At 45.4% G+C, this 1,153,433-nt stretch overlaps 2 protein-coding genes, 1 long non-coding RNA gene, 1 other non-coding gene and 2 pseudogenes across 10 annotated transcripts; 2 read left to right on the forward strand and 4 right to left on the reverse strand.

Moving 5' to 3' along the window:
• Positions 1-161,420: 161,420 nt before the first annotated feature.
• PLXNA4 (plexin A4) lies at positions 161,421-750,297 on the reverse strand. Of its 5 annotated transcripts, none has more exons than XM_042924932.1 (33): positions 750,154-750,297; positions 747,812-747,883; positions 524,728-525,992; positions 507,923-508,105; positions 319,316-319,447; positions 267,726-267,826; positions 255,088-255,211; positions 254,230-254,383; positions 252,891-252,990; positions 250,303-250,417; positions 239,494-239,694; positions 232,188-232,284; positions 231,581-231,771; positions 227,564-227,715; positions 223,232-223,349; positions 217,227-217,363; positions 215,887-216,051; positions 212,994-213,087; positions 212,302-212,541; positions 211,483-211,629; positions 210,591-210,825; positions 207,868-208,010; positions 200,223-200,491; positions 197,477-197,543; positions 196,579-196,725; positions 192,692-192,851; positions 180,761-180,864; positions 180,101-180,200; positions 178,776-178,966; positions 177,491-177,660; positions 173,440-173,652; positions 166,727-166,877; positions 161,421-164,665 (listed from the first exon to the last, which is right to left on the reverse strand). In XM_042924932.1, the coding sequence occupies exons 2-33, from the start codon at positions 747,879-747,881 to the stop codon at positions 164,570-164,572; spliced, it is 5,832 nt and encodes a 1,943-aa protein (XP_042780866.1). In that variant the 5' UTR covers positions 747,882-747,883; positions 750,154-750,297; the 3' UTR covers positions 161,421-164,569. The 5 variants fall into 5 exon arrangements, with proteins under 5 accessions (XP_042780866.1, XP_042780884.1, XP_042780893.1 ...); XM_042924950.1 differs by lacking the exons at positions 747,812-747,883; positions 750,154-750,297 and adding exons at positions 596,969-597,076; positions 664,140-664,192; XM_042924959.1 differs by lacking the exons at positions 747,812-747,883; positions 750,154-750,297 and adding an exon at positions 602,213-602,475.
• TRNAR-UCG lies at positions 598,458-598,542 on the reverse strand. Its single transcript has one exon. It is a non-coding gene; the product is annotated as a tRNA-Arg (tRNA).
• Positions 750,298-772,489: 22,192 nt separating the features above from the next.
• Positions 772,490-1,052,836, reverse strand: CHCHD3 (coiled-coil-helix-coiled-coil-helix domain containing 3). 3 transcript variants are annotated; one of them, XM_042925058.1, is made up of 9 exons: positions 1,052,591-1,052,836; positions 1,041,306-1,041,393; positions 992,440-992,521; positions 949,103-949,220; positions 870,231-870,314; positions 827,314-827,384; positions 784,068-784,203; positions 777,227-777,325; positions 772,490-772,775 (listed from the first exon to the last, which is right to left on the reverse strand). In XM_042925058.1, the coding sequence occupies exons 1-8, from the start codon at positions 1,052,669-1,052,671 to the stop codon at positions 777,272-777,274; spliced, it is 714 nt and encodes a 237-aa protein (XP_042780992.1). In that variant the 5' UTR covers positions 1,052,672-1,052,836; the 3' UTR covers positions 772,490-772,775; positions 777,227-777,271. The 3 variants fall into 3 exon arrangements, with proteins under 3 accessions (XP_042780992.1, XP_042780982.1, XP_042781001.1); XM_042925048.1 differs by lacking the exon at positions 1,052,591-1,052,836 and adding an exon at positions 1,048,361-1,048,516; XM_042925067.1 differs by lacking the exons at positions 772,490-772,775; positions 777,227-777,325; positions 784,068-784,203; positions 1,052,591-1,052,836 and adding exons at positions 809,236-809,371; positions 1,048,361-1,048,545.
• Positions 914,101-914,700, forward strand: LOC122213634 (annotated as a pseudogene).
• LOC122211707 lies at positions 994,351-1,004,342 on the reverse strand (annotated as a pseudogene).
• On the forward strand, positions 1,048,635-1,050,927 carry LOC122211712. The gene is made up of 3 exons (XR_006198780.1): positions 1,048,635-1,049,165; positions 1,049,909-1,050,045; positions 1,050,774-1,050,927. It is a non-coding gene; the product is annotated as an uncharacterized LOC122211712 (long non-coding RNA).
• Positions 1,052,837-1,153,433: the final 100,597 nt, after the last annotated feature.

Here is a 1,153,433-nt window from a genome sequence, read left to right on the forward strand (position 1 = left end):
CCATTCTGGGCCTCTGCACCTCCCCTCCGCCCTGGCCCAGGTGCCTACGTTTCTCCCCATCCCCATGGGTGCGTGGACTGAATAGTTCAAGAAGAGAAAGAACAGGAAGAAGAAGCAGAGAGAATGCATCTAGGGTTCTTCATCTCTATCGCCAGGGCGTCCTTCTTGCTCTGTGCAATTGAGGAGGCCGGGACTGCTGCCCGGCAAATGCTAGGGTCTGCAAAGGCCTGTTAGCAGGGCAACCTGTACGTTGGCACATTAAGGTAAAGTGCAGTGGGGACCGAGGCCGCCTTTGGGTAATATGTAGATTATCCCATTTTGAGGCACATTAACGAAGTGCTAATTGTGCTTTCTGAATGCAATTTGGTGCCAGTTGCAGGAATAACTCTGGCACCTGCTTGGACTTTAGACTTGCAGATTAACTCAAATGGAAAGAGTGGCAAAACAGGGAATAATTTGTTCTCTAATAAGCCACTTGGAAGCCAACTCATTTCTACAGTTGGTGTCAGAAAAGTGCAGCTCACTGATTGGAATAGGAAGCTGTGTATCTGGTACACAGAGTTCTATGCCTTTTCTGCCACGACTTCCTGAACAGCTCACCTCACTTTGCATTGGCCTCAATTTACCTTCCCACTATTGGAGATAGGCATAATATTATTCTGATTGCACAGATTGGTCCTGAAGAACCCAGTTGTCTGCTTCTGTCACTTGTATTCACACAGACAGCTCCGACTAGAAGACAGAGGGTCAGGAGAAGAGTGTCTGCATTTATGGCCAGTTCTCTCAGGGTGTGATCCTTGAAGTGGGGCCCCTGGACGAGCAGCACCGCATCCACCTGGGAGCTGGTTGGAAACATGAACACAGACCCTCCCACCCTACCTAGACCTACTGAATTGGAACCTGGGGGCAGGACCAGTGGTCACTGGTTGAACCAACCTTCCAGGTAGTTCTGATGCGTGCTGAAGTTCTAGACGTGCTGATGACTCTAGGAAATGTGGCTCAACTCACCGGAGCAGGGTTTTCTGAGCATTTACTATGAGGTTACTCCGCAAATGGTTCCTGAGCGCCTACCTGTGTGCCAGGCAATGTAGTGGGCCCTGCAAGTTGAATTGTGAACAAGACAGCATGGTTCCCACCCTCACTGGGCATGGTGTCTCATGAGCGATGCACTGAGCAAGCAAACAGGTGGGAAGCCAGGAATGGAAATGCAGGGGCTTGGAGGGAGAATCGTGGAGGGGACCTGGTTTAGATGGGGAGGTTGGGAAGGCGACTCTGAGCACGTGACATTTATGTAGCAGCCATGCTCTCATGGAAGCCATGGAAAGTTGGCTGGAAGGAGGTACCAGATAGGGAAGTTTGTGAACCCTCTCTTCCCTGCAAGGCAGTCAGAAGAGGGCAGGCACCAAGTGTGAGATGCGGGAACACACATATAGGCAGTCTCTCCCTCTTCCTTTCCTTGCATTTGCTCAGAGTTGGCTCTGGGGGAGGGGTCGTGCCTCCCTGCTTATCATACAACTGGGGGGAGTTGGCATCCTCATCATTTTCCAGGGACCAGATATGTACAATATTAAAAAAGAAATCATGTGATTTGCTGACAGCACTTAATGCGGAATTCAAGGGGGCCTTATTATTCCTATACATCATGTCTGGCTTGCAACAGGCAGTGGGATTTCTGGGACACAGGGGAAGCTCGCATGCCTTCCTTTGGGGGATGACAACTGTCGGCTAACTCCCTCCTTGGATGGGTGGTCCTTGAGGCTTCACCAGGGGCCATGTGGTGCAGAGGCGGGCATTAGGATGTAGTGGGGGAGACTCTGAAGGTTGGGGCTGGCGTGCTGCTCTCTTGATGGTTGAACAATGCTGATCAGCCCAAGGTCTCTGACTGAGAGCAGACGGAGGTGGCGCTCCCAAACCCGCTGACTTGCTGACGCCATGTGTGCAGAGGGCGATGTGTGCTTATGTTTCTGGACTCGGGCCAGAGGCTCTGATTGAGTTTTGAGATGAGAGCAGATCTTCATCACTGAGCCACATTTCTCATCGTGTGTGTGGGGTTCCTCTCACCCACTTGGGCAGGCATTCTCACCTTTGCCTCCTCCACATGGTGCCTGGCAGATGAAAACACAACTATGAAATGACTGCATGGATGACTAGATGGGGCAAGGAATCGGGGAGTGCCCTGAAGTCAAGGAACATAGGTCCGTGGTGCAGGGATAGTCTATCCCCCCAGAGAGGACACATACTAGGGCATTTATCCTGTGCCTGGTTGGGCTATACACCCTATTCTATTTGGAGACCTAGGTAGTGGGTTCCCCAGCTCGTGGAATGGTGGTCTCAGTGGCAACGTTGCATATGCCTGGCACTGTACCTGGAGCCCATCAGGCATTCCCAACTATTTTTGGATTAAGGCATTCAGTCATTTTTTCCCCTTAGGTCAGGGATTATTATGTTGAATATATCAATCTTCCTTGGTCTCCCCTGGGCTGTGTGGATGGGGATGCTGGGCAAGGCAAACTACAGAGTGGGGAGCCCCTTGTCCACCTCCTGTCACCTCTGCAGGGAATGTCACAGGCAGTGTTCTAGGGGGGAACATGGCCCAGAAAGGACTGAGGACGTGAGCCCTTCCTTTCTGAGCTGCTGCTTTTCTGTCATTCCTCACGTCTACACCTTGTATACTTTTTGCACCTTGGAGAACAAATATTGCATTGTCCATTTGTCCACAGTTCCCAAGAACTGCCAGCTAACCATCCTTGAGGTGGTGGGGGACTGGAGCATTCACCCCCTTTTGCCTCGTGATTAGGACATTGTGAAGATGCCTGCCATTCCTCTTACCTCTTGGTCACCCTCAAAGGGGCTAGGCAGACCCATTTGTATATGGGTGAGCTGGTGTGAGATAAAAGCATATATGCACAGAATTATTCACAGTAGCTAAAAGTGGAAGCCACCCAAGTATCCATCGACAGATGAACGGATGAACAAAATGTGGTACGTCCATACAATGGAATATCATCCAGCCTTAAAAAGCAAGGGTTTTCTGACACACGCTATGGCATGGATGAATCTTGGAGACTCATCCATTGCACTAAGTGCCATAAGCCAGACACAAGATGACAAATACTATATGATTCCACTTAACAAGAGTCACCTAGTATAGTCAAATTCATAGAGACAAAGTAGAATGGTGGTTTCTGGGGGAGGAGAAGTGGGGAGTTGGTGTTTAATGGGTACAGAGTTTCAGTTGCAGAGGATGAAAACGTCCTGGAGACGGATGGCGGTCATAGTTGCACGTTATGAATGTACTTGCTGCCCCTGAACTGTGCACTTAAAACTGATTAAAATGGTAAATTTTATGTTATGCGTATTTTGCCACAATTTTAAAAAAGGAGCAAGTTGGTTTACAGTGTGGGCCATCTGGGCACAGATGCTGGGGTGGAGTTTGGGCGGCAAGATGATTTTTAGGGATTAGCGCCTGTGGAGGAAGGGGGAGGAATTAGGGCTGGGAAGAGGTGCAAGTTGAACTAAATCTGCGATGTGGGTCCCCAAACACCTGGAGGCTCTGAAGTGAGAAACGACAGTAAGGGAGACAATGACCCATCCTTCAATGCCCATGCCTCACTCAACGCCCTTAGCTGAGGCTGACCTTGGAGGAGCTGTTGGCTACAGGGGCTTCTGCTGACCACAGAAGAAGGGGCTGGGTGATGCTTTCCTGTGTCTACGACAGCTGAGAGATTGAAGGCCAAAGACTCATATGCAGAGGGCACTTGTTGGGATGAGCACTGGGTGTTGTATGGAAATCAATTTGACAATACATTATATTTAAAAAAAAAAAAAAAAAGAATGCCAAAGGTGCAAATGCCTTCATTTACCAGGCTGGTGACACGTATACTCAGGCAGGGGAAGTGAAAGGGTCTAGAACCATCTTTTCCCAATGCTTGATTGCGTGCACGTCAGCTTCTTCAGTGGTCTGGTGCTTGGATCCCATGTTTGTCTCTGTCTCTGACCTCAGGGCTGATCACACCCACTAGACCTGCCTCACTGAATTCCATCCAGTGTGAACATACCTTGAATTAGTTAAAAGAAAAAAAATACAATTATTTTCACATCGAATGGGGTACTGATAATAAAGCAGTGATAAGAGTTCAGAAATGAATGGGTTCAGGGACTAATTACATTGGTGACTGACTAGGAGTCTTTGTGCCGATCGTGATTTTTATGTTTGTGTGCCCCATGCATCAGTTTGCCATGCACAGCACCCTGTGGGATCCAGTGAAGGATACAGCGTGGTGTCAGCCCTGGAAGATGCTCACTGTCCTGGAGAAGCAGGACAAGCTAAATGACAGGACTGGCTGACATCTGAGGAGTGCTCAGTGAGGGGGACAGACAGGTCTGAGGAAGACAAGGGCAAGGGCTCCTGGCCCTCCACCAGCCTTAGCACTCTGGAAAGCACTGCCCCCTGACAGTATGCTCAAAGTCCACAGATCATCTACGGAATGGACGTTTAATGAAAAAATAACAATTTAGCCAAAAAGTCATCATCCATGTCTCTGGCCCATGTCACAGAGATTTTCAAGCCCTCAAGCTCCATGCCAGCATCTGCATTCAGAAGGCCTGAGCTCTGTCCTGTGTGCAGACTCATTCCTGTTTCACACTATGCTGTCACTGTCGGGGCCTTTCTGGTCCCTTTCAACAGAATAATGAAATGCAAATTGTATTATTTGCTGTAAACGAGGTGGCTGAAAACAATAGAACTGTGTCGTCTCACAGTTCTGGAGACTAGAAGTCCAAAATCAAGGTATTGGCAGGGTCATGCTCCCTCTGAAACCTGTAGGGGAGAATCCTTCCTTCCTCTTCCTGTCTCTTGATGGTGGCCATCCATCCTTGACATTCCTTGGCTTACAGCTACATCACTCCAGTCTCTGCCTTTATCTTCTCGTGGCCTTGTCCCTGTGTCTCTGTGTCTTCGTGTAGCCATCCTTTCTTCTTAGAAGTACACCAGTCATATTGGATGCCTTATCCCAATATGATCTCATTTTAACTAATTACATCTGTGATGACCCTCTTTCTAAGTAAAGTCGTGTTCTGAGGTACTGGAGGGTTAGGACTTCAGCATCTCTCTCTCTTTTTTTGAGGGGGTGCAAATTCAACCCATGATAGGAAGCCGGTAAATATGTTAGCTGTCTCCTGGACACAGGCTAGAGGGGGGTGTCCGATGTGACATTGTCTTTCCACGAGTATGTGCGGAGGGTACGTTATGCCTCAAAGCTGGTGGAACACCGGTATATGCACACTTGGCCAAACAGACACATTGGGCTACTCTTTACATTTTATTCTCCAAGCTGGTTGTTTAAGTAAAAGCATATGCCTTGATGACAATCTTAAGCACATTCGTGTGTCCTTTCCTTTCAGACTAGGATGCTAAAGTTCAGCTAACGCTTTACTGAGTCAACACTGACTCTGATCACGGTCAAAAGCCATAATCACACACATTCCATCCTGGAGAAGTGAGATCCAAATGGAAGCAAATATAATGGGTTTGCTCCTCCTTTAACCTGCTCTGGGTATTTGCTGGTGGTTTGTTCTTCAGCAGCGTAAGCACCTGCCTATCTATGTGTGTGACTGTGTGTATGTATGTGTGTTGTGTGAGTGTTAGTGTCTTGGCATTATCCGTTCCCATCTCTCTCCACTCACTGTTGGTGTGCGAGGGGTGAAGACCACCTAGAGAAGAAGGGAGTCATCTTTGGTTTTAAAACGATCTCTCGAACAATGGAATGTCAAAAACCATGCGGAGACCAGTGGGAATTCTGTGTCAAAGATGGGTACACTAATGATGGTGGCTGGGGGGAGCCATGCTGGTTGGTTCCCTGGTTGCATTCCTTGACCCCGTTGTGACATGAGCAGACCTCTTACCTGGTTGTGTCCCCTCTCTGGAAACTCCCTCTTTTCCCATGAGGTGCCTTGGGTCAAGGGCACTTTCCAGAGTGGAACTTTCTGCTGCTTCATAAAGTTCTCCCCAGCCTGGTTGCTAGGCAATGATGGTGCGCACCAGTGGGGCTGCTCCTGTACAAGGCGGCTGGCTCACCGTCCCATCTGCAATTTAAATTCCCTGACAGGCAGAAGCAGCCAAGCTGTTCACTTGAGATTGCAAAAAGTTAGATTGAAATACAAGGAATATCCAATGCCTCGAGCCCTTCATAAATTTTGCTTTGATAGTAACTGGAAGAGAGACGGGGAGAGAGAAAGCTTGGTCATGTAGACCTACACAGTTGATTTGCCTTTGACCGGTGTGCCGTTCCTGCCTCTGCCCCCATGCGTGCTTGCTGTCAGTCCCCTCTCTTGTCTTGCTGGTGTTCATCATGTCTGTCTCTGTGCATCTCCCTTATCCTGCCCTGGGGTGAGTGAGCTTCTGAGCATCTCTTCGGCCTTTTGCATGGGTGTCCAGACAAGAAGAAGCAGGGCGTAGCCATTGACTACTTAACTGGACTGCACAGGTCCCTCTGCAGCCGTGTTTCTAGGCCCTCCCACTCCGGAGCAGTCTGCATCCCCAAAGGGCCTGCAGTGACACTGACAACAGCCATATTCTCCAGTTTGCTGGGGCCTGAGCTGGAGCTCTTGGGGGCACCTGAGGAGGAGCCCAGGGGCTACTTCACCCCCCTCAATTTATGGTAGCTGGTTTGGGGCTAGGGTGGTAGGGGGTCCAGCAGCAGCATCTCTGCAATTTTCCAGCTCAGATCTGTGAGGCATAAGAATCAGGTGCTCAGAAGGAGCCTACAGAATCTGCCTCTCTGGAGAATTGATTGTGTGACTAGTTCCCTCCGTCAATCTCTCTTCTCTCCCCATTTGCAGTCTCGGGGCCTGCCCTTTCAGCCTCAATGTTGTCCAACTTTTTTTAAAATCCTCTTTTCGTCCTTTTCCTCTCTATTCATGGAAAACTGTTTTTGAGTCTTCTGGCATTGCAGCCTCTGTCGGTGGGAAGGGCTGAGACATCTGGACTCTGGGACCTAAGGCTGTCAGCCATGAGGAAAACAGTCATGCCCACTGCATGCCACCCTTGGGCGCTGCCTAGCGGTGTGTGGAAACCAAGATGGCGACCTTGGGAGAATCATACACAGTTCCTGCCTGCTGGGAGCTTCCAGTCAAACTGCATTATTTATATTAATGTGCTATAAGATTAGGCTGCTTATCAGGTCCTACAAAACTGTTGTACAAAATTACGATATCTTGGGTGTTGAGGGGAGTTACGAGTGAAATGAAATAGCTGAATGCCTACTGGGATAGTTAGAATAAAAAGATGAAAATAGCAAGTGTTGGTGAGGATGTGGAGAAATTGGAACCCTTGTGCATTGCTGGTGGGAATGCAAGATGGTTCAGCTCCTGGGAAAAACAGTTTGGCAGCTTTTCAAAAAGTTGACCAGAGAATCACCATGTGACCCAGCACTTCTGCGCCTAGATACTCCAGAGAATGGGAAACAGATATTTGTATACCCATGTTTGTAGCAGCACTGCTCACAAAGGCCAAGAGATAGAAACGACCCAATATCCACTGACAGACAAATGGATAAGGAAAGTGTGGTGTATACATATAATGAATATTATTCAGCCATAAAAAGGAATGAAATTTTGATACATACCATAACATGGGTGGACCTTGAAAATATTATGCTAAGTGGAACAAGCCTGCCACAGAAGGACAGATATTGTATGATTCCACTTACATGACACATCGAGAATAGAAAATTCATAGAAATGGAAAGTATAACAGTGGTTACAGTAGATGGGGATAAGGGGAGTGGGTACAGAGTTTATGCTGGGGATGACAAACTTTTGAATATAGGTAGCAGTTCTCATATAAAACACTGTGAATGTACTTAATTTTTTTTTAATGTTTATTTATTCAGAGAGAGGAGGGACAGAGATAGAGGGAGAGAGAATCTTTTTAAAAATTTTTTTTAAATGTTTATTTTTGAGAGAGAGAGAGAACAGGGGAGGAGCAGAGAGGGAGACACAGAATCAGAAGCAGGCTCCAAGCTCTCAGCATAGAGCCCAATGCGGGGCTCGAACCCACGAACTTCAAGATCATAACCTGAGCTGAAGTCAGATGCTTAACCAACTGAGCCACCCAGGCGCCCCAAGGGAGAGAGAGAGAATCTTAAGCAGGCTGTGCACCGCCAGCATGGAGCCCAATGTGGGGCTCGAATTCGTGAACCATGAGGTCATGACCTGAGGAATTCTAGAGTTAGATGCTTAGCCAACTTAGCCATCCAGGAGCCCCACTGTGAATGCACCTAATGGCACCAAATTATATGCCTACAAATAGTTAAAATGATAAGTATCACGTCCTGTATGTTTTGCCACAAGAAAAGAAGGGAGTGAAATGAAGCAGCAAGTGTGGTGGGGATGGGTGAGGAGGCAGTTCATAGTGTGATAGGGTGTGAGGGAGGGGAGAAGGAGGTGACCATCAGATTGTCATCACTGAAGGGCCTTGCTAGCCTGGAGGGCAGAGGGACACTAAGTTGAGAGAGAAGGTTGGGAAATGAAGCCCAGTGCCCTGAGTGCGATTGGGATTGGGCACCGCGCATGGGGTTGGAAGAGAGGGTGTGGCTGAGAAGGTTAGAACATCAGGGGTGAGTGGGGTCCTTGGAGCACATTGACAGCTGCTCTTGTTTTACAGATGACAAAACTAAGGTGAGCCTGGTCATCCCGCGGGGACTTAGATTTAGGCGAGATGATGTCCCTCCCAGCCCCCTCTCAATAGTGGAGACAGTTTCAAGTGAACATCAAGGGAGGTGTTGATAGGGAAAGCTGGAGGACCCAGCAGACCACGAAGGGACTAGCTGGTGGGAGAGGGCTCAGTGTAACTACAAGGCAGCCTTAACCTTCAGGGGACATTTGGGAGGGTCTCGACATGTTTCTATCCTGCCTATCTTGTTTCCACCTCCTGTCCAGGGCATCACCCCCACTATCATCCCACCCTGGCTGAACCTTGGGGACCGGCTTCCTAGGGGTTTTCTGTCCTCTGGATGAGAGAGCAGGGAGCAACATAGCCTGGGGCTGCTCACTGAACAGCTTGAATCCAAGGATGAGGCGCTCTATCCAGATCTGAGGGGGTCTGGGAAGCTTTGTGGAGGGCAGATGGTGTTCTCAGAGCAACAGGTGTAAGACAGGACTTTCAGTATCCATTATGGCACTGGAGTTGGAATTATAACTGGATTCTCTCTGTCTCTCTCTGTCTCTCTCTGTCTCTCTCTCCCCCTCCCCCTCCTGGTGTCCGACCAAGAGGCATGTCTGCTTGCCTTCATCCTCTCTCCTTGCCCCCGCCTTGTCTCTCTTGCCCTCCCTACGGGCAGCCCTGGGCAGTGCTGTCGGAGGCAGGTGGCCATGGATCAATTCTAGTCGTGTTCAAAGCAAATAGCCCTGTTTTCTCAGGTGAGCCAGATGAGCTTCCCTCCACCATTTGATCTTCATGCTGCTCATGTGTCTCGTGGTTACAAATAGCTCAACCTTCCCGTGCTGACTGCAGCACTGGGACATTACAGTAATGTGCCCATTCAAATCAAGTGGATGCAAAGATTGCTACAGCAGCTTTTCGCCACGGAACATTTAGCCTTCAATAATAGCATTTTGGGTCCCTCTGGAACCTTCCTCCGCAGATGCACCTGGGATGCCTCTCTCTCCCTCTCCCCGCCACAACCCTGGGTGCTAAGAAGGGACAAAGATCATTCTCGCTTTTGTTGATGAGAAAACAGAAATTCAAATAAAAGAAAATCATGCAGAAAATAAGATATGTCATAATAAGATATGACAATGATGGTCACACCAATAATGATGACAGTAATCATTTGTGTGCACTTACTAGATGCTGCCTACTGATGAAACAGTTTCCGGGTGTCAAGGCAGGTGTAATGGCTCTAGTGTATGGATGAGGTCAGTGAAGGTTCAGCAACCGTTCTAGGCATAAGAGAGAAGAAATGCCACCTTGCAACTAGTTCTTGCTGAAGCCCATGCTCTTGACCTCTGTGCCAGGTGAAGTCAACTCGGGTCTGGCCCCAGGAAAATTCTAAACTTCGAAAAATCTGTCTTTTCCCTCCTTCCTCCCCCCGTGTCCCTGTTCTGTGGCCCTTGTGCTGTCCCCAGGACTTCAGCCCTGTTCCTTCCTGCCTTTCTTGAGCAGCATCCCCCTCCCCCAGTCCTTCTAGATTCTCTGGACCAGCTCGGGACAGTGTCCCTGGCTCCCAGCCCTGCTTGCCAGGAGGCCAGTGCCTAAGGGGATCATCTGATTTTCACTGAAAGTGTTGCTCTCCACCCCGCAAAAGCATTTTTATTTATCCAACCTTGAGAATGCCTTGCCTTAAGGTGGGAAACTGGTGACGTTGTCAGGAGCTAAGATGGATTCATCCATTGACATTTCAAAGTCAGAATCCAGGCAGGGAAGAAGCACAGGGTAGATGGCCGTGGCTCTGTCCACACCTTCCTACCATGGCTACCCATTCTTGGGAAGGAAAAATGCACAGGGTGGCACAATACCCATTAGTTAATGCTGCACCATACCTGTTATGTAACTGAATTTTGCAGAACATAGCTCTGACTTGTAAGGCAGGGATTATAAGGGCCATTTGACAAGTGAGGAAACTGAGGCATAAAGGTGAGTAATAAGTAGCACATAACAGATCTCATGTTTCCTAGTCCTGTACTCTTTCTGCTGATACATTCTGCTGTGACCTAGGCTCAGAGTTGCCAAAGTGAACATTTTTCGAACTTTTAGGCTGATAAGGCGATAGTAAAATTTTCACAGATGCCGTGGTTCCTTGGGCCTCCTTATTGGGCCATTCTCTCCATTGGTGCAGTTCAGTCTTTGAACTGAGAGGAGCTTCTGGAAATACATGGACATAGGGGAGAGGGAGCTAGAGCTTTGACCTTTGCCCTAAATCCCAAACGAAAGGATTTCCCCCCAAAGACTTAAGGTAGGCCCTATTCTTTCTCCTTCCGGATTCCTACACCCTCCCTGAGTCCTCAGAGAATAGACTCAGCTTAGACACCTAGGAAAAGGAAGGGCTTCTGGTTCCATGTCTATTTACCCTTTTCTCCTTTCTCTGGCAAGATGTAGGCCAGGTGCTTGATTTTCAAAGGACAGTCTCTGAACCCCAAGTGGGGCCATGCAATTCTCCGTGCTAACAGCAGAGGGCGCTCCTGACTTTGGAGAAGAATCCTATTCTCACAGCAGCCCCTTGGTCAGTCTGGCTTTTTACAGGCTGGGTGCAGGAGGCAGGGGAGATCAGTGCTTCGTGGGGCGGAGTCCCAGGCATACGGAAAATCCTGGGCACACCCGTGTGTCCCTGCTTCTTCCCTTTGTGTGTCTCTGACGTGTGCTCTATCTCCAGTGAAGCAGAGGAATGGTAGGGTGTGGTAGAAAGAGGAAAGACAACTGAGCTAGGCTTGTGGGGACACTATCGGCCATGTAGGTGAGTGATCTCGAATAGTGTCTTTATCTGCAGGCAGGTCCAACCTGTGGCCTTGCCCAGCATTGCTCTCACGGAAGTGTCATAAGGACCAGTTCTAAATGGGAGAAGGGATGGGAAGGGTCTGCAAACAGAAGGATGTTCTAGAAATGTACACTGAACCTGTGTTCAGTGTGGGACCCTGGGCAAGTCGTTGAACCTCTTTGTGCTGAGTTCCTGCCCAACATGAGGAATTGAATTAGAGGGTCATGTCTTCAGTCCTTTTTCGGGCTAAAAGCTGGGATTCTGTGCTTGCATTTTCTCCTCAGTTCTTTCTGTGGGTTTTGCTGGCTGGCACTCTGACAGAGCTGGGGGCATGTGGGGACCAAGGTTGCCTCTGTTAAGTCGCATAAGAGGTCTGATGGCAGCAGGATCATTGCTCCTGTATTTTAGCTCCCACTCCTTCCTGCTCACTGGAGAAAGAATCCTACTAAGTCCTTACATCCTGGAAAGCAGCTGATGGGCTGTTAGCCGGGGTCAGATGCTAGACTCATTTTACTCATTGGTGACACTCACGGGCCACACTCCCATTATCCAGATGTTATCCAGACGCTCTGACATGGGTGGGGCTTGAGTTGGGGGTGAGGAAGAGCCTGTGAAATGGTTTTCCTCTCCCTCACCCCCCAGGGCAGAGTGGTGAAGAAGTTGGGAAAACCCAGGCTCTGGTTGTGGCTCTCTATTACCTCCTTGGGCACATGGGAGAAATCTATCAGCATCTCCGAGCCTCAGTCTGCTCATCCATGAAATGAAAGGCTGGAGACAGTTTCTGTGGCCCTCTTGTACGTTCATGTCTGTGCTGTGTGGATCCTTGTCAAGCATGTCTAACATCTGGCTCTTTGGAGAAGGGAGAACCAAGAAGGAAGGAGGAGGCTGGGAAGGAAGAGACAGTTTAGGAAGAGGGCAGAAGAGGGAGGTGAAAGGAAAGAAGGAAGGGTATGTTTCCTTCCTTGCCCCCGCTTGGAAGTGGGGGGCTGGCCTTTAAAGACTTGACTTCCCCATGCTGCAAGCCCTGCGGCTGTGGGAGGGGGTGGGAGGAGGTTCTTTACTTTTAAGAAAGTACATCTTGGTAGCAATCCGAGTGTCCTCTCTGTGCATCTATTTGGACAGAATAGCGTGTCTCGAGACATTCAGAAACTGAAAATAGAGCATATGTAGCCTCGGAGGCCAAGTTGTGTGTGATGCGCAAAAATACACCCAACAAAAACACAAGCGCGGTGACTTGCGCAAGATCAATGAACATTCGTTCAGCACCTGCACACACAAGGTCACACTCATAGAGTCATGCACAAGCACGAGCCAACACACCCGCTATAAGCAAAAGATCACACTGGCCCCTAAAGGGAAAGAACCATTTACTTGAAGAAGCATCTCTGACAAGATATTAATAAAATACTTAGGCAGATTTTAACTTTAGAAACTCTGGAGAAGGGGAGGTGGCGGGGGAAGCGAAGGGGCTGACGGGGAATGGGTAAAGGCAGCCCTAATCACAAAGCACTTAGCCCACCCGTCTGAGCTTCGGTGTAAGCACCATATTTCATGATACATTCAACCTGATTTTCCAACTCATTGAAAACATTCGCCAGCTGCTGCTGAGTGACTCCGTTTATTGTATACATGAGCTTGCTCTAACAGAGCCTCTGGAAAGAAGTCCCCAGAGCCCCTGGAAGGAAGTCCCCAGCAGGGGCTACAGATGAAAAGTGAGCTGGAGAGCTTAGGCCTGGACGTTTTGATGGAGGGTGGGGGTGGGGAGAACACAGAGTGGGGGTGTGCCTGGGAGTGTGAGGCAGGCCAGGTGGGAAGGTTGGGGTTCTGGAAACTTCTATGGGCATATCTTGTATATAGGAACTCTTGTAGTGGTCCACGTGAACTTTCTTCTTTTTGCATCACACACAGGCACATATATGCAATCGTGTGAAATGACACACAAGGGCTTAATATCATCTCTTAGGAAGGCTCTCAGGAGCTAGGTTCTTGGGCAGATACCCGAACCGTCTGACTCGGCATCTATGAAGAACAGGTATCACCTTGCAAAGGTCCCCATCTGTCGTAAGCACCACCTCCCCAGGTCTGCCAGGAATTCCTCTCCTCTCTTCTCCCAACCACCCCAGCGCTGGCTGCCTGGTCATGCAAGCTTCCCCTCCTGTTCTCTCCTTGTCCTGCTCTGCCTCTGATGGAAGCTTCCGGAAGGGAGAGGAGGCTCTCCTGTTGGCACATCCATATAAATGGACGGGTGACTGGCATGTTGGAAGCTTAGAAAGCACTCTTCAGAGAAACCGCTACTCAGCAGTGAAGGTAGGACAGAGAGTAGGGAAGAATTTTCGGGCAGGTGGAGATAGCTCTGGGTAAGGCAGGAGGAGAACCTGATCAGCCATGGGCCATGGACACTGACCCCCTCGGCCAGTCAGTGTGGCCTGTTAATACTGTAGCCAATAATCAGCCCTCGGTCTGGGATGGAAGTTTAGCAAGTCTTCCAAATCGCCTAGAGACGGATGGGACCTGAGAGCTCCCACCTCCCTAGGAGAGACCCCTTTCACCTCTGCCTTTAAGAAGCCAAAGCCAGGTCCACCTCTGCAAGGACCAGAGCAAGCCCTTTCTGTTAAGATGGGGATCTGGCCCTTCCACAGCTTGTGGGGACCCACTCCTCAGAACTCATCTGAGTTAACCAGATTATGTGACTGTGGATCAGCCAGAAGGAGTGGAGGAGGCCTGGCCCCCCACGGGGCGCCTGCCACCAGCGTCTCCCGCTCCAGGCACCCAGAGCTCACTTCATCCGTTGGTCTCTGGCATGTCTCCATCAGGTGGGAGGTGGGGATGATGGGTTCCTCTCACGGGCCTGGGCTGGGGACGAGACTTGGCCCACAGCCCCATGGTGAGTCAGAGAAGGCCAAGCTTGGACCTCTGTGTCCCCACTCCAAGGACCCTCGGGTGACCTCCCGGGATGCTCAATTCCAGTGGCTGCTGTGAATTATTGTTAACATTTACATAGTGCTTGCACACTCGGTTTGAATGTTCTCAAAGATTCTAATAAATGACTGTGGAGGACAGTGTCTGTAGAATTGCAAAGATTTGACCCTCCAAACTATAGAGGACAGCTAACAGAGAGACCCGTTAGATGTTGACATAAAGGCCAAGGTCCGGAAGTGAAATTGAAGCTTGGTCATCCTGCCAATTAACAGTCGAGTCATTTTCTATAACATATGCCTTCTAGAAAGTCCCTGATCTCTGTGGTTTAGTACTTCCCTAGTTTTTATATCTACTTCACTAGGTAGCCTCGATGCCAATTTCCTTTAGGAAAAAGAAATATCAAACGTCCCCACAGCGTTGTGCCCACCTCTGAAGGTCAGTTTCCACGTTGCTGATTGTCTGAACTCTAGGTTGGGGAGGAGGCTGGCTGGGCTTAGCAAGACCCTTACCACGCCTGGACCTGACCCTACAGAATGACAATCAAAAGATGTAGAGAGGTTTTTCTGCCCCCTCAGGGGATAGTCTTCCAGAACTACAGTGTACTGTGTTCTTGCTGTGTAGTTATTGTGCTGGACAGTTAGCTTCGGGTGACACACAGCAGGAAGACTTAAGTTAGATCTAAGGAAGGACTTACATCTCTCAGTACTGATAGAGTAAGAACTGAGCTTTCTTTTCATCATCATCATCTTGTTGTTATTATTATTATTATTACTACTGTATTTTAGAGAGAGAGAGTGTGCATGAGTGGGGGACAGGGACAGGGGGACAGAGGGACAGCCAGGGTCCGGGAGGGCTGAAGGCTGTGCTTGGCCCTCAGCGAGAGACAGAGAGAATCCCAAGCAAACTCCATGCTCAGTGCGGACACTGATATAGGGCTCAATCTCATGACCCTGGAATCATGACCTGAGCCCAAATCAAGAGACACTCAACCCACTGAGCCACCCAGGCACCCCCGACTTATAACTGTTTTTAAAACTTCACTTGAATGCTTGTCGTGTGAGGGAAGCATGAAACCATTTTGGTGCATATTTTAAATAAAGGCTTAGAGTTGCTGAATATTTTATTGTCCTGTTAACACTTTTTAGCAGCCCTTCTTCTGCTTTCCAGAATGGTAGTGATGTATGATTTCTATGTAAAGCTCCCCACTGCACACACTCCCCACACTTCCCACCACACACACCTGGAGCCTGGTAGACCTGGGCATTGGCAGTGGGAAGAGCTTGGTGACCTTGGTGACCTTGGGACTGCCCCTGGGTGCAGGGACCGAGATTCTGTGAATCCTCACTGAGACCCTGTCCCTGGCAGGGCCCTCTTGCTGCCATGACAAGGCAGGTTTGTTTCCCAGTGCAAGTAAATTCTAGAGGGATTGACCTAATTTCCGGAATCTGAAGGGCGACAGAGGCCCCAGCCAGAACTCCTGTAAGTGGGTAATAAACAGTGTCTATTAGGGAAAATAAATAACATCTCCCTTGGAGAGCAGGCTCCCTGAGCCCCTCCCACCGATCCAGGAGACAGATCTCTCCCAGGAGGGGGACTCCTGAAGGGATGTCTGTCTTTCCATCTCCCTGCAGTTCTGACTGTGTAGCTGGACTCCTGCTGTCTCCTGACGGACCTCATGGCAGAAGGGAGACTTGGGGGGAAGTCTGGGCCAAGCCAGGGTCCGGGAGGGCTGAAGGCTGTGCTTGGCCCTCAGAGTTGAACTTTTAAGGGCTGCCAGCTGTGGGAGTCACAGTCACAGCCACACACACACACACACACGCACACACACACACACACACACACACACACAGAACTCCCCGTCTGAGGTAGCCATGATACCCAGTTATTAGGAAAACTGAAGGTTAGAGAGCTAAATAATTTGCCAGAGTTTGCCCAGCTAATAAATGGACAAAACCAGAACTGAAACCTATTTGCCTGCGTTTTTAAAATCGAGTTCTTTCCCCTATTCTGGTGCTGTTGGTGCTGTTCCAACTGTTAAGAAGCCTTAGAATCACTTAGGGATCTTGTTAAAACGCAGGTTCTGATTCCATACGTGTAGGGTGTGGTGAGAGATTCTAGTAAGTTCCCAGGTAACGGCAGTGCTGCTCTCCTTGGAACACACTTGTAGCAGCAAGGATACTCTGCAAATATGTCAAAGGGGCTGACCCTGGGGAGCAGCGCCTATAGATTGGGAGGCTGAGATTATGGTGGAAAATAGGGAGATGTAAATACCAGACTAGCTCAGGCCTTGGAGGAAGCAGAGGGGTCAAGGGTGGGAGGAAAGGGCAGGCGTGCAGTCTCCCCCGCCCACCCCGGACACATCCTGCTTTGAACTTCGTGCGGGCCAGGTTCCCTGATACGGGTACAAGCTGTGTTTGTCACAATGGACACCTGGAGTCAGGAGGGTACAACATCTGTCAGGTGTCACTTCTGGTCCCAAATTCTAACTTGCCAGCTTGTTCATTCATCTAGTGACTTAGACCTTCTACTACATGGACTTTTCCAAAAATGGCTGCAGCAATATCTCCCATCCCACATGCTATTCCTGCAGTGGGACTTTCTGGCTAGAGGTGGAGGCCTGTATTCCTTCCCTGGGAATCTGAGCCGACGTGTGATCACAGCTGAGGTGATGCTCTGTGACTCTTGAGGCCAGGACATAAAAGGCAACACGTCTTCCATCTGGCTCCCTTGGGCCACTTGCTGTGGGAAGTCAGCCGCCATACTGTAAGGGGCCCAAGCAGTCCCGTGGAGAGGCCATGGAGGGGGGTGTTCTGGCCATTGCAGGCGAGGCCCAGCCAATAGCCAGACGTGTGAGTGAACAGGTCCTCAGTGACCGGACGCTGAGCCCCTCCAGTCTTAGACGCTTTCTGGCTGAGGCCTCGACATTCTTCCTGCACCCTTTTCGAATTCCTTGACCAACAGAATCTTTGAACATGAGAAAGTGGTTGTTTTTTTATTTATTTTTTTAAGTTTATTTATTTATTTGGAAAGAGAGGGAGGGAAGGGAAGAGAGAGAGAATCCCAAGCAGGCTCTGTGATGTCAGTGCAGAGCCCAATGTGGGGCTCAAACTCACAAACTGTGAGATCATGACCTGAGCGGAAATCACTCAGAGTTGGACGCTTAACCGACTGGGCCACCCAGGTGCCCCAGAAAGTGGTTGTTTTTATCACGGGTGCATTCGTGATGGCATCTACACAGCAACAATGGCTGGAACAGGCCCCCAAGTAGGGGCTGCCTGAGGCCAGGTGGGTAACAAAACTCAGAGGGATTGGGGACAGTGGCAAAGTGGGTCCATGCAGCACTCGACACTGTAAAGCTGCTTTTCCATTCTATTGACTTCTCAACAATTCTCATTTTATAGGTAGAAAAACCATGATTTCAGATGGTGTTCAGGTCGGAGCTCATGGAGGTTATATACTTGCTCAAGACCACATAGAGTTCAAGGCAGCTCCAAGATGACCCTTGGATCTGACTCTAGAGCTAGAACTCTTTCCATGAAAGTTGTACTGCCTCAGTCAGCCCTTGACAAATAAAATGTCTCTGCCTGGCGCAAAGCCATGGGTGGCTGGGGACCTCTCCTCCCTGTGATCAGTTTTGAATTTTGTGCCTTTAGTACCCATCACGGGAGAAGAAAAATCTTGAATGTTCTTAATAAACAGAGTCAGAGAAAAGCACTAGAAGAGGGCAGGTGTTATTTGTCAAATGTGAGGAATAAGTGAATCAAGAAAATCGATCCTGGGTGGGATTTTTACAGGAGGGGGAGTGAAAGTGTGGAGCCCTAGCTCACCGGTGCTCCAGGATTTGAAGGAAATGAGACAGTGAGCAGATTTGGGGGTCTGGGAGCCTATTTGCAGCAGGTGTTTTTTCCCATCTTCTCTGTACCTGCCCCAAGGCAAGCAGCTGCCAAGGGAGGGTGTGGTGGCGGTGCCACAAGAGGGGAGTTTTATCCAGACCGCCCTGCCTGACAGGATGGGACGGAAGTAGTCCCCCTCCCCTTGAGTCACAGAAAGGGAGATTCTTCTTTTGTATTCCATCTCGGTTTCTGGTGAGAAGAGGCACTTTTGTCTTCCCAAAACTCTTCTAGCTCAGACCTTCCAGATGTCAGAGACAGCACTGTAGGTCACATGAGAGTCGTATGGCTCATCTTGTTGAGGCTATAGTGCCCAGTTATTCAACAAAATACGAACCAGGGCATTGCTGCGAAGGCATTTTGTAAATGCGTTTACTGTCTGCACTCAACTAAATAGATTACCCTCAATAATGTGGGTGGGCCTCGTGCAATCAGTTGAAGACATTAAGAGTAAAAACAGGTTTCCCCCAGAAGAAGAAATTATGCCTCAAGATGGCAGCATCATATTCCGCCTGAGTTTGCAGCTTGCTTTATTGATATTTCTGCTTACTTGCCCCACAATGACACAGGCCAATTCCTTAAACATGCACACGTGCACACACACACACACACACACACACACACACACACCCCTCTTCTATTGGTTCTCTTTCTCTGGAGAACATTGCCTGATACAGATGCTGTCCTGACTACATCATGTTGTCCCAACGTTTTTTATTCTCCATGACAACAATTTTGATGCACGGGTTCAAGCAGGTGTGATGACCATGGTGGCAGAGTGGGTGGAAGGGGAGGCTTGACACGCAGAACCACGTGCACGTTCTATGCGCCATGTTGTGTGTGCGCTGTGTCTCCTGTGGGTGAGCAGGAGGGCGTGGTCTATGGAAAGAGCACCTGGCAGAGAGTTGGGCCAGTGTTGAGGCCTTGGTTCAATGACTGATCGCTGCTCTTCTGGAACATGGACAGAACTCTAAGAAGGATTCAGGTAGTCAAATAAGGTCACGGAGAGACAAAGACAAATCCTGTATGATGCCGCCTGTATGTGGAATCTTTAAAACACAAAAAAAGCCAATTTCATGAGACAGAGAATGGAATGGTGATTGCCAAGGGCCGGTGGGAGGGGACATGGGTGATGTCGGTCAAAGGGTACAAATTTTCAGTTCAAAGTAGAAGTTCTGTGGGCGAATGTAGAGCGTGGTGGCGATAGTGAATAGCGTGGTGTCGTAGACTTGAAAGTTGCTGAGGGTAGATCTTAAGTGCTGTCACCACACACGTGCACACACACGTTAACTCTGTGAGGTGATGGATGTGTTATAATGATCTTGACCTTGGTAATCATTCCACAATGCATATGTATATCAAATCATCACATTGTATGTTTTGAATAGATATATTTGTCAATTACTCTTTAATAAAATTAAAACAGTTTTTTTTATTTTTTAGAATTTACATCCAAATTAGCATATAGTGCAACAATGATTTCAGGAGTAGATTCCTTAGTGCCCCTTTACCCATTTAGCCCATCCCCCCTCCCACAACCCCTCCGATAACTCTCAGTTTGTTCTCCATATTTGAGTCTCTTATGCTTTGTCCCCCTCCCTGTTTTTATATTATTTTTGTTTCCCTTCCCTCATGTTCATCTGTTTTGTCTCTTAAAATCCTCATATGAGTGAAATCATATGATATTTGTCTTTCTCTGACTAATTTAATTTAGCATAATACCCTCCAGTTCCATCCACCTAGTTGCAAATGGCAAGATTTCGTTCCTTTTTATTGCTGAGTAATACTCCATTGTGCATACACCACATTTTCTAGTTAAAACATTTTTAAAAGAAAAAGGAAGAAAACAGGGAATGGAGTGAAAGGGATTTTGTAAAATGAGATGCATGTAATCTGGTATCTCTTAGTTTTTTAAAATCCAGATGCAGTCCACAAATTGTCTAAGGTAATTATTGTTCGGAGAGAGTACGATCAAGGGTGGAGATGGGCTTGTTTCTCCTTCCTCTGAATGACAGTGCAACGCAGTTCAAACCAGAGGAGAAACAAATGGGGGCTGTTCGTCAAAACCAGTTAAATACTTTCAATGAGGTCTAGCAGGGATGCGAATGTGAGGCTCCTGAACTTGTCCCAGGCAACACTGGGAAGAACACTGGGGAGGGGCTTTGCTCAGCCATTCAGGCTGGGCGAGCTACAGGGAGGAGGGGCAGAGCTAGCTTAGTGGTGTTCCTGTCTCTGCTTGCTTCCTCACCTTGACTTTGTAGAGTCAGTGATCCTGATTTGGAGTCATGGTAGGACTCAGGAGAATGCCCTTGGACAGGGACCTGTTTGCATGCTAAGTAGGGGGTGGGAGCTGTAGGCAGGGCTGAGGATTATACTGGGAGGAAGGGGAAGGGTCCACATCGTGAGCTGGAATGCTTATGTAGGATGTTTCAGTTGACAAACAGAGTGGTCTGCAGAGTGCCCTGGGCCTTAACTCCCTTATATGCAGGCCTTTAGGACTGTATGACATACCTTCCTGTTTTTTAACTGCTTACTTGCCTGTCTCTTGGACTAGGCTATGAGTTTTGTGTGGTCAGAGGCCATCATGATCTGTATCCTGGCACATAATGTTTATGAATAAATAAACGAAGTCCTAAAGATGCCCAATCCATTGGCCATCATTTACTCTGGTTATATTCCTGTATGCATCGTTTCAGGGGCCCTGCAATAGAGGAAGAGAGGGACCGGGAGGGGAGGGAAAGAATGGGGAGATAATTAAAGAAATAAGAAAATAAATCCCATCCTTCAGGGATTTGCAACTTCCATCGAGGAAGTCAAATATACTCATACAGTGCTAACAGTTTGCTCCTCTAAAACCTAATGAGCTTCATCCTGCAGCATCTCATTGCGGAGGAATCCACAGCCAGCCCTTGAGCAAGCCCGAGGCAGTCTTCTGAAGAACAAACCTGGAGGTGCAAGGGCATTGGGAGACCAGGTCCACTCTGGATGGGGTTGAGTTGGGTCACTCAGCACTAAATCTGGAGGGAGTGCGATTGGAGAGGGCCTCCAAGTGGGCACTGGCCCTTCTCTGAGCTCCGGGTATGCTGGCATCCTGGGAAAATGCCATCTCTGCATCCAGCTAAGATCGATGTCTCTTCCTGCCCATCTCAGGCTGTCAGGGACCCTCTTCCTTAGAGCACATTTGGGCGGCACAGTCTTGCATTAATTTAGAGCTAATTGTCAGGTAATGAATTCGATTTGGCTCACCATATTGAAATCCCTTCTGCTCCCAGCTGAACACCAGTAAATCATTTGCATCACAAATCTCTTTGCTGGATGCTCAGCTTGGCCAAGCTGTTGCTCAGACCCTCTCCTGGCTCCCCACATTCCTAGATATTTGAGAGCAGCTGAAAATCATTACGCTTCCATGTTCGAGATGCAAAGCTGAGACCCACCCAAACTGAATTTGGGTTTGTGTTTTTGAAAAGTCTAGAACAATGGTTCTCAGAGTGTGGTCCACTGAACCAGCAACATCAGCATCCTAGTAACTCATTAGACATGCAAGTTTCAGACTCTATCTCCCGAAAAAATGGAATCAGAAACTGGGAGTGGGGCCCAGCAGTCTGTGGTTTAAGAAGCTCTCCAAATGATTCTGATGCACAATCAAATTTGAGAAGCACTGGTCTATCTAGAACATTCTCTAGGTCCACCAGAATGTCCGCGCCAGAATTCTCAATTCACTTTAACTCTCTACAGGGCCAGCTTCCTTTTTCTAGATCTCTGGATTTTATTGGGGCCTTTTGAATTTATCCCTCTTCCACTTCTGTTTTAGTTAGAATTAGATTCAAGTGGGGAGGAAAAAAAAGAGACAAATATAAGTGACTTAACCAAGTTAGAAGCTCTAATGTAAGGAAGTTGAGGATAGTTGTAGCTGAGCACAGTGGACTCTAAGCCGAGGGTGGGTGATGGTCTAGTGAAACCAAAGAAAAGGTCCAGAGACAGGAATCAAGATACAGGTTTATTGGGGCAGCTTTTGTGCGGGGAGTCCAGGAGTGGCTGACTGGATAAAGCATCCACTGCTGGGGTCTACATGCAGCAAGCTTTTGTAGCTTAGCAACTTAGCCCTCCCCTCTGTGCACGGCCAGCGTTCCAAGGAGATCAAGGCATGCCAACTTGACATTCTTCATTACAAGGGAGACGCTGTGGGTTGGCCATATCCGGAGCTCCTGACCTTGAATGCTGAACGACACATTCTTCTGCACATTATGCTTGATGGGAATATAAGGGAGGACAGGATCCCTACCTTCTCAAGATAGTTATTATCAGGGGTGTTTAGGGTATGGTTGTACAAACTAGCTATCCAGCACGTACCATGCAGATAGGCAGTCCAAAACTGGTTGCTCATGCCATCTCATGGTCCAGGATGTCTGTTCAGGATCCAACAAGCATCACGTCTGCACTAGAAGACGGCCGAAAGAGAAGAGAGAAAGGCATGATCATTCCCTGACAGACACTTCCTGGAAGTTGTACACAGCACTTCTGTCTTATCTCTCATTGGCCAAAACTTAGTCACTTTGGCCATAACTGCCTACAAGGGAGCCTGGGAAATGTAGTTTTTCTTGTGGGTGTTCATGTGCCCTGTGGAAAAATATCAGGAAATCTATTTCTGAGGAAGTGGAGATTAGATATTGGCAGAGACGACTAGCTACAAATGACGGTCTGTGCTGTAGCCTTTGAGACATAGTTCTGTTTCAGAGTCTTCGGGCAAGTTCTTTCCCGTGTTTGTTACACCCTTCAACGGCCTGCTTCACAACATGTGTATTTCAGGAAGAAATACCTTGATCGCCTTGAGCATTTCTTTCCTGACAGCCCCCATGCCTGTAGCCTACTACCTTCAATTCCCACTGCCTATTGGTCTGGCTAATTTCTGTGAAATCATGATCCGCGGTTAGTCTTCAAATGCCTAGGAGCCAGTGTTTGGGCACGGTTTTTGCTGGTGGAGCCGTGGTGAGTCCCTCAACTCCTCTGGGGCCCCGACTCCTCGCCTGTAAAATGAGGGGATTGTAGATGGTCCCTGAGGTGCCTCCCGGCTCTAACATGCCACGGTGCTCTTTTTTGTTTCCTTTCCTGACATTTATGACCATCCTCGGGGTGAGAAGGCAGTGAGTCCTGACCAGCTAACTACCAGGTGAGCTTGACAGCATTGGTTATAAATGAAGGCGTGGACTGCAAAGCTGGGAAATACAGCCCGGGGCCTGATTTGGTTGATGGCTTTTGAGAAACTGGTTCTGGAAATGAAAAATGTGATTTGTGTAAAAATTAGGGGAAGTCTTGCAGGGAACCCTGTAAGGTGGTTGCTGGTGGGGGGCTCATTTATCTGATGTTGCCCCTCCTTGCTCCAAGCTTCACCCCTACTTACTTCCACCTCCATTTTGCTGGTTTGAAAAACGAACAAACGCACAAGCAAAAAATAACTCTGAGATCCACAGAGAGGGGAGATAATTAAAGTCTTCCAAGCAACCAGTGATAGGACAGGCTTGGTGGTGACTTCCTGTTTGTGACCTAGTATACACATATACACGTGTGTGTACTCTCTCTCTTTATCCTAAATGAACCTGGCTGCAAGTAGTTACTAAAATGAGCTACACTTGACCTCTGTAAACCTCAGTTCTCTCATCTGTTAGATGGGATTAAAAACTCCGTTCACAATTCTTAGGAGGATTAGCCAAAAAAATGTCCAAAAAGTCCTTGACACTTTTGCAAGTGTGTAAAACATTCCAGAAATGTTCCCTCTTTTCTTCAGATATGTATTTAAGTGGATTCTTAGGCATGATAGTCCCTAAGCAGACATATCTCAGTTTACTTGAACATCTGCTTAGCTGGGCAGTTTCTCTGAGGACCCTGCACTGAACAAATGTTGAATACACACCCCAGGTAAACTGAACTTTAAGGCTGTGATCTGAGTGGGGGAGGACAAAGGGACCAGTAATGATTGACACTTCTGTGCCCTGAGTGTGGCAGGTGCTGTATATGGCTTACTCATCACATAATTCTGATGATCATGCATCACTCTGTCACAAATGAGGTCATAAAGGCCTGGAGACATAAGCAACTTGCCCACAGGTTTTTGGGGGGTGAGAGCTGTGGGCACCTAGGGCATGGCCGAGTGGGACCAAGAAAGAGGAGTTTTGAGGTGGGTTTGGGAGGGAGGGTGAGATGGGGGGTGAGATGGGGGTGTGTGTGGTGAGGGGGTCCAGAGGTTCCATGAAAGGGCAGGTGGCCATTTCCCACTCTGGTAGGGGCCACTCTTAGTATTAAGTCTTAGTATTCTTAGTAATCTGTAAAAACGAATTGTCTTTCATAAAGCTTGTTTCTTGAGATTAGAAGTTAGTCTTTAAAAAAAAATTTTTTTTTAATGTTTATTTTTTGAGGAGGAGGGGAGGGGCTGAGAGAGAGGGAGACACAGAATCCGAAGCAGGCTCCAGGCTCTGAGCTGTCAGCACAGAGCCCGACACGGGGCTCGAACTCACCAACCATGAGATCATGACCTGAGCTGAAGTCAGAGACTTAACTGACTGAGCCACCCATGCACCCCAAAAGTCAGTCTTAAGTAGAGAGGGGAAATCCTTTCTTTCAGCACATAATGCTCCGAGACACTTTCCTGAATATTCTTCCACAAGCCTGTTACTTACTCTGCTAACCCTAAGAGATGGTATATTCCCATTAAAGGGGTGGGTAAATCAAGCATCCACCAGTGGGTTCATTTCCCTTATTAATATCCCGTAAGCTTCAGAACCCTGAGGTGGGACCCATGAGGCTCTTGACTACTTCATCAGCTGACCACCTGCTCCGTTTGCAGTCTCTGACCCCATTCCCATCCTTTATATGAGCAGTGACCTCTGCGTGTAGACAGACATCCTGCCCTGCTAATTCCCGCTCAGTCCCTCTGCCCTTCACCTACTTAGGGACAGCAGCCTCTTTCAGCTCTGTTGAGTGGGCTGGTGCCTCATCTTCGTGCACACCTCCACCTGAGCCCTGACCACTGTGTCAGAATTGGCTGTCGGTGTCCTTTGTCCTTCCCCAGGGAGCCTGTCTGCAAATTCCCAGTACCTGGAGACCAGTAGGTGCTTACATTGAGTTTAATGGATTATGTTGCTATCTTAGACATTATTGTCAGTCATTTGCAGACTGAATACTGTGGGGAGGGATACAGAAAACGTGTGACAAGTTTTCCCTTTCTCTGGGAATCTAGTCTCTGAGGTGGGACTGACTCAGAGAACAGGGCCCGCAACCTGCCCCTCGTGTGGCGCAGACACCTGGAGGTTTCCGAGGCGAGGCCGGTTCCCGGCAGCTGGAGCCATCAGACAAGCAGAGTTCTTGGAGACAGTTTGGGTTGGGTCCGAGGTGATGGGGGAGGCACAGGAGTGATGGTGGCCAGGGGGAGAGCTGGCTGAGATGAGTGGCCAGTGGGACGGCGCCACGGGGTGGGAGAGTGCAAAGGCCTAAAAGCCAGAACGGGATTTTGATGTCATGAGAAATAGCGAGCCATGGAAGGTTCTCCAGCAGGGAGAAACAGGATGAAGTTGTGTTTTAGGCCAGTGAGTGCTGACAAGTGCTGAGGAGAAGAGTCTGGGAGGAGGGGAAGAGGCGAGAAGGGCTGCTGCCATCTGACCTCCCCCATGTTTGCTCCGCTTCAGGCCTCTTCCATGTGGGTGTTGACTGGACCCAACCCATACGTGGGCTGGAGAAGCTGCTTCCGTGTTCACTCATTCTTTCAGAACGTTTTCTGGGGACACCTGGGAGGCTCAGTTGGTCAAGCATCCAACACTTGATTTCTGCGCCGGTCATGGTCTTGCGGTTCATGGGTTCGAGCCCCACGTTGGACTCTGCACTGACAGCGTGGAGCCTGCTTGGGTTTCTCTCTCCCCCTCTCCCTCTGCCTCTCCCCCAGGCACATTTTCTCTCCCTCCCTCTCTCTCTCTCCATAAATAAATAAACATTAAAAAAAAAACCCAAGCAAAACATTTCCTGTTGCCACCTACTATGCTCCAGTTCCCATGTGCTGGGAACTGTGCTGGGATTATAGATGCTTGTGCCCGTCCCCAGACACCCTGTGGCCGAGAACAGACATCACATAAACACACATCACATATCCACCTGATGACCTCTTTTACCTGTGCCCTGTCATTTAAGGAAATCATTGTGTTACGCATATAAGCTCTAGAGCTCTGCCCCCCACCCCCCCCCCCCCCCACCGCGCACTCTCTGGGCTCCCCACTCCCATTGATTTGCCAGTTTTCTTGAAGGGGCGACCTTCTAAACAGTGTACACAGTGCTGTGGGAATAGGAGGTGGTCTGAGATGTGGTGGGGAGGACGCTTGAAATGCTGTCTCCCTTCCCTGCCCTTGAGTGCTTGCCCACTAGCTCCCCGCCACTACCCCCAGCTGGGGATGTGTGCACACTTAGGGCCTCAGGGCAGACTCTGCTGAGAGGCCCTTGAGATCTCAGCCCCCATAGGCTTGACGCTAATCTCTGTTGCTCCCAGAGCCCACCTACTCCTTACCCTCCGTGTCCTTCTTCATTTGTCCTTCGGGCCTCATTCCTGAGACTAAGGGAGTCGGGCACAGAGAAAGATGCTCAGGGATTCCTGGGCTCAGTTGCCTACATGCCCACCCACCCTGCAACACTCCCTTGAGGTTGAGACCCTCCAAAGAAGCTAGGGTTGAAGGACGCCCGCCTCCCTCCAGGGTGTCTCGACCTCCTTAGACTCAGCCTGTCAGTTACTGGTTGGAAACTGTCTCTGGTAGAACTGATTAGTCTGGGCAGAGACAGACACAGGTACCAAGGAGGACTGAGCATATCCTACGAACTAGGCTGTAGCACACGCATCACCCCACTGAACTACAATGTAACCCAGATAACTGTTCCTTATCCAGCCCAGAGGAACCGGGTTGGAATCTGGGTTAGGGTCAGGACTAGGTTTATTATATTAATTTCACACACGAGGCAATGAAGGCTCAGAGAGGGGAAGTTCCTTTGCTGTGTTCTCATAGATCTTGGTGGTCTGAGGGCACCCACCTTGCTCTGCTGAGGGCACCCACATTCCTGCAGCAACACAGGCTCCCGATGCCCTGCAAGGCTGGGGATGCTCCCACAGCTCTGCCAGGGTTCACTAGCTTCACCTACCTTACCATGCCTCAGAGCACCTCTTTCTGTCCACCTCCCTTGCAGGTGCTTGCTGACTTAAGCCTGCACTGATGAGGCACTGGAACATTCTCTTTTCTATGCATAGTAATGGGAAATATTGCAGAGCAAACATGGACCCCTGCAGAGCCACAAAGGAGATTCATTGAAGTTGGCATCAATTTTGCTTAGCTTCCTGCTGAAATATTTGCCAATCTGGCCAAGATTCTGAACTGCCTGGGGCCCAGGAACACCTCTTCTATTTAATGTTGTCCTTGAATGAGATCAAATTGCCAGAGGCTGCAGAGACTCCATTATGTGTTCCAGCTCCTTTGACTTTGGAGTCCAGGCAAGGTGATCTTCTGCGCATACCATGCTTTGCTTATGTGGTCCTCCTTTATTCTGTCTTTTCAAGCTTAAACGTTGCTAGCTAACTTGAAGTCTGACCTGGCAGAAATGCTGTGTGCCAGGGTCCAGCCACTGGGGCCCAGTGCCTCTCTCGTGGTTGGTGTCTTCGCTGGGGCTCTCTGATGCTGTTTACAAAGTACGTTGTCATGGTGGTTGCTCATGGCCACTGTGCCTGGCGAGCCAGTCTGGGGATTGTTATCTCTAGTTTGTAGTTCAGTGATGCACCCGACATACCAAGGCCATCCACAGACACCAACCCAGGCCTTCTGCCCATGACTGAGGCTCTCCCCTTTGTGCTTTCCACAGAGCCTTCCACAACCCCATGTACACATGCCAACCCCTCTTGTTAGGGCTTCTCTGTGCTCTCTACCACCTCTTGTTAGGGGAATCCTGTAGATATGACAGAGACAGGACCCCGACAGGGACACAGGTTGTCTCAGCCTCTTGCTCTGTCCACTGCTGTCCCCTGAAGTCATCTTATTTCACACAGGCTGTCTCCAAAGCTGCCCACCGACATGCCTGTTCTTACAAGGATGGTGGCGTGGGCCTCTCAGTAGACTGTCTTTTCTTTGCCTGCCCACCCTGATCAACTCTTACAGACCCATCCATCCTCTCAGATTCTGTTGGTGACCAGAAAAAAGGATCTAAGAATGAGACATAAATTGTCCCGAAGACCGTCCCTCTTCCAGGGCTGATGGTGGATTGGGGGTAGTGAGCAGCCCTGGGCTCCCATATATACTTGCCAACCCAATGCCTATTTCTGTCCTGCACCCCAACAGTTTATTCACACAAGTCCCTCCTGCTCTCTCGCCATCTTGGTTACTCCTAGTGAAAACTGGCCATTCTTGTAACCGTCACTGCGTAAGAACACCTTTGTGATGCCCCAAGGGGATGCCTGACCCTGTGGTTGAAAAGCATAGGGCTAGCGAACTGGGCCAGTGTGTTCAGGCCTGTGGGCCAGTTGTCACTTACAGCCCAGACAGGCAGTGGTGTGGACTCTAGATCCAGGTGTCTGGGTTTGAACTCGGCTCTGCCACTCCCTAGCTCTGTGATGTTGGGCAAATTACTCACGCTGTCTTTAGCTGATGAGTAAAATGTGGGCACACTAGTACCTATGTCAGAGGGTGGAATAAGTTAATGCTTATAAAGCACTTAGACCCATGCCAAGCACATGATAAATCCTCAAAGTGTTCAGAAAAATGAGAGCCACTGTTATAATTCTGATTATGCTGCTATCTTGCTATTCCCATTCTTGGCCATCTTAATAACAACATAGAGTATGTATAATTTATCTCAGTTTAAAAAGTGCTAATATGCTATCTCACTTTTTCAACATGGGTGAAGGTTATGGGCAATGGCCAAGGTCACAAAATCAGGGAGGTGGCAGTGCCTCGTCTTAACCTTGGTTCCAAGTTTTTTTTTTTTCAAATATCTTTATATTATTCAATGCCACCTCCTGTAGAATGAGAGGGAAAGCTGGGAATGACTCAGTAAGACCATTCCTAATTGCCGGGGAAGAAAAATGCCTCTGAATATATCTCATTTTGAGGATAGCATGTTTGGAAAAAAAAATAATTACAAACGAAATCCAAAGCCCATCCCAGAGCCAGCTGTAATTCTTTGCCAGCCATTGGAGTTCAAAGAGGGAGACTTAAGGAAGGTCTTGAGGAGAATTACTTAATTTAGAGCATTGGAAACCCAACAATTATTTGCTTAAAAATAGAATTTGCTGAAACAACTTACAGCTTCTTATTCTTCTCACTGCATAATAAAGTAATTAGTAATTTGTGTCACTCCGGTAATTTTTCTCCGTCTTACAATCGCCAACAGTGATACTGTTGCCATGCTGGGGTTCCAGTACATAGACACACACACACACACACACACACACACACACACACACTGATACACACACACACACACTCACTCACTTGTATCCAATCCCTGGAACGAGGTGGAAGTGAGAGTTTGTATTGTTGTTTTGTTGTGGTTGTTGGAGTGAAAATTCTGTGATCCCTATAATTTACTCATTACCATATGTGTAAGACACTCTGAGTGTGGTTTTCATAGGAAGTAGAAATAAGAGCAGAGAACTTTCAGAATATCTCCAAATATCATACAGAAATTATTAAGGAGTGTGGTGAGCAGCTAAAAACCAGGACCTTCCTGTGACAAAAGATTTTGTCCTGAACTACTGGTCTTATGAAGCTACCAAAAAAACCCCCTACATTTGTTTATATATTTGTTAGATTGAAAAGGATGAAACTATATAAAAATGTGGACAGTCTGAGAAAGTTCGGAGTGTAATTATAAGAGAAACTTACATGCCTTTTAATACCTAATATGGGCTAAATGTATAATCGGCGGTTAGAAACCAAGCAAGTTCTCAACAATTTGAAACAAAGCAATGGTAATGGGGATTTTATCCCTAAGTTTGTCTGACTGAGTTTATAATTGGCTTCAGGTGACTGTGGGAAAGTAGAGAAAGGAAGTTCGAAGGATTGTTCCTTTCCGTGTTTATCACGAGATAATCTATACTTGTATTCAAGCTACTATACTATATAAATAGTACTGTTGCTAACACTTACTCACTGTTCACCATTTACCAGGCTCTGTGTGAAGACATTTACCTGCATTTTATATATATCCTTTAATCAATTTTATAAGTTAGGTATAAATATTATTCCCATTTTATGGATGAGGAATGCGGCAGAGACCATGTTGCTCACCCAAAATCCATTCTTTGCTTTTTTTTCCCATTATAACAAAACCCAGATTTCGTTTAGGGTGGCAACATAAGTGATGTGAATGGCCTATATTTTCGGCCCTCCCGTTGAAGCCAGATGCAGCCCGTGACTAACTTCTGGCTGATGGGATAGAGGCAGGACTGTGTGTGGACCATCTGAGAAGTGTCACTTAATGTATCTGACTCAGCTGGGAGGTGCACCCTTCCTGTCATCTCTCCTGCTTTATACACTTCCTGCAGCAATGACAGCCAACACTGTGCCGTTTCCCCTAGTAGCTGGATTGGCAGTTCAGCCCCATTCTCCTGTTGAGAATTACTAGAAAAGCTAGGCAAAATAGATCTTTAGAAATCTGTAAGAATCTGAGAACTCACAAGGCACTGAAGATTTCTTGGGCCGAGTTCTTTGAGAAGAGAGAAGCCCAGTAAGGTGAGCCTGGATCTTCTGGCCAGTTTTCTCCTTTCTCCTAAGAATGTCTGGCAAAGTCCATTTGACATGGCTGAGGGGCCAAGATGCTGAGCAGAACTTTTGGCAGACTTAGGGAATTAGGAGCCTGGCAGGGGCGGGAGGCTCTGGTAAAACCCCACGAGCTGGGTTAAGACCATGAGTGGTCACATCACTGGAATAACATGAAGCAGGAATAGTCTGTCCCTGGCAGGGACTGAAGCCAGCTTCGAGTCACCTCAATCCCTGTTGGCATTGATACGATCGGGGATTGACGGTGCCCCGTGTCTCCTGCCAGAGGCAAATGTAAATTCTGTCCGAAGGAAACGTATTAGCAGAAACCTCAAGTTATCTCGATGGAACAAAGCAGGGGAGAGGATGAAGAAAATTTTGACTTCTAAAATGGCAGAGGAAGAAACTCCAAAAATCCGTTTCTGCTGAAAAGCGATAAGAACGCTGGCGAAAACCGTCAGGAATTGTACCTGTTGAGGGCCATAGCCCCCACAGCACCCCCATAGCACCTCAGAGCCCCACATAGCGATGAGGCATATGTTGTGCCCTGAAGGGTGGGATGATACACCATCCTTGCAGGTAATGTCTTCAGGCCGGGTCTCAGCCGAACACTAAACAGACCATCCTTCTATGACATCTTGCGGCTCTTGTGAGATATAGTTCCTTTCTTTCTGCCCCTCTCCTGCTAACACACTCTCTCTCTTTTTCTCAAAATAAATAAACATTTTAAAATGTCATGTAAAATCCACATAATCTATACAGTGTTTTGAGCGGTGTTAACCTGTTTCTTCTGACTTTGACTATTGTTGTTAATGTGTAAAAAGCATATATCCTTATTGTATCTCTGAGGGCTACTGCTCAGAAGGAAGCCCTGGGTACTCAGGAACCCAGGACAAGGAAAAACCATATGCTTACTCCCCCGATGCTCTGTTCAAGGGTTCTTATTGATCTAGCAGTCCATTGCTCTCTCTGTTCTTGTCATTTCCTCAGAGCTGAGGCCATCCATCCATTACTTAGAATAATGTTAGAATAATGTTAGTTAATAACTTAACCTAAGATTCTTGGGACACTTGCTCTCTCACATTTATTCCTGTCGTTCTGCCTTCCTTTCTAGGATGGGCACCGAAGTGGAGGAATATGGACGGACTTAAATGATACCATACTTTGGTGGGAGGGGGCCTTCCTAGCCTTTTCCTCTTCTCTGGGGCTGTGCTGACAACATAAAAAATATATATACATATACATATATATATATGTGTATATATATATATATATGTATATATATGTATATATATGTATATATATATGGCATTAGCTCATAGAAAAAACATCAATAAATAATAAAGGCAGACATTTTCATACCATAATGAAATCATCTCAGAGGGCACATAAATAGTTCAAGCACCTGAAAATTTAAAATATTCCCCTAAAAATTACTAAGAGAGGACATTTTCAGTATTCAACAATTCAAAAATAAAAACAGTATCTTAAATTTGTGGGATACAACCAATGCTGTTAATTCAAGGCATATGCATAGCTTTGAAATGCTTTTAAAAAATTAAACAAAAAATAAAATAAATTAGTTAAGTAATAACCTCAAGAAACTGGAAAAATAATCCATCAAACATAAGGAACTCAGTATTTAGAAAATATTTTAAAAATTCTTTTTTAAACAATAATAGTAGACAAATAAATCTAAGAACGAATATAAGTAAATCACAGACTAGACAATTTATGGCTGATACTATGATGGCAAGAGAAAATGCATAGATAAAAACATATGAGAAAGGAAATGTGTTAACAGATACAATAATTTCAAATGATAATTAAAAACAGCTTTATGCTAATATATTAATCTACCTGAAATGAATAAGTCTGATCCAGTTAAAAAAAAAAAAACAACACATAACTGATTAGATTAACAAGAAGAGAAAGAATTGACCCCTAAACACACTCCACTTTTAGTTGATTTTGCTTTTAATTTTTTTAAATTAAATTTGTTTTAACACTTATTTTTGAGAGACAGAGCGAGACAGAGCATGAGTGGGGGTGGGGTGCAGAGAGAGGTGGGTACACAGAATTCAAAGCAGGCTCCAGGCTCTGAGCTGTCAGCACAGAGCCCGACGCGGGGCTTGAACCCACGAACCATGAGATCATGACCTGAGCTGAAGTCAGATGCTCAACTGACTAAGCCACCCAGGCGCCCCAATTTTTTTTTTAATTTTAGAAAGAGAACATGAGTAGGGGAGAGGGGCAGAGGAAGAGAGAGAAAAATCTTAAGCAGACTCCATGCTCAGCGCAGAGCCCAAAGCAGGGCTTGATCTCACGACCCTGGGATCACGACCTGAGCCAAAATCAAGAGTTGGAGGCTCAACTGACTTTGCCACCTACGTGCCCCATTGTTTTGCTTTTAATTTTTAAAGGATCAAATAATTCCAGTGCCATTTAAACTGTTCCAGAGTAGAGAAAATATTAAAATCTTCCCATTCCCTCACAAAAGAAATATATTTCTATAACAGACCTTGAGAAAGATACCATAAAATAGAAAGTTACAAACCATTCTCATTGTATATAGACACAGAATTTCTAAAGTGCTCACCAATCAATTTCAAGAATATATAAGGAGAGCAATCTATGATGAATCCGTTGGGTTATTCTGGGAATACAAAAATCATTTAATATTAGGAAACAGAAGAGTATATCAGTAAGTCTAAAGAGAAAATCTCCATCATCTCAGTAGATGTCTAGAAGGCATTTCAGAAACTTCTGTACCAATTGTGAATAAACAGATATAGTAAACTAGAAATAGAGGCGTTTTTAAATGATAAAGACTATTTATATTAAACAATAGCATATACCATAATTAAGGGGAAAACACCAGATGTAGTCTATTTAAAATCAAGAATAAGAGAAAAATGTCTTGACTCAGTGTATTAATTAATACTGTCCTGGATATGTTAGCTAACACAAAAAGATAGGAAACAAGCTGGGTGGCTGCAAAGGAGATCACAGGTGCCCCTACTTGTAGTTAAGACAGTTATCTACCCAGAAAACCTAAGAGAAGCAGTTCACCAGTTACTGGAACCAATAACAAATTAGAAAGACGGATGACTATGAATAGATATTCAAAATAATCACTGTCCCAATTTAACATTGATAATCAGTTTAAACTTTTCTTTTTAAAGTTTATTTTATTGCCATTTTGAGAGAGAGAGTGCGCACGCATGCGAGTGAGCAGGGGAGGGGCAGAGAGAGAGGGAGAGAGAGAATCCCAAGCAGTCTCTCTGCTGTCAGCACAGAGCCTGACATGGGGCTCGAATTCACCAACCGTGAGATCATGACCTGAGCTGAAACCAAGAGTCGGGCACTTAACCGATTGAGCCGCCAGGAGCCTCCAGTTTTATCCTATCTAAAACAATTACAAAGATGTAATGTGCTAGGGACGATTCAATAATGAGTAAGTTTCCACTGATGAATACAAAGGAAGAGCAGAACACGAAACTTCCAGAAGACCGAATACTGAAGAAAGACCAGTTTATCCCAGGTTCATTTATAGGTTTAATTAATCTTCAGTAAAAATTTCAGGTATCTCGTAAAATAACAGATGAAAATAGCCAACTGTATTTCCAAAGAAAAGTGTTGATGGGACTATTTTTCTTTCAGAGAGCAAAATATTTTCAAGTGAAGTGTATCTAAATTAGGTTTTTTCTGGAAATTAATTTGGCCATTTATATCAAGCAGCTTTAACTCTATCACTCAGTAACTCCACCTTGAATAATTTATCCTAATAAAAATTTCAGAGATGCAGATAAAGTTTTATGTACAGGAATGTTCATCATGGAGGTGTTTACCATACTGTTTCTAAATTTTGCAAAGATTGAAATTCATTAAATCAATGAGGAACACATTTAAAAATACATACTATTCTGCTATTCCAGTTACAAAGAAGAATCTTTAACAACACGCAGCATGTTGTATTTTCCAAAGATGGCTACCTCCCATCCTACCTGCTCTTCTGCTGTATGACCTTGGAAGGATGAAGACTATTTCTCTGTCTCCTGGAATGTGGTTGGGCCCTGATCCACAAAACCATGAGCAAAATTAAATTATCCTTTTAAATCACGAAGTTTTGATGTACTTTGTTACACGGCAACAGATGAATGAGAAAATATGTAAAGGTGTTGTAGGTACATTAAATGAAAAACATGTTACCAAACGCTATATGCCGTGTAATTCTTTGCATAGTACAAGGAATGATTTATGCCAGAATGCTAGCAGTAGTTATATGGGATCATGGGATTAACTATGCTTCTCATTTTCTTCTAGGAGCTTGCCTTATTTCTCAAACTTCTACAATGACTTTGTATTGTTTTATAATAAGAAAAATTCCAAAAGTATGAAGTCATGTTTTTGAAGATATTTTGATGACAGATAAGCTCACAGTATAGCACTACCTGAAAAAAATGTGATTCAAATACTGTCTGTGAGGGGTTTCCTATTCCTTGGACCTTGTGTTGCCAAGAGGGAGCTTTGGCAAGAAAATACATTCAGCTTTTCTCTCTGTGTTTGTCCTCACTCGCTTTGCTTCTCTGTGGAGAGAAGGGATGATTTACTTAGCAGGTGAGATAAATGCTGTCAGACTCCACTGCTCCTAATTCCTCCTTTGGGGGGGGTTTGAGTGCTCCCCAGGGGACAGACCTGGATGCTGGGGAGAAGTCTGCCCCCACTGGTGGCAGGTGCTCTGTTCCTGCCTCCCAGTGTGTGTGCAGAAGGTGGGGCCAGGCCTGCCCTCTGAGGTTGGCTCTGCCCCTGCTTTGGGGATCGGAGAGTCCAAAGCAGCAAAATCATCCCATGTGCAGCTGACCAGGGAAGGGTCTGCCTTGAGAACCCCATTCTGAAGACTGGGCTGGGCATGGGATGAGAATTGTAAGTCCGTCTGCCAACTCCAGCCGTGTTCTCTCAGCTTGCCCTGAAAGCCTAAAGCCTATATTTATTCATCAAAGTGAAAAAGAGTGGTTGATAATTATCTTCAAAATGTAACAGTATCTATAAATGAACCCAATCTCATTTTACATATTTAAAAGCTCCATATTTAGGGGCTCCTGGGTGGCTCAGTTGGTTAAGCATCCAACTCTTGCTTTTGGTTCAGGTCATGATCTCACAGTGAGATCAAGCCTTGCACTGGGCTCTGAGCTGTGAGCATGGAGCCTGCTTGGGATTCTGTCTTTCCCTCTCTCTCTGGTCCACAGCCCACCTCTCACACGTACATGCTCCCCCCCCCCCCCCCCGTCTGTCTCTCAAAATAAACAAATTAAAAAAAATAGGGGCATCTGGGTGGCTCAGTGGGTTAAGCGTCCAACTTTGGCTCAGGTCATGATTTCATGGTTCGTGGGTTCAAACCCCGCATCAGATTCTGTGATGATAGCTCAGAGCCTGGAGCCTGCTTCAGGTTCTGTGTCTGCCTTTCTCTCTGCCCCTCCCTTGCTCGTGCTCTTTCTCTCAAAAATAAAACTTTAAAAAAATAAAAATAAATAAAAGCTACACATTTAGACAGATACAAATTGTTTATATTACGTATCACAAGAATTATGGAAGAAAGCACATAAAATAAATACTAAAGGTTATCTCTCTCTGGATGTTGGTATTGTGTCTTTATACTCTACTGTACAAGGCAGCATGGATTACCTTTATAATCAGAAAGAAAATCGTTATTAATTTTTAAAACAAAGTAGTATTCTCCGATTGCTTTATAATCTTATGTATCTGGGCTATTGGGACAGCTATTGCTGTGGTGCTTTTGAGGTCATGCAAGCTCTGTTCCCAGCATCCTTTGGGAATGCCAATTTTCCAGAATGAAATCCTAGTATAATCAGAAGAGGCATGTAGACTGGGCCTCTGGTAGTTTTGGGAAATGAAAATGCTTTATCTTCTACCATCATAGGAGCCATTTGCATCATTTGGAGAACATTTGTGTTGACTGGTTTATCAGTCAGAACAACAAACATAATTAACAGAGAATTTAATATAAGGATTTACTTAACGCAGGTAATAGGGAACAGAAGGCAAAAGGGAACACTGAGGCAGCACAGAGATAGACGACTGTGGGAAACAGCTGTCATCTCTGTGGCTGGGGGCAACAAGGGAAGAAGTTGGAAGCCGGGAAGAAGGCATCTGCAGAACTGGGACCTCAGAGCACAGACGACAGCAAAATGCAAATATTTAGGAAGTAATGAGTTTGGGATATCAGTTACCATTGTTGGTTTTTTTTAAGATTTTACTTATTTTTTATTGAAGTATAGTTAACACACAACGTTATAGTAGTTTCAGGTGCACGACGTAGTGATTCAGCAACTCTGTAAATTATGCTACGTTCACAAGTGTAGCTACTGTCTGTCACTGTACAACGGTATAGTGTCACAGTATCATTGACTGTATTCCCTATGCTGTTCCTTTTATTCTCATGACATATTCATTCCATGACTGGAAGCCTGTATCTCTCTCTCCCCCTTCACCCATTTTTCTCATCCCTCTACCCCCTCTGGCAATCACCAGTTTGGGGTTTTTTTTTTTGGTCTGTATTTATTGGTCTGTTTCTGCTTTGTTCATTTTTTTTTTTTTTTTTTAGATTCCACATATAAATGAAATCATATATTTTTCCTTCACTGTCTGACTTATTTCACATTAGCAGAATACCCTCTGTGTCCATCCATGTTGTCTCAAGTGGCATGGGCTCACTCTTTTTATGGCTGAGTAGTACTCCGTCGTGTATGTGAACAGATAAAGAAGATATATATCGTCTTTTGATGGACATTTAGATTGCCTTTATATCTTGCTAATGTAAATAATGCTGGGACAAATAAACATAGGGGTGCGTATGTCTTTTTGAATTAGTGTTTTTTGTTTTCTTTGGGTAAATACCCAGTACTGGAATTAATGGATCATATGGTATTTTAGTCTCTCTCTCTCTCTCTCTCTTTTTTTTTTTTTGTGGAACCTCCATTCTGTTTTCCACAGCGGCTGCCCCAGTTCTCATTCTCACCGACAGTGCGTGAGGATTCATTTTTCTCCACATTCTCACTAACACTTGTTATTTCTTGTCTTTTTGACGCTAGCCATTCTGACAGGTAGAGGGGATATCTCATTGTGGTTTTGATTTGCATTTCCCTGATGATTAGTGATGTTGAGCATCTTTTCATGTGTCTGTTGGCCATCTGTATGTCTGCTTTGGAGACATGTCTATGCAGGTCTTCTGCTCAGTTTTAATTGGATTATTTGTGTGTGTGTGTGTGTGTGTGTGTGTGTGTGTGTGTGTGTGTTTGGGGGGGTCTGTTATTTCTTTAAAAAGGCTTTTTCATTTTGAAATAATTATAGAGTTACAGGAGTTTCAAAAACAGTACCCCTGTACCAATTGCGATATCCTCCCCCTTTCCCCAATAGTGACATCTGTACATCATTAAAACCAGGAAATACGTTGGCAAAATATGATTGGTTTGAGTATAGACCTGGGCCAGTTTTTGCATTTACTCATTTTTTTATGTCTTTGTGTTCAATTTTAGGACATTTTATCACCTAGAGAGATTTGTATAACCACAACCACCACAATCTAGATATAAAACCATCCCATCATCACAAAGAAACTCCCTTTTGCTGCCCCTTAATAGACACACCTTCATTTCCCTTCTGTAACCCTGGCAATCGTTGTCTGTTCTTCCTCTCTGTAATTTGTTTGGGTTATGGAGTGAATCATGTCCCCCCAAAAGTCATGTTGGAGTTCTTACCTCCAGGATCTCAGAATGTGACCTTATTTGGAGGCAGGATCTCTACAGAGGTAATCAAGTCAAAACGAGGTCAGTAGGATGGGCCCTAGGACACATGACTAGTGTCCTTCTAAAGGGAGGTTTGGAGACATACGGGACAACGGGGAAAACACCACATGAACATAAGGGCAGAGATAGGAGTGATTCTTCCATGAGCCAACAGAGGCCAAAGATCGCCAACAAACCACCAGCAGCTAGGGGAGAGGCATGGAACAGATTCTTCTTCATAGGCCTCAGAAAGAACCAGTCCTGAAGACACCTTGATCTTGGACTTCTGGGCTCCAGAACTGTGAGAAAATAAACTTCTGCTATTTAAGCCACCTGATTTGGAGTGCTTTGTTACCACAGCTCTGACAGTACAGCTCTAACTAATACACTGAGTTTATGTAATTTAATTAAAAAAATTTTTTTTTAATGTTTATTTATTTTTGACAGAGAGAGAGAGAGAGAGAGAGAGAGAGAGAGAGAGAGAGAGCATGAGTCGGGGAGGGGCAGAGAGAGGGAGACACAGAATCTGAAAGAGGCTCCAGGCTCTGAGCTGTCAGCACAGAGCCCGACGTGGGGCTTGAACTCACGGACAGCGAGATCATGACCTGAGCTGAAGTTGGACGCTCAACTGACTGAGCCACCCAGGTGCCCCTGTAATTTAATTTTTAATAGCAATTTTGCTTAAAGTTAGCTTACAAAATCCCTGAAATTCTCTTGAGCAAGCTTGTTCCAACACATCATTGCAAGTAAGGGAGCACAATGAGGCTCGTTCTGGGAGCATGGAGAAAACTGGAAATTGGAACCAAGCTGCTGCTTCCAGAATTCAGAGGCACTGCTGGTGAGGCAAACATGGAGGGTCACGTGCCCCTATCACCTAGTCTATGGGGAATCCAGCTGGCTAAGCAGGGAACGTGGCTTTTGGAGCTGCAAGCACCCCTATCACAAAGCTCAGAGACAGTAGCTTAATATCCAAACACCCTGGATCTTTTTTTTTTTTTTTTTAAAGACTGTTCTAGAGACTAAAAGACTAGAGAATAGTCTCTTTTATTTAGCTCGGCTATCGTTATGGGTTTTCCTTTGGACCATGAAGCTGTTGGCCAAGGAGACAGCTATTTCTGGCTACTTACATTCGTAGTTTATAACTTATTTTGAGAAACTTATCACATGTAACTTATTTTGAGAGTTTTATTTAAAAAATACTCCTGTTTTTTTGTTTTTTGTTTTTTTTTAATGTGCTGCCTTTCGCCTTGTGTTGTATTCCCAAGAGTGGGTTGACCGTATTCTCTCAAGAATGTTACTTGATTTGATAATAAAAAGAGGTATGGGAAAGTAGGATTTGGTATATGAAAATTTAATTTGCAGAAAGCAAATTTTTGAGAACACGTATGTTCTTTAAGTACAGTGAGATTGCCTTGTGATGCCTGGAAATCCATCACTCCCCTTGAAAGGAAAAGCAACTTAGCAGGGCTTTGAGGGCGAGGAAAAGGACTGGCTCACTCATTGCTAGGCGGGCTCCCTGTGTGGGTTAATTCTCTCCTTACTAAGTAGCCTGAGATGAGTGGAATTGCTCTTCCCGGCTCCCTAAGACCAGCCCAATATCTTTCCTGCCAGCTTTGAGCATAGTGCGGTCCCCCAGCACATCCCACTAATGATCCAAATTGCTACCACGGCATCTGTGCTTATGGCTTTTAGACACACCAGCTAGAGGGATTCCAACCTGGGAGAGGCATTTCTGCTAGAGCCGACATCTTTCCTACTGCACACCCACCGCTTCATTACCTTCTCGGGCATCTTATTTCCAGCTTGTCCCTGCAAAACAAATGAAAGCTTCATACCTGTCTCCATTATAAGCGTAATGCCAGGGTTATTGCAGAAATCTTCAGAAATATAGCAAGTCGTGGGAAGTAAAATGCAATTTGAGGTCATGTGGCTTAAGTTTAATAGGAAAAGGAATCACATGTCTGTATTTACTCAGAAGATGATGTAATCTCCTCCCTGCTGCCCACGGAAATGTATATCTTGAGGAGCAGTAAGCAAAATGTGATGTCCATAGCCCTTTGCTCCCTGCCTTGGTGCCTGGGAGAGCCTAGAACTGCCTCATGGACCCCGCAGGGAATCTCCAGGCAAGCCTGTGAGGCTTACCTCTGTTTCCTCATTCAGTCAGCGCTCCGCTCTTTGGCAGTTCAGTTTTGGATTGTGGCATATTGTGAAAAGAACACCATGTCAGGGTAAGACCAGTTGGAGAAAGCAGAATACTTTGTCATAATGCTCACGACTAAGGTCTCGGCTGGGATGGCAAGCTGTAGGTACGGTACTATAATGGGTAGCAAATACTATACATTTGGGGAAGTACAGCGATGCGGAACTCATTAGAGAAAGACGGTGGGAGTGTCCATCCTTCCCAGTGCCCCACCTCCCTCACCAGGGTCCTGGACAGAGCACCTGGACTACTGTGGTGGTCCCTAACTTCCTCTCCTCTCTCTCTCTCTCTCTCTCTCTCTCTCTCTCTCTCTCTCTCTCTCTCTCTCTCTCTCTCTCTTCCCCCTAGTGGCAGGAAGTAGCTGTTTAACTGTTTATCTCCAGCCACGACCTGCCATTCATATGTACATCTGTTCCCCAGTCAAGCCTGTGGTGAGATGTCACCTTAGAGAAAACTGGCTCTGCAGTAAGGGTAGGGGAGGAGGCAATAATTAACATGAAAAATTTAACTGAGGTTGCTTCTGTTTCTTGCTCTTCAGCAAGAAATGGAGAGACGGTATAATGGCAGTTAAAGCAAGGACATTGGGTTCAGACTTGAGTTCCAGTCTCAGCCCTGCCAATGAATTGCTGTGGGACCTTGGCAAGTTATGACCTCCTTCTGCATTAGTTTCCTTATGTGGGAAAGTGGGGCAAGAATCCTCTTTTTTTGTAGTGTTTTCAGTGTAAAAGAATAAACGTTCTAATACACATGGTATTTAACAGAGCACCCACACACAGTGATCACACAGTAAGTGGTAACAAGTATTTAGCATGGGATTCCAGGAAAGAAATAGATGTCAGCAACCACCCAGACCCTTGGTAGGGATGGGGTGTTGGGGCAAAGCGACAAAGGGTGCAAGCCCAGGAGCTCCACTCCTTGTAAAGAACCTTAGTTGTGACGGACTGGATTTGGGCCTGCTGAATCGGCGTATGGACACATACCCTGCCAATTTGTCTTCATCTGTGTCCCTGAGATCTGGATTTTCCAACCCGCATTCCCAAATCTGAGATGTATCCCTGGGAGGGAGGCTGGAAACAGGAGAAAAAGAGATTGTGAGGGCAGGTACTCGAAAGAGATCAGAAATTCAAAGGGCAATGGGGTCACATGAAGCAGTAAAATCACGAGAACTTTCAAGGTGAACAGCCTGTGCAGCGCCGGGGTGGGGGTTGAGCAGATTTTCCTCCTGCTCTGCCCCTAACTGGCCATGTGTCCAGGAAAAGCACTTTCCTCCATTCTCTTGCCTGTCAAATGGGGATGATGCCGTCCCTGCACCTGCCTCTTGGGATTTTTCTGAAGATGAGAGGTAATGATAGTTGTCAACATGCTTTAATCCAGAAGGTCCTATAAAAAGTTTTGTGTTATCATAAAATAAGTGACTGGTATGAATAAATGGCCTCTTTCCTAACTTTACATATAAGCTCGGTCCTTGGGTTTCTTCTCCAAGAAACTGCTGTAATCATCCATAAATATGGATGTGTTTAAAATTTTTTTTTAATGTTTATTTATTTTTGAGAGAGACAGAGACAGAATGCGAGTGGGTTAGGGGCAGAGAGAGAGGGAGACACAGAAGCAGAAGCAGGCTCCAGGCTCTGAGCTGTCAGCACAGAGCCCAATGCGGGGCTTGAACTCACAAACCGTGAGATCGTGACCTGAGCAGAAGTCAGACGCTCAACCGACCGAGCCACCCAGGTGCCCCAATATGGATGTGTTTTAAATGTGACGTTGAATTCATAAGTAACCTTTAAGAGTCAGTGTGGAAGACGAAGAACAGGGGTGTGGGGAGGAGGAGAGAGCAGAATGTAATATGGGAAATGTTTTGTAATTTGTAAAATGTTTGTATTTTATCCAGTGTTTATTGAGCACCTCCTTTGAGACAGGTACTCAGGGTAGTGGGCACTGAGTGGTAAAGGAGGGGCATAGTTCCTGCCCGGAGATGAGCCAATGAGCAGAACCATAATACCAAATACCCTCTTTCGTTCCATCTCAATCACTCATGTCTGCAAGTATAACCTGGCATCACCTGAATCTGTTCCACCTTCAAGATCAATAATTTAAAACCCCTCATCTTCGAGCACTGGGTGTTGTATGGAAACCAATTTGACAATAAATTTCATATTATAAATAAATAAATAAATAAATAAATAAATAAATAAACCCCCTAATCTTCAAGGTCACGGTAAATATTTGATCACTAACCTTATGTGCAGCCATAACATTGCCCAGCAATTATCCTGTACCTCCTGCTCTGTTTGTCCTTCCCTCTCCTAGACGACCCTTGTGTCTCCCTCTCTCTTCTCAGCCCCCCTCCTCTCCATCCCTCTCTTCACTTTCCACTGATGCTCTTTTCCCCCAATTTACTGAGAAAATTAACACCACTGGCAGAGAACTTGCAAAAGCTCCCACCCGCATATGGATCCACCTACCCACGTGGCTGTCCTGTTTCCTGCCAGTAGCGATGAAGTGGGGCTCTGCCTCAGCCTTCCACCGGCCCCTCCACCTGAGGACTTGCTCCCTTCCCCTCTCCTACTCGAGAGCATTGCGAGAGCAGTTCCCACCATTCTGTCCTGAATTTTTCATTTGTATTCACGATTCACTTTGCTCCTGTATTATGCCAGCCATTCCCATCAGCGTGCATGTATGTTGCTATTTCTTCCATTTAAAAAAATCTCCAGTCTATTTTGAGCCTCACTCTCCCTTCCAGCTACCACTCCATTCATCTCCTTTGCTTCATGGCGAAACTCCTAGAAAAGTTGTCTGGACCCACTGGCCCTAGTCTTTCTCCTCTGGGGGTTACTGCGGAAACAAATCTTTTCAAGGTCAACAGTGATGTCCACACTGCTATTCAAGTGACCATATTCCTTGGTTCTCATCTATTTGGACTTATCAGCTGTACTTAATTCAGTGGTTCCATCTCCTCATCTTGAAGGGTTTTCTTCTCTTGGCTTCTGAGACAACCCCTTTCTTCTGGCTCTCCTCCTCTCTGGTCTCTCCTTCTCAGTCTCCTTGCTGGCTTCGCTCATCTTCCTGCCCTCTAAATCTGGGGATGTCCCAGGGCCTCATGCTCAGACCTCTTCTCTTTTTCACCCTTACTCTCAGGGCTGGAGGCAGAAAATGTTGAGCCATCAGCACATAGATGGCACTTAAATAGATGGTATTTAAAACCAATGGGATCGGATGAGGTCACCTCGACTCTTTGGAACTCCTTACCTCAATAGCCACGCGACAGCTCTCTTAGGCGCCTCCAACTTAACAGGCTAGAACCGAGCTAGTGATCTTCACTCAAAACTCCTCCTACAGACTCCTACAGTCTCCTCCTACAGACTCTCTCATCTCAGCTAAAGATAAACTCCACCTTCTCAGCTCCTCTGACTCAAAACCATGGGGTTCACCTTGATTATGAGGGCACTAATCGTATTCACGAGGGCTCCATGCTACGAACTAATCGCCTCCCAAGGGCCCCACTGGGATTTAAGATTTCAAATATGACTTTTGGCGGAGGCGGGGGGGGGGGGGGAGGCACAGATTTTCAGTCCCTTGCATATACATCTGTGAACCCCTAAGTTAGAGCTTCAGCTCACACCTCTGTGCGGGGCTGCTGACTCAAGTCTGCTGTACCACTGCTTCTCAATCCTACGTTATCTCCATTTGCATTTCCCAAAGGTACCTCAGACTCAACTCATGATCACCTCCCTCTGAGAACCCCTGCCCAGTTCATGTCTAATTTTCTGTTTCTCATTTTCAGTGTTCCCTATTTCAGTGAGTGGTCGTGCAGTCCATTAAGTCAGAAATCTACAAGTTTTCGTTGAACCTTTCTTCTCTTTCTATCAAGTCTATCGAGTCCAGCTTCAATCCCTATTGATTTGATTTCTGAATATCCTCCCACGGTGTCTGTCCTCTTCTCCCTGCCTCTGCTGCCACCATCCTGCCACCAGGATGCCTGCCACCATCACGGCTCCCCAAGCCAGCCCAAAAGCTACCCTCTGGTGTCTCAGCTCTCCTACAGCCTCCCCAAGCTGCTTCCCACATTGTAGCTGGAGTGATCTTCTGCAAAAGCAGATGCCATCATGTGAGTCCAGACCTCTAACCTACCTCATACCTACAACCCTTGAACAGCTCCCTTTTGCTTCCTGAGATTGACCCATGCTCCTCGCTGGGGCGTACGAATCCCAGCGTGGTGTTTCCAGGCTAGCTCCCCAGTTATGTCACACACCTTTCTCTGCTTCATTCTCCGCAGCTGCCACCCTGACCTTCCTAGCATTTTGCTCCATCTTCCTGAAAGATCTTTGCATAAGTTCTTCCTTCTGCCTGGAAAGCCACTCTCCTCCCTCTTGCCTGGTTAACCCCTGCTAATCCTTCAGATGCCGGCTGAAGCCTGTCACTTCTCTGGGGAAGCCTACCCACATCATAGTCCATGGCTAGCTTCTTAATTATGCTCTGAAGTAGAAATTTCTTTGTAGTGCTAAGGCCCTTTGTATTACACACTCACAGTGGTGATTTTTTACAGAAATTAGTATATTTCTTCTTTACGACAGTTAAAGCTCTATTAGAGTATGGGCTATATCAGATTTTGTTTACAGTTGTATCCCCTGGGCCTAGCTTAGTGTCTGACACTAAGGAGGTGTAAAAAATATATTCAAATGATCAACTGAACATAAATTGTAATACATGCCAGTAAAGAAATGACCAGAATGCAGAGGTAGAAGATGTAGCTAATGAGGGTGGTCAGGGAAACCTCTCTCAAGCCATAACATGCAACTGAGTTCTGAAGGAGGAGAAAGCGGCAACCAGGGGGAGAGCAGGTGAATGTATCTCTCGGGAAACAGATGAGTATATGCAAACCCAGATAGGGGTATGGATCCAGAGAGGCAACTTGTGTTTTAGAAAGGAGCCAGGAAGTGGGTACAAGCTTCTTCACTAATTCTACACGTATTTACTGAAGGCTTGCTCCATACTGAAACGGACAGGCACTGGGCAAGAGTCCACGAAGTGGAGAGTCCTGTATGTTCAAGGGAAAAAGGAGGCTGGAGTGGCTGGAGTGTAGGGGGAGAGGAGACAGCTACAGAATGAGCTTAGAGCATTGGGCAAGGCCCAGATCACTTAGGATTTATTGGCCATGATGAGACATTTGTGTTTATTTGCAGTATAATGAGAAACCATTAAAGGTTTTAGGGAGGAGGCATGTCCCATGACCTAATTTCTGCAGAGATAATAGGTTGTGCATGTGCAAGACCAGAAGTGAGAACATCTGGGGAGGAGGCCATCCAGGTGAAAGCTGGTGATGGGTTGAATCACGTATTTGGAAGCGACTGGAAGAGAGGTGGATGGAGTCAAGAAATACTTTGGAGGGAGAAACAAAACCAACAGGACTTGGTAGTGGATTGAACTGAAGGCAGAGAGACAGATTATAATTCAGGAGGTGGCCTCATTTCCTTAGTTAAGCAATTATGTGGATATTGGTGCCATTTATAGAGTTGGAGGAGCATGAAGATTTGAGGGGGACAAATTGAGGATTGAGTGTTGGCTTTGTTAACTAGGAGATGCCCATGAGGCATCCAAGTGGGCATTTCAAGGAGGTAGTTGTGTGTATGAGTCTGGAACTCAAGAGGAGGGATGTGAGTTGCAGATCTAAATTTGCGGGCCATCAAATTACGGACGGTACTTAGAGCAGCGAGAATGTGTATAATCATCCAAGAGAGGGTGTAGAGAAGATCAGTAGGCTAAGCCCCGGGAAATGCTAACATCTGGTGGGCAGGTAATGAGGAGATGCTTGCAAAGAAGACGGAGAAGTGACCAGGGTGGAAGAAGGACCCTCAGGGGAAGGCAGACTTGTGTCAATAAGGAAGGTGTTATACCTGAGTCAAATGAGGCCGAAGGATCAAGTTCTCAAATGTACTTAATGCCACTTACCTGTACACTTAAAATGGCTAATGTGATAAACCTTATGTATATTTTACCACCCACACGCACACGCAGAGGTAGCAATTTGTGTATGCTGGCTGAGAGCGTGTTGTGTTAGTAGCTCAAAATGGAAAAGATGAAGGGCCTGAATGGGCCAGGAGTTAAGGCCACATTCCCGGGCACTTGAAGACAATCTCCCGCAAGTCTGTGTGCAGGCGCAGGGCGGAGGGGCCCCTGGGCACGCTGCTCTTGAGCCCAGAGAGGTACCAGGCCATTTTGTCAAGGCTCCACTCTTTTTACGGCAGTCTGCAACCTTGACTCCAGGGAAGGGATGCTGGCCTGTGGCTGCCGTCTCCTCAGAGGCCCCTCTGAGACACTGCGTGTCCACACGGCTGGCCCTGTGTCTGATGACCATGAACCCAGAGCACTGAACAAGCAGTGAATTTTCTCACCAGCTGCTCCAACATGGCCTGTGTCGACTTGAAATAAATCTGCATTGCTGGTGCCCAGAGATTAGAGAGGCCTTCCGAACCAGCGATGAGCCAGCCTCCCACACGGGGAGAACTGGGATGTGGAGGATAGGGGTATGGATCCAGAGAGGCAACTTGTGTTTTAGAAAGGAGACAGGAAGTGGGTGCAAGTTTCTTCACTAATTCAACACATACTTACTGAAGGCCTGCTCCATACTGAGCACGGATAGGCACTGGGCAAGAGTCCTGCCCTTAGGGAGACTGCGTTCTAATGAGACAGACTGTAAGTAAGAAAAAGGCAGAAATGAGTAACACGTGGATGGTGATAAATGCTTTTCAGATGAATAAAGCACCATAAAGAGACAGGAACCATTAGGAGGGTGTTAGTCTATGCGTTAAATCGATATCGCACAAAATAAATACTGTGCATTAAATAAATGCACAGTTGGTATGATTTTATATAGTGATAAGTACTTTCTTAGTCTGTTCGAGCTGCCATAACAAAATGCCATAGACTGGATGGCATATAAACAACAGAAACGTGTTTCTCACGGTTCAAGAGGCTGCACGTCCAAGATCACGGTACCAGCGTGGTAGGGTTCTGGCGAAGGCCTTCTTCTGGGTTGTGGACTGCTGACTTCTTGCTGCGTCCTCACGTGACGGAAAGCGTGAGGGACTCTTGGGGGTCCTCTTGGAAGAACACTAATTCCATCTGTGAGGGTTCCATCCTCATGACCAAGCAGCCCCCCAAAGGCCCCACTTTCTGATACTATCACATTGGGCATTGGGATTTCAGCGTTAAGAGTCTGTTGGGGAGACAAACATTCAGACCGTAACCAGTACAATGAAGAACTTAAAGCAGGGCAAGGGAACGGAGAGTGCCCCTGGGGGAAGGGCACGTAGTGTAGATAAGGTGGACGAGGAAGGACAAAGTGGAACATTTGAGCGGAGACTGAAGGGACATGGGGGACCAGTCCCAGCAGCTGGAACAGCAAGGAATAGGCCACAAGACAGTGGGCCTGGGAAAAGCAAGGTGGCCTCGGAGGCTGGGCAGAGGGTGGGGAGGGGAGGGAGGAGGAACAGGCAGGGGCAGAGAGGGCGGGTTGGCTTTATCTTAAGGTGACAGGAGTTTTATGTGGAGGGTGCGCGTAACCTGACTTAATTTGGAAAGGTGCATTCCATCTGCTGTGTGCAAGCTCACCGTGGGGAAGCAGGAGCAAACGTAAGCAGGCTCTTAGAGCAATCCGGCAAGAGATGGTGGGGACTTAGTCCGAGATATTAATGGCGGAGGGGTGAGAATTGGTTGGATTTAGTCACGGAGCAACTGCAAGAAAAAATATATATAAAAATAAAGTTACTTAACGTTGACCGAGCCACGCCACGTGCCGGCTGCTACCCTAAACCCTTAATTCTCATACCAACTCTGAAAGAAGGTCTCCTTGTTCCTGGTTAGCGTCTGGGGGAACAGAGGCTTATGGAGGTAAGCCCCAAGGCCAAGGCTGCAGTGTGCTAACAGTGCAATTTCACTGAAACCCTGGTTGTCTTGACTCCAGAACACGTGACCTTGGCTTCTGTACTGCACTGTGCTATCCCTGACTGGTCCGTACAGAATGGAGGTGAGGCAGGAGCCACACCAGGGACAGGAGAATGGGCATGGGGTGAGAAGCCAGAGAAGGAGGGAGATGGAGTATAGACAGCTTGGGGTCTGCTCCTCCTGACTCACAGACTGGGGTCTGCAGCTTGTGGTGTGGACGGAAGTCCTCGGGGTCATTCTTTCCAAGGGGTGTGTGAGGTCGGGGCACTTCCCCAGGTATCCAGAGTGGAGGAGAGAGACATTCTCCCCATTTTTGACTTCAGTCAGAGCCCCATGAGGGCTCTGGGGCATGGGATGCCCGGTGGGATAATTCTTGTGGGCCTGAATTTCTAGAAACACTTTGCCTAGGGGCATCTGATGGTGTTCTGAGCTTCTGATTAAGCTCTAGCCAGTGACATTTGAATCATTGGTGTTTGTATGACCTCACAAGCCAGAATATAAAATTCTTCTCAGGTCACATGGTCACAGTGTCGGGTTGGTATTGGTGGTATAAGGTCATGTAAAATTGCAAGGTCAAATCTACACATAAATGTGCCTGGAAAAAAATTTCAAAATCTTTCTCAGACCTTATTCCATTCTGTAGCACCAGAACAGCAGCTAAGGGAGAGGGTTGACATTCAGGCCGGGAGCCCCTGTAAACATCTGGAAACACGTGCAAGAGGGTGTTATCAGAACTTAGCCTTCAGCAGTTGAGGATGTGGGAGTGGCTCGGGCTGCCCAGTGAGAACGAGACACCTGTCCTCTCTTACTGCCCTCATGCACTGCACAGTTCTGCTTTTGTTCCAAAGCACCCAAACCTCGAGGAAAAGTCACACATCAGTGCCTCGTGTGGCAGCGTCATCTTATTAGTAACTTGCATTGAGTGTTGCAAAGTGCATTCACCTCCCTGGTGTCGTGTGCCGCTGTCCCCAAATCCTGCAGTAAGCAGCACAGATATTTGTTATTGTTTTGTAGATGAAATCCAGGGCTTTGCAAAGATGCCCAATATCATTAGTCATCAGGGAACCGCAAATCAAAACCACAGTGAGATCCCGCTCACACCCACTGGGCTGGCTGTAAAAACAGCAGCAGCTACAGCAGCAAATAACAAGTGTTGGTGAGAATGTGGGGTAAATTGGATCCCTTATGCATCGGTGGTGGGGTATCAAATTGTGCAGCCACTTTGCGAAACGTTCTGGCACTTTCTCAAAAGGTCACTACAACTACTGTATGCTTCAGTATTTCCACCTCTAGGTATGTCTCCAAAGGAATTGAAAGCAGGGACTCACACAGATCCTTGTACGCCCGTATTCGTAGCAGCCAAAACGTGGAAACAGTCCATGTGTCCATCAACAGATGAATGGATAAACAGAGTGAGGCATACACACATAATGGAATAACATTCAGCCATAAAAAGCAATAAAATCGTAATACATGCTACAACATGGATGGACTTGGAAAGACATTATGCTAAGTGAAACAGTCCAGACATAGAAGGACAAATATTGTACGATTCTATTTATATGAGGTACCTAGTGTAGGCAAATTCACAGAGACAGGAAATTAAATAGATGTTACCAGGGACTGGGGAGAGAGGAAGGGAGAGTTACAGTTTCACAGGCACAAAGGTTTTGTTCGTGATGCAAATGTTTTGGGTATAGGTAATGGTGTTGGCTATACAACATTGTGCATGTATGGAATGCCACTGAATTATCCACTTATGATTGGTTAAATTAATAAATATTACGTGTATTTTGCTCAATTAAAAAAAAATCAAGAAAAAGCCCCACACTCTGAGAGTTAAGTATGGGCTGAAAGTCACACGAGTAGTAATGGTGGAGGCTGGCCTCCACCAGCCACGAGGTGGGTCTTTTTTAGAGGCCAGCCGTCTGCACAATGCACTGTACCTCATCAGCTTGAAGGGACCCTCCCTGGTATCCAAACTGTGTGACCACAAAGAGTGGAAGTCTCAGTAATGAGCTCCCTTGGTGGCCTCAGCAGTTAAGTCCCTGGTCGGATGGATCCAGGATGACAGGATCTCATATTGAAACTCGTGTCATGATGAGATTTCGGTTTATAAGTTAATTCTCCTTACAGTCACAGGAGGTACAATTTAAAAATGAGTTCACCTAACTTTCAATGATCCAGAACTCGTATTTTTAAAGAGAAAGCGGGAAATTGGTCAGAAATAAGATCAAGCCCCAGCTTCCCCATCACTTCTTCAAAAAATCGCTATCTTGCTTGTTCTTCCTTGATGGCCCATCTCCAGACACACAGAGCACATCACTTAAAGGCCAGCAGCTTTTGCATGATGCCAAATATATACATGGATGGGAAGCCGGGAAGGGCAAAAAAATTAATCAGACATAGACAGCCTACTAATTAAAACAATCAGAAACACCAATTTAGAATTAGAAGCTTTGTTTCCTGCCACCTGGAAATGGTTTGGGATGCAGTTTAGGACAATCAGCCAAGGGGATTCTAAGTGTCCTCAAACTCTCTTCTCTCTCTGAACGCCCTTCGTGCGCCACCGCCCACGCCCCCTCCAGTGGTATTTGATGTCGTCATGCTGAAGCAGGACCAACCACTGGACCGGGACGTCTAGTCTTCTGTTACCTGGTGGTGCCTCAGTTTCCAGGTTGTCCCTCCCAGCTCTCCACTTCATCCCACTCCATGGAAAAATCCAATTGATAAGGGACAGTCCACCTTAGCTGGTTGTCAAAAGTGTCCAAGGAAACTGCTCCATACTTCAGCGTGAGGAACTGCTTGCACAGAGGTGTTAGATGTCACAGGGATGTTTTGTTTTTGAGAAGTGTAGCTTAGTATCTCACATAGGTGACTGTTACGGAGGAGTTTTTTTTTTTTTTTATTTTTTTTTTAATGTTTATTTATTTTTGAGACAGAGAGAGACAGGGCGTGAATGAGGGAGGGTCAGAGAGAGAGGGAGACACAGAATCTGAAGCAGGCTCCAGGCTCTGAGCTGTCAGCACAGAGCCCGACGCGGGGCTCGAATTCACGGACTGTGAGATCATGACCTGAGCCGAAGATGGCCGCTCAACCGACTGAGCCACCCAGGCGCCCCAACGGAGGAGTTTTAAAAGAGGATTTCCCCTCATCTCTCAGGTTTTTCACGTATTCATTCAACAAGCATTTCACAAGTTCCTTGCCTGTGTCGGAAACAGTGTTAGGTGCTGGAGTGATAAATATTACGCCTTTAAAGAAAACTGCTGTCAGTGGAGGGGACAGAGAATGGTGATACATTTTGATTGAAGCTATAATAACGACATAATGTGAACATTTATCGGGACTTTTATTATAGGAGATACTAAATGTCCTTGTCTTTTGCATCCAAGCATCCCCCGCTAGCAGGTAACCTACAGGAGAGCAGAGACCATTGCCCCTGTCTGTGCGGTGCCTCCCTAGTGCCTAGCACCCGACCAGGCAGGTAGAGGGGAATGAATGAATGAATGAATGAATGAACCAAGTCCCTAACATGGTGAATATGGACGGAGCTACGGTTCCATGGGGAGTGAGGACTCTCCATGGCCTGTGCACACGTGCACGTGTTCTGTCAGCCTCCTCTGCTCTAGCAAAAGTCCCCCTTGTCCTGTGGCATCGGCGCTTTGCATTCTATTAGATTATTTTCATTGGCATGCCTTTCCTCTCCAGTTCGTGTCCCTTTGCTTTGCTCCCTTTTGCAGCAACCTCAAAAGTTGTCTACACCCACTGTCTCCAAATTCTCATTTCCCCACTCTCTGTCAAGTTCACTTCGGTCAGCTCTCACTCCCGTCCCCCCACCAAACCTGCTCTTGCAAAGCCCTCCTATGCCCTCTGTGTTGCTGAATCAGTGACTCCTAGTGTCCATTCTGTTTCCATGGTGGCAGTGTTAGACGGGGACGATCTCTCCTTCCTCCTCGACCTGGCTCTGCACGTGGTTTCCACTTTGGCTTCGTTTCTAGCTGCTTATTGGACACTCCTTGTAGTGTGCTGTCCTCTGCTGCTTCCCTCTTTCCTTCTCTGAGTTCTTTTTTTTTTTAAATTTTAATGTTTATTTATTTTTGAGAGAGAGAGAGAGAGAGCGAGCAGGGGAAGGGCAGAGAGGAAGGGAGACACAGAATCCGAAGCAGGTTCCATCCAGCCTGTGAGCTGTCAGCACAGAGCCCGACACGAGGCTCGAACTCACAAACCGCAAAACCATGACCTGAGCTGAAGTCGGACACTTAACTGACTGAGCCACACAGGTGCCCACCTTCTCTGAGTTTTTGAAGATGGCCTGTCCAGAAAACCCCATTCAGCCCTGCCCTAGCCTCTCTCCTGCCGCCTTCAACTCTCTCCATCCCCTTTATCCTTCTCTTCTTTTTCCTTTTTGCACACACTTATCAACCTCTAACATGTTACTTAGTTTACTTGTCATTGTGTTTATTTTGCATGGATATCCTGTCCCTCTGCCCCTTGTGGGAGTGTGAGCCCACAAGGGTGGGGGTATTTGTTTCCTTCACTGCTGTATTCCAAGTGTGGGGATCAGTGCCTGGCACGTAATGGGCTCTCAGTAAATAGTTGTTAAGTAGTATTTATTATGAGTAGCCGTTTATTAGTGAATGTTTTCAGATATGGTGATTTTTGCATTTCTAGGTCTCAGATAACATATACTAGGAAAACAAGGATGCCCTGAATCTATTAGAGGCATCAGGGAAGGCTTCACAGGGGACCTGCAATCTGTGCTGAGTCTAAAGGAGCAGAGGAGGAATTCATGGGATGGAGAAGGACTAAGGGAAGGGCACTCCAGGCTGAAGAAACTGTTTCATGCAGGGAAGAGTTTGAGGCATGCGGGTTAGGGCTGGCATTAGTTTGGCGTGGGCTGGAGGGCAGTGACAGGGGAGGGGCTGAAAGACTGCGTAGCCATTGGCAGGATTCAGATTGGCAGAGCCCCACCCCAGCAACACCAGTGCCCTCCTGACCCTGCCAGCCTCCAAGACCTTCCTTCCCTATGCCGCCTGGGGGGATACCTGAGACCTGGGGGGCACAGAGGAGCCTTTACATTTTTCACTGTCTGGTGTATTCACAGCCTTATGGGCCCCGAGTAATGATGTGTGTAAGAAGCTTCAGGTCCAGGAGGAGAAGGCACAGGCAAGTGGAGTTCCCACACAAAACAGCATGGTGATAACACCTTCAGAGATGGGGAGAGAGACAGAGAGAGAGAGAGAGAGAGAGAGAGAGAGAGAGAGAGAATCCCAAGGGGACATGGGGCTTGATCCCATGACCCTGGGATCGTGACCTGAGCTGAAATCAAGAGTCGGCGCTCAACCACCTGACCAACCAGGTGCCCCAAGAGTGTCCACTTCTAAGTGGAGAGACCAGGGATGACTTCATGGAGGCAGTGTCATTTTGTGTCATTCTTCGTCAAAAAGCGGGGGGTGGGGGTAGGGAAGGAAACTCCACCAAAGGATTGTGTAGACACTGCTAGTTGACAGCCTCGAGATGAGCGTCGATCAATGCAAGCAATCTATTAATTGCATAAATAACAATGGTTTCTCAGCCAAAAAACCCAGCCCTAGCAGATGTTGTGAAATGTATCCATTTTGTCCTATAATCTTTAAGTAATCTTTTCATAAAGTACCATCTCAAGTAGAGACCTAATCCGTCCTCCCCCAGTAGGAGGGGAATTATCTTTCTGATGGTATAAGATAATCCTTTTAGGTGACATGAAACCAACTCTCAGCCTAAATCCCTTCTTTTTCCTCCCCCACAGGTGCCATCATTACTGTTAAGAACTGCATTTAGAAATAAGCAGGAAGACTGGAGGGGTTATTTTGAGCCTCAAATAGTATTAAGTTGGAACCTGAATCTTCTGAAATGACAGCCTGACTTCTGAGCGGCCGTGCTGAGGATCTTGCTGCTCTCCGTCGGAGGGGAGCCTCCGTTTCCTGGGTGAGGAGCCAGGGGTCCTGGCCCACTCCCCAGAGGCTGGACCCTAATAGGCGCTTGGGGCAGTGAGAGGTTAGGTGGGGAAAGCAATTCAAGACAGCCTCAGGGAAGAAAGTATTGGCATTAAGGCTTCTTAGAGGTGATGGCAAGAGAGATAATCCACTTACTGGTGTTCTTGGAGGAGAAGGTGGCCCAGGTGGGTGAGGAGGACACACAGCTTACAGAGACCCATAGTTCAAGTTCTAACTTTGCTGCTTTCCAATTGTGCGGTTTGGGGACATCACTGTATTCCCCTTTTAGAATCTGTAAAATGGGAGCAAGTTAGGAAAGCCCTTTCTTGCAATCCACACGTGGGAGAAAGCTATAGCAGCCGTAAACGAGGACACCCAGGACAGAGAGCTTAAGAGCCACAGACGGTCAGCGTGCTGGTGAGGCCGGGAGCTGAGGGCTCCTAAAACCTGGGGCCCTCTTCCTGTTATACTAAGCAAGTATCCATTTTGCGGGATAGCTTTCTCAGGACAGAACTGACACGAAGAGTTGACTCAACTGTCATTTGCGTTCTCTTCCTGGTCATGTCACGCAGACGAGTGCTCCGTAGTGTAATTAGTCCATCTATCATTCTCTCTCTATGCATCCGTCTAGTCACCGGAACAAGATTTACTGAGCACGTGCTATGTGTCTGTCGGGAGTGTGAAGCACTGGGGAGTCAAACAAGAAAGGCTGCTTGTTCAGCCCTCGAGCAACTCACACACCTGTTCCGGAAGCGCACACGGTGCCACGTGATCTTACAAGAGAGGTTCGCATCCAGCTCATCATGAGAGCTATTTTCTTGTTTTCGGGAGGAGGGTACGGAGGAGTTGGGAGGGGCTACACGGGGTGGGGGGGGGAGTGAAGGGAGGGAGTGATGATAACCGAGAGGGATGGCTCTCAGTAGGTGGGCGCTGATGGGAGTGTGTGCACACGTGTGTGTTCGTGCGTATGTGTGTTTGGGGAGGCAAGGGGCAAAGGAGGGAAGGGCATCCCAGGGGAGCGGTGAGCGCAAACGTACATGGGATCTGCTGCCCTGGTCAGCGTGGCCGGATGGGGTGAGGGCTCCGGCCGTGGGTGGCAGACACACTGGGAAGTTGGCAGGTGCCAGAACGCAGAGGTATCTCATGGCCTCTAAGGGGTTAAACTTTCTCCCGGAGCTCCTTTTAAATCCTTCTAAACAGGGGAGTGACATTATCAGATTTTAGAAAGATAATTCTGGTGGCAGTGTGCGGCACAGATGGGAGGGGGGAGAATTGGAAACAGGGAACCCTGTTCTGCAGAGACTGTGATAATCCAGGCAACGGATGATGAGGGCCCGAGTGAGGGCAGGTGCGTCGGAATGAGGATGAAGTGGATGAGAGAGAGGCTGAAAAAAGAGAGTCAGCCTGGTGACTGATTGGGAGTCGGGGGGGGGGGGGGGGGGGGAAGGGAGTGAGGGGGAGGGGCGGGAAAGCACCCGAGGTGTGTAATTTGGCGGCAGGGTGAACGATGGGGTCATTAATCGGGAACTAGGATGAGGAGGAGATTGGAGTGCGCGAAGAGGGGACAGCATCATGAATCCTGCTTTGGGTCTGTTGAGTCAGGAACTCAGGGAAGAGGTGTGCAGTTGGCAGTTGAAAATGGGTTTAAAGTTTAGGAGAGGAGAGACGTGTATTTTTCATGACACAGATACTTACAAGTGTCTTTTATGTGTCAGGTGGCCTTCCAGTGTCTGGGGATACAGCAGTGATTGTGACAGACAAGATCTCTACTTTCATGGAGCGTTCGTTCCCAAGGAGGGAAAACAAGTAAGAAACTAGTGGGCAGATGCAAAATAAGACAGGGTAACGTGACAAAGAATGCCTGGAGGGGGGGTACATCAGATGGGGTTCAGGGCAGGCATTTCTTAAGAGGTTAGTATTTGAACCAAGATCTGAATAATGAAGAAGGGCCAGCTGTGTGAAGACCTTGGAGGAAAAGCAGTCCAGGCAGAGGGAACAGCACATGCAAAGGCTTTGAGGTGAGAACAAACATGGCATGTTCAAGGAAGAGAAAGAAGGCCAGGGTGTTTGGAATGTAGTGGGTGAGGGAATGGAAGGTAAGGCACGAGTTTGGAGAAGTGGTTGGGGGTCAGATCGCACCGTAGAATGAATGTGTCGGTCAGATGAGACTAATCTGCATGGTAACAGATCACCCTCAAATCCCAATAGTATATAATAGAGAAGTTGACTTATCACTCACACTATATGTCCACTGTGGATTGGCTGCAAATTTTCTTCACTCGAGGACCCAGGTAGATATGACAGCTCCTACCTGGGACACTGCCCGTTTCCTAGCAGAGGGAAAAGAGAAGGTGGAGGTGTGATGGCCTTCCAGCTTCTGCATGGAAGTGGATGTGCCACTTCTATTGGCCCAAGAAAGTTACATGGTTAAAAGTGATGTCGTCGGGGGTTGGGGATGCATAATCCTTCCACAAGAGGAACAGCAGGAGTTGAGATCAACAATGCAGCCTACCATGTAGGCTATGGTAAGGAGATTAGATTTCATTCCAAGGACTAGAGAAAGCCACTAGGGTATTTTTTTTTGTTTTGTTTTGTTTTTTTTAAACAGAGGGTATTGTAGGTTGCCAAGGTAGGCTAAAAAGTAGATCAAGGATGAAAATAGGAGATTTGAGAAGCAGGGCAATCTGGGAAAGTGCGTGTCAGCTACGAGCACATGGCAAGGGAGCTCCTTTAGGGTAGAGCCCTGAAAAGACTATCAGGACAGGACCCTATGACTTGGTCTTGTAGGCTCTCCATGCATATCAGGCACTCGTGGATGGTCTTTGGACAAGGCACCCTGGAATAGCCATATTCTGCCCACGATCACAGCATTCCTCTCTAGGAGTCTCCTGGAGAAAGATGTAGATGAAGGAAACAGTAAAAGGAAAATAGCACCTAAATGCTAGTGAGAGTGGACCCTGAACCATAATAGAGAGGGCTTTATAAATTAGGCTGGAGGAAACCTACAATGATGGCTTTAGTTCTCTCCTCCTCCCCACGCCACATGCCACAGGAAAAGATTCAATCCCTGGTCATGAATCTTTTTTCTATATGGAAAGGAGAGAGAAGAAGAGGGCAGGATGGGTGGGATGCTCCAGGACGGTGGGCCCCCGGGGCGGGATGCCACTTCTGCCACTGGGGAGAAAAGAGAAAGACAACACAAGACGACAAAGAGCTCCCAGTACAGTGTAGACCAGGAGCGGAGCCCCAGCCCATCTGTAGGGCGGAGCCTCTCCATCCACAGGTAGTCCAGTCCAAACTACCAAAGCGGTGAGTTCGGATCAACCTTCCTCTTCTGCGGGGCGGGCTGAGGAGGGAGTGAATGGGGAGCTTCCCTTCCCTCACATGCTGTCTGTTGCCTGCTCCCTAATCCCTCCACTCCAGGAGGGAGAATGGAGAAAGCGAGTCTGAACAAGAGAACTTTGAGTTTTCAAGGGCTCCTGCCAAAGCTCCCCGTGCTGGTGGCTCCATTGCAGTTACTCAGCGCATGTTTGAAACACGCCAGGAGGTCGCAGAAGTGGCGGGTGGGGGTGGGGGTGGCGGGAGACACATGGCCAAAATATCCAGGACAATTGACTTTGCTGCCTGGGGGTTTTCTTTGAACATCAAATCTTGGCTTCTGTTTTTATAAGAGAATGTCACAGCTCTTCAACTAAAATTATAAACGTCTCGTGGGCAGAGCCCATAATTTATACTTCTTTGGGCCTCCACCCTTCCCGGCAAGTCCAGCACAGGCCATTCAGAAGCAAGTTAAATACTTCTATGAGTAAACGAGGGAGTGACTGAATGATTTCCCAGAAGGCTTACCCAGAAACAACACTTGTGATCCGTCTCTCCCACTGGCCACGGTGTCGGTGATGAACTTCGTGCCCATATGAGAATGCAGATGGAGAGAAGGAAATTTATTATGCTGCCGGAGAGGGAAAGCAACAATCTAGGCCTCCTGATTCTCTTCCTGCTGGCTGGGCCCTGTGGCCAACGGTTAGAGAATGACAATGTGTCTCTGCTTCTTCTAGGGCTCAAGGGACCACGACAGGCTCAGGCCATTACCCATGGAACTGGCCAGGGAGAGCCTACCTGTCAAATTGGCTGGAACGTGGCAAGATAAACTCCTGGTGAGTCCTTCTGTGACACCCTAGGGCTTTGGTGACAGAGTTAATTAATCAAGACACCAATGTCAAAATTAAAGTGAGGAGGAAAAGTCAATTAGTGATTGAATAGCTATGAGGAGACAGATTTTAATGAGGTTCCCTCTAATTTGAGCTGTTCCTTAACCCCTCCTCATTAGGCGTGGTCATGCTTCCTTTTTCTGAGTACTTTGGGGGTCAGGAAGAGGGAGGGATGAGGGGTGTCTCTCTAATTTACACTCCGGGGTGCATGGGGAGAGAGTTCTGTGCTGTCTGCAATATGCCAGGGCCCTATACAGACGTCTATCACCACCCTGAATTCTTTTCAGCAGGATGATTCATTCTGATTTGCAGTTTACCCCTTCAGCTCCCCTTCATCAGGCTTGGCCAGACTCCTGAGAGGAGATCTGAGCCGAGAGCGGGAGACATGGGTAGGCCAGGAAGGCTGGAGCTGGGCTCTCCAGGGAGACATCTGCCACCAGTCCACCCTCCACAGCCTCCTTCAACTCTATTTGCTTCTACAGGGAGACGGGGAGATTATGATGTTGCACAGGCGTTCCAAACCCTTGTCATGGTTAATAAAGGTCTGGCAGGAACCAGAGCTAGGATGGCTTTGCAGGCTCTGGTGTTGGTGACTCGGGGAGGGAAAGTAGGTGTAGCTATTTTTCCGGCTGCCTAGGTGACACTAACGAGCCTGGGGACCAACAGAGAGACCAGACTGAGGGTCTCTGCTTCCTGCACTTACTTAACAGGTTTACTGATCTGGGGCATGTGGACAGTGTGACAGGTAGTGCAAGGTCAAGGGACAGGAAGTGGAGCATGAATAGCTAGATGAAATGCTGTGGGGGAAGCTTCTGGCCAGGGGCACCACTGCATTTCCCTGATCTTGACTTGGGGCAGAACTGGGCCCAGAGCTTTAGGAGGGCTTGAGCCTGAAATTGGGATCTAAGTTTATCATTTCTTTTTATCAGAAAATAATACATGTTCACTGTAGGGACAGCAGACAAAGAAAAAGAAGTTTGACCTTGTCTCACTACCCAGAGACTAACCACTGCTATCTTTTCAGATGTTTTCCGAGTAAATGTATTTAATGTTTTACATTAATTGACATAATGTTTAGCTGTATATCATGATTCCGTCTGGCAGGCATAAATATTTAGGTCATTGGAAAGGCCTATCCCATTTGTTCTTTTCACAAATCAAAATCCAGTCACATTTGCTTTCTAGAAATCAAAAACTATCAGGTAAGACTGAGGTCCTTTTATATACAGGAAAAATTATGAAAATGTAATCATGGGTTTGTTGTGCAATAAAAAAATTTAAACAAAGAAAATGGTGGAAAGATGTAAATGATAAGAGAATAACTGGAGAAAACTAGTTTTTAGAAAAATGCAATATTGCAAAAATATCAAGAAAGAAATGAAAGCTAAAAAATTGAAAACATATTATTTTTTTTGAGGGAGAGAGAAGGGACAAGGGAGGGGTAGAGGGAGAGAGAGAGAATTTTAAGCAGGCTCCACGCCTAGTTCGGAGCCCAACATGGGGTTCGATCTCATGACCGTGAGATCATGAAAAACTGAAATCAAGAGTCGGATGTTTAACCAACTGAGCCACCCAGGCACCCCATGCAAACATTTTAGTTTTTTACTCAAAACAGATTTTTTAATGTTTATTTTTGCGTGAGAGAGAGACAGCATGTGTGCAGGACGAGCAGAGAGAGAGAGGGAGACAGAGAATCCAAAACAGGCTCTACAATGTCAGTGCAGAGTATGATGTGGGTCTTGAATCCACAAACCATGAGATCATGACCTGAGCCAAAGTCAGGTGCTCAACCAACTGAGCCACCCAAGTAGCTCATCCATGCAAACATTTTAAAGGAAAGAAAAATATCAGGATGCAGATAACCAAGCTGAAAAGAGAAAATACTTCTACAGGCCCAACATAAGAATGACTTATCATTATAGTTTTTTTCTTTCTAGTGCTTGTGTCATACGTGTTTTTTCAAGGATGTGAAGGCTTATAGCATAAACATGTCTTCAGCCTGTTATGTAGTCATAATAATATAACTTTAATGGCTAAAATACATTCTATTAAGTATATTTATTGCACATTATTTAATTATCCAGCTTTGGATTTTGAAGCACTTCAGATTACCCTATTACAAAAATACAATGGTTAACGTTTTTGTGCATGTTACTTTTTGTTATTTTGAATTTTCTTATGAGTGTTTGCCTAAATGAAATTGTTGAGTTAAGACGTTTGGACTTTTGGGGCACCTGGGTGGCTCAGTTGGTTAAGCATCTGACTTCGGCTCAGGTCATGATCTCACAGTTCGTGAGTTCGAGTCCCACGTTGGGCTTTGTGCTGACAGCTCAGAGCCTGGAGCCTGCTTCGGATTCTGTGTCTCCCTCTCCTTCACCCCTCCCCCACTCGCACTCTGTCTCTCTCTCTCTCTCAAAAATAAATAAACATTAAAAAAAAGTTTAAAACATTTGGACTTTTTTTTTAAATTTTTTTTTTAACGTTTATTTTTGAGACAGAGAGAGACAGAGCATGAACGGGGGAGGGTCAGAGAGAGGGAGACACAGAATCCGAAACAGGCTCCAGGCTCTGAGCTGGCAGCACAGAGCCCGACGCGGGGCTCGAACTCACGGACCATGAGATCATGACCTGAGCCGAAGTCGGCCGCTTAACCGACTGAGCCACCCAGGCGCCCCAAAACATTTGGACTTTTAATAGTTCTTGATTAATATTCCAAAATTTGCTGTCGAAAATGATCGTCCAATTTACAGGAGTATTGCTTTCATTGCTCCCTCAGCAGCCTAAGATATTATTAAAAAATTTTTTTTATTGAGGTGTAAGTTGTATGAAATGTCCATATTTTAATAGATCAGTTTGGTGAGTTTTGACAATTGTAGACACTTTTAAAACCACCTCTGCCCAGTTATAGAATATTTTCATTACTCAAGAAAATTCTCTTGCCTATTTTGCACTTCATAAAAACAAAAATGATAACAAAGAATTATATATGCTCTAAACTCTATTAATCTGCTGTTACAATTTTTTATATTAAACAGAATTAGTGGTCTTTCAAAGAATTAATTACATGTCCATTTGGCTCTTTTTTTATAGTGTTTCTCTCTCTCCAAATTCCCCATTTGTTCGTATGTACTTACTCTGTTTGTTTCACTGTCACTGTCTAGACAATTCTAACATCTGAGCCATCTCCGGGTCTCATTCTATTTACTCTTCATCCCTTGACCCTATCACGTTTGCTTGTGTCTTATGGTCTCTTAATTCCTTATTTATGTTGGGCACTGTGTGTAAGAAATCACTAGAGACTGAAGTGAAGAATATTTACGCACAGGAAAGGTTGTGTGCCTTCCATGAGACTGCTAATGTGAGAGAAGGAGACATAAGAAGGCTCTGTCTGAACAGGGTATGGATTGGTTGCAGCTTTAGTTTGATCTAGTTCACCACTGGCTTCCGATGTTTTGAGGATGGTACCAAGGCTCTCTTCGTTAGGGCTTGGGCTCTGAGCACCAGTGAGACTCAAGAGATCTTTCTGTGCTGCCCAGTTCTGTTGGAGCTCTCTGAACCATGGAAAGCTTTCTGTCTTTCTGCTTTGCAGCCAGCTGTGGGCTTGAGTTTTAGGGCCTTCCCCCAGATTTTTGCAACTTGAGAGACCTCTCTTCATCCTCTGCCCTGCCTGCTCCATGTCTTGGGAAGGCCACTATGCTGCACTTGGTGGAGACCCTGGCTCCCTTGAAGGGATTTCTCAGCCTTCTGTCTTACCCCCAGTCTACAGCAGGTTGTGTAGTTGGGGAAGATCCTGCATGCCTCAAAGGGAATTCTCTCGGTTCTATCTTGCCCTTTGCCTTTGGTCTATTACCTGTGTACTTGATGGAGACGTCTATGAAAGCTTTGACATGCAGGTGGGCATACACTTGCTCTATGACCGGGGCTGTTGGAATGCTGATCTGTCACACGAGCTCACACCTGCCCGTTAAATGTTGTTACAAGTTGGGCTGATACTTCTTTACCCGAGTTTACGACCGATTCCTCTCCTACCTGTCACTTCATAGATAGAAGCAGCCATGCGTCTCTTCTATCTTAGGAAGAGCTTGTCATTTCTGGAATCTGGTTTATTTAGTTTTTTGTTGTTTTTTGTTTTTTGTGTTTTTTTTGCATCCTGAGCACTCTGATGATTTTTACAACCACGACTATGAGGCTTGCTTGGCTGGTTCTCAGTGCTAGAGCAGGTTCAACAGTCACTTCAGGCTTTCCACGTCCTAACCAGAAACAGAAGCCCCAGAGGGATTATTTTTCAGTTCGAGATAATTTAAGAGAGGGAAATGGGAACTCAGTGCTTTAATTTATATTTTTTATTCTCTGGCAACTGAACATCTCAAATCCTTGTTTGCTTGTTATATCACTTCTTTTGTGAGTGTCTTTTGCCCTTTTAGTGTCTTAATGTGTTTCTGACCCATATACAGAGGTCTTAAATACTAAATATAGTGCCTCTTTGTTACATTTGTTGCGGTATTTTTTGTCTGCCATTTACTTTTATGGGTTGCATTCTATTTTGTAGTCAAATTTATAGGTCTTCCTCTTTTTTCTTTTTTATTCCTTGTATTGCTTGTGAGCCTATAAAGTTATCTTTCCTATAGACATTTGGAAAATAGTCAATTCTATTTTTCTGAGATTTTGATGTTTAAAAAAAACCCACATTTGACTCTTCCACTCAACTGGAATTTATTTTAGTGCATAATATAAAGCGAGATTCTGAAATTACTGTTTCTCCAAATTGCTAGTTAATTGTCCCGACACCATTTATTGGGTAATCCTTTCTTTCCATCATTGAGCTGTAATGAATCTTACATCTTTGTACATAATCGGGTCCATTTCAGTGCCATCTGTTCTATTACAGTGATCTCTCAGTCTGGTCTTGGGCAAATCCAGATGAGTTTTTGAATCTGCACAGCTAAGGAGCTAACTGTGGTCTTGATATAGCTTCCTCAGGGGCTGGGAGAACCAATTCTCTCTGAAAGCGTCTGATGACAATTATATAACTTGTATTTATTTACTTATTTCATTGCTTAATTATTAAATTCCCGAGAATTAAAGCTCTTTAAAGGCTGTGATTATCTTTGACAAGGTTAAATACTACCTGAGCCCTGTTTTCCTGGAAAACAGCAATGGTCAAGAAGTCCCCCGCTCCTTTGTGTTCCTGGAAATGCTGATTGCAAAGCAGCAGACTGCCCAGTGTGAGCTGTCTAAGACTCAGGGGTAAACTCCTATTAACTTAAGACAAGGCCAGACACAGACCCTCCAAATTCCCATTCTTTGTCTCATAAATGTTTAGTTCTACTCTTTGTTTCTGATGAATGTGGACAAGATACCCATTCAGTTGCCTTGGCCAAACTTTAGTTAGGTTTTTTTCTCCACCCCACCCTCCACAACCCTGAACCTTGCATTTCAACCCATGCTCAGGCTGAGCCATTAATGGAATATGGAGTCCCTCCTTCACAACGCCTCCTGAAAATAGGCTGACCACAAAGAAAAACAGTCCCTCCTCAACTATCTGATCACACTCCTTGCACATTCTGTCCCCCACCCCCAATTCTGGTTTACTCCTCTCTCTAGAAATTCTGCCTGAGGGGCACCTGGGTGGCTCAAACAGTTGGGTGTCTGACTTTAGTTCAGGTCATGATCTCGGTGGTTCGTGGGTTTGAGCTCCACCTTGGGCTTTGTGTTGACAGCATGGAACCTGCTTCGGGTTCTCTCTGTCTCTTTCTGCCCCTTTCCTGCTCATGCTCTCTCTCTCTCTCAAAAATGAATGGATGTTAAAAATATTTTAAATAAAAACAACAACAACAACAAAATAAAAATTCTGCTTGAATTCAGGTGGGAGCACTCTTTCTAGTGCTGTCGTCTCCCTTCCCCTATGGCAATAGTCTATTTCATCTCACGTTATTATTTCCGACTTGAGAAGTCATGTCTATCCATTCACCACTGTATCCCACCCAGTCTCCAAAAAATTCCAGTAACAGAGTAGCTTCTTAATAATGGTTCAAGTTGTTTTTTATTATAAGAATAATACATAATCCTTGAAAGAAAAAAATCAAATGTTCCAGAATGATGTAAAATAAAGTATAAAATCCCCCTTCCCCTCAAGTGTTAGCCTTTGCCACCATTTATATTTCTTTCATATCTTTCAAGACATTTTCTGTTTTTTCTATTTTTTTTAAAGTTTATTTTGTGCAAGAGAGAGAGCACGTGTGCACGGGAGGGGCAGAGAGAGGGAGAGAAAGAGAAAGAGAGAATCCCAAGGAGGCTCTGCACTGTTAGCACGGAGCCCCACGCAGGGCTTGAACTCGTGAACTGTGAGATCATGACCTGAGCAGAAATCGGGAGTCGGACACTCAACCGACTGACCCACCCAGGTGTTCAAGACATTTTCTGTCCTTATGTGAAAAATAGACGTATACATCACAAATGAGACTATTCATAATTAATATTCTTCAGTTTTCTGTATTCATTCAGCAGTCAGTATGCCAGGATATCTTGGGCATCGTTTTACATATGATTATATGTAGAGCTACCCCATTCTGCCTAAGAGCAGCACAGTGTTCCTTTGTGTGGTACATTGCAGAAATGCCATCATTTATTTGTTATTTTGTTCCAGGTTTTTGATATTTCAAACAGCACTGCTGTAAATACCCTGTGTATCTATTTTTTACAGACCTGTACAAGTATATATACAAGGACAAATTCCTAAAGTGGAAATATTCAAGAATTTAGAATGTGGGTAGATTATCAGATTGCCCTTCAGCTTTACACTAACACCAAAGATGAATGAAAACAATTTTTAAAAATTCTGGTTATCATTGGACTTTGCCTATATTATAGATGAAAAATTGAATCTAGATACTGGTACAGTTTACATTTCTTTGTGTGAGATTGAACATCTTGTCACATGGTTATAGGCCTTTTTAAAAAAATTTTTATAAAAAATTTTTTTTAAACTTTTTTTTGTTTGTTTGTTTGAGAGACAAAGAGAGACAGAGCATGAGCTGGGGAGGAGCAGAGAGAGAGGGAGACATAGAATCCGAAGCAGGCCCTGGGCTCTGAGCTGTCAGTACAGAACCAGATGCGGGGCTCAAACCCATGAACAGTGAGATCATGACCTGAGCCGAAGTTGGATGCTCACCCGACTGAATCACCCAGGTGCCCCTGGCCTTTTTTTTTTTTTTTTAAACTGGGTTGTTCTCTCCTTATTGATTTTAGTAAGTTCTTTTTTTATGTTATTTTTTTAAATTTACATCCAAATTAGCATATAGTGCAACAGTGATTTCAGGAGTAGATTCCTTAATGCCCCTTACCCATTTAGCCCATCCCCCCTCCCACAACCCCTCCAGTAACCTTCTGTTTGTTCTCCATATTTAAGAGTCTCTTATGTTTTGTCCCCCTCCCTGTTTTTATATTATTTTTGTTTCCCTTCCCTTATGTTCATCTGTTTTGTATCTTAAAAGTCCCCATATGAGTGAAGTCATATGATACTTGTCTTTCTCTGACTAATTTTGCTTAGCATAATAATACTCTCTAGTTCCATCCACGTAGTTGCAAATGACAAGATTTCACTCTTTTTGACTGCCAAGTAATACTCCATTGTGTTTGTGTCTGTGTGTGTGTGTGTGTGTGTGTGTGTGTTTATCACATATTCTTTATCCATTCATCTATCGATGGACACTTGGGCTCTTTCCATACTTTGGCTATTGTCGATAGTGCTGCTGTAAACATTGTGGTGCATGTGCCCCTTCAAAACAGTATACCCGTATCCCTTGAATAAATACCCAATAGTCCAATTGCTGGGTCATAGGGTAGTTCTATTTTTAATTCTTTGAGGAACCTCCATACTGTTTTCCAGAGTGGCTGCACCAGCTTGCATTCCCACCAACAATGCAAAAGAGATCCTCTTTCTCTGCATCCTGGCCAATATCTGTTGTTGCCTGAGTTGTTAATGTTAGCCATTCTGACAGGTGTGAGGTGGTATCTCATTGTGGTTTTGATTTGTATTTCCCTGATGATGAGTGATGTTGAGCATTTTTTCATGTGTCGTTTGGCCATCCAGATGTCTTCTTTGGAAAAGTGTCTATTCATGTCTTCTGCCCATTTCTTCACTGGATTATTTGTTTTTCATGTGTTGAGTTAGATAAGCTCTTTCTAGATTTTGGATACTAATCCTTTATCTGATATGTCATTTACAAATATCTTCTCCCATTCCGTCGGTTGCCTTTTAGTTTTGCTGATTGTTTCCTTCACTGTGTAGAAAGAAGCTTTTTATTTTGATGAGGTCCCCGTAGTTCATTTTTGCTTTTGTTTCCCTTGCCTCCGGAGACGTGTTGAGTAAGAAGTTGCTGCGGCCAAGGTCAAAGAGGTTTTTGCCTGCTTTCTCCTCAAGGATTTTGATGGCTTCCTGTCTTATGTTTAGGTCTTTCATCCATTTTGAATTTATTTTTGTGTCTGGTGTAAGAAAGTGGTCCGTGTTCATTCTTCTGCATGTCGCTGTCCAGTTTTCCCAGCACCACTTGCTGAAGAGACGGTCTTTATGTCATTGGATATTCTTTCCTGCTTTGTCAAAGATTAGTTGGCCATATGTTTGTGGGTCCATTTCTGGGTTCTCTGTTCTGTTCCATTGATCTGAGTGTCTGTTTTTGTGCCATCCTTATTGATTTTAAAGAATTATTTTTATATCAGATAAATTAGCTTTCCTGTCATATATGCTGCAAATAATTTACCCTTTTGTCTTTGACATTGTAAATGTTATTTTTGCCATAGAAAATGTTCATATTTTTATATAGTCAAAACTGTTCATCTTTTCTTCTATAGCTTCTATGCTACTTTCAGTTCTATGTACAGGCATATCATAGTTTACTTAATGCCAATATTTATTATTTTTTTATTAAAAAAATTTTTTTTAACATTTATTTATTTTTGAGAGAGAGAGACAGAGTGTGAGCTGAGAAGGGGCAGGGAGAGAGAGGGAGACACAGAATCTGAGGCAGGCTCCAGGCTCTGAGCTCTCAGCCCAGAGTCTGATGCGGGGCTTGAACCCATGAACCGTGAAATCATTCCTGAGCCGAAGCCTGGCGCTTAACTGACTGAGCCACCCAGGCACCCCAAAGCCAACATTTATGAAGATTTAAGTTGCTTTTCATTTTTAAATTATTTTAAACAATATTTGCAGATACAAATTTATACTCATTGTTGACTATTTCCTGTTAGTTCCTAAACATTGATTAAGTCCTGCCAGATCAAGGCCACTGATTTTCACCCCCTTCTGGATCCATTGATCTATCCTCTCAGTAAGAATGCCTCTTTTTGCTCAGAAACGTTAGATGCTGGAGAGGAGAAGGCATGAGGAGCAGAAAGATGGGGAGGGGGGTGGCAGGCAGGAGAGAAGAGCATTTTAAGAATATGTAAGGGACGACATCACAGGTGCACATCCCAGTTAGCATCGTTATCTCTTAGTTTCTGCTCCTGACAGTTTGCTGGAGGGGTTGATCTGCCATTCTTGTAGTTTTGGGGTGAGAACGAGGACTAATTAGAACCTTGCCTTGTAGTTGGGTTTGTACACAGTGATGGTGACTTTTGTATCAGCAGGCAGGGAGGGACCCTTTTCTCTACAGTTATCTGCAACATGTGATCTCATGGTCAGGATAGTTTACATATCTCCTCTACGATTTCCTATAACCTTTAAAACTAGATTGGAGCAAGGGGCAAATCCTGTCTATTTGTGGATAATGAATATGGAGTAAGTTGGATTTCTCTCTCTTAAATATAAACGAAAGGAGAATTCACAAATCCCAACCGTTTCTGCTAATTCCACCAAAGGTAAATTGCACACTGCCTCGCATACTCCTCGAAAAGCATGAAGCTAGAATTTCTCTATTCTTTCTTTTTTTAACTTTATTCATTTTTTGAGAGACAGAGAGAGACAGCACTAGAAAGGGAGGGGGCTGAGAGAGAGGGAGACACAGAATCCCAAGCAGGCGCCAGGCTCTGAGCAGTCAGCACAAAGCCAGATGCGGGGCTCGAACCCACCCACTGTGAGATCGTGACCTGAGACCAAGTCGGACGCTTAACCGACCGAGCCACCCAGGTGCTGCCAGAATTTCTCTATTTTCAGAACTGAAACTTGTTCAGGCACTTGAGTGAAAATGGCAAGGTGGCCGATTTGTCTGATCGTTTCTTTTTATGGACTCCAGAGGGTTATATAATCTCATACCTAGAAATTTGGTTTAACTGATCAATCTTCTACATTAATGTTAAGGTTCACACTTCTGTTTACGCCTCTGCCATCTCCCCCACGGGACCGTAAGCTTCTTGAGAGCAGGCTTGCCTTGTGAGTGAGCATGCGCATGGTGCGCTGCCCAGACAGGTGCCGAGGACTTTTCAGATCGCTAGGGGGAGCCACACGAGGTTTCCTCTGGAATTCTTACAGGCGCCAATTGCTGAAAGCAGGGAGTTCTGATCTGGACTGACATGGCAGCGTCCTCTGCCCCAAATAAGAACGTACATTTTGCAGGAACTGTCTGCAGGGTGATGCAGCAGAGGCCGTGGACTGTGTGTATAAAACCATTTGCTGTCTGCGCAAAACCTGGGCCTGGTGGCTCCTCTGCACAGTTCCTGTGTGCCTTTGGGCCAGAATCCCTTGAACAGCTTATCATGCGTTTTTTCTTGATTCCCCTGAAGTTCCTGGGAGGTTCTGAGTCCCATGCAGGAGCAGTAGGTGGTTTTTCTTTCTCAACAGACACATGCCAGTCTTGCTTTTTGGAGCTTGTGTGAGGTGTGAATGGTCTCTTGCCAAGAGAGCAGGGCAGGAGATTGACGGGGACTAGGACTGGGGAGAAGGAGGTATTGATGATGAAACGGGGTTCTCGGATCAGCCCAGAAGCGGAAGTACTCCCTGTCAGGCACAGACTGTTGGGCGTCCCCCGGTGGAAGTGGACACGATCTTACCAAACATAGGATGGGTGAGTGCCAGCTTCTCTGCCCATCCTGACCTCTTTACTGTGCTCTGCGCCCTCGTTGCTGGTGGTCAGAACTCCTCGCCGAAGAATTGGCTTTTAAAAATCTCTGATGCTCCTGCGCCATGAGGTGTCGTCTGGGGTGGAGGGTTGGCAGACTGGGGTTCAGGACTTCTCCCGTCTGGTCTCTGTTCTCACAGTTGCTCCGGACTTCCCTCATGATGCAGCCGAGCCCCTGGGCAAGGCTGGCCTGAGTTTCCCTGAGATGAGCAGGTGGGAAGGTGGAGATCCATGGTGAATCAACGTTTGGTGAAGGGTCAGAGATGGCAGATTAAAAATAAGCACTGGGGGCGGGGGGTAGGAATCCAGAAAGCACACAATTAGAGTTGGCACATGAGAGAAAGAGATTAAATGGAAAAAAAAAATCGCCGGCAGCTTTGGATTTACCCAGCCAGCGTTTCTCCGGTGGGCAAGAAAGGCTTAAGTGATCCAAATTAATTTCTAGTTAAAGGCAGAGCTCAAAGAGCGATCAAACAGGTGACCACAGCTGGCACCAAATTTCACAGGGAGATAAACTACAAATGCTGAAAAGCAGCCGTGTGTGCTGAGACTCAGGCTGCAAACGGCCGACCCTAGGCACAAGGCAGAGGCTAGAATGTTCCAGCCGTTCATTCTGTCCTTTGTGCTAGGCACTGGGCTTCCAGTGTGTGTCTGAAACATGGTCACTGCCTCGGAGCGGCTCCCGGTCTAAGGAGGGAGATGCCTAAAGAGAGCGTTGCAGGACAAGCGTTACAGCAGAAGCAATTCTATGACAGTATCCAAAGAGGGTAAAAGAAGGAAGCAGGGCAAGTGAAGAGGGAGTGGGGAATGAGGAAAGACTTTCTGTAGGATCAGATGCCTCACCGGAGCCCCAGGACCAACAGACCATAACAGGCCCTATCATGCTGATGAGGAGGTCGGGAAGGGACCCTGGAGGCGGTTGGAATAGCAGGTGTGGTGACGTGGACGCACGAGGGAGCCCGGGCATCCCCAGGCAGTCCCGTAAGGCTGCGGCATGGGGTGCACCATGGCCAGATCTGATTTAGCCTTTTGCTCTGGCAGCATGGTGGGGTTAGATCTGGGGCGAGAAAGGAGGAAGAGGGGTCATCTGAACAGCGAGGGCAGTCATCTGGGGAAAGGGACCGTGGCCTGAACTAAGGCTCTGGGCGTGAGGATGGAGAAAAGGAGATAGATTTGGGAAGTCCTGAGGGATGGAATTTGTCGTCTTGGGGACTGGGTGACTATTTCAATGCATCTTGTTAAGAGTCAGCCTTGGTGACTAGGCGGGGTGCCATCCTCGGAGATGGGAAGGAGAGGGGAAAAGGGGGGACTTCGGATGCTCAAAGGGGACAAATCAGGACCTGCAGGGCTTTGGGTAACTGTAGGACATCTGGATATCAGGCAGTTTGGAGCCTCACCCCTTTCCCTCTTGCTCTTTCTTGCTTCTTTTTCTTTTGAGAGACAGAGAGAGACAGAGCACGAATGGGGGGAGGGGCAGAAAGAGAGGGAGACACAGAATCCCAAGCAGTCTCCAGGCTCTGAGCCCCGACGCGGGGCTCAAAGTCACAAACTGTGAGATCACGACCTGAGCCAAAGTCGGGTGCTTAACCGACTGAGCCACCCAGGGGCTCCCCGCAACCCCTTTGCTGCGAACTCCTGCCTCCTGAAGTGGGCAGTGTCTGGGTGCTGCCCGCGCCTTCCATCCGAGGCTCTCCCCCGCCCCCATTCCCGGCAGTAGTCCCCCAGTAGTGGGTTTGGAGGATGACTGGTGGTGGCATTTGAGGCTCTCCAGTTTCGTGGTGTGAGTGCTCTCAATTCTACCAGCTTGGTCTTTGCGAGCTAATTTTCACTGTTAATCTTTGGGGGGTGAACTGGACAACAGTTTTCAAACTGTGTTCCTTCAAGCCCTAGCTTTCTGGCCTCGGGAGCTGCTAAGACTTGGAGGACAGGGTGGAGGCGGAGGAGAAAGGAGGAGAGGGGGCGAGGCCAAGTGGAGATCCAGGGTGGGCTCGGCCCTTCTGAGCACCCCCACAGAGAAAGACTCTTTTAAAAAGTTGTCTTGAAAACAAAGACATTTGTGGGTACATGGTTGGCCTAGGTCCAGAGATGTTCATGCTCTGGGGAGGAGGCTTGAATGAAATTTAGTGGGGGGGGGGGGGGGGGAGGGGGAGGGCCAAATCAGGGAGCATCCGCTGAGGACTGAGGTAAGGAGCTTAGCGCAGTGCTAACCAGACGGCAGAGCAGGTCTGTTTTATGCCAAGCCCTTGGAGGGGTGCAGGAGGAATTCATTACGAGGCCGTGTCGGGCTGGGGCTGGGAACACAGGGAAATCGCTGGTGCAGAGGTGGCAATCTGGAGTCGGCCTGCAGAAACCTGAGCACAGATATGTTTTATTTGGCTCCTAAATTGTTTTTGTAATTTCTGAATTAGTTGCCAGCATTCGAAAGGCAGGAGGCTGCATAGAAAATTTTGATTTCGGACTTTTCTCGAAAGACAAGGCTCGAGCACTGGGGCTGGAGCTGCTCTCTGAGGGGTCATGCTTTCTGGTCTGTAGCCACCCCACCCTTCTCTTGTCACCCCAGCCGGCTTGGCTCATTGATGGGACCTGGCTGGGTGCTGTGAGCATTTAAATTTGCAACTGCTGAGTCAGAGTCACTTCCCAAGCGGGCCAGGGGCCAGGGGCTCACTCCCTTCTTAGCCCTAAAAGCTTCTGCAGCACAAAATGACTGTTTTCTCCCTCCCTCTCTTCATAAGGCTTTTGCTTAAACTGAACCCCTACTATGGGAACTGTCTTTCCTCTACCGTTCCGCCTGTTCCCGGGTGCATGAATATAGTTGGCCTGTGGACAGTGAGCATAAAGAGAATTGCAACTGTGACAAATATTATGAGAGAGGAGTGTGTTAGAGATCAATGCAAGAGGGCTTTGTCCTAGTCCAGGAGAGGACAGGTCTGAGGTCTGACGGATGAGAAGGGGTTAACCAGGTGCAGATGGGAAGAGAGGGTGTTGCAGGTAGAGGGGGAGCGAGATGGAGGGGTGCTAGGGACGGCAGATGTGGACGGATGAGCCAGGGGGCAACTCTAAGTTCCAGAGAAGGATGCCGGCTTGGATTAGAGGAATGGCAGGGGATGACTTTGAGGGAATTTAAGGAAGTAACTAGAATGCGCTGGGGGATGGATGGGTGATAAGGCGCGAGGAGAGCGCTGTGCAATGCTGTGTCCTTAGTTTCTGGCATATGTGACGAGACAGAGTGGTAACACACGCTGAGATACGGAGCCGTAGGGAAGTACGTGCAAGGAAGGATGACAGGTTCATCCCCCGTGTGAGGTGACTTCGAGACATCTCAGACGAGATGACAGAGACGGTTGGATGGACACACAGGTCCGGAACTCAGAGACGTTCGGACTTTGAAAAGGTCTGTTTGCTACCGACCCACTGGCCTGATGGTGAGCTGCCTCCTGGGCACTTTGCATTCTCTCCTCTGGACAGATGCATCATTCAGTCATTCAATGGGCATTGATTAGACACCAGTGACTGTGCAGAGACGCTCTGCTAGGCGCTGGCTAGATAGCAGCGAGCAGATGCTAATCCGCGCCTCAAGGAACCAAGCTGTGAGTCTGCAGAGTGTGGATGTGATTGGATTCCCTCCAAACCCTCTGCCTCCTCCCACTATTGGGGTTATTAAAGGTGGGTTGGCATTCTCTCTGTTTCCCCTTGCCTTGCATTGTGGTTAACTGTTTAGAACAGATTTACGTGTGCTTTCACACTCCACAGAAATAAGATGCAAGTTTAGATTAAAGAGTTTCAAAACTTTCTGCCGTTGCTACTTTGATCGTGGTCTACTTGGCATATTTCCCTCTAGACTCTGAGTCTGAAGCGCTACACCCTCTGAGACAGGAAACCAGACCTCAGATGCCTTCCTTACATATTAGGGCTGATCTCCTAGTCTCTGAATGAAGTATTTTGAATATTGTGAAACTTCACCTTTTTCAGTACGTGTAGCCAGAAGAAAGTAAATTAATCACGAACGTTGATTTGCTCATTGTATTTGCTGATCTGTCTCCTTTTGTGGCCTTTAAATATCTTGAGGCAGGGACTGTATTATTCAGCCTTTTTTCTACGGATTCTAGTATAGTCTACGGCACGTGATCGGCAATTCACGAATACATACACTGAATGAATAAACCAACAGGGAGCATCTTTCGATGACTGTTTTGTTCTTTTAGTTCATTCTTATTTTACTTGTGCCTGTATGTTTTTACCTCATCTCCTCGAGTAAAATCTGAGTTGTGGTGGCTAAGAACAGTGGTTGCCCTGCACTGTTAGACTCACAGCAGGTGTTCACCATGTATTTGTGGGTTGACTGCTTAGAGTTAGAAAGAGTTTGGCCCTCTAGTCACTGTCCTTCACCTGTAATGATCTCTTCGGTGAGTTTCCTCAATTTCCCCTGGTTTGTGAGAGCAAAATCCATCGGGTGTCTGACCTTTGCCGTGTGAATACTTACCACGTCTGGGCACTGTGTTCAAGGTGGGGTGGTGGGACTGAAGCGGACAACCTTAGAGGGGCTCCTTAGCTGTCACGAACGAAGCCCTTTCTCTCCGTCTCGTCCCGATGCCTGAGGAGGCAGACGTTACGGCTCTTCTTGCTTTACAATAGGGGAGAACTGAAGCTTAAGGAGGTTAGGCAACTTGCCCCAAGTCAGGACCTGAATCCAGATGGTTCTGCTTCGGAAACCCGGCTCTAAGTCAAAGATCGTACAATTTCTGGGAGCGCCCGGGTGGCTCAGTTGGTTAAGCATCTGACTCTTGATGTTGGCTCAGGTTGTGGTTCGTGGGGAGCAAGGCCTGCATCAGGCTCTGTGCTGACAGTGAAGGGCCTGCCTGGGATTCTCTCTCTCCCTCTCTTTCTCTCCCCCCCGCCCCTGCTCACGCTCTTTCTTGCACTCTCTCTCTCTCTCAACATAAATAAATAAACTTAAAAAAAAACCCAAAGATTGTACAGCTTCTGTAAATGTCAGAATCACCTGGAAGCCTGGGAATATTCCTGGACTCCATTGCAGATGGCATTATTATGCAAGAATTTATGTTTTAACAAGCCAGCACCCAAGGGGATTCTGGTATTGGTGGCACTGTGAGCACTATGCCATCACTGACATGGGACGTAGTCACTCAGAGGCTTAGCCTGTGTCTCTGACATACTCATCACTGCCCTTTGGGGGACAAGGGATATGACATTTTCCTGCTCTGTGTTTCCAGAAACCCATAAGCCTGGAACAAAGCTGTGCTGAGGGTATCTCCAGTAGAGGCTTTGACATGAGTCCCTCCTGTAAATTGGGAGGCGGTTAAGCACCAATGAGCAAGGGCTGCAGACACTCTGCATCAACCCAATAAATGAGACTATCTTTTCCTCTCGGTAGCACAACCTTGGAAGTAAAACAAATGAGACTCGAAGAGGGACAGGTGAAGAGCCCACACATCCACCTCCTGGCAGGGTGATGTGGAAGCTAGAATTCATGAGGGATCATTTGGGATGTTGATGGTGCAGTGAAGTCCTTCCAGGAGCTCAGGGAAGGGGGAGGAAGGGGGAGGAAACTAGAACCTAGTAGGGATCCAGGATCCTGTCCCAGGAGGAGGGCACAGAGAGCCTCTGGGAGGGGGACAGGTTCGGACACAAGTACTCATCAGAGCTGGGTCGTATTCTGGCTCCACCTGTTGGCTGTTTCGCCTTAGGCCAGCTACGTATCTTCTCTAACCTCAGTTTCCTGATCTGTAAAGTGGGAATACTAATACCTATACCGCAGTGTGTTGTACGGGTTAGAAATGCCAGGGACACCTTGCCTGACACAGAATTGACCCTCAACAGGATGCACCAGTAGCATGGGTCTGAGGTTTCCAAGGGCACGGCAGGGAAAGGAGCTGGTATTCGGCTTTCCCTAATCGTGCACTAAAAGTCCTCCACGGAAAGCCCCAGCGAGAGTCCTGGCTCCAACATGGACTCGTCAAAAGGGCATAAATATTTATGGACACTCAGGCAACCTCCCCAAGTGTCTTCCATACCCTTTGGTCCTACTCCCCTTTTTTATAGTCGGTATCTCTGGTCTTCTGCAGAGAGGGGCTCAGCATTTAGAAAGATGTAGTGGATGGATCCCGGAGCTGGGAACATGGGAGAGCTTGGATGTGAGGTGCAGGGCTGGAAATGCTTCAGAGCCTGAAATTGAGTAACTATTGAGATTTGCTTCGGAGCCTTTGATTTGCTGTTGGCATATTTCTAGGAGACCCTGGACTGTGAAAGGATGTGCAGGCTGGGCCACCTGCCAGGGAAACCCTGGCTTGGTTCCTTCTGGAACTCACCAAGCTTTTGCTGCCCTAGGTGGTAGCCTTGAAGCCAGGGGACATTCAGAGGCCCGGAGGAACCTTCGGAAAACCATGCCAGAAGCAATAGCAACTCGTACGTGGAAAAGTACTGTGATAAGTGCATCACTCCATCTTTACCGCAGTCCCGTGAGGCAGGTAGTGAAGCTACGACAACATCCCACAATAATCAAACACAAGAACTCTGGGAAGAGGGTCACAGGACGCGGAGTCCTGACTTTCACTTGCCGTGGAAACGTGGCAAGTTCTCAGCTGCTCTAAACCTGTTTCCTCACCTGCAGGAATAGACGTGCTTATCTCCTACGGTTGAGATTTTCCAGCTAAAGCAAATAGCCAGTATGTAGCATATAGTACAGCCATTCATTCAGTAGGTGTTAGGTATTGTTATGTCCATTCCGTAGATGCAGACACTGAGGCCCCAGTAGAGTAAGCGGAGGGCCCAAGTCACACGGGTAGGGGGTGGAGGAGTCGGAACTCAAGCACAAGTATGTGTGTGACCACAGTGCTTTCGTTTTCTAGTCACTAGGTATTCTGCTCGAGCTGGAAAATGTTCTCTGGAAGCCTTACTCTGCCTAAGCAATAGGTGGGGGTGCGGGTCCTGATCTGCCTGTATTCTTCAAAAGGCGAGAACCTCCCGACTGGAAAGGAAGTGTTGAGGGGCATCGAGGCAGCCAGGCCGTGCGAGGAGAGTGGCCGTGGCTGAGAGTGAATGTTTTCAGGGCTGGTGTGCTGACGGCCTTGCTTTGGGCTTTCTGGGTAGCCGCCCAGAGGGGCCTCGCCTGCAGTGTTTCAGCAGAGTTGCTTTTGTTTTGACTTGCCCCATAGTCATCAACTCAGGAAAGGGTTCCAGAAAGGACTGGATTTGCTGTGCCTCTTTATTGGAATACGGGCTCTCTGGTTTCAGGTGGAGCCTGCTCTAACTGGAAGGAAGTATTTCCCGTCGGACAGCCTGCCTGTCTCTTTCCTCTTCTCTCGTTCTCTGCTCTCGCACTCTCAGAATTGCTAAGAAAGAGGACAAGTAGGCAGTGGCCTGGAGGCTTCGGTGCCATATACTTGGAGCAGTGGACTATATCTAGACTCGTGCTTCTCGAACCATCTGGGATGAAGGAACAGGGTTTTTCTTTGACAATTTCTTGCAGAATGGTATTTTTATAAAATCTATATTTTTCTTAAAAATGTATTTTTTAGAATACGTTTCTGGGAAAGTGAAATAAAAAGATAGGAAAATACAACTCCCCTTTGTGTTACTAGAATAAACCTACTAAATTACTCTTCTGCATTGCTGTAACAGTCTCAAAATGCTAGCTCAGTTTCTGTGCTTACCTCACTGTGGACCAGCAATAAATAATTTTCAGCGTGACCCTGATAGGCACTTCGAGTTGCCCTAGGTGACCTGGGGTGTCAGTGTGGACTTTTGCTTGGGGGCTTACTGGCCTCCACGCATAGGGGAGGGTCTGTCCCACAGCCAGAGTTTCAGCGGCGGGTATGCTCTCCCAGTGGTTGTCGCTGTCGAGTTATGGGGACCAGCGTGACGCACAGGGGATGCGGGAGAGCTCCCTCCTGTCCCTGCTGAATGCAGTCCCCGCTGCTGTGACAGCTTCCACGTGGTGCTGCCACAGTGCCACGTGGACAGGAGGCCCCAGGCTTGAGGCTGATCGACACTGCGGAGCTCCCATAAATAATTGCCTCAAGGTTTAGGCTCTGGGAGCAGGACTCAGAGTCAGCTTCTTATCTTCTTCTCTGATTGGCACACCGGAGGGTTATTTGGGGAGGGGAGCAGAGGAAAGCCATGGGCCCACTCCACACAAGCCTGCCTGTCATGGACCGGAGAAGCATGATAGCATATCAGATCTTCTCTCCCCTTAACCTTGTCAGCCCGCCTTCCGGCGCTCGAAGTGCCAGCAGTTGACAAGAGGAAGGGAGCATGATGGGAAATTCCACTCCTGGCAACAGGGAGCCTGTTATGGGGTCCCAGAGGGAGGGGAGCTTGCTCTAGAATCGTATTTGCCAAAACCTTGAAGCAAACATGCCCAAAAACAGGTCCCCACCCATCTACCCGTCCTGCCCTCACCCCAAGCTGCATCAACTCATGTGCACCGTATTGCCTTATCGCAGTGTTTACGGTAGTGCGGTCTGATGTGTGAAAACAGCTCCCGCAAGGAGAGAGAAGGACTCTTGCGGCGATGGGTGGGTGTGTTTGCCTTCTGGAGGTCCCACAGACACCTGCCACTCTGCCTGCAGCCTCTCTTCTGTTTTCCTATCTGACAAGTTTCCTCCAGCTTCCTGTGTATTTCTAGCCTAACTGGTGCCTGACAGGTCCTAACTCATTTAGGCAAACACAGCTTCTGACCCGGTCCTGCGGGGCCCCAGGTGGGGCCCCTCAGAGTCCAGCTCTTACCATTTGGCATTCCAAGATGCCATACGCTCTCAGAAACAAAAGACACAGCTCCTGCCCAAACGGAGGGGTCTTTAATAAGTCAACGGTGGGACGAAATCCCGTCTGCCGTGCCCTGCAGCCAATGCCACAGGGAGGTGGGGCCAGCAGGAGAGAACAAGGGCTTTTGACACCAAGGGAATGGCTGCCACTTGCCTCCGCCTGGCTGTGCTCACCGTGCCTTCTCTCTTTTCCGCCTTTATCCCCAGATGGCATCCCTTGCCACTTTCCTCCTGAAATTAAAAAATGACAAGGATGAGGCAGGTGGGAGTCAAAGTTGTCAGGTAGGGACAGTCCAGAAAGGGACACTTTGGCCTTTGAAGGTACTGAAGGCTGAGAGGTTAAGGCTGCTGCTGTAACGTGGTCGTTCCAATCAGGGTTCCCTGGAACGTAGCTCAGTCTGCAAGCCACGTTTATTCCCAAGGTGGTGGAATGTAGGAGTTAAGAACAGGGCTTTGCAGTCAGACAGAACTGGGCCTCAGACCTCTCTCTCTGTTAAAATACCTCTTCTCCAGGGGACTTTCTAGTCTCTCTGGGACAATCCCATTCGTTCGCCACCAATAGTCCTGTGGTTTTGGCAAGTCAGCAGATACTGCTGTCGTTTTTACTTTATAGACAGGGGAGAAAAGCTTTCTCTTACCCTAAACGTCTGGTTAGGTGCAGCCAGTCAGGAGTTAACGATCTAAAAAACAAACCTCCTCAGAAAGCCATTCCAAAGTGTGCAAATACCCAGGAGAGAGCTGGAGAGTAATTGCAGGTAGCTCGAAAGTCACTGTGGCTCCATGAATACCTTCCAAAGGTGATGGGAGGGGCGCTCTGTGGGTGGAGCCGTGCAGTATAAATGCTAAGTAAGGATGATGGAGCCCCTGGAAATGAGCAGGACTCTCCGCCCACCCATGGCTTCCAGCCTGAAAAAAACAAAACCCCAAAAGCCACTTCTGTGTGCCACCCATATCCACTGGCCTCCACCTCTCTGTGCTCTTGGGAAAACATTGTTAACTTGGGGGTTTGGGGTTAATTTGGCGGGAGGTGTGAAGGTGACTTTTCTCAGGCCTCGAACTCACCTTCTCCCTCCTTTGCCCAAAGGAAAGGATGTGCTCGTCACTCCTTGCCTTTTGTTCTTTCTTCCTGTCCTCCTGGCTCTGGCCTGACCTGGAGGGAACATGGCCAGGAAATAGCCAGTCTTGCCCTGGACTGTATACTGGGGCCGAGTTAGATATGGGGGGAATTCTGGGGTCTTTGCTTTGCCCTGAAAGATCCAGTGGTCAAGAAAAACACATAAAAGCTTTACATAGTGGGAAAATAGTGGCCCCTGGGCAGGCTGAATCAAACAGCAACAAAGAAGATGGCAAGTTCCAGGGTGAAGGGGGAGGGAGGGGTGTGCAGACTGAAGGAAGATACCTCCCCTCTGCCTCACCTGTTTTCCGTGAGGGGACTAAGGGTGGGTGCTCAGTAGCATCACAGACTCAGGTGAGGCCCCTCGGGTCCTACAGGCTGGGGAACCTGCCGTCCTCTGGGTGAGGGGATTTCTTAGGCTATTTCGTCCCCAAAAGGGCTGGGACAGGAACAGTTTGTTAGGAATTTGGTAGGACGCCATCCTCTACCCCTATTTTCTAGACTGTCTTTACAGGTAAAATCAACTATTGTCCATCACCACCATAAAAAATAAATAGGAGGCAGTGTCACATTGCTGATGGTGCCCTCTTTCTACCTCCCTTTTGAGGAAAAGTTGGCAAATATAGGAAAGCCCAAATAAGAAAACAAAAATCTCCTATCCTTCCATCACTCAGAAGTAACTATGGTTAGCATTTTGCTGTAAATTGTTTTGCTCTTTTCCTTCTGCAAAAAAAATATTTTAGCAAAACCAGATATCACACAGTAAATAACCTGCTTCTTACACCTAACAATATCCATAAACATTTCCTAGCATCATTGGATAGTTTTCTACAACATCTTTTTTATGGGTGCAGTGAATTTCATCATATGGTTATAGTGTAATTTATTTAATGATAGCAAATATTTATAAAGTGCTTCCTATGGGCTGTGCTTTACAGGCACCATCTAATTCATTCCTTACTGAGATCTACGAGGTAAATCCCATTACTATGCACCTTTCATCAATGAGAAAACAAGTTTTTAGGCAATATTTTGCCCAAGGTTGCATAGGGAATGAGCAGAAGAGCTGGAGTTTGAACCCCAGTGCATTCCTCCTGGCTCCCGAGTCTAGGAGCTAGCAGGCTGCACTACCACCTTGGCTGAGTGCCCATTGCCCCCACTTAGAGATTTCTAGCTTTTAAATATTACTCACAAAGCTGTGAGGAACATCTTTATAGCTGTACGTTTTGTATATGCCGTTGTTACGTGCAAGGATACGTTTCTAGAAATGAGGCAGAGAGGTCAAAGGAAATACACATTTTCCTGGAGTTAGAGCATATGTTTGGGGCAGCACCGCACACAGACGGATCCCATCTGGAGGTGTTGTGGTGGGGGGCACCTGCTCTACAGCTGCCTCACCCCCTACCTCTCTTCCTGTCCGATGGGAAGGTTACCTCAAATTGGATTCCCAGAAGCACTCTTGAGAGTGACCGTTTCTTGCACCCTTATAAACATGAGGATTTCACGTTTTAAAACCATTGCCACAGGTTAGGTGGAAAAAGTGGTATGATTTTTATTTATAAATTTTAAGTTGTCAACAAAGCCAAGTAAACCTTTAAAGTTTGTTACCAGACCATCTGCGTTTCGTCTTTATTGACTTCCCTGTCCATATCCTTTGGGGTGGGACATGTTTTTGACATCCAGGGACTCGTGGCATTTGAGTGTTCTTGCTCCCATTTCCTTCCTGGGATGGATGGATGGATGGATGGATGGATGGATGGATGGATGGTGGGTGGATGGATGGATGGATGGATGGATAGGTGAATGGTGGATGGATGGATAGTTAGATGAATGGTAGATGCATGGATGGATGGATAGATGAATGGTGGATAGATGGATGATAGATGCATAGATGAATGGATGGATGGATGGTGGGTGGATGCATTAGCTGCATTTCCTGGAATTTCCCCTTAGAGTCCTTTAATATGGAAACCGATGCTGACTTCCTCACTCTGCCTTATTGACCTGGCAAGTCTTCCGTTAACTGAATTCCATTTTCATTTTCTCTGGAATGTCATCCTTACTAGGTATGGTCTGGGCTACAGCTCTGGCTTAGAAATTATTCTTAGAAATGGTAGACACAGGGGCGCCTGGGTGGCTCAGTCAGTTGAGCATCCGACTTCGGCTCGGGTCACGATCTCGCGGTTCGTGAGTTCGAGCCCCGCGTGGGGCTCTGGGCTGATGGCTCAGAGCCTGGAGCCTGCTTCCGAATCTGTGTCTCCCTCTCTCTCTGCCCCTCCCCCATTCATGCTCTGTCTCTCTCTGTCTCAAAAATAAATAAACATTAAAAAAAATTTAAAAAAAAAGAAAAAAAAAAAAGAAATGGTAGACACAGGAGCTATCTTCCTGCTCCTGAGCTCGTAGGAATAATAGTACTAGCTCCCATTTATCAAGCACCTGCCAAATGCACATTGTTTTCATTCTTACCACAATCATGCATGGTATATATCCTTGTCCTCATTTTACAAATGAGTAGAAGGCTCAGGGAGGTTAGGTGGCTTGTACCAGGTCACACAGCTAGCAAGTGACAGGAGAAGAATGCCCTTTGTATCATGCTGCCCATTGGGGTAAATTATTAAAGGGTTTAGGCATTCTATTTTTTCTCTGTTCATCATTGACAATCTTTCTTTATTTCATGACTATCAAAAAATTGGACAGTTTAAACTGAGGAAATTATTATGGCAGATTTTATATCAAAGTATTGGAATAATGCTTTCTAAAACGTCTACCAGTTGCTTGCAACTGTGATTCGAATGTTTATCCTTTGGCAACCAAAAGGAGCCCATATTGGACTCAGAATCCACCTGCAGCCAGTTCTCCATTGCTGAGCCAGCCAGCCAGGTTTGCACTTACCCCCTTTGCCCCTAGCGCGGGCATCTTTGGTAGTATCTTAATGTTCCCTCCCCCTGGTTCCTCAGATGCTTTCTGACTGAAGGGTGGAGTCCAGATCCTCAGTCTGATTGGGGCAGAAGTCTTCCTGAGAAGCAGGAAAAAGTGGGAATGGGTGAGCTGTGGAGTGGGTGCTCCCCACACACAGTGTCTGCCGGGATGGGCTGTACCTGCCTGCCCACTCCCCAGACAAGCCTCAGACAGAGGGAGCAGCAACCCTCTCTGTGAAGCCTTCCCAGCCCTCCCCCCCGCCCCCCGCCGCCCCTTGGTGATGGTCATTCCCTTCTGTTGATGTTCCATGTACCGCCGCTGGGGCCCCGGGAACCCTCTCCTGGAATCATGTTCCTGTATTTCTCCCCAGCTGACTGGGAAGCACTCGAGCATGGGAACTGGATTATTCACCTTTGAACACAAAGTGGATACTCAAGAAATGTTGGAATGTGTGAATAACAGCACGAGTGAGGGAGCTTAAGTGCCCTGAGACTAGGAAGGCTCCTGGTTTACATGTACTGGTTAGGTTGGGCAGACTGGACAAAATGACTCCACAAGGCTCCCGGTGAATTCCCAGGTCCCAAGGTGGAGCTGGCTGCTTTGGCTTTCCTTTTCGAAGGGGAAGGCAATGAAGTCGGTCCTCTGGACAGAACTTTGTCCTCGTACCCCTGCCATGACCTCTGTTCCCCTCCTCTCACCCCCTCCTTGGCCCAGAGCCTCCATGTCCCCAAATGCAGTGGTTTGGGAAGTAAGGCTGTACGGTAAGGACTCACCTTCGCACCAGTTCTTCCCAAGGGGCTGCAGGTTGATCCCTCGACACCCACAAAAGGTCAGGCTTGAGGAAGCCTGGGCAGAGCCCTCTTTGAGTAGCACCGAGTTGGCACTTGGTGTGTGTGCCCGAGGTAGGGAGAGAGCGTGGGGCAGTTGGATGCTCTGCTCTTACTGGAGGGCTCGTGGCTAAGTGAGGGGGGGCACCGAATGCAAGGGGGCACCTCTGTCTCTTCAACCTTGAGAAGTCACTTTGTTTGCTCTCTTACTGCTGAGATCCACTGCATCTGAGAAGTGTGACTGGCAGGACTGGTTGGTATCAGGTCAGGCATGACTCTCTAGAGAAGAGCGAGTGTGAGAAGAGATGGGTCTTTAGAATTATTTACAGTGAGGGAAAATAGGGATCCCCGGAAGGACTGCTTAGGGCAGGAGCAAAAGTAAATTAGAAGGAATCCAAACAATTCAACACCTCTTTAGCGAGGGTTGGGGGCACAGGAGTGGAACTTTCACAGCAGGGAGGAGTCAAAACCCGCTCTAAAGTGAATCGGAAGGAAGAACTTGGTAACTCAGGGTTAGGATGAGCCCTGCAGGTCGGGACAACTCTGGGTCCTTGCGGTGTCCAAGTTACATGTTGGCACCTCTGCTGACCTTTGTAAATATGTAGGGACAGTGTTTGATTTCCATATGACTTAGAGGGTGCATCCTGCTTCTAATGAGTGAAGGCCAGGTTTGCTAGCCCTCCTGTAATATGTAGTACAATCCTGAACAGCACGAGTTTCCCCAGCCCTGCGTGCCACGGTCCCACTGAGAACACTGGATGATATCTCAGGAAGCTTCCAGTTCTGATAATCAGATACTCTGATTCTATCCTGGCTGCAGCCATCAGTTTGTTTTCTTCAAAGATGAAATGAGGGGAAAAAATCGATCATCTTAATAGATGTAGAAAAAGGATTTGATAAAACTCAATACTCATTTGTGATTAAAATATGATCCCTTAGCAAATTAAGAGTAGTGTCTTAATCTAATAATAATGTCTACTGCTTATAGCAAATACTATAATTAATTACAAAAGATTAGAAACATTCCCATTTATTTTTATTTTACTTGAAAAAAATTTTTTAATGTTTATTCAGTTTTGAGAGACAGAGAGACAAAGGGCAAACTGGGGAGGGGCAGAGAGAGAGGGAGACACAGAATATGAAGCAGGCTCTTGTCTCCGAGCTGTCAGCACAAAGCCCCGTGCGGAGCTCAAACCCACAAACTGTGAGATGATGACCTGAGCCGAAGTCGGACGCTTAACCGACTGAGCCACCCAGCTGCCCCAGAAACATTCCTATTTAAAGGAAGAAGGCAAGAACGTCCACTTATCCATCATCGCTAGTGTGAACATTGTGCTTAAGTTTGTAACAAATGCAATTAAACACAAAAATAAAATGAGAGAGTAAGAACTGGAAAGTTAAAGATGTAATTGTTATTTACACATTATTTGATAGTTTCTACAAAGAACCCAAATGGCTGATGGAAAAGGTATCAATATTTTTTTTAAGTCAGATCTGCCGGGTAGAGGATCAGCTTATCCAGGGGGGCCTGGGTGGCTCAGTCGGTTAAGTGTCTGACTCACGATTTCAGCTCAGGTTGTGATCTCATGGTTCGTGGGATCGAGCCCCACATCGGGCTCCCTGCTGACAGTGCACGTCCTGCTTGGGATTCTCTCTCTCTCTCTCTCTCTCTCTCTCTCTCTCTCTCTCTCTCTCTCCCCCTCTGCTCCTCTCCAGCTTGTGCCTGCTTGTGTATGGGTGCACACACTCTCTCTCTCCCTCAAAAACAATTATAATAATAAAAAGTTTTTTTTTTAAAAAAAGGATAAGCTTATCTAGACTTGTTGCATTCTGCACAACAGTAATGACCAAATTAGAACATTTAATTTGAAAAAGATGCAGTTTATAATAGTAAAAAAAAAAACAAAAAAAACACTAGAAAATACATGTGAAGACTTATAATAAGGTAAGTATTATAAAAGTTCAAGTAATGTAGGAGGAATTGAATAAATTGAGATACAGTATGTTTGTAGATGGGAAGTCTTTATTATAGAGATATCGATTCTCCCAAAATTAGGCTATCAATTCAACACACATATAATAAAAATTTCAACATGATTTATCTTCAGACTTGACAAGTAGCAGCTCCAACTGGAACCTGAAACCTGGTTGATCTCCTGAGCGGTGAGCTTCTGGCGTGGCTCCCCTGGGACTATGTGCAAGTGTTGTTTATGTAGAGTAAGAGGGAAACATATTAGGGGGAAAAAGGGAAAGATGTGGAGATGGGAAGGGCTTTACGGTATCTCGTCTCTGGCCTCTCTCCAACTTTTTGGCCAAGTCTTAGAGGTCCCAGCAAGGCTAAAGGAACTTTGTGTTAGCTTGGGCTAAATTGTGCTATGGGGGAAAACCTTAGTGGCTTTACACGTAAAGGTGTATTTCTCACTAAGTCGGTGCTGGCAGCATGTCTCCAAGGCTGCTGCCTCTATAAAATGACTCGGGAACCCAGGACAGTTGCATGTACTATGCCCCTGGAACATGTGGCACCCACATCCCTGGGAAAGGGACGTGGGGCATGGGGAACTCACAGCCCCTCTTCGGTGGTTTGACCCAGAAGTTACACACACATTTCCCCCCTATAAACCAATGGCAGACTGGTCGCATGGCTCCGACTTCGCTGGAAGAGAGGCTTGGCATTCCAGTCATGTGAAATGAAAGAGGCATGTTCTCTGCAGTGAAATATATCCATGAAGGGCACAAATGTGCTACGTTAGGGCTCAGTGCTAAGGATGGTCGGGTGGAAGAGAGCCATTCTCGCTTTTCTGTGAGGAAATGACATCTCTGGGGGTGCTGAAGGGAAGGTAGCTGTGTTTGGCACCTTCAGGGTTTTGAAGCCGCAGCATTGTGGGGAGACAGCTCCTGGCGAGGAAAGCAACATCTTCTAGAATATACCAGCAGGAATAGCTGTGACAAAGGACCGCTGCTGAGTGGTTTGGAGGGCAGGGGAGGAGCAACATCAATAAGGAGAGAACCTTGTAGAAGAACATGAGACCATGCATAGACATATGAAGAGTCCCCCAGATATCTGGTCCTGAACTTGTAGTCCAGAGCTAGGAGACCGTAAATTTGGTTATCAATGCTAGTAATGTCCCAATAGAACCTATAGGCTGATGGAGCCGGGGGACACTTGGTTTACACCCCAACTGCCTGTCGGATAAGAACATGAGTCATCCGTATGGTTGTATTTTAGCACTGAGGAACCAGTTCCTATTTGGATTGAGTCAAAACATGTTAGATTCCTACTCTGTTAGGAGCTTCTCAATATACTAACTCAGGGGTCTTCAAAGGATGACCCTGGGACCAGAAGCATCAGCATCACCTGGAAACATGACAGAAATGCAACTTCCTGGCCTCCACTCCAGGCCTGATAAGTCAAAGGTACTGGGAGGAAGGCCCAGCAGGGGGTTTTAATAAGCCCCCTGCCCCCACAGTGTGATTCTGTAGCAAGGTCAAGTTTGAGAATCACTCATTAACTCATTGAATCTTAGCAACAATCTCTAAGAGTGTTCATCTTCCCTTATTACAGAACAGGAAACTGAGACTCCAAGAAATTGCAAAGTACTGCATTTTGAGTCAAGACTTAAACTCAATCTCATAGTCCTGTGCTCAAATCTGGGGTTAGAATATTTTTTTCCTGGTAGAAATTTAAATCCCGGTAATTTAGATCCTACGTCTGGGCTGAAAGGGATGTAAGGAAAATATCTTTTAAATTTCTTATTTTACAGATGAAGAAAACGGAGCCCAGAGAGGTTAGAGCAGATACTTAATGGCAGAGCCAGTAACTGGAACAGTTTCCTGAAGCCTGGGGCAATGAACTTTCCACTAGGGCATGAAGAAGCCATAATTTAATTTTGTCTGAGGCCATGTTTCTGCTTAACTGATCTGATTAAGCGTCTGAATCGGGGCAGGCCACCTGCATTTTCTGTATGTCTTTCCTCTTCCCCCCACTACTCTGACCTGGGAGGAGTCTGTGAAGTAGCTCCAGCCCTTAAGTGGAGGGATCCCTACGGTCTGGTGATAGAGAACCCCCAAAACGAGTTTCCAGTGTTGCACAGAGCCTACGAGGGATCAGTCTCTGAATAACGCGGGCCTCACTGGGCCCCTGGGAGCATTCGGACTCTTCCCCGATTTGCAAGGTCTCCTTGGGGTCATGGATTCCGGTTTCTAAGTCTGAAGAGGGTCTAAAGCCTAGTTCTCCTCCCCTCCTTGGTTTTTTGGGGTATTACTTTGCTCTCTACATGGTAAATATTTAGTGAAAACTTGAGCCTAGGATTCAGGTCTGGAAGACCGAGATTTGATCTGACTTGCCAGCCAGGTGAGTCCACTCCGACCCATCCTCCGTGCTTCCGCACCCTTCACTGGAGAGAGGAAGAAAGCATCACCTACTTCACACACAGATGCTGGCGGAATTAAATGGCATAAACCCGTGGGAGCCCTCGAAACAGGGCCGAGAAGGGCCAAGTTACCACCTTCCTCTTGGTTGGAATGTTTTATTGAAGTGTAACATATAAAGAAGAGTGCATAAATCATAAAGGCACAGCTCAATGAAGTTTCACAAACTGAGTTGGTTTCAGCAACAGAACGTGACCAGCAGCCCAGAAGCCCCCAGGCACCCCCTTCCAGACACCTGTCAGCACCCCTCCCAAGATAACTGTTACCTTGACTTCGACACCATGTGTTTGTTTTAAATGTTATATAAATGGATTAATACAAAACTTCTGTGTTTGGCTTTTTTTTTCCCTATTCAACATTATGTTTATAAAGCCCATAAGCTTTTCTCTTTCTGTTCTAATGCCTAATCGTGTCCATCTTAATAGTCTGTGGCACCTTTTACTGCCCACTTCCTGCCACCTTGTGCCCAGGAAGTGTTTATCTTTACCCTGCAGGCTGGACAGCTGATGGCATATGGTGCTTTATCCTCTACCAGTGCCTTTAATGAAGTCAGAAGCATGGGTCTTCAGAAGACTATAACCAGAGTGCTCAGGTGACTGGACACTTGCTGAGCCAACGTCCTCCGCTATGAGAAGTCCTACACAGGGGCGCCAGCCCCAGAGGGATGACACTTCTGCCCTCCTGTTCTGGGCTACCGCTTTCTTCCCAAGGAAACCAGCGCAAAGAAGGCGGCTTCAAAGCTCCGTCTCTCAGCATGGCTGAGACACCTCCTCTCCCCAAGCTGTGGGTTAAATAATAGATGAAATCACTGTATTTGAATAGGACAGCTCTCAGGACCTCGGAATATTTCACTGAGGAATTAAAAGGAGAGTTCTCTTCTTCAGACCTCATGGAGGTGAAGAGGGGACAGAATCTACCTCGCTCAGTGCCTTGGTGTCTACAGAAGATGGAAATGAGATCCGAAGATTCTGGGGCCACTTTTCTTCTTCTGGTTCGGGGAACTACCCCTTTGTAACCTGGGCACCCAGAGTCACGCCTACAACTGTAAACAAAAAAGAGGGCTCTGTGGGGACCTATTAAATTTCTATGTGTTTTATATCCTGCAGCCCAGCCCCAGCCCTGCACCCACCACCTCCTAGACAAAGAAATAACAAAGCAGAGCTTCTCAAGTTTTGGAAAACAGTGGTTCAGCCCTATTGCCTTATGGATCACTCGCTGTTGGTTTCTCAGTTGTTGAAGCTTGATGTCAGTTGAGGTTATGACACTGGTCTTTTTAGGAAATAAGATCATAGACACCAGGGCTTTAGAGTATGAATGTCCTTCAAGTAACCCAGGCCCTTATTTGTTGTAAATGCTGCTTTTATTGCATCCTGGAAAAATTAGTTACCTGGTTTTTTAACTTTTTCTGTGAACGGGACCTCTGACCCCACCCCACTCCGAGACAGCCTGTTCTCTTGCTGAACAACCCAGTTGTCAGGAAAGGCCCTTGTTGAACCAGAATTTTCCTCTCTTAATGTCCACGCATTTGCCTTGGTTCCTTCCGCTAGAGTCATCCATATCCGTTCCAATCCATATAACAGATCTTTACCTCTCTGAAAAATAACTACGCCGTAACCGCCTTAGGTTACTTACTGAATTCCAACTTTTTGACAGGCATTGAATCCTCTCTTCTCAAAGTAAAACATTCCTAGTTTTTAAAATATTTATTACACGAAGTAGTTTTCGAACTCTGCATGTCATTCTTGGAATGTAATGCCCCATGTTAAAAATGCATCATTTAGCCAAAAGAAAAAAAAAAAAAATTAGAGGATGATAATACCAACATATTAGTAGTTCAATGGATTGTTGGATTTCAACAAAAAAATCCAGAAACAGCCCCAAATATATGTACAAGACTTTAGGGTATGATAAGATTTTTTGCCTTGCATAATTTCTCATAATAAATTCCAGATGGATTAAAGATTTCAGTGTGAACTGAATGTCCTAAGAGAAAATATTGATATGATTATATACTCGAAGGGTGTAGAATGACTTTGTAAGTATAATTCTAAAGACAGAAACCATGAAGAAAATGACTAATAAATTTGGTGACATAAAAGTATTGTGCATGTGCAAATGTCATCAACAGATAACGAGGGAAATGATAAACTGAAAAACATTTTTGTAACATTCGTATCAAACAAAGGATAGAGATACTATAAAAAGATCCCTTAAAATTCATTTTTAAATAAAAGATGAATCATCTTAATAGAAAAAGCAAAGGAAATAAACAGGCAATTTAAAAAGACATTTAATATGGTAAATGTATGAAAAATGTTCATCTCTATGAGTAAAGGAAGATATGCTCATTAAACCTAAATATTGTTATTCATCAATAAAACCTTTTTAAAGATGGAAAAAGACCACCAACTGTAGTCAGTGTTAGCAGGCTACAGGAGAAAGTATACTTTCATATTCTTCAGCTTCAGGGTGAATTGATACAATCCTTTTAGAGGACTACCGGGTGATACTGACAGAATGAGTCAAAAATTTTAAAAAAATGTATGTGCACAACATTTGACTCAGCAATTCCCCTTCTGGGTAACTGTCTTATGTAAGTATTATGCCCAAAGTGTATGTATGTATCTGTGTATGTATACATATACACACATATATATACATATATATGGATATATGCATATATTATGAATGTAGGTACATATACATTCAGTAAAGCATCATTTATAATTGTACCATCTAAGCTTTTAAATCATATACTCCATCTGTAAAACAGAATTAAGTAAAATTGAGGAGATACCCCAAAGATCTATACATCTTTTATGAATTACCTTCTTATACTACTGTAATAATATATTATATACAGTATAAAACATATGAGATAGATATATTAAAAGATTAGGTAAATGGAAACAAAAGGAAGTACTAAGACATATTTCTCCCTGTGAAATTAATGACCGTGTGCAGCTCTGTGGTGGGAGCCTCTGACTTTATTACATCAAAAGTTGAAAATATCCTAAGTGTCTACAGTAGTTAAGTGTACATAAATTTCGTTTAACACAATGGTCAATAAGAATAATGTACAGCATTTTAAATAACAGTGTAGAATAAGCAGGTTACTGAAACAGTTTATGTGTGGTTCTACTTCCCCTTAATGGTAAAGTAGCTTATAGTAGACCAACTTTCCCAGAGATTATTATTATAAATTCTGAACAAAGTAGAAAACACAATAATTTGAAGGCACTAGAGAGTGACCAAAGAGGCAGACATTGCTAGAGGGAGGCTGATCCTTGAAAGTAGGGAACTGCACTTGGTAGAGATTCATATTCCTGTATTTTTGTTTCAGGGGCACTCCCAAGCACTCCACCTGGGATGGCTGGAACTCCAGCAGAAAGCTGGGGAACCACTGGCTGGCAGAGTAGGGAGACAAGTTTAGGGTAGCCACAGTAACTGAATGAGGGTGGAAATCTCAGAAAGAAAGGGGCCAGCAAGAAAGTAGTCTCAAGTCTACATGTAAGCTTTGACCAAAGCCTTAGAGGACAATTAGGCATGTGTAGGGAGACTCCAGGGAGTCAGCAAAAAGAAAGCAAAGCTGGAAGATTGATGAACTGAGGAGAGATTTCAGGTGCTTCCTGCCACAAGGAGAGACAGACTTTGGAGTTTGAGTCCAGTCAAATTTAACTGCCTGCTAGAATGAAAATGAGCACTCCTCTGAGGAAGAAAGAGAATCCAGAGTCTCTACAACACATCATTTACAATTCCCAGTGTAGAACAAAAAATTATTAGATGTGGAAGAAGCAGGAAATTATGACCCACAGTCAAGAGAAAAAGCAGTCCAAAGAAATATAACCAAAGATGACCCAGATACTGGAATTAGCCACAAGATTTTTATTTTTTTTTTTATTTTTTTTTGTATAATTCATTTAGCAACATTTATGAAGTTTAAATGTATACCAGAAAAATTCTGAGCCAAGGAAAAATCATGGTAGGAATTGCTTCATGAGTAAATGATGGTTCAAGAAATCACCCTTAGGGTAGATCTTAAATGTTCTCACCATAAAAAGAAAGAAATGGCAATTATATGACATTATGGAGGTGTTAGTAAATGCTATGATAACAATCATTTTGCAATATATGTATATGAAATCAAATCAACACCTTATACATCTTAAATTTATACAATACTATATGTTAATTATATCTCAATAAATGTGAGCCACAAGATTTTTAACATTGCTATTACAAATACGTGTAAGAACTTGAAGTAAAATATGGTTAAAATGAACAGATGGGGGGGTCTTAGAAGAGAAATGAAAAAGAAAAGAAGAAAACTAACTAAATAGAAACATTAGAACTACAAAGCATAATGTGTAATTTAGATTGGAGTCAGAGAAGAAAGGGTTATTGAACTTGAAGAGAAATCAACAGAAATAATGCAATCTGAAGAATAGAGAGAGAGAAATGAATAAAGCCTCACTGTGGGACCACATCAAGTGATCTAGGGTATACAACGTTTTAGTCAAATGTAAGCCTTGAAAGGTTTATCTGACCCATCCTTACTGATGTTCGTAATTGTTATGCGCTGCCTGATTATCAGACACAAATGGTAAATACTACACCTGTAGGTCAATGTTTTATTGTTTTATATTCACATACCTGGATTACACTTTAGCTTCTATCTGTTCTGTCAGGTCCCCCATATTATTTATTGACATCACTGGTAACCATTTTCTCTGAAACTGGGCACTGTGTAATCATTATTCAGAGAGAGTTCTCAACAGGTCTCTTGTGTTTCTGAACATCTTGTGAGTAGAAGCACTGACTGCTTTTGTTCTGGGCTGTTTAATGATTTTTGTATAGCAAACTTCTTTGGAAGATAGAGATAATTTTTCCTTCTATGGCAGAAGGCAGTTCTGTTTACCCTCCAGTCAATAAAGAGTACTTCTCTCTCTGGGAGGAAGAGCCAGCAGGCTTACCACTTGTTATAACAGATTTGAGTTCCCTAAGCTTCCAAGTTCTTCTCTTGTAACTCAAGCCACTGAGTTGCAGGTATCAATCACATAGTCCTCTTTAGGTTGCCCTGTGAAAACTATGGCCTGAGGACTTGGTATAAATGCCAAATCTCTGGCTACTGTTATTGCTGCGAGCCAATAGTCCTTTGTCTCTGACCCAGGAGTCTCCTGTCTTCTGACAGAATCCATGAAACTCTGACAGGCTGACTCGTTAGCTGTGAGTGGGGTAACGCCTCACACCCTCCACAGTTCTTGACAACACCTCCTCATGATCAAAACCCCAATGGATTGGCAAAACAAGAAATCAGACTCCTACTGCCCAACAACTAGGCACCCCCTTCCCCATCCTCAGTGAAAGGGTTTCTCTGTATTCCAGTATCATTTCATGTTATCCCACCAATGCACTGCACTCAAAGGTCTGTCCTATCGTGTGGGAAGCTGCCCCCTCCCACTCCTTATTCTATAACCGTTCCTCATTCAGCAGCTGGGAATTCGAATTCTGGGCTTGATTCTAAGAGGCCAATGAGGAGAGAGCAGTGGGTTGGCTGTGCAGTGGGTTAGGTACAGGGCCACGGTGAAGGGGGAATGAGCTGTGCACCACAAGTAGTATGCAAACAGATGTGGGACTGAGCTGGGGTCACTTCATATTGCTTCGCATCCCCGTGATTATTAGCCTCAGGTCTAAGGGAGGGAGAAAGTGGGGAAAGGGAGAAAGCAGCAACAGAGACATTGGCTCTTGTATAAGAAAGAGGAATACTGCTTCTGAGATTTGCAACGTGAACTTGATCTTCCTGACACTAGGAAACTAAGATCTGGTAAAGCCCAGAGTGGCAAGTGGTAGATTTTCAGTCTGCTGGAGAGAGGACCAGGACAGCCCAGTGTGGGGGCTCCAGGGAGGGGAGAAAACAGACAGAGTGACTACCCTGCTGCAGACCCACTCTACTGTCTTTCTGTGGTGTCTGTGGGGCTCAGGATCGGGATGCCTTACCCCGGGCCTGGGGCCAGGGATGGCTGAAATGACTTCGTCTGGGCCACAACCTTCACTGGCCCCTTGCTCTAGGCTTGGAGCCTGTGTGTTGTTTTCAGCCTGTGGAGGCTTCTGAGGCTCAGTTGGCCTGAGAGACAAGTGGCTATGCCATGTCCCAGCTGAGAAGATTCAGATGGGAACTCAGTGCCAGAGTTCATGAAAGCTTTTCCTGATGTTTAGAAAGTCATTGTGTGCTACGTGAGGAAACTTAGACACAAAGTTGTCAAGACAGCAGGTGATGAGAAGCAGAAAAATTTCTTTTTTGGAGAGACTTAGCGAACCTTGATTCTGAATCTTTCACTTCCAGAAAGGTGTGTTTTCCTCCTTATCGTAATTTTAGGTAGATCCAAAAATGCAGATATTTTCTCCTTGCCTATTCCTATCCATCATTAGGATCTAACTACCCATGTGTACAGAAGACTTTCTGCCCCTTTCTCGTGTCTCACCAAGTGAGTAATGTCAAGGGACAACAGCAGAATGAGGGACGAAGGAGGTGCTTTCTCCCCTTGACTTGATTCTGTCTCTGAATTGACTGCCTGGTTCCCATTAACAACCCAAGTCCCATTCAGAGTTTCTCTTCATAGGATGTCTGTCACTGTCTGACTACCCAGATCCTGGCCAAGGTCAGGGCAGCTGGCCTACTGCAACCCCCTGGTTAAGGGCACAAAATCCTCACCTAATGAAGCCCACCCAGGCTGGGCTCAGCCAACTAGATTCCCACTCTTGGGAATTTGAACTAAAAGAAGCAGAAGAAATTTCTAGTTGTTGGCTATTTGTGTTGAAAGGCCATGAAAACCCAGGGGCTCAGGCAACCATGCTCAGCCATGGGCATATTTGCAGGAGCATAAACTATGAGTTTTTCCAGAACTCTTTCTGAGGCCCATTCAGCCCTATAGGATCCAGCCCACCACTCCCTACCTCTGTTTACGCTCCCCACCTCACTCTTTGCTCCCTCTGTTCCAGCTGGCCTGAGGCTCTTTTTCAAACACACCAGGCATATTCCCACTCAGAGCCTGGGCACTTTGATTCCTTACCCTGGCCTTTTTAACATGAAGATATGTGTACCTGAAGAAACACTTGGCAGGAAGGCATGAAGTACTCTGTCCACCACTCCCATAAACAGCAAGTGGTCAGACAGACCTGGGTTGAAATCTCACTTTGCTAATTGCCACTATGTCACTTTGGACAATCTACTTAACGCCCCCAGTCTCAGTTTCCTCATCTGTACGAAGGCTACAGTCAGTATCACAGGATGCTTGTGATGGTCAAATCAAATAACAGACTTAAAAACCAGGCCCAGATTCTGCCACATGGTAGGTTCTGGAAACAGCAGTCCATTGGTGTTCTTCTTTTCTGTAATTGGTGTTGCTTTTGTCTATGTTTTAAAATAGCTTTTTAAAAGTCGTAAAACAACACATGCACATCATAAAAACATGAAAAGTATGGAAGAGAACAGGAAGGAGGAAAAATCACCCATAATCCCATTACCTAGAGGCAACTGCTATTAACACTCTGGTATACTTCCTTCTGAGCTTCTTTTAAAACCCCCCAAACACCTCCATTTCCTGTATGTTGATCTGTGTTTAAGTTCAGCCATAGTGCTACCTAAAGCTCAGAAATAATTGAAATGTGAGTGTGAGGAACTTTGTCCTCTGCGGAGGGCGAAGACATGTGTTGATGGTTTTCTATTGTCTTCGGCTTTGTGAGTTGGGAAAAGCAAAAGCTTCCTACAGAGAATAGCATTTTATTTTTAAAAGAACATAAACAGAGATATCACTGTGCAGAGATGGGCTACCGAGTCCCTCAGCCTCCCTTCCCATGCTCCCCCACTGGCTGCCTTCCCTTATTTCTTATCGCTGGAAAGTTCCCTGGCTGAAATTACCAACCCTGTTGCTTAGCAGTTCATCTGCTCCTGCCTGTTCCCCTCCTGTCCCCAGGAAGTCGGGGCCATGTGTTCCCTTGGCCCGTATGCTGACAAGCATCTTCCTGCCCAACCTGCCATTGACTCAGACACCAGCCAAGGCCACCTGCTCAGTGTCTGCCCCTCCCTGACTTCCAGAGGCAAGAGTGAGGAGTGGAGGGAGAGTGAAATGGAGAGAGGTAGGGGGAAAAAATGATTCTTCAGACAAAGGAACTCCAGGGCTTCCCATAGACCTCTTTTCTCGGTCCTTCCTGTGGTCCTTACCCCTACTTTTAATTGATCTCTGCCTGGAGGATGTTTCAGGGAACAAAAACAGCCCAAAATGGAGCTAGGAAAAGAAGGACCTTGCCACAGGGAGAATCTAAACTGCTAATATCTACATAGCTCGTTAGCCTCCACTAAATAGGTGGGTGATACCGATGACTGGGCCGGGTTGAGATTCCAAGGTGGAACCTCAGCACCACCTGGCTTCTCTCCTGGGTCATGGGTCATGGGTAATACATTCTGCAACCCCACCCTCATCTGCAAGACACGGTACAAATCCTTACGCTGGTTAGTCAAGTTACAGTACTTTATTGTTTTAATAACATTATATATACAAGAAATGCTGGCGTTTATCCAGCCTAGGGTTACCCGAGTTGCCTTCTAATTGGGCAATTGTATGGATGGTAGGAAGCCCCCTTTCTGCAGTCACGGCATAAAAACACTCTTGTGACCCAAGCAAGGATACCTCTACTGGAATTGAAAAAGCTGGTCACTGGAGAAGTTGACTTAGTTTTCCAAAGGAGCCCAGAGGACCTTCTGGGTAAGGAGGACAGATACTCCAGTCCCTGCTTCCTACAGTTCAAAGCCATGGAGATCTGTTAAGGATAGAATAGAGAGCTTCCCATCGAAGTCTAGTGGAAGGGGAGGGCAGGGAGGTCCAGAACAAAACTTGAAGAAGGAAAGACCGTGGGTTAATGAGGAAGAGCCCAGGGTGGTGAAGGAGGGCAGGTTTGTGTACAGCATGGGACGCTGTCAGAAGCCCCACCAGAACCACCAGCCTAGCGCAGCACTCGTCAGGGGTACAATCAGGGTAAGAGTAGGAACTGAAGAGGGGTGCTGGGCATGGAGTGTCCTTGGCCCATTCTCCCTTAAGGGCTACCATGGGAACATGGGCCAAAGAGGCATCATGAAAAGAACCAATGGGCAACTGCCAGTCTGGGGAGGCCCAGTGCTCAATGCTCAAAAAACCCCTCCAGAGTCAGGGAGAAGTAAGGCAGTTGTGAACAGCTCAGAAAGAAACAACACCTGGGTGTGGATGTCAAATAGACACTCCTTTGAGACATTGTAAGCCCACAAATGTTCTGGAGAGGGAGGAACCCAAGAGAGCATCTATTTTCTATTTCTTTGGCATTTGTGGTTTTACCAGGTTTTACCCTAAGTTCATATTCATTGCACTTATTATTTAAGAAATAAATGTTAACTATGGGAAATATAAATCAAAAGAATAAAACCCAGATGGCCCATATTCTCACTGCCTAGGGACCAAACTGGTGCTAGCATTTTGGTGTATTTTCTTCCAGTCTATTTTTTATACAATAGAACAGTGCATATTATTATCTAACCTACCTTTTATACTTACAAATGATGTGGAAAATATTTTTCCATATCACTTACAAATTTTCCTTATCTTTTAAAACGGCAGCACCACATCCATCGCACGGTTGTACGATAGTCCAGTTAACGAAGCCCCTGGGTCGGACCCCGAGATTGTTACAAACCTTTGAGTTCTGACTTTGTGTGTGAGTCTGGGCCTGCTCTGTGGTTGAGGCATACGCAGAAAGAAGAGACATGGTTCCTGCTGTTAGTTACAATTTAACTGAGGCCTTCCAATCAATGTGGCAGACTTAGTGGACATGGAAAGGTGTTCCATCCACCCACCCATATATAAATTTGCATATAACAAAAATAAGTTCAATTACAGAACTTCCTGGTGTCATTTATGAGGCAGGAACTCAAAGCCCAAGTGTTGGGTGTGAGCTGGGACCACGATAGTCCAAAGGGAGTTTAAGACCCGGACATAAACCTTAGGGGTTCAGATTGGGTTTTAATATCCATTGAAGGATAGGAGTTAAAGTCTCAAATCTCAGTGAGTTGGGAGAAAGTGATGGAGGACTTCAGGCATAAATTTAGAACTTCTGAAGGTAGTTGGAAAACTAAGCAGACCTTTTTGGGAAAGTTTCAAGAAAGTTTGTCATCTATCAATGTCTTGGGTGGAAGAGAGTCAGTTGGAAACCTAAGCCTTCACTATGTGTACAAATTTACGCCACATAAGTAATGCCTAGAAACTAACATAAATGCAGGTTCAGAACTGCTAAAACCAGTGGGGGTGCTAGCAAAGGTAAACATATAGTATTATATAGACAGATGATGCTACCATTTATGTACCATGGACATGAGATTACCTAAGTAAGCAAATGCCATTTGTGAAGAACTCACAATAAAAAGTAGAATCTGTGAAAAGCTACAAGCTATGAAGAGGGACACTTAGGAGCAGCAGCAGCCTGAATAATTAGCATTCCAAGATCTAGGGGGAAATAATCTTAAATAGACTGTGACTTGAGTATATTTAAATTATTTAAAAAGGAGGAATAAAAATTATAAGACCAGGACAGAGCATTACAGAAACAGTTTTAAAAAGGAGACAGATGGTTTCTAGCAATAAAAGCTATCACATTACGATAAAAAATTATTAGATGTGTAAATTAGTGTATTAGACATTAGTAGTGTGTGTGTGTGTGTGTGTGTGTGTGTGTGTGTGTGTGTGTGGTATAGTAGTATATATTTGGCCAAAGAGAGAATTAGTGATCTGGAAGATACATTGAGACTATCATCTAGGATTTGAAATGGAAAATATGAAAGGGAGTTAATAGATATGTAGTCGAAATGCATCTAGTCAAGTGACAGAAGGAGAAAACAGAGAATATTTGAGGGAGGTAATATTTGAAAAGGTATCATAAGAGAATTTTCCAGAATGAAAGAAACATTTAAATTTTAAAATGGAAGAATATTAGGTCCCATGAATAATAAGTAAAAACAAATGCACATCTAGACACATTGTAGATATGCTACAGAAATAAGAAATAGAAAAATTAAAAAAAAACTTCCAGCCAAAAGTCAGATGACACAAAAGAATGACAATTTAAGTAAAAGCAGACTTACTACCAGCAAAAATAGATAAAAATAGGAGAAGGACCTTTGCACTGCTGTTGGACAGCAACTAGCACCCTAAAATTCGGGTCCTAACCAAACCATCATTTAAAAATGAAGAAAAGGAGTTTTTAACACAAACAAAGCCCAAGAGAATTTTTTATTCACAGATTTCAGTGGAAAGAACAACTGAAGAATGTAACTCAGTGAAATGGAAACCAAACCAGGTGGGAGGAGTAGGAAGGCAGAAGCAAAGGTGAGAAAAACAACAACAACAACAACAACAACAACGAAAAAATAAACTTTTTGGTAAATGTAAGTAAGTGCTGACTGCAAGAGCAACAATAAGAAAAAGTGGTTATAAACAAGGTGACAGTGAAATCTTGGATAACAATAAAGAGCATGGAAGACAGGAGTGGCAGCGGGGTGGGAAAGCGTCTTATTGTCCTGAAGGGAGATGGAGACAGTGATTGACTTTAAACATTGTTACACATAATTTTTTAAAAAAGGAGTTATTTAGGATTAGCCACTAAAAGAAGACAAATACAATGCACAACTTTCAAAGCAATAGAGGCTAAAAAAGAAAGAAAGAAGAATCACTCCCATAGGAGGCATGATATGAGGAAGTAAGGAGAAAATAACTGTGCTAATTATTACTAGGTCTGTAAAGAGTCTGGGATTTGATTTATTCAACTTCAAGCAACTAAGCTAGCCTGTTACTGTTTTATGGATGCTGTTGGAAGACATGAGACTCCTGGGTCAGAGACAAAGGACTTTAAGACTCACACGCAGCAACCACCATGAGTATCCTGTGGGCTTCATCTCATCTTTGCCCCCACGTCCCCTGGAAGATGAAGCAGGGGGACCATTGCATGTGCAATGAGTGTGTGTGCAGCTAAAGAGCACTGTGCTTGGAGAATCCATCTCTGAGCAGACAGTGAGCATGTGCTATGTTCAAAAGGGAGAGATCACCTGTAAGATTTCTTTATGTGAACACAACTGTGAGAAGTGAACCAGGTAACGAGCTCAGAGCCTTACATTCGTGGCATACGCAGTAGACGTGGAGAAGCATGAGTGACTCATTGAGCTTCTCTTCAAACAATGATCACACCCAAAACAAGGTGATAGAAATGAATTAAAACACATTAGCAATTACAATAAATAGAAATCAATTAACTTTGCCTTTTTAAGGACAGAATTTCTGCCTTTGGGTCTAAAACTATACAATTTATAAGAAACACCTAAAACGCAATTTGCTCTTTTTGCCTTGGTGGTTTGGCCATATTCTATTTTGGCAGATATCTGGCTGCCTGTGTAATACAAGTATTTGTGTGTGTGCCTGTGCATGCACGTGTGTGTTGGTGGTGATGGTGATGTGTTAGTGGGAGGAGTGCAGGTAATTTCTCTCCTTTTCCGCTCCTTCCTCATCCTTTGTCAAATCCACTCACACCTCTGCAACACAGATACAGAAAGCTTGAAAGTAGCAGGAACGAAGAAGGGCATACTGTGAAAATACTAACCAAAACAAAATTAATAGCATTAAAATAAATAGCGGATAAAGTATATTTAAGGGGAAAAAAACGCCTTCAAACCAGTTCAGAACCACACACATCATTACCTTGCAACAGACAGAGCAATCTAGCTGAGAGGAAACATTCGAAGTCAAATCCCATATAAGGCAGAGTAAGATGGGTGAGAAGTCCAAACAGCAAACATTTGGAATCCAGACGAAGGAGAGTTGGATCTGGGTGAACTGATCCAGAAATGGGTTCTGGATAAGGAACATATGGCTTTAGATCGGTCCCACCTGAGGGTGGCTGATGAAGCATGTAAAAAGTGAACCGCAGCTTGTCTGAGACACAGAAATGCATATTTAGGGACTTTATACACAAAGGGAGGAAATACACACAGCATGGACCCCAGGGTTTGGGCAGCTGGAGGTCTTGGTGCTGGCGGGCTAAGGTCAGCCGTCCTATCGCTATAAAGGCCTGTGTGTTTTCCTCTGCTCCTCAAATCTGTGACAGATTCTGAGGCTGTTGTGCCTTCTGTGGATAGAGGTGGTTCTGGGTGTGCCTGGCTGTTAACTTACAGGTGGCATGGTACGATCCTGGTGCTTTCTAGAAGAGTAGAGATGACTAACAGTGGGGAGAAGGACACTGAGGTCCAGAGAGAAGAAGTGACTGGCCTAAGGTCAGCTAGCTCATGACAGAGCTGGGATGTGAATCCAAATCTCCTTACCCTCTGTGGACACTACACCGCATGGTGGGAAAGCTTTGTCCACTTGCCGTTTGGGACTTAGTGCTTTGGCCAGCACCTACTTTTGCAGATGTCTGGCTGCCTTTGTATGAGTGTGTGTGTGTGTGTGTGTGTGTGTGTGCACACGTGCGCACATGCACCCACATGTGTGGTGATGGTGATGTGCTAATAGGGGGGTACGGTTAATTTCTCCCTTTTTCCTCTCCTTCCTCATCCTTTGTCAAACCCATTCACACCTTTGCAAGACAGATGGGAAAAGAAACTTTGGTGGGGGATGGGCTTTAAGATGTGGCTCCTGGACGTGAGGCCTGGGGTTTCCTGGTGTCCGTGTGGCCGTGGCTGCTGGGGAGGCTCTGGAGCATCTGTCTGGGGACAGTGCAGACAAATGTCCTGAATACTCCCGCACGGGCTGGGGCAGGGCATCACATCATCTAAAGCCTTCTCACTCACCAGAGCCATGTGCTAACAAGCTGTTGGCAGAGCGCTAGGGAAAGACATATTCAAAACAACAGCAACAAAAATTGCGAGCCACTCCACCAGGCCTGCAGACCCCTCCGTGCATCTCATTAGCGCCCAGGGTGGGTTTCGGGGAGGGGGGCTGGCGGCTTCCACCTACTCCCCTAAGCCAGTGCGGGCCAGCAGAGGTAGGTGGGACAGGAGGCGCCCCCCTCCCTGCTTACGAAAGGCCTTTCAGATGCTGTGCTTGTTCATCTGTTCCCTTGTGCATCTTCACGGAACGTATCGGGTACCTAAATCCTATTGTGTCGGACACATGTTGGTCTCACGTTCCTCAAAGCAGCCAGTGCTTGAAAATCTCTTTCACATGTACGGACCTTGGGGGTTTTAATACGATTTCCACGAAGAAAGGTGGGTCGCCACAGAGTCATGGTGTATCTTCAGTTGACCTCACTGCCGGCTGGAAGTCAGGGCGCTCTCCACAGTCACCTCCACGCAGCGCCAAAGTCAGGAGCCTCTCACCCCTAGAAGGCGCCCCGTTTTCCATGCTGGAAACTAGCCCAACTCCTCAGCAGTTTCCCCATTTCTCCCCAGCTCTTATTTCTTCATTCCTTCGTGCTTGTCTTCCCAAGTTCCCAGCTTCTGAGAAAGCGCAGCTGGGCCTGGCAGTTGGAAGGGGATCTGTCACTCAGGAGGAGCTGGGGCCGGTGACGAGGTAGCCCCTCTAGCCCCCAGTACTGGGGGTTACTACCTTCTCACATTCCCCAGATTTTCCCACCCAGGTTGTTCTAGGCTACAAGTGAAAGGCACATGGTTCTACTCGGTTTGAGCCAGATTACTCTCAAGCAGTGCTCTCTCTATAAAATAGGGATGGGGAAGGAGGACTTTCACAGAGAGGGACTGCCAGCGCACCGGAAAGAGCTGGGGGTGGCTTCTCTCAATGGCTCTTTTTCCCAGCAGAGAGACAAGTGGAGAGGCCAGCATTTTCGGCCTGATTCTTCGGCCTCTTCGGGATGCAGGGTGAGCCGATCAGCAACCTCGGTACAGCAAATAGTTCCCTTTTATAATGACCTTTTAGACCTAGGTTCCTGGAGGTGACTGTGAACCCACATGCGACTGTTGTCAAACTGTAAGGTGCTTTGTTACCGTTGCTAGCCCAAGATGGGGGGATCACAGTTCCCAAAGCCAATTCAAGTGGAGTGGTGAGGGGGCCCATGGAGAGCTTGTAGCTTGGGGCTCCAGACCCTCTCCAGAGGCCCTGGCAGGCTGGACAGAGTCATTCTGAACTCTCAACGCCTTCGAGGCGCGTCAGAAGGCATTCAAGTCTGTAGAGTTTCCAGACCCAGAGTGCTCAGGCCATCTTCCCCAGCATCAGGCAGGGCTCTCACTGCCCGGAACTGGGGGAAAGAAGAAAGGCTGACTGCCCCCTGAAGGAAGGAAGATAAGGGGCTGGCTCCTGACCCTCCTTCCGCCCACTGTGCCCGCTTCTGTCCACGGTGACATGATGCAAGCCGTCTCCCACTCGTAGATGGGAAGGCAGGTCTGTGAAAACCAAACACAAAGGAAGAGCCAGGGAACTTCCCCATTTCTGTCTTAATATCCCCATCTGGGACTCCTGAGTAAACTGAGCATGCCCTGCAGGACGTGGTCAGGTTTCCCTTTGAGTGAGGCTCCAGAAAGCTCAGTTCAGCTGCAGAGACCAGCTCAGCAAAGTGTTTTCTCCTGGGCGTCCTAGAGGAGAGGGGCCCATACCTTCTCTGCATCCGCCCCCACCGGCCGCTCTATCTCCTGGCACTCTGCCTTCTTATTTCTGTCCTCCCGCGCAGAACCTGGGGAGGAGGGATGAATAAATGGTTCTGTTCCACGGACGCCCTGCGACACTTCCGTCAGAATTGACTCCTTGAGGAAGCCTTTCCTGCTGGGTGGGGCTTCTGCCTCTTCCCCTGGGTTCACCCCAACCATCCCCCGCCATCGGAATAAAGGAACGTAAGGCCGTCTAAACAGACTTCTCCTTTGCTTCTGTTAGGATACCAGCTTCATAAAGTCAGGGTGAGATTTTGTGCTCTGGGGTCTGAAGACAAGGATTTGAGTCATGGCTCTGGCACCCCCTGGGCGTGGTTTTGAGCCATCACTTAACTTTTCCAAGCCTCTGCTTCCTTGGTCATCAAATGGGGGAATGATAGAATCTGCCTCGCAGGGTGACTGTGGGAATCAACTGAAATAATGTGAGTTGTCATTGTAACAGTGGTGCCCGCAATGTGCAGGGCACGGTGCTGCTCAGACTTGAATTTGCTCCATTGTGGAACGGGCAGGCCTGGTGACACACGCAGGGGAGTGGCATAAGCCAGCCTGCGTGCCATTGAAGGAACACCCAGCCCCTGCGTCCCTTCCCCTTGCCCCCTACAAAGCAAATGGATAATAGCGTGTAGCATTGGCCAGGGGACAGATGTCTTCATGTGGAAGAGCCAGATCTCCTGGTAGCCAGGGACCAGGCCACGCTGGGAGGCACAATTGAATTTTTCCTTTCCATCTGACAGTTCAGGACTGGATGTTACTTTCCAAATGAAAGCAGTTCTGGAAGGTCGTTGGGAACAGTGAATTGTGATTATACTGGCACATTTTTAATTCTGTCTCATTACGGCTGCTGTTAGGGCTGCATTATAATAATTGCTTTACTTCTGCTTTGGTATTTTCAGGCTTCTTTAATGTAGCTGTAATCTATGTGTGTATTAAAGTAAGCAGAGCCAAAGAGCAGGGGCAGTGGTATTAGTCCAGCAAAAGGAACGTTTGTGAAGGATATAGAGCAGACAGGCAGGCAGAGAGAGGAGCCATGGCCGCGAGACCTGGCGACAGCAGAGGGGGAGCAGGGGATGCTGGCCCCGGGCCCGACACACGCTCATGCTGTGACTCCAGGCAAGCCGAAGCCACCCGTCTCAGTTCCCCCAAAGTCTATCGTGGAGGCGCTTAAAAGTTCTTAGGAGAAAAACCACTGCTGGCGAGAAGCCCCGGGGGATGACTGCACGGGGGGCCGGGAGGAGTCTGGCTGCTGGAGGAGGCCTCCCGGGTAGCCCCTGGCAGAATGGCCACGTGGCCTCCAGAGCAAGGACAGCAGTCAAAGACATGGTATGCAGACAGTCCCCCAGTCCCCGGGGAACATTCCGCTCTGGGCTTCCTTCTATCATTCCCTGGTTTGTTTTGTTTTCCTTTGAAATTTGCTGTTGGAACCATCTCCACTCTTGGCACAGCTCTTTACACACGCCCTCTTGGCCGCTTGAGGGAGGCCTTCCTGTAACCCAAGACCACTGTGGCCTCTCTCTTTGATCCCTCAAAGGACAGTGGTGACAGTTTGGAGGGCAGAGTGCCAAGTGCCCCTGCAAACCCGGCCGCTCACGTAGCGCTTCCTGGGTGTCACGTGCGTTCTTGGCATTCATCCGCCACGCAGATTCACAATCCCCACAACGATCCCATGAACTAAGTAATGCGATCACCCCTTTTTAAGAGCAAGAGGGGGCCAGAAAGGTCAAGAAATTTGCCCATGTAACTGATGAGTGGCAGAGGCAGAATTTGAAGGCAGTTTAGGGTGGGGCCCACCTTTTGTCTGGTGCCTCCCCCTGAAGCAAGGTCAGTTCTCTGTGCCGCTCAGTGCGGACCTCATTGGAAGTCACTGTGGGGCTGAGGCCGCAGGCCAGGCGAGGCGGCCGTGTGGCAGAAGTGTGGAAAGGCCACTGTTGGCGCGACTGGGGGACTGAGCACCTGCTGAACGAAATGTGTCTTCCTGGTCCTCGGCCCCCCCCTCCTCCTCCCTGCCTGGCCTTGTAAGTCTGGGTGCTGCGGGGTGCTTCTTCTAGCCGTGTCCCTATGCACCTGTTCCCCCACCTTCTGCCTGGACCACGGCCACACCCTGACATTTCCAGAAGGATTCCTGTTTATCCCCCTCAAGTTGTTAAAGGCTTCCCAGCAAAGAGGGTTTCAAAGACTTTCTCAGGGAAAATCATCTTGGTGGCATGGAGCTGACACTCAGCCTGTTGTGGACGCACAACAGACTCATGGAAGCTCACATTTAGGGAACTTTAGCGTCAAAGCCCTCCTGCAGGAATCTCTCCCGAACGGCTCTTTTTTTTTTTTTTTTTTTTTAATGTTTACTTACTTTTGACAGAGACAGAGTGTGAGCATGGGAGGGGCAGAGAAAGAGAGGGAGACACAGAATCCAGAGCAGACTCCAGGTTCTGAGCTGTCAGCACAGCCTGATGCGGAGCTTGAACCCATGAACCGTGAGATCATGGCCTGAGCTGGAGTCAGATGCTTAACCGACTGAGCCACCCAGGCGCCCCCCCCCCCCCCCCCCCCCCCCCGAACAGCTCTGATCAATGCTGGGCAGCTCGGCTCAAATGCCGAGGAGCTCGGGAGCTGCCTCCGGCCCACAGCGAACTGCTCCATTTCTGGAACAGTCCTAATCATTACTTAGGATCAAAGTCTTCCTCCTGATATCTTCTACCAGTGAGTCCTAGTTTGATCTCCTGGAATTAATCCATTCCCTTTATCACATGATACTATTTTGAATTTATGAGGGCAGCTAGAAGTTCCACCTGTCTTCTTCTGACTCAACAGCCTCACGTTCTCTTTTCCGTTGCTTCTATTTAGATATTCCTCTATGAGAAAAGATATCAAAGGATCTTAGTTTGTCTCCAGCACAAACTAGGCCCATACAAACATTTCCTCTTCTTCCTCTATTGTATTCCAGTCAAAAATTTGGGGTAACTACGGATGTCATATATTGTGCTGAGAGTTGTATGATATAAAGAAACTAAGATCAGTTTCCTTGTCTTGGTTGTGTCAGAGCAGCAGTGACAACTGCTAAGTACTAACCCGGATAGACTACCTCCTCCTTCCTATGGATATTTTTCATTGGTGCGGTGAGTGTGCTTACGCTTGTGTGCAAACGGTGTCCTCTTTTGACTGTACGAAGAACTATGAAACGGGCTGCCCCCAAGGCTAACTCAGTCCTGTTTGTCTCTCCCACACCACCTTCCCGGTCACCCAGCTGTCACTGTGCCCTTTATCTCCATTCTTGGCCCATCCAAGAACCCTCTCTAGTCGTCCCATCCCTCTTTCCCACAGGGACATGACATTCTCCCCTAAAAACTGTCCTTAATTAGTTAACAAAATTTCCCTCCACGACACAGCCTGCTCTCCCCCAGAAAAACCAGTGACAGATACGAACACCATTTGGTCTAATTAGTTCTGATATTTCACACAACATATTTGTGAGGTTTTTTGGAGGGAAGGGAGAAAGGCAGGGAAAATGCTTCTATTAAAAGGAGAGCAGGGAGGCTTGCATGATGGGAGGGGCAGAGTTTGGGGTCTTCCTCTGTCACTGCAAACAGACCCTTTGTTAAATCAGTACCATCTGGCCTGGAGACACTCTTAGCTTCATGAACCTCTCTTCTTGCACCTCCATCTGCCTGCAGTGGGCCTCCCCAAGGACGAGACCCATGTGTGTGCTTTATTCCGGTGGCTTATGAAGTTTCTGCTTGCATGACCTTTTCTCCTCTGCTGACAGACATCTGTGCAAGGTGAGGTAGTGTTGAGAGGAGGTTCAGCACTGGAGACCTGGAAAGTCAAGACGTGATGTTCTCTATCTGTCCTGCCCTTGGCTTGCTCTGTGACCTTGGGAAGACTATTGAACTCTTGCAGTCCAAGGGCTGTGTGTTAGGGAGAGGTGAGTGGGGGGAAGAGGGAGTTAAGGTTGTACCTTGAGCTGCTAGAATAGATGTCTTTCAAGGTATGGAATATTGGCAATTATAGAGTGGATAAATTAGGAGTAGCTCTCAACATAGAAAATCAATCTTGTGTTTCTCTGTCACATTTGTTGTCATCTTTACAATTGACAAGGTTTAAGAGCTAGTCCAAAGAGCTGAATGTATGCTTGGGGTATCCCACAACATGGCTACAATCTCATGAATCACACTGGAAGTCTAGAGCTGGGCTTTTCCCAAGTTCAGGTTTATCACAGTGCCCCACCTAAAGTAGATGTTTCATAATAGTAGGACCAGACATGTGGCAGAATCCCAAGCCTTGAGGTGGTACCATGGAAAGAGCACTGGAAGGGGAGTCAGAACTCCTGGGTTTCCCTCCCTACTTCGCGTTGTGACCTCTGGCAATTCATTCAACCTTCCTAGGCCCATTTACTGATCCCTAGAACCAGGGAGTTGAAGGACTCTCTAAGGTTCCCTGAAGTTCCAATGTCCATGATCTTGTGGCCAAGCCTGCAAAAAAAAGGAACGAGGGTATTTTAATAACCGTGGTGTTGGGCCAACAGGTGAGCCTAAACTTCAAGCCTGAGGGATTTCTGCAGACCTTCCTCTCCAGAGGCTGCTTCTGTGTAGCTCTCTTGGGGATCATGGCCCAGACCTGTCTTGCTCCCCAGACTGCCTCAGTCGTCACCCCCAGTCATTTGGCTGGTGCACATGTGTCCTGGTCCTCATTTATCCTGTCCTTGGCCCTTTGCACCTTTTACTGCTTATTTGAGCAGCAAATCCCCACCTGTACTAGCTCTCTGTCCCACCAGCCTGGGAAGCAGACTGACTTCCCTCTCATAAGGAAAAGGTGAAATCACCCACTATCATGGGTGATGCTTAAGAAGGGGGCCTGTAGGGCATCTGGGTGGCTCAGTTGGTTGAGCATCTGACTCTTGATTTTGGCTCAGGTCATGATCCCAGGGTCTCAGGATCTAGCCCCAAGTCGCACTCTGTGCTGCGTGTAGAGGCTGCATGAGATTCTCTTTCCCTCTCCCTCTGCCCCTCCCCCATGCTCGTGCGTGCATGTGTGCACTCTCTAAAATTAAAAAGAAGAAGGTGGCCTGAGAAGTCAGCTTAGGTGTGAATATCTGCTCTGCCATAAAGATCCTCACCCTGGTATCTATCAGTCTCAGTTTCCTCTTTTGGAGAGTTGTGATAACAATTTAAAACACACACACACACACACACACACACACACACACACACACACCATGTAAAGTGCTTAGCACAGTGTCTGGCTTCTGGTAAACACTCAATAAACAAATGTTCTGATCACCGATTCTGATGTGTGTGGGTTTTTGCTCATACCAAACAATTCTCTGACACCAGTTGAGCGTCCGACAGTTCGACTCAATTCTGATACTACCCGGAGACAGCATCAGATCCCACAGGGAAAGGTCTCAGTCCCCCAAGACTGAGATGTCCATTGAAGGTCCAGGTTGTCACCTGTGCTTCTTACCCCCTGGCTATAAATCAGAGGTTCCCAAGAGTCCTTCCTTGGGTTTGATTAATTTGCTAGAATAGCTCACAGAAGTCATAACATTTTATTTACGAGATTACTGGTTTATTATGAAAGGATATAATTCAGGGACAGCCAGGCGGAAGAGATACATAGGGTAGGGTGTAGGGAGGGGCTCAGGGCTTCCACGCCCTCCCCAGACACACCCCTTTCCCCAGGTCTCCATGTGGTCACCAGCCCAGAAGCTCTCCAGACCCCTCCTTTTGGCTTTTTATGGAGACTTAATTACTTAGGCATGATCGATTAAATCCTTGAACTCAATCTTCAGCCCTTCAGCCCTCCCTGGAGGGTGGGTAGGACTGAAAGTTCCAGGGCTCTCATCACATGGTTGGTTCCCCTGGCAACCAGCTCCCATCCTTTGGTTATCTAGAGGCTTTCCAAAAGTCACCTCATTAACATAACAAAAGATATCGTGATCTCTCTCATCACTTAGGAAATTCCAAGGGTTTTAGGAGCTCTGTGCCAAAGACAGTGTATGAAGACCAAAATATATATTACTTATCACAATATCACAGTTGGTTGTTACATTGATGTTATTTGTGGTAATTCCTGACACTTTTCCTCCAATCAGAAGCTTTCTCTGCCAATCTGCTTTAATGATAATTGTGGGTTTTTTGTTTTTGTTTTTGAGGGACTAGAAATATGACGTTTAATCACATCCCTCCATGAGTTCTGAATCCTTTCAGAAATAGACCAGAGGTCAGATAAAAATTTTAAAAACTTCAGCCTCATTGCTGGTAAAGCTGGGTTAAGGAAAGACAAGGGGACCTCAAAAAACCCCTCTTCAAATATTTCCCCCAACTCTGGGCCAGGAGTTGCTCTGGGGGGAGTCCAGTAGGCAAGGGCAAAGATACTGCACGGGTTAGAGAGGTCAAGGTCAAGGTGCATGCCATTTTTGACACATGAGCTCTGCTGGGTGCAGAAAAGCAGCTCCCTGGGGTTTGAAGCCTGCTAATCTGATCATAGATTCTTCTTTCAGAGTGGGAGAGGCTGACTCTAGGGGCAGAATGGAATGGGCAAAAGGTTTCTTCCTTCCTTTCCTCAGCAAGGGTGCAAATTCCTAATTCCTGAGGTAAGATGAGAAACCAGGGACAGGGAGAGTGTGGTCCCCACTCTGACCTCCTAGTAAGAATTCCTTGTTTCTGGGGGTGGCTGGGTGGTTCAGTCGGTTGAACATTCCACTCTTAATTTTAACTCAGGTCATGATCCCAGGGTGGTGGGATTGAGTCCTACATCGAGCTCTGCGCTGAGCATGGAACCTTCTTAAGATTCTCTCTCTTTCTCTCTGCTCCTCTCCCCAGCTCATGCTCTCCCTCTCTCTTTCTCTTTCTTTCTCTAAAAAAATAAAAATAAAAATAATGGGGTGCCTGTGTGGCTTACTCGGTTGAGCAGCTGACTTTGGCTCGGGTCATGATTTCATGGTTTGTGAGTCTGAGCTCTGCATCAGGCTCTCTGCTGTCAGCGCAGAGCCTGCTTTGGACCCTTTGTCCCCTTCTCTCTGCCCCTCCCCAACTCTTGTGTGCACTCTCTCTCTCTCTCTCTCAAAAATAAAGAACTTAAAAAAAAATTCCCTTGTTTCTGCACCCCACAGCTACTGCATTGATGTCTAGCCACCAGAAACCCTTATGAACTGACTCTTACACAAGCTTTCCAGAAGTTATTTCAAAAAGTCCTATATGTCTTCCCATAACGCATTCTGTTTTAATATTGCCTTTTATTATGAAAGAAACATGGTTATTGTGAAAAATTAGAACATGAAAGAAATATATACCAGGTGATGGTCCCCTGCAGTCTGTAATCAATGTCCCTTGTCTCTCCTCCAGCCAAAAGTCCATTAACAAGTTTTGTGTCCACAGAACATTTTTAAACAGTTTGTATAAACAAGATTTACTGACCAAGGGTTCTGCTGATTAGTCGTGCCCTCTTGCTAAGTCAGTGAGATACAGACAAGCCGTTTCCAGGTGCTCTGGGCCATCCGTCCGGGTTGGACACTGCATACCTGCTTAGTTTTGTTCTCCCAGCAAGTCCCAGTATCTGTGCACCTCTACCCGTTTCCTTCCTGTCATGTCAGGAATGTTTGCCTTAGGCTGGCTTTCTGCATCTCCGGGTTACCGACTCATTTCTAACACACAGATGCTTCTGGGGCATCCTTTTTCATAGCTGAAGATGGGCTTTAAGCTATGACCATGACTCTATATCAGCTTACTATGAAAATTTGGTAGAAGCTCCAAGAGTCAAGGGTTCCATCACTGTAGTGGACAGTCTTTCTCTGTCCCCAACCACCCCAGCCCTGTTCATTCTGCCCCTGCTCCACTGCCTGAAGGGGTTTGGAATCCTCCTGCTGTTCCCTGCCCCTGCCTTTCCCTCCCCTCCCACCTCCGCCATGTCCCTCGGGCTAGGCGTAGACCTTGAAAATGGCAGCCTCCTTACCCAAGCCCCATTGGTCTCCCATTTGGGTCTCTTGTGCCCAGCCTCCCCCTCTATTCCTTTTTCTCCCTTCCCTGTCTCCATGGCAGAGATTGGGCTCTACCCCCATGCCCCAGCCTCCTGACCTTGGCTAGTTTTCCTAGGGCCCAGCCCTAGTTTCTGGGTCTTTCCCACATCAGCCCCACTAAGTGGCCTGAATGTCTCCCTGATGCAAACAACGTCAACCCTACGGGTGTTAAATTGTGCCCTGCCTGCCTCCCCACTCAGATCAGCTTCTAGCACATTGACACAAGGCTAGGAAGGCCTAGATCTGTCCCCATGACTCTCAGCCCTGGACCTTGCCCTCTGTCCCCTCCTGGCCACAGAGCTCTGGACTAGAGGCTGTCCCACAGTGGACAGCCCACCTTTACCTCCTGGCTTTCCCTCGCCTTGGCTGTCATTGGCCCTGGCTTTCCCCTGTCTCCCGGAAGGAGTCCCTCATATACTCTTCAATTGAGGCCGTGCCATTGGTGACATGTTCAGCTGTCACTGCTATTTCCCATGAGATGTTAACTGTCACTCAAATATTGAGCAGTCCTGCTAGTTTGCAGCCCTATTTGGCAATTTATTTATTGTTACTAATACTCTGTCAGAAAAATATTGATGTCTCTTTAAATATGTGATTTAAACAGGCTTTCTCTAGGGAGCCTCTTGTTTTGAGGGGGGGCACATCTTCTCCCTAAGGGACACAACCCTAATTTTATCTTGAAATTGAATAAGAAAATAAGATGCATGTCTTAGGAACTCATTTCACAGGCAACACATGACAGGAACCAAGGCAAATGAGGACATCATGTCAGTCATTGTGTGTGTGGTTGCAGTGTCCCCTTCAGTCACTCCCAGTTTTACCTGCAGAGAAGTTCTTGACTGAGAACCATTTCTGCCTTTTGTTTCAGGGCTCAGTGTTCTTGGTTCACAGCAGACTCATTTATATCACCTAAGACTTCTCTAGCACTGATCACATGCCAGCTACTGTTCCAGACCCTTGCAAGTAGGAATCTGTTAAATCCTTAGATAGCCTTAAAAGGCAAGTGCTATTATTCTGCCCATTTTTACAGATGGGAGAATTGAGGCAGAGAGAGGTTAATGAAATTGCACCAGGCCACACATCCGGTAAGTGGCAGAACTGGGATTAGAACCCAGGCCTCCTGGTGCCAGACTTTGCGTGCCTGCCGCTAGCCTGGGCTGCCTCCCAGACACTGGGATCCTGTACCTCTTCTGTGAACCATCCACTCTTGGTCTCAGGGCCTTGGGAGACTCCTGGCTCACTCTCGCGCTGCAGGAAATTGCATGTGTCAGGACTGGACACACAACATCTTTGCTACCCACCTGACATGTGGGATTGTTTTTTCTTCTGGCATCCATTTCCTTCGCCTCGAAGGATGAATTGAACAGCCGAGTCGATTCTGTGAAAATGCGGCATCTGATTTGTCCTCCGATGAACTTGTAGCGAAAACCAGCATCCCGCCAGTCCACGTGGCGGCCGCACGCTGTTTCCAGGTGTGGTCAAGGACCATCGGTGGCTGTTTTCTCCATCTTGTGCTCGGTCTGCCTCGTGGCTGTTGGAGGTTCTGGGTCCGGGCAGCCATCTCAACAGCGTATCTCCTCACCTGGCATCTAGTGACATCCTGCCCTTCTCCTTCAGGCACCGGGAACTGCTTGTCCATTGCCTACAGCTTGTGTCCTTATTTCTCAGTGTGGTGGTGCCCGGGGACGATGTATTATGACAAGGGAAAGTGAGGTGGTAGATCAGGAGGCTGGGATGAGAACGTCTTGCATTCTGGCAAATGCCCTGGCTGCTTGTGTCGTGGGTTGTACCTTGGGCGGTCAGGGAAGATGGCTATTAGTGATTTGGGGCTCCCTTGCGTTTGCAAGCTTGGCCCGGGGGCCACAGCAGGGTGTGGGAATGGGGGGGGGGGGAGGTGCTGGGAATTAGGAGAACAGAGTTCTAGTACTAGCCTGGGTTTCTTACCTGGATAACAAGAGGCTCCACTCAGACATTCTCTTGGCCTGTCTAGCTCTGGGATCCGAGGGTCACACATAACAGAGGGTCAGTGGTATGCTGGGGAGGCCAGGAAGGCCCCCAATTCCTGACCCTTTTGCTAAAGCCAGACACTGCTCAGAGGCAAGGGGAGAGAGGTACAGGTGGATGATTAAAGTCAGAATTGACGTTTCAGGTGGCTGGCCTTGGCATTCATTAACAGAGCTCCTGATTAAATGCAGCCACGCGAATGACATTTCTGCACTCCCCTCCTGCCGAGTTCTGCTCCCGGGATATCTGCTCCCCAACTTGCGAGGGCCTTCTCAGTCACTTCTTTCTCTAACCACAAGTGTGGTGATTTGGTCATGGCTCAAAGGATGGAGGGGAAGGGTCCTGATGGGTGACGCGGGTGACAGGGTCCCCCGCCTAGCACATAGGAATTTAATTAAAAGTCACTCACTGAATTGGAAGTGGCACATGAGTGCATCCCCAGAAACAGCCGAGAGGGACTGGGGTAGAGGGAACCTCTGGGCTTCCTGTTTAGGAAGAATAGTAACTACAGAGTTGGTGGGGGCTTCACCGGGCCCTCCGACGTGAACCCCAGTGATTTGGGACAGTGCATGGACCTGAGTCCCCCCAGACACCAGTATCTATCCCTTCCCATTTCTCCTCTTCTGCCCAGCCCCCCCATCCCCCAACTCCCCTCCCGTGACCAGGCCACTGTCAGGCTCCCTGCCCATGATGGATTTTTCAGGCTTCGTTTAGTGACATAACCATCCCAGTAAAACATACAAATGGCCCAACCGTGGATCCTAACGTGCAGTAAACGGTTTTTCACCTCATATCATTTTTTATGGGAAGAAATAGTCTTTGTGCTTCCCCTACAGCGCCACCCCCCCCCCCCTTGCAGGTGGATGCGGCCAGGGGAGGCACTGCCTCCCCTCCATCTGCCGGGCTGCCCACTCCCCTCCGAGCACCGCTCGCTCACAGGGGCAGGGGGCGGTTCAGCTTTGATTAACTGTCCCATGCGATATTCATTTCTGACAAGAGGCGCACTCACTCTGCTGTCCCTACAGGAAAAGGGGGCGTGGGGGGTGGCGGGGGTGGACCGAGGGTCCAAGGTTCCTGGTTGGATTCAGTTCTTTGTCTGTTCTGGTCGCTTTCGGAAGGCACCACCTTCTGCAGTAATCCTTTCTTCCTGCACCATTCGTCCCTGGCTCTGTGCCCTCTGCCCTTTCCTTGGTCTTCCCTGTGTTCTCTCACCCATCAAATGGGGGCCTCAGTGACTCTCTCTCTCTGACGCATGGTGACACTGAAGAGGGTCTCTGAGATGTCCAGCTAAGGAGAAGAAATACCCTCTGAACTGTTGGGGGGACTCTCCTAACCCCAGGAGGGAGGGTTCTGTGTTGCTAAACTCAGTATCTTCCAAGGCGAGCTCAACCGCTCCACCCTGGCCAGGTCAGTTAACTTACATCTCTGGGCTGACTACTCCTCAACACCTCAAAACAGTTCTCCTTCTACCCCTGGGCCCGGTCCTGCCCAGGCTCCACCAATGGCTTCATTTCCTCCCCTCCATCCTGAACCGGGGCATCTCCTAAGACTCCAGCTTGAGCCATCTGCTGTTTTCTGTGAGCCTTCACCGTGGACACTTCTAGAAGCACATCCAAGGTACAAGTGGTTTGGGGGAGGGCAGGCTGTCTGCTGAAAACGGGTTGGGTGATGACTCAAAGTCCCATCCACAGCTGTGGAATCGCCCTGCTCTCTCAGGCAGCAAATCCTTTGCCTCTCCTCCTGCCTGCCTTCCTGCCAGCTGCCTTCCGCGTGCCCAGGAAGGCATGGGGTGCAGGCCCATGATGCTACGGCAACTTGCTTTCTCTTCTTGCCACTACTACTGGCTCTGTCTCTGTGGCCAAAAGGCAGCTGGTCCCTGCCGCTGCACCACAGGCGTTGCTGGGGGAACGCGTCTCTGCTTGTGCATCTTCCAGTCCGTGGATGAAGCCACCTCCACAGGGTCCTGGATTTCTTTGTGCCCTTTCGTGGGGGGCTCACTGCCCACCTCTCCACCTGGCCAGCAGTGGGGCAGGCCTTGGAAAGGAGGACAAAGGGCAAGAGAGCTCAGTTGAGGCTTCCAGCCACCTTGGACACTGAGATGGGTCCATCCTGGAGCAGACATTTCCAGGTGCATCACGACCAGCCGGCAAGCGCTGGGGGAGCGTGGCCAGGACGGAGGGGGGCTAGGCACTGCAAGCAGTGCTCGGGGACCGTGAAGTTTGGCCTGTGGACGAGATGGTGGCTGTCGACAAGGTCAGAAAGTTTTTCATTTGGAAAAGTGGCTAGCCAGCCCCAAGTTGTTCCCCAGGGCAAGACAGGGCAGATACAGCTCAGGGTCAGAAGGCAGTTTCCTCCCAGCGTTTGACCCTCCCCACGGTGGTACAGGTGGCTTCATTCCTTCTGCTGAGACGGATCACTTGGTGGCCTGACACCGGCTGTCAGCGAGGCTGAAGGATTCTTGCCTTGGGACAGTAGCTCAGCAAGGCGACACATTAGATTCTTTCAGGAGCCTTGGGTTCTAACCAGTTATCCTCCAAAGAGGAAATTGGAACCCCCAACCACAGACACAAGGAATTGAGATAACCTCTAGAAGGTGAGACTCCTCAAATCTGCACTGCCTCCAGGCCCATGACCTCTGGGACCCCAGAAAACCAAAGCTAGGTGCACTATTTCCTTGAAGACTCAGTCACCTACTGGCTGCTCTTCGGGGGACAATCCAATTGGAGACGTGGAATCTAAACACAAGAATTAAGATACAGAGGCTCTTTGAGGGGCTTCCTGAAGTTTGGAAGTTAAGGTGAGTACTCCCCGCCTCCTCACTCCATGCAACACCCCCACTCTTCCTGCCTCTGCAGGAAGGCCCGGCCTCCCTCTCCACCTGCCCCACAGGGGACAGGGCCAAAATGTCCATGGGGCACCAAGGGGTCGGAGGGCCACTAACCCCCTGATTTAGGAGACAGAAAGCACGGCAGTGAAAACAAATCTATTTAGAAGCCTCCAGCAGATTTTAGACACCTTGATTAATCATAACTTGCTACACATTATTTCCCTATAAACAAACTACAATGTTACTCATATAAACAGCTTTATCTTGACAGCTGCAAAATGTCAGGATTTAATGTAGAATGAGCAGAGATACACCATATGTTACCACTCCAGGCCTGGAACACACTAATTCACAGCATATTGCCTCATACCGAAGAGGTGATTACAAAAGAGGGGCTAGGTTTTTGCCTTGCCGTGACTCTACACGCTGTCTCCAAGTCCCCAGTGCCTTCTCTTTGGCTGAGCCGGAATGGCTGAGATGCGATACGGAGGAAGATTCTCGGGCTTGCCAGCCGTGAGCAAGATGGCAACCCGGAAAGTGTGGATGTGGTTGTGTTGTGTTTTTGAGATTGGCCTCAAATAAATACAGGTGTCCCACACTGGGAAACCCACAGTTCCGTACAATAAGAAGGGTGGGGGGGGGGTAGTCAATACGCTGCTGGCATCCTGCTGAGGAAGGTTGCTGCTGCCTTTGCGGGAATTGAAAAGCCTACGAAAGATAGCAAACAAATAGAACCCCCTACAGGAACAAACAATTAAGAAACAAGTTAAATGCGAGAGGAAACCGAACTTAATGTTCATGAAAATAAAATGTATAAAGGGACTCTTTACCGAGGGGTAGTTTTATCCCAAAGAGAGAGAAACAGGGAATTTTCCCCAAGAGGCTGCACTCTGCTAGAAAACCCACAGGGCATATTTTCATGGAGAGAATGGTTTTGTATTTGTTCTCTTTGCTTTCTTTCTCTCCCCTCCTGTACCTCGCTTCTACCCCAGTGTGGCATGAATCATACACAGAGAGCACCCAGTCTGGCCCACTGCTTCTTTTTATAAATACAGCTTTACTGGAACCCAGCCACGCCCATTCGTATATATACTGTCTGTCTCCTCTTGTGCTATAGCAGCAGCATTGAGTAGATGCAACAGAGACCATATGGCCCACAAGGCGGAAAATGTTTACTCTCTGGCCCTCTCCAGAGAATGTTTGCTGACCCTCTGCTCTAAACCGTACATGTGTTTATGTCACACTGCAGCCTAAACACTCAAGGCATGCTCTCAATTAATTTTGGCCACCCAAGAGTCAATCCCCTCCTTTTGACTCTAGAACCCTGATCGTCTTTGGGGGAAAGTGCCACTCACAGTACCTGGTGTTTAGTGGGACCGCCAACCAAGGGGCGGGCATGTGGCCACAGGTTGGCAGTGGACTTTCTCCCTGGGACTATGACTTGCCAGTGGAGGGAGGGTGTGGCTGATTTGTCCTGTTGGTAGCTCCCTAAATCTCTGGAGTCCCAGAGATGCCCTGGATTGAATCTGTCTCCTAGACTCCTGGTTGGGCTTCAGGTAAGTGAGCCACCTTTATCCTTCCACATGGGTTTTCTTTCTTTGAAAAAAAAATTTGTTTAATGTTTATATATCTTTGAGAATGACAGAAAGAGAGAGAGAAAGAGAGAGAGAGAGAGACAGAGCTCAAGTGGGGCAGAGAGAGAGGGAGACACATAATCTGAAGCAGGCTCCAGGCTCCGAGCTGTCAGCATAGAGCCCAACGCAGGGCTCGAACTAATGAACTGTGAGATCGTGACCTGAGCCGAAGTCGGACGCTTAACCGACTGAGCCCCCCCAGGCACCCCCAACGTGGGTTTTCTTACTTAAGTGAGAGCTGGTTTCTGTTACATATGACCTGAATGGATGCCAACGGCCACCCAATGGCCCCTTGCCATCTGTAGGTCAGGTCTAGGGTGAGATGGACTATAGGGACCCCCCCTGACCTGGTCCTGGCTCACCTTGAGAGCCTACCCACCCTCCACTTCCCTCTTCAGTTCCGATGTTCATACCCTGTGGATGTGCCCCACACTCCAGCTACTCTGTCATGATTACCAGTTCACAGAGGTGTCTTTCTCCACCCTGCTGTGAGCTCCTTGGTGGGCAGAGAATGGTCTCATTTATCTGTCTCCCCACAAGCATAACCAGATTATTGGATGTTAGAAGAATGAACCCCTATTTTCACCATTGGTGCTGTATTTGGCTATTAAGTTATAATCTTGATCTTAGGCCGAGAGTTCCCCAACCCAACTGAGCACCAAGTAGCTCTTTCTGCTCTCACGCTGACTTTATTCCCTGGTCCCATTACTGGCCTCCTAGTACTGATCCATTCAAGCCCTGAACTTGTACCTTACTCCTGGGATGGACCTTCCCGTTTCTCCACCCCCGGGTGTATTTCTCTGCTCTCAGTCGCTGAAGTCCTGTCTTGCTCTTCTTTGTGCTGCTGTGGCTGACAGTTCTGCATCAGGTCCTTGGAACTCATGGCTGGAGCTTTGTTGTCTGAGACCAGACAGGATGACCTCCATCCCCTGAAGCCTTGAGGGAGGCATGGATCTTCCAGATGCTTCCCGCCCTGCTGGATTGCCTTTCCTGGCCTTCACACCTACATCTGGATCCTGATAATCCTGGTCTGGCTCATTTGTTGCTGACCTCTTGCCAGGCACCCTCTGACAGGAGGGTGGGATTGCCTCAGTGGCACGGATAGCCGGGGAAGAGTATGTGCTAAATGCCTCCATGATATTTGTGCGGAAAAGGGAGTCTTTAATTCTTTCCCCTTGCAAAGAGTAAAATAGTCCTTGGGGAGCACGGAGAGCACATGGCTGGCAGGCTTTAGCAGGACAGTTAATGTTCAAACCCCAGGCTTCTGGCACAGCTCCTTTCTCCTGGGCCAGAGGCATGGGACCATCTTGGAATCTGGAACTCTTAGTGTCCCAGGTCCACCTAGAAGAGATAAGCATTGTGATGCTTTGCAGGCTTCTTGGGGGAGGGAGATAAAGCACTCTCTGACATACTTCTTCCTTGCTGTCTTTCATGGTGGGCCACTTTCATGGTGGGCCAGAACTTTCTGAGTGCAAGATCCTGTCTGGATGTCAGAATCTTAAACTTTAATTCTAGTAATTCTCCCTCTCTAGTGTTCTTATGCCAAAAGGGCTCCGGGGATGCGCAAAACATCCTATATCCCAATCCTGCTGCCTGGGGTCAGGAAGGGTACTTGGTTTCTCTCCAGTTGGCGTAGTCATCCAAAGAAGCAGATTGTCCCACATCCAGCCCTGCAAGTCCAAACACAGGAACCCAATTATGCCCAAAGAAGGCATAATTCGCAAGAGGAAGGCTCCTTCTGGGCTTCTGAGCTCACTTCTGAAGGTAATTGGCAGATGCTGGTCCCTGCTACCAGGAACTCCTCTGGGAACCATGAGGTAAAAGACAAATCTGGTGAGTGAGAAGTGAATTTGGTGTATAGGATGAATAAACATTCTGAAGTGTCCAGGCAGGCTGGCTGTGTCACACGGGCTGCTTGTTTCCACAAACTTCAGAATGTCCCTCAAGTGCTGGAATTTCTGGCTTACAAACTGTATCTCAAAGGCTGTCTTTCACACTCAGAATGCATGAAATTTTGCCTGACAACAAGCTATGTACTTGACTTGTTGGAGTCTGGTCCTGGTGCCTGGAAAGACAGCAAAGGGCAGCTGGGCATCAGCTTTCTGTCTTCTCCTTCTCTGGCCCCAGCTGGCCCAGGACCAGGGCCAGCTCACTTGCCTTGTGAGGCCGCCATGATGGGATTAGAAAATGGAGCCGATGACTTACATGCTGGCTCCAGTTTAGCTCTTGGTTCCCAGCTCTGAGCTCCTGGCAGAACCGATGCATAGATTGCCTTCTCTGTCACTGACCTTTTCTCCTGTTTTAAGGACTTGCGTCTAGAGCTCAAAAGAGTCTGGACACCCAAAATAGAAATGTCTAAAGGAGCAAAGAGCAGCATTCAATCATTACCAAGCAAAGTGGCTTCCCTTTCATGATGCTCTAATATATAGATTTGGATTTCGAGAGAGTAATTCCATCATTAACATCAGTACCCAGCAAGCAGATTAATGTGGGTTTCTCCACACTTGTAGTGTGTGTATGTATATGTGTGTGTGCGTGTGCGTGTGCGTGTGCGTGTGTGTGTGTGTGTGTGTGTGTGTGTGTAGAGGGAAGAAAATGAGTTTCAAAACAGAATATTCTGGGATTCTGATTACTTGTTGGCAAGTGCTAATTTGAACATTCTCTGCTTTGAGTTCGTATACAATTGATTGCAGTCTAAATCAGTGCTGTGGGGGAAAAGCGAAACTAGGCAATAGATGGGAGTTTTGCATTTGCTTTAAAGGCTTTTATGGATCCCAGTCACCTCATGGTTAGCAGTGCTGATGGAGGTGAGCAATAGCACGGGTAATCCAAAGCCAGTGGATAATCTTTAAATCATTACCATCTGGTTTTGAAATGTACCATTTGATCATTCGTCGGAGCTGATTTGCCTTCCTAATCATGCTCTTCTTGGACTAGTGTTAAAACCAACATTTCTTCCCAATGAAAAATAAAACCAGTTCTCAATACAGCACTGAATCCACTGCGTGTGATGCAAATACCTGGGGAGAAAACGCACAGGAGAGAAAAAGGGCTAAAAGACAAAAGAAGAAGGTGGTGGAGGAGGAGCCTCGTCTTTGCCTCTGATTGATTTTTCTTGCCACAACTAGTGAGGGAATGCAAAGTGGAGTCAGTTCTCAGAACCTAAGCCCACTGCACATTTTCTGCTCAGGGGAGAGATCTGCTTTCCCATATATAACTTCAGAGCCCCTGATTCTAGCTTGATGCAGCATCGCGGGGAAGAGTGATGGTCTCACCTGTTTGCCCAGTTCAGATGAGCAATAATTGTACATGGTATGAAATTCAACATATGCGGTATGGTGGCAGCTGAGTCTCCCTCCCACTACGTTCCCACCCCTTCTCTCCAGAGGTGGCCTGTCTCCCCTGCAGTGCTTACCACCTAACGTGCCTCAGGTGTCTCTTCTTGACTCACCTGCTCAGAAATGGCTCTCCTCGCAGTCACTTGAGCTTTGGTGCTGGCATCCCTTGGCATCTGAACAACAGCTTTGAGGAAATCTATCCTCCTGGGTCTTCGATGCCAGAGAAAAGTCATGTTCTTCCTGTGCTTCGAGCATCCCCAGACACCGCTCTCTGCTCCCAAGCCATCCGCATCTCCGTTCTCTCCCTTCTGGATGTTTTGCAGGTCATACTAAAGGACTCCAGAGACCCTTTCCTGGTCGTGTTGCCTCTGGTCTCTCGGTGGGGTAGCATCTGACAGTCTTATCTCGATCTTCTTGTCGAAGCCCACTTAGTCCTGGACTCCAGCTTCCCTGCCATAGTGATGATCTTCTCACTCTCCTGCGTCTGCTGAATTGTCCTCCTTCCTCCGTGCATGGTCCAATCATTTCCTCTTTCCTCCCTCTCTCCACCCTTCACTCTAATCACTGTTACAAAGGCGACTTTCAAATCTGTGACTCTGCACCTGACCCTTTCACTCAACTCCAGACTTGATTTCCATGTCTCTGCTGGACAGTTCCATCCTGATGGAATCATAACCATGGCTGTGATCCAAGCTCCCCTTCTCTAACCTTTAGTGTTTTTGAAAATAGTTCCAGCATTAACTCTTTCAGACATTTCCCTCATCCCCCAGACTGGTCAATTCTCTTGACATTCTTTTTTTGCCATAACCATCCTTTTATTTTGATTCATACAACCACCGTTTCATGTCCAAACCTTTCTGGCTCACCACCTGAATGATGTTCAGTAAACTTTTAACTGATTCTCCTTCAGCTTTCTTTCTCCCCAATCTACTTGACATACCATCTTCAGGATAAATAACATCCGCAAATATGACTTTATCATGTCATTCTCCTAAATAGAGGGTTTTTTTTAAGCCTATATAAGCTGTTGTAAAGCAGACAAGATTCTGTAGATTCATACTTATCCTTTTCCCCCATGGTTTCAACTACCAAAAGGAAATACTAGTATATACTTTTCTTGAAAATTATATTGCTGAAAGAAAACAACTTTTCAGCCTGACCTCCAAGTCCATCTCAAATGGTCCCCAATTTTACCTTTTCCATTTTATCTGCTCTGTTCTGTTTTGTTCTGGAGGCATTATGGTGCAGTGACTGAGTCAAAAGGCTCTGGACTCATTCAGCCTAAGTTTGTACTTCAGATGCTCCAGATATCTACTGTGTCGCTTCAGAGAAGTTTTTAAAAATGCTTCTAAGCTTTGGGGCACCCGGGTGGCTCAGTTGGTTAAGTGTCCAACTTCGGCTCAGGTCACGATCTCATGGCACGTGGGTTCGAGCCCCGCATCGGACTCTGTGCTGACAGCTCAGAGCCTGGAGCCTGCTTCGGATTCTGTGCCTTCCTCTCTCTCTGCCCCTCCCCTGCTCACACTCTGCCTCTCTCACTCTCAAAAATGAATAAATGTTAAAAAAAATGCTTCTAAGCTTTAACTTGCACACCTTTCATTAAATATGGTAACAGTGCATCTGTATTATAAATCGTTTTGTGGATCACTTAATCCATGTAAAATGTTTAGCAATTGCCTGGTGTCAAATAAGTGTGTCAAATAAGCATTCATTCTTATCTCCCAAGTGTGAGCCCCATGCTTAAGACAAACTGAAACCCACTACCTCTTGAATAACGCCTTGTGCATTTCCTTCCCTTTGGCTTTGTTCATGGTTCTTGATCCATCTAAAAAACCTATCCTTTATTTATTTATTTATTTATTTATTTATTTATTTAACATTTATTCATTTTTTGAGAGACAGAGGGTGAGAGGGGAAGCAGCAGAGAGCGAGGGAGATACAGAATCCAAGGCAGGCTCCAAGCTCTGAGCTGTCAGCAGAGTCCGATGTGGGGCTCAGACCCATGAACCATGAGATCATGACCCGAGCCGAAGTTGGACACTTAACCAACTGAGCCACCCGGGTGCCCCAAATCCTATCCATTCTTTTATTTTTTCTTTAAAAATTTTTTTTAATGTTTATTTGTTTTTGAGAGAGAGAGAGAGAGAGAGCTAGGGAGGGGCAGAAAGTGAGGGAGACACAGAATCTAAAGAGGCTCCAGGCTGTGAGCTGTCAGCACAGAGCCCAACGTGGGGCTCAAACTCATGAACTGTGAGATCATGACCTAAGCTAAAGTCAGATGCTTAACCGACTGAGCCACCCAGGTGCCCTTATCCATTTTTGAAAGTCCAACCTGTATTCACATTTTCCATGAAATCCTTCCCTGATTTTCGCTCCAGTGAAACTCTTCTGTGTGAGACTGTTATGGTGGGTACAAATCATTATACATTTGTGAAAACCCATAGACTGTACAACACAAAGTGTGAACCCTGAGGTGAACTATGGACTTCAGATAATAATAATATATCAATATTGGCTCATCAATTGTAACAAATATACCACAATTATAGAAGATAGCAATAATAGGGTGGGAAAGAGAGGGTATATGGAAACTTTGTGTGCTTTCCATTGACTTTCCCTGCTAAAAAATAAAGCCTATTAATTAAAAAAAAAAAATCTGACCTATCTGCATGTGTGTGAATTCCTTCAAGGCTCATTCCTTTATCTTCAGCCTCAGGTTTCTCTGGCTTAAAGATATACAAAGGGGACCCTTCATCATACCATGTTGGCAATTCTACCTTATTTGAATATAATAGAGTCAAGAGACAATGTGGCTTAAGAAAAACAAGTTCATGAAACAAGGAAGATCTAAGTTTATATCCTGGATCCTCTGTCTCTCTCTCTCTGTCTCTCTCTTTCTCTCTCTCTCTTTTAAGTAGGCTTCATGCCCAGTATAGAACCCACCTCAGGGCTTGAACTCATGACCCTGAGATCATGACCTGAGCTGAGATCAAGAGTTGGACGCTTAACCAACTAACTGAGCCACCTGGGTGCCCCTTGGCTCCTCTTTTGACGTGGCGATGTCGCTTGGACAAGTTGTTTAGGTTTTTGAGCCTCAATGTCCTTATCTGTAGAATGGGGATAATGATATTTATCCGCCAGGTTGTTGTATTAGAATAAACCAGCAGTTGCTATCTCGTTACTCTATGAGGTAAGAGCTTTCTTTATTGCCAAGTAATCTGCCAGAGGCATACGTTCTTTATAAAAACAAAAACCTTCTTGCTTTCTTGATCGAAAAGTGATCAGAATTAGATCAGATTATTTGGTGATGAGGATAGACACAAAGGGCTTCTCATACTCAGATACGTTATTACCCACACCATGGAGGAAGCTGTCTGTACGTGTGAGCTGGAACTGAAATAGTGCATCCTCGTTGTGTTAGTCAGTCATGAGCATTTACTGCAGCCAAGATTTTCACTTAGGTCTTCATCTTGCAGATACAACACCCGGGACACATGACCTCCAAGGTCGCCGTAGTAGAGGATCAGACCTAGAAGTGGCTTACATCATCTCCATTCACATCCACTTGGCCGGGACTCATTCACGTAGCCGCTGCCTGATTGCAGGGGAGCCTGGGAGAGACAGCCTTCCTGCTGTTTACAAAGAGGAAGCAGAGAGGTGAGCACAGAGCATAGTCTCTGAACAGTCATCTTAGCAAAAGTTTGTGGGTTCAGAAATAATTTTTCCAATGCGATCCAATTCTGTGCTGGTGAAAATGGAACTGTCCACGTGCTTTTGTGTAAAAATCAAATATCGATTATTTCAAGTAGTGGTTGAATTGAAAAGACTAAGGAGAGAGAGGGTGATCTCCCAGTAATGGAAAGAGAGACCGATTTCTTCTGTAAGGAACTACTTGAAGTAGGGCTTCAACATTTTCATGAGGATAAATAAAATCGTCTCGTTCACTCCAGCCAATCCCAACAGAAAACGTTGTTCTCTCAAACTATGGATAAAAATGTCAAAAATGAAATCCGTTTCCATCTGCAAATTGAAAGTAGAGAATGGTGTAATCTTGCCAGAGAACGAAGGCCTGAAGTCACTTGGCAGTGTGGCACAGTGGGACAGCTTCTCCTGTGTACATGCTTGTGCACATTATACATGTAGATTCACTTCGTTCCTGGGAGAATTTCATTCAGACAACAGCCCTGACAGATGACTGGATCAATTTTTGTCTTCAGCCCACATGGTCCAAAGCGGATACACAAATCAACAAGAGCATCTTGAGGAACCGAGTGGGCTGATTTATTCTCATTTTTTCAGTTACTCTTATTATTTGTTTGATTTCGCAAAGGTGGCCTAATCTAATTTGTAATATTTATGATAATACTGTTTTGGTGCTAGATAACGGCCTTGTAGCTCATTAGGTGATTTCCGGAACAAACAGCCCTCATCAAACATGCTTAATCACAGCCCGGCTCCTGGAAGGACAGAGGTGACCAGAGCGAGCCTCACTGTCCCCCACCTCACACGCAGGACTAGATGCACCAAGCAGCCCGAATCCTCTTCCGAATGCTCCGCTCTCTCCTTGTGCACGGTTTCTTCACCACGGTCCTCCTCTTACTAATGGTTGACCACAGAGACAGCTCCGCCATTTACAAGCTGTGTCCACAGAGTTGTGGGAGATCCTTATAAACCACTGAGCATGGCGTCTAGCTTGTAAACTTTACATAAATGTTATTGTTTGCTGCCTCCCCCCTTCCTCACTACATCTGAGGCTGGGAAAGGGGCTCCTGAGAGGAGTACCAAGCCCTCCAGGGGTCATGGAAGGAAGCAGAAAGGCAAGGAAGCCCTCACTGAGCACTTTTCAGGGGCCAGAGCTCACCTGCACATGTGTTCTGCTGGTTCCCTTCATCCCCACAAGGAGCCCGAGAGAGGAGGTGTTATCTTCCTTGTACAGATAGAGATAGATACCGGGAGGTGTAAGGAGTTTAGGGTCCTTGCCCAAGGCCACCCAGGTGGTAGGGGGTAGAGCTGGAATTGGAAGTCGCATCCACAGACTTTCAAGTTCTGCGATGTGTCTACCACACTTAGCTGCATCCTGTGAGAGCAGGAGGGGAGGTGGAAGGGCGAGAAAGCCGCCGCCACACCTGGCCCCTGCTGATCCTGTGATCACAGACAGGTGAGGTGTCCTGACAATGTCTAACCCACCTCACGGGCCCCTCCACTTGGAGTGCCATCTGTTCCCTTGCCTGGGAAGCTCTGGGGAACGTGTAGCTGGTCGGGCCCTTCGGCCCTCGGTGGACGCTCTTGTTGCCCACTGTGATCCCGGAGTTCAGCAGGTGTGGACAGAGCCACATGGACCAGAGTGGGGGGTCGGTGGCCGTATCTGAAGGAAGGTGGTGCTGCATGTCCCCTGACCCGCCACCCTGCCCCTGGGGGCCATACCCTGTGGAAGAACACCCGTCCCCCTCTTGAGGTGGGACGGGAGGAGGGAGCAGGAGTGAGGTGCCTTGACGGCTAAGTTTCCAGTGTAAGGCCTCTGTCTTGTTCTCCCCACTGTACCCTCAGTCCTTGACACAGCACTGGCAACCCTTGCTGCTGGAATAGCCTCTTTGGAAGGAGCTCTTGCTTTGTCCCGTGCCACCTGCTTGCTCAGTCTGTCCCTGTGCTTGTGTGTTTTCCTCTCTGCTCTTCCTCTGGCTCGATGAGTGGGGAGCATGGCCATGAGTTGGAGGAATCCAGGAGGAGGCAGTGGGGAGAAAAGAAGGATCTGGGCCTTTCGGGTGCCCTCTGGTGTCTTCTGAGGTCTGGCTTGGATTCTGTTGTTTAACTACTCAAGTTCTGTGGGGTTGTGAAGGGCCATTCGGCTCTGGCCCCGGGGAGTCTCCGCAGCTCTGTCCCCGAGCCCTGGGTTCTGGAGGTCAGTGGTGTCCTCCCGCTGCAGCAGAGTAGAGTGGGGAAGCAGCCGCCGAGGCCGGAGGCAAGAGACGGGGCTCCCGCCCATGGGTGACTCACTCCATGCCTGCCTCCCTTCTCCAGCCAACGGCCTCCTCATCTGAAGGGGCCCGGCCCGACCGCAAGACTCCCCGGGTCCCTGTGACCCCAGTATTTCTCAGTTTTTGTGCTTCCTCAAGACCTGCATTGTTGGCCTTGCATTTAGTTGGCTTAGGCCACGTCACTCTCCAACCAAGGCTTTCGTCTCGTTTTGGAAATCCCGCTTCTAAACTACATGTGGGCAAAGAGGCGTCCTGTAAACTCCTGTGCGCAATTTAAAGGGCATTTCCTCTGAACTGACACTGTTCCTCAAGTGAGGCCACAGCCCCACCGTTAAGTCAGCTCTCTGACCTGTTTCTCGGTCCTTGCAGCCTGGCGAGGGGCCTGCCCCTCCTCTTCGAGGTCCCGCTGCTGTCCCTGATGTGTCCAAGTCACCGCAAAGCCAGCTACCGTTGACCGGCTAATCCAGTCCAGTTTGATTTAATTTATGCCCCGCATCTGCGTGTAGAATTCTCCAGTTGGGTGCTGGAGTTAGCACAGAGTTTGCACGGTCCCTGCCCTTGAGGAGCACACGGTCGGGCAGGGAGTGGGTAGTGGCAGCAGCGGTGTGTGGGGGCGGGGGAGGCCCGCGTGCAGAGGACTGGGTTCCAGGTAGTCAGGGACTCTGTCTCCCTGCTTTCTTATGGGTCACTCCCACTGGCTGTCCTGGCTATGGAGATAGATTTCCCGGCGACCCACAGGATGTGCAGAAGAGACCGTCAGGACCCTGTGTCCAGAGGGGAGCAGAGGAGCCTATCCGTTGTCCTGGGGTTGGAGATACAACTAATCTGCCTTTTCCACTTGTCAAGCTGAGGGAGGCTTCTGTCACATGTGTTTCGCTGGGGCAGAGATGTACCGTGCCGTACCTGTGTGCTGCGGGGGACGCAGGACCAGTAGGGAGTCTGAGGCCGGTCCTGGTCCCATCCCTTATACTAGGTGGCTCATATCCTTCCTCAGATTCTCACCTCTCAGGCTTGGGCATCTTCCTCTGTATGTGGGTTGGTTGGAAGAACTTATTTCTGAGGGTCCCTCTGGGTCTGCTGCTGTGGTTCCCCAAACTGTTGGCCCCCCGGAAATCCTGTCTTCACCTGCAGGAAGAAAAGCCCTTAGCGACCTCCTAGAGCACCTTCCTGTCCCAGGACGGCTTCCCCCCACACCTCCCAGCACACTCGCTCCCTCCCACCATATCCCAGAGCCAATGTGTACTCAGGGGTTTGAAACCGCTCTTATATGAAGTAAAGCACTCTCCACAAAATCCAATCGCTCCCTTAAACTCCAATTAGCGTGATTTAGGGGATACTCTTTTTAGAAATGGATTCATGTTTGTTTTATTAGAACAATTGCGAGGTGGTTTGCACAGGCACTGAGCTCCCCAGTGACAAGCACTGTCAGGGCCCTTCAGGTGCACCCTCTGTCAGACCGATGACAGTGACATGCATGAGCTAATAGACATAGTCCGTATAACTCAGACATGGTCACACGCTGCAAAATTGTTATTTTTGTAGTTTTTTTTTTTTTTTTTTTATCAGGCAATTGTTTCATTTTGAACTGTCTCAGGTAGGAAAGCATGACTGAGGGTAATCGCGCCTGCTTGGATAGTGGAGACTCGTGTGTGTGTGTGTATGTGTGTGTGTGTGTGTGTGTGTGTGTGTGTAGGTGCAAGCCACCTTGCATTTGTGTGCATCCCTGTGGTGCACATGTGTGTGCACATATGTGCTTGGGTGTGTGTACGTGTGTATGGTCAGGAAGGAGGTGGTTGGTTAGGCGTTCAAATGTCTGGAAGAAGGGGAAGTTTTACATTAGCCCAGGCTTCTAGAAAGGAAGCCCAGGCTTCCAAGAGGAAGCATCAGCTTGTTCGGCACCCCTTCTTCGGAGCTGGCCCCTCAGCACCCCCAGTGGGGGCCCCTTGTTTCCAGCCCTGGAGACTCAGCCCTCTTGTGAGTGGCTCCCCAAAGATGCAGTCTCCCTGGAGACTTAATTGGCAATGCTTCACTGAGCACAGAAACTTGGGATATGACAGTTCTTGCTCTTTAAATTGTCAAAGAAGAAAAGGTGCTTTGAACTGCAGCTGCCGGGAGGGCAGGGGGACCTTGCTTAGAGTCGCCCCTGCCTCTGTGAATGCTCAGGGAGCATGAAATAGCGACAGGGAGACAAACAGGTAGACGGGGTGGGTGACAGTATAAGCACAACAGGCCATTTAATGGTCAGGCCGTGAGGCTCCCGAGAAGGCAGGCCTGGCTGCGCCATCTGGGACTGGCACTCGCGAGCTGATGCAGCAGACCCTGTGTGGGCACAGTGGGGCCGAGCCCTGCCTTGGCCCCTGGCCCGTGACTCTGCCCTTGAGTCATGTGGCTGTGCCCCCTGGTGACCCACGCATGGATGGTCAGGACGCCACCAGGATAATCAGACAGCTGGCCCAGGGCTGGGAAGGCCAGAAGTCAGGAGCTATATAAATAGAACCATCTGGAAGCACAAGTGTGGGGAGTTCTCCACGCTCTCCCCGGTCCTGGTGAAGAGGTCGCCTGGGAGGGAGGAGAGCCTGGCCAACCCTGGGGAAGGGAAAGAGTGTGCGAGAGGGGCAGGTGGACCCAGACTGGGTCTCAGGAGAACAAAGGTGTTAACAGGTGGGCTAATAGTGGGCAGTCCTCAAGGCGGTTTCTTCTAGAGGGTTTTTAATTTCAGTGTAGACTGTGGAATGCTGGAATCAGTTCTTGGCTGTGGTCTTTGGCACTGGAACTTGGAACTGTCCCTTAGTCCCCGCGTCAGATGCCTCATCTGCAACTTTTGAGTCATCCAGTTTGTCTCTTAGCCTGCCACTTGATAAGAAGGTCCTGAGGATAGTAACCGTGTGTGTGCTTTTATTATACATCTAGACAGTAGGAGGCAGGGTAATGCTCACTCACTTCTCTCCTTCCTTTGCCTTAGTTTTTATGTTTATTTATTTATTGTTTGAGAGAGAGAGAGAGAGAGAGAGAGCAAGCCGGAGAGGGCAGAGAGAGGGAGAGAGGAATCTCAAGCAGGCTTTGGGCTGTCAGCGCAGAGCCTGATGCAGGGCTCGAACTCACGAACTGTGAGATCATGACCTGAGCCAAAACCAAGAGTCGGACGCTCACCCGACTGAGCCACCCGGGGGCCCCGCCTTTGCTTCAGTTTTTAAATACTCAGGCCCCTTCTCTTTCCTGCACTGGTGTCAAAAAAGGGAGGAGAAGTAAAGCTGACAGGGAAGCAGAAAGGGGGTAAAGGATTGTCCCTGAGTTAGATTATGAGCTCCAAGGACAGGGTCCTTTCTGGTACAAGGTACAGGGTCATTACATAGTTTTTGAATGAAGCATCCAAGGAGAACTAAGGCTCGACATTGGGAACTTATAGTCAGGAGGACATAGGAAAAAACTCTTTCATGCTTTCCTACTGGCTGGCCCTCGGCTTCCCGGTAAAGTTGTTGGTCCTTCCTCAATGGCCACCTGCTGCAGATTGGTTTCCCTTGCTGGCTGGGTGTGCAGAACTCCGAGCCTCACCACCCCATCCTGAGAAGCTGGGGATTGCACAATCTGGTTCATGCTTCCAGAACACATGGTCCTCAAGCTTTCATGTATACCAACCTATGACACTTCTCAATTCATCCTTGATAATTGATTGGTCTCTAATTACCACCATTATCATTCTTATTAAGTCCAAACCAGAAACTCTGAACCTGTGGACTCCTCTCTTTAGCAGTCTCTGCAGCTGCGGCCCTGTCAAGGCAGGATCTGGGTCTTAACGTTTATGAACATCAGGCTAGTTTCAATTAGCCTTGGGAAGGAGAGGCAACCCCTCTTCCTCCCCCATTCCATTGACCATGTGGACTAACATTGACTGTTCTCTCGGTCGGCTCTGCAGAATTCTGTTAGTGCCCAGTCTCACCCACCCCTGAGATATGGGCATAGGAGCTTCCAAAGAATCCTCCCTTTACATCACCACCACCACCACCACCACCGTGATTCCCATTTGCGCCACCCCTGGGTTCAGCACTAGGCACGTAGGAGCACAGTGCCTACACTCAGGGCAGTAGTGATGAGGGAAAACCTCCCATGTGCAGGGAAGCAATGTGACTGTCTAAAGCAGATAGCCCACTGCACTGGAGGCACAGCATCCCGCCCTGCTGAGTCTGGGGGAGGGGGTGATACTGCAGTCTGGATGCCTCTCCTCCCCTCCTTAATGCTGTCATTGAGGCCAGCTGATTAGGTCCTTCCGCTTGGTTGCGTCTCAACCATCCCTCGATGCAAAAGCGTTCAGAGGACAGATTGCACTGATGAACGCATTTCAGAATTCGGTTTGTTTACTTCCCTCGGCTTCCTATTCTGTGCTGGTGGGTGGTCTTACACCACAGGCAATGCAGACAGCTCCTTCCTTTGGCTGCTCCCTCCTGTAGAGAGCACAAGGAAAACAAGACGTTTCTCCCCTGTGGCAAGGTCCGCAGGGCCCTCGCAGTGCTGATTCCAGGACCAAGAACCCAAGATGTGATGCCTGCAACCCTCTGGGTCAAAGGGATGAAGCAAATGAGGACCCAGGCTGGGTTTATATGATGCCAAGTGTTTTGTGCACCCTGACTTCCAACCTTGAGCAAGACCACGTAGTCCCTTGAAGCTCGGGAAGATCTCGATGCTAATGAAGCTTCCTGAAATATTTCCTACAAATGAGTGGAAGGCTACAGGAACCCATCACAGAGCCCATTAAAACCACAGATATCCTATGTTTTCACTGGCTTTGCCTGTTCTGGACGGTTCAGCTAACCCACTCGAGCCTATAGGTAGCATGCATCCAACATGAGGACTGATGACCCACAGAACTCTGGTCTTTATGGGGAACAAGCAGACTCCCCTGTTTTCTAAAACCATGTGAGGAGAAAATGCCCGAGTATTTGCTCTACTGCAGGGGGCTAGAGGTTACTTTATTTTGCAAGTAAAATGGGATGGAGTATACTGTATGGTTCCATTTCTATGAAGTAGAATAGACTAACTAAGTTGATCTATGGCAGCAAAAATTCATAATGGCTGTTGCTCTGGAGAGCAGGAGTGATGGAATTGATGAGCAAGGGCATTGGAAAATTTTCTGGGGAGATGGCAAAATTCTACTATGTATTGATTAGGATTTAAGTTACAACAAATAATGCACTCACTTATCCCAGCTTAGCAGAAGTACACCTGAGATTTGTGCATTTCATTGTGTATAAATTTTATCTAAAAGTAAAAGAAATCTGTAACAAATCCTTACATCTAGTTAATGACACCCATGTTGAAGTATTTAGGGAGAATTGTACTGACATGTGCAATGCACCACAAATAAGGTAACTTAGAGAATTTATTCTATGGTTCCTCGTGCAAAATAAGATTTATAGCATCAGGTCTTATGTTTAAGTTTTTAATTGATTTCAAGTTAATTTTTGGGAGTGGTCTGAGCTAGGGGTCCAACTTCATCTTTCTGCATGTGGCTCTCCAGTTTTCCCGTCAGACCCTCCTTTCTCCCTTGGGCATTCTTGGCTCCTCGGATCTCCGTTGGTGGAAGGTACGTTAGTTTAACCACTATGGAAAACAGTATGGAATTTCCTCAAAAAATTAAAAAACGGAATTAGTGTATGATCCAACAATTCTACCAGTGGGTATTGATCCAAAGGAAATGAAACCGGGATATCAAACCGATATCTGTATTCCCATGTTCAATGTACCATTATTGACAACAGTCAAGATATGGAAACAAGCCAACTGCCTATCACCGGATGGATAAAGAGGATGTGATGTGTACATGCCACAGAATATTATTCAACCATGGGAAGGAAGGAAATTCCTGAGGACATTATGTTGAGATAAGTCAAAGACCAATACTATAGGATGTCACTTATACGTGGAATACGAAAAAGCTGAAGTCATAGAAACAGCAAGTAGAATGATGGCTACCAGAGGCTGGGCACGGAGGAGCTGGGCATCTGTTGTTCGAAGGGGTACACTGGGAACCGGTAGATAAACCAGTCCTGGAGATTTAAGTGATGACCGTCAACGATACTGTGTTATAAACTTCAAAGTTGCTAAGAGATAGGTCTTAACTGTTCTCACCGCAAAAAAGAAATGATAATTATGTGAAGTGATAGCAGTGGCTAGCTAATGCCAGTGGGGTAATCAGGTTGTACTATATAGATGCATCAATATGTTCTACACCTTAAACTTACACATTCTTACATGTCAATTATACTTCAATAAAAAATAAAGATAAATGGTAAAATAAAAAAAATAAGATGGGTTGAGGGATGGATAGATGGACAGAGAAACACGACAGTGCAAGTCTAGTAAAACGTTAATGGACGAATTTAGTTAGTGGGTGTATTGTGTTCACTGTAAAAATGTATCATCTTTGCATTAGGGGTGACTATTTTCCATAAAAAATGGTGCGACAAAATAAGATGGGGCAACGTGAGGTAAAAGAGAAGTTCTTTTCTTTTCTTTCATTTTGTATAAAATAGCTAGAATTGTTTTAAATTCACAATTATCTTGGCTTTCCTGGATTCAAAAGAGTCGGATGCGGGGCGCCTGGGTGGCGCAGTCGGTTAAGCGTCCGACTTCAGCCAGGTCACGATCTCGCGGTCCGTGAGTTCGAGCCCCGCGTCAGGCTCTGGGCTGATGGCTCGGAGCCTGGAGCCTGTTTCCGATTCTGTGTCTCCCTCTCTCTCTGCCCCTCCCCCGTTCATGCTCTGTCTCTCTCTGTCCCCAAAATAAATAAAAAAACATTGAAAAAAAAAAAATTCAAAAGAGTCAGATGCTACAATTTTATTTTAAAGAATTAGGTACCAAGAGTAGACTCGAAAGACAATACTGTGTCTTCATCTCCTTAAGGGATAACGGTATCTGCACCCAAGATAAATCCTAAGGCCCCATATGGCTCATTCACTGCAACCTCAACGTCAGAGAAATCAGGGAGGTGATGAGCAAGCCAGCATTGCAATTTGCAGGAGAATGGAGGATTTGGAAAAGGATGTTTCATGTGGCATTATGTGAGATCACTAAATCAAAATGCCAAAAAAAAGCGGGGGGGGGGGGGGGAGAAAGAAAAAAGAGAGAGAGAAAAAAAAGGTCTTACAAAGCTGAGACATTCCTCTTTATCCCAACCCTAATAAACCGACTTTCCTAAGATACTCAAATCATTTTTGAGCAGTGAGAGAATGTCAGTGCCCGATCGGTCTAGACCCATTCAAGGCAATACTCTGCCGCTCTAATACTCGACCCGCTCCCTCCCTTTTCAGGGTGACTCCAGTAACTGAGTAGCCTGGGAGAAGTTGTCCTCGCCGCTCTTGTTTTGAGTCTGAGATACAGTTTGTGATTTGAGGTGCAGTGAAATTTTGTGCCATAGGTTCAAAAGGGGTCTTGATATGTAACCTGAATAAATCTTGTGAACCCTCAGAGCCCAGTCTTTGTATAGAATTGCATTTAAAGAAGTATAGACAAACATTAGCCAAAGGGCAGTTTAAAAGGAATTCCAAACTTCACAGGCACCCCTTGAGGAACGTTAAAGAGAATACAAGCCCAAGCCCATAGTAACTCTTGAGAGCTCTTCCTCATTTGCCTCTTCTCTTCTATCTGTACTTTTCCAGAGGCTACATGCTAATCTCCCAAATCTTCTTTTCTTTAAATTTTTTTTTTTAGTGTTTATTTATTTTTGAGAGTGAGAGAGAGACAGAGTGGGAGCCAGGGGAGGGGTAGAGAGAGAGGGAGACACAGAATCCAAAGCCTGATGTGGGGCTTGAACTTGTGAACCACAAGATCATGACCTGAGCTGACATCAGACACTTAACTGGCTGAGCCACCCAGGCACCCCCCCAAACCTTCTCTTAAGCCATGTACCTTTTGACTTTTTTCGCTCTGGCTTTCTTAGTCTGTTTTAGTTGTTGTTTTTAAAGTTATGTGTATGGTCTTAGCCTTTCTGGCCAAACCCTCCTGTTACTCCCTGCCTCTAGCCTCTTTTTTTTTCTACTTACCCACTCTCCCAATTACATCAGAAGACCCCCGAATCTTGCTGGAAATGTCTCCGCTTATGAGTATACAGAGGGCTAGGGCTGGGGGCATAAGCAGAAGCAAGTCTGGATGGCCAGGGGCGGTGGGGCAAGAGGTGGTAAGCTGACATGTTAATAAACGATATTCCTATTATATGTTAATTGCCTCCCCCAATGCTTTGCACGTGCTACACACTTAGTTAACGTTTCTTCTCTCCAGTTCCTTTCTTTGCCTGCATTGTTTTAAGGTGAATCTCACGGAGCATATTAACTGTTCAGTTTCTAGAGATCTTTTTGTTAGTGGCTTCTCTGGGACCAGACCAGCGGAAATCCTGAAGCCAAGACAGAATGACCACAAGCAGTTAGGGTCCTCTCCTCCTTTTCCTAAGAAACGCAAATTAAGAGTGTGGAAGTGGCCTTAGGAGAAAAGCATCTCTCTCCACCAGCTGTGAGCTGATCAGAGTGAGAACAAAAACTGTTGCAAAAAAAAAAAAAAGGAGGATTGATTTGGCTGTCAAATAGTGAACAAGATAAAAAGCTACTGGTTTGGGAGCCCGACGTTCTTTTGATCGGGGCTGAAGTTCCCTCCGTGGGAATTCCCCCGACTCCCGTTCAGCATCTTATAGCTGATGGAATCGGAAAGGGGTAGATAGATGGTGGGCGATGGGCCAGGCCTCTCCTTGCTTGTTCTATGAGTCGAACTGTGGGCCTTAGTCGGAGTGACAGTTTTCAATCTTTTGGTGAGAAGACAAAAGTCCCTGGCAGCCTGGAAAAAGACAAGGCGTTGAACGGGAATCATCAGAGCCCCGCGTTCATTATATTGCATTTCTTGTTCATTTTTCTTTTGGGGCCAGTCTCCACTCGCGATTTGCCACTCGGAGCAGAGATGGTCTGTAGCTAGTTGCTGCAATGAGACAGCTTGGTGCTGGAGAGGCTGAGGTGATAAGGGTGGCAAAAATCCTTCTGCCCACTGATCGTTCCTAAGTCAAGGAAACCTGAGTCTGTGTAGGGCAAAGCACCCGAACCCCTGTGGTTTGCTTCCAGAACACTATCCGAGCTGGAAAGCTGGGCAAGGCCAAAAAAGGCTGCAGATGTACTTTAGAAAATACAAAGGCCTCGAGAATGACAGATCAGGCTAACTCAGAGCCAGTCTGTAGGCACAATCCAGAGACGGCACCATATTGGATCAGATGGGTGGGAAAAGAAGATTTCTGGCCAGCTGGGGTAGACCCAGAGGGCCTGGAGTCCAGACAGAAAGGGTTTCTCTCCCCGTGGAAACAGAAGACTTTCCAGAGAGAGGTTCACTAGGGCAGAAGGAAGTAGAAAAGGTAAATTAGGAAGGGGAAACTGGAAATGGCAGTAAAATCCAATTTATATGGTAATCCATGCTAAGCTAATGTGGGCACAAGCCTTGGCCGGGCCCCCTGATTTATTAGTGTACAGAACATCTCCTGACAGCCCCACACCTGCCCTCAAAGGATGCGCTACCGTCCGGAGGGCCCACAGCCAGGCTTGGGAGCACCCCAGGAGAGGGCCTGGGAAGGGTATTGTGTGTTTGGAGCAGGAAATCCTGGCTGCAAGAATGAAGGACTGGGAAGTTCTGTCAACTGGAGAGAGGCATGTGGGGGCTGCCTGGGTCTCGCTTCCAGGAGCCTGCTCACCCCCATCCCTTCTCTACTAGCAGGGTCCCTCCTTCTCTGGCCTCCCTGTCGGGGTCTATGAATAAGGCAGGTGGGAGCCCCCATTACTGGGTGTTCCAGAACTCACCAGCACCTCCTGAGTCCTGCCTCTCAGCTCAGGATCTGGCCTAGGAGCCCGTTGGAGGGGTGGGTGCCTTTGAGTGAGTTTTGTTTTGTTCTTTCTACCAGGGCCGTTTGATTTTAGTAACCTGTTTCCCAGCGTCCTCTGGAGAACCCCAGCTCCCTGACCCTGTCCTCGTCTTCTCTGCAGCCTTTCTCCACCACTCCTCCTCCAGGCTCGCAGCTGCCCCAGTAGGAGGAGACCTTCGGGCCCCCATGTGTAGAGTGGGTCCCTCCCGTCCCTCCTCCACCTCCCAGGAGGGTTGCCCTGGGAGACGAGGAGGGGGAGGGAACAGCCACCAGACAATGGTACTCACAGGGGTTGGCGGAGCTTAGCTCTTCAATATTTATAAGCGCTAACTCTAATGGAGGGAGAGGAGGGAACATTAGTGGCAATTTTCTTCTGTGTCTTTAGCTCTTTCTTTCTCCCTGAAAGTGAGGGGACACAAGAAGGGGAAAAAAAAGGAGCAGCAAAAGCAGTTTGTGCCACTTAGCTGCCGGCAAGTGAGAAGATGCGGGGCTGAGGTGCCAGCAGAAGGCAGAGAGGAGTAGACACTCATAGTAGGGCTTTGCTGACACTCTCTCCTGCCACCGCCTCCAGGATGGCGGCCTGCCTGCCACTGTTTCTCGGGCTCCTGCAGAGCGTACGTGACAGGGCGTAACGTGTGAAAGGGAGAGAGAAAGGCTCTGGGAGGCGTAATTGGGGCCAACACAAGAACTGGAAGTCGTACAACCTGACTTGCCTCGGCTGTTGACCTTGGGCAGGGTCTTGACTTCTCCCGGGTATCAGGGCCTGAGTGTCCGTGGGTGGACAGGGAACAGGTCCCCTGAGCTCAGGGGTGACTTCTGACTCTCTCTGACGGGGCTGAATCACTTTCTCTCTCCTGTTTGCAACTTACCACCCTCCGAGGCGCAGCTCAAGTCCCAACTCCTCTGGAAACCCTGTGCTCTTTGCTCCGTCCATGGAGCCCCTGTGGCAGTTACACTTTTACTGCCCCATTGAGCAATGAATCATGGACTGTCTTGTAGCATTTCTTTCTGCTGCCATCAAAGTGTGGGTAAGTCATCTGTTTGACTCTCACCCCGTTTGTGGTCTGGTCAAGTTATACTGGGACCTCTGAAGGGCAGGGACCGGCCTCCTATGGTCTGGACTCCTGCTCCGTGCCCAGAACGGTGAAGCTCTTGCATTTAGTGTGAAGGCCCAGGAGACCCGGACTCTGTGGCGTGGCCTCCTCCTAAAACTCTCGTTCCTCCCTGGGGAGCCCTTGGGAAATAGAGTTGGGAGCAAGACTGCCTTTTGTGGCTGCCTCTAGGTGTTTGCTAGGAGGCTACCCGGGGCTGACAGCAGGGCAGGGCTGGTCTGAAGCAGCCCACCCACCACGTGCGCCTCTCGTGCCCCGTCTTGCAAGCCCATCCTTCCCGTGACAAGGGCCAGGCAGCTGCCTCTCCCACTGACCTTGTCCCCCAAACGTCCCCTTGCTCTCACAAATCCATGATTGGAAAGTTGGCTTCATTTTGTATCTCCCTTCCACCTCCAGCCTGCCCATGCACGCTGTCATCTTGGTTCCAGAAGGCAGAGTGAGCCTTTCAATGTAACTGTGTGGGAAGAGAGTCTAGTCTATACAATAATTTTTTTTTTTTTTTAAAGAAAAAGAGGTAACTTGCAGGCAATCCCAAGGTTTCCAGGAGCGTGGTGGAAACTAGTGAGCGCTCCGGCCCCGTGGTGGGAGAGCCCTGGATGCGGGAGAGGAGGTCCCGGTCTGAGCCCACGGAAGGATGGCTTCCAGGAACCACTAGCCAAGTCGAGGCAGAGCCCCGAGGAGCAGCAGAGTGCTTATAACTTGGACCTCGGACTGGGAAGAGTGGGGAGATGTGCACTCTGATACAGGACAGCCTCTCTTCCTTTCCTTCCTGCTCTTGCTTATCTCTCTTCTCACGTGGCACTGTCTTTCCTTTGAGAAAATACCCCCCGTTGCCCTCAAAACCCCTGCTTCTGGAGCTCTGACACGTACCCAAACCAGCTTTGGATCCTTACAGCCCTGTTTCCTGAGTTCGAGCCAGTGTCTCCTGAAAACATCAAACTGCATAAGTGCAGCACAAAGTACATGTGGGCTGTTTCTGGACAAGGACGAGATAGACAGGGGCGGTGTCTGCCTCCGGGGAAGGGAGCTGATGGTCGGGAACGTGAATAGGGTGGAGGCCCTTTTGTGCTTCTTGACTTGAGTCTCATGTACATGTCTTCCCTGTGACAACAATAACAATAATTAATAATCAGTTTTATCACCCCCGAAGTGTGGCAAAGGTCAGGGGCAGGAGGGAGGTGCTGTCCTATCTCAGCAGAACATGGGGATCTCCTCTCAGGTCATACCCCCAGCTCCCCTAAGCTCATCCCTGTGGGCTTACCAGACCTATGTGAGGCCAGGTCATTTCTGCCAGAAACAGAGGTTCTGTTTTCCCATTGCTGAGAGAGCCTCTGAGTGCAAGCAGGCAACGTCCCATTTGTGAAAACATGAAAACCAACAGCAATAACATAATGGCCCCGAATTGTCTGAGAGAAAGGGAAAAAAAAAACCCATCACCTTGCTCTGTCTCTCACTCTCTCTCACTCTCGTTTCCCATCTTTGTTCAGAGCCCCGTCTGTGTGTTTCTGGTAGTATTATTGGCTTGGGGGTTGGGGGGAACTCCCAGGGAGGTCAGGGGGCAAGTTTTTTTCTGATTCACACTGCATGGCCCTGAAGCTCCTTTGCACAGACTAAGTACTCTTTGATGAGGATATCAAAACTCAACTCCTGTTCAGGGCTGCATTTGGTTGGAAAGAATCCATAAAGCAGATGCCAGTGTGAGAGCGTTTTCAGAAACACAAAAGAGATCCCAAGAATCAGTAGCCCTCAAGAGGATCCTGGGGAACAGTGACCAGGTGACTTCCAGCCCAGCAAGCCCTGCACCAGCTCTGTCCTTGAGGAGGACGGGCAGGGGCTGGGGAGCACATTGCCTCATTGATAGTGCTCATTTGATTAAGAACTAATTTCTTAGATCTAAACATGGGACTAAAAGCATCTTCTCTGTTCTCTATATGGCTGGGCTTTAGACCGTGTGATTAACCTGGTGCGAGTCAAACGAAAGCAAGCTTTAATGTTCCCACCCATCCTCCCTAGACCAAGAAGGAAGACAATGAAGATTCCTAGCTCAGATGGAGTGTGAAGGTTTGAAGCTTCTCACCACTCCAAGGGGAGGCTGGATTAGTGTGGCCAGGCATCCTGGTCCCCTAGGAAATCCAGGACATGAGACTTTCAGTGCTATCACCCGGAAAGCCACAGGCAGACCAGGACAGGTTGGTCCCCTAGACTGCACCTTGATGGTGGAAAGGTAATCCGTCATGGAAGTCCACAGTCCTCATGGAGGCTTTGGCCTCTTGTGACCAGAGGAGAAAGAGCACTCCCATGAGGGGTCTTGGTGAGTGCATCGAAAGGAACCTACACTAGCTCTGGGTCCTGCTGCCTCTCCAGGGGACCACTGGGACTTCTGGATGGTGCTGTCTTGGCTAAGTTTATGTGTCACCTTGACTGGGCCACAGGGTGCCCAGACATTTGGTCAAGCCTTATGCCAGGAGTGTTTGTGAGGATGAGGGTATTTCTGAGTGAGACTGACTTTGGAATCCATTGGCTGAGTCAAGCAGACTGCCCTCCCTCCTGTAGGGGGCCCCATCCAATCACCTGAAGACCTGAATAGAACATAAAGGCTAAGAAGGAACTCTTGCTTGTCTGACTGATTGAGCTAAGACACTGGTCTTTTCCTGCCTTCAGAATTACACGGAACACTGTCTTTCTTGGGTCTCAAGCCTGCTGGCTTTTGGACTTGAACTTACACCATCAGTTCTCCTGGGTCTCCAGCTTGCCCACTATGTTCTTGGAACTTCTTAGCCTCTATACTCATGTGAGTCAATTCCTTGTAATCAGTCTTTATATATCCTATTCTGTTTGGAGAACCCCGACTAATCCAGGGGCCAAGTGAGGGTTGTCTCATAGGCAACAACTAAAGGGGACTGTCAAACTGGTAGCATCTACCAGCATTTAAGGGCATGAGACACTCACCAAACCTTTTAAAATACATTAATAGGGGCGCCTTGGAGGCTCAGTTGGTTAAGCGTCCAACTTTGGCTCAGGTCATGATCTCACAGCTCATGGGTTTGAGCCCTGCGTCAGGCTCTCTGCCGTCAGCACAGATCCCACTCTAGTCCTCTGTCTCCCTCTCTCTGCCCCTCCCCCACTAGCTCTCTCTCTCTCTCTCTCTCTCTCTCTCTCTCTCAAAAATAAAGAAACATTTAAAAATATATTAATAGAAGTCAGTCATGCTCTTCCATTTCAGACATAGCACTCATATCTAAATCCTAATGCCTAGATTATAATCAACCTTTCTTTATATCAAGAGTACTTTGAAAGTGACCCCAGGCCCCCAAAGCAATCTGATGTTCCACATCATGGGCACGGGGATCAGAGACCCCAGTATGGGTTTTCCTGACATTTTATATCAAAGAGCGGACCACTATATGCTTGGAATTTCTTTGAAGGCATATGCTTTGTTTTGAGAGACCCAGTGAATTTTGTGTTCAACTCCGTAAGATGCACGATTGTTTCAATATAAAAACATTTTATGTATTCGTTAGTAAAATTATGTAATCTATCTCAAAAAAATGTTAAGTGAAATTTCTGTTCGAGATTTCCATTTTTAGCCTGTGGCCTTCCCTGTCCCTAAAATGCAGCTTCTACTTCTCACCCCACGTGTGCTTACTGCACTGAGTTCTACTGGAGGTATCTCAGCGCATGTCCAGCCTAGGCTGGGATCATGGGGAGTACTCAGGAAATATTTGTTGACTGAATCAGGTGCTAGATTGTGACGCTTTTAAGATCTTTTAGGCGTGGAGATAAGTTGCCATCACTGGGACGTGCTTCAGCGAGGTTCTTAGCTGCCACTAAGTTAATTCTGGCTAGCTTAGACAGAAGAGGAAGTTGTTGAACAGATATTAGGCAGCTCACAGAATTGTCGCGGCAGATGTCTCAGCTTGCCTCAGTGACACTGCATCCCTGCTTCTGGACTCTGCTGCTATCCCTCTTGCTACCCTGTGTTTCTTAGCATCACCAGCTTCTGATTCATGGCCTGGGAAGGATGCATCTGATTGGGTCAGCTTAGGCCATACGTTCCTGCCTGTGTCAGCTATTGTCATCACCCTTCTTCCCACCCCATTTATACTCCACCCTTTTCTGGAAGTTTCTTGTCCCAGGGTTGAATATCCAGGGACTGCTCCACTGCTCCTGATAGACTCCCTTGCTATCAGGTTTCCATTTGGTTAGACCAATGGCAGCCGCCAGTAGGAGACTGAAGGACGAGCAGAAAGAGAAGTCTGGGCATTTCTACCCCTAGTTACTCCCTCTGATTTGAGCACAGCAGTTGTGGCTGTAGGCGCTCGGATTTAGCTCTGCCCGCGTGGCAGCCTCAGGCAGCATTCCACCACCTCCTCACCTTGCCCCTTCCAGGCCAGTTTCCTGCTGTTGTGGGTCTCTGATTGCCTGGACCCTTTATGGGCTCCTTAGCTCCGCCCACATTACTACAGGCTGTCCCTTTGGTAGCCTCTCTCCTGAACCCTATCTGAGTGCGCCTTCTGTTCCTTATGCCCTGGTTGCAAAAGAAGCTGAGAGAGGAAGCATCTGGCATTGTGGCTTCTAGAGGGGAGGTGGACTCTGCTTCCCAGCAAGGCTCATGAGGTGGGAGACTCCTTAAACTTAGGGAGGGATAATGATGTACACTATCACCTGCTCAATACTGTGCAGGAGGTTTTCATTAGCTCCATAAGGCAAGGCAAAGAAACAAAAGACATAAATGTTGAAAATGAGCAAGCAAAACTCTTCATTCACAGATGTAATAATTGTATGCATAAACAATCCGAAAGAACCTACAAACTATTGAAATTAGCAACTGAATTTAGCAAGGATCAGTGTATACAAGGTCAGTATACAAAAATATCAGTTGCATTTCTTGATGCTATAGCAACAAACAATTGGACAATAAGATTTTTTCAATGCTACTTACAAAGAATGTAAAACGGTACAGCTGTTATGGAAGTCAGTATGGAGGTTCCTCAAAAAATTAAAAATAGATTTGCCATGTGATCCAGCAATCCCACTTCTCGGTATATATATCCAAAAGAACTGGAAACAGGATATCAGAGATATTTTCACACCCAAGTTCATTGCAGCAGTGTTCACAATAGGCAAGATGTGGAAGTACCTAAATGTCTATTGATGGATGAATGGGTAAAGAAAATGAGGTATATACATGCATTTGAATATTATTGTATTGTTATGCAATTATATATATTGTTAATATTATTGTAATGTTATACACCACAGTATGGATGAACTTGGGGGCATTATACCAAGCAAAATAAGCTAGTCACAAAAGGACAAATACTATGATTCCACTGGTGAGGAACCCAGGGTAGTCAAATATATAGAAACAGAAAGTAGCAAGTGGGGGGCGCTGGGGAGAGGGGGAAACGGGGTGCTGTTCAATGAGTTTACAGGTTCAGTTGTGTGAGATGAAAAAGTCCTAGAGATCTGTTGCACGATCTGCACGGAGTTAACATACAAGGGTATGTCCTGTACCCTTGAAGATGTTTAAGGTAGTAGATTTTGTTACATGTTTCTTACCACACACACACAAAAAGCTATTTACAGTAGCATCAAAAATATCAAATAGCAAGTAATAAACTCAACAAAAGACGTGTGAGACTGCTACACTAGAGATTGTAAAACCCTGATGGAGAGGTGGAAGAAGAGCTTTTGAGAGTTACCATAGTGCTGTAACAATTAAGACAGTGTGCTCTTGGTGCAGGAGAGACAAATAGATCAATGGGACAGAATAGAGAATCCAGAAATAGACCCACACATATTCAGTCACAAGATTTACAGCAAAGGCTCCACTGAAAATCAGTGGGGAAAAGACGCCTTTTCTCAATAAGTGGTACTGGAACAATTAGATATCTGTAGAGAAAAAATGAGCTTTGTCCTCTGCCTTAGCACCATACACAAAAATTAATAGTTGGTAGATCATAGATCAAAATGTGAAAAATGAAACAGCAAAGTTTCTAGGAGAAAACAAAGGGCGACAAACAACTGTTCATGACCTCGGGGGATGTGCAAAACTTTCTCAAACAGCACACGGGAATACTAACCATAAAACAGCAGAGTGATACAGTGGGCTACATTAAAATAAGACCTTGTTTTTTGCCATCAAAAAAAATCTCTTAGAAAGTGAATAGGTAAGCCATGAAGCCATGGACTAAAAGAAGATATTCAGCGTATCTCCAATAAAGAATCTGATTTTGGGTTCTGGGTGGCTCAGTTGGTTAAGCATCCGATTTTTGGTTTCGGCTCAGGTCATGATCTCACGGTTCATGGGACTGAGCCCTGAGTTGGGCTCTTTGCTGACAGTGAGGAGCCTGCTTGATGTTCTCTCTCTCTCTCTCTCTCTCTCTCTGCCCCTCCTCTGCTAACACTCTCTTTCAAAAATAAACATTACAAAAAATGACTCTGATTTTTTTAAATGTTGATTTATTTTTGAAAGAGAGCAGAAGCAGGGGAACGGCAGAGAGAGAGAGGGGGAAAAGGATCCAAAGCAGGCTCTGTGCTGATAACGGCGAGCTGGATGTGGGGTTTGAACTCACGAACCCTGAGATTATGACCTGAGCCAAAGTCAGACACTCAACCGACTGAACCACCCAGGTGCCCCAAGAATCTGATTTTTTTTTTTAAGGGCAAAAGAATTAACAGCTACTTTACAAAAGAGGATATCCTGATGGCCAATGATCATATGAAAAGGTCATCAACATTATTATTCGTCCGGGGAGTGCAGTTAGAACCACATTGAGACACCATTATTACCCACCAGGATGGCAAACATGAAAAGAACAGCAGAATCAAGTCTTGTGAATGGGTAGAGGGACCTGAATTCTCAGACACTTCTGACGGAAGTATGAATTTCCTCAATTACTTTGGAAAACAATTTGGCGGTATCTGCTTAAAACCTAAACATAGCCTGTTCTGTGGTCCAGCAATGCAGATATTCATCTGAAAGCAATGAAATATGTATGCCCCACAAAAGTCATACAAGAGCATTCACAGCAGCGATGGAATACAATACTGGAATAAGAAAGAACCAGATACCAGGCCACAGCATGGATGAATTCACAGACGTTATACTGAGTGAAAGAAGTTAAAAAAAAAAATAGTATACACTGTTTGACCTCATTTATATGAAGTTAATGTAAAACTAGTTTATGATGATAAAGATCAGAATAGTAATTAATTAGGGGATGGAGAAAGTTAGTATCTACTAGGAACAAGCATGAGGGCACGTTCTGGATGTGTTCTCTATCTTCATCTGGTTGGTATACGTGTGCAAAAATTCATAGAGCTATACTCAATATTTGCATAATTACTTACAAAGAGTGTACCTTAATTTTTTAAAAGAGGAAAGGGGCTCAGGGGCCAGGCAGAAAAATGTTGGATGCTCACCCAGGTCATGCAAACAGCAATCGTTGTACCTGTAGAAGGCGTGGGGAAAGTGGTGGGGTATCTGGTGTATCCCAGGGCAGGGCAAACTCGGTCAGAGCCCCTCTGAGTGACCCCTGGCCTGTGCCATCAGATCCCCTGCTGGAATCCAGGGATTCAGGGTGACTGGATGATCAAGCCCAGGATTCTGGGCACCTCCTGGCACGGCAGCTGCTTCCGTCTTGCATTTGCTCAAGTTCAGGTGCAGAGGTTTCCATGGTGCTCCCCTGCGAAGCCCCACCCTCCACCCTCCAGCCTGAGGCATGCCTGAGGGCAGGCCAAAGCAGGACTGGGTCAGCAGGCTCTTGGATTAGGGGAGACCCTGGGTGGCATCCTTCGTCTCCCTGGGGTTCCAGGCCAGGGCTATTCGAAGTGTGGTCCGTTACTGAGTCTCGCCACAAACTGATACTCACCCCTGGTAATATAGCATGGAAATTGAGAGCAGGCACTGAGAAGCTTCTATAGCTATTCCAGTACTCTCGGGCCTATTGAATTTATGTTATATTATTGGGGCTTGTTTGTTGTACGTCTTTTTTGGGTTTAAATTTCATTTTTCTGATTTGTTCTCGTCGTATTTTAGAGAAGCATAGGACGGTGATGAATTGGAAATGTTTACAAAGAGAAACTGGCCTTCCGTCACAGGTAGCTTGAGGAGTATTTTCTTAAATGCTCAGAGGGCGTGTCCTAACAAAACATATGGAAGAGCTCAGGTTGGGTCCCTGGTAAGTCAGGGGCTGCTGCTGCCTGCACTTGGCAATTTTTAGAGACACTGAGCAAAACAGCCTAATTGAAGTTTCCATAGTTACCAGCCACCACCGTGGAGAACACGAGCAGATCTTAAAGGGGAAAAGCAGGCACAGGCAGAAGGAAGTCAGAAGGTGGGGAGGAGGGGTCTGGGCCGGAGAGCGTGGCCACCGTTCGGCACAGCTGCAGCTGTTAGCTCTTGTCTCCATCCCAGGGGCAGATGCCTGGGGATCCGGTGACAGCACATCACCCACTGCAGCTTTCTGTGAAGGACACTGAGGCAGCTAAGAGGCGTTCAGCACAGCTGGCAGGATGGATTGCTACCTTTCAGGTGTCCCACTCTGGCCCTGAACCTGTGCCAGCTCCAGGAGAGTCACCCTCTGCCCTCTACGATGCCACCCACTGTGGGGCTCCACACCCCAAGCAGAACTGGCAATAAGGGAAAGATGGCAGGAAGGTTCCTGTACCAGCTACTGCTCAGGCTTGGGGTTAGGACTTGAGGCAAGCCTCAGTTTCACCATCGCTGATCGGGGTCGGTGCTGCCGACCAGACAGCCACCTCGCGGATTCTTTCACTTGCTCATGCCTTCATTCATTCACTCGACAAACATGTTTCGAGTGCTTGCTCGGGGCCAGGCACTGTTCCAGATGCTGAAGATAGAGCAGAAGCCAACCCGAGAAAGTGCTTGCCTTCGTGAAGCTAGTATTCTAATGGGAGAGGCAGACGATAAAGGCACAAGCATAAACTATGACGTCAGGTAATGGTACCTTCCATTGGCCCGAGGGTGTGCTTGGGGCCAGGAAGGCCTGGGGCCAGGGTAGAAAATTGACACACAGTCTTTAGTACTTGAAGGCATCTGAAGGGCCAAGACCCAGCCACAGAGAGAAGGCCGGGCTTGGCGACGCGACTCACTGGATCGCTAGCAAGCGCCACATAAACTAGGGCTCACTAGATGCTTGTCAACGGAGTCTGTGGAACCATGGAAATTAACGCTTGGTAAGTCCCTCCGGGCTACATCTGCACGTCTCTGAACCCCCTGGTGAGGCCCTTCATACCCATTCGGGGTTTCAGGTGTGATGTGGGTTTCCACATGCCATCTCAGAGCATGCCAGCTCAAAGCAGCACTTACACAAAGTGGCAGAAAGGGTGCGGCTTGGGATTCCACCCAGGAGCACCCCCCACAAGGTCTCCGGCCACTAGACGGCGCTGTTGCCACTCTTGAGCACTGAGGTAGGAAGTTCAAAGCCAAGAGAAGGAAGGACCCGTATTGCCTTAGGACAATATTTGGATTATATGAAATAGGAAGCAGTCCTGCCTCATAATTATAGGGTCATAAATCACTCTGGGGGAAAAAAAGGGGCCAGGGGGACGGGAGACGTAGGACATGAGTTTACGATTTCTCCAGAAGCCCTTGGTGGAATTACAGCCTCATAACTCACTGGGGCCTGTGCTTTCGTCCAGCCTGGCCGAGCTCTTACTCCGGGCCCCAGTCAGGGTGTCAGCGATAGGAGGTTCCCTTGGCGGAGGCCTCACGCAGGCCCCTTAGGCCCCCTGAGGAATATGAGGGGCTGGCTGCACTGGGTGCTGGCAGCTGGGCCTCAGTGTTCGAGATGCTGTCAAAGTGAGTTCCAAGGAACAGAGACCAAAGAGGCCAACTGCAGCACTACAAGGCCCAACACCAGATGGAAGGGGTTCTGGGGGGTGGGCAGTGACATTCCGCAAGGGGCTTAGGGACCACAGAGCAAGGACTCTGGATCTCTCACTGGATGAGGCGGAGCGGCATGAGGGTGCCCCGCTTCTCCCTTGTCTGGGCCACGTCTGCAGTTGGCCCTTTTACAAGATGGCGACCACCAGCCTCTCATCAGGGAGCAAACACACAGCAGGGCTGCTGAAGAGCTCACAGACGAGAGCGGGTCATTTGCTGAGGGAGGCGGCAGTGACCCTCCTCCAGCTGAGAAGATGTGTTGTGGGAGGAGGAGGGGGTGGCTGTCAATATGCCTACCCTGCCCTGGCTTTAGCTGCAGCCTCTGTCACATTCAGGGTAAAACAAAAAGGTTGAGAGAGTTCCGGAAGCAGCCTTCAATGGCAAGTCAGTGATGCATGTTAAACAACAGCTACTTTTCCTGGGTGGGGTTACTACGTTTCAGACATTGTGCACATAATCACTCTTAATTCTCACAACTTGCTCACAAGTGACTTCCATTTCACCAATGAAAGGAGTAAGGCATAGGGACAGATGTAAATCAACTTGTCGAAAGTCACACACACACACACACACACACACACACACACACACACACGGTTGAGTATGGTGTTGGAGAGTTAGGCCCGATTCCTCTGTAATTATTGTGCATCCTGCCAGGAGGCCTGCCGGTGTCTCATCCCTGTGAATGGCAGTCCCTAAATCTGTCAGTTAAATTCCCATTCAAGTTCTATTCTTCCCGCCCTGCTTTATTTCACAATTGCAATCCAATACCCATCTTTGCTCATTTTCTCACAACGTCCTCTGTATTTCCGATGCTGTGGTGAAAATCAGTCAACCCACTGATGGGAGAGAGACTTCAATGTTTGCTATAACACAGCACAATAGCTAAAAGCATAAGCTTTAGACGCAGAGAAACCTAGGCTCACATGTCAGCTCTGTTACTCACTGTTTTAGGGACTGAAGTGGCTATTGCTGTGAACCTCAGTGTACTCATCTATAAAATGGGCATAGTAATGGCAGCTACTACATATGGCTGGATCCTGAGAATTGAGTGAATAATTTCACTTTTTAAAAAATCATTTCATTTTATGAAATCACCTCTCTGAGTAGGTCTTTGTGGCCTGGAAAGGGGTGACCCTTTGTCATCGGGCATTGAATCAGGGTTACAGCCCCAACCAACTCTTGTATTCTCTTCTCTACTCCAAGCATCTTATCAGTACTACCTTTCTTTCTGTTTTTAAAATATTTTATTTTTTTAACTTGTTTTATTTTTTATTTTTTTTTCAATTTACATCCAAATTAGCATATAGTGGAACAATGATTTCAGGAGTAGATTCCTAAGTGCCCCTTACCCATTTAACCCCTCCCCCCTCCCCCAACCCCTCCAATAACCCCCAGTTTGTTCTCCATATTTAAGAGTCTCTTGTGTTTTGCCCCCTCCTTGGTTTTATATTATTTTTGTTTCCCTTCCCTTATGTTCATCTGTTTTGTCTCTCAAAGTCCTCGTATGAGGGAAGTCATATGATTTTCGTCTTTCTCTGACTAATTTCACTTAGCCTAACACCCTCCAGTTCCATCCACGTAGTTGCAAATGGCAAGATTTCATTCTTTTTGATTGCCGAGTAATACTCCATTGTGTGTGTGTGTGTGTGTGTGTGTGTGTGTGTGTACCACATCTTCTTTATCCATTCAGCAATCGATGGACATTTGGGCTCTTTCAATACTTTAGCTATTGTTGATAGTGCTGCTATAAACATGGGGGTGCATGTGCCCCTTCAAAACAGCACACCTGTATCTCTTGGATAAATACCTAGTAGTGCAATTGCTGGGTTGTAGGGTAGTTCTATTTTTAGCTTTTTGAGGAACCTCTATACTGTTTTCCAGAGTGGCTGCACCAGCTTGCATTCCCATAAAATATTTTATTTTTGAGAGAGAGAGAGCACGTGCGCACAAGTGGGGGAGGGACAGAAAGAGGGGAGAGAGGATCTGAGGTAGGCTCAGTGCTGACAGCAGAGAGCCTGAGGTGGGGCTTGAACCCACGAACTACGAGACCATGACCTGAGCCGAAGTTGTCATCCAACTGAGCCACCCAGGCACCCCTTAGCACTACCTTTCTTAAAGTCGTTATATTTTATTTTATTTTTATTATTTTTAATGTTTATTTATTTTTGAGAGAGAGAGACAGAGCATGAGGGAGGGAGGGGCAGAGAGAGAGGAAGACACAGAATTGGAAGCAGGTTACAGGCTCTGAGCTGTCAGCACAGAGCCCAACGCGGGGCTCGAACTCACGAACCATGAGATCATGACCTGAGCGCAAGTTGGACGCTCAACCAACTGAGCCACACAGGCGCCCCAAGTCAATTTTTTTTTATAGAATACAGAAGGCTTTGGTCATTTTGAACCCTCATCTTCAGGATCAGTTTGGTTTCATTACATGTGCTTCTTGACGTACTCAATCCTGCGGCTTTTTTTTTTTTTTTTTTTTTTAGAGAAAACAGTGGGCACTTATCTTATTGCTATGTATCCAGTGTTCAACTCAGAATAAAAGAAATGTAACACCTGGTCTATGCATTGAGATGAGGAAGTAGAAAAGAAGGTAAAATTTTTAGGGAATAAAATTATCAGGTACGTATCAGCATTGATCTGTGAAAATAAGGTGCTGAGTGTCACATTACAGGCAATTAGAGCTGCAGCCATCGGGGATAAGGTGCTAATTGTGTAACACACAGGAGCAAGGCGGAAGGTGCCGGAAGGTTAAATTAGCAACAAGTCCCTCTGAAAAGTCACCTGCGAGTTTGATGAGTCACAGAGCCAGCGGGCGAGTCCAACCCTCACATCCCACATCCCATCGGGTCTCCTGTTGCTTGGAGGCTCTTTCCCTGTCTCACACATGTGACAACTTTTGAGGTGGAATAAAACTTGGTTTTGTGGTGAATAATGGAAAGGAGGCACAAAGGCAAGGCCTGTAGCTGGTGATGGAAGTAATAGAAAAGCGAAGAGGTAGAAGAAAAGCGAGGGCCCTTACGGAGAAAATACTTTTCGAAATGACTTTAATCTTGCCTTTATAGAATTATTAAGGGCTTTAAAGGGCTCTGTATGGTGCTGGAGACTTCCTCGAGCTCCACCTTGTACGCTCTTGACCCACCTTTCAACCCCAGCTGTTGCCACAGCAACGAGGTGGCTTGCACGGTAGCCAGACCGCACCTGCGTTAGGGACGGACGCTGCATCCACCCAGCATTCTTCGTGAGCGCCCCTCTGCTCCCGTCCCTGGGGTCACTGGGGGGACCCGCGTAGCCATTCTTCCAGATGTAGACCTAGGAGTCCGCGGGGATAAACGGCCCCTCTGGCGGCCTCTGAGCAGCAGGGAATGGGAGCCAGTGAACACGTTCTGTTCTGAAGGCACCCAGCGAGACAGAGTCTTGCTGCCCACGGCGGGGACGGGCTTGGTGACACAGCGTTGCCCTGGCTTGTCCTCCTCCCCCGACCTCCACTTCTGTTTTTCAGGACCACTTTCCCCAAATAAGCCAACTGCTCACAAGCCCTCGTCTCAAGCTCTGCTTTTGTGGGAACCACAGGCACTTACCAGTTTTAATTATTCATGTCTATACTTTATTGCGAAGCTTTTATCTCGGCTTGCATTTCAGGATTTGGGCATTTGCAACATCCTGGCGCTGACTGGACCCTCTCTGTTCATTTATTTCACAAACGTTTTTAGAGTGACCACCATATGCTGTCCCACAAGCTGGGGCCAGAGGGAGAACATGTGGGCTTTTCCTCAAGAAGGCTGTTGCTCGGTACCAGAAAAACTACCATCCACTAAAAACTTGCGAGATGTCAGGGCTTGCTCTGAGAGCTTTGTAATCCTTGCCTCACTTGATCTTCTGGGAGGAAGGTGTTATTTTTTTTCTCGTCCTTACGGATGAGACCAGGACGTGGAGCCGGTTAGGAATTCACGCAGGGTAACACGGCTGGACACGGGTGGGCAGTGTCTCACCATTACTCTAGGTAGAGATGGTGTGCAGGCTGCAAAAGGGGGGATTAGGAAGGGGATTGACGTCACAGCAGTGTGGACGGGTGTGCTCACCCAGTTCTGAGTTCGTGGCCTATTAGCCCGTGTCACCCGCAGAGGCAAACTACAGAAGAAGAAAGAATGAGAATCAGTGTAGAGTTAGGGGCAATGGAGGCTGGCACTCAAGGTCGGGGCCGGGGGTGGGGGCGGTTCTGGTCCTTTTAGTGCAGGCAACAGGATGTGCTCCAGGTAAATGGGGTGGAGGCAACCCTGGTGACTGGCCAGCTTCCCCTCCATGATCCCCTGCTTCCTGTCCCCCCAGGTCCTGCCCTTGCCCATTGGAGTTAGGCAGGCTTAGTCAGGAAATGGCTGGGGACTTGGGAGATGGGGAAGCAGTGGTCCAGGTGTGTGCTCCAATGTGGGGCAAGGGCAAGAAGGGCCCTCTTCGGTTGGGGGCACGAGTTGCTCCCCTGCCTGCATTTTAGAGGGGCCACCAGGCCTTAGTACCAGGCAGCGGTAGGTGCTGCTGAGGAAAGCCAGCATCTGTGTGTGGATGGGCCTTTCTGGGCATCGTGAGACATTGTTCTTTGTGGCCTCCTAAGGGTGGCTTGCCATCTTGAGTGGGACTTGCGTTGAGAACATGGTCTGTGCCTCGTAGTGAGGACAAGTTCCCTGCTTTCCTGGAAGTGGACCATTGTTGAAAATCCAAGTACAGTAAAACCTTGGTTTCTGAGCATAATTCATTCCGGAAACATGCTTGTGATCCAAAGCACTTGTATTTCAAAGCGAATTTCCAGAACCATTGGCTCAGTTGTGATCACGTGGCGTTTGACGTCATGTACTACTCCTATGGCAAGACTTCACTTGTTCATCAAGTTAAAATTGATCAGAAAGGCTTGCTCCTGTTGCGGGACACTCGCAGAACAAGTTACTTGCGGTGCAAGGTTTTACTGTATATAGAAAACTATACGTTATGCTTTAAAACGACCTTGGTTGGATTCATCCCTAGATGGCAAATACAGCTTCGTAGGGCAGTGTGGGGTGTGAGTGCTGTGACCTCTACCTGAGGCTGAAAACCCCTCACCACTGCAGGCGGCTGGGTGAGCACCAGGCAGTTTCTGGCACAGAGCTGGCCGAAGGCTATCCTTCCGGATCGTCTTAATCCTCCGCATTTCTCTCTCCCGATAGCCTCCCTCCCCTCCACTGCCTTTTCTGCTGTTCTCTATAGATTTGCTCTTTCATTTTCTGAGTCTTCCCCTTCTTCTCCCGCCTGCTCAAAAATCCAGCTCGGGAAAATCAGGAATTTCCACACAGTAAGTCACATTGAGTATAAATAGCTAACAACGTCTTGAAAAAAAAAAAACAAAAACAGACTTAGGTCAAAAGAATAATTCTCTATAGGTGGATGGTGAGATTTCATATATCAGCTATTAACTAAGGGGCTACCTACTGGTCAGGTTAAATTTCTGGTACCCTGTGGCAGTCAGGATCATCTGTCATGCTGCGGTAACAAATATCCTTCCCACCTCAATGACTTAAAACAACAAATGTGTATTTTCCACTCGTGCTACATGGCCAGCACAGTCATCGAGTATCTCGGCTCTATGTTGTCATCGTCCTCACGGTCCAGGCTGATGGAGCACCGCAGGTAGCATATCACGAGTGCTCATGTGCCATGGCCCAGAGCAAGTGACTTGGCCAGCCTGCCGTGAAGGGGGTGGGAGGCCGTCATGCTCACTCAGGGAGGGAGGGCGGCTGTTGCCGAACAGTGACACAATCCTATCGCCTATGCACGGCCCAGCCTCGTACACCTGCCTCACCTTTAGCACATACTCCCTGTAGCCCTGCAGGCTTGGGGGCAGTGTTCAGGGTATGAGTTTTGTTATAAGGAAAGCAGGACAGGTTTGGAGAAAGTGATTGGTGTGCAAGTGACCTGCCCCTGCCTCCACTTATTCTGCTCGGGCCAACAGCAGCCCGACCAACCCCGGGAGAGTGCTTGACCACAGCGCCTGGCTCTCTACACCTGCAAAAGATAAGCCGCTGGCTGCAAGGCAAGGAATTCGTTTCCTAGAGAGAAAATATTCATGGGAGAGGATGTGGCCTGATGTGGAAAATAATAGCGGCATAGTAGTTGGGTGGGGAGACGACCAAGTGACCGACTTTGTGGCCGACTGCTTTCTGCCAGTCCCACTGCCCGCGTGCCTCCCGCCACCCATTCGTGATTTACTGAACACTCGCTCTGTGCTGGACGCTTGCTAAGCTTGGGTAACATACATTCGGCTGATATGGTCTCTGCCTTCAACAGTCTTACAGTCTAACAATCAAAGTACATACATGTCCCTTTTCATAAGATGTTAGATACTTACTTTTTGGCAATGAATCAATAAGGCACTGTTACAGAATGAATTGCGTCCCCCCTCCCCCCAATTCAGCCCTAACCCTCAATGTGACTGAATTTTGGGGTAGGGCCTCTAGGGAGGTAATTAAGGTTAAGGGAGGCCACAGAGTGGGGCCCTAACCTGATGAAAAGAGACAGCCGTGATCTCTCTCCATGCACACACGACGAAAGGCTATGTGAGGACACAGAGGGTAGTTGTGTGCAAGCCTGAGAGACAGGTCTCACTAGAAACCAATCCCGGCACGTTAATCTTGGACTTCCAGCCTTCAGAACTGTGAGGAAATAAATGCCTGTGGTTTAAGCCCCCCAGTCTGGTACTCTGTTACAGCAGCCTGAGCCGAGGAATACGGCATCTATTCTCAATTTGCTATTGAGGCCCCAGGCTGGATCCACTCTTTTGTTTGTACAGCATCATTTTTATGACTAATAACAATACCGCATGCACGTGTGACCCTTCGTGGCGCTCAGGGTCTTTTTTCACTTTTGTTATCTAAATCGGCCTTCCCCCCCCTCCCCCCCCCCCCCCCCCCCCCCCCCCCCCATCTCCTGGGTCTCATAGAACAGCTAGAAGTGTCTTCAGGTCATGGATAAGGAAACCACATCACGGAGAAGCGGTCTGCTCAAGGTCATGGTGGTTGCCTGTGATCAAGTATGAGATCATACAGGTAAAGGAGTCTGCGGACGTGGCAGGAACTCGATCGTGTGTGGAATCTGATTGGAACTTTCACACTAAACCATCGTCCCTGCCACAGCCTGCCTCATGATGTAGGAAAAGGGAGAAATACACTTTCCTCGTCAGTTGGACCTACTGAAAGAGACAAAAACCACCACTCCGATCTCAATCCGTGCAGTCTGGGCTGGTCTTGGGGTCGCTAATTCCCGCTCTCCCTCCTAGCTGTCATCTGTTCCCTCATGGTCCCCAGGTTGAAGGTGCCCGTCATTGGTCGCCGGCTATAGGAGGTGTCTTCCAGAGGTGATAGTGTTTTGGTCTCACTGTGGAGCTGTGCTGGCCCCTTAGCAGCTCCCTCTTACCTCAGGAGGGGGTCTCTTCTGGAAGGTGGGAGAGTTCTGTGAGGCAAGCCAGGACTTGCGGACTTGGCACCAAGTCAGAGGTCCCATGTTGGTGAACTTCCCGCCCTCACACTCTGGGGGCTCTGCTTTGAAGGCTGGAGGAGCCGAGGGGCTGCTGGGGTGCAGGGGCGCAGGGGCAGCAGGGAGACGGGGGAGGGCAGGATTTGCTGTTGAGTGCTTAGGGTCTGTCTTACTTCTCCCACCTCTCCTCCTCACTTACTCTCCCCCCTTCCATGTTTCCTTTCCTTCCTCATCCTCTTCCTGTTCTCTTCTCTGGTTTTCACCTTGAATGATAAGAATGGTGGAGAGGTGGGGGCGCCTGAGTGGCGCAGTCGGTTAAGCGTCCGACTTCAGCCAGGTCACGATCTCACGGTCCGTGAGTTCGAGCCGCGCGTCAGGCTCTGAGCCCCGCGTCAGGCTCTGAGCCCCGCGTCAGGCGCTGGGCTGATGGCTCGGAGCCTGGAGCCTGTTTCCGATTCTGTGTCTCCGTCTCTCTCTCTGCCCCTCCCCCGTTCATGCTCTGTCTCTCTCTGTCCCAAAAATAAATAAAAAACGTTGGAAAAAAAAATTAAAAAAAAAAAAAAAGAATGGTGGAGAGGTGGAGCTCAACCTTCTCTGTCTGCTGACCTGGGTGAGGCTCAGAGAGGCAAAAGCATCTGCTCGAGGGCGGCCAGTTGAACATACAGCAGAGGACACAGAGTCCCCGGGCCCAGACTGGGGCCCACACCGCCCCGTCTGCTTGCGCTTCCCTTTCCCCCTCGCGCTGCCACCTGGACGCCAGCCTGGACCACAGAGGGACGTGGGTGGGGGGCAGACGGCCGCCTCTTCCCTGCTCCCTGCCCCCACCGCCACGCCTCCCATTCTCTTTCTCCCCCTGTCCTACTTCTACACTAGGGGCACAACTGGGGTCAAGATTCCTACCCTCTATCAGAACGCTCGGGGACAGAGAGACTGATACAATCACGTATGCTAAGGTGTAGTTGGCTAAGACTTAAAGCAGGGATGGCAACTCGTGTTCTCTCCGGCACCAACTCTATCTAGCGGGTCAGTCGTGTGTGCCTGGAGGGCTGTGTTGGGAAGCATTCAGAGGCTGATCCGGCTTCGTGTGGAAGTGATGTGTGCGGACAGCACTGGCCGGAAGTATGCTCGCTCTCCCTTGCTGGGAGGACTATCACCTCCAGAGACAGCTGCTTTGTAACCGAAGCCAGAGCCTTAAGTGAAAGACTTGACCTCTGGTGGTTGAGTTTAGACATCATGGAGCTGGAGAGGGACGCTTCCATATCTGTGCACCATGGAGGCCTATTTATGGCCAGCTTTCCCCTCTCCCCCTTCCAGCCAGACACATGAAGAAAGACCCAAATCCCAAACTGCATTTTTATTATTTTTTAATAAACTTTATTCTATATTACAAATAGGTTTTTTTTTTTTTTGTTCTGAACTGCAAAATAGGAATGCCTTATATTTACATACACAGGTATACAATTAATTATAACAAAGGTACAGAAGCTTGCCTTTACCAAGTTACAACTGGGCTCCAATTTAAATAGCATAGGTTTCCTTTTTAAAAACTTTACTTTTTAAATCTTTTTTTTTTAAATCTTGCTAGGATACTCTTTTTTTTTTTTTTAAATCAAAACCAGAAGACCCTCTTCCTCTAAAAGATTTCATCCACCTATCTTTGAGGCTCATTGTAACACTGTTGTCTAAAGATATGTTTTGCTTTGTTCTAACAAAGGGTCAGTGTTCAAGGTGGGAGCTTTATGGAAACAGAGGTGGGGCGGGGCTGGAAGGGGGTGACTGGAGCAGGAATGACCCGCCCTGCCTCCTTCAGCAGCCTCTCTCTGAGACTCAAAGGCCTCTGCCTGTTCCTCAAACCACCCATTCATTCTTTCCTGTTCTCCTCTTCCCTCTAGTATTTGACTTGACTCTGGGTTGTGTGACCAGGCCAGACTCCGCTTCCCCTGCACCTCGGCTCATGGAGCCGTTCTTGTTGGTGGTACCCTGGAGTTGCTGGTTACAATGGTGACTTGGCAGGACCCTGCTGGCAGAGATAGGCTGGTCCTTACCAGCTAAGGTGGGGAGGAGGCCAGCTGCACCCAATCCTTCCTATCTCAGGGCCTGGGGCTCTTGTTCTTGGTCAACGTAGCCATCACATGACTAAGCAAGGACCTCAGGCCTCAAGCACACCAGACCCAGGCAAGGAGCGATGGAGGGGAGGGTCATCTACTCTAGAACACAAAGTCATTGGTTTCCAAATGGAAACAAGATTCTTTGAGGTAAACTAGCTTTTCTTTTTAAAGAACGGAAGGTTGAACGAGCCAACAGCTGGGGAGAACATCAGGGAAGGGAGAAGGAAGGAGAACACACGAGACACGTATCCCATCTTGGTCGTGGGCCTGACTTGCATCCAGCAGTCCTGTTTGGTACGTGGTCTCACTTTATTAAGCGTCCTTTGTGTTGCTCTTTAGCCATATCCTCTGTTTTGAATTCCACTCTTGGAAGGGAGCCCTTCCAAAATGTGCTTGAGTCATAAGATCAAAGATACTAACAAAAGATGTTCTAATTCCAGATTAAAAAAAAAAAATGGTGGAAGATGAGCTTCATAGACCGTGCCTATTTGCCATGGGCATTTGCATTCTCAGGGGAGGGGACTTCATCCCTCCATGACCGATCCTTAGAAGGGTGTCCCTACGGTTTGAGGGAAGCAGATGGGAACCGCACGGGACTCAGCCACACCAGGGGCAGCCCAGAGAGCCAAGATTGGACAAAGCGAAAGGGGGTGAGGAGAAGGGAAGGTGGGCTGCACCCAGCTGAGGGCACAGAGCCCCCCACCCACCTCACTATCTCTGCCAATACAGACACCTCTTTTCATTTATTAGGGCTTTTGTTTCATTTAGCTTTGCTTTGGGGGTTGTCACCAGTCTACCCAAGGAATTTGAGACTCTAATGAGTATGATTACTTCTACAACCAAAAAAATCCCATTTATAAAGTTGGATACTCCCCCCTACTAAACACAAACCCCACAATTTTTATCGGGGAGCAAAGATTTGTAGTTAAAAAAAAAGGTCGCTTTTGAAAGTCTGAAATTTTTACTACAGAGACTCCTTTCTGAATGGGAGGAATGTTCTTTGTAAGTTTTCCAGCGGAGGGCCCCCTACTCTCGGAGGCTCATGGTGTCCCAGCCTCTGGAGCTGCCTCTCCAATGTCACCTGTGGCCATACCTCAGCTTCCTGCTCCGTAAAGGCTCTCGTTTGCCACACCTGTAGGGGTGAGGTGGCAGGAGGCAGGCGGAGGAGGGGTAGCATTGCAGGCCCCAGCTATCAGAGGTGCAGGGGAAGCACCAAGAGTATCAGCTTCCCCAGGACTGGCGTGTCCACATCTGGGAACTATTTGGACCCATTTTCTAACAACAGGGGGAGCCCCTCCCACCCCCAGCCCTGTGGCTCTCTTCATCCCTGCAAGTCACAGGTGAAGAGTCTTGTTTCTTCCTTCCAGCAATTTGGACTTTACACCCACACCTGGGCTCCCTCCTTAATCTCAAACGCTTAACATATACAGACGAAAAATAAACAACCTCAGACCCCAAATAAACAGCCCACATACAGAATAAAGAAACAAGGAGGGGCTGAGGGGTCAAGGGCCCTCCGTCACCTGTCCTGGGAGCTGACTGGAGGCATGGGGGGCTGACGGGAGGGCCTTGATGTGAACTAGGAGCGAGGAGAAAGGCCACGAAGGAGCCAGGATCTGCCCAGGGCAGGGTCTTCTCTTGGGGACTCTGGTGCCTGGGGGTTAGTCCTTCCCAGGAATGCCTTTCGGAGGCCTTTCAGACTCTCGCTGGGACTGCCTGTTGGGGTGGCCCATTCCTGGAAGGGCCGGGGAAGGGGTGTCTCTGGGCCTCCCTGCCTCTTCCCCTCCCTCCTTGCTCTGTGAGAGGTGGGAAAGTTTGTTCTTGATGAGTAATTAAGCTTAACCTTCGCTAGGTTAAGTATTTGACTTTACATCCTATGAAGCCAAAGGCAGTGTCCCCTTATTCCTAAGAACGGAGACAGATGGAAAATGGGGTTTTGCCTATTAGGTCAAAGCGAGCCCCATCTTAACAGGTTGTTGAGGGCTCTGGAAACATCAGCAGGACTTGCCTCTTGGACTGGAGGGTGCTTGGGAAATCATTGCTTGTGGCTCCTCTGCTGGGGGGTCCCCAGGGCCAGACCCCCAACTACTCATGGAGGCATTGTCAAAAGGGTGTGAGGGGCCTAGGGCCTCCCCAGGGTGGTGCAGGGGAAGGGGTGCTGGGCTGTGAGGTCGGAGGCTCTGGGTAAGAGTGGATGCATGGCCTTGGGGCAGAGACTGCAGGTGAGGGGGATGAGGGGACACACTCCCCTCTGCAGAGGAGGGACACCCTCAGAAGCCAGACATGCAAGAGGGACATGAGCACAAGGACCTCAGGCAGGGGGAAGTGGGGTGCTGGGACAGTACCTTGACATTAGCCCAGGGCTGGCAGGGGGCGGGGTGAGACGGGGACCCGAGCGGACCAGGTCAGCGACCTTACCTGTCGGCGACTCCCGCTTCTGCCTGGCACAGTCCTGGACAGTCTGCTTCACTTTGGGATTACTGAAAATGACTTCTCTCTCGACCGTAGCCCTGCTCAAGCATCCGGGGCCTGACCCGCCAGCCCACCGGCTCCCGAGAGGGAGGGTCTAGGGCGCCCTGGGGGTGTGAGCCTACTTTGGCCTGTGAACACTCAGGTTGTCCTTGGTCCCCAAATTCAGACCACATTGAAAGAAGGCAAGAAAAAAATATTTTCCTGAGGAATTAACTGACACCATAGCCAACTTCACTTAGTGGTACTGCCTGCAGTTACCGAGAGATGGGGGGTCTCTCCTTCCGTGGAAGGACAAAGGACGGCAAAGCCCACACGTGGGGAGACTCATGCCCCGCGAGAGGAGTGACCTGCCTGCAGCTGTCTTTTTCAGCTTCTATTCATCCATCCTTTTCAGTTCGGGACCCCACCAAGCTCCCCACCTCCTACCACTACCAGCCTTCAGCCCATCTCCCTTCTACATTCAAAATCCCCACCTAACCCATGTCAGTCATTCTGACTGTGGGATCTCCCAGCACCATCTCAGGGGTGGAAGGTGCAGGAGGTGGTTGAAGGGAGAGGTGAGAGGAGATGGGCCTTGTCTCCCTTCCTGTCTGCCTGGGACTCAAGGAGTTAGATAAAGATTCCACCTTAAACAGAGTTATGACCCTGGAAATTCACTGTCACGGGGGGGGGGGGGGGGAGGCCTCGAGGGGGCTCCCTTCCACCGGACCAGTCTGCCCAGCTCCCTTCTCTGCGGTGTGCTGGCCCACATGTCCCCCCGGGGCAGCTCTCGGGGTCTCTGGCCTGCCAGGAGGAGATCGGGGATCCCAAGGGAAGTTCTGGAAAGAACATGGGGGAGGCAAGGACAGCTTTTTGACAATGCTGCCTTGCCTGTACTTTGAAACGTATCACACATGCACCATGAATCCAAACGGAAGAAATGGAAAACAAACAGCGAAAGGAAAGAGAATTTTTGTGGGCAAGACAGGTTGCAGCCCTGGATGAGTCTGTCCTCTCTCTCCAGCCCGAGCAGGCTGCAGAGGCTTCGGCAAACAAAACACCAGCAGCGACCCACACCTGCCCCCCCGCCAACAATTAAGGTAAAATCTGTCCTCAAACCCTCTTCTAGGAGAAAGGAGGAGAGCCAGGAGACTGTCCTCTCCTCTTTCTTCCTGACACTGAGGTTTCTCTGAGGGTTTTGAAGTTTCTCTTGTGACAAAACATGGCGGGGGTCAGGGGGGAAGTTCTGTACCGACAAAGGAACGATAACAACAATAATAATCCGGTAAAAAATAAAAGCTTCAGCAGAACCATGATAACAGTCTTCTTGTCTGCCTGTTCATTTTTTTCTAACTGTGCAAAACTTAAAAAATAAATCAAACACACTCACTCATACACGCGCTCACACATACACTCGCTTGCATTCAGCAAATCTGTTAAATATGTTTGTGTCTCTCACCTCCCCAACCCCTCATGTGTGCAAATACATCTCAGTGGCCGTGGAGCCTCCTCCGCCTGCCTCCCACGTGCTTGCTTTCTGGCCAAGGCCCGTGGCTTCTTGGGAGGAAATAAAATGGTCAAGGGTAGAAATCCCATGCTCCTCACCTGGCACTTTATCTGCCAAACCTTTGGTTATTTTTCTCCCTTGGCGTGTGTCTCATCCCCATCCTCCCCTTCCTGTTGTTAGGCTACTTGTGTTTTGTCCCCATTTGTCCTCCTTGGCGCCACATAATGCCCTGCTGTGGGTCACCTCCACCCAGCCTCTAGTCCAGTCCAGGCCGCTTTCGGCCAGTGACCACCCTGGTTTCCTACAGACAGGTGGCTCTCCTTCCATCCACCCGTGCTCAGCATGGAAAGCTAGCGTTGAAATGTCCTGAAGCTGCGATGAATGAGCAAGGGTGGAGAAGGGAAACGCTTCACAGTCCCCTACATAGGACAAGGAATCCTTCTGAGCTCTCTGCCTACTTCTGGGGCAGACACACCCACGTACGCACACGCGTGCACACACACACACACACACACTCACTCACACGTGCACACATATTCAGACCCGAAGGGGCTAGCGTTCTTAAAAGTACAGGGTGCTCCATAGACTTTGCTGGAAATGGAGCGGTTCCTTCCTCTTTCCAATGGGGGCTCATTTTGAGTGGATTGCAGGGAATAACGTCTGATGCTCGGGGAGTGAAGGCAAGACTGGAACCCTCACCCATAACCACACCTTAGATGATGCTTCTCCTCGTCTCCCAGAGTGGTGTACAACTAGCCACCAAGGCTGCCAGGAGAGAATCTTGTTTATGGTGGGAAACTGGGTCAGATGGCATCTAAGGTCCCTTCAGGATTAAGGTTTCCATGACCCTCTGTTAGACCGTCTCTTACCACAGCCCCTGCTCACCCATGTCTCAGCACACATTTGCCTGACAAGCTGAGATGATCCATCCAGAGATGGAGGGACAGATGGAGAAACAGACGCCAGGGCTGAGGTCCATTGTATATCTCTTCTGTCGCTGCTGGCCACGTCCTTCAGCTAGAGTTCTCGGTCCGTCCCGGACATGGCAAGCTGGGGGCTGAGTTTGGCTGGCATTTTGGTTTGGCTCCATGAGGCTGTGCTTGAGTGTGATTCTTTCCATAATGACTGGGGAGGAGGTGAGGAAGGGCAGTGACTGAGGAGACAGAGGATGTTGAAGGAGTCATCGCCAAGGAGGTCTGGACAGTGGAATGACAAAGTCATCTGCGTAGCAATGGCACCAGGCTCTGCAGGGGGGGGCGGGGGCTCAGCTCTCTGCCCCAGCATTCTCTAGAGTTCTCAGGAAGGGTGGTGAGGACGGAGCCATAAAGGCGGCTGGAGGTAGAATCTCCTGGATGTACTCTGCATTTTACATTGACCCTTGATGAGCGCCAACCAAGGAGGATGCAGGTGCTTTCTCTGGACAGCATCGAAGATCTGGCAATCGATCAGACCCATGACCATGGGCGTGCTTCACTTGCACTTGGGGGGGGGGGGCGTGAATGAAAAACAAATTCTGCTTCCAGGATGGATGCAACTCTCTTTCCCTTTCTCCCCCTCCATGTTATGTTTCTGCCCCTTTGAGCCAGACCAGAAGGTCTGGAGGCTCTCCATCGTGGAAGGTAACTGCTGTTTCTCCTGTCTGGCTTTCCACAGACAGGGGAGGAGAGGGGACAGGCAGGTCCCTAGGAGCACTTGGAAGGGCTCCAAGAAGACCGGAAGGGGACCAGGAAGCCTCGGGACACCAACACAACAAGTGAGAGGCAGCTTGAAAAGCACCTCCCAGCTCCTCACCCCTGCCCCCACTCTGGCCATGCAGGAGCTGTGGCCTTTCTCACAGTTACAACAGAGCCACACACGGACAGACCCCCTGGAGGTGGAAATGTGAGAAGGGAGAGAGCCAGGTGATGTCTTCCCAGTGAAGATAATACTGAGCTCATTGCCTCTTCCCTAGACCAAGGTCCGGCCCAGCGTGCGAGGGGAGAGCAGCAGCACAGGAACGTCCTCTCTCTGCGGCTCCTTGGCCATCTTTCGGGCCCCGCTGCTGACGCCTGGGCTCACCCGGTAAAGAGAGCCCCTCTGGTATCTTCTGGCTGGGCCCCTCGCCTGAGCCTGGCCATCCTGGACTAACTGAGGGGTGGCGGTGTGGTTCGGTCATGTTGGCAGAGCAACTGAGAGAGAAGGGATGCAGGGAGAAGGGAGAGACGCAAAGAGGCGGAGAGAGAGACAGCGCTGCTCAGGGGATGCTGCTGACGCCAGTCGGAACTTGCACTTGGTAAAGATGATAATCTAGACTGAGGCACGGCTTGGTGTGTCCCTCCCCCCAGGGGCCCTGGAAGGACGGTTCTCAGCTGTCTAAGCTCATGAGGGTTATGACTTGTTCTAGTTTGTAGGCCAGTTTCTGCTTCCCACACTGGTCGTCATGGTCCAGAGGTCCGAGGATCTGTTGAAGGGCCAAGAACAGGGGGGTTACGAGTCTGTGCGTTCACGTTCGCGTTCTTGGGGCGGGTGCGGTCAGGCTTGGGAAGCCATGTGTATGTGCAGATGCACGCGGAACGTTGCTGGGTCAGCAGGCAGCCTGGCTAACTGGCTAACGCGGGCGCGGGGTGCAGTGTGTGGGTAGCCCTGTGTCAGTGAGCTCAGGGTGTCAGCACCTACATCAGCATGTCTGAATAAATGTGTGCACTTCACTGTCCACGGAAGACAGCTGGCAGTGGGCCGAAGACACCTGTGCAAAGATGTGCCAGTGACCTGCAGGTTAACAAGTGACCCCTGTAAAGTCCGGTGCCCTGTGTCTCTGGGGAATGGGACCTCACAGATATTAAGAAATCCCACCCTTCATCCAAAAAAAGGAATATCTTCCTTATCAGCATCACGAAGCCCCACGTCCCACATTTAGAAAGTCGTTTGGCTTCACTGTGCATTATCAAACAAATATCCTTCAAAGAGCCCTATCTCAAGCTTTCCTGGTCATCAGCACCTCATGACAAAGTCTGCCAAAGCCTTTTCTGAGATCAGATGGTTGGTTGAGGACAGTGACGGTGAGCAACTGTGGAACACGATGGAAAATGTGTTAGAATATGACTCAGACTCAGGAGATACGGGATTGAATAACCAGTTTCTAGCGAGGTGATCTGGGGCAAAACATGTCACCTCTCTGAACCCTCACTGCCTCGTCTGTAAAATGGGGGAACTATTGGTCCCCGCGTGGGCTGCTCCAGTGCAGAGGACAGAGTCACAGAACACACGTGTGTGCCCTTCCCACAAAGTCTGCTCCACAAGGGGTGCGTGAGACAAACAGGCATGCTCGTGCCGGTGCTGGGGCTGAGGGGCAGGGAGGCGGAGGAGGGTGAAGGCTCGAAGGGAGGCTCCTAGAGCCTTGGATTTCTTGGCCCACTTAGTGCAGTTTTAATGGGGGAGACCAAGATGGGATTGCCAACTTCTTAGCTGGCCAAGAACTGCCGGTTACTGGCACCAGCATTTCACGAGGATGGGACATTTTCATACCACGAGCAGATGAGTGTCCTTGTAGACTAAAGGGCAGTCCTTCCAAGATGAGGCCGTTACACTCCCACCCTAACACACTCCGCATCGTCCTTACTTCTCTCACGTGGCCACAGACAGGTGAAAACTTTGCCCCAGACCAGCAATGGCCTGCAGTCTCCGTCCCTCCCCTGAGGGACTCACGGCTGGCTTCCCCTGCACTTGGCGTTCATAGCACTATGCTGCTCGTGGCCTGCTGGGACTCCCTCCTTAGCCTGGGGTTCCTAGACCCTCTCTCAGTGACAAGATAGAGAGGAGGCAGAGAAGGGGGGCACTGGCTTTAGCTCCTGTTACCACCTTCTGCTCAAGGAGAAGGTGGTTATGCTGCTGCTCAGACAGAGGGAGCCTGGATTCTGAACCCACTTGGGCTAAGCCTGCATGACTAAGAAATCTGGAAGCACCTCTGTACTGGCCAGGAAGAAGGCAGTGTCTGCAGTGGCAATGACCCCAGGTGAGATTTTCCACCTGGGGAACACAGCAAGTAAAATAGATGCCATTCCACTCTGCTCTGTATCTGTTCTGTTCTGATCCTGTCCCATCCTGTCCTGTCCTATCCCGTCCTGTCCTGTTCTATCCCACCATACCATACCATACCATTCAGCCTGCCATGAGAGTGGGAAACTGCTTGTTTAAAGAGGATTAGATCAGAGAGTGAAAAGGGAAAAATAAAAGGAGGGACAAGCAGGGAAGAAATAAGAATTTTAAAAAGAAAAGGAAAGAAACAGACACTTTATCTAAATATCTGAGAACGGGATTAATGCGGAATTTACAGAATGGGGCATTCCTACGATCCCCATCTGTGGCACAGAGCCCCCAAATCCAGGGCGACAGACAGCTTCCCCAGCAGACACAGAGCGTGGTCTGGGGTTCCCGTGCTCTTGTGCACAGAGATTGCCACAGGCGGGGATTTTTCCATAGCTTCCCTGTCCTTCCCAGCAGGCGCCGGGCAGGGTGGGCTCACCTCCTCGCTGTACTTGCCCACGTAGGAGAAGATCTCCGAGAGTGCGCTCATGGCGTTGAACTCATTCATGTGCATCCGGGACTGCTCGGCCAGGTATGCGTTCATGTCCTGGTCGCTGATGGCCGGCATCTTCCCGATGTCCGAGTAATACCTACCAGGGAAGGGAGTGCGGAAGAAAGGAGCTGGAGCCGTGCACGCACGAGTCGAGGACAGATGGATCCTCCCAGCACTGGGGCCAGTGGATGCCTGTGCGTGATCCCCTGGGGACCTGGTGGGCTCTCTCCCGCGTGTGCTTCAGGGTCTGGCCCCGGAGAGCCCCTCTACAGCTCTGGATGCAGGGGGCGCAGAGGGAAGGGATGTGGCCCAGACCTGGGCAGAGGGTGAACTGGGCTGGAAGCAGGACTACGGAAGAGCCCTCTCCTGCATGGGCCTTGCTCCCGGCCACCAAAGTGTGGTCCAGTATGTCTCTGGTGTCCTTCTGACCCCTTCTCCCACAGACGCAAGGGCTGTCCCCCCCCCCCCCCGCCCCCAGTGCCCAAAGGCTCTTCGAAGCAGTTGCTCTGCCTCGATGCCCTCCCCTCTCTGGGGGGTTACCCGGGAGAAGGGCGGGGCCGGGGGCTGCTTGGGGAGAGAGGCTGGCAGAAGGCAATCAGTCACTGTCACTTGCAGCTGTGTGCTGCTGTCAATGGGCTAATTAGATGCCAGCATTTACATTTTTAATTTCTGCAATTTGACATTTTGTGCGGCAAACCCCAACCTCTCCGCCAGAGGGGAGTGGCGCGGCTTCCTAATGAGGAAGAGAAGGGCCCCGGTGCCCCCCAGAGACAGCTATACCCCCCTCCCCAGCTGCCTGCTCACTGTGGGCCACATAAAAGGGGCCAGGGACCTACAAAAGCAGGGAGCCATCAGGGCAGCGGGGGAGCACCCAGGAGTCTCGGTCATCCCAGCTCGGCCTGCAGCTGAATGCTTACGGCTTCGGAGCCGGTGAAAGCAAGCCTGAGCATCTAGAACAGAGGAGGGTGATGGGATCACCGGGGTGGGGGGTGGGGGTTGCAGGGACCAGGCTGAGGCACGTGGGGCACTGGCGAGCTGTGTAGGCGCAGGTACCAGTGACAGGCCCTGGGCAGTCTCAGAACTGGGCTTGACCAGGCGAGTGTAGTGGCATCTTCGGGGGCTCTGGAACAGTCTCACCCTGGCCCGAATCCCTCAGTGCACCGAGACCATGAATCCATAGATCCTCTGCCATGCCCACACCTCCACCTCCCCCAGTCCAGGCCGAGGAGTTCGGGGACAGCCCGGCACACGTGGCACTCTTGTGTTCCTCGAGCCATCACGCTCAGAGGCTCGCAGTGGGATGCCAGTTCAATCTGCTGCCAGAGCATTCCTGGGCCAGTGAGGGCGGTGATGGCCACCCTGCCCCAAGCCACGGCCTTGCTGTGACCGCAGACCGTCGTTCATTCTGGAAACCTTCCGAGGGAGGCAGAGGGAGGGAGATGAAAGCAGAGAGCGCTGGCAAGGGAGGGAGCCGGTCGGAGGGGGCCTCCTCTGACCTCAGAAAGCCAGCCACACACAGACACGCTCGCCAACTGCTTTGTTGAGCTGATTGCATTTTGGCGGGAGGTCTGGGCCTGGGGACAAGAGTGTAATGGAATGACCTTTCTCAGAGGAGCCTGCGGCCTCAGAGGAGGCCGGCCTGCCCCCTGCCTCACCTGGACTTCATCCTTCACAACCTTCGTCTAGTGTGGGTGCCCCCCACCCCCACCGCTTCTCACATTCAGTGCCCTCCGTTCCCTGTCCTGGTGCAATTTGGTTCCTTCACTCCATCCCAGATGGGCCCACTCTCTTCCAGACCTGCGGTCCACCCCCTAAACATCCTCAGATTCCTCAGGGTTCTGGGTGATTTAATGACATTCCAGGTATAAACGTTCCAGCGAGAGACTCGATTCATTGACACTATTTCTGGAAGGCAATAAATGCCAATGCTCCATTTTATAGTGGAGACCTAGGGCTTTCCGTGATGGTCCCACCCCCACCCCTCCTAAGGAGCTATGCACCATTGTCTCTTCACACTTGCCGAGGTACATGTGTTTGTGGGGTCAAGTGCTATGTCATCAGGTCATTTTGGGGAAAACCACGAACAGAGGACCTCCCTGGCTTCTCCACGGCCAGCAACCAGGCACATCTCTGCTAACATGCCTGGGTCCAGACCTTCCTCCCGACAGTTATACTCTGTCACCAGTAGATGGTCAGAGAGACTGGGGTGAAAAACCCAGGTCCTCACTGACAGGACATGACTGTCTTCAGAAGCAAAGACTCCTGCCATTTCTGACAGGAAACTACCTGTGAAACTTCTCACAGGTAGATGGATGGTCTGTCCTGCACCCTGCACCCTGAGATGCCTCCTGTGGGTCCAAGTTAGGGACCACTGTCTCCACCGCAAACAGCAGACGCCCAACACTCTGTCCCTTTAACATGGCTTGCCTTGGTGTGTGCCAGAAGCCAGTCCATTTCTCCAAAGAGAGAATTTACAAATGTGTCTGTGTGTGAGAAAGAGAGGGAGGGAGGGGTTGGGAGCGGAGTGGGGCGAGGGCAGGGGCTCCAACCTTCTCACCTGAAGAAATGGGTGGTGAGCCACCCGGATGGCTTTGCGTTATTCTAACAGTGAGGTCCTTTCTGCACAGAGTGGCCCAGTCTCTCCTCTGTTGCCTACCTGCGGAGGGCACTGGATTGGACCAATGCACACCTGAGGCCACACAGTAGCCCCTGAATGGACCAACCACATGTCTTCATCTTGAGCAAGTACTGAACAGCTGAGCTGAGTGGCCCCGGACAGCTCGATTTCCCAGATGAGTGTGGCGTTTGTGGTCCAGCTAACACTCTGCCTGGGTCTTGACCCCAGCCTTGCCTGGTGCTAGCCGGGACCATCCACCCAACAAGGCATGTGACCCTGCCTTGACCTCTCTTCGCTTCCATCCAGGGCTGTGCCCCACCTCTCTCCCTGGCCTTGTCAGCACCCCTTGAGCCCAGTAATGACCTTGCCCTGGATTCCCCGGCTGTGTGGGCAATTGCTTCCTTCTCAGCTCCCGCTGGGCTGGTCTTTGCGCCGGGCTCCGCCACTGAGAAGGCTTATTGATTGTGAAGAATGCAATTATGCCCCATATTCATGAGCTTCAAACAAGTATTCTTATCAGCAGGTTGTGCAGTGAGGAAGGGAGAGGTCAGCTTGGGCTCCTGTACTTGAACTTCCTCCCATGGGATTTCTGCCTGCAGGTGAGCCCCTTCAAAAGGGACTGACGCTTGGAAAGTCCCCCAAGACCACCCCCCGCTCCCAGCTGGCCAAGGTCCGGCCTGCTGACGAGGTCTGGGTCCCACCACCGGCCCTACTCAGCTTTCTTTGCTGAGTTTGTTCACATCAGATGGGATGCCAGTACCCTTGTGGGTCGTTGGGGAGCTGTTATAAAGGACAGGGCCCTGGAATGCTGAATGTCTCGCTGTCGGCCCGTCTGTAGCGGTCTGTCTGTGGGTTTCTAGGGGATGGGCCCAGTGAGTGATGGTGGGTGTCTCATCTCTGCCTTTGGATGGCTCCAGTGATCAAGAAGGTGGTCTCTAATGCCCTGAACTCTTAGAAGAACAAAGTTTTGTCATCCCTCCAAACACCTCGAGGATGAAGGTGTAGATATGAGAAGCATCTAGAGCCTGAAGGCCCCGCACAGAAATCTTTATCTCTGAGAACCTCTCACGGACCTCTCCAGGCCCAGCAGAATCAGGCTCTCACTCCCCCAGCCGCATGATCACAGCTCCACGGGGTTTGCTGAGGGCCTGTCTGTGTGTCCTCCTTGACCACGAGAGCCACAAGGGAAGGATCAAGTGTAATATATCCCGAGTGCCCCATACGCTTCTGATGGAGACCGTAAATGTTTGACCCATGGACTGATGAATAAGTTAATGAAATGTCTATACTTCACCTCTGGTATTGCTCCCAGGGTGAACTGTCACCATTTTATGTTTTGAATGGATGGCTTCCTAAGAGGCATTTTTAAATATTCAAAATTCTTAACCTTTTTCACACTGTGACACATGTGACAGATGGCCCTGAAATGTGTGGCACACCCCAGTCCGGTTCTGAGCGGGTCGGCTGCGATTCCGCTCCGCTCAGCCCTACCTGCAAAGCCCTGAGGGCAGGTGAGAAAGGCTAACGCGGCCACAGGAATAACCTTGAGCCTCCTCCAATTTAAGCAGAGAGGAAATCACCCCCCCCCCCCGACGTGCAAATTTTACTGCTATTGCTAATGAAATAGGAACTATAACTGGTCACGACACACTGTTCTCGGTGACTCTGTAAGAGGAGTGTAGCGGTTTAAGATGGCTACCGGGGGCCAGGAGGGCCTTTGCCCTTTCTCTAGATGTGGCCATAAGCAAAAGCCCGCATACTTGGACGGAGGCGGCAAGGACTGGGAGTGTGCAGTGGGAGATGCCAGCCAATAGCATTGTGGGTAAGCGCCGGCCATGAGAGGCTGGGTTCTACCGTCGTTCCTCTGAACTGCATGCTGCCGGTGCCTGTGGTGGGCCAAGGTGGGGGACCAGGCTTGCTGCGCACCCCGAGCGAGTTCTGTGCTGCTCGACTTCACCTTCCGGCAGGCAGACAACCTCGGAGGCCAGGCAACTCGCGAGTGACAGTGGAGTTCATCCATCCGTCACCAAGGGAAGAAGCACTCTAGACTTGATCTCCAGACCTGCTCACGCTGTGTCTCCCGATCCCTCCGTCCCTGTACTTCATCCCAGAATGAGAGGAGAAAGGGTTTGGGTGGGATCTCAAGCTAGTGAGAGATGACTCTCCCTAGAGTACCACCGGTTGCTAAGAAACTGGCGGGATAAGGAATGGAAACCATCAAGCCACTCCTAAAAATAACCAAATGGACTGGGGTTACTCATGACCTGTAGCAGCTGCGTGGCACAAATTTCATTTAGCACCAGGCGGAAGGAAGACCGTTAGCCCCGCGCACGCGTTATTCTCACCTCTGACTAGCTAGCCGTGTCCTGGGGAGGGTCCTCTCTGCAGGTGTTTCATAAACGCCTCCAGCCCTCCACACCCCTGCTTCCTCGCTCCCTGCCTGAGGTCCTAGTGCCGTGACCCGTGCTGGGATAACCAGAGCCCTGCTGTTGCCTTTCTCCTCTCTATCTTTGCTGAAGGGCCGGTGACCACAGGGGAGGGCTCGTTCCTGGCAGCTCTGCCTTCAGAAGAATGGGCCACCATCTATGTGGAGGGAGCTGAGAGCCTCTCCTAGTGACTCAGACATCAAGAGATACAAGGACACGAGAGCTCTCTCTCTCTGACGGCCAAGACTGATGCCCAGCACATGCATCAGCAGGAAGGGGTAGGGAGGATATCAAAGAACAGAGGGGAGAGGAAAAACAAAACTCAATGCTTTCTAGCAGAACTATGTTACTGAGGTGGCCAAGACTCCACTCTCTCTTAGTCCCTCTTTATAAGGGAAAGCAATTTTCAAGTAGGAAGATGGAGACTGTCTCTTTCCCATGGGTGAAATGATACTGTTCATTTTGTCTTCAGTTACTAAGTCAAGAACAATTTCTGGCATCTTTTACTCTTAATAAAGGCACCAAATCTGAGCTTCATGGTAACAAGAGAAAGGGACTCTAAAATCAGGACTGCCCTGTGGAGTTGTGCAGGCTGTTCACTGCACAGAGGTGCTTGGGCTGACAACCAGTCCATCATTCAACAAACCATGCACCTGGCTTGGAGTTACATCCTCCGCTAGGAAAGGGCACCTTCTTGAATTCACACAGAGGCACCACAGAGGTTGGCATAGGCCCCGACTAGAAGCATCACTGATGGTACAAAAGTAGGAGTTAGTTGAGTTTGGGGATCACCTCTCATCTTGGCCTTTCTGAATGTATATTTCTTCGCTTTCATGGGCAGAAAATGAGGTTCTAATCCTGTCCTCTTGGACACAGGACTACGGTGATGAATAAATAAATAAGGCTTTGGCTTGTTGCCTAGCTCAGGTGTTTGCTACCTGGAGCCGATTGGCCCAGACACACCATTAACGTTCTTTACCATGAGTTAGCTTTGCATGAAGACGGGCTCCCCAGCTTACAACTGGCCCTCCAGTCACAGGACAATGTGTGAGACCATGACTAAGGTCATGGCTACAATGGCTGAGAAAGCACTGCAGGGCACAGGGCATCAAGAGCTCATCTTGTGAGGGTCAAGGGTCTGGGGCAGTCAGAAGTGTCAGAATGAGAACGACATCCCCACAGAATGTGGAGAGAGGCTTACTGGATAGACAGCGACAGATGGGTAGAGGACTCCAGACTTCCTGTGCCAAGATGTTATTTGGTTCCTTGAGCGTTTGTTTGTTTGTTTGTTTGTTCTGTTTTGTTTTGGTGGGGGTTAGAGCAGGAACTGGATTTCCTTCCTGGGCCTGAAGGCGTTTCGGCCATTAAGATCTGGGACCCTCCATGCAGGGAAGCCGAGCACAGAGGCTATGTCCAGCCAGGTTCCCTGGGGTCTTGTTTCAGCTGACAATACCACTGGGGACGTGCGGGTGTGGGTATTGCCAATTGCAGGATCGGGCTCTGTGAATGACCCGTCCGTAAGCACCAGCCCATTTTGGAGGCGAGGGGACCCCAAATCAAGGGCAGTTGCCTGCTCAGCAAGGGGTCCTACCTTGGCTCCCGGGCCCAGCACTCACCTCTCCACCCAGTTCTTGTAGCTGGGGATGTCCTTGGCATAGAGCAGCTTGTTGGAAGGGGAGTCCTTGCCCAGTCGGTGCTCTGATGTGGAGCAGGAGTCCATGAAGGTCTGGGCCACCACGGAGAGGCAGGCGTCCGTGATGCTGTTCTTATGGATGTCAAACACAAACTGAGGGTTCTTGATCATGTTGACCCAAAACCGCAGGGGTAGGCTGTGTGGAGGGAAGAGGCAGATGGTCAGGAAGAGAGGGCAGGGGGTGTGGCGTGGCCTGGAGAGTTCTCTGGGGAAAGAGAAAAGGCTGAGAACCGATTGTTCTTAAAAGCAAAGCCTATGCCACTAATACCTGCCAGGAAACTGAGGATCAGCAAGGCTGACTACTCCACCCACAGCTCAAATGTTGATGGGCACTGGGGAGGGCTTGATGCCCAGCCTGAAGACTGCAGGACTACAACCTTCCCTGGCAGCACAAGGCTTGGGCTCAGAGGCAGCCAGTGTGGGTGCTATAAAGTGGAGTTTCTGACTCTATTCCACTGTCCACCCCCTATGCCGGATATAATGCACATCCAATCGGCAAACCTTAAAGAATAGCCTGGAATACAGGCTTTGTATCTTATTCTCTGCCATCCACGGTATGACCCGGAAGAGAGCACATCCTTCCTCCCTGCCTGACAGCACAGTTTGACCCTACGTGGTGAAGGCACTGGGGCTGAGCAGTTGAAGTGTAGCTAATTTCTCCTCCCTGAGCCGGCGTGCTTAGAAACCCACATTCACAGACCTTCATCTGTCCCCTTGTGTTTCCCTCCCTCTTTCTTGCACTGAGCGCCTACTGCATACCAGGCAGCACGCTAACAACTGGGGATACAGTGGGAACGGGACACATCCTCTGCCCTCAAGAAGCCAGCTTTCTGGTGGGTTCGTGGGGGAGTCAGGCCTGCCACCAAGTATGTGCTCTGAGAGCTATCAGTGCTGGAACCCAAGGACAGGCAGGGTCTGATGTGGGACACAGGGAGGCGTCACCGAGTCTATGCAGAGGGAAGTGTTCAGAAAGTCTTCACGGAGGGAAAGACACTAGATGGTCTGAGTTTTAAAGACACAGATGCATTCCTTAGCTGGAGTAACCTGGAGGAAGCAGGAGAGGAGTCACCTCAACCAAGCCAAAGAGGAGAAAAACTGCAGTGTGGTCTGATAAACACAAGTCACGCTCTCTGTTGCCAGAAAGGGAGGTTGGGAGAGACCTGTCCCCTGTCCCCTTTGGCCACACTCTGCCGGCTCTCGCATCCTGTGGCTTCCATCCGGCCTACTGAGATGCAGGTAAGGAAGCGGGATGGCACCAAGCAAGGGATCGCTTTCTTCCCTCCCTCTGCCCCCCACCTCCTCCTCACCTCCTGCCTTCTGCCCTGAAGTTTTATTGCTTTGGTAGCTGTTCTCACTGTTGGTAATAGTTACAGCGTTCCTATGTGTTTGACTCGCCTCTTGAAACTTCAGCGCTTTGAATTACTTACTTCAATCTGGCGAGTACAATACATTTCTATTTGTTGCATCTCCCAGTGGCTGGTACCTCCATACAACAGATGCTGAACTACAGTAAGACCTCATATTCAAGACTGCCGATCGACCAGCAAGTATTACGTTCCTACAAAATGTGCAGCACAGGACTGTCAGATCTCGGGCAGCACTGAGATCTGACAACGTTAAGTGGCACTTGTTTCGTCCTTTGAAATAGGGACTAGGAAATAAGGGGGTGACACAGAACGTTGCAACACACGGTGAAAGTCAGGGTCATCATAGCTGCCCAGGGGAGACCGTGACAGCTGGGGTCAGAGCCCTGCACGGACTCCAGGCTGCTCCGCCCATGGGGTCTGTCCACACCTTCCTGTTTCTGGGCGTCTCATCCAGAAGACGGTCTCGGGGAGTCTAATGTCTGCTACACAGTCGTTTCCCTTGCTTACGCCACTTGTGCTGACAGGCAAATCAAACGGGGGCACCGGGGCACCACACCGAGGCTCCTGCCTAATGAAATATTAGCATATTATTAACATTGGTGGTGGCACTAATCTCTGGTTGATTGCAGCCACTCAGGCTAAATGAGCAGGAGGTTTATTTCAAAGAGAAAAGGTAGGGGAACGTGGAGGAAGCGGGTGGGGAGAAGGTGAGTTACAACTCTGGCCAGGAATCGAGCAATCATCTTTTTGTTTACTCAGGGACGATGAACTCTAAGTCATGATGCAGATCTCATAATTCCCAGACGAACTGCTTCTTGCCTGGGCAGTGAGCAGGGTCAGGGGGCACATGTCCTTGGGTGAGAGAACTCGAGCCGGGTACTGCGGACGACCGCCCTGGGGTTCCTTGTGATGACACCAGAGTACTGGGAGGAGCTGGTGTGAAGGGAAGGTTGGCCCCACGCCAAGGGCATTATGGCATCCTTGGAGGGCGGCAGGGGGCGGGGTGCTCACCCCAGCCAAAGTATGGGCTGAAGACGAATGATTTAGATACCATTTCAGGTGGTCTGCTGGTAAGGGGCTACGAGGGCATGTAGGGGTGTTTGAGTGTTTTGGAAATACCAGCCCTCCACAGCCAGGCCCAAGAGCTGGGCTGGGCAGAGCATTCTTTGTGTTGTGGAGTCTGCTAACATTCAGATGAGGTGGGGAGTAGGAAGACTGACTGGCAGGGAGAAGCAGACTGGGTAGGTCAGGGACATGGCCCACGGAACGGCTTTGCAGAGCCGCGCTAAGAGGATGGGCAGAACTCACAGCACTCTTACCCAGACCAGGCTGGCAGGCCTTCAGCAGGGAAGAGCCTTCACCCCGTGCCCCTGAGGAATCCGGAGTCTAACCGTCTTATTTCAGAAAGGGTGCAGGAACTCGGCAGTGCAAGATCTCTCACCCAGAATTAATGGGGGCGTAAACCCAACTCTTTAGTGCTATGGTCCAAACCTCTGTTCCTGCCCGCATTTCCAGTTTCAGCAGAGATCGCACTACTCTTCAGGCGAAAGAGAGGAGAAGCCAGAGCAGATGACGTTAAGTGAGGTTTTAGTGCCACTTCTGACTCCTGCCGTGATCCGTGTTTGGTCTGGGGCTCCAGGCTGGCTGCCGGGGTGCCTGGCCGAGCCCTAGAGCCGGGCCCGTCCCGGCTGTCGGCCGCAGGTGCTGGGCAGCAGGCTTGTGCTGCCTTGGAAGAACGTTCTGGGGAAGAACAACCTGGGACAGGGACTGTCGAAAAGCTCCAGGGAGGCAATTCTGGAACTGATGGGACCAAATACAAGCCGGCCTGGCCTGAGACAGAGCCCTCAGATAGAGACCACCTTGGTCCTACATCTTCATCAATATTTATCGAGCCACGGCTTTGTGCGAGGTTCCACACCAAGTGCTGAATACTGATGTCTGACCTTGCAGCCGCAAATGGAAACACAGAGTATACACCCACGAAGGGAAAGGAGGGCCTCTGTTCAAGGACACAGGAACCACAGTGGAGACATCTAGGGTGTCAGGGCTCAGAGAGTCCTGCTTCCTCAAAGCAGGACAAAGCAGGTATGGGAAGGTCTCTTCCCCAAGGGGAGTTGGGGAGACGAGTCTGGCAGAAGGGAAGACCCTTGCTTCTCGAATAGAACGGAAACACACCTTTTGTTCGCCTAGACGACTCTCAGGTCACAACCGTGCTTGAGGTGCTGCCTCTAGAATTGGTTGCATGCGTGCATCTTCGGCCTCCCTGTCCCAACAGCCACCTGCCTGTCTCTTACCCACGCCTGTCAGCCCACCGAGGGCGGTGGCCGTGCCTGACCGTGTGTGCACACACCAGGCACAGTGTCGGGCATACTCTGGGTGTGACAGGGGTCTGGTGGCAACATTTGGCGCGTTAAGTTTTCGCTCACTTACTTGGTTCAATAAGTGTCTGCAACCTGCCCGACTGATGGATAGGAAACAAGGATGCTTTGGGTGGAGGGAAGTGAGAGAGGAAGCCAGCGCGGACGCAGTAGGAGAGGGCAGGGAGGCCCAGACGCAGGGCCTGCTCCGGGTCCCTGCGGAGGAAGCGGGGGCGGCGGCCTCCCTCACCAGTTGCTCTTCCAGGTGTGGCGGACGTGCGGGTCGTGGATGCCGTGTTTGTCGGCCTGTTCGTCCAGGAAGTCGAACATGTACTTGATGGCCAGGGGCAGGGCCGAGCCCCGGTGCGCCGTGCTGAAGATGGTCTCGAACAGGTCGTCCACAAACTTCTGCAGCGTGCCCTGCGGAGGGGGACTGGTTCAGAACACAGCTCCACCCAGGGAGCTCTCAGGACAGGGTCTCGGATCTGCCCGGCAGACCAGGAGAGGGGCAGGGAGGGCAGGGGGCGTGGCCTGCTGGGGAGGGGGAGAGCGGGGAGGCCGGGCAAGTGCCTGCATCAAGTCTCCCACCGTCTTCACCTTCCTCCAACAGCTTTAAATTTCCCGTGCACGTGGAAAATAGACATAATGCTGATGACTGGACCTAAGCGAGCCTTCCTCTGCCAACAACATGGGTTGGTTTAACACCCTTTGGTGGTGTTATTTTAGCACTTTTCACAAATGCTAACGAACAACTCACTCGGTCAGAGCAGACAAACACAATCTGCTGGTTTTGTTTGGGCATCATTCACGCTGGCTGATGAGCAGTTACACAGTCAGCTCTGCAGAGCTCAGAGCGGAGGCCAGCCTCACAAGCGAAGGGCTGAGCGCAGGCACACAATGTTCCCAGAACCGGGATCAGAAATGGTGCCTGGAAGGGCGCCTGGGTGGCTCGGTCGGTTGAGCGTCCGACTTCGGCTCAGGTCACGATCTCGCGGTCCGTGAGTTCGAGCCCCGCGTCGGGCTCTGGGCTGACCGCTCGGAGCCTGGAGCCTGCTTCGGATTCTGTGTCTCCCTCTCTCTCTCTGCCCCTCCCCCGCTCATGCTCTGTCTCTCTCTGTCTCAAAAATAAATAAAAACATTAAAAAAAAGAAGAAATGGTGCCTGGAAAGTCACTGATGGAGCCCCACTTTGCCTCATTGGGGTTGTATGTGACACCCTTGAGAAGGAGGCATTCTCTCACAGGCATGACAGAAGAACACGAACAGATGTGGCTAGTGTCTCCATATTTGGGAACGGGGCACAGAGCAGGATGGAAGCAGTGCTTTGGGCTGCACACCGATGCACGCGTGGGGCTTGCCTGAAGCGCGAGGTTGAGGATTCTGAGTTTCGGTGCTGGGAAAGAGCACTGGGGCTGAGTGGATAACGGGTGGGGCGAGCACAGATGCTAGGCATCCGCCAGCTTGGCATTTCTGTGGGCTGACGACGTTCCTTCCCACACCCCACACGTGCCCCGAAGCCCGTCTGAAGCCCCATACCTTCGTGGCCAGCAGACGCGTCAGATAGATTTCAGACACCATCTTGCTCCCCCGGTCGCCCTCCTTCTGGTCCCCGTGCTCGTGGTTCTTCACCAGATGCCACATCTTGACTCCGCTCTCCAGGTCGGGGGTGATCATGGGTGTGCGCGAGCGGAGGCTGTCAGGACTGCCGGTGTATCGGATCATGTTTTCTGCCAAGGCAATGACCCCGCGTGTGTGAGGCCCTTCCGTGACCCATCACACGCCCCCCATTCCGGCCGTGGCCAATACCGTCTGATCCTGCCTGCAATCTGCGGGTGCTGCTGGCTGCCTGCCTTGCGTCGGTCCATTCCCTGCGAGTGGGATGCTTTTCCCGCCACGTCCGGGAAGCCCTCCGCGGCTACTTGGCCCGCTGAGATTCCTCCCCCTCCTGTACCTGCATCTCTCCAGCCCTTAATTCTTCAATTTGTAAGACTATCAGCCTGTCCGTCATTACACTTTTCCTGGTAAGGGTTCTGAGGTGATGTCTCAGGACGTGTGCTGTGTTTCCCTTAATGCCGTGGAGCAGCCGAGTGATCACCTTGTCACCTGCTTACCTGCATCCTCCCGTCTGGCCTGGGCCAGATCTTCCCACTGGCTTGCTGTGGGCTGTGGCGAAATGGGTGTGGAGCAGAAAAGGTCCTACTGTGTGCGGGCACCACTGTATGTTTACTACTGACTTTTCACAGTGATCCTGGGGAATTGGTCATTTTTTCCTCTCCAGTTTTGTTGGTAAGAGAACCAGGTCTTACGGCGGTCAGGCAGCTGGCCCCAAAGCACACAGGTGGAGGCAGAACAGGGCTGCACCGGGGGACCCCGGCCCGGACCCAGCATCCTCTCCCCACCCCACACCCCGGAGCTGGAGCCCTGGGTCTGCACCTTCCCTCAGCCGCTTCATAACCGTGTGACCTTTACGTGTTGTGTAGCTTCTGAGCATCTGAGTTATAATTTGCTAATCTGCATAATAGGGGGAAATAATAATTATTTAATTCGCTGATTGTCACGAACATGACGTGCGATAATGAAGACCACAAAAAATGAAAGCACCGCGTCGTAGACTGTGGGGTGCTCGTGAAGGTTAGATTTTCTTCTTGTTTTCAAGGCTGAAGGTCCTGTTCCTGCGCCAGAGTTCCAGAACGAGGAGACTCCTCCCCATTTGGGCTCTCCCCAGCCGTGGTCAGCCTGCCCGCCTCCCTCTCCCCCTCCCTGTGCGGGGGTCCAGTGTTGTTCAGCGGTGCTGTTAATGTGACGATCCTCACAACAAGCTCGGGCATCCTCTCCTCCCCAGGACGATTGGCAGAACTCACCATATTTACTTGCCGAGGTCCTGGAGACTGTGGAGTTGTTCACGGCATTGTAGGCTGTCACCTGCTTGGACACTAAAGCCACCACAGAACCATCTGGCACCTACAAGGAAAAGGCTTACAAGAGACTGGGCACAGAAACTCTGCCCCCTGAGGAAATAAGGACAACAGGAATTTACTTGGATCTCGGGGGCAATCAGTGCCTCACCAAGAACAGGGGGGCTTTGGAGGCGGTCAGCTTTCTTCGATGAAACAAGACAGACCTGAACGCTGAATAGCATCCTACGCCGTGGCTAACTCTTAGAGCAACTCTGGCAAGAGCGTCTCACCAGCACCCTCCATCCCGATGCTTCCCTGGGAGAGCACCCGGCCTTACGCCCCAGGGATCATGCAAGAAAGGCCTTTTCTTGCAGACTTGCCCATACCCCGCCGGAAGCACACCCTGCCAGAAGTGCGCATATTGGCATCCCATTTCCAAAGAGGTCAAGGTTTCCTGGCTGACGGACACCAAGTTTCCCTGGGTCGCTAAGGGATCAGAAGTGCCGGTGGAGAGGTGGCTGCAGGGCTTGGTGTCCGGCCTCAGGGTGACCCTCTCCTTCAAGGACTGAGACTCTGAGGGAACGGCAGGTTACCAGCCCCATCCCTCCTGTGCAGTCACCCCACCTGGTAATGAGCCAGCGTGTTCAGTCTCTTCCAGTCATTCTCAATCTTGGTGGTGATGTCTTCATCCTGTAGGATCATCCTCGCCCCGCTTCCTTGTCGCCACTCTGTAGGGAGAGCAGATGCATCTCAGAGAGGCCCTCGGGCCCCTGTGCTCCCAAGGACAGCTCCCTGCGGTGCTCCCAAGGACCCCTGTGCAGGCAGCTACAATGCATGATCTCCAGGGTGCATCCGTGGACCAACAGGTGTTACGAGACACTCCCTGAAGAGGGGTGCAGAAGCTCTCAGTGCAGAGGCGCCCTGGGTTCCAGCCCCGGTTCTCATCCCAACGCACTGTGTGCCACAAGTGGGATAACATCCCCTGTCCTCCCCTGCTCACCTGTCCGCTGCGAGCGGCCACATCCGTGAGCAGTGCTTATAAAAACTGGCTGAGTGAATGAGGCAGGTCAAAGCATTTAAGAACGCTAAGTAAATGCCAGGCGGCATCATCACCGCCACAGGCTCATTTGCTCGATTGCAAGGTCTCAGAGCTAAGGAGAGGCTGCAGGTTCAGTCTCTGTGCACCCTGGTCCTGTTGCAGGGCTGTGTCCTGCACCTGAAAGCTGGGAGGTAGGTCGCACCCTTGGCAGGGAGTCCGGGTAAATGCACGTGGAGGGATCAGCAAAACCCATTCTCGTGCCCGGGACCAGCCCCATCCCCACGGACTTAATGTGAATAGCTGTGTCTTGGTGATCTATCCAACACCTCATTATTTGATGCTTTAGGTATATACTTCTATCCATACGTTCTCCTCGGGGGCCCAGACACCACCGACACACAGGCTCTCTGATGGCTCCCGCACGGGGAAGCAGGGGACTGTTTCCCATCAACCAAACTGCCATCACCACCCATGGTACAAATCACATGCAGACGAAGAAGTGCACATTCCAGTCTTGAGATGTGTGCACACGGAGACCCAGGTGCACGCCAGCTCTCGTGTGCAGGGGCACGTGCACACCCACACACGCACGTATGTTCACATACACACACCAGAGAGGAAAAAACGGCCTTTTAAATTCAAATGCAACATGTGTTCCAGCCAGGAAGCCACGAATCTGGCTTCCAGGCAATCACGACCCCGCTCAACGCCGCACAGACGCCAGTACTTCTGAAACGTGCAAGAGTCCTGGGATTCACGGAGCACAGTCGGGGGCTGGAGTCACCTGACATCCCTGCCTGACCCCGCTGTGGATTCTCCTATGGCTTACAGAGACCCGATTCAGACCCCACCCCCAGCCCCGCTGTTCCCTCCGGTCAAGGCTGAGCTGTGGGCCCATGACTGGCCACATCTGCGGTGCAGAGGGCACCAATTCCTCCCTGCCTTGTGCACTTGGCATGACCAGTGCTGTGGATGAAAGACAGGCCCAGAAAGAGAGCTGCCTGCCCTGAGGGGCAGCAGAGATGCTCATAATACCCCAGTCCCTGCTCGAGGTCGTGGGCTTGTCTGCTGCCTGGTTTAAAGCTTCATGTAGCATCAGGCCGCCCGAGGAATAAGAGCATGAGGCTAATGGTGCCTGTTCACTGGAGTGAAGGTCCCTGGGCACTGCCTATCACTTAGTGCCGTTGAAGGCATGGCTGGAGTTGAGCGCAAGGATTAGAGCCTCGGGGCAGGTAGGGTAATAGACTAAAGGGAAATGCCCCACTGAGGCACCTCGAGGGCAGTGTGTTGTTGGTTGTGTTTTTTTTTTTGTTTTTGTTTTTCATTTTATGTGGGTATGTGCGGATGCACGCATTTTTGAGTGGTGGGGAACACGAAGTAGGATATCTGGCAGCTGGTCAGCCAGTTGATACAGCCTGGGGCTAAGAAATATGGCAGTTGGCATGCTCTACCCCAGTCCCAAAAGACAAAGCCTCCTGGGTCTCTCCTGCTTGCCTGGTGAATAGCACCAGGGCCATTAAGTCAGAGGCTGCATGGCGGGAACAGTACAGAGACAGCTTGGGGGCACGGAAGACAGTGTTCTACATTCTCCCACACAGGGATTGGGGGAGAAGGAGGGGAGGACTCTGGATATTAGGCCCACTGGCTGGGATATTAGGTCCACTGGCTTCTCCTAAGGGAGAAGAAGGTCTCTTCCACTGAAGTGGCTGTGGGCTTGCCAGGACTAGATGGGGACCAGCTTTCCGGTTTAGCAGCTACACTGGCATTGTTTGCTGATGGAGCTGTAGCACATCTCAGTAGGATCTGAACAAGCCACACAGCCTGATGGACTAAGCCATGAGAGCTGGTGACTGATTCTGGAGCCCGATGGAACGCTTCCCGGTTGCACAACTCCCCTTGAAATTGTGCAGTGCGCAGCCTGTGCAGCTGTACTCAGCAGCCTTGTTTCTGAGTCATGTCCAATAATTATGTAAGCAAATGAAAATCAGTCTGTATCTGTGTCCCCAACTGAAAAAAAAGTAGGGCAGAGTATGGCTATGCTTCCCCCAGGGCAGTCAAGGAATGATGGCTTGTCCTTGGGAGTACAAAAATTTGATGTTGCTAAATGTCTACCAGCAGTGCTGGCCCAGCACCAGGGACACAGTACGTACTTGATGAGTATTTATTAAAAGAGTAATGAATAAGTGAATGAATGAAGGAAGGAAGGAGAAGAATGAGCGAGTGAGTGATGATGGCCTATTTTCTAGGCAGTACAAAAGAATTTTCTGCCTCTGTGTTGGTGCTCACAGTGGGCAGTGAGTTGCAGTTAAAGGGGAACTATGAACTACTCTCTTAGCAACCTGGGTCAAAGGTTGATCTGAACTCTTCAGAAACACAGCCAGGCATAGCCAGTGCCAGAAGGAAAGTTGTCTCAAATTATTGTCACTCATTCTTCCAGTGTTATGACCAGGAAATTAGAGAAACAGGTTGGGAAGACAGATGCAGAAGTCCTTATCCGCAGGCCACTGCTCCTTCTGATAACCAGCGGAGTTCTCTTCCACGGGCACTAACTGGGCTCCTTCTCTGGGCAGGACGCTGGACTAGGTCATCTGGATACAGTGACATGAGAGGAGCCCTCGTGCGTGCCCTGCGTGTTCTCTAGACGTGGGAGCTCTACGAACCCGAGAAGGCAGTGTCCCTCAGGCCCCAGCAGCTTCCTTTCCATAAAGCCACGTCTTTTCGCAGTTATCTCAAAAAGTTATGAATATTCCCCCAAGTGCCAACATGAGGTTGGTGAGCTGGAATCAAGGGGAGCACTTCGCCCTGCTTTTTAGATCTCTTGAACCTGTTTCTTCTCGTTACCTCTTACACCGAAAAACCGGGGGAGGTGGGCCACCTGAGTGGCTCAATCGGTTAAGCGTCCAACTCAGGTTGTGATCTCACGGTTTGTGAGTTCGAACCCCGCATCGGGCTCTGGGCTGTCAGAGCTTGGGATTCTGTCTCCTCGCTCTCTGCCCCTGCCCCACTCACTCTCTATTTCTCTCTCAAAGATAAATAAAAATAAACTTAAAAAAAAAAAAAAGAGAGAAAACTTGGATTTGCTTTCCATCCCGCTGAAATAGAAGGAAGATAAAACAGTGAACTTCTCTGTCCCGCCCCCAAATCAGTCCTAATGGATGGAAACCCAGGGAGGAGGGAGCCTGGTTTTGGCAACGCCAGCCCTGGGCTACAAGAAAGAACCAGGCCATGGGGAGCCGGCCAAGCTGACCCCCAGCGGAGGCGGGGGCTCGGAGTGCAGCAGGAAGGCAGGGGATTGCCCCGTGCCGAGTAATTTAACCTGGGCTAACCTGGGAACTCATTCCTAAAACTCACTCTTCTTGGCCGGAGTCCTTAGTTTTACCTGCTGGCCTGAACACATTTCTGCTTCTGTGTTACACTTTCCTTCCTTTCCTGAAATCCCTCATCCACATCAGCCATGGTCTCTCTTTTCTTCCCAGACTCATCACGGAAAGTCTCCAGGAAATCAGGAGAGCAGACATGGGCTCGGCTTTCTGGAGTCCTCTTGCATAGCTTCGTGACCTTGTCTCAACAGAGGCAGGAGCTGGAGCTCTCCGGAGTCATGCCAGAACCAGGAAGGGACAAGGTCAAAGGCCAAAGCAGCTGGCTTCTCCCCATCTCAGAGTGTCCACCCTTCGCAGGCCATAGCTGGCTTCCGGAAATACCCTCCCTGCCCAGCAGTGAGGAACCCAAGGGCCGGATGCACTGGTTAAGGGTAAGGCAGGCCTGCCACCTTCAGATCTGAAGGACAGCGGCCTCGTGCCCTTGGCAGCGTGTGGCTGGCTAGGTCATCCTCAGGAAGCCCCTGAGCGAGGACGTATCTCATTTTGCGCCCTGTGTATTGTTGTATATTCGACACACGCTCAGTGTTAATGACAGTAATGCAAATCAATAGAACCAGGCCTCTCAATCCCAAGTCCAGCACTCTCTTCACCAGATAGGCTCCTTCTGTCTTGCCTATAAAAACGGTGCTAAAAATATCTCTCTTTTGTGTCCACACCTTGCTATGTATGTATGAGGTGGCCCTGTTAGAATAGCTGAGGGGTGATGGGACAGCTGGGCTGATGGCCAGCATCCTCCGGGTGAGGATGTAGCCTCCACACAGCTTTGCCTGCCCTTGGGGCACAGGGAGGGACCAGAAAACACCTCCAGACACCAAATGATAGGAGACACTGAGCTCAGGGATGGCCCCAGAGAATCTTGAGACAGGGCACGCTCTGGACCAGCACATCTGGGAAGACGCATCTCCTGCGGCCCCCGTGTTGAAAATCCAGATCCAGGAAACCTCAGAGCCCCATTCATACTCACCCACTCCAGCACCGTCTGCTCAGTGCCCACAGCGTGCCAGGCCCTGTGCTAGCACAACATGACGCTTCATCAGACTGAAGCCCTGGCTCCTGAAGGGCTCTCTAGGGGAAGGCCGTGGGGAAGCAGGATGAACCGGGGGCCCTGGGATCGGCTGGGGGGTAGGGGGGAGAATGAGCAGCGTCTGGGGGGGGGGGTGGGTCCAGGGATGGCTGTTGGGCTGAGGGCTGGGCGGCCAGGAGGACGGGTGCTCTGGTCCGAAGATGCCACTTATGTGATGCTTCTGGGGACCCGTAGATGTGTGTCAGTGTGGGAGGCAGTGGAAAGGAGAGGCTGGGAGGCCGGAGAGCCATGTGCAAGGCAGAAGTGGGGTAAGAAAGATCTGGCAAGCCAGGCTAAGGCATCTGGGGGTGAGCTCCAGGGCAGGGAGACGGGGTGGATGAGAAGGGGGGAGCTCTTGAAGGACACGGAGGTAGGAAGCCCCACCAAGAATGGCTGCCCTTGGCCAAGGCGGATGGTGAGGGCCCGAGCTAAGCAGTAGGGACTGGGGTACAGACGTAGGGGGTGTTCAGGAGATAGACCACACAGTGCTTGGAAATTCTCAGGGAAGAGGAGATGGGAGCACCACGGTATGTCCCCCAAGTTTTGAGAAGGTGGCTGAGGGAATAGCTGGAAGCTGAGGCATAGACGAGGGAGGGATTCGGGTGCAGGAAATCCCTGGAAGGAGGCAGTGGCCCCAAGCACACCACTGGCCTGGCTCCTGGAGGTTCCCCTGCCTCCCAGCAGGTGCTATGTTGAGGGACACACCCTACGTAGAGCACAAACCTGCACAAGCTCTTTCCCTTGTGTGTGTGTGTGCACGTGTGTGCACGGGCACACATACACATGCGTGCACACACTCATAGATGTATGCACACACACATTCATGCATGCACTTCATTTTACCTTAGGGTGGGGCCTCAAGGCTTGCAACCCCCCCCCCCCCCTTTCCATTCTTCCTATCAGCACCTCTCCTCAGATCTATCAGAGAAGCTTTGAGAAAGGCTGACCCAGATGGGCAGGGGAAGAGGCAGACTCATCAGAACTGGCTGAGCCAGCCCTCCTGATCCACAGGGGACCTTCCCAGTGGATGCCTGAGCTGCCACCCCAGGCCACCTTGTCTCACCTTGGGGGCACGGGGAGCAGGCTCTCACCAGGAGCACAGCCAACCTGCACAGCGCCTGCTCTGCCCCCAAAGACAGGACCCTGAGCAGAGGGCTGGAGGAGACGTGGGTTCTGCTGCACACCTGTTGACCGGTGAACCCCAAGGAGACACCTGGCAGGGGACCCTGGGACCCTCAACTCCCAGCAACTCAGCAGGGTAGGGAACGTGAGTCAAAGCAGAACGGGGAGGGGCCATGACAGGATCAGAGTGTCACTGCAAACAAGGTTGGGAAATTGACTCAGGAACGGGAGGGGGTACTGTCTAACTATGTTTTGTTTAAAAAAAGAAAAAAAGGAAGTATTTTATTTATTGTGAGAGCAAGTTCTAAATATAAAATAACCGAACTACAACAAGAGGTGCTTAAAAGAAGAAATTCCCAGGGCGCCTGGGTGGCTCAGTCGGTTGAGCACCCCACTCTTGATTTCAACTCAGATCCTGATCTCACGGTTCGTGAGATCGGGTCTCATTTTGGGCTCTGCGCTGATAGCATGGAGCCTGCTTGGGATTCTCTCTCTCCCTTTCTCTCTGCCCCTACACTGCTTGCATGCGCGTGCTCTCTCTCTGTCTCAAAATAAATAAACAAACATTAAAAAAAAAAATAAGAAGTAGACGAAATTCTCAGGTAGAACTTGCCGTCTGCATTTAAGGTACTAGGTCTCTGTAAACTGTAAAGTGCCCTGCACTGGTGAGTTGTTGCTATCTGGGAGAAGTCTGGAGAGCTGAAGGCAGAAGGAGGCTGTGCTCTGCTACTCAGTCTAGGACACAGGAGCTAGGGCTTAATGGACATTCTTGAGTATGGGACACAGAGGCTCCGGTGGCCGTCCAGCGGGGCTGTGGTGTGCAAGGTCAGAGAAGAGTGGAGAAGGCAGGTGGTGGGCACTGGGGAGGAGGAGAAGGGGCCCGGGGTTCATATGCACGGCGCACGGCACCAAGACAGAGCTGGTGGCTCTGACCTCTCCCTCGCAGCTCCTGCCTGGCAGCCCGGTGCCCTGGTCCCGGCTCCAAGCACAAAGGACAGACACACTCACAATCCAATTTGTTACACTTCCACCTTCCAGGGAGAGAGGGAGGTGAAAAGAAGAAAGGGAAAAAAAAATCCCATTATCTTTATCTGTCCTTCCTATCAGCTGCAGCGGAAAATGCAAACTGGGGAGACAGCTGCTGTGAACTCTTTATATTTCACTCAGAAGATAGTGTATCTTTTTATTGCATGCAGGAATTACTCGTTTGAAAAAATATATATATCCTTACAGCATGACTTGAACCTTGAACGGCAAGACGGGGGGGGGGGGGGGGGGGGGGGGGGTGGCAGAGCATTCCAGAGTTCCGGGGGCTATGAGAGAGTATTTGCATGAAACCAGAGGAATCTCTGGAGGTCAAGGTCCACGGGGCGAGTGTACAGGGAGGAAATGGGTGGTCTCTCCACCTTCCTGCTGTGTGACCAGGGCCCAGGCATTGTGCCTCTGAGTGGCGGACTGTCCCGTGCCGTGGAACAGAACGGCACCAACGATTTCCATTTTACTGAGACAAAGTCCCACGGCTCAGAGGGAGGGGTGTCCTGTGTGAAGAAATGAGGAAATCATCCTGCTCACACTGGTACATCCCATGCCTGGCACAGAGCTTGCCCCAAGTTAGGCTCTTCTGATACATTTGTGGAAGAGTTTAGTGCCCCAGGGGTGGAAAGGGACATAAACGTGGTGAGGACAGCCTCGTGTGTAACACAGTGGGGTACCGTTGCCACTGTGCTTTGAGAGCTCCGGAAGTTGTAGCTGCCCAGCACAGCCCCAGACCCCTGCCCTGTGGTATCTTTCCTTCCTTCCTTCCCTAGATTCCAACAGACGGAAATGAAAGCAGGCCTTCCTGTCCTTCATTTTGGCTCCTGTGATGGTTAATTTTATGTGTCAAGCTGGCTGGGCCTAGGCATCCAGTTATGTGGTCAGACGTTACTCTGGAAGTTTCTGTGAATTGTTTTAGATGAGATTAACAGTTGAATCGGTGGGCTTTGAGTAAAATGAATTGCCCTCCATAAGGTAGGTGGGCCTCATCCACTGGGCTGAAGGCCTGAAGACAAGAAAGGACTGACCTCCTGTGAGCAAAAAGGAATGCTGCCAGCAGAAGGCCTTTGGACTTGAACTGCAGGGTGGGTTCTTCACCGCGTCTCCAGCCTGCCAGCCGGACTTGCAGACATTGGACTTGCCGGCCCCCTTGCTATAGACTGAATGGTTGAGTCCCACCAAAATTACCATGTTGAAATCCTAACCCCCAATGCGATGGGATTTGGAGGTGGGTTCTATGTCAAATAAAAGGCCATGAAGGTGGAGACCCATGAATGGAATCAGTGCCCTTGTCAAAGGGACCCCAGAGAGCTCTCTTGTTCCTTCTGCCATGTGACGACACACTAAGAAGGCATCACCGATGAACCGGGAAGTGATCTTCACCAGACACCAAACCTGTCAGCACTTTGATCTTGGACTTCCCAGACTCCAGGACTGTGAGAAAGAAATCTCTGCTCTTCATAAGCCATGCAGTCTATGGTATCACGTGATAGCAGGCCAAACGGACTAAGACTCCATAATCACACGAGCCATTCCCTAAAACAAACCTCTCTCTCTGTGCACATTCTATTGGTTCTCTTTCTCTGGAGAACCCTGACTTATACATTCCCCATCTTGGTTGCTTAACACCTGGAAAGGTCTAGGGAAAGGGTGGATGGGGGTGGGGTGGGGAGGTGAGAGAACTTCAGTCTGAGGAGCAGTGGATGGAAGTGTCTGGAATGAGGGGCCAGGCCAGGGGTGATGATGAAAGGCAGGAGGAGGTGTTTGGGGCTGGATTTACTTAGGACAGTGACAGGGGTGGCTTAAAATGTCTTTGTCCCCTTCTGAGCTGTTCTTAGACAGGTGTCCCTGCTTTGCCAGGGGCTGGCTGGCATCGGGAGGGGGAAGGAAGTCTTGGCCCAATGCCCTCCTATGGGGGCTGTGGGGGCAGGGGTGGGAGTGGAGGATGAAGGGGGAATGCTTGGCTATCTTGCCTCTGTCCAGAGCGTGGGTCTGAGTCCTCTCCGTGCCTATGTGTTATGTCCCTTTGGCATAAATTAATTTTTGATAGTAATCACACCTTACATTTGTAAATTGCTTTTAGGCGTTTCAAGCACCATCACCTACATGATGCGGAAAAACTCTCCTTGGGGGCACAAGGCTGAGGTGAATCATGTGGAAAAAGCATCCGGATCTCTGAGGAGGCCCCATTTCCTTGTGATGCAATGTGGCTTTGGGAGAAAGAAGGCCAGAGCTTTGGGGGTGGCTCCAAGCCCTGGATCTCATAGAAAAAAGGACCTTCCTCAGAAAAGCACCCACCACAGGGGGCCTTTATGAGGAGTCCAGCAAGAGGCTCCTCCCCCAGGGAGATGGGGCCCTGAGGCTCGAACCGCCTGAGGTCCCTACTTCTTTGGCTTTCCCCCTTGTCTGTCCCTGCTGTCGGAGGCCTCATCCCTCCAGGGTAGCTCCTGGGTCCCTTCCCAGCAGCAGCTCCCATGGGAGGTGCCCTCTTTGCTGTCTTGGGACCTGAAACGTGGGCAGCCGTGGTGGGCGGTGAGTCACAGGAGACCCCGCCCCTCCTGGGAAGCAGCCTGTTGCTTGAGAATGTGCACCCCGGGGGGCAGTCTTGGCTGCTTTGCTGCAAGGTCCTTCCGCCTTGGGGGGGTGGGAGGAGCCACAGGTGCTCTGAGGCTGCCACTTTCGCTCCAAATGGTTCACCGCGATGGTTGCCGGATGCTTTACATCTTTTCGTTAATGCTCTGCTTTGCCCGGCATTTGCATCTCCAGGCCTTTTAGGGGAGCAATTTTCTAAGGCTAAGAAGCGGCCCCTTCCCCTCCCAAGCTGGGGCGGGGGGCAGTGCAGATTCCAGGGAGGGAGAGAGATCCTGAACTGTGAAACTGGATTTCTCCCTCCAGGAAATCAAGCAGGTGCAGAAGGTGTGGCCCCTGAATCTGCTTCCAGCCGCTGCCCCCTGAGCTTGGGGTGGAGAGGACACTGGAGAACGTTGGCTCCCGCCCTTCCTGAAATCTACTAAGTGTTTGAACCACCACAGGAGGTAGTGTTCTTTACCACCCATCTGCCCTGTTCTGGTAAGGAAGAGAGGAGTTCCGGAGCAAATACTCTGTCTCGGTGCTTCAGGTGGAGGCTTACGAAGCCACCTGCTGCTCTCCCTCCCGGGGAGTCACCCCTTCCCAAGCGTGAGAAGCAACAGTCCTACATGCACCTGCTCACAGGAGCTCTTCCTGTGTTCTAACACCACCTTTCCGAACTCACCTTCTGGCGTGAAGGTTCTTACAACAGCTCCTGCTCTTGGCCCCATGATGTCAGGGTCACCCTCCCGCCCACTGTGCAGATAAGGACACCGAGAAGCACAGATAAGCTCTCTGACGCGGCTTCCGTAAATCAACAAAAGGAGTGGTGGGTGCTACCTGGCATCCCGGGTGAATGCAACTCTCCCCAAGAAACCCATTATGGAGCCACCCACTTAGGTGTTTGGGGGTGGGGAACACGGGAGTCGGTTTCCCTCCCACTGGTCCCGTAGCAGGCCCCTTCCCTACATCAGGCTGTGGGATCTTCACGGCAGCAGAGTCACCCGCACGCAGACACACATGTTCTCTCCGACTGGAGTGCCCAGTGCCCTGGGACGCACGCGTGGACACGCTTGCACACACGTCACCACCACCGACTCTCTCCCGTGAGAGCAGCACGCACAGAGACACCTCTCAAGGGAAGGGGACCACAAGCTCGCCCAATGTCTCTCCCTGGGTGTCAGAGCCCTGGGCGTGGGGCAGAACACATCCCGCCAAGAGCCAAGCAAGAGGAGGTGGGGTTAAACGAAGCAGAAAGGGTTGAGGTGAGTGAGCGGAACTTCCTGACCCTAAGTCTTCAGGCACAGCAGGAGGAGATGAAAATTCCCTTTGGATTTTAGAAAATAGCATAGATGCCCATCTGTGTTGGATGGCTTAACGGAAGGCAGCTTAGAGGCCAGATGGATGGAATAGGGGCCCCTGGAGGCCTTCCTACCCCCACGTTGCCACAAGTCTCCAGACATAAGCACATACACATAAACGCCTTTCTCTCCATGCCCGGGATCAACAGACACACAGCACTTCCTTACTGGTGTTATTCTCATGATCCGCAGTAACAACAGCCAGTACTAACTGAGTGGGTTCCACGGGCCAGGCACTGCATTAAGAGGCTTTTACAAGCACCATCTAATTTCTTTCTTACAGTGAGGCGGGCACCGTTATTATCTCCATTTTACAGGTAAAGACACTAAGATACAGAAAGGTTAAGTGACTTGACCAAGGTCACACAGCTACAACTTAGCAGCGTCAGGACTCCAATCCGGGTGTGAGAATGAGCCACGAGGCCAAACTGCCTCTCTTCAGCCCTGGCCCCTTTGGAGCCTGGAGCTCCCCACTAGGGTCTCCCCAGGACAATATCTCATTCAACACCCAGGCGAGCCATAACTGGATCTCAGTACAGCTGGCCCTAACTGGCATGCCCTTGTTTATGTAGGCTATGCGATCTATTCATGGAACATTCAAATAAAATGTCATCCGGCTCCCCAGCAGGCTGTCACCTCTCATTTTCCTCTCTTCTTTTTCTCCATCCTCCATCACTGACCCAGATCCCTCCTGCCTTAGGTAGTCAGCAAAAACAACACGCACAGAACAGAGGGGAAGGGAAGGGCCCGGGGGGCTAATGACGGTGCTGGCAGGAGCTTGGACCACACAGACTCAGCTTGCGTCCCCTTCACTGCCGATGGGACACCAGAGGCAGTGGGACTGCCAGCAGGTGGCAGTCCCCTGTGTGCCTATTACTCACTGAGCAGACACGGAGGGGTGCCTGCCCCCTGCCCCCTGGCCCCCCTGGTCTGTAGGAGGTGCTTCTGACCAGTCCCAGGACAGTCCTGGGCGGGCAGCCTACTCACCCAGGTCCATGTCTGCAGCCTTGGGCCGGTGGGAGCAGGGCACATTCTTGAAGATGGCATCCAGAATCTTCTCCTTGACCTGAGTAATGGTGTCGCAGTTGAGGATCTTTACTGGGACCTCGGGGCTGTTGGCATTGTCTGGGTTGACACAGCTCAGCACCTGGGGAAGGGGGAGCAGAGGCGCGTGGGGGAGGGCAGCAGGCAGAGCTGAGTCCCAGGGGCACCCTCAGACCACCACACACACCCCCACTCGCTCTCTCTCCCACGTACACGGCACTGTGTCAGCAGCACACCCAGCCCGCTGCCCTCTGAACCCTCCCCTTCCACGTGTGTGGGTCCATCCTCCCGGTCACTCCCCCTCAATGTACACGCACTCATGCGAATCTGGCTCCTTGCTCAAGAGATTTCATAAGCTTCGATTTTTGTGACGGTCTCGGGCTGACTGGAGGTTGGAGAATCTCTAAGAAGCTTAAGGGGCTCTTTAAAAATAAAAAGGTGCAGGTTCAAACCACTTGAGATCCCTTCCTGGCTCTGAACCCACAAACTTGTGTTAAGGGAAAGTGGTCACCCTGGCCCAGGGCCTCAAAGTCTCCTTCTGGAACTAGTCAGAAAAATTCAGGCTCTTCTTAAAGCACCAAGCTGTATTTTTTTTCCTTTAAAAAGTTCTGGGCTCTTTCCCAAGGCTTCTCTTTCCTTGCTGTTCTCAGAGAGGACTCTGTCTACGTGGATGGGGCTGTGCAGGATGCTGGGCAGGGGGCGCGGCCACAGTGGGGTGGGGTGGGGTGGGTGACCTGGGGCGCGGGTCGGCTAGGCGGCCTGGCACGCCGGGTCCCATACCCTCCCTCTGCCCCTGCCGCCTGAGCCCCCTATGCCCCCTCCCTGATGTTTCCCTGCACCCCTGCCACCTCGGATCTCAGATGTCACATGTCTGCAGACTCAGACGACAGCTTCCTCCCCCACCCCCTTCTGCTCCATGTGGCTGCAATCAGAACCCTGGCCCCTGGACGCCTGCCTTTTATTAGCAGCCAGACTGCTGTGAGCTCAAACAGGAACATGCTTCTTCCATTAAGAAGGAAAAAAAACCCTCCTAAATCTATAAATCCAGATTCTCACCCTCAACGTGTCCTAAAATGAAAACAATGGTGGAAGGAATTCTGGACCATGGGTCCCTTCTGAGCCCTCTCCCAGCCCCTCCCTCTAAAGCTTTCCCGGACCCTCACTGTCCCCTCCATGGCTGGGCACAGCCTGCCACTTGGTGCTGCCCTGGCTGCCCCTGGGGTCCTGTGCTCTGGACTCAGTCTCCTCCTCCAGGAGCAACGCAACCTTTTCTGGGTTTCCTCCCACTAGAACCTCGAGGCAGAGGCTGCCCCACCCCAGAGTATGCCCTTCTGACGTTTCTACTTGCCCCAGGGGTTCATGGTGGCCCTAGGAGAACCCCGAGGGATGCATCAGGGCATCTAGAGAAGAGTAAGTACTGAGGGACAGGGTTGCCTGGCCACCGGCCAAGCCACAGCTCCACCCAGAACACCGATTCCTTATGCCCCTTGGCTAGTTTCTGAGCAAACTGCCTGAGGTTTTTTCCCTGCTAACTCAGTACTTCTGGTGTTTTAATGTGAATAGGATCACTCAGGGGTTTTGTTAGAATGCAGATTCTGACTCAGGAGGTCTGGGGTGGGGCCTGCGATTCTGCACTGTGGCAGGGAAGCATCCAGTGGTCTAGCACCTAGCAAGCTCCCGGGTGATGCCAATAGCCACTCCCAGCAGCAGGGCCCTAGAACACGCAAGCCCAAGTTCTAGTATCCAGCTAATTAATCACTCAATACCTCTGAGGGCACCTAACTAGAACGTGATGCAGCCCTGAGCCTCTCAGCTCCTGTCTCCTTTGTGGTACCCCTCCTGCCCAGGACAAGGACAGCAGCAGTTGGCCCAAACTGCCCAGGGCTCTTCTGGCACTGCTGAATCCCATGACTTCCCCTCTTTTTATCTGACCCCTTCATCTCGGTGGCTCCGGCCTGGCCTGGCCCGGGGCAGCCCTGTCTGCGGCTGTCTTGTCTCGTAGGCTTGCTTCCTTTTCCTTCTTGCCAGCCAGGGGCTGTTCCCCTTCTGCCTGTTGGGAGTTCCTTTCATAGGCCTGCGGTAGCAGCCTGTCTCCCTGCAGCCCTTTCTTCCCCGGCAAAACAATTGCAATTTCCTCCCCCTTTCCACACGGCACCTCTTCCCCAGGTCTCTCCACTTGATGGCTGCGCTCCCCTGACCCACTCCTAGTTCCTGACATCGTCTGAAACCAGGCTGGCGTGTGAACAGTAGCCAGGGCCTCTGGAAGGAAGGATGCTGCGATCTGGGGACAGAGCATCACGGCAGCTCACGGTGCTGGATTCAGTATTGGGGAACCATGGATGGGACGGGAAAGGAAGGGGTCGGGGGAGATCAGGCAGGAGACATTTCAATGGTACTTCTAGCTCATTAAAAAATCTATTGGGGTCTCTATTTTGGGAAGGTTCCCCCCCCCCCCCCCCCTTCTCATTTTAATCAGAGCCTCTAACTCTCTCCTCTGAAGCAGAATGTGACTCAAGGAAGCCAAGCCTTCGGTCACACGCTGCTCCTCTGAAGTTTCCCCAGTGGAGCCCATCCCAGCAGGTCTGTCAAGATGCCCACTGGGTGCCTCCCCGCCTTGCTGGCCCTCTGAAGATGGAGGGGGACAGGTGCATCATTCCCAGCCAGAAGGGACTGTCTCCCCACTGGCCATGGGGTCTGGGATTCGCCCTGGGCTCACTGCTCCTGCCCGACTCTGCCCTGTGCTAGCCCAGCCTGCATGGGTCTCATCTCCCCGTAAGTGCATTTAAATCCTTTTGTCTGTCCACCGGTCTTGAGGCCATCCATGCTTCACCTGCAGCGCTTATCTGTGATCTTACGTTCTACCTCCTTCCTTTCACACCCCTCCCCTTTCCTAGAGGAGGCCGGGTGGGAGATCACACCTCCATACAGAAGATCCCAGAGCTGTGTGAGTGCCCGCCCTGCTGGGAGGGACAGTGGCAGCCTGCGGGACAGGCATGGCAGGAAAGAGTGGGCTCCCTGCCCTGTGCTCCTCACCACACCCCATCCTCTGGACAACTTTGGGAGGTATGCACGGTTGTTATCCCTGGGTAAATCAGTTCTAGTGTTATCCTCCATTTTTTTTTTCCAGATAAAGAAACCCAAACTCAGAGAGATTGAGGGATCTGCCCCAAATCAGCCAGCTGGTCAGAAGCAGAGTCAGGGCTCTCATCCAGACCTCATGCTCCTACATGCTGAGCTCGGCTGCCTCCTAGGGTGACAGCTGCTATTAGAAGAAGGGGTCTAACCTTGACAGAGGGAATCCCTACATTCCCTGGACAAGCGCCTTAACCACTAGGCTATCCCGGCCTTGTGGTCTATAGCTCGGGTCATGGGCGTATTTGCACTTAGACTGTAGGCAGAGCTGGGCTTCTGAAACATAAGGAACTCTTTCCGGTTTCCTCTCCTTTGGCCTGTACCTGCTCTGCATGGAACCTTCACTCTCCACGCTGGGATTCCTGATGAGGAGTTTGTTTTGGGGAATCAGCCAGCCAGCTGTTGGCAAGGGCTTGGGACCCCACGTTCAGTGCACTGGCCCGGAACCACACTAGTCTTTGCTGAGTGTTGCTGAGCTGTGCCTGAGCGACTGGCCCCCAAATCCAGCTGCCCTGGTGTGGCGGTAACTGAGGGAGTCTGGGGGTGACGGGCACAGGTGGGACGCTTGGCTGGGCCCGTGCGGCAGGTAAGGACAGATGGCTCGCCAGCACCTCAGCCATCCCCTCTGCTGGGCAGGGGCTGTGCGGGACCAGAGCCCCCTGTCCAGGGGCATGGGCAGCGCCGTGAGGCCGGCTTACCAGGGTTTTGTAGTCGATCTGTTGGCGGATGAGCTTGTCCTCACTCAGGGAGTAGCGGGCCTCTCCTGTGATGGCATCGATGGGCCCCTTCTCCATCTGCTGCTTGATGGCACAGAATAGCGAGAAGAGGGGCTCCCCGGCGCACTCCTGGACACAGAGAAGAGCCGTGCTGGGCGGACGCCAGACCAGCCCCCCGGAGCCCGTTTCTCTGGACAGGGCCGCTCTCCACTCCTCCGTCTCGTTTCTCTCCTGCTCCCCGCCCTCCTCTCTGGTGCCAACTCCCCCTTCAGACGGGAGTTACTCTCAGCTCTCTCGACCACCTGTCTTCTCCTGTCCGCCCCCTCCTCTTCACCTCCCCTGCCTCCTGTCCCTTCTCTGTTCCTCCTCCCCACCCCACCCCACCGCTGCCCATCATGAGACGGAGGTCAGTCCCTGGTGGTGCCAAAGCCTTAGAAAACAGGGAATAATTGGAGGGGAACGGATTTTCTACCTCCCAGCCACACGGGCAGCGTGCCTTGCAAGGTACCAGCCTGGAACCCTTATGGGCCTGGGGGCTGGGAGAGGTAGGACGGGAGGAAGAGGGAAAGCAAGGAAATAAGGGGTGAAATGTTTTGGGCTCACAAGGGGAACTTGGCTTTAGGGCTCACGCAGGATGCTCTCCCGGCTCTGGAGAAAGCGGCCTGGGGGACAGGGGATGGTATCTCTCATGCAAGGGCTGACAGATGCTCTGTCTCCTGAGATAGTCAGGAGTCTGCCGCCTCGGGGCCAGTGACGGTGCTGAGGGGGACCGCATTTCTTGGTGGGGTTCTACGAGCCAGGCCGTGGGGAATGTGGGCTTGGGGGCATGCAGGCTCTGGTAGGGCGGTACCCCCAGAGATACCCCCACATCCAATCATACCTTGAGGAACTTGTAGAGCAGAAAAGTGAACCAATTGGTCAACATCTTCTCAGCCACCGACTCAGTCCTGTCACCAGTCACCAAGGGAACCGATGGAGCGAGACAAAGACAGAAGCAGCTGGTCAGACCCCCAAGGACTGGGAAGGCAAGGGAACAACTCCTCACTGATTCTGCTGCTTGCGGCTTTTGGGCCCCATCTTGAGGTGCTAAAGAACGTTTGGATTCCATAGCCTCCTAGACACCCCGTAATGATAGGACAAGCTTTGCCCGCGAAGCCAGGAGATGACATTCTGGTGCCAGGCTCCCTGGTGCACGTTTGGAGGGAACGCGCTAGACCAGCTGCCCGTCGGCACTTTCCGCGAGGAGGAAAACACTGTCCTGTCCGGCGTGGTAGCCCCCTGCCTGCCACACGTGTCCACTGAGCACTCGAAATGCAGCTAGTGCATCTGAAGAGCCGAATTTTACATTTTCTTGACCTGTGATCAATTTACATTTGAACGGTCACGTGTAGCTTGTAGCTGCAACCTGTCAGACAGTGCAAGCCTAGAGAACTTTATAATTTCCTATGGGTGGGGAAGAGAAGAATAAGAAACCCGGGGAGATACTAGTTTGGCAGGGGACAGAAAGGAAGGCAGCGGGAGAAGCGGGTCGTGGGACAAAAACCAGATGGATTACACGGACCCCATCCCCTAAAGCTAAAGACTCCTAGAGCTAATACCTAGCTCATCCCAAGAGATGCCAAAATTGTCCTGTTTCAAATTACTTTGGAACTTCCCCTGGAACCTCGCTAGTGTTTCATTTGCAACGGCAGGAAGTGCCTTCTTGAGTCTAGCTCGCACCCTTTGTGCTGTTACCCAAGTTCCCTTCTTTTACTTTGGAAGGGAAGGACACTGCGGCCTTGTTATGGCCCCAAGACACTTCTGGTTGCACCCGTTTGGAGGAAACAAACTTCATTCGAACTTGCGCTAAGCTTGTGGCCTCCTCCATGGAGACATGGGCCCGTTCGGGTATGTGTGGCTAGGCTTTGAAAGTTGTACTTGGCAGAAGATACGGATAAGTACGATCCTGAGGCAGCTGCCAGCACACAAATGAAACTAAGAAGAGAAGCGCAAGACTGTTGAAATGAGGGGCCCGGCCAAGGGCAAGGAAAAGAAAGGGAGACGGAGGAGGGCAGAAGGAGAGAGGGCATCTGGGGGAGAGCGGGTGGAAAACAAGAGGTGGAGACGCACGGATACAGAGCGAGGCCACGCGGGGAAATTGTCGGTGGGAGCTCTGGCAGGCAGTGGCAACCCTAGAATTATGCCGGTGGGTGGCTGCGTGGTGGAAGTAAAACAAAAATCAAAATGATCTACCTTGCTGTTTCCAAAGCTGTCTGATTGCTCCGAAATGTAGCAACCTTTTGCAGCTGTGCAGGCGAATGCCCACGGCCCCAGGAAAAAGCCTGAAGGAGACACTTCTGGAAGCCAAATGTAGCCACTGGACCAAGCAGGGGGCCCTGCCTCAGACCCAGACACCCAGGACGGAGGCAGAGGACAGGCAGAGGCAGACGGCCCCTAGGGCGGTCCAGGCAGAGGGCTGGACGCAAAGGCCTGATGTGGGAGTTTTCCAGCTTTGTCCACAGAAAGGCTAAAGACACCGCACTAACAGCCTAGAGGGGAAATGGCCTTCCAGCAGGAGGAAAACGTGAAAGGCGGCATGGATGGAATCAGAGAACCTCTATTTGCCATAAAGCCGAAGCCACAGGATATGGCTTCTGCGGTCACATGTGACCGTTCAGGTCTCCACAGTGTCAAGGATGAGGCGTCCAGCAGTGTGCCGTGGTGCACCTGGACCCGTGCAGAGTCCCCAGCAGGTGCCAGGAAACACCCGGTGCATTGCATCAGGCAAGGGGCCACTGAAGGGCTTTCATTCGAACACAGGCCAGACCGGTGCTTCTCAGGTTTCGCTGTGCCTTCAGATCACCTAGGGTTCTCGTTACAATACAGATTTTGATCCAGCCGGCTGTGGGCTGGGCCCTGAGAGTCTGTGTTACCGAGAAGCTCCCAGTGGCTTCGCTGCTGTGGTGCTCACAGCAGTGAGAGGGGCCAGGGCCAAAGTTTCCAACCTTTTTTAACATCTACTTATTTATTTTGAGAGAGACAGAGAGAGAGAGAGAGAGCAGGGGAGACACAGAGAGAGAAGGAGAGAAAATCCCAAGCAGGCTCCGCACTGCTCTCGCTGAGCCCGACGCAGGGCTCCAACTCATGAGCCATGAGCTCATGACCTGAACCAAAATCAAGAGTCGGACACTTGGCCGACTGAGCCACCCAGGCGCCCCTAAAGTTTCCAGTCTTAAGAGGGTGAGGATGGTCCCCAGAGAGGCCCTGGGGTATCTCTCCTAGCTCATGTTCTGATTTAGATAAGGCTGGGGCTGGGCAAGTGACCTCTGAAGATTCCACGAGAGAAGAACTCCGGTAGAAAGGGCTGTAACCAGGGAAGGGTAAGGACGGAGAGAGAAGAAGGCAGAGCGGAATTAGAGGGTGAAAGAGAAGCAGCAGGGCAAGTGGACGGGTTCTTCCAAAAGGGTATGGGGTGCGCCCTGGTCTCTGGGCAGGTTGGTTCCTAAGCTTGGCAGGACTTGGCTGCTCCTCCTGGGAGCTCTGCCCCCGTCTCCCCAGAAGGCACGAGATCCAGGCCAAGCGGGCTGGGCTGGGCAGGGGCCCTCTCCGACCTCCGTCCCCTGCCGCCCGCCCGGCCCGGCCCTCACCTCCTGAGCAGCAGCTTGGGGTGGTTCTTGCTCTCCAGGTTCTTGTCGATGAGGTCGGCCAGCAGCTGCTTCAGCACGTCGGTCGCGTACTCCAGCTTGCTCTGCAGCACCGTCATGATGAGCGAGGCCACGTTGCCGCGGTCGCGCATGGAAAAGCTTCGCTGGGACTCCAGGGTGCGGATGAAGGACAGCAGGAACACCTTGTTGTTGATGAGCTGGGCAAAGAGCTTCAGGCCCTTCTCCACACGCTCCTGCCGGTAGCCCGGGACCTGCGGAGGAGCCCCCGGGGGAGTCCTGACTGCCGACCGCCAACGTGAGGCGGAGGCCAGCCGGGCCCAGGGGCCTCCCCACGGGGTGGGTGCCGCACACTGTGGACCCTGCCCTCATCTGGCCCCAGGCACCGTGCCAGCTATTTCCTTAACCCACGTGCGGCTCACTGCCTCTTGTTTGGAGGTGAATCAGTGAGGCACAGAGAGAAGGCACCCTGAGTGATTATCATTATCATGGCCATGCTGGGATCTGAGTCCGCTGCTGAGCGCGAGCTCGTCCCTGACGGCAGCACAGGGCTGGTGGGGGGCCCTGCGCCAGGGCGCATGAGCATTACGGACAGCCCCCGGGGGCCTCCCGGAGGGGTCGTCACACCTGAGCCTCCACCTGTCCTCATGCTGACCCTTCTCTGGCCACGGGGATCCCGTTAACAGACCAGTGGCCTCAGAGTCAGGACTTCCAGGGTCCACACAGGCTCTGACTCCGCCACCCCGTGGGACCTCTGGCAGGTCCCACAACTTCTCTGGGGCCCCAAGGTGATTCACCTAAAGAAAGAAGATTAAGCCTCACAGACCCTAGCATCTGATGTTTTCTCAGAGACTCCTCTGAGACCCTGCCGCACCCAGGGAAACGGGAGGAAGACAGGGAAGGAGGTTTCATCTTCCTGCCCGCGTCCTCTGTCCACCGGCAGAGGCCGGCGGGGGGGGCAGGGTCTACCCAGCTCACACCAGCCAGCCACTGGGCGAGGAGGCATGGAGAACGCATCTCTGAGATGCACCAGGCGGGCCCCACAGCTCTGCGTGTCAGGGCCCCAGACTGGAATCCGCCGGGTGCCCGGCAACAGCGAGCGGCTCAGGAAGCGCGGGTATTCGCCCAGCGGGAAGCCACACAGCCACGGCAGTGAAGGGCTTTCTAGCACTCACAGTAGCATGGATGCATCTTGCAGACAATGGAATGAAAAAAAATCAGGAAGAAGAGGGCATACCGTGTAGTACCATTTACATAAAGATTCATAAGAAAACAACGGTGGCAGGAAAATGGTTATTCTCGGGGGTGGCGGTGACTGCAAGGGGGCACTCGGGGACGTTTGTGGAGGGCTGGTAGGGTTCAGCTTCCCGATCTGCGTGCTGGCCTGCTGGCCGTGTTCACTCAGGGAAAATGCACTGGGCTGTGTCCCGACAACGTGTGCCTTGCTCTGTAGGTGTTCTTTCATTATCGCAACAAGGTTGCTTAACAAATAAAGCGCAGCCTCTGCCCTCAAGGTGAAGCCCTCGGAGAACAGAGCAGGGCACCCGTGTCGTGGAGTGGGGTGCGGGAGGAGCAGGGACATTCAAACGAGGTGCCGTGTGGAGGGTTGTGCCCTCCCCCGCAGGGGTCTTGGAGAAGGAGCGTCCTGTGGGCAGCAGTGAAGCCAGCAGTTTCGGGGAGGGTCAAGCTTGGATTCACTGTCACAGCCATAGACTAGTCGGGGACCCTGAGAAGGCTCCATTCCTCCAACAGCGAAACGAACGTACCCCAGCTAATGCGTCTGTAGACCGTACTTTGCTGAGCACGGCTCTACATGCTTGAGAAATGGTGACCCATTTTTCCACATGACACCCTATGAGCTGGGTACCGTTACTATCCCAGGGCCTCGTGACAGTGAGGAACTTTCCCGGGATCCCAAGACACAGGAGTGTCAGAGCCTGGACGGCACCCAGGCAGCCAGCACTGCATCCTGCCATCTCGGGGGGCTGGCGTGAGCCCTGAAGAAGAAGGTGCGTGAAAACCTTGGCAGTGCAGGGCCTGACACACAGTCACCTTTCCTGAATGGTAGCAAGTGCATCCCACTCTAGTCCAGAAGTTTTAAACTGGGGAAGATGCAGGCAGTGGAGAAACCCTGTGTGTCCAAGGTCCAAGGAGGTGGTAGGCACAGAGCCGGAATGTTCACGCCACTCACTTCCTGAGCTCCCCTGTGTGCCAGGCTCGAGGCAAGGCCCTGGAGAAGGCAGAGACTGGGCAGGCCCCTGCCTGCCCTTGGATGGTCAGCAGGAGGCCCCTCCGGAAGGCCATGTGGGAAGGCGGTACTCAGGAGAGGGATGGGAACTCGCCAGAGCCGGGGCCCCGCTTGTCCCGGCTCTTGGCCCAGCTGCCCTTGGCAAACTCCTCATTCCCCAAGGTGGGCCCGATCTCAGCTGGCATCCTGCCCGGATCCCCGGTTCCCCTCTCCACAGGGGCTGACAAGGGAAAAAGACAAGGGTATGAGACAGCCTCACCTTGCCGTCAGCCTGGCCTCAATCTACCCAGCCGTCTGTGTCCCGCCGACCTCCCTCCTCTCCCTGTGACGGCCTCCAACACACGTGTGCATGTTTTACCTCCTCTGTCCTTCAATCCCCACCCACCGCTCCCCCGTCCCACCCCGCCGGAGCAACATGCCCACAACTCGTTATACTGCTGATAGATAATGCCACTTCCGAGGCACCCAGCACGTGCAATGCACGGTGTTGACACACTGCGATCGTGGCTCCATCTAAGCCTTTAAGGACCTCGCAAGGGTGAGGGTGTCCTCTTAACCGCCTCTCAGAGAAGGTACCGCAGGCTTCCTAAGGCCAGCCAGCTGGTGCGGGATGGTGCTGGACTTCCAAACCCAAGCTTGTTTGGCTCCCGAGTCCCCATCCATCTGCCCGTCCTTCACCACACCTAGTCCTCCCCCTGGGCCTAGGAGGTGACCAAGAGACAGCCCCGAGTCTCCCCTGCAGCCTCCCACGCAGGGCCTCCTGGCAACTCAGGTTGGCCATCGAGGGCAGGGGAGCCACGTCCGGGTCTGGCACCAGGAGGAAGAGGGCACAGGGCTGGCCAGAGGGCAGGTCTGGGGAGAGGGCGTGCTTCGGACTTCTTGCCTTGGCTGCACACGCCTCCGGGGCACCAAGGACAGAGGCCCTGGGGAGGAAGGGTTAGCAAAGCCAGCTGTGGGGTGAACCCCATCAGCAGCATGGGTTTTGGAATCAGAAAGACTCACTGACTCACACATGGAGGAAAGCCCTGTCACCTCTGGGCTCTATTGCCTCGTCTGTAAAATGAGAATATGAGTGCCCATGTCATAATGTTTTATGAGCATTAAATAAGATAATGTATGTAAAGTGCTTGGCACACACAGTGTGCACTTAATGGCAGTTTTATTACCTGCCTCTCCTCTTCCACTGGCTGCTTTTCACCCATCCCTCTTGCCCAGGAGTTTCTAAGACATCGAATACATCAGCCCAGTGTCTGGGGGGTGGAGAAGGTAGGAATTTTCTCCCCACTTGACGAAGGGGGCGATAGAGGTGAAGTGTCTCGGTGAAGAGTATTCAGCACAATTCCCCTTTGTAACTTGCCACCTCCCCCCAACCAGCTCCCTAAGCAAATGTCACTCTGAAACAAGACTTTCTTTATTCACCAGATGGTTCGATAGTTTAGTTGAAGCTTGTGAGTACAAAACCAGATAGTAAATTTTAATTGTAACCCAACAGGTTAGAGTTTAGGAGACAAGGATAGGTTGAAAACGGGGCGTGTGGTTACTGTTTGCTCTCTGTCTTTAAAGGATTGGTGTGTCCCCGGTGCCTGGGCAGCCCCCTAACCACATGCCAGCCCTTCACCCAGGGCTAAGTCCAGGACAGATAGAGCCGGAGGAAACATCGCTTTAGATTATCCGTGGCTTCCCTGGGAATATTTCCATACTAGGAAAGCCAACAGGGAGAAACTATCTCGGTGGCAAGGCGGGGCTGGAAGCAAATCAGAATGATCCGGGCAAGATCCCAGGGTCTTGCCTAGGATGCTGGATCTCATATGGCCCCAGGCTAATGTGGGATGGTAAAAGTTGACTTCTGTCAATTAATTAGTGAGTTTAACAGAAACGAAGGGTCGAAGGGTCGTACATTCTGAGCATATACCCAAAAGACCAGGGGCGGGAGCTCTAGCAGGTACTTGTACACCCACGTTCTTAGCTGCATTATTCACAACAGAAAAAAAGGTGGAAGTGACCCTTGTGCCTACTGACAGATGGCCGGATAAACAAAATGTGGTCTATACACATAACGGACGATTGTTCAGCCTTAAAAAGAAAAGAAATTCTACCACATGCTACAATATGGATGAACCTTGAAAACATTCTGCTAAATGAAATAAACCGGTCCCCAAAGGACAAATCCTGTGTGTTTCCACTTACACGAGGGACGCTGAGCAGTCAAGTTCATAGAGACAGAAAATCGAACGGGGGTTTCTGAGGGAGGGCAAATGGGAAGTTAGTGTTTAGTGGGGAAGATGAAAACATCCTGGAGATGGATGGTGGGGATGGCTGGACCACAGTGGGAACGTACTTAATGGCCCCGAACATGTAAAAAATGGTTGAAATAGCAAACTTCAGGTTATGCTTATTTTACCACCACTCAAACAAAGAAGAGCCACGTGCCCTGTGTGAAGCCGAGTGTACGTGACAGTGAGCTGTCCTGTGTGGGCTCCCACTCAGGAAGTTGGTGCAGGTGGCTGTAACTCCTTCGTGAGCAGGAGGGTGGGAGCTGCGAGTCTGTCCTCATGCTAAAGGCAAAGAAGAGAGAAGACTCAGGTTGGAGGGGAAACTTTAATGTGCCAGATGAGGAATAAGGCCGTGGTAGGGTGTGATGTGATTTATACTGGGGCCGTTGGAACCGCCCGGGCCGGGGGGCGGGCTATCTACCCAGAGAGCATCTCAGATGGTTACAGCCTGGCAGGGCAGCTAGGGACTCCAACAGCTTTCAGCGAGAGGCTTGGTACAGTTAGGAAGGGCAATGAGAGGGAATCATTTGTAGTCTGGTCCTAGGTAAACAGGGCTGCTGTAGACAGTGAAGCAGGTTGTGCACTGAACAACCCCAAAGGTGCTGCATATGAATGATGCCATCTGGAGCACTACAGTGTTCAACCTGCACAACTGCCCATGCGTTCCTGTAGGAGAAGGAGTCCTATAACTCTCCTGCCACCACCTTGGGCAGTCCTTGGGAATATACTGCCCTAGTCTGTGTGTTAAACTCGTGCCAAGCCAGGCTTGAGAGTCTGAGAATCCTTGGAGATGCAAATGCATGTGGAAAGTGCGTACTCTTCCATGGACTAATACCCTAGTAGTTTGAAGCAGGTGAAAAATGAGGCTGGAAAGAGTATAAATGTAAGAGAAAAGTGAATGAGAATGAGAGAGGGGCATAGCATGAAGAGTGAGACCAAGGCAGAGAAGGACAGATATCGTATGATTTCACTCATATGCAGAATTTAAGAAACACAATAGATGAACATAAGGGAAGGGAAGCAAAAATAAGATAAACACAGAGAGGGAGACAAACAATAAGAAATACAGAGAACACACTGAGGGCGGCTGGTGGGGTGTTGGGTGGGGGGAGGGCTCAATGGCAATGGGCATTAAGGAGGGCGCTTGTTGGGATGAGCACTGAGTGTTATATATAAGTAATGAATCACTAAATTCTATTCCTGAAATCATCATTATACTACATGTTAACTAACTTGGATAAAAAAAAAAAAAAAAGAATCAGATGCTCAACCAACTAAGCCACCCAGGCGCCCCCAAATGATATTTTTAAACAATTATTTGTTAACTTACCAGAGCCATATGTCAACTATAATACTTTATTTTGCTAGATCTAAGACCTACATCCTTTCAAAATGTCAACTCATAGGCATGGTGCTTTAATTTCATAAACAATTGTGGGTTTTATATGTCTTAGGCTATAGAGCGACTTCTTTCATTCACCAAATTGGTGCCACCTGGTGTTCTGGTATTAACGTCTATAAAATAAACACGGTTATTGCTCGAATGCAGCCTGTCTGGGGGGAGGGGGTTACAGAGATATGAACTGTAAACAAGTAAACACATTAATAAGCAAGATAATATTCATTCAGAAAAAAGAGTGAGACCAAGAAAAGGAAGAGCGTATCATAATATAGCCGATGTTTTCATTTGTTTATACGACACACCCGTATACCTTATACGTGTCCACACAAGAGCAGACGTGTACACGGAGCAGAGGTGCGTTATCAGTGAGGACACAGAGCCTACCACCTACGGCCTTTGGAAGTGCCTCTTGGTATCTATCCACTGAGGAGCCGAGGGGACCCTCCTCCAGACAGAAGTGACTGTGCCCTCGTTATAGAAGTGTGCACACGTGCACACACACACACACACTGGCACACAATTTATTCAACAATTATGGAGAAATAAATGCATATGGGCCCCAAAGTCCCTGGGGACTTGCTGTGTTTTCTGTCGAGATGCACAGCGTCTCCACCCCCTTGAACAACCGTGTAGACGTTCCCGCAGGGGTCGGTACCTGCAAACCCGTGCAACCCCCCAAGCGAGGCGTCTGTTGTTATGTTATGCACGACATAAGTCTTGGAATTAGCCTTAATCTCTACTGTTGCTTTGCCTGGAGAGTTTTGATCCGTCCTAATAAGTATCCAGAGCCCGAAGGCACGACAGTGACGTGCAAAGACTCATCATTGGGAGCACAGACCCTGAAGTCTAACTGCAGGACTCAAATCCTGGTGCCACCCCCTCCCAGCTGCGTGGCCCCGGAGTTCTCTGTGCCTTTAGTTTTGCTGCCTCTCAAAGAAGCGCGACTTCTTCAGACTGCTTGTGAGACAGTAAATCCGCACACACGTATAAAGTACTTACAACTGGACCGGGAGCTTAGTCGGCAGCCCGCTAACAGCGATTATGCCTTACGATTATTACTTTGCCCTGGTTTCCTCATTTATATTTTTCACTTTTCTCTGGTATTTATCTTGATAAGTCATCCGAAATCCCTTTCGGAACAAAGCACAGTATGAATATATGCATAAGCCAGATACTATGCTAGACAGGAAGTGATAAAATGTTCAAAAGATGAGGTCCTGCTGGTACAAAAGACAGTTATATTCTTATCGTTCACGCTTCCACCCCCCCTTCCCAGCACATCACTTATTTTTTCCACATGTATTTATTGAGCACCAACTATGTGGTGAAATCCCTTACATCATGGGAGTTTCCTAAACAGGAGTCCGTGAGCGCGTTACATTAGCTGCCAGATGTGTTGTTTTTGTGTGTATGTACAGTTTTTCTTCAACTTCCATTCAATTCTCAAGGGCTCCATGACCCCTAGAACCCAAATCTACTCCCATCTCTGCTCAGATGGCTCCCTGGCTCGGCCCCATTTCCTCCCGAGGGACGGGCTGGCTGCCGTTGACAAGCGGGGGCAGGGGGAAGCCTTGGGCAAGTCACATCCCCTCCCTGGCCTCAGCTTTCTCACCTCCCGATGAGGTGGCTGCATTTGCAGGTCACCGACACCTTTCTCTGCACTAGCACCTTGATGGGGAAGGCTTGGTTACGGGTCCTACTTCTCACCTCGAGGTCTCGGAGCACAGGATGGTCTTCAATCCCTGGGAACAGCACCCGCATGGTGTACGTTCTGTAATCCAGGAAGGGGATCCCAGCTCCGTCCAGGTCACTGGTCAGCTCATGGATGTCCGTCTGCAGCTCAGCAAAAGCTGGTACAAAGGGAAGCCCATGAGACTGCTGGCTGGGGTGGGCCTCGAGTCTGAGGCTCAGAACCCTCACCCAGGCCTTTAGGAGACACGGGCAATAGGCTGCAGGTGTGCAGGAATAACGTGGGATGTTTTAAGTAGCTGGGGAGAATGATATAGGAAGGAGAGATAGAATGTGTCACAAGGAGGCTTGTCTTGGGCCAAATCCCTTCCAAAGCATGGGTGGGGGTGGCTGTCCATAGATTTGTCCTGCTGCTGGGGCCTGAATGGTTTTGGTTTACAGAATATGCTGGGGGGGTAGGGGGGACGTCAAAGGACGGGGGAGGGAGGGGAGAGGTTCCAGTGGTGGAGGGTCTATTCCTAATTCTGCGTTTTATAGTGGGCTAAGTGAAAAACAATTTCTTCTGCAGTCCTAGTTCTGGGCCACGCAGCTCACTGGAGCCTTCAAACCACAAACCATCCAATGGGGCCAAGACGAAGGCTCTGCCACATTACTGTATTCCTTCTGGATAGATATGCAGGGCGTATCTTTGTCTTTCCTTCCTCAAGGTGATGCCACTCCACGGTGAATTATGGTCTGCATGTGGGCACTGCTGTCTGTGGAGGCAGCTCAGGCCTCCAGATGGTCATGGAGCTGCAAGACGCCCTTCCTTCCTGCCCCCAAGGAAGTCTAGCACACGGCCCAGGTGGTCACACAGCGCCAAAGCTGCGGCCACACTCTGTCCTGAGCACAGCCCTCCTCCCAGGCCACCCTCTGCCCCGGAAGGCCGTCAGAAATGACGTGCCGGACCTTCCCCCGCTCCGTCTTCCTCCAGGGCACACGCACACGTACTCGCGTGCATGCATGCGTGAGACACACGCACGTTCACACACAACCAGCGTGGATTAACACAGCCAGTGGGCACCGATGAAACGATACTTCTTACGATTTCCATAAACACAAGAATGGGAAAACAGTATTCTGTGGGCTCTACGGATCACACGACACAAACACAACACGGCTGCCCCAGGCACTGTGGACGGGGGCCCCACTGCACCCCACAGTGCCAACTTGGGCCCACGGACCTTGGGTCTCCAGGCCTCGAGGCTTCTCATTTGCTTCTCACTTGACGGAATCGTGAGGACCCCACCCGGGCCCCTGGAGAGGCTGCTCCAGACCTCCCCTGCACTGCTCTCCGTCCGCACCCCTGGTCACACTGACACGGGGGGGGGGGGGGGGGGCCCTGCCAGTGAATTGCTGTGGCCGTGTAAGCACGTGTGTGTGTGTTTATGTCTCAAGAGGCCAGGCCAGCGCAGGGCCTGGGTTTGCGTGTGGGTGACGTCCCGGCTTACTCTCAAGTCTTTGGGGAGTCACCTTCCCCGAACCCAAGCTGCCCCTTACATGTTCGAGAGCCAGCTCTGGGCACCCCCGACGAATACTTCCGTGGCGAATCTCCACGTACTTTGCTCTACACCTCTCTCGTCTCACTCACGCAGGAGAGCTCTCTCCCGAGCCAGAAGCCAAGGCCCTCTCCTGGCGCCTCCGCTGACCCTCTTCGGCTGGACTCCCTGACTGCTAATTCCTCCTTCTCCAGAACTTTCCGAGAGGAACCTGGCTTCACATTCCCCTCTCTGCCCGCTCCCCGTTGGGGGTGCTCAGCTGGCGGAGAGGAGAAGGAGGGGGGTGGTTTTTTAATCTGTCTGCAGCTTTCCTTCAAGTCACTAAGCGCCTCCAACATTCAAAGCCTCGTGCCTGCCACACATAAAAGAGATTCTAATCACTACACCTAATTAGAGGGAAGAGTACATTGCGGAGAAAAAAATTAAGCAGCGTAAATATAATAAAAGGCAGTAATTAACAGTCCCACAAGGCAGATGCCAGTGTTGACAGCTAAGGATGTACTGAAGGGACGGGATGAACCCACTTCCCCATCAGAGGGAGCTGCGGCTTCCCTAGTGGGGATGGGAGAGCCCCAGGTACAGGCCGGATTGGCTCAGAGAATAAATCCACGGCAAAGAATCCACTCAGACCCTCCCAGGGTGACTCATGAAATGATATCATGATATCTGGCAGGCGACAAGAGTCTGACTCCTAAATTTCCTTCTTGGATTTAGTGCAGCTGATTTCACATCATGGCGGTGTTGGTAATTTTTAAACATACAGGCTGGGAAACCCTCTTCCTTCTACATCTCAAATCAGCCCTACAGCCGTACCTTCCTCCTCAAGGAAGGGAGCTGCGGGTTGCTGAATGTGTCATGTCAAGACACCCCAAGGTGTCCCCAAGAGAAGAGCATAAAACCCCGGCGGCCAGGATTCTGGGCTGGAAACTGCTCTCACGGAGCTTAGGATGATCCCAGCCTGACCTGGGGAAAGAGGGGAAGGGGGCACCTGGAGGGAGGGGAGAGGGGCCTCGCCCGGGAAGGGGTGGGTCTGCTGGGATAAGGGATCTGTCTGGATACAGGCTTGGAGAGCAGAGTTAGAGGTTAGACACCCGGCCCCCAGTGCAGCCTGCAGGTGCCCAGCCCGCTGCCCTGTGTGAGGCGCACGCGCACAGACTCCGGCCGGGGGGTGGGGGGCGGGGCATGGTCCCGGTCCTCCAGTACCTTCTTTGCACTCCAGGGCCACACGCGACTCCAGGTTGTCCATTTGCATCTGCAGCCGCTTCAGCGTGAGGTCACTTTCGCGGGACTTGCGTTTGTAGGCGATGAGGACGGCTACGATGAAGATGACCAGGAGGCCGCCTGCCACGGCGATGCTGACGATGGCGGGCAGGCTGAGCGGGCTGTCCGGGGCCACGTACACCATCCCCGGGGAGTACTCCATGCCACCGACTCGGGCCTGGGGGCACAGCACGCGAGAGGAAGCTGGGAGCGGGCTCAGAGCACCCCGGGGAAGCAGCCCCGGGGCAGGATGAAGGAAAGGGCTCGAGGGAGGAAAACCGTCGCAGGTCGGAACAGAGGAGAGGGTGTGTGGGGGCCTGGGGATGGGTCCGGATGGCTCAGAGCAGGCCACCCCCACAGACGGGAAGCTGCAAATTCCCTCAGCCGGGACTAACGTCCATCTTCATAAGGAAACAGCCCACGACTGGGACCTAAAGAAGTCTGACACGTCTTCAATGACCGCTCCCTGAGATTCTTCCCATCATAAGGATTGGAAGACTGAGGCAGAGCATATTATGGCCCTCCTGGGGCCAACAACAGTGCTCTCCTGGAAGGGTCTCTAGCCTGTAACAGGCCATGCAGCACATCCCTAGAGCTGTTTTGCATGGCCTTTATTGTAGCACCAGCGTCAGGAAAGAATGACAATGCACAAGAAGGAGGTGGGAAGCATGACAGAGAGAAGGAACAAGGGGTGATGGCTGGCCACAAGGTAAGTTCCGAGCGGGCCAGAATCGCCTCCCGGAAAGCCCTGGCAGCCCAGCACGGAGCCGGTCCGCTCACACTCTCGCATCCGTAAGTGCCCGCCCCATCCAGATCGGGGCCCCGCCGGCCTCACCATCACTTTGTGCCTGCCGATGAGGTTGGGGGACTCGCAGAGCAGCTGCACATCCGACACCGTCACCGTGCACGGCTTCTCCCCAACCAGCACGGTGTAGTTCAGCTTCACATTACCCCCAGCCACCGGTGGGATCAGGTTCTTGCCCTGGAGGGACAGGAGAGCCTCGGTTCCCACCCCAGAGTCAGCATCATAGCTCCTGGCTGGCTGCCACGTCTCCCACCCAGGGGTCCCATCCTGCTGGCGAGCTGGTGGAGAGGCCACCTTCCACAACAAGTCCGAAAGCTTTGTGACACATACACTGCCATTCCCCTTTCCTCGGTGGGGAGTCAGTGATCGGGGCACTCTTTTGAGCTCATCCGAGTGCAGCCTCAGAATCCCTCTCAACACAGAGCTACAGTCAATCGGTACCAATTGATTGAAATTGTCACAGGAGTTAAAATTAAGTTGCTACCCATGCTCCAAAGAAACCCTATGCTGTGGTTTGCAAAGGGCTACACGGGAGGAAGCAGTGTGCGCCTTTGACCTCCCAGGTCCTGGACTCGGGGGACACAGGAAGCCTGGGAGGCAGATGGCCAGGATGGGTCCAGCTGCCCCGATCGGGTCTCTACGGCCTGTAAAGAGAGTTTGCCTCCCAATACAAACTCGGAGGCAGTGTTTTCCACGCTCTGGACTATGACACAACCTCTGCTAGGGACGGCGGTCATGAAATTGGGCCAGAGCCCATGACTTCTGGCCTTTCTCTGGGACTTGAAAAGCATCCCCATTCCATGCAGCAGCCTCCCGGCTTCCCACCTCCCGCCCACCACCTCACTCTACCTTCAGGATGATGGGAGTGCCAGGCTTGAGCTCCAGGACTCCTGAGGGCCCGAAGGCCTCAAACACGGGGTTGGGATAGTAGGTGAAGTTGGTCTTGTTGAGGATTAGCAGGGACTGGACGTTGTCCAGGATGAAGCCAAACTCCTCAGGCCTCTCGGTCAGGTCAGACTGGTGGTCGGGCCCCAGAGCGAGGGCCGGAGCCTGGCAGGTCATCTCAGTGGCGTTCAGGACCTCACAGAGCTGGAGGAGCCAGAAAGGGGGACTTATGCAGCGCCTGAACCCATAGAGCCCCAACGCACCCACCAGGGTCCCCCCAGTGCCATCAAACAGCATGGCGCTGACCTGGGCCGCCACCCCTCCGCAGCCACGACCACATAACCTGGGCACTCAAGCAGCAGACTCTGCAGTGGCATCTAGATCTGCTTTGTCCACAGCGGGTGTGGCAGTGACTAGGGGATCTCTAAGCTAAGGGGCAGCACCGGAGGTCTGAAAGGTGGAGGAATGAGGATATGAAACCCCAGAACCCCCAGAAGTGACTGCTCTTCCGTGCCTGTACCCCAAGGTGTGAAAATGCCCTCATGTCTGCTCCCTCATCCCATCGTCCCAGTGCTCCAGGGTGTCTGGGTCCCGTCAGGACATGTTGAGTGGTGCTCATGCTCCCTGCCCGTGTTCCCTGCCCACCCTGGACTCACATTGATGTGCTCCTTCCCTCCATGCTTGGCACGGATCTGGGGATTCTGTATGAGGTCCAGGTGAGTCCCCCATACGGCGATGGGTGTGTTTCCACTGCCCGGGGAAGAAAGGAGGAGGCGTGTCAACACGGGGATAGGAATAGCAAAGGCACTTGAAGATGATGATGATGATCAATCAGGCTGAGCTCTGACATTAAAGACAATGATAGCCAGGAGGCGTGATAATGTTCACAGGGACAATGATGACAAACCGACTGAATAATGATAAGGATGAGCTCTCAGCGGCCAAGGGGACGACAGTGATAACCAGATGTCTGCGGCTGTCCAGCACTGGGCTCATCGAGAGCTTGGACACCCGTGGAGGCTCTGAAGCCTCCTGACTGGAGCCAGATGTTTCTCTGCAGCCCCTGGTGTCTCTGCCCCAGCCCTCACCGATCTCAGGGAGATTTTCACACTAGCCTTGGCCTAATGAGAGCCTTGCTCCAAGACGCCCCCCACCAGACCCTCCAGGGTCTGAGCACTGTCTCCTCCCCAGAAATTACTACAATTTCATCTGCAACAGTTACAAGCTTGGCGAATAAAGAATCTCTGTCACCCACATTCATTTCTACCTCCCTATGCATGTGCTCATCTCTGCACTCCCAGTTATTCCCTGGCTTCCTCTCGCCCTCCACCTGCCCCTCCCGCTCCCTCTCCCTCCCCCCCAACACGTGCACACACACACACACACACACACGAGCATGGGCCTACACACACGTGCACATGCATGCTGGGAGATTCCTGTAAAACCCAGACAGGCTCTTCTGCCCATGGCGGTGTTCCACAATGGTATTCTGCTATCTGGCCATCTCCCAATCTTCTCCATCACCAATTCAACACGCGTTTACCAACGGACCCGCCCCCCCATCACTGATCCTTAGCAGCCCAGACTCTTGGGAGCAGTCTGAAGCCTCACTCTGCAGAGCCCCACCCCATCGGAGAATTTGTTCACTGCAGCAAAAACTCTAGGGCCGGCTGGCAGGCCCCAAACCTCCAACCTCCCTCTTGTTATGAACGTGACTCAGGGTCCACTAATGAGTGCCAGGAAGGACAACACCTCTACTTCTGTGACAATGACATGAGGAAGAGCTGAATTAACCCAGACTGTGAATTCCTTAGGGAGCTGTAGAGTTTGTCTAGGCAAAGGGCTACACCAACTTCCTAGATTCCCGGGGCCTCAGGGGGCAAATCCCAGAATAGCTTTCTACAGACTATTTTCCCCCTCTTTGTGCCTCATATTCATCTACTTTAAAATCACAGCTAAAGCTTATAAACTTTGGGTCTTAGGAGGTAACTGCTGAGGACAACCAAATCTGATCTCAGCAAAGGCTGCCTTTCGTGGCTGTAAGGCGGGGGGTGGCAAACTTTTCTGGAAAGGGCCAGAGAGTAAATATTTTAGGCTTCCCAGGCCATATGGTCTGTTGCAATTACTCATCTCTGCTGTTGTGTTGAGAAAGCAGCTACAGACAAAACATATATGAATGAGCATGGCTGTGTTCCAATAAAACTTTATTTATAAAAGGAGGCAGATGGCCAGATCTGGCCCCCAGGTTGGAGTCTGCTCAACCCCAGTTTAAAAGATTGTTCTCTGTACTGGACTTGTCCTTGACCCCCGCTTCAGCCAGGGAGACCACATCTCTATGCGTTCCCCCTTTCCCTGATGCCAGATGTCCTCTAGAACTGAAGCCCACGGTGGGGAGGGTGGGTGAGGGGCAGTGGGAGAGAGCTGGGCCAGGCACTGCACTGTGCGTATGCGTTCTGCTTACCCCTCCCAGTGCCCCAGGAGGGAGCTGATGGAGGAGAAACCATGAGCCCAGAGAAGTCAAGTAACCTTTAAGGTGATTGGTTACTTTGGCTGGTTAGAAGTAGAGCTGGGCTGAGCCCACTCCTTCTGACCCCAAGGCCTGTTCCATTCCACCTCAGCCCCTGATCCAGCAGTTTCCCAAAGGTCAGCAGGGCCCTTGGTGTCAGGATGCCCTTAGCATCGCCTTCCCATTACAATGCATCCCCCAGGGACTGGAACAGCGCTCCCTCCCTGAAGGGAGATGCCACACTCCACAGCCCCACCAAGCAGGGACTGGGAGGGTCCCTAGGGATCCTGGAGTTTCTAAAGCCCCCTGTGAACCTCTCCAGAGGGGAGGCCGGGAAGTTACGCAGCTGGTACAAGTCAGCTTGCGAATGGCTGAGTGAGAGGTGGCCTTAGAGGGCGTTGCTGTAACAGCACATACCTGGCTCCCTCCTAGGACATGCGCTCTCTATACTTGTTTTGGGCCCCCGGGAAAAGAGCAGGGAACAAGATCTACTCCCTGCCCTTGAGGAGTTTGCAATAGAGGGAAGGTCGAAGCAAGCAGACAACTCGGGGTCATGACAGAGCAGGACAGAGGAACGGCAGGATGCTACAGAAGCCCAGAGGACAGACATCTGAACTGCACCCTGGTGGTCAGGGCACGTTTTTGTTCAAGAGCAGGCCAAGAAGAAGTTGGATCTGATCTCTTTCTCCTGCATCCCTCAGCAGGATTGGAATTATCGCCCATATTTGCCAGAAGGGAGGTTCAGGGGAAGAGGACTGGCACCCCCTCAGCAGTCACTATGGCGGGATCATTTCCTCCGGGTGTACCCACCAATGCTCAGATTAGGGGTCACGGGCTCTTGCCGGTCAGAGCTTGGCCCCAGGGGCCGGGTCCCATTCAGAGGTGTTCTCGGTGGAAGGAGGGCACCCTGGAAGGAAGGTCTGATTTGGGGGGTGCTCTGAGTCAACCCCGATTCATCAGTCCTCAAAGCAGAACTGGGCCCCAGAACTGTCCTTGGCTCTTGAGAGTTGAGGAAGGAAAACTGAGGTCAGGGCTGCCCCTACCTGACTATGCTCCACTCTGGCTCGATCCGCACGATGGTGGGGTCCTCCACATACTGGAAGAACAGGTCCTGGTGGATGCTGGCCTTGTCCACTTGCACCATCACCTTCATTTCTAGCACCTCATCTGAGGACGTGGTGTTGCAGACGATGTAGGACGGAGAGCGTCTGCAGGGAGGGCAGACATGGAGCTGGGCTCCGGGTGTTGATGGGGACAGGGGTCCGGGTCAGGGCCCTCCCACCCCTCCCTGTTCGTCAGGCTCCTCAGAGGCAATAAGTCAGCGCTGCCTCAGATATAAAGCTCCAGGCACTACTGCAGAGACTTGACCCAACGGTAGACAGGTTCCTCTGAGCCCTCTTTTCAACAAGGCCTTATCCTGGGGCCCTGTCCTGGGCCTGTCAAGCCCCATTTGTAGCAAGAATCCTGCTAAGTCAAAACTCCCGACCCCCCTCCAGTTGATACCTGAGTCCCCTGGGCTGCCTTCGGCAAGAATCCTGTTAAGTCCCTTTAGCAAGAATCTCCCTATTCCTATTCATCTTAGTAATTTGCCATCACTGACCCCCTCACTATGCTGCTTGGCTATAAATCCCCCCATGTCTTTGCCGTATTTGGAGTCAAACCTGATTTCTTTCCTTCCCCCTTGTGATACTCTTGGCGCCTATTGCAATAATCCTGAGTGAACTCTTCCTTACCATTTTAGCAAGTGTCAGAACAGTTTTTTCTTGATCACTGGCCTGACTTCAGATCTGTCACAGCCCTCAGCATAGTTCTGTCCCAGGAAAACCTCTCCTGCAGAATGTCGCGTCCCCACCAAATCTGAGTCCTGCATCAGACGAACCTCCCACCTCCCTCCTATACCCCAGGCTCCTGGCTTACAGAAGGTGTGCCCTTTTGGGCCTGGATGGTGGAATCAGTGGGGAGAAAGTCGGCTGCCCTTGGAGGTTGAACCTCAGCCAGCTGGGGTAGGGGCCCCTAGCAGATTTCAGCAGGCCTGGCTGGCTCTGCAGCAGCTGGAGAGAGGCTAGCCTGCAGGCAGGGGCTCTAGATTCCCCAGGGAGTCCTGCGGAACCCGAGGGTTCTGTACAGCGGTTGGTATAGGGGCACAAAGGCTAAATGGTGGGCAGCAGCATGAATGGGGTGCCTGGCAGTTCTCCAGACTGAGGCAAAAACATCCACAGCCAGTTCTGCCCATCAAATCCTCCCTCAAAGAGAAAGGCCACTTTCTCAGGGAAGAGAAGGCACTTCTATGAGGTTAGCCCTGGTCGTCTGCTGCCCTGAGGCTGCCCCACCGGCCCCACCCACTGGGCTGTGGGCCCCGGAGGCCTGCCTTGAGCTGAGTTACCTGTGGAAGAGGCAAGGCTGCTTCCCGAACATCACCACCACATTGCTGCCCGCGTTCAGGTTGGTGCCCGTGATGGTCACTTGGGTGCCCCCCGACATGGGCCCCCGTTTGGGCTTCAGGTCCGAGAGAGTCAGCGTCTGTGCAGGAAAGGATCTGGCCTGAGACACAACTGGGGCAGGGTCTGAAGAGAGGCAGCACCCCGCTCCCCGGAGCTGCCTTCTGGAATCCTCAGTAACGGTGGCCTCCCAAAGAGCCCATGAAGATTTTATTGAGCTTGTGTGGGAAAGCGACGTTCTGGACCCTGAGAGCTTACACCTCTATATTCATAACAGTAGTAATAGCTGCTATGTGCTGACGTTTTAACTGGCACGCTTTATACCTTCATCCATCTCTATATAATTTATTTGCTCAGTCAATTCTACAAGGTAGGTATTATTACCTATCTTACAGAAAAAATTCAGAGATGTTAAGTAAAGTTCCCGAGGTCACACAGCTAAAAAGTGGCACATCTGAGATCTGACTCCAGAGCTCTGGTTCTCCATCACCTCTCCAGTCTCAGGTGCTTTTGGGAAGGTGACCTGTTCCTTCCATGGGCCTGTTAAGAGAACTGTCCAAACGCTCAGAGGCCTGAGCGATGGGTGGTGAGGGCCCCAGGGAAACCCAGGGGGAGGAGTGAAGAAGGGTCAGGGATGGAGTGAGGATGGGGAGGGGGCACCTGTGAGCTGAGGATTTGGAGTTGTGCTTTGCTCTTTCATTAGCATTTTAATGGAAAAAAACTTTCCTCAGTCCCAGGTGAGAAGCCCGTATCTGCATTTAAATGAAGATTTCGCTCTCCCCTGCCCCTTAAAGAATTCTGCACCAAAAGTTGAACCTACTGGGCTCCCAGCCCGCAGGCGACCTCCCCAGGAGAGGCCTCAATAACACCTCGGGAGGAGGGGAGAAGCCCCAGTGAGGCTGGCAGGTATGCGGGGTGGTGGGGGGCCCGCGGGGACACTTGCCCACCGCCCAGTGTCTGCCCCACACGTGGGGCCCATCTGCCCACCGGGTCCCTGCAGATCCCGAGCACCTGGCACCCACAATGCTAAGGAACCCCTCATTCTGGAGCTGCTGCTGGCTCAAATGGAGACTGGGACACAGGTGGGGTGAGGCTGTGGAAAGAGTGGAGAACAGCTCTGCCCAGATCATGCTGTGGGACTCTGGACAAACCATGTAACCTCTCTGATCACAAAATCAGGGAGCTGGATCAAAACACAGTTATCTCAAAGGGGCCTGCCGGTTTTCCGATTCTGTAACTTGCAGTCACCTCCCCCACATGGTGCCTTTGTCCCACTGTCTGGAAGGGAAAGAGGGCGCTGTCTGTGCGAGGCAAGGGGGGACCTAGAGATAAAGTAAAAAAAACAGGCAGGTTAAGACAGATGGGGGTGGCAGCAACGTGGGAAGAAGAGGCTCTCTGGCAGCCTGTGGGTGGGGTTCTAGAAGGGGTGGAAGGGAGTAATCCTTGTTGGCCCTGCAGTGGCGGGCTGGGGGCGGGGGTGAGGAGTGGATGATACTGAGACATGTTTTAAAGTTGTGAGAAACTATTAATTATTCAAGTCATGCTTCATAAATATTTCACGGCGGGTTTGCACGGGAAATCAAATTCTGTATTACTTGCCACCCCTTCACTTGGTTCCTGGCTGGAGGTAGGGAAGGGAAAGATTCCCTCTGTGGAGATCTCTAGGGACAGAACGGGTGACAAGACCAAGGATGCTGATCCCTTGGCCTTGGCGGTCGGGTTCTGGCTTTTGGGTGAATAAACCCACACATCAGAGTCTGGCCTGATTTGTGGAGGGAAACTGAATCAGACTCAAACCTTACTCCCAATCTCAGCACAGGGAAGGGGGCTCCCCAGCATGCCCCAGGTCCTGAGAGGCATCCCTGAAGAAGAGGCTCCCCCGCGTGCCCCATGTCTCCGGAGGACCCCTGGGAAGGGGTTCCTGAGCTGTCCCATGACCCCAGAGGAGTCACGGGCTTCTCTGTGGGGCCCAAGTAGGGCCACCTGCAAGCTGCCTAGCTGTGTGGGGAGGCTATGAGGGCTCCGAGATGCTGGAGAGAGGGTCACTCTGTCTCTTCCCACCTCTCAGGTGAGACTCATGGGAACCTCTGCCCCTCATTCCCTCCCTGGACCCTGAGGAGCTCTGGGGTAGCCTCAATAACTGGGCCCTTAAATGCACAGGAGGGACGGGGGAGGACCCGAGCTCCCCAGCATCATTCCCCTCCCTGAATGTCTTCCCCAGTGGACACGGGGCATCAGCACAGTCCCTCACAAACCGCCAAGTCCCAGGGCCCCACTGGGCCGGTGCATTTTTTGCCTTGTGGCAACAGCTCTTTTGTTTACTGACTTCTCTTTCTGTCCCAACCTCTTCCCTTGCCATCAACCCCCTTCCTTCTCCCTCCCTTCTTTTCCCATCTTTAGGTGCACTCCTATCTTATGCCAGGAACAGCCTCCCACTACTCCAGATCCATACGGAACATCCTATCCTGCCTTTCCACCCAGTTTCTTCCATGAAGCCTCACCTTGATGCCCTGCATCTAACCACATCCTGCTCTGGGGCAGAAACCGTCATGCAGGCAAGACTGACCTTACCTGAGAGCCGAAGGGGCTTTTGAATGTTGACAACATAGGCTCCTTGTAAGAATTAAGCCTGGAACCGGATATCAATGGGCACACAGCAGCTGTTCTACAAACATTGTTTCTCCTAGGCCAGTGGCCCTCAGGCTGGGCTGAGTTGGAATCTCCCGGAGAGTTTTGTGCCCCACCTGTAGTGTGTGATTTAGCTCAGGGGGACTCTGGAGCATTTTGTTTGAAGCTCCTTGGGAGAGTCCAACATGCAGGAAGGTTTAGAACTGTCTAAGCACCATGGGGGCTAACAAAGAAATAAACAGCCAGGGCTTCATCTCCAAAGACTTACTGGTCTGATGGAGCAGGGGCTCCAAGAGGCAACACGGAGTGCCATGCAGGCAGATGCCATGGAATCCCCAGTAAGCCAGGTTCCATGGGTGCTGTGGGCTGGGTATTCGGAGAAGGTGTGGAGTGGCTCATAAGCAGGGCTTGGAGGATTGAGGAGGACAGGGCTTGGGGAAACGTGGGGAAGGAGATGGAGAAAGGAAAGGGGTCAGGCCATGCAAAGCCTCGGGAACAGAATTGGGTAGACAAGGCGGGCCAGACCGAGGAGACTGGACCACAGCTAGAGGCAGTGGGGCCCTGGGTCCTTCTTGAGGTGGACCCAACATTCTACAGGGTAGATGGATTAGGATTAGAATGGGTTCCAACCTTCAAAGTCAGGGATTGAAAGAGGCCATTGTAGCAGCCATGAAAATGGGAAAAGTAAGACTCTAGGACCCAGTGATGGAGTGGTTGAAATCAGAATTAAGGGAAGCCGAGCCATTGTCCACGATAACTGTGGCATGGTGATGAGTCCCTGACAGAAATGGGCAAGTGAGGGGGGAATGACACGCTGTGTGTGGGAGTTGACAGCCTGGGTGGGTCACAGAGGTGACGGCAGGACAGGGGGCCCCGGTGGCCTTTGAGTGAGTCACGAAGGGGAGAGCCGCAGCTGGAGACCTGGCAGAGATCTCTAACACCCAAAGCAAACTCCGGCTTCCTGAGGTAGTGGTCGTTCCTATCACCATCCAATCTGTCGCTGCCACATGACCCCAGGATAAAAACTGTTTGGGGCAGGGGCGCCTGGGTGGCTCAGTCAGTTAAGCATCTGACTTTGGCTCAGGTCATGATCTCACGATTTGTGAATTCGAGTCCTTCTTCCAGTGAGCCCCGCTTCTCTCTCTCTCCTCCCCCTTCCCTCCCCACCCAGGCCCCTCCTGGGATTCTCTCCCCCTCTCTGTCTCTCTCTTTCCTCTCTCTCTGCCCCTCGCTCACTTGCACCCTCTCTCTCGCTCCCTCTAAAAACTAAACAATACATAAAACAAACTGCAGGGCAGGTGACTGGCTGGCCAGCGCTTGTTTGGCCAGGTAATTTCCGAGCTGGATTTTGTGCCCAAGTTTGGCATCCATGCCACACCTCTAAACACTTGGGGAGCGCTGGCTCCGCCTCTGTCTCAGTCTGTCTGCGTCTCCCTCTCAGTATCTCAACTCTGCTGGATTAACAACTTCTGGGTATATACATACAGATAACGTACGGTATACATGCCCTCTCTCCATACACACACACACACACACACACACACACACACACATTTATCGCTGATTGCCTTCACGTGTGTTGGGTTTCCCTTGGCAACTTCCTCAAATCCTTTCAGAAGAAGGTGGGGGTACAGATCCTAAAGAGCCAGGTAAACCTACCTATCCATTAAACCCATTACACATGCGTGTTCTTCTACGTGAGCTCCTGCGTGTGCAGTGAGAGCCAACTGTGTCTAGAAGGAGGGGAGGTTTTCAGGAGTAGAGGGGGAGCAGAGAGCGCGGGCGCCGGCTGGAGGGGCGTCTGATGCACCCGTCTCCATTCCCGTCTGCACGTATGCCATACCTCTCCTTCTAGACCTCAGGCCCCCGAGGGATGGGCTGTGCCCGGTCTGGGTCATCACTGTAACCCCCACAAGCCGGGGCCACCGAATTAAATTATGAAATTCAACCAATTAAGCAAATATTTATCAAACAATTTCATGAGAAGGATCCTGCCAGGTGGTGCTAAAGAGTTGTCAGCTGAATGGAGAAAGAAGGAGGAGGAGGAGGGAGGCAGATGAAAGAGGAGGGAGGAAGGGGCAGAGGGTGGAAAGTGGGCTCCCCTGGACTGTTCTGGAGCATTTGATGCCCATCCATCACTTCAGGCTTCCAGCTTCCAAAAGCAGCTTAGAATCATGAGGAAACTACCCCATCACAGCCATCATTAATCTGAGAAATCAACTGGATGGCAAAACTTTGAAAATGAGGCAGCGTGAGAGGCAACAGAGACGCCCATGCCTCCCGCACACCTGCCGGACATGACAAGGCTGAGAGGTCCCGAGAGCCCCAACCCCGCAGAGCCCCTCACCAGGGGCCGCCTCTGCAGGGCCAGGGAGGGTCCTGGCTGGAGGGGATGTGGAGGTCAGGGTGAGGTCTGGAGACAAGCCCTGGGAGGGGAAGGTGGGGTAGGGGTGCAGGTGAGGTGGGGATTGAGGTGGGGTTAAGGAGGTCATGGGACGGGGTGTTGGTGAAGTGGGGGTTGGGTAAAGAAGGTCATGAGATGGGGTGCTGGTGAGGTGGGGGTTGGGTTAAGGAGGTCATGGGACAGGGTGCTGGTGAGGTGGGGGTTGGGTAAAGAAGGTCATGAGATGGGGTGCTGGTGAGGTGGGGGTTGGGTTAAGGAGGTCATGGGAAGGGGTGCTGGTGAGGTAGGGGTTGGGGTGGGATTAAGGAGGTCATGAGAAGGGGTGCTGGTGAGGTGGGGGTTGGGGTGGGGTTAAGGAGGTCATGGGAAGGGGTGCTGGTGAGGGGGAAGGCAGAATGAATGTGGGTTCTGGGATAGAAATGACAGGGTGCCCGTGTACAAGGAGAGGGCAGGCCATAGTAGAAACACCGGCTGCCACAGAACCTGTACAAGAAATGAGAGAGGTGACACAGCCATTTTGTGTAATTGTCACAACAATACCATGGGGTAGATGTAAGTATTATCACCCCCATTTTAGAAATGAAGACACTGAGGCACAGGAAGGTTAAGGAACTCACCCAAGTTTGCCCAGTGAGTAGGCAGCAGAGCCAGGGCTCCAACCCCAGCCTGGTCACGCTGCCACTGGGCCAGCTGGGGGCCCTGGGCCTGGGAACCACAGCAGCTTCCCTGGGGCCGGGCCAGCCACCGCAGGTTTGGATTGGGACCCAGCCTTTCAGATTTAGAGGGCTGTGCTCTCACACTGAAGGACAGACTCCCACAAGCGGCCTGGAGTCTGCCCACAGAGGTCTAGCCGGGCAACAACCATGGTCACGAGGTCTGTAGCCCGCGCCGGTCAGGTCGCCGACGGCTGGGACTCACCATGAAGTAATAGAGTTGTGAGGACCGGGCCATGAACTCGGGCCGACACACGGCCACACAGATCTCCACGAAGCCTGCGTGCTGGCTCGGCTTGGCCTCCCCCATCTCACACACGATCCTGCAGAGAGGAGAGGACAGACCCTGTGGTCACAGGACTCCCAGATGTGACCCCTGGGCCCCATACCTACCCAGGCCTTTTCTCTGCAGTAGGGTCTCAGGGGTGGGCAGGGGAGGAGGAGGGGAAAGACACCCGATTCTTCCCTGCAAGGCTCCCCTTTGGTTCTCAGGAAATGAGGAAATACAACCTACAGGGGTCTCCTTGGAGACCCTTGGAAAGTGAGGAGCCTAGGGGAGGGTCCCTGTGTCCTGACCCTAGACACCCACTCCCTCGTTCAGGAATTGTCCACTGAATTGTGAATCAGAGGGTGGGAAATGTTTCAGCCAAATAGCACAGGGAACACCGCTGGCGTGGCCCAGAGAGGTAGTGACCTTCCCAAGGGCCCACAGCATGTCAGACAGGGACCCTGGAGCAGACTTAATTAAGGTTTTCAGACCCTCACTCAGGGGCACTTCATTCCCACTGCATGGACTGCCTCAGTGGAGTATTTTCTGCCCCCACCCTGGTGCCAGCTGGCCACTTGGCTGGATGGAGAGACTCGTGCTTGGGGAGAGGGGGAAGGATGGAGGAGAGTCACACATTTGTCCCTTTTAAAAATGCTCATTGTTTTAATTACAAAATTTGTTCATACCCCTCAAAAACAGAAGTGCGACAGTAAAATTAAGTGTCCCTTTTTCACTCCTAATCTCTCACAAAAGCTTGGTGTATATGTATATATCCTCATAGACCTTTCTCTAGACCTATGCAAACACATGTAGTGTGTGTGTGTGCGTGTGTATACACACACACACACACACAAGATCAATATATAATTAAGATCTCTATTTTACAAATGAAGAAACTGAGACACAGAAAAAGTTAGGCAACTTGCCCGAATATATATATTTGCAAATATACACACACACGTTCTACTCAGAGACACAGCGTGGATTTGCCTCGTGTCAGGCACAGCCCTCCTGTATTCTTCCTGACAGCTTCATTGCAGTTCATACTATGGCTGCACCATTATTTATTTAACTATCCTCCTCCTGATGTACATTTAACTTATCCTGATTTTTCTCCTACTCCACATAACCCTGCAAAATGAACCAACTTTTTACACATACGTCCCGAAGCATTGCATATTTATTAGAATAAATCTCTGAGGAGGGAGCTTGCGGGGTTGTTGTTTAGGCATTTAATGTTTGATAGGTAGAAGAAAATAATGGTCCAAAAGGGTTGTTACCAATTTGCACTTCCGTCAAAAGCAACAGAGGGAGATTCTTTCACTCTTTTTCCAAAGCTAGATATTATCAATCCTTTGACAGTTTTTCCAATGTAATAGGGAAAAAAGATCTCCTTTTTGTTTTCATTGTTATTTCCCTGATTACCAGTCACGTAGATAGTTTCAAGCATGTGTGTGTGGCTGTAAAAAATCTTAGATAGCCTTTCCTTTGATTTGTCTGAAGCTGTCTCCTTATATTGCTAATGGATTGTCTTTTTGTGGGAGCTTCTGAATGAGCAGTATTAACTTTTGTCTGTAGTAAGTATTGCAATTATTCTCTCTTAGCCTGTCATCTGTCTTTCAACTTTGTAATGTCTTTTGCTCCACTAACATTTAAAAGTATCTGTGGTAAAACTGCTCCTTCTTTTACTTTGTGGCTTCCAGGTTCTGTGTCTGTCTTAGAAAGAACTTCTGGGTGAGAGTCCAGTAAAAAGATATGCCTTTCTGTCCAGATAGCATATCTGGCACACGTCCAGTGTAAAGAAAAAATAGAAAGTATATGAAAACACTTGCCGTACATATACCTCCTCCCACCCCATTTCAACCATCCAGAAGTATCTGTTGTCAGCATTTTGATGTACATGGTTTCAGACTTCTTTATCTTTTATAGAATTAATTAGAAACTCTAGTCTGCTTGGTAAATGATGTTCTCACTAATACACCTTTAGTATACACCTGGTCACGATTCTTCTGTAATATCAGATCTCATGGCTATATAGTTACCTGCCTGTGGATGTACAATAATTGATGGGATTGATTAATTCCCTATTTTAAAATACACAAATTGCTTCTAAATTTCCACTGTTAAAAATAAGGCCGGGGCGCCTGGGTGGCGCAGTAGGTTAGGCGTCCGACTTCGGCTCAGGTCACGATCTCGCGGTCCGTGAGTTCGAGCCCCGCGTCGGGCTCTGGGCTGATGGCTCAGAGCCTGGAACCTGCTTCCGATTCTGTGTCTCCTTCTCTCTCTGCCCCTCCCCCCTTCATGCTCTGTCTCTCTCTGTCTCAAAAGTAAATAAAAAAACGTTAAAAAAAATTAAAAAAAAAATAAGGCCCAAATAAGTATTCTTGCAAATAAATATTTGTGCATTCTGGTTATTTAAGTAAAGTTCTAGAAATATTATGACCAGACTGAAGACTTTCAATCCACACTTCTAAATTTCTTTCCACAAAATTTGTCCCAATTTACATTCTCAATATGAATGTATGAATATGTTGTTTCTCCTGCTTCTCATCTGCACTGGACATTGATTTTTAAAAATTGTTCCCCATTATTTTAATTTTCATTTCATTGATTACTAATGATTTTAACTTTTTTACATGGCTTTTGGTTCTTTGTCTACTTTGTGAATTGCACAGTCATGCTCTTTGCTCATTTTCTGATATTTACTTTTTTTTTTTAATGGAACCTCTTTGTATGTTAAGAAAAAGCATGTATTAACTCTAATTGGTTATAACAATAGTCCCAGTTTATCATTCATATTTTTCTTTGATTTTTGATGAACAAATTTTAAGTTTTATATACTCCAATCCCCTGATCTTTTTCTTTATAATTTTTTTCTTTTGCTGTTATGCTTAGCACAGTTATACTTCCCTTATTTGAAATCAAATAAATTCTCACCTGCATTTTCTTCTAGTCATTCCACAGATTTATTTTTGTCACTTAATTCATTAATCCATCTGGAATTTATTTTGGCATATAATGTGAAATAAGAGTCTGGTGTATATTTTTTTCAGGGAGTTAATGAGGACCACTTATTGAATGATCTTTGCTTCCCTTGCTGATTTGAAATGTCACCTTTATCACATCGCTGACTTTTTATGTATCAGGATTCTTTTCCTGGGTATTCTATCTTATTCCACTGATCTAACTAGTACCACAATATTTCAATCATGTGACTTTATAGTAATATATTTTCTATCTGGCTTTGCAGGTCCAGAGTAGGGCATTTTGAAGTTCCCCAAATCACAATATATCAGTAGCAGCTTGCTTTTGGTTTTGTTCTAGGAAGGACTCAGAAAGTTGAAGGAGCCACAGAAAGATCTTTGGGCAAATAAGCAGTGACAGACCATGAGGTGAGTTCTATCAAGAATAGATCCTTCTATCATAGCATCTACTAAGAGCACTTTAGGAAGATCTGGAGGGAAATCAGGAGGAAGTGAGGATGGTGGTACTGATGGTTCCAGAATCACGAAACCTGCGCAAGACCAGCAAGCTGACAGGTAAACCGCACTGACATACCCATGGGAGACCTGCAAAGAGTCAGTAACTCACGCACACAGGACAGGTGGTAAGGTGTCACTCTGGGAGGGGCAGCAAGATGGTATAGAAGATAGATTCTATCGTGCTGGTAAACATTTCATGGGAGAGTCTGCTGGGCTGGAGAATTGTGCTTACTTATTTCCAAGGCAATGATACATGACTCACAAACGTCCTCTAACAGGTGGATTGGGAGGTAAAGGTCAATCATGGAATGACCCACTCCAGGCACCAGCAAACTGCACGGAGAAAAAAACAATCCAAAATTCCCACAGGCCAGAGAGTGGGTGTGGGGTTTCATTTTCAGTCTCCACAGAAAGGACCAGAGGTTTAGCTTCTTTCATAATTGGAGGACATGAGTGGGGTTGGGGACTGCAGGGGGTCGGGAACTGAACTCACACTTCTCTTGCAGAGTTTCATTTTGCTTTGTCTCACCACTACCCACAGTCACACCCCAAGGAGGTAGTGATCACTTTTCTCTTCCCTCCCAGCCCCATGTCCCCCTCCCCTTTCTACACTTGCCAATATGGTAGCTAGCTAGTTCAGGGGTGGGGAGTACACTAGAATATTAGGGGCATTCTACTCCCCCCACCCCAAGGGTCTCTAACACCTTTTGCCATTGGCTGTCAATTGTTGGCCAGGGAAGGGGGGGTCAACAACAAGAGAGAGCCGTCTCGTGTGGCTTCCACTTACTGTTCTGCAGGGATGTAGCCATCCACTAAAGGGCTGCACTCCACACCGGCCACCTTCACATGGGAGGCGATGTCCCGGAATTCCAGACCCAGGTTCTCCCCTCGGATGGTGACCTTGGTGCCCCCTTCCCGAGGACCCGTGACTGGGATTATCTGGAGGGAGGAAGCGCGGTAATTTGACAGGCACCGAGAGAGAGCCATTATTCACTTGCTGGTGGGGCAAGGAGAGGTTTCTGGCTCTTCCCCCTCTCTGCCCCATTCCCTGAGTTGGGCCCCTGTCCACAAGGGCACCCAGGTCTGGGACGCTTAATGGCAGGAACTTCGGGTAGAGAAGTCCGTGTTTGGGTGTGGTATTAGGAGCAGTGTTCAAATCCCCTCATTCACCTTCCTAGTTTGTGGAAGAGATGAGGGGATGGAACATGATATACACCGTTCTCGGGTGATTCATAGAAAATCACGGAATAAAGCCTCCCGGCATTTGCTTGTGTTGTTTCATTCGGAAGGAAAATGAACAACCCTCTTGATGCCCACCGCCCTCCGCGCTATGGCAAACCACCAAGTTTTCAAGATCCTTCTCAAATGTCACTTCCCCATAACCAGTTGTCCCCTCTCTCTCCACTGACATGTAATGCTCCTGTCATGGTAACAATCACTGGTGTCTGATTCCTCATCCTTCGGATCCTGTGTCTCTGAGCTCAGGGATGGTGTCTTACTTCCCATGGACTCCTCAGTGATGGCACTATATTTATCTCTCAAGTTGCCATTGGGCTGAAAACCACAACTACCCAAGCATCTTCCTGGATTTAGAAGAGCATTTGTCACAAGCCCTTTGCCTTCATTGTCTGGCTTGGTTTCTACCAGAGATGGGATTAATTTAGACTTTACCCTCATATACTGGCCAAAATGACTGGCTTTTCCTTCCAAGATGTCACCATTGGTGTTAAAAACCCATGACTGAGACGCTGGGAACCAACAACCAAGGGCCTGCTTTGAGGTAGGTGCCCCATACAGTTCATGCGATCTAATTATGACATCCCGCAGCAGTGACCCTAGTGGCAGAAGACATTCTGTGCCAGCCTCTCCTGGCATTTGAAAGACCAGAGAAGGGCACATTTCCCATTCCTGGTGTCTCTGAACACCAGCAACTGGATATTGGCCAACACCAATGGGATCGCAACTGAAGGAGCCCAGACGGCCCACCTCTTAATGTTTCCTACTCTCTCCACCGCCAAGGGCCACAACTGGGGGCTCCACCCTGGAGGAGGGTGAGAGAAACCAGGCTGGAGGGGCGGCTTTGCCGGGGAAGTCTGTTCACCTACGAGTTAAGATATTTCCTGCTTCTTACCCATGCGTGCACATGTGCACGAGTGAGCGTGCACATGAGTGTGAGGGTTTTCAAATGCATGTTCCCACTGTAGTGGAAAGACAGATCCCTCGGAGGCAGGGGCCCTTTCTGTGAGAGGGAGGCAGGCAGATATAGGGAGGGCTGGAAGGCGGAGGGTATGTTCTCAAATGCCTGTCCAGCCAGTCCCCAAAGCCCCACTGGCACCTGGCAGGAGTGGCTTCATGATATCCCAGCCCTGGCGTGTTGTCCTGAAAAAGGAGCTTTATCTCTGGCCCAGTCCTTGGTTCCCCGGGCTCCCCGGAGGGCTGACGCCAGTATGGAGCCAGTAAATAGCCTCCGTCACAGGGAGATTTGTTTAATTTGCCATCTCCTCCCTGTGATTTTCTTGGTCTCAGGCCAAGAAGGAAGCAAGTCGTACTGTTTGCTGCAGACACACGGTTAGCAGTCACGCGTGGCGGCCCCCGGGGGTGGTTCTGCATTAAAGGCTCTGCGGGTGGGGGAAGTTGTAAAGGAGGGGGACTGGGGCACGTAGGGCTCAGGTGCCCTCCTTCCCCAGGTTAAATGCATGTCTTTTGCCCCAACTCGAGAGCTGCTGTTGAGATTCCTACCCATGTAGGAGACTGAAGTAGAGTCTGAGGGAGACTCCCCGTGTCTGGAAAACCAGGAACGCGGAGGACAAAGGGACTGAAGTGGGGGGGGGGGGGTTGGGCACATACAGAGGGCCACCACCGTGGGGCCACTATGCTGGAGGAGGTTGTGCACCCGCAAAGGTCAAGCTCCCTCCCTGCCTTTCTCCATCCCTTGTAGGCGTGCACAGCTTGTGAGTGGAGGGGTAAGGGAGTATCTCTATGGGTGTCTTGCCTTTGTGGTGAGAGAGAGCGCTAATCTAGGAATCCAGAGACCAGGGATTCAGGGACCCTTTGATTTATGCTTTGGTGTGAGGGCATTAGCATCTCTGGGCATTACTCTTTGTATCTGGGAAAGGGGGCTGATAACCCTGGCTTTGGCAAGCATTATAACTTGAAATGTGTCCTCTCCCAAATCCACCTGTGGAAGTCCAAATGCTCAGTACCTCCAAACGTGGCCTTATTCGGAGAAAAGGTCTTTCTAGAGGTAATCAAGTTGAAATGAGGTCATTAGGGTGGGTTCTCATCCAGCATGACTGGTGGGTGTCCCCATATGAAGAGGGAATTTGGACAGAGACACACAGAAAGACAATGAGAAAAATTCAGGGAGAAAAGCCAGGAGAGAGGCTGGGGCAGGTCCTCCCGCACAGCCCTCCGAAGGACCGGTCCTGCCCAAATCTGGGTCTCAACTTCCAGCCTCTGGAACTGAGAGATAGCAAATTTCTGTCTCTGAAGCCCCTCCGTCTGCGGTACTGTGTGGTGATAGCCCCAGGAACCATGTGGGGGGGTTGCTGTGAGCACGGACAAAGCAAGGGACAGGAAACTGCTTCGCAAACTGTGAAGGACCACACCAACATCTGGCCTATTATGGTAACTGCCACGGTCAGGTTATTGGATACGTGTGTGTTTGTGAAACTCTGCACAGAGCCACATACCTGTCTATCCTTACTATGTATGCAGGCGAGACAGAACTCCCTTTCCTGTGTTTTTCTCTGCCCCTCCCTGCTTTGTTATTAAAATCAGCAGCCACTAGAGCAAGGGGGCGTTGAGTACCTATAATGTACAAATGCTGTGCTAGAGGCCCAGAGGGTCGTGCTGTTGAGACATACACGCCCCTTCTTTATTGTACCAGGGGAACACGGTGGGAGGTGAGGCCTGAGGGGTCTCTCTGCCAGGAGTGGAGAGTGGGGAGATGAAGACACCAGTGGCTAAATAAACCCCAGGGGCAGTGAACCCCTCGGTGTAGACATGGATGGCAACAGCTTTAACAACGTTGATGATGGACGAAGAGGAGGATGGTGAGATCCCTGTGGGCTGGGCACAGAGCCAGCATTTTGCATAGTTCGGATCTCAGACAATCCTTGTGACTCCTCTGTGAGATGGAACCTTAGACCCCTTGCACACGTGAGGAAGCTGAGGCACGAAGGTAGTGATAAATTAGCCCCGGGATACCCAGCAACTGGCTGGCAGAGCTGGGATTCAAGCCCTGTTCTCGGCACGTTTAGCTCTTCCCTGCCTCTCACTGGTCTTTGCTCCATGACCCATGTCCCCTGAAGTGTGCTCCAAATCCATTTCTGCCATCTACCGGCTTAGGTCTTGCTTTGAGTGAGTCCCAAGGTCTCACCGTTTCCACCTTCTCCACCTCCCGAGGGCTGGGCTCTGTGCCCTGGAACCCCATGCACCCTCTGCTCATGGCTGAATGATCGGTGAGGTTGTCCCCGATGGAGCTTAACAGCCTCATCACCCAGATTCTGAGAGACAAAGGGAGAGTGGCCAGGACTTAGAGTCATTTTTGATACTGTTAACATGGAGACTCCAACAGGACAGTGGAGCCCTTCTCTGTTTTCAACCTTCCTTGATAAGGGAGACACCCCTGGACCAAACCCACAGCTTCTGCAGAAGCCGGGCAGGAAAACAAGGATGCCCCCAGCCTGCCCTGGTAATCACTGGGGTGGCTGACACGACGGCGGGGCATGGCTGGTGAGGCCCCAGGCCATGGCAGGGCACGGCTCGGCCACCCGGAGCGGCCCAGAGGCCCATGGCTTACCTCTGTGATGCGGGGGTTGGTGCACCTGCTGTTTGCACCCGACAGCTCCAACCACGGGCTCTCGTGAACGGGGCAGTGCTGCCTCAGGGTGCACTGGCCCTGGCTCTGGCACCAGCCGCACTGGAAGTCCGGGTCCGCCTTCAGGCACAGCCCGCAGCTCTCCCGCATGGCTCCGCACTTATAGAGGTGAACTGCGGGTGAAGGGCAGAGGGGAAGCGGGAGGGGATGGGACTGTGGACAAGGAGTGCAGTCCCAGCCTCGGATGATGAGACCCAAGCAGCCGTGTCCCTTTAGCCATTCTGACACAGAGAAGAGCAAAAGAGAACTTGGGCCCCAGGCAGCGAAACTTAATCAGAAGTGGGTCTCCCTCCAGAATCATCAGGGCTCTTGTGGCCAGTCCTGCTCACTCCGCCACACCCAGGACCACTGCCCACGGTGGCCCTGCACCCGAGAGGTCACGGAGCAGTGCACAGGCATAGAGGGCAGGCTCCGAGCCAGAGGGAGAGGGTCACCACTGGGGCAGGGATGGAATAATGTGTGCCCTCGAATGCAGGGCCTCCCCCTCCCTCTGCCCTACCTCCCTGCCACCGGGTTCCACCTTCCACACCTTTGTTCTGAGCTGGGTTGTCGATGTTGAAGTGCCCGTTCCACACAACTGTCAACTCCACAGGCAGATTGTTGATCTCCATCCCTTCATAGGAATACTGTAGGCAGGTTGGGAGTAGGAGAGAAAAAAGTTGGGTTACAGAAATTTCTAGGGAGAGCTAGCTCTTTGGCCTGGAGCCCGCGAGGTGCTTGGGGCTAAGGACCTGCTGTGACTGTGCCTGTGTTTGAGGGCATGTGTGGGGAAGCATGGTTCGGGGAACAGGGTAGGGCGGAGGGGGGCAGGATACTAAGGCAGGGGAGGGGCCAGGCCTGGATGGGGCCCATTTGGAATATGGATTCACAGAGCAGATTAGAGCGGAGCTACCCAACCCCCTTCCACGGATGCTGGCTCACACCAGCTGTCGCTTCCCATCTTCCTCCCTCGCTGTCCAGGGGAACCTTGTCGTTAGGCCCCACCAGGCCCTTGATTCAACTTGGGAATGTTAATTCCTAGGACAAGGTCAGAGGGGGTGGGTGCTTTATCAAAGACCTAGAGAGGGCTGATCAATTTCCAGGCAGGGGTAGTGGGTGAAGGCACTAGAAATGAAGGGGCCGTACTCTTCAGGGGCTGAGCTGATGGAGGTTAGGAGTCAGGAGAGCTGGATGTGGCTTAGAGGTGAGGTGGGAAATCCTGTGGACACCCTAGGGACCAAACCTGGGAATTTGGGTCAAGACTCCAAAGGCATGCACTGGCTCAGAGAGGCCAGGCCCCAGCTTTGTGGCTGCCCATGCGGGAGCTACCTCTAGGCCTGGACAGGGTCCCTGCCCAGCTCTCTTCGGAATCAGTGCCCCACCTGGCTGGGTCTCATCCTTGGGACTGAGTGCTGGGGCAGGGCAGGGAGGGAACAGGGAGTGCCAGCCCCCCCCACATCTGCCTTCTGAGAGCAGACACTTCTCAATCCCCAGAGAAGGAGGCAGGTGGCAGGGAATCGGAGCCTGCCCAGGGCAGCATTTCCAATCCGTACCTGGTGATTTTCTCATCATTCCACCAGACTCTGCTCTCCACAGGGGGTGAATGGAGGAATGGAACAGAGACAGGTTTTCTGCAGAGGAGGGGCTGAGAGCTGGCAATTTGCTAGAGGGGTTCAGTCCAAGAGACCTGGCCTGAAGTGATGTTTGCAGAGCCAAAGGCTCTTTCAACTCAGTTGAAGTTTGGAGGGGCTGGGGCGTGGGGGTGTTGATGGATATTATGGAGGTAGCTGGTGCCCCCTCCCCAGAGCAAGCGAGCTGCTAGCTTCTCACTAAGAGGCTACAGAACCTTGGGAACGCACAGCCTGTGGAGGGTCTCAGGGCTCGAGACGGTGCCTCTGCCTCTGGAGCCTATCCATAGAGACTTCTAGAGGAGATGTTACAATCCTAACCTGGGAAATCGCCCTAAACTCCTGAGTTATTGCTGAGAATGTGCTCCAGTGTGAATACATCATGACACTATCCTCATACACAACATCAGTGGGATGGTTGTCTAGCCTTCTTCAGGCTCTACCCTAGCACTCCCAAATTTTTCACTAACTCCCTGGAGACACGTGCCCAGACCAGGGAGCCACATTCAGTGTTTGCCCCACAGGGGTGGTGGTTTGCTCTGTACCATCCACTCTCTCATAGAATCTCCCCTGTGACCCGCGACACCAGGGTCTGGGCTCAAGCCATAGAATAAAGCAAAGCTCCCCAGCCCTGAAGAAACAACCACAGGGACTTTCATGATCGCTCAGCTCAGCTGGTGACTCATAAGCCCTTTGCTATGTAGTGCAGTTGATCAACTCCCCAGAGATGATGTTCTTTGCTTCTGGGTCAGACGGAGTCCTTCTAAGGCATCCTGAGCTTTCTCACAAAACCTCTTCCTCTCTAGACTGGTGGTTCTCAGGGTGGTCTGTGGGCCACAGTCTTCAGAACCACTCAGGGGGCCTAACCACGGATCCCAGGGCCTCTCCCTACACCTGCCGGGTTGGAAGACGGGAATGCATTTCAAACAGGCAACTCTGTGACTCCAGTACTCTGGGGAGTTAGAGACTCACCACTCACACTCCCTGTGGTCTGCTAGAAGCAGGGGACAGCGGCCTGCAGGAGCAAGAGACAGGGCGGGGGAGAGGAGGGCGGGAAGGGGAGAGGGACAGACTTTTCCAGATCTGCCTCCCACTCCCTCCCCTAGCCAAGCTCCACTTCCTCTCCTTCCCATCCCTGTTTCCATCTCCCTCCTCCAAGGCCCCAGTGCAGGAAGACTGCTAAGGGAAGGTGCTAAGGGCTGGCTTGAGGCTGTCCTGCCTCTATCTCCAGGAGGGATGCTGGTGGTGCCTAAGTCAGGATCCAAGCCTGGCTCCTGCTTCTCAGGCCTGGGTCTGGCCAGGATTCAATGTGGAAGCAGCAGGTGGTGACCAGGGGCCCCATCAACCAAAGATCAATAGAACCTTCAGGCCTCTCTCAGAAAGGCCCGGAAATCCCCCAGAGATTCTGCATACATATGCATGTGTGTCTGTGTGCACAGACGTATTCACATGCAGCTGACCTGAGAAGAGCTCACAGCACAAATCTATGTTACCTGCGTGTTCACACACGCGTGCACACACATACGGGCACATACCGCAACAGAGGGGTTCCGCAGTGACCGCCTGTGTGAATGTGAGCAAATGATGTAAGTCTCGGTTTCCCCATCTGTGACGTGGGAATTATGAACACTGCAGACCCAACAGGACTCTTTTGAGGGTTCAAGATAACCATCCAATGCGCTGAGCACAGTGCCTGTCACAAGGAATGAGCACTCAAATATGACTGTGTGTTTAGTCTACGCGTATACATTTGGGGATGCCGTCCAAAAATATGCTTGTGTTCCCTGTGTTTGTGTTTATGTGAAGTAATAATAGCAGGCATTTATTGAGTGTTTATGCACCAGACTCTTGGTACATATGGGATGAACGCACACGAGCATGCTTACGTGTTTTGGAGTGCATGTCTGTGTTTGCATGCATTTAATTTTCAAAGAAAATTGAAAATAAAAGACTTCAAGGATCAAATATGCTTGGCATCGCTTTATCTTTTTATCGCCCATTCCTGGGATCTTGACTATGAAATATTATAGAAGCCATTAACCCCTGGCGCTCCCCACCACCTCCTCCCTCTCTAGGGAGGTCACTGTCATTCCTGGAAGTTTTTTCCCCCCCGTGACCTGCGTCCTGCAGCAGGAGGGGGCCAACAGCTGGGGAGCCTGGACCACTGGCTCCCATCCCCCAGGAACCCCCACCTCTGCTTCATTTAGCATTTATATAGCTCTCCGCAATCAGCGGGCAGTTAATCTGCACAAAACCCAGAACTAAGGGGAGAATGTTTCAGGCTCTCAGGGGCCAGGAGGTTAAGTGTCTCAATCAAGGTCTGGCACATCACAGCCCAGCTAGGGGATGATGTTGTTCATTACCTCGGGAAAGGGTGAGCCTCTACCTTGTCAAGCAAAGACAAGACCTATTTAATTTGGACATTCTTTCCACTAACCATTCCCTGTTCTGAGCTCTGAGATGTTGTGCTGGAAAATTCTACCATTCAGGCGGACAGATCTGAACAATGGAAGAAGCTTGTGTAATCTCCGAGACCATCCCCAGGACCCCCGATGGCTCAGCAGACCCCTTCCCAGCTGTGTTCCAGTAAAGCAGGGAGGGGGCCAAGTTACCTCCCCATCCTTGTTCTGCACCTGGTAAACCGGGACACGGAGAGGAGATGGGCCGCTGCTGTGGGTTGGTGGAGGCTGGGGGGATGGAGCTGGCTGCCCCCTGCGGCCCCCTTGCTCCTGTGATTGCTGGTGCCTGAGAGGCGGGGACTGGGCACTATTATTAGAAGCACTTGTCATTTCCCTGGAGCCTTGGTCTAAAGGAGGCCAAGAATACCCACAGTTGTTCCTCCCTCCAATTGCTGCCTGTGAGCTGCCCTGTTTTCCTCCTACAACCACTGCTGCACCCCCCCCCACCCCCGCACCGAGGGCTCCAGCGATGGCCCAGGGCCTGTCCCCAAAATGTGGCCTGGAGACAAACTGCCTGCCCACCCAGCCTAGTATCCCACCCACGTGGAGTTTTCCTATGTCTCTTTTCCTTCTCTGCTTTCCTCTGAGATCTCTGTCACCCCTCTTCCTCTGTCATCACAAACTCGGGGGTTTTGTTGGATTTCCCCAGTGGCCCCCCTCCATTCCAGAAAGCTCAGGGATTGAAGAAGTGAAACAACAAAACTCCTCCCGCAGTCCTGTCTGAGGCACATCAGACCTTGTTCCCAAGGATAGCACCAAGGCTGGGTATAAAGCGCTCAGTTGCTATTTTTTGCCCAACCTTTGATTGGGGGGGGGGGGGCGGTGTTATGAAGCTGGGTTGAATTTCTGAATTTGATATTTACTTGCTGTGTGACCTGGGGTTGGTCACATGCCCTCTCTGGGCTGCAGAGATTCCCCTCTGTTACAGATCACAAGCAGACACTCTCTCAAGTCTATTCCTGCTCTGGTAATATGTTGTCCTCTATAACTATGGTAACAGAGGCTTGCGGCTGATTATGACCCCAAAGTTTTTTAAGGACGTCACTTGATGGCAAGTGGTATCCTGGCCAAGAACAGCATTTAAACTGAGATCCTTGAAAAAGAGAGGCTCCTGGGAAGAGCCAGGGCTGAGCCCTCCTGAAGTGCATGATATTCCAGCAGGTTCTGGTAGATACAGGGAACTTTTCCTGGAATCTACCCTTTGTGGGGTACACCTCCTGTCTCCTCACATTCTAAGACTTTAAAATGGTACAGAAACAAACTTCCCCATCACCTTCCTCGTGAGGGTGTTGAAATAAGAGAGGCTGAGCTGTTTTGGGAGCAGCAACCTTAGTAAGATACTGTAAACCGGCCCATAGCAGGTGGGAGACCTCAGACAGATTCCTAGCTCCAAGGGCCAGAGTTCAGGGTCCTGCAGGGATGGCAGGGGGATGTGCAGGGAGCCTGGGAGTCATGTCCTCTCATTGGTGGTCAGAGCCTGGGGCCACAGGCCTCCAGCCCCAATGTCATGTTTCTTCTGTGGTCCTGCTGACACGAGAAGTCTCCTGGAAGTGGATCTGAACTTGCCTGAGCTCCTGCGCTCAGGAAGCCAGCCAGCTGGGCAAGACCCCTATGGGGGGCCTGGGGCCTCTCAGGGCTGAAAGCAGATTTGACCGCTGTGTCCTGGGGCATCAGGCTTCCAGATCATGAAATCCCCAAGTAAGGAGCTGTGTGTGACCAGCAGATTTTGTCAATCCCCAGGATTCAATGTCAGACAAGCAGATGTCCAGCAGCACCTCCCCCTTGTCCCTATGGTACTGACCAGGATGTCGGGAGAAGCACCCTGCGGAGACACCCCAGACGAGGGACCCACCCCACCTGTCAGGGATGCTGGGCTCCATTCTGAGTTCTCAGGAGGCTCCAACTTTGCCCCCACAGTCAGGGCAATGTGACCCCTAGGGGGCTCGTTCATTGAGTCAGGTCTGGCTCAGGAGTGCTGAGGGCCATTCGTAGAAAGGCATTGGGTCCCGAGGCACTGAGTTCTGACCAAGGAGTTTATAGGATGAACTCAGGCTGCTATATGGGGTGCCCTCGTCTGTTTGAGCCGGATGAAGCCCGGGCCCATGAGGCCCAGTCTTGTGTCTGGGGAACAAGGGCTCTCCATCATCAGAGGCCACAGACTCTGTCCTCCCTCTTGGGCCAGGTTCCCTGGGGCAGTGTCTCTGATGAAACAGACTTTTCTACGTCGTTTAAACCCCTACCTGCCTTCTGCTGACTCACATGTGGAGCTCAGGCTTTTTCTTCCCACAGGAACTTGCTTATTTAGGGGAGAATCACTTGAGCCAAACCCTTGGGGCTGGTCTAGTTGGCTTCAGGATTTATGAGGAAACAGGAGGTGTTTAATATCCCATTTGCTTGTGGGTTTAATCTGGAATGCTGCAGAAATCTGCCAAACAGCCTGGCCACCAGGACAGGAGGGAGATGTACCTGTGGGAGCTGTGGGGACACATCTGGGGTTTCAGGGGTTGGGACATTAATTGCCAGTTCAGTCCCTGTAATGCTGAGCGACCTTGGGCAAGCATGTGGGCCTCTCTGACCTCCACTTACGCTTAGAGTTTTTCCGTGAGCTGCTTTGTTCAGGACTCTCCTGGTCCCATATCACATCCCTAAATACAGTCACCACATATAAGCACCCCGCAGCAACAGGAAGGATGAATGGGAGGCAGTGTGACATAGGAGACCCTGAATCCAGGCCCAGCCCCGCCCCTCCCTAGCCATGTGACCTTAGACATTTCGATCTTTTTCTGGGCCGGGGTGGGTTACCCTGAGGCGCATGGAACTTCAGCCCCTTCTCAGGCCTGCCTATATATCACATTTTGTATTGATTACGTTTTATTCATAAAAGAGGGTCCCCCAGATTGTATAAGTTTCCGCCCCACGAATCTAGGACCTGCCCCTGCTTCTGGGCCTCCAGGTTTTCATTCGCACGGTGAGGAAGAATATTAAGGTTTCCTACAGTTTGAACATGTTATGAGTCTATAAGCCTCATGTTTGTCTCTGAGCGGTCTGGGTGCATAGAGGTGGCCGAGAAAGAGAATGAGAGAGAGAACAGAGCAGTGGCTGGGGAGACCACACGGTCGGCAGGGGAGCAGCCACGCAGGAAAGGTGATGCAGGGGCTGCTGACCTGTCTTTCGTCGGGCATGGGCTTGATGTGGATGTTCTAAGCCCCGGGCAGGTTTGTGCTGATCCAAGCAGCACCCCTCTGGCTAGCTCCATCCTGTTCCACTGCTCCCTTTGCAGGTGTTTGGTCTGTCTTGCTGGGAAATGGCCTCTGTGCAGATACGAAGGGAGCAGCGGGCCTCTGCCGGCTCACATGAGGCCCCCGGGTCAGCCCCGGTGGGAAGACAGGGCCCAGGGACTCCAGAGCTGGTCTCTGGAAGGAGGATGGACATGGATGTTCCCGGAGCCGAACACACCCTGCAAACACCTCTCTCTGTCCACGGACAGCACTCAGCAGCCCCATGGCTGGTCCATCATCCCCTGCCACCGCGGCCCCTGCCTTTGACAGAGGACCCTCTTTGCCATAACCATGGGCAGACAGACCTCAGAGCCTAGCACTCTGCCGGGGTGGGCGTAAGAGGCTGAGCCGGGCAAGCAAGGTCGGGGGAAGCAGTGAGGCAGGGAGCTCGTTTTGTGGGTGTGTGGGGAAGCCCTGCAGAGCTGAGCTGATTTGGGGGTGCAGGAGGGGGGCTCAGGCGGCCCGGGAGCGGCAGGGCTAGGGGCACTCACAGAGGTGTTCTGGCACTGCACGCTGGAGCTGTTGAAGCGTAGGGCAGGCACCCTCTGCTCGCTGCCCTGGATGTTGAGGATGCATTCATACCCGCGCTGCCCAGACTGTGGCTGGGGAAGGTTCTTGGCCTTGAGAGTGATTGGCTTGATCACCTCCACGGGTACCAGGATCTTGTCCACTCGCAGCAGCTGGGGGCAGTCCTGGAACAGACAGCACAGCTCAGGCTGGGGAGCGGGAAGCCAAAGGTGCAGGGGTCTCTCCGGACCCAGCCCCGATGTTTGCCCTGCTCCACCCTCCCTCAGACACACCCACAGAAGGTTCAAGGCACTGGGGCCCATCCTCAGCCTCTGTGTGGGAGGGAAGGGTCCGAGAAATCCCAGACTCTACAGTCACCTCCTGGAGGCCACTTCTCACTGAGGTTGTCTCCTGCCCTCTTCAGTTTTCAGTTTAATGCCCTCCAGACTGACACTCCTGGTTGCCTCTTCCCAGCACCCCTCCGACCCTAGCGGAGACACACTCAGCTGCTGGGTGTCCCGGGTCGCACTTCGGGCTTCAGTCCTAGGCTGCCAAGAGTTGGGACAGAGAGACCCACCAGAAGTGAGCTGTGGGCCCCAGCTCTGGAATGTGAGTCTGGACCACAGCAGGGGGGGGTGGGCAGGAGGGTCTTCCATACGTGGCTGAGTTTGGCAATTGGGAATGTTCTGGAATGAGGCCCAGAGGCCTTTTAAGATCCAGAAGCTTCTGACTGCCCTCTGAGGTTGGCCTGACCCCAAGGAAATGCCCCTCAGAGAAGACACACAGGGAGAACCCCTGGGATGCTAGCAATGAACACACTCATTCCTCAGGCTGAGTGGGGTCCGTTGGGCCTTGGGGGAGGGAGGAAATGACTGGGCCCTTTTCCCTGAGGCAATCAGCTCTGTCCAGGAAGGGCTGGGAGGCGGGGAATGGGTCAAATACGGAGTGTGGGTGTTCTGTCCTCTTTGCAGAGGTAGGGGCTGGCGTGTGGCTGGATTCTGAGAAGCCGAGTAGAAGAGAGTCAGTATGCCAGCCCTGATCGGCATGGGCAGGAGTGAGGACACAAGCAGGGCCTGGGTCCCCCCAGACAGACCATGCCCCAGACTACTGCTGTGGCACTGTTCGGGGCATGCTGAGACAGATGGCTTAAAAGCACGGTATACACATCCTTCCTGAGGATGCTGCCCTCAGCAGAGGCTGCTGGCTCCTGACCCCAGCACTCCTCCTCAGCAGACTGAGGCAGAAAGGAGGTTGAGGCAGAACAGCAGACTGGAGGGGTTGCAGGCAATCAGGCAACTGGCAGCTGTCCCTCCTGGGTCTGAAGGCAAACATGAACCCCTTCTGTCACTGAAAACTAGGAGGGAGAAGACCCACACTCTAGTGCCTCCTGAGCTTCTGGACAGCTACGGAACCCTGAATACATCACATCCCCACTTGGAGACTCAACTTCCTTATCTCTCGATCCGATGGGCTCCAACCACCCGTTCAGCTCTTACCAGTCCTGATTCCATGATTTGGGGTGGTCTCACCTCTGTCCTTCTGGATTACCATGGAGCCTGACCAGAGAGGAGCAAGTGTCCCAGGCCCATGAAACTAACCCCCCTCTCTCCTTCAGGCTGCCCATACCTTTATTTTAAAAGGCAGGTAGGAGAGGAGCAGCAGATCAGGCAAGCCCACTTCTGGATATATACCCAAAAGAGTTGAGAGCAGAGACTAGAACAGATGCTCGCTCACTCATGTTTGTAGTAACATTATTCACAACAGCCAAAAGGTGGAAGTAGCTCAAGTGTCCACGAGTGGATGAATGGATAAACAACATGTGATATATACTTACAATGGAATAGGATTCCATCTTAAAAGGAAGAAAAAATTTTCTTATTATTATTATTTGGGAGAGAGAGAGAGAGCACTTGCTAGGAGGGGAGAGGGGCAGAGGGAGAAAGAGAATCTTAAGCAGGTTCCACAATCAGCGTGGAGCCCGACACGGGGCTCGATCCCATGACCCTGGGATCATGACCTGAGTCGAAATCAAGAGTCAGATGCTCACCGAACTGAGCCACCCAGGCACCCCCCCCAAAGGGAAGCAAATTTTAACACACAACAGGTGTGAATCTTGAAAATGTTATACTAAGTGAAATAAACCAGTCATTCCACTCATATGAAGCACCTAGAATAATCAAATTCATAAGGACAGAATGGTGCTTTCTGGGGGAGGGGAAATGGGGAGATAGTGTTTCAGGGGGACAGGGTTTCGTTCGGTTGGGGAAGGTGAAAATGTTCCAGAGACGGATGGTGGGGGTGGTTGCACAACAGTGTGAATGTACTTAAAACTGGCTAAGATGGTAAGTTTCATGTGTGTATTTTTCCATGATTAAAAATCAGTGAAAACACAGAGGAGCAGCAGGAGGCAGGCCAGCAGGAGGGGAGAAGGAGCAGAGCGGTGAACCTGGCATGTGGTCCTAAGGCTCTAAAGTGCACGGTCTCCAGGGACCTGGAGGTCCCACATGGAGAGAGTCTTAGAAGCTCCATTCTGTGTCCCCCGCCCCAGCACGATGAGAACACAGGACACGTAGAAGACAGGAATGATATCGTGACTAGGATGAAGCTCAGGACTGGGGCAGGAGGTGTGTGATAGCGGAGGATCAAGAGAGAAGATCCACGAAAAGCAGGGAGTTTCTAGCCAGAGGGTCCTGGCTCCGCTCCTCCCTTTACCTGAGGCCCTGGGCAGCTCTCCTCTCCCTAAAGCAAGCACAAGCCTGGCCTTCCCTCCTGCTGCATCCATGTCTGCATACGGTTGCATTTGGAGTAAGGGAAGTCCTGGATCTCTCACTTCCATCTCCTACAGCAAAATGTTGCTGCCCTTGAACGATGTTCAGAAAGTGTCTCGAATCTGAGAGTCCTCTGGACCAACCTAACGGATCCCTTCTACTTTGCAAAGGGGAAATCAAGGCAGGGAGAGGAAAAATAATGGCTCAGTATCAGCAGACATGCTGGCAGCTGAAGTTGAATGCCAACCCACTATCTTTCCTCCCCTTAATGAAAGAGGCAAGTTCCTACTGGTGGGCCGGGACCCCTCAGGATGGGGTGGCGGGTCCGGAAGGATCTCCCCGAGCATAGCAGGACAGGGGAGCTGCAACACCCTCCTGTGGGGGCTGGGACTTGGCCTCCGGCTGGGCTGCTTCTAGTGGGTGTGATAGGATGTGGGTAGAAGCATAAGCCTCTCTTCCTCTGGAAGATTCTCTCTGAGGCTTGGCACACGTTCTTTAATGAGTCCTGATTGCCAGTGGCCCCATAAAGGCCTAGTTTGCATATAAAAAGGTTGGCAGGTCTGAGAGTAAGTTCATTAATAATAATTGGAGAGGCCCAGGGCTGGGCTGGGCCCATTTTCCTCTGGTGGTACTGCCGATTGACCCCGGTGTCCCTCCTAATTGAGATGTAAAATGGCAATTTTTCCTTAGGCAGCAAGGCATGAAGGGACCATGGCCACCACACTGTCCCTTCCTCCCATCCCAGCTCCTCAGATCCTGACCTGCCTCACGCTGAGATCTCAGGTACAAAACCACCTCTTGCTCGTGGGAAGGTGCAGGGAAACCTCCCTGTTTCTCTGACCGTGTCTCCAGACCTGACTTCCCAGCACCTCCACGGCAGCCTGGGGCTCAGACAATCACCTCTGAGAGTCCTTAACCGGAAGAACCTGGCTGGGGAGCCACTGATCTCTGAATGCAAGGCTATCTTCTTCCTGCTAGTTTCAGAATCTTGCAAGGGCTCTAGTCATTGCTTGGCTTAACTGAAAGTGGGGATTAAAAGCTCCTCCTCCAAAGGGTTTTTGGTGGGGAGGTGTTCCATGAACTACCACATATAAAGTGCCTGACACAGGGAGAGCAAACATTCCACAAATGTTTGTTCTTTCCTCATCTACTGCCTGACCAGCTCAGGTCGCACCTTGTCCCTCATCTACTCCCTTTTCCTACCTCACTTCCAAAGGATCCATCTCCCCTGCTACTACCTCTGTGTGCTTTTCCATAAACACCCCATCAGCTCCCACTGTCCAGCTCTTCCCACCCCTTATGAGCTTCAGAGCCTGACAACTCCAACAGCTCTAAGTGCCCCAAACACAGGGGGACAGGTACAGAGGCCCCGGGTCCACCCACTGCTCTCTAACAGCAGTTCCCTCTTCTGGAAGGTGACATCCGATAGCTGCATGTTCCATATGCTCTGTGATGGGACCTCTGCCAACCAATTACGTGGCCTTGGACAAGTCCCCCTCAAACCCTCTGGGTCTCCTCGGCCACGGAATAGAGAAGCTGGTTTGGATCCAATGAATTTTATGGTCCTAGTTCTATTATTAGCCCAATAGATGAACTATGACATGTCATTTTATAGCCTTGCTGAAGCTCAGTTTTCCCATCTCTAGACTGGGATAACAATGCCTGCTCAACCAGGTGGAAGTGTGGTATTCAAAGTATCGAACAGCGGAATGAACACTGGAGGGGCTGGAGGGGGAGCCTTCTGGAAGTGGCCATTTACTTATTAGTAGGGAAGTATTTTAATATTTTAATAACTGGCGCATTGCAACCTGGTACAGTCATACAGGCGGTGTGGCTCTGGTAGGCATTGTGTGATGCTGTTATGATTCTAGTCAACACGGTACAAGGGATTCAAGGATTCAATCCAGTGCACGTTTCGCCACCTCCATTACCTTCCACGCGCTTTCCTGTTTGCTGTCTTGTTTCACAGCCAACACATACGATCACGGCCACATTCATGGTAAAAGAAGCAAGGGCACCCATGACCTCATTCAGTTCCCACAATGACAAGGAACAAAATATTTTCACCAGATCATCTTACTGATTTTTGTCCCCAGATGATTATCTAGCCCCCATACAGAATTCCTCAAAAACATAGTATTTTTCTTCTTCTTCTTCTTCTTCTTCTTCTTCTTCTTCTTCTTTTTTCAAGGAAGAGATTTCTCTGAACTATAAATGGAAAGGGCGAGCTCTTGGAGGTGGAGAGCACCTGCATTTAACAAGATTATTTGGAGACAAATGCATACATTCAAGAACCAGATTCTCCTGGAGGCTGTTTTGCTTGTGGCTACATTCTGCAGTTGTAAGAACAGGGCTGAGAGTGGCCGTGGCGTGAAGTGAAAGAAAATCTTCAGTGTCTTGGCTTTTAGGAGGTGGCTCTGGTGGGCTCCAGGTCGACTGTCCAGCCCCACGCACGTTTTGGTTTTCAGGGAAATGCACACGGAAGTAAAGATAGCAATGCTAATGGCAGGGAGCAGGAACATCAAGCCAAAGTATGAAAGCACAAAGATGCCTTTCTATCTACCATGTCCAGCATGTCAGTGGCTGCTTTATACAGAGGTTTCATTGCATATTTAAATAATTGAACAAGGACATAAAGCACGCTGCTGAGCTGAGAGAGAAAAGAAAGACTGCCCTTAGGGCTGGTGCTGCCTGGGGAGGCAGGTGGTAGGCTTGTGGATTTACAGCCCCCCGTGTGTGTACAAGATGAGGGCTCTAATTCTCCTAGTTGTTACGGCAAGATTGGGGAAATGTGAAGCTCTGGGGGGAGTGCAGGGCAGGGGCAGCTAAGGAATAAGTGATTTGCGGGGCACCACTCGCCACAACTGTCGCCTCAGCCCCCATCAATTCCAAAGAAGCCAGCCCTAGCCCCAGCCAACCCCCCAAATTTACACTCACCTTCTCAGACCCATGATGCCCAATACAAAAATGTAACGCGCCATATATTTTCTTGCTGTTCCCCAAGTTTATAATGCCATTAGCGTGATCTACGATGGGCTGGTTTATGGAGAGAGCAAAGTAATAATACAGAAAGGAAATACCCATAACCTCAAGGGGGGTGGTGGGGCAGACGAGATTGATGGAAAGTGCAATTGTCTGGAGAAACGGCAACCCAGTAATGGAATACCTGGGGTGGGGGTGGTGCATGGATTGGAAGCAAGTTCTTTAGCTGGCTTTGGCTTTGTTTTCTCAAAGGAAGGTGAAGGGCATGGCAAGGATGGTTTTGATCCCTTGGGTTGGGCCCCAGGAATGGCTCCTCTTGCCAGAATCACCTACAAGGTAGATGGCCCAATTTCTCTCCAGAGTCCAACAGCAGGTAAATGCCCTTGGCCTGCCCTGTCTCAGGGGTTTATTTCAGCACGAGGGGCAAACAGCAGTCCAGGGGCTAGGACCGTCCTCACCCTGCCAACACTTCGGTCTTGGAGAGGACTGACAATTGGGTTCAGCAGATTTTTACAATACCCATCTGTCCACAGCTTCATGTTCGGGGTGTCGGTAGGGGATGTTAGAAGAACCTTACGAGCACTGCTTCAGAAATCAGACAGAATTCATTTTGCCTCTTCTGATCTTACACCTGCTCTCTGGAGTAAATGCTGGTTGAACTTCAAGAAGAGGGAGGGCCTACAGGAACTTTCTCTCTGAGCCTGTGCACCGTGGGCCTTCCTAGCAAAGCCCATCTGGTCTGGCTCCTAGGGAACAGCTTCAGCTGCAGCTGACTTTGCATTCCAGTTTAGATGAGAAATAACAGTACAATAGTCTATGGAGGATAAATTCTTGTCAGTGGATTTGTTTTTCCATGGAAGTTCACCTTTGTTTCCTATGGATCACTGTTATTAAGTGTGTGGGCCTGACGGGGGTTCAGGGGAGGCTATGGCAGAGCCTGGGGATTCCAGAACCACTCAGGGACCAGAGGCCCTTCCTGCCTAGTAGACATGGGGTCACGGCCAGGTTAATGGCTGCCCTTGGGAAAGGCCATTCCATTGGGAAGCAAGAAGTCTGTCCCGACTTTGGGAGAAGGGCTGAGCACAGGAAGACTCACCCTACTTCTGCTTTCCTTGACTTCCTGTCTCTTTTCTTTTTGGTATGTAGGATCTGGCAGTTGATCTAAAGACCCAGCCTTGTTATCCCAATGCCATCATTAGTTGAAACAAAATCATTCCTTGTAACCGGAATATAGTTACTGTAAACAACATACGTTTATTGGGCATTCTGTTTCTAATAATTGTAATTATGCTAGAATACTTGCCATTAATATAATAACAACAATGACAGACCAGTTCTCTGTTCCAGACCAATAACTTCACCTGAATGCACTCTTTGTTCAGGGGGAAAAAAAAGAGGTAATTCAACATCCCTGGTGACAGTCAACAAAGCCAGTGTTGAAACTGGAAGACGCATGGATGAAAGCCTTCCTGGGGATAAAAGATGGTGCTGGAGAGCCGAAGAGCCACCTGGCAGTCTCCCTCTTGGCTAACAAAAAGGCCCTGTCTGTGTCCCCATACTCAAAGGTTGAAAGGAAATGAAAACCCAGGGACTTCCAGAAGAATCTCTGGGCCTGGGCCTCACTCTCATCCTGTGGGGATGGGTCTGGGCCTGGATGTCCCCTGAGGCTGAGGGGGAGTCCCCTGGTAGGTACAACAAGGAGACCACAGCCTGGACTTAACTTCATCCTGTAAGACCACTTCTTAGGCATGGACTCCTCCTTGGTGCTTTCCGGCTTATTTCCACTTACAATTAAAGAACCTAAAAGATCATGTAGACCAATGGTCCCATTTTACTAATCTCTTAATGTAGACTACAGGTCTCTAACACACCTCGAAACCTCTCACAATGCCCTGCATATGGGAAATGCTCAGGAACTGGGTAATGTAGGACAAACGTTGACCCGCAGCGAAGCTTCAGGTACCATGCTATGAATAAGCTCTTCCCCTGGCAGGGAGAGGGGACACTTGTGTCTGGAAGCTTCTATAACATCACCTTTCAAATGTGTAATTTTCTTTGTTACCTCTTATTCTTGCTATAGCTCTTCCCAGGGACGAAAACATAGAAAACAAAACAACGACATAAAAAAAAAAAAAAAATCACCTTATTTCCATTAGAAGCCAGGGGCTTTCCTTTTAAGCTCTGAGCACAATGACCTCCTTCCACTGACCCAAATAGCTGGATCAGTCAATAGTCCACAAATATTTATCACTTCTTTTCCCTTTGGTACATTTCCCAGGATGCTGCTGCTACAACGCCCATCGTGAAGTGGTCAACTCCAGCTTCTCCACTACATTATACTCAAAACGGCCCTCATATTGAGGTGGGTAGAAGGCAGCCTCCAAACTTGGACCAGAAACACGGCCTTAGAGCTTCCTTTTCTTAGGATAAAGAAACATCCAAAAGAGGGGGCCTCTGGCTGCAGTGGTCTGCCAGGCTCACCATAACACAGCTTGGGTGAAACGGAGAGTGTCTGAGGGTGGCTGTGGTAGGTTACTTTATCACCACGCTCCATTGGCCATGCCCCTTCAGGCCTTTTCCTTTCTTAGGGGCTCTGGAACCACATCCTATGAGGTGCTGTGACTCTCTGGCAGGCTTCGCAGCCCCAGAGGTAGATGGGGGGTTGTGCCTGGCTGGCAATCTGGGCGCTTAAAGACAGCGTTCTTCTGTAGGGATCTCTGAACTGCCCTGGGAAACATGGTGGGCTCTTGTTTAATTCTCTTCTAGTTCTTTTTTCCTCCTTCTGAGCGGCAGATGCAAGCTGCTTTTATGTATTTAAAGACAGAAACTTGGGACAAGAGGAGCACACAAGAAAGAAAAAGCAGAAATTTGAAAACCTCCTTCAAGGTAATTAAATGATTAGGCGTCTTTGAAATCCACCAGATCGCTCAATTGTTTCTGCTTTCATCTATTTTATCCTTGGGCCTCTCCCCACATGAAACCTCTGCCAGATACACCGGTCCGGGAAGCCGGAGAGATGCTGCAAACCTCTTTGTTTCTGTTCCCATCAAGTCATTTGTAGGTTCCCGAACAAAGTAAGAGATTTCTTCCTGTGCCCTCAGCCCCTGGTCTTGGTGGGCGAAGCAGACCTTCTTCTCCTGACTGCATGCCCCAAGATAAAGGCTCAGGGTTGAGGAAACTGTATAGCCTTTTATCAGGGTCTTCATGTCAGTGGTGCGCCCCTCGGCTGTCAAACCCATGTCTGTCCTACGAGCTTTAGATCCATTTTCTCTTAAAGAACAGAACTGACACATACACATTAGCTTCACGTTCCTTTTGAAAGCCAACATGTATTCTCTTTCCTCCTTCTCCCCATAAAAGGGCAATCTAAGTGTGGGTCTCTTCTCGAGTATGATCCAGAGTAGCCATTGCTAGCCAGAGACAGACCCCATCGTCGAGGGAGAGAGATTTATGTTCGGAGACTGCCACAGCCTCTTCTCTCTCTTCTTTGTTCCTCTCTTGTTTCTTTCTTGTTTGCTCTTCGTGTCTTCCCTCTCAACTGGGATCATCCCCTCCCCCTGACAACCTCACCATTCCTTGCCTTTACCTCTAAAATGAATTGGTCTGTTCACTCTCTACCTGTAGAACTCCTGCTCAGTCATCAGGGCCTGGGAAAATAGGATTTGGAGCTCGGATTTTCTCAATGCCAGGCAGAGTCCAGTCATTTTCCCTTTAGCAGAGCCCCGTGCCACAGGTGTTGATAGTAGACCATACATCATCCTGACCTGTCAGTCTCAGAGACAAGACAGCTTCCCTCCTGCCATTAAAGGTTTGGCCAAACCCCTGGGGGTAGAAGTCTGGGACAAGGGCACCGGGATGAGCCTCTGTGCTCACCATTCCCCTCCTGTACCCTAAACAGCTTTTATGCTTCCTGTCCCAGGACAATGCTCTCAAAGCCGTGGGGTTTGCCACATGGTCATAGCACATGTGTGGGTATGCGAAGGGGGCTGGAAGGTACACCCAAGGCTGGAGAAGGGGGTGAAGATGTTGGAAACTGTCCGAGTCCAGTGTTGGCCGAGAGAGCATGGGCCAGGCTGGCAGCTCTACATTGAGTGGGGTCTAACCAACACCGTATATACATAAATATCTTTCTAGTCTAAATAACAACATTCTAAGGCAATCACTGTGTTCAGTCCTACTGGCCTGAAAGTTGGAGTCACACAAGCACCATAATGGTTGGACAATAGCAGGACTTCTCCAAAGTAATTTTACACCCATTATCTTTAAGGTGCTTGCCCACAAACTTACAGCCTAAGAAAGGCAACGGCAGAGGCATAGAGTGTTTCTATTAGAGTGATGAATAATGTTCAAGGATGAGGATAAAGATTAGGAGAGAATAAAAACACAGCTTCTTCACCATGAAGCCAACTTTAGTGATGCCCAAATGGGACTGTGCAGCAGAATCACCAAGTACTGAGCCGACCCCCAGACTTTCTCGTCCGGTTGGTCTGGGGTGGAGTGCTTGACTCTGAGTTTCCAACAAATTCACAGGTGATGCTGATGCCACTAGTTTGGGCATCACACTTTGAGAACCACGACTCTGGTTGGTAAGTTGACCATTCTTTCTTTCTTGTTTCTCTCTCCCTTTGACCCAACTTGTCCTATTTGATCTCAGATATGCTCTGTGGACGGTGCTCCGAGGGACAGCCAAGGAGTCTATAGAGAGTCTTGCTGTGGACTTACAATTATTTCAATCACATACACACATCTGTCTGGAACTGTTCTAGAACTCACCTGGCATGTGGAGGGTCTTCATGGTTGGAGTGACCTGGAATGTACCTTTGCCTGTAGCTCAGCCTCCAGGACTGACTCAGAGCCCACCGGCCCCAGCACAGAGCTTTGCTTGTTTCCTGCTTTCATGAAGTGGTCCCTTAAGAGGTGCGGTTGGGGCAGAAGCAGGTGTCCCGTGGGATTTGCCTGTTTTCTCTTCTTAAGGGAAGGCCTGCCCTCTGTGCCCCATGCTCAGAGCAAGCAGCACTCACCACTCTAGCTGCCAGGACCTACCTCAGGCAGCTTCACTCGGCCTTCCTGGAAGGAACAAGTCTTGGGGTCATGGGTACAGACGTGCCGGTATTTACACCAGTGGCAGCGGTATGGGCTCTCAACACAGGACAGGCACCTGGGCACAGAGGAGGAAGAGGCACAAATCACAGAACCTGGGTGAACCCAAAGCAGAGGGCCTACGATTCCTGGGTCTAGTAAAATATCTTTTAATACTAAGAGAAATCACCTTCAAACCCTCATGAAGGGCAAATCTGATACAAATCTGACCCTTTTTGCACCAACTTCTCAGGATGCCCAGAATTTGTGTTCTCCCCCCACCCCCAACTCAGGTGGTTGAAAACCTTAATTCTTAAGGGCCTAATCAACCACTCTCCATCTCCACAGGATGCTGACCTCTTCTGTTGAACTGGGGGGCAACGAGGTCTGAAGTAGGGGGTTTCATTCAGAGGGCCCATATAAGTTAGTGAAAAGAAAGAAACTGACTTTTAATTCAAATTGACTCTAGGGTCTCACTGTCAGGGACTCACATGGTCCCACCTGGGCAGAGGAAGGTCCTGAGGCTTCCCTCTCAGTGCAGTGGGTCCCTGTACAGTTAGCGACCCCGCTTCTACACTTCACCCCCAAGACACAAAGACAACTTAGAAGAACTCCTTCCTGCCTAAAAACCCAGCATGGTTCCCATCTTCCAGAGGGCGAAACCCAAATGCCTTGCCATGCAGTCTAAGCCCCTCAGGATGTCCAGGTCCACTGTCTCCACATGTATTTGGCATTTCTGCCACGAACAGGCTATGCTCTCCCCACGCTGTCCTCCTACCTGGAGTACCGCTTTCCCTTCGTTCACCTGGCCATCTCCTCTTCCTTCTTTGACCAACAGAGAGTTGGTCACACTGGGCCCTTTTCCCATTAATCACTTTGTTTATGTCTCTGGGGCAGTACTGGCCTTGTTGTACCATATTTTACTTATTCACTGTCCAGTTCATTCACCAGTCCACAAGGTCAGGACTCTGGGAAGCAGAGACTGAGTCTTTGAGTCTTATTAATTGTTGATCCTTCCTGTCTAATGAGTGACACATTGCCCTGCACAAAGTAGATGCTTAAAATTACTTTGTGGACTGCATGGGAACTTCACACATGATTTCATCTGCCTACACTCTGCTTTCCTAGAGGGGCAAAAGGGGAGCGAGGGATCAGGCCACCAAGTGGTAAAGCCACGGGCAGCTCCATGACAAGAAGCGGGAAGAGAATTCTGGCATTGAGGCAACTTGTTTTTGGCTGGGAGGCCTGACTGCCTCTTATTGGGAGCCCCATAGAGAGCCAAGCTCTGGATTCACAGCTGCCATAACCAGATAGGTAGACCAACATTCCATCGGCCTAAAGTCCCAAAATGTCTTGGGTTATGTTAACTAGCTTGTCCTACAGGGAGAGGAAAACAGGATAGCATTTTAAAACAAGCAGGGCTTTATGGTTTTCAAACTGTGCTCTATGGAACCCTGGGGCTTCCATGCAGCTTCTTTGGAGACGAGGAGATGTATGGGATTCCAAGACAGAGGGGTTCCAGAAGCCCTCAACCCTCAACCAGAGTAGCTCCTACTTTCATCTGCCTTGAATATTGGGCTTCTAATTCTGGTTGGAGAAAGGTTTCTATGATAAAACAAAAAGAAGGCTTGTACTTTCTCAGTCTGGTCCAACTCCATCATTTTACAGAGGAAATAATAATAAAATAACAGCAAAAACATGAGCAGCGCCTGGACAGTGGCTCTAACTGCTGTGCTTGTAATGGCTCTTCTAGTCTTCACAGGTGTCTTGTGGGCCAAGCTGGGTTGATGTGCAGGGGCAGCAACCAGGGGTGTCCCAGCCAACCACAGCTCTGCCTGGAAGTGCCCTTGCCACGTCACAGGTGGAATATGTGGGTGACAGTCCTGGAAGGAGGACTATTATTTCCCCACTGACAGAGGACACTGGGACACAGAATGGTTTAAGTTTCCGGCTGGTCTGACTCGAGAGCCCGAGACTCTGTCCTCTGTGCCTTCCCTTGGGAAATGGACTATTCAGTCAAACACAGGGCCAGGGCCAGGGCTAGAGCCGGAGTAAGACTTCCCAGGCCAGAGCCCGCCAGCATGGACCTTTCTGCCCTGCTCTGACTCTCCACAGCCTGAGTCCTGACCCAGCAGCCCTCAGGGCACTGGGGAGAGCTGAGCATTCAGGGTTTTGTTGGACCACCTGCCCTGGCCTGGACATACGTGGGGGCTTCTCTCCCTCCTGACACCCCTCCTCTCACCCAGGGTGCTAGCTGCTCTGTTGTTCAGGTGAGGGACGCCCTCCTCCTCAACAGATGGTGGGAACTGAATCAGGTGAGGCAGAGTGATGCCAGAGATGTATAGGTCAGGGATTTGGAGATCCCCACCCTACAAGTTCTTACTCTCCTCATTCCAGCTCTGCTTTTCCTATGAACCCTGTGGGTGCCACGGAAGGGGTCTGTTTCATCCTCCTCCTTATAGGGCTTCTTGCAAACAGTGCCAGCATCTTCTATCGCTGGATGATCACGGACCCCAGGAACAGGGAGTTGAGTGAGGCTGGGAGGCACTTACGAATTGTGGACGCTGCAGTTGTAGAAGACAAAGCTGGTGCTGGCAAAGGTCATGCCCGTCTCCTTCGACTTGAGCTGCAGCTGGACGACATGGTGGTCCCCTGGGGGGCAGAGCCAACCACGAGGTCAGGGAAAAGGCCAGGATCCCATGTGAGGGTCCTACTGAGAGTGATGTGCACTGGGAAAGGGGTGCCGCTCCCCTAAACAGGACTCTGATTCAGGGGGGCCCAGTCCCAGGACAGCCCTGAGAACATCTGCAGAGGGTGCTTCTGGTCTATTCTTCCTTCCACACTGTGTTCCCGGCACCCACCCCTCATCTGCTCACCAGCTCTCATGTGCACATACCCTGACAGGCTTGCATGCACGGTGTCCACGCCAGACTCACAGAATTATAAACATACACATTGATTAGCCACCAGGACAAACATGTAGACGCTTTGGAATACTGCCACAAGCCACGCAAGAGATTTTGCATGTATGTGCATGTATGTGCACACACGACTTCCTTCCCCATCTCGGTAAGGAGACACCCTGGTCTTACACCCCCTCCTCTGGTGGGCTCAGGGCTCCGTTCAGGCGGGTGTCCCTGGAACCCTCAGCTGGCGCCAGCGAGGAGCTGGAAGCCCATGTTTAATTCACAGCCCTGACCCCAGGCCCCCACTTCCAGCCTTGTTCTGTGCCTTCCCCGAGAGCCTCATTCATCAATCAGCTCGGAACAAATGTGACAAGCCCAAATGGGAGGGCCAACATGGAATCAATCTGCCCAGGCTGGGCCTGTCCCTCACCGGCGTTGGGCCTCTGTCCACCCCTGTTCCTCCCAGTGCAGCTGGCCATGAACGTGCAGCTCTGGGAAGGCAGGGCAGGGTGGGGATGGGAGGCAGTGGTTCGAGATCAGTGACCCAGCAGTTCAGGCAGGGGACAGAGCCATAGGAGCCCTGACATAGGCACCCCCCTGCCCCATGCTCCTGACCAGCTGCCCCTCCCGCATTGCCCCTCCACACCACCCTCTCCTGCTCCAGGACAATCTCTAAACTCAGCTGGCACATTCTGATGCTGTGGCCTTGCCTCTCTCCGTGCACTCTGCAGCTGCTCCTACCTAGGATGAGGCCGACTCTGGGATGCTCACCTGGTTTCAACAGTCATTTCTGAGAGCAGCAAAAAGACACTTCATCCTCCTGTTCTGTATCATACCCACCAAAGCACCCCCTTCCTCTGACTCTCCCCTGCCAGTGGGCTTCCTCCGCGCTGCCCCCCCCCACCCCCCCCAACGCCTGTCTTGAGTTCTCATCAGGCCAGGAGGAAAGACATGCCACCCAGCTTTGCCTCTGGGGAACACTCACCATTCTCTGTGATTATTCGGGGCACCTCCTTGGCTGCTGGGGAGTAGCACTGGATCTGATTGCCTACCACCAGCCCATCCATCTCTGACAGGTCCTCAAAGGTGCAGTTGACTCCAGCTGACAGCTCCGGGACATTGTATGTCTCTAGGACCAGCTGCGAACAGCCCCGGCAAGGGGAGAGAGAGGAAGAGAGTGAAGTGGGGCACGGAAGGGTATGTAATAAAAGGAGAAGGAGGGATAGCAAGAGAGATCAGAGAGAAAGAAAAGAGAGAAAACTGGAGGTGATATTAACATAAAGAAAGCCGCGATTGATCACAAGACCAGAGGTGGTGGGAGGTAAAGAGACAGACACAGAGGAGACTTCGTTACATATGAATGGATTTGGCCCAGCAAATGGGAGGCCTTAGGGGATTTGTTTGTAGAAAGAAAGGCGGGCAGGACTGAGGTACTGCGGGCCAAGCTCCTCTTCCATCATTCCCTGTTTTGGAAAAACGGCAAACCAACCGCCAAGTGCCCAGTGCATGTACATGGGCGATATCCTGCCCCTTTCTTCCTCTGCACATGAATCCTTCCCATCTTGCAGACAAAGATATAGTTCTCATCATCCTCCCTCTCTTGGTCACCCATTCAATCATCTTTGCTGTCACACTTTCCCCCATCTTTCCATCCATTATGCAGAGGGCCTTGCCCCGTTATTCCTGTGCGTGTCCCCCTCTTCCATCTCCAGGGACACATTCTTTAAGGGTGCTCTCGAGCAGCTTTGTTGGTCAGGCTTGGCCCAGTTCTTAAGGACACTGGGGGGCTTTGGTGGGGAGAGGGTTCTCCCATGACCCTGGACCCGGATCCCACTGCCCTTACCAGGACATTGTACTGGGACACAGAGATGTTGCTGGGATGGACAGTCAGCCGGACACACTGCTTCATCTCAGAGGCAAACCTGCGGGGCTCTCTGGACCTCTCACAGCGCTCCTTCCGGGTGCACCTGGGAGGGACGAACAACGAGTGACTTAGGAGAAGGCCACTTGCTCCAGTGAGGGGCTGGCACGGAGGTCAGGCACTGCCAGTGGCTCCCAGGACATGTTCAAACTCGATGTGTCCAGAACTGCCCTCTTTGCCTCCTTCCTCCAGCCTGTTCCTCCCCCACCGTGCCTGAATGTGAAAAAGATGGTTATTCTAATCACTTGTTGCCAAATGCAGAAACTTGGGGGTCACCCTAAAGACCCCTCACCTACTCCTCATTAACATAAAGAGCTGCAAAGTCCTGCTATTCTACCTCCCCATCCATCCTCAGCCCTGTAACTCTCCTCCCCTCTTAGGCAAACTGAGACTTATTCTCACCCGATATACAAAATACTCTTCCCGATTTCCTTGCCTTGTGCTGGCCACTTCTCTCTGGACCACCTTCTTCCCACACTTCCCCTGTCCAGCTTCTACCTACCCTCCAGATGTGGTTCAACCATTGTGCATCTGCAATCTCTCCTTGCTACCACCTGAGGCAGAGTTCAGAGCATTTGGGGGTTTCCTATAGTCTACAAAGTCTTTGATTATATTATAATTATTGGGTTAAGTGCAGCCTCTCCTACCAGGCGTGAGCTCAAAAGAAGAAATGATGCCTGACTTATTTTGGAATCCCCTGTATACCTCATGTCCAGCAGCCAGAGGACAAATGTAGGTGGGTGGGAGGGAGGGAAGGAAGGATCAAAAGAAAAGAGTGTAGCAGTTCAAAGCATGCTTTGGAGCCAGACCGCCTTGGAGGGGAATCCCAGCTCCCTGGCCCAGGGTTACTGTTAGAGAAGGTTTGCTATTATTGCTTAGCGTCCTGTGTTGTTCAAAGTACACTGCGTCACGGGTAGACTACATCCAGGGTGATCTGGGATCTTACAGTCTTCACTGATGGAGCTTGTGAAACATGCACATAAGAATCATGTACCTTCACCCAAATGTGCACACCACACATGGGGGAAGGTGCTTAAACTCTCCGCCAGGGCCAGGGCATCCTTGCCTTACAGTGGGAGTTCACCGCATGGAGGTATCTGAGCTTTGGGGAACAGGCTTTTAATGCAGATCCGATAAGCCATGTGAATGTGGACCTTTGCTAAGCGGCCGTGATCTGGAAGCTGAGGACTCCTGATTCTGCTGCGGGGTAAGGGAAAGCAGGGTCCTTAGAGGGACAAGCTGAGGTAAGCTGGGGCAGCAGGGAGATCGCGCCTGAGTCATCAGGAAGAATGCCACAGGGAAGGAAGACAGCTTTGGCTTCTGTGGGAGGGACGGCCTAACAGTGGCGAGTCTGGGGGGAGAATTTAGCAAATGAAGAAGTCACTGAAGGCACGGACTAAAGGAAGAAGGGGAGACGCAGGGACAAAAATGATGAGTGCAGAGTAAATTGGACATGTAACGTGAAAGTGAAAAACAATTTTAAGTAATACAATCATGGCTACTAGTCACTGAGCGTTTCTTGGGCTCCCTGGTAAGAGGCTTGCGGTTTACGTCAAAGTCTCCCAACAATGCGCAAGGCAGGTACCATTTAAAAACCCATTTTATAGACCAGGAAACTGCAGGAAGGGTAGGTAATTTGCCCGAGGTCACCAGCTCAACAGAGAGAGCCAGTATTTGAATACAGATGAACCCTGGAGCCTCTGCCGTGCTGTACCTCCCTGAAGCTTCGAGACTGAGGAGGGAAGGACAGACCCCCTCTTGCTGCAGACGAAACCCATTTCCCTGCCATCTTGATGTTCGATTCATGTTGCTTAAGGCAATTTCAAAATTTCCCTTCAAGCTTTGTCTCTAAGCTAATCACTGTTTTTTTTTTCTTCTTGCCTGCCACTGGGAAGCACTTTGAATATTATTGCAACTTGTGAATTCTCCAGGATCCTTCTAGGAAACCCAAGAGTGAAGGGTCAGACATGAATGTGGTCACCTCCCTGGCACTCCCTGCCTGCTCTAGCCGACCATGGCAACAAGGGCGTCTGCCTAAAAGTCTTGGAAGTTAATTTACCAGGCTAGCTCCTCTGTGAGGACTTCATTACCTCCAGCCATTAAGCTAATGTTATGGACTTTTCCAGGGTGTCTGCACTGACATCGCTATTAATAGTGTTATTACTCCCATTAACAGCAGACCCAGAGAGCTGGTACAGGCTTAAATTATTCACTGACTCCCCAACTTTGAAGTTCGTATTTCCAACAGCAATCAGTAGGTCTGAAAAATGTCTTTGATCAAATTATGAAGGGAGAAAAATGAACCTGCACCCAGGCCAAACCTTACCTGGAGTTACTAAATACAGCCTCAGATGGAGAAGAGAGGACTCTACTTCTCTTGCAGGTGTACAAAGGTACTTGGTTGGGGGGGGGGGTCTCAAGATGAGGCACACCTGCACGGTTTGCTGCTTCCAAAGTTGGTGTGGCTGCATCCTGCCATGGCTCCCCAAATTTGAGAGCCCCCAAACCACATACTCGTTATCCCCCTGACCCCCAATTTAGGTCTTACCAGGGAAGCCACCTGTAGCTTATAATTTCAAACATCCCATCTAACTGTGTAATCTTGGGGAAATAACTTAACCTCTTCGTGCCTCAATGTTCTCTTCTACAAAATGGGGACAAAACAGTGTCTAACAAATAGGGTTATTATGGAGAATTCAGTGAAGTTATGCATGTAAAACATTTAGAACAGGGCATAGCTCGTACGCGATAAGCCATCAGTACACGTCCACTAGCACTGTGACCCCATCCCTGCTCCGCCTTCCTCATGCAAGCTCTCTAAACCACAGCTGACACAGAAGCACAGATTTTCCAGACTGGCCCATGGGGCAAACCAGAGACAAAAAGACAGAGATGGCTCCAGCAGTTTTCCTCCTAATGAGGGACGGGGAGCCCCAGAGACCAGGAGGGAGGAAAGAGGGAAAGAGTGGTCTGGCTCGCTTGGAGTTCTGCTTTCTCAGTAGCTGTCAAAGGGTATTGAGTACTCAGCTCTGTTAGTGGAAAGTCAAGTTTAAGGTCAGTGCCAGGGATGTTTTGACATTTCTACTACCCCTCAGGGCCCATGAGGGCCGAGGCTGCAAATGCCCCAAAACCCAGACAGCTGACCTTAGATGTGAGAGGGTAATGGAGGGGGAAGGATGGATTCCTTCGGAGTCCTTATGGGGAATGTCAGGGTAATGGCCTCCTACTCTTCTAGGACTGTGATTTCTCATTAGCCCAGGCAAGAGTTGGGAAGTGTGCAAAGGATTAAGGCATGACTTTTGGGGGTAGCGGGGTGGTGGCTTGTTTCTTTCAAAAGGGCTCCAGGTACTTCCTATGGCATTTCCTTCAACTCCACTGTGGGAGGACCCTGGAGCTGGAGGAAGGACCTGCTTCATCCGTTTGCCAGGCAGGACTCAAAAAGCGCATGCTAGGTGACTTGGAGTCCTCAGACAGTCATCCATGGGGCTGCCATCACCACGCCCTTTCACAACACAGATCTGCATGTGGCCAGTAGGAAGCGGGCCCCCGAGAAGACAGCTCAGGCCCCCAGAATTGGAGTCTGGCTCTACTAACTTCGTCTTACGCCCCTTCCGCATTCCGCTTTGTCTGCAGTTGGGCCCTCCAGCCCCAGTTCAGAGGTGCTGAAAGGCCATGGGGACAGAGGCCTGGCCCTTGGAGGGGTTATTATTCAAGCCAGTGGTTCCAATGAGATTATCCTCTCTAATGAAGCAGCCACCTCCGCCCTCCCCTAAGCCTGAACTTTCGCTGCTGGAGAATTCCCAGCCAAGTGGAAAATTGGAAAAGAGAAGAACAGAGAAAGGAAGGGGGTGAGGGAGAGGGAAGAGGTGGTGATTAAGTTCTTTAGAAATTAATTCCTAAGGACAGCGATAGAAATATTAACGTCCAGTGCCACCAACTGGGTGAGCAAATTTCAATTTGGAACTGGGGCTGGTGTGAGCCCACCTCTGGGTGAGGTGGGGTCTGGGTGAGTCTTCAGTTTTGGGGGGTAGGTGCTGGTCTGTCCCCTGGCCCTCCAGCAGGGGCCCACCCGCTTTGCCTCGCAGAATGTCTCCTGACTTCTCTCCACAGCTGACCCCCTCCCCCATCCTTAAACATCTCGCATTGGTCATGGCCTGGGCTTAAGTGCACCCTTGAGGGGAGCTGGGTTTAGAACATGAGGAGGTTGAAAAAAATGAGATGGGGTTAGAGTTTCCCAAATGAGCTTTCCAGAAAAGTTAAGAGGAATGCTTACTAGCAGGGGCTCTTAGGTCACTGTATCCACATCTGGGAACCCTGATGAGGGAAGAAACTGGGTTTGCCAATACCGTTGGCCTCGCCCTCTTTAGGAAAGCCCACAGAAGTGGGAAGACACATCTGTGCAGCCTAGAGGAAGGTGAGTTACAGAATGAAGGGACCCTTTCCAGGCAGATGAGTGTGCAAGAGGTTTCTTACACAAAGGGTGTGGATCAGGTGATCCCTGCAGTGTCACAATTCTAGGATCTGGTGACTAACGCCATGGTCTTGACCTAAGGATTTAGGCTGTTCTTAGAGATGTCCCCTTTGCCATCAGCTGCTGAACTGGCAACTGTACTCACCGCCCTTTGCCTTCTCTAAGGCTCCAAAGCCAACCTAAGCAGCAGATGTGGGGTACCACGCCTCCTGGGTCTCACTCGCCAAAACAGGAGGAAGGCACAGGACTTAACGGCACCAGCAGGTTCAGAGCCCAGAGGAGGCCCAAGAGCCGTTGTGGGCTTATGTGGCCCACATGGTCCTGGCCCAACACCATAGGCTGCACAGAGGGGCTGAGCTCTGCCCTGGGTCCCAGTTGGGAGTCTTATCTCGCCTTCCTTTCAACCCGTCTTCAAACAAATGATATATTGAACGCACAAAAAAGGGGATGTCCCTTTTCTAAGAAAAGAATTTATGTTTCTGAGAAGAGAATTATATTTAGCAGGTGTCCAACTGGAGGGGGAAGCAGGGATGGTCTCTCTCTTCATCAGTACTGTTGGGACCTATTTATTTCTATTGAGGGTGAGGGGAGGTTAGGAAAGTTGAGGTGGAGAGAAGAGTAGGATTGGAGGGAGGGAGAGGGACAGAGGGCAGGAGAAGGAGAGAGAGAGAGAGAAGAAGGAGGAGGAGGAGGAGGAGGAGGAGGAGAAAGAGGAGAAGGAGAAGAAGGAGGAGGAGGAAGAGGAGGAGGAGGAGGAAGAGGAGGGGGAGGAAAAAGCAAAGGCAAGGTGTAGCAGCCTGGTCCACTGTCCCCTCAATCCAGTCAGTAACAAGGGGGCTGCTGTATGTTACTTGAGACACACTGACTAGTTACTCTGGTTGATTTGATCAGCTTGCACACCACACATTACCCAACAGCCTGGAGCTTTCTTTAATGTCACCAAGTCAGGTGCTGGGCAGCACTCTGCTCTGTGTGAGCTGGGCCACTCTCCACACCATGAGGCCAGGGTGGCATGGCTGGACACACGTGGCTAGAATGTGTGAATGCTGGTATATGGCTGTGCACATCTGCACTTCAACCTCCGAGGCAGCCCAGCCCCTCAGGCTGTCCCCAGAAAGTCAAGTCATTAGACTGGGAGGGACATGCCGAGATCATATGGACCACAGGACTTTCCTAATTCCTATGAGCTGATGGCAGTGCTGACTGAACATCCTTTGGTCATGAAAGCATGTGTTATACACATGTATGTGGGCGGGGGTGGGGAGGCGGTAGCTGGGAGAGGAAAAAGCAAGATTCCTTAACTCATACTATGTATCTGCTGGGCCACAGATGGAAAAACTCGACTGTACCAAAATCTAGTCTGGGATTCTTCCCTCTGGACCAGGGGCTGAAAGCTTTTTGGCAAAGAGGGAAGGCCAGAGTATAGACTGGAAAGGTTGCTGGGCAGAAGTGATTCTAACAATGCCTCACGAGTGGGTGGGCATCCTGCAAACGGCTCTCAGAGACACCGGTGCCTTAGCAGGTTGGTATTAGGTAGTCCTTCGATACAGCTTAAGGAGAAAATGAAACCAGGCTATGGGATATACCAAAAGGCAGCAGGGAAGGACTTACATGTTTAGAATCCATTTATGCTCCATTAAGGGGACACTTGGCCATGGCTATGGGACAAACTGTGCATTTTCTCAGGGACCAGTGAAGACCGAGGTCCCTGAACACTGCCTACATGGTGTAGCTGGTTGGAGTTGCTCAAGGCAGGGTAACTTTCCAGTGGTGGGTTTGTTCTGGCTGCTCAGCCAGAGCTTTCTGGTCTTGGAGAGGACAGGAAGGGCCAGGGACCATGGAGGAGGCCGTGGGGTCTGACCCACTGCCTCTGCTTCCGCAGTCAGTGCAATCAGGGTGACCTCCAGGCACAGTGAGGGCACGTCAGGCTCATCCCCTCCCTTCATTTCCACGGTGTGGTGGCAAGATGGCTCTTTCATTGCTGCTTTACAGTTGAGGAAAGTGAGCCCACCCTGACTCTGACCACTGACAGGTTCTTAGCTCTAACCCCTCCCTTCCGCTCTGGGTGCCAGTACTTTTCCTCTCCTTCCCTTTCCCTTTCTCCATCTAGGCAGAAATGATATAGAGAAGAAAAGGAGTGGATACTGAGCAGTAATCTGGGCCAAGCATCAAAGGGTGGGCATTCTTCCAACAGAAGAAATCTGCAAAGAGGTGGGGACACCAGGGGGCAAGAGAGACTTGGGCAAAGCTGGTCTTATCTTTCCCCTGTTGATGTCTTGGGTTACATGAGCCTCCCAGGAGTGACGCTGATGAACCTTCTTCAGAAAGGTAACGTCTGGGCCAATCGATGTGGCTGGGTCTGCCATGGGATCCCGTTACCCGCTGAGACTGAGATCGGCTTCTCAGCCTGGGCCTGGTCGGGGGAAGATGGGAGGGAGGCCTGGGGACATGCCAAGCCTGGTTGGAGGGAATGTTCTAGGCCCAAGACAGGTGAGGCTGGGCTGGAGGCTTTCCTTTACCTTCCCCCAAGTCGGAATAGGTAGGGTCAGGCCCAAGGTAAAGGCCCTGGGAATACAAGCTCAAGATTCACAGACAAACAAAAACCCAGCTTGTTGAAACTGTCGTTGCCATTGGAAACCAGCAAGCCTGCAGGCTGGGTCAGGGACCGTATGAGAGGACAAAGGGGCGATGCTCTGTGCTACTGGGTTGGCAGGCCCGTGCTCTGAGACAATCAAGAGTAAGTAACAGGAGGGAGGCTTCAATTACACAAGCGTTTCTTAAGCCTGTTCAGTCTGCACCCCACCTGTGCCCTTGCTGGTAGAAAGGACCCTTTCAGCCACCTGAGCCACCTGTTAGTAGGGGCCCTGCCCTTAGACTATTCACTCTCTCTCTTATGCTCTCTCCTTCTGTTCCTTGTTTCTTCCCCTCCATTTCTCTCTCTCTCTCTCTGTCTCACACACACACACACACACACACACACACACACACACACACACACAGCTTCGGCTGCTCGCTTGCTACCAAGTTCCCACCCTCCTACTTCTTACAACCATAAAAAGTTGGCAAAAGTGACAGAAAAATGGCATGTCTTGATACTCAAAGGAACCTTCTTCCTGATGGTCTTTTGCCCTGGTTTCCTTAGGGTCAGTCTTGCTGGGCCCTGGAGCACTTAGCACAGGGGCTTGCCCATGATGCGGCCCTACCAAATGCACTGATTCCAGTGCAGTCTGCAGCCCCACCCCTTCCCTGGCCCAAGGGCCCCAGTTCCCATGAAGCTTCAGGGCAGAGCCAGTCTAACGTAGTCCCCCTGGATCCCCTGAGCCTAGCACAGTGCCTGGCACCAAGGGAGCAGGGCCAGTGTGAAAGGTGTGTGGACAAGGGCTACGGGGGCATGGCACCCCCATGCATGATAAAACCCCCTGCATTTGTCACCACGCTCCCTGCCTGGCAAACAGAGGGGCCCCAGGGGAAGCATCTGCGGGCTCCCTCTGGTCCTCTGCCACTTTCTGCTCTGATCTGCCTGCTCCAGCTTTCTCTGGCCACGTCCTCATGCATCTCTCCCAACCATGAATGTCTGGCTGGCATCTATTTAAAATGAAAGGAAGGAAATAAGATAAAAAATAAAAATAAAAATAAAATATAAATAAAATTAATAAAATTAAAATTAAATTAAATACATAAAAATAAAATAAAATGGAGAGTGTATCAGAAGAAATAGTGTCTGGCTTCAACCTGAACTTAAGCAACTCGGAAGAAAAGTCCACTGGAAAGAATGGGAAGGAGCATGAGAGAACTTTCTGGATGAAGGACATTTTGTGTATCTTGATGGGAGTGTGGATTACCTGGGCCTTCCCACTTGTCAAAACTGTTCAAACTGTACACTTACGATCTGCTTATCTCACTCTCTCTATATTTAACATTATATTCTGATTTATAGCATCTTAGAAGATCCAGGAACCTTCTCTTCTTCATCCAGCCATGTGGACCAGAGCTTCTCCTTGGTCATTGACCCTGGGAGGGAGTGTCATGGTGGGCAGGCTGGAAGGCAGTCTTGACCTGGGGGTGCTCATGAGCTGTATCCTCCCAGAGGAGCTGAGATTTACCATGCACTGGCATAGACCCCAACATCAGGAGGCTCAAGATTTCAGAGAACATCACCTTGACCTACAACGTCCTTTATTACCTAATTTCATCCACTTGCCACGACCACGAGAAGCTATTGTTTCCTCTTCATAAACAAGGATGCCAAGTTTCTGATGTACAGAGTTACGGCTGAGCCTCATTAGTTGTGGATTCCAGTTTTGTAAATTCACCTACTTGCTGACATTTCTTTAAAATCTCCACACTGATACTTATGGCACCTTTGTGGTCATTCCTGGACATGAGCAGAGTGGAGAAAAACTGGAGTGGTCACATGCACACATTTCCATCAGAGGCTGGACAAGGTAGTGATACTCTGCCTTCTTGTTTCAGCTCATACTATAAACAAATGTCCTTTTCATGGTCTATTTAGTGCCACATTTTGTTTCGCATTTTTGTGCATTTTCTTGGTGACTTCACCCTTTAAAATGGCCCCCAAGTGTTGTGCTGAAGTGCTGTCTAGGGCTCTTAAGCATGAGAAGACCGTGATATGCCTTATGGGGAAAACACGTGTGCTAGATAAGCTGTGTTCAGGCAAGAGATGTGGTGCTGTTGGCTGTGAATTCCGTGTTAATGAAACAATTTCTATTAAATAAGGTGGCTTTACACAGAGACGCACTGGGGCACCTGGGTGGCTCAGTCGGCTAAGCATCCAACTTTGGCTTAGGTCATGATCTCGTGGTTCACGAGTTCAAGCCCCATGGTTCTGTGTTGGATTCTGTGTCTCCCTCTCTCTCTGCTCCTCCCCCAATCATACTCTGTCTCTGTCTCTCTCTCTCTCAAAAATAAAGAAATAAACATTGTTTATACAGAGTACAGACGGGGGAGGAGCAGAGAGAGAGGGAAACAGAATCCCAAGCAGGTTCTGTGCCGTCAGCACAGAGCCCCATGCGGGGCTCGAACCCATGAACCGTGAGATCGTGACCTGAGCTGAAACCAAGAGTCAGATGCTTAACCCACTGAGCCACCCAGGTGCCCCCCACCGCCCCCCGCCGCAAATGTTTTTAAAACAGAGACCCACATAGAGCACAGTTATGCACTGACTGGTTGACAGACATGCTGTGACCAGAGGCTCATAGGAACCCAGCCCCGGGAACCACCCCAGGAGCTATGGATCGGTATTCTCTGATTTGGTGTTTGTGGTGACTTACAGAACAGAACCACCATGAGTAATGGGAGCTGCCTATACTTTCCAACCCCCCATAGCACTTTTGCAAAGAGTGAGAAGTAGACTTCAGTGATTTCCATCCCCGTCGTCCTTCTAGGTCCCTCCTGGCTCTCCCACGCCTGTTCTCACCGTGGCATTTTGGGCAAAAGGAAGAGCTGCCAGCAGCTCCAGCAGCAGCAGCAGCAGCTGCCGCCGCCGCTCAGTGCTGAGCAGCACAGAGAAAGCCCTTCCCCTGCTTTCTGAGAACGTGTGCCTAGTAAGGGCTGTTCCCACACGACACATACGAATAAGATATGTAAACTTCAAAGGAAGATGGGATGCCAGGTTAACAGAGGTGAGGGGGATCCAGCAGGAGCATCTAGCACTCAGAGGAAGGCAGTTTGAGGCTGGGATGCCCATGGGAAGGGAAGGATGCAATTTAAGTGGAGCCATCTGGACGATCAAGGGGGGCTGACCGAAATCATAAGCGGCAGGGCGCCCACACCCAGGGGCTCTCAGTCCTTTCCCAGCTGCGTCACGATTCCTGCCCCAACCCCCGCCTTACATTGCATAGCATTCCACAGTGCGTGGCATGCTTTCGCCAACGGGATCTCATTTCATTCTCCAGTGACCTGGTGAGGTGGGTGAGACCGGCACTGCCATCTCTAATTCACAGATGAGCTGGGCTGCCCCAGATTGCTGCACAGCTGGGCGATGTGGAATTTGGCCTTGGTGGCAGATTCCCAAAGTTCATGCCCATGGCTGTTTTCTTTAGGCCACATCCACTGAGCATAGAGCTGCTGGCTTCCCAGTGCAGACTGATGGGCTCCTTCATGAACTGTCCAGATTTCTCCTTGGCCCCAGTTCACCCCTGTTTTCTGCCACTTGACAGGAGGCAGGTACTATGTTTCTGAAGGAGAAACTGAGGCCATGCAGGAAGTAATTTCTGGTCCCTCCTCTTCTTCTTCCTGTTTGGCTCAGCTCTGGGGATGGGATACAGGGGTACTCACAGTCTCTCTGCTTCCTTCTCAGAGCCTCCGGGTCCCTCTTCCTCATAGGGCTTAGCGCTATGTGGGGTGTGTCAGTCTCTCTAGGCAGGATCAAAGCTGACATGGAGACCTGTCTTTGGCTCCCCCAGGCATAGAGTGTCCAAGAGGGGCCGGCTTTCCTGATTTGTCCTTGAAGGAAGCCAGGTGTGAGCACCCCACGCCAGGAGCAGCTGAGCCACCCTTGGCTGAGAAGAAAGCCAGCTGGCCTAGGCCCCAAGGGAAGCAATGGGTCTGGAACACGGTCCCTTTCTGAGAGGACTCATTGTGGGGGAAAAAGGAAATGACTTCCCTTCTGCCTTGCAAAGTACCATTTCGGCCACTCCTCTGTGCTGATCAGAGCTGATCTGAATTCTGAATGCAATCTCCCCCGTTCTGTTATGCCGGCCCCTCTTGGACTCTGCTACTCTCTGTTACCATACACACATTTGAGTACGTCCCCACCCCCAGTTTCCAGTCATCTCTCAGTTATGTGGGTCAATGGGTCTCCGTTTTTTCCCACCATAATACACATGAGGGATTTCAGACCTTCCCTCAAAGAGCACAAGGACTCATTATGCATGAGCCTGTTCCCCAGGGATGGGAGGGTGACCACTCCCTTGGAGAGGATGTACACCTAAGAGGACATTTCTCACTTTCAGAAGCATTCCTAAATTCTGAGCCAGCATTCCTGCAAACAAGATCCTGCCCACCCCCCACCTTCTCACAGTTGAAAATGACCAGAAATGGTCGTTGGTCACACATAGTTCAGAGTCTTCGCAGGAAGACTAAAGCCTTTCTCCTTAACGTGTAACACTTGTGTCCAACACGAACATGTCTGTTTCAAGTGTTGACTAGAAGTCTGGGGTTCCAGCAACAGTAGTTTAACTGGGATCAAATTCCCTCCGAGTGGGGCCCAACTATTTTTGGCTTCTCCAGTCAGCAATGCTAAGGGTCTTTGGATCTCCAAAGAAGTGCCTTTAGTTCCCTCCATGTGTCTGGGTTGGTTGTCTATACCCTGTATCCCAGTCCTTAGATCACTTATCATTTACCTCCATTGTATATACTACTGCCTTCTCCCGGCTTCTAGAGAATACCGTGGAACCAGCACTAAGGGGAACATAGGGAGAGCACCCAGCGCTTGGGACGGGGCTTCACTGGCCTAGTGACCCCAGGCCCAGGGTCCCCTGACAGCCAGATGAGTGCATGGAGAGCAGAGGGAGGGTCTTTGGGTGCTACACACTCAAAATATACCCCTCAAATACCAGAAGTTTTTTGGGGGGGTGGATATTGAAGAGTGTTATGTGGATGTTGAATCACTAAATGGAGAGTATGTATCTCGCACATGATTTTGTGGCTTACATGAGCCTTGAGAAAAAAGTCCAATCAATGCCTTTTTCCTGGTGTTCAGTCCTGGAACATCAGTCCACAGCCACAGTCAGAAATATCCAGGAACCTCCCTCCAGCCCTCTAGAATGTTACTACCCTTGTGATCCCATATCCTAACTCATCATCATTCCCAAGCTGATATTTGCATATATTTCTTATGGGAATTTGGCAATTTAAAGTGAAGTCAGAACAGAAGAAGGGGATAGGATTTGCAAAGGATACAAAAAAGGCAGAGTAAGAAAAGGCAGGGAGAGAAGAGAGATCAAAGGGAAGGAGATTGGTGACAGGGAAGGCGAGGAGGAAGAGGATTATGGGAGGGCAAGGGTGGGGGGTGGGGTGGGGAAGTAGGAGGCAGGAGGAAGCTGCCCAGTGGTACTCAGGTACTCACATGTTGTGGAGCACACACCAGCCGCAGTGGGGATCACCAGAGCCAAGGCACTCACTGCAGCTCCGATACTGACCACAGGACTCCACAGGGACTCTAGTGAGCTAGGACAGGAGGACAAGAAAAGGGTGATTAGGATTTTGCAGAACACCCAGCGTTCACCAGGAAGAGACACTATTCTATGAGATATATCACCTAAATCATTGCAGGAATGTGAAGAGGTCCAGAGCTCCAGAACCGGAAGGGATCTTAAAAAAAAAAAAAGAAAGTTTATTTATTTATTTTGAGAGAGAGAGAGAGAGAAAGAGGACACACAAGTGGAAGAGGGGCAGAGAGAGAGAGAGAAAGAGAGAGGGAGAGAGAGAGAATCCCAAGCAGGGTCCTCACTGTCAGTGTAGAGCCTGATGTGGGGCTTGAACTCACAAACTGCCAGATCGTGACCTGAGCTAACGTCAGATGCTTAACTGACTGAGCCACCCAGGAACCCCCAAATAGTATTTGAGCAGGTGGCCACATAAGCATCCAGGGGAGACAGCCACCTGTGATTCTCTTGGGAGTCTTTGAAAACAACCTCCTTAGAGTTCATATAAATTGTTATGAAAGATATTTATATAGACGTATTTAAACTTTCCCACTGTCAAAACCCCAAAATATCTCTACAAACATCCAATCTATGACCTACTGACTTATAATATTAATATTATTATTAATATAATAAACCCAAATGTTTATTCTTTCTTCATTCTTGTTTTCCTTCCTTCCTCTTTCTTTCTTTCTTTCTTTCTTTCCCTCTCTCTCTCTTTCTTTCTCTCTCTTTCTTTCTTTCTTTTTCTTTTTCTCTTTCTTTCTTTCTTTTTCTTTTTCCCTTTCTTTCCTTCCTTCCTTCCTCCCTCCCTCCCACTCTTTCTTTCTTTCTTTCTTTCTTTCTTTCTTTCTTTCCCTCTCTCTCTCTTTCTTTCTCTCTCTTTCTTTCTTTCTTTTTCTTTTTCCCTTTCTTTCCTTCCTTCCTCCCTCCCTCCCTCTCTTTTTTCTTTCTTTCTTTCTCTCTCTTTTCTTTCTTTCTTTCTTTCTTTCTTTCTTTCTTTCTTTCTTTCTTTCTTTCTTTCTTTCTTTCTTTCTTTTTCTTTTTCTTTCTTTCCATACAGTGTTCTGCCTTCTTCTTGGTTCCCCTCCTTTTGTTTCATCATCTGTGCGGTCCCAGAGAGCACACAAGCCAAATCCAAGACTCTTCTCGTTCTTGTTCTCCATGCCTGTGACCTCACCTTGTAGCTGTTAACCTGCCCTCTCTCTTTCTCATGCTGTTGCCCAACTGGCTCTAAAGGTGTTTCATTCTGGTGCCTTCATAGAACAGCCTTTGCTACCTCTCCTCCTGCGCACACCCTTTTCATGACTGGAGGCTTCCTCTCCAACCCCAGAACCTTCCACTCGCTTTTGCCAGCCACTTATTAATGTAAAATGCTCCACGCGACGTTCCTGCCTAGCCCAATTGCTTCCATAGCCTGCACACTTGGAAAGATCTTTTGCATTTCTTTGTTCTCCAATGTAGCTTCGCCTGGATGTCTTTTTTTTTTAATTTTTTTTTTTTCAACATTTTTTATTTATTTTTGGGACAGAGAGAGACAGAGCATGAACGGGGGAGGGGCAGAGAGAGAGGGAGACACAGAATCGGAAACAGGCTCCAGGCTCCGAGCCATCAGCCCAGAGCCTGACGCGGGGCTCGAACTCACAGACCGCGAGATCGTGACCTGGCTGAAGTCGGACGCTTAACCGACTGCGCCACCCAACGCCTGGATGTCTTTTTACATGACTTCTCAGGGCCTGGTACATAGGAGGTACTTAACCACGATACCCAGGATCAAATGAATTTTAATTTTCTTTCAATAGCCTTGGTCTTTATTCTCTAGTTTGCCAGTTTCTTCCTCACAAAAAGGTTTTTTTTAATCATCCTTTTCTATTTGGGGCACCTTTTTATCTCAGCGGAAGACTTCTTACCTAATTTTTCAGCTTGTGCTAAGAGAATTTGATGTGGCCGCCCCTTTTTAATTTTTCGCCATCAGACAACAGGCACCAAGAAGTACAAACCACACCGACCTGACCGAGCCTCCGTGTTTCGTAGGCAAATGCACAGGCTGCGTCCCCTGCTGCTGCACGGGCATCTGACTCCCTAAAATGATGTACACTTGGCAGGGGCTACTTGTAGCTCACGCACAGGCCAATTGGCACCAGGGTCTGCTCAATTAGTCTCAAGACTGTCTTTTGGAATTAATTAATAATTAAACCCAAACCCCATATGATCGCTCTTCCCTTTCCACCTTCATTTACTTACTCCCTTTATATACCTTCTTGTTTTGTTTCCTCAGGTGCCCGCTGAGCCATCTTACTGACTGTGTGCTGCATTTTTACTTCTTCCTAGTTACCTGTTGGCCTCCTCCTCCCATTCTTCTAGCTTTGCCCTTGGCCTTTGTGGCCCTCTCAGACATCTTTTGGCACTCGTGGGATTTTATCTTTCCTGTTATTACTGCTCATGTAAGCTGCAGGGGCCACGCCTGAGCTCTGCCTACATGCAACCTTCCCATTCTTGGAATTAATTCTGACAATCAATTTCGTACAAATTACCCTGCTGGCTCTACACCTAGCCAGGAACTTACCCTATTTCTATTGCCTCTTTAATGTCTCTCCTCATCCCTTAAGTGGGCACAGACATGCTGTTCATGTAAGCATATAAATAGGGGTTCCCAGCCCAGAGTACCTGGACTCCCCGGAATCCATGAGTGGTAATAAGGTCCTCACGCTATTTTCAATATTTCCCAAAGCGTAATGGAAATTGGATTGTTGCTGTTTTCTTTTTTGTGTGCATACTCAGTGATGTATGTCCCACATTAAGAATAGGAAATATATTATTACTTAATAAATGCAGCTTGTTTAGCAGGCAAAAATCTTTGAAAACATGATGCCTAGAGGGGAAAAAGTAATAAAAGGGGCCATAGATGGTGAAAGTTGGTAACACAAGTACGTAATAATGTTTTCATGTGTTCCAGATGCTTGTCTAGCACTCCATATTTTGCATGGGCTTAAGGAGAAAATCATGGCTTGTTCAATCAAAAGCATTTTCTTGGTCTAAACTTAATTAATATCCTCCCCAGTTTCTCCCATTGACATGTTCTATAATCTGTCTTAGATGGATGGGCCATGGGGCTCTGGGGGTATGCCAGCTGCTTGGCGAACCTGATGTTCTCAAAAGGCTTTGCATTCAGATTTCTAAAAATATCTTGCAACTGGTGTTTAATAACGCCAATACCTAGAATTATAAACTCCTTCCTCTCCCCATTTTAAATGAGAGTGATTTTAGTTTGGTTGGAAAGAGTGTAGGAGCCCACAGAGTGAGATTCAAATCCTGACTCCACCATTTACCAGCAATGAGGTCCTCCTCTCCCTCTGGGTCTCATTTTCCCTCGTCTTTAAACACAGAGACAAAAATCTCCCTGCACCTCCTGAATTCACGGGATTTCCCAGAGCACAGATCACCTGATAGGTGTGAAGTTGCTTTGTAAACACACAAGGACATTATAAGTGACGGTTATTATTGTCATCTTTGTCCTTAATGTCTCGTTCTTTGTTGCACTGACACATTACCTCTCTACCACACCACAGGAAACTGCTCCGACAGGTTTCCCTGGACCCACAAACTCCACCAGGAGTATAGTAGGCCGGGAGGAATTTTTCTTCTTTAGCACCTTGATATTACCGTTTCCTCCTTGAACTGTGCTGTCTGCCCCTAACCAGCAGCCATCGCTTCATCTGGGATGAAACTCCGGGGCAGCCCTGCTTCCTGGACTTATTCAGTGCTTTTACCAGATACTGTAACAGACTTGTCTTTTCTCTGCTTTTCATCTAGATAGATCCCTGTGGGACAGGAGCATAAGTCCTTCCTAGGCAGTTATTATGAGACCCAGCTTCTCTCGACCTTTTCTTTTAGGATCTTTCTACGTATACACTCAGTCATTTTTGATTACTCTCCTGAGCTTTATCTCGTTTCTTTTCCCCCATTCTTTCTAAAGTGTGGATGCTATAGACCAGGCAAAAAGGTTACCATTACCTGAGAGGTAGTTGTCACTCACCTCGCCTTTCCCAAGGAAGGTCGGTCCTGGGAAACCTTCAAAGGCCCATTTTTCGGCAGCATTCCCCAGAACGGCCAACCCCTTCCAGACTGACTCTACATCTCCCCATCTATACGACTGCTTTGCCTCACTCCCCACCCCATGGGTAATTCTGGAAAGCATCAGAAAACTTTCTGACACTTGAGGTCCCTTCTGAAAACTAGACGGAATATCCATCATTTATCTTGGTGCGATTCTATACCCTCATGGCTCAGGTTACCTTCCGCACCTTGCTAGGAAGCTGTACGGGTGCCCAGGTGGCTTCCGAGCACCGTGGCATTGCGATTCTTTCCCCCCAAGTCCCCAGATTCTCCGCCCACACCTTACACCAAACAAAGCCGCCTCTCCCTTCCCCCATCGTCGGCTCCTCTTCTGACCCTGGAACACAAACCACTCCAGATGCAGAGCCACACGATTAATTAAAACCACCCCACGCTGATTAAAGTCTTAAGCTACAGTGCCAGGCATGCTAATTAACTGAGTGAGGGAATTCAGACCACAGGAAGAGGTGAGAAAAGAAAGTCATGGAGGGGGGCTTCCGCTTGGAGAACAAATCAGATGGCGATGTGACCCAAGCCATCCTAGTGATGGATGGTCTCAGACACCACAAAAGATTGAGGTTTGTCCCCTAGTCACCGGACTCCAGGAGAGGTGTTGATTGATGTGTCTGCACGAGCTCCCTCGCTGCTTCTAAAGACAGGAGCCCCACCACCTTGCAGAACCTCTGTGCGTGCCTATGCAGTGCTGGGGGAGAGCGGGGGGCTCCTCAGGCAGAGGGGTTCGGACAGGGCCGGCACAGGGTCATCTTTGCATATACCACTGGGTTTGTGCAAAGTCCTGTGGGGCAGCATAGTAGTGGTGCCTCAAAAACCTAAACATAAAATTGCCACACGATCTAGTCATTGCCCTTTTGGGTACACACCCCAGAAAACTGGAGGCAGTGACTCAAACAGATATTTATCGACCCATGTTCATAACAACATTATTCACAATAGCCAAAAGGGGGAACGCAACCCAGAGCAACCCATAGCCAAAGCAAGCCAACAGACGAATGGATAAATGAGTGTGGTACAGATCGACAAAGGAATACAGTCGGCCCCCTGCCCCCACCGCCCCCACCCCCATCCGCGGTTTCAGCGACCCACAGTCAGCCGCAGTCTGGAGGCAGATGATCTCCTTTTCTGATGTATGATCAGAAGGTCAACAGCTATGCCACAGTGCCTATGTCATTCACCTCACTGCATCTCATCATGTAGGCATTTTATCATGTCACATCATCACAAGACGTACAGTACAATAAGAAATTTGGGGGACAGAGAGACCACATTCGCATAACTTTTATTATGCTATATTATTATAATTGTCCTATTTTATTATTCATTATGGTTGTTAATCTCTCACTGTGCCTAACTTATAAACTAAAGTTTATCATAGGTAGGTATATGTAGGAAAAAACCAGGATATCTAGGGTTTTATTATCCATGGTTTCAGTCATCCACCAAGGGGTCTTGGAATATATCCCCTGTGGATAAGGAGGGACTATTATAATATTCAGCTTTTCAAAAAAAGGCAATTCTGACACATGCCACAACACGGATGAACCTTGAAAACATCATGTTAAGTGAAATACGCCAGACGCAAAAAGACAACTATTTCTGGTTAGACTAATAAATTCATGTGTATAAAATATTCTGAGATCCTTGCGTGAAAAGATTGGCATATTACCCTTTTCAGTTTAATCTCACATGGACAAAAGGGTTTCGGATGAATATCTCTTATCATGGACTGTGATGTAACTTTGATCTGTCATTCGCAAGCTCTGGGCCTCCATTTCCTGATTTGGAAAAATAATGTCATAGCTTTGTTCTACCCAGAACACTTTCTCACCTCCCACCTCATCCAAGAGGCACGGGGCAGGGTCTTGGAATTCAAACTGGTCTTGTGAGGTCAAATGGTCTCTGATTTTATAAGATACTCCGGTTACTGCTTTGCCTCTACTTTGGCACTTCTCATTTGCCATTATGAGCAGGAAACCTGTGTGCTGGTATCTATCTCTGTCTACCTCTATTCCTCTCCCCGCCCCCCCCCCCTTACCTTTCTGACACTCTCATTGGTTTTCTTCGCCCTTTTGCCCCAAGGTAAACTTCCCTAAATCATAGAGCGTAGCTTCGTCTGAGTTTTAAATACTATAAATAGAATCATCATCTCTATTTTCTCACCTGTCCGGCCCCACGAACAAAGCCGTGAATGTATTAAAACAGTGGCCTGGGATAGAAAGATAAGGACTGACTGAGACAGACTGAAGGAGCCCACACAGGACTTCAGCTCATGGCCTTGACCTTGACAAGCTTCCGTACTCTGATCAAGAGAGCCCACCGCCTGGAGCGGCCAGGCCCTGGGTGTGCTCAAGGCAGCTGGGGGAGTTTTCTTGAGTCCTGGCCCCCGACTGTCTAGACTCTGCTTGGTTTCCCTGATATCGGGAAGATGCTTTCTTCTGGCAGTCGAGTCCCACTCCGCCTGTTGCTGTGAGCGTCCCAAAGGGAGCCTGCTGCTCTGTGGATTGCATTCAGACACGTTCCATAGACATAGCCTACCGTCTCTGTGCATAGCTCTCATTTCTTTAAATATTTGACACTCTCGTCGAAATGTGAGTTATTCCTCTGTCTCTCCTCTTATAATTGGATGCCAATGCTGCCGTGCCTATGCTGAGTCTGATGGTGGGGGTTAATTTAAATGTCCGAGAGTCTCCTTAAGTACCCAGTTTCCTTCAAAATTGTCAAAAAAGGGGAAAAAAGATGCAAGAGGACCCATTAAGAAACTCTGAAGGGCTGCTGCAGAGCTATCAAGCTGTGCAGGGACTGTGCCTGGTGCCTGTCGTCCCTGGTGCTGTCCCATCCATCCCCATCCTGTCCTCCTGTCTCTGAGCAAAGGAAGTAGAGCTGGGAAAAGCCGGTCCTTTTCCAGAACATTAGTAACTCGGTAATCCATATGGATCTCAGCATCGTGGTCTTGGGGCGCCCCTCCAAACCTCTCCAGGGCCCTTTCTTTCCTTTAGTGGCCTCTGGCTGCCTTTCCACACTTCACTTCTACTGACTTGGGGCCATGCCATGGCTGCATAAGAGCTCTTGTCTCCTGTGATGACCTCTGACCCCCTCATTGCCAAGGCTCGAACATGTGGTGGCTGAACGCTGGCTCAGGAAGCTGTGTTTATTTCAGGTCTTGCCAGGTGCCCGGAACACAGTCACTCACAACCTCTTTGCTCAGAGATAGCAGTTATGTCTGACCTTGGCAGGCTGGTCAGAGAGGCTGAGGCCAGGAGGCTGGTCACAGGCTATGGCAGATTGTGTCATGAGTCCCAACTCTTCACTGCCCTGAAGTAGCCTCCTACGTCCCCAGGGCCCTACCTACCTGGCCTCACGGTGAATGGAGAGATAGAGTGTACTTCCAGGCCCTTGTCCTTGGGCTTGGTCTCAGGACCTGATTTGGTCAACGGGATGACAACAAGCACAAGGCAAAGGCTTGAGATGTGCCTCTGTGGTTGGCCTTGCCCTCTTGCGTTTCTGTCATGGCCATGAAAAGAGATTCCCATGTAGCTGCTTCTCCTTCAGCCAAATGAACCCGTGTGGAGCAGACCTGAGCCCAACCCACAGACAGAAGACAAGCCCAGCTGGTGCAGAAGCTTGAGCCAGAACCACCCAGCTGAGCTTAGCCCAGATCAGTTGACATGCAATGGATGTGCAGGTTATGGGAGTTAATGCTTATTATTACCTGCTACTGACTTTGGAGGTGGTTTGTTACACAGCTCTTTTATGGAAATAGCTAACTGATACACAGATGCTGGCCATAAAGTCACATTAGGGTATAAAGGTCCTGTGACAGGTAGAGGGGAGAGGGTAAATGGAGGAGGGAAAGGTTGCAGTGTGGTACTTTCTACTTTCTTCTCTTTTTATTTTTTTTAATTGTTTATTTATTGTTGAGAAAGAGACAGAGTGCAAGCAGGGGAGGGGCAGAGAGAGAGGGAGGCACAGAATCTGAAGCAGGCTCCAGGCTCTGAGCTGTCAGCACAGAGCCCGACACAGGGCTTGAACCCATGAACTGTGAGATCATGACCTGAGCCAAAGTCAGATGCCTAACTGACTGAGCCATCCAGGTGCCACTCTACTTTCTTTTAAAAGCTGGGTCTAGGGGCGCCTGGGTGGCGCAGTCGGTTAAGCGTCCGACTTCAGCCAGGTCACGATCTCGCGGTCCGTGAGTTCGAGCCCCGCTTCAGGCTCTGGGCTGATGGCTCGGAGCCTGGAGCCTGTTTCCGATTCTGTGTCTCCCTCTCTCTCTGCCCCTCCCCCGTTCATGCTCTGTCTCTCTCTGTCCCAAAAATAAAAATAAAAAACGTTGAAAAAAAAAAAAAAATTAAAAAAAAAAAAAAAATAAAAGCTGGGTCTAGGGGCACCTGGGTGGCTCAGTCGGTTAAGTGGCCGACTTCGGCTCAGGTCATGATCTCATGGTCCGTGAGTTCGAGCCCCGCGTCGGGCTCTGTGCTGACAGCTCAGAGCCTGGAGCCTGTTTCAGATTCTGTGTCTCCCTCTCTCTCTGACCCTCCCCTGTTCATGCTCTGTCTCTCTCTGTCTCAAAAATAAATAAATGTTAAAAAAAAAAATTTAAAGCTGGGTCTAACATCATAAATGAATCTTCCCAGTATATTCCATGCTGACCAAGCTCTCCTAATTCTAGGACCATAGATCTATAGATCTCAGGGAGGGCCAGGCCCTGGGCAAAGTACCAGAAAAGGCTCTGGAAAGAGAATGTGGTTCTTCACGTGTGGACAGCCGGCCCGGAGCACAGATGCTCAAAGGACCTCCCAATGCTGGCCTCCTGGCTGCCCTAGTGCCAGGAGATGGTTTTATCTGCTCAGCAGCAATAAAAGCCCCTCAGGAATGGGTTGCCTTGAACTTTGCAGGTTCTCCTGCTTATTGCTCTCGCCATGGGGTTAATCCAGCAGGGGTCTCCCCCGATAGCAGACTCATGCACAGGGTCAAGGGCAGCAGCCCTGGCTGTCAGCATTGTCCCCACCTGCCTGTAGGCAGGAGTTCTGGGGTCAAGGTCGTCGAGGGCAACGTCAAGAACAAGGGCAACAGCCTCAGAACACGAGGCTTGGGAGCTGAAGGCCCGAGCTCTAATCCATTCCGGGTGTCTGGATAACCCTGAACAAATCCTCTCCCTCGTTACACCTCCCCTGACTGATTTCTAGACAGGGGGACCCAGGCCTACTCTGCCTAGGAGAACCGGTTGCAAAATACTACTAATACAAATGGTCTGGGAAGCTCTTTGCAAATGAAAAGTAGCAGATGTTGTGGAGGGCTGCAATTTGCTGCTATTAATAAGTATAAATGCCTAATAGGAAGCCAGTTTGCTCTGGGAACTCGGACAGCCAAGGAGCGAGTGTTGACGCCGGAATCATCAACATATGCTGTTCCTCATTAGCAAACGGCAGTAGCTGGGCGAGGAGCTCTCAGCGTGATTTCTGCAGAGCCTCCAGAAATCACCCTGTCCTCCGCCTCCCCGTGTGGGCCACACCACAGTGGCCAGTGTTTGTTATTAACCAGACCCCTCACCAAGTGAGAGAGCCATCCCCGTCTCAGGTGCACAGATGGAAGAGCCACAACCCAGAGAGGCTGAGCAGCTTGGCCAAGGTCACACAGCAGGGCAGTGGCAAAGGCAGAAGTTGAAATGCAGCAGGGTCAGCAGCCTGCCATCAGGCTCCAACACACCGACTCCCCTGCTGCCGCCCCTGGGGATTGAAAAACCTCCGGTACCTCCACTGAACCCCGGTTCTCAGGTTGAAAGTTTCCCAGTATAGCAGGCTTCTTGCTGGAAGCCAGGAAAGGTTGGCTAAGTTGAGGGGCTGAGGGCCCCTCCGGAGGGCAAAGAGGCCCATCATGGAGTAGCAGCCCTAGGGAGACCTGTAGTAGATCTTAGTGCAGCCTTCCTCCTCCAGGGAGACTTCCTGGCTCCTTCCAATGTGGTTGGAGAGAAAAAAGGGAGTTTGGAATAGCTTTATCTCAGTGCTGAGTGAGAAGCAGAGATTTGGAGGAAAGATAGATAGGGGTGTGAGAATCCTGGATCTGCCCCTTCCTGTGTGACTTGAACAGCTCATCCTCTCCGAGCATCCCTTTCCTCATCTGAGGACAACGAAGCACCCTGAAGGGCTGCTGCAAGGATTAATTGGGAGGATACACAGGAATGTGTTAGTTCAAGGCCAGTAACAACTTGGTCTATTGTTCCAGCATCTCTCCCAGATAAAAGGCTCCCCTGAGGGGTGTTGTGAAGTCCTCTCTCTTCACCTTTCCACACCTCGTGCCCAGCTCAGGCACGGCAAACGAGAATCCGTAAGCGAGAGGGTGAAGGGTCACATGAATGAATGAATTTGGTTCCTGTTGAGCTCATGTTCCAAGAACCCTATGGAATTAACTGATCTGCCCATCATGGCTCTACCCCAAAACCCATAATTTCTGGAGTATTGCTGCAAGTTCATCTCTTAAAGGTCAACTTCTCTCCCCTCTCTGGACTATTATGCTCACATTCACACAATGCTCTATTTTTTTAAGTTTATATATATATATATATATATATATATATATAGAGAGAGAGAGAGAGAGAGAGAGAGAGACAGTGTGAGTGGGGGAGGGGCAGAGAGAGAATAAGAGCGAGAATCCCAAGCAGGATCTGCACTGTCAGCACAGAGCCTGATGCAGGGCTTGAAATCACAAAACTGTGAGATCGGTACCTGTGCCGGAATCAAGAGTTGGATGTTTAACCGACTGAGCCACCCAGGTGCCCCGGGAGGCAGGACTTCTAGAGCTGCGGTATTGCAAGGCATGAGTTTTCCCAGGCAGGTCAGTTCAGTGCATTTGAAATGCAGTTCAGTGCACCAGAGGAGACTGGTGGCTGCACCCACATGTTACCCTGAGAGCCGCCCCGTCACCATGCTGGAGAGAAGGTACCCAGGATGGGAGGAATGCTCTGGCATTCACAGAGTTAATAAGCTGGAAGGGACCCTGGGAACCCCTCATTTTTCAGATGAAGCTCAGTTGTTGTAGGGTCTGTCCAAAGCCACATGGCTACCAACACTATTCTGTTGAGACCCTATTCTGATACAGACTCCTGCCCAAGATGTCTGCTCTTGACCTAGCTTCGAGGTCAGGGCTGAAGGAAGAGGCAGAGCCTTTGGGACCCATACCACTGGGGACTGGGAGCCTCCCTCCCTACCCCCAAGGCCAACAGGTGGGAAGGAGCCTTTTTCCTGGGGATCAAAGCGCTCCCATTCCAGCCATCTTTCACCAGGCGCTGCTGACAGAGGCTACAGAGGCCACGGTCCCATCTGAGCTGGGACTGGGGACCTGCTGGTGTGAGTTTCCTAAGCCCAGCCTGCTCAACGGAGGCCTCTGTTTCAGCAGCCAAGAAGAGGGAGGGGGAGGGGCTGGCACGGCGACACCTCTATCCAGGCCCCTGCAGCTGAGCCAAGTGAGTTCTGAGACATATGCCGAGACCCTCTGGCTCTCTGGCATGACTCTTTGTGGGAAGCGGCAGGGCAGACCGGGCAGGCACTCCCTTCTCCACCCAACACCCAACCCTTCCCTCCAACTGCCTTCTGTCAAGGGCACTGCTGGCCAGCGTCCCCAGCAATGATCTGACTGCTCAAACTAAAGAGTGGTTGTGTGTGAATAGTACACTGGTGTGAATGGGCGCACGGCAGCCTGAGGGTGTGTGCCTACACGTGTGTGCCTGGTAACAGGTGCAGCATTTGCACACGGCAGTGGGCGGGAGTGTTCAGGGCCATGGGAGCATGTTTGCAAATAAACACAACTTTCCTTGCAGACCTTCCTGTCTGGGCAGGAGGCTCCTTTGGATAGTGGGCCAACATCTTCCTTCAAAAAGGAGTCTGACCCTGGGAAAAATCATGGGGCCCAAATGAAAGGAAATTGATATACCTCAGGGGCCTTCTAGGCCCCAGCATCTCAGGCAGTCAGGTGCTGCTGGCTTAAGAAGGAGGCGACAGAGGTCACAGGTGCCCCAAAGGAACCTAGATCCTCTTCCTCTGCCCTCACCTCCTGCCTCAAGGCAGTCAAAGAACTCTCCCGGACCTATGAGAGACCCCCTGTGGGGTCAGGGGCCCTGCCTACTGCTGGGGAAAGAGGAAGATAGTCCTCTAATGTCTGAGTGTCCTTGGACATGGGTCCGCATGGGCAAATGTGTTTTCCTCATTAACAGATGATGCCCCGAGGGCATTCTGCACTAGCTCTGCAGATGTGAGAGGACAATGTCCATTCTTGCCTTTCTCTAAGTGGGACCACGCTATACCGGGCAGCCCAGCCACGCCACACCAGCCTTCGTGTGTCCAGGCAGCAAAGCTGAGGAGGTAAGGTGGGGCCTCCCGCATCCATCTGCCAGGAGCTGACCCCATAGCACTGTAGCTGTGGGTCATTTGGTTTCCATTAGGAGGTTCATCATTGAGGGGTGAGGGGTGTGGTAGTGGTAACTCATCCACTGCACATCAGCTGGGGAATCTGATCGACATCGGGCTAAGGCTTGAAACAGATGAAAAGCGGCTGGTCAGGGCTATCTTTAGATGGGGACTCAGGGAGAAAGGATTGCTGGCCCTGGGGTGGGGGTCGGGGGAAGGAGGCGTCCGCCGTTGGCTTGCGTGTACCCATTCTCCGTGGACGTGTGTGGGATGGCCTGGGGTGGGGGAGGCTAGGAGCCTCAGCCACTCCTTCTCCGTCCACTCAAGTCTCTGTTACAGCAACAGACAGCCCCCAATATCAAAATTTCATTACATATGACAGGTACGCTCGGCAGACGGAGGGCCTGGGAGAAGGATCTGGGTGCGTAGAACCCACAGCGGGGAGGGAAGTTCACTGGGGAGCCAGGCGGTGCGGCTGTTGGGGCCTGGGCTTGGTGATCTGAGGAGTTGCCATTCGGACTCCAGCTCTGCCACTTATTAGCTTGCGCAGGCTTTTAACATTCCCCAGCCTCCAAAAGGTTATGCAAACTAAATACTATAATACCGGTAAAATACTGCACACGGCTCCTGGACATCCTCACCAAACACGTGGCAGCTGTCACTACAGGGATGATAACCATGGCTGGTCCACGTTTTTGGTTTGCTTCTCCTCGGGGGCAGATAGCATTCCCCTAAATGAAAAGTTCAACCTTGAAGGTTTCCAGGTATGTCCCTGGGACAGCTGAACGCTTCCGCCATTTGTTTACTTTATAAGTGGTGCTGGACAAGGAGTTAGGGCTTGAGGGGACTCTCAGTGGGACCTCATGATCTTATTCCTGACCGGCCAACCCCACCCAGTGAACCCCTCTGGTCCCCAGACCCACATTCCTGGCCCTAGGAAGAGGGGCTTGGCCCCACAGCCAGCTCAGAACTTTCCAACCACTTCCCTGCTTCCCCTTCCCCTTCTCCAGCTTTTCTGATAGCCTTTCCTGGGCTTTTGAACAGCAAGCGGAGGGCAGGAAGAGGAGGAAACCCCAGTGAATTTGTTTTATTGCCCACAGCACTGGGGAAAGTTAGGTGAAGCTGGGGAGCCGCTCCAGCTATTAGATGAAATGAGGTCAGGGTTATCTGCGGCCTTAATTTATTCCGCTTCTCCCCTGACCTCTGTGAACAGGCATCATCAAAAGTTGGCTGTGGGTCCGGGACAGGAAATCATGCTGGCTCCCGGCCAAACACAAGAGGCCACGCTGTGTGCCGGCACGTGGGTACGTTGGTTGGCACGGCATGCCTGGCAGGCCAGGGTCGGGCAGCGAGGCTCAGCGTGGTGGCGTTGGCACAGAGTCCAGCAGACCCTGCTGTGACAGGGACGTGAGGAGGCAGCCTCCAGACACGATTAAACACGGGGCGTTTGCTGAGTTTGCAAACAAACCTGCGGGATGCAGGACTGAGGCAGCAGCAAGGAAACAAATTGTGACAATTTAGGGCAGGTAGCATGCCATAAGTGGCATTCATTTGAAGAAGCTTTTCTACTCCATTAAGCCTGCCTGGGATGCTGCCGTAAACAGAGCTTGAGCTGGACCAGAGTCTGGGGCACGTGAGGGGGTGGTGTGGGGTGTAGGACTCCCCTCTCAGGCTCCCCATGTCACCACTTGCTGAGTGTGGACCACCCTCAGGGAGCCTCTGCAAGCCAAGGGGAGAATCAGGGTACATGGGAGGTGCCAGGGAGGAGGGGAAAGGCAGGGAAGTGGGGTCTAGGCTAAGGGGTTCCAAACCTAGCGGAGCTGTCTTTTTAAAAAATTTTTTTAAATGTTTATTTAGTTTTGAGAGTGAGAGAGAGACACAGGGTGTGAGTGGGGAGGGGCGGAGAGAGAAGGAGACACAGAATCTGAAGCAGGCTCCAGGCTCTGAGCTGTCAGCACACAGCCTGACGCGGGGCTCGAACGCATGAACAGCAAGATCGTGACCTGAGCTGAAGTTGGACGCTTAGCAGACTGAGCCACCCAGGCGCCCCTAAACCTAGTGGAGCTTTTAACTAAAACCTAACTGTAATGCTTTTAGAAAATGCTGATGTCCAGGCCAACCTCAGACCAGCAAAATCAGAATTTCCAGGAGCCAGGCATCTATATTTTCTTAAAGCACAGTGCTTCTCCCTTCGGCCCCTACTGATGACCCTGATGATAGGCTGGCCTTAGGCACAGCGGCAGAGGAGTTGGGGTCTAAGGCTGATGTATTTCTGCCTTGGAGTCTGAGAGATGCAGAAGGTCAGAGGCTCTGAGGACAGAGACAGGCAGAGCAGGCATAACAATGATACTGGCTGCCGTACTTGGCTTTGCAATTTACAAAGCAATTTCACAGGCATGATTACGTGTGACCTAGCCGCCCCCCCCCCACCCCCCCAACCCTGTGAGGAAGCCAGGTTGGGAAGGACAGCCTCCATTTTACAGATGAGGTCATCGGCTGGAGGAGGTTAAGTGACTTACTCACAGGCACACAGCCAGTGAGGGGCAGAGCCAGGACTCTGACACAGGACTCAGAACCTATGACCTATGACTGCTCCACGGCTGGTGTAGCCTCCTTTCTCCACTGGAATCCCCTCTCTTGCGTGGGGCCAAGAGCCTAAAAGTCCCCAGCAAAGAGCAGTAGCTGCCTGAGCCGGATCCAAACATCATGGAAATTGATGAAGGCAGAATTGGGTTGGAGAGGTCCCATTTAAACATTCCTTAGAATTTCTCCTTGGCCAGCATGTTTCCATGGCAAGGTCTGTCTCAACACCCATGATTCTCATCTCCAAATATGGCTTTATCATCTCACGCAGGGCAGGACCCAAGACTATCACTCGGCATGGCACAGTGTCACCCTGGGAGAAGCAGGAAGGGGATGGTATACCTAACCTCCAGAGACTTTACCAATTATGGAATTGTTTCACTGGCTCTGGGGGCTGCAGACTTCAGAGCCTGCCTATGTCCTGGGGCGCTGCTACCTAGAGCTCAGTAGTGAATCCACATCCTGTCTTGGGGCTCAGGGGTCTGGTCCCAAGACAAGGAGCAGCCTGGGCCCATAGGTTGGCCAGAAGCCTGGGCTAACTTGAATTTCACAGCGCTCGCATGCCAGAAGTGGGTGGGTGACTTGTTTTTTTTTTTTTTTTAATAATTTTTTAAAGTTTTTATTTATTTTACTTTGAGAGAGACAGAGACTGTGTGTGTGGGAGAGGGGCAGGGAGAGAGAGAGAGAGAGAGAGAGACAGAGAGAGAGACAGAGAGAGACAGAGAACTCCAAGCAGGCTTTGCACCACCAGCGTGGAGCCTGAGGCGGGGCTTGAACTCACAAAACTGCGAGATCATGACCTGAGCCAAAACCAAGAGTCCGACTGAGCCACCCAGGCGCTCCCGTGCGTGGCTTGTTCTGACCCAGATTTGCTCTCAGTTGCTCGGCTGTGGCCTTGGACCTGAGGGGTACCGTGGACGGGTTTTCATTGGCCTGGGTGATCTTGCCACCTGTGCTGACCCTGCAGCCTCTCTGAGGAAGGGGAAGTCTAGGAGGGTCCACCCTGCCCTTCTGTGCTGTTCAGTTCCTCCTGTCAACTCAGCTTCCTAAATATAGGGAGGACCCAGCAAAACCATAGACACCCAAAGGCTTCCTTGCCAGGACAAGCCTCAGTAAGTCCACGACTTGGGGATGGAGGGTGCAGTTGGAGAGGTGGGCATTTAAGGCAGAAAAGATGATGAGAAAGCTTCCTGACAGAGGTCCCATGGAGTCTCTGCAAGAGGCCTGGCCCGGCGTCCTATTCACTTAGACTCAGCAAAACCTCGACAGGGTCTCCCCAACACCAGGGCTTCTCTGTCCTCTGGTCCTTCAAGGAGCAAAGGGAGTTTAGGGATGGTGCAAATCAAAGGGCATCCCGTGTCTGAAAAGGGAGGGCTGGAGGCAGAACGAAGCAGGTGCAGATACATGGGGGGTGGGGGTGGGGGTCCCTCTTCCTGCCTGGGCAGTGCCTCCCTCCCTGCAGTTGGATCTTCCCTTGTCTTCTCCCTTTTACTTTTTTATCAGAAATGGCCTGGCAGGGTCACAGATTCACACTTCAGCCTGAATGAGCTGTCCCTCCTGGTAGCAGCTGAAGGCTCCTTCCTGGGACACAGGGGATGGGAGTGAGAGTCTCCCGGTCCCCACGACCCCAGGAGGGGGTCCCTTCCCCACCACTGCCTCCACCTTCCAAATAGGCTTTTCCCCTCATTCTCCCATCTCCTCTTCCTTGTCCCCTGTGGCCAGTCTCCCCTCACATACGTGACAGCATGTGTCTAAAGCTTAGACTTTCTGTGATGCTTGGAAAGAGTAGCCACAGCCACGCAAGACCACAGCTCCAGGAATACATGGGGAGGACAGACAGGTTTGCTGTGAAAGCCTGACTTGGCTGCTCAAACCTAACACAAGGAGCAGAGAATCCCCGCATTGGATGAGACCTTCAGGCCTCTGAATCCAGGCTTTTATTGGCTACGAGTACTCACCACAGCCATTTATGCAACATGTTTGCCAGTTACACCCAATGCGAAGGACAAATGATAAGGATTACGCACACCATTAAATGTAATCAGTTGTGACTTAGGAAATAGTTTGATGCAGAAGTAAACTGTGCTTATCTGTACCGGTGCCCTAGTTTACTGCTCGGGTACCATGGTAATCTACTCATAATTACACAAACAAAGGACCGAGGGCATTCTTTACATTTCTTACTCACTTAGCCTTCTAAAGAGGCCCCTCCTCCATCACTAGCAGACAGACACTGAGCCCTTTCTGAGTGCAAGGTGTGGGTTGGACACCTGTGGGATGAGGTGTCTTTCCGCCAGTCTGGACTCCCTGAAGTCTTTGTGCCTCTGAGTCTTGGGTCTTTTCCCTATGGTGGGTGGTATCCAGCTAGGTGGATGAGAAACAAACTATTCTTGCACATGGATGAGTATAGCAGCCCTATTCATAATCGTCAACACTTGGAAGCAAGCAAGATGTCCTTCAGGAGGTGAATGGATAAATAAAATGTGATAAAACCAGACAACAAGATATTATTTCACGCTAAAAGGAAATGAGTTATCCAGCCATGAAAAGACAGGGAGGAAGCTTAAATGTACTTTTACTAAGTGAGAGGAGCCAATCTGAAAAGGCTACATAATTATTAAAACCACACGGCATTCTCGAAAAGGCAGAACCATGGAGACAGTCAAATGATCAGCCACCAGAGTCACTGGGAAGCAGCACAGGATGAGGGACCTGGTGTGGAGAGCCAGCGATGGGCAAGGATGCAGAGTCCTGGGCCTGTACTGCCCCGGGATGGGCTGGAACAGAAGTCTGCTGCATGGACTTTGATGTGGACATGGGATTCACCTTCTTTCTCTCAACTGGGCCTTCCCCGGAGGGCGTGGTCAAGAGCAGCATGCACACGCGGTAATGCCAGCAACAGCAGTCATGTCTTCTAGATGTGCCCAGTTTGCGTGTTCCTGAGTATGCAGACACACTACCACCACCTCGAGGTTAGCTTCTGCCGCTCCCAGTGTCCTGTGTGGTGACCTGCCCTGGACTGGACGCACAGTAGCCCAGGGTGTCTCCACCATCTACGGCAGAGCCCTCGGGTTTTAAAATAAATAGCCCAATGTGGCCTCCAGGCACTGGGCTGTGAGGTGAGGATCAAGTGGGCATAGCCCCAGATGACCGAGGCAGCTGCTGGCTGGCCAAGAGCCGACCACTAAAGGAAACAGGCTCAAATGGCCCCTCTGAACACATCCTCTGGGTAGCATCAGCCCCGCCCTAGCACACAAGACATGGCTGGATTTCAGCCCCGAGAATCCCCTTGGTTAGCTGTCCTTGTTCAGTGAACAACCTACATCACAGTATACTGTGGTTCTATGAACATGTACACACATAGTCCTAGGGAAATGAGTATATCAGGGATCCAGGAGACTCAGGGGACCCAGGTTGAATCCCAGCTGTGCCTTATCTCACCATGTGAGGCTGGCCAAAGATGTCAACCTCCCAGGGCTGCTGTTTCCTCACCTGTAAAATGAGAGGTTCTTCCTGCTCTAATAATCTAAGACATATGGGAAATTGAGAGCACATTTCCCTTTCTTTCCCTAGATTGCCCCCCTCTCCCCTCTTGAACTTGACCAGGTCCTTTCAGACCAGGCTGAAACTGAAAATCAATTTTAATTATAAAAATCCGTTTACTGTACTAATAAATCATCCTGGCCCTGGCTTGGTTGTGGGGAGAAGGTTACACCTGGAGCAGGGCTAATAAGTCACTCTCTCCCTCTGCCTCACTGCACTGAGGCTTCCCCCCTGCTCCAATATTCATCTCCGTCATGAGGCTGTGGATTATTAATGATTCCTTGAGCTGATGCATGGGAACCAAGATGCTCTGAAACACGTCGTGCTGGTTGTAACTTGATTTCTAGCTGACCCCTTGACAGGAGACCCTGATGGGCCTTTCCCCCTCTTCCCAGGGATGAGGGGAGGCTGCATAATGGGGAGTAGAACTGTCCTTTGAAATGGCTCCTTGTCTGGGGGTCTAAAAGAGCCACCGACACAGACAAACAGGGAGAGACAGCACAGTGTTATACATAAATAAGGTTCCCAGGGCCATGAGTCTTTTAAATTAATTAACTGATCAATTACTATTGCTGTTAGAGTTATTCCTTATGTGCTCTAGGAGACTGGAAGCATCAGTTTCAGATGGGCATCTGGGGGGGCAAGGGAGAGACCCCATCCTGGCATTAGCTCAATGACATACCTAGAGAGGAAGGTAAAAGGTACTGGGTGTAAGGGGGCTTAAAGCATCAGGGTGCTGCTGGGCCCTAGAGGTCACTTGTCATCCGTGAACCCCTGGCTAAAGTCAAGGGTTCAAGTTCATACACATCCGTGTGGCACTACAGCCCAGGGCTTGGACGGAGTGGGGGAGGCAGCTAACAAGCAGCGATTTGCTCTTGGAACCAATTCCTTGCAGCAGCGAGACCAAAGTCTCACTTCCTTCCTGGGGAGCAGCTCATGGAAAGCCCTCAGTGTGCTTCCGGTAGAGCACAGAACTAAACCCTGAGACTTCTGTTCACGCAGCCTGCACAACAGCATTGATGAAGATGGTACGTCCAGATGGGAGAGAGAGGCTGAACTTCTCCCCTGCCCTCTGTCCCCAAAGTCTAGTTAGCAGAGATGGAAAACAGGGAAGCTTGTGTGGAAGGGAAGCTGATATGGCTGACCCACCACTGGCGGGGCAGGGGCCACAAGCGGCTTTTAGAATGTGTTCCAGTCATGTAAATTCACTGCCATCCTGGCACAGGGTTACCAGCAAGTGGGCATGGACAGCATTTTGAACTGGCCAAGCCAGCAGCCAGGCAGCACATTGTCAGTGAGCAGGCTGGCCAGCTCTACGTACTACTCACTAGATGTGTGCAAGTTCCTCAATATGTCTGAGCCTGTTTCTCCACTGTAAAACGGGGATAGTAATCCCTGCCTTGGTTGTTATGACAGCACTTCATGCAGTAGGTCTGCTTTGGAACATTTTATGACTCATCAGCATCCCTTCCTTGAAGACAGAAAGGAGATAACACGACCTATCAAATTGGCCATTTGCTTGCATTGATTTTGTGGGAGGGACAATTAAAAGTGACACACCAAATGAGAAATGTTTCTGGAGTCATTGCAGAAGCATTGGATTTAACATCAAAAGACCTTTGGGGCACCTGAGTGGCTCAGTCAGTTAAATGTCCGACTTCGGCTCAGGTCCTGATTTCACGGTTCGTGGGTTCGAGCCCCGCGTCGGGCTGTGTGCTGACAGCTCAGAGCCTGGAGCCTGCTTCAGGTTCTGTGTCTCCCTCTCTCTCTGCCCCTCCCCTGCTCGAACTTTGTCTCTCTTTCAAAAATAAATAAACATTTAAAAGATTAAAATCAAAAGACATGGGCTTGGGACCAACTGTGCCACCATGCCATTGGTTGTGTGACTTTTGAGAAGCCATTTGACCTTTATCATCTGTTATGTAAGATAATAGGGACTCTGAGAGCTGCTGGGCATGTTCAGTGAGATATCCTGTGGGAAGGACGCTGGAGATGGCAGGTGCTAAACAGACCCATGACATCATTTCATTTGCTTCCCCTGTCCCATTAGCAAAGATAATTTAGAGTTCTCCTGGATCAGGCTTTCCAGGGAGCATAAATGATAGTAACTATTAACTTCTCGATTCAGTTCTTTTGCTACCTTCCATTAAGGCTCCAGAAGAGAAATCATTTTTCTTTTTTCATCCACTCATCATTTCAGATATCCTGGTACACTGAGGTACAACACCGAGGAGGCAAGCACATTATAAAAAAGAAAGAACAAAAAAGAAAGAGGAAGAAAAAGCAACTAAGCCCAGGCATGGATCCCCACGCTGAAGAATTGGTTTAATTAAATTGAAAGCTCTGGTGCTCGTGGTAATTGTTATTAAGGAATCTACATCCCATCAGAACCCCGTCCCCTGGAGTTTGCTCCCTCTGCTTTCTCTGCTTTGGGTACTAAAATTGCTTCTATCTTTAGGCAGATGCAGCCACAGAGCCCAGAGATTATTGTGGGGTGACTGTCTGGTATGAGACTTTGGGGGCAGCAGCAAAATAACTTGATCCTGACCTCCTCCTTAACTTGGAGCTCATTCATTTCTTCTGCCAAAGGGCAACATATGCCCTCTCTCAGGGCTGGTTATCAGGGACACATAACATACGCAATGCTCGCTTTTGGAGTCCTTCTATTGTTCCTCTGTACATAAGGAGGATGGTTTCTAATGTCACCCACACCACCAGGTTCCTGATGCCCCTAAGCCACTGCCATCTGCTCCTTGGGCACCAATTGGCTGCAGAAAAAAATACCTAGTCTGTCCATTTTCTTAAGTTGATTTATTTATTTTGAGGGAAAGAGAGAGAGAGAGAGAGAGAGAGATTGAGAGAGGCAGAGAGAGAGGGAGAGAGAGAATCCCAAGCAGGCTCCACCCAACGTGGGGCTCAATCTCACAAGCCATGAGATCATGAAATCAAGAGTCGGATGCTTAACCAACTGAGCCACCCAGGTGCCTCTAGTCTGTCCCTTTTTGATGCCACTAGAGCAACTAGATCCCAGAAGTAGATATAATAGCAAGCTTTTCATCATGCTTAAAACAATGGATACAAAAGGCAACCAGCAGGGGCAGCAGGAGATAGTTTGGTATAGTGGAAAGAGCCCTGGAGGAACTTAGGTTATGTATTAGGTTCTTAAATCCGGGAAGTCCTGGGTGGTAATTCTGAATTGCGCCTTGGTCTCAGCTAAGTCCTGCCTGATTCAGTCTGGCCTGAGTCTCCAGGGTTCAAAACCATTCTAAAGCATCTGGGTCAAGTAGATGAGTTGATTCCATATACTTAAAATAATATTCTGCTTATCAATTACCAAGCACTTGTGGGGTTTCTATCCCAGGCTATGTACTGTGCTATAATCAGTCAGGTCAGGCAAGAAGAAATCTTAAAAGTCAAAGAGAAGCCTTTGAAACATTATTCATTCTTGGATGGTCAAATGGCATGATGAATTAAACAATTAAGAATTGTGTAGTTGGGGGGGGCACCTGGGTGGCTCAGTCAGTTAAGTGTCCAACTGCAGCTCAGGTCATGATCTCCCGGTTCATGGGTTCAAGCCTCATATCGGGCTCTGTGCTGACGGCTCAGTGTCCAGAGCCTGCCTCGGATTCTGTGTGTTCCTCCCTCTCTGCCCCTCCCCTGCTTGTGCTCTGTCTCTCTCTTTCAAAAATAAATAAACATTAAAAAAAATTATGACAGCTGAACTCTCGTAAAAAAAAGAAAAAGAATTGGGTAGCAGGGGTGCCTGGGTAGCTGAATCGGTTAAGCATCCAGCTTCGGCTGAGGTCATAATCTCATGGTTTGTGAGTTTGAGCCCCACATCGGGCTCTGTGCTGACAGCTTGGAGCCTGGAACCTGCTTCAGATTCTGTGTCTTCCTCTCTGCTCCTCCCATGCTTGCACGCTGTCTCTCTCTCAAAAATAAATAAATATTTAAAAAAAAAAAAAAGGATTGGGTGGCAATATGCAGGGATGCTATGTAGAAAGGATCAGATGGCAGGAAAAGAGCAATAAGCTAGGATTAGGGTCATTTTCAGTCTTGGGCAAAGAAGAATAGGGCAGATGAGATCCATGCTGTCCTCCCTAGGCAGATACAGATCTCTGACTCCCAACCTAGAGGTCTTGTATAGATGAGGCAGGTGTACTCAGGCCCAGGCCCTAGCAGATAGAAATGTGAACTGGATGTTCCTCAAAGAAGAGGATAGGGCACAGCTGCAAGTGTTGTGCACTGTGACCCTGCCAGGCCACTCACACAGGCTCTAATATCCCAGGCAACCATCAAAAGGCAGGCAGCCAGAGCAGGAAACCCACATATCACATACTCACACCTGTGAAAAGTGAAGAGCAGGATAAATGGAAAAGCACAGAGGTCCTAACTATAGCATGGAAATGATGAGGTGAAAATATGGAAAAATTCATTAGAAGAAGAGGAGGTCTTGAACGGTTCAAAGTCAAGAACATTGTCACTTAATATGAGTGCAGGGCTCAGCAGGCCTCACATGCAATGATAAAGCCCTGCTTCCTGAAGTACTGGGCTGAAACTCGAACTGAATAGCTCAAGGGAAAGAAAGAAAGTTTAGTGTGGGCATTTGTATACATGTGGGGAGAGGGTTGGGGTTGAACGTTTAAATTTCATCACAGCCAATTATCACAACTATGTCCATTTTTCCAGCCTGCCTGCCAGAGTCAAAGACTGTACATTTGAAAATCTCCAACCTTTGAAAACATTAACTGTGAAGTTGAAAGTTCCTGGTGTCTTTTGATTAAACATTGTGCTAGGTAATGACTGTTTTACTTCTTATTCTTTTTCACCCCCTTCAAATTACTGATTATTGTCTGACATTAGGGCCCTGTTTGCTCTTATTAAATTAACAAGCCTACAAAACTCTTAATGAATGGGAACTCATCAAATGTTTGGAAATGAACAGCAGTCTTAAGATTCTTTCCCTTTTAATGTACCTCTGTGTGAAATGTCTCACCTTCCCTTACACTCATTTAGGCTCAGACAGCCACATACAGGGAATCAGGTTTTAATTCTTAGCCCACCTGAAGCAGCAGGGAGTCAACAGTCCACAGAGGTGCAAGAACTTGACTATTTGGATGATTCCTCCAACTGGCAATGTGGTGTTCTTCTGCATAAAAGCATTGGCTTTCTGATCGTACCAAATGATTCCTACTTTCCTTCCAAGGCTGCCTCAGGAACTTCGATGCATTTGAAAAGGCATTACTAGGGTGTGGTCTGCAGTCATCAAACACACTTATTTCCCTTTTTAGGATGATCTGACTGGTCCGCAAAGTGATTAAACTTGTGCGTGGGCAGTTGGGAGCTAATGAGATGAGTATCCTGGAACCCACTGTCTCGTCTTCTCTGGACATTTCTCCTTTTCCAACGCCATCCTCAACTAGGTGTAGACCATTTTCAGAGGTTCCAGTTGAGATCCTCAGCTTTGCAAAGGGTGGGGATTCCTGAAACCATCATGGAGCTTGGGGTCCAAGAATAACAAAACCACCCAAGTAGGGAGCATCCAGGGAAAATTCTACCCTGGTTCTTGCCCCACAAGTCAGAAAAAATAATGGGATGACTGGGCACTGCTCCTTGAATTTCAGTCATTGGTTGACCTTGAGAAGCGGGCTTGGTATGTGAACATTTAGGTCCGTGTGTGTCTGTAGGAGGAGCTGGGTGAAAGTTAAAGGAGCATGAGTATAGCCAAAGGGATGCACTTTCCTCTCTGGGCAGCAACCACGCCCTAGCCTTGGACAACCACACAGTCACAAACCCATGTGTCCCTGGACATGTGAATGGAGCAAAGGGTGTGCCTGCTCACTGAGCCTTCACCCTGGGACCAGCTCTGCTCTTGACTCACTGTGTCTCCCAGCCGTTCACAAATATAGCCACACATACCTAAAATGGTCCTGGTGGAGGCTTTCCAGGTTGGTCCACCTGCTGTTAAGACTACTTCACATAGTTAGTAACCATTGGACAGTCTTTGGAACTTGGGAACATCACAGGTTACTTCATGCTGTCATCCCATGATCAGATCCACTCAATATTTAGAGCTCTGCCATTGGATTGTTATAGGATATGGGGATTTCATATCTCCAATCCACATGATGGGAAAAATGTCTCCTACATGTACTTGGAAAACAATACATACATTGTAGAACAAATAACACCTTAACCTAAAGGAGGCTGCTGCAAATCTCCATTATAATCAGGCAAAGGAAAGAATCTGTAGGGGTTCTGCCCATGTCTGAAAGCTGAATCCTGGTTTCGTTGCTCCTGCCTACTTCTCGGCAGCATGACCCTGGACATCAAGAGTTAACTCCATCTGACTCTAAAGCATGGACTACCACCCAGGACAAGGAGCTGGGCTATGGAGGATCCTGCCAGGACCAGTATTGATTGGCTTACTTGATTAGTTGGTTAATTGAATATCACTGCTTTCTAATATAATTAAAACAAGATAAATACTGGGGCTTCATCCTGTAAGCAAGGGCCATTAGTGATCATGGTGCACACCCTGATTAAAAATGCAATCCAGTGGGAGGATAATTTATGAACTTGCCAGCCTCTAGTGCCATTCCATGGTTTGTGGGGTCTTGAGATATAATATGGCTGGCACAGAACCTCCTAACCTGTTGATGGTTGCCCTGGTCTTTTGGCAAAAGAATATATTACACAGGGAAATATACAGGATAGTCTCTTTTTGCAGGTAGAGCAACTCCATGCTTGTCACAAGCTGCTCACAAGTGTGAGAGAGAGATACCCAGAGTACCAATCAGGAGACCATCATGACCATTTACCCCTTTGCTTCACTTCCTTCAATCCCAAATACAATACTGGCTCCTAGCTCACTCTCCGTTATCTGTTCTTTTATCCTCATCAGATTCATCATGAGTTTGAAACTATGTATGGATTACTGATATGGTCATTAAATACTTATGAAAAATTACTGTAAGCAAAGCAAGTGTGACTAGTGGGAGGGACACAGGACTCATTTACTTGGTGGCTGAGGGGAACACCTCATAGTCTGCTAAGAGAAGTAGCTAAAAGTTTATGCTTTTGCCTCATATGCAAAGTGCAGGTGCCCAAGGCATAAGCCACTCCCAATGGACAGGTCAGACAGTGGGTACCTCCAGGAGGAAGCAGGTTGCCAGATGTGGTGGAAACACAGATGTCAGCATTCTTCACTTGGATGTTGTCTGTTGCTTTCTTGGCCAACTGAGGCAGGTTTCTGGTACATTAATTGCTGGCCTGGCTGGTAAGTATGTGATGTGGGATAGAGGAGTGTCATGTCCCCTTTCCTGAGTTGCCCCTATTGATTCTAAGCTGTCTGTGCTTACAGCAAGGGGCAGTAGCTCTGCACTAAGAGCTGGCAGTGGGGGTGGGGGTGGGAGTGGATCTGGACGACATTCAGTTGGTAGAGGATTTGGCATACCTCCAAGCAAGGTGCTACATAAAAACAGGGTATTATTATTCTATTAGCTTATGTTCCTAATTTTTGGAATGTTTCCAGATGTGCTCACTGGTGAACAAACATTAGAGATGGGGAAGGAGTGCAGAGACTCTGCTGCTGAGGCCCAGAGCAGAGTGGAACACCACATCAGCTTGCTTCAGAACTGGATAGTGTTCTGATGACAGGTTATAACGTGTCTGGAAAAGCCAGTGAGATCCAAAGGTGCAGATACAGTCCTGATGTAGAAACAGCAAAAAGGTGACCCAGTGATGTGACTCTGACAATTTTTTTTGCCCCCTCCCAAGGGCATTTTTCTGCCAACTGCTGCCTTTCCAAAAACAACATGTCTCTTTAATGGTTTTATTTTATTTTTATTTTTTTCCAGAGAGATTGGCTTTATCTTGTTGTCCTCTCCCCTGAGATGCTGCCAGGTTTGGACACACAGGGACACAATACTGGGACGTCTGATATTTCTATCACTAGAAAGAGAAAGGAATAAGGCAAATAGGGGGACCTGCAGAGGGTAGCAGAAGCTGCCCTTCGCACATTATGGAAAGTCAGTGCTGAGGCCCACACCTTTAATGGGAATGACAAAGAAACGTGCTTGAGGGGTTGACAGGAATAATTGAGAATACCAGCATGGCTCAGAAATCCATTCTGTTCACCCTTAGGTTTTCTAAGAGCTGGGCTCATCTTCCTAAATGCTTATTTGGAGAAAAAATACTACATGTAAAGAGATACATACATACAGAGAAATGAGGACTTATCTCTACCTACAGTTTTGTTATCATCTTGCCATAAAATAAATGCTTGTTAATTTCCATACCATGTATGGAGGGAGCTGCCACACGTGAATTTCTTTCATCAGTAATTGCTGTGCCTGTGACTCCTTAAGTTAAATGTACCATGGGGATGGTTTCCAAATAGAACTGGGAGAGAAGGACAGATTCATATGATAGCTACTAACGTCTAGAAATTATAGACCGATTGAGGTCAGCAAGAACCAAGTTATTCAATATATCCCCTGGGGGCTAGAGCCAGACTTTCCCTCATGGTTCCAAAATTACTTGGCAGTTTCATTAGGGTGAAAGGCAGTGCATCCTCATAAATGCAGAGAGTGGAGGTTGTCACTTAAAATTTAGATGGACTTGTCAACCAAACACTTAGAGAAAGAATGGCATTTTGATGGTCTGCTCCTGCTCACCAAAGAAGTTGCTCCAATTTTTAGGATAGAGGGATGAAAGTAGAGAGGGTTTTAACTGCAATATTTGACTCTGAATATGTCCAAACCTATATAAAAATTCAGGAAATTGGTACTGTTAAGAAACCTGATATCCAGGCAGAATCATTTACAGTGTGGGGGGAGCTGTCCTCAAATTCTGGTGCTGAAACATTGAACTACTTTCATCATTTGAAGTCTGCCATGATATGAATTAACACTTCTATCCCATCTTAATTGATACACTTGGTTACTCATTTTGGTGTCTAAAACCAAGACCATCACAATAAAATTTTACACTTCTACCAAAGATATCAAAGAAATAAAAAAGGAAGAAGGGGAAGTTTGTTCACTTAGGGGAAAAAGAAAGAGAAGTCTATCTCACAATGTCCCCACAATGACATCTTGGATGTTGGTTTATTTAGGAAAGCTATGATAGAAATGCTTTCAGAGACTGAAGTTTCTATTTGGCATAAAATTATATTTCTGAACTTCCTTTTTTAAATGGCGAAAGAATATATTTTAATTTCTGATGATCAGAGTTCTGCAATGCATAAAGAAGCCAAGTTAAAGGTCAACATCATTGCCATGAAATGATGGATGCAACCATCAAGCAGAGGTTAAAAAGGGTGAGAACTGAACAGAGACCATGGGGAGTCACAGGCTACCTTTTTAATAGAGTAGTTTCATTGGAGAAATCATATTCCAGAGGGTTGAGGAAAGATTTAGAGGTGAAAAAGTGAAAGTAGAAACTATAAACCACAAACTCAAAGTATTGGTGGTGAAGGAAGGAAATGGGGCTGTCGTTAAAAAGAGAAAAACAAAACTTGAGTTTGAGTGAAGATGGAGGTACAACAACAAATACCAGGAAGAATTAGAAGATGAAAAACTGTGGATGGAAAATCCTTTGTATGTTTGAAGAGGGTAGGATTCAGAGCACTGGTGGATGGCACTTTTTACAAGGAGGGGGAACATATAAGAGTTTGGAAAGGCTTCCCTTTGCATTTCTTATTTCTTATCTGAGTCCATGGCATCATCATGCAACTAACTTCTACTGACTGAGAACTCCAGAATCATCTTGAACCTCTTTATCTCCTCTAAATTCCCCTACACACTGTATTGCAAAGGCTATTTAGCCTCCTAAATATCCCTTAAATCTACACCTTTGTGAAACTTTAAATTCTGATGGAACTATCATAATCACAGTTTTACCCCTTACCAGCTGGGTGACCTCAGGTAAATTACACACCTCTCAATTTCCCATCTGTAAAATGGAAATAAAAATACCTACTTTGTAGCACTGCTGTGAAGATTAAATTAAATAAGTACCTGACACAGTGATAGCAAAAACTTCTCACTTGGCTATCCCTAGTCCCAAAAAAATGGACTTCCCATTTTTTAATTTGTTCACCATATTGCTACCAGAATGATCTGTTTGACATTCAAGTCTGTCATTGTCTTGCCCCTGCTTAAATCATGTCAATGAATCCATTGTTTATGGATTAAAATCCAAGCTTTTTCTTTCTTTCTTTTTTTGGTCTGGCACTTAGCAAGCTGTATGATCTCACCCCTGTCCAACTCCTCAGCCTTCACCAATACCCCATCTCAATTTATGTTCCAATGACATTAACTTGCTTGTAGCTTCCTTTAAGACAGCATAATGTTCAAGTTTGCTTCGACTTTGCAATGCTGTCCCTTCTGCCTGGAATGTCCTTTTCCTCTCTGGTTCTCTCAGTAAACTCCTATTCATCTTTGAAACCCGACTCATATGTGGCCTCCTTCAGGTGCTTCTTATATTACTTCCTTCTCTGTGCTACCTCTCTACAATCTAGTCACTTCTGTTGTCACACTTATCTCATTGGATTGCATTCATGTGTTTATATGCTGGCTTTCAAGGTCACTTGAACTCCTTGAAGGAAGGGATGTGATTTATTTAATTCTATAACTTTCTTGCCTAGGACAGTACCAATACTGGGTAGGTACTCATCAAATTCTGGGCAAGTAAATGATCAAATGAATGAATTTGCCTACATGGAGTGATAATAAAGTAGACAAGTTGTACAACCAATAGAAGGGTGTAAGATCATCCCATATAGTCTACATCTTCATGAGGCAGACATCATCTGCTCTAAGTGATGTGTGTGTTTCTGGAATTATTGAAAGGAGCAGCATTGGAACTCAAAGTTAGTGGAAAATACAATACACTAAGGTCATACCTGAAATTCTTTAATTCGTGCCTTGTTGTTTTTGAACATACACGTGCACACACACACACACACACACACACCCCTCCTGTCACTTTGCTCCAGAATCTTAACACCATATTCCAGTCTTGAGAATTATAGGCAGCTTTCATGACTCAACTCAAATGTTTAATTTTCAACGTTTCCTTCCACCTGAGGTCTTGATTCTGAGCTGTGCAGAAAGTTATATTGATGAGTAACAGAATCTATACTTCGTTTTCCACTAAGCACAGGTACCCACTAAGGGTACTCTCATGCTGCATGGTAATGCAGATTTAGAGGCACCTGCCTCCAGGGAAGCTGGTGACTGTGGCCCTGACCAGGAGCCCTGGACCCCGTGGATATGTTTCCTCTTTATGGCCATGCCTTACTATGACAGCCTAGTATAGTTTTTCTAAATATAAAATTGGGAGAACTTTATAGTTCTAGATAGCACCTAGCCACAAGGGTTCAAAACAAGAAGAGACAGGTTCTAGATCTAAGAAGAAGAAAGGGATTTAAAGCAGAAATTGGAGTCCAAAAGTCCCACCTGAGGAAACTCCAGTTACAGAAAATTCCTTAGTCTTCTGCATCCTCTGCAGATGTGTGTGATGGGCTCTGCCTTTCTGAACACTGGAAGAACTATCTAACTGGGCCTGTCAAACCAAACTCCAAAGAAGTTAGGTAGAGGAGGCTAAAATAAACCCAGGACATGGCTATCATTAGAAATCAGAGTTGGTATTTTATTTTCTGAAGAAGTGACTGTTACATGTAGTTAAAAATAATTTAATCAATGATCGACCATTTGTATGGAATCCAGAAGGCTGCCAAAGCATGTCCTCCGTTTATAAATAAATGTTCTGTAGCAGAGTTCCCCACGTAAAAATGTCAGGGCCTCTAGCTGGTCCCACTTATAAGATTTCCAGTAGCTATTCCAGGGTTACCTGAGGCTTCCTCAGGTGGAAAGTTCCACCAGAAGTACCCCTGATAATGCTGATTATCCATGTGTCTACCTGGAACAATGACTGTCTGTAGAGGCAGTACTGGGGAGTGGCTAGGAGCATAGACTCTTGAGGTTTAATCTTGTCTTCACCCCCATAAACTGTGTGATCTTGGGGAGGGTGCTTAACCTGTCTGTGTCTCCGTTTCCTATTCTGTAAGATGGGCCCCAAACTTGCCATGGACCGGGAGAAAATATTTACAAATCATATATCTGACAAAAGGGTTTCAGAATCTACAAATCATTCTTAAAACTCAACAGTAAGGAAACAAACAATCTGTTTTTTTAAGGGCAAAAGATTTAAACACACACTTTTTACCAATGAAGATATACAGATGGCAAATAATCAAATGAAAAGATGTTTAATATTACTAGTCATTAGAGGAAAAATGTAAATTAAAACCACAGTGAGATATCCTTACATATCTATGTGAATGGCTAAAAACAAAACAAAACAAAACCCAAAACACCAAACCAAACAACAACAATAAAACACCAGATGATGCCAAGTATGAATGAGGATGGAGAGACAACTGGAACCCTTACACACACTGCTGATAAAAATGCAAAATGCAGCCAGCCTGGAAAACAGTTTAGTAGTTTCTCATACTAAGACTCAAATCCCACTTTTAGGTACTTAACCTAAGAGAAATGAACACCTATGTTCATATAAAAACTTGTATAACAGTGTTTATAGGAGCTTTATTTATAATCACCAGAAGCATCTCAAATATCGTTCAATGGTGAATGAGCAAAGTGAGGTACAATTATGTCATAGAATACTACTCAGCAAATAAAAAGGAGCTAAACATGGCTGTAATTTAAAAGCATTGTGCTGAGTAAAAGAAGCCAGATACAAAGACTACATATTATATGATTCCATTCCTCTGAAATTCTAGAAAAGGAAGGACTATTGTGACAGAAGGAAGGTCCGTGATTTCCAGGAGCTGGAGAGGTGGGGGAATATCCAGTGCAAAGGAACATGAAAGAACTTTTTGGGGTGATGGAAATTATGTCAGGACTGTAAGAGCGATTGCATCATTGTGTAGGTTTTTGTTTGCAACTTTAAGAAGGGTTTATTTTGAACTAACTTTAGACTTACGAAAAAGTTGCACAAAGAGTAGAGAGTCCCATAGCGCCTTCCCCCAGGGTTCCATCATGCTAAAAGCATAGGTAACAATGTTACAATTATGGAAACTGAGAAATTAACATTGGTACAATGCAGTTTGCTAAAGTCTAGGCTTTATTCTAATGTCCTCAGTTCTACTTAATTTCCTATCTGTTCCAGGATCCCGCATTCCACCTAGTTATTATATCTCCTTTGTCACCTCTAATTTGTAACAATCTTCCCTTGTCTTCTTGATTTTGACACTTTTCATGAATACCAGTCACTTTGTAGAATGTCTTTCATCTGGGGTTTGTCTGAGATTCTCACATAATTAGAATGAGGTTGTGCATTTTTGGCAAGAATATCACAGAAGTAACATTGTCTCCTTCTCAGTGCATCTTATCAAGGGGTTCATGATAATGATATGTCTTGTTATGGATGATGTTAACCTCAATCATTTGGCTAAGGTGGTTTCTCCACTGTAAAGTTACTATTTTTCCCTTTGTAGTTAATAAATATCTTGGAGGAAATACTTTGAGACTGAAAATATCCCATTTTTCCTCAAACCTTTGCCCACTGATTTTTATATCCAATGGCAGATAATTCTCTGGAACAATTATTATTGTAGTGCAATTTAAAAGGTTTTTCCTCTTTCTACATCAAAAAAAATTATTTTTAAAAATAATTTTATTTTGAAATAATTATAAATTCATGGGAAATTGAAAGGATAGTACAGAGAGGGTCCCATGTACTCTTTGGCCAGTTTCCCCCAATGGCTACACCTTACAAAACTATAAATCAAAACCAAGACATTGACATTGGCGTAAAGTATGTGTAGAGTTCTATTTCATTGTATGACACACGTAGATTCATGTAACCACCACTACAATCACGATACAGAACTATTCCGACACCACCACATAACTATACACTTAAAATTGGTGATTATATGTTAATTATGCCTCAACAAAGCGGGCAAAACTCAAAACACAAAAAACCCTCAAACTCTGCCAAGGTAACAGTAAGCAGTATGTAACTTAGCTCTCATTGTTGCTGTTTTCTCAAGGAGCATCTCTCTCCTGTACTAGGGGGTACTTGTAGACTGAGATGTTCAAAATAAAGCCCAGTACAGGCAATAAAATAAAATAAAATAAAATAAAATAAAATAAAATAAAAGCACAAGGGCCCTCACCTTTTTTTTTTCCCCATGGCTCCCTGACTGTTATTATACTGGATAAATTAGACAAAACATGAATCACCAATATCTCGACCTAGCGCTACTCTAGCACTGTTGGGAGACTCCCCAAATTATCTCCTGCACATCAGTGTGGGCCCACATTTTTCTAAAACTTTTTTAAAGTTTATTTTGTATGTATGTATGTATGTTTGAGAGCGAGAGGGAGAGAGCGAGCAAGTGGGGGGGCAGGGCAGAGAGGGAGAGGGAGAGAAAGAAAATCCCAAGCAGGCTCTGCACAGTCAGTGTGGAGCTGGATGTGGCCTTGAACTCAGGAACCGTGAGATCATGACCTGAGCCCAAGTCAGACACTTCACCAACTGAGCCACCCAGGTGCCCCAGTGTGGGTCCACATTTGCTCCTCTCCTCTCTCTCATGGTGACTATCCTTCTGTTATTTGAATATGCCAACTGCTTCCTACCTCAGGGTCTTGCCGCTTGCTGTTTCCTCTGTCTAGAATGTCTACCTCATAGATATTCAGTAGCCAGCTCGTTATTGTCATTATTCAGAAAGAGCTTCCCCAAGCCTTATAGACCAAACCTGCCCCTTCTGCCGTGTGACTCCGTCCATCTCTTACAGCACTTAGCACCAGAAGAAATTATCTTGGTTATTTATTTGCTGGCTTGTTTCTTGTCCATCCTGATCCCCCTAGCACAAAGCTACATAAATGCATGGGTGTCATCTGTTTTGTCTACGGCTGGATCTTCACTATTGCCAAGTGACTGTGACCATACCCCCCCCCCCCCCACACACACAGAAGACTTTTTCCTGCCACCTTACTTCTCATTGTCCCCCTTCCCTTCTTCTCTTTCCTTTAACTCTCTTTATGTCCTCTCCGCATTCCAACCTATATCTGCTGAGATAAAAACGAAGTACACAACCACATTGGAGGAACCACAGACAATTCCAAAGACTTCAGCTTACCCTGTTTTACTCTCGGCTTTTTTTGGCAACGACTCTCCCCTTCCCGACACTTTTCCTTGGCTCTCTGCCTGTCCTTAATGGGTGCCTGCGGGAGGACTGCCCAGAAAGGAGGACTCCCACTAAATTTTCTCTAAGCTGTTTATTCTTGAGCTGCATTTAAGCTAATAAGAAAGGTTTCGCAGGAAATCTGCGGGCTTCCTGCCATTCTCACTCTTGCCCTTTGCCTCATTTCAATCTAGTTAGCCCTGTTATTATTTTTTTCTGTGGAATGGCATATATCTGTGCCATTAATTCTACATATTTCTAGGGGAAAGGGGATTGAGAGGAAAGAAAGACTGATTATTTATCAAGTAAAAGACATTTCTTCACTCTCTGGACAGCCAGGTGGATTTTCTGAACTCATTTCTGTCCTGAAATGGGGCAGCCACTTCTGAAATGAGTACTCTGCATTGGGGTGGGCTCTGTTTTTATGGCCAGTGGGTAATAGCATTTCCTGATTTATGAATTGGCATCTGGGGTAGGTGCTGCACCCCTAGATGGATTCATCACGGGGAGAACAGCCATATAAATAATCCTGTCACATAAAATTATTGTTCTCATTTTGATTTTTAAAAAATGTCCTTTTGTGTAGTGGGATTTAGGAGATTTTAGTGGGAAAGCAGGAGATGGATGAGTTATTTGGCCCCCTTTTTACCTATGAGATAAAAATGTACAACTATCCTCCAGAATCAGTGACTGGCTTAGAAGACAATTACCAAAATGGTTTAATTACTTGGGGGACCCTTGGCACTTGGCTTAAAGCCAAAGCCAAGGTCTTCACCTGAGGGAATATGTAGGGAGACTGATCTCATGGGTCTGACCTCTATTTGTGATTTTAAAAAAATTGGTGAAGAGAAGGTCATTTCATGTGTCTTTCATCTTTCCCCAAATAGTGGGAGGATTCATTTAATTACACCAAATGTTTATCGAGCGTCTGCATGGTCCAAATCACCATGCCGCCCTCCTGAGGTTGCCAAGACAAACCTAAGGAGGAGCTCACATCCAGTGGTTGTGAGTGAGGATTCTTGAAGGATGCACACGATAACCCTGGTGACATGAGTCATAGGGCATCCTGGACAGATAGTAGGACAGAAGCAGAGACCCAAGGGTTGGGACACACATGTGTGACTGAGCAGAAAACTGGCAGCTGATGGCTGTTTAAGCTTTAAAGATCCTTCTCCCCTCGGTGGGCCTGGGTGACTCAGTCAGTTAAGCGTCCAACTTTGGCTCAGGTCATGATCTTGCAGTTTGCAGGTTCGAGCCCTGCGTTGGGCTCTGTGCTGACAGCTCAGAGCCTGTTGCCTGCTTCGGATTCTGTGTCTCCCTCTCTCTCTGCCCCTCCTCTACTTACATTCTGTCTCTCTCTCTCAGAAACAAATAAACATTAAAAATAATAATAAAAAAAAGATCCTTCTCCCCTCATGAGCGTGTAACCTCGCTAAGGACAAGGATCCTTCCCGAAACTTCTTTTGTACCCATACCTTTGTTTCCTGACCTTGAGGTTTAATCCATACACCAAGAGAAACCACCTTGTTTTCTATACAAGGCTGGATAGTTTCTATTTTAGACTTTGCAAAGGCCATATTGCTTGTCTCTACTACTCCGCTTCACCGTTGTGGTCAAAATCAGCCACAGACCATATGTAAATAATGGGTGTGACTGAGTTCCAATAAAACTTTATTTACAAAAACTGTGGGTCCATCAGATTTGTATTATAGTTGGCCAACCCCTTGAGAAGGTCAACAATAAGTGTTTGTTGAATTAAATTGAAAGGAGACCATTTAATAACAAGTGCATCTCACTTTAAAAAATACATCAACTATGACCAACAAAGTAAAAAACTGCAGAACATGTTGAGTTATTTTCTTTTTTAAAAAAATATTTTATTTTTAAATAATCTCTCTACCCAACATGGGGCTCAAACTCACAACCCTGAGATCAAGAGTTGCACGCTCTAACAGGAGCCAGCTGGGCATCTCAAGAGTTATTTTCTGTGCAGAAAGATTTCTGTGGTACTCGCAACATACAATCTATTATAGAAGCATATTTTAAAGAATGAGTCCTTTACATGAAACTGGGATTCCTAAATCTTCTTCAGTATGCAAGTTGTTGTGCAGACACCATCTCTTTCCACGGCACCAGACTCCAGGGGAAAAACACACACACACACACACACACACACACACACACACACACACACAACAACGACAACAGGAATCTCTCCCTCATTTCATTAGCCTCGACAGGAGCACTAGACCAGGAATCTGGGAGGGAGAGCCACGGCGGAAGGAGTCTTCTGGTGACACTTGGGGAGGGGACCAGCTGAGGCTGTTGAGCTGTCTCTAACTACTGTCCAACCATACGGGCTTCTGTTCATTCCTCTAATTTATTTCTTTGTTTTCATGGCAGAATAAACTCCAAATTCCAGGGGTCAACTAAGCGCCTGCCACCAGCCCACACAAGGCCAAAAAAAAAGCTTAGTGTCATCAGTCAATGCCAGCTAGTTAATAACGACCAGCCTCTTCGCTAATGGCCCGAGGAAGGGGTCCTTGGGCAGCAAAGGCTGTAGCAAAGAGACTTGCAGGCAGCTGCATGGGGAGAACAGTTTGCAAGAAGCATTTCTGCTGGCCATTTTCAAGGGCGTATCCACCCATGCTCAGCTCTTTAGGAAGGTAGTAATTAGTTTTATTCCCTTCGGTGCACATGGTGAATGCAGCAGAGTTTGGCATTTGGAGAGCCATTGGAGTCTGCCCCTCTCATCTTGACCTGACTCAGGTTTACATCTATAACTAAGAAGTATCAGGATTGTAAGGCAGTTTAGGGGCTGTGTTCAGTCCCCACAGAGAGAAAAGAAACTTCGAGTGCCAGGGCTTTAGACAAGGAGAGGCCACTGCAAAGAAAAGCTAATCATGACTGAGCCAGCCCTGTACCACCCAGTGTGTTTTTGCAAACTGCAGGTGGTCAACACAACCACTAAATAGTAAGCTCCAAGAGGGCACAGGTGTCTTGTCATCTTTGTATGTTCCCAGCATGGGGAGTACACACAGAGCTGCGGGGACAATTTCTAGGCCAACATCGTACATTATGGTCATCTGGACAATGCTGCCCTACTGGTACATGTGCTGTGTCGCCATGGATTAGCCGTAGGTGTGCTACCATCTTGGTCTTCTCAGCCTTTGGAGTAGCTGGGAAATACCTGGAGAGGACTGCACCCCAAGAGCCTGGTCCCCTCTAGTTATGAGGGGAACTCCATCATCCCAGTGAGCTGTGGAAATACATTTATTTTCATGGGTACTTAATGAAATAACAGGTTGGGATGCATTGATGGTCCACAAGTGGGAAAACTAAGACTCAGAATTCAAGATCTTGCGAGCCAAGAACTTGATTCCAGCTGACCTTACTCTGCATCTGACACCTTATCCACTACTCCACAGCTGCCACACTAAACTGTCAACAAATAACTGTTGAGGCCAAATTGTTGAAATTGAGAAATCACTTGAATAAAAACCAGCATTGGGTCAGATGATGTCATCAGTACTGCTTGAAACGTGAGTTGGATGCCCAAAGCTTAAGTAAACTTATTGCCGGTACATGCAAAATGTTATTCCCTAGACCAGTGGCTTTCACTTTGACCATGACTCACTGCAAGAGATATCTTACATTGCAACCCTGGGCACACATAAATGCACATATATAGTTTCACAAATAGTACTTATCCTTACTATGCTTGATGGACACTGTTCTGTTCGATTTTATTCTGTTCCATTTAAAAAAAAATTCTGGTCATGACCCTTTAAATTGATTTTGTGACCCACTAAATTGATTTCTCGACCCACTAATGTGTCATGACCGGCAGTTTAAAAAACACAGCCTGACCCCATTCCAGATCTCCCTCCCACCTGAGAGACTGGGAAAATGGAAGGTGGGTACAGAGAAGAGTAAGACAAGAGACTGAGATAAAAATAAGGAGGAAGGTGAGAGTAATACCAGAAAATGGGGGAAAGAAGAGAATGGGACAAAGGAAAAATTAATGGAAAATGGGAGATATAATGAGCAAAGGCTAACTCTAGACTGACAGATTTATGCCTATTCAAACTGTTCTCAAGACCCACAGTCGTTTTGGCCATATTTACTACAAAAATATTCCCTGCCAGCTTGTATGGCCATGGCCATGATCTTGCTATCTGCTTGTCTAGAGATTGTCTTATCTCTCAGTACCATCTCAAATTCCTTACCATCCCTTCCAGAGAGAATGTTCTGTCTGCTGTTCAGGGATCTGGGCTTTAGAAAAATCTAGAAGACACTGGGTAAATTACCCAAGGATAAAGAAGCGGCCCATACTGGCACCACCCACACAGATGTGCCAATGTACAGGGGCCCTAAGGATTTCTGAGCTGGGTCTGAACAACAAACTCTTGGGTACAGAGGAGGTAGGTTTAAAGGTAACATGAAAGTGAAGATCAGAGATCGAATGAGATTAATTTATGACGCCTCTGCAAATTTACATACTAAAGAGTATTGATTGCATACCCAATAGTAAAGTTTTTTTGAGCATGCACCAATAATACACATATTTATTTATAAAGAATATACATGTTCTACTTACTGATGTTAATGCATTATCAACTATACACAAGGTTAAGAAATAAAGATATGAGATAAAGACAAAATAGCATCTTAACTTTTATTTTATTTTATTAATGAATGATATGAAACATTCTACTCTCATCAAGAAAATTATTATTAAAAATGATGGGACTGTTGTGTTGGGATTGGCTTTATTATTTGTGAAAATCTTTTTGAGCACTTAGTGATGTGGGATTCTGAGGTCTAGAGTTCAATTTATTTTGAAACTTTGTTTTCGTAGCTGTCATAATGGAAAAGGACACCTCATAGACACAGAAATGCAAAAAGAGCATTGTTGACTATGCTGACTAAATCAAGATACTTTTCTTGGGTCTCATGCACCAATTATGCGAAGACTGTTGTTGAAATTCACCTGGTAGATTTCCATCTTCTCTGATGTCAATCAGCTATTCTTTCAACTAATCGAAAGGTGCTGAATTTTTATGTATTTTTTAAAAACAGGTCAAAACTCTCTAAAACTCTTCCTTGAAGAGTTTTAGGCGAGTAGAAGATTCTGTTTCCAAGTTTTAAAAGTTTTTAGATAAAAGTTTTTAAAGTGTCACACCTACTCATTACCAACAACAAAATCACATAAAGATGAAAATATTTCCAAACATTCTTTTTTTTTTCTTTCAAAATGGTCTCCCCATGCTGTAAATTCTTCCTAAAAGTGATTGCTTTCTCTTTGTTAACGTATTACCGTTATCTTGAGGGGGCAGATGATGTGTGTAATTTATTTGAAGTTACCGGCAAAGTGACATACTCCTGACAGCTGCTTGTCAGAACTGAAAGATCAGCAACTGTGGGACATATTGGTTCTTTTAAAGGAAAAATGTTTAATTATGTTTCCATAACCAGCAAACCTCTGGGTGGTACAAAAACATCTTCATGGTCATTTCCGTCTCATTGCAAAGTTATTGTAAAGATTCTATTTCGAGGATTGTTTTTACAATATTGATAATACCAGTTGGACATAGATTACAAACTTATTGTAATATACTGAATCTGAACCGTCCAGTAAGAACACTAGTATTACCACTGGGAGATGTGGAACTCCCACGTACCTCCACGACTTCCTGACATGTGAATGCCTGACATACAGACCAAGGCAGGGAAACAATATCCAGTATCGTCTCTATAGTAAACATGAGTAAAGCCTAATTTCTTGTTTTAAATAGAAAAAAAAAAGAAGTTCTAATAGTTTCTTCCTATACTCCATTGGCTCATTCATTGCCTTCAGTGGGAACTCAGCATCAAAGTGTGCTTAAACACCCCTACGCTAGAGAAGCAAAAAGGGCACTCAATGTTTTAGAGTTTGGTCTTTGGTATTCTGGAGCAAAACAATAATAAACAAATAAATGAATCGCCTTCTCTAAGTCATGTGAGTTGAAGGTATATTGGGTTATTAACATTTATTTAATTGTTGAAGACAGAGTAATAAATACCTGAGCATGAACAGTGGCCCCTAAATTAAGAACCATCTGAGCAGATGTGAAATGATATAATACATTAATTCCATTAATCTCAAATGTATAACTTTGAATGGCAACAGTAGGTAAGAGGCAGGAGTTTAATAATTTTAACAAAATTGGTGGCTTTCAGAAAAGGACAATGAGTTATGTAGATTAAGGTTGAGGCTAAGCGCAGAGCTGAAGAGGGCTCCAGGCACCTAGGACAGAGGAGGGACAGTCCTGGGAATTCAAGTGAGCACCAGGAAGCCAGAGGTCAGTGAGCTGAAAGGGAAAAAGAACAGCCCGACATCCAGATGGAAACTTGAGACTCGGATCCAAAGAAACTCCCTTTCCTAAACTCAGGAGAATTGAGACAGAGAATTCAGCTTGTGCCTGGAGAGAGAGGAGCACAAAAGAAGGGAGACCAGAGCCAAGCCTAGAGCCAGCGAGATCACCAGTGAGCAGGGAGAGAAAACCCTGGGAAAGATCAAAATGAAGTCTTTCCAGTGAAGGATCCAGAACTCTGCTAACAGCTCTGGGTGCTCCTGGTAAAGTGAGTTCTGTGATCACGTGAGATTGGGCGACACTACCTCCTAAATTCGCCACCCTCCCCCCCAGCTTGGAGAGTCATAATACTCATTAGCACACCAAATGTTCTAAGATATCTGCTTAACTCAGATTTCTCCAAATGTATTTGACCAAAAAAAAAAAAAAAAAATCCTGCAAAACTTTGGTTCTGAGAATAAAATTTGGGGAATCCTGGACTAATTGATGCTTAAAGCGGTAACAAGGCAGAGGGACAGGTGGGAGGTGTCGTTTACATGTCACGCTTCATGTGTGTATTGCTCGTGTCCTGAGATGCCCTCATTTTAATGAGAGTAGCATGTCTCTGCAAGCCTTGCAGACTAACGTGGCTTCAGGGCAGTAGGACTTTCCCTGGAGGGGCCTTTCCTCTTATCCAGCAGGTACACTCTGTTGTGAGCGGTGACCCCTGCTGGAGGCAGTGTCTCAAGAAGTGAACCGGGCACAGTCAATAACCACAGCTACATGTGAGAGACGCTCGGAACCTGGGGATTCAGCGGACTGGGAAGCATGGTCAAGGGGGCGGCCTGCTCTGCTCTCTGCTGCTCTGGGCACCAAAAACCAGGGTCCTGATATGCCTCGGAGGAGACAGATGTGAGTTTATGAAGGATTGGAAGTAAAAATATTATGGGTGGGATTTTAAAAAATAAAATGGAGACACCATCCTACTAGACCAGCATACTGAAAATAGTAAAGATGAGAGCTAAGATTTATTGAGCCCTCGTTATGTGCCAGGCACTGCACTAAAAATTTTATATATGCTTTCTCATTTACTCTCAACCACCCAGGCAGTGGGCACTAGCAAGTGTTACTGTTAAGAAACTGGAAGTATCCAGAGATTAAATAACTTGCCCACGGTCCTCTAGGTAGCAAGTGGCAGAGCTAGGACCCAAAACAAGGGTGGTTCCAGCTGCTGCTCTGAACCACGTTCAAGTCATTCAGCAGATAAACTAGAGAAATATTAGCACGAGCTCGAAATCATTTTTCTTTTTCTATCTTTCTTTCTTTCTTTCTTTCTTTCTTTCTTTCTTTCTTTCTTAATATTTATTCATTTTTGAGAGACAGAGGCAGAGTGTGAGTGGGGGAGGGGCAGAGAGAGAGGGAGACACAGAATCCGAAGCACAGAGCCCAACGCGGGGCTCGAACTCACAGACCGTGAGATCATGACCTGAGTGGAAGCTTAACACACTGAGCCACCCAGGCGCCCCTCGAAATCCTTTCTAAAGAGGACACACCGATTTTCACACTTGCTTCTCCACCCCTTTGCTATTGTGCATAACTTTAAATAAATATCCAGATAGTCTCCCCCTTAACTATGATGCATTTCCTTAGAACAATGACATCACCTTTGAGTCAGTTTCAAATTCATGTCTCCATTGTCTACGCAAAATATTTGAAATGCACTTAAGAGACTCAGATTGGATAGAATTCTGCCATTTGTAATTTCTCCTTTCATACCTGTACTGCATTTGGTAAAGTCATGTGGCATCACTAATGCCAACTAGTCATCTTGAACAATGGCACAAATTAACATGCATCTATTTACTTTTGAAAATGTCCCATCAATATTCAAAGTGAGTACACAGTTCACTTAAGTATCCGATATTCCCAGCCTCTCTTTCTGTGGGACTCAAGCACAAGTCCATCAGTCTCACCGACCAGAACCACTTCCATTCAGATGACATCCCTAGAGGACAGAGCAGAGGGCTAGGATAGTAGGAGTCAGCTTCCGTCCACACCCACCCTATGTAAGAGGAGATGGCAGCTGACCGGTGCCTGAAGAATTGAGAACTGTCTTGGGAAACAACCCAAGATCTCTGGCCTCTAGACCAGAGTCCTCATGATACCTACCCAAATGCACCAGGAGAATGTGCCCTTCAGGCTGACATCCTGTTTTCTACCCCACCCAAGCCCTGACTATACAAGAAAGCTGGGTTTCCAGGGCAATCCTCGCAGCAGAACCACTTTTGTTTCAATGTCCTGCAAGCTGGAGTTTGCTCCCGCCTCAGCCCTAACAGAGGCTCCCAGAACAACGACTTCCTTCTGCTCTTTTCTATTCTGCACAGCATCTATGCCTGCGCTGGGTGGGCACGTAGTGGGCACTCGATAAACACACATGGTGGGAGGAAGGAACTGGAGTGGCAGAGATGGAGCCCCTGGCCCTGTTTGCTCACACTGTTAGAGTCTCCTCACATATGCTGCTAAGTGGAATATTACAGGTGGTTGTCTCTAAAATGGCACTTGGAGTGCCCCAAAAGTCTTGGGACGCAGGCACCGAGTGGAGAGGAGATAGGACTGTCAGGGCAATTGCCGGAGACAGATGCTTAATGGAGCTCAGAATTAGGAGCTGCCAAAGCTTTTCCCTAATCACCTGCTCCTTGGATTGCCTAGTCTTTCCTCCCACTCCACCCTCTCCCTGCTGCCCTACCCTTACATACTAGCTCTTCTGCTGTTCTGGGCAGAGAGAAGGGGAACAGGCCATTCTCCATCTGCCCTGCAAGTCCGGACAGATGAGGAGCCGGAAGCGATTTCAGGTGCCCAGTGCGTGATAACCTCAAGTCCAGTGGACTGGACTCAAACACACTAAAGTTCCTTCCCCCGAGCAGAAGTAGAGTACAGAGGAAAACCCACCCAGCTCCCCAGAGAGGCCGCATAGCTCTGTTGACTGGGGTGGGGGACCATGGTCTCCTGGCCCTTCACTCTCCTGGAGGGCAGCACCAGCAGGTGTAAAGGGAACGGTCGGCTTTAGTATTGTCTGGGGGACTTCAAAATGGACAGGGGCGGCTGTGCCAGGGCGTCCTGGGGAGCTGGTGCCCAGAGCTGAACTGGCCTTTAATGCCCAAAATGGTTTGTCCAGGCGTCCCTTTCCCTGGCGACAATACGTTCTCTAAGAGTATTGGTAATAATAATGATGATAATGGTGGAGATAACTCCCACAACTTGCTGAAAGCCTACTGCATGCTAGCCACTTCACATTATTACCTTTAATCCTAAAAGCCCTGAAAGGTAGTTATTATCATTTGCATTTTACACATGAAGAAATTAAAGCACAAAGCGCATGAGCGATTTGCTCCAGTGGCAGACCTGGTGAGAGCAAAGGACCAGGATGAAAGCCCGAGCTCATGGCCTATTTGTAACCACCCTGTGGTCTCCATCCTGCACTGCCTTCCACTCACCCCGTCTGGGAAACGTCAGGCCACTGTCATGTTTCCTCTTGGGGAGGTTACTAAACTCAATCATATTCAGGAGTTCAAGACTTTGTGCCTACACGAGTGACCACTTGGAAGCATGTCTGTTGGAAGAGGAGGGGACTCCCCTGCCTACCCCCTCTATGGGATGGGCTGACTGTGTCTGGGGTCCCATGTGCCCCAAGATGCTCTAGAATAAATGTTGCAAGGAAGCTCTTGTCCTAACCTGTATCAGGCTGGAAGCAAGGACGAATAAGCCAAGGCACCTCTGACTTCCTGCCATCGCCCCCGCTGCCCCATTCGGCCCTCCACCCTCAGTAAGCCCTTTTGCCTTCTGAGGCTTGTTTTGACACCTGAGGAGTCGGGTATATAACTTTCTGCTGGCAAGGGCAGAAGGGGAAGCGTGTCCCTGGCGCCCACAGAGAGCCCCATGTCCCTCAAGGAGGGGCTGGAGAAGACACTCCGAGAGAAATGGAGTTGGATTCTAACTTGGCTCCTTGGCCAACCTGCTGTGTGACACTGGACAAGCCATTAACTTCTCTGGGTGTCAGTGTCCCCCTCAGCCGCATTGGGATAAGGCAGTAGGAGGGGGGAGGACCCAATAAGCCTTGAGGGCTTTTCCAGTTCTGGGGTTTCGTGATGCGAGGGAGAAGCCAGGCTCTCGGCACCTAGTGAGTGTGGGAAGCTGGGGCAGGAAGTCGTCCCCCGGTTCCACGACAGTAAAATGGAGATGTTCTGCCTTCGTTGAGAAGGAGGTGAGAGGTGGGAGCATCTCAGTAATGACACGCTGGGACCTTCGGGATCAGCTCCAGAAGATCAGGAAGGCTTCCTTCTGAGTGAAATTGGGTAAAACACTGCAACAGGCTTCCTCTTTTTCCGAGTGTCTGAGGTGGCTCCGTTTCCTGTCACTCACTCTCAGGTCGGTGCTTCAAGTTCTCTCTCCCAGGAGCCATCAGAACAGCCTGGTCTGGATGCCAGGAGCAAACGTCCAAATGGGCTTGTTACAGTGTCAGCCATCCAGACACGAGCTGCAGCTTCAGCTCAGTCCCCTGCAAGGGCCGGAGGAATGACGCCAGACGGCCGTGTCACCCTCTGCAAATGCACCTCACGAGAGACGGGCCCTGCACCTGGTGCCGAGAGTCAGAATCTCTCTTACGGGAGCCTAGTGGGGGCAGAAACTATCTTCGCAGCTTCACCTTATATGAGATGGGTGTCTGCAGACATCCAAGATTGTCAGAATTCTCATTGGCTGTCCTCTGAACACCCCTGGGAGGCAGGCTGGAGATGGGAGGGACACTGAGGCACAGAGAAGCAGCAGTGGCCCCTCATCACACAAGGGGTACCAGCAGAGGCGCCATCCAGTTAGAGGTTCTGGCCCCAAGTGGCTTGAGCCGGTCTGGGAGCACAGTACCACCTTCCCTTTGAACCAAACTTGCCCATGAAAGACTCAACGTGGTAAACATCCCAACCACAAAGGGACCCTCTCACCAATTTCCTCCCAACAGGCATACTTGACCAGCTCTGTTTCACAACCCTGAGTGAAGAGCTTGTAAAGAAACACGAAGAACAGGGAAGGGGATAGGTCAACAGGTCCCCGTTCACCCTCTTTTACACCTATGCCTCTCTGGGAAGACTTCTCTGACCACTCTGTTTAAAATGGCAACTCTTGGGGCACCTGGATGGCTCAGTCAGTTAAGCATCCAACTTGGGCTCAGGCCATGAGCTCATGGTTCATGGGCTCAAACCCCACATCAGGCTCTGTGCTGACAGCTCAGAGCCTGGAGCCTGCTTCAGATTCTGTGTCTCCCCCTCTCTCTGCTCCTTCCCTGCTCTTGCACTCTCTGTCTCTCATTCTCTCAAAAATCTATAAACATTTAAAAAAAAATTAAAATGGCAACTCTTTTGCTTTGACTAAGTCTCCAGATCCCATTTACCCCTCTCCGTATCCTTTTCCCCCTAACCTACTGTGTGATTTATCTGGTATGTTGATTGCTTCTTTGCTCTGTCCTCTTGCTAAAACTGTAAGCCCCTGCAGTCAAGGTGGTTTACCTGTTTCTTTACTGTTGTAGCCCCAATGCCAAAGCTAGCACTCGGCTCACGGCAGATGCTTAGTGAATATTTGCTGAGTGAATGGATGACTCAGGCCTAGGTAATACGTTATAAAACAAGATGGCGCTCACTACTTGACCCCTGGATTATGCCGGAAGCAACCAAGTAGAGCTACCCCACCTTGTCCCACCCTCCTAGTAACTCCAAGTAGCAGGTGGACCCACCTGCATGACCCACCTCCTTGGCCCCCACAGGCATCCTATCCTGGATCACAGCCAGCACTGTGAGTGTCACCAACTCATGTGAGTGTCCCCAGGCACCTGGAAGCAGACCCACTATCAACAGGAGTCGGTAAAACAAAGGACGCCATGAAAGATGGCTTTGGCCCAGACACAACCAAAGTGTTATCTCCCACGCAGAAACACACGTTTGAGGCCTCTGGCTTTCAGGCAGGGAAGAGCTGCTGTGTGAAATGGCTGGGATGCTGAATCTGCCACTTGTTCTGGAGCCTTTCAAAGAAGAGACTTGCCTTGCGTGGGGGACAGCTGCTTCTTTCCTGGCGGGGGGCTGTTCCAGGGTACCTGAGGACAGCACAGCTCTGCCACCACATCTCTTCATCGATCTGCCTCGCTGACATTTTTTCTCACATCGCTGCCATAGCTTTGGTAGGTTTTTATCACAACAGTTTCAGTGTGCAGAGACATTCCCTCGGGGGTACTAGAGTCGTGGTAAATACACACCATATACACACACAGACGTGTACAAAGCAAGAAGGAGACTGATGGGAGACATGCAGATGGGGACAGACATGGGAGCAGACATGCATGTGTGTGCACACACACACGCACATGCACACCCTGTGAACACACCCAGCGGACACTCACTGCCACACTCCAAGGAGAAATTTATATGGAAAGTGAAAGCCATTCGAGGTGAGAAATAAAGAGGAAGTCACATATTCCCAACAGCAGAAGCAATATCCTCACTTAGAATTATTCAACTTGCAAATAATCATTATAGGTTGGATGTGCGCTCACTTCTAGATGCTGAGCCAAGCTCTTCCTACAGGCGTTATCTCATTTAGTCTTCATCGGCGCCCTAGGAGATCAATGCCCTTTATTACATTCCCCATTTCACAGGTCACAAATTGAGGTGCAGCCGCTCTCCCAGTGCATCCCATTCCAGAGAAGCCCGTCTGCATCCCCAGAAACACCAAGTCGCGTTCCCATCTCACAACCTTTGTGCCAGCTGTTCCTTCTGCCTGGATGACGACTGACCCCCAGTCGCCTCCTGCCCTTCACTTTATCCTTCTCTCTGCTCAAAAGTTCCCTTCTTGGCACCTCCCTGACAACCTTCCTTAAAGGAGCATTCCCCATCATGTTCCTGGAAACCACTGCCTTCCCACCGAGTCTGTTAAATTTTTCATTGTATTCGCCATTACCTAACATACATCATTTATTCATTTACTCATTCATTGTCTGTCTCTCTACCTAAACTATAAGCACTATCAGGGCAGGGATTTTGTCTATCTTGTTCCCCACTGAATCTCTAGTATCTAGAAAGTGCCGACTCATAGTAGGTGCTCAATATTTAATATTGAATGAATAAATGAGGTAGTGAGAGAGTTAGTAACTTGTCTATGGTCTCAGAGCCAGGACTTATATAGTATTTGTATGCACACACACACACACACACACACACACACACACTCCATTCTCTTCTACTCTTATACCATCCTTACCTTTTCCAACCCTCTAATCACATGATGACTGGCTCCCCTGACAACCAGCCACCCCCTCCATCTTTAGGAGATTTCCAAAAGTCACTCAATTAACATAAATTCAGTTGTGGTTGAAAGGGGCTTATTGTGAATAACAAGACACTCCTTCCACTTTTACGGATCCCAAAGATTTCAGAAACTGAGGGCAAGAGACCAACTATTACAACAAAAGATTCTCCCATTGCTCTATTCACTCAGGATACTCCAAGGGTCCTGGAACTCAGTGCCAGAAATAGGGATGAAGAGCAAATATATGTTTCTTATTATAAGTCACAATATTGCAATTCAGTATATTATATATGTCTAGCACATCAGATCTACAATACTACTATTTAAGAGATGGCTAAAGTAGGTTACTTAGGTTTTTATAATCTTTTTTTAAAAGCTTTTTATTTATTTATTTTGAGAGAGAGAGCACGCACATGAGTAGGGGAGGAGCAGAGAGACAGGGAGAGAGAGAGAATCCCAAGCAGATTCTGCACTGTCAGCACAGAGACTGATGTGGGGTTCGAACCCATGAACTGTGAGATCATAATGAGAACCAAAGTCAAGAATGGGATGTGCCACCCAGGTGCCCTAGGCTTTTAGGTTTAAACAGTATGTGTACTTAAATAAAAACATAAAGTAAAAATTAGTTCAGGACAGGGCAGGAGTTATGGCAGTGATAAACAGATGGTGGAAATTTGGGAGATACTTTCTTTGGCTGAAGTGTAGTCTTTTAATTATATATGTAAGTTTGAACTTGAGAATTAAGCAATAAATAAATAATAAATAATTTGTATCAGTCCTTCTCTTTTCTCTAAAAATTAAAAAAAATTTTTTTTTTAACGTTTATTTATTTTTGAGACAGAGAGAGACAGAGCATGAACGGGGGAGGGTCAGAGAGAGAGGGAGACACAGAATCTGAAACAGGCTCCAGGCTCTGAGCCATCAGCACAGAGCCCGACGCGGGGCTGGAACTCATGGACCATGAGATCATGACCTGAGCTGAAGTCAGACGCTCAACCGACTGAGCCACCCATGCGCCCCACTAAAAATTTTTTTTAATGCTTATTATTTTTAAAGAAGAGCGAGACAGAGCATGAGCAGGGGAGGGGCAGAGAGAGAGGGAGACACAGAATCCAAAGCAGGCTCCAGGCTCTGAGCTATCAGCACAGAGCCCAATGCGGGGCATGAACCCATGAACCATGAAATCATGACCTGAGCCGAAGTCAGACACTTCATCCACTGAGCTACCCAGGCACTCCAGTCCTTCTCTTTTCCAGTCCCAGGTCAATGATGACAGTGGGGATTCAATCAATAATTAATTAGTTAATTAACTCATCAAATAATTATCAAGGGCCTATTCGGTGAGGTTTAGACACACAAAGAAGACACAGGGCTGCCCTCAAGCTGCTGAAAGTCTGGTAAGAGAGAAAGACAAGGAGAGAAAGCCCAGTATGAGAAGAGCTACCAAAGAGGTGTCTAACCACAAGTGAGCAATCACCGATTGTGGAGCATGACAGCAGAGCTAGGTTTTGAGAAACGAGTCAGAATTACCCAGATGAGAAAGGGAAGTGCCCTCCAGGCAGAGCAGACATCATTGCTGAGCGTATACAGACTAACCTGTAGACTCAGGTGTCCTGACACAATGTGGCTGAGACCAACCCGCCAGCAGACAGAGGCTGGAGGGTCCCCAGTGTATTTACCAGGCTGCTCTTGCCCCGAACTCTACTTGGTACATGCCCTCAAAGCAGGCTCTGGGTCCTTGATGGGCTTTCCACTGGGACTGAATCCCTGTTCCCTACCCACCTTGGCCTTGACCTGAACTCCTATGCTCTATACCTGATAGATCACCCAGGATCTTGATGCCACCCCATGCCTGACTTCAAACACAGCCACAATGTCCAGACGCTTCTGTTGCAATGTCATAAAAATAAGAGCCTCCATTTATCAAGCCCTTACTCCACGCCAGGCTTGGTTCATGCTTGTTATACATGTTACATCGTTTGATTCTTGGAACACTATCAGATGTTATTATTACTTCCATACAATGGTTGAGAGCACTGAGTCTTACGGAGGTTAAGGAACTTACCTGAGATCATACTTAGTAAATGGTGGAGCTAAGGTTCATGCTCAGAATTTCTGACACCAAAGACTACGTGTTTAACTGTGCTATACTACCACTGTCCACAAAGAATGTGCAAACCCACTGGATACCAGTGTCGAGCCATCTGGGATTTTATTTTGATAGCAGGCTGCCCTCCATCTCTGTGAGGAGCAGTCCCAGAATGGATGAATGCCCTGGCCCTATCCATTCTTGTTTCCTTTATTTTCTAATAATCCGGAGCTCTCAGTGCACCTTATTCTCCCTGCTTGGGTAGGTACTAACCACTGATTGTGCTCTCAGGGAAGCAGAATGGGAGAGGAGAAGGAGCTCAGAATCCCAACTCAGTTATCAGAGGAGGCTCCGCACAGCATATATTTTCCATCTTTGGAAGTTCTCAAAGTTCTAGGTTCAGGAATCCTGGTTTTTACATTAAGGCAAGAAATCCTGAAATACTTAATGCCTTGTAGAGGTATTGAGTCTTTTCTGAGGGACTCAAGGAAAGCTGCTTCCCATCAGCGTCTAGGGCCTCAAAGGTAGGCAGGGAGTAGGGAGTGTGGGCCCCATCGGAAAAGAGCAAGGAATGAAAGCAAAGGAGCAGCCTCATACCCCGTCTTGGCTCCCGGGGTAAAATGTTCTTCTGTGAGCCCTACACCAGACAATTCCCAAGCCACGGCAGTCTCGATGAGGGCACCCACAATGGGTCCCAGTGTGGTTGAGTGGGGAGTCCCACACCAAGAGAAGATGTCATCAAGCTCTTGGGGAGGGTGGAGCTGCTGTGGGCTGCCAAGGCATAATGCACAAGCCCTGTGGGTGGCATAATGTAGTATTCATCTCCTGCACTGTGCAGAGAGGGGACAGGCAGAACAATCCAGACTCTGTCGGCAAGGTCCTCTGGGGAGTTCAGGCCTTGCTAATGAAGATGAATAAAGAGATGGGATCTGCCCCTCATGGCTGCTGCCTTTGTCACATACATATTCATGGACTGGAGGGACAGCTCCTGGGAATGACCCATCCTACATAGAGATGAGAGAGACGAGGTATGGCAGTGCTAATCCACTCTTGAGGTGGGTGTGTCTTGTGGGGTGGAACACTCTGGGCTGTGCACTCCAGGATATACTCTTAAATATAAGGGATTTTCAAGGTGATATTTATACTTTTGCCTGCTGCAGACATATCAGTCCTTGTATAAGCTCAAGGACCCTTGAAGAACTTACATAGTACTCAGCTGAATTCCAGAAACAATCCCAGCTTTGCTACTTGCTACTCAATGTCAGTTAACAGTAATGTCTGCACCCTCTGTTCTTCCTGGCTTGGCCTCATGGAATGAACTTGCTGGAACTTCATGTTAGAGTTATAGGTATACACAGGAAGGCTCAGAACACCAGCTGTATCATCTACCTCATACACACAGACCCTGTTTTTTGAATCTCCATCCATTAGATTGTTCTATGATGTTCCCTCAATCAAGATTTTTGGACAGCAAATCCTTGCCCACCATAGACCTCCAGGGTCCAGGAAGCTGAGTTTGGTAGTAGATTGTACTTTGTGTAAGGAAATCTAGACAAAAAACTTGGGTACCTGTACCATGTTTCTTCAAAAGAGAGTAAATGCTGGCCCTGAATCTATACTCACCATCACTTTGAAGTTAGTGGATTTGTTCTAGACTCCCAGATATTTTGATATTTTAAATGTTTCATCCCCTGTTTCAGTGCACTCAGCCTCAGTCCCCAGGCAGCTAACCAAAAGGATACACACTGAGCCAAATAAATCAAATCCCCTCTGCAGCTGGCCTCCTGTAGGTTTCTACTGAGCCACAGGCTAGCATTTAGCTGCAAGACTAATGTCTAACAGAGCCCAAGAGCCTTACCTGCCTTTCTGACATGATGTAGAGTTGCTCGTGGTCCTTGGAGAAGGCCATATCCCGGAGGACTGGGCCGGGGTCTACCACCTGCACAGTCTCATACTGGAGGGCACTGCCCCTGGGCCCATCTACCCGGATCTGTGGAGAAGAGGAAAAGGAGAGATGATGTGAGTTCAGATCCTAGAAGTCAAGCTACAGTCCAGAGACCCTCCCAACAGCTAAGGGAGAGGCAGTGAGCTCTGCCTCCACAGTGCCCAGAGGCCAGGCTCTGAGGAGCCTGAGTGATAGAAGCCCCCCATGGGCTTCCTGCTGGGAATGGCAAAGAGAAGGGAAGGCAGGGAGACCAAACTGGGCTCCACAAAGCATGTTATCCTCTCTGGCTACCTCTCCGGTGTTATCCTCTCTGGCTACCTCTGCCTCAGACTTAAGTCTTTGAGGCCTGGCTTGTACATCTTTGGAGAAGAGGATGGGGTTGGTATTAGGGAGTGGGAGCTGGGGATTGGGCGAATAATGGGTAACTGAAACTGCCACAGATCAGTGCCATCATGTAATAGAAAGGCAATATTATTTGCTACATTTGTGCTCAGGAAATAAATTGGGTGTAAGGATGTGGGCTGATTCTTTGAAACTGCTACCCAGCTATCATTGCCATACTGTTGAGGGGAACCAGGCAAGGAGCCAACCCCAGCAGTTTCACATTGAGTGGGCTACTTCTGGCGATTAAACCATTGGCTTATGCTTCAAGCTTTAGAGTAGATGTAGGCCCTAGAGGTTCTATTTATGTCCCCAAAGAAGGGGACATGAGTATTCCAGGAAAATGCGTATTGGGCATGAGTCATCTCCAAACTTCCGAGAACACTTAGCATAGTAGATTACCCCTGGGCCATCCACAGGACTTCCTAGAACTGCTTAGACAATGTGGAGACAACCAGGAGAGACTTTTGCCCACATCCCCCATAGTGGAGGACAAATCTAGAAAGACAGGGACTTCCCAACCCCACATGATGCTCATCCGACCCTGGGTGCTGGCCCAGGTCTCCAGCATCAGAATCGTCAAAAGTCTGGCCTCCTGGATTCAACACAATCACTGCCCAGCCCTAATAATGCTACTTACTCACCTAAGTTGGGACCAAGGGAACATGGGAAGGGGAGGGGAACAGTGGAGGGAGACAGGGAGAGGCACCAAACTCGATTAGATACCATTTGTATATGACTCTGTAAGGTACCCGCAATGTAATTTTAGAGATTTCAATAACAAAACTAAAGAACAATTATATTCCATATATTCCCATAATGTCCTCTTACTTTTAATTTTTAACCTTTCATGAGATCAAGGAGAAGAGAAGTTATTCAGAGGAACCAAATTACAGAAGGGAAAAACCACAGTAATGTCAACTGATGACATCAATTCATCTGAAAGTCTGCTGCTTCTCGTTTCTTTTGAATTTACCGAATTTTGACACTAGGTTATTTTGTGATTTATGTGTTTGATTTTAGGTTCGTTCCAGGCTCTGTTTGTTTGCTTTCCTCTTAAGCACTATTTTTAAGCCCTTCCTACACATCAGGCACTGAGAAATGGTTTTGCACATAATTCCTTATTGGTGTAATCCTCTCAATCCTGTGGGCTTAGTGGTCATTTGTCCTGACTTGCATGGCCCCTCTAGCATCCATTCCACCCTCTCTCACCTTTGGGGCAAGATTGGACCCACGCCCTGCTTCCTGGGGGTGCTCCCTGATGGGCACAAGCAAATCAGTTTAATCTCATTCTGTTGCCACAGTGATTGAAAGAAAACAGGCCCAGGCCAATCAACATGTGCACTCAGAGCAAAGCAGGGCAAGACAGTGTTTTGTGATCAGAGAACAGAGAATTTCTCCTCATCCTCAAAAGGGTCAAAGAAACAGCTAGCTCCCAGAACTGTGGGCAGCCGTCTTGTAATAAAGAGAGGAGTTGAAACCAGGGAAGGTACAGAGATGGAAAAAAATTGGTCTTTGGTGACATCCCCGAGGCACAAAATGACCCCAAAGCCTGCCCTATGTCAGGACTTTCGAGTTACTCATGTTATTTCCTTATCGTTAAAGGAACAAAAGGGCTTTCTGCAACGTCGAAAGTCCTACGTGATATACTGATGTAAGAGATGAGGAAAATGAGGCAGAGGTACATGAAACAATTAGCCTGAGATCTAAAATCTGGAGACAGAATGAGAATCCAGTTCCACTCTGAAGTCCATGCTTTTCCTATCATCGATTACATGAGACCTTGTTCCTTGATGGCTCTCATGTTTACTCCCTGGGGGTGCCACCCAAATAAAGGCAGGGCGCTGAGGTCAGCGTCTGTCTCTGGTCTACACAATTCCAGCGGTTTTCACTAGTCATTCCTAATTTTGATGCTGAAATACTTGAGCTTGACAAATATTTATTTTAAAAATGGAGAAATAAATCAATGAAGTTAAACCTCCTCTTTGCAGATTTCCCATTAAGTTCCTGAGAACAAAAACAAAACCAAAAACTGATAAAGGAGTTAAAGAAAATACTTTTAGCTCTGAAAATCAAAATGCCTCAGATTCCAATAGCCCTCCTGCTTCTGTACCCACCCCCACACCACCAGATGTCCATCCTGGCCAGGTCTTTCCTTAATCTGAATGAAATGAGAGTTCATGCAAAACCAATTGGGATTACCACCCAAGTCTGACCGCGTGGCGATGGCCTTGGCCCCCAGCCCAGCCAGGCTTCATCCCCAGCTGTGAGTCAACTCTGGTGCAGCAGCACAAGAATGACAAGAGTGATACTGAGCACCCTGGCTTGTCTCCAGCCCCCTCAGGCTGCCGGCAGGAGTAGGCTCCCCTAGGGAATGCTGCTAGATATGAGTCCCATCCAGTGCCCATGGTCTAATCCCCAAGGGAAATTGGATTCAGTGTCTGATCAATCTTCTTTATCATTGGTCCCCCACTCCCTGCTCTTTAGAGCAAGGTGACAGGCTGGATATAGGTAGACATCAGAGGAAGCCAGGTGAGCTGGGGCAGGGACAGAGGGGGTGGACCAGGGAGCACCTAGGGCAAGTTTTCATGAGCCTTCCCCAGGGAGGGAGGATGGGGTTATGATACCCCCTTCCACACTCCACCTGGGTGGGAAATCAGTAGTTGGAAAGGCAGGGTTCCCTCTCCTCATACACCTCCCCAGTCCACTACTTATTTCGGAAAACAGAAAGGAAAGCATTCGTTATCTCCCTGCGGAAAGACTCTCACACAGATCTTGGATAAAAGGAGTTTGTGGTAGGATTTGCTTAGTGATGGACAATCATAAAATTGAGGTAGGATGACCCAGTTGTGGGCTCCCTTGGTCTCCCACAAACAATAGCAACAAGAACTGCTAATAACTGGGTGGCTAGTGTGTGCCAGGGCTCATGCCAGCCTTTCTACATATATTAGCTTCTCATTTAAACCACAGAACTCTGTGCATTGATATTGTCCCAATTACAGGTGAGGTACAGAGAGGTTTAGCAAGTTGTTCATGGTCACACATCTAGCGAACAGCATGGCCTTGACCCATACCAAGGTCTGACTGATTCTGTCCGTGCCTCCTTGTGTTTACATACCACACCAGTGCATGTTGAACCAGGTTCTTGCAGCTATATAAACCTGCATCCCTTCAAGAAATGAAAGCAGTTGATATTAAATAAACAGCACCCTTAGAGTGCTGGAGAAACCATCTCTGTATCCACTACAGTTCTTTTGGGAGCGAATCATGCACATGAGTGAAGAAGATGCTGTCATGAATTTTCAAATAATGATCCCTTATATTTGTGTTTTATACCTTGCGCAGCATTCTTAAATAACATTGTCTCACTGGATGGCTGTAAGATTTTTATGATGTTGACCACTAGCATAATAATCCTCATTTTACTGATGAAGAAAGTGAGGTTGGAGCTGTCTTATGCATTGCCCAAAGTTCAGTGATAAAACCAGTGACAGTTGGGTCTAGAACTCAGGTCTCCTGATTCCTAGCTCAGTGCTTGCCTCTTAGCGATTTAGATTTTTCCAAAAGCCTTTGACAAGGTTCCACATGAAAAGGTATTTAAAAATAATGAGTCTCTGTGGGACTTTGGGCAGTTTGACCAAGGAGAGAGAACTGACTTAGAGACAGAAAAAGACCCGTTTCTGCATGGAGAAGTAGGCACTGCGGGACTTTTCAAGCACTGGTGTTATGACTTGTTTTATTTAATATTTTGTATAAGTGGTCTCGAGGAGGGAGCAGGAAACTAGGGAGATGATTCTAAGCCCTTTGGGATAGCAAGAAGGCCAATGATGGAGAGCGACTACAGAAAGATGGGGCATCCTCAGCAAAGTCTGGGGAGGGGAGCTGCACATGTGCAAAAGGCCTGGGATTGCGTGTCTCATGAGCACAGAGACTCAGCATTGTAGCCCCACCCAGCACAGCACCCAGGACATGGCTGGTACTAACAAGTAGTTCCTGATGAGTATCAGCGAGAGCGTGGAGAAAGAATACTCTTGCTCGCTGTTGATGAAAATGTAGACTGGGGGGCCCCTGGATGGTTTAGTCAGTGGTTGAGCATCCGATTCTTGATTTCAGTTCAGGTCATGATCTCATGGTTCATGAAATCCAGCTCTGTGCTAACAGTGTGGAGCCAGCTTGGGATTCTCTCTCCCTATCTCTGCCCCTCCCTGATGCGTTCTCTCTTTCTCTCTCTCTCTCGAAAATAAATAAATAAACATTTAAAAAATGTAAATTGGTGCAGTCACTATGGAAAACAGTATGAGGGTCCTCAAAAATTAAAAATAGAACTACTTTATGATCAAGCAGTCCTACTCCTGGGTATTTATCCAAAGGAAACAAAATCAGTATCTCAAAGAGATAACTGCACTCCTATGCTCAATGTAGCATTATTTACAATAGCCAAGATGTGAGAACAATCTAAATATCCATAGATGGATGAAAGGATAAAGAAAGGTCATATGTATCTATATCTATATCTACACACACATATATACACACATACACATATACATACGCATATACATATATATTTGCTATATATGTATATATACACGAAACATATATATGTGTATATATAATCATATTATATATATGTATATGTACATATATGTAAAGCCTTAAAAAAGAAAGAAAATCCTGCCATTTGCAGTAAGATGGATGAACCTGGAGAACATTATCCTATATGAAATATGTCAGACACAAAAAGACAAATACTGCATGATCTCATTTCCATGTGGAATTTAAAATAGTCAAACTCACAGAAGCAAAGACTGGAATGGAATGGCCGTTGCCAGGGGACTGGGGGTTGGGGAAGATGGGGAGATCTTGGTCAAGTGGCACAATGTTTCAGTTATAAGATGAATAAGTTCTGAAAATCTAATACAGCAATTGACTATAGTTAATAACACTGAATTGTATATTTGAAATTTGCTAAGAAGGTAGATCTTAAGTGTTCTGATCTCACACACACACACACACACACACACACACACACAAAAGGAAACAGTAACTATGTGAAGCGATGGATATGTTAATTAACTTGATTGTGCCAAGTATTTCACAATACATCCGTATATCAAGTTGTATATCTTAAATACATACAACTTGTATTTGGTAATTATAAAAGATGGGAAAAAAATAAGTAGTTACTACATAAATGATTAACTCCCTATGGGAAAAACAAGCTACATTCTACCAATGGGACCGTGGACTGATCAGAATGAGACCAAGGAATACTCAAAGTGAGAGGCAGGACCAAGAAAGGAGAGCTTAGTGTCATCATTCACTGTTCTAGATCCTCTGTGACAGTCCAATGGCCAGCAACATTCAAGCAGCATTCAAATAGGATTTCAGGGGAAAACAGACAAACAGAAGCCATTCTCCTGGCCAAGTTCACTTGAATACAGAATATCATGTCCATTTCACTCCTGATAAGGTAGAAACATAATCCAGATGCCTGCGAGAACAGCCTTGGAAAGATGCCTCAGGCCACAAAGACATAGCTGAGATCAAAGGAGATGTGTTGGCCAGTGGCTGTGGTTCAGTCAGCAATTCAAGGGCCACCTGAAGTTTGTGAGGTGACAGCTAAGAACACACAGGAGTTATTATTGTACACATCAGGACAAATAAGATTTATTATTTTACACAACGCAGATGATACTTGTGGATCACCTAAGCGGTGAGAAAGTAGATTTTTTTTTTTTTAAGGTACAAAATGTAAAGACGCTGCTAATGTAAATTTGGGTGTTTAGAAGATGTTATTCTTTGAGGCTAACACCGAAGAGAAAATCCCATCCTAACCCTACACGTCCCTTGACAGAGCGACATTCCACATTCATTCATCATCATCCAAAGTGCCTTTATGGAATGCCACTGTGTTCTAGGCTCCGAGCTAGCGTTTGGAGAAGAAAGGGGTGTCTTCGTCCTGCCCTCCAGGAGACCTCCTGAAGTGCTCAGCTATCACACAAATAAGGCCAAGTGGCAAATGCTACAACAGAGGGTGTTCATAGGCCTCTGTTCCTTCTTCCCAGGAGACCTAGCCACTGACTAGAGTGTAACCAGGAATTATCAGCCCAGCCCCAAGAGAGGCTCAAGGGAGCATGTGGGCTCCCAACATGGCACCCCCAACTCTCGAAAGTTTGACTAATAAAACACATAGTGGGTAATACCAGATTTATTTAAAAGCCACCCTAGGAGACAAAGTCTCGTGGGTCCATAGGAAGATTGACCTGGAGTAGCACAATTAGTGGTACTAACAGATTTTATAAAGATATATCCATGTTGGCCAAGGGAAGTAAGAGTAAAAATATGAAAAAGGGGGTCGGAGGGGGAAAATGTGGTTGTCTTCACGCAGCACTGTCCTGGGGAGGCTGAGTGTAAGTAAGTGTGTTCTCTGTGGTAGGGCGTGGTGTCCCTTCAGGTCTCACCAAAGACCCAACAGAACGTTCTTCCGACCAGTGCTGCCCCAAAGAAATATAATGCCAGTCACAAGTGTGGGTCACATGCGCAATTTTAAATTTTCTACTAGTGGGTACATTAAAAAAGAAACGGGTAGGGGCATCTGGGTGGCTCAGTCAGTTGAGCATCGGACTCTTGATTTTGGTTCAGGTCATGATCTCGCAGTCCGTGGGTTTGATCCCTGCATTGGACTCTGTGCTGACAAGCACAGAGCCGGCTTGGGATTCTCTTTCTGCCTCTCTCTCTGCCTCTCCCTGCTCTCTCTCTCAAAAATACATAAACATAAAAAAAGAAACAGGTAAAATTAATTAATGAATTATAATTAGTTTTAATAATCTACTTTATCTGACCCAATGTGCCCCAAATATTATTATTTTCACGTGTATACAGCATAAAAAATTGTAAGTGAAAAATTGACATTTGTTTCCTTGTACTAAATCTTCGAAAACCTGATGTGTATATATTTTATACTTACAAGCAAACCTTAGAATGGACCAGCCATATTTCAGGTACTTTATAGCTACGTGTGACCAGTGACTATCATATTGGATGGCACACCTCTAGATTACTGTCACCCCTGTGTTCTGATCTACACTCTCCAAGCAGTGTTGTTAATAATTTGGCTGCTGACCATCCTTCTGGAGGTGCCTTCAGTTGAGATCTTGCTCACTTCCTTCCCCTGCTACAATGCCCTTGTGTCTCCCGGGACCTTCAATTTATAGCAAGATGCGTGTGCCTAACTGTCTTCGCTTTTCTGGAGCTCACGAGTTGTAAGCTCCAACGAACTGTGTGGGCCCCATCAGCCCAAGCAAGTTACAACATGCAGCCGTGGGTGCTCGGTTCTGGTCCAGGCTAGCGCTCAGCAAGCTCATTTGATGCAGCCATGCCTCTTTCCACATTCAGGCAACAGGCGCTCTGGGCACACCTCTTGCATGTCAGGAACCCCCTGTACCCTGGGTGACGGTCAAAACATTTAAGAACTGCTGAGGGAAAACCAAGCAGTCAGAAGACATGCTTGCAGGGGCAGGATCTCAGAAGCTCCCAGCTGCACCAGGCAATACTGTTGGGGGCAAAGGGCGGCTGAGATGGTGTGGGCACTCAGGGTCCTGGGGGCACAGCTAGCTACCAATCACAGGGAAGACTTTCAATATTTAACAACTGTGAGTTATTCACAATAGCCAAACATTCAAGTAATCGCAATGTCTGTTGACAACTGAATAAAGAAAATGTGACCTATATATCACATAGATATAGTGTGTATGTATTATATATATAATATACACATACATACATACACACGATGGATACATACATACACATACACATACATACATACATGCCTATCCTGCCATTTGTAACAACATAGGGAAACCTGGAGGGCATCGTGCTAAGTGAGATAAGCCAGATACAGAAAGAGAAATATTTCGCGATCTCACTTATATGTGGAATCTAAAATAGTCAAACTCAGAAGCAGAGAGTAGAGGGGTGGTTGCCAGAGGCTGGGGAGCAGGTGAATGGGGAGATGTTGGTCAAGGAATACAAAGTTTCAGTTATACAGGATGAATACATTCTAAAGATCTAATATGCAGCAATGTGACCATAGGGTATACTTGAAATTTGCCAGGTGTTTTCCTCACACACCATACACACAAAGAAAGAAAGGGCAACTGTGTGAGGTGATGGATATAGTCATTAGCTCAATTGTACCCACTATTTCACAATGTATGTATATATATCACAACGTCAAGTCATACACTTTAGATGTATACAATTTTCATTTGTCAAATATTCTTCAATAAAGATGAGAGAAGCAACGATGGGTGGGGCCACACTAGGACCAAATGATTGAACACCGGTCCTGCCTGGACCACACAGGAACCTCCATCACAGCGTCTAGGACGCCCGCACCGTCCCTTCCGTGTGGCCGACCAGGGACAGGCCCACACAGCCGGAAAGCATGCACGGGCACACCTACTCTAGGTGCACAGGCGTCCCCAGCCTGCCCTTCCCGCTCTATCTGCAGCCCGGGGATATTCCTAGGCGAGGCTCCCTTTCCCTCCAGCCCTTCTGCCAGTCCGCTGCCACCTCTCTTCCTCCCTGGCACGGTGAGTGTCTGCATTGCCAGGCAGAGCGCTATTAAAACATCAGCAGGGTGGCCTCTGCAAAGGTCAGCCATCCGGGGAGCTCCTGGCAGCTGCTTGTTTGTTTATTGGAACATTATCTGGGCCGGGCTGTTTATTTACATCCATTGAAGGATTGAACAATAAATACCGTCTCCCAGTAGCAGGCAGATGCTTGCACTAGACCGTTCTGGCTGCCTTCTTGCTTGGAATAATCTCCCTAATGAGCAAACAGTGCTATTTGTCTTTAAAGATGCAGGCCACCCCCTGGATCCCCTCTTTCCATTCTCACTTGCCCTAAACTTCCTGGTCAAGGTCTATACTGCCAGATTTCCAGGCTGGGCCCAGCTCCAAGAAGGAGAGGGTGGGGTCTCCGCTGGCAGGCCTGCAATTGGAACTGGAACTAGAGAGGTGGGGTTGGGGCTGAGGAAAGCCTAGGACAGACGTCCCCAGGACACTGAATTTCCACCTAGACGCTCAGACCTAAACACGAAGGTAAGTGGGAAACCCAGTGATGTGGGTGGCTGCATGGCCGGGCCTCCTTCACAGACTTAGTGGGGCAGGGTTTATAGAGAGGTACGCCCCACATTCAAGCAATGCCAGAGCCGGAGTTGAGCCTGTGTGCCTTTCAGGCAAGTCTCCAAAGTACCCAGGATCTCAAGGGACTCCTGTACAAGTACCCGTAGAGAAGTCAGTTTGCAAAATGGAGCCTGTGTCGGGGCAGGCGGGCTGTAAAACAGAGGGGGCAGGTGGCGTGCCCAAGGAAGAGGTGAGGGATACAGGCTCTGCTCCCCTCAAGAGCCTAAAGCACACAGCTTTGGCTCTTGTAGGTGTCCTGGCTCTCTGTGCTGGCCTCGACCTGTCTCCCACTGAGGCAGAAACAGCAGGAAGAACACTTGGTGGGGAATAAGTGACCAGGATCCACTTTCCTGGGACACTGAAGGGCCACGGTGTCTCTCAGGAGGAAAATAACGAGCCTTTTGGATCTTATTCATACAGTTAATTCAGTTGGCCCCCCAAGGCTCTGAGTGATGTCACCTGGTCACTGTCACTCGGCATTTTGCCACACAGGCTGAGGAGCCCTAGAGTGCCAGCATCAGGCACAGTAAGCATTCCTTTGTTGAATGAATGAATGAATGAATGAATGAATGAATGATGGAATGAATGAATGAATGAATGACTTGAGAAACTAACTCTGGGCCTCAATTGCTACAGTTGCAACCATTGGGCATACACCCACATTCCAACCACACATGATCTCTCTGTCTCCCGTCTCAACTCCCACACAGCCTCGAGAACTTCCCCTTTATAAGTGTACGACAAAGGGACGGAAGGCAGGTGATTCAGCCCCTGCATGGATGGGGAGGGCCTGGGAAGGGTGTGTGGGGCCTGCAGGAAGACAGACCCCCACATCAGGTCTAAGCATCATGGTGACTTGCTGGTTGCAGGGGTAAAGCTGTCCAGGGAAAGGGGCCCCTACCACGTCTCCCTGTGCCCATGGAAGAGTTCCCTGGCTTGTAGGACGGTGAACACTGTGACCTCCAGATTCCAGCCACACTCAAGGGCCATAAGTCTACCCTCTGCCAAGGGCAGCTCCCTCGGGCCCCAGGCACTCACTGTCAATATTCCTCTGGCCCCAAACCCGGGCCACCTGCAGACAGAACTTGACTCCTAACGTCCCGGGGCCCCCAGGGCTCTCACTCTAAAACCTCCCCCTCCCTCTCTGGAGCTCCCACCCCCTTTCCCGGATTCACTTTTCTTTTTCCCACGGCACTTGCGAGCTTCTCACCTACTCTGGGACTTCCTCATCTATTGCGTTATCGTTGGTCTCCCTTGCTAGAACGTAAACTCCAAAAAGGAAAGGTCTTTATCTTTTGTGGTTGGTGGACGCATCCCAAACCCTTGAGCCCCACCACGTAGTAGGCGCTCGATAAATTCTGGTTGAATAAATGAATGGATGGAAATGCTCCGACTACTCATCAACACCTCAAGTTGTCCTCACCATGCAGAGCTCCCTTATTGTACAGCAAGGAACCCAGACAGGCGGGGGTGTTCTCACTGGGAGATTCAGCCACGGGAGAGAAGCCGGAGCTGTGCAGCCCAGACCCCAGTGGGCCGGCAGTGCCCTGGCTCGCCACAGAGTGGACTCTTGCTGTAGCCACCCTCCTGCCTCCATGCCCAGGGCTCGGAATGTGGGCTTAGACCCTGCTCCCGTGTTCACACAGCTTCAGCTGCCCCAGAATAGTACAATGAGGGCGCTTTGGTTCGATTTCCTGATTCCAGCCAGGAGGAAAAGGATGGAAAGGGAACTGCAGGAGTGTAAACAGTAATTAATTAGGCCCCGTGCGCGCGTGAATCCTGTGCCGTGTTACCGAACACTGTCGGGAAAATGGGTCCCTTTGGGTCTGTCAACACACACTCATGAAACTGAATGATGATTTCTAGGTTGCCATTAGGATGTGTCGCCTTGCATTGCCCCAAACAGAGAAAATTGGGAGCAGTGGCCTCCGTCCCTCCCCCGACCTGTTTGGGTGCTGACACAAAGAACAACTCTAGGAGAGAAGGAATAAAAAGGAAGGTCAGCATGGCGGGTATCAAGGAAGTGCCAGAAAAAGGCTCAAACCAGCACATCTCAAATGTAAAATATTTAAAACCAGCCTCTCTTGCTGCACCCCTCCAGAGACTCACCCTTCCAAAGAGCATGGGGCAAGTTACAGGTTTGAAGCCTGGGTGGGGCATGCAGAGTGTAACCCCACAGTCACCACTCGTTTGAGTAGCCTGTACCCCAAAGCCTGGTTGGCCACTTCCCGCATGCCTCTGGCCACAAAGGAGCCCTGACAGACCGCACCCACTCCTGGAAAAACAGGATGAATAGATAGTTGATTCACTGTCTGCCATGAGCCGCGCCCTGTGCTTTACACACATCGGCAGGTTCCGGTGCTTGGCAGATGCACCGTGGTCTCATCCACGTTACAAAAGACCCGAGCCCTCTGGCTCCTGAGATGGGGCTGCAGGCAGAAGAGCATTGGGGTAAGCCCAGGAGCAGACAATGGGAACCCCACCTCTGCCACTCAGGAACTCTGTGGCCGTAGATAAATCTGCCAAACTTTGAGTATCACTTCCCTCAGATGTCAAACAGATATCGTTATTCGTATTGTGGGAGTCTGATCATGTCGCAAGCGTGTAGAACACTTAGCACAGAGAAAGGGGTAACAGTTAAGTTTCCATAAAAGTTAGCCATGATTACTATGGAGGCAATTCAAATGAATTGATCCCGTGACTCCCACTCATCCCCACTGGGAGTAGCAATCGTGTGCGCTGTAGAGAGATCAGATGTGGCCCACAGATCGGACCCCAGCATCCGACAAGGTCACCTAGGCGCTAGAAAGAGAAGAGGACCTATGGCTCCACTCTGGGCCACCTGAGGCAGATGAGAAAGGAGGCATTGCTGGACAGAAGATAGGAAACTGGGTGGAGAAGGGTCTGTGCACATAGACGAATGTTCAGACGGGCATCCCGCCAACATGGAGGCACACACCTTCACACGGCTGTCCTGAAGCTGGGGGATTGTCTGGGAAACCCTGAGCCTGTCTCCACTTTGGTGTGATTCAGAAAGCCAGCGACTTTATGGAGAAAGAAGAAAGCAGCTTCATGCCTATGGTTTGGGCAAGCCACAGGAGGGGAAGTGGAGTACCGCAGCCTGGCCTCACAGACAAGAGAGGCATCTCTGAGGACCCATCGCAGGCAGGAGGCAGAGTCAGAGCTGGCAGGATGCTGAGAAGCATCCAGTTTCCCAGAGATGAAGCCATGCCGCATATAGTGTCAGGGACAGAGTCCTGGACCCAGAATCAGTGCTCCTGATTCTTCATCCACACTCCCCTCCTGCCTCTTTTAGGAGAGACAAATCACTCTTCACCCTGTCCTCCCACACAGTCTCTGAGCTCCATGTGTCCCCTGCCAAATAAGGGGCCATCCCCTCTCTTCTGCACTCCCCCAACGGTTGCAGTCACAAAGGGGTTAATGCACAGAGGTGCATCATGACAGCGAGAGGCTGGTGTGCAGTCAGCAATTCTCTCCTGCTGCAAACCTAGCTCCTCCAGAGTGGGACCCAGCAGGTGCTTCACGCAGCTGTGCCGGAACGAGAAGAAACCCCTGTCCAGCTGGAGCACCCAGGGAGAACGGAAGTAGAATGGAGCCTGGAGATGGATGGACTGTTGCATGAGCTGTGGCAGGGTCTCCAGGATCTTCAGGGGTCCTAACCAGCTGGCTCCTGGCTCGGAGGACAGAAGCTTCCAGCACAGGGCCTGGCCACAGAGTAGAGACTCAAGAATCAAGTGGTGGCTGAATGAAGGCTGTAGGCTTTGTCCAGTTTTCTCCCAGCTCGGAGGCAGCCCCCCACCCTTCGGGTCTCCTAGTTATTTTTCTCATCCTCACCCAGCCATTTCCGTCTTCAGACCATCCTCTTTATTCTGCCATGGGCACCCTAGAGGCCAGGTCTGTGCCCCAGGCCTCCCCCATACCCCTCGCTCACTCCAGGGACCACCCCGTCCATCCTCCTCACCCAGCAACCACGTGGCACTGCCCAGGCAAAGCAGGTGTAGGTGCAGCATCCCCTCACTCCTCAGTACAGCCTTGACCCTCCTGCCAGGCAGGTTCCCTCCAGGAACGGGATCAGTCCACTCACACTCCTGTTCACACCATTTCCCTCACCTGCTTTCTTCCTCCGGTTTCCTCCCTGCTGCCTTTCAACCACCCCAGGTGCCCTTCGGAACCTGGCGCGAGACACTCGGCCAAAAGCTCTCTCATTAATACCCGCCCCGCTCTGATTGTCTCGTGTCACGTCACCCAAGGCGCCCGTGCAGCCACTGAAGCTGCCTCATGCCTCGGCCCACGTGGAAGTCTCTCCTGACTTGTTCCCACACTTCCAGGGTGTCGGCTTTAGCCACGAGAGTCAGCACCTTGAGGGCAGGTCTGGCTTACGCACGCGGCTGCATAGCCAGCCGGGCCGGCCTCCTGATTCTGCCTCTTATTAACGTTTGTGACGTCAGGCAGAACTTGAGGACTGAGTTACTGTCCTCAGCTGAAATACTGGGCTCAGAATTCCAAGCTCAAGGCTGCCGCCAGGACTTCATCAGGCGGCTTGTGAAGCGCTCTGACTCAAGTGTCCAGTACATAGAAAGTAGTCTAGGCAGCAAGGAGTTGTGCACGGTCCGTTAGGAGGCAGATGAAGATGATGCTGATGAAGCAGAGCACAGACCCCTAGAAAGGACCCCAAGAGCTTTGTGAACACCAGAGTTGCTTAATAGAAGTTTGGCAAATTAACAAAAGGAGGCATGAGTTCTATTCACAGTGGAAAAAAGATCCAGCGCCCCAACTCCTCAGAGACTCTCCCAAGCGTACATCTCTTTGATGTCCTGCCCTTACAAGGACCATCAGTGCCGTTAGAAACGGCTAAGGGCGGTGGCAGCAGCCAGCCCTCTCTGGTTCCCACTTGTCAGACTGTTCAGAGCTGTCTGCACGAAGCCACGGGACTGCAGCTTAGCCCCTAGGCACAGTTTGGCAATTTCCTTGACAAATAAATAACCCAGGGAGCGTCAGACAAGTGCTTGTCACCTCGACATCTGCTCTCTCTGATGAGCTCTGCTCTGCGTTCTTTCCCTGCAGCCTCATCAAGCTGTTGGGGCATCAGCCCTTTCGAGGGGCACCATCCAAGGACACCTGTGTGTATTTTTGTGAGGCTGGGAACAGCCTATGTTTACTAGTGCAAAGTACCAAGGTGCTGGTTTCCCAGAAGGTGAACACAATTCCTCAGTCAAGGATGGGGCATCAGCCGCTCACCCTGCAGACCACATGGCACCCCCCCCACCCCCCACCTCGGGAAGGACTTTGGTCACAGTGACACCATCTGGCTTCTGGCTGAATGGCTAAGGGTTCCTTTCAAATGTCAGTAAACTTACAAAGTCCTGAACTAGGCAGAGAGTCAAATTTTGCTCACTTGGGATCTATACCAAAATTTTGAAGTAACCCCAGCTCCTGGGTTATCTAGGAATTTTTTTTTTGTATGGACAAAATAAGGGTCAGAAGTAAGTGTGGGATACATTTGGTGTTTACTGAAGACCCAGCTCAGCTTCACTCTCTCCAAAAATTTCCCCCACCGTCTCCTAGGATAGACTTGATATCTCCTGTTTGTACCTTAGAAGCACTTACCCGCGTGCCTTGATCAGGGCACTTGTGACACATCACAACACGGGGTCTTGTGTGTGCTTCTTGAGAGCAGGGCTGTGTCTTACTCATCTAACCCAAGGTCACAAAGCCAGGGGAGTAGAGCCCTATACTGGAGTTTAAGTTTGCTTAACTGACAAAAAAGTAGGTATTGTTGTGCACCATAGTGACAGGGTTCATTATTGTCCAGCAAAAAACTATCTGGATCTTTTCTGAGGAATGGACTTTGCTCAGTACTGTCTCACTGATCACCAAGTGTTACTTATTTCGCCCTGTCTCTATTCCCACACATCTCCCCTGCAGCCACTGCCCACATTTTCTTTTTTCTTTCTTTCTTTCTTTCTTTCTTTCTTTCTTTCTTTCTTTCTTTCTAGCAGCTACTCTGAGAAAGAAACACTTGGAACTATTTCAAATGAGAACCCAGGAATTCATGAGGCCTGGGTGAGGCATGTGAATGGTTTGCAGTCAGAAAATCCGCTCCCAAAGACACTGTGGGGAACAGCCTTCCTGGGGCTTAGAATTCTGGAGTGGAGAAGGGCGTCCCTGTCCGGGGATGACATCACCAGACAGCGCTGGAATTCACAGATGCAGAAAGCTGAGGGGCCCCAGGGCCAGGGGGAGTTTGGCTGTGATTATCACAAAGGGTCTTTTGACCACCCTTCATCCTAGGAAAACCACAGAGACTCTGCTTTAAGCCGCCCCCACCCTCTGCTGAGGGGCCTAAAGACACTCTCCTCGAGTCAGATGGGTGAACTTTGATCCCAGTGAGGGAGAGTCTGGAAAAAGCATGAGGTATCAGAGCTGAAGGGTCTTGAAGAAAAAAGAAAAACAGTGCCTATACGGGATACTCATTCTGCCAGAAGCTTGTGGAGTTAATTGTAGAGAAATGCATTTTAAAATAAGATATTGGAAAACCATCCTCTCCGTCACTGGCCACAGTTATTACAATTATTTATACAGCATCACCAAGGCCCATGTTTCACAGCAATTAAACTATTGATCTCACAACTCTGAGGCGCTGCGCAAAACCCACAGCAACTATCCTTGCTCTTGTGGGAACTGTCTCTCCTCATGCTCAGATGTGGAAACCTAGACCCAGTGGGAGGTAACCACTAGAGCAGGAAAGCCACTGGTTGGAATATTAACATTAAGAATCAATACGTTAGTATAATATACTAATGTTACAATAACGTATTAATAATATTATGTTCCTTTCTTTATTTGGCCAACACTTACTTTGTCAGGATGTTGCTTTCCAGGCTTGGCCAAGAAATTATGTAGTGAGTAAGCACATGGGCTCCCCAGGCCATTAACGTGGGCTCCAAACCCAGCTCTGCCACGACCTAGCTATGAGCCTCTTGGGAAATGAGTCAACTTCTCCAACCCCTAGTGTCCTCATTCGTAAAATACGAGGAATAACTTCACCTACCACATTTGGCTGACAGGAAGAATTAACTAGTCAGTAGATGAAAAGCATTTAGCACACCGTCATCATCATTGCTCATCTAAATTTTTCAGTTATTATCACAGGAGGTCCATAGGGTACTCCAAGACCCTTCTCTTGTCACTCATGTTTCATGGTTGCATCACGGGTAAGGGAGAGAGGCTTGGTCTCCTGTCCATATTGACATTGAGATTCATAATACGATGAGTAACACTCATTCTTTCTGGATGGTCTGAAGGTGGAGCTGGCCTCCTGAATATGGGTGGGGATGGTCCTTGAACTCCCTGCACCCCCTCTGCCTATCACATTCCACTCCAGGAACATGCCCTTGTATCCCTATCATTTTTCTTCAAGTCCAGAGTCACTATTAAGTTAATAATGGTTACTCAAAGTCTTATGGATGAAATTAGTTGAAGTATTATTTAATGTATTCTGAGGATATCTTAAGGGATCAAATGTGATGAATGGTGGCAGTCTGGGATCATACAGAAATAACTCTCCTTTACAAGGCTTTTTTTTGCTGTAGGAAACTGCGTGTTCCTGGAACATAGGTTTTACATTAGGTGGTATGAAGGGGAGAGACCAGAAATGGAGTGACAGTCAAAGACTGTGGCCTAGCCTCCAGGCAGTGGGAATTGAGGGAAAGAAGGAAGGTAGAAGGTGATGGAGCTTGAAGATCAGTGACAACTCCGAATTGTCATGTCTGGATGACCAAGGGACTGATGGGACCAAGGGCAAGTTGGGTTGGAGAACTGGTGTGGGTGGCAAGATGAAAAGTGAGTCTGAGATCTGCTGAATGTGAGATAATGACGGCACGGCCAGTTGATGGTGTCTGATTGCCTTTGGAGATTCAGGACTGGTGCTTAGGTAGAAAGTGGTTGCTAAGGACTTGCCATTGGCCACTGCCATGCTAGAGGTAGACTGTGAAATCGCAACACAATGACATTTTCCAGAGCCAGAATTTAGACCACTGTACCTCTCACCTTCTCTCTGAGATCAGGTCTGGCACAGTTCATGGATTAAGAACACAGCTTGGCAAGTCAGTGGTGAAAGAGAAGAACACAAAGTCACATTTTTCCACTTCCCTTCAGGTTGCCTCTGAACAACCACAGAGGGCTCACTCCAGTTGAGAAATGAGAACATTCTCCCGTTTCCCAGCCCAGCAGCTTAAGTAGGCTCCGTGCCTTAACTTACATAAACTTACAAATGAATAGGGAGTCACTTTGAGGAACACACAAAAGATATCTTCTCCACACAGTCATTGCCATCTTCGAATTCCAGCATTTGAGGCACTTTTGTTTGGGTTAAGCATCTTTTAAGATACAAATATTCTGATGAAGGAGAGGAAGCTGACCTTTGGGGTGGGGTGGAGTGGGGTAAAGAGAAAGGCCCTGATCTAGAAGAGGTTGCCTGTCTCTCTAGGTACCATCAACAAAATGGCGGGTTTAGGTGCACTCTCTGGTCCAGGTTACACGATTATATAGGCTAGATATGGGCTTTCGTTAGCTACAGTTCTTCCACGACAGAAGAGAATGGGGGTGCCTAGCGAAAGATTAATGGAGGGAACAACAGAAACCAGGATGGTTCAGGTTGGAGAAGTGGCGGCATTTTTGAAGAACTAAAGAGAAGTCTCCTTTTCCACCAAAATTTTGCTTAGGGGCTGGTTCTGGAACTCCTCTCCAAATCCTATGTCATTTTCAAAACCCTAATTTATGCATCATTATGAAAACAAACAAACAAACAAACAAACAAAAAACCACCAACAACTCAGCGCTTATGTGCCTTACTGACCTAAGACTTAAGACAAAGTGAAGTATAATCTGAGGGCTGACTCTAAGCATGGAGCCTGCGTTTGGGCCCTTCCTCTTCACAGACCTTTTCCCTTGGTTACCTTTGGTGGGCCTCATGTCAGCACCAACCACCAGGGGTCACTGTTCCCTTCTGTTTCTTGGGGCCTTCCAACTTTCGCCCCAGTTAGCAAGGAGGGGAAATGGAGGCAATGGCCTGAGGGGAGGGGAAAGATGGGAGAACTGAGTGTCAAGAAATCTCGGGAAGGGAGAAGGAGATTGTGCAAGCCATTACTCTCCAGGTTCCAAGACAAGCCCCACTGACCCCCCCCCCACACACACACACACAAGGCCCTGGGCGCTAGATCAGAACGTCCCTACATCCCTGGTCTGTAGCATGAAGTCCACTGGCTTGACCTGTAGCTGCATTCATTAGGCAGCGAGCTTTATTTCCTGTCCCTCAAGGTAGACCAGGGAAAAGCAGGATGGAAACACTTCTTTGTTCCTCTTCAGCCCAGAGGACTCTGCTCATGTCAGCTTGTCGTGTTGCACTAGTGAAAGGTAGACAAAAAGAAGCCAGCAACAAACCTGTCTCACGTCACTTAATTTCCTCCCAGATTTCTAAGCAGGTAATTATTTCCTCAGCCTCCAATGGGCTGAAAGTACTCCAGAGAGTTTTTATTATTATTATCGTAGACACTACATAAATAAGGGCGTCAGATAATTAACAATAATCTATTCTTCACTCTCCCAAGCATTTTGTTTATCCAATGGAAACCTATGCTCTTCCTCTATGGCTTTCTCTCCCTGCCTTTTTCATTTGGCGACTGAGATGAGCTGGTCGGAGGGTCTGGGAGCAGGGGAGATATTTCTGTGACTGAGGCCAGGGAGACAGAGGGAGACAGAGGGAGACAGAGGGCTCTTCCATCGGCCACTGTGTGCAATCTCTGGGAGTCTTGTTTTCTCTAGTTTGTGCCATGTTTGGACACTAACTGAGCACCTACTGTTTACACAGTAAACTGTTGCCACAGAAGACACAATCTTTGAATCAAAGGATTCAAAGGGAATTTGGCTACTTTCTATCCTCAGAGGTTTCTTGTCTAAAACAACTCAGATACAAAACACAATTTAGAAAGCAGTTTCATATCTATAATCTAATTTAATCCACACCACACTTAGTAGGCCTGCAATAAACCCTTGTTGATTTAATAAATGAGCTACGATTCTGATGAAATAAGGGAGAGAGTTATTTTTATTCACATCGCAGGTGTAAATAAACCAAGACTTGAGGGGTTGAATGACATAGCTGAGGTCAGATACAGCCAACAGGTGGTGAGTTGAGAATTTTCTACCCGATCTCTGCCAACATGTCCTATCGCCCACACCCAGCTCCTCCTGAGTGAAGTACAGAGATAACAGGCTGTGTGTGGCCACGAGAAGGAAAGAATGGTTAACATTGCGCAGAATTGTGGTGCTTTGAGCTGACTTTTAAAGGAGGTATATGATTCACACAGAAGGAGCTATAAGGAGGAACGTGTCCTGGGACTGGCTGGCATGAGCAGGTGGGGATGGAAGACAGTGTCATGTGTGTGCAGTGGGGAGTGGCCAGCTATGGCCAGGACAGATGACTTCAGAGGGACAGGTGAGCAGGAAGCCTGGGGTGGTAGTTTGGATGCAGGTACAAGAGACCCCTGAATGCTCTTCTAAGCACTGGGCTTGATGCCGCAAGCCAAGGCGGAAGTGTATGTTTCAGAGGCGGGAACTGGCAGAATCTGACTTTTATAAGAGGGGATAATCACCCATACTCTACGTTACCAATTTGGAGAACCTACAAGAAGACCCTTGAAGGTGAGCATTTTTATCCCTTCAACAAAGGTGAGAATCTACTTATTGTCTCAAGCACCGAAAACACAAAATACTACACCACCAAGAGGCTCCCTACCTTGTGTCGGAGGTGGATTATGTAGAATAATCCACATTCTCTCAGTTCTGTCGTAGCCAACTTCTTGTGTTTGGGTCCTCTGTGTGTGTGTTAAGGGAATAACACATTTCTTCAAGGCAAGCTTTCTAACTGGAGTTTTGGAAATCCTTGATATGTTCTTTAATAAATGGACTCAACCGGGGCGCCTGGGTGGCTCGGTCGGTTAGGCGTCCGACTTCGGCTCAGGTCATGATCTCACGGTCCGTGAGTTCCAGCCCTGCATCGGGCTCTGTGCTGACAGCTCAGAGCCTGGAGCCTGTTTCAGATTCTGTGTCTCCCTCTCTCTCTCTGACCCTCCCCCGTTCATGCTCTGTCTCTCTCTGTCTCAAAAATCAACAAATGTTAAAAAAAAATTTAAAAAAAAATTAAAAAGAATAAATGGAATCAACCAATTTGGAGTCATGGGAAAAAATGGTGGAGTGACAGCTTTTTATTTTAGCCTTCCTCGACTGAGTCACTGTGGGGTAGAAACCCCAGCTCTTAAAGGCCTCTAGGCTAAGATTTGAAAACATAGGTTTAACTTGTCTATAAAGCAGTTACTCAGCTAACAGTAGCTTAAACCTTTAAACTTTGAAAAAGAGTTTTTGGGTCCATTGTTTCAGTGTATCCTCACAGTGTGGTGAGCCAGGTTAGTAACATGTCTTTAGGCCCCAGCACGCCAACAGATGCAGAACAAAATCCTAGATGTTAAGTGAATACCCAAATTCATGGCACCGCTCTCCTCACTCCTGAACCTGCTGCTCTCACCATGCCGCCTCGACATTCCCTTGTTGTTAACCATCCTATAAATAAAGGATGGAATATGACCAGGAAAATCCACTCCCCAGTCTCCTACCTCCCCAGTTCTATCGATGCAGAGTGAGGTGAATAAATAAGTTGCTATAAGACTGCCTGCTGGTTGGGCTTATTTTATTTTGGTGTGTTGTGTTATATTGGGTTGGGATGGCTTGGGTTGGATTGGGTTGCATTGGTTAGATTGGATTGCATCGTGTTGTGTTGTGTTGGGATGTGTTGGGTCGGGCTGGATTTGATTTACTGGCCTGAGACAAAGCTTGCCCTGATTGTGTATGCTTTGTGGCATTCAGTGTCCACTTGCTTGCCCTTGCCAAGCCACAGTGGTTTCACAATGACCAAGTCATGCACAGCAAGAGCAAAGTAGGGCACCACCAGCAAAGGCCAGAGCTCATTGCCTGGACACCCACTTCAGAGACCCTCCCAGCCTGCTGCCTCCCTCAGCCGGCTCAGGTTACAGCCAGCCAAGCAGCTTCAGAGAAGGGAAGGAAGAGAGCCAAGGGCAGGGAGGGAGAACAAGAAACCATCAGAGCAAAGGGGACTGGCAGGCAGAGTTTGCAGGCCAGAGAGCATTCTCCACAAGTGTTATCTGTGACTCCTGAGAATGGCTGTGATCTGTTGACTGTTTTCCCGAAGACTTAAGGTAACCTGGTCAATGAAACTCAACCCCCAGCAGTTTTGACGTAAGATCACTGCATGAGACAAGGCAAGGACAGAAGTTCACCCCAAACAAGTGGGCCTGCAGTGCAGGTAGTCACGAGGCAGAGGCTACGACGGGGAAACTGAGGCAGACGAGACCACAATACTGGCCAGCAGTATGCTTCAGGGGAAGGACATAAGATCAGTCTGTGCTCATGTGCCCTGGGTGCAGGAGAGCCCAGCTGAGGGAGGGCGGGCTGCTCACACCCCCTCTCCCTGCTCCCCGCCCCTAGGGCCGGGAGCCAGGAGGACCTCAGCGGCTTACATTTGCCTCCCCCCCACCCCTCCCCCACAGAGGGCACTTTTCACAGCTCTCACTATCATCCTTACCTCCTGTGTTCTTCATGGAAAACAGTAAGGAAGGAGGAAGAGATCTTTTCAGAGCCTCTGGTGGCCATTCTGCGCTTTGCTTTCCTTTTTCCTCCCCCCCTCCCCCGCCTCCAATCTCATCAGTCCCTGAACTGAGAAATCTAATGCATCTGTACTTGTGGCAACAGGTGACCCAACAGCTGCTGCTGCGGCTTCGCAGGGCCAGTGGGCCCTGGTGGGTGGTGTCCGTGTGCGCGCGCGTGCGTGCGTGAGTGTGTGAGTGAGTGTGTGTGTGTGTGTGTGTGTGTGTGTGTGTGTGTTTTCTGAAACTGCTCTTTCATCAGCGGGAACTCCGCGTTGAGTTCTGCATCTCCCCCTACCACCAGTAGGTGGCAGAGCTGCGACGGGCCGGTGATTCCAGTCTACTAGCCCTGAAACGCACCGGTCGGCTGTGGTCCAACTGTGGGAGGGAAGGTGTGTGCACTGGGAAGCCGGCGTGGCCCACCCAGAGGTCCTGAGCAAGACGACTGGGGAAGGGCTATCCTAAAACTCTCCAGAAACCCCCTCTTCTTTCCCTCTCTCTTCTGTTCTTCTGAATTTCCCCTCATTTTATCTAGCAAGGGGTAAGCCTATTAGCGTTGATGAAGCATCTGCAGCAGTGGTTTTCAGACTTCATGGATATACCATCCACCTTCGGAGTTGGTGAGAACACAGCTTCCCAGGCCCTTTCACTGGGATTCTCACTCTCAGCATGGCCGAGGTGGAGCCCAGGAACTTGCATTCCCAAGAAGCACCACTGGTGATTCCCATGCAGTGGCCAGGGAGCCCCAAATTGAGAAACAGAGAACTATGACATCCCAGGTATGGTGAGGAGGCCTTCATACGACCATCTGCTCTCAGGCCTTGTGCAACTTCTCCTTCTCGCCACCTGGTTCCTGCTCTTCAAACACGTCATCGCCGTACTCCTCTGCCATGACGTTGTTCAAGCTTTGCATTCCTCAGAGACCACTTCTTTTTCCTTATGCTAATCTCCTGGTGCTCTAAGATCATTGACTTCCTGCTCTTCCAGGAGGTTTTCTCCAACTTGCTGTCACCCTAGCCTTTCTTTCATTCTGTGTGAACCCCTGAAACGCCTAGCACCCTCCCCCACCTCAGTGGTTATGGGGTTCTACAGGGATTGTGCAGGGTCGGGGAGGGCGCACCCCTTCCTTCTCCCATTTCCCTGCTATCCCATCCGATTGCCTGGGAAAAGCTTCCATTCCTGGGTGTCCTCCAGGCAAGGCTCCACAGTCAAGCCGCCCAAAGCCGAACGTGGATGTACTTGGTATAGGGTATCTCCCTGAAAGTCAGCAGACACAAAACCCACCCAAAGCGGTCGTGCTGGCTGCTCCTAAGATAACACAGTCAAACTCTGAAGCTCCCATGCATAAGGTTGCCAGGGCCGCCATGACAAAATACCACAAGCTGAGTGGCCTAAAACAACACATTTATTCTCTCATAGTTCTGGAGGTTAGAAGCCTGAGACCAAGGTGCTGGCAGGGTCATGTTCTCTCTGAAGGCTCTAGGGAAGAATTTCTCATTGCTTTGTCCGAGCTTCCGGTGGTTGCTGGCAATCCTTGGCTTTCCTTGGCTGTGGCAGAATAAAGCCAACCTCTGCCTCTGTCTTCACAGGGCATTCTTCCCTGTGTCTACTTCTAAGTCCAAATCTCTCACTCTGTTCTCTTATAAAGCCACCAGATGTTGGATTGAGAACCCACCCTAATCCAGCATGATTTGGATTACATCTAAATAACTTCGTTACCTCTGCAAAGACTCTGTTTCCAAATAAGGTCACAGTCACCTGCACCAGAGGTTGGGACTTCAACATTTCTTTGGGTGAGGGGCGGGGGGGGGGGCAGGGAAACATACAATTCAGCCTATCACACCCATACGCTAAAGGCACTGCTGTCATGTTTTACCTTATGATTGAAAAAAGAGAGCAGCTTTAGGGGGTTAGTGCCTCTCTACATACTTCGTATGAATAAAAACATTTCTTCTGGTGGACACAGTATGAAAGCCCAGTTAATACGTAGCCCCCTGTGACTTCCTGGATTAGAAGCGTCTAAAGCAAGTCGGCTTCTTGACTTCCCTGGCACCGTGGTTCTGAGAGCGTGGGCTTCTGACCAGCGGCATCTGGGAACTTGTTGGAAATGTACATTTGGAAATGTACATTTCTCCAGCCTCATGGCAGACCTACTGGCTGAGAGACTCTGAGGGTGAGGCCAGCAATCTGGATAGAAGAAGCCCTCGAGGCAATCGTGAAATTCACTGAAGGCTGGGAATGATAATGATTGCTTCAGTAGAGGGGGCACGAGGGTGTCCCCAGGGAGAGGAGCCACTGCCTGATACCACTTGTTGCCCGAAATGCCCTTGTTCTTCTGCCCTCCCGTCCCCGGCAATGCCAGCCCCCAGCCACCCTGCCCCATCTCTAGCCTGGAGAGGGTGTCAGATGCCAGCACATCAACTCATTGCACACTCACTAGCCAGCGTTTTTCTCTCCTCACCTGGCTCTCCTGCTGCCCCCTCACACACACTTATGATGCCCTCGCCTCCGTCCCTCTCTTTCTTTTGACAAAGAGAAGAGCTTGGCAGGGGTTGGTTTACTTAACTTTGATCACACGCAAAACACACTGTTATTTCTCTATCTGCCAGGCTGCTGAAGGCAAGGACGTCAGACCCAGGATCTGCATGAACGTAAATTCTAGTGACCCTAGCATGTCTGTGTTCTAGGCAAGCTTTTTTATTTTAGTTTTTCAAAATCACGGTCCAATTCCCAGAGAGGTACCAGTGACAACCTCTTGGATGCTCACTGCACTGGCTGTGACAGTCTCCGTACACATTGCCCGACCCGGAGAATGAGCAACTCCCATAAACGGCAGACGGTGGGTCACCTCTGACATCTGCTCTCCACATTTCTGACCCCCTGGTAGGGCTTGTTCAAAGCAACGCTGAAGTGTTGGTGCACCATGTGTGTTTGCTAGACGGCATGCACTGGCAGACAGACCTGCAGGAAGGCAGATAGACTGGCAGGAGGGAGCCCTGGGGGACATGTGTTGGAGTCTGGTGAACGTTCAAGACAAAATTTTAAAGATATTTTTGTGGGTTGGGGGTGGGGAGGAGCAGAAAGCATTTGGGAGAGAGCGAAGGCGTGGGTGTTGGAAAGGCCTGGGTGCAGGTGATCTACCTCCTAGCCCAGTTGCAAGCCCCTGGAGGGACTCCCCAGCTGAGCACGGGGAAGGAAGGGAAGCCAAATATGGGAAGGAGGAAGTGTAGAGAACGCTACCGCTCCACACCCAGGAGAAGGAGGCAACAAGCAGAAGCTGGTATATTTGTCTATCTAGCCAACTGTTTTGATGTCTGGGCAAATTACCCTCCAGTTTCCACGCCTCTTTCTCCCAATTGCTAAATTGGGCACAATTATAGTAGAGTCATAGTGAGAAAAAATGCAATCAAAATGAATATGGTGAGGAAAAGGGTTTGCAAAAGGAATATGGCAGAGAAATCTGGAAATCTTTGCATGCAGGCACTCTGGTCTAAGACACAATTTGCATTGAGTCTGGAAACCAAAAAGACAAAGGCCTGAGTTCCAATTCCCTAAGAGGGCTGCCTTATTCAATTCGATTCTCCAAGATGGCGCGTCAGAATGCAAGAGGCTGTTGCCAAATTCTGTGATACAACAAAAAAGGTGGCATGGCTGAGCATCAAACCAGACACAGCTCTGATCTGATCTCAACCTCCCCAGCCTCCAACCCCGAACAGTGGCTGGCCACTTAGGAGTTGACCACTCTGCCACTATTGTTCATTGTTTGGTTTAAAATACTCCTCCCTTCTTAAGCCCATCACGCACCATATGCATTGTCAAAACTACGGTGACTTATTTTCTTTAGGGATTTAGATCATTGGGTCACTCTTCCAAATGGCCAGAGACCCTCAGGAAGAAGAAATGTCACCAACCCAGGTATAGATATCACTATCCTGGGGTTCAACTTCCTGTGACTTACAGATCTGTTCAGACTTTAAACAGGACAATTGATCCACTAGACAGTGTAGTCCGGAGGGGCCTTAAGATCGGAAACACAAAGGTTGGGAAGGGGGGCGCATTTATATCAGTGAATTCTCCTCTGGCATCAATGGAGTACGCTGGGTGACATAATGGAAATTCATGGAGGGAAGAGATCTATGGAAGGAGAGACTCATAACTCAGGTGGCCACTGAGCTGTGATCCCGTGAGTTCACCTTGTCCAGCCTGTCTTCCCTCCCTCCTCCCCCCAACCTGGCTGTAAATCATCTGTATGTGTACATTGCTGAGAGCTAGTGACTGATTCATGAAACCCAACAGACAGATGCCCTGGTGGGAACATGAGGCTGAAGGGTCAAGGCGTATCATCAGGAGGTTCCAGGATTCCAGCACTGTGGTTTCCACAACCCTCTCTGGGTGCCTCCACCCTCCTGGCTCAAGAGTCCAGGACCTGTCTTCTTTACCCACTGGCTTTGCAGGCTCCTGCCAGCCTGGCTAAGCTGGCTGAGACTCGCTCCAGCGAGACAATACAAGAGCCTCCTCCCCTTACACCTGCTTTCCTTCCCCAGGTGACCCGCTCTTCCCCTCTCCCCCCTGCCCTACATCTCAACATTTTCCCTCCTCATTGGGGAACGGCCTTAGTTTACCTATGGTGGTGGTGGGGGAGGGGCTGATGGTGGGAATAACTGCTTTGTGCTTAGTTCCTCAGACAATGTGACGACAGGGTGTGTTGACATGCCAACAATCGTTGACCATGACACCGTGCCGTTTGCTTACGTTGTGGCTTTGTGAAGTGTACCATCCGGTCCTCACAGCGATCTGAGGAGTTAAGCATTAGGATCCCCAAGGACTATGATGAGGCAGTAAAAGCAAAACTGTCAACACCAAACCCCCCAACCCAGAGGCCTGACCTGGTCCTCTTGCAATCTCCCAGGACAGTTCTAGGCAGACCCACCAAAGAAGGTCGGCCAGATCCTCGGTCAAGGCAGGTGCTCTGCTGTGCAGGGGCTCAGTGCACCAGGGACTCCCCTGGGCCATGGGTGGTAGTGGCCAGGCTGAGCCCCCTAGAGCATAGACCACCCTCAGACCTGGGACCAAGTTCTGCCAAAAGCTCTGAGCCCAGGATTGAGAAACTTGAGGTCTCATGTACGGGCATGTCACTTTTGGGAGACTTGTAACTTCTGTTTTTTGCCACTTCATTATCTGGGTGGCTGTTAAGAAAGACAGGTCACCTTCTGTGCCTTCGCTCCCTCACATGGAAGTGAGGCCCTCGTATCTCTGAGGTTCCTCCAAGCAGAAGATTCTGCGACCCTACGAGGGTGCAAACTGATTCAGACACAAATAATCACAACATCTGCCTGAAGACTGAGATGCAGTGGGGCTGTAGCCAGCCAAGAGCCACGCAGGGACAGAGACAGGCAAACAATGGGTAACAAGTGCCCGGAGAGATTTACGCCGTGTGCAGAAACCAGGCTCTCTCTGCAAAGTGCACCCAGAACTGAAGACAAGTATGTCAACCGGTAAACCCCAAACCAGGCTCTCAGATCCTCCCAAGAGGAGAGTGAAAGGGACGGAGGCGATGGGAGAGGAGGGGAAAGGAGAAAAAGAGAAATTTTAAAGATCTGCCGGGTTTGACACTCACATGAAAATGTCCCGGCAGATTTTCATTTGCTGTTAACAATCATTTCTGTTTCCATTTATTCTGGCGGGGTTTTGTGTCAGGTAATCACTGTTTTAGTTCATTTCCCTCCAATGATAGATTGTGATAAGTCAAGTTGGTTGTTAATAATGCTACAATTTACCTAACAAATTCCGAGCTTGTAGTACAGCTTCATTAATATGTTTAATTTATCGTTACAATTCCTTCCAGGTTAATGGTTTGAAAGTACGTTGGAGTTTAATCTGAGCGGTTATTATAAAGTGCTTGTTTCTCGTTAAAATGTAAAGCTGAGATACCCAAGATTTACTTGGGATAAGCTGGCCAGAATAAATCTCTTCTTTGCATTGGGAAAGGAATGAGTGTTGGCTATTAAAAATGTTCAGAATTGGAGAGGCCTCCTGATAACTTTAAAGTAATTTGGCAGATTAAACTGCCTTTCCCTAGGGCTAATGGAAGAGACGCCTAAACCCAGCATTCATTCCGGCAGGATTTTTTTCTGGATGCTGCAGGGTGGCAGGGGCACTGGAAAATGGATGAGAACCGAATTCTACCCAAACATAAGCATTACAGATTCCTGGAAAGGTGAATGAATGTTGGGTGATGGGTGACAGGAATCAGATTCAAACTCATGAGCCTTTCTCGTGCTCTTAGGGAAGATTAAAATCAAGAATCAGAAGTCCTTCATAGAGAACAAAACAGGACAGCAGCCTTCTCTTCCCCAGCTGGAATTCGGACGGGGTCCTCTGACTGGCAAACTGCCCACAATACTCTCACAGAAGCTGAGACACCCGCCCCCAGCCACTTTCACTTCTGTGGTTCCTCAGATGGGTCGTTCTTCGGGGTAACTCTTAGCTCAGCTCGGGAGAAGAAAGAGACACTCACTCTGTGTTTCCAGTTTAACCACCCAATTTCTTAGAGTTAGTTTCCAGCGTGCCGAAAACTTCTCCTGGATTTGAGGTATGAGCAAGGATGCCTCAGAGCTTCAAAGGAACCTTTGGAGTACCTGGCCAGCGATAGTCAGTGGGTTTGTGGGTAACTGAACGATGGCAGGGGAACTTTCGAAATTTTAATCCTCAAGACCGCTCTGGATGTGTCTCTGGCTCCTGTGGGAAGCTCAGGAAAACAAGTGTCATGGGTTGAATTGTGTCCCTGCCCCAAAGCTATGTTGAAATCCTAACCCTTAGTACTGATGAAGGTGGCTTTATTTGGAAGCATGGGCTGTGCAGATGTGATCATGATAAGATGACGTTATTCATGCAGGCCTTACTCCAGTATTACTAGGTCCTTATAAAAGAGGAAGACGCCATGTGATATAGATCAGAGTGATGCAGAGGCAAGCCATGGGGCACCAAGGATGGACGGCTGCCATGAGGAGCTCAGAAGAGGCAAGGAGGGCGCTACCCAGTCTCAGAGGGAGCAGGACCCTGTAGACACCTTGCTTTTTGACTTCTAGCCGCCAAAGCTGCGAGACAACACATGTTTGCTATTTTAAGCCATCCACCCTGTGGCACTTTGTTACGGCAGACCTAGGAGATGAGTACAAGGGAGCCTAGCAGGGCATTGCGGAAGTTAGGGACGGTCTTGTAAAAGGGGAGGGGTGGGCACGGGTGTGCAGAACCCTCAGGGCCAGAAAAGCAGTGGGTGCCACAGAAGCTGGCTTCTCGGACACAGCAGCCCTCCCTGACCCCACCCAGTCTCTCTTTTCTTCCACAGACCTTGAATCGAGTCACCTTATGTGATGGTTAGTCTTATGTGTCAACTTGACTGGGCCACGGGGTGCCCAGATATTTGGTTAAACATTGTGAGGGTATTTCTGGGTGAGATTAACATTGAATGGGTAGACTGAGTAAAGCAGATTGCCTTCTCCAGCGTGGGTGGGCCACCCCTGATCTGGTGAAGGTCTGAGTAGAACAAAAAGGCCAAATAAGAGAATTCTCTCTGCCTGTGTTCAAGCTGGGACATCACTCTTCCACCTTCAGACTCAGATATGGATGGAAATCTACACTGTTGGCTCTTTTGGGTTTCCAGGTTGCTGCCCACAGACCTTGGGACTTTTCAGCCTCCATAATTATGTGAGCTAATTCCTTATCATAAATCTCTATCGATCTATCCACCCATCTATCTATCATCTATCTGTACCTCCTATTGGTTCTGTTTCTCTGCAGAACCCGGACAGTAAATCCTGGAGTCAGATGCCTGGAAGCCCTCGACTAATGAGTCCCAGGCATTCCCATGGCCTATGTTCCACCTACCCCTTCTCTTCATTTCTATCTCTCTCACCTTCCTGCTATGCCCCCCCCCCCAACTTGGCCTTGGCCTCCAGACCACTCTATCCTCTTGGGATGCACAGGCAGCTGCTCTTGCTGACCTCTTGCAACTCCTTTACTCACACGTCATCTCTCCTCGGAGAGGCCTTCCCTCATACTTCCGATTCTAATGGCTCCCATCCCTCTAACAGGTCACCATTCTCTTGCCCAGTTTAATTTTTCTTTACAATGCAGCCTGAAACTAAAGCTGCTCACTTCCCCTGCTAGAATATAAACTTACTGAAGGCAGGGACCAGGTCGGTCTTATTCCCTACTGTTCCTCCAGCATCTGTGCCCAGTGCTTGGCACAAAGTGGGGAGTTGATAAGTTTTGTGGCTGGAAAGGAGTGAGGACAGAGTGAAAGAAGGAAGGAGGGAGGGAGGGGAACAGTCTTGCGGGCCCAAACCCTGACCCCACACCATCCACCATCCAAGGGTGGCCCCCCGGGTCTGCTCATGCCTAGAGCATCCCATAGTGTGTCACTCCAAGACAAGGCTGCAGTCTAGGGTTGGAAGTGTCAAGAGATAAGTCAGTTGTATAAATACACACACACACACACACACGTATATATATATATATATAGAGAGAGAGAGATCCAAGGAAGATTATAATTGCTAATTATCAAATTCTATTGACCACCCTCATCCCCACCTCCACCTCTAAACCTTCTGAAGTGGTAAATTATTCCAGAAAAAGATCAATATACAGCCTGCTGGCCTAGAAAGTAGGGCCCTCTCTGAATGCATTCCGCTGGTCATCCTGGTAACATCAGTGTTGGTCACTCGTTCAAGAACATGCACTGAAGGCTTGCTATTCTCTAAATCCTCAGGACACAGGAGTGAATGCTCTGTGTGAAGAAGATACAGTCTTAACTGTGTATGACTTACTCATCAAATTGTACTAAATTAAAAAGGATTTGCATATAAAAGTCAACACCTTATAAAGAAGGGATGTGAAGTCAGTCCCTGATGGCAGACAACTTTCGAGCAAGTCCTCTGTGGACCAGACTCCTCATCCACCTGTTGGATGAGGTGGTCCTCACTCTTCCTATTAGGCTCTAAGATCAGAGAGACTTGTCCCTGCTTGGGGACACAGGTGACCTCTCTTATCCATCTGGAAGGAAGCCAGTGGATTGGGCAAAAAGAACTTCTGGTCCCCACGGAAGGGATGGGGGTGGGCAGATGTCTTCCCAGTGAGGTGTCTGGCCTTGCTAATGGGGGTTGAGCTTCTCCTCTCCGTCTCCAAGTTAAGTGAAGGGTCACTGGGGTCGGGCGGTCGCTGGCTTCTCTTCCTCCTGACAGATCCATAATTAGAAGGAGACAGAGCATTCAAAGAGGAGTGTTTGGCTCCAGGCACATCCTTGTCAGCCTGTCAAGCAGAAGCCTGTTCTCCACGAGCTATTTTGAGCCACCTCCTCAGCTGCATTTCTGATCCTCTTGGCCCATGACACCCTCCCCCCACCCCTTCCTCCCCACCGAGTCTCCATCACGACGTCACTGAGGCTTCCAGGTTTGGGGGAGGGCTGGACAAAAGGAGCATTTTGTGCAAGATGCTTGAGCACGGGCAACACGGGGGGCAGCCGCCTAACCCTGCCCCACACCTCCTACCTCTGGTCCAGTGGGTGGTGTGAAAGGACCAGAGGGCAGGGGGTCTCGACTCTGGGAGAGATTATTACCAGAAGCCATAAAGTTCAACAGAGCCCTGGCCTCAGAGCACGTGAAGGGTAAAAATTCCTTAGGATGTTATGGGAGCCAAACGGGGATGAAGAACAAGAGAGGGTGTGCCCTCTGCCTGGATCGGCCTGGATCGGCCCCGCAGAATTCCCAGGGACTGGGGGAGGCTGGCAGAATCCAGAACACTGCGCACCACCCAGGAGTTCCCCAGCGCCACAGCAGCAGGAAGAACATACCAGAAAGGAAGAGCTCCCCTCCACAGCCCTCAGGGGAAGGTGCTCTCGGGAAGACCTTATGAGTCCACTTGTAGGAGACGGCCTCCATGTTCCCAGATATCTGCCACGCGTGCCTCACAAGCACTGGTCCCTGCCCTGTCACCCACGTCACTTCACACGCACCACCAACCTGAGCCTCCACGGCTCACCCAGTGTGGACCATCCGGGCCCCATAAAAAGGCCCCTCACTTTGTACTCCTGGCATTCTCTGGGCAAGCAGGACATAAGTGAGTGGCTCCCTGAGGCTGGGCTGGGTAGAGGAGGGCTGGGGGTCGGGGGAGACAGCTCGCGAAGCAGAGAGAGCAGGCGTTAAGAAGTGTATGTTGGAGGGGCGCCTGGGTGGCTCAGTCGGTTAAACGTCCGACTTCGGCTCAGGTCACGATCTCACGGTTCATGGGTTCGAGGTCGCATCAGGCTCTGTGCCGACAGCTCGGAGAGCCTGGAGCCCGCTTCGGATTCTGTGTCTCCCTCTCTCTCTGCCCCTCCTCTGCTTGCCTCCCTCTCTCAAAATGAAATAAAAACATTTAAGAAATTAAAAAACAGGAAGTGGACGCTGGAGTCAGCACTACAGGCTGTGTTACTGGGCATCAGCCTCAGCGCTGAACCAACTGCCTGGCGTGTGGGATAAATACAGCACTTCTACCCTCCGATCAGCTGCCGGCAGCACCTGTTGTTGGGAGGGGCGGCCGTGAGCCTGCTTTTAGGAAAATCAACCCCTTCGCTTCTGCATCCCACTGAGAAGGAGGGTTCCTGATGCCTGGGGGTGGAGGGCACAGCCCTGAATGGCAGGTGGCTTTTCATGGAGGGGGTGCCCCTCCACTGGGTGCACTTTCCACCCAGGAACGGCCTGTGGAGAGGTGCTCACACTCTCTTCTGGGCCACCAACTGCCCGTTCTTTTTATTTAATTTTTTTTGATGTTTATTTATTTTTGAGAGAGACAGAGACAGAATGCGAGTGGGTTAGGGGCAGAGAGAGAGGGAGACACGGAATCCAAAGCAGGCTCCAGGCTCTGAGCCGTCAGCACAGAGCCTGATGCGGGGCTCGAACCCACGAGCCGTGAGATCATGACCGAGCCGAAGTCGGATGCTCAAACGACTGAGCCACCCAGGCGCCCCCCAACTGCCCATTCTTATGAGAATCATTCTCAGGTGGGGGTGGGGAGGAGAGCATGAATCAGAACCGGGCTTCGCTAGGGACACCTCGCTGACCATCTCGAGCTGACCCTGCTAGCTGACGCAGACAAGAGTCATCAGCACCACTACGTGCGTTGTTTCAGGTCATGCTCATGGCACCTCTAAGGGGGGGAAACCGTGGCAGATGAGGACAGGCTGTCTTTACTCAGAACCCAACCGCGCAGAATGCCACAGCCGGCCAAGAGATTCGCACGGTCCCGTTTCCAGGGGTGGCTCGCTGTAGTTCTCAGGGGTTGGTCCTGGGGCCAGCAGCATCGGCGTCCCTTGCTTTGTTCAAAAGGCAAGTTTGCAGACCCACTCCAGACCAGAATCAGAAACTCTAGGGGTGGATCCAGCCATGTGTGTTCTAACAAGCCCCCCAGGCGATTCTGATGCACACCCAAGTCTGAGAACTTCTGCTCAAAGCATACCCTACTGTCAACCCATTCAGGAAACCTCTAGGCAAAGTCGAAATGCCCTACAACTTGAGTCTGTCCCTGGAATCCAGCTCCAACCTTACCCTTCCAGCACTTACCCCAGACCCACTCTGGAGTCTCCCTTGCTCTTTGGGAACAACCATCATTATTCTTTCACCCCATGCCTGACTCTCTGACTCTCAGTGTATTTTTCTAAGTTTATTGGTTTATGTTGAGAGAGAGACAGAGACAGAGACAGAGAGGGAGAGCGAGTGCAGCAGGGGAGGGGTAGAGAGAGAGAGAATCCCAAGTGGGCTCTGCACTGTCAGCGTGGAGCTCCATGTGGGCTCGAACTCACGAACTATGAGATCATGACCTGAACGGAAATCAAGAGTCAGATGATTAACCGACTGAGCCATCCAGGCGCCCCTGACTCTCAGTGTATTTTTCTGTCTTTTTGTTTGTGTTTCCCTTTGTCACAAGGAGATGGTTGGTGAGCTCCTCCAGTTTGCGTCCCCACAAGATTCTGCTCAAGGGTGCTCATCCCTCCGCCTGCCTGTCCTCCTGCTATGGCCCCACGTCCCCAGGATCCCGTGTCTGTCACACCCTGCCTTGATGGAAACCAGAGAAAATCAGTTAAGCACAACCCTTAATTGTGGCAGCATCGCCACAGAGCCTGGAGCCAATTCCAGCTGCTTTTCCTTGTTTGCATCATGGGCCTCCAGCTTCACGGGTTGTTTTTAATTACCGAAATAATGACAATCCGAATCCCTGTGCACCAAGCCATTCTCAAGGGATCACAGGACACGGAGATAAAAATGGGTTGGCTCTTGGCCTCTGGACGCACTCTGGAAATTCGAGGATCCTGACAGATGAATGGAGGCGCCACCTGCCTGGAATGGAGGGAGGGTCCCCAAGTTCTAGTCCCACCTCCCCTATATCTATATTTGGTGACCTAGACCCAGTCGCTCTGAGTCCTGTGATAAAAATTTTCTATTTACAAAATTGGGAAGATTCCCTCATTCATTCAACAGATACTCTTTGAGCTTACAAGAGGCCAGGCGCTGTGCCAGGCACTGGGGACACACAGCATCTATGACACCAGACTCTTTTAAGGGGAGCTTCGTCTTGTGCGTTCAGGGTTATAGCTGCAATCGAGGAGGTGCTGTGGGCGTTGGGAGGTAAGGGGGGGGCCACAGAGCAGATTTGCCTGAGTTGATTCTTTTTCAAAAATTTATTTTTATTTTTATTTATTTTGAGAGAGAGAGAAAAAGGGAGAGAGAATGGGGGAGGGGTTAGGAGAGAGAGAGAATCCAAGCAGGCTCCAGCCCCCACGTGGGGCTCAATCCCATGACCATGAGATCATGACCCGAGCAGAAATCAAAAGTCAGACGCTTAACCGACTGAGCCACCCAGGCGCCCCGCCCTGGGTTGATTCTCAGGGAATGAGTGGGTATTCTGCACATAGTAAAGAAGGAGAAAAATCCAGTTTAAGGAACAGCATGTGCAAAGACTGGAGGCGGGAAGGACGCGCCTTGTTTGGGGTGTTTGGGTGGTAGCGAGGCATTCAGTGCGGCTGAGCAGAAGACGCTTGAGGGGGTGATGGAGAGAAAGTGAATGCAGGAGGGGAGGCCATAGCGGTGCTGGCCACCTCCCATCGGGGCGTCAGAGACAGCCACAGGGATTTAATCGATTGCCTCGCGGTGGCAGAGTAACCATCAGAACGAAGCTTTCACGCTTTCCAGGAATCACCACTCAGAGTGAAATATAACCCACTTACCAGTGAATGATGCAGAGGGGACAGGAACGAGAAAGGGTGGAAAATGTCCTCAGTTCTTAGAAATAAAACCTGCCTTCTGCCCAGTAGCAGTCCTGAGTATTTCTTCAAGGCACGCTTTAAAATGTACAAATGTAAAGAAGTTGACATGCCAGGGAGTCCCACCAGGGAACCTCCCCGGTTCCAAATTGTGCCTGTGTTTGGCTGTGCGGAGGTGAGTGGTCCCCACAGAGACCCCTCGGTGAATGGTACGGTGGGTTGGGGGCTGAGCGCCTGAGCTGGGCTTGGATTCGATCTGGGTCATGGGTCAACTGGGCTCAAACAGAGGGATGTGTCCAGCATCACAGCACCACCGGCCAAGGCAGTCACCTTGTGGATATGACCTGGTGTGCCATGCTTCTCTGTTCATCACCAAAGCGGTCCAAGACGCCTGTCATAAGGGGTTACAGGCGGTGCTTAAGAGTATAATCCAATTTTTTTGAATAAAGGGGTAGGTCAGCCAAGGGCAGTGACAGAGCAAAGCTGCTCCTTTTACTGAGATTCCCCAGTCACCTTTGGCTTCTGAATTGCAGCCTGGGTCTCAGGACCCACCAGTCATTTCCCAAGGTTCAAGCCTCCGCTCGTGTCAAGACAGAGTGGAGATTGTGATGGGACAGAGTGGGGGAGGGGGCATCAACCCTGGCAGCAGCAACAGCTCCTTGGCCACGTTAATGAGAAGCTTTGTTCTGCATCACCTAGCTGTATAATAACAGCAGGAATTAATACAACCGCAAATTAATAGCACAGAAGAGCAATCGGGAGGCAGAGATACATTCCTAATGGGCTCAGCTGAGAGTGGAAAGAAGATATATATGGGAGTCTCTCCCGGCCCTGGCCACTGAACCTTACCGACCCCTGCACACACACCTCACCTTTGTCAAGGACAGAGTGCTCGCCTCTGCCAAGGGTCACCGGGGCCTGCAGCCTCCCTGCTCCCTGACCCCACCCCTTCCTGCTTAGAGTCACAGGCCAGAGAAGGAGCTAGATGCTCTGCTCTGTTGCTCGGGGACCCGGGCCATCCATGTCTGAGCCCTGCACACGTCACTCCCCAGCAAAAGTGAGAACGCTTCTTGCAATTCCCTTTCCCCAGATCACGTGGTTATGGAGAGTTGTTAGGAGCAATTTTCTATTGGGGCCAAGCGAACTGCTCACTCAGCCATTAAATCTAATAATAACAATGATAAAAGTAATAACCTCAAGTTTACAGTATTTCTCTCATCATAATAATGCACGGCCATTGCTCTCAGGCTTTCTCTTCCCACGTCTCCCCTTCAGGGGTCCCAAGCCACCAGCTCTCCATCCCGCTGGCCAAAGCACCACTGTTGGGCGAAGTGATGACCAAGCCTGAAGTCAGCATGTGCTTCAAACGATGTGCAGTTGGGTCCTGTGGAGAGACAACTATTGGTCCTGCTCTCCTTGTCCTGCAGGAGAAGGGGCGGTGAGCGTCACAAGACCCAGTAGTGACAGTTGAGGATCCGGGGAGAGTAGAAGGGGCTCTTGGGCATTGAGAGCTGGACTCCAGACTCTGCTCAGCCACAGCATTCTGGGTGACCCTGGGCAAAGCACTGAACGTCAACAGGCTGTATGTGTATCCTTTATGAAATATACACAGATTTTTCCGAATTTCCTTCAAGCACTCACATTTTACTAACAAGTTACTTGCTCATTAAGGGAGCATTCTGAAAGCCTCTGGAATCCCTGACTCTTCTCTCTCTCTACCCATGAAGGGAGCGGATGGAAACATTGTGTCCACCTCAGGTGTAAAAAGACATCACCATTCTTTGCCATAACAACTGAGACCCTCAGGCCAGGGAATGCACGTTCTTGCCATTTGAGTTGAGATTTTGGCTGATGTACTGTGCCTGGGATGTAGGCTTTTCCCATTCCATTCCTGGGCGTAGCCTTTTCCCATTCCATCCTGGACGTAGCCTTTTCCTATTCCGTTCCTGGGACCCGGTCCACTCTGAAATCAGGAGGCTTCTCTCCTTGCTACTGTCCTCTGTGGCCCCTGGTCTTTACGTCTGTGTTTGGGAGCAAGAACATCTTCACCCCAGTTCTTATTTAACTGTAGCAAGAGCCTCACTCAAGGGTGGCTGAGATTGGGTAAAAAAAAAAAAAAAACCCAAACAACAGTGGCAAGGGGAGACATCATCTATTGAAAGTGTGCCCAATTCTTAACCCGAGGAGCTGGGATTTCTAAACTCCTCACAGGGAGAATTTAATCAAGGATTATTACGTGAAGGGTGGTCCGATTTCTATAACCAAGGAAGAGAGGTGGTGTCGACTGGTATTCAGACAGGACAGCAGGGGAAACTTGGTGGAAGTGAGGAGTGTTCATGAAACCAGGACAGGCTTGCCAATGGAGCCGAGGTACTTGAACGGAAATCTTTGCAGACGGGATGGTTCTCAATGGCTCAGGGAGCTTGGAGAGAAGTCGGTGCAGAAGGAGGTGGGGCTGGGCTACCATGCCTTTCTCCAGCTTTTTCTCTGAGACTTGCCATCACGAATACATCTCAACTCAGGACACACATGCTCACAGACAACGGAAGGAAAATCTCATTTATATGTGACATGCATTATGATATTTTCTCTTTTTAAAAAATGATGGTTACGACCCACTAAATTGCTTTCATGACACATTAATGGGTCGCATGCCACAATTTAAAAGTCATCGCGTTTGATGACCTCAAAGGGCATTACCCGTTTCCAGTTTTGTGGTTTGAAATCAGGATGGGCAGATATCTTCCTCATCTACTTGTTCCCCTGTAGCAGTCTTCCCCGGATGTGGCTGGTGGGGGGGTTTGTGGGGTGGGAGTCTCCGGCACCATCTTGTTGCCAGGATTCCCGCCTGATGCTAATTAGACAACGTGCGTGCAGAGTGATAATGGGCTCCCCCAGCTCCTGCCTGTCTTGCACCTGCTCCCAGCCCAGAGCTGGTGCTCCCCTGGATCCCAGCAAGGAGGAAGAGGAGGGAAAACGGAGAGGTGGGAAGGTAGCAGCGAGCACCAAGAAACTGTGACCTAGGCAAGGGTGAGCACCCGGGGAGGCTGTGGAAGGTAAGGCACCAGCTTCCCCCTCAACTCTTCGCTGGTTCCTGCTGCTAACAGCCCCACGGGGGGAGCAGGTGGGCTGGAGCTCACCGGGCTGCCTAATTGTGCCTGGCCCTCAGCTGCTGGAGGGACGTGGCCACTGTGGGGTGTCCTCAAGGAGGTGTCTGGGCTTGGAGGGGTGAGAGTCCAGGCTTGGGGTCCCCAGAGAAGAACAAAGCAGTCAGAAGGAAGCGCGTCTCCCCTTCAGTGAAGAGAACCGGCACAGTTACCCACTTCCCAAGAGTCCTGTGGGGACTTGCCAGTGAGAAACTGTCCAAGGCGATGCCACCCATCCTGCCTTGTCTCATAAGCACTGACAGCAGCACTCTGCAGGAGGGCCAGATGTTGGCACAGCGCAGGACTCACTCCCACGGCCAGCCTCTCTGTTTCTTCCTCTCTTCTACAGGGAAAGAACTCCAGTCCCTCCCCAGGGTCCTGTAAGACCTAATTCTTCCCTGTTTATAAGGTGCTTTGAGCATAGCAGTGTTTTGTACACATATTTAGCTACTGTTGGTACACTAATTAAATTGCATTTGATAATTGTGATGATTTTATAACATCTGTAACTTTTTCTTTTACACTAGGTAGCATACCTTTAATGGCATTCTTGTGGCTGGGTGTAAAATACTTAAGTGGCAGAGAGTGGAAAGCAGTCTTTTTTCTTTTTCTTCTTTCTTTCTGTCTTTATTATTATTATTTTCCCAGAGACGTCTCAGTGATTACATTTATTTTTTGAAAAACATTATTTATTTTTGATATTTGAGAGAGAGAGAGAGAGAGAGCAAGAATACGGGAGGGGCAGAGAGAGAGGGAGACACAGAATCCGAGGCAGACTCCAGGCTCTGAGCTGTCAGCACAGAGCCCGACGGGGGGGCTCGAACTCACGGACGGGGAGATCACGACCTGAGCTGAAGTCGGACGCTTAACAGACTGAGCACCCAGGGGCCCCACAGTGATTACGCTTAAAAAGAGGTAGATCTTTTGCTAAGAATTGTCCTCTGGAGTTTTATGGTACTTTAGAAAATGGCACTTCAGATTCTGTGGCCTGAATACAAGCAGTGAGGAAGTCAAGACTTAGAAACCACTCGTTATCTTAGGGCCAGAATCAGAACTGGACTTTGTGGGTTAAGCAAGAGGGAAAGGGAGTGTCCTCAAGCCCTTCTCGCATCCATGTGTATTATGGACTGCAGGAGAAATGCTCTTTCTGATATTTCTTCAAACCCGCCCTCAGAGACCCCACTCCCCAGTGCCTGGGCCATCAGGATTGCATGGGAATATAACAGGGGATTCTCACTAGAGTCTAATTTTCTGATTGTAAAATAAGCCAGATTACAAAACACCTCGGAAAAAAATTCAATACCGTACATTATGTTTGTTGTTCTATTTACCAGATCTTTCTATGAGCCACATGTCTGCACGTTTACATTGACAGGTTAACATTTGCTCTAAGCACTGTAAACATCTTGACGGCTTCCAAATAATTTTTAAAAATACATTGTATTCAGCTAGTGCTATCGTGAAGGCCAATGTGTTGCTTTTTAATCTGTTGAAAAGTCGTCACCGTTTACCTCAAATCTGTAGTTCAGCGACTCACGATACCTTATTCCCTAAGCCTGTTCTTCAAAAACGACCAGTTCTCTTTAGCACCTTCCACAAGCTTTATTGAAAAGTTAGGACTGGGGAGGAGCACCTGGGTGGCACAGCCAGGTAAATGTCTGACTCTTGATCTCGGCTCAGGTCATGATCTCACAGTCCGTGGGATCAAACCCTGTGCTGGGCTCTGCACTGACAACATCGACCCTACTTGGGACTCTCTTTCTGCCCCTCCCCTGCTCGTGCTCTCTCTGAAAATAAATAAACATTTAAAAAAAGTTAGGACTGGGGACGATGTACAATAAGAATATTTTGAATCTGGAGGGAGAACAATAAATGAATAGTGTTCTCTTTTCTACCATAAGGGGGTTGGTTTAGTGATAGCTAAAATCACCCAAATCAAATTATTCTGTGATGCTACGACTCAGAAGCCTGCGTTCTCCTCCAGAGGATGTTCAGTGTTCATCCCCAAGCCCTGCCCTCCTCTCCCCACTGCCCCACAGCACATGAGTTAACGGTCTTTAAATGAGTCAGCCTTGTTTGGTGGTTTTCGAATACTTTCATTCTGGGGCTTCCTGGGCCAAAATAGAAACTTTTTTTTTTTTTTTTTGAGCATTAAAGCTCAAGGCCACTCTATATTAAAATGATGAGCTCTGACATTATCCATGAAATGATGCATTTCAGCTCAGGAAACAAAGGTATCGTTGTTTGTTCTCTCATCCAAACCGGCAGAGACTATAAATTTATGGTATTTCCATGTGCCCAGGGTTCTAAGACAGGACAGGCAAGGAAACTTCCCAAAGAAGAAACTTCCCAAAGATGAGAGGCTGAATCAGTGGAGGAAGAAAAGCTAACCCAAGCACCTGAATCTGTAAGTCTTTGTTTACTCGCCTCCCATCGAAACTTTCTCCCCATGCTGGGGCGGAAGTGGGGTCTACCCCAGCCAGCACATGACCTTGGGAGGACTGATAGAAGTTGCTGGGATCCTGACGCTTGGAACCAAGGAGTGACTAGTAGAGAGATGAACAGTCTCCCAGCTTGGGGAAGAAGCTGCCAGACCTCGGGGGAATGATAGTAGGGCTGACATATTCTTTGTCATCTGCTTGTCCTACCATTGGTGGTGGGATCCAAGGACCCAGCTGAGAAGAATAACAAGAAAAGCCATGTTCTCGTGGAAACAGCTTCTGCTCTCCAAGTATTCTAGTCCACACCAACTCTGTTTCGGATGTAAGATTTAATTAGCTTCATTAGTAGTATAAATAAGAATGTTAATAGCTTTGCCTCATTCAGAGTGACTGATGGCATATATCTCAATGAGCTAATGGGTTTCAGTCACATTCACACTCAGAATGATCAGCATCTGATGCAGGCAATACCGATTTTTGTTGCGGATCTTCCAGAATGGACCTTGCAAAGTTTCCAGACCGTGTGTCCTAACTTGCGGGTTCAGACCTTATGGGCACAATCACTTGTGTATCCTTATTCCTTTCCCACTTGGTACTTGGTCTGATTTCAAAACCTCGCTGCTCTGGCTTTCTCTTGACTCCAGAGATATTCTGGAGCAGAGGGGGTTTTCCCAGGCAGGAAGTGAGGAAGTGTTCCACCCGAACACCCATTACGTTCTAGGCGCTTGCCTCCCAGGAACCTCAGAGGGAGTTCATCACTATCCCCACTTTCCAGAGGAAGATGTTGGGGTTAGAGAAGAGGGAGCCAATAGCTGGCAAAGCTGGACATTGAGTGTGGGATATTCAGACTGCAAAGCTCTTTTCACCAAGACGTGTTGCTTTTCAGCAAAATAGTCGAGCCCCTGGTTGTTTTCTCACAGTTTCCGTGAACGTGCGTCTTGATTCCCTGACCAAAATATACACTCCATGAGGGCAGCAGCCAAGCCTCTGCTGCCCAATTAATTCCTCTTGTTAGGGAAGTTGAAAGCCAATTAGGGCAGCCACTTTGCTTCTGGGTTGACTTTGTTTCCTGCTCTCACTCCCATCACACCCAGGAAATTTGGGACACGGAGTCAACAGAAGCTGCCTCTCTCAATCCACTCTGCTGTTGTAATAACAAACCATAAAATTAACTAAATTTCACCACGGTGTAATGTGCAGCATAAAAGCAGTGGCAATGTGTCTGCAGGGCAAGGGAACATTCCATTGAAATCAGTTTCTCTTTATTGCATTGCCAACATTTAACAATTTCTCCCCCATAAAGGCAGGGAGAATAAATGAGCAAAAAATAGCATGGACATCTGCAAATGGGCTGCAGATACCTGTACATATAAGAAGCTATGGGTGACGTGAAAATAAAAACGGACTAGGGTCACATGCGCACGTTTGCACACACATATACACATACACGTTTCCCGTGTCCACACACGTGCCCTGGCTATAGAAGCCCATACAATTATATACACAAATACTCAGGTGCATGTGCAAAAACACACAGCTGGACCCATGCACGTATCCCTGCAATGCACATATTCACACTTGCACAACACACGTGTGTAAATGGACGGTCATATGGAGAGAATGTGCTTACTTCCCTTTTCGCATAAATATCACCATGGAAATGTGTGGTCAACTGCACCCCAGTAGTAGTGAGTTCAGACCATTTGTGAGGAATAAGGCTGAAAAGCTGGAACACTGTCTTCCTGACTTCTTGCTAAGAAGACTCCGCCAAGGTAGCTCCAGTGGCTTCAGCTGGCTTAGCTGGACGCAGAATGACGCAGCCCGCCCCAGTTCACAACCTGAGACCCACGAGCCCGAGGGGGAATGAGGCTCTGCTTGTTAACATACTTCCAGGCAGCCCTGTTCACGAAAGGGGCTTCCTTTGCACTTTGGAAGAACACGGGTGTGCAAGACCAGAAAACCACCCTCGGCAGTGAGTGAGTCAGTAGCTGACAGGTCTGTCTTTACAGAGATCGCAGAGCCAGGAAGTTCCCCTGACTGTCTGCCCTAAGTCCTTCCTGGAGCGATTTAAGTCCACTTCCTCTTGCGGTCAGAGAAAACAGCTGCTCATCACACTCGTGATGCTTACACTGTAGAAATGTATTTATTCATTCACCTCTCAGATGGTGAGCTCCTCTCTGAAAGTCACTAAGACTTTGTCTCCTCTTCGCAGATTTCCAGCTGCAGACTGTGGTGAGGTCAAGTTCCTACCCCTTCGAGTTTCTGCAAGGACTGTGGGATGGTTGGCTCTGGATGCCTTGTGAAGAAGGAGCACTGGGCTTGGAGTAAGGAGAGCTGGCTTTTGCCACCAGCACAGGAATCTTACAAACTCAAATCCCTCAGGGTCACTCTAGCGTGTCAGAGCCCCCCCCCCCCAAACTCTGTGACCCCTGAATGTTTTGAAATCCACCAGCAAATGCTAGCCTTGCTTTTATGGAGAACAGAGCCCACAAAAAAGAATACCCCTGAAGTTGTCAGAGCCAGCCAACTGTTAAGTCTGGATGAAATGTAACTGGGAAGAATGGGTTGCTCCACCCCAGGTTGGGGACAAATTGTCTTAAAAATGCTGCTAGTGCAGTAATTACCCAGATATTTACACAGTGATTAACATCCTCACCCTCGAAATCACAGGAGGATGTTCTATAGACAGCTAGATATCTTTGGAGTCTAGCCGTGGAATGTTTTTATAACACTCAGCGTTCAACAAATAATTACTTAGTGACCACATTGTAAATATTGGGGCGTGGGGGTGGTCTGGCTCTGGGGACTCAGTACTGCACAAGACACAGGATCCGCCCTCAAAAAATAACTGGAAACTGATGACCCCAACCGCCCGCTTCCTTCATCTGGCATTTAGCTCCTGTCCTCTGGACAAGAAAATAGTCCTTTTCTTCCCCAAGAAGATAAATTTCTGGGCCCTAGCAGCATCCTAAAGAGACATTTGGGTACTAGGCTGCCCTTGTGCCAAATGAAGGAGGAAGGATGGCTCACATCACTGATAGCAAGATGACATAGTCACCCCCACCCCCATCTCTGTTTTCTATGCCAGGCACCTGTCAGGGGCTGTGATGGCTGATGAGAAGAAATGGAAGCCCACAGATCCTTCTGTGATGAGACACAGGTTCTCCCGGAATGTCAAGAATCCCAGGGAGGAGAAGGACCTCACATGGACTCCACTCTGGTTCAGGAAATTATTCAGCTAGTAACTATAGGGAAAGTGGCATCCTTGTCATTTTACGGACCAGAAGACAAACTGGGAAAGAAACCAGTGAAAGGAAGTGACTGACACCTGGAATCATGAACGTTAGAGCTGGTCAACAAGTCAGAGATCTGCAACCCACCCCTCATGTTGAAAGTGAAAACTCTGACCGGATAATGTGACTTGTTCCCACCCACACAACTCCGGTAAAACATATATGAAACTTATCTAACGACATAATCCCCCAACTTAATCTCAGGTTTTGATCATGTACCCCACAGATCAATTTCCCATATTTTATCCCATCAGAAGTGTTTTAATAAAGTCATGGGACAAGAGATTCCTTCCATTCACACACATTTATTGTGTGTCTACCCTATGCAAGCCACTGATAAAAAAAGGAAAAAGCAGTCCACTTCATGAAAAGTAGCAATTAGGAATGTATTGCTCGTGTATAAATAAATAAACTTTAAAAATATAACTTTTCTCTCTCTGTCTCCTGGGATACAGAAATTGGAACTGATTAGACCTGAGTTTTCCATCTTTTTAGGTGAGGAAAGAATACTCAAAAGGCCCCCACACTCGGTCTAAATGCTGAATTATATACCACGTTGCATTCAGGATTTATTGTGATGAGACTGTGGAAGACTAGGTTCTCACCGAAAGTTCCTTTGAAAGCTCTGAAAAGAACTTCCAATGATTTTTTTTAAGTTTATTTTTGAGAGAGAGAGGGACTATCAGCGCAGAGCCTGACGCAGGACTTTAATTCACGAACCATGAAATCATGACCTGAGCCGAAATCAAGAATCAGACGCTTAACTGATGGACCCATTGAGGTGTCCCAGAACTTTCAATGATTCTTACCTGAAAGAACCTAGCAGAGACACTGAACCTAATAATGAAGACTTGTTTTTCACTAAAGATCCTGTAATGAACATACACATTATATACAACAAATAATACAGATCTGGACTAGACACTCACTCAGCTTCCCTGCCTGGTTATAACAGGGAAAGGGTGACAGTGGGATTCTGGACCCGACAGATCCCAAGTGGCTTTCTGCACTCTCTAGGCCTTGTCCACAACCTTTGCTTTTGACCAGTCCCACAGTGAGGCTGTGGCACAGCCCTCAGTGGCCTGGTTGAACTTAAAGGCTGAGTGTCTAAGGAATATCACATCGAACACTTCTCAGTTATTTACTCAAGTTAAAGCTGGATAAAAATGAGTTTCACAGGCTGGTCTGATGGGAAGCGAGGAGAAGGAATGATGCCTGATGTCTAGAAGAAGGAGGGTAAAGAGCAAAGAGCAGAGGGAACTGTTGCTAGGCAATCAGCCCCTCCCCCCACCAAAGAGGGGGGTGGCGCTTCTGTGTGGACCGGATGTAGATAAGCCTCCGCTGGTTCAGCATCACTTGGTAGGACCTCCCAGTTCTTCTCCAGTGTTTGCCTGCTGCCCCTGCCCCTGCCCCTGCCCCCACAACAGGTGAGCCATGGATTTACTGTGCCCCAAGAACAGCTCTACTCGGTGCAGAGAAGCAGAAAAGAGAGGCATAAAGAATGGGGGAACAAAAGAGATGGGGAAGCATACGAAAGAACCAAGAAATGGAAAATAGCAAAAGATCTCTTCTCTAGCATCATCCCTGGAGTCCAGTTTTCTGCCTGGGCTCTTAACTCATCCTGCGGACCCCACTGGCAGTGGTGTGCAGGCGGCGAGAAGCAGTCTGGGAGGAGGTTGTAGGACATTTCAAGGGGCACGTGGGTGAGTGTGCGTGGAGGACAAGAGAGCAGGTTTCTGAGTGTTGTTTGTAAATTGTCTTCGGAACATACCGCGCCTTTTCTTGGTCGTTTTGTCTCTTTGCCTGCACTTGTTATTTTCCACATGTGGCTCAGAGTTCACATCGGGTGGAGACTCAACCCCGGCCAGGGCTGCTCCACCGAGGCGACCACTGCTAAGAGCTGGGAGGACTGCGTCCTGTACCAGCACTGAATTATAGGTGAGCACAACGGGGCACTGAACAAGTTACCGGAATGGAAAGGAAACGATAGCACATGAAACTTGCTCCAATCAGACCTTGGGTCCTGTGGCCTTTAACACACCATATTTCATCTCATCTGAGGTACCAGTTGCAAAGTACACTATAATTTTGTGCACTACTAAAAAAAAAAAAAGAAAAGAAAAAGAAAAAAGATGATGGCAATTAACTAGGACAACACATTGATTATAAGATACGTTCAGTTTGGAGATGTTAAGATGTGTGGGAAAATGTGTGTCTTAGAGGTATTAAAATACAGGAAAATCTAAATCCCTCGGCATTGAAGCCCTTCCCAATGGTCTCATCCACACGTCTAGCTTCATGCCCAGGCCCCACGCTGTGTGGACTGCACTTCAGCCAGTCCTGATTCTCCTTCATCGGCACCCTCACACCTTCTCAGTTCTGGGCCTGGGTCGATGTTTCTCCTTCTGCATGCAAGGCCGCCCTGGGCCCCAGCCTGCCCCTCTCCTCTGGGCCCGTCTGACCCTTTGGTTCATCCTCCTGTGGCCCTTACCCCATTCCTTCACAGCACAGTTGCGAGTATTTCAGGGTTAGGTTCTTTTTGTAGGTCATGAGTGCCTCAAGGAAGACAGAACGAAAGTTCATGTTTACTGAGTATTCACTACATGCCAGGTAATAGAAGTGTGTACGGCCACACGCATTCTGTCTGCAAGCGGGTGTTATTGTTATGCAATGAGGGAAACAGATAACAGAAGGCAGCTGTGCCACATTCACACAAGCTATTGACTAAGTAGAGTACCTCATCTAAATGGGATTCAAACCCAGGTCTGGGTGACTCCGCCGCCCCATTTTTGATCTTTTTGGATCTGAGCGGCCTAAGCACCAGCATCGCAAGTGGCATAAAGTGAATACTCAGTAAATGCATGGGACTGGAACGATCAATCCATCATGGGATTTCCCTGTGGCATCGACAGAGCTCGAGGAGACTGTTTACTCTTGCTCTGTGGCTCCCTCTTCCTCGGCCCCGTAACATCGGGAAAACCATTCCTGCTGTTGGGGAATTTATGATTGGAAGTAAAACACGGACTTTGAAGGTGTTACTGAAAAGGAGGGGAAAAGGCAACTCACTAAAAATAGTAACACTGGATAAACGTATAAATAACAATGCTGATCATAACAATAGAATTCAGGAGCCATAGTAATATACTTAGGCAAATAAGGGTTCTGTGAATATAATGAGTTACAGACAGATTAATCTTAGCTATAAGATAAGAAGCTTCTGTGATTGTTGCTGCTGTTATTATAAATTAAGCTGGGCTTTAAGGTATCATGCTATAGAAAACTTGAAAAGCACAACCCAAAGCAAGAGTCCTGTCTCCTGCTTCACTGACTTAGGTGTGTTTGTGGGTACAGATGAGAGGCCAGCATTTCCCACTGGTCCCCTCACAGGCCAGAGTGGGGGTGATCTCTGACTTTTTTTTAATGCTTTATTTTTGAGAGAGAGAGCACGCGAGTGTGCGCATACTAGTGGGGGAGGGGCAGAGAGAGGAAGAGAGAGAATCCCAAGCAGAGCCGGACTCAGAGCCCAATCTAGGGTTCAATCCCACAAACCATGAGATCATGACCTAAGTTGAAATCAAGAGTCGGATGGTCAACCGACTGAACCACCCAGGCACTGCCCCTGATCTCTGACTTTTGCATGTTGGTTTCAAGAGAAGGTACCCTGGCTGAGCCTCCCTAGGAGGTTTGTAAGGACTGAGGGTGACCGGGTCTGGCAGATGTCTCTTGGGAAAAAGGGTAAGAGAAACAGCACTCAATGTTATAGTGTTAAGGCTCAATTTACAGAGTAAGATTTTTTTGAAGGTTAGAAATACTGTAAAAAGAAAGGAAGCTACTTCGAAATGACAAAGAGTAGATAGGGTATATGCTTTTGATGGAAAGTCCTTTTAAAAAAATTAATTGTAAAACCTACATAATGTAACACATACCATCTTAACCATTTTTTAAGTGCATAGTTCAACAGTGTTAAATATGTCGGCATTGTTCTATACCCATCGCCACTGTCCATCCACAGAGCCATCTGTCTCGTAGAACTGAAATTCCGTGTCCATGAAATATGAGCCTCCCAGTCCTCTCTGGCCCCACCCCTTGACAACCACCCTTCTTTCTGTCTGGAAAGTCCCTTTTAAATGGACCATTTCATAATCATTATTGCACTGCTCTTTCAGGGAGCCTAAAGTCCTTCTGAAACTTTCACCCTTTGAGAGGGAAGGGTCATCCTTCCAGAGTCCTTGGCTTAAAGAAACACTGGTAAGAGAGCAAGTGGGAAACTGAGGCTTGCCTGGGAGCAGTGAATAGGTTAAGTGCACAGGCAGGTACCACCTCTCTGATAAGAAGTACTTAGTCTGGATCCACAGCTGTCACCCTCCCTCGCTCCCGCCCATAGCTCCTGTAACACCCACTGTCAACTTGACTACTGTGCCTTACCAGGATGACATAAGTGCAGTTCCTGCCTAGAGGAAGGGGAATAGATGGCCTCCTCGAAATCACCTGCTCTTGTACACATGAGACAAGTCACCTGAATGAGCGCATCCCAACAGTGTCTAAGACACAGTGTGCCCCCCAGAGATGATCATTTCCTGTGTGTGCCATGATATGATAAAGGACTGTTGATAATACTACTGTTGAAGTATGAATCTTCCCATCCCACAAGACAAAACACTCAGAATCCCGAGCCTCTCTGTGGGCAGGGGAGACTAGTGCAACAAAGGATCACTTAGAGCCTCAACTCCTGTAGAGCAAGGACCATGAGCCTTGCCTACTTTCTGCACTCAGAATAGTGTGCTCACCCCTGCAAATCAGGGCTGGTGTCCACACCCTCACCCCTTCTCTCTGTGCTATTCTTCAGCTTCCTCCTTCCTTTGCTCTCCTTTATGTTGTTTCATTATCTACGTGACTGGTTTGATGCAGAATCCCAACAGCTGTTCATCAAAACATCTTATATTTCTACCTCTGCCCTCAAAGTACTGTCATGTCACTGTCTGTATTACAATTTAATTATGTGTCAAGGATGGAGAGAGCTGAGAAGAACTCCCTTTTCAGTGGAACAAGGGGCTAATAATATCTCCAAGGCACGCAGGGATCCTGTAACTAAAGCCACAGCAATGCATGCCATAGCAAGGAGAAAATCTCCTCTAATAAGAGAAATGAGGATCATCGTGGATCCAGTGTGTCCTCGGAAGCATCTTATCTCAGCTTTCTCATTGGAAATTTGTACATAATAAATATTTCCTCAACAGAATAGGTACTGACCACTGACAAATGTTGGTAAAGTGAACAAATGGATGAATGCACACATATATTCGGCTAGATCTTAGATCTTCAAAATAATTGCTTTCGGGAAGGCTGTAGGTATGAAAGTAGGAAATTCATTGATGGGCAGAGTGTTTAATAATCTACAAGACACAGGCATTAAAGTCCAGATTCATAGCACATTAGGCCTGGTTACTCTAATATTCGAGTTCTCAGAACACATATAAATATACAGCATTGGTTACCTATTCCACTAACCCGACACTCCAAAAGATCATCATTAATCTCAGTAAATGAACAACTCCAAAGAGCCATTTGGATAATGGTGAACTATAATAATTTGTACATCCATGGGTGCTTGTCACATTAACATTTGTCTCTTGCCTACCTCTTGAGGGCAGAAAAACTCAGATGTACCCTGTATATTGAGCTCTCCTACAGAAAGACATGTCATATCTCAACTACAATGATAATAACCATGTAGCTTGCCATGAATCTCTGTTGAATGAATGAATGGATGGGTCAACAAGAGCATCTGTCACAACTCACAGGGAAGGAAATGATACAATCCGTGGTTCTAACATGACTTCAAGCCAGTCCATTGCTCTGGGAACTCCACAGAGTGGTGCCCTCTAAATCTGGGCGCTACTAGCCCACCCCATTCGGGAGCTTCCTTCCAATAACCATGACTACAGTACGCTCCTGGCAGGGCCCCAGGGGCTCCAGTGTTTGGCCCCAAGAGTAACTCTCCTGGCAGTGCCTCGCGGAAGGGCCCAGCTGGATCATAAATTGTACGGACAGAGATAAAGACACACATGTTCTCTTGGCTCAAAGACGTCAGCGTGGCACATTACCCTCCCCTCTTCCAGGCCAGCATGGGAATTCACATGGCTTCCTCTTTCCTCCACTTTTCCTCCACTCCCCACTCTATCCCTTTCTCCTCTTTCCCCATCTGCTGCACGAGCCATAAGGCTCCTATAATTCCTGGTCACTGAAGCTGCATATCGTTCCAGAGCTGGTACAGCAGGCTGTTTGTTGGGATGACCTTGAAATGACCCTCTCTCTGGATCCGAGTCTCTGCGCTGGTTTAGACAGACAGACAGCTGTGGGCAGATGAAAGGCTTTCAAGTTGAAGTCCGCGGATCCTGACCCAGACACTGGCGCTCGCTACCTGGGTGACTTCGGGTAAGATGTTTGATCTCTCTGAGCCTTGCAAAATAATGCAAACCTCACAGGCGGGTTGTAAGCACCAAATGAGAGATCTCATAGCTTTAATTAAACTTAGCATTTCTAGCATGCCTTGAAAGGTTCAAAGTATCTTCACAACTTTGGATCACCTAGAGGGAGGAAGGTGGGTATTTTAACTCAACTTTTAAGGAAAAAAATTTTTTTAAATCCCCCCAGTTTAGAAATATTATGTGACTTGACCAACTCAATAATGGAGGAGGCAGGACTAAGACCCAGGTTATCAGATTCCCCTTCCAGGGCTAATTCCACCCCTCTCTCTGTAAAAGTAAGTCCTATGGCTACAATTTTTGTGGTAGGCCTATTTTCCTAACACGATGGAAAGACCACAGAACAATCAGGAAACCTTTGTTTTCCCCTTGCGGCCTCTAGATTTCAACCTGTTGGACTCCATGAAAGGACATGCCATTCTTCATTTATACATTGTGCTTCAGCTTCCCTCTGTCTGCCCACCACAGCAGGAGCAGATGCTGCTCTCCTATTGAAAATGGTCAGGATTATGGAGAGCACTGGCCAAAGTCCTCTGAGATACTTAGAGATTAATTCTGGATAAATCACACACACACACACACACACACACACACACACACACACACACACACACTTTCCTAGAAACTCAGACCAGTCTAAGCTCCTGAAGGACGTGCCTTTGCAAAGGCTCAGGTAGATACTATTGATGAGCTGTCTATTATTCAGAGCCTTGAATGAAAAGGTGAGGTATTTTTGATGGTGCTATCAGTAGGTGGTGAGATTTGCTCAGCAGCAAGAAGATGACATTAAGTGAAGGGTCAGAGAGAAATAAACTACATTCCTCTGATGACCTTGGCAAAGATGATAAAATATAAATATCATGGACGTTACCACGTTTTCTTTTTTTCTGGTTGTCACTTGGGACAATTAGCTAATACAAAGAAGGCCAATGGAAAGCTTTCAGATTTTTCACCTGCCCTTTGCCCCTCCCCGGTGGCATGACCTGGGACAGGCAGCATCCGGGCCCTCACAGCTGAAGCCCCTCCCCACAAAGGAGAAACAGAGGGCAAGGTCAGATCTTTCTTTTCTAGCCCAGAAAGGTTGCTGGGAAGAGCTCAAGGGCCAGTGTGGGGTGGGAAGCTGGGATGCATCTCCATGACAACCACCCAGGCCCAAGGCCAGTTTCATCACCTGGAAACTAAACAAGACACGGACAGACGGAGGGAGTAGCTGTTGGGGAGTTTGGATTCTCCTAAGATGAGCCTGTTTGTATGTGCGTGTGTGTTTGTCGATGAGTGTCTGAGTGGGGTGAGCGAAGGGGAAGAAACAAATTGAGAAACGGACTGGGAAATGACAGAATCAATCCCAGCTCAGTGAAGAGATTTTGGTGCCCACAGAAAGAGCTGTCCAAGATGGCCAAGCAGGAGGAGATGGGGCGGTCACAGAAGGAGTGGCAGGCTGAGAGTCCAGGGCTGAGCCGGCTGCCCAGGAGGACAGGCACTTGTGTGCTCCTAGAAGAGTCTGAAAACCACACCTGAGGTCTGGGGGATGAGGGGAAGGCAGTCAATGAGGATCACACAGATAGAGGCAGAGCCTGGACCTCATCCCAGGCTTCTAACCCTTGGCCCAGGGCTCTCCTTGTTTCTTCAGTTAGCTTCACTTTCTCCTTCTCCCCCTTTCACGGCCTGTCCAGGCAGCCTTTGCTCTTCAGAGGCACTTCAGTGCTCCTGGCATGTTCATTTTAGCCAGATTTCCCCTGCAAGGAAGCACGGACAGGGGACGGTTGGACACCATGATCTGGGTACCTTCCCAGACACAGCTCTTCTGGGACAGACATGGGAGAACCCTAAAAGGGAAGGAGGGACAAATTTCATTTGCCTCGCAGTTTTTCCTGAGGTTGGTGCTGGAGGGGTGATTTATGGGGTAGGAGGTGTCAGACGCAACCTGCCCCCCTCCTCCACCTGCCCACTAGTCAGCTGGAAAGACGGAGGTGGACGGGCCAGACTGCCTGGGTTCTGGCCCTACCACTTGCTAACTGTATAACCTCGCCCACACAACCTCTTTGCCTCAGTTCCCTAATCGCTAATACGGGGTAATAACATTACCCACGTAGGCCAGTGCTGTCACTAGCAATCCTCCTACAGCCTTGAGGGCAGTCCAGTCTGAGGACACAGCAGACACATCCCAGCATGTGAGCAAGTAGATGGGAGACTGCCCATCTATCCTTCTCTTTCCAAACCTGTTCTCTTCTGCTTCAGTGTTTCCCAAATATTTCCCCATCATGACACACACAGCAAAGTCCTGCATATTTCCAGTGTGTGCCGAGGTAACCTGGAGGGTTGCTCGCAGAGGCAGGCGGATGGCCCCAGGGGTTCTGGCTGCCCAGGCCCTTCCCGGTGGCTCCCAGGGCTGTAGGGATCGATAGCTAGGCACACTGCAACCAAGGCAAGGGGCAAGAAAGCACAACCCCCCCAAATAAGGGTAAGGGTGGGGTAAAGCAGGTTAGGGAGACCCCAGACCCTGGGGCCAGGGAAATTCTGGGCACTTCTCGTTTACGATTATTTGCATCAAACCCTGCCAGACAAGGCAGATAAGATGCCCCTGGTTAGCTCAGGCCTAGGGGACCCACCTGCAGTCTTGGGGGTAGAGGCCACCCTCCTTACATTTCTGGTCACCGTGCTATGGGAGGAAAGTGCAATGAATGACTGGTGGGGAACCTCCCACAGCGCCCACCACAGACGGATCAGGACAGGAATCCTCACAGGAACGGCATTCCATGGCTGAGACACTCCCCCTGTGATGCTTTCCCCAATACACACTCCGGTCTGCTCATCTGTAAAACAGGGGTAGCTAGCCAGGTTTCCAGCCCCGAGAGATCTGCCAAGGACAACAATGGCCGCGGTGAGCCTTCTATTAAAGGACCAAACATTTGAGCTTTTCTTGAAAGTCTTTTTTTTTTTTTTTCCAAAATAAAAGGGTTATTTAGTTCTTTTTCTCCCTCTCTCTTCACGGCACCTTTCAACCCAGGAGCTGCCAAAGAAGTTCTGAGCCAGGGCTATGTATAGAAAGCACATCACTCACTACTAAAATAGAGATTGTACAACTCCCCCGCACCATTTCGGGAGAGCGGGGAGAGCGACCAGGTCCAGCCTAAGGAGGGGGAGAGAGGTCACCATGACACTCCCTCGTGGGCAGAGGGGGGTCTTACACGGGGCACGCGCCAAGGGCGGGCACTGGCAGGAACTGTAGCACTTTTGTGATGGAAGGAATCCCCTCAGGGCATCTCATTCATGCTCCCGGATGCAGTTCATCATACTTGGGAAGGACCTTCAGGGACAGGAAATTTGATAAATTCCCATTCCAACGCTTCACGACCCTGACCGCGAAGGAGCTCTTCCTAATAACTAGGCTACAGGCTGCTTCCCACAGCTTAAATGCATTCTGCCTTCTGATGTCCTTAGTGGAGATGGGGAACAGCTGGTCACCCTCCTCCACTTAATAACCCCTCTTATATTGACGATGGTTATTATGTCACCCCTAACCCTTTGCATCTCCTTGTTAAAAAAAAAAAACCCACAAAAACAAAAAACTCCAATTTCTTTGTAGTGGCAAACGCCTTTTTTCTTTGTCCCAGCTCATCCCAAGCCATCCTCCTCCTCCTTTTCTTTTTAAAGTTACAGTCTTTCTCCCGGCCTTGTTGTAAGATCGGTGGAACACATATAACTATCATTCCCACTGCACCAGCATCAAAGTGGAGGTGGAAGTATTGGCAGTGGGGGAAGGGAAGGAGCCTGTGTTGTGCGCCTACCCCCTGCAAGCTGGCTGCTCCCCCCTAGATCCTCTCCTTCTTCGCAGCCTGAGGAGGTAGGTATCTCAGCCTCAAATCGTAGAGGTGGAAGCTGAGGTTCAGAAAGAGTAAGTCACCTGTTCAAGGTTATCCGGTTCATAATCACCATAGCTCAGATCTGCAGTGGTCACTCACTGCTGATTAGCTCACAGACCCGTTCAGACCAAGACTGTATTAAATCCATCCAGACAAATGTGAATCAAGACCACACTGAGATATCACTCCACGTTCGCCGGGATGGCTATGAAGAAAGACAGACAATAACAAGTGTTGGCGAGGAGCTGGGAAAACTGCAATTCTCACACGTTTCCAGTGGGAATGTCAATATAGATTGAGGGTATCATCCCCAGATTTCAGGGCTAGCTATATATCCAAGAGAAATGAAAACGTATGTTGATGTAAAAACTTGTACACAGGGGCGCCTGGGTGGCTCAGTCAGTTAAGCGTCCGACTTCAGCTCGGGTCACGATCTCGCGGTCCGTGAGTTCGAGCCCCGCGTCGGGCTCTGGGCTGATGGCTCAGAGCCTGGAGCCTGCTTCTGATTCTGTGTCTCCCTCTCTCTCTGCCCCTCCCCCGTTCATGCTCTGTCTCTCTCTGTCTCAAAAATAAATAAACGTCAAAAAAAAAATTAAAAAAAAAAATAAAAACTTGTACACAAATGTTGAAAGCAGCGTTATTCGTAATAGCCAAAAAGTGAAAATATCCCAAAAGACCATCACATGAGGGCTGGATAAATAAAATGTGCCATAATCATATAAAGGAATACTACTCAGCCATAAAAAAGAATGAAGTGTGGACACATACTACCACATGTCTGAACCTTGAAAACACTATGTTGAATGAAAGAAGCCAATCACAAGGGACCACGTAGTGTATGATTCTGTTTTTATGAAATACCTGGAACAGGAGAATCTATAGAGATGGAAGGCACACTGGTGATTTTCTAGGGATGGGAGGCATGGGGACTGGGGAGGGTGATGGCTAAGGTTAGGCGTTTCTTTATGGAGTAATGAAAATGTTGCAAAATCGACTGCCGTGATGGTTGCACATCTCCGTAATTATGCTAAAAGCCACTGAAATGTACCCTTTACATGGGTGAATTGTGTAAAATGTGAATTATAGCTCATTAAACCTGTTTAAAAAAGAAACACTATACTAAATCCTTGAACTCTGCTTAATAAATGTTTGGGAATCCTTTATTCTCTTGAGAATTGGACCAAGGTTCCATAAAACAGGTCCTTGGATCAATTTCTGGACTGTGTTCTGAAGACTTGCCCATAGGTGGCCATCCCATCACCGCCGGCAGTGGATGTGAGAATGGCCATCGGCTCCGCTGTCCTGGGAGGGAGGACCCTGGGCCCAGGAAGAAGGCAGGTGTGTAGGATGTGTCTGGAGGAGCCCCACGTCCATCTGCCCCATTGCCGATGGAAGGCAGCAACGCAAACAGCCAGGGCTGTCCAGGCATGAAGTGAGGCAAGCATAGGACCAAGGACGTAGAGTCCCGGCCACTTGCCAGAACCACCTTCCCTCAAGCGGCGGGAGCCATGGGCTTTTCAGCCAGAAGTTCTGAAAAGAAAGGAGTGTCCCTCTGCCTTTCACTCCTTCATCGTTCGGTCACTCATCAGAGCTCCAGAGAAAGAGGAGGCAAAAAAAGAAGGGAAGAAAAGAGCATGCCGAGACCAGTTGGAAAATAAAAGGGGGCCAATTCCCTCTTATTAAGCCTGTTATTAGGCTGTGAATCAAATTAAACCACAGGGCTTTCCACTTACAGAGTGCTATTTTAAGGCTTATTAGACTGTATTAGGATTGGCATACATTTCCACTGACATAGTACTGGCCTTTAATTGGATTTGAGGGTGAGGAGGCTGCTCTCAGCTGCATAGGCCCCTGCAGGGGAGACTTGGCGTTCTCCTCACGGCTTTCCCGCTTCCCCTGCTGGCGGCCCTCCGAGAGCCAAACGGGGCCTATGACCCATTCAGATCCAAAACACAGCTGTCCTCCTCCTCTTCCTCCTCTCTCTCTTCCTCCTTTGATAAACTGCCCAGAGGCCCAGCAGGCCCCTCCCACAAATATGAGCACCCATCACTGACTCTCCCGTTCTCAGAGCTGTGGGCACCCCCAAGGCTGGGCAGCAGACATCTGTCTGATGCAGGAGTAGAGTCCCAGAGAGAGAGTGAGAGAGACAGGCAGCTTCACCTATTCTGGTTCCAGGCAGCTGTGGATGTAAAGGCTGAGCCACAGTGGAAGACGGGTTTTTTTTCACAGGGAGCTGATGAAGAGGGGGATTTGTTGGCCTTGGCCTTCAAATCTCCTCCCATCGCCTGCCCCAAACACAACTGCTAGACTTTGGGAGATAACTCCCTCCGGTCAGTCCTTGTCTGCACCCCAGGGGCAGGTGGTTGAGTCTGAGGTGGAAGAAAGGTGGAAAGGAGTTCACACACGGAATGGGGAGATGAGCATTCACGAATGTTCACTGAGCAGACACTGGGCTCCGAACACCCAGAACGGTGCTCTACAGGAACCTCCTTCTTTTATCCTTTGCGATCTCTGCTGAGGACTAGGAGTGTGAAGCAGCTAGTCCCGTGGCCAAGCCTATGGCTTCTGGAGTCAGACAGACCCCTGCCTACCATTGGGCCATGTGATCAACTTCCTTGTAACTTCTTTGTAAAATGGCAACACCCCTTCCTTCCACTTCCAGGGTTGATTTGAGAATTGAGACAATGCAGGTAACTGTGAGTGTATGTCTTAAGAACATTAGTGCCTCTCCTTTGCTTGAAAAATTTCAAATATTTCTACCAAAAGGCATCATAACAGTAACAGACCTCACCAGTCAAGTACATTACAAAATAATGTTGGGAAGAGAAATATCTTGGTACACAGACAAGTATGTATGAAATACTACTTCCCAAAATATTGCTCAAACATGAAAAAAAATCCCAAATTCCTTAAGATTTTCCACTAATATATGTGAACATCGCCTGCTCCCACTTGCCAAGATGCTTCTTGGCTTTCCTTTGATGTCTTCAATTTCCACACTTGTTTTTAGCTCTTCTGCCAGAGCCATGTGCTTGTTTATTTTTACTACATTTTTATGACGTTTCTGCTATAGCAATAAGTTTTGCATTATTAGTTTTATCAAATAACAGAATGTCTGGTTGGTTGGCAGAGATTTATTGGCCTAGATTTTATGGTTCCATCCCAGAATACTTTTTGTGATTACTTTCTAAGTTGTTCTTAGATCCACTCTTAAATATGTGTTTATGCCCTTATTAACTCACGTTTAAGGGCTAATTGTATAGTATAAACTTAGCATCCGTGTGATGCCAATTACTATAATCTTATCATTATTACTTAATTACAGGTGTGTGCACTTAGTTCCATGTAACGGATAGATGTCGGGAAAGCCACTTGTCGATCTGATATTTACAAACAGAATCTTTTTTTTTATATTCGCTAGGAAGCTTTCCCCCACCCCCAATACATATTGTCGCACCTTAAAATATCTGTTTGGCAAGTGCAGTGTATTTGGGATGTTGAATGTCCTGAAACTGAGGAGAAACCTTATTAAAGAACAAAGACAAATAGACAAGCATGATCTCAGCTCTGCAATTTGTAGCTTCCTCCACCTGTCTTACTTGAGACAATAAATATATGAATGACTTGGCTCTATCTCAGAGGCAGGGAAAGCATGTGTTCTGCACCGCCTCCCCCCATTAATCAAGGGGAGAAACTGAGGCAGAAGGACAGAGAGTATCTTGGTTGGCCTTGCGGGTGGGTACCTGCTGCTCTGTTCTCTGCAGGGAAGGCCCTTTTACTCAGGCATTCACCAAGACTCCTGTGCTTCTTGGGCGCTTTGCACCTCCTTGGTGTCTGTGCTCTTTTCATGTCAGATCTGTCTCCCTCATGGAGCCTGAGCCCCGGGGGTTTTCTCTTCCCTACCCCCAACACATGTCCTCATTGCTCACTGACCCCCAGAGAGATCCACATCAGTAAGAGGGGGACCTCCTGGAATGTTCCCCCAAGGGAACATCAAAGGAGCAACTGTCCTGCTGGGATTGGATTAATGGCATCTGAATCATTACAGCCAGAACTGTGCACGCCTGCAAGCTGGGGGCACTGGCAGAATGTGTGTGCGTGTGTGTGTGTATGTGTGTGTGTGTGTGCGCGCATGTGCATATGCTGAATACATGCATAGCAAGGGGTTTAAATCAGGAATGAGCGCAAATCCACAAACATGTATTGTATCATCGTGGACTCATGGACTTCATAATTAAGGCAGGACAAGTTTTTATTTGAAACCCACTGGGGTCTAAGATCTTTCTAGGGCTCAGTTTTCTGGAGTTGAAGTGCTTTATGTTCACATTTTTGCTGCTCTACCATTACAGCTTTGCTTTTCCCATCGAGGAATAGGATATTCAGATGGTGGAAGGTGGTAGGCTAGAGTCTTTAATAAAAATAACTTTTATCAGAATACATTGTCAGCATTGTTTAGCACTAACATGTGTAGGTTACGGACGCAGGGGCAGGCTGCTTAGTGCATGGCTCCGTGGGTGTGTTTGTTTGTATACATATGTGTGTGTCCCTAATGCACCCCTTCTCTGCAGATGGCTCTAATTAGTCTGGGCAAGGAAAGCTCTTGGAGAGGGATTCTTTGCCTTCAAAAGGGAAGACGATCTAGCTCCTCCCTCTGCTTAGCAACCAGCACGTACAGATGCGGCAAATGCAGAGAACCAGAGAAGTGGTCTGAAGCTCCACAAAGGCCTCCCGGGAGGCAACTTGCTGACAGCCCCAGGAAAGCGTGGAGAAGGCGCCTGAGTTCCTTGTCAGCACTGGCGCCTTTCTAGGGTGCTTCTCTGAGTGGCTTTGAAACAAAATGATTGCAAAAGATCAGGCAAATGCATGCCTTCCTCTACTGGACTTACCGCGGGGGTAGTCCAGGACCCAAGCATCCCCTCCTTTGGAGTACCACCCCCCCACCATTAAAGGGAGGTCTTGGTGGCAGGCAGGACCCAGTGCCCTCACTTTGGAGGCAGAAAGGGCTGGATGCTCCCTCTTCCTGCCTCTGGCCATAAGAGCCCTGGGTTCGTCAATGAAGTCTTGCTTCTAAGACTTTGGATCTCCAGCAATGACACACATGGAAGAATGGTTAGAAATTGTTCAGGATGGCCGTGGTGAGTCACAGTAGGGACAGCACATCCTGCAGGCTGTTCCTGCTAAAAGATGCCCGTCACACTTCCAGATGCCCGAGTGCCCTGATTCCTGTACTTCGTCCAAACCTGTTCCTCAAGCTACTCATCCATTCTGGGAGGCCCTGATATCCTTCCCCATAAATTCTCCTTTTGATTAAGATAACCCGAGTCAGTCTCTGTTAGTTGCAACTGAAACATCCTAACTGATAAATCCCCAAGACAGCTGACGTCAGATTTCATTACTGGCTATGAGCAAGAAATGCACCCAATCGTCTCCATTTCCATATAACATTCAGATAAATGAGACCATCAAGTGCTTGGCAGACTCTTTTCTTCCTTCCTTCCTTCCTTCATTCAATTAGCATCTACCTGGCACTAACTAGGTGCCTGGCACCGTTCTAGGTACAAGAGATACAGCAACAAATAAGAGAACATCTTTGTTTTCATGTAGTTTATGTCCTGGTTGAGGTTGGGGAGACAAACAATCACAAACAGGCAGATAAATAACTCCTGTGTCAGGTGTTCATAAGTGCTGTGAAGGAGAAGAAACCCAGGAAAGAGGGATAGACAGCGCTGGAGATACAGTGTGGTTACTTAATAAAGTGGGGCTAGAGAAGGCTTCTCTGATGAAATGGCTTTGGGACTTCCAGAGAGGAAGGGAGCTGGTTAGGCAGACATGGGGGAGAGAGAGTCCCTAGAACAGGCAACCAAAGATGCAGGGACTCTGTGGGAGTCTGAAGTGTGCTGAAGAAATAGCCAGGAGGCCAAGCTGGAGACTACGGGCCGGGGGGGGGACATGGCGGCAGGTGAGCTTGGAGAGAGCAGGAAGTCGCCAGGGGAAGGACCTCCAGAGCCACTGGAAGAACCCTGGGTTTTCCACAAAGCGGGCTGGGAAGCCACCGGAAGATGCTGAACACTGGAGCAACATGACCCCACTGGTGGGTCTCCACCAGGTGCTGTACTGAGAATAGACTTTGGGGTGGGGAAGGGGAAGAAGCAAGGAAACCAGTGAGGAGGTTATTGCCACAGGTCTAGGCGATGGGGTTGCTCTTAACTTAGCTGGAGGAGACTGGAAGGAGGGTCAGGTTTTACAGAGAAATCAAGGGTGTGACGTTAGGCATGTTAAGTCTGAAATGTTTATTGGACTCCCAAGCAGAGATGCTGAACAAGCATATGGGTGTCAGTGTGGAATTCAAGGAAAAGATTTGAGGCCGGAGACGTGATTTGGGGAGCCACCAATGTCTACATGGTGTTTGTAGACAGGGAAGTAAATGAGGCCTGCTAGGTAGTGAGTTAGAGAAAAGAAGAGATCCAAGGATAAGGAGCCTGGCACTCTAGCAGACAGGTCTAAGAAGGAACAACCAGATAGAGCGAAAGGGAAGGAGGAGGAGAGGGAGGGGGAGAGAGAGGAAAGGAGAGAAAAAGGGAGAGGAGGAGGGGAAAGTGAGAGAGAGGAAGGGGAGAGAGAGAGAGAGACCCCCTGAGGCCAAGAGAAAAAAGTGTCTGAAGGAGGGGGTAAGCTTTCAAATAAACACCTAAATTTACACCCCAAAAAACTAGAACCAAGCCCAAAGTTAGCAGAAGGTAGGAAATAATGAAAATTAGAACAGAAATAAACAAAATAAAGAATAGAACAAAAATCAATGAAACTAAGAAATACTTTTTTGAAAAGATCAACAAAATTGGCAAACCCTTAGCCTGACTAAGAAAAAAACCTCAACTAAATAAAATAAGAAATGAAAGAGGAGACATTACAACTGATGTCACAGAAATACATAGGATCATAAGAGACTACCAGGAATGATTATACATCAACAAATTGGATCACCTAGAAGATAAAGATAAATTGCTAGAAACACAGAACCTACAATGACTCAGTCATGAAGACAGAAAATCTGAAAAGACCTAGGACTAGTGTGGAGATTGAATCAGTCATCAAAAACCTCCCGATAAAGAAAAGCCCAGGAACAGATGGCTTCACCAGAGAATTCTACCAAACATTTAAAGAAGACTTAATGTCAACCCTTCTCAAATTCTTCCAAACTATCGAAGAGGAGGGAACACTTCCAAACTCTTTTTTTGAAGCCAGCATTACTCTGATGCCAACGCCAGACAAAGACATTATAAGAAAACTAGAGACCAATATCTTCGGATGAGTAAAGATGCAAAAATCCTCAAGAAAATACTAGCAAACTGAATTCAATGGCACATTAAAAAGATCACACACCATGACCCAGTGGGATTGAGTCCTTGGGATACAAGTGTGGTATCACTGCGATATATCACATTAGCGGAATGAAGGTTAAGAATCCCATAATCATCTCAAAAGATGCAGAAAGAGCATTTGGCACAATTCAATGCCCTGTCATGATACAAACACTCAACACACAAGGAATAGAAGGAAACTATCTCAACATAACAAAGGCTGATATATGACAAAGCCACCGCTCACGTCATACGGAAAAAACGGAAAGCTTTTCTTCTAAGATCAAGAACGAAGCAAGGATACCTACTCTCACCACTTCTATTCAACACAGTACTAGAAGTCCCAGCTAGATCAACTCAGCAAGAAAAAGAAATAAAGGCATTCAAATTAGAAAGGAAGAAGTAAAACTATCTCTATTTGCGGATGACATGATTTCTTATGTAGAAAAACCCTGAAGACTCCCCAAAAAGGGTTAGAACTAATAAATGAATTTAGCAAAGTTGCAGAATCAACAACAAATCAACATAAAAAATTCAGTTGCATTTCTATACACGAGCAGCAATCTATCTGGAAAACAAATAAGAAAACAATCCCACTTATAATAACATCAAAAAGAATAAAATACTTAGGAATAAACTTAGCCAAGGAGGCAAAAGACTTGTGTGTGTGTATATTATATACACGGATGCATGGCGAGGGCATTATGCTAAGTGAAAGAAGTCAGAGAAAGACAAATATTGTACAATCTCACTCGCGTGAAATCTAAAGAAAAACACGCCTGTAGATACAGAGAAGGGAGTCAGGTGTAGAATGGGTGACGAGAGACAAACGGTACAAACTTCCAGTTGAAAATAAAAAAGTCATGGGGATGGTAAGGTACAACATGGCAACTAAATAATATTCATTGTATATTGGAAACTTGCTAATAGAGTAAATCTTCAAAGATCTCATCGCAAGGGGAAAAAATGCTGTAACTATGCTCGGTGATGAAAGATAACCAGACCTATCATGGTGATTATCTCATAATATATACAAATTTGAGCCATTATCATTTTTTTAAGTTTATTTATTTATTTTGAGAGAGGGAATGAGCAGGGGAGGGGCAGAGAGAGAAGGAGAGAGAGAGAATCTCAAGCAGGCTCTGCACTGTCAATGTGGAACCCGACACAGGGCTTGAACTCATGAACGATGAGGTCATGGCCTGAGCCGAAATGGAGTCAAGCTGCTTAACCTACTGAGCCACCCAGGCCCCCCACGAACCATTATTTTGTAAACCTGAAAACAATACAATGTTGTATGTCAATTATAACTCAATAAAAATACTTCAATATCGGCAAAAAAAGAAAAGGTGGGATTTACATAATATGGAATATTAAAAAGAAGGAAATCCTGTCATATGCTTTAACATGGGTGAACCCTGAGGACATTATGCTAAGCGAAATAAACCAGCCATAGGATGGAGACTGTATGATTCTTCTTATATGAGATATGTAAAGCAGAAGCAGGAAGTAGAAGGGTGCTCACCAGGGGCCAGGAGCAGGAGGAAAGTTGGGGGGAGGGTGGCTGCTATATTGAGGTTCCAGTCATGCAAGATGAAAATGCTCTAGGGATCTGTGCAACGTTGTGCTTCTAGTTACTAACATGGTACTGCACGCTTATAAATTTGTTAATAGGGTGGATTTCATGTTATGTGTTTTTTTACCACAATAAAAAACCAAAATCAAATTTTAAAAGGAGGGGCTACTCATCTTGTTAAGTGGTAGAGTAGTAGAGAGGTAGACTGGGGTACAGACAAAGACCCCAGCACGGCAGCAGATGATGGATGCAGGGTTTGAAGGGAGGAGCAGGGAGAGATCCAGAGATAGGAGAGCAAGAAGGGAGGTATTTGATGTCCCTTATGCACGTGCACAAACAGAATCAAGAAGTCCAATGCTGCAAAGAATCACTTTACAAAGGGAACACACTTTACTAATAGTGGGTGAAGATATTTTGAGGTGGAGCTTCTTAGAAGTTCTACCTGATGGATAGGTGTTCCATTTTCCTTCCTTCCCAACTGTGCCCCCCCAATGGGCTTGTTTCCCTCTCCCAGTACTCAAGTGTGAACGCTGGGAGCTCAGACTCGGCTGTTTGTATAAATCGTGAAGTGGGGTTTATAGCAATTTAATCAGCAGCATTAATAATGTCACCTAAGCTTAATGATACCAATTATAACCACGGTAAACATTGCCGAGCAGCTTATAAACAGTGATATTAAAGATGAACTTCCTGCGTTCGGTCAATGCTGTTTTTAAAAAAACAAAAGTAGAAGGTTCATATTTTAAATAGTCTCATATTCTCATTCCTACTCTGAACCAAGAAAACCACATAAGGGCAAACCCTTGCAAGGGAGTAGCCCCGTTCTTTTCTTTATCACCCATAGCTGTTTTGGCTGCTTTGCAAAGACAGATCTAAGTCCACTGCTGCCCGAGACCATAACGGAAGTAAGACCCGGGCGAGAGCATTATGGAAGTGATCACCCAGGAGCAAAGACTGGATAATTATTCTGGCCCAGGAAATATTGGTACTATATCCTCAGCAAGTCCTAAGAAGTCCAGAGGCAAGCAATGAGGATTTTTAAAGGTCAAAGAGAACTTTTCAAAGCTCTAAACCAAACAAAACATCAGGGGCAGGACTGAATTAGAACTGCTTATCTCTATGTGGGGCTCTCATAGGAATGTTGGTGGCCAGCCTTTTCTTTTCTTCTTCTTTTTTTTTAATCTAACATATGTTAGAGAGTCAAAAGGGCTCCACGAGGGATTCACATTAGAGAATAAAGAACTCAGGAACATGGGGGAAGATTATCGAGGAGAGTTTGTGCATCCACCTGTTTCCAAGGGCGCTCGCCCAACAGGCATCATCCTTGCTTACAGGAGATGCACTGTCTACATGGACAGGGATGGTAGGGAAGGGATTTTGGTCACCTAGAAGCCTCAAAATTTACTTTTGTCCAGAGACACCTCCATCTAAAAACAGAACTCCCTAGCCTGTGTTTAATGCAGCTCCAGGGAACGATGACCTCTGCAGAAGACACACGGGTCAACAGAGGAGGCTGCTTGTGAGCCAGATGTGCCCAGCCAAGAAGGCTGTCGGTGTGCCTGTGACCTGTCACGGTGTACTGAGTGCAGGGTTCTGTGTCCTGCCTGTGCCCTGTCCTCCCTCTCTTCTTCGCGCCCCTTCTCACCTTTGTAATCCCCTTCACAAAGGGCTGTTTTCACCTTCCCCTGGTGGTCAGGCGTATATGACTCAAGCAGAGTGGCTCTTACCCAGGGTCCCAGTCCAATGGGAGTAACCCCAGAGCCACTGTGTCAAATAACTCTTGAGGACACAATTCATGCCTTCTTTGGAAATGACGCCCCCTTGGAGTTGTGCGGTAGCCTGGTCCCGAGTCCACGTCCAGTTTGGAGTCTTAAGATACCAAGACTCCAAACTACGTGCCCTCCATTGTGTTGTCTCTCCACCCAGGTTGCCAGGAATCCTTCAACATTTCATCTCAGGCATGTGGGGGGATCAGCCAGAGCTTCTGACATTTCATCTCATCTCAGGCACGTGGGGGGGGGGGGGGCCCAGAACGTTTCCCAAGAAAGAATTAAGGGCTTCACATCTCCCTGGGCATTCAATTCGTAGAGAGCCGGCCTTCTCTTTGCCTTTACACAAACCTTCTCAGTCTGGGATCCTCGATGACAGCAGACTCTTCAGGGGGAGTTTACTGCAGTGTTTGGAAATTGCATTGTGTGTTTTTATAGATTTGCGCGTAGGCCTGGTGGTCTTGGAACTCTGCAGGCAACTCTAATAAATAAATAACAGTGCTCGGCTGAGCGCCGGGCGGAGTTAAGTACAGGCTTTTCTTAGGCCAGAGTCAGGGAAAGGAATTATGGAGAAACCCACACCAGAGAGCAGGAGGTTGCTGGACACAGGGTACTCCACAGAGAGGGAAGGACAGCTACCTCAGGGGTGATGACGATTTATGACCAAGATTCAAATCCCATTGCCACCACGAACTTGTGTTTTAGACTCCAAAACAAAGTCTTTCTGCATCTATGTGGCATCAGCCATCTGGAAGGGGATTGAGAGGTTTATTTAATTATCCAGATATTTTGAAATCTAGGAATCCTTTTTCTCCCCCCATTTCCAATTTAACCCAGATGTTTGTCATCTTAGAGAGTATCTGCCACTCAGGTTTCTCATTTGAAAACCAGGGGGATTCGAGCTCAATTATCTCACAGGGATGCCCTTTATATTAACAAGTGGCCCTGAAAGCCCCAGCCTGCACGCTCTGGGAAGAATACGTCTTTCCCATACAAGGAGACAGCAGCGGGGTCTCTAAATATAGTAGCAATTGGCCAAATAATTTGGGGGAGAGTTGGTGGAGAAGAAAACTAAGCAAGGGAATGATTGCGTTTTATTAAATTCTCTGGAAGCAATTAGCCTCACAGGATCTTCAGGTGTGCTGATTTCAGAGCATCCAGACCATTATTTATTCACAGCTAATTTCTTAACACATGCATTCATTCAACAACTATGGACTCGATGCTTACTATATGACTGGAGCTCTGGTAGGTGCTAGAGATAAAGGGATGAACACATACTTTCCTTCTTCTTTTAATATTTACTTTTTTAATTAAAAATTTTTTATGTTTATTTGAGAGAGAGAGAGCGAGAGCGAGTTGGGGGTTCAGAGAGGGGACAGAGGATCTGAAGCAGGCTCCGTGCTGACAGTGGAGATCCTAACATGGGGCTCGAACTCACAATCCGTGAGATCACAAGCTGAGCTGAAGTTGGATGCTGAACCGCTTAACTGACCGAGCCACTCAGGGGCCCCTCTTTTTCACTTTTACAAATAATTACAATTGTGTAAATTCTGTGATGTCAAGCTGAAAGGAACCACGACTTCGAATGAGTTCGGGTGGGCATGCTCTTGTCGGCACACCTGGGTGGCATCGCTCTGGGACAGAGCAGGTGAGCTGAGGCTTGAAGAGTGAAGGGGAGGAGGGGTCGAACAAGGCATGGCCTGGAGTAGCCAGGATCTTGCTGGTCACACAAGGGGCTCTTGGTTTTACTGTGAATGCAGTAAGAATCTACTGAAGGGTTTAGAATCAGAGAAAGGAAGAAACATCAGAATCAGAAGGTCTGGGCTCTAGACCCAGCTCAACATCTTAACCCGCCAGTGGCCCTGAGAAAGCCACTGGGCCTCTCCAATCTCTGTCCTCTCATTTATAAAACAGTAACACAAATAGACTCAAACTTGGGACTGGAGGGCACTCAGAAGGTTGTTATTGTTGTTGTTGTTGTTGAGTCCAGCTCCCTCCTAGGTCTGAAGAAAAAAAATCAAGGCTTCTAATACCCATTCTGTCTGCTTTGATTGCAGCAGTGGTCAAAAGAAATAATGCATGCAAATACACTTCGTAAAATAAAGGATAATATATACACCTAAGATGATATTATGACTATTATTATGATTATTTCTGACTTCTTCCATCCTGGCCACAGACTCACGCATCTCAGTGTCCCTAAGGACTAAGACCAGAGAGAAAAAAGGAGCCATGCCTGCGTATACATATGTATGCATATACATCTGTGTCTGTGTCTCTTGATCTCATTATCTAGATCTGGAGAGAAAAGAGGAAAGAGAGTTGGAAGATTGGCTGCAGCTCTATGGCATTATTTACAGGGAGGGGGGCACTCCTGGAAAAAAAACAACAAACCGCTGTATCCCCTTGGGAGCAGTGACCTAATCAAGATGTATAATTATCTGCCTTATCTAAATGAAAGCATCATTTGAGAACAGTAATGGGCCTCGGTGTGGCTTCAATTGCTATATCGTTCTCAATTGCGATGGAGTTCTCATTTGCCATGGAGTTCAGCAGCTGAAGGGTAATTATAATGTTTAACAAATATACTCCCTTTAGGGACCTGATGTTAAAGACACAACATCCCTTCCCTCATCCTGCCAAATTACAACTCTCAGGACCATTGCTACATACGTCCCCAAACCATGGGTGCCTTTTCCTCCTTAGCTTGCCTTTCTGCTGGGCCGGCTGCTCAGGACCACGCGGTTTCAGAGGGCATGGGAGAAATCAAGGTCAGGACCTCCAGGTGCATCTGCCCCTCATCTATAAATAGATACGAGCCTTCCTGCTATCCCTCAGGCCTTCCTAATGAACTCCAAGAAGGCTTGGGAGAATATGCTCTGTCCGCCAGGCACCAGGCATCACCCCTTCCCTGCAACTCCAAGGTAAAAGACTGTGCATATCAAATCAGAGGTAAGATTCATCCTAAAAATGGAGACCAGTGATACTCAGTTACTTCCCAGGACGATGGGACTAAAAAGTGGTGGTGGGGAGCAGGGAGGGAATCCTGATTTTTTTCTTTCTTTCGTAGGAACATTGAATACTCTTGACAGGCTTAGCAATGGCCCTCAGAATTAAATGATGCCTCTCTCAACCAAAAAATAAAAATATAAAAATGAGCAGCTTTGGAAGAGGAAAGCCAAACCTGCTATAGAAGTGTTGCAGAGTGGCCTTAGAACATGGCAGGGAGGTATGCCAGAAGAGGGAGATGGTGGGTGTTGCCCCTAGTGTTTTGCTGACTTTAGCATGCAGAGCCCTGCACACTCACCCTTGTCTAGCCCCTACCCCTCTAAGTCAGTCTACTGAGTGCATGTGGCTTGAGGACAGGAGCCACACCTGCCATATTCACCTTGTACCCCCGGTGGCTGGCCCTGTTCTTAACCGTGCCCAGTTGCTCATTAAGTGTTTGCAGGACGAATGCTAAAGAGGGCAAAGAGGTGAGTAAATGTATTACTGTGAGCTGCCTGATGGCCTGTCCCGGGAACTGGCCTTTATGCGGATGGTCGCCGATGCCATCCCCTTGCCCAAAGAGTCAGCCATAATGAGCCCCAGGGGGCGTGTTGCTGCTGTACTCTAGAGGTAAACTCAAAGGGTACCTTCCAGGGAAAACTGGGAGGAGCTGGCAGAGAGGGAAGTGTCTCAAGCAGGCAGAAGGCAGAAATGGCAACCATGGAGGCCATTCACTGTGCCATCCAATGACGGAAGCCAGCGTCTTCAAAGGCCCCCGTGGGCCCTCAATGCCTGGTGTGGGCACTCACTGCCTCGAGCACAGAAACCCATTCGTGTGCCCACCTTAGATGCCTTGTGAGTTCATAGAAAATGATGGATGGATTGATTTGTTTTGGGGCCTTTTATTTATTTTGCCCAGAGTGACGGATGAATTTAGTAGAGAGAGGAGGAGAGAAGGGACTTGGGTTTGGATAACAGTCTGTCAGCTGCAGAGTGGCTGAGCCAGCTTCCAGTTATTAGCTCTGAAAATAAAATTTCTCTCCAGTCCTCTCTCCTTTGTTGGGAGAATATTTTTTTCCAACCACATTAATAAAAACCAATAATAACAAATGTGGCGAGCGGGACAGGAGCAGAAAGGGTTAGGGTAGGAAGAGTGAATGCAGCAAGGACTTCGTTTTACAGAATCAGTTCTGTGCCCCCTGAACACTTTGATTAAAGCCATGGGACCTAAATCAAAGCTATTGAAAGGAAAAATAAAAAGATGTCTGAGAACAATTTGGTTTGCTGGAGTTTTCCCTCCTGTATTCTATTATGATGGGGAGGGTGTAAAAAAATAAAAAAAGAATCCTATTTGGCCCTCTTTTGATCTTTCAAAGTAAAGAAGAACATTAGAGAAAGAAAAAGAAGAAGGGAAATTGACACCAATCTTGTTTCCTTTCTTTTCTTCACTTGTGTCAATAACTCAACTGGAAATGAAGTAGGGTCTGAACAGCTATTGAGTCCAGGCTTCCCACAAATAGAAACCAGGAGCTTATAACAAAAGGGAGTTCAAAAGGCCAGTAGGTCACCAAAGATCCTCTCTCAGTCACAGATGCTGTCCCCTCCCCCGGTCCCCACATAAAGCATGAGACAGAGGTCTTGGTCGCATGGTCAAGTCAGACCACGGTGGGAGGGACAGGTGATTGAGAGGCCTTCAATTCATATCTCCATCTTGAATGGATTCTCTGCTGAGCCACCTGTAGGAAGGGGTGCCCCCTATGTGGTAGGGCCACTACACCGATCTTGACGAGGTGGCTGGAGGCAGTATTCATATAAGACAAAGCTGCAAGCACTTGACTCATTTCTGGGCTGGGAACCCGTGTAACTAGCCCCCCTGCTCTCTGCAGAAGGCTCCTGCCCTTCTACACCAGTCTGTTGCATCTTCAAAACTTCCTAGGGGAATGGGGCACCTGGACTAAGAAACGAATACAAATGCTAGAAGTACAGGGATGAGAAGCAAGCTGCCACTTGCCTGGATAACTCTGACCAATTGGTAGTAACTGCCTGGAGGGCTATGTTAAGAATGATTCTGAGGTCCAGTGTGAATTTCATCCGAAAAAGCGTGGTGATCTATTAACTGATGTCCGCCATAGGGGTGGAAGAAAACACTGGTACACGTGCCATGGATGTGCCATCCCTGGTACGTTGAAGACAGCACCAGATATGGAGTCCAAGGCTCGTGATCCATGACCTTAGGAAAGACAACTTTCTGAGCCACAGGTGCCCTGTCATTGGAAATAATATGAGTGGCATGAAAATTGGCATTTGTATATTGACTTCGCAATTTGTGAAACGTGTTCAAGTATGTTATTTCTTTTTTATTATGGCAAATTGTATAGCATAAAATTGACCATTTTAACAAATTTGTAAGCGTACAGTTCAGTGGCATTAAGTGCATTCACACTGCTCTGCAATCCTCACCATCCATCTCCGGGACATTTTCATCCTTCCAACCTGAAACTCCGTACACATTGAGAACTAACCTCCCATTCTCCCCACCCTCCTGCCACCATTTTACTTTCCATCCATATGAATCTGATTACTCTGGGTGTCTTATAAAAGTGGAATCACACAGTATTTGTCCTTTTGTGTCTGGCTTATTTCACTGGATATAATATCCCTAACATGTGTCCCTAATACATCCATGTTGTAGCAGGTACCCAAAGTTCCTTCCTTTTAAAGGCTGAATACTACTCCATTATCTGCATATACCATACTTTGTGTATCTATTCAACTGTTAGTGGACACTTGGGTTGTTTCCGCCTTTTGGCCATTGTGAATAATGCTTCTACGAACATGGGCATACAAATGATCTGTTTAAGTCCCTGCTTGCAATTCTTTTGGGTATATACCCAGAAGTAGAATTGCTGGATCATATAGAAATTCTACATTGAATTTTTTGAGGAACCATCGTACTGTCACTACCTCTTTTAACATTTCAATACTTCGTGGAATACTTTATGGAGAGGTTGAAAGATCACAAGGAAACAAAGGCTGATGAAACTCCAGCTGAAGCTGGCCGGGTATGGCCCAGGCCTGGCCAAGAGCATGTGGCAAATTCCCCTCCCTTGCTGCTGCTGCCCAGGCTTTGGCTGGCAGGCTGTCTTGCTCCAGCAGAGTACCAGGTCGGAGAAGCAACAGCTTGATCCCATCCGCCCTGCCACCCGCTCGTATGTGGAGGGCATGTGGTCCCTGGGCCAGGACCAGCGCACTAGTGTGAAAGAACATTCCACTCATTGGCAGTAATGTTTCCCTTGGCAGGGGGGAATGCTCAGATACTGCCTCTTGGAACACAGATCCAGGCATGGGAAGGGTAAGGGGGAGGGAAGGTTGGGGAAGGATGGGCAGCCATGGTGGGAGGAAGCCATTAGCATTTTGGTTGCAACATATTTATGTTCAGATCTTGTCATGTGGAGCAAATAACAGGATATTCTGATAGAGAGACTCAGCTCTCAAATAATGGGCTAAAAAGAAAGAAATGCTACTGCCTTTCTTTGTTCCACAAAGGCCTTGCAGCTGGCGAGATCAGAGCCAGCCTGCCAGAGTACAAAGCTTTGGAGTTCTTGTCCTCCTGTGATGGGCCAGCGATTTAATGCCAGCTCATAGCCATTAAGAGGCTGAGCTTCCTGGACACGTCCCATCCCAGGGTGCCATTGGCATCTGGGACTGACGATTAGCTTGAGGGTCTCTTTCCATCTCCATAAAGTTGTCTAGAAGTCACTGGACTTACCAGGGCCCACTAAGGGTTTAGCCCACACTCCTGCCTAGAACAGACCTTAGCAAAATCATCACAAACCAGCAGGAATTTTTCTTACTACCAAAAATTCCCATTCTGTGCTCTTGCTCTGGGGATGTGGAGAAAGATGGCTTCCTTTCCTCACTGTCTTCATAGTTAAACGCTGTGGTTAAGCAGGCAGGCTCTGGGATTTGACCAACTCAGGTTGACTCTCAGGACTGACATTTACTAGTTTGTAAACTTAGGGAGTTACTACAATTACTACGTTGCTTAATCCTCACCTTCCTCATTTGTAAACTGGAGATAAATAAGAACGCCAGCCTTACCTCATTGAGCGATGTGAGGGGCCTGGCACACAAGAGCGCAATGTAAGTGACAAAGGTTAGATCTTTTCCAGTGCAGCCACCCCCTTGGGGAACATACCCAGAGTCCCTTTTGACGGACGCCCACCTATGTGGCTATCCTTCTTCACATACCCCCTTTGGGGACTCCGTTTCCTCATCTCTAAAATGAAGGTCTGCATAAATTAATTTCTAGAATGCTCCATAGTTTCATGGATCCACAATTCTGGGCCTATAGCTGATGGGATACAAGTAACAGGAAAGGAAAGAAGAGCATTTCCATGAGGCAGAGGGTAAAAATGGAGCCCAAAGCCAGGACTGCTGATACCCAGGCTGTAGAGGAGAAGGAGATTCAGAGGGAGGAGACAGGCGGCAGCAAGGAAATATTTCTTCTGCCAAGTCCTCTTAAATAGAAACCTGTATCACTAAGGACATTGTCGAAACTCTATTCCTCTGAGAACTTAAAATATGAGTTAGCAGAACACTCTGCAAGGAAGAAAGCTGGGTGTCCTGCCACCTTTCCTTTCATATCACTAATCACAGGAGGTAGCTTCCTTCAGCTTCCCAGTCCCCTGGGTGCCTCCCTACCTCTCAGGGAGCTTGGCGACTCCTGAAGAGGAACAGCTCCATTAGTTAGAAGCCGTGAACCTGTCTCAAAGATGACTGTCTGGTTACAGGGAGCTTCACACTGAGAGAAATTGGAAGAAATCTGTAATCCAAGGATGACCCCGGAGGAAATGGTGTGTTTCACCCCTGGCTCATTGTGCTCAGAGCCCTACAAGATGTGGTTCAGTACCTGGAGAAGGAGTCCTCGCTTCTTTTCTCACTTTCTGGATGAAGAAGGCCGGTGTTTTAGGGAAACAGGCCCTATGCCTCCTAGGCCTCGGGTTTTCCTACCTTCTGAAAGAGAGAGAATTAAATAAGAAGTATCTCTTTCTCCAGCCAGACTCCAGCTTTCCAGGAAATCAGGAGCCACCATCTGGGAAGGAGATAGACAGCTGGTATTCCAGAAAAGAGACTCCAACAAAGGGCCACTTACATTCACCTTGGAAAAATTCACTGGAAAACAGTTGAGACTTGTTGACTGGATACGGAAATGAGAGCTTTAAATAAGCCAAGGAAGAGACAGCTAAACTTACCTAGAAATGAAACCCTTGCTAAAGATAGCACTCTACCCGTGGATAGAGAGCAAGTCGGGAACTCGGTTGGCTATGTTTAGGGGTGGAAACGTACGGGTGTGGTCAGTGGCAGGGGGCCAGGCCCTGGACACTGCACAGACTCCCTTGCCTGGGACCAGACATTGCACAGGAGGCCGGGCTGGTGGTTCTGCCACAGACGATGATCAAAGAGGTACTGCAGGCTGCCGGCTTCGGTGTGAACCATACTGCCCTCAAGAAGGATTCAAGCACAAGTTGGCGGGGAGGAAGGAAATGCAGAAGAAGAAAGAGGGGTGGCTATCCCAGGAAGAAAGGATGGAGGGTGGACTGGCGAGAGATGGGGCCTGCTGGGAATAAGTGGAGAGGGATGAAGGGAAGCACAGAGAAGCTGGAGAAACAGGAAAGAAATTGTGGGGGAAGGAGGACACCGGCAATGACCCCCCCCCACCCCCCCATGTGCAGGGAATATCGCAGATGGCTCGGTCTAGAGGGAGGACCCATCTGGCTGGGACCCATGACCACATATGGAGGCAGCATGTCCCTGGAGAATGAGCATCCCTGGGGACTGGCACAGAGAGGGGAGGAAGAAGTGAACAAAGGGGATAAGCAGGGATGGAATGGCCACTGGGAGCCACGTCCAACTGATTTGAGTGCTCACAGTAGACCCGCAGTTCAGGCTTGTGTTCCAGAAGAAAGCCAAGAACCAGAGGCTAAAGGGCTGGCCCTCGGTCCCCTGGCAGGGAGTAGTGGAACTGGAACCCACCCAGGTCTGCTGGCCAGAGCCCTCCTCCCCTGTGACACCCTTCTCCAAATGTTCCAGACCCGACGGAAGAAAGAGACCATGGAAGGGGCAGAGCTCACAGCAAGGAGTCCTCTGTGATGACACAGAATAAGGAGGAGTTAGAATGAGAGCATTTGTGCCTACTCTATTCCAGTTAGTTATTTTTTAAGTTAATGTACAAAAAGTATCTGATCAATCATTAGGGTGTGAGAGAAAAGGAAAGCAGCAAAGAGATATGGTGCCAGGAGGAGAGAGTAGAGGGGAGGGGAGGAGGGAGAGAAGGGGCTGCGTCCACACAGGCCTCGCTTCCTGTCACTCTCCTTCCTGCCAGTGGCTCCGTGGGCCTGTCCTGAATCTAGAGGAGCAGCTGTGTGAACCCGGGTCCAGCTGGCATAGTGCCTCACTGACCTGGGGACCAGAGGAGAAGCCAGGGCCCTGCTCCCTCCTACCACCCCTGCCCCTGCTCCAGCTGGCACGTGGAAGGGTCCAGGGCTGGAACCTCAGCGGCAAGGGGATGACAGCATGGCCCCCACCCAGCCATGTGGGCTCAGAGCACCTGTGCACAGGTGAGGCTTGTCCTGCCTCGCTCAAGGACACCTCGCTCTGCTCTGGGCACTGTGCCCATCTCAGCCATCAGTTGCAGACAAGGCCTGGGCTGAGGGGGGTTCACACACACACACACATCTGCTGAGGAGCCAGGTGTAGCCCTGAAGGACTGCGGCCCAGTCCCCCAAACAGCAAGGTTGCCAGAGTGAAACCTGCAGTCGCCAGCCCGGAGTCACGTGGTGACATTGGGTTTCAAGCACTGACCTTGGGACCCACATCCCACCGTAACTGGCGTCTGCATTCACCTCACACGCCACTCTATAAATGCCTGTAGCTCTCAGTGCGGCCTGAGGGCCTCGCCTGGCAGTGCTCATTTCCACCCCCTGCCCTGACTCTTCCTCTCCATTTCTGCCTCTCATCTGGGTTACCTTCTTGGGTCTGTGGGCCTGATTGAGCCCAGCTGCTCAGAGAGGCACAGAGCTTCTCCTGGCCCCTTAACAGGAGATGAGAGCATCCCAGCTCTCTGCCATTCAACCAAGGCAGCTCCTTTCAACTTCTGTCTTGCCCTCGGGCAAAATCAGCAGCAAAGACAGCACTAAGCTGAGTGGCCTAAGCCCCTCCTTTGATTCCCAGGCCCCCAGAGCCACCCAGGCGCTAGCAACCTGCTAAGACAAAGCACCAGACCACTTGCTGGTACTGTGTGCACTTTCTCTTTCTCAGCGAAAATGACAGGAGCAGCTTCCAGGAGCAGGGTGAGCAGAGAACTCCCGGAGCCTGGTGAGAACAGGAGCACACGTCCCTGACCCCTACTCCTCAGCCACCGTCCAGAGGAGCCTTGCAGGGGGCATAGGCCAGCGATCCCCGTGGCTCTGCTGATGGGAGAAGCCAGGGGGCTGTGTGCAAAGGATGGAAGAGCCCCAGGTGGATGCAACATTCGCCAAAAAGAGCAAGCACCTACCCTGTTGACAGAGAAAAACTCCACCAGAGTTTCCGCTGACAAGCAGGCACTTCATGTCTGCCCTGAAACCATTGCTTTGAACAATGAGCTCATCAAAGAGAGAGAATTTTGTAGATTCTCTGCAGAGGAGTGATTTTGATGCCTAATCTACCCATTATGGCCCCCCAGGAAGTAAGTACAAAGAGGTAGAGGCAGTGTGGCCTGGAACAGCAAGTTTGAAGCACCGGTCCCCCTGCAAGAGAACCCAAGCGCTTAGTGTTGAAGTGACAGAGTCAACCTGGGTGTCTTTCCTTCCCCGTCTTAACCCTGTTGGGGAATCTGAGCAGAGAAAAATCCAGACCCATTCTGCGCAAATGCCGTTCTGCTGGGATTCGGAGCGTCTATACCTCGCAATGTTGTCCCGGACGGTGTAGATGCTGGCGCAAGACCCCAGGATGTAAAAGGCAGCCAGTGGGAGCGGGGTTCCCCGAGAGCCCACAGGCCTCCATGACAGAGTGGCCGTGGTTTCTTAGCTTGGATGTAACCAACGCTGGAAGACATCAGCTCTCGGCCTTTGGTGATGACCCCACCCCTCCCCTGGCCCTATTTAGAATTCTTAACTCTTGAAAATAAGTTCTATAAAATCGTCCATTTAGGTTTTTAAAAAAACATCTCTACTTAGCTAGTAAAATTGCCTCGCTCTGCCTATACTTCACAAGGCCAACTCTCCTGGGCTCGGCGTGTATTACCTATTTCTATTCCTCTCCTACCACTAACATAAGAGAACCTAACTAAATGTCAGTGAGTAGCAAATTCACTCAATGGAGCCGGGAGCAGATTTCTTTCTTGGGTTCTGTTGACTCATTGTTCGAGTCCTTTCTCCCCAGCCTGCTCCAGCCGCTGGGTGCTATGACTAAGCTAGGCCAGCCCCTGTCTGTAGATACAACTATATTCCCCAAAGGGCATAATGTGTCTCAGCAGCTGAAAGCCAATTTTGGCCTCAAGGGTCCCCAGTGAGGAGGCGCTATGTCCTGACAGGTAGTGGGAACTGGTGCCGGGTTTGTGGGAGCACCTGAATGTGTGGGCAAGTGTGGGCTGCGTGTGGAGAGCCTCACTGGTGGGCAGAGGCAGAGTTGGAGAGAGGACAGGAGAGTGGAAAGGAAATCCTGGAGGAGAAGAACATGGCGGGGGTTGGGAGGGGGGTGGTTGGGGAAGGGTGGAGTTGACTGCTAATGAATGTGCCTCTGGACTTGGGGGAGAGGAGGCAGGTGAGAACAGAGAAGGAGTTGGGGGTGGGGACGGGGACAGGAGCAAAAAAGGAAATGATGAACTGAGTTTTAAGTTGGCTCCATGTTATATATACAATAGGCACAAAGATGAGGGAAGAAGGGAGGCAGGGAAGACAACAGAAGGAAAGGATATGGAAAATGAAGACCAGAGCCATTTGGGTGGACAAGAAAGAAGTTTACCAAGAACTACCCCAGGAGCCCCTCAGGGATTGCCTAGGACCCTCGAAGAAAGAGTGTTCCCACCATTTTCAGTTGCCTGTTTCATAGCCTCTAGGATCTTGAATCGCTTCTTATGAAAATTTCTCTCCAAAGAGCTCAGTACCTCTCAGACAAAAGCCTATTTCTGGACGTAGTTCTGAGAAGGAAGTGCTGGGGTGGGGAATTCACCCACCTGGAGGGCTTCATAAAGCCAAGGCACTGAGGGAACGAATGAGGAAAACCATAGTGGCAGTGAGCCTCGGGAGGGAGCCCCAGAGCAGGGTGGCATGGGGTGGGGGCTGCGAGACTGTGCCAGAGGTCCAGGCACAGGGACAGTGCTCCCTTATCACAGCCCAAGGTTGGGGCCTCCCCAGTCTGTCCCCACCCTCAACACATACACAAAGTCAAGGACACACCCAGCCTCTGAAGAGTGCTTTAGTCCACAAAAACAGGCTGAGAAATAACCCTGGAGAACCCTTCACTTAATTGTGAAGGTAAGAAATTCAACCTGGTATGAAAGCCTGCTACTGAGCATTCCCAGATCAAAACCACACAGTCTGGGGTGCCTGGATGGCTCAGTCGGTTGAGGGTCCAACTCTTGGTTTTGGCTCAGGTCATGATCCCAGGGTCGTGGGATCAAGACCTGGGTCAGACTCTGCACTGAGTGTGGAGCCTGCTTGAGATTCTCTCTCCCTCTCTATTTGCCCCCTCCCCCCTCTCATGCTCTCTCTCTCTAAAAGAAAGAAAAGAAAAAAAAAAAAAAAAGAAACTGCAAAACCATACAGTCTTTTCATTATCTGTGTCACTACTCTGTTTAATTATTGTTGATCACTGCCTCTAGATTGAGACCCGCGTTATTTGTGCCCCAGCCTTGCTCTTATCTCATATTCATCAACTCACAGTGTTCCAGTGACCAGACAAACAAGTATGCTTTGGGAAAAAAGACTTATATTCATGTGGCATACCATGTGGGGCCAGATATTGAGCAAATATTTAAGTTCCTGACAGCAAAGAGCTTAAATTTTCCAATCCAAAAGATGCAGAAATAGGTGAAGGGGATTAAGACGTACCAACTTTCAGTTAAAAATAAATAAGGCACGGGGATGTAATGCACGGCATAGGTGATATAATCAATAGTATTGTGATAACTTTGTATGGTGATAGATAGTAACTCGGCTTACTGTGGGGGATCATTTCCAAATGTATAAAAATATCCAATCACCATGATGTACACCTTAACTAATAGGATATCGTATGTCAATTATACTTCAATCATAAAAAAAGAACCAGAAAGGAATGGCTAAGCTAAGCCAGAGATGATAACCCTAAGTGGTTCTGCCATTTTGATTTTTAAATCTCACCTGAATAAATTGCATAGCGTTCTGTATCACCATAGTCTGCACACACACGATGTGGTTTGTGCATATTTCCTCAAGCAGTGTCTTCCTCATTGAGGACGTCTTGGATACCTAAGTGGCTCCTTTTCTGGGGGGGGTGCTGGTCTTCTAACAGAGGTGACACAGGCCCACGGCAGATCGCTCCTCTGAATGACATCTGCTCAGCTATTCCATCCCTTCCTCAGGCAGGGGCAGAAGCTCTATGCTAAGCCATTGTCTTCTCTATCTTTAAGCACATCCCGGGTCAGGAGATGTCGTTCACCATTTCCCGCATTTCGCACACTGGAAACCAGCATGATGCGTAGGAAAGACAAAGGCTTAGAATCAAAGTTACAAAGAATAGTGCCTGACACATAGCAGGCACTGGATAAATACCTGACGAATGAAATTTTGGCTTTGCCTTCATCAATGGTGTGATTTGAGCTGATTCTCAAGGCCTCAACTTTCTCACCTATGAACAGGGAAGGTTGGGAGGCTTAAAGAAAATCGTCTATGTCTGTGGGTTCAGTAGAGGGCTTGGCATGGAAAGGAGGGAAGCACTAAGGCAACTGGGATTTCTCAAGTGTCTGCCAGCAAAATCAGAAAACACTTTAATGCGATGCCGATGATAAAACACTAAACACTTAGTGAGTACTTACTATTACTAGGCACTTTAATGAGAGCTTAGAATCCATGATCCTTTTTAATCTTCATAATGCTATGTGGCTGATAAATATCATGATCCCCATTTTGCACGGGCAACAATCCCGAGTTTTGAAAGTGGCCAGGGCATGAGAGAAGACGTAATGAGGAAGCCTATAAGGCAGGCAGACAAGCCCTGTCCTCGATGAACTTCATGGCTGAGCTAATCCCCAGTCCCGGCTGACCGGTGACCCAGTCATTGGCCAAGCCCAGCCTTGCAATGTCCTCCCCAGGGTCTGTGGGACAAATGAAGAGGCAGGGAGGGTGGAAAGTGACCATTCCTTACATGCTGGGATGCTATGACTGGGGGTAGGCTGCTGAGTTCTAGATGCACTGATGTGAGCCGCTGAGACCAGCTGGCAGTGTGGCTTGTTTGGGTCACGGACACCTCCTAGAGCAGGAGATACAGACGCACATCCACCTTTCTGGCTTGTCTTATTTCCCCCCTGAAATCCATATTACATTATTGCTCTGAAACTCAGGAGCCTTTTGAAGTCATTGTGTTCACACTATAAAACACATACACACAAAACCTCTGGCCTTCATTAGGGGGAGAAAAAGCTGTTGGATGGTTTGGCTACTAACTGCTTTTTGACTTTTTAGCGGTGGCTTTAAATAATGAGGCACCCATGGAAGTGAGGAGGTGGAGGAGGGGCGATACAGCAGCAACAAAAGGGAGGAATCTGGGAAAAAGGGAAACTTTCATCCGAGATAAGAAACCCTTACGGCTCTTATTAGGCTTTCTGCTCAGTCAGGGAGGTCCCCTGGCTTTAATAAAATCTCATTTTCCCCTTAAACTCTCCCATGTGGTAGGGGCTCAGAGTTTAATGGGGATATAAGAGATGATTCCAACCTGAGGCTCAGGTGGCTGGGCCCCCACCCCCACCCCTCCTGCCCAGCAGCTGGGATCGATTGCAAAGCAGCCGGTCCAGCAACACACCAGACGTGGCACATCAGAGAAGAACCTCGAACCATTTCACCCTGACCTGGGCCAGACAAAGATGGCAGCCTGGCTCCCATGCATTCCTGCTTCGAGAAACAAGAAGCTTGTCCTGGTCTTTATTAAGAGAGGAGCAAAGAGTAAGTTGACCAGTTTCAACGTGTGGTTTATTGGAGGGCATGCGCATTTGAAAGGCTCTGTGGCTTTAATCCATGTCTGGGTCCTTAATGTTCCCATCAGCATTGGATGGCTACGTTCATTAGGAGCTGCGGATTGTAACCAACTCATCTCTCCTGTCGCAGGCAATTCTATCTGGGGGTCTCACTCTCAGTTCGGAGAGGCTGATCCTCCACACCTAATACCACATGACAGACTCCTTCCCCAGACAAGCGGGATGTCAAAGGCAAAGCTGTTGGGAAACGCTAGGCCCGAGCCAATGGAGGCTGAGGGGAAAGTGAACAAGGACAGCTCGTAAGTAGAAGTCACTGGCGGGTATCAGAGCGCATCCATCGGAAACCTGTAGAGATGAACATGCCCAGGGTTTTCGACAGGCACTAGTGTTGGTTCTGGGCTCTTCTTCCACTATTGCAAAAGGCACACAAGTTGTTGAGCACTTGAGTCCTAAACCCAAGACAAGCAGAAAGGCCGTGACTAGCAACACAGTCTTCACTTCTAGGCAAATCTGTGGGCAGCGCTTGCACCGACAGAGAGCATATCATTTTCATCTCGCATTTTTTTTGTCATTTCAAACAGGCATGCTACTCTTAAATCCACAACAACGTTCCAGCCTTCTCCAGGGGAACAAAAAAGACATGTGAAGGGGTAAGTAGAGCGCCAAGAGTTAGTTCTGGCCATGGCAAGTTAATTTCTCCCCTGGGATGAGCTCTCCATCCTTTTCAAGGTGCCAGAGAGATGCTCCGATAAACGGTGTGCTGAGTGTGTGTGGTAAAGACCAACAGAGGCAGGGCTGCCTTCCTGCCCTCCTCCATTTCCATCCTGGATGTCACAAACTCACTTAGGCCAGGGCTCTAATGTTGATGGCCCACCTGTCTGTGTTCCTCACTACACAGCAGAGAGTTTGGCTGGGGTCTTGAGTCCTGGTGGAGGCCCAGGAGGGATTGTGGTAGCATAGGTACCTGGTCAGAGCGAGGCTGGAGAGTCTTCTGGAATGTGTTGACTGGTGCTTACTCATCTTCCATGTCATCTTAGTCTTTGCCTTTGAGCATTCTCCAGAGACTCAAACCACTCCCAGCTTCGTCCCAGCCCAGCCTCCGGAAGGATTCAGGACAATGTCACTAAACTCACAGAGACAACTTTCTGAGGGGTCTAGAAGTCTGGCTGTCCCCCAAGAAGTGGAAAAGTCTTTGTAGGCACAAGGACATGCCATGTAGGCATGGTTCCCCAGCCCTCAACTCCCTTCATCAAAAACAAATTCTATGTGCATTCTTCAGTGTATGGCACTGGGGACCTAAAGACATATGTCAATCCCTGCCCCACAGGATCTCACAAAAAGCTCCATAAGAAAAACAGATAGATGGTTAAATAACCATAATTCAGTGTGATCTACACAAATATGGAAACGTTAAGGGATGTATCAATAGTCCCAGAATTGGGGTGACTGGTTCTGCTTGAGGGTGAGGCGGAGAGAGAATGGATAAGAGAAGACTTCCCAGAGGAGGTCACATCTAATCTGAGAAGGAGCTCCTAGAACAGTCAAAGGGCAAAAAAGATGCTGTAGACAGGAAAAAGCAAGATAGGCTCAATCAGAGGGGTGGGAAACAGCATGGCCTATTGGGGAGACAAAACACAATCTAAACTCACTGGAGTAAAAGTGGACAGTAGGGGGGCCTTGCATAGAACTTAGAAAGGAAGAAGATTCACAAGAACCAAGAGGGGCTGAGAGCAATTATTTCTTGCCAGCTCATGTGATAGAAAAGGGTGGACAGTAGGGTTCGCATCCCAGTTCCATGGGCGTGACCTCGGACAGTAGGGTTCGAATCCCAGTTCCATGGGCGTGACCTCAGACTAACGCCTGAATCATCCAGTGCCTCAGTTTCCTCACTGGTAACACAGGAAGGGCCTCCCAGTGTTTGCATGCATGAGAATGAAATGTAGATATGGCGGCAGAGAATGAAGGAATCTGCGGGGCTTTAGTACTCATCACTGGGCATGACGGTATTGACCCAGGGGGCTATACAAAGTTTGCTGAAAAATCCTCGAGGTTACATGCCAGAGGGAGAACGACGCCGTGCTCAGTGAGGCAGAGAGAGCACAAGCCGGTGTGGACACAGGGGAGGGAGGAAGGCATTCCAGACCCCGCATCTGCTCCAAGCAGGGGCGCGAGGCTGGGGTCCCCTAGTCCACTGCCTCCCAATCAAGCGTACTCATCTTGGTTCTCCCAAATACCTTCATTTTTAAACGGTTCTTCTTTTCTTTTCCGAAGGCCCTTCAAGCTCTGTAACTAGAGACAGTGATGTCAGGCAAGGCGCCTTCAGTGGGAAGCAACCGTAAGGAAACAAAATTGCTGCTGTGAAATCCTGCTTGCAGGAAGTGATTTGCTCAGTGATAACCATTTCTCAGGAGCCCTGATCAATCACTGTTCAGACAGGAGAAGCCTCCCAGCCTCCTAACATCTCCATCCCACAATGGAGGCAGCCCATCGCCGCTAATTTCATCATGCAGGCCCTGCCCTCGACTTTGGTCTGGGTTTCTGATCAGAAGATACGGTCTCTGTGTGAATGTCCTAGAAAGGACATAAGTGACTGTCACCCGACAGGGCCTCACCCACACCCAGGCTTCCTTGTGCCTCTCCCCCCTCTAGGTCAACCTTCGGCTTTTGGGTGGGAAGCAGGATTAATCACCTTCCTGCTTTCAGCGGGAAGCACCAAATCCGCCGTGGGCTATGTTTGCTTACAGAGAAACTTCTCTTGCCTGCCTTGCTCTCTCCTCATCAAACATGAATGCCAGCAAAAACTCCTCTCCTGGCCTCATGAATTTTGTAAAAAACAAAACACAGGGAAAAAAACCCTACATGGTATTCCCCAGATGTTCTCTATGAGACAATGGGAGGATCTCTCTCTCTCTCTCTCTCTCTCTCTCTTTCGCGGCTATAGGAAGAGCTATTGAGGAAGAGCCGGTGAATATGAAATGCTTATGTTATAAAACAGCAGCCCAGTAGCCTTGTTTACTGGGACCCAGTTGGAAAAAAGCCAGGTCCGAAAATAAGCAAGTTCTCTCCTCTTCGTACCAAAATCGTTTCAAGGGATTTCAATCCTAAAGATCATCTTTCCAAGCCGAATGCCCTCTCTGCCTCCTGTTTATAGACTCTCGTAGGATAGCACTTACAGAATGTGTTTCTCCCATAAGCACAGAGCTTTTACAGACACAGGCTTCTTCTGGCTCAAAATAAAAGGAAAAGAAGACAGAGAGCTGGGATGATCATCTCCACGTGGAGAAGGGACCTGAGGTGGAAGGATGTGGCTTGCTCCTCACCTGTGGCAGCCACGCCTGTGGCTCACCGCACCTCACCTGTGGCTTTGGGGCTTCAGGGCTGTACTGCCGGGCGTGAAGAGGAGGGAGGAAGGCCACGAGAGGGCCCACGGCCTTTGGAGCAACCGCCCCACTTGAGGCACCGTATTCTCCTGACGATGAGGGGAGGAGGCAGGAGGGACACCCTGGGGACTCCATCTCTTGCCCCCACCATCACATGCTTCTGGTAAAATCATCTAGGCTGTCACCAGAGTTCTCCAATTATCTTGTTTCTGTCAGAAACGCTTAAGTTATTCTCGAGTCACGACGCGACCTGTAAGTGGGCGCTAATCGTTATGGCTCAGTGTCTTCCACGGCACAAGTGATTTTCCTCTCGTGTGCTGAAGGTCTAGTGTTCTCCAGCCATAAGAAATAGTTCTTCTTCCCACGGAGGATCGCAAACCCACTTTAGGGGGCACCTGGGTCACTCGGTCGGTGAAGCGTCAGTTCTTGATTTTGGCTCAGGTTATATCTCGCGGTTCATGAGATGGAGCCCCATGTCAGGCTCTGTGCTGGCAGTGCGGAGCCTGCTTGGGATTCTCTCTCTCTCTCTCTCTCTCTCTGCTCCTCCCCCCTCAAAATAAATAAATAAACATTTTAAAAAAAAAGAAAGAAAACCTGCTTTAGCGTGAAGAGGAAGAGTATTTAATCCGGAGTTCTCACCACCTCTGGTCCGTGGCTGGCACATGGTATGTTCTAGGCGATTATTCCTCAAGTGTTTGGTTAATGTCAAATGGAGCAACCACTGGAGATCAGGGTGGTTTGAGGAGGAGGCACGCAGCGTGTGCTGTGAGCCATCCCCGCTCCCCTTCAGTGGCATATGTCTGCAGACTCTGACCTTCCCTGACTTCAGGAGGCCAGAGCAGTACCCTTACAAGCTCTGCATTCCCTGAAAAATTACCAGATATTCCAAGAAGTTTCTTGGTAAATTACTAACTTGGGTCAGTCATTTTACCTCTCTAGGTCTCAGATCTTCATTTGTCAAATTGGGTTTAGGGAAAGAGGGAATGAGAATGGTTCAGAATATTCAAAATCCCCTCCCATCTCTAATTTTCTTTGAACCACTGAAATCTCTAGTTGAGAGTTAGTCGACTTTAAATCACAATGGCGGCCAACCCCATTCTGAAATGGGTGTCTTTCCTCTTGTTTAAAACTTCTGAAATGGTGCTCGCTTCAGCAGCACATATATTAAAACTTCTGAAGTGGCCATTAGTTCTCTTATTTGTAACAGATGTCCATAAAATGTGAGGTAAAAGTTCCCCAAGACTGGAGATGTTCAAGGATAGGTTGGCTTGTAGTCCAGAAACTTGGCTGGGTTCTTGCATGTGGGCAAGGGTGGGTGTATATTGCAGGAGGGGGTGTGTGCGAGCATCTAAGGAGTGGTTCAACTAGGCAACTTTTTCTCTCCCTTCTCACTCTGGGAGCCTGTGATGTGGAAGAGAGAGCTAGGACTCAATGGATACAACCCGTCTTTTATAAAACCACTGCAGGAGAGGAAGAAATGGAGACAACATCTCCAAGTTTTGTCTGAGAAGCACTCCTCTCTCCAAAGCACCCATGGCTCGGTTCTTCCACTTCCTACTGGACTTCGAGAGTACATCCATGGACCCTACTTAGACTGTGGGCTACTGGAGAACAGGGCTGTGCTTCACCCTTTGATGTTTCCCCAGGTGACCAGCATAGTGCCAAGAAACATAATCACCATTAATCCGATGCTGGAGGAAAGAAGAAAAGAATAAGTGAGGAAACATGGTTGTTCATATCACAAACCATCGGTGACAAAGTCAATATGAGATCCCAGGATTCCTGAAATCTGGGGTATGGTTCTTCATGCTAATTCTACACATTTTACAAGCAATGCAAGCTAAAATCGATCTTTAGATTTCAAGGCCTTTGAGGTCGGGACAAGTCCTTCAGTTCTTGCCCGACCTTTACTACTTGCACACAGGATCTTGGAGCCAGCTCCCCCCTCCACAACGCACACACCCTGAGGAACGACTCACCACATAATATAAAGGTGCTGACTCACTTATGGCTTGAGAATTGACTGCACGTTGCTGAAACTGGCCCCATATGGGATTCCAGGAGTAGAAGCAGTCCTTCCCCCTGGGGGCTTCTGGGAACTGCAGACAACTTTTTAATGAACCAAAATACCTAAGAAATAACCCTCTGGACAGTTGTTACCTATTGCTCAACTTCCCCAAGAGAGAAGCCTGTGGAATTTGCAGCGTTGCGGTCACATGGAAAGGGCGGCACGGTAACAACCTCCATGGTAACAACCAGGAGACCTGCGCAGCCCACCCTCTCCCTGGAGAGCTTGCTCTTCCTCCGCTGTTGGTTTAACTGCCCTGGTGTCTGAGAGCAGATAAGTGGAGCCAAGAACCTGCCCAGGATGCAGAGTGAGGCTTGGAGGGAGCAGATGAGGTGATGGGGCCCTGCATCCCTTAGTCCGTTGTCTAAGCACAGAGAACGGCCAGCCTCGAATTTCATAACCCTGATTTCAAGAAATCTGCCAACATTCCAAGAACCCCAGAAATAGGCAGCCGTCCTCTGTGTGGAAGCTACAAAGGACATAGGTCAGGTTTAAGTTTCAGGGGACGGGCCACGTGGGAGTGAGCTTTGACGGGTTTTGGCAAAGTCAGTGTAGACAGTGCTTCAGGGCAGTGGTTTTCATACCTTGGCGAGCATCCACATCACCTGGAGAACTTGCTGAAATTCTGATGGCTGGTCCCCAACTCCAGAGTGCCTGCCTCTGTAAGGCTGGGACCAGAATGTGAATGTCTAACAAGTTCCCAGGTGATACTGATGCTGACGTCCAGGAGTCACGGCCTTAGAGGAGAATGGGGTTAGTTTGAACTACAGGGTACTAGGCAATAGAGATACCAGGAAGAATTTCCTACAGACAGCGTTAGGAATGAGGCAGGAGATCAGGTTACCAAAGACAGTGGGGAAGTCTCCTGGGCAGGATGCTCACGTTTCTGCAAAGGATCTGAATCAGTTCTGCTCAGCTATGGCACACTTTTATTTACCACGGGTTATAGTTATATTCAGTTTCTTTACAAGATTACAGAGTCTCCTACGTTCCAAGCACTGTGATAGTTGCTATTATATGCAATCGCACATGCAATCTGGGGGTTGACTGTTGGTTTTTATTCCTATGTTATAGATGAGGAAACTGAGGCTCAGAGACTCCTACAAAATCCCTCAGCTGCTGGGAGGTAGGAAAGGATTCAAACGCACATCTCTAATCTCACTGTGTCTTCTTCTAGGTATTTAGGTGTGTAGAGCTACACACACCAATATTTTCCTATACGGGGCGACAGTGTCCTACAAGAGGTTTAAAAAAAAAGTGACCCAAAATGTGATCCTATGGTCAAATAGGTTTGGGGAAGACAAGTGGAAACCAAGAATTTACCGCGAGACCTTTTGGGTATTTTAATAAACTTAAGTGAAGAGCGAATCTCAAAGAGGAGGCTAGATAGCATTTCCCAAATTTGATCTGATAATGCTTATTCAAAAGCAACTATTTAAGTTTCAAGTGACACGACTATTATGTAGAACCCAGTCTGGTAACATCTGGCATCAATATTCATAAGGCAAAGAATTTACACTGCCAGCCCATATTCTACTCCACACGCAAATACACACACACACACACACACACACACACACACACACACACACATTTGGGGTAAACATGCAGACCATGTCTGATGTGATCCAAGTTGGAGAAGAACAGAGGAGAACTTTCCAGAATCCTGCACCGTTCGCCCAGGGCACAGACCTCTAGTGGAGGGCCCAGACACAGCCTGGTGGCCACATGGCTCTGTGGAGCCCCTTGCAGCCTGTAGACCCTCCAGGGTAGGATGCAGGGGGGCCTGGCTGTCATTTAGATAACCTCCCCTCTGCACCTCCCCAGGCTTCCCGGGCTAGAGATTCCAACTAGAACTGTTAGTCATTGCAGCTTCTCTCAATCAATTATCCACACTTCTATCTGTTTGCTTGTATTGAGGGGGGAAAAAAAAGAAAAAAGTCACAGGGATGAGAAAATATGCGGGAGAAGGGGGAAGAGGAGGCCAGGGGTCTTTTTTCTCTGCAGGATGTAAGGCTAGACCTGTCAGGAGCTTTCCAAGTTGTCTGCATTTGCTGTCTCTGACTAAGCAAATGGGAGAGGTTCCTTCGTTCCCCGAAGCCACGAGAAGAAGAAGCAGAGAGAGAGAGAGTTGAGACCAAAGCCAATCTCAGGGGTCGGGACAATGCCGTCCCAGGCTCCAGTGAGATTCTCTCGAGGTTGTTTGCTGTGCCTGCCTGGGTAATATTTGGCCAGCTTTAGAGTGCAGCCCCGAAGCAAGAATCATGCTGTTGCTGGCTCCCGCCCGGCACCAGTCTGCTCCAGTTTCCGGGTCTTCCTCTGGAAAACCAAGAGGGCCGTTCAAACTCACCTGGAGAGACGCAGGGGAGAACCAATTGTGAGATCTCTGTGGCAGGGCCTCCAGAGCCTCCACAAGCCTTTCGTCCTAAGCATGCCTCACCAATTTGGTCAAAGTGATCAAGATTTTAAATTGCTATGTGTGGCATTTTGCAAATGGAGATTGCTAAGGCATCAGCTCATTAATAACAGAGAGAGTATTGGCATGGTCTGCAATCATTGTTATTGCTATCGAAATTATCTGCAATGATATGCTGTCCTTTGTATTCAAAGACAATGCTGCTAACACAGTACAATAAGTGCTTATTTTCCATTGCACAATTATCACGTATTGTCCGAGCAACCAATATATTTGAGAGAGTGTTTGCGGTGTGCATGTGTGTGTGTGTGTGCCTATGTATGTGTGCGTGTATTTATATATACATACACACACACAAATACATATACACACAACATACTTATAGAATATCGTGTTCACGAACTGTTTCTGTGTGTGTCTGAGTCGTGTTTTTTTCCTTAGATAAGAAGGCAAGTTCTTATGGGCAACGATTTTCCTTTCTGCTTTTTCTATACCGTCCTTCATTCAAAACAGGGTGCATCCTTCACAGGAAGCCCTTAAGAAACTCTAGTTGGCTGGTGGATTTATCCCAACAGTGGGGAAGCTTTATGCTGATTTCTCCACTCACACACCCTCTGTCTGAGGCCCACTCAGGGCACATGTCATGCGATGGCCCAGCCACCATCGACCTACTCAGAAAAAGATCTCCTCACCATGGAGTCAACTGGTTGGCTGACTGCAGATCTTTGGGTTGAATGTTGGTATCTTTTCTCAGACCTCTATGTTACCTAAAAACTCTCCAGGATTTAATGGTTTTTTTTTTAATTTCATTTTTTTTCCCTTATAAAAGCAATAAATACTCATTAAAGAAAATTTGGGGGAAATGTAGATACATCAAAAAAATGAGTCACATCGTATCCCATTTTCCAAGCGTGACTATTGTTAGCATTTGGGTAGATTTCCTTCCAGTTTTTACTTTATGCATCATAAAAGGTTTTAATTGTATTGTGCGTTTTTACTTATTTTTACTGCACAAGAACTGATTATAATACTGGCCTTTATAAACTAAATTTTTAGTGGTTGCATAATATTTCAAATCTACCTAGCCATTCCCCTATAAACAGGTCTTCAGAACAATTCCAATTTAGCCAAATAACGCTGAAACATGTATCTTGGTGATTAGGACCATTTTTTTAAACGTAAAATTGATTCCTATAAAAAATTATTGCTAGTTCAAAGGACCCGAATGTTTTTAATATTCTTGTTAAATATTTACAAATTGTTTTCCAACAGTGTTGTACTAGTTAGAATTCCCAAGAGCCACACTTCAAATGCAAACAGTCAGCTTCATATCTAACTCCTGGGACTTGTTTCTGAAGAACTGTTTATACTGCTTTTGACTCCTTCAGAGCCTCTGTTCACCTGTCCTCCTGCAGGCTCAGATGGCCTGTCACAGCCTCTGCCCCCCAGATACGGACAGCGTGACACAGAGGGGGATCCCCCCCCTCCATGAACTCTCTAGTCTGGGGACTCATTTCCAGCCCCAGCTCTGGAGCAACCACCCAGAAGGGGCTTCTCAAGGACCCTGCCACCCCATCCCCTCCTGCAGGCCAGGGGGCTCTGGACCACCAGGCCGCGGTGCATCCCACAGGGATCCGCTGGAGGGAAGAAAGGTGGTGCTTAGCAGAAGAATAACCGCAACATTTTCAGCTGTTTCCAAGTAATCAGGTTACCGCATCCGTCTCTAACTTTTGCATTTTGCCTTCATGCATTCTTCACCCCACTTTTTTCCTAGTGAACTAGTAGAAATTATGGGAGCTTATGACACCAAGTATTCTCACCTTCCGGGCCACATCCTTGCTCCCCAATTTTCCTGACCAAGCATTACAGAAGTATACTGGTTACTGGTCATGCCAGAGATGCGGTCATGCCCAGCTGCAGCCCCAGTGTTAGAGAAAAGAGACTGGACAACCTAGCATTTCTGCTGGTGCTTTCCTGCTCCAGAGGCTAACAGAGCTTTAGCACATATGATCAGCCTTGGTATGTGCTTCCGGTTTCCTCTTTCTTTCCTACTGCAGGGATGCTGTGGTTCTGAGCACTGAGGTAATGACTTAATGCTACAACAAGGTGGGCTCCATGTGCCCTGCCCTGTGCACACACACACACACACACACACACACACACATGTGTCCCGGTGACTCTGGCTGCAGAAGTGGGGAACCGGGCATGAGATTATCCTATCACACTACGAAAGATAGAAACCAGGTCTGATAGACAACTGTATTCTGATGGGAGCATCATTTGGCTGGAACATACAAGCGTGAGCACATGGCCCATTCCTGAGCTCCAGTGTCCGGGAGCACCCATGGTGTCTGGGGCAGGGAAGAGAGACAAACTCTCTAGCCTTGAGCTCGGCAGGGAGGTGTTCTCAGAAGACTTTTTTTCCCTAGAGACATGAGGTGGCAGGATACAACCAATGTTGTCATACTGTGTAGGTGCTGGCTCTCTGTTTCCATTTTGCAACATTCAAAGCAGACAATATGCTAGGCAAGCTCTGAAGTTTTTCTCAGTTGGGTTGTAGCTAGAGAGCAGAATCTCCAGAGCCATTGTTACTCTGAGGGATCCAGGATCCATCTGTAGTAGGGGGCCAGGGGGCCGCTATAGGGAAGAGGTTAAATAAGATGAATCCTTTTAGTGTCTTAACAGACTTGGACTGTGGTACACAGATGTTGCCATAAAGGCCCTTCTTCCCCTTCCCCTTCTCATTTGCAGTAAATATGTGTGCAAAAGTTCAGTTTCACAAAATACGTTAAGAGGCTCAGTGGCCAGAGTCGTAACGAGGCCATGGTCATGGGTCCAAGCCCTGGATCAACCAAATAGCTTTGCTTTTGTTCCTTGACCATGGACGCCAGCCCCAGCCCCAGGCACCGGTCTCAGGAAGATGTATGGTGGTATCTGACTTAGACAACAACGGGGAAAAATGAGGCTAGGTCAGCTCATCCCCATCCCTAAAAGAACAACTCAAAATCCCCACCTTAGCAAGCACTGCCTTTTCTACAAAGTCTCACGTGTGTGCACACACATACATTCTCAATCACAAGTCCTCCTGTGGTCAACCTAGAACATCATTAACAAATTATACAAATTGAAAGGTAAAGCAGCTTTGGGTCATCTAATAAATCGCAGGCACAAATAAAAATCTAACCACTCAATTAAATCCGGCTTAGCTGAAATCATATCCTTTTTGAACACTGGAGTGGCTGATTTCCAAAGGATGTAAGAAGATCATTCAACACATGGTTATTCAATATCAACCCCTTTTCTCTGTGATTTTCAAACCTAATTAGCATTTAGTAAAGATGGCGAGCTGTTCTATAGAGCTTCTATCACCGAGGGGATTACCTCTAGCTCAGAATAGGGGAGCATATGAAATCAATCCGTGAAAAGGCACTGATGGAGGGGACCCGGGAGCTGCCCAACATTGGACCAGGCACCAAGGCTGGGGGATGGGAGAAAGAAGGTGAGATTTGAAATGAGTCTTGCCTGCCCTGCCCCCGCAGGGTCATCCCCGCCGTCCTGGCCAGCATTTGTGACAGCCCACAGTGGGCCAAGTACAACAGAGGCTGCCGCTGCAGGAAGCAGACCGGACTGTGTTTTCGTCTCTGACCACTCCCCCAGCAGTCCCAGGCCTGCCAAATGACCGCAGATCAAACATGGGCGGGCTCCAGCTGGCCCCATATTCCTGTTGTGACTGCACTTAGGTTCATTAACACCCAGCCCTCCCTTGTGGGCATGTGAGGCTGGAAGCCTTGTCACTGGCCCGTTTCACAGCTTGGCTTTTTCTTTCTCAGAAGTGGGGCAGCTGGTTGCCAAGGTGGAGTGAGATCCTGCTTAGGGACAAGGGTAGTGGGCTGCTCGGTGCCAGTGTGGATGCCCACGAGCCTGCGTGTTCAGAGGCTCTCGGGCTGCCTGTCTCTCTCGTTAGTTGGCACTTCCTGGCATCATCAGAGGCTGAACTCCCCTGACACGTTCAACCTTTGTCCGAAATACCCAGAATTCTGCCTGGGAAAGAAAACACTGCCCGTGGAAAACAGGCGAGGTGAGAACATGCCAAAGACCTGGACGGGGGTCCTCTGCAGGGATCACATGCTACCAGGGGCTGCCGCCCCCTGACAGACACTTTTGTGCATGAGCTGCCGAGAACAGGAGAGCCTCAGAGACGGCAAAGCACGCCGGAAGTCACCCAGTCCATTGCTTCTCCTGTTATCTGTGCTGAAGAGCTATTCTCTCACATTTCCAACCCACTGTGGATGGATGCTTTTGTCAAAAACCACAAAAAGAAATCACTACAAAAATGAAATTTAAAAATGCAAAATGCAAATTCACTGACCACACCGTAGGATGTTGCAGCCATGTCGAATTGCTATATAAATTCCCAAGTGCTCGCTCTCAGTGTCTGTACCCACCACGCGGCAGACCATTAATAAACAGTTCACAGACCATATTCTGAATGACACTGGCCAAGACCCTTGCTCCTCAAAGTGTGGCTTAAGGGCCAATATCATCTGCATCACCTAGGAGCTCTTTAGAGGTGCAGGATCCTAGTTCCCCACCCCAGGACTACTGAATCGGAATCCGCACTTGCATAAAATCCTCAGCTGGTGTAAGTGCACGTTAGAATTTGAGAAGCACTGGGGCAGACCAGACTCGTGCGTTAATAGATTACAAATGTTTTCCTCACATCCAAGCCTTACTACCCTTACAAGTCTCTTTGAATAAGACACTTGAGATTCTTAATGTTGAAGCATCTTGACTAAGTTGGAGAGTGGGTGGAAAACTCAGCGGAGTCTGCAGGCCAAAATATTTCATGGGACTTAGGTAACTGGGCACGGGTGGAGGAGAAAAGCGGAGGGTTCTACGTAGCCCGTCTGTGGCTGGACAGAGCTAGGGGTCAGAAACCAGCGGAGAATGACCGCATCTGCTTGCCAGATCTAAAATGAGCCCAGAAGACTGAGCACAGGGCTGAGGGATGTTGGTGAATCTGACACTGGAAAATCTGGCACTTCACCAGGGTCCAGTGGGGAGTCCAAGGTCAGGATGTTGGAGGAGACAACCTGATTCCACAACCGAGGAGGGAGGGGGGCGCCCGACTGGAGACAGAAGCGTGTTTATTTAGATCTTGTCTGCTTAGCTGCTTGACTGGCTGCAAGGAGTTTGATTATCATTCTCCGGGGCTCTGCGCCCTCAGCCGGAACCATGTTCCTAATGTGCTTGGCCATTAAGGGCTCTCTGCGCCCTGCTCTGTCTCCGGCAGTGTGCCAAAGAGGCTGGCAGCCCCTGGGGCCCGCTTTCTGCACCCCTCCTCCAGCATGTCTATGCCTGTGTCTGGGGCTGCAGACCTACTTCAATCAATTCCCACTGAGGAGCAGCCCCGGTCCTTAATTAAACATTGAACCTGCACACAGGGGAGGAGAGAAGCCACAGCCCCATTAGTCCAGCCCCAGGAAATCATGAGGGAGGGGCACTGACTCATGAGAGGCCCCTATCTCTGGGGGCAGAGTGGGTGCAGCCGCTCCTGGGCTCCCTTTCCTAGTTGCACCCTGTGCCTTCATGTCCCCCTGGACTGTTACCATCACCTCAGTCTGACCCTCACAGGACTCCTCTCCTCGTTCACCCAAAATCATCAATTCATAGAATATCAATTCATAGAACTGAGGTCCCAAGTGGCCACATGTCTTGCTCAAAGTTACCCAGCTGGTTTGTGTTGCTGCCTAAGATAACACAGAAAGATACAGGATTTGGGGGTCACATACCTGTACTGACCCCAGGCCCCAGATAGTCCATGCCAGTGACAGTTTCCTCGCCCAATATTTTGTCATAAGAATTTACCCCCGATTCTCAATTTTGGCTCAGAAAAAATGGTCTCCTCCTACTTCCTCTGGTCCTGACCATCCATGTATTTTCATCTAACCAATGAAAGGGTCCTGCCATCTAGCCCTTTGGAGAATAAAAGAAGTTTCACTCAACTACTTCTCTAAAGGCCCCAGGGCCCATGTTGGGACCCCATTGGCTTCAACGGTGGGTCAAGACAGGAATATGTTGACCAAGGGTTGTGGGATTCAGGACCCATTCAAGCTTGGGGCTCATCAGATCAATCCCCTTCTCTCATCCCTTCTAGTTCCGGGAGATTCTAGGGAGCACTGGCCTTCATTATTCTATGCTTCAAAGTGGGGCTTCTTTTTGTCAAGTTCTATAACTTATGAAAGGAACTGGAATCACATAAGCAGTGACAAGCATCTCAGAGCAGAGGTGATGGCCTTCTCAGAACTCTGGCTGGAAATGACAGCATTCTCAAAAGAAAAGACCCAGGTACAAATACATCTCTCACTAACTTTTCCTTTTGACACCGTGAGCTCCAACACATGCCATAGCATGACCCCAAATTCTCTGCCCCGTGCGTCCTCACCCCCTTTTTCCCCAGCAACACCCCACTCGGTGTTTCCTAAGAAATGCCCGTGCCCCTCAGCATTTCAGCATACTTTTGAGATTCCTCGACAGTTCAACTTAGTTTTTACTTCCTCTCATTGGTTGGGTATGAGAGGAGCAAAGGCTTTCCTTTTCTCCTTTTGTGCTTTTAATCTCGGGAAAGGATACCTACAGTAAAAAGGAAAATGCTTTTCTGGAGACTTAAAAGTCAGTGAAAGAGAAGACTGTGGAGCAGGAAGGCTCGTGGAGAGTGAGCTCAAGTAATTTCTCCCAAGAACCACTGATCTTAGGGTGTTTCCCTTTTGCCCCACCCTTCTCCTTCTGAACGAAGCAAAGCAATGACAGCATGTCCTAGTCGTTTCTGCTCCTCTCCAAAACCCAGCATCAACCCAGAAGGGTGATTATGTCCTAATCCAGGAGCATGAAGAGCACCAGATGCTGGTAGGAGCAGGTGTGTGGCATCCACGTGTGCATGGCCGTGCACCAGCGTGGCATCAGGTAGACAGATCACACGTGGGAAATGCAAGGTGGGAAGTCCCTCAGCAGGGCGAGGATGGGGAAAATCCGGGCTGGGGAATCCGCTCCTCTTCTCTTACTTGAGCTTCCCCTTTCTCGTTTCCGTATTGGTGCAAATGAGACTTGCAAGGAATGTGGAAGACAGCCATGGAACCTTCGTGAGTCTATCTTCTGCTAGTGGCAATGATGTGCTGATAGGTTCCAATTATTTTCCTGACTCCCAGTATGAACTAAAGGGAAACCTCATGGGACAGTGCAGTATCTCAGGATTGGGAAAGTGGGGGGACCCTTCCTGCCCTTGGACTTGAGGGAGAAACGGATGGGAATGGTTACCAGAAGTTGAAAGGAGAAAGGATCACATGACCAGCTTGAGAGAAATACTCGTAGGTAAAGGATGCAACCAGCCCGAGGCTACCCAGGACAGAATGGGAGGGAATAAAGCTCCCAGACTCTCTGTTTTCCACCCCAATCTCCTGCCAAACTCCTTATTGTTCAAATCAACTGGAAGTCAGAGGCAAGGGAGTCCACTGAGGTGGCCTTTACAATGTATGGAGGATGCAGAGGGTCTGGGGCACAAACAAAAGACAGAGACAGACATGCACCACAGCATGTGGGAATCACTTATATTTCTGTCCTCCTTCTAGACCACGAGTTCCTTGAGGGTAGGGTCCATGTGCCCTGTGCTCAAAGGACACTCAATAAATATTTGTTCCACGAACAAGGGAAAGTATGAAAGAAGGAAGGAATGCCACCAAGAGTACAAACTAGCCCTCATCCAGTATCTAATCATGAACCTGGTTATTATTACCTATAACTTGTTCACTCTCCAGTGTGCAGAGGAAGCTGTCATTCCCCACCCGTCCTCTGAATCTTTCCATGGCAACCACTCCCCGACTTTCCCAGGTCTCTCGCTGACCAGAGTCTTGATACTCCAAGCTGGAAAGAGCCTCATCTGGGGGAGCCGATGGTCTGGCCGGGTGGCCGGGTGCCCCAGAGGTCCTGGAAGCTACCGTTGAACTCAGCGCCCTTCACAGCGAGGTGGGAAGCCAAGCGTCGTGTTTTGCCTTGCTCGGCAGTTACTTATGTTAACTGCCAGCATTCAGCCTCCTCTAGACTGTCCGAGGAGCCCTGCCATTGGAGGTTGTGGCAATCCGGGGGCCTCAAACCAAGGTGTGCGTGTCGACTAGCATCCGGCTGAGCTTGGGGCCAGTCCGCAGGTAAGACATGACCAATTGCAAAACCCTACATCCCTGGGATGTGCTGTCTCTCTGCCACTCTCTGAGCACCCACGTCCCATGGTCAGGTCCGTGGAAGGCGCTTTTCTTGCACGGGAGCACCCCCCAACTCCTGTCCAGCCAAACAAGGCTATCGTAATCCCTCATATAGGCTGTCAGTATGCTCCTGCAAGTGTGTTCCCCTCCTTCCCCCCACTTTTCATTTGGAAAGTTTCATTTATCCCTCCAGACCCAGCTCATGCTCTTCTCTGCCAGCACACTTTCCACACCACTGCAGCCAGAGCCCAACCCAGCCCCGCCCTCTTAAGGAGGCTCTTTACTCCCCTTCCAGGCTCCCACAGCAGGTGGTGAACCCTGGATTATACCCGTATAACGGGTGGTTTCTGTGTTGTACTCCCCCACCAGACTGTGAGCCCCTCGAGGCCAGGGAAACCATCCCTTTGATCTCGTTATCAGCCTGGCACCTAAGACAGGACCTGGCACTTAGTACTTTATTGGATGGGCTTCAGCCTCAAGGGGCCAGAAATCAGAGCCTCTGGCCTAGATATCAGACCAACATGTGGAGACCAAACTATACCACGTATCAGCTTTGGACAGGGCTGACTACTGCTGGAAGCCCCAGTCATTTTATCTCTCAGGTCCTCATTTTGTTAGCTAAGCAGTCCTTCGTTGTTAATTCGTCGATTCAGCCATTCATTCGTCTGAGAAATATTTATTGAGCACCTGCTATGTGCTGGGGATTCAGAGGGGGGAAAGACACAGCCCTGGAGTCGTAGCAACCCTTAGACTCGAAGGAGAGACAGAAAAGGGGACAGACATGGTAGGGGAAGCAGAGCGGCCTGTCTGATCCACAGACGAGGTGCTTGACGACACTTGGGAACAGAGGGCGCCCCGGGGAGATCAGAGTCAGTTCAGTTCCACAGGGGAGAAGCTGGGAGGGCAGGGCGCTACCAGGACACTGACCCGTGTCATCTTCCATGTGGCAGTAAAGCCAGGGCTTGACTCAGAGGGAGGGTTGTGTCATCATCTAGAATCCCCAGCCAACTTGTGCTGAGGCCCATTACAGATTCCAGGCACAGAGCTCTTGAGACACAGGCCACGAATTTACACCCATCCTGTTTTTTTTCTTCATGCTAACTGGCATCCCTGTCTGACCTTCCCCAATCCCCTGACAACCTGGGTGTCTGCCTGGCTAGCAGCCATCCAGAATTCACTTTTTTTTTTCCAAGCCCTGGCTGAGACCCAGGACACATGGGAGGGGGGCAGAGGGGGTGGGATCAGTTTGTGCTGATGCAAAGCCTCCCTTCCATTCAGCCCAGCCCCGGGATGGGCCGGCTTCCCTCTGAAGTGATGCCCAGCCGGTAGGGCTGCTTCTCTCCTACCCCCTGGAGATACCCAGGCCAATCTCAGTGCAGATGGCACCAGCAGATGCCAGTCCCTAGGAGGACCCCTCCTCCCTAGCTAATGAGGGGAGCAGGTGAACAAACCAGCAAAAGCGATCAGGGGTGGGAAGTGGAACAAACACTAGATGAAGAAGTAGGAAAACTGGGTTCCAGTCCCAACTCTGTCATGAATGAGCTATGTGGCATTGAGCAAGTGACTTCATCTCTCCGAACCTAAGTGTTCCTATTGTCTGAGTCTGAGATTCTAGCCGTCGGGACAGCATACACTGCTTTGAAAGAAAAGCACCTGGTTCTTACTTTTATTCCACCATTAACCTGCTGTGTGACATTAGGTAAATTCCCTCACCTCTCTGTGCTAAAGTTAGCACAAGTTTACAGGTCACATTGCATACAGCATGGGGTTAAAACTGAGTTGGCGTAAGGCACCTGGGTGGCTCAGTCGGTTGAGCGTCCGACTCCAGCTCAGGTCACAGTCTCGCGGTCCGTGAGGTCGAGCCCCGCGTCGGGCTCTGTGCTGACCGCTCAGAGGTTGGAGCCTGTTTCAGATTCTGTGTCTCCCTCTCTCTGCCCCTTCCCCGCTCGTGCTCTGTCTCTCTCTGTCTGTCTCTCAAACATGAATAAACGTTCAAAAAGATTTAAAAAAAAAAAAAAAACTGAGTTGGTGTAAAATAAGGGTCACACTGAACGCAGGAAGAAATCCCGAGGATCCACGAAACACTTTTCTCCACATGCTCCCGCTGGCTCTATGCTGGGATCCCAGTCGCAAGGAAGCTCCTGGTCCACCTGTTACAATTTCCGTTCTCCTCTGGACTCCTGCCCTTCCTCCTCACTTACAAATCTTCCTCTGCTTAGCCAGAGTCCTCTGCTGTCATCCGTGGCTCAGATTTGCCAGCTCAGTGAGTCTGCGATCAGCTGTGGGGATTCTCAGCCTTTAGGGAGCTGGGTCCTCACCTTGTGTAAACCTGGTCTTGCCTTGCAGGGACAGGTGGGGCCGGCTGCATACTCAGTGAAGCGATGCTGTGCCCGTCTGCAGCCCCACAGCAAATGGGTAAAGACCAGAGCCACTGATAAATAGCCACGAGGGCTATTGATCAAATAACCCCACTTTCCACTCCTGGAAGTAGTAGATAGAAACACCCAGTTAGGCATTCGGGTCTGGACTTGAGCACAGACGAGCCACAGCAGCCCCTCCAGCCTCTCAGAAAATGTACTGGTGTGTCTGCTACAAATCGACAGGGAGGCTAGTTGGCATGGCTAAGGATAAGGGGCTGCTTGGTGGCCGTCCGGGGACAGAGGAGAGTGTGGGGGTGGGGCAAGACAGATTGAAAGCTTCTCTAGACCCTGAAGCCCATGAGGGAGGAGATAAAATTTTAAAACCTTGAGAGAGAGGGGCGCCTGGGTGGCTCAGTCGGTTGAGCGTCTGACTTCGGCTCAGGTCACGATCTCATGGCTCGTGAGTTCGAGCCCCGCATCAGGCTTTGTGTTGACAGCTCAGAGCCTGGAGCCTGCTTCAGATTCTATGTCTCCCTCCCTCTCTCTGCCCCTTCCCTGCTTGCTCTCTCTGTCTCTCTCTCTCAAAAATAAATAAAAACATTAAACAAATAAAAATAAACAAAAACATGAGAGAGAAGACCCCAGAGGGAGTGCTTCTTATGAAGAGTGCCAACCAGGATAAATCTGAGGAATGCAACTGTGGGCTGGGGGCAAGGAGTTGTTTTCACAGTATTGCAGGCAGGCAGGCCCTTCTAGCCTACAGAGTTCAAATCTGGTCATGCGTCAGCTGATGTGCTGCTGGGGAAGAACCAGAGTGCTTTGAAATTTGGGGATCCCATGGAAAGGATGGGGAGACCCAAGGGTTCCCGAGACATTCATGGAAGTTTCTAGAATAACAGCAATAGCTCACATTTATGTAGCACTCACATAAATTAACTCTGGTTATCACAACAGCACTGTAAGATAAGCACTATTATTTTCCATATTTTACAAAGGCACAGAGAGGTTAAGAAACAGGCCCAAGGTTAAATAGATGATTAATGCCAGAGCCAGACTTCGAACCCCAGAGTCTTCTTCCAAAGCCTGTGTTCTTAACCACTATGCAGCACAGCCTCTCCACAGTGAATCGGGATGCTGCCTCCTTTAGGGGGTCCCTGCCTCTGTGTGGGGGTAACCTGCCAGAAGGACTGGAGACTCCAGGGCTAGCCCGGGCCCACACCTGCCTGGGACTTGGGGGAATCCAGCCCCAAAACCTAGCCCCAGGCACCTGCCACTCTCACAGCCGGCCTGGGGCTAAGGGCTGGGGACCTCGCAGCACCTACATTCTCCACGGGGATGCCCAGCCATCCATTTTAGGCTACAACTTCCCACCGCAGCCCAGCCTTCCCCAAACTTTTACAAATGCTGGAAGATAAAAGCACAGGAGCCGGGATGAATGGAGTGGGTTTTTAAGAGACCGTGTTTAACATCAAGATCCCTCTGATGTGAGTAATTTGGATTCTGATGCATTTCTGGATTGTTTGTTGAATTATGCATCAGCAGCTTCTGCTGCCATAAAAAGCGCCACTGTCACACGGCTGCTCTGAAACCTGCAGCAATGGAGACAGTTGGGTTCACAGTTTGGAGACTGAGAGCTGTCTTTGATGATCGCGAACCGGCAGAAAAAGAGAGGCGCGGAGAAGTGGAGAGAAGCCGACGGGAAGATCTGGGGAAAGGAATGAGATGAGCTCGCTCCTCGCCACACGCTCGTGAGAGCCCATGCCAGGCGCGAGACAAGACCCCGAGACAAGGTGAGCGCATATGAGCTTCCTGGAGGTCCAGCCACATCCACAGCACCCAGAAAGGAAGGAAGACGGCTGGGAATTCACCCTGGTGGCGAGTGAAGCGTCACCCATCATCTCTACCACCTAAAATGTGTCACACCTCCAGGTGGGTGCTCCAGCGGTGGGGCCTTCCTGCTGGGCCAGGGGCCGTTACCGCTGTCACTGTTAACTTTTTGCTAAGTGTTTGCACATTTCTTGCAGGCTGGTATCCTTATTTTAAAAACAGCATCTGGGGCTCCTGGGTGGCTCAGTCGGTTAAGCATCTGACTTCGGTTCAGGTCATGATCTCACAGCTCATGAGTTCGAGCCCTGCGCCGGGCTTCGTGTAGACAGCTCAGAGCCTGGAGCCTGCTTCGGATTCTGTGTCCCCCTCTCTCTCTGCCCCTCCCCTGATCACATGCTGTCTCTCTCTCTCTCGCAAAAATAAACATTAAAAAAAAAAAAAAAAACAGCATGCCTGTTGGGCTGAGGGCACAAAGCAGGGAGGTAATGCATCTAGCATCCCATGGCTGCTAGGTGGCTGGAATAAAACCGGGGTCTCAGTCTCCTGACTTCCAGGCTCTCTTCCACCAGCCAGGGCTTCCGATCTCACTGCGGAGGCTCCCAGCATCTCTGACACACATTGGACTCATTGCTTAGGCTGGTAACTCCAAGTCCTATGCCTGAGACAGCAGAAAGCAAAGGCACGAAAACCCTGAGCCCAGCCACCCAGTACAAAGCTGAGCTCTGCTTCTAGGAAGGTGTATCTTTAAGCAGATTATTTACCTTCTGTACCTCAGTTTCCTCATCTGCAAAATGGGCTTGATAATGGTTCTTGAGCTTCACCGAAGGAGAAACTGCATTTGAAGCCTTTGCTCAATGTCAGGGAGATAGTAAGGAGTCAATACATATCAGCTGCTGTTTTCATTATTGATATTCTCCCGTGAAACTGCTCTGAGTTCAGAAGGCCAATCCCAGAGTTGGCCAGTGAAGACCCTGACGAGCGTCCTGCCCTCCCAAGGGGACCTGCCCTCCCAAGGGGACCATGTCCTCACCAGGGCAGGTTCTGTTAAGTCTCCCAACCCAGGAGGGCCCAGCCAGGAGGCCCCAGAGTGCGCCGGAATTGTCTCCGTGGCACGGCCACCATGCTGATCTGGCAGGAAACTCATCCCTGCAATGGGACTCTTCATGAAGCCAGTGAGCCAAAACCACCCTCCTGGGCCGGCCTAGTTTGGGAGCCTGGGCTCCAGGGACACAGGGCGGGCCCTTCAGCCCAATTATAAATCAATCTAGCAGCTCTCGCTAATCCTATTGCCATAAATGGCTCTAAAAGCTCAGCCTCTTTCGGCCCATCAGGCTCAGGGCTTTGGGATTAATGAGCATCAGCTGTAGGCAGGCTGGTGGGGACAGATGCCGACCTAATGAGCGGGGTGGCCCAGCCCTCACAGTCTTGAGGTGGGCGGGGCTCGTGAGCAGGTGTCATTGTCATGCTGCCCTTTTGCTGAGTGTCACTTTGAAAAGCAGGGCTGCTGTCATCATGTGGCATCTCATTACCCCACCCCAGGGTGCCATGGGAGACTCAAAAGACCATCCACAAAGACCAGGTACTCTGAGGTCACAACCTTCTGCCCCTTGGCTCTGTTGGAGACCAGGCTTTTCTCTCTCAAGCATGGGGCCCAAAGAGGTTTTAGAATCCTGACATGCCCTCCTACCCCACGCCACCTGGTTGATGCTGCATCTCAGTGCAGAAGACTCTGCTAGAATTTTCCTCAGTCACCTCGGGTGTGGTCAGATTCACCAAATTCATGGATTTCGAGTTACCTGGAGTTTACACACATCTGTGCAGAATTCAGTAAGCACGACTCAGCCCCCACCATGTTTGAACATCAGTCCGGGACACAGGCCCTCGGGGGACTGTCCCGAAGCGTAAAATATAACTAGAACAATGACAATGACCATTTATTGACCTTTATTTTGTGCCAGGAACTGTTTCAAGCCCTTTCAACATACTAACTTACTCAGTAAATAAAAATGAAAGATACTGATTAACAAAGGGTCAAATTATATTAAGACAGTCAATGCAAGAGAAACAGGAAAGGGAACTGTCACACCGACTGGAGAGATTGAGACAGGCTTCATGGGGGAAGCAGGACCACCTTGGCCCTAACTGGAGTGTGGGAGGAATGTTCCAGAAGCAGAAGCAGGCACACCGAGGCCAGGGATAGAGCAAGTCTCCTGATAGGCGCATGCCTGTACTTTGGGGCCACAATGTGTAGTTTACGAAAATGCAGCTAGGATATGAAATTTCAAAGTCAGGGTTTTATTCTTGATTAAAGTTTTCTTTGCTTAACTGTGCTTCTTTTCCATTTCTGTCAGGAAAGTGATTTTTTTCTTATAAGGAAAAATTTACACACAGTGAAATGTATCGATCTGATGTGTACACTTTGATGAGCTTTTAACAAACACACCCATTCACCCCGGTCAAGATCTAGAACACTTCCATAGTGCCTGAAGAATAAGGAAGGTGACTTTTAGAATCTGATTGTTCTGTCCCTACATCTTCTAGGCATTTGTGGATTGGTATAAATCAAAATAATCAACTTCCTCTCTTGCCCATCCCTGGTCACCCTCCCATCCCAGGAGAAAAAATAAAATAAAATTAACCCATATCTACAGAGATAAATGCCTAGTGTCCCCAGAACCAAGCTCGACACGTGGCATAGAGGGGGTGATCCCTATGTTTCTTAAATAAGGGAAGGAATGAATGTCCTCAGATTCAAGTCTCCTAGGAAATGATAGACTCCACTTTCTCTAGAGTCCCATGTGACAGTGACAGTCATGAAACTCTCCTGTACCTTCTCTTGTGATTGGAAAGGAGTCTCCAACAGGATGCCAGAGAGCATTTTCCAGTTACTGCCCTCAACCCCCGAACTCTACTGTGCTTTCCACAGACAGTCCGCCACAGGCCTCAAATTCCAGGTTCTCTGGGAAAGCAAATTTAGGGGATTAGGGATACCCATCTTATCCCTAGGTTATTCAGTGACAACGTCTGAGGCCAAATGTGCCCCAACCTCAGACATCCTCGCTCTTCCTTCCCAGCCCCTTCCCCACTGTTCATGGACCAGGCCACCCCTTGATCACTCCCAGGAAAAAGCATCATAAAGCTTCCAGGAAAAGAGAGGCTCCAAGAAGGAGCATCCAACTGCATGTGGGCATTTACTTCCTAGCCTAATCAGCACCCGCTGTGGCCATAAACCATGACTCGCCAACACCTTCCCCCCCACCGAGTCCCTGAGAAAGTCCCCTCTGCACAGCTTGCTGGTGAGTGCAGCTTATAAACAGCATAAGCCAGCATTCCAATCAGATTATTTCTCACTTGCAGTACTGCACAAAGAGAAAAAAAATAATGCTGAACATTCTGTTCATGGAAGAAAAAATAGCAGCAGAAAACTGTCACATTGTTTGGTCTATTTTCAATTTCATTCTCAAGCCCTGGAAATAGCTATCTGTGCAAGCAGGACAGAGCAGGACTCCAGCAACCTGACACATGGGTCCCAAGTCAGGGTCGGGTGCTGAGGGAGAGAGAGAACGGTAGCAGCCGAGAGGGTGAGCGGAGCCAGCCAGGTCACAGAGGGTCAGGTGCGCCAGGTGTGGAGAAGGAACTCCCGAACCAGAAAGGAAACAGAGGACATCGACTGGGGGGGGGGGCATGCTGGCTACCAATGGGGTGTGGCTCACAGAGCGACGGTTCTCAACCTCCGTCAGACACTGAGATCACCCGAGAGTTTTGAAAGACAATGTGATCACGAGGTAATTCCATGAATCTATGCGTGTGATAAAATTGTGCAGAACTAAATACGTATGTGCATGCACACGCAAGTGCCCGTAAAACTGGTACAATGTGAATGGGTAAATTTGGTGGAGTATGCCAGTGCCCACTTTCCACTTGTGCTATTGCACTATAGCTATGTAAAAAGGTGACCACGGGGGGAAACGTGAGTGGAGGGTACAAGGGACCTCTCTGTGCAACCTCTTGCAACTGCATGCACGTCCCTAATAATTTCAACATAGAAAGTAAAAAAAATAAAATAAAAAAGGATGCTGGTGTCTGGCTTAATGAGTGGAGGGTGCACCTTCTCCATCAAAGTTCTAACTTTTCTGGTGTTTGGCTGGATTCTAGATGGGGATACCCATCTAGATCACCTGGGTGATCCTATGTGCGGGCAAGGTTGAGAAGTGTGGCTCCAGGAGCCTAGATGCTGGCCGAGAAGTTGCAAACATGTGAAATCCGGCAGCAATCTGCATATGCTTCGGCACCAAAGGCTTCATTAGTACCTGTTGAATAAATAAATGAACTGCTACCTGAACTGTTACAGGCAATCAAAGAAAGGAGGAGGAGGAAGGCATCATGTAGAAGTGGGATCAAGCCAGGACTCAACAGAGTGGGGGGATCTCCGATGCAGGAGCAGGCAAAGGGCAGTGCAGGTCAACGATGAAAGGCTTGGAGAAGGTGTGGTCATACCAGGGAGAAGGAGGAGGATTGAACTTGGACATGGCTGAGGAGTGAGGGTGGACAAAACTGTTAATAATAAACTGGTTCCATCCCTGCCTTCAACTGCCTGAAAGAGCTTTAAATCCTTGCAAATTGCCCAGAGCAATTGTCAGCAAAAAGACAATTTTCCAGAAGACATTTAGCATCTCTCAGGTGACCAAAACGTGGAGAACTTGGAGAAGCTTCAGAATATAGCATGGATGAATACGAAAGTAAGTTGTCCTCCTCGTGGCTCATAACCTCTGGCCAACCTGCACTCATCTGGCCGTAGGTATCCCCATCTAGAATCCAGCCAAAAACTAGAAAATGCCAGAAATGATCTGGAAAGGGTCAAAATAGAAATCTCAGCACCTACACACCATAGCTAATGCACTTGGCTCAGCAGGCCTCTTGAGTACTCGCTCAACACCTCATTCTTCTTGCTTTACACACTACTCTAATAAGCTTGATTATCTGTTTCCAAGCTCACAGAAAATTAAAAAGGAAAAATTAAACAGGTGATGCATCAGACAGCATTGCCGACAACAGTGACAAGTGATAGACGACAGACACCCCCACAGTACAGGGGTACACATAAATCTACAGAAAGCAATGTGGGGCTCCATTGTGAAGGTGGGGAAAAAAACGTTTGGATGCCCAAGCCCAAGTTCTAAAAGGCTTACAGAGCCTCTCCTTGCTTTTTCTTGTGCCTGTTATTAATTGGTCCAATGTATGTGCAAAGGTGAGTGTCTGTGTCCTGATGCCTGCTGCCGGCAGGTACGGGGCAGCTGGCTAGCCTTTCTAATTCCAGAGAATGCCCTCTGCCAGAAACACCAGTGCCCCTCTCAAAGCTTGCTTTCTTCCCTTGTAGCACCCACCACGGCCCTCCCATGGCATGCAGAGCAAAGGGCAGGCTGCCCTCAAACTGCTCAGTTTGTTGGGTCAATCAGATGCTCAAGGAAGGCACCGTCGCCTTGCCTGCGATGGGTCTGGCTGTGAACTCCTGCAGCCAGCCTGGTCAACGTGCTGTGTGTCCTTGACCCGGATGCTTCATCTCCCGTGCTGAGCACCCCTACCCACTGACCCACCATCCAAGGAGCTAGTGTGGAAGAGCTCATTGACAAAACACAAACCACTCAGCTGACCCGATGCCACTATGTCCATGTGCAAAAACTGGAAGTCTTTCCCCCTCAGTATTGACCCTGAGCCCCTCCTTGGTCAGCTACATGGCCCTTGCTCTCTGTGTGGCTCAAAGCCGGAGAGAAAGAGCCTCCCCACTTCCCTTTCCACACCCACACCGTAGGAAACAGTGCTCAGCCGGGAGATGAGGGAAGACTGGTTGGTCTTTCCTGGTCCCTGCCCTGGGCTTGGAGGCCTGAACACGTGAATATGGCCCTGAGGAAGGGAATGGAGGCTCCAGACCCAGGCACCCTGAGGTGTGGCCATGCACCGTCTTCCACTAGCCCGACACCCCATCGGGGAAGCCATGTCCTGTTTTCACCCAAAGCGGAGAGTTGAGAAAGACAAATTAGGCAGGGAAGGGAGGCTTCTGGAAGCCCCCGTGCACATGGGAGTAAACAAAAGCATCAGCCTAAGACCAAGAAGGCAGGTAAGGGCCAGGGGCTTTGGGACAGTCTAATTGCTGCTACAGACTTCAGGGCAGCCTGGGTGACACCAGGAAGTCTTCTGTGTATCCTCAGGCATAAAACATAAATCATCTCTCTCTCACTTTTTACTAATCTTGCTTTCTTGCTGCGTCAGCTGGATTCCCACACCGGCCTGGGTTTAAATGGGGACTTCTGTTCTCTCCCAGCTTTTTTTCTTCTTTCTCTTCAACCTCCTTCTCCACTGCCATCCCCACTGAAAGTGATGACAGAGGAATACAAAGTTTAAAAGGTAGGTCACTTTGTGGGGAGGGAAGGCAGGGGATGGGAGAGAGAAGGAAGGGAGTGTTTAGGCACCCACGTTGGGGGGCAGGATGCTAGCGAGTGAGGGGGAGGGTGGCCGCTTGGACCCACACTGCAGACTTTCAGTGGCCACTGCCCCTTCCCGGCAGAGGCCTTCATGGTTCCCAGGGCAGCCAGGTAAGTTCGCAGCAGATACGCTCTCCTCCCTGTGGGCTGGACTCAGGAAGCCTTGGGGAGGCTCGGGGCTCACACAGTGGGGCTGGGGGAGGGCTCTGTACTTGACTGTCAATTCTGAGCAGCGAGGATCGCCCGAGACTCTGTGGGCGGTGGGCAGAGAAGGATTTGCTTCACTTCTTTTGTTTCCATGGGTCCCTAAACACCTCCGTGATGCAGTACAAGTCAGATCCCCTTGAGGAATTCACCTGGGGGCCTGACCCTAAATAGCTCCACGAGAAACCCGCACCTTATGTAACCCTCCAGAGGGCTGACCTGATGCCGTTCATGATACTACATCTCCGCAGGGCTCTGCCCTGCACAACTCTGGGAAACACCCCCCGAAATCTTTCGAAAGACTCCTCTCCACTGAGCTATGGGAGACTCACCCCAGTAACTTCACCATCGAACCTCATAGGGGACAATGTGCCTGCCCCTGGCTCTCATGGGGTGGAGGAGGGGCCGGAGCAAGACAGCAGCAGGACCTGCCTCCATTCACCCTTTGTCGCAATCCAGCGCTTACAGGCCCTGAGCCTGGGAGGGAGCAAGCAGGCATCACCCGTGACAGAACTGGGACACTGCAGGGCCAGTGAGGCTGCTCAGACCCTGTTGGCTGCACCTGGCCACGAACCGGGCAACAGGGCGGCCACGCATACAGGGCAGTGGTTAACAGTGGGGCCGCCAAGCCAGACTGCTTGGTTGGGACGCTAACGAGCTGTGTGACAATGAATTATTTAACTTTCCTGTGCCTGGTGCTGTCTACTGCTAAAGGGGGTGATAGCAATGGTGCTACCTCCCAGGGGCATAAAGATTAATTGAGATAATTCATGTAAAGGGCTTGGAACGATGCCAAGCCTGGATCAGTGCCCCGTGTAGGCTCTGATCGCTACTCTGATTGCCATGGTTGTTGTTCTTGCTGTCCCTCCTCCTTCTCTTCCTCCTCCTCCTCCTCGTCTCTTCTCCTTCCTGTCCTTCCTCTTCCCCTTCTTCCTCCTCATTGTCCTTCTCCTCTCTCTCTCTCACTCTCTCATGGCTGAGACCAGAGGTATGGAAAGACGATGGGGCTGCAGGGTGCACCATGTGTGAGCAGTGCCGAGGGAGGGATACTAGGGGCCTCCCTGTCACCCCCCAACATCCCCTCTGGCTACCCCAGTGCTGGTCCTGCTTTTTGAGCTGAGACCTGCTGCTACCATCCTGCTCTGAGAGAACATCCGGGGATGGATTGTTTCCAGAGAAGACAGAAGGGGCAGCTGGGGGTGGGTGCATGTGGGGGGCAGGCGGGGTGTTATTCACATTCCCTTCTCAGGGATGTATGTTTTCACCCCAAAGCTCTCAGACGCTATTTGCTAAAATATGATGCTTTCAGCAGGACGGGGGCAGCACACAGGAATAGCGCATGAGATTTGCTGCTTGAGAACCTGGGTTTTAAACTGACCACTACTAGCTGCTTGCCCATCACGTCACGGAGTATCAGATTCCTTGCAAAATGATGGGGCAGGACGAGGCTGTTCGTACAGCCCCTTCTAGTTATTAAGCTCCAGCTCCTGGGGCTCTATCCCTGCCGCGTGGACTCACCAGGAGGTGCTGAGCAGCCGCTTCTCTCTGACTTTATTCCTCCTTGATTCAACCTCCTTGGGCTTGAAAACGGCCAGAGGAGCAGGGACAAAGGGAAGTGGAGGGTCCCAGCTGCCTGCTGGCCCGGAAAGGATTGGTAACAGGTATCTGTCATCCCCCGGCGGGGTGGGGGTGGGGTGGGCAATGGCACAGCAAGACGACTGAGTCAGGAGCCCGGGCCACAAAGCCAGGATGCAGGGGGCTGGGTGGCCACCCCCAGGCCCCCAGCCAGGCGGTATTTCTGGCTGTCACCACAGCTACCGTGGTGGCACGAAATATACACTGTGAAGATAGAGGCGGGGTCCCCGGCGTCCTTCTCCCTCAGATCCTATCTCCTGTGGAGTAGTTTTAACTGCTTTGATCGAGACCTACCCAGGAGATCTTACTCTCATTGCAACCCAGGATAAAACAAAAAATGTTCAGGTAGACAAGACTTACCCTTGCTACCTGCAATGCACTCTATTTTCTTACTCTTGTCCATTATTTAACATGTTGGTCACAGTCCACTAACTGGCGTCAGCAGCACCCTAAGTTTGGGAAGCACTGTTTGAGAGGCGGGGACGTGCCAAGGACTTCCCAAGGCTACCACGCAATGACTCCATTTTGTAGGGGGACAGATAGCCTGACAAATGCAGAGACCACATGTGCCTAGGACTAAAGGGCAGGGGGAGAGAGTCTTCCCCACTGCCTGGGCCACAGCACAGACCCCACTCCCTCTGTCACTCCGGACTAATTCTCAGCACACGCATAAGCAGCCTCACTTGAAAGGGGTGGCACACGCCTGCCACACAGTGTTTCATGTACCTTCTTCGTGGGACACGAATGAAGCAGCCTTAGGTAAGTCACTGATGCTGTCCAAGAGCACAGGCAGTCCCTCACCTGGTACACTTTTCCCCCTCACTTCTGAGAGTTTTAGGACTTACAGGGACCCAGATCTTTTCTAATCTACCAATTTTTCACCCTCAGCTCTCCCTCCCACTCTTTGATGACCCCCGGGAGCTTCCTGAACACATGACTTACAGGAGGGGCCACTCCTCTGGCCTCTTGGATTCAGAGCAGCTGCTCCCTTCTGGCCAAAATGTCACTCATTTAGGCATACTTGATTTTTTAAAATCATATTACTAATACATAAAACTTCAGGCCAAGGCCTAGTGTTCAGCTAACCCCGATTCCTACTTTGCACGGAGAAGAGCCTGATGCAGGGAGGCTGGTTCCTTGCCCGGAGCCACACAGATTACCAGAGTCAGGGCCAGGATTCAGCTGCTCTGTCTCCCAGGTCCCTACCTCCCCCGCAACTTCCCCATGAACAAGAACGAGAAGGGTCACCCACAGTGTATGAGCAGGAGAGGCTGAGGGTATCCCAGGGGAACTAAAATGGAGTGGGTGATCATTTTGAGGGGAAAACCCAACCTTCTCATTGTCCCCTTCTCTAAAGACAAAAAAAAAAAAAAAAACCCAAAAAACAAAAAACAAAAACAAAAAACAAACAAACAAAACAAGCCCAAGTGGGATCTCCACGTCTAGGATCTTCATGTTCCTTCCAGAGTTGCAGGGGCAACGGGGGCTCTAGAAACATCTACACTGACAGCCCTTCATCTGTGGGTGTGGAGAGACAGATATTAACATTCTCATTTGTTCTGAGGTCCCTGCCCGCCAGACCACCCTGGCATGAGCAGGGGCTCATTAGCTCAGCCAGCCTTTTCCCCTAGCCTGGCTGAAATGGCCTGACCCTTGCTGGGAGACCCACCCCAGGACCCGGACAACCTCTGAACAGCAGGGCTGAGAAAGATGGACATGTGCACATGTCTATGCACGCACATAACACATAACCGTGTACAGACACACACACACACGAGCACACAAGGATTGCTCAGGTCCTCATTCTAGCAGGTCCCTCGGAGTTCAATCTACTCTGCTTTATCTGTATTCCTTGGGCTATGTCAGTGCATCTATCCTGGTCTGGGGTGTAGACATCACTTTTAGGGCCTGGTCCTGGCCAACTGGGCTAAATGGGGCCAATTCTTTGCTTTCTAGAGGAAATCCAGGGTTTTGTTGAATTTTCAAAAATGTTCAATGGGACTGTTGATTCACATCAAAATCTCTGTTCACACAGTCGCACTTGAACTTAGAACACTGAGATTTTTCACATCAGAAACGAGGACTGTCTGCTGCATTAACAAAGATTTAATAAAATTTCATAGCTTTCTAGTGGAAACATAAATTGGAACAATACTTTTGGAGAACAATTTAGTAATAGATTGCCAATCCTTAACGTGTTTATACTCTCTGACCTAGAAACACCACTTCTGGGACTCCAGCCAAAGGAAATAGAGTCTGAAATACAGGGATTTTTTTAAAAAAGAAAAGCAAACCTTTCCACATAATCATTTTCATATTAGCATTATTTATAATTTCAGAAATAGAAGTTACTTAAACATAAAACAATATGGGAGTAGGTAAGTAAATTATGATACGTTCACGTAATAGAATATTAAGCACATGCTGAAAATTATGTTTATGAAGAGTTTATAACAAGTGGAGAAATTACTTGAGTTATAATGTTTCACTAAATAGGCCAGAAAGAAAATCATATATGTCTGTGTATGTATATATGTACACACACATATGATTATATACATATAAAATCATATATATATATATATATATATATATATATATATATATATATACACACACACACACACACACATATATGATTTTCTTTCTGGCCTAGTTAGTGAAAAAAAAATATATGATAATCTTAACTATGGGAAATAATTAATGTAAAAAATTAAAAGGAAATATTAACAATGGTGTGGGTGGTAGCACTCTGGGTATGTGTTCTCTTCTATATGTTTCTGTATTTTCCAGGTTAAAAAAGAATAATTTTTCTTTTAACTTTTTTTAAAACTTCAACCAAAAGGTGTGTTATAGACAGGAAGGGCCAGTCACATCTCTGCCACCACCTCTACAGGTGACCTCAGGGACATTATGTGACCATTCTGCTGGCCTCACTCGCCCCTGCACCCCTCTTCTTCACCTCCACAATGAGTGTGTGGGGCCACATGACCTCTAAAACCCACTCTGCTTTAACCCTCAGTGCCTTGAAATACCCTCTTCCTGTGTTTGAGAATGGGATCTCAGAAAGGGGCCCAAGAGGCATAACCATCTTACGAATGAAATACTGTAATCATCGTCATCAGCGATGGACTTGGAAGGGTCTACGAGAAGATACAGCTGCTCTCTCACAGCCGGCAGAGAAACGTGCTGACATGGTGTCCTTGGGCTTAGACATCTGGAGCCAAACACCCAGATGAAGGGGGTTGCCGGCAGCTGTGCCGTGAAGCCAGGAATCGCTGTTGGGGGAGGCGGGTCCTCAGCACTGGGTCTCCCCGTCTCAGAGCCCCACCGACGCTGATCTCCAGGGCTGGGACCAGGCGGCAGGATGAGCCACGCTGGGAGTAGGACAGTTCTCACAACCTACACTCCTTCTGACAGCTCTGGCCCCCAGACATCTCCCTTTGACCGAACTCCACGGATTTTTTTTGTCTGTTTTGGGCATGAGGGCACCTCCTCACAAGCTGTATGTCATGCTTCCGAGTTCCAGTTCCTCGGTAGCATTACCTGCCGTTCCCTTAAGTCTGTCCCTGTCTTGATGAGCCCACAGCACCTGCAGAGCTCACAGGGAGGGGAAATGAGGAGAATCTACATACTGAACTAGCTTCCCACCCAGGAGGAGAGGATGAATGAATCTCTCAGCTCTCTTCTGAGATGGAATATTTACATGTATATTTACGTGTAATTGTTTCTCTCCTTTGGACCTGCACCACCTTTCCCACAAGTTGGAGGAAAAACGTCTTGCTCCTAGACTTAATATTCAGCCAGTTATACGCCAGGAAGTTTACATAGTGAAATATGTCCACACTGGTTAGTAAGAAGCCTCTGCTTTCCAACACCTCCCAGTTGCCCCAGCCCCTCTCCTGGAGGGGATTCCCCAAGGACCTCCCTAAGCTCCATCACCTAAAGGGCTAGTGCCTGGCCCAGCAGGTAGCCTTCAAGATCTTGACCCAGCAGTAGGCTTCATGCCTTTGGTGGTAAAATGTATGGAATTTCACCTCTCCTGCCCCCTCTTCCTGAACTGAGCCCACTGGGTTGACAGAAGCTAGGACGGTAAATCCTTGCAAGGAGAGTTGTTTTAAAAGTAATAAGGACAAGTGTTGGGTTGGATCACCAAGCTGTCTCTACTGCCTGGGGGATGGCAACAGCGATGGGCAAATAGGTACGGAGAGGGGGACCGGGTTGCCTTCCACCAAGCACTCACCCCACCCCCAGGTCCACCCCCATTTTCTACTCTCACGAACCACCATTAGGAGGGCCAGAGGCTGGGACTTCCTGTACTCCTGGTCTTTCTCTTTCTGGCCGTCCATCCATCCATCTGTCTAGCCTGTCCCTGTGGGCTAGCATCCTTCCTGGACGGGGACTCCACCGATAGCCAAAACCTCAGACATGAGCCCCAGGAGATAACAGCCCAGTCCTCAGCAGTGTCTTGTAGAAAAAGTTCTGGTGCCTCGTCTGTCACCCCAATTATGTTTGTGCGTGCTACGATTTAGCTGTCATGAATTAAAAAGGAACACAGGGGGGTTTAAGGCAAGGAAATGTTTAGAAACGGAGAGAGGATGAAAGAAAGGGGGTTGTGCTCATATGGTTTCACTTGAATGTATTCAGATCTGGCAGAGAGAGGAGGACATTTAACTTCTCATTAATGAGTTGCTCCTCTTGTCCGGACAATTCCCCCATGTCCCTCTCTGTAGATGGGGGCCCAAGTTCTCCTGGAGCTGGGTGACTCTCCACAAAGGCTACACTTCCCTGGGTTCCGTGAAGCAACTCCCACCCATCTGACTGTGAGCTGCCACATCGCCACCCTGCTTGGGCCTCAGCCCTGAAATTTCTCATCAACTTGTTCTGATGCTTAATTGACAAGGCCATAGCCTTTGCAGGGCATTTTACGGGCTTGGCTCTCACCACCAAATCTGTCTCAAGTTAAACTGGTTTCCGTTTACTGACACCAAAGAGCCCAGAAGGTAAGAAGGGGCCATTGCTGACATGGTTACAATCACGGCTGTTATTGAAATCTGGGTCTTGTCGACTTACTGCGAGGTTTTAGATGGGCCCTGATTTCAATTTCTGCCCCAGTCTGAGCAAGAGCTCTATGAGCCCAGATGCCCCATTTGGAGCTACATCATCTTGATAAACGTGGAGGAGCAGAAGACGTAAGCAAACAGCGTGTCAGTCAAAGTGTGAGCAGAGAAGGAGACCCAGAAGTTCTGGCATCCGACCCACTGCCCAACATCCCTTATTCAGATTACGTTCTCCATCACCTTCACTCTTCGTTTCCATACACAGACTTTCCAGGGGCCTCATCTCTGGATCCTCTAGATCCTTCTGCTTTGAGTAGGATAGATCTCAAGTTCCACCCACCAATCTCATACCCCAGTGCCTTGATCACCCAGACATTTCTGAAATGTCTTTACTTCTCCCTACCTTTCCGAACCCAACAAATGCTCCCTTTCAAAAAGTTCTATCCACAATTTTTCCTAGGCTGTCAAGGGAGCTCAGCTCTCTCCCCACTTCCCAGACCCCGGGTGGAGCTCTCTCCTTAGAAAGACCCCTCTCTTTCCGCTCTCTCTCATGACCACACCCTGTCATTCTTTAGGTCTCAGAGAGGATATTCCTGCCTTTCACTTGAGGTAGAACCCAAACCTGATTACTCTCTGTTTCAAACCCCTACTTGTTCTTTCAAAGTCCTTGTAACTGCTTGTCATTATTATTATTTTTATTACTTTTTTTGGTCTTGTCTCCCCCTCTAGACCTTGGCTCCACTTGTTGAATGAATGAATGAATGAATGAATGAATGAACTGGACAGATGGAGGAAATCACATGCCTCCTGTATACTAGCCGCTCTTTCTGTGCTGGTGATACAACATTCAACAAGACAGAGGCCCTCATGGAGCTCAGCATCTTGCCAGCAGAGGCCCTGTAGGAAACTGAAATCGTGAGAGACATCTGCAAAGGCTAAGGGCCGAGACCCAGGCAGAAGGAAGGGGACAGCCTCTCACGTGCTGAAAGCAAAGTCTGATATAAATATCACACAAAATCTATTAGTGTTACCAGCAGAGAGGGCAACTGCTTTTTAATAGAAGAAGATCTTCCTTGGAGGCGATTATGAGGCCCTGATAAGGATCAGGTGACATGTTGAGGTTTTGCAGATGGATTAATGTCTGTTTACATCTAGTTGCTTGTGGCATGGGGAGTTCTTGGTTTTCAGGGAGAAGGTGGGAAAGAGAGCCTCTGCAGAAAGCAGCCTGGGCAGAATTCTTCTGGGTGTTATTCTGGGGAGCCACTGTCTGCTGTGGGTCACAGAGCAAGCTGGAAAGAAAACCAGGGCATTGGGGAGGGACTTCCATGTGGGAAGCACCAGCCAAGATTCTGGTAAGGCTCCCCTTTCTTTTCCTCCCAAACCTCAGGGATTTGCCAGCAGGGTGGCAAATTATCGCTGATCTGGAGGAACTCTGGGGAACAGAGGTCTGGGGTCTTTCGAGGCAAAGTCACCTGATACACAATAGAGCTGCAGAGTTGAGGGGCTGGGAAAGAAGGAGGGAAGAAAGCAGGAAAAGAAGGTGTGTTTGTCTTACACAGCTCATCCCAAATGCTGTCTCAAACATTAATACTCTTTTTAGGAGATACTGCTCTTCCCTGAGTTTCACATAGGGGTAAACTGAGGCCCAGGTCAAGTCAAAGTCAGACCCAACCACAGTGGAACAGAGTCTGGCTCCTAGCTCCCTGCACTGTGACCCAGGAGGCATACACAGCAAACCTGTGGTCTAAACTAAGATTCCCTGGGTCGGGTCAGTTCAGTCGTTCTCAGCACAGTGAGGTTGTATGCAGCCCACGGGTTTGCTGGCCACCCTTTCCATCTTGAGCGCACAGGGTTCCTGGAGTGGGAGTCAGAGTCCCTCAGGTATGGAGACCTGAGCACACAACCAGGGCATCTCTGAAGCTAGAGCAATGGGCCCAGGGAAGAGTCCAGGGGCTGCTTTTCCCACCCTGTGGCAGCCATCGGGGAAGGTGCCAGTGATTATCATGCCACCTCAGAGGCAACCCTCTGCCCGTGCCTCTAAGTTCAAACTCTTGACAGGCTCTCTCTCAACATAAACCCAACTAGAGGTCAAACTCAATGGAAAACACACCTAAGCAATTCAGTGGTAGCTTGTATGTGGAGTTAGCACACATCTGTCGTTGCCTGCAATAGTCCTGGTTTATGTGAGTGGTCCCGGCAAAATGGTAGGAGTGTCCCCTTTTACCTTCAAGACTTGTCTAGTCTGGACAACAAATTCCAGGGTCTTCCTACTTATAAAGCACCTACCTGGAAAAGCAAATGTTATGGAATCCCCATAGAGATGATGCTATTTTAAAGTGTATACACCCATTACCATGAGCACGCCTCACTCCCACGCCTCTATCAACCACCCACCAGCCAAAACTCTCACTACGCCATACACAGCACGTAACCATTAATTTGGCACGCATCAACAGCATGCGCCCAGCCACAAGCCATATTTTCATACTCCTAATAACACTTGAGTCTCCCAGGCACAGCGGATGTGGCTTTTTCCCCTTCATTGTTCAGGCCTACACACAACCACACATATCTCATAATTTGGGGAGCACCCAGACAAACGCTCCCCCTTGGACATCCATCCCAGTCAACCAAGCCTTCAGGGATTTAAAATAGAAAGGCCCTGGCTGCTCTAATGGCTACAACCTTGTAAGGACATGAGTCCAAGTTCATTAAGAAGCTCTGTGCAGATGAACCCTGTTGCCGTTGTGATTAATAATCATAATAGACAGTCAGCTGGAGGGCTTCCCAGCTGTGCCTCCCAGGGCCTGGTTCTGGGATCCCCTCTCTATCCACCAGTGAGTAATGGTCTGGTTTATTGGAAACTCTCTTTCCATTCTTTATGGCTTCAATTAAGTGATGGGGAGAATCCATCATGTAACCTTCTTGCTGCACTGCTAAAGACTTCCGGAGGGGAAAATATTTATCAAACCCCAAACCATCAAAGGAGAGACTGCGGTAAACCTAACAGGAGGCTGGGGTAGCAGAGAGGTGACCGAGGTGCTAGAGAGAGGAGAGGAAAATATCCACCCAGAGGTTTTCTGCTTGGACAAGAGCCACACTGTCTGTAAAAACTCTGCTCCTTTCACAAACACTAGGCCGCTTTTCCCTCCTCACCTCAAAGCCCATATCCCCACAAAGCATTCCGCCAAATATCCCAGCCATGCGGAATCCCATAGCCCAACAGTTTCAAGGTGGTGATAAGAACAGAGACCCTGGTGTGAGGAGTCCTCATCGTGGGGGGCTCAGGATATTCATCCGATGGGTGGTTCCTGGTGCTGCAATGTCTGTGGAAACATGGCACCCACTTGGAAAACTTCCCACACTCCTCATGAAAACCGTAACGTTTGTGTCAGTAAGAATGCCAAAGAACCCATTTTCTGGTTGTAACTACAAATTCTTCCAAACGCCAATGACAGCAAATCCTTTCCCAGTCAGTCAATTCATTAGTATCCACAACCTGTATCCTTGGCCCGAAGTTGGCCCTTATCCCCTCCCTGACCTCTGCCCAGGCGGCCCCGGTGGTAAGCAGAGCTGGCTGTTATTCTCCCCTTTAAATTATTCACGCCCCAATCTTGGCCACTGGCATTAATCTTTCATTTGCTATTTAGACACCTGATTCCTGGGGCAGGATTGAGAGGTGTCACTTGGGAGATAGGGTGGGCCAGAGGCAAGGTCTGAAGGGAGTGGGACCTGCAGGGTAACAAGGGCCTGCCTAGAATTAATGGGGTCATCACCCTGCTGCCCATCGCCCAGAAGAGGAAGAGCCAGAGACAGGAGACACAGATGTGTCTGAAGGAATGAAATCCCACGTCCAACTGCTTGGGAAGGAGTGTGCACACAGACGTGTGTGAGGGTGGGCAGGCGCTGTTACTGGCCCGGTACAGAGCACAGAGGTATGGGGAGAGTTGGCAGCTGGGCAGGGAGAATAGGAATCCGAGAAAAAGGACACCCATGTCAGCCCACGGAGACACCGGATTGTCTCCATATGCTAAGTAGTTATAACTCAAAGTTAGATAGTCTGAGTCCTCAAGACTTCACTCTAACGGAAGAGAAAGGAAGGACATATATCCCCCTCTCTTCCTCCTCCTCCTCTTCCCCCTCCTTCTCAGCTAACATTTACAGAGTGCGAGCCACTGTGCTAAATGTTCTACCTTCATTATCAGGTTAATGCTCCCAACCATCCCAGCAAGTAGGACTCTTAAGTGCCCTCAGTGTACAGGCAAGGAAACTGAGGCTTGGAACAGTGAAGTAAATTGCTCAAGGTCCCGCACTAGTGAGTAGCCACGAAGATTCAAGCTAAGGAAGTGAGACTACAGACAGCAAGCTCTTAATCGGGGACATAAGAAGAAACAAATAGCCAAACACAATAATGGCCCACGAGTGTTGGGAACAGAGGTTAGTGATATGCAGTAAGGTAGTTACTAGACACAGGTGTCAAGTGAAAATTAAATAAAATTTAAGACTCAGTGCCTCAGTCACACTAGCCACCATTTCAAGGGCTTCATAGTCACATGTGGCTCGCGGCTGCCATAGCGTCTGCCAGAGCAGATGTGAATATTGCCATCATCCCTGAGAGTTTTACTGGATAGCACTGGGTGAGAGGACCGTGCAAGACATTGGCAAGAGGGAATGCCCTTCAGGAAAAGGACTGCAATGACAGGTGAGCGGATCACATCTAGAAAGGAAAAGAAATGAGGCAACAAGAAGGAAGTGAGGGCAGCAAGACAAAGATCAATCGGTTGGCGTCATTAACAAGTGAGACTTCACCCAATGTCACAGAAGAAAGAGACTTGAGGATTTGAATGCCCAACCCCTTCTCATTACAATTGAGGTCAGTGACCACTTGGGAAGCCACTTGTCCTGGGTCACACAGTCAGTTAAGTCCAGGGCTCTTCCCTTCCCACCCAGCCTGTCCCCCTGGGCCCTTCCCATTTGTCCTTATTCTTGATTGCTCTTGAGATGTGTGCCCAGAGGCTATTTCCATCATTAATCTCATACTATTCTGCTTCCTAACAGGTAGGTTTTGCTTAAGAGCAATAACGTCATTACCCCTAATGCTGTGTCTTCCCTTCTTGTGAAGGCACAAGGCTGTCCAAGAATGAGAAGTTGGGCCTTTGTAAAAGAGCAGCCATTGGAAAGATCGGCGGCAAACCTGGAGCTTGGAAAGCAGCCAAGTAGGATTCTGTTCTCTACTGTCCCCAGGGTATGGCTTAGGGCATATTGTGGGCAGTCAGTAAATACTTCTCAAGTAAACCCATGACTGGTTGGTTGGATGGATGACATCTGTCAAAGAGTCCTTTAACCACTTTATAGACTAGTGCCACATCCCCACCTCCCACACACTGCTATTCATGCATGCACAGGTGCCTCTCCACAAACCACCCAAAGGGGAAAATGTCTCAGAATATGGAACAAATTCAAGTGCAGTTCAGAGCCCAACATTAAAGATGATAATCAGGACAAAGAAAGGGTTTGTGTCTCTGCAAGGGAAAGTTGCCAGATGGCTGTTTTGCCTGCACTAGAAAGCCACAGACTCTCTCTTAGGCTAAGTTTATGACCACTCTACAAGGACCCCTTCTTCCCTTCTGGCCTCAAAGATCATTACCTATCTCCTTGTGTGTGGCCAATCCATCCTCCTGACATCTCACTTACTGACCAGGGCTGTCGGGGAGCCTCTGACAGCCGGAGATGAGATGGCAGAAGGTACCCCTCGTCTGAAGGCATTATTGGGCATTATTTTCTCTGCTACCTAAAACAGCTGGTTCCCTCCCCTGCACAGAGGGCCTGCACTTGGGTTTGGGGCTCCTCCTTCGCCTGTCTCTAGATCCTTGCTCCATCGTGTTCCCTCAAATTCCATATTTAGCCATTTAAATGATCAAACTGTTTGGAGACAGAATGAGAAATGACAGAATATAGACTTTGTGCGGTAGATAAGGAATGAGGTAATGCTTTAGCTCACAAATTCCTCGAGGGTAGAGATTTTAATTCTGTATCTTTTAAATCTTTCTCCCGATGTTCAGGAAAATGCCAGGCGTATATAATAAACAACCAATATGATGGAAGAATAAATAGAGAGACAGAGAGAAACAGAGACAGAGGGATGGAGACAGTGAGAGACATAAAGAGAGAGAGACACAGAGAGAGACACGGAGAGTGAGAGAGAAGGAGGGAAGGAGGGAGCCCATTGGCACTAAACCTGTTACTCTGGCTCGTACCCAGTCTGCTATGGTTTCATCCCAAGGAAGGATAATTTACTTGCTTCTTGGTCCTTGGGTCTCTGTTTTCTTTCTTGTGGTCCCCAATCTATCTCCTTCACTTCTATGGGGACACTGCTTTCTCTGTAATTGCCTGGTATTCATCCTCTGAAAGTCTGTCTTCCTTGGTCATTTGTTTTATTTGGATAAAATTCTCTGAACCCGTTGTTCTTCGTGTTTGATACTTCTTGAGCGAATTTAGCATGGGAGATTCCGGGCATTGAAGGACTCTTAGTGATCACCCATAGTCAAAGCACCCAGCCAGCCCTGCCCTCAGACGCCTGGGCTCTCCAACTCCCCTGTAGCCCTGTAGGTGGCACCTAGCCACCCTCTTGCTACTGCTACCGGTTTTATTATATTTTATTAAAGAAAGATCATACCCTTTCTCAAGGTCCTAAAATGACTTGAACTTTAAGAAAGTTTCTCCTTACTGTCCCTCCAGGTTCATTCATCCTACCTACAAGATTTACCTTCCCAGATGTCTACACCGGTCTCTCAGACTACAATAATATTCACCACAAATTCTTGGACTCCTCCCCTATTGGTTGCTCCTAACTTAAAGGAGACCACAGTCTGTTTTCCATCATGATGTGGGGGTTGAAAGCCTCCTGATGAAGATGCCTCCTTGGCCTTCCAAAAGTTTCAGGATCAGGATAGACCCAACCCAGCTTAGCTTTTAAGACCCGGAATAGTATGCTTCAGACAAAGCATATTGTATTACAGCAACCCGTTGTTACTTGGTCGTTTAAGGCCTTAATGGAGGATGCCTAGAGTTAATGGCTTTGAGAATATGAAGTTTGGCTATGTACTTGTTCACAGACTCACTATTTGAAATTCAACAGACGTACTGGGCACAGCTGGGAGAGAGGAAGGGGAAAGCAGGTAGCCCTATTCTCATTCTGCCTCTAAGACCAAGGCAAATTCTCTCGCACAAATCAATGGTTTTCCTTCCACTGCATAAAGAAAAATGGGCAGTGATGAGGGGGCAGAGGAGCAGAAGGAAAGGAAAAGGGACAGGGTGAGGTCAGGAGGGGGAGGGGAATGAAGGAGGGGAAGAGGAAGGAGGGAGGGGGAGGGTAGTAATAGATTCTTCCCCTTCACTTCCTCCATGCCTGAATCTCTGTTCCTTTCTAATGGCTGGGCCAGTGATTTGTTCCCATTGATCACTATTGATGTTTTTCAATTATATCCGTGACACTTTTGGCAATATGTTTGTAAACACAAAGCCTTCTCAGATCTTGCCTCTTGTCACCTTGCACAAGAGCTGTCCTTCATCACTGCGTATCAGCTGTCAATCGAAGGAGTCAGTAAGGGAGCTACATACCCTTGGCCCTGGCCTTGCTTGTTTTTTTTTTTTTTTTTTTCTGTCCAAGAGTGAGCACTCCTCATTCTTTGCCCTCTGGGGTAAAGGAAACCTTCCTCTTCAAGGGAGAGAAAACTGGGTGGAAACAAGGGAACAGCTTTACATGGGGTCACATCGTGGCCACTGTTGACAACTGTGCTCTGGGGCAGGGGTGGGGGGATATAGTACAGAATCCTGAACCCATCAGCCTAGCTTGAGCTTGCCTATAGGAACAGAATACTGCACCCCTGAGCGGAGGTCACTGAGAGAGGCCTGCATCCAAATCTTATCCCAGATATCCAAGTGAACAATAGTAAATTTCGTAGGTTCACCTAGACCGATAGCTCGCCAACATTTTCACCAAGACCCATAAATAAGAAAGACAGGCTCATCATGAGTGAGTATATACATTCACATTTAACTGAAATAAAAGCTTAAGGAAAGAAAACAAAATGTGTAAGGAGAAATTAACCTTACAACAAGTGATTGTATGCTTGTATTTTCTGTCCATTGTCCTATTTTTTTTTTAACTTATTTTTAATACTGATCATGTTCCACTAAGTTGATTCACGACTGACTTATGGGTTGTGACCCACAGTTTGAAAAAAATACTAGACTAGACTGGGGTCAACGAACTTTTCTGTAAGGGGCAGATGAGAAATATCTTCAGCTTCGCAGGCCATATTATCTGTCACAACCATTCAACTCTGCCATTGCTGCATGAAAGCAGCCACAAACAATACATAAACCAGTGTGACCATGTTCCAATAAAACTTTACTTACATACACTAAAAGGCACATTTTATTTAATTTTCATGTGTCATGAAATACTCTCCTTTTGATTTTTTTAAACCATTAAATAATGTTAAAACTATTCTCAGCTCACAGGCTATACAAAATCAGGGGGTGACCCAGATTTAGCCTACAGGTCATTGTTTACCAACCTGCAGCCCAGACAGTGTCGCCGATATTTATGGCATGCTGCCAATTCTTTTCTCCAAGTGTTCTAGCAACAGGTCCCAACAAGCTCGCCATAGCTACCCACAAGTCAAGGACAGGCGCAGGTTGACCTACAGCCTCTGCGTTAGTCTGAGTTATAACATATTTCATTACTGGCCCCTGTTTTCCCTGAATGGTTTCTTCAGAGAAAATGCGTTTTCTGTGTTACTAATCTGTGTCGCTTATCTTCTCCATGAGACTGTGAGCCAGTAGTTTCCAGAAGCTGCTAGTCCAGTGAAAAGGGAGAGAGACTGTGCTCTTTCCAAGCGTTTTCTTGGCTTTTTGTACACGGTCTACTCCAGGAGCTCATCCCCAAGTGCTCCTTCATGACTACCCTTGGGCTTTAGCGGATCACAGCTCCATCACCTAACCTCAAACCACGTGGTCCTGGGTGGCCCCCCAGATGCTCCCGCACAACCAAAGGCCCCTCACTTCTGAGTATATGAATAGGAATGAAAACCCTCACTTTTTAAACAATTGTAGTAAAACATACATAACATCCAACCTATACCGTCACCATTTTTAAGTGGTAGCGTTAAGCACATTCACATTGTTGTGCAACCAATCTCCAGAACTCTCTTCACCTTGAAGAACGGAAACTCTGTACCCATTAAATAACAGCTCCCCCTCCTGCTTCCCCTCAGCCCCTGGAAACTGCCATTCTAGTTTCGGTTTCTATGGATTGACGACTCTAGGTATCACAGGAGTGGAATTAGACGGTATTTGTCGTTTTGTGTCTGGCTTATTTCACTTAGCATGATGTACCTCCAGGTGCATCCATGTTGCAGCGTGTGCCAGAATTACCTTCCTTCTTACGGACGAATAAGTGAATGCTGACTTTCAAAAGATGAGTCCCCCAGTTTCCTAGGAAGTGAGGGCATAACTGGGCCTTTCTCAAGTTTTAACACATGAAAAGTTCAAGGCAAACTCTTCATCTTTCTCCCTGGCAATATCCACTTCCTCGTCCACTCTGTGTCCTCAGAACACCCCCCACCCCAGTCCTGCTCGCCCTCTGGCTCTCGGTTAGTGGGGTGTCAGGGAGAGGGGGCAGGCTTTATTTACAGCACCCCTGAATTTAAATCTTAGCTGCTCTTTCACTTCATTAGCTAAAGGTTTTGGGGCGCCTGGGTGGCTCAGTCGGTTAAGCGGCCGACTTCGGCTCAGGTCATGATCTCGCGGTCTGTGAGTTCAAGCCCCGCGTCGGGCTCTGTGCTGACAGCTCGGAGCCTGGAGCCTGTTTCGGATTCTGTGTCTCCCTCTCTCTGACCCTCCCCCGTTCATGCTCTGTCTCTCTCTGTCTCAAAAATAAACGTTAAAAAATTTTTTTAAAAAAATTAAGGTTTTAACCAGAGCTTCATCTATAAAATGGAAATATCGGCCTTATAGTATAACACTTGTGGTAAAAATGAACTGAAAGGCACAACATGTCTAATACAAAGCTTAGACTATAGTGCTCAAAATGATAACAATAACAATAATAATAAATATTATTATTAGCGCAATTAGTGTCAAGGTCATAGTCTGATTCCTAGAATGATTCCTGGAAATCCCCCCAGGAGAATCCCAGAACCTCTTTTTTTTGAGACACCAACTGATTTACTACAAAAAGTACCACAGTCGGGCCTGGGACTCAGGTGTTACATACACACCACTGCTTCCCTGTGACCTGGGCAAGCCGTTGTCTTTCTCTGTTCCTCGACCTCCTCTTCTGTGAAGTAGATCAAATAATGCCTCTAAAATCTTCCCCACAATGAGGCAATGTCTTCAAAGGGCTCTGAGCCTTTCACAGGGAAGTCATTGTTAAACATACACCTGTGGTTACAGACAAATGCTGATACCTTGGGAACCAATTCACTCAGTTGGTCACTGAATGCTTTGAGTCCTCACCGTATGCCAAGCCTCACCTGAGGGGCTAGGGAACAACGATAAACTAGTAACCCCTGCACTCATTGCCGCGTGTGGTGGGGCACATATGTGATCCAAAGACTTTGACTTTACTGCAGAGCGACGGGGACCTTACGCAGACCAAACTGATCCCAACTGAGAGACGAGGAAGGGGAGAAAATTCATATTTATTGGGGATCTGTGGTATTCTCCATCCACAATGATACTTAATCCTCCTCATATGTGGACAAATAGAAAGAAGCACAGAGAGAATATGTGTTCAGCCCAAAGGCACACAGCTGATATATCATAAAGCTGATCAAAAACAGGTTTGTCTCCCTCCAGAATCTATGAAGCGTCCATGCTTCCAGGCAGCCTTATTAGTAAGGAGCCGTCCTAATTGTCCATCAGAAACACATTCAGAGATGGATTCACATTGGTCCTATCTCATGGCCTGGTTCTTGTTCCTTTCCATCTCCTTTATGGCTCAAGCTAATTAGTGATGTGCACAGTCCAATGTCCAGTTGCTGATTAATTGGTTATTGGGTTTGCGGAGGGAAGGGAAGCAGCATTCACTGAGTGCTTTCCAAACCCCAGCCCTGTTCCAGGAGCTTTTGGCCATACATTAGCCCTCTTAATCCCCATAATAACACTGTAAAGTGGGTATTATTACCCCATCGGACAGAGGGTCCAAAAGGTTAAGTTATTCTGGACGTCCCAGAAGATGGATGAACCAAGTGGCCCCGCAGCTCGGGGAACCACTAAAGGTGGAACCCTCTAGCAGACCCTCCCTTAGCCAAAGGAGCCAAGCCTCTTGGCCTCATCAGCCTTGGAGAGGCGGGGAGAATAAAACAGATCACGTGGTGGGTTCAGATTAAGAACATTTATCATCCCTGCCCCTCCAGCCCCTCGGGGTGGCTCAGAATTCTTTACCTGACTCCTCAGCTTTGTTTATCCTCCTCAGCTTCCCACGTGAACACAGTGGAATTATCTAAGAAGAGTCAGTAATAAGGTAAAAGCTACACCAGGGAGGGCTCCACCCTCCCAGCGCTGTGTTAGATTCTTCGCATCCCCCGTCTCCTTTCATTTTTGTAACAATTGCATCAAGCCTATGTTTCCATTTTGCACCATTTGTACATTTCATTTGATTTTTTTTTTCCCAAGTGACCGAAGCTTGCAAGGTAAAGTGATCCTCCCTGGCTCACCAGCTAGGAAGTGCAGAGCCCAGATTTGGGCCCTGCTCCACCCACCCTAACAGCTCCATCCCGCTGCTACGGAGACAATGCGGAGGCTTCCCCCTCCCAATTTACTGATGGATACACTGAGTCCATGAGCAGAGCAGGGCACTGGCTGCAGAGAATTGGGGCTGCACTCTAGTCCCACTTCTATTTCGCTTTCCTAGAGATGGTAATGGAGCCAAAGAGAGGAGGTGAACTGTGAGAGATGCCTGATAAAAGCTAATGTTGAAAAATAAATGGAGTAATTTGTTTAATTGCTCATCACTCCTCCTTTCCGCAATAGCACAGGGTTTTAAAGAATTCTACTCCTCCCTGAAACGATCCGATAACAAAATATCTGATTGTCACTGGCCCTCCCCCTCGCTCTCCCTGCTGCAGAATGTTTTCTGTTTATCCCTGTCCTATGTCTTCGTAATTGTATTATTCTCATAGCAACGCACGGAGATTGCAGGACTAGAGCCACCAGCGTCTGGGCCAAGAGGAAAACGTGACTGCTCTCCAAGAGAACGTACCGCTCACCCCCATCCCGCCCCTCCATGCTGGGCTGGGAAGCACCCAGGGCACCCCCCACACCCGTCCCAGGACTGCACTGCCCCCGCACCATCTCCTGAGCCTGCCCTTGGAGGCTTGCTCCACTTTAGCTGTCCCAAGGAGAACAAGCAACAAATGGAAGGGAAGGAACCCAAGCTTCCTCTTCAGCAGGGTCTCTGGACTTCCCAGCCGCAAGAAGGAGGTAAACTTGACCCCCATCTTCCAACTTCACGCCTTGGAAATGCAAGAGTTATGGATTCACACGCTCCTTCTGCTGGGCTGCCTTGGCGTTCCTTGGCTGTGTTTTGTCCGGTCTCTGAGCTCCTTTTGGAGAAAACGCAGTTCGAAGAAACCCACTGCCAACTCCCAAGTCCTGAGGCAGGCTGTGATTTAGGGAGCAGAAAAGGGAGCTCAGCTGGGGAGCTGCGGACTGCCCAGCCTGGAGGCGGTGGGAGGCAGCACCTCTAGAAGACGCCCAGTCAGGCTGAGGCCTTTCCCATCCATCCGTGGGGACCACAAGTCCTGGGTAGCCCCCACCCTGCCTGGCAAGTCAGGAGGTGGGTGGCACCCACCCAGGCCAGAGCTTCTGCTGGCAGAGTTCCTGTCCTGGGGTTCCTTGCAACGTCCCACCTCCAGTGTGAGAACCATGGGCTCTGTCCCCATAGGCTCAATTTGGAATTGTCCTTAGAATAAACAGCCTCCCCCAAATGGCGCGTTCTGCCAGCGTGTGCTTTGGCAACTGTCGAGCTCTGTGCTAGAGCAGGGACCTGGCTGGGGCGAGCCCTCCGTGCACCCTCCCCTCCCATCCACCCATCCTCCTTGGAAGCCACAGTGAAGGATTCTCTCCAGCCCACCCTAGGGGTTTGGTGTCAGAGTGCCACTGCCCCCAAGGGCGGTGCCTGGCCCTGCCCTACCCTCACCGCCCTCTTCAGATGCACTGCATCCCCTCCCCGAGGAAACTGTCTGGAACCCAGCAAGCCACGCTCCCTGGCCTCCTCCTGGCTGCCAAACCCATAAAAGGGCCGGCACCTGGCCCCTGTCCTTGGAGGCTGCTCTCACTGTTCAGGCTTTGTCAGTCTCTTTTATGTCTCCCTAGCGCCAGGACAATAAAAGGGGGAAGTTTTTTTCTCCTCCTTCCAGAGTGTAGACCAATTAGCATTTTAAAAATTACCATTGGAGAAATACACCTAATTAGCCACTTTAAAGGAAAGCTTTAAAAAAAAAAGTCATAAATTTCTAACTGGCCACAGCTTGGAGACACTTTTAAAGCTAATTGTGTGTTTCTGGTACTAACAGGGGAATTGGTAAAAGTTAGAAACAGATTTTATGACCTTGGTGGGAAGGGGAAGGAAATGACTGGCTGACCTCCTCAGGCCAGGAAAGGGTTAATTTCTATTTACTGGAATCAGTGGGCCTCCGCTCACTCCTCCCCCACCTTTCCTCTCTCCATCCCACCTCAGGTTGTACCTGGTGGGACAGGGGTTGAATGGGAAGCAGGCAGCAGGCAGACGTGTAGCCAGGCAATGATGCAAGGAGGCAGAAAAAGAACCAAAAGAGAGAAGAACAGGAGGGAAAGTAGAGAAGAAAGAAACAGTTGAGGAAACTAAGAGCGAGGAACCAAAGCCAAATTCCAGAAGCCTGCTTCTCATTTGTGCCTCCTATTAAACTGTGCATCGTGTGTGCGACTGGGCTGGGGCTCTGGGCTGTACTTTCTCAGCCCGTTTCACACTGAGGCTGACAGGGCGGCCCGTCGGCTTCCTGCCCAGGCTCACCCTGCTTGGCGGCCTCAATTTTCCCGGGTCCTGAGACAGAAATGTCATAAAGTGCAGGCACGAGGCTCTGAGGGGCCTCGTTTAGGATGAAGGCAGCACGGAGGGATGTCCTCCGGAGGGACATCTGTGTGCGGACGGGGATACTTAAAAGGAGGCCAAGGAGGGGAAGACTGCAGCGTCCCCCAGTCATCCTGAAGACCCCAGCCGCCAGCCGGTCACCAGCCCTTCAATGCCCCACCGTGACACGCGAGAAGAGCTACCAAGAGGGTAAGCATGGGGCTCCCCACCACCGTCTGGAGGACCACGTGTCTGGCTGGGTGGCGGGGTAGAGGCTGAGGGAAGAGCAGGACGCTATTGTCTTGCCCTGACCCGTGTCCCTATGCGAGGCACACAGGTGTGGCCTGGGTCCTGCTCGCCTGACCCTAGCTTGGCCTCCTAGTTGGTTGAGGGGGCAAGAAGCAGGTGCCTGAGTTCTACAAGTGGAAGAAGTGAGGCCCAGAAATGGGAAGCCATCCACTCCAGTAGAGGATTTGGTACCAAATTTGTATGTCTGAAACCGTGCTCTTCAACCAGACCCTTGTTTCTATATGTTACCAGAGACAACAGAAATCATGCACAGTTTGGAAACATGTTCTGGAAAGCCTACAGCATCAACGTGGGCGATGGTATCCCCAAGAGGGTGAAAATTAGAGGGCAAACAAAAATCTTACATATTACCGTCCGTATGTGGCCCTCCAAAGCTCAACCCTCCCCGATGAATTGTTAACACTTCTTGTTGGGAAGAATTTACATTTAGTTTATTTTTCTCCTAATGAGAGGTGATGATAATAATAATAATAAAGAAAGTTTGAGAAATGCTGGCCCAGGGCAGTGGCCCCAGGGTGACATACTCCATGGCCACACAGGCCAGACATGAAGCCACTCACGTTCATCCCCTTGGAATGAACAAGAAATTGGAAATGGGAGTGGACTCTGCCCCGAGACGGTCAGTGACCTCTAGATGTCCCCATGAAGGCAATGACAAGAGAGGGATGCCTGGGTGGCTCAGTCAGTTAAGCACCTGACTCTTGATCTCAGCTCAGGTCAGGATCTAGTGGTTTCGTGAGTTCAAGCCCCACCTCGGGCTCTGCACTGATGGCACAGAGCCTGCCCTAGATTCTGTCTCTCCTCTCTGCCCCTCCCCGACTTGTGCGCTCCCTTCTATCTCTCTCTCTCTCTCTGTCTCAAAAAGAGAAAAACAAAAGTGGTAAGAGAGACCATCCTAGTGACTGAAGTAGCCCGAGAGCAGGGCAACCATTGGTGAAAGCTGCCACCCTGTATGTTCCATCAGGTCAGAGGAAAGAGCTTCCAGAACACAAACCACCTCAAGAGCCTCTTTCCACCCCTCAGCCCAGACCTTAAGCCCAGAAAGAAATGGGATACCCAATGGACATGCCCCAGACAACCTGAGGCAGGAACAAAGTCTGGGGCTGAGAGGACTCGGGGCCCGTGGAGCCTGGGTGCTCTGGGTGGAGGACTGAGGGACGGCAAGAGACCTTTGGGTCCCCAGCACTCCATGGGCACCCCTCATCCTCCCCCTTTACTCCCCATTCTGAACAAGGGCTGGAAAGGAGGAGAGAGAGAGAGAGAGAGAGAGAGAGAGAGAGACAAATACCCAGAAGGACAGCTGCTGCCTCCCACCCCCACTGCAAGCGACCCTGGGCCAAATCCTCTAAGCAAGCAGTGCGGCTTCCCGCCTGACCAGGCTCGGCCTCGACCGGCAGCCCTGGGTCTGGTGGGAAGAGCTCTGGGCTCCACATGCTGGCTTCACATGCCAGCTCCCAGCCTGCTGTGAACGAACATCCACGGGAGCTTACAAAGTCAAGTCCCTGGAGAAGGGCTCTCTGTGCCCAATACCTTCTCTAGCACCTGTCACACACCAGTGGTGGAGTGGAGTTTAATTCTTTCTCAAACGTTTTCTCAAAAGGAGAATGGGAACAATACTCTCCCCCGTGTGAGTGGGGCTCTGTGAATGGTAAAAGAGATCATGTGGATGGATGGTGGGCCTGGGGGGGAATCTCACCAAGTGCGAGGGGGAGGGGAGGCAGGCGGCCCTGCCCTGTCCCACCTTGTCTTCTCTAAGAACCTCAGAGCTTTTATTCGAAGCCGACTCACATCGTTTCTGCAGAGCAGGGGAGAAGAGCAATGGGGAAGGGGAGAGCGTCGTCATCGCACAGAGAAACTGAGGTACACCACAAAGAAGGCCCGAGGCGACAGCGATGGCCGCGAGTGCCCCTCCCATGCTCTGTGTGCGTTGTCCTGCCTGGTCTCGGCCCAAGGAAGGTGGCACCTCTCCTGCTCTCCCAAGGACCACATACCAGTGGCCTCATTTTACCCACTCGGGCCCAAATCAGCAGACGTCCCCACATTCTCCCTCCACTGGCCCCTCCCTGGCTTCCTGGGGGTGATACAGGGCTCAAGGTTGCATTTTATTTTTTTTCTGTCAGGAACGCACAAACAATTCAGTGCCAGGAGGAAAGGGCCCTGCTCCCCATTGGCCACTGGCAGAATCCCCAGGGAGCCCTACCCACGTCACAGAGGCAGCAGAGAAAGGGAAAACAGCCAGGCCTGTGGGGCCTGGAGCAGGAGGGAGATTTATTTGTGAATGATTAAACCAAAGCTCCCAACACCTCAATGAGTCCTTCTCCTTGCTACCCCAGCACCCAGACACGAGGAACTGTGAGCGGTGGCTTCTTCTCGGTCCCCACCCTGGACCTACCCTGCTCAGACGCGGCCTCCAGCAGACAGGCTGGCTCTGGCCAGCCTCCAGGGCCTCACCTACCTCCCGCTCCATTCCCTGTCTGCAATTGTTTCCAATCAGTTTAGGAAACAGCTCTGAGAACAATTAGAAAAGATAACGAGAAAGAATTACATAATTACAGTCCGTCTAGATCTCTGGCGCTTCAAAAAAAAATGGCTGAGCTGAGTCCAAACAGGAATCAACGCGAAGAAAAAGATGGTGTTCCTGGTGAGCAGCGGGGTGCAAGGGCTGGGATCCCGCAGTGAGGGGTGCTCCTGAGTCCAGTGGGCTGGGTCCAGACTGCTGCCCAGGCCAAAGCCTCAGAGGACAAATCTGCAAGGGGCCCAGGGCCATCCTCATGCTGCACAGACTGTTCTATAGAACAGACCAGGTAGACCAGAGGACTGTGCTCACCTGCAGGGAAGTAAGGCCTTAGAGACCATGCATCCCAAACTTACGGGAGAGGTCTCGCCCCAAACCACATAGAACTCGGGATTCTAACGCCCCACCCCAGCTTTGTCCACTTGTAGGCTCCTTAACACCAGCCTTTGATCCCAGCAGCTGATCGGCCCTATGTACTGGGAGAGGGCTGGGAAGTCCTTTATTCTTGATCAGAAAGGACGAGTATAGGAAGAACTTTGTCATCTGCAACAAGGCTCACAAACTTGTCCTGTAAAGGGCCAGAGAGCAAATATTGAGGCCCGTGGGCTCTGTGCTCTCTGTTGCAACTACTCAGTGCTGCTGTTGTAGCATGCAGCAACCACAGACAAATGTAAGCAAATGGGCATGGTTCTGTTCCAGCAAAACTTTATTTATGGACAGTGGAGTTTGAATTTCGTATCGTTTTCATATGCCACGGAATGTTATTCTTTTTTCATGTGTATTTATTTTGAGAGAGAAAGAGTGCATGAGTGGGGAGGGGTGCAGGGAGGGGTAGAAAGAGAAAATCCCAAGGAGGCTCTGCACTGTCAGCACAGAGCCTGATGCAGGGCTCAATCCCACGAACCGTGAGATCATGACTTGTGCTGAAATCAAGAGTAGGATGTTTAATGGACTGAGCCAACCAGGTGCCCCAAAATATTATTCTTTTGAAAACATTTTCCTCCAACCATTTAAAAATGTCAGAACCATTGTTTGCTTGCAGGCTGTACAAAAACAGGTGGCCCAAAACTGGGCTGTGGACCAGAGTTCGCCAACACCTACTCTACACGCCGCTAGAAGACTGTGGTTCTCTGATTGCTTCACACACACCGCTTAGACATGACTCATGGACTCAGCCTGGCATTAGAGTCCTGATGGTCAGTCTTTGCTGGGCCACACTGGCATGGTGGGCCAGGCCCCACCAATCATGCGAAAACCTCAGGAAATCTCCCTGTGAGAGTGATTTGACATCAATGCCAAATATGAGTGAGCTGGACAAGTAGAGGAGAGACCTCCCTAGCCGAGGAAGTAATCCCTCTTCAGAAATGAATGGAAGAGGGATTGGGTTCCAATTCGCCCTCTCTCGCCGAGACAGTGGGTCTCCTGGCATATAAGGCAATAAAGGACCAACCCCTAGGCTTTCCCCTCAGCACAACCCAGCTTACCACCGTGTTCCCCCACATCCTCTCCTTTTAGCATCAGGGGCTACAATTACATTCATTTAAAGCAAACGTATTGTGTGGATTGCCTCCTATGGCACTGTGCCAGATGCCAGGTGGGCACAGGCTATCAGATATGTACTGATACCAAGTCTCCATTCCCTTCTTACCTTGAGGACTGGGCCCTATTATTTCTCTTTCACCCCCAGCACCCAGCACTGCATGGGACACAAGGAGAGGCTCAGTAAATGGTGGATAAATGAGTAAGTGAACGTATGTGCAAGAGGGAAATGAGGGGCATACGGAAGATAGGTCAAATCCTATGGAAGTTGAGAGGAACGAGAATTTGTGCCCAGGTAGGGACACCAAGGAAGGCCCCATGACAGTGGACCCAGATGAGCCAAGCCTGACAAAATGGGTGGGGTTTGGGCATGTGTAGTTGGGGCAGAGAGAGAAGAGAGAGGAGACATTCCAGCCAGAAGGATAAGAGAACACCGAGAACATCTGTCGTTTAGCTTTGCTGATCCATGCATGCAGCTAGAGGAATAACAATGGATGCTAAGAGCTCAGAGTTGACTTCTGTCTGGATCACCGAGGGCCCAGAATGTCAGACAAAGGAGTTTAAACTTATGTGGGTGGAGGGAGGGGTTGGGTTTTCTGAACAGAGGTGGTTGGGTGCTGATGAGGTTAGGAAGATTAATCTGGCATCAGGACTGGAGTAAGAAAGGAGTCCATTTAAAGAAACCCTCAAGCAGGACAGGAGCAGGCAGACTGAGCTACACCACTGGGTGGGCGGGGGGAGCCCAAGAGTGGCCTGGGGTGACCTGTAAAGGTTAGTGGCTATGACTGCTGAGCCTGGAGGCCGTGTCCAGTTAAAGCACTTACTGGAAACGGTCAATCCTCCCTGGGACCAAACTTCCCCATCTGTAAAATGGAGTAAATTTCACAACAAACTCCGTGGTGAAATTCAGCTGAGGTTATACATGCGAAGTGCTTATGCGTGCTCAATAAACATTAGCTATTATTGTTACTTTTAGACCAGAATAGCTTTACTATACTAGGTAAATTCATAATCAGTTAAACTGCTCTTTGAGTGCCGTGATAAATACTAGGTATTTCTGTATAACCAGCGGTCAAATTGTATCCCCTGGTCAGAGGTCACATTTGAGCCAAAGTAGCTTCTTTTCGGAGAGGGTAGGAATTCTACAATTCCCACTTGCCCCCTTTCTCACCCTCCAAACCCTGGATGGTGGGGTCCTCGCCACATCCTTGGAAGCTGACATACACTCTCCCCGTCACTTCCCAGAGTCAACCAGTGGCAGCCAGCAGCAAGAAATGTATGGCTCCACATGGGGCCTTTGTCAAGAGAGTCAATGTGCTCTACAGAATACTCACAGCCCCCAACACTGTGGGAGGGAGGGAGGAAGTCCTGACCCAGAGGTCAGATGCCTTCTTTCTTAGAACACAGGGGCAAGGCAGAGGGATTCAAGCCAAAGCTTACAACCAGTGGCAAGCACAGGGGCTCTCTAATACTCAGAGGCTCTCTTCGGGGATCATGCTCAAGGCTAGTGATCAGATACTTGTCAATCCTCTGACCAGCTAGGAAAATGATCAGCACGGGCTTTGGATGCAGGCAGCCATGAGTTCCAATCTTGATGTTGCCACTCCTTGGCCATGTGACCGTAAACAAGGACCGCAGTTAAATGAGGGTATGTGAGATAATGTGTGTTCAGCGCACACTGTAGCCCAGGGCCTGGGACTTCTGGCGTAAAGGCACAGGAATCCAGAATTCAGGGACGTGACAGGTTTGGCTCACCATCTGAGATGAGGTTAGGGCCTCTCCTCTTAATCAACACCTTCCTCAGACCTGGGAGGGGAAGTGGCTCGAACCAAGCCCAGAGCATCCCCACACTCCCCAGAGAGCCTCTGTGGAGGGGCTCTACTCACCTACTCTGAGGTGGCCCCCAATCTCCTTTGTGAGTCCTGTGCTTCTCTTCTCTTCCCTGGTCCGGGGGCCGCTGCCCACCTCACTGCCAACCAGCTGGCTCTCTCACCTCCGTATCTGAAGAGGAAACATCTCTGAAGGAGGACCCACCAGCCCCGCAGCCCCTCGTGGCATTCCCAAAGAAACCTTTAGCCTGCCTACTCCACAACTGCCTCCAAATCCCATTTTACAATTGACCACATCTCCCAAGAGCAGGAATGCCAGACCAGGGGAGCAGGAATGGGGACTTTAAAAAGAAGAAGAAAAGGAATGTGCTTCTGTTCCCAGCACAGCCCCTTACTCCTGCATTTCCATCTGGTTGCTATTGGCAACCAGGCAATCATATTTTTCTAGTCCCAGATATAATCATCATAATCAATATAGGGTATTTATCCCACTTCTTGGTTTCAAGGAACTCGAAGCTTTTCACATCTATTATTTCTTTCTTCACGAACAAGGGGGAGACACAGGGAGGAAGTGTGCATGTTGGGGTTGGGTGGGGAAGTGGCGAGCCACTGCCTCTATTTAACAGATGGAAAAACTGAGGGAAGGGGTAAGAAAGGGAGCCGTGAAGAATTGCTTCATGAGACGAGTATGGTTAATAGTAATTAGCATGTGAAACGTGGTTTTGTTTTGTTTTTTACAAATACTCTCTCAATTCCTTCTCCTTGAGAAGTAGGCTCATTTCACTTCTCCTCCAGATGAAACCCAAAAGACGAAGCGACTGTCCAAGGTCATACACCTAGAAATCACATTGCTGAAACTCGAACCCTTCTGAGTCTTGTTTCCTGTGTTTTCCCCACGGTATCTCTGCAAAGAATTCTAATGCAGGAGAGCTAGCCTGCCTCTTCTAGGTGCTGCTGTCACACCACATCATTCTGCCAGTCACTCTGACATATGTAATTCTCTCGGATCCTGGTTGATGCTGGTATTAAATGGGCAACAGGAACAATAATGACAAGATTAAAGCTTCGGGCTGGCTTCGCAAACTTGGGGGCTTTATTTAAATTCCCCAATTTCTATGGAGGTCCCCTCACCAGAGTAAAAAGTTTGAGAAAAAAAAAAATCAGTCTTTTTTGAGTGTGAAATCATGGATCACTTTGACAACTCTGTGATGTTATCTGTTCCTGCGGCAACTGGCTTGACCTCACCCTTTTATTGTAACAACCAAAGCGATGCCAGAGACACGCCTTTGGGGTCCCCGAAGGAGACGAGGCCCATCCTCAACACGTTCCATCCTAAACACCAGCAAAGGCTTTGGTGCCCACCTTGCTCGTTAGTGCTAAACACGGGTGGCCGGAGGTAAAGGACAACAAGTAAAATACACCTGAAACAGGAAACATGTGACCATGGGCAGAACCGTTCTAAGTGGGATGTTTTTCTGCGTTTTATGCATTCATTTCCCTTTGGACACAGCACAAACAGCACTGTAATAAGAGAGCGGCTGGCTTGCCTCTGAAGCCTCCTCTCTGTTCTCGGAACAGAGAATCAGCTGGCCACCACCTTATCTTTTACCATTTTCCTAACAAACAGCAAGGCATTTTACTGCTTGGAAGGAGAGGCCCCCAGACAGGGGTGCCCACCTGTGGTACCCCAAACCTGAGAAGGCGGTGAAAGGAGTCGGGCCGTCCCTTGCCTTCCCGACATCTCATCTACCACTCCCCACTTTCTAGAAAGAACCACCATATTGGGAAGTTCCCTGCATACCCTTGCTATACTCAGTTGAGTAGGCAGGGAAGGAAAATGAGAAATAAAAGTGTCTGACAGTGATAGAATCCAGTCTAAGGACACGCAGAAGGAAAAGTTGAAGATCTAGGCCCTAGGGATGATGACCAGTGTCACTCAACGGGCAAAGGCTTGTTCAGAACCTTCTAGTGCAATTACTATGTGATGGCTCCAACCTGGACCTTTAACCCAGGCTGGCCCGCCCATCACCACACAGCCTGACCTGACTGCAGGGACACCGGCCACCTGTGGCCTCCCCTCCCCTTCTGGTCCTATGTCTCCTTAGCTCCTGACATTTTGCTTTTGCCTCCTATCCCCCATCCCCAGTTCCCACACTGGCGTCCGACTTGGTGCTCCCAGCATTGAGTTTCGGTGCTCCTTTTTGGTCACAGTTTGCATTCAACCCCCAGTCCCATGATATTCTGGCCACTGAGGGTGGTCACATGGTTTGTCCCTGGGGCCCAGCCCACATCGACCAGTCTGGCTGGCATCTTCTGCCACACCTGTACCCGCTTGTCACAGCGGGAGGCAAAGAGGGAGGACAGGTGGGCGAACATGCGGTAGGCGCTTTGCGGTCTCTCTCCCAGAAAGTAAAAAAAAAAAAGAAACGAAAACAAAACCCTCCAACTTAGAAATTCAGGTTCTCTACAACAAGGGTAAGTTTGGGGTTCTCCTTACGTCCTGTCGTTTCCAACTCTGTCTTGCGGTAGATTCCCAGCAACAACAGTTTCTTCCCTTCGTATAAGACTTGCTCCTTTCCAAACAGCTTGCCACCTATTGTCTTCTCTTAGCCTCCCAATATCCTGGAGATGGATGCAGGCAGATCAAGGAACATGATGCCCACTTTGCTGCATTCAGGGATGCTGAGGCACACAGCCCCGTGAATCGGGCTGGCAGGCTATGCTGGGCTCTGACCGCCTTCAGCTGCATGAGCACGACCCCGACTAGTGCAGGTGTGGGGTAGTTAGAGGATGAGTCCCCCGTGCAGGTGGAACATTGGGCACACCTGCCTTTCCGGCCCTGAAGACAGCTATGACCAAGGTCCCACTCTCATTTTTCATCCAGGATGGACAGTTCAAGTCCACTTCCTCCTCCCAGCTGCTCTGCTCCGGGGCCGCTACTGGGGAGTATGCAGAGCTGAGGTTCAGCTTCCCGACCCACCCATGTGTGAAGGGCACTTCTCAGGACCCGTCTACACTTCTGGCATCCGACACACCGGTCCGTATCTCTAGGATTCTAGCACGAAGCGCGTGCACCCTGCCTCCGGCTTCCTGGCCACACAGGGCCATAGCCTCATTTAGAAGGGCGGCCGCATGGCGGAGCCTGGCCGAGATCCACAGTCCTTATCCTCGGTTGTGGACCCATAAACTCCTGCCAAACGTGTAGCTGTAGCCTCGGGGGAAAAACAAGGAAGGAAGGAAAATAACCAAGGTGGGGAGAGGGGAGAGATTCTGAAATCTGGACAACATCAAGAGCCGGTTTCCATGACAACCGCTCCTTATTACAGTTGCTCAAACTGCAGCCTGTTCTAATCAGCGCTGCCGATGGAGCCTTCGGCCCCAGTCCGTGAATGCCCCCATATGCCTGGGCAGGAAGGGTGAGGTCTGCTGGGGAGAGGAAGATGGGGGTGAAGTGTGTGGGAAGTGGAAGAAAACAGAAGTGTGGGAATAGGGTGCTTGTGTGTGTGTGCGTGCACACGCAGGCACGTCAGGGCATGCTTATCTTTGCAGGGGAGCCCCTGGCCATGTGGGTGACATGTCACAGCTCCTGGCCATCATGCCAGTGTGGCTGTCTGTGGGCACGTCACCTGAGACTGTCCACATCTCTCTTCCTCCTTTCTGACACCATGGAACGTTCTCTTCTCTCTCGTCTCCTGTAAAAAGCTCTAGGCTGCAGGCCAAAGGCTAACCCCTGTAAGGCAAAAGGCCAGGGTCAGCGCCCAGCCGGGAGCAGGCCCTGGCAGCTTCTGACCATCTCTCAATGAGCCGAGATGGAGCGAAGACTCGCACTGACGTTCTCCAGAGTTCCGCTGAAGTGGAGGGTTTATGGCTCAGCAACTCCCTACCCAGACTCCAGACTCCTCAAGTGCCTGGAAAATGATTGGTGACTTACAGGTTTTCCAGCAACCCACAGGTGGGGCCTCAGGAGCAAACAACTTGTCAAAGTCACCCACTGGGTCTGGTATTGGCCTGGAGACTCTGTCCCCAGAAAACTGAGCTCCCCTCTGCTTGCTCAGAACCACCCTCTCCCTCTTCCTATGCCCATCTGGCAATCACCCAAACACGCTGCAAATCAGATGACATATGACACGCCGCACTCCGTCCTGCTCTGAAGGGAGTCCGTCCAGGGGGACGAGGGATCTGGTTTATATTTTAAGCAGCTAGAGTCACAAACGGGGGGCTGATGAGGTAAGGGCCATGGCAGTGAACACCGCGCAGCTGTCTGGGATAATCACTTGGCCTTAGCCATCCTGGAGCCGGGGCAGTGGGGCACAGGGGAAGGCTTGCCCCATAGATTATGGGTGTGGGGACCGAGCCAGTCGGCTTCAGGGATTCCAGCTCTCCACCTGTACCCTAGCTGCAAGCGTCACGGCCACTGCTGGAGGCACAGGAAAAGTCGCCAGCGGGGTAGAAGGGCCCAATCCAACAAGGTGATCTTTCCCCCAATTTCCAGCCCTTGGAGAGTCTCAGAGAAACGTTTCAATTCAACCCCCCACCTAAGTTGCTACACGGAGAAATCGGGGTCCTGAATTTGAGTTGATGGCTGACCACCCAGGAGACATGGGGAGGCCTAAAATCAGCAAAGGACAGAAATTAATCAAAATAAATAAACAGGTCACTGAAAAGGTCACAGCTGCCATGCTCCACAGATAAAAGTGGGGAGTTTCAGGGCTTGAGGACACTTGGACTGTTGGCCACTCAGACGCCATCACTGCAAGACCATGTAGAGCCACATGGCTTGGATGTTACTGGGCTTCCTGGCCGCAGTGCCCCTCAGCGCTCCATCTTACGCAAGCGTTACTTGTTCAGAGATGATGCCCATCTAGACTTTGGACCCAACAGCATGGATGCAGAAGAGCATTCCTTCCAAGTTCCTTCCTCCCACTTCCCTGAGTCCTAGACGAAACAGCTACTAGCTGTCCCTCTGGAAAAGAGAACCCAGGTCACGTGACCCACCAACTAGTACCGCATGACTGTTTTGCGGTTGGGGGGGGGGTTAGTTTTTTTTTTTTCATAAGCTCTGGTTTGAACTCACAACCCTGAGATCAAGAGTCACATGCTCTACCCACTGAGCCAGCCAGGCGTCCCTATGGCACGTCTGTTTTGCTCTTCAAAGAGACTCTCCAGAAGCGCAATGGTCAGGATATGGAGCATAAAAAGCCAAACCCTGAAAAAGTACAGATCTTTGCCTACAGCCGGAAAGTAGCTGCCTCTCCCCTTCATGGTCCCCAGCTCACATCATTAGAGGGCTTAATGACGTTGATTTCTGAGGGGCAGAATCTAGCAGGGGGGAATGCGATCACAGTGTGTGCAGGTATGTGCGTGCACACGCACACATTCTCACAAAGGAAACCGCAATCATTGGTGGAGTGTGGGTGTATGTGTGAAAGTTGGGGGGGGGGCGGGTGCTGCATGTGACTGTATGCAACAGTTTAGAATGGGAAGAGAGCTTACATCTGAGTGGAAATAAACAAAAACGAAAAACCCTGCCGGATCTATACTTATTCGAAGAGATCCTTAGCCCGCCATGCCCTGGTTGGTCTCTTCCCACTCCTCCTGTTCTCATCACCTCACTCGGTGCAAAGCAGACAGAGACCTCCCCCATCTCTCCCTCCCTGGGCTGGCCCATGCCACCAAGTACACACAACCTGAAAGTACAGAAAAACCCAGAGGCTGCAGCCAGGATGATGCACACACACCAACAGAGTCTCTCCCACTGCCCTGTGTGGTGTCCAGACGAGGGGGGAGAGCAGCCTGACGCTGGCGGTCACTCAGTCACGGCAGGTGGAGACCACCGTCCCCTGGAGAAAGGGAGGTGAAGATGGGGGGGGAAGGAGCATGAGCGGGAGCAGGCAAGAGCCAAGACAAAGCCACGGGTTCAGCAAGAGGAAGGCTGGGGGTGAGGCAAAGGTTGGTGGCAGGAGCCACGCTGCGTGTGTGGTCGCGGTTGTAGGGGCATGATGCTCGCCTCCTGAAAAGGGGTCACTCTTGACCTGGGACCTTCCATGGGGGAGGCCACGGCTTTGGTGCACTCTATGGGAAGGTCTCAGCACAACATACAAACAGTGCCAAAAGCATGCCCTAATAACTTGAGGTTAAAAGTGGTTAAGGCCACAGATTCTGGTTAAATTGTGACCCCTTGGAGCTTTGACTTCCTCATCTAGGAGATGTAGGTCGTATTAAGCAACTCTTTCAGAGGGTTTCTTTTATGATATAACGCATAGATAAAGCACTGGCTACAGTGCCTCGCATGTACTAGGTGCTCAATACATCTTCATTTTATTATTTTCGAGCCCCCGTCAAAGGTCTAAAATGAGGCAGTAAAAGTAGGGGAGTGTCAGATAGATGTTATTACTTGCAGCTCAGCTATGGTTCGTGTTTCCCAGGCAAACATGCAAATGCCCACTTCATGACCACACAATGAGTATTAGCATAGAATGATACCTGTAGTCAGACAACCTCAACATTAGTCCAACATATATTTCGAAGTGTCATACAGTGTCATGGTAAGGAAAAACTCTGATGTCAAGCCATAGCAGTAACCCATAGTTTTCACTTGCCAACCATCAGCCTGCCTTAGCCCAATGCCCAGCATTGGCTAACAATCTAATAGATGCTTTAAAGAAATACAATTCTGTATAGGTTTAGATGTGCTTAATATCGACAATTCTATTCTTGGTTTAATGGGTTTTTTTTCCCCAATCTCCCTGATGACTGATTGTCAGCATATCAAAACAAAAACTGTGTTCCAAATCAACTGGCCACCGCTGGACAGCAAGTCGTTGAAAGGCTTTTACAGGATGGTGTCTAAGGTTTAACGTGCCATGACGCTCTGAAACACGTGGACATATTAATTCTTCAACCGGCGTTGAGATGAACTGGAATGTCCATTTTGAACCCTTCATCCCAGGCAGCGAGCTATAACCTGCAATTATTACCACGTATAACATGCTTTACTATCGGCAAGAATGTTAACCGTCTCTGGTTCATTCAGCAGCCCAGGTATCATTCAAAACTGCAGTTTTCGTTTTATCTTTGGCCTGGAGGGAATTGAGAAGCAGAAAATAGTCTCCGCCAGATCCAGCTGCCCTGTGACTTGAAGCTCAGCTGGCAGGTGCCGTAGCTTCAGACACATGGCCCACAGATGCAGGACCACCTTGCTCGGGCTCGGCGATCTTGAAGGCTAGCCCTTTAGAAAGAAGTCATCTCTGGAAGCCTCTGAAGATCATATAGGCTGTCTACAGATAGGTCTCTCAGAATGTGTGACCATCCATGCTTTAGAACACATGAATAAGTAATTTACTTGGCTAGCTACATAACACACACACACACACACACACACACACGCACATCTATACACATACATATCTATACACATACACATACATATGCATCAGCCTATGCTTATGCATATATCCAATGCATGACTACACTCCTTATTCACCTTAGGTGACACGTTGGGTAGAGGTGTTTGTGGGAGACAGGGGGTCCTTTTCTGCTCAGCTTCTGGAACCCAAACACTGGCAAACCGCTGGTGAAAGGGGCAAGCCCTGAACTCAGTAGGTGATCAACCAAAATTTGTGGCAGTAATTCTTTCTGGTCTCTCTTCCCTTTCCCTAAAGCCACTAGCAAATGTTTTAATACTGATGCCTTTTTACCTGTGGTCCTCCAGGCCCTGCCAAGTGGGAGATTACCAGGGTGAGAAGCATCTGGTTCCTGGCCTCAGAAAATGTCCTAAAGCTGAACGAGTAGTGTGGTGCCTTCTGAAGCTTTATGGGATTAGGATAATATGCTTCTGGCTAGCTAATTGGAAAACCTTACTCTGTGTGTGTGCATGTGTGTGTGCGTGCATGTGCATGGGTCCGTGTGGGTTGTGCATTGCTGCCACTTCTTAGGAATCAGTTACATCCTCCCATCTCCCCACAATGAGGCAACCATGAAAGTTCTGAGTTTCATCGTGCAGGAAAACGCCAGGACTCCTGTGTTTAAAAAGGGAGGCTCGGTTTCCCTTCCCCACTGCCTTGCACAGACATGTGTTGCACAGATAAACACCTGGAGGGCAGTTCACAATTCTTTGAGGTTGCTGCCTCTCACACGCAGCTGTCAAATCACACCAGATCAACACGACACAGCAAATAACACTATGACACACAAACGGTAACTTTTGAAAGTACACTCTCCCCACCCTGGACCCGCCTGCCTTCCCCAGCGTGTGCTGCTGTCTTCAAACTAACCATCCTGAAACCGCTTAAAAGAGCCTGACAGGTAATTTATTCTGTGGCAGAGGATAGCAATTTCACTGTCCAGAGGCAAGATACCCGACTGCATCAGAAAATCCATCCACTCATGGAAACAGGCTTAATATGATAACAATTCCAAGGATGTGTGGTCGTAATTCTTTCTGCTCCTTCCTCCCTTTCCCTAAAGCTGCTAGCAAATGTTTTTACCCAGCTTCCTTTTTTAAAGGCCCTTCAATGAACCTCCATAGAATAAATCAAATATTTCACCATGAAGGGTGATTATCAGGCGCTTGTTTGTGGAAAGAGTCAACTATACAGGGGTCAGGGCCTCACTGCTGCTATGGGATTTTTGCCCATAAGTAGAATGTTTTTAAAATTGTATCTGACTCTCTTTTTAGGCAGCCCTGCTGGGCTCTGTAGGGTTTCACTGGGCACTCAATAGAGAAGGGAATGAGGAGCGAAGAAGTCTGGTGAGCAGGGCAACACTTGCCTCCAGAGGCAGAATCAAGATGGCTATATGCTGATTCTTCCAAAACATTCTGACAGCTGTTCTCAACGTTTTATTTCTTAAAATCCATGTAAGGTAAAGGAGGTAAGCATTATTATTCCTATTTTATGTATGGAGCAACCTAAGGCTTGGAGTACCAAAACCTCACCTTCTTCAATCCTATCACAGCAATAGGGGGTCCACGGTTCCTCCCAGGGTAAACAACATTATGGCCCATCCACATTCACGTGGTGAGTTTTCATCAGAGACAGAGCTAGAACCTATGTCTTGCAAATCAGTCACAGACAATCCCCCAAGCTGGTTTTTGCCCCATGAGACTGCATCTCACCTGCCTCGCACAACATACAAATTCTGAAAGGGATATCTAAACATGGCTTTGTCGCTGAGCTTGCTACGAGGTCCTAGACAAGATGCTTCCCTTTACACTGGTTTAGAAGACTGATCTATAAGTGGGGCTGTGAGTTTCTCAGGCCACAGTTAAACCTTTCTGGGTTTGCAGGGCCCAGCAAAGTGCCTGGTCTAGTGTGTGTCCTCCATACGTGCTCACTGAACTGAGAATAACAACAGAAATCTCTTACCTCCCATGGACAGCCCCAAGTGAGGAACCCAGGCTTAGAAGCACTGGACACGGCCCAGGGATCCCCAGCTTGTAGAGCGGTAGCATATCTATGTAGATATACAGATATATATCCTGCCTATATTATCCTGATTATAAATATATACGTATATGCATATCCTGACTGTACCACATTTAAAATACCTATTCAGTCAAATAATAATCCTATTGCTTGGCCACCAGTCAGAGGAACAAAGGTCTCTCAACAAATGACTTGCCCAAGGCCAATAAAGGCTGAATGTCAGAGAATGGTGTTCCCAAAGGTAGACCCGGCTTAATGAGGCCGGAGGTCTTACCAGGCTGCGCTTGGAGGGCCCCTCAGGGTGAGGAGTGCCAACTGCTTTACAAAGTAGCATCAAGGGTGACATTCCTGCCCTCAAGTCACCACTCTGTCAGAGTCAGAGGTGAAAGGAGTCTCCCAGACCCCAAATGGTTACACTTGACCTTCAGGGCTGTCCTGGGAGACCCAGGGACAAAAGTGAGGACAAATCTATGTCTGAGGAATGCAGAGGAAGTTATCAGTCAGGAGCAAAGAGTTGGAGATGAAAGGAATACGTTCAGAGTCGCCAGCCTGGATCTCAGGGCCCAGGACCACAGAGGTCCCAGATGACGGCAGGAGAGGTGAGCCTGCCAGTTGTGCGTACGACTGCGTGCAAGTAAACAGAGAAACAGAAAACAAAGGGCTTAAAAACCTGGAAAGATCGAATGAAGCACTCCCCCGCCCAGCACCCAGTCCATTTTCAGAAGTTTTAACAGATGTCCTTTCCACCCCCTTGCTTCTTGGGAATGCCTCAAGATTTTTACTTTTCGCGAATGGGCAACTTCCCCACCACCTACGTTTTCTTTCTGGATTCCAATCTGCTGCTTCTCCATGGGATCATTCCTGTTCTTTTGCATTTTTATTTTAGATTCTGACCTTTGCCCTCCCAAATGTTGTTGCTCAGAGAAGTCTCCCTCTACAAACTCATCTTACGCATTTAATAAGCACTTACCAAGTACCCACTGTGTTCCAGGCACTGGGCTAAGCACCAGCCATGTGTGGAACAAAAACAATCCCAGGCATCCGGAGCTTAGAAATTAGTATGAAAGACGGGCATTCAACAGGGAACCAGAAGCAATGCTCCGGATTCTTCTGGGTGGCTTCTTCTTGGAGTCTCTCTGACTTATCTCGCCCTGATCTGGTGGGCTTGAGCTTCTAGATTGTTGGGTCTGGTGTGGCCCCGAGGGGTCAAACCCCTACATTACGCCCGAGGCTGACTGATGTTGGCAGGGTGGTGCTAGTAGGGTCCTAGAGGCTGTTAACAGTGTTAGTTCTAACCGGCTGAGCCTGTGATGTTCCAGCTGTGCAACAGGCTACCCGCCTGCCCCCACCCCAGGCTTCGTCACCGAGCAGAACCACCAGGACAGCAGACCTCTCTGCTGCTTTTCACACCTTTGGTGTCTCTCAGGGCTCAGCACCCCCAAGTTCTGTGGAGGAGCAGGAAGCTTTACCTCACTGGAAGATATTCCTTCACTGGTGCTCAGAGCCAGCCCTCCCCTCGTGGTTGTTTTTCTGCAGCAAAGGCAAATCCAACCAGTGGCATCATCTGTTTTACACCTTATTCTCTTTGGGGGAGCATTCCCATCTCCTGGGCTGCTTGTGAACACATTGTCAAGTCCCAAGCCTTCAGAAAGAGGAGTCTTGCTCCCTGAAGTTCAAATCAGCTGGGCAATTTTCTTCCCAGGACCCAATTCTACTGACACTCTGTATATTATTTTTTTCCCTCTGAATGGTAAGACAGACTGATGGCTTCATGACTGTGACTTCCATGCCCTCTCAGCCTGATGTTTCTAGTGTCGATTTCTAGCTGCCAGTGGGCCCATGATCTGTTTCCCTGCACGTGCTCAGTCAATAGGAATCAAGGGTGGTGACGATGCTGCTGCTGGTGGTCATGGCCACGTCCCCCTGGATTGCTCCCTACTCAGCCTTCCTTTAGATACATCCCTCTTAATTAACCTCACGTCTGTATCTTTTCTTCATTACATTGAAGGGAAAATATTGTCACTGGAGGATTCAGCGGAGAAACTTTCCGAAGACCAACATGTAGCATCTCCAGGGTTCCCCTTCATTTTCTAAATTGGCACTTCTCTCAAATTAAAACGAATCTGGCATCACTTCTTTTTAAAAATGTGTGCTTCCATTCCAGGAAACACAATAATAGGCTGATCCTATCGATGAGCAGAGAGGACCATGAACCCATTCAATGATCATCGTTCTGTGTACTCAAGCCGGCATCGACTGGCCACACATTCTCTCTGTGAATTCCAGGGGACCCCCCCCTTACACGGTCCCTTCTCCCCAAAAGCACTGCTTACAAACTGAGCCAGATCCAAAACATTTCGGTGTACTTAAGAGCATTCTCTTGCTCAATTTTAGCCCTCGTTATTATTTTTTTTGTCTAGAACCTGAAACTTTTATTTTGAAATTCTCTCCCACACATACTTTACTTCTGCAATTTGGAAATTGAACCAAACACTTACCTCACCCTCCTTAGCAATGCCCTTTTACTCAGATATATTTTCAGGAATTAACTCCCTTGTGGACAACGAGGACCATATGCTGCATTGTGAGCACCCTGAGCGGCAGGTGGCAAGGGATACATGTTCTAGGAAGCCCAGGCAGCCTGGTGCACATCTTGTGAAGGTTGGTGCTGGTGTGGGGTGGGAGGGATGGTCAGGTTTGAGTGAGGGTATGACTACCAGTGGGTAGGCACCAAGTCCACTAAGCCACACACGTTCTCCGCCTTCCCCACATTTGAGGGCTGTGCTACCCACCACCTGTAGAGTGTTCATGCGAGTCCATTTTTCTAGAAGTGCAGAAGAATCTGACAGCCACCATCCCTGCTCCCACACAGTGAACACTGGCGCCATCAGGCCCATTAAAGGGCTTCTCCTTAAGCTTGGTTCTCATCAAATTCCCGATCTGGCCAACCAAATCACCTCGCCACATCTAATTTGGATTATTCCAAATCTGCCCCCTGCTCCTTCTGTTGTTTCTGAAGCAGATGAGTTTTGTTTGTTTGTTTGTTTGTTTGTTTTCTGGAGTAACTCACATCCCAAACCATCTGATTTTTCTCTCTTAAGCTTTTGGAGCCCTCTCTTCACAATAGTTGAGTGGGCATGCCTGCCTCAGTATCCACTCATTTGCCCTCAACAGAGCCCCTGTGGGGCATGTCCAAGGAACACACGTCACAGATACACAGACACGTCTAGTTGTATTGCCATGGGTGAGAGTATACAAATGACCTATCTCCATGGGATGAATCAGCAATTATTGCATTCTTAGTCCATTTGGGCTACTATAACAAAATACCATAGAATGAATGGCTCATAAACAATAGAACTTTCCCTCTCACAGTTCTGGAGGCTGAGAAGTCCAAGGTCAAGGTGTCGGCAGATTCACTGGTGAGAGCCCACTTCCTGGGTCATAGACAGCCCTCTCCGTGCTGTGTCCTCATAAGGCAGAAGGGGCCAGAGAGCTCAGTGGGGCCTGTTTTATAAGGGCACTCTACTCTCATGACCTAATCACCTCCCCCAAATCTCTTTGTCCACATACCATCATATTAGGGATTGGTTTTCAACTTATGAATTTTGAGGGGGGGACACAAACTTTTATTCTATAGCACACATCACCCCTACAAAACTGTGATACTCACTCCTGGGTAGATAATGGTATCTTTCACACCCAAAATGCTTTCAAATGTGCCCGGTTGTGAAAAGAGGGCAAGTATACGGTTTGGAAAATCTTGCCCAATTTCATGGTCAGACCATTTAAGTACCTCACTTTTCTGTCTATAAGGAAAGAAAGAGAGAAGCATGAAAACAAAATTCTGTGCATCTCCTAAGAGATTCTGTTCACCCCCTCCAGCGGGATGGAGTGCTCTGGGTGGTACCGAAGAATGTCAGGAAGTTCTCCTTGTCACTGGGAACCCTGCTGGGCTCTCCTTATGTCCTCCCTCAGAGATTCTGCCTTCTGATGTGGTTGACACAGTCTCTCACGCTCACATGATAAGCTGGTAAAAATCAAGGCCACAATTACAGGGGAAAAACTCACAGGTACTTCTCGATGAAGGGGATTGTTCGCCCAGCTCTGAAAACTGAGCTATCCCCCTAATAGGTCCAACTCAGCTCTGTGCCATGTTGAGAAAAGCACACCAGCTCAGATGGAGGAAGAGAAGGCCTCAGGGCAGGGCGACCACCAGGCTGAGGCTAAGACGGGCAGGTATGGCCTTGGGCATAACTAGTCAGACTAACTCTCCCCGAGTCATAAATGAACAACAGTACAAACTCCTTGCGGTTGTTAACGGTTAAATGAGATAGTGCACATAGCCCACTCACACCAGAGACTACACTTCATACACACCAGTAAAGGTGAGCTAAGAACAAAAAACCTTCCCAGAATACCTTGCGTTTCACCCCTGCAATAGCCTGCTAAGCTAGGCACTGTTACCATGACGTCACACACGAGGAAATCCAGACCCTGTGCTATTAAATACCTATCCCATGTTGTATAGAAGGTGATTTGAAAGCAGAATTAGAGAAGACTGGATCTGTTGGTTTTATTTGAGGGGCCCAGAGAGGAAACCTGGTGAAGGCCTTGACGTGGCCTGGATGGTGATATCTGGGCTCCAACCTCTCCATCTTCTTTAGCCTTCAATTTGCCCCGAGGAGGGGAAGGGCATTAGCTTTATGCACCAGGCACCCTGATGAGGGTTTTAAATAGGAAAATAAATAATAGCTGTTCCCATACAACAGGCATTGGCTATCCCAGTTACCTCATTTTATCCTCATGAAAACCCTATCTGGTGGGTGTTCCTAATGGCCCCCGTTTGCAGAGAAGGAAATGAAGGAGCAGGAAGGTAAGGTAACTGGGGCAAGGCCACATGATGGTCAGGGGCAGATTTGGGGCTTCCGCCTCAGGCCAGCTGGTCTGGGTGCCCTTGCTCTTGGTAGCAGGGTCACAGTGGACACAGACGCCTCTGAATTCCTCAGTAGGCCTGTGCCTGGGCTTTCCTTCCCTCCCTTCCTCTCTCCACCCACCCGCGTCCATCATGTGCATTTTCATTAGGCATCTTTGCCTGGTGATCTGTTGATTTGTTATATTAGAATTGCAAACAAATGCTCTCATTTCATCCTTCCATCCTCCCTCCCCTGCCCTCCTGGCATCTGGAATTCAGCATTGATTTTTCTGGTCCCGCTCCACTGCCTGACTGACATTTCTGGTTGATTTCCCCTCAGAGACCTTCAGCTGGCTGGCCAGGCTCCCACGGGGGCCCAGGATGGGAAAGCTCATCACCTGGAGAAGCTGAACTGGACTCTTCCCCTCTTTCCCTGTTTGCATGTGCTCATAACCCCCTAGACTCAGTCCCTGTTATCCAGTTGATGGGTAGGCTCTCCTCAATCCTTCAGGGCTCTCAACTTGGAGGGGAGGGAAGGGGAAACTGGAGGAAATAGGTAGCCCTGTGAAGTGGGACTAGGGGTAATTTGACTTCTTGTGGACGAGGGAGGGGATTACCCTGCAGCAAAATAGACTGGAAGGTATGAGGAAGATGGGCTCAGTGAAAGAGACTGGAAGGTGACCAGGCTACCATCTTGCAAACGGAGGGGCCCTAATCCCTTAATTCATCGGAAGACTTCACGTGATTATCAGTTTTCTAAAAATGGAAAGTTTTCTAATAAAAAAGTTTTCTAATAATCCTCAGAGGTCATCTAAACCACTTTTTCTGTCCAGGTCACACAGCATATTTCAAAAAGATAGGCTTTTCTCCTAAGTTTAAGAACCCAAACAAGCACACAGGACCCCCCCCCCCCCACCATCCCTCTCTCTCAATGTTCAGTTTCTGTCTCTGATAATTATGTTGGATTACGAGGTACTAAATGGAGCTATATTTTCTTCCCTGAACTTCATATTCCCACTGAAGACTGCCCAGTGAGTGCTTAAGCTCATATTTTATGGAAGCCACTACTGTTCCAGTAAGATCTGGACCCAGTGCTCCATGAAGTGGTCAGTGATGTTCAGGTCAACAGGGTGATCTAGAGCCAATAGTGGTGGGCTGCAGCCAGCTTGTTGCCAGCTCAGGACAGCTGATTATTACATTTTTAGGAATTTTGTGATCTGGTTGTTAAATCAGCGTGAGCTCACCACAATGGGACTATTTACACCACAGAGATTGGCATATGCTATAAGTCAGGGCTTTTTTTTCCCCCCTCTGGAGAACGAGGGGTTTACTGAAGAGGGTGGCCAGTCATATGGTCAGCTTAGACAGAGGCAGAAGGCATAGGAAGGATGGGCAAGGTGGAAGAGATGGAGGGAAGTCAAGGAAACCACATTCTTTGATCTCTTGGAAAGAGCAACCTCTAATCGAACAGCCACACCTCCTCATCTCCTAATCAGGCACAACCTCATTCCCTCAGCACCTATATGTTATTTATCCCCCGAGGAAAACAATCACGGGTCATGTTTTCAGGCCTGGAATGGAAAAAGGTGAAGAGACACCAGGGACTCTGGATGCTATCATTTCTTAGAAGCCGTGAACTGGAGGTATAAGAATAGCGAAGAACTCTTAACCAGACACTGAATTCTTGACGCACATTTACACATAGCCCAGCCATGGTTCTCTCTAGCTATTCCTTCTATACACGTTTATTCTCTCCAGCTAACTGATGAGCTCATCAAAGCAGAGATAATGCCTTTTATTTCTTAGACATCTTTGCTAGTACCTGGTAAGGCACTGAAGACACAAAAGGTAATTCACAAATATTTGGTTTGCTCATTGAATTGCTTTAGATGGAATTGAATTGGTGGCAGACCACTGGCTTATTACCAGAGGTCAAGCTTTACAAATCCCTTTTTTCCAATGAGCTGAAAATCAGCTGCCAGATGGATAGATACTCAGGCATAAGCTTGACCTTAGAACTTCACCTGGGCTTGTGCTTATGGCTCTCTACCTCATTCCCACTTTGTCCAGTTGACTGTTTCCCTTCTCCACAGTTTCCCAGGCTTCTGGCCCCTTATTTGGAGCCATATGGTTTGATACTGCGAGTCTTAGTTAACCTGGCAACTTGATCCCTGACAGTGTTCAATCTTGCACCTGGAGCACCCACAAATAAGGGCAACCCAAAGTCCATCCAGGCCAAGAATTGTTGCCAGGTTCACATTCAATGGGGTTTAGAAGCTAGGAGGAGCCATCTCTCCGAAACTTCTGCCTGATCAGTGTTTCTGACCCACTTCAATCCACAGTTGATCCACTTCAGGGAAACCAGCGCCCAGGGAAATTACATCCTGTTCTTCATGGTCCCAGCTCTGCTCCTATAAAGGGGTGAGGAGGCAAACACAGCTCCTTCAGAAATCTCTCCTTCTCTGTCTCCCCTGTCACATGTGACTGCCTCCACTTGTCGTGCTTCTCCATCTTCCCTGACAGCTTCATTTAGAATCAGAAGCAAGCCTCTCTCCATCTGCTGGATGAAAGGCCAAGTTTGCTGAGTGGGGTGCCACTTCTAAGGGGAAGCCTGCCTTCCCAATCTAGTGGCTGAGGTCCAGGCTGCTCCCGCAAAAAGATGCCAGTGGGTGTTCACCTTGTAAGGGCCAAGACCTCTCTGAGAATCTTCTCAAAAGTTCTGGAAAATGCTCCTTCATCCATTGTTTTAATGAACAATTTCACAGAGTTCATCATTCTCCAAAAGCCCAGCAGGGCGGGTGGGGGGTGGGGGGTGCAGGCCAAATGACTCCAGATTAAGGACACCAGATGAAATGTTTCTCAGTCACATCATTGTCCATTTCCTTCCTGGACACTCGCTCCTATTTTGCATCTCGAATCCCTTCCCTCCTCCTGGAAGGAAGAGGACTGTTCCATAGGATCCCTCCACATTACAGATGAACAAATTGGCATCCATAGAGGCCATGTAAGTAGATCAGGCTCACACAGTAAGTGACTACGAGAGATGAGACTAGAATGCAGGTCCAGGAGGCTGTGGTTCTCTCTGGCACTCAAAGAAGCTTCTACATAATGCTTCTACATCATCAGCTTTCATAGGCCTCAGAAAGCACCCGAGCAAAACCCTGGCCTTCTATGTCTCCTCAGCTAGGGGTACACAGCAAGGTTTCTAAAGGGAAGGGAGTGCTCCTCCTGCAGAGCAGGTGGGTCTTCCCACAAAGGCAGGTTGGACACGTGAGCAGCTCTACGTCTGTCCCAGGATGACATCTGGAGCGCTGATACCCTAAGTGTCTCTGACACACTGACTCCACTGTTAATGGGGCAGCTCTAACTGCCCGGTAATTTCATTACTGTTCTATCAGCAGCAAGTGATCATGTTCACTTCACTCCCCCTCCCCGACTCTTCCATCACCTGGTTGCTGAGGAGTTGTCCTCACAAGGTGGCTGCAGGGACCAGGGATAATTGGGGGACCAGAGAGGCCAGTTCTCCCCTCAGTGCAGCACTGATGGAGCTGAAGGTACCGGCTCAGCCTTCCCCAGAGCCAACAGCCAAGGAGGCAGATGTGCTGTCCTGTTGGACTCATAACCTCTCAGCCTCTCAGCTCTCTCTCTGAGATTCCAGAATGATCTCTGCATGTCTGTGAGTAAGGACTCTGTTCCACTCTGGCCTGGAGCTTCTCTGGGCAAGCTGGAAAACCAGAGAGGCCCAGGTGGGTAAGTCTGATCCTAGGTCTCTCACTTCATGGCTCAGGAAGCCAGGCAGGGACCCCACCTTTGGACACTCTACCACCCAAGGCTTAGAGGCCTCAGAAACGAGATGACTCAAGCCTGAAGAAAATTCTCAGGTTACATTCCCTTCTGTGTCCACATGCTTCAGGTATGGGTGGTACACACCTAAAGGTCCTCATTGCTAACTCAGGGTAGGTCCCGACTCACCAACACCCGCCCCTTGTCTTTTTCAATGGCAAATGTCTAAACCTTCAGGAGACCATGGGTAAGAAAGGCAAGTGAGAGTATGTGGATGAGGGTTCACCCTTCACGGCTGAGGCCTATCGATGCAGATCTGGAAGTCTTTACCCAGGGAGCAGTCAGGGGACAGCTCGATTCCACTTCCAGGTCCTTCAGGCTGAGCTGTTACTCTGGGCTCCCTTTTCGCTGTGCCCCTGCCTTGAGGTCTCTGGGGGTTACCACGGGAATGGAGCTGGAGGCAGCGGCCATTGTTTTCCCAGTCCGCATCACATCCCCCAACAATAACTGATGTGCTGAGCAGCTTAGGAGGTGTTTGTGGCAGAAAGTCTAAAAGGACTGACAGTTCCAGCCCTCAGACAGTTGGGGAAATTTAGAATACATGGGAATACACATGGAGAGAACAAATATTAAGCAATATAGAAGCCTATTCCCAAATCAAAGTTTCAAAGAGGGCTCTCTTGCACTGATCTCCAGCAAGGAAAAAAAAAAAAACAAAAACCTTTTTGTTTACTTTTTTTTTTTTTTACAGTTTATTCATTTATTTTGAGAGAAACAGAGATCAGGAGAGGGAAGAGAGAGAATCCCAAGTAGTTTCTGCGCTATCAGCACAGAGCCTGATGTGGGGCTCAATCCCACGAACCACAAGATCATGACCTAAGCTGAAATCAAGAGTCAGACACTTAACTGACTGAGCCACCCAGGCACCCCTGAAAAAAGGCTTATATTTTGTTTGTTTTCTGTGCTTGAGGTGCCCAGTGGGGAGGGAACAGTGGGGCAAGCAATCAAGGACACATCCTTGTCTGTGGAAAGCTTTCTAAGAGAAGAAGGTAGGGGACAGCGTGGGTCCTGGACCCAGGGGGCTCCAGGAAGGGGAGGCCAGGCCAGGCCCTTTTAAGAGAGAGCAAGAATAGGCTCACACTCTTTAGCTGCCTTAGCAGAACCGACCGAGCACACCAGGCTGGGATCTGCACATGGGCACGGGGATGTGGGGCCCTGCAAATTTATTGTAGCAATGTTCTTCCTAGAGATGACAGCCAATGGGCCTTCTTTTCTTAAATCTGTTTCTCTCAGTCTTCAAATTGACATTCTTCCAAAATGAGGCTGAAAGAACCAGATACCAAAACATGGCATCACTCACTGTCCTCTTCCTTTCTGGACAGCCCCCTCCCCATTCCAAAAGGCATGCTGGAAGGACACACAAGAGAGTCTTGGCCCTTTCTTCTCATGGAGCTTGTCTCAAGTCTTGCCTTAGCTCTGGGAGTTAGAGTAGAGGCAAGAAGATGTTTTCCTCCCTTGCTTTGACCAGGAGAAGCATTTCCAGAAGAACCTGGAATGCAGTTATCTTTCATCATCTCTCCCAGCAAGGCATCGTGGCACCAGCAGCAAGAGATGGAATAGGCAGGAATAAAAGGCAAGGCTTCTGCCTCCCACTGAAGCACCCCACCCACTGTAACACATTTCGAGGTACTCGGGCCTTCCCAGCCCAGAAAGCTTAGAGCGTGCCCATCTCTCCCAAGCGCAAATCAAGCAGGGCTCCAAAGGCAAGGAAAAAGGAAGAGGGTCTAACACTGAAAAAACCAGTGGTGGCCATGAGGTGCTGGACAGTCCAAAAAGATGTGGCACGGGGCAAGTTTCTAGTCCCACGTCCCTCCCGGAAATAGTCATGAGAGAGCACTCACACGCTATGAGGTGTGCGTGAAAGGTGGGAGGCCCATGCTCCCAGTCCCTGGAACACGATGTTCGGCCCTCTCCCTTCTGTGGGGAAAGACTCTGCGCACGAGCAGTTCCATTCCAGCCCAAGCTCTCCGGTCTCCAAAGCCGGGGATGAGGGAAGACGTGAACATTAGCACAAGGGATCAGAGGAACAAGTGTCAGCTGGAAGACAGCTCCCAAAATGGTCGGAAACGAAGGCCCTAATTACATTCCTCCATTGGCGATGACCTTGGGTCATCACACACCAGCAATTATTTACTCTGGCAAAGTGATTAGGGAATTGGGGCCAGGGAATTGATGTGTTGGGGTAGAGGCACATGGAGTACAGAAGATGAGGGTAGTGATGGGAAAGATGCTGTTTTTGCATCTGCCTCCTCCTAATTGGGGTCAGTGCTGGCATCAGTGAGAAGCTTTACACCGTGGCCTACTCTTCATATATGGAGGCCCAAATAGGAAAAAGGGGTAAAAAAAGAGAAAAGGAGAGAAGAATAAGGACCAAAGGAACAGTTGCCTATTAACAGGTGAAAATCCTGTGTAAATCAGGGAAAGGATGGAGAAGTTACAACAAACCTGCCCCCCACCCCCCAATGAAGGCTGAGAAATCAGATCAGGCAGCCAGGACAACAGCAGAGACAGAACAGACTGGAGAAACAGACAGCGGACCCTAAACCAGGACTAATCCTGTGCAGGAGGGCTTCTCCAAGTGTGGTGCCTGGACCAGCAGCATCAGCATCTCCTGAGAACTTTCTAGAAATGCAACTTCTCAGGCTCCACCCTGAGTCTGCTGAATCAGAAACCCGGGGGGGTGGTGCCCGGCAATCTGTGTTTTAACAAGCCCTCCCAGCTGGGTCTGGTTCACGTTCAAGTCTGAGAGCCGTCCCTGTAGGGAAAAGGGACTCCATCCTTTTTTGTTTCCAGCCTTTGCCCGCATGAGTTTTTTCAAATTTTGTGTTCAAAGTTCCCCCTTGAGACCAGGCATTGCTTTCAATGAAAAATAACCATTTCTGCACAGAGGTTTTGTCTTTGGCCCACCATCAGCAGAAATGACATTCTGAGTGTGGTTCACTCGGAAACAGCAGAATTAGGTCTGCACCACGTACTCAGCATCCGTTGTTCCAGCTCCTTTGTGTGGACAGCAGGTATTTGCCAGTAGCCCATTGGGTTCAGCGTCTGTCACACTTTCCTATATGCAGAAATGGTGGGAGCACCAGTAACATAACTTACAGTAAAGGAAGCAAAGAAGTTTTGAGCATTTCATACACATTATCTCAAGCCTCAACGATAGCCTCATTGCACAGATTTAAATGACTGGATCTACTCCTGAAATCATTGCTTCACTATATGCTAACTAATTTGGATGTAAATTTTAAAAAATAAAATTCAGGGGCGCCTGGTTCAGGGGCGCCTGAGTGGCTCAGTCGGTTGAGTGCCCGACTGCAGCTCAGGTCATGACCTCACAGTTCGTGGGTTCGAGCCCCGCATCAGGCTCTGTGCTGACAGCTCAGAGCCTGGATCATGCTTTGGATTCTGTGTCTCCCTCTCTCTCTGCCCCTCCCTTGCTCACACTCTGTCTCTTTCTCTCCCAAAAATAAATAAAACATTTAAAATAAATTAAAAAAAAAAAAAAGACTGGTTCAGGGAGGTGAAGTAATTTGGTCAAGGCCACACAACTACCGTCTTGGGTCACAAAGTTCCTGTATGTGCCACTATATTTTGAATAATCCAAAATTATTCAAAGAATAGCCCCCCAAACCACTCCATTTTCTTTGCAGTTAATTTGTAAGCCACCACACCAAAAACTGGCTTATCACTCATGAAGGAGAAAGAGCTAGGGTTCTGTGGGTTGGGGAGGGGGCTCACTGGCTCTAACCTGAAGCCAGCTAGGAAATGGCCCCTACAGAGAGGAGCCAGAGACATCCTTGTTATGCATTGAACTATGTCCCTAAAATTCATGTGTTGAAATCCTAACCCCAGCTCAGAATGTGACTGTATTTGGAAATAGGATCTTTAAAGAGGTAATTAAGTTAAAATGAGGTCATTGAGGTGGCCCTAATCCAATATGGCTGATGTCTTTATAAGAAGAGGTAATTTGGACCCAGAAACACGCAGAGGGAAGGCCACGTGAAGACACACGGAGAAGAAAGGCACCTGCAAGTCAACGAGAGAGGCCTCGGAAGGAACCGACCCTGCCTACACCTTGATCTCCTACAGCCTCCAGAACTATGAGACAATAGGTACATTTCTGTTGTTTGAGCCACCTGGTCTGTGAGGCTTTCTTATGACTGACCTCTTCCTGTCGCCAGTGTGAGCTGTCCACCCTCCCACAACTCCTGTGGTGCCCCCACAGGGTCTCATTCTAGCCGGCAGCAGAGATTCTGTGCCTCTTGGCCCCGGGCAGGGGCTGGAGATGACAAAGATGCCACCTCCTAGCTGCACTGAGAGCAGGACCTCAGAGACAGGCAGTTCGGAGAGGCAGTCCTGGCTGCCTGCCTTGGGGCCGGCTGCCTCCAGTCTCACATGGGCTCTGTCTGCACACGCATGGCAGGTACCCGCTGCTCCTGCCGTTCCGGTGTTTGCCTCCTTTCTGGCAGGTGCCCAAAGACAGAGCATGAAGCCCCAATGGCTGAGAAAGGAGAACTACGGAGCTGAGACAACACGCAGATTTACAGAGAACAGGTTTACCTTCAGGAAGTGGGAGGGGCATCTGACTCTCAGGATGGCGCAGAGGGAACGAGGGGGAGGCAGGTAGCAGCTGTGTGGCACAGCAGAATCAGCACAGGGAAAAGTGCGCCCTTGTACATACCCCCCACACACACACACAGTGGGGGGATATTTGCATTCACACCTGCAGACACGGCGATTCTCAGTGCACTAATGCACACACACACCAGATACAGTCTACGTGTCTGGTGGGGAGCACCCATAGTATATCTGCTGAGTAAACACACCCCTTAGAGAATTCCCGTTTGCATTCTCCACACTCACTCTCTTTCTGGGCTTCAAAATTGTGCATCAAGTATGCAGCTGCACGGAGAGTTATACAACCACAGAAGCCTGCCAGGACATTCCACAGGGCCTGGCAGAGGGGAGGGGAAATGAGGCCCAGAAATTCCACACCCAGTTTCGGGGTGTGGGTGCACGGCTCCAGGTGAGCTGACTAAAAGCCTCCTCTCCCCTGCCCAGACCCGTCCATCACCCCCTCCCCATCTCAGGAGACCAAGGAGGAACACAGGGGGCACGTGGAGTTGTCCAGAGTGTGGGGATCAGACCAGCCTCTGCAGCTCACAGCACAGACCAGAGAAGACAGCCCCCCTCTCCTGCTTCTGTGCCTCATGGGCCTGAAATGGGGCTGGCTAGGGGGCAGGAGGGAGACGAAGCCATTTGTATCTAATTATTGTAGCATGATTCGTGGTCCTGGTTTGCTTCTTCTGTGTTCTCTTTCTATAGGGCCAGGAGCTTTCTGTGAGCTCCTATCTCTACCAATTTCCTCGGTAGAGGCTGCAGGTACACAGCAAAAGCCAAAACAACCAGAGGGACTAATCACCGGGTCTGGACAGTGATGGGATTAAATTCAGTGACAAATTTTATTAGGAAGCTCTAACCGTGCCCAGATAAGTGTGTGCGGGAAGATAACAACTCAGCTGTGAGCTGGCTGGCCACCGGGGAGCCCTTAACACACTGAGCCCTTCAGTGGGCCAGGAAGGGAGGAGGGGGAGGGCAGGAGGAGTTGATGAATCAATCAGAGACTGAAGGCCAGCCTCTCTCCATTCACACCCAAGCAGCACCCTTAGCCCCCAGCTCCAGCTTCCCTGCAGGGGGAGTGGGGTGGAGGTGGGGAGGGAGGCTTGGGTGGTACTGAGGACCCATACGTTCCCGCCAAGATAACATGCATCATCTTATTGGCCTCACACCCACCCATCTCCATTTATACTTCAGTGGTTATGTATTTGGTAAGCCTCATCCTTACCATTTGGATCTTCGAAATTCATTCTGCCAACATTGGACCCTGTCTCCTAAACCACATGAACAAGTAGAATTTGAGCTTTTCTACTATACCTGAGTGGATGCCTTGAATTTTTTAAAACTTTCTATTTTGGAGTAATTTTAGATTTATCGAAGAATTGCAAAGATAATACAGAGAGCTCCTACATATTCTTTACCAAGTTTCCCCTAATGGCAATATCCTGCCTAACCAGGGTACAATTCCGAAAACAAAATTAATTAGACGATAAACTTACATTTGGACTTCACCAATTTTTCCACGCGTGTCCATTTTCTGTTCCAGGATCCAATCTGAGATCCCACATTGCACTTATGGTGTCTTGTATTTTGATATGTTTTCTTCTTACCTGCTTAAGAGTCTCTATTATCACTGGAAATAAATTACAATTTGATGAAACAAATCTTGTCTTCTATCCTTTAAATACACTACTCTGGTCCCTTCCATCAACCTTTCCCCACGATGCAGTAAACATCATCGGGAATAGCAGAACAGCTGGGCAATTTTGTGACGTAGGAAGCTGATGTTCCATGAAGACAGGTTCTGTAGATGACATGGTACAAATCAAGAGAGGATGGTATCTCCCTGTACAGTAGGCTACGTAATGGCTCCAAAAGAGATCTGGGCCCTAATCCCTGGAGCCTGTGCGTTACCTTACATAGCAAGAGAGACTTTACAGATGTGATTAAGTTAAGGATGCTGAGATGGGATAATTATCCTGGATAATGTGGGTGGGTCCCAGGTGCAATCACAAGTGTCCTTGTATGAGGGTGGTGGAGGGAGACTTTACTACACAGAGGAGACAACAAGGCAGAGACAGGGCAGAGAGGGTTTGAAAGATGCTACATTACTGGCCTTAAAGATGGAGGGAGGAGGCGTGAGCCAGTGCAGCTCTAGAAGGTGGAAAAGGAAAGGAAATGGATGTCCCTCCAGAGCCCGTGGACCTCCAGAGCTGCAGGAGAATAAGTTCGTGTTGTCTTAAGCCACCAACTATGAGGTAATCTGTTACAGCCGCCACTTAAAACAGTGGACACTCAACAAACACTTGCTAAACTAGTATGCCGGGTCTATCTCCCTCTGAAATCCACAACGCTGGCCTGTCTGAAAAAAGAAAAGCTCCCCCTCTTTCTGTTATTTTCTGCTGAGGATATCAGCCAGCCTCTCACAACTAAAAAGCCCTTTAAAAACATCTATAGTCTATATTTGGCAGTATCTCCTAAAGCTGAAAGCACGCAACGGCCTCGCAATTTCACTCCTAGGTATGTTCGCGGTAGCAATATGAATCTGTGGTCTCCAGAAGACATACACAAGAGTATTAAGAATAGCGCCGTTCATAAAAGGCACAAATTGGAAACCATTCAAATGCTCATCGACAATAAAACGGGAGAACAAATTTTACTAGAGTCACACAACGGAATGCTATACAACCATAAGAATGAACAAACGATACCTACTTCGGTGAGAGGGATCCGTCTCCTAAACATAAAGCAGAGCAAAAGAAACGAGACACAAGAGGGTGTGTGCCGCATGATCCCACTTATGGAAAAACTGGAGAACCTCATCTACGCCGTGAGAAGTCAGGAGGGTGGCCGTCCTTGGGAAGGCGGCAGTAGAAACTCAAAGCGGGCACCGGAGGGTATTCTGGGAACGGGCAACGTTCCATTTCTTGACTTGGGTACAGGTTGCAGGTGAAAAGTCACTAAGGTGCACACTTAACGGTGAACACGCTATCCCATGTGAATATGAAAGTTCAGCTCAAAGTTACCCAAGGAACCCAAGGTGGGAAGCAATGCCACCGCCAATCGCATCCACTCATGACGCTGCCCGCAGCAGAGAGCCGGGCTAAATGTCGAACGGGACAAGCACAGCAAACAGGGTCTGCCTGTTATCATAATCACATCTCTAGGGACATGTGAAGCCCTCATTTTCCCTTCACGTCTCTAATGTGGGGACACGGGATGCAATTACAACCCTGAAATATGCAACTTAGTAAGTGTCAATACACACATCTACGTGAGCCCAGGTGAGGCATGTAATTTACACGGCGTGACCAAATCAGAGAGCTCGTCACAGCTGCCGCCTACCTCCTGCCACGCGGCCATGAAGCTTTCGGACCCTCTGGGCTGCCTGTCTGAACAAAGACAGCGACTCGGAGGACAAGTTCTCCTGAGCAGACAGTTTTCTGGGACAGAGCCCATAATTTAAAAACTGCATGAAGAAGCACAGGGTGAGAACTTAAATAACGTTGGCGTTGTTTTCAACACCAATAAGATTTTTTGTTTGGGAAGAGATTTTCCCACCTTCCTTTATTATTTGAAATTCAACCTCTGTGGTCATAATCTATCCTTCAAGAGAAGCTGGGAGCAAATTGAATGGCAGTAAATGTGAAATGGGATGATCATATATCCTTGGCCGTACGGAGAAGAACCTGGGACAGGCTGAAAGGCAGTAAGTGGGCTGGAGGAAATTGATTTTGTGAGATTCTTTCAGGGGAAGCACAAAACGGTGTTAGCGACGCCCTGAGAAGAAGATGGGTGGGGGTCCAGTCCTGAGGTTTTATGCGGAGCTTATCCTCCTCGGGCATTTTTTTGTTTATTTATTTTTGAGAGAGAGAGAGAGAGACAGAGTGTGAGCGGGGGAGGGGCAGGGAGAGAGGGAGACAGAATCCGAAGCAGGCTCCAGGCTCTGAGCTGTCAGCGGGGCTGGAACTCACAAATGGTGAGATCATGACCTGAACTGAAGTTAGACGCTTAACCAACTGAGCCACCCAGGCGTCACCCCCTTGGGCATTTTCAATTCATATTCCCACACCCCTGCCCCAACAACATTCGGACCTACGGTCAGCATGTCAGAGAATCTGGGCTTGTTTTGTTTTTTTTTTTTTTTTTTTTTTTTAATTTTTTTTTAACGTTTATTTATTTTTGAGACAGAGAGAGACAGAGCATGAACGGGGGAGGGTCAGAGAGAGGGAGACACAGAATCTGAAACAGGCTCCAGGCTCTGAGCTGTCAGCACAGAGCCCGACGCGGGGCTCGAACTCACGGACCGCGAGATCATGACCCGAGCCGAAGTCGGACGCTTAACCGACTGAGCCACCCAGGCGCCCCAATCTGGGCTTGTTTTAACACCAGACCAGAGGGGAAATCTGTGAGGGGTGAGGGCTGGCAGGCCAGTGTGAATTGACAGTCTCCTCTGCACTTAATACCAAGTATCCCAAAACAAAGTAGAAATAATTCGTTATCTGCTGGTTTCAATGATCTGCCTCACATCTCCTTTCCAGAAGTGCAGACAATTGGGGTTGACCAAACTGTGAAAATGCCTGATTTTCAAATTCACCTTTGTGCAAAGAAGCACGCCCACGCCCTGCCCCTTCTCTTCCCTTCTCCCCTTGGACATGCACACTTAACACACACTCACCCTGCTAGCCTGTGAGAACATATGTAGTGAAGGGGAACCACATCCAAACAATATTTTATGTTTCCTCAGAAGCGCAGCAAATATACCGGGCTTCGTGCAGGTAGACATTCTCACCTTCTGCTTCTGAAAGTCCAGGTGTGGGAATTACCAGGTGGAAGCCAATGGCAAGAACGCTTATGGTCACGGGTGTATTCAGGTACAACATAACAAGAATTCAAATCATAAATTCTCCAAATGTTTTCAAAAATAGCTGCATGGAAAACATTGGCTGCGTGGCTCCCCCTCCCTCCTGGGGCTCTATCCAGCTCATCCCTGGAACGACAGAGTTGCAGCCTTCCCCGAGCCTCAGCTGCCAAAGAACTCTGGGGAAGGTTTTGCCACACTGAAACCAGGTCAGGACAGGTCAGGACAGCTGGAGGTGGGGCTATCAGCTGGCAAGTGGGACTGGGGACTTCAAGGCAAGAAGGCGGGGTTTAAAATCAAAACTCTGATCCTTTCATCACAGCCTTTCTGTGTCTCTCTTTCCTTTTACTGCATAAAGTGGGAAGAATGAATCTCACCTTCTGCTAATCTCACATATCACTCACTATGAGGGTGACTTTGACTTTTCAGTGAAACACAAACGCACATACAAAAAGAGACAGAGAGAGAAAGGTATTGGAAATCTAAATGTTTCAGAATGGAGCCCACACTGATTTCTGGTAGACCCGTCTCACCTCCCCATACAACCTCTCCACAGAGGGCTGAACAAACAGAAAAAAATATGCAAAAGGGATATTACAGGTCCAGAAAATAAAAATAAAAAGATGAAAGAATCACAAGAAATATCCTCCTATTATGAGATAGATTTAACATAATGAAAAAGAGAAAGGGAATATTTGGAAATTTTTCTTACTCGTTTTTCAGTAAGATTCAAGAGGACTTTTGCTGGGGGAAAAAAAATCAAACTAAATAGTATCTACAGCAAGAGTCAATGAACTTTTCCTTTAAAAGACCAGGTAGTGGGGCACATGGGTGGCTCAGTGGGCTAAACGTCTGACTTCGGCTCAGGTCATGATCTAGCAGTTCATGAGTTCAAGCCCCGCATCAGGCTCTGTGCTGACAGCTCAGAGCCTGGAGCCTGCTTCAGACTCTGTGTCTCCCTCTCTCTCTGCCCCTCCCCCATTCCGTCTCTCTCTTTCAAAAATAAATAAACATTAATAAAACAAAAATAAATTAAACAAAAAAGAAAGAAAGACCAGATAGTAAATATTAACTGCTTTGATGGCCACATGGTCTCTTTTGCAACTCCTCAGCTGGGCTCCCCAAAGCAGTAGACAATATGTAAAGAATGGCTGGGACCAGACACAGACTTCAGCCCTAGCTTGCCCGCCACAGCTCACCTAAAAGGAAGGATGTGGAGTCATGGAACTTTACGTGAAAGGTTGAAGTTAAAACCTCACGGAAAGCAGTCAGCAGCAAAAGCGTCCTGCAAAAAATTAAGTTCAAGATGGAAAGATACACTTGGAAAGCTTTCCCAAGACTTGCGTGACAGTGAGGAAAAGAGAGAGGCCTAGACAACAAAACCAGGGGACTGATACATGCATAGAAGGAATCCTTCAAGAAGAGAACAGCCCAGAGCAGAGACCATCATGATCATAGTCACCATCATCATCATCACCATCCTTTCAGAGTTGAAAACTTGAGGCTGCAGATTAAAAGAGCATATTTAAATGCAATGCAAAAGAAATTAAATCAACATGGACACATATCCTGATAAACTTTTTTAATATCTAGAGAAAATACTAGAACCTTCAAACAGGTAAAAAGAAAAGAAAACCTATAAAAGAATCAAAATCCAGGGGCGCCTGGGTGGCTCAGTCAGTTGAGGGCGAACTCTTGATTTCGGCTCAGGTCATGAACCCCGGGTCATGGGATCGAGCCCTGCTTAGTCGTGGAACCTGCTTAAGATTCTCTCTCCCTCCCTCTGCCCCTCTCCCCAGCTCTCTCTCCCTCTCTCTCTCAGTCTCTCTTAAAAAAAAGTAATCAAAATCCAATGGGTCTCAGGCTTTTCTCCTACATTCATTGCTCAGAGACAATGGAGAAATTTCAACAACTTTGAGGAAAGAAAAATACTCACCCAGGTTGTCATTTACATGTAAAGTCAACAGAATGACACTCTCAGAAACTCAAGGGCTAAATAAATTACATTACAAATATTTCCTTCTTGGCCAAAAAAAAAAAAAAAAAAAAAAAAAAAAAAAAAAAAGTTTTAAAGGCGAATGCTGATCCACCAAGAGACAAAGCAAAATCAAGAACCCGCAGTGGGTAATGTGCAGGGTAAGAGATACATGAACAATGATAAGCTGGTTGAGGTGTCTAACTACTTAGAATAATTTCAGTGGTAGAAGGGCAGAAATGTCAAACAATCTTTGAAAGGAATGAAGGGAAATTGAAGTGACCAGAATGTAAAAATTATTAGCATGGGTCTTAAAACCTAAAGCATAGTAGCAAAAATGGGCAAATGGGGAAGGGAAGGACATAAAACCATACTGTGTAATTCTTAACTTTGATGCTTATGGGTTTAAATATGCTTTCAAAAACTTAAGGGTAATCATTATTAAGTTTAAGTAGGATGAATACTCCCCAAATCACCAGAAGGAGGGAAAGCAGAGCAAATCCAATCCATAAAGTAAAAATTAACAGGTAAAAAGGAAACAGGAAGGAAAAAGCATTGAGAAAGAAAACCAGAAACCTTAAAGATAAAGAACAGAAGAGCAAAGATTACATTATGAAACACTAGGCTGTCTTTAGAAATCGAGCCTGAAGGATATTTAATCACATGGGAATATGTTCACAATAAAAAGAAGAAGACATGATATAAAATATATATATATATACATATATATGTATATACATATATATATATATGTAAATATATATATATATACATATATATGTTATATGGTATATTATCTCACTTTGTATATATTTAAAGTACATGTCTATAGAAAAAAAGAGAAATGGAATACACTCAAGTATCAATCATAATTTTCTGAAAGTGATAGGACTTCAGGTGATTGTCATTTTCTTATTTATTCTTTTTCTATGTTTTCCACACACATATATCGCTACAATAATTTTTAAAAAGCGATAAGCATTACAAAAAAAATAAAAGTTTTAGGGTCCCACAAAATCAAACTGAGAAAAGGGAGAGAAGAGGGCACTGAGAGGCTTTGGAAGATATCATGGGCTGTGGGTTGGGTCCAAGCGGTCAGCAGACCCCACTAGGCTGGAATCTGGATTTTCCATCTCCTGCTGCCTCCCTCAGGAGTTTCCAGACACATGAGCAAAATCTCACCAGAAAAGCTTCACTTTTCAGAATCCTTACTATATGCTGTGTGCAACATGCTTGAATCCTCACGACAGCCCCAAGAGGCAAATATACCAGCCCCATTTTACAGATGAGCAAACTGAGGTCAGAGAGGATGAGAGATTTGCTTGAGGTCACATGGTGGGGAAGGGAAACTGACAGGATCCGAACCCAGATAGCCAGCAGACAGCCTGTTCGTTGAATCCCATTTCTTTTCCTCCTTCTGGAAGTTAAGCAAAACTTGTCTGACTTCATTGCTATTATTTTCTAATCTGTTCATTCTTCACTCTGGCTTAGGAGGACACAACTGTGAGCGCTGCTATCTCTTGCTTTCAGCTGGGCCATGAATACAAATGCCCCAGATTCTCTCACAAAGACCCTGCAAGCTGCACCCCAGGAGAGCTTCCTGAGCAGACACACTATCCCTTCCAGTCTAGCTTCGGTGGATCAAACAGAACCAATTTCATCACAGCTCACCCGCCCCCACATCCTTCCCTCATAAACTCACCGTGGAGTGCAGGCCCAGCGGCCTGTCCAATATATGTCAGAGTCCTGAATACTTCTCCCCACGGGCCCCGCACCAGCCAAGGAAACCTGTGCTGGCTGGCAGCCAAATGAATAAAATCCCTACCTTCGCCTAAAAGGCAGGGGAGGGGAGCGGAGAGCTTACCTCTGAATTGCAATGTTACTAGGACCCAGTTTGCCGTAATAATACCAATTAACATTTCTCCCCCTCCTAATAGTTTCTAGTACAGGATAAAAATAGCTGTACACGTGGAGCTGAAGCGCAAAAAATAACAATGGGAATGCTCTCTGGAAGAGCCCCAATCTACCTAGCCTGGGAAGGAGGGAGGGGTAGGCAGGCAGCATCATGGGAGATTTAGAAGGGGCTGCAGAGAACCCACTAGAATTAAGGGCCTTCCTGCACCTTGCTCCTCTCCCAGCCGGAGCTGCTACGTCTGACAGCTGAAAGCACCTGTGGAAAAGTAAAGATAGCATTGGATTCAGAATCAGAGACTTGATTGTCAGCTGGGAACGTGCCCACCCTGCCACTAACTAGTTTTGTGACCTTGCTTGAGTCAGATAACCCCTCCAAGCTGATTCCTTATCTATAAAACGGAGAATCATTGAGGATCGAGGCCCCTACCTGGCAGGCGGGTATGCCACGTAAATGTGGCAGCCTGTGAAAGGGCTTTGTAAATTTGCAACGTGTGATTCAAATGTTAGAGGAGATCTCTGAGTATCTGGTGGCGGTGGTGATGCAGGTGACCTTTGCCACCACTGCCATCACGGATTACCAAAATGAAAATCGCCCCGAGTCGGCCCCCACCCTGTTCAGCCGGTTAAAGGAACACGCCGGTCCCATAGGTGTTCTCCTGCACGAGCCCAGGAGACACCGTTCCTAACCCAGGCACACGGGCTGGAAGCTACCTTCATGGATATTTCTCCGATGGAAACATCTCATCCTAAAGACACAGGTGGCCTGGCCAGAAGCTGTTTTCTTCATAGCTCTGAGCTTTTTGGCTAAGAGAGAAGATGCACAATCATATTCAGCACATTCCCTGAGGGCTGGCTTCCCTCTAAGGACAATCACGCCAGGGGCACCTGGCTGGTTCAGTCGGTTGAGCGTCCGACTCTTGATTTCAGCTCAGGTCATGATCCCAGCTTTGTGGGATCAAGCCCCGCGTCACGTCCTGCACTGAGCATGGAGCCTGCTTAAGATTCTCTTTCTCTCCCTCTGCCCCTTTCCCCTGCTCACATGCTCTCTCTGTCTCTCTCTCCCTAAAAAAGAAGAAAGACAGAAAGAAAGACAGAAAAAGACAGAAAGAAAGAAAGAAAGAAAGAAAGAAAGAAAGAAAGAAAGAAAGAACTTAAGGACCATCATGCCAGGCCTGAAGCAGTCCCAGGAGGCCCAGGGGCCATCTATGGTAAGAGTGCAAAGGAGAAGCAGTGGAAGGTCCCCCCCCTCTTTCCATTCCTTTACATACACACTACCCCGCATTCCCCAGACCTCACCCCAGCGACACAGGACACACAGTCCATACACTGGGATGATGTCATGACTAAGTCTAGACCACCCACAAGGCAAATGTGTAGCAGTTGTGCTCCATAGGGCTCCCTGAGCTCCATGGGGTACCCCAGGGTCTTGGGGAGACATTAGGAAGATAGAAAGGGAAGCTCTGAAACCACTTCCCCACCCCACACTCCCCCCCACCCCCCGCCACCCTCCCCATCCATCAACCTCAATCTGACTTGATTTGTATCAGTTTTATGTTTGGCTCCCATGTAAGGATTTTATTTGAGAATGACTTCTCTGTCTAAAAAGCTTCAAAATCTTTGCCCTAGAGGCTCTGAAGAACCACGACTGAAGTCTAGGGAAAGAGGACCTTGGTCCCTGGACTGGAGTGAAGCCACCTAAAGGTCTCTTCCCCACCCAAATAATGGTAATGTTTTCATTACGGGGAAAATGCAGTTCAACAGTAACACCACCCAGAATTTCTCTGGACTTGTGGCTGCTGTCCCTGCAGACAAGGGGTTGTCCTATTGCACAGAAAAGCCCTTCTTCCTCTCAAGGCCATGGGGACCAGGCATGTCAGCCCAGGCTACATGGGCCCAAATGAGCAAAGTATGACCACATATTTGGCAGGGCTGTTGGGCAGAAGGTTTGAGGGGAAGGAAGGAAAACAAAAAGACCAAGAGAAGAAAACCTCTCCCTGTGGAGAGGGAGGAGCGAGGGGCTGGAAGAGCACCCATAAGCCCATCTGCTTCTTTTGAAATGCACATTTTTGGAAAAAGAGGAGAAGGCTAGGGAAGCAGAGATACCAGTTTAGAGGCAGACAGTATCCCCTTCTAAGGGAGTAGAAAGCACATGAGCAACACCAGGCCAATCTAGGTATCCACATGGACCAGGGGGCCTGGTCTCAACCCAGGAAACTCAGGAGGTAAGCAACCCAGGTCTCCCCCTGGGAGAAAGAAGCCATCAGCCCGACAGGCAGGGAAGAGCCATCCATCACTGCCTGGCCACCAAAGATCTTAAGGCAAGGAGAATGCAAGTTGGGGACCTGCTTTAGTCCAAGGGACAGATACGAAAGAGAGGCTGGGGTCTGACATCTCTGGGAGGTTGCAGGCCTCCCTTGGGAATTGCAGGGGACCACACTCAGCCTGAGATCAACAAGCATGGGCTTAGACCCAGACTCTGTACTGGCTTTAATCACATAGTCTTGAACCAGCTATTTAAATCCTCTGGGCCTCAGTTTCCTCAACTGTTCTTGGCAATCACAAGCATATCTACTTTGCAGGGCAGTTCGGAGGACTGAATTAATAGAGGCCTATCACCCAAGCAGTGCCTGCACTCAGCAAGCATGAGATAAATGTTGGCCAGAGAGGGCATGGTTAAGCCCCCCTGGCAGTGCACCCCACCAGGTTCAGCCCCTCCAACCGCGTGGGTGTGGGTCAAAGTAGCAGCAGGACGTGAACAGCTCCCCAACTGTCATCTTCTCTAGGTGTAGCCCCTCCCTTGGGGGCATTTGCTCCACCTCGGAATCCCCATCTTTCCCTTTCCCTGATCCCTCCATTTCCCTCCTCTTTAAATTGTTAAAACATTTCTAAGTTTACCTGTGTGCTCTTTTAGTAAAGTTGAGTTGCCAAACCATTTATCAAGAAGTCCGAATAAGTATGACCATAGATGTAGGTGCCTGTTCACAGATTCTTGGCTTTCTGGGCAGCTAGCGGGAGACTTCTGTTGGGGGAAGTCACCTGGCTAATATGCGTCTTAGCTTCTTAGAGAAATATGCCTTGTCACCGCCTCTTAGCTGACCACCAGAATCATTAGCAATTCTCTAAGCAGCTCTGTCAGGTAAACCTGCCCACGACTCGTTTCACACACGGAGAAGCTGGAAGACAGGCTGAGAAGTTATTGGTGGGGAAGGGGGTTGAGGTCCCATGGGCTCTGATTTTCCTGCCTGCCCGCTCTTCTCCTTGAGATTCATCAAGCAACCAAACAAGAGAAGGAGTTCTCACCACCCCCACCCCCTGCCGCCCCCCGCCTGGAGTCATCCCCACAGCTTTGCAGAGTGGCTTGTCTTGGGGCCAAAAGAGGTGTGAGGCTCACTGACCTATAATGGGGAGCGCATGGAGTTTGCATTATTTTTCCAGAGCTGAATCAGTCACACACTCTTGAGGCCAAGGTGACCCATGAGGCAAGAGCTCAGGGTTCTGCCTGAGGCCAGTGGCCAGAGTCACTTGCTGTCCCCCTGCTGGGGAGGGGGGAAGGCACGTGAGAGACCTTGGCCTTGTTACAGTCTTACTTCAGCCAACTTGGCCACCGATCCTAGGCTCTGAAAGCCACTCCCAGGCTGCTCTCGCCAAGGCTGCTACTTGGCACATTTTCTGGTCTGCAGTAGACAGTGGGGAAATTAACACACAGGGAGGGCAAGGTAACTGCCCAAGATCACAAAATGAAAAAGCAGTGAACCAGGGACCCAGTGAACCATGCCCAAAAGAGCATGCCCATAGGCGGTGTGGCAGCACACTGTTTCAGTTTTTCTAATACCTTGAATAACCTCGTCATTCAGGACAGTGGTGTCCAAGTGGTGAAATATGCTATCCTTGGATAACCGCACTGCTGAGAAAACCAGCTTCTTGGCAGTGGGATCCTTGCTTGCTCACTTTGGAATGCCAAGATCCCACCACGGCATGGTTGACATGTTCCAAATCTCTCAAACTTAATGAAACACCTGTCCCCCTAATGCAGAAGGTACCATCAGAAGTAATTACACACAGCTTTCACATATTCACACACACACTTACACACCCAGACCCCAGCTGGCTCATTGGCTGGTTCCCTGGGTATAGACCTGGGTGTGCTCCCTGATCAATCCTGGTGACAGTCAGCTGGAAGAGCTCCTCCCAGTTTTCAATTCTCTGGAAAACTGTCACACAAAACTCTAGTCTGGAATCAAATGGGCCTAAGTTAAGTTTAAAGTAATTACAATGGACATAGGAACATTCACACCGTCAACGTTTTAACTCACACACACACACACACACACACACACACGGGATTGTTGAAAATTTAAAATATAATTCATCTTTAGAAGACTCTATTTGGAAATTGTCCCCATTTATTATTTGTAAACTGATGTTTATACACACACCATACATATTCTACACAAATAACTTTTCCTAATCATATTATTTGTTTGCACACTCTATCCCAGTGAAGCCTGAAGGCAAAATTGCTCATCTCAACCATCCAAAGAGCCGAGGTCAGATGGAGAGGACTTTGCCTTATGGTGACAAAGTGGAAGAGGCGGTCAGAACCCCATACAATGTTCCCAACGTCCCTTTCTATGGCTGTGGTGCACTGTGACTTCTCTCCCTCTTCCCTCAAAAGTCGGAGACGGAGAACGGAATGAGAAGACAGGCAAAGGAATGCTTTAGAAGAAGTCATCAAAAATGGCAAACAGGTCCTCCTCAGCTTTTCCAGGAACAACCCCCCCCCCCACACACATACACACATTATATTTATGCACATACTGTTACACACACATTTGAAAGGGAATTATATAACACATCAGCTGTTCCTTTTCACAAGCCCAATTGAGATCAGTCCTGTAAGTATAGAAGCTTGTGGTGAGAGTCCAGGGATTTGGGATTTCAACAAGCAGCAAGAGAAAAGGCCCACGCTCTCTGAGGTCAGAACACGGGCCCTGGAATGCTCAGAAGCTGCCCAAGATGCTAGTACCAAGGGTTTCCTCTCTGGAGCCTCAAACTCTCCACATGCCCAGCCTCACCCCTACACAAAGCTGGATTTTGGGTGAAGAAACGGAATCTAACTCTAAAATGCACACAGGCACACACATACAAAATCTTTTATGTCCATAAAAGGAGAGGGAACATAACATAATACAAGGATGTGGGTTCTGGGGTCTGGATCTCAGTGTCCTTGTGGGGAAAAACTGTAGCAAACACATTTACCACGTGGGGCTGCCGTGAGAGCCCTAGACTTTCACATGTAAGGGCTGGGTAGCAGAGGGCCCAGCACATAGTAGCTGCTCACTTTTCTCTCACTTTCCTCTCTTCCCTTCCCCAGCCTTGACTGATGAAGTAGTGATTTTGACCTTCGCAGTGGACTCAGCTTTCGCTGATGATTACACAGGTGAGCCCAATCTAATCATATGAGTCCTTAGAGCAGAAATTCTCTCCCAGCTGTGGTTAGAAGGAGCAAAGGCTACAGAAGAAAGTCTCCAGAGATGCAGCATAGCTAGCTTTACAAATGGAGGGAGAGAGCCCTGAACCAGGAATGAACCTCTGGAAGCTGGAAAGGCAAGGAAACAGATTCTCCCTGAGAACCTCCAGAAAGGGATACAGCTGCTGGATACCTTGATTTTAGCCCAGTGAGACCCATCTCAGACTTCTGACCTACTGAACTGTAAGAGAATCATCGGTGCTGTTTTAAGTCGGTCAGTTTGTGATAATCTGTTACGTCAGCAATAGGAGACTAATACACCCACTACTGGTCTCTGGTGAGGTGCCTGGTGCTCGCTCCCCTCACCCCTCCACAGCTGACTTCCCTGATGATGCTCCCGGTAGAGTCCTCCCAGAAGGGAAGCTCATCTACCTCACCTGTTGCTTCTGTGGGGGCTCCCTGGCCCAGCTCTCTTGCCAGGAGAGCCCTCTCCTTCCATTTCAAATGGCCCTGGTTCCTGATGATGGATTCCCAAGTCTTGTTCTAAATTTCTGGGACCCTTCGAGTCCCAAACTCATTTGTCAGAATGCCAGACCACAGACATGCAGGAGCGTGAGGAGGAGAGGAGCTCTTTCAGGCTCCAGTACCCACCTTCAGCCCCTACCCGGAGGCAGAGTTGCACAACACAAAACCCCAGTGCTTGTGATGCAAGACAACCGTCCACACGCAGGAACAGGGAAGTGACGTGTCACTTCTCACCGATGCCGTGTGCATTCTCCAACCTTGCTTTATACCAGCGCTTTAAGCCACCAGGATCAGGGCAGGGTGGCGGGCACAGAAACACTTTATTCATTTGTTTTGATTTTGAGTTTTATTTATTTATTTTGAAAGCCAGAGAGAGCATGAGCAGGGGAGGGCAGAGAGGGAGAGAATCCCAAGCAGGCTCCATGCCATCAGCACAGAGCCTGATGTGGGGCTCAAACCCACAAACCATGAGATCCTGACCTGAGCAGAAATCAAGAGTTGGATGCTTAGCCAATTGAGCCACAGAGGTGCCCCAGAACCACATCTTCAGAACAGAGAAGCTGGCAAGCCAAAAGGGGAGGAGAGAACTGTCAGAGGAGAAGGAAGTCCCTCTCAACAGACAGCCGTGGTGGCAGAAGCTGGGCACCTGTGGGACTACCCCCCACTGAGCTGACTACCTCCCAAGCCTGCCAGGAACCCTGGAACCCAGTTCCGGGCTGTCAGCAAAGACAAGTTTAACACCAGTGATCTCATCAGGCAGAACAGCCCCCAGGGCCTCACAGGGCTCTGGGAAGCATCACTTCGACAGGTTGGAAAGTGGACGTCACTACTGGTCCCATAACATAGGTGGAGGGCATAGGGGTCCTTCCCTCCACGCACGAAAGAGAAGCAGGTGCAGGTGATGGCCGGGCTTGGTAGCGGGCATCAGGCTGCATGAGCTGGTGCTTTAAGGGAGTCCACAGATACCCATACTTCGTCTGATGTGAGTGGCAGGCAAACATTCTAACTGTGAAGTGGTGGCTTATGTCCCTGTGAACCTCCCCCGTGCTGACACCAGGACATTATGTGACTGAGTATTTATAAATGCAACAGCAGACAGAAGGTGGGGGAGGACTAGAGCTCATTCCCTCTGTTGTTTACTGCAAATAAGACTGAGACCCTGCAAAGGCGGGGGGGGGGGGGTGGTGGTGATTGTCCCTTGTCCCTCACAGTGAGTCAGCAGCAGAGAAGGATGAGAGTCTGTCACCAAGTGCAAACCCAAATTCTTGCCATTGGCTCAAGACCCCTCTCCATGGCTCTGCAGTTGTTTTTCTGGCTTATCTTAGCTGGTGGTTTTTGCTGCCCAGGTCCCCTGAGGTTTTTTGGTATGTTCTGTGGGCAGATTTTCTCTTATTCTCTTGAACAAAGCGTCCACAGTGGCTTCTCTAATAGTGCCCAAAAGTCACAGCAGGGTAGTACCAGGAGGGTCCTTTGGTTGGGATAAGGACCCTTGGTTTCTGCTTCCTCAGCCAGTGGACAGGGCCTGACAAACCTCGCTGGTAGAGGGAAGGATAAAGATACTAAGAATAGACATGATACCTTCTCAGATAGAAGGAAATACACTTCTAAATAGCAAATATTGATATTTCTAGAACATAGGGACTGCAGAAAAGAGCAGCCCATATAATATTGCTAAAGGTGATGGATAGTGATGGTAAATAAATGTTGTCACATAAGAAAGGCCAAGTTTGCATCCAAACACATGGGGTGGGGGTGGGGGTTACTCCCATGTCAGATTCAGTCATATTAGCGCAGATTGAGTCCCGGAGAACAGGGGCTGCGAGTCTGGTAAATTCCACCCTGGGAAGTGCATCATGAGGGGCTATCAGTGAAATAAAAACATCCTGAGAATTTGGGGTGACCACCAAAATAACATGTCTTCTGACAAAGAGCACATACGCATCAACATGGTTGAAAGAAGGAAGGAAAGAAAGTTCTACAAGCAACTTAGAACTGACAGCGTCTCTTCAAGGAGAGATGCTGGGGAAAAGCTTCAAAGAGAAATCGTGACTCAGGGAAAGGATGTACACCTGGAAGTGTCCGTTAGGGCTGCACAGCAGGACCCAAAATGTGGAGGCAAGGTCAGTGCTGAGAGCAAAGAAGCATTAGAGGGGTCAGACCCAGAGCACTGGGCCAGCATCCCATCACAGACACACACACACACACACACACACACACACACACACACACACACACACTTGCAGTGCCGGGACATCTGGAGAAGAAACAAAATTAGTTCAGATTGTGAACCATTTATCCTGTCGCGGCAAAATGAGATTTCTTTTCTGCTGTTCTTTTAATTAAAAGTCAACTCATAAATCAAAGACCTTGTTTCCAGGCTGCAGAAGATGGTAGGAGGGAACCCAAGCTTTTCAGAGCTGAGTGGTACCCTGCCTGTGCCCCCTCTTCGCCCAGGTTATTCACCCATTACAGCATCTCACATGTCATAGCAGCTCAGTGAGTAGCTAAGGGTGACTCAGCTGAGTTTTATCTTTCACCTTCCTCATTGGGCATCTGAACTTCTGCCAAAGAGATCTTGAGTGTGTAGGTACACACACATACACACAGTGAAACCCCACAAGGACTGGTTAGTGCATCTATTTGGAGCATCTGAGGTTTCCCCTAGAGACTCCCATCTCTGGAGACCTTTCACACTCCTTGCCTGGGTTCACAGGGGTGTTTACATCCATGGATTTTGAAGACTATTCTTAGAAGTTTACTAAGCACAGAAAGTCATATGATCCTCACCATCTTCTTAATTTTTATTATTTTTTTCCTCCTGGTGAATCAAAGAGTGCTCTCCAGATTTGAAGTCCTATTATCCTCAGCTCTTCATAAGAGAGGAGAGTGCATATATCAATATGCTCAATGCTCAGAAGGTGAAATTTAATATGGATAAACAATTTGTCCAAAATGTGCTGCCAGCAACAAAGTTGAGCCTTCCTGGATGTCAGTTCCAACTCTTCATGTAACATGCAGGTCTGGTTCCTAACCATGGAGAGGCACGGGCAACTCACAGATACAGGCTCTTGGGCATGAAGACGGTGGTGATGCTGAGGAATGAGTGTGGGAAGCAACAGAGTGGCATTCAGTGGCTCCTTTTGTTCCTTGCCTTTCTCTGGCTTAAGAAAATGGCTGCCATGACCATGGAAGAAGTATACTGTTTTCCCATTTTTGAGCTGCTTCTCACCTAAGCATCTTAAAGGGCTTTGTATATCCACACCCACATGCCTTCATACTCCGAAGGGGTTTGGGGACAAATAAAGGGAACCCCTTTACAGGAGGAGGAGTGAAAGGAGAGCTTTTGGCTTCCTGTTCAGTATCTACCCACAATGCCATGGGCCTCTCTCTCACTATCCCCACCCCCACCCCAACCCAGTGACTCCTCTCGGCTCCTGCCCCCTGACAGAGAAAGTCCAGACAAAAGCAAAGGTCCAGGGAGGCACAAAGGTCCCCTTTCCTCTGTCCCCAGACCCAAGCTTCTCAAAAACAATCAAATTTAAAGCAGAGAGATTAAATTATCACTAAGCTAATTATGGGAATCACACTTAGGCTGGCTGCTGGGAAGCGAGGTCAGCAGGCAGGAGGCATTAAAATGAAAGGCAGATGCAAGAAGCACTTAAAAAAGCAACTGGGAGACTCATTACCCCACCCCACCCCACCCCACCCCCACCACACACACACACACACACACACACACACACAGGAGAAAGAACCCACTCTGATGTTTGAGACGCTGTCCATCTGGGCAATAGTCAGCACATTTGACAGCTAAATAGCTCCACTCTGTCATCATCTTGAAGCCAAAGTGGGAGAGTCAGAGGTAAACTGATTAGATGCTGTGCTGCTAATTTCCCAGAGAGAACACAAGGGAGGTGGGGCCCAGTCAGAGAGGGCGGCACACGGGAAGACCAGCCCCGGGCTTCAGTGCAAAGAGAAGGGTCTGGCTCCTAAGTGAGCATGCTCGGTGCGCACAGGTACACATGAGGATTAGGTGCATGCACATGTTTATGACATGAATGTGTGTATATACATGGGAGGGCGCGCAGAAACATGCATATGTGGGTATATGTCTTACCTACCTGGAAATAGAAGGTGGAGAGCTTAGAAAGGATAAGAGGACCCCCTCCCAGTATATTTGCAAAAAGGCAACTCTTCCATCAGCTTTCTGTGATTGCTAAGGCCCTCACAATCTCTGCCACCAGCTCAGCCATGAAAATACATATCATTTTCCCCAGTTATGGATGTTCAATGACTCCCATGCATCATCAATATGATGCAAGTTTAAGACATGTCAGCCAAAAAATTGGCAGGCTACAAAGTAAGTTTGAGAACTAAAAATCAATGTTTTTCAAACCAGTCTTCAGGATGGCTTCCTCCCCTCAGGATTCCAGCTCTGCACTTCTTCTGCCTTTTCCAGAGGGCAGTGGATGGTAGGGGAGCCCTGATAGCGAGGTCCATGAGGCGGCTGTGAGTAGGGAGCTAGCTTTGGAGCCAGAATGCCCAGATTGGATTCATTGCACAGAGGAATGAAATTTAGGGGCCAGCGGTCCTGCCTGTATCCAGAATGAATTTCAGAATTCACAATTAGAAAAGCAGAGTTTAGAGGGGAAAGTGGGGGGACCTTTGGGGGTTAAGTTACTCAGGGAAAATTAATTTGGGAGGCTCCATTTAATAGTAGGTAAGAGAAATGATCTAATAAATTTGGACAATTTAATTACCTCCCAGAGATAACTGCTGAGCACAATCTGATCTTGGTATTTAAGTAGAAAAGTGCCCTCAGTCTTATGGAAAACTGAATCCAGGGAAATATAAGCATGCAGAGCCTAATAGAAGGAACGGAACAACTCTAGTTTTGGTTTTTGGAGAAAAAGCAAATCACACACACACACACAAAAAACAGCTTATGGACAATTTAGTTTTTAAAAAATCTCCAACACCATGTCTGGGGGTGATGATATGAAATCAGCCATATCCTATATTTCTCACACATTTTCTCCAATATTAAGCCAGAAGAGACCATGACTCTGTAAGTCAAAAAACATCCTGTGCATTACAGATGACCAAGCTGATATTTCTTTTGAGTCAATGTTGACATTCACATGAATAGTCTTTATGGTAAACTGTGTTATTGACAAAATGTTCTCTGCCCCTCCCCGCCTCTCCCTACATATGTACACACCAGGTCTCTTCCTGTGGCACGGTTATATTTCCCACACCACTCATTTTGGTTTTATAAAATAAAATATGAGTGGCAATAATGAGTACTATTTCCAAGAGACAGCTTGAATAGCCATCAGGTAGCTCTACCATTTCTGTTTTCCTTCTGATGGAAGATTGGCATGTTCCAGACAGAAGGGATGCTCTTCAGTCTCTGTCCCAAATAAATCACATGAAGTACAGCTGCCACCCAACCAGGGTGCACATGAACGTGAGCTGGAAATAACCTTTACTGTGGTAAGCTACTTAAATTCGGGGGCCATTTGTTACCACAGCATAACTTAGCCTAAGCTAGCTGATACACTTCCTCACACATCCATGTGCTGTAAGCCTCAACAGTCAGTCTTCAGATACATTTGTTACCTTCAGACAGCACTGCATGGGGCCCCTGAAGTCTAAGTGGGAAGGTTTAGACACACCAGGACAAAGATCCAGTGATATTAATAAACTGTTCTTTTACGTGAAGAAAATAAGCAAACTGCTTTCAGAAGACGTTCTCGACTACAGATTTTGAAATCTCTGATTGCCTGCAATTTCTACATCATCAAAACAGCACTGAATAACAGCTCAAATTGATAAAATGGATATATTATGTATCCATTTTGGAAAAGGATCTTTTGTTTGGAAAAGTACTCATTGGTTTCCTTCAATGAGCTCATATCTCTTCCTCCAAAGCCCACGATCTTTCCACTGGATGCAATGAAATAGTACTGCTGGAATCCATGCGGCCTGATGCTGCCCAGATCATGGTGGGATCTAGTGTCCCCAGCTGCCATGGTGGCACTTAAGGTCAACGATGTGCAAGTTCTGGTTTACCCAAGGCCTAAGCTGATTCTGCCTGAAACACCTCATAGGATCTAAAAGAAATTCACCCTGGAAGTGAGGTATAAAATGTCTTTTCTTCTTCCACATCCAGTATGTCTGAGGGAAGGCCCCAAAACAACTGTGAACATAAAGATTAACAAAGATCGTCTATGTATGCTAATCCGAAGCATTTAAAATATAATTACACACAAGTTTTCAAAAAACCTACTCACGCATTGTGAGAAGTCCCCATAGAGGAGTCCTGTTTCTGGTAGAAAATCATGTTTATGATCTTTTGGAGTAGGCTGAAGAAAATGGAAAGAGCTGAATGATCACTGGAGGAAATGTTGGTGAGCCGGCAGAGAGACTGAGTTAAAGAATTTATAAACTTACAGATCTTAAAGAATAAACCAAAGCTCTCTAACCATCTTCACTGTTATCGAAAACATAAAGTACATGAGACGTACTATCAAAAACATAGGATCTTGGGTATAATTCTACCTGAAAACCCACTGGCATCGGGGCCTCCCACTGGGAAGACTTGAAAAGCAGTAGCACTTGGGTGAAATTCCAGATGCTGTGATGAGAGCAAGTCGTACAGTGGCTTCAGCGTCATCTGGCCTCTCAAGTCGAACCACGGGGGCACACTCTGATTCAGCTGCCCCCACCCCAGCATGCTCACATCTTGGTGGGGAGATGGGAGTAGTTGAGCAGAAAGACAATCCATCCTCCTGGCAAGAGCAGGAGGGAGAGTCTTCTCCTTCCTGTTCTCTTTCCCTTCCACCCTCCTTGCCTCCAAGGCTTCAGGAGCCTTGGGTGGAGGGGAGGGGAGGGGGCTTCTGAAAGAGTCTTCTGGAAAGCAGAAAAACCGGGACCAGGGGACGCACTGGGGATGCCAGTGTTTCAGTAGCCGGAGAGTGGCCTCAAGGAAGGGAGAGCCTATGGGGTGGGGGAGACCCCTGAGCCAACACTCACTGCTCTCAGACCTACTCCTTGGCCCTGTTTTCCAAATGGGAGCAAAGCAGGTCAACAGAGTAGACCTGGGTCCCCATCCAGCTATGCCAGCAACACGGGATATGATGAAGATTGGCTCCCACTCCTCACCGTCCTGAACCTTGGGCTCTCCAATGAACAATGGAGATAATGCCACCTGATGATGAGCATCAAGGGGTGGCTTGGGGGTAAAGGGTGCCCCTCAAGTCACTGTCCTCCAGGTCACCAAATCTAGAAAGGAACTGTGGAGGCTGAGCTGTCCCAGGCCTCACTAGTTGTCCTCGGTGAATTGGACAAGAAAATGTTTGCGAGTGGATGTTTGTTTGGCAGAAGTACAATACTACGTAACGACAGGGAGAAATGGGCAAGGGCTGAGAGGGGGCAGTGGAGAGAGGGCTGCGGGCACAGCCAAGAATTCTGGGTTGGAGGGATGGGCATTTAGGGAGAAAAAGAAGCCTGGGATGGACCGGTTGGGGGAGGTGGTCAAATGACCAGGAGTGGTAAGGAGACGGTGTAATTAGGTCCTCAGCTCCACAGGGCTTGCAAAGCAGTTCTGGGATCTATGTAGAAGCAGCCATCCTCCAATTGAGTAAAGACAGGGACCCTGGATGACCCGTACGTAATGGGAAAAATCCTCTAGAACCACTACACCCTGTCCTCCAGGCTGTTGGGAGAGAGCATTCTGGTGGGAAGCTAAAGAAAGACAAAGGAACACCCGAGTGTGTCCTGGGCGGCAGGTCAGTGCAAGTGGAAATGCACAGCCTGTCTGCTTCCCAGAAAGCTCCGGCCCTCCCCAAGGCCCCCGCCCACTCTGCTGCAGGACGGGGCCCAGCATAACTGCTCCTCCAGAGGGAAGTCACGGAGGAGAGAGAGCTTCCATGTAGGTGGGAGTCCCATTGTTTCTCAGGTGGGAGCCTCTTCCTTGGTATTTAAATTTAGCCAGGGCGTTCGAGGACTCAAAACATGAGGGGCCAAGGCTGAAGGGCTGAACTGCAGGACAGTGTGGTCAGGCCATTTACGTGCAGGGCAACAGGCACGGGGGCCACAGAAGCTTGGATGAGGTGATTCTTCTTTTTCTTTTTCTTTTTTTTTAACTAGGAAACAGACGGGATTGGAGTTGTTTTGGATAGATGAATCTGGCACCATTTATAGGAGAATTAACAGAGGGGAGGGACCTAGGGATGGGAAATCAGTTACAGCCACTCAGGCTTGAGCACAGGGCCCTGAGCCAGGGTAGGGGCAGAGGGAATGAAAGAAAGTTCTGGCCACCAGGCACACTGGCTGGGTGCAGGAGGCCAGATGACCACTTCCGCTCATGGTTGTGGAGGTGAGGTTCACCCAGGACAGCACAGCCCCAGTAGAGTCCATGATATTACTATATAAATGGATCAAAGGGCAGATCTTAGATCAAAACATGTGACCTCCGGGGCATTCTTCAATCTCTTGCATCCTGTGTAAAATGGAGGTCATAGAATGTACCCCAAAGGAAATGCTGAGGATTGTGTATGTGGATCACCTAGAACAGTGCCTGGGACTTCTGCCCCCGTGCAAAGCACTCAGGTTCCCTTCCCATCCCCTTTCCTGCCAGCTCCATCCCTCAAAAGTGACCCCTTTCCTAAAGAAGGGTGGTTCCCGGGTTGCCTGGGGGGGCACGGCACAGTTGGTTAAGCATCCAACTCTTGATCTCAGCTCAGGTCACGATCTCTCAGTTCGTGAGTCTGGCTCTGCGCTGATGGTGAGGGGCCTGCTTGGGATTCTGTCTCTTCTTCTCTCTACCCCTCCCCTGCTTGTGCATGCTCTAAATACATACATACATACATACATACATACATACATACATACATACGTAAAACTTTAAAAAAGAAAAAGGAAGTAGGTGATTCCTAGCAAAGCCAGGAGGCACAGATTCTCTAAGGCCATGCAGAGCTCTCAGACCTGACACATCACTCACCCACCATCCTAAACCATCGCTGTTGCCCTAAGATTAGTAGAGTGCCTGGGACTGCCTCTCTGAGCTCCCAGGCCTCCTGCTGAGGACAGTCCCTCACCCTCTGGCCCTGGGCACGGCAGGCCACATGGCCTCTTCCTGTTCATCCTCCGGACTCTTGAACACATCTGTACAATCAAACCCTAGGGAGCCAGAAGCAGGATTCAGGGCCCGGGCCACAGCTGTCCCTGAGCCAGGCTGTGCCCCTTCTCACGTCACTCACAGTTTAAAAGTATTGGCTCAGGTGCCCCCCAAGGCTCTGACACAGAGCCCTCGTGTGGTAAGCGGCCTCGAAAAGGGTCCCCGTGGACCCTGCCTCCTGATATCCATGCCCTTGTGGAAGCTGGAAGCCCTTCCTTTTGAGGGTGGGCTGGACCACATGACTGGTAGCTCTAAGGAATAGAATATAGCAAAGGTGACAGGATGCTGCTTCTGAAATTAGGTTTCAAAGAGACCTGGGCTTTCATGTTGCTCACCCTCTCCTGTCTCTCTCTCAGCTGCCATGTTGGGTGAGCAGCCTTCATGGAGAGGCCCACGTGGTGTGTGCTGTGTCCAGTGAGGACCTGAGACCTGCCCACAGCCACGTGAATGACCTGAGAAGTGGATCCTCCCCCTGTCCAGCCCCAGCCGACACCTTGACTGTCGTCTGTCAGTAACCCCGAACCAGAACCATCCGGCTACGCCACAGACACTGAGACAACACGTGTTTTGTTTAAGCCTCTATGTTTTGGGGTAATCTGTTAACACCGCAACTAACTAATACCCCTTGGTCACCTGGGGCAGGGTAGAAGGTGTGGAGTGAATACAGCAGGCTTGAGGGAACTATTTTAAAAGTCCCATGAATGCCTCTACGAGAAGCCAAAGCTGCTGGGAAAAACACCGTGACACTCCCAAGAGGCCAGGCACGTGGCCACATTCACAGAAGTCACTTGTGAACAAGTAGGGACTCTAAGCAGACCTCCCAGTCAGAGCTCCGACTGGTGGGTCCTGAGTCGGTCCACCCATCAAAGTGGCTGCGGAAGTGCAGGGATTTCAGGTGACGAAGACCTTCCCTGGTCCTGCCCCTCACTGAGAGCCCTCATCGGTATTGACAGAAAGGTTCTCTTCTCCGCTGGTGCAGAATCTGTCCGATGCGAGCCCAGCAGTAAGGGGCCCTTTCCAGCTGGGGGCCCCTTCCTCCTCTCGCCCCTGCTCCCCCCTCTCGCTCTGGTACACCGTGTCCTTCATACTCTTCCATCTTTGTTGTCTTGGTTACATGGCCAGACTCCTGATATGCTGCTAGTTTTCATTTTAATGATATGTTCTTGTAAAGCACAATATTTTACTTCAATTGCATGTGTCACTGGATAAATTCCTCCAGCGTGTCTGGCATTTGAGCATCAGCTGACTGAGTGTGCTCTATGATTTGGGGTGTTTCTGTAGCACTCTCTTCAATTTTAACGTGTTTGCATTTTAATTTATGATCAGGATCATTCTACACAAATGTATATATATATATACACACACATATGATTCAAAAAAGTGGCACACGTGTATCAATAAATCTTGAATTGGCAAAGCTCATTTGAGACTATCTCCTTAAATCATGTGCACTACTAATGATCATTTGGAAAATAAAATGACAAATGTTCCTGAGGTAGTATTTTCTGGGGATCTCAAAGTGTGTTTCAAGAGGATGCCAGGAGAAGAAGGAGGCTTTTCCCCAGCTTAAGATGTCAAGCTGCTCTGAGAGTGGGTGAGACGGAAACTCCGTCACGAGGACACCTCCCCCATGCCTGCTCAGGTCTGCTCTGAGCGATCACTTGAGTCCCAACCCCCCGCCCCAACCAGGCCATGCAGAGACAGTGGGTGGGCCCAAGGGCAGACTAGTGTAAAGTAGGAAGGAGTAAGAAATGAGTGCCAGTGGGATACACTTATGTACAATGGATGGTTGCGCGAAAACTTAATATTGCTCAAGAATGTGAGACACGCCCAAGAGGACATCGACCAGCTCAGCTGCTGTCCACATCTACTGGGTACAGCATGCACAAAAAGACTTAAAACCCAGCAGGGGAGACTGCAAAAGGTGAGAGGTGGATTAGAGGTGGGCAGATGACATGAGGTGCGGTTGGTCCCCGGGCTTAAAGAACTAATGACACAACAGCCATCTCTTAGACGTGACTGACATCAGCGGAAGGAGCATGATAGTTCCTGGAATATCTGTGATGCTCTTCTGTCTGCAGCTCCTTCAACCTCAGCTCCTCTCCACTTAACCCATGGCTTAAGATCTATACAGGCTTAATACTTGCAAAGCCAGCAGTGGGAAGTGCAAAAACAACATGACAAAACAATCAGACAAAAATGCTTTGATGGTCTTTTTCCGTAATGGAAATTGTCCAGCATTGATTCTTCCATATTTCTTTTCCCTTCTGCTTGAGTGCCTAAGCACATGCAAACTAGCCAGCAGCTCTGCAGAGCTCACTGACCAAATCCTTTACCAGATACCTGCACCTGTGCTCTAATCTCAGGGTCCCCAGGCAAGTTTGAGTTCCAACACTACCTCTCCATCTGATTTCGTGATGTCTTCACCCACCTGGGAGTCCTTTCTATGGCATGAATTTATTTTTAAAGTTGATTCAGATTTCCAGGTGAATGTTAAGAATTCTCAGACACATTCAGGAAGTTGCAAAGCAGGGGCTATACATCTCTGATCTGATATTGCTCTTTGATGTGAGCATCGCGTGCGTGCGCACACACACACACACACACACACACAGCATCCATTGCTGAGAACTTATGGTCAGAATGACACAGACCCAGGTGGGTCTCCCTCTACCCCACTCTACTTCTGTTTATTTGCCCTTCTTGATCCATGATCAGGGGATATGGAACACAAGCAAACTGATTTCAAAACAGGGTCAAGAAAAAAAAAAATTAGGCAGATTAAATCAATGTGCATAATAATTCCCAATGAGAACGATTCTTTTGTGACATCGACTCCTATTGACATTCCATGCAGACACACACTCAATTCCTATCACGAGAGGCTGGTAAGGCTTGGTATGTCACACACCTGGGTACATATCATACTACAAGCCAGTGGCTGGGCCAGCCAGACTTCTGCTTAACCAGTATCCACAAAGTACTCCGCCCCTTAGGTGTGAATAGTTTAACCTAGTGAAACACTCAGGAACGACGCATTCACCAAATGAAAGGAGCAATCACACGTCAAGTGGAAGTTTACGATGTTTTGGCTCACAATGAACACTAGTCTCTCCCACTAATGTCAGGCAGTAATTCACTGCTGAACAGCAGCCATAAAATAGGATCACTTAGTGGTAGGAATGCAAGAGGCAAGGAAAGAGGGTTTCAGCCCAAGTATTTAAGCAAAGAGATTTTTGTCACACTGACCTCATTACCCCATCTTGGGACAAAGATTTTCAGGTTTATACAGACACCCTAAAGCAGATCGGGATGGTGTTTGCCTTAAGATTTTTTACCTGCAGGTGAAATTTGAACAGTCTGTGGGTTATTTCTAAGTTCCTAGGTACCTCCTGGTGTCTATTTATATGTCAGCATTTATATGTCACATTGCTTACCAGCACTTGCCTGTAATGCTCACCGTGAAAAAGCTGCCAATACTAGCCATAACATACACACACACACACACGCGCGCGCGCGCACACACACACTCACATACCGGAAAACATAAAAGACATCCAAATTGGCACTTTCCTCACCTCCTTTCCCTCTGCCTCATGTGATGTGTGCGCTAAAGGAGTGAAATTATGGTCATCAGAGGCAAGGTTGCAAATGATGGGGACCCACACCTTTCAAACAAAAGGAAAAGTCAGTAATTTTGAGGGCAGCCTATGGATAGCTACAGTCTAGCTCCCAGACCCTGAAACCCACAGCAAACCCCCAAGCCCTCCCACCCACCCTCCCCACCTCGAGTCCCTTGTCATATTGCAAAGAACCCTGCGAAGCCCTTGATACACACAGGAGATTATTACAGGGCTCGGAGAAGACAACTCTGTAATTATGGCTACAGTGTGATCTCCATTATTCTCACCCCCTGGTTGCAGTAGCTCACAAAACTTCCTGCAAAATCCTCCTGTAGCCCCAAAGCACTTCATGGCTGGGCCTCTGCCCAAAAGGTGAATGTGGTCTGATAACCTCTGGGAAAAGCAATACAGAGTCATGGCAAGGAAAGGGGAGTGGTCAGTGCTCGGCGAGCAGGGGTGGTGGGAAAGTCTATTGTTCAGAAAAAATAAATAAACTGGCCAGTTTTGCTTTTTGTTATTTCAAACAACAGACTCGGCGGCCCAGCCTTCCTTTCCCAACTCCGACTGTCCCCTGGGCCGGCTGTGCTGAGTCTGCAGCGGCAGTAGCTGAGCTCCAGCAAAACTATTAAAAAGTCTGCCACTCAGAGCTCATGGAGCAGAAAGTTTGGCTGCCCCGATGGCCCAGCTTTCCCCAGGAGGACCACTGGCTCATTCCCCCCACAGGACCCTCTCTGCTCTTTACCGCTCAAATGTTTATGCTTCACCAATCCCACCGCTGCTCGGGAAATTAAACGGAACATCCCAGGTGGCTGAAACAGAACTGTTCTTATATAAACTCCCCGAAGTAAAAAATGGGAAATGCCGGCGGAGGTTTATAAAGCCTCGAGCCTCCTGGTCAGGTGCCTGTCGTTGCTGGCTGGGCCGACCTCCCGGGACACCTGAAGGCAAGGATCTGCCTACAGCCTACCCCACAAGGATTGTCCCTGTGCGCTCTGTGTGCCCAGACTCCTAGAGGCATCCTCAGCCACCGTCATGGGGATCTGCTGCGCTCTGACCTCCCCATCAGGGGCCAGGCTTCCACGGGCACCGGAGAGCCAGCCCCCACTGACCTCCATCCACCCGCTGACCAACAGCACATATTTGCAAGTTGACTGTCTTGGGTTTACAGTGCAGCCACGGCCAGGGAGCATGTCTCTTTTTCTCCCCCAAGAGAGAATAACTGTTCTGTTATGTGCACTGAACTCTCAATCAATGTTTATTTCATGGACACCATATTCTGACCAGCTCAATGACCCCAAAAAAAAAAAAAAAAAAGCCTCCTCCAGGATCTATTCAGTCTTGCCAGCAAGTAAATGATCTTGCTGCACCGAGTAGGAAGGTCAATGGGCGGGAATCTTTTAGCATACTGAGGTAAGTTACTTCTCCATTGCACAGAGACAGGGCTCACTAGAGAAAAGAGTTAAGGCAGCCCAAATTGTCTTGCTTATTTTTTACTCTCAATAGTGCTTATTCACCCATCGGGCCAGGCGGAGCAGGTCAACAGACATTTCATTGTATGAACTGCATATGGGAATGCCTTTGGTATTTAGAACTCACTTTTCTAGCAAACCAAACTCACTGAATCATAATAAAGAATGAAATCATCTGAGCATCCAACAGAAACACCCTCGAGGCCCCTGCTCCAAAGCTCGGGTGCTTCCCTCCTTGGTTTATACTGAGGCTTAGCGGACACAATTTCAGCAAGTTTGGATACTGGACACTCAGCTCACGGAAAGCTGGAAGCCACAGATGAAGGGAAGAAGAAAGACCGGAGTCGCCCAGGGTTCCTGACAGCAGCTGGAGGTGACGAGCGACGATGTGCACTAAAGGAAGAGGCAGGAGGCAGCGACAACCAGACACGGGAGTCGCGCCAGGACAACGCATCTACGCCTTGCACGCGGCACCTTCTTGGGCGTCCACCAGCTTCATTTCGATGCGTGAGCAGTAATCACAACAAGGAGGCCAAGGTAGCAACAAAACGTTCAACTGTGTTTAATACATTCTTCACAGAGAGGCAGGGAACTATGCAATATAGTTCTTAAAGCTATGTAGATGATGGTTGAATGAGTCATCGTTTAGACGCGGAAGGCCATACGCTACAATGTCCTGGTTATCTCTTTGGGCAGTACCAGACGGTAGCACACTGCCTGCATCATCCTTGTGGAGCATTATGGCATTTCACCAACACAGGCTTCCTCTTCCAGATACTACCCATGTAACTACTCCCCACACATCTCCCAACGCACACACGCCTCCCCCTGGCTCTCCCCCTCCATACTCTCACACACCAGCCCCGCTGCCTGTTCCAAGAGTTGTAGAATTTAAAGAAAGAAATTATTGCCAGGCCATTACACAGTAGGATGGGAGAGTCGGCAAAGTCTTCTAGATTTGCCAAAAGCACTTCCCCTTGACCGTGTCCAGCTAATACCCAGGAACCCGGCAAAGAGAAAGCAGAGCTCAAGGCTCTCTCAGGTCTGGCAGTGCCACTCTCTCGATGTAAATCACACAATATCCAGAGAATTCCAAGGGAAGCCTATTAAATAAAACAAGCAGGAGCTCCACGTGGGTTCACCAATATTTCCCTGGGACAAGACTACCAGTCAGCATAAAACAGGACATACTGCTTAGTCTTAGGAAGGCTTTTGATCCAATCAAGGGGGCTCTTGAGGGCACCAGCTCTAACTCATTGAGATGAGAAGCCTGAGAAGGAGAACAGGTGAGAGAAGAGTCCTGGATAGAAAGGTGCCCCCAAACTGCTGATGGGCCAACATCAGCCAGCACCTGAGGCGAGCAACTTCCGGAGGACGAGGAGGAAAGGCTCATGTCTCAGATCACACCATTCTACTCCACCTCAAACAATTTCTATGCTCCAATAATATCCACGGTTTCCTCACCCCATGATCTGGCTCTTAGCCCTGTCACCAACTCTAGCAGGTCCTGAATTTCCCCCCATCTGTTTCCCTGCATGGATTCCAGATGGATGCACCAGTCAAAAGGGCTGAGGCGAGAGGAAAAGGTACCTTCCTCACCCCTGCCCACCTTCCCCAGTCACCCAGCCCTTAGAAAGCCTTTGCATTAGCGCACGAACCCAAGATGGACAGAGCACACCATTTAGGATGGCCTAGTGAGGCCGGGGTAACTCCTCCACGTGCATACCAGCCCTAGGGAAGAAGTAAGTCTGCACATTCACCCACTGTGATGCCCACGATAACCCTCCACCCGGAGGCAGAGAAGGAGCAGGTTGTCATTCATGACTTCAAGAGCAACATATCTCCTTAGCTCAAACTTGTATCACTTGCCCACCAGGCCCAAAGTAGTAAGAAAGCATGAGATGATGTCTATCCCGGCGGGGATAGATTGCCTTCACAATAACCAAAACGACGGCATCTCATTCCTACCTTCTTCAGCTTGCCACTTTTGGTGCCCACGAAGGCCAGAGAGTGATTCTTGTAGACGTAGGCAATGACAGAAGTCATGCGGTCCCTGTCCTCCGTGAAGACGGGAATGCCACGCACCATCTCAGACACGCCCAGGGGGGCATTCATATCCAGGCCACAGAAATTATCATCAATGGTTAAGAGCTGAAAATTAAAAAAAAGAAAGAAAGAAATGAAAAATTAGGAGGAAACATCAGGGCAATAAGCAGAAATACTGAGTCAGGGAACTACAGGGCTAGAAGAATCCTTTTATACAAGAAAAACTCAGCTCCAGGGAAACTAGGTGACCTGTTAACAGTCAACCTAAGTAGGTGGTAGGACCATGGCAAAAAAATACAGATCCCTAGCGTCTCTTTCCTCTCTTGGCCTCCATGGTCTCTCTGCCCCCCCTCCAACCTCTCCAGAAACCATCTTGGTAACTTAGATGGCCCATCATCACTGTCACATCGGAAAGCACTGGGCCAGCACCCATGAGCATGGGCTCCAGGCAGCTCTGCTTAGGAATAAGAGGGAACATGGCCTCCACATCTACCCTTCCTATTGAACAGACCACAGAGGAAGACTCAAGAGTGTAGAATAGAGAACTAGAAACATTAACATGTGAATGACAATATCATGACAGAAGCATGTGTAGACAATCAGTTGGGGAAAGAGAAATAGGAGAGGTGGAAGACTCACAAACAAGTCAACAAACCACAGGGGTACCTCATGATGCCCCATCTCAAGTGCCCTGCCTTTTTCAAAACGCCAGTGAAGGTGGACAACCCTGGCCTTGTCATACCTACACCAGCATTTGCCAAAGTGTCTTCTGTGGAAGCCAAGCCCCCCAAGATGCTCTACGAAAACAGGGCTCCTTGGGAAAATTATTTTGTACTGAAACATAGTACATTCTAACACTATGTAGGAGACTCATAACAATTATAGGAAAGGTCTGAAAAGTCTTTTTAAGAAGAAATATGTTTAACATTCCTTTAGCCTTTCCCAAACATTATATTCCCTAAAAATGACTCGGACACCTGTTAGCATTCCTTAAAGAGAATATCCCCTAGATACTCTGTGAGACTCATGGATTCAATTCTTGCTCCTGAATCCCAGACAGTTTCAGGAGCCAGGGAACCAACAGGAAAAACCTTTGGCCCATTTTGGCTGAATCTCGCCCTGTTTTATTCCAGGCTCCCAGATCCCCACATGAGCACAGGGTCACAGTTGGGTTCTGTCCTACTGGGAAGTGGAGAAGACCTTGCCATGGCTGGCAAGGGGCCCCCAGCACCACCACCGAACAGCTCTGGTCTGGCACAGACCTCTCCGAGGCTCTAGGAACCTACGCCGATTTTTCTCTCCTTCTAAGAACTGTGTGGCCTTAGAAGAGCTATTCTGTCTTCCTGTGCTTTTATTTTCCACTCTATAAAGATGAAGGAAACAACCCCTGCTTTTTGATGGGTTTCCATAAAGCCTATAGAGCTCATGCCTGTAAACGTCTTTGGACTTTGCAGAAAAAGGAGTGAAATAAAATACAAGGTGTCACTTTTTTAAAGGCTTCAATCCAGCCAAAGGAAAAGGCATCTGGAGAACCAGCAGGCAGGCTCTTGCCAGCAAAGCTATGTGAAAGCGGCCAACTCGGAGCTTTCCGGAGACTTGGGGGACCCCTTGGCTCCCTCCTAGAATGGAGGGAGCAAGACTGTCCATCTCAGGAAAGACAACACGCTGAGCATCTAAAACCTCTCCCTGACCTCTCCCCTACTTCTTATCATGAGGGCAGTCAGGGTAGGGCTGGAGAGAGCAGGGGAAGGCCCGGGCAAGCCACGTGCAGAGCAGATGTCTGCTCCACGCCTTTGATCCCCCCTGGCCTTTCTTGCTTGGTCTGGTCAAATAGCCCAGGCCAAACTCGACCCTCAGCTCCTCCCCGCTAAAAAACAATATAAGAAGTCAAAGTAAGGAGCAAGCTTTCAAGGTCTAGTCTCATCTTTATGGTTCTTTCCTAAAATGAGAAAATGGGGGAGGAGACAGGTGGTGGAGGGTAAAAGGGATAGAAAGAAACAAAGAAAGAAAAATCCAGATAAAGGGAGGATGGTGTCTTCTCCCTGCCGGACATAATGGTAGGGTGACCTGCCAGAAAGGCATGTCAGGGGAGGCTTAAGGCATGCTGGGAATCCTCATGGCCTTGTTCCTGCCTCCGCTTCATAAGGAGCCCTTGTCCCCAAGTTTCTTGGCTCTAAGCTGTGCCACAGAGACTTCTGCCATTAGCAAACATATCTTGCCCATTATGAACCATTTACCAAGTAGATAAGGCAAAATGGTTGGCCACGCCACACAAGGAGAAACTAAGGCAGGGAGCAAGGCAGGCCATGTCTGACAGTCTCCCACCACCCTTGGCACAAACGCGTGCCTCACTGACCTGGGAGACTTAGGCTCCTCAGCCCCCAGAATTACATTTCTGAGTGGTCAGTAACTGAATACCATTCTTCCCCTTGGCTGAGCAAAACACAAGCAAATAAATAAACAACCATCTACAAAAAGAGTCGGCCAATTGCAGCATTAAATCATTGCTTGCTCAGAGGCAGCAAGTCTCTGCCACTCTGGCACCTTGAGCAGCAAGGGGTCCAGGGAGAAATGTTTTCATCGGGAAGAAGCAAGGACAGCCCAGCCTGGAAGCCTGGTGGCCAGGGCTCTGCCCGTCTTCGGCTCGTGACAGCTCCCTGAGAGGGAGGCAGCTGGTCAGCTCACCTGTGCCTGACGCTGCCTACCTCAGGGTGTCATCATCAGGCTCCAAGAAGGCCAAGGCTGCAGCTGGAGTTCCCAATGTGACATTGGGATTCCAGGGACAATGATGGCTTTCTCCCACGCCCCCACCTTGCATCGGTTTCTCCCTCTGCATAGGGCCCCAGGTGATAGAGATGTGAGCAAGGCCTTTGACCAGGTGCAGCCCAGGTCTGCATGGATGCTATGGCACAAGGGGTCCTTGCTCTTTGTTTCCTCAAAGCAGGGGCAACGGGAGGGGGGTTTTTAACACTAAAATAACAGAAAAAAAAAAAAACACATGACTCGGGTTCACACGGCAGCTTGCTTCCTAACTATACAACTTAGCATTCCTGTTCTCTGAGCCTCACTTCCCCTTGACTGTAAAACAGCAAGACAGGACTGTCATGAGGGCCAGGTGAGAAAACGGGAGTGAAGACACTGGGTAAACTGGAAAGCACTTTGTCAATTCAAGGTGATATTTCATATTAGTTTTTTTTAATGGAAATCCGGCCCAGAACAGGGACAGAATGGCTGCAGGGAGTGCCCCTAGCATGGCTCCTGACCAGAGCAGGCTCTCTAAGGACACCACCATGCTGGGTCTGAGCAGCCACAGGGTAATTAGAGCACCAGCGGGAGGAGGAGGGAGGACCCCACAGGGCCCACAGACCCGGGAGGCTGAGGTGTAAGGAGCAGATGCCAGGGCCGTGTGGGCCTTGGAAGAAAAGGCTAATTGGTGAAAGCCTTCGACAGGTGAGGGCTGGTGTGGATTCCAGAACACCCTGGGCAGTGGGGGAGGAGAGTGTCTGCTCTTGCCCTGGCCGAGCCTCCCCTGGGCCCCATTAACAGCAAGATTAGAGTGGCAGCCAGAGGAGCCAGGGGTGGACTGGACCCCACTGTAATCAGGAGCCCAGCCACACGTCTCCCTCAGCTGCTCCACAAATGCCCACAGATGAGCTTTGGCCATTGGTATAATGCTTATTTATTCGAGAGCAGCTTCATTCTTATCAAGGCAAAAATAAGGATCTGTTCCATGAAAATATATGTGGTGTCTCTTTGGGCAACCCTGTGAACAGGCCAGGGCCCACACCCTTCTGCCCCAACCAGGAAGATCTCAAATTCGCTTTCCACAAATGTCCTCACGGGTACATGGCTTATAAATTAAGACCTGTGATCCACAGGACTCCAGGGCCTATGAGCTCAAACACAGGACCATGTTTTATGTGTCTTTGTGGCCTTAGCTTCATAGAAGGTTAAGACGGATGTTAAATTGATGGATGGATGGATGGATGGATGGATGAGCAAATAAAAGCCTGAGTTTCACAGTGGTTAACACTGAGGAACTAGAATCAGAATGTCTAGATTTGAATCCCAGCTCCACCACTTAGCGCTGTGTGACCTTGGGCAAGTCACTTACCCTCTCTGTGTCTCAGCTTATCATTGGTATAATGGGGATAATAATATGAGTATATACTTCCTAGTGCTGTGGTAAGGATTACATGATTTAATGCACGTAGAACACTGTCTGACGCTTCCTAAGTGCTATGGGAATGTTAGCTCACATCGTTTGTCATCCTTAGACAATTCAGACAAGCTTTGGGAGGCTCATGTTTTTAGGGAAATTCATGGTATCTACCTCAGAGAGGTGTTATCACAACTAAGGAGACTAATGTTATCAAGACGAAATTTCAAAAGTGGTACTTCCTAAAGATCTATGAGGCCTATGAGGCTGTAGGAAGGAACAGAGGAATAGTGTAAGATCCAGAACATTTAGCGTTATTCATCAGAAATGCAAATTCTTGGGGCACTGGGGCGGCTCAGTTGGTTGAGCGTCTGACTCTTGATTTCATCTCAGGTCATGATCTCATGGCTGGTGAGATGTAGCCCCAGATCAGCTCCCAGCCAGGTGTGGAATCTGCTTGGGGTTCTCTCCCTCTCTCCCTCCCTCTGCCCCTCCCTTGTTTGCACATGCGCACGTACTCTCTCCGTGTCTTTAAAAAAAAAGGAAAGAAAGAAACACAAATTCTTGCATGGCCTCCGGATCTATTGGATCGGGACCCCTGGAAGTGAGACTCAGGGACCTGCATCATCGCCATGGAGGTCCCCTTCCTTGCCAGGGGTGCCACAGACCAGGCCCGGGGAGAGAAAGCACAGCCACTCTGAGCAGGCCCTACTGGCCCCGGGACGCAGAGGCCCCACGGCAGCCTCCCCAGCGGTGGTGGCGGAGGTGGTGTGGAGAGCCAGAGCTGACACTCCAAATTACAATCTAATAGCTTCCTGCGCTTCCCTCGCGCACAGCGGCAAAGGTTACCGTGCAATTATGTGTCGCTACATACAAATGACAGAGCAGTTACGGTTACTTTACCAATTACAGGGAAATTGCTCCCACTCCGTAGAGAGACTGGCACTCTGAAAAGCTCTATCATCTCCGCGGAAAGAGGGTGTTATTCTGCCGGCATCCTTCCTGCAACAGCCTCCCCAGGCTCCGGGGGCCGGAGCTCCAAAGCGGTCGCTGGCGAACCCCAGTGGGGAGACTCTGAGGAGACTCTGAGGAGGGCTGAGGAAGACGCCAGGGCTGGGACACAGTGGGGGCATCTCCTCAGGAGTTCCTTGGCATTGCCCCCAAGCCCCACGCCCTGGTGACACATTCATAAAGAACCACTGTCACCTGATACCTGTGCCAATCCACTTTGAAGGCCATGGGTGATGAGGTGGGACACGATCTGGTCCTGAAACCACCTCTCACCCCGGCTAGCGTGGCCCTTAGTCTGGTTCCTGCTGGCAGCTCCCCAGTCAAGTGGAACAGTCGCGGCCCCGCCCTCGGTTGCCCCGCCTTTGCAGAAACCCCACATTGAGTCCTTATTATGGAAAGGTCAGAACTAGGCCAGAGCTCAGTGATCCAAATGTGGTGCTAATGAGGTAAAGGTCACCAGGTCCATCCCCCTGTGGGCCAATTAGCTCAGCTCTAGGACACAGCCTGTTCCATAGCCACAGGCTGCCCCCTTACCCCGGGCATCGACTGTTTACAAATATCCCAAATTGATCCAAAAGAGGCCGACCAGGTGAGCCAGCAGGGAGGGACAGATACAGCCAACTCTGCCAAACAGGGACCCAGCTGCTCTCGGTCGGCGTGGAAATACAAAGTCAGACCTGGTCCTCCCTTGCTCCGTGGGCAGCTCCTGGTCCAGCAAAGAGAGGAGTCCTTCCATGTGGGAGCACACCAGCTCTCCTGCCCTTCCTGAATGCAAAAGTAGCACTCAACCTCATGCAGAGGAGTTCTGAGCACCCCGGGATCCCCGCCACAGAGCTGGAAGGCCAGACCATCACACAAGGAGAGAAGGTGCCAGAGACTTGCCCAGGCTCACCCTCTGAAGAGCCTTGTGTTGGGCCATTTTCCATCAAACTTTTGGTATCGTAGGCTATTGGAGCTCCTGTTTCTGTTAGGGGAAACTGAGGCGGTGAGTGAGGACAACACTACTTACTGATCTTCACTTATTAATATGCTTAAGAACGTGTAGGAAGGAACAATTAAATAAAAGCCTAGGTGAGGACCCAACTATATAAAGATGGAAACATTTCATCTGTCCCTGCCCCTTTCCCAGTGGAGACAGACAGACCTGGGCTACAACTAGACAAGGCAACACATGCCCTGCCTCAGTTTTGTACCCAGCGCTGGAGGTACAGCGGGCATGGTGACCAATGACCTGGGGCAGCAGCAGGGTTGTGCAGGAGGGCTGACATCTGGGCTCAGTTCAGAGAGCTCCATCCAGCACACGGCACGGCCACTCTTCCACATATCAGCTATTTCAGAAAAGGAAAATAACTCAAGATCTTAGAATCCGACAGCCTCATTTTGCAGAAGGGGAAATTGAGGCCTATAGCGTCCAACGACAATGCCCCCACCACCGGTGACCTAGTAAGTTGATGGGAAAATGGTACCAGAACTCCAAATCCTCAGTCCAGAGGGACAAAAACTGATCTTATGTAGGGGTTTCCTGCAGGGTTGCTATAGGGTGACCCCAAAGGAACTTATTCCAGGGCCAAAGACTACTCAGGGAAGAGCCCCTGCCTCCACTTCTCCTGTCATGCAGGACATGTGCTCTGCCTTTCTGGGACCCGTGGAAGCAACTAACTCTCCCCTATGAAGGAGGCCCTTGGCCAGTCATCAGAAAAGGGCTTCCTCCTTTCCTGGGTCTGTTGGTCCCAAAGAAAGTGAGGGCTGAAGTTTTGAAAAGAAATAGAAGTTAGGAAAAAAAGAGGAGCAAAGGCCCATGAGGTCCTTGCTAATGTGGAAAAGAAAAGGTCTTTAGATTCCTCATGCTCAGCAGCCCTAAATTCTTCCTGTTAATTACACACACACACACACACACACACACACACACACACACACACACACACACATCCTGAAAGCTGACCATAGCAGACTTCCACTGGAAATGGGGAATCAGTGAATTACGCATGTGGGATTTCTTTTTAAAGGGAGATATTGATCAGATAAGCTGAAGTAGCTCATGTCTAAATACAGACTCCAGTTGTAAAGCCCTGCAGTATAGGAAGGTAATAATCACCCACTTATTGGGGGCCATAGCTCAAATATGACCACTGACCCCTAAGGTGTTAATAAATGCAATAGCGTCTGATGCCCACAGTGCATCTATCCCTTGAGATGACTCTGACTTGGACGGCAGGCGGAGAAGGTAAGCAAAGAGAATCCTCGGGGAGGTGGGAACATCTTGAGGTGGCTCTGGTAGGTTTTAGATTTACTTATCAGAAAGCTTCTTACTCCATAAAATAGTCCCATGTGCCCGAGTGCTCATTTCTGTGACAAGGAAAAATCCCCCAAGTTGGACTCTGACCCACCGATTCCTTTACAGTTCTGCATAAAATTTCCTTTCTCTTTTCGTTCTAACCTCTCCTCCCCTGAAAGTCTGCCCGCGGCCCATGCTGACCCCATGGGTTGAACTCTCTTGAGAGCCAGAGAAAGCCTTGCAGCAAGTGAAGGCCGGCCCTCTCACCCTGGCTGTGAGCACAGACATCGGAAGCGGAAAGAGGGAATGAGGCCCCATCCACCTCGTTACTAAGTGCGATCTCAGAATGATTCCTGTATTGTCTTTTCCAATGAGATTGTAGGGACAATGAATGTATACGGAGACCGAGAGAGGGGAAGCCAGAAAACCACAGTCACAACAACCTGGTTACACAAAACTGTTACTGAAGGGGCTTCATGAGAAGTATCTCGGGCTTGGAAGGACAACCCAACAAATCACACCAAGGATCCCAAGAGTCAAGTGCCAGATTTCTAAGCATCTAAAAAGGGTGGGTACTAAAATAGAGGACAGAGGTCATCGTGTTTTAGGAGTTATGTGTGTATTTGTGGCTTCCAATGCAAACAACCATGAAAGCACTTAACTATCTATGGATCCACGGGAATGATTTGCTAAAAGCAATGCTCATTTTCGTACTCATTTTAATATTTCTGCGTGTGCTTGAGATCGTCTGTGCCCAATCGCACCAGGTATCTGAGTGGTCTTTCCCTCATCATCATAATAAGCTATCCTTCTGATAGGAAACTAATGCCAGTATCTCGAGCTGTTTTCCCAGGAGAGAGGCATTAAGCCAAGCACACTCTCTGTAGGCCTTGCTGTAACCAACAGTGAGCTGTAGCAACATACCCCTCCCAGGAATTGCTGAGCACAGCCAGCAAAGAGTAGCTCCAACAAGGGATCGGATCCCGGGGGTTGAACCCATGACCTTCTCCTCATTAGCTCAGCTGCTGAGAGCCCTGGGTTCCATCCTCTGATAAGCAGACAGACTCGTGATACCATGGCCAGAGCTATAGTCCAGCCAAGCAAGAGAATCAGGACCCCACTGGCGCAGCTCTGCAGATGGCCACCATGCTGGGGTTAGCCCAGTAGTCCAAACTGGACCTGTGGGAAATACCAGGGAAGGCTTCCTAGCGTTGGGAATGGCACCAAGCACAGCCTTGTTGGGTGCCGCTTCTCTCCATTTGTACCTTAACTTCAGAGGTCCCCGGTGGCTACCTGTCAAGGGCAAAGAAGCTCATCAATCCCACCTTCCCACCCCCTTCCAGAACGCAGCAGACAGCCCCCGCGCCACGAGGGCTGTAATTGGAGCGGGGCGCGCCACAATGATTAAGTTTGTGTGTTTTCTGGCGGGCGCCGGGAAGCAGCGGCCCCGCTGGCCAGGCTGAATTATGGGGTAGGTCATTCCCTTGTTAGTGGGAATAAATTCTATTAGCCCCACTCTTGTTGCCGTGCATCTTCCCCTCTTGCTCCTCGGGCTCGTGAGTGAGTCTGGATAATGTTGCCTGCATGCGGGATAAATTAGCCAAACAAATCCCATTATATTTTGGAACACTGACAGAGACACAGTAATGACACCGAGACCGGGAAAAGATGTGGGCTTTCTTCTCCCGCTGATCCCATTCCATCTACGTGGACAGCATGGGGGGCCCAATCCACAGGGGAAAAAAGAATGTAAATGGAGAGGCTGAGTGAAAAACTCTCTTAGTTGTCTTTTCCCCTTCTCTCCACTAAGTTTGTTAATGAAAAGAAGCAAGCGCCCTGCACGGAGGTGTGGTCATTCCCCTCTGCCTTGCAAAAGCTGAGGGACACCTGAAGGGAACAGCAGGGAGAGTCTGGCTTGGAATGTAGCCTCTCTTTCAAATGCCTTAACTGAGCATTCATAACATGTGCCAGATGCAGGGGAAGACGAACAGGGTACACACCAGGCCTGGGATATGGAACATGACATCTGGGTTAGGCAGAGCCCAAATCTCTCAAAAGCAGATCCTGGTGAAGAAAAAATACAAGTGTGAAATCCTAGTAATGTCACTAAGTTACTTCCTGTCCCATCGGGTGGTTATTATAACCAAAGGAGAATATACAGGTGGGGCCGTGGAGGTTTTAAGCGTCTTACAAACACAAAGTGTTCTATGACTCTCATTATTTATTAATGTCTACGTATTTCTCTTTCCTTAGGAGTCTCAACACACTTTATGAAAGGGATATTATTTTTCTCACCTCCTTTGTGAAGATGGGACACATAGCTCAAAGCAAAAAGGAAGCTTCATCACCAGCCCAGTGGTATCTCATGAGCGAGGACTGGCTGAGACCCAGAGGTCCAAATTCTCAGAATCCCAGCCAAGACACCACCCTGTGAGGATGACAGGAGTTGAAGGAAAGGCCCAGAATGCAGATGCGGGCCGTGGAGGCTGGCTGGTCTGCGCGCTCACTGAACAAGAGACCCGGATGCCCATTTCGGCTGGGCTACTAACACACCGCATGGGGCACATGTGTGCGCATGTGTGTGCACGTGAGCAAGATCTTGCCGCATTAGCTGCTCCGCGTAGTGTGTGGGCGGAGGGAGAATGTGTCACAGAAGGAGGGGGAAGAGGGCCCCGGGGGACGAGCGCAAGTGAGATAGCAGGACACGGCAGAGAGAGCAGCAGAGACAGGGATGAAGGCCTCCTCAGGTCTCCTGGCAGCTGTCTTTGTTAAAAGTCTGTGTGTGGGACTCCTGGGTCCTGCCACTCTCCCTGCCGACTCGAGAGGTTCCAGAGCATTCTGGGAGGACATGTCCCTTCACCTGGCCCAGCACACCACCCAAGGCTCAGCCACCATCCTGTATCCCAAAGGACCGTGTGTACTTAGCTGGGATATGACTTTGATTGCAAACCCCGTTGGGCAAAAAGAGGAAGGTGGGTGGCCTTCTCACCTGCATGCCTGGAACAGAAGCCATGTCAAGGGGAGGGAGGGAAAACTTGACTCTATAAAGTTTGCAATGTGGCAGTTGCAATATGGCAGATTCCCAAATCCCAAATTTGAAGTCTGGAATACTGGGTCAAAGGGCCATGAGGGGTGGGTACCGGGACCAATGAGAAAGTAGTGTGATGTGAGCTCTCACTGGGTGAGAGTGTGGTGTGCGGTGAGCATGTCTGATGGGCCAAGTGTGTGTGTGTGTGTGTGTGTGTGTGTGTGTGTGTGTGTGTGTGAGAGAGAGAGAGAGAGAGAGAGAGAGATAGAGTGGAGCTGAGGAAGGAGGCATGGGGCAGGCAAGAGGAGGAGTTCCTGGTCTGAGCAGGGACTATGTCTGAGCAGCAAGAGAAAGCTGCCTAGCACCATGAACAACAGGATACACCCCATCCAGCCAGAGCGGCACTTCCTGCTGACTGGGAAAAGAAAACACCCTAAAGCAGACTAGCAGAAACCAGCACCCGGAGCCTGGGACGGCCTCCTGACCATGCCGGATGCTCACTCGCATGGACTTTCAGGATCCCAGGCGCCAGACGAACCTGAGTAACCATCCAGGCTGGGATGGGAGGCCAGCCCATGTCCAGGGCCGGGGGGTGACCCTGTCTCCTCCCAGGGCTGCCGTGCCTGCAAAACCAATGCATACACAAGTCAAAGCAAGGGCACCTGTGAACGGGGTTCTCCTTCACTATTCCTCACTATCAGACATGAAGCGAAGCTTGGGGTTAAAAATCAAAAGCTCAGTCCCTGTGCCTCTGTGAATGTTGTGGGATGGAGCAGGACTGGCGGGTAAACCCCGAGTCATAGAGAGGTGTGGTTTAGCAATGGTTCTCAAGCAGGGACTTGTGGAAATGTGAGAGGCTTTTCTAGTTCTTGCAGGGAATGAGGGTCCCATTGGCACTCAGTGTTCTAGAGCCTGAGATCCCAGGATCATAAGTGCCCTGCAATGCCCAGACAGTGCCTGCACCATATTGCCCCACGCTGGATGCCACTGGCACACCACTGAGCACAAGTGGGGAAAGCACTGGGCTGAGAATTAGGATGTAGGTTCTAGTCCACCAATCATAAGACCTTGAGGGATCTACTTGACTTTTCTGTTCCTCCAGCTCCTCAACTGGAGGGGATGCCTGCCTTTTCTATTATCCTACTGCACTATTGGGAGAAGAAAAGGAGGTGATGAACCCCTCTGTAAACTGTCAGGCACAAGATGAACTCCTGAGGCAGCCCAGAGGCCACCACTCTCTGTTCCCACTACTGAGACGTGACCGGTGGGAGGCAATGATTCTGGATAATAGTTTCTGCCCTGAGCACCTACATTTTTGTATTGGAAGGTCACTTGAAGTTCAAGTTTTAAGGGGAAGATTAAAAAGCTGATTTTTGCCCCATATGGCCTTATCAGTACTAAAGCTGACACTGCCTGACTCCTGTGTCCACTTCTCAATTGGCTCCAAACTCAGGGAAGACTTAGTGGCATGAGTAATGACCTGTCCCATGACCACAGCCATTGTTCCCATCACACAGGCCATAATCACCTACTGGGGCGCAGCTCCCTCCTGGGATCCTGGGCCCGTGGAGACCGATGTCGTTTCATGATTGGCACCCACCAGGAGGGAGCACGTAGCCAAGGGCCTGACAAATGTTTCATCGATTCATTAATTAATTCGAAGGTGGAAGGGCTAGTGTTCCATGAGGTTACCCTAGAAGGCTGAAGAAAGGTTGAGGAGGCATAGATAGCTTGCTTGGGGGATCTGGGAGGCCAGGCCACTCGGCCCATGTGAACACAAGAGCTTTGGCCCACAACAGCACACTCCCCAGCCTCGTTGCCCCACTCTGGGTCAGGAGTGTCAGGGCTCCCAGGAAAGGGCTGGGAACTGTCACCTTGGCCTGCTTAGGGCCATGGCACATGACAGAAGCCAGAGACAATGGGCTTCTCATGCCAGTCATCTTGTGCTCTGTAGACAGAGGGGTTGGGGAGCCTGGGTGACATGACAGCCTTCAAAAGGGAGAGACAGAGACCATCCCGTGCTGAGTAGCAGAAACAGAGATTACATCATTAGCATTAACCCTCCTGAACGCTCAGAAGCAAAGGGACTCAGGTCGGTCTTCAGTCTGCTGAGTCCCAAGATAGAATGGGACCCCCAGCTGATGCCTCTAGGACCCTCCTTCTGCCTGTGCCCTCCTGAGACCTGTAAAGCAATTTTCAGACAACAGACCATTTGTTCTTGGATACCTCTTTCCATTCAGGCTGGGAAAGCCAGGACACAGGAAAAGAATGGCCTAGAAGGCAAAGGGGGAAGCTGCTTCCATCTCCCACAAGCACCAGAAAACACCTAGGCTGCTTCGCCAGCCTCTACACCCAACACCCACTCAGAGATTCGTGTTTGCGACATGCATTTACATCCCCGTGAGGAGGCCACTCCGAGCCTGCCAGCCCTTATCTCTGATGTGGACTCCGCCACCCTTCCCTGATTCACCTGGAATAAAATCAAAACAATGCGGAGCTCTCTGGGGACCTGCAGACTGAGAACCCTCCTCACATACAACCCTTCCCCCTCTGCTCACCAGGCTGTGGCCCACCACGAATGCCCCATGGAATGGCAGGCTGAGTCACACAGATGTCTTCTTCCCACTCTACCTGGTCTTCCCTGCACACAGGCAAAATACCAGCTGGGACATAACAAGGGGGCCAGAGGCCCCAGGGCTTATATTGCTTCCTGCTCTGAGTTCGGGAGGCCTGAGTTCAGGGGAAGGAATGTGGATCCCAAGAAATGGGAAGGGCCGGAAAACCCTGAAGAATACCATGGGATGAGTGGTCTACCTTAGGAAATTAGGAAAACAGGAACACAATAAAAATGAGTCACTGGTCAAGAGGTACAAACTTCCAGCTATAAAATAAATAAGTCCTGGGGATGTAATGTACTGCATGATTGACTATAGTTGATATGCTGCATTGTATATTTGAAAGTGGCTGAGAGAATAGATCTTAAAAGGTGTCACCACAAGAAAAAAAAAACATGTGACTGTGTGTAGATAACTGGACGTCATGTGGCAATCACTTTGTAATACATACAAATACTCAATTGTCATGTTGTACATCTGAAACCAACATGATGTTGTATGTCAATTATGTCTCAATTGAAAAAAATGAACCACTAATCATACCTTTTCAAGCTCTATGGATTGTAATTATGATGAAGCTAAGGGAATCCCTTAGCCTACAAACCACAAGTCTTAAAAGTCAATCTCTTGGGCCTTCGCTTCCCTCCACTGTGGTCTTACAAAGGGCAGGCTGCAGGACAGAGGCCATCCGAGATTCCATCCCACCTCACAGGCCTCAAGGGAATCTTGGACTCACAGGCAAAAGAGAACTCTAGATGCATCCAGTCCATCATTGCCTCAAGGCAGGAAAGGGAGAGAGGAAAGGAACCCAACAGCCACATGAACGGGTGGAGGACAAGCTGGGTTTGCAAGTGGTGTGCCCATGACCACTCCTCCCTGGGGAGGCCCAGGAGCCTGGCCTGGCTGATGGCACGGGGCGCATGTGTGGTCTGAGCTGGGGCCAAATGAATTGTAGCCGAGCACCTGAGGACTGGAGCAAAGTAATCCGAGCGTCGGCCGAATCAAAGGAAACTGATACTTGACATTACAAGCTGGTGTGGCCTTTTATACTGGCTGGGGAGACAGCCCAGCCTGGTGTGGAGTTTCTGGCCTCCTCCTTTCTGCTCTCAGCCCTGAACTTGCCTCGAACTTGAAAGGGCTAATTAAAGCCCAAAGAAAAATCAAAAGCTTGTTATCTGGCTCCATGACTCCCAGCCCTGGCATTAGCCTGTCTTGCAAAGCTGTCGTCCCTCTGTTCTCTCCAAGGCCACCATGCGGTCTCAGGACCCGCAGCTCTGCAGACTCCCATGATGAACTTTGCTTTTTGTATTGTGGCAGGGAGCAAGGGCGGGGCAAACACCTGCCCATCGGCAGCCAGGCTGATCCCTGCAGCTGAGTCTACTCCCAAAAGCATCACCCGAAAAGACAGAATCTGAGCCAGTTTTCTACAGAAAAGCATCTATGGAAAAAATAGCCAACCCATCTGATCTCAAAAGAACTAGCTGTTTGGTAAGCACACCGCATAGACTTGCACTTTCAAACATAGGGTGTGCATACTTGTGTGCATGCTCGTGGGGGTATTTATTGTACGTGTGCACACATGCATGTGTAGGTGTGCATGTGTGTGCATACATGTGTGCAAGTGTGATTTTCCTCAAGAGGCAAAGGAAATTTTCCTCGAGTGCTGTGTCTGCCATTCCTTCCCAAACTATGTGACTTTGGGCAATTCATTCACCTTGTTGGGCCTCGGAATGAAGGTACAGATCAGAGGGTCTCTAAGGGCCTTCCTTCTCCATGCCGGCTCCCTACTGCGTCTTCCCAGGGAGCTGTGCTTGAGGCTGTAATATATGTACATACAGTACAGCACCTGGCCTTTATAGCCTGCATTTGGGAGAAGTCCATGGCCCCCAGGTCATAAACCTGTCTTGTTTCATTGACTCTATTGAGTGAATCCGCCATTGCCCTAAACCAAAGGCTCCCAAAGATATGCCACCCACTAAGGCTCAGCAGGTACAGTGGAGTCCCCTCCACTCTCTGGCCTGGCTAAGATTGTCAACTTGTTGCTTCCTTCTCTGGCCTCTCTTATTTCCTTTGTGACACTAGGCTTCTCAGGATATCTGAAATAAATGGCATCTTTTAGTTTCAGCCCAACTACCTAGAAAACTCGCCAGTGGAAAACAGCATGAGCCTAAATGTTAGGGCACCAAAGGCAAACCTTGCCAAGTCCCTTCCTTCTTCTCCATCTCCCAACCCCTACCTCAAAGTCCCAGAGCCCGCAAGAACAGCCCCTCCCCCCACAAGCTGCCTGGGTGCCAGCACCCTCTGAGATGGGTTTGGCAAGTAGCCATATTTCATGAAGGGAAACTTAGACTTTTTAAATCAATCAAAATACATTTCACTAATGTGGAATCCCACCAAAGTTGGGCTAGCAGTCAAGAATCACATCCGTGCAAACATGTTCCACCTGTGTGTGAATTCTCCTTTCTTCTCTCTAGGATAGACTTTTCTCAAACTAGGTTTTTAAGTGAATGAAAAAAAAAAAAGGAGGAAGGAGAGGGACACAGTGCATAGAAGATGCTCATAAATCAGACTTCTAAGTCACTGGAACAATGAGAAAAAACTGGACCATTTTAAAGATGAACAGATGTGAAGCCATAGCAAGCTGGATCACGAGTGAGTTAGGTTGGGAGAGGCAGGAGGGTGGGTCACCTGCTGCATGAGTCCCTGGGAAGGTCTTCTAAACCAGCCCTTCATTCTCCCCTTTTTCTGGTTTCCTTCAGCACTTCTGTCACTCAGTAGGGTTCCGAGGCTGCTTGCCATATCTCTTCCACGGAACAGTGCACACAGAAGATGCTTAATACATGCAGTTTTTTTAAGTTTATTTATTTTGAGAGAGAGAGTGAGCAAGGGAAGGGCAGAGAGAGAGAGAGAATCCCAAACAGGCTCTGCACTGTCAGCATGGAGCCTGACATGGGGCTCGATCTCACAAACCATGAGATCATGGCCTGAGCCAAAACCAAGAGTCAGAGACTTAATCGACTGAGCCATCCAGGTGCCCCATAAATGCAGTTTTCTCAGCAAGCTCTGTTTTCACCTCTGTGTTCCCTGGACTCCCACCATACCACTGCTCTCATTTAGCCATTTCCTAAGGATCCTCGAGGGACAAAAACGTGATGCTCCTGAAGCCCTAGATCTATCCCAAGTATAGAATGGCTGGCTCCATTACTCCCAGTAATGGTTTTATTCTAAGTTCCCAGGAAAGTGATTTTTGGCATGGTCAGTAAGAAAGATGGATATGTGTCTTATACCACAGGACATAATAATCTTGTCTTAACAATGCCTGGTGTATGTGACATCTGTATGACACAATCCCCACCTATTTCTAGCATGCCCTCCTAGAGCCATGCCATGAGCTAATACAGAATAGAGAAAAGCATCAAATAGGAAATCTACCTTGCAGCTCTAGCTCCAGCTCTCATAAGCTCAGCACCATAGCCATAGCATGTTGGAGCTGGTGCTGATCTGAGTCCAGTGAGACCCAGAGATGTATTTGTCCCATTGGCAAAATGGGATGGGTGATTCACATCCCATGGAAACCACAGGCTAGTGTCCCCCTGCCACGCCACGCCATCCCAGCCCGCAGGCTCTCCCCTGACTCACCGCACTGCTGCAGGGAATGTCCTTCACCTTAAGCCAGGCCAGGTCCAGCGTGCCCTCGCCCCGGTAGCAGGACTGCAGTCGCTCCTTAATGCGATCGTTGATCTGCTTCAAGATGAAGATGCACAGGGCCGACTCATCCAGGGATTTCATTTTCCGTTTCTGGCCCTTGGAGAAGACAGTGAACAGGAGGTCGTCCTCCGGACGGACTCCGAGGGTCCGGGCGAGCACAGCCCCGGCTTTGGACAGGTAGGCGGCCTGCAGCAAGCGGTACTCCACCCCGCCGCGCTCACAGCCAATGGGCACCTCCACGTAGGAGTTGAAGGCGGTGTCCTCCTTGCAAAGCCTCACAAGCTTGGATGTATAGACCTGCTCCTTTGTGGTGGAGCCTGGTGGAGACACCATCTCAGGCTGAAGCGTCAAAAAGTAGACAAAATTGCCACTGCTGAAGCCATAGACATAGTAGATATCAAAGTCAGGGATGACAGTGAAGGTGTCTGAAGGGATCTTAATCATCGAGGCCACAAACTCATCGTGGAAGACGTAAGCGAACATGCCGTCCGCCTCTGAGTTCTTGGTCAGCTTCCGGCTGGAGATGGTAGGGAAGTACTCTGGCTTCCCATCCACTGCTGTGGCGATGAAGAGCTTGTCATCTAGGTTGCTGTAGGAGACGATCACTCCAAAGACAGAGCCGCTCTCGTTGACTCCAGACAGGTAGTGTTCCTTTTTGTGAAAAGGCTCCCCCAGCTTGAAGAGGTCCTCCAGCCTGAGAAGCTTGCAGATGCCTTGATACAGGCTCCCACAGGCAATCAGCCTATTCTCCTTGTAGTCTATCAGGAGCATCTTGTTGACATTGTTGGTGGTCGTCAGGGGCTCATTGCACGTCTGGACGATGCGGGGTGGGTAACACTTGGGGTTGTCCTCGTCCGGCCCTGTCTGGTGGGTCACCAAGACCTTCAGGTCACTGGAGAGCTTGTAGATCCGGTTGACGGCCCCCAGATAAATGTGCCCTGTCCTCTCGTCCACCACCAAGTGATTAAAACCCTCAGCTGGCTCCCCGCGGAACGTAACAAAAGACCGCTTCTGGGACACTGGGGGTGGCTGCCGGGGGAGCAGAGTGGAGGAGCCCATCCCCACCATCAGGAGATGGGAGAGCAGGCAAGTCCAATTCCACGGCATGGCTTTCATTTCAGAAACGGGTCCTCGCGGCACGGTAGCACTTGGCACAGGGGCCTCCTCGGAGGGCCAGGACTCAGGAGTGGAGGCTCCTGTGGGGGAAAGGAAGGATGTGATACTGGGTAATAATGGTACAGGGCTTGTGTGGCTGGCCCCTCGAAGCCCTCTGCACATGCTGAGACCAAGAACTGCACTGGAAAAGCTGGAGGCTATGGGACTCGGCCCCCATGCATGTGTGGGTCACCCAGGTCTGGGTGACAGCAGGGACGGGAGGGCAACTTCAACAATAACAACAATGCTAATAATAATGATAATAGCGATGATGATGACGATGAAGCACGGCCATTGGCTATCTAGCGCCTGGCTTCATAGCAGTCACTGTCCAGCACCTTCCAGAGACTATCTCATTTCATCTTACAAACCCTTCAGAGTTGGGTATCTTCTACCTTCCCCTCCAGATCCATTCCCCACCCTTCTCTGTGCCTCGGAGGCTAGCCTGTATGGACGCTATATCTGTGGGCTGCCTGCCCACAGGCCTGGTTAGGTACAGCCAGATGGGAGCATCAGCAGAAGGCTGGCAGGAGGGGGAGGGGACAGGCGATGGGGCTGGGCCTCCATGCTCACCCACAGGTCTCAGTGGCTCCAGGCGTGCCTCTCCACACTGCCTCTCTGTCTCCAGGTGCTGTGAACCACCTCCTGCCTGACCCCACTTGGTCCTAGAGGAGGTAACGGGCCTCACTCTTCCTACCCCCAAATACTGCTCTGCTCTTAGGGAGCCATACCTTTGTGAAGAGCTCCCATATTGACCTTTGCACAAACAACTGAATTTGCACGCACTATCTCCTACTGGGACCCTGATTCGTAGTCCCCTTGAAGTAAGTAGTACCTTTATCCCCATGATGCAGCTTAGGGAAGTTATAAAACTTGCATAGCTATAAGCAGAAGTGGATTCAAACCTGGGTGTGCAAGTCTACAGCGGGTTCTCATTTTTAATTTTTTTAAGTTTATTTATTTTGACAGAGACAGAGACAGCATGAGCGGGGGAGGGGCAGAGAGAGAGGGAGAGAGAATCAAGCAGACTCGGCACTGTCAGCACAGAGCCTGACACGGAGCTCAAACTCACAAAATCGTGAGATCGTGGGCTGAGCTGAAGTCAGACGCTTAACCAACTGAGCCACCCAGGCACCCCCAGTGGATTCTCATTCTTAACTGCTAATCCGTCTCAGTTTACCCCAACCTGGAACAGATGGGGAGGTGCACCAGCTACTGTTTATATGCAGCAGAATAGTCCAAACAACCCTTTATTGGGGTCCATTGGTCACAGCCCCAGTCTTCTAGGTCTACACCTATGCCGCGGACACTTCTCCTTCGCACCTCCCCACTGCCAGATAGTGCATGAGGCCAAAACTTTAAAACCACATCCTGGATCCCTTTGCACCACGACAGCAACCAGGTCCTCCGGGTACACTGCCCGGCTCTGAGCCCTGATGTCATTTTAATGAGGCAGATCTTGGCTGCCTCCCATATTGGGGCCTCCTCTGAGAGGTTTTCATTAAAAGGAGAGAACAAATGGTTTAAGAAGTGGCCCAATAAATAAATAACTCCCCATGGAACAAAATAGCTCTTGGTCCTAATGGTCTTATTCATTTCTATTCAAGAGGACGGCTTCATATTTCTTCCAGTTTGAGAGAAAGCAGGGCAGGAATGGCCTGCATCTTACTTGGGGGCATCTCAGCTTTGTGGAATTTCTCTCACCCAAATCCTCAATAATGGAGCAGTGGGAAGAGGTAGACCAGGAAGCAAGAGAACACCCCACAGGGAGAGTGCGAGGTTACACAAAGACCAAGAGAAGAAAGAAGAAAGCAAAGACATGACCTCGTCAGCTAAGATCCCAACCAAAGCCACACGTCTTCTCGAGTGAACATCAGAGAGGAGAATGGTTTGCACACCCACAGCCCAAAACAGTCCTGTGAGTCCAGTACCTTCATTCACACCCCCACGTGGGAAATGTCTGCTCAGGGCACACACAGAATTTGCAAAATGCTGCAGGATCCAAGGACAGCTGAGGCTGGGGTCAGGTCCCGGTAGATGCCACCGGAATCTAACTTATTCAGATAGTGAAAGGTTATGTGACGGCAGCTCCCATGAGGAACGCTGACTTCTACCTTGGGGTAAGAGAGCAAGGACAAGGCTGTGGGATGGCATCTGGGCCTGGCCATGAACTAAGGGAGGACATGTGGGGCCAGAAGAGAAGGGGAGGGGTCAGTGTAGCAAAAGTCTGAACATATCAGATGGCATATTCACCAGGGAATGTTTGTCTGGAGAACAGGGTCAGGTAGGAGACAGGGCTAAAAGAGGAGCCCCAAGCCTTGTCAGGACATCCCTGCGAGGGGGAGACAAAACTTCATGGTATTGAGGAGAGAAACTTAAAGGAAGAGAGCACATGCTCCCAGAAAAGGGTCCCATGCTTCAATTTAGCCTCTGCAGAAGGACTTGACTTTGGGGTTGAGGGCTGTGGGCTCCGTGGGGGCAAGGAGGCCCACTGAGTTCACTGGTGAGTCCAGAGTGCCGGGCTCATGCCCGACGTCCAGCGGAAACTCAAGACTTATTTTCTGACCGGCAGAGAGAGGGGCTGGAAGCCAGGAGGAATGTCAGTATGTGTGGGTCATACGCCGCACCCAGGCCCCATGCACATGCTTGCATACTGACTACCTCACCCAATCAGTACAGCTGTCTGCTCTGCTTGGGGTTGTTCCATCTGCTTTTCAGATGAGGAAACTTGGGGTCTGCAAGGGCATGGGGCTAATAAATGGCAGAGTTGGGGCTGAAACCCAGGTTTGCACCCCTACAAAACCCATACTGTTCCTAGAGACACACAATTCCAGAGTCCAGAATATAGAGCACTTGGAAGCCCTTTCTAATCCATGTAAGTCCCCAGACAGAAAAGCCCCAGGACATCACCCAGGAACACCTCCCCACCTGCTCTGTAGGAGGAAGCTTAGCCCCTGGGACCCACAGGGCATAACCTGGCAGATAACATCCATCAGGCGGGCACCACTATTCACCTCTAAAAAGTGATAATGACAGAAAGTGCCTGGCACAGGGCCTTTGGCCTGGCACACGGTATTTTACTTATTAAATGATAGTTGTTCTTCTTGTCGACAAGACGAAATGAGATGAAAAGGGTTAGGATTATGATAACGAGATAGTACGTGATGGCACCATCTCAGTCAGAGTGATGAGGACTCAGGATGGTTCATCTTGAACTGCCTGTGCAAATCCAAACATCAGAGAAGAATCTAGAAGCTTTTCATCTGAAAGAGATAATCCAGTTTAATGATTTCCGATCCCCGATTTTAAAGACAAGGAAGCTGCGATCCAGAGAGGTGAGGTGATTTGTAGAAGGTCACATAGTGAGTTGAAGGTGGGGATGGCATTGAGCTCAGGTCTCCAGACTCCCAGCCCAGTGCTCTTTCTACCACCTGCAGCCTGTCTTCCAGCTTTGTCTGAACCCACCTCAGCACCTGCTCCCTGGCCTTTGTCTTGGGTGCCATATGCCCGGCTAACACAGCTCTCAGAACATTACTGGCAACAATGAAATTCCAGCAAGGCTGGTAATCCTCACTCCAGACAGGCAGGTGCCAGTCAGGACTCAGCCACCAACTCTCTGGAGGGAACTTTCAGCAGTTCCCATATTGGAACCTGCCAGGAACCAGGGAAGTGTGCCTGCCACACCCCCTGCCTTACTGTACACACTCATGGGCCCACACGCCAATCAACAGTTCTCTAGTTTGCGAGAAGCGAGGCAAGGAAGCCTGTAATTATGAATTTACTGAGCAGAAAGGTGCCAGGGCTCTCTCTCCATCTTCTATTAGACACTGAAATGAGACACAGTTATGCATCTCAAACACTTATCACCCTCATCTAGGGATAGTGAAATTACTGTGCCTGGAGAGAGGGGAACCCACAGAAAACAATAACATATGATGGGAATAACCAGCCTCCCTTTTTACACACCACGAAAGGACTGATTAGAAAACAAGTAACAGGGAAGTGGAAGAGAGAAGGAACAAGCAAGGGTGCGGGCTCTGGCTTGCCTCACTGGAGACCCTGCTGGGCACCACCACTACAGGGGTCACCCAAACACAGGGCACCCCCCAAGCTCCAGACCCACAAGTGGGCAGAGCTGCCAGTCCCCTGCTCCCTAGGACTGCCTGAGGCTGCTCTGTCTCCAGGGTGGCTCCATTCCAGGACATCTGTCCTCATAAGTGGTGACCCAACCTAGGAACCCCTGCCCCCAGTGGCACGTCCTACCCACATCATTTCTCTCTCGGTCATCAATTAGCTGCTTTTCAAAGTATTGGAGGGAGCATTCATCCCAACTCTGATTCTTAAAGGCAAGTGATGTGACTGGGTCACCCCAAGATCACCCCAAAGACCTCACTGAACCAGCAGAATGGGTAATGAGTGGAAAGCTGGGGAACAAAAAGGCTCTGGATCAAACCCAAACACACTGCACATTTCCCTTCTTTGAAATCAGATTTTAATTCTGAATGATCTCAGGGGAGATGGGACTCATTTTTAGAAGCTGATCATCATTTTGATTAAAGAAATTGGGGCTGTCTTTGTTTTATGTGGCAAGTGTTGAAGGGCTCAAACTAATTTTCATGAAATAGCACCCTCCTCTCAGATTCCTGAGTAGAAGAGAGGAAAGTTATTACAGACTAGTTTAAAATAGCAATTACTTCACGAAATTACTTTAGAGTTTACAAAATGCTTTCATATACATTACCTTGTTCTGGATTTATTGTTCACTGTTAGGTAGAAGAGGTATTTGTAAGTCTGCCTCCTTTATAAATAAGGAAACTGAGGCATGAGCAGATACAAGTCAGGTCTGGGCTGAGGCAACACAAAGTCATGCTGGGGTTTGGAAAGCTCTTCAGTTGTCCACAGGACCTTTGCAATGGGATAACAGAACATTCTGAAGACATATTCTAGGATGATGTTTCAAAAGACCATCTCTATAACATACCGTGAACCCAGAAACCAATTGAGTGAGTCACACGAGCTTTTTTATGAAATAAAGTAGAAGAGAAAAATAAGACTATGCCACTTTTAGGAAGGGTAACCACTATTTAGTGAGACTCTTGTTTCAGCCATATATATGTATGCATTGAATGTGATGTGAATGTATTTCTTCCTGTTAGTCACTGAGATGGTTAATTTTATAGGTCAACTTGGCTGGGCTACGGTACCCAGGTACACAGGAAAACATTATTCTGGATGTCTCTGTGAGGATGTTTTCAGATGAAATTAATATTTAAAAAAATTTTAATGTTTATTTATTTTTGAGAGACAGACAGAGAGCAAACGGGGGAGGGGCAGAGAGAGGGAGACACAGAATCCAAAGCAGACTCCAGGCTCCAGCTGTCATCACAGAGCCCAATTCCAGGCTTGAAACTCACGAACTGTGAGATCATGACCTGAGCTGAAGCCAGATGCCTAACCGACTGAGCCACCCAGGTGTCCCTGTTGATGAAATTAATATTTAAATCAGTGGACTTGTGTGATACACACTCCCCCCTATAAAGTGGGCATCTATTTAGTTGAAGACTGGCCTCTCTGAGCAAGAGGGAATTCTGCCAGCAGATAGCGTTTGGCTTTCTGCTGAGTCTCTAGTCTGTGGGCTTATGTGGCTCTCCTCTGTGTCTCCAGTTTGCAGGCCTACCCCTGTAGATTTTAGACTTGGAGACTCTATAATTGTAGGATTCCTTAAAATCTCTCTCTCTCTCTCTACACACACACACACACACACACACACACACACACACACACACACATACACGCACACAGATTCTGTTTCTTTGAAGAACCCTGACTAATGCAGTCATGATCAAAAAGAGTTTTGAAAGACACCATTAGAGATAGTGGATATCTGTTATTTTGCTCCTATTCACTTACCCCCTAGGGACCCACCTCTTCACCCTCTTTCAGCTTCTGAAAGACCAAAAGCTTCTGGGGGAGTGGTCACCACCCCTGGTTCAAGGGGGAACACATGACTTGGGCCCAAGCCAATCAGCACAGAGCTGCTGGCAGGGGGCAGGGCAGGGCAGGGCAGGGAGTCTCAGTGATTGGTTCAGGCATGGCTACCTGGTCCGATCAGAATCTCGGAGAGATCACAGACTGAGGGAAAAGTTCTAGGTCTCCATGGATGTGATCTTGGAGAGGTGTGAGCCTGAGAACTGCAGGCACCATCTTATAACCATGGGGGTGAAAGATGGGAAGGGGAGCCTGAAGAGAATGAAGCCGAAGCACGGAGAAGAGCAGAGCTGAGCCACTGGAAACTACTGGATCTCGGGGCCTGGTGACATCACACAGATGTCTAGATCAAGCATGCTGAAGCCAGCTCTATGCTTACACTTTCCAGTTGCACGAGCCAAAATTTCCCTTTTGCACAAGCCAGTGTGGGTTCTGGAATTTGTTAATGAAAGAATCCTAACCCATACACAGAAAAATCCAGCCTTCTAGCCAAAAGACGACAGTGTCTCTTACCACATCCTCTCTAATAGACTATTCTTTCACAGGAAAAAGAAAGCATGCCAAAGATATCTCCATGTCCCACTGGCCACAGAGATAATCTAGAATTTTGCAAATAGTGGGGCTTCATCTCAGGTAAGATTTGGGTGTGGGAAGGTTTGTGTGCATGTATGTGTGTGCTGACTTTCGTATTCAAACACAATGCTCCTCTCTCTGCTGGGTGTTTGCTTAGAGGGCTGTGCTGGCAGGTCTCTTGGGGTGTTCTCCACCTGGCCATGCCTCTGTGTCTTCTTCATAGGTGGTTTATACCCCCCGAATCCCCACCCTTCAACCCCCCTCACCTAGGATCTCATCTTCAAAGAAGCCAGCTCTGACCCTGGCAATGCATAGGATGCCCCTGTGATATGTTAAAACGGGAATCAGTTCCCACCAGAGTCTCACACTTTACAAATTATGTTGTATTTGCCCATATATGCTGTCCCCTCTCCAAAAATATGAGCTCCTAGAAATCAGAAATTATGTATTTTTCACCACTATCCTCTCCAGGTCCAAGACTAGAGCCTAATACATGGTAGGTATGTAATACATGTTTGAGAACACATGAATGAATGGATAAATAAATGAATGCTGAGTGAGTGAATGAATGAATGAATGAATGACTACTCCACAGCAGTATGTATGAAGTGGCAGCTGGGATCACCTACAGCTGAAGTTCAAAATGAATCTTGGTGCTGGGCCACTTAGCTCAAACAGTGACCAAATGCAAAATGTTGGGTTTCCCTTGCTCTAATCTAGGGCTTAGAACCACTTATAATACTCAGTTTTGTCTGCTTAAAGCATGACTTCAAATGCATCAGGAAAACTACATCTTTCGTACATGATTTACAACGAGAACTGTCAGTCCACCAGCTGGAATATCATAACAAGTTGCCCTGTGTCCATGAACTAGACTTTGAGAACCACCACTTATTCAGCTGAGAAAATTAGCAAAGACCCTGTTGAGGAGAAGGAGCTGGGCCTTAAGACAAACTTGCATCGAGGAAAACTTAGACGAGGCAGGAGACATAGTTGCTAGAATCAGCACCCATTCTTTCATTCAGCCAATGAATGCTGATTGAGCATGTACCATGCGAGGCGTTCTGAGCTGGCTGCAAGGGGTACAGACACTCCAAAGCAGAAGACAGTACCCCTGTCCTCAGGTGGCTGAGGGTCTCCTACAGGACCCTCTAGCTGTCCCCTTTTGAGGTCATCTCCAGTCACTAGTAAGTTCTGCAGAGCTCCATTGACCAGCCCCTGCTAGGAACCAGGAAACTCATTTCCCTTAGCCTCCTCTACAGTGCCCCACTTTATGTAATTCATCTCTTGTCGAGACAAGGCTGGAGGACAGAAAGCTAATGATCCACCAAAAATGTGTGCTTCTCCATCCATGCGGCTGACTGTGTGAAGTTGTTGGTAAGGAGGCCACCAGCCACCTCTCCCAGCCTCTACATTTTCACACAGTATCCAGGTGTGACCCTGTGAATAGTGAAGAATTGTCACGGTTCCACCTCTGCACCAAAGCAGTTAAGAAATAGATATGTCTTCCCTACAGAGCCTTTCACCAGTTGGAAAAAGAGGATTCTGAGGCTCTACAGGATTATGGAGCCTAGAGGTGGAAGGACCCATCCACCAAGGCAGGAAAGAAACCTTTACTGGAACAAGGCTCTGAAATGGTGGATTTCTGTGTGACAGCTATAGGCACAACCCTGACTAACACAGGCAGAAAGAGCCAGCATATCAGAGCCATGATTCAAACCCCAGCCTGGGTGCTGTAGGGGCTCTGATTCTTGTAGCACATAAGGCTGCCCCTGGCGGGGGGGGGGGGCTTTAAATGCCAGCAGCCCCCTCCTTGTTCCTAAAGCCAGATTTCAAGTATCTGTGCCTAGATGGGTACAAGATGACCGTGCCAATGTCTACAAGGAAGAAAAATCTTCATGTTCCTCAGTGGCCCTCCCAAAGTTTGGGAACTAGGGAGGCATTATGTGTGTGCAGCTGAGGGCAGAGAAAGGGCTGGGGACACAGCACAGGTCTCCTTTCTATTTAATTCAAGAAACACTAGACATCCATTGATCCAAATTAGCAAAATGGACAAATGCCTTTATTAGATTCCTACTCTAGTTTATAATCTATGTGCTCAGAAGAACATTCTCAGTAAGTATTTTTGTGTGTGTCTGCTTTTCTCACATTAAACTCTTAGTTTCTCTAAGTGGGAGCCATGAATTGTTATTTTATTTTTCTCAAGAATCATTTACATGTGACATCTGTAGTCTAGTCATGCAATGGCTGTCCCCAAAGCCTGTGATGTGCGTGCAGCATGTGTTCATTGCCCCCCTCCCCATCGCCATCTCAGAAATGAGTGCCACATTCATAAATGGGAAAGTGCCTGAGGGTGTGAATGTTGCAGTGCAATCCATTACTACCGCTAGGGGGAAAAATCAAGTCAAAGCAACCGTCTTTCCAAGAGAAGGTCACAGCACTGTCATCGGACAGTCATATGTGCATGCAGGACTCTGAAAGTTCAGCGTGGCCATAACCCAGCAAAAACCAGAATGCAACAACAGCTAGGGCAGGTCAGGAGCCCAGGAGTCAATCCCTCCAGTCTGTTTTCCCTCTGCTCTGCTTCTGTTCTTTTGAACAAGGAGAAATGTGACATTGGTGGTTGGGGGAAGGGCTGGAGGCCCCATCAGGGGCGGGGAAGAGAGAGGAATGGGGAGCCAGGCACAGACCTAGAGTCCCTGTGCCTCCAGGCAACCAGCCCGGGTCCCCAGGAAATTCAGCACCAAGCTCAAGCTGCTCAGGGCTCTCTTAATCCTTACTTCCCAGTTTATTGAAGGGGGCTGGCGAAATGTGATTACCATGGACAGAGCCTTTGGAACCAGCCTGGAAGAAGCCTCTGCAGGAGGGTGAGTCTGTGAGCCGCCCCCATTCAGAGATTAGGTCGTCTCTGGACCCCTGAGGTCCCCATCTATGGTTTCCCCTCCCCCAGGCCTCCTTGTCCTTGGCCTTGAGGGAGCCCCCCAGGGACAAAACCACCTTTCCCTGGCCAAGTCTGCCGTTCCCAGCAGAGCTGAGTGGGAGCTTCAGCGAGCCCAGGCAGCTCAAGATGGAACTCTTATTATTACATCGCAGCAGCCTTTTATATTCCAGGCACTGTGCTCCGGGTGGGGGAGTCGCTAAGCAATGACTCTCTTTACTCCAAGTCTGGCTGTGAGGCTTTAAAAACACAACATTCTCAATAGCAGTCTGGGCTGGGAGGACAGAATCATAAACTTTCCAGTGTCTCATTTAAAGAAACAGGCTGGCCAGGAATTCAGGGTCAGATGCCCCAGCTGGACTTGGCATCAATGTGGTCACTCTCTCCCACCCCAACCCTGGGCCCAGCCCATGAGGAATGCCCTACCCAGGGGGCTGGCTCCCAGTATTCTGAGGGTGCCTATTCCCTCTGGATGTATAGAAATGGAGGGACATCATGCAAAGGTGCTCATGACACCCGAAAGCTATAGCAAAAGGGCATTTGCTGTCACTTTTGCTGCTCCAAGATCTGGGTGGACACTCAGATCACAGAGATGGGGCTGGGGGTCCATCACAGGCTGGGGACAGTCAATGCTCCATGCAGCCATTCACATACATGTGGCCTGGGGGGAAGCAGATTGAAGGCTTGCTTAGCTGACTGATTTTCATCTGGAGACAAGGCTCACTACAGCTCTTCCAGCCACATTTCCCTCAGCCCTGACATCCCCTCTGCCTGGACTCTCAGTGTGGCAGCAGCAAGCAAAACCATATCACATGGCTTCACCCCAATGAGCTCCTCCTCTCCATACCCTCCTCTCCTCTCATGGTCAAGGGAAGAAGCAGGATCTTCTTAGCCCACAGTGGGTCATGGTTAATGTGTCACCCAAAGTCACCCACAAAAGCCTCCTTTCTCTGAGTCACCATGGCAAGGATGCTACAGAAGTCAGGAATGGTAATCCCAACTGGTCACAGTCCTGCTCAGTGGCTGCCCTTCTTTCTTAATGCCTTAGTTTCTCCATCTGTAAAATAGTGTTTCAGGAAATAGGGTGATAAGGCAAGAGAGATCACCAAGTTCCTTCTTGGGCTAAATTTCGAAGTGAGAGTAAGGCATTTAGGCCTCCTGGGATACAGGCCATCACTTGTGCTGGGAAGTTTCCACAGATGGCACGTGCCACAGAACCACATAATGGTGACGATTACAACACCCAGGGTAGGGGGTGGGAGGGTGTTGACTGGAAAACAAAAGGCTGGCATTGAAGTTTCTCTCTTGAGGCTCTTTGCATCTTTGCTTAAACTGGCTTTCTAGCGGCCTAAATCTAAATTGTGGAGCGCCTTGGGAGAGCCTGCCACGGTCGGATTGCACTGCCTGCCCTTTGAGAACGCGGAGCACTCATCTGTCAAGTGGCCCTAAATCACCCGCCTTGAGCCATTTTCTCTCTTGTAATAAGGAAGGCTGGAGCGGGGCGTACTTTGTCAGCTCAGGTTCTGGTCCATCTCACAGAGCCAGGTCCAAGTGAGCAAACTAGCCCTTCAGGGAGGGGCCTTCACTTCTTCTGGCCTCTGGGGATCCCCACCCACAACAGTTGACTGAAAAGTCAGCAGGAGTCCTCTAGACTCTGAAGCACCACCCCCCCAACCCCAACCCAAGGGTTTAACTTACATCCGTGATAGAGTGATTTTGCCCATTTCCTTCCCTTTCACTAGTAAGAAAATAAATGTTAACAAGGAATGAAAATTCCCTTCCTTAGACAAGTGTGAACTCTCTAACTCGACTTTTCTAGCTGAAAAAGGTTAAGAGGTTTGGAAAGGATGCTAAATACAGGGTGCTGGGGGATCCCAGCTGGGAGCCCATTGCTCTCAGATCCTTGGGCCTCAGCATTTCCCCCAGTTAGCACCTGGCTCCCCAAATGTCCCCCCACCGACCCCAGGCCCTGTGACTGCTGCCCGCATCAGGGCCACCGCCCTTCCCGCCCACACAATCTTCATATAAGGAGGCCAGTATTTCCACCAAAGAGTGGCACTGTGAAGGAGCAGCCTATTTGGGGCACATTTGGGCCAAATGACAGTACTTCTGTTGTCATCTAATGTCTAGTAGGAGGGTTCTCTTCCCAGTCCCATCATTGTCCTTCTACCTCCTCCCTTTCTTTTTCAATTCCAGGAAAAATCAGGAAGTGAACAGTTGTCTCCCTTGCTGGTCTATATTCATGTAATTAGTGCTATTTAATTCCACGATGAGCCAAAGCTCATAAAATACAAAACATATTTCAGCTGCGTGCCGCAAATCTTGGCAGAAATCTCCCTTGCAGCCGGAAGCTGAACAGAGCTATATTCGCTCCTTAAAAAAAAAAAAGTGTTCAGAATGATTGCAACAAAGTTCTGGGGCCAGACACCGCTACCTGGAAGTAAGCAAGGAGGTAGCAGAATAGGTCTTATATCTTCAAGTTTGGAAATAATTCCCATCACCATGACAACACTGAATTTTTGAAGTATTTAGTATTGATCAAGTAATGTTAGTATAGTATGCTATTCCTATTAAGATGCTTGTTCTTGGCTCACCTACTGCTTAATCCCGTGTGCTTTATGGTATTGGGTCCCCAACAGTGGGGATTTGTGCCACCAAGTCATACTGTTCCTCCTACCTGCTGGGAACACACCTATGAATCAAATGACTAAGGAGACATGTGTGGTTTCTGGCAACAATTCTAAAGGAATGAACACATTCCCATCTCCCAACTCCTTCTCCCCTGCCTGCCCCACTCTGCTGAGACCTCACCCTACTTCTGTATTTATACCAGAAACATATGAGGCAAGGAGTAGGAAATCTTTACCCCCATCCCACCACCCTTTCACAAGCAAGTCACAGAACGGTGAAGACCCTCAAATATCATTCTCCAAGGTGTCCATCACCATAAAGTAACAACAGAACATGGTCCTCAACAAGTCAACCTCTGCCCCAACATCAATGCCAGGCTCTCTTGCCCTCACCCCTGACAGGACTGGTTCCCTCCCAGAGCACCCCTGTGAATTAGTTGTGCCCTTCTCCTCCAGGTGAAAGAATACAGGAGGGGCATATTGGTGGAGGGCCCACGGCAAGGCCAGGCAGAGGAAGATTCATGTTGGATACTGCTGACACCCACTTTCAGGACCTGCTCAGAAACTGTATCACTGGTGGCACAAGAGGCCAGGAGATGGATCCAAGGTGTGATACAGGGTTGAATCCACTGCAAAACCCAGGAGGCCTTTAAGTAGACTCATAGCTTTTATGAGTCTGTTCTGCACATTGCCCAGTGGACGGAAACATGAAGTGCTCCACAGAGAGGAAAATGCCTGCCAGCTCCACCCACCTCCTCCTCTTACATGGCCTGAGATTCCACCCCCACTACCTCTCATTCGTGTGTAAACCTTGCCTTCCATAAGCTCCTTCATATGAAATAAACACTCATGACTCCAAAAATATATATCCATCCCTATCCAATGATTGTTAATGTCCAGATGGGGACACAGAGACTCAGAGAATATCATTAATTTTCCCAAAGCCATGCTCTTCCTATGTCTACAACTCAAGTCTTCTGACAGATCCAATACTTCTCTGTAAACCACAAAGTCACCCATCAGAGGTCATCACTGACGTTTCTATTTCAAAAGTAGGAGGGCAGGTGAATCTAGGAGGCCTCTGACCCATGTGTGGTTGTTAAATGGGAGGGAAGGAAGTCCTTCTAGCCTATTGGAATATAGAAACTGAACTGTTTTGGAGTGCCATCATCTTGATAGGCCTTGATATCTTGCACGTGAAGGAGAGACGAGACCCCTTTCCTTCATCCCAGGGAAATGACACAAGTGGACAAGGCCTGGGTGGCCAAAGGATGATATGAAATGGCCAAGCAGGGAAGATGACCCAAGTCCATTTATGCATTTGTTCAACAACACTTACTTGGCTCCTACCAGGAACCCAGGTACTAAGAGTACACAATGAGTAAGACAAAAGTCTTTGATGTCAGAGCTTACACTTAATAGGGAGAATACAGACAATGAATAAGAAAACATAATTATTTTCAGATAGTGTTAAGACTTTAAAAAATAGAAGGCATGGCCATTTGATACAGAGTAGCTGTGGGGTAGGGGGCAGAGTCCCCAACTGGAGTGACCAGTGGAGGTCTCTCTGAGGTGATGCTTACAAAGGAGCTAAATAAATAACAAAGAGGAGCCAGCTATGCCAAGATTTGGGGAAGGGGCATTCTAGGCCAAAGGAAAGTGAAGGGAAAAATTCTGAGGAGGGGCAGGCTTAGCAAGAAAAAGGCAGAAGACTGAGGGTCTGGAAGGCACTGATGAGCAGAGAAGTGTGAGTAATGGGGTCAGAGAGGAAGGCAGGGGGTAAATGGCAGAGGACATCTAAAACTCTGGGAGGGGCACCTGGGTGACTCAGTCGGTTAAGTGGCTGATTCTTGGTTTCAGCTCAGGTCATGATCTCCTCGTTTGTGAGTTTCAGCCCCATGTCGAGCTCTGTGCTGACAGTGCAAAGCCTGCTTGGGATTCTCTCTCTTCCTCTCTCGCTGTCCCTCCCCTGCTTGCACTCAATCTCTCTCTCAAAATAAATAAACATTAAAAAAATAAAAGCTATGGGAAGAAGTGTGAATTTCACATGAAAAGGTTTTAAGCAAGGTCAGGTTTATCATTGACAAACTCAGTCTGGCTGCTAGATGGAGAATGGTTTGTGGGTGGAACAGAAGACCTGTAGTTCACTGAGGGGTGATGGTGGCCAGGCTCAGGTGCCGGTGTTGAAAACAGAGAACCTGCTCCAACAGCATTGCTCGTGAGTATGGAAATGAGAGGGGAGGGAGGAAGGGAAATGCATAACAACTCCTTGATTTGGGCTTGAGCAACTGAACTGGGTGGGTAGTAGTGCCATGTTACTGTTATGGGAACACTTTGCAGGGGAGCAAAGAAATCAAGAGTTCTGTTTGGGACATCAAGGGCAAGATCATCTGCAGAGCCAGTCCTGCCCAGGTTGATGTGAAAGGGAATCATGGAGAGGAGTGGTTCACACAGAACCCAGCTGTGTGGTCTGCACAAGGCACCTTATTTAAACACTCCCAAAAAGATGGTAATGGTATCCTTATTTCCTAGATGAGAAACTGATTCTTCATAATGAAATATAAAATGAGGCTAAGACCTGAACCTAGACCTACAGAAAGGCCCTTAGTCATCAGGACCCTCTGCTCTGACAGTTCCCTGGTGATGCAGATGGTGTATCAATGACCTCAACTGGAAGAAGTTGATGCCAATAAAAAATAAAACATATTTCACTTAAGGGGCTAGCATTTTACAGTTACTTTTTGGGATAGAACTGTCACATCAAACTTGCTCTTTTACTGAAGGAGACTTACAAATGTTTATGAAGTACAAGCTAATTTGTAAACTTCATAAATTTCCAATGAAAATTAATAATATGAAAAGAGTAAAACTCGCAAGGGATAATTGGCATCAGTCACATATTTCTTAGCAAAGAGCTCTCTCTTCACTCAAGTTATAAAGAGCATCCTGGGCACTCAGTTACGCAAACGAGCGAAGGTCTAAAGGCCAGAGTCTGAATCAAAAGAACTCAGACTGGCATTCTTCACAGAGCCAGAAAAAACAATCCTAAAATTTGTATGGAACCAGAAAAGACCCTAAATAGTCAAAGCAATCCTGAAAAAGAAAACCAAAGCCAGAGGCATCACAATTCCAGACTTCAAGCTGTATTACAAAGCTGTAATCAAGATAGTATGGTACTGGCACAAAAACATACATATAGATCAATGGAACAGAAGAGAGAACCCAAAAATGGACCCACAAATGTATGGACAACTAATCTTTGACAAAGCAGGTAAGAATATCCAATGGAAAATTCTGAAGATTCTACAGATTACAGATCTATAGATTCTACAGTCTCTTTAGCAAATGGTGTTGGCAAAACTGGACAGGGATATGCAGAAGAATGAATCTGGACCACTTTCTTACAAAATAAAACAAAAATAAATTCAACATGGATGAAAGACCTAAACATAAGACAGAAAGAAGAAAACAGGCAACAGAGAAGAAAACAGGCAACAACCTCTTTGGCCTCGGCTGCAGCAACTTCTTACTTGACTTGTCTCCAGAGGCAAGGGAAACAAAAGCAAAAATGAACTATTGGGATCTCAACAAGATAAAAAGCTTCTGCATAGCAAAGGAACCAATCAACAAAACTAAAAGGCAACCAGTGGAATGGGAGGATATATTTGCAAATGACATATCAGATAAAGGGTTAGTATCCAAAATCTATCAAGAATTTAGCAAACTCAACACCCCCCCAAAAAAAATCCAGTGAAGAAATGGGCAAGAGATATGAACAGACACTTTTCTAAGAAAAGACATCCAGATGGCTAACAGACACATGAAAGAATGCTCAACATCACTCATCATTGGGGAAATACAAATTAAAACTACAATGAGATATCACCTCATACCTGTGAGAATGGCTAAAATTAACAACTCAAGCAACAACAGATGTTGGCGAGGATGCAGAGAAAAAGGAATCTTTTTGCATTGCGGGTGGGAATGCAAACTGGTGAAGCCACTCTGGAAAACAGTATGGAGATTCCTCAAAACATAAATAGAACTACCCTATGACCCAGCAATTGTGTTACTAGGTATTTATCCAAAGGACACAGGTGTGCTGTTTTGAAGTGGCACATGCACCCGGATGTTTATAGCAGCGCTATCAACAATAGTCAAAGCATGGAAAGAACCCAAATGTCCATCGACTGATGAATGGATAAAGAAGATGTGGTATATATAAACAATGTATTACTCGGTGATCAAAAAGAATGAAATTTTGCCATTTGCAACAACATGGATGTTGCATCAATACTAGAGCGTATTAATGTAAGCGAAATAAGAGAAAGACAAGTATCATCTGACTTCACTCATATGTGGAATTTAAGACACAAAACAGATGAACATAAAGGAAGGGAAGAAAAAAAATAATATAAAAACAGGGAGGGAGACAAACCATAAGAGACTCTTAAATACAGAGAATAAGGATTGCTGGAGGGGTTTTGTGTGGGGGTATAGGCTAAATGGGTAAGGGGCATTAAGGAGGACACCTGTTGGGATGAGCACTGGGTGTTATACGTAAGTGATGAATCACTAAATTCTATTCCTGAAATTACTATTACACTATATGTTAACTAACTTGGATGTAAATTTAAAAAAAATAAATTAAAAAACAAAAAATAAAAAAAGAACTCAGACTGAGGACAAGATTTTTTGTAATATCAACTTTAAAAAAAAATCGGTAATATGTATGTTACATAAAATTTACTATTTTAACCATTTTAAGTGTATACTTCAGTGGCATTAATTACATTCACATTATTGTGCAACCATCCCCACCATCCATCTCCAGAACTTTTCATCTTCCCCAGCTGAAACCCTGTCCCCATCAGTTGCAAACTTCCCAAGCCTCCCTCCCTGCAGCCCCTGACAACCACCCTTCTGCTTTCTGTCTCTATGAACTGGACTACTTTAGGGACCTCATCTAAGGAGAGTCATACAGTACTTGTCTTTGTGTGTCTGGCTTAGTTCACTTAGTAAAATGTCTTCAAGTTTCACCCACACTCTAGCATGTGCGGTAAGACAGTTTTTAACTTAAAAAAAAAAAAAAAAAAGGATTCCCCCTTCAAAAAATAGTTTTCTGGATTTCAAATATCTCTCTCTGGCCCTCCCCCATGCTTGCTGTCTCAAAAACAAATAAAAATTATAAATACATACATACATACATACATACATACATACATACATAAATATCCCAAGAAGTCCTTTGATAAAGATACCTGTTGTAGGATTGTTAACCAGGATTTCTCAAATGTGTTTGACTAAGGAATCCTTTATTGCTTAACCCCTATTACTATCCTAGGAACACTGTTCCATGGTACATACTTTGAGAAATGCTGGTATGCTGGCTTCTCTGCCTGAAAACACTTTTACATCTATTTTCTCACTTAGTCTTTATAAAACTTCTGTCAAGTAGATTGAGAAATTTAAGTTAATTTGCTTCGCTTAGTGAAAAAGGAAAAAATGCTTTCAAGATGTAGGTCTGCTAAGAAAATCTCTAGGTTAGGAGAAGCAGCTAGAACAAGTGATTGAGACCCTGTCCCCTGATTTCCCTTTTCTGTTGAAGGTCCACTGTCAAACATACTGTGTTCACCATCACCAGAGCCCCATGGGTACATTGCACTCCTCCCTTTAACCTCCTGGCAGAACACTGCACACCTGTTACAACCCTCTCCCCCTGGTTCCTCTTAGTACAGCTGAGAGAGGCCGGCCATAATTTTCTCTGTGATTACATGAAATCGACGGGAAAACAAAATAAACACAGAGAAAGGAAGAAGCATAAAATGAGTCTATCCAAACAAAGTATGGTTTTCTGCTTCATCCATTCCTAACTTATTCCCAGACCCAAAGGCCTTGTCACCCTCGCACACAAAGGGCTGGTTCAATTCTAAGCACCTTGTCTGGATGCCTCACTTCTTTACTGCCTATAATGCAGGTGTTCCTGGTGCCCGTGTGGGGCTGCTGTTTTATTTAGGGACAATGACTCTTCTGTCCTGATCTGTCATGTAAGGCTAGGCTCACGAAGAGTGAACATTCATGATGTAAGTCATCCAGGTAAGATGGTCACTAGGTCTGATGGCACATTTTTTGCAGGTAGGAGAGGGAACGCCCATCCTTTGGGCCTCAGTCTTTATGCCTAAACATTAAGGGATCTATTGGCTCTAGCTAAGGGTCAAAAATGGACAGTGCTCCGTGGCGGCACAACAGGTGTTAAACTGGGGTTTCATCTACTGATGAAGCAAAATAAACAATAACTTGTTATTGTTATAGTAACTCTATTGACTTGTTATAGTAACTCTATTTATTTCCCTTTTATTACCCCCAGACCCTTAGTAAAGTCCTGTTAAAATGTCCAGCCTTATGTCAGCTGTGCTATTAGATATTAATGGACAGTTATAAATCCATACTTGGGCTGAGGTTACAAGGAAGATACAGCCCATTCTTGGGAGCCAGCATGGCTGGAGCTATAGGCACCGGCAGCAGAATTAAGAGTTGGGGCCATGGGATCTCTGTGACCCTCCTCAAGTGGGGGTTCTCCCTCCATGCCAAGTGTGAGCAAGGCCATAGTTCCCTAACAAACGAGTCTTACCACCACCTCTCAGGGGTTACTCTCTCAGATACCCAGTTTCCTCCCCAGCTTCTAGATTCTTTAGGCAGGAGTTATCTAGATAAGGAAACTGAGGCCTTTGCCAAGGTCACAGAGATTGTCCTAGGAAAGGGGTGATCAGCACCTACAGCAAGTAAGGGTAATACAATGTGGCCGAATGTCAAATGGACACAGAAAAATGAACTGAAAAGAAATGAAGTAATCCCCAAGTGAACAGATGAACAAGAGTCAGTCGGCAGTGAAAATCAATGAGGCAGAATGCTCAGCCTGGAAAGATCGATGCAGCAACCAACCAATGACCCGCATTCCCACCTGAATTGACACCCGACCACATCACAGTCATGTTTGTATATGCCCAAACCGACTCCCCATGCCGCCTGCCAGCACACTGCCCAGGTGCCAGATTCAGCCTCCATCCAGGCACCCACCTGACCTAATCAACATCTTCAAACAGAGCTGAGAGGTAGCTGATGGAGTCTGAACACAGAGGCTATAGAAAGAAGTCCCTGGAACAAGGAGATAAGGTGACCTTCTGAGAGTTAATTTAGTAACAAGACATCTGCACAAAGCGCTAGATATCTGCAGAAGCCACCTTACAGGGGCAAGTTGTCCCTAAATCACTGCTGAAAGAACAGGGAATTGAAGCCCACTCAGGTGACAGTTTCTTCCTCTGACAAAAATGTAACTCAAGAAGGCTGTAATCTAAAGAGTCTGAATAAAGAAGGTGTTAACCAACTCGGGATGGTCAGCCTGGAGTACAAAGCAAAACAGCAAAGAACTGTTGGCTTTTAATCTCATACCAACCAGAAAGAGAGAGAGAGAGAGAGAGAGCGCTGTTATAGCCTCCAGACATGACTATGTGGCTCCACAGGAAGTGCACTCCAAGAAGAGATGACAGCTGGCCATCAAAATTCTCCAAGAAACAGATGACATGGTTCTCAAAAACACCAGCCTCCTGGTCCCCATTATATGCTCCCCCAGTGAGGCAACTGACCCAACTGATTCTTTCCTACTGGTATATTCCCCAATTTATTCAGGGTTTCATCCTCCACCTGGGGCCCTACCTCAGAAGGGGGTCAGTCATGATTAGAATCAGGCAGTGATTACCAGCCCCAGTGGTTAATCGAGACTGGATTAAACCAGTTGTCATGGTCTCCTTCCCTTCTGCCAGTAATACATTTTTGACCATTCACAAGACTCAAACCTGGCCACTGGACCAGAAGCCTGCTGGGGACTTCATGTTAAGGAGAGCACCCCTTGTCCTTACTTGCCCACCACTCACAGTGACGTCAACTGTTGCAGACTTCTCCTGACAAAGAGGGGAGACATTGCCGATATGCCCACCATGGCTGAGCAGAGAAGAAAGTACCAACAGCTGAAAGCATCTGAACACATCTCACTGACTCACCCAGTACACCTTCAGGTTACAGGTGTGTTCTCTGGATACCTTGCTACTGTGAAGGCCATGAAGGGTGTCTAGGAGAGCAATCACCATTCTTTCATCAACCAAATAAAAACAGACTCGATTGCAAAGAATAAGGTGACATTTTACCTTAAATATCAATGTCCTAAGGAATTAGAGAGATTTAGTCCTGAGAATCTGGTCATCTCTGGATACAATGGCAAAGTCAAACACTTGCATGCTGGTATAATCTCATTTAACAGCAATCGAGGGGAATAACAGAAAACACGTGCTATCTTGCAGTCTTTACCTTACATCTATCTACTCGAGTCCATTACCCACTGTCTAGATATGTGTCCTTGTCTCTAAAAATGCCATATCTTGCTTACCTACCTTATGGTGTTTTGGGGAGCATGAAAGGAAATCAATATGAAAAATACAAAGTGATATACAAACCATGGAATTTTGAATAAGAAGAAAATCATCTCAACTTATTGTACATCAGAATTGCTGGGGGAGGTTTTTAAAAAGTACAGAGGGAGAGCTGGGTGGCTCAGTCAGTTAAATGTATGACTCTTGATTTGTGCTCAGGTCATGATCTCACAGTCGAGGGATCTGAGCCCCATGCTGGGCTCCCACTTACAGCATGGAGCCTACTTGGGATTCTCTCTCTCCTCTCTCTCTCTCTCTCTCTGCCCCACCCTGCTTGCACACACACACACACACACTCTCTCAAAAGAAAGAAATAAACTGGGGGGAAAAAAAAGCATAGACACCAAGATCCTACCCCCAAAAACTCTCACTCAAAAGATGGGGGATAGACATCAGTATTTTTCAAAAATCAGTAATTTTTAAAAATTAACTATAAAATAATTATTAAAACGTTGCTTTAAAAAAAAAAAGCAATGGTTATTTGTCTCCCAAATGATTATTCTAATATGCAGCCAGGGTGGATGAGAACCACTGATAGCAGGATCCTGTCATGTGCAGGTCAGACAGCAAGCCCGGGAAGTGGACAGGCTGTTTGAAAATCTGCATCCACCAACAACAGAGCAAGAGCACCAGGAGTCTGGTCTCCTGAGTCCCAGATTAGGTATCTTCCCATCATACTTCAGTGTCAACCTCAGGGTATTTAGAGCATTATGATCAACAGGCATATAGAGGAAGGGCAGGAAGGAGGAATTACGAAGGGTTATGAGGAAATTTTGGGGGTGATAGGTTTGTTCATTATCTTGATTGTGGCGATGATGTCACAGCTGTTTCCATATGTCAAACCTCATTAAATTATACACTTTAAAGATGTAATGTATGGCATATCAATTATATCTCAATGAACCTGTATTTTAAAAAACAGACTAAAAAACACAACCTATAGAATGGAATAAAATATTTGCAAATCACACATCTAGTACAGGTCTAGTATCTAGAATACAGAAGGAAGTCCTGCAATCCAACAACAAAAAAACAAAGAACCCAATATAAAATTGGGCAAATGACTTGATGAGACATTTCTCCAAAGGAGATGACCAATGACCAATGGTCAATGACATTTCTCTGAAGAAGATGACCAATGACAAATGACCAATAAGCACACGACAAGATGTCATTATGGAAATGCAAATCAAAACTACAATGAGATACCACTTCATGTTTACCATGATGGCTATAGTTAAATGAAAAATAACAAATGATTTCAAGGATGTGGAGAAACTGGAACCCCTGAATATTGCTGGTGAAAATGTAAAATGGTGCAGTTGCTGTGGAAAACAGTTCAGTGGTTCCTCAAAAAGCTAAAAATAGAATTACCATACAATCTGGAAATTACACTCCTAGGTATATACCCAAAAGAATTGAAAACAGGGACTTAAACACATATGTGTATACCAATGTTCATTTAGCCAGTGGTCAAGAGCCAATGGGTGAAAACAACCCAAGTATCCATTAACAGATGAATGGATGAACAAAATGTGGTGTATCAATACAATGGAATATGACTCACTGATTTAAAAAAAGAAAGTTTTGATACATGCTACAATATGGATGAACCTCAAAACATTAGGCTAAGTGAAGGAAGCCAGACATCAAAGGCAAATGTTCTATGATTCCACTCCTGTGAAATATCTAGAATATGCAAATTCAGAGAAACAGAAGGTAGATTAGGCAGTTACCAGGGGCTGGTAGGAGGGAGAAGGGGCCAGTTATTGCTTAATGGGTAGAGTTTCAGTTTGGGAAGATGACAAAGTTCTGGCGATGAATGATGGTGATGGTTGCACAACACTGTGAATGTAATTAATACCACTGAATTGTACGCTTAAAATGGCAAATTTTCGGTTTTATATATTTTACTACAACAAAGAAATTTTTAAGTAGACCCACTGTAGTCCTCTGATCCACCTTTCACAATGATCCTCTCTGTCTGTAAAGCATGTACAAATTCATTAATAACGAGGAGAATGTTTAGGGAGGTACAATGGCTAAGCACTCTATATGAATTACCTCATTTATTTTTCATAACAGCCTATTAGGTAGAAACTATTATGATCCTTATTTTACAGGTGAGGAAACTGAGTTACAGCCAGATTTATGTTCAAAGCCCGTGAAGTCAGCATGTAACAGAGCAGGGGTTTTCACCTAGGAAACTTCTAGAATGCAAATTCTCAGGCCCCACACCAGACCTAAGGGACCTGTGTTTAAACAAAGCCTCCAGGTGCTTGTGAGAAAAATCAGGTTTGAGAACTCCTGTTACAGACCAAGGTAGAGTTCACATATGAGCCTGAATGCTGGGTCCCAAACTTGACCATGCAGCACTGAAGCACCTGGAAAGCCCACCCTGAGTTTCTGGCTCAGTGGTTCTAGAGCATGACTTGGTCACTTTCATTTCTAACAAGTTCTCAGGTTACACTGATGATGCTGGCCTGACCACACTTGGGAGCACTACTGACATACACATTCATTTATCTTACCACCATCTCATTCTTCTCACTAGCATAGGTATTTTTTTTAACTTGTTTTATTTTTTATTTTTTTAAATTTACATCCAAATTAGTTAGCAAATAGTGCAACAATGATTTCAGGAGTAGATTCCTTAGTGCCCCTTACCCATTTAGCCCATCCCCCCCTCCCACACCCCCTCCAGCAATTCTCAGTTTGTTCTCCATATTTGTGAGTCTCTTCTGTTTTGTCCCCCTCCCTGTTTTTATATTATTTTTGTTTCCCTTCCCTTATGTTCATCTGTTTTGTCTCTTAAAGTCCTCATATGAGTGAAGTCATATGATTTTTGTCTTTCTATGACTGACTAATTTCACTTAGCAGAATACCCTCCAGTTCTATCCACGTAGATGCAAATGTCAAGATTTCATTCTTTTTGATTGCCGAGTAATACTCCATTGTATATATATATACCACATCTTTTTTATCCATTCATCCATAATCCAGTGAAGAAACAGGCAAAAGACATGAATAGACACTTCTCCAAAGAAGACATCCAGATGCCCAACCGACACATGAAAAAATGCTCAACATCACCCATCATCAGGGAAATACAAATCAAAACCACAATGAGATATCACCTTACACCAGTCAGAATGGCTAACATGAACAACTCAGGCGACAACAGATGTTGGCAAGGAGAAAGAGATCTCTTTTGCATTGTTGGTGGGAATGCAAGCTGGTGCAGCCACTCTGGAAAATAGTATGGACGTTCCTCAAAAAACTAAAAATAGAACTACCCTACGACCCAGAAATTGCACTACTAGGCATTTATCCATGGGATACAGTTGTGCTGTTTCGAAGGGACACATGCACCCCCATATTTATAGCAGCACTATCAACAATAGCCAAAGTATGGAAAGAGCCCAAATGTCCATCACTAGTATAGGTATTCTTATCCCCATCTTGCAGGTATAGAGCTCAAAATCCAAGATCACACATCCTAGCACCACCAAAGGAGTTGTCATCTCTATGTAGAACTGAGTTCAGTGCTCTTCACTACAGTACAATACCTGTACCCCAGTGATCTAGATGCTTCCATATTCCAACTTTGCACTCACATACCGCCTCCTTCAAGGCCAACAAATGTCTAAAGCCATAAGAGATGTTTAATTCAGGGGTACCTGGGTGGCTTAAAGCCAATAAATGTCTGAAGACATAAAGATGTTTAATTCAGAGGCACCTGGGTGACTCAGTTGGTTAAGTGTTCGACTCTTGGTTTCTACTCAGGTCATGATCTCATGGTTCATGGGATCGAGCCCCACATCGGGCTCCATGCTGACAATGTGGAACCTGCTTGGGATTCTTTCTCTCCTCTCTCTCTCTGTCCCTCTCCCACTCGTGATTGCTCTCTCAATAAACAAACAAACAAACAAACTAAAAAAAAAATAAGTTTAGGAGTGCCTGGGTGGCTCAGTTGATTAAACTATGATCTTGCAGAGCCCATCAGCCTGGGCTCAGGTCATGATCTTGCGGTGCGTGAGTTCGAGCACCACACTGGGCTCTGTGCTGACAGTTCAGTGCCTGGAGCCTATTTCAGATTCTGTGTCTCCCTCTCTCTCTCTGTCCCTCACCCACTCACACTCTGTCTCTCTCTCAAAAAATAAATAAACATTTTTAAAAAAGGATGTTTAATTCATTCCAATGAACTGGTGTTAGAGTGACTGCATTTCTGTAAAGAAACCCAGTAAGCAGAAAGAAAAAGGGTGGAGCAGTAATGAGTAGGCTCTAGTTTAGTGGTTAGGAGAATATGTATAAATGGGTAGATGGAGTTGGAAGGAATTGGAATATGAACTACTTTTCATCATTCCTATGAAATCAGCTGCCTCTTACCAAAATGAAGAGAAATTTTCTCCCCTGCATTGTCCAAGATAATAGTTCTTTATAATGTCCTCTGGGCACAGTGCATTACTTCCTACATGTTCTGTTACAGTCACCACTTAATGCTTTATACATCTCTGATTCTCCTCTTTCCAAACCACTTGTCTGATCTGATCATGACACTCTCCCACTATTGCCTACAGAATGGAGGACAGACTTAGCCTTATACTCAAAGACCTCCTCCACCTAGCTTTCATCATTTCCACTCAAATAGAACTACTCTTCACTGCCCATACATGTCCTGTGCTTTCCTGCTTTCATGGCTTCACCTAGTTGTTCCATTTGCTTGAGATTCCCTTCTCCTTCTTGCTTCCCTATCTCTACACTTGAAAATTTGACCTTGGACAAATGACCTCTTCCCTTTAGGCTTCAGTTTGCTCAACTATAAAATGGGAATGACAATAGGACCTGCCTTCTAGGTGGTGGTGAGGAATAAATGAGGAAATCCATTTTAACCACCATCACAAACCCCTCCTAACCTCCAAGCCAAAGGAATCTCTCTCCTTCCCTAACTTTCCAAAACAATGTGTGCAAATGTCAGAGCGGATCACTTTCTACTTTGCATTTGCCATAATGTTTACATCTGTATTCACTTTGCTGCTAAATAAACCCTCCTGACTTGAAAATATGCTCCTTATTTATAGTTCAGTGCACAGTACTCTGCACAGCGTAAGTGCCCAATAGGACTTGGAAGAAGAAACGATCAGTCTCATATGACCCTAAACAGACCCTACAGCATCCCTCACACTGCTCTAAGTCCCCATCAAAGTTAGCCAAATCCTTGAGTAGGATGTTAGTTCAGGAATTGGATGGGTGCAAGGCCTCCAACATGAAAAGATTTAAGTTGTCCTGTGAACCAGCCGCTGAGCTTTGGAGAAGGGTCTCCAGATACCCCCTGTTCAAAGAGTTCCCCCAAATCCACAGACACCAGCCTCAGCCCAGTTTTCCATCCCCAAAGCATTTTCCAATAATTCAAAGATTCCCTTCCACATCAGGAGTCCCTTGTGCATACTTAAAACAAAAAACCTTGGCTCCACAAGAAAACCATTTTTCTCTCATTTGATGCTTGTGGGCCTCTGCTCTCCTTTTGCTCTGCTAGTCTGTGAGGCTGCAGCTGCCTACCCATGTTGGGGAGTTCTGACTCAGTGGAGTCCTCGGGCTTCTCCCACACACAGGGTGCAGGCCCAGCAGGCTCTGCGCTCCCTTCCTCACCTGCCCTCATCATCTCGCCTTTCCTCTGCTCCCGCGTGCCTCAGTGCCATCACCCTATACCAACCCATCTCCTTGGACACGTCCTCATCTTGGGGGCCCAGAAGTCTGGTTTGAGCCCATGGCCTACAGAACTAGACCCCTATGGAGTTGTTCCAAAGAGAAGAGTGTTTGTTTGTTTGTTTGTTTGTTGTTTTGGCAACTCACCAGGCAATGCATTGAGACTGGAGACATTCCTTTGATAGGAGAGAAGGTTGAAGGGAGGCTGGGAAACAAAATGGCCACTCTGTGATGACTCCCAGGGCTAACACTATTTAGAAGAAAAGGCCAATAAATTTTTTTAACGTTTATTTATTCTTGAGAGACAGAGAGACAGAGCACAAGCAGGGGAGGGGCAGACAGAGAGGGAGACACAGAATCTGAAGCAGGTTCCAGGCTCCGAGCTGTCAGCACAGATCCTGACACAGGGCTTGAACTCATGAACCGTGAGATCATGACCTAAGCCAAAGTCAGCCACCAACCAACTGAGCCACCCAAGCTCCCCAAGAGAAAGCCAGTAAGAGGAAGCCACAGCTTGATGCGTGCGTGTAGGGGTAAAGAGGAGTGGGAAGAAGGAGCTCATACAGAAATGGAAAATGGATCAGCATAGATGAAGAAAGGATATAATACTTCTTCTCTCTGCTTCTTGGCTATAACAGGGATACCCAGTAAGATCCCCCAGCAATTCCAGTTCTTCCCTGATCCTATCCAGGGTCTCCAACTAACTTGCTATAGGGCCACCTGTCTTCCTAACTCTTTCTATCATTGGACTCACTCCTTGCTATAGGAGTCTCAGTGAAGGAGGAGCATCTCATCTTCCAGGAGAAAGAAGCATGGCCTGGGGATCCTCCTGTCTCAGACCTCCCTGCCCTAGTGTCCACACATTTACACCTAGTGCACAGACAAAACCTGGCTACTAGGGACTCATGGAGACACACACAAGTGTGCAAGTGTGTGGAGATACAGCAGTGGGGGAAGGGGACATGGAGAGAGCAAAGGGAGGAGGATAGAGTCTCCAGAGTAAGAACAGCTAGGACTTAGAGCGAGTGGACAGGTACTGGGTTGGCTGGCACAGAAGGTCTTTTACTTTGTGGTCTCCAATCTCAGGAGATATGGGAAGAAAATACTAGAAAAACATATATATATATAACAAAAAGAAAACAGCTCTACTAATATCCTATATATAGAACTGGCCTGCCCACAGGTTGCTCTGTTGACAGGCCTATGTCCGACAGGGCACAGCGGTGTCCTGAGGGCAGCAAAGGGTTCTCATGATGCTGAAAGGCTGACGTGGTCCCCTCATACCTTAGCTTCCCATCAGCATTTGCAAGGTATTATTGCATATCTGTGCCAACCAAGGGGATTTATTATTTATTGCATTATTTCACTTTAATAATCCAGTGTGTTTAAAAATTAGTAAGTGACCTTAAAAGATACCTGTAAGGATAGGGGCTCCTAGGTGGCTCAGTTGGTTGGGCAATTGACTCTTGGTTTCAGCTCAGGTCATGGTCTCTTGGTTCATGGGTTCGAGCTCCGCACTGGGCTCCACAGTTGGCAGCGTGGAGCCTGCTTGGGTCTTTCTCTCCCTTCCTCTCTCTCTGCCCCTCCCCTGCTCATGCCGTCTGTCTTAAAAATAAATAAATAAATAAACTGAAAAAGGATACCTATAAGGAGAGTATGGATAGAAAATAATACAGATAATGCAGGAACCAGTGGTCAATATGAAAATGAAGAGGTGATCCTGCCAGCACAAACTCTTCATCATCTACGTTAGAAGCTACAGGACCAACTAACCAACCACACCAACTCATCACTTTCTTCTCCAAAACAAAATTATTAGGAAGACTGTTCATATCTTGATTTATTATTGTCACCATCATTAATAATGAACCTTCTCTTAAGCACTGATTTACTTTGAGATATTGCCCAATGGATGGCAATGCATATCAACAGCATGGCAGACTATACCCATTGCCTCTCTTTTTCAAGGGCTGCGCTGGGCTCACTGTGCAGGGGAGGGACGGTGGTCTGGCTAGGAGAATAAGAAGTGGCATCTCAAGGAATCTCAAGATACAGCTTCTAGTAAAGGCGCTTGTGGCTGAGCCCATCTAATGGGACTCACCATTCCTCCTACCCCCTACCTCACGTCAGCTGCAGACTTGGGGCCCCAGAGGGAAGGGGAAGGGGTTTCTTCCTATCCAAGCACTTTATTCATCTCATTTGCCTCCGTGGCAGCCACCCTGTAGGCCACGACCCACTGTCCCACCAATTCACCCAAGGGAGTCAAGAGGAAAATATACCATAGAGAATGAGCGCCCAGGTCTCTTCATTCCCAGACTCTACTTTATTCCTTGACCAAGACCCTCTCCACAGGCCCCACCATCAGGATATTTTCTCTGTGATTGAGAATCGAGGCTCCTCCCCTTCTCAGATTACTGAGACCTTGCCACATGCCCAGCACTGGGTTGTACACTTGACCCCATCATCTTACTACACCACCACTCCTCACCACAACACCACAAGGGAGCTCTTACTACTACCCTTTGACAGAGGAGGAAACTGGAGTTCACAGAGGGTAGGCAATTTTCAGGGCCAGAGCCCAGGCTCTATCCCAGGGTCAGAACCTTTGCTCCCCACCTCTCATCTGCTCCTCATTGAGATTGGGAGTGCCGAACTTGGAGAAAAGCATGCATCTGTATTATGACCTTGGACAAGTTACTCTCTGAACCCCAGGCTCCCTGTGTATAAAATGGAGTTAAATAGCACATATCCCATGGGGCTTTTGTGAGGATTAAGTGAGTTAATAGGTGTAAATGCTTCCAACAGTGCTGGGCACAAATAGCTGTTCTATCAGTGTTAGCCATCATTGCCGCAGTCCTTCTCATGTTATATTGCTCTCTCCGGTAAGCTCAGTGTCTCCTCCTTTTGTTCCCTATGAGAGACTAATCCTTATCGTTTTATCCCAATCCTGACTCTTGCTCCAGGCCTGGGGAGAAGCTGCAGATCTCAGAAGGGAGAGACTAAACTACCCTCCCTGCCCCCACCTTTGCTGCAGCACACACCCCACTGCCATGTCCAGGGCTCAGCAAATGGCCCAGGACGTGGATAGAGCTGAAGAAAGATGGAGAAGGCTCCCGGACAAGGCCTCCCACAGCCCCTGTGGGGCCCCCACCTGGCACAGGCAGCCTATGGCTCCGAGTAGGCCTGCCCAATATAGCCTGCTCCGCTGAGGCTGCAGATGCCTGGAGACTAATTAGGCATCCAGTCCTTGGGCAAATCAGCCCAGAGGACCCCAGCAGGAGGCAGCTGCTGAGAGAGGCTGGGGGCTGTAATCTCAGAGCCAGCGCAAGGAGCTGCCTCTTCCAGCCAGGACTCCTAGACCATTACCCAAAATGTGGAGAAGCAGCCTTATACAGATGGCTGGTTTGGCCTAGTCGAAAGTCCTACTTCCAAGAAGTTAGGGGGAAAAGAGATATTCATGAGAGGGGTATTTCAGAAGAAAAACATATCTTTTGAGAATGAACTACTGAGTCTCCGCTCTGTGTCTCAGACTCTGCTTTCTGCAAAGGAAGGCTACCACCTTGGCCTTACCTGCAGAGGCATCAAGCTGATTAAAAAGATGAAAAGAAGCAACTATGGAGGGCCAGGTCATCTTGAAGGGACGAGATGTCTAAACTAAACTTGGGGGCTGCCACCTGAAGGAGAGAGTGACCTTTCTAGAGCACTCCAAAGGGCAGAAATAGGGCCTGTGAGTGGAGATCACAGGGCAGAGATTCCCATCCTGCCTGAGTCCATGGGGCCAGCCCAGCTGTGGGAGAGGCTGCCCAGTCCAAGGTCAAGCATCCGTCTGGCAGCGATGCTATGCATAGAGTCCCATGTGGGGCAGGAAGTTGGACCAGGTGATGCCTACAGAAGCACTTAGCAGCATGAATCACCTCCTCACAACTCAACACCTGAGCGCTTTTATGGTCATTATTGATCTAGTGATGAGACTTTTGTGGTTCTTTTGTAGCCAAAAGTAATAAAGCCAGCCTTTTGGGAAGGGGTCTTAATCTTCTAGGTCTACTCACTGCCTGGATGAGATCATTTTCAGCATCCAAAGTACTATTCCAAAAAAAGTTAAAACCTGTTTAAAGGGCTTTCGCTGGGATTTCCCAGCTTGGGACAGACATCCTGAGACAGGACTTCAGGGTATCCCAGGACCGAGGGTCATGTGCCTCCACAGAGGGCAGGGCCCTTCACCCAGCACCATCTACAGCTAGTGCTGCACAGGAAAGAGGGATGGGGAGGAGGGGGCACAGAAAGGAAGAGAGAAACAGAAGCCAAAATCCCTCTGAGAGTGAGGTGTCAAATCCACAATGGCAGGAAACCTCTGGTAAGAATAGAAATGAAATTTTAAAAAAGTAATAATAAATAATAAATTTAAAAAGTTTAAAAATGGGGTCATTATCTGGATCAAGCCCTTCAAGCCAGGAGCTTCAGCTGTCAATTTCACAGGGAAGTGCATGGGCAGTGGGGGCCACCATGACCCACATGCTGGGCCTGGACACCTAGCCCTGGATCATTTCTCAAACCAGCAGAGGGGAAAATCCCTAGCACACAGCAACTCCCCTACAGCATGCTGAGCATCACTGATCCTGCTCTGACCCTGGACCTGCTTGCATTTCAATTCCTCCTAGAAAAGACATCAAGACAGCCCCATCCCCTACTTTCCCCTTCCTCAGCACTCCCAGTGCGGCCACCTACGCAGAAGAGGAGGCACGTGGACAGGCTCACAAACACCAGGGGTGGCAGCTAGAGCCAAGGCTCCTTGTGACAGCCCCTGTGGTGGAGGACACCACTACCACCTACTCCCAGGAGCCTGGACTTGGCCATCCACACGGCAATCCCGCAGGAGAGGAGAGGGGTCTTGGTGCTCACAAAGAGGCAACACTCAGACTCTGTGAGGTTGTCTGACCAACTCACATTCATGGGCAGGGTCGTAGGCAGAGGCTGGTCTGACGCCTGGGACATGAGCAGCTCCATAAGTCTTAGGGGGTACCTCCTTCCGGGCAGGAAGAGTGGAAGTATGGTCTCTGTGCAGTGAGGGAAGAGTCTTTCCAAATTCTGACAACCCAAGAGCCAACATTGGAACTGAGCATTGGTGCAAAGTGGTTAAGGGGATGGGCTTTACTCCAGGCAGCCCTGGGCTCCAGGTCTTACTCTGTCACTTGCTCACAGCATGAACCTGAGCAAATTTCTGAATCTCCAAAATTACTTTCTTTACCTAGAAAATGGCGTTGGAAATAGGATTCATCCCCACAACTATTTTAAAGTGCTCAGCATAAGCCCTGGCACAAAGTAATCAATCAATAAACAGGGTGGTAGTTACAATACTGTTATTGGAAGGCTCTCCAGATGGGAAGGGCAGCTGGACCAAGCGAGCCTGGATGCTGTTGGTGGCTGCCCCACCCCATGTCTACCTCTCTTTGGGATTCTCACACTTTGTTACTACCATGACCAACCACAGAGAGCCATTGCTCCCCGCCCCCCAACACCCTGGCCCAAGTATGGAGGAAAGAAAAATCTCTTTCCTTATTTCCTCTTTGCACAAGTTGACATTGTCAGATGAGAATAAAAATCTGATAGTCACAGAAAACACAGGCACAATAAAAAAAATTCACATTTTCTGTGTACAGGTCTCTGAACCTATTATAATTCACATCTTACAGCACTTCCCAAGCTCCTTGCCCCTGTCTGTCTCCCTGTGGCGGCTGCCACCCTGTCACCCATTCTGCCCTTCTCTCTCCATTCTACAAGGCTCAAGGACATCATTATTGCCTACTTAGGACCTGCCTCTTCATCCAGGGCTAAGGGACACATGAAACCTCCACAGATTGACAGCGAAGGTAGAATCCAAGTAATACTCTGTCCCCTGCCCCAGGGACTGAGCACTGTCCAAGGCCACACAGGACATACAAAAATCCCTTGATGTGCACTGTGTGTGCATGGAGGAAGGGGACATACTTTCCACCTGCCTACTTACAACTTATAACACACTGCAGATCATTAGGAGTTATAAATTGGAAGACTTAGGTCAGTGGCTCTCAACATGAGGTCCCCAGAATTGTAGCACCAGAGCTCCCAGGAACTTATAGAAATGCAAATCCTCAGGCCTGTCCCATAATTACTGAAACAGAAACTCTGGAAGTGGATCTCAGCAATGTGTGGTTTCTAACAAGCCCTCCAGGAGATTCTGAAACATGCTGAAGTTTGAGAACAACTGACCAAAGTTATAGTTCAACTACCTGCATAACCTCGAGTCTTTGCATCCATGAGATGGGGCTAAAAACAGTTTCATCATCTGTAAAATGGGAATAATAATGGATCCTACTTCATTGGGTGGTTGGCTGCAAAGATAAGGATGAGATCACACATATAATGTGCTTAGCAAATTGCCTAGGACATTGTATACACTCATGAAGTTTCACTAATATCAATCCTCCTACCAAACCTCAGGGATGGGTTCTACTACTATCACCATTCAACGCGTAAGAACCTTGAAGGCTGAGAGAGCTTGTGAAGTGACTTGTCCAAGGCCACTCAGCTGTCAAAGATATCTCAACAGTGCCCCTCCTCAGGAAGAAGTACAGGTATCAACCATAAACTTCTTCTCAGACCTGCAGAAGCTCTCATCTGGGCAGTTTCTTCCCACGGGGATCTAGAACTGTCTAGAGCCTTTTTTTTTTTTTTTTTTTTTGATTGAGTGCTCCTGGTGTTCAACACCCAGAGGGTCATGGATGCTCATCTTGCATTGTGCAAGATGGTCCTCATACGGAAGAACTGTCCTGCCCAAAATGTCATTGAAAAACACTGCCCCAGAGGCACAGAGATATCCAGTAGGATACCATGTCAGAGGCTGCCTGGAGAGCCCATCAGTCAAATCACAGCAATTGCATTGAAGTACCGGAAGTTTCATGGGACATATTTGTTGCCGGAGTCCCCGGAACTCCTACTTTAGATATTTTGAGGGCTAGTTATTAGTCTAGACATTCTGTCCTCACCTTCAAATGCAATTGCCTAAAGCCTGTAGCTTCAACCACTCCCTAACAAACCTACACTAGGTCTGCACCTCCATGACCCAGGCAAACATTTTCCAGCACTTTGGTATTAGGGATTCCCCCATATTCTCCAAAAGCTCTTCCAGGAAATGGGCATTGGGTCCAGACAGTAGAAGGAGAAGTGTGAACTTGCCTTAAAAACTTTGTGCTATTCATTATTTGTTGCTAAGGGCAGGTGAGGGAGGTGCTGTTCAGAAAGTAAAAAATCCTGGCTGTCAAAAATGCAAGCAGTGGATTTAATCAGTAAAATCAATAAAGATTTATTTGGAAGGATGCCCAAGTGAAAAGGTGCCCAGACAGAGAGCTGGGGAGGGAGAGATTAGCCACGGGACATGGAAGCACACTCAAATCATGGGTTTGCTGGAGGCAGGGATGGCATGCAGCTATGATGAAATTGGCCATTTCCCCTAACTTGACACCTCTTTTCCCATAGCAGCCCCCTTCCGCTAGAGATTTCACCTAGTACTTTCACCAGGTACCCCCTCCCCACAACAGGTAGAGACTGGCTGTGCTAAAATACTCCTTCTCCGCAAACCATTAAGCTGTCAAGCTGAGGTAGAGAACAAATCCAGAGAGAGCTGTTGCTGGAATGCTAATGGCGACCACTGTGATTATTTTCTCTGCTCTGGACAATTCCTGCTTCGACTTCGCTGCCCCGAGGTCATACTCTGTGATCTTTGGATGCTGATGGAAGAGACATGGCTTGATGTAGAAAATAACCGGGGAGATTATGTCTTGATAGAGATGGAGGTAACTGGTAGAGGAGATTTTTGGGTTTTTTTTTTTTTCATTGTTTCCCTTTTGACATCCACACAGGTGTCATATAATGGCTCCTGGTTCCAAACCCCCCTATCCAAAGGAAAAACAACCTCTCCATAAATACCTTGCCCACGTCAGTGAAATAGCTGTGTTCCACACTTGAGTACCATTTTCGAGGACACTTTAAATAGAGCATCGGTCGCTGCTTTCAATTTAACGTGTGAATGCGAGCCGCTGAGGCAGGCAGAAATGATAAGGTGTGGGGACAGGCTCACAACTTCCGTTGGTGCGTCTGCTCAGACTTTTAACAGATCCACAGGCATTTAAGGCAGCTCAGGGACATGTCACGTGCAAGACTTACTCAACAAATGAAGGGATACCTCCTATGCACGTGCAAAGCTAAGGTCCTAGGCGCAGCAGGAGACACAAAAGGAAAATGAAGTTCATCTTCTAGATGAGCTGGGCTTTGTATACAAAATACAGTAGTTCAAGAAAAAATGGTATAAATGGCACAAAATAGGTAAAATGCTCCTATTTAAGTTCATGGGAGAGGCGGGTGGCCTCAGTTTTTTTGTTTTTTTTTTTTCTTGTGTAAAAACTCCTGCTGAGTTTTATGAGGATGAAATGAAATCATGTATGATGAATGCCAAGAACAATGGCCAGAACCAAATACGAGTTCCATAATGGTAGCAGGAGTCCAAAAAGTAAGATTAATATTGTTGACATTAAATTATTATTGATAATTTTAATCATAAATCTGGTTGAAGGTAAAAACAGGAAGATTATTGGATAAAGCGTGATAGATGATAGGTAACATCTATTCAGGTGAAGCTGAAGAAGTAGGGAATGTGTATACACGAAGGTACAGATGCAAAGAAATTAGGGACTTGCTTGACTTTCTGCATTTGTATTACAACATGTCTGGATGTAGATTTCTTTTTATCTATCCTGCTTAGAGTTTGTAGGCCTCCTTGAATCTGTGTATTGATATTTTTCTTCAGTTTTAGAAAATTCACGGCGATTACTTCCTCAAATAATATTTCTTCCCCATTCTCTCTCCTTCTTTGTAGAAATCCAATTAAATAGGTAAAGACCTTCTCATGATATCCTCTATGGCTCTTACCCCCTTTTTTGTATTTTTTATCCTTCGTTTCACATGGATTGTTTTGCCCTGTCCCCCACTTCATTAATTATCTCTTCAGCTGTGTATAAATTCTTGCAAAATACCTCCAGTGAGTTCTTAATTTCAGTTGCTATATTTTAAGTTCTAGAATTTCTTTTTGGTCCACATTTCAAATCTGCTATGTCATGTTTATAGTTTCTAGTTTGCTGCCGGGTTTTGTAATCTTGTCTTATTTCTACCTGAAAATGGTGAGCATAGTTATTTTAAAGCCAGTGCCTGATCCCTGCAGTATCCAAAAAACTTGCAGGTCTATTTTTGGTTCTTATTCATGTTTAGTTGTTTGCTCGTGTGCTTTGACATTGTATTCAAAGATTTGTTTGTGGGAATAATCTGATGACTAAGATAATGTTACTACATTCTTCCAGAAAGCGTTCTAATGCTTCTGCCAGGTGACTGACTTACAATATGGCATAACATTAATTATACCTCAGGGACAGAGATTTCTCTCAGCTGCTCGGATGGCTCAAAGTTGGACTTCAAAACTTGCAAGAACTGATTTACTTATAGTTTCAGCCCCAAATGCTATAACCTTGATAGGCTCTGAATTGCAGCTTTTTTGTCCCCTACCCACCAGAAAGCTGTGAAATGCAATTCTTAGACCTTCATCTGCCTCTTTAGAAACCAGCAAAAAAGTCTCACTCCTCTGGTAACTTATTTCTTGATTTCCATCTTCTTCCAAAATCTGGCCCTGTAAATCCTCACCACCTTACTAGCTTTTACATGTTTTCAAGCACACTTCTGAAAATATCTTTCCCACTCGTTGAATGTTTCTCAATAGGTGGGTCAGTCTGGATTAGCTAGTCTGCCATTCTCCGAAACAAATGTCCTGCAAATAATACATGACATGACTCGAACACTGGATTTATATTAGGGAGGAAGTAAAAGATAAAGCCAAATATAGGCTGATTCTAAAATATTTCTAACTTCATAACCTAGGCTAAAAAAGGAACGATGTTCAATCATCTATTGGGAGCCATTGAAGATTCTTGAGCAAGGGAGGGGTTACCTGAGAGCTAGCCTTGAGGAAAATGAATTGGGCCGCACATGCTTAATATATTGGAGGGGCACGAGATCAAAATCAGGAAGGAGAGTTATCAGGCTTTATCAAGCTTTTAGAGAAAAGGTAAACACACAGGAACTGGGGGTATAGCGGTGAGACCCAAAAGAGAGGCAGATGGGAAACACAGGGGCATCATGTGAGTGAGGACACAAACCAGGGGCCAGCGACAGGAATTGGCCCAGGGGACAAAACCCGATGAACAGAATTAGGAGAAAAGTAGAATGATTCGATTAGTCAGTTATGGAGAGTGACAGTGGGGGGTGGAGGGAAGGAGAGGGAAGAGCCAAAGATGACACTGAGGTTTTGAACAGGAAAAACTCAAAGATGGGAATTAAAGTTTGGGTTTGGGGAAAGAGAAGAAGGAGTCTACACCACACCATACCCATCCTCCTTTTAGTCATGAAATAGCTCCAAGACAAGATTTCAGTTGGAAGTTAGTGACAGTGGTCACTCTGCAGCCCAGAAACATCCCAGAGGAGAGAGAATGGCATGTGAGACTGAAGAGCCTGCCCCTGGAACACATCCACTCTCAGTGGCACGTGGACAAGCAGGTGGAACAGCCTCTTGGGGGGTAAGGAGGTCACCCCATTTTGTGATATCAGAGATCCCATAAGTGACATTGGCTGACAGCACAATTCTTGCTTGGGGCAAGAGGAAAGCTCCCAGGTCCCCTTGTTAATAACTAGAGATCCTGGGGCATCAGAACACAGCCAGGAGGTTTCATGAAAATAAACAGCTCACAGAAACAGACTCAAGTGTGCAGAGGGTGAGAGGTGCACATCCCATCACTATGTGACAGATGACCCTGGGGGACTCCTAGGTCTGTCATTATCGGTTCCATTGAGTGATGAGAAGGTGCCCACTAGGGTTAACTTCCCAGGTTTCTAGGTAAAGACTGGATCCAATGGAAATGTAAACCTTTAAACTATAATCACGTCTTTCTCAGCCCAGATGTCTGCCACGTACTACAGATATTTTCCCCATCCTCCCTTCCATTTATATGAATGAGTGTCAAAAGGTAGCTACCTGTGAGGAAATAACTTCTGCTCTCACTGTGGGGATCTGGGAGATGAAATAAAATAAAAGTAAAATGTTACTTGAGGAAGGGCTATATAATTTCATAAATAAATTACCGCCCTTGGCATTGATCTGAGCTGAACGTGTGCTACAGATGGAGAGCAGCAAGCCACATCGAGCAAGGCTCACCACACATGCATAACCTGTCCGCTCCTGCCTTTTTTATTAATTGTCTGTACGGAACCAATAAGATCTGCAGGAAACAAATGCACTTTCTTCTTCCTGTCCTATCCTAGGACTCCTCTCTCTCCCACCTCAGACCTGAATTCAAGAGTGGGCCAGCCAGTCTCCCAGTATCCTCTGGGGTCAAAAAGTTCCTAGTAGTTCTCCCAAAAGAACTCCACCTCCTGCCATCCCTTCTTAGGCTCCTGTGGGCGGCTTTAGTTTAACCCAGTGGAAGCTAGACAGTAGGTACGGGTACTGATGCAGAGTGAGGCCACCAAAACAACATGGCCCAGGGATAGTCCACAAGCCCCCGGAGGGTATGGCAGTGTTTGCCAGTTCACCACCAAACCCCAGCTCCTGGCACTGTCCCCGGCATAAAGAAGACATCGTCCAGCATCAATACTGCAGCTGTTGAACTGAGATCCTGGGATGAGGAAAGCAAGCCAGGCATCACTTCTCTTCAAATAATTCTTAAACGTTTTGCCACCTGGGAGCAGGGCAATGGATTGACCTGATGGTTTTTCTAACTCTTTCATTACACAGTCCCAAGGAGGGTACCTTTCCAGACTCCTCAGAAAGGGAGGGCTATATTATATGACTTTGCCGTGTTTTATGTAAGCAAAGAAGGAAGATGAGGATAAGATCCATTGGGGTGAAGGTGTAAGAAGTATAACAGGGTAGAGAAAGGTCTGGCTGATTGGCTGACATCATCTGCCACAAAGCTCCCCAACACCTGTGGGTCTGGACCTCGCAGACTATTCCTGTTGACTGATGAAACAATGTTACATATTTAGAACTGAGGTCAGAGCAGGGGAGGGGACCACCAATAACCCACTGACCCTGGAAACTGAATAGTACTGAATGGTCAGTCATCTTTGCTAACTAGCTAGTCCAACAGTTGCTTTAACAACTGCCCCAATGGGCAAGGTGCTCCAGAAGGGTGCACCTGTCTGAGCCAGACATATGTCTAGTTTCCCTCTGTGATGTTCTAGTCACCCCGTACCCCCAGACCTGGGGCCTTGTCCTCTAGTGACAGCTTCAGGAACAGGACCATGCCTACTCCCAAAGCTAATTTTTGGAATGAAAAACAATGGTGGCACTTACAGAAAAGTTTTGTACGTGGATACGTGGAAATGGATGTTTCCAGGACCACATGAAATCTAGTATCCAGGAGGGGAGAAGTATTAGACATCCCCTTGGTGGGGCTTATTCTCTTGCTCCTCCAATCTCTGAGCCCTGAAGTCAGAATCCACTCTATTTTCATCTGTCAGACAGCAAAACATTCCATGGGCCTAAATGAAACACAATTGTGATTTGGCCTGTGGGTTTCCAGTTAATAGTCATACTTGAGAACCACTGGTTTAGGGCCAATTTGAGAATCACTAAATTTTGGGAGGATGCTTCTCAACCATGCCTAGAAAGACTCTCTCCTTCCTCTCCTCGGATAACATTGGCCAACCCTCTGATGCAAAAGGAGCCAGTGGCCTCGTCGTCTGCTCTAAGGTAGCCCTCTGGCTCCTCCAAGGGAAGGGGAGGAAGATCCCATTCTTAAGATCATCATTCAAGGTGATCCAGTCTCACTGTCCCACTGTCAGGCCAGGGGCGGAGTCCACAACCCCTATCACAAGAGCACCCACTGCTGGCTCAGGGTATTTGCTGCTGAGAAGGGGATATGCCTCACTGATGTCCTAATTCATATGTCAAAGTCCTTGAAGATCCTTAGAAACTCATAGACTTGAGCCTCCCTTGCCCATAATCTATAGAAGAAACAAAACTGAGATGATTCTAAAACATGATCGTTCACAACATCTAAAACTTGTCCTTGAGAAGAAAAAAAAAGAGGAAGAAATAACTCTGTATCTCCCAAAGTCTGTTCTCCCTGCAGTGGATCTAACAGACATCAGTGAAACCCTCCAGAAGCATGTTCTGCATAGGAACATGCATAGAACACACATAGAAGCGTGCCGATAGGATCAGCAGAGAGCCATTGCTCAAACTTTAGCAGGAGCCACTGAGCATCATGTCCTGAGTGTTACTACTTTCCACTCAAGCAGCAAGAAAGGGTCAAGGAAGGACACCCATAAGCACACAGTCTCATGCTTCCCTTCTCTTCCATCACACCTCCCCAGGGTCACAGCAGGGGAGAGTCCTCACAAGAAGGTTCGAAGACAAGAAAGGGGAAGGGAAGAGAGAGAGGGTGCCACACTGACATGGATTTGCATAAGGTGGTTTTGACCTTCAAATCTCCTTTGCCCATCTTAGTGGGTTCAGCATGTTGCACTGCAGGGTGGAGGAAGTAAAAGAGAAGGAATCCAAAGGATGTATCAAATGTAAAAGCCTAAATGAAAGGAGAATTTCAACGAAAGCTCTTTGTGAGAAGATCTCCACAATGTAGTGTCACTGTGGCCAAAAAGGGCCACCGTTAATTCAGGACCACACACAGTCATTTAGATTCAGGAACAGAAGGGGTCAGGTGTTGATAATCCCTCGAGTACTGAGATTTTTTAATGATACACTGGAGATCTGAGCAGGGAAGAAACACCATCAGTGCAAATGGCTGCAGCTCATCCCCCACCTGTGAACCGACACCAGTAACAGTGATCTTTCCTTGGACTTCCTAAACTGACTGATCACCAGATCCCCCTTGAAACCTTTGCCAGAAGGTTCTCCATCTCCACCTCCACTCCCAACACTCTTGGAGATTCTGATTCAAGCAGCCTGGGATCAGGCCAGAGAATCTGTACTTTCTCAGAAACTCCTTCGTTGAATCCTAGGATAAGCAGAGCTTGGGAACCATGAGTTCAACCCATGAGATCCACAAAATGAAAATATGTAAGTCAAATGCCAAACTAGCCCATCTGGTTTCACTATTCAAGGAAAGGAAGGCCAAAAGTATGCCAATCTGTTACAAGTGGCCTGAAAAATACATTTATTTTTCAAATACTTCCTCTCCTGACATATTAAACTGAATTATAAGAGGCTAGCTCCACACTGATATTTTCCCTGATTCCTGCTCGCAGAGATAATTTGAAGCTGAAATTCTTCCCAAAAGGAAGACGTAGTAGGGCCCGTTCTTTAATGATGTTTGTCGTGGGCCAGGAATTTGTGCTGAGCACTCGATATATGTCATCTCACTTAACCCTGTAAGGAAAGTATCATTATCCCATCCTATAGATAAAGAAGTAGCCTCGGGGAGACTTCAGTAACTTGCCTAAGTAGGACATCCTAGGATGTGAATTGCCTCTAGATCTGATCCCAGAGCCTTTACCTTTAAGCCTGCATCATGTTGCTTCCTTAAACCTTCCGACGTCTACATCTCTGTTTAAGTTTCTAGGTCTTTGAAGGTCACTTAACAAACATCTCCTCCATGCCAATGTAGTTCCTTCTGTACCTTTGCCAGGGTTTCCATGAATGGTTGAAGATGCAGTGGGGGATAGAAGTCAAGAGAAGAGCCTGGGAGCTACATAGGGCTCCTCCTAGAATCAGCTGGTAAGGGCAGAGCTGTTCCAGAGATTCTGACTCATTTGTCTACCGTGCACAAGAGCCAAAGGGCAGGCATTCCAGATCCACAGAGAAGACAGGGAAGGAGTAAAAGCCATCAGGACCCCACAGACACCTGCCAAGAGAATCAGATCAGGGGTGCAGATAACAAGAGAGTTTGTTGGTAGCCTGGATTTCTATTCTTTGGACTGATCTCTATTTCAGGCTTAGGCAGCAGCTTGCAAATGAGCCTGGGATGGCAAGAAACCAGAGAGCACCTCTCTTTGTAGCCACAACTACAGATCCCAAGATCACCATGACCAAATTAGGATGGAAAGACATCATTGACGCACACACGGGCCCCGGGGAGTCTGAGCGTGAGCACATCTAATGCTGTCGAACAAAACGTGAAACTGAAGAAAACACACAGCCAAACAGAGCCCTTTGAATTGGTGGCTTCACTCCAGGGCCGCGGATGGGGACAGAGTGAAGAGAGACAAAGCCTCGCTTTGGAAAGACTCAAAGGAGTTTCTAGGAATGCCACGTCCCAAATCCGGTGGGGTTTGTGAGGGGTTTGGAGAGCCCTGCACATTGAACAGCCCTTAGTTGTCATAGTAGGAAGTGGAGCTCTAGACTCACCCAGCCCTGTCTTTAATCAAATTAAATCCTAATGCAAAATTAATTCAGAGTAGGGTTTAATTCTAACTTCGAGATGACTGAGAAAGGATTTTTATGATAAGCCGATGAGCCCAGGGCAATATCAAGCACATGTAAGGTTTTATTTATTTATTTATTTATTTATTTATTTATTTATTTAATGTCCCATCATTTTGTATGCCTTTGGGGGTTTTGCTTGGCAGGGAGTGTCCAGGAAAAGGGGCGCCGATCTGGAGATACTGAGAACAGTGAGAGAGCCTGCAGCTGGATGGACACCAGGCAGTCTGGGTTCTGTTCCCACCTCTTATCCCAGAAAAACCTCTTCTGACTCAGAGTTGGGCATGTTCTCGCCGAAGACGAAGACCAAACATTCTATCGTGCTTTCCAATAAATACCCAACCTAGCTCTTTCCAAAGCTAGAAATGGGGCCCGAATCGATAATGTGTTTTTCGTAACTGATATGAATAAAATTTCACTCCTATCTCCATCACATCCAAGGAAAGGAGAATCCCATGCAACCTAATCACCCCATGCACAAACCATGTATTAATGACTCCCTCCCTCCTAGATGTCTCAGGCAGAGACAGACAGCTGTGTAGTTCAACCACTAGAAATGGCTCTGAACTTGGTTGGACATGAGAATTACCTGAGGAGCTTTATAAAACGTGATGCCTGGGCCCCAGCCTCAGTGACTTCATTATACTTGGTCTCTCCTAAGATTTTTGAAACCTGGAACCACAGATGCTGGAAAAATTTTAAAAGTGAGTGGACACTAAATACCCCAGCGGGTAGATTTCTTGAGTGTGGGAGAGCCATTTGCCTGAACCACTACCCACTTTGGTGTTCTAGAAAATGGTAAAGTACGTTGACTGCAGAGAGATGTCCTCAGCAGTTATGCAAACTGCTATTTGGGTTAAGTTACCACCACATATTTAATATTCCCTGGTTTGAGGTTTGTTTGATTGTTTACTGAGCAGTGGGGGGGGTGGGGGGGGGCTGGGATTTATTTTTTTCCTAAGATGATTTTCAAATGCTTCACTCATTTTTGAGGAGGGACATGTGAGTTACAGTTTGAGCATGAGGTAGAAAAAGGAGGAGCAAGAGAAGCCAGAAGAGGTGAGTGGGTCCTCCCATTACCAGGAGAGGCTGAACCCAGATCCAGGAGTAGCTTGGAGCAATGACCCAGACTTGGGGAATCACACTAGTGCTAGACAATCTTGCCCTTCTCTTGTTTCTCTGTTGGTGCCTTAAGGCCATACTCCACCCCTGTATCCAATAGGGAGGCATCCCCTGAAGGAGCAGACATTCCCTGAGATGAAAGTCAGGGCTGGAATGTGGGGATTCAACTGGAGTTTACAGTACCCCCAGCCCAGAGCATGAGAATGAGCACCCCCCTTTCCAGATGCCCAGAAATGAGGAATGAGTCACCTCTTAAGTCAGGGGCTTGCCCTTGCATTGTGAATCAGGGTAAGTAACCCTCTATGTCACTCTCCTGTTCCCTTCCTTAACCTGGACCCATTGGTAAAGTTAATTCAGAGTTACAGCCTGCCCTCTTGCTGAGAGGGATGTGGGAGCTTAGATTCATGGGGAGCACAACATCAGGGAGTCAGTCAGCACTTCTTGAGCTGCAGGAGGCAATTACTGAACACTTAAAGCAGTTCTGAGTACAGCTTGCTGGTTTAAAAAAATCATCGTAATTTAGATTTTAACCAAAATACGATTTTGTTTTGTATTCACAAGGCACTGAGGCCTGCTGTACACAATCACCTCCTTTTGCCCCCAAGGTTTCTGTCTGAGAGACCTACTGGGAAGAGGGGGGAGACAGTCCAGTTCCTCTGCCCACCCACAACCCCCAAAACCCACCTTGGCCCAGGGCCAAGGTCCCATCAGGCTACAATGACCACATCTCTGCCTACAGCCCCTCATCCCATCTCTAGTTTAGACCTCAGTCCCCTCTCCCCTGGCCTCCAGGCCACACACACACCACATCCTGCACGTGTCTGGTCAACATCCCACAGGCACTTCAAACTCAGCTCATCAAAACCCAGCCTCTCCACTTCTATACCTGCTCCTTCTGTGCTCCCTCATTTGGTTGGTGTAGCATCACCCACAGGGTCTTCAAGCCCCTCATCTAATTACCATCAAGACCTGTTCATCACCATCTGACCCACTTCTGGACCCTTCCTCTCCTTCCTTCACTCCAATGCCTTCACCTCCTCGCAGACTGCAGTGTTAGCCTCCTTACGGACTCCCTGACTCAGTCAGGGTCATCCTCTGCCACACCACCCACCACACCCCCAAGACTGGGATCTTTCTAAAAAGTAAATGAAATTAGGTTACTTCACTTGCCAACCCCCTTCTATAGGTACCCACATCCTACAGCATAAAAGAAGTCTAAACTCATATTTTATTTTGCCTTTCTCCCATCCGTCCCCCATTCACCTCCCTTCTCCAGGAGACTGTTGACATCTGAGTATTTTTCACGAGTTTCTCCGCACTCATAGAATCAAACACACGCATAAAGTCATATTACACATGCTTTTCTCCCTCAACAATACCTCATGGAAACCCTCCAAATCACCTGGTTTAGCTATGACTTTATTTGGGGATGGCTATATAATAATCCATGGCATGGATGTACCCTAATTTATTCAGCCATTCCCCTGTCAATGGGCATTCTCTTTAGCCTGCCCCCTCCTCTTTTTGGTGCAAAAATTGATTCCATATAAACATCCTTGCACATACATCCTCGCATATTAGTACTGCTATTTCCATGAACTATATCCTTGGGGAACAGGAATTACTATTTTATTAGACATTGCCAAACTGCTATGTGCATTTTTGTTGCCTTCTTCGTGTGGGCCCAGTTAACTCAAAATCAGTGCCACCTTCCAAGTGGACTTAATCCATACGGTAGTCTCGTAGGCACCTCCTCTTACTAAGAGAGGATATCACTGGGATGCCAGAGTGTGTGTGTGTGTGTGTGTGGTCTGACCCAGAAGTGAGATGAAGGATGCCAGAACTATACACTAAGCTGCCATGGGCTTTGGGGAAAAGGTAGAAGGGCAAGGTCAATGGAGAAAAGCAGAAGGTACCATAGTAACGGTGCCCTTGGCTAAGACTCACTCTTGTAACATTGGGGGCAATGAGAGATAGATAATGCTGAATCTTCTCAAAACTCCTCTTTCCAAACCAATGCATCCCATAATAACATGATTCCCCAGCAGCTCCCAGCATCCCAGACACATTACACTGTCTTCCTCTCTGTAACAAAGATACCATTCAGCCCCTATGCAAGGAGCCCAGCACCTAGCCAACTAAAGGGAAAATGTTCCCCCAGAGACTTCTGAAACACAAATCTATTCCCTTTGGGATCTTACGAATTTCTCTTCTACTCGCTTTATTTTTTTTTTCCTTTTCAATTTACAGATCTTTTTTGTTGTCCACAAAGTTTAGAAATTACCTGTTAAGGAAAGTCTTCCTTGATCTAAGGTAGGTAGCATTACATGCTCTCTCCCCTGGATTGGCAGTGCCCTGTGGGCTTTCTCAGGGCCGTTTTGCCTCTGAGCTGGTCTGCAGGTGCCCTTGGCTCCTGTACATAAAGAGAGACTCAGTGACCAGTCCCAGTACTGCTGGGCTGGAAGGCAGTGGGCCCGGGTGCATCTTGATCCCCACACCGGCTACATAACTTTCTCTTTCTTCCTCTCCTGACCAGATGCGGAAGTGCCAGTAGGAAACTGAGTTTCCTAGATGACTGCATGGAACAAACTCCCCCCACATACTAACTGATATTACTCTGCAATGTGTGAACCCACTGACATTTGGGGGTTGTCCATGATAGAATTAGCCTACTCTGATTAAAACACCACTCCCAAGCAACTCAAGAACAAACAGAATGAGACTATAATAGAAAAGTAACATTCATCCAATCATAGACTTTTAATTACAAAACTCCAGACAGTCCTACAGGCAGAATAGTGAGTGTGCCTCACTCGTTTCGACCATGACAGTCAGCCATCCTCGCATGGATCCAAGCCGTCTGTGAAAGACTGTGTACAGCCAGCCCCACACCCCCTCGGCCAACTCCTCCTCCCCCACAGTTTCCCTTCCCAAAAAGCTGAGTGCCTGTGATCACTGAAGGAAAGTGCGATAGGATTCTAGGCGTCACCTTTCAAAGAGTGTTAGTGACTGTCAGCGAAAGTGATTTAAACCCTGGAAAAACCCTTATGTCCTTTTAACATCCAAAACTAATCCTCTCACACCAGACATCAATGTTAAATAAACAGAAATTTCCATTAACCTGCACCTCTGTACATTTATTTTTAAAAAGCGGTGTCACTCTCCTTTAAATGAACATACTAATTAGCGTATTAATAAATAGCTGAATGGAATCAATGAGACATGTAATCAAGGTCTGACCAGGAGTCGAGCCAGGTTGAAGGGGGTGGGGGGGAGGAGAGAGAGGGAAAAGAATCTTATTAGCGGGTCTGCTGACGAGGGACATGTAAAATCAATGCCCCACATGCAACCAAGATGCGTTGACAGAGCAGGTAACACTGAGTGCTGGTCCCGCCTCCCAGTCTTGGACAGGAAAGCTCCCTGTGAGGGTTGATGTGACAAGCAGAGACAATGTTAATCGGGGCTGGAAAAAAACATTCAGAGACCGTGTGTCCAGATCACAGCTGGCAAACTTACCCAGGACCTTGGTGCTGGAGATCTAACTCCTAGACCTTTATTTAAAATCCTGGAAAAGAACAAGCCAGGGGGGTTGTTTTAGTTCTCAGCAAATACTTGCTCTAAGAGAGAAGCCACGAGGGGAGTTGTCTGTTTGAGGTTCACTCCCCTTCAGAAATCCCGGTCCATCAAGAGTAGTTACAAGCACCTTTGCCCCAGGAGATGGGGCGCTGGGGAGCCAAGGGCCTGGATGCTCTAGAGACCACATTGGGGATGGGAAGGGGGCGGGCCCACTCCTCCATCAGCTCCCCATTTCCTGTGGCACATCTCAGAGCAGAAAGGCTCTGGAAGGTGAGAAGAAGAAATTCTTTTGCAGGTATGAGGTTTCCAGCTGAAGTGGTGATCTGATTACGTGCAAACCCCACCCCGCCCCTCCCCCACCCCCTACCACCCCAGCTGCAGGAGCTCAGGTCAGCACCCATATACCAATATACCCCCACCTGGAGACACACAGCCCTGGGCCTGGAAACTCAGAACTAAGGGAACCTGTGGCTTCATTTCCCTGGAGATTAACATCCAGAGTAACAGCCTGAGTGCCTTCCCCAATGCCAGCTAAGACACCAGCGGAAGCCAGAAATCTTGCCCTGGGTCTGGCAAAGCCTACCATAAGCTGCCTGAGGGTGGTCTTGCCAGGAGTGAGGGGACTGGCTTGTTAGCCCTGGATGGAGTCCTCTGCCTGTGCTCTGGGGCACGTTAGGGCCCCCACGCCATGGAAACGAGGTTCTCTTTAATTGTAATTCCTGGACAAGCAAGTGTCTCTGGGTAGACTTCACAGACAGAAACCCTGCTACTCTGAATACCTATCTCTGGCACCTACATCCACACCCGGATGATCTAGAAGCAGAGTTTGCATCCTGAGGTCTGTTTCTGCCAGCCCCAGGTGTGGCCTGTGATCTGTTCACCCTGAGGTCAGCGTTTCCTGGAATGACAGAGAGGAGGCAGATGAAAGGAAGTGTGGGGACAGGGGGAACAGCGGCTCCCACCACCTTTGAGCTATTTTCCACATTAATACTGATGATGTTTTGCCCCGGGAGACCCATAACACTGCTGGAAGGATCTCCGTGTTCCCCCAGACCTCCCCAGACCCATCAGAGAAGCCAAAGGGTGACAGCCATTGGCTTGGGGAGGGCTTCCTGACAGATCCACAAAATGGAATGCAGAAGGCAGGGCCAGAGATACCTGTCCCCAGTCCTAATCCAAACCACAGACACATAGAGCTGGTATTCAGGGGCCTCTCTGTCTGCTTTGAGAGGTTCTAGAAAAGTCTCCCTGTGCCAATCAACATCTCACCACCTCCGCCGAATGCCTGAAACGCTACCACTGGATCTTGTTTCTCTGGGTCAAGCATTACACTCTCTCCTCCAACAACCCCCTTCTTAGTGCAACTGCTCCATCACCTCCCCTTCCCTGTGGCCAAGGGGACACTGAGGACAGTAGTAAGCAGAAGAAGCGAGAGGGGACAAACAGCAGGGTCCCCACTGGTCTAGAAGGCTACTTGGTGAAAATTAGGGGAAGCCCTTATCTCTTGCCTGCCAAGCTTGGTGGGCAGAAGGTATCTTGGTGGAAGAAAAGGCAACCCTGTCCCCAGCAAAAGATGCAGCAGGGCTTGGCCAACAGAGCATGGGCTGAATGCCAGCTCTCACTCGCCCCTGGGTCATGGGCACACAAACCACAGTGTGGAACTGGAGACCCTACCTCAGGAAGGAACAGGAAAGACAGAAAGGAAGTACCTTCATTCTGAATGGAGTGTTTAGGAAAAACCCAACTACTTTCCAATTTTGTCCAAGGATGCCCTTTGGAAATCGGGTAGATAGATAGATGTATATATGTATATCTATGTATACATATATAAATACAAATTTATATTATATATAAAATTATGTATTACTATATTATTATATTACATATTTATATGTTATTATATATATAAAACAACCATTTTCCAACCAAAAACATCAGGACACATGGTCTGTCAATGGCATGGAATATCTGAAGTGAAGGCTATTCTAACTCCAGAGCCTGTGGTCACTGCAGATGGGCTGAAGAACAGAGGATGGCCGTGACAAGGATCTTGGGTGACAGTGTGCCAGCGAGAAGCCCCCCTTCCTTCAGGAGACAAGGGAGAAGCAGCAAGTCTTTCCGTGGTTGTGCCTGCAGCAGAAGGACCATCTCATTCAGAGCTGGCCTGAAGTCTGTTCACCGAGGCCCCATCAGCACCAAAATACACCGACGCACTGGAAGTTCCCAGACTCCCCAGGCGTCCAGTCCCCTCCATGGTAGCTAATCACCTTTCTCCACAGCCAACCACTGGTTCCTTCCTTTCTCAGCCAGAGTGCTGTTGGGAATAATGCAGTGTCTCAAGCTTAACAGTTGGTCATCATGCATGCAGAGATTTTACTGAGTTCAGGGCCTCGAAGAATTGGGCCGGTTCTGATAACCACAGTGCCTCAGGGCAAAGGACTCTGATTGGACGTGGAACACACACAGTGTAAACTACGGGAAAATCCCAGAGGCCCTTACTGTCTCGTTTAAGTCTATCTTGCCAGGAAACAGAGGCCTGGGACTGAAGACAGGTGAGATGGGCGGTCTTCATAAATATCCCACTGGAAGCAGGTGAGCATATCCAGGTAGTCGATGCCATGCCTACATGACCCCTTCTTCTGTTGTCCAGTGGACACCATGTCAGCTTTATGACTTTGTCACAGGCAAACATTAGCAAATGCTTCATCCGGCAAAGCTTGACATGATAATCAAGTAGGTGTCAGGCAATAACTACCAGCTAATGGTTAGTCATTGCCTTGAGTTAAAGCCAAGAACCTTCTACTTGCTCCCCTCTTAAAACAAATCCAGGGTCCTGGGTAGTAAACCAGAAAAAAAAAAAAAAAACAACCCAACTATCACCATTGCCTGGCAAGAAAAATACATTATCTAAGCTATAGGTGGAGGTCCTAATAAAAACAATGTTTGTTTACATGTGTGCACTGGTAAAAAGGATGGCTGTATTATGCACAGATTAGATATATAAATACAGCTGTTAAGTCTAAACTCCAGGCAAGTGCTGGATCTTCCAGAAATGAAGGAATCCCTATACATATGTGTATATATTTTAATGGTGTGTGGGTGTGTGTATGTGTGTGTGTGGGTGTGTGTATGTGGTTTCGTGGCAGAAGTTAAGCAATTTTTTTTCCCAAAGTTTATTTATTTTGAGAGTGAGAGACAGTGTGAGCAGGGGAGGGGCAGAGAGAAGGAGAATGAGAATCCCAAGCAGGCTCAGCTTGTCTTATCAGAGCGCAGAGCCCAATGTGGGGCACAATCTCACGAACCGTGAGATCGTGACCTGAGCTGAAATCAAGAGTCAGATGCTTAACCAACTGAGCCATCCAGGCACCCGCCATATATATTTTTAAATCTTTTTTAAAAAGTCATCCTTAGAGAAAAAGCCAGCCCCTTCCCTTCTTGTCTTGCCATTTGCTTGTAGAACCTCAAAGCAATAGTCCCACAGAAGCCCAGTGTTAGAAACAGATGTGACTATTTATAAACCAAGAAAATTGAAGAGCTTTAATCTAATGCACGGTGTTAAGAAGTATAACTACCAAGTTTTAGGTATCTGAAGAGTAGACCATAATTTTAAATGATATTATGCCTCCATTTATTGAGCATTTAGTATGTGCCAAGCAGTGTGCATTATGTCACTTAATTGTGATAGTAACCCCGTCATGTATTCTCTTACCTTTTTAATGATAAGGAAATGGAACATCAGAGAAGGTAGGTCATGCCCAAGGTCATACAGCTAAGAAGCCAGGGTTTGATGATGTCTGTAATTTACCTAACATACTTGTGGTAGAATGTGTGTAAGTTAGTTTTAATTTGCACCCAAAGATGGTTAGTCAACATCTGAAGTGCTGTCATCAAAAAGGTATACTCCAGGGTTGGTGAGCTGGCTTTTGATAGACTCACATTAGAGTTCACCCCAGCGTTTCAACTCTACTATCTTCATCAGCACTCCTGGGTTTATTAAAGAGCATAAGAGATGTTAGAAATAATTTTTCAGTGGGAAATTAAGTGGTGTCAAAGATAGAATTATTGGCTAGAAATACTGTCCAGGAATCTCTGCCCTGTGGGCACAAAAATCTGGCAAGCCCAGAGCATTTTTGGCTCTGTTCTTGGTCTAGGGCTCCCATTGGGTCTATGTTTCATCTTTCCAAAGATTCTGAACTCCAATACCACTAGAAGGTGAACTGAAACCTAAAACCAAATTATTGTTGCAGCTGCTTCAAATAAACCTTCTTGCAAATAAACACAAGTGATTTCAGAGTAATTGAAATGGACTGAAGGTTTGTGTCCAACCGAATTCACGCCCAGTATAATGGTGTTAGGAGATGGGGCCCTTGGAAAGGAATCAGGTCATGCAGGTGGAGCCTTCTTGAAAAAGGGATTGATGTCCTTATAAAGAGACAGAGACTAGGTATCCCTCTCTTCCTCTCTCTCTCTCTCAGATACGAGAAGACAGTCAGTTGTTTGTAAACAAGGAAGAGGGTCTTTTTTTTTTTAAGTTTATTTCTACATTTCGAGAGGGGTGGGGGGAGAGAGACAGAATCCCAAGAAGGCTCCGTGCAGCATGGAGTCTGACATGGGGTTCTAACTCACCAACCGTGAGACCATGACCTGAGCCCAAATCGAGAATCAGAGGCTTAACCGACTAAGCCACCCAGGCGCCCCAGGAAGTGGGTCTTTACCAAGAACCTAACCATGCTGCACCCTGATCTTGGACTCCCAGTCTCCATAACTGGGAGAAATAATGTTTGTTGTTTAAGCTGCCCTGTCTAATGTATTCTTTTACAGCAGCCTAAACTGACTAAGACAGTCATCATGTCAGAGCTTCCCAAACTTTTTACTCCCTGGAACACGCAGAAGATGATATTTGTACTATACCCTGGGGCCAGAGAGGGCTGGCCCAGGGGCTCTACCCTCAGGTGTGAGGGCACTCACTAGCCCTGACACATTAGCCAAAACAGAAGGTGGGGTCTTCACTGAACTTCAAGAACAGGTAGTGTGACTGCTCCTGTGTCTGCTTACGAGCAAAGGTTGATATATGGTAGAACTGAGTCTGACACCTGATTTGTTTGGAAGCCTGTGGAGGAGAGGCCTATAGCTCTCACCTACCTGTAATCATTAGAAACTGAGCCCCAAATAATCTGATCACTGGGAATGGCCAAGTTGGTGTAGGCCAGGTTACGATGCCAGGTCTGTGTGCCTCCAGTGTCTATGCTGGGTCCTGGATGCCCCACTGCTTCTTGGGCCCAAAGCAGATTAATCACATTGTGTGTGTGTGTGTGTGTGTGTGTGTGTGTGTGTGTGTGTGTGTGAAACCAATGAGGGAAGCTCTCCAGGAAATGCCATGCTAAAGGGTTCTGTCCTTGGTGCTATGTTGTTTCACATTTTTATCAGTAATTTGAGTAAAGATTAGAGTCACACTTATCAAATTAGCAGATGACAAATTCCAAGATTTGTGAAGGTCAAATGAGATAGTATGAGAGAAGTCGTGCTGTATTATTGTAAGTCTTTATCCATTGATGATAGTTCAAAACTATCTGAGCAAGCTAGAAGAGGGTCCAAACTGGACCCCAAAATGAAATTTAATGTGGTAAACATGTTCAAAATATAAGTTTCAAAAAGGTAATAATGAATAAAATTCCAGATGGCATAAGTTCATGTAAAATACACATGAAGTGAGCCTGGGAGTGTAGAAACCCAACAGTGATGAACCAGCCGTGGGACAGGGCTGGCCCGAGTGCTTAAGGGAGCCTGTGCCCAATAACCTTGACACACACAGGAACTGACCCTGAGCTTCATTGCCCCACCTCCTCCAGATTCTGACCTTCTCCACACACCACCCCAAAGTCAGATGTGGAGGCAGGTCTAGATGTGCCATGAGCAGCAATGAGCTTTCAATCGATGTGGAAAGTAATGAAGAGAGAAAGCCCTCCATCATTGCTCCCCAAACGAGGTGGTTCCCATGCCTTCTAAAGATGCCCAACTTGCCAGGAAAGCCCAGATGTGTGGCTCAGAGACAAGAGGTGGAAGGAGAATTGATAAAAAGCCTGAAATGGTAAGATTTTCTTCATAGAAGATGAAAGGAGTGGGGGCCCAGGGGGACAGGAGACTTAAAAGCAGTCAATCAACTACCAAGGGACAACCATTTGTGCTTCTCAATAAAACTCTTTCTTTCCTTGAATTGCACTTTGATGTTATCACTTTTATTTTTTCACCTTTACAAAACCTCAGAACCTTCTGGCCAAAGACAATAAGAAGTCAGCCAAGTTTTCATTTTGGAAAGGAAGTAAGAGCTGCTCCTATGTGCCTCCCAGGCGATATGGTAAGTCTGTGGTCAAGACTCCAACTCAGTAGATGCTCATTTGCAATCATAGGCAATGACAATTAAATAAAAGACTATCTGCCTGCATGCAGCCATCACTGCGTGCAGACTTTCCCATGAAGCTACTTCCTGCTTCCTGTGGATTTTCAGTGGTTTCAGTATGTGTGATACCCTCTACTGTCTGGCCATTCTAGAACACTTCTGTTTTAAGCTTAGAAAACCAAGTTTTTAAAAAAAATTTTTTTAAATGTTTATTTGTTTTTGAGACAGAGAGAGACAGAGCATGAAGAGGGGAGGGTCAGAGAGAGAGGGAGACACAGAATCCAAAGCAGGCTCCAGGCCCTGAGCTGTCAGCACAGAGCCTGACGCGGGGCTCAAACTCACAGACCGCGAGACCATGACCTGAGCCGAAGTCGGACACTCAACCAACTGAGCCACCCAGATGCCCCTAGAAAACCAAGTTTAATGTGGGGATCATGAGAAGAAAATCAAACCACCCTAATATTGGGTCCAAAGGGAACTGCATATGTGTCTAAGACAGGTGCCTGCTTTCGAGGTGCTTGCAATTAAGTGGGAACATGAGATATAAATGCTTCAAATAGAAGTCAATAAATCGCATATTACAAATAAATTATTGGCAGCCTGAATTTGCAGAGTCTCTAGGTATGCCACTGCCTTGATACAAAAATACTCAGATCTAGCTAACATCTGGAAGGTGAACAAGGCTGCTTGCAAAATGTGTCAGCTGGTAAAAACTCTTCCAGGCCTAAAGATTTTTTTTTAACTTGCAAATACAAAGCTGGGGATGAAAATGCCATTCTTTCAAAACAATATGAGCTGAGGAGATGTTGCTTGACACTTTTAGAAGTTACGTTTCTCTATTTGGCATGCGGTATCCCTCAAGCTTTTGATGCGAGCTCTCATAAACAAGCCAAGCATGGCCATCACCAAAGTAAAGCCAGAGGGCTTCTGCCGCATCTCAAATCCTACAGGCAGAGAACATACCATTTTACTCAATAACAACAACCATAAATACAAAGACGGGTTTTTACAGAATATTTAATCTTTAAGTATTCATCAAGAAGCATTGAATCTTGCTAGCATCAACTCCTGGAAGAAGGAACAGAGGTGAGAATGAGTCACAGCTACTTCTTCATGAAGTCAGTCCTAGGTTTAGCAAAGCTTGCTCTCTCCTACCACCCCCACCACCCAGCCCCAGGCCATCAACAGCCAATTAGACACTATGCACATGGTCAGCACCTTGAGTATCTGTACCTGTCTTAGATCTTCTCATCTGAGCACAGAACCAGAAGCCCCTTGGAGGACATCTGATAACCTGTGGGTCAGTGGGAAGTCTCTACAATGAAATACAAGAGGGCAGTGTGTCAGAAAACAGCATGGGTTCCCTACCTTTGTGCCAGACTCTGAGGCAGCCTTTGAGAGGACTCAGCTCCCCAGTCCTGGACATCACCCCCAGCAGAGTCATGCACGGGGCACGCCACAGAGTAGTGTCAACAACACTATTTTGGTCCTAACCACAGATCGCTGCGGTTAGATCACTTCCCTTCTTAGGACCCCAGGCCCTGCTCTCTGCCCCCTCCTGGGGAAACAAGTTGCCACCAGATAAACTGGGAAAAACTGCTGAGTTCCCCGAGACAGAAAGTGTAGCCATGTAAAAATATTATATACTGAGTGCAGCTGACCAAATGCACGAGCGCTGGGTGCACAGACATGACGGAGGGAAGTACAGAAACCCTACCACCTCTTTGGGGCTCTTGAAAGGCTAGAACTCCAAAATACCAACCCGGGGTCCCTGCTCCCACTCCATAAGAGAGTCCACAAGCCATTTTTATTAGCTCCGTGATACCCAGGAGCAATCCAGAGAAGAGAGTAGACGCATTGCGTCACTCGAAAATGCACTGCAAATTTGCAGTTTAAGACACTCTTTGGGGCTGGACGCTCAGAGTTCCTCATTCTGGAGGACCTATTGAAACTGTGCCCATGCTAGTTGGACACCTCACCCTGTCTAAGGACTTCTACCCCCGCTTCCCCACAAGCCTGGAGACTTTCCACAGCAGCACAGAGGAACCAGGGATTGAAAGGTCTGCATAGACTTGAAGGAGTTCCATACTTCTCTCTCCACTCACTGCCCACTCTCAATGGCCCGTTTTCTAAAGTTTCCATAGTATGAACACACTAGCATGGGAAGACTACAAGATTTGCCACCAGCCACTTCTACATCTGCTGGGATTAATAAGGGTTACTAAATTACAAAGCTTCCCTGCAGAATGCAAAGCGCTCCACGCTAATATGTTAACTCAGTTCTCCCCCATGTATTGGAAGGAGGGGCAAGGGACACTTCTGGAGTATCTACCAGGTACCAGGCTGCTGGCATTTTAATCCAACTACCTTCTCCATAAATGTGTGAAGCAAAGGTGTGACTACAGGGAGTAGAAACCATGGCTCCCCAGAGAGGGATGGCCACACCTAACAGCATTCAAATAAGACAAATGTTTCTTGAACATTCTTTAAGCCAAGCAAAACCTATGTAGTGGCCAGATCCCACCTGCAGGCCAGACATGTGCAGACTGGCTCCTACACCTAGAAAACAAGACATGACTTTGAAAGGGCAGGGTCAAAATTTTCATCACTACCTCTCTGCTCCTGGTAGAGCGCATTTCGGCAGACCATGCTGCTTTGAGTGTGTGCACATTGAAAATGGGGTGCACATGCCAAAAAAGGGAACCAGCTCATGTCCAGGACAAAGGCCTGATGTTTCTCTGTTATGGAAACTCTGCCTTTATCCTGAGCTGGCTCAGTCATCTTCTGTGTAGGACTCAACCTCCAGGTACCACTGTTTTCCCATTGGAAAATAGTGGGGATCTCCCATGGCAAAGTGGATATCTGGGTGTTTTCAGAACACTCTCAAGCAAAAGGTTCAAGAGAGTATGTTTAATTTGAAAAGTAAACCACTTGAAGAATGCCAAACTCTCTATCTATGTGGGTCTTCTTGCTTCCTTACCAAACTTCTACCAGATCCCAAAGTGAATTAAGTGTACACCTGGGAACTAAGTGCACATGTGGGACCTAAGTGCACACCTGGGAACGATGTGCACACCTGGGAACTGAGTGTGCCCCTAGGAACTAAGTGCACACGTGGGACCTAAGTGCACATCTGGGAACTATGTGCACATGTGGGAACTAAGTGCGCACCTGGGAACTAAGTACACACCTGGGAATTATGTGCAAACCTAGGAACTAAGTGCACATGTGGGACCTAAGTGCACACCTGGGACCTAAGTGCACACCTGGGAACTATGTGAGCACCTGGGAAGTACGTGTGCACCATGGAACTACATGCACACGTGGGAACTAAGTGCATACATGGGAACTAAGTGCACATGTGGGATCTAAGTGCACACCTGGGAACTACGTGCACACCTGGGAACTATGTGCACATGTGGGAACTAAGTGCACATGTGGGAACTAAGTGCATACCTGGGAACTAAGTGCACACGTGGAAACTAAGTGCACACCTGGGAACTAAATGCACATGTGGGAACTAAGTGCATACATGGAAACTAAGTGCACACCTGGGAATTAAGTGCCCACATGGGAACTAAGTGCACACGTGCTAACTAAGTGTATACCTGGGAACCACGTGCGCACCTGGACAGTATGTGCACACCTGGGAACTATGTGCACACCATGGAACTACATGCACACGTAGGAACTAAGTGTGTACCTGGGAACTGAGTGCACACGTGGTAACTATGTGCACACCTGGGAACTAAGTTCACACCTAGGAACTATGTGCACACCTGGGAACTATGTGTGCACCATGGAACTACATGCACACGTGGGATCTAAGTGCACACCTGGGAACTAAGTGCACACGTGAGAACTAAGTGAACACGTGGGAACTAAGTGCACACGTGGAAACTAAGTGCACACCTGGGAATTAAGTGCCCACATGGGAACTAAGTGCACATGTGTGAACTAAGTGTACACCTGAGATGAGAAGGGCTCAGCATGGTGAGCACTTAGATGAAACTGCCAGGGACACAGGGCCATATGTCTGCTGGCCTCCTGCTCCCTTCAACCTGAAATCCCATATGCACCCCAATTCATCATGTCCAGAACAAACACATCCCCCTTCCTCACTACTTCCCCTCAATCAAGTCTCAGTCTAGAAATTTCTAGCTCAGTGAATGTGTCACCTTCCACCTATGAGGCCTCCCAACACCCCCTCTGCTTGCTCCCTACCTCCTTCACTGCCATAAGCCCACCTGTCAACTCAAACTCTTATGTGCCTCTCAGATCTGTCCTTTCCTCCTCTGCCACCACCTTTGATTAGCCCTCTCTCATGCCTTCTGAATTACTATCATAGCCCCCCACTTCCAACCCTTTCTCACACTGCCAACATAGTGATCTTTCTACAAGGCAAATCTTGATCTCTTACTTGGAAATCCCCAAGACCTGGCCACCGCCTGCAGCACACTGGTCCTGACCCGGCATCCACCTGCGTTTCCATCTTGTGCTATTTCCCAGCCTGACTTGCACTACGGCAGGCAGCTGGTGCTAGTGAGCTCGCCTCCCTGCCTGGTCTGTGCCGCTTCCCCCACCTGGTACCTGTTCCTCATAGGTTCCAATCCCACACACCCCTCAAAACACCCTCATCTTTCTCCAGAAGACCTTCTCCACGTCCTGCCTTTCTTTGTGGACGGATGCCCCTTCTTACGTAGTCTCAGGATGGCTTTGTGCACACAGATCTCACTTCTTACCACGTTGGGTTTAAATTATCTATAGATGTGGGTGCTGTGACCACACCAAGCTGTGAGCTCCCTAATGGCAGGAACCATCTCATCTCGGTACAACCAAGCTCTTACATGGTGCCTAGCACATAGTAAGCACTCGATAAATATTGACTGAATTGACTAACTGACCAATTTGTTGGTTAAATATTCTTTAACCTCACCTCTACTTCTGTAACTATAATATGTAAATATATCTGTATGGAGCAAAGTGAAAGGTAGGACTCCAGGGAAATCATGACCCCTTTCTTTTTCTGAAGTCCTGAACTAACCTACCAGTGCCAGGATCAGGTCTCCCCTCTTACCTAGGCCTCCGTCTTCCTGTACTCACCATCCCCTCCCCTGGTCTCCTGCTCTCCCACATACACTCTCCTTTCGAACCCTGCAGGTTGCTTTCATCATTACAGCTCTTCACCAGATCCGCGAGCACACAGGAACTCGTACAAGTGTAACGGCGAGAGGCCTGAGCTTAGACTTCATTCTCTCCTTCTTGATTTTCTCTGACCTTGCATGTAAATAGAATCTTCTGCTGCTCACCTGGTCCTTTAATATGCATGGCCACGTTCATCCTCACCTCCTGGGCTTCAGGTCAGGAACAGCAAGGGCTTATTCCAGCTTTAAAGGAAGAGAAATTGAGGCCTATCCCAGAGAGGGAACTTGCTGAAAGACATTCAGCAGGCCTAGGATTAGAAGCTGGGTCTCCCTATTCCCTGGTCGGCACATAATACTTCTTCAATTGCTCTGAAAATGAAAATCTTGGGATTATTTTGCAGGAGAAAAAAAAATAGGCCTTGAGAAGCTGTAGCCACATTTCTGACAAGCTCCATTCAGAGGGCACCGTAACTTACATAAATGATTTCCTATTACACCGCAATTGTCACTGCAACATGACAGTCTTGCAGCCTCCTTGAAGTGTTCTCTTTGTTGTTTTTCTGTACAGATCCCCCAGAAAGAAGAATCAAATATGGTCCGAGCAGGAAAACAAATCGCACAACACCCGCAGACCTAGATTCCCCTTCTGCATGGCTCCTCCTGAGAAGGACCAAAGAGAATGCAATGAATGAGCCCCCTGGGCCGGAGCCCTCTCCCACCTGCCCTGTTCCCAGAGCTCTGCCAGGTCCCTGCAAATAGGATTCCTTTTCAAAAAAAAAATGAAAGCCAACAGTTTATGAAGAAGAAATGAAGTGGCAATTTCCCAGCATGGCTGGGAATCAATACAAGCCATTGCCAGGGTTTTTCTTTCAAAGGGTGACTGCTACAGTTCTCCAAAGTCAAGAGTGACAGAACTCCGGTTCTTGACTTACAACTGCTTCATCATAGCAAGATATTTTTAATTTAAAACTCACTGCAGTTGGGTTCGAACTCAGCTGGGACTTGATTTACTGCTAATTCATTTCTCCGATTCCTATAATTCTAAACTCCGTCACCAAACAGTTTAATGCTGATAGAATCACCAGTGCAATGCTTCATGAATGGGCATCAGGGGAATTTTGTTAGTAAGTGTGTGTTAGCAACTGTTATTCACTTTGGAAAGGAGCATGGTGCTTGGGCAAAGCATGGCCGAGGGCTTATAATTGGGCATGTGGGTCACTAGCCTGTGTCCCCACGTGAACCAAATCCAAATACCACTGGGGTGTTAGCCCACCCCCACCCCAACTCTCTCTCTCTCTCTCTCTCACACACACACACACACACACACCACACACCACACACCACACACACATCATTACCTATGTAAGATGAGTACTGGGCACTGAAATGCTGCCCATGGGAAATGTCTAACTCCACTCTCCGGGTCAGTACCCAATGATGGAAACCATGGATTTCTTGTCTAATTATAAAACTTTAGCCTCTCTGAGGTAGCAAAGTTTCCTCCCCAAGAGAAAATCCTTTGTTTCAACTACCCAAAATCTAGGAAGGTATGTCTTAATAACTCAAGCCCTCTCTGTTAATGAGAATGTGTATGTTTGCCAGTTCTATTGAAACCTCTTATTGGATAAATGTAGCTGAAAAAAACAATATTGAGAAGGTGAATGTCATTACTCACATACTTTACAAACATTCATCCTGATCTATTACATGCAACCATAAGGTGCTACGTGTTGGAGACATTTCCACAAACCTGTTGGAGCCACAATCACACTCCTTAAAACGGTCCCTTTAGAGAAGGTACATGGGAAGACACCATGGTTGTCAATATCTCATAACAATTCACAGCCATTTCTGAGAGTCTCAAAGGCAAATGACAAGGACCAGAAGAAGGCAGTTGGAGCCCACATGTTCCCCTGTGTAACAGTTCAGTACATTCATTCTCCTGTTTCTTCTCCTCCGGACCAAACTCAAACCTGAAAGCTTTCACTTGAAACGATTTCACCAAAATGTCTTCTGTCCAACACTTGTTCCAGGAACTGTTGATTGGCTTAAACACACACCACCAAGCAAGCTGAAAAATGGCTGGCTAAGAATAATTAAACAGGTGTCTCTACAGTGGGATTCCTATGCCTTTTTAAATGTTTATTTATTTATTTGAGAGAGAGAGAGAGTAAGAGAGATAGACAGGGTGTGCACGAGCTGGGGAGGGCATAGAGAGAGGGAGAGAGAGAATCCCAAGCAGGTTCCAGATTGACAGTGCAGAGCCCCGTGCCGGGTTCCATCTCACAACTGTGAGATCGTGACCTGAGCCGAAATCAAGAGTCGGATACTTAACCAACTGAGCCACCCAGGTGCCCGTCCTATGCCTTTAATGTAAGTCTTGAATCTCCAAGAGGAAGACAGAGCATAAGGTGTTTGCAAGGCTTACTTGGCCACGGATGCTTCTTCCATGAAGGGACTTGTCTTTGGAATGCTTTGGGAAATGCAATCTGGTTATTCCACCCGATCTCCCAGCACCCAAACCCACACTTAGTTTTATATGGAAAGCAGGAGCTCAACTCCATGTGGGTCAGTGTCAACAGACCACCTGCCCCCAAACCACCATCACCCAGGACACTCTAAGGTGACGGCTGGGTTCAGCCTGCACTCATCTTGGTTCATCTTATCCTCTCAAAGAGCTACCTTCCTTGATGTGGCTCCAACCCTGCCCCTGCCAGAGAGCAAGCACTTGCCATAGCAGCTGATTCGCATGCCCCTACTTCTGTCCTTTACAGGCCATTCGTCTCCACCTTCTCCTGCTCCATTTATTAATTCTATTTACTCAGCAAATATTTATTGACTGCTTCCAGTATGATAGGCCCTAATCTGGGCACCAAGTACACAAGAGAAGTAAGAAATGGTCTCTCTCATCTACCGACATAAGAAAATAAAATGCTATGGCCATCATCGCTACCACCAGCATCAGCTTCCTCACCTTTATTACAAAGTAAGAATTAAGTTCTGATCACACAAGACACACTTCAACCAGCGGCTGGTCCTGACCCGCAGGAGCCGGAAATCTCAGGCAGACATGCTAATGCAGACACGTGTCTCCAAGTCAGCGAGTTGCTCACATCAATCAGCAGTTAAGGGCAAGTGCATTTCGGGAAGAAAGGCGGGGGTCAGTATCTAATGGTGAAGAGAGCGGGGAAAGGGGTCACAAGCATAGGGCAAGCATCACTCCTTTGCTCCGCCTGACCGGGGAGGGGCTTCAATGCCCCTCCATTGAAGGGAGGGGCAATGGTAAAATGGAGGTAAAATGGAAGGGACGCCGGCTGGAGGCATGACTTATGGGAAGTATTTTATGCAAAAATGCCCCCTTTTGTTTTATATTTCAGTGCTTACAATATTTCTTAAAACCAGGAGAAAGGCAGAGGGCATTTGCCTCTGACCCCAGCTTCCAAGCAGCCATGCCCCTCAGCCGTTGCAGACAGAAGTGTCTGAGATATCCATACATCATCATGTGGAAGGCAGGCACTCCTTTGGCTTAAAAAGCCTAAAAAGTAGGAAAAGCCTCTTGAAGCCTAACTGGAACCCATTCTCTTTATTTTAATATTTTCAATTTATTTATTTATTTTGAGAGAGAGAGAGAGAGAGACAGCACGAGTGGGGGAGGGGCAGCAAGAGAGGGAGGGAGAGAATCCCAAGCAGGCTCTTCGTTCCCAGCGCAGAGCCTGATGTGGAACTTGAACCCACGAAGCCGTGCGATCATGACGTGAGTGGAAACCAAGAGTTGGACGCTTAACCAACTGAGCCACCTAGACTCCCTAACTGGAACCCATTCTTAATGTGGCTTAACTAGGTAACCCACAGTGTGGTTGGCCATTGTGGCCATGGAGTCAAGAATTTTGGCGGCTGAATGATACCTTCTTGGAGCAGCTTGCTCTGGCTCACTATCTGATTCTATTCTGAAGAACCATGCGTCTTATGCAGAACCCATTATCCCAGACCCCCAATTTCTGTACCTGCTCAGATCTTTCCTGAAGTCCCACTCTCACCCCCAATTCTGGCCTTCAGCCACTTGCCACTTGCCCCTGGCGCTTCTAGCCTGAGTGGCCCCTGGAATGCCTCACATTATTCTTAAAGTTCTCGAAGACTTTCTTCCTTCAGGGCAAAGGCCAAGCTCCAGCAGGTCCACTGTGGGGGGAGCCACTGAAGCCCCAGCCGAGGGGCCTGACCACAGAGGCTCTGGTTTGAGCTAATTTCACAACCTCAAAGTGAGGGGGCGTTCCTGCCTCCTGGGGCGAATGGTGCCCAAGGAACCACAGCTCACAACAAGGTCCCAGCACAGATGCTGGCTGTGCCTGCCCTCCAGACTCTTCTGAGGCTATGCTCCCATCAGGCTTGTCTAGGTAATGAACCACCAGCTGTGCTTCCTCAGGAAGCTCTGGCTGGCTGGGCAACACATTCTTTGGATTCTTTGTACATTTGGTGTTTCTGTTCCTTCCCTACTTCTCCCCCTTTTTCCTTCACTCTTGCCGCTCTGGGCTTCTACCTCTCAAGAAAGTGTTCCCACGTCAGCTTTTGCCTCAGGCTCTGCTTGCTAGAGAGCCCAGGCCAAGACTGCGGGTGAGGGGCAGACAGACGGAAAGTACAAGGCTTTGGGCTCCTCCACAGCTCTGACCAGAACAGTCCTTCTCCCATCTGTGCTGTGGGTCAGAATCCCATAGAGAATTTCATTTGAATAAAGAGCTCCACCCCATCCATATTAAAATGTGTTTTGGGGTGCCCGGGTGGCTCAGTCGGTTAAGCATCCCACTTCGGCTCAGATCATGGTCTCGAGGTTCACGAGTTCGAGGCCCACATTGGGCTGTGTGCTGACAGCTTACAGCACGGAGCCTGCTTCAGATTATGTGTCTCCCTCTCTCTCTGCCCATCCCCCGCTTGTGCACTTGAGCACACACTCTCTCTCTCTCTTAAAAATAAATAAACATTAAAAAAAATTAAAACGTTTAAAATCACTGAGCTAGACCAACCCTTTCATTTTGTCAGTAATGATACTGAAACATAAGGGGATTTTTCCCAAGCCCCCTTGGCTGTAAGTGACAGATCTGGGATAGTCTACACATAGTTTTCTCCAAAACACAGCTTTCCCCACAACACCACGGCTTTTTAACCAGGGGGAACACACCAGAATTGTCTAGGAACCTGAGAAAATATACACCTGCCTGGACCTCACTCCTGCCTGAGAACCTCCCTGTTGCCTAGGAAGGACAAGGGGCAAACACCGAGCCTGGAGTCAGACTGCCTGCCCATCTGGCAAAATTCTGCTTGAAACCCTCATATCTACTTAATCACTAGAACCCTGTACTTTGTGTATATAGAATGAATGCTCTGCTGAAACTGTCCTCGTAGAATCCATCCTTTATTCAGTCAAGAATAGAAAAATGAAGTGCTTGTCTTGGGCCAGCCTTTCTCAGTGGATTCCCAGGGCCACCACACAGTACATCTCCTTATTGTGGTTTCACAATCCAAGTTAGTTGTGTTTGAAGGCTCTGAGAAGTTCTGCAACAAGGAACCCTAGCTTTTCTTTACACTAAGGGTTTCTCCAACTGTGGCCATGAGAACATTTTGTGTATGTAACACCCATTCACTCCCACAGAATGAACTTGGGGAAATTCTGCTCTATTTTAAATTTGCCTTCAGGAAGCAAGCCTGAGATGGAGAGGGAGGAAATAAACCCTAACTATGTCTGCAAGGTTAGCTGACGTTCTACGTAGGCTGGTTCAATTATATGTCCCGATGGCTGCTGACCTGACATGCCCTCCTCTCACTGTCTACTCCTGCCATGAGAAGGAAACAATCAGCCAAGTCTGCTTTGCTTACTCTCCTTCTCCTCGCCCTCTGGGCCAAAGCCAAGGAATGGTTTGTTCAGCCTCTAGCTCTAGACCCAACTCACCATGAGGGAAATCCAGCTGTGCTCGTAAAAGGCAAGTTCAATGAGTATGTCAGATGTAAAGCTGATCTTGAGCGAAGACCAGGAAAGCCCTTGAAATGCTATGGTTTTCCTTTCCTACAGTCCCAGGGCCCTCTTCCTCCACTGCTCCTCTCCTCATGCTTCCTAATGAAAATACTCTTCCCCGTAAGACCTCGGAATTGATTCCGCTAGTCTACGTTCAGTGCATCGACTGCAGAGGTGATATCCTCTTAGCTAGTGATCTGTTTTGTGCTGGAGTGACAAAACATTCCAAAATCCAATTTGCTGCTGCGAATCCTGGTTCATGGAGAAGGCACTGTGGAGCGGGAGGGGCTAGCCAAGCTTGGCCGGCAAAGAGAGGGTGCCGAACACCTCGCATGCACCTGTTGCTGCACGTCTGAGCAGGACCCCGCATCCACCAGTTTCGGCCACTCCCACTGTTGCGCCAGAGGGGAGGTGATGAAATGCACCCCTGGGAGCCACCTCGAGTTTGGCAGAAGCTTCTGCTCACCTTACAGCATAGAGAAGCCAAAAGACGTGCAGAATAAAAGTTTGTCTTTGGAGGGGAAAAAAAAGTACAAACCACTAACCACAAGAGTATCACCTGTGGCTATTCCCTAAAATGCTGAGGCCAGAGAGACCAAATCAGGCGGCTGAGGCCTGGCTCTGAGATGGGACAGCAGCCCCCGGCCAGGTCTACAGGTTCCTTCAGGACTTCCAAGCGTCCACCGCTCAGGATCCGGATGTCATTCCTAATCAAGTGCTCCACTCACACTGAGTGCACAGGATGACCTTCCACACACGCAGCCGTTGGCACCAACCTCCACTGAACCTCTGCTCCCACAATTATATGTGCCAGGCGCCCAGCGTTGCATGACACCCACAGGCAGAGACTCCTTTCCTGGCTTTCAAAGATTCCCTGGGGAATCTTTGGGGCTAATGAACCCGAGGGCTAATGAATGAACGAACCAACAAGTCCCTATTGTAAGCATCCTTCCCCAAGAGTGAAAAGACCATCCGCTATGTAGTGTCCTAGAGCCTTGGGCATTGGGCCTCAGTCCCTACAGCATCAAGATGGGAATAAACAGTGCCCCCCTCCCTTGCTGGATGTCAGTTTGCTCAGGCTTGAGATGTGGCCCCACCACCCACCAACTGTATGATCCTGGACAAAGTCTTTGGCCTCAGGCCTTTCAACTTCCTCGTGCAGGAAATGGGAATAATAACAGTAACTGGCTCTCTGGGTGGTTCCATGGAAGATAAGGGCCAACCTGCGTAAACCACTAAAATGATGCCCCATCCAAGTCCGCGCTGAATAGATATTAGCCACCACCATCACCATTGATTATTATTCCTTTCCATTCTGCTAGCTTTCACAAGGGCAAATACTCATGTCCACACAGCCTCTTCCCTGGGGAGGCTGATGCCGCGTGATCGTCAGGACAAGGGTCTGGGAGCCGGCCCAGACTCTCGCGGGGACTCAGGCAGCCTTTCTCCCAAGCTGCTTCATAGGAAGCAGAGAAGCAGCCTCCTCCTTGTGGAACAAGGCCTCTGCTCTGCCAATGAGGACCTCCTGCCTGCCTTCGCTTTTAAGACCCATCTCCTACCACTTAGCAGCAGAGCCCCCTTCGGTGTTCCCACTGACTCCACCTTCCTGCCAAGGAAGGCTGCGGGCCCACAGTGAGGAGAGAGGCATGAGAGAGAGTAAGTCTGGATGGAGGGGATCATGTGGGAGGTCAGGGTAGGCAGCAGCAGGGCCGGTAGCTTCCAAAGAGATACTGTCCGCAGGGCTCTGCACGGGCCAGGCATTGCACAATGGGGCCTGTAGGGCAATTACCCTAATCATGTGCATCTCCCAAACAGCCGTTTGATTTATTAGCGCGACATCTTTTTAAAATGCCGCTCTTAAATATAAATAACACTTAATCATCCAGCTGTCGTTAAATTCATGTCATATTGATTTCTTGGAGTGCCACAAATTTGAGGGCGAATGGGCTGTCGGATGTGCGCACAAAGCTAAGAGGTGAATTAGCAAGTGGGGGGGGGGGAGGGGAAGGGAGTGATGCAGAAGGAGGAACGGGGTGTCAGGGGAAGGAAATGAGCGCTGTTCTACTACCCCAGGGTCCACCGAGCTTCACATCAACACAAATGAGAAGAGGAGGGGAGAGCCTAAAAAAGAATGGTACATCTGTCACACAGACTAATCCCGGCGTGGATCTCGAGCCGGTTTTCCGTAGGGCTGCCGCCCATCCCCGCCCATCACGGAGCCACTCCAACAGGTCTCTGAGGTGGCATTGTCTGTGTAGTGCCTTCTCCTAGTGAGGATGGGGAGAAGCGGCTAAGAAATGCCCCCTAGCTGGCTAGGAGGAGAGAGATTGGCTGCAGTTTCTTTGCATCAAAGCCTAGTGATAACTAGGAGCTAAGAGCGGTTAATCTCCCCGCCCCCTCAGCTCTCTCCCCACTTCAGGACCACGGCCTCCCTAGAAGGCACCCCCCCCCTCAATTCCCAGCAGCCCTCATTGTGATTAAAAGGATGCGGAGGCCAAGTGCAGGCAGACTGTGCCGTGCAGATCTCCCTGTCTGCAGGGCACAGCAGCAGCAGAAGCCATGGAGAGGAGCAGAGGAGAAAGGAAACAAGTTGGTGGCCTCAGATGCCTCTGGAAATGTTTGCAGGCATCAGTGGGCATCCAGGATGAAGTCTTGGGAGGACAGAAGCGAGCCCACAAGGGAGTCCCAGATTGAGCAAGAAGGAACAGCACTCGCGGGCAACCCACGCTCACGGAGGAGCCCCTAGGGCACAGCCTAGCAGCAGCCAGCGTCCGCTGAAAAGAAGCACTCGTGATTGGGGTTTTTCTAGTATGACTCCCTTGCGAGTGCAAAGACCCTAGAGAACTTAGAAGGAAGTCCACAGAGGGGTGGGAGAGAGAGAGAGAAAAAGAGAGAGAGAGAGAGAGAGAGGCGACGTGCCATGCTCCAGGGCTCAGCGAAAGAGCCAGGAAAAAATTAGATGATGTACACTCAGCTTTACACAGATGTTAATTAATGCCTGCTTTGCCCTAGAAACCAAATCGGTACCTAATTCTAAGTGCAAAAAGTGTGGGGATTTTTTGAACCCATGTTTAAAAATGTTTAGCTTATAACTAGCATGACTGCTGGCTTTGCATGAACGTGACGGATCCTAAGGCTGCAAACACAGGAGGAAGGAAAGATAGAGAGGGAAGCGGGGAAGCGAGCAGAAGTCTGTGTGGAAGACACACAGACATTTCCGGAAGCTCAGCACACCATGCTTCAGCCCCATCAAGGTCCAGTGAGAGAATGTTTATCCAGGAGCCATCCACTGTTGCTGGGGCTATTTCTTCTGAAAACCATGTGTTCCTTGATGCATACGTGGGACCTCCCTGTCCACGCACTCATAGGGCATGCGTGTGGAAACGTTCCAGTTTTTCCACAGCCTGGAGGACAGAGATGGGTCCCGCCATCACACTCTGGACGAGCGGATTGCGTTGAACTGACCCTTTGAGAAAGCACGCATGTATCTGGGTGTGCATACACACACCATTCTCAAAAAGAAAATAATGTTTCTCCCCCCTACTGGGTTCTCCCCATTGTGAGAGCTTTGCTTTAGTCCATCTACCCTTTCCAATCAGTCAAAGGGCGGTTACACACAGCACACGGCAGGAATACAATCTCCCCCCAGGGGCGTCTGCTCCTCTCCTCCCCAGCCTAGCTGAGAGACCTTTGCAGGATCCGAAAAAAGTTTGAAAATAGCAGAGATGGGGGTGCGCAGAGGGCCCTTTATTTCAGCACCCATCTTCAGGATTTACAGAATCAACCAAATCCTGTGCCCAACACTGAGGCCCCTTGTTCCAAAGAATGTTGACTCCTTTCCCCTAGCACTCTGGAAGACTCCCAACATATTTTTCCCACTGGTGAGTTTGTAGGACACTCTGAATACATGATCTTATATAAAGGGTACAAGTTCACCCCATTTCTTGCCAGGCTGCCCCACAAGCTACCCCAAAAGGGACAGCTAGAGAAACTCGGGGCCCTGCTATATTTACGTGCAACTCCAAAATCATGTTTTACTTGGACCTCACATTCTTCTCCCTACAACAACTGAGCCCGAATGAATTGCTCTTTGACCCCCCGATGGAAACTGCAAAAAAGCCCTTTTGGAGCCCCAACCACCTCCTACCTCCTCCAGAAAAAGTTTGAAAATGAGCAGCCTGTGAAACTCCAGCTGGGCAGAAAAGGAAAGGAAAGGCTTTAGGGAAATAGAACCTTGAACCACAGGCTTCTGGAGAGTGGTTCTGCACAGTCAAAAGCAACCTGGCTTTGGGGAACACTGGCAAACCCAAGAATGCCTGGCCTCCTTACAGGGGGGCACTGCTGAGGTTGTCGTGAGAGAGGGGACCTTCCTCCCTTCCCTACAACACCCTCCTCCGCCCCCTTTCAGTTCTATTTCTCACACACACCTCCAAAGGCATGTGACAGGTGTTAGCCAGAGGCACAGCAAAACAGCCCCATGCTTTCCCACACAGCGTAGAGAGAAGAGTAGAGAGGTGAAAGGGATACCCAAGACCTGTGTCCCCAAGCCCTGGCGGCTTGCTGTTGCGGACAGATTGGAGATGTGAATAGGTCGTACCTCTTATGGAGGATCTGACCCCATACGCTCTCCCTAGACCAGCCACACACCCAATGCCATGCGGAAGCCCCTTCCTGCCTGGAATCCCGGCGCATTCCCGGGGAAGCAGTGCAATGCTTCCGAAAGGCGTTTGTGCTGCCTCTTACTGGGGAAACGCAATGCCTGTTCCATATGCACCGCCCTACAGAACTGCAGCCCCATCTGCCTATGTGGCCTCCTCCCTGCACGCTGGGCCACCACGCTCTCCAAATATCTGCCAGAATATCTATCTGTCGGTCTGTCTCCCGTCAAAATCCCAGGGTGTCCAAAGGCCACGGAGCGGAGATGACGCTGGGCGGGTCTCCCCAAACCTCCCATTACTTCTCCCGTTTTGAAAACCAGCTAGAAATACCAGGGGCCGGGGAACTGAAAAATCGCTCCCTCAGCCTACCCCGGTGGGAGGGAGAGGCAGGCATACGCAGAATCCCACCCTGAAAGTCCTAGGTAAGAGAAGTGTGAGTCCGGATCGTCAGAGGAGAAAGAACAGGGGGAAATACCTGCTCTGGCCGCGCCGCACCTACGCGGGTGTCCAGGTGGGACGTGGGCAGGTGCGTGTGCGCGGCGTGTGCCAGTGTGTGTGTGTGTGTGTGTGTGTGTGTGTGTGTGTATGCGCGCGCGCGAGTGTGTGTGTGTGTGTGTGTGTGTGTGTGTGTGTGTGTGCGTGCGTGCAGCGGGCTGGCTCCAGGGCAGCCGAGGACTCCCGGACCGAGCCGGGTACCTCCGCCCGCGCTGCCCTCGCCCTCCCGCCGGCTCCTTACCTGGAAGCGCCGCTCTTGCCTCCTTCAGCGGGAGCGCCGCATTGACACTGCAGATGGTGCCTGTGCCGCTGCCTCTCGTCCTCCTCTGAACGTGTGCGTGTGCGCGCGTGTGGCTGCCTCCTCCAGCCCCAGCCCCGAACGCAAATACTCCGCCGAGGCACCGGGAACCCGGGAGGAGGCAAGGGAAACGCAGGGCGAAATCACAGCCTGCGGGGCTTGACAGCTCCTCCGGCGGCGTCCGAGGTGGGCGGAATGTCCAACAAAAAGGTCGGAGAATGTGGATCGAATCCAAGCACCCCTTTCCTCCACCTAGCCCGGAGCCGGAGCGGCGGCGGCGGCTGCGGCGGCGGCTCTCTGGGGCTGCGGTGGCGACGCGGGGCTGCCCCCCTTCGTCCCCACCCCCGCGGGCTGAATGTCCTTGATGCCAAGCGGGCACGGCGGCGTCACTCCGCGCCGCCCATGCTCGCCCGGTCGGGCCGCTGCCCGGGCGCGGCGAGTGCGCGGGGGACCCGCCGGGGAGCGCTCTCGGCGCCTCTGCGCGCCTCCCTGGGCAGCGGCGGCCGCCCCCCGGCAGTCCGCGACCGGCCGCGCCGCTGCCGCCCCCGCCCCCGCCCCCGCCCCCGCCGGGGGACCGGCCGGGCGGTGCAGAGGGCCCGGGGCTGGGGGGCCGCGGGAGCCGCCGGCTGCTCCCCGGGGAGGCGCGGGGCTGCGGCGGTGGCGGCGGCGGCGCCTGGCGCTGCGGCGGCGGAGAGCGCGGCCGCGGGCGGAGCCGGGCCTCCCGGGCGCGCCCCCGGCCCCCCGGGCGGGCTGCTCGCAAAGTTTGCAGGGGGCAGGGAGCGGGGCCGCCGCTGGCTCGGCCGCCGCCGGAGCTCCCGGGCTGCCTGCTGCCGCCGCGGCTCGCTGCTGCTGTGCATTGAAGCCCGGCCAAGCGCTGCAAAAACTCCAGCTGCCTGGCGCTCTCTGGGTCCTCCTCTCCTCCCTCCCGCCCTCCCTGCTTCCCTGCCTCCCTCCCTCGCCTCGCCTCCTCCCCTCCCCTGCCGCCCGCCGCCCGCCGCCGCTCCCTCTCTGGCTCGCTCGGGCTGGCTCGGAGCTCGCGGCTGACATCTAGACCGACGGAGGGCGGCCGGCAGAGGGGGCAGGGGGCGCCTCCCCCACTCCGCGCCCGCGGCCGCCCGCCCCGCTGGCGCTCCCCGCCCCCCCCGCACGGACGTTGGCGGACACCCCCCTCGTCCCCTCGGCCCGCGCCCGACGACCCTGCCGGTGGCGATGTGGGGCAGAGAGGGACGGGTACGCGGTGACACGGGCGCGGGGCGCCCACTCGGAAGGAGGCACGCTCAGCCTCCTCGGGATGCGGGCGCTGCCGGTCGGAGGGACCCTCAGGTGCGCAGAGCTGACACAGGCGCACGCACCTATCCCTAATCAGAACCCCAGCACCCCTCCGCGGCACCCAAGGACGGAGGCCCGGGCGAGAGAGCATGAATGGCCGAGTGCCCTGGAGCTTACTCAGTAACCTGACGCGTCTATTCATGTTTATATTGAGGGGCTGACCTGGCTCCTGTTCTCAGAAACCTCGACCACAGAACAGACAATGCCGACATCAGGGCAGTTTCGGAAGTCCGAAGAAAGAAATCACGTTGCTGTGGTTTCGACAGCCATCTGGCAGAGAGGAAATATGCGGAAAGGAAGTGGGTAGCACCACCTCTGAAACCTCTGCCTAGATCCTCCTGGGAGTGTGCCCCCCTCCCACCAGGAGAAGCCTAAAAGAGTCCCACACTCAGGTACCGGCTCTGCACAAGGCCCTGCTCCCCACCCCCAACATAGTCCCAGGGAACCATCAGTTGTGTCACTAAGTGCCTCAGCAGTCGCTGAGGACCATCCAAAGGAGCCAGAGTTGTTGGCCTCCTCTCTCAGGACTCCTCAACTTTCCTTTTCCTATAGGCACCCAACTTCCTGCCCCTTACTGTCCCTCCCATCAAAACATCTCTTGAGAATCTTCCCATTAGGTGGACGTGATGGATGACAGCATAAATCCTGACACCTTCCTGTAGGGGTTATATTTTCACAGAAATCCAAGTTGTAAACTGGTGAGTCTTTGAAAGGAGCTGGGAGCTGACCAGCTCTACCAGCCCCAAGGCAGGCAACATAGGTCAGGCAGGTCCATCCAGATAGCACCTTGTTGAAGCTTTGCTCTCAAAGGTGGGGGCCTCAATGAAAAGAAGAGCCAAGCCAGAGCCGGGGGCGAGGAGGACACCAGACATTTGCTTGTTTGGTTAGAGGTTGTTCCAGGAGACAGCGTGGAGCCCTTGTGGCCTCTGGTTCTCTGCTGAGCACTGCATGGCCCAGAAAGCAGCAAGGAGTTATCTCATTAGCGTGCCTTAATACATTGATCTGGCTCCTGTCCTCTCAGAAACCCTGGATCCCAGACTCTAGATAAAGCCCGCAATATCAGGTTAGTTTAGGAAGTCCGGAGAAACACATAACAAAATAACTCAATGCCACTGTTCCTTGGACCTCCATCCAGGCTGAGGAAGCCCAGGGTCAAATGTCTCTCTAGGAAGGACTGAGACTAGGGTGAGGCACTCAGGATGCAAAATTTAAGGAGGTGCTCAGGCTCAGGGTCCTGTAAGGCTGGCCTCGCACCGGCCCTGGTCCCACTCTAAGGTTTCTGCTCTAAAATTTCTGCACAGGATCATCACAAGCCTTTCCCAGAGGTGACAGCACAGATAGATAACCCCATGGAAAACCATAATGGGTTACTTAAGGAATATGGCTCAATAAAGGCAGAGTGGGGTTGTGGGGGAGGAGGCGAGCCTTTCAAATGTGTTTGCCACTCAGCTTTCAGGGTATGTCATAAAAATCTGAAAGCGAGAGGAAGCAAGAAAACATCTTTGCCTCCATTCTCAGCCATTCTAACGTGTATTTTTTAATTATGTTTATTTGAGAAAGAGACAGAGACAGAGTGCAAGCAGGGGAGGGGCAGAGAGAGAGGGAGACACAGAATCTGAAGCAGGCTCCAGGCTCTGAGCTATAAGCACGGAGCCCAACACGGGGTTCGAACCCACGAACCGTGATATCATGACCTGATCCGAAGTCAGACGCTCAACCGACTGAGCCACCCAGGCACCCCTAACATGTATTTTTAATATAACTGATTTTCCCTCCTGTAGCCTCTTTGTGCACTGTGTGTGTGTGTGTGTGTGTGTGTGTGTGTGTGTGAATATCGCTGGTGAGCCCCAGGGTCAATTTCTGATGGATGGATGGTAAGTCAAACACCTTTTTTAGAGGTGGCAAATAAAATATATTTATTATTCTTTATCTTCTGCCTAGTGTGTGGTGTCACTTGTTTTCATTCAGAAAAACGGATGCCATGTGGTGCCTGAAGAGTAATGACAGAACCAAATGACAGAAAAGAAGGGAGGCAAAAAGTTGGCCCAACCACGGGACGGTGAGTGGCCCCAGCTGAGTCTCTCATCATTAACAGGGCCATATGGCCAACCATGTTCTCCCTCCTTCCCCTCCAGTTAGTAACACGGAGGAAGCTATGTTGCATGGGTGGTTATATAATACCATTGTAAGGGAGAACAGGAAGGGTCAAATTAGCAGCAGTGTGGGGCTTGATATTATTATTATTATTATGGCCTCTTGGATTTCTTCTTTCAAAGCTGGAGAGTGAGATGGGGTAGGATGGGTAGGACTCTACACTGGAAGCAAGAAGACTTGGTCCTAGCCTAGGCACCGCCACCCACGAATGCTATGATTTGGAGATCTCACGTTCTCATCTGCCCCACTTACCCCTTAAAGATAGTGACATTCAAAGGAAATGCTACCTATTCATGCACTTGGAAACTCTCGAATACGTGCAATACACATCCAAGGAATTAGCACTGCTTTGCAGAAGGACATATCGCCCCTTTTTTAATGGCACAGTACAGGGGGGCAGGAAAGTCCTCTGTTGTCTTGACCCTTCTCTATGAATAGACACACTGGGAAGGGCAAGCTCTAGAACAGCTCAAAATGGGTTTCTGCATGAGTTACAAACCCTTCTCCCTCTCATACCTCCTGCAGCCCCTGCCAGCTGGTGAGGGGCAAAGAGGAACCCAAACTTTCTCCAACTGACATCAGATCTGTAAGTCACCCCTTCTACCCCAGGCCGGTGAGGAAACCCAGTCGTCATTGCCTGGCCCCACGGCCACAAGAGGGAGAAGTGAAATGTCATATTGCTTCATAACGTCCTGTCTTCCAAGGAGGCGATTTTTTGTGGCAATTTGGTTGTGGTTTATTGAGGGGCTTGAGGAGAAAAGTATTGGCCCATCACTCACAGCTGAGTAAAAGGGCCAGATTTAATAGGAGAGAGGAGAAGAAATCCTTAAGTTTTCCTTCACTTAGCTACCACCATTTTATTAGCCTAGGAACAGAACCGCTATTTAAGTTGATAAAAGCCAGATTTGCTTGTTAAATAAATCACCAGAGCCTGGTGGTGCTATAGAGAAAATTTTTCCCCCAAGAGCTGGCCCCATGGCTGGGTTTTATACAGCACCCAGTGCACTAGATGAAAACCACAGGAAGGCAGCAGCTTAAAAACCTAAATTGTGGCGCCACCTGCAGGAGAGTAGAAATACTAACATTATCCGAACTGCGCAGAGACTGGGAGGGAAGGGAGAGCCTTCCCAGGTGACACCTCCCTGGATGAGATGCAGACAGTAGGAAGGGCCCCCAACTCCCCACTGCCCCCTGCTTCCTGGATGTGTCAACATATGTCCACTGTACATTCCAGCGACCTTCAATTCTGCGTCCTTGAAAGCTGACACTTCGATGTAGGACAGCTGTTCTCAAGATTCTCAGTCCATTGAAACAAACTTATTCTTTCCTCTGATGCCTAAGGGGTTAAGCTTCTAACCCAACGGTTCTATTTTTGACACTGCAGGCCATAGAACAGTAAAAAAGGACAGAGAAATGGCTGCCCTTGGAACTGAGGGAGAAGTCTCCCTGGGTCACCACAGTCCCGAATTGTGGCTTGAACTTGGTAGCTGGGTACGGTCAGTAGACCCACACTGTCCCAGGCTTCTCTAGCCTGTGGGTGCTAGCAAAGATACAGAGATGTTAACACCTGAATCGCAGCTCCCAGCCCGCCCCTGCTCACACAGACCTGGCCTCTGCTGACAACTCCCTCCCTGTCTCCCTCATTATGTCACAGGACCCCCCCCCCCCCCACACACACGCACAACCATGGTGGCTGTGCTTAGGAACCAGTCTGATCATGTTTTTCTCCATAGGGTCCATCACAAAAGTCTACCGCCTACAGAAGCCATTTGATGGAAGGACATCACTCCCATCGCCCCTGCCCACCTATACTGCTGGACACAACTGGCCGTGCTGCTCTGTTGTGGTTTCCCAGGCTACACGGCAGGGGCGGGTGGGGGGGGAGCTGGTACCAGGGTGGGGAGGGTGCCTCCCCCACCCCCACTCACACATTGTGCAGGTATTGGTGATCCGGGCCCTGAAGCAGCTCCCGTGGTCCAAGTCTTCCTCCCCTACCTCCCCAGACCCCTTCATCCACCACACCCTCTCCACAATTCTTCCTTCTCTCTCGGCTAACACACAAACTTGTATTTTCAACTGCAGGAACCAGAAATTAGAGGACGCAGAAGCAGGATGGAGGGTGAGGTGGCGGGGGAGGGGATGTGACCTAACCTCGTTTGCCAGAAAATAGCAGAGTCCCAGCTCTGGCCAGTTCTTTATCTTGCTCAACCAGAAAAGGTAAACACTTCAGTCCCAGAAGGCACGAGGTCCTACAGTGTGCCTGAATTCACGGACCGAATGCAATTCATGGCTCCCACATGAAGGCTCCATCTTGCCTCTTCCCAGCACTTGCCAAGTAGCTTAAGTGAGTCACTTGGCCCCTCTGACTAGGATACAAAGAACAGAAAGGCCCGAAGTCGCTTTCCTTTGCAATGAAGATGGGTTTGTGCTGATAGGTTGAACAGTCTTGTCTGGTAACATACATTTCCAAGATGATTGCCAGGTGGCCTAAGTATAACCTCCTAAATAACTGTGACAGCCAGCCTCCAAAATGGCCCTAAAGATCCTTGCCATCTGGTACTCATGCCCTCACGCAGTCCCCTCCCACACTGAATTGGAGCTGACTTAGGTGACCAAGAAGACTTTACTGCAGAAGTGACCACATGTGATTTCCAAGCTAGGTCACAAGAGACATGGCAGCTTCCAGCCTGGGCTTTTGCATCACTCACATTGGGGCAAGGGAGCTGCCCTGTGGTGAGGACCCTTGAGCAGCCTTGTAGAAAGGAACTGAGGTTCCCAGCCAACTCCTGGCAAAACTTGACATCCCATGAGTGAGCCCCTGGAAGAGGATTCTCTAGCCCTGTTCAAGTCTTCAGATGATCCCAGCTTTCAGCCTTCTGACTGAGGTCCTGGACATTGTGGAGCAGCGACTAGATGTTGTTGGAGGTGCTCTGTTTTGAAGCAATAGATAACTAATACAGTGACTTACAGAGAGGGAATCCTTCCCCTGACCTTGGCCTCATTAGCCTCTTACTCTTATTATTTGAGCCCACTTGGCTTTAGAAGAAGAAGGGCAGAGGAGGCCATGCTTGGTGCATGACAGTGACCATACTGGGCAGGACTGGGCACCAAAATGTGCCCTGCCGGGGACTCCCTTCAGAGCTCTTCGCATCAAGCATCTTAGAATATCCCAACGTGTTAAGTAAAAATGAGAAAACCCAGCCAGGGCGCTGGAAACCATCAGCCCACGGAACGCTCAAGTCAAGCACTCACCTGAAGTCCCAGGGGGGAGTCAGTTCCAGAGAGTCAGCCTCGGGGACACACAGCAGTGAAGTGGTACTGGATCCTGCTCTCTTGAACCGGCTGTCTGGCACCTGCCTTCCCAGGATCCTCTCGGAGGTCAGACTGTGTGGGACTTCAGTGTGAGCACCAGTCCCTATGGTGCTAAGGGAGTTCCCTAGCCCTGACCCTGACCTTTACTGTACTGCAGGGGAGGAGGGAAGTCCAGGAACTCTTCTTGTCACAGCAAGAAGAGACTGGAAATAAGAAGTGGCTGGAAGCTGACACTGCAGTTTTCCGTCCACACAGGGCCCCATGAGGACTGGGTCACATCATCTTCTCTCGGGCTTCAGAGGATCTCCTCAACCCTGAGCAGCTTCTGGAAAACTAAGCAGAGCCTATGGGTTGGCAGTGAGGCCAAGGCATGCACGAGGAAGAAAGGGGGAAGGAAGAAAGTAGCAATAGAGAAGAATAAGAAGGGCAGAGGTGACCATACTAACTCAGAGTAGAAAGAGAGCCATGGACGGCCTCTGCGAGTTTCCAGAGATGGTGCAAGGGCCTGTCATGACCTCTTTCCTCTTTAACATCTCCCTCCAGGACTCTGAAACCTGACTCCATTCTCCCTCTGGCCCCATTCTCTTTCCCCTGTTTTTAAAGGGCTTCCTCCCAGTGCACCTCCGCTGACTGCAGTCTTTGCAAATGCTGAGTGTCCCTTGTGAGGTCCTTGTGAGGTTCTTGTGAGCCCCAAGGCCACCGCGGCATACAGCTGCTGAAGAGCTGGGGGGAGAGCCAACTGTGTGCCTCTCTCCCCAAGTGTGCATTCAGTGACGGTGTACTGATAGCCAGCAATCAGCTGGAAACATTTACACCACGGGAATCAAACCACACACCGGGGCTTTTGTTTTCGTGGACAGCCAGTTGTTAAACATTTCCCAGTGCGCCCCAGGACCAGCAATACGCCAAGAATAAGGTGGGTCAGCCCAGATCAGTCCTGCTTCGTTGCTCAGCTGACTATTCACAGACACCCAGAAAACGCACCACCAATGTCAGCTCAATTTAGTGTAGCTGTAATCAGAGTAAGGGCTGCCTTCTGCCCATACCCCACCTCTCGATAATAAGAAAAAATTAATATATACCCTTTCCAGTAGCTGTTTTTCCCAAGTCCTATATTTAAGGGGATTTGACTCATATTTTCTAACACCAGAATCAAGAAGGAAAGTGATTTCCCTTCCCTGCTAGGTAAACTGAGGCAAGGGTCATTGAAGTGATATATCTCAGATTACATAGGTATCCAAATTGTAAACTTGTTCACACCTGTCATTTACTGCCTCGGCTTCAAATTTAAGATTAACACTCTGTGTTTGGCAACAATTCTATTTTCGTTCCCTCAAAGCACTGCTGTTAAAATCAGGGTACAGTCATGCAGTAGAACCGGTGTTAACCTTAAACAAATGAAGTAAATCTATGTTATCTATGCTCTGAAAAAACAAGCGCAGAGTATTTGTATACATATTTGCATATTTGTTAACCTACAGAATAGTATGCATATATCTATATAGGCTTAAATATACATAGAACATTTTGTAAGTTACCAGCAGAAACCTCAGAGCGGGAGCTAGAGCGATATATATTTCATTGTTTTACTGTACATCCTTTGTTCTTTTTGACATTTTACCATGTGCAAGTATTTCATTCCCCATTTTTTAAAAAAGCTACTTTAAAAGGAACAAAAAACACTGCTGCTAAAAGCATCTTCATCACGCCTCTAGTCCTCTACGCTCTCTCTTCTTGAATCCAGCCAGCCACTCCTCCACCCCATCTGTATCACAGTCAAGCTTGCCTTTGTTCCAGTTTCCGACTATCGGTGCCATCTTGCTCCTCTTTTGTGGGCCGCCTTGAAGGTCACATGGCATCCTGTCTGCCAGGCACGATGGGGTAAACATCCCACAGGTTGAGTCCTCTGCTCTCATTTTCTAAAGACCACCCAGTGCCCTTCTCGGCCTAGGGACTTCTATTTGGCCCTAATTGATCAGAGAGATTCCAGGAATGATCCAGAACATCCTTTCTGGGATAAAACAAGCAGCTTTAGGTCAAGTCAAAGGCCATATTCTTCTACAGTGGGATCAGTAAACTCCTGGAAGCTAACACCCAGAGATGGTCCAGGCTAAAGTTACCACGATGCCGTGATTTAGATATTAACAGGTAAACGTTCCCTAGTGAGTTATTAATCTTCTCAGGAACTATGCAGGGGGAGACAAAGAAGGGTTAACAGGCAAATAACATTCCAGTTTTGTGAAAGGTGAAAATAATGTAAGTTCTGAAAAATATAAACAAATGAGCTTGGCCCAGATGTTGACCACTCGTTCAGTAAAAGGTAGACGTGATTATTTAGAATGTGATACAATGATCACTAGGAATCAGTCTGCGATCTCGAAGAATTAACTCTGTCAGGCTATTCTTGCTCCCTAAATCAGCAGATAGTGAGGTTTTTAGATCGAGGAAACACAAGAAAATATCTGAATCGTACCAAGGAGCTCAGTAGACTCTTTAATAAAATCCTTATAACACGGGGCAATGCAGGCTGAATGGATTAGTTGACTGAATGGTTAACCCCCAAAGATGCTCATTAATGCATCAAGACAATCTGCAGGAAGATTTTCTTGGGATCTGTCTCAGAGCTCTGTTCTCAAACTAACCTGTTTAACAGATTTACTAACAACTCGGGTAAAGACATAGGAGACATGGCCATCAAATTTGTCTATGACTGCAATAAAAGAAGAATATTAAATATAAATATACATTTACAATCTTCCTCCTTTCTAAAGGAGAAAGATACTTTTGCTTTATATTGGGCAGTTTTGGTGCTTTAGTAAGGCATTTTGGTGTTGACTTGGGGCACTACGCTGAGGAATGGAAGAGGTGAGGAAAGTTTAGTTGATTAACATTTGAAAATACATGGAACAAGGGGTGCCTGCCTGGCTCAGTCAGTGGAGCATGCGACTCTTGATCTCAGGATTGTGAGTTCAAGCCCTACGTTGAGTGTGGAGATTACTTAAAAATAAAATTGAAAGAAAGAAGGAAAGAAGGAAAGAAGGAAAGAAAGAAAGAAAGAAAGAAAGAAAGAAAGAAAGAAAGAAAGAAACAGAGAGGGAGGGAGGGAGGAAGGGAGGAAGGAAGGAAGGAAGGAAGGAAAGAGGGAAGGAAGGAAGGAAAGAGGGAAGGAGGGAGGGAGAAAGAAAAAAAGAAAATGTGTGGAATACTCCAGAAAGAAAAAGGATGTGGTAATGAGAGAAAAGTAAAGCAGCAGCCTGGGAGGGAAGTGGGGGGTCAGGATGCGAGCTGCCAGGTATGAGGAAGGCTATGATGATGGTGAAGACTGAGGTACGTGAGCATCAGTCACAAAAAGAGGGGTTTCTAGAAAGGCTTTCAGAGGGTATGACATAATTCCTTCTTTTGATGCCTCCTCAAAAGACCATCAGTATAGAACTTTGTAATTTTTCTATGCTTTGAAAGGGCCGATTCTGCATTTATTTTGGATATATTATCAAGGTGCCATGGATCTTAACACAGAATCAAGAAGAACCTGTTTTATTCAGGCTACAAGTATATGATCAAAGCTTAGCAACATAGAATATACGGTCTGTATTCAAAAGTAATTTTTTGTGCTAAAATTATGGGGAAATTTCAACAAAATGAAATGTAATATGAATACAAACAAGGTCCTATATATGGGTATAGAAATAACTTTGTAAATACCGGATCAAGGAAATGTGACCACATTTTTTTTAAGTATGAGCTAAAGTTGGCAATAAGTTACCAGTGTGAGATGCTGCCGAAGTCAATGAAATTACAAGCTGTATTTATTAATAAAGAACAGAGTCCCAAAGAACGCAATGATAGCCCTGCTCTGCTTTGCGATAGCCAACCATACCCAGACTTTTGTACACAGTTCCAGGCCCTGTGCTTTAAGAAAAATTGAACTACATTTAAGACGGAGTGGCCAAGCCCCAAAGGGACTTAAAGCCCTATTATATTTGGAACATTCAAAGAAACTGGTAATGTTCAGCTTCAGGAAAGTAAAACTCAAAGAAATAGGACACCTCCAAATATTTGAAGGGTTGTCAAGGGGAAGAGTTGCTGCGTTAGCTCTGTATAACTTCAAGATAGCAAAGTGGGATCGATTAGTAAAATTTATCTTATGTAGAGATATTTTGGTCCAATATAAAGAATACCTTTCTAATAGAGCTCTCTAAAGACAGAATAGATTTCCTTGGATGGTAGTAAGTACTTGGAGAACTAGGTGATCCTTAGGTGAAGACAGGAGTTTGGATGAAATGATCTCTGATGTCTTCAAGGGTCTGATATTTTAACTGTCACGTGTTTGTTGTTGTATCCTCCACACCATGTGCTTTGCATGGACTCAGTCAATGTTTACTGTATTGAACTTCAATGCTTTGGGAGAAATATCTAGGGAAGCCAACTTATGTCCCACTCAAGACCAACACCAGGGAGAGAAGTCAAGGATGGAGTCAGAAATATGGTCAAGTCAGTGAGTGGGATGAAGGGAATGAGCAGACGCAGAGCTACATTAAACACTGCCTCTTCCCTGCTCTGTACTGCGTACCTCATTCACCAGATATACTGTCCTTGGCCCAGTGCAGGCCTATATGGAACCATATCATCTGTCCAGTGGAGGCTCATATGATTGACCTTTCTGAATTTTCATTCTTTCCCTTTCTCTTTTTCCCCCAAATCCTTACTCCCCTGAGTCCTCAGTCATTCCTTTTGTGTGCTCAGATTGCTTTTGTCCTTCCTCAACTAGGCAGCCTCTACTTCTCTGAGGGGGTTCTTTCCTTTGTTCTATCCCTACCTCTTAGCCTCAAGAACTTCCTACAGCCATTACAGGCCTAAAAACCAGGCCAGGGGTCCCTGTGTCTCAGAGATACTGCAGGTAACAGGCTCCATGTCAATTCATGGCATCTTGTCCCATAGACTGTACACCTGGGGGCCAAACAGGCTTTTGTCCTACATCCACCTATACTGTGGACACTGGACAAACTATAAATAATGACTGCACTTTTATCCTCTTGTTTGTCTTAAATGACCTGAACAACGGCATTCTTCTCTCTCTCTTGGGGATTCCATCATCAAATGCACCTCTCTGTGAAGGAATGTGTTTGCTCCTTCTGCAGGACTTCCAAACTTCCAACCTAAATGTCCCTTTGCCTTTCCTAATATGCTTCCTCCCGTATTATGATCAGTATCGTTGATACTCACATCATTTTCTTCTGCAAAGAAAATGAAAGCGTCCTATCTTTTTCCCTCCAGTGATTTCATCAACACCTTTTGGGTGTGGTCATAACGTCCCTTCCTGACTCTTCATGCTTATTCAGGCATAAATACTACAGAAAGAGAGAATACATCTTAAGAGAAAAAGGGTGAAATGATAATGGTAACAATGATAAGGATATCTTCCAAAGATCAAAACAGATATTACAGATTTTTGTGGAACTATAAAGGTTGTTTTTTTTTTTAATTTCACTGTAATTGGAGAGTGAAATGTGCCAAGGGGATACTTTGTGTAACTCATATCATGTTTAAAATTATCCATTCAAAAAGCATTTATGCCTACCATATGTCACTGCGCTGCGGATCAAAGCTGTTTCAGGCACAGTCCCTACCCTTAGGGGTTTTCGGGTGAATGGAGAACAACACCATCAACAAATGAGTGCACTAATATGTTATTAATGCTAAGATAAAAGTGTTCACCAGGTAGTGTGGAATTGTAAGGGAGAGAGTGTCACTCAATTCAGAAAGCAATTATTCTTAATTCTGATCGTAGCACCACATTATAATTACAACTATTCCTTCTTTTATTGGAAGTGTCTCTGCTGGTTCAACATTTTTAAAATAAGGCTCATCTAAATGGGAAATAATAACAACACTAATATATGGTCTTCTAAGTTAGGATTTTAAGCTGTAGAAAGTTCATGACGGTACAGTATTTATATAGCACTTGCATAGAGTGGCTGATCGCTTCAAATACCCTTGTTTCATAAATACTGAAATATTCCCCTGGGGAACAAAACCAAGAATTGAGATGAGCAGGTACCTCATACCCATTCATTCTTTCCTTTTTTCTTTTCTTTTTTTTAATTTTAAAGATCTTACTGGCTTTGTTCAGCGATTCATAAATTAAGCAGCATCCAATCTAATAGATAAAAAGGAGCTTCCCATTCATACTTTCTTTTATTCATTTGTTATACGAATATATTCTGATCTCCTACTATGTGCCAGCTTCTAGGATCTAGGGATAAAACGGAACTCCAGACAGACGAGGTCTCTGCTCTTGGGCAGTATGCACTGAGGACGGAGGCAAGAATGAACCAGTTGAATGAATGAACAAGATAATCTAAGGTAATGGTTAGTTTTATGAAGAAGATTAAGGAACATAGTATTGTAAGGGGTGAAGGCACACAGGTTAGGAAAGACTTCTCTGAGGTGTTAATATGTGAGCTGAGGATGGAAGGACAAGAAGAAACCAAGTAAGTGAAGATGTGGGGAGTGGAAGCAACCAGTACAAGGGCCCTGGAGTGGGTCATAGCAAAAGAATAATACTTCCAAAGAAGGCAAGCTCTGCGACCCATGAAAGGGCCAATGTGGGCAGAACTGTCCCAGGCAAAGAACTAGAATAAGCCATTATAAACACACAAACACATGCGTAGTAATACAATTGGGAAAACAAAACAGTGAAGAGTCAGGAAAATAGTGCTTAGTCTTTGAAGATCTTTAGGTCATGTGACTTCTTGGACCGTATGAATCAAGCCTGGTTCCATAAAGGTTAACATGTAGAACGAGGAGCAGAAGAAACTGACAAAATGGTGAACTGAGGATGGAAAATGCTAACCAAAATTGTAGAACAGAGACTACATCGGTTATCAAGGCTTTGTCTGCAAGTAACAAAACATCCATCTAGCTGTTTAAGCAGTGAAGACGTTTAATATCTCACATGAGCAGCCTGGAGGTAAGTGGTTCCTGGTATAGTGCAGGGACTCAGTGAGGTTATCAGGGAGCCAGTCTCTTTCTGTCTTGTCTGTGTCTCATCCTTAGCAAGCTGGCTTTTTGCCCTGAGACTCATTTCCCCATGGCCCAAATCAGCTCCAAGCATCCCTTCACGTAATCATATTTAAGACCCAAGAGAAGAAAAGAAGTGCTGGGGGGTGGAGGGCGCTCTCCTATAGTGGCTCTCCCTTTTAACAGCAGGTGACATCTCTCAGAACACTTGCGCATGTCTGATTGGCCAGAACTGGGTCACATGGCCACTCCAAGCTGCAAGGGAAGCTGGGAAAATGAGTGTCTGGCAAAGGGGAATGGGATCACTGGCACTGATTTGGACTGGTCAAGATTCAGAGTCATCCCCTGCAGATTCAATCAACATGGAGAGCCTTGGAACAGAAAAAGGAGGGAATAGTGGGTGATAGGAATGCAGGGCTATTCATTAGGGCCCGCAAGAAGACAGGAGGAGAGAAGGGAGGGATGCAGTGTCATGGAAAGATCTTGCATCTGGAATCAGAAGACATGAGTTACAATCCCAGCCCTGAGCAAATTACTAAAACAGTCTCAGCCACGGTTTCTTCATCTATAAAACAGAAGTGACAACACCTACGTGTCAGGCAGGCTGTGAGGAGCAGAAATTGTCAGAGTGGGTTGCGAGTACCCAGCGTATCCCCAAGACTCTGTGGAGACTCAAGGAGAAAGTATTATAACTTTCATTTCTATTTCTTTTTCTCATTCTTCAAAAATACACACAGTTGTTCATGTATCATAATATGCATAATACATCACAACAATAGCATATATGTGTGTATATATATATGTGTATATATATATATATACACATATATATATATAACTTATAAATAAATAAATGTACAGATATTGGGATTGCTCAAAACATTTACAGATAAGGGTTCCAATTTTTAAGGAAAAAAACCAGCTTGGAAACACTTTTTAAAGAACATAATGTATATGAAGCTCTTAACACAAGATTGGATGTACTTTGAACCCTCGAAAAAGGCTCACTCCTGGGCTGCCTTTCAGATGTTTTAGGTTTGCAATTTTTAATGGCAAGGACAGGCATCTGTCCCAAGGGCTCCCAACTCCACTGTCAAAATGCCGCACACCATGTGCTTTTTTGGCACCTCAAATCCCTCTCCCAGAAAACAGGATTACAAGCACCATGCTGTACAAGCAGCTCCCAGGAGTCGCTATTATGTAGCTTCCCCAACCCCTGGCATCTTCTTCTCTTTCCACCTGCTGTCTATCTTTTGAATAGAGCTGGTGGGCTCTTCTGTGAATGGTGAACAAGGGGAAGAGGGGAAGCAAAGCCAGGGAGGGGACATGGCTGGCACATGAAGTAAAAGGTCCCCCTGAGAGGGGAGGGTTAAAACACCAATGGGGTGTGGGGATTTTCTGTGCAATTCATTTCTCCCTGTGAACCCCACCTGCCGTTCACACGGACGAACAGGAAGTACCCGTATCTCCTTCCCATCTGCCCTCATCCTTCTCTACAGGTGCTTGAGGAGCTTTGGGAAGAAGATCATCTCTTTCTTCTTCCCAGCTTCCCCTCTGTGGTGGGCAAGAGACAAAGATGGGAGTGGGGTGCAAGTGGGGACACAGTCACAGAGTCACTCAGTGGCTCAGCTGGAATACACCCAGGAGCCCTGACATCTGATCAAAATCACTTTTCTCATTAAACGTACAAGGATAAAACCTTCGTTACAAATACAAGGCCTTTCAATAGTATCCTTTGCCAACAGTTACGCTAGCAGTGCGGGCATCGTTCATTTATTTACTTTAACCATTTTTCACCCCGCAAAAAGCTTCTGCGTTTGCCTTTAAAAACCCATGTTAAATTCTCACTTAATGATTTGACCGGCTCCCCTTTAGTTCCCTTTAAACGAGCTGCCGATAAAGGCATAAACTTGCTGAAGAAACAAGAAAGAAGCCTCCTGAACAGTGAGGCCTTTTCTGCCGCTCTTGTCCGGGCTGAAGCCCCCTCCAATGAATTGAGAGATAATGCTAATAGAATTACACATTGTGACCGGATCAGGGGCTGCCACAGGAAGATAAATACCAAAGCAAGGCTAAGGCATTTAATAAAAAAAAAAAAAAAAAAAAAAAAAAAAAAATATATATATATATATATATATATATATATATATATACACACACACACACCATACATGTCCTTTTTTTTTTTTTCCTTCAGGATAAAAGAAAAAAAAACCACAAAAACTTTAGATCTTGGTTTATCACGTATATTATTTCACTCGCTTTCATGCTGCTATTATCCCAAACTATTTGGTGTAGGGGAGGTCCCACACACACACATCTGAAAGCAAATTGAATAAATAAGAGTGACCCACCCAACCTATGTTTACAGTGGCACCGCGGCCACCATGGCAAACCTCTCAGAAGATAAACTGTATGTGGATTAATTCCGGAAGATGATAGAGCGCTTATCTATTTTGTGTAGGCTCGATTTTAACAAGATAAAATCGTCAGGCCCTGTGATCTGGTACTGGCGAAGCTGTTTTCCACACACTTGACATGTAACGCGGGCTGTCACGGAATATAGATTAGCATGTGGCGGCTGGCTGGCGGTCGCCTCCTTGCCCTGCTCACCCCGGCCCCACCCAGGTTGGGTTAGTGAGGCCCTCGGAGCACATGCCGGAGGTCCTAGCTCAGACCTGGATCCCAAACCAAATCCACATAACGATACTTTGTCATCTTCTGGGTCTCAGGATGTGCTTCGATTCATTTTAAATTAAAATGAATTGGGGTGCCTGGGTGGCTCAGTCGGTTGTGTCCGACTTCGGCTCAGGTCACGATCCCGTGGTTCGTGAGTTCAAGCCCCGCATCGGGCTCTGTGCTGATGGCTCAGAGCCTGGAGCCTGTTTCAGATTCTGTGTCTCCCTCTCTCTCTGACCCTCCCCTGTTCATGCTCTGTCTCTGTCTCAAAAATAAATAAACATTAAAAAAAATTTTTTTTTTAAATAAAATGAATTTAGTGACACCTCTCCAGGTAACCGGTGACGACACGTGTATTGGTCAGCTTATGTCTGTACATAACAGACATGGATTCTGCCTCTCTTAAACAAAAATGGGACTTCCTAGAAAAGCATCAGGGACTCACAGGAATGGGATGCCAGGGTGTTCTGGAGATGACCAGGAGGAAGCCCAGTAAGGCCACTCTACTGGAACAGGGTAGTCTGGGTGTTACCCCCACCTCATGGTATCGCTCATTCCAGGGATGAGGCCCAGGAGAATGGGACTGACAGATTGAACCCAAGGTGTGCATCCATCCGGGCTCACTGCAGATAGGAAGAGGCTCTGCCCTTTCAGTTCTGGGAGTGAGAAACAAGCAATCTCTGTCCAGAAAGTGTCACACTATAGGAAACTTCCCACGAGGAAGATCGGGTCTTAATAAAAAGAGGTTGAATGATGGGCACCCCAAAAGTGACAAATGACTCACACAATAGGGCTAAGAAAAGTATGCTGGGGATGCCTTGTTTAGTCTGGGTACCCGTAGGAGATGGCTTACAATAATGAAAAGAGCTCTCGAGGAATGAATCAGGAGTCCCAGACCTAGATGTGGGTGCCCACACCAGGCAAGACTATTGAGCCTCTAGCTCACTGCGATGGGTCGAATTGTGCCCCTCCAAAATTCATGTTAAAGTTCTAACCACCAATACCTCTGAATGTAAACTTTATCGGAAAGAGGGCCATTGCAGATGTCATTCGTTAAGGCGAAGTTACACTGGAGTAGGGTGGTTCCCTCTTCCAGAATGACTGGTGACCTTACAGGAGAAATTTGGGCATAGACACACACACACAGGGAAAATGCTCCACAGTCGGAGCCATGCTGCCACAAGTCAAGGAACTACCAAAGCTAAGAAAGAGGCCTGGAGCAGACCTTCCTCTAGCACCTTCAGAGGAAGCTGACACATTCCTTCTGCTTCTGAAGTGCTCTGGACCAGGTTTGTGACTTTTAGACTGAGTCTTGACTTAAATTGGAAAGTCCCCGGAGTCCTAGAAGTTCTTGGCAGCACAAATTGAAAACCATGAGGCCAGGTGATCTCCAAGGTCCACCTCTCACTAAATTAAAGCCCTTTTCAGTTTTCACAGAAGAATGTTTGAGATTTTTGAAAAGGACATTCCAGGGACATTTACTTGTCTAGCTATGAGGATAGGCCAGTCCCTTAACTGGCCCCATGCACATCTCCATACCACACACATCTGCCATGCTTCATCAGCCACTGAGCCCCAGGAGGATGAGGCCACTTTACCAGTGGCTAGAAAGTCTGCAGATTTCTTGGTCTAGCCCAGTGGCATTTCCACTCAGATACTTGTATCTTTGCTGGGCTTGGGTCCTGCAGACTCAGTCCCATTCCGGACCTTTACCATCACCTTGAGTTCCCCAGTGGATCCAGCCAGTCGAAAGATTCTGTGACCTACCTCCTAGAGCTACTTCCTTCCCAAAGCTCATGTGTTTGCTTTTGTTTTTGTTTTGGCTATGTTATTTTAAAAGCTGTAAAGAAACGCATTCACAACATCCAGACAGCAGAGAGGAAGACCTGTCCAGTTATACTTGTCCAACCTGGTTCTGCTCCCATGTCAGATGTATGACCCACGTGTGGGGAGAGGTCTCTAAGAGACCAAGTAAAAGAAACTTCCATTCTTTCCTTCCCCAAGTTTTGTACAAAATTGTTTCATACATGCATAAACAGTTTTAAAACTACTAACATGAACCAATGGATGCCCTCCACCTATGCCCAATAATTGTCATTCCAACACATTTGTAGACATCACGAAATTTCACTTCTAGATCCTTCAGCATACCTGAGAATAAAACATTAGCTTACTTAACTGCAGTACCATGATCACACAACCTAAAATTAATTAATAACTCCATAATATCATCTAACGTCAAGTCTACACTCAGTTTTATCCATCATCCCAAGGAAGGAAGGTTTTTCATAGTTTGGGTGTTTATTTCTAATCAGGATGCGATCACAGTTCACATGCTGCATTTGGTTTTGGCGTCTGTTTGAACTCCTTTAATCCACTCTAGTCCTCCAACTCCTTTCTGCCATGACTCTGACTTTTTGAGGAACCAGGCTGATGGTTTCATAGAATGTTTTATAGTCTCAAACCATGTGATTGTTTCTCCTCGTGGTGTTGAGTTGTCCCTCTATTCTCTGGAGGCAGCTGCCATCCTGACCCACCAAACACTGAAAGTGGACTTAGTTAAGGGGGAAACAGTACTGAATGCTCCTGTTTGAGGTCCTCTCATGTCCCCTCCATCAAATGCAGGCTCCATGCAAGCATCTCCACCAGGGCACTGCCACTAAATGTTTGGTCCTGGCGAGCCACTGCTCCAGGACTACCGGAAAGCAGCGCTGTCCCCTCCCTCTCTGGACCAGATTGCCTCTGGGGTCCGAGTGAACACAGCTGGAAACATGCGTGCAACGCCGCAAAAGATTCCGAAGATGTAAAGGTGATTTATGTCTCTTTAATTACGGGCTTTTATGCTTTAATTAGAAAGTTACAGAAGTTGTCTTTACTTCGGAAAACTGTGTTTATGGTTGACTGCCTGAGTGAATTAAACAGTGTCAGAGCCCTGGGTTGGCAAGGAGGTCAGTGAGAAATACCATTAAGAAGAGAGGCTGTGTCAGTTTTCATTACTTTTTGATGATCATGCAATAATTTTCCATGATAAATCATCTCATTATATCTGCAATTCGAAGGCAAAATCTAAATGCCATGGTCATGGGAAAAAAAAAACAACAACAAACAACCAGCACTGGGAAGTGGTTTAAAGGAATTCACCTCCTAGTTGAAGAAACAGGATAAAAGTTTATGTTTTATTACTAATCATTTGATTGGCTCACAGGCCACACTCTGTGCGGTGCATGATTGTGCAGAGTTTTAACATGGGCTCCGCGGATAGTCTGGAGCCCAAATCAGCATCCAGTTCTGCACCTAGACGCGGCCCTGGCGGGCTGACTGTCTGGGTCATTTGCCCAGTTCTGTGGGCTCAGCTGAGGTATTAAGAGGCCATTTTCTACGCCCTAGACTGGGTTATCATTCCTTGCCTTTGCATTCCCATTGGACTTATTTTTAGTACTCACTTTTATTTTTTTTTTCTCTATCCCCGTTTGAATCACATTCTTTATTCCACATCGGTCTCTTCTACTAGAGTGTGGTCTCTACAAGCTCATCCAGAGAGAAGTCACTATACCATGATTTGTGTCCCCACCCTACCATGACCAGAATTATTCCAAAATACCTGAATCATTTTATTACACTTTTTAAATGACATAGGTCTATCTACTTTTACCAAATTGTAAGCCCTAATGACAGCAATTCGATCCCTTCTTTTCTATACTACTAGACCGCAGGTCAGAGAATTGAGTCAGCCACACTCCTAGTTCATGATACATTTATCCCTGCATGATCTCTCTCCATTCATTCACTCATTCTTGTATTCATTTCTTCCCTTTGTTCCCCTGTCCCAATCTTGTTACCTTGATCATTGGCTACCATTATAATGAAGTTAATGAGGCTCTTTTGTTTATATGTATTCTTATAAAGTGTGTGTATATATATATCTTTATGCACATGGAATTTTTATTTACATAAATAGATAATGTCACATGTTCATGATGTTTTCTAGCATATATATATAATTGTATATATTTCTAGAATTATATATGTTTCTAGAATCATATATATATATATATATATATATATATATATATATATATATATGTAGAAATATGCTGTTCCTTATAAATGCAGTAGAGTGAAACCTTAAAACTAACTGAGCTTGGATTTTGGGGGGGCGGGGGTAAGGGGTCTTTGGTTACCATCCCAATTTCTTTAATACTTACTGCTCTAATTCTATTCTCAAATTCTTTTCTTACACTAATTTTGGAATTTTATATTTCCTAAAAATGTATCCATTACATCTATTATTACATCTAGTACTATTCATAATATGATTATTATTCTCATCTCTGCTTTGTTTATAGTTACTTCTTTTTTTCATTCCATTTTATTTATTTTGTCTTCTCTCTTTTGTTTTGATCAATGTTTTCAGAGGTATAGCTGTTTTACTAATGATATCAAGAATCAGCTTGTGGTTTTGTTAATCTTTTCTATTATGTTTTTTGGTACTCAATTTTTAAAAACTTTTTTACTATACTTATTATTTCATCCATTCTTCTTTCTTTGGGTTAGATCCATACTTCTTTTTTTACTTTCTATCTCCAGAGCTGAGCACATGCTTAGTACACAGAAGCTTTTTCTCAAATGTCTATTGAATAAATGAATCAACTATAAACACCTTGAGATCAGATAATATGTCTTATCCAACTTCATAGTCCTTAAAGAACTTACTATACTACCTAATAAATAAGAGGCCTCAGTAAAGACTGAGAGACTATTTACTGAGGGAATAGTTAATATAAAGAAATATACATACTCCGTCCTAAAGGAACTTCCAGAACTCATCTAATTGACACTTGTGATTAAAAAAAAAAAAGACATTTCTGATAGTGTTGTAGAAACCATTGGTAATCCTAGTGATCCCTTATTCCTTTCTTCTTCTCCTGTGATAGAACTACCAATCTTAGCTAGGCACAAAACCACTTGGAATGAAGACCAAGTGATTAAGTTCTAGCCAATAGGATACAAGTGAAAATGGTGGGGTCAACTTGAGAAAGTGTACTTCAAGGGAGGAGATGTGCCTTTCTTCTTCCCCTTTTTTCATCTTGCTTTCTGGAATGTGGATACAATGGTTGGAGTTTCAGTTAGTTATAATAGATCAGGAAATGACCTTGGAAATGGAACCCACATGACAAAGGAATAAGATAAAAAGTCTGGGTTTCTTGCACCAGGAAGCCTCTATGGCAGCCCCAGATGAATGCTTTGGGACAAGAAAACAAATTCTCATCTTGTCAATAATTTATTTGGGGTCTTTTCTTGGGGTGTATGGAACTTCTATCATATATAGCTGAACATATTAACTGATGATAATATAATCAAATTAGTAACTGATTCACTGGTCACATGTTGATCCTTTTCTAAAGTATGTCCTTCCTCACACAACAAAGACCTAAGAAAGAAGGTGATGATAAAGTCCTCATTTCACACATGGGAAAATCAGTGAGGTAGCCGAGACTAAGACTCATCTCTCATTCTCACTCAGATCCCAATTTGCTGACCAAATTTACCTCTTTAGAAAAAGTCTGCTCCCAAAGGTTCTTAACACAGGAAAATCTTAAGTTTTCCCATGTGAACTCCCAGTAATATGCAGCCCCAGTGATTGTCTGGGAATATTCCAGGTAAACCTCAAATTTTTAGACTCTGGTATGATTTTTCTCAGGCTTGACTCTGGCTAACTAGGTAATCAGGTTCCCAGTTCTTTTCAAGAAGATCAAACACAATTACATTAAACTATGAAAGGGATATCTGGGTAGCTCAGTTAGTTGAGTGTCTGCCTTTGGCTCGCTCAGGTCATGATCTCATGGTTCATGTGTTCGAGCCCCGCACTGGGCTCGCTGCTGTCAGTGCCCAGCCTGTTTCGTATCCTCTATCTCCCTCTCTCTCTCTGCCCCTTCCTGCCTCTCAAGGATAAATAAACATTAAAAAAACTTTTTAAATTAAATGATGAAAACTTTGTCCACTACATAGCTGATGACCTTGACTCTCAAAGTACTGCCCCACCTGTTCCCACATGAGTTGTGGTTTAGGGTCCACACTCAGCATGGCTTTCCACACTTTAGAGCAAGCTTCATAGATAACACCTACATGCTTTATAATCTACAAAATCAAATGGCCATGTTTCCTCTGTCTTGCTGTCAGCTTCTCTATGTCCTTACAGTCTCTTTGCTATTACTGAAGGCTTCTAGGAGTGTTTTTTCTTATGTGGCATCATTATCAATGGGCACCATCAACATCAGCTCTGGATTGACCCCAGAATCCTACAAGAAAGAAATAGGCACTTCTAGGTCCAATAAAAGGGTTTATGTCTCCTGGATACCAGGGCCAGGATATATAATGCAAAGAATCCAAAGTCCCAGCTAAACTCTGCCTTTGGGGATTGGTATGGAAGAGGGGAGTTCAAAGGAGTATGAATGGCCTTGTGCTCTTAAAAGTGAGTGGACTCTCACCCAGTCATCTCACCAGTAGAGAAGAAAAGAAAAAAAATGATATTTACTAGGAGCTTTATATGTGCCATGAGCTGTAGCAGGCATATTCACATACATTTATTATTGAATCTCTTGTTCGGTTAAAAGGCAGTATAATGCAAAGGTTAGGCACAGTTACTAACTATATGATCCTGGGTGAATTACTAATTTCTCTGAGATTCATGTAAAAAAGAGGTAAAGTAGTTCTTACCTCATAAGGTTGATACGATCAAGGTATTTAGAACAGTGCGGGTCACATCGTAAGATCTCAATAACTGCTTGCTGGCTATTATCATTAATCATCACAATGACACCTTGAAATGGGTTTTATTATGCCCCTTTTGAAGCTATGGGATATAAGAGTCAGAGCCTTAAAATAACTTTCCAAGGTCAACTGCTAATAAGTGGAGGAAGGTGGATTCAAACCCAAGTTCATCTAACTCCAGCCTCCTTGATCTTTGCTCCAGCCATTTTCCAGAAAGCCAACCTTTCCCTGGATGATTGTTCCAAACACAATTTAGTACTCCTTATAACAAAAAGTACTTAATATCAGGGTCACTAATATGGCTAGTGGTTGTGGCACTCAATGAAAATGGACCGTTGATGATAGCCGTCCCCTCTCTGATGACAAAATCAGCTGAGATATAAAGTTAAACAGGAATAAAAATATTGAGTTATTTTTACTGGTAAGAGCAGAGGACACGGTTTAGATGCAAGACCAAGACAAACTTCCAACTCTTTCTTCCCAAGTCCCAATCCTCATGCTCACACATAGTGGAGGTTTGGATCTACAGAACAAGGACCTGTCTCCCATCGTAGCCAGGGAAGAAAGTACAAAAGAGACCAGAGACAAAAAAAAAAAAAAAAAAAAATCATTCTCTGATGCAGATCCTGCCTCATGGGGACATATGGACAAAGAATGTGAGACTCTCACCATCTCCTCTGTCAGTGGAATCCCCCTCCACCTTTGGAGGAGCCAGTGAGAAGTAGAAAGAAGCTTCTTCCGGAACTTATCAAGAAGTGTTGGTACAATTCTATGAACCAGAATAAACATGGAACAAGAGAATCTCTCCCAGCATAACCAAAAATTCCCGGTGTGTATCCCATCAACCACTTATAATGAATCAATAAAAAATAAAAGAAACCCCACAAGGGCCCAGAAAAGAGCTCTTAGCCTTGAAATGAATGTATTAATTATTTTTTTCATTCCTTTCTACGCCATGTTTTTATTCTTCACGTAGTGAATTTGCTGGTTTCAATCTTCCTTCAAGTAGCTCCCACAATCCTGATGTGATTGGTAGTTTAAATGTCTCAAAGAAACAGCACAGACCCCTGGATCTGTATTCTTTTTCTTGAAAAATAAAAACACCAAATGGATTATAGAGAGTTAGGTGGAATTAATCCCATCCTGGGAAGACAGAAGCCAAGCTGCTTCAGTCTCTTGGTTTATAAGGTCACCAGAATCCCTTGTTGGGAATTATTCCCCCATAAAACACTTCTGCCCAGCTACTCTGCAGCCTTGTGTTGCAGATAATCCAGACGGTGATTGTGTCTGGGTTTCCAAGTAGAAGCTTCACTGACCTTCCCTAAGAGGATTCTGGTACCAGCTTTGGCTGCAGGAAGAAACTGGGGAGCCAAGCCCCAGTATGTGCCAATTCTGTGACCACCTTCAGGACAGGATTCAGCTTTGCAGGTAAACATCTTGGCTAGGGAAGCACTGCTGAAAGTATAGTCTCTGCTAGGGAGAGAGACCCCGTGTCCCAGGGCCCAACTCATCCAGCATGTAGGAGGGCAGGGCCTACATTAGGACTTGGGAGATGGGATCTCTAACTGGCATCAAATATACTAGACCACCAGCTGTGAGGCTGGTGTCTGTTGATACATTTTCCTTGGGTGTGGTTTTGTGTTTTTTAGAATGTATCACACAGATTAGTCCATCTTTGGCTATCAATTAATTCTGGCCTTGGGCAAATCACTTAACTGTGAGGCTTGGTTTCACACAGATCTAAATTAAAACTCTGAATCCACTACATATTAATGATGACCCTGAGCAAATTACATGATCTCTCTGAGCCTCAGTTTCTACACCAGTACTGGGAAGGTTAATGTATACTTTGCAAGGTGGTAATGAGGATTTAAAAGATTATACATATAAAGTACATAGCAGACTATCTGGTTCTATTAGGCTCTGATTGAGTCATCTGCCAGCTGTGCCCATCACTGTGTACCACCCTCTTATGAGAAGCTCCCCTTTTGTCTCCAGTCTGCATGATCCCAATGGTCAGTCCCAGGATACAGACTCCCCTACCTCTCTGTGGTCCAGGGTGGGTCCCTAACCCAAGGCAGGCCAATATGAGTCCCTTCCCCCAATACCTGGCATTGGATGTGTGCTGAGAGAGATGGGCCTCCCTCTAGATAGAGGACCCTGCATTCCCATGAGTCCAGGAGCTGATGGGGACTCTGTGTTCTGCCAGGCAGAGCAGCTGGAGAGACTAGTGTTCAAATGGAAAGACAGAAGAGGAGGAAAGAGACAATGCAGATGACATTCCAATCCCCTAGATCATCTCTGCCCTTGGGTTACATGAAACTCACACCCCTGTGCTTCAAAATAAGGTGTTTGGGTTTTTTGGCGGTTGGTTTCTTTTTGTCAAAGTTAGCTCAGGCTGGTTCTCACATATGATAGAGAAGAGTCTTAATAATCTGGCAAACAGTTGCTTATTCAATAGACAGTAAACCATGTATATCATTACACACTAAAAAGTTTACACCGTTATATAAAATGCCAGAACTGGCCGAGTGATGTCAGATTCTGCCCCCACTCTCCCAGTCCCTTATGTGAAATATTTATTTACTGGGAGCCCCACCATATACATGTCTCTTCCTACAATTATGATCCAAACTTATCATTATTCAGTAATTTGTTCATTTGAACAAATGGCAAGGACAAAGGGCAGGGACCATGATAGACCTCTATTTCCATGTGCAGATGTCCACATCTCTCATCCATGTCCCCTGGACATGACTGCTTACACCAGACTCTGCGCCTGGCTGCAGCCACTTCTTGGGACCAGGCCTACATGGTCCTGGACTTTCCTCCTATCCCAGCCCTTGATGGCCTTTCCTTCATTAGCTGGTGGTGTAGAGCAGCCCAGCCTCAGCACCAACTGAGAAAGGGGTGCTTTTAAAAGGCAAGCTCCCCAGGTACTCACAATAAAAATAGCTAATGTGCGGTCCCCACACTGAGCACTCCACAGGAATCATCTCATTTAATTCCCATAACAATCTATGAGATTGGCACCATTATTATCCATATCTTACTGATGAAAAAGCTGAGGCACAGAGAGGATAACATTTATTGAAGGTCACGCAGGAAGTGGCAGAGCTAAACCCAAATCTGTGCTGTGACATGCCAAGGTCCATGTGCTTTACCTCTTAACCACACTAAAAGAGGACCCTTCAAGCTAGGCTTTGATTTTGTGTGTGTGTGTGTGTGCTACACAGATGATGCTTAGATGACTAAGTATCAGTATGGAGTGACAGTATCATCAGAGAGGATTTGTGAACAGGACCTTGGCCCTGGCCCTTGGCCCTTGGCCCTGGAGAATAGGTAGGGGACATGACAGATGGTGGAAAGGCCAAAGGCCCAGAGGTGTGACCACATGTGGAGGGCTTTTTGGGAAGTAGGCAGGTGACACTGGTAGATCCAAGCACGTTCTGGAGACAGAGGAAGCCAGGCAGAGAGTTGGGACTTAGTTTGGCCAATAGGTTGAATTGTGTCTACCCCAAAAGATATGCTGAAGTCCTAACACCCTAGCACTCACTTGTGAATGTGACCTTATTTGGAAATAAGGTGTTTTCAGATGGAATCAAGTTAAGATGAGGGTGGGCCTTATTCCAACATGACTGGTATCCTTACAAGAAAAGGGAAATTTGGCACAGAGAGACACACAGAAAGAACACCATGTAAAGAAAGGGAGGCAGATTGGAGTGATACAGTTACAAGCCAAGGAACACCAAGGATTGGTGACCACCACTGGAGGCCAAGAGAGAAGCACACACATGTGTGGAAAATCCACACATCCAGTGTCAGACAAAAAGGGTAGTGTGAGAGTAAAGGAAAGCACATTGAGCGTTTGCTAGACACAGCTCTAGAAAACTAATATAGTCATCATCAGAGAAACCTCCCAGGTCCTTGAGCAAGACTGAGGTAATGAGAGGGAAGCCATGTTTTTGGAAGATCAAGCTCAAAAAGTAGAAACTGCTCAAAGGCATAGAAAGAGTTTGAAGTAAAATTAGATTTAGCACAGTCCTCACTCTACTTTCTATCTCCCTACAGACCAAGGTACAAATTCCACTTTTTCTTCCTTCCCTCCCCCTTCCTCCCAAATGGCCCACTGACAGCTCTGAGCAACTTGACCCTTCCTTCTTTACTTCAGTTTCTTCGTCCATAGAAATGAGGATGACAGTGCTGTCTGTTCCCTGCTCGGTGCCACCTCCGTTGTCCTTTCTGTTCCCTCTGCCCCAAACACTCCTTTCTCTGTCCTATCTTTCTCCATAGCCACACATGGTAAGCCTCCACTTATCACATTATAGCCAAGAGTACGTTGGTTTGTTGGCTTACTGCCTACCTCACTCCACTGGAAGTTCAGCTCCTGGAGTAAGCAACGTATTCTCTTCACTGATATAACCCCACGTCCAGATCAGCACCCGACACATGGCAGGGGCTCAACAAGTACTTGAAGAATATGGGAATGATGTGATATTAAGATTATGTGAGATGGTGAATATAATGCATTTATTCTCCATAGGAAGGACTTAGTAGGTGCCAAAGCTGCCCCTTGTATGTCCCTGAACACTCCCTATATTTCACAAAGAAAGCTTATGCGTAACAGAGAGGACATGTGTTCTATGCTTTGGGTGCCCCATAAGTAAAGTTGAAGTGATACCACCTTACATATCTATTTTAAACTTTTGTTCGGTTTTCCATTTCTTTTAACTGGAAGATATACTCAGACTTCTAAAAATGTTCTTTATAAGTTATGTATCTTTGGTGAGTAATCAAAGTGGCCTCTAGTAAAGAGATCAAATATTACTTGTATAACTGGTAAAGCCCCTTCTCTTCAACATAAATACCATCTTCCTTTCCTAGCAGGTTACAGCGAAGCCCAGAGACCCCCGCCCCCCAAGTTATGGCCAGTTTTGCTGTAACACAACATATATGTTCCTAAAAATCACCATCATGTGCAAAATCACATGATAAAACCCACAGAGCTTATGGGGAAAAAATGGGGTTAGAAGCACAACACTCAAAAACTCCATCAATGACACATTTTTTTTTAAAAAGAAGAATCTGATAAAAATAGTAGCACAATTTTATACATGTAAAATAGTTAATAAATACTACCATAAAAATGGCACTTTACCCTGAAAAACTCTTGGTGTTTGCTTGTGGAAATGGGCACTGGAAAGGTTACAGCTGTGTTTTTGGGACATGGAGTCAACAGAGAGTTGGAAACACAGGTGTGGATGGGCATGGCTCCCAGCACACTTGGTGAACTGTGGGAGCCGGGAGATGTCTAAGGCATAGGCGTGTGTGTTCTATACATTGTTAGGTTTCCTGGTTCAGCCGTGTGCAGCTTTCTGCACTCACCTAGTGCTTCCCACACGGTAAATGGCACATAAATAAATGTGAAATTCGTGTTATGGTTAAATTGTTCCCTAAGGCATCAATTGAATTGCACTGGAAAAAATTTGCTCTTCCAAAACAAGCGTTAATAGCAGAACTGACTGTATATCCAAATTCACATAGGGAGTCAGCAACCCAGTTAGGCATAGTTTATGCTACCAACTCCTTTTTCACACGGACACTTTTCACTTTTAGCCTGAGAAAAGATAGGGAGGAGGGAGCATCTGATAGGTAGTAAAACTTTCATTAAGCAGTAAGTAACTTGAATCCTCATATATTTAGAATTATCTGTCTTCAATTTTTAGAAGAAGCAAATCACAAGAAACAAGCTGATATGTGGAAATTAGCCAAATAAAATCAAGAATGCGTCCTGGAAAGAGATTCACCCAGTTCCCCTAGCCTTCCACACCTGTGCATGCGTGTAATAAAAATTGGCATTTCAGAATGGGATTCTGAATCATGATCCTAAATGCTTTCTGAATCAGGAAATCAAGAATAAATGGTAGTTAGTGTTCAGATAGCTTAAGGAAGGGAAATGGACCAAGGCCTTTGAAAAAGAAGTTTAACAAGGCTAACCCAAACAAGAATTTTGGTAATTCTCAGTTTGCCAAAAACTCCTATGCCCCAAGCTTTCTGATTCCCAGAGGCTGCCTGCATATGCCCACAGGATACATGCCCTCTGAGCATGTAAGATATATCACAGTTCAAAATTCTGGAGAAGCTGCTCTGATGGTTCAAATCGTCTAGGGTGAAACTGCCTCTCTGCCCCCCTCCAGCAGTTCTTGATCTCCTCCTGCTTCCCCTGGGGGCTCCCCTCACCTTCCCAGGAATAACAGCAAGCACAGCAGAATAGCAGCTGGAAATCTGCACTGAGCAGATGAGGAATCAAGGGGAAATTTTCTAGATGGAGAGATGGATAGTTCTGAAGTGTAGTAACCAGGCTAAGGGGACTGTAGTTTTATCTTCCTTTGACAGAAGAGCCTTAACGGGCCCCCTCACACGCTGTGATAGCAACGATCACTGGAATGGAAATGTTCTCTGAGCCCACGCCTTCTTCTGGCCAAGAAGTTCCAATCAGGAGACTTTGCTCCCGTTAATGAAAGTGGCCTCCTGCACTCCCCGAGGAAGCTCAGAAGCACTGTGTTCTGGAAAGGGGAAGGTGAGCGGTATGGCTTTATCACCATCATCACTATCCATCATTATTATCACCACCACCACCACCACCACCACCATCATCATCCCATGGGGTTTGACAGGCATCTATGACACCTCATGCTGGGAGCTGTAACAAGTCGGACAGACACTCTCCCCAGCTCTGGTCCCAGAGACGTGCAGTACAAGGCAGAAAGAATATTCATTCATTCTTTTATCAAAATGTTAATGCTAATATTAATAGCATTAATTGGTCCCTATTCTGTAGTACCATGAAGGGTACATACAGGTGGAATGAATAAAACCTAAGTCCCCACACTCAAGGAACACTCAGCCTAACAGCAAAGGAGAAACTAACCGCAAGTATTAGAACATAAAGTGCCGAGAGAGAAAGTTGGCCTAAGATTCTAATTGCCCCAGAGAGCAATAAGGTAATCATCCGCAGCCTTCTGTCGTCCATCCCTCACGTCCAGTTCATCACCAGGCCTGCCCGTTCTCCCTTCTCACGGTGATGCAAATCTGTCCCTCGGCCACTGCCTTGGTTCAGGCCCTCCTATAATAGCCAAAAACAGTCTTCCTGCCCCCACTCTTGCCTCTCATGATCCTTTATGGCCAGTGCAGCCAAATGGATCCTCCCAAAATGCAAACCTGAAGGAGCCAGTCACTCCCCTGACTAAAGCCCCTCCGGGTCAGGGTGGGACCCGGCCGTGCTCAGCAGCCCACACCTGACACTCAGGCGGGCCTGACACTTGTCACCCCCGTGGTACTCATTGCTCCCGGGGAAGCCTGGCCCTGCCACACCCGGAGGCCCTGCTCACACGTTGTCCTTCGGCCCCATTGGCAATCTGCAGAAATCCCCGTCCTCCCGAAAGGTCCAGCTCAGAGTCCAGATGAGGGATCTCCCAACACCTTCCTTCTCATGCCAGGTAGGATTCACCACAATGATTAGAGCGTTTTTAAAGTTTGTCGTAGTTTGTTTGAATAACTATCTTCCCTCCCAGACTCTGACTTCCTCGAGGGCAGGGCCAGTCTCCCGAGCGCCGGGTCAGGACTGACATGGCTTGGATGGACTCAGCAATGGTTGGCAAAAGAAACGGTGAGTGACAAACTGCCTGTTCCAAAGCCAGTGGCTCCCCTCAAAGTACGTGTGAGATTCCATTATGCGACTGTAAGCCCTGCAGCATAAAACCCCCATCCTTCCTTTACTCGAGGCTGAATACAAACACGTGGTTTGCGACGCATGTCCTGGAGCAAGCGGGAATTTGCTCTAGGCCAGCCACACTCCTCCGTCCCTTCTACCACCATTCTTGCGGCCACTGTCCCATGCAGGTGACGGCTAGACAGGGTCGGAGTATGGCTGACAGCCACCGCTGATGAGTTCTCACTGTAGCAGACCTACTGGGTACTGCCCATTTACTTTTATTTATTTACTTCATTTACTTATTACTTTTATTTATTTACTTCATCAGATTAATAGCTATTATTCCTACTTGATAGGTCAGCAAACAGCCTCTCTGGGGTTAAGTTGCCCAAGGCCACGCTAGCCGTGCTAAGTACCACAGCTTGGATTTGAACCTGTGACTCCCGGGGTCCACAGTCTGGGTTCTTTCTATCACTCTGAGCTGCCTCCCGTGAGTGGCCAACAGGGGGGCAGCTTGGATAACACTGCCTCTGCAATCCTAGGGGCAACGCTCCATGAGCACTGGTTGTTATTTACCTTATATGGCGAGAAGAAAGATGCCCATTTTTCCCCCATTTCTGCAGACTAACAGACGGGTGCTAATTCGGTAAGTGCAAATTGTCTGGCTTCAGTTCTATCCACCATCTGTCTGCTTGAACTAGTGGAACCAGGGTGAATTGTAATCATGCCCGGCTCTCTTCACAAGGTCCTTCCAGCCCTTCCGATGAGTTTATCCTTTTCCTATTTTAAGAAAGAGCTTCACATAGCAGGGCACTTATGGAACATGTCCAAGTACCAGAGTAGAAAGTGATATTATGAAGCCAAAGCAATCACACAGACAAAACCCTTAAACTAGGTGCCAGAGGACCCGGGCCGGCCTCGCTCCGCCCAGGGAATTGCTGGGAGATGACAGACAAATCACTGCAACTCTCAGGGCCTCAGTTTCTCCACCAGGGCACTGATGTTTGGAGCTCCCAAGAAGAGGAGATGGCACTTTTCTATCCGCGTGGCAGGCCCGCCCCCGCTGCTGGTGATTCCTGTGGTGCTATCGGTGGGTGTTTGGAGGGAATGTCCCTAACCTTGACATCCTCATCCTCCAGAAGAAGCTCTTTAAACCCCACACCGAAGACTCTCCCTGCTTCCCCACCCCTGCTAAAAATAAAAAGCTGAATTTCATCGTATCCATACCACAGCTAGGATACAGCTGCGTGAAGTTGCACTTCCTGGCTCTCTGCAACAACCTCCCCCAACATCCAGCCCCTCCCACGTTTTAAGAACTAAAGCTTGCACAAGTGATAAGAGGGTCACGAGGCTAAGAGAAGCAATTTACCCAGCCCACAGCGCACCATTTAAACCCCGGGCAGCTTTCATTCTGATCCAAAGAAATACTTTCCGCTCATTTACCGAAGTCTGTCTTCTCCTGCCGGATCCCCCCTCCCCTGGAGGGCGCATCTCTCAGGAGGTAACTGCCCTTATGGCCAAGGGGTGTTTTTCCCCTTCAGCGTGATGACGCGGCCTCCTGGAGGAGCAGAGGTTTGCCTCTTGGGAGGCGGGGGAGACTGAGTATGCATGGCCCACAGGAGTGTCCCTCTCCCTCCAGGCGAGGCACCCCACAGCCCACCTCCTCCCGTGACTCCTCTCCCCGACCCCAATCACACATCTACCCTGTTCCCTATCCCCGAGACTGGCAAATGAGCCAATCCCACTGCCGGCAGCCAAGTTAATTTTAAAAAAATCTCTTTGACAAAAACCAAGAGGGAAAGTTGGCTGTTTAATCTGGTGGTTTTCTTTAGCAACACTGAAATGTCTAACATCTAAATGTGTGGTGTTTGCGAACTTAAATATGTCGCCTCTGGACCAGCCATTCCTCAAGGAACATCTGCTCTCCAGAAGATCAGAAGTGAGAAACCACAAAGTTGCAGTACTTATCTTTCCCTAAAGAAACGAAAGGTGTTTTTCTCCCCCACAAAGTAACAGCTATTCCTCCACTCCACATCAAAACTCCAGCCTTTGGCAAACATGTCTTCGTGCTTCCAAATCCAAGCTCCGGCACAGAACTGAATTCAGGCTTCTAAAGTGACAGCACACGCACAGGCCTAAGCACCCACTTGCTCGCAACTTCTGAAGGGCTCCTTGAACGACCCCAGGGCAGGGAGGCTACTGTACTAAATCCACACGGTAACATACACCCGAAGGTGGGGAATTCATTATCTCAGGGCACAATCCTGAAACACGAGCCACACGCTCATCCCCCCTTATGCAGAGCCTGGTCCAGAACTTGAAAAATTGTGAAATTGCATCTGAGGCTGGCTGACAATGTAGCATGCGAGGAGACCAGTACCAAGAGAGAAGTGCAGGTGCCTGGGGTGAGAAAGAGGTCCCCAAGACCCGGTCGAAAGAGCCGTGGACCTCAGGCTCCTCAGTGACGGTCTCTCAGCTGGAAGTAAATTCAGAGGTATATTACGGGTAACCCGAACTAGCAGAGACTTTAACACACAGGTTCACTTGTTCATGTAAAAGATGTCTTCAGGAAGGCAGTCAGGGGCTCCATGAAGCCAAGACCAAGGCTCCTGTCTTTGTGCGCTATCATCTTCAAGGTCACCTCAAGGTCACTTCGTGACTTCTATCTTCAAGATCATTGGTATTCTAAAAAATTTTTTTATGTTTATTCATTTTTGAAAGACAGACAGAGACAGAGCACAAGCAGGGGTGGGGCGGAGAGAAAGGGGGACGCAGAATCTGAAACGGGCTCCAGGCTCCGAGCTGTCAACACGAGAGCCCGACACGGGGCTCGAACTCGCGAACTGGGAGATCATGACCTGAGCCGAAGTCGGACGCTCAACCGACTGAGCCACCCAGGCGCCCCTAGATCATTGGTATTCTAAATGGCTGTTTGAGCTCCTGCCATCACACTGCATGCTAGGTAGCAAGGAGGAAGAGAAGAGCAAAATGTCCCCATGACACCATTGCAGGCCACGGAAATGGCAGCTCCATTTCGTAGCAACTTTCCCCAAAGGCATTTCTGCTGACACCTTAGTGTCAGGATTTAGTCACATGGCCAAACCCAACTGCATGGGACACTGGGAAATAGTGCCCTTTGGCTGGGTGCATTGTGGTCTTCAGAAACCCTGGGAATCATCCACTAAGGACTGAGGAAACACTGGATATGAGGGGACAACTAGCAGTCTCTGTCACAGAGATTCAGCTTTCCATACATCAAAAGAATGTCTACCCTGACTATATATCAAGATATCTCAGCCTTGGCACTATTGATATTTTGAACCAGATAATTCTTTTTTGGGGGGTGGGAGGGGTTGCTGCCCTGTGTATTATAAGGTGTTTTGCAGCCTCTCTGACCTCTCTCGACTAGATGCCAATAGCACCACCATCAGCCCCCTAAAGTTGAGACATCCAAAAATATCTCCATACATTGCCAAATGTCCCCCGGGGGACAGAAATCACGCCCGGCTGAGAACCACTGATGTATATCAAAAGGGCATTACAATGAGATTATACACATGATTTTCATACAGAAAGAGTATGAATTTTACACATGTTCACCTAAGGGTGACATTATGATAAGAAATGGAATTAGTATTTATGCTTTATTGAAAAGCATCTGGAGAGATTTGAAGAGCCAATGTGTACCCTCTGATGCTCACGAGGTTCCAAAGAGTAAACTCACAACACGGAGAGGAAATTGCCCTCCTAGAGATTCCTCTCGCCCATCCAGAGCTTGGAACTGCAGAGATAATATCCTCTGGCCTCAGGTATCTCTCCTCTTCCCCCCGCAGGGATCTTTCCACACCAGATTCCATCTGCCTGGGCCCTCCTCCCACTCAGCACACAGCTGACTCCTCAGCTCTCTGCTGAGGCTTTGCTTAAATGGCATTGCCTCAACTTGACCAAGAATCTAAGTCACCCTGCCCTCCCACTGACGGGTTCCTCTTCTGAATTCTCCATCTCACGGTTCCTTAAGCATATACTAATCTATTCACTTTTGTTATCACTCTCCCCATTACACTGTAACCTAAATGGAGGCAGGGACCATATCTCTTCATTCACCTGTATTCACCAGTACCTGGCACGATAAAGTGCCATTAAATATTTGATGAATGAATGAATGAATGAATGAATGAATGAATGAATATGGTAATGGAGGTGAGAGAGCGTGTATGTGCAGGGGGTGTGAGGGAGTGGGTAAAGGAATAATGGAGAGAACTGGAACACAGATCAGAACAAAAGCCTCACTGGAGCACGCAAAAACCAAGGAAGGATTTTCTTTCACATACTTAGTATTTCCAGACCATTATCAGCACTTATAAGTATCTAAACCTGGAGGAGACAAATAAATAAAGCATGGCCACAGGACCTACAATATAGTACAGAACACACACACACATACTAATAATTATAGTAAAGATACAATGTGCCAAAAGTATATTTTAAAATACAAAAAAAAAGTAAAAAAGCAAAAGAAAAAAAGATTTCAACAGTTCTGAAGGTGGACAGACTTCTGTCTGTGGGCATGGAGCTTCATAGGACAGCATTGAAGGGGGGTTTTGCAGGATGGGTAGGAGCTGGGTAGGGGGGGAGATGGAGAAACCTTCCTGGAGGGAGAAACAGCTTGAATAAAGGCAGTGAGTAAGAACTTCCAGGTTTTTCCTGAGAGGTAGTTCGGTCCAGCACTGTCCAGCAGAAATGAAATGTGGGTCACACAGGTAGTGTTAAATTTTCTGATAACCACATTTAAAAAAGTGAAAAGAAGCAGGTGAAATTAACTTTAATATATATATTATCTAATTTGATATATCCAAATACTACCATTCCGACATATGATCAGTATAAACAATTATTAAGGAGCCATTTACATTCTTTTTTCCTGGGTGTTAAGAATCAGGTGTGTATTTGACTCTGCTCATCTCAATTTGCACTGGTCACACTTCAAGTGCTCAGTCGTCACATGTGGCCACAGGCCCAGTGCACTTAGGCACTGTGGACTTGGCAGGCTTACCCTGGGAAAATAACAGAACATGGTAGACAGAGGGTGAAGTTCGAAGAGGCACGCGTAGTACTGTTTTCATACCGTGAGTTACCGAAACAAAGCTCAAAGGCAGAAGACTGCAGGAGCATGGTCAAAAGCACAGGTTATGATTGTGAGCCCCACAAGGACAGCACCGAGGCAAGGCTGGAGGACACAGATATGTGTCTCCAGCAGCCACGACCGCACATAATGACCTGTATGCCTGGCCACACCAAATTGGTAAGGATGTAAATTCCGAGGGACGTGAGACTAGTTCAGTTTATTTGAGTCTCCTCGATGGAGGAGACACCAATACTAGGGAGATGCAGTGCTAAGGTACTAGAGAGAGACTTCCACCCACCCACTGAGGAGCTGAAGAGAAAGGAAGCAGGTGTGCAGAGAGAGACCAAGTTCTAGTGGCTACGAGAAGGTGCCTCTGGCTTCCAAGTTCCAGCTTTCCAGACTCTTCTGAGCCTCCCCTGAAATACTGCCCTTGGGACATCCTTTACTTTTAAACTAAAATCTCTCTCTCTCTCTCCCTCCCTCCCTCCCTTGCTTCTCTTCTAGAATGCTGGTTTCTGTTCCATGCAACTAAAGATTTAGAAGTCCTAAGAAATATTATTAGTACAGAGCTTTATAACATGCAGTGTGTTGTTGTTGTTGTTGGGTTTTTGTTTGTTTGTTTTTCCTCCTAACCTGCGGAGAAGCATAGGGAGGGAGTGAAAGGGATCCACGTGAGAGGTGAGCTTGCCACGATCTGACAACTGTTTGAATGGGAAGCGGGTGTTAGGGAGATGGCTGAGGGTTTGAGCCTGGATGACTGGGAAACTGATGGTGTCCTTCGCACAGATGGGAGGGAGGGGGAAGCGGGGCAGGTCTCTAAGGGAAAATGATGCTGCATTATGTATAGACATGAGTTCCTGGCCTCTCTGCCCTAGCTGGGACTGTGGAGACATGGGGCCGCCTGTGCCTGTGGCTGAGTGTGAAATACGGTGGCTGGGGCTGCTCCTGCCCATCCTCAGAGTTCTCTGGTCTGGACGGTCCCACAAGGACTCCGGATCACAGGCTTTCATCTCCTGGTCTACTAATAGTTTGGGATACAACAGTCGTTTCTGGTGTTGACTTTCAGGTCTGTCTTCTGACACTTTCTCTCCACACCTCTCCCACTGGTACCTGCGCCCTTACTCCCTGGGCCAGTCTCCCCCTCTGTGGTTTTTCTTCCCTTCTTTTCATGTCCCACAGATAGGAGACCCTATTTTAGCCACAGGAAGAAAAACTGACACGCTCCGTCCATATCAGCTTCTAGCGATGTGTGCAGATATGCACACACATGCACATACACATATGCACAGGCATTTATTCTCTCTCTCTTTCTCACTCTTTTTCTCTCTACCCCAGGTGGATTTTGGAACATTCTTCCCCCGGAGTGAACCTTTCACGGGTTTTCAGCCATTCCAGGGAAAGCAATGGCAGATAACACAGAGGTTCCCTTGGTTCTCCAGACTGAGGCAGCATTCTCGACTGCCACGGACTGCCACTGCACACCCAGGGTACCCACACTGCACACCGTGCACCCCAGTCATGAATGCACATGGCCTCTTGGCAGTCCTGCAAAGCGCCATGACTGCTCTTGCATTTGCTGACTACTGGAAAGAGAGGAAAAAAAGCATTCGACCTGACCCTACCCTGTCTGGGCCTCTGCTCTCCACGGATCTTTGGCGGATCAATCCTGGAAGCTTCTGAAAAGGGAATCACGGTAGAAATTTCAAAGCCAAGGAAACTGAGTCACCTCAGGCTTAAGGGCTCTAGGCCCTATTTTCAAAGAGCCTTCAGCACCCACAACCTAAGGATCTCTGGGTCCTCTTCTCTGGTTCAGTGGTCCTCAAACATTTTTGATTGCTCGTCCCATTTATAAAATTTTTTTGAGCATCCACCCCCAGCATATGCATATTTATTTACTTATAAATTATAATCATGTAAAACTACATATACATTATGCACCTTATAAATAGACATACTCATTATAATAGATATAATAGACATACTCAAAAAATAGAAATTTACAAAGCGGAAGATAAGAGTAAATATAGCTGGAAGTTCCACCATATCCTTCCCACACCCCGTGGCTCCTCTTGTGCTCGCCCTGGGCACACACCGCTTTGAAGGCTCACTGAGCTCACCCATCAGTGTTCTCACAGTGTGATCTCTGTGGCCAGCATTGCTGCTGCTCAGCAACGTTCCAGGCCCCTTTCCCTTCCAGATGCACAAGAGGATTGCACGGCCCAGTCCTTGAAGGTAAGAGCGGCGATGTGACCTGCGTGTCCAATAAATGGTCACTTCCGCTTGGGAGCACGAAGAACCGTGATTCTCCATGTCCTCCCCTCTCTTCCACAACCAAGCCTGAAGCCTCATGTTCAAATGTGGTGTCATAAGATGGTCATCCAGGGTCCCTCAAGTGGCTACGATGAGGAGACACTGCCGAGCCATGTTGGATTTGAGGTCTGGCAATGGTTTCTTACTACGGCACAAACTGATTTATCTTGACTGACACCTTTTGTGAAGAACCAGATGCCATCACGGTCATGGGTTTGTCTCCGAGGACTGGTCTCTCCCAACTCACACTGCCAAAAGGGCACTCCTTGGCACTGACAGCAGCCAGAGTGCCGTGGGGCAGGGCGGGTGGGAAAAGCAGGGAACAAGGGGGACCAGGTAGGGGGACCAGGTAGGCACCACCTGGGCAGCCTTGGGCAGGAGTTGACGGGCACTTTCCACCCTCATCCAAAAGCCATCCCTGAACTCTGGGCTGAAGACCTCCAAACCAGAGAGTAAAAAATGACTCTGTAGCCCTGGTTTCTGCATGCCCTGTATCTTCCTAATAGAAAAGAGTTCGATTTCAGACCAAATGCATAAATCCTCCTCCTTTAGGCTACTCTTTCGGCTCCTAAGGCAGTGGATCTCAGTCTTTTAAGAAATTTTCAGGGGAATTGAATTGGAAGAGTACCTATTTCACTGAAGCTACCTCCCCATCGAATCTAAAACATTTACAGCCCGTTTCCCCCATGCCTCCCGCATTGGCTGATGCAAGGACCACTACTGAATTACAGCATGGGATCTCAAGTGGTTAAGGAGAGGAGATTAGGAATTCGGAATCCTTTTTTTAAACCGGACATATGGCTTAATAGATTGGTCCAGCTACCCTAACTGAGACGAAGTAACAGTAACTTATACTGGACAGAATTTTTCTTTTTCTGCAGGTCTTGGGCTGGCCAGGCAACTCTGCCGCACAGTACTGTTTCCCGTTCATTCTGCCTTTGTCCTCTGCTACTGTTCCCATTGGGCTTCTACTCCGGGGTCTAAGCTGGCTGCTCCAGGTACCACGGTCAGGCCCACTTTCCACACAATAGGAATAGGAGAAGGAGAGCACACCCTTCATCTCGGGGGCATTACCAGAAGATACACGCATTACTTGTGCTCCAGTTGTATGACCAGACATACACATGGCTGAACTTAGCTGCCAGGAAGGCTGGAAAAATACAGTCTCTACCTGGGCAGCCACGGTGCCGGCTATATTTTGAACATGCTGTCATTAAAGGCAGACAAGGAGGAAAGGTATGAGCAGACAACCAGCAGCTCTGGTTCCCTAGTGTGTGATGCAGCCATCTTCTGGAAGCCTCTCCTCCTGTCCCCACCCTGGTCCATGGGCTCCCATATTGGTCCTGCACTGCTGGTCACAGCGCTCGTCCGGGGCACCGTAAATGCCTACTTTCTCTTCTCTGTGTCCCACCAGTTGAAGCTTACAAACACACAGGTTGATTTCCTTCTGTTTACGCTGGTACCCCCACGCTCTGGCACTTAGTAGGTGCTTAGTAAATATTTATTGACTAAGTGGACGAACCGGCAATTATGCGAAAGGACAGTGATTATTAACCCTCCTCTGTCTGTCCCTCCCTACTGCCCTCTGACTTTGCCTACCTTTGCCTGCCCCGTGGTCTTCTCGGTCTCTCTCTTTTCAGTCCTCTCTAGGCTAGGCTCACTCTTTGCTGCTTTGGGCTTTCTGTGATGCACAGTGGTGAGGAAAAGAGGAGGAGGAGAGAAAAGGAGCAGAAGGCTGAAGTTGGAGGGACAGTGTTGGAGTAACCGTATGCGTGAGAGAAGCGGCGAGGAAAGAAAAGTAGATTTTAGAAGTATCACTGCAGACATCATGGCAGGATAAGAAATGCAGGGAAGAGGACACAAATTATTTGGAAAATGAAATTTGTTAGGAGATATTTCTGTGACCCAGACTCTGCCTTGTGACTAGGCAAGCTGTGGCTCAGTGTGAGGATGACTCAGAACACCGGGAAAATGTCAGGGAAGCATACATCCCAGAACACCTTCTTAACAAGGATTCTGCTTTGAATCCTGGCAAAAATAAACGGCCCTACAAAAGCCTGAAGTATACGGCAGTGGTTTTCAAATGTTTCCAGGTACTTTCCCAGCCTCGAAATCATGATGTCCTCTGTAGAGCTCCATGAGATATTTATGTTTTTAATTCCATTTCATAAAACAACAATTTTGGTAGACAGTAAATGCAGTATACTATACCATATATACTGTCATATGATATTACAACCGGGCACACATGTCCTAAAAGATTAGTTGACAAATGAAACATTCACAAAATTTTTCTGTTCATCCCCATTTGCCACTGGTTTATCTTTATGGCCATTGTCTGTGCTTGCTGATATACAAGCAATATCAAAAATTAAAGGAAAAGCATATGGGAAAAAACTGAAAATGGAGCAAATTCTATGCATTAACTACATAGTTTCTGTAAGTGAGGAGAGTATCTCTAGACTGTAAGCTCCACATAGGAAGTGGCAATGACTGTCTGTCTTACTCACTGCTCTGTTTCAGTTCTTATCCAGTGTCTGACATTCTTTTTTTTTAAATTTTTTTTAACATTTATTCATTTTTGAGAGACAGAGAGAGACAGAGAGTAAGCAGATGAGGGATTGAGAGAGAAAGGGAGACACAGAATCCGAAGCAGGCTCCAGGCTCTGAGCTATCAGCACAGAGCCCGATGCCGGGCTCGAACCCACAAACCGTGAGATCATGACCTGAGTCAAAGTCTGATGCTTAACCGACTGAGCCACCCAGGCACCACCAGCGTCTGACATTCTAGGGGTATATGTGAGCAACTCTGGCATTTTAGCTATAGAACCTGTTGCTGCAACGGGCACATAATTTGAAAATTACTGGACAACAGGGGTGCCCGGGTGGCGTAGTTGGTTAAGCGTCCGACTCTTGATCTCAGCCCAAGTCATGATCTCACAGTTCATGAGTTCAAGCCCCGCACTGGGCTCTGCACTGATGGTGCGGAGCCTGCTTGGGATTCTGTCTTTCCCTCTCTGCCCCTCCCCTGTTTGTGCTCTCTCTCTCTCTCAAAATAAATAAATAAACTTAATTTTAAAAATTAAAAAAAAAAAGAAAATTATTGGACGACAGCAACACCCCTTGTGGTTTTTCTTGAGATTCTCTTTTTCTTGATAAACATGCTCAAAGGCATATTAGCTCGCGGGGGTCCTGAAAGATTGAGTGACACACTCAGCATGCATGAGGTCCTAATCCCAAGAACTCCTGTGATTTTGGAAGTGACCCTGAATAAGTAGCCTGCTTCTGAGTAGACTTTGGGTCCTCCAGGGGTCCTTGTTGTTTTGTTTAGTTTTTGTTTCTTTGTTTATGATCTTAAAACACCGAGATAACAATAAAACATAACAAATAACATTGCTATTTGTATTTGCAAAATCCAATATATTTGGGTTTTTCATTTTTCTTATTTTATTTTACTTTCTTTATTTTAATTAATTTATTTTTAATTACAGAAGTAGTACATTAATAATGCTTTATGAAGATTAAAATCCAAACAATAAAAACTAAAGTCCCCTTGATTATCGCCTCACACCCAGTCCTCTCCTGCAAGGTAACTTTTCCCTGGTTTGCATCCTTCCAGATTTTTCTTTATACTTCAACATATAAATGTATATGTACACAGTGACATTTATAGTTTTATCTTGTTCTTGTTTTTACTTCTATAAATGGTATACTATGGGATCTTTTGCTCTATGACTTGCTTTTTTCTTTTGGAATAGGTCTTAAAAAGTCTTTACCAGGTTTGTCCACATAAATCCACCTTATTTTTTTCACCATTCATGGTATATTCCACAATACAAGTGTACCAGAGCTTACTTATCTAGTTCCTTACTCCTGGACATTTAGATGGTCTGTAATCTTTCAGTTTATGTACATTGCCTGCAATTGGCATCTTATTTATGCTTTACTGTATACATACAAGAGGGTTACTCCGGAAAGATAGTGAGAAATGGTATTGCTGGGTCACGGGGCATAAACACTGACAGATAACTCTCCAAAATGACTGCATCAGATTACTTTCCCATAAGCACTATATGAGAGAACCCACCTCCCTAAATGCCTGCCACCATCATCAAACTTTAAGATGATGGCCTTCCAGATGAGTGAAAACAGTTTCCCACTGTTGCCTTATTTTGCCCCACCGTGTTTTGAATGTAGGAGGTCAGCTTCGTGGCTGCTACAGTTGTCTTCACTTTGCTTTATGTCTTGCCCCCTGCTAACGAGGGAGACACAACCTAAGCAGATGGCAGTGGCAGACATGGCTAGCTATCCACCAACTCTCTTCTTCAAGACATACAGTTAGACTACATTTCCAGACCTCTCTGCAGTTAGATACAGTCTTGTTACCGTGTTCTAGACATGAAAACCTAAGTGTGGTGATGTGTCCCACTTCCCAGCTGGCCTATAAAACTTTTCCACGTGCTACCTTCCATGCTCTTTTCCTCTACACGGGCTTGATGCAGATAAGCATGGTGAGCCTAGAAGCTACACGTTGAAGATGCCAGAACTGCACGAGGAAAGATGCCTGGGTCCTTAATAACTACTTGGAAAAGAGATATCCACCAATCCAAAGACTTGGTTCAGATTTAGTGTGAACAAGAAATAAACTTCTAGTATGATTGAGCATTTTGGGGTTTATTACAACAGCCATCAAGTATGCTAATACAATGCAGTGAGGATTAACTCATTAAAATGACCGCCGGGTGTTAAAAAAATCAGGGAACAGTTCCCTCGCAGATATTTAGGGATATCTCCCAGGGTGGAATATTCCATCTTGGAAAATCTCGAAATAATTAGGAGCTAGCTGAAGACAGCAAATCCTGAATGTTTCCCAATTTGGCTAGCAAAGGGATTTCATCCATTTTCTGGTTTCCGCGGTGGCCCAAAGTACCACTTACTGGAGAGACTCTGGGTGTTGGTCAGCACTTGGCCTGGGGAATTCTGTTCACTTGGAAATTCTCTGTCAGCTACCAGGGTCAATTACTAGAGTCTAGACACTAGACTAGTACCACTAGACACTAGACACTAGTCTAGAATAATTTCATCTGTGGTCAAAGACTACCCAGAATGCCATTTGCTATCAGAATGATATCCATGCGATTGGGGACAGGGGTGAGGCTACCACATGGCTTACCAGGTTCCCTGTTGAGGTTGACAGTCTACTGAGAAAAGAGAAATTGCCTTACATAGAGTCCCACTAGGCATTTCCTGTGAAGCAAAGCCATCTCAACAGGGTGGCTGTCAAAGCTATTTGAGCAGGTTGTTGTCCTAAGGGTATGAAAGGAAATTGACCCATCCCTCCAGGCAACTTGTCACCCATCCAGCCCCTCCCCCATTCTACATAAGAACTGAGATTAAAGTATTCATATCCTGGTTACATTTAATAAAGGCAGTACTGGGAGGGAAGGAAAGAGACTCAGAAAGAGGCTTACTCATGAGCCAAATGTAAAAGTTAGAAAAGGTCAAGAAACTGGACTGTCCATCTCCTTCCACCAAAGCAGCAGTGTTCGAACAATCAAATAAAGCAGGAAAAGAGAAGAAAAACTGGATGAAGGCAGGGAGGGAGACCTAGAGTCCTTCCTCCTTGCTCTGCCCCTCAGCCATGTGAATTTCTCCCCGGGACCCTTGGGCTCCCAGAGCACAGTTTGAAAAGCACTTCTCTACAGGCCCCTCCAGGTGGACCATCCAAAGGTCTAATGGGAAGCAACCCCCAAAGCATGCAGCAGCACTCCAAAGGTGATGGCATTTCTTGGAGGTAGGAATCTTAATGGTCCATAAAGACATGAGGGCAGAGACTTGGTTGCATTTTGCCTGTTGTATTCCCAGTACCTGGCTTAGCATGGAGCACATAGTAGGCATTTACTATCCAAGAAATGAGAGAAGAAAGGAAGTTTGGTCTTCACATTGCAATCAGCAGCAGTTACAGCATATTAGCCACATAGCATTTTACAGTTTACAAAGCACTTTCAGAACCCACTGTGATATAGTCAAGACAGTGATTATCATGCTTTTGATGGAAACAATATCAGAGAGGTTAGGTAACATGTTTAATGTCACACAACTAGTCAAGGGAAGTTGCAGGACTGGAACCATATCTTTGGCTCCAAGTGCCCATGATGCTTCTACTGTCCTCACCACTGACATTCTTAGATTCTCCTACCTTAATGGCCATAACCATTGGTGGGGATGGTAGTATAATATTTAGTAGGATCACAGCAATATGCAAAGCATATAAAGACTACAGTCTCTGACCATAAGCACAACCCTTCTGATTAGTTCTCGTGGCTGCAGATTCTATCTCTTTACACTGAGGAGGACAATCCTTGCTCTATGAGGACAGATTATACTCTACATCAAACAGTCATCCTAAATATTCATGCCAGGGAACTCCAGGGGCATGAAAAGTATGGGATGAAAAGTTAGTTTCATGATCTGGAAACCAACTCAAACTCCAAGTCCTATTTCACATGGGAAGTTACATCCAGGAATTATTCAGTCTTGGTAAGGAAGCATGAGTCTGGAAACTAAAATTCCTTGGTCCTGGTATAGGTCATGAATTTGGTCCACAACTCACAAGTGGCTTGTTCGGTGTTTAGTGACCTAAAAGTTAAACACCAGTCCCCTTTAGCAAATTGTCAAGGGCTACCCTATTTAGGTTCACCATAACCTACCACCTTCTCTTAGAGTCACCTTCACCATAAACCCTTAGAAATTCACCTACCTCTAAGTCAGTCCATGAGCAACCATAAGAAATGAGCACGTGTATAGAGAAGCCATTGTAAAAGAGAACAAAGAACCCAAGTCAGGGGACTCTACTTATATGTTGCCCAATTCATTCTCCTGGTATAATATAGGTAAAATAACTCCTTTCCATGAATAGCCAATGCTATGAGTGCATTTTCAAATGCAGAAAACTGAACCCTAACAATAAAGCAGTATATTTGGTCTTCAAGGTCTTTCCTTTTCTTTCCTTCTTCAAATTCCTCCTCTACTTGCTTTTTCCATCTCAAAAATGAGTGCTAGGTAATTTGCAAGAACCTAAACACCCCTGATGGAGTAAAGACCAATGATTTAAGCCCAGGACAGGTGGGGGGGGGGGTGTGCTGAACTAAGCCTCCCTAGATTGAGGATTATACAACCACATAATAAGAAACACCCCCTATCCCAGCACAATGCTTGAAGGAGCAGAGTGTGGTGGTCAGGGGATACCTAATTCTGCTTTTCTGGCTTTTGTGGCCTTAAATCAAATCATATCCCTGCTAATGCACATAATCTGAGCTGATCTCCAATAAAACTGGCTAATTCTGCAATATTTCAATGTTTTTCCCCTTTCTCTGGGCACCATCTTTTCATTCTATTTTCATGGATCTGGAAAAGCATCTACTGCATCCAAGCACCAGAAAGAACATCACGGAAGGTAGAAACAGGTTGGAGGCAGAGTGGGGTGTGCAAAGTCTTGTCAGAGACCTGAGATCCCCTGGCTACTCATAAATCAGTTGCAATCGGTATGTGTGTGCTTTATGCTCAGCACTATGCTAGGTGCTGTGGAATGTAAAATGATTTGTCATATCAGGCAGCAAAAAGCTTGCACTCTCAATGAAGAGGCCAGATACCAAAATAATAGGAACAGTACATTGCATCAATAGCAAATATATACATGTGTTATATACTCAGTACCACCAGGGTTTGCTCCAGGTTTTGGGATATAGACAAAAATCCCCGCTCTCATGGAGTTTACCTTATAGTAGGAAATATAATTCCGGGTTTGACTGTGGAGGTCAGAAAATAAAAGTCATCTGTAATTAAGAGATCTGAGGTAGAAGCTTCTTGTAGAACTCCTTCCCCACAGGACTCTATTCAGCTTACCCCAAACTGAATTCATCACCCCTTTTCCAATATCAGTGACTCTCTTTCTGTGAACCCAGTCACCATCACTATCCACCCAGGCTTACGAGCAAGAAACCTGGAGACATACCAGATGGTCCTAATGCACTTCTTCCTTTCACTCACTGTAGGCAATCAATCAGCATGTCAGAGAGATATTATCTAATTGCCTCCAAAATCTGTTCCCTCCTTCATATTCCCACTGCTACAACCTAGTTCGAGACTTCATCATGTCTTACCTTCAGTAGGAAGGTAAGTAGTGGACACTGTCATGCAAAGTCCAGATTCCCCTTCCAGGAAGGCCTTGTTGCCTCGGAATACTGCGGGTGCTCAGGCTTCAGCTATTAACCCCCTCAGGAGTTGCTTCAGCTGCAGAGAGCTGTCTTATCTAGGGCTCATCTATCTCAGCCTAACCCAGAATAACTCTGAAGGGCTGTTCTAGTCCCAGAGCCCCCATGGAACCACAGAGGCTGTTGTTGCAGTATGGCATATTTCTCTGCCCACTCCCACTTCTGTCCCTTCCCTTCCACAGGTGTCAATACCAAGGACCCTCTTTGATAAACAGCCTGCATGCTGGAACCCAACCTGTGATACCCAGATAATTGCAGTGGCTTCTACTTCCTTCTCTGCTTTCGTTTATTGCTTCACCAATTCCATCTCTGAATATCTACGAAAGTGACATTTATGATTTTTTAAAATTTAACTTGTACTTTTATCAAAGTCCTACAAAGTTTATGAAATCAAATGTTACTTAAGACTTACAATGAAGAATGGCATTCCCTTCCCCACCCATCACAGATCATCTTCTGGCATTTACTTTTATATTTCTGAATAACCTAATGTTTCTATTTGTTGATGCTTTTGATTGTTAGATATGTATTGACATCCTACCATGGAAGATAAGGGTTAGGTCTTTTACACACACGCACACACACACACACACACACACACACACACACACTTCCCCCTCCTCATTTTCCCAAGATAGTAATATCACAATTTTCATTGTTTTTGTTGTTTTGACTTTATAGTATCTTTCACAGATGATCCATGTAGTGTACTGATTACATTTCTTTCCCTGTACAGGTTTTTGTTTTCCCTGGAATAAATAATTGCCATGTTTTCTTATTTGCTTGTTTTTTATGTACCCCACACTATTTCCTCTCCAAACTTTCTACCAGAATATCTCTTTTCAATATGTTTAAACACATCTGGTAATCAATCCACTCAATATTTTTCTTCTTGGAGACTTCCCTAATGAAACTCCTCCTCCTTTTTCCAACATGGACTGAAGCTCTCTAATCCTGCTCAATTATCCTCATCTTTGTGGAATACATTTTCTAGTAGCTTCCCAATAAAGTGTATATAGGAGATGATTTTTTTAAGTCTTGTATTTCTGAAAATTTATTCTATCTTATGTGAGTGTCCCCCATGAAAATAGAGTCAATAGGAGTTTGTTTGGTTGTTAATTATGCGAGATTGGCTCATACAAGGAAGGTTGAGAAATCCCATGATCTGCCATCAGCAAGCAGGAAGTCCAGCGAAGCTGGTAACATAATTCCAGTCCAGACCAGAAGGCCCAAGAACTAAGAGTGCAGATGTCCTAGTGCATAATATGGATGTCTCAGCTCAAGAGAGAAAATTCAGCCTTCTTCCACTTTTTGTTCTGTTCAGGCCCTGAATAGATTGAATAATGCCCACCAGCATTAGTGAGGGAGATCTTCTATACTCAGTCTATGGATTCAAATGTTAATCTCATCTGAAACACCTTCACAGACACACCCAGAAACAATGCCTTGCCAGCTATCTGGGCATCCCTTAGCCCACTCAAGTTGACACATAAAATGAACCATCATGTATCCTCATACTTTATACCTCATACATAGAGGTAGTTTGGCAGGGTATGGAATTCTAGGTTCAAAAACAATTTCCCTCAAAATTCTGAAGTCATGGCTCTGTAGTCCTCTAACTTCTAATGTTGATGAGAAGACCCATACCATGTTGACTCCTGCTGTTTTATATACCATCCTCCCTCATCCCTCCTTTCTCTACCTCTGTGTCTCTCAGCTTTTAAGCTCTTTGTCTATAGCATTTTGAAAATTCATGATGTACCACAGGGTATCTTAGTTCAAGTTGCCATAAAAAGTACCATAGACTTGGTGGCTTAAACACTAAAAATGTGGGGCACCTGGGTGGCTCAGTTGGTTAAGCATCTGACTTTAGCTCAGGTCACAATCTCATGGTTCATGAGTTCGAGCCCCCTGTTGGGCTCTCTGCTGAAAGCTTGAAGCCTGGAGCCTACTTCAGATTCTGTGTCTCCTTCTTTCTCTTACCCTCCCCAGCTCTCTCTCTCTCTCTCAAAAATAAACATTTAAAAAAACAACAAAAATATTTTTTCACAATAAAAATATCTTCTTATAGTTCTGAAGGCTGGAAGTCCAAGATCAAGGTTCTTGGTGAGACCTTTCTTCCTGGCTTGTGGACGGCCACCTTCTTACTGTGTCCTCACATGTCCTTCCTTCTGTGTGCATGAGAGCTGTGAGGTTAGGGGTGGTGGGGAGAGTCTGAGCTCTCTTCAGTGTCTCTTCTTATAAGGATTCTAGTCTTATCAGAGTAGGGCCTCACCCTTCTGACCTCACTTAACTTTAATTACCTGCTAAAGGCCCTGTGTCCAAATACATTTACACTGGGGGTTGAGCTTCAACCTGTGAATCTGGGGGTGAGGGGTGGGGACACAATTCGATAGCACGCAGTCCTAGTCGATACCAGAGGACCTCAAAGGAAACCATTATGTCAGATTCCTGGTTCTTTCTGCAAACCAGTTTGCTTCTTCTTGGTTTCTTCCCATAGCACTTTGCTTTCTCCGTGCTGGTAAGTCATTTGCCACTGCTTTTCAGCTTCCACAACTTTGTAGACTTCTGCCTTTTGTCACCCCCTCTCCTGTACTTTGTCCTTTTTCCCCCCTAACTCTTCATAGTTATTGTAGTGGGTTTTAGAGAGGGAGTAGAAGGAAATGCAAATGTTATATATCTGAGAGTGATATATCTGAACTGCAACCTTTATTATGACTCTTCCCTAACTAAACCCCTTCAATTTCTCCTCATGACATGCAGTCAGGATTTTCTCATAGGAGAAGAAGAGAATTAACATGTGTACTACCAAACTTCTGGGCTACAGTCCAAAGAAGTCAACCACTTGCATGCAATTTCTTTGAAATCTCATGTTTTATTTTTTAAATATATTCAAATTTTATCTCTCTTCCATAATAGATCTGTTTATTTTAATATATGAGTATTATTTTTAATTATTGGCACTTAAATTGCTTTCCTTTACTTTCCTTCCCCAATCTTCAAGTAAAATTGATGCTTTGGGAAAGACTTCATGCTTATCTCATTGCTTTGAGTTTCCATAAGACATATACGTCAATTTAAGAGGTCCGGCCCTTATTCTTATTGTGCCCCCAATACTGAGAACAGTATTTGGCTCTTAGAAGATACTTAACATGTGTTTGATGAATGAACTGAACTGGATGATCTTGAAGGGTGGGTCTTGTTTGGATGGGGAGTGGGGAGGGGGGCATATGGCAGATCAAGTAGACCATTTAGCTAAGCCAAGTTCTAGAGGGAGGAATGAACATACTGAGTATGTTCTGGGTGGTACCACAGGCTGGGAGCTTTTCCAAATGTTCTTATGTTTGATATATTCCCTGAGATCCAAGGGTATCTGTGTCCCTGGATAAGCATTGTTACTGAGGTTTCTTTACTCTGCATTTAACCGTTGAACCTCCCCCTGGCCATGCTCTGACCTGCTTCTCACTCACCCCTCATTAGAGCTCCTGGCAAGATCAAATCTGTGTTACATGTCCAAGTCAATCCCAGAAGCGCCATCTCGGAAGCAAGGCTGGCCTTACATCGAGAAACACAGAGGCTTCAACTTTGAGCACTGCAGGGACAATCCCCTCATCTAAGCAAATCTCCCATTGAAGTCAGAAATTCTTCCCTCGAATCACTGTCCTCTCACTGTGCAAAGGGCCCTGGAGGGGTGCCACAGAAAGTCTTTAATATCCCGGAGTGAATAGGTAGAAAAGCAGTTGCCTATCTCTTAGGAGTAAGAGGACCACAAGGAGAGAGAAATTCCTACTGGGGTAAGTACAGACCTTTTCAACTTTCCAATGTAGCCAAAGGCCAAAGGCAGCTCTAGTGGTACAAAAAAAAGAAAACAAAAAAAGTTAACCAGCTTCTAGGAAGATAAGGCAGCTATTTGCAGTCCTTTCGGTTCTCTTCTCTGAGCCTTCTATTTTGGCCTTGTAATTTTAAATGCAAAAAGCTCCAGAGCATCTTCTCACCTTCTCCTTTCTACTCCTGCCTCTCATCAAAGCCCTAACTGGCAAAGGAATAAGACTAATCTGCTGGGGGAAAACATCCCAAGTTTCTTGGGTAGAATTTCTGGAATGAAAGCCCTTGGTAGTGAAGGAAGTCACATTTAATGGAAATCTTTAGAAGTAATAATAATAATAGAGAACACGTATTAGCTCATTCCATCCTTACAACCCTGGAAGGTTGGTGCTCCATTTTTCCCATTTCACAGATCAGGAAGCTGAAACTCAGAAGTCACGCAGCTAGTAAATGCTGGAGCCACGTGTGAACCTAGACTGTCTGGTTCCACAGTTAGGCTGGTGGGCGGGAAAAAATATATCTTTTGTGCCTCTACCCGTCTTAGGACCACAGCTGTCTCTGTAACAAGACAGATTAACAAGAGAAAAGCATACGAGTTTACTTTATATAAATTTTATGTGACACAGCAGCCTTCATAAGGAAGTGGAGACCCAAAGAAGCATCATAGCTGAGGGCTTTTACACTAGGTTCAATGAAGAGTGGGAAGTCGTAGGAAAACGTGATAGGACAAAAGGGCTAAGAGCTATGGGTAGTAAACTGGAGAGAAGTTAACAAGGCATGTCCCTTCAAATTCTTCTCAGTGTCCCTTGGTCTTTGGAGATAAAGATGCTCCTTTTCCTCCAGATATAAGGAGGGCATTTCTCACATGAAGGTCCATGACCTGCTTCAGGGGAAGGCCAGAGAGTCCTTCCTGCCATTCCTCAAATTTCTTTAGTTTGAAATGAGTATTCAGGATGCCAAGGCACCACATTTCGGGGTGGTGTGTCCTAAACCCCATAAGGCTCTTACCCATTACACTACCTCCTAAAGTAGAAATGTATATCTATGTCAAGAGCTCCCAGGCTCTGACTTTTCACGTGCCAAGAAAATTTCAAGATAATATGGGGAAGGGTAGATCGACACAGGGTTGCCAACTTTATGTTTTGCCAAATAAGCACATTAAAAATAACTCCTATGATCACTATCAGATCATTTTTAAAATGACTTGTTAGCACCACAAAATGGGAAGTAGATAATCTCAGGATAAAAGCAGACATGTAAACTAAATAAATTTAGATTTGTGCAAAACAGTACATCTGCCCTGTTTTCTCCATTTTGCTGAAGACAAGTCAAAACTGATGGGGACCTCAGTGTCCCTATTACAGCATTTGGAGCCAGGGATCAGCTCACCTGGTGCATTTTCTTGGGACTCAGAGCAGGGTCTCTAGTCATCTTGGTGTGGTAGATTGCGGATGGACACAGACTCTCAGCTTCAATCCTGGGGACATTACAAGGAAGGAAGGCCTGTGTCTGGTCCTATTCAAGGGTCCCTCCATCCTAACCAGACCTGCCATGCTCCCTTCAACCCAAAGTACTCCTGGGCCAAAAGCAGCCAGTATGTGGGGCAGGCGGGTGAGGAGATGGCAAGAAACCAAATCAGTGAGGCTGGTGTTCTGAGGGGCCCGTGGACATGAAAAGTATAAAAATGAAACAGGCAGTTAATTGCCTAGGACAGAGGGGAACAAACACGATTTGCTCGAGATGATTCAGAAACAGTGGAGCTCGGTGTTCTCAGTCTTGTACTTATTATTTCTGCCTCCATTTGAGACTGCCATCAAGTATTTGTTCGGCAACTGAACTGGTAAAGGGGAACTTTGGGTCCTGAGAATTTTACCTCCTAGATATTTTTCATGTTTCCCCAGCTTCTGCCCTGGCTCAAGCCTTGTCATCTCTTTAGTTGACCATGGCAACAGACAGATACAGAGAGGCACAGACATACAGACACACAGACACACACACACACACACACACACACACACACACACACACACAGAACCCACTCATCCATGCCATCCCACAGCACAACCTACCTTATACTCAATCCTCCAGAAATGTAGACTTCTCTCTACATCACGGGACAAGTAACTCTGGGACTTTGCACAGGCTGTTCTTTCTACATGGTCCTCCCACTTTTCCATGTAATCCTCTTTACCATTTAAGGGCTCATGGAGGTCTCAGCTTCTCAGGGAGCCACGCTGGGATCCTCCCCTGGCCACTGCCCTCACACCCAGGCTGGGTCGCATGGATATGCATTCGTGCATTGATCATGGTGGTCACTGCACTACACTGAAATTATGTTTTCCATTGCTTGTCCCTTAGGGGCTAAGGTCATATCACACTGGTCTTTGCATTTTCAATGCCAACACAGTGCATGATGAGGAGGAGGAACTTCAAATAGGCTCTTTGAACCGTACATTTGTGTGCAGAGAGCCAGATGGTCCCTGTCCCAGGAGCTGGTAAGTTAGCTGGAGAGATGATATGCCCTCGGGTATGAAGACAAGACAGAGTGCTGGATTCAAGATAACTAAGAGCTAGAACACATGGCACAATGTGTTCCCAGCAATGGAAAAAGAAGAAAACAGCGTGAGCTGTCACCGCTAAGAAAGCTTCCACGGACAACAGAGGAGAAGGACTGCCTAGACAATTCCTCAGCCCCCTGGACTGGCTCTTTGTACCCACTGTGCTGCACCTTGTCCCAGGTCTCTGCCAGGCTGGCCCCAAATACTCCACCAGCTCAGGAGAATTCTGAACAGCAGCAGCATTAGAAGCCTCCAGCATTTCCATCTGACGGCACAAGAATGTTCTGAGTGCCAGGTTATTGAACTTGAGATAGGAAAATGAGTATCTGTGAATGACTGTTTCTGGCAACTTTTAAAGAGAAGAACGGCATGTATTTATCTGCAGGCATCAAGGATGGGATGCAACTCCGCCAGGAGGCTGGGGGATAAAGGCGAGGTCTCCAAGGTTCTGTTAGGAGCAGTCCTTCACCGGAACTCAGAGTACTGAGCTTGGGGAGTAGGCATCCCCTTTAAAGAGCCCTGATGTGCACTGGGGTGTGAGGAAGGGCAGCCACCATCTCTTGCAATAAGGACAGAGAATGGGAGCTGCAAACCTCTACCGTGCAAAGCCTCAGATCTAAGACCCAGGTTGGCTCAACTTTGCACAACAACCCCAAGCAAACTGGGGCTTCACAGCCAGAAAGCTGGGACAGCCCTTCAGAAACATTGTCCTAAAACTGTGAGCCAAGAGGGTTCTGTGAGTGCAGGGGCCAAGGAGTTGGGGGACCAGGAGAAACAGGGCCACTGCAGAGGAGAAAAGGGGTCTCTCAAAGTCCAGGAGGGGAGCTGAGGAGCTGGGCAACCAGGAATCCCAGGTCCATGGGGTGGAAAAGATCCCCTTACGGTCCAATGTTCTAGGCATGGGGCTTCTGGGGAATGGGTTTTCCAGGAATGTGTGCACTTTAGAGATCCTCCCAAGGGGTCACTCAGGGAGATAGAAATTTGCAGCCAGTGGCTTTTGTCCCACACCCTCACCTCCAACCCACGGTCACTGTGCAAGTGCCCAAGCCCCTGGTGCACCTGGGCTTCAAGCAAGGCCATTCCAGGCCCAGGGGCAGCAGCTCACCTGCCAAAAATCCTGCTCTGGCTGCCGCGCTCCTGGGCTCACTTAAAGCCTGAGTGGGTCAGGCTCTATGTGAAGGCCACCCTATCCTCCCTCTCCTGCACCCCAGGAAGGCGGCCTTCTTTGAGCAGAGCAGAGTCTTCTCGGCTAAGCTGCTGCTTTGGATGCATTCCGTTCCCAAAAGCAACTGACCTCCAGCACCCAATCATTCAGGCCTGCCCTCACCTTTCGTACTTGAATAAGGTTGCCAGAAGCACGGCTGGCTGAACCCAAAGGGTACAGGAGGTGGTGAGGTGAGAAAAATTCTGCCCCATCCAGCAGCCCGCAGGCACACACCAACTCCCTCCCGGGCAGCCTCTGCCTCAAGTCTTCTTGGTATTGTGTGACACAGAAACAGTCCTTTGCAGAAATGCCCAGAATGACAGGGATGGGTGAGAGAGAATGCAGAGATAGATGGTTCTATAAGTTCATTCCCAGAGAGCCTTCTGATCACTCTTCAGTCTCTCAGCTCGTAGCTCCCCTTGCCCTCATCTCCCTCCCCCTCCCTTCCTCCCTTCCTCCTTTCTCTCCATTCCTCTCTCTCCCTCCCCTGTTTCCCTCTCCTCTCCCCTGCTCTCAGGCCAAGGCTACAATCTGTATGCACAATCCTTCCTCTGGTCCCTTGAGTGTAAAACGGATGAATTACCTCCTTGATCTCAACGTGATGGCCCCTGTCCAAGCACCCCTCACCTGCTGGGTACATAATTGAAGTGTGGTCTCTGAGTCTGCAGCTGTCACGGAGGAATTGACAAAGGGACATGAACAGGGCCCCTGCACGCAAACCAGGCTCTCCTCGGCTGCCTTGGGCGCACAAGAAGCAATTTTCCACCCTCTGCACAAGGGGAAGGCTGCACCAAGTTCTGAGACACTGGAAGGGCCCTTTAACCGGGAGTAAAAAATTAGTACAGATGCCCCCAGATTTACTTTCAGCTTCCCCTCGTCCTCTGCCCCTGTTTCTGCCCAAGAAGACTCTGGAAGGCTGACAGAGGCCAGGCTTGTCTTCCCAGTCTGTAAGAAACCGTTGCCAGGATGACCATTGGTTTGTCTTGTACCTCCGTTTCCTCACCCCCACTCTATTGTAGTTACTCTGGCAGCAAATACATAAACAAGCAAATAAACAGAAATAGTGACAGGACTTCCCAAAACCATGAATTCCAGACCTTTCTGCATATCCTCTGCCCCTGTTTTCCCCTCTGCTATAAACTGAGTACTGGGGCTTCCCACCTGCTGACCCTGCCCCAGCCTCTGCTCAGATCCTGAACCAATCCCAATGGGGATGGGAAGCTGATAGGTGGCTCAGTCTCTTTGCGCCCCACCCATAACGTTTTCCACTTTGATCTCTACTCCTAAATCCAAAAAAGGATACGGAGCAGGGGTTCCCTTGGCCTCCTTCGGTCCTGAAGTCTGCCAGGAGCCCCACAGTCAGCTGGACTCAACTGTCATCCACAGCAACACTTACAGAGTGGCCAGGGCCTAACCTGGACCTAGACTACATCTGGGTCCCCCCCCTTTCAGGCCCTCGCATCAGGCCAGGCACAGCCCAGTCCACCTCCCTGCCTGCCCCAAGGTGTCATGAGCAGATCACATTTGTCATGGCAAGCCTAGGCCTAGGACTAAATAAGACTATCTGGATAAAGCTCATACAAAAGATGACACTGGGCATTAGTCCCCATGGTTACTGAGCAATCACGGCTCCTCTCTCTTTTGCCCCGAGAATGTGAAAGGCAAATAAATAAAGGAATGATGTTAGGGAAGCATTGTGAGCTAAAAGGGAACAAGGGATGCTCTGGTGTGTGTGTTCCTGGGAATGTCTCAGCCCGGGGACCAATGCTCATTGACATTCAGCCCGCAAATAGCAACAGCTCTACATCTGCCTGCTTGACTAGCAAGACATCTCATCTTTACCAAGTCGCCAAGTATTCCTAAGGTCTCCGGAATGGAGTCTACGTGTCCTGCACTTTCCAGTTCTGGTAGGCGCCCCTCCTCTGTGTTCTACGGGGTTGGCATCCCCAGGCAGCACCTTTGCTGCACCATGGTCCTTATCAAAGTTCACTCTGGGGATGATGAGGTCAGAACTGAATGCAGCACACAACCCAGGCCTAGGGACCCTGCACATTATCCCAGGAATGGTGAAACCAGCAACGCACCTCTGTGCTGAGATCCAACCTCCAATGCTGGGCTCCCAGAGCAGGGCTCCGCTTCTGAAAGGGCAGTCATGCTTCCTCCTATTCTTAGGCCTTTTGTGCTTGCTTCCTGTGGCAGGGTAGCCTGTGCCTCAGTTTCCATTTCCACCCCCAAGTGAAGATCAAGCCTCATGCTCTTGGGTCTTTGCCTCTCCAGTCCCATTTTCTTGAAAACAACTCCCAGCCTCCCCCACCTCCTCATCATCATGACCACACGTGTATACTAACCTCATTTACTTGTATAAGAAAAAGCAAGACTTAGGGAAAACAAAATAAAAGGCTCACCCTTCAGCCTCTTCCTTAACCCCTACTGTTCCCCAAATCCCCTACCCCAATCACCAACAGTAAAATGTTCCTTAAATGAATGTCTATCTTTTCAGGCTTTACATTGACACTGAGTCAATGCTCCCCCACCCCTGCTAGTTTCCCAGCATGGATAGGTGCTACACCACACTAGGGAAGGAATCATTCAGGAGGTCTTGCAGAACAAAGGACTAATCTTCTCAAAAACACTATTAAAGTTTTCATCTCCAGCTAGAAAAAAACAAAAACAAAAACTGCATGCAATTTTTCAAATGACAAATTTCCGTGCATCACATTGCAAAAGCCTTAGGGCCAGGGCACCCAGTTTTGTATGACATTTGTGAATTTCCAGACTGATGACCGGAGTCGTGGAGTGGAAAGGGTACTACGGAGGAGACATGGCTCCAGCCCCCACTCTACCTCTAATTAGCTTTGGGTAAGGATTTTGCTCAGTTTCCTCATCTGTGATTTAAAAGGATTTGGCTGAATTTCTAAGGATTGCCAAGCTCTGATGCGCCAGCACTTCACTGTCTTTCTTTCATGATCAGTGATTACGACCGACAGGGGTCTTGATGCAGTGTCTGAAGCATCTATGGCAGATCTCTGGCATTCTGTCCCAAAGCGGAAACATGCTCAGTTCTTAGAGAGAATCGTAAAAAGTTGTCAGTGAGGTAACAAACTTCTGTGGAGCGTTTGCTGAGGGCCAGACGACATGCTAGGTGTTGGAGAACAATGATGATCAAAGAAGACGTGGTCACTACAGAACTAACGAGTCAAAGAAGCTTTGGGCCTCAGAGATCTTTCAATTGATAGGGAAGACTTACACAAAAATAAATATATATCACCATATGTAGTAGACAAATTGTGCCCGCCTCCCCACAAATTCATATGTTGAAGCCTTAAAGAAGAGGAAGAGAGATAGAGCTTTCTCTCTCTGCTCATGCATAGAGGAAAGGGCACATGAGGACACAGCAAGAAGGTAGCCATCTGCAAGCCTGGAAAAGGGGCCTCACCAGAAAATGAATTTTCTAAAACCTAGATCATGAACTTCTAGCCTCCAGAGCTGTGAAAAAACAAGTCTCTGTTGTTGAAGCCACCCAGTCTGTGATATTTTGTTATGGCGGCCCATAGAGACATACAACATATCACATCAAATCCAGGATATCATTGACTTTGTGACACGCCATTATTTAATGTACTACTAAAAAAAGAAAGAAAAGAAGAAGAAACCCTGCCAATTAAGCATAATACTTTATTATCACTTGAAACATTTATACTTAACATAAGACTCTCTTAGAATCATTTAGACAAATTTTTTTGGTGCTTAAGGCAGCCAAAAAGGGAAATACAAGCAAAAGAAAGTGGTTACAGAATTCCTAAAACTTATTCCGAGTAACTCCCCTGAATCACTTTTCATCTCAGAGTAGAAAACGGCACCGTGGATGGATGATGGAAGAGGCAGCATTTCTTAAAAGTAGGCTCCACTAATGTCTCCAAGACTTTTCCAAGCCATTGACACCCATTATGCAAGATGGATGTTGAGCTTTCGTGCTTGCCTGGTGATAGACAATTCTTCAACACTAACGTCAGTAACAATGTAACATAGTTTCATCTACTAATGAGAGTCTTTCTTAGGGCCTTGTATTAGTTTGCTAGGGCCGCCTTAACAAAATACCATGGACGAAAGGGCTTAAGCAACAGAAATTTATTTTCCTCACAATTCTGGAGACTACGGGTCCAAGATCAAGGAGACTACGGGTCCAAGATCAAGGTATAGCAAAGTGGGTTTCTACTGAGCCCTCTCTCCTTGGCTTGCAGATAACCATCTTCCTGCTGTGTCCTCATACGGCCTTTCCTCTATGTACACACTGCTGGTATCTCTTCCTTTTCTCATAAGGTCTGCAGTCTTACTGGAGTAAAGCTTCAACATACGAATATTGGAGGGACACAATTAAGCCCATAACGGTCTTGTAAAGCATTCGATTGTTACATCGCAAACATATATTAAATGAATACGACCTTCCCATTGATAAAAATTTGCTTTGCTAATATCAAATTGACAACCTGCAGTTCTGTTTCCTTGCCTTTATACATAAACGGTTTGTTTCGGAGCCAAATCAGAGTGTGATCTTTTTGAAGATATTTTAAATGTAAATTAAACTCAAACCATGTAATGTCAATAATGCTCCTAGCTCAATTGAAGTGATGACGTTATAAACAACCATGACCTAGCCTGTGCTTGCTCAGACAATAACAGCATCAGGACTGTTGCCTGACCCACATCACTGCAAGACAGTATTCATAGTAAGACATATCCCAATTTCAGAAATGTTAAATACGGACAAAAGTGTGTATATGTTAGATGAAATATGGCAAAACAAATTTAATTAGGATATCCATAAAGTTCTTGTGCAGCTTGAGTTTTTAATAAAGTCACTTCTGTATACTATATAAATAAGCTGCAAAACGCAACCGAGAAGGAATTTACTTCAGATTTCAATAAAATTTTTAATGAGTCATTTGTTCTAATTTCCTCCTTTAATTTTCTAGGTAATAAAGCCTACGCTATATGGAATGGTTACATCCAAATGTATCTAAAATGATGTTAGATATGTTGAAAGCCAACATTTTTGTAATTAAATATAGTAAATTATGATTAAATTCCCTCCTTGGTTCATCGTGCAGAGATTGTTTATATCACATACAGGAGTAAATTTATCAAAATTCCCAAACTATGTAAGGACTTTAGAGCTACCTTGTACAGTATCAAGTGATTGATTACAGAGTGTTCTGATGATAAACAGAGCGTCCCTGAGAAAATACTTCCTAAGTTGAGCCCTGGCAGGTGAGCCGGTGTCCGCAGGAGAGAAGGGTGTATTCCAAGAAGAAGGAGCAGCATATACAGAAGCCTCAGGGCTGGAGAGAGGGACTGCGAAGCTGGCTGACAGACTCGGAGCTGAGAGCCCAGGGAAGGGACGGCACGCGGGACCACAGGATGGAGATGTAGGCAGACGCCCACTGGGTCTCGTGGACACATAACCGAGTATACACCAGTCATTTGTTGCTTCAATTTTTATCATGGCAATAATTAGAAATAATCTCAATGTTTCATCAACGAGGGATAAAATAAATTATGGTCCACCCAAACAAAAACTGCTAGAGTTACAAAAAAAACCAAAAAAGATGTAACTCTTTATCCATCGATATGCCATGATCTCCAAGACATATTAAGTGCTAGATGCAAAACAGTGAGTGTAATTTGTGTTTTAAAAAAGAAAAAGTAATTTACACTTGCTTATAGGGGCCAGACTATTCTGGGGAAGATACACAAGAAGCTAGAAATGTTGGTTACCTCCAGAGAAGGGCATTACGGTGTCCGAGGATAGTGATGGGACGTAGAATTATAGTGGTCTACCCTTTGGGATCCTTTAAGTCTTGAATCTCACAAATGTAGCAGGCTATTAGGGATGAAGAGGAGGAGACTAGAAGAGGAAGAAGATGAGGAAGAAGAAAGATGTTCTAAGTATCAGGGCAGTTCATTAGGGACTCTGTTTTGGAAAGGCTTTTGCATGAACGAACAATGACGAAAGTCCTTCAGGTTCCTTCAGGTTTCTCCAGGATTCTATCAGTCTGGTATTGTTTTGCAGTCATTTCACATGGTGATGTTCTCTGAGAAAAGAGTAAAAACTCCTCAAAGGCAGGAACTCTAATGTGCAGATTTAGAATCCCCACAGTGCCTAACACCATGCTAGACACAGACAAGGGTGTTTCGACTCCAGTTGCCAGATTTGCCGGCTCCTCTCTCACCCCACAAAATGGCCTTAGCTAAGAGTCTACCCCGACCCAAATGCAGTGTAAACAAGCTGAGAAGTTTCTCTTCTCCTCATGCCTGCCTGGTCTCAGGGTCAGGGAAAAAATGTGCCCTTATTGGAATTATTCTTTTGTGGTTAAAAATGCTCTCATGGGTGGGGCGCCCAGGGGGCTTCGGTCAGTTAAGCGTCCAACTTCAGCTCAGGTCATGATCTCACAGTTCACAAGTTCCAGCCCCGCATCAGGCTCTGTGCTGACAGCTCAGAGCCTGGAGCCTGCTTTGGATTCTGTGTCTCCCTCTCTCTCTGCCCGTCTCCAACTCACGCTCTCTCTCTCAAAAATAAACATTAAAAAAAATTTTTTTTAAATACTCTCACGGGCACCGAGAGGAAGGATCTACAAACTAAGGATACACAATCCATTAGTATCGTGAAATTACTATAAGATTCTTAGTGCAATGGTCAAAATTCAGAAATTATTATCATTTAAGAATGTTATTATTGCCACCAAGATATACTCTTTTCATCTTGTCGAGCCTTCCTGGCCCACCAGCAGACCACAGACTTGGCTGTGATCTGGGCTGAGATGGGAGTGTGAGGTGGCCTGCGTTCTGAGGAAGCACCACCTTCCTGGTCACCTGAAAATGCTCCAGACTAGCAGCTCCTGCTCAGCTTCCACCCTCAGCCACCCAGGCAGCTTCCTGCCTCTGAACCATCAAAGGATTGGGTCACTGGAAAAGCGCGTCTCAATTCAGCGGAGAACGTTACTTGGCTCCAAGAGGTCATTTGTTATCCTGGCCCCCTTTCAGCCTCAGTGCCAGGGAAATAGATGGTCCCCAGTCACTGTGATTCCTTCATGGTAGATTTAAAGAGGAAGATGATGAAGAAAAAGATAGCAGTGATTTGTGGTTTGAAAGAATATATGATACACATGTCCCCATCCAAAATTAGCTGTCAATGAATCAATGTCCAAAAATGAAAGGAAGTGCTTTATACTAGGACTTTCAATGATAAGGCTTCCTTTCTGTGGCTCCCAGTTTCAGCCTTTGAACAATGGGGAGGGTGTGTTCTGAGTCACCTCCTCTGGTAAAATCCCAAAGCCTGCTTCCCTCTCTCACACTTCCCAAACCAGCTTCCAACCGAGTGTGCTCACCTGAGGCACAAGTAAGAACAGGTGGGCAGAGCAGCTAAGAGCCTGAGGATGCAGGAAAGCCAGTAGATGCATCTGCTGAGTTAGGGCCACCCCTGATGCCTGTGGGCCAGTGAGACTGGAATGCCCTCTCAGTTATGTGTTTCTTAGCTTGCAGAGCCGAGTGTCACCTGCCTGTTGCCAAGGATGCCATGAAGGGTCCACACCATGAGCAGGCACTAGATCTTAGCTATCTGCTTCCTTTGCACTCATTTCATTGTCCCAGACTCTGCAAGACTACTAGGGGAGGAGAAGGGAACATAAAAAAGAGATTTCCCTTGTGCCCAAGTCTCATGAATGGAACACACCGGATGGAGAAGGAGCCTGGTCAGTCTGGCCCATTAGTGATATCTTCATATGCTCCAGCCCCAGAGAGTCAGTCCATGGCTCTTCCACGGAGAAAAGTACAGACGGGACTGACAGAGGGGCGATTACTGTGTTCTATGAAGCTTGTCACCTTAATGGCCTGATGAAAGGAGGGTGACAGAGATAGATCAGAGTAATACCACAGATTACTTACTGGATTGCCATTATCATTAACAGCCTTAATTAGTCTATAATATACTGTACCTCAGCGGCAAGTGCCAGTTAGAAATGGAAATCTGGCCAGCAATTGGGAATACAAGGAGCAAGAGTGCAAAAGTCCGTGGCCCCTCGGGTCTACACAGAATGCTTTCCTGACCTCGGAATTCACCACACGGACTCAAGTACAAAGCCTAAGACTTGACTGTCTAACCAAGCCTGTGTTTCTAGAGACTCACTCTCCTTTCACTTCCTGTTCTCACCTCTCTGACTAATAATGGCAGGTCCTACTCCTTTACTCCCCTGATGATAATACCATCCCTACAGGTGCACAGTATGCTACATCCCCCCCCCCCCAACTACTTATTTCCCCATGGTTCGCACTTACTTCCTCCTTGTAGTACCTCTGAATGGTTGGTGGGGGCAGGTATTTCTACCCTCATCTTATGGATAGAGGACAGTGAGACGTAGTTACCGAATAAAATGAAAATAGGACAAGAACCCAATTCCCAACCCCAATTTCCAACCTACTGCCAGCCCTACAATCATACATACACATTTACACTCATGTACACACACTCACAGGTACACACACTCTCTCACACTCTCACTGCCTCACACATAAACCTGACGACACACACACATACACATGCTCTCACGTACCTTCACACACACATACCATGACCGTCCTTCTGATCAGACTTGCTTTCCATTTCCAGCAATATCAAATAATTCCTAATTATTGAGATGAGTGATACAGAGATCCTTCCCCATATCCAACTATCACCAAGTTTTCAGTGACATAAAATATAGAATTTCCCATGGGGCCACGGCCAAGGTCCCAGGGACATTACCAAGAGCTGTTTCTCAGGCTTGCCTCTGCCTTCACACTCTCCACAGTGACATTGCACAATACTCCCACAGATTCCTAATGAGGGGCCTCCTCCACACAATCCTTTTCCTATCTTTTGGGGAATTAAAGCAGAATCACTCACGCTCTCAGCCTCTATGTCTGTCCTTCCTCAATCCTGCTCAAGAAGGGGAAATAATAATCTGGCTACTAGTGGATAAGACTCCTGTGCATTAAAATGGTTTTGCTTCCCAAATCCTCGGTCTAATCATGAGAAAACATCAGACAGACCCAAACTGAGGAAGATTCTTTAAAAGAAAGAAAAAAAAAAGACTTATAATACTCTTCTAAAGTGTCAAGAGCATGAAAAATAAGACTGAAAATTTACCACAGATTGGAGACTAAGGAGACACGACAACCAAATGTAATGTGGAATCCTGGACCAGCTCCGAGAACAAAAAAGGACTATAGAGGAAGAACCAGTACAATCTGCATAAAGGCTAATTTGGTTAACAGTCTTGTAGCAATGTTCATTTCCCCGTTCTGGCAATGCACTATGGGTATGTAGGAGGGTAACATGACAAGAAGCTGGGTGAGAGGTACACAGGAACTCTCTGTGCTATCTTGGCAACTTCTCTGCAAATCTAAAATCATTCTAAAACAAAACGTTTAGTAAGGAAAACACGGTCCCAGCCTACATTACCACAAAGCATTGTGTTACGTGTTCACTCGGCCACACATAACTGACAAGGTTACGTATGATAAGGGGCATTTCTAGAAAACACGTGTCTGAGCCTTGCCTGGTGAGCTCCTCATGGACGGATGGAGGGTATGTGGTGCAGTAGTGTACCCACTGGTCCTGTTTCCTGAGTGTGGCCATGCCCAGGCCTGCATTTTAAACAAATCTGTGAGACTTACATGTTAATTCATGTGCAAAAATGAATTAACATGTTGGTTGGTCGAATTAACATGTTATATTTGGCATATAATGCATTTTGGCATTGTGTTTTTCTATTAAAGCTATAAAAATAGTTTTTTAATAAAATTCAAATTGCTTCTACAGACAGGGAGATGCTCCTCCCTCCCAAAGAAGCGTTTGAGAATCACTGGGACAATCCTTGGATTTTATGGATGTGCATCCCGACAGGCTTACGCAGGGTCACACAGCAAGTTGGAATGAGAACCCAGGTCTCCTGGCTTCTTGTCCTGGACGAGGTTAATAGGCCCAGTGACAGAACCCTGAATCCCCAGAGAGCCCAGAGCATGACAGCAAAACAGGGAAGGCCAAGCTGAGTGAGGTGGCCAAGAGCATATGGTTCCATGGCTCATACAGATGGGGCATCCGGAAGAACAGAATGGACAGCTCTGAAGAGGGAAAGTTGGGCAGACGGCTTCCTGAGGAGGTCCTCATAGTCAGCAGCAGGGTATCTGATGGCGAGGCCCCTGATGAGTGAAGGCCCGCCTGTGAGCATGGGAGCCCATGCTAGCCTCCCCAGGACAAGGGAGCAGAGGTGCTGGCAGTTCAGCCCAGCTGCAGCACTGATAGGCTTCTGTTAAGGCACCAAGTTATTGGCTATGGTATTATCTCAGCAAAGAGAAAAGGGAAAACATCGATGGCTGGATTTTCAGGGAAAATCAGAGGCCGTGGGAGGACGACCCGCATGCTCTAATAGGAGAATCAGTGACAGGCAGACCTGGGAGAACCACACTCCAAATTCTACAGAAAACTGAATAATTTCCTGATAAATATTCCAACTGATCCAAACAGACCCTCAAAGACAGGAATGGTGTAATATACACAGGCATTCAAAACCCATACCCACTGAAGCTTGAATCGCTCTGTTCCTGTGGCCTTGAGACCCTCCTGGCAGACAGGTCAGCAACCCCTCAGGGCTTCCTGCTATGAGCATCCAGCCTCACAGGGAGACAGACCTACAGGCAGGGAATGATGCTGGAGGCAGCGCCATGTTTCAAGATGGCGTGGCCTAGGACCCCCACTCCACAGCTTCTGCTGCTTTTTAGCTGAGTGGTCTCAGTTTAGTCTCCTGAGGTCCCCCAAATCTGTTTCCTCATCTTTTGAGGAAGGCAATCACTTTCTAAGTGATTCTAAGCCACAGCCTTAAACACACACTCTCTGTTTAAAACCCTCCAGTGGCTTCCCATTCAGTTAAAATAAAATCCAAACTCCTGACCATGACAAGCAAGTCCTCATAGGATCTGGCCACTCTCTGTTTTTTGCCTTCATCTTATACCACGTCCTCCTTCTATTCACTCTCCAGTCTCTCTCCATGTCCCCCAAACAGCACCGCATCACCAGCTGGTCCAGGACTAGAGCATGGGCCCCCTGACCTTCCCATGGCTGCCCCTTCCTGCCATTCATATTTTCTCAAAGAAAAATTCCCTGAGCGTCATGCAATTTTCACTTCTAAATACATGTTATCCACATCTATCTTCTTTGTTTTTCATTTACTGCCTGCCTCCCCCCACCTTGGCTGTCTTGTTCAGGCCCCTATCTCCAGTGCCTAGAATAGTGCCTGGAACACAGTAGGTTCTCAATAGTTATCAATCTCAAGAAATAGTTATTGCATGGATAAGTGAATAGATTCTTCCCTCCCTTGATGTGTCTCTGACCTTGGATTTTTCTACATCAGGGACAGTCCGGAGATACATCTTAGAATCTGTTTGCCAAGAAGCAGAGGCATGGAGGAAGAGGCTTTGCTCTGAGTATCTCAGGCAGGGTATTTCTGCTTCATTTTCTCCTCCTAACGCATGACAGCACAGCATCACGGTATACGAGCCATCCTAAGACCATGCTGCTCCCCTCCTGAGACATTCACATCCAGTGCATCTGGTTTACAAGCCAAACGATGATATTTTTCCTGTCCTTGAATAAACTCTAACACTCAGATGGCTCATCTGTCTTAGGAATTCAAGACTTAGAAGGATCTTGAAAGTATAGCCCAAGGCTAAAAGACTTTCAAAATGTCCTACCTTGAAAAGAGGACCTCACAGACACACGTTTTTGGTTTCATCTACTTGGTGCAGCCTTCACAAGCAAGTTTCACACGCAAATGGTCTGCATTCCCAAGTCCCTGGTGTTTATGACCTAGGGCACAGGCACCACCTTTCCTCAGATCACTGAGAATGCGAGAAAGGCACTCCCTGGGAAGACTAGTGAAGTAGAGGGACTCACCTCACCAGCTTTCAAGATTTCTCATACAGATCCATGCCCTTGATATAGAACTGGCATTTCAGGTCACTGGGGAGAGGAGGGACGTACAATAAAAGGTACCAAGACAAGTAGATATCCAAGGGAAGGAAGCAAAGAAGGTAAATATATAAATTCCTATTCTCATCTCACATAAAAATCAATTCTGGGTAGGCTGAAAATTTACATACAAAGGGCAAACATTAAAACATTTAGAAGATAATATAGGTAGAGGGGCCTCCAGGTGGCTCAGTCAGTTAAGTACCTGACTCTTGATTTCGGCTCAGGTCATGATCTCATAGTTCATGAGTTCAAGCCCCACATCAGGCTCTGTGCTGACAGTACAGATCTTACTTGGGATCCTCTCTCTCTCCCTCTCTCTCTGCCCCTCCTCTTCCTCCTCCTCCTCCTCCTCCTTCTTCCCTCTCTCTCTCAAAAACAAATAAATAAACTTAAAAAAAGAAGATAATATAGGTGAGTCTTTTTATAAAGTCAAGATAAAAAAGTTTCTTAAACAAAAAGAAGGGATTGATAAATACTGACTACTCTAAAATCAAGGACTTCAGTTCATAAATACAAAAGAAGTTTTAGTTATCAAAAGACACCATTAAATAAGTAAATGGCAAGTGGGAGAAAACATTTGAAATATATTTAATCAGCGAAGGATTAGTATTCAGAACACAGATATAATACTTACAAGTCAATTTAGGAAAAGACAATAACCCAACAGAGAAAGAAAGGAATAAAAATGTCACCAAAGAGGAAACATGAAAAAAACAAGCACGTATGAAAAGATGATCAACCTCATTAGTCATCAGGAGAATACAAATTAGGCGCATGATAAATACCATATAAAACCAGACTGGCAAAAAATAAAAAACCTGAGAACAGCAAGTGATGGTGAGGACGTGAAGCAAGGGGAATTCTGTTTTGGGGAGGAAAAGTCAAAGCATTCATTTTGGGGACACAATATGAAAACATCTTGAAAGTTAAAAGTGCACTTCCCATCAGCAGGGGATTGTATACAACCTAGAGAAATTCTTTCATACGCGTGTCGGGAAAGGACAACTTGTTTGGAAGTATGATGTTAAAATCAAAAGCCTGAAATAGCCTAAATGTCCATTAGCAAGAGAGTGAATGCATGGAATATTAAGTAGCAGTGAAAAATGAAGGTCATACATCTACCCATAGCCACAAGGTTAATCTTAAAAACAAAATGTAGCATAAAAAGCAAGTCTCCAAGGACTATAATCAATATGTCTTTTAAATTCAAAAGCAAGCAAAATGAAACATATTGTCCAATGATTCACACAAATGAGGAGGTGTGACTATGTTTGAAAAGTCCAGGGGCAACCGGGAGGCTCAGCTGGTTAAGTGTCTGACTCCGGGTTTCGGCTCAGGTCACGATCTCACAGTTTGTGGGACTGAGCCCCATGCCCCACTGCTTGGGATTCCCTCTCTCCCTCTCTCTCTGCCCCTTTTTGCCCCCCAAATAAATAAATTTTTAAAAAGAAAGAAAAGAAATGTCCAGGGAATGGTAAACATAAAATTGAAAACAGTGTTATTACCTTTGTGGGGCCCCAGGGCTGAGCAATCCGGGTGTCAGTAAAACTCTGCTTCATAATTTGGGTGGTAAATTCACCATTATGTGTTTTATTACCATGCTATATGTATTACTTTATTACATGGACACCACATATATTTCTGTATGTATTCAATACTATATAATAAAAAATTTAATATTAGGAAAGAATATGAGGAAAAACATCGACAGTCCCAAATCTCATAATCTCCCCTAAAATACATTCATTTGTCCTTTGGGAACATGTTGAGACCGATCAAGATCAGATGAATTGGAGCTGTCAAATCGCTGCTTGTTCACTCCTTCAACAAACGTTAGAGAGCGCCTACACTGAACAAGACGAGCTTGGTCCTTGCGCTTGCCCTTCTGGAACCTACAGTCTGGTGGCCAGTCTGCAGCCTAGAGCGTGGAGGTGCCTCCATTGTCTTCCCCACAGAGCTCATGTCTTACAGTGGACAAGAAATAAGGACCTGACTTGGGAAGGATCTTTAAACACTATCTCCTGTGGGGTCCAGCATCTGCCTCCCGAACAACTCATAGCTTGAAACAAGGTTTTCTGTGGTCACCAGCCTGTCTCCAAAGTAATGAAAGCCTGGAGGCCTTTCTATAAAGCTGACTGACGCCATGGGCTGGGAAGGCAGCAGTTTGAATTTGGATGCTGGCAATGCAGTTGAAATGTGAGTGTAAATGGCTTGGAGCTGTAGCTTCTTTTTTTTTTTTTCCACGAGTGTTGGTGTGTATCTTGTGTTCCAAGCCCTTTCCTTCTCAATTACCTGGTGTGTTTAAGCCGCTCACCCCTAAATACCTGATTTCCCTGGACGCATCAGCCTTGCAGCCCCTGCTTTGCCATTTGCTGCCAGAGTCTCAGGATAATGGTTTCCCTGGTGCTGTCCTATAGAACTTTCCATGGCAGTGTTCTATATCTTTACTATTCAGTATGGTAGCCATGCATCCCATGTGCCTCTTGAGCACTTGAAATGTAGCTGATGTGACCAAGAAACGGAATTTATAGTTTTATTTGATTTTAATTAATTTAAATTTGAAGAGCCACATATAGCTAGTGACTATGTATTAATACATTAGGCAGCAAAGCTCTAGAAAAACACTTAAATTAAAAAAATTGGGGGGGAGGGGCTGGGTGGCTCAGTCGATTAAGTGTCAGCCGATTAACTTCGGTTCAGGTCAGGATCTCATGGTTCGTGAGTTCGAGCCCCGCGTCGGGCTCTGTGCTGACAGCTCAGAGCCCGGAGCCTGCTTTGGATTCTGTGTCTCCCTCTCTCTCTGCCCCTCCCACACTCATGCTCTCTGTTTCTCTCTCTCTCTCTGTGTCAAAAATAAATAAACATTAAAAAAAATTTTTTTTAATTTAAAAAGATGAGGATTGTTGGAAGGAGACCCACCACTGCTATAGGAAGTTTCCACCAGGTTCTGAACCCAGGTCAGGAGCTTTGTACAGGCAGAGCCTTACTGGGCTGAGAATGGGAGCTCCTACCTGAAGCTGAGGGAAAAATCCAGGCCCACCTAAGAAGAAATAATCTTCTTTTCTAGGTACCAAGAGACAGATTAAGGACAGATGTAAAGATAGCGATCACCATGTTCAAAACGTTGGAAATAGTAGCAGATCTGTTGAACAAAGACTGGTGCACACATATACCATGGAATATTATGCAAACATTAAAAATCATGATTCAAAAAATTGTAATAACATAAATGAAAAAGCAGAACATAAAAAACTCCACATACTTCATGATCAAAAGATCGTGGAGGAAAATACACTTTATATGCACGGAAAAAAAGCTTAAAATGAAATATACTAAAATATCAAGAGGAATCATTTCTGGGCAGTGAAATTATGAGTGTCATTACTTTCTTTTTCATATTTTTAAAAATGTTTCCAAATTTCTATAATGGCCATTTGTTATTTTATGCTCAAAAAAGTCTTTCTCAAAGCATCCTTTATTTTTTTTTTTATTATGTTCATTATGATTTTTTCTTTTTTTTTTTTTTTATTTTTTTATTTTTTAATATATGAAATTTACTGTCAAATTGGTTTCCATACATCACCCAGTGTCAAAGCATCCTTTAAAGAGCTTTTAAGGGGCACCTGGATGGCTCGGTCAATTAAGTGGCTGACTTCAGCTCAAGTCATGATCTCACAGTTCATGAGTTCGAGCCCCTTGTCACTATCAGCATAGAGCCCACTTGGGATCTTCTGTCCCCCTCTGCCTCTGCCCCCCCACATGTACACCCATGCCTGTGCACACATGTGCATCCTCTCTCTCAAAAATAAACATTTTAAAAAGAAGGAGCTCTTAGGGGCACCTGGGTGGCTCAGTAGGTTAAGCACCGGACTCTTGAATTCAGCTCAGGTCATGATCTCACGATTTGTGGGATCAAGCCCTATGTCATCCTGCTCTGCACTGACAGCACCAACCCTTCTTGGGATTCTCTCTTTCCCTCTCTCTGCATCTCCGTCCTGAGCACTGTCCCTCTCAAAATAAATTAATAGACTTAATTTAAAAAAAAAAAAGAGCTTTTAATAATGTGGAAAATGCACTTTACAGAGAAGCAAAGAAAAAAAAAAGCAAAATACATTAAAGTACATGTAGTTCTACCACAACTGTATAAACCATGTATAGAGATAGGACTGAAATGGTTACAATACTCTGGTGCAATTAGGCATTTTTCTACCATATTACTCATTCCTGTAGCCATTTTTGTTTTTGTTTTAATGTCTATCATTTTATACAATAGGGGGTAAAAATCTAATCCACCTGGAAAGGACTCCAACCCCAAACATTGAGACAAGCATCTTCTGGTTTTTCTCCTAACCCCTGATATATAGACTTCAGTGAAGTCCCCTCTGCATCCTCTGGGGAACACTGTGGGCAGGTTGCAGTCCTAGGGACCTCTGTGGCCTCATGGCCCTCCCGCTGCCACACTGGATGGCCACACACTCACCCTTGGAGGCTGACCCTTCCTCCTCCGTTCCCCTCCCACTACATTACCACAGAGATTCATTGAAGGCAATCAATACAAATGAAAAACAATTGATTTTCTTCCCCCCTCCCCAATTCCTTTCTCTGAATGATTCTGTCTGCTAGGCAGGCCTGGAATCACAGCGGAAAGGAAGTGCTCTGACTCCCCTGTTGGGACCCCAGCCCTCCCCTCCCCCTCTGCTCCCTCCCTCCTTCCACACTAGATTTCAAGATCAGTGACAGTGCTCTTTATCAACTTGGCAGATGCTACTGCCTTTTCCAGGCTTGGCTCGCCTGCTGGGCTCCCCCTGTCTGCTGCTTCCCCCCTGCTCAGGTCCCCATGCCAGGATCCCTCTCAGAGCCAGGGAGACTCACGCTGTAGCCAAACTACCCTGTCCCAGAAGGACAGGGAACTACACAGCAGCTGGCTCGCCAGCCTGGATCGTGCACCCCAGAGCCTAAAGAAAGGAGAATTTTCAGATAGATTCACGACTCTGTGAAGAACCTCCTTCGCTTCATCTCAGAACAGATTAGCTCAGAGCTTTAAATGGATCCGAGTCTAGTGGGAACCACCACCCCCCACACTACCACCACCAAAGCACTTCACAGGGGAGACTGCTTCCATACTGTAGACAGAACCTTGGCATTTACAGGTTTAACCTTCACTATTTTGACCCAGGAAGTCCATCATCCAATGTGATGTACAATTTTATTGAGGCAGGAGTTTGAATTGTTTGTGCTACATAGATGATATGGCTAAGCAAACTTGAGGGTGCCACCATAAAATACTCATCTGGAAGAGAAACTAAGGTACTAAGAGACGAAAGTATTGGTCTGACATGACTTTAAAGTGTCTGATTTCAGAGTCCTACAGGAGCATTTGGCATGGCTGGAACAGAAGTTGATACGGATTCATTAAAAACATAATAGTTTCTTGATATAGTGGGCTCTTTAACAAAGTCTCAATGGCTAGCCTCCCATCAGTTTGGGAAACACACACACACACACACACACACACACACGGTTTATTCATACTCTAAAAACTACACTGCTTGCCCTCAACCATCATCATATTCGGTGGAATTCAAAGTTTTCCCATTGGGTCCCAATTGCCTGCTCCCGGAACACCAAAATAGGAACCTTTCTAGGTGGCCTCGCCCCTCGGGGACACCTGCAAGTGTCTGTTGACATCTAACCACTTTGGCCAGATGGCCCCGTCCTGATCCTGTTCACTTTCCCCTCTTTCTTCTTCTTCTATCCACCTCAGTCCATCCCCAGGCTGCTCTTCTTAATTCTTTTTCCCTAAAGTTTTCTATTGTGCCGTGAGTCTCTGACACTGATAAATATTAGTCATGTCTCAAGAAAGGAAGCCATGCCCCACTGGGCCCTAAGCAGTCCCAGCTGACTCTGAGAGGAGCCCCTTAGACGCTGCATGAACAGTACACACCCCCTTTGAATGGAGCAAACAATACCGTGTGTGTGTGTGTGTGTGTGTGCGCTACTAAAACTCCTTCAAGCCTGGCTCAGCAGTCAGGTGGTAAGCAGCAGGAAACTGGACAGATGGATGACAAGGCACGCCCAGGTGTCTGGAGGAGGGCTGAGTCAAGAAGTAGGAAGGGGACGGATGTCTGGGGGAAAAGCAGGAAGAAGCCAGTGAGAGTCATTCTGTGAGATTCATTTCAAGGCGCCAAACAAAACCTCGCCAATCCTCTGGCTGACGATCTTAATTCCATCACTACAAAGTCAGTCCTGTAGGCCAAGGTTTAAAACTGTTAAGACACAAAGGGTTTGATAACCCTTTAAAAAGGCATTGGTGTTTTATTCGGTTTTGGAAGTGTCTCCGCCAGGAGGCTGGTTTTGATCTAGAACAGGAGAGTACTTGGCGCCCCGGACAAGGAGGGAGGCTGAAAGGCAAGTCGGATGGAAGGAGCCCAGCAGCACCACAACACTTGCTCCCCATGCTGTACCACTATTTCTCCAGAGTAAAGATCAATCTCTTTACTTTTGTTTGGGTTTAGTTTGATTTCTCTTTTCCCTCTTTGTGTGTCCCGCCCTGTATCTCTTCTCCACTCCCTGCAGATTAGACCCCATTTCAGCCACAGTGGTGACAGGGTTGTCAACTTGTGCTCATCAATACACCTGCGCATGTATCCCAAGGACTTCATGGGACAGTTTGCAACAGAGCACTCCTTTCATGGCCCCCAATGAGGCAGCATACAGACTTTCTTCCCTCCTCCCTCCCCCTATCTTCCCCTCCTTCACCCCCTCCATTCTTCTTTCCTTCCCTTTGATACTTATTAGGCACCTGTTTATGTGCTAGGCCCTGGAAGAATAAAGATAAATAATACACAGACTAAACCTCCTTTCTCCTCTCATTCAAAATACATTTCACAAGCTAAGCCCAAGCTTTGAGACCAGAAAACACATGACTTTCCATTCTGCTGCATCCCTTGACCCCGCCTCTGCCTCCCCTCAGCAGATCTCGAGCAATTAACTGTGCTCAGTGCTTTGGTTTCTCTATTGATAAAACAGGGACAGTAGTAAAATAGAAATTTTATTTTTTTTTCCTTGCAACCTTGAAGAGAAGCATCTTCATTTGTCTATAGAGCATTGATTTGCATCCCTCCAGGAACTCAGAAAACAAAGTGGTATTATTAAACATGCCAGTGAAAGATATTTCAAAATTCAGAGAATGTCTCTCTATTTTGTATATTAATGCTTTGGTAAATCTAGAGATTGTGTTATAATTATATCTCATTTTAAAGTAAACTGAATCCATTATTCTAGTTTAATGCAATAGAGTATTTAGGCATATGTGTGATTTTGATTTTCTCTAACTCATAATTTTTTTTCCCAAACGAGCTTTCAGTAAGGATTCCCAGAAAAGTCTCTTGTTTTCCTAGAACTTCCACTGTCCAATAAGTATTATTGGACAAAGCAGGAGTTATACCAAGGATTTATAGACTATTGAGTGGCAACATGCTATACAAGAAAGAGCATTAGAATAAAAGCCCTGAGATCTGGGTTCTAACACCAATGTTGCTATCTACTAATCCTGTGTCTCTTGTAATTAAGGTTCTTTTGGTTGCCAGCAACAGAAATCAATTTTAAATAATCTTTTTTTTTTTAGGAAGAAGTCACTGGAAGGGCATTGGGGTATCTCATGAAACAGAAGAAAAAGCTGAACAAGACACATAAAGAGAAGGCACAAGAGTGGCTACAGTCATGCAGCATCAGGAGAATACGGAATTCCTTCCACCCATGCTTCCCTTCATGGACTTGACCTCAAAAACCTTTTAGACGCTGTTTTGAAAGCCATACTCTTAAAAAGAGACATTATAAGCCCAGTGTTAGTCCAGGATTGAGAACCACCTGTCTCTGAGGTCTAACAGGAGGGATCCACCAGAATAGAACAACAGCTCAGACATGGCCCTGAGGCTTCCCTCTAGACTTCAGCCATTCCCAGAAAAGAGGGACATCAATGGGGCTGGGAGCCACCACCACAGGTCTCTGCCAGGGTCTTTGGACAAGTGATCAAACCTTTGGGCCTCAGTTCCTTCTATAAAGTTAGAAGTTGGACTCTATTATTCCTAAGAGCTCTTCTGCTTCTTTATCCCATAGTTAGTGGTGGTGGGCCTTATGTTGCTTGAAAATAGTATTAGACATCTTTAGACTATTTTCAGTGTTTGCAAGAATGCAACAGAAATTTTTTTTGAAGATAAGCCTCGCCAGACACACTAAAAAAACAAAAAACAAAAAAAACATGTTTCAACTTATGACCTAGAATTATTTTAACACAGTGGGACAGCCATGGTCTTATATAGGTCAGAAGCTCTGGTTGGCAGTTAATACTGATAACTGTAAGATAGGTAAATAATCATTCTTTCATCAATGTAACTTGATCGAAAAAAAGAAAAAAACTGTGTGATTCCTTAGAAACCAACAGCGTTGGCACTCTTAACCTATGTTGTCAGAGAAAGCTTAATTTATTTTGGGGAAGTTGGGATAAATTTTCTCACCCATCCCTAAAAGAGAACTTTGTAAAATAAGGAACTTGTGGCTGCCCCTAGTTGGCCCACACAAGGAAAGCCCATATACACTTAGCTATCGATGTCAACATCCAAAGTGAGAAAAAAGACAAACTCACCAGGAGGCCTTTGAAAGAAGACGTCATGTGGTGTCTCAGAAAAGCTGTCATAAAAGCATTTACCTTCTTTTAAGGAACTCCAGAGGAAAACTTGAAACCAAATAGACTTGGGATTACTTTTTCTCAGTGTGTGGACATTAACAATTAAAACACATTAAAATAGCAAGTAACCCTAATGTAACAAGTAACCTTAAATATTCTGGTGAATTTTTGTCTAGAAAATCACACCTTTGCTTGAGAAACTAACCAACAAAAAACTAGCTGATCTCCCCATAGCACCAAGTTGGATGTCAGGAGACCTGGCTTATAGTTAGCCCTATTCTTCCGGTGACTAGATTTGTACCCATGGATCAGTCACCTTTCCCTCTGAGCTTCAGCTTCCTCCTCTGTAGACTGTGATGCTCAGTATGAGGTTCTCTAAGATTCCTGCTCAAGTTTTCTGTTATTAAAATAGCACACAGGGCCGCCTGGGTGGCTCAGTCAGTTAAGCGTCCAACTCTTGATTTTGGCTCAGGTCATGATCGCACAGTTTGTGGATGAAGCCCCACAATGAAAGCATGGAGCCTGCTGGGGATTCTCTCTCTCCCTCTCTCTCTGCCCCTCTCCCACTCACTCACATATGCTCTATCTCTCAAAATAAATAAATAACTTTTTTTTAATGGTATATATTGCTCAAACTCCTTCCATGTGACAGGCACTTCTCTAGGTGATTAACATGAACTGTGTCCCTTAATCCCCAACAAGAATATACCATTTTCATTCTAGCCTTATAAAAAGAGGAGACTGGTGCATAGAGGGGTCAGGCTAGGGAGGAACCGACTTACAGGTCTGTATCTAGAAAGACATGCTTAGCCTTGCAGAGCGGGGCACTGGATGTTTCTCCCACACTTTCCTCTAATTTCTTCAGCACACTCTGAGCAGACGCTTGCATATGCACTTCTTTTCATCTTTCGCCCTGACATCACCCCTAATCACCTAAGTTACTTGTCTCTAAATTGCCTGCAATTTGTCTTCATCTTTCTGGAACTGAAGAACTAAAGAGATGATGGCAATGTGTCTTCCAGGTGCAGTTTCCTTGGGCCCCCCTAAACAAGGAGGTACATTTCCTTCATGGAAGTCCCCAGGGAGTCCCCTACAGCAGAGTAACAGGTCTGTCTAGACGGGGCTGTCCAGGAGGGTAGAAAACCACAGAATTCAAAGATAGTAAGAGCCTGAGTAGGAATGAATGTGTAACAAATGAAGGGGTTGGGAGACAGAACCCAAGCCAAAAGGTTAAAGAAACTGGAATTTGCTCACCTAGACAAAATAAAACTGATAAATTTGGGAAGACAATTCTCCATTGGACTCTCATATTTTTGCATGTCTTAAAAGCAGAGTGAAGAGTGCCCTTTGTTCCAGACCACCTTTTCAAGAACATTTACATAGCAAACAGCCCTAGAAGATAGAGAGATAGGGTCTCACTCCAGAGCAAAGGGCAGGCATGTTTACTATCTGTTATAAAAGATTTGGGTTCTCTAAACTCATGGTTCCTCCCCTACCATGGAACTTCCTGTGTGTACAGGTGTCATTTGGACACCTGCATTCCCACCCTGTGGGAAATGGGGCTCAGGGCCAACAAAAATATGTTGACAAAGCAGCTACTGCTTTTGCTGTAATAACATCTTTCATCTTTCATCTAGGAATCTCATGTCTTCTGCCAACTTGAAACAATAACAGGTTAATTTACCAGGTTGCAAGTAGGGGAAAATCTCTACAGGCTCTCCACCATTTTTGCTTTGTTTCTGTTTTTTTATTCAAATCAGTTAACATACAGTGTAGTTTTGGCTTCAGGAGTAAAACCCAGTGATTCATCTCTTACATATGACAACCAGTGCTCATCCCCAAAAGTGCCCTCCTTAATGCCCATTACCCATTTACCCCATCTCCCCCAGCTCCCCTCCAGCAACCCTCAGTTTGTTCTCTGTATTTAAGAGTCTCTTATGGCTTGTCTCCCTTTCTGATTTTATCTTTATTGTTCCTTCCCTTCCCCTATGTCATCTGTTGTGTTTCTCAAATTCCACATTAATAGGCTTGAGAACAAGTTTCAATCCAAGAATAGTGTATCTTCAAGGAGAGGTCAACAAACTATTTTCCCCTTCTTGAGAATCCAAGAATATCTTTTAAAAAAATGTTTATTTATTTATTGAGAGAGAGAGAGAGAGAGAGCATGCACATGCATGTGAGTGGGAGAGGGGCACAGAGAGAGGGAGAAAGAGAATCCCAAGCAGGCTCTATGCTATCAGCACAGAGCCTAACACAGGGTTCGATCTCAGGAACTGTGAGATCATGACCTGAGTTTAAATCAAGAGTCAGATGCTTAACCAACTGATCCACCCAGGCACACCCAAGAATATCTCTTAAATATGAGAAAGAATCCAGGATTTAGATTTGCTAATACTTGTATGTCTTGCCTATGGCAATTTTGGACTCTCCTCTCCCAGAAGATTTTAAAGGATAGCCTAGATATCTATCCATGTGACATATGTCAGGCCTAGACACATCTGAATGCAAAGGCACAGGCAAGTACCAACACGGCCTTCATAATGCTAGTAATGGCCTAAAAAGCAACTCTGTCCATGCACAGGTCCTCAGCCTGGTTCTTTGTCCATATAAAATATCCACAACATGTAAATTGTCTTCAGTGAATTAGCTCAGAGTTGGTCAACCCTAGTGCAAAGTTTCCATGATTCCCATGACTCAGTTAGGACCCATGAGCCAGTATTCAGGACCCAGCCCTGAAACAAGCCTTTTATAAAGTATGTCCTCCCACTGTAGTTTTTGGCCTGCTTCTGGTGAATTCAGAAGATCACCAGGGGTGGGGACGTGATCTCCAAGAACGGTTAGCTTGGAGGGCTCCTATCCTCTTTACTTTATTCTCCTCTCTTCTGTCCTGCCCCAAAAGTCCTCTATCACGATGGCTTGGTGAAGAACTAGATAAGGATTTGGGTAGTCCTAATGATTCACTGATTCCCAGATGCCAGTAGACATTGAAGGGGATGATAATGATAGCACAGAGCCCTGAGCACCATGGAAGGCCTAAAATGTTCACTTCCTTGCTAAACACGGAGCTTCTGATGACAACCTTATATACATCTTTTATGATAAAGAACCCAAAGCCTTTCACATGAAATTTCCTATGCATGTCTAGGCCATTAGCCCTACTTTACCTTTGTGTGGGACTTTTCCTCTTCCAAAGCACTATTATCTCATTTGATTCAAACAAAACCCTATTGTCATGGCAAATATTATTAAACCCATCTTACAGATGAATACATTGAATCTTATCAATGTTAAAAATGATACCCAGGGTCACAAGGTGGGTATGTGGCAGAGCTGAAACTGGAACCCCCCTGCCTGATTCCAGGTCCATGATCCTTTATGCTATGCCATGCAGAAAGGGGATGCAGTCTATAGCCAGAGGAGAGATGGTATTCCCATTTTGTAGAAAGACAAGAATCAACTGACTTGTCAAAGGTCACAAATTGTGTGAGTTGCATTGAAACCAGAACTAGACACAAGGTCTCTGGAATCTGTGGTTCCAATTCTTTCCCAGGACCACTTGGCCTTGCTAGAAAGAATGGGGATACATCTTTAAAAGGAAAGCCATCTTTGAGAGGCTGAGTATGTGGCTGAGCTAAGCAATGAGTACCCAAAGTCTAAATACCAGGAACCTACAGACGGATGGATATTTATCCTTGGTCTTTTGCAATGTAGGTTCCCATCTTTGCTACACTGTGGTGGCAAAGATGTGGTGTTGGCATCAGACCAACTAGAGTTTGAGTCCTATCTCTGCTATTTGCTCTCTTTGAAACCTGGGTCAAAGGACTTAACATTTCCTGATCTTCAGTATCCTCTTCGGTTAGATGGGATAATAACAATGACCATCTAATAGAGAAGCAATCAGGTACATAAAGCAATAAGTAAGTTGGCACTAGTAATATCAACCATGAGGTGGGGAGCTGGCAGATGGCAGCAAGTTCCAAGGGAAAAGGAAAAGGAAGGGAAATCAAATTGGTGACACAAAGAAGTTTGCCCTAAGAATACTGAACCATTATGCCCAGAACATTCCAGCTGAGGAATGTCACCCTCAGCTCTCCGGCCAGCCCTTTCTCCTGACTTACCACAGATCTGGCTCAGCTGCTAGGAAATCTATAGCTCTGGGAAACAGCCATGAGTCAACCTGTTGTCTCTTCTGCCTTTGCCCCTAGAGTAGGTTTCAGATTTGCAGCACTGTCTGGTGCTATCTGGCAAGCTGCAGGGCCCAAGCCTGCTTCAGCCTCCATCACTAGGAAAAAAAAAAAAAAGCTGCATTTTCTCTGTGAGTTGAAGGCTTTGGGCTGAGCCCAGGAGAGACAGGAGGCAGAGAGATGAGCCTACCACAGTGGACACTCTGCTCATCAAGGTCCAAGATATTAAAGCATCCAACCAACCATGTCAAAGAAGGTGATGGGAAAGTGTTTTTACAGACACAGAAAATAGGGTCTTGATCCTTTTTCAAATCATTCCAGCTCCTGTATCTACATGCACCATCTACATAACATTAGGAGAGAAAAGGCAGTAGAAAATATTGGTTGTTGGATCTTTTGGTTAGGGAAGGCTGGCTTGGAGCTGGCTAGTTTTTATTATCTGTAAGATGAGCCAAGTCCTTAGACAGAAACACGTGATCTAGAGGGTAGAGTGACTTGTCCCAGCTAGACCTAAGAGAACTGGACCTAGAACCCAAGCATCCTGAATACAAACCCAGTATTCTTTTCCACAGCCCCACCTCCTCTGGAAAGCCCTCTTTCATGAAGCTAAGATGGGAGAACTGGCTTCTGAAAATCTGTAGAGCCACCAAGGCTATATCCCTCTGCCCTGCCCTTAAGAAAAGAAAAAAAAATAAACCATAAAGAATGTTTGCCCATCCTCCAACTCTAGAAGTAAAGCTTTAGAGAACAAGAACCATTCTTTAAGTATTCAGCCCAGCCCCCAGAACTGCGTGGGCTATTATAAATAGAAGGTTGACCATCCACATTTTAAAAGTCTTACACAGAAATTGGACAGCATCTAAAGGAAGTCCCTCAAATGCATAAATAAAGGGCAGTAAAGTCAAGCTGAGGAGAGCTGAGTAAAGGAAATCTGTCTGGCTCTTCAGTTACATGATGCTATGACTCTTGGGATTAGGACAATTTGGCCTAGATAACAGAAGACCAAGGAAAGTGAAATAAGACTTTCACAACTGCCTTCAAGTTTAAAGAATTACAGATGGAGACAACCAGGCAAGGATGAACAAAAGAGAAACAGGGTTCTCTTATATAAGGAAGATCCTGATCAGACATTGCTGAGAACTTCCAGACTGTAAAAAGAGTTAAGTCAGGAAGTCAAGAAAGAACACAGGACAGAGATACCAGTTGCCTTGGCCTCAGAGACTTTCTTTCAGCCCAAGGGTACCGAGATGAGTTGGTCCTATGGGGACAGTGTCGATGGTAGGAGGGAAGTAAATGATTACTGTTTTAGGCTCATCATGCAGTTGACTCTGCAGTCCTGCTCAGATGACCACACTGGGGCCATGTCTCCCCTGACCAAGTCCTCTATCTCTTCTCTGAGAGAGATAAAAACACAGTTAGATAAAGCATCTCCTCCTTCACGTATGACTTTGCTGGAAAGGAGCACAGGTATAAGATATCCTTCCCATCACAGACTTAAGTCACAAATGTAATGGGAGTGAGGGGTCTATGCCAATAAGATCCAGGGCCTCAGCAGAAGGTCAGGCACTGCAGAGTGGCCTGTTTCCTACACAGAAGGGAGGATTTGTGTGCAGAGGAGCTGGCGGGGGGGCGGGGGGGGGGGAGGGCGGAGATGGGAGCAGGGGTGGAGAAAACTCTGGCAAGAGTCTTCTCTCCTTTTTTCCTCTTCTCTCCCTCACTCCCTGCTCAGTGTCCACACTAATGAAAATAAGCCTGCACAGCTTCTTCTACAGCCCAAGAATTCATTCAGAGCAATTTGGAGCCAATTGAATGAAGAGGAATAAATGAGCAGATATTGCAGTTTATGGCTGGCTGCTCCAAGGCCCCAGGCAGTGATTAGAGGCCCATGGTCCTTTTTATGCCCACAGCAAGACAACGGGTGAAATTGGGCCCAGTTAAGAGCTCTAAACAGGAGGTGCAGTGGTGAGGAATAGGATGGGTAATTATACTCTGGGTTAATACTGGGGTGGTGGCCATGCCACCCAGACCTGAGAAATAATTAAGTGATTGAGTAAAAGATTGAAACAGTGGGAGGCAGTGATTGCTTTGTTAGGCCCATGGATATACAGAGATGAAGTATCCTCGTGGGAGGGAAAGCCAATTGCTGCTCCTGGTAGACCTTGTCTGCTGTTGGACTCTGTCCCAACACTGATTCATTCTCCCTGAGCAGCAGGGAAAACAAGTGTGTCACACACACACACACACACACACACACACACACACACACACACTTCCCTGAAATGGCACTTACTCTCTGTCTCCCTTCCTCCATCACCATTACTGGGAAACAGACAGTGACACTGAATTTTATATGTGTCCTCCACTGTAGAAAGGATGGGTTTGATGTCTCCATCATTTTTCACTAGCTTTTTCTCATGGTCAAGGACACAGATTTCCAAGATGGCTGTCCAGTGTCATGGAAATATTTGTGGCTTTGGGAAAGACATTTTTACTAAGCCAAGTAAACATCTCCTTTGGGGAGTGGAGTCCACAACCTTGAACTCAGAACCAGAGAAACTCTTGAGCAGACTTGGTTGACCTTGACAGAGCATCTGCATCTCAGTAAAGCATTTAGGGAAAGACCCCTGGGATCAGCACAAAGAAGCATTCCATCTTCATGAGGTTACCCTACTTCTTTCAGCATTTTGCTTCCCATCAATTTCTGAGAATAAAAGCAAACATCGTGTTTTCTCTAAAACCCCCACCACACACATACTCTTTTCTGCTTTGTAGTAGCAGGACTGAAGCTATAAAAGTGAAAAAGACGTAGTCCCTGCTCTCAAAAAATTTAAAATCTTCTAATGGAGATAGGTACACAAACATCATGTTGGAGGAAGGTAGGGGATATTATGTGAACAAAGAAGAGTGGCACCTAATCCAGCCATGGGGTGTGTAACGGTGTCATTGTGTCATGTCAACTAAGTCTTGAAAGACAAGGGGCAGGAAATAGCCAAGAAAAGAACAGGACTGCATTCATTGCTCTAGGCAGAGAAAACAGCATGAGCAAAATCATTGAGGTAAAAAATTGTGTGGCTCAATTGGAGAATTACCATTGACCCAGTATTATTAAAACATAAGGTATGGTGCAGATAAATGTCCAAGGTGAAGTCAGCAGCTCTCAGACAGTATGCTAGGAAACATAGATTTTACCTAATAAATAATCAGCGCCACTAAAGGGTTTCAAACTCTGTATGGGGGTGGGGGGAGGAAGGTGGGATGTAGCCAGGTTTAAACTTTCGCAGAATTAATTTGAGGAAGACCAGGGGCAAAGACACCAGTTAGGAAGCTATGGGGAAAGTCCAGTCTGGATGAGACATGGTAGAGGTCTGACCCAGGGCAGCAGCCTTTAAGGGGGAGAGGAGAAAGATCTGGAAAATTCCCAGAGGAGTAAGCTGGTGTTTGTCTGGATGCAGGTCATGATGCAGTACAGGAACAAGGATGGTTATCAGACTTCTGGCCTGGATGACACTGGAGTCGGGGGAGTGGCCAACAGGAAGAAAAGACTGGGGAGAGAACAGGATGGGTTCCATTTGACCATATGAGGCCTAATGGCTTGGCGGGGGGCGGTATCCTAGTAGAGAAATTCTCAGCAAACATAATGTCTAAGTTCCTGTTCTCTGTCACCTTGCAGACTGGTCACTTAGGGGAAAGAAGTTAGCCTCTCTGTGCCTCCATTTCCCTTTTTGTAAACTGGAATTCTCCCTTTCCTCAACTCACCTTCTGGAAATAGACTGTGAAGACCAAACATGAAAAGGTACCCCCAGCACATTAGAAATAAAGCTGTTATATAAATGTAAGGAATTTAAACAGTCTCTGCGTTGGGCATCCTAAGGTTTCCTATTATGGCAAAACAATTTTAAACAATGAACTCATTGTATAATAGATCTGCTCCTCATGACTTTTAAAATATGTTTGAAAGCTATGCAAATTGACAAGTGTGTTGGCTTGCCTTTAACTCTTTTCCCTTTTGGTGTCATGGAGGGATAAGGAGGCATATCACAGCACATGTGCACTGAGAGGGACCTCAGAGCCACGTGGTCTAATGCCTTCACTTCACAGATGAGGAGGCCACCGCCAGAGAGAGAAAGGGACTCACTGGAAGAACACAGGTAGTTGGCAGCAAAGCTAGGATCAGCACCCAGATCATCTGACCTTCGCTGGCATCTTCTGAAACGACAGCATGGGCGGTATCTTTGGTAACATCACAGCCAAGGCCTCCCTACCTCAGCCCATTGGGCCTTCTGTGGGTCTCTCTTCTTCCAAATGAAGAGCCATTGGGGTAATGGTTGCAATGCTCTCTGTAGTTCCAAAGAGTTAGAAAAAAATACATAAGGCCTATAGTAATGTGTGCACTCAGAGGGAGTAATGGGTGTCTCGCTCTTTGTTTCAAGCCCAAGACATTTTGTAGATTTATATAATGCAAGACTGACATGGATGGAACCAGCAATAGAGAGGAGCATGTGGAGATGTGGAGGTTTGAGTAAATTAAAGCACCCAGGCCAGAGTGGGGGCAAAAGGGCCTGGAGAAGCCCAGAGACTTGATAAAGAGATTTCAGGTGGAAGGGGCTTCAGGCTGGGGGAGCAGGAATACAAGGCAGACCCAAAAGGGAGCAGAGCCCACAGTCCACCCCAGTGTGAGCCAGGACAGGATGACCAGAGGAGACCCAGGGAGGCCAGTGGAGGGACAGGGTGTACCCAAGACACTCAGTCTTCCAGGGCCTGGACCTAATGTGAGAGTGTGGACCCTTCCTTCCCCTGAGGGGAGCCACATAAGGGGCTCCCCAACAGTGAGCCAGCTCCCAGGAGATGATTCCCCCAAAAGAGACTGCAGGGTGACATAAGGGTGGAAAGCAGCATGTGCTACATGGGCCTCTTGCAGATCCATAGGCACACTCATATTTTAAAGGATCTGAGAAGCCCCATTGTGGACAAACCTGTTGACCTGGGCTTACACTGTTTCCCAAAGCCACCTGGCCACAGAACCCTGTCTCACAGAGCTCGCCCTGGGAGACACAGCTGGAACCCATGTCCTGACACTCCTCCCCTCTGTCTTCAGGTGTCTTCCCCTCCTGAACTGACACCCCATTTGCCTCCGCTATGATGGCTCTGAGTCCTGGAGTGCCAGGGGCCTTAATAAGGACTTAAGTCGTTTCGACCTGTTTTGTCAAACACTCAAGGACTCCAAGTGAAAAGTGTAGTTTTCTGGTGAGGATTCCAACCAGAACCCAATTTCCTTCAAGGTAGCAAGTCCTTTCTGAAGTCCAAGTCCATAACACTGTGGTAGATGTAAGACAATCACAGAAGCAGAGTCACTGGCTTGACTGTAATCCAGGGGAAACAGGACCAGGCTCCAAACCAAAACTGGTAGCTCTGATGTCAAGGCAGTGTTTGAGTAGGCGCTAAAATCGGGGGTCTGGGGGCCAGAAGAAGGGGGCTCAGGGCAGAGAGAGTGGTGAAGAAGCCTTCTTGCAGAGGGCGAGAGGTGAGGTTTAAAGGGGCAGAAGAGAGGGTGTAACAATGGATGTGGAGGTAAAGGTGAGGGTGGGGAAGCCAGATGGCTCAGTGGGGGTTCCATGTGGAGTGTGTGCAGGTGAGCTGGTTGAGAGGGTGGCTTGTGCACAGGTGTGTAATTGTGTCCACAAGATCTTGGGCCCACTGGGGAGTGAGGGGGTGGTGGAGTCCCCTTGCCTCGGGAACGGTAGCCTGGCAAAGACAACCATTTCTGTGAATTACGCCAAAACAAAAACACCCAACTCTTATGGATAGAGGAACAAATCTTCCTGCTCTTGGGAGTCTCTGATTCTAAGGCAGTTTCAGGAAGAACTGCTGAATTAAAAGCAATTATGACACATTCAAAGAGAAGACAGTGACCAAGCATCCAGAGCAATTCCCTGCAAACCAAATTGCTTCTCAAAATCTGTCTCCTGAAGGAAGTCGTCCCGGCTTATTAACAAAACCATCAATGCCCAGTTTCATTCCTCAGAGCATCCTCTGTGAAAGTGTCACCTCACTGGCAGGGTGGGGGGACCAGCTGCTCCCACACTGAAGGCATTTCACATGCAATTTGACCACAGGTGCCCTGCTGACCGTTCCTTACCAGCCCAGGTCAGGTGACCTGGTGGACTTTCTCCCGGCCCCTGGGCTGTTCCTCATCTCCCACTTCTCCTCATCACTGGACAATGGCTCCCTTATTAGTTGGCCTCCTCCCCATCCACAAGCCTTTATTACAGTAACTATGGAGTCAGCCTTCTCACAAGAAGGAAAAGAGCAATTAGAGGCTTTTGTCTCTGCTGGGCAGCTTGGCTGACATCACTCTCCGTTCCCCAGCATCCCAGCCCCATGGTTAACCCCCTTCTCTCCCTGCTGCCCGCTGCGCAGAAAGTCAAGCCAAGGACATACAGAGGAATGAGCTGCACCCTCACATCCAAAGGGCCAGGGCCTGGGGGATGCTGTGAGAGAAGGGAAACGTGCTGGATAGCCCAGAACCTACAAAGGGGCCCAGATACTTGTGAGATCCCTGGGCCTCTCACCAGCTCTGCTCAGCCAGGTCTAGTTCCATGGCCATCAGCTTGCCGTAGGGAAGGCTGCAGGGCTGGGGCCAGTGGCCACTTGTGCTCCCTTCTGCCCTGTTGCCACACAGTACCACCTGCGCTGAACACACCCAGCCCAGTCCCAGCTTCATGCTGAAACGGAGGCATGATGGAAAACCCAGTGGGTGTGGGCTATTCCCAGGGCTTCAAAATAATTGCCAAAATTATCCACCTTAAATTAAGGCCAAATCTGCATCTGGGTGCTGAACGGGAAAGAGCCCAGGGTTTTGAATTCAGACAGAGGGGTTCAGATCCTATCTTAACCACTTGCCAGCATTATGAGCACATCCAAGTCACATGAACCCCTCTGAGCCTTTGTTTCCTCATCTGTGAAATGAGGAGATACTATTTACCTTACAGAGCTGCTGGGAGGATGAAATGAAAGAAGGAGCATGCAGTGCCTTGCCCAGAGCTCAACAAACATCACACATCTTTTCTCAGCCATTGGTCCTCTCTCCCTCTGAAACGCATAGCATTCATTTGCAAGGACAACCCTTAATACTTTTTAAGCTTCCCTCAATCCCATCATGCCTAGTTCCTTGAGACCATTCCTCACATGGCATGGTTTCTAAGCCCTATGCCATGTGGTTGCATACAGGAAGTGAAGGAACGCGTCAAAGGCAATTAGCAGAGAGCTCAGGATAACTACATCCCTAAATGTCCGCTGCAGGAGGGCAGCATTCATCTGTCTGGTTTACCCCTCAATCTCCAGCACCCAGCACAACGCCCAGCATAGAGTAAGCATTCTATATATGCTGGTTGCATGAGTGACTGAAGTCTGGGCAGGATGCATCTAGTAATGCAGCTTAATGTGTTCTCCATTTTAAAGAGTCTGTATCATTCCTTTGACTCATGTCAGGCTAACAGACGATGCGAACCCCAGGACCACATGAGCCACTTCTTTGTCAAGCCTCCTTCATCCTGTCTCCCATCTGTTCATTTTTTATTTTTGTTAATGTTTATTTACTGAGAGAGAGAGAGAGAGAGAGAGAGAGCATGAGCAGGGGAGGGGCCGAGAAAGAGGAGACACAGAATCCAAAGCAGGCTCCAGACTCTAAGCCATCAGCACAGAGCCCGACATGGGGCTCAAACTCACGGACCATGAGATCATGACCTGAGCAGAAGTCGGATGCTCAACTGACTGAGTCACCCAGGTGCCCCTTTCAGTTCCTTTTTAAACTAAAGGCAAGACTTGATTTATCCCTCCTACCTTTTTTGTCTTGTTAGATTCAGTCCATTGTTCTGGCCTGCCCAGATCTTTTCCTGAATCTTCACTCTGTCATCTAACATATTAGCTCTCCCATCTAGCTGTGCTCCATCTATCAATTTGTTAAACATGCCTCCTATGTCTTCATGTATCTGAGGATAAAATGTCAAAGAAGACAGACACGTGGTATGGTTCTTTAGGGAAGCAGACGAGCCTACCATGACTCAGCACTGAGGACTTTCTGGTTGACATCGGTTCATTAGTCGACACGTCTTGTGGACAATTGTTCAACCAGTAAGAAAACCACCATTTACCACATTACTCCGTTTTGTTCACAATGAAACTACAAGAGGCACCGTCAAATCCCTAACTCAAATAAAACTCCTGCTATATTTAGAACCATCGTATGCAGGGCCCACCCAGTTCTGAGCCTACAGCACACCACCTCGTTTTACCCTCACAACAATGCCACAAGGTACCTTCTGTGCAGGGCAGGGTAGTGGCTAAGCGAGCCAGGCTGCCTGGCTTTGAGTCCTGACTTTGCCCCTGCTGACCAGGCGATCTTGGACAGTGGATTAGTCAGCATGGGGCCATCTGCTACAATGAATTCCTCCAAAATCTCAGTGGTTTAATACCAAAAAAGTTTATATTTTGCTCATGCCCCATCCGGTCTCATGGGTTGCCTTCCACAGGATGGTTTGGAGGCTCCTGACCAGGCTCCTGACATCTTGTGGTTCTTCTTCAGAGGGCTCTAATGGATCTTCTCCATTTGGCCAACCAAAGTGCAAAGACAGGGTGGGAAATTCCAGAGCAGTTACAGTTCTGACATTCTTCCTTCTGCCCACATACTATTGGCCATAACTAGTCACATGACCAATCTCAATGTACAGGAGGCTGGGAAATGTCAAGGAGCATGTTACAGGTCACAAAGAGTCTGACCTATTTACTCATCTATGTCATTGACATGACAATATTTCCTGCTTCATTATGTCTGTATTAGTCAAAGTTCTCAGATACAGATACAGATAGATAGAGATATGTAGACAGAGATACTTTAAAGAACTGCTCATGTGACTACGGGATTGGCAAATCTGAAATCTCCTGGGCAGGCTGGCAGGCTGGCAATTCTGTCAGGAACTGATGTCACAGACTTGAGTCCCAGGGCATTCTAGGGGCAGAATACCCTCCTCTTTGTGGCTCTCAGTCTTTGAAGGTTAAGCCTTCAACTGAATGGATGAGGCCCACCCATATTATGGAGGATAATCTGCTTTTCTCACAGTCTACTGATTTACATGTTAATCTCATCTAAAAATACCTTCACTGACAATAGTAGGACTGGCCTTCACAAACAACTGGGCACCATAGCCTGGCCAAGGTGACACATAAAATTGACCATCACAATGACATTGTAAGAGTTAAATGAGCCATGTCTAAAAGCTACATACAACTTCAGTTAAACCAGTTCATGATATATAATAAGCACTCAGTAAATAGTTGCAACTATTATTGCCCCATTTTACAGTTGAAATAATGAGGACTCCAACAAGTAAAGTAACTTGTTCAAGACCACTGCAGCCAGACTCCAGAGCCAATTTCCTCTTTGCTTCTCCTGACAGCTCCTTGGAACCATTTAGTTATGAGCAGCTGCACTCTCTGGGCAGAGGTGAGGATAGAGGGTAAGTCTGGGGTACAAGATAGCTAGAGGCCGGGATATATGCAGGCAGGGTGCCCAAAATGTGAGCAAGTCACGTGCGCTCGTACACACTTACAAACTAAAATACAAGTGCACCTGTGAAAAAAATCCTGCAGATGTGATACCAGAGCTGGAGCTGGTTCCTCACTGGAGGAGATGCCAAGAGTAACACTTTTCTTCCCGGTGATCATGCACACTTCCATGATTACCAGAAGCAGTCTGGGTCAGTGTGACCCAACCAGGAAGGTTCTCAGTGGCAAGGTTGGGCCTGTTCACAAAGATCCCCTCTGCCATGTGCAGGACACTGTCCTTTGAGTGCTGGTCAAGAGTCAGCTGCTTAGGGGAGAGTGGAGATGAGCCTGAGATCCCAGATTTAGCTCCCAGGCCAGTCACAACACAAGCCCTTAGAAACTCAGCTACCCAGTGGGCTGAAAACACATGTGGTTCATTTCAGTATGCAGGACCCAGCAAGACAATGTGATTGGGGTACATGAACCTTCTCTATAAGGGAGCAATTGAAACCCGTCTTGGGGTAGTGCCCAGAAGCACAGAACGCAGAGAAGTGTAATGGAAGCTTGAGGCTAATGCTGTTCCCTATTCCCTGCTCTTTCATATCAGCCCTTTGGCTGTCCTACTAAGCTCTTGTCCAAGCTGACTCATCATCACCATCTCTTGGTGCTCCCTCCAGCTGAACAGAGCCCTGAACTACAAATGGAAAGTCCTGGATCCTGGTCATGAAGTCATCAATGACGTTGGGGGAATCACTGACTCATCTCGAATCCCAGTGTTTCATTCTGCAACATGGGTCTAATTTCCACCAGTCCAACCAGCTGCACACCACCCAGTTTCGACATATCTTTGAGAGAATTTTGAAAACCACTGAGTACTATACAAATGTGCAGCACTATCGCTGGCTTACTATTTTGAGGACAGAGACTCAAGGCAGCCCCCATTGCACAGGCCTCTCTCTCCCCCATCCCATCTGGTACAGACCTTGGCAGTGATGCTCACAGACGGGGGTTCTACAGCGTTGTCTGCTCATGGCCACGGCGCCTAAGGCTGTGAATGCAGATTGCATCTGGCTCCATCCTGGTCAACAGGCATTTCAGCCAAAGGAAAGGAATTTTGGGAACAAGGCTTCAATTTACGCCTGCTAGGGTAGGCAAAAATGATGCCCTTCTCCCAATGATGCCCATGTGCTAGCCACCAGAGCCTGTGAATGTATCACCTTACATGGAGAAAGAGACTTTGTAGATGTGATTCAGGTTAAAGGTCCTTGAGATGAGGAGATTATCCTAGATCACCCAGGTGAACCTGATCTAACCATTGAAGCCTTAAAGGTAGAGAACCATTCCTGGCTATAGTCAGAGAAAGCGAGAATGTTGGCTTGGAAGATGGAAGAAGGGCCGAGAGCCGAGCAAAGCAGGCAGGATGCCTCTAGAAGTAGGAAAAGGCAAAGGAGCAGATCTTCCTCTAGAGTCTCCAGTTACGAATGCAGCCCTGCCTACACCGTGATCTCAGCCTGGCAAGACCCAAGTCAGACTTGTCACTTAAAAAACATAAGGCAACACATTTGTGTCATTGGAAGCCGCTAAGTGTGCAGTGATCTGTTAGAGCAGCACTAGGGATCTCGTACTCATGCCAAGAAGAATATGGAAGAAGCAGTTCATGTGACCTGCAGTGAAGGTAGAGGCATGAATAGAAAACCATAGGCCCCAACTTCCTAGACTAGCTCTTCTCCCCTCCTCTCTTCTTTAAGTAATCCCCACCAGGCTTGAGGAGCTCAAAAAAGTGTGGGGGCAGGGAGCAATGGGAAAGTAGTTCCCAGATCAGAATGTACAATTTATTTCCATTTCTAGGCTGGACCTACCTTCACGATATCAGTGTTTCTGAGGTTTTTGTGTGTACAATAGGCAGGAGACTATGAATGCCTTTCCCACATCCATCCCCATTCTAGGAATGGAGGACATGGCTCCTTGCCTCCTCCCTCCAGCCAGCATCCACCCAGGGGCAGTCCCACACCATGGCCTCTCCCACCCAGGCCCGGGCCAGCAGCCACCCATGCCCAGCTTAGTCATCTCCTTACAGTGATGAACGCCATCATTAGGAGCCTTTCATTAGCAGCGGCTCGCACGCAGCTGATGTTGATTTGATAGAATCCAATTTAGCATCCCACTCTGGGCTCTGCTCCATAAGCATTTGGGTTTAGCATGTACAGGCAGTTTGATGCCGTCTTGATGGCCTTTTAAGCGGCTGAGAAAATTGCTGGCATGGCAGTTTGGTGGCAGGCAGGCTCCTGGCAGGGAGGGTGGGGGGCTGCAGGGATGGGGAAGGACCAAGGGGGCATTTCAGCCTGTGTCTGTAAAAGGCAGCTAAGTGTTTGGGAATCATACATTTAAAGTGCAGAGAGAACAGGCAGAACCGCCGGAGTGTCTGAGGGGCTCCATCCAGAGAGATTTCCCCGTGGTGTCTTCTGCGTCCGTGATGGGCAGCGCTCCGCAGTCAAAATACTCATCGCCCCACGCCCATGAATGGATGTCACCATCCACAACATGCTTTCCTACGTTGTCTCGCTTTTATGTTGAGCCCCGACAAACTGTCAGACTAACAAGTGAGGATGTCATTACCCTGTCTCACAGACGCAAAACGGAGGCTCCCGTGCGGATGCCTGAAATGGGTGCAGAGGTCCTGGTGGCTGAGAGAGTGCAGGGCTCAAGATACAGTGAAAATTACCATAAAAGCGCAAGAGTGGGCCCCAGCTTGACTCCATTTCCTGATTCCTCAGTGACTCACCAAGCTTCACCTCTGCCCCTTAACACAAAGGTGGGGGGGCGGGGCTTTACCCATTTCCTTCCTCAGGGGCTGCCGAAGAGTGAATGCGGAGGTCAAGTGCCACCAGTTCCTCGAGGGATGGACAAAGTACCCGGAGCACAGTGACGTGCTGGGGACTCCGGAACCTCTGGTGCTCCAAATAAAACAGCCCTGATTTGTAGCATTTGCCCGTTTACCTGGTATGAATACTCCCACTGTGCCAAGTTCAAGATGTCACCAAACACAGATGCTCTGAGGCTGTGAGCAGGCTCAACCACACCGGGGCTAGCAAGTCATGGTCTTGTTCTGAATTTGTGCCCATTTTAGAACTGAACAAACGGAGGCCCTGAATAGGTCTGAGACTAATCATGCCTTTGCCCCCAACAATAAGCCATGGAATGCCAAGGATGCCGGGTCTCCCTTATGTGGAAAGACCTGCTGCCCGAAAGCCAGGAGTCGAGCACAGGCCAGAGCTGGGGCCTCTTCTCCACCCATGGCCCACACGCCATGTTTGATGTGAGCCTTCTCCTTGGAGAGAGGTGTGGGGTGGGGGCGGGCCAGCTGCGTCTGGAGACAGCAGGGAAGGAGAGCTCTTCTTTCCAGTGCAATCTGATTTTAGTTCTGAGGGCTGAACGGCCTGCGAAGACTTTCTCCTTTTCCACCCCACCTGGCTCTTTTCTCTCTTCTCCTAGTCAGAGATCTCAGAAAATCACTGCCTTCAAACCTGTCTCCTGAGGCTTTGTGTGAGTCTCTCAGAGCCTGTGTCTCTTCTCTCCTCCCCTCATGCTAGGCCTTGAAGGGATGCCCATGTCACACGCTTGGCCCCCTGACTTCAGCCTCAGCTGCCGTGGAACGATCAGATTCAGCTCTGACTCTCCCACCCCACTACTGACAGCATCCTATCAGGAACACACAGGGTTTGATCTGCAAGTAAGGGGAAGCAGCCTAGAGCCCAGGGCAGCTTATGCACCCCGGGGGCAAGTCTCAAACAGTGGGACAGGAGCTGGCGGGAAAGGCCCCAATCTCCCAATTCTGGGAGTCTTCACTAAGCTGCTCAGGAGGCCCTAGCAGCATAGAACCAACCCCATGGCCTGCCTTCTCTCTGTTGCCTCCTCCTTCTTCCTGGGATCCCAAAGAAACTACCAGCACCCAGCTGTTTGTCTCAGGCACTGTTTTCAGATATAAACACAAACCTTTTGAGGTGGGTGCTATTAATGCCCCCATTTTACAGATGAGGAAACTGAGGCTACGTCTGCCTAACTTGGGCTAGACGGGTCACCCATCCAGGCTGCCCATCAGGACGGTGGTCTTTGGTGCTGCAGGACTTCACTGAGTTGGCCGGGACAGACCTGCCCCATCCCTGGGAGCTGGAATATCATCTGGCTCAGGAAGAGGCACCTTGACCACAGAGAACACCCGCTGGGCAGTGGTTGTCTCTTGAACCCTTTTCTTCGAAAGCAAAACCTCTCAGTGTTCGACCTCCTTTTTGTTTTGCTTTTGTTAATATATACAACATATACACAAACACATACATAGATGTATGTATATAGATATATATTAACAAACGCGTGTTGTGTGTGTGTGCATGTGTGTGCTTGTGTGTGTGTGTGTGTGTGTTGAGAAGTTTGCAGAGAAATTCACCAAATGTTAACAGCATTCTTGGACAACAGCAGATAATATTTCCATTTTGTGTGCACTTTCCGTGTTGTACAATTTTTTTCCATAACGAAATGTTATTGTGGAAAGAGACAAAAGCATTATTCTTTTAAAAAGAAAGATCAGGCCTCTATAGAGGAATTCATCGTGAGCTGAAACCCGGAAAAACTCCATTCCTGCCCGCAAGCTTGTCTCTTCCTGGAAACCCAGCAGCGCAGGGGAGCCAGGGCAGAGGAGACAGGAAAGGTGAAAACGGAGGAAGAGAAGACTGAAAAGCCAGACCGAGTGCTTGGACACACAGATGCACTGGAGCGGGGGAGGGGCTGGGAGAAGAGATGGGGGCCTATTTATTGTATGTGGCAGGGGCGTGTGCACCAGCTGTGTGACATGAGGCCTTCAGGGCAGAAAGGCTGCAGGTTTGAATAAGAAGCGGCTGAAGGGCTCTAGAGGGAATAGGCAAGATCTTAGTGTTCACACACAGCATTAAACAACATCCATCGCCATCCCGTTTTGGGGAGATTGCCGTTCACTTTGAGCATTGGGAAAAGAACTATTTGTCTTTGTTCGTTAATGCCACAAGTTTGAATTGAGTATCCCTTCTGCAGTCAGCGCGCAGTAAACCCTCAACTTCGGGGACCCTGAAGGAAGGCCTCACTTACTCTTTTCTCCCCACCAGCTGTTAGCACAGGGACTGGTAGACATCCAGTAAATGCAATGAATCACTGAGCAAATCCCACCACCATCCCACCTTGTGCCAGAACAGGTTGCTGCGCTGGATGGAAAGAAACTTAGTAGACCTGAGTGTTTGGCCCTGAGCGTCCCGCAATCCACCTCATGACTTTGGGAGGCCAGCTATTTACCTTGGGATTCAATTTCCCCAAACCAGAAGAGTTTACCCTAAAGGAAAACCCAGGGATGAAATAACACATCATCATCTATTACAAACTTTTTGCTCCTTTTAGAACTGAACAAACAGAGGCCCTGAATAGGTCTGAGACTAATCATGCCTTTGCATCAGCAGAGGGCATAAATCCTAGAGCCGCAGGAAGTCTAAAGGGGTCAGCCATGGAGTCCATGGGGCTCTCCTCAGACTACTGAGACTAAGGCGGTGGTGTTGGGGGCTGGGAGAATGGTCAGGCTGGGTGTGGATCTTTCTGCTTCTCTTCAATGGCCTCTCCTCTGGGATCTTCCTGCCTTAATGGAGGCTGCATTAGCTAATCTAGTGATTCAATTAGTTCTAAATGCTCCTGGCCTGAGAAAGAGGGACGGCAAGGTGGGGATTTGCTGGCTCCTATTTGCCGGAAAGGGTTTCCCAAGACAATGGGGCTGCAATTTGAATTCCCAAGTCTCCCACTTCCCTCTCCATTCAAGAGCCCCAGGTCATCAACTCAAATGAGATCATGCATGTGAAAGCACTTCCCAAAAACTATTTTTATTACTCATTCCCTCTTGGGGGCGGGACCCCCATGTCTTCTCCAGTGGTAAGGGGGCTGCCCAGCAACAGAGGGAACAGCAAGTCTTCAAGGGCAGGCCCCAGGCCTAACCTTGAGAAATCCCAGGCCAATGTTTTTTCTGACTTTGCAGAATGGAAATGATATTGAGATCCTCTGCAGTGAAGATCCGGTCTTTCTCTAGTGACAGCTCTGTTCAGTCCCGGGCCACTCTGCTCCTATGGGAAATTCTGCACCTCTCACATGGGGGGGGACACAATCATAGACTGTCTCTGCCATCTCCTACCTGTTCTAGGGGCCTTGTCTCCTCAGAGAGACCTAACTCTGAGGACAACCTTAAGTGTCAGTTTCTCGGGAGCATATCTCAGTCCCTGGCAGGAAGGGACAGAAAAAGGGCAATGTGAAAGAAAGAACAGCAAAAGAGAGGGCAAATGACACAGAGGTGAGTCTCTGCCACCTGGAGTTCCTTTTTCTCGCCACAGGAACAGTTGCTTTTTCTAAAGTCCAGGAATTGCTACTGAGTCCTGTAAGCTGTTGGGATAGAGCAAGGAGTTGCTACCTCTTTGATCCCGAGTCCCGTGTAAAAGAGGAATGTTTGATTGGGATAGTGGTTCCAACTTTGGCTGCACATTGGAATCACCTGGGAGGCTTTAGAAAGCTCCATGTCTCAGCTCTGTACACAAAGACTGCAGTTGAATTGTTCTGGGTGTGCAGTCTGGACATGCAATTATTTCCATTTCTCTACCCAGTGGTGTGCCGGTAAACCAGCTCTCCAAATGGAGAAGTTCTCATTTGTAGCGTCTGCCAATTTCCATGGTGTAAATACTCTCGCTGGGGCCTAGAGCAGGCAACCAACAGCTCAAGGACTGGCTCCAGCCCACCACCGTCTCCCAGGGATTCCAAGCTGCAGCTAAAGTGGAGTACCGCTATAGCCAGCCCGTGAGCCGCCTGGGACCAGGGTGCCCCACATCCTTGGAGCAGGGGTGAGGAGGAAGGGTCTGGTCATAACTCACACAGAGACACCTCGACCCACCCCACCTTTCTCCACTAGCCCTGGAGGCCATCCGCTCATGCCCTTCTCCCCACCAAAAGCATTCTGCAGTGGTTTGTAGAGATAAAGGACAAAGAAGGAAAGAAAGTCCCAGTGGTTTCCAATTGCTGTCTGAGCACTTTCAGGGAAAAACCACCTCATTGTTCACCTCCCTTCTTTTCTGTCAGGAAAATGTCTTCAAACCTGAAAGCAGTCGGCCAGACATTGGAGAGGTTAATTTTTAGCACATTATCTGCTTTCACTGACAGTAAGACCAAGAACTGTTTCCCCAGAAGACATTCAGAACCACTGTTGGAGCCAGGGTGGGAGGAGGAGGGGGAGACACAGGATTACCCGCAGGAGAAGGAAGATATCTTCTCCTGGCAATGGTGGGGTCTTGGATGTTTGAGTTAGAGCCAAGTATGGGCCATCCTTCCTCCTTGCCTCTGAGGATGATCATCTTGAACTCAACCAAATTCAACAGCATTTGTTAAATACATTTGGGAAGTTGAGCTCTGGGCTAACCATTCTGAGAAGTTGTTTTTTTTTTTTTAAGTGGGAAATATTGTCCCTCGAGGCACTTCACTAACAGGAGAGTTAAGACTCAAAGAAGAAACGAGCCTGCAACCCTAAGTCATGTGTCAACTAGCATAACGGCTGGTATGGGTTCTGCATGTGAGCACTGGTGGAATCCAGAGCACGTTTTACAAATGTGTGTTTTTATACCCCCACCAATTTCCAAAAGGGAATATAAAAGGCTGAGCTCCAGAAAAAGAGCAACTGGAAGTCTTCATGGAAGGGAGACTTTCTACGATACATAGAGCCATCTGACAATCCCATGGGTAACAGCAAGCTCAGGCCTACTGGGTGTCTGGGAATTAAGAGAACTCGACTGTCTCAGGCAGTGACAAAATGGCAGATGGCCCTGGGTCTGGGCAGACATCCTGTACAAGGCCATCATGTAGACTTGTCAAGCCGTGAACAACGGGTAGGGCAAGTCAAAGGGGACAGCTTCTTCTAATTTGCTCAAAATCATCAAATTGGCCAGCAAGAACCCCCGAATGGGTCCAGCCTGCCAACAGCACAGGGCCCAGCTGTGCCTCACTAGCATTCTCGCAGACCTGAGGCCTGAGTTCCAGTCCCCACTCCGCAGTGAACAAGCTACATCAGCTTGGGCAAGCTGGTCTACTTCGGAGATTCAAGAGTGCCCCGAAGGGTAGGGGAGCACACACTTGGATCATAAATCAAAGAATCACTTAACGCCCTCAGCAGTTGGGTCTTTGGTCATTGCTGTCTTGGCCTTCTCTCAGGTTTAGACCAATATTTTATACCTCCTAAGCCCACATTGACTGGATGGTGGTTAAATGCCTGAGGGAGCCACCACAACATACATCTTCCTATGTGTCAAGATAGAGTGAATATTCACCATCAGCCTGATCATCAGCCTGGTCCCCTGAACCACTGAACTGACCAATATTAAAGCAACAGGGGAGCTTAGAGATGATCAGGTCATCTAATTTTACATATGATAAACCCAAGACTCAAGAAATCAAGGGTCTCAGGCCACATTGCCTCTTAGAGGTGGACTTCCATCTGGGTGTGTCTAAGCAAGAGAAGGAATGGCACGGACAATCACCACCATTCACAGGCCCAGGCACCAGGCCTGAAAGGCTGTGACAGGAAGAAAAGGCTCAATTGCAAAAGAAATCTAGAAATAGACAGTAACGCTGATGCAGTTCAGTGGCAGACTGGGGGGATGGAGAGAGGAAAAAATAGATTTTAGAATTAAGAGAGAGGGCCTGATCAGTCAAGGGTGAAAAGAGAATTGTGAGTGACGAAACAGGCATGGAACCATGGAGGAAGATGAAAGAAGCAAGGTCTGAAATCAACCCTTCTTTGACCACAGTTTGCAGGGCAGCCTTGAAACATGCCCAACGCCTGCAGATGGAGGGGAGGATGCGTGGCAGAGGGGTGGGTGGCAGTGGGGACGGCTGCCTGTGTGCAGCCAGCACACAGAGTACGGTCTGCAGGGGATGAGGACTTTCTGGAAGGAGTGGGGGGCGCCTGGAGACTAAGGGCTTAAACTTAGCTGGGTGGATGAGCCAGTCTTTTCTCCACCAGCCAGGATGGGGCAGGGTCAGCCTTCATCCTCTGCTAGGCCTCTCTCAGCCACACTGTTTCCTTCCTCTGACATAGTACTTGCCTCCTTGAGTCCTGGGTTCAAGCACTAGATCAAAAACCCAGTGCACAACCAGCCGCTACCCTGTGGTCTATGCCCACACAGAAGTATACACATATACACATCACTCTGGCCTTGGAATGAGGTCCTGGTGATTCTTTAGTAATGCAAACCTCCACCCTCGCCCCTCCTGCCCTCCCCCGCACCCTCACTGCCCGCATCTGAGAACAGGTCCTCTGTCATGCAGAATCCTACTGCAAGGAAGCCAGATGCAGCAAACTGTCCACTTTGGGGCAGACACTATTCAGAAAGTGGCAAGTCTCATCCATCCCCGCATTCCGGGAGAGGGCCTTCCGACCCACGACAGGGCTCCCTCAAGCAATACAGCTTTACCTTTAGGAGAAAGGTACAAATGTGATGGAAACTAACATTGCAGCCCAGGAGAGGAGGCCCTACAGACAAAACCAGCCGAGCCTCACCTGATGGATCACATCCCTCTCCTGACTGGGGGCAGGCAAGGCCCCAAGGAACAGAGAGCTCAGGGGACTGGGCAACATCACACAGCAAGCCTCTGGGCCCCATCAGCCTTTCCCAAGTCAGTGTTCCAACCCCCAGGAAGAAGCTTAGCAGACTTAAAAAGGGGAACCAAGCTGGGGCTGACATTTTTGATTTGTCAAACTGAAAAGTCAGAGGTCAACGGATTGTTACCTCCGTAGAACAGGGAGCCAGGCCAGAATTAAGCCTTCGACATTGGCTAGCCACCTGCACAACCAGACAAATGAACACAAACGCCCACATGCTCCTTTCCCTCTTTCTTCCCCAAGTTCCAAAGAAGAGGAACAAAGCTCTGCAAGTACAGCCAAAAGAACTGCAAAAACCTGGGTGTAAGAACCATCCCATCCAGGGAGCAAGCTGGAAACACAGGTTCCCCAGGCTCCTGGCTCCCCAGGTTTCGGATCAGCAGGTGTGGGGGTAGCTCCAGCCATCTGCATTTCCGGCCAACTCTCCCTGTGGTCATCTCTGGGCTGCACTTTGGGCTGCACAGGGCTCATCTCTGGGCTGCACTTTGGAAAACCCTGGCAAGAGTATTATTTACCGCAATCGCAGAAGGCAAACTTGTCAGGAAGAAAAAGGGAGTGCAAGACAGCATTTAATCATTTGTCTCAGCACTCGCATTATTTGATTGTAATAATGATGATGCTTCTGTTTCCAAGTCACTTTCTGGCTCATCTGACTTGCTCTTGCCAGCCACCCAAAGACGGTAGCCCAAACATGTTCATCATCTCAGTCCTGCAAAGAGGAAGCAGGCTCTGGAAGAAGTTAAGTAGTTGCCTGGGGCCACGTGTTTAGCTAAATAGCAATGGGGACTCGAACCCAGAACCAGTCTGTCTCTCTTCTGACTTCCCCAGGGACCTCCCCAGGCGGCGAGGTGGGCACTCACACACAGATGGAGGCAATTTTATAAAGAGTATCCCGTTTGTCCTCAGAGGCCACAACTAGCACTGTCCCTGACAGCCCGTGGGCTCAGCCCCCGAGTGCTGGTGGGGTACTGACGCCTCTCCATACACCCTGAGTTGCCTAACTGCATGGTGGCTTCTGCTGTGACACCTGCCCTGTCCTGTCTGCCGCCCCCTGCTTGAGATCCCAAACAATGTCAGGGTCAGCAAGGGTGTGGAGTGAGGGAGGACTCCCACGGGAAAGTGGCATCTAAGTATAAATCCACCAGTCTGCAACTTAATCCCGGTGTGACCTCAAGCAAGGATTGAACTTCTTCCAGGATCACTTACTCCATCCGTTAGACGAGTATTAGAACATAGGCCTCTTGAGTTTATCCTGAAGAGTGAATGTGCTAATGAATGAAAATCCCATACCTAGAGATTAGTGGTATGCCTCTTCCCTCCTGACTCTTCCAGAGGAACACAATGGGAGCTGTCTTGGTGTTTGCCTAAAACCGGGGCTGGTGTTACCCTGAAGGAAAGAGCCAGGGAGACTCTGTGCTGGACCATGCTGATTTGCACAGGGGCCTCTTGCTCAGAAAAGTTTTCTCCCCATTTACCCCATGGCTTCTGACCCCCCTGCCACCACCACCAAATCGGATAAGGGGGAATGTGTATGCAGCAAGATGCTGGCTCAGCAGAGGCCCCATATATAAAAATTATTCTTGATGGCTACAATGGAGTTTGCACTGTCCGGGCCAAAATGAAATATGAAGATGGGGCAGCGGAGGGTGACTGGGTAACACCAGGGAGCGGTGATTGAATACCGCCCATGAGTTACATTCAATACTTATTGAAGTATAAAGATGAGGTTATGCACCGATGGGTTATTTCTCCTCGGGTCTTCCAGATATTATCTCCGGCATCACATTATGCGATGCCCTTTTTCTCTGCTCACTCCCCCCACCCTCGGGGACTGAAGCAAGTTTGATGCTTCCCTACAAATAAGAAGCTCCTTAGTCCTGATCTGATGGAACTGGCTGAGTGAGAGCACACCACAGGGAAAGGGTAGAGGCTGGGGTAGGACTTCGGTGGGGAGGAGGGAGCCCCAGGTCCCCTTGCCCATCTTCTACCTGGCTCTGGGACTCCAGGCAAGCCGCTACTCACCATCCCCGGATCTCAGTGTCCTCATCTACAAAATAAGAGTATTCCTTCTTACTCCATTTAAGTCCCAGGGAATTAGCAGGCAAAAGTTTCTCAATTGAGCTGATAAGAGCAAAAGTTTATTGAGACACCTGGAAAAAACTAATTAGTCCCAAGATGGTTAACTTGGTGCTTCTAAGAAGAGGTAACCATAAAGACGGGCAGGGCCTAGAAGGATTTTCCAAGAGGGAGCCTCATTTACCGAGGGCACTGTGGGAATGTTAAAAAGAAATGGGACTCTTTGCTGTCCCTGCCCGGTGACAGATCAGAGGTGAAGATCATTAATTTTGGAGGCTTTGTTTGTTCAAAAATGAGAAGCCTTTTGCCTAATGAAGAACTCTTAATAGGTGTTGTTTTTCCTAAATTATCATATTAACCACAGATAATTAACAAGCGTATCCTTAATGCCGCAGGATACTGACAAACCCACTGAACACATCTAGCTGCCTATAAATCATCCAGCCATCCTTCAAGGCAGCTGTTTAATTACTCCCACATTTGAGAGGAGCAATATTGAGGCTCTCTCTAAATTTGGTTGCCAGTGAAAATAAAGTCAGCAACGTTTCAGCTCTCTATCATCATTGTTCCAGTGTAAAACATTGCTGCGGGTTCTACTTACAATGGTGGCAAACTGGAAACAACCCAAATGTCCAGCAACATAGCTTGGCTAAATAAACGAAAGGGTATCCGTTTAATGGGATGTCATACAGCTACCTAAATGGCCGTCGATGCATGGAAAACGCGCATTCTGAATCATGTTAAATGGAAAAGCATCATAAAATACTGTGTACACACTGATTACAACTGTATAAGAAAGTATACAATTATTGACAAATCATGGACAAGAGTGTGGAGGGATATAAAGTGTTGTGTTTAATGCTTGTTTTCTATTCTGAGGTGGATTAAGTTCATTTTGTAAAACAAGACAAGCTACTGGTGGTGAATGGCCAGGCTGTTCCTGTCACCTGGGAAAACAGTGGCTCGGCCCCATTCATCCCCCATCACCGTGCTTGGGACCCTGTCCCTAAAATATGCCAGATCTTTGCAGCATCCATGATGTCTGAATGGTGTTCTTGGCACAGAAATCGGCTGAGTGTGTTTCTCATGAAATCATGGGAGAGGAGTCTCGGCAGAAGCATCTCTCGTGTTCCTTTTTGCCAGACTGTTTTGTGAGGTCTGCCGGAGGTTCAGATTGCCCAGCTCTCAGGCCCAGCACAGGCCTCACCTGAGGTCTGGCTGTGGGTGGCATGGAGAAGTGGGGAGCAAGAGGGGAAAGAAAGGCATCTCCGTGCTCCCCCTCCCCCAAGCCACCAGGCAAAGCATGAGCTGAAGCCACAGAGTGGAGGGGGAGGGGGATCTTCTCTCAGCCTCCAAATTTGGTAGAGTCCTTCCTTCTCAAAGTTTACAGGAGCTGAATCTGTCCCTTAAAACTCCTATTCACTGGGGCTTTTTTTTTTTTTTTTTTTTCTTTTTCCAAGTGAAGCTTTTCCTTTTTCCCTCCAAGGGTAGGAAACAGTTTAGGAAAGAGGAGAGAGAGAGGAAGTCAGTGAAGGAAGGCAGCTAGGAGCACAACGAGCATCCTGGGGTGGCAGGAAGCCACGCTTGGTCAAAATCTGGCTGCTGAGTGGCAGAGGGTCTGACAGCTTTGATTCCCTGCCTGTTCTTTCTGCGTGCGCACACGCAGTCTCTTTGGCTCTCTGGGTCAGGCCACCAGAACATGCGAGGGGAAGAGAAAGAGCTACAGAACCCAAGGCCTCAGCCAGCCCCCGGGGTCCTGGGACCTGAGCTGTGGTGCTGGGGCATTTTCCTGCAGCATTCAGTTTTGAAAGGAGGAAGCAGCTCAATCACCCACCCAGTGAGGCTGGGAATTCACTTTTTAAGCTGGACTGATGCTTGGCATGGCCTCTGTGGGGCACCTGCAGAGACAGAGGACGGCGCCTTCCCCGTCCCCCCACCCCTGGTGCTCCGGAGACGTCTCTCTCTTTCCCCACCCACATCTGCTTGCGGTCCCATCTTTCATTGGCCCTAACTATTGCTTGCTATCTCCTCCTTCCAGTTTCGAAATTTTATTTCTGGTTCTCATTAACATATTTAAGCAGAGCTAGGGATGAAGTCCTGAAGTGACCTGAATCACTACATTGTGTTCTCTTCTGTCCCCTATGATGCCTGTAGGCAGCATTTAAACCAAAGCGCTGTGTTGAGCTCCTTAAACCAGAAGTACCAGAAGCACAGTTACACAGAGGCAGGCCGAGCCATGATCTGCACCTTGCCTGAGCCTGAAAGGTGATGCTGATGGAGAGGATGGTAGGAAACCGGGCTGATGCACACTCCCTTTGAGTATGAATGGGGGCCATGAAAATAAAGGCATGCTCAAAGCACCTGTGTGGTACACTAACACTGATAGCCTCATTTTACAGATAAAGAAGTGGATGCTCAGAGAAGTCAAATAGCTGCTCCAAGGTCACACAGCTGGTAGGTAATGAAGCCAGGATGTGTAGCCAGGCAGACTCCGGACCCCATACTCTTGCAGAGTAATACATTCTGCCATTTTGATGACCATTACAGTAAGGAGTAAAAGGTGACTGAAGGACAAGTAAGAAAGAACAATTAAAACAAATTCAAAGACCAGTCAGGTGGAATATCCAAGTGTCAAATCAGCACAGAATCTAGAAATTATTTTATAATACCTTTGGCTCTGGTTCTGTGTCCATAAAATACGCTTCTAAGCTACCATTTGGTTTTCTGAAAGGACCTACTCACTCGGGGAGGTATTCCTGGAGCAAACCACTTAGCTGGTTCTCCAGCCGGGATCATTTATCCACTTCATTTCCTGGTTGGCAGTGCAGCCTCCTGGGGCTTTCAGGGGACTGAAGCATGTGCCCCACTTCTGACCAGATAGAACCAGATAACCATCAGGGCACCGGACCAACAGAACAGGAACCAGACTGTCCCAAGGTGCAGGTGGGCACGCAGCCAGCCAGTGGGTACCTTAATAGCTCATAGAGGAGAGAAGAGATGGGTTCCCACTATGCTAGGGAAGGAGGGGACAGGGGATGGGGAGATTATACAGTTCTTTCCAGATCAACTACTTCTACCTTTTTCTTACCTGCCTCTTTGTCTCCAACTTAACCTCCATCTTCACTGGAAACCCCATCGAGAACTTAATCTGCACCATCCTGATGCTTCAACTCCAGCCATGCAACTTCCAGATCACTCCTTCCCACTATTCAAATAATTCCATCCCCAAGGGAGCCATTCAAATAAATATGATGTGGACAACACAAAGGATGATGCATGTCTGCAGTCGACAACAAGAAAAATTCAACACATAAAAAACAGAATGCAAAAGAGAGGGGGGTGGGGAGGGAGAGGAGAAAACACAAAGAAAGCATGTTCAGCATAATGGGACTTCATTTACGTAACACTTGTAATTACAAGTCTATATGTGCCCAGAGGGAGGCGTGGAAACCGTGGCAGCCTGGGATGGAGGTGGGGATTTCAGAGTGATTTTCCTTTTTTTATACTTCTCTGTATCATTTGAATGTTCTATAACAAACACACATTACGTCTCCTTGGCAAAGCCTTCCTGGACTGGCCCAGGGAGAACCAACAACTTGCAAAGATTGCTGGAATTTGTTATTTCCCTTTCCATCAAGGCATTTCTCTTACACTCCCCTCCCACAAACAATTTACACTCTTAGAAATCTAAGAGGGTGTTTCATCCGTTTTGAATTTATTTCTGTGTGTGGTGTTAGACAGCGGTCCAGTTTCATTCTTCTGCATGTCGACGTCCAATTTTCCCAGCACCATTTGTCGAAGAGACTGTCTTTTTCCCATTGGATATTCTTTCGTGCTTTGTCAAAGATGAGTTGACCATGTAGATGTGGGTCCATTTCTGGGTTTTCTATTCTGTTCCATTGATCTATGTGTCTGTTTTTGTGCCAGTACCATACTGCCTTGGTGACTATAGCTTCATGACAAGCTTCATGACAGCTTGAAGTCCAGAATCATGATGCCTCCAGTTTCGTTTTTCTTTTCAGGATTGCTTTGGCAATTATGGGTCTTTCCCGGTTCCACACAAAGTTTAGGATTATTTGATCTAGCTCTGTGAAGAATTCTGGTGGTATTTTGATAGGGATTGCATTAAATGTGTAGATTGCTGTGGGTAGTATATACATTTGAGCATGGAATGTCTTTCCATTTCTTTGTGTCTTCAATTTCTTTCTTAAGTCTTCTATAGTTGTCAGAGCACAAATCTTTTACCTCTTTAGTTGGGTTTATTCCTAGGTATCTTATTGTTTTTGGTGGATGGGTGATGGGTATTTAAGGAGGCCACTTGTGATGAGCAATGGGTGTTATATGTAAATGATGAATCACTGAATTCTACTTCTGAAACCAGTATTGCACTGTCTACTAACTAGTTAAAATTTAAATTAAAAGAATATATGCATATATACCACCCCCCAGAAAAAGAAAGAAAGAAATCTAAGGGGGTGAAGGCCAGCTCAGAGAAAGATTGCCCCTCCCTGCACTAGTCTATACCTCTAACCCATGTGCCTCCAGGGGCTGTCCTGATTTTGAGTTTCTTAGTACAATGTGTAGACTTTCTTCAGACTGATAACTTACTCTAAGGAGGAATATAATATATTTGTGTTTTCTAGAAGTTTATAAATTTTAATTAAATGTATTGCATATATTTTAATTAGTTTCCTTGCCCTCTTAACAGTTTCAAGAATGCTCACAGGCCCTGTTCTTCCATATCAGCTCTACTGAAAAAACGCAACAATCTTCCTTAACATCCTTGCTATCCCTTGGCAATGACATTTCTCTTTACCAAAGCTGAACTTGATCAGAGATCTGAAATCCTGTCTCTCTTTTGTGGGTCTTTTGTCTCTAAACCGGATTTCTCAAAAGGTACATGCTTATATCCCTCTATCTACTGGTTACTTCAGATTTCCTTACTCAGAACCTCTCCCTTCTGACAAATGGTTCTTCTGCATTTCACTCAACTTTCAAAAGGATAGAACAATTAGAGATATCTTCAATTACATGTCATGGAAAACCTGACCCACAATGGTTTAAACAAATCAGGGTCTATGTTTCTCAAACAACAGAAAGTTGACTCAGCAGCTTAATGATCCAGGACAAGTGGTCTCTGTAATTCTATTGACTATTGCTTTCATGGGCCCAAAATGACTGCCGCAGCTCCAGATATCACATCTATAGTCAAAGCAGGAAGATGGAGATGTGACAGTGTTCAACCATGCCTTCCCTTTTATTAGGAAAGCAAAAGCTTTCCCAGAATACTCAGAACAAATTTCCATTTATGTCTTTTTGGCCAAATTGTATCATGTGGCCATTCCTGGATGGAAAGGAGCCTGAAAAAGCAAACATTTAGCCTCTGTAGCTCCTGAAGAAGCATATTGGGAGGATCCATAGGGTTGGCAAACCAGCAATCTCCATCACAGGGTCCAACCCTTTTCATTGAGAAGGTTAACAAACAGAATAACAATAGCAAACCTTTACTAAGCATTCATTCTGCACCAGGTCTTTTGCTAAGTACTTTCTTTACATCTGCTGTCTTGGGAAATCCTCCTAGGAATCCCAAGGTGGAGGTGTTACTAGTATTTCCATTTTATAGAAGAGAAACCTGTGGCTTACAAAGGCTAGAGAACCAGCCCGAGGTCAAACAATCTGTAAGTGTTATAGCTGGGATTGAAACCCTGCTTAGCCGGGAGCCAACAAAACCTTTCTGTGAAGGGCCAGATAATAAATATTTTAGGGTTTGCGGGTCATACAGTCTGTTTCCACCACTCAACTCTGCTATTACAGTGCAAAAGCATCCATAGCCAGTATGTAGACCAACCAGCTGCGTTCCAATAAAACTTTATTTATGGACACTAAAATTAGAATTTCATATCATTTTCACTTGTCACAAAATACTCTTTTTTTCTCAACTATTTAAAAATATAAAAACCATGCTTAGCCCATGGGGCTATAGTTTGCCAATTCCTGCTGTTAGCCAGCCTTGTAAACATTTTGGATTCTAAGCATATGGAGGTTTTAATGTATGTGCTCCTCCTTGCCCTCTGCTTGCCTCACGCTTCTTTGGCTTGTGCCTTTCCATTCTGCTGTTTGACTCCTGCACCTTTGTACCCAGATCCAAGAGGACCAGGAAACAGGGGTCACCACTACCACATTTCACCAGAGCTTTGGTACACACCCTTGGCTATTGGTGTTGCCGCCGAGGTGACTTATTACAAGAGACCCTGGCCTGACAGACTTGGAGCAGGTACCAGAGCAATCATTGGGTCATCGGTTTTTTTGGTGCTTTGTTTTTGTTTTTTGTTTTTTGTTTTTTTTTTTAGAGCTTTGGGTGATTTTTTTTTCCCCACCATTAACAGCAGCCACTCCACAAGCTCTAGGGAAAGGAGAAAAATAGTAACGAAAGCCCAGATTGCTTTTCTTTGCTTGTCTAAATAATATTAGATCTCTTTTTCCAACTGGGTATTCAAGGATGTGTAGAAGAAGAGAGGTGAGCAGTGTGTCACCTAATTGCTCTGTTTCCTCCTTCCTCTCTTTGTGGCCCTAGGTCACCCTCACAAAAAACACCCAGGAGTCTCCTTGTGGCTTTATACCTACCCTTCCATTTGTCCACAAAAGCTACTGCTGCTTTGAATTGGTCAGAAAATGCTTCCCTTCTCTCTGTGGTCCTAATGGCAGTGATGGGCCTGCTGGCTGAAGATTTACGGAAGGTCCTACTGGCCAAGGAGATCATAAATGCTGGAATTGGCTTCCCGGACTATAGGTGCCTCCCCCTCTCCTATCCTTAAAGGTACTGGTATGTAATTCCCTTGGGGTTGTTCAAGAAAGAATTGTTTATGACACTACTTAACAAATAGTAAGGTCAACTATCACAATGTGATATGCATAGGGACCACTGAAAGTTGGGGAGGGGGGGTGTTGCAGTGGAGGAGAAAGGTTGGGTTCAACTCCAAATACAATAAGGAAAAGTGGGAATTCATAGCCAGGAACAGAGTGGGGTCAGTGGATGGAAAATTACTGAGAGGAAACATCAGGGGCTAAGGAGTGCTTCTGGCCAAAGTGAACATAGGATGTTGTTGAAAACGTGGGGGAGATGGTGGGAGATGAGAAATCTGTTCAGATTTTAGGGTGATCAGACATTGGGGCGGTGGTTCTGGCTAAACTGACTTAGCTGGATTCTTTCTAAAATTGGACAATGCAGGGACAGACACGGAAGCTTAAAAGTCAGGGTCTAGTTGAAAAGAGAGCTCAGAGAAGCCTGATTAGAGTTTGTTTCAGGAGAAATTCTGTTATGGTGATTCCCAAAATAGTGTTGTTGTTGTTGTTGTTGTTTAAAGTTTAACATTGTTGGGGTGCGTGGGTGGCTCAGTTGGTTAAGCGTCCAACTTCGGCTCAGGTCACGATCTCACAGTTCGTGGGTTCGAGCCCCGCGTCGGGCTCTATGCTGACAGCTCAGAGCCTGGAGCCTGTTTCAGATTCTGTGTCTCCCTCTCTCTCTGCCCCTCCCCTGTTCATGCTCTGTGTCTGTCTCAAGAATAAATACACATTAATAAAATACAATAAAATAAAATACAATAAAATAAAATAAAATAAAATAAAATAAAATAAAAATAAAATTTAACATTGTCTTGTGCAGTGAACATTTTAAGGCTCCCCTGAGTGATTCTTGTGCCTTGTTTACCTCCTCCGTAAACATGACGGCTGACCAGACCTGCTGCACAGGACTGTTGTGAGGAGTAAGTGAGACTGCATCTGTGACCACACCTGATGCCATCGTTGCACATAGGGGTGCACCATCAAAGGATCCCTCCTTCCTGCTCTGAAGTCTGTGACTGTATCATCAAGGCAGCTCTTGACACTGGGTCTGACACCCCACCCCCCACCTAGCACATTAGATTGGCTCCTGTCCATGGCTCCCTGCCTTCTAGACAGGCGGGGTTGGGCAAGCGTGCAGACCCATCCCTGTTGCCAGCCTCTCGACTAGATAGGTAGCTCAGTGAGCACCGATGGCCTTTCAACAGTCATACTGGCTTTGCATGGGGAAATGGCATCCTCAGCCAAAGTCTTTGGGGAGTACCTGTTAGCTGGCCCTGGGTTCATGACGGGCTCCAGCTTGGCTTATAGTCCTCCCTGACAAGGGCTCCTCTAAAGAAAAGAGACTTCAGTGACCCTGACTCCCTTTGAAGAAGGTGCTGGTCTCAGGCTTGGGGGCCGTTTTGGTTCCTAGCTTGTTGGTAGCAGGTCTGTGAATAGTAGGAAAACAGAAATGAAAGGAAAAGGGTTCAGAGGGACAGACCAAGGAGTCTGGGCAGATGGAGTGTTGAGGCCAAGGAGGAATATGAACCACCAAGCGCACGCGTAGATTGACTACGCCCAGCAATCTCTCATCTACCTTCTCGGGACCCAGAGCATGGCTAAGCTTCAGCGCCTTGGAGGAGGGCCCAGCCCTGCAGCTCTGGAGAGCAGCTCTAGACGGGATGCCTGAGAAGCGCTTCTGTCCTCTCGGCCTCAGAGACAAAAAAAAACACCAGGGATAGACTTACCTAGAAGCTTGCTCACTCCTCCCACCAGAATGCAGAGGCGGGAGGGGCTGTCTGCACTGCAGAGGTTTCCTGTTTCCCTGTGGTCTGTGGCACTTAGTCATTCTTTGGGGTGATCAGATTCCTCCTCTCAAGGGACACAGCCTCACAACAAGCCCCAGCAGAGGTAAACAGGGCAAAAGGACTTGTCTCCAATCTCCCCAAAGGCCTCAGGCTGTGAATACTGGTCTTTGAAGGGAGATGCCAGCCTCCACATTTAACCCCTCAGCACTCAGCTTGGGGCTCCCACATGCTCTCCAACACAGCTTTCTGCCATCCTGATGGATGTGAGATGCTAAGTCTTCTTTAAAAGCAGCCAGGTGTGATATGTGTGAATGTGGGTGTGAGAATGTGTGTGTACATGTGTGAAGAGATGGGTAAGAACAAGGTAGAGTGGTGTTTATCACTCTTTTGAATGTTAAAATGCCCAGGTGTTTGTCACCCTCTGAAAGTGGCCTTCCAGGGGCATCTGGGTGGCTCAGTCAGTTAAGCATCTAACTTCAGCTCAGATCATGATCTCACGGTTCATGAGTTCAAGCCCCATGTAGGGCTCTGTGCTCACAGCTCAGAGCCTGGAACCTGTTTTGGATTCTGTGTGTCCCTCTTCCTCTGCCTCTGCCCCGCTCATGCTTGCCCTCTCTCTCTCTTGCAAAAATAAACATTAAAAAAAAAAATTGAAAGTGGCCTCCTCACAAACATTAGCAGAGGTTTAAAAGAAATTTATGAGATTGTTACGGATTGAACCAAAATGTCCTCCACAAATTCATACGTTCATGTCTTCACTGCCAGCACCTCAGAACCTGACCTTATCTGGAAATAGGGTCGCTACAGATGTAATTAGTTAAGATGAGGTCATACTGTAGTGAGCTGGGCCCTAATCCGATATGACTGGTGTCCTTATAAAAAAGAATGCCATGTGAGGAGAGAGACACACAGAGGGAGCAAACATCATCTATAAAACAGGAAGCCTCCAAGTGTACCAGAAACTAGGAGAGGCCTGGACCAGAGGTATTTCCCTGGCCCCTTCAGAGAGAACACATCCCGGATGCTGATACTTTGATTTCATACCGGCCTCCAGAACCATGAGACAATATATTTCAGTTGTTCTAAGCCACCCAGTTTGTAGTACTTTGTTAGGACAGCCCTAAGAAACTAATACAAAGGTCAGTAGACCAAGGTGAGTGGGGACAATACAAAGGGCAGAATGTCTTTCCCTTGGGCTGCCCTGGGACAGGGCATCATGTTTCTCAGCCTCAGGCTCACGTGTTAAAGTCATTTCCATGATACCAACCCAGGAGGCCCTTGGCATTCAAGGACTTAGCCTTCATGGTTTTAACTATTCATGAATGATCCCATAATTTATGACATGTGATGTGTAGCCATTAGTCATTTTGCCAAGGCACAAACTTGAATCATGCACTCTGAGCCTGGTGCATGGACAGAGCACTTGGCTGTGGCTTTGTTCTCCTCCATTTGTCATCCATAGGCAGGAACACGTAGGAGGTGATAAAGCCTATGCTGCTTTGTGGGAAAGTGTGTCTGAAGAGGAAGGTGGTTGCTAGAATGGGGGAGGAAAGGGGTCTCATCATGTGATGGTCTAGGCCAGAAAGTAGCTTTATAAATTAGCCAAGTTCCATTTTTATAGAATCATCATGGACCTAAAAGAGGAAGGAGATTTTTCAGTTATACTGTACTGCCTTGCAGGGGTAGGAGTCACAGAACTCAGTATCACTCTCAAACTTGGTAGTTCACTAAGGTGAGAGGCCATCTCCTTGAAGAATGTCAGGGGTCCTCATATACATTACAGCAACATTACATATACATTACATATACAGCAACAAACAGGATTCCACCATATTTTCCAAACCTCCTTTTTCCTTTAGGTACCAGGCTTTCTACAGACCATAATTGCTGCTATATCCTTAAACCACTGGTAGAGTAAAGGGCACTTGTGGGGTGTAATTTGGAGAGACTGTGAGAAGGGCCTCGCCCTAAATCACCCATTCCTCAGGGCCTTTTCACAATCACAGCATGCACCTGAGGCCTGGAATTCTGCCATTACAGACGCATTCCTTCAGGTGAAGGCACTGCCTGAACTTTCAGGAGCACCCATAGTTGGAAGAGGGTAATCTTAAATTACTGATAATCACAGACTCCTAAATGTGAATGAGCTTAACAGACTCTTTAAAACCAGCCTGACCACAGTTGTTAATAGGGGAAGTGAAAAAGAACACAAGGGCTCTGGGATCCTGGCAGGAGGGTGCTAGAGTTTTCTAGACTTGACAAGATCAGCCCTGATGGTACCCTCACATATGAGGATGGGGTCACATGAAGGCTTGGGTAGTCTAATCTGGAAGTGTCTGATTTGCTTTCTGTGAAACTGATGTGCTACAAATAACATCAGAGGACAGAATTCATCCAGTGACATCCAATGTTTAGAGCTACAGCTCTTTTTTTCCATTTTTCCTTTCAAATAAACTCCTACAATCACACAAATCAACTATAAAGTAATCCTCCATTGTAGAGGGGAACAACTTATCATCTGATCTCCAAGTCTTGACTTCCAAGATAATGTTCATAGATAATGGTTCTCTAGAGCTCTTGCTTTGATGGTCTTCAGTCCCCTCTTGGTTTCCCTTCTTTTTTGGGGGGTCCCATCCTTCCCTACCATCTCTGGAAAGCTTTTAAGATAACTCTAAAAAGACAAAGCAATGTCAGTAAAGGCCACTGCACTGTTCGGCTAACAGATAACCACATCGCTCTTTCTCAAGATAGCTACAAAGACCATTTTTGAAACATGCTTGGGTTTGTGAAAATAAGATGGATTAAGGTCAACGCGAAATAGACAGCCAGGGTATACAATGTTAGCAATGTTACTGAGACTGTTGGTACAGCACAACACCCTCAAAATTCAGGTGGTTGTGTCTGCCTGTATATTCAAAGAGGTTTTCTTTCATTAGGCATTTGTGGTGGACTCCAGAACCTGCACTCTTTTCCAGAATCATGATCAAAACTCATTAGACTCGTCCTGCAGCGTGGGATTCTTCAACTGACTGACATTTGTTATAGTGTATGTAGTATAGCCGTGGACATTGGCCAGGTGCATAAGTGTAGGCTAAAGACATGGGTACCATTATTGTATCCACTTTATCGGAAGGAAAGCTGAGGCTGAAGGAGGACTAGCCATAAGCAGTGGAGCTGCTGTAGAACACGCTCCAACTCTGGAACTGAGTCCACCATATATAGGAACCCTAAAGAGACTGTCTCTAAAGGAACGGAGCTAGAGTTGGAGGGGGTAAAGAGACCAAACTCACTGAGTGGGTAAGACGTGTTGAGAGGGTATAAGACCTCGAAAGTTGAGTTCCCATGTCTGTGGCCTGAAGGAGGGCATTAACAGGTTTTCTGGAACAAGGTTGATAAGACAACTCTGCTATTGAGGAGTATATATTTGCTAATAACCTATGGACAGAGGTCTAGAGACATTCTCTCCAGTTTGGAAAGTTGATACTCCCTGGGACAAACTCTCCACCATCCCCTTTTTTTTTTTTTTTTTTTTAGTTTATTTGTTTATTTTGAGGGAGAGGGGCAGAACAGAGAAAGAAGGAGAGAAAGAACCCCAAGTAGACTCCATGCTATCAGTGCAGAGCCCAACACGGGGCTTGAACTCACAAACTGCAAGATCATGACCTGAGTGGAAATCAAGAGTCAAACGCTTAACCAACTGAGGCTCCCAGGTGCCCCCACCATCCTGTCTTTATACAGAGTCCTCCTAGCAGGATCTGTTGGCCCCCATTCTTCCTAGAGAAACATATCCTTGAAGGTCAGCGGTTCCTGGCTTGTTGGCTCCCCTCTAAGGGGCAGGAAGTGTCCTGAAGTGGAAAAGCCATGTGGACCTGATAGTGGTGTAAGTCTCACAAAGTTGAACTGACCTAGAGGAGGAGTCGAGTGCCCTTGGTTTACCCATCTCAACTGGTATTGCTATGTCTTTCTCCACCAAGTTGTATTCCAAAAGGATGAACTTGAATATACAGCTAATGAGAATTTAGGAGACAAGAGACCCCAAAAATCTCCATAAGGGCTATGACTCATCAAGCTGCACTCGAGTCTACCAGGCCCAAGGGTCCCCTAAGAGGATGTCCCACCCCCACCCCCACCCTCCACTCAGAGAACTCCAGGTACAAAGCATCCAAATTAGTCCAGGCCCCCAACAATAAAAACACTCTGAACCCCCTCTTATATAACTCAAAATTAAAATAGAACTAAACCATAAGGAAAAGAAAGCCCAACCCAGTTCAGATATTTTTCCAGGATAGCCACTTTAAACTATCAAATACCCACATCTTTTGGAAGAGTCTGTGTGTATGTGTGTGTGTGTGTGTGTGTGTGTGTGTGTGTGTGTGTTCATGTGTACATGGCCATGCACATATTTGTGCACATACTTAGCCTTAGGGATTACCCAGGACCAAAAGCTGTCCTCCCGAAGCTGAGGCTTGGCTATGTGGCTGTATTTCCTATAGATTGTTGTGACACTTTGGCAACCAGTCCATTTACTCAAGAGAGAAACATTCCCCAGACGTAGCTGTTGCCTGAGACCCACAGAAGTTAAGGAAGAAATCATATCCTCAGCTTTCTAAGACCAGAGAAGTAATGGAGGGCTCAGCCTTCAGGTGAGGTGGTCAGGTGGTTAAAGCTAGTCCTAGTTTGGGGGTCGCACTCACACCACCACCACTCTGGACCTTCCTAGCCCTCTGTCAATACAGAGGGGCCAAGCTCCTCTCAGACAACTTGACTTAAGGTCATTAACCCACCAACCAACAACTTTCCTAGGAGGAAATAGATTCCCATCCTTAGTTCTTAAGTGAAGGAGGCTCTCCCCCCAAGATTGCCATAAAGGGTGCTTTAAGAGTCTGAGAGCCTGCACTAAGTCACCCCATTCCTCAGCCACCCCTTACCCCTGCATGGTGTACCCAGATGTCTGAAGTTCTACTTTGTAGATCCTCCCTCCCTGCCTCCCTACTTTAAGGAAGACATATTGAGTCTGACAAAAGCCCTTTAGTCCCCTTCTTAAGCCCTGAAGGCCTTTCCCTAACAGCATCTAATTTCCACCATGACCCCTGAGGAATGCCTGGGGAGAGATGCTTGGCTTGGCATGTGAGTGCTGGAATGCCATCAACTAATATTAATGAAACTCCCTATCTTCCTCTGTCAGAAATCTTTACACACATGGACACTCACACTTTCATTCCCTCTCTCTCTCTCTCTCTCTCTTTCACACACACACACACACACACACACACACACACACACACATTTCTATATCCTATTCCAGTGGGAGCATTCATTTTCCCTATAATGCTCTCCCATTGTGCGTGGTGATGGGCAATAGAGATGATGTAATAATAATTTTATCGGATCAATATATCATTTGGAAAATAAAAGCTCTCCCCTTCGTCGGGTGATGACCAAGAGGGGAAATGCCTGTGTCTGGTCAGTAATTTATGTCTGTCAAGCAGAATGGATGACAACTCCCGCTCAATGCTCTTGTGTCTTTGTGTTTTACTGTATCCCCTATGTTTTCAGCAATGCCCATAAAACATCCCTCTGAAGGGCTCTCCTTTGAGCAGGAAGCAGCTCCTTCCCGAGGGGCTCAGATCTCTGTCAGGAGGGAAGCCAGCCTTGCCTGTGGCTTTTAGTTTCTTTGCATAGTGGATAATGAGGTCAGTTTCATTAGGTTGGTGTTTGCCAGAACACCTCTTGCCTTTCTCTGCAAGCACATATTAGGAGTTCCATTTTATAGATGGGAAAGAAAACAGAGGACCCAGAGGGTAGATCTTTTCCTCCAGCCCACGAGGAAAAAAAAAAAAAACAAAAAAAAAAAAAACAAAAAAAAAAAAAACTTTTCATCTTCAACTATAATAAAATATTGCCCGTGCCTCTCTACAACTTGGTGGGTAGGATCAGAGCAGGAGACCCTGAGCAGAGAACTGCATCACTTCATGGTGACAGCTGCACCCAAGTCAGGAGGACAAGAGCTGGGCTCTCTCTCCCTCCCAAAGCCCTTTCTGAGCCTGCAGTCTCACCCTGATGCACGGGCTGCTTGACTCTCCCCCCTCCTCTCTCTGACAACTCGGGACCAGGTCCTATTAGTGGCAGATACTTTAGAGCTGGCCATGAGTGACTCTGAAACACTTTTGCCCTACGCCTGGGGCTAAGAGAGAGTGTTCTTTGCCTTGGTTCATGCCAGCTCCCTGCCTAATAAAATTAAGATGGGGAGATGGGGAGGCTTGGGGGAGAAATAAAGCACAATATGGAGTAAGACATTTGATCAGTGGCTTATTGAAAAAACAAAAAGAAAAAAATGAGAAGGAAGAAAACTACTATTTATGTGGTGTGCCAGGCACTATGTTAGACCATTAAAATACAGAAAAAAAACCCAAAAGAAATTCTGTTGAAGCGGTATTGACAATAAAATATACTGTCTTTCTCCTATGTATATGGTGTCTCAACTCCTCTGTAGCTTTACCCACAGCAGAGAGGACTTCGAGCTATAACTGTGCACTGTCACAGCAAACTTCCACTTCAGAACAAGGGCATCCATTCTTCTATCCATTCATTCACTCAGCTTTTGGGGGAGGGGAGGGAATGGGCCACATGTTTTATGGATTCGGGACCAAATCTTATAACTGAGAGATAAATTTATTAGTGAATGATTTGTTGGCAACTTTTGTTTTAGTATATAGTAAAAACTACTTTTCATTTAACAATTTTTTGAGCACTTACTATGTGTTTGGCACTATCCTCAGTACAAAGGGTTCAAGAAAAAATAACATCAAGTCCTTGCCCTCTAGGAAACTGACTAACGTCCAGACACAGAACACAGGGGGCAAATTTATCATGTTGGCCACACTGATCCCAACCAACTCAACCATTCCAGAACAAAAATGGTTGGGATTGTATTTGTTTATTTTGGTTTTGGTTTTGGTTTTGTTTTGAAAAGGGTGTTCAAGCTTACAGGGACAGCAAGCCATTCAGATACAAAAGGTACCAATTTGCATGCCCCTCCTTCAACCCTTACAAACTGTCACCTTCAACCTCAGATTACCTCAAATCTATGGCCATTTTCAGGACCTCCTTAAGGCTCATCAAAGATGTGCCTAAATGGAAAGTTTGGTCATGTTAGAAGCCCTCACTCTGTGTCCTGAGCAAAGAACTCTCTCCACAGCAGGGCAAAGGGTGCGAGTGCAGGGGGCAGGCAGCTGTTTCTGTCAAATTCACAGATTTCATGTTAGTTAAGCTCCATGAAACACAGAGCTTCATGGAGCTCTCAATAAAGGGTTTTATAGTTTTCACTTTTCTCAAAATAACATGCAGACAATAACAAATCAAATCTTGCAGGAGTGCTCTTATGTGAAAAGGGGGTGTGAAGACATGAACAGCTAATGCTAGGTGCTGTGACCATAACATAGGGGTTATTGAGGGAACATTCACAAGTCTGAGCAGTAGCAGAGTGCACAGTCCCCTGGGTTCCCATCATCCACAAAGAGGTGGTCAGCTCTGAGGCTGGCTAGACTCTACGCTCCTGGGGCGGGAATGAGCTCCAGGGCCATTCACATTTGATGACCTGACCTTCCATTCATCCTCATCTCCCCTCCCAGAGACAATTTCTAAAATGGATCCATTTCTAGCTCTTTTGATGACCATTATCTTTTTTTTTTAAATGCTATCAAACTTTAATAAGAGCAATTGTGGCATCAATTAAATAACACCAGTTAAACTAAAAAGAGATCAATCAAAATTACTACTATAAAGAGGAAACACAGGCAAATGTCTTGCTGTGGTCAGTTGAAGCAAATCTGCCTCAGGACCCAGATCCCCTAGCCCCCATGACTTGAATCTCCTTTCTCCTCTGGGACCTGATGACCCAGGGGGGAACTTGTGACACCGGGGACCCTGTGGGCTGCATGGGGAGAAACAGGAGCAAAGGGTCATTTGGGAAAGGCTGGAACTGAAACTCGATGTTATTCACTACTGGCTGTGAGCATTGTGTCTTCCCAGCCCACAGCTTTCTGTCTATGGACAGAGCTATCGTCCAACTTCCTGGAGCACTTTCTCATAGAAGAGAATCTGGTTTTTTGATAAAAGGAAATGGTTCTTTCCAATTCTCTGTCTGGGTCTTCAGCCACCTTCCCATAGAGGTTGCTCTTCTGATGTGTGTGGTTCATGTGTCCATGTCTGTGGGACCAGTCATTCATCTCTATTTCTGAGCAGGCTGGTTCATTTTCAACATGTTGCCCCTGAATTTGCATTACATGTTCTTGATGGACTTCAAGATTCGGCTGGGGCTTCCGAATCTCACTTTCAACCTCATGTTCAAGCCGGAACCTCAGGCTGCAGAGATACTTGCTCAGTTTGGAGGCTTTTTATTTTATTTTATTTTATTTTATTTTATTTTATTTTATTTTATTTGTAAGCTCTTCGTTCCATTTTCTTCACATCATTTTTCGGATCTATTTTGGTTTTCTCCACATCTAAATGAATAGGTCCCTGATTCCCTTCAAATCAATCTGGACTGGGGCACTGGGTGGCCTCCACTGTCCGCTGCCCTCTTTCCTCTAATTGCAAGTGGCCACCATCCATGTAGAGATGTTCTCCACAGAGAGAGCAGACGAACCTCTGATGCTCATCACGGTGTCAGCCCGAGACTGCAGCCGGCTCAGTTTTTCACCCATGACTTGTTTCATCCATGCGTTTGGGTTTCCAACCCTTCTTTCTGCTCCTTCATGTCCTTTGCTTCCATCCCTTGGTTTCTAGACTCTCCCAAAGATTAGTGTTTTCATTCAAGCCATCCGTTATGTTCTTCTGAAGCTCTTCTGCACTGTTGTGAGATGTTTTTAAGGTGTGTTTTCCTTTTTGTTTTTGCTTCAGCCACTTGGGGTTGGGAGGGACTTTGGTGCATCTTCGAGTGGCCGCGTCCATCTTTGAAGGTGAGTTGTCCTCAGTCCGTGAAGTCAAGTTGAGAGGGCTCACTTTTTCTTTCTTTTTGATAACAGGGAAGAAAATTTATTTTTTAAATGATTAGCGCACGACGGGTCGACTGAGGGAGGAGTGAGTTTCCCAGCTTGAACTGAAAGCAGGTGGAAGCTGGGATAGTGTAGAAGAGAATGTTGCATTAGTTGGGAGGCTGGTGCGGCTTCCCTTTTAGCCATCAGTTCTGAATTCTGTTCTCAGGAAAGTGACACTGTGCAGCGGGTTCTGTTATCTCACCAGCAGCTATTTTCCCCTTTCTTCTGGAAGCACACTGAGCCCCTCTGAACACTGCGAGCACACCGCTAGCCTGGGTGAGTCACTACACCAGCTAGAGGCCTCTCTTTTCTGTCCTTTTCCAAGAAAGTCTACTGTGTCCTCAAGTGAAGTCCAGTTCTGCATTTTATTAAGTGCTGCCAAGCACAGCATCTGTAGCTGCAAAGGACTGGCCCCACCACAGGCAACTGGAGGGTTCACAGGCTTGTCATTAGCCCAGTCTACCCACTGGCTCTTCGATACACTCTCACAGGGGCAGAAAGCACTTTGGCTAGCTCTTCCTCTTCTTCCCTCCTTAAAGTATGTTGGCTCTTTACTATGAAAACCACCATTGTAGGACACACTAGGATCTCTCAGGGAAACCCACAGAGCCCTGGGCCTGTCTTGAGCACACAGATGTCGCCGGAACACTGCACGGCAGCTCCAGGACTAGGTGGGAGGACATTTCTGTGGCACTCAGCAGGCCCTCCGTGGCTCCCAAGGGCAGTGCAGGTCTGCCTCGGATTGCCAGAATCCTGTAGGCCACAACTGACCACATATGACCTGTGGAGAGCTGCATCTGTAATGCAAACAGGGGGCCAGCAACCAAGATAGACCATCAGTTGAGATGGGAAAGAGCAAGGCATGCCAGCTTCTATAAAACAAGGCTCCCTAACTTTGCTCTGTTGAGTGCACAAACAGAAAGCAATATTACTGGGCATCTGGGTGGCTCAGTCAAGTTAAGCGTCCAACTTCCGCTCAGGTCATGATCTTGCAGTTTGTGGGTTTGAGCCCTACGTGGGACTCTGTGCTGATAGCTCGGAGCCTGGAGCCTGCCTCAGATTCTGTGTCTGCCTTTCTCTCTGCCTCTCCCCCGCTCACACTCTGACTCTCTCTCAAAAGTAAATATTAAAAATATGAAAAAAAAAGAAATAAAGAAAGTGATATTACTTACACAGTACATCTGGGCAAATGGAAAGAGCCAACAGCAGCCATAGGCTAGCCTCGAGCTCAGCTACACATGTGGCCCCACAGCAAACCCAGACGATCAAGGTAATGCCCTACCAGTACACTTAATCTAAATGGTCTTAATCTTAATTGTTTGTATAATTCCACTAATGGAGTCAATCTAAATGGTATATATCTTAATCTAAATGGTATGTATAACTCCGCTCAATCTTAATCTAAATGGTATGTCTTCATCTAAATGGTATGTATCTAAATGGCACGTAGAACTCCACCTCTTGGTTTGTCAACTTTAAACAATACCCATTGATTTCCCTCTGTAAAAATGTAAGCATTTAAATCCTTTTAAACTGCCTGCCTTTAAGACCTAGCTCAAAGTTTGTGGTTTCTTATTATTTTTTACAAATATATTTGGCACATGTATACTGTGTTTCCATTTATTATGCCATCAATTCGAGTCAGTATTTTGATTCTCTTTCACGTAAAGATGGTAACATTTGTGTCCCTACACTTTCTTCTCCCTTCAATCTTTAACCTACTCTCAGATACATATATTTTAAATTAATTTATTTATTTTGAGAGAGAGAGAACGAGTAGGATGGGGCAGACAGTGGGGGATAGAGAGAAAGAATCCCAAGTAGGCTCTGCACTCTGTGCTGAAAATGATGCAGGGCTTGATCTCATGACTGTGAGATCATGACCTGAGCCAAAATCAGCAGTCAGAGGCTCAACCGACTGAGTCACCTAGGCACCCCTTTCAGATATATTTTTATATTGAATTGAAAAGGCTAACATTTGCATTCCACAAGCACAAGCCCACCTTCTAAGCTTCTACAGTGTTACTCCAAATTTTTTTCTTTTTTTAAATAGTGTTTACATTAGTATCACTATAGACATATTGCTCACTGCCCAAATTCAGTAAGGCTCCTGAATCAATTTCTCTTCTAAAAATCTGAGATTACAATCCCCAGGTCACTGAAGGAAGAAGGCTCATCATAAAATTCAATGAATTTTTTTTCTGATATTCCATCAACTCCTTAAAATCATGATACATTTTCTTGCCACCTGGATAATGACTCTCTGGTACAGATTCTTGTTTTTCTAGGAGTTCCCAAATACATTCTTTTTTTCCACGAACAATGGGCATTTTTCAGATCTTCAGCATTTTCCATTCTCCCAAGGATACCATCTATCCAAGGAGCTGCCTTTTTGGTCAGACACTCTTCCTGGCAGAGCACTCCATTCTTCTGCTCCCGTCTGGATGGTTATCCTCGAGATTGGTTGTCCTGAAGACTTGCTGCCTAGTTGTTACTTTGGGATTCTCTTAACTGTAATTATTCTCCTTGATTGGGCTGTTCTCCTGTCTCCTAGATCCCATGTCTTTCTCTTCCTTTGTTTACTTCCCCATGCTGCTGGGATATACCCTCAAATAATTTCCTAAGAAAGGGCATATGAAAACTAAATGTCCTATTTTGCCCTGATACTTGATAATTTGGGCTGGGTAAAAAAAAAAAAAAAAAAAAAATAGGTTAGGTCTTCTGCCTTCTTTGAAGGCATCATTGTCTTCTAGCACTGAGAGTTACAGATGAAGAGTCAGTTGCATTCCATTGAGGTGACCTATTGACCTCTTGGGAAGATTTTAGGATCTACCAATTATCCTTGGTGGTTTAGGATTTTGCAAAAGAAGAATCTAAGTGTTGGGTTGTTATGCTATTGTTGCTTGCACTTATTTTGCTGGATATTCTGAGCCCTTTAAAATTAAAGTCCTCTTCAGCCCTGAGAAATTTCCTTTTACTATCTCTTTGCTAACTTCTATCTTCTCTATTCTCTCTTTCTGTAATTATTTTTCCTTTTATGTTTGACCTCAGGATGAGTTCTCATGTTTCTTGTCTTTGCTCCAATATATCTCTTCTCTTAATATTTCTGTTCTGCATTTTGAGAGATCCCCTTGACTTTATACCCCAAACTTGTTTTGAATTTATTTTGATAATCAAGATTTTATAATCTCTAACAACTGTCTCATTTGCTTTCTGCTCCTTTTTTATTGTGAGTTATCTTGCTTCAATGGGTATAAATGTATCCTTGAATCTGAGTGTATAAATAAGATTTTTTTCTGAATTAATTGAATTTCCACTGGGGTCAGTGTATTTATCTTGGTCTGTCTCTTTCAGATTCTGGTTATTCTCCAATTCTTGTGGCCTCTGTTTGTCATTCCCTAGTTGTTGTTTTTAATGTTCATTTATTTTTGAGAGAGAGAGAGAGACAGAGCACAAGCAAGGGACAGGCAGAGAGGGAGACACAGAATCCAAGGCAGGCTCCAGGATACGAGCCTGATGCAGGGCTCGAACTCATGAACCATGAGATCATGACCTGAGTTGAAGTTGGCCACTTAACCAACTGAGCCACCCAGATGCCCCTGTCATTCCATAGTTTAAAAGGACTAGACAGCTGATGTGGTTTTCTTCTGCATTGTGTTGGAATGCAAGAGATCTATTTTGCCACCAGGTCTCTACCCTAGAAGTCTGATTAGCTCTCCATGGGGTGTGGATTGCTGCCTGGTGGCATGCTGGCTGGTAGGTTTGGTGTTAGGGTGAGTAGATAAGAAGCTTCCTTGACAGTCAAGCTATAGACTCCCTGAAGGGCAGAATGTGCACCCAAGTCTACACTAGATGCTTGGGTTTGTTTGTTTGTTTGTTTGTTTGTTTGTTTGTTTATTTTTGCAATATATGAAATTTATTGTCAAATTGGTTTCCATACAACACCCAGTGCTCATCCCAAAAGGTCAGAGGGCTGGTTTAAATTTAAAGACACACCTCTTGTATGTGGTCTTGGAGCAGACACCAGGTTACCTCTGCAAACACATACAAATTTAACCATCCCTCCTCTATGAGCCCCATCTCTTACTCCTACCTTCCACTGTACCTGCTAAGTCTGAGACCAGAACCCTTCTTGGCCTCTAACAGGTTTATAGGCTCCCACATCCATTGCAGCCTCCTTCTATTCCAGGTTGTGCCTTTTTTTGATGGTTGCATGCATCACAAATTGCATTCATTCCATCTTCCAGAAAAGTACTGAGCTTTCTTATCCTGTGGCAATCTTTCTCTCCAATCCCTTGCCATAATAGACATTATTATAGCTTTATTCCAGTAAAATCTCAGTGCCAAAGGTGAAAGCATGAGCTCAAGTCACCATCTTGAACCAGAAATTCTCATTAAAAATTTGTTGGACTTCCACTGTGAATTTAAACCATGAATGCTGTTCTGCTACATGCCAAACACTGTGTTTGATGTCACTAGGCTGCTGGTATAAGAAGTGTTTGAGGGGTACCTGGCTGGCATAGAGCATGTGACTCTTAATCTTGGGGTCATGAGTTCAAGCCCCATTGTTGTGGATGGAGCCTACTTTAAAAAAAAGTGTTTGACTGTAGATTATATTTGAGTCCATTTTTACTAAAAAGTTACAAAGGAAATTCAAAGTAGACTTGAGAGAAATGTTTCAAAGGGTTCAAGGGCAGAAAGGCCAGGGTTGGCAGCTTCTGGCATTTCCCCCAGTTGCAGCTGCTATAGTGCACAAGGTTTGGAGGCCACTCTAGCTCCTGCCAGGAGGATACAGTGGCTGTCAGTCGAGGGCAAGAGGCCATGCACGGGAGCTCTGATCCTGGGCTCCTCACCAGCAACTTTTTCTCTGCGTCAGCTTAGCTGCCAACCTTTGTGCATACCTGCTTCCCCCAGCACGGCCAGGAGAGACTCACCAGCTCAGAAGATAAGACAGAGGGAAGGCTGGATCTCATGACTTAGCTTTGATGTGCTGGTCCACCACTGATCTGTGGGTAGCAGGAGGCACAGAGCTTCTCCAGAGTATTTTTCAGGGGTCTAATTGCCAAAACCAGAAACAGATTTGAGCTAACTTAAGCAAAACAAAAAATCAAAAAAAGGCGATTTTACCATAAGGGTCTGGGAGTAACTACTGAAAACCAGTAGCCTTAAGAAAGGTGCAGAACAAAGGCCTTGGGGGCTATCCTGAAAAGGATTTGCTCTCCTTCTCTTATCTCCCAGCCCCGGTCCTCTCTGTCTCCTGTTTCTCTCTTTCTGCAGACTGAGTTTCTCTTCTCCTCAGTCTACATGGCAGAATGTGACTCTTCCACGGATGGGGTATTCACATACACTGGTCTGACCATTCAGAGAGACTGACTTTCCCTTAGACTGATGGTTGGCAAACTTCTTCTGTAAAGGCCAGATAGAAAATACTTTCGGCTTTGTGGGCCACACAGTCCCTGTGCAACTACTCAACTCTACCATTGTCATACAAAAGCAGTCCCAGATAATATGTAATAAATGGGCATATGACTGTGTTCCAATAAAACTTTATTTACGAAAACGGGCAGGCAGTGAACAAGGTTTGGCTAGTTTGCTGATCCCTGCCTTAGACACAACCCCAAATTTTCAGAAGAATCTGAATGGTTCAGCATGGGTTAAGTAGTCAGTCCCTTAGTCAGTAACCGGATAGTCAGGGAAACACAGCAGAAGCACAGCTGTGGGGAGCCAAAACCTGGAGGTGGGGCTTCTCAGAGGAGAGAGTCTGAGGAGACACCCCACAAAGGGTCCACTACGTTGCTTCTCATTACAGCAACCATAAATTGGGAGTATCAGCCCTTACGTCTTCTGACTTCAAGATAATCCCATGGAATTGAGTAGCAAGAAACTTCTTGCAGTCTCTTGAGGTTCTCAGAAAAAAGTCCTATTTAGAATGAGACACTTTGAAGTTTCCCACAGTAAAAAAAAAAAAAAAAAAAAAAAAAAAAAGAGGAAACAAGGGATGTGAGGCAATTAGCCCCCTAAACAACCTATAGTTCAGTAACTCAGAAAGCTTATTCAAAAATTTTTTTTTGTTTCTTAAATAGTCTTTTAGAGAAAATTTTTGCATTTAAACCCAAGGCTCTGACATTGAACAAGAGTAATTTTAGGCTGGGTGGCTTAGAGATTCCACTGCTCCCTGCCCCTCACCTCCAGGGCTCATGAATGTGTAGTGGTGTGGTTGAGGACTGAATTATATGCCCAGTGTGGCTGTAACTCAGCCCGTGTCTTCAACTCCCATGGTAGCCCTGTAGTTTACAGGCATGTCATAAAAAGTCTGCAGTGGCTTGGTGTAGCTGCCGTGGAAAAGCTGGACGGCGGTTCCTCAAAAAATGTAAAAGTCGAATTACCATATGATCTAGCAATTTCACTTTTGGGAATATAACCTAAAGAACTGAAAGCAGTTCTCAAAAAGGCATTTGAACACCCATGTTTACAGCAGCATTATTCATAATAGCCAAAATGTGGAAGTAACCCATGTCCATCAAAATAGACAAATGAAATACGGTACATACGTAAATAAACTATTATTCACCCTTGAAAAGTGGGGAAATTCTGACAATTGCTACAACATGGATGAACCTGGAGGACACTCTGCTAAGTGAAATAAGCCAGTCATGAAAAGACAAATACTATATTATGCCACTTATAAAAGGCACCTGGAGTAGACAAATTGATAGAGACAGAAAGTAGAATGGTGGTTGCCAGGAGCAAGGGAAAGGAGGAACGGGGAGTAGCTCATGGGTACAGTTTAAGTTCTGCCAGATGAAAAGAGTTCTGGAGATTAGTTGCACAACAATGTGAATGTGCTAACACTGATGTACACTTAGAAATGGTTAAGAGAAGACCATGGGAGAAGGGAAGGGGGAGAAAAAAGTTACAGAGAGGGAAGTAGGCAAATCATAAGAGACTCTTTTTTTTTTTTTAATGTTTATTTATTTTTAAGAGAGAGAGTGAGACAGAGTGTGAGCAGGGGAGGGCCAGAGAGAGAGGGAGACACAGAATCCGAAGCAGGCTCCAGGCTCTGAGCTGTCAGCCCAGAGCCCGATGCGGGGCTCGAACTCACGGAGTGCGAGATCGTGACCTGAACTGAAGTCAGACACTTAACCAACTGAGCCACCCAGGCGCCCCCATAAGAGACTCTTAAAAACTGAGAATAAACTGAGCGTTGATGGGGGGTGGGAGGGAGGGGAAAGTGGGCGATGGGCATTGAGGAGGGCACCTGTTGGGATGAGCACTGGGTGTTGTATGGAAACCAATTTGACAGTAAATTTCATATTAAAAAAATAATAAATAATAAAAATAAAAATAAATAACTAAAAAAAAGAGGGAAAGATAAATACCATATGATTTCACTCATGTGTGGAATTTAAGAAACAAAACAAATGAGCAAAGGGAGAGAGAGAGAGAGACAGGAGAGAGAAACCAAGAAATAGACTCTTAACTATAGAGAACAAACCGATGGTTACCAGAGGGGAGGTGTATGGGGGGAATGGGTAAAATAGATGATGGGGATTAAGGAGGGCACTTGTCATGATGAGCACCGGGTGATGTACGGAAGTGTTGAATCACTATACTGCACACCTGAAACTAATATAACACTATATGTTAACTAACTGGAATTTAAATAAAAACTTAAAAAAAAAAAAATGGTTAAGATGGTAAATTTTATCTTTGTATTTTTTTTAATTTTAAGAAAATATTTATTTATTTTTGAGAAAGTATGAGCAGGAGAGGGGCAGAGAGAGAGAGGGAGAGAGAGAATCCTAAGCTCTGTCAGCACAGAGCCCGGCACAGGGCTTGATCCCATGAACCATGAGATCGTGACCCGAGCCGAGATCAAGAGTTGGGCACTCAACCGACCGAGCCACTCAGGCTTTATCTTATGTGTACTTTACTACAATTAGAAAAAAAAAAAAAAGGTCTGTGGTGGGACAGGCCTGGGCCTTCATGGGCCCCAACAGGTAAAGACAGTGTACAGACTACAGCCACTGCCCCAACAGCTTTCTGGAATGAATTTCAGCCTCTCCTAAGTATGTATCTATGAAAATACGAGTTTTGATTATTTTCTTCCTGCAAACAGAAACCGGGGAGCAAGAAACACCCTGCTGTGTGTTCCTCTGTGAATTGTTCCAGCTGGCCTTCCCAGAATCCTCTGGGGCCCAGATGCTGGAACAACAGGAGCAACCAGAGAGCCCAAGATGGGAGGTGGGAGATGTGGGTTCTTACACGGTTGCTGTTCTCAGGACAGTAGTTCGACTGATGACCAGCCCCCATGTGATCCATTGCAGAAGCAGAGTACCTTCCACGGGCAATGCCATCTACATTCCACATCCATGCCCCACATGTCCTCTGAGATCAGGGCTCCCGAGGTGGAGGGAAGCCCGTGCAACCCCCAGGGCCATTCACGAGCCCCATGAAAGAGCCAGAAGTTCCTTCTTCAGGTACAGGCAGACGGACACTCTGCCAGCCTCCTATGGCCCTTCTTGCCTCCAGTCTTGTCCCCTCCAAGCTCTCCTCCACACAGCCTTGTAAAGACCTCTGAACATACATCTAAGTAGGTCATTGCTATGCACTGACCTTCAGTGGCTCCCTACCACTCTCAGAACAATACTCCCTATCATGACACTCCACACCCATGCCCTGATTCCTGTCCATTTCTCTAGCCACATTCCCCATAGCGCCCTATCTCCATCCTTCCAATCCCCCATGCATCCCTGCACTTCCCCAAATGTACTCCTTTGAAATTCCAGCCAATAAGCCAAAGCCTTTTTTCCATACAATTCAGACTCTTGGACTATTCTCAATGTGGCAGCATGGCCTGTCCACTCCATGTCCTGCTCACTCTCTTCTGGAGGCCTCCAGTTTGTCCACATCCTTTAGAGAGAAGGATACCCACGACTGACCACATGTTTCAGGGGTGATCCAAATGGCACAGAGAATAACCCGTAGACTACAGGAATGATTTTGCAGTTTTGAGACATTATAACGGGACACAGACCAACCCAGGACCATGGATCAATATCACAGAAGAGGGATTTAGGATGAACTGCCAAGTATGGGCTTTGCAAAGCACTAGGATAAGTTCCAGAAGAAGGTCATCTCATCTCCTTCTCTCTGAGGGTAAGTCAGAAGCATACCTGGCTGGGATGGCCTGGCTGCAGCCTGGAAGCAGATGAGCGAAAAGCCTCCAGGAGCTTTTCTGCCCCTATGACTTACATGGCCCCTTTGCTGGGTGCTCTCCAAACCTTTGTTTTTATTGCTGAACATGGGATTGTTCTTTCAGTTTTTGGTCATGGAACAAAATCCTTAAAATGTAACCATCCTTTACTCTGGCCAAATGCCTAGGCTACTAAGATACAGGGGGTTTGATGCCTCTGCCTGCTGGCTCTGCTCCCACATGCACCCACCAAGATGATGTCAGAAACCATAACAACAGAAGGAAAGGAGGAAGTTGCTAACCCTTCCCCAGAACTTCTGTGGAAGCTGGGATAATAGTGTGCTTGCCAGAGACTGTGGTCAAGTGTTTGAGAAATGCAACACTAAGGCAACTCCATATTCCTACAAGGTTCTTTCTTCTAGCAGCCTGGTCACAGCATTAAACCTCTTTGAGCCTTACTCTCTTCTCCCATTAAATGGAACCAATGCTATCAGCCATATACATGAAAAGACTGTGAACTCCAAGGCGTGCTGTAAATGGCTATGTTTATTCACTTCCTATTCCAGCTAAGCAATATCTAGAATGAATAAGGCTGATACAAAGTTGTAAGACCTTAATTTCAATGAAAGAAACAGTCCAAGGTAGACAGTGTAATTATTCAGAGAACGAAGAAAGAAGTGAGTCACCGCATATGTGGGCAGAGGGTAGGGGGAGTGGGGCTGGAGTCATAGCTGGAGAACAGTCAGCCATGTCCACTGTGGCATTACTCACAATAGCTAAGACATGGGAACAGCCCAAGAGTCTGTCGATGGATGAATGAATAAAGAAATTGGTGTGTGTGTGTGTGTGTGTGTGTGTGTGTGTGTGTCCATATATAGACAGAGACACACAATACACAGTGAAATATTATTCTGCCTTGGAAAGAAGGAAATCCCACATTTGCAACAGACATCTATGAAACTGGAGGGCATTATACTTAGTGAAATAAGCCACTTTCAGAAAGAAAAATACTGCATGATCTCACTTATATGTGGAATCTAAAAAAATCAAATACATAGAAGCAGAGATTAGAAGGGCAGTCACCTGGGGCAGGGAGATGGGGGAGGGAGAGGGTCAAGGGTGCAAAGTTGCAGTTATGTAGGATGAGTAAATCTTGAGATCTAACGTACAAGCATGATGATTATTGTCCACAATTCTGTACTGAATACTGGACATTTGCTAAGAGAGTAGATCTCAAGGACTCTCATCTCACTCACTCACACACACACACACACACACACACACACACAGAGTAACTATGTGAGGTGATGTTTATGTTAAACAGCCTGATTGAAGTCAGCATTTCACTTTGTGTGTGTATACCAAAACATTATGCTTTGCACCTTAAATATTTATAACTTTTATTAAAAATAAAAATATATATCCATGTGTATCACAGGTGCCCATGATCACAGGTGCCCGTGCTGCTGGGCTCTCAATCACCCCGAGTTGAGACCCATTCTTGTGTATCATCGCCAGCACAGGCCTGGGAGCTACCACCTACCTCAGGCCCCCTGATACAATGGCCACCCCCAAACCGTGGGCCCTCTGTGAGTGGTCACTGAGGGCACTGAAGAGACCAGAGTCACAGCTCTTCCTATGAAGCACAGGTGGATGGCTGAGGTCAAGAATTCTTTCCCTTTTACCCCTTCAAGCCGTATTGGGGTCCATGCTCAGGAGGGAGATGCTGAATCAAGCTGTCAGTTCCCAGAGATAGAGTTTCCTTCCCCAGGGCCTTGGGGACTCAGGCAATTGCCAAACTCCATGGCCCCCTCTTCCTCTTAAGTGTGATAGATGGGCCGAGTTTTCCTGGCGGTTTAAACACTTTGCATTGATTTGTGTATTAGTTTGTATATTGTTTTGAGAGACCAATTTCAAGACAAGCTTTGCCCATCGTCCATCAAAGCTCACTGGTGCTTTATCTTCATTCTGAGTTGGCTGCTCGTCAGACTCCAGGCAGGCGGCTGCCAAAAGATCCTGCTGCTCCCCTCCATCCATCATAGCACCAGGAACGCTCTGCCTCAGGTACACAAAAACTCAGGTAGAGGCCATGGCTGCTGGGGGACGACACTCCACACTTGCCCACGTTGCTCCTTGGAGGAGATTTGAGCAACTGGTCTTTGGGACTCTTAACATTTCTGGAAATGAGAATGTTCTGGGAACGCTCACAAGTATTTCACACACGTGGAAACTGAGTCGTGCATCATGGGATAGAAACCAACATAAACCCCAGCTACATCTTAACCGTGTTTTGAAATGGGCAGAGTGGAAACAACCATTGAGCAACAGGCGCTTCTCCTTTTACTTGCCAAGCATCTATGCTTAAGGCTGCTTTTGGGTACAGCTTCGGTGGAGGGACATGGGAATTGCACACGAGGCCCATCACCCTGCCAGCAGCATCTTACTCCCTCAAAGGGACTGGCTCCTACCCTTCATCCATGCCGCAGAAGAGGCCAGTCTCTTGTCCTCCAGGAACAGGTGGGTTGACACGCCAGGTGGATAAGTGGGGTTCCCTCCCATGGACAGCTCACTCTCCCAGCCCTGGCTGCCAGAGAGAGACCAAACCGGCAAGCCCCCCGCCAAGATCCCCAACACACACAGCATGCTTCCCCTGATGCTGTCAGCCGTCCCACATCCTGGGATGAGGGGACCCTGGACATAAATGGGTCTGGACCAACCAGAGCTGACGGTGACTATCAGCCACTGGAACAGCATTACCCACTCTCTCTCCCTTTCTGTTCTTTTCTTCCTACTGTTTCCTTTCTCCAGGTTCCAGCCCTCCACAACTGCTCTACCCTCCAGCATCAACAGTGACATGAGGGAAGGGGGCTGACGACTCTAACAAAAATGGTAAGAAAAAAAGTCAGTGACCTTCAGTCCATTTCTGACCCTGCATGTGCCCCATGTACAGGACCCCTCAGCCCCTTCTCTCCCCTTTCCTAAAGAGAACCAAGTTCTGGACTTCTCCTTTCTCGCCTACCCCCTCAAAACGTATCTACTCATAATAGAGATTGCTCTCTAATATATGAAAGGGTGCTCAGCTTCATTCAGAATAAAAGAAAGACAAATTAAAACTACTGAGAAACTCCATTTACCACCATCAAGGCGGCAGAAGGCCAAATGCTCAGTAACACACAGTGCTGGCCACGCCGTGGGGACACAGGCAGGCTCATTCACTAATGGCAGGAGCAGGAGTGTAAATTGATGTATTAGGATATGTTGACTGTATCTTTCTGTAATGTAATAAAAAAATATGTTTGGTCTTTGTCTCCAGTCTCTGGCGCAGAGCTCCCGAAAAGCTTGGAACTTCCTAAGTGATGAGTGTCTTTTGTGATTCACAGGGAGGCCCTGTAAACCACACCTAAGTTTATGCTAATGAGGTGACTCAGGATGGGGCCAGGTCAGCAAAAGCACCAAACTTGGCGGTGATTTAAGGGTGGAAACTATCAGCCCTGGTCCCTGAAGGAGGTCCAGAGAACTTCCAGGTCACTGACCACCCTGATGCACTTGCTGGGAAGGTAGCCCCTGGAGAGGGCACGCAAGTTTCCACCACCCACCTTATACCTGGCCTTTCTATTGGACTGTTTCAGAGTTGCATCCTTTATAATAAACTGGTAGTAGTGTTAAAGCACTTTCCTGAGTTCTATGGTCATTCTAGAGAATTCTTGAGCAGGGGAGGGGGGCGCCAGTCGCCATGAGAGCCCCCAGGTTTGTAGTTGGCAGGCACCCCATTTGCAACCTCAGTGCATCTAAAGTGAGCCCAGTGTTGTAGAACTGTGGAGTACGATGCTAACTCCACAAATACAGTGTCAGACTTGAATTGCATTGTTGGATACCCAGTTGGTGTCAGAGAAATCAGGGAACTGGTGTTGGAAAAGATACCACACATTTGGTGTCAGAAAAAAGACATCACATTTTCAAAATTACCAATGTGTATGTATATCTTTGACCCACCCAGAAACTCCACCTCTAGGAATTACCTTGCTGATACACTCACCAGCATGCAAAATGACGTAAATACAACTCTATACATTTGGGCCTTGTTTAAAATAGCAAAAGAACGGGGCACCTGGGTGGCTCAGTTGGCTAAGTGTCTGACACGTGATTTTGGCTCAGGTCATGATCTCACAGTTCGTGAGTTCAAGCCCTGTGTTGTGGAGCCTGCTTGGGATTCTCTCTCTCTCTCTCTCTCTCTCTCTCTCCCTCTCCCTCTCCCTCTCCCTCTCCCTCTCCCTCTCTCTCTCTGCCCCTCCCCTGCTCGCATCTGCTGGCATGCATACAATGGAATTCTATAGAATGATAAAAACAAAAACAAAAAAGATTGAAGAAGCTCTTCATAAACATAAAAAAATCCAAGATATGTTGTTAACTGGAAAAAAAGGCAATGGCAAGACCATGTTGACAGCATGTTATATCTTGCCTTACATGAAAAAGGGATAAAGAATACAGATTTCAATTGGCTAGTACATACCTTTTTTCTTTTTCTTTTTCTTTTTTTTTTTTTTTTTTAATCTCTGAAAGGATAAGCAAGTACTAACACCAATGGTGACCTGCTTGAAGAGGAAGACAGAACCGGACAGATGACACACAAGGAAGGGGAAAGAGAGATTTTTGCTGATGTGGGAACCAGGTGAATGTAAGTCCCGTTCTACACTTAGCAGGCCAGGACTGCGAGGGACTTCAGGGAGTTGTTCTACTCTTTCTCCGCTTTAAAATTGTAAATGTGAAAATCGTGACCCAAAGAGGTTCCCTGGTTCACCTGGCTCTCAGATCTGGTAGAGGATTGGTACAAGATTCCAAGGCCCTCACTCTTTCCATGCTCTTTCAGAGACATGCTGGGCATGTGCTCCTCTGGGGCAGGATGCAACAGCAGGACACCAGCACATCTTTGGCTCACTGGAACCTCACAGAGCATGGGCACATGCTCACTATTTATTAAGAGTTTCCTGAATGAATGAATGAATGAATGAATAAACGTTGCATTATACTTCCTACGAGCCCCGACTCTCTAGCTAAGCTTATTAATTAAGTAATCATAGCCTGAGAGTGACAATGATTTATGTCCCCCAACCATGACAGTCACATTTTCCCAGGCACTTCGGCAGAGGAAATATATCTGGTGAGGGGGCCTTTTAACACCCCTCCAGTGGAATGCCATAAACAATGGCCCATACTGTAACTTCTTGCAGAACCAGTCCATGTACAGAATAAGAAAAAGAAAAGCATGATGAGGTTAATATACTTAATACAGCACTCCAGGAGAAGAGGAATTCCTAATTTGCATATAGATTGTTCAACCAAACTAATGCCCATGGGGGGATGTCCTGTGAATCTTGCAGGCTGGAGTGGTGATTCGGTGCCTTGTAGCATCATGAACACCCTTCTTCTAGGCCAAACTTATTAAGCTCCAAATATTGTCGTGAGGTAGCTGGCAGAGGTGCCTCTACTCAAAACCTGTGACATGAAGCTTGTTAGCATCATCCTAGAACTGACTACTGTTCCACCCAGGCAGACAGGGCGCTCACCCCAGCCAGGGGCAAAAACTCAGAACCCTCCAGGACGTAACCGCTCCTCATCCACAATGTGTGACAAGCTCGAATTGTGTCTAAATAGGCTGGGAGGGTTCAGAGGGAGATGAGCTAAGTGAGATCATAAACACCTTGGGAAAGCAGATTGAGGAGAGTTACCCGTGATGGATGAACATTTGCTAAATCAAAGAGATCTGGGGCTTACAAGGAGAGCCCCATTGGAGATCATTTGGTCACAAATTAGAGGCACGTTTGGCTCCTTAGACACAGCTGGGCTGGCTGCTGCACAGGGAGCAAGGCTATCACAGCCGCCAGAGGGAGAATGGGTAAGTGAGATGGATGGACATCAAATCCTATTATAACCAACTCCATTACAAAGAAAATTTCACCTTAACAAAAATATATCCAAGCCAGAGGCATCGGCCCATAATAATCGTATATTGTTCAAACAACCCATTGTGAAGCATGCTGTAATAGTCTCCAGTTACGACAACACCCTAGCACATCCCCCACTTTGCCACATGATGGATTATTTGTGGTACATGACAATACCTGCCTTCCTTTCCAACCTTCTGACTGTGGGAGGTGACTTTTGAGATGCTCTGTGGCAGGTTGATGCTTTGAAAACCTGGAAGGAATCTGTCTTAATAAGAATCTTTACCTCATCTCAATTTCCCATCAAACCAGTCACCCGGATCTAATATCATTAGGAAGATTATATAAAATGTTAGATGATCACCTCTAGATACGCAGAACAAAAATACTTGATAAAACTCAATAGCCATTTGTGTTTTTTTTAAAAAATCATAGAGAAGTTAAGACGAGTAACTTCCTCAATCTAATATACAACATCTGTCAAGAACCTATGGTAAACATCCTACTTAATGCTGAAATGTTTAAATCATTCCCTTAAAAATCTGGAAGCAGATTAAATGCCCTTTATATCAGAGATTGGCAGAACCTAAAAGGTCTGGAAAATACTGCGTGGATACAAGGATTGGAATAATAAGAACTTTCCTGTAGTGCCGGTGAGAGTATAAATTCGTGTGACCCCTTTAAGAGCATTTTGGCAATAAAAAATTGAAGGTCTACATATTCTTTGATCCAGTAACTCCATGTGCTCAAGGAGATAGGACTAAAAATGTGTACCATAGCTTTGCTTTTAATAGAAAGGGACTGGAAACAACATATATGTCCATCAAAAGAATGTATACACAGTCGCATTCTAACAATGGAAAAGTATGTAGTAGTTAAAATGAACTAGCTTGAGCCACTTGAACCAACACGGACGCATAACACATGCACACACACAGAGAGCAAGCTGCAGAAAGCTATGCCAAATGGTACCTTTGTATAAAGTTTTAATTTTAAAAGCATGTGAGGAATAGGGTGCAACATGGGGGTCCAAGGGCAGTAGATTCAGCCTCTCCAAGCAGACATTTTTCCTTGAAACAGAGTGATGTGGTGGGGGCGGGGAGGGGGAGGGTCACTCCAGCCCTGAATTGGGGCTGAAACAGGTTCCCACCCTATGTTTTGGATGTTATCAGTGTCTTAGCTCAGACTGCTACAGCAAATACCATTGAATGGGTGGCTTCAATAGCAAACATTTATTTCTTATGGTTCTGGGGGCTGGCTGGGTGCCAGAACGGTTGGGTTCTTAGTAAAAGTTCCTCTTTCTGGCTGACACAAGTCATCTTCTCACTGTGGCCTCACGTGGCAGAGAGAGAATGGGCTAGTCCGCTCCTTTTCCTGTAAGGACATTCATCCCATTGCGGGAGCTTTACTCTCATGGCCTAATCACCTCCCAAAGTCCCCACCTCCAAATACCATCGCAGTAGGACTTCAACGTAAGAATTTGGGGATGGCTCTGTAGCCTGCTTGGGATTCTCTCTCTCTCTCTCTCTCTCTCTCTCTCTGTCTCTGCCCCTCCCTTGCTCGTGCTCGCTCTCTCTCTCTCTCTCTCTCTCTCAAAATAAATAAATAAACTTAAAAAACAAAGAAGAATTTGGGGAGAGCACAGGCAGTCAGTGCCATCAGCAACCACCCTTGACCATTTGGAAATGACCAGAAATCTACTAAGACACCAGAAAAAATGGCACTATGGAGGGAAACACCAGAACATCCTCTTTTCTGTTTTTCTTTCCTCTCTTTCCCCATTACCACCTTCTGGTTTCTGATCCCTTCACTATCTGATCCCTTCACTGTTGCATATGTATCTGTGAGACAACCGGAAAGCTACCCCAGAATAGTTCCCCTCCCACCTCTCTAGATCAACAGAAACATTATGAGTCAGGAAAAAAATTGCAAAGTCCGTGTTGATTGGGTCGCATGATCTCATAGCACTCGGTAGAAATTTAGAGCTTTAAGGAAATGAAGATGATCCAGTTCCACTTGCTTCCTCTCTGAGGTCCAGAGAGGGGACATGGCACACCCAAGATCACACAACTACTTAGTGAAAGAGCAAGACCCCAACTCAGGTCTCCTGTCTTCCAGGATGATGTGGTTTCTATTATCCCACAGAAGCCTACGATATAGGTTTATTATGTAAAATCCATAAAACATCAGCTTCAGTCCTCTCGTCCCTGTGGAGGTTCCAAAAATATCAGATCATGGTTTATGCCACTTTCAAGTTCACAGAGGATCATTTTCAGAATGCCCTCCCCCATGAGGTCAGAGTCATGCTTCCCATCACAGCCTGGGACGTGCATGCAGAATGATGGTCTCCACATTTAGACAATGACTCATCATTTCGAATGTCACTGGGCTTGGAACAACTTGAAAGAGAAGGAAGGAGAATGATGTTGAAATCTCAGCAGAGTATGCTGATAAAGACATGCTCCTGCTTACAAAAGGCAAAAGGGAATGTTTCCATCCCCTCCCTCGCTGGCTTATAGCCAATTATCACTAAGACTCTGGTACCAAGAATTGTTTTAACAAAGGAAGGACTGATGAAGGAAAATGTCTACAGACATTTCAAACTGGATTGCATTCTGGGTGATCATGATTTGTGAAGATCAGTGAGAAATATAAATCAGATGTAGGAAGAAGTCCACAGTGATGGACAGAACTTTTATATACATCAGTTGATGCAAAGCTGGAAGAAATCTCCAGTCCTTAACCACCCCCAAAACTTACGATCTAATGAGATTTGGAATGAACACTTGGGACAAATTTAAGACATCTATAGAAGAACAAACAAACAAACAAACAAACAAAATGATCCAAGTGAGATAGGGTAAATCAAGGACTTCATGAAGAAATGTGAGGTTTGTGCCTTGAGACTTGGAAGGAAAAAAAGGCTTGACGGTGAGAAGACAAAGCAGACATACAAAGCAGATGAGTGGCTTTTACATGTGCCCAGAAGGAGGGGTTATGGTAAGAGCAGCCAGTCTTTACATCAGGACGATAAGACTATTTATATTCGTTCATTTCTCTTTAGACAATGACTTCAGGAAAGAGGTAAGGCAGGAATCCTCTCCATTTTACAGAGGGGGAGAAGGATTTGTAGACTAAGTGGCTTGCCCTAGGGGTCATAGCCAACAAGTGGTAGAGCTAATCTTGAACTGAGGATTTTGTACTCCAACTATAGAGTATTTTAGGGCTCCCTTAATGACCTTAATAAAAATAGGAACATAGACAAAGTGACAGCTTTGTATAGGGTAAGGTAATATGCTATGTACTTCCAAAGGACTCAATAGTTATAAACCTGACCTGTTTGATTTGTTGGTCAAGAGTCCTTGGGGCACCGTGGGGCAATCATGATCTCAGGGTTGTGAGCTCAAGCCCCACATTGGACTTGGAGTGGAGCCTACTAAAAACAAAAACAAAAAAGGTCCTAGAATCTTAATTAATGATATCAAAGTCACAGTTTCAGTGTCTCAGGGAGCAGGATTGAGAACATACCTGCAAGCCATTGTTCTCTTAGCTCACTTAGGTATACTAGTAACACAGAGGGGGCAAGTAATACATAGAGCCCTCAATTTTAGAAAAGAGATCTCTCGGGGCGCCTGGGTGGCTCAGTCGGTTAAGCGTCCGAATTCGGCTCAGGTCATGATCTCACGGTTCGTGAGTTCGAGCCCCGCGTCGGGCTCTGTGCTGACAGCTCAGAGCCTGGAGCCTGCTTCGGATTCTGTGTCTCCCTCTCTCTCTGCCCCTCCCCCGTTCATGCTCTGTCTCTCTCTGTCTGAAAAATAAATAAAAACATTAAAAAAAAATTTAAAAAAAAAAAAAAGAAAAGAGATCTCTCAATGCACAAATCTCCACAGATGGAAAAATACCTCCAAACACCTACTCAACACTGGATTGTGCCAAATTCTTTCTGCATGCAAAGAGTGGCATAATTGTTAATTTGAAGTTGAACTGGGCTGGACACTTAATTCTTTTCCCTTGCAGCCTGGCTTCAGAAGCTTCCAGCTGGAATCAAGCCACATCTCTGCACAGAATCATCCACCCTTTAAAGAGTGTCAGGTTCAAATTTGCTTAACTTTTATCCCTAATTAAGAAGGCCAGAGAAATACTTGGTAAATACTTTGGGTCTAATTAAGTCTGATTGCATGACGAAATGGAATAAGTGTATTCAACTTTTTACATTTTGAAATTCCAAAGTGATCCTAGGCTCTCCACTGGCCACAGATGATAGCCCTTTGCACGTGAAGTACACAAACTATTGTCCCCAGCTGGTTACTGGCTCAGTGGCACAGTAACCACAAAATTAACCAATTCTCAGGCACTGCAAAATGAGCTGTGTCTTTTGCCATAATTCTCTCTGGAGCACCACATCATCCTCTACCCTTACACACATGCAAGAGTCCTGGGTTTCCTTCTTTCCTCCATTGGCATTTTCTCCCTTGTCAAGGATTCTCAACCATGGCTGCATATTGGGATCATTTGGGAGTTTTAAAAATCCCAATGGCTGGGTGGCACCCCCGGATTTAGTTGATTTGGAGAATAGCCTGGTGTAAAAATTTTTTTGAAGCTTCTCAGATGATCCTAATCCACTAAGGTCAAGAACTGCAACTAAGCGATCTTATCTAGTGCCTAGGTTTTAAATCCTAGCCATAGGCTATACTAGCAAATTTAATCTCTTGTTTTGGGCTCTACCCAGAGTTCTAGAATCATTCATTCAAATTACCTACTTGACATGTCCACTTGGATATCTAAAAGGCTTTGCAAATTTCACAAGCTGAAAGTACAACTCTTAATTTCTCCTCACCTTTAATATGTTTCTCTTCCAATAGTTCTCATTGTGGTAAGCAGCTCAAACCAAAAGCCTAGGAACCATCCTGATATTCTCTCTTTTCCTCATATGTCTCACCAAATTCATCAGCAATGTTCTGTTTGTTCTACAATCAAAGTAGACCTCATAACTGTTAAGGTAGGCAGCTTCCAGGAAGAGCCCCAATGATTCCATTGTCATGGTATTCACATCCTTGTATAGTCCCTTCCCACATTGTACTTGGTTGGTCTCCATGACCAATAGTAGATGACAGAATTGATAGTATGTTACTTCAGAGATTAGGTTATGAAGACTGTGACTTCCATCTTGTTCTCCCCATTACCACCCCTATTCTGGGGGAATCAAGCTGCAAGCTGCCATGTTGTAAACAGCCCTTGGAGAGGCCCAAGTGGTAGGGAACAGAAGCCTCTGGCCAATAGCCAAAAAAGGAACTAAGCATTCCAAAAACCACATGAATAAGATTTAAAGTGGAGTATCTAGCCCAGTCAAGCTTTGAGATGACTATAGCCCTAGCTAGCAGTTTGACTGTTATCTCATGACAGACCCTAAGCCAGAAATAGCCAAGTAACTTGATCTTAGATCCCTAACCCACAGAAACTCTATAATACACGTATTTATTGTTTTAAGTTGCTAAATTTGGGGGTAATTAGTTATACGACAATAGATACTACACTCATCCGCATTTTTGTCACCTCATGGCTGACACCTCAGCCACTTCATGGCTATCATCATGCCCCTCCAACCTACCTCCATTTCTTATCTGGACTACTGTGATAGTTTCCGTTTTCCCACTTCTGCTCTCCAACAACTTGTTACTCTCAATTATATTCTTTAAATAAAATTAGTTTACATCCCTTCCCTATTTAACACCCTTCAATAACTTCCCATCTGACTTAGAATAAAACCCAATTCCCCACAACAGCCCTTCCTGATCTGATTCCAATCTTTATCTCCAACTTGTTCTTGTACCTCTCTTCCCATTTCTTATCGTGTTCTAGCAGCATTATCCCTTCATTTTATATTAAGACCTTTGGTTTCTTTTATGGCGAGAGAAACTGAAGGAAAGAGGGATACTTTTAATATCAGGAGAATAGGATCCTGGTAACATTGTTCAAAATAGAAATGACTTTTTGCTACATCTCTGGCAAGTATTTGTCAAGCTTGGAGGCCACACAGTGTATTGTGGGAAAAGGAGAGGTGCTTTTGCTTCTGGCAATATGTTAGAATAAATGAAGAGAGAATATCTTCCCAGTAGAGAATACCTAAAAATGCTGGGTAAAACAAAGAACACATTTCAAAGTATGGCTTAGCTAGCAGCAAAATAAGGGAACCAATCAGACACAATAAAAATAAAAAAGTGCAATTTGATGGGAATGAGTAAGCTACAGAGACATTTTCCTTGTGGAAAACTGTGTATTTCCTAGTGATCTATAGCCAGGGTTATCGTCATCTCAAATAACAAATTTTCTCTGAAATAATGGACCCTCAACTCAGACATCTTGATATTTTCACAAATGAAGAACAAAATCACAAAACACATGGGGAGTACAAGCCAATACGAGTCAGAGTCAACAGAAACAATAAATTGCAGAATCAGACCCACTGGACCTACAGGTATTGAATTATCAGAGAAAGATTTTTAACATGGTTAAAAAATAAGAGGGAATTCACAGTATTATGAAGGAGCAAAAGATTATCAAAGTTCAACAAACTTAGTTTAAAGAAACCAAATATAACTTCATGAAACAAAAATTATAACATGAAATTTAAAACTCATTGGAGTGGGTTAAAGTGCAGATTAGACACAGGAAAAATATACACCTACATTGGAAGATATAGCTAAACACTTATCCAGAATGCATCAGGAAAAAAGAAAAAAATGATAAAAATAAAATTAAGATACATAAATGAAAGAATGAAAAGATACAACTTAAGTATAATTGGGGTTACAAAAGATGTAACTAGAAAGAGAAAGAAAAAATACTTGAAAGTTAATGGTTTAGAATTTTCCAGAGTTGACAACACTTCCTAGTTTCAGGAAACCCAACCAATTCCAAGCAGGGCACGTCATAATGAAACTACAGAAGTCAAGTTCAGAACTGAAAAAAGAGGGGAAAAAAAAATCTTGCACACAGATCATTCCAAAAATGACATGTGCTATTAAAGAATTTAAATAGGATGATGTGAGAGCCTAGGACTTGGGAGCTACATCAGACTTGGTGATGAGGGAAGGTGCCATTTAAGCTGAAATCTGAATGACAGAGGGAGCCAGCTACATAAAGTCATGGAAAACAGCAATGCAGACAAAGGGAAGAGTTAATGCAAAACTCCCATATCTGTCTGACCTAACTTCTCTGAGCCTCAGTTTTTTCATCTATAAAATGGGGATAGTATTTTCCTCAAATCTGTTGTGAGGTTCAAATGAAATTTTGTATGTGAAGTACTTTAAAAATCTTTGAATTGTGGGGCGCCTGGGTGGCTCAGTCAGTTAATTGTCTGACTTCAGCTCATGTCACGATCTCATGGTTTGTGGGTTCGAGCCCCACATCGGGCTCTGTGCTGATGGCTCAGAGCCTGGAGCCTGTTTCAGATTCTGTGTCTCCCTCTCTCTCTGCTCTTCCCTGCTCGTGCTCTGTCTCTCTGTCTCTCAAAAATAAATAATCATTGAAAAAAAATTTTTTTAAATCCTTGAATTGTAATGTCCATGATAATTTTACAGAGGCAGCCTAGCTTCCTGTAAAGAATACAGACTTTGGACCACCCAGACCAACATTCTTGACCTGTTAATTCATCTGCAAACACTCTGATATCCAGTTCTCATTTGTGGAATGAGAATGATGCAGTTGCCATAAAGATTAAAGGTTAAAACATTCACACAGAACCTAGTGCTTTGCCTTGCAAAAAGAACTTGATAATCATTAGCTTAGCTCCCAGCCCTCTACTAAAATGTTACCTTTCCCGTAAAGACTCTAGAGGCCTCCTCTACCCTCCACATCCTGACTTCAGCCACTTCTCTCTCTTCTCTGCTTGCTTACTGTACTTTATCTGTAAGTCTCTCCTTTTTTGTTTTGTTTTTCATTTCTCCCAGTGGTCTGTAAAAGTCATTCCAAAGACTTCATTCTATCCATCTTTTATCCCCCATACTATCTAACCCACGATCTTGCACATCATACATATTTAATAAAATGTTATGAGTGCAAGAACAAACATATGAATTAGAATTGGAATATCTCTACCATCAGTAAGCCAACTATTTCATAAGGCACCTAACCGCATGGTTACAGTTATTTAAAGCTTCTTTCTCATATCAAGTCAAAATCTGCCAGTGGAGATCTTACACTAATGGCCCCAGTGAATCATATCTCTGGTATTCATATACTGATACTGTCTCCCCACCTTGACCTTGGGCTTGCCCCTACAATTCATTTTGGCCAATGGGATACACATGATGCAAGTCTTTGTGCCTTGGGCTCACCCTCTTGGATCACTGCCATAACCATTGGAGGAAGTCCAATTTTACCTCCTTGAAGATTCAAGACCAAGTGGTCTGAGGGAGCCAGCTGAGCCCAGAGCCCCTTGCCAATCCACAATCAGACTATAGTTGTATCGGCCCTGGCAAAACCAGCAGAAGAACCACCCAATCAACTCACAGCATTGTGAGAAATAATAAATCAGTGTATTAAACTAATACATTTTGGGGATGGCTCATTATACAGAAATAGAGAGCTGAAATACTTCCCCCTTTAACTTCTACCTTCCATCTATAAAAGGAAGAATGATCCTTCTTCCACAGGTCAGGCCTTCAAATGGCTAAATACTCTCCTGAACACCTTTAGTTCTTCAACAAATTTTCGCAGTAGGCGAAAGGTGCTCTGGTTTGTCCCTCTTTTTTACAAGTGTGGGGCTCAGTAAAGAAACACATGCACCTGTGTTCTGGCCATGGACCTCTCAGAGAGACTGCAAATCGCATTGGTGTAGACGCTGTGCTTCTGGTCATGTGGCAAAGTCAGTGTTAGTGTGGCGTTTTTGACATCCCCATCACATAGTGGTTCATAAGGCACTTGGGATCTTAAATCATAGACCCTTTCCCATGAACAGTTGTGAAGCCACATCTTCCAAATCCTGTACATGAAAACCTGACCATTTGAACCCATGTGTAAGTACCTATTAAATTGGTCATAACAGTTTTGGCCTGTAGGGGACTTTCGAAACCCAAACTCTATATAGCAATGGACCTCTACAACATTAAATTCAATGGTGAAGTCTCTGTCTTCAGCAACCTCTGACCTAGTTGATTGATCACTCTCTCCTCCTGGGGATGCTTTCTTTCCTCACAAAAATCTGTCTCAGTTTCCATCCTATCCCATTGGCTGTTCCTTCTGAGTCTTTGCTGGGTCTTTGGACCTCTTCCTTCTTTATCTACCTAGCTCCCTAAAGCCATCTATAGACTGAACAACTCCCAACACTATTTCTCCCATCCTAATATCTCCTCTGAATCTCAGAATCATATTATCCCATTGCCTGCTGAAGATTTTTAACTACAGAATGGGCATCTTAAAATGTAACCTATCTTGCAGAGAAAGAGGAACCTTCTTATTCTGTTGGTGGAAATGCAAACTGATGCAGCCACTCTGGAAAACAGTATGGATGTTCCTCAAAAAGTTAAAAATAGAACTATCCTACAACCTAGTAATTGCACTGCTAGGTATTTATCCAAAGGATAATTGGATAACACTGATTTGAAAGGGCACATGCACCCCGATGTTTATAACAACATTATCAACAAAAGTCAAACCATGGAAAACGCTCAAATGTCCATCAACTGATGAACAGATAAAGAAGATGTAGACTATATACACAACAGAATATTACTCAGCCATCAAAAAGAATTAAATCTTGCCATTTAGAATAACATGGATGGAGCTAGAGAGTATTATGCAAAGCAAAATAAGTCAGTCAAAGACAAATATCATATGACTTCACTTATATGTGAAACAAAACACATTAACATTGGGGAAGGGGGGAAAAAAGGAAAGCAAACCATAAGAGATTCTTAACCATACAGAACAAACTGAGGGTTGATGGAGGGAGGTGGATGGGGGATGGGCTAAATGGGTAATGCACATTAAGGAGGGTACTTGTTGGGAAGGGCACTGGGTATTATACATAAGTGATGAATCACGAAATTCTACCTGAAACCAATTTTACCATGTATGTTAACTGACTAGAATTGAAATAAAAACTTGAAATAAAAGAAAAAGAAAAAGAAGAGGTGATATATATAATATATATATTACTCACCCATAAAAAAGAATGAAACCTTGCCATTTGCAACATGGATACAGTTAGAGAGTATTACAAGTGAAATAAGTCAGTCAGAAAAATACAAATATGATTTCACTCATTTGTAAAATTTAAGAAACAAAACATATGAAGGGAAAATAAGAGAGGAAACCAAGAAACCAAGGCGAACTCTTAACTATAGAGAACATACTGATGGAATCAGAGGGGAGGTAGGTGGGGAGGTGGGTTAAACAAGTAATGGGGATAAGGAGTACACTTGTGAGGAACAATGTGTGTTTTACTGAAGTGTTGAATCAATATACTGTGCACCTGAAAATAATATTCTATTGTATGTTAACTAACTTGAATTTAAATAAACACTTTAGAAAATAAAAAATAATAGAAAAAGAAAAGAATGTAATCTATCTAAAATAGAACCCCTAGCTCTCCACCCTTACTTCTCCCCTCAACTTCTCCTCCCCATCTCCATAGTGACTCTATTCTCAATTTTCCTGACTGCTCAGTCCAAAACCCTTGGAAAAAGTGACTCCCTTCTCACATTCCACATCTGACTTATCAGCAGATCCTTACAACTCTGCCTTCAAAGTATCTACAGAGTCTTACCATTTTCACCACCACTCCCATGCACACCCTAGTCCAAACCACCTAGTCCCAAACCCAGACTGTTAGAATATTCTCCTAATTGGTCTCCCAGCTTCTACTCTTAAAGCCCACATTAGCCCTTTCTGCATATGGCAGCCAAAGTAATCATTTAAGACATAAGTCATCTGTACCTCTCATCTCAGTGGCTTCCCATGTCACCCAGAGTAAAACCCAAAGCCATTACCATGGCCAGAATGCTCTGTACGATCTGGCCTTAGCTGCCCCTCAGTCTCACCTCTTCCTATTCTCACCTCCACTCACCGCATCACAGCCACAACTGGCCTTCTTGCGTCTTCTTGTGGCACAAACCTCCCAAGCATCCCCCTGCCTCAGAGACTGCATTTGCTCTTCCCACTACCTAAAGACACCGTTCTCCTGAATCTTAATTGGCCCTCTTCTTCATGTTACACAAGTCTCCGCTCAAAGGTCACCTTATCAGAGAAGCTGTCTGAGGCCAGCAATAACCCCCGTCACACGCTGCTTGGTATCCATTCTTACCCCACCTGACATGTCAGTCTGTCTCCCCCTCCAGCATGTAAGCTCCATGACAGCAGAGGCTTTGTTTTGTTCACTGCTACATCCCCAGTGCTGGAACCAAGCCCAGTCCAGCCTAGGTGTCAATATTAGTTGATAAATGAATTCACTCTCCCTTCTAGCTTTGAGCCATCTGCAAAATGGATGTGTGTGTCAATTATATATTTGTCCAAGAAACTGAATTTTTCACATGGTCAAAAGGATACAACCAAAAATAATCTCTGGGGTATGAGCAGTGGAGGCCATATCTTAAAAGATAAATAATGCTAGGTTTAGACCGTAGAAGGCCTTGGATGACCAGCCAGAATCTGGGTTGTTCACTATAGGCAATGAGATGGCATTGAAATTCTTTGAGTGTAAAATGATAGAAACTGTCTCATAAATAACTTTCATTGGGTACATTTAAAAAAAAAAATCCTACTTAGATCAATGTGGAAGCAACTTGACATTTTCTTTTTTTATTAACTGGCTTTTAGAACATGTTGACAAGTATGGTTCATTTTGAATGGTCCTAACTAATTCTCTGGACCAGGGCAGGGACCACCGGGTCATCTGTAAACAGATGCACTTGGCTGGAAATAAATAGATTCATGCATCTGTGTCTTAAGACCATATTTTACACTCATAACACATGTACTTCTTATCTAACACCTGTGCACAACTATATATAGCACACACAGAATCTTGTTTTCATATCATACAGATATGAAAGCCAGAGCTCTCTTCCAAGCCACGGAGTCTGAGGAAAAAGCTGAGAGAACAGAGTGGAAGCTCGGCCACGCACACCAGACTCCAGTGAACTCACGTGCGTGACGAATACACCGCCCAACAGCTGCCTGCTTTGACAACTCAGTGGCCCGGGAGCAGCCAGGAAAACAGAAGTGTTTTCAGCATGGACAGGCTTGTGGGGGACAAGTGGGGGGCAGCTGAGGCCATTCTGAGGGTCTGTTGGCCAACTTCTTCTAAGTTAAAAACAGCAGTGACTGGAGCGGAGGCTCCGAAACGCTGTGGTCAGTCCCTCCAGCCTCCATGGGCACCAGCAAGGGGCTGGTGGGCAGCAGCTCCAGGGCTGGAAGGGGCCACGAGAAGGAAAAGCAGAAGTGATCTTCGTGCCTTGCGGCCCACACAGCAGGCTCTCAGTGGCCACCCACCCCGCAGGCCCTGACGCTCAGGAACCGAAACCAAAACCGGTTCCTTGATGCAACTAACAATGTTATTTACACTTAGCTTTTGCCTAATTAAATCGTATCTATTCTTGCCTCTAATTTTCCTACCTCCCTTCCAGAATCACATGGGATCCATTATCCCTTGACACTCACTCTTTCTCTCTCTCTCTCTCTCTCTCTCTTTCTCTCTCTCTCTCTCTCCGCCCCCTTCTCCTCTCCTTCAGCTACCTGGCTTCTCTGGGTGACTCCCTCTCTGATCTCCCCTTTCCTTGTTTATTTATTCCTTACACCTGAGCACAGATCTCCGCTCACTCCACCCATTTCTTCCTATGCTGCCGGTACATGGTTACATACATGATTTATCGTAGAAACAGTTTAGACTAAGGCTAACTACTATATTGACAGCTTTGAAACCTTTGACAGCTGAGAAACCTTAAGGATACTTACTGACACAAGTATGATGCACATCAGTACCAACATACAGGCTGAGTGAATTCAGAGAAGGGACAGAACCATGGGGGGTTGACTGCCACGGGCCCCTCAGAGCAAGTGGGCTTTGGGTCAGGCCTTGAAGACAGACTGAGAGGCACCAGGAAACTGTTTCTGGGATGCAGCACTGCTTACATGTGCTGTGTGGTGTCCTGGTGCTGGACCCTCCTCCGGGAACTGTGTTTAGGCTGTGGGCTACAAGATGACTTGTGGAAACTCACTCATATCCCCAGGTCATTCCCGATTATCTGTCCCCTCCCTTCAGAAAAGTCACAAAGCCAGAGAGGGAGTCATCGACAGATCTGGAGTGCACACATTTGGGGGTTGCCATGGCAATGCCCTTTCTACGCCCCCTTCTGCAGCCTCCGCAAATGTTTGTCCCAAGACGCTTCTGAGAGATGGAGTAAGCCCTTGGACCTTGCCCAGCCCCAGGGAAACTGCCTCCCTTCCCTGCCCTCACCAGTCCAGCCATGGCCAGGACCTGCTCGGATGAGGGTGGGCACAAAGCTTCAGCTCCAGGTCAAGCTAGAGATAATCCTTCAGCAATGACTGTCCCGGTTTCCCATCACCTGAACAATGGAGTAGTACCAGGAGCAGAGCACAATGTGAGCACCCTGGGGTCTCAGGAAGTTGGGGTGAAGAGGAAGCAATGAAATTCACACATCATAAAACCTATAATTTTGCAGGTATATAAAAAAACAAACAAACAGCTTAGGCTTCTGCAGGCCCATCTGAGTTCTTTCTCTCTTCCTGGTCACTGTTATTTCAGAGCCCACATGAGCTGATAAAACTGATTTTTCTCTCCATTGGAATATCTTCAAAATCACTTATGAAGGAACTGCACTGGTCTTCACTGGTAAAATATATATTTTACTTATTCATACGTTTCAGGGTAAAACTATCATTCTAGTTACAACCCTTGAGCCCAAAGGTTGCACTCCTAAGAAAAGGACTCATCCATGACATTACAGGTGAATACATGACAAGGGTGCTCTGTGTCTCTCCAGTCATGAGGCAATTTACCTAGTTAATTCATCTCCTTAGAAAGGGGCATTTTCCCAAATGGAATGTGAGTCATTTAGGCATGAGAAGAGTTTTTAACTTCACAAATGTAACATCTCTTCTGCTGTGTTCTTCTCCATTAGGGAAAGTTTGATTATTAACATCCGGCATTTTAAGAAATTGGTCTTGCATAATGACACTCTTCATTTCTATTCATTCTCTCCTCTCTTTGGTGAAGCTCATGGTTGACTTTCAGCTAAGATCTTTCTTTAGCATTTCTTCTGGGATTCCAGAGATTTTACAGGTGGTTAAGCAATTGATATACTTAAACTTTTAGGCAAATAAATGCTCAGAATGCATGCAGTGTTGAGTCACAACCATGCTGACTGCAGGTACAACTACATCATCTGACTGCAGGATTGTGGAAGCCTGTGCATTCAGTGGCTACAATGAGCATGTAGAAATTTAGAGCCAGCATTTTACAATAGCAAAAGCACTTTCCAAACATTTGCTCATCTTATCATAATCTTCTCAAGACCGGCTAGACTGAGCCATATGTCTTAGCCATATTCCATCCCCAAGCTTCATCATAATGCCTGGAACATCATAAATATTTAATAGACTTTGTTGAATGAACAAATGCATTCCCTGAACCATTCAGTGGAGATTCAAATTTAGAGATTAAAGGAAGCTAGTAAGTATCAGAGGCTGGACACAAGGACAAGTCTTTGGCTACTAATAAGCTTTCCCGGATCCTACTAAATCATTACCTTGTGGGGGATAGAAAGAAAAGAAAAGAAAGGAAAAGAAAAGAAAAGAAAAGAAAAGAAGAGAAAAGAAAAGAAGGAAAGAAAGAAAGAAAGGGAGAGAGAGGGAGGGAGGAAGGAAGGAAGGAAGGAAGGAAGGAAGGAAGGAAGGAAGGAAGGGGATAGTAATACTTACAATTCTTTTGGGGGTGGGGACAGAAAGAAAAATGGTCTGTTAGGGTTTACAAAGAGTTTAAATGATCCAGTTGGAAGATCTTAGGGATTATGTACAAGATACAGCATGGTATCATGTGAAAATGGAGCCAGAAACACCTTAGACAGCCTCACTGCTATGTTTTACTACTTCTGTCTACATTGCGTTATTGCTGTGAGCATTAAATGGAAAAGTGTGATGGTTATTTGTATGTGTTGACTTGGCTAGGCTATGGCACCCGGTTGTCTAGTCAAACATCAGTCTAGGTATTGCTGTGAAGCTGTTTTTAAGATGTGATTAACATTTAACTGAGTAGACTTTGCATAGAGCAGATTACTCTCCATGTGTGGGTGGACCTCATCCAATCAGTTGAAGGCCTTAAGAACAAAGACTGAGATTCCTTTTCTAAAGGAAGGATTCTCCTCAAGACTACAACATAGAAAACTTATGTGAGTTTTTTAGCCTGCTGAGAAATTCAGATTCAAGACTACAGCATCGACTCTTCCCTGAGTTGCCAGCCTGCTGGCTTGCCCCACAGATTTCAGATTTGCCAGTCCCCACGATTCCGTAAGCCAGTTCCTTACAACAAGCTTCTCAATCTCTCCGTGTATGTGTGTGTGTGCTATTGGTTCTGTTTCCATGAAGAACCTTGATTAAGATAGTAAGTCCAGCCCCCACACGGCCCCTGACAGAGAAAGTACCCAAATGTTCATTTTCTTCCATTATCCTCCCTGGATCTATCCCATCTTCCTATAAAACATATGAATACCTGCTTGCAAGATGCCAAATGGGCAAAGATCCAGCAATAGCAATGACCTGCCCAAGGTCATGACCAGTCCGTAACAATCTTAGGACCCAAATCCTCAGCTTCCAACTCATCACCTGTTTATTCTTTTTCTTCCTGTTACCAACCCACCTTTCCACCCCCAATCCACCCAGCTGCTATGCCCACTGAACCCTAGGAATCAGAGTTCCCCTCCAGCAAGGAGGCACTATAGTCATTTGGGCCATGATTACACTCTAACCTTGCATATTTACTTGGGATTTCTCCATCCTGGCAGCAGAAAGTGTTTCAGTGACAGCCCAGCTAGCTCAGTTTGTATTTGCACTTGAAGCTCACACGGCCCGTCATGCAGTGAGCTTGGCCCAAAGCCCAGTATCACTGCTGTGACATCTGCCTCTAAGAGCCTGTGCCTCCACCACTTTTTTCTTGGATTTTTCTTAGGTTCAACCTGTCTGTCTGTCTGCAGTCAGTTAGCTGAGTCACAAAGCCAGCATTAAAAAGACCTTCAGATGGTAAAGGATTTTACTCCCCTCCATAATTACCAACTGCAATTGGTTAGTGTTGGGGGGAAGGGGTGTTCTTGAGACTCCCCTGAGGTTGCATAATTTACTAGGACCTACAGAACTCACTGAAAGCTGTTATATTCAGTTACAGTTTATTACAACTAAAGGATGTAGCTTAAAATCAGCCAAGGGAAAAGGCACATAAGGCAGAGTCCAGGAAGCTTCCACATGCAGAGCTTCCGTGGAGCCGTGGACCGCGTTAACTCCTCCCAGCAATGATGTATGACATATGCACGGAGCACTGCCAACCGAGAAAGCCCGCCTGAGCTTTGGTGTGTAGAGTTTGCACTGGGGCTCCGTGGAACTGCCAACATGGCTGACCCCTCTGGAAGTAGAGTGGATACCACATGGCCAAAATCCCCTATCAGAAATCACATTGTCCACTGTGGCTCAAGGCTTCCACTTCCTATCAAGGGGAATATTCCAAGGGCCTAGAGATCACCTCCCAGTAGAGATCAGCTTCCAGTAGCTGAGAGCAAAGGCTAGACCTTTCTATGTGTAAACTCAGTTTCTTTACTGTAGACCCACCCCAGGCGTATCAGAGGGAGCAACTCAACTCTGCAGTATTCTATAGCCACCTGCCATGTTCTTAACTCTGACTAGTACTTTTGAAAATGAAAGCTTCTTGTCTCAGGGGTCCAGGAGAGGGACTGGGGAGGACTCCTTGCTCCCCAGACCCACTGCTGACATTTAATGAGATGGCAGGTCAGTGTGAGGCCCACAAGGGGGTGCTGTGGTTTGTCCCTTGGCCTTCTTCCTTGGTACACTCTTACAGGGGTTAGCACCAATTCTGGGGGTAGCCCGAACCTTCCAGCCCCAGTGAACTAGCCAACGCACTCCTTTCTGCTTATTGCAACCTCAGCTCATCGGACGGTGGCATCTTCACTTATTTTAAAATGCCTCTGCTTTCAACTGCCTAGCTTACCACGGTTGTGTCAGAAAGAATTCACCAGATTTGCATTAAGTGGTGAGACTGCTTAAGCTTTACAAAAGAAGACTCCTTACGGGCTCTAGCCATGAGCCGGTTTTCCCATGCTGGAAGGCAGAGGATCCAGACTGAAGAGAACATGGCAGCAGGCAGGACTTGAGTCACATGAGAGAAGCCAGTACTGATGACTGATAGGGGCGGTGAGGGAGGATGCAAGGGAGGCACACAGGTGGGCCACCTGTGTGGGGGCTCAGCCAGACAGACCACAGGTGCAAGGATAAACAGTACAAACGCTGCATCCCAAGGGCAGACTCTGGGCATCACTGGCAAGGTGGGAGGGCCCCTCCCACCCCAGCTAAGCATCTGCCCAGCATCCTCCAGCAAACTTCCTTCTACCTCAGGAATGGGGCACTTGGGTCAGTTCACCCTCCTGGTTCCCTCCCTCTATCTCACAACTAACACAAGACCTGTCCCAAGCCTTGTCCTTCCAGGGCCCTGGCTGGGAAGTAGCAAATCTGCTTTGCTGAATGGAACTAAGGTGTTACAACTAATAACGTGGTCAGATAATGTTTTGCCTTTAACGAGGGCTCCAATGCCTCATTCAAGAGAGACCAGTGGCCCAAGGGATGTTTTCGCTTTCGTAGGTAATGGGCTTAGCCTAGCGCGAACCCCATCCGCAGAAGCAAGGAGACTCAAAGAAACAGGCAAGCTCAGTGTCTTCATACCAATATTGTATGGATATAAAATAAAGAGATTCTGTAAGTAACCTGGGTTTGCCATGTTTCAGAGTCTGATTCCAGAAACCTGGACAAGCCAGCTCACCCCTGCCTTACCCCAGCTTCATCCCTCTGCAACAAGGTCTTTCCTACCCTGGCGGTCTCACAGAACTGTGCTTGAGCAGACCCAGTCCCGTTTCCCATTGACTGACATTATCCTGTGACGTTTGGGATGGGGCTGGGCAGGGACCTCATCTTTTATATCTCTGAGTCCCATGGTGCTCAGCAGGTCAAAATGGAATTGGCAGCACCCCACCCCTCCACCCCCCGCCCCAGCTACACCAGCCCTGGTTCTGATTCCCGAGCTACAGGAAGAGAGGAAAGCGGGCAACTTTGTCCTCATTTCCTGACTACGTCAGTCCCAGTTCTCCTCTCTGCAAGGACAGTGGGACGTAGGAAAAGGTCAGGCGCAGAGTCCCCAGAAACAAAATGTAAACCGTGACGATCTGCCAAGACTGAATCTTCAGGATTAAAATCTCATTTCCCAAATAGTGAGGGTGCCAGCTGATCAGAGACACCTCTCCCTGGGGGTTCCCTGGCAGCTGAGCTCAACACTCCCCACCCCGTTACCGTAAAGGTATCAACAACTATCTGGGGGCTGAGAGGACGTTGCACAGGACTGGACTGTACTTTACACGGATGATTACCTTTCAAAGGCTCCTTATTAAGCATCAAAACAAAAACAAGCCCACTTGACTGGAGTTCCTTTCCTGGCTCCTTTATTCCAGGGGCCAACAACTCAGCCCTGTCAGCCCCACCTCAGGGGTCCAGACGCCAAGCCCAGACCCGGTTGTAGCTAAGACATGCCGTCCACATGTTCACATGCCATTACCAACTTTCTGTGACCTTAAGCCATCTAACCTCTTCCTCCCCAATTACTTCTCCCTAAAACGGGAGTAAACTAACTGCAGAGATCTCCTATGGAGGAGCAAAGTGACACATTCCAACAAGAGCCAGGAACACCTGCAGACGCAGCGAGCACTATTTTTACGTCCTACCTGAAAGCAAGTCTTTCCACAGAGTCTGCTGTGTTGGCTTTTCTGCCCATAATATTTGTGGTCGGATCATGCCTGTATTTAAACCAAACACAACATTTAAGCCACCAGAAATAAGAAAACAAAAAGGGGAAAATTCCATCGCATATTTTTAGGGGATTTCTTTTTTAGTCTATTCATCCAGATGGTGATAATTAGTGGGATCGCCTGCCTGCACCTGTTGTTGTTTATGTACACATTTCACCTATAGGAATGTGTTGGGAACTTGCTGGATGAGTCTAACAAGGGATGCTGAGGGATCAGACACAAACTATTGCAAGGAATCACCCTTCAGTTGGTGGAAGCAGGAATAGAGCCCATGGTGCTTATAGGGACATAAAAAGCCAATGACAACTTGGCCTGAAAGCCTAAGAGACTCCTATTCCTGCCTTCAATAAAGCTGCTTGCACATCGTGAACACAAACACCTGGTTATAGTGAGAGCAGCCACATCAGTAACTTGGTGTTGCTTAAAAATCTCCACACTAGGGCCACACAGTAGACCTACTGAATTGAATTCTTTGAAGACATCTATGTTAAAGTGATTCTGACACTTGTTTGAGTTTGGAGTCTTCTGGACTGGAAGAATTCATGATTTTGAATGGAGACCTTGGTTCTGTTCCAGGTGTGGCACTAATTTCCTGTCTTTCCTATGTAACACTGGGCAAGTGACTTTCTTCTGGGCCTATCTCTCAAAGAAGGATGTTGGACTTGAATAAGTGAATTCCTGCCTATGTCCTAGAAGCCCCAGGGTTTCCTTGGAGGTTCCAGAAGCTTCAAAGGGGAAGGGAGTAGGAAGAGAATAGTTTGGGCTTGGTGTTCCCTGCCTTAAGAGTTAATCATGGGGGCTGCTAAAAATATATTTACAATGGCCTGACATTAAGCAAGATCAATTGGGAGTATCTTCCTGGGATGCCTGAAATGCACAGCCCTGGGAGTAGTTTGCAGTGCCCTAAATGGGCATGGGATTTTAGAAATCGTATTTTTAAAGTGGTAATCCCTGCGGGAGTCAAGGATTTGGATTGTGGGACCTCAAGAGTACCACTTAATTTCTGGGAGTTTTGATTTCCTCATCCTTCAAAGTGAGGGGTTTAAAAGAGTTAGGGGTCTAACATTTTGCCATTCCAGTGGTTAGGATGGTCTACATCTAATCCATACCGCCGCCCCCCCCCCCCCAACCATGCTGTGAGCAGACCTAGGTAGAATGCTACCTGTGGCTAGAACCAAGGTGATTCAGTTGATCCCCTGGGAACACGAGGCACAGCCTTGACCTCACTACCATCTGCTATGGACTGAGTTGTGCCCCTTCCTCCCTTCATATGTTTGAAGTCCTAACCCCAATGTGACCGTACTAAGAAGTAATTAAGGTTAGATGAAGTCATAAGGGTAGGGTTCTCATCTGGTTGGATTGGTGGCCTTATAAGAAGGGACACCAGAGAGTTCTCTCTCTCTCTCTCTCTCTCTCTCTCTTCACATGTGCACTGAGGAAAGACCACGTGAGGACCCAGTGAGCATGCAGCTGTCTGTAAGCCAGGAAAGGAGCCCTCACCAGAACCTGATCATGCTGGCACCCTAATCTCAGACTTCCAGCAATCTAGAACTGTGAGTAAATAACTGCCTGTTGTTTATGCCACCCAGTCTATGGTATGGTGTCATGGCATCCCGAGCTGAGCCACCAGCACGCTGTGATGTTAGGTTCTTCGGCCACGGTCAGCTGAGGTAGCCATGCATCTATGCGTGGATGCCACATTGGGCCTTATGGCAGCTACTTCATCATAAAAAGTCACTTGCTCTTATTTATTTACTTATTTTTAATTTTTTAAATGTTTATTTTTAAGAGAGAGAGAGAGAGAGAGAGCGCTTGTGTGGAAGGGGCAGAGAGAGAGGGAGACACAGAAGCTGAAGCAGGCTCCAGGCTCTGAGCTGACAGCACAGAGCCCAGTGTGGGGCTCGAACTCACTAACTGTGAGATCATGACCTGAGCCGAAGTCAGACGCTTAACCGACTGAGCCACCCAGGCACCCCTCACTTGCTCTTATTTAGAGTATGAGGCTTTCCTCCCACACTAAAATGAAGCCCCTTGAGGGCTAGAAGTTTGACATTTTCTCTTTTGTCTGCATTATCAGACATTTGGGCAGATGAAGAAATGGAGACGCTGAAGTTGGTGGTTCCCGCCCTGCCCCACCCACGGAGAGAGGATGGTGTTTGCTATTGTGCTATTTCCCTTCGGGGCCTCAGCTCAGTGAAGACTGACAGAGTGAGTGGGAAGGGAACTGAGGGCTTCCTGGTGCTCTGGCTACTTCTTACCCTCCAGGACAGACGGAGCAGCCGTTCTCGTGGCCCAGCAGTCGGGTGTCCTTGCATAGAGGGGCTTCCGATGTGGATGGAGTGGGTCCCATGGCAGGCTGGGGTGGGGCTGGCACAGCAGAGCAGGTGCTTCTGTGTTTCTCTCCAGGAAGTCCTAGAGAGTGAGGATGCTGTTTGTCAGGTTAGAAAGGCCTGTGGATTCTGGAGCACCAGGCAGGAGCCAAGTTGATAAAACACGATACCAACAAGGTTACAATTTTTGGGTTTGTTCCTATACTAATAAACACCTAAAAATTACTTGTCTAGAGCATTTTTATTTAACTAAGCACTTTCATAAACAATGTCAGTTATTCTTTACAACAACCCTGAGAGGCAGATCTTATTCCCAGTGTGTCGGCAAGGAAACAGCCTCAGCTGTGATTAACCAAATTCACCTAGTTTTTGAGCAACAATGCCGAGACATGAAGCCCTGTGTTCTACTCCACGTCCAACGTCCTACTTCATCCAAGATTTGCTTCACTTAGAAATCAGTAACAGCTATAGGCTGCTCTTCCACTCATCTACACATAATCCTGTGCTGTTGGTTTTGGGGTGTGAAGTGAACCAGGGGAAAACTTGGACGGTTTAATATAAAGTGGTGTTTCTCGAATGGAGTTCCAGGGAATCCTAACTCCTAGCAAGATGTTACAATGTACATTTTAAAACTAGTGTGGTATTGTTTCGTAGTCAAGTTTGGGCAATACTACGTACAGCTTGTCATTCCTGGGAAATTAGCAATTAGAGGCTCTGAAAAGTCTTGCAATGAAGAAGCTGGTTATAAATTTGTTTAGTTCAGCATTTGACAACACAAGGAATGTTTCTATCAACATCTTGGTTCAGAGAGAAAGTGTTGCAGGATATAGAGACATCAGTGGCTAAGACTATAGTGGGCATTTGTTCACCATGACAGAAATAAAGGATTATTGAATTAAAAGGAATTAAAACCATTATCATTGTCAAATAAGCATGTTTAACTCCTCTCTTAAAACTTGTCACTAAAAGTATTTCAGCTAAATCTCTTTAAAGGATTAAATCATGTCATTGTTCATGTATATTTTTACCTATAGGATTAATAAAGAAAACATTAATTGCTTTTGTTTTTATTTTATCTCACTTTCTTGCATTTTCCAAGTTTACAAATAGGTATCACTTATAAACTAATACAAAACAAATAATTACAAATAATCTGCCACCCTACAGCTAAAGATGTAGGACCAAGAGGAGACGATGGAGGACCAAGGAAACAGAAGGAAAAACCTCAATGTGTGGCCTACAGGGTACACATAGAACATACTAGAAGGTATTGAAAACTGTGATTCTGTAGGTATGAAAACGTAGGTTCTAGATACGCAGATTTCCGGACCTGAGACTTGCGGATGCCCCAAGTCCGACTTACATGTATCCCCATGTGCCCTAGACTCCACAAGGAAGGAGAACAGAGGCTGGGGAACTTGAAGGGAGACGTGACAGGGAGTAGGACTCAGCTCACAAAGTGGGGAATGGTGACCAGGACAGCAGCATGGTGACACTCGGCAGCCTTTCCAGGGTAGACAGGGTGAGCGGATGTGCAGGATCAGTTGGAACCAGGCAGAAAAGTGGTGGTTGTGGCAATGGGAGCCCTCAGTTAACCTCTACAAGAGGCACTGTTCTGAGAGCTTTATGATTGACTCACTCAATCCTCACAACCCATCCCTATATATATATATATATATATATATATATATATATATATATATATATGTATATGTATATGTATATATACACATATATATAGAGAAACTGTGGCAAAAGAGGCTACAGAGAATCTCCAAGGTCACAGAGCTAGTAAGTGGCTGTCCCACGGCTGCTTCCCCTGAGAGACAGACAAGGTGTATCCGCCTGGGAGGGCAGGCCCCACGTGCCCTGAAAATGGAGGAAGAGAAAGGCGCAGGCATCTATTTCCGATGGAGGAGACTGGCTATGGAAGCCCAGTGCAGGACCCAGAGTGGCCAGCTGTGCCTGGGAGGACGATATGGAAAACCAGAAATGGGGGGTGAGGGCCTGGCCAGAGGAGGCCAGGTGAGGACCTAATTCCCAGAGGCACACAAGTAGTTTGAGACTCAGCACGGCTGAAGCCCACATAGGCTGGCCCCTTGTTCAGAGCTCCTTCCATTTCTCAACTCTCATGTCAACTGTAGGTTGGGGCTGGCCCAGGGCAGGCAGAGATTGGGGTGTGGGGGGGCACACCAAGAAGATTCACTGCTCTGGGTCAGGGACCCTGGCTTTAGCCCACCATGGGGTCACGAGTGAGGGGCTAAGACAGAAAGGCCACTGTGGGTTTGAGCACCAAGGAAAAAAATCCTCTCCTCCCCCAGGTCTTCTCCTTCTCCCTTCCCAACCCAATGAGGTACTGGACCCTGACACTGGCCCCTTCAAAGCTAAAGCATTTTAAAGCCTGATAAGCCAAAATGCAAATAAATCATCAGGTTTGGATAACCTAGAGCTGAGGTTTAGATGATTCGCTAAGATAATAAGTGACTGTGTCTGGGGAGGTGCTCCCTGAGGGACAGGGGCAGAGCAGGGTGGGTGCCCACGGCGTGAGGCCCACCCTGAGCAGCAGCAGTGCAGAGGAGCAGAGACACAGGGGCACTGGGAGGAAGGGGAGGCAGAGAGGCGAGAAAGACAAAGACATTGAGGTGCCCCTCCACACGTATGCACTCGCATCCAACCTTCAAGTGGCTCTGGTAGACTTGCTCTAAGATCCTCCCTTACCCCCACATTCTCTTCCACACATGCCACCTTCTTCCTCTACTGGATTCCTTCCCCTAACATCACTCTGCTCTCCCTCCCTCCCCCTCCAGCCCCCGCCACCACTTCCACCCTCCTCCCTCAAGGGGAGATACACAGGCCTGAAAAGCAGAGCTCACAGGAACCCTGATCAGTAAGTAAAAGCGGGTAAAATGCCCAGAATGGTGTCTGAGACTTAGTAAACACTGTGCCTTAGCGGTTTCCCCCAGGCAGTGTTCTGCTAAGGGCGTGAACATCGAGGCACCACTTAACATCCAGTATTTTTTAAAAGTCCAAGTTGACCTCCAGTGTAACACTGCTCCCAATTTAATAACCAGGAGAGGAGTGGGCAGCTACAAAAGAGATGCTGCCGGTTGAAATCCAAAGCTCGTCCCTTGGTCTGTTGTTTCTTTATTGCATACTCTCTATGCTAATCTTTCCCCAAACGGCATCTCAGGCATCACCACACTTACTGCTATATGCCCTGGGAGATGGTATGGGCCAGGGCGTGGGTTACAACCTGACAGCACATGCTAAAGGGGGTGGAGTTATTTTCACTCTTCTGAAACGACTGTACACGTAAAAGAATGAAATTGGACCCCTGCCTCACTCCATATACAAAAATCAACTCGAAATGCAACTATAAAACTTTTAGAAGAAAACATAGAAGTAAACCGTTATAACCTTAATTTAGGCAATGGTTTCTTAGATAGGATGCCAAAACCACAAGAAACAGAAGAAAAACAGATACACTAGACTTCATTAAAAAGTAAAATCTTTCTGCTGCAAAGGTACCATCAAGTAAGTGAAAAGACAACTCACAGAAAGGGAAAAATATTCGTAAATCATATATCTGATAAGGAATTTGTTTCCAGAATATGTAAAGAAATCTTACAATACTAAAAAGTAGCCCAAATTTAAAAATGGGCAAATAATCTGAACAGACATTTCTCTAAAGAAGATATACAAATGACTAATAAGTACACAAGATGTATCATTTGTCATCAAGGAAATGTAAATCAGCATCACAGTGTAACATCACTTCACACCAACTAGGATGGCTATGATCAAAGACACGGCAGTAAGTATTGATGAGGATATGGACAAATTACAACCCCCAGGTACTGTTGGTGGATATGCAAAATGGTAGAGACTTTGGAAGACAGTTTGTCAGTTCCTCAAAATTTTAAGCATACATACCATATGACCCAGCAATTCCACTCCTAAGTATATACCCAAGAGCAATGAAAACAAAAGTTGACACAAAAACGTGTACACCAATGTTCACAGCGTATTATTCATAATAGTCAAAAAGTGGAAATCCTAATCTCCTGTATTCGTGCAATGGCATATTGTTTGATTATAAAAAGAAATGAAGTTGTGACACATGACTACAACATGAGTGAACCTTGCAAACATTGTGCTGAGTGAAAGAAGCCAGTCACAAAAGACCCCATTTTTACAAAATGTCTAGAATAAGGAAGTCTAGATAGATAGAAAGTAGATTTGTGGTTGCCGGGGACTGAGGATTGGTGTGGGAAATGGGGAGTGATGGCTGATGGCTGTTGGGTTTCTTTTTGGGATGATGAAAATGCTCCAAAATTAGACTGTGGCAATGGTTGCAGAATCTTGTGATTATGCTAAAAGACACTGAAGTGTATACTTGAAAAGGGGGAACTGTATGGTGTACAGATCTCTCAACAAGCTGTTCTTGAACACTAAGAACATGGTGTAACCCTGTTATGAAACCAAGTAGGTCAACTTAAATGTAGTTTTTCTTTTCACTGGGATTTCCTCAGCTTGGCAATACTGATGGTCATCAATACTGTTGGAATATAGGTTGATTAGTAGACCTAGATACTTTTCACTCAAACACTGGGGTATTTACCTTCTGACAGACCTTGTGCTAACACCCAGGGTCAGGATGAAGACACAGTGGGTAGCAAAGGCTCTGCTGGGTAGGAGCCTCTGGGCCAAGACGAGAGCCAGGACAGGAGCCACCGACAGGAGCAGGGGATGATATGATGTCTCTGAGCCTCCAGCTCACGGCTCAGGAGAGCTTCTCAAGTAGAGAGGAAGGGCCAGGCCACCCGAGCCTCCAGGGGCCCTCTCTTATCTATCCACTGTTGACTCTCCAAGCTCCCAACTGGCTTCTAGAATGCTCCACGGTTTCCTTTTTCTAGACAGGTGTCACCTCCTCAGCAGAGGCCTATATATAGCTCTTAGCACTGGAGACAGTCACATTCCCAACCACCCCCAGAGCTTATGGCAGCTTGGCGGTCTCTCCTGCCATGATGGAGAGGGTTTTACATTTTGATGCCTATTAATGAGCCGGGAGAAGTGGGGGCAAACAGTGGGTGATGAAACTCACAGATGATACTATTTTGGGAGGTGCAGGAAACACCAACCCAAACAGAGAAAGCAAACTATCTGTGGAGGGAGAGGTTAGAAACCCAAGGCAAATGATCACCAAGCGAGGTGTGTTGGAAAACAATGTCTGTCAACCAACACTCCTGGCAGAGAGGAGCAGAAGCTGGTTCCTTTAGGCCCAGGAGGCACAACTGTTGATGTCAGCTCCTGATGATAATCTACGGCAACTGAGATAAGAATGTGCCAATGGAAATAGCCATGCAACGTGGAGCCATTAGCTCAGCCAGTCCAAGCAGCACCTGCCAACTCTTGTAACAAAGATCTTGGTCCTACCATGATAGAACGATACCTTTTCAGAGATATTTCTATGGCAGGTGGCACTCACAGGAACTTTTGAGAACAAAGATTTATCAGGACAGAAGGCTCTACAAATTGTTGCCTACTGCAAGTTTATAGGTTAGATCTGGGTCAGCAGAGCAGGGCAGTGAGCAGTTCACTGAATGTGAATAAATAATGTGAATAAAAGCTGCCCAGGAGCTGAGTGCAGGAGTGGGCAGAAGCAGAAGGGCAGATCTCTGTCAGACCTAGCTGGGGGGTACTGAAAGAAGCACAGATATTAGCTGATGAGTTGGGGCTGGAGGAGGAACCAGGTGCTATGGACTGAACTCTGTCCCTCAAATTCATACGTTGAAGCCCTAACCCCCAACGTGATGGTAACTGGAGGCTTTTAAGGCTTTTAAGACGCAATGAGGGTTATAGGAGGTGGGGCCCTCATGATGGGGTTAGTGGTTTTGTAAGAAAAAGAGACACAGCTGTGGGGACACAGAGAGAAAGCAGCTATCTTCAAGCCAGGAAGAGATTCCTCATTAGGCAACAAATCAGCGCCATGATCTTGGACTTCTAAGTCTCCAGAACTGTGAGCAGTAACTGTCTGTTGTTGAAGCCACCCAGGCAGTGGTATTTTGTTATGGAGCCCCAAGCCAACTAAGACACCAGGTGTCCACAATCAGGCAAATGGAGCTACTCACATTATGGCAAGGGACTCAGGGAACATTAACTCACAACTGCTGAAAAACCCCGTATCCCTCCTGCTCTCAACAAATATTTAAGAATCAACTACTCTCCAGGTGCTGATTTAACACAGCATGGAGCCAAAACCAGAGCCCTGCTCTCACAGGGTTTATATTCTATGGACTTCACCATATGGCTAGGAATTCAATAAAGACATTTCTGTGTGCTCTTGAGCTAATGCCCTTCAAATAGACTCTTCCTAAGACTTAAATTGATGTAAGGATATACTTTAGGATATACTGAATTCTGCATGCCACTCAGATGAAAGCTTATTGGGGACCAGACACTGTATGAAGCACCTCAGATTTTTAACTGTTATTACATCAGTTGCCACTGAGAGCAACGTTCTTATCCTCAGTTACAGATTATGAAACAGACTTGAAGTTTAAGTAAGTTCCCAGACTTCATACAGCTTTTGGGTTAACAGAACCAGGACTCAAGGAAGGTCTGTGATGCTAAAACTCTGCCATAACTGTGTATTCATGATACACCATGCTATGGTTATGTATGCAACCCTCAGCATCCTTTCTGCAAATAAACACTTCCCACTAGGCAGGAACCATTATTCTGAAGGCCAGAACTCTCTCTGATCTCTCAGTTGGCAAACCTTGGCATGAGGAGCATCTCTGGAGAGCTGTGTATTCCCTGACATCACTCCCAGAGGGTCTGATCTGTAGGTATGAGGAGATGCCCAGGAATTTATAATTTAAACTCCCCAAGTTGGGGTGGGGCACCTGGGTGGCTCAGTCAGTTGAGTGTCTGACTCTTGATTTCGGCTCAGGTCATGATCTCAGGGTCATGAGATAGAGCCCCATGTCAGGCTCCTGGCTGAGTATGGAGCCTGCTTAAGATTCTCTCTCTCCCTCCTTCATTCTCTCTCTCAAAAAAACAAAAAACAAAAAAACTTCCCAGATTTTTTTTTAGATGCATAAAGGCCATTAATTATTATTCTATATAGCAAATGTTTTTGCCCATATTGTTACTTAACAAACGAATGGGAGTGATTCCAATTCTTATAAATTCAGAAAGCAAAAATGGTTGAATTGGACCTTTCTTAAACATCTTTAAGATATAATTTACCTATCATATAACCCATCTAATGTGTACAAATCCAACAGTTTTTAGTATATTCAGAGTTGTACAACCATTACCACAATCTAATTTTAGAATATTTTCTTCACACCAAAAAGAAACCCTGTACCTTTTAGCAGTCATTCCCCATCGCGCCTAACACCTACCCAGGCACCCACTATCTACTTTGTCTCTGTGGATTTGCCTCTTTGGGACATTTTACGTAAATGGATTCACACAACATGTGCTTCTTTCATTTCGCATGTTTCCAAGGCTCTTCTGTACTGTAGCAGGTATCAGAACTTCATTCTCTTTTACAAGGATCAAATAATATTCCACTGTACGGATATGCCACATTTTGTTTATCCATTCCTCAGCTGGTGGAGATCTGGACTGTTTCCACTTTTGGGCTATTATGAATAGTGCTGCTACGAGCAATCAGGCACAAGCGTTCATGTGTGCCTATGTTTTCAGTTCTCTCAGGTATGTTTCTAGAGGTGGAAACGCTGGGTCATATAATAACTCTATGTTTAACCGTTTGAGAAAACTTCCAGACTCTCCCAAAGCAGGTGCACCATTTCACATTACCAGCAGCATATGAAGAGTTCTAATCTTTCCACATACTCACCAACACTTCTGTTGTCCTTTTTGATCACAGCCATCCTAGTGGGTGGAAAGTGATAGATATCTCACTGTGGTTTTGATTTGCATTTCCTAATGATAAGTGATGCTGAAAGTCTTCTCATAGTCTTATTTTTTTAACTTCTCTGGATCTTCTGCCCATTTCCCATGTGACTCTGATGTACCTGTTCGGGGGACTTCATTTCATACTGTTGGATTCTAGAGATTAAAATCCTAACCTTGAGGTGGTGCCTGGGTGGTTCAGTTGGTTGAGCGTTGGGCTTTTGATTTCGGCTCAGGTCATGATCTCACAGTGTGTGGCATTGAGCCCTGCATCTGGCTCTGTGCTGACAGTGTGGAGCCTGCTTGGGACTCCCTCTCTCTCTCTGCCCCTCCCCCACTCACGTGTGGCACGCTCTCTCTCTCTCCAAATAAATGAACTTTAAACAAATAATTAAAAGTCTAACCTTGAGCAAGCATTTGGTAAGAGGCTGAGATGACTGAATATGAGGATATCATTAAAAACCCAACCCCCTGCTAGGACAAAAGCTAGCCTGAAGCTGGTACCCTAATGAGGGAGGTGGGAGAGAAGGCTGTATTTTTGTTAAGTGCAGATGTATCAGGTTTTCAGCCCAAGTAACAGTAAGCCCGGTTCAATCACATAAATGACAAGTAGCAATGTATCACCTCTCATAACAATAAGCCCCATGTCCAATGGTAGAACAGTTTTGGCTGACACTTGGGTCCTTCCCACATTTTATCTCTGCTACCCCCCCGTCTTGGTCTCCATCCTCAGGCCTGTTGTTCCATGGTCACAGGTGGGCACCAGAGCTCCAGTCTTGCGCACTCACACAGCAACATAAAAGCCATCAGAGGACGCAGAACCCAGCCTCACTAATGTACGAATTTGACCCTCCCAGAAGCACCCAGAAAACTCCCCACACCTCATTGGCCAGGATTACACATGTCCACTCCTAAGCCAATCACTGGCAAGGAAAATGAATTACTATGATTGGCATAGATTAATCAAGATTCATCCCTGCAGCTGGGAAGGCAAGTTTCCTGTTGAAAGACCTGGCCACCTGATACTTGAACAAACTCAAGGAAGGATACTCTTAGGTAGGACACAGTGAACATCATTTATTACAGTCTGTGTGAGAGATTATGGAAAAAAAGCACTGAAGAGACTCTGACCCTTTTATATCACCCTACACAGATTTATAGAGATTTTCCTGAAGGATGTTATAGACCGCCCATAACCTTTTTAGTGCCTAGTAATCCTCACTCTAAGGACATTATTCATGTGACTTGAAGCTGTCTATAAAACAAAGCATTGGCCCAAGTTTTCCTGGACCTAAAGGATTGTCAGGTCCAAATGGATGGTACCTTAAAGGCAGGCAAGAGTAGGTGAGTGGGAGGGAAGGGAGGGAGTGTTATGGACTTCAGACACCTGAGGTAGGTGGCGGAGGGATCAAAATCAGGAGGAGGAGCCAGTTCAGCGGAGGTGAGGGAACTGTAAGTAATTAGCTGCTTTGAACAACTTGAGATTGTGGTAAAAATGGTCCAGGAAAATATGCAGAGTTCTCAGGATTTGATTTCTTCTTTTTGTTTATTTTCTTAGAGTACACAAGCTGGGAGAGAGGGGCAGAGGGAGACACACACACACACACGCACACACACGCACACACACACACACACACACACACACACACAGAAAGAGAGAGGATCTTAAGCAGGCTCCATGCTCAGTGTGGAGCCCCACATGGGGCTCAATTCCATGACCCTGGGATCATTACCTGAGCCTAAGTCAAGAGTCGGACCCTCGACCAACTGAGCCACCCAGGCACCTCCGTCGTTTATTTTCTGTAATCTTCTATCAATAGGAAAAGGGCATACAGTGAAGGCAAATGGCAAAGACTGAGCTGGTGATATTTCATGGAGTCCCACGCACCTGCCTCTGTACTTGCATTACTGAGCAGCTACGGCTTCAAAGGCAGTGACAAATCGCCACCGAATATGGCCTGAAAGTTCCAAACCAAGTTACTTTTCTTTGGGAGTCTTCTTGCCTCAGACGACCTTCCGAAACCAGGAGCAACGTGGAACTAGGAGATTTATTTAGAATGGCTGGGCTCTCTGCCCTGCACCCTCCTGGCCCGCCTAAGGCCTGCGGAATGGTTGCACCTGGGACACCCTCCGGAGGCAGAAGCAGCAGGCATGCACGCAGCCTGGCTGCTTCTCCATCTACCGCTTCCTGGGTGGCAGGCCAAGGGAGGGAACACGAGGAAGTGAGGCAGATGTCTTGGAGCTCAGGGAAGGCAAAAAAAGGAAGTAGGGAATTTGTCTGACAAACCCCAGCAAGCAAAAGTAGCATCAGCCACAGGCAGGAAGCTTTCCGTTATTTTTCCTCTGCTTGAAACCTCAGTGACTTTGCACAGTCAAGGAAATCTTGCACTAGTGCAGCCAGTACGTGGGAGGAAGTGGATGAAACGAACGGAGCTTTCAGTCATTATTCATTCAACTCAACATTTCTTGAAGGCCTATATTGTACAATGCACTGGGCTAGAGGCCGTGGGGGGTATGGCAGTTTACAATAAACAGGGATGCCCTAAACGTCTTGGTAGCAGGATGGAGCATGTACAGAAAGGAGAACCTGTAGCAATTAAAAGGCAGACTTCTGGGGAGAACGCGACTGGGTTGAGTTTCCTAGCTGTATGACCCCTAGCAAGTTACTTAACCCCTCTAAGCCTCGGTTTCCCTTTCTGTAAAATGGGGATAATAAAAGCACCTAACTTAGAGGATTACTACCATAAGAGATGATGTATATAAAATGCTTAATACAGTGCTTGGCTCAAAATACCCTTGAATATCAGGTGCTAATTAGTAAGTATTGTCAAGGGAGCAGAAATGACTTTGTCATAGGGATAACCTTAAACCTCTTTACATTTATTTTGAGCACTTTTTATTGTGAAGTATAAGACACAGTAAGTACATAAATGTACAGCCCAATGAATTATCAGAAATAGATCCATTAACCGCTCAGGCAAAGAAAGAATACTACCAGGACGCTTGAAGACCCATTTGTGTCCCTTCTCATCAATGCCCCCGGTGACCACCAGAAAGTTAACTGCTATCCATTTATGAAATGATAATATTTCATTTTTCTGTATAGTTTTACCACATAAGTATCCATTCATAAACGCTATCACATACTTTGCCTTTTTGAGAAGTTTTAACGAATGGAATTATTCAACACGTATTCTTTAATGCTTCTTTTCCTCACATTTGTGAGAATCACCCATTTTTACGTGTAGCTGTAATTCATTCATCTGTATTAATGTACATGCCTCCACATATACATTTTTACTACAAGGCACTTTTGGTTGTTTCTACTTTGTAGCTATTATGAATGCTATTGGATGTTCTCTGGGCTGTACTTAGGAATGGTATTGCTGGGTCATCAATTCTGGGTATGTGCTATAGAATGAGTGTGCGTCCTCCCCAAATCAAATGTTGAAACCTAATCCCCAGTGTGATGGTATTTGTAAGTGGGACCTAGGGGAGGTGATTAGGTCATGGGGGTGGATCACCTATGAATGGGATTAGTGCCCTTATAGAAGAGACCTCCTGGAGACCCCTTGCCCCTTTCGCCACCAGAGGGTACAGGGAGAAAAATGGCCATCTAAGAACCAGGAGCACATCTGCACCAGACAGGCACCTTGATCTTGGAATTCCCAGCCCTGCAACTGTGAGAGAGAAATTTCTGTTGTTTTGTTCTGATGTTAAAAGCCAGTCCTCTCGAGTAGTTTTGTTATAACTAAGGCAGTATGTTCAGCTTTAACAGATAATGCCAACTTATTCCTCAAACTGGCTACACCAATTTGCAGTCTTACCAGCAATGTATTAGAAGCTAGTTGCTTCACATCCTTGTCAACACTCCATAGTTTCCATGTTTTTAAAATTCTGCCATTCTGGTGGTAAATGGTGACATCTCATTGTGAATTTAATTTGCATTTCCCTAATTAGTAATGCTGTTGAGTACATCTCATATGCTTATGGGCCATTTAGATATTTACTTTCTGTGAAGTGCTTATTTCGGTCTCTTGCTCATTTTTCTGTTCAGTTGCCTTTTTCTTACTGATTTGTAGTTCTTTATATACTCTGGATATGAGCCCTCTGTTGGCTTATGCTTCACAAGTATCTTCTCTCTTAAGGCCTGCCTTTTCAACTCTCTTCATGGTGTCTTGATGAACAGAAATTCTTAATTTTGAATTGATCCAATTTATCAACCTTTTCCCTTATGATGTCTTTTTAATATCCTGTTTAAGAAATATTCCCTTATGCTGAGGTCACGAAGCTGTTCTTCTACATCGTATTCTGGAAGTGTTAGTGTTTTACTTACTCATTTAAACGCGCTCCAATTAAAATTGACCTCTGAGTATGGAATGAAGTAGGGTCCAATTTCCCTTCCGTGTTCCATGTAGATATCAAATTGACACAGCACTATATATACTTTTATTGAGATATGACTGACATATACAATTATAATAGTTCAGGTGTATAACATGATTCAATTATTTGTATATACTGTGAAAAATTCACCACAATAAGTCTAATATCCATCACCACACACAGTTACACATTTTTTTGGTAATAAGAACTTTTGAGACCTACTGTCTTAGTAACTCTCAAATAGACAATACAGTATTATTAACTATAATCACCATGCTGTATGTTACATTCTCATGATTTATTTTATAGCTGGGAAGTTCGTACCTTGACGACCTTCACCCATTTTGCCCATCCCTCCTCCCACACCTCTTGCAAGCACCAATCTGTTCTCCGTATCCATGAGCCTGGGTTTATTTAAGATTCCACATGTAAGAGAGATCATACAGTATTTGTCTTTCTCTGATTAGCATAATGCTCTCAAGGGCCATTCATGTTGTCCCAAATGGCAGGATTTCCTTCTTTTTTATGGTTGAATAATATCCCAGGTGTGTGTATATGCATAGATCCTTTCTTCACCCATTCATCTGTTGATGGACACAGGTCGCTTCCCTGTCTTGGTCATTATGGTTAATAACTGTAGTAAATAATGCTGCAATGAACGTGGGTGTATATATCTTTTTGAGTTAGTGTTTTCATTTTCTTCAGTTAATACCCAAAAGTGGAATTTCTGGATCATATGGCAGTTCTATTTTTAATTTTTTGAGGACTTTCCATACTATTTTCAATAGTGGCCGCACCAGCTTACATCCCCACCAAAGGTGCACAAGGGTATTCTTTTCTCCACATCCTCGCCAATACTTGTTGTCTTTTTTTTTAAATAGCCACTCAAATAGGTGTGAGGTGACATGTGTTTTAAAGACCAGTCCTTCCTCTCTGGCCTGCAGTATCACCTTTGATATAAACCAACCTTTCACCTATGTGCCATTTCGTTTGTGGACACCCTATGCTATTCCACTATCTGTCCAAGGTCATTCACTCCTCAATAGTGTAACTTGATAATGACTCTAGAACAGGAGGTCCTCTCATCTAGTTCTTGAAAAAAGTTCTTAGCCATCCCTTTTAAAAAAATGTTTTAAAAGTGAATCTCTTTACCCATGGCTACTTTATAATTCTTTTTTGATTCTGAAATAAATTTCAAACTTCTAGAAAAGTTTCAAGAATAGTACAAGTAACTTTTTTTTTTCCTGAACCATTTAAGAGTGAGTTGCTGAGATGTGCCCCATCACCCCAAGTACCTCCAACAAGAATAGTCTCCTACATAACCATCATATGATCATCCAAAAAAAAAAAAAAAAAAAGTCACCTTACTATCATCCAATCCATAGTCCAGTTCCTGTTCAAGGTCTGCCAAGTATCCCAAAGATGCCTTTTACAGCAAAAGATCCAGTTTAGGATCACATACTGTACTGTTATTATTGTGTCTCTTTTGTTTCCTTCAATTTGGAATAGTTCTTCAGTTTTTTTTCTTGCTTTTCGGAATTTTGACACTTTGGAAGCCTTTGGTATAATGTCCCTCACTCTGGGTCTGTCTGCTCTCTCTGCACGATTAGATCAGGCTGTACATTTTTGGACTTTTTGGTAGGAATATCACAGAGGTGACGCTGTTGTGTTCTTCTCACTGCGTCTCGTCAGATCTTCATTTGACACATTACTGGAATGGGAATGTTGCTCACTTGACACTTGATTAAGGTTTATGTCAGGTTTCTTTACTGCAAGGTTATTCTTTTTACTTTTATAGTTCGTAAGTTGGGCATCAGTTTGAGACTATGTTTCTTAAAAAAACTTTCACCCCTAGTATTAATGTCCATTGATGTTTCTTGGGTGAATTATTACTGAAATGGTTTCTAGTGATGATTTTATAATGCAATTACTACTTTTCCTATATTTACATTCTATCTTAAGGAAGAAGTATTCCCTTCTCCCTATCTATTCATTCATTTATTTATCAGTATGAACCCTACCTACCCATGGTAGGTACCTGTTCCATGGATTACCCTCAATATTTGATACTTAAAGTGTTCCAGTTATGAACAATGATATCCCCTTCAAGTTGGCTCTGTCCTTTTGATATGTTCCCATCTTGTATTTTCCCTGCCCCAGCCCTGGAGTTAGTCACTTCTTCAAGAAGATATGGTTCCTTTTCATGGCGGATGGTATTTAGAAACCAAGATCTGGGCATCTGGGATGCTCATTGCTATTAGGATGCTGTTGCTTCCCAGTCCTCTCAGTGAGTGACACAGCTAAAGAATATATGTATCAATATACACGCAAATATAAATACACATATATGTACTTAATATATACAGTGGTATATGTACATATAAATATTCACACACATTTATATCTACACTTATTTCTGTACCCATATATATTTAAAACCATAATCACACCCATACCTCCAATTCCAAACCATAACCACAGACTTCATCTTAATTTTTTTCCTTTTCCATATTTGTAACTCCCTCATCTGACAGTAAGAAGTTGGCTCTCATCATCTTCATTCAATATATTTATTAGATCAGTATCCACTGTATGTAACCACTTTCCTGTTGCTACTGACTCTATTCTTTCCCTACCAATACAGCCACCCTCCTCCAATCACTCAGGCTCTGACACAACCTTGTAAAGTTCCCCTACCAGGAACGGACATCCTTCCTCACTCTGCTCAGGCATCCCGATGTGGGCCACCATCACCGCAACCTCTAGCCTGGAGGCCTTCCTTGAGAGATCCCACCTAATGGATTTTGGACTGAGTTGTTCAGTAAGGAAGAAAAGGAAGCAAGAAAGGAAAGCGCTCAGCTACCTTAATTATTACTGGTAAACATTAACCTGAGACACTCCTCGTGGCTCATCAGAAAATAGAAGCCATCAGAAGGAAATGACCTAATCCTCTCATGACCAAACCCATAGACTGTCTACATCTATATTCATGAACTCGACCTTCCCTCCTATCACAATGGACAAACTGTGCCCATCCAAGACTGTATCCCCACCTCTTGGCCTGCTTGCTCAGAAACATTTCACTGAATTTCTCTTCTCTTTCTGGTTATTTCCACTGGCATACAAAAAGGGCTAAAATATCTCATCTTAAAAAGAAAGCTCCCTAGAGCCTCATAGCTCTTCCACCTACTTCTCCTTTTAGTAAAACTTCTCAGAAGTGCTGCCTCTCCTGCCTCCACTTCCCAAACCCATTCTTTCCTCAACTCCCTGGACCAGGCTTTCATTACCACAGTCACCAAAATGGCTCTTGTCAAGTAACCTTCATATTGCTGAATCCATTGGTTAATTCAACCCATCAGCAGCTTTTAACATAGCTGGGCCTTCCCTCCTCCTCTGAACACTTTCTTCCCTTGGCCTTTAAGTTGGCCTTGGTTTGTCCCCTTCCTCAGTGGCCAATCACGTATTTCTCTCTGCTTACTTCTGTCCTGAGAGCCATAGGGCTAAGTCCTCTGTTCACCCCCTAGGTGAGCATAATCAGTGCCAAGGTTCTGTCTCATGTCCACACGGATTCCTCCATCTTCTATCTAGTCCCAGCGCTTACCAAAGAGCCTACTCAGCATTTCTACTAGGAACTGTAATTTACATACTAAATGTAACATGATCAAAATCGACCCCTCAATTCCTGCCCCTGCCTCCATCTTGTTAGTATTGTGTCTCCATCCCAGTAAATGGTACCACCACTCAGCTTGTGCTCAGGCAAATCTTGGGGTTCTTACACTTTTCCTCTTGCCTTCACACCCTCCATCTAAAGCCATAGTCAGTCTTACTGGGTCTACTTTTATCTATAGATGTTCAAAATCTGAGGACTTCTCACTTTCTCCACTGCTACCACCCTAGCACCAAGTCAGCACGTCATTAGTGCAATCGCCTCCTAATGTTCTCTCAGCTTCCACTTAACCCAAACTTCAGATAGTTCTTCCCATAGCAGCCAGAGTGATCCTTTAGAAATGTAAATCAGATCAATTAATGGCCCTGCACCAAATCTTCCAATGCTTTTAATCACTAAGAGTAAGACTTAATTCTGTCGATGGACAAAGAGGTCCCACCTTTTGGACCCTGCCTACCTGAACTCGTCTCCCAATACCATTTGCCTTTTTCACTCCACTCAAGCCACAAGGACCCCTTTTCTGTTCCCCTCACACACCAAACTTTTTCTTACCTCGGGTCTTTTGTGCTTACTATTCTCCCCAGCCTGGAATGCACCACTCACTACATTCAAGAATCTGCTCAGCTGTCACCTCTTTCTAGCTATCTTCACCACTCAAGCTTACATAGTACCAATCCCCCTGCCTTCCAAAGCCCTCTTCCCTCTCCCTGAACTCTCTAGTCCTTGCCCTGCCATTGGGTTTATTGTTCAGTTCCCCTACCCCCACCCAGTGTAAACTCCGAGAGGCCAGGACCCTCTCTATCATGTTGATCCCTGTATCCCTGACTTGGGGGACAGTGCCTAGGGCACAAAGGTAGGCTCTGCTGCATCAATGTGTGGATGATTCAGTCAATGCCAGTGTGGCATGGCACTGTGGCTGAAAACCACCTCCCCCGGGGTGGAAGAGACTGCAGCAGTGGTGAGCAGAGTGGTGCGGGTAGATCCACAAGGTGATGAACAAGCCACTCCTACACTGAGGAGGAAGCTGTAAGTGGGTATACAAACTCAGGACAGTTACTTCTGATGTTCCTGAAAGAGCATCACGCAATGGGGATCCGTAATTCCTCTTCTGCTTCTACACACTAACATCTCTCTAACTTCACTGGTAAATTCATTTCTAATAGAAGAAAATCACCTTTTGCCTTAGCTACTGAGATTTCCAAGTGCTGTGTTATACACCCGAGAGTGATGAGTGTGGGCTCTTTTATTTGGGGTTCACACTGAACATGCGGCTGCTGCAAAGCCATTTTAAGAACACCAAGGTAATTCAAAATAAACTCTCACCAGCAGGTGAGCGGCCGTCCCATTCACCCTCAGCTAAAGCAGAGTCACGGGTGCTTGCTCTGCAGCCTGTCTTCCAAGCTGGAAATAAGACGACACGGCCACTTTGACCCTATGTTGAAGAGTATTTTCAATGACTCTGTGGACGAATTTCTGAGGCTAGGGTGTACATTGCCTCAGGAAGAGAGACAAAGCAAAGCTGAAATCTGCAGGCTGACTGGCGCTCGGTTTCTGGTTTGATGCTGACTGAGGGAAGCAGCCTGTGGCTACGAAATGAAGAAAATGGTTTTACCTTGGGCTGCACAGGTGGATAATGAGCAGCTGGACCCAGTCACCTGGCCCTCAACCCCGATTTCTTATAGTTGCCAGCAATGGGAAGACAGAGTGAGCACAGGCTACCAACCTGTGCTGCGGCCACTGAGGAGAGCCTAGCAGCAGCCTGGTCAGTGGGCAGGCCTGACAGGAAGGGCACTGCAGGAGGCTCTAGGCCCGGGGAAAGCTGTTATGTGTGCCAGGATGAAGCCAAGGAAGGAGAGGCATAGCGAGAGCAGAACAGCGGTAGGAACCCTGCCAACTGGCCACTGACCTCTGGTTCCCACATTTGCATTTAAAAGCCATTATGGAAAGGTAACTTACTTTGAAGACACAGTTATGTTCAAAGCACACTGCTTTCTCGGCCAAGGGACGGTGACCACAGCTCAGTAGGGATCCTCCCAGGAGAGGGAGCCGGGAGATCATGTAGGAATAAATAGGTGAGGGAAGTCCAGCTTGTCTGCATTGGAAACTCTCTGAAGTGTACGGAGGCCTTGCCCAATCACACTCACTTCAAGAGGTTTGCGGCATTCCATTAATTTCCCACCTAGGGTGGACTTGCTTTGAGGGAGTTTTGGGAACTTAACAGTTTCAGTTAACTTAACTGAAAAGCCATAAACATGGTGACCATATGTTTTGAATCTAAACTGGGCTTGGCGGACCTGGGTGGCTAAGTTGGTTAAATGTCCGAGTCTTGATTTTGGCTCAGGTCATGATCTCACAGTTTGTGAGTTTGAGCCCCGTGTCGTGCTCTGGGCTGACAGCATGGGGCCTGCTTGGGATTCTCTCTCTCTCTCTCTCTCTCTCTCTCTCTCTCTCTCTCTCTCTCTCTCCCTGCCCCTCCTCCATTCACATGCATGCACACTCTCTCAAAATAAACAAACATTAAAAATACATAAATAAACTGGGCTTAATACTGGACTATTCCATAAATACAGGGCATATAATCATGGTTCAAAGAAGGCTGCAGGTCTAGGGCACCTGGCTGGCTCAGACAGTAGAGCGTGCAACTCTTGACCTTCAGAGTCATGAGTCTGAGCCCCACATTGGGCACGGAGCTTACCTAAAAACAAGAAAAAGGCTGCAGGTCTATTTGGAAGGTTCAAGACAACTGATAGGAAAAGTGGAAGACTTGATTCAGATGACAACTTTCCTAAAGTAATTCAACTTGGGGGGGAGGGGAGTGGGGAGGAGGGGTGTGGTTCTTCCAGCAATACTGAGGCTAGAAATACCTGGAGAGAGACAGAGAGAGAGAGAGAGAGAGAGAGAGAGAGAGAGAGCGAATACAACAAGAAATATCTATCTATGTCTAGAGAGAGAGAGACAGAGAGACAGAGAGACAGTACAGTGAAAAACCTGAGAAATGACTTGCCCCAAATGGCAAGAGCAGCAGAAGCAGAGTAAGAGCCCAAGACTCTGCCCCCAAGATAATGCCCTCAGCACTCTCATAATAACACCTCCCAGGAGCTGGACCTGAAAGGCCAAGTAGGGTGAGAGAAGTTTAAAGAGACAGAAGAAGCTAGAGAGGAAACACATATGGAAAAGACAGAGGGGGGCAAACAGAGAAATGGATGAGAAGGGGATGAAGCCCCAAGTAGGGGCTCAGTGACAGAATGGATTATGAACTCATTCATTCAAAGTATTGGCTTTTTGGGGCGCCTGGGTGGCTTAGTCAGTTGAGCGTCCGACTCTTGGTTTTGGCTCAGGTCATGATCCCAGGGTTGTGGGATTGAGCCCCACGTCAGGCTACATGCTGAGGGCAGAGCCTGCTTGAGATTCTCTCTCTCTCTCTCTCTCTCTCTCTCTCTCTCTCTCTCTCCCTCTGCCCCTCTCCCCAACTCACACGCTCTCTCTCTAAAAGAAAAGTGTTAGCTTTTCAAGAATATTAACTCAAAACAAACTCCTGGTTTTCAGTTCACTTGGTCTGAATCACAGTAAGTTACTGCTACCCTTTCAATTGTTCTTCACCTGCTCTAATTCTTAAATCTTGAAAGGGTCAGCTCCAACAGCTCACCGAAATGGGGAAAAGAGAATTACCCTGTGAGTTTCTGGCAAAAGCAATTATATACATGGGTTAAAAGACATCAAGCTAAGAACCACAGGTTCCCAGCTCCTAAGCCAGAGAAACTAAAGCCATCTGGCTGCTTGCTCAGTTCTAAGCAGAATACAACTCAGAGCTGCTACAGAGTCTCATTGGTTGACCAGCAGGCCACAAGCATCTGGCTTTTAGCAGCCCACATTTGCTATTAATGACAATTAGCCAATAATTTTTTTAGCTATCACATGTTGGCAAGTTTTCTGTAATAAATTACCAACTCTTCAAAGAGAGGACTTTGTACTGGTCTGACCCAGCTGTCTTCTAGAAGACATTTGCTACTGTGACCAACTTTTAGGATACTCTATTCTTCCTGATTTTGAGAGTTCATCTACTGTGGTTCAAGGTGTGCTCTACCTCACGGAGAAACTCATTGGAGCAGGTCACTCCCATGATGCTCATAAATCACAACATTCTTCCCAGGCACCTGTCCTAAAGTCAACAGTGACCTGAACAGAGCTGTAATGCAGTCAGCAGGGAGCTCTCCAAAGGTACAGAAAAGGCATCATCTCTTTTATTTCCCCCAAAGTGGTATCTTTCCCCCTTGTACTGTCATGTTTATCAGAATAATAAATTAATAATCTGACAAACCACCCTCCCGTTCTCATTGTATTTAACCAGCTTGAAATGCTGGATTCTTCAGTGCTGCATTTCTCTGCCAGCGACAATACTGGCAGCCTGGGATGTGCCAAGTTCTTGGCTCTCAATTGCAAAACAAAACAGTATAGGAGGGAGTTTGTGAGTTAGCTGATTTGCAAACACGACAGCAAGTCACTGCATAAACACTTGTTTTTGTGTACCTATCTTTTTCCCAGGCAGTTACCTGGATCCCATCCTGACAGCGGCCAAATGTGCCGCTCAAGTTACCCATGCTTCCTCCATTCACACTTAAGTGAGTTCAACTTATTTTGCATCATTAAGAAAGCAAAAAAAATAAAAAAATAAAAAACAAAACAAAAATAAACAAACAAACCAAGCCCCCAAACCTTCATTAAACAGTAATCACAGAGCCTCTCAGTGATTATGGTAGGAGAGTCACCAACGTCACTCAGAATCAACATCAGGTCCACAGTGTGTGTCCTTAAGGGTACACGAAGATGCCATCCAAAGGGAGCCAACTCGGGAATTAAGAGGAACGAAGACGCCACGCTTACATACATGGGGGTTGGTTGAAATTTCCCAACACGAGTTCATCCTGACTGCCTCTAAGTAAAAGGCAATCTGGGAATGTGGATAATCTTTCCACGCTCCCAACTCCAAATACCGGTTTACTGAGTAATCACACAAACCAACAACAACATATACTGGGCCGGACCGAATGTATGTGGCAAGCATTCGGACTGTTCACCAGAAGCCTACAAGGCAGGTTCTTCAATTTCCCATCTGCTTCCAGTTGAAGAATCAGAGGATCTGTACACTTATGTGACTTGTTAGTCCCAAGGTCGTAAGAAGCAGAGCCACCATCCGAATACAGATGCTCCTTATTCCAGAGCCTGTATTCTTACTCACTTTGCTACATTCGCTTTCTGTATCAAAATAAAAACGGAATAAAACTTCTACTTAGGTGACCCCACGGAGCACTGGCAAGTTTCTTTTCCATGTGTATCCCGCAAGGACCTTTCCATTAGAATGCTTCTGTGTGAACACTAACTTCCAACTTACCAAAATCCACGATGGAAGCACCAATCCTCTGGTAGAAAAAGGAGTTATAAATCAAGAAGTTTCAATGAAACTGGAAAGAGGAAAAACTGCAAGGTTGTTTTTTTGGGTTTTTTGTTTGTTTGTTTTTTTTAACATTTTCATAGTACTGCAGGGTCAGACATTAGTAACCGAGCTTATCTAATCTAGTTCTTGCCCCAGGCGGGGTGACTTAAGTCATCCCATAGACAGGAAGGTTCATGCAATTTGTAAAGATCTCACTGAATCCTACCTAGCTGAGAGGCAAGTTAGAAGAATCTCTTGACTGTCTGAGGCAAAGTGCTTTGGAGCTTTTTAGAGGAAAGGTACAGCACAAATGCAAATTAATAACAATATAAATCAACTCAATTCCCTTATGCATAAGCATCTAACCCAACGAAAGGAATACGCGAGGCCCCAGGCTACAATGCCAGTCTTCGTCGGAAAATATATTTATTATTGATAGTGAGTGAAGTAAAGATGTCAGTATTCATGATCGAGAAGAGGTTGTATAAGCCAAGGTTGCCTTTATGAGGATAAAAAATGCCTTATTTCACTTGTAATCATAAACATCATTCCAGTAAAAGAGGTACATTTTTCTCTCCTTTTTGTCTTACTTACATGATCACTATAATAAGTTAAAATGAAGTAGCTCTTATATAGTAAGGGGAGAAAGGAACAAGAGAAAAACAACGTGCCACAGCCTAGACAATTCTACCCAGCACCGCTGGGCGGAGAGGGAGGTTTGGTGCCCCTCCCACCTCCCCACTCTAATTACCTTTGTCCCCCCTTCCGCCCCCCACCATCCCAGACCCCAGCTTTGTTTGGTGAACGTTCACCAAACCATGGAGCCTGGCAAGAACAGAAAGTTAAAAAGGTGGAGGGGGTGCCTTTCTCTTTTAATGGTCATAAATGGGTTGACTAACACTGCAGTGTCCTTGCTGGCAGATACCTGATCTAGGCCTCGGCTTTTCACACTGCAGCTACTCAAACTGGGATGTGCTTCGGCTGAATCTGCTCTCTGGTGCTTCTCTTTAATCGTCTTCTCTTTAAATGGGTTACTTTCTCACTAGGAAAAAAAAAAAATGTTCCGCCTCTGGAATTAACGTTGAGGAGTTTTGCTTGTTCTAAAAGTTGAGTTTATCCTCCCTTCTCAAGCATGCTCTGCAAGAGAAAGAGAAAACATGGGTTTTAGCAGGAGGGACCGAAAAATGGCAGTAACTATTTAGTACTATTTGTATTACTTTTCAAAGATCTACTCAAAAACACAAAAAACAAGGTGTATGCTCCATGGTCTCAAAATATTATTACCTTTAAAGAACACCACCGCTTAATCATGTATAATCTCCAAATGACCCCACCCCCACCCCCATACCAAGCTGAACCTTAAGAGTGAGCATGGTCTGGACTGCAGGGTTGGGGGTTGGGAGTGCCGGACATGTGTGTTCTCTCACTACTAGGGACATCTGGAAATGTGGTGGGAGTATATCTGGTGGCCACAGGGACTGGGGTGGAGTGGAGGTTAAACCCCAAAGGTTCTGAGAGGGTAAGAATCTCTCCCAGAAATCTCCGCTCACTCCAGGCAGAATATGCAGATGTTCATGAGTTCATAATGCTGGGTGGAGCTACGGAGATAAGTATCTATTCCCAACTTGCAAAAATGGCCCCTCTATTCTATTTATTTATTTTTGTGAATAGGGGTAGGGGGTGGTAAATGGGAAGAATTCTCAAGTATCAGATTAAAACTCTCTAACTAGCCAGGACAGAAGATATATACTCTCTCCATTCTTAGGAAGCTTTAAAAGACAAAAGTGATGCTTTCCCATTTAGTTTTGAAATTACTTAGGAAGAGGCTAGGCTGCCTCTAGCTCATCTGTTCCCACTTTCTTCCCTAGATCCCCCATGCTTCCAGCCATTTACTCACTCAGCTCTTAACTGAGTTCCCACTAGGTAATCACTAGACTGAGTGAGGTGTTACAGGGAAACCAATAGACACGCCCATGGAAAATTAAGGTGTAATATAATGTAATAATTGGCTATTTTTAAAAACATACTTGCTAAATACATGCTAAAAGTTGATTTTATTGAATAAGTAATACATACACACAGTATAAAATTCAAGATTCAAGTATTTATTCAAGATAAAAGAATACAGAGAAAAAATAATTTTTGCCTCCCTCCTGTTTCCCAGTTTCTTGGGTATCCTTCCAGAGAAGGTAACAGTTTAAAAGAGGAGCGAGTGGTTCTGCCTCATTCAGAAGAAGAGATCTCTCTAGAGCTGGAGTGGTCAGAGGAGGCTTCTAAGAGACCTTTCAGGCCATCTTTCAGAGTCTTTCAGAAGCTAGACAGAAGGTCCAGGAGTAGGTTGAGGAGGGGTGAGGGCAGGAAGCAGCGGCAACAATTCGGAGGTAGGAGAAAGCCCAGTATGTGTGGGGGGCAGAGGAGAGAGATGAGCAGAGCTAGAGGAAAAGCCTGGCAAAGATACTTCCTATTGGCCTCTGGGAAAAAACCTGAGAATCCAACATGTCTTTAAATAGGAAAAAGCCATTTAGGAAGGTTCCCCTGATGTCCATGGCCTAATGGATCCAAGAGATAAGAGTCTGGAGTGAAGAAGACCAGGGTGGAGGCAGATTAGGAATCAAGCAGGGGTGGGGATGCGAAATGGAGAGAACCATAAAAAGACAGGGGAAGGAAAAGAGAGGTGGTGATACCAAAGGTATGGTGATCCTCAGTGACAGGGACAATGGTAGTGCCACCAACAGAAAGAGAAAACAGTAGGAGGAGCCAGTTTGGGAATGAGGAAGGTGACTTAAATTTGGGGTTTGTAAAAAATCCCAGATGGAAATGTCTAGAAGGAAGTTGCGAACTTGAAAAGAGATGTCAACAGTCTTTAGAGATAAAGATTTAAGGCCAAAGATGAAGAATGACGACTGACATAGAAGAGCAGAACAGAAAGAGTGGAAGGACAAATAAGAGAGCATGTTGGGTCACAAAAGCACAGGATGGATAGATTATCCTAAGGATTATCCTAACTCATCCTGGATTACACGTTTCTAAGGCTATGTCCACAGAGCACAAAAGAACAGATATGAAAGCAGGCAAACGAGTTGAGAGAGAACACACAGAAATGGTCATAAAGATGATACATTCAAGGAGGAAGTAAATTAGAAAAGCCAGATGCATCTAGAAAAAACAGAAAAGACAACACAGATAAAGCAGAGGATTGCTCAGCAGAGCTGTCTTGAAAACAAGCACTGAAACATGAGTTCTCTCTTAAACCCAGCATTCACATAAGCTCTGCATCTGCTGGAAAAATTAAAAGTTGAGCACCTACGATGTAAGAGTCAGACAGGACAATGTCCCAGTAGCACAGCATCTCATTTATCCCCACCCACTTGTGGCTTGATCTGTATGAGACAACAACCACATGTCCAACTACTTGGACAGGAAACCATGGATTCCAGATATATAGATGACCTCACCACAACATCACACGTTAACATAAAATAGAAGTCAGTATGAAGCAGATTTATACCGAGCCCATCTAAAGGCATTTAATTACCGAAGAAAATGATCACTTTATGAGTGATGCCATTTTGCATTTTGGAGTTAATACACTCACTACTTCCTTCAACATACCGATGGGAACTTTAAGCAATTATCTTCCTGGTCAAGATTACATGGCTGTGCCTCATACTACAGTTTAGGTCTTACGGTTACGATCACTTTATGACAACGTGTTACTCTTTTCAAATGTTGCAAAATAATCTGTACTGACCACAATGTAATTAAAGCAATAGCTAAAGAGTTCTTCCAGAGTCTAGGGAATCTTACTATTCTTCCTCCAACGCCATCCAAATACATAAGGGTAATTTTTTAGCCAGATTATGTAAGAATTCCAGACTCTCTTAAAATTGTTTAAAAATATGTATTTTTTAATTTTTACTTATATTTGAGAGAGAGACACACAGTGTGAGCAGGGGAGGAGCAGAGAGAGAGGGAGACACAGAATCCGAAGCAGGTTCCAGGCTCCGAGCTATCAGCACAGAGCCTGACGCAGGGCTTGAATTCATGAACCGCGAGATCATGAACTGAGCTGAAGCTGGACGCTCAACTAACTGAACCACCCAGGCGCCCCTGGACTCTCTTAAATTTAAGAGAGACAAGCGAGGCCATGGCTGGTTTGAGGATCAGTGGGCCAGTCTAACAAAAAGATGAACAGGAACATTTTGGAGCAAGTACAAAACACAGAGAAATCACCACATTCACAGAATGGCCTGCTACATGTATTAAAATTCTAATTTTCAAAGATAGCACAGCAGTTCAGCTAATTCACGGGTGGCTCCTTGAAGACACAAGAACAAGAGAAGGTCTAGGGCTGGTCTACACACAGGCTGTAAACTGTGGTGGCACTCAGATGCCACCAAAGGGTGGCAGAGGTCGGTACAAAACCTCCTCACTTTGGTCAGAGACAGCAATAAATACAACGTCAAGTTGAAATTTTTTAAAAACTAGACTGACAAAACACTCTGTTATTACTGTATTGTAACTATGCAATAAAACCTGCTCAAAACCCAGGCCTGAGGACCTCTGGCTGGAGGGATCCCAAGGCCTGGAAAGGTCTGTGTCATTTAGTGTCACCTTATAGGTTCTCCCACAATCTCTGTATCGGTTCTGTAAGTAGCTGCTGTTGGGCTGAATTTCAACGCTGCATAAATTTAACACTGCATAAATTAACATAGGAAATTCCCCGAAGAATCAGGGAGAAGATTTGCAAGTTATAAAAAAAATTGCTTCCTTCATTTAAGGAACTGCTAACACTTCATCTTAATGTGGAGAAAGAAATTCCTCGCATTTGCTCATCATTCACGTATATGGGCCTGCAGAAACCCCTTTTAAAAACAGCTGGGTAAACTACCAAAAGGAGGGGACGGCTCAGGCATCAATACTGCTCTCTCCCCAAGTCTTTTCCTGATCCCAGCCACCGAGGAAGGAACAGCTGGCAGCTCGCACCATCAGACAAGAGCAGTGCCCTTGGAGACCAAAGATTGCTTGTCATTTCCATTTATTAATATGATCTTAACTGTTTTCCTCAAATATTTTTGTTACACAGTCATCTCATCAACTGTTTTCTGAATCATAGCTTTCTTGAAGGGGTTGACTATCACAGCCGTGTGTCAGCTACTGGATGTCTCAATATATTTAAGAAGAATTATGGCAACCCTGGATTGCTGAACAATACCCATGAAGAGAATAAAAATGTGTGTGTGTGTGTGTGTGTGTGTGTTTTAAAGACACCAGTCAGAGTGCTTGTCTCTTGAGCTCACCCGACATCTCGCCAAGATTTCAACAGCCCCCCTGAAGCTGGATATGGAAGCGGGAAGGCTTACAGGGGAGAACTAAAATGGGAATGTGTCTGGGTATGCCTGAGTTTTTACCAAGGAGGGACATGAAAAGTGGGAGTAAAAGAAAGAGAGTGGTGAAGACACAGCGAGGAGACGCTGAGATAGAAGCAAAAGTAATCAATAAATTCAATTTATGAGGAGCACAAAGAGAGCCTTGACCGTGCACCGAGCACACTCCTGACCACCTGAAAATCCGATTAGCTAACTTACTGTGTTCTCACTCTCTGTCTGTCCCTGACCAGCAAGGGCTGTTCTTTATCCTCCTGCTTCATGCGTGGATCTGGTTTCATTCTTTCCGTGACAAGTGTTCTGTGTAATATGCAAATTAAGTTACAGGTAATTAACTGTTTACACAACTTGCTGTAATAATAGACAAAACACTAACATACTGCGGTTCTAGCTCTTGAAGGATAAGCACTAGAAAAGAAATGCCTATTAGGAAGAAGGAGTCTATTACCATGGTAATATTTCTTCTATTAAACCCAGATTAAAAAAAAAAGAAAACATCGTAAAGTGACTATTAGTCTCAGAAAGTGGTTTTGAAACCACTTTCCTATGATAGAAGGGTTCCTATGATAGAAGAGACTGGGTTAACGCGCTTAAAGTTTGGAAATTAGTTTGCTTTGATGTGACTCCAAATCCGAAGGGCCGCCCCACCGAAGGACGGGAAATCTATTGTGGAACACCCACGTGTCATCCTGAATATGAGCAACCCAGCTGGGTGATTAATACATGTCATTAGGTGATGATGATAAAGAAGCCTTTAAACACAATAAAAACATGCTCCCATAGGTCTTCCCAGGGAATGAACCTTCTTGATTTATCTTTGTGCTCCCTGAAGGTGGGTGTGTGTGGACATCAGAAGAACCGCATCAGGCGAGGGGCCCCTGCTGTGGGTCAGGAGAGAGCAGGGTGACTGAAGCAGCAGGGCCGAGAGAGGATCTAGCTACAACCGCGAGGTGGTCAGGGGACCGTGTTGCCTTGGTTCAGTGCCTCTTTCCTCCCTCCTGCCAGCTCCTCACCCAGAGCTACCTACAGTTTCAAAGGAGAAAACAGGAGGGGAGAAAATAACTTCATTTTAAGAGGCTCCTGCCCTCTGTCCAAGACCTCTTCCAATATGTTCCTGAGGCTGAACCAGGAACCAGTTCCCAGGGTTGGTCTGATTAGAGCTCTGCCACATGGCTCGGACCCGACAGGCAGTGATGGGAAGTGGCAGCCCCTCAACTCTCAAGAGGGAAAACAAAGACTTATTCTTATTAGCAGGACCTCTGAAGGTCGAAGGCCTCGAATGCAGTTTAGGCCAACGTGCTCTAGAGCTATGTTTGCCAAACTGTGGTGCACAGAGTTACTTGGGGAATTTGTTCAAACTTCAGATGTCCAGGTCCAACCTCAGACCTTCTGAACCATAATCTCCAGGGATGGGGCCAGGCAAGTGCATTCAAATATGCTCCCCAGCTGATTTTGATGTTCCCCCATGTCTGAGACCTGGTATTATAGAAAACAGCACCCTGGGTTAGGCATCAGGAATGGGCTGTGCTGGTCTGGACTCTGCCCCATGTACAGATGATCACCGACACTCTGAGTGCAAATTTTTTCCAAGTGAAAAGATGGGATTAGGTCACATGATCACTAAGCTCTGTCCAGCTCTATTAAGTCATTTGGATGTTATTTACAGTCTGTCTGAAAACAATGATAGAATATAGCTTGCTCTAGCGCTGGGTTTTTTTGAACTATGATTTCAAAAGCAACAGTGACTACTGGGTTTTCAGGCCTTCTTCACACTCCAATAACAGGGAAGTATTTGAGCCTTGGTCTAACATAAACCCACTACGGGGGGGAGATAAAACATGATGTCCTTAAGAAGGCTGACACTTCCAGGGCATCTGGTGGCTCAGTCAGTTAAGCATCTGATTCTTGATTCCGGCTCAGGTCTTGATCTCATAGTTTGTGAGTTCAAGTCCTGCACTGGACTCCATGCTGTCATTGTGAAGCCTGCTTGGGATTCTCTGTCTCTCTGCTTCTCCCCTGCTTGCTCTCTCTCTCTCTCTCTCTCTCTCTCTCTCTCAAAATAAATAAACTTAAAAATTATGTAAAAAAAGGGGCGCCTGGGTGGCTCAGTCGGTTAAGCGGCCGACTTCGGCTCAGGTCGTGATCTCGCGGTCTGTGAGTTCGAGCCCCGCGCCGGGCTCTGTGCTGCCAGCTCAGAACCTGGAGCCTGCTTCGTATTCTGTGTCTCCCTCTCTCTCTGCCCCTCCCCTGTTCGCACTCTGTCTCTCTCTGCCTTTCAAAATGAATAAATGTTAAAAAAAATTATGTAAAATAAAAAAAGGAAGAAAGAAAGAAAAATTATTAAAATAAGGCTGATGCTTCCTGCCATGAAAAATTCCATCATATGCACCGATCTTTAAGTTTTTAATTTTGGAGGCTAACCATGGATTGGAGGCGTCATTTGTATTTTAGAAATGAAGAACTGGGTGCATTAGCATTGGGCTTAAGTAACTTCATATTAAGACCCAGCCTCATTTATCAGGGTCTTGACCTCATGCTCCCCCCCTACAGCTGGGTGGCTCTCTGACGTCCCCAATGATGCCAGCAGGAAGCACTGGCTTAAGGTGGGGGTCGCCTCACTTACAAGATGTCCTCATTTTGATCCTTCCTTCAACTAAGTTGCTTACTTGGCTATTGACCCACTGCCCACTTATTGATTTACACTTCTGCTATGGTTTACCCTCTGACTGGCCTCCATCATCTGACTCCAGGCTCCACACTGACCTCTGTCCCTTGGCATCTCCTGGGTCCAGCCCTTGCTTTTAGTCCCCGTCTTTCCTCAGCTCTTCTGACCTGGCTTCCTGGCTCTGTCTCCACACTCCCTTTACCACCCATGATCCGTGGTGGACAAGGTTAAAGCCATTGCACAGGGGAGCCTAGGCCGGCTAGAGGGAGAGAGCCTGCATTTTCTAATGGAGTTTATTATCTGGAAGGCTACATTCTGCCAGGCAGTGCTGAGATAGCTGTTTTTCAGTACACTGCCTTAGAGAAACTGTTTTTACCCCCTCCTAGTTCATTCTGCCACCCTGGCTTCCCTGGGGCTGTCAGGAGTATGAGTTTCAAGGAAAGGGTATATGGCTGTGGGAGGCCAGGCAACAGGCAGGCAATGAGAAGGGCAGCTGCTCTTCTGGAGTGAAAGTTTAAGGCTGACAAAAAAATCTAAGAGGCAGAGGCACAAGTGCTGGAGGTCCCCGAAGCAGCGGTGCTGCCTAGAGCGAACAACAGGTCTCTTGACTGAAAGGTGCTCATAAACGTGTGCTCCTGGGCACGTGGCCTCTCGTTCTCATGCAGGGAAGGAGAATCAGTGCCACAGTATCACAGCTAGAAGGTCCTCATGGGTCACCTGGTTCAAACCCACAGTTTACCAAAGAAGAAACTGAAACCCAGGTCATCATGACTAGATTAGCTACTTAGCTACTAGATTAGCTAGTCTTTCCCATAAACCCTGCCTTCCAGTGAATACAGAATGTTCACCCGGAGGCCAGCCAGCTTCTGTACCATTCTGTCAGCAGCAGGGGTGGGAAAACACTTGGAATGCTCTGAATTGCCCCTTAAGAATGCTATCCCCCAAGCAGCCAGATGTTGCAAGAAAACAGCAAGGTGGTGGGGGATCCCAGGGAACACAGCAATGCAGATCTGAGAGGGGCCCTCTCTATACCCTTCCTCGCCTTTTGATAAAGAGAACTTGGGTACATTTTGGTCCACTAGCGGGCAAGTATCACTGGCTCCCCATCTCTCTCCCATCTTCTGGAGTCTCCTGTAAGGTAGGTGAACCAAGATTGAATAGGATTCAGGTTTTAATGGTAAGATCAGGTCATACAATCTTGGAGAGTTTATAGAAAGCTCTGAAGCTAAGCAAGTATGAGAAATAAAAGATACAATAGTCTATCAATCAATGTCCTCCTACATTTTTAAAAGATATACCTCATATAGCTGGCCCGTAGCTTTTAAGTCTTAGAAATAATAATTATAGCAATTTATTATCTCTCTACCCTTATGAAGAACATGTAACTTAATATACTGGAAATAAGAATCTAAATGTCTCATATGAACCCATGAGGAACTGTTTAAGAATAGCTGAAGAAAGACTGATGTGAATAAGTGGCTGGAGAAAGGAAAAGTAAGGCCAAGGAATATCCGGAAATTTTCCAATCAGTAAAATCTATTAGTCTATAGAACAATGTCTCAAGGGAACCAGTGAAAGCCCAACCTTATGAGTCATTTAAAAATGGAGTGGATTTGGCTATTGGAATTATTCCAAGGGGAAAAGTCTTGCACTGCGCCGGAAATGGACAGCACAACCTAATGGGTTGCTGTCATGTTGACCATTTTCCACATTAGCACGCCTAGCCTGTTCTTTGGATTTAACAAGGGAACATAAGAAGGGGAGGTAACGAGTCAGGATCTGCTACAATTGACACTTAGGACCCTATACTGCCGAAGCCCCTTCTACCAATGGGCAGAGTCGGGGTCACAAAGTTAGACTAATTTCACATTGAGAGAAAGGGGAAGGTAGTATTAGAGGAAAAGTGCTCATGAAATACTGATTATTAATGCCCTGTGGCCATTTGAACATGCTCTAAAGATAGGGCGGTGCTGAGCTATACCTTTGCTCATGGCCTTTATAATCCCACCTTATTTGTTACCTTAGTCTCTATTACTAGTTAATTTGTTATTCCTGTTTTTTCTCTTCCCTTCGTGATTATCGTTCACATTTTCTCTCACTGCCTTATTTCTGTATTAGTGGATAATGGAGGTCCTTTCTCACGCCCAACTCAAAAACCAAACGCCATTTTAAATTTTTTTGTTTTTATGGCAAGGCATATCTTGGTCTAGTTGTTACATTTATGGTCACAACTTCCCTGGGTTTTGGTTCTTTCAACTGTAAAACAGTGAAAATAAAAGCATCTCTATTTACATCTCCGGTTGTCATAAAAAGAAGTAAGAGAATAGATGTGAAATCACCCTGAAACCTAAAGTCCTACAGAAATACAAGGTACCATTGCTTCTTGTTTCTTGCCCATTACAGTGTTGCCCAACTTAGGATAAAAATGTCATGTGAACAGCTATCTTTTTATTAGATTTTTATTTTTCATTATTATTACCTGCTATATACTCCCTAATATTTGAATATAAGAGCTGTGAAAACAACACGTACCTCAAAACACACCTGCTGAAAAGGATATTAAATTATATTGCAGATTGGGGGAGGGGGGTCTCTTGGAATCACTAGTAATAATTTGGTGCTTTGAGATGATCTGTTCAGTGGTTTCAACGTGCAATAATACAACTGAGGAAAGGAAAAAATAAGATTTACTGGATACTTCATATAGACTTAATCCTCACAACACTGGGGATAACATCACCCCAGTTCGCAGATGAGAAGAATCAATGCCCAAGGTCATAGGGTTAGTAAAAGACAAAGCTTGTATACACACCCAGATCTGCCCGGTGTGAACTCCCTACTGTACTGTGTGGCATATGTGACGTTTTCACAAAGCGTTTTATTCTATAAATATGTGCCATTGACGGCATGGGGCCAGGTGCAGACGGGCATGATGGAGTGGCAACTGCATACACCCTTTCAGTCGCCACTTCAGTAATGTTACAAATCACACTGCGCACACAGGCATGCTTGCTGGATGCCAGGGTAGAGACATACACTTTGTCACAGCCATTCTTTGCACTGACCGCCACCCCCACCTCGATATGGCACTAATATCAAGTTAGAAAAATCCTTGAGTCAAGCCTGCAGGTCCCAGGTGCTTCAGTTAGTATTAGTAGTGAAGGTTGGGGCTTGTGAAGAGCATATCAGGAAGCTGTTTTTGACAAATGAAATGTACTAACATAACATTAGCGACGTTGCTTCTACCAAAGACCTTTAAAGAAAAGAATCGCTGGCAATGCTACTAGGAGCCACACAGGTGGTGCTTCAAGCAAGAAACAGCAAAAGCCTCAAGCCACTAGGCTTTTAAAGAAAACGGAGGCTTTTAATAAGTCTTGATTGTATTTTCTTCCACTAGTGTTGATGTTATTTTCTAGCTACCCAGATAATACTAACCCTCCCGTAAATATCAGATATTTATAGTGTTAGAAATATACAGTAAGTGGCATTATTATAACTACAGCAAATTAGACTGGAGAAAGGCATGCTGTGTAACTCAAACACTAGATTTAGTTGGGTCAGAAGGTCAACTCTAGGGAGTTTGTCAGCACAAAGAATCAAGGTTTCCAACAATTTCTATCTGTCAGAACAACCTATATCCAACTATTACACCAGTTAAATGATGGGCAATTATGTGACCTGCCAGAAATGATCATTTGCTTCAGTGTTTATCATTAGCTCTGTAAAGCACATGAATTAGAGAAAACACATGTCCTGTGGACATCGTATTATTCTGGAATGAGGGCTCAAGAGAAGAGAATGACTGCAGGAACATAAAAGAGATGGAAAGTGTTGCCTAAATCCTATCTCTGGCCTCCCTTTCCCTGCTCAATCCAGCGGGCTCTACCAATTGGTAGAAGATTGAACAGGGCTTGAAAGATGGCTTTCTGTTTTTAGGTTTTTTTGTCGATCCTTCATGTTTCGTGTTTCTCTGCATGAGTACTTGCTGCTTACAGACCCTTTAACTTGTATCTTTCCTCTTTGTTGTCTTTGAGTAGTGGCCCAGAAATATGGGGCAATGACCTTGTGGACACAATTACCATACAGTGGACGACAAAAGTTCAAAGCAACTGGAGAAAGTATTATTTTAGTAAGAATCTTTTTCTTTCCTGCAAATAAATGAGTTAAATATAAGGAGAATATTGACTCTTCCCACAACCACCTGGATGGAGGTTAATTAACACCTAATGGACGTGTTAGAGCAAATCTTGATGATGAGGACTAGTTTGGTTTATAAAGCTTTTCCACACACATTAGCCCACTCAGTCCTTACCACTGCCCCACGATGCTGGGCTTGCTTCCTTCTGGTGCCCCAGTTAGCTTGGCCTGCACACCCACCTGTTTGGCCTGATTGACACAGCGCATGTACTGGTTGGCCAGATCAGAGCAGCTGAGGGTCTGCTGGGTGTTCTGGCGGTAACACTGAAGAATTTTGGCTTGCAGATCAGCACAGACAGGATGAAACTCATACCGCCTGAAAACAAAAACAGGAACCCGTGAGACAAATGCTCTTCAATCAGAGTAAAGATCAAGGCTAAAGAGTGGATAAAACATTCAATAAGATGTAAATGTTGCAAATGTAGAAGCGAAGTTTGAGAAGTAATTTTCTTCAACCCTTAAAAAAAGATACCAAAATAGTTCCCATGATAAAAATACATGTAACGTAAATGACTTCTATGAAATGAGCTGCAGTAATTGGTACCACCACGAGCCTCTCTGGACGTTGTAACAATCCCACCGAAACCCACACCTAAACCAGGTGAATGGCACCGATACTCTTCAGCCCAGTCGGCCGAATCAGAAACCTGAGAGCCCTAACTTCTCTCTTCCATGCCCATATCTAGTCAGTCTCACAGTTCGAGACCCAGCAGTCTAGTCCTCTTTCTCTGTACTCACTGTCATCACATTAATTTGTAATCACTCATATCCTGGATTCAAGCTAGTCTGTCTCTTAGCTTTTGCCCCTCTACTACTGCCTTCCAGAAGGTTCTTTCTAATATATAAATCTGAGACCATATTTCTCCCGCCTGCTTTCTGAATAAAATACAAGGTCAACAGGCAAGTCCTTCTGGGTCAGGTTTCTGCCTGCCGTTTAGCCTTCAATCCTCAGATTGCCGCAGCCTGACCAAGACACTTTCAGGGTTTGATCCAGACACGCCCCTTCATGTCTTTGCTCATGCTGCTCTTGATTTTGGACATGCTCTGTTCCCAAAGTCCCACCCATCCCTATATATCTGGAAAATACTTACTCATCTTTCAATAGTTGAGCTAAGTATTGAAGTGTAACCTTCTCTAGACAGCTTCACTAACTCTCCATTCAGGGTGGAATCTACCACTCCCTTTTTGGTGACCCCACTGACCCCATACTGGCTGCTTCTACTGCTTCTTTCACCTTCCACTTAACACCGATGACACCGTAGCCTGGTGTAATTTACTAGCCTACATCTACTAGGAGGCAAATCCCAAGAAGTAAGGACTGTCTTATTTTCTTTGTGACCTCAGCTATTGATATGGATACCTCTTTTAGCAGTCATGCAATAAATTGCTTAGAATATAAATGGGTAGAGAAAAAAAACATTTTTAAATTCTGGGCTAAAATTTTACTAATTATACTTACAAATCTTTGCTTTCAGTGAATATGCAGTACTAAACACAAATGCCTCCAAAAATCTTAAAATATACACTTGAAAAACGATAACAAAATAAACCGAATGAATTATACAAATGAAAATAAAATATTCTTGTTAAGATCATAGAGGAATTTGAATTATAAGGGCTAAATACACGCAGAAAAAATACATAATATTATCACTTTTAATCTAGGAATTTATATTTTTTCAAATTAGTTTTGTTTAGTACAAAAGGCTTCCAGTTTTTCATATCAGTTCTTTTTTTGAAATTTAAATTTTTTATTTCTCTAGTAATCTTGAAATAGCATTATTTTAAATTAAATGGGTTCTAAAAAAAACCCCTACAGAATAGAGGGGGAATATTTTTCATCAATAAGGAAACCCCTGGGTGACGATTTGTCTCATTACTTTTATCCAAGACACTAAGCTAACACAGATTTTGCTAGAACAGAAAACTGACATGCAAACCACGTTACTGGTCCCTGAGGGAATTTACTTCTTACTACCTTCTAAAGAAAGTAGACACACGGGAAAAAAATAATCCCACAAATTTTACATAACATTGCTTTTACTTTTTCATTCATTACCGTCCTGCTCTGCCAAATACCTAAGAACAGAATTTAAATCCAAGCCCTGGAGTTTCCATTCTCTTTAAGATTTCAAAGTTCACATGTCTATGAGAATTTTTTTTGGACGTGGATTTCCCTAATCCCCTACCATGAACATCAGCATCTAAAAAGATGTGCTTTGAAGAGTAGAAGATACCATGAACTGACTGATTATAGCAAGACACATCTGGATAAATATTGAATAAAATATAATCAAGCACTAGGTCAGCTGAACCTAGCAAATATATGACGAATGCCTATAACAGTTCAAGGGAAAACAGGCTTATAGTCTGTCTTAGTGTTGAGGACCATCATTCTTCTAATCTATCTTAGATTTAAAAGCAGGGGAAGCAGGATAGGGAAAGAAGCCTAGAACAATCCTAATCATATATTCAGCTCTTCCTTATTAACATACAGGAAAAGATTGTAAAGAATGAGCTTCCACATACTGCACATCATAAAGAAGACAGTGTGTGGTTTTTTTTCTTTTAAAAAACTATTGGCGATGGAATAATTCATTCAATACTATGAACTCCTTAGAAAGAGGTAATTTAAGTTGTATATAAACGTTTACTGAACTGAGCTATTAGTCATGCAAGTTAATGTCCATGAGTTATTTATGATTTGAAATGTGTCAAAACATACTTTTATCACCACAAATCAATACTGTTCACTTCCAGGGCCTGTGATTTCCTGTCTGGGAGTCCAGTAGGCCTGTGTGGATGTGTGCACGTGCACATGCATGCATGTATACAAATACACACACACACACACACACACACACACACACACACACACACCCTTCTGAAATCCTTTTTGTATACATTTCAACGTTTATTGATGATTAGATAGTAGAAAGGGGGAAAGAGGGGTAGAAATCAGCATAATTGTCTCCCACTTCCTGGAGGAGCCTCTGGTACATTTTTCCTGGATTAATCTGTGAGGGCAAAGCTCTGCCTCCATATTGATCTGCAGTGCTTGTTATGCTGCTCTAATGTACTGTTTTCACTTTGGGAAAATGTGAAATGAGATTACCGTCCACCATTAGAAGGCCATAAAACACAAGCCATGGCACCTTCCATTCAGGAAAAGGTTTAAAGGCATTTCCAATATGCATTATGGTCAACCCTTCATATAGCCATTGAGTCAGCGATTGATTTTTATTGACTGCTTTCCTTCCTGCTGATGGAAAAAGTCACTACTAGGCAAAAATGACAAAAGGGCAGAATTTCAAGATACCTAAGAAGGAAAATTAAATCTTGGCTGCAAGGGACATTTAAATAATTTAATTTCTTTGTAGGGAAATAAGATTTTAAAAAGGAAATGGTGAATGACAAATGTTAAGAGAAAGATGAAGTATAAATATGGAGAACTCAAAACAGTAATAAAGAAAAGAGAGGACAGTAACCCAGAAACATTGAGTAAAAAGGAATTGGTGGAATAAAGTTGATACTTGAAAATATATATTGATCAAAAACAAGTTAAAAAAAAAAAGTTTCATGGTCACTTGAAAGGACTGGGGATTTTGATGGGTCCCACCTCATATCCATCCTCCCTCTTCACTTTCCTTTTCCTTCCTGGACTCTTCATTCTCTGTTCCCTGCCACCTCCCTCACTTCTTCAAGTATCAGCAGCTGCCCTCACCCTTCCTACCCCACCCCACAGTGGCACTGAGGACCAAGAGGGTTGATGACCATATTCAGCGACAGAACTGGAGAGCCAAAGACTTGAACAGAGAATAAAATCACTCCTGGTAGGCATTAGGTAGCCAATGAAACCATTTTTGTTAATGTTTAATGCTAATATTCACTTAAAAGGCAGCTAAGAAAATATATCCAAGTATTTTCTCATTACACTAACAAGGCCATTGTAGAAACTTTGTGTGTGTTTGGGGGGGGGGGGATAAAACAGAAAAGAATACAGAAACACATCAAGGCTGTTCCTAATTTTTCAGTGCTTAAAGTAACAGAGATGGATATGTTATATGTTGTTACTCTTCTCTCTGATTATTTCCTGGGCATAATTTCTTGTAAGCTGCATTAAGGGTCAAAGACAAATAAAAACATTTTGGTAAAAATGAAGCTGAGATAAGCGGTACTCAGCTCTCCTCTTCATCTGTGACACGCTGACACCTGGCCACCTGTTTTAGAGCTATCTGCAGACTTCACTGCTGCTGTGTCTACTTTCATGTCTGAGAAACTTCTTTGATGTGGGTCTGAGCTTTACATTTCGAGGAAACTACTTACCCATCTTTTTAGTTCTGCTAATATAAATGGCAAGGATAAGAAGGTAACTTCAGAGACGGAGGAAAACATGGAGATAGATCTCCTCATACCACTCTACCAGAAGGCTAAAGGAGTCATGTCATGACAATCAGCAGCCACAAATTCCTAAAGCTCTCAGGAGCACAGAAATTGTTCGTTATGAGTGCAGGTGCATGAAAAAGGATCCTTTCCCTGTATCTGGACCAGTAAGTACAGAGAGAGAGGGAACGGAGAGAGAGAAGGAGGGAAGGAAGGGAAGGAATGGATGGGTAGATGGATGGGTATGAAATGGATGGTGCTAAAAGAATTCTGATTTTTTTTTTAACAGGTTGTGACTGCATCCTTCATGGGATCTGGTGGTCTAATAAAACAGTATCTACCACATTAAAAGCAGGCACACAATACAGCCATGGAATCAAATCTTTAGCTCTAATTCCTATGGCATAATGCAAAAATGGTAATTTTATTCTGTATTAAACATTTCATTAGATGTTAAGCCCAGGAGTCAGGATTTCTGGTTTTATGACACAAAACTAAAGCTATCAAGTACATTGCCAATAGTTTAAAACATGAAATAATCCACTTATCATTTATAATAAAGCTATCATAAAATGCAGCAGCAAAGCAGAAAGTATTAACTCAAATGTGTTATCAAATAGATCTTTTTCATTTTAATTTTACCTTAAATTACAATATCCTAATAATAGTTTTTAGAATAAAATGTAAACAGCCTCTAACTATGCAAAATCTGAAAGACAACTCCAAGCTTTCCATTCTTTTTTTTTTAATGTTTGTATTTATTTTTGAGACAGAGAGAGACACAGCATGAGCGGGGAAGGCGCAGAGAGAGAGAGGGAGACACAGAATCTGAAGCAGGCTCCAGGCTCCGAGCTGTCAGCACAGAGCCCGACGCAGGGCTCAAACCCACGAACTGTGAGATCATGACCTGAGCCAAAGTCAGATGCTTAACCAACTGAGCCACCCAGGCGCCCCTAAGCTTTCCATTCTTACTAGCTGCTAACCATCTTTATTAATGAAGCTTCTACCTGGGCTGTAATCAAATTTCCACAATTACACTTTAGAGGCCAAACATCTCCCAAAGCTGCCTACTTTCTTTGTTTCAATTTGTCTCCATATACACTTTGCTATAAAATTTGAAAAATAAAATGAAATAAAAGCAGAAAACTTTTTTTACATTTAGTTTGTAAAATGATGAATGTTATTAGCTATGATGTTGTCTATCCTCACAACACAAAAAATGCCAAGAGGCCTCCTCTGTTATCAGAGGAGGGACCCCTGACCTTGACTACCCCAGGTCAACCTGGGTTCAACCAGGGGTTCAATGAACCAATCAAGCTGACAGTGCTCATTGCCCATAATGAGTGCCATACCATTCAACCAACAGATTTAACTGGGTGTTGTGAAAGAAAAACCCAGCGTGGCTACAGCTACAACAGAATTTACAGAATTCTATCCTATATACCCAAAGGCTTGAAAGAGCAACATCTATCTGAAAATATTTTAATACTTAATTCTTAATTTTAATCTATGGTTGATTTGGGGGAAAGATGCCAGTATCACAACTCAGTAATCTGGATCCATAGGAGGAAGGTGACCTGTCTGCAAGGAGAGAGGGGAAAATATTGCCAGTCTTACCCCAGATTTCAGCATCCCAAGTAAAAGGCCTAATGCTAGGAAAAATACACAGATAGGACCTGTGGTCACCTATCTGAGATAAGATAATACAATGTTCTACATACACAGGTTCACTGTTCTTTGACCAATAGGCCCCACAAACCCTAAGCAGATGAACACAAACACAGCAGAATATTAGGTGAGTGAAAAGCTTTCCAATTTTGCAATATATTTTGCTTCCTCATCCAGTAATACTGAGTACTTGGAAATGATGGGGACATGAGGGCAAACCTAGGAGGAGAGTGGGAACTTCCCATGTGACCACATGAAAGCTGGTGGGGGCTGACTGCTCTCTCTTCTCATGGTGCTCAGTGGACAAAAACCACTCTGACAGTATGGGACTCCCAGATGTCTGGTTTTGTTTTCTTGAGCAGGTTGCTACTACTCTACTCTGCAGGGAGAATGACATGGCATCTTGCCAACTTCACCATTCGCTGAGTGAGATCCTACTACAGAGACTCACCCCACGAGGGTCTGGATTTAGAAAAATGGGGCCATCTTCTGCCACATCTCCAAAGAATAAAGGCCTGAACCCTTTTGCTTTATAAATAGTTTCTTAAAATCTGGTGATCTAGAGAGACCAATGGCAACTTAATGTTAGTAAAAAACTTTTCCAGAAAATTTCTCCAGGTAATAATGCCTTGGACAAGAAATAGTTATTTATTCGGTTCAAAAGATTTGTGAAGTCAGGTATCAGGTATGAGGCAGAGAAAAACAATCAGTTGGCTAATTTGAATTTTCTACCATAGCATGGTACCCTTGATACATCTGGGCTATGTGCAGCAAGGCTTACATCTCTAAAAAGATAAAACACTTCTTACTTACATAAAAGATACCTGAAACATGAGACAATAATTATAGGGACAAAGAACATAAATGATGCCAACATTAACTCAACCTGGAAAGACCCCAAATCAACTTCCGGTCACACTTTCTTTAGAACAATCATGTACTCAGGAGATGTTTTCTCAAACTCACACAGTTCTTCTCATTAGGTGAAATTCTACAGCTAAATACTGCACTTTAGTCTGAGTGACCCTTAATTTAAAGACCTATAAGCCATCCCTTCCCTCTCTCCCTTTCTTTCTTAACGATGCTTGGAATATTGTTATTGCTTAATAAATGCCCACTAATAATGCGGTAATAAAAACAGGGACTCTAGTGGGTTAACCATGCAGCTCTGTGCTTTAATATGCCCGAGACAGCAGCAGTTTATACAAGTATCCTGAGTAGAAACATCACCTGCTGCATGCACACAGCACTAAAAACAGAATCACAGCTCATAGAAGTGGCCCTTGGTTATAGGAACTGTAATATTTGCAGAAGCATTCTTAGTCCCTTTAAAAGACCTACAAGCCATGGAATGCAGAGCTGTCCAGGGCCCAACATTAAATTTCAATCTCCCAAGGATACATCAATGTGAGACCAAGGCCACCTCAATACACCAAATTACTTTTATTTGAAATATTTTCATAAGGCGTCAAGGTGAAGAAAAGTATTAGTATTAATAAGGAATACTACTATGAGTACTACTAAAGAAAAGCATGGCATTTACTCTCACCTGACTTGATAAAACAGCTGTTTAATTAGACAACTTACAAAATGTTAATCTTGAGCATACACAATACATCACCCCTGCATTTCTTTTACTTTAAATATGTGTGTGTGTGTATATATATATATAATATATCGAACTTACGCCAACACAAGTTAGCTTATTTTGCCCCACCCGACCCAGACTTTGTGAATGGTTTGTATTTCTCCTATCCTGTTATTTTGAAATGTTCACTAAAATTGGTCTAAGAATGGAAGATATGAAGGTTGGCTGGTTCATTCATTCATTCTTTCATCCATTCTTTTACTCTAACAACAAATATTATTAAGCATTCATCACATGCCATTCACTATGACAGGCGCTGAATAAGATATGATATTTGCCTTCAGATGGCTCGAATGGGGGGGGGGAGAGACAGAAGTGTGTATAAGGTCTTATAATGAGATCAAGAGATAATACATTTGTAAACTTAGTGCTAAGCAAATCCAGAGATTTAGTTTGGGATATGACAGAAATGGAACATACAGTATTGGAGACATGAGGACATCTATCACTAGTGAACAGGAAACAAGAATAGATTTTATGATTTCCTCAAAGTAACTTTCAAGCCTGCTGGAAGATCTGCACAGTGTATGCAGACTATAGAGACAGAAATGGAGAGGAGAGACCTCCTCTGAACTTGGGGATATGAATACACCCATAACCTGGTGACTCCAAGCCTTTTGAACTCCTCTGCTTTCCACAGAGGAAAGCTTGGTACTTGCGTTCATGACATCTGCTAACACAGGCTTGGTTTGGAGGGGTGGAAGTAGTTGTGTATAGTTAGAGCTTATAAACTCTTTGAGTCAAGTAGGAATCCACAAGGAAATAATCAGAGGCCAGGACAGAGTTTTAGACCTACCAACAATAAACAAATGTTGAGAAAAGCTCCCAGTTGCTGTCTTAGTAGGAGGGCTCTGGTGGTAACTCTCAACTGATGCTAAAATTACTCTTCAGCCTTCAATGTTTTCGCTACTTGAGAATGCTTTTTGTAATCACTCTGTTGCTTTATTACTTGATAGGGCCAAGGAGGAGCAAACTGAACAACTGGGTCCTGGATCAATGCCCAAATTTGGAGTTAGGAGTGAGAGAGGAGGGGTGGGGATAATATGGGGAAAGTAAAAAGATACGAGGAAGCAAAAGAACACACCAGAATTACAGGGAAATCATGGAGGAGAAAGGGAAGACATTAGGGGCCAGATGAGTTTCAGTGGAGACAAAAACAGAGGGTCTGACTGAGCATCCCAACCAGCCCATGGGAAAGGGGAGGCTGCACATTCTAGGCCACGGGGCTGAAGCCAACTGTGGCAGTTGTTTTCCAAGACAACTTTCATTGCAAATTGTGGAAGGAATATTACACTTCCCTTCATTACCCATCCTTCCTGTAGAGAGTCCTCAAGTCCAGAAGAGGAAGGACTGGATATAGCCAGTGTGGCCATCCCCAGTACAGCCAAGAAGCAGGGCACCAGTCCTGGCAAGACAGAGTATACTTGCAATGAACCTAGGCCTTTCCAAGCAAATGTAATGAAACACTGCATACAACCTCCCAGAGATAATCCTTCCATATTTGGAGAAATATAGATTTCAGAGGCCTTATAATATCATTTTCATCAATGAAATCTATTATAATAGCACAGAATCACAGAATCTTCCAAGTGAGTAGTATGGTACCAGGAGCCTATACAGAAATATGGTTGAGCACACATATTCATGTTAAGCTCCTATTTTTAGGCACTTACAAGTTTTCAAAAAGAATTACCTGTTGGGATGGATTTCTTAGGCTCCTCAGCTGAGGGGATGCTTAGGCAGTGAGAAGTTTGGTGAAATCCCATTTGAGTCACCTAAGCATAAAAATACGTTCCACTATCCCCACATCTTCCCAGCTGTGATCACAGGTGAACGTTTAATACTAAGATAAGTCAGGAACAGCTTCGTTCTAAAAATTTCACAACTGTCACACAGCTCAGTGAGGACTGTGGCACATCCTAAGACAAGTACGTTAAGACCAAGAGGTCTGTAGTGACACGGTGCACCGCATTACTTGAGGTGATGCTCCTTCTTCCACCACGTTTTGAAAGCAAGATCCAACTGGCAGATACACCCAGGAAGGAATGTGTCTGGCTCTCTTAACTGAAAGAATTGCAGATGTGTTTATTTTAGTGACAAGTGAAGAAAAAAGTCATCCCTACTGACTTGTCCTCTAAGTATCAGGGTGCTAGAAATGAGTGGAGGGAATAGCAGGGATGAAGGAGGTAGAGATTAGCCTGTTGTTGGGTCTCCACTCCTTTGAGGACTTGAAGGGCTGGATGCTTAAGCACTGCCACCAGAAGCAGGAAATCCCTAAACAGGTGCAACAGGCCATGCCAGCAAATCTCCAGGGACACCAGGCAGCCAGGCAGAAAAAAGCCACATGGGCATCATACTGGTGGCCACCATGTATACGTTGTGAAGAGAGTCCTAAAGGGTGTGCAGAAACAAAAGGAGAGAGAAAAACACACACACATGAAAGACACACACTTGCAGAAGTCATAGGCAGCACAAGGCAATAAAGGTGCCAAGGAAACAGTACAGCGGTAGGTGCCACACTGTTCTCAGGAGGCAGTGATTGCTCCCAGTTGAGGGAGGCAGGAGGAGAGTCTGGGTGCCTTTTCCAGAGAAAAGGAGAGGGGGTAAAAGACCCCTGAGTGAAGGCTGGGACTGCAAGAAGACAGAGGACAGTTGAGAGGGTACGTGTGGGTCCCGGCTCAGGTTCAGCGGAGCCAGGCATGTTCAGGGGACTTAGACTGGAGGCAATGCTGCAAAGGAAGGGGCAGGGGCTGGGACAGACTTCCTATAAAAGACAGTGTGCTTACAGTCTACTCCGCAGGCGATGGCAAGCCACCAGCCTGTCCAGATGAGAGAGTGAAGTTATAAAGGTGCCACCGTGGAGAGGCTGAACTGATCTGAATAAACCACATGGGCGGCAGAGGGAGCAGTCTAGGTTGGGACGCCAGCAGAGCAGTCCCCAGGTATAAAACAGGCAAGAACAGCAGCCCTGGAAAGCAGGAATGGAAGGATGAGATAACGCACCAGACACGGATTTAAGAGGAGGAAAGACGGAGTGGCACACACAGGGTTTAGGCCTGAGTCTTTAAAGAACCACAGCTGGAAAGGAGCCACCATGATCCACAGCGTGGAGCTGGAGCTCAGCACGGGGCAGGGCTGCATGCGCAGATGGGAAATCCCTGAACAACCCACAGGGGGCGCTGCGGGGCAGTGGCCTGGGGAAGTGACAGGGAAGGGGGTGGGCCGGCCACAAAGCTGAGAGTAGAGGGAAGAGCCAGTGGAGCGCAGTGTCCCAGGCCAGGGAGGACAGAGTTTCATGAGAGAGAAGGCAGTCAACAAGAATAAGACCGATTAAAGGTCATGGCATTTGATCCTTAGCAATTTGGAGAAACAATTTCAGTAACAGATTAACAGGCAGTTAGAGAAATGGAGGCAGTGGGGTTAGGTCAGTTCAATATCCCTTACTGGGTGCATGTTACATACACAGCAGAAACTATGTGTGTGTATGGAGAGGGGAGAGACATCCATCCCACAGGAGCTACTTCAATAGGGTACAATTGGCAACAGGAAAAAGGGAAAAATATGAAAGGGGAGGATTCCACCTGGCTGGAGATCTGGAGAAGGTCTTAGATGAGATGAAAGGATTTCAGTAGGGCCTTAAACAGTAGGGAAGGCCTTAGGCAGGTAAAAGAAGGAATGGAAAGGAACTCCAGACAGAAAAGTGGAAGAAGGAAAGGCAGTGATGTCACTAATCAACTGTTTCTTCCAAAGAGTCATACGGAAATTTACAAACAGATCAGAAAGCCCGGCACTTTCAACAGGAACATGTTCTGTAAGCAGATGAAGGAATTCCCACCAAGTACAGTAATGAGTGAACGTGTGCTCAGAAGTTAGTAAATAGGGAAGGCTGTGTGAAGAAAGAGGTTTTCAACAGTCCTTTAGAGAAAAGCAAGAAGGGAAGAGTGGAGGGCATGGTCCCTGCAGACATGGTATGATCAAGGAGAAACACAGATTTCCCAGTTGAAGCATGAAGTCCACTGTAAAGAATACAAAACATGAGGTTGGTGAGATGCAGGAGGAGAAGGCAATCATCTGTTTGCTGAGAAACCTCAAAAGCTAACAGAATCATGTGGCAGGAACGGGAAATCTTGTACAAAAGAGAGCAGGACATGAGAGGGCTTCTCCTCCTCAAAGTGCCACTAAGTGCTGGTGGCAGAAGGGCAGAGATGGGACTCCAGGGATTCCATCCAAAGAGACGCTGACAAGAACAAGGGACAGGCCAGAGACCCTCTTGTACCCCCACTCCACACTGTACTTCCCACCACAGCTCATTCTTTTATGCATAAAGTAAATGCATTGAAGTCAGGGATATATTAGTGCATTTACTGGTCTTGTCTTCACGCTCACGCTGTGTCTAGTATGTTCATTATGAGTCCCTTCTTGCTCTCCAGAATAGACATACACTGAAATTAATGGGTGATTAATGGAAGATGGAGAAAGCTTGGCATAAAATATATTTGAAAAACAGGAGTTTATGGATGTTGGTCAACTATAATTCTCCATTAACTCATGATGTACTCAGGTTCAATTTAAAATCATGTAACGTGTATATGCTGATATATGCATAAGGTGTATGAAAAAATATACATACGATTGGCAACAGGAGTTGCTTCAAAGGAGAGGACTGGGATAGGAGGTTATGGACTTAAGGAAGAGGGCTACTTTTGCATCTGACATTTAAATCTTCTACTACAGGCATATGTTGTTGCTTATCAATAAATAATTGATTTAAAAGATTACAATGCCGTATTATCTAAAGATACTTTGAATGCCCTGGAAATTGCTAAAAGGAAGGTTGCTTTCCTTCCAGATGCCTAAGCACCCAAACCTGTTTCTGTGAGATCTGTAGCACTTAACATAGAAGTGACTGGAAACTTAAAGACAACACCAAGACACCGGATGTGAAACCGCACATGCCAACTCTACACAAAGACAAAAATGTAAACCGGAAAATAATTCAAAAATGCCTTCACACATGTCAGCCTGCAGCACAGCCCTTCTGGTTTAATATCTCAGCAACTTTGTGAGAAAAAAGGACAGAGAAACTGCCCAATTATTTTAAGTCACAGGGCAAAGTGCTGGCAGTAAAATGTAACATGAGTGTTTGGAAAGCCTGGAAGCTGTCTCCATCCACGAAATCCTTGTCAGGGAAGCTGCTCCCTTCTTTACCTTTTTCACTGCTCTTTCCCCATCTCCTTCTTCTCTTAATTGTGCATAATCCCCAAAGCTCAGGTCTTTGCCCTGCTGTTCTTCTAATTCCAGGGCAAGTTACCCTTCCCCCTCTGGGAGTGCTACTGCTGTGTGTGTGACAGAAAGGGTTTTCTAGTTGCTCTCCTTCAGTTAGTAGCTGTGTGAGCTTTGGTTTCTTTGGGCATCAGTTCTTTATAAAATACACAGACAGTAATCTTCCCCACCTGAAGCCAGGGACTAGATCTGGTGGTCCTCTTACAGTCCTTCCAACTTGAAAACCTTTAGACTAAGCATTAAATGGGTATGTCCAATTTATTCGATTTCCAGTTTCTCATCCAAACGAGATTTTCCTTCCATTTTTTCACCAATAGCAATACCATTAACTTTTTAGTAGGCATTAAATTGTTGCTCTTTTGTGCTCTTAATACTTTATAGTCAAGAAGTCACTGAGGTTGTTAGTTCTTCCTTTGAAAAGTCTTTCACTTTCAACCATTGCTCAGTTCGCCCTAACAGCACCCTAGGCTAACAGTTCATGCACAGACTATGATCACTATCCTCTGAATAGTCTCTCTGCCCTCAGCTGCCTCCTCTTCAAGCTCAACATCATGAATTCCACCACATGCATACTTGCATACACAAACCTTTCAGAGGAGACAATCAGGACTCTTCCTTCTTCTCCATCTTCCGTAACTAATTTTACTTCGAAAATAGTTCTCATGTTCCTTGCCTCCTCAATAAGCTACTACTTGTGGTACTGGGAGAAAGAGAACCCACTGAAACCTCCACTAAACCACTATTTACCTATTCTGGCCTCAACGTGAAGGACAGATGGTGACACCTACAAGGTTGTTTCCAAACACAATCGAATAGGAACCAGTACAACAGCTAAAGAGCACAAATATACATATTCCTAATGTGCACTTTCCAAGCCATGTTATAAAATTATACAATCATTCTGACTTGATTCAATTTCTCACTTGTGGGTAAGGGCACTATCTACCACAGTGATAAGCTTCCATAGGAACTAAATCCATTTCAAAGGGTTGGAACACAGAGGCTTAAAAACAAGTGCTCAAGATGTTATACACAGTGCCTTACATCTCTGAAACTCAGTACTATAAATATTAACCTCTTAATTCCGTGAAAGTCCCAGAAATGAGAAAAAATGGGTATTTGGGAAACGAATTATTTAATGTAACTGGTAGGGAAAAGAAAGAACTTGGAAGTCAAGTTGCTGATAATCCATTTCATCTCTAGCATTAAGCACAACTAATCACACATGGTAACATGACTTACCAAGTTTTAAAAGAAAAATACATTATAAATTCAAGTAACTAATATTTCCCTACTTAATAGTTCATAAATGAGGGACACACCTCCAAAGCATTTTATAGCTAATGAAAGTGAAAAGTTTATATGGTACGTATAATTACACTGAACTACACGCACACCTATGAAACACCAACACAATTACTCTTTAATTTAAAAATTCTAACATGTTTCCTTTTTTTGGTTCTGATTAACTAAAATATTCAGTGCTGATGCCATAAGAAGGCATTAAATTCTAACACATCATATAACCTCAACTCCTTGTGTTACATAAATGGATTTAAGCATTTTTCAGAGGGCAGGCAAGATTTAGCAAATTGGCTTAACATTCTAGGCTGCTGCTGAGACCTAAATTAACAAGACCAACCATGAAGTACAGAAAAACAACAGCTTGCTATACAAATTCTCCAAATGATTCTGATGAGCCTCATACATGAGCATTTCAGAGGTGGAATCTCAATGATTCCTATATAAAGGGATAATGATGTATTACTGCAGGACTAAACAATGCATTTCTCAATTCATGTCCTGGATTGGATTCACCATGCTGAGCTCCATTAGTTTTACATCTCCCTAAGGGTTCCAATTCAGCAGTATTAATCTAAGCCATTACACACAGCCTCAATCTATGAACGTCTGCCTTACGAATGTCCCTTAATACAGCTCTCCAGTTGAGTGTTTTGGAGAAAAATCACACAAACCAGGGAAACTCGAGTCATTATAAATTCATAAGCAGACACTAAATTCTGCCTGCCATGTTTTCACACTTCTGAGGTAAATTCACTTTTGTCCCCTTTACAATGATCATTTCATCCCATCTCCAACCTCTCCCCAAAATCTCACCCCTTTCCTTCCTCTTTCACGCTTGGCCATTTTTCTATGTTTTGCTGTGAAAAACTGAAACCAAGAGAGAACTCCTTTATCTTCCCAGGGTAAAAGTTGGATGTGTACCTTTTCAGGTGTTACTTTGGAGAAAAAGATCCTTCTTCTAGAAAAACAAAGGCAATTCCTACACGTGGATCCAGTTCTTACCTTTCCCCTACCCTCTTTTCTAGCGGGATTTCTTCCACCTCCTATCTTCAATCTCTTTCTTGACTATATCATTGTCACTAGAAATCCAACAGTCTCTACAACAGTGCTATCCAACAGAACTTTTTGTGATGATGGAAATGTCTTATACCTATACAGTCCAACACAGTGGTCACAGCTACATGGTGCTCATGTGTACCTGAAATGTGACTAATGCACAGGTAATGCATTAAATTTTACTTAATTTTAATAAACTTAAATCTAAACAGTTACACGTGGCTAATGACTATCCTATTGTTGAAAGCATAGTTCTGGGAAATACTATGCTTACAACAACCACCTCCACTGCCCTACCTTCCATTCATTCTCTCTGATTCACACCAAAATGGCCAAACCCAATGATTCTTTGTACACATCATATAGGAACACTCGCTCGGACTTGTTCATATAAATTACTCCCTTTTCTTGAAAGGAGTTTCTTGGCTTCTAGAAACACTGTGCTTTCCTGCTTTTCCTCCTAGCTCACTGGCCATTTTCTTCTAACTAATCTCTAAAATACAGGAGTTCCTCAGGATCATATTTTGGATGTTTCTCTCTGCTCTTCTCTCTTTATACTCTCTCCACCATTATCTCAACCATTCTCATGGCTTTAATGCCACTTGTGTGCTGACAGCAATCAAATTTGTATCTCTAGCCCTCCCTACTTACAGGCAACTGCCTACTACTATTTACACTGAAGGTTTTGCAAGCGTTGCATGATTAAAGTTGAACTTTTAATTCCCTGCTCTACACCCAGTTTGTTCTTTCTTCCCCATCTCAGCAAATGGACCGTCCAAATTCAGGGAGGAGTCTCCCAATATACAATCTGTCCCCAGGTCTTGTCAATTCAACTTCTAAAATAGGATCTAGAATCGACCTACTTTTCTGTCCATTTTCACTGTCATTATTCTAGTTCAAGAACAATGAATCCCAAAAATCTCTTAAGTAGTCACTTGGTTTCCATTCTGCGCCCCCATCCCCCCAATCTCTACTGCCGTTCATTATCAACAACACAACTGGAGTGCCCCTTTTTAAACTCTTGACTTCCAGGGGCGCCTGGGTGGCTCAGTCGGTTGAGCTCAGGTCATGATCTCACGGTTTGTGAGTTCGAGCCCCGTGTCGGGCTCTGTTTTGCCAGCTTGGAGCCTGGAGCCTGCTTCTTTTTTTTTTTTTTTTAAACGTTTATTTATTTTTGAAACAGAGACAGAGCATGAACAGGGGAGGGTCAGAGAGAGAGGGAGACACAGAATCTGAAACATGGAGCCTGCTTCTGATTCTGTGTCTCCCTCTCTCTCTGATCCTCCCCCACTCATGCTCTGTCTCTCTCTGCCTCAGAAATAAACAAACATTAAAAAAAATTTAACCAAAAAAAAAATTTAACAAAAAAAAAATAAACTCTTGACTTCCAGGTTACAACTCAAATCCTTCAAATACATCTTCCAGCTCTTGGGATAAACTTTAAAATACTACTTATGACCTTTGTAGGTGCCTCTGTCTCCAGCCTCAACTCTGCCCACTATGCTTTCCTACATGCTTTCAGGACCCCAGTGAGCCAAGCTCCTTGCTCAGGGTCTTAATACAGGCTGGTCTTGCTGCCTAAACACCCTTCCTTTGTGTTCCCCCTAAAGCCTGCTACTTTAGCTTTCAGGTCTGAGCCTGATCTCTCACAGTCCATCCCCACACAATGTGCTCTCTCAGTGCTTGGCAGTCATCAAGTTATCTGAGTGACTAGTCATTCCTCCCATTAGACTACAAGCTGCAAGAGAGCAGGGATCACATCGGTTTAGTCTACCACCGTGGGTCCCCGTGCCTAGCACAGCACTGCCAACCACCATGCAGCCACTGGGCACCCTCCCTGCTCCTCACTGCCACCGTGTTAGCCATAGTGTGTGTGTGTGTGGCGGGGGGGGGGATAAGGTGGACATGTGAGGAAGAGTGGCCAAACTGTGCCGGGGAGACCAATGTTCCCAACATCCAAACTGGAATTAAGAATGAGCTTTCCAATAAAGTAGTATACCCAAAGTTAGGTTCCATATTACAGTTACTGCTTAGATTTTAGCTGTTTGTGGTGATGGTTAATACAGGATCTGGTATCTAAGACACATTACGTCCATATCCGGGCACCACCTTCTACCTGCTATGAAGCTTGGGTAAAGTGCTTAATCTCTCTAAGATGTGACTTTTTCATTGTTTCCCCTATTTAAGATTACTGTAGAGATGAGTAAGATAATGTTTAAGCACTCAGTGCAAAGCCTGGCACATAGTATGCTTTTAGTAAATATGAAGTATCATTATGATACTTCATAATAATATGAATGTCAAATTATCATTTGACTTCGAAATGATTAAGTATAATCATTTAAACATCGGTAAGTTATTCTGGGAACCTCTTAGTTACCACCTTATTTCCAAAGGAAAACAACTTTCCACTTTCAAAAGACTAACTTAAAAACAAGTTTTAGAATACAATCCATGGGAGAGCTGCTAACTGTTCACACAACTTGAAGGTGAGCACAAAGTGTTCAGGTGGTGGTAAAATAAGGTTCCTGCACGTATTTTGATAAAGGGATTAAAAAGCTGCACTTGTGTTAAAATCAAACCTCCGGCACGGGGTATATAATTAACATAAACCTATATATCTTTTCTTTTCTCAACTAAGTTCTCACAGGGAGCAACAGCCCTCCCTTTGAATAAATGGAATTGTATTTGAAGTAATTACACTTGGCACAGATTTGCCCACTGCTGGTGGTGGGGTTGCTACTTGTGACTAGGCAGTGAGGGGGAACTCAACGGAATCGATGGCACACTGCTTTAATTTGCTTTAATAGTAGCAAAAGCGTGTCTAAAACAAGTTGGGCATTTCAAGAATAATCAACGCCACACAGCTACAGTTCTATTACCATGAAACCAGTATTCAAAGAGGCCAGAAACTGGTTTTCAGCCTCTTTCAGTGAGTTTCTGTATCTTTAGTGTCATAAATGTCATTTTGTAAAGTCAAGCTGGCAGTCCTCAGCGGGAAGCTGAGAAGTGCCAGTGTTAATTAAAAATGTTGGATAACTTTTCAGTTTATTCATGCTGTGAGATCTGTTCCTCCACCCCACCCTCAAAAACTTTAACTACCAAAGGGCACTCGGGAACAGGGAGAAATAGGAGGGTACTAACGATGATTTCATTTTCAAACGCTTTGAAATTGACAGGCAGTGACAGCATTGACAGGCAGTGACAGCACAGTCCAATAAGCAGGGATGGGGGAAAGGATGGACAGATAAGTTCTCTTTTCTCTAATACTGGATGCAAAGAAAGCCCAGATCAGAAATCAGAAATGGTCTTCCCCGTGCCGGAATGTGTAGCCCTTGTGAAGGATAAATGAGACACCTGGATCCCTACACGTTAAAAAAAAACAAAAAACAAAAAACAAAAAACACAACAGACAACTGTGGATTGATTAATGCTCAGAAATTAATTGCACATGACTAACTTATGATGTTAAAAGCTTATAAAACTGATGTGCTATATATATCATTTCATATCACGGTAAGAATATAATGGCTATGGTGATACAGCATGCCATGAAGTAGAAATTTTGGACATATCTGCCTAATTGGTCAATGTAAACGGTCAAAAGCCATCTGACTGTGGCCAGCAACTCCAGCTGGAGTTAGGACTGAAGAGTCCTGAAAGAGGAAAATCTTAAGTACTGCTCTGGATTATAACTTCAGTTTCAGGTCTGAGTAGCTGGTTTGGTTATCCAAACTGGATAAAACAATTAGATAAGTTATTCACAGTCACAGTGAAATAAAGCCCTGAGGTCTTTTATTGACACGATGAGAAATCAAGTATAGTATTAATTTCTACCAAATACCATAGATTTTTACCAGTTTGAGATCTCCAATACTGGCAATAAGTGTCAATATTTAGACTGAGGGAAGAATCATTTAACAGATAGAGCTTCACTACTTCCAATATTTAGGAAAGAGGTCACTTGATTGAAGTCTTATTTCCCTACTTGAAAATTAAGGCTTTTGCCCATGAGACACTATTTTCAGAAATGCACTGAAGGCTAATATCTTCGCATGCATTACAAATGCTAATCAAAGTGGAGTGTTAATATATTATCTTATTTATTATGAAGAAAACGGCTGATATGACTCCACGCGACGGACATTTGACCAACAGTTGTTTGTACCCTGCTTATTTCCTAGGTCCCTGCAAATGCTTGTCACAGCTCCGCTGGTGCTCAGGTAGCTGAAGTGGGGCAAAAGAAATGGGCTCTCCTACTAGAAGCCACATCAGGAGAAGAGACAGCAAAAGAGAGTCCTGCCATGCGGTATTTCATTTCACTAAACCTGCTGGTAGGAGAAAAGGTGAAAAAAGAACAAAGGGGGAAACAATTTTTTTTTTTGAGAGAAGATATTAAAACTGCAGTCTTTTTTCCTTCCTCCCCCTTTCCCTCCCCTCATTTTTCCTATTTCTAGTTTAGGCGCTGTCAATCAGGCAGCAAACAGATTTACATATGTGCTTCTAAAGGGGTTGGGGGGGGGGGGGGAGGAAAAACTCTCTCAATGCTTATGCCAAAGACAGACATCACTAATCAATCCAGGCTGAGCCTTGTCGCAGCCTCAGAGTCCTTCTCAACAAAATGCTGTAGGGAGTTCACTACAATCAGCTGGGGCTGGTGCCTGAAACCAACTTTAGTTGTGTTCCCTGACATGGAAGTTTGCCCCAGTGCTCTAGCTCTAGCACTGGGCTTGACTCTCTTGGTGTTGCACTCTCCTAGGACCTGAAGTTAAGGCTGAATAGTTCGTGATGTTGAAATTCACAAGAGCCCCAGCTTTCTTCCAGTGAACACTTTGCCATACAGAATCCAAGGCATCTGAAAGTAAGCAAGAGACCAGATAATACCCCTTTCTGACTCATTCCACATCCCTCTAAAAGGTGAGCAAAGCCAGGAAAAAATCACCTGGGCTTGGCAGGCCCCTATTAATGTTTAAGCTGGATCTTAACTGTGCTTATTTTTAAGGTTGATATGAGGTTCAGAATCAGCATTTACACTTTTTAAAAGTGTGCATTTAAAAGAAAGTTTCATAACAGTCACTAGATTACCCTGCACGATCATTTTAGGAATACCTTCCCCATACATTAACACACTCGTTCATTTGGCTTCTAATATAATTGGTCTCTCTCTCTCCAGAAAGCCCTTAATGACACCACCTCACATCCAACCTTCATAATTTGGCTCCCTCCACCTCAGAGAGCAGGACTTCCTGGGCACAGTCTTCCTGCCTGCCGTTGTGGGCCAAATGTGATTCTCCCCAGCTGCTGCTGTGCTTCCTGCTTTATGACAGGGGCCTGCCTGATCTCTCCAGGCCATCCAGGAACAGAAGCCTTCCAGGCAACAAGAAGCTATTAGATGCAGCCTGCTTGGGCCAGGGCCACATTCCGCTCCCAAGAGTAACTCATATATGCTTCTGCCTGTATTCTTTCGTTCTATAGATTAAGAGAGGATCATCTCCCACACTTGCACGAAGGATCTCTCTGGATAAGGAAGTCAACAGAAGATCAGAGAATGGCAAAACCTTGCCAAAAGTTCACTTGGTAAATGGCACGTAAAGACCTTGAAAATAATCTGGAATACCCAAATGGAGGTAGGTTCCAATGACTAGAAATGTGGCTGCCTGAAAAATGGACAGAAGCCAGAAAAGACACAGTGCGTCTCTGTCTATACGTGGGAACTGAAGGAAAGGTGGCCACTTCTCCTGTGCCTGTGTTTGTCCCTAGTCCCCCACAGCTGCTGGCTCTAAAGAAAATGCGAGTTGCAGGAGGCAGTCATATAAAGGGCAGCACTTATCTGCTTTATAGAGAATTGAAAAGATTTACGTATTTTTTCTGGGGTCCCAAGCTTTTTTTTTTTTTTTAATTTGGCATTACCCATAATGTATTTGTCCATGGGATAAACAGAGACGCCTTCCCCCACAATTATATTTGCTTAAAGGAAAACACAGCTGCCTTTCTTGCATATTAAGACGCAACTGGAACTGGAAAGACCAAAGATTTCAAAGGGAAGGAAAGTTTACAGCATAAAAGATACTCCGCCATACCAAAGTGCATTGAATCTAAAAAACCAAGGCAAAGTAATGACTATGCTCCTTGGGGACAAAAGTCCTTTTGAGCAAGAAGCTATAGGTGCCATTTTCTAGAAGAGCCACCTGCTACTACTTGGAGCTATTGCAAATATTCAGGAGCTAGAATTTGAGTCCTTCCATCTATTTGTGTAGGAGAGTATGCACGCACGTGCACCCTAAGGCAAAACCAATAGGTAATTACTGGATGCTGTCACTGTGGGATAACTGAACCATCAAGTCGACTACTTAATGATCCCCTCAGACGACCAGCATCACACTGCTTGCTACTACTGTTAACAGGAAACCTTTGGAGAAACATGCTAATCCAAGTGAAAGCAGGGAAGATACTGTACTGCTAAGAGGGCCCACCCCCATCAAAAGTACAGAATGTAGCAAGAAGATAATGACCCTAATTAGTTAGTTATTATTTGCTATACTGACAACTGCATCTAATAACACTGCCGCCACGGTGCTGTTTTGTGTGACATCTTCTTCATGTGGCAACCTTTTCATAAATCAAAGCAAAAACCAAACCAGTTTCTTTTATTCCCCCAGTTTCATTGAGAAATAACTGACATATCACTGAAGAAGGTTAAGGCATACGGCATGATGGCTTGATTTACATATGTTGTGCAATAATTAGTTCAATAGCTTCAGCCAACATGCATCTTCTTGTATTGATACACTAAAAGGAAAGAAGAAAAGAAGGGGGAAAAACGTTTTCTCCTTGTGATGAGGACTCTTAGGATCCACCCTCTTAACAGCTATCACAAAGCAGTGTTAGCTGTAGTCATCACATTGTATTTATCTTGTAACCGGAAGTTTGTAGCTTTGACCACCTTCTCTAGTTTCCCCTTCCCCTACCCCTGGTAACTACAAGTCTGATCTCTTTTTCTATAAATTTGGGGTTTTTTAAAGAGTCCACATATATGGAAGATCTTTCAGCATTTGTCTTTCTCTGACTTATCTCACTTACTGGCATTATGCCTTCAGGGCCTATCCACATTGCCACAAATGGTAGGACTTCTTTTTATGGCTGAATACTATACATATCACATTACAACTTCTGTATCCATTCATCCATTGATGAACACTTAGGCTGTTTCCATGTCTTGGCTATCATAAAGAATGCTGCTATGAACATGGGATGTGTACATCTTTCTGAGATAGTGTTTTTATTTCCTTTGTAGGTATTCCCAGAAGTGGAGTTGCTGGATCATACGGTTATTCTATATTTAATTTTTTAAGGAACCTCCATACTGTTTTCCACAGTGGCTGCACCATTTGCCATCCCACCAAGGGTACACAAGGTCTCTTTCCTCCACATCCTCACCTGCATGTGTAACCTCTTGTCTTTTTTGGTGATGGCCATTTAAACAGGCATGAGATGGTATTTCATTGTGCTTTCAATTAGCATGTCCCTGATGATGTGGAGCCTCATCTATCTTCTTTGAAAATAATGTCTATTCAGGTCCTTTGCCAATTTTTTTATTTGGGTTGTTTTTTTGCTATTGAGTGTATGAGTTCTTTATATATTTTGGATATTAAGCCCTTATCAGATATATGGTTTGCAAGTATTTTTCCCATTCCATAGATTGTCTTTTCACTTTGTTGATGGTTTCTTTTGCTGTGCAGAAGCTTAGTTTGAAGGAGGTCCACTTGGTTTTCATTTTGTTGCTTATGCTGTCATTATCAAGACCCGTGTCAAAGAGATTTGCTCCATGTTTTCTTCTAGGATTTTCATGAATGCAGGTCTTGCATTTAAGTCTTTAATCCATTTTGGGTCAATTTTTGTGAGTGGCGTAAGATATTAGTTTTTTCTTTTACATATGAATATCCGATTATCCCAGCACCATTTATTAAAGAGACTGTCTTTTCTTCACGGAATATTCTTGGCTCTCCTGTCAAATATTAGCTGACCATATACGATTTGGTTTATTTCTGGGCTACTGATACTATTCTATTGGCCTATTTGTCTGTTTTTATGCCAATACCATACTATTTTGGTGCCAGTTTCTTATACAGCCTGATAATAAAGGTTAACACTGAACCTTAGCTGTTATCTATCTTAGTAAATGTGTTGATGATGTGGCAAGACTGTTCCACATTACAGTGGGACTGCCAGTAATGGTAATATGTGCAAAGTGGCAACCCACTAGGTCAATGGGACTTGACAATCAGTACGGTTTTAATTGAGCCAGAAAAAGAAATGGCTCTTTTATCCTTTTCTTAAAGTATACAGGAGTTTTCTCTGCTGTGTCTTGGTTCCATCAGTGCCTTGATCATAAAATGCCTATAATCAAGTTTGATACAGACTTGTATGGCAGACAATAGAGACCTCACGGGGAATGCAGGTAAGTCAGCTTGCATAAGATAACTTCTTATGAAGTGTTTAATTGGCTTTCTTGGTAGAGAGCTACCTGACTTGAAGATGTCATGTTTCCAAGTTCAACTAGAAAATGTTAATAAGGCACACTTTAGTTACAGAAAATATATAAATCTATCTACATTCACAGAGGTGAAAAATAGTCCTGAAAAATAGCAAAGGTCAGGAAGTTTTCAAATATCTTCTTTAACAAAAATTCATACTGTACAGAAATTGAAACTGAAGGAATTCCCAATTAAGGACAAACCTTAAACTAACAAATAACACTCCACTGTATTTTGGATTTGGCTATAATCTTAACTACCCTACTGATACTGTCAAGAGGAAAGCTCATCTTCTCTCCAGCACGTTTTGGAGATGAATTGTGACAATTAGCTAGTGTCCCACAAAAATCAGCCCTATATTAACAGCCTGTAATAAAGAACACCAACAACCAGAGAAATCAAACCATTAGGCTAGACAGAGAGATGTCACATAGCCACAGTCCTCTAATTTGCTGAAGGAACTTATTTCAGCATGTTATTTACTAAGTACAGTATAAGTGCTAGGTGCTGGGGGAGATCTATAAACAGAATAAAATACAATTCCTGCCCTCAAGAAGCTTTCATTTCCACTGGGAATGAGATTCACACACTGTAACTAGATTATACAACCTTGGTATGAACCTTCAAACTCCCAAGAGTCTGTAATTCTTACTTAGCTTTTTACACCAGGGTTTCCTTTAAAGTTTGTTTGTTTGTGAGAGAGAGAGAGAGAGAGAGAGAGAGAGAGATAGAGAGAGCGAGCATGAGTAGGGGAGAGGCAGAGAGAGAGCGAGAAAAAGAGAATTCCAAGCAGGCTCCGGGTTGTCAGTGCAGAGCCTGACGTGGAGCTCAAACCCACGAACCATGAGATCATGACTTGAGCCAAAATCAAGAGTCGGACACTTAACCTACCAAGCCACCCAGGCGCCCCCACAAGGGTTTCCTTTAATGAAAATTCAAAGTCCCTTCTCAAGTCAAAACATCCTGTGAGTAGAAGCTAAAAGCAGGAAAAAGTTTTATAAGACTTTAAAATCAATTTAGTAAATAACGATATCGATATTAATTGAACACCTGTTAAGAGTGCTATGGCTATAAAGGTGGCTAAGACACAGCTCATGCCTTAAGGGGGAGACGGGCACAGGCAACCGCGATACAGACTGCAATGTAACAAGGGCTTGAGTTGTACAAACACAGAGGGAGCAATTAATTGTGTTCTCTTTTGGGAAGGGGGGGATGGGGGGAGGAAGTGTCAAGGAAGGACTTCAGAGACACTAACATATAAGACAGGTCTTGACAATGGAGTTTACCAGGAGCAGATGGTGAAGGTGTGCTGTGCTATGAGGGCAGTGTGAGCACGCCTGCAGAAGCAGGAAGGTGTGAGGCGTGTTCTCTCTTTAAGGAAGAACTCTGAGGTCCATGACAGACTGCGGCAAAAGATGAGGTTGAGGTCATGTCAAAAGTTATTTTTATATTGTGCTTTAATATTGTAAGTTTTGGGTGTTTGTCCCAACTTCTGTATAATGATTTATTAGATACTGTCAATTATTCAGCTTTAAAGCAGAAACTTATTTCACTTTTAATCATATGGATCAGACTGATGGATGAGTATCTGGAGATTGCAGGGCAAGCTGTTAAAAAAAAAAAAACAACCATTATCAGTTGCCGCTACTTATCACTGCAAACCAAAATCATCACAACACTGTGCAACCAAATTAAAATTTGGGTGCTGAGGATGACAGGAGACTGAGGCCACCACCCTTAGTCCCTATTTTCAAATGTTGTGTTCATGAAAACAAGTGTCTCTGTCTTCCTGATAATAAGCAAAGATTGTAAATAAGCTTATAAACTACATTTATATTTTTAAAAATACCCTTTATCATTTGTAAGTCTGATGATTCCACCCAGGATTTCATTTGAAAACAATCCCACTCACTGGTCCCCATAAGTGCGAAAGCTACTAAAGGGCCTGGGAGAAAGCTGTTCTTTCCAAGGTTTCCGTGTTCCCACATCACTATGTGGATCTACATTTTTTCACAGAAACAAGGTTATACTCATGATTGGCTTAGCTTTTAAAATCCAGAATGTAGTTTATTTTTTTTAAGTTTATTTATTTAATTTGGGAGAGAGAGAAACAGAGCACATGAGCAGGGTAGGGGCAGACAGAAGAGAGAGAGAATCCCAAGCAGGCTCTGTACTACCAGCACAGAGCCATGATCTGAGCCTAACTGAGCCATCAAGGCACCACTAAAATCCAGAATGTAATTTAAACACACACACGCACACACACACACAATTTTTTTTTCTTTTTGCTTCTTTTCCTTCCCACAACCCCTAATCTCCAGTCTCTTATTCTTAACTGCAAACATACAGGGGTTAAATAGGTTTTTGAGGACTAACATAATCACAGGTATCATTTTTATTTCTGGAAAAATTATAGTCCAAATGCCAAGCAAATGACTTCAGAAGAAACTTCAGGAAGAATTTCGTTAATGCATTATAGACTACCAACGTATAATTGCCCACAATCTCAAGGTAATATTAATATTCTAAAGGCAAAACAAGTTATTATATGAAAACTATACTATAAACAATAGCTGCATTTATCCAAGCACAACCTCCCATGTGCGTCCCTAACTAAATTATGTGTACAACCTGGGATGTTAAAATACAATTATTATTTTGAGCAGTGTTGCTGTTAGTTAATGATTTGACAGAAAACATGTGTCTTTAAACATGTTTTTAGAGGCATGCATGGTACATTCTCAATTGCAATTTTATATGTCCAGGGATTATCTCCGAAGAAACCATACACTGAATTATATGATGGACATCAACTTAAAAACACACGGAGTTCACTCAACAGAAACCTGAACTATTGATGACCATCCCAATTTGCTAACTATTGATAGCCATCATGGGGTATGCCAAAAACAAGAATGGCCTTCAGTTAATTCCTATTTAGCATCTCTGTGATTATCACCTTCCATAGATACAGAAGACATACCTGGAGGTGGGGGAGGAGGAGAGGTAACTTGCTAAAACAACTCAACTGCAAAATGTGAAGGATAAAGATTATACCCAGTAAAATTTCTGCTGACATGGATATTTACTATTCCATTATAGCTATAGTGACATTATGGAATGTAACAATTACGAGACGTCCTAAGTGGGGGGAAAAAACCCAGGGAGACCAAGACCCACAAACAAGAGAAAATGAGCCTATTTTCTTGGTAGTTGCTATAGCAAAACCTGTAGCATATTAAACATTCTCTTTTTCTTAAATCTACTCTCTAGAAACTGCATCATACAAAAGGGGAATTTTATGGCATGAGGTACAAATAGATGTATCATTAATAAGAACAGATCAGCTTTTTGAAGAACATGGCCAAAAGCCTAGCACTGGGATCTTTTAAAGATCTGGCCTTAATGCACTCTCTGGAGCAATGATCCTATTTTCTTTGCATCACCAAGTTCCGAGAGTGTATTTTTCATTTGTCTTGTCATCAGTTAGGAAAGGTGAACATGTGTATACATTTTGGTTTTCAATTCTCCTATTAAATCAGCTTCTCAGTGCTTCAGTCTCCAAATGCTCCAAAAGAGGTATGGATTGACATTTCTGCCAAAGGACAATTTTTTGCTCTGTAGTTTTTCCCAGAGTTAATGGAAAAAGTTCTACCACTAATCTTTTCAATTCACCTCTAGGGAATTATAAACCAGCAGCAAAAACTCTAAAGGTTGTGCCAAAATGTAATATTTTTAAATTACACAAGTCAAAAAAGCTGAAAATTTTCACAAAATGGGTTTTGCTTTTCTTAAAGGAGAGAGAGACACACACACTTGGGAGGCCAGATTTAGATTCACATTGTAATAAAACCTCTAAAGTTAAGTAACCTAGGCTCTGCCAACTCTAACCCCACTAGATCTGTACAGAAATTGATCCTGTATAGGGCTGAGTGTCTACTATATGCCCAGAATTTTACCTACGTTATTCATCACCCCTTATTACAAACCCCATGGGTTATTACAGGATATACATTTCCTACATCAGCAAAGAGCAGCCCAATGCCACGTAGTAAGGACTGTCAGGGTTCAAACTGCACCCATGTTATAGGAACAAAAGTACCAATTCCAAAAGATTTATGTACAAATTTGTTTCACTGAGGTAGTTTTGTTTTGGTTTTTACACTACTCAAAAAAAAAAAACAAAAAAAAACCAATAAATAATCTGAAACAAAACTGAGTGCCTGTCTGTAGGGGATGGGCTCCATGAATTCTGATGGGTCAATGGCATAGAATAATATTAAAAGAATGAGTTGGAATTACAGGTGTTGACCAAGGAGGATATATCCATAATAAATTAAAGTCAAAGAAAATACATATGGCACAATCTCATGTGGTTTTGTGTGTGTGTGTGTGTGTGTGTGTGTGTGTGTGTGTGTGTGTGTGTGAAAAATAAAACGAACATCTATATTTATTGTTTCTATGGGTAGACATAAATGTGGAAGGATTACTATCAAACTACAATGTCACAGGATTTACTTTTAAGGGGTTAACCTGGAAGAAAAATGAAGAAAAAAATTACATTGCCTTGTTATAAAAAAAAAGTACTACCTTGATAATTTTTAAAAATCCAATAGCATTTATTAATTTCATATTCTTTTCACACTAAGCCTCTAGGATGGATATCAAGAGGCAAAGGTTGATTACAAAATGCAATGGGAAGGAAAAAGAGTTCTTATTTATTTAATAATAATACTAGGATCTTATGGCAACATAGGAGCTAATTTTATATGTCTGGGTCCATGCAATCACCGTTAGACATCAATCAAAAACCACATACCCAGACAGACCGTATCTGAATAAACCACATAAAATTTGCCTTTAACACACATTCTTTGCAAAATGCAGAATCTGGTATCATGTGAATTCTTAGTATACCATTCAAAGAGATCACGCCTAGGAATATTTTTAAAAGTTCACCATTATACCATTTCAGTTAAAAGATGATCCCATAACTTGGTCTGCAGGGACAGTGCTAAATAAGGAACTGGCATACTGGCTTTTGGTGTTCCTTTATCTGAAAAGGTTCCTTCTCTGCTAAAATGCCCTAGGATTTCCCCACACAGCATCCTATGAACCAAACGTTTCTTGAACTCTCTCTTCCCTTTGTTTCTTTTCAATCAAAACTGCTCTTTCCTGTGGCCAGTCTCTTAAAGCCCTGAACTTTGCAAAGAGACAGTTAATGAATTAATATGTGCTTATTTTTGAATGGATATTAATAATGTTAAAATAATAGTAACCAATAGTATATAATAACTTGTGATTATAAGAAGCACACACACACACACACACATATGCACCAAACATTACCCTTGTATATTTGATAGAAGATGTGTAAGAATAATGACCAACTCAGAAGGCATAATCCCATGGTGAGAATTATGGGCACGAGGTATAGGAGATATTATATATATATATTTTGGGGGCACCTGGGTAGCTCAGTTGGTTGAGTGTCTGGACTCTTGATTTCGGCTCAGTCATGATCTTACGGTTCATGGGATCGAGTGCCAAATCAGGCTCTCTGACAGCATGGAGCCTGCTTGGGATATTCATTCTCTCTCTCTCTCTCTCTCTCTCTCTCTCTCTCTCTCTCCCTCTATCTCTATCTCTATCTCTATCTCTCTCTCTGCCCACCCCCTGCAACCCCTGCTCGTGCTCTTTCAATCTCCTTCTCAAAATAAATAACTACACTTTAAAAAATATTTTCAAGTAGGTAGGATTCTTGGCTGAATCCTCACATCTTCCTCACTCTGCTTTTTACAACATGGTGCGTAAAGTCTGACTCTAATTTCCTTTATAGCTTCATATTCCATCACATCTCCCTCCACATTCATCACAACCATTTCCAGCATCCGATTCCCTCTTCGTGGAAAGCTATTCCCCCTTTTCCTACCTTCTGAATATCTCAAAGTGGAAAGACCCAGCCTACACCAGTCACCTCTTCCTGCAACCCAGATTCCCTTCCTTACTCCTATAGCATTTTTCCTGTACCTTTCTATCAGCATTTACCCCACTTTAGTCACTTGTGTATTAATCTGCCTCCCCCATGTATTCTACAAGTGTTTTGAAGTCAAGGATCATAACCTCTTCATATCTATATGTCCCGTTTATAAAAACCACCAGGAGTGTATGAGATATGAGATACTCAACAGTTTTTCTTGAACAAATGTTATAGTTTCTGTATGAGGTTTTGACATCTCTGTAGCAGAGCTAATGATCTCAACAAGTGCAAGACCCCTGACGACAGGGACTCAAAGTTACGTTTCTGCATTTCCGGTGCCAACAGCATTTGGAGGAGCATCAAAGACCTTTGATGGATGGATCTGTTGACTTTAATGATGATTTAAATTCTCTAAAGCAAAAATGTCATATTAATAATCTTTCAAAATAAATGGACGTCCCTGAGCTCTTCACTGGGGAAAGAATCCCAATAAATGAGGATGGCAGAATCCACCAATTGAAAGGACCTCCAGGACAGGGGCATCAATGAAATTGGTCTGCCAGCGAAATCTACTATCTCAACTTCAAAGACCTCAAAAATACGCCCAAACCAACACTCAACTAACCAAACCAAAACCACATATTATTTAAGTAGTGACAAAACACTTGATTCCTGCTTCCCCTCAACTAACGAAGGATGTCTGAAAGATGGATTCTACACCCGACGATGTCATTTTCTTCTTTATATTAGCATCTTTTGTATTAGAGAAACACTATCGTGAAAAGAGCCAGTTAATTCTGAGTAGCACCAAATGAGCTGTGATGGAGGTGTTATGAATGTGTAGCAGTGAAGGCTGGTGCAGAAAACAGCAGCATCTGGGCGTGCAGCTTGCAAAGTAATGAGACTGTGATGATGCGCTGGCACCGGGCTTCGAGCGCTTCGTCTTGCTCAAGAGCTCTGCTGGGGAAACAAAGGTGAGAGGCATTGACCTCCTTCCCACAGCTTGCACGAGCACACAAAATAGGAAAGGATCAAGGATCGAGGCCCTTCTCTCTTCTGCTCCTTGCCAACACACCCCTTTTTCAGAACTGATGGTTCCTAGTTGGGGGCCCAGCATAAAGCAGGCTGAGCAAGCTTCTGCCATATGAAGTGTCATGTCTGAACATGTCTACAGTAATTGGCAATTCATTTTTCATCCTGAAGGCAGAAACAGGTGTATGCTACCTTCAAAATCCCAATCATAAACCACGCTGAATGTGCCTCTCACACAGGCAGCTTTGTTGAGTTCTCTTCCAGTGGCAGGCTGGTGGACTTCAGAGTCTCCAGGGATGTGGATGTCTCACAAACAGGTACGTGTGTAATCCCAGAAGCATAAGAGAACAAAACGAAGAGCAAATGGCAGCAAATCAAAAAAAATAAAATCCCACCACACAACAGCAGCCCTTAGTCTTTGTTGTGTTAATACTGTAATTGGCAAATAGCTGACTTCTTTATACTTAAGATCCCTACAAAGCATGTTTAACATACTGAAAACGGAGGTTTGAGCCCTCACAAAGGAGTACAAAGCCAGATGTATCACTTGCACAGTATTTCTTGCCAGCTTCATCCAGAAACAGTAGCTGAGGTGACTTTTGAGAGGAGCCAAGAGCAAAAACGCCCCTTAATGAGCGCATCTATCAATTTTCAAGGGACGCAGTTGATTACCAGCATTTAGACGTATAAGCTCACAAAAGGAACACGGCAATTTAACTGTTGGCCACTGAATGAGAAAGCACATAAAACAGCTTAAGGCAGCCATGTGAGCAAGTTGGGGATGCTTGGCGACACTTGAACATGGGAACATGTGTGCTTCCGTTTCAACATGTAGAAAAGGGCCAAGATGCAGGCTTTTACAAGTTCTGAAGCATTTTGCCAGGATGCAATACATAGTATGAACAACTTGCTGCCTCGGGTTATTATATTACCAAGTACCAGTGTTACTGTATAAATGTTTCATTTATAAATAGCGCCTTCAAAATCCCTTTATCAAAAATAACTTTCAAAATGTAACCAGGTCTATCTACAAACAAGACTCTTAGCTAATGAGGAAGAAAGTATAACAGGCAAATGTAATTTAATAATGGGGAGAAGACTAATTGATAAGAAAGTAAATAAAGAAAGCAAAGCACGGTTTACTCCTATTTCTACAGCATTGACACATACTGAATGAACGGTCCTGACTGAGATAAGGGACTCTAATTCTAGTGAAAAAAATACGATTATGGACACAATTGGAAATCATAAGTTTCTTAAGGCTGACTAAATTCAAGAAACTAACTTATTTTACCTAGGGCAAATTACAGTTAGAAGTTGGGCACTCCTAATATTTGGGGCAATTTTTCCCCTCATTAAAATTAATTAACAATGACTTTAGGGTGCTTTAAGTATAATTACCATTACAAAAAAACTGCACTGATCTTAAGTGTTCATATTGTAGTAAAAATCATATGTATCTGTATAACCATTACCCAGAAAAGAATACTCCCGGCGGTTTGGAAAGTTTGTGTCCCTTTCCAAGCAAATACCCTTCTACCCCCATCAACCAGTGTGATTTCAGTCAATATAGACTAATTCTTCCTATTTTTGAATTTCATATATATGGAATCACACAAAAGGACACATCATTGTTCCTGGCTCCTGGCTTCTGTTTTGCCTAACATGTTTCTCAGATTCACCCATGTTAGTCCATGTATCAACAGTTTGCCTTTCTGTTTTTGTTATTTTTTTTTTTAACTGCTGATAATATTCTATTCTACTGTATGAATATACCACAGTTTGTTTATCCATTCTCTCACAGAGGACCATTTCGGTTGTTACTAGTTTTTGACTACTATGAATAAGCCTGATACGAACATATGTGCACAAATCTTTTCGTGGATGTATATTTTCTTTCCTCCTGGGTAAATACCTAGGACTGGAATTGCAGGGTCATAGAGCAAGTGTATATTTAAATTTATAAGAAACTGCCAAACTTTTTCAAAAGTGGCTGCCATTTTATACCTCCACCAGCAAAGGATAAAAGTTTTGGTTTCTCCACATCCTTACAAACAATATTATCAGTCCTTTTGGTTTGCAGCATTCCAATGTTATAACTCACACGGTCCGATGACTAACGATGTTATTAGCACCTTTCACGTGCTAATGGCCATCCTTATACCTTCCTTTGAAGTGTCTGTTCAAATCTTTTGCCTATTAAAATTTTTTTTTTTTCTTAATGGTGTCTTAAGATGAACAGAACTTTTAAATCATGATAAGGTCCAAATTATCAACTTTTGTATTTTGTATGCTTATGTCTTAAGAAAAATCAAAAGAGGCAGCAATGAGAATCCTTGATAGACTGAAACCATGAGACATCTCACTAAAAATTATCATTTCAAAAGACCTATAGAAATGTATGCCTAAGTAGAATTATCCTAGAAGTTCTGGTTTCGATTTTACTACCAGGGTTTGAACCCCAGGCATGGTGAAAGGGCAACCACAGACATCTATAATTATCTGGTTGAAGGAAGGGAGGCCTGACAGTATTTGGAACAGACTTCCCAAACTATGAGATGATAAAACATAATTGGATCTCACAATATGGCTGAACCTACACAACTTCTTAAAGATTGTCCCGAGAGCTATCATTTTTATGTGTAGATAACGGCTTTGATGTAATTTTTAACCATGCTCAAGACATAAGATGGTTAACTCTGCAACCTTGACAAAAGGAGAGAATTGAAAACCTACATCCTAGAACTTTCCCGGACATTTTAAAACATGGCAGGTCAGTAAGACAATAATTAACTCTAATTGGCCCTCCTACAAGCTTCTCTCCTTTCTACCTGGAGCTGAGTGGCACTCAAAAAGCAAAATAACTTTTTCTTACTTTGCAAACATCAAAGGAAAATCAAAAATTATTTTCTACTGGATCCTTTAAAACATAAAGGACCTCTAGTCAGAATCAACAAGAGGAACAAACTTCCAAGTCCCAGTTAGAAATATCTTTTGGGAGCTGTAAGCTGTATGGTTGTCTAATTACCCAAAAAAGCAAGGATCAAGGAACACATTCCAAAATACCATGCACTCTAGAACTCAAAATGTTCTCATTTAAATATTACAATACAAGGAAAGAAACAAGCTATCATTTTGGCAGAATCTTCATTTATCTGAGTGTGCAATTAATATTTCATATAACCATGTAGGGTATGCTAGATTCTAAATGGATTGTATTGATTAAGGAAGAAAGCTCAATGCTAATGTTCTTGTAGGGGAAAACAGAAACCATTTGTTATCTCGCGTGGAACAAATCATGGATTCAGGAGCTTATGGCCACAAACCTAAGGGCTACAGCGAGACTGGTTAGGATCATTTACATTTAATGCACAAACAGGTTCCATTAAAGTAAAGAAGATGCTCAGAGCAACCCAAACCAACTATGATTGCCACAGCTGGGACCCAGAAGAGAGTTCCAGGTCATGGATAGGATGTGGCGAATGTGACTGGACCTTTGGTGGCTTCTGTCACCACTTGAGGCTCCTGTACATCCTACATTGACATGATGAGGAAGTTGCTGCAATGACCCTCTCGTGACCTTGTGACCAACTGCAGATGCTCAAGTGATGGCCGCAGTCTGGGTTCTTTTTTGTGAAACAGACAATCCTGTCCATGGTTTACATCCCTGCACCTGCCCTACGTCCCAATCGCCTTGGCCACTCTGCCCTGCCCCTTTCAAATACAGACACCCTGGACTGAGTGGAATGCTGTGAGGGACAGTTTAGGAAGCAGAGGGAAAAAATGCAGATTAAAAACCTAACCCCCAAGTAGTGTTAATGTTTCTTACCAGTTACTTCTGTTCCCTTAAAAAACAGTGCAGAGACTAACTACAGAGATCCAAACCAAGGAACAAAAGGAAACTAAATAACTTAGATCTGATTAGAAGGGCCTCAATCTTAAAGGAATTTTAAAAAGCATTAATCACCTAAGGTTTCTTTGCAAATCTAACCAATCCTAAATGCCTATGACATGAAATGTTTGTCAAAAACTGGTGTGTTCCCAAGCAGACCTCACTTTAATTGGAACTAATTTGTGGTTGGACACAGTTGGGATTTTGGGGGGGGGGGGGGGGGGTTGGTGGAAAGGGAGACAGACTCCTAGCCGGAGAGGTGGCAAACTACTTTGTACGTACCCCCTGATGAAGGACAGAAGGGGAGCCACACCATCTAGAAGATAATTCAAATGGCAGCCGGTGTCTCAGAACTGAATACAACAACTACTTACAACCCTCTTTAGATGAGGCTCAATGACAACATTCTTTTCCTTCTTTTTTAACTTTTAAACCTTCTCAGCTTGGATGCCCTCGAGAGAGTGGTGGTTATAGTTTCCATTTTACAGATGCAAGAGACAAGCCAAAGATGTAATAAATAACCTGCCTGAGGAACTGGTTGTTGGAAAAAACCAAGCCCATGTTTCAGCCAAATGTGTACTTGCCATTAGCTTCATATACAAAGTATATTCTTAAACTCATAAACATTGTTTTTCAAATTCCGAATTGAAATCCTCTACCAGTAACACATCGACAAACTCTAGACGGTACGTGAAATACTGTGCAAGTTGACAAAAGTGAGCCGATGTTTTTTAAAAAACAACAAATAACCCTAAACTTCTAAATAGGCTATTGTAACCAAGTTTATACACAAAGGGTACAGGTATATTTATTTTATCTAGAATTTTGCCTCTTCAATTACTAAGTCTCTTACTGAATAATCAAGATGTTACTTGGCTTCAAGGTCCTTAGGGAATAAAATGTCACCACTGCAGCTGCTATATTTCCTGCTCACAGCCTTTCAAATTAAAAAAAGGGAAAGGAGGGCCCAATACAAATGCAGAATTTAATTAGTTAGTAAAAGCCCAAATCCTTGCTCAAAGCCCTGTTCTTCCTGCAATATCGCATTCTTTTCTTCTTGTGTAAACTTTTCATTATGAAGGAGACATCTTTATAATACAATAACTCTAGTTATAATGTAACTTCTGGTAACATAACTCCTGCATTAGAAAAGACAGCATGTTCAAGTAATGTTGTTTTAATACAATTTGTGTTCAGCAGAAACCAAGTCAACTTGGTCATTTAGAATTTGATCAATGTGAATTAGTGTCTCACTGAGATAAACCATTTGATCATTTAGAAATTGATCAATGAGAATCAGAGATAAAACATTTATCATGTACATTTGGTCTATCAGAGCCATTCACGCAGCACTAAAGTACGTTATAAGTAGACATCAGTAAGTGTTAGAGACGATGTGCAGGGGACCTGTCAGCTGCAGATACAAATACATGTCCAACAGTATATAATTTTAAGCCTTTTGATAAGGCAAGTTATTCAATAAGGCAGCTGGAGTCACTGAAAAATTACTGGAGCTCAACTTTGGAGAAACCACAAAGAGCAGCACAGCGAAAGTAAACAGCTCAAACTTTCTGAAATAAGTTTTAATTAAAAGCAAAAGGCAAGTAACATAAATTTACTTGGCTAAACTTCTAGACGAGTTTTGAGACTATTAATCAGAGCAAACTTTGTACCTGCGGTACAATTAGTTCTATTAATCTAGTATTTCCAAGTTGAAGTCAAGTTGACATTCAGGCACACTGGCTTACGCATCTAACAGAATTATAAATTTGCCAGTCAAAACCTTATTTAATTATTTCACGGCCAATTAAGCAGGATCTTTAAACACTGTTGCTTAAAACTGTCCATGATCCCATGTGTAATTATAGAGAACACGAGAAACACCTGCTGATACCACTGGCCTGTCATCCTCAGCTTCTCTAATTCATTTGCAGTATAGCTATTAAAATCATACACCCAAAAGAGAAACAAAACAGTACTGCCAGTATAGAGGCGCAGAACTTGCCACCCCAAAATATGTCCCTCTGGCATAGGATTAGTTTTGGTTGATCATTCGGAAAAAACACACGCCAACGCACGAGAAGCTCTGGAAACCAAGGAGAAATTACCCTCTCGCAAGAGACGTACCCATGCATAAGGGAAACCTCCATGGGTGGGGGGAGGTCTCCCTTGCTGTACCAGGAAGAGGGGGGATGACTCAGTCTGCAGAAAGTCCTCTCTCAATGGAGAAGACAATGACTTAAGTCTGCATAACCACCTCACCCTTGTTGACTGTGCTCCTGTAACTGATTCTGTACCTCTAACATCTTTTGTCTTTAGCTGAAGACAGTCGGTATTTAAGTTGATGCTTTGGGCCATTTTGGACAGTTACTCAGTTTTTCCAGGTCTCTTTCACATATACATGTCGCTACTCTTTGAGTTGTGTTCTCCTGTTAATTGGTTTTACACAAATTTAATTATTCAACCAGCCAAAGAACCCAGAGGAAGGGAAAACTTTTCCATCCCTACATCAGTCAAAGTGAAACCTAATAAAAGCAAAACAGTTTAAAGTTAAAGGATTTTACATTGAAGAAAACTTTGAATATATGGTAATACTTACAAAATCCATTTTATCTCGAGGAGTTTTGCACAGCACTCCTCAGATACTCTAAAATCACCTCAACTTCTTCCACAGGGTGACTAATCTTTTAATACTTTGTAAGGATAGCCCAGGCTTCTTCCAAGAGCCTAAATTTATAAGTCGGGCTTCAACAACTTCGTTCAAGGATAAAAGTGAAAACCCCTTCTGAAGTCAGGCACACAAAGGAGTATTAGTAGTGCTCACATCCAATCTCAGAATCACACTCCTTCATCTTTCAAAGAAACAGAAGCCACGCTGAAAAGTTACACCTCTAACAAAAGGATTCCAGAACTGTTTTCCACAGACCTACGTCACTTCCCACATACACATTTTCTCCTTTCTGGAAGGTAGAAATGGGCCACTTCATTATCTAAGACAGGATGGGAAAGAAACATCAGTCGTCTTTAAAATGCTTTTCATTTGGTTGATAGCGCACGTCTTCACAAGGTTTTCCACTGCCTTCAACATATTCCTATTTCTTTGATATGTGCTTTTACATTTGCTTGATATTAGCTTTTAGATTTAAAAAACAAACAAACAAACAAACAAACGCACGCGTGGAGCGCCTGGGTGGCTCAGTCGGTTAAGCATCTGACTCTTGATTTCAGCTCAGGTCATGATCTCCGTTTGTGGGATGGAGCCCCGCGTCCGGCTCGGCTCTGCACCAACAGTGTGAAGCCTGCTTGAGACTCTCTCTCCCTCTATCTATCTGTCCCTCTCCTGCTTGGGCATGCGCTCTCTCTCTCTCTCTCTCTCTCTCTCTCTCTCTCTCTCAAATAAAGAAACCTAAAAAAAAAAAAACCCTCATATGTACAAAATACACTGGTAACAATGGTTCAGCTTTGCAGGTGTGGCATTCAGGCCCTACTGAACCCCAAAGAGGTCTGACTGCGACAGGGATCGTGAAGCAGGGCCCCTGCAGCACTCTTCCCCTACTGCTCTGCCACACCCCTCAGGGCGCCCTAGGTCCCCAGGGCTGCACACTAGGTCACTGGGTCTCCCGCTGGGCTGGGGGCTTCCTGAGGATAAGAACCCTTTCTGTTACCTTTTTTGTTTAACATCATGTAGATTTTGTCTGGAAGCATACAGAAACTTCTCCTGTGGTGCACAGCTGCGTAACTTAAACTGGACATAATAATAAAATTATATCATCACAATATATTTAACAATGAAAACTAATAAAATCAAATACACACGGAGCATTTACCTTGTGCTAGACCAACGCAAAGCACCGTCAGTGTAACATTACGTGATGTATTAGTTTGTTTAATTAATGACCTATCAGGTGGAAAATAAGGATTAATATGGAACGTAATTCTCGGTATGCTGAGCTATGTGACACAGTACTAGGGTACTAGCAGCACGTAACTAAGAATTAGCACCATAAATGGCTCTGTTTAACACATATTAACAAAGGGTGATAAAAGGTGACTGGAACTGCTAACAGTGACTTTTTAGTTGGACTGGGTGAGTAACGGTTACCTTTTGAATAAAAGCTAGACGTAAAAAAAAAGAAAAAAAAACTGCTGGGTTTGCTAAGTGATTTGGGTTTTATAGATAAAATCTTAAAGCGATTGTGGTCGGGAAAAGTTCTTGCAGGAAAATAAACAGCCCACACTCTTAATCTCCAAATTGATTCTTGCTGAAAAAAATGGTAAACAGTATTTTTAATAACTTATTAGGGACATAATTATTCCATTACAGTAGAACTAATTTGGGGTTTTTCAAATGCTCTTTATTGTAAAGTTCTGTCTTCCTCCTGCTCTCTCTGGTGGACTCTGAGTTCCACACTGGCAAGGTCCTACCTGTCTCCTCAGAGCTATGTACTCAGGACTCGGAGGGCATGTCACACAGAAGCTCTCTGAATGAATGACGCGGCAATAAAATAGGAGGAAAAATCCCATTAAATCTAAAGTGTTTCAATGGGTTCCTGCCAAAACTATAAACTGAAAGACTGAAGGGTGAGTTAATATTTAAGCATCCTTAAAATAATTCCATTAGCTATCCTGGCGGGACGCATGGATGTGACTGGTGTTTATCACGTGCCACCTCAAATGCTCTTAGCTTTCTTTCTCTTTACAATGATTTTGTGTGGGGGCGCCCGGGTGGCTCAGTCGGTTGAGCAACTGACTTCGGCTCAGGTCATGATCTCACGGTTCGTGGGTTCGAGCCCTGCGTTGGGCTCTGTGCTGACAGCCCAGGGCCTGGAGCCTGCTTCGGATTCTGTGTCTCCCTCTATCTCTGTTCCTCCCCTGCTCCTTCTCTGTCTCTCAAAAATAAATAAACATTAAAACAAAACAAAACAAAACAACTTTGTAATGATTTTGTGTGCCCCTCTATCAGGTGAGTAATAACACCCTTGAAATTGCACTTTAAAAAGCTTCCATCTCCTGTAACCAAGATGCACCCAAATGAACACTCCCGTCAAATAAAATTAACTAAATCCTCCCCAAAGTTCTTCAGAGCCTGTTGAGATCAACAATGCTGAAATCAACAATGTCATGCAATGAAAAGGATACAGTATACTGCCTTGCAAAAGACTGAAGCTGCCAGGATTACCTGAGATGCTCAGATCTCTAAGGAGAAACAAAGTTCCACTGAGTAACTTCTGTGCCTTCAAAGATGGTAAGCATCTCTTATAGCCAAGGCACTATCACTTCCTACGCATGAAGCTAACAAACTCACCACAAATCAAAATACAAACTTTCTAAGAAGCTCCATCTAGCAGGTAGTATTGGGCGGGGGGGGGGGGGGGGGGTACTAATATAATGGAAGCCACTCTCTGAGAAACTAGCTCTTAAAATTCCTTCACAGTATGTGAAAACCTGGGGTTTTGTTTGTACCAGAGTTGGCCAAACTGCCAAGTCCAAGGGCAGAGTCTCCAAGACTGTCCCCACTCTGGCATCATCTGCAAGTTCAAGGGGTTCCCAAAACTGCTCCAGCCTTAATGATTCACTAAAAATATTCACAGAACTCACAGAAAGCTATTAAACTCACAGTTACGGCTTATCATGGGAAATGACACAGAGAGTTAGCCAAAGGAAGAGATACATAGGATGGACTCTGGGAGAGTTCTAAATGCAAAGTTTCCACTCTCCTCAGGATGCTCTACTCCCCAGGCATCAACCTGTGACAATACGCACAGAGAATCAACCAGAGAAGCTCACCCAAATTTCAGTGTCCAGAGTTGCACTGGGGCCTCATCGCATAGGTTTGCTTGACTGATCGCTCATGTGGCTGAATTCAGTCTCCAGCACCACTTCCCCAGAGATTGGTTTGACAACACATGGCCCAAAGGGCCCATCGTGACTAATGAAACGCTTCCATCACTTGGGAAATTCCAAAGGATTCCAAATTCCCTCTCCCAGAAGATGAGTATATAGGCCAGACCTCTCTTTGGGAAAAGCCAAATTCTTTACCACGCCAAATGAGAGTAGAATTTAATAAAGAATAATATCTTATAAAGGTAACAGAGAACGAAGCTGCCGAGGCTCTGATTAAAACTAAGTCTAGGGGCTCCCAGGTGGCTCAGTCGGTTGAGTGACAACTCTTAATTTGGCTCAGGTCGTGATCTCATGGTTTCATGGGTTCAAGCCCCGTGTCAGACTCTGCATGCTGAGTGTGTGTGGAGCTTGCTTGGGATCCTCTCTCTCCTTCTCTCTCTGTCCCTCCCCCAGTTGTACTCTTTCTGTCTCTCTCAAAATAAATAAATAAACTTAAAAAAAAACAAAAACAAAAACACTAAGCCTAACCTATAGCTCCATGTTGTCTTGGAGAAAGTAAGTCAGCAAGACATTTATTTTTGTGTTCCCCGCAGCCTCTCATTTGCCAGCAGGCTAGTCCAGGCTGAATGACATGGCAGCTGCACAGAGCTTTTAGGAGAGTGATTCTGTTCATCTAAAACCAGATTTACCTCTCTCTATAAAAATCGAGCCTCCATCAGTTTTCCAATCTGCTAAACCTCTATTCCTGGTTTTCCCTAGTGCCTAAATCCAGGTGTCACGGGCTGAAGGGACCCCTCCCCAACCAAATTCGTATGTTGAAGATCTAATGACCGGTATCAGAAAGTATATTTGGACAAAGGGTTTTCAAAGAGGTAATTAAATTAAACTGAAATCATTACGGTGAGCCCTAATGCAATGTGATTTATAAGAAAAGGAGACTGAGACACGGATGTGGAGAGGGAAGACAGGTCAACCGTGCGGGCACCCCGATCTCACACTGGCAGCCTCCAGACTGTGAGGAAATCAACTTCGGTGGAACCACTCAGTCTGTAGTTCTCTGTTACGGCAGCCCTAGCAAACGAATACACCAGTCACTCACTAGTCCAGGTCTAATCTTTCAGTGACTTGCTTGCACCCCCTATCTTTTCTCTTTCACTTACATAGTCCTCCCGTTTCCTACTACTGCTTCTTGTTCCTCACCCCCTGGTCAAGCCTCGCATCCACTGTCTGGTTAGTATTACCAAAGGAGCACGGAAATCAAGCGCTTACCTGGTCAAAGACCTTCCAAAGACTTCTTGCTACATGAAGACCAACCTCTTAGCCCAGCAGTTATCAAAGGACCGTACTGACTTTTCCAACTTCATCTTGCACGAGAGTCCCTCTGAGTCAAACCACTGATCTTAAGGGATTTGTCACCCAACTCAAGAACATGATTTTCCTTCTGAATCCTTTCCTTTCCACCTGTTCAATATTCCCCTTCAAGCCTCAACTGAGTAATTGTTTTCCTTATGATAACGTCATAGATCATTCTAGTCAGAATTGATCTCCTTTGATTTATCATAAATTTTACTTATTTGAATAGCTACCCTCTGACAGTAGAGGAATACCCAGGGTGCCAAGTCAAAGATTCTCATGGCATAGAGACAGAAAGGATAACAAATGTTACGTTATCATTAGGGGAAAAAGATAAACCATAACTTGAAAAATACATATGTAGAGTACCTTTTAAAATCAAGTCCAGATCCATTTTTATATCTAAATACTTAAGAAAGCACATTAACCTTTAAGAGTGAGATTTGTGGCCCATTCTTTGAAGGTCTCTCCCTGCTGACCTAAAAAGATAATTCACTAACAAAGACAAAGAGGTTTGTCTAAATATACCTCAAACTACCTTTAAAAAAAAAAAAAAAAAAAAAAGATTTTTTTTTTTTATTACATTAAAGAACACACTAATATCCATTTACCATACAAACTGTACCACAGCAGAAAGTAATAAATAATGTTACACCTTAGGGCTTAATCATTTTATCAAAAGCTTATAAACATGCACCAGGAAGAAGGTCAGAGCCCAATACGATCTTTCAACTAAACCTGTCACAATACCTTTTTTTGCTTCACTAATTTGCACATGTGCTACTAACAGGGGTTACACAATAAAACTATTTATACTCTCAGGAAAATTCTGAATGATGTCTTCTTACCTAATGTGAGAACTGGCAGCAAAGGGAAAGTACAGGGCTACGGGTCACGGACACTTTGATCCATCAATTAGAACATTCATTTAAACATTCCAAGGATTAATAGAGGCAGCAATTTAACATCACCTTCATAATCAAGGGCAAGGTAAAGTCTGTGATTTAAACGCTTTCAAGGTACATGGGAAGAAATGAAAACAGCTTGAACATGAGAAAAGTGGTTACTCAAATTTGGACATGCCTGTCATTTTATTATATAAAACTGAATGGTCTCTATGATTCTATTAACAAGAGATAGCAATTTCACATCACCTTCATAATCAAGGGCATCCCATCTTATATAATATTATTCCAAATGAAAACTCTATTAGCATTGCTTTCAACTTCCCCTTACTTCATGAAACTGAGTTGCAACAAGCTTTCATCAAATGCCCTTTCCTTGTATTTGGAGAACATGGATGCACCTCGCTACCCAAATACCCAAATACACTTCCAAGTATTCCAGAGGGCCCACAACAAGCCATCCACTATTCAAGAAGCAAGAACGTTGTACTTTGATCTTGTCAAGGACGGGAAATACTGTAACATTATGTGTTAAAAACTTACTTGAACTTTGCTTCCACCTCTTCAGCTGCTTTCTGATATTGTTCGGTGGTGACTTTGTAGAATTCTGAGCTCTGTGGACAGAGATTGACAGTAGAGTTTTCACTACTCGAGAGGGCAAAATGTAAGACTTACAGTTACAAAATAATACATAAAATCCTTTTTTTCAGCCATTCGAGCAGTAGGACAAAGATCTCTTGCATAAGTGACATAGATACTTATAAAAGTGCACGTAAAGGTATCCATTTAAATAATAGCACATCTGCTGGTATACAAGTTGTAATTAGAGTAAACCTTCATTGTTATAATTCATCATTATTTGATCCTTGTGAGAAAATTCTTCACATATTTGCCTATTATTCCAATGTTCTACCTGGGATATTAAAGGTTCACTTCTTTTTATACAGTATTTTTGTCCTCAAGATGGATTCTTTACAGAGTAGAATGTGTTCTATTACCTTCACATGACCACAAGAGCATCAATATTTATAACAAATTAATTAGTAAGAACAGGGTATGGGTTTAGGTAATTTTTTTACCCCCTAAAAAAAAAAAAATGTTTCCAGTATTACATAAATGAACACAATAAGCAACATAAATCAAGCTGCAATAGGAAAGGAATGCCTTTCCTGAGGCAGAACAATTTTAAACTATCCATTCTGGCTGGCTACGTTGAAACCTATCTTACTTCAGGGGGTGGCCTAAATGACCCCAAGAGCCTTCAGACTCAATGAAATACCCTGCAAAACCTGTCCCAGGACAAAAGAATACTACATGATACAGTGGTCTATTGTGCACCTTCAATCCCTAATCACTCAGGTTACACATACGTGACTTGGGGTAGTTTATTTTTTAATAAATCATTGTTGGTCGGTGAGAAAATGAAAATGAAATCCTCTTCACACCAGTGACCCCTCTGCATTTAACAATCTGGGTTGCCCAATGACAGTCACATCCAGGTTTGTTGGATGTAGATAAAATCAATAGATATGTGATTAGACAGCAGACTCGGGGTGGCTGGAGCAATGGACGGGTCACCATTTGGGATGATGAATGGCTCTCTATCAACCCAGAGGCCCCTACGATGCTAACATTTACTATAATCTTATTTGGGCTGCGATTTATCTTTCTTGCACCTGATCAATAAAGATGAACAGAACAGTTGTAAGGATCGATTGTAATTTTTTATCATTTTCAAGCACGAAGGTGCATTTCTGACATGAAGACAATATTCATGCAGGGCTTCTGCATGTTTTAAAATCACACTGCGAATGACCAACTTCATCGGTCTATATGCCAAGAGGTTTTCATTCACCTGTAGGTCGCAAGCTACCAAAAGGCCTTTTGTCTTCTCAGATATTATAACCTTATGTCGTATCACACCTCCCTTTCAGTTTTATTTTACAAGATTTTTCTTTCCTTTAAAATACACACCGGTCACTACATGCTCTTTTGCAACGTTTGGCTTAAGCTTTTTTTGTGTGAACCCTTCTAACAAAGAGGGCAGTAAAAAGGCAGTTACTAACCTGCCACTAACACTGATGAGAAACGCCCCATACTACTATAATAAACTGTCAAGGGGGCGTTATGATACTAAAGTTTCAAAATGCTGGCAAAGCTAAACATCTTGATTAATACTTTCAATTAATTTAAACATTGAAACAGTAATGTCCAGACAGAGCCAGGACGAGGCTGACAGATTTGGTTTCAGGACGAGGCTGACAGATTTGGTTTCTGGTTCTGCTCTGTGACCTTGAGCAAGTCCTTCAAAGTCCCCTTGGCTTTCTTTTGTCACCTGTAAAATACGGATGAAGTAGCCTTGCTTATCTCTGCCAAAGCAGTTACAGAAATCAAATGAGATTGGCACAGGAGCTGTGCCACCTATTTTTGCAGAGTCAAGTCAACATACAAATAAAATAATTTTGGAGGAAAAAGCTAATTTGGGCAAAACTAATTCTGGGTACAAATTCAAAATGATCAAAGGCAAATATTGAGCTTTCTAACAAGAATGATGCACAAAAGTGAGTTCTGCCATAACATAAGTTAGCAAGCTCCCCTCTGCTTTATAATGCCAAATACAGGTAAAATTACTACTGATTTTGTCAAAGTTTCCCTAAGACGTTAAACAGACAAAAGACATGTACCTGTGCTGTCTGCAATCTTAGCTCTTAACTTCCCAAGTTAAAGTTTTAGGCTTTATTTATGTCCTGTATTTCCACCTCAGTGGCCAGATTCCCACACTGTATAAATCTTTATAATGAGGAAAAGTCCCCAGGAGGCAATGCCATATAACAACTAAGGGAATAAACACAAATATGCCCAAGATCTGTATGCAGATAGCGTTTAATTCATGTAAGTATATACTTATTCATTCAACCAAATTAGATACTTATTATCCAAATAATGTCCAACTTGGGGAAACAGATCTTGATGATCTGAAAACTTCTTGAGAAGCTTTCTATCCGATATAAGAGAAAAGAAAGAGTTAAATGAAAGGTCATAAATATTGAGTTAAAGTTGTGGATAGTGTTACTAGAGTACAGAAAGAGTAGAGTTTCTCTTTTGGTGGCAGAAAATATTTTTAAAAATAAACAACCATTAAAAAACAAAAACAAAAAGCTTGCCAATAAGCTTGCCAGCAGGAGAATGAATAAATACGGGGTATTCACACAGTGGAAATCTACACAGTGATGAAAAAGAATGAATTACACATACATGTGGAGCAAACACAAGCAAGTTCTAGATAGAATATTGTAGAGTGTAATTTATGTCAAGTTTGGAAAAAATGCAAAATAATCAAATAGGATTAGTAAATAGCAAATTCCATGGATTATCCCCAAGTAGCAGCAGTTTGGTGGTGGTAGCCGGGGGGTTAGGGGCAGAACACCATCAAGAAAGGAAACACAGTGGGACCTCACTGACTTGTTATGTTTCTTTTTTTTTTTTTAATTTTTTTTTTTCAATGTTTTTTATTTATTTTTGGGACAGAGAGAGACAGAGCATGAAAGGGGGAGGGGCAGAGAGAGAGGGAGACACAGAATCGGAAACAGGCTCCAGGCTCTGAGCCATCAGCCCAGAGCCCGACGCGGGGCTCGAACTCACGGACCGCGAGATCGTGACCTGGCTGAAGTCGGAGGCTTAACCGACTGCGCCACCCAGGCGCCCCGTTATGTTTCTTAAAATGAGGTGTACATAGCTAATTGTTATGCTGGTTATAAATGCCTGTAACATATACAAAAATTGTGTTACTCTCCCCCTCCTCAAAGGAACTAATTAACAACAAATAATTTAATAATATAGCCAGAACATAAAAACAGGGGTAGAGGGATACATGCTGAACAGGTTGGCTAAGTCAAGATTTTGTATATTTTCTTGAATGCTAACCTATTGCCGAATGTCCACAAATTACTAAATAAAAGCAATTTCTGTTGTGAAATAAGTATGGACTTACAGAAAAGGGGCAAAAATGGTGGAAAGTTTGTATATACTGTCACCCCCCTTCCTTTCACGTCAATGTCTTAGATAATCCCAGCACAATCATCAAAACGAGTAAGTTAACAATGCAACATTACTAGTAACTAGTATTAACTAAATTGCAGACTTTATTTTGCTACACTTTTTCTATGAATGTTCTTTTTCTATGTCAGGACCCAATTCCAAAGGTCATTTTGCATTTAATTGTCACAGCTTCTCAGTATCCTCTTGTCTCTTAAGACCCCTTGACACTCCTGAGGAATACACCAGTTGGATATTTTGTAGAATGGCTGGCAATATGGACTTGTCCGATGTTTTCTCATTAGACTGACGTTATTATGCATCACTGGGACAAATATCATAGTGGCAATCGGCCCTTCTCCAAACTGGACCCCAAACTACTCCCAAAATTCTAGCTTCACAATTGCCTACCGATCCTGCAAGGCTTCTACTCTGAACAGGTACTCACAGGTGGTAGAAATACCCTAATTGGGGTCCCTGGGTGGCTCAGTCCTTTAAGTGTCCTACTTCGGCTCAGGTCGTAATTTCATGGTTTGTGAGTTTGAACCCCATGTCGGGCTCTGTACTGACAGCCTGGAGGTGCTTCAGATTCTGTGTCTCCCTCTCTCTGCCCCTCCCCCGCGCGCGCGCGCTCTCTCTCTCAAAAATAAAATTAAAATTGTTTTTTTAAAAAGGACCCTAATTTTCAGAAAGTCTGTTTGTATTATCTATGTTGTCTTGAGATGGTAGTAGGTGTGTATATGCATCTTTTCTTATCAATTATAAATTACCGTTACTTTAATGTTATTATGGTAGCTAAGTTTGTTGTTATTTGGTCAACCCTACAGCTTGTAGTTAAGTACACACATCAATTGTGTTTTTGTCTGATCCTTTAAAAAAAATTGTTTTAATGTTTATTTAGTTTTGAGGGAGAGAGAGACAGAGACTGAGCAGGGAAGGGGCAGAGAGAGGGGGAGATACAGAATCTGGACCAGGCTCTAGGATCCTAGCTGTCAGCACAAAGCTCGATGCGGGGCTTGAACTCACGAACTGTGAGATCATGACCTGAGCCAAAGTCGGATGCTTAACAGACTGAGCCACCCGGGGCACCCCTGATCCTTTTTTAATAGCCACATTTTGAGAACAATATGTGCTTCAAATAAGTAATATCCACATTCCAATTTTCAAAGAAGGTAGATATTATGTTATATATGTACGTATATAAAATGGCCATATATACCTGTCTAAGTATACCTACCTACCTATCTATATGTGTCTATATCTCTCCCCTCCAAACTTTGTTAAAATACTTTCTTTAAAAAAAAAATTGCTTTTTAATGTTTATTTATTTTTGAGAGAGAGAGTCAAGAGTGCATGCAGGAGAGGCAGAGAGAGAGGGAGACACAGAATCCAAAGTAGGCTCTAGGCTCTCAGCTGTGAGCGCAGAGCCCAATGTGGGACTCCAACCCGCAAACCGTGAGATCATGATCTGAGCTCAATTCGGATGCTTAACCAACTAAGCCACCCAGGCGCCCCCGCTAAGATGCTTTCTAAGTCCTCACACCATATGGGGTAGGGGAGAATAATCTGGTCAGATGACCCTAAAAAAAGAACCAAAAAGAACAGGCAGAGAAGGCTGCCCATAATCTAACATGGTGGTCTTTCAACGAAAGGACCATTCATTGCTTTGAGCATGGTCATATTGTTTTTATGACTGTAGGGTCCTTTACAACCTAAAATTTAAGAAGATTTACAACCTAAAAATTTAAAAACATGTAAATTGTAATTAAATTTAAAATTTAAAAATATTTACAACCTAAAATTTAAAACTCTCTTTCATTCATATTCATTCTGTAGTTTCCTGCTCCATCAACAGAGGTAGAATAGTTGACATGATTTGTCCAGTGGAAGCATAAATTTGTAGCAAGTAAATCTTATTTAAATCAAATATTAAAAGTCTGTTATTTTCTTACTTTAAAACAAAATTTTCTTGTTTGACATGAGCATTAAAACAATGTTTTCTATCAAGATTTCCTTTGAGAAAGGTAGATCTTGTAAATTCAAAGTAGAATAATGGTATCTTTTTGATGTTTCAGCGCTATCAAAAATCTGATAAAGGCTTGTCTTTGTCAAAGATTAAGTGAAACGAAGTTCCTAGGAGGTGACCTATCTCCAAAATAACAACATAATACTAGATATGGGAGATGTGCCTGTCCCCTATGGTAGAGGTCAAGGCACCACTGGAAACAACAGGCATTTTTGTTTTCTGTATTAAAACATTTTCCAATCTAAGGCACTAGGTACCAGTTACTAAAAACACAGGCAGCAGACTGAGTTGGAGACTGAATGCTCCACTGTACAAAATGTTTAATATATTTAAAACAGAATATGTTGTCCACAGCACTCTGTACTCCGGTGAGCAACGTACTTTCCTTTGGAGCCATACTGCCAATACAGCTCCTTCCTTATAAAACAGGACATGTCACCGTACCCCAACAGTTCTCTCACCTCTGTAAAACTGGGACAGTAACAAAAATGGCCTAATAAAAATCTCTGGGAGATCAAATATGATAATTCATGTAAAGTTCTTTGAACAATACCTGGGACTATATATGGTAAGCATTTTGGAATGTTACCTATTACTATTACAAATCATTTGAAGAGTACAAAAAAAAAAAAGTATAGAGTGTTGGGTAACTTTTTGCAAAAGCCATTTTAATAAACATTTAAATCTTTAAAACACAAATATCTTTTCTTCTGTTGGACCAATCACTGAATTTTGTTTACACGGCTCATCTGTTCTATTTTTCTGTTCTTTAAGATAAATGGGAAATGTGAAGACAATGGCTGGGCTGTACTGAGAATGTTAATGGCTATGAAAAAACTATAAATACATAGAGAGATAGTGACACTAGACCATATTTACAAAAAATAGAAAATAAACCAATAATTTTTGACCTTATCATCAATGAAATCCAATGAACCAAATTACACAGTAAAAGTACTTTTTACTGCCAGGATTCCCAGGGCCTTAATTCTTAGTATGCATTATAAATCGACAAGATGAGAAATATTGCTCGTGATGAGCCCCAAACTGATTTCCCATGGAACCTTTTAATTCTGGAGCATCTTGAGAGAACAGAACTCCTCAAATGTTCCAGGAGAAACGCTGGGTTAAAGACAAGTTCACAACCACTATTTCAATCCTGCACTTCTCTGCGTGCAACTTTTCTCTTCCCAGAGCAACATTTTCTTACGGGTTACTCTTAAAACTCATGTTCAAAGGGTAGAAATCAGCAATACTGGAAAATGATTCCAGGACTGATGGCATCCCTCTTTATGAAGTGCTAATAAAAAGGAGCAGTCTATTATCTTGAACTTTAGAAAGTTGAGATGAATTCTTTAAAGAAAACTGTTGCTGTACCTCCCTGCTGTTCCCTCAGTGCCCTGTGGCCACGTTTTTCCCTCTTTTCTGTGTATACGGCTCTTGGTGACAAGACCTTGCAAGCTTCTCTCATCAAGAAAGGGTGGAGTCTGTTTCTCCACCCCTTCAATTTGGGCGATGCCTGTGACTTGCTCTGTCCAACAGAATGACAGGAGTGACAATGGGCCAGTTGCAAACATAAGCCTCTCTCTTGGAATCCTGGCCTAGTGCCACATATGGAAGTCCAGGCTGAAGAGGAAGAGACTGTAAGTCACCCTAGCTGAAGTCGTCCTAGACCAGCCAAACCTTAGACAACTCAGTGTAAGTGAGGGCGGTCAAATCCAGAAGAAGTGCCCAGATGGGTGATCTGCAGAATCATGAAGTAAATAAATGGTGGTTGTTTTAATCCACGAAGTTTGGGGTAGTTGGTTATACAGTAAAAGCTAACTGATTTATACCTTTGTCTGTGTTCTCACAGCACCATGCACTTCTAGCAAAGCACTTAACGCACTTACCAACCATGTGTTTTTACATGTGGTCTCTCCAACTAGTCCATAAGATCCCTAAAGGCGAGTATTTCATCCCATTCATCAACGTACGTAAAGCGTTCGGCAAAGTACGTGACACACAAAACTTACTGAAATAGTGTTAGAGTGACACCATTAATTGTAAGCTGCATTCCAGAGTTTACTTTTATTTACAACAGGCTGGAACAGACAGAAGTTTAAGGTAACTGAAATACTGTAACATGGAAACGTGGAACCCTACGTTTATCGTACATCTCTTACAAACCGACCAACACTGCAGTCTGCTGTGGAAATGAAAAAAAGAAATGGCTATTGCCGGAGACTGTGTTCAGTTACAGTCCCAGTACAATTAACAGTTCAAGGGACAAACAGCAGCTTGAACAGGTAAGGGATTTATTTGTCTCATGAAATAACAAGTCCGGATGCTGGAAACCCAGAGCTGATGTAGGTGCCAAGGATTTTATCAAATGACTAGGCCCTTTTCTCTCAATTCCTCCGCAGCCATGCTTAGCATTTGCCTTTTATTCCCATTGCCTCAAGATAGCTAGTGTACCTCCAGTTATCATGCCCATGGTCTAAGGAAGGAAGAGGAGGGAAGTGAAAAAAAGGGGAGAAAGGCCCTCTCCAGAGATCTGTGCTTACATCTCTCTGGCCAGAATTATAGATCATGCACAACCCTGGCTGCAAGAATTTTTGTTTTCTCACTTCTACAGTAAGAAAGAGAAGGCAGGAGTTTGGAATTGGTGTTTATTGAGCCAATTTATCATACCTGCTGCAGACAGCTGAAGTGACAGCACAAAATCATGCACAAAACTGTGTGGCTGATTTTAGATGCAGGTATTCCCAGTATTTCCTTCCAGCTGCTCTTAAACTTCAAATTTGGGGTATGGGGGGATGGATTTACACATCTGGTATCCTAATGCTCAAGAACAAAGTTTTTAGACAGTATAGGAAGGAAGTGGGAATCAACAAGAGTGGGCATCATTCCCACTTTTTTGGGGCTGGCCGTGGCCCATGTTTTTGAATGTGTGACACTGCCATTTTCCATTTTCAGAAAGTTTCCCTTTAAAAGTGTATTTTTAAATGCACATGCACAGACACACATTATTGCTAGATTTGAAAAGTATCTGTTTTCAATTCTAAATTAGATCAAAAGAAAACACGCACACACAGTACTCTTGCAGCATTTTCTGAGGTTCTGAATCTCATTTCTGTTCTGTTCTAACTAATATGATCATACCTCCAGTATGTAAGAAACGAACAAAACAGAAAGGTCACAAGAAAAATTTGCTAACGAGCTTTTGTCAGTTCTTTTACCAAATGCTTCGTATGGTGATTTGGGCACAACTACATAACACATCATACTGAAGTATAATGTAGATTCTGGTAATCTTACACTTTTTCTCAGAGGTGAGTAACACTCCTACTCACTGTCCATTCAAAGATTACGGCAGCTCAGCAGGCATTTAGCAACAGTGAATGGGAGAAGGACCAGGTCTGGCCTTAGTGTGAGCGGTCCAGCTTGAAGGTGTGGCTCTCCTCTTTCCAAACTGATCTATAATTACCATTAACAATTATAGGTCTCTATCCCTCCTACAACCCACCCAAATGTAAATGTTACTGTTCCTGGCTTGTTTTTTTAAACAAAGGCCTAGTGTGTACAAGTACCAATGAGAGCCTTCCTATGACAATGTCAATGTGAGCATTCCTATGTTAAGTAGCTGGATTCAAAACAGGCTTCTATTTCTCGTTATAACACTTGCCCAGGAGCTATGTTATAATATGTAATCAGCTAGATGCAGGTAAGTACGTTTCCCCCAAGATGCGAGCTAGGCATACGAGGACCTGATTTAATCCTGCACATGCAGCATGGTTACAATTCCAGGCACAGAATCCCTGAAACAGTCATTTACTGAATGGCATCAGGTGGCCAAAAAGAGTTGATGCTTCCTCAACCTGTCTTTTTGTAGACTTACCCAGAATCAAGAGACTCCCTGCAATATAACTAAATTCTTTGCATAAGAATCTTAAAAGAACTATAGAATTTTTAGAAATTTAAAAAAAAAAAAACCACTACTGGTCTCAGTTTAGTTTACCTAGTGGTTTCAGTTATTTCTCCTGATAAACCTTCCATCAGAACATCTAACGGCTGGTTTGAATTCAGCCTTCTGTGTGTTCCTGTATATCCTGAAGTCTGAAACAGGTGGGCATAAGAGCCATGGGAGGAACTCGATCATATTCAGTCAGAAAAGTGGCCCTTGAATAATGTAGTTGGCATAGTAAAGACTCTTTCATTTTTGGCACTTCTTAAACCCACGGCCTCGAGTCTATTGTCTCTCTACTCTCTCCTTTTATCTCTTTCCCTCCCTCTAACCTCCTGCCCCAGAGAAAGCTGTGTAAATAAATACACTGCCTATTTAAGTAGTCTGCAAACTGCCAACACTGCTTCAGATGCATGGTGTATCAGATTCAGTATTCTGTTTCTAAGACGCACATCAAGGAATGGGTTTGGTTATTTAAGCTGAGTCTCACTTTTTAACATCTAAATACGAGGACCTTATCTTTGAGAGTGATTGTATCAACAGGCCACTGTAGGCTCACCAAATGGCACAGATCCTGGCCTCTCCCTGTTCTCCAGCAGAACACCACTCCCGCCAACAACCCCTAGCTCCCTAGCTGATCCACCAGAGCCTGGGTCTCCATTAATTTGCCTGCATGGCTCCACAACCTGAAGAATTATCATCGAATCGAGTAGATGCATAAGTAGCTATCCTGAGTAGCCCCACATTTCTGCTAATAACCATTTGGGTACATATATAAGTGTATTTTAATTATGCTCAGCCTTATTTTTTTTTCAAATTTATATCACTAGTGATGGATAATAAATTACTAATTTAGCAGCTTCTCACAAATCAGAAGTTCTGACCATTAAGTTCTGTGATAAAGACAAATGAAGATTTCCCTATGGAAAAAGCCTATCAGTAAATTACTCCAACATCTCTCTCTCCTAGTTAGATAAATCCCAGTTTTAGGCTAGATATATGGTCAACCAAACTAAAATTTCCAGCTTGCTTCAGGTTAGGCTGCACTGTAAGCAGAACTGTATGGGGACTTCCAGGTAGGCTGCTTAAAGACAGCTGACCTCGACTGGCAAAAAATCTTTTCAGCCCAGTCTTTTCCTCATTTTTCCAGTCTGCAAGTGTTTGAGCCCCAGCAGCCATCCTGAATACAAGCTGACCTTAAAGAGAGAAGACCCTGTGCCAGGAGGCTGGAGAGAAACAGTAGGTGCCTGGGGCTCTAACAACCTTGAAGCCAACATGCCAGCCCTGAATTGCCCACCTCTAGACTCTTATTAAATAAGAAAAAAATAAACTTGTAATTTAAGCCATTCCATCTTTATGACACACTGAGTCACAATAATCCAGAACAGACCTTCTTCCTTAAGCCCTGATAGGTTTGCTTTTTGTGCACCTCAGGAATGACTTTAATAAAATCAAATGAAATGATGCACTAGGAGTAAACGTTTGTCCTTTGCAGTAATGCTTTGCTTCCACTCGTCAGAAATCTGTTTCCATCTGCCTCTCTCCTTTTCTGACAAAGGACAGGAAGAATTGAAAAATTTTAGAGCCATGGTTAACTCTAGCATCAAATCTTACCAGTCATAAGAAACCACATTTCATGAAAACACCAGGGTCTCCTAGGCACTCTGGCAAAGGTAATGAACTGCTCTTGTACCTACATTTTCCTTCCATCTCTACTATTTCTCATAAAAAGCAACAGAACTATTCAGAGCTGCTTCTGGCATTTCTAGTTTTATTCCAGGCACTTTAGAAACTTCACTAATTAGAGTCTCAGGTTTTTCCTTTCTTGATTTAGTTTTCTAATTAGAATAGAAATCATAGATTCATTGACAGCCTCGCCACTACATGAGGTATATTAATTATATATGAGTTATATTGTCTCATGCCTCAGTTTCTTCATCTGGGCAATTTAAATAAACTGTACCAAACATTCACTTGGCATCCTAAGTTTCCTTCATCTGCTCATTTCTTCATTCTACAGATACTGAAGGTCTGAAGGTCTGTGCCAGACCCTAGGCCAGGAACTTGGAATATAATGGAGAGTAAACAGAGGCTTGGCCCTACTTCTACAGAGCTTATGGCATACAGGGCGAGACAGACACAAATTCAAAAATCACACAAATTATAATGAACAAAGAATTACAGTGCCACAGGATCACTATACAGAATTTTTTATTTCTGGGAAGTAGTTTGTCTAATGAGTCTCTAAAGCCCTATATTTTCTATATTTCATATTCAGCTCTTAAGTTACTTATGCTTTTATTTCCTTTCAATTTCTCTAGCTGTTTCTGTCATATAAGTCAAGTTTCATAGCAGAATTCTCTCCAACTGTAAAGCTCTCTTCTAATCCTGTTAGAAATAAGGGGGATCTACTTGAACTCATATGGATGGAAAGAGGTCCAAGTAGTAAGAAAAACAAAAAGATGTAAAATAATTTGAAGAGTATATTTTCTAACCTGTTGGGTCCACGTGCACATACACGTACACCCTGAAATACCCTGTAAGCAATAGTTGTCATCCCTGGAAAAGCGACATGAGGAAGAAATACTTTCCTTTTTTTTTTTATAGCCGCCTGTGACAATTTAAGTTTTTTACCATGGGATCGTATTATTTTTTAAAAGAAAATTAACCATGCTGCAATTTCTAACAGGCATTACACCTATATTTGTATCATGCCAGAAAGTAACTTATCTAGATATTATTGGGAAAGTGACTCCCCGACCCCTTCCTGCCCACAGTTCCTTTTACCATGCTTACAGTAAGACTTCTCATTTACCCGAAGTATAAGGTATGAACTTTTCTATTATCCTTTTCTATAATAATGTCGATAAAAGGTCTTCAGTCGTTATATTGCTTGTAGCTCTTCTGAGATAAAACCACCCGCCCCTCCTACACTCCCCTTTTAGACTTCTACATTATACATCTGACACCTTTCTACTTTTGACATGCTTGTGTGTCTCACTGTTCCCTCAACAACGGTGAGACAAAGCAATTTCACAGTTATCACAAGGGTTATCATGAGAATTTACCATGATATCTTGCAAGACCTACACAGAACCTTTTAAATGACTGCACAGGAACCTGGTTCTCTTGAGGACTGTGTAACATGACACTGTCAATTCTCAAGGTTATAAGTCTTGTGAAGGGCTCATTGGGGTGACGCTACATGCACATTTAACAGCACCCCCACCGGATGGCTCCACACAGAAGGCGTCACTTTTCTATTGCCAACACATCTCAGGCCTGCACTCCATTTTACCCTAACTGGTCTCATTATCGTCTCCCATAGAAGGGAACTCTGTAACTCTCTTATACTTGCTCAGCACATGCACTGGCGCCCACACATGCTCAGTGTCCTCTTGAAAACCATGGGCTAAAAAGAAAGCTGGAAATGATAATCCTTACAGTAGAGAAGGAGGCAAACATTAGCTTCTTCATCATCAACTCTGCTGAGTTCTTCATTTGTTCACATTTTATACTAATAATCTGAAGAATCTATAACACAAGCTCCCCTTGACCATTACCGGCTGTCCCATTTACCTTCAAGTCTTCAGGTCTAGCCCTTAGGCCAACCTGAGATTCAGGCATTTAAAAGGGCTTATTGTTGAAAAGCTAATGCTGGCCACACCCACAGGGGTGAGCCCTTGTATGGGAGGGTGAGGGCTTCTTTAAAGGCTTATGGGGAGAAAAACCTAAACTAACCCATTACAGGAAACACAGGTAGTTGCTTTCAGTTTTATAGTCTTTGAGCCTCCAAGAGCCCCTTTTGACACTGAAAATGCCTTGAGCGGAGGTAAACTGTCATCCACCCCTGCTCCTCAAACCTGTAAGGTCCATCCTACTGACAGCAAATATGATTCTACTAATCACATAAATACAGAACAGAAAACACAAATGTTAAAGACTCTCACAAAGATTAGAAGACCTTCTGAGATTATTTCCTTGGAATCCAGATTGAGAAACTCTAAACTAATCCATTTACTGCCCTGTAGCTTATTATAAGGTGATTTCCTCAGAGGGCCTCCTAACCAAACAGGTAGGGGAAGACTAATGCTTCCCAAGGCAAAAGAGAAGTGTGTAGAGTAAAAACTGCATCCCCGGGAGGAAGGAGAAGTGTCAGGGAAAAAAAGGGGTCCTGACAGCAAGTTGGAGAGGCCAACACAGAGCCTGTCTTCCTACTTCTGCCTAGAACCAGAATTTTTAAACTATGGTAGAGGCCAACACCAATAACTCATTCATATCCAAAAAAATCTATCCAAGAAAAGCTTTCGTGAAAATTGAGCAAACCTTTGAGCTTGCTTTCACAGACACGACACTTGGTTTTGTTGGAGAAATGAATAAAGTACTGCGCCAAAGATGGCCGACTGGACCACAACAAGCTCTGGTCTCCAGCTTGGAGACCCCTCTTCCGGGTTCTTCTTGCCCTGTTTGCTGCGCGCCCGAAAACCCCCACAGATATGGAAGCTGACAACTATAAATTACCCTCCCCACTTGCATTCGGCGCTCAGATCTTTGGAGAAACGGTCTCCTCTGAGCCCGCCGGTGTTAAATAAATCTCCGACCCACTGAGGTCTCCGAGTGCCGCCTGGTTTTTCCGCCAGCGTTCCAGCCTGGTTCCGTAACAGTTTCTCTGCTTCTCTGGCACCAGCTAAGCGGCAACCGTAAAGTGAATCAAGCATTTGTTCAGAGGTCATACCTTTCCAACACTACGTAAAAAGGAGCAGCTCACATAAAAGGGAGAGGGCCACAGACAAGCTCAGAATCCCAGACTGAGCACATCTCTTCACGTGAGTAAGCTAGGATTCTGGCGGACCTCAGCACCGTTAGGACTAAAACCCTTAATGAGGGTGCCCATCGAGATGCAGATATGGCAAAGCACTCCAAAGCTTAAAAGACAGTTTCATCATTCTGTTTAGAAAGCTATTTGTCACCTTGAGATTTACTCATTAAGGAGCTAGGGTGCTCACCCTCTAATGCATACATTTCACACCCATGTTCAGCAGTCTTGGTGAGATGCGGGTAAGGGGTATGGAACTATCATCCACGGCAGTTTCTCATTAGCACATCTACTTTTGTCCCTGGCATTCTATACGATCAGAGGGTTAGAGAAAAACTATGCAAAACCCAACCAAAGCCAACATTTTAGAAATAACTTTATTGTTTTCTAAGTAAACTTTTCACCTGAAAGAAAATGCCATTTTTCAAAATCTCCTGGTTAAAAAAAAAAAGAAAGGTCCAGAGTACAAGTATTTGCCACATCCATTTCCCTAGAAGTAGCATTCAATAGGTTACAGGAAAATTTGTCAAAGATTGGTAAAATCATTTCACTTTATCCTCATCAAATAGGCTGGGTTTTTTGTTTGCTTTTTGTTGTTTATACAGATGGATGACATTGATGAGTATATGAAGAAGTGGGCTCCCCTCTTAATTTGCTAATCGAAGTATAAACTGGTACAATTTAGAGCAACAGGTCTCAAATGACTTTGACTCAGCTTCATTTCTACAAATATCTGAAAAAATCATGGGTGTGTATAAAAATTTAGCTAAAATATTTTTCATCATAGAGTTTACAACACGGGAAAATGAAAAGCAACTTAAACATTCAACCACAGAGGGCAGCTAAAGTAAGTAATAGATCAACCAAACAATGGAAGGATAGAGTTGTTTCAGCCTGCTTCACTCCTGAAGATGGAAAATGAGAGAAGAAATATTTAAGTTCCTTTCGTGATTATACTGAAGAGTAAGGACAGTTTTACAATTTCTTACAATGTTCCCAGACAGTATCAGCTCTCCTCCAGAGGAGAAGAAATAAAAACAAATAGCTGGCATTTTCACAAGCTACAAAGTACGTATCCATCCAAGACGCCAATACAGATGAGACAGTAGAGATTAATTTTAAAAGAGGGGGGAAACCAATTTTAAATTACAAAGGTCAAAACCCTATTTATTCGTGGTGTCTGTGAAATTCTTCTCCTATTTGCTAAGTGGGTGAAATGTTCATTTTTTATTCACTCAAATATTTACTGACAAACATCTCCTAACAGCAAAGTGCTAGAAGCTGAGGAAAATATTTTTCTTTCTTCCTCCTCCTCCTTCTTCTTCTTCCTTTTTTTTTTGTTTTAAAGGTAGTTATGTGAGGGGTGCCTGGGTGGCTCAGTTGGTTAAGTGTCCTACTTTGGCTCAGGTCATGATCTCACGGTTCGTGAGCTCAAGCCCCACATCAGGCTCGGTGCTAACAGCTCAGAGCCTGGAGCCTGTTTCAGATTCAGTGTCTCCCTCCCTCTCTCTCCCTTGCCCCTCCCCCACTCATGCTCTGTCTCTTTCTCTCTCAAGAACAAACATTAAAAAAAATTTTTTTTAAAGGTAGTTATGTGATTCCAATGTTTATAACCTACAGGAATCTGATATTCATATGAAGAAGTCCTGAAAAGAGCAGAGGGTCTGGGAATCCCATCTCTACAACTGCCACAATCCCATCAGACCAACACCTGAAACTGCTGGAAAGCTGGTGGAGACCTGCCGGCCAACCCCTGCCCCCGCAAAAGGCAAATACGGTGAGGAAGCAATCATTTATCTCAATGGATTCTATGATAAAAACCAGCTAAAGAATCAGCAAAGTCAGAGGCTGTGCCTTCATTTTACCTACCAGGAGTGGTATGCTTAACCAAAGTTACATGCTTGCTTGATATCCCATAGGTAGTATGCGCTATAACCAAATCAGCCCAGGTCTGATGCTCTAAGTACAGGACTGTAAAACTTAGGTCTTGAGATTTAAAAATAATATAGCCTCTTCAACAAAAAGCAGTAGATGGTATCCTATAAATACCTGACAGATTTACGATTTTTTTTGACCACAGAAGGTATTATATTTATTTAACAGTCATGTAAGAATGAACTGCAATACCCAAGCAAAATAAGATCCAGTGCAGGTGAAACACCTATCTCAAGTTTTAATTACCTTTCATCGATTTTGAGCCCCAACTCAGTTGTTAATAACAGTGGCATGGTTCTCTCAAGTGCTAGAACGCATATAAAGCTTCTCAGGTGAACAGAAAACTCAAGACTTAATTTTAAGGGTTAAAACTCTCAGCTATGAAAAGGAGAAAGATTTCGAAAGTGGCAAAGGGATCACCTATCCATTTCAAAGACATGTTTATCTTTTTGTATTTCAAAGGAAAGGCCTTTTGAAAGATCTGGCACAGAAATATGCATGTGAATAGAAGCACATTGAAAAATCTTAGCTTTCAGGTATAATGGCTCTCCCTCAGAAAGCACTGTGCAAGATTCCTCCATCTGGAAGGCAAAGGCGCATTTCACATGCTGCTGAGTACACAAGGGCCCTGCAGTGTGGCTTCTGTCCAGCTTTTATCTGATGACTCATTAACATTTCCCTTCATGACAGGCCTAAATCGTACTACTACTTAAAAGTTTCACTCCCCAACTGCAGAAATGCATTCATTCGTGTGGTACTGAAACATGCCAGAATGTTAAGAAAAGAAAAGAAAAGAAAAGAAAAGAAAAGAAAAGAAAAGAAAAGAAAAGAAAAGAAAAGAAAAGAAAAGAAAAAGAAAAAGAAAAAAAAAGCAAGCGGTACAGGGGGAGGTGGGGGATGAGGGGGGTGGAGAAGAAAAGATAATTATGGAAGACCCAGTAAGCAAATCTGATAAGTCTTCTTCTAGAAATATTCATGAAAATCTGTTCTTGAAAACTGCTAGTATTTAGTAGCCAATCTTTTCCACACGCTTTTACTGAGAAATGTTCTTAGAAAGATCACAGAGAGGGGTGATAACAAAATGCGTGTCATCAAATGATCTTTTGGTCTGGCATGGAGTCTCTCTCGCACATCCTCTGTGTGGATTGCGTCTCCTTCCAGGGCCTATCCCATTCACTCCGTCTTAATCACACTGTGCCTTCTGCCTAGCGCAAGTCCTTCCAAACACCGCAAGCAAGAATGCAGCCATCCACCAGGGACAAAGCATGCTGTATTCCGTTAGTTTCCACAAAGGCGGACCCTGGGGATTTAGAGTTGAGGTCTACAAAAGCACTTTAAAGAAGAACGTACTCACCCACAGGAAAGAGTTTCTTGTGAAACCCCTGTGGTCTGAACACATCTCACGGGAAAGAGACTGGTTCTTTACTTCTGACAAAAGGTCTTTATTAAAAAGACAAATGTGAAATATAAATGTAACCTGGGGTAAGTAATGTGAATGAGGCCCTGAAATCATTGCTCTTTTTGGCCCACATTCACAGAAATCACACAGCAAAGAAAGTCTGTAATAAGCTGGCTCCACTGGCATCGTGAGTGTGGCCTAAATGTAACTAAATCCCTCAGCAGCTAGATGTAAACGGCTATGTCCTATAGGTTTATTCTCTGCCTGCTGAAAGCCCTCTCTTCCAACTAGAGGACAAGTTATTAAGAACCCGGTTGTCATCTTAGATTGGATAGATCATTTGTTTCCCTGGATTCTTTTTCTCATCATTTACTCATTACACGCCTCCTCCTGATGTAAGGAGACATTTATTAGCTTCTGCATTTATTGCATTGGCAAACAGAAACATTCTGCTGCATTTCCTGGGGGGTTCACTCATTTATCTATTGGATAAGAGACTGAAGTTTTCTACAGGGCAGAAAAATTAAAATATCAGTCAGGTTGACAGCTAGGAAAATGAGGGTCTCTCTGCAATAAGCAGCTTTCTTGAGCTTTGGGTTTAGTGAGGAACTGCCATGTTATTTCTCCAAACTACTGCTTCACATGGAACTAAAACTGTGGGCCACTGGCTAGCAAACTAATACTCTGAATGAATGATACACATGGTACCCAGTAAAGTATCTGAGATGCAAAGCTAATTGGTATTTTAAACAGAAAATGTACAAAATGCTTTCAAAGATCCATTTCCATAAGGAGCTAGGGAGCGAGCACTTCTCAAACCAATGAAACTAGAGCAAAAAAATCACAGGACTTAAAGCTGTAAGGGACCTTTCAAGGTATGGAATCCTATCCCAAGAATCTTCTTTACGGCATCCCTGACAAGTGATCGTTCTCATTCTGCCTGAAACACTGGTGGTGTGAGGGAGACTGTCATACCCCACAAGGCAGCTTATGTTAGAGCTGAAGACCTCTGGTTGACAGAAGGCCACCTCCTAAAGGTGGCCTGAATGAATGCGTGTGACCTTGGGCAAGTCATTTGACCTCTCCTGGCCTCGGGGTCCTTGCTTCAAAAATTAGGTTACCCTTATGTTGAAAGAACCAGAGGTGAGGAGGGGAAGTCATTTAGAGACGCGACTGCTGCATCCCAGCCAGAAGACGATTGAATTCAGCAGGTCATGGGATACCACGCTGTCCTGGGAGACAGTGTCCCAGCATAAGCAGAGCCACCAGGCTGGTGTCTAACTGTCTGTGCTGAGTCCTGGCCATTTCAACCAGGACATGGGAGCTCATTTAGGGTACAGCTGTCTTCAACTCTTTTGTCAATTCCTTCTTCAATTCTTGTTGCCTCCTTCCTTTTTGGCTTCACTTCCCCTGAACCAACTTGGTTATACACCTTTCGTTCTTGACAAAAAGCAGAAACCACAACACAATGGAAAGTTCTGTTGAGGCTGGCGATCACTAACACAACCCCGCAAGCAGCCGGTCTATGCCAACCGTGCCCTGATCTTCCTGCTTCTCTGGTAACAACTTTATGGGGTTTAGCTCCCCACTGAACAAAGCATGAATGGCCTAGTATTGTGCCAGCACTGATTATAGACAAAAAATTGATTTTTAGAGTTTTTCTCAGTTAAGGGTTTACATATTAGAGAATACCAACCTTTCTTACACAATATAGCTCAAAATATTGCTCAAGTCCCACCGAATCATTTTGGGGATAAGAAAGAGTAGAAATGCTAGTAAGAATATTAACTTCATAAATCAGTAACATCTTTTAGCCAGGTGTTCATATAGCCATTTTTCCTACACGGCTCTTAAATCCAATGAGAAGAGCAGCCTGGGTAACTACACTGCTCTGTGTGCTACTGCAACACTGATGAGCAGCTCCACTCGTGCCGCACAGCCTCAGTTTACCGGCTGGAAGAGATTCCCACTCATGACTATGAAAGCCTTAGCTACAGTCCGTGAACTCCCTGGAAGGAAGTGATGCAGCATGCACTTGATGATAACTTCATTAAAAGCTCCCTTACATGTTCAACCATGGCTTAGAAGCCTGGGGAACACGGCAGTACGTAACGCTGCAAAGATTCGTGTCCTTCCTCCCAAAAGAGTTAACGTCAACATAAAGCTAGAGGATACTTCATTAAAATTATAAAATTACACCTGCGCGATAATGACCTAGCTTCTAGAGTCTCCCCCACTTGTGGTATCTTTCATATAATCAGCTTGGATAAAAAAGCAACAGAGGTTCTTTAGGGGGGTTCACAGTTTAACGAGACGTCCATATGCCATTAAGTGACACAGGATGATTAATATTTTTCAATTTAGTTTCAGCATTTATTTTATCCAAGCAAGAGTATTCCTGAAGAAGTCCTTAACTCCTAAATTCCTTACAAAAACACTAATTCAAAGGGATACATGCACTCCTATGTTTCCTACATTATTATTTACAATAGTCAAGATATGAAAGTAACCCAAGTGTCCGTCGACTGATAAATAAAGAAGATGTGGTATATATACACAGTGGAATATTACTAAGCCAAAAAAAGAAAGAAATCTTGCTATTTGCCACGACGTGGATGGAACTAGAGAGTATTATGCTAACTGAAATAAGTCAGTCAGAGAAAGACAAATACCATATGATTTCACCCATATGTGGAATTTAAGAAACAAACGAACAAAGGACAAAAAAAAAGGACAAACCAAAAAACAGACTCTTAACTATAGAGAACAAATTGATGGTTACCAGAGGGGAGGTGGATGGGGTATGGGTGAAACAGGGGATAGGATTAAAGACTACTTAGCCTGATGAGCACTGAGTAATGTATGCAACTGTTGATTCACTATACTGTAGACCTGAAACTAATACAACACTATATTAACTACACTGGAATGAAAACAAAATCAAATAAAACTAAATTCTTCCAAATGCTTCACTATATGTAAGGAACCATAGGAGGAACACAAAAATCGACACCACACCATCTCTGTCCTCAACTAACCAATCTGCCAGAGAGTTTATATATGTTAATATTTAATATTCACTGATAAAATCCTATGTGCCAGGCACTATAGTGTGCTTTACATGGTTATCTGATTTAAACCATACAACACTACCATCACGTTGGTATTATTATTTCTGTTTTCCAGAGGTGGAAATGGAGGCCCAAAGAAGTTGAATAGTTAACAGATTGTTTGAGCTTGTCAGTGGCACTACCAGAAAAGAATCCAAGCCCGCTGGCTCCAGAGATGATATTCTTAACAGCTCTGCTATATAGATTTCTAAATAGCCGTATAAAAACTTAAATGCCTTATGTAAAGAAATCACATCTGTACAGAAGGATCAGGAGGCTTCACATAGAAGGTAGCAGGTAGCCTCTAATTAAATCCTATTCCTTGCCTCAATCTATTATTAGATATTTATTATATTAAAAAATTATGTATTTCACTTAGCTTTAAAAAGGGAGGAAGGGTGATAAATCAATTGTAATTACAAACAAAAGCAGATACAGGTGCTAAGAGGCTGTGATGATTTTATGGATATCCAAACACTTGTTTTTAAATCTCTACACCACAAACTGAAGCCAAAAAACAAAACAAAACAAAACACACACACACACACACACACACACACACACACACACACAAATAATCAGAGGGAAACTGGTTAACAAGTAAATGAACATGCGCTTTCTCTGACATAGCAATTATAAAGGTAAAAACTTATTTTCACTCTATACAAATTAAACTAAAATGAACTGCTAAACTGTATATTACAAGGCCTTGAATTAAATTTTGACTAGTCAGACTTTTCTAATAGAAAATGCTCTTAATAATCTTTTGCTTTTTTCTAGTCCAAATTTGCATTCCCTCTATGATGATAGAGAACCACTTCCCTGTACAAATCAGCACAAGTCTTACACTATCCCACACCATCCAAAATAGTCCTGCACCAACAAGTCCCAGTGGAAGACTCCCTCTGCCAGACTTTGTCCTCTCCAAAGAGTTAACCACCAATTCAGGCCTCAAGGCTTGGTTCATGGTCCTCCCTCCTTCTGGGTCTCTAAGGGAGCTCCTCCTGTCTAGTGGCTCTAAAATTTTCCCCAGTTCAGTTGACAAATTTATATATCCAGCTCATATCTTGCCTCTGACGACATGCTCATCGGTCCAAATATTTTGCTGACATCTCAACTGGCTATCACCGAGACACCTCAAAATTAAATGGATAAAAACACAATTGCTGATTTGTGCCCCACAGACATTTTCTTGTTTCAAAGAGCCAACTCATCCTCCTGGTCTTCCCAGTCTCAATAAACGGTTCTTCCTTTCACCCAGATGATGACGCTCCAACACAGGAATCCCCCCTTCTTTCTTTTCTCCTTCCTCATATTATATTCAGTGCACCACATCATGTGTTCTCACTCCCTACTTTCAGGCCAGACTGCCTTGTTTCTTCTTCTTTAACAGGCAGGTAACGGGCTTGGGTTTTATTTTAAGAGCAGTGGGGAAGCAGGAACAATTTTGTAAGTAAAGAATGGATGTAATATAACTCAAGTTCTTAAAAGATCACTGTAGCTCTTAGTTGGGGAATAGGCTGGTGGTGGGTGGGGCAGATAACAGAGTTAAGGTGACAAGTGATTGCAAGAATTTAGGTGAGAAATGATGGAGGCTTGCTTGGTCTTTGTTGGTATTAGAATTAGAAAGCAGACAAAATTGAGCTGTGTTTTGGAACAAGTCTCAAAAGAACTTTCTCATATTCAAAAGGAAAAAAGAGGGCATGTGACGAAAAAGAAGAATCAATACTGTGTCGTGCGTTTTTTAGCTTCAACCCTTGAATAGATAATGGTACCACTTCCTGAGGAAGGAAGAAAGCTGGAGGAAGTCTGGTGTCCAGAACACCTCATAACCTCTATGTCTGCTATTCTGAGGGAGGGAGGGTGTGCATATATGTGCGCACACGTGAGATTCTACGTGGCCCCCACACTCAACCTTCTCTACAGACTGTTGTGCCCTTCCTCTTCACTGCTTCATTGTCAGACCACAACATCTGAAACAGCACCTCTCTAATCTATTTTCTCTCACAGTATCCATGGGTCCTTAATCATACTTTATTCATCATCTGATTTTCTGGCTTTTTTGCCTTCTTAATGGTCACACACTCACTAGATTATGAGCTCCATTAGGGCAAGTATGTCCTTCACATCCATTCCTAACTCCTGGGTGCCAAGCACAGGTCCCGGCCCATAACTGCAACTGGATAAACATTTGCTCCATCAATTATCCTCAGGAATTTCTAGGGAGAGGGGGAAAAAAACATGCCTAAAAGACAGCTTAACAAACTGTTTCTAAAAAGGGCCAGATAGTAAATATTTTTAAGTTTCGAGAGCTACACAGTCTCTTGCAACTACTCAACTCAGCTGGAGCATTAAAGTAGCCACAGAGAATATGCAAACAAATGAGTGTGGCTGTGTTCCACTAAAACTATATTTATAGAGGCTGAAATTTGAATTTCATACAGTTTTCGTGTGTCATGAAATTATTCTTTTGATTTCTTTTCAACCATTTAAAAATGTAATAAGCATTCTTAGCATGTGGGCCGCAGTTTGCTGACCCCTGGTCTATCCAAAATTCACACATCTAGTGTCAAGGAAAGGAGAATGAGGAAATGGTAGTCTAGGTGATCAGTGTTAACTTCCACTGAAGAATTTACACTGTAAAATAATCCTTGTATTCACATACCTGTTACCCTTCCACTAGCCTACTGGTTCCTTAAGAAAAGGAAACCAGGTCTATGAATCTTCTCACCAAATACTTAATTTTTTTTTTTTTTTTTTAATCACAAGAGAGGCAAGAAAGAAAGGAGGAAGAGAATTGCAGAAATGTATCCCAACTCTGAAACAAAGACAACGCTTATTTTCTCTTGATTCTGGTACTATCTGGCCATGATGAGAAATACAGCAGTTTCAAAAGATGAGTGGTCATACAATAAACCTCAATTTCAAATTACAATAATGACTTTAACTGAAAGACCCTTAAAAAAATGTAAAAAGTTCTAAGAACTCTCCTATTATCCTGTAGGTCAACCTGTTCAGAACAAACACTATTTTCAAAGACAAGGTCAGCAATATCTCTATTAAATACAAAACTGACCTCCAACCATATACCTCTTGTCATTAAACCTGCATTTTCTATAGTTAAAAATGGTAAGACAGACCATTAAAATGAATTTTAATTTATCAGATAAAAAAGGTTATGGTATGAAGATGCCTTTAAATATCTAATAAAATTATGCCAAATGTAAATTGTAAAGCAATATCCTGTAACTGAGTGCCTTGAAAAAAAATTAATGGGAGGGGGGTAAAAAAGAAAGTGATGGCCCGGCCATGCTAAGGATGACGCACAAATACGTGTCCCCAAGCTCCAGCACGGCCACTCTAACATTTACCGTCCACAGTACAGAAACCAGCAGGGGGTCTAATCTTTTTTTGTTTGTTTGTTTTAAGGATGGAAAAGAGGTAGAGGGCACGAGGGGCATTATAAGCCTGAAAGTAGGGAAGGGAATTCCCTCAAAAAGGGGGCACAAAATGGAGGTGCAAAGAGTAGCTACCAAGCCTTTTCTGTTCTGATAGGATCAATGAAAGCCAGAAAGGGAAGAGAGGGATCACGAAAACAGGCTAACCATGTCCAATCTGTGGACATGATTAGAGGAGAAATCTTTGTGCGACTAATATTACAACGTATGTGGGTAATCCACATAGTGTTCAGCTTTGGTTAGGGACACCGAGTGCAAGAGGCCTGCGTGATTCTTTGTGTCTAATCCAATCCCATCCCAACTCTGGCCTCCCAAGAGTCTATGCAGCACAGAGATTGAGAATGTGGACATTGAGAATTGAGAACATTGTTACTCTGCCACTGTCTGCTCCAAGGTAAAAGGAGGATACAGGCCTGCACATGAATGTATATGACGTATGCAGCACAGTGCTGGCAAATGGTAAGCTCACAATAAATGCTGTGGTTCCTCCTTTCAAATAGCTGGGCAGGATTATTCCTGCTGACTTGGATGTGGAGGAGGGTGATGGGGGCCTGAGGAAAGGAATGTGAGGTCACAGGGAGACCTGTGGGCACATTTCCATTGATAAGGAATTTTCTTTTAAATACTGGAGTATTCACTTACCAGATCCAGAGTACCTATTTTCTAGTCCTCTAGGAGAATGAGGATTAGAATCACCCTTGAAACTGGAGTGCCATTTGAACTCAACAGAACTGATCTGCTAACAAAGTACAGACCGAAATAAGCAACGTCTGCCAGGCTTGGCAAGACAGATACTGTACTTGAAAAGCAAACCTGGCACTTGCTGAAAAGATAGTGAAGAATGCGCTAGAGCAATAAATGGCATGGAATCAAGGCAAGAGATGTGGGCAACTGGTGTGCAACGGGGCCTGCCAGAAGGCTCTTCCCCCATATGCGTGGTTCACGCCTGGCGCTCAGGTCCCTGCTCAAGTGGCACCTAATCAGAGGCCTGTCAGTATAAAACAACATCTGCACCTATCTGTTCTCACCCCAACACACACAAGCTTGTCATTTTCTCTTCCCTTATTATGAGTTATTTCTCTTCACAGGACTCATTACTGCTTGACATAAAATATATTTGTTATATACTGTCAATATCAACAGAGTGTTAACTCTGCAAAACCAGGAATTTTTGTCAATTTTGCTCTCTGGTATATTCCCGGAGCCTAAAATGGAGTCCGCCATACAGTTTGTTCTAAATAAATATTAAATGAATGATCCAGCCTGGTGAAGAGCTCACGGTGACAAAGAAAAGAAAAAGATACTGAAAATAAAAATTTCTAAACTGTAATGGGGTACTAAACTGCTTGTTTAAAAAAAATTAATATTGCCAGTTAAAGCAATAATGATTTTCATGTTCATGCAAACCCAGCAAACTATCTAAAAAGCATTCTAAATCACAGATGGGACCAAGAAATTGGAGGACAATCATTCTTGAATCCAACAAAAATGAATGAGGAACACACAAGGTAGGTTTATGAGAATGTATAGTTTAGAAAGTTTATTTCACTTGTTAACTAAAATCAGCACACATTCCTTTCTCCCATAAAATGTCCATAGATAAAGAAAGTGACTAGATGTATGTTAAGTAAAAGTCAATATTTCTGTTCCTTAAAATACTTACCAAGAACATACAGTATTTTATTGCCATTACTGATTTTTGGATAAATGAATAATGAAAACTACAAAGCAAAGAGAGAACCTACCTATGCCCATTTTTCTATGTGGATAAACTTTAAGAGCAGTAATTTTCTCAAAAGAAAAATGATTTTCTTCAGATAATGGGAAGATCCAGAAAGTACATTATATAAAATAAGCTCTGGGAAATTTTTTAAACTGCCGTGTGGGTGTGCAAGGTGGCAAGTTGCCGTATTTTGTACCACAGAGAAAATGGGAAAGAAAAATACAATTTATTACAGTTACTTATGCTTTTATCTTTAAATTATAGCATATTCAAATAAAAAAAGACATTCACCCACGATTGAGAAACGGTTTAATCCTTATAATGCCCATAATTTATACTACAATAACTGCATACTTCAGTCATTAAAATATACTTGGTTTCCAGGGACTGAAAATACAAGATCTGCATATATAAAAGATAATTTAAGGGGCCAAACCAATATTCGTTGTATTTGGGTTTTTTGAGGCCCAAGCAATAAAGACAACAGGAAGCTGTGGGAGAGACATAAAAATTTAAATTACAGGAGAGCAACACAGAGGTTCACAGAGATCTTTTGAAAATATTACTGTTTGCTGATTTTGTTTTTTAGATGTAGTATTTAGTCATTTATTTCTATGCAAATTCTCTAATCTCAGAATGCCTCTGGAGAAATCTAGTCAAAAGAGGTATATTCTTGGGGCGCCGGGGTGGCTCTGCCGGTTAAGACTTCAGCTCAGGTCATGATCTCGCAGTTCATAAGTTTGAGCCCCATGTCAGGCTCTGTGCTGACAGCTAAGAGCCTGGAGGCTGCTTTGGATTGTGTGTCTCCCTCTCTCTTTGTTCCTCCCCCGCTTGCATTCTGTCTTTCTCTCTCTCAAAAATAATTTTTTTTTTTTTAAAAAAGGTATTTTCTTAAGAAAGTTAACACAACCTACTGTGATTTTTTTTTTTTTTTTTTTTTTTTTTTTTTTTCTGAGCAGGCCAACAATATGCTGAGGTGTTAGTTTTATAATTAAAAGGACTTCAGTGATTTTGCTCTTTGGTGGTACTTTTAACAGACTCTTGCATAAACTGCACAAAATGATGAGACATGCCAGAATTAAGTCTGACCTAATACACTTTTCTGTGGAAATGAAATTTACGATTTGATATCAACATCCCACTGTTATTTCCCCAAAGTCATGACCACACCAGAAATGTTTTCTGCCTCTCAGGAATACAATCCAAAATAAAAGCCTCATTTAAGAGAAAAAAAAAAAAAAAGACCCCTGTAACCAGGAATAATATTCTGATCCATGAAATCCATCATTAAAGCACAGTCTGTGTCAAGGAATCACTCTACTGTGCTTTTGTTTTTGGTTTTTGTTTTCCCACGTATCTCCTTGCTCTTGCCCCAACACAACCCTATGACCTGTTTTCACCCAGGCTTTCATGCTTTCTCCTTCTTTAATGGATAGTACAGAAGATGAAAACATAACTCATTCTGTACTACTTGTTAAATAAAAACTCTGCAAGACTGACCCAAAAAATCACAAAGAAAAGTCAATCCTTATTCTGCACTGATATCCCAGATCAGAGACTTCCGATGGAAGATTAAAATAAAAAATATTCAAGTAAAACACATGTAATCATAGCACATTTAATAATTCTACAGATTCTTCAGTCTCCTCCATCCCTGTGCTCCTCGTACCCCAGCTACTTCCTTAAAGCTGCTTCCCCTGAACTTTGCAACCACACGTCTCTAGAACCCAGTCTCCTTACGTGTCAGTCCCTGGGCTTGGGGAGCCACCCTCCAGAATCACAATATCTCAATGTTTCATAAACAAACCATTCCTAACCTGGAGAAGTGAGTTCAACCAGCTCCATTTTGTTGTTGTTCTTTTTAATCTCCCACCTACTGGCCGGCCTTATAGTCATAAATGAACAAAGATTCTAACCAGCCTCTCCTCAAAAAATGGAGGATGAAAGAAAAGACCTCAGCTTAAATACACTGAAGTGTCCAGATTTGATCTCTCTCCCTCTCTCTAATACACACACACACACACACACACACACACACACACACACACAGAGTCATTCAAATTTCAAGGGATATACATACAAGAGAAATCTTATTTGGGGCGCCTGGGTGGCTCAGTCGGTTAAGTGTCCGACTTTGGCTCAGGTCATGATCTCATGGTTCGTGGGTTTGAGCCCTGCATTGGGCTATGTGCTGACAGCTCAGAGCCTGGACCCTGCTTTGGATTCTGTGTCTCCCTCTTGCTCTGCTCCTCCCCTGCTCACGCTCTCTCTCTCTCAAAAATAAACAAACATTTAAAAAAAATTTTTTTAATAAAAACAAAGAGAAATCTCATTTTATCAAATAAAAAGGTATTTACAGAGCTCTGAAAACCTAAAAGATTAGGCAGACCTAACTGCAGTTTTCTTCTTTTTTCCTGCATTACAAAATGGTTATACAATTGAGCTAATCGTTGTTTCTGGCAAAATTCAATATAACATTTCAACATAACGAAATAATGGATACTTTTTTCCTAGAGTTTTTGTCCCCAACAAGTTACCTCAAATTGTGCGTAATTATCATCCTCCTAGATGCTGGAGACTGAGGCTTGGCAATAGCTGCTATCCGAATGTAATATCCATATAAATTCACATAAAATATTTGGTTTCATCTCTACACCCTCAAGACGTTATGAAAACCACTTTACTGATGAGGCTCTTGGGTGAAACAGGTTGCGTGTGGTGTTTTTAAGGACGAAGAGTCAAAAAGTAGGTCTGACATGACTGATCTTTGATGTCATTATGTTTACTTTGTGGTCCTGTGAGGGAGAGGTCTCAAGCCTCTGAGGAATACTAGGATCATCTAAGCCCATCTCCCTAACTTGCTGAGGCCTGGGGTTATTAAACATCTCAAGTAATTATGAAATAACTGAGAGACAAGCATTTGGAAATTACCGCTTTACAACACAGTGAGTATGTGAAAATTAGCAAATGGAACGAATCAGCAAGTTAGCTGTCCTTTTCTCTGTTAGAACAAATCAGGCAAGTTCTACTGGAACTTTCTTTCATTCAGCACAGCAATTAATTAAAAAAACTACCGCGTGCCTGCTTTGTGCCATGGTATCAATAAACCCAGTGAAGTTTTGTTTGAGTTTCATAAAACATAAGGAATGGTATCCAAGTATCCAATATATTTCAGTCACCTTTGCAGTACTTGGGATGACCACCCTAACACCAATCAGTTCTAAGAGCCAAAATAAATATTCATTTACTTACTTAGAACCTATTTGAAAAGATAATAATAAGGACTAAATACTGCCAGCACTCTGCCAACTATATAAAACCAATTTTTAAACCTCCAGGCTTCTGCTTCTTTGTCTGAAAAAGTATACTTCCATACTAGACAAATGCTAAAGTTCCAGGGAGCAGTAAACTTTCATGTCTATAAAATACTCCATTTCATTCATTCAGAATCCAGGTTGCTGTATCAATAATGGTTTTAATTGTCAGTGAGCACAGGCTTCAAATATAGGCAATCTTGTTTTGTTGCCTGGCAAGGCTTGAAATCCAGGATTCCATCATAATCACTGTTTCCATTTGGCTACTCCTAAAGTAATATTCATTCAAAAACTATCTTTTGTGTAATTACTCTTAAATAGCTAGAGTATAACTGATATTTCTGTAAATGTAGTTACTCGATATAACTTGTGCATTTATTTAGACTAGAACACTCTTTTGTCTTTCTGGCACTATTCTTTTGGGCACCGAGTTCAGGGTCACATCCAAATGATACATAATTTTTTAATGTACCCAAAAGAGAAATGCCAATCTCTGTCTTTAAATGCATACTATTTAATTTTGACAAACAGTTCTAGGAATGTCTGCCAAACTTCTACAATTTACAGCAAATGTATCATGAAAGAATAGACCATTCATAATTTATTATGTATTATTTTTTTTTGAACTACAGAAACACTCAGTGTAGTTCTAGTTACATTTTTATGTGAATGACACTGAGATAAGCGGAAAAACAGATCTCAACACGCAGATTACCTACCGGAGGAGATAACCTGAGGATCTCAATTCTCCACCTTAAACTACCCTTCTCCTGCCTGTGTCTGCACTCTCTGTACCATCACATACTGATCCATCTGATCCATCACATACTGTCCATCTGGGCAAGGCAGAAGCACACTGGGATTAAGCTCTAGAAACACTGATATTAACAAGAGGTAACAGGCAAGGAGGAGAGACAAGAGATGAACTGTGTCGGATTCAGCCACTCTGTGTATCTCAGGTGCCTACAATGCATGGCACCTGGACACATAGTAGGTGCTCCACATCCCCTAAAAGGGGGATGTCTAACACAGGGTAGAAGAATGTACAGAGAGACAGCAAGCTTAGAGATTTCCTAGTGAGCAACGCTGAAGCGGCAGATGGAGACCATCACGAGAGATGAAATGGAGAAATGGCTTCTGTTTAGTTGACTGAATGGTGTATTTCTGAGATTTATAATACTGAAATTACTCAGGTTAATTCTGAAGAAGAGTCTAAGGAAGCCACTGAGTTGGAAGTTCAAATAGCTCCACGATAGGAGGACTATTTCTGGCCTTAAATTAGAGAAAGGAAATTGACAGTAAACTTCTATTTGTGTGACCATGATCCAAATCTACAGGAAGTTTATGCCCCAGGATTCTACATGTATACAATCTAACCAGTGGGCAAATAACAAAGCTGGGCTGTTGTGGAGACAGGGTTCAAGGGCTACTTCACCAGAGATGTACTAGAAAGAAATGATTCTGCAAAATGAGCTGTGGCAAAGGAAGACGGCCGGGGAAAACGTGTCCAAGTAGCAGTGCGAGCTGGAAGGGGATACCACATCCCGTTCTCTCCTTGCTGCCAGCACACTAAGACTTGCCATTACATGGCTGATCTAGCTTGGCCTGTAACTTTGATTTCTGGATGCTTCTCCCCAGAGTATTTCTCAGACCACCTTCTTTCTCTCCATCCTCCGAGGAATAAGGCCCAATCTGCAGACCTTTTGCCACCTCTCCTATCAATCTGGTCTGTGTACTTCGTCAGACGAATTGTATCCAGCATCTGATCAGGCCCTATAAAAGAAACTGGCGCAATCTCTCTTTACTGTGGAACACGATCCACCATTAAGTAAGCCTACTGGTGCAGAGTTTATAAAAGAAGCCAAGAACAAAAGATGCTAGGGGAGACTCAGCTGAGAACCTGCTCCTTAACTCTAATGGCTCTAAAAGTGTCATGCCCACTTCCACCAAAAATCGTCTCAAAACAAGGGGCAGGGGACTGGAACTGCATAACGAATATAAGGCCAGAAAGCACAGGTCACACAAGAGAAAAGACTATTAATGAGGATAAGAGAAGGGCCTGGCTACAACAGCTGGGAAACTCAAGGCAAGTTACTTGAGGTCTCTGAGCCTCGACAACAAAATCAACAACAGACCGGGTGGTGAAGACAGAAAATACCATCCCCGAAGGGTCTGTGCTGGCATTAAAAGGATGGTGTTAAGTCCTTTCATACACTGCCCGGCTAATACTAACTCCTCAGTAGATGGCAGCTGTTTCAATGACACTGCTGATGATACCAACACGGATACCATATTTCTTGGCCAACACTGTCCACAGTGTAATAGGCCAAAGAGCGTTTTCACCCAAAGCCAAGTCTGGGGATCATACATGAAGCTGGGCATTCTATTTAAGACAGGGCGTGTAGATAAAATTGTTTACCTCCTCTTCAAAACTATGTAAAAAGTAATGGCTAAGAACACTGTTTAGGCAATATGATTTAATTTACTTCAAAACTTTGCTCAAAAAGTAGTATCTACACCGATGTTTAATTTTATATAAATAAGATGTGCCGTTGTATTAATATCAGTAGCTAGTGTGACTGGACCAGAAGGACCCTCACCCAAATCTCTAAGAAAACCTGCAGGATAAGGTGTAACCTGAGGTAAGGTGGACACTAAGTAAGCTGGAAGATGAGTATCTTAACTACATGATCGTTTTTTATATTAAAGACTTTTACCTCCTGAAAACTCATTCATTCATTTATTCAACAAAGATTTGCAAAGCACCTACTATGTGTTAGGCACTGTTCCAGGGACTGGGGATACAACAGTGAACAGACAAGGTTCCTGCTCTTATAGATCTTAAGTGAGACCTACAAATAGCGAGGGCACAGTACCGTGGCCACATTATTCTCCCCGGACCTCGTGTTTTCAACTGTGCCTGAAGGCAACTGAAATTAAGAGCACATGACTACTGACCTTTATTCCGCTTAGCTCATTGGATACAAAGACCACATTTTCCGACCTAGGCAAGCAAAACCTAGAGCTTCCTCATCAAATACTAGCCAGTCCTATAAACTCTTCCTGAAGGGTCACAGAAAACTCAAGGCTCTGAAGGAAAGGAAGGTGTTAATACATCTTGTCCTTAGTCTTCTAGCTCTAGAACTGTGTAAACACTGTGGGAAGATTTTTAAAGGCCTGCAATGGTAATTAAATATTTATCTAATTTGATTACCATCCTACTTCATTTTATAAAAAAGAAGAAAATTCCTATTTGGACCTTGATTCTTGGTGGCATCAGCACCCCCTGTCTGATTCGTCACTCAAGGATGTACATACAAGTCCTGGGTTAATGAGCATAATTCTGGGTCCAGAGATAGAAGCGCTCTAGTGAAAACCCTACTACCCCTCACTCCCAAGTCTGCAGAACTGGAATAACGCAAGCCTGAATAAAGAATGTGAATATAAACACAACACTGAGAATCATAGGCACCGTTTTCTAAAGATTCTTAGAAAGACTAATGATTATAAAGAGAACTAAAAGTGTGAACAACCCCCACTCCAGAGGACCTTAAGAATCCTCCGGCCTTTCTCGTCTGTCTCCTCTTTTGCAACACAGTGTAATGGCAGACCATTCTAGGATGGCTGCAGTCCCTCAGAAGTCTTCAAATTAGAAACTCTACTAATGAAACTATGGCTCTTGACTTCGGGGTCCTACGATGGAAATCAGGAAGGACTCAAAACTGTAGGAAACGGCACTGTGCAGGGCACAGCAGATCTCAGATGGTGTGCTGGGATAAGCTAGTGTTTCCTGAAAAAACGATTCCCTGGCTTGAGCGTAATGCTGAAACATGGCATGCAGCATCCTCATCTTGGAAGCTCTGGATGTATATAAACTCTGACAAGGCCTACAGTAAAGAAATCTGTTCAGCTAGTTAAACCTAACATTCTTCAAAATTATTTGGCCGTGGAACCCAGCCCACTTCTTGACAAACACATTAATTTTTAAGAGTTCGCTAGTGCCTACTGTGTGCCATGGTGATCAAAGGGGAAATATTTCTGGTCTTCATGTAACTTACATATTTAATATTTATTTTCAAAGACAGCTATTGAAGGTAACCAGTTCACCGGGTCTTTATCTGAGCCTTTAACCTGATAGATCACTCCAACTCACTAAATTCCCCTCTAAATCCCATGATCTTTAGCTCTCTGAGACAAAAATGGCAGCTACTCCTCACAAAACATCTCTGCTCTGGAAAATAATAGTCTGGCATAGTCTCCCTGGATCCGCTGTGGCAATTAAAAGCTCTGTACCAGATGCCAAAGGGTGTTTGTGCCATTTGTATTCGTCACTATACCTACATACACTGCCTGGCTCACCGGCGGGGTTTAACAAAGGTGTTTTTGAATCAACGGTAAATGACAAGGACTCCTTCTAGCCCCTGAAAATTCAGACTAAGAATGACCCAGATCAAAATCCTACTTAGTCTCTGTGGCCAAATTGGATTTAGGTTCCCTTTATTGAATGCTGCCCTTACTGTGCCAACCTGCTTTATATGCCAAGTTCAGATGTGGGCACTTCTTTATTGATGATGTTATGAGCTAATATTATTTGCAAATGTTTTAATGACCAAATAGATCTTTCTAACTGGAGCTAATGTGTTGAAATGTAATCCCTTATAGAGGCACAGCTGGCTCATGGTCTGAACATAAAACTGGGATTCAAGAGCATTTTCTAACACCAGCCCTGCAATTTTCTTTTAAAAAAAAAATTAATATTCGTGTATTTCAATTCCTCAGTCAGTGAAACAGGAAAGTAAACATTGGCTGGTATAACTATGTATAACTAAATGGAGTATGTTTGAAATTTATAACTAAACAAGATACCAAGGAACAAAACAATCACTAATTATGAAATTGGATGCAGAGAAGATTCAGAGGTCCAGCCCATTTTCAATCACATACACCGGAAACACAAGATGACTTCCTGGCTGCAGGGTTCTCACCAACGGCAAGAAAAGATCCCAAAGAAAGGAAAAGGGGTATTCATTGTTTGACAAATAAAACAGCCTGGCTGAGCCTCCTCACACAAAACAGAAATCTTTAAAAGTGAAATTAATTTTCCCTGGATTTCCTAACACTTTACTTCTTACCTTGTCTTTACACGTTCAAGTGGCATATCGTTTTAAAAAAACTGTTATGGTAAACAGAATTTAATTATTTTACGGTATGGTCTTTTACAAGGTAAAGGAAATGTGAGGAGTTGAGAAAGTACGCATCCCATATGGTTGGCGTCGTGGCACTTCTGATCATCACAAGCACTCACGAAAAGGCAATACTGGGCTTTAAAGCTGAACTCTGTATTATCTCTTTCTCAGAGCCCTGGGGCTATCACTGCAAAGCACAGTGGTCCATTCTAAGCCCTGAATAGAGAAAAGGAAGAGATCATTAAATTATAATTTCCATGCACAATTGGTACAAGTATTTCCTACCAACAGGATTAATATGAAAGCAAGATCCCAGAATAAAGCTGCTCAGCAGAGAGGATGGCAGTTTAGTGTCTTGTAAATTTGATTTCACTGAAAGCCCTGACACATCATAATGGTGAAATCCTATTTACTGTAGCAAGCAGGATGGATAATGCTATTTAATACCTGGTGTACCATGCTCTCATCTTACCTTCAGGTTAATACTTCTTGACAGCCTACATGGTAAATAGAGCCCCAAATTAAGTGCTGATCCTGTGATTTGCAAATCTTTCCTCTAAAGTGAGGCACAGAAAAACTGGCTCCAGTTAAAAGGATAATATTCATGGGATACACTTTTAACAGGCTCACCCCAGAAAAGAATGTAAGTCGCATAACCGTAAAGCCAGATTCAAAAAGCATTTCGAGGTTATCCAAATCACATTTCCCATTAGGAAATTCAGAGAGGTTAACAGAAAAGCCAGAGTGTTTGAAGGACTTGTTGAATAATGAATTAAGGATAAGACCCCCATACCCACTATCTTGCGTGGATCACTCCCTTCCCCCCAAGGAGAACAAAACAGAAGGAAAAAAACCAAAAACAAAAACCTCCATTCCTGCTTGCTGCTTTTGGAGTATTTGCAACAACAAGCTTCCTTTAGGGAGGTAGTTTAGAGTATAAAAGGGTTTGGTCTTTGAACCCACATTATAAAGAACTATGTCAATTATATTAGCAAAAGTTGTAATGATACTGACCCTTATTAATTTCTCTACCTAATAATTAAAACCTAAGTATATTTAGTTGAATTATCACTACTTGCTAATGAGAAAAAAAAGAGGAACTCAAGGTAAACCACTACTAAAACCTCTGTCGTGTGTGATGGCATTACAATGAAAAGAGTCACTCACTGGCTTCCACTGCCTTCAGTGTCCAACTCGTGGACCAGAGAACTCTGTTTCTGCAACGCTGGGTAACTTCAGACGACAGGGAATCTGTCCTGATTTCAAGATGAATGAGGAAGGCAGTACAACAATTCAGGGTGCCAAGGGAATAATAGATCTCTAGGTTGACAAACGCAAACTAGTTAGTTATGTACCACAAAGTTGTACTTGCTTTTAACTACTGTGTTAAATTTGCTATGTCACACCGTATGGCCAAAGCAGCCCACACAATAAAATTTATTATATATGAATGAGCTACCCATATGACCTAGAATAGGTAATGATGACTGTTTAGAGAGCATTTGAGGGTGAAACTACCAAAGAATTTTTTTATCCCATAAATTGACTTTATTATCTTCCTACCCAAAAAGAATGTTTATGTTTTAGTATTTCAGATGGCGCTGATCTCTGATTCTATCCTATATTAATCCCTTCAAAAGGCTGACCAAGTTTCACTCAATGAAGTATTTTTATAATGACAGACTTCATCTGGTAATAAAAATACATAATAATTTCTTCCCATAAGGAGCACATTGGGTTGACAATAATCCGCTCTGTTGTCGTTTCTCTTTAATGTCATTGTTGGCATTATTCTCCCCCAAGCTTTGCACAAAGGAAAAGAGAAACCGAGGTACTAATTGACAAAGAAGTCAAGCAATCAAAAAATCCAATTAATCATACAGATGAGCCCAACTCTTTATGATGCAATGGAAGATATGCCACCCACTATAAGTAAAAGGCTTTTAAAAATTGCTCATTTGATGTAAGTAAGCACGACCTTAGAATTTAATTAGTAACTCTCTCCACAGGTGACAAACTAGCGAAGTACTTTTCTTCTTAATGACAATTTATTTTTCACCATTCTCTTTGCATTGCTCTCTTTTGCCCAGCTTGTACAATTCCCTCTCCTTAATTGTATGGGATTGACTGCAGTGTGTATGCAAATAGCTGCTGAAATCCGGAGGAGCCTATAAACTGAGAGCAATACAGATCCCCCTACCCTGTTGCTCTGAACATTATAACTGTAGCTAACTAAGCCCTCTGATCTCCCTCAGCTCCTCAGCTCACCAGGGCTTTTATAGCTCTCTTCACACTGTGCCAAACCCCGCCATTCTTACGAGTGCCAGGAGCAAAGTGGATTCAGTAGAGCAAATCAATTCAAGTTCATAATTGAGAAGTTAGACACGCAAGACACACTAATCATCAAAGAACTCACATCTCCAAGATGTCCTGGGCAGGAGGGGGTCCTTCATGCTGGAAGATCTCTGGGGGAATCTGGACTCTGCCCTCTCATACTATGGCCTGGCCTTGCTTCTCGCTTCCCTCCCGCCATAGGGGTAACAGACTACTGGAAAATACACATTTCCCTGAAGAACATGAAGACAAGCGATCCAGATCCTAATGAAATGGCCATCAAAGCGGCTTATCAACAGTAACAGAGTCTGTTTTCTTTCTAGAGATGGAATGAGATGACTCTCCTAGAGCAACACAACGAACATACAGATGGATGGTTCAAAAACATTTTTAAACTGTTTGAATGACTATGAACTCCTTACTTTGAAGTAGAAGAAGCACAACTAGATATTAAAATAACTCTTAGAGGTATCACGCTGTAATTGGTAGGTAATAATACTGACTTTACGTATTTCCTTTTGGCCAAATGTCCCCGGGAAGTACCAAATCCTGGGGGAAGATTCTGCATTTTGAATGCTTAACACCCTTGCAGTTTATAAGGCAGCATTAATCACATTTTAACATCAGGACCAAAAAACGCTGTATTAGAAGCCAAAAAGAATGAATTTACCACCCCAAGAACAAACAACCAGCAGGATTTAACTCATGAGTGGAGAACTAACAAATATTAAAGCTAATACTGGCTAATGGCTAAAAGGTCAGGTGCCGGACCTGCCCCAGATTGAGAAGCTTTGGCTGTATGTTCTCCAGCAAATTACTTGAAGCCTTAGGGCCTTCATCTCAACAACAGGATTGATAGCCTCATAGTGCTGTGTGTGTGAATAAAATGACATAGTCCGTGCAATGGGTCTGGCACATGTAAATACTCGAAAAACATTATTCTGAGTTACTACAATGATGATGATGCTACAAATAGTATTAAGGTAGTCAAACTTAAATATGATTCTCAGAGGGCAGATATATACTATTAATTTAAATGACTAATGAAGAAGATTACCACTTACTTGGTGGATAGTTAAAAGTATACATTAATTGCTTAGACATCATTTTATGGTATAAGCTTAGTAAATCTAGGATTCATTCACTCAACTCCTACGTGAGTTGTGGAACATACAGGGACAAGAAAATTACCTCTGCTCTGAAGGAATTTACAAGATAAAAACAGATAACTTACCACAGTTATCATGAATATGGCACCTTGAAGAGAGGTATATAAAACACTATGGAGAATTCCCTTACCAATTTGTTGAAAGCTTCCTAAAAACACTTAAGAACCTTCGCTTTGAAAGCTGCCCTAGGTTTCCTCTCATCAAATCACCAATCAGGAAGCAATATTCTCCAAGTCTCTGGCATCAACAACCAGAGTTAGTGTTCAAGTCTCTTTCAATGACGTGACATACCTAAATGTGACCCCTTTCATGTTCTTTACACATAGAAGTTCAATTCACAACTATGTTCAATGTTGTTTGACAAAGCCAGCAACCTTTCCAAAGAAATAAGGACTTGAAAGACTTTTCAAATGGCTTTGACTTTTTTTCTCAACAAAGAGTTGCTGGTTTTGGAATACTGGTTCTAAGAAGGGTGAACTGGTGTCCAGTTAAATTATACTTATTCTGAGGCTCCTGGGTGGCTCAGGTGGTTAAGCGTCTGACTTGATTGCAGCTCAGGTCATGATCTCACAGTTCCTGGGATCGAGCCTGGCATCTGACTCTGCATTGACAGTGCAGGGCCTGCTTGAGATTCTCTCTCTCTCTCTCTCTCTCTCTCTCTCTCTCTCTGCCCCCCTGCTCAAAAAGTAAACATTTTTAAAAAATTCTTATTTTATTTTTTTTACTTATTCCTCCCCATGAGTTAGTGGTAGGAGAAAGTTATCTCAGACTCCTAGTGAACTAACCACTATGGACATGCGCGAGGAAAAAGCTCCATTCACACGTGGGAATTATCTAATTGACAGAATTTATTGAAACAGATCAAAGAGGCAAGCTGTACTATAGAAGTAAATGTGCTCCACATGCTCAGGGGGCTTGGGTTCATATTCTCAAAAGAAATTGGTATCAAGTCCATGAAAATGAACAGTTCAAGTAATAAGATGATGAGTCATCAAAAAGTGATAATGTAGACAGTTATGGTGTTCACCTAGTTGACGGGTAGGTGGTAAAGTGATCTTAGGGGATCATTTTTGGAATGATTCTATGAAAGACTGGTCAATGTTCCCTGTTCAGTAATGATACACCACCTAGTATCTAGTCTATGGTTTCATCATCTCATTTGGTTAGAATAAAGACATGTGCTTAAACCACTTTTAAACCACAGGCAGTCTGGATTTCATACAGTAAGTTAGATGATTCTGCAAGTGATCATAATATCATAATCATTTTTCTGACATTATGCATTATTGGATTCAGCACTTTTATATCTTCTAACCCGAAGTGTATGGAGAACTTCTAATAGAAATGGTTAGACATTGTACTTTTCACTGTCATCCCAATACAAGGGGAACTCTTTTTACAGTCTTCTGCACTAAACCTAGAAAATGCTTCATCATTGGAGACCTAAATGTCTCTCAAATATTCCTGGAAGAAATCTAGTTGAATGAAATTAATGTAGGTACTTCAGGAATGGCAATAGTAAACAGGATTTTACAGAGATGGGAGAAGACAGCAGAAAGTTGAATAATACTAAAGTAATTTCATGATTTTTAGTATTTTGTACACAACGGAAAGTAAGTAGCTTTCTTTAATGGCAACAGCTTTTGCTAATCATTTTCCAGTTTTCAAAGAGCTTTTATATACATCATCTTATCTGGTTCCCTCAATAACTCACAAACGTGAGCAAGTAACGGAGTATTACCCCCACTTCATCGATGAAGAACCAGAGACCCGAAGAACTAGGTGACTTGTCACATAACAAGATGACAGCACCGTGCCTTCTGGCTCCTGGTCTAGTCTGGAGTTATTAGGTATTAACTAATAGTAATGTGATTATTCCACCCCAGGATTTTTCTAAGCTCACCAATGCTTCCCAGTTTTCAGGTAAAATTCCTAAATAACTACTTTCCAGCCTTATCTTCAAAAAGAAAACATATATATTTTTTTCCTATATAAGAAAATGCTGATCGCAGTGATTTGACCCCACCGTACCATATCCATCTGATATACCACTGCATGTTCTAACCTGAGGCCAAAAACAACAGTTACGTGCGAAGCAGATCAGTTTCACGCACGAAGAGCAAATCCTCTTGGTACTTCACACTAATCACCGAATTATCTCCATCAAATTGGTGGACTTATGAGAAATGGGTGAATATTTTTCAGTGCCTTTTCTTGTACCCAACAGTGGTCAATGACAAATTCAAAAGGTACCTAGCATAGTAAAACCTGAAGGCAAAGACAACGGTCTCAGGGTGGGGAAAAAGGAGATGCTAGATAAATCACCTCAAAAACTACCACTGGTGCATTTTACCCTGCTAATAACATCGACTACCAAGTATGGTGCTCTGGAAATACGGAAGTAAAATAAGAACTACCACTGGCTGAGTAGGTATTCTATGCTGGATACTACAATAGGTGCTTTATGAGAATTAGCTCACCTAGCAAATCAGTGAGATAAGTACTGTTACATCCTCATTTTACTGCTAAAGAAACTGAAATTCTAAGTAGCGTGCCCCCAAAAACTCAGCAGGTAAATGTCCGCTCAGTGAATTCAATCCAAGCCATCTGACATCACAGGCTGTGCTCTGAACCAGGGTTCCGTAGACTATAACTCATGGGTCAAATCCAGCCTGCTATCTGTTTTATATAGCCCTAAGAGTGGTTTTAGGTTTTTAAATGATTGGGGGTGGGCGCAATCAAAAAAAAAAAGAGTATTTCATGACATACAAAAGTTACATGAAATTCAAACTTCAGTGTCCATAAAGTGGAATACAATCACACTTGTTCAGCGACATACTGGCTATGGCTGCTGTCACACTGCAATGAACCGAGAGTGGGGTAGTCGTGACAGAAACCATTACATGGCCAGCAAAGCCTAAAATATTTCCTACCTGGCCCTTCTGAGAAAAATCTGCTGCCTCCTGCTGTAAGCCATTCCACTCTATGCTTATTTCACATCTCTACTTGGATGTCTTAACAAATCCCCCAAACTTTAAGTATTTAAAATCAAAGTCCTGATTTTCTCCACCATCTACATGCAGGTCCATATTTGGTTAGTCTTCCCCTGTGGAAAATCCATCCCTCTAGGTATAAAAGCCATAGATCTACAGTATCCTTGAGTTCGTTCACTCATGTTCAAAACCATCAGCAAATGTGACCAGCTTTGCCTGTGAAATATCCAACCCCATTTCATTCCCTCTACTGCTAGTGGCCTGGCCCAAGCCATCACTATCCCTTTTCTGAATTATTGCCACTACATCTTAATAGGTCTCTCTTGTATCAGTTCTTGCCCAAGACAGCAGCCAGAAGGCTCCCATACTCACAAACCCTCTAGCTTTTCAAACATACCATGCATACCCCTACTTGGTGCTGGCTTGCTCCCCATTACTGCAGACCCACCTATGAGACAGGCCCTCCCTCTCCACGAGATCCCCACCAACACTCCTAGCTAGCCCTGGGACTCCTTTTTTCTCTGCTTTATTGCTCATCCATATTATTGCAACCTGCCATTCAATAGATATATTGGATTCTAATTGAATTTAAGCTCCCTGAGGCAGAAGTTTGGTTCATTTTTTTTTTACTAGTATATCTCTGGCACTGGACCAGGGCCTGACATTTATTAGGTGCTTAAGAAGATAGCTGCTCAATGAATGAGGAAATGAACCCTGTGTGCAAGAAGCACTCAGATTAGTGACACACAGAGATGGGTGAACATACTTAACGTGTTAATAATTGTACTGAATGGGGCTTAATAGTAGATTTCTTATTTTATCTACTTTCTTATTAAACACCTTTCTAAACAAATCAAATTTTAGAAGTCTCAATCAAAGGGAAGAGAAAGCTAGCTTTGTATGACCTATGTATGAAATTATTCTAGATAAATCTACTTTCCTGAACAAGGGCACCGATGAGGTACTCAAACTCCCATTCTTAAACCCACGGTCTCATTCTGTTTTAGCCTTAATTCCCTCCTCTACATCTCTGTCAAACTCTGGGGCCATGTTGACTAGAGGTACTGCCTCAGCTACCCCACTTAGCTCTTCTCCCCAACTCCTACTATTCAACTCCTGCCCGCCACTTTTTTTTTTTTTTTCCTCTAAATGTTTACCTATTTTTGAGAAAGAGCCAGAGATAGAGTGTGAGAGGGGAATGGGCAGAAAGGGAGACACAGAATCCGAAGCAGGCTCCAGGCTTTGACTGTCAGCATACCCGAACCCATGCAACCGCGAGACCATGACCCAAGCCGAAGTGGAACACCCAACTGACTGAGCCACCCAGGTGCCCCATCCTGGCCACCACTCTGAAGAGAGATATTCATTTCCTAGCCACAAATGCAGGGAAACTGAGATTTCATAAAGACAATAATATCCCCTTAAAACACTACCATTTCTAAGAACGTACTCAACTTTGCACAACGTTTGAGAAAGACAAGAGTAGCACTCTACTATCTGACCTGGAGGCAGTGCAGTTTCTATACATTTAAGGAAAGGGGCGCCTGGGTGGCTCAGTCGGTTAAGCAGCCGACTTCGGCTCAGGTCATGATCTCACGGTCCGTGAGTTCGAGCCCCGCGTCGGGCTCTGTGCTGACAGCTCGGAGCCTGGAGCCTGTTTCAGATTCTGTGTCACCCTCTCTCTGACCCTCCCCCATTCATGATCTGTCTCTCTCTGTCTCAAAAATAAATAAACGTTAAAAAAAAATTTTTTTTTAAACATTTAAGGAAAAAAGATGAGGGCGTTTGCAGAGTGCTAAATGCCTCATTGAGCCAATAACATGACCACACCCAAGGCAACCAAAGAAGAAATGATATTTCCTGTGAGAATGATCTACCTGCTTGGCGTCTTCACTTCCTGGCCACTTGTTAACTAGGAAAACAGTTATATTTGTAATTATTGATGTTTAAATAAATCATATGGGAAAGCTGCAGATGTGGTACAAGAAGAGAATCAATGACAAGAAATAGTCATACCCTCTCCTCCAGTCTAGCCAGCTGCTCTTTGTAGAATGCATCCTGCTTCTTTATCACTCGATCTTTCTCTTCCAGCTGCTTAGCCTAAAAAAAGAAATGAAGAATATACTATATCGAGAAAAAGCAGCAACAGCAAAGCAAAAGTCAAGTATAAATTACATTAGAAATAAGTACACAAAGCTGAAGATTTTTGCAATCTATTAGGTCTCTGCCACAGAACAATATTAATAAGATGATGATTGCTGTATTTAAATGTAAAGGAGTCTACATTGTATTTTTTTTTTTTACTGTGACAGCTGTGTCCTACTTTGTCCAAAAGTATCAGAATACAGCAGACAGTTTTATTTAACTTCTTTCGAAGAGTAATTCCAAAATAAATTTTTCTTAAATATTTTCTACAATAAAACTTAGATTTTATTCCGATCATAAGCTACATGGTTAACCTTTTTTCTTTTTTTTTTTCTGAACAACAAAAATGCCTGTATGACATTTTCTACATAAATCTTATGTTTGAGAACGCTTAAATTACACAGTGAAACCTGCACATAAATACATGTATTGGTCTATCTTCTTTCTTATGAAGCAACTGTCTTTGGAGGGAGGGGCAAAAACTACTGTAAATGTTTATTTGAATAACTGAAAATTAAAAGTAATAAATAAAAAATAGTGAAGGTAATTTTAAAACTTGGTCGTCCCCTTTCTAATTTACAAGATTTTTTTTCAAAATTAAAAAAATGTAATAAAATATTTTTTGATACTTGAAAAAATAAAGGTAGTTACTTGTGGATGTTTTTCAAGGTTAAGAAATGCATTTTTCAAACTGTTGTTTGTATCTTGATCATTACATTTTAATGATCTTTATCTCTGATAACAGACCTCCCTAAATCACCCCAAATGATAAAAGTTTTTAATATTTTTGTTCAGTAGAATGCTGAAAACACACTTGACTAGGAATTTTAAGATATTAAGCAAGTATGTATTCTGGCACTCCCATCCTTGTGCCGTGCAGCACATTATTTTGCAGGGCGATCAAGTGTCCCCTAGCTCAGCCTGGGTAAGGGTGACTTCCCCTAGAGGCTCAGATTCAGTGTACCCATTTTGCACATTTATAGGTCATTGCTTTACTACTTACCTTGTCTTCAATGTCCTGCAGCATGTTTGAAACAAACAAACAACAGTTTTTTAACAATACAAGTAGTATTTTTTCCTAACGTCACAAAGAAATCTGATAGATAATATCTGAGATGCAAACCAAAGAAAGCAATGGGGGGAAAAAAAATCAGAGGACTTGCTTAACTTGGAATGCATCTGAATGTCACTGTGCTGTTACAGTTTGAATAGAAGATTTCAATGAAAAGTTCCTGCTACTTGATAGCATATGAATAAATAAAAACAAACATTAAGATTGCGCCACAACATACTAATATGAAAGTACATAATCTATGGCTCCTTGTTACAACATAGTAAAAAGCTGACAAGTCTGTCAGGAATATAAAAGAAAAGGTAAACAAGGAAAAGAATTTTTAACAAAGCTAAGTATGAAGAAAACATGCATGACTATATGACCTAAAAAGAAAAGATCTTCCTAAATTCAACACACACACACACACACACACACACACACACACACACACTGAATACAGGAAATGTGAAAGAATGGATTTATGAGACCCACCATTAAAAAAAAAAAAAAAATCACTAAACCAAATGAATAAGCAAATGACAAAAAGAAGAAAAGAAATTTCAACATGTAACTGAGAGTTAAAGATAATACAACACAGAACACGTTTAAAAAGCACCTCCCCCCCCCCCAAAACAAATGACCTACACTGGTAATTCACACACAAAAATACAAATAATAAACACATGGGGTAAAAATCAAAGCCCAAGAGAAATCAATGAAAATTAAAATAATGAAATATCATTATTCATCTACTGAACAGACAAAAATATAAAGTACTAATAAAAATGTCAAGGATACAGGAAAATAGGCTCTTCCAGACACTACTGATCAGAATGTAATCTGGTATAACCCTTTTTTAAATCAATTTGACAAAATCTAATGTTTTCAAAATATACATATTCACTGAGATCTAAACTCTATTTTTAGGATTTAAGTAATTATGACAATATATGAAGATGTTCATGATAGGGTTGTATAGAACTGCAAAAAAGCAAAAAAAAAAAACCCCACAACATTTTAATGGTTAAATAAAAATATCCTCAAAATATACTAAGTAAAAAAAGAAACAGATAATAAACAGAAAGGACAGTATAATCTCTTTTTTGGTAGGGAAGAAAAAAACTAGGATACTCAACAAAATGTCAACAAAACTTATATGGTAGGCTTATGAGCAGTTTCTAGTTATTCTTGCTTTTTTATATTTTCCAAATTAAAAAAAAACATACTTTATAGTCAAAGGACATACGAGAGAATTGTCTGAGGTGAGAGAACTACTCTTCTTGCTTATGGTGGTGGTTACACAATTGCATGCATTCGTCAAAACTCATAGAACTATATATCACAAAGAATGAATTTAACTACATAAATATTAGAAAGTGTACACAAATTAAGTACACTAAAACTTATGAAAATAGCTACATATAAACATATGGATGGATGGATGCATACATATGTCTTTACTATTATTAATCTGTTTATCACTTGGCTGATTTTATTCTAGATATTTAATCCCAGGAAATATTAAGAAAAGCACACAAGGATTTATACCTAAGAAAATACAGCCAACATTATTTAAAGCAACAAATAATTGGGAACGACAGAAGTTTGTGTAAATAAGATTTGGTCCAACACAAAGATATTGATTATAAAGATTTTGTCCAGCTATAATGACCAAACATGGAGAGCCACTAAAAATTAATGTTTTAGTAGAATAGTTAATTTTCTTTAACTCAAAATTTTATGTGAGGGGAAAAAAGCAGGTCATAAAATAGCACATACGGGAAATTCCTAATTTTGGTTAAGGAAGGAACAGGGAAAGTTGAGTGCCTTGTTACACAGACTTGGAAAAAAACTACCCATCTTAGTATGCTAAGATGTTAACAGTGAATATGATATGCATAGTGGGATATTTTTTCTTATTTGGACTGTTCTATACTTTCCAAAATTTCTGTTATGAACAATTATTACTTCTGTCATCAGAAAAATGCTTCTTAAACATTAATATCACATACATGTATCCCTGACTAGGATATGGAAAATATGATAGAGAAGCTCAAAGAGTGAGGTATTAAGTAATTATATTAACAACCAAATTGTTTTAACAACTTGAACAATTATTTATAGCATGGAAATTATTTTACCTACAAAATCCTTAATGTACTAGCACTTGATTCTCTCTCCCATTCAATTTTTGACAGTACCCACCATGGTTCTTAAAACACTTGCACTAAATGTTTCTTTTGTTCACATATAGTGCACAGTGAGACTTTTTTAAAAACACACACACAAAAAAGTAATAGCTATTCCATTATGGTTATTCAGAAAACACTAAAGAATTCAATACCATAAATATATTGCTTGAACCTACTGAGGACCACATACACCAACAAATTTAATTTGGAGAAGCAACATAAATAAAGGATGTATAGCAATATCCTCATTCACTTTTCTAAGATGCAATCTTTGAAAAAATTTAAAGCAACATGTGAAACGGTCAGATGTGCACACTAAAAAGGAACTACCTCCAAAGACCCGAAAACACCAAACTATAGTCTAACATCACAAATCTTTCCCTAGACAGCCAACAGAATCAATAGTTTGCGAGCCACTGGGGAGAACAACAAAGCAAGAAACATGGCTGCAACACCTGAACAGCACATTGCTTTGAAACAGTTAATGTGATGCTGGGAGGGAAAGTCACACAATATGAATCCTGAAACTCAAACAAGCCTAGAATACATTGACTAAGCTAATAGCTGCCAAGTATGGAGAATCACACTCAACTTACAAAAAAAAGCAGTAAACCAAGTGCAAGGAAATAAAACTTCTACATATAACTCTCTAACAGAGAATCATTGTAAATGAACAAATAAAAACAAAGAGGATTACAACATTATTGCAGAATTATTTCTTAGAAAAAAAGGAATATAAAAAATTTCCCCTCATCTCTTGTTTGCTATTATTCCTCTCACTACAAGAAATGTACGCTGGTTAGTTTTCAGATCCTGTTGGATTTGGGACAACATGATCAGAACTTGGGAAAACATGACAGAACTTAAGTGGATCATTATGGAAAACGAGAGCACCCCATATGCAAGAGAAACAAAGAAAATAAGGAAATCAAGGTTCCTTTAAGAAACCCAACACATAAACATTTCAATGTTTTAAACTCGGTGGTAGCTAGTTTCAAAATAAAGTACCCATATATTATCTTCCTTAAGACTTGATTCTTTTCAGAAAGGATTTGAAGGTACTATGACTAAGAATATAATAAGATCAACAGAAGTAAAAACTGGGATTTTGGATACAACATATTGTGGTGGTGGGAACTTTACCTTCCCCCGTACATTCCTAGGTAACTCTTCGTACCGAAAACTTTTGGGCATAGTAGCTCAGCCTTCTTAGGCCTGGTTGCTGCTGAGGACTGAGATGTGGCACAGAGTACGTGGCATTGAGAACCCAGTGACATCACAATCACTTAGCTCAGAGGTTGTACTTCTTTGGACATCAAGGACAAGGCATGTTAAGGAAAGGTTTGGGACTACGGGAAAGCTCGTATATTTTGAATGACAAAGTACTTGGAAACGCTAGTGTTCAATTTTAATTGCTCAAGGGAGAAAACAAAGCAGGTACCTGCTCAATTTGATACTAAGAAGCCAGAGATTACCAGGATTGAGAAAAGGCAACAACTGTAAATCAATGCACCCAGGATATCCCTATAATTATATTTCCTATCATTCTAAATCTTGTAACAAATCTGAAACACACATATAATGGATGGAGAAAGATTTAGTCTTTCACAATGATATGGATCATCTGTGGCATAGATCAATCTCCATCTATGTAATAACTCACATAGGCAAATAAGAGCAGAAAAAAGAGCTTTATTCTTCATTAAACCTACACAGAACACAAAATATATAGGAACCTAATAAAATTATATGCTGACATAAAACAAAGAGAGAACTGAAATATCCAACAGGGACAAACCTAAACCTGTAAGGTAATAATACATTTAGAAGCTATGGAACATGATCATTGAGAATATCAATTGGCCGTAACAAAATAATTAAAGTAGCCATGTGTTCAATTAGCTGAATACTAGACTTCCGTTATAAATGAGAAATTACATAGGGTTCACTGAGCTTTTATCAAGTGGCATTAATAAACAAAGAATTATACAAAGTGCTGTTTTCCGAACCACATTAGAAGATGACCTTCAAAAAGGGTAACTCATCTGGGTTAACTTGAATGATGCCCAACCTATTATCAACTTTAGCACTTTTCAATGACTACTTAGAGGCATGAGCTATGACCAAACCCCAGCCTGAAATGTTAAACTACACTTATGTCCGCTAACATAAATTGAATACGGACCAGGACTTCCAACAGACTCCTTAATCCTAAATCTGGAACTCATATCCAGGCCCCAGGACTTGATCAGTCCATTTGTTTCTGTTTTGTCTTCCCGAGAAGAGTTTCAAGAACTCTGGTCTACATTTCAGCTTTTTCATGCTAAGGATATACTGGAAACAGCCTAATGAATAAGTCCTCTTCCACTTTTGGGCATATCTGCTTATTTTCTTCAAAATGCCAGCAAAGTGGCTTTTGAAATTAAAAAGTAAAGCCAACAATGAGTGAAGAGAGGACGTTATTAGGTACATAAATTTAGAATAGAAAACAACCTAGTGTTGCTTTGCTTTAAATTCTTCCAGTTCTCTCCTAGTAGTTGTGCAGAACATGGTAGTTAACAAAAGAAGCAAAATTAAGTGCTAGATGAAGTCAGAAACAATTTTACAAGCTTTCTTCTACAGCTTTAAAGAGGAAAAATAATTTTTTACTTATACACTTACTTCTCCATGTTTCTAGCTTCAGAACTTACTACCACTATGACACAGTAAGTAGTCCACCTGGTGGGGAGTCAGGAAATCCATATACCCATTCCAACTCTGTTAAATCACGATGGCCACCTCAGGCCTCAGCCATGTTCTAAAATCCTTCTCTAATATTACTTCCTTCATGTAGCTTTTCCCAAGTCATACCCACCTCCCCACCCCCTGCTGCCTCTGCTACTTTTGCACCTAATAAAACTTTCAGCAGGTCTCTTACGGCACCTGTTTGCCTTTTTTTTTTTTTTTAAGATTTTACTTTTAAGTAATCTCTACACCCAATGTGGGGCTTGAACTCACAACCCCGAGATTAAGAGTCACATGTTCCACTGACTGAACTAGCCAGCTGCCCCTTATAGCTCCTGTTTTTGAGTTTGTCTTGTATCATGTATGTTTACTTAGCCACTGTCCCTCTCTCAACTGTAAACCCTCCTCCCTGTCTAGGAAGAGATTTACTCCTCTCTGGATCTCTGGCTCAACTTAGGTCTGGAGCTTCCACAAAGGAAACACTCAGGACATGGTAGCTCAAATGGAAAAAAAGTACACTGAGGTGAAGAGACTGGAGGAAGTAAGAAGACACAACTTCTGGGGAGCAATTCTGTCACAGCATCTGTGATTTACTTCAAGATGCACAGTATGACATCATGTGTCTGTGCTCCTTAGGTTAAGCTCTGAACCAGGTGCTGCCAGTATGCTACTCAAGAATACACAACGCAGGAGCAGTCAGCAAGTATTCTTACTGGAAGTGCGAAATCGGAAGCTGAAAAAGTACAGGTGGGTACTACAAGGGCTTCACTCATGCATGCCTTGATCAGTAATGATGGTTTGCTAATTGGCACAATGACTGGTGCAAATGAGATTTTATTAGTGAAAATGGTTCATTAACTAGCATGATGTCAGATATAAGTTCTTTTTAGTTAGTAAAATGAACGCTCAAAAAGATACAAGGGTTAGCTAATGGAAGGACCCTCCTACATCTGCGGTGTGACCAGTTATCAGACAGTGAGAGCTTATGAGAACAAAGCACACAGCTCTAACTTTAAGGATGGTGGCCTTAGGCTTAATCGCTTAACAGTCTTGTATCCAGGCACCGGTTGAAGACAGAGATTCTCACCTTTGGCATTGCTGACATTTTGGGCCAGATCCTTCTTTGTAGTGGAGAGCTGCCCTATGCATCACAGAATGTGTTTAGTAGCATACCTGGCCTCTATGGTGCCAACAGTACCACTCCAACTCTGAGCTGGGACAACCGAACATGTTTGCAGACATTGCCAAAACTGCCCCAGTTGAGAACCACTGGTTTAAGAGGATTGTTGGCTGCCTAAAGTCAACCATAAGCAGCCTAGTCTGCCCCAGGTAACCCTTGTCCTGAAAATAAAACAACTTAAAAGAATAGACAACTGGGACCACTGAGTTTTACTGAATGGCTTGTATCAATTATTGCTAATACATTTTTCTTCAATAAACACCTGTTTGTATTATAAAACTGAGGTGGAGACTTGCTCCCATTATAACATGGCAGGGTTGCACCACAAAGGTATAATGTATAAAAGCAACAAGAATGGCTCACATGCATGTAATGAATAATATCTCAGTGAGAAAGGAAACTGGGAATGTAATTTTTTATTTGTGAATTCTTTATTTCTGAAGTATGCAATTTATAAAATAAGTATGTAAGTTCTGTCTTTTCTATAGCTCCGTATATAAACAGAACCAATGCCCATATAACCTAAAATTTTTGAATCCATGCAACTGATGTTCAGTTCGGGCAGAATGGCTATCCAGTTGACATGAACTGGTACTAGTTGTTTAACATGTGTTCTGCTTGGGCAATGACAACACTATACCTGATGCTAAATATTTTATAGATCATTCCTGAGAATAGGTGTATAATGATTCCATTATAATTTACAACTTTCAATGTTACAAAGCAACATGACAGTTCAACATGAAAAGTACTGAAATATACCACCTGGTCAGTTCAGTTCTGTATATTCCATGCTGGTCCCAAACACCCATTTGAAAAAAGAACATTCATCATGATACCCAGCTCGTAAGAAACACTAACTAAATGCTCAATCAAAAGTAAATGAACTGTTAGGATTTCAGAATTCTTAAATAAGCAGCTTTATCTTTTCTAATGACACTAACTTTAGCTACCCCATGTTTACGAAAGACACAAGTGAATGCAATCGTGCATCAAGTCTAAAAGACCACCTGAATCAAATTTGGCAACGGAATAGAAAACGATGTTCCAGAAGACCAAGTTCTATGAATAAATAAGAACCTCATGTCACAGAATCATTAGTAAGCGTAGAAACTTTAAGGATAAGAATGATCATCAAAAGAGGAAAAGGCAGTTTTTGAAAGGGACCATATTCAAGAAAACTACTGGGCTCAGAGCAGGAAGGGGCTTTTATTATCAAATCCAGCTGCAGAATAGATGGGCATTATAAACCACTGAGTGTTACCATCGCATATAAGAGCAGCATGGTCTTAACTCCAGACCACATCTGACGGGGTCCAGAGTAGAAAGGAGCAAAGTGCAGTTCCACTACAATGTCTCGATCTCCTTATTCCACATTGTGGGGAACAGTACTTCCATTTCCAGGCACTTATGTATAATCCTGTTCTACCACAGAGATTAAAAACTCTCAGAAGCACTCTAGCACAGAGATGCTGCGTGAGCCACACTATTTGTGCCAAGATACTTGGTGGCCCTGATCTGACACCTAAGTTGGACAACAACGTGGAAGCAATTACCGCCCAACTTCTGACTTCCTTTTCTTTGTATTAACTTGTGTTTGTTCAATTTACATTGAGATTCAATGCGTATATTACTGGGACCCACTGGCCGCAGTCAACCTCTCCTCTTATAACCTTATTCCTTGTTGACGGAGGGAATTCCCAAGGTCTGGGAGCAAGTTGGCTCTGGGACCCTTGCTCTTGACAGCAGACATCACTCACTGACTGGATTTCTTTTCATTTTGGCTCGACGTGAAGAGAAGACAATGTAAAAGTGACTAGTCAACGATTTGTAGTTATTTTCAACCCTACCCAACATAAAGAGATTTTTAAAATTTGCTGTGAGGCTAATGCAGAATATTCTAAACATGTCTTCAAAACCACCGATATGCCATGTCAGCTCAGGCCCACTGGGATGCAGACGCGGAGGCAGATCAGAAGTAGGAGGGATGTAGTGGGGGGGAAGGATAAAGGAGAGAGGGAGCAGGAGTGGCAGAGGTGGCAGAGCGAGCCTCTGACTATGCTGTAGGTCTGATACCTGTGGTGCGAGGTGAGGTTGGAAGGAGACAACCGCGTAGCTCTGAGAAAAGCTCCGAAAAGGCCAGGACAAAGAGGAGCCCCAGGCCGAAGACTGACCATTAGAGGAATCCTGTGTCAGGCAAGATGGCGCAGCTCCAGAGCCTCTGCCGTGTACTATCAGCCAGGCAGGGGCATGGCCCGGGGACGAATGCCTGCGGTGGGTTCCAGACTTGCAGCAGCTTGAGGCTTACGGCCAAGTGCACCCTTGGCAACACATTCTCTCCAAGAGTGAGAGCCGAAAGGCACACCCCCATGGCTGCCACATAACCTGATTTGCAAATGACAAAGACCAACTCTGAGCAGATCTTAAACTTCAGCTTCCAGTTCGAAATAAACCAGCCACCACGAGTGAGTTCATATCTGTTTGTACGTATCAGTTCCTTAGGAACTGCCCCAGTTATGCAGGCCAGGCTGCATATTTCCAATCGGACCTAAGAAATACAACTTGATCCAGAAGTCCTGCACAGCAAGAAAAGCAACAAAACAGTCATCAGACAATTAAAGTTTCAATTCCAGTTTGGCTGCTAACTCATGATCCTGGTAACCTCTTGGGGCCTGTTTCCTTTCCTTTAAATTAAGGGGACGGTCTAAATAATACCTAAGATCCCTCTAACATTCACGTTTTATGCATTACATCTACCACAACAATTCTGCTGTTATTCAATTTGAATCTACTCTCCAGCTAGGCCAGAGGAAACTCACTGAATGCGTATGTGTTGCTGCCCAATTGTTAGGATGCTACAAGTACACATTAAACAACATTTGGAGTGTGTGTGTGACACCTGGTTGCCAGGGGCAGACGCTGCACGGCAGCCGTGACGCTCCCTCTCTGCCTGACGTGGCACTGGTGGTGGGTGTCCAGTTACTGGAGAAGTGATGTGGCCTTTCCCGGCTCTCAGGCTCTCAGCAATAGTCACAGGCCTGCTTCTTGAACCTAATGCTACCTGTCAGATTCAAACAGGTAAGACTGACTATAAAATGGGCCGCTTTCTAAAACAAATTCAGCTCACTGCTGCTAACCAAATCACACTGGCTCTCATTTTCTACCAAAAAAAAAAAATGACTAAGTGCAGAAAATAACTGGGCATCCTTCTCTCATTTATAATGCTTTAAACAGGACGGCACGGTGGAATTACGTCACAGGCACATTTAATTTATGCAAATACAAAACTAGTCCCTGAAGGAGGGGACAGAGGAATTTTTTTTTTTTAACGTGTATTTATTTTTGAGACAGAGAGAGACAGAGCATGAACGGGGGAGGGTCAGAGAGAGAGGGAGACACAGAATCTGAAATAGGCTCCAGGCTCAGAGCCATCAGCACAGAGCCTGACGTGGGGCTTGAACTCACAAACCGCGAGGCCATGACCTGAGCCGAAGTCAGATGCTTAACCGACTGAGCCACCCAGGCGCCCCTGGACAGAGGAATTTTAAGTAACGCACAGGATTCTACTACCCCATCGGGAAGCCTGGGACAGACAGCCTGCCGCACTCTTGGCCTCCCTCGTTTCCTGCCCAATGAATGGAATTCTAGTGCTTCAAGATAATAGAGTTTCCATTCACAAATCCTTAAATAAAAGCCAACATTTTATCTAGTGCTCAACTAAAGAAACATAGTGACTCAATAACAGAAGAAAAATAGCATGGCTGGGCTCTTAAGAATAAATCTGAACAAAAGAAATCTTTGCCTCATACACGGGTTTTGTTTCTGGGCTTGAGGTTTCTTTGTTTTTGTTTTTAGTCTTACTGAGATGTAATTGACATATAAAATTCTCATGCTGATTTTAAAACTAAACCCTTAAGATGTGACTCCACTGTATTCCCAGAAAAACTGGAATTGGGAAAGTATTACAAGGATAAAAATTATTTTTAAAACTTTCCTCAGCAATGGCCACTGGTAATGAAACTATGAAGGGGTACCTGGCCCTCTGTACAAGGCCTCCAGCTTACCTGACCAAGGAAAAGCGGTTAAGATATGAGACCATGGGAACAACAAATGATAAACTCAAGCTTCAACAAAGCAAAAATGGAAAGAAGTCTTAGGGAGGAGGAATGGAAAGAAGAGAATGCACCCAAACCATAAATCACCCAAACAGAAAGCAAGAGAGCAGACCAGATAGAATGTAAATAAGCCACTTCTATTCCCGGATCAAGCTGGTTGAAGAAGGATGAGAAGGCAGCCATTATCTACCCATGGTAGAACCACACTGAATCACACCTCTTCTCATTCTCTGAGCTCGGCTAGCTTAGATTTAGCATTGTTCTCATCCCTGTTTACACACTGGTGTGGAAACCCCATAATGATACAGAGATTCTCAAATTCCAGAATCCTTTGGTACACTGAGGGGAGGGAGGGGTGCTTTTCATCCAAGGTTTGCTGAATAAGGAACTCAGGAATGGACGTAACCAAAATGTCCACTGACAATTCTTAACATCCTTTATCACTTTTTAAGACCTAAAACTACACAATCATGTTAGAAAGCCTCACTCCACAGCAATGTGAAGTAAAGAGTACAGTTTTATACCCCCTCTTTTTTTAATAGTTAAGGAAACGGTTCCAGACAAGAGACTTGCCTGAAATCTACAGCTGGAAGAACTGTCTCGTGAAAACAGAATTTCTAACTCTCCCTACTACTACAGCTCACCAGGCAGACACTTCTATAGGTTTGGATCCAAGAATGAAAAGCAACTTTTTGACTTTGACTTGGTTTTGCCTGCTGGGAAGTCAGAATATTATTAACTATTTGACATGATATCCTGCCTGCCTTATAGTTATGGCCATCTTATTATATGTTATCTTTCTGGCTTAAAAATCATCCTCCTGTGAGTATGATTTTCATTCATCCATCATTTGATCAGATGCCAGAAAGCCCCTAGCAACTGTTCTGACTGAGGAGCTAAGTGATAAGATCCCAGCCCCAAAGAAAGTGACCCCCACCCTCAAGCCTCTTAAACCAAGTACAAGTACAATGCAAGTAAAAAGATGATCTTAATGACATAGCATGAGTGACACGTGATGCCATATTTATCAGCTATCAAAAACACTCAGACAAAAAGAGAAAGGATCATATACATTTGAAGCAGGAATGTGCCTTAGAAACCAAGGTCTTCAGATGTTAAAGAACTAATTCTGGGACAGCTCTACTCACATAAGATCATAAAGCTAGTTAGTCATGAGTTAAAAACAGAATAGAGGTTATCTTGACTCACATTTAGAGTTGACATACTAAACAATATCTCAAAAAAACCTGCCTTTGAATAAGAAAAAAGAACCCAAAAATAAAAATTCTTGCTATATCAAACATAACATCACTGCTTCCCCCCTCCACCGCCCACCAGGCACATACACAATAAAAAAGCATGCATTTGCATGGGTGATCATCTACAGAGCTGCTAAGGGGTGTTCACAATCTGGGATGAGCACTGAAGAAGTGGACAAAGATACTACAGACCACAAATCAAAAGAGGTGCATGAAGACATATTCACTGAAAGTAACAGGTATATATGTTAAGCATAAATACCAACATGTGTAAGTCATTCAGTACAGCAAAAGAAATTTATTGCTGAAAGCTCTGGCTTGATTCTTTAAAATTTTAACAATATTAGCCAGCTCTTCTATTTTAAAATGCTGGATGTTTTGTGATCCTTGCCATGTCACCTAGCACAGAATATTCCAGACTCCAGGAAAGAATTAGTGCTTTTTCCTAACTGAACTAAAAAGGCAGCCTGTTTGCTCTGAAAAATGGCTACCACCTGCTATTAATCTGAGCCCGAAAACAAGCAGTGTAATGACATTAGCAAGTTAACACTCCCTCCCCTACTTTCCTCAAAGAAGAGCAAAAGTGACATTTCATAATCTCGAAAATTTTGCAAAAAGTTCTGAGATAGGATTTGTATTTTACTAATAATAAACTGCAAATGATATATGAGATTATTAAAACCAGATATTGTGTCCCTGTGGTGTGACAAGCCTGGTTTAAGCGCTGAAGGAATTCCCTCCCAAGTCCCCCTCTTTTTCCTTTATTCTTTTTGTCTGGTGTCAGATGAATACAAGCAGTAATGATGACATGATCAAGGAAGAGTTGACAACTGGCGGAATATTTGTAAAAAAGACTGCTTAACTGATCTTTGCAACAAGCTGTATTTTGTCCTACTCGTGCTTTCTGGCTCCTGAGGCAGCCTGCGTCCTCAAGAGCTGAAATGTAACATAAAGCAGTTACTTGACGTATTCTCCAAATGATTTCTGGAACACTTGGGAGAAATTTTCCAATTTGGCTGGTAGAAAAAATGGGCCACCAACTTACTCAGTTCTAAGTAAGCATACAACCATGATCTAAGCAGAATACACAACACACGACAGCCCATAAATGACTCTGGGGCCACTGTGAACATGTCTGTTCCTAAACCAGACCCTACACACCTGCAAACATGTTAAGTTAAATGCTAAAATAATTTGCCCCTCTGGACAACAAAATCAACCTAACATATGTATTCATTTATTCAACAAGCACTCAGTGAAACCTATTTTATGAAGATCCTCCAACACTATTTTATAAAACCTATTTTATGAAGAAACCTATTTTATGAAGATCCTATTTTATAAAGATGGTAGAACACAATAGCCAAATACATCTCAGTGACCATAAACCACAACCCTGAACTTGCGATTTGCACAGAGCTATAAAACCAGCAACAATCCATTCTTGTCTACTAACTGTGTTCTTCAAGAATTCACAAACTGGCGTGAAGAGCAGTGCATGGGTTGTGTAAACAACCAACCATAATAAAAGATAATATATGATAAGGACAGTGAATGGTGCACAAAAAATAAAGGATTCGATCAGCTGCACCAGAACTTGAAAGCTCCATGAGTAGGATTTAGATGGGCAGAGGCAGAGTCAAAGGCCACTGCAAGAGAGGGGACAGTAATCAAAGGTACACAGGAGAGAAGACAAGAGGCCTCGGCGCATACAGCAGTTAAGAGGGCATTTACAGTAGGAGGGTCAGAAAGTAAGTGGGAACTAGTCTGCAGGAAGACATAACTGTCTGGCTAAGAGGTCCGGACTTCATCCTGCAGGCCATGGGGGGCCTCTAAAGGTTTTGGAGTGGGATGAAAACGGTATTTTAGGAAGATTAATCTTGGTGCATAGGATGGATTAGAAAGAGGGGAGAATGCCAGTGGGGAAACCATTAAGGGGGCTGTTGAAAGGATCCAGGTGTGAGATAATAGCGGCCTACATGTGCTGAATGGCATTTATGTTTCCACCAGCACTTTCTAAATACCATCTGAAGTAAATATATAAATCCCAGTGAGAGGACAGGGGACTGCAAAACTGAAAGAACAAACCATTCTCCAAAACGCAGGGGAGACGTGCGAGCGTGAACACAGTGCGTCCCGTCAGCCACGCCACAGAGGATCTCCAGACAGAAATAACCATTGAAACCATGTGATTTGGAGATAGGCCATGGATATATTTGATGTCAAGCACACCATTCTAAAATAAAATTAACTAGCAAGGAAAATATAATTAATGAAAGAGGACGAAAATTGGGACAGGTTACCATGAGATCTCAGGCATTGTTTTCTTTAACCACCAGTGGCAGTCGAAGGTTAAAAATCTGGGAAAATACAACAGACAGCATTCTCCAGATCCAGCTCCACACAAGTACCAATGTCCTTCCATCAAGATGTTCAAATTCACTACAGTCTAACACTAAATTTCAAGTCCTTTATCCTGAACAAAAGACTACTGTATAAAATCCATTACCTTAGAAAAATCATGATGGCTCTAGATAAAGTTTTTAATACCCTAATTTTAATATTTGCTCAGATATTTCACCGAGATGTTGTTTTGTATGCCACTTTAAAAATGTTAGTCAAGGAGGGGCGCCTGGGTGGCGCAGTCGGTTAAGCGTCCGACTTCAGCCAGGTCACGATCTCGCGGTCCGTGAGTTCGAGCCCCGCGTCAGGCTCTGGGCTGATGGCTCGGAGCCTGGAGCCTGTTTCCGATTCTGTGTCTCCCTCTCTCTCTGCCCCTCCCCCGTTCATGCTCTGTCTCTCTCTGTCCCAAAAATAAATAAAAAACGTTGAAAAAAAAAAATTAAAAAAAAAAAAAAATGTTAGTCAAGGAAACCTGTATTCCATGATTAATTTGTGATTTAACTAGCTTTCTGATCTTAAAACCATTTTTTAATGGTTTCTAAGGTACGGTCAAAGAGTTTTAAACTCTAGACCCTCCTCCAATGAATTACAATAGATGGCTAAGATGCCCCAAGAAGTAGGTCAGAAGTGAAAGCCCTTGTCCTGCTTGCTGGGTCCAGAACAGGCTGGATCCCTTAGGCATCCGTGGACACTTCAACAAAACAGAAAACGAACCAAAAGAATTAACCACTCTTAATAACAAAGATTAATAAAAACTAATAGTTGTACAGCACTTAGGAGTTTATAAAGTTCTTTCATATTTATTACATCATTTAATTCTCAAAACAATGCTAGGACTAAATTAAATTCTCTACACAACGCCTAGAGAACAGCATAGCACAAAAGTAGTAAAATAAACCCTGAGAAAATGATCACCCCAATTTTATACCAGAACACACCAAGGTCACAGAAGTGAAAAGAAATGGTCAAGTTACAAAGCCAATAAATGGTCAAGATGTGTACAGTACCTTTCTCACCTTCTGCCCAAAGCCATGCCCAGGCTCCACTAACCATTCCCTGGTACGAACTCCCATGGCACTTGCAGCCTGCAGCACCCAATGCATTCAGCAAAAGTTATGAGAAAACTTCTGTGTATGAGGCATCGTACAGAGTATTGTTGCTTAAGGGTGTATTAGTCAGATTTCTCCAGAGACACAGAACCAATAGGATATGTGGAGAGATATATAAGAGGACATTCATTATAGGAATTGGCTTGCACAGTTATGGAAGCTGAGAAGTCCTACAAACTGCTGTCTGCAAACTGGAGAACCAGAACGCTGGTTGGTTAATTCAGCCCGGATCTGAAGGCCTAAGAATCAGAGGAGCTGAGGCCACTGGTTTGACTCCTGGAGTCCAAAGGCCCAAGAACCAGGAGCTTCAGTGTTCAAGGGCAAGAGAAACGGACTTCATCCCAGATGAAGAGACAGAATTCACCCTTCCTTTGCCTTTTTGTTCCATTCAGGACCCCAACAGAATGGATGACGCCTACCCACATCGGTGAGGGCAGATCTCTTTACTCAGTGTACTGAATCAGATATGTTCATCTCTTTCAGAAATACCCTCACAGACACACTTAGAAATGATGTGTTACCAGTTAGTTATCTGGGTATCCTTTGGACCAGACAAGCGGACACATAAAGTTAACCAACAGAGGCTGCAACAAGAATGAGAAACTAATCAGGTATGGGTTTTCCTCTGAAAAACTCTCCATGCTTTAATAAAATCGCCAAAAGACAGAGAGACAGAGAGAGGAAGGAAGGAAGGAAGGAAGGAAGGAAGGAAGGAAGGAAGGAAGGAAGGAAGAGGGAAAGGGAGGGAGGGAGGATACAAGCATACAAATAACTATAAAAACAAAAGTAAAATTTGTAGACTGTGAACTCCTCAGGAGCAGGGTGGATGTCTTTTGATCACTGCATGAACAGAGCCTAGCAGGTACCTAAGAGAAGCACCATGTAGTTTGGAGGATGAATGACAAGATTTCCTCATACGCTTACCTGTACTGCTCAGGTTCCAGACGGCCACAGAGTGGTTTAACTAAATGCACACTCTTTGTTCCTCAACTTTCTTATTGACTATTGGCATTTCAAAGAGTATATTTTTGAAAGAGGAAGATGAGTAAGAAAAAGTGTATTTCTGAAATGCCCCTTTGTAGATCTCTCGCAAAATTTGATACTGTGCATTTTTATATGTGTCATTTCCTCCATCTCTCTTCTTCCAAGAGATAGGCCTACGCAGTCAGCTTATGATTTCCATTTCCCTTGATCCAATCTGACCCCCTCTACTTTATCACATGGAACATAGCAGTGCATTCTGATCAGTAAAGAGCTGGCAATTACATGCTTCCAAGACACCCATCCAGGATGGCAGACAGAAGCAAGTATGTCAACACCTCTTTCTCCCACGCCCATGGCAGACATCACTTGGCCACCGCTGCCCTTTACTCACAGAGTCTAAAGGGGGCCGCAGAACTTCCTCAACTCAGTGCTCTAGGCAGGCAGTCCCAATCAACTGGAGCTGGCTGACAGTTTGCCAGAGCACTTTCCTGGCTGTCAGGCATGCTTTGGGTCAAAGAAAAAGCGGAGAAAAATGTACAGAATACTAAGAGGAGTAACGGAGAATAATTAGGGTGCGGGAGGTGCAATCATAGATTAGGCCCCAAAAGAAGCACAGACCGTGTTGAACCATAAAAAGAGTTAAAGGGCACGAAGACAGTGGACAGAAAAGCTGGAGGAGATGGGAGTTGCACAAATACACAACAGTGATCCAGTGGCCCCAGGAGCATGCCCAGTCCCTAAATGCACACATCTAAGTAGAAACCGGTAGAAAGCAAGCAGGCCACACTCTGGGAATCAGGGACTGATGGGGACAATATGGGAAGAGGTTCCAGCCAGGAAGTGACCAAAAGATGACTTACCACTCCTACCCAAACAAAACTAGGGCCACCAGTTTTGTTTCACAGAGCATCACCAGGGTGACATCACCTTCGGGCAGAGAGCAGCCAGAGCCTATTTTCAGCTCACGTGGGTAGAAAGGACGGGCTGTTTATATAGCGCCCTATTGTGCCCAGCAACCACCAGAATGCAAATGAGTCATGGCAGACACTGACAAGAGACCCATAAAAGGGCCCAGAGAACCCAAAGGTGTGGACAGCTCAAATTATTTTCATTTTCCTTCTTCCCATAGAAATCCTGTGAGAAACCAAAAGTTTGTTGCAGAGGTGCACAGAAAGTGATATGGGAAAATAAAACTCGTGTGCACTACAAAACTTATCTTGGCTCAGCCTACTTGCTCCTTGCCTTGCTCTCCTGACTCCTGATTTAGTGCCTCTGAACTGACCTCACAGGACTGACGTTTGGTTTTCCGTACCCTTCTTTTATAAACTTTTCTAAACCACTTCCCAAGCGGGTTACATGTTTAAAACCATAAACTATGCAGGAGAACACTTTTGGCATGAGTGAGTTTTTACTTATAAATCCAATCTGACAAAAGAATTCTATATATATGCAATATGAGTAAACTAATAATTGAACATTAATGTGTCCTCCCATGTCCTTTTTATTCCCTCTTTTTCCCTCAGTTAGTGCTAATATTTTCTTTGGTAATAGAATAAAAGTCAATTACATCAGCCAAACTAGGAACCTGTCATACCCATAACTCTTCTTCACTTTCTCCATGCAACTATCACAATATCCTATCAATTAGTAGTTCATGTACCACTCTTAGGACTTTTATGATATGAATTTAACCACCATTAAGACCTGCTGCTATTGGCTCGATATTTTTCTTTAAAGTAACTCACTTTTAAAAGCCGAATAATTATAAAACTTTATATAACTACCATAATTAGAAAACCAGATTCAACTGTCACAAATAGAAGATAATAGAGAAAAATACAATGAAAACAATTTCTGGTTAGAAATTATTGCCCAACCCAAGATTCTGAGCTTGCCCTCTGACATGCCCCATTCTCTTTATTAAAAAGGTAGATTAACCATGCTAGCGTTTAAAGACAAAGTATCACCAACGATGTTGGCAGTAAATTGCAGGAGTTAATGATATGTAATCCACAGCCAGAACTCCTGGGTTGGAATTTTAATTCCTCCACCTACTAGCTATGTGATATTAGGCAAGTTATTTTAACCCCTCCGTGCATTGGTTTCCTCATCTTTAAAATGGGACTATTAACAGTACCTCCCTCATGAGGTAGTTACGAGGTTAAACGGATTAGCATTTGCAAAACACTAAATCTTCACTACATGTTTGTTAAACAGAATATAACCACCACAATGACAAAATTAGGTTCTGCTGAAGAGCACACAGGCACAGCAACTACTCACAAGTTACAACAAATAACACTATCACGATGAACATTCAAGAATATGAATAAATCAAGACACTAGGTATGTCAAGGACACATGCCAAGAGAGACCAAAGAGAATGTAGAGATTTCAACTGAAGTGAAGGAAATGAGCCCTGCATTTCCTCTGTTTGAAGTAGACCAGAGAGTTGGCTTCTCCCCAAGTTCAACAACCTCAGGTAACTGTAGTAGGCACGTCCATGATGACAAAACCCTGCTTCAAGGATCTAGAAATCTAAAGAGGGACAGTTGATTTTTAAAAAATCACAACATAATACGATGAGAAAGGTGGTGGCATGGAAATCAGAGAAGGGGGAAATTATGCCAATGGAGTCAGAAAAGGCTTTACCAAGGAAGTCAATATTGAGATGGGACCTAGAGACTGAGTAGCTCTTCATCCACCAGACAAGAGAAAGGGTACTCCAGGTTCAGAATGTATGACGCCTAAAGGTGGGAAAGCAGGCTGCATTCAAGGACTGGCAACACATGTGAGAACCTGAACAACTTCCTCTACATTGTCTACGCCAACAAAACCCAAACACACAAGACCTTGAAAACAAGGGACGTCTATAACACAATGCTTTCTTGCCGCGTCATGCCCAGACTGAACAAATGTGAAGAATCACTCGCACAGTGGGCTGCAGCCAGCAGCACCAGGAAGGGAAGAAAGGCTTTAAAGATGGCCTGAAAGATAACTGAAAACGAAGTGACATCACTGTCACCTACTTGGAAGCCACTACAAGGCGAGATCACGCTGATGAGCAGCAAGCCAAGCCCAAAAGGTGATGGTGAACAATGTATTTAGAATGACATCTGGCTGAAAATCAGGGCTATAAATACCTAAAGCTCTCTAACATCTGATTCATTTGGGATATAAAATCCAACCAAAGAAAGGGGGTCTGGTCTGCACATCAGTTTTCTTGAACAGTGATCTCTACTTAGGACTCAAACATGCAGAAATGACATTATAACCTCAACCATCTAGGCCTGGGCATACAATTGTGTTCATCTAAATTAGTATCATTATGCATGTAATCAATAAGAAATATATTTCACCACAGAATGGGAAAAAAAGATGGTCTGGTTTATCTATTTGTTGTGATAGATACATCCTAAATGTCAATGAAATACAAACACACTTTTCTTTTCCAGGCAACAGCTTTCAAATGTTCTCAACCGCTGAGCTTGAAAGTGGGGAAAAGGGGTGCAGCTATGCCAAAGCAGCACCCCCTACCTGACAGAGATGTGTGAGCATTGAGAATGTGCTCAGTGAGGGGAACAGGGACCCTAAAATGCTATGTAATCAGATTACTTAAATACATCAACTTAGAAACAACAGGAGGAAAACTTTACTAATGAAGCTAAAACAGAGAAGAGAAAGATAAATCCAACAAGGACACACTAAGTCCTATGGATACCACAAGCTTCGAGGACATCCACTGGGAGAGCAGAGCAAGGAACCAAAGCTGAGGTAAGCAGGAATGAATTCAGGCAAGACAGAGGTGGAGAGCAGCGATGGAGCTTCTGGGAAACATGGGGTGAGGAAAGGGACAATTCTGACAAAGCTTTACTTTGAGTGAGTCACATTCAGAGGGCAAAAGCATAGGCCAGCAAGCCTGAGAAAGTGCTGGAACAGGCTTGTTGAGGGCAGATGTGGACAACCTCTATTGTTCCCTCATTCTCTTTCCTCTGGTGTTTTCTTTTGGACTCTTTGCCATCATCTTTCCCTCCCTTATTTATCCATTTTTCCACTTATTAGTAATTTCTTTCTATTCTGGTCTCTTTTCTTTGTTCATTTCTTCTTCCTCACTTTTGTTCTTGCCCTTAAGTGGGTGAAAATGTATGCAACGCATTAAGTTGTTGTTATTGTTTTGAAGTTCAAAGGAAATCAAGTCGAATATGTTGTACTTTTGACTCTAAAAACCGAGAAGCATTAGTCCCACCCCCAGCGCCTTACTTGTGGCTGGGTTCCTTTCTTTTCTTTTTTCTTTCTCTTTCTTTCTTTCTTTCTTTCTTTCTTTCTTTCTTTCTTTCTTTCTTTCTTTCTTTCTTTCTTTCCTCCAGATAATTAGTAGAACTACAGAGAAAAAAAAATTCCCTATTCCTGATTTAGCAAATACATTCTTAGTTCTCTGCATCTTTGCTCGTACTGATGCCTCACTGATCTTTTCATTACTTCTCTAATTTCTGACTTTGTGAGCATGGGGAACAAAGGGTATTAAGCCACAATTATCCCTGGCACACGTAAAATTGTGATGCTTTGTGTGAGATATATATAAAACTAATTTTTCACAGAAAGCAAAATGTTTTTATCTGGTAAGTCAAAATTAGCACTGTCGTTCTAGAATCTAACACTACAGAATTAACACATATGGGGGACAGGCCAGTGAATTCTTGAGCCCCCGCCTGAAGCTAGCTCTCCCAATGTCTCTTGCCTACTCATAACCTATTTTTCTATATTTCCCAGTGATCTAGTTAAACAATACTTCTCATCCCTTGATTTCACATACTTCTCATTTTTAAATCCATTCTCTCTTCCTCTACTCTTCATCCTCACCAGTTTATTGTGGTCTGGGACTACCCTTCAAGTGCTCTTTCAGAGAATTAGAAATAATAACTAAATCATTCAGCAGGAAAAGATAGAAACTGATAAATGTGACACTTTGTTGAGCAGCCTCTTTTGCCCTAAATAGATAGCTTCATATCACTATTCTTTATTTTCCCTAGAATGAAAAGAATGTGGTAGGAAATTATTTATAATACAGTCTCTAAGTATATAATGAGTGCATTCAAATGGTACGGGCTGCACCCACGTTTATGATTCTGCTGTTGTTTAAAAAAAAAAAAGTAAAATCAATATATCTAACGGTACAACTCTGCACTGGGTTGGCTAGTTTATTATGCTGAATCTGGACTGAATCTAAAAGTGTTCTATACACAATCCCATAGAGAAGATTAACCAATAGACTTTCCTTCTACCAGAACTAGTTCCTGTCTTTAAACTAAATCCCTCCTGCTGAAATTGAATCCTTAAAAAAATTCATCCCATACTCAGATGTAGCTAGAAAAGAGCCAGTCGTAATCCTCCATATCATACTTCTACACATACTAGCAGAAGGTAATCCCCTCAAACGTCTCCTCTTTTAACTAAATACCTGGGCTATATAGCTAAATGTTTTTTTATCCAGCTCTTTAACTGCAGTGTGGATCTTTTCTGTGTGTTACTCAAACTCTACATCCCTCTCAGTTTATTTAGATTCTGTGAACTTTGGTTTCGTCATCTAAAAAACAAAGCTAGTGACACCTGCCCTATTACTTCTCTTTTAAGAATCAAATTAAATCATACCTGTGAAAGCATTAAGAATTTAAAAACAATATATTCATTACAAGTAGGTATATGAGCAAACAAATGAGAAATGATGACCAGAATGAAGAAAACACAGGAAATTTAACATAGTTAAAATTTAAGTTCAAGCTTGGTCTTTATTTTCTGTTTCACTACAGCTAATTCACTCTGTGACAACTTCTAGTTTTGATTCTAATAAGGAATAGCTTAGCAACTGACAACAAGTTAAGATCTTACCTATTGCTATATTCAAAAAGACCTACTACAAAAGTGCTGAGTTGGCTGCTGGATGGCGATGGTATAGTTAGGGAGACCAAGATACTGAATCTCAAATCTAGCCTTTACTAGCTTTCGACCTTGGGAAAATTACACAGACTATCTAAGCCTTAGATTCTCCATCACCAAAATGAGGACAACAATCAGACACTCCTTAAATGGGCTCTGTAAGGATTAAATAAGACCATATATAAAGTTCTGGCACGGTGCGGCACACACGTGGGAAACAATACCATCAGGACTAGTAAATGACAGACTTAAAACACCGACTGAAAAACAAAAAATACCTACATACTTTATACATTAAGTTGTAATAAAATACCTAAATACAAATTCCTTGCCAATTGTCTGAAATAAGAATGAGTCCTTTTCCTTGGGTATGGTTCTGCTGAGTTCCCCATAATCTTCATAATGGATTATCAATAATTTCAACTGGTTTCCTTAATGGTGAGTGAGGACTAAAAGACCCTCATAGAGCAATCAGCATGCAGGATCCTTCTTGGATTTCTTCCCTAATCTTTCCCACAGTTCTCTCACCCATACCCATACCTAACTCAACAGCAAATTTTCAGTAAATCACATTTATGAGTCTTTCCAAAGCATTCACCTTATTTTTCATATAATAGCAACAGATGACACGACATTTAATTAATTTATGCAGAAGTGACAACTAACATAAATAGGCTTGCAAAAAACATTATATACCCTTGGTAAGCATCCAACTTGGTAAGCATCAGGTAAGAAATGCACAGGGATGTTAGAAAGTCTACTAGTCACAAGAGCACCAATGAGCCATGGACATCACAGAGTATGTATCTGAGGGAATAGAAGTTGTTTAACCTACCAGGTGAAATCTGAAGAGGTCAGAGAAGGGTTATACTATAGCTGAATCATCACCAACACGTTTGCTTTCACTCTAATCCCATATATTTCCATTTGTTCCTGGAAGATTCCACGTAAGCTGTTTACCCTTCTTTGACCAAATGATCCCCTAAGACAACCGATCTAACCCCCTCCCAGGAAGCAATAAAATCAACTTTCAAGTCGCCCAAATCCAGTCACAAGTTTTCATGATTAGTCTGCAGTAATTCTAGCTTGCAGAAAGCAAAGACAGGGAACGATCCAGTAATATTAAACACAAGGCATATTACCATTTGGCTCAACTGATAATGAGAGCATTTTTTTGCACCCTAAGATCTCTGTGGCCCACGTGCACACTATCGGAGGAGCAGACACGTCTTGCTCCAGTTTTAACAAGTTGTGTTCTAAATGCAACCCAAGCCATTAACTCCAAAGAATTAGCCTTCTAAAACTGGCACTTCTCACAGATGTATAGCCACAGGCTGATGTGTCACACATCTATGAGGAGTATGACAAGTAATCAGACCCTACTAACAAAGTACTAAAGGTTGTGACTGGTTTCCCTCTTACACAAATCACAGAAGATTCAAGATTATCCCTGTGATAAGTTGCTCTCATTCCTTGGGTTTCTGGGTGTTTTCAGTGAGAAAGGGGTAGAGCTTTAGCTAGCACACTGTAAATGCATTTCATCATCATGCCTTTATCTATCCCTTTATTTATAACACAGGTAACCCATGCAGCAATGTTGTATAGATGAATATACAAAGAGCAAAAATCGTTCTATCACGGAGGTCAGTAAACTGTGGCCCAAGGGCCAAATCTTGCCCACCACTTGTTTTGGAAATAAAGTTTTACTGAAACATAGCCCCATCCATTCATTTATGTACTTGTTCACAGCTGCTTTCGTGCTGCAATGACAGTTAAGTCATTGCAAGAGAAACTGTAAGGCATGCAATGCTTAAAAAATATTTACTATCTGGCCCTTTACAGATACAGTTTGCTGATCCTTGCTCTAACAGAAAATGTGGTACCTTAACCAAAAGACCTAGAAAACCCAGTCCTTTGACACTCTGGGACAGAAAAAGAAAATATACAAAAAAGATGTTTATCTGACATGCAAGTCCTCCCAAAAGGCAGACGAATATGATTTAGATACAGACCTAGTTTTCTGAGGGTAGCATGGGTGGTTTAGTCAGTTGAGAGTATGACTTTTGGCTCAGGTCATGATCCCAGGGTCATGGAATCGAGCCCCCGGTCATGTTCCATGCTGAGTGTGGAACCTGCTTAAGATTCTCTCTCTCTCTCTCTCTCTCTCTCTCTCTCTCTCCCCCCCCCTTCCATCTTACCCCTCTCTCACACTCTCTCTTAAAAACAAACAAAAAACTAGTTTTCTGAATGACCAAACACATACAGTGAAGATCAACAAGTTCTCTCAACTTATTATTCTTAAGCACCAGAAAACTGAGTCATAGAGAGGATAGTTTCCTAACTTGTGTTTTATTTATTGTTTATTTGTTTACTTGTTGCCATGAAAAAGAGAACCAAAAATTGTTATGGAGTTCCAGGATGGTGACAGCATGCTCTTGTACACTTTAGAAGCAAGTTGTTTCATGGTCAATATGGCTACCTGACAAGTGGCTCATCTTAGCCAAGTTCAAGTTCACTTAGAATTACAGGCTTGTTACGTCCCAAAATAAGAATATAATCATTGTTCACTTAATTCTTTTACTTTAGGCATCAATATTTTTTTAATGTTCTCAGGTTTGACATTTTAAAAAGTGATTTACAGATTAAATCTGGCCCTGCAGTTTATCATGAAAGCAGCTTTTTAAACTATACATCCCAATACAGCTCATGTTCCTTGCTGAATGCGAATAAGAAAGAGAATTCCAAACATCATTTCTTTTCTGCCCACTTACCAACACTTACCGGCTGAGCAAGAACCACAGTAACAGACACTGCTTGGGTTACAACGGCAACCACATGTCATACCCTCCCCTGGGCTCCTCGGAAAGAGGCTGTTTCCCACCTATCACTGATGGCTTCCTCATGACAAATCACCACCACGCAGAAACAAAACTCATAGAATATAATCAGATGCAGAACAAGAGAAAGGAAAAGGTCTTGTGTAAAGGGAACAATATTTTAGTTTTAATATTATAATACTTGAGGAAATTATGACTCCAATTTTGAGAAGATTTGAGGGTGTATAAATACATACAAGCAAAAAGCCAAACTACTCATAATGATACTCTAATTTTATAAAATTCTTCTCTACCAAAGAACTCAAGCCAATTATATATCCCTGAAATACACTTCCACCACTACTTTCCTCCAGGCTTTGAAATTTCATTTAAGAAATGTAATAAAAGCAAGTAAATCCCAAGTACTAGCACAAGTTTCACTACTCACCCCTTGAAACAGTTCCTTTGCAAAGTAATGAGATTAATAATCTACAAGTCTCTGCATATTAAGCTCACCCTACAAGTAAAAGTAAATAAACCTAAAACGTGCTTGAAGGAGATGTCAAAACTCTCAATTTATAGATAAACACTGAAATTAAGAAGAGCTTAAGACTTTTACTAAATACAAAACAGAAAAATATGACACATACCAACAAAAAGCACTTATGTAAGTCATCTTCCAAAGACTAAATTCAAAGGCAATTGCTTGGAATTCCGAATGTATTTTTCCATTAGAAAATAGTCCAAAGGCAGCTGCTACAAAGCCTAAAGGGGACTTCTTAGCACCAAGTTTCAGAGGCTGATGGTACTGGGTTAGTGAGAAGTCTCCTTTCCCTACAGAAGAGAGGGAACTTGCAGAGACACAGAATTTTAGTTTCAGTGGAGTGGAGAAATCCATCCCTTCAAGCCACATCTCTGTTGAGAGGAGAAACAAAGGTTCAGCAAGAGTAAATGACCACCCAAGGACCCACAGCTAGAAAGAGTTGCCAGAAGGGTGAAGAGGCACCGTCTCAACTCCTGCGTTTTTTCTGGGTGCATACAACTGAGGTTGACTAGATTGGTTTTCGTAAGTTCACAAAGAGGACGCAGAAAGGAAAGGGAAAAACCTTTTGTCAACTTGGCAGGCAAGAGTTAGGACAGAGGGAAAAGAAGAAACAGCTTAAGGGGAGTGCGGGGAGGTAAGTGAAGCTGCTCGAGATGTACAAAACGGGCTCATAGAGCGCACCCAATATACCCTAAGAAGGATGAAAGGGGTTGAGCAAATCTCTCTTGACTCAAAATCTGTTTGCAGACATTTAATGTGACCTCTTCCAAGCAAAACTACTAACATCACCACTAAGCACCTCTGCTAATTAATCAACAGTCATTGGTTCATGTCCCCCAAAGCCCGTAACCAAAGAAAATGCCACAAGGATTTAGAAAACTGTCCAATACCCCACTGCAGTGCCACTCAATGACTGTGAGTCCATGCCGGGTCTGTCCCCCATATTCTGCTTACTCACTGAAAGAAGTTTCAATACTATCACTCTGTTTCTTTTCCTCTCAATACTAAAAAGGGGGGGGGGGGGGAATGGCCAATGTACGAGCAGGTACTAATGATACATTTGAACTTTGAGCAAATGTCCATTATTGATTTGAAAGGCCTAACCCCCATTTTTCACTCGGGCCTAAAATTATTCTAATTATTTGAGTTTGGTATCTAAGTCGCTTGACCAATTTTCAGGGAGTTTCATTCATTTTCAGGATTTTAGCCACAACTGAGACTCTCAACCTTATAAACTGCTACGCTGTATTTTAAGTATGGGGAAGCTACCAGAAAAGCAACTATCTGTTTTTAAAAATCATATCCCTCAACCGATAATGAGGAAACATCATTTCAAATAGTCATGCTGTATCAAGCCCATGCCACCCATAATGTGCTAAATGTTGTTGGATAAACATATTAAGGTATATCGTAAAAAGAATTTACACACAAACCTTTATGAGAAAACTTATTTATTCCCACATGAGGCAGAATCTAAAATGGTCAAGAAGGAAAACCAAAATCAAAGAGCCATTTAGAATGTGAATTCAAAATAATTGGAATGATGTCTCACTTAAATGAGAACAAAACAAAGAGCTTTCAAACACATGCCATAACAGACATTCAAAGCTCAAATGCATCAAGAGAATCTTCTAATAATTTTCTTTTCTCCAGTTACCAAGAAAACTTATAATAATCCTTTTCAAAAGTTTATTTGATATTCTGGTGGGTTTTAAATGTCTATATTTCAACACAGTTGGAATGTGGTTACCCATTTATAGGCAGATTTGTATGTGACTGGACACTCCAAACCTGCTTTTTCCATATGGATAGAATAGATAAGACTAGACATAGATAGAAATAAATATGTAAAATATTCAGAGAGAAAATTTTTTTAATTATTCCATTTATGCAGTGGCCAGATTTCTGGCAAATGTAACCAGTTAAAACAAAGTATTGATTTCAAGTAAGATTTATTTTTTAATTCTTAGCAATGGGGGTGTCAGGGTCTCTAAACCTGATTATACATGAGTTTTATGTGCCTTCAGATCCTTATTCATAAAATTGCATGTAAAATAAGATAAAAAATCAGAACCCAAGTTTTACATCCAGATAAACACACCTTTTCAAGTATAACTTGTCAACAGGAGATAGCCCTCCCTCAACAACCAGAAAAATTTTTGATCTTCAGACTTTGGAAGAAGTGTTTACACACTTTTTTCACCCAAAGACAAAAAAGAAACAGATACATGGAAAGTTCAATTTGACTTAGGGAATGAGCAGGAATAATTAAGCACAAGGTACATAGCTGAAGTGTTGAAGTATTTATTAGTTGTATGCAATAAATGAATGGGTATTAGACTTCTGAAGAATCCTGTAATCCTTTGCAGACAACATGGATAAACTATGCAATTCATTAGAACCAAAAGAATAACATTTGGCTTACAAACCTTGGAGTAAATAGTCAAGGTAACTAGAAGAATGGAACTTTGACCACAAATGGAGAAATAACGGATGAGAAGAAAAGAACTGTCATCATTTAAAAACCAAATTTTTTTTAAGGTTTATTTATTTTTGAGAGACAGAGACAGAGTATGAGCAGGCGAGGTGCAGAGACAGAGAGGGAGACACAGAATCCAAAGCAGGCTCCAGGCTCTGAGCTGTCAGCACAGAGCCCAACGTGGGACTCAAACCCATGAACCACAAGATCATGATCTGGGCCGAAGTCAGACACCTAACCAACTGAGCCACCCAGGTGCCCCAAGAACTATCAGCATTCAGATGACTGACAAGGGTGAGATTAGGTGACAATAACGAGACTTGGAAAAAGAGGCCTGGTTTTAGTGAAATATGGAATATATTATGTGGAAATTTCGAAAACTAAGAATGATCAGAATAAGCCTCAATAGGCTTTGGGGGAATGTTTTACTCTAATATTATCCAATTATAGTCTCACAATACATGACATAAAGGCAGAATGAAGTTAAAAGCACAGTGTTTAAAAATAGCTCAGTTGTTGGAGCACTTGGGTGGCTCAATCGGTTAAGTGTCTGACTCTTGATCTCCGCTCGGGTCATGATTTCACAGTTCGTGACATCAACCCCCACATCGGCCACTGCACTGACAGCCCAGAGCCTGCTTGGGATTCTCCTCCCTCTCTCTCTGCCCCTCCTCTACTCGCACGTGAAAATAAACTTTTGAAATAAATAAACTCTCTCTTGAAAATAAACAAACTTTAAAAACAGCTCAATTGTTTTTAATTTATAAATCTGTCACTGTCTCACAGTTATTTAAGTGCAATTTATTATTCCTGGTTTGAAATATAGGTAATGATTAACTCTCCTCATCTCACCCACCAATACTCCAAATTGAGACAACAAACAACTGAGAGGTCATCATGTAAAAGGGATATACTGGCTTTGGTCAGAGTAAGGAATTGAATTTTTTTTTTTTTTTTTTCCGTTTTTCTCAGCTCTTTAAAAAAAAAAAAAAAGAAAAAGCCAAGCAAGTGTCGAATATCCAAAATTCCTATGACACCAGACTTCAAACTGTGGAGTGGATATTTTTAAATGAGGATCTTTAAAGGACTCCCAACTTGGGTTAGATAGAAGCAAGTAGTATTTCCACACAAATGCATTCCTTTGAGATGCGTTATCTCTGGGATATGCATTGCAAAGCATATGAAATACCAAATGTCCAGCTCGCTCACTTTAACACACACATACACACACACAGCATGCAGTCATGCCCAGCCATCTGAGTGCTACATGCCTTGAGAGAGATCTAAGGCTGCAACAAATTAAACTAGATCCTATTTCTTTAAGGCCCAGAACTGAAAAGAACTGCTGAATACTAGTGGTGAACCTGTACCCCTTTGATCTTCATTGTAACAAAAAAGCAAGATGACATATGCTCAAATGAAAAATCATTTATAATGGATGAAAGAAGGACTATTCTTTCTTTGAATTTATCTGTTCGGAAGGGAACAGGGTGGGGGAGTTTTGGAGGGGAAAAATAAATTCTCAAAACACAAAACAATCCTTATGAGATAATAATACCAATAATGGAGTGGAGCGAGGAGCCAAGCAGAAAGAAAGGATGTAAGGAAAATCACTTCAGCCTCCACTAGAAAGGGGAGAGATTCTAATCTAACAAATGGGTGGGAGACAATTTCTCATTTAAGTGAGATTAATCGTAAAAGAACCCGATTATGCTGCAAAGTTGCAAGCAGAAAGCACGGTACATCATGGATTAACCCTGCACTACTGTGACTCTGGAATTCATTTCAAAATGACTGCATTTTATTACTGCTTTCCAGCTACAATTTACTACTTTGTAAGATATAAATATTGGGAGTAATAAATTTGTCTAGTTGCTGCCTTTAAACATTAAAATTGAACTTAATTAAATGCATTATTCACAGGGGACACAGTTCCCCTAGCTAGCCCCTCAGTTTAGTAAAGTGAAGTTTTTTACTGAGTTTGTGTTATTTATAGAAATCTCTAAAAACATCTGTGGCTGACATTTTTCACCTATGGCACAGCCTATCAGCACCCAGCCATATTAATGCCATACTAACAAACTGTTTTATCATCAATACTTTTTTCTTATTTTGAGAGAGAGAGAGAGAGAGAGAATGAGTGGGGAAGGGAAGAAGGAGAGATAGGGAGAGGGAGAGGGAGAGAGGAGAAAGAGAGAATGAGTGGGGAAGGGAAGAAGGAGAGATAGGGAGAAGGAGAGGGAGAGGCAGAAGGAGAGGGAGAGGGAGAGGGAGAGGGAGAGGGAGAGGGAGAGGGAGAGGGAGAGGGAGAGGGGGAGAGGGAGAGGGAGAGAGGGAGAGAGTCTTAAGCAGGCTCCATGCTCAGCGCAGAGCCCGACATGGGGCTCGATCCCACAACCCTGGGATCATGACCTGAGCTGAAATCAAGAGTCAGACACTCAACCAAATGAGGCACCCAGGCGCCCTCTCATTCTAAATTTTTTTTAACTTTTTTTATTAATGTTTTATTTTTAAGACAGAGAGAGACACAGAGCATGAATGGGGATGGGGCAGAGTGAGAGGGAGACACAGAATCCGAAGCAGGCTCCAGGCTCTGAGCTGTCAGCACAGAGTCCGACGCGGGGCTCGAACTCACGAACTGTGAGATCATGACCTGGGCTGAAGTTGGATGCTCAACCGACTGAGCCACCCGGGCACCCCTAAATGTTTTTTAGCCAAAAGGATACTTTTTTTTAACCAAGAGAATAACTCAACAAAGTCAATGATTTTGTCAGTTGAATCACAACTTACATTTTTAGGAATCGGTGTATACAGAAGTGGAATACAAGTTCTAGACTAGAAGAACTTTTGGAATAAGTTGATATGATATGTGTTTAGGCTCAGACTTGTGCAATGCTCTGCAAACATCCATGACATTCCTAAGTGTCCCAGATGACACAAGGTGCTGGAGAAACAGATGTTCACCTCATTGCCCCTGTCCTCTAAAAGCTCACATCTGCTGGGAAAGTGGAGTGGGAACACAGAAGAAGGATAATAAATTTCACAGTGGATGGAGAAACATTAACAAAAAATGGTTCCAAAAGATGGGGCTCAAGAAAGTGTCAATATGGAAAAGACGTACATGCGTATTTGCAAGCAAAGGCATTAAAGCATGGAGGGGTGGTAGCATGAAAGTACATGGCAGGGTCAGCAACCTACCAACGGTTCAGGGCAGTGGTGTCTATGCCACACTCAGAAATATGGCCAAACATGACGTGGCAAAACCGTGCAGGGACAGACTATGAAGATACGCCTTGCTACCATACTGAGCCTCCAGCTTTACCTGGAGACCAAGATGAGCTGCTGCAGGACTTCTTGCATGGGAGTAACACATCAGCGTTTCATCTGAGACAAACCAAACCACTCCAGAGGCCACACGGAACATGGAGGCAGACTACCTGGGATATGCTTTCAGAGATACAGGCTAAATGTCATGAAGACCCAGACAAGGTCTGTGGCGGCAGGTTTGGATTCCAGAGGTTTAAGGAAGTGGAATCCGTGGACTGTGGAAGAGGAGACGGGAATGGCAAGGAGGACAACCAGATTTCGGATATAGATGGCGGTCTCACTCACTGAGAAAGAGAACAGCAGTTTCTGCTGAAGTTAGCGGGTGAGAAGAGAACACTGGTTAAATGTTACATGTTGAAAAATACAGCCTGAGAATATACATTCTGAAGTTATTGGTCTATAGCTGATGGCTGGAGCCATGGGTGTGATGAGACTGTAAAGAGAGAGTACAGAGGTTGAACAGGAAGTACTCACAGGAATCTGTGACGAGCAAATGAGATGATGTGTGTGAATGCATTGCAAGCTGTGCCTTTGAGACACAGGTACAAAATATCAGTATAATAAATAACATCGGGTAATAAAATGTCAGTGCCCGTACTCTTTTATCAATCATCTCTACTGATTCGTCTTTTTATGAGCAGTTCTATGTATTATGGGATACGGACTTAATGATTAGAATCTGAAGTATGACAGAAATTTAGGGAGTACAGTTTATTAAAACATACATTCCCACAGATTACACAGAAGCCCACGACCCCCAGATTAGAACCACAGACAGTAAAGAGCCCACTACAACAATGAAACAGATGTTAGCCCGTTTCCCCAAAATGTAGTATGAACAGTAGTTTCATGGAAAATCATAAATTTTCTCCAAACTGCTGATGCTTCTGGCCCCTTCCCCAGCTGCCTTTATTAGCCACAATGAAGTGAAATGGGAAATCTCCTTTACTCTTAAGATACACACCAAGTCCCTGGAAACTCTCTATTCATTTCTAACCTCTCGCCAGCCATCAACAAACTCTGCTTCTAATCAGATAGGTGCCTGGTAATTTGATCAAATATGTAACCAACTTCAGCCCCTTCCAAGATTACAACACTGAACCTTGCTGAAGCATTTATAATAGGGTCTAACAGCTACCGCCAAGCTGCATGGAAGCAACTGGTTTAAAACAGCTTGAATTTCTAAAACAAGTGGTATTTTTCAAAAGCTGAAAGACACTGTTAAAATAGCTCTATCACTTATGTATCTATTAAATTGTTTGAAATTGGCAATCTTTAATATAAGGCTCTTCTTGGAATTGGATGTCCATTTCCAATGTCAGAACAGATTTCAGAAGCACTGGAAGAACTCACCCTTCAGTAAGACTCAAAAGTATGTTTTGGCAAGAAAAACGCAGTCCATCTGATAGAAAAACCAATCTGTCAGATACATTTTAGACTTCATTTTAACTTTTTTAAAAGGTTTCATCCTTCACAAGAAGTATGTTAATGTACCCCTAAAGTCAACGATATCCATATCCTGAAGGATCTTCTAACATATGTAAGTATTCATATAGCAAATCTATTGATTGATACAGTTGAGAAAAGGACCCATGAAGCAATTTCAGCCTTTTTATCTCTAAGAAGCACAGAACTTGCAGAAGAGTCCCACAGAAAGACTAGACTAGGATCTTTAGCTGGAGGCCTGACGAGGAAGGTATCCTAAGGGAGGAGGGCAGGCCCAGGCAAGAAGGAAGAACTAGAACATGGAAGAGAATTAAATCAAGGATAAGGAAGAAAAACAAAAAGAAGTTTGGGAGACATGAGTGAAAGCTGAAGGTGGGACAGAGGTATCAGGAAGGGGGCAAGCGAGTCAGGTAAGAGGCATCAACATCTGCTTAGCAATGAAGATGCACCTGCTCAGGACACTGGACTGGGAATTCCATCGCCTCTCACCTGACCATGTTCACCTTAGCTGCTTCAGAGCCCTACTCTAAAGAATAAATCGACTCGGCATTCACACAGAAGAATGTAGAATCTCAGTAAATCCTGTCACTGAGAAAATGGAGGCCATTAGGCTGCAAACTTCTCTCCCTTCAGCTTACATTTCCTCACATGATCCTTCCTTTCCTCCTTCTCTCACTCTGGAGAGGAAGACCCTCAACTCTAAACTTGGATGTACTCCCAAATTTCTGAGATTTTGCTCTATCAATTTATCACCACCTTTCTTGCATTTTTGATCCTTCTCTTGCCATTGGGGCTCCTTCCCTTAACTCCCAAATACATCAACCTCTTTAAAGAAAATCTCCCAATGCAAAGTGGTGCAGCCACATTAGAAAACAATATGGAGACTCCTCAAAAAACAAGACAGTGTGAGTCATCTTTGTAATGCCAAGAGCACTAATGTAACGCTCAGCACATAGAAAGCACTATATTAATGTGGGAAAACACTAGACAAGGAATGTCAAGGGCTGGTTCAAGCCATGACTCAGTCACTTCTGTGGTAGTAGTGATTTCCACCAAGCCACCTAATGTTTTGATTATCAGTCCCCTCCTCAATAAAATGTAAAATAAGAATTCTTTAATTTGAGGGTATCCAAAGGACCAAGAGAGAGAATATATATGAAAGTTCTTTGGAAAACCGGTATTATGCAAACAAACATAAGACAGCATTACTAGAATGTTTTAAAACACAATGTATATTGATAAAGATTGAATTTTTTCTCCAAAAGAAATGCTGCTATAAATGATTAAGTACTGGCAACAGAAACTGGATGAGACAAAAACATCAAAGAGGTCTGCTCACTGGTAATATTTTATCTCTTTAAGATTATGCATTGCTTTATCATACTGAAATATAACATGTTAATCACAAAATATTAAACTAGATTTTAAAACACAGTATTTTGTAGGGGCACCTGGGTGGCTCAGCCGGTTAAGTATCTGACTCCAGCTCAGGTCATGATCTCACAGCTTGTGGGTTCGAGCCCCGCTTTGGGCTCTGTGCTGACAGCTCAGAGCCTGGAACCTGCTTTGGATTCTGTGTCTCCCTCTCTCTCTGCCCCTAACCCACTCTCATTCTGTCTGTCTCTCTCAAAAATAAATAAAACATTTAAGAAACAACATTTTTTAAATGCAGTATTTTGTAGCCTTCTGTAACTTCAGGCATTAATTTGGGTAAACAGTCATTATATTACACTCCTATACCTAAATGCTCAGTTATACTTTCAACGTAAATGTCAATTACATGAAATAGCTTTTGAAAAAGCAGCTTTCATTTTTTCTTATGATTCACAGTTAACAATCTACATTCTCACTGACCAATGTAAACGAGCTTGTACATTTCAAGTTTTATAAGAAGAGTATCTTCAATGCCACCCCAACCCCCAACACACACACACATTTAACACCATGTCTGCCTTACTTCTGAAAAGAAGAAACCCACTGTGCAGCAGGCAGTGTGAAATATAATGCAGCTTTACACTGCATTATGAAAGCAAGAAAACAGCCAGCTGTGAGTTAGAAATAGAACAAAATTTCGAGTTGCAAACCCAAGGGACCTTTAGGTAACATTGAAAGTGTTCCTTAATGATGAATAGCTGATTTCATTTCAGACCCACTATGAACACTGTAGGATATATTTAACATTTTAATTTTTGGTTTCAAAAGCAATAAACCTGTTGGTCAGACGGAAGCTTGGCGGTCACAGCGGCCGATCTATCAATCAATCCCACATGGCTGGGCTCCACCAGCAGCCCCTGACACCAATTAGGAAACTGAAATAGCGAACTGCTGCCACCAGGTTACAGTTTTGCCAATTAGAGCACATCCTGGGTGAGAGCGACCAATGAACACTGGAACCCAGGGTCAAGAAAGAGAGGTGAAAAGCACCTTGTGTAATGTGACATGAAAAAGAAAGATTGCAGGAGGGACACAGGAAAGAAGCAAGACAGTCTGAAATCAAACAGTACATTTTATTGTTCACTTGTCAAAGACATGCAGGCACTAAGACAAAGCAAAAGCAAGGCACTTCCCTTGGTCTCTACCCTGGAAGGAACTGCTTATTGGCCAGCACAACTCGGGAGCCCATCACTCTCGTACATGAGCACAGAACCTGCCATCTCCAACTGTTCCCTTTTAGTCAGGATTCACAAGTTAAGGCAGCTCATGCAGGGTCTGAACGTCAAAGGCAGACCACTGATAGACCCATATCAAAGTGCTGGAAGGACACTATTTCAGATCAGGCTCATTACTGGCACGCAAAACTTATCCACTAAAATTTCTCTTTTTTACATCCTACAAAATTTTAAGGACCTCCTTTCAATTTTTCCACCTGAGTTTCTCTTCCAAGCCACAGCTTATCACCCTGGCTTATGAAAACGTCATAAAATCTAAGGACCTCAAAATCTTCCCCCTGGAGTCCCTTCATCTAGCCACTGTGTCCTGCCTCAGAATACCTTCTCTTAATTCCATTTAATCTTCTGGCTTTGAGGGACTCCCAGCTGATCCTTTCTGCTCTGTGTCATCTGAAAAAGCAAAAGGCAAAAGCAAGGTTTTCTGACATGAAACCCTTCCAGAATGTGGAAGTTTGGGACTTACAGCTTTCCTTTTCAGAATCAGATATAACCCTGGGTCTTGATGAGTTTCACAAGCGTGAAACAGACAGACAACAACGGTAGGCAAGAACATCCTAAACGTTCAAAAGAACTGTGATTTTTCAAATGCAAAAGTGCTATTATTCATCTATCAACTGAGTCACAAGTGTTATATTTTCCACAGGATCTGATGTCAGTCTCACTGTGCTGACTCAAATTCAACTCTGGTAGCTTTCCGTTCTGCTGCCATCAACTCTGCCACGTTTTTACAAGAATGAGCCCAAGCAATTCTACAGGTGTGCACTCAGCATGCTACACACATCTGTATCTGCACAACAAGGGTGTACTTCAATGATGGACACTGAAAGCATCAGTCAGAATTTATCATAGGTAGCTTCTAAATTGTTCTAGGGCCCTACATAAAAGATATTTTTCCTCTAGAGAGGAGGTTGTCAACCTTGGTTGCCCACTGGAATCACCTGGAAGCTTTGAAAACCTGCCACATCCTAGGTCCCATCCTGCAGAAACATGGATTTCATTGGTTTGGAGTGATATCTCGAGATTCCTTTTTTTTTTTTTTTTTTTTTAAATGTAAAGCCCTAGTCTGACTTGGTCCACATCTGGATTTCCTTCCCTCAAAAGATACCAGAGGTCAAAACACCACACAGCTGAGCCAAAGATCACAAGTATTTCAAAGGTTTATGGCACACAGGCATACATATGGCAAGAGAGTCTATGGGCAAGGGGGCCACAGGCAAAAGGGCCCTCCTGTGGGTGCAAGGAGACACAAGAGGGCAGGTGCTGGGCATATATACATGGAACTACAGCATACCAGTGGGATTTCTGAATGATGCTGGCTGAGGACTAACTTCAGGTAGTCCATTCCAGTTGTGGGGAGGGAGATATCAAAAGGACAGGATAGGGTGCACTGCTCGGTCTTGCTGGGAGTAAGAGAAGTGAGTAAAAGCAGCAGCATCTGACATCCTTGTTGATGCTTAAAGGTGTGACAAAATATCATTCTGCTGGCCATGACTTCTCGTGCCCAACTCTTATTTCTCTACATAGCCAAGTAGAGAAATACCACGACTCTAAGAGTACTTCTCAAACTTTAATGTGCATATTCACCTGGGGATCTTGTTAAAATGCAGATTCTGCCTCAGTAGGTCTGAGCTGGGTCAGAGAGTCTGCGTTTAACAAGAAAAAATGATGCTGCTGCTCCAGGGACCACTCTGGCCCCATTCCCCTCAACAGTCTCCCCTTGAGTTACAGGCCTCTCACAAATGAAACGCCCACGGTGGCCTCTGACTTACACGTTCTGCGTCTCTTTCGAGCATCTGTGGGTACTGGCAAAACTGACAGTCCTGGGGATGGGGCACAGACAAGTGGAGAAATGCTGCAGGCTGCAAGGCTCCATCATCTTACTCCATATTATAGCTCCTCCAATATTGACTGCATGTCTTATGTATCGTCTGTCTCCCACTAGTATGTAAACTCAAAAAAAGGAGCACCGTGTGTATCACACTCCCCATCATAGCCCTGGAGCCTTCTGACACGGAGGAGGCACCCAAATTTGCTGATTCAAGGAGGGACTGGATGAGAGGATGGGGGTACCACGTGTCACGCTAGTGCTGGGTTACCCTAGTCTGTGCTACCAGTTCATTCCAGGCAAGGACAAGTGGGGCAATAACCTTAGTCTTGAATTCTGGCCAGTACTTAGGTAGGTCTGCCTGGCAAAGGGTACAAGAGGATTAATTTCTGCACCTTCTCAATTCTATTTATAATAACACAGGGGGTATACAGTGTCCAGCACAACAGGAGACAAAACAGAAGAGGTATAACTGGAGGGAGACCATTTTTTTCCTCTTCAGTTTCCCTCAATTGCCATAATGAACTTGCCTGGCATAAGAGAACTTGAGAAAGAAAGGGAGGCAGCCTCTGGAAAGTACAACCTAAGCATAACCCTGAATCTAAACTCCACAGGATCCCCAAAGGACCATGATGAAATGGCAAAGGAGAAACTCTGAGCCTCAGGAAAGGTATTAATCCATCCTCAGAATTCAATCACTCATAAATGCCTCCTAGCAAAACTACTGAAGGTCTCACAAAATTAGAAAACTAACAAAATTAGAAGTGCAAGTACCTGAGGCAGCATATAAGCAAGTGTGAAACCAGTGAAACCCAGATTTCACTCACTAGCATGAACCCAAAACGCCAGCACTGATCTGCAATGATTTTCAAATTGTAGGTTGCTACCCATTAGTGGACTGTGAAATCGTATTAGTGGGTCAAAACCCACTGTTTTTGAAAATGGAAACAGAAGAAAGTAGAAAAGATGAAGGCAGAAAATGGAATAAATAAAATATGGTATTCTTTCCTGTGTTTCAATTAATTTATCTGTGGGCGGTGGGTCATAATTTAAAATGTATTATTGTAGGACACAATTAAAAACCCATCTACACCAGGGAGGGCCATATTTTACATAGCATCACACCTAAATAAGTCCTGTTCACAAATTAAGAGGGCACATTTATACTACAGGGATGGTATGCATAGTAACTCCAAGCATGGGTCTGGGGCCAAAGTGATTGCCTGGTGACTATGCGCAAATTACTTCACTTCTCTAAGCCTCAGTTACTCCAATCTTATAGGAGCGGTAATACTATCACCTCATGCTATAACAATTATATAAAATATATGTGGAGTTCTTGGCACAGAGCCTGGTACGACTGAGCGCTCGATAAAGTACCATTATCATCACTGCTTAAAGGTAGGTCTGATAACGTTTTTTTTCCATGATTTCAGTGGTAAAATACTAAGGAACAGGGGTTAAGGTAACTCATGCGAGCAAGACTGTGGCTCTAAATAAGTGAAAAATGAGGAACTCTTTTAATTCTGGGAGAATCTACTTGAAATAAAGAGCTTGCCACTGCAAAAGGGCACGACGGAAGAGTCACTAACTCACAGAAATGCCACCAAGCTAAGACACAGCAAAGAAAGAGAGCACAGGTCAATAAAGGCACAAATTAAATTCTCTCACCAGGACACCTGAATCTTGCTCTTCTTTTAAACTGCCACCAGGAGTTCTGACCCTGGCCCCCAAAGGTACGAAGGGCCTTAAGCTTGCCCTGTTGCCCAGTCTTATTCAAACGGTGAGGAACCGCAAGCTGCGTTCTTAAGAATCAGTTATATTAATTAGAAGCCCTGAAAAGCTGGACAGTGCTCGTAATTATTAAATCCAATATCAAAAAGGTAGGTGGATAATTACTATATTCGCTTCTCCAACTGGTCTTGATGAAACATGCTGACGTTATTCTCGACACAAGTGTTACCACTGGTAAAGCACTCAATTCGCTGGCATCTCATCAATGGTACACTTGAAACTCCTATTGCTTGCTGTTAAACTAACAGTTTCTATTAGGCTAAACACAGTTTGGTAGCCATTGTCAAGAAAATTGGAGTTGCTCAGGCATGGCGGCAGTTACTGATGTTATTTGTTTGGAAGCCTTGTGATTTAGTGAATCACTAGCAATTGTTAAGCAAGTAATTAAACTATAAGCCAAGACCTGTGATTTTCAGTCTTTTCAAAGCAATAATCATCAAAATTCCAAGTACCATTTAACTGATTCCCTTCTAAACATGCTGGCAACGTTTATGTTGTCATTCATCAGTTGTATAGTTTATAAAAACTAGATTATGGCCTTTATAGAAATCATGTGCTGCTCAACTACTCTGCTAAATAGGAGATGTTTAAAGGAAAAATTCACAAAAATTATTTAATGAGAAGTGGACACAAAGACTTTTGGATTTGTTCACGAATATGGCTATCCCAGGTTTAATAATAATTCAAAAGTCCTATTTTTAGGACTGAAATACTAAAATAACCAGACTATTGTTCTTATAACCTTTTCCAAATATAAGAATGCATTATATAAATTTCACAATTTCTCTAAGTGCCTTTAAAATTACAAGCAATTTAGTCTATGATTCATGTACCATACCAACTGCATGCAGTTTTGTTTTTTTTTTTACTTCGCATCTCAATTATATCTTAATATTATGGGGGCTGAAATGCATTAAATAAATCATATTTCACAGACTCCTGGTAAAGTAATAATACTTACATGCATTTTAGAAGAAATTGGCCTGCATTATAAATGTATTCATAATGTCATTACCTGCCTTTCCACGCTAACTGAAATATTAGGCAGTGGTGCCTACCGACTTCAAGCCACTGATGAAAGCTTTTAGTAAGTCTTACGCTTATTCTGGGGCTGGTAATCAGCTCCGTGAGCTAATATAATATAATCCAATGTTTACCAACAGCAGTTTATCCAAAATATAAACGAGCTCTTATAATTAGTGAAACACGATTAGTCTTTAAGATTTAATCTGGTGGCTAGTATTTCTTCACTGTGTTACATAAAGAGACTGGCTGATCTTTCATCTGTCAAAGGGCATTGCCTTTTCGAAGTACCTTATTATTGTCAAGTGTTTTACTTACCCAGCATACTGCCATTAAGGAAATTAATTCCTTAAAAATCTGTTACTTAAAAACAATATATCAGTGGTTTTATAAAATGACAGAAAAAAGAATTCCTAGCAAATACCTTCAACAAGTTAAGAAAATTCTTAGCATTTTAGAGACCTGCCAACACAGTTCTTCTCTCTTTCTAACTGTTAAATAGTAAATAATTGTCTTTGGTTTATATCCCTTTCTAAAAAACTTACAAGGCACTTTCATGTACATTATCTCCTATGATGTTTCCAATCATTCTGTGAAGTAGGTATCATGGCTATTAATTATTTCTACTTAACAGATGGAAATACTGAGGCTTGTGGATGTTAAATGACTTGCCCAAGGACATAAAGTTAATAATGTTAGGGATTCACACTCTTTCCCCCATGTGACATTGCACACTTGATACAGCTATTTCCAGAGCCTAAGAAAACAATCTGAGTAACCCATCAAGACAAGACAGAAATACAGACTGTACACAACTTGAAAATGGGCTGTTCCACTTGGAATTTGGTTTGGGGAGATCAATGAATCTCCTCTGAAAGAGGAGCCCGAGCTGTGGACTGCACAGCCAACATTCCCATGAGGCATGGGGTGCAGTGAACATGAATGAGTGTGTGAGAGTTGGGGGCTGGGGAAAGCAGGAGGAAACCTGGTAACAGCAGGCTATCCCTGCACAGATCCCATTCTGGATCTCTCAAAAAAGAAAGGACTTGGGGCGCCTGGGTGGCTCAGTCGTTTAAGCATCTGACTTCAGCTCAGGTCACGATCTAGCGGTTCGTGAGTCTGAGCCTCGCATCAGGCTCTCTTGCTGTCAGCACAAAGCCTGCTTCAGATCCTCTGTCTCCCCCAACCCCGTCCCTCCCCTGCTCATGCGTGCACGCTCTCACTCTCTCTCAAAAATAAACATTAAAAAAAAAAAAGAAAGAAAGAAAGAAAGGATTTGCTAAGATGGTGGAGGGAATATAATAACAAAGCATACTAACCCTTAATGAGATGAGTACTCACAAAAAGAAGAGGGCTTTGCACTGTTTCAAATACTGAGAACTGTCACTCACTCGCTTAAACATTAAAGAGTCTTTTGAACAAACAGGAAGGTTTGGAGAGGAGAAATGAATAGGGTATACTCAAGCATCAAAGTCAAGAGTCTGGGGGATAAAAAAAAAAAAACCCTTGAAGTCTCGTAATAAATTAAAAAACAGAACAAAACAAACAAACCAAAAAAAAAAAAAAACAACAACAACAACAACCCTGAAAGATATATTGGAACAAATGAGTTTGTGGTATTCTCATTTATATTAATTATCATCATAATTTCTTCCACGGTTCAAATTGATTAATTCAAATTTCTTTTCCCAGGAGCCCATCAACTAATAAGTAGTCCCTATGGACATATTCTCTTTTGAGGTAAACTATTAAGTAAACACACAGCTCCACAAATGTATCACATGGAAAATTACTTCCTCTAAGGAGCTAGCTATCTAAAAGGTGTGAGTGATAGAAAGCAGAAACAGAATACATTTGTCACTCCCATTAGCATTATTAGTGCTAATGAGAAAGTACATGAACAAGAACATACACCTCTTAATTTGAATGTGTTACAAATAGAGAGTAGATTAGTCACAGCTACCCAGATTAAATTTTAGCACTTAATACTGAAATACTACAAGAGGCAATGCTTACAGTGGTTTTGCAGCAGAATTTCAGCTATTTAATTACAGTTTTCAAACCATTTAACACCTCTTGGCACACAGAAGCTCGATGTGTGTATGAATGTGTGTTATTCAGACAGTTCAAGATTTTAGGTATAACTCAATTATCTGGCATCCCTGGGAAATAAAGTGCTCCATTTAAGTGCATTTTCTATATAACTGAAGCTTCTATCTTCATGCATCCTAAATCCCTGATTAAATCTGTGGCCATCTGTAAAGGAAATCTTTCCTCGGAGTATTTCATTTCCCTGTCTCCTTACAGGCAATTGGACAGAAAGTAGTGAAGTGCTTCCAAGTTGTTTTGCTTTATGGATGAATCAAGGCCATCATTAGGAATATTCACCAGGGGCACGTGGGTGGTTCAGTCAGTTAAGCGTCTGACTTCAGCTCAGGTCGTGATCTAACAGTTCATGAGTTCCAGCCCTGCGTCAGGCTCTGCGCTGACAGCTCAGAACCTGGACCTGCTTTGGATTCTGTGTCTCCCTCTCTCTTTGTCCCTTCTCGACTTGTGCTCTGTCTCTCTCTGCCTCTCAAAAATAAATAAACGATAAAAAAAAATTTTAAGGAACATTCACCACTGAAGCACTTTCATACATTTCTTACTTTCTATATTGTGTCTTTTCCTTCAATATCAAGCAGTTAGCAGTCATTTCTCCCAGGATCACAGTGATGGCTTCCAATTTACAGATTCCATTATTCACTCCAGTCTTGGGATTTGTTGCATCTTCCATGGACTGGTGGAGCAAATAACCAAACATGTTAAGAAATATAGTCGAGCCTTTCCATCTGGCAGAGCCATCAGCTCATAGGAAAGCCAAGATGGGCACCTACATGTACATCCAGAAGCTATGGAGGAAGAAGCCATCCAATGTAATGCATTTTCTTCTCAGAGTGCTCAGCTGCCAATACCACCGGCTCTCTGTGGTGCGTCCCACAGAGGCCCCCCGCCCAGCCTGGCCCAATAAAGAATGAAGACTGGGGTACAAGGCCAAGATTCATGTGCAATGTGGTGGCTGCAAACGCTCAGTGCCTAAGGGTGCAACCTATGGCCAGTTTGTCCATCATGGTGTTAACCAGCTAAAGTTGCCCCAAAGCCTTCTATCTGTTGCAGAGGAGTGAGCTGGACACCACTGTGGGGTTCTGAGAGTCTTGAACTCTTACTGTGTTGAAGAAGATTCCACGTGCAAATTCTTTGAGGTTATACTCATTGATCCATTCCATAAAGCTATCAGAAGAAATCCTGACAGCCAGTAGATCACCAAACCAGTCTATCAGCTCAGGGAGATGTGAGGGCTGACACCTGCAAGCCACAAAAGCCATGGCCTTGGAAAGGGTCACAAGTTCCACTAGACTATTGCTGGTTCTCGCCAAGTCTCATGGAGAAGAAGCAATACTCTCCAGCTCCGCCGTTACCACTAATATAAGTAATGCTTGTAAAATTCTTAACTAAGAAACAATTTAGGTCAAAAAAAAAAATACACACACACACACACACACACACACACACACTCTCAATAGGCATCAATAGGGCTAAAAATGGGGGCATAAGGAAAAAAGCATACAGTTTTATTATTCTTATTAGTACCCAAATTCAATGAGCAAAGTATTTTGCATTTACCCTGTCAGTTTCCATTTTTAGAGAAGACAGCAGGGGAACTCTTAAGGACCCCAGACTCCACAGGTAAGATCCAGTTCAAACACAACCAGAGAAGCCAATTTCTCAATGACGGATATCCTCTCAAAATAATGTAAAGCTGATGCTTCCCAATCATAAAGGTGGACCTTACTTTTAGGCGGGCCCATTTTCATCCCTTCTTACATGATTCCATCTGCTAAAGGTATCATGCTCTGTGTGTTCAAACCAAAAAGATTATGATGGGGCAGCAATTCTTTGGATTCTTTCCTCAAATTTGTGACTATATCCAACATAAGAAGTGGCCAATGTCACTACTTACAACACCAGTTCTTACCTTTGTAGTCATCCTCGAGACAGTACTTAAAAGAAGGCACTAGATTCCTTACAACTTCACACTGTGGGAGTGGGGGTGGGGGACTAGCTGCAGTTACTGCTTAGGCATCCCTATCTATGCACCACTCCCGAGGCCATCCTCAGCTATGCTCCCTCTGCTAAGACTCCCTGCTGCTCAGCATAACCACACTTCAGCTCACATCAATGCCTTTCCTTGTCCTCTTCAAAACATCCCCTCTGAGACCATCAGCCACTCACTGGAACAGCTACTCCTAGACTGGGGTTCTTTCTACAGGTGCTCTGCTTGTCTACATAGATTTGTAACTGGAGATTCCATCTCTTCAACCACAGCCTCATTTTCCTCTTTTTATCCTCCTTAACAAACTCTCTCAAACCTTCCACCTTCACCAACCAATTGCCCACCTCCTAGGGACGCCGGGTTCTCCACATTGCTGGGGACACCAAAAATTAGGAATTCAATCCTGTTCCCCTTAATGGCATCACCTCCTCTACTTTTTCTGATTGCGTTTCTGGCAAACCGCTGGGATAGATGGATGGTCAGACAGGGCAGGGATCTAGTCAGGGAGCATGAGGTGTTTATGAAGACAACAGGGCAACGTGGGAAAGCACTAACAACAGCACTTGGATTCCCATGTCCAACTGTGGAATCTCAATATAGATCTCCCAATCCTTGTTAACACTGCCAAACACAACTACGGGAATCGTTATCTACAGAAACGTAACAGGACTACACTGATGAGGTTACAGAGCACATGTCTCATCTCTATGAACTTCCAGAACAAACCTCTGAAGTAACTATGGTCATTTGAAAGATGAGGAAACAGATTCAGGGACACCGGATAGTGGCCGAAATCATTTATTTAATGAGAAGAGCTCGGGAGCAAGTCACCCTGAGTCATCTGACCTCCTCCAGTGTCACCCCCATAACAATTCTAGGCCTATATTTGTTGACAGGGACCATCCAGGAGGCACACACTTGTTTCTAATGAGGTCAAGAGATGCTTGGAGAAGGGAAGGCAGAAAGTCACACAAGGCAGAAGAGGGGAACACTATTACATTCATTAAAAAAATCCTTACAGTGACTTGTTTATCGTCCTTGATAAAGATGAGAACAAGTGTTGAAATAATTTATTTATGATGTATAACAGTTTAATGGAGTATAAAGTAGACTCTCTTTTTTACAGTTAGTGGGGTTCTTAATGTTGCCATATCCAGACTGAGCCTGTATCCTACTCATCCAGACTTTTGACAGAAGCATCAATTTTCTAAATTGTTCTCTAACAACTACAAGAAAGAAAATCACTCTCGGTGTTAATAATTGCAATTCTCTGAAGATACTAAAGAACCCACTATAATTTCACATCGTTGAATCCTGTGGCTTTATACATCAGAAGAATTTTCAGACAGTTTCTCCTGTGTGCTTTTAATATTAAAAGAAGATATCTATATGAAATACATTGAAGAGCTAAAAATGATATGATGGGATCCAGACTAGTATTACAGACTTGAAAGTGCTGTACGACAACATCCATAAAACATGAAGAGAGCAAAACACATCACACAAATGTCCTCTGAAAAAGCAAACAAGTACTTCTCTTTGTTCATAATGACAACAGGAAGAGTTAGCTAAATGAAGTTCACAGGTGAACCTCAATAAATAACAAACTGATGTTATTTATTAATAACAAAACCCACATTACGTATGATGTCTACTGCCAGGCATCTGATTGGCTGCAAGGGTCACAAAACTTCCAGACATGCAAGAGTGATAAACGGTTTAGTAGCAAATAGCGAGAAGAGACTCTAGCAAACAATAAGAGAAGAAAAGAGAAAGGATAAGGAATAAGCATGAATAGATCCTTAAAGAATAAACTACCAAATATCTAAAGTAATATTAGGAGCACAAAAATTTCTATTTACATATACATTCCAAATACTACATGAAGGTATTTCAAGGCACAAAGAATAACCAAGGGTCTCAAGTATGAAAATACTTAATGAAAAGAGACTAACATTCATTGTGAAGAAGAGATGAATTGTATCAATAAAGAAATTTTAAAAATTAATGGCCATGACTAGGGAATTGCCTTGATAAATTTTTTACAGTGTAAATCTACAATAATTTAGATAATGTGATATTAGTTCAAGAATTGGCAAATATAGCAAACAAACAGAATTCAACACCAGAAACAGCCTTAATTCTACATTAGAACTTGGGTATGAAATAGCCAAGATATCTCTGAGGAGAATGGATACATTATTTATTTTAAAAACTGCTACTGGCAAAACTGTCTAGAAAAACTTCATACCATATGCCAAAATAAATACAAGAATGAGTAAAAATTTCACTGTAAAAAACTCAGAACAAAGTAAAAAATAAAATAAAACTAATTAAATCTTACAGACGGACAAACCTTTCTAAGCATATACTCACTATAAAAAGTGATAGATTTGACTTTCTAAAAACTGAAACAAATTTTTTTTAATGTTTACTATTTTGAGGGGGGGGGGGGGGAGCAGAGAGAGGGAGACCCAGAATCCAAAGCAGGCTCCAGGCTCTGAGCTGTCAGCACAGAGCTGGAAGCAGGGTTCAAACTCCCAAACTGTGAGATCATGACCTGAGCTGAATCAGACACTTAACCGACTGAGCCACCCAGGCACCCCATAAACATAAAAATATTTGTAAATCCTGTAAAAAGGTTATGAACGGGCAATTCAAATTAGCAGTGTGTGTATAAAAACAAAAACATTCAAATATACCCTTTGACCCAACAAATTTGCTTCTAGAAATTTATCAAAAAAACAGAAAATACATCATGGATATCTGCAAAGATTTAGCCCACAGGTACATTCTCCTATCTTTGTTGATAAAATTTAATAAAACAGGAACAACATCCAAAAATAAGGAAATGGTCAAATATCCAAACTATACATCCATGAAAAGACTCCCACAGAAAAGTAATAATGAGAAAAAATATGCACAACCTATTTCTGTATTAAAAGATTTTAAAATAGTAATACAATATGAGCCCTAACCTGTACCCTCCTGCCCCACATGCACACTCCCCAAAAGTTTGTGTGTGTATGTATGCATATGTATGTCTACATATATAATGGCAAAAAACAGGAACCATACATAAAATATGAACAGTAGTTAGTCTTCAGGAGTGGTAGGGTATGGATATCTTGCTTTTTCAATATCATCAGTACAAATTTTTTACAATAAACATTTGGTTTTGTTTTATGTTGATGTAATCATCTATATATTACATAATTGTCTTCCAAAATGGAAGCCTACTCTAAACTTTCTTTTGTTGAACTCACTCCTTATCAAGACAGAGAATTTCTTCATTAACTTTATAGACAGTTCCTGTAACTTAATTCTCTTAGCTTACGAAAATTTGTCAGTTGATTTCCTTGGTTTTCTAGGTACAAAGCCTGCAAATAAGGGACATTTTACTTCCTCTATGTTTTCTCTTCCATTTTTTGCTCTTACCTAACAGTACTGGTTAGTACTTCCAGAACAAAATAAATAATGGACATCCTATGCTGCTCCTGACTTTAATGGGAATGCTTCTTTTAAATCACCATTAGGAATCACAATGGCATCTTGGATTTTAGGGGTTTCTTTCAAAATCAATTTTTAAAAAGGCTCATCTTAAGAGCATACACTGTTGCCTCAAACTAAAAGGAATTAATTAAATATGCACAATAATGTAAAATTAACCTGAAATAACACTTTTCAAATAAGGCATGGTATTCCAGAACTCTATATTTTGTGTCAAAGGAATATAACACAGTAGATTAAATTTCTTCAATACTGTGTGTATATTAACACACACATACACATCTGTCTCTACACAAACGCAAACACACACACAGACACACACACACACACACACACACACACACACACACACCCCAAAGGGGTTGTCAAGCCCCTAAATGAATTCCTGTATTTTACTGAAAGTTAAAATAATACACATTAGTAAATGACCTCAAACTTCTTTTCTTTAAACGTGATGTAAATGAAGAAAAGGGAAGAGACTGAAAGAAAACATGCAAGAGCAAGCTGGACACATAATGTTAACATGAAGAGTAAACAATCATTCGTCTAACACTCAAAGATGTAAATTCAAGCTGCATTAATAAAATTTGTTTTAAAAGAACTTTCAAAAAGAAAAATTAAGCTGTTTAGATAACTACTGAAGATGCACTAAAATGTAGACCACTGACAGTAGGCACACAAAAAGTGCTCACAATATCTTCTGAATTAAATTTGAAACCACAGGGGCGCCTGGGTGGCGCAGTCGGTTAAGCGTCCGACTTCAGCCAGGTCACGATCTCGCGGTCCGTGAGTTCGAGCCCCGCGTCAGGCTCTGGGCTGATGGCTCGGAGCCTGGAGCCTGGAGCCTGTTTCCGACTCTGTGTCTCCCTCTCTCTCTGCCCCTCCCCCGTTCATGCTCTGTCTCTCTCTGTCTGAAAAATAAATAAAAAACGTTGAAAAAAAAAATTTAAAAAAAAAAAATTTGAAACCACAATCTATGCCAGTCAGCAACTATACTAATAAGCACAGGAGATTCTATGATGCATAATCTTCAGAGGGCAGACTTACAAAGGTCACATAAACATTTTTATGGAAAATGATAAACAGAACCATCTGTATACACCCACTATCCAAAGAGCCACCAGGAATTATAAAATGGGTAAAAATAGGTATTACATCCAACACTGATAAGTTTATACTGATGATTACTATATTTGGTCTTGATAAGATATGTTCAGTTACCCATAGGAGAATAATTTGACTAAAAACTTTGGTTGGCCTTTTTTTGGGGAAAGAAAACAATGAGAAATTCAAGAGTATCTCAATATTTTTGGAATGTACCTGATTTGTTGAAAATCAGCACCAAAGAGGGCCTGGAACAGGGTAGCCACTCATTAAATGTTTTTTGGAATAAAAATCAGCCCATTTTAGAGCCTTATGATTGGAACATCACTTAAAACTCTTCTTGTGACCTTGGTCAGTTTGGCTGAGAGGCTGAGTTCATACTGGACTTTCATGTCATTTAAGGCTTCACTCTGTTGGAAATGCCAAAGGCTAAATTTATTCCAACAGGTCAGAATTAACTCCAAGAATTTAATGACTGATTCCATATTCTAATTTTATAAATATACAGGCAGAGTAAAAATTTGTATATATCAAGCTAAGGTCTAAAGTGAGAGGATTCTGGGGTGCCTGGGTGACTCAGTCGGTTGAGCATCTGACTTTGGCTCAGGTCATGATCTAACTGCTCAGGAGTTCAAGCCCCGCGTCAGTCTCTGTGCTGATAGCTCAGAGCCTGGAGCCTGCTTCAGATTCTGTGTCTCCCTCTCTCTCTGCCCGTCCCCTGCTGGCACTCTGCCTCTCTTTCTGTCTCTGTCTCTCTCAAAAATAAATAACCATTAAAAAAATTTTTTTTAATAAATAAAAGTGATAGGATTCTATTTCAGTGCAAACTTATCTCTCGTATTAGTGTGCTTATAGCCTGATACATATATTTTATTGTATAAATGGATGAGTGAATAAATGAACAAATTAACATTATAATCTGTTTAGATAATGTCTTTAATGAGAAGAAATGTCTGAATTGTATGTTCTTTTGTTTTTTAATGTTCAAATCCACAATAACCTTTATACCACCATCTTAAAACTTTTACCAAGCTATGTTTTATCAGTTGTCTATTCTACAAAAGAATGTACATGAATCAGCATTCACCACTTTTACCCATTCTTGAGACATGAGCTACTGAGTATTTATAAGATAGACCACTCTATTAAAATACTAGAAAATCTAATGAACACTGTTGTTTTTTATATAAAATTAATGTTTTAACACAAGCTGACAAAAAATAACTTAATAAAATAACTTTCTTACTTCACTACTATTAGTGCTTTAAATTTATTATGTAGTATCATAGTTGAAGGCATAATTTTATTAATCAAAAATTAAATGAAACAAACCATGTAGCACAAATAACCAGAAACAAAGGGTACGTTATCTCAATATCTAAGCACGCCTATTTGGCTTTTGTACTAATTTATTTTCCTTCCTGTTTCCTTACCAAAGCAAATTCAATAGTATTTTCACTTTATTTTAAAACTTTACACAAGAAGTTCAGGGAAAGAAAAGAAAAACAAACGAAAAATCTCTGATGGCATTAAGAATGCAAAATAGTTTTGGGCGCCTGGGTGGCTCAGTCAGTTGAGCATCTAAACTTCAGCTCAGGTCATGATGAGTTCGAGCCCCATGTTAGTCTCTGTGCTTACAGCTCAGAGCCTGGAGCCTGCTTCGGATTCTGTGTCTCCCTCTCTCTCTGCCCCTCCCCCACTCGCACTCTGAGTCCCTCAAAAATAAAAATAAATATTAAAAAAATTTTAAAAGAATGCAAAAGTTTCTAAAATTAGAGCCTTAAAAACTTGAGATATCAAGTTCAAAAGAAATAGGGAAATGAGAACCATAGTTTTAAGTTTAAATAAAGACCATTAAGTTTTACATTTAGTAGATACAGAAAGACTCAAATGTTTAGTGTAACTGCTGAGCACTTCAATTTATTTTTGAAAGTTGTATTTTCCAAGCAAAGTAAATTGATAGTGCACTAAGTATATCATTTATTTGACGGTGTTAAAATAATATCATTGCATTTGATAATATGGAACTACATGATGATTATGTTTAAGATAAGCACAAAAACCTGACGGCCAATTTTCAAATGTTAAACTGTAAAAGAAAAAAATCTATCAGGTACCCAATTTATATAATTAAACATTGAGTAAAGTTTGATTTCCTCTGGTGTGTGTCAGTTTAATTACTATATTTCAAATATGACATACAGATGATCAGTAAAAACTCCAAAAGGACTATCATCATAAAATAAAACTGTGACAGTGATCCCCCAAACAGTCACAAAACACAGCCCTTAGGAAAAAGACATAGGGGCAAATCCAAAGGTAAGAGGATAAATAAATACACAAATTTTGTAATGTCATTATCAAATAATAAAACTAATATTTTAAACAAACATACACATCAGGCTGAGAGATCCTATTTTGGAACTTCCTTCCTAGCCTTCCAAAAACTCAAGAAAATTGGTCTAATTACTTTACAGTTACTCCTTGTATCGAATTGAAAATATTATTACAGTTCTATCACCCAATAGCCTTGATTCTAAATGACTTCAGCCTGTTCCCAAAATATCAAATCTATTCTCAGCTGATGAAGATTTATCACTTTGGAGGATATTCAAAGGATGTGCTTTTAAAAGCAATTCTTGGAAGAAGGGAAAAAAAGGAAGAAAAGAAAGAAGGTGGCGGGGCAGGGCAGGGGAGGATGGGGCAAGACTTTGAGCAGGGCAGTTCTAACAGAATCAACACAACAGCTTCAGGGAGGCTCTGTAGAAGGAAGAACACTTACTGTGCGATTTCAGTTTATTTTTAAACAATTCTCATTACATGCCAGTCATACTTCTACAGGCATGAATTGGTTGACAGTGGAGACTCTTCTGTATTTACATGACCAACAATGATACCAAATTCAAGAAGAAAAATTTTCTATGGGAAATCAGTCACTAATGTTCAAATAACATACGTCTACTCAACATAATGCATAAGTGGCTTTTTTACTTCAAGATTTTTTTCCTCCATTTCACAACTGACAATTGACTTTCTCACAGCTAAAACTTTAAAATGGCAAAACAAATTTTGAAGACATTTTCTGTAATTAAAAACGGCTGCTTAGATGCTGAGAGAGAATTTTTCAAGAATAATGTTGCTTTTCACTTTTCCCTTCAAAGACTCAAATGAAAGAGAAATGAGTTGAAATCAAGTGATTAGAATTCCATTTCGTCCATCACCCCTTTTCAAAATTTCTTTAAAGAATCTAAATTTTACTGACAACTTTTTATCACTATAATATCTAGGAAAATAATAGTATTTGGTGTTTTCAAAAGAATATATGTAATCAAAAAGTCAATATGATTTATAATCGCAAAGGAGTTGTCAAGGAATGTTAAATACCTAAATACTTTTTAAATTGGCTTCACATCAGAAAGCTCAAGCAAGTATCAGTCTTGAAGACCTTGTAATTTTGGCAGACTGAGAACTCCTCATAATATCCATCTCACCTTTATCGATAGTTGGGCCTCTGATGTTTAGCTCGGCTCATTATCATGGGGGATTGGCACATAGGGAGAGGGGGTATTTCCTAGCTTCCTTTGATGCTGGATGGGGACTAGTAAGTAAGTTCTGACCAAAGTAGTATCTGTACCTTGCGGGACTCATCCTAGTCGAGAAGGGATATATCCCTACTTCCCCTCTGCCCCTGACACTGTCCCATTGTATGGAACGTGAAAATGTGCTTTCTTAGACCCTATGGATAAAGACTAACCATAAACATACACTAATATAAAATTTAAAATTGCAAGTTCCATATTTTAGTAAGCCTATACTTATTTGCCTAAGTAGTGTTAACAGTAATTGTTGCAGAATGTAAAAATGTATGTGATATCCTCCAGAAATGGATAATACCTTTTCCCAATTCAGTCAAATGGCTTTAAATTTTAAGTAGTCTCATTTAAAAAAAAAAAAAAACAAATCTAGAACAATGTACAAATGACCTCAAAAAGTATCAATATTTCAAATAAATTTTTAAGAACTCATATCTTAGAGTAATTCAAATAAGTCTTAAGACCTTTGAAAATCAAATTCTTTGATTCTGAAGGACCAAGAAAAGGATACAGAAACAACATGGTCTCCCCAAAAAGGTGTAAGATTTCAGTATAGGTAAGACTACAAAAATCACCCCAGAGGAGGCAGAGAAGAATTCAAACAATATTCAATAAAAGGACTTAAAAGACAGATCCAGGGGCGCCTGGGTGGCGCAGTCGGTTAAGCGTCCGACTTCAGCCAGGTCACGATCTCGCGGTCCGTGAGTTCGAGCCCCGCGTCAGGCTCTGGGCTGATGGCTCGGAGCCTGGAGCCTGTTTCCGATTCTGTGTCTCCCTCTCTCTCTGCCCCTCCCCCGTTCATGCTCTGTCTCTCTCTGTCCCAAAAATAAAAAAAAAACAAAAAACAAAAAAACAAAAAAACAAACAAAAAAAAAAAAAGACAGATCCAACTCAGAAGCCCCAGCCCTTCCAATTGTCACCTGCACAAACATGGCCGTATCTGAGTTCCTCCTGGAGGGTCTCAATTTTGCTTTGAGAAATAGGTAACAGGTGCCCAGTCTACTTCACGGTGCTGTTGTAGACATTAAGTATGGAAAAAACATTTTATAAATGGATCCAAAAAATGATCCTTTGCAAATATAAGGAACTATTATTCAAATAGCTATGTGTACATGCTAAAATACACACTGGCTTTCATTTTTAAAAAGTAAAGAAAGTCATTTGTTTAAAAAAAAAAACACGTCACTGTAAATGCATTCATATTTAAAAATCTAATAAAGATCTCCTCTCACCTGCACTTGGCATTTCAGGAAAAAGATGGCTTAATTTGCTGCTCTGAAGATTTCCCCCTCACAACTAAATAAATAACAAGGCTAATATTTACCAGTATTATGTAAAAATGACATACAACCAACAAAACATTTCTCATCTTATAAGATGAGAAAAACATTGATTCCATGATTGATCATAAAACAGAATGTGAAAGACAACCAAAGGACCATCCAAACACAGATCAGAAAGCCTAGGGTGGCAGTAAGGGGGCTAAGAAACCCCACAATTTTTTAAGTTTAGATTTTTATTTAAAAATTTGTTTTGTTAATTATTTTCCAATGTCTGAAAAAATAATTCCCAGATAGTACATTAAGTGCTGTCAATTGTGTTACACTGTATAATATGTTGCTATGTGGTTTCTCCATTTTATCAAAATTACATTTGAGAGAATGAAAACCATTTGTCTACATTTAAAATTCCTCATCTCTACAACTCAATATTTTTCCTTGATGCATTCTAAATGCCCTAGTAGAAATTATTTTGAAAAGAAACCATTAAAGGTATGCTAATGACTCTGAATTGTGACAGATGCTGTGGAAACAGGCCTGTTGGCTGAGGCACAGCACCATTAACTATCTATCATAAAGTACTCTGGACTTGCTCATTTATTACTGCTGCGTTGCTCAAGGGGGGAGAAAAACAGCAAGAGTTTCTCTTTCTGAGGCAAAAATCATAAGCCACTCACTTATTCTAATGTCATGATCCCCACTGTTTGTCTGCATGATAATTAGGAAAATCAGAAGTAATGAAATATTGCTTTAACAACGTGATTGGAATTAAACCATTAAAAAGGCCAAGGAGAAAGTTCCATGTGCTTACTAACTGGTGAGTCTCCAACACTAGACACCCACTGCAGGCAAAACGTATCCTATTTCCTAGGAGTGAATCAAGGTGTGGAATTGCAAGCCTCACAGGGAGGTGCGGGGGGCGGGGGGAGAAGAGAAGAATTAAGGAGGAGGAGTGGAAACGACACATCGTTATTCAGAGAACTTTCCGTTACAACCTGTTAAGAATATTTGTCGATCACCCATTTTGAGAAGAAACACTGACCCAGCTACTGTGGGAATCAAGAAGTAGACCAGTGCGTTTTTACAAAGTGAATGCATGCATGTTAGCTCACTGGATCCTACCAAGAAGGCTATAAAGAAAATACCATGCTGCTTTTGGAAGAGAGGAAACTGAAGCGCAGCTACAAGCAAGGGGACTGACTCAGTGTATCTCAGGCTCATTAGCTGAAGCGCCCAGAGGTCAGGTCTTCAGTCTTTAAGGCCAGTACTCTTTTCTCAAAGACCAAATACGAAAGAAGTGATGTGAAGCGGGGAGGGACGAGAGGTAGGATGGGTGGGGACAGTTTCTTTAAATCTCTACAAAAATATGAAGACTATCACTACTGTACAACATGTTTCAGATAGTTGTTACAGTCACATTACATGGAAGACGCTTGAAAACGGATATGGGCGCCCACGCCTTGGCGCACCCAACGAACAGCCTTGTTCAGCTGACACAAAAGGCTATCCGACCACAGGGCTGCCAGGTACCAACAAGAGGAGGAGAGGGCCTCGTTTCTCTCACCTCCATCAGTTGTTCACAAAGAAGGTTGGACATAAAATCCTGTGTTTTAGACCTCGTGAAGATAAAAAGCTTCTGCACTGCCAAGGAAACAATCAACAAAACTAAAAGGCAACCAACGGACTGGGAAAAGATATTTGCAAATGACATATCGGACAAAGGGCTAGTACCCAAAATCTATAAAGAGCTCACCAAACTCCACACTCGAAAAACAAATAATCCAATGAAGAAATGGGCAGAACACAGGAATAGACCCTTCTCTAAAGAAGACATCCGGATGGCCAACGGGCACATGAAAAGATGCTCGACGTCGCTCCTCATCAGGGAAATACAAATCAAAACCACACTCAGGTACCACCTCACGCCAGTCAGAGTGGCTAAAATGAACAAATCAGGAGACTATAGATGCTGGCGAGGATGTGGAGAAACGGGAACCTGCTTGCACTGCTGGTGGGAATGCAAACTGGTGCAACTGCTCTGGAAAACAGTGTGGAGGTTCCTCAAAAAATTAAAAATAGACCTACCCTATGAACCAGCAATAGCACTGCTAGGAATTTACCCAAGGGATACAGGAGTGCTGATGCATAGGGGCACTTGTACCCCAATGTTTATAGCAGCACTTTCAACAATAGCCAAATTATGGAAAGAGCCTAAATGTCTATCAACCGATGAATGGATAAAGAAATTGTAGTTTATATACACAATGGAGTACTACGTGGCAATGAGAAAGAATGAAATATGGCCTTTTGTAGCAATGTGGCTGGAACTGGAGAGTGTGATGCTAAGCGAAATAAGTCATACAGAGAAAGACAGATACCGTATGTTTTCACTCTTATGTGGATCCTGAGAAACTTAACAGAAGACCATGAGGGAGGGGAAGGAAAAAAAAAAAAAAAAAGGGAGGGAGCCAAAACATAAGAGACTCTTAAAAAACTGAGAACAAACTGAGGGTTGATGGGGGGTGGGAGGGAGGGGAGGGTGGGTGATGGGTATTGAGGAGGGCACCTTTTGGGATGAGCACTGGGTGTTGTATGGAAACCAATTTGACAATAAATTTCATATATAGAAAAAAAATTAAATAAATAAATAAATAAATAAATACTGAGAACAAACTGAGGGTTGATGGGGGGTGGGAGGGAGGGGAGGGTGGGTGATGAGTACTGAGGAGGGCACCTTTTGGGATGAGCACTGGGTGTTGTATGGAAACCAATTTGACAATAAATTTCATATTTAATTTCATATTTTAAAAATTTATTTTTTAAAAAAATAAAATAAAATAAATAAAATAAAATAAAATAAAATAAAATAAAATCCTGTGTTTTAAAAATGCACTTGCCCAGGTCCCACCCTGTAACTACCAGTCCACTCAGGCATTTATGTTTTTTACTAGCTTGACAGGGGACATGAGTGACCAGCCAGGCTTGGGAATCCTAGAGTCACAGCCCTTTCTACTGTACCTCCACACACACTTGGTAGAGAAAAAGAGGTCGGAACAAAATTCACAGCTTTAAAAGTAAGCTACAGATTTTATAAGAGTTAAGTGAAGGGCAGAAAATGTAGTAAAGAATTAAACAATAAACAATCCTGTCCAGGAAGGTAATACCAAGCCTGAGAGATTTTTAACTACAGAAAAGGAAAGCACTCAAGACAGCCCTAAATGGATGGATGAGAAGTTCACTTTAACAGAGACAGACTACAATTAGCTCACACCATATAGTGTTTGCTGAGCAAAGGTGCTTGACAAAAGGTGTTATGACACCCCAAGCTCAAGTCTGTATTAACGATTTGCCATTGAAGTCCAAATTATAGACTGTAGTAAAACCAAATGCTCATTACCTGCAGAAAGATTCTAAGTGTCTCCCTTTTCATGGGAGTTGCCCCCTGGCATTCAAGAATAATGATAACCAGGGAGGTGGCAATAAAATACTGCACCTAAAGACCTTTGAAGTGTTCTAAAGAGGTGTTAACTTACGGTCATCTATAAAGTAGAAGTCAATGTGTCCATTATTTACTTATTCTAGAACCACATGGTAATAAATTCAATATTATTCAATACCTGAATTAATAATACCAATAGCTACATAGTCTACCCAGTGAAAAGGACTGTTTAAATAGCAAGTGCTTCATTTATATGTAAAAGCCCATGAATTAATGTCATCTGGACCCTTCATCAAGGACATCTGTCAGTGACACCTAGTCTATAAAAGAACCTTATAGAGTCTTCTACTCTACGTAACTTTTAGCAAACTTACTAAGTGATTATAACCTTCTCAAGTGCTTTGAGTTTAATATATTGCCAGGAGGTGTTCAAGTTTAATGGAGACTCTAAAGATACCAACCACAGCATGTAGGAACAGGGCCCTGTCACCTACTGGCCTCAGGGGTAGTGCCCCCCCCTCCCCCAGCTAGGTTCCCATGTCCTCTTAGATGAATGCAGCAAGGAGCATCACCCATGGTCATCCTCCACCTAACAGAACAGTCATCTCGCTGACCATAGCAGCCCAGAATGGGCATGAATTGCCATTATACCAAGATTTGGACTACTGAACGACCCAAAGGAGCCCCATCACGGCTGACTCTCCCTGGCCCAACTCTGCCTATTCAGATTGATTTCCTTCTGATAGCTAGCTAGCCGGCTGGAAGGTTGCAACAGGGCTGCTCAGCTACTGATACCTATTGTGGATAGGAGAAACTCCATTCAGTGAGCATAAGTGGGCTCCTACTGAGTGTAAAACTCTGTGTGAAAATGCAAGCATAAAGGGCAGGGTTCTCATCTGCCCTTCCCACCTCTACAATGGAACTGACATTCTAAAATGAGAGATGAACACACACTTGACCAGACCATACTTTACTCCAACAGGGAGTAAAGGTTATGAGTAGGGAGACCACATGTTCTGGTTTCCCTGGGATGTCCCAGTTCAAGTGTACTGTCCTCATATAATTAATTAATAGTGCCTCCTTCCGCTTTCCCTGTTTAGATGATAAATTATAGGGTGGCCCTATTAATAAAAGAGCTATGAACAAAAGGTTTTAGAAATACAGAAAGACTGTGAATCATTTCTGAATTAGGAAATCAGGAAGGCTTTATAAAAGAGGTATTTATGCTGTACTTTGAAATGAAAGGCAAAATTTAAACGAGGGGACTCAGAGATAGGCGGAAAAGCAGAGGACAACATTGCAGGCAGAAGGACCAGCCTGAGTACGATACAAGAAGCAAGGCACATCTGCTGCTTCTGAACCACTTACTAGTTGAACTACCTTATTTTGTAAATGGCAGTCCATATTATGGCTACTCTAAGTGTCCTGAGAGCAAGGATCCTGCTCAATCTGTGCTCCTCCAGCTCCGGACACAGCACCTACACAGAGGAGGTATACAACACCTACCGGTTAATAATTACGTGTTGCGATTCAACTGAATGAAGTGGGGCACGCACCATCACGTTACCCTGCCATATTACACAGCTCTGGCTACACCCTAGCACTTTTGGCTGGCCCTGTAGTTTAGGAGAACATACAGGAGACTGCGGGGCCTAGAGAACCCATACCTCTGTGGAGACAGGGTCAGAGGTTATCGTGAGGCAACATCCAGGGACACATTACTGAGAAATGGCTGAAAGGTGAAAGCAAATGACAGTGCCAACATGATGTCACCTTAGCCCTCCCTTGTGCCACCTTTTGCATCTCAACAAAATAGGGACTCTGCCATGCTCAGAAACAAGAGGAGCCTTCACCTGCAGGCCCAACTGCATACCAGGTAGAGTTCTCAACAGTCCATGAAGTCCTGCCCAGAAAGGCCAAAAGGCTAGAAGCAGCCCTTAAGACCAAAGAATGAGATCCCCCAGGGAGAAGGATTTCTGCCTCCAGACTGCCACATCAACACTCCCCTGGGTCTCCAGTCTGCCTCCCCCGCCCTGAACATTCTGGTTTATACCTTTTTCCTTTGTTTTATTTCTTAAATTCCACATATGAGTGAAATCATATGGTATTTGTCTTCTCTAACTTGTTTTGCTAGCATTATACTCTCTAGATCCATCCATGTCATAACAAATGGCAAAATATCATTCTTTTTGTGGCTGAATAATATTCCACCATATATATAAATAAATACAGAAGTGAGATTACTGGACTATAGGGTAGTTCTATTTTTAATTTTTTGAGGAACCTCCATACTGTTTTCCACAATGGCTGCACCAGTTTGCATTCCCACCAACAGTGCATGAGGGTTCTTTTTCTCCACATCCTTAACAACACTTGTTTCTTGAATTCTTAATTTTAGCCATTCTGACGGGTGTGAGGGGATATCTCATTGTGGTTTTGATTTGCATTTCCCTGATGATGAGTAATGTTAAGCATCTTTTCATGTGTCTGTTGGCCATCTGGATGTCTTCTTGGGAGAATGTCTATTTAGGCCTTTAGTCCATTTCTTACTTGCATTTTTTTTTTTTTTTTTTTTTGGTGTTGAGTGGTATAAGTTGATTATATATTTTGGATACTCACCCTTTATCAGATTAGTCATTTGCAAATATCTTACCCCATTCAGTAAGTTATGTTTTAGTTTTGTTGGTTCTGCTGTGCAGAAGCTTTTTGATGTAGTCCCAATAGTTTATTTGCCTCAGGAAACATATATCTAGACAGATGTTGTTACAGACATATATCTAGACAGATGTTGTTACAGATGATGTCAGAGAAATTACTGCCTGTGTTCTCATACAGGATTTTATGGTTTCAGGTCTCACAGTTAGGTCTGTAATCCATTTTGAGTTTATTTTTGTGTATGGTTATAAGGAAGTGGTCCAGTTTCATTCTTTTGTCTATGGCTGTCCAGTTTTCCCAGCACCATTTGTTGAAGAGACTGTCTTCCTCTCATTGCATATTCTCACCTCCTCTGTTAAAGATTAATTGACCATGTAATCATGGTTTGATTTCTGGGCTTTCTATTCTGTTCCATTGATCTATGTGTCTATTTTTGTGCCAGTACCATATTGTTTTGAGGACTACAGCTTTGTAATATAACTTGAAGTCTGGAATTGTGATGCCTCCAGCTTTGTTGTTCTTTTTCAGGATTGTTTTGGCTATTCAGCAACTTTTGTGGTTCCATACAAATTTTAGCGTTGTTTTCTCTAGTTCTGTGAAAAATTGTGTTGTTATTTTCACAGGGATTGCATTAAATCTGTAGATTGCTTTGGGTAGTATAGACATTTTAACAATATTTGTTCTTCTGATCCATGATCATGCAATGGCTTTCCGTTTATGCCATCTTCAATTTCTTTCATCCATGTTTTAGTTTCCAGAGTACAGGTCTTTCACCTCTTTTGGTTAAATTTATTTCTAGGTATTTTAAGTGTGGTGCAGTTTTTAAACATGTTTTCAAAAACAATGTCATCTGACCCAATTATCAAAGTTGTTCAAACTCAAACATAAAAGTAAAAATTCCCTGAATGACAAAACACTCCATAGATATAAGGTGGCACGCACGTGCACACACGATCAAGAGGCCGAATTACAGCATGAAATACGGAGTTCACTATTTTTATTCCTTTTTGGTTAACTCCTCTCTTTCCCTAATCTGCAAGTATTTCAGGCCTCAGCATTAAGCATGATATATACCAATTAGTCCTACCAACATGTAAAGGCCATTAGGGAAGGGATTTCTCTTTTTGTATGTCTTGATATATCCCCAGTATATAGACTACAGTGCAGAGCACAGAGTAGGCTCTCAATAAATAATTCTTGAATAAAGAGAAATGCAGATGGAACACACATACCTACAGACAGATCTACATATGAGATAAAGAAAACGTTCACTCTTGATCAACCCATGAGCATTGGTTGTGATAGGCAAGTTATGTTTTAAATTATAAGAGCTTTATAAAAATTCCACATGAGTAAAATAAAATGTCGTTATAATCATGGAATGAGGTCTATCAATGATCATTATTCAATTACCATATATCTGCCTCTGTTCAAGGTAAAACAGAAGCCAGTGACATTTATTCACTACCAAAGTCGTTCTAACGGTGGCCTTGAATAACCGACAAATAATATGGACCTTTCCCCCATTATTTAAGAGTGACTAGGGCATAAGGTACCTGTTTCATAGTCTAGGAAGTTATATTCATCTTTGTCATTTAAGAGACTTACGTCTCTTAAATGAGGAGGTAGGCAAATGGGCCACTTAGAAAACCACCACATAAGGAGGAGAGACAGAGGTTACTGGGTGGCTCAGGTGGTTAAGCATCTAGCTCTTGATTTTGGCTTAGGTCATAATCTCACAGTTCGTGAGATCGAGCCCCAATCGAGTTCTGCAATGACAGCTCGGAGTATGCTAGGGATTCTGATTCTCTCTCTCTCTCTCTCTCTCTCTCTTACTCTATCCCTCCCTGACTTGCATGCACATGCTCACTTGCTCTCTCTCTCTCAAAATAAATAAAAATTTTCAAAAAATAAATAAAATAAAGGAGAGACAGAAGAGGTGATACAAAGATAAACGTGCATTCCCCTAGCTCTGTTGAAGAGTGATCTATCCTGGCCTTCTTATTCTCTGGCCTGCAATCTTCACAGCCTACCTGGAAATCACCACTGAAGATGATGAAAAACATCCCAGACAGGAAAACTAGAGATAGTGTAAACTGAGCTCACTGTCACTTTATCCCTAAGAGGCCTGGGCCTCTTTCTTCACAAATAGGAGGTTAGGTAGGGTGATTTCTATAGTTTAAGTTGTAACAAGAAGTACAGTGATCGTGCGAGACAATTTCACCTCTATCTGCACCAAGGCTGACTGGCCACTAAGACCGGGGGAAGGAAGGAGACAGAGCGCCATACAGCAGGTTCTAGGCAAAAGTGTGCAGTGGGCTGCAGCTCTGAATTGATGAGGCTCTCCCATCACAGGGCATGCCTTGCCGAGCACATCTCTCAATTTCCTTTCTTCAGGGACATGGCACAAGGGCTATTAACAGGACTGGCATCAGGATACCTGTCAAAGGCCCCAGGTGAGGAATTAATTACCTGGGTGAACTTACTATTGCACGTTTCAAAATCCAGTTTGCTGACCGCCTCGGAAGTTTACAGAGACTTACAAATGAACTAAAAGGCCAAATTATCGCTTTCAAGTAAGAATTACGTCTGCCAAAAAGAACACACGTGTGGGACCTCTGGCCAAGGCATGCTCTTTCTGCAGGCCATCTATGTGGACACTGGAAAGTTACCTGAAAAGCTTTATGACCTGGAAGTGTGCTGGCATGATGCTATGACAGCTTGCTCGATGTATCTCCACAAAAGGCAGGCATCCACCAGCACCAGACAAATGCAGACCAGGGCTGGGGTGGGAAGGACACAGCTTTTCTTGTCTTTTTGAGTCTTCTCTTTCCTTCCATTTATAGAACTCTTTCAAAAGCAATTCGTTAGGGGAGCCTGGGTGGTTCAGTCGGTTAAGCATCCGACTTCGGCTCAGGTCACAATCTCACGGTCCATGAGTTCGAGCCCCACGTCGGGCTCTGTGCTGACGTCTCGGAGCCTGGAACCTGCTTCTGATTCTGTGTCTCCCACTCTCTCTGCCCCTCCCCCACTCATGCTCTGTCTCTCTGTCTCAAAAATAAATAAACATTAAAAAAAAAGCAGTTCATTAATGACTGAAGAGATCTTTTTTAAAAAACTGTATATAATAAACACATATTCAATTCAGAGAATCAGATAAACACAAAAAGTGTTTTAAAAATAGAAAAAATCAAAAAGAAAATATCCTATAGCAAGCTGTCTGCGCAGATACAGATTAGAAAGAGCATGAGGACTTGTATGGTATTAAATATCATATTGTAAACATGTCCCATGATATTAAAGATCTTTTGAAACTTTATTTTGAAGACTGAAAAATAAAAATTGACACATTCTTTCTTTAGACATGTTAATGTATTCCATCAGTGACAAGCAAGTTTTACTCTACAGTCACTCAAAATATGTTCTGAACTTTATTATAAGACAACTAACTATTCCTCCTTTATTTCTAAGCTACTATACTGCAGTCTCTAACTACAGAAAAGACCTCCTAAAATGAAAGCACCCCATCCTTAGAAACTTTAAGCTTTATAAGATCTCCAGACTGACAAGGTGGCGATATGACAAACGCCTCATCACGACAGCTGGGAGAGGAGGAGGAGTGCCCCTATCCCAGATATCAACTAGCATCCTTTTTCCCAGGCATCACACGTGCATATCAACGGTAGTCTTGCCAAAGTAAACACCCCCGCACTTTCCTCCCTTGCTTCTATCTGGAGAGAGAGAGAAATAAGAGGGAGAAACAGAGAAGAGGGTAAGGCCATGCCAAGTCAATGAAAAGTATATTTTGTAGACATATAACCTGGCAATAGCATCAAATCACATCATTACTCCACCTACATGCAGGATGAAGCTCTAAGCCCCCAATTAAGTTAGGCTCACACGACAAAACCTTTTCAACCTCCTGCAATTACACAATACAAAGCAGAAGAAAAGCTCCAGAAGACTTGTACCAGACTGTGGCCACCATAAGAACATTCCCTCGTGCACAGTTGGCTTTTACTTGCTTGTGTCCCATTTTCAGGGACATGGGGACAGAAATGTCTTTTGTGCAGCTTCTCTAGGATGACAGACATTAATAGAAATGCATGGATGGATTTACAGCTGGCATGGATCAATTTCTAGTTATTTTACAATTATTGACTGGGGAACTCAAAGAGGCCTTGCTACCTGCCAGACAAAAAGCTAAACCCACCCCTTTATAAATCTTGAGGAAAAAAACAAAGAAACATGAAAACTGATGTATTCTGGAAAGAGCGCATGCCAAGACAAAATTATAACCAACTCAAAGCTGAGAATCGAGTAACAAACACACCTCCAGAACAGAGCTGGAGAAACTCGCCGGCTTGGCAAGTTATCCTTACTGCCGCAACCTTTGCTGCGACTGGAAGTGACGGCAGGCTTTTTCACTTCAAGTAAAAGACTTCTGTCAGGGTGAACATATTTTAATCCACCACATGCATTTGTACCATGTCATTTACAAAGACAAAACCTGACTACTTCATGAGCCTGCCTTTGTTGTGTCACTCCACGGGCCTGGTGTACATGTTCCCAAGGCTCACAGAAGAAAAAAAATACTGTGTGTGTGTGTGTGTGTGTGTGTGTGTGTGTGTGTGTGTGTGTGTATGAAGTATATATAAAGAGAGGAGAGGGGAAGAGAGGGTGGGGGAAGCAACAGTGTAATATACATGCAGAGCATATGTACAGCTATACATACATCTTGGAAATGGTGATCTACAAGATGGAGATACATGGTTAAAATATGCTGCATTCTAAAGGAGGATGGAATTTAATTTTTTTTTTTAACGTTTATTTATTTTTGAGACAGAGAGAGACAGAGCATGAGCAGGGATGGGGCTGAGAAAGAGGGAGACACAGAATCTGAAGCAGGCTCCAGGCTCCGAGCTGTCAGCACAGAGCCCGACGCGGGGCTTGAACTCACGGACCGCGAGATTGTGACCTGAGCCAAAGTCAGACACTTAACCGCCTGAGCCACCCAGGAGCCCCAAAAAGAAGATGGTATTTAGATCTTGTTCTTTTTGATGGATGCCTTCAGGGTTGGAACTCAGCAAATTTCTTTACAATATACTGATTTCCTCAAGGAGTTAAAAAAAAATTTGAAGCATCCATACATTCTCCTGTCACCTATGTATAACAGAGAATGATGGGAACATTCTAGAGATAACATGGAAAGGCAGGGAGGAGTTGGAAAAGAAAAATTATGCCTCAAATGGGCAAGGCAGAGATACAATGCTCATACTAGAAAATTAACAAATGATTTTTAGTGAGCTGAAGAAATAGGTGGGAAATAAATGGAAAATACAGTAAGCATTTAAAAAGATGAATCTTTAGGGGTGCATGGGTGGCTCAGTGGATTGAGCATGAGCATCTGCTTAGGCTCCAGTCATGGTCTCGCAGGTGGTGAGTTCAAACCCTACATCAGATGCAGGGATCAATCTCACAACCCTGAGATCATGACCTGAGCCAAAATCAAGAGTCTGACACTTAACCGACTGAGCCACCTGGCCACCCATTGACCCTTTCAATACAGTGACTGCTAACAGCATTTACACCACTGCCTATGACTAAACCACTTCTACTAATCAGAGTTAAGTTTTCAATAACAAAAATCCAATTTAACCAAGAAAATAGAGGCTTTCAACTATTTTTCTTTTTTTAAAATGGGGTTTTTTTAATAACTAAAGAAAATTAAAATAGATGTGACTCTTGGAATTGGTAACCTATTCATAAGCAAAATTATTTTATGAAAAGTCAATTTATAAGCATATAGAACTTTGCACTCTCTTAGAACTCGTGTATTTATATATTTATTCATCAAGGTAAAAGACTTGAAAGAAAAGTGCATTAACGACCTTGTCCTCATTTTAAACAGATAGAAACAAAGGGCACAAAGAAAAAAAGCAATTTGCCTAAAATTACCTGGAGCAGTACTTGAGGGAGTAGAAGGGGGGACAGAGAGAAGTCTATTCCAGATAAAAATATTGTTCAAAAAACTCTGTAGAAAAATAAGAGTTTACTCTCTAACAGTTTTTCATGATACAACATGGATGCCTGCTACATTTCAAAGACACAGAATCAATACAGATGCTGGTGAAAGCATTTAAGTTGTTTTCATTTTGGTTCATGAAAAGAAAATACCCAGAACAATTGAATCTTTACCCACAACATAGAATATTAATCTATATGTCTGAATAAAACCCCTCACCTATCATTTTCTGCCCATTCTACCACCATCTTTGTAAAACTCTAACAATAACAGCAAGAATTCATAAATTGAAATTAACACAGTATTCATGTAGATCCCGTTGTTCGTAAATCATGCTTAAAATGTCTTAAGATATGACAACAAAATGCAATATATGATCCTGGGACGTATCCTGTTCCAGGAGGAAACATTACTATGAACATTATTGGCATCTGGATTAAAGAGTAAACTACGGCGGGGGCCTCTAGGTGGTTCAGTTAGTTAAGTGTTCGACTTTGGCTCAGGTCATGATCTCAACAGTTTGTTAAGTTCGAGCACTGCCTCAGGCTCCATGCTGACAGCTCAGAGCCTGGAACCTGCTGCGGATTATGTCTCCCTCTCTCTCCTCCCCACCCCCATTTGTTCTCTGTCTTTGTCTCTCAAAAATGAATGAACGTTTAAAAAAAATTTTTTTTAAGATTAAACTATTGCATTAATGCTAGACATCCTGATTTTGACAACTGTTCTTGGTTATGTAAGAAACAATACATAAAAATAATTTATTTTTGAAGGAGAGACAGTGCAAGTAGGGGAGGGGCAGAGAGAGAGAGAAACAGAATCCAAAGCAGTCTCCAGGCTCCGAGCTGTCAGCACAGAGCCCGACGCGGGGCTCGAACCCATGAACAGCGAGATAATGACTGGAGCAAAAGTCAGACACGTAACCAACTGAGCCACCCAGGCACCCGAAGAAACACGCTAATTTTTAAAGGGCAGAAGTGTTAAGGGGCAAATTAGCATGACGTATGCAACCCATGCTAAATGGTTCGGAGAAGGAATGTGTATGTGTGAGGGCACGCATAGAAAGAGACAGAATGATAATCCATGTGTACTAGATGGATCTGAGTAAAGTTCTTTGTTCTTAGGAAATTTCTGAAACTTAAAAATTTAAAATAAAAAATTTAAGAAAATAATTTTGAAATTAAAATTTCTTGTAGTGTCTACAAAATACCTTTACCGTGTGCAACACAAAGTATACACACCTACATGCAAGAACATCATCTAGCCCTGCTTATGTTCAGGTTTTAATTTTACAACACACAGTAAAAATCAGTTACTGGCTCTTTCCTGTCCTTCTACCATAGCTGTGAGGGAAAAGCCTACTTTTAGGAAAAAGACTAATTTTTCTATTACATTAATTAACCTGCTATGAACAAGAAATATTCTTGGGATCATTAATTAAGTTGAAAACTGCATTAATGGTTATATAACTACATCCCCAATTTGTTTCTTTTTTTTTTTTTTTTTTTTTAATTTTACGAATCTCCAAAATGGTCAATGACATAGTTTTTTTCAACTCTATTCAGAGTCTGACTTTTACAGGGAAAACCTGTGGAATACCTTCACTTTAAATTTCTCATAAAGTTCAGTAAAACATAAAACATACAATTCACTAAATCCACTGCAGGAGTAAAGTGGACATATATTACTGTGAATACATACATATATTATTGTGAATATATTACATTTAATCTTAAATATAATCTAGGGGTACCTGGGTGGCTCAGTCAGTTGGGCATCCAACCCATGATTTCAGCTCAGTCATGAACTCACAGTTCATGGGCACAAGCCCCACGTCGGGCTCTGTGCTGATAGCACAGACCCTCTTGGGATTCATTCTTTCTCCCTTCCTTCCTTCCTCCCTCCCTCCCTCCCTCCCTCCCTCCCTCTCTCTCTCCCTCCCTCCCTCCTCCCCCTCTCCCTTCCTCCCTTCTCTCTCCCTCTCTCTCTCAAAATAAATAAATAAACATTTTTTAAAAAATCTGCAGCAAGCCTATCTCTATTCTCAACAAGAATCCTGCTACATTAACACATCTTTATTGTCCAAAGTAGAAAAATAATCAATTCATCTCTTACCTCCCCTGCAAATAGTTTACCTTGCACATAGAAAAAGAAAGTTTCTTCCTTTATATATTGGTGATCTTCTGAGGGCAAGGAAATGGATAATTGCTACAAACCTGGTCCTTTTCTATCCATATCAATCACCTCTCTCAAAATACAACATAATAGAGCAAACATTTTTTTAATAAGTACACTTGAAAATAACTTTATGAAAATATACAATAATATTTCATTTAACCAGTATCCTTTGCATTGTTGACATTCACAGGTGAGAAATTTTTTTGGAATACTGAAATTTACAACCTGACAGGCTGAAACTTTTCAATTCAAAATAATTTAGAAGGAAACTTTAGTTCTAATATGAATTCGTCCATTCCTTGTCCTTAAATAGATTATTCTTAATCTCTGGTAGTGTTGCAATAATGAATACATTATTTCATTAAGCAATACCACACAAGGCCTGCTAGAGTGGCCAGGGCTGCCTGCCTTCATGTTCCTTCTCCATGAGTATAGTATGCCTATCATGCTGTGGTATTTTTACTTCCTGCATGTACTCACCATATGTATGACGTTTTCATGTCTTTTTTATGCCTCCAGTAATTTCTCCTTTGTCCATTCACCTAACCCTAAAAGCCCCCTTACTCTTTCAAATATTGTTGGTAAAAGCACTATAGGTTAAAAACTCGATAATAACAAAATTTGCTAAATTGTGCCCCAACTAAGATCACCCAGGCAGTGGGGACCTAATTTGCAGCTCACTCCCTGTGCAACCTTTAAGTTGACAGTCTCTTTGAACAGTTCTCTTATCATTTGTAACAGGAATGATAGAAGTCCTGCCCATTTCAGGACCAACCAATTATCAACACCAAATAAGACACTGGACTTGGAAACTCTTTGTTAAATGAAAAGCGCTAAAAACAAGTTATCAACTATTTTCATTGTGATGCTGGTTATCAACAACACTCATGTGGGATACAGCACTACCTAGAAACATTCTGTGGGTTTCCAAGTGTTTTGGGTTTGGAGCTATAGTTCCAGGCATTCAGTTAGCTACGTTTCTGAGAATCAGCCTAAAGAAACGTTAAAGGATTATATTTAGTGCTTAAGCAGAAAATGTATACAAATAGGTCTGTAATCGCCAATAAAACTAGCCCTGAGACACTGACCGGTGTCTCAAGAGAATACTAAACACAATCTAGAATTAAATTTATAGTCAGTGTTTTAAACAGGCAGAGGATATTTAAACACAGAGTTAAGTATGTAACTTTGTAGTCATTTATCATAAAAGATGGGCAAATGAGAAGTTAGCTAGAAAACTCCTCTAAACTTTTAATCTCATCAACAAATTTCTATGACAATGAAAACATCTGATGAGTTTGCCACAAGTAATCATGAATTATTGGTGCTGATCATTCCATTACATTTTTTTGAAAATAGCCTGGTGCCGTCTGAGTAAATCATATTCTGCCCAGGGCTATGTAGCTTACCTCGAATTATTTCAGAATCATCTAAAATGACTCATTTTTCTATTAAAATGATGAATGGGCTAAATGAGGTATGTAATAAATACCGCAGGTTTGTAAACAGATTCCCGCTCTCTGGAGAATGGAGGCCTTACTTCATTTGGTAATTCTGCCCCTCGGTATTTTCAGGAGAAGTCATCCTTAAAATATAGTTAGTAAAGAAAAGAGTGGAGAGAGTCACATTGGAACAAAATGTTGAATGTCTTTCTGGTTAACGGAATAACCCCAGGCTACGTGGAAATAAACCTTCCCACACCCAAAAGCAGGGCATAGTTTAAAACATCAAGAAACTCAGAAAGAACATAATTCAGTCCCATTTAGGAATCAGATCTAAGCAATAAAATCAGGGATACATAAAAGAAATAAATATAGAGTGGTTCAAGAATGCGTAACATTGTGAAAATTTCAATGTCCAAAACCCAAAAATGAAGCAGATCTCATTGCACACAGTATGTCACAGAGTAAGCATCACTGCTATTCGATTCACTGCTGAATTCACTAAGTCACAGGTCTGCCCATAATGGGTTGAAAGCAATTCTCCAAAGCCGACATCAGAACTGGCAGCTTTGGGACTTGCCATGAAGACAAACTGAAAAGACTGTTGGTAAACAAAAAGGAGCACATTTGTCTTACAGTCTCATTCACAACATAATGTGCAAAAATCTTACTTGGGATTTGTAAGGACTGACAGACTTCGTTATACTTATGTTAAACTTTTAATTTGTTAAAGGTTAAACCTCACACCGAGGGCCATATTTCTTGGCCTCTTCAGCAGGAAATGAGATTATGATGTCAGTTCGATAAAATTCCAAGGCCCTAATGACCGTTCATTTCAGACCAGGCAGTGAAGCAAATAAGTTAACCATAAATGCCAGATCATTATAAAGAGATGGAATCATAACCAGCCCTTTGCACCTTAGTTACCTATGGATTTTTACTCAGTGCTCTCCATACCTCACCTTGACACCCATAATGACCCACCTGATAGGACATCAATAAGCTATTGATGGCAGGGCTACCACATAGGATACCACTCGACACGAGCTGCCCTCAGCCAGCCAGCTTGCAAGCAACTTGACGCACTTTTTTCAGGACGTTTCGAATGGAAATATGACAGCACATTCTAAGCAGAGTTGCTCCTCACGGTGGTCTTTTAATACAACTAGTCGTAAGCAAGAACATCAACAGCATTATTCTCAACTGTGCTATTTCTTCTCTAATCACTTTGTCCTCCTCACGGTGGTCTTTTAATACAACTAGTCGTAAGCAAGAACATCAACAGCATTATTCTCAACTGTGCTATTTCTTCTCTAATCACTTTGTCAACAAGGTCACACAGGTAGTTCCTCGGACAAAAGCAACACGAGCAAACTGTGGTCACCTGTACAATGTGTCCACTGGACGGCTTCGCCGTCCCTGACAGTGAGATTTAATCTCCACTGCGCGAAGAACACTCAGCCATTCTCTGCTCCAGGCCCCACGGTATCTGCTGAGCATGCATGCCTCTCTAAGGCTACTTGGTAATGCTGAGATCCCGGGTATTCCTGTAAAGCTGGATGAGGACAGGGTTTGACTAGGTACATTGAGAAGCATATTCATCTGGTTAACCTTTCAGTATGTAAGTTAATACTGAAATCTGTAATAACCGTCCTATTCTCTCTCTGGGCTCTTAACATAAGGCTAGGCTGGCAAACTGAGACAAAACATCTTTCTCCTTTTCCACCGCAGGAGCAAATAAACACACCTGAAGCTGCCCTACCTTTCCATGGGATATTTCTCGAACAATCTCTTCACAGGGCTCTGTGCACTCCCGCTGACAATAATAATGCTGCTTTACACACAGAAAGTAAGGACCATATGGTAACAAAGAACAAAGGGAGATGGCATCCGCATGCTTTGTCCTGGCAACGATAATGGCCTGCTGATTCCAAACACACAGGAGGCAAATGTGTGCAGTGCACCTTGGCTCCACCAGTCTTGAGGGATAATGCCCTTTAAAGTTCCTGTTAAGAGAGTAACTGAGACTTGTAGATGGATCCCTGGTCCCATTCTCACCAATAAGGCTGAGGAAAATATCTTCTACCGACATGGCTTAGATCCCTCAAACATCAAGTAGAAATTCTATATTTAAATCGTCTTCAAAAGCAAAAGCTCAAAATCATTAACTTCATTTTTGGCATTGAAAGCAAATTAATACGCCACGCATGTCAAAACATTTTGGGCTCGGCGTCTTTTGCAAGAAAACCAGCACACAGTATATATAACCAGAGGGAACACATCAATAGAGATTATAATCAAAGCACTAAATTGCACCCAAAAAACTGCAACAGTTTTTTTTAAAGTATATTTAAGAGCCCAAGAACCCAGGAAAGCTGCTGCAACACGGCAATGTGGCTCACCTGGTTAATCTTAACGACACTAAAAGCCCTGAGCGAGGGGCGCCTGGGTGGCGCAGTCGGTTAAGCGTCCGACTTCAGCCAGGTCACGATCTCGCGGTCCGTGAGTTCGAGCCCCGCGTCGGGCTCTGGGCTGACAGCTCAGAGCCTGGAGCCTGTTTCCGATTCTGTGTCTCCCTCTCTCTCTGCCCCTCCCCCGTTCATGCTCTGTCTCTCTCTGTCCCAAAAATAAATAAAAAAAAAAAAAAAACGTTGAAAGCCCTGAGTGATCAGCCTTACTGTTCTATTACAGAGAATTTGAGCAAGAGCCATGCTGATCATTTTGATCATTTCAAAATGACAATCCCAACTGCATCCTTTGGCCTTGGGCAGAACCTCACTTATATTTGGGCAGCGTTGGTATTCTTATCTACTTCTTTTAATTTAGTCATTTTCCTCCATACCCCAAATTTCAAAACCTTTTTCTCTTTGACCATGAAATTTCAACTGTCACAGTTTGAAGCACAAACAAAACATAGAACTGAAAAGCACACAGCACAAAATTAATCAATTCTTCTTCTTGATTGCTTCACTGGTGCATTTCTGACAAAAAGGAAACTGGGGATAAAAAGTGACATTTTGGTGAAACAGTCACTTAAATTTAGAAAAACTAAATTTATGCATTCACCTACCCTATTTTTTTAGTGTTATTTCTTCTAAACACTACAAGGTTTTACAGATTCAAAGAAATATGACATAAGTAGAAGAAGAGTTGAAGAATGACCCTCCCACAAGCCCTACACCTTGTAGGAGAGTCTTCAAAGAAAAGTAAGCAGATATAATTCATCTTTGCATCCCCAGCAACTAACAGTGTGTAACACATTGTAGGTGTTCAATAAATTTGCGAAAGAGGGAAGTGCAGAAAGGGACCAAATCTGACTAATGATCTCATCTAGAGTCAAACAAAATAATTAGTGTGGTTTCTGAGTCCAGAATCCTCCCCAATTCCACACAGAAGTCACACTGCACAATATGCACTTAACCAAGAATGTTTTTCATTGATAGCTACTTTTTCTATTTAAAATAAGAGGATTTCTAAAAACAGAAACCTTGGAGTCACCCCTGCCACTTCTTTCAACTGTTCAAATCTAAAATCTTCTAAGTACTATCATCTAAATATCTCTTACTTGTCCTCTTTTCTCTCCATCCCCACTAGCACTGTCCAAATTCCAGCACCACCCGCCCTCAAATAGGATTAATGAAGACTTTGAACTTGTCTCTTTCCACTTACTTCCTCCTCTACTCTGTCCTGCCCACTTCACCAGGTTAAGGTATCAAAATGCCTACCTAACCATTTCATTTCTCCCCTTATATGTATATGGTGCAGGGTTCCCTGGATCGCATACACAGAACTCATGATCTTAGCCCTGCCAACCTCTTGTCTCATCACTCAACACTCCCTGCCCTGGACTTCCCGCTCGGCAACTCCTTGTATACCACTGGCCCCACACCTCCACACTTTCACCTGCAACATGAAAGCATCCCTACTCCTCAACCATATGCGTGATCCCTGCTCATTCCTCAACACACAGCTCAGGCACCACTTCCCTAAGAAGTCTTTTCTATTCTTTCCCACGCCCTCTCTCATTTTCAGGGCTTGAGTAGATTTGATTCTTCCTTTAATCAACCAACAAGTATTAATTGACTAATTCCCCTTTGCTAGGCACTTATATATTAGGCACTCAATGTGTGTTGAACAAACAAATGCACATGTGGCAATGAGTTAAAAGTCCCTGCTTTCACAAAAGTCAGAATTCTCTCAAGAATGTAAGTGGCATGGTTTTCTAATAGAGTTAGTGCTTCTTAACTTATTTTTAATGTATCAGTCTCCCACACTATACTGTGAATTTCTTAAGAATAAGATTTTGTCTTTTTCGTTTATATACACTTGGTATGTATCTAGCCCAGTGTTTTTCACACAGTAAGCACTCACTAAAACATCCATCCAATGGGTGAAGAACACTACTGCATAATTAGAGGTATATTTATTTGACTATTTCCTTAAGTAAACTGTGGACTCTTTTAAAGTTTAGGTTAAGAAAAGAAAAAAGAAAATACTACATAGTTCTGTGGGGTAACAAAAAAATGACTAATGTTAAGTCAACAAAATTTAATAAGACAGAAAAAAGAGTGAACCAAAATTTTAATTCACATTTTAAAAAGAAATTAAATGTAATTCCAAAGTTAAAAAAGACACAACTCCCTACTCTTTAATTTTTTTTAAAAAAATCTAATGACACAGAAAATATTAGATTTATATACGTACAAGGTCTTAAAGATACATAGAATGTCAAGTTGAACTTTACAGGTTGCCTGGTGCTGTCCTTTTATTTAATCTTCATTCTTTATGGAGGGGCTTCCCTGCACTTAAGAAACACTCATTCCTGTCAGTGAACTTCTTCTCTAAAACTTCTGGGTAAAAATCAGCTAAGAGATCAGTACCAGTCAGTGAGAAGGAGAGTGAGGGGCTAGTATGGGCTTCTCGGATCTAGAGCAGCACTGAACAGCTTCTCCAGTTAAAGCAATTCTTCCTAAAGGCAAAGTCTGATCTGATCCGATTTTAAAACTTCAACAACAGGACTACCGTCTTTGCCCTTCAAAGAGCTTCAGTAAAGCCAGCTGCTACAACTGTGGGAAGAGAAGCCTGGACGGAGACAGCAATCTAAATGTCAACTGTCAGCGGGTAGAGGCAAACGGGGACTGGGGAAGGAGTTCGTTTTATTTCACGGTACCAATATCCCATCAGTTTTGTTTCTTTTTTCCTAGCTCTCCTGAAAGACAGCTTTCCAATTCCTTCAAACATGTGAAACCCAACCTTTACTTTCTTACTGGCTGCAACATCCGGGCTCTAAATAAAGAGGAACAAAATCAATGTTTGATCACCATTCCACAAGTCTCACATGTTAGGGTGAAGAATGGCTGCAACTGAGGCCCAGCACTCACAGCAGAAACATGCTAACATTCTCGAAGTGACTCTCACAGGAATAACGGGTGTTGGGGATGCCTACTTCTCCAGCTGAGAATCAAAGTACTAAAGGACAACATTAGACTTAAATCACTTAAATCCTGTTTTATAAGTTGCTAGATTGTAGAATCTAGAAACTGGACTGTAGACGTATGGGGGAAAAGGAAGAATAAACTTTATACCCTCTAAATATTACACGTGCACTAATGTTTATTTTCTTTAGAATCTTTTTAAATCTTTATTTGTGGTAATATACACATAACATAAAATCTGCCATCTTAACCATTTAGAAGTGAAGAGTTCAGGAAAAGGACATTAACATTGTTATTCAACCCATCTCCAGAACTGTTTTCATCTTGCAAAACTGAAACTCCATACCCATGAAAAAGTGCTCCATTTCTCCCTCCCCACAACCCAGGACAACCACCCTTCCAGAATTTCTCCCTATAGATCTGACTCCTCTAGACACTTCATGTAAGTGGAGTCGCACAGTATTTGTCTTTTTGTGACTGGATTATTTCACTCACCATAATATCCTCAAGGTTCATCTATGTTGCACTGTGTCAGAATTTCCTTCCTTTTTAAAGCTGAATAACATGCCACTGTAAGTCCATACCACATTTTGTTTATGCATTCATCTACTCACATACACTTGGGTTGTTTCCACTTTTTGCCTGTTATGAATAATGTTGCTATGTACAAATATCTCTTTGAGACCCTGCTTTCAAATCTTTTAGATAAATACCCAGATGTGGGATGGCTGAATCATATGGTAATTCTATTTTTAATTTTTTGAGTAACTGCCATAATGTTTTCCATAGTGGCTATATCATTTTACATTCCCACAACATCCTTGCCAATACTTGTTATTGTAGGTTTTTTTGATAGCAGCCATCCTAACGAGTATGAGACAGACAGTTCCTTAGTAATTTGTACATTTTCCAAATTTTCTATAATGTCCCTGTATTATCTTACTAGAAGAAAATGCTGTGAAATGCAGTCATCAATCATTAAAAGTGATCACACAAATACATATTTATGAATACAGAATGATCTTTACATATAGTCTAAATTGTTTTAATGTGCAGGTTACTGTAAGAGTTATATGAGACTATGTATGCCATCACCTATGTTTGGGGAACTACATATAAATATATTAATATAAATGTTTTATACAGACTTAGTGGAATGTGGAAAGGAATACAAAAATAATAAACCAGAATATTAACAGTAATTGTCTCTGGATAGTGTTAATCCAAGTGATCTCAATATTTTTCTATTTACTTTCTGACTTTTATCCAATGAATATGCATGCCTTCTAAAATGAATAACAACAATACAGGGGGGTTAACCTCGTATCAGGTAGCTAGATTGCTATGGGCAGCCATGTTGCTGTGGCCATGAACTACCACTCAAATCTCTAAGAACACTCAAGCCAGGACAGATCGACTATAATCCTCTTGTATAAATTCCACTTTTAGTCCCTAAGTGCTGTGAGGGCTCTGTTTTGGCTAATATTATGATAGGTGCCAAAATCTGGAAGATACTATAAGTTGTTATCTATACCCTATGACCCCAGAATCAAGAAAGAAGAGACCTACAAAACAGTCTGACCCTGGACATTTCTTTCTTGGGCCATCACTTCTGTTCTGGCTTCACTGTCTACCCATTTAGCCTGGACCCTGGGTTAGTCTTTGGAGAAATGGATTCATTACACATCGGCTTCCTTTTATTTTCTCTAATGGCATGTGGTCATAGCAGTTGGCCTCTCAAAGAAAGGACCAAGGGAAAAAATACGAGAGAACACAAAGTGACCCTTTTCTTATCAATTTTTCAACAGTTCTCAATGGCCTGCTGAACAAGGGACATCCCCCTCAGTTCTGCAATCAAAGTTCTCCAATATAGTCTCATTTTACTTCTCCACTGATTTCCCAACTGTACTCCAATGAACACTAGTGGTCCTGGGAAGTTACATGTGGGTTTCTAGGAAGACTGAAGTGGGCAGTAAGCTGTTGGGACACCAAAATTCAACCAGAGCAGCCCCACTTTTCCCTAACAATGGAAAATCCTTTGATAAGTTATGTCGCACAGAGAAGACAGGATGTTATTTAGCCATCAAAAAGTACATTTCACAAGAACATTCACTGATATAAGAAAACATTCATGATGGTAAATGCTATATACAGCATTATACAAATTCTTATATATTCTTATGTATACACAAATTCTTAAAGTATGTAATTGATCTAAGAATCAACATTGTCTAGAGGTGCCTGAATGGCTCCATTGATTAAGTGTCTGACTTGATTTCACCTCAGGTCATGATCTTAGGGTTGTGAGATGGAGCCCCGGGTCAGGCCCTGTGCTGAGCACGGAGCCTGCTTAAGATTCTCTTCCTCTCTCTCTCTCTGCCCCTCTCTCCAACCCCTCTCTTAAAAAAAAAATTGTCTAGAGGAAACACACCCCAGTGTTTGTAACTGTAATTCTTACAGTTATGTAAGAATGACAGATTTATGGGTGCCTTTTAAATTTTCCCCTATCAATAATCAATTTTTAACGTTTATATAACCTTCCCTCTCAAACTGTTTCAAAATGTTTCTTTTAAAAAAAGTATCCCTTTTCTTTAAAAATACAGTTCCCCAAAGCCTTTGCTACGCATCTTTCCCTTTCTAAAGCCCAGAAAGTGATTGATCAAAACTTACTCACCTTTGCTGGAGACTTCCCAGACTAACATCTGGTGGTTGCGAGCAGGGATAGAAACAAGATAGGCTGCTTGCCCCAGAGGTTTCAAAGACAATGAAATCAAAATCAAGGGGAAGGGGGTGGGGGCGGGGAGGGAGGCAAGCAGAGCAAACAAGCAATATCCCTTCAGGGAAGATGCATGTGCAGTGTCTCGGTGTGGATCATCACTGCAATAATTCTCAAGTTGCCTGCCTTTAAAAAGTCCTTCAAGGTTAATCTTAGCAAACTGTCAACAACTTGTAAGAGGAAAAAAAACAAAACAAACAAACAAAAAAAAAAAAAAATCTAAGCAAAGAGAACATGCATTTTGTCCACACTGAAAGCTGGCCAGAAGTACTTAGCTTTTCCCGAACATCAGAGATTTCCTTGTAGACAAGACATTTCTACTAAATCTTTAATACTCACCAGGTGCTTTGCCTTGGCTCGTTCTTCTTCACTTGATATCCTTTCTCGAAGAATAGCTCTGGTTAACTGCTCATTGGCAAAAGCCCTCTCTCGGTCCAGTTCTTTGCTTTGCTTAAGTCTGAAAAGACAGGAAAGGACTAACTTAGGAAAAACTATTTTACTGGTTATTAGTTAACAAAATACTTTAATAGAGAAGCAGCCAAAAATCACTCTGGCCTATAATTTATTAAAAGCACGTATATTTTCTGGGGCGCCTGAGTGGCTCAGTTAATAAGCATCTGACTTCGGCTCAGATCATGATCTCATGGTTTGTGGGTTCGAGCCCCACATCGGGTTCTGTGCTGACAACTCAGAGCCTGGAGCCTGCTTCGGATTCTAGGTCTCCATCTCTCTCTGCCCCTCCCTCACTCACTCACTCTCTCTCTCTGTCTCTCAAAATTAAATATTAAAAAAAAAAAAAAAAGTGCGTATATTTTCTATTAAGCCCCCATGCAGCCCCTACCCAAACATTTAAAATAGCAGAATTCAAATCCCGGAAAAAGTTAATTGATAGGACTATTAAACTAGTTTTACAAAGTTCTTCCTATGTAAAACTGAAATGTGCCCACCTAAAAATTCCATCCCTGGTGCCTGCCTCCTTTGTCCTCTGGAATATAAGCAGTAAGTCTAATTAACAGGCCATCTACAAGACAAATATTTGAAAGTAACCATCATCTTCCCGTCAAAACTGACTCATTCAACTGTTTGTGGAACACACACCAGCCATGGAAAGAAGCACGATGACACAGTGCTGAACAAGAAGGATGGGTCCCTGTCCTCATGGATCTTACATTACAGCAGGGAACTAAAAACATAATTAAGATGTCTTCCCTCCAGATGAATTACTCCCATTTTCCAAGGATCCTCATATGCAAAAATGGCAAGACCTTTCAACAGCAGAGGTCCTCACTTCTGGAAGGACTCCAATTTGTCCCTTAGCTCCAAACTAAATGTAACACTATGGACACAAAATAAGAAATAAGTCTAGCAAAATAAGAAAACAGAACTTCACCCTCTAAGATCTGTACAGAATACTGATTGTGTTAATGAAGCATCCGACAACACTGGGTTTATCAGTAACCTCATCACACAATTACATCATAGTCAGTTACCATCCACTAAAACCCCTCATTGTGCATGAAAAAGATAAATTACTTTGGTACCTATTTTCACCATAATGCCTGGCACATAAAGGTATTCAGTAATCAGTGAATGAGAAGATATTTCAGTCTAATCTCATGAACAAAGACTTTCTGATTGCCTTTTCTTCTTTGAGAGAATAACCCCTGTATACCATCATATCCCTAAAGGTACAAGCACTGCTTTAAAAAGAAAAGGTAAAATTGTTATGTTGGTATAAGTGAAATTCTGAATGAAATCTACTTTGTAAGTGGGAATGATGAGCACCAAATTGAATTCAATACTACTCTATCAAATTTAGTCTTAAAATGATTTTTGAAAAGAACTAAAGAAAATAAAAATCTTTGCTACTATTTTTAAACTCCCACATCATCCAGATACTCTGAAATTCTCAGAAATCAATTATAACCAAACTTAATTATAATTAAAAATATAATTAGAAATTACCTTGTAAAATATATTCCAAAAAATTAAACCTGTGTGTTTTTAGGTCTTGAATAAAGACGAATAACAGAAACACATTAAAACCTACACTTTGAAAATCTCTAATGCAAAAGTAACCTCTAGAAACTTTTCCTTAAGGGATGCCTGGGTGGCTCAGTCGGTTAAGCGTCCAAGTTTGGCTCAGGTCATGATCTCACAATTTGTGGGTTCAAGCCTCACCTCGGGCTCTGAGCTGAAAGCTTGGAGCCTGGAGCCTGCTTCGGATTCTGTGTCTCCCTCTCTCTCTGCCCCTTCCCCCACTTGTGCTCTCTCTCTCTCTCACTTAAAAAATAAATAAATAAACATTAAAAAAAAAAATTAGGAACTTCTCCTGAAACAGTAAGTACAATCACACTGACACAAATCAAATTTCTCCATACTATTTCACAGTGAGTTCAGCAACATCAATGATACCAATACAGTAACTCAGTGGACCTGCATAATCGAAAAAGAACACCAATAATGCGAAGTCTTGTCACTTCCAAGCAGCAGTTCCAAAAGTATCCATAAATGAGCAGCAGTGGCAGCACCCATGGGAAATTGTGAGAAATGCAAATACTTGGGACACCACTCACATCTACTGAATTAGAAAGTCTGGGGGTAGTGTCTCCAAACTGCCTTTTCATAAGCCCTCCAGGTGATTCTAATGCTTACTAAACCAAGAGCCACAGCCCTCAACTAGCAAAATATACTTCCACTCCCATAAATCCTGGAGGCCCTGTAAAAGGAGAAGAACATCAAAAATGAAGTGGTCCTCATCAAGCTAGTGTGCCAGTCACTGCTGAGGTTACCGTTTAAGGTAACAAGATGGTGCAGTTAAATAAAGCATTTTACTGGCATGGCACCTGCATGTAAAAGATATTACCTATGTTACAAGTCAGGTGGAAACTAAAAATAATAAAAATCACCATCATGTATAGATCACCTACTCTATGCCGAGCACCGTGCTAGGGACTTTACATACATATATACAACTATTACAAAAATTACATTATTAGTTCATTAACATAAAATGAATTCTGTACAACTAGATTTTCTATCTTCTACCACATGTGGTATATATCATATTTTAAAGTAGTATTTATTTAATAATAACTGCCTACTTTTTAAAATTTAGTTTACTCACATATACCAATTTTAACTACAAATGTAGTTAAAAGGGGTTCAAGCTTAAAAGTTTTGACAAGGTAATGAAAAAGAAGCAAACTACTATGTTTGGGGTGCCCAGGTGGCTCAGTCAGTTAAGTGTCCAACTCTTGATTTTGGCTCATGAATCTCATGGTTCATGGGATCGAGTCCCACATTGGGCTCTGAGCTGACAGCACAGAAGCTACTTGGGATTCTCCTTCTCCTGTCTCTCCCCCCACTCACTCTCTCTCTCAAAATAAACTTTAAAAAAAGAAAAAAAAAAGAAAAAACATATACACAACTTCAATGTTATAATAAACATAAAGGTTATCAGTTTGTAATATTTGGTACAAAGGCACAGACTTTGGAGTTGGGAGTCCTGGGTCCAGAACAAGGCTCTAGCACTTACTAGCTGAGTCAATGCTTGAGCCAACCTCCCTGGGTCTTGTTATTCTCATGAGCAAAATGAACTGGTGTAATACCTACCTTAAAGGGTTCTACATACACAAAGCACTTAGCATGATGCCTGTAATACAATAAGCACTCACCACTATTAGGGTAAGTAGCAGTATTAGTAACAGTACTCACTATGGGGTCAGGAACACAGAGAAAGCAATAGTATTCTGAAAAGAAGAAGAAAATCTCCAAGTTCGCTAAATATACCATGACTATATATAGCTTGGTCTTCTCCATCTTTGTTTCCAAGTTTTCACCACTAAGAAGTTCTGCTTTATTGTTACGACCTTCAAGAACTACCAAAGTTGAAAATGACAATGCCCTTGCAGCCCTATCCCTTCACCTGCTCCTTTGTTTCTTCCCCACTTGCCTATAAGTTCTGTAAGGGCAAGAAGGTGGTCTGTTTTTGTTCACTGCTATATTCCCGGTGCTTTTACCAGTGCCTGCCACAGAGTAAGTGCTCAACAAATACTTGTTGAATGTATGCATGCAAGAATGAGTGAGGAGCATGTTTCCAACCACAGACAAAGAAAGAAAGAAAGAAAGAAAGAAAGAAAGAAAGAAAGAAAGAAAGAAAGAGAGAAAGAAAAAGGAAGAAAGAGAAAGAAAGAAAGAAAGAAAGAAAGAAAGAGAAAGAGAAAGAAAGAAAGAAAGAAAAAGAGAAAGAAAGGAAAGAAAGAAGGAAAGAAACGGGGGGAGGAAGGGATGGAGGGAAACCAGCTGCAGAACATAGAAGACTGAGGGATTTACAAAACAACTGGTGAGACCAGCTGAACCCCACAAGAGCCAAGCCACCGGGTTGCAAGTGTCACAAGTGTGATATAGTCCCAGACTACACGAAATACCCTAAAACAGAAGGACGTTATAATACTTTTATTGTAGATGGAAATTCTATACTCCACAATACTTCAGAGCCTCTGGAATATCAGCACCTAGTTGTGCTGGACTCTTGGCTGCAGAGAGACTAGATGGGCACAAAGTGACTAAAAAGAAAATTATTTCCCCTTCTTAATAAATTCTTAGCCACTTTTATTCACCATTACAAATAGACCTGCATCTTCAGAAAGTCTGGCGGTAGGGCCAGAACAAATTCTTACTACCTGTCAGCAACTAATCTATCTGTACAATCTAATAAACCTGTTTGCTCAGCTTTAAAATGTGAAGGTTGGACTGTACCATCTTAAGGCCACTTGCAGGTACAAGTTTTACAAACATCATACATTAAATACATTATTCCTCATCCTGTACAAACTCTTAAGAAAGGTGGTGGTAGGGGACAAATGAAACTAAGAAGTATCATTTCCAAATTTTCACTCAGTGGGCACTTCTATTTCTTGTGTCATCCTTAGACTTTCCCACTACTTAATAAAAACCATGTACTAGGGGCGCCTGGGTGGCTCAGTCCAATTCGATTGCAGTTCAGGTCATGGTCTCATGGTTCATGGGTTCAGGCCCTACATCAGGCTCAGAGCTAACAGCTCGGAGCCTGCTTGGGATTTTCCTTGTCTCTCTCTCTACCCCCCATCCTCCTCCCCTGTTTGCATGGGTTCTCTCTTCCTCTCTCTCAAAATTAAAAAAAAAGAAAGAAAGAAAGAAAAAGAAAAGAAAAAGTGGGATTCACAAATTCACTCGATACATAATTACGGAGTATCAGACACTATTGTGATTACTGAGAACAAAATGGTGAGCACAAGAGACACACAGTCCTTATCCTCATGAAGCTTAAACTCTGATGGTTTTTTGTTTTTTTTTTTAAGTGAGGTTGCTATGAAACTATATGGATGTGAATTGAAATCTAGAGGATATTAACTGAGGAACCTTGGGAAGGAGAATGAGTTTTAGAGGAAACATCTGAGAAAGCATTTTCTTTAGAGCTCTGTGACTGCTGTCTCAGGCACCAATGGCTGGCATATTTAGGGTCACCGAGGGAACGCTTTTAAAACATACAGACACACACAAACACACACACAATTGTCAATAAAAATTAGTGCAAGGCTTGAAAGGGGATTTAAAATGAATGGCCTTTGCAATTTTAGAAAAGAATTTTAGAAAATTTTAGTTTTCTTTACTGACATATTATTTTGGAGGGCAGATTTCAGATAGATGGTGTCACTAAATGAGGTTTCCTTTTTACTTCGGAAGTAAAAGCAACAGATTAAAAATTTCTATATTGTAATCTTCCTAATTTCCCCAAATCTCTCCTCCACGAAATTCATTTATAGCAATACTTTCTTCTAATTAAGTTTCCTCTTTCACTGATTCATTTAAAACATTTTACAACTGCTTTGCAAAGAAAAACTGCCTGTATTCTCAGAAGCTCCCTATTCTTTTCTGAGCTTCCTCTCGGGTGCCCTTGCTTTTATTATTCCACCAAGCTACTCTGTTCAATGGCCGTCTATGAAAGGTAGACGGCTGTATGATCATCTAATTTTCCTCGTATTTTGTGCCAAGTGAGATGAGCCTGTTTTCTGGACCTCATTGAATGCTACCAGCCCAAAGGTGGAGTTGCACACCAGAAGCCAGGTCGTTCGGTAAACACTCCACTAGGGAAACAAGAGTGAAGTGCTCATTGACAACAGAAGGCAGCACTTTACTTTTAAGGTCCCTCTTAGGTGAAAAGAGGGTATGAGATAAAACTTGCACTATTATTGCATTATTAACTTGGGTTTCCAAAGCTTTAAGAATTATCTCAAAATAAAACTAGCCAAACCAAATATTTTGGAGAATACATTCCCTTTTTATTTACTGGCATTCCCCACTTATTATTTCAGATCTCCTGGTCTAATATTATTCTACATTAAGCCCCTGATTTAAGTTTCATTTAAATCTCCTTCTTTTAAATACATATCTCTCCTCATTTAAATTCTCTAGAGTTTTAAGCAAAGAAGTAGGAGTTTAGTGTAAACTTTTCTTATTTGCATTAAGTAATTGGATAGCTTGCCTAAGCTTAATGAAACAAATACCAGTCAGCTCTGCCCTTATACCTCAAGCCCTAGCAACTTCGCTCTTTTTCTCAGTCTATTCTCCATCAGGTGAGAGACTTAAGTACACCGGCAAAATGAATTTCTAAAAACCAGCCAAATCTCCTATAATGAATATTATATTTTTCCTTTTAAGTGGAAAAAAAATAAACTACTCATATATCCAGCTTTCATAGCTATCTATAATCTAGTCCTACCTATTTCAGTTTCTATGTAAAAAACCAGCCTTTATTATTTTATTCCAAAGAACCTAAAGATTTCAAGAAAGTGGGAAGGACATTTTAAAGATAGCTTTGGCTACCCATTTTTTGTACAGTAAACCTCATTATCCTCCATGAAGGAGGCACTGTCATCCCCCTTCTTTACATGAGAAAGACTGGGGTGTGGAAAAGCACATGGGAGGGAGACAGAGAACAACCTGATTGGATTTCCAAAGCTATGCTCTTAAATGTCCTAAAGAGTCACCCCTCTACCGGAATTCGTTTCTATTACATCACTTACTTTGTGGTCATACACGGACAGGTTTTAAATCTGATATTATTCATAATTATTTTTTAAAACCTCATTTTTTATTTGTTTCCACTACATCAAGTCAGATTTTGCCAAAGTCAAAATTATTACCAGCCTTTCCCCAAAGTGGTGTGGCTTTCAGTGGCCCTATATGTTTCTCTGAACCTGCACACTGCTCATGTGGCCATTCACAACACTTAGATTTATCTTCATCTGGGTTGACACGTAAGTAATTCCATACAATTCTAGCTTAGAAAATTACTTTATAATTTAATGTATAAGGCCATTATATTACTGAGGAACAATAACAAGAACCTCAGATAATGGGCAACAATAAACGGGAAATGAAGATTGTTAGAGATACAGTAACTTGATGAAATGATTGATCTACAATTGAACTGTGACCATTATACACAGACAATATCTGCGAAGTATTGCAATGCACTTGACTCAGACTGTTTCAAACACTGCAAGAGAAAAATGAGCGACTACAACCTCAAAGGTCATTTCTAATGCTAATGATGAATTTTATTTTAATGCATCATACTTTGTCAGAACATGCTGAACCAGCATTCAAAATACTGTGTACTATTCATTTTTTAAACAGAAAAGCTGAGCTGGTAATTCAACGAACTGATTATTAGACTATTAAAAATAATGATGGAACAAGTATACAACTTTTTATTAGTGAGACTTTATAAAGTACAGAGCAAGCTTAATACTTCTCTGCTCAAATTACTTCAAATACTGGAAGAGATATCTGTGCACTGAGGTTCCAAAATACACGCAGGAAGGTAAACGCACATTAATATACCATTTATATAATAGCTATGTGTCCTATGTGACATTTATATATACCTATATGGAATATACAGATGTGCGACAGATAAAGAGTTAGCATTTAATAATGCTGACTTCTGTGCCAGGCACAGGTCTAGGCACTTGTCAGGCATAACTCACAACAAACCTTATGGAATCGATTATTGTATTTTGAATGAGGAAGCAGAGACAGAGAGAAGTTATGTAACACCAAAGCTTATGTAAGTTAAATAGTGCCTAGCTCTTGGCAGGTATTCAACAAATATTTTTGAAAGAATGAATACAGATTATAAGCATAGTTTAGCATTACAGAACATAGGTATTCTTTATATAATGGTGATTTAGCAATAAATGGCACCGTCTTGGAAAGCTGAATGACCGCAATCTCACAAATCATATAGTAAATTAGTATTATTTAACCAGCATTATGACCTGGCTCTGAATATAACTGAGAGGACATTCATTTTTGTCATCTATGTTTCTACATAAATATCATTTAAAATGTCATTCAGAATTTAACAATCAAGGTCTCCTTTCTTTGCAGAAGAACATTTTTTTTAAGTGATTTTAGTATACACTCAAATTTACTTGTAGTCTGTGGACATTTTCCTGCATAACTTCAAAATGATGCTGGAGGTGAAACTCAGCCCATAACTGGAAACCCACAACTTTTACTGGGGATTGCCTGTAGCCATAATCCTAATCGGTTTTCATCCCTGCCCCCACCCAATGACTGCCTCCCATCACACATCATATATTATTTTGTACCTAGAGTCCCTATTTCAGTTCTTACTTGGGAACAAGTTCTACCTGTGTGGCTTTCTGATACCATTTTCTTACCAAATGCATTCTCCTACTGCACAGAAAAATACACTTACACTTGAAAAGAATTCTGATTTTATTCCCAAGTTAATGTCACCATATCCATGGCTCATAAATGTCTCTGTCCCTTGGAAATTCACAATTAAACTCCCTGGGAGGAACTTACACAACACCCTGAGGCACCCCTGTCTTCCCTCTCCCAGAAAGACCTATGGCCACTTCTTTATGGGCTTAGGCTGAATATTTAGAGACATCTTACACCAAAATCAACTATTTATTTTAAAGGTTACATCACTTGTCACAATATTCAAAATACAAATGAACAGTGGTAAGAGTAAGGAGGTAGAGACACCATTAAATTGTGGCTTATCAGCAGGGCTTGAAAACCAGCTGTTTCACAGAAGTAGAAGGAAGAAATCACCTTGCGTGACCTGTTTCTTGTCTAGAAAGTATCTACACCCCTCCCCTTGCTAGCACTGTTCTTGTGGGTGCTGCAGGGGTTTACGTACTAAGATGCTGGAGGAGGGCAACCACAGAGTCCGCTGGATACAAACGCAGGTACCTCGGGGACAAATCCCTCTCATCAGCCCACATGAGCAGCTTGAGCCAGGGAGAGATGGCAGTGTGAGATGGCTTCCTGCTGAAGACAGAAAACCACAACACTCCTGATTCAGTGACCTAAGATACAGGGGTATCTGCATAAAGAAGATTCTGAACTATGAAGAAATGACAGCATCTTCATATCCTCAAGTATACAGAACACACATCAAGCCTTTTACGGTGATTGAATTTAGATTTCTTCTTCATAAAAGACACATTGTGCCAGGACACATATTTTGAAATTAATGCCCTTGTTAAGGTGGGAAGTCTGGGGAAATTTTGGCCAGATAAGAGTGAGAGAGAAGACATTACCATTCTCCATTCTAAGACTTGCAGAGGAAAATAATCAATACTTCTTTTCTCTTTCAAAGAACTTTCAAGCTTGAACCAAACTACAACCTCTCACCCTCCACCGGCATTATGCCTCTGGAACATACAGATGCACACCTCACCTGACTCAATCCATCTCTTTTATGGGAGATGCTTTAATGTTAAAGCTTAGCGGATTCCTCCGTCAAGCCCAGGGTAAACATTTTTAAGAATGATTACACAAAGTCTTTTATTTTTTTTTAATCAAGTAGTCTTTGAATTTCTCATTGTTTTTGATTCATATATTGAGCTGTTAATTTGATGCATAAAGGTTAATAATGACTTGTTTTTGTAAACTGTGCTTGTTATCGTCACATAATCGTGCTTCTTTATTCTGGTTAGCGGTTACAACCTTGAATTGTACCTTTCTCAGATTTCTGTTTGTGTGAGACAACTTTGCCCAACCATTAATTTTTAACCTTAACTTATTAAGGTTAAAACAAATTACTTTGTTTTAAGCATACATCATATAATACATAGCTTCTGGGTAGGTGAATGTGTGTGTTAACACAATGTGGGTAGGTGAATGTGTCTGTGTGTTAACACAATCTGGCAGCCTTGATCTTTAAATGGGCAATGTGGCCAGCCACAATTATCAACAGTATAACAATTGATACACTTACCTTTATTTCTTCCATTTTATGTTTACTATTATTTTTACCTTGTCATTATCTCCTTTTCTCCCCCTTCCTTGTTTTCCCAGTTATATACTATATATTCTCTTCACCTCTCAAAAAGATCTACAGTATTTTTGTATGCAATTAGTGGCCATTCCTTTTCCTGTTCAGACACGTTTTCCCCCTACTACAGTTTAAAAACAAAACTCCTACTATTTTCTCAACCACTACCCTCTGCAAACTCAGTCAGATGAAATCATTTGAATACAGTGACTTTTCCCCTCAACCCAACTCTTAGCTAAGGGTTCAGTGTTTTCAAATTCATACAATTCGTGGGTTTTCTCTTCAAGGATTCTCCCCAGTTTCAAGCATCGGTGTTAATACTATCCTTATTAGACGTTTCTATCATTCATGTACACATTATAAAAATGTTCCTCATGGGAACTTCTCCTCTCCACCTTTCCCTATATTGAGATCTCTGTTGTCATTTGAAATTTCGTTAGAATTCTTTTAAGTATTTTCCTAAGATAGTCTACTGCATCAGATATTTCTCTACAACTATTAGCTTCACATCCCTCTTCTATCTACTTTTGTGATGTTGAGAGATGGAAGTCTCTACACCACATTTCTGCTCTGCGGTTGGGTCCCTCTTGGGTTCTGCCAATAGAGGGTGCCAGAGGGAGACTGAAAAGCTAGAGGAAGAAAAAGCCACTCTCCTGTTTGCTTGTCTATGCCTTTCAGCATCACTCGGGCCTCACTATTTAATCCAGTTTGCCCACACTTGCAAAATCAACCTCACTGTACCCCAGTCTGGAGACACCAGCCCTGCCTACCAGGGCGCTCCTCAAAATCTGAGTCCCAGCAACACTGGCCTCTCCTCTAAGCTCAGAGACAGGATCACCACCAGCCAGGGGGCACCTCCTCCTCGGAGGCTGAGCAGCACTAAGAACCCCTCCTGCAAACTTCCATGTTTAACAACTGCCACCGCTTCCCACCAGGGCTAAGTCTGGGGCACCTTCAAGCTGTGCTGTGTGATACAGTCAATAATAGCCACACAAATGTGGCTGTTACAAACTGAGACGCACTTTCAGTATAAAGTACACATTGGATTTTTAATACTTAGTATGAAAACAGGAATGTGGTATATATCGTTAATAACTTAATATTAAACGTTAAAATGATATTTGGGATACACAGGGGGAAATAAAACACCTTAGAATTATTTTCACCTATTGCTTTGTGCTTTTTGGACATGGCTACTAGATAAATTCTAATTAACAGAAATATAATGTGAACCATCTATGTCTACAGCACTGTCTTAGGGCTCTTTTTTGTTGTGAGTTGTTTTTTCCCTGCCTTTTCAGCTCTTAAATACTTCATTAACAATTCTTCTATTAAATTCTCTCTGTAAAAGCAACTGATGAGTTCTGTCTCCTTAATGGATTCTGGCTGCTAGCTGTTACCGTTAATAAATGCTCGAAACCCTTGCATGCCCATAGGTCCTTTTTTTCACCTGACAGGTAAATGAGAGCTCAACACAGAATTCTGGACTTACAGTTCTTTTTCTCAGGAATCCCGAGAGTTATTCCACCTTCTAGCTTACAGTTTGGCAGAAGAAAAGGCTATACCAGACTGATTCCATTTCCTTTATAAATTAGTGGTTCTTTCTGTTAGGAAGCTTATCGGATTTTCTCTTTATCCTTAGAGTTGAGAAATGTTAGCGTCTATGAATAGGGGTGCATCTGCTCTCATCAACCTTCCTAAATAGAGAGGCCTTTCAAAGTGCAGACTCCAGGCTGTCTTCAACTCAGCGAAATGTGTTACACCATTTAATTACAACTGTTCCTCAGTCTCTTCCATTTATCTCCATCTACAATTTAGTTTATTTCATCAAATATAACCTGCATGGGTTATCTTCCCCATCCTTCAATATGTATAAAATCAAGATGCACCTTAAGATCGACGTGTCCCACAATCGAGTGGCAGTCGCTGCCAATGCTACAAACAGCAAAAGCACCACTGAAATATTGCAACAGTTCTTGATGGAAGCACCTTTTCTGAGGGCTCCTTTCATTTGTCTACCTGGCTGCAGTGTCCAGCAAGTGCCCTCTTTTCATCTGCCCGCTCACCAGGGTATAGGCCCAGCTGCAGGGCTACGTTAAGTGGAGGTACCCGTTCAATGGTAGGAGACAAGGCAGTCTCCACCCCCGGGGCCTAGTGGTATATCACCAGCCGAAAAGTTTTCAGCCCCCTGTCAAGGGAACCAGGTGAGAATCTCTCTGTTCCCATCTCCCTCCCAGACCAGTTGACAAGGACATGGAAGCCAAAAGGTTCTCTGAGAAGCATTCAGAGAGACTGGGGACAATCCTGGTGATCCTTGTGCTATGCCAAAGCTAGCCCACTGGCTCACATCTGTCCATCACATGCTCTTCTCACCAGGGACGGCAGGGAACAAGACCGAACTTGAAAGGAGAGGTCAGTGGAGACGCTTTCAATGCTATCAAGCCTCCAACTCCTTAAAATCTTCTCCACTTCTAAAATTTCTCTTGTATTTTTATTCTTTTTTAACACTAAAGAGTGTTAAACACTCTTTAAACACTAAAAAGTGCTGGATGAAGCAATCTAGGGCACTGGAAATTAAGTCTTATAGAAAAAATTTCCCTATATCACCTCTTCACTATAGGCTGCATTTTCCTAAAAAGAAAACTTGAGGTAGAACATAGCTCCCCACACTATAAATACCATGAAGTCGTTATGTATACTTTATACATACATATGTAATATATACAGGGTGAAAACCATTAACACCTAAACAATCAAATAAGAGCAATTTCACATAAGGACAGAATAGCGTGGCCCAGTTTTGCAGCTAAAAATAATCAAGCACAATTGAAGGACAGGTCTTAGGGAATCAAAGAATAGGTAGAATGTCTATCTTGCAGAGCACTGCTTTGATTAAATATTGCACAGTAGTAAGTTCAAGATTAAATTCCATGGCAAGCACCTATTCCATAATCCTGGTGAAACAAACAGTCAATTGACACAAAGGTCAGCCTGAGAGAAGAGTGACATCCTCTTTGGAAAGCTTAAGAGTCTAATGAAGTTGTACATGAAACAGAAAGACAACCACTCCCCCTCGACCAAAGAAGTATATGCTGCAAAGACAAATTTTGTTCTCAAAAAACTATGGAAATTCACTACAACAAAATCCACTACAACAGCCTCTTAAGAATCAAATTTTAGGGGCACCTGGGTGGCTCAGTTAAGTGTCCAACTTTGGCTCAGGTCATGAGCTCACAATTTGTGGGTACGAGCCCCACCTGGGGCTCTGTGTTGACACCTCAGAGCCTGGAGCCTGCTTTGAATTCTATGTCTCCCTCTCTCTTTCTGCCCCTCCCCTGCCTACACTCTCTCTCTCTCTCTCTCTCTCTCTCTCTCTCTCTCTCTCTCTCTCACAAAAATAAGTTAACATTAAAATATTTTTAAAAAAGAAAAAGAATCAAATGTTACAGGGCACCTGGATGGCTCTGTTGGTTAAGCGTCCGACTCTTTTGGCTCAGGTCATGATCTCATGGTTCATCAGTCTGAACTCCGCATGGGGGCTCCTCACTGACAGTGCAAAGTCTGCTTGGAATTCTCTCTCTCCCCCTCTCTCTACCCCTCCCCTCCCCCCCCCCAAGCTCACTCATTCTCTCTCCCTCTCTCAGTCTCAAAATAAACTTTAAAAAAGTTTTTTAAGCTAAAATAAAAAACGAATAAAATTTTACATCATTGAGCACAGCCATCATTCTTACTATGAGCTAGTTAAATACAGGCCTTAGGAAAAAATATCCATGGGGCACCCAGGTGGCTCAGTCGGTCTGATGACTGACTTCGGCTCAGGTCATGATCTCACGGATTGTGGGTTCAAGCCCCACATCGGGCTCTGTACTGATAGCTCAGAGCCTGGAGCCTGTTTCGGATTCTGTGTTTCCCTCTATGTCCCTCCCCACTTGCGTTCTGTCTCTATCTCTCTCAAAAATAAATAAACATTCAAAAACATTTTTTAATTAAAAGAAAAGGAAAGAATATCCATCAGCCTCACAGATGAATAAAGATGGCCCTGTATTTTTTCACCTCAACTGCTCTGTAACCTCAAAAGAAATACCAAGAGTTGAAGGGGTCTTGACCCTTAGACCAAGCTGGTCTTCTGTTACAAATCACCTTGGTCTACTCAAGTACAACAGACAACCTCAGCACCCACCACGCCTGCTCCACAATGCACTCTCCCTAGGTAACAGCAACCATTTTACATGCCTCTCTGATACTATTCATCAGCTAAAAACTCATTCTCTGGCAGATGTTCTATTTCTAGCATTCACGCTAGAAACCATGCTAAAGAACAAAACAAACTCTAATAAAAACACACTGATCTGAAAGCCACACTAAGCAGTATATATACTGGATTTCATTTTAATTTTCACCTTAAACAGAAAATGAGATGGCACAAAGATGTAGCACAAGATCCAAAACTGTGAATTTCTGTATGGTTTCACCTACTGTCATTCTCAGATTCATGTTCGTTCCCTCACTTGATATTTTCCATCTCTGACTCAAAAGTAAAATCACAGACGCACCTTCAGGAATAAGAATTATTACCATTCCGGAGTCACATCAGAGATAAAAATGAAAGAAACAAATGGAATCGTCTGAAATGAAAACGCATTAAAAAGTGCTTTTTTGCAAATTTAATATGTAGACCGTAGTGTAGGAACAAGGAATCAACCCACAGGAGACAGAGCATGACATCTAGGCCTTGCACTTAAGGAGTCAACGGAGACACAATTCCAATTCATTCTAACAAAAGGCATTCAGACCCATGTGCTCCTTCCATTCTCTATTCCATTTCATTTGTTACTTTGAATACTGAAGAGTTTCACGCACAACTTATGCCTTTTAAGTGAAAAAGTATGCATAATCTTCAACTAATAATATTATAATAGCTGCCATTTAGGGAGTACCTCCTTGTGCCAGGTATTTTAACAGGTGTTTTACGTACATTATTTCATTTAATCCTCACAAAAATCCCACAGAGTAGTAGTTATTCACCTTTCAGAGCTAAAGAAACCAAAGCTGAGAGAAGTTAAATACACTGCTCAAAGTCACATAGGAAAATACAAGATTTGTATTCTAGATTTCTGACTCTCAAAACCACATGCTAGTCACCTATACTACGTGACCTTGATTGTGTGAAGCAAAATGCTCAGCTAAAAAAGCCCCTCTGAACAAAATGTCCAGTGTCTGATTCAAATGTTAACATACACAGCTAGTCTTTCTTCCCTCCCCATCAGACCCCTCCATCTTTTGTCATTTGGCCATAATGCAACTGCAAAAGCAAACACGGGTAGTGATATCACGTGGCAACAAGTGGTTAACAGATGGTCCAGAATGTGCTTCCACTCTTTTTTCCCCCCACTCACAGACTCCTGAGGTTGGGAAATACTGCTACAGCACTATTCCAAAGGTATAATCTGCATATAAAATTACATTAAGAGAAGCATAAACCAAAGATTACAGGCGCATTGATTAGGACTACAAAATACCATGGGTAAAAGAACAGAGAAATTCAAAGGGGTCTGCGTTAGGTCTTTTTCTCTTTAGAGTTACTAAGGCCGCAGAGGTAATAACTTAACATTAACGTCTCAGTTAATGCAAATAGCTATGCAGTCCCTCAAATTTAGTAGTTATAGGGGTGGGGAGCCTCCTGAACCCCTTCAGTGATCTGCAACATAATTCTAAGTGAGAAAAGCAGCTGCAGTGTTGCAGTGAGGAGGGAGTGTGCTCCTCGGGCTTTGGAACCGCACCATTGACTCCCGGGCAGCCTGTCCAGAAGAACAACACAGCGGGCGGTACGCAAAGCAGGGGCAAGGAACTCCAACATTAACCACAGTTAAAAACGTCTTGGGCGTACTGCCTTCGTGTTACACAGATGTTTAATAACGTAAAAACTTCAAAATGATTAGGTAAACCGCATCTACTTATACAAATAAAACTGTATTTCCACGATGTTAACAACCATTTCTAAATTTCAACTCTATTATAGGCCTGAGGAACTAAGGCTTTTTAATTATGCAATATTAGTCACTGACATCGTGCTTCAATCCCACGCAGCACGAACCGTGTTAGCTAAACCAACAAAATGAATAATTTAACTCTCAGCCAGCAGGAATTCGCTACGCCACCTTCATTATTTACTTCACAATGCCCATTTCTATCATTTTTTGAAATAACAGCTATAGATGTTCATCATCTTAGCGATGAGCCCATAGGCTACTTACATAGTTTCGGATCCACATATCACAGGAAAATTAATTCATCCTCTGTTCAAAAATATTTAAGTAATCAAGGATGTTTTAAAATCAACCTACACTCTCTTACTGATCTCCCTCATTAAATTCTAATCCATTAAATGTCAATAAACACCAACATATAATCAATGTAAGCATACTTCAGATAAAGCTGATACGCTATGGTATTGGCACAAAAAACAACGCATCTCCTCAATTGTGCATTTTCACACCTTTTACTACTTTACTTTTCTTTATTGCACCAGAAAAAGGGTTTATTTTTTTTTTTTTAAGAAGGAACAATTTTTGACACAAAAACGCTTCTGTCATTTTCCTTCATGGAAAGAATTTTATGGCTTCTCACTGTAACTAACAGGGTTGTGAAAAGCAGCAAGAAACCAGATGCGTTCACAGCAATCCAGAACAAATTTGGTCACAGAGACCAAGGCTTGAACTCGATCACTCTCTTACACTCTGCCGAATATCAAAAGTGTCCAGTTACCCCACAGTTCACAGGAGGCCCATCTAGCTCCGATTTTGCAGCAATGATAGCCATCATGGAGAATTGAAAAATGGTCCCTGAATCAGATATTTCAGTTTTATAAGCAGCTAGAATTGTACTAACTCATATTGAACCCCTAGTTAAAATAATTTTAAAGATAAATAAATACTGTCAAGAAAGAAAAATTTCAGGGATAACTATAAATTTCATTAAGATATATAGCAGATGTTACATGGAAGATGAATATTCATTCCATCTGGCTTCCGCTGCAATTCATTTTATCTTTACCGTGATTTCCAAATATCCCAACTCAAAATGCTTACATTGTACAAAAATTTAACTGCAACACGTTTGTGGTGCAAACAGTTTGTCATTTTTTTGCTTAGTTCAACATGACTAAGTTTGTTAATATATTTTGACAGACTTGCATAACATCCTAAAATGTTTTGAACAATGCAGTTTAGGCCGCAATGCAATATTAATGAGTGAATAATGTTCTTGAATATAAGGTTTAATATTTAATGATTCAGAGTGCTGCCTGGATTTGATGCAGAAGAAAAATGTGGTTAGAAATCACTGCATTTTTCAGGGGACCTGAGAAAAAGACTACGGATTCGAGGCAAACCTTTAACCTAAACTTTGAGCTGAGGTCTCAGGTGTGAAATTGATGCTTCGCCAACTGAATTTCTAGTGCTTATCAGTATTCACAGCATCACAACATTTATCAAGTGTCATTTATCAGAATTTTTAAATTACTAGGAGCTCAGATGTCTATGCCAAGAGGTGGGAAAAGGAGGGTTAGCGTAAAAATAACACTGGGTAGTCTACATTCAAACACATTTAAGAATCAAACCCGCCAATTGCACTAATATGTCAATTTGATTATTTCTCTTTTTAAAAATGTGTGAAACTATGATACAGTATTAACTTCAGATCAAATAACTTATCTCCATATCTTCTGTAAAGGTTAAGTACCTAACCTAAAGGATCACACAAGAAGGATCTAATCAAATGATCACAGTGATGTTGGTTCAACCTGTTAGTCTAATGCACACATTACTGAACTTGACTTACCTGCAAACATTTCTATGTCTTAAAACTAAGCACATGAAGAGCAATAAGAACGAGATTTATCAAAATCAGTAAAGTAATACCCAACACCATAAAACTGTGAAGAAAGCACTGTCAAGTACTCTTAACTGGAATGTTAATATTCTCGTGCTCTTAAAATAAAACACTATTCCAAGGATGCAAATAAGGCCCAGTCTCCAATATTTATCTGCACTTAATAGTTCACAACAGCCATGTCAATAACCACTACAACACTACCTAGAATCAGAACATCAGCGTGTAAAACTCTACTCTGGCATACTGACTTTATCAATATAACCTCGCTGAGCTGTTGATTTTTCTCACAGGCAGATGGAAATATAACACCTTATGCCAAATGATTGTTATAGAATCAAATTAAATAACACTGTTAAGCACTAGGTCATACTCAAGGCATTATACCAATGTGAGTAAACACAGAAAAACTGATGTAACATTTACTGAGCAACTACAATGCGTGACAAAGGGCCTGCACAAAACCCTTCATTTGCATTACCACTGTAGTTGTCAGAATAAAAAGAGAAGACAATGGCAAAGTCTAGGCCGCTTCATTTAGGTTCTAGAAAAAAAAGGAGGAAAATGAAAATAACAGGAGAATGGTGGGGGGAGACAAAAAGCACAAAATGCAAAATGGCAGAAATAATTCTAAATATGGAAGTGATCATAATATGTGTAATTTGAACTGAACTTGCTAGTTTAAGTCACATTATTGATAGACAGAATTTTAAAATCCCACCTACATACTGTCTACAGGAGATACAGCAAAATCACTAAAATACAGAAAGACCAAAAATAAAAAGATGGGAAAAAATGCAATTAAGCGAACATTTACCAAAAGAAAGCTGGTGCAGCTATATTAATATTGACAAAACAGAATTTATGTTAAAGAGTATCATTAAAGATAACTACATGATAATAACAAAAGATTCAGTCAACGGGAATAGATATAATGTTCAACCTGTATGCATTTAATAACACAGCCACAAACTATATAAAGCAAAAACTGTCAAAAATACAGGCACACAGCTCTTACAGTAACTAGTAGATGATGCAGCAGGTAAAAAAAAAAAAAAAGTAAGACTATAGATTTGAACACAATTTTTACCTAATGGACATGTATAGAACCCTCCACACAACAAATAGAGAATGCATATTCTTTTCAAGTGTATACTAAATAGTGATGTATTGAGCCTTTAAAAAAAAATAACAACAGAAGGAATGCAAATATATGGGTGAAAAAGTTTCTAATATCTGTATTTCCATCAACATCATATTTTGATAGTTGACAAAGTTATCTTCTCAATTTGGAAAAAAGACAAATTATCAAGTGATCATCAATGCTCTACTATTCAATTTGATACATGTTTTAATCATTATTTATTGAGCACTTATTATGTGCTTAGAATAGTGTACAAAACATGTTTAAAAAAATCAGTGACTCTATCATCAACTACAGTATTATTCCTTCCTTTATATCATGACTTTTCTATAATGCTATTAAGTTAATTCTATCCCATTTTTACCAGATCAGCAATTACATCAACATTAATTTCAAAATGAGACGAACAGAAACAAAACTGCTTTAAAATGTCTACCGTAGAAAATCTGAAAAGTTTGCCAACAAGTAATAATAGTCTTCTTTCACTACAAAATGTTAATTACTAGCACAATCAGTAAGAGTCAATTTTTTCGGTTAAACCATTTAAAAGAATTGATGCTACAAATTCAATGAAAATTAATTAATTCCTCCTCAGCACTGGTCCTGATGCTCCTGCAGGTAATGATGGTGTCTCTTTAAGGGAACAGAGAATCGGTAATTAGACTTCCCTCAAGTGTGAATAACTGAGACAAAAAGGCAGACAGAAATTCACTTGGTACTCTTTACCCACCCTAACCCAAAAATCTATATTAAGATACAGTAGCTTTTATGACTATTCTCTTTTAAAATGTACTTAAAAGCAAATGGAGCACCTAGGTGGCTCAGTGGGTTAAGCGCCCAACTCTTGGCTTTGGCTCAGAAACTGATCTCACAGTTTGTGGCTTCAAGCAACACGTCAGGCTCCGAGCTGATGGTGTGGCGCCTGCTTGGGATTCTCTCCCCGTCTCTCTCCCTCTGCCCCTCCCCTGAGTTCTCACTCTCAAAATAAATAAATAAACTTAAAAAAAAAATTTTCCCCGTATTTAGGAGAATAGTATGCTCAGAAAAACAGAAGAATACACAAGAATTTGTTAATAATGGTTACCACTGGGGAAAGAGATGGGGTACTGGGCTGAGTTTTTTTCAATTTTGTGGTATAGCCATTTTTATGCAAATGTATTATTTACATAAAATGTTAGAGCAACATTGACTAGAAATATAATGCAAGTTACAAATGTAGTTTAAAATTTTCTAAAAACCACATTAAAAAGGTAAAAAGAACCACATCAAATTAATTTTGACAATGTATTTTATTTAGCCAAATACATCCAAAATAATTATTTCCACATATAATCAATACAATTAGAGAGAGACTTTTATAAATAAAGGAGATGTTCTATATTCTTTTTCACACTGGGTCTTTGAAATCTGTATTTTATATTTAGAGTAGATCTCAATTTGGATCAACCACACTTCAAGTGCTTAATAATTACATGCAGCCATAGGACAACACAGACCTACATTAAGTCTCAAAGGCACATCTAGGTACAAGTTATTTTTCTTCCTAGATTTCAAAGCAATAAGGAGGTATCTATGCAAACCTCTCTCTCATCAGTTCTCAGCTAATGGCAGTAATACTACTGTTTCACTACTGATTTTGAAGATCTTTGTCAAGATTTTGCTTCTGATGGCAACTTCCACAACAAGGAATGATTTAATTTCTTTCTGCAAGGCTTTATTTAGCCTACTCATCAATGCCCTCAATCCGTGTATGTCATTTACCTTCTTGGTATGTAAATGAGAATTCTTAAAATTACACTGCGCATTTGCAAAGTCATGGATGGGGCTAAACAGTATTACGCTAAGTGAAACAAGTCAGTCAGACAAAGATAAATACAATATGATTTCACTCATAGGTGGAATTTAAGAAACAAACAAACCAGCAAACAGAAAAAAAGAGACAGCGAGAGGGAAGCAACCCAAGAGACAGACTCTTAACTACACAGAACAAACTGATGGTTACCAGAAGGGAGGTGAGTGGGGGATATCAGTTAGGTAGGTAATAGGGATTAAGGAGAGCACTTGTGATGAGCACTGGGTATTGCTTGGAAGTGTTGAATCACTATATTGTCCATGTGAAACTAACAATACACTGTATTTTAACTAACTGGAATTTTAAAAATTATGTTATTTGTGTGCAATGCCACTATCTTCATTCAGGGCTTTAACTACCTAAGCAAAGTTGGCTACTGCTGATCACCTGGCTCTCCTTTCAGAAGGTCTTTAAAAAGCCAAACACAGGGGTGCCTGGGTGGTCCAGTCAGTTAAGTCAGGCACCTTCAGCTCAGGTCATGATCTCAGGGTTCGTGGGTTCGTGGGTGCGTGGGTTCGTGTTCCGCATCAGGCTCCGTAATGACAGCTCAGAGCCTGGAGCCTGCTTCAGATTCTGTGTGTGTGTCTCTCTCTATGCCCCTCCCCCTCACGCTCTCTCTCAAAAATAAATAAACATTAAAAAAAAATTTTGTTAAAGCCAAACATAATTGAAGAACACAGTTCCAGACTTTACAGAGGGTCTCCCAGCGATTGAAAATTATTTTCTGAGCAAGCAAAAAAAAAAAAAAAAAAAAAAAAAAAATGAAGGTGCCAGTACATAAGAATCAATCATTTAGCATCATTATCAATTTTAACACTTATATTAACTAAAAGGATAATTTTTTCAAACTAAAAGTCGATTTTTTTCAATCACTTGTTAATCTGATAAGAAAAAAATGCCCTATCTCACCTCTCCCACTTAGCACTTTTGAAACTAGACATGGCCTATCCTTAAGAAACACAGTCAATGGCTCATGCAAAAGAAAAAAAGTACACCTACCTTCACTTAGCTTGTTTTTCGTGCATTTTCACCAACAAAGAGATTTTCTACACTCCTTAGAAATGATGACAGCAAGAGGAAATGAGAAAGGGCTCATGCAAAAGAAAAAAAGTACACCTACCTTCACTTAGCTTGTTTTTCGTGCATTTTCACCAACAAAGAGATTTTCTACACTCCTTAGAAATGATGACAGCAAGAGGAAATGAGAAAGGGCACATGCAGAAGGTGGCAGGTAGGTTGTTCTCTCTATACAACTAGGGAATAATTCTCTGAAATGCATGGGTAGATGGACCGATGGACGAAATAGACAATCACATATACAGAACATGTACTATGATTCTGTGAGTCACTGTGCTGCTCTAAGAACTTTATATGGAATATATCACTTAGCTCTCAAAGTAGCCCTGAGGATATGCCAATGTGGGTGTTATTATTGTGTTCCATCTTACATAGGGGGAAACTGACCCCTAAAATTGAGTAATTTACTCTGTGGTCTCTGAACTAGTAACTCATAAAGATGGAATTCAAACCCAAGCAGTCTGACCCCTGAGGGGTCACACTCTTACCCATCACATGCTACTGCTTTTCAAAGAGACAAAAGTTCTCTATAAAAAATGAGCATTTTGCATTGAAAGTTCAATGTGTGCCAGGCAATTTATATATATTATCTTATTTAACCTTCACTTAAAAACAAGCTTATCAGGTAGGTATTCTTACTAACCTAATTTCACAACTGAGGGAACTGAGAAGGTAAATCAGCTACTCGAGATCACAAATTACTAAAACACAAAGCTAACAGTCAAATCAAACCTCCATCTCTTAACCTTCAGCCTATTCTCTGCCCCTCCCTTGATGTAGGTAGATTCGTAATTAGTATAATGGAAGAAATCCATGTAATTAGGCTTTCCTATGACTAAAATAATTTTACTTGTAATGCTTAACAGTTCAAAACGAGCACGTTATACAGAGAGATACCCTGCATGAAGTTAAGCACTACCAAAAAAGACCACTCATTACAAAACTATTAGAGGCTAACACTGTTTCAATTTCTAATTCACTTTTAGCTTGCTTTAATAGAATTAACTCAGAATGGGCGTACTATTTAAATAGGGACACATTTTCAAATTTTTTCTTTTCAAATATCTACAGAACCCTTATTAAAATTGCTCTCCCATTTAATGTCACACAATAAAGACGCCTCCTGAAATCTTCATACACAATACACTCACACGGGCAGCAAATGTTGCAATGATATTAACCTACCATTCATTTAAGTAGAAATCAAACAAGAATAAAAATGAAATTAAGGGGCATTATTGTACAGTTTCATTACAGATTCCAGGGTGAAATAAAATGCCAAGACATTGAAAAATAAAATGTGTATTTGAATTTCTAGGGGTTGCTATATATATTTATATATTTGTTATCTATATATATTTATATATAATACGTATATTTTATGTAAATAAATAAATAAGTGTATTAGTGTATGTGTGTGTGTATATCTATCTATCTATATATGTATGGAAATAGGGTGAAAAGATACAAGTAACTAATGCGGTCTATTAGGATATTTAAAAAATAAATCCTAAAATTATTAAGGATTAGGGCGCCTGGGTGGCTCAGTCGGTTAAGTGGCCAACTTCAGCTCAGGTCATGATCTCGCGGTCTGTGAGTTCAAGCCCCATGTCGGGCTCTGTGCTGACAGCTCAGAGCCTGGAGCCTGTTTCAGATTCTGTGTCTCCCTCTCTCTGACCCTCCCCCGTTCATGCTTTGTCTCTCTCTGTCTCAAAAATAAATAAACATTTAAAAAATTTTTTTAAAAATAAAATAAAATAAAATAATTAAGGATCTATCTATGTATTAAAATGAATCAAGATGAACCTCACAAAACAGTTTATCAGGTAAGATAAATGTTTCAAAGATAACATGCAACCAAATTTGTGCAAGATTGCTAGAACGTGAAACTTCCACTACGGCCAATTCTTAAAAATTTCCTTAAGACCTGTTTATAGGACTAAAAAAGTACAGAACTGGCAAACATGATCTTAAAAATGCCTGGAGACTTGTATGCTTTAAACATGGGCTTGAAATGGTAAATTAACCTCTCTAGGTTCAGGTCAGGTCCCATGGGAAGACAGAATAAACCATTATTTTTTTTAAAGCAAAGTTAAAAATAACAAATACAACCACTGAGCTTTTATTTTTAACTGGGTGAGATACGTACAATTGGCTATAAATATCTTCAATGACTCAAAAATGTAATAATTGAAGAAACGATAATTTTGTTGCCGTCCATCATACGTGACAGTGAAAAAGTAAAATATGGCTGTAAAGACCAATTTTATTTCCTTCCTCACTATGACAATGCACTACCATTGAATTGAACTTGAGCTGTCAAGTTCAAATTTACATAGTCTCCTGTTTGTTTCTGATTTTTTAATGTATTTATTTAAATGCAAGGTGGAGCATCTGGGTGGCTCAGTCAGTTAAGCATCCAACTTCAGCTCAGGTCATGATCTCGCAGTCCCTGGGTTTGAGCCCCGCATCTGGCTCCGTGCTGACAGCTAGAAGCCTGGGGCTTGCTTCGGATTCTGTCTCTCCCTCTCTTCCAGCCCCTCCCCACTCACACTCTGTCTCTCTCAAAAATAAATAAACATGGGACCTAATCCAATAGGACTCCTGTCCTTCTAAGAGGAAGACATACCAAGGATGCTCTCAAAATGGGGGATGGGGCAGGGAGGGCAGAGCCAGATAAAGACACAGAGAAAAGTCAGCCATCAGCAAGACAAGGAGACAAGTCTCAGGAGAAACCAAATCTCTGGCTTTTTTTTTTTTTTTTTTTCTTTTTTGAATTTTAGAGAGAGAGTGCGCACATAGGAGCAGGGGGGAGGCAGAGAGGAGAAGAGAAAGAATCCTAAGCAGGCTCCACACTCAGCAGAGCCCAATATAGAGTTTGACATGGGGCTCAATCCCATGACCATGAGATCATGTCCTGAGCCAAAATCGAGAGCTGAATGCTCAACTGACCGAGCCACCTAGGCGCCCCTGGAGGAACCAAATCTGACAACACTTTAATTTGGACTTCCAGCTTCCAGAACTGGGAGAATAAATTTCTGTTGTTTCCAGCTATCCAGTTGGTGGTATTCTGTCATGGTGGCCATAGCCAACTAATACGCCATCTCCTGAGAAAGAATAACAGAGGAGCTTCAGAGTTCTAGAAAACAAGACTGATTGCATTGCAAAGGTGGGCCGTGAAAGCAAAAGGAAAGTTTCAGACAAGCTAGCTTATAAATAAAGATAAAACTCAAATGGAACCAAGATTTATAATGCTTTTCAGCATAGAGGTCAGGTTAAGGTACCTCTCAGTACAGCATGAATTATGATATATGTCCAAAAAGCAAAGGAAAGCAGCAATTTAAGACACTGGGATAATTAAGTAGCAGACAAAAAAAAAAAAAAAAAAAATATATATATATATATATATATATATATATTCATATATATATTTCACTCATATATATATATATATGAGTGAAAAAGCGATGTGAAGGGGGAACAGTTTCTAGGCCAGGGGTAGGAAAGGGAAAAGGGCAAAAGAAACTTCTTTAAAAGAGCACAACACTTTGCAATCAGGAAAATTTCCAAATGCAGATACTTTTTACTTTGGTTCAGTGATCTACGGAATATAATCCCCGTGATACAGCAAACTGAAGAAAGTCTGGGTTCTACTGGTTAAACATCTGCATTCTATCTCCACCATCATATTTGCAAACAGAAGGGAGTTTATTCAAGAGATTAATAGTGGTAGTAGAAGTAGCTGTGGTAATAACAGTCATTACTTTTATTATTTAAAATAGTATTATTATAAAAGTTTATAGGGCCAACGTGACTGCAATATATTATTTGATCTTCAAAACACTAGGAAAGCAGTAGGACCTCACTCTCTCATAACTGTTTCCATGTTTTCGGAGATAAAGAAATTCTGTGATTCATCCATCCTCAAACAGTTAATAACTGGATATGGAAGGACTAGATCCCCCGTCTTCTGACTCCCAATTCTGGGTGCTTTTTGTCTAAAAACACATGTGCATACGCACCCAAATCTCTTCCATCTCTACAACGCCACTTCTATGTTTATTATACTCGTCAGCACACGTGGCGTCGGGGAGAAGCACGTGCACATCCCCAGGCTATCCCTCACACCAGGGTGAAGTGAATGTCTAACTTGTCTTCTGCATCTGCTATTAGTCCAGAATCAAGAGACGTTCCAGCAAAAACATGTACTTACACTTTTTAGAATAAGACGAACATTTATGAAAATAACTGTGCTAATTACAAATTTAAAATCAGGTAATTATAGAAAAATCAAGAAACAAGAAAAGAAACAAAAGTGTAAACTACACAGCTTTTTTTTTTTTTTAATTTGAGAGACAGAGAGCACACGCAAGTGAGGGAGAAGAGCAGAGAGAGAGGGAGAGAGAGAGTCTTAAGCAGGCTCCACATTCAGCGCAGAGCCCAGCCGAGGGCTTGATCCCACAACCCTGAGATCACAACCTGAGCCAAAATCAAGAGTCAGACGTTCAACTGACTGAACCACCCAGGCGCCCCTCTGCCATGCAATTTTTTTAAGCCTAGACTTCAGTCACCCACTTCCCTTTCACAGGTTTTTCATTTCAATCTTCAAATTTATTTGATTTTCCTTTCATTTCATTTTTTGTAGCAAGCAAAAAGCAAACACTGTGTTATCCTTTAAAAGATGAAAGTAAAGGGGCGCCTGGGTGGCGCAGTCGGTTAAGCGTCCGACTTCAGCTCAGGTCACGATCTCACGGTCCGTGAGTTCGAGCCCCGTGTCGGGCTCTGGGCCGATGGCTCAGAGCCTGGAGCCTGCTTCCGATTCTGTGTCTCCCTCTCTCTCTCTGCCCCTCCCCCGTTCATGCTCTGTCTCTCTCTGTCCCAAAAATAAATAAAAAACGTTGAAAAAAAAAAAAAATTAAAAGATGAAAGTAAGGCCAAATTCAACATTCAACAAATATTTATTTAGTACAAACTGTGTGCAAGGCGTGGTTTATAAAACTGGAAACATCTCAAAGCTGGTTTATTTCTTCTGCTGATCTTAGAACACAATCATACATTCACAGATGCGACATGGTGCCGATCAGCTAACCAAACCACATTTAGGCCAGATCTAGGGTGGCAATTTTAGGAACATCAAGTTCTGGAGCCCGCCAGCCACATACTGTCTCTCACTGCTCTAAGCCTATCGCATCTCTTCAGCTGCATACAGATCTCACTGACAGGTTCTTGTATCTAGAGACAGCTGACACAAGATCAGAACTGAGTAACAGTTTTTTTTTGTCTATTATTTAATTTATTATTTAATCTATTTGGGTTATTGTTAAATAACCCAAAATTATCTGCCAAGTATTTAACAGGTGCTTAAACTCTCACGGCACTCCTTCGGTAACAAGACCAACAAAAAGACACCTCCATCCCACAAAGAACCACCCATCTAAAATCAATGAAAATGCTAGCCAAGCAAATCTGAGAAGGTATGATCACATGGGCATAATGTAACACAACACTAGTTTTACTACTATATTCCCAAAATTTGCAACAGTGAGGCAAAAGCAGCGACTCATGGGTAGTGAGTTAACCAACACAATTTCTTGAAGGTACACTGGCAATAATATTTCGCATAATTTTTGCCTGAGCAATTCTACTTGGAGAAATTTACCCCAAGGAAGCAATGCTGGATAATACTGTAATAGGAAAGGAAATAACACTGGATATGTGTTAATTTGCTAACAAGGATATTCAAAGCATTCTCCACAGTAGTGAAACATTCTGAGCTATTTATTTGGAAGGCAAAGTCTCAAATGGTGAACTACCATGAAAGTATCCAATGACAAAACGTCCATGATACGTTTAAGAAGAAACGTAAGGCAGCTTAGAAAAACAGGAGTTACAATATGACATCACTTCTGTTACCTTCCCCCATGTACCAAAATATTTACAACGGTTTTTTGGGAGCAGTGGGATTTTGGCAATTTTCATCTTCTTCATTTTGTTTAGCTGCTTGTCTCTAATTTTGTCTACAGTGCACATTACTTTTGAAATTAGAGTAAAACATTTATTACTACTGTGTGCCTCTGACTATCCTTTTACCCATAGATATTCTCAAATAGTAGGAAGAGGGTACGGGTGAGGGGATGATAGAACATAGAAAAGCAGAGCAGGCTACGAGAAAGAATCGACTACAGACAAAGGAAGAGAAACAAGCAGAGGCAGACTCTAGAGAGGCTCAGGGACAGGCTGGTGCTCAGGAACCAATTCCCCTTATCGAGGGCCTGAGGGGCCACTAGAAGTGGGCAGAGAAGGTGGCCCGTGTCATGGCTGCTGCTGACTCCAGATCCCTGCAGCATTTGAAGTTTCACGGGTAGGGGAAACTGGCAGCTCTCTGGACCTCCTCAGGGACCCCCAAGCTACATACTGCTGAGCCCTCTCCCCACCACGCTACGATACATGTCTCCCAATCTTCTGATTCTCTTAGCTTCTTGATTAATTTATTTGCCCTTTCAAAATGTCCTCTAATTCATTACAGCCTTCCTGGAATTGCTGTCTGGCTTCTCGACATGTGATATCAGATGTCCCATAAACAACAGGACTATTATATTAAAACCGTGAATTAGATCCGAGCATCCTATTTCTCCCTAAGCCTATTAACTTGATGTTCTACAGGTTGAATCTCATTTAATTTGCCATTTACAGGATAACCTTTCCAGGTGTATCTTTCAAGTCCTTCCTGCTGTTCTGGATATCTCTTAATATCTGTATGTTGGGGAAAATCATCAGAATGAGGTAAGAAAATTAATCCTGTTTTTCTCCTAATGGGAAAAACTGGAGAGGATGAGCACACAGTGCAATCAAGTCAAGACTGGGCAACACCCTGAAGAGGGCTGCCTTCCTGACTGAAGACTGAATAGCCAGCTGCTCACAGAGAAAAGCAAAGGATATTTCTCTGAAATGAGAAGATTGAGTGATCAAAAGGATCAGTTAAGGCAATTTCCTATTCTTCAGCATTTTGCCATTCGTTATGCAGTCAAAGGTGTTATGTCTCTGTGCACAGAATTGTCACCATATGGTACCGGAATCAGCAGATCATATTACCAATGATTTTTAGGAGAGGAAAATTCAAAACAATACTTCTCTGTTATCTATACACACATGCAGAAAAGCAAGAAATTCTATGGGGGCGGGGGGGGGGGGGGGGGGGGGGCGGGGGGGAGGCACACTTATATAACACAGCAAGGCCAGGCATGTTGTCAATAAGAGTAAATTAAAAAATCACTTTGCCACTTTTATAACCTCTCAGTTTTATACTGTGTTAGAATGATATATGTTAAATACATCAAGATAACGCTAGTCAGTCATGAAAAATGCCTAAGACAAATTTAAATGACCACCATAATAAAGAATTTGATCTTTTCTTTTTTGTATTCTCCCTAGGCTTATGTCAGTAAACTAGAATAAACATGTTATTAAAAGAGAATCAATAGAAGCCTTTAAAATATACAGTACCACAAAAGGTCAAGCCCTGGTATCGATTTTAATATAACATTTTTTGTGCAGCTTCCCAAAGGGTTCTTTTCTAATATTGTTCTTCATTTTTCTCTCACTTTGCTCCCTGACTGGTGAATTTGTTGTTCTTGTCTGCAAAAAGCTGTCTAAAGCTGGGTTTGCTGAGTGTGTGTCATTCCTATGACAAGCTGCTGGAAATGAAAAAACAAAAAACAAAAAAGTCAACCAAAAAAAAAAAAAAAATTAAAGGTAGTGGGAGGATAGACAAGAAAGCATGAAGCACAAGACAACATTCAAATAGCAAAGAGTACAGAAATGCTGAAACTCAGAACAATTTGCCATCGTGGACCCTCCTGGGCTTTTATCTCCCCGGGGGCCTTGCATGGACACCGAATCCTTGAAGCCAGGAAGGCTGAGGAAACCTTCCTGGTCTCTTGGGATTCAACAACGAGAAGAAGAAAAAACGATCTCAAAAAACCAGGTAAAGGACACAAATTTTCGAAATACAAATCCATGTGACCCCAGGCTCCTCTTGAACTTAAAGCACCAAATGTTCAAAGGAAAACTGGAACACCTTCAACAGGATTCGAGGGGACTAATGAGAGGCGTGCGGCTAGAGCCACAGACTTTCTGATTTCTGTCCCAACATTCAAGGTTCACAGACTGAGATAAAACACACTCAGTCATAGAAGTATGAGTGTGTGACAGTGTGTATTTTAGATGTAGTTCAAATTTTTCGTAGGTTTTTAGTTGCCAACAAAAATAGTCCAGAGTCCAAACCATAGTCTCCTAACTGTCAGTCTTTCACTTCTAGACAATGCTGACTAAGCAACTGTCTCAGGACAGGATAGAAAAATACATCATTTTTTGCCTAAGTCACATGAAACCAAAAAAAATGCTGCCTCTGCAGTTAAACCTGCGAGCCAGTTACACCTACTAGAGGGGAAGACATGAACCACAGTTGTTTCCTGAGGCCCAAGAAAGCTGAAGAGGAACAGCTGGGAAAGAGGTGTAAGGGGAAAGAGAGCTGGATTCGAATCCTGACGCTGCCTTTTGTCAGTAACACAGCCTAGGGCAAGGGACTCAGCCTCTCCGAGTGGCGTGGCGTTCCAACTGTAAATCAAACCTGTGAGGAGCAGAGCTACCCATCCATTTGCTCCCAGTTTGGCAGGGGGGGCGCCCAGCCTTGAATCCTGAGGAACTGTGAGGGGTATCATCCTACAGGCTGCCATACAGGCTAAGGAAGGGTGGTCAGAAGGCTCCTGCGGGAGTGCGGAGCTAAGGTACACAAATACAGCAGCACGGCACCCAGTAAACAGGAAGCAATCATTAAGTGAGAGCTGCTGTTGTCACATGATAATTCTCCTGCCTCTTTTCCCTTCTGGACAAATTCTATCCCATTCTAATCCTATTTAGCCATAACCATAAAATATCATTTTAATTTGGTAATGCATTCTTGTTGACACTTACTATATATATATATGAGTTCTGCCCTCCTATTCCAGTGGAAGAGACCGTCAATCAACAGCCAAAGTGCAATGAAGAAACAAAGTAGAGAAAAAGATAACCAGAGTGAGAGGACAGGAAAGAAAAAATATTTAGGTGAAATAATCAGGGAAAGCCTCTCTGTGGGGCTGGAGAGAACACCAAATAGTAAAGAGGAAGCCAGCCATGCAAAAATGGAATACAAGTATTGTAGGCAAAGAGCTGTAGGCACAAACAGGTTTGCAGCTGATGCCACTGAAATGTCCAATGAGAAGGTGGTAAGAGATGAGGCATGAGCATATTCATATACAAAAGGAATCAGAGGACTAGAAGGTCATGGAAAGATCCGGACTTTATGCTAAATCTAATGAAAAGCCAGTCGAAAATTTTAAGCAAATAAACTCCCATGATTCAAAATACATCTTTAGGGGCACCCGGCTAGCTGGGTGAGTAGAGCATCCGACTCCTGATCCAAGGTCATGAGTTCAAGCCCCACGGTGGGTACAGACATTGCTTTAAAAAATAAATTTTTAAAGCACACTAATACTGCTTTGTGAAGAGAACTTGGAGACCAGGGTGGCTCTCTGGAGGAGACTTTGTAATTGTACAAATGAGAAATGATAAAGACTTAGACCAGGGTTTCTCAACCTTAGCACTGATGACATTTGGACTGAATAATTCTATGTTGTTGGAGGCTGTTCTATGCATCATAGGATATTTACCAGCATCCCTGGCCACCACCCACTCCCTAGACACCAGGACCACCCTCTTCGTTGTGACAACTGTAAAGGTCTCCAGCCATGGCCAAATGCCCCAGGGGTGGGGGCGAGAGGAAACTATCCCCCAACTGAAAACCGCTAGCTTAGACTAAGTAGGGATAGAAATAGTGAGGGACAATGGATTTGCAATACATTTGAAAAGCAGGGACAACAGGGCTAATTAATTAGAAGGGGGAAAAGAGAGACATAAAGGCAAGAAGAAGGGAGCAAGAATAATCACTAATCAAAATTCTAATATTACCCTCAATTTTTGTTAAGCTAACATGTAAGTTTTCAGTAGTTTCAGGAAAGTGCTTTCTATGTCAAACCTACCTGGAGGTGTACAAATAACTTATGTTACAGAAACTCACTTGGACAATAGTTTGGGCTCTTTTTCTTTAAGTCTATAAAAACCAAATTGTATGGTTGACAGGTATATTCATAAAGAAATACATAATTCCCAACATTTTATAGCAAAATTTACTGAAATATTAATTTTCATCCACTATTTGACAGTATTTTGACAGTTTTATTTCAAAATACAGTCATGTGAATTTAAAAAAATACCAAAAAAAATCCCTTTACTTATGAATTCTTTTCAAAACTAAATTCCTTATTTATTGAGCTCAACAATCAATGGAAAAATTGTACTGAAATCTGAAAAACATAAAACTTCAGTAAACCACATCAAAAGAGCCTCAGACAGAACATTCAGACTAATATATAATCGGTAACATCACTGTTGGACCAGAAAATAATTTAGCCTCTGAGACACAGTCAAGTAGAGTGGTGATCAGTATGATTTCAGATTCCAGACTGTTTGTGTTCAAATCCCAATTTCTCTATTTTCTGGGCATGTGACTGTAAGCAAGTGAATCTCTGTGTGTTTCAGATACTTCATCTGCAAAGTGAGTGTACCAGCAGAAGAGAACTTCCTTCACAGCACTGCTGTGAAGGATTAAATGATCAATCCGTGCAAAGTGCTTGCACCAGTGCTCGGCACAAAGGAAGGGTTCAAAAACTATCCGCTGTTACTATTATTACTTATTATTACATATTATTACTGTGACTATTACTTTTCCTACGTAGAGTCTTCTTAAATGGCGTGTATTATCAGATCTAAAGTCTACCTGTAAGATCTGTATAAATGGCACACATGGGAAGAGGCCCACAATATAGGATTGGGAAGGGAAAAAAAGCAAGTTATACAACATTACTTCAATCTCATTTTGTTTAAAACACAAACCATGTAAAACACTGTTAAGAATATATTTCCCCCCGGGTATGAATGTGTGAATGGTTTTCTACGGGGAAACAGCAGAGTAAGGGAGAGAGGGGGAAAGATGATTAACTTTTTGTTCTTCTATATTATCTGAATTTCTTCAATAGGTATTTCTTGTGTGTGTGTGTGTGTGTGTGTGTGTGTGTGTGTGTGTGTGTGTGTGTATTTTTTTTACAAATAAACATCCGTGTTTTCAGTAGTTTGAGGAATGACCTAAGTCAAACCTACCAGGCTCTGTAGCAATAATAAAGATTGCAGACACTGCTGGGTAATGGTTTTTAAAAGGTGAAAGATTTATATGAAGAGAAACCAGAGTATGGGCAATGGTCTTTAAATTAATTGACATTTCCCATATTAAATTAGTGGTCTCAGTTGCCCTTTTTTTTTGGTTTTGTTTTGATTTGGTTTGCTTTTAATCCATCATCCTATTGTACTTATAGCAAAATTGTAATTTATGGGTTTTTAAGGAATTCTTGTTCTAATCTAATCACCATTCGTCAAATGGCACCGGGAGATAAGGAATTTAAGCAATCCATTCTAAGAAGCTGTGAAGGAACTTAAATTTAAATCATTAATTGAAACATTAATGGTTAATAAACTATTTTTATACTTTATACTTGATGTCAAAAAGCACACTAAAATCATTTTAATGGGATAACTTCGAAAACCAGTTCAAGTGAAATAGTTTGAGTGTGAAGGTGCTACACAGTATATGCGTAGGGAAGCAGCTGTCAACAGTATATGATAAATTGCTCCACACACATCGTACCTGCACATTACTCAACGCAGGAATTCTATATTCTAGTTCCAAAGGCACATTGCCCTAACAGCTAATTTTCTTAACTGATTTAAAAACACAGAAGTTTGTCAACTAAATGTGATACCTTATCAAATTACTTTGACTATTACAGAAAAGACAAATAATAACAAACGCTACAAACCAAAAATCCAACACATGAAGCAACACAACGGATAAAAATACTAGAATGACTGTAAGTCTCCTAAAAAAAAACAAAGAAAAAGCCCAAGAATGAATATAAAAGTAGAAATGCAAAACGATTTCCACTCCACAGTCATTTAAGTAAATCCTACACCTCTTTATTACTTCTCGAACAATGGCAGGGCCCAGGTGGCTCCACTGAACTCAACAGAACACTGCTGAGCACACGTGTGCCTCAGTGACCAGAAGCTGACACTCATCTCTAAAGTTCAGGAGGCAGAGGACCACCTGCTGCCACGTGCGGAGCCACCACACTGAGCAGTTAAGAAAAATGTCCCAATCTTAAGCTAATAAGGAATTTACATTGCCTCCATCATTTAAAATATGTACACAAATGAGCATTTAATAATTAAGTTACAGCCTACATAAATAAAGAATATTAACTTTAAACACAAATTCTCAAAAGATTTTGGTCCTAAAATAAAGGAAGTTGTAAAAAAAAAATAAAATAAAATAAAGTTGCCCAGATCTAATAACCAGGAGCACACCTACGGAGGTCCTTTTTGAAGCGATCTTTTATCTACTATGATTCAGAGGTGAAAATCCAAGTAAATGCTTGCTACTCCTCCCCACAATGATAAATGAAAAACTTTAAGGGAAGGACTCCCTGTACACATGGGAAGGTAGTACTGTGGGACGGTAAAGTGCATGGACTCCATCGACTTGGGTTTGAATCCCAGACCCACCGCTTACTAGATACAGGCCTGGGCAAGCTCCTTTACCTCTCATGTTTCTTATTTATAAAGTGGGGGTAACAGAGGTGCTGAGAGGATGAATGACTTAAAATACATAAAGTGCTCAGAACAGCACTGAACACACAACAAATACAAGGCAACACCACCTACAATTTTTTTTTTTTAATTTTCTCATTTTAGTTGGGCAAATGGGTCCTGAACTGGAAATGGTTTTCATAACAGATAATATGTGACCCCAGAGTGTATATCCTATGTGTGTCTGTCATGTATAAACTGTGAAGAAAGTTTCCAAAGACAAACCATATCCACTTCTGGATAAGAATGGGATATGAAAGAATATGGGTTCTCTCAGCAAAATACTTACTAGAAACTTAACATGAGCCACTAGCTTTTTAACAGTTTTCACCAACCAGGAAAGGAAGGGGGAGGGGTTATTACTTAAACATCAAAATGTGTCAATGTTTGGAAATATTATAATGCTGAGAAAAAAACTTTACATCTGATTTACAACCGTGTTGCCCACACTCCTTTTCAGCTTGAGACTCTACTGGCAAAGCTGTTAAAGTCAGAAGAAGAAAGAAGGGACCCTGTCCATGTATTTTTCCAGTTTCCAAAGGGAACTGCCATAGAAGGATCTCACATTCTTCTACACTCTTCCCAACACAGCATTCATTACCAGCAGGATCAGCAGATGTCTTCCAGAAAGGCCAGGACTGCGTGCTCAGCCAGGGTAAGGCCCAGCCTACGTGGACCACCGTCCATAAATACTAACTTCTGGACTCAAGGAAATGGACATCAGGCCACTGCCCACTCACCTTCTAGAACAAAAACAAAACCACATCCATCCAAGAAATGCCGTTTGGACAAGACAAGTACACTCCTCACACAGAAAGTGTCCAAATTGGAGAGAAAATTATCCTGACCCCAGGTTTCTCAAACTAAGCCCTAATTAGCATCAGGGCCTATGAAGATGATTCCCAGGTCTCTAGGAAGGGAAAAGAGGGAGGAAAAGGCTGACAGAGCTCTACAACCCTAGTCCTAGCCCTAACCAGATGGCACTTTATATTGGAGTCCCATGTGGAGCTTCCTTTGAATCAATGTTTTACAGGATGATGAGAGTCAATATGATTCTATCATCTCAGCAATCGACAGTGTGGGGCTGAGGGGCTGTCCAATTCAAGTCCTGGTTCGGCTGCTGACTAAGAAGCTTCACATATGTCTACTTCAGTCATATGTTTCTATGAAACAGTGATAAACTATTAATGCTACTGTCAGTGTTATGGAAGGAATGATAAATGATTCACAGAGCACATTACCACCCCCTCCCATCCCCGGATTGTACTGGGCAATGCAGAAACAGCAACAAGAACCACTACAACCACAGAACACGCAGAAACCAATTCGTAGAAACTTCCAAATGCAGAAACCAATTTTGGCACAAATAACTTCAAACACTATGCTTCACGAGAGAAAACTCTGTAATTACTATCAGAAGATACACGTGAACAAGAAGTGGTTGAACATCACTGCTGTTAATACAATCAGTAAAAAAGTTACAGATTTCTACGGCATGCTTGACTGATTCTGGTTTTCCAGGCTTAATATTCCTACCATGTAGAAAGAGCTTCTTCAACAGGATTCGGGGTGGGCTTCTCCAACAACGTAGCATTGATAGGAAAGAAAAATGGCTTTGGAAAAAGAAGAGATTTAAATAAAACACAGACTCAATAATCCAACCTTCTATAATGACTGGTTATAGAATGGAGTAGATTCTATTAAAAAGAGAAAAGTGTCACTTGAAGAGAAAAAGATGAAAGCAGCAGATGGTGAGAGATTCCAATAATCAGTACATACAAAGCACTTCCAGTCATGTTCCCCGGAAAAGTACTGGGTGGCTAAACGTGATCTTCCTACTGCACTGGGAACGGGTTAGGTCTTTATCTACTTTTAAACAAATGTAATAGAAAAGGGATGGGTATAAAACAACAGCAATGCAGTATGCATTAAAAAAAAAAAAAAGGCTTCAATAAGAAAATAAATCTATTATATTAGGGCTTTTAATACCACAGAAGGAGCTCTTAAATGTCAGCGAGTATAAAGGAGTAGTTTGCAGATAATGCCAACAAACTGTCCACTACCATTAGCAAGCCAGACACAGAAGTACATTCGCATCACAGCAGAGTGATACACATTACACCCGGGTATCAGAGGAGTGTCACCGAAGAATGATAACTCAAATTTCATCGATCACCTTATTTGCAAATATTTATAAATCAGAAGTTAAAATTCATTTGCCTGTGACAGTTGAGTGCCTTGAGAAAATACTGACTGCTAAGTGATCTTTTAAAGTCACTTAAAAACTACACTTTTAAGGGGTGCCTGCACAGCTCAGCCGGTTGAGGGTCCGACTTCAGCTCAGGTCATGATCTCACAGCTTATGGGTTCGAGCCCCGCCTCGGGCTCTGTGCTGACAGCTCAGAGCCTGAAGCCTGCTTCAGATTCTGGATCTCCCTGTCTCTCAGTCCCTCCCCTACTCGCGGATGTGCTCTTGCTCACTCTCTGTCTCTCAAAAATAAACATTAAAAACAGTAAAATAAAAAACTGCGCTTTTATGATGAGTACGGTTATCCATGGTACTTCTTGCCTGAAAACTGTTTTTTTTTTAAGTACTATACACCTAGAGATTACACACAGGCTGAAGGTATGTAATTTCATAACTGTGTGATTTGTGTCTACAATTGGAAAATGGTGTTTCACACTACACTAACTTAAAACAAAGATTTATAAGACAAGTATCTATGGTCTCTAGTTAAAGTCTGATTTTTATTTTTTATTAATATTTTAATGTTTATTTATTTATTTTGAGAGAGAGAGGTAGAGAGTGAGCGGGGTAAAGGCAGAGAGAGGGAGGGAGACAGAGAATCCCAAGCAGGGTCCGTGCCAAAGCCTGATGCAGGGCCCAAACCCACGAACCATGGGGTCATGACTCATGGTCAAGAGCTGGATGCTTAACCAACTGAGCCACCCAGGTGCCCCAACGTCTGATTTTTAAAGGCATAATTTGTTTTTATTTTTAACAAAACATAGAATATATATGTATATGTTATAGAACAGGCCGTCCTTGCTAGAAGACTGTCAGGATTTTCCAGGCCCAGTGATTCAACTCAACAATTTCTGTGAGAGCTCACTACATGAAAGGCGTCACGCTACGTAACTTCTGACAGGTTTTTTGGTTTTTTTTTTTTTTAACGTTTATTTACTTTTGGGACAGAGAGAGACAGAGCATGAACGGGGGAGGGGCAGAAAGAGAGGGAGACACAGAATCGGAAACAGGCTCCAGGCTCTGAGCCATCAGCCCAGAGCCCGACGCGGGGCTCGAACTCACGGACCGCGAGATCGTGACCTGAGCTGAAGTCGGACGCCTAACCGACTGAGCCACCCAGGCGCCCCTCTGACAGGTATTTTCAGTGGGACGCTAACCCACAATACCCTGTTTTTCTCCAGTGGACTCTTTCCTCCTTCCCTTCCCAGTTTTTTCCTGCAAGGGCAGAAAACATCTAATAATAAAGCTGAAATGAATTATGATACATAATGAGTTTAAACAGAAGATACCATCACTGTGAATTTCACTTTTACGATAAGAAACTAAATGCACAAATAAGCTTATTTAAGCCCTTGTTTGCTGACATAAGCCCTTACTTGATGCTCTAAATTGAAAACTGAATGGACTGTGCTCTACTCTAACTTACCCAGATACTGATAAAATTTATAACTAATTTATTAACCAAACTAATTATTTTAAGTCTCACAAATCTAAGGTAATTTTCCAAGTAATTAAAAATGAGGTGAAATTTCAACTGATGTCCATCAAAAACAGCAGGTAAGTCATCTTGGTTAATGCTCGGTTAGTTACAACATCACGTAGCTATTCCCTTCCTGGTTTCTTGAAGAAAGGTTATTAAAACTGAAACACCTGCGCTTGCCTTTACAGGTAAAGAGGTGAAATTCAAATGCCAAAGGTCAGAGGTCAGAAGTAGTTCCATTTTTCTTGCTGTCAGAGACTGACTCTTGGAGGTGGGGTGCAAAAGACCACATATTGTGGCATATTGTGTGCCTGCTACATTGGCCTGCTACGGTTACAACACAGTACGGTCAGCCATAATCCAAAACAGGCAATAAAGAATAACAGCAAAAACAGACTGCTGACACGGGCATTCAATTTACTCTTGACTCCCAATGCACCAAACAACCGTTCCATCCATGAGATGTGGTGGTAAGCAAAACTAGGATTCCAAATTAGACCCATCAATTGTAGTGTACTACTACCAGGTCAGTGATTTGGGGGGTGTCATCTTGTCAACTAAGCAAATAACTAAAGATTTTCATAAAAGAGAATCGGATCTAAAATTAACTGAATTGAGCTTCCACATGCAAATGTTTTCTGAGATACGATGAGAATACAACACATACAGTCATGGGGCTTACAATCAGCTGCATTGTCACTGGTCTTAATGAAGACCTTTTCCTACAAAGCAACTTTTAATTAGGCTACGTCTGCTGGTTAGATTTCAGACAGTGGAGATTTAAAGGAAAAGAGTTCAGGTGAATTTTCAATGGCCAGTCCAAACATTTCTGAACCGGATCTAATGGCGTGTGGCACTGCCAGGCAGAGATGCCGTCCAAGGCCTTCCAAGCAGGTAGGACAGGAGGCAGACCCTCAGGAAGTCCTTTCGGACCTGACAGATGTCATGGCCTGGAGCGTGTGTGGACTGTACCGGAGAATGCAGCTCCAGGACTGTGATGTGTCGTGTTTTCTCCCGCCTGAAAGCATCTCACAACTGCTGTCTGCCACGCGGCAGTCCTGCACGGTTGTCACAGCCTGCGCGTAGCATCAAAACTTACACAACTGGCAGCAGCAGCCTGGAAAAAACCCCAGGAATGACAACGGAGCAACCTTGTAAGGAAGGAATGCTGCGTTGCCAAGGTGTTGATAGCACAGAATATGGGATCCCATATGGAAAAGCAAGAACATCAAGACCCTGAGTCAAAGAGCGAGTCAGAGGAATCAGACCCAGTATGAACAAGGACATGTTGAGCCAGATCATTCTTTGTGTGGGGTGGGGGGGTTTACCCTATGCATTACAGGATTTTTAGCAGCACCTCTGGCCTCACCTGCTAGATGGCAATAATGACAAGCTGTGACAGTCAAAAATGTCTCCAGACATTGTCTTATGGCCCCTGGGGACCAAAACCTCCCTCACTCGAGAACACTACCTTAACCTATTTATTTTGCTTACATTTTCCTTTTTCATGAATACACAAAGTAATAGGTTTTTTAAAAATTCAAAGTAAATCTTAATGAGCTCTTTCAATAAAATTTCTAAGAGATAAACTACTGTGCTATAATTTGCAGCAATTTTTTTCTTAGTGGTACATCAAATGCTTCTTAAATCGATGACATCTTCAGTTCAATGAAATTTAGCCACCCACCATTCTTTCCCCTTTGTTGTGAAACCTTCATCCTGATTTCCTTTGGGAGAATTACTTCTACCCTGCTGTGTACAGTTTCAGTAGTACTCAGTTCTTCCCTACCTAGTAGTTCTCTCATCTTCCTTTTGATTCTCTTGAGCTATCCAATATGCTTCTAAAAATTTCCTCGCTTCCTAAGTTACCCAGAGTTCAGTTTCAGTCTTTCAACCAAAAAACCTAACTGAAACAAAAGTCCTTCTTTAAGCTAGCCTGATGGAAGACATTTTGGATTAGCTCGCTGCCACAAAGTTCATCAGCTTATTAAAAATGTTACTGGTGGGGCACCTGGGTGGCTCAATGGGTTGAATGTCCAACTTCAGCTCAGGTCATGATCTCGCGGTTCCTGAGTTCAAGCTCCGTGTCAGGCTCTGTGCTGACAGCTCAGAGCCTGGAGCCTGCTTCAGATCCTGTGTCTCCCTCTCTCTCTGCCCCTCCCCCCACTCGCACTCTGTCTCTCACTCTCTCTCTCTCTCTCTCTCTCTCTCAAAAAGAAACATTAAGAAAAAAAATTTTAAAAAGAAAAAAAATATTACTGCTTCCCTTACCATTCGCCACATAGGCAGCATGAATGGATTATAGATGAAGCCAGAATTGTTGAAACAGTGTGATGGGCTTTAGGGATTCATTGTACTTATCTCTGATTTTCAGTGTGCTTTAAAATGTCCATAATAAGAAGGTAAAACAAGGATAACAAATACTCTGTAGAGAAAAATAACAAAATCTAAATGAATTCCAAAGTCCTTTTTGCACAAATTTGATTCCTTACACATACTTGTACCTACGTGCCAACCTTAAGTGCTTGGGAAACTACCTGCAGTTATGTGTGCATCTGGACAGCAAGGGAAAACAATGAAGCAGCATTACAAGTGACAGGACAATGGCACAAGGAACCATTCTCTGAAACTGCTTACCAGGGTTTACTCAATTAATGCAACAGATACAATAATGTATAAATGCCTCGTGACTCCAAAAAGTTGCTTTTAAAAGACTATGCATAAAACTTTCTTAATGCTTCTTCTAAAGTTTCTTCTCCAGTAGAAAAAAGAAAGAAAAAAAAAATAGCTATTGATTCTTCCAAGAACTACCATACAGATGAACACACACTTTTTGCCGAGACCTGACAGCTGGAAATTTTCATTCTGAAGAAGGCTTCAGACAAAATATTTTTGTAAAGAAAAAATAATAAAAAGGTTGTACTACCCTCCGCTCTCCTTAAAGGTGACAGAAAATAAATTCTTTATCAATAGTCATTTGTCCAGTTACAGCAAAGCTGCCAACCCCAGTCCACAAGAGATAAGAGATTGGCTCTCACTGGTACCTTTTACTCATCCCATTTGCCCTTTACCCTTTCACAGACCAAGGCAGAGCAAATGGGAGTTGAATAATGAAAGGGGGGAGAAAACACACGAAAACAAAAACAAGACACCACAGTGAGAGTTATTGTAACTGAAAGCCTGTACCATGTGTGGAGAAAAGACAAAAGTCCTATGTGAAATATAATAAGCAAAGTACATATGAGAGTCTAACCAAAAAAAAAAGCCTTATTAAAATAAAATTCAATTAAAAATAATAAAATTTCAAAGACAAGAAATTCTACCATAACATATCGATTTTCTTTGCTTCTTAATGAAAGTGGTCTGAAATCTTTTGAATATTTAAACTCCACTCTCTAATTATATACTCCACCAACCTAACCCAATTAAGTAATTATAAAGTGTTGCGTAGGAAACTATTGAAATACACAGAAAACCCTTTTAGCAGTACTAATTACATCTTGATTTTTTTTAAACCCTAAGCCCTGAGCCTTCCCTATTTCCTGAGAAAATGGTGGTCTTACTCTTAAAACTTATGTCCTATTCCATACATTTCAAGTAAATTAGAGGTAGCTCAGCACATTGTCAAAGGGAAAGAAATATTAGGGAACATTTTTCAGACTCCTCAGTTTAGAGATAAAAATCTTTAAGGCCCAGCGAGGTTAAATTATATGTTGAAGGTCCGGTGGTCAGTGAGGACTAGAATCCAATTCGAAGATTCTTTACATTGAGCTCTCTCAAACAAAATAGTTAAGCAGTCCAAAATAAGAACAAATACATACTAGGCATCTACACATGGTAGGCATGTGCCTAGTATTCACAGTAGAAAGATCTTCACATGATTATAGAATACACTGTGCTACATGCAAATTTCAGAAGGAGCACAGATGGAACACTTGACTCTATTTTGGATTAAAATGTATTCATATATTTTTATGAATAAGTACATACTTTAAATCTTTAAAAGTAGTATTTTTTACCACAAAAAATTATGCTGTTTGGAACGTTGCTTTTTATCAATTTATGGCTTTTCCACATCTATCTGAATCAGCACAGGAGGATCTACTTGACTGTCTAGTACTCCATTGTAGGCATGTATCCTAAGTCATTCATCCTGTCCCCATAATGGGCATGTGGATTGCTCCCTGTTCTCTACTATTACAAAAACACTTCAGTGAACATTCTTTCAGCTGTTAGCAGTAGTAACAATGACAATAATTGTACAGATGTACAAAAGAATAAAATGTTCAAGAGTGGTTATCTCCATAGAACAGAGTTATGGAGGATTTTGATTCTTCAACCTTATATATTTCTGCAATGTCTCCGCTCTTTTAAGTGAGCACATTACTAATTAGTCCTATCTGTTAATATGAGCGCTATGTAAAACATGTAACATTCACTAGCAGCTACAATACCGTAAACCTTAACACCCACAGTAGAATACACAATTTACAATCGCAAACCATTTGCTGAGAGAAACTAGCCTCAGAAATGCTTGGAGAATCCTCAAGAAAGACTCCTCACACACCGAGAAACTGTACAATAATCACGCAGCTAAGAACCACACGAGAGATACAGCTGTCACAATCAAGTGTGGGAAGAGAGTAAGGGAGGGTTTGAACAAGCACCATCCAAAACTAGAAAATGGCCACGTTCATATGTTCAACACATTCTGCAGCCCAGACACAAATATGAGTCTTATTACAATCACTCCTCTCCAAAAAGATTTCATAATTATGACAAAAGTCCACCAAAATCTCCCTCAGATATCACAAAACTCACCGTTTCTGATTTTCAGACTCTTTCTTGGCTTGCTCCAACGCCAGCTCCTCAGCCACTCTTCTTTTCAATTCTTCATCAGAAACTAGGATCAATAGAGTGGAAGGAGAGAAAATCAATGATTTCTTAAAAACAAAAGCAAGACAATACTCCAGAAAAACAAAGCGAAGACTAGATCTTAGTGGGCAAAGTTCTGCCAGCTGGTCAGCATCTCCTTGGAACTACCTAAGCACTGTAGAAAAGACCAATTAGTGCACTTCAGGAGTAATTTAATCAAAAGTTCCCTGGTGACCTAGAAATTTCCACACCTGCCAAAACGTATAATAAACTCAAGTAGCTGCTTACTGCCCAGTGGGGACCGAACCATTAAGTACAAATTCTTTAGGATGATGTCCTATCATTAAAGTGTGACCATCACGTAGAAGAGGAGGAGAGGCTGGAAGGAAGGGACTTCAGAGAGGAAGAGGAAGAGGACATCAAAACATTCTCACTTTGATAATTAAACACTTTAAAGAACCACTTACGACAGGAAGAAAATCATTTGTATTTACAACCATTTTTCCATGATTTGTGAAAAAGGACATTTACAATTTATGAAAATTTTATTTTTCTTTTAACTTCTTTATTAAGTTTGTTGCATAAAAGATATACATTCTCATACTGACAAGTCTTGCCATGAACAAAAGCAACACAAATAAGGCAACAGCAAGATGTGCTTCACATATAAACAATCATGTGGTAAGAATGAGAAATCTGGCCCTGCACAACAAAAAGATTAGGAAGCAAAATGTGAATAATCCCTGCATTCAGAATACACCCAAATGTGTGCACAAAGACAGTGCACCCATAATACAGCTCACTTTAAATTCCCGTTTATGATGCATAATTCCTTAATCATCCACTTGTGCAAGAAGAATGAACATGAAGAAACATGAAATCCAAATTGCATTTATTTTCACAACATCAATGCTATACTCAAAATAGTAACTTCATTGAATCTAAAGGTTAAATGTTTCAAAGTGAAAGGCAATCTTAAATTTTTTAACCCTATGAAAGGGTCTGCGAGAACAGGTGGCTTATTTTTCTGCTTGCAAGGAGACTAGGTCTCAGCCTGCACTAAGTGGCATGAGCAACAAAGGACAACAAATACCATTGACAGTAATGCCCAGACATATCAAAATCTCGACTTGAACCACGTTCTTTCTACTTCTATAGCAAGTCTATTAAACAACCAGTGTAATAGAAGCTTCTGCCTCATGCGACAGAATCACTAACTTAACTATACATCTATCAGAAATTTCCAAACCCCATTTCCAAAACAATTTTAGTACACCTATTAAGTACTGTAGGTCACTTAGAAAACCAGAAATAAAACATACAACCAGTCTTTGCAATTAAAAGTTTTTCATAACATATAAACAATGTTCAGATACAAATTCTGAACTAAATGTTTTTTTCTAAATATGATTTATGTAATCAAGGCTTTCGTAAACAAAGACAGGTCTTAGATGTATGATCTGTACAAACTTACAGTAGTGTATATTCCAAACAGAGATTTTCCTCCTATTATGATATGACAATGTAACTCTTTTCTGAGTGAAGACATATGTTAAGGCTTAAGGTGTAAACAACTCTGGAAGGCAAACAACTTAGTAAAGAAATAACCAGTCATCTAAAAATGTGTATCATCTCATAATAGGCCCCTGAATTTTCAAATTTACATGTGAGAATACATTTACATCTTAAATTTCTAGGAAAGGCATAGGCTTTATATAAAAAAAGCAGCAAAATTTTAAACCCACCAATTTATTGAAAAACCCATTACTTTTATTAGAAACAAATAATGCTTCTCAAAATGTTGGCAACAGGTCAAAGTATAGACATATGTTTCATACAGTGTATTTCTCCCTTTAATTATATTCCAGAAGGAGGTGGAATACCTCCTTGGGGTGGGAAGCAGAAGTATTTGATGGATTGTGTGAACTGGTCTCCTTGTACACAAACCATGCATTTCCTCCCCAAAGTATCATATTCAGAAAGCCAAAGATCACAGACACATTTAGGGATCCGATACTAGTTACAGAGCCAAAATAACATGTCACTTCTTGATGGTCACAAGGCTGAAGTTCCTTGACAATACTGTGACCAGTAGCTACTTTAATATCTGTAAGAGCTTTAGCCCAGGCTGAAGTGCTCGCCAACCACAGAAAAGTGGCAATGAGTAACAATGAAGCCAATCATGGGAAGGTTTCGACTATCCCAACACAGGTTCATATAACCAACATAGAGCAGAAGGGCAGCTGAGCAGTACAGGAAGACAAAGACTGCAAATGTAACGTAGAATTGTGCAGAAGAAGAGTAATCTCCAATAAGGACATAATTTTTCCAATTTACATCACACACGTTTGCATCTGGAATTGCCTCAAATAATGCTTCATTCAACCTGAATGGATAGGCAAAAAAGCAGCTGTAATCGTTTTATTTTCATTAACTTTAGGACAAGTCACTTGAATTTCTGTTTTGCCCTTAAAACCTCCACAGGTGGCAAAAGCAAAGATAGAAGCAATCCACTCGAGGACCTTGATGAAGCTGAGTAGCTCCTTGAGCAGGCTGAGGTTGAGCTGGAAGGAGGACATCCTCTGAGGGAAGGGGGGAGAGAGCAAAAATGTTAAAGCCGTATTTTTGGAAACTATGTCATCCACATCAAGTGCCAACAATTGGAGAGAGATGTAAAAAAAAAAAAATGCTGAGAACACAGCTGGAGCTTTCTAAATACCTGGTGACTTGATTTGAAACATCTGGTGTTTCCAATTGGAAGATGTTGTACGATATGTTTTGTAAAGATTCTTACAGCTATGATAGCAAATCAAATAGACAAATCTGACATACTTCTTAAGAGCCTTCATAAGAAATATGTAGAGAGCATTTCCTCTTTACTAGAAATCCACTACCCAAAATCATGACCAAGAAAGCACCACAAAAATTGGGGGGAATCAGGGATACCTACAGGAATTAAGAAGTATTTCAAATGGTAGAGGCTATTAGGTGGGAAATGAGGTGGGACCGTCTCTCCCGTGCAACAACACTTTGATGATCTCCACGCTTATCAGCACCTTGCCTCAGCGCATATGCAAAAAAGTGAATTACAACAGGACATAGAAAGCCTTTTTAAAATTTAGCTAACACTGGACAATAACAAAGAAGATATGGGAAAGGTCATAAGGATGTGTTCTCTTTTTTTTTTAATTTTTTAATGTTTATTTATTTTTTGAAAGGGAGATAAGAGTGTGAGCAGGGGAGAGGCAGAGAGAAAGGGAGACACAGAATCTGAGCGGTCAGCACAGAGCCCGATGTGGGGCTTGAACCAAGGAGCCATGAGATCATGACCTGAGCCGAAGTCAGACGCTTAACTGACTGAGCCACCCAGGCGCCCCTGTGTTCTGTAAGTTGTAGATTATCAGGAAACAACAAGAGCATCAGAGGACATCATCAAGAAGGTGAAAAGACAACTGACAGAATGAGAAAAAATACTGACAAATCATATAGCTGATTAGAGACTTGTATCCAGAATACACAAACAAAAAGACAACAAAATTAAAAATGGGCAAGGGATAGAAATAGGCATTTCTCTAAAACAGATCATACAAATGGCCAATAAGCATATGAAAAGTGACTGAAGGGCATTCATCATCAGGGAAAGGCAAATCAAAACAATGATACACCAATTCAAACACAGTATAATCAAAAAGACAAACATTAACAAGTGTTGCTGAGAACATGAAGAAATTTACGGCAGTATTATTGACAATATCCCAAAAGTGAAAACAACCTAAATGCCTATCCACTGATGAATGTATAAATAAAATGTATATCCATCTCAATAAAGCTTTAGAAAGAAAAAAGAATATAATACAAAAGAAGAAGAATGGACAACGAATTAGGGAAAGGGTAAACACTAGTTGAGTCTAATCCCAGCTTGGCCATCAACAATCTGGAGGACCTAGGGGAAGTTACCAGCCTCTCTGGACAGTTTGCCTCAAAAGGTTGTTCTCAAATGGATGTTCTCCAGGGTCCCTTTCAACTATATACTATGCTGCCCTTTGGCTTCTCTCCTCCACCGTCCATAAGATGAGAAAGATACAAGTCTAGGCTTTGAAAAGGTCACATAAAATCAAGAAAAGAACTAGAACAGAGAATTCTGTCTATATTCAGGCAAATCTTAAAATTCTTTTAGTATTAAAGGTTTAAAACAACGCAAACACCAACAAGAGAAATTAGACAGTAATAGAGGTCAACGAAGAGTCTAAACAGAATAGTCCCTGTTTTTCCATTAGCTAGACTTTGTATCGGTCAAATAACCTACCAGAGGTTCGACTTCCTCAACCAAAAACAGGACCCGCTGGGTTACACGGGTGTCAAGTGGCTATGAAGTTTGAGGCTATGCACTCCACAAGGCGATGATTTTCACATTGTCAGCTACTTCTCATAAACAAGCAAAACAACATCACACTACATTGTTTCAAGTTGCTCACAGCTGGTAGCTCTAATTAGTAGCAAAAATTGAAACAAGTATTTAATCCGATTAGTGCTCCCCAAACTATACCCTTAAGTTTCACATACCAGTTAGAATCCACACACAGGCTGATGTGTAGTCACACCGCTTCCCCCGGATTTTTTCAAATTACCACAGCAACATTTCTCTCAGGCAAAATGCAATCAAATTCTCAACCACAATTCAACTGAATTTCATTCAACCAATTAAAACTAAGCTTCAGTGAGACGTCAGCATCCCAGGTCTGAGGATACAGCAATGGGATCTGTTTCCTAAGTCTCCGTATCTTCCACAGCGTGCTTTATGCCTCTTACATATAGGGGCTTCCTACCACGGGAAAAGCCAAAGTCTGCAGAGAGCTTCTTACAATCGTGTGATACACCTAAACTGGAACGGTAAGGACTCCATTACCAAATGGCAACGAGCTGGGTGGCTGGGAAGGCAGCCATGCAGAAGAGATTGCAGAGAAAGAAATGTAGCCTCAAGGCTTGTCCTCTTTTTCTATACTATCCTGCCAATCAGGTCAACTCCACTACCGGCCAGGGGTGAGGTGAGAAAGAGATGGAGGTAACTGGTGATGTCATCCAGGCAGGCCACAAGGGAAAGAGGTGGGAGTGAGAAATTACCAGCAATGCAAAGGGCCAGGATCTCCTAGAGGTCACTGAAGAAGACATGCCCAAGGGACCAACTAGCTGACATCACTTATGGTCAGGAAAGACACCAACGCACAGCTGTCTTTCTAATGCCCCAGCCAGTTCTTAAAAAAAAAAAAAAAAAAAAAAAAAAAAAAAAAAATGCAATGTTGGGTCTCACATCCAAGGTCACAGCTGAAAAAGTAATTACCTTAGCTACAAGTGAGAATTTAAAATAACAAAAGATAAAACATGACCTAGCATAAAGAGTTTAAAATCTAAAATAGCAAATCTAAGCCAGGCAGGAAAATAAACCAGTGTAGTAATGGGTTTTGAGCAAATCTAAGTTTCATGTTATTTGTTTTTAAATCAATAGAATACAGAAAGCAACAATATACTTCTTCTGAGGGGTCTGGTCCAAAGCACAGAAGGGAAAAAGATATACCATTTGGAGACCACTATTTAAAATGGCCTTTCTGAAAACACTCTTTTCAGCTCTCAGGATCTGAACATTTTCTCAAATAAAACTGTTATTAAATTAAAAGGTCAGAGTTTCAGGATGGACTACTTTAAGAGAAGCACAAGAAAGGCCAACCTTGCCTATTAGCACAGTGAGTTTCCAAGCAGATCTTTAGGGATGGGAAAAGTTTGTGAAATGAGAAAAAGTGAAAAAGAGAAATGCTCAAGCCATATAAATCAGATTTGCCATGGAAATCTGCAAACCTATTTCAAGCTCAGTAAGTATGGTTCCACAGCTTTTACATACATACGACACTTTCCTTTTAAAATGTGTTAAGACAAAAGGGTATTTTCTTCACATACTTGAATGCTTTGCTTTTAAAAATCTTCTCAAAAAACATGTTAATGTCTTCCTCAGTGGCAAATTGTGTCTTAATGAACACAAATACTGGCATTTTCTCAATTAGTTATAGATGATACAACACTGACCAAAGAACATGTGAGAAAAAGTCAAGTATTGCAATGGCTTGGATATAGCAAATCTGGCCCTAAATCCTTTATTTAAAACTATTATTGAAAATAATAGGGGCGCCTGGGTGGCTCAGTTAGGTGAGCATCTGACTTCAGCTCAGGTCATGATCTCACAGTTTGTGGGTTCGAGCCCCACGTCAGGCTCTGTGCTGACAGCTCAGAGCTCGGAGCCTGGAGCCTGGAGCCTGCTTCGGATTCTGTGTCTCCCTCTCTCTCTCTCTCTCTCTGCCCCTCCGCCACTCATGCTCTGTCTCTCTCTGTCTCTCAAAAATAAATAAAAATGTTAAAAAAAATTTTTTAAGACTTTAAATTAAAAAAAAGAAAAAGAAAATAATATACTTGTATGGTTGAAAGCTGCTCACAGTTCCTAACAAATCTGTACTTGTTTTGAGTAAACAACATTCTAAACACATGTTTTCATTAGTCCACTAATTCTTTACTGACTGCCTAGCAATCTTTTACTCCTCTTGGCCACATTCTAAATTTCTAAGAATTTAAATTATTTTTGTCTTAAATCTTATTTATTTATTTTGAGGGGTTGCAGGGAGGGGCAGAGAGAGAGAAGACAGAGAATCCCAAGCAGGCTCCACACTCAGCGCAGAGCCCAATGTGGGGCTTGATTCTCACAAACCGTGAGATCATGACCTGAGTCAAAATCAAGAGTCAGACGCTTAACCAGATGAGCCACCCAGGCACCCCTGAGAATTTAAAGTCTAAAGAAATTCTGAGAATCTAAGTTTCTCATTGGGTTCAAATAAGAAACTCCAAGATTCCTACCTTGTTCTAGATCCTAGTGTTCTTAGGAATAGAATACCATGGTCTTAATACTCAGAGGAAGTGTAGCATAAATTCATTATGCCTCACTTGCTTCTATGTGATATGACTTGTGTCTAAATCCTGTTTTCAGAAACTGGTTAAACTAGAAGGAGACCGGGAAGGAAGGGGTGAAGAGAGAGACTCACTATACTCAAGACAGTTCCTTGAGCGGAAAACAGAAATGACTCCAAAAGATGGAAGAATTTTATGAATGCCTCACATCTATGAAAACACAAAAACTTGAAACTACAACTATGATTCAAGATTTACATGGATTCCCTGAACCTCAAGGGACGTATCAATGTCCCCTGTAACATTTTCCGCCTATGACTTTCCTTTTCCCTTCATCTTCTTTGCAACATCCTTACACTATAATTCCCTCCCCAGTTACCATATTTCTTAAACAATCTCTAGAAGTTACTTAATGAAAATGATGGCTTGCCTCCTGGCAAAATGTCAGGTCCTTCGGGACTCTTTCTTTCCTCTATTTCTCTTTCCAGTTTTACCATCTGCACACACATGTCATGTCCGATTTTACAAAGCCTATTATTTTCATATGCTGGTTTAAAAACACTGAAAAAAAAAACTATGAAGATCTACTGACAGAAGGAAATAAATGTATATATTCGCATAACACAAGCAGATTTTACAGAAACAATGAAACTCTGCCAGGATTGAGATAGTTGAGCCACAGCTTACACCAGAAGACATAACCAAATTAAATTTTCAGCTCTGGAGAAATATCCATTAATCTTATAATTTCAACAAATTCATTAATAAACAAAAAAGAGCACTGATTCTTTTAAATATAATAATGAAAGCATCCATGCAATGAATGAAATACAGCACACAGTACATTAGAACTAAATGGCTCACAGCATGGGTTGCAGAATAAATCCTGTCCCACTCCTTGTAAAAAGTACAGGGTTTGATTGGGAGAAGGTCAAAAGATGACAAGGATAAATCTCTGAGGTTAGAAAGAAACATGTAACAGTTTGCCATCATCCTTCTGTAGCACCATTTACTTGGCAGACAAACCGGATTTAAACACACACGCGCACACACACATGTATACTAAGTATGATGTTCAGCTGACAGTTATGTTAACTATCACCCGAGGATAATGTACTTTAAGACTGCCTTCAAAAACATGCTGTCGAAGTACCTGGCAGAGTAACTGAGGCTACCTATATGTTAAAGTTAATGACAATGTTAGAATGAAAAATCTCTAATGCACATTTATAACCACAAATACTGAATGAGAAAGCACAGTGCTACAAAGAGTTTGGCAGCCTAAACGTCAGGAGCACCAAGTTAACGGCTTCTTTCGTAGTTATTACTGCTCCATCAGGATTTATATATACCTTTGTGAATTTCTAATTTGAATGGATAATATGCAAATAATGTCCACTTTATTGCTCCGTTCACAATCGGCACTCACGGAAACCAGCTCCGTGTTCCTTTCTATGGGAAAACACACATCAATACCAGGCCACAGAAGCTGTATAGCAACAGACAAGCTCATCAGTCATATTCTACAGTTTCCACATTTTTAAGTAGATAATTCATAAAACCAGTATTGAGAATCAGATAGATCTAGTATTTCATGTCTTAATATCCTGAATGATAGTTGCAAGACCTCACAAAGCCTCAAGGAAAAATAAGATCTATAATTTAAATTAAAAAATAATAATTACCTCTGGGTATTGCTTTTTGATGCATAGCTTAATTTTTTTCTGTTTCAGAAATGGATGTGTTTTATCATGGGGATAAAACTATAAATGAAACAGCGTTAAATCTCCAGCCCCAAATAAAGTACCCAAACTTCCCAAACCTGCTTCCATTTCACTTTGGTAGTCCTGAGCATGGACATACTCAAACATTTCTCCAGGGAGTCCTGTGAAATGCAAAGAGGGCCAAACTGGAAATGAAGGGGGCTCCCGTTTAGTCCAGGCTTTGCCACAATTAGTTTTTGTAGATTTTGCTCAAAATCAGTTCATGAGATCGAGCCCCACATCGGGCTCTGTGCTGACAGTACAGAGCCTGCTTGGGATTCTCTCTCTCTCTCCCTCTCTCTCTGCCCCTCCTCTGCTCATGATCTCTCTCTCCCTCTCAAAAGTAAACAAACATTAAAAAAAAGAAGAAGAAGAAGAAACAGACACACTGTAAAATCATATACAATGTAAGTAAAAAGTGTACCTGCTACTCAAAAAAAGAAATTCAAGACAAGCTCCCCACCCTTCCCCCTCACTTCCCCACAGCACTGCCACCATCACCAGGTTTCTGCTCCTGGACGCTCCTTTACAGAAATCTGGAGTCACCACTACTGACATTCTATTACTTATAAAGGAGAGGAAGCTTCCTGTGCTGGCTGGGGATTTCAGTTTCAATATTTAACCTTAGTATTCCATTCTATGGCTAACCATATGAACTTATTTTTGTTTAATTATTTTCTTCCAAATCAAGCAACCTGTAGGAATAACACAAACTAGAGGAATCAGTCAATTCATTAAGTAGTAAATTCTCACTGACTAGGCACTCCTGGGTGGCTCAGTCGGTTGGGGGTCTGACTTCAGCTCAGGTCATGATCTCACGGTCCATGGGTTTGAGCCCCACATCAGGCTCTGTGCTGACAGCTCAGAGCCTGGAGCCTGCTTCGGATTCCGTCTCCCTCTCTCTGCCCCTCCCCTGCTTGTGCTCTGTCTCTCTCTGTCTCTCTCTCTCTCTCTCTCTCAAAAATAAATAAACACGAAAAAAAATCTTTAAAAAAAAAAAATTCTCATTGACTTAATCCTATGCTAGGCCTTAGAAGAGATGAAGGCATACGATCCCTACTATTACAGATTATAGTCTAAGTTAGTAAAATTGTGCTACTGAGGTTTAATATTAAGGAACCATACCAAGGTTGGCTGTAGTCATGGAGTGCTTCGTGGAGTCCCACGTTCAAGAAGCAGGTGGGACAGGAGCAAGTACCTACACTAGAGATGGAAAGGAAACGCGATAAAGCTTATTTGTAAGAAGAAAAAATAGAAGGTAAATTATGTTTAATTGTGAGGAGGCTTGGAAACCAAGCAGAAGTTTGGATAAGAAATGTTACGAAATGTTAAGAAACAGGGCACCATGAACAGTTGTTAAAATAGGGGAATAACGCAACGAAACAGAGTGTGACAGGAAGTTTATTCTGGCAAAGGTTTGCAGATAAACAGGATGGGAAAATCATAAGGCAATAAGTAGTTCTCAGAGTATAGCTTCATCCCCTCATCCCCAATTCTTTCCCCTCCCAAGCAGCAGCAGCACCAGAGAGAGATGCAAATATTTCGGCCCCACCCCAGACCTATAAATCACAAAACCCTGGGGGTGGGGCCCAACAAGCCCTCCAGGTGATCCTGATGGTCTCTCAAATTTGGGGGTGGGGGGGTGGGAGGGGGGCAGGAGGTGATGAAGACCTGAACTCAGGATACTGACAGAAACGATGTGCTGGAAGATATAAGAACTTTTGTGGAAAAAACTGATCCTCTGTAACTGAGAGAAGAAAGAAAGAAGTCAAAGGTGCAACCAGATGCCAGAAAACTAATACCCATGATGGTCAATTAAGGAGAAGCTGTTTGGGCAAGAAAGATAATGAGTTCCATTTCAGACAAATTCAATTGAAAGTAATGGTAGAATCACCACATGGAATTCAGATTTGATTTGCAACTTGGCTAGAAATGCTGATTTGGGAATGACAATTACAGATCTGAGCTCAGTGAATTCTGGAAAAAACTGTGTAGAGAGAAAAAAGTAGAAGACTAAGGAACAGGCCTTAAAAATACATCAGAGGAAGGAGGGGAGTAAAAGAGGAACACCATTAGAGACAAAGAAGAAATGGAATGGAAAGGAAGAAATGAACCAAGATACCATGTGCACAAATGAGGAAGAGACTTCATCTCATGCGCCAATTTCAATCAACTGGCAGCAGCTGCTTGGAGTGCTGTGTGTAGAAGGACTCCACGGCCAGTCCAGGTTCAGTGAATTATAGTCCACCATGAGCACTGGAGGAAGATCTGGAAGCATGGCTAACAATTACCTATCATTCCGTGGAGTGCACGGAATTCAGACTGTGTCGGCATCGGGAATCAGTGGCAAGAGAGTAATGGTGGGCAGCAGGTGCAGGCCTCTCTTCAAAAGTTTAGGAATGAAACAAGAACGAGATAGAAATTTTATAAATAAAAGACGATTTTCACAAAAAGTGGCAATCTGTGCATGTTTGAAGGGCAGCCATAATGAATAATCTGTAAATTGTTAAAAGACTGATGAATGCTGCTTGTTGTTTCTCAGAAGTAATTTGGAGAATACAATGTACACATTACTCATAAGGATCTGATTGTTTAATGTATCATAATGAAGACCAACTAAAGTTTATATATGATCTTCCAGTCCACTTTTCTCATTACCACCCTGTTGCAACGTTCACAGCACAATTTTTAAAGTATATTTATAACAGTGAAACAGAGTGGACAAGCCCACTTCATGTGCTAAAAAGCTTTAACCAAGACTAATGTCCTTCCCTAAATAATTTGCTTTGGTAAATACAAAGTCAAATACCACTCTGACACTTAGAGTCATAAATCAATCTTCCCTCTTCCTACTGTTATGAACAAGTGTGTGCTTTTTGGCAATAAAGACTGTATTTTATCCAAAAATTCATTAATCACTAATAAAAGAAGTGATTAAATAATACACAAATAAATTAATTCCTAAATAGGATATTTAGTTCTTTAAACTGTGACCAACATTATTTTCTAACTTATCTTTGCATGAAATCAAACCCCAAGAAAAGCAGAAGACTCAAAAGTCTGAAAATAAATTCTACCTTCTAATTCACCTAACTTTCTATAGCTCTGGGAAATGTCAACTGACCCCAATCTGGAGACTTTTCTTCTTTTGAATGAAAATAAAAATTTTGACCCAATTATGGCCCTTTTGAGAAGGAAGAAAACTACAGAGTCCTATTTCTAGACACTGGCCCACTATCAGACAGTAGAAACAGAAGAGGATCACAGATAGACCTTTGGGCTTCAGTGACTTCATTTATAGCCCATTAAGTGTGAGATGCCAAAAAGGACGTATTTAACACACTAACTAACCACTACAGAACAATGGCCTCTTCTGGGAAGTTTTTGAAAAAGCAAGTCAGGTTTAACACCCATGCTTAATTCATATTTTATTTATGGTACTTCAAATATATTAAAACTGTGAGACAGCATAATACACATTGGTATTATATTTTTCATTAAGCTATAGTGCAATATCCTGAGTTTTTTTTATTTAATTCACATTGTGATAATTAGATCGGCCTCTTTTTTTGAAGTAAAATTATATCAATAGCCCTGTTTATTTTTTTCCTTCATCTAAAGTAACAAATTTCCATTTATCATTCAGAAAAAAAGAATTTCAATGTAGTCATAATCTCTAGTAAAGCAAAAATAATACTCTGAGGCATTGCGGAAGCTGCACATCAGCAGATCAAGGCTGACTGCACCACCTTTAAAACACAAGACCGTGCACAGGGAATTCAAGACCCAAGCCCTTGTCCTGTCTTTCATTTAAATCCAAGAATGCACTTAACCTTTTTTCGAGAAGTAAAATAAATTACCCACAGTAAAGTTAGGCCGAACAGAAGAGTAAAAACATTTATTATGATTATATTCCTAATGATCCACAAACTTCCTCAATACCAGTGCTATACGGAGAAAGGCAGTAGAACCCTTTCTTCTCATTCAGTGGCGTGTCATTTTTGTTAGCTTAACACCAGGTTTCAGGATGTAAACCATTTGGAATACCTGGGGCTATCCAAGATAGTAATGAAAACAGGTGCTTCCTTCAAACCAGTGTTTTTCTCCCTATCAGAAACAATGCTACTTTCTTTTAGCAAACATTTTGTAATGGTCCCTTTACTATCCCGAAAATAAATGATAATCTGACACAAAAAAGTTGTAATCAATATAATACCCTGCGTGTTATATTTTTAAAAGAATAAAAAGACACTACTTTATAATAAAATAATGACCTTTCGCTAAGTCAATGCTCAAACCTAACCACACTAGAAGATGTAACGAGGGGCATCTGGGTGGCTCAGTCGGTTAAGCATCCGATTCTTGATTCCAACCAGGTCACGATCTCACAGTTCACGAGATCAAGCTGTCAGCACAGAGCCCGCTTGGGATTCTCTCTCTCCTGCTCTTGCTCCTCCCCTGCTCTCACTCTCTCTCTCAAAATAAATAAATAAAAGATTTAACAAAATAGTCTGAATCTTGAGCTTATATATTAAATCACCACAAATGCAACAGATATAACTATGGTTACACAGCAGCTGCATTCTTAGAAAATTCAGTATATCTTAAAGCCATGCAAAACAGACTTTCTGCTTGTATGTTAAACAGGTTCTGGGCTGAGTAGGCAGGTTTTCAACTGCATAAATTTCTGATGAGTCATCCAGAAAATTGAGGGCACAGGACAATTCTTCAAGGTACAGAACTATCCCAGGCCTTGCAAGACATCTAGATCCTTGCCCACACCACTGAACACCAGGATTCCCTTACAAATGTCTAAAATGCCCACCTGGAAACAGTACTGCCTCATCCCTGACCACCACTGCTTTAGACTAAATTAAATATTCACTCTGAAACAAGAAAAACACGAGAAACCTAGCTACTTTATGGTCCATATGACCAATGATAGTCGCAAATAATGCACTGATAGTAATATGGATTTTTCTTTTTTTGTTTTGTTTGGTTTTTTGGTTTATTTATTTATTTATTTATTGAGAGAGAGAGAGAGAGAGAGAGAGAGAGCGAGAGAGAGCAGGGGAGGGGCAGAGAGAGAGTGAGAGTCACAAGCACTGTCAGCATGGAGCCAGATGTGAGGCTCGAACCCACAAACCATGAGATCATTACCTGAGCTGAAATCAAGAGTCAGACACTTCCTGACTGAGCTATGCAGGTGTGCTACAAGATGGATTTTTCAAACACAGATACAAATCTGCTGAGAACTGCAAAATGCCTTCCACCAATGTGATCTCTGCTCCCAGGTGCCCAAGTGTTACTAGCTTCCTCTCTCCCCATACTCACCAAAATCACATTTGCCAGGTCCCAGTCATTCAGATCATCTTCATTTTCCTTAAGGTTTCCAAAACCACTTTCTGCTAATCATCAACTTGTCAATTTTTTTCTCCTCTGATGCCTCAAGATGAGTTCTACAAGGTTGAGGGTTCCATCAGGAATTTAGTAAAAATGGAAAGGTGGGTTCAAATTACAGCCTGAAGACTCCAGCTCACTGTCATGATACCTCAGGAATACATGGAGATACAGGGTGATACCCATCTACCCACAAACTATTCTAATGTTTTCATTAAGAACCCACAGACGTTTCCAGGTTAATGCCTTTAAGAAAACAATTTCCCAAACATAACACACTTCCCATCAAAACTATCTACATCTGATGGTTCCTGGCCAATTAAAACTATGTGTTTCATAAGTGACAATATCAGAATTAACACTGAACAAACAGTTCAACAGGCCATATCATTTTTATAGTCCAGGAAAATGAGAAGGTATTTCAAGCTACTCACTCTAAATTAACTTACAACAATTCACAGAGAGTCTTTCTTGAAATTAAGGAAATGAAAGGTTTAGTAAGGAATAATTTCTCTATAAACACCAAAATAAATTAGCTTTCACTATAGCATATAATAGAAAAACTAACAAATTATAGGAAGGCAGCAAGAATGAGTATAATCTAAATACACATGGTACTTTTAAAAAATGTATTTATGTCATTTTTAAGTACCTTCAGCAACTGGATCCAGTCTTTTAAAAAATGTTATCAGGTAAAGGTCCCTAGAAATACTCTAATAAGACCAATAATTAGAGTATCAACTTATTCTCTGTAAATAGCAATTTCTAATGTACATGACAATTTCATAACATAATTTGCTGAGTAATTGGAGATGTCCTCGCATGGAATTTTTTTACCAAATTCTCCCTCTCTTTCACCCCACCCACCACCCTGTTAGTGTAAGTAAATATAAATCTTCTCTAATTTCATGACAAATTGTAAATTAAAAGAATCCAAATTAATTTTACTGTGTTTTAACATTTTAAGTGGCTTTAACATATTTTATCTGTAATAGAGTTCCTAGAGGATTTCACAGTAAAAAATAAGACATTATACACACATAATATAAAAATATCTTTAAGAGAATTGTATGAAACATTCAGATTTAAATCTATATGCATCTGAAACATGGCATGATAACAGGAATAGTATAACATGCCACACACAAAAAGACTTTCATTTTACAGTCACCATTGTGTGTGTGTGTGTGTGTGTGTGTGTGTGTGTGTGTGTGTGTGTGTGTGTGTATCACATACAACTGTGAAATAGAGAAGCATATCATATTGAATTTCTCTGAAATGGACAGTAAAACAGAGCTCAATGAGAAGCAAGGCAAAGCTATTTTAATTAAAGAATCATGTTTAAAGACACCTGTGTTCTCTTTCTGACTTTACCCTCCGTGACTTAAATTCTTAGCAATAAATTACCAAGGAGGTTTTTCTCGAAGATGAAGTAAATTATGGAGGTATTTTAAGGCCAATGATGAACATCATTACAAAAACAGAATGAAGCTCTACTCAACTGAAGAACCACCAGCATTTCATTTTTAAAATCTTGACTATTTTATAACACTTCATTGAGCCAATACTGTATTTCACAAGAGACTATTTTAAGCCATATATTCTTCAGAATGTCAACATGCTATGATTTACAATTTTTTTCAATGGACAGAAAAGATATAATAAGAAAATTTTTTTTAATTTAAAAAACCGGGAACTGAGGGTTGCTGGAGGGAAGGTGGGGGGCGGGGGGGGGATAGGCCAGATGGGTGATAAGGAAGGAGTAAGGAATTCACTTGTTGTGATGAGCACTGGGAGTTCTATGTAGGTGGTGAATCACTGAATTCTACTCCTGAAACTAATATCACACTGTATGTTAACTAACTGGAGTTTTAACAGAAGCCTGAAACAGAAAGAAAAAAGAAAAATAGGAAAAAGAAAAAAAAATTGTGATGTGCCTCTCATGAGAATTTAAGATTTTGCCTGATGTCGGGGTCCAACTACATAAGTATTTTAGCTTCTGATCTCCAAGGTTCACGTATTTATTATAAGTGAATTTAATCTGACAGTAACAAGAATTAATTTTAATTTCTTTCCTATTCTTTGAACACTGCTAAAGTCATAGATTATGATGAATGATGAGGAGACTGAAGGGTAAAGTAAAACTGATGCGACCCAGTATTGTCTAAATATTCATTTTCATGGCCCATTTAAATGACTATTAGAAACATGAAGGCTGATAGCAAAGAGAAAGATTTAGACCACAAAGGAGAAAGCATACATTGTATATATAAAGCAATGACAAATAGGAAGCAAACTCAATATCCAGAAACAGGAAAATAGTCAAAACAGTAAAACAGGAGAGCCAGATTATGAAATATGGTGCTAATATTAAGAAATAGGCTTTAAAGAATATTAATCCATGAAAGGATTCTCACAAGAAAGCTAAGAACCTAAACTTACCATATTTTTTGGTCATACTGTTTGATCATTTTGTTTTGTAAGTTAAACATCTAGAACTGAAAAGAGCATAGGAAACCATCACAAAGAAATACATACATATATCTATACATAGGGTCTAGAATGATATATATATATATATATAGATAAATAGATAGATCTATATATATAAAGTGATATTAATGATATCTTCAAATTTCGTGGGGAATGGATCATTTTTCTTTTTCTTTATACTTAATGGTTCTTTTTACGAAAAACATACTTTTACATCCCTAATCATTTAAAAGGTTATTTTTTAAAAATGCTTGAATTCCAGTTTAAAAAACACCTTTATCAAGTCAATCATGAACATCAAATACACAGAATATATCAGATTAGCTGACAAGACATTCAAACCTCACTTACACCACCAAAAAAAAAAAAAAAAAAAAAAAAAAAAAAAAAAATTTAAAAAAGGGGCACCTGGGTGGCTCAGTCGGTTAAGCGGCTGACTTCGGCTCAGGTCATGATCTCGCAGTCCGTGAGTTCGAGCCCCGCATCGGGCTCTGTGCTGACAGCTCAGAGCCTGGAGCCTGTTTCGGATTCTGTGTCTCCCTCTCTCTGACCCTCCCCCGTTCATGCTCTGTCTCTGTCTCCAAAATAAATAAACGTTTAAAAAAAAAAAAAAAAATTAAAAAAAAAAAAAACAAAACTTGTTTGTTTTTTTCCTTTTACCCCACAAACCATCCTGCCTACACACCATTATACTAGACTATGTATTCTTAAAAGGCAAATTACTCAAAGAAAGTATAATCAGAGACCATTATTGTAATAATGTTTGGGGGGACAGAATTTATACCATGGTTTCTTATGTGCTACCTAGAAGCATGCCACATGATGGCTATTTGATAAAGAATTCTTTTGTAGTGAAAATGATGAGATTCAAAGTGTCAGAAAAATAATACTTGATGGCCATATTAAATACAGGTAGAAAATGGGGTAGGGGGAGCCTTAGAGTCAAAATATTCTCTTTGCACTTCATTGTTTCAAGAAGCGTTTAATTTTTTGTCTTCCATTTAGATTTTTCAATTGATAATACCAATGGTCCTAGTATGATGAATGATAATATGTTATCAAGGACAGCTGATGAAAAATTCTTAGTCACTGACTTAAGCAATCAACTGAGGTTAAGCAAGTCAGATAAAAGGAATGAAAGATAACCACTGATAGGATTTTCTACATCACACAACAAATAACCCACAACATAATGATGGTAAGGCTCTATGGAGATCCATTTCCTACATACAGCAGTCAACGCTACAGAGTCACTACATTTGGGGATGTTCTAGAAAATCTATAAATTGTCCATTTTGGCTGCAAAACAGACATAGAGTCCTATTTATTTTATTCCACAGAGGCACAGGCTAAAAGAAAATATAACTTCAACTATAAATTTAAACTATATTATATCTATCATTATATTCTTTGCTGCCACTAGCAAAATAAAACATTTAATGTTCTTTGCTTTCTGATTAGATTTATACTTAGTAGGAAATACATATCAAAATTTAGCCTTGCTTCCTTAAAATGGAATCTGACAACTTCTCACTGGGGTTTCATGGCCTGAAGCATCTCTAGTGAAAGCTATTATTCAATGTACCAAACTCTCATTTTTTTAAAGTTGCTTAGTACATGTATACAATACAATCACTGGCTAAGACAAAAAGGTTTTAAATATCTATTTGTAAGAACTGTATCTCAATGACAAATATCAAAATCATCGCTTTTCACAAAGCTTTCAAGACAGAGTAGCAATGACAAATGACAGGATACTGTAACAGATACTATAGCTTTATCGTGAGTTTAATCTTCATCTTATTTATTTGAGTTTAAAGGAAAATCAAACTAAATTATTCATTCCTTACAGTAGCAGAGAAATCTTCAGATACTGTTTATGCAGTTTGAATATAAACTGAAAATATCAAATCTTTTCAATTTTTCACCCATGCTACTAAATCAGGAATAACTAAAATCCAAACAGGAATTCAGACATGTGACAAAGTGAATTATTGGTAACCAAAATACTCCAGCGCTACTCAGCTCTATTCTGAAAAGAACCTGTGTCTCAGGGATGCCCAAATTTTCAGCACTTACAATCTTGGCTATATCCTCATCCAGCCTTACCTAGGAATCCAAACTACCAACTTCAACTAACACAGCACAGGATACCACAAGGGGTAATTTTTGGTTGTGCACATGGCCAATCAGAATAAAGACTACCTTGGGTGTCTGGGTGGCTCAGTTGGTTAAGCGTCCGACTCTGGCTCAGGTCATGATCTCTCAGTTTGTGAGTTCGAGCCCTGCGTCAGGCTCTGTGCTGACAGCTCAGAGCCTGAAGCCTGCTTCGGATTCTCTCCCTCTCTCTCTGCCCCTCCCCCACTCACTCTGTCTCTCCTTCAAAAATAAATAAACATTAAAAAAATTTTTTTAAAGAATAAAGACTACCTTTTCCAGCCTCACTCGCAGTTTCATACCCTCATGGCCATCTTCTGGCTAATTATGTGTAAGCAGACAAGGTGGGTGAAGCTTCTGAGTCATTCCCCACAGCAGAGGCTGGAGGACAGCTGGGAGCCACTTTGGACCATATATACAGAAAGGAAACACCCTAGAGGCGAAGAGCAATAAGACAGAAGGAGTTTGGGTCGCAATAAAAAGGAATCATCAAATTACCCAAAATGTACAGAAGAGAAAAATAAAATTCTAACTTTTTAAGCCACTGTTACTTGGGGTTGCCATTCGACAGCGGAACCTCTCTTCTATCCTATACACCTTCCTAAAATATGGCAAAAATTCAAAGTTCCAATCTACCCTCTCTCAGACCTCAAAGACAATCTCAAAAACATGCACACTTGAGAAAGGACAGGGAGGGAAGGAGAGGGGAGGGTGGGGAAGGGTGGGGAAGGGTGGGGAAGGGAAAAGACACTTCAAAACTAGCTCTGTTGAGCATCCCTGAAAAGAAGCGGAAGAGTTCTGAGGGCAGAGGCCTATGTTTGTCCTAGGGAAAAGCCCCTCCCTCCAGATGTGCATGAGAAAAGGAAACTGGAAAATAACCCAGGTGTTTGGTCCATTCCAGGGTAAGTAATTTAAGCAAGCTATTTAATTTCTTTAGAAGAGCCTCAGTTTCATTATTTCTAAAATGAGGGGCATGGATCAGATCACCTCAATGTTCCTTTCAGTTAACCTAATTCTGAACCTGTGCTTCTCTACCCATGACGTCAGAGCAGAGCAGCTAAGAAGTCAGCTCTGGAATCATTGCCTAGTGCCAAAACCCAGCTCTACCATTGTTATATGTAAATCTTTGGTCATTAGCTTCCCTGTGACTCAGTTTCCTCACCTGTAAAATAAATATAATAAGAGTAACCATTGGGAAAGCAAGCTGGTGCAGCCACCCTGGAAAACAGTACGGAGATTCCTCAAAAAACTAAAAATAGAACTACCCTACGACCCAGCAGTTGCACCACTAGGCATTTATCCACGGGAACCAGTGTGCTGTTTTGAAGGGACACACGCACCCCTGTGTTTATAGCAGCACTATCAACAATAGCCAAAGTATGGAAAGAGCCCAAATGTCCATCGACGGATGAATGGATAAAGAAGATGTGGTATATACATATACAATGGAGTATTACTTGGCAATCAAAAAGAATGAAATCTGACCATTTGCAACTGCATAGATGGATCTGGAGGGTATTATGCTAAGTGAAATTAGTCAGAGAAAGACAAAAATCATATGACTTCACTCATATGAGGACTTTAAGAGACAAAACAGATGAGCATAACGGAAGGGAAACAAAAATAATATAAAACCAGGGAGGGGGACAAAACAGAAGAGACTCATAAACATGGAGAACAAACTGAGGGTTACTGGAGGGGTTGTGGGAGGGGGGATGGGCTAAATGAGGAAGGGGCATTAAGGAATCTACTCCTGAAATCACTGTTTCACTATACGCTAACTAATTTGGATGTAAATTTTAAAACATAAAAAATAAAATTTAAAAAATTTTAAATTTAAATTTAAAAAAAAAGTATTTTTTAAATTTTAAATTTAAATTTTTAAATTTAATTTTTAAATTTTAAAACATAAAAAATAAAATTTAAAAAATTTTAAATTTAAATTAAAAAAAAAAAAGAGTAACCATGTCACAGGAATTTGTGGAAATTATATCTCCTCCTAATGGATGTCCATACCTCATCAGATTACATTTTAGCACTCATAAACCTACTTTACCTAAAGACCTATACATGCAGTCCTCAAATTTCAAATAAATAGCAAGTGACTATCAATTAAGATTCTGACTTAGGCTCAGGTCATGATCTCACAGCTCATGAGTTCAAGCCCCACATCGAGCTCTGTGCAGATAGCTCAGAATCTGGAGCCTGCTTGGGATTCTGTGCCTCCCTCGCTCTCTGCCCCTCCCCCGCTCACACTCTGTCTCGCTCTCCTTCAAAAATAAACATTAAAAAAAAAATTTTTTTTAATCACAAATTACCTTTTCTACCCTGGCAATTCTTCAAGGCTTCATCTTGCCATCTACTTCCTGTTTAATAGAGCCTAACATCATCATACTGCCTGCAAACCAGTAATTCACTAACTTTCCACCCCCTTTCTGGAAAGTGAAACCTTGGTGAGAAAATGTTCCGGCTATCGCAAAGTTTGTTCAGAATCTGACTACCGGAAGGAATGCTCTCAATTTTTTTCCTTCTCTCTTCTTATGCAGCATTCTATATAGCAGCCAAGGGTTTAAACAAATCCTAAGTCCTCCCTTCCTATAGATTTTTTTTTTAATTGCAAATTCACCAAGCAGAATTTCAAATAGAATGATGATGTCACAAGTTCATTTTCCCCATCTTCCTTGCCCTGCCATCATCCACAAAAAACTCACATTCTGGGGCGCCTGGGTGGCTCAGTCGGTTGAGCATCCGACTTCAGCTCAGGTCATGATCTCACGGTTCCTGAGTTGGAGCCCCGCGTCGGGCTCTGGGCTGGCGGCCTGGAGCCTGCCTCAGAGCCTGGAGCCTGCTTGGGATTCTGTGTCTCCCTCTCTCTCTGCCCCAACCCCACTCATGCTCTCTGTCTCTGTCTCTCAAAAATAAATAAATGTTAAAAATAAATTAAAAAAAAAAAACCTCACATTCTATTCTGGATGTACCATCTGGGAACCCCACTTCCACTATTCTCTGTTCCGCTACTAACTTTCAGGAATTCCTAAAGTCCAAAACAAACAGCACAACTTCAATGCTCTCTTTGATATGCTAACAGTTCCTAAGAGAACTTCAACCATCAGCTACAAAATAAACATTAGTTTAGGTCTAAAACAGCCTGCGTGGGCATAAGTTAGGTAAAATATTAATACATTAAAGCTGCTGGTAATGTTCTTAGCATTCATGTTAAAATTCTGTAAGAAAATAATTATTTTAAGCATGCGGTGACTGATTTGCTGCATTCTTAAGAAATGCAAATCATATCCAGAGGCCCTTTTTTTCCTAGTACAGCATGTCCAATTTCATAAAAGATGTAAATGGAGAACCATAATCCACTTAAACATATTCGCTTAACAGGAAGCTTTGTTGAAACACATCGTTTTTTTCCCTTTTTAATGAGCAATACTTGTACTTTTGCCATCTTAAGAATGCTTCTCTTACTCAAGCTGCAGTAATATTTCTGCATTTCCCTAAGATTCTTTCGAACTATCTTAGGTCTTTCCTTTGAGCGCCTAAATGACCGTTTTTTAACCTCGTGGCCACACAGGAGATAGCACACCAAGAGAACAGCCTCTGAAGGAGTCATAAATGACTTCCTACCTCCTGCCAACCATCGTTACCCCAGAGAGAAGTAGAGAGCTTGGCATCCTTGCCAGGTGACACTCATCACCACAGTCAACTCTGCAATAACACAGGGACCAAGCAGGGCCAATACACTGCGGAAGTCGTTCCAAACTGGCTCCGGTCTGTGCCAATGTGTACACGTTTCCACAAAGTTGCTCCCTGGTGCACAAACTGGGGAGATGTTTCATTTCCCTTCCCAAAGCTCTTCTCCCTGCTATACATTCCAATAGCCGAATGCTTTGCTCAATGCTTCTAAAAGTACAAATCCTCTCACTAATACAATCTTAAGAAACTGTTCTGTAATTTTTAAAAGAATCTGTAATTTATATGTTACATGATAAAGTAATTATAAGTTTAAAACATTGGATTTTAAATTACTAATATTATTGAGATGATGACAAAGTGTATTATATAACCTTTCTATATAGTGTTTACAATATACCGTGATAAAACTTGTTCTAGTCTTTACTTATGCAAAAAAAAATTTTTCAAAAGTAAAACCAGGGGCACTTGGGTGGCTCAGTCGGTTAAGCATCCGACCTCGGCTCAGGTCATGATCTTGCAACTGGTGAGTTCAAGCCCCACATCAGGCTCTGTGCTGATACTGTATCAGCTGTATCCGGAGCCCGCTTCGGATACTGTCTCCCTCTCTCTTTCTGTCCCTTCCCTGCGTGTGCTCTCTCTCAAAAATAATAAATAAACATTGAAAAAAAAAAAAGTAAAACCATATATATATGTTGGGGGCCAAGAGTATTTTTAAATATGGTATCAAAAACAGACGAAAAGTGCTTCCATGACCTAATATTCAGAATTCTTACATTTTGCACTTCAACTGTCTAAAGTGGTTAAAGTAAATTAAGTGGTTTCATTTTAGCCCCTTCTGTGTTTTATTTCTAAATGGCAAGATAAGAGAGGGGCAACTGGGTGGTTCAGTCAGTTAAGCATCTGACTTTGGCTCAGGTCATGATCTTGTGGTTCATGAGTTTGAGCCCTGTGTGGGGCTCTGTGCTGATGACTCAGAGCCTGGAGCCTGCTTCAAATTCTGTGTCTCCCTCTCTCTCTGCCCCTCCCCTGCTCATGCTCTCTCGCTCTCTTGCTCTCTCTCTCTCTCTCTCTCAAAAATAAATAAACATTTTTAAAAAAATGTTTAATGACAAGATACGAGAGATTTCAGGGTGCTATTTGTAAATGCAAACAAATTTGATGGAGGATAACTTTTATTCCCAATAAATTAAAAGCAAAACTGAATATAATAATCACTGTATTTTTCTTTTTAACATTTAGTATTAAAATATTAGACACACCTCAATGGGCTATATGAGAATTTTTATCAAATGAATACAGCTTACTAATCTAGTGAAAAGCATCCTAAAGTTAATTTTCAAAACTATCATCATTTTTATGATGTTCATTAACCTGCTTTTCATCTTTAGTGCCCCATATGTTTCCAGACTTTAACCAACAATCCATTATGGACATAAATCAAATACTACATGACTATGAATAAAAATTTTAAACTACTTAAATGTCTACTCGCCAAGGCAGGTGGGAGTATGTGTAATAAACCAACTATGTGAGAAAGCAAACAAGGGACTAAAGCCTATTTGCCTGATCTCCACTAACAATCACAAAACTCATTAGACAGGCAAAGAAAATATTTAAATAACTGTTTTACTGGGTGATTTGTTCACAGAAATTAAAATACCCTCCATTAGAGCTTTTAACAGCAATGTGCTCTCCAGAACACTGCCATTCAAGTCCCCAGATGGGAAACAGTGCTTTCAAATGGTACAAAATACCAACCTAAGCAGACATGGATTCTTTCAAAGTTCTTTCCTATGAATTGTATAAATACTTATGCTTTAGGGCTCCAGAAGTTTCCTAATGGGAATCAAATAGCAAAATAAAAGTTAATGGGGGCACAGGACAGTTACACACACACACGTCATTATAAAAAAAGAGGCACTAAGAGAAAAAAAGTGTATACTGTCAATGCCAAATTTAAAGATTTGTCCTCAGATGATAAGGAGTTAACAGCATCCTCCAGCCCTATCCTAAGCAAAAGTCTTGTTATAAAAACTTGGGCCAAAAGCTGTTGCAAGCTGCTCTAGAAAAATAACAAATTAAAGAGGTTAGAAAGAGTAGAGGGAAAGAACGTGTGTGGCAGAAGAGAAGTTTGCCAGATGTTTCTGCAGGGCCGACGTGGGGAAGGAAGCATGTGCAGGTCTGCAAGCCCCCTTCGTGGGAGGGAAGACGAGGCTGAAGAGGAGGGCTATGTCAGCGTGCCCCACACGCGCCCCACACATTCCTCAGCTGGGACCTAGGAAGCTGGCCTGGGTCAAGCGGAGACACAAACTTCTTGTGTACTGGGGGGGCTGTAATCCTGTTGAGTGGCAAATGAGCCAAGGGAGTTTGTTCCCTCTACCTAAAGCTCTTCCTGGAACACCATCCAAGTTATTTAGTATCTCTGAAGCTACAACTAAGTCAGACAGGAGCCGGAGAAGAAAACAGCCTACCTATTCCCCGCCTGAGGGAAGAAATAAAAGGTTTTTGAGTGGTTATCTCCTATTTAACTCACAAAAGAACTGGTAGAATTAGGCTTTAGGTACCCGTAGTGAGCAAGTACAATACACTCAAGCTGTCCGGTCTGACAAGTGATGAAGAGGTTCAGACTCACCAGGTAGAAAGCGTTACAACAAACCTTTTCAGGCTCACCTAATGCAAACAAAGCCATTTCAACACTCTAACATTCCACTTCAGGTCCTGTCTGTGCCCCACGTACCAGTCATTACTGATGGAGACCTGAAATGCTGACAGTCAATCATCCTCATTAAAGCAAATTGCCCAAAAGGAGCTAAAACACATAAGACTAATGCTTTTTAAGCACGAAAATACTAAACCCCAATATAATACCTTTAGAGCACAGGAGAGTAGAGAACTGACTAGAATCTGAAGAAACACATAATTTACAAGTATAGGTTCCAACCATTTTAAATTAAAGTGAACTTTAACGTTTACCCTCAAGAATCTAACAACATATGGGCACCTTAATTATTTTCCTTTTTTAATGAATCCTTGTATCATTAGCATATATTTTGATTTTGCAATTTGTTTATTCAACCTTTATTAAGTACCTAGTATGTGCCAAGACCAGCAGGTAACATAATGTGTACCGGCATGATGGACAATATGGCCCTGATGCAGCTCGTAACCTGGAGATTTTGAGGCTCATAAACTTGGGTAGAAAAAACGAATGTATCTTTATTTTTGCTAACTTCTAAATTAAAGTGAACATTTCCTTCAATTTTGAATGATAGCCTAAAATAAATTAGTATTAGACACAGCACCTGTGATTTTGTCACCAAAAGGAATCATATTCTCATAACATACAATAATAGTTTCAGATATCTCAAAATATCAATACTTCATGCTCATCACTACTTTGAAGTAACAGTAAAACACCAGATCTTTGGATTTAGTGTGCTTATAACTAGTAAGTATACTTCAATATTACAAATTTGGGTCCTTTAGTATCTCGAAAATGTTATAATTGGTTTCCTTTGTAATGCTATAGATTTTATGTATTAATAAAAACATTATTCTGAGAATAGATCCATATGCTTCACCGGAATGCCAAAGGAGACGATGGCACAAAACAGTTAACACTGTCTAATCCAGTAGAATGCACAGGTTTGCAGTAAAGACCCAAGCTCAAATCCGGATGTTGTTGCCTGTGACCTAAGCAAGTCATTTAACCTCTCAAAGCCTCAGTTCCCTCATTTGCAAATATTTCTCAAAGTTGCTGGATTGTGATAATGTATGAAAGAACATGAATCAAATTTTAGATGATGCCAAATTATGGTAGAGATACCAGAGTTAATAGCATCAATATGACTTCTCGAAAAGATTTAACCAAAAGTTTCAGACTAAAGACAGAGGTAAAAGAGGGTATTTTACAGTCCTATAATCCTAACTCTATAAAATGTCTTATCCTCAGGTCATTTTAAAAAGGTAATCCAGGGGCATCTGTGCGGCTCAGTCAGTTAAGTGTCTGACTTTGGCTCAGGTCGTGATCTCACGGTTTGTGAGTTTGATTGAGCCCCACATGGGGCTCTGTGCTGACAGCTCAGAGCCTGGAGTCTGCTTCGGATTCTGTATCTCCCTCTCTCTCTCTGCCCTTCCTCTACTCGTGCTCTGGCTCTCTCTCTCTCTCTCTCACTCGCTCCCTCTCTCAAAAATAAGTATTAAAAAATATATTAAAATAAATAAATAGATAATCCAGAAAATTCAAAACAAGATATGAACTAAACTCAGAGCCACAGTTCATTATTTTATATAATCATCTAAATTTTCGTCACTCAAGAAGATACCTTACCTGAGTTGAATCGACAAGAGAAGTATTAAGTTATATTTAAGATGCAAATGTGGTTTGTCTCAAGCAAAAATGAGTCTCATCACTTTACCCTTACCACAGAGTACAACATATTTATAAATTACTGTGCAATGCTTTTTTGTTCACATATGATTTATACATTTTAACAATCAGAGATCTAATGACAGGTGGAAAAAAAAACCCACCTATGATGCCTGAATTTAAAATAGCTAAGTTTTGAAAACATTATCTCAACTAATACAGGCCCAAAACAGAAATCTTTAATCTTTAAAGATTGGGGGACAGAAGGAAAAGAAGACAGATATAGATAATCCAAAAAGTCAAACACAGTTGCTTTAGTTTTGGATCCAGTAAGAGTTATACAGTCAGAATCAATTAGTGAACAACTACCTTATAGAGACAGCAGTCATGAGTTGTGGGTATAAATTCAGGAGGGAAGAAAAGAAAACAATTTGTACCTGCCAGTATTCTAACACTAGGCTGGGAAAATAATATGCACACATAACTTTAAAGGACCACAAAGCAACAATTCTAATCCATCACTGAGAACAACCTAAAACAATAAAATAACTAGGCGAAACTGAGTGTGGTAAGAGTTAAGAGATCAGAGTCGCATAGGGATGATCAGGGAAGGCGTTTTGGAAGAGGCAGGATTTTACTGATTTTAAAGACGAATCTGGCCTAATGGGGAGAGGATGACAACGAAGGTAAAGCCAAAGAGGCAGGGTGGGAACAGGGATCATAGGGCCAGTTTAGAAAGCAACAAGAGGAGACCTCCTTTCTGAATTAAATCAACAGAACAGTTACTCATTTTCCATTCACTATCAAAAGGTAAACGTTAAGAACTGTCCCCCAAAAAATAATTTAAAACCTCTCAGACACAATGATATAATATTTAGAGAACGGCAACAATATAAAAACATATGTGCAAATACTCCCCAAGCAAGCCTCAAAATACATATAAATTCACAAAGCGAGAGGTTTCAGATTTCTGAAGACAAAGAGCCAGGGTAATGTATCTGCTCCACAGCCACACAGAATGTGCTAATTTAAAGTACTAGACCCCTGGGGCGCCTGGGTGGCTCAGTCGGTTGAGCGACCGACTTTGGCTCAGGTCATGATCTCACGGTTTGTGAGTTCGAGCCCCATATTGGGCTGTGTGCTGGCAGCTCGGAGCCTGGAGCCCACTTGGGATTCTGTGTTTCCCTCTCTCTCTGCCCCTCCCCCACCCATGCTCTGTCTCTCTCTGTCTCAGAAATAAATAAACATTAAAAAAATCTTTAAAAAAAAAAAATAAAGTACTAGACCCCTGTATTTTAGCAAATTTTTTCAATTTTGTAACTTTTTATTTTGAAATCATTTCAACTTGCAGAAAAATGGCAACTCTACAAAAAATCCCCATGTACCCTTCACCCAGGTTTCCCAATTAACATTTACCAGATAGGGGAGCCTGGGTGGCTCAGTCAGTTAAGTGTCCGACTCTTGGTTTCACTCAGGCCACGATCTCACAGTTCGTGAGTTCAAGCCCCACATTGGGCTCTTTGTCACCAGCACGGAGCCTGTTTGGGATTCTCTCTCTTCCTCTCTCTCTGCCCTTCCCCTGTTCATGTTCTCACTCTCTCTCAAAATAAATAAAACTTTAAAAAAACATTTACTAGATATATTTGATCATTTTCTCTCTCTACATAAACACACACACACACACACACACACACACACACACACCCTTCTGAAACATGTGACAGTAAGTTGCAGACGTGATGCCCCTCACACCTCAATATTCCAGTGATTTCTGAAATGCAAGGACAATCTGTTACATAACCACAGGACAATGATCAGAATTAAGAAATTAACAGTCATACAATACTATAATCTTACTCTGTTTCACCAATTGTCCACAAATGTCCAAAAAAAAAAACCTGATTCAGATCCAATCCTGGATCATACACATTTCAGTTAGCATATTTCCTTAGATACATGATTTTGTTAATTTATTGAAGACTAAATTAAACTTAATAAATCCAGGAGAAAGAGTGCCCAGCAGTCTTATCCTACTTAATTTTTCAGTTCTATTTACATACACTATTATGGTGGTCTTCCACGTTTACAAAAAAAAAAAAAAAAAAAAAAAGACAGAGGCTTACCTATACTATTTAAGGAAGTACAGTAACTGCTTTCTCACCCATAATGAGGTCCACAGACTATGCTGTACTCTTGTTAGCTGTGTTTATTACCATTTCTCGTTTAACCATCGGTACCTTGAGAACAAAAGCCTCACTCATCTTTGTATCTCTTATATACGTAACTTTGACGTTTGGAAGGTGTTTCAACAGTACAGAGAGAACAGGGCTATCTTTTCAAGTAAAACTCTCCATTAAGAATCTCCATGAAAGAGAAAAGGAAATTGTACATTAAAATGATTAGAGATTAACAGTGTCTGAACATGAAACAATATCCTTAACTGCAGCATTAACCACTTAGAACAAAGAAAACTATTCCACCTTCCACTCCTCCTCTATTAGCCTCTGGACAGTGACTCCTTGATGCAAGTCTCTTTCACAAGCTAGTACATTGCTGCCATATTCCGTGGATTCTGAGGACACATACTTGTCCACATTTTAACTGCTCTGACAGCAACAGCATCTGACTATAGCTGTGAGCAGAGTGGCTCACAGAACACAGTTCACGAAACTGTCTATGTACGATAGAGAAAGCAATACCATCGAAACACGCAGAACGAGTATCGGCAGCTTGGGAGAAAACTCCAGCATCGAAAGAAAAGCACTGTTGTAAGAAATGCCACATTTTAATGGCACAGAAGGTAAGAAGAGCATGGGGGAATACGCAGACATGGAGAACTCAGAGTCAGAAAGTGAGTCAGACTTAGATAGTGAATAAGTTTCAAAAATATCATGCCCAATTCATTTCAGTTTTCCTTTTTAATCTGTGTTCTTCCAACAAATAGAAAATCAACATCCTAATGGATAAAAAAGAATTTTATTAAGCTTAAGTGTCAAGGTTATTTCTTTGTGGGACATAAAATAATGGTGTTTCTTATCATTAAAATGGCATCTTTAGATTCAAGAAATCACAGTATTTTGGAATGCCTGGGTGGCTCAGTCGGTTAAGCTGACTTCAGCTCAGGTCATGATCTCAAGGCTAGGGAGTTCAAGCCCTGCATGGGGCTCTGTGCTGACGGCCCTGAACCTGAGCCTGCTAAGGATTCTCTTCCCCCTCTCTCTCTGCCCTTCCCCCACTCGCTCTCTCACTCTCGTTCTCTCTCTTTCTCTCAAAAATAAACAGACATTAGAAAAAATTAAAAAAGAAGAAAAGAAATCAGTATCTCAAACACAGAGGAGAAAAAAGGCTATGTCTGCTACGTTCTTGGAGACCTCCTTCAGAAACAGACCAAAGCCAAGCTGGAAAGTCAAACCACAGTCCACCTACCAGTTATAAACTTCTCCAGGAACTGATGAGGTTCTTGCGGGCCAGCAGGGAGGGCACTGCAACATGCAGCAGCTATTTCTTGAGACTGCATTTCAGAAGGCAGTATCTCTACCTCCATTATAACATGCTCCCAGCTCGTAACAGAGCACACACACCCCTCACAAACCAAAACACAGCTGCTGTGTTAAATTTAGACATGCCAACCTTGATAGTACCCTGCTAATTACTATTTTTTTCCAATTCTCTAGAGTGACTTTCTTTAAACCTAAAAGCTGCCAACAGCATTTTTGCTGTTATTGGCTACGTTATTCTGAGCATCATATCCAAATAATGAAGTATATTAATAAATAATTTTAAAATAAGAGATCTTTTAAAATACATGTTCTTGTGCCTTGATCATTTTGATGTATTTTATCTAATTTGTAAATTTTATATATTAGATCTAGGCATACACACACATATATGTATGAAGGAACTGTGTTTTGTTTTGGGGTTTGGGGTTTGTTTGTTTCAAGTTTTTATTTAAATTCCAGTTAGTCAACATCCAGTGTAATATTTGTTTCAGGAGTAGAATTTAGTGATTCATCACTTACATATAACACCCAGTGCTCATCCCAACAAGTGTCCTCCTTAATATGAATGAATTTGTAGGTAAAGATATATTTCAGACCACTTGGGAACAAACTTCGAAGAAAGACAATTTCCATTTATAAATGCTCACGGATATAAACAAATAAGCTCATAACTATACTATACAGTATCTAATCACATAACAATGACTCCATCATTTGCTGAAAATCTGTTTTGCTTGGGTAACACTGTCGACACACACACACGCAAACATGAATGAAAATGGTTCTTATTTATCCCAGGAAATCTCAGAGAGAAGAGTCCATTCCACATTTGGCAGATTAGAACGCCCAGAGAAATAAACTTATCCAAGGTAAAAAAGACTAGTTGGTAATAAGGTCGAGATAAAAGTCAGATCTTCTCACTTTCAATAACCCCATTAATTTCAATAGTCTATTTATTAAACAATATTGTAGGTATTAGGTTTTCTTTTTTTTTTAACGTATGTTTACTTTTGAGAGAGAGAGAGAGACAGAGCATGCGCGGGGAAGGGACAGAGAGAGAGAGACTCACACACACACACACACAGAATCTGAAGCAGGCTCCAGGTTCTGAGCTGTCAGCACAGAGCCAGACACGGGCTCCAACTCACAAACCGCGGATCATGACCTGAGTCAAAGTCGGACGCTTAACCAACTGAGCCACCCAGACTCCCCAATCAGTACCAATTTTCTAGGTGAGGAAACCACTGTGACTGGCCCACAGAGATTCAGAACTGATCCCAAAGCCCTAGTGTTGTTGCAGCAACAGATCTGGACAGGCTCTGACCCTCCCTGAAAAATGGCCTGATGTGTCATGAAATTATTTCCATGTATATGTGCTAAATTCTCCCTTCTAAAGTGTATTGGGGAGAAATGCAATAGTTAATACTCTTGAAATAGAGGAAAACAAGAACAAAAAGCCACCACTATCACACTTGGGAAAATGAATAAACAAAAGTCAACCAAAATTATTTAAACTATTATAAAAGTAAATTATTGCCACCGCTTCGCTTCCCTGTCTGGTCACACTGGACCTGGGCACAACAGCAAACAGGAGACCATTTGCCTTTGACACGAGCTTCCTTCAGTAACTACTAATTAAAATGTTTCAATGTCCGCACAAACACATCTGTGGTTGACACGTCATTTCCATAGGTGATGAACACACACACACACACGTTTGTGTGTATATATATGTGTTTATTTGAACAGAACTGCATAGAGACAATACCCGACCCCAAAGTGAAGCATTATAAGCCCTCTCACAAGACAGAAGAAACCTTGTACAAAGGAGCCAACCCTGACTGCAAGCTATAGGAAGGTACCCACACCTTAGTGGTGCCAAAGCTCAATGTAATTTCCTCACTAAAAAGTGAAATGGCATCTGGGTTTCCAAGTTAACCCCAAAACCCATTACAAGCCTGAAGAATTACTCTAAGAACATTATTTTCAACGTCATCCATTATTTAAGAAAATGCATTCCTTTCCCAATAATGGGGGACTGCCCAAGAAACAGTGACTTCAGGATGTAGCTCCTGCCACTCGTGGGCCTCACAAATCAGAGAAAGCTGAGGTTCAGAGAGGCTGAGCACACTGCCCCCAGGTCACACACACAAGAGGGGGCAGAGCAGAAGTCCAGGTCCACTCACGTCAGGACTTCAACATCTATCAATTATCCAGTGTTCCTTCCACCAAACCCCAGGCGCTGGGCATTTATTCAATAGGTGTCTGAGCAACTTCTTGGGGTCACGCACAGGAGGGCCGGAGGGGCCTATCTGGAACAAGTGGGAAAATCTCCCACCAAAACCTGAGGACTGTGGCCCTTACTGGTTGAATAAGTCCTCCTACTCATCCTTGGCAAGACCTACTGATCCAGCCCTGGGTTGACTCGGCTAGCTGCAGGGTGAGTGAAGAGAAATGAAATGCAATGCTTTTGCTATTACAGAGTCTCTGAAGAAGCCCTCATAACAATCAGATCCATGGTGAAGAACCACCCACTGCCACTGTTCATGTTAAATCAGGGTTAAGTAGATCATATCAGCCTCCCCAAAACATTAATCTGAAACATCCCATTTTTTTAGATAGTTGGCAATCATATGAAAAACGAAACTGTACACATAATAATGGTAAGTGTCCTAAGTGATTACATTGGGTGATATAGTGTCAGAAAATAACTGTTTTATTTAAGTCAGTTGATAACGATTCCATTCAAAATTTCTTGTGGGTAGATTGCATGATGAATACCTTTTGGCAATGATCTTGTTCACTTTTCAAGAGGGCTAGATTTTGCATGAACGAGCACACCAGAATAGAGGCTCCCCACTGTTTCATCAACACAGAAACTACTAGTTCCTACAGTAAGGGAGGAAAAAGAAAACCACATTAAACAACTTATCTAAGGGCACGTTTTATTAATATGTGTGGCTTCATAAAAGCTCTAGTATAAAACAGACTGTAGAAATAAAGTGCCTGTTAACGAGAAACACAACATCAACAAACTACATCTACCTCTCTTATCCTGAAGGTGACAGAGAAATAACACCATTCCTTCTACTTCTGTGAACCTCGTATAGCTTTTTATTGAGACAAAGCAATGCCTTACTCTCTAAGACAAACTTCTTCAAAAACCTGAAAGGTAAAAATACACTGCTCAACTATATCCAACAATGCCACTTCATTGATACTAAAATTAACACAGAGAATGATGTCACTGCGTGGGCTCGTCAGAAGGTCCCTCTCACACTCCCTGGCATCTCTGAAGGGGTACTGAATTCCCAAAGCTCTACTTCACCTACATTCTACTGAGTTCCAAGTCACAATTTTAAAACAGAATAATAAATATTATAATGCAAGTCCCTAAGTGGGTACTGTCAACATGAGAACAGGCAAAAATATGCAGTTGATGATACTTTTCAAAAATCTGACAAGATTCAAAAGTATTTTAACAGCTTTATTGAGATAAAATTCCTATACCATAAAATTTGCCCATCTAAAGTGTACAGGTTCGGTGGTTTTTAGAGACTTACACAGTCGTGCAACCATCAGCAGGCACTCTCTACCCACCTGCACCCCACCGCCCCGACCGTAGGCAACCACTAATTTACTTTGTTTCTCTGTGCTTGTGCAGGACATTTTTCATAAAAACGGGATCATATAAGATATGGTCTTCTGTGACTGGCTTCTCTCATTGAACACAATGTTCTTGAGGTCAACAGTATTTTGAAGAAGCTGGGGATGCTCATGGGCCCTTCCATTCTTAAGCACCCTCTACAGGTGAGGCAGATGCCAGATGGGTCACAGTGGGGCCCAGGGGGGGCTTTCAGGTGTGAATTCTGCCTTCCAGGAGCTTACTGAAGAGTAAAGATGCTAACCCGGCTATCAATAACCCACTTATTTTATTGGTAGAAATAGTGACCACCAAGGGAAAAATACAGACAAAGTATCATGTATGTTCAGAGAAAGGCAAAGTAAACAGAATCAAGAGAAGTTCTGATAAGGTGACCTTTGAGTTGATCATATATACACACACAAATAGTTAAAATCAAGTACAGAAACATGGGGATGGAGGCATTTGCTACAGAAGTAAATCCACACTCCTTAGCTCTGTTATTCCATCCATATTTACTCGTACTCTAATCTCCCACTCAGTTTCTGCATTCTAAATAAATATAACTAGTTGCAATTCCCAGAGAGCACTAACTCCTTTATGATTCTGATGCCGCAACCACCATTTCTTCTCCCAAGAAAGAATTGTGCCCCACCTCCTTCATCATCCCCCACCATCAAATCCATTATGTGTGATAGGTAAACTCTATTCATCCTTCAATATTCAGCTCAAATATCACCACCTCTTTCATGATGTCTGCCCTGACCTCCCCACGCAGAGTTAGTCCTTAATTCTTCATGCTACAGGTGTATCTCCATTACGGCATACACTGCATTGCTCTGCTTTATGCATCTATGAAAGCCCAGCACTTAATAGTGTCTGGCACACAGCCAGGACCAAATAAATGATTGTTGAGACTAGGGAACAGAACACAAGACAAAGGCAGAGAGGGAGACAGAAAGACTGGCAGAGCCAACCTGGTGTGTGAAAGGTGGCATTGAAGTCAGAGCCCTGGATGCTATGTTAACGAAGGGACATTTATTGATCACCTGCTATATGTCAGCACCCGCACATTATCTCATTTAGTCTCCATGGCAACCATGTGAAATCAGTCTCTCCATTTTATCCTGGAGAAAACGGAGATAACACAAGATCACCCAACTATCAAATGGCAAAAGCTCTAAAAATAAATAAATAAATAAATAAATAAAATAAATGGCAAAAGCTCTTTGAACACTAAACGTACACTGTGCATGCGAGCGTGTGCACGTGCAAACACACGCACACACACGCTCTCTCTCTCTTCTATCCAAGGTAATTCAACTACAACCTTCCCATTACCTATTTGAAGAAACGGGCTCGTTTCCTCTGGAATCCTGTTCCCAAAACCACACCATCGCACTGTATCACTGCCAGGGAAACAGAGGTGGTGACTGCAGTCAGCTTTTGCAGCCTCCATCCTGGGTCTGCTTAGCCTGGTACAAATCTTACCTCCTGCAGTACATCAGAAATAATGCTGCAGACCTAAGTACTACAGAGGCCTCTATGACAATTCAGCTAAAAGAAGTTTACTTGGATGGAGAAGAGGGTACTCTCAATCAAAACATAACATAGCCTTAAAAAGTTTCAGTTCCAAGCCCTATAAGCAATAATGAGCAATAAAAATGAGCAATTTTTTTTAAAAATCACTGGTTTTAAATTTGATTGTCATTTCTGCAATCATCATTTTGCAAAAAGGTGAGCATGGGTTTATGAAACAATGCCTATGCCCGTAGAGCTATAATGTTTAATAGGACAGAAAAAAAATTAGAGGGAGCAATTTATCATTTGTATGTTTATCAGGCTTGATAAAAAATTATTTTTTAATTATACAATCCATGTTTTCTCAAAAGTTTTTTATTAAAAAACTAATAAAATTTGCCAAAGGCCAAATAATCATGAAAAGAGGATTAGAATTTCCCATATTCTTGTAATAATCACTCTAAAAAGCTTCTGAGAAAAAATAGTAAAGCAACCTTTTCAGAAAAGTTTTATAAAGGTGTCACAAAGGCAGTTCATGGGTTCAATCTCACGAGATTCCCAGAAGTCAACACGTCACTTTAAAAAGTTGGAGAAACACATTGTGCCCAACGGGCGTCCAGGATGCCCCACAGAATTAAACAACAGCTGCTTAGCTAGCCTCGGTCCTCCTGCCAGTAGAGAACAAAACAGAGATGATCGGCCCTATGACGTCTGCAAGTGTGCATGCACGCTGTGGATTGAAGCCGTCTCTTCTCGCTAAAAGCACAAGTTTTAAGGAGGGAAATGAATGAGAGCTGTTGGAAGTGTTTTGTTAAAATAATTTGTTTACATAATTACAAGGACAACATTCAGAATCCATAACCTAGCTGGCTGAATTCATGAAACAATAAAAATGTGTTGGGGGAGTTGTCAATCTTTAATGCTGCTTTATATTTTTTATTTAGATCAAATCTATCCTCATTATGGTCATTGATTTTCTTATCATTCCTCAGGTCAATCCTCAAAAATGACATACAGCAATCAATATTTATCTTATTTTTTAAAGCAATGAGATGCCCGTCACATCGATAGCAAGACTAATTACATCTGAAGAATTTAGCCTAGCTACCAAACAAAATGGTAGGGCAAAGCCAATCTGATATAATTATATGCATTATCACTACTGCGGTATACAGCAATAAGGTGAAAATGGGATGCCTTGGCTAAATCCCCATATGAGCTAAACCAAATTCTTAAAAAGTTTTTTTTAAGTGTATTTATTTTTGAGTGAGAGAGAGAGAAAGCACATACACGCAGTGAAGGAGGGCCAGAGAAGAGAGGGAGAGAGAGAATCCCACGCAGGCTCCACACTGCCAGAGCAGAGCCTGATGCGGGGCTCCGACTCACGAATCCCAACATCATGACCTGAGCCGAAATCAAGAGCTGGACACTTAATGGACTGGACCACCCAGGTGCCCCAGAGGTTTTTCTTTGATCACTGTTAGTTAATGCTTAGCTATCTATGTGTGTTTGAACACGCTGAGGAGCCAGCTCCCTGGTCTCCCGGTCTTCTCCACACAGGCATAAGAGGACACAAGCAGCGGATCTTCCTTCCAATCCCTAACACCTCTAAGTTCCTGAGCTTCCAGACACCAAAACCGCAGAGCTGGCCCCAGGCGCTTGAGGAAGTCAATGAGAGCAGAGACCAGCCTTTCTGGAAGACAAGAGTGATAACAGTTGCGTCAGAAATGGAGATCCAGCAAGGGAACAGCTGCCCAGGAAGAAGAGATGAAGAGGGCTTCCACTCTCAAGGGTTCCAGAGCACTGACATCAGGAACACAGCAGAAGGTCCTCCTGGAGGAGGCTGCCAGGGCTGAGGAGCTGCTTTTCAAAGTCAGAGGCCGAATCTAACCGTCCTAAAACTCCTCAAATTCCAGGGCACAAAGGGACTAATGTCAGATTAACTCCGATGCAACAGAGAAGGAAAGTGAGGATGGTACCAGGAATTAAGAGTGGAGGGTCCTTGGGGCGCCTGGGTGGCTCAGTCGGTTCGGCGTCCGACCTCAGCTCAGCTCATGATCTCACAGTCTGTGAGTTCGAGCCCCGCGTCGGGCTCTGGGCTGACAGCTCAGAGCCCGGAGCCTGCTTCGGATCCTGTGTCTCCTTCTCTCTCTGCCCCTCCCCTGCTCATGCTCTGTCTCTCTCTGTCTCAAAAATAAATTAAAAAAAAAAAAGAGTGGAGGGTCCTAGAGGGAAAATCCCAACTGTCTTCAGCCCTTCCCAAAACGTGGCAAAATCTAGGCACATTATTTCTCTCCAAACTAAATTAATAACTAGGAATGGGACATGGATCGCCACATCAGCATTTCTGAATCAATCAGGGCCCTACTCCCTAGCCCCTAGCTCCACAGACTGTGCTTTTCACAAGAGAGCGTTCAAGAAAGGATCTCTTGCAACAGGGTTTCCTGGGATTCGCTATGGTTAAGAACTAAAACTGGCAAAGCATTACATGGACACCATCCTGGGCCTGGTGAAGACCCTCATACCCATGCCCAGTGGAACAAGTGTAAGAGAAAGATCCCTTTTCCACCTTGTGTCTAGATGACACACTCACGTATACACATCAGGCTCCATGACCCATATGGCTTTAGCTCGTTCATTCCACAAATATGTACTGGGCACCTAACATGATAACATAGTCACCGTGGCTGTGGGTATACAAGAGGAGTAAACAAACGTTCCCTGACCCCAAAGGCTCATAATCTAGGAAGAGAGACAGACAACTAAGCCAGCAACTACAATACAATGAAGCCCATACTCTAACAAGGATCAGTACTATAGACATAGTGATGAAAGCACAGGAGAGTCTTCAAAAAGGTATCAATTTGGAAAGTCTGTACCCAGATTATGGGAAAATGGCTCCTGAAGAAAGAGAAATCTCCTCAGCCCTCTGAGACTTTTTTTTTTTTATATGAGTTTGCCTAATCATCTCACCTCAACAGGTCGATGCTTACCTACAGCAAAGACAGACCTGTAACCGCTTTTCACCTCAGCCAAGGCAGGTCGGCACCACAGCAAGACACACCATATAAGGTGTCCTGAGAGGACACACAAGTGAAGAAAAGTTGTGGCACCTGAGAGACAGGGCTGAGTACATGGGCACCTGCAGCACTATGGGATAAGGGGAGGCACACACAGGGTGCTGGGAGGGGCACCTAGCTCAGACCTGGAGTCAGGAAAAACTTGCTGGGGTACATGATTTCCAGCCATCTGAACAATCCGGAAGGGCTAGCCAGATAAAAGACAAGCAGGAGCTGAGGTGGGGGTGGGGGTGGGGCTGGGGAAACAGTGTTCACACATGGTCAAAAACCCAAAAGGAACACTCTAGAACTTCAATATGACTAGAGTTCACCATGAGACAGGTGGGTCTGGGAGATGAGGTAGGAGATAAAGCAGCAAAGGGATTGTGCAGGACCTGCTGGCAACGTGGGAGAAATCTAGATCATCCTAAGGGGAAGAGAAGCCTCTCAGGCTTCCTTAAACAGAGGAAAGGCACGATTGGTTTCACACTCTGGCAGTGAGAACAGACTGGGAACCGCAAGACTGAAGGCCAGGAGCCGAGCAAGACACTGTTGGAATACGGCAGGGGAGAGATGATGGAAGCTGCTGGGCCAACGACCCCGCGGACGGGAGAAACCGTAAATCGTGAAACCATGGCTCTGCCCCTACTCCTCAAACACACAGGGAGGCTTGGGGTGTCCCCTGTAGGACTATAGGCACAAGGGGGGCGGACCAGCAAAATGAATTAAAAAAAGAGTAAGGGGGAGGAACTGAGGAACGGAGCAGCAGCACTCGCTTACCAGCCAAAGTAAATGAGTCCTGCCACCAAAGTCAATACACAAGGGCCTTCTGCGGCCTCTACCTCCCCACCGCACAATCTGCAAGACATCATAGCCTTGAAGTGAGGAGACAGTTACCATTGTTACCCCGTAAAGCAATTCCAAGCTCCAATCATTCGGTCTGGTTAATTAAAACCCATATTCCGATTAACCGCTCAGTCAGGGGGACCAGGGCGTGCAGACCCAGAACGCTGTCTTAAGCATGCCACGGCAATTCTGTGAAAAAGTTTGAAGAGCCTCACTGTAGTGACCCGCATGGGCGCCCAACGCTTTTCAAGGAACACTCAAGTCCAGTGACGGCTGTCAACAAAGTGTCAAGGAGCCCTGGGGGCAGAACAGGTTTAAACAGGGACTTAAAAGCACTTAGTGTTCCCGGGTAGCACTGATTTGGCCTAATACAGAGCACTGTACCTGTGATTCTGAATAAACCAGGGAGACAGGAAAGGGTAGAGAGAAGAAATGAAATGCTGGGTCAGACTTTACTTTTTAAAATGTTTTTTTACAAGGAAAAATATCATCATCGACAACAATAACCCACAATTTGGTCAACAGCCGGAAGGGTCAATGGATTGATTTTGAATACCTCAGCTTGAATTCCTCAGTTAAAGGAAAAATGTACCTTTAACACTCTCTTGGGCAATTTATTTTCAGAGATCTGGGCCATCCAGATGACGCCCTCAAAGTCTATCAAATTCTAAGAAAGACAAAAATATTGCTAATCAAGTGTTTATTTTTATAACTGGTATATTAAATTTAAATCAAAGATGGTATTTTTGTGTATTGTATGTCCTACACTTTATAAGCCAGGAGAGCTGCCTCCATAACCAACGTCGGATATTTTATTTTATAAATCCTGAAGCACGATTATAACATTTTGACTTTAGAGTCGTTTTCTCTTTGTGGTTTATGAGCCATCATTGGCGCTGACCATGATTTACTTGTTAATGCCCAAGAACAACACTTGTTCTATGAGAAAATACAATCCACTATCCCGCAATTCACTTCAGTGTCAAAATCTACCACGGCAAAAAGTGGAGCGCTTCGCTAATACACCCCTTCTCTTTCTTCCCCCGTGGTCACTGCCGTTCCTGCCTTTCAGCTCAGCTCCTGAGCGCTGACTCCACGGCACCACTACACCGCAAATCTACAGGACGCGATGCAACTAACAAAGCACCTCTTCTTTCCAGGAACTGAGGAACAAGTAAGGAATCTCTGGCCCACTTGATGTCAAACCCCTCGAAGCGCTAAGGCAGCTATGCTGCACCAATCACAGGGCAGGAGCCTCCGAAGACGGAATAAAAAGCAGCTCAGCCAGTGGTCAGTTAACTCAGAAATCAAAGGGCAGAAGTTCTAAGTCACAGAAAACGACTGGAAGGTGTGACTCAGTGACAGGTCAGAACCTACTAAGCATCTCTCTATAATTCCTTGCCTCTACTGCTGGAGGTTTTTCCTTTCTGCATGCCTCCCCTCTCACCATCCCAAAATACCATGGGATATAAGCTGTATTGTCAATGATTTTTTTTGTTCCATTTTTAGGAGGGAACTATTGCTCTCGATTTTAAAACAAAGTGAGTTTAAATTTGTGCTGGTTCCTCAAAAATAAATAAAACACAACAGTGACGGATCAACAGATACAGAGGACGGTGCCCTAGATGAGGGGGGGACTGCCACTAACCAGCCCTGTGGCCTGAGGCACCAAGTCCACCAAGTCCTTCTTTGCCACCGCCTCTTGGATCCGCACCACGCAGAGCGGCCGTCCCTGTCTCTGATTTCCAGCGCATCCTGTCAATTATCTTTCCAGGCACCCTTTTGTATCATTTCACTCTCCCTGCTCAGAAATCATCTGCTGTGCCCTATACTGTCTCAAAAAGCTGAGGGCAACTTTGTCTATTCTTTTTCTTTTTTGCTACAGGGCCAGTTAAGGACAAATAAAAATGCTCATGGGGCTGCTTATCTTTTCATGAAAATGAAAATGGTTTTATTTAGTACTCCAGTGGAAAACATATATTCTTACCATTTACATTTGTTAAATGTAAAAATATCAATGAGAAAAATCAGCACTGCATTTTTAGCCATAACAGTGTTATTAATATCTGAGTACATTTGAACAGTAGCACCAAATGCAACTCTCTAAACTTGCACCCTAAAATTAAATGGGAGTGCTCAGTAGCCACTAGGCCCTATAGGACAAAAGCCAATTCCTTAACTTCCTCAACCTTCTGTCCCATGAGACTCCCACGTGTACCCTTCATCTAAAGTATTCACATCTGTGTACCGAGTCTATTGAACACCTTTCACACCAACACTTCCACCTCCCCTGGTTACCTGCCTGCCCGAGCCCTTGACTGTCTTCTCTGAATTCCTAAAACACTTTCTATCCCTCTAGCATATTCTATCTTCCTTACATATTCATTCACCAACTCAAAAATATTAACTGAGCAGGTAAAGGGGAATAAACTCGTATTTCTCCACTACATTATATTGTTAAATAGGTTTTGACCAAACTAATAATTCCTTGAAGCCAAAGACCACTGCCATGCTAATAATACTTGTTGACTGAATTAACAATATGAGTTCAACCATCCATTAAACATAGACTGTGGATCTATTTTTAAGAACAGCATGCACTGAGTTGAGAATTTGATTTAAAACCTTGAGAGGTGCTTGTGTGGCTCAGTCAGTTAAGCCTCCGACTCTTGGTTTCTGCTCAGATCATGTGGGACTCCATGCTAACGGCATGGACCCTACTTGGGATTCTCTCTCCCTCCACCCCTCTCTCTCTCTCTCTCTCTTTCTCTCTCTCTGCCCCGCCCTGCTCTCACTCTTGTGCGCTCTCTCTCAAAATAAACTTTTTTTTTTCATGTTTATTCTTGAGAGAGAGAGCGCGCGTGCGCACGCACTCGCACGTGCCGCGGGGAGAGGCAGAGAGAGAGAGAGAGACACAGAATGTGAGGCAGGCTCTAGGCTCTGGGCTGTCAGCACACAGCCCCTTGCAGGGCTCGAACTCATGAACTGCGAGACTGTAATCTGAGCTGAAGTCAGAAGCTTAACCTACTGAGCCACCCAGGTGCCCCCAAAATAGATAAACTTTTTTAAAAAGTTAAAATTAATAAGTAAATAAATAAATAAATAAATAAATAAAGCCTTTAAATCAATAGTGTGCAGGGTGCCTGGATGGCTCAGTCAGTTAAACATCTGACTTCAGCTCAGGTCATGATCTCACGTTTTGTGAATTCAAGCCCCACTTCAGGTGAACATGACCCCCCACTTCAGGTAAGCCCCACTTCTCTCTCTCTCTCTCTCTACTCCTTGTGGAATTCTCTCTCTCCCTCTTTGCCCCCCGATCACTTGTGCCCTCCCTCATAAATAAATAAATAAATAGCATACACATAACTTCCTTTTAGGAACCGTCAGACAAATTATCTATTACAGCACAAAAAGTGCACACCTGAGACACTGACATCAACAGAGTTTCGTGTATTAAAAGTTGGAAACCTGGATTCTGTAACTTCCCTTCCATTCTTGTAACTCAAGTCAAAGGAACAAGTGCAACGTGTTTACTGTGAACTCTCGCTACTGTGTTATGTCTAAATAGGCCTTAAAGAGCTGTTTCAGAGGGCTAGATTTGGGGAGAAAAACACATAGAACATATAGATGAATCTATTTCCCTAAATTGGCTGTTGAGTTTGGGCTGTGCTATTTCCGGCTTAAATTGGTTTCCTGCAATTTGTTAAGGCTGCCAAATACTTAGTGATCTCAGTGACACACTTAACACAAATCAGCAAATCTTTCTTATTTTTCACAATGGCAAGAAATGTACAGAGAAACTTGCCCAGTGAGGATAACAATAAAAGTGAGTTATTTGTCTTTTTTCCCAGATTCATCATTTTCATCTGGTTCCTAGTGGCTTAGGAAACCAACAAATAGCCTCCTAATGTCATTTCCTGCCTGTTTTTTTCCTATTGATTTGGGGACAGAGTTCCCTCAACATTAGGTAGGGTCAAACATGAGCGGTCTGACCTCACTATAAGCCAGAAAAACTAAAGGATCAGGGTGGAAATGAAGAAAATCGATATCCAACAGTGGTTTTTAAAATCAAAACAGATGCACAATGTTAATATCGCCTTACAACAGCCTAAAAAAAAAAAAATCAACTGGTGTAAAAGCAAACCAACATATTTGGGATAACACATAACACAGCAAAGAATTTGAGGCAGCAAGGACACAGTTAAGTTCTTTAGAGCACATTCATTTATTAAAGTGGCATTACAATCTGCTGTGTGTCACATATTATATTATTTTGCCTGAACAGCTTTACATGCAAATACTTATTGCAACGAGTCATTGATCTGGTTCAAGGTTTGGCAAAAAAAAAGTTTCAGTAAAGTCTTTAGAGGAACTCACTTTTTTATAGCATAAATTATATTCTCAAACAATATATATGACAAAACTTAGCTCCTATATACAGAAACCCTAGGGCTCTCAGTCCACCAAATACGCTGTCCTATATTCACACATATGAATAGTCTAGGGCTGGTATGAATGAGACTCCTCAGAGGAAGAAGGCATTTTAACGAATATTAAAAAATTCAGCTCGGGCACCTGGGTGGCTCAGTCAGTTAAGCGGCTGACTTAGGCTCAGGTCACGATCTCGCGGTCCGTGAGTTCGAGCCCCGCGTCGGGCTCTGTGCTGACCGCTCAGAGCCTGGAGCCTGTTTCAGATTCTGTGTCTCCCTCTCTCTGACCCTCCCCTGTTCTTGCTCTGTCTCTCTCTGTCTCAAAAATAAATAAACGTTAAAAAAAAAATTTTTTTTTTTAAATTCAACTCATATTTAATATATAACTTATGTGAGACACCGAAAAATGTAGAAAAGGCTGGTGACATTTTTATCAATATGTAGACTTGAAAAATTATTTCGTAATGCATCTAAATGATAAACCTTTAAAAACTCTATTACTGAGTATTAACTAAAACCCCCAAATGAGACAAACACAGACAAGAACATAAACTTTGAGGCTTTCTACTTTTATAAACGTTTCTTATTTTTAAGAAAAATAAATTTTTGTTAATTGGCACAGTCATAGTCTAACTGCATTCTTAACCTAAGGGCAAGACCATTTCAAAACAGCATGTCAGATCTTAGTTCTTTTCTTGAGTTGGGTTGGAATAGATTAGGGAAATATTCTACTCAGAGGGCCACATCCTGTACCACATCATGGTACAGACAGAAAAAGCAAGTATTTATGCAGAATGTGAAGATACAGGTGTTCCCCAGCTACTCGGAATCTAAGGAATCAATACCTCCAGGACACTTGTAACACACAGTTCAGGAAGCTATTATAAAGACTGAGGTGGGGCGCCTGGGTGGCTCAGTCGGTTAAGCGCCCGACTTCGGCTCAGGTCACGATCTCGCGGTCCGTGAGTTCGAGCCCCGCGTCGGGCTCTGGGCTGATGGCTCAGAGCCTGGAGCCTGCTTCCGATTCTGTGTCTCCCTCTCTCTCTGTCCCTCCCCCATTCATGCTCTGTCTCTCTCTGTCTCAAAAATAAATAAACATTAAAAAAAAATTAAAAAAAAAAAAAAAAAGACTGAGGTGAAGATAGTATACCCCAGGGAAATATTCCCGGAAGTGTCCACTTACCCACAATCCTGGGGGAGCTGGGATGTGGGAAAGGAAGACAACAAGATTCAAACACACAGCACCATTGAGCTCAGTAACTTCAGTCACATCATTGAAATCATCTGATGGAGCTCACAATGCCAAGCACTGATATATTCTAGACTACGCAACAGAACTTTCTGCAGTGATGAAAATGCCCTGTATCTGCACTGTCCAATAAGATAGCCGCTAGCTGCATGCGGTTACTGAGCACTGAAATGTGACTCACGCAACTGAGGAGCTGAAACATCAGTTTTATCTCATTTTCATTAATTTTAATTTAAATCTTCACAGCCACGTGTGACTGGGGGCAACCATTCAGAGTGTAGTTCTAGCCTGACCACCAAAACACAAGGTGGCATTCAAAGAGTTTTCAGTGCCCAGGCTGGCCATGGACCCGAGTTCATCAGTCATGTCAAACCCAGAAATGGGAAGGGACAGACGCCTCAGCACAGCCAGGGTGCATCACGATGTCAGGTCATGCTCTGCAGGTCAGACCATGAGCATTCACAGAAAGCCTCCCTACCCACATCCACTCTCTCAAAAGTACCAGTTCAAGAAACCAACCCAAGCAGGAAAACACTTTCTCTCCTCCAATGCACTACTGAATGAGAACTAATGTGGGGAAAAGCTAGAAGATGCAACAATCACTTACAGATAGAAGGTTCTTTCCTAAACTCAAGCAGCACATCACGAAAAAGGGAGCTCTTTCCCTCCAACTAGTTTCTGTCACATCCTTTCTACAAATGAAGCCGGGTGCTATTCAAATTATAATAAACAGGTGGTTAACAGCATCTGCTCTGGAGTCAAACAGACTTGAATTCAACTGTCACCTCCATTGCTTACCAGCTTTGGGACTCTGGGCAAGATAACTCATCATGTCAAGTCTCCATTTCCTTCTATATAAAACAGGTTAAAAACAGTCCCTCCCTCACAGGGTTATAAGGATTAAATGAGGTAAGACATAGAAACATGCAAATGACATTTAAGGATTATTTATCACTATTCCATCATTACTTGTCTTCATCATCACCATTATCATCCTCTCTCCCTAACACTGTAGGAAGGAAAGAAATCTACCCAGAAAAAAATCATGTTGTAGAACAAATTCCAATTTAAAAAATATCCACACATCGGGGCACCTGGGTGGCTCAGTCAGTTAAGCATCAGCTTTAGCTCAGGTCATGATCTCGTGGTTTGTGAGTCCCACATAGGACTCTCTGCTGTCAGCTTGGAGCCCACTTCGGATCCTCTGTCCCCATCCATCTCTGCCCTTCCCCTGCTGATTCTCTCGCTCTCTCAAAATAAATAAACTTTAAAAAAAAAAAATCCACATATCAAAAGTTATTCTTAAGCCAAAATACTTGATATACTTAATTTTAGTATCTTTCTAGGTTTCTCTTATACTATGCTTCTATCTTTCTTATCATCTTCTTATATACTTAGTTGTTTCTGCCCAAAAACCCAAAACTTTTTGAAAGGAGAGGAGTTTTGTGTGTATGTGTCCTCTCAAAACAACTAGTTTAATTATTTGCACAATAGTGGACAGTCAATAAAGTAAATGCCACCTGAATTAAATTTATAGAATTATATTCCAAAACGATCACGAGTAGCTACTTTCAAAATGGATAATGGGATCACCCTAAATTAATTCAACACTTAAGCACTAGGAACTATCCTAGAAGCTGGTAATTCAGTTGTGAAAAGACAAGGGACCATGTCCCTGGAGCTTACCTTCTGGAGGAGATGGCAGTCACCGGACACAAGTAAAAGAAGGATGGTAGGAAATGATAAATGATGAGATGAAAAACAGAAAGGGTCCAGTCATGGTGTGCCTCAGAGGCCAAGGAAAGCAGTTCAATTTATATTCCGTGTACCATGGAGAGCCACCACTGGGATGTGACCTGGACTGATCAATTTTTTTTTGAGATTGCTAAGGCTACTGTGTGCATGGCAAAGTATAAAGGGACAAGAGAGGAAATAGGGAACCAGTTAAGAGGCTCTCAGACGGCAAGGTGAGAGGCACTGGTTGTCTAGGTCAGTGCTACAGCAGAAGAGACAGATGTGAAAGGGTCACATTCCCGTGTGTTGTAGAGATGGATGGGACGAGACTGGCTAATGGCCCAAAGTAAGGAGTAAGGATAGCATGGGGCCCAGGTTTAGGGCTTGACCACCTGTGCCATTTACTGGGAAAGATGGAGAAAAGCAAGTCTGGGGAAGATCAAAGAGGCTTACTTTGGATATGTTACGTTGAAGATCTGTAAGCAGAGACTTCAAGTAGGCATTGCCTAAGTTTTGTTTCAAGGAGAGAAGTCAGAGCTAGTGATACAATTATGGGAGTCACGGGCATCTGTATTATGATTCAAAAGCCACTGAATTGGGGGAAATTACTTAGTGGAAATCAGCAAAGACAACTAGGCTGAAGAGGTGGGAAGAAAACCAGGAGAGTGTGTGGTCCAGAAGCCAAAGAAAGGGTTTCTGGCAAGGAGGGAGTGGTCACTTCCTAATGTTAATGAACTGTGAACCCCTCTTAATGCTCCCACTAAACAAGAAGATTCATTAACAGCAAGAACTATTACTTATTCATTATTTCTTACTCAACTATTTCTTACTCATCTCTTACCCTCTGCTTTAAAAAACATATCAGAAGCTCAATTCATGGTATAACTAATGATTGGTAAGAAGGTCAAGACTATGCCCAAGTGAATGGCATCTGGGCAGCATTTCATCCTTCTCAGTGTATCTCAGTCTGGAGGCAGATTTGCCACACAATACCCTTTCTAATAAATACAGAAACTACCTAGTCCAAGATTAACCATCTCGATTATTTTCCCATTGCCATTTTCCGAATAAACAGAGGGTCCATCCATCACACTGAGTAGCACAAGAACAGTACCACACACAAAGCAGGTGCTCAGTAAACTATCTGTTGGATGAAGAAATGGATGGGATAGGGGAGAGCAAAGAAAAGAGAAAGAGTCTCTTATTCCACAGGATCCACAAATAAAATGAGGCTTAATAATCATCTGTAGATTTCATTTAACATCTTGTTTTCATCAATAATTAAGACTGAGAAGAAATAAACTGTTTATAAACTTAGAAGAAGTCTACTGGAAAATGAAAGCATTAGGGATATTCACAATTTGGCAACAGTAAGTCGATATGTTCTAAGTTCAATATTTTATTATAAATGTTTATTCCTAACTCTCTAATATTCCTACAAGTAATCCATTTTATACAGATATTATGAAGTAACCTGCCAAAACTTAATAAAGGGTTCAGAAGCTGGCTGAGAAAAAAAAAATTGTTCCCAAGACTGGTTTGCAAGTAGATTCATTCTCCTTTTAGTGCAAAATGTTTTAAAAGAAACCCTGGTACTGATTTCTAACATTGCATATAAAAAGCCGAACACTAGGGGCGCCTGGGTGGCTTAGTCGGTTGAGCGTCCGACTTCGGCTCAGGTCATGATCTCACACTCCGTGAGTTCGAGCCCCGCGTTGGGCTCTGTGCTGACAGCTCGGAGCCTGGAGCCTGCTTCCTGGAGCCTGCTTCCGATTCTGTGTCTCCCTCTCTCTCTCTGCCCCTCCCCCGCTCATGCTCTGTCTCTCACTCTCTGTCAAAAATAAATAAAACATTTAAGAAAATAAAAAATAAATAAATAAATAAAAAGCCGAACACCCAAATAACAATAGACACAGAGGAGTGTAGAAGAAGTTGACTACCAAGTAAACTCTTATCGCTTATAATTTTTCTACTAAAAATTCTAAAATTAAAATTCTGAAATACCTGAGGCACCATAAGCGCCAGAATACCGCTGAGACTTCGAACCAGATGGGGAGGTTTCCTTCATACGATCAATCACATTTTCTGAAAGCTGAAAAGGCAACATCAAAATAAAATCAATTATAAAAAAAAAAAGGAAAGAAAGAAAACAGTACAATAGCACCCGAGTAATTTAGTCATCCATATCAATATGTATAACGAATGGCCTAAAGAAAGCTAATAGCTATAAAACTAAAAGGAAGAAAAGTTTTAAGACATCAAGATGCACCCTACAGCACTACTTTATTTCTCCTAATGCACTGCTAATTGAGCATTATAAATACCTCCTGTCCTCATTTTATACAGTGCACTAAATTAATCTCTGAGAAAACGTAAGCCAAGAAAACGCCTTTGACTTTCCTCCCCTAATCCTACAAATTAATTTATGCAAGCAACAGGTCTTAGTTCCTTCCTTCCTTCCAGTCTCAAAGGAAATGGTGTCCCTTCATCCCTCCTGTTCAGGCTAATCACAAACAACTGCTCTTTCAACAGATTCTATTATGCAGCTATCCCGTGCCAGGAACCAGGCTAGACTTGGGGTATTCAATAGTCATCAAGTTGCATCAAGTGGGTTAGAGGAAACAATCATCAGGCATTTAAATATAACAGGAAGAGCATTGCCTATGTCAGCTGGCCTAGAATGGAAGTATGTAGAAGGCATAATGGACAGGACATCTAGCCAGGCTTTGGGCATGGGGCCGGGACTGGGAAAGATAAGCAGGTGTTAGGAAGAGAAGGGGATAACAGTACTCCAAGAAGAGGAAAACACATGGCGGTATAGATGAGAAACAGGGCTTGCCACCATCAGACGTTAAGTGCAGATAACAAGTAGACAGTTGGCAGTAAGGCAGAGGCTCTGAGGAACACTCAGGCCTGGAAGGTCTGAGAGTCATCAGTCCCTGAATTACTATTGTACCATTCTTTTTATTTTCTTTATTGCACTTACCACTATCTGATGCATTGTTTGCCTGCCTTTTACGCTAGAAAGGAAGTTCCATGAAAGCTAGCATTTGGATGTCCTATTATATCCCCAGAGCCTCAATAAGCCTGGTTAATTGAGTGAATGGCTAAAGAAATGACTGAAACAATATGTGAATGAATGAAGAATGGCTGAAGCACGAAACTGGGGAGAGGGCACAGTGAGAGAAGGTGGACAGGGAAATAAGATTTTGGATTCTGAAGAGTCCTAGCAAACCCATGAAGTCAAACAGTTTGAACTTGATCCTGAGGGCAACTGGGCACAATCGAAGGATTTTAAGCAGGGTAATGACAAGATCAGACTTACATTTTAGAAAGATCACTCTAGCCACTGCTAGAGAACAGATTGGAGGGGGACAAGAACAGAAGCAGGAAGTCCCCTGAAGGAAGCTAAAGGACCAATTAAGAAGCTATTAAGCATATGTCCACACAAAGATTTGTGCAGGGATGTTCACAGCAGCATCAGTCATAATATAGCAAGAGCGGAACCACGCAAATGTCCGTCTGCAGGCAAACGGATAAACAAAACATTATGTATCCATACGATGGAATTCAATTCAGCAGTAAAAAGAAGTGAAGTTCTGCCACATGCTACAGTATGGATAGATCAAAACAACAATTAAGGGAAGAAAGCCAGATACAAAAGGCCACATATTATATAATTTCATTTATATGAAATGCCCAGAAAAAGGCAACTCTGCGTAGATAGAAAGTAGAGAAATAGATGCTTACGGCTAGAGTAGGAATGGGGATTAACTATAAATGAACACGACAGATCTTACTGGGGTGATGAAAATGTTTTAAAACTGGATTGTGCTGGGGCGACCGGGTGGCTCAGTTGGTTAAACGTCCGACTTCAGCTCAAGTCATGGTCTCACAGTCTGTGAGTTCGAGCCCCGCATCGGGCTCTGTGCTGACAGCTCGGAGCCTGGAGCCTGCTTCCGATTCTGTGTCTCCCTCTCTCTCTCTCTGCCCTTCCCCTGCTCATGCTCTGTCTCTCTCTGTCTCAAAAATAAAAAAAAATTTAAAAATTTAAAAAAAATTTATTTTAAACTGGATCATGCTGGGGCACCTGGGTGGCTCAGTCGGTTAAACATCCAACTTCAACTCAGGTCATGATCTCACAGTTTGGGAGATCAAGACCCGCATCAGGCTCTGCACTGCAGAGCCTGCTGGGGATTCTCTCTCTCCCTCTCTCTCTTTCAAAATAAATAAAATTTTTAAAAAATTAAAAATTAAAAAAAAAACTGGTTTGCGCTGATAGTTGCACAACTTGGTAAATTTACTAGAAAGTGCTGTATACAGAAAACAGGTGAATTTTATAATACGTGAAATACACAATAAGGTTGTTTAAAAAAAAATTATTAGCCATCCAAAAGGAACACATTCAAAGATATTTAGGATTAAAATAGCTAACATTCACTGAGTGCTTATTATGTGCCAGGCGTTACACTAAAAACACTTTCCTCATTTAATCCTCACCTATCATATGAGACAGACACTTCTCCACTGTATAGGTGAGAATGTGAAGCCCAACCAGACTAAATAACTTGCCTGGATTTTATATTTTATCAGTAATGGAGCCAGAATCAAACCCAGGAAGTCTGAGTCTCAAGGTCCCACTCAGGTACCCCGCTTTATTGCCAGACCTGGTGTCTGACTAGCCATGGAAGTGAAGAAGAAGTCATCAGAACAGCCAGGTTTGTGAGTTGTGTAACTGGGTGATCCCCCTCCTCTACCCGCAAAGACCTCCTTCCAACTTCCACGTCCTTGACTCACCACCATCTAGCTTATAACCCAGTACAGTGGTGCTCTTGTAAAAGTCACCAATGACCAAATAATCTTTTGTGTTTATATTTATACAACTAACTTACACGGCTTCCCTTTAGCTTCTAACACCTGTGGTCACTCTCCTCTTCTGGAAATGTCTCCAGTGGCCTTTCTGACCACCCACCATCCTGACAGCCCTAGGGCTCTGGCCACATCTTATCTGTTTGGCAGGCTTCCCCCGTCTCGCCTACCCTTAGATGCCAGAGGTCCACATACCCTCCCTTGCCTTTATTCACTTCACACTCTCAAAGCTCTTGTTGGCAATCTCATCCACTCCCTTGATAACTGTGTTGATTAATTAATGAATTCTAAATCCTTCATGTCCCAAAACCTAAACCTATACATTGAACTGCCTAATGGACACCTCCTCTTGGACAGACCACAAGCCCCTCAAACCCAACATCTCCTAAATTGAATTCTTATTTGCCAAAATCTCTCCATCTTCTTGCTTTCCTAATCTCATTAATGACACCACCTCCATCCAACTTTCTGAATCAGAACAAAGGACTTACCCTGACTCTTCATTCTCCCTCGTCCTCTGAGTCATGAATTCTTCAACCGCTAAATATCTACTTATTCCAACATTCCTTCTCCCGTCCCAATTCCCCTGCCCTAATTCATGGCACCATCAATAACCTTCCTAAAACACAAATCTGATTATGGTAACTCCCTGCTTCAACTCCTTCATACCTTCTGTTGACAGAAAAGTCCAAATTCTTCTGCACAGCACCCAAGACTTCCTCATCATTTGGTCATGGCCTAACTCTCCAACCTCAATTTCCACAGCCTTTCCCTTAATACTTCATACCTTGTTTCCCCACCTCCATACTGGCTACTTATTTGATGCCATTGCTTTGCCTTTACACATGGCTCTATTGCCTTCTCCCCTGGCCCTGGGGGAGGGAATCACCTTTCAAAATTCAGTTCAAACATCCCACAGCCTTCTCTGACCAAATCAGTTCCCACTCCATTCCAACTCTGCTTACCCAAGGGCTACCCTTATTTGTGCCCCACGATACCTTGCACAAATCTCCAAAGACAAAACAAGTATTTTCCTTTCAACAAAACTGTGTGCTCCTGTATACTATGGAATCATTCACCAAATGTTCCCTGCAAGAAGACATCAGTGAACAAAACAGTTTGTACCTGAGCAGTTACTTGTATCTCAGGACCCAAACCGGAATGCAGGGGGAGCCAGTTAAGGGAAAGACTACAGCTCAAAAGCTGGCATCTTTGGAGGAAAATCCCAAGGCTCTTGGAGGAGAAATCGAAGTTAGAAAGGACAATGTCAAGGGACTTTCTATTTGAAGATGTCAGGGCCACTTGCATCTTTTGTAACAACTGACAGCCACTGACACTGCTGTTGAAACTCATCTGCAAAGCTGAGATACATCTTAGGAAAAAACCCTTTAAGACTGACTGACTATAATCCTGAGTAACATCCAGTTTCTGGTAGCATCAGGATAAGCGGTAACCCCCCAATCTCTAGGCCAGTGCTTTCTCTGTTAAACAATACACCCCTACGATCCTATGTGACAAAATAAATTCACTTCCTCTTAAGGAGGTAAAATGAGCCTAAGTTTTAGAATCTTAAAACTATTTTAACTGATACATAATGTATATAAAGCTCGTTCAATATATAATGTAATATACTACACATTATGTATATTTATAGACTATTTAAATTAGTATGCCATAATATATTACATATATATCACATATCATACACTATTATACATCATATATGGTATGTTACATATTTAACATAATTTGTGTTGAAAGCCAATCACCTAAGGTTATTTTGAGATAAATTATATACACACGTAATTTTATATGTTAATTTATATTTCTATTGCTCAGGCCAGTCAAAGAACTACAACTACACTAAATATATATCCTACACAATCAGAAAGTGAATGTGTTTGCTAAAAACCAAGTGTTAGCTATAAACCTGCACCTGTATTGGGCACAGGCTACCCTTTCTTCTAAATACCACTTCATCCATTTCTCATCCAAATTTATACATTACCATTACCTATTGCTACTTTCAAAATGAATACGACAGAAAGTTCTTCCACTGACTAAAGCAGCTTCAAAAGTATTATCCCTTTAGAGTAAAACTAAAGGCTGACCCAAATAGAGGAAAAAGCACTGGCCACCTCCTGGCTATACAATCCTAAGGAAGTCCTCTCCAGGGGCCTCATTTTCCTCATCTGAAACTGAAGAAGGCCTACGCCCAGGGTTTTAGGGAGGATTACCTACACACATACTTGGTAAAACTTTACCAGCAATACGGCTCCAGCCATGGGGACTTGGACTGATCCTGTCATCATGTTCTTCCACCAGCTCATCAGAGCTTGGGCTGAGCTCCTCAGCTACCCGGTGCACGAAGACCAGGGCTACAGCTATTGCCGGTGGCAGCTGCCTAAGTCCTAAAACGATTACATAAAGTTCTCATTTGTCCCTATCCATGCATACTCTTTGGGTAAAGTGTACTGTCTCTTTCAGCCTGATCACTAAGTCTTTTTATTTATTTTTGTGGCTTATCTGATGCCTCAAAACTTGCTACTTAATGTCAAATTCTTACATCAATTCCAAACATTCCCCAATGTGGTCTTTGATTGTATTTCAGTAAGTGTATAAGCATGTCATGTCCAAAGCAGCACAATTCATCTTTTGAGTTGATAAACACATCGTAAAGTTGTGTTGAGCATCAACCTCCCTGTTTTGTTCTTAAAATCTTTGTCAGTGGATCCTTAGGCCCTTCCAAAGGCACATCCACGGCAGCCTATGGTTGCAACTCTGCGTACTCCAAGCATGATTCACCCTACCCCAGGCCGTTCTCAGCTACGCTGATACAAGGCAATTGCCATGCTGTGTTATCCTCTGTATTTCCAGTGAACACCAGCTGAGCTGACCTTCCAGGTGCAGAAATGGGTTCATACCTGCACCCTCCCCTCATCTCCTCTGGGAACCGGGGGTACTCGTGAAGCAGTTGACATGTCAGGGTTACACCCGCAATCTGTAGCTTTAGAACAACTCTTCTTTGTGATGTGAACAGACCCAAAAGGGATCAGAGGTAGAACATAAGCTTCTGCAAGAGCTGGATAAGCAGCCCTCTGTAAGAGAAGCAGCTACTTCAGGAAACATCTTCCCTTAAACAGGGTACTTCTTTTAGAAAAGCTTCTGTCCTATTTAAAGACCTATAGCTACTATACCTGCTTTCTAGACCTCTCTGTACTTACTCCCCAGCAAGGCAAATATCATGTGCAATCTACAAAAAGTATTTGCAGCAAACAATGGCAAACTCTCTCTCTCTCTGACACACACACACACACACACACACACACACTGGAATCATGCCCGGAGGTCCCTGGACTCAGGGGCCCATGGATTAATTCCTCAGCTGTATGCAACTCTCTGCTTGTTGCAGAGTTCTAGGCAGAATCTATAGCTCACAGATTTACAATAATCTGTGAACTAAAAGAACCACTGTTCTAACATGACAGATGACTTAGAGAAGGGCCTGCCAACATCGCAGAATTCCATCCACTGACTTTGATTATCTGCCCTATTCTCTACTGATGCTAAAGACAAATTTATGTAAATGGGGCTTCCGAAGCTCTGAACCACTCACCACACCAACATGTGCTCCAGAGAGGAGGAAAAGAGGTGTATCATATCCTACAGGGTTCGCTGTGGAACTCAAATCTCCCCACCCACCTTGACTGGTCTTATCTAAAATGAGCACAGATAGGGGCTCCTCGGTGGCTCAGACAGCTAAGCGTCCGACTTCAGTTCAGGTCATGATCTCACGGTTCCTGAGTTCGAGCCCCGCATCAGGCTCTGTGCTGACAGCTTGGAGCCTGGAGCCTGCTTTAGATTCTGTGTCTCCCTCTCTCTCTGCCCCTCCCCTGCTCACGCTCTGCCTCTCTCTCTCTCTCTCTCTCTCTCTCTCTCTCTCTCTCTGGCTCTCTCTCTCTCTCTCAAAAATAAATAAACATTAAAAAGTAATAATAATAAAATAAAATGAGCACAAATACACCACTCACCAATCTAGAATCCGGTATTTTCAGAAACAGGAGGCTGCGTGAGATGGACAAAGTATTTCCACTTCCAAGGAACAGAGTAAAATGAGGGGAGCTCCTAAGTTACCCTTCTCCAAGAGGTAAAGTTTGCAACCACATGAGACAAATAAATCACACCCTCACCTCCATAATAGTTTTTCTCATCTCTTCCAGATGCATCTTATCCAAAAGATTAAAGGAGTCAGACCCATTTTTCTCGCTCGGTCTTCCTTCCACGTAGGTCATTTTCTGTGAGAGTACTGGTTTGCTTTTTGTTAAATTACCATTTTAAGACACAGGCTCCAAAAACTGCCATTATTATTTAGAAGCTGTTACTCCTAAACACTTAAGGGCATGGCAAGGGAGGGAGAGACACACAGATAAATACAGTAATTTTTAGCTTATGTTTGTAATTTGCCACAAACATTTCTTTGCATTTGTCATTAGTGGAAATGAACTTCTACTACCTGCATAAAATCTTAGAAAGCTTTAAAAAGAAAAGTCCTAGGAAGTTTAACAGGGTACTCTGCCCAAGAGAGTCACAGATGCTAAACTGCAAAGGTACCAATCATCCACCAGTTAGCTGAATTACCTAGACAACATCCCTCCGCACTCCCCATGACTGACTGGACTTGTTGCCTCTGCTAATATACACTCTCCGGAATCCTCAACAACATCTCACGTTAAATAATCTTTTCAGTTAGAGGCTCCCAACTGCCAATACTTCCCCAAAGCATTAGCTGTGTTCCATGTGAGGATCCACACTACCACATGTATGGCTCCCATGAATTTCAGCTTGCAACTTCAAGGCCCGTTGCAGAGACTCATTTATGCCTGGAAAGCACGATAAATATTACTTTGAAAATGATACTCATTGAAGTTGACATTTGCTCTGGAAGAGTTCACTCAAAGCTTTGATGTTTCAGATAAACCAGTGGAAGACTGAGTGGTAAGCATGCCTTCCGAGCAGGCACAGCAGGTGCTCAGAAAAATCCTATTAAGCACATGTAATATGAGTAATGAAAATGCTTGGTCTTTCTATCCCTAGAAATTATTTTAGACTTGGAGAGGAAGGCAAGGAAAGAAGGTGGCCTTTCATCCAACCATGAGTTGTTTCAGATTAGAAGCTGAAATAAGGTATAAGATTATGGGTGATTTTATGCAAGTGGGGGGAAAGCTATCAATTGCTAAGGATAAAGGAAATAAATAAGACCCTATAAATACCATGAAAATAACATGTCGTAGGTGAGAATAAACTTTAAACTTAAAATTGTAAGTAGGTCCTTTAATTGCTAGCCATTGAGGACCTCAGCAAGAAAAATCTAGACAAACATTATCAATAAACACAGCCTAGTTACTGAAAGCCTGATATTGTCTGCTAAGTGCAACACTTCCTATATTAAGATAAATGAAGATGAAATTACTATCCTTATCAGTGGAATGCAGAATTGGTTTTCCAGCAGTGACTGAGTCCATGAATCGTTCCTATGCTCTCATTTCTTACGAGTGAGGACATAAATATTAGACATTGGGCAAATTTGGAACGTTTTCTTCAGCCAAGTTGAACTACCTATCTGCAGTTCAACATTGAAGCATGGACCTCATCGGCACCATGTTTTAATCAACTGAGCTAAAACCAGTAACTCACTTATGATACTGAGATTGTTGCTTATCCTTCCCAGTGCCTCATAGGGAAACAAGATGACTCTTTCGAGCTAAGAAAAATACAGAAATCAGCTGAAAAAATATACAAAATGCCTAAAGAAAAAAATCACACAGACGATCAGCTGCAGAACTCAGGACTCCTATCTCCCCGTCCACATCTTTAGGTATGTCGTGAGAACACAACATGCTCTAATTTTTAAGTTCAATATAACTTTATATATCCATTCCCTTGAACAGCTCTAATAATAGCTATTACTCATATAAGTAGTAAACACTGTCAAAATACTAAATGCCTATATACATTGTCAACTTTGTCACCAGTAGAGCTTGATACATAAGTATTTCAAGCAGGCTACAGTATGCAGACATACTAAACAAGGAAACACAGTCAAAAGTGACTTGTCCAGGGCCACGGAGCCTAGTGAGACACAGAGCTAGGACTAAACCCAGGTCTGCCTGGTTCCAAAGCAAGTGCTCTCCACTATACTACACAGCACCTCCAAAGAATCTTCAAATATTAGATGTGATGGAACCTTACAAAAATGGCTACTTTTAGAAAATCTACAATGTGCCCCATATTTTAAATACCTTACCTCAACTTCTTACCAAATATAAAAAAGTGACTTGTCCAAAGCCAGACTAATAAATGCCTAGTCTGAGACTTAAAACCGAGGTCTGTTTAACTCTGACTGATGCTCTTTTGACCGTGACCTCAAAGAACTCAGAATGACCCCCGAATACTCAACAACTCAAGAGCGTGCCATTTTTAGAGGAAAATGCGATGGGTTGACTATGGCTACAAGAAATTTATAGTGCCACTAGACTCACAGAATTTCAGAACTTGAAAAGCTCAGAGATCTTAGAGATGTACTCAAGCCCCATCATTTTGCAGATGAGAAAACCAAAGCTCGGAATGATGCAAACTGTCCTTGAAAAAGAAGGATTTGAAGCAACTGGGAGAACACTGCAAGGGCATTCCAGGTGAAGGGTAGATCCTGAAGAAAAGTAAAGCGTAGAGGTCAAAAGGAGCATGGTGTGTGCTTGGATTATTATAAATAAAGTGCGCTCTGTGAGAAAGGAAAAAAATAAAATAAAATACAGCTGTCAAGCTGAGCAGCCAAAAGACACAGCTTCTTTTATTTAAAAAGTTTAGAAAAAGTTTTTTAAACAATCTCTCCATTTTAGTCTATTATATACCCCTATCATCATACTTACCCTATTTAACCTTACCTAATATTTGATATTAACCTCTGTGCTGTGGCCAAATTTTCTTTTAATTTAGTTTGCTCTCATCACTGTGTCTGTACCAGAGCATGAGAATAATGATTTACACATTCTTCTGGCCAATGTTTTCTCACCCAAAATTTATTTTGTTTCCTCTTACTCTTCTTTTTCACTCTCTGGGTATGGAACAATCAAAGCCTCAAGCAAGATTAAACAAATCTCTGCATAAAACTCAGAGTTTATAGTAGTTTTCATTTTACTCCAAAGAGTACCAACTAAACCACAACAATGCAAGGCAGCCTCAGACATTCTATTACAAAATGTGGCACTATCATTAATTAATATAAAGAAATGGTGGTCACAGACCAAAAACTGAGTTCAACAGTCTGAGTTTCTATAAAGAAAACTTTAATAAATTCTTCTCAAGGTAACAGTCTCACAGTAAAAAGTTTGTAAACATTGTAAATATTTAAGAAATTTTATTTCCTGATAACATGCTAAAAATAATTGATACATTTCATTTACTTGTGCTGGCGGTGTAATTACAGAGGAAGAAAAATAAAAGATATTATAAAACGTTCAGAAGTGAAATTGCTTTATTTACTAGGTTCAGGCATACTTTCAAAAAAAAAAAAAAAAAAGAGGCTCCAAATTCAGGTGCAGCAGCGAGTGTGTTAATGAAGTTAGTGCTGGTGTGCTGACACCCTAGAGAAAACTCAAGCTGTCAGTTTATGTGTCAAGCACGTGCGGGAACATTAAAAATTCCTCTGCGACGTCTGGTTGAGAACTGATCGTATGACTCCCAGCGGTCTGAAAAATTGCAAACCTGTCTCAGGCCCTGTCAGGCTGGCAGACACTTGTGCTGAAGCAACTGGGTCTAGCCCAAAACTTAGGCGGCTGGCCACAGAGGGAAAGAGGAGGTACCAAGTGAAAGCGAAGAAGGGAGAAGTCACCCCAGGCAGGTCAGAAGTCTATGGGGTGTGCGAGCGTGCGGCAACGGGTGGTATCACAGGGAGGGCACCAAACGACCGAGAGCAGGTAAAGGTCTCCTCAAAGCCAATTCAGCTTGAGAAAGGTTACGGGAGCAGCGCAAAACGAGAGCTGGGGTCCTGAACCCAGGGGGTGTAAGACAAGCCCCATTTCACAGAATGGAAGACAGGGGTTTCAAATAAAGTCCCACTACTCGTGAGCAAGAGTCAAATCTAGCCTGTGAGCCCCTGGCCGGTTTAATTCAGCGTGGCATTCCCCCCCACCCCCGCAACCCCCTCCAGCACAGTGCTCAGCACTTAGCACACAACCAGGAAATATCTCTGAATGAATGTCCCAAGTCTTGAAACTTCAAGCTTCTTTGCAGAGAACTCGGCTTCGGGCCGGACAACACTGGGGGCCGGGACGGGGGAAACCAGGCAGAGCGAGTCCCGGGAAGATCGGAGGTTTGGGGTCCGAATCCAGCTGCTGGCCCTCTGCCCGCCCACTGTCACTCACCCGGATGCCCTTCACCACGGTGATGTTCTCATTCTCGTCCGCCTCGAAGGTGACCCGGCGGGTGCTGGAGGTCCCGCCCATGGCTCCTGCTTCTGCCCCCACAGAGACCTAGCTGGACGCACGAGCACTTCAGGCCCCACGCGCACACACGCGCGTGGACACGCCCGGACTCTTCCCTTGCACGGCGGGAGCAAGGCCACGACCCCGAGGAGCAAGGAGAAGGCGCCGGTCCCGAACTCCCGCCTCCTCCGGTCACGCTCCACAACAAAAAGGCCTCTGGTTGGTCGGAGATACGAATGGCCCGCCTCTACTCGGTAGGGGCGCCTTGATTGGTTGGTCCAGACCCGGATGCTATGGCAACAGGTTCTGTTTGACAAGGTTTCCGGAGCCCCTGGGTGGCACTGGGAATTGTAGTCTCCATCAGGCGCGATGGTCGCTGGGACGTTCCCGCCTCAGACCTGGGGCGCAAGGGGAGCATGGCATTCTGGGAGATGTGGTCTTGACTGCCCGAAAGGCTTCTAGCCTGACAACTTTCAAGGAAGTTCGTTTATCTAACAAAGCGTACTTTGAAAATATTCTAGAAACTTAGGTAGGTGCGTTAAAAGATACAATGTCTCTCCTAAAGGAACTCACAGTTTAATTACGGAGATGCACCCGGCAAATGAAGCCATTCCTAGATTCCTAACTATAAAATCTGAGGCAAAATTTAACATTTAGTTTAGTCTTAACCATAAAAAAGTAAAAATAAAAATTAAGAACTTGGCCAATGGCCTTACCTCATGAGGACTATATATTATGTACTGTTCTGTTTACTTTTGTAAAGTAAAACTTTAAATATAATGGTTTTCAAATCTGCATATGTGAAAACAAAGACCATAAATTATTTGCACCAAACATGCAGATCATTCACTTTCTTGTGTCTCCTTCAACTTCAGTTATATAAGCTAGTTAGGCCATAATACAATGAGGCAAAGAAAAAGTTAAGTGATTGCTAAAAGTAGCATGAATTAGTGAAAGAATTGAAACTACTTCAGACAAAGTTGAGATAATTATCTTGGAAAGTTTCTAGTTCAGACTTTCACCTCTACAAGACAAGTAAATAATTTTTAAGTAATGTACACACACATTTAAAAGTATTATTTTTGTGGTGCCTACATGGCTCAGTCGGCTGAGGGTGGGACTCTTGATTTTGGCTCAGGTCACGATCTCATGGTTCATGGGATTGAGCCTGCGATGGGCTTGCACTGAGCATGGAACCTGCTTAAGATTCTCCCTCCCCTTCTCTCTCTGCCCCTCCCCCCTTAAAAAATTATTATTTGCTACTCTGTGACATGTAAGTTTAGTTATGTGACCTTAGTCTTAACGGAGGTCGATTTGGAAATAAGGCTATTGACAGTATGATCCTGGGATCCCTTTCAACATTACAAACAACCAACCACAACACAGCATCCTCTTATTACATAGGCCTTCACAAAATTTCAGTAACACTTTCTTTTTAAGTTTTTCTCATCTCTACACCCAACATGGGGTTCAAATTCACAGCCCCAAAGTCAAGAGTTGCATGCTTCTCCTACTGAACCAGCCAGGCACCCCTTAAACTGCAATAACATTTTTGAGTTTCAGTTATGTGCTGATTTATTACTGTAGGAATCTTTAGAACCAAGACGATGTCTTTTTCATCTCTGTATCCCTGTAGCAGAGTAGTGAATTTATCCTATGTCATCATTTTTTTAAATTTTCACTATATATGTTTCCAAATTCTATTATGCAACTTTGCAGTTTTGAGACTACATGTTACTTTGTACTTTTCCCCAAATTGTATATTATGTTTAAACTTTGCTTTTACAGGGAGCTAAAAATACCAGGGATTCTGTCTTTCCTTTCATTGGCACCTTCCCTCCACATACACACTCTCCTCACTTATTACCCCAACATATACTACCTATTGGAAGTTCTACATAAAGCAGATGTTAAGTAAATTCTTATCAAAATAACTAATTACAGGAGTTTAAGGAAAGAGTAGAAATATGAAGGAATCACTAGTTATCTTGAATCTATGCCCTTCAGCTACTAAATGAGTTCTTTCAACAAAATAAAGATGAGGAGGCCAAAGTATGAGAGGTAACATATTGCCATAATATATATTTTATGATAGAGAAACATGTAACTAATCTTATTAGGCAATCTAAAAATACTTTGGAATTCATAATCCATTCCAACCAACATTACAAAGGAAAAAAAACCTTGACTTGAAAAAAAATACATCTCATTCTTCGAAAAATGCCTACTATAACAACATTGGTCTATCTGTATCAATTTCAAGGCCAAGCCATGCCTACAGTCCCTTCTAAAGATAATTTCCTGAGCTACCCAGGACCTGTGATCTCCCTTTCTCTCTGGCCACAGCTTATTAGTGATCATCTAACCCAAAGGTGTCATTTAATTACCCAGAGACCTATGAGCTAGAATGCAAAGCTTTATCCAAACAAAAATAACAGCTAACGCTTGAGCCACTCAGACTCTATATGTCTTTTTCCCTTTTCTCTATATCTCTGTTTCTTTCTCAAATTTAAACTTGAAATTTCAGAGCATGCAAAAAGATAGCAAAGAGAAAAGCTCTAATTCTGAGGCAGAACTATGAGGCATCACAGTAAGCTAAAGATAGGGGAGCAGAAATTATAAGAACAATAAAAGGTATCCAGACTGGAAAAAAAGTAAAACCATCTCTATTCACAGATAACATGACATGATCTTATAAATACAAAACTCCTAAGAAATCCACTTAAAAAAACTATTAGAAATAATTTTAAAAATTCAGCAAGTTTGCAGGATATAAGATCAACATACAAAAACCAATTGAATTTCTATACACTAGCAATTAACAAGCTGGGAATGAAACTAAGAAGACAATTTCATTTATAACAGCAGCAAAAAACAATTCACATGCTGTGAGCTAATGAATTGGTAAACAAAATGTAGCATTTCCAGAAAATGGAATATTATTCAGCAATAAAAAGTAATAAAGTGCTGACATCTGCAACAATGTGGATGGACCCCAAGAACATTATGCCAAGTGAAAGAATTCAGACATTAAATACCACTTCTTGTATGATCCATTTGAATATAATGTCCAAAATAGGCAAATTCATAGGGGGGAAAAAAAGTAGATTAGGCTTGCCAGGGGCTAGGAGGGGGTAAAATGGAGAGTGACTTCTAGTTGGAACAAAGTTTCTTTGGGGGGGGGGGGGGAGGAGCAGTGATAAAAATGTCCTAAAATTAGATTATGGTGATGTTTGCAGAACTCTTTGCATATACTCTCATAGAATTGTATACCCCAAATGGGTGAACTATACAGTATGAAAGCTCCATACCAATATGACAGAAATTTATTTATCATTCACTAAAGTCTAAAATAGGATTTTTAAAGAAAAAAGGGAAAGAAAAAAAAAAAAAGAAACTCTGAGAAGCTTCAAGGTACTGAAAAATAAGCCAATCAAAAGAGATACTAGAATAAATTGGACCTTTCAGAATTAGCTCAGTCCTACACATAGCATGGGGGTGTTGGGGGTGGAGACCCACAGCTCCAGAAGCTTCCGGAGTTCCCTAGGATTCATAAAGGCCTTCAAACTGCAGTTTTTTATAAGGACTGGATCTTTGAAGGCTCCTACTCTTCCTAATGCCCAGCTGTTCCGTGTTTCCTAGGCTCCGGGGTACACATGCCCTTACCAAAGAATCTTTGTAATCCTAGGAGGCCTACCTAAACATCTACAACAATAATGATACAACATAGCATTCTCTTCAGTCTTCACAAGGAGACCAGCACTCTAAGTGAAATCACTGGCTGTCAACAGTTTGCATTGATGCAGAACAGAGAACTGGGCAGTACTTTGATTGTTCACAACGCTTAGCTTGGCCAGCAAGCAACATTACCTTCCAATTCCTTCATCCTGAGTGACTTCTTACTTTCCCACCATCTCAAACCTTTAGAATTAATGCTCCAAATAAAGAAAACAAATAAATAAATGCTTTTGGTGTCAAAATTCCAATCATCCCTAATTCCCTCCATCCCCTGGAAAAATAAAAACACACCTAGACTTCCAAATCACTCACATAAAATTCCAGAAGTCTCACGTGAGGAAGGTTTGCACTACATACTCTTGATTTTTCAATTCCAACTTTAAACACAAAGTTGCAGAAGCAAAATCCTGGTGATCCCTCTTCTACCACGTTTCTTCACACAACACTTGACTGTCCCTGATATACTACTTGGGAATGTAAGAAGAAGTGTGTGAGAAGGAGAGGTAAAAAGAAAGAAAGAAGATGATCTGACATGATGAGATATCAGGAAGGAGAGAGACCTGTTCTTGGTCCTGAACCAGAAACACTAATGAATGTGTTGTTCATCATAGCCTCTCCCCCACATTTCTGAGTAGCATTTCAGCTGCACAGGAGATCACGCAGATTCTATGACCTGTGCTGAAATAGAAGATAGATATAATGATCATGTTTTCTGAGCTAAAAATTGGAACACATGCTCTGACTATTATTTGTGTACTTATAGAGACAATTAAATCAGTCCTTGAAATCAGGATCATCCTAGAAAATCTAGGACATATAGTTGCCATAGTTATAGCAAACCAATTAAAATCACTGAAAAGGGCTTCTTATGTAGTGCAGACAATCAATATAAAAACATTCTGAAAATATAGACTGAGACTTATTCAACAAGCCAGAACAGGACAGCAGCCTTAAAGCTTTCCCCACCAATTACTGTATGTAGAATCATAAAAACAATGAAGTGTGTGTGTGTGTGTGTGTGTGTGTGTGTGTGTGCCTGTGTGTGCCTGCACAAGTGTGCTTATGCGACATATTTCAAATACAAGAATTTTGAGCAGCATACTTGAAGAGATTAGAAAGCCAAAATAGCATGAAACAAGTCAGCAATAATTACAAGGTATTCATAAGTACAGTAGGACAATATCTCTTTATGTCTTGGAAAATAGCCACAGTAATGGCACAAATCACATGGTGTCCCTTTAGTATCTCATCACTGGTCAAGTAAAACAGACCCCTGCACTGCCCATGCATCTAGTAAAATCATGAGGCAGTGTTCTCCATGTTTCAAGGACCTCTCCATCTATCTTTGACTTTCACCTCATAGTAGCCTTTGCTACTGATTTCTTGTTCACAATAAATTGTATAAGCTGTGCTACATCGTCATCACAGTATGGGCTCTGGTGGCCATTCTGCTTAACAGACATCACTTAATACCACATAGCTAAAATAAATTTTACACTTGGGTTATCACTTGGCAAAGCACCAAGAAGATTTCCTGGTACCTCTGGCATAAAGATTATCATAGAGTAAAGCTTCAACAAATTTATAGCCAGTTTCTAAAAGGCCATTCTCTGCCATTTCCTGGACATCCTTCTGATATATATATATTTTCATTTTTATGTTTTTTCCTTGACATCTTATTTCTTTTCTCCTCATCCTACATTCATCAGAATACAGTAGCCGAAATACAGAGTGTTGGCATCAGGACATGGAAGGAAGGATGCCAGAGAGTAGGGGAAAGTCTGCCCAGAGAGCAAGAGGCCCACCCAGCCCAGCTCCTGTCTCATCCACCCTCAAGCCCTGAAAAGGTCTCAGGGCCTTGGATTTCCTCTGTGTCTGATCTGGAGTGATCACCTCTGACAAACAGAGCCCAGGTCAGAAGAGGCTCATTTCTCCTCTCTGAACCTCAAACAGGCTCAAACATTCCATCTGTCATCTCTCCTGAATGGCTCCTCTGGCCTTGATGAATTTTCAAACCATTTTTATCCGAGAGCACAGGGACATTCTCCTCACCCTTTAACAATATCGACCTGTCATGGATCTTGAGAGATTTCTGAAATACAGGCTGTTAGCTTCTTTACTTCCAGATAACAAATGCTTGAAATGCATCAAGGTTATATGAGCACTTCTGCTTCAGTGTTGGACAGGCAGAGAAATGCCTGTTTATTGATGTTAATAGAGTAGAAATGTCCCTAAGTATACATTCCACACAACTGTTCCTCACCTAAGTGTGTTTCCCTGCTTAGAGAAGCACCAAGGAGGGCACTGTATGAGAATCTCAACTCCACTGAGATTCTGTTCTACTCAGATGTTCCAAACCACAGTGAATCCCAACCCTCACCCTGCAACAAGAATCTGGACAACACAACTCTTTGATTAGTAATCACAAGACTTCCAAATGGAGGTGACCTTGACAACTATTGAATCTTCTCTTTATTTCATAGATGAAGGAGCTGAAAACCAGAAAGGCTATGAGTTGCCCAAGACCACACAGTCTTACTTTATCAGAACCTGGGGAGATCCCGGACCTCTAGCAATTTAGTCTAGGACTTTATCACCACCCTCATGCTGCTCTACCATGAGAAACTGCCCTCGTGAGCCCTATATGTCAGGGCTCTGAAGCCTGATCTGAGATACTCCAGTGGCTACTGGAACCATGACGAACAAGATTATCAAGCAGAGATGGGGAGGGACAGTGCACAGCTGTGAGGTGGCAACAGAAGCATCCAGCACAGAGGTGGCTCAGGTAGCAAGAATCAGTATGCCTTCCCCATAGGAATATAAGAAGCTTCATCAATTCATTTGCTAACCATCCACTAGCTAATGACCCAGAAATTCCACGCCTGTGAATATATGCAACAGAAATGAAGGCTGGTGTCTACCAAAAGACACCTACAGGAATATTCATTGCAGCTTTATTCACAAGAGCCCCAAATGTCCATCAACTTTAGAATGGAGAAATAAATGGTGGTGGTATATTTCCACAATGGAATGCTGTACTTCCATGCAAAAGAATAAGCTATTGTTACATTCAACAACATGGCTGAATATCATAGACATGAAATTGAGCAAAAGAAGCCTAATGTAGAAAAATATATACTGCATGATTTACATGGTGTTCAAGAACAGGCAAAACTAATGTATGGTGGTAGATATCAGAGTAGGTGTTACCTTTTTGAGTGTGGCTGACTGGGAGGGGGCATGATGGTGTCTTCTGGTAGGCTGGGAATGTTTTATGGTGTAGTTATTATATAGGTGTCTAGAAAATTCACTGAGGGGTGCCGGCATGGGTTAGTCGGTTAAGCATCCAACTCTCGGTTTAGGCTCAGGTCATGACCTCATGGTTGTGAGACGGAGACCTGACTCAGCTCCTTCATGCTGAGTGTGGAGCCTGCTTGGGATTTTCTTTCCCTCCTTTTCCCTCTGCACCTCCCCTGCTTGCACTCATGCTCTCTCTCTCACACACACACACACTCTCTCTCTCTCTCACTCGCTCTCTGAAAAAGAAATAATAGTAATTAAAAATTAAAAAATAAAAATTCACAGAGATGGATGATTACAATTTTTGCACTCCACTCTATGTAAGACATAAATAAACTTTAGAAAGTACATTTAAAGAGAGAGATTTGTTTGATACAATATGTCTTACGGGATGAGTGAATCCTTTACAGGGAAGCTGGGATCCAGAATACTTCATAATTAACAAGAACATTCTGAATCTAGTATAGCCTTCATCAGTGAAATTGAGAAAATCGAAAGACAGAAAAAAAGAGGAAGCAGTGGAACCAATGTGTCCAAGGCAGTCCCAAATTGAGGAGTTTAAAGCAGTGATGTGCTGAAGTAAACTTCCACTGACTCATGAGAGCTGTGCCACATTAGGTGACATCCCAACTCTCTCTTCAGTAACATCACCTCCGTGGCTTGCATTTGGCTGGGGTGGGAATAGTTTCCACCACAATGGAAGGCAAACACTACAAATCAGAGCTCTTCTATTTTTTTCCTCCAGCTGTTTGTTACACATCAGGTTATTGAAATGGATTTAAGGTGCAATCCACATGGGATGGTGTACTGCATCTACTGTTAGAACCAGATACCTGAGAGTAAGTATGTCTAAGTAAAATGTGTCTGCGCTCTGTTGGCTACTAATCAGGGAGGATCTGATCCCAGTCAATCTTTCTCACTATCTACCTGTGGTCACCATCTCACTAAACTTCTAAGTAGTCCAGTACATTTCATAACTCCAGACCATTCAGCAAGTTGTTACCTAAATCTAGAAACACTCTTCCTGTTCTTCAGATCATGAATTTCCTGAAAACCCCAGTTCAAATGTCATCTTCACAGTCTAAAGTCTCCCCGAGATGCCTAAAATCAAAGAATTGCTGGGATGGACATTTGTTGGTTCTTCCCTGACACTTGTTTCTCTTCTCTCCTGCCATTAATACTGTTGTCTTCTATTCACAATCTCCCTCTTTGCCTTTCTCAGACATCAATTTTGAATTACACTGTCCCCCATCCTCAGCTCCAGCAAGGGGTAGGAATGAGGTTCCTCAGTGGCTTAAGCCTATCAGCAGATCTGGTGATTCCAGGAGGGAAAAAAATGTTCTTCTGAGGAACCTTCTGGAATAGACTTCCACCATATGGGAAGGAGGCTATAGCCTAGAGTGTGTCCTTTTTTTCACCCCGAGAGAAAGCTGCCTGAAAATGGAGCTAACCCAGAAAGAACAGAGCCAAGAAGAACTGGAGAGAGAGAAAGTGAGCCCTGGTCACATCTCCTGGCTCTGAATCAAGCCTTACCTGAAGCCAGAGGTCTTCCTGGACTTTTAAGTTAAATGAGCAAACAAATCTGAGTCTTGTTTTCTGTAAGTTGCCACAAAAAAACACACCAACTGATAAATTGCTTCATCTTCTGTATGTCAAGTTACATTCATTCCACCAACTTTTAGGGTAGCACAGAGTGGACACTGCACAAGTTCACGCAGTCCTTTTGGTCACTAGGGTAGAAGGTAGGGACTGGATCAGGAACTAGGGAGATCTCTTGGGGCCCTGACCAGGGGCAGAAACTACCTAGAGTAGGTCGGAGCCTGAGAAACCATTTGAACGTATTGTTTTTTGACACCTGCTGACTGGCAGAAAGGAAGAGTCATTTGCTCCCAAGACTAGGTTGTGAGGAAGGAGTTTCTCAAGGAGGAGTGGATGTCTCAGCTAGAGTCTGCTCTAAGGCCTGAAGCTGGCCCTTCCCAGATGTTTCTACCTTTTCCCTCTATTATCTATTGATTCGTTTAAATAAAGGAACTTTTTACCCTTTCTCCCCATTTTAGCTAATGTATTTAAACCACCTAGCACAAACAGCATCTGACATCCACTGAGAGCTCAATAAATGGTGATTTTATGTTCTGGTGGGGTTAATTTCATTCTGCCTGATTTAAAATTTCTTATTAATTATATTTCCAAGCCCTTAATATTGTATTTTGTTTGTATATGTTTTAGATACTTAAATTACTTAGATTGACTCTATTTTTAAATTCTTAATTTAGAATTCTTATTTGTAACCTGCTGTCTTATTTTCCTTAATCTTCCTTGAGTTACTTTCACTTATTAAAAACAACACGTTGGGGCACCTGGGTGGCTTAGCTGGTTAAGCAACTGACTCGGGGTTTCAGCTCAGTTCAAGATCTCATGGTTTATGAGTCGAGCCCTGCATCGGGCTCCAAGCTGACAGTGCAGAGCCTACTTGGGATTCTCTCTTGCTCTCTTTACCTCTTCCCCGCTTGTCTGTGCAAATGCGCATGTGCTCTCTCTCTTTCTCTCTCAAAACAAATAAAACTAGAAAACATAATGTGTTTATTGTAGTAAAGTAGATAAACAATAAGTTGGAATTTAAATCACCCACAACTACTCATTACCCATAAATAACTTGGGCTAATATATGAAGCATATATACACCTATTTTCCCCCCAAAACTAATGGAATCATATAGTATGCATTGTTATTTAGCCTGCTGGAGTTTTTGCTTAATGTATTGAGATTCTCTTTTCCATGTCATTAAATACTCTTTTAAACAATGTTTTAATGATTGTATAGTATTTCTTTTGTAATAAATCTTTATTAAATTTCCTACTATCAGGCCAGAGGGACTTTCTCCCTCTTAATTTCAAAAACGCCACCATAAATGCTTTGATGAAAGTAACTCATTGTGCATATTTGTGATTATCTCTCTACCATAAAACCCTAGCATCGAAATCATTGGGCAAAAGAATATATATCCTGAAAAACAAATACTGTCTGATTCCATTTAGAGGAGGTTCCCAGAGTAGTCAAACCCACAGAGACAGGAAGGAGAACAGCAGTTACTGGGGGCTGGAGGGAGGGGGAAATGGCAAGTTATTACTTAATGGTATAGGGTTTCAGTTTTGCAAGATGAAAAGAGTACTACTGGAGATGCATAATGGGGATGTTTGCACAACTATGTGAATTACTTAATTGCATCCACTGAACTGGACATTTAAAATGATTAAGATAGTACAATTTATATATACTTTGCCACAATAAAGAAAATTGAAAGAAAAAAAGGTTCAAGGTCCTTGTATGTCTTCCCAACCTCTGTATCTGAAACAATTCACAATTCCACCTGTCAGGCATGAAATGGTTGTTTTCTATATCCTTGACTACACTGAGCAGCATCATTTTTTCAAGCCGTTCCCAACTTAATAAATAAAAAATCAACTGCTCATAGTTTTAATTTGCATTTATTTTATTACTAGTGAGATTGAACATTTTGGCGTGTATATATTATTATTTGAATTTCTTCATATGTGAATTCATGTTCTTAGTCCATTGTCCTGTTAGTGTACTCATCATTTCTAAAATATTATGTTAACTAATTAGAGTTTTCAACTTAATAATATTTATCTCTGCTTTTTAAGTCTTTTAAAAGTATAATTAACTTAATTTTGCCTTATAATGTTAATCATGATTTTGTTTTTATATTATTAATTATGATTTTTACTTTAAATTATTTTGTATCTATTTTTAATTGTCCATCTCTCAAATTTGTTCCCAATTTTTTATAATTGATGTCATCTTACTGAGTCTTTCTAAATTCTTTCTTCAAACCATTTTTTGCCTTATATAATCTTCTTTTTATTCTCTCCTCATTTCTTTAGAAAATCATTTTCTCTGCTTTTAATTACATTTTTAATAATTACAAAACTAATAGGAAGAGAAGCAGAGACAGCAGTGGTTCTGGGCGGGAAGAGTCCTCGACATTCAAGACATCTTTCCCCATCTGCCCTGAGGTTACTCTTCTCCTGGACTTCCTTACCTTCCCAGGCTGGGTTCCTACCCCTTGTGGGTCTGTCTCCTTATGACAGACACAGCAGACACAGCCTGTGTGTGCTTCTGTAGGAACCCTATTACCTCTGGCCACTCTGCATCTGGACCTTACATCAGAGGTTACGAGTTTGTATATGGGATTCCTGAAACACAACAGCAGCTAGATTTGGGACACGCTGTGCTACGCACATTCCATGAGGAAAGTGAAGAAGGTAGGCAGGAGATCTCACCCAAGGAGGGCTCCTACACAAACCATCCTTCTCCTGAGCGTGGTGAGAAACCAGGGAGCACCCATCTGTATCACAACACCGCCCTCCTCCCTTGTACCCTTGTGGGGACTGTGTCCCACTCAACTTTCTATTCTGCCCATCTGGAGTCCCTAGTCTTTGATGTATGTCTGTTAAATGATTAATTAATGTGAACCAAGCACATTCTGGTTTATAAAGTGCCAGCATTGTAATGCAGTGGAGTCAGAATTCTTAGGTTGTAAACCAAACTTTGTGGTCGGTAAATTGCTATCTAGAATGGGACCTGCACATAACTTTTAATTTCTCGAACTTTTTGTTTTCTCATCTCTAAAAACAAATAACACCTACCTCATCTAACTGATATGAGTAACACAGGGGCACCTGGGTGGCTCAGTCGGTTAAGCATCTGACTTCAGCTCAGGTCATGATCCCGCAGTTCATGAGTTCAAGCCCCGCATCGGGCTCTGTGCTGACAGTGCAGATGCCACTTTGGATCCTCTGGCTGCCTCTCTCTCTGCCCCTCCCCTGCTCGTGTTCTCTCTCTCTCTCTCTCTCTCAAAAATAAACAAATATATTTTTTTTAAATATGAGTAACATAAAGAATAGCTGTTTGGTTATTATGAAGATTTCAGGAGAATTTTTTAATTATTTAAATTTAAAACAACTAAGATGGTCTCGCTCTTGCCCAGTAAGATACACATGTGGCTCGTCTACTCAGCAGTTCCCCTTTCCTTTTTCTCCATCTCCAGCCCTGGGCAGATGAGGCTATGGTGGAGGCAGAGGCATGGGGTGACCGCAGAACACAAGGGTGTCAGGGATTGCAAATCCTAGTGATGAGGGAGACGGGGAAATTCAGTGGACAAAGAATTGGCTCCATTATATTGGCTCTCAGTAGATGCCAGCTGTCTCTCCAGAGAAACAGAAATAGTAGGAGATTTGATACCAGACTGAAGATAGTGATGATAGATGATAGATAGATAGATAGATAGATAGATATTATGGATGACTGATAGATAGATGGTTCATAGGTACAGATATTTCAAGGAATTTGTTTATGTGGAGGCTGGCAAGTCTGAAATCTGTAGGGCAGGCCAGCAAGCTGGAAACCCTGGGGCAGAAGCTGATATGGTAGTCTTGAGCAGAATTTCTTCTTCCTCGGGGAAAACTCAGTTTTACGATTAAGGGCATTCAACTGATTGGTTGAAATTATCACCCGCATAATCAAGGATAACTTCCTTTATTTAACCAACTGATTTTAGATGTTAGCCAGATCCAAAGCAACACCTCGAGGGGCACCTGCGTGACTCAGTCAGTGAAGCGTTCTGACTTCGGCTCAGGTCATGATCTCATGGTTTGTAGTTCGAGCCCAGCATCAGGGTCTCTGCTGTCAGGGCAGAGTCTGCTTCGGATCCTCTGCCCCCTTCTCTCTACCCCTACCCCGTTCATGCTTTCTCTCAAAAATATAAATAAATAAATAAATAAATAAATAAATAAATAAAGTGACACCTCAGTGAGTGTGTGACTGAATAACTGGCCAAGTCATAGGCTAGCCATGTTGACACAGAAAACTGACCCTCACACCAGTATAGATTAGATCTGCTTTACATTTTTGTCACTGGACAGTTTCTTTGGGTGAAACCCTGACCCGAGGCTCATCCATACAGTACAATGGGATTTATTTCTGCTAAAGAGTATCAGACATGCACAGACACAAAGACCAGTGACAGTCTGCAGACTAAGCGGGTGCTGTGCAAACGATTTTTGCTGATTAAAATTGGGGTATGGGGAGAAAGAGAAAATAATGGGGCAGGTGGGCATTGTGGCTCTGCCTTTGGAGAATTCCTGAGGAAGGGCCTTTCCTCTGAGGGCGAGCAAGCTGGACGCGTACATCCCAGGATGAAGAGCTGGCCCAGAGAAAGGACAGAGTCTTCAAAGAGAACACCTCGATGTCTGACATGCACATCCTCATCCACCATAACTTATCCAGTGCGTGTGTCTGCAAAGTCCAAAGGTGCTATTCACATGTAAATAGAAACAACCTCTGAGAAGAAATTGGGGGCCAGAGGGCCACTGAGAAGCAAGCAAAGGAAAATCTGCAAAAGGCTTCTTGAACAGCCTAGTCACGTGAGCTCTCCTGCACAGAGCTTTAGCTCTGCTCTCTAGGGCCCCGAATGGAGGCTGCTCAAAGCCCTGTGCTCCCAAGGCCCCATTCACCAGGGCAGCGTGACAGGAGGGAAGAGAGGCAGCAACCTCCTGTGTCCTCACCCCACCCTCACCCTGAGTCCCAGGGAACCATTTCCTCCGGCTCAAGCCCCGCATCATCAATCGCCAATGGACTGTTGAAGCCCTCTTTGACTTCCCAGAGTAGGAGATTTCCTGGATGGGAAAGCAGTCCTCTAGATACCCCTTCCCAAGTTACGTGCTGTAAACCGAATCCTGAGCATGGAAAATGCAAGCCTTGCCAGCCCACAAATCACTTTTAATGATCCCTGAAAGAAACCATCAGTAAACCTCAGGCAGCAATCTGGAAGTCTGAAGGTACAGCTACAAAAACACAAGGTAAGGAAGGTGACATATAAAGGCTCATTTCACTTGGGCAGCATCTCTGTTTCTTTCTTTCATGGATCATTGTGTTTGCCTTTTTGTCTGCTGTGAGGTAGAGATGTGTCTTACCTAAACACATTAGGAATTTATAGTTAATCTGGAGCTTCGACGAACCTTGTCAATCTCATATCGGTACCATCTTCATGACTCGACTGCCTGTGTGTTCCAAGACAGCGATTCAATTATAAACAAAACCCTTGCAAGAAATGCCAGCCTTCTGCCAGAATATTAAATGGTTAATGGAGCTGTGAACAGCAGAAGGAAGAATTCCTAGCCACCTCCTCTCTCCTCCTTCAGTTCATTTCTGCTCCAACTTCTCCAGCCTTTCGGAAATGGGATGGGGTACTCATACTCAGGCCTCACCCTCTGCCACCCCCTAGGCAGCGCCCCCTCCCAGGCTGAAGTGGGCCCCAGTCCCAGAGCCCATCTGACTGGGAGAGGACTTGTATCAACGCCACGGCCCTGATTTTATATTCTGACTCTGACAAACTGAAATTTTCCAAAAATAGCCACTGATATTTCCAATCTTTCCAATCCCAAGTGCTTTTTTCCAAGAGCGTTGCCACTCCCTGCGAAGAAGTGGGGTCTATTCCCCACCCCCACCCTCACCCCCACCCCCTTGAGCCTGGTTGGGACTTCGCGACCGCCTCAATGAATAGCATGAGGCACACAGACCCTGCATGACTTCCGAGGCTAGGTCATCAAAAGCACTATAGCTTCTGCTTGGCTCTCTCTTTTTCAAGATGCCGGCCCGGGCCAACCAGCCACCGTGCTGTGAGGAAGCCCAGGTCACATGGAGAGGCCGTGCGTTCCGGCGGATGGTACCAGCTAAGGTCCCCACTTGCAGCTAGCATCACCGCCAAACATGGGAGTGGGTAAGGCTTCAGATGATCCCAGCTTATGCTGTGTGAACAGAGACGAGCTGTCACTGTTGAGCCCTGTTCAAATCAGATCTGCAAGCAGAATGAGCATTGCATTGTTTCAAGCCATAAAGTTATAGGGTAATTCTATTGCAACAGCCACAGTAACTGGAATAATTACTCTTCTAGATCTGGAATCCAGGGCTTGGAAAGACCACCAGACTCGTCGCTCGCTGAGTCCGTCTCGTCCAGGCCCATCCCAAGCCTCGGTTCCCCAAGGTGGCCCCCCTGTGACCGTTAATGCCTCCCCATGCGGGCTTAGTCTAAAAGGTTGGGCTCCTGCACCCTTCCATCCTCCTCCCTTCTAACCCCTTCCCTTGCCCAGTCACCCCATCTCCCTCAGAAGGGCAGTTTGGCCCTGTATTCTGCCTGGTGGCCCAGGAACTGAGCTTCTCTGCTCTGTTCTGGTCCGTGTTTGCTGTGGGATAGAGACCCACCTCTACAGGTCCAGCCCTGTCACCCTAATACACCTACCCCAGCCCTCTGTGCGTGTTGGCAGCCCTGGTCCCCGACCCTAACCCTGGCAAGACCGGCTTGCTTGGGACAGGATCGGGCATGCCGTACCCAGGGATGTTTCTTGCCAGGTGGTGATACCTCAGGAATGGGCTTTGCAGATGGGCGAGCTTCCCAGTTCACAGGGACATTCTCTTACCAGGTCCCCAGGGACTCCTCCTCTCCAGCACCAGGTGTCTCAAGTAGCTCATCCTTCAATAACTGCTGGGTTTTTTTTTTTAATTTTTTTAACGTTTTATTTATTTTTGAGACAGGGAGAGACAGAGCATGAACAGGGGAGGGTCAGAGAGAGGGAGACACAGAATCTGAAACAGGCTCCAGGCTCTGAGCTGTCAGCACAGAGCCCGACGCGGGGCTCGAACTCACGGACCGCAAGATCATGACCTGAGCCGAAGTCCGCCGCCTAACCGACTGAGCCACCCAGGCACCCCAATAACCGCTGGTTTAATACCAGAGAGTGATCCGGGGTAATTGTGGGTCAACAGCTGGTATTACTCTAGGAGTTCTGATCAAAATAAAAGTTCTTGGAGGGACAGAAGTTGGAAGTTGCTACCTAATCTTTTGATTCTTGCCTGGGATTTGGCAGTCTATCTATATTTAACAAAATAAATAAAAATACATGCTCTCGGTTGCTGGCAGCAAATGTATTCTGAGGGAAAAAGTCTCGGTCATTGGAAAAATTCCACCACACGGTACAGGCAAGAACAGTGGCCAGTGTCAAGGCTTCAGAGAAGGCTGAAAACATATTTTGGGTAAGACAAAGACGGACATTTTTCGGTCCCTAATGGAGAGGGGAAAAGGAAGTGAAAGGAGAGAGAAAAGGGGGGTTGGGACCTGGGTGGAGAAAGCGTGTTGTCAGGGATGGAGGAAAGCCACAAGGCCTTCTGTGTGACCCTGCTCTGTGAACTGCACAGCTTCTGAGAAGTGCCCCCAAACTGACTAAACACTACTTGGCTGTGGAAAGTAGGGGTGATGCTGGAGTTTGGATCAGGGCTGAGGTGGGGCAGAGAAAGCCCACAGGGAGGACACCAGAGCTGGAGACAGAGGTCAATGTCAGCCTGGAGGAAACGGCAGCAGGAGGCTGGGGAACCCCCTGAGGGGATGGAATTGGGAATTCAGAGCAATCTCCCTGAGGCCTAGGGGCTGTGCAGGCTCCAGCTGAACTCTGCCTCTCGTAGAATTTCAGGGCCCCAAGGGCCTGAAATGTATACTTTGATCCTTCTCTCATGACACAATGAAAAGGCAATACATGGTCACTGGAAAATATTTGGATAGTTCAAAAAATAGAAAGAGCGAAGTGAAAAATCATATTTTGGTATCTTTGAGACAAAAAGTACTTTTCTCTGAAAGAATAGGAACAATAAAGATGTTCTCTTGCCACCTCTTTTCCCAACTAATAAGACAATTATTAAAAATAATATAATATCTTTCTATATAATTGTTCCTCTTTACCAGGAACAGCTAGAATAGCTGAAACCCTATCATGGTTTATGTAGAATTCTAAAAAGATCCACCTAATTTCTTGAAAAGGTTTATTGCTGGATAATGCTGTACATATTCCCATGTGCCACATTTTGGTCACTGACAACCCTGCAACCTCTCTAGAAAGTCCTATGTAATTTGCACTTAGAGTCACCAGTTTTTGTGGACAAATTTTCAAATACTTGTTCATGTGTGTCATCAGAAGTATAAAAAGAATTAGAAAATACCGGTTGTTTTCCTCAACTCAGGAAGCTCTGTAAAAAGCACAGATATCAATAAATACATATGTGGGGGGTGCCTGGATGGCTCAGTCAGTTAAGTGTCTGACTCGTGATTTCGGCTCAGGTCATGATCTCACATCACAGTTCATGAGATCAAGCCCCAAGCTGGGCTCTGTGCTGACAGCACGGAGCCAGCTTGGGGTTCTCTCTCTCTCTCTCTCTCTCTCTCTCTCTGCCCCTCCCTAACTCATGTGTGCTCTCTCCCTCACTCTATGAATAAATAAATAAATAAATAAATAAACTTAAAAAAAAAAAAAAGAAATATAAAGTTGACAAGAAGCTCTCTTTTCATACTAGCTGGAATTTATCCAAAGGGAATTCAGACTGGAGAAGTGTGCAAGATGGAGTTAGAAACTACAGACCTGCGTGAAATGCAAACAAAACACACTTTCCTCTACAACAGCCCACAGAAGCTCATGCTGGAGGTCAAGGGGGTACTGCCTACTCCTGTGTCCTCCTGGCATTGGCCTCTGGCCTCATGGCTAGGAGCTCACCTCTTCAGGACCTGACAGGGTAACCCTGGGGCCACGGGTAGCATTTTCCTTGTGAATGTGTCTTTGATTTGGCACAACTCTGAGATGGAGCTATCCCATAATAACTTTAACAGGGTTATACACAAAATCTTGTGATGCTGGCTAGCAGAAGGTTGGAATCTTCAAGTGATACTTTAAACATGCTTTTCAAAGCAATACGTTTTTAAGTCCCCTCAATCCTTTCATTGCTTTTATCCTTTGAAAAATGAGGTAGGGGTTTCCCCATCAAATAGTACATTCTCTTTAAAAATACCTATCTCGGGGCGCCTGGGTGGCTTGGTCGGTTAAGCGACTGACTTCGGCTCAGGTCATGATCTCACGGTCTGTGAGTTCGAGCCCCGCGTCGGGCTCTGTGCTGACAGCTCAGAGACTGGAGCCTGTTTCAGATTCTGTGTCTCCCTCTCTCTCTGACCCTCCCCCGTTCATGCTCTGTCTCTCTCTGTCTCAAAAATAAATAAACATTAAAAAAAAAAATTAAAAAAAAAATACCTATCTCATGCTAAGCATTTCTTGGCCTCTTTCTACAAAGTGGTGGTATAATGAAGAATAACATTGCAAGTACATTGTTAATTTCTTTATCTGTCCTTACAAAGGTTTACTTCTCCAGAGCAGCCTTAAAATTGAAGTGCCAGGTGCTGTCAGTGCCAGAGACAGAGTCCTACCTCTAGTGGCTTTCTGTTTGGGGTGGCAGTGCTAAGCACTGATGTGCACCAGAATCACCCAGGAGGCTTCTGAAACATGTATGAATAAATATCTGGCCCCATGCCCAGATACTGTGATTCACATTAGGTTTGGGTGGGACCTCCTCATCTACCTTTTTAAAAAAAAATTTTTTTTAATCTTTATTTATTTTTGAGAGAGAGAGAGAGAGAGAGACAGAGTGAGAGTGGGGGAGGAGCACAGAGAGAGAGGGAGACACAGAATCCCAAGCAGGCTCCAGGTTCTCAGCTGTCAGCACAGAGTCCCACGCAGGGCTCGAACTCAGGGACTGAGACATCATGACTCAAACTGAAGTCGGATGCTTAACCGACTGAGCCACCCATGCGCCCCTCTACCTTTTTAATAAACTTCCCCAGCGATCCCCGATGCGGGTAGTCAAAGGCTCACACTGGTGTTTCTATGGTTCAAATCTCCTTGGTGGGCTTCCTGCCTTCCCAGGCTAGAAACTGTCATCTCTCTGCATCTGAGATTTCCCTGCATTTTGATTTTCAATATTAACTCTTTCCCCAGCGTACAACTTCCAAGACTTTATTAAGACTCACTTTTTACGTTTTCCTATATGTCCCCTAAGGTCCAGACTTGAGATAGAGGTAGGTTTGGAGGTGCAGGATTTCCCGCCGGTTCAGTGTTTAAAGTCTAAATCAGAATCTAATTGCAATACAAGGAATAATGATCCTTTGCTAAAAGCAGCTTAGGGATTCTGAGCTGAGAAATATTCATGTGAATGGGAAAAATATAATCCACTGTGGAAGAAGTGAGCCGTGTGTTCTTTTCTGGAATGGCATCCTCTATATTTCATGAAAGCCTCTGGGCTCCTTGCCACTTGTGTGAATAACCAGGTTGGCAGACCACACAACTTGAAGAATGAAAAGGTCATAGCATCCTGATTCAAGACCTCATAGCTGCAGAATTTATCGTCTTACCACGGGGTCAAGAAAATGTTCCCTTCTCGTCTGACCTTGCACAAGCCCTCTGCTCCCCCTAGACTTCTGTGCACAGAGCAGAATTGAGATGAACTAAGTGGAGCCGCAAGTATTATTTCACGTCGGTCCCTCGGCTTCTTAAGGACGGCAGCTAAGGTGAGGGCGGTTGATAGTATTCCCGAACTGGAGGGAAGAGAGCGAACAAAGGGGTGAAATCTCCCCACCTCTCAGAATTAAAAGTCTGGCCACCAGGAGAAGGAGAAAAGCTAGAAAAACAAAAGGGTGGTCGTGGACAGCTGCTGGGTTTCCCCCTACCGAACATCCCCTTTTCTCCTTCTGCTTGTAGAATTCTTCTTTTCTGGGGGATACTTTTTCCTTGTGGCTAGGATAGGCTACCCCTGCCTCTCACCACTGAGTACTCTGCCCCTTGCCCCGCTCCCCCATCTCAGGCCTGCAGCGATTGGTTCAGGGATACAATGGGAGGGGGGGCGGCCAATCAGCAACTTCCTTGGTACTTTTTTTTTTTTTTTTTTTTTTTTTTTTTTTTTTGCCAGAGCTGCAGGAAACCTTCTCTTTCCACTGGGATTGCCAAACCAGCAAGATGGGAGTCTTGGGCTGTGGGATGTCATCGTTATGATCACAGTGAAAGAGGCTGTCTGAGAAAGGGAGAGATAAGTGGAGCTCTGGGTGCAGCCAAGTATGATTTTTTTTTTGTTTGGATGTTATTTATTTTTGAGAGAGAGAGAGAGAGAGAAACAAACAGAGCATAAGCAGGGAAGGGGCAGAGAGAGAGGGAGACACAGAATCTGAAGCAGGCTCCAGGCCAGCCAGGCACCCCGGGTTTTTACTTATTTATTTATTTATTTATTTATTTTTGAGAGAGAGAGAGAGCTCAAGTGGAGGAGGGGCAGAGAGAGAGGAAGATAGAATCTAAAGCAGGCTCCAGGCTCCGAGCTGTCAGCACAGAGTCTGACACAGGCCTCGAACTCATGAACCGTGAGATCATGACCTGAGCCAAAGTTGGATGCTTAACTGACTGAGCCACCCAGGCACCCCAAAGCCTGATTTTTAAGAGTCAACAAAATCCTTCTGTGCCTTGTTTTCCCTTATTTTAGTTGGGAGTGGCTTTCTGCTACTTGCAACCTAAAGAACCCCGACTACTAGAGATTGTGCATTTATCCTTGAGATCTATGGCATGTTAGTGTGAACGCTGTCGATGCCCCATCCAGGGCTCCTTTGCAGCTAGTGTGCCCACCCCCCAGCTGCCGTAAGTGCTACGCTAATGACTTAGGCCTGATCTCTGGGTTGACAAAACATCTTCACCCTGAGGTGCCTAGGAAATTATGCCAGGCATCAGCCTCTGACTGACGGATGCAGGCCTGCCTCCGGGTGGGACAACTCTGCAGAACACATGACCGAGAGCTATCTGTGGATCCACCAAAGCGAGACTTGAGCTAAGGCCACTTCCTTGCTGGGCTCCTTCCTCCTCCCTGTCCTCCGGCTCTTGCTTCCTTACAGAGCTTTCCCAAGGGGCCTGACAAGTCCCAGGCACCCGAGTCCCTCTCAGCTCTGCTTTTTTGGGAACACAACCTAAGAAGCACAGTGGTTTGTTTTTAATTAGTTTTTATTTTAATCAAAGAAATAGATGACATAGTTAAAAATAAAAAAGTAGGAAAAGGCATTTGCTGGTAAACAGTCCCCTGCCCAAACCTCCTCCACCCCAGTCTAGGAGGTAGTCCTTCTCGATTCTTCTAATTCTCTTACTATTTATCCTAATGTTTTAAGTAACATGCATACCCTATTTCCTTTTTAAACATTATCTACTGACTTCCCACAGGGATAGAGGAGAACTCAGTCATTTACACTGCCTCTGCTCCCACACACCCCCTGACACTTTATCATAGTATATCAGAACTTCTGGCTAAATCAATAGTCATTTTTTTATATTATTTGTGACTTTGATGACCTACACCCATATTTCATCAAATTTAAGATGCCATCAGTTGTAAGACACACTATTAGTTTATCTACTACTAAGAAGAAAAAGTGTTGCCAATTAAGCATGACATGCCATCAATTATATGGTGCATCCCAGTTTCAGAAGTAACATGAGGTGAAAAAAATGTTTTGTCAATCCGACTCCCCAACACACGCTAGCGTATCAGATCCATACAAGCACTCGGTCTGTTTTGTTCACTGCTGCGGGCACACCAGCTGGCACATAGTAGGTGCCCAGTAAAGAACTCTTGCGTGCATTTGCAAATAGTCCCAGAAATTTCACACATCGCTTTCATTCACAATTCATCAGGCAGAATAAATCGCCTGCCCTGCCCCGCTGCAAGGGTGCTATGAAGGCTTCCACCAGCCCAGAAGCACAGCAGAGGCAGATATTGACAAGCCACCACTACCTCCCGAACAACTCCATCAGAGCGGCCACACTCACCACCTAGTCAACAAGTCCAAAACAGAGCACGTCTTCTCCCATCCCACCCTGCCCTACAGAAGACTGAACTGTGTATGTGCTCTCTCAGAGACTGATACCACCCTCTATCCAGTTCCCAAGCCTCGAATCTGGTACCCATCGTCTCCCTTTCTCTCTACATACAACTGGTCTTTTCGATTCTGTTACCTTAAAATATTTTGATTTGGTTTTCCATCTCCGGAGATCTCTAGTACTTAGTATCCGCCTTCCTTGTTTCCCTCCTGGAGCATTAAAAGAGGATTCTTTTAAAATTTTTTTAAGTAATTTTTTTTGGTTAAGTTTGTTTGTCTGTTTATAGAGAGAGCATGAGCCAGGAAGGGGCAGAGACAGAGGGAGGGAGAGAGAGAGAATCCCAAGCACCATCAGTGCAGAGCCCAATGTGGGGCTCGAACCCAGGAACCATGAGATCATGACCTGGGCCAAAACCAAGAGTCAGATGCTTAACAGACTGAGCCACGCAAGGACCCAGGGGCTTCTTTTAAAAGAGAATAGAGTAGTGGTTACCAGTGCTGGAAGGTGGGGGAAAATGGAGAGATGTTAGTCAAAGAGTACAAACCTCCAGGTACAAGACGAATAAGTTCTGAGGATTTGATGTACAGCATGGTGATTAGAGTTAATAATACTGTATTATATACTTAAACATTGCTAAGAATCTTAAATGTTCTCACCACAAAAAAAGGAATGGTAATTATGCGACAGGAGGGAGGTGTTAGCTATGCTGTGGTGGTTATAGTTGTGCAATATACAAGTGCAATATACAAGTCAACAAGTGGTGCACCTTCAACTTACACAATGTTAAATGTCAATTACTGTCTGTAAAACTGGGGGTGGGGTGGGGGAAACAGGCTTCTTTTTAGCTCCAGGCTTCAGGTTCCAGCCCACTGGCTACACAGTTGCCAGAGGTAACCCTCTAAAATGCAAGTAGTGAAATGTCATTCCTTTGTGTGCAAGACTCTGCTGCCCTTAGGCTATGGTTCAAGCTCCTCAGGGGTTGTGAATTTGTCAGGTTCTGCCCCAATCTCTCTGCCCTCACCTACTCCTTTGCCCTGCTACCCCTGCACCACGAAATGCAGGTCTCCTCACCTCCTTTCCGCCTGCTCCAGAGACTCTGCCTGGAGCACTCTTTCCCCAGCGATTTACATAATTAATTCCCTCATTTCCTTCCAGTCTTTTCTCAAAAATCACCCTCACACCTCATTGTCTCCTCACTCGGGACCCAACTTAGCTTGTTTTCATTTTATCTTCCTCATACTTAGCACGATTGCGTGGGCAATTCTTTAATTTTGCTTATTAGATGTTTTCTGTCTTCCCCTCTGCTAGAATATACACTTCATGAAGAGGAGGAATGTTTGTCCATTTTGTTCACTGATGTTTTCCAAAGCACTAAAGAGGACATAGCACATAGTAAGGGCTAAGAGAATACATGACAGATGGAACAAATGAACCTCTGTTGTATCACGTTGCCTAGACCATTGTAATTATTTACTGGTTTATCTGCTGCTTGCACTAAGATGTGGATTATTTTATTTCTATAGCCCCAGCATCATGACTGACACCTACGTGTTCAATAAATATTCGGTGTATATCTCAGATAGGATAAACCTCTCACTCTATCAATGGGAACACTGAGGCCCACAGAGCTTGCTCCATGGCTTACGGCAGGTAGATGCTGGGGCCAAGGTAGAATCCAGATCTTCTGTGTCTGTGGGATGAATCTCTCCACTATACAGCCCAATGATACTGAAAATATTTGTTTATTTTGTTATTATTATTATTAAGATTTACTTCTTTTTTTTTGAGAGAGAGACAGAGTGTGAGCCGGGGAGGGACAGAGAGAGAGGGAGACACAGAATCGGAAGCAGGCTCCAGGCTCTGAGCTGTCAGCACAGAGTCTGCTGCCCAATTTTATTTTATTTTGAAAGAGAGCACGTGCACAAGTTGGGGAGGGGGAGAAGGAGAGGGTGAGAGAGAATCTTAAGCAGCCTCTGCACCCAGCACGGAGCTAGATGCCGGGCTCCATCCCACCACCCTGGGATCAGGACCTGAGCTAAAATCAAGAGTCGGACACTGAACAGACTGAGCCACCCAGGCGCCCCTGTACTGAAAATATTTTAAAAGACAGCTTGCCTTTCAGCTATGCTGTAAATTTCCAGAGGTAGGGGCCAGGTGCCCAGCTACTCTGAAGTTCTAGCGGCGCCTGATACGGTGCTCGGTAGACACAATACTTATTCAATAAATATTTGTGGTTTCAGTGCTCAATAACAATATTATTATTGGTAGCGTTGTTTCCACTTTTAACGACAGAAAGGCTAATAACCTCCCAGCAGTCTGCTTTAAACAGGTTCAAGACACTGAAATACAATTTTAACAGTGTCTTCCATCAACTTGCTCCCTGGAGAGATGAAATGAGTTCATAATGAGATTCCTGCAATGAGTCAAAAAGCAGAGGGAATGAGTGTGGGCTTTTGCTGCGGCTGACACAGATGTTTTTCCCTGACATTTGGGAGCCCGGTTCTCTCCGCGGCTCAGAGCTAGCACCAGGCTCTGGGGAGACGGACAGCAGTGTGACCCCACCGATGCCAACAACACGTCTTCTTTTCTGGGCATCCTCCTTAAACCTAGCTTAGCTGCGGTAAAGGGCTGGCAGGCAGTGATTGCTCGCAGCCAATGCAGTGTGCTACCAGCCTATGGAAACATAGGCGCCTCTGAATCCCCCACAAAATAACAAATTGATTAATTGCCAGCAACTGCAACAGCTTATTTTCTCGGCAAGAGATTGCTGTAAAGACTTTTATTTTGAGCTTATGTGGCTAATATGTTTGACTTGCTTGGTTTTAACGTAGGGGTTGATCCCATCTGCTGTTTTGAAGCCTTGGTGATGAAAGCATTAGTTCGTAGATTCTGGGCCTGAGGTGGCCAAACAAATAATTGGATGAGCAGGGGTAGGTTTCCTTATTTCCCTTTATGCAAATCGAATGGAGAAAAACAGCGAAAAGTAGCCTGGATTGGAAGGGCTCTCGAAATGCTGTTCCCTGCTCCTGGTATGTTAAGCTGCTTTTCTGTTGTCCGGTGGTTCTAGGGTCAATCAGGGGAAGGTGTTCCAATGACAGGATCTCAGAATGCTGTCCTATTTATTCCTACTCCTGAGCTAGAATGTCTAAGGGCCTTCTTCACCCCTAATGACTCTCTGAAATAAATAAATATATACCCTTATTTCCCGAGCACTTTCGTGACTCTGTGGCATCACTTCTGACCATGTCTAACGTCACAAATCCCTGAGCTGCTTTAGGGTAGCCAAGGGTGGCTGAGGTTGATCTTCTCTGTGTGGACAGCATCTGTGCTCACATTCAGGGCCCTCCGACTGGGCCACGTCACCACTTACGGCAATGCACCCTCCCGATCTCCCCAAGTAGCACAACAAACAAACCCATCTTTGGTAAATTCTAACTCCAAAAGCACCGGCAAGTTGCATACGTTATGGAAGATTTTGTGATAAGACAGAGGAGAGACCTATAGTACAGTCCCGTCAGCAACATTTTCCAAAGATTGTTCTAATGTCTTCTTAGGACTCAGTGGCCTACCCTTTCCTGGAGAGCAGACTCTCCAGCTATTTGGAGCTCAGCATCGCCCTCTCCTAGCTTCCTATTTCCCATGGAACAATTTAGAGCCTGTCTCAGCTTCCTCACTTTGCATCCGTACAAAGAACTTTCTCCGCATCCAACTTTCTTACAAGAGAGGGGGATTGAGAATGACATTTTGGGGGTCAAAAGCTATAAATTCCAGCTGTAAAATAAATAAGTCCTGGGAGTGTGATGTACAACATGGCGACTACAGGTAATAGTATGCAGTGCATATTCGAAAGTTCTTAAAAGAATAGATCTTAAAAGTTATCATCATAAGAAAGGAACCCTTATGCACTGTTGGGGTGAATGCAAACTGATAAAACCACTGTGGAAGACAGTGTAGAGGTTCCTCAAAAAGTTAAAAATAGAACTACCCTCAGATACAGTAATTGCACTACTGGGAATTTACCAAAAAAAAAAAATGAAAACATTAATTCAAAGTATTAATTCAAAGTACATGCACCACTATGTTCATTGCACCATTATTTTGTAAATTTTAAAAAATTTTTATTTTAGAGAGAGAGAGAGAAAGAGAGAATGCGAGCAGGGGAAGGGGGCGGAGGGAGAGAAAGGGAATATTAAGCAGGCTCTGTGTTCAGCGCAACATAGGGCTCGATCTCACAAGTGTGAGATCATGAGTTGAGCCAAAATCAAGAGCTGGATGCTCAACTGACTAAGCCACCCAGGTACCCCTTTTGCAGCGTTATTCATAACAGCTAAATTATGGAAGCAGCCCAAGTGTCCATCAATAGACAAATGGATAAAGATGTGAGATATACGTAACGGAATACTATTCAGCCATAAAAAGATTGAAATCTTGCCATTTGCAACAACATGGATGGAGCTAGAAAGTATAATGTTAAGCAAAATAAGTCAATCAGAGAAAGACAAATACTATATGATTTCACTTATATGTGGAATTTAAGAAACAAAACAAATGAGCAAAGGCGGGGAAAAAGGAAAGAGAAAAAGACAAACCAAGAAACAGTTTCTTAACTATGGAGAACAAAGTGATGGTTATTAGCGAGCAGGTGGGGGGCTAAGGGGATTAAGGAATGGACTTGTCATGATGAGCACGGGGTGGTGTATAGAATTGTTGAAGTACTTTATCACAGACCTGAAACTAACGGAACACTGTTAACTGTTACTGGAATTTTTTTAAAACCTTAGTAAAATTATATATATCTATATCTACATCTATATGTGTGTATATATATATACATATACATATTTTTTAAATTTCCCATCATAAGAAAAAATTATAACTGTGTGTAGTGATGGATGTTAACCAGACTTGTTGTGGGAATAATTTTGTACTATGTACAAATATTGAATATGTTGTACATCTAAAACTAATCTAATGTTATATGTCGGTTATACCTCAAGAGAAGAATGCCTAACAATAATTGAATCATGGCATTAGACTCACACCTAAGTTTTCTGGCCCTACGTGAAATGCTATTTCTATTGTGCGCATTTTGTCTAAAATAACATTAAAATCTATTTTTTGAAAAAGGATATAGCCTCTTTCCCTTTGTCACATGATGTGAAAGCGGTTGTTTAATGAGTATCTCGTGCTGAGATATGGGGACTCGGGCACTGGATGGTATGTGATTCAGCTTTCATTGGGCCGTGTTCTAGTGAGGGCACCAGGATCAGAGGGTAAGATACTGGCCTGAGCTCGGATCTGTGAAGGGCATCTCTTCAACCCTTTCCTCATAGATAAAGTGAGGCTCCTAACACCTTCCCTACCTCCTCTGCAAGGTGAGATTATAGATGAGAAAGCTTTAGAGGGAACAAATTAACAGATCCTGAGACATTGCACCACCATGGCTGAGACTCTGTGATTCCCTTCCCACTCTTTCAACTTCCAGTGGTTTCTATCTGTAATCTCTGTCTCCTTTCCCCATAGCGGCCTGAGGGAAGTCTGATACAGATAGATACTTGGAGAATCCCAATATCTAAGCCCCCAGAACTATTAGTGTGCCCATGTCAGTCTAGCACACTGCTTGCCTGATTAGCCCTTTGTCCCTGCCTTTCTGATCGCTAAGAAAAACATTGCATTGAAACGAAAAATCATTCCTTTTCTATGCCTGCTATTATTTCTCTTCACTGAGAGTATGTTTCCCAAGGTTTCTAAGGAAAATGCAGGGAATAATGGCCACAAAGGTAAATTGAATTACATTCTCGTGGTATGAGGATGACTCTCAGGTTAAAAAAAAAAAAGTGCAATAATGTAAGAGATAACTTTTATTATTTTTAGCAAAAGTGTCTCTTAAAGGAGAGTTTACCATAGGATTTTCTATTAACTTGTCACCTGATCTGGCTATATAGGCACAAAGAAGCAGGCAAAGCAGAGAGGGATTGAAAATTCAATGAGACTCAGAGGGTCTCTTTCCCTTTTTCTGTCTCTGTTTTGCTCTGATTCATTGTGTTGGTGAGGAGTTGATCTTCCGTCTGGGCATTTGGTGCCCCTGAGAGAAAAAAACAAGGATGGGCGGAATTTTATTTTGGTGCCAGATTCTTTCACAAAGCCTTTCAGAGGACATTGGCCTCTGCTTCATTTCATTCTTGGAAAACTCATCTCCCAGCCCTGCCGTGACAATATCCCTAAGTCTCCTAGGGTTTGGTCTGAGTTCCGGGTTTCTGAAATCCCCTTCTAGCCTGTCAGTTTCGCACGTGATGGACCTGTTGATTCCACAACATGCCAGCACACAAATCCATCTGTCATGATGGCATGGTGCCCTTGCTGCAGGGTGACATGCCAATATCCACCAGTCCCGGTGCCAGCCAAAGTGGCATTAGCAACAATGCCCTGCATGACACAATAAACTGTATACCATTCAGTAAGAAGGTCTTCCCAGGGAAGGCACACACTGCCAAATTAGGAACATCGCTCATTATGGCAAGTGACACATGGCCCATTTCGGTGTAGACCCTGTCCCATGGGTAAGATTGGCTCTGTCTGTGAAGAGTGACTGTGAGAGGGCAGCTCCTGTGCACTGACAGAGCACCCCCTGGAAGGGAGAATTAGCAATTGCCAGAACCGTCATTGGGTGACAAAATATCCCCATGTGCCATGAACTGAGGGGTTTCCTGGGACAGAGGATTGGCACTGCTAATAACAAGAGTGTCTCAAGAATACTGGGATGAATTGGTCAGCCTACCTGTATCCCCATCACTGGCCCTACCAGCTAAATTCCCCTTGGTCCTGTGTCTCCACCTAACCCTATTTCCATTTCCATGCCATTGTAGTAGGCATCCTCTGAGATGGCCCCAATGATCCCCTCCTTCTAGTTTACATGCCTTTTTAATCCTGTCCAGTTGAGTGTGGGCTTAATTTATTCACTCACTTCCAATGAAAACAAGGTAGATGTGAAGGATATTACTTCTGAGATTTTAGAAAAAAGACTGGCTTCCATTTTGGGTACTCCCTCTCCTCAGTCTCTCTTCTCCCTTCCCCTCCTTCCCCTCTCTCTTCCCTCTCTTTTCCTCTTCCTCTCTCTTTCCCTCTGAGGATAGCCAGTGACCATGTCTTGAATAGCCCTATGGAGAAGCCCACATGGCAAAAAATTGATGTCTCTGCCACCAGCCTACAAGGACCTGAGACCTGCCAAGTGTCATCTAAGTGAGCCTGGACACAGATTACCCCTCTATCCAGCCTTGAGTTAACTGTAGCCCATGCCAACACCTTGACTGTAGCCTTGAGAAAGACCCTCAAGCTGGGCACCAGGTGGAGTCACACGGGGATTCCTGATACAGAGAAGCTGAGACAATAAACATTTGTTTGTTTGTTTGTTTGTTTGTTTTGTGCTATGAAGGTTTGGGGTATCTTGTTACATGGAAATAGATAACGAATACAACAGTAAACCATGAAGGACCCAGACTAGTTCAGAAACAGATGGGACTTGGAATATCACAATATTTAGAATTTACAGGAATGCAAGAGCTCAACTGTTCCTAACAATTCATTAGGAAAGTGAGGAGCCTGAGCTCAAAGGGGACCAAGGCACTTGTTGTGGAGTGAATTGGTGACAGCTTGACTTAGACCTGGATGCATCTTCAGACTCTGGCTTTGGTGGTGGTTTTGTTCAGGGCTGCTGCCCGGGTTTGGTGCCACCAAGCACCCAGAAACCTGCCACCTCTCATTTGGTTTGCAAAAGGAGACTCCCTTGAACAGACCAGCGGTCTTCTTAATCATCTCTTCCCTGCTAGAAGCCTTTCTGACTCCTATTAGCTGGCTAGATGCTGCTTTCAAAGGCTTTCCAGGTGGAGTGGAATGTGAGTCCCATCCCCCTATTTGATTCCTTTTCAAATTGTAGTGTTTCTCTGAGATCTTACAGGGAGAGAATTTATCTCCAGCTTTGTCATAGGGTTGATAAACTTAATAAAATCTTTTATACATGATCTAGAAACACTGCAGATTTTTCCTGGATCTGACAATCAAGAAGCCTCTTATCCTCTTTAAATCAGATTTCTAGAGTGTGAATAAACTCTCATCTCAATTTAATTCAATGAGTGTTCCCAGAGCACCTCTGTCAGCATTTGTTCTAGAAGGACTGGAGTGGAAAAAATTTAAGACATGATTACTATCCTCAAGGAGCATTTCTGGGTGGAAATGATAATCATAAGCCAAGTCATAATAACATTTAGCACCAAGGGCTTATCTATGTTTATCTATAATGTGTTCTTTCTTTCTTTTAAAAAATCCTAAAAAAAAAGATGAAATATTAGTTGTTAATTCTGAGTAGTGGGCACATGGTTGTTATGTTATTTTCTTTTTAAAAATATGCACTATATTGAGGTGTCTGGGTGGCTCAGTCAGTTAAGTGTCCCACTCTTTTTTTTTTTAATTTGTTTTTAACGTTTATTTATTATTGAGAGACAGAGAGACACAGAGCATGAGTAGGGGAGGGGCCGAGAGATGGAGAGACACAGAATCTGAAGCAGGCTCCAGGCTCCGAGCTGTCAGCACAGAGCCTGATGTGGGGCTCGAACTCACAAACCGCGAGATCATGATCTGAGCTAAAGTCGGATGCTTAACTGACTGAGCTACCCAGGTGCCCCATTAAGCGTCCCACTCTTGATTTCAGCTTAGAATATGATCTCAGGGTTTGTGCTGAGCATGGAGTCTGCTTGGGTCTCTCTCTCTCTCTCTCTCTCTCTCTCCCCCCCCCTCTTTCTCTGTCCCTCCCCTGCTCATGCATGGGTTTTCTCTCTCTCTCTCAAAATAAGTAAACGTTTAAAAAATATATACACTATATTTTAATAATATGTATATTATAGTAAAACTAAGCATACATTATATTTTTATAATGTATACATTATAAATGTATGTATCTTTTAAATTAAAAGTATCTGGCATTTAGCAAGTTTTCACTATGTCAAAAACTCTCTACCAAGTCTTTACATGCAATTTCTCATTGAATCCTTCTACCAATCCTCTGAGGAAAGTACTGTTTTTGCCTTGTTCCAATTCAGAAAGGTTGAGTAATTTATTCAAAATCGTTAGGCTAAAAAATGGAATTAAAATCTAGTTCTATCTCCTTCGGAAGTGGATGATCTCAGTCACAAAGCTTAAATTCCTGCCAACAAGAAGTAACAAAAAGTATATCGAGGTGCAGAAAAAAGAGATACGTGTTCAGACTTCAGTACGCTGCCACACCCGATCTAACCTAGGGTCAAAAGTGAGGTAATGTGCTATCAGTCAGGAAAGTGAGGAATCAATGTTAGCCAACCTAATAAGAGAAGGCTTCGTGAAACAGACTCATTGATTCATTCAACTACTATTTCTTGAGCACCTGCTATGTGCCAGGCACAGGTGCTGAGGATAAAGTGGGGAACAAGATGTACAGGGCACTATTCTTGTGGAGATCACAACCTAGTGGGGAGGGACAGATTGTCAACAAGGACATGAATAGGTAATTTCAAATGATGGAAAACTCTATGAAGAAAAGGAAACGGAATGAAAGTAACAGAAGTAGGGGCTTTTAGACTGATTGTTTTCAAAGTCCTGTTCATCAAAGTTTGGAGTCAGTTCCCCTTTATGCCTCATTGCTCTGAGGTGGAGGGCTTCACGTGACTGGGGCACCCTAATAATCAGTGACATTTGTGAAGAGAGGACCAATGTGAAGATTGACTGTGTCAGGTAGAGTGATAGATTCTGCTACACATATTATCTCATTTAATAATATTTGGATGTTAATGATGGGCAGGAAGGCAATAATAAGAGCACATGCGATGTGAGATCAAGAAAAGCATCCTGAGTTTGGGCAACAGACCAGATAAGGGAGGGCACAGGAAAGAAATTAGGGACGGGGGGGGAGGGGGGGCGCCTAGGTAGCTCAGTCAGTTAAGCAACCGACTTGGGCTCAGGTCATAATCTCATGGTTCGTGGGTTTGAGCCCTGCATCGGGCTCTGTGCTGACAGCTCAGAGCCTGGAGCCTGCTTCGGGTTCTGTGTCTCCCTTTCTCTCTGCCCCTCCCCCTCCCCTGCTCATGTGCTCTCTCTCTCTCTCTCTCTCTCTCTCAAAATAAATAATCATTAAAAAAAAATTAGGGACAGGGTATTCTAGACAGCTGAAGAAGAGCTGACTTTCGAAAGCCAGGATGGGGCCTTAGATAAAAAATTTGAACCAGAATGAGATACTGAATAAGACAGTGACGTGATGAAAGTGGTATTTTAAATGGCTTATCCTGGCTACAGATAACACAGGGTACATACATAGTGGTGACGAGGTAGTGGTGGGAGGCAAGAAAATCTTCCAGAAGACTATAGTTCAGATAAGCCATATGGAACCCTTATCTAAGAAAGCAGGAATGGGGAACAGAGTGATGTATCTGAGAGACAAATTGCAGAGAGAGAATCAACTACCCAACTCCAAGAGCTAGGATGAGGAGGGCTTTCTTTGGATATAAGCTGTGTGAGCTCCCAGTTGGAGGTGACAGCGTGGTTTTTGCCCAACAGATCTGGAGGACTGAGTTGTTCTGGTCTGTTGATGCTTGAACAGATGGTGAAAATGATCTCTCCAACTTTTTGGTTTTGGACTTGAGATGAAAAGTTTCTCTGAACTATTTACTGGGTAAGTGGGAGGGACTGTGCATAGGACTTGAGCTTCCGGGGGCAGGAGAGCTACTGCACAGATGGACATATTACAGAATGCACACTACAGTCAACTCCTGTGTTCAGAAGATTTCCTTTCTCCCTAAAATTTGTTTCACTCCTTGAGAAATAACAAAAGAACTTGTACCATATGCTTCAAATATCACTAATACTCCATTACTTTCCAAAAATATTGAAACTACTATTCCCTCCCAGTCGTATAATTAACACCCTCTTTGCCAACATCTATAGGTTTTTATTGGATTCTGGGTTTCAAAGAGTAAAGATTTGCCCAAGTGACCTCAAGAGAATATAGGGAAGGGCAAAGAATTATAAGGACTTGTAATAGGATATAAAAATAGGACTCTTCTTGTCTCAGAATTTGGGCTCAGGATCCCCAACTCATGATTATAGGTGCAAAACACTCCTACATTCTAAACTGCGTCCCTAAATCACTGATAAAAGGGGTGGTGGAAACATTCTGGCCAGCATTGGCTCATCACCCACTTCTAGGCAATGTGAGGGATGGGAAATTTATTAAGGAGAATAGAGGCCAAGAGTTGGGATATCTTTGGAAAGAGTCATCCGTGTGTTTTTCATCACTGCATGCCCCATCCCACCCCCTTCCATGGTGTGGCAGATGTGGTTAGTGCTCATCCCCTTGCCCTTCCCTCCTCATTGAGCACTGATCCCCCAAACAACCTGCACTGCCTTTCTTTGCCTGAGAGTTTCTCTGGCTCTCACAACCCTGATAGGAATTGCTGGGAATTAATGCCTCCCTATCTTCAAACTCAGGGATTTCAACCACTCACTGATTGGAGTTGGTATATGAGAACCCCAGTTCCCATGCCCATTGAGGGGGACATGCCTCTGAAGCACCCAACTTGCAACACTGTTCTATAGGAATCAATACTCCGAAATGCTTGGAGATTTCTTTTTCGTCCTAGCACATGGTCAGTTTTTGTAAATTTTCCATAGGTCCTTGAAAAGCATCAACATCCTAAAGATGTTGGGTGCTGTGCTACTTGGGCTATTAGGCAAAGTTTGTTTGTTAAATTATTAATTGTTCTAATCTTCCATATTCTTACTGGTTTTGTCTGTTTTATTTTATTTTATTTTATTTTATTTTATTTTATTTTATTTTATTTTATTTTATTTATCTTAAGATTGTTTGATTTTTATAGTAAGCTCTATGCCCAACGTGGGGCCTGAACTTGTGGTCAGGAGATCAAGAGAGTCACATGCTCTACTGACTGAGCCAGCCAGGCGCCCCTGAATTTTGTCAGCTTTTTAAAGGAATTTTTGAGAGAGGTGGTTAAAGTCTCTTGCTAAGTTTGTGGATTTATCTGTTTTTCATTTTAGTTTTGTCCATTTTTGCTTTATATATTTTGAGATGATATTATTAAGTACATATTAGGTTAAATTTGCTATCTCTTTTTGGTAATTTAATTATATCATTAAGAAGTGATCATCTTTACTGCTAACAGTATTTTTTTGTACTAACCATCTATTTCACCCAATATTAGCATAGCAAAAGCAGATTTCTTTCAGTTAGTATTTGCCTGGTATCTTTGTGCATCACAATGAACATAACCATCACCTTCAAAAGTTCCCATATGCCTCATTCCCTTTCCCCTTGATTCTCCCTGCATTGTCCCCTAACAGTTCCTAGGCAATGTCTGACCTTTTTCTCTGTCACTGTAGATTAGTTTGCTTTCCCTAGAATTTTATATAAATGAAATCATTCCTTATGTACTCTTTTTTTATATGACTTCTTTCATTCAACATATTTATTTTTAAATTTATTTATGTTGTGTGCATCAATAGATCTTTCCTTCTTATTCCTTATTTTTTCTTATTTCTTATTTTCACTTGAAGTTGTCTCATGGTCACTGAAGCTCTTTTCATTAAAAAAATTTTTTTTCTTTTTGTTTCATTTTGAAAAGCACTTATTTAGTCTTCAAGTTTAGTCTTCAAGTTCACCACTCTTTTCTTCTACAATGTCTAATCTGCTGTTAACCCATTCAGCATTTCTTTCATCTTAAATATTATAATTTTCATATCCATTTTTTTAATGTCTTGAATATCTCTATTTACCTTTTTAAATATATGAAAATACAGTTTTTAATATCTTTGCTAATATTAATATGTGTAAATCCCTTATCAGTTCCAATTAACAGATTTTACTCCACTTTCTGGGTCATAATTTCCTGCCTTTTTTTCCAGGTCTGGTATTGTTTAATTGGATGTGAGTCATTGTGAATTGCACCTTGCTGGGTGCTGAATAGTTTTGTATTCCTATAAATAATTTTGACCTCTGTTCTGGTTTAGTTACTTGGAAACCCTTTGATCCTTTCTGTCCTCTCCTTAAGTTTTGTTAGGACCAGAGTAGTATTTAGTCTAGGACTAATTATTCCTCACTACTTAGGCAAGATCTTTTTAAGTATTCTGTTCAGTTATCAGTGAAGTTGGTTTCTAGTCTGACTGGTGGAAACAAGTACTATTCCCAACCCTGTGTGAAAGCCTTCGAAGGTTGTTTCCCCCCTTCCCCATCATCTCAGAGTTTCCTCACATGCATGTACTGATCAGTACTCTGTTGAATACTCAAGGACCTTCTGCAGATCTCTGGAATTATCTCTCTTTTCAGCCCTTTCTTTTCAGCACTCTCCTGAAAACTTGAACCACCCGTATCACCTTGGATTCTTAGCTCTGTTTCCTCAATTCAGGGAGTTCACCAACCTCTGCATGGGTTCTCCCTCCCTATCCGTGACCGGGAAACTCTCAAGAAATTAAACTAGGGTGGTGGTGTGGTTCACCTCATTTGTTTCCTATCTTCTACAGATCATTGATCTTCATTGACAAATTCCAGCATCTTGAAAATTATTGTCTCAAATATTTTGTCTGCTTTTATTTGTTTCAGGTGAGAGAGTAAATTTAAACTCTGTTATTCCATCTTTGCTGGAATCAGAAGTTCTACCTTTTTACTCCTAATCTTTCTCTAGTCTCAGGTTTTAGATGTGTTTTTTGTAAATAACGTGTATTTGGATCTCTCTTTTTTTTTAATTTTTAATGTTTATTATTTGAGAGAGAGAGACACAGAGACAGAGAGCAAGCAAGGGAGGGGCAGAGAGAGAGGGAGACACAGAATCGGAAGCAGGCTCCAGGCTCTGAACTGCCAGCAAAGAGCCTGACATGGGGCTCCAACCCACAGACTGCGAGATCACAACCTGAGCCAAAGTCGGCCGCTTAACCCACTGAGCTACCCAGGCACCGCGTGTATTTGGATTTCTTAAACCTAGCATAAAATCTTCATTTTAGCTAAAGTATTAGCTAAAATGTTATTAATTTTAGCTTAATTATAATACAATTTAAATTCTTTATTTACGCACTCAATGGTTTATTTAGGCTTATATCTACCACCTCATCTTTTTATTGTTCGTCTCTATTCTACATGTATATATATTTTTTATTTCCATTTACTGCTTTTTAAAAAATTGACTATTTTTTATTTTTCTCGTTTTTGCCTCTGGACTAGTTTGAAACTTAGTAGGATATTACACTTCACGGAAGCAAGTTTTGTGAACCTGATAATATAGTCAGCAAGATTCAGAATAAGGATAGCTCAGGATCCAGGTGCCATAATGAAATCACAACAGGCCTCTGAAAAGAGAATTTAAGGAAGGAGAATATCCAGCATGGCTACTGAGTAAAAAATTAATTAATAACGGGAGGGAAGATAACTGGGAAGAAAAACTCATTATTATCAGAAAGATTCTGGTGGAAAAGGTAAGATAGCAATTGCCACTGTAGTTTTAATTATGTTTGCATGCCTTATGGGGCCCAGCAAGCAAATGAATTCCTTAAAAAGACGATCCCAGAGATGATGGGAGGTGGTGTTATAATAATCTAAGCTTTATGCCCCTTGCTCTTTCCCTAAATAAAAGGTCTACTCCTCAGGGAAATAATAATGATGATGATGACAGTAATGACAGAGTAGCTAAGAGTTTTTGAGTACTTAAGTATGTAATAACAATGCTTTCTCGTTTAATTCTCCCAATAATCCTTTGGCATAGATTTGACTGTATAGAACACGTAGGCTACTTTAAATTCTCTGAATCTCCCTTATCTGTTAGTCTAGCCAGTGCTACAGTGACCAGTCCTGCACAGCTCCATGCAGATGCAACCTGGCGATATCTGCCCTCAGTCCCATTCTTCCTGCCCCAGAGCTTCCCTGCTCATGATCAGCATGGGTTGTTCTGAGAAAGCCCAAGTATGTCATTGGGATGGATATACTCAAAAGTTAGAAGAATCCTCTCGTTAGTTTTCTGAGCTCTAGAACAAACGCCACTGTGAAAGAAAGGACAGTGTGGAGGCTCTTGTCATTTCTCCCCTCCCCCACTTTTCTGGCCAAGAGAATAAAGCAATCGTGTATCTCCGAAGTTGTAGAGATTAGTGCTACCAGCAAATGCTTAAAAGATGCAGGCGTAGTGGTTGCCGTAATATTTCCATTTAATTCACCTATCCAGATGCTGAAAAACAAAAACAAAAAATCCAAGATAGATCATGGTGGATGAAAACCAGAAACCTTAATCAAGTGGTAACCCCAATTAGCAGCTGCCATTTCAGCTGTGATACCTCTACTAACGCAAATCAACACAGCCGCTAGCTTTTCATATGTGGTTGTTGATCTGGCCGATGACTTCTTCCCCATCCAGATCAGTACAAGAAGGATCAGAATTAGTTGGATTTTACATGGGAAGGACTGAAGTACATTCACTGTCTTGCCCCAGGGCTATGTTAACTTTCCTATGCTCTGCCCCAGTTGAGTCTGTAGGGACTTGATTGTCTTGACATGCCACCAGAGCATTAATGACATCTTGCTAATGGGATCTGGTGAGAATGGGATGGCAAGTGTCCTGGATGCCCTTGTAAGTGAGCCAGTTTGTGGAGATAAATTCTACAGACTCAAGTTGCAAACATTAGTAGTGTGATTAGTTGCTAATAACTTAAAATTTTTTAACTTAAAAATTTAGCTTTTATTATGGAAAATTTCAAACATATACAAAGCTAGGCAGAATGAGATAATAAATCACCATGCATCCTTCACCAATTTCAACACTGATGGACCCATAGCCAATTCTTTTTTCATCTATAAGTTCATTCACTTCCCCTTCTCATATATTTTGAAATAAATCCCAGAGTTTGTATCTTTTCACTCATAAGTATCCCATATATACCTCTGGAAGATAAGAATTCTTTTTAACATAATTACAATATTATGTTCACATCCAAAAATACTTAAGAATTCCTTAATATCATCAAATGTTAGTCATTTTTAAAAATTTTCCAGTTGTTTCATAAATGTTTTTAAAGTTGGTTTTAATGTTTTTAAACATTTTTAAAGTTGGTTGTTTGAGTAAAGATACAAAGAAATCCTATACATTGCAAGTAGTTGATATGTTCTTTTTAACAATTTTTTTTAATGTTTTATTTATTCTTGAGAGAGAGATAGAGCATGAGCGAGGGAGGGGCACAGCGAGAGAGGGACACAGAATCCAAAGCAGACTCCAGGCTCTGAGCTGTAAGCACAGAGCCCGACGTGAGGCTTGAACTCATGAGCCGTGAGATCATGACCTGAGCCGAAGTCAGAAGCTCAACCGACTGAGCCACCCAGGCGCCCCAATAGTTGACATGTTCTTAATGTTGCTTCTAATTTACCAGTTCCCTTTCCATCTCCCTGGGATTTTTTTTCTTGTAATTTATTAGTTAAAGAAACTGGGTCATTTTTCCTACAGATTGGATTTTGCTAATGGCATCCCTGTGGTGTCTTTTGGCATGTTCATCTATGTTTCCTGTAGATACGCAGCTCATGATGAAATTTTTAAAAGTCCATAAAGTCTGGGCTGTCCTGGTAGAGGACAAGCGTTTGTACCTTGCACCTCTTATCAAGGAGGCACAATGTTCGATGAGCCTTTTGGATTTTGGAAGCCTGCACTTACTTGAAAATACTATTCTAACCAGTTTATCAGGTCACTAGAAAGTCTTCCATTTTCAAGTGGGATTCAAAACACAAAAACAACTCAGCAACAGGTCCAGGCTTTAGGGCGAACTGCCCCGTCGCTTGGACCACATGGCCCAGCAGATCTAATAGTGTGCTAGGGAGATCCCTGGTGGGCAAGAAAGCTGTTTAAAGTTTCTGGCAAGCCCTGATGTGAGGGTTATAGCAGGTTTCTGAAGCAACATCTGTCCTCGACTTGCAACGATGGCTTTGTGGAGTGGGAAGAGGGTGTCCTTCCAGCCAACTAACACAGGGAGAAAGAATGTGCATCTGGTTCATAGACGGGTTGGCTATATATGTTGGTGCTGGCCAAAAATGGATTCTGTAAGTCCAGTGGTAAAGGGAAATTTTCCTAGTAGATGGAACAGTGAGAAGTAGTGAACTTAATTGTTCCATTTTCTATGAAAGAAGTAGCCTGAGGTATGGATAAACACAGATGTCTGGGCAGTGGTGAATGCTTTGGCTGGTTGATCAGGGACGTGAATGAGACCGGAAGATATAATAAGACAGATAAATCCAGGGGAAAGGCATGTGGCTGGACCTCTGGGAATGAGAAAAAAGCAGGCAGACCTTTGTGTCTCACATTGATGCCAACAGAAGAAGATACCTGATATCTCCTCTGCAGAAGCTATAAACAGCCAGGTGGATGGACAGGCTAACTCATCCTATGAATGAATGTCAGCCAGCTTCTCTCCTAAGCCACTGCAGTGGTGGCACAATGGATCTAAAGATGGAGTGACTATGGTGGCAGCCATGGAGACTATGCATGGGTCCAAGGGCTTAGGTTCCCCTCACCAAGGCTAATGTCATTTCTGAACGTTCAGCCTACCAACATCAAAGACTGACCATGAGCCCTCCATGTAGCACGCTATTCCTCAAGGACATCAGCCAGACAATCGGAGTTGATTACATCAAACTCTTCCACCCCAGAGAGGGCAGCAATTTGCCTTTAATAGAATTGATATTTACTCCAGATATGTGTTTGCCTTTCTAACCCACAGTGCCCCCACTAGAGCCCCTATTATCGAACAACAGAATGCCTGATCCATTTACAGTGTGCACAGAACAACACGACCTGAGAAAAAGGGTCGTTTTTATAGCAAACAGCGGGCAACATGGATACATGACCACAGGATCCTCTGGTCTGACCACTTACCCTGTTATTCAGAAGCAACCAGCCTAACAGAATATTTCATTGAGTGCCAACCCCGGCGAGGCTCCATCTCAGAGGTAGCACCTGCTGGGTTGTCTTTTTTTTTTTTTTTTTGGCTTCAAGATATATGCATGGAGTCTAAAGAAGACATGCGGTGTTATCTCCCCAACATCTAGAATACCTGGAATGGGAGAAATTGTGCCAGGGGACTTAGCCACTGAACTTGAAGCAGCCACTACCACCGTATCGTTTGGGGATCCTCATGCTGGAGCTCAAGGGCACTAAGAAAGGAACTGGCAAGGGTAATTGACCTTGATAATTACAAGGAGCTAGTGCCTATACAACTCAAGTAGGGAGGGGTTTTTCTAGACCCCAGGGGATTCAATGTGGGCATCTCTTAGTGACTGGTGAATGAGAATTGCAGTGATCACTCTCTGGCAGTGCAGGGCAACCAAAACTTAGGTTGTTCGGAGATGACTATCTGAATCACTTCCCCTCATCGGGAAGGAAGCAAAGGGGGTAAGAACCAATAGATAAGTGTTTCCCATCCCTTTCCATTCCCCAGAAAACGGAATCTGCATTGCGCCTTATGTAGTTTTTCAGATAGTCTTGAAGAATCGAGTCGTTAATTGCTTGTAGATCATGTCCACTCAAACACATACCATGTACAGGCTCTCCTTCTTTCATCCTTCACTTGCCCCATCCTGTTCTCTGCAGTGATACTCCCCAAGAAAGGATTTGCACATAGATCTCTGTTTTAGATTCCGTTTTCTGGGACACTTCGGTGAGGACAGGTAATATTATTATTTCCATTTTATAGATGCCAATTAATTATTTGTCCATGGTTATATAGCTGTAGGATCATGCAGCTAGGATTCAGGCTTTGTCTGACACCGAGGCTGTGTTCTCAACTGGTGCCGTCCAACAGAACTTTCTGTGATAATGGGAATGTTTTCTCCCTGCACGGCCCAATATGGTAGCCAGTAGCCACATGTGGCTACCGAGACTTGAAATGTGGTTAGTGCAACTACATTTTTAATTTAATTTAATTTTCATTAGGTTGAAATCAAATAGCCACATGCAGCCGGTGACTATCATATTAGGTAGTCGCCGATTATCCAGGCCAAACAGCTCAAAACCACTTTGTGCAATTGTCTTCTAGGAAAGACCTAGGGTAAGCTATGAGGCACCGCTGATTGAATATTCATAAAACAATCTGGAAGCAGAGTGGCCAAAACCAATAAAGGTGTGTTTGATTATTCTTGCTGAGATTTAACTGCAAAACAAACAAAAGAGCCTCATGTCAGAGACTAGAAACTTATTTGACAAATCAAAGCAAAGATTAGGAGCCAAGCACGTTCTGAGCAGACGGTAGATACCGGCAACCAGGAGAGATGTGATCCTTGCCCTGCGTTTAGATCAAATCAATGCCAGATATTACAGGCAGGAGATATTATCCCCCTTTGTCTTCCTTCATCACAACACAATTCATCTGTGTAGGATGTCATTTTTCTTATCTACTCCCTTGACCTTTGATAGTTTCATTGCTATCTTACCAACCCAACCTGTTCAGAAGCGTATCTAGTGAAAGGAGCCCTGGAATCACACAGACCTGGGTTAGAGTCAAGTTCTACTTTTAAGACCTGCCCTGTCGTATGTAGTTACTTACGTCTCTGAGACTTAGTTTTCCTCATCTGTAAAATGGTGGTGAGAGGATTAAATGAAGTAATAGATGTATATCCTGGCATTGGAGAGCCCCACAGAAATGTTACCTCTCTTTTCTTCACTCTGACCTTTAAGGATTCCCTGTCCTCGTTCTCCTGGAACATTTAAAACAAATTTTTTTAATGTTTATTTATTTTTGAGAGAGAAAGACAGAGCATGAGTGGGGAAGGGACAGAGAGAGAGAGGGAGGCACAGAATCTGAAACCGGCTCCAGGCTCTGAGCTGTCAGGAGAGAGCCCAACGCGGGCTCGAACTCGGAAACGGCAAGATCATGACCTGAGCTGAAGTCGGTCGCTTAGCCGGCTGAGCCACCCAGGTGCCCCTCTCCTGAAACATTTATAAGAACTTTCCACAAAACAGTCAAGTACATGGCAAGAGAAGCCAACTCTAGAATGCCACTGGCAGTGACAAGTTAGTTACAAGATAATATTTAGAAATAATTTGTAAAAGGAGATAAAGCTCCAGGCCTGGTGATCACATAGCTCTTTCAAAAGGAAGAGAGAGTTACAGGCCCATAATCACATATTCCTGCCACATTCACCATGGAAACAGGTTTGGGTTACTAACCTGAGGCATGTAAACACAAAGCAATAAAAAATAGATGATATGAGAGCTATGCTCCTTTTATTACCTTAGGAAATTTAAAACTGCTCAATTTACATGCATGGCACTATTAACAAATACTTTTTGAATATCCACTGTGCGTTCATCACTGTGCTGGCTCCTGGGGATAGAAAGATCAATGCAACCTGGCCTGTGTCCTCACCCAGGCTGAAGTTCTGGAATACTGTGTTCAACACATATCACAGGTAACATGTGACGAGTGTCAGGCTATTAGGACAGCTGCCTTTTCCCGGGATGCCTCATGGCCCTGGATAGAGTGACAGAAGCAGTGCTGGAGAGGTCTAACAGCCCAGCTTAGAGGACACAGCTAACTGGCCAAGTCATGGTCTGTAGCAGGAATTGGGCTGGGAGTCTGAATGATGTTAATACAAAGGTTCCAGGCTCTCGTTTGCAGCCAGGTGAGATTTCGTTGCAGCTTAAGTAAGCCCAGTTCCTGATGGCTCAGACGGTGGAACTGGAGGCTAGAAGAAATGCACCTGACTAGCTCTGTCCTGGCTCCCAGGTAGGGAATTCTGGCAGCAGTATTCTGAGATACTCAGCTGAGATAACTCAGGCTGGACCGTCAGCTGATCTCCATTCAGATGAAAGGGCTGGTTGCATCTGAACACCCGTTTTGATTTCCCTGTGGTAATGGCTGAGTCCTCCTTGGCCCAAGAACCCTTGCTGTGGTTTCTGTAGGTAGTTTAACATCACTGAGGTGACTGGTTTTACTTGCGGAGTTAAAGCTCCCTTCTCAGTTCATTTTGACCACTCACCTTAGGTCTTCAGGGTTCCCCGAGAACTCTCATTTTAGGAGGACGTGGTCTTCTCATTAGATCAGAGCCAGAGGCACCTGTCTGAGGTACCACTCGTAGCGTCTTTGAGTGTCCACTGAAGGTAGAGAACCCTGGAGACTGAGGAGGTCCATCCCAAGATGGAGCATGATCGTCAAGAACACTGATCACATGGGGTCTGTGTGACTGGAGCCCCTGGAGATATGCAGTGCACAACATACGTAGCTGCACATGGCATCCCTGTAGATAAGTAAAGAAGAAGAGGGTTGAGCATTCTAGGTAGGGAAGACAATGTGAGCAAAGACCTAGAAGCTCTCTCTTTTTTTTTCTTTAATTTTTAATGTTTTAATTTATTTTTGAGAGAGGCAAAGACAGAGTGGGAGAGGGGGAGGGGCAGAGAGAGAGGGAGACACAGAATCTAAAGCAGGCTCCAGGCTCTGAGCTGTCAGCACAGAGCCCAACATGGGATTTGAACTCAGAAACGGTGAGATCATCACCTGAGCTGAAGTTGGACGCTTAACCGACTGAGTCACCCAGGCGCCCCCAGAAGCTCTCATTCGATTCGCATTCACTTATTACTACTTTCAACCAAGGAAGATTCTATAATCCACAGGCATTATCACCTCATTATTACTTCATTAACTCCCTCTATATCTCTGGAGAATTATTTTGTGGCAAGTGTTAGTAACCTCAGTAGAATACATTAAGGGTAGTGATATGGATTCTGATGATGAGTTTTTGAGAGGTCGAAAACGAGAGCTTCCTGTCCTTGGGTTCTACCTCGTCTGTAGTCCCACCTTGGATTCTATCACCTTCATTTTAAAAAATCAACCTGATTTTTTCAGGGTGATGGAAACAAAGTAAGCTAGCCATGAGTGTACTCCACTGAGCAAGAGCCAAAGCTGGACAAAAAAATTTAAAAATCACTTATCTTTGCACAGTGACAAACTGAAGTTGCTATAAATGCCAAGAGAAAACAATACAGAGAAAATGGATGGGGTTCCTGGAACACATTCATAAATTCATGCAGTAAATGTGCTGTGTGTTCTCCAATTGGCAAGCGTCTAATATAAGACAATATTAAGGTGCTGCAAAACCTAAGTTAATATAACATTTCCCTTCTATACTATTTAGATTTATTGCCTGAATTTTTATGGGTTTTAAACAGCTTTTCTTGACATTAAATATTTAGCAGTTAACAGTTAATTTGTCACTTTAATCTCGAATTGTTTCATACTACACAATATGACAGGAGTTAGGGGGAAAAGGGAAGTTATGTTCCTCTGCATTTTGTAAGGTTATGTCTTGGATTTGTGGGCACGTTTGGGGATGAGGGTGCCAGCTTGGAAAATTTCAACATTTTCAGAAGTCTCTTGCACTTGAAATGATGATATGTTTCACGGCTTTCTGGAAGGTACTTAAGGAATGGGAGGATGGCAAGATCCTCTGATCGCTGCTATCCATTCCTGTTAGCAAGGAGGGGAATAGACATTGGTCATTCTTTACTATACATGGGAGAAATTAAGACACCAAAACCAAGTTGCATATGGTTGGCAAACACTCATTGAGACTGGAGGAGTACGTGGAAGGTTGATTAGAGTATGCTCTCTGCTTTGGTGTATGCTTAAAAAATATCCATAATGAAAAGGAGAAAGAGAGATTCTAGAAACAAACAAAAAAGCAAAAAGCACATTTTTGTCCCAGTGACAGGACATGACCTTGAACCTTGCTTCCTCTCTCTTTCTCAGGTTGCTCTGGTTTCACCTCAGTTTCCTGTGCTTTTCCTCCAGGCCCTCCTGAATCATGTGTTAGCACTGTCATTGCAAATGTAGGATTGAGGCTCCTTTAAGATTTCATTTCAGGAGAGTCAAAGAAATAATCATCACCATAGAAAGTAATAATAGTTGCCATGTTTTGAACACTTACTGAACACTGAACCAATGCTTTAATACATCATCTCAATTAAATACTCAGATCATCCTCTGTGGGAGGGTATTAGCACTGGTTTACAGATAGAGAAACTGAGACTTAGAGAGTTATATAATGTGTCCAAAGTCACAGAGGAAGGCAGAACTGGCATTAGAACCCAGGTCTGTTGTCCCAAAGCACCAGTTTAAATCTTGTGTCAAAGTGGATATAAACTAATTTGTAGGGGGCAGAGGGTTACGGGAGGCCCTTCAGGCTGACCGTCAGGGGTCAACTCCCCTCCACTCTTGGGTTTGAAATCATCCTCCTATTCAATGTCCAAAAGCAGCAACATAATTTCAGGCTGTCATCCCCCTTTCTGCCCCCAGTACACCCACAGGAATCCACAATGGGAGCACAGAGTTGGGGGCATGGGACAGATGATGTGGAGGATGAGGTCTTTCTTGGGAAAGATTTAATCTGGGCAGTGCCACAATACCTGGTGTCTGTCCTGAAGGCATACTGGGTTCTCGGCTGTAAGCCAAGATGAAAAGGAAGAAGCCACAAATAAGTAGAGCTGGCACTGAGGTATTACTTTTGCTTTCTGGGTGGTCCTCATGGGATGGTAGCCTGTGGTCTTTGTCCCAGTAGGAAAAGAAGGATAGAAACAAGAAAAGAAGGAAGGAAGGCAACTCCAACTTCAAAGGGCTATAGCAAATTCAGGCTCTGTCTGGGATGACATAAATATGTAGAGGTCCAGCCCACTGGGTGAGGCATGTCAGCAGAAGTTTCTATGATGCTGAGATGCTTGAAGGTAGACAATGGCAGTATTAAGGTTCAAGAAGTTCATCCTTGTCAGAGGCCAACATTAGGCAGGAGATTTTTACAAACGTCAGATAGGATATCAAGGCCCTAGTCAAAGAGTATGAGGTTCAGAGAAGGGCTCTTGCCTCAGCAGAAACCGTAGAGTTCATGTCAAGTAGTCAAGGTCATTTACATTTGAGACTGGTCCTTAATGATTCTAGGAAATACCACTGCAAAGCCCACCATTGATTTCCTCAAGGAAAAGGTCCACATATCAGCCTTTTTGTATCTGTATCTGCAGTTTCGAATGCAATGCCAAGCACAGAGTGGGTCCAAGGAAACGTCTGTTAAAAGAATGAACGGGAAGGTTTCATGCCTGGATAGACACAGGAACTTTCTGAAGTCAAGATAATCCTGACAGATCAGGCCTATTGATAGTCTCAGCTCCAACTGTGTGCACACCTCTCCAGGTGTCCACAACTCAAAAGGTAATCACTGAAAAAAGCAGGTCAGCCCTCCAGACTTGATTCAGGTTGGACCTTCTTCAAGTATAACCATCCTAGTTGGGGCTCTGAGAGACCAGAGCCTCATTCTGTCCCCAGGTCTCCTCACATAGACCAAGCTTCAAATGCTGGAGTGCCAGACTGGAAAAGGACGCCCACAAGCCAGGAGTGCTAAGACTTTCTCTGTGGCTCTGAGTCTCATTTTTAGGCTCATTCTATTTCATGAGCATCTATTACATTGCTACAGGGATCCAGGCCCCCGGGACTGAGAGGAGAAGTTCCTCAGAGCAGCTAGCTCAAGAATCTATGGTAGAGTCCGTAGGAGAGTGGTGCCCCGGCATGGCTCAGGTCTCATAACAAATGAAGTTGTGTTGAATTTACTCTTTGCTGCTTGCCATACTCCAGGGTAGCTTTGAGTTAAACCAATCTGAGCTCTGCAAGCACAGGTTCCTTAGGGACAGTGAGGACAACGTCTTACTCTGAATCTGGTCCTCCCTTGTAAAATCAACACTTGACATTGTGTCTGGGCTCCCTGTTGCTCGTGGACATGCCCTCTGCATCAGTTAGGGGTTGCGCAGCCACCAGCAGCAAGAAGATGTGAGCTTCCATCGCTCAGCTTCTGTCTTGCATCTTCCAGAGCCTGTTAGATGAGTGTAGCAAGCTTCCTGCCAAAGGACTAGTGAGAAGGGTAGAGGCAATAGGGATCCCTGGACTGCTGGATTCTCCTTCCTCATCCAATTTCTCTCTTCTTTCTTTCTTTCTTGCTTTCTTGCTCTCTTTTTCTCTCTCTCTTTCTCTCCCTTCCTTCCTTTCTTCCTTTCCTTTTCTTTCTTTCTTCCTTCCTTTCTTCCTTTCCTTTTCTTTCTTCCTTTTTCTCTTCCTTCCTTCCTTCCTTTTTTCTTCCTTCCTTTCCTTTTCTTTCTTTCTTTCTTTCTTTCTTTCTTTCTTTCTTTCTTTCTTTCTTTCTTTTTCTTTGTTCCTTCTTTCCTTTCTTCCTTCCTTCCTTGCAGGAATTATCAGTGTCTGTCTTAAGATTGCTGATGAATGCTGTGATATGCCACCCAGATACCCTGATGGATGTGTTGTCCCAGTTTATTATTCCTCTTTGCCTTCTTACAGTCCAGTCAGCCCAAGACGTGACTGTGTATATTAGTAAGTAAGCCTAAATAGAAGGAGGAGCGCCAGAGTTCTATGTCCAAGTGCTGACTTTTCTATTGACTTTGATAAGACCACAAGAAGAGCCATTTGCCCTTTCTCTATCTTAGGGCCTTTATCTATTAAAGGAGAAACAAGGGTATCAAGCTGACTTTTGTGATGGGGGAAACATACTGTTAGATTGTCAAATTCTCAGGAATAGGAATCATGAAAGAAATGTGAAGCGATTGACTTGAGACATGTTGCTTACTGCAGATTCCAAATACAGCCACGGTGGGAAAAATCTTTGAAATGATAGGTCTGTAACTGTGGGTTTAACTCCTGTCTTTGATCTCTGCTTCTCTTTAAGAATAGTGAGCATTTCTTTCTTTCAGTGTTTAAAACAAGAAGGAGCCTTAAGGGACGGACTCCAGCATTTGAGAGTTTCAATTTCTTAAAAAAAAAATTCTTTCTTCAAATGGCAGGATCTCAGAATTATTGCTCGTAATTACCTTGGAGAAGGAAATGCCATCGGAGGTGGAGGGTTGAGGGATGAACTGGCAAAGGGAGGGCAGAATGGGACCCCAGGGAGTCAGACTGTTTTGCTCCAAAGGGGTCCCCAGGTAATGGATGTTTCTGGATTCTCTCTCTGGCCCCACTGTGATAGGACACTAGGTACTTACTTCCCATTTCCATAAAATCGAATTGGTTATACGTGGTGCCTCTCTCAGCTGTTGTGAAAACGGATTTCAGAGAATAGATTCTTTCACCACATTTTCACCTCGACTGAACCAAGCAGCCATGAGCAGTGATTTGCAGATGTTGACCATCCCCTGTCTCCATCATTTCTCTCCGCGTCTGCCTCTTCTTTGACAGCCCAGAGTATGGATGGCATCCTGGGATGGCTCACATCTCTCTCTGTCTCTCTCTGTCTCTGTCCCTCTCTCTCTCTCCCCCTCCTCCTTTTCTTCCCCGGCTTATTTCTCCCTTTGATGAAAACTGTCTTCTATCAGGGTGAGATATACTTTGCATATATTTGAAACCAGCAGGGTCTTTGGTTCTTCCCAGGTATTGCACAAGCAGCAAATACCATCAAATATGAAAAGTGTCCTTTCAATGGTCCCAGGAAAGCAAGATGCCTATAACGTGAAGAGGTATACCACCCAAACATAGTCCTATTTTTCAAGAAACAGTGGGCTGGGGGCTCAGGAAGGTCCCACAGCTTCCTTTTTTTTTTTTTTCCTTTTCTTTTTTTTCACTTTCAAAAAATAAAAAGTAGTCCTGGTCAAAGGATTATCTGTTTTTGTCAGAAACAGGAACCTCCTATAGTTTTTCATGGATGCTTACAGATCCTTAGGGCTCAGAAGCGGACTGATCAACAAAGAGGTAGGAAAATGCCAGTGGGTAACAAGACACATCCTGGGCCAGGCGGACCTATTTAATCCACAGAGGCAAACTTCCACTGCTAAGTGCTAACTGTACTCAGATGGGGCTGTTGGCAAGCTGCTGGTAGACAACACTCTCTGAAAAGTCTTCCGTGTTGTAGAAGAAATGGGAAGGGGGCTCTGGCAGAAATAATAGTACCCCTGTCATATTTATATGGTACTCTGCTCTTTGGGGAAGCTTGAAATGAGTTTAATCCTCACCAGCAACGTATGAATTAGAAAGGGCAGTTTTTTCCAGACTGAAAAGATAAATAGCTCACTAGGGTCGGTCAGGACCGCAAAGTTTCATTTTATATATCAACTTGACTGAGTTACAGGTGCCCAGATACTTGCCTAACTGTCATTTCTGGGTGTGTTTCTCTGGAGAATCCCGACTGAGACAGGGAATCCAGGCCTTCCAGCGTCCAGAACTGTGCTCTTTCCAGCACACGAGGCACCTGCTTCCACAAGGTCTGCAAGGCCAGCCGGAGGGGATCCGACAGCCAGCAGCGAGAGATATCACTCCAACAGCATGGATCACAGCCAGGGGCCCAAACTTCATTCTACTTAGCCGCGTGGACCCCTGCCGTGCAGATGTCTGGGACACCTGCTGAGTGCTGGTCCTAAGGGCAAGGGGCAACTTCTGCACTTACCACTTTGTGTACCTTATCACACTGTGAGACGGCTTCTTTCTTACTTGCCTGTGCCCTCTAGATCATAGTTAGCAAGCTTTTTCTTTAAAGGGCCAGATAGGGGTGCTGGTTGGCTGTAGTCGGGAGAGCATGTGACTCTTGATCTTGGGGTCATGAATTTGAGCCCCACGTTGGATGTAGCTTTACTTAAAAAATATATCGTTAAAGGGCCAGATAATAAATAGTTTAGGCTTTTCAGGCCTTAAGGTCTCCGTAGCAAGTACTCGACTCTGCCACTGTAGTGAGCAGGCAACTACAGACAACAATACAGATGTATGAGCATCTGTGTTCCAATAAAACTTTATTTATGGACACTGAAATTTACATTTATTTTTTTAAGTTTATTTATTTATTTTGAGAGAGGGAGAAAGAGGGAGCATGAGTAGAAGGACAGAGAAAGGGAGGGAGAAGGAGAATCCTAAGTAGTCTCTGCACGGCCAGCACAGATGCTGATGCGGGGCTCCGTCCCACGAACCATAAGATTATGACCTGAGCCGAAATCAAGAGTCAATGCTCAACCGAATGCGCCATGCAGGTGCCCCTGAAATGTGCATTTAAAAAAATTTTTTTAATTAGTTTTCTTTATTTTTGAGAGGCAGAGAGAGACAGAGCATGAGCAGGGGAGGGGAAGAGAGAAAGGGGGATACAGAATCCAAAGCAGGCTCCAGGCTCTGAGCTGTCAGCACAGCCCCACGCGGGGTCCGAACTCACGAACCGTGAGATCATGACCTGAGCCAAAGTCGGACGCTCAACCGACTGAGCCACCCAGGCGTCCCTGAAATGTGCATTTCTTATCATTTTCACTGGTCATGAAATATTTCCCCCCAACCACTAAAAAAAAAAAAAGTAAAGACCATTCTTAGCCCTCAGGTTACTCCTGGAGTAAGGGAGTGAGTTGCTCAGGCAGCCTCTGCCCTGTGTGTCACACAGGTCTTGGCACATAGAATGTGCTCGGCACTTACTGGGTGACTGGATAAATGGGGTAAAGGCCAGTCCCTAGACTGTTTCCTAAGGCTTTCACTGGCTTAACCCCTTATTCCGTCAGCCCATGAAGTCTCCCCAAAGGCAATTGCTTTCCCGAATTGCCCATCAGGCTGTTAGGATGCTTTCCTCAGCACCAAAGGCTCTCTGAGAAACACATCATATGGGTTTGTGTTCATTCCCAGCAACATAAAACCTCCTCTTCCAGCCTTGTTTCCAAAAATTTCCAGGAAACATTCTGGCACGGTAGAGAGTCTGAATTTTGTTGTTGTAAACAGGAACATAGGTAACAGGTGTCTCGGCTGCTCTCATCAGAAAAGGGAAATTCCAATGATATCAAAAGCTTTGTTATTGAAATGATACACGCACCAGGGGAAAATAATGATTGCAATCTGATCAAGCAATATTACCAGCCTGGTATTTTATAAGCCCGGAGTACATTCCTTAGTTGACTTCCCCATTGATTTCGTCCTCAGTTAGGATAACCATCTGCAGGCTCAGCCTAAAGGATTTATCACCTCCTGGTTCTGCTGCTAGACCAAGTGCCCACTGTTGATAAGATCAGGAGGCTGATTTAACAAATTGAACTTTAATATGATTTTCCTAAGAAAATTTATCATCCCCAGTTCCCTTCTGCCTTATTGAAACAGTCCCCGCAGGAGATAAAGAGATAAGGAAGTTCTGAAGCCGCCCAGCCATTGGGCTCAGCACTACCCTCATTCTTGGAGATTGTGTGGACACATGCCACTTCCAAGAGCTGCTAGAGAAACGTGGTGAGGTCGGGAAGAGCCTGGTTAGCTAGGGATGCCAGAGCTCCTGCAGGATTCAGGCCGGGACCCTGGACCGACCCCAGCCAAAGATGTGATGTGGGAACAGCCCAGACCTCTGATCATCCCATCTGGGTCTTCCTCTCATTCACATGTCCCCAAATAACCCTGTTTCCCCAAACCAGGTCCTCAAGTTTGGGCCATCTTCTCATCTATCAAAATCTACCTTCAGGGGTGCCTGGGTGGCTCAGCCGGTTAAGCGTTGGACTTTGGCTCAGGTCACCATCTCTCAGTTCATGAGTCGAGCCCTGCATCAGGCTCTGTGCTGACAGCTCAGAGCCTGGAACCTGTCTCTCTCACTCTCTGCCCCTCCTCCACTCTCTCTCCCTCTCAAAAAAAGAATAAACATTTTAAAAATTAAAAAAAAAAACAAAAAACAAGCAACCCTGCTTTCAGAAAGACTATTCATCCCCCAATGCTGGGTTCCCTAGAATAGTTATTTATAACTAATTTGTTTGTCTTTTTCCGCTGGGATATAAGTTCCGGAAGGTCAGTGTGAGCTCTTTCCTTCACTTGACAGGTGTGCAGTAAATCTTTCCTGAAAGAATTAATGAATGAGTGGTCTGCACTTAGGTGCACCATGCCATCGTGCTGACCCCCAGAACAGAGAGAGGAAGGTGAGAGAGAAGAAGTGTACCTGCTACTTTAAACAAAGCCCGAGACTCCTGGGTCCACATACGATCAAATGCTTAGACTTGTAAATTTGAACATTTGCAACAAATTTAATATTTGCAAGGCGCTTAGAGTAGTGCCCGGCTCACAGAAAACAGTATATGGGATTCTTCAGAAAGCAAACAGACGTACACAAAATGAACAAAGAGCCGGCCAACGTTCCCTCATTGCTGAGACAAATTAGAAAAGACAGGTTCTCCTAACATCTCCCTCATCACCTCTCCTTTTCACCTTCCATCTCCATTCCCCCACCCCTCCCCCTCTCACCACATTACTTATTTTCTTTCTTCTCCAATTTAAGGGTATTACCACTGTCCATTCTTACCAAGTTTGATCTGTCTGGGAACATCAGGGTGGGAAGGGCCCAGGCCCCCATCCCTTAAAGCGGCCTGAGGACCGAGGAGCTCCTAGAGAATGCTAATTGCATTTCGATAGGCTTGAACTCAAATACTTCTCAGAAGGTGTACTTCTGGGGACAGTGAACAGGCCCAATCACACCCCCCTCACTGAATATGTAAATCCCTTCTTTGTAAGATCAGCCCTGGTGGGTCACTCCGGGATTGATTTCCTTCCCTAAGGTAATGGTGGCGGTTGTGGGTGATGTTGAAGGTATAAAGACGAGGAGGAGGAAGATGAAAACAGGGGCTGCCGTGTAAGGTGCTCACGGGGGGCTCTTTGCTGTCCTGAGAAGCTCTTTTCTCATTAATTATCCTCTTTAACCCTAGGAGATCGTTGTCATTTTTATGTCCCCATTGTACAGACTCAGAGAGGTTAGCTAACTTGCCCAGGGTCAAACAGCTAGTAACCAGCAGAGATTCAAACCCAGCTCTGTCTCTACTCATACAAACTCTGCATGAAGCGCTATCCGTAAGGCCATGCGTCTACTATCACTCATTCTTGCCACAATACTCTTAGGGAGGTGTCAATGTCCCTTTTCTAGACCTGTGACAAATGAGACTCAGAGGAGCTAAGTGTCTTGTGCGAGGTTACAGCTAAAAATGATGGCACCAGCATCTTAGCTGAGAAGTCCCACATTCTCTCCACATGCCATTTTGTTGTCCCAACGCGGTGGATCGTTTTTATTTGCTCCTTCAAAGTTGTAGAATATTTTTCAAATGTTTAATAAGCATGTATTTTATTTTTATCTCTTTATAGCCTTTTAATTACAATATTAATATCGGAATACATGCTTATAAAAAATTTAACACTGCAGAAGTTATATTCCTTTTGTAATGAGGAGAAAAGATAATAAAAATGATGTTATGCCATGTTTCTTTGGTTGCATTAATGACCTCGCTTTTGTTATCACTAACAGTCCTTAGAGCACGAAGTGAGGCATGACTGTGGCAACACCTCCATTTTTCAAACGAAGAACCTGGTAGGGAGTGAGAGTGCTATGGTCACCGTCAGTTTACGTTGAGAGATTATGTTGACTAAATCCCTCATCGTCCTGCTTCAACCTGGTTTGCAGACTCCAAGGCAGTCAGGGTGGGCTTCAGAGCATCAGTGGGAGGCAAGTTTCTCTTGTTCTCTAACAGAAGCATGTGGGTTACAGGCTAGTGGGGTGAGGGGTTCCGGGGGGATGGGGCAATCACACGAAGGAGCATTGATGATAATCAGGGTCTTGAAACCCTGAATGTCAGTAGGATCAGGGCGGGATCCAGGTGGCACATTCAAGTGGGGAAATAGGGAAGAGTTTAGTGAAGGGGCTACTTATAAAGGTGTGGGCAGGGTTAAAGGAAACCAAGGAGGAATATCTGGGTATTCTATATATACTGGTATTATACCCAGTAAAATATCTGGGTAGCAGTAGCATCTGTAACCAGGCTAAATCTGAAGGAGAAAGAGGACGGAGTGGTTAGGGAAACAGAGAAGAGATCTGTTGAGAGGGCCTCCCAGAGCCCTAGCCTCAGGTAGTACAACATAGTCACCGCCAGCCCACAGCCAAGCAGTAGGGACACCAGGGGAGTAAATACCCCAGCTTCTCCCTCCTTCCACTTTCTGATCTCCTGCCAGCACCTTCATTTGCAGAACCCAGCAGGAGTCAGAGAGCAAGGGAGCCCAGTTGGTGCAATTCATAGTGGGCAACTTCTAGAGGCACAGAGTAAGGGTGAGGAGTGAGGGGCAGAGAGACAAACAGTACATCTGGCATTGCCCTGCCACGCTAGCCAAAGGTAAAGGAGAGCAAAGCAGAAGAGCTGCGAGGCTCCCAGAATGTAGAGGTAGGAGAGAAAGGGACCGGGAAGGTAGCCTTGATGACCACAGAGCTTGTCCCCCCCACTTTTTAGTCTTTGTTTGAGAATGGTTTTGGAGTTACAGATAAATTAAGAAGATAATACAAAGAGTTTCCATAGACCTTGCACCCAACTTCCTCTATTATTAACATCTTAAATTAGTATAGCACATTTCTTATGGTTAATGGACCAATTTTAATACATTACTATTAACTACGGTTCATCGTTTTTTCAGATCTCCTTAGGTTATCTTTAATGTCCTCCTCGCTCCCACCCCGAATCCCATCCAATACCATATTACATCCAGCCATCATGTTTCTTTTGGCTCATTTTAGATGTGACAGTTTCTCAGACCTTCTTTGTTTTTGATGTCCTTGACAGTTTTGAGGAGTACTGGTCAGGTATTTTGCAGGATGCTACTCTACTGGAACTTGTCTGATGTTTTTCTCATGATAAGACTGGGTTATGGATTACTGGAAGGAAAACCACAGGGGTAAAGTACCATTTTTATTGTGTCATATCAAGGGTACATACTTTCAACATGATTTATGACTATTGATGTTGACCTTGATCACCTGGCTGAGGAAGGGTTTGTTAGCTTTCTGGACTACACAGTTATTTTTTTCCTCCTTTCCACACTGTATTCTGGAAGGAAGTCACTACATGACGCCTAAGGATTGGGAAATTATGCTTCCCCTCTTTGAAGGAGGAATATCTACATAAGTTATTTGGAATTTTTCTGCATGGCAGATTTTTCTTTTCTCCACCATTTATTCTTTAATCCAATCATTCATTATATCACTATGGACTCATGTATACTTATTTTCTACTTTGAATTATAATCCAACACGCTTTATCTGTCATGTTGTCCAAACTGTCCCAGCTTTGGCCATTAGGAGTTTTTCAGTTGGTTCCTGTAGTCCATTGACACATCTCTATCAATTTGTTTTATTTTTATTTTTTTGTGTGCACTTTCTTTTTTTAAATTTTTTTAAAAAGTGTATTTATTTTGAGAGAGACAGAGAGGGTGCAAGTGGAGAAGGGGTAGAGAGAGAGAATCTCAAGCAGGCTCTGAGCTGCCAGCACAGAACCCAATGCAGGGCTTAAACCCATGAAACTAAGACATCATGACCTGAGCCGAAACCAAGAGTCGGACGCTTAACCAACTGAGCTACTCAGGTGACCCTGTATGCACTTTCTTAATTTCTGGCCCTACGAGATGGCTCAAGGCTTATTCTACGCATTTCTTGCTAAGAGAAAAACTATTTCCTCTACCCACATAACACTTCTAATGCCAAACGTGTGGAGTTCACCCTTATATTAAGCAATTTTGACACTAACTACCTGGAGTTGGCACAGACCCCACAGGTTAAGGGTTCAATCCCACAAGACTACCCTTGACTTGGGTTGCTAATCACAGGCAGTGAGCCCCCAGGTTATCCACACTTTTGTCTGACTTGGCTACAATTGGAGGTTCCCACGACTTCTTCCTCAAGTTCAGTAATTTGCTATAATGGCTCACAGAATTCATAGAAACACTTTATTTACTATTACCAGTTTATTAGAATGGATTCAAACTCAGGAGCATCCAAATGGAAGAGATACGTAGGGCAAGGAAGAAGGCACGTGGCGCCTCCATGGCCACATGGGCATGACATCATCCTAGCATCTTGGATATGTTCAACAACCCAGACTCTCTCTGAATTCCCTTGTTTAGGGTTTTTATGAAGATTCCATTATATAGCATAATTGATCATACCACCAGGCTCTGGCGATTAATTCAATCTCTTGCCCTTCTCCCTTCTTTGGAGGTAGAGGTAGGGTTGAAAGTTCCAGCTCTCTAATCACATGATTTGTTCCCCTGGCAACCAGCCGTCCTCCAAGAGTCACTTTGTTAGCATAAACTCAGGTACAGTTGAAAGGGGCTTATTATGAAGAACAAAAGTGGTCCCTCTCACCCTATGACTCAGGAAATTCCAGGAGTTTTAGGAGTTCTATACCTGGAATTGGGAAGAGAGACCAAATATGTATTTCTTACTTTGTCACATTAGCCTTCGTTCTAGAAACTGCCATTTCTTCAACGGGTTCTGGTCCCTTTCGTTGAAGGATGATATTAGAAACCAAGATCTGGGTGTTAAGTGTGTTTGTTGCTCCTGGGGTGTTGTTTCTCTTAGACCCTCTTAGCTAACAAGTCAAAAATAGATGCATGTGCACGTATATACACACATACATACACATATGGACATGTGTACACACATGCACATATACAAAAATACATTTCTACATGTAATCATCTGTATCTATACTAAGCTAAACATGAATTCATACTGATGTCTCCAACTCTAACCCATTACCACATGGATCATTCTAGGTTTCTTCCCCTAGCTCATCTGTAAATTTCCACTCCATCAGTGAGAAAATTGGTTTGGATCATTGGCCATTCATTTACCTAATTCCAGTATACATGAATGTTCACTTCCAACATGCACAAAATGCAATATCAGAACTTGTGGCTGTGGCTAACAACTTCATAAATACAGGGCTTATGTGCAGTGTCTTTCATTTTTATTCTTACAGACTCAACTAATTTCCAAAATTACTTACGTCAGCATCTTTTCCCCTGCCCTCTTCAGTGAGGTTTCATACATTTAGACTCTCTTAACATAGTCTGCATTCCTTCCTGGGACCCTTCAACACCTTAAATAATTTTTTTTAAGTTTACATACATTAAGATTCACTCTGGGGGCACCTGGGTGGCTCAGTCCATTGAGCGTTTGACTCTTGATTTCAGCTCAGGTCACAATCCCAGGGTTGTGGGATCAAACCCCACATTGGGCTCTGCACTGAGCATGCAGTCTGCCTAGGATTCTTTCTCTCTCCCTTTATCCCTTCCCCCACCCTGTCTCTCTGAAAAGAAAAAAAAAAAGATTCACTCTTTGTGCTGTAAAGTTCTCTGGGTTTTGAGAAGTGCCTAATGTCAGGTATCAATTACAGTATCATACAGAATAATTTTACTGTCTTAAAATCGCCCGTCCCTCACCCATTCATCCCTCCCCTCCTCCAACTGAATTCCTAGAAACTGCTGAGCCTTTTACTGGCTGTATAGTTTTCCCTTTTCCAGAATGTCATATAATTGAAATCATACAGTATGTGGTCTTTTAGATTGGCTTATTTTACTTAGGAGCTTTAAATTTCCTTCATGTATTTTTGTGTCTTAATAGCTCATTTCCTTTTTTTTAAACTTTAACCTTTTTGAGAGAGAGAGAGAGAGAGAGAGAGATCACACGTGCAAGCAGGAGAGAGGGCAGAGAGAGAGGAAGAGAGATACTCTCAAGCTAGCCCCACATTGCCAGCACAGAGCCAGATGTGGGGCTCAATCGTATGCTCCTGGGATCATGACCTGAACTGAAATCAAGAGTCCAATGCTGGGGCACCTGGGTGGCTCAGTTGGTTGAACGCCGACTTCAGCTCAGGTTATGATCTCGCATTCATGGGTTGGAGCCCCACATTGGGCTCTGTGCTGACAGCTCAGAGCCTGGAGCCTGCTTTGGATTCTGTGTCCTCCTCTCTCTCTGCCCTGCCCACTTTGTCTCTCTCGGTCTTTTAAGAAACAAAGTAAAACGTTAAAAAAAAAAGAGTCTGATGCTTAACCAACTGAGCCACCCAGGTGCCCCTCATTTCTTCTTATCACTGGATAATATTCCATAGTAGGGATGTACCACAGTTTGTGTATCCATCCGCCTATTGAGGGACATCTCAGCTGCTTCTAAGTTTTGGCTATTATGAGTAAAGGTGCTATAAACACTTACGTGCAGGTTTCTGTGTGAACATAACTTTTCAAATCAGCTGGGTAAATGCCTAGGAGCATGATTCCTGGATTGTATGGAGAGACACTGTTCAGCTTTGCAAGAAACTGCCAAACTGTCTTCCAGCGAGACTGTACCGTTTTGTATTCCCACAGCAACGAATGAGCATCCGTGTTGTTCCAAACCTTCCCTTTTAATTCAAGCCATGTCACTTAAAACATGAAGACAAGCACCTCGCTAGTCTCTCCTGCTCCAGAAGGCAGGGTTTCCATAAAAAGAGGTGGTGACTGAGGCACAGAGCCTCAGAATCTACCACGCCCATGACTCTATGTGCCTCCAGTTCCCAAAGGATACCTGGAGCTCCAATATTTTCACAGTATAAGGAGAGGCTGTGATTCCCTGGATGGAATGAGGGAAGAGCATGTGGAGAACACCCAGGACACTAGAAATTCTCGTCACACACCCAAACAGTGCTTCCCTGATATCCAAAAGGAGCTCCACTAACCAGCCACTCAAGTTGCATATATATCACCTGGGTCCCAAGATTTCCTCATCTATACTGCGATCAGGACAAATTTATCAGCAGGAGCCTTCGAAATGAAAAGCTGTAACATAGCAGAGAACTGAAGAACTTGCTAGGGTTTTCAATGCCAACACTTAACCCCAAAGATGCATTGAGCCCATGCTACGGACCAGTCACTATGCTAGATGCTAGCATCCCAGAACTGCTTGTACATGGAGGAGACCAACATGTCCACAAGCCATCATGATTCAATGTGGTACACACCATGACAAATGGACACACATTGATTTTGGAACTGATGATACAAGTCCGGTTAGTGAATGGGAGCAAGTGAAGTAGCAATTTCAACAACAGCTTCTGCATCCAAGGAACCAAGCCAGTCAACCTGAAGGGCCATAATTAACTTTTTCAGGCTTATGCTAAATTACTGCAACTAGCTTTTTGTAGATGGATTCGAAAGAAGAAATGAATTCCCTTGTGTTTTTGAGGCTGTTGTGGAGGAAAAGATGGCAGGAGGTAGAGGAAGGAGCCCAGCAGTGGAGCGGCCCTGGGCAGAGAGGCAGAGACATTTATTATAGGAGCAGCTGTACCCCACACTCACCAGTTTCCAAAGCTTCCCTGTCATTTGGAGGGAAGACAGCACACATTTTAAGGACACAGTGGAATGCAAGCGATTGATGGGTCAACACGGCTGACTGGGCTGGTGATTTTGTAATTACGAAGCAGATTTTTTAGACAGAATGGTTACCCCGACTGTGTAATTAAGAGGATCGTTAAGGATTGTTGCTGGGCTGTGTGTCACCCTGGGGCGAGAGCTACCACATGGTTACAATAGAAAAATGCAGTCAGGCTTCATCATAAGGCCATTGCTAATTAATTGAAACAAATATTTGCAATAACAACTCCAATATATGATATATTTGCAACAGTTGAACGCTGAGAGAATCCTAACAGTGGGGTCTGATCAGGGGTAAAACACACACACACACACACACACACACACACACACACACACAGAAAAAGAAAAAAAAAACACAAACAAACAAACAAACAAAACAGGTGTTTTGCCCCAGGTCAGAGAAAAACCAATGGGCCAGTTGAAATTGGAACTGAAATTGGCCTTGGTGCAGGTTTGGTTGAATCCAACCCCAGAGCACTGGTTAAGACCATATTTTGTCGTTACATTTACCCTAGCACGGGCATGGATAGGTGGGAGAAGTTCCATCCACAAACAAGAGTGATTGAGTTGGAAAATAGCACCCATGGGGAAGGTGAGAAAACAGAGATTTAGTCTGGCTATAAATCTGCTCACTACATTAATAGAGACTTTCACAATTATGAGAAGTTTTATTCCCCAAGGATAGAAATTCACTGTGTCCATCTCTCCAGAGCCCAAAGAAGAAATGAGCCCCCACTGCAGAATGAGGAACTGAAATTAGCACACATTTCGACATTTTAGGTTCTAGAGCAAGAGATGACACAGACATCTGATCTAATTCCCCTCGAAGCCTTTAGGATAGCAAAAGGCCATAAATTCCAACACAGAGCCCCCTCCATGCTCAGCACACATTTCTATTTTTCTTCATATCATTCTGGACATCATTTTTGCTGGAAATCATTAAGCAGCCTTCACTTCAGTCGCGAAAGCACTACTTTGGAAACAATACAGGCCAAATCATTAACAAAGGACGCCATCTCATGTACTGGAAGGAGGGTCAGACTGTAGACAATAGCTGAAGCCACTCGAGGCATAGGCATGAAATATATATGCTTTGGAGGTTGCTTCTAATCTTGGGATTCTAGAAACTAATGATTATTTACCTTATATTTCCATTGTCTGCTACTATACCCAACACAGTAGGTGCTCAGTATCATTGCTCAGGGATCACATGTAATGTAATTACTCAAGGCTCTTGCTTATCAAGGAATTTACTTTTTTTAATGTTTATTTATTTATTTATTGAGAGAGAGAGAGACAGAGAAAGAGAGAATCTTAAGCAGGCTCCGAGCTATCAGTGCAGAGACCCACGTGGGCCTCAATCCTACATACTGTGAGATCATGACCTGAGCTGAAATCAAGTCAGACACTTAACCAACTGAGCCACCTAGGTGCCCTGGGAATTTACATGTTTAATAGCCTCTTCAAGTGATGTTGAAAACCTCTGGCCTAAGGCTACCAAACCTCAGCACTGGGCTTGAAGTGATCTCCTTGAGAACAGCATCCTCAGACAGAATGCTAGGACCTCAGTGATCAGACAGGAATCTGCTAACCGGCCAACAAGTTCAGTCTGCATCCACACAGCCAGCCAGGTTGTCACAGCATAGTTAAGGAATGGGAAAGACCTTCTGAAATGACCTCTAAATGTTCCCTGTGCTTTACAGCATCTCACTGGATGTGTGGGGAAGTTCTGTGAGAGGTTTGCACTGGTGACAGGCAGGGGAGGACAGTCCTCCACACACCCCCAAAGGGTGTTCCTCCAACTGCGATATGAAAAACCACAGGATAAATCTAATGCCTTTCTGGCTTGTCCTTGTTATTCAATGTTTGATATTTAAAATCATATTTTTACATTAAAGCAAATGTGTAAGTGTTGTATTATAGAATGAGAAATGCGCATGAGCTTTTCAAGGAAAATGAGAGTCTTCAAAGAAATTTCTTCCCTGATGAAGTTCTGGGAAATGCTCCAGAATCCAGGGGTATGCGTTTATTCTCCTCTAACTAATAAGAGTTTAGGGCAGCGCTACCCATAGAACTTTCTAAGATCATGGAAATGCTCTATATAGACACATGTGCCATTGACATAGACTGTGGAGCTACATTTTTAGTTGTATCTCATTTTAATTCATTTAGTTCATTTACATGTAAATAGCCACATGTAGCTGGTGGCTACTGCATAGGACAGGTTTAAAGGACAAGTTTACATTTTATTCCCAACATCTCCTGAGGCAAGTCTTTGGGAAGTAAGGAAGAATCTAGGAAACGGAGCAGAGCAGGAGGCTTCTGTAACATTTTCCCCATCATGCCTCGCTTCTGCTCCTAAGCCTCTGCTCACCTGAGAACCCTTTCCAGTCTTTGGAAGAACTGAGCAGATGAAAAAACCTGTTTCTGGGAAAAGCCGGAAGTGGTGAACAGTGCCTGTGAGGAAGTCTGGGAACCCATCCTGGGTGTCTTGCGATCCTCTCAACAAGACCTCAGGAGTCCTGGAGGTAATTTTTTTAATGTTTCTTTCTTTATTTTTGAGAGAGAGAGAGAGAATCCCAGGCAGGCTCCATACTGCCAGTACAGAGCCCAAAGGAAGGCTCTAGCTCACGAGCCGTGAGATCATGACCTGAGCTGAGATCAAGAGGACGCTTCACAGACTGAGCCACCCAGGTGCCCCCGAATCCTGAATCCTGGAGGTAATTTGCAAGTTCCTCCTAGAGAGGTAGAAAGTGAGGTTTAGGTGGAACTATTTATTGTTCCAGTGACTCGTGAATGAACTGGAAGAAGCACCTTCAGCCTCCAGCTGCCGTGGATTAGTTCCTGTAATGAGCCTGGATCCTTCTCAGGGAAAGATGCTGTGAGGTTGCTAAGATTTCAAAGCCGGACAACATCCTTGCAATGTGACTATATATATATATGTATGTATATATATACATATATATATACACACACACACACACACATATATATATATATATATATATATATATATATATATATATATGTCACGTAATTTACAAATGTCCCTCTGACTTAGCAGTTCCTGTACCGGTAATTTATCCAAAGTAAACCATGGAGAAATGTTAATAATATAATAAATGGGAAAAAGGAAGGGCACCAAATTATATATACTATATTCATATATAATAATATGCTGTATATATTATATATTTTATAATAATGTAATTATTATATCATGTAATCATTATATATAATATATTATACATGCTAGTATGTATCATATATATAACCTCAAGAGGTTTTCTTCAATGCATGAGTATGTCTATAACAAAAATTGAAAGAAAATATACCAAAACATTACTAGTGATTATCTCTGAGTGGTAGGATTATGAGTAGTTTTAGTTTTTCACTTTATACTTTTTGCACATTTTAATTTTTCTTTAGTAAACATCACTTTTATGATTAGGAAAGCCAATTATATATATGCTAACACCTCACTTATGAATTGATTTAGTATCTCATATTCAGTGAGACCCTACAACATTATCTTCACTGCTGTCGACATACATTGGTATGCTTTGGTCCTGCACTCAAGGAGTGGATGTTCTCAAACAGCTTGGAATTTTACTTTATTTTATTTTAATGTTTACTTATTTTGAGAGAGAGAGAGTGAGTAGGGGAGGGGCAGAGAGAGAGGGAGACAGAGAACCCCAAGCAGGCTCTGCAGCTGTCAGCACAGAGTCCGACGTGGGGCTCAAACTCACGAACTGTGAGATCATGACCTGAGCCAAAACCAGGAGTCAGAGGCTTAACCGACTGAACCACCCAGGTGCCCCAGGAACCGCTTGGAATTTTAAACATCCCCTTAATTTGCTGTGTAAGTTTTCTCTGAAGGAGACTCTGCATGAAGATAGGCATGTTCAAAAGGCAATGCCAGTGGGCAAAGAACAAGAGTAACTTGACCAAGGAAGAGACTGTTTAGAGAACGTTTCAAGCGACTAAGAGCTGGGGTGGCTGTAACTAGCAAGCAGCTATCATCGGAATGAGCAGTCTTGTGGACACCCAGCGGAAGAAGCGGTGCCTTTTTCCCGTTTACAAAGAGGCAACTTCTAGGCTGACAGTGGTCTGGCGTAGACTCTTTGGTATCACTGACTTGATCATATTCAGAACGAATGCAAATCCGGCAAACACATGCAGGAGCTAAATGGGAAGTTGTCCTCATAACAGCCTTCAAAAGACAGAGCAAATGCCGAGATTTCAAGCATGCCTAATTTCTAACCAAAGATATGCCATTCCAGGCTCCTGTCTTCCCTGGGGCGGCTGATTTTTTTTAAAGCAATTGCTGATAGAATTGGGGAAAATGCACTTAGAATTGAACAGTAGTTTCTAAGGTGTTGAGAGCCTAAGCGAGCCAGCTTCCCCCAGTCCACTGACAGACGCAGGATCGGTTGAGAACAGGGCTTTCTGTTGCGATGTGCTGCTCCCACTGAGAACACGCTGCTTTGCAGGCGGGACACGTAACATTGCATTATACATCACCCAGCTTGCCACATCCTGTTATGTTGCATCCCATCAACCTCAGCCGTGATGGAGGCGAATACAACCTGGGGTTGCATGAAGCACTTTGTAATGCGTCGCAGCATTTAAGCCAGCATCAGCCAGGTTGCACACTTTGGCTTGGAGACTACATGCTCTTTATTCAGAGGATGCAGTCGAATGTGCAGGAAGTGACGGCTGAGGGTACAAAATCCATCAAGGAGGGGCATCTGAGTCACACCCCGTCTGAGAGCCAAAGTTCATCCACGATGTTGAATTATCAGCTCCCCCCTGGAAAACCCCACAACCGTTGGCTCCTTATGAGAGAGGATCTGACAAATGAAAACATTCCAAACTTTTGGCAAGAGGAGGTGCCTCCAATCTACTGTGGAAAGAGTCTTGCCTTGTAAGGAGATCATCTTCAAGTATTCATGCTGGTGGATCAATAGCAAGCAACTTACAGAGCCTAGGACTGGATTACCAGCTATCACCGTGAATCAGAATAGTGCCAATGCTTTCCATGCTCTGAGGTTCTCTTGACCCAGTCAGAGAGGGAGGGAGGCATCTGGGAAGAGGGGTCAGGGCCACATGTCTCTCAGGACACGTCTTTTTATTCAGTAGAATTGGAACACTCTGATGGATGAGCAGTCTGTCCAACGATCCAGTGATGAGTAGCAGGCCCAGAGCCATGATGATGTCAGGTGACCCTTCAAGCTCTCAGGCTTCCATTAGTCTTCCTTTGATGTGGCTAAATTCTTGCCTTCCCGTCCTAGTCAAGACTCACTGGTTGGCAGTAACAGAAAGAACAAGCTCAATCAAAAGAGCGCAGCTGGATTTTGTCAGACCCAGCACTGGAAAACCCAACGAGTCAAAGCAGCTTCTCTCTACCTCATTTGGTCCCTTTCCCTCTCTAGAACCACATAGCCTCTCACTTCACCTTTCCTTGCATGACCCTCCCACCCTTCTCTCTCCATCTCCATCCTCACCTTTGCCTTTTCCCGTCTAGCTGTCTCTCTTAATCAGCTTTTTCTACCTCCTTACGTGTATAAGGACAAATGTGGCTACCTTGACCCATTTTCATTCTCCTCAGGTCAAGTGGCTAAAAAAATTTTTTTAAAAAGTACTGTATCTTGTAGCTCTAATAAAATTCCCCAGAATATTTAGGCTCATGTGTTGTCTACTCCAGTTCGATTGGTACTGTCCCCTGAGTGTCCACTCCAGTCCGTTTGGGATGGCCAGAAGAGTCATATCCTCCAACCAAAACTTTGAACGACAACTTCACACAAAACATGACACAGTGGAAGAGCATAGGCTCAGAACCAGACAGACTTGGGTTGGGGCACTGGCTGAGAAATTACCAGCCATGTGACCTTGGTTAAGGAGCATAAACTTCAATTTCTCCATAAGAATAGAGGAAATACCATCTCTCCTAGCCAGTGTTTTTGAGGAATAATGACTTATTTTGGAAAGAGTTACCTAAACTCAGAATCTCCATTTCTTCACTCCCCACTCCTTCTACATTCACTTACTTCTCATTAAGGTCAACTGTGGCTTTCCTACCGGTAATATTTGTCTTAATCTTATTTAGCTTCTTTTTAGAATTGGCACAGCTGACCATTCTCTCCTTGAAAATGCTCTTTCTATGGCTTCTATGACAATATATCTTGTGTTTTTACAAACCTATGTTGGTCGCTTTAAGATTGCCTTAATATATAAATGAACAAAATGAAATATTTCGTCTTTTTTGTGTCATCACCAAAAGTTAACTGCTGCTAACATGTTTGATTCTCTTTTCTTTTTCATTCCTGTCTTTATGAAAACTACTCCATCATTTTGTAAAAGAAATTTTTTTTACTTGTCCAGGATGTAAATTTCAATTCAAGGAAATGTAAAAAAAAAAAAAAAAATTAGAAATTTAGAAACAGCTCAAATCTCTGCATCCCCAAATTCTATTCTTTATTTAGGATGACACAACCAAAGCCTTTTTGTTATACACGATATCTTTTTACATTTATTCATTTTTGAGAGACAGAGAGAGACAGAGCATGAGCAAGGAAGGGGCAGAGAGAGAAGGAGACACAGACTCTGAAGCAGGCTCCAGGCTCCAAGCTGTTAGCACAGAACGCAATGTGGGGCTTGAACTCACGAGTAGTGAGATCATGACTTGAGCGAAAGTCAGATGCTTAAACAACTGAGCCACCCAGGTGGCCCACACAAAATATCTTTTTAAAATGCAAACATGGAGGGGTGCCTGGGTGGTTCAGTCAGTTAAGCAACCTACTCTTGATGTTGGCTCAGGTCATGTTCTCACTGTTTGTGAGTTCAAACCCTGCATCGGGCTTCACACTAGGACAGCGTGAAGTCTGCTTGGAATTCTCTCTCTCTCTCTCTCTCTCTCTGCCCCTCCTGTGTGCTCTTCCTCTCTCTCAAAATAAATAAATAAAGCAAAATGCAAATGTGGAACTAGAAATAGATGCAAATACATTTTTTTAAATGACTTCACACTATAGATGCTATTTTATTTAAAAAAAAATTTAATGCTTATTTTATTTTTGAGAGATAGATAGAGAGAGAGAGAGAGGGAGTTGGGGAGGAGCAGACAGAGAGGGAGACATAGAATCCAGAGCAGGCTTCAGGCTCTCGGCTGTCAGCACAGAGCCCAACGCAGGGCTCAGACTCAGCAACCGTGAGATCATGCCCTAAGCCACAGTCAGATACTTAACCGACTGAGCCACCCAGGTGCCCCTATAGATGCTATTTTAAATTAAAAGAATTAAACTTAATTTCACTTTCTTTTAATAGACATGAAACAAAAGAATTGTTGACCTTCAGATAACTATTTCCTTCACCTGCAGTAGAAGCAATTTTCCAAAAGATCCCTTCAAAGCTAAGATGAGAATATGAAAAATATTTGACAGATAGAGTCATTTACATATTTCTCCTTTAGACATCAGTACTGTCTCAATTCCTCTCAGCTCCCTTCACCCATGTCCCAGTCTGCTTGCTGTATGTTTCTTTTTAATATTGTCCACATTTGTAGCTTTCATTTTAATTTCTGTACATGTAATTCTCATCGTTTCTTGGAATCTGGTTTTGGCTCTAGATTTGGCTCTCTATTCAAAGGTATTTAATGCTTCCTCCCAGTCCTTGGATCTTGGAATGTCCATTCTTGAGCTCTTGATTTTGAGTTATCTCTATGTGGTATTTTGTTATCTGCAGTTTTTTCAGAAATGCTCAGGGGTCTGTAGTCTTTGAGTTACTTCATATGTGAGAGAGTCTGCCTGTAGCTTTTTACATGAAGGCTTCTTGGGTCATGTAATGGTCACAGATCATACTTTCTTTCTCTTAGAACTCTGATGATGATATTCCTCCTTTACTTTCTTCTAGCATTGGATGCTCTTGTAGAAAAGCCTGGGGCCAGTCTTATTTACTGTTCCTTACTTGATGCATGAGAAAAATCTCTCTTTACCTTTGTTCATGTAACTTAACTACATGAGCTTAACTGGACTGTGCCTTACATTCTGAGCAATTGAGATAATACATAAAAGTGCCCAGCACAGAACCTAGTACAGGGACTGACCAACTGTGACCCATAGACCAAATCAACTTACAACCTGTTTTGGTAAACAGAGTTTTACTGGAACACAGCCACGTCTATTCATTTATATCTTAGCTGTGGCTGCTTTCCTGCAACAATGGCAGAGCTGAGTAGTTGTGACAGAGACGACATAGTCTGCAAACCTAAAATATTTACTACCTGGCCCTTTACAGAAAATGTTTATCAACCTTGACCTAGACACAATCTTCTCCCCATTACACACCTTTTCTCACCCATAGAATCAGAATACGTGGACATTAAAAGAAACTTTACACTTCAGTCTCTAGTCTAACACCTTGTTTTCTGCAAGAAAAGTTTCCATAAAACCTAGACATGTGCGCACCCATCTTTTGTTAACCAACTCTAAAGAAGAGTTCACCTGCCTTCCATCATGTCCATCTTACCTGGTATTACCTTTCAAAGATGAGCTCACATCTATGTCCAGAGACCCATCACAAATGAGGCAGAATTTAAAACCGTCTGCGTTCAGACACATGCCCTATTGCGTTCATGCTGTCACATGGGCCTAGCCCACTTGTAAATAACCAATTGGTATCAACCACAGTATGACGTTTGATGACAGGGAGAATGTAGTCAAATTACTTGATGTGAGTCAAGTCCAAGAAAATTAAACGTGAAGTCTCTTAAAGGTAACTTTGAAACGATCCAGATTTTAAAAGAGTTTCACTATGATGACTTTGAAATGCACTTGAGCAGGACTCATCTGGTCCTTCCTCTTGGGGAATGGGCAGCTTTCTGCAGGAGGAATACCTGTGGAGATCATTTCCAGCTCTGTGAATTGCCTTCTCCACTCACTATCTCTCATGTGCCAATTTACGGAGAGTGATGAGGGGCGGTGAGATAGGAGAAAGGATTAATAGTCTGCTTTCCAGTGACTGGGAATGTTGAGGATAGATATTTAGCAGAGGGTGAGATAAGGAATCTCCACGTTCTCTGTGTGTTTGTACATGGACGATATCAATATATCAGCCTTTTAGATATCTACTTGCCTTAGGGCAGTAAAAATTAGAGGCAAGAATTTTATTTAACTCTGTGTTATCTGCTCTTTGCAACTTGAGGTAGAGGTAGGCTGGTTAACACAAAATATATCTCGGCATGGGCACCTATTTGTAATGTACATAAAAGGCTGAAATACAGCTTTTTCTAGTTCCTCGTCCATGGACAACAGAGTAAGCATCTACAAAGCTAAGAAAGATCATGAGTCAATACACCCAAAATGTGTGGCTTCAGGCAAGTTTCTTAACCTGCTCTGCCTTAGTTTCTTTATTTTAAGATGGAAAAAGAAGAAGAACTAACCTTAGGCAAGTCCTGACTATGTGCTAGGTATGATTCTAATGATGTCCACTAATGATCTCATTCAATTCTGACAACTCTTCAAGATATAGACTATTATCCCCTTTTGCAGGAGAAAAGTGAGGGATAGAGAGGTTCAAGCCATTAGTTAGCAGGATGGGAATCTGGAAGTCTGGTTCCAAAAAGTATTCTGCCTCCAATTAACAATGAGATGAAAAATATACATAAAGTGGGGCACCTGGGTGGCCCAGTCAGTTGAGTGTCCAACTTTGGCTCAGGTCATGATCTCATGGCTCATAAGTTTGAGACCCACGTCGGGCTCTGTGCTGACAGCTCAGAGCCTGGAGCCTGCTTCAGTTTCCGTGGATTCCCCTCTCTCTCTGTCCCTCCCCCGCTTACTCTGTCTCTGTCTCTCTCAATCTCAAAAATAAATAAAAACATTAAAAAAATTTTAAAAAATATATGAAAAGAAAAAAATTCAGCTACATTTCTTATCATATGCATTTGTATATAGTAAGATGCAAGAAATGGTAGTGATCTAAAATAATGATGATTGTGAGGAAAAGAACAACAACAAAAAAAACCAAAGTAATTTAGAAAAGAGGGATTATAACCCCTGAGAGGGCTGCTGGCCCTACACAAACTCTCCTCCTTACTGGAGAGAGGGCTGGCTTTACTTGATTCTTAGATCCCACTTGGGACAAAGAATGCCTCCTCCTGCCACAGCGCTGATGGAGTTCAAAGTTGCCGAGGCCATTATCACAGTTCTGGCTTTTAGTCTTTGATTGTGGGACTTATCCTCAGCCTTCATCTTCTGACCAGGTCTCAAAATCAAGGATGATTTTCATGCATTCATGTAGGCTGCTGGGTAGGAATCAGGAATTACCATTTCTGGGTGTGGAAGGCTTGGGACTGGGGCCCACCCTGGCTATTGGCCATCAAAGAGAAAAAGGTGCAAGTATTCCTCCTCTGGGAGTCCAGCCCTGCGCCCCTGCCTCTTCTATGGCAGATTCATGGTAAAAAGGAGGTTTGGGAGAAAAATCACAGTCTGTGAGCTGAAGAAGAGGATGCAGGGAGGGCAGAGAATAAAAAGAGGTGAAATTCAGGTAGCAACAATGAAAGGCTTTGGCGGGAACCGCAGATCACAAGGAGATGGGGTTGGGATGTGGTCACATGGTAAAGATGAGCAGTATTTCTAAAGAGTAAGCAAAGACGAAAAGAATTAAAAGCAGGTGCTCAAACAGATATATTTATACCCGTGTTCATGGTAGCGTCATTCATGACAGCCAACTTAAAATGGAATGCTATAAGATGGTCTGTGTAAACCACATGGTGACCACAGAGAAAGAACCTTTAGTAGATACACAAAAGAGAAAGAGAAAGAAATAAAATCATGCCGCTATAAAAAAAAAAAATCACAATAGCCAAAAGGTGGAAACAACCCAAATGGCCATTGATGGCCATATATATATATATATATATATATATATATATATATATATATATATGTATACACACACACACACACACACACACACATATATATATAACATATGGTCAATCCATACAATGGAATATTACTTGGCCCTAAAAATGAATGAAATTCTGCTATGTGCTACAACACGACACTTGAAGATATTACGCTAAATGAAAGAAGCCTGATACTGAAGGGTGGATATTGTAGGAATTACACAGGGCACGTAGAGTAGTCAAATTTGTAGACAGAAAGTAGGTTGGAGTTTGTCAGGGGCTGGAGGAGGGGAGCGGGGGATGAAGAATTATTAATAGGTACAGAGTTTCAGCTTGGGAAAAATAAAGAAAGTTCTTATTTTGTTCTGGAAGTGGATGGTGGTGGCGACTGCAGAACAATGTGGAAGTCCTTAATACCACTGAAAGATCCACTTAAAATGGATAAAATGGCAAATTTTATGTTATATCTATTTTACCATAATAAGAATAATAAATATGGGTGCCTGGGTGACTCAGTTGGTTAAGCATCCAACTCGATTTTGGCTCAGGTCATGTGGTTTCATGGTTCGTGAGATCAAGCCCTGCGTCGGGCTCCGGTCTGATGGTATGGAGCCTGCTTGGGATTCTCTCTCTCCTTCTGTCTCTCTGCCCCTCCCCCTGGCACTCTCACTCTCTCTCTCAAAAAAAAAAAAAAAGTAATAAAAAATAATAAAGGAAATCTCAAAGGAGCAGGCAAATAGGACTTCATCACTGTAGTTGCTTTCTAAATTTTTTTTTAACGTTTATTTATTTTTGAGACAGAGAGAGAGTGAGCATGAATGGGGGAGGGTCAGAGAGAGAGGGAGACACAGAATCCGAAACAGGCTCCAGGCTCTGAGCGGTCAGCACAGAGCCCGACGCGGGGCTCGAACTCACGGACCGCGAGATCGTGACCTGAGCGGAAGTCGGCCGCTTAACCGACTGAGCCACCCAGGCGCCCCTGTAGTTGCTTTCTAATGTACATTTATTACATAGATTTATGTTTACATTTAGTGGTAGTGGTGGCTGGGGTAAAGAGGAAACTGACTACATGTGTTTTAGGTTCCATTTTTACCAATCCGAACCCACTGGTCAAAAATAAGGCCCCTAATTTCTTCTGGGGAGCTGCCACAGAGTTTAGGCAATCCTGCCCTCCCATCAATCACTCTCCAGAGAGGCCTAAGGGAGACCCCATGCAGGGTGTCATCACCAGGATTCCTGACTACCAGAGTTGGCAAGATTAGAGGGGCAGAAAAGTAGGTCAGTGGAAAAGCCATTTGCCAGCGTGCAGAGACTTCGGTTGGGGTACAGAAGAGCGGGCTGTGCTGCCGGCTGTGATTCAGGGCATGAGTGCCTTATTATACACAGGGGTAAATGTTGTTAATATCATGAGGTTGCACAGAGCTCTCCAGAAGCCAAACCAAGAGACTCTCATTGACTCTGGCAGGCTCCCCAGTGCTGGCAAATCAGGGCATCACGGGACTCTAGTCTCCCTACAATTAAACAGATAATTAAGAAATAAGAACATATTTTTCCAATATAAATTGATAGATGCTGGTTGGTAATGTTAGCGTCAGGAATAAATTGAGCAGTAATCTGCAAAGGATGTTATTGCTATTACAAAAATAAAGATCTGTCTCCGCAACCAATCAATTCGGCAGATATATACCGACAATCAAATTGTTAAAAATGACTTCTATAAATTGCCCAGTGTTCCGTCTAATGGTACCAGAAGCAGCTGTGACACAATTTAGGGCTGATATAACCATACGTCGAGCACGCTTTTTCATCCTGATGTTTTTTGTTCCCTTCTAAGCAGTTGCAGTAGGGCCCCAGCTTAGTTTAATGCACCCATGTGAAATCAAAGTGTATTTCACTCCACGGGTTAGCAAAGGCATTTTGGCAGAAACACTCACAAATATATGCATTTAATATGGGAAGAATAATTCAATTTTCTTTCTATTATTTCAGCTACAAGGTTGCAATATCTTTAATTCTTCATTAAGCCCTCTGGCTTGCAAGGAAGTTGCTGTTCTTTATGGGCTGCCATACCTCTTTCACATGAATGTGGAAAAGACCCACCAAAGGGTAGTTATAATCAAGTATTTTTCAGTCTTGTCTAACAGCCATTTCAATGGAATCAGAACGATTTAGTACATTTTCTTGATACCCGCAGCACTTGAAGACTCGGTCTGTTCAAACTCTGATTGTCTGTTAATTCCTAATCACCAAGTCACCCCGTGATCTGTCAGTGGCCTTTTTTTCCCCTTTGCATATTCATGTCAACTGACAGAGTAGTTAAATACTGGCTGGACTGAAAGCAATTTCCCCGGTGGGGAGCCCTGACACAACAGGAATCCATCTTGAATATTACAGTTCCAAACTTAGTTCTCATGTTGAAGTTTGTCTAGTAAACTTAGATGGTGCCCAAGCTGAGACATGGTTTACTCCAGACACAATTAACAGTGAGAACAAAAACATCAACAGTACCCACCGGTCTCCTACTGAGTGTTAAGTTCTTTCCTCAAAACCAGAAGGCATATCAACACAAATAAACATGGTCCCCGCCCTCAAATAACTTACAATATGGTGAGGAAATGGCTAAAAAAAAATGGAATGGTTTGGGAACAACTAAGGTGATACAAATTAGGAGGAGTCCTATGGAATAGATTAGGTAGGCAAGATAAAGGTAGGCAAGCCCTACAGAGGTCATGTGGAAGGTGAAAAAGGAGCCACATCTTTGTCTTGAGTTCAACAATCTAATGATGTAGCAGAGGAAGAAACTTAGAGTGATTAGCTTCTATAATAAGGTAAGAGAAACAGGGGCAGGGGAAAGAGAGAGTAGTCGAGGTGGGACGTCGGTCAGACGCCCGGCCGACTGAGCCATCCAGGTGCCCCTTGGTATAATTTTTTAATATAAAAAATGTTGATAACTCTTAATCGGTCTATTAGAGATTTTTTGAGCGCACCTCCAGATTCTCCCCATCCTTCTCCATCCTGCTTTGTGACCCAAGAGGCTGACCCCTGTGGACTGTATCATCTTGCCCTCTGGCTGCTAACGGCTGCTGGGAAACCCAGATGAAAAGTAATAGTCAGAAAGAGAATGAGGTCAAAGTATATCTTTCCCTGGATCCCTCTATGCCTGGTCATAAGGAGTTGGCTTGCCTTTCTCTGTAGATCATCCAGAAACCTCTTCTCCTCCCTGCCTGTCTGGCCTAGAAGTGGTGATAGCTTCTTGAATTTAGTATGTGGGGTATAACATCATCCCTCATTAGTTTCCCTACCCCCTGCCTATACTTTTGTAAATCCTACCTTTATTAAGGATTATTACTTTATCAAACTTTAAACTTTATTAAACTCTTCTCAAATACCGAGGGTGAATGCATTTTCTTTTTTTTCTGGCATGACTCTGATAGCGTTCTCTGCAAATATTGACTAATTGACTGATTGGTTGACTTGATATGATCCAGTCTTGGCTCTAATATATCTTCCCTTTAAAAAGTTCTACAACATAGTAATGGCTCTCAGGCTGATTTCTTTTAATGAAAAAAAAAATGTTTAAGATAGTTTCTTCAATAAATATTCATCAATGGGAAAATGGTTAAATAAATTATAATTCATTGTTATATATAATACATGAATTAAAAAATGAGATGGTCTTACCAGTACATGGAAGTATCTCCAAGACATAATAAGTGAAAAAAATTAAGTGGCAGAAAAAATAGACTCAGTATAACCCCATTTATGAAAACAACATTAAACAAAATAAAAATAAATATTTTATATGAACTTTTGGTCCTTCAATCTCTATTCCCAAATTTTCCTTGCCTCATCTCCTGCTATGTTCCTTCCTCGACCTTACATTTCAGCCTCATTATACAGAAGCTAAGTTATAGTAAGCATTCAATACTTGTTGGATGAACAAATGAATTACAATTTTCAAATATAACCTGCACTTTCTCTTTTCCCCCCATCTGAGGTATAATTGACAAGTAAAAAGATATATATATTTAAGGTATATGCCTTGATGTTTTGATAGATATATAGATTGTGAAATAATGAATACTGCCAAGCTAATTAACATATCCATCACATGTTTACCCTTTCCTTTCCTTTTTTTTTGTTTTTTGTTTTTTGTTTGTTTGCACACGGTGAAAACACTTAAGGTTCACCCTCATAGCAAATTTCAAGTTTACAATATAGTGTTGTTGACTGTATTTATCCTGCATTTCCAAGACTCCATCTAAGTGTTAGCTCATACTGTTCCACCTGGTTGGAATACCTTAACCTTTCCTCCACCTGTTATAATTAGATTAGTCATCCAGCATCTGCTATACATACCCCCATATCTGTGAAGTCTTCCCAAACAACTCAGCCTACAATTTCCTGCCCCTCCTCTGCCATTCTGTAGGGATTTGTAAGTTCAGCTGAGCACTTAAGACACCTTGCTTTGTATTCAGATCTAATTTCCTCATAAGATTCTAAAATCCTTGGGAGGGCTTTGGCAATTTTGTATTCCTAATACACAGCATAGAATCTCACACATAGTAGGCACTCCATAACTAATTGGTGCATCTGTCTTGAGTTAAATCTAATTGATTGTTAGGGTACAGTGGGCCAGGTCTTGCTGCCTATTGTTGATCATTAATTGAATGTCTCCCAAACTAAATTGATTAATTTAATTATGAAATTGTGTGTTGTCGTATTTTAAATAATTTAAAATTTCAGGTAATTTCAATTTACAATGAAAAGCAGATGTTTCATGTAAGACCGCTAAGTAGGAAAACTGTTTCTTTGTTGGATATCAACGTCAACACAGACAATGTAGGGGCTTCAAGCAAAGATCTGGCCTGGCCGGTGTGGGAATGGGCAGGAGAAGAGACGTTGGCACATCTTTGGGCAATCAGCCCCCTTTTCCTTGTCTCCAGGGGGATGAGCATATTTTCCCATCTACTTTAGCAGCAGTTACCCCCTGCAGACTTCCCAATGAATCAGAGGCCGCCTCTGCACAGACCCATAATCCACAGCTTGTAAGTAATTCTCAAATCTAATTTATTAAAAACTCATTTATTTTCAACAACACCAGATTTCTGATTAATTCCCAGCACCATGGGTTATTTAATGCAGTGGGTTTCATTGTCATTTCTGATTTCCCAAAGTGCTTGATTGATAGAAGCTATTGTGGGCTTAGTCTGTCAGCGTATTGTTCCCTTGTCAAATGACAACAAAAAAACCTTATTGATGGAATTGCTTAAATAAGGTAGAAATACGGAATTGCATTGGAGACACACAGGTGTTAGGCATTCACTAGGGAAGCGAAAAAGTATGTTTAGAAACTTCACTGAAATGTAAGGCATAGATCCCCATCTATACCCCACCTAGAAAAGTGTAGCAAAGCATGTAGTTGTGCTGTCTCCTCCGATGCCAAGGAATTAAGAGGTTTATTTCCATTTTGCCTTTTCATGAGGGTGATGAAACACAGTGAAGTAGATTCAGAACCATAAATCACCTTTAAATGAAACCAGCCATTTTGTTTGTTTTTAAAATTTTTCAGAACTTTAAAGACCCATTTAAATCTTTGAGAAGAGTAATCCTTAGAAGACAAGATACAGTCATTAAGGCTCAAACTGCCAGGATGTTTGTGTAGCTGATATGCCACACTAAACAGGAACCCCTCTTTGTTGACTCCCTTAGCCTCTCCCCAAACTGACATTACTTCCCCAACCTAGCCACAGATACACGCTAGGAATTGGAAATTTGGTATAAAAATTGCCATAAAAGGTTAATAAAGGGGAAAGACTCAGTTCTTCCACATATTCACAAAGGATTTTCACAATCTGGTGCACTAAGTTTGTTAAAATGCAGCAACTCTCCCTTCTATACCTTCCAAGAGTGTCTTTTATCTTTCTAGACAGACAAGGAGCCCAGTGTGAGAGAACTGACCATTAAGTGGGAAAATCCAGTCCCTTTGCATTTCTTAAACTTGAGGGTGGATAACTCCCTAATCAGATCTTGCTTGTCTAAACAACTTCCACAACCTCAGTGATGGCAGGCCAGAGATTTGGATTCACTTCTGTGTGAATGTTTCCCTTTAGCCTGGCATCTAACGGCTGGGCTCTTGTGCCATTTGTGAAATGTTCATTGTCAAAGAGATTATAGACCACCTTGCACAGCTTAGAGGACACATACTGTGTAAAACTAAGAGCTGAGAAGTCAGGAGCCTGTGAAGAAAGCCTACTATAGGATAAATCTCCCCACCCCTTTCCCTCACCTGTACTTGCCTCCCTAGAGGAAACTCTAAGAGGGCAAACTAGGGAATAATGTTACAGGATCCAGAGTTCTTAAGACTACACTTCCCCACACCCTTTATTATATGCAAACAAGCCCACTCATGTGCAATTTCTCATATATAAATACAACTCTCCAGAAAATCTCCTGTGAGAAAAGTGAGTGCTCTGATATATTTACTAAAGAGGAATTTATAGTAATTTACCTACAAACATCTGTATGCAAAGACATGTATTTACTGAGCGACTAAATTTAGAATGAATGGGGCTTTACTGCCCTTTGCAAAAGATGTAGTTAAAACTGGGCCATCTCCATCCTTCATGAAGATTGACCAAGACTAAAAACGGACTGTGTTAAGATGGTGACGATATAGAGAAGGGACACCTTTATATTGCTATTTATAAATTGGTGCAAACTCTATGGAGGGTAATTTGAGAACATGCATCAAAGTTAAAATGTGCTATTAGAGATTTCCAATTTTAAGATAGCAGTGTAGTGTGTAGTTTTGTTTTTTTTTTCTGACCCTGTTTCTTCTAAGAAATCACCCACAACCAGCAAGGAATATGAGAAACAAAACACAAACTCCATAATCCATGAAATTAGGAAATATTTATAAACTCAAACTACAATAGATGAAAATAAATGAAGGAGTTTAAATGATGTAGCAGCATGAAGAAAGCCTGTATAGTTGGTTAACAATAGGATTTTTAGGACACTTGATACCATAGAAGGTAAGAGTATAGAAAGTGGCTAAAAATGGGGAGATTGATTAAAAATCTATATAAGGAGCAGAGAGAACCCCTCAGAACCTCATCCTGAGCGGCCAGGTGTATATCTCTCATTCCCAGGACCAGGAAGGAATTAAAGCAGTAACTTCAAACTCAGGGTCACCAGCCCAGTGGAAGGCAGGGAATAAGCACTAGATTAAAAAAAGTAAATTATGTGTAAAATGAACAGCAAGACCCCCACCTCCTCTGCGATGCGTAGCTGCCAAAACACTGGGAACCAGATTTATTGCCATGGCCTTCCCCTTGCCCCACCACCCTCTACCCAAAGAAAGTAAAATAGATTGTAGAATTCTTCTCTGGAATAACTGAATATCCCAGAGAAAATACCTAGAAATATAGATATGAATTCCACCAATAAAAATCAATCAGCTTGCTACTCTACTAATTTACAACGGAGCCAGCAAACTCAGCTCTACAGATGGAATTTCCAATCAGCTCTTTAATAGCTCCTTCTAAAATATGAACTGACACCCAAGGATCTCTTGACATTTGAGAAAGTCCTCCAATATGAAAGACAGTAACACACACACACACACACACACACACACACACACACACACCAGTGAAAAGGAACTAGGAAGAAATAGAGACAATGTAGGCAGCAAAAAATTATTTTCAAAAAACAAATAACTTATTTTCATAGAAATAATAAAAAGAAAAAAAAAGATAATGAAAAGAATAAATCCATGGGGGTGGGGGGAAAGGAACTATAAAAAGAGTAATCAGAAAAAAAGAGCTCTTAAAAATATCACAGCAAACATTTAAAAAATTTTTTTCAATGAATGTGTAGAAAAAAGAGTTTAAGAAATCTCTCAGAGAGTATACTAAAACAACAACAACAACAACAACAACAACAACAACAACAAACCAACGAGGAGATAAATCATAAGAGAAACAATGAGAACATTAGACATTCAAACCAAGAAACCCAACATCTGATTCATGGACATACCAGAAAGAGAGAACAAAGAAAGGCATGGAGAGAGAATTATCAAAGAAATAATACAAGAAAATTGTAGGACATGGGTCTCCAGATTGAAAGAGCCCCCAGAAGGTCACTACAAAGAACGAAAAAGACCCACACCAGAGGATACCATTGTAAAACTTCAGTGCATCTGGAATAAAGAGCCTTTCAGAGGTTTTTTAAAAAATCATACACAAAAGATCAAGAATCAGAATGGCATAGCATTTCTCAACAGCATTATTGGAAATTAGAAGATAACGTCTTTAAAATTTTGAAGGAAAATTATGTTCTATCCATATCCAGCCAAACTATCAACCATGAGGGTAAAACAAAGACATCCTCAGTATCAAAAGACCTAAGATGTTTACCTCTCATTAATCATTCTTAGGAAGCTACTAGAGAATGCGCTTCACAAAAAAGGATTAAAACAGACACAAGAAAGGATGAGAAACAGGTCTTTGGGGATCCAACACAAGACAGAAAGATAAGGAGGATTCTTAGAATGAGAGCAGCAAGCCCAGAAAGCAACCAGTCAACACTGGAGCAAGGAAATGTAAGCTTCCAGGGATAAGGAACTGATTGATCATCTGATGACTGTGTCACCGTGGAAAACTGTATTGAGAGGTAGTTGGATGAAAAATTAAGTATTTACAAAGAAAACGGGAAACGGAAAGTACGAGGTAATCATTAACGCTAGAGGAAAAAGTCCAAGAAAGGAAACAATCATGGTATACTGCTTGGTGCACCAGTGGCCAAAGTTTGCACAAAGTAATGTAATGTAAATACAAATGTCACTTTAACCTTCAACTGTGATGTAAGCACATCTGGAGAGAGGGGAGTGAGTGTGTAAGAAACCTAAACCTTCATCTGACATAACCCGAAGTCAGTAGAAAACACCAGAAAGGGTAACTCACACATCAACATGAGCTCATGACCGAGAGAGGCAGAGGTAAAAACCAGAAGGAACAAACAGAAGGACTGAGAACAGTGGGCCTGCAGGGAATCAGGAAATGGAGGGGTCTGGGACTGTGAGTTTTACTTCTTTCAGTGATCCTTGGTTTTTAAAAATGATCTGCCTGTGATAATTCATTAAAAAGAAACGTTTACTTTTTTAAAAAATTGTTCAAAGTTTTAATTTATTTATTTTGAGAGGGAGAAAGACAGCACAAATGGGGGAGGGGCAGAGAGAGAAGGAGAGAGAGAGAATCCCAAGTAGGCACTCCACTGCCAGTATGGAGTCTCCCCCACCCCCGCCCCGCCCCCCATGTGGGGCTAGAACTCACACACCCTGAGATCAAGACCTCAGCTGAAATCAAGAGTCAAACATTTAACTGAGCCAGCCATGCGTCCCCAAAAGTAACTTTTAAATAATAAGGTGGTCATATTAGGTGATCTTTACAATTACTCCTGGCTTTAATTATTTATTTTTTTAAATTTTTTTTTAACGTTTATTTATTTTTGAGACAGAGAGAGACAGAACATGAACGGGGGAGGGTCAGAGAGAGGGAGACACAGAATCCGAAACAGGCTCCAGGCTGTCAGCACAGAGCCTGACGTGGGGCTCGAACTCACGGGCCGCCAGATGGTGACTTGAGCTGAAGTCGGCTGCTCAACCGACTGAGCCACCCAGGTGCCCCACTCCTGACTTTAAAAGGCACTTATTGGGGCACTTGGGTGGCTCAGCCAGTTGAGCATCTGACTCTGGATTTCAGCTCAGGTCATGATCTCAGGGTTTGTGGGATTGAGCCTCGCATCAGGCTCCATGCTGACTGTGCAGGGCCTATCTGGGATTCTCTCTCCCTCTCTCTCTGCCCACCCCCCCCCACTTGCAAGCACATGCTCTCTCTCAAAATAAATAAATAAACTTAAAAAAAAAAAAGGGCACCTATTAAAAGGTTCCAAGGAAAGAAACCATTTGGGAGGAGAAAAGTATGAAAAATTAACTAGCATATTGAAGGACTAAAGACTTTTTTCCCCCTTCATGGGCTTCTTTTTTCCTGCTCTTATGCTAATTCCATAAGCTTTGAAGTAAAAAAGTATATGTTTGCATGAATAGAATCGACCTCTAAACTTGGCCTGAGTTCATTTCCTGAAGAGTAATTTCAAAGAACACAGACAGAATACTATTCAGCAACACAGGAGAACAAACTGCATGCTACAAAATGGATATACCTTAAAGGAATTATGCTAAGGCAAAGAAACCAGAACCACAGGATTAAGACATTCTGGAAAAGGTAAGACTATAGAGACAGGAAATAGATCAGAGGTTACCAAGACCTGGGAGTAGAGTGTGGGGTTGACTGTAAGGGTGCTGGGGGGAGGGGGAAGAGGGCGGATTTTTTGAAGTGATGGAATAAATCACTTGATTGTGCTGGGGGATGAACTACGATAAGCATTTGTCAAAACTCATAGAACTGCATTAAAAAGGGTGAATTGTATTGCATGTACATTATAACTCAGCGAGAGAGGCAGAGAGGGAGAAGAGAGAGAGGACATGGACAATGGTTCCAAAGTAGTTTTAGCTTCACAGATTGTTAGATGAGACTGAAGTAATCCCACCTCATTTGGCCTTTCCTCACTGCACCAGGTAGGTAATTAAGGTCCCATAAAGCCTGAGGTTCCACATAATTCTTTCCCAGATATACCAGCAGGGATAGAGAAACCCAAAATATCATGCAGGACTCTATGCTAGTTTTATGACCAGTGCAGTTTTTTTTTTACAACTTTCTAAAAGCCAAATATGAAAATTAAAAGCATCTCTATGGAAGATTGCCAAAATAGCCACAATTATTCTCTTCCTTGAATCTACACTACTTTGCCATGTGCCTTTGCAGCTCCTTCCATCAAGAGGACTCATCTAGGTCCCCACTCCTTGAATCTGGGCTGACCTTGTGAATTGCATTATGAACAGAATATGGTGGGGGTGAGTTTGTGCCAGTTCTGACCATAGGTCTCAAGATAACTTGCAGCCTTTCGCTGATCTCTTGGAGTGCTGTCCGGGCACCACATAAACAGGCCTGGGCTTGTTCCTATGAGAGACATGGGTCTGAGTCACCATCATCATTGTTTGCTAACCTTCAGATATGTGAATGAGGCCATCCTAGACAAGTAAGCCCCCAGCTAACCCATTGGCTGACCGCAGACACATAAGCAAGCCCAGTCAAGACCAGCCAAGCCTGGCCCAATGAGCTGGATCATCCAGCTGAAGTATAGAATTAGAAACAATAACAAATGGTTACTGTCTTAAGTCACTAAGCTTTGGGGTAGTTTGTTAGACAGCAAAGCTAACTGATAAAATATAAAAGAGAATATGATTAGGTAAAAAAAAAACAAACAAACCGGAAAACAACCCACTTAGAGTCTCTGTAATATGAGGATACCTAGAAAATAAAATAAATCAGAAAATAAAAATAAATAAGTCTTCTTAAAGTTTCATAAAATAGAGTATTATACTTTGAAAAAGTAATTTTACTTACAGGAATTTATTCTGTAGGTATACTCACCTCGGTATGCATTAATATCATTAACCAAGTGAGCCCTGATTAGGCTAAATAAAGTTCTGTTACAACACAGCCTCATCCATTTGTTTACATATTCTTTATGGCTGCTTTCACAACAATGGCAGAGCTGAATAATCTTGACAGAGATTGTGTCGCTGTCAAAGCCTAGAATATTTATTATCTGATCATTTACAGAAAAAATTTGCTGACCCTTGGTCTCAGCCAGCTGTTCTCAAATGTTACCGGGCCTCAGAGCTACATGAAGAACCTATTAAAACATGGATTGCTGTGTCTACCTTCAGGGTTTCTGATTCAGTAGATCTGAAGAGGGCCTAAGAATTTGTATTTCCAGTTCTTTCTAATGATCTTCAGATTACCCTATGTAGGCAACTACCTATTCCATGTTCTCTATGAGCTGGAAGATAGAAGATTCTCAATCCAAATGGCAGGTGTAATCTGCAGCAGTGTGTTCAATGCAACATTGCTCTGCCCACTCTGCATGGAGCATTCTGCCCAGCACTAGGGTCCAGTTCACAGCTCTCACTTTGTCTTATCATAAGCCATTTAATCTTTCCTGCCAAGTATTTGGAGGGAGAGCCATAGAACCTGGAAAAGAAATACAAGGCCTGGGTTCAAGGTTTTGTCCTACTGTATCCTTGAGTAAGCTCTCTGAAGCCCTGGAGATACTAAAATGCTCTTACCTACTTTACACGGCTATTGTGAATATTAAATGGGAGATTCTATACAACCTATTCCATCAACGTTAATTTTTCAGAAACTGAAGTTATATTGTTATGATGTATTGTTGTCAGTAACCTACTGTATTGTAACATTGCTATTATTTTTTTTCAATTTTTTTTTAATGTTTACTTATTTTTGAGACAGAGAGAGACAGAGCATGAACGGGGGAGGGTCAGAGAGAGAGAGGGAGACACAGAATCTGAAACAGGCTCCGGGCTCTGAGCTGTCAGCACGGAGCCCGACACGGGGCTCGAACTCACGGACTGCGAGATCATGACCTGAGCCTAAGTCGGCCGCCTAACCGACTGAGTCACCCAGGCGCCCCGTAACATTGCTATTATTGATAACCCTAGCAGTTTTGAGCAGACGTTGCTCTGAGTAGAGAAAAAGGTTTTGCCCGAAAAGAATGAAAGACATTAATAAATTATTAAAGACATTAATAAAATCCATCTCCGATTAAAAGGGAGGACTTCAACCCATTAAGTAGCTTCAGACATTACTCTGCATTCAAACATCAATGTCTGTCTTCCTTCTTGGCAGAAAACAAATGTGTGCAGGACGCTCAAGTGGTGTTGATATAGATCAGACTTGCCAGACTGAAAACTCAAAGGAAATCCTACCTGTTTTCCCTGCAAAGAACGCGTCCTCAATCTCTAGGTTCCATTCCTATTGGAAGCCAGCCACCAATGCCACGCCCACCTCTGAGTACCTCCAGGTGCCCTAGCACCTCCTGTTGAACCACTCCAGGAGGACCGAAGGCCCCGAGAACACCTGCCTACACAGGAAAGCTCGGGGAAGTACTGCCGGCCGGCTTCAAGCTACAAAAAGCCATTAACTGCCATTGACCTTTGGCACAACTGCTAGTCGGGTTGGAAGTTGGTGCGGAGTGGGGCAACCCAGCGTAGCTCATTGTTGTTCCCTCTAGCCACTCCAGAGGCACCTGAGCTGAGGTTTGCTGGCAGGCTGATCTTGTCGCTGTCTTTTCTCGAACCTCACCGCTGGTACTTCTCAGGGAAGTTAGCCAGAGGGGGAGGCCCGCCTACCTGCTTCATGTTTTGCTTTTTAGCTGTTATTTCAGGGTCAACTTAACTCAGTGGCGTCCAGGTCCCAGCTTTCCCATCAGGTTGGCACACGCTGCCGGAGTCCTGATTCAAAGCAAGGCGCTCACGCACTCTCTCCCTCGCAACACTCCCCGAGGCACAGATCTGCTAATCCCAGTCTTTGTGGCCTCCCCGCAATTCCCTACTCCCAACTCACACAGAGCTCAGGTGATCCTCCTTGGGAGCTCTTGGCTGATGCCAAGCACTTCAAACCTGACAGCCTGTAGTAAGAAGGCTCAGAGCACTCCAGGGCTATTAGCTGCCTTGGGGGAAACAGGTGTTATCTAGTCCACGTGGAGGCGGAGCCTTCCTTGTTCTGGAAGTCCTGTCCCTCCAGAAACCAGGATGCCGACGGCTTCACCCTTTGGAGGCATTAACAAGATGGTTTCCGTGTTCGGGTTTGTCAGGGAAAAGCTGGAGCACTCAGTCGGGCTTCTGGTTTTATAGCGCGTGTTTCTCCCTTGGAATGATGCTGCCTCGGATGCCTACTCCGCGGCCAGTTTAACTTGGCATCTCACATAAGTCGAGTAACCGCTCCAGGCCTCGGCTGCTTCCTCTAAAGAAGTGAAGGAGTAGTTGCATGACGATTTCGAAGGCTTCTTTCCATGCCCAGGTTTTATGATTCTCTTGAACTCCAGGAATGCCATTCCTCTCCCCTCCCCCCCCCCACACCCAGAGAATGCAAATAACTTTTTAATATAAATCCAAGCAAAATGTAATAAAGAAGGTAAATTTGCTGTCAAAATTTGCATAATGTATTCTCAAGCCAAGCAGAAATGGCATTTGGATTGTTTGCTGTTTTGAATTATCTGCACCACCGCATCCCTGCATTTGTGCCGATAATTGGGAGTGACTGTATATGGGGGAAGATTCACAGTTGTCTCATATGGATCACATCACAGTAGCATTTCTCAGAGTTTGGGTTAATGTGGTTAACTCGGGTGGGGGAGCCAAAGAAGAGCTTTGTAAAGACTCTGTAGTTTTCTAGGGGGAAAAAAATCTCTTTTTCAGATGTCCCTAATTGCACCTCTAACCATAAAAGAAAAAAGAAGCTCAAAAAATGCATGCGTTCACTAAATTCTAAATCAGTAGACTCTTGCATTCATGAATTTTCGTTCGTGATCGGGGTAGCTCCAAAGGCAGGTGAGAGAATTTGTCACTTTATTGAGGCCTGAGTTTGGATGGCTTGTGCTTGGTGACGAGTACCAGGAACAAAGCCTATAGGTGATGGTGGCACCGAGCCAGTCGCAAAGCAGCCACTCAGCATCTCAGCTTCGTCCTTCGCATAGGCAGCAACTCGCGTGGATGCTGTAAGGAAGTGATTTTACTCTGACACTTCAATAAAGCTTAAAAAGGGCTGTAAGCTTGTCTGTGAAGATATGCAAAGAAAATACATGATTTGGAGAGCAACTCAGAAGCAAAGCGCCGCAGCACCCGTACAGATGCTCCCGTTCGCTTGAAGTCGGAAATGCGAGCAGGTCCTTGTGGTGAAGGTCCCCGGGGCTACTGAGGTAGAACCGAGAAGCTGTCTTCAGGAGTTTGAAGGCGCGGGGGCCGGTTTAGGACAAACACAACAAATTACTACTGGACAAGGCAGGTAGTAAAGAAATGAAACATGCTGCCGCTGAAGGCGATATAGACTGAAAATAGAAATAGGCTCAAAAATTGCTTTGGATAAATTCAAGGCTTATAAATCTACAACAGAGGGTTTCCTTTGTAATGGGAAAGCCAGGTATATTGACACTTGACCGAGAATAGCCGCGCCTGCCCGCAAAGCGTCCTTTTTCCCACTCTGACTGCAGCTGCCATTATCACTACTATCCTACGTTTACTGAAGGCTAGGCGATTACTAAAAACTTTATATGCATTATCTTTTTTTAATCTTCACAGGTGCATCGTGCTGAGTATTATTCCCATTTCAGAAAGGAGGAAACTGAGTACTCTACAAACATCGCGGGTTGACTGCTCAGCTCACACAATTCCCCCCCAACATTTGACCGCATTTATGTCACATGATCCCTCCCCCTCCCCCACCCCCTTGCCAGCCGATTTGGGGGGCAAGCCCCTGATCCAACCCAAGCTGCGCCATGGCATTCTCTTTCGCGGAAACGTGAGATGGGAAGTGAGGGCGGACAGATGTGGAATGTGCCCATTAGTGGCAGAAATTCAGTTAAAGAACATATCCTTCGAGAAATTGGAACCCTCCTAAGGTGCTGATGGGAATGTCAAGTGGTGCAGCAGCTGTGGAAAATAGTTTAGCGGTTCTTCAAAAAGCTAAACATAGAATTACCATATGATCCAGCAATTCTGCTAGGTATATACCCCAAGGAATTGCAAGCAGGGACTCAGGTACTTATACACCAATGTTCACTGCAGCATTATTTATAACAGTCAAAAGGTGGAAGCAACCCAAATGTCCAGAGATGGGTGAATGGATAAACAAAATATAGCCTGTCCATATGATGGAGTATTATTCACCCATAAAAAGAAATGAAGTCCTGACACATGCTACCACACAGACAACCTTGAAAACATTACACTCGTTGAAATTAACCAGACACCAAAGGACAAATATTATTTGATTCCACTTATATGAAACATCTAGAAGAGGCAAATTAAATGAACAAAAAGTTTATTAGAGATTATCGAGTGCTCAGGATTTTTGGAAGGGGTGTTCAGTGTTCAAAGTAAGAACAAACCTGCTTTTACACACAGAATTGGCCTTTATAGTCTGAAATCTAACTAGTACAGGTATGCATAGAAGAGCAAGGCTACATTTCATTGTTGATTGAGTCCAAAAGAAGTCTCACAGTTCATGTCAAAAGGATCCCGTCACTCTGGATCATCTTCATGTCCAATCTCTTCCCCGACTTACCATTTTGGGTAAGCCTGACTTACCAGGTCAGACAGTTCAGTGATCAGCTGTGTAAATCTCAAAAATATCTCTTAAATTCAATGTGATGAATTATACCCAGGAACACACTCACAGGAAAACACTCTTACATGGGGATCCAGAAAAGTAGCAACCCTTACATCCGACTTATAAATGTATCTTCTTTGGCCTGTATAGCAGATACTGTTGATCGATTATAAAAACATTTCCCAAATGTTTTCTCCCTTGGCACTTTTCGCTATGGGGGAGGGGGGTCTCTCTTGCAACTCAGAATGATCACATGACCCAGTTTTGGCCTTTTTGATGAAAATGAATGGCTCTCAGGCTAGGGTGAGGGGGGGGGCTTCAGGAAAATAATTTTTGATTTCTTGATTTAAAAAAAAAAAAAGGAGATGGCCTCTTCTGCAGCCCAGGAAGTTGCATGTGAGACACAGGGTGTTGGGGTAGTCATCACATGAGGGGACAGCCTTGAGGATAAAGTCCAACAGGCTTAGGATGTAGAGTACAAATACAGAAAGGCCTGGGTCCCAGAATTAATACCAGCAACCACTCACCTCTACACTTTTTCTTCTTTTAAAATATTTTTATTATTGGGGCACCAGGGTGGCTCAGTTGGTTAAGTGTCTGACTTCAGCTCAGGTCATGATCTTGCGGGTTCGTGACTTCCAGCCCCATGTCAGGCTCTGTGCTGACAGCCTGCTTCAGATTCTGTGTCTCCCTCTCTCTCTGCCCCTCCCGTGCTTGCACTCTCTCTCTCTCTCTCTCTCTCTCTCAAAAATAAATAAACATTTAAAAAAGTGAAAATTTTTATTGAAGTGTAATATACATGTAAAAAGGACAGCAACTATAAATGTACAGCTCAGTGAAACCTCACAAACTGCACACATCCACAGAAGCAGAACTCAGATCACGACCAGCACCCCAGTGTCCCCCGCTATCCCATGTCTTCTTTCACTGTTTACCTCCACAAGGATAACCCTCTTCCTGCTTCTAATACCACTGATTAATTTGGCCCGACTTTATACTTTATATAAATAGAATTTTACAGTGTATCATTGGGGGTATTATTTGGGGTCTGGCTCCATTCACACAATATTATGTTTGTGACACTCTTCCATGTTGGTGTGTGTTGTGGGTCATTTGTTTTCGTTACTGTGTGGTATCCCATGTGTGTATACACCATAATTTATCCATTCTACTGTTGATGAACATTTGTATACTAGCCAGTTTTTGGTTATTATCAATGAATGTTCATAAACAGTCTGAGGATAAACACGTGTACCCATTTCTGGTAGGTATACACCCAAGACTGGAATTGCTGGGTCCTTGGATATGCACTGCTGAGCAGTTTTCCAAACTGATTGTGTCAGATATCTTTTTATGTGGAAAAAATACGGCCGTATTTGATTGAAGCCATTGTAAGCTGTGTTTTCAATAACTTGCAATAGAATGTATTCCTAACCTTCTTGGTGTCTTGAACTATTTTTTCAATATTTTTCAATAGATAGTCAGGGACTTACCATAATAAACTGCCTTTTTAGTTGTCTTAAGGTATTAGAAGATCTCACAAGATAGAGAACATCCCAAAATCAAGAGTCAGATGCTTAACCGACTGAGCCACCCAGGCATCTACTGTGGAGTTGTTTTTTCTTTTTAATTTTTTTCAATGTTTATTTATTTTTGAGAGACAGAGACAGAGTGTGAGTAGGGAAGGGGCAGAGAGAGAGGGAGACACAGAATCCAAAGCAGGCTCCAGGCTCTGAGCTGTCAGCACAGAGCCCAACACGGGGCTCGAACCCATGAACCGTGAGATCATGACCTGGGCTGAAGTCAGACACCCAACCGACTGAGCCACCCAGTCACCCCTGCTGTGGAGTTTTTAAGAACTATCTCTCTTCGGTCAATAGTTTAACAGATAATTGTGTTACTATTAGGTTTTTTGTTTATTTATTTATGTTGAGAGAGTGTGTGCATGACAGGTGAGGGGCAGAGAGAGAATCCTAAGCAGGCTCTGTGCTGTCAGCATGGAGCCCCATGAGGGGCTCGAGGCAGAACTTGATCTCAAAAACTGTGAGCTCATGACCTAAGCCCATACCAAGAGTCAGATGCTTAACTGACCTAGCCATCCAGCCACCCCATGTGTTACTATTGGTTAAAGTAGGCACTGTTTGCCAGGCTAAAAGCCTTCAGGCCTGGACGCTCAAAAATACCAATTGAATGGGGCCAAGGGAAGCAGGCAGAAGAATGATGTACAATGAGGGAACATGATCTGGGGGAAAGGAGAAGTGATCAGAAAAATTACCTAAGCAAGAGGCAAATCAGCTAGAAGAGGCTTGGAAACCAGCAGCAAATGCTGAAGGGAATATTTTCACTTAGTTTGAAAGCTCTGAGGGAAGGAAAAGGAAGGAAGAGGAGAAACTCACACGGTTGAGGTTGATAACTAACTGAGAAATTCATTTTCTAATTGGAACTGAAGGTAGGAGAAGAGGTTCCTGAAAAAACAAAGAAAAGGATCTTCTTAAGGTTTTAGGAAAGTCAAGAAAAAGAAAAAGAGAAAAAAGGGTATGTGGTGGATATTGATTGCTTTTGCCCTTCAGGTCATGCCACTCCCAGTCTGCGTTGTTCTGTAGAATTGATGGTGCCCACAGGTCCGGGAGTCGGCATGTGGCCCGAGCATGGCCAGTAAGCGTATTGCATTTTGCTGATACATTGATTGGTTCAATGATGGGCACGCACTCCAAGTCGGGCAATGCGATGCAGCCCCATGAGTTTCACTGAAATTATGGGGGAAGATCCGCTCTTGAAGATATTCCTCGCTATTGATATAAACATGATAGATGTTTGAAGTTGCTGGGAGCTCGCACGTGGGGACCATCTTCTTGAAAATGATGTTAATAGATATGAGAGAGAAGAAAACTGAGTGCTAATGATTCGACCTGGTTCAGGCCCCTACACCCAGCCATACCTGAAGTTCTAGGCTTTTTCCATCATGAGAACTTATTCATTTTTGTGCGTAACTCAGTCGGAGTTAGTTATCTGTCGCTTACAACAACAACAATAAAATCTTGATTTATTTCTTTATACTCAAATTACAATGCACAGCGAGTAGGCTAAGGCATGATAGACTATAAACCTTTAAAAATTAAGATAGAGAGAAAGAGAGAGAAAGAGCTTTGGCTGGTACAGAATAAAAGGAAGGATAATATGTCGAAGCATATATACCCTAGAACTATTAACAGACAGATGGAGCTGAGAAAGAAAACTGGAAGCCCCTTCTGGTATCTTACTCGTATGTGGAAGCAGGTTGAGGGCCATGAGCCCTGGTGTTCACTCCCTGCCCCGTTGGAATTTTCAGGTCCTGACACTCTGGATGATGGAATCTGTTTTATGTGGAAGATGTGGCTGAGAAAGACAGTGGAGAGAGTAGGGGTAAATGGCTCTGGACATAAGACTTCAAGACTATTCTAGGGTTTCTTTTACTTTTGCTTCTCAAAGCCTTTCTCATAATTTCCTTCTTCACACCTTTCTCTTCCTTTCATCCAATTTCCATTTTTAGATTTTTTTCAGTCTTCTTCAAAAGAGTTCAAAAGAGGAATTTGAGATTGTCACCATTAATCATTTGGCATTTAATTGGGTTTTGATTAATATCTATGGATTAAGGTCACATCCTTCACTTAGAATTTCTGGCAGAGTGATGAAGGTGTATATAATCCTCACCCTGAGCCCCAAACTAAAATACTATAGACTAGGACAAATCACCTGTCAACAGTATGCAAATGTTCAGCTTCCAAACTGTAAAGACAGGTTTCTCCAATGTTATAGACAGCTTTAATTTAATCACCAGAAAGGGTCTCAAGTGAGCACTCATTGCCACAACTGAATCTTTTAATTAAAAATTATATATACATACAAAATATATACTACATATATATAAAATATATATGATATTATATCATATATATCATATCATATCATATCATATCATATCATATCATATATATGATATGATATGATATCATATATATGATATAATATCATATATATTATGATATTACAGGATCCCCTTGATTTTGTAAGTTATGTGTCAGCACAACTATTGACATGTGACAAGTTTTTGGAAGTAATTACTTTTCCACCACACCTATTTATATATATTTTCAGTCTTTTCATTGGTTTCCTCAAAAATCGGAACTAAATTCGAGTCAGCAAGCCTTCTTTCCCACGTCCCTTTCCTCCCACCTCCTCCGGATCCATCCCTCATTCCTCAGTCTCTCCCCACTCCCCCTCCCTTTTATCTATCAACATTTATTGAAGGCCTATTGTGTTCCAGTGTTGCCAACTCTGAAATGACACTAAAAAGTCCCTTACGGTTAAGTTACAGCCACTATTGTTCCCTATTATTTGACTTAATCCACTGAGGGAATAGTTTTTAATTTCATCGCTGGAAATTTCCTTAGCTTCTGATTTCCCCGGGGGATTGTGTTAAGTAAGAAAAAAAAATGTCTTTTTTTTTTCCTCCTAAGATCTTAGTGAGTTTGAGGGCCGATATACATCACTGCAGTTTGCTATTAACATTAAGTTAGTTAATTATGGCAAACACACAGTCGACATGCTGTGATGATGGAAGGGAAAAAGAATAGCCCATCAGTCAGAGGGGCCTTTAAATGATTTTGCCGTAATCTAGGGATATTGAAATTGATGGGTCTTAGCCCATCAACCAACCAAATATAGCATCTAGCTCTTACCGAGATGGGATCTTGACTTTCAAGGAAACTGAAATCCTGAGGAGCTGGGGTTGGTTGCATCATATCACACTTGAACAAAGAATTATTGCTGTGTTTGTCACCAGGACAAGTGCTCATATTCTCTACATGACCTACTGTTAGTGCCTTATGCTTTTCTGAAGGTTTCATGGCTACGAGATCCCTTTGACTTTGCTCTTGAAACTTGTGGCTTGACCACCTGTTATAAGTGGCCCTGATTAGGTATGCTCCAATGTTCGAGCCTCTGCTCCACCCCCAGGTTACAGGGTGAGCCCAGTTGTGTCCCTGTAAACCTAGAGCCACCAGAGAACTTCAGGGTGCTGGGAAGCTTCCCGAAACTTTGGATTCCTCTGTCCCTGCTGCAAGCCACTCACTCTCCTGTGGGTGGAAAGCACCCACCTAGCCAGGTGACTGGGATCAGGTAAAGCACCCAACCCAGGATAGACAATTGAGATCCAGGGCCAATTTGAACTGTTATTTGGATCAGTGAACAGCTGGAAGACATTTTGGAGGAAACTGATGGAAAACCTCCCTTCTGGTAGGCTTTTTCTTTGACAGAGAGAACACCAGCGAGCGGTGAGCAGGGAAGGAGCACAGAGAGAGAGGGGGATTGAGTATCTGAAGCAGGCTCTGTGCTGCCAGCCAGCTCGATGTGGGGCTCGAACTCACCAACTGGGAGATCATGACCTGAGCCAAGGTCTGGCACTTAACCAACTGAGCTACCCAGGTATCCTTCACGGGCTTTTTCTAACACCAATTCCCTTACCTTCCCTCTTCTTCCTCCTGTTCTTCTACTTCTTTCTCTTCATTTCATGCAGATGAGTGTGTTCAGAGCTTCCTTAATCGCACAGCAAGCCCTGCCCGAAGATATTTCGCACCCCACCACGCCTGCAGGTCAGGTCGGCACCCGTGTGTCTCTTCACCAACCTGCTGTAAGTGTTCCCTCCATTGTGAAGAGTCTTTCTCTTCATCTGCATATGCTTTGTCTCCTTAACAGAAGTGCCAGCAGCTTGGAGCAGTTAATTTTTCCAACCTGACCTCTTCCAGTGATAGGCTCCCTCTTAAAATTACTGCGTACCATTTTCTCTGAAGAAAACAGAATATTAACGAAGAACACAGGCTTCAGAGCTAACAGGATGACAGAATTTCATCCACAGAGACAGAGGGTGTTAAAATGGTCTACAGCTGGGCACGGAGGACATTTCTTCCCCCTCACACCTCTGTGAGGCCCAGAGCTGTGTCTACCAGGCTTTCAGGGTCACGTTTAGCACATATTTACACGTTCAAGCTCCTGTAAGGGTATCTAATCTTGTTTCGAAACAAAGTCAGCCAGATTGGACCACCTTATCAGTCTGAACCTATTAAATCTTATTTATTTCCCAGCTGCTGGAGATTCAGGTACTGGTGATTTATGTAGGAATCTGGCAAATGTCAGACAAAGCCAGCGATGCTTGTCTGCAGAAGTGTTTGGAGAAGTTGGCAGTGAAAGGGTTATGTGAGTATTTCCCAGCCTCATCTCCTAAGGCTCCCCTGTTTGTGGTTTTTAGACAACAAGGCCATGCGATGCCTGAGCAGGAGGGAACCGGTGAAATTGTCTCTCCCTGAATGCTGAATGCTCTGGGAAACAGAGCATCATTTATATCAATTGTAAAACTGTTTGCTCCACAAAGTCGGGGTGCAAATATGTTCACAGTTTTTTTTGCTTTCCCCATTACTTGTCTGACAGCAAAACTCTCCAGGTGCCTATTGGCAGAAAGCCCAGGATTTCACCCTTGAGGCCAAGCTGATACTTCCAATTATCAGTGGACACTAAAGGCTTAATCCCCGGGGAGAGGGTGTTGGGCATGGTGGTGACAGCCCCCCTAGAGAGCCGGCTTATCAGCACACACTATAGTTCCTGGGGCCCTCCCCTAAGCCCCTCCCCAGCCTTTCCCTTTTAGGCCTGATTTGCTTGTCTGTCCTTCCTCAGAGAGGAACTCCTATACTAAGAAGTATTCTCTGCGAACAGCCTTGCCACCCTTTCTTGCACTGCAGGAAATCCCTCTCCCACATGTACAGATGGTCTGCTCCAGTGAATCTTCCTTGATAAAGACAGGAAGAGCCCATCTAGGAAAGGCCGTCATTTTAAGCATCTCTGTGTACGGACACTGTGTAATCTCTGTCTTTTAGGTCCCAGCGTGTCACTTACACGTGGTCATTTCTTAGTTCCAAATGCAAATGTAGGACCAAAAATCTGCCTAAGCTAACCTGAATATCCGAAACCCACAAGCTTAGGACAAAATGTAAGATGCTCGAATTTTCTTTAAGACCCCAGGCCACCAGACCCCTGAGCCGCTCTTGCCAGACCTCCTTAAGAACCCCATGGTTTCTTCAGGGAGGCCCCCCTCAGGGCTGGCCAGCTGTTGGCAGCCAGGAGAGAGAGAATTCATTTATTCTTGAGGCCAGCCAGCCAGTCAACAGCAATGGGAACTGTTGGCCTCCCACTGGCCTGGAGTTTCCATCTCTGCCCCCTGCCATCGGGCCAAATGGAAAGCCGGGAGAGGCAGCCAGCCGCACTGCTGTCTGGGTCGCAGTGGGCACAGCTCTTTGAGTTTACAGCCATTTTCACCACGGAGGTCTCAGAGTGCTGAGAAGGCTGGGTGGGGAGAAGTTTTAGTCCATGGGCTCTGCTTCAAAGCAACAGTTTCCTCTGATAGCAAACTGCTTGTGCTAAGTCAAAGCCTCTGGCCTGGATTTCCTCCTCTCTTGTGGCATAACTTCTCTCTGTTCTGCAGCCTGGCCTTAGGCTGGAGGAATAGTCTTTGTCTTTCATATCCGAGGAAAGGGGAGAGAGTCTCATATATTTTCCCCACGTGGCTCTACTGTCTCCTACTTCTGAATACAAACCGCTGTGGGAAGGGAGTGGGGAATTACCTCTCTGACAAGAGTCAAGACCCACACCCAATCTACCCCTCCTAACAGTTCAGTTTCAATTCTTGCCAAGCCTACAACGGGCTCTTATATCAACTCATGATGACAATGATACATTTCATCCACATTGCCCATGGGATTAGCATTCTATTGCTGCTGTTAACAAATGACCACAGCCTTGGTGACTTAGAACAACATCGATTTATTACAGTTCTGGAATTCAGGCAGTAGTCCAAAATCGTATATGTTACAAAATCATGACCACACTAAGGTTAGTTAACACCTTTATCCCCTCCCATAATTACTAGTTGTGTGTGTGTGTTGGGGGGGGTGGTGATAATTTTTTTAAAGATCTTATTTTTAGGTAAACTCTACACCCAAGGTGGGGCTTGAACACACAACCTTGAGATCAAGAGTTGCATGCTCCACCAAATGAATCAGCCAGATGCTCCTGGTGATAACTGTTAAGATCTACTTTCTTAACAACTTTCAAGTATGTAATAAAGTATTGTGTGGGTTTTTTTTTTCTTAATTTGAGAGAGAGAGAGAGAACGAGAGTGTGAGTGAGCATGGGGGAGGGGCAGAGGAAGAGAGAGAGAGAGAGTGCGTGCAAGAATCTTAAGCAGGCTCCACGATCAGTGTGGAGCCTGATGTGGGGCTTGATCCCACCACCCTGAGCTGAAATCAAGCATCTGAAGCTCAAGCAACTGAGCCACTCAGGTGCCCCTAAAGTATTGTTAACTACAGTCACCGTGCTGTACCTTAGATCCTCAGAACTTAATCCTCTTGTAGCTGAAAGATTGTACCCTTGACCAACGTTTCCTTATTTCCCTCACTTCCCATCTACTGACAACCAGCAGTCTGCTCTCAATGCCCTTGAGTTAGGCATTTTTAGATTCCACATATCTAAAAAAAAAAAAAAAAGAAGAAAGAAAAAGTAATTTTTTCCTGTTGAGTTGTAGGAGTTGCTTATGTATTTGGAACATCGATCCCTTATCGTATAGGTGATTTGTAAATATTTTCTCCCATCTCACAGGTTGCCTTTTGATTTTGCTAATTGTTTCTTTGGCTGTGCAGAGCTTTTTAGTTTGATGTAGTCCCACTTGTTCATTTTCGCTTGTGCGTTTGGGTTCACATCCAAAAAATTGTTGCCAAGATCAACGTGAAGGAGATTTCTCCCCGTGTTTTCTTCTAGAAGTTTCACAGTTTCAGGTTTTACATTTAGGTCTTTACTCCATTTTGAGTTAGTTTTGTGAGTGGTGTAAGATAGCGGTCCAATTTCACTTTTCTTCATTCTTTTTTGGCGCAAAAGACTATGATTTCCCCCATTGAGTTTTCTCAACTCCTTGCCAAATATAGTTGATCGTATACGCATGGGTTAATTTCTGGGCTCTTGATTCTATTCCACTGGTTTATGTGTCTGTTTTTATATGAATATCTTACTTTTATATTATTATTTTTTTGTAATAAAATTTGATATCAGGAATCATGATGCTGCCAGCTTTGTTCTTTGTCAGCATCACTTTGGCTATTAAGGGACTTCTGTGGTTCCATATGAATGTTAGGGTTGTTCTTTCTTTCTCTTCCTGTGAGAAATGCCATTGGAATTTTGATAGGAATTGGTTGGAGTCCATAAATGGATATGGGCATTAGGGACATTTTAATAATACTAACCCTTTTCATCCATGAACTTGGGATATCTTTCATTTATTTATATCATCTTCAATTTCTCCTAGTTTTCAGCTTACAGATCTTTCACCTCCTTGGTTAAATTTATTCCTTAGCATTTTATTATTTTTGATGCTACTGTAAATGGGATTTTTAAACCTCTTTTTCAGAGAGTTCATTGTTAATATATTGAAATGCAACTGATTTCTGTGTGTTGATTTTGTATCCTGCAACTTTACGGAATCCGTTAATTCTAATTGTTTTTTGGTGGAGTCTTTAGGATTTTCATTTGTAAGATTGTATCATCTGCAGAGACAAATTTACTTTTTCCTTTCCAATCTGTGTGTCTTCTACTTCTTTTTCTTACCTACATGCCCCCAAGATTCCCAGTACAACGCTGAGTGGGAATGGTGAGAGTGGGCTCCCTTGTCTTGTTTCTGTTCCTTTAAGGAAGGTTTCTAACCTTTCACCATTGAGTACAGTGTTAGCTGTAGGGTTGTCACCCATGGCCTTCACTATGTTGAGGTACAATTCTTCTATATCCAATTTCTTGAGAATTTTTAATCACAAAAGAATGTTGCATTTTGTCAAATGCCTTTTCTATATCTGTTGAGATGATCATATGATTTTTATCTTTCATTCTATTAATGTGGTATATCACACTTATTGATTTGTGGATGTTGAACTATCCTTTCTTTCTTGGTAAGTCTAGAGAACAGTTTGTCAATTTTGTTTTTTCAAAAACCAAGCAATTCATTTCATTGATCTTTTCTTGGGGCGTAGTTTCTCCTTCTTTTTCCAGTTCCTTGAGGTGTAAAGTTACGTCATGTTTTTGAAATCTTTCTTTTTTCTTAATGTAGACATTTAACACAATAAACTTCCTTCTTAGAACTATTTTTGCTGCATCTCATAAATTTTGATATGTTGTGTTTCCATTTTTATTTGTTTCAAGGTATTTTTATAATTTCCCTTTTGGTTGTTCAGGACCCACTGGTCGTTCAGGAATGTATTGTTTAGTTTCACCTTTGCAAATTGTCCAGTCTTCCTCCCATTACTGATTTCCATTTGCAAACCATGGTGGTTGGAAAAGATACTTGTTATGATTTCACCCTTCTTACGTTTGCTGAGGCTTATTTTGTGACTCAGCATATGACCTGTCCTGGAGAGCATTTCATGCACACTTGAGAAGAATGTGCATTCTGTTGCTCCTGGGTGGAATGTACTGGATATATCTGATAGGTCCATTTGGTCTAAGAGGTAGTTAAAGTACAATATTCCCTCATTTTGTGCTTGGATGACCTCTCCATTGTTTAAAGTGGGGTACTGAGTCCTCTACTATTATTTCATTGTTGTCTATTTCTCCCTTCAGATCTGTTGGTATTTACTAGGTCTAGGCTCTCTGGTGTTGGGTGCATATATTTATAATTGTGACATGCTTTTCATGAACTGGCTCCTTTATTATATAGTGACCTACTTTGTCTCTTGTAACTGAATTTGACTTAGAATCTATTTTAAAATCTAGACGTTTTGTTGTTTGTTGTTTATTTGGACCTCTGGTTCTATTGATCATACTCCTCTGTTCATTGCACACTGCCAACACTGGTTGGGCTAGTTTTCCAATGCACTTAAAGAAGTGTCTTTCGTTACTAAACTCTTCTTCTCTGCATCTCCATTCTGCTTGGCTATTTACTAATTTACAAAATAATCATATTCCCAGAGGGGAAAAACTGAATACAGAACAAGGAATTCTTTGTTCTGGTTCTCGAAATCTAAGTCATAGGACAAGATACCTGAGTAGACTTTGAATCTAAAGGAAATTTTTTTTTTGAATAATATGGGAGATTGTAATGCAAATTTCCTCTTGCTTTAACAATCACCCTGACACTCTGAGTCTTTTGCTTTTTATAGTTTGCGCCATGTTCCCCTTTGTCCTTACTGAAACAAGTAATGTCAGTCTGATTCTTCTCGTTTAACTTCAACAGCACCTTTGAAGTGAGTCCTGAGAAACAGAAATGAGCAGTCCTATATACTCTTAGTTGCAATTATATAACTCCTTTTCCACTCCTTGGAGCTCATATCAAAATATTGGTACAACTTGTAAGATGAACTGGAGGCATTCTCTCTTCCCATTGCAAACAGGAATGTGCTCATCCTGTTCTCTGATGTTGGCATAGTCTTACTGTCTTTAGCAATCATCCTAAAGCAAGTGATCCCATTGACTATAAAAAAAAAAAAACAAAAAAAGCCTAAAATTGTACCAAATTCTAAATAGTCACTATGCACAAATGTGCTCCAGTTTTCAGACTAAACAACTTTGTTATTTAATTTAGTCATCAGGAGATATTTTAGATATCCAAAGCTGTATCCTGACAAAAATCTTGGCACTGTCTACATATGCATCGGAAAAATACTAAGGGTACAAATGGAAAAACCTTCCACCTAGGCAAGAATTTATTATTTTTTACTTTTTTATTTTTTCAATATATGAAATCTGTCAAATTGGTTTCCATATAACACCCAGTGCTCATCTCAAAAGGTGCCCTCCTCAATACCCATCACCCACCCTCCTCTCCCTCCCTCCCACCCCCCATCAACCCTCAGTTTGTTCTCAATTTTTAAGAGTCTCTTATGCTTTGGCTCTCTTCCACTCTAACCTCTTTTTTTTTCCTTCCCCTCCCCCATGGGTTTCTGTTAAGTTTCTCAGGATCCACATAAGAGGGAAAACATATGGTATCTGTCTTTCTCTGTATGGCTTATTTCACTTAGCATCACACTCTCCAGTTCCATCCACGTTGCTACAAAGGGCCATATTTCGTTCTTTCTCATTGCCACGTAGTATTCCATTGTGTATATAAACCACAATTTCTTTATCCATTCATCAGTTGATGGACATTTAGGCTCTTTCCGTAATTTGGCTATTGTTGAGAGTGCTGCTATAAACATTGGGGTATGAGTGCCCCTATGCATCAGTACTCCTGTATCCCTTGGGTAAATTCCTAGAAGTGCTACTGCTGGGTCATAGGATAGGTCTATTTTTAATTTTTTGAGGAACCTCTACACTGTTTTCCAGAGTGGCTGCACCAATTTGCATTCCCACCAACAGTGCAAGAGGGTTCCCATTTCTCCACATCCTCTCCAGCATCTATGGTCTCCTGATTTGTTCATTTTGGCCACTCTGACTGGCGTGAGGTGATATCTGAGTGTGGTTTTGATTTGTATTTCCCTGATGAGGAGCGATGTTGAGCATCTTTTCATGTGCCCGTTGGCCATCCGGATGTCTTCTTTAGAGAAGTGTCTATTCATGTTTTCTGCCCATTTCTTCACTGGGTTATTTGTTCTTCGGATGTGGAGTTTGGTGAGCTCTTTATAGATTTTGGATACTAGCCCTTTGTCTGATATGTCATTTGCAAATATCTTTTCCCATTCCGTTGGTTGCCTTTTAGTTTTGTTGGTTGTTTCCTTTGCTGTGCAGAAGCTTTTTATCTTCATGAGGTCCCAATAGTTCATTTTTGCTTTTAATTCCCTTGCCTTTGGGGATGTGTCAAGTAAGAAATTGCTGCGACTGAGGTCAGAGAGGTCTTTTCCTGTTTTCTCCTCTAAGGTTTTGATGGTTTCCTGTCTCACATTCAGGTCCTTTATCCATTTTGAGTTTATTTTTGTGAATGGTGTGAGAAAGTGGTCTGGTTTCAATCTTCTGCATGTTGCTGTCCAGTTCTCCCAGCACCATTTGTTAAAGAGACTGTCTTTCTTCCATTGGATGTTCTTTCCTGCTTTGTCAAAGATTAGTTGGCCATACGTTTGTGGGTCTAGTTCTGGGGTATCTATTCTATTCCATTGGTCTATGTGTCTGTTTTTGTGCCAATACCATGCTGTCTTGATGATGACAGCTTTGTAGTAGAGGCTAAAGTCTGGGATTGTGATGCCTCCTGCTTTGGTCTTCTTCTTCAAAATTACTTTGGCTATTCGGGGCCTTTTGTGATTCCATATGAATTTTAGGATTGCTTGTTCTAGCTTTGAGAAGAATGCTGGTGCAATTTTGATTGGGATTGCATTGAATGTGTAGATAGCTTTGGGTAGTATTGACATTTTGACAATATTTATTCTTCCAGTCCATAAGCACGGAATGTTTTTCCATTTCTTTATATCTTCTTCAATTTCCTGCATAAGCTTTCTATAGTTTTCAGCATACATATCTTTTACATCTTTGGTTAGATTTACCCCTAGGTGTTTATGCTTCTTGGTGCAATCGTGAATGGGATCAGTTTCTTTATTTGTCTTTCTGTTGCTTCATTATTAGTGTATAAGAATGCAACTGATTTCTGTACATTGATTTTGTATCCTGCGAATTTGCTAAGTTCATGTATCAGTTCTAGCAGACTTTTGGTGGAGTCTATCGGATTTTCCATGTATAATATCATGTCATCTGCAAAAAGTGAAAGCTTAACTTCATCTTTCCACCTAGGCAAGAATTTAAATCAAGCCTTAGTTCTCATAATAAAACCTCAGCTCTGCACACCAGATATGTGTGTGAGTCTCCTTCTATCAGCAGCGTGGAAGATCTATGCTTTAGGTCTCACATTACCTGCCATTCACTGTCTGTTAATTATCTACCTAAGATGACTGATGATTGAAAAGAATTTTCTAAGAAACATAGCTAAAGATGTATTCCTCTAGCCTAACTTCTCTTCTGGTCTAAGTTTTATCTTCATGCCAAATCAAAAACTAGCAAATAACGCTTTGAAGATAGACTTCTTAAGCTGCCTCTGAGAAAACTTCAACAAATGTATGACTTAAGATACTCCCCTTGACACTTACCAAAAATGTATTTGTGAACTTTCCTTATAAGAATGTCCCTGTATCTCAAATAAAATTGAAGGTTTTGAATCAGCCATATTAGTTGAATATCTGGACGACAGATAAATTTACTTGAGAATTTAATAATAGGGAAATATTTTTAAAGCTGATATATTTAATTTAATAGCTAATGAAGACTGCTTCCATCATATTTTTTACCTTGGCTTCCAGGGAGCTCGGAGCTATGTTTGGGGATTAACTGTAGTTTTGCTTAGCCTAAGTGTGTAAATTATGACATGGCTATAACTGACCTATTGCTTGGCCCTTATGTTTTTGCTCTCTGGATGGTTTCTAGAAGTTTGCTCTTTATTGTGAATAATTTCAAATGCTTTGGGC

The sequence above is a fragment of the Panthera leo genome, chromosome A2, assembly GCF_018350215.1.
Source record: "Panthera leo isolate Ple1 chromosome A2, P.leo_Ple1_pat1.1, whole genome shotgun sequence".
Lineage (NCBI taxonomy): Eukaryota > Metazoa > Chordata > Mammalia > Carnivora > Felidae > Panthera > Panthera leo.

Bases quoted from the DNA above. Each gene is read 5' to 3' on its own strand.
- PLXNA4 (XM_042924928.1), bottom strand. From the start codon at position 526,074: ATGTGCAGAGGGCTTCGAGGGGCCAGCCACACAAGCCCTGTACCATTA. The intron at 508,106-524,727 runs GTGAGTCAGGGG...TTTAATTTTCAG, and splicing joins ACATTCCCTGCAGCAGTGCG to CTCTTAACCATTGATGATAA. The intron at 319,448-507,922 runs GTAGGAATGAGA...TCTTCTCCACAG, and splicing joins AAAGTGGCAAGCTGAAGAAG to ATCCGGGTAGATGGGCCCAG.
- CHCHD3 (XM_042925048.1), bottom strand. From the start codon at position 1,048,462: ATGACCTACGTGGAAGGAAGACCGAGCGAGAAAAATGGGTCTGACTCC. The intron at 870,315-949,102 runs GTGAGTATTAAA...TTCTTTTTTTAG, and splicing joins GAGCCAAGGCAAAGCACCTG to GCTAAGCAGCTGGAAGAGAA. The intron at 777,326-784,067 runs GTGGGTGTGCAG...CATATTACACAG, and splicing joins GTGTCAATCAGGCCAAACAG to AACACTTGTCACGGAAAGAA.